The following is a 926,813-nucleotide window of genomic DNA, read 5'->3' as shown; positions in this document are numbered from 1 at the left end:
TATTTTATAGACCTCAATCATATATCCCCTTAGCTGTGTTTTGCAAGCTGAAGAGCCCTAACCTCTTTAGCCTTTCCTCATATGAGAGAGATGTGGTAGCCGTGTTAGTCCACTCTTAAGGTTATCAATAGAAATCAAACAAAATAACACATGGAAAAGAAAATAAGATGATACCTTTTTTTATTGGACATAACTTAATACATTTCTTGATTAGCTTTCGAAGGTTGCCCTTCTTCGTCAGATCGGAAATAAGCAAATGTGGTAGCAGATAGTATATATAAGTGAGACATCCAAGCATTACTTTGACAGTCTGACAGGGTGGGAGGGTGGGGGTAGGTAGGAGGTATGCATGGGGACATCAAAGCATTTCATTGATATTCTAACAGGATGGGTGTGGATAGGTGAGAGGAGGGTGATAAACAGAGAAATACAATTTTATGGTTTATAATGGGCTAGAAAACCCAGATCCTTGTTAAGTCCTGTCTGTTGGGTGTCAAAATATTCAATCATTCTGACTTCAAAGGTCTTACGTTCCTGTATTGTTTTAAAGTTACCTTTCAGGTTTCTAACTATGAAATCACTGGTGCATTGTCCTGGTCTTGTAAAATGCTGGCCCACCGGGGTGGGAACCTGACTGGCACCGGCTATCTTCATGTGATGTCTGTGCAGATTGAATCTTGTCTTAAGCATCTGGCCTGTTTCTCATATGAGAGGAGTTCCATCCCCTTTATCATTTTGGTCGCTCTTCTTTTAACCTTTTCTAATTCCGCTATATTCAATGGCATTGTCCAGTTAAGTGCCGTTTAATATCCCCACTTAGGCAGCAGTAAGTGATTTAAGCAGGCAGGATAGGCTCCTGCCAATTTAAATTGCATTGAGTGTCAGCTGGAATGTTACTAATCCAGAACAGATGGAAAGGCAGCAGAAAAGTAGAAAGACCTAAGAAAAGACAAAGCTAGAAAAGGAGGATTCCAATCTGAGGTAATTAGGAAACTATGAGGGGCATTTTGGATATGACAACTAAGTCCACCAACAAAACGTCCAAAATTCATGTGTGGAATATAGCCATTTTCAAAACAGAAAAATTTCTTTTTTTTTTTTAAATGGCTATTTGCTAGATGTTTTGTGCTCTGTGCATTTTTCTTTTTGGTCCATTTTTTACAAAAAAAAATGTCCAAGTGAAAAACGCACAAAATCAAGCGATTGGGATGTAGGAGGAGCCAGCATTCTTAGTAGACTGGCCACACAGACATCCTAGGAGAGCAATGAGGCACCCTAGGGGACCACTGCAGTGGATTTCAAATAAATGCACCCAGGTACACATCTCACCATTGCTCCCTTATCTTTTCTTCTGAGCTCCCTCCCCCACCAAAAAAAACCCACTACCCCCAACTGTACACTACTACAATAGACCTTATGGTGAGGGGGCACCTATATGTGGGTACAGTGGGTTTCTGGTGAGTTTTGGAAGGCTCACAGTTTCCACCACAAGTGTAACAGGTAGGGGGAGATTTAGGAATACCATTTTTTGTCCTCATAAAAATAGGACACTTGCCCCGCCCCTTTCACGCCCAGTTCACGCCCCCTTCCCCGCCCACGCACTCGCCCCGCCTCTGATGCATATTCCCCTCCCCCCATCACCTTCCCTCCTCCGTCATCTCCACTCCCCCCCCCCCGTCACCTCCCCTCCCCTTACTCTACTATCCCTGGTGGTCTAGAGGTACCTCTTCGGGGCAAGAAAGAGCCCCCTTTCCTGCCCGGAGCACTGCTGCCAGCTGCCCTGCATCCTGTGAGTCCGGCTCTCGGCGTTTCAAAATGGCCGCCGAGAGTTGAAGTCTCGCGAGGCTGCTTCAACTCTCAGCGGCCATTTTGAAACGCCAAGAGCCTGACTCACAGTATGCAGGGCAGCTAGCAGCAGCGCTCTGGGCAGGAAAGAGGGGGCTCTTTCCTGCCCCGAAAATGAAGAGGTACCTCTAGACCACCAGGGATAGTAGGGGAGAGGAGTCCCATGCCCGCCAGCCAGCCCATTTGTCCACAAATCAGGACAAATGGGCAGGCTGGCCAAATCCGTCCGGACGCCCGGACATGTCCTCAAAAAGAGGACGTATGGTAACCCTAGGGAGGTTTGGACCTGGGTCCATCTGTCTGCAGTGCACTGCACTCACCACTAGACTACTCCAGGGATCTGCGTGCTGCTCTAATGGACTTGAGTATAACATCTGAGGCTAGCATAGAGGCTGGTAAGTAATGGTTTTAATCACATTTTTTGGGGTTGAGTGGGAGGGGGTTAGTGACCACTCAGAGAGTAAGGGGAGGTCATCCCTGATTCCTTCCAGTGGTCATCTGGTCATTTAGGGTACTTTTTTGTGGCTTATTCGTTAATAAAACAGGTCTAGACCAAAACGTCCCTGGATGTTTTTGTTTTGTTCCATTTTATGGCAGAAAAACATCCAAGGAACGCCCAGACCCTGCCCTTAAAACTCCCCTCCTCTAATGTTTGACAGACTTCATAGAAAATGTTCTAAAAATTGGTTTCAAAAATACTACTTCGGACGTTTTTGAGAGAAAAACGTCCAAATGCAGACTTATGCCACTTTTTGGATGTTTTTCTGTTTTGAAAGTGAGCCCCTATACCATTGGGCATGAGCTCAGATGCTAAAGCAGGACTGGCAAATGGCCTCCCAGTAGACCTGATGATAGGAAGGACCTAAGTGTTCTTAGGGAAGTGTAAGGGATAAGTAAGCTGGCTAAAAAGAGCAGGAGCCCTGAGGACTGAATCTGGTGGGTCATGAGGCTAGCACTTTGTTCTCTCTACTACTACTTATCATTTCTAAAGCGCTACTAGACGTACGCAGTGAGGATGATAAAATAAGGGTTCTGAACAAGTGAATAAGGGTTAGGAGTTAAAAGCAGCATCAAAAAGGTGGCTTTTAGCTTAGATTTGAAGACGGCCAGAGATGGAGCTTGACGTACCGGCTCAGGAAGTCTATTCCAGGCACATGGTGCAGCAAGATAAAAGGAACAGAGTCTGGAGTTAGCAGTGGAGAAGAAGGGTGCAGAGAAGAGAGATTTACCCAGTGAACAGAGTTCCCGGGGAGAAATGTAGGGAGAGATGAGAGTGGAGAGGTACTGAGGAGCTGCAGAGTGAATGCATTTATAGGTCAATAAGAGGAGTTTGAACTGTATGCGGAAACGGATAGGAAGCCAGTGAAGTGACTCTCATAGTCAGCTTCGTATCCAAAACACCCAGCAATTTCACTTCCTTATTCACTGGCAATATATAACCTTCATCAATACAAAAGGAATTTGGCCATAATTCTTCCATATCATTCCCCACAATCATGATCTCAGTTTTTGCAACATTCAGTGGAAGAAGTACATTCATGTTCATCCATTTCCCAATTTCTCTGATATAATCCTGTACCTGAACTGCCAACCCATCTCCCTAAGATGTAATTGGGAAGAAAAACTGGACATTGTCAGCATATAAATGCTAAAGAACTCCCAACGCTTCAAATAACTTCTCCAGTGGGGCCAGATAAATATTAAAGAGCAAAGCTGACAACACCGAACCTTGAGGCACCCCTCTGTAAATGGATAATACTAATGACATTGTACCCCCACTTTGCACTTTTATCGATCGTTCGGAAAGGTATGAAGCAAAACAGAGTCAAAAGCTGAAGATAAACTGAGTTCGATTCCCGGCACAGGCAGCTCCTTGTGACTCTGGGCAAGTCACTTAACCCTCCATTGTCTGCCGCATTGAGCCTGCCATGAGTGGGAAAGTGCGGAGTACAAATGTAACAAAAAGAAAAATAAAGTAAAAATAAGATACATCTAAGGACACCAAACAAAAACACTGGTTAGTGTCTATACCTCTTCTCATAACATCAACAGTAGATATTAATGAAGTCGCAACCCCATGCGCTGGTCAAAATCCATATTGATTCCAATCCAAACGTATATTAGACTCAATAAACTCCTTCAATTGATTCAAGACTACTTTTTCAATAACCTTACCTAAAAATGGATGTTTAGAAATTGAACTATAATTCCCCAGCACTAATGTATCAAGAGTGTCCTGTTTCAATAATGGCTTAACTGTTGCCTTTTTACAATCAGCTGAGTAAAGTGATGTGTTCACTGTGTTAGTCCACTTTTAAATGTAATAAAGAGAAATAAAACAAAACATAGAAAAGAAAATAAGATGATACCTTTTTTTTTTTTTAGACTAGCAATACATTTTTTGATTAGCTTTCAAAAGCAACCCTTCTTCAGATCAGAAATAAGGAAATGTTGTCAAATATCAGCATATATGTAAGTGAAACACAAAAGCATTCCATTGACAGTCTCACAGGAAGAGCATGGACGTAGTTTGGGGGGGCAAGGGGCTCCGCCCCTTCCCCGGCGCGTTTAACCTTTTATTTTCAGTGACAGCGATGGCAGTGAAGAAGAAAGCACTGCAGGCTCGCCTCCAGCTTCTCCCTTTCCTCACACAGTGTCCCGCCCTCGTGGAAACAGGAAATGCATCATCGCAGAAGGCAGGACACTGTGTGAGGGAAGGGAGAAGATGGAGGGAAGCCCGCAGTGCTTTCTTCTTCACTGCCATCGCTGCCACTGAAAATAAAAAGGTTAAACGCGCTGGGGGGGGGGGGGGCAAAGGAACGGAGAGTAGGGCTGTCAGGGAACTGAGGGAGGACAGGGAAAATCGCTGGACATGGATGGGAGGGGATGGCAGGGGGAGAGAAGAGATCACTGGACATGGAGAGGAGAGGAGGTGAGGGCAGGGGGAGAGAAGAGATCGCTGGACATGGAGAGGAGAGGAGGTGAGGGCAGGGGGAGAGAAGAGATCGCGGGACATGAAGAAGAGAGGAGGGCAGGGGGAGAGAAGAGATTGATGGACATGGAGAGGAGTGGAGGGCAGGGGGAGAGGAGATTGCTGGACATGGAGAGGAGGGCAGGGGGAGAGAAGAGATCACTGGACATGGAGAGGAGGGGAGGGAAGGGGGAGAGAAGAGATTGCTGGACATGGAGAGGAGGGAAGGGAAGGGGAGAGAAGAAATCGCTGGACAGGAGAGGAGGGGAGGGCAGGGGAGAGAGGAATTTTGCTGGATATGGGTGGATGGAGGAGAGGGCAGGGGAGAATGGAGAGTTGCTGGACATGAATGGATGGAGGGGAGAGAGGAGAATTGCTGGACATGGATGGATGGAGGGGGCAGGGGAGAGGAAACTTGCTGGATATGGGTGGATGGAGGAGAGGGCAGTGGAGAATGGACAGTTGCGGGAGGGGAGGGCAGTGGAGAGAGGAGAATTGCTGAACGTGGATGGATGGATGAATGGTGGCAGGGGAGAGGAAATTTGCTGGACATGGGTGGATGGAGGAGCGGGCAGGAGAGAATGGAGAGTTGCTGGACATGGATGGATGGAGGGGAGGGCAGGGGAGAGAGGAGAATTGCTGGACATGGATGGATGGTGGGGGCAGGAGACAGAGGAAATTTGCTGGATATGGATGGATGGATGGAGGAAAAGGCAGGGGAGAATGGAAAGTTGCTGGACATGAATGGATGAGGGCAGGGGAGAGGAGAATTGCTGGACATGGATGGATGAATGAGGGCAGGGGAGAGAGGAATTTTGCTGGATATGGGTGGATGGAGGAGAGGGCAGTGGAGAATGGACAGTTGCTGGACATGGAGGGGAGGGCAGTGGAGAGAGGAGAATTGCTGAAGATGGATAGATGAATGGGGTAGGGGAGAGGAAATTTGCTGGACATGTGTGGATGGAGGAGAGGACAGGGGAGAATGGAGAGTTGCTGGACATGGATGGATGGAGGAGAGGGCAGGGGAGAGGAGAATTGCTGGACATGGATGGATGAATGGAGGCAGGGGAGAGTGGAATTTTTCTGGATATGGGTGGATGGAGGAGAGGGCAGGGGAGAATGGAGAGTTGCTGGGCAGGGAAGAATGGAGAGTTGCTGGACATGGATGGATGGAGGGGAGGGCATGGGAGAGGAGAGGAGAATTGCTGGACATGGATGGATGAATTGGGGCAGGGGGGAGAGGAATTTTGCTGGATATGGGTGGATGGAGGAGAGGGCAGGGGAGAGAGGAGAATTTCTGGACATGGATGGATGAATGGAGGGGGCAGGGGAGAGGAAATTTGCTGGACATGGATGGATGGAGGGGAGGGAAGTCAGGAAGGAGATGCACATGGATGGAGGTGAGGGAAGAGAGAAATACTGGACATGGATGGAGTTGAGGGCAGTTAAGAGAGGAGAAATGTTGGACAAGGATGGAAGGAAGGAGATGCACGTGGATGGAGGGGAAGGGAGAGAGGAGAAATGCTGGACATGGAGGGGAGGGGAGGGAAGACAGATGAAGTAGATGCACATGGATGAATGGAGGGGAGGGGAGTGAGGAGAAATGTTGGATATGGATGGAGGGGAAACTGCTGAATTTAAGGGCTGGATCGGAACACTTTGAGGGCAGATACTGAACCTCAAGGAAGGATAGGGACAGGGCTACAGATGGTAGACAGGAAACATAAGGACACAGGAGGATGGTGGACATGGTGAGAGAAAAAATATCAAATGGAAAGAAGACACTGCATAAAACAGAAGACACTGGGGCCAAAGTGAATAGAAAAACTAAATGATCAGACAACAAAGGTAGAGAAAAAGTATGTCAGCTTTTGGAAATGTGCATCTATGATATTTTTCATAAGTTTCAATTTTTCTAGTATTGCTGCATGCCAAGTCTGACTTCTTGAGGTAACTTTCCAGTTCAGTATTTTGCCTTCATATTTTTTTAATTTCTAGTTCCTTGTGTCATATCTGTTGTAATGTGTGATCAAGGTGCAGTATTCTGCTAGTGTGTAGTATTATTTATAGCCCTTTTTGTTTTGTTTTTTCATTAGATAGTATACTGGTGTTTTAGAGCCTGGTGTAATTACAGTGCTGCCTTTCCATGCATAAGGTTGTAGCTCGTCCTGTCCTTGGAATTAGTGCTGTTATGGTTTGTTAAGGTTATGAGTGGGTTTTTGCACAAGTTTGTGTATAGTGTTTTGTGGTGTGTTGATATTGTGTGTTGGCCTTACTGAGGTGGCACCAAAACATCAGAAAGGGTGTAGAGCCTAAATCATGACACACTACCTCTTGAAGGATTTACATATAGAGCTTATACATTTCTAAGATCTACTACACTGGCATAGTATGGGAAAGCGGGTGGGGAAATACTACTGGAGAGGAAGAGGGAGTGCTGGATAAGGAGGAAAGAAGGAAGGAAGGAAGGGAGAAAGAGCTGGCTTTTTTGGGAATAACCATAATGTATATGTATGAGATATTTCATACTTATTCATTATGGTTATTCCCCAAAAAACCAGCTCTTTCTCCCTTCCTTCCTCCATATTAGCATATTCATTTGTGTGTGTGTGTGTGTGTGTACAGTATATATATATATATATATATATACACATACACAAATAAATATGCTAATATGCCCCGCCCCATCCTTTGCCCCCCCCCCCCAAATGAAACAGTCAAACTACGCCCATGAGGAAGTGGGTGGGGTGGATTAAGTGAGAAACAGTGGGGGCTGGGTGGATGAGAGACAGGGAGAAAGAGGGTGACAAAGCAGTAGAATTTTATAGTTCATAATGGGCTAGAAAAGTCACCCTCTTATCTACCATCCATCTCTCCCTGTCATCACCCAGCCCCCAATGTTTCTTACCTTTACCCACCCACCCTCTTCCTGTGAGACTGTCAATGCTTTTGTGTTTCATTGATATATACTGATATTGGTCAACATTTGCTTATTTCTGATCTGAAGAAGGGTTGAGTTCAAAAGCTAATCAAAAAATGTATTGTTAGTCTAATAAAAAAAAGTATTTTCTTTTCTATGTTTTGTTTTATTTCTATTTATTAACAATAACAGTCAATACGGGTGCAATTTTATCTGCCTACTGATGAATCACTCCTGATGAACAGGGATCTAAATGTGCCCAGGTAGGAGTTATACTCCTCACAACCAATTCAGTCTCTTAACTTTGAACCTTTATAAACTCTGTTCAAATAGGGACAACATCCTCAATATCATCCATAGTTTTCAGTTGGACTAATCCCTTCCTTTCAGTTCAAAACTCTCCATCTTTTTTTTTATCAAAAAGTCAGCTTATAACAAGGCATCTGGACCTACTGACTCCTCTATATATTTATATCCTTCTATCAAAAGTTTTGCAGTAGAGTACAACTCTCTAGGTCTATTTACTGCATTCTTAATCCTCTTTTTATAATACTAATTCTTCTCTTCTTCAAAGAGCTGCAAATATTCTGTCAAACATAATTTATAATTATCATAGAGGGGAATAATCAAATGGCGCCGGCGATGTATTTTGGTGGTGCCGCAAACAGCTGGCCAGACCCATATTTTCGAAAAAGATGGCAGGCCATCTTTTGTTTCGATAATACAGTTCCGGCCAGCCAAATGCCTTGGATTTGGCCGGGGTTTGAGATGGCCGGCATCGTTTTTTACCAATACTGGAAAGTTATGTCGGCCATCTCAAACCCCGGCCAAATTCAAGACATTTGGCCGTGGGAGGAGCCAGCATTTTTAGTGTACTGGCCCCCCTGACATGCCAGGACACCAACCGGGCTCCCTAGGGGTCACTGCGGTGGACTTCAGAAAAGCTCCCACGTGCATAGCTCCCTTACTTTGGGAACTGAGCCCCCAACCCCCCCCCCCCCAAAACCCACTACTCACAAATGTACTGCACCCACTAAAACTGCTCCAGGGACCTGCATACACCCTCTAGGACTTATTGCTGGTGTATAACTTTGGCACACCAGTTGACACCTGAAGACTAATCTCTTTGAAAAAGTCCTTTATTTGAATAAGCACATTTACTCACTGTTAACTGCAGATCAGAGGTTGTGCCCCACTGGCAAAGAGTCCCCTGGTACTAAGATGAGCAGTAGGTCAGAGCTGGCACAATGGTGTACAATGCCCTCTTTCAGCACCATTCAAGGTAAGAACTACGTTCTCTAACGTGGGTAACATAGGAAAGGGAACTAAAAGTGGCTTACAAAAATGGCCACTACCGCATGGACTACAACAGGAAACACAACAGGGCACACTCTGACCCAGTTAGCAGGGGGAAAAGCACCATGGGAGTAGAGCCCACTACCCTACACCCACCACAATGCATTGCTGATGTGACTCTGCAGTGCACCTAACAGAAAAGGTGTCACACTCACCCGAGAGCCAAATCACAACCAGGCTGTCAGAGGGTAGAACACATTCTGCTGTCATGGAGGTGGGTACGGCATTTGAGGCTGGCATACAGGCTGGCAGAAAAGGTTTTTATTTTTATTTTTTTAGTATGGGAGGGGGTTGGTGACCACTGGGGGAGTATGGGGAGGTCATCCCCCATTCCCTCCGGTGGTCATCTGGTGAGTTGGGGCACCTTTTTGAGGCTTGGTCGTGAAAATAAAAGGACCAAGTAAACCCAGCGAAATACTGCTTAACGCCGTTTTTTTTCCATTATCGGTGAAAGCCGGCTATCTGGTAGCCATGCCCATACCCGCCCATGTCCCACCTTCGCTTTGCCGCCGACATGCCCCTTTGAACTTTCACCGGTGAGGCGACGGGGAAAACGGCGATGCTGTCAAAAAAAGCAGCTTTCGGTTATACCGATTTCGCCACTTTTCCGAGATCGCCGGCCATCTCCCGATTTGTGTCGGGAAATGGCCAGCGATCACTTTCGATTATGAGCTGGATAGTTATCTACTTCATTACTTTTTCTCCATGTTCTCTCTGCCTGTCTTAATTGTAATATAGGTTCTGTCCACCATGGACATAACCAATGACCTTTTTTCTTCACTATGGGCCTCATTTTCAAAACAAAAAAATAACATTCAAAAAGTGGCATGAACTGGCAGATGGACCTTTTTCTTGCAAAAATGTCCAAATTGCTATTTTCAAAACTAATTTTTTTTTTAGATATTTTTCTATGCTGGTCATCTGCAGTGCATCCAAATCACAAGGGGGCATGCCAGGGCATGTTAAGGGTGGGATTTAGACATGTCCAACACTTGGGATGTTTTTCTGCCATAATGGAACAAAACAAAAATTTTCAGGGCTAAAAGTAGTACGTTTTGGTCTTGACATGTTTTATTCATGACTAAGCTACAAAAAAGTGTCCTAAATGACCACTGGAGGGATAAAGGAATGACACCCCCTTACTCCTCCAGTGATCACTGAACTCCTCCCACCCCCCAAAGATATGAATGAAACAGTACATACCAGCCTCTATAACAGCTTCGGATGTTATGGCCAGTCCTATTAGAGCTGCAAGCAGGACCCTGGAGTAGCCTGGTGGTCTGCGCAGTACACTGTGGAGAAGGGGAAACAAGCCCATAATCTACTCTAACTGTTACACGTGGTGGAATGTGTCAACCCCACAAAACCCCACAAAACCCCACAAAAACCTACTATACCACAAGGGCTATTGTAGTGATGTATAGTTAGGTACTGTAAGTTTTTGGTTGGTTTTGGAGGACTCGCCATAAAATATAAGGGGGTAATGATGAGATGTGTACCTAGGACCTGCTGTGATGTCTGTGTGGCCAGTCTACTAAGAATACTAGCTCCTCCTACATCACAATGGGTTGGTTTTGTACGTTTTTCACTTGGACTTTTTTTTTAATGGTCCAAATAGATAGAAACACTAAGCAGAAAAGGGGCGATTCTATATATGGCACCTAAAAAACTGGCGTGGAAATCAATGCTGACTAAGCGTATTCTATAAGTGGCGCCTAGATTTAGGCACAGTATATAGAATATCTTAATATATCAGTGTCTACAACTACACACCTCCATTTACACCAACGAAAATGTGGCATAAATCCTGGTGCTTAGATTTAGGTGCTCTGGGCCATATTCTATAACTACACGCATAAACACCCACAAAACGTCCATTTCCCCACCCATAACCACACCCCTTTTTGCCTGCACGCGTTAGAAGTTAGTCGCGCTGCATTACAGAATGCGCTTAGTGTTGTGTGCATAAATTATAATTAGTGCCAATTACTGCTCATTATTGCCTTGTTAAGAGCTGTTAGCAATGCTGATTAGCTTGTTAAGCCAATTAAGTTATGCATGTTGTTATAAAATATGCTTGGATTTTGGCGCAGATCTCTAGGCACGCTATAAAGAATCCATGGGAAAATGTTTAGGAAATGGCCAATTTTGAAACAAAAAGATAAACTTTTTTCAGGTTTGAAAATGGCCATGTTCACCACTTGATTTTTGGCTGTTTTCAGCAAAACATTCAAAGTCAGACTTAGAAGTCATATCGAAAATGCCCCTCTATATCTCTCAACAGGGAAACCTTATCCAAAGCAAACCTAAGGACTCATTCCAAATAGAACTGCTTCTGTCATAGTACAGAATTCATCAATCTCCAACCCATCAATTTTGCCCAAAGATCCTCAATCTCAAATTGTGGGCACACTTTCAGTACTTTCATACTTTCAGTCCCTATCATTCCTCCTTTCATAAGCCCCCCAAAAAGAGAAAGCAACACGTAATCTGACCAAGCAATGTTCAACACCACAGGCTCACCACACAAAACCTTTACTAGTTCTATGGACAGAAATACTATGTCTAAAACATGACCAGCATTACTCCTGTCACTTGTTCTATAGAAAAAGCTGCTAAAGAATTAAAAAATACATGATCTTTATTTTAAAACAATACTTCACTAGGCTTAAAAAGTACATTAAAATCCTCAAGTAAACAGAATTTTATATAATAAATTTGTAAGCTCAATTAGAACTCCAAAAAGTGGAGAGCAATCTGCATCAATCATACTTGGTGAGCAATACACCACACACACACTCACAAACTTATTTTGAATAACCAAACGCTCATAAAACTCATTAACCTCAGCACAAACAAAATTCAAACAAGCCTGAAAAATACTACCATTCCACCTCCCCTCTTTTGAGAATGACAAGCCTATTCCTATCTGTAACCCAGTCCGAAACATTGACCCACTACCACTTTATCTGACTTGATAAGGCAAGATTCAGTCACACATAGAATGTCATAACTATCCACACACAATAAGTCATAAATCAGTGGGACCTACTACTATTTAGCATTTCTATAGCGCTACAAGGCGTACGCAGCGCTGCACAAACATAGAAGAAAGACAGTCCCTGCTCAAAGAGCTTACAATCTAATAGACAAAAAATAAATAAAGTAAGCAAATCAAATCAATTAATGTGAACGGGAAGGAAGAGAGGAGGGTAGGTGGAGGCGAGTGGTTACAAGTGGTTACGAGTCAAAAGCAATGTTAAAGAGGTGGGCTTTCAGTCTAGATTTAAAGGTGGCCAAGGATGGGGCAAGACGTAGGGGCTCAGGAAGTTTATTCCAGGCATAGGGTGCAGCGAGACAGAAGGCACTGAATGGAGGAGTAGCCTAGTGGTTAGTGCAGTGGACCTTGATCCTGCAGAACTGAGTTCAATTCCCACTGCAGCTCTTTGTGACTCTGGGCAAGTCACTTAACCCTCCATTGCCCTTGGTACAAAATAAGTATCTGAATATATGTAAACCACTTTGAATGTAGTTGCAAAAACCTCAGAAAGGCAGTTTATCAAGTCCCATTTCCCTTTCCCTTATTTCTAACAGACCTAGTATTAACACATCCAATTTTTAAATAAGGTGTATCATATAAAATTATCTGTTTAAGACAAACAGTTACCCATGGAGACATCCATCTACAACTCTGCCTAAAAGATAACTGCCCATTTCTTCCCCTCCCCACCACTACATCAATTCCTGCCATTTATACAAACTACACAATGAAACAAGAAGAAAAAAAAAACACTTAACTCATCCCAACGTCTGCCCAAAGGAGCACCCTTTTGATATTAACTTTATCAATGTACTTAACTAGTTAGCAGACTGAATATCATTGCTAACTATTACGTGCTGGCTCCCCGAAGCTCTGTTCCTGACCGCCCCAGCACTATCTGAACAGTGCCTGGATGGTCATAGCCAATATTCAGTGGCACTACCCACTTAAGTGCCACTGAATATTGACGGATAAGCCAGTTCAGCAGGATTTAACCATGCAGGAGCCTCTTCTTACGGCCCAATATTCACAAAACTCTGAGCCCCTAAATTTGTGCCGTATTTTCAGCCAAACTTGTGTGTATAAGTTTTAAGCTGAAAATTCAATTAGGAGCTTAAGTTATGCTTATAAAGTTAAGCCTGCCATTCATTTGCCTAGATTTATGAGCCCAATATATGAGCCTTGTGCTAAATGGTAGAAACCATGCTGAACGCAGGAATCTTTCCTAGTGAGATAGGTAGCATTGTACTCCTTAAGGGAGAGTCACTCAACAAGACTACTTCAAAAAACTATCGATCAGTGGCCGATGTACCCACTCTAACAAGAATCATGGAGGCAATAGCTGTGAAACAACTCCAGGACTTCATGGATCAAAATGAACTATTGGACTCTACACAGTCAGGATTCCACCCTTGTTTCAGTACAGAAATACTAATAGCAGGACTCCTATCATAATCTCGGTTACTGCTTGAGAAAGACCAACAAATGTTCCTAATGCAGCTAGACCTGGTCACCGTCTTTGACCTGGTGAACCACAACCCTTTACTGGGAATGTTAGTGGAAGTTGGAGTCACAGGGGAAGTACTAAGTTGGTTCACAGGTTTCTTGCAATACAGATCAGTTCAGGTAAAATGGCAATGATCTTTTTCTCGCCCCATAACCATGAAATGCGGGGCACCACAGGGCTCCCCCTGTCACCAATCCTTTTCAACTTCTATCTAGAGGTATGGGAGAAATGTTGAAGCCCTTTGGAATTAAATACTTTTCCTACGCAGACAACATTATTTTCCTCTTTTCATGGAACGATTTGCAATCTGCATACTCACTGATGAATGAGGTCTTTGATTCCCTCTTTGCTTGGTTTTGTGCTCTGGACATGAAGATAAACCCAGATAAGACCAATATAATATGGATAGAGAATGAATCTCTCAACCCACCCTACCTACAACCCACACTAACTGGATCCACCATAACCCTAAAAACAGAGATAAAACTGCTGGGTGTCTGGATAGGCTCTCACCTAACCATGGCAACACAAATAAATAATGTGATATGCAAATATTTCTACAAACTGAAACTCCTCTGTTATGTCAAACATATGCTGGATGCAACACACTTTCAGATTGTTGTTCAAGCTTTGGTCCTAACTGTCCTAGACTACTGCAATATATATCTGGACCTTACAGATAAACTAATGAGGTCATAGAAAATGCAGCAGCCAAGCTAATTGGAGGAGGAAAATGGGGTGAACATGCCACCCCACTCCTGCTTAAATTGCATTGGCTCCCATGCAGGGCAAGAGTGGAGTTCAAACTCTTCACTATGATCTTCAAATGCCTTTATGGGATAGCCCCAGAGGTTTTACATGTTTACATTTGTCCATTGTTACTTTTTACTCATTTATGGTTTTACTTTATGTTTTTACTTATTGTTTTTACTCATTGGTCATATGTTTTTATATTTTTCATATCTATATAGACTCCTGAAGAAGGCACTCCTAGTGTCGAAACAGGGTAACTTTTTGAGCCTTCGTTTAATAAAGTGTACGTCAAATATTGGATGTCTCCAGTCTGTTTTCTGAAGAGCCTGGTTCTGTTCCCACTCCTAGTAAAGGAAGACACCACAAAGTGAAGAAAGGTAGGGTAAGGGAATACTAGGCAAAATGTAGAGAATGAGAGGGGAAGAGGTCAACCTGATAACCAACATATCATACTCAGACTACGTAGAATCAAATGCACAGTGAAAAAGCCGAGTTTTCAAAGCAGATTTAAATTTAGGTAGTAGAGTGGTGTGGTAGCCGTGTTAATCCATTTTAAAGGTAATCAATAGAAATCAAACAAAATAAAACATGAAAAAGAAAATGAGATGATACCTTTTTATTGGACATAACTTAATACATTTCTTGATTAGCTTTCAAAGGTTGCCCTTCTTCGTCAGATTGGAAATAAGCAATTGTGGTAGATGACAGTATACAGTATATAAGAAAAACTTCTAAGCATTTCATTGACAGTCTAACAGGTGGGGATGGGTAGGAGGTATGCATGGGAACATCAAAGCATTTCAGAGGTAGTCTAACAGGATGGGGGTGGATAGGTGAGAGGAGGGTGATAAACATAGCAATACAACTTTATGGTTTATAATGGGCTAGAAAACCTAGATCTTTGTTAAGTCCTGTCTGTTGGGTGTCAAAATATTCAATCATTCTGACTTCAAAGGTCTTACTGTATTGTTACTATGAAGTCACTGGTACAGTGATTTGGTTTTGTAAAGTGCTGACCCACAGGGGTGGGAACCCAGCTGGCACCAGTATTGTTCATGTGATGTCTATGTAAATTAAATCTTGTCTTTAGCATCTGGCCTGTTTCTCCAATATAGCATCCTTCGTTACATTTTTTTACACTGAATGATATATACCACATTGGAATATGAGCATGTGAAATATTCCTTTATGTTGAATATTTTTCCTTTGTGAATGACTGTGGGGTCCTGTGAAATGTTTTGGCATAGCTTGCAGCTGGCTATATTGCAAGGATGTGTGCCCTTCTCTTCTTTTTCAGTCTGTGTTGGGAGTTTACTTCTGATTAGCTTGTGTTTCAAGTTGGATGGCTGTCGGAAGGCCAGCATTGGTGGGGCTAGGACTATCTCTTTCAGTAATTTATCCTCTTGGAGTAGAGGCTGAAGATCTTATGATTTTTCTTAATTTTCTCAGCTCTGGATTATATGTCACTATACGGGGGATTCTGTCTGTGGCTTTTTTTTTCTTTGTATTGTAGCAGATTTTCCCTGGGTGTTTTGAGGGAGGAGGAAGATTTCTGTCTCTGTCCCTTTGGTCAGAGCAGATACGGTGGTATCTTGTGGCTTGGCTGTAAATAATGGATCTCTTTGTATGTGAAGGGTAGAAGTTGTGGAGGTAGCTGCATCTGTGTGTGGGTTTCTTGTATATAGATGTTTGTATATAGCCATCACTGATTGAGACCGTGGTGTCCAAAAAATTGACTTTTTCTAGGGAGTAGTCAATTTTGAATCTGATTGTAGAATGGTATGTATTGAAGGAATAGCAAAATTGTTTCAGAGTTTCTTCCCCCTCTGTCCAAATCATAAAAATGTCATCGATGTACCTGTAGTATTTTAGAGGTTTGGTCTGGTGTGTATTCAGAAATGTCTCTTCCAGCTCAGCCATACAAAGGTTGGCATATTGGGGTGCTGTCCTGGTACCCATCGCAGTGCCCATTATTTGTAGATAGATATCATTGTTAAAGCGGAAGTAGTTGTGAGTTAAAATAAATTTGATTAATTTTCTAATAGTTTCTGGTGAGTATTGATGGCCCAGTGTGGATGTTTTTAGGAGTCTCCCACATGCAGTTATGCTGTCCGCATGGGGAATGTTGCTGTATAGTGATTCTACATCCATTGTGACCAGAAGGGTGTTTAGTGGTAATTGCTTGATATTTTTCAATTTATTCAGAAAGTCTGTGGTGTCTTGTATGAAGCTGTTTGTTTTGTGCACGGGGGGTTTCAGAATTCCCTCTATGAGCCCAGATATTTCTTCCGTGAGTGTGCCAATACCTGATATGATTGGTCTGCCCGATATGATTCCACCCCTGTGGAGCAGCACTTTACAAAACCAGAACACTGTACCAGTGATTTCATAGTAAGAATCCTGAAAGGTAACTTTAAAAGGGTGGTAATTGCTTGATATTTTTCAATTTATTCAGAAAGTCTGTGGTGTCTTATATAAAGCTGTTTGTTTTGTGCACGAGGGGTTTCAGAATTCCCTCTATGAGTCCAGATATTTCCTCCGTGAGTGTGCCAATACCTGATATGATTGGTCTGCCCGGGTTTCCAAGTTTGTGGATTTTGGGTAGAATGTGCCCACAGAAGGTTGGTTTGCTATGAGTTTCTTCAGATGTGGCTGTACTTGTTTAGGAAATGTTCTGATAAGGTCTTTTAGCTGCTTTGTATAATCCTGTGTGGGGTCCTCAGTTAGTTTCCTGTAGTATTTATTATCTGAGAGCTGTCTGTGCCCCTCTTCAATGTATTTTTGTGTGACCATAATTACCACTGTGCCTCCTTTGTCTGCGGGTTTGATGATAATGCGTTTGTTAGTTTGTAGAGTTCTTATGGCCGCTCTTTCTGGTGGGTTAAGATTGTACAGAATTCTCTTTTGTTTGTTGGAAAGTTGTGATTTTACCCTATGTCTGAAACTTTCTATGTAATTGTCCAGCTTGTAGGTTTGTCCCTCCTGTGGGGTGAAATAAGTGTTCTTTTGTTTAAGACTGTATTCCGGTCTGTTGGGGGTCCCTTTATTGTGGAAATGTGCTTTCAGGCGCATTTTTCTAAAGAATTCTTCTAGGTCTGAATATAGTTGGATTTCGTCCAGTTTGCTGGATGGGCAAAACAGGGGCGTATCTGGACTCTGGCGGTAGGGGGGGGGGCAGAGCCAGAGGGAGGGGGCACATTTTAGCCCCCCCCCCGGCGCCACCGATCCCCCCCCCCGCCATTTCCGGACCCCCCCCTCGCCACCAATGACACTCTCCACCCCCTCCCGCCGCCGCCAACCCTCCCCCGCTGCTGTCACTTACCTTTGCTGGCGGGGGACCCCAACCCCCCGCCAGCCAAGGTCCTCTCTTCCATGCAGGCTGCAAGTTGCAATGCTTCCTGTTCTTCTGAGTCTGACGTCCTGCACGTACAACGCGCAGGACGTCAGACTGAGTTCCAAATTCTGAGTCTGACGTCCTGCACGCTGTACGTGCAGGACGTCAGACTCAGAAGAACAGGAAGCGTTGCAACTTGCATCCTGCATGGAAGAGAGGACTTCGGCTGGCGGGGGCTTGGGGTCCCCCGCCAGCAAAGATTGGCGACGGGTTGGTGGCGGGCGGGCGGGAGGGGGAGGTGGAGAGGGTCGATGGTAGGGGGGTCCAGGGCGAAATCTGTGGGGGCCCAGGCCCCTGTGGCCCCACGCAGATACGCCCCTGGGGCAAAATGAAAGTCCTTTGGACAATACAGAGACTTCAAGCTGTGATAATTGAGTAGCTCTGCCCTGTTTTTTCCCTTTAGCAGTTCCCTTTTTCCCTTGGGGGTTGTGGGGCCACTTTGTATATTTCTTAGGTAGTTCTCCCTTTCCCTTTGTATGCTGTAGGCACTTTGTATATTTCTTAGGTAGTTCTCCCTTTCCCTTTGTATGCTGTAGGTACAGCCTAGTTCCCTTGTGTGCTGAATGGTTCAGCCTAGAGTGTATTCCCATAGGTGGTTTTCCTTCCCCTTTTCCCTGAGTGCAGTAAGGTACAGCCTAGAGCAGTGATGGCGAACCTTTCAGAGTCGGAGTGCCCAAACAGCAACCCGAAATCTAATTATTTATCGCAGGTGCCGGTACTCATTATGGGTGGGGTCACCACATATGATTCCACCATTATGATAGCCACACCCCTCACACCAGCCATGGCGCATATCAACAGACATCATTGAAACTATTATACTAGTATAGGAGAAAAAAATAACATGATTTTTTTTCATTATAAATCATTTCTGTAAGCTGTTACAGCTCCAGTATACCCAGTGCAAAATAAGACAGCAGATGTAAATTCTTTGTTGTCTGGTGATTTTGTTTTTCTATCCATATTGGTCCTAGTCTCTGATTCTGCTGCTCTCTATCTGTTCTCTTAACTCCGTTTCCAGGGCTTCCTTTCCATTTATTTCTTACTTTCCTCCTTTCGTCTTCATTTCTTGCCCTGCATCCATGTTTAGCAACCCTACTCTCCCCTCCAGCCACCCATGTCCAGCCACCCTCCTCTCCCTCCGCCCTCCCAGCACCAGGCCGGCCTCCCTCCCTCCCACCAAGCACCAGGCCTGCCTCTCTCCCTCCCACCAAGCACCAGGCCTCCCTCCCACCAAACACCCAGCATCAGGCCTCCCTCCCACCCACCCAGCACCCAGCATCAGGCCACCAAGCATCAGGCCTCCCAGCCAGCACCAAGCATCAGGCCTCCCTCCCACCCAGCACCAGGCCTCCCTCCCACCAAGCACCAGACCTCCCTCCCTCCCTCCCACCCAATGTGGGAACCAATAAGTTGCAAGATCCGAGTCAACATGGTTTTACCAGAGGGAAATCGTGCCAAATGAATCTCATTGAATTCTTTGATTGGGTAACTGCAGAATTGAATCATCGACATGCTACAGACGTAATCTACTTAGATTTTAGCAAAGCTTTTGACACGGTTCCCCATAGGAGGCTCTTAAATAAACTTGATGGGCTGAAGATAGGTCCCAAAGTGGTGAACTGGATTAGGAACTGGTTGACGGACAGACGACAGAGGGTGGTGGTAAATGGAGTTCGCTCGGAGGAGGGAAAAGTGAGTAGTGGAGTGCCTCAGGGATCGGTGCTGGGACCGATTCTGTTCAATATATTTGTGAGTGACATTGCCGAAGGGTTAGAAGGTAAAGTTTGCCTATTTGCGGATGATACTAAGATTTGTAACAGAGTGGACACCCGGGAGGGAGTGGAAAACATGAAAAAAGATCTGCGGAAGCTAGAAGACTGGTCTAAGGTTTGGCAATTAAAATTCAATGCGAAGAAATGCAAAGTGATGCACCTAGGGAGTAGAAACCCACAAGAGACGTATGTGTTAGGCGGTGAGAGTCTGATATGTACTGAGGGGGAGAGGGATCTTGGGGTGATAGTATCCGAGGATCTGAAGGCGATGAAACAGTGTGACAAGGCGGTGGCCGTAGCGAGAAGGTTGCTAGGCTGTATAGAGAGAGGTGTGACCAGCAGAAGAAAGGAAGTGTTGATGCCCCTGTACAAGTCGTTGGTGAGGCCCCACCTGGAGTATTGTGTTCAGTTTTGGAGGCTGTACCTTGCTAAGGATGTAAAAAAAAAAATGGAAGCGGTGCAAAGAAAAGCTACGAGAATGGTATGGGATTTGCTTTCCAAGACATATGAGGAGAGACTTGCTGACCTGAACATGTATACCCTGGAGGAAAGGAGGAACAGGGGCGATATGATACAGACGTTCAAATATTTGAAAGGTATTAATCCGCAAACAAATCTTTTCCGGAGATGGGAAGGCAGTAGAACGAGAGGACATGAAATGAGATTGAAGGGGGGCAGACTCAAGAAAAATGTCAGGAAGTATTTTTTCACAGAGAGAGTGGTGGATGCTTGGAATGCCCTCCCGCGGGAGGTGGTGGTGAAGAAAACGGTAATGGAATTCAAACACGCGTGGGATATACATAAAGGAATCCTGTGCAGAAGGAATGGATCCTCAGAAGCTTAGCCGAAATTGGGTGGTGGAGCCGGTGGGGGGAAGAGGGGTTGGTGGTGGGGAGGCGAAGATAGTGGTGGGCAGACTTATACGGTCTGTGCCAGATCCGGTGGTGGGAGGCGGGACTGGTGGTTGGGAGGCTGGGAATAGTGCTGGGCAGACTTATACGGTTTGTGCCAGAGCCGGTGGTGGGAGGTGGGGCTGGTGGTTGGGAGGAGGGGATAGTGCTGGCCAGACTTATACGGTCTGTGCCCTGAAAAAGACAGGTACAAATCAAGGTAAGGTATACACATGAGTTTATCTTGTTGGGCAGACTGAATGGACCGTGCGGGTCTTTTTCTGCCATCATCTACCCAGCATCAGGCATCCCTCCCTCCCTAGCACCCAGCATCAGGCCTCCCTCCCACCAAGCACCAGGCCTGCCTCCCTCCCTCCCTCCGAGCACCAGGGCCCCCCTCCTCCGAAATTTAAAAGGCATACCTGGTCGGGGTTAAGGCGGCAGCAGCAGCGAAAAGTGTGTTGTTTGCTCGGCGCGCCTTCGGCCTTCCCTTCTGTCTCTCAAGCTCTGGTCCCGCCCTCATGGAAGGTGGAACCTGAGCTTGAGAGACAGATGGGAAGGCCGAAGGCGCGCCGAGCAAACAACACACTTTTCGCTGCCGACGCCACCTTAACCCCGAACAGGTATGCCTTTTAAATTTCAGAGGAGGGGGGGGGCCCTGGTGCTCGGAGGGAGGGAGGGCGGGCGGCCTGGTGCTCGGTGGGAAGGAGGGCAGACTGACCAGCAACAGCGCGCGGACAGACCAGCGACGGCACGCGTTCCAACAGAGAGGGCTCTGCATGTCCTCTCTGGCACACGTGCCATAGGTTCGCCATCACTGACCTAGAGTGTTCCTATGAGTGGCTTCCCCTTTTCCCTGAGTGCTGTAAGGTACAGCCTAGAGTATTCCTTGAGTAGCTTCCCCTTTCCCTGAGTGCTGTAAGGTACAGCCTAGAGTGTTTCTATGAGTGGCTTCCCCTTTCCATGTATTGTTGTATGCTGTAGGTACAGCCTAGTTCCCTTGTGTGCTGAATAGTTCAGCCTAGAATGTATTCCTATAGTTGGTTTCCTTTATCCTTGAGTGCTGTGTTGTATAAGCCTAGAGTGTTTCCTTTCTGGGGCTTCCTGTATTCTTGTTCGCCTGTGGCACAGCCTTGTATACCTTTAGAGGCTTCTGCTTCTCTCCCTTTCCTTGGTGGCTCTACTCTGCACTGTGTGCGCTGCTTGTGGCCCAGTTCCATGTGGAATCCTTGTTGTTCTTTCTCCCTTACCAGAGTGTGACTCTGTTCCTGGTCGGCCATGAGGCCCGCTTGCGTGGTCTCTGCATGAGTGGGTTTCCGATCGGCTGTGAGGCCCGCCTGAATGCTCTATCTCCCACTTTCTGGTGGTGCCTTTTGGCTGTTGTGAGTGTGCGGGGTTGGGTGGCTGGGGTGGTGTTTAGGGCCTGTTTGGTCCACCCTAGGCCTTGGCCAAAATCCTATACTAGGCCTCGGCCTGGGCTCAAGGGCTCACGTCCCGAATAACACTATGACCACTGACTTGCTGACGTACTAATATACGACTCGCTGTCTAACTGATTATATACTCCCAACAACTGAACGTCTATAGTCATCTATTCATCTATTCACAAGAATAAGCCCGCTTCCTCTTCACATCCTCTCTTTAACATTATGACAAACCATGTTGAAACAAATCATCCTGTGTATGTTTCTCATTCTCATCTTCTGTACATTTTCTCTCAGCACTATATAAACCACACAGGAACGAATCATCATTTGTGTAATTCTCTTAATACTATCAGGTTCATTTTCGAAAGAGAAGGACACCCATCTTTTGACACAAATCGGAAGATGGGCGTCCTTCTCACAGGGTCATCCAAATCGGTATAATCAAATGCCGATTTTGGACGTCCCCAACTGCTTTCCGTCACAGGGATGGCCAAAGTTCAAGGGGTGTATCGGAGGCGTAGCGAAGGTGGGACTTGGGAGTGCCTAACACATGGACATCCTCGACCCATATGGAAAAAAAAGGGCGTCCCTGACAAGCACTTGGACGACTTTACCTGGTCGTGTTTTTCTTACGACCAAGGTACAAAAAGGTGCCCGAAATGACCAGATGACCACCGGAGAGAATCGGGGATGACCTCCCCTTACTCCCCCAGTGGTCACTAACCCCTCCCACCCTCATAAAATATCTTTCAGAATATTTTTGCCAGCCTTTATGCCAGCCTCAGACGTCATACTCAGGTCCAGGGAGCAGTTTTAGTGGGTGCAGTGCACTTCAGGCGGGCGGACCAAGGCCCATCCCCCTCCCTACCTGTTACATTTGTGGAGGAAGCAGCGTTCCTGGGAGCATTTTATGAAGTCCACTGCAGTGCCCCCTAGGGTGCCCGGTTGGTGTCCTGGCATGTCAGGGGGACCAGTGCACTACAAATGCTGGCTCCTCCCACAACAAAAGGGCTTGGATTTGGTCGTTTCTGAGATGGGCACCCTCAGTTTCCATTATCGCCGAAAATCAGAAACGACCAAGTCTAGGGACGACCATCTCTAAGGACGACCAAAATTTCAAGATTTGGGCTTCCCCAACCGTATTATCGAAATGAAAGATGGACGTCCATCTGTTTCGATAATACGGGTTTCCCCGCCCCTCCATCGGGATGTTTTGCGAGGACGTCCTCAACCAAACTTGGGTGTCCCTTTCAGTTATGCCCCTCCATGTAAGCCACATTGAAACGACATGTTGAATAAAGTGGGATATAAGTACTAATAAACTGAAACTGAATGTTGTTGAGAGGGTGCCAGGAGCCAATCCACTGTAGGCTGCTACCTAGAATTTTTCCAGGTACCAGCCAATGTTCATTATTTATGTCTATGTTTATTTATTTGCTATACTGCCTAATTTGGAAACAAGTCTAAGTGGTGTACAATACATTAAAATAATTTCAAAGATAGAAAAGAATTTAATTGAAACAGAAAAGATACAATAACAGCCTACAAAATAAGAAGATAAAATATTAAGGCGGCAATACCTGCATATACCTTCCATCCTCCATCATTATCCACTGTAAAATAAAAATCAACTATTGGAAATTTGGGAAAAAGATATGATTGTTTCAGAGGAGGCTAGGGCCTGTTTTTTTGTAGTCTTTTAATTCTGGAGTGGGGAAAACTTTTGATAATGTGAATAATTTAAAAGTTGCTCTTATTAATGTAAGATCTGTTCTTTTGAAGGAACATTATATAATTGATTTACCGGTTGAGTTTGGCTGGGATTTGTTTTTCTTGACTGAAACCTGGTTAACTGCAGAGGTAGCAGGGGCGTGGCCAGACACACAATTTTGGGTGGGCCTGGGCCCAAGATGGATGGGCAGAAGAGCCCCACCCCATCCCACAGGTAATTTGGTCTCTCCTTCTCTCACCTGCATGCCATATGGAGGCTCATTTTCAAAGCACTTAGCCTCCCAAAGTTCCATAGAAACCTATGGAACTTAGCCTCCCAAAGTGCTTTGAAAATATGCCTCATGGTCTCTCAAACATCCCCCCTCTCCCGCATACCTTTTCAATAGCAGATTTCCACCAGTAGCAAGCAGAAACTTGTACACACTGCTTATGTTGGCCACACAACCTTCCCATGATGCAACTTCCTGTTTTTGCATAGGCAGGAACATGTCAGAGGGAAGGCTGTGGGGCCGGTGCAAGAAGTATGTATCGGTCACTGCTTGCTGCAGGCGAAGATCTGCTATTTACAAGGTATGCAGGAGGGACAGTTGTTGGGAGTTTTTGGCTGGTGGGGCTTGGGGATCCCTGCCATCCACATCATAGGTATGCTGCTACTGGATGGGCCTGATCCCAACCCTTGACTACACCACTGAGTGGTAGTCTTGGGTTCTTTGTGCCCAAGGGGTTATCAAGCTTTTGCCTATTCCTGAGTTGGGAAAAGAGTAGGTGGTGTAGCAATGATTGTGAAGTTGTCTTTGATTCTTCATCAGATTGATTGTATGGCACTTGATGATATGGAATAAGTTTGGTGGTACTTATTGCACAAAACAAGAAAATGGTATTTTTGTTATTCACCAGCTAATGTTTTTGATGATTTGCACAGTGTTATTACTAATCTAACTGTATTATTTCATTATGCAGTAGTATTAGGAGATTTTAATTTTCCTTCCTATCCTGTTCTTACTGGCTCAAGTTTGGATTTTGTCATTGCTCTTTGTGATAAAGGTTTTATTCAATTAATTGAGAATTCTACTCATATACATGGGCATATTCTTGATTTGGTTTTTGTTTTCAATGGCTCACAAAAATAGTTACTTCTATGAGCTTATCTCTTGTGCTAGTGCCTTGGTCAGATCATTTTTTAAATTAAGTTTGATCAATCAATGATTGATGAGCCAGTTTATTCTGTATCTGGACTATCTGTTAGAGATCTTATCTTAGTTCAAAATTCTATTGGTCTAGCTGCATTTGCTTTTGGGTTTTCCCAGTTAAAATTTGATTTGACTCTCTCTCTGGATGAAAGAGTTCAAAATTTGAATTTTGAAGTGACTATATAAAAGGTTGGCTTCAAAGAAACTGCTTAAAATACCTTTTTGGAATTTTTCTTCCCCATGGTTCAATGATCAATTTCAGGAATTAATTTAACCAATGGAAGAATTTTTGTTATTTATTTAGTACCTGGCATTGGGGAGCTGAGGGAGGCTCTGGGACTCATTTGGTGCCAGGAGAGCAGGTCCATCGTGGGATGGCATTTTCGCCGCGATCTGCATTGTTTTGGACTGGCCCGGCTGTGAGGAGGAGGCAGTGCAGATTGATTGGAGGAGATTCAAGTTTCCTGTGGTTGGCAGGAGCCTGGGGAGTGCTGAAACGGGTTTGCAATGTGGGGGGTGCATGATGACGTCATTAGTGACGTCTATAACGCATGCGTGCTGCCTTTAATTACTCTGTTGACTCCGTTAAGAGAACGTAGCGTGGGGAAACACTGTACTACCAACGCGTAATTAAATATGGGAAGTGGGAACTTATGGTTATCCAGGAAAGGGTAGGATTTATAAAAAAAATAATAAATCGCCAAATTCGGGCGATGTATGCAATTGCACATGCGCGATGTGCGTGCCTGTTGCGTATTTTCCCAAGTAATTTCACCCAAGAGATTGCTGGGAAGTGCAGGGGAGTTCTGATAGTGTTATGGTTGCTAGGTAATGGCGAAAACGGCGTGAATTTGGACGCATGCGTAGTAGTGTAAATGGAGACCTGCACTGACACTAGCAAGTTTAAAAGTACTGAAAATGAACTACTACTAAACATTTTAAATACATTTTAAAATTATTTGCATGGGTTTTAATGGTGGAAGTTAGCTGCCTGATACTGATACTTGATTGCTATGAGGTTATTGAAGCTTAGTTGACATTACTACTACTACTACTACTACTTGACATTTCTAAAGCGCTACTAGGGTTACGCAGCGCTGTACAATTTCAACATAGAAGGACAGTCCCTAACGAGAACACATAGGGGGAAATTTCTTAAATTAATGAAGGATTTAGATCTGGTAGATATATGGAGGATACAACACCCAGGTCAAAAAACATACTCTTTTTATTCTCATGCCCAAAAATCATACTCAAGGATAGATGCGATATGGGGGAGCAGATCAATATGGGGGGACATGAAAGACTCAGACATAGAAAATATACAGACATCAGACCACGCACCAGTATGGGTACTGGCGGGGAAAATAGAGATAGAGAGAAAGGAAACGATGTGGAGACTAAATGAATCTCTGATAGCTGCGGAGAAAGATTGTCAAGATATACGTATGAAGATAATAGAATACCTCCAAAATAATGATAGGGGTGATGTATCGGAAGGTACCTTATGGGATGCCCTAAAAGCTGTGATTAGAGGACATCTGATAGCAAAAGGCACTTATAAAAAAAAAAAAAGAGAAGCAACAGAATTGGCAATTAGGATAAACTTAACACAATTAGAAACACAACACCAACTACAGGGAGATGCAAAAACACTCAGAGAACTAACACAATGTAGAGGGGAACTCCGGAAAATACAGATAAGTAAGATGGAATTCCAGAGAACCCTGATGAAACAAAAATTTTTTGAATTCAGTAACAAAGCGGGGACCATGTTGGCACGCAGTTTAAGACAAAAACAGACAAGAAGCTTAATAACTAAACTAAAAACACAAGGGGATAGATTGGTATATCAAGATAAGGATATTACATAGTAACATAGTAACATAGTAGATGACGGCAGAAAAAGACCTGCACGGTCCATCTAGTCTGCCCACGATAAACTCATGTGTATACCTTACCTTGATTTGTACCTGTCTTTTTCAGGGCACAGACCATATAAGTCTGTGCAGCAGTATTTCCCGCCTCCCAACCACCAGTCCCGCCTCCCATCACCGGCTCCGGCACAGACCCCGTATAAGTCTGCCCTCCCCCATCCTAGCCTCTCAACCACCAACCCCTCTTCCCCCCGCCACCCAATTTCAGCTAAGCTTCTGTGGATCTATTAGGAAAGCCTTTGTGCAATATTACTCTAAATTATATGCGCCAGGGGAAAAAGTCCCCAAAGAGGACATACAAAGTCAATTAAGAGATCTAGGACTCCACAAAGTAACGGAGACTCAGAAATTGGAGCTAGAGAAGGCCATAACGTTGAAGGAAGTATTGGAGGTAATCAAGGGGCTAAAAGGAGGGAAGGCACCGGGTTTGGATGGATACACGGGGAAATTTTATAAAGTATTTGGAAGAGAACTAGCCCCAATATTGGTGAGAGTTGGAAATGCAAACTTTGGAGGAAATGGGCTGCCTAACAGCATGAAAATAGCGGGTATTACAGTATTACCAAAACCAGGAAGGGACCCAACATGTTGTGGATCATATAGACCTATTTCATTATTAAATATTGATGTTAAGATTCTTGCAAAGGTCATGGCTGACCGCCTAGCCCGTATAATGCCACAACTTATACATCCAGATCAATCTGGATTTATATTAAATAGAAAGGTTGCTGATAACATCAGACGGACGTTGAATATTATGTGGGGGGGCGCAAAGAAGAGGGGACTCGTTGACGCTGTTAGCAATAGACGCCGAGAAAGCGTTCGATAGAGTGGAGTGGGAATATTTATGGGAGGTAATGAGGGTAATGGGCATGGGAATACCATTTATAGAATGGATAAAAGGGCTATATTCATCACCGACTGCAAGATTAAAGATAAATGGGGGATACTCGGAAACTTTCCATATCCAGAGGGGGACACGCCAGGGATGCCCGTTATCGCCCCTACTATTCGCGTTGTCTATTTAACCCCTGGCGCAGAGAATTCGGACCCTGAATGAGGTGAGGGGAATAAGACTAGGTGGAAAGGAACATAAAATTGCGCTATTCGCTGACGACATTCTATTTTACGTAAGCCATCCGAAGCACACTCTACCTGTCCTAGTTAAGGAACTTGAAGAATATGGGAGACAAGCAGGATTTAAAGTAAATTATGATAAATCTGAAATAATGGGTATTACAATAACAGAGGCAGAGTGTAAATATTTGAAGGAAAGGTGCAATTTTAAAATAACGGAACTGGGCTTCCGGTATCTAGGAATAAAAATCCCCAAAGATTTACAGAATCTATATGCTTGGAATTATGAACCCCTGCTTAGCTCAGTGAGGAGGGATTTGAATAGATGGGGGTCAGGATGGCTATCATGGTGGGGGCGAATAGCAGTAATAAAAATGAATATCCTGCCAAGACTTTTATTTTTGTTTCAAACACTACCCATCCCAATACTGAACAAAGAGTTGACAAGATTGCAATCAGAATTAGGGAAATTTGCCTGGGGGCGAAAACCGGCCAGGCTACCCAAGAGGATAATGTGGGGAAGAGTACAGGAAGGAGGAAGAGAAATGCCAAACATGCAATGGTACTACTGGGCAGGACAAATCACACAAATAGCAGAATGGTGCAAGGTAGACTTGTCACACATAACCACATTAGAACAAGTGTTTGTCAGAGAGGGATATTTGGAGGGTCTTTTGTGGGCCTCCATTCCTGAACAAAATTATGGGAAACTGACTCTGAACCCGTTTATATCACACTTGTTAACTCTTTGGGGTACCTTAAAAAATAAATTAAGGGGGACACAACAGAGATCCTCATATGCGTGGATTACGCAGGAGGAGGGATTCCCAGCGGGGAAAGAATCGAGGGTCTTCTCCACATGGTTTCAGAAGGGACTGATCAGATTTCGTGATTTAATGGATGGAGGTCGTATAAGGACATTTGAAGAACTCCAAGAGAAATATGAGTTACAAGAGATAGATAAATACGCATACATGCAAGTCCAACACTTTATTATAACAGAAAAATGGATAAAACACCCACCAGTAGATCACGAGAAATTCGAAAATTTATGGGGAGAAATTGATGTGTCAGGCAGGGGAATCTGCAAGGTATATGGGCACCTTCGGGGCCAAGCTTTTCGAAAACATGCTTTTATGGAGGCATGGGAAAAAGACATGGGACAGACATTAAGTGAGGCTGAATGGAGGAGGGTGTGTACCGAAGTTAAGAAAACATCAGTCTGTGTGCTGATCAAAGAAAATGCGTACAAGATACTAAGTAGATGGTACTATACACCAGAAAAAATTAATAAAATGTACCCAGGAGCCCCTGTGGAATGCTGGAGGTGTGAGAAAGGGAAAGGCACATTCTATCATATATGGTGGGAATGTGGCCAGATACAAGAATATTGGAAAGACATTGTGAAAGAATTATCAATGGTCTTGGAGATTCCTTTTCCTCAGGAACCTAAATGGTGCTTACTAGGGTGGGGAAATCACAGAGGGCAAAAATGGCAACAAAGAATTAAACGGATAGGGCTAGCAGCAGCGAAAACGGGTATAGCACGCCATTGGAAAAGTAAAACGGGGCCCACAAAGGCTGATTGGAAAGTTAAATTAAGGGAGCTCACAGAGTTGGACAAATTAACAGACAAAAGAATAGGGAGATACAACTCTGAAGCAAAAGAATGGACACGATTACAGGAACTCTTGAAAGATGCAGAATAAGATGAAGTTGATATAATATACTGGGGACCAGGGGCGTATCTGGAATCCGGCGGTAGGGGGGGCCAGAGCCAGAGAGGGGGGGCACATTTTTGCCTCCCTCCCCCCCCCCCCGCCGCCGCCTCTCTCCACCCCCTCCCCGCCGTCAACCCTCCCCCGCTGCTTACTTTTGCTGGCGCCGAGGTCCCGACCCGCAGTCTCCGTTTTTCGTCTTCCTCCGTGGCCATGCTTCCAGGAAGTAACGCTGCAGTGCTGATTCGTTGACCCCAGTTCGACGTCTGACGTCAGACGCCGAACTGGATTCAACGAATCAGCACTGCAGCGTTACTTCCTGGAAGCATGGCCACGGAGGAAGACGAAAAACGGAGATTGCGGGTCGGACCTCGGCGCCAGCAAAAGTAAGCAGCGGGGGAGGGTTGACGGCGGGGAGGGGGGCCAGGGCGAAATCTGCGGGGGCCCAGGCCCCTGTGGCCCCACGCAGATACGCCCCTGCTGGGGACTAAAAGAAGGGGGGGAGGGGGAGGAGAGGGAGGGAGAGGGAGGAGGGGGGGAAGGGAGAAAATGTATAAAATATAGAGAAGAATTGTTAAACTAACATGAGAAATGGAGTGTTATGTTATGATATAACGAAGTTGTGATATTGTGTTTTCAATAAACTATATAAATTACAAAAAAAAGAAGGACAGTCCCTGCTCAAAGGAGCTTACAATCTAAAGGACAAATGTACGGTCAGTCAAATAGGGGCAGTCAAATCAATTCAATCAGTCCGTTTTTGAAAGGTTCTAGTTTGGGCATTTGAGGTTCAATTTTCATAAAACGTTTTATAGAGTAAACATTAGGGCATGGCTATAACCTATACTGTGAAGTTTGAATCCAAAACGAAGGGTTTATATATTGTTTTTATCTTAAAATACTGAATAGAATCCCTGTATGGAAATCTGATCGCAAATTGAGCTTTCTGATTGGCTGCCCTGCTCTTGTTAGAGATCTGCTTAGTGACAGTTTGGAGAGAGCAACGGAAGATCCTGATGAAGGAAGACTTGTTTCCTAGCGTGCCTGTGTGTATGAGGTCTGTGAGGAAGAAAGAGCTAACAAACATTGAGTGAAATAATAAAAGACTGATTGAGAATAGACTGTTTGAGAGTATTACAGGTATAAGAGGTTTGTACTGTAATTTAAGTAGTTTGGATTTCTTACCTAAAAAGGAAACGCTGCTGCTTCATAGACTTTAATTGGTATATTGGTACTATTTAAGGTGAAAGATAGTTAGATCCCCATTTTATGTTTAAACTTTTTTATTATCGAAAGGCACAATACAATGCAACTTGGAGGCTTCATACAACAAAGTTCAGTTTTCCAATCAGCATTGCAATAACATTATATCTGCTTCATTCACTGAATCTCATTTTTCTGTTCCCCCCTCCCCCTCAACCCCCTCCCCTCCTTATATCAGTATTGTCCACAATTGTTAAAAGAAAGTCATAACACATTAACAATATAACACAACTTTTACTTTGGTAAATATACAATTGTTAATCTACCATTGTTATACCGTGATGTAAAGTGATCAGCTTATCACACTAATGTAATTCGAAACCTCTTAATCCTCTATCCCCTTCCCTACACCCTCCTCCCACTCTTCCCTATTAACCCCCCCCCCCCCACCCCCCTGAACTAACTCAAATTAATATATCCCAATAATGTAGTGATGTATGGTTCTTTTATAAAGTATTAATGACCAAACTTCGGCCTCTCTGTGTCATTTTTTCCAGGTAACTGCCCCATGTTTTAAGAAACCTTATTTTCCTTTTGTATTGTCCTTTAACTTCTTTCGCCTCCCACACTAATAACTGATGCACCCTGTTACGCCAATGCCAGTAAGGTGGTGAACTGGCTACAGTCCAATATTGCATAATACATTTTTTCGCCACCAGACATAACTTTCGATATAATAATGTTTTGTCAGCATTGAGTCTTAAAGGTTCATCCTTCAAATCTAATATCAACTGTCGTGGATTCATGGCTATTCTACTACCCAAAACATGTGACAGGTAGGTAACTATTTGTCTCCAATATCTCTGTAGTACTACACACCCCCATATCGCATGGTATAAAGTATTGTCATGTCTATTACATTTCAAACAGAGCGCTGTCTCTATTCCCCCTGATTTGTATAGTTGTACCTGAGTAAAATAAGCTCTGTAAATTATTCGATACGCGCATTCTCTGTAATCTGCGCCCCCAATTATTCTTGGTATATTTTTTATCTGCGCAGTAATATCCCATGATTCCAAATTACAACTCATATCTTTTTCCCATCTCTGTCTAATCGTGGCTATCTCCTTCAATGGAGCCAGCTCCCACAACTTCCGATGTATCTGGGATATAGATGGGGCGTTGTCAGATATCTCATCAAAGAATTTTTTGATTTTGTTGCCCAGTTTACACTGCAATGCTGTTTTATCTAATGTTTGTACATAATGTTTAAGTTGACAGTGCGCGTATACATCACCCCAGACCTGCTCCCTCTGAGCCAATAGCTGTGACAGTGGCAGTATGTCCCCTCTCTCTCCCAGTACATCAGCTATACAAGTAACACCTGCCTGTGCCCACCTATCAAATGTTTTATTTTCCAGCCCGGGCACGAAAGACGGATTTCCCCTAATGCTTAAATACTCAGTTACTCTTGGATCTCCCCCCAATAGTTCCCCTAAGAATCTCCACGCTGCTCTAAGTGATAGTATCAGAACATTTTGTCTAAGTCTATACGGTATCTCCTTTTTCTGTAAATGTGCTAATGTTATCCCATGATATGGACTATATAGCGCTTCCTCCATCTCTAGAGGTGTGTGTTCCTGGGTTTGGTATAGCCAATCTCGTGTTTGACGCAGGAGGCATGCCATATTATAAAACTTTATATTAGGTATTCCCAGGCCCCCTTGCCTCCATCCCCCCATCATATGTTTCAATTGCATCTTAGCCCGTTTTTTTGCCCAGCAGAATCTAGATATCAATCGATATAAGCGCTTGATATCTTTTTGCAATAACACTATGGGCAGTACCTGTAATGTGTATAGCCATCTTGGCAATATCACCATTTTGATAAGACTAATCCTCCCCATCAAAGATAGTGTTAAACTACCCCATGAATCCATCTGTTGAGATGTCTGTTCCAACATGTTTGTAACATTTAAAGTATAAAGCTCCTTCAATTTAGCCGGTAGTTGAATCCCTAAATATGTAAAAGACTTGCACGTACATTTCAAAGGAAATCCTTCCGGCCAATAGGCCCGAATGTCTAAGTTTATCCCAAGAGCTTCAGATTTGTCTATGTTTAATTTAAAGCCCGAGTAATCTCCATATTCTTGAATTAACTCTAGTAGACTGTACAGGGTCTCCTTCGGTTTTGTAATAACCATCATTAGGTCATCCGCAAACGCGGCAAGCTTAAATTCCTGATTTTTAAGTTGTACTCCAGGAATCGCCGCGCAGTCATATATGTCTCTAATTAAGGGGTCCAACTGCAGTGCAAAAAGTAGAGGTGAGAGCGGACATCCCTGTCTAGTACCTCTACTAATCTGGATCTCCTCCGATATATTCCCATTCACCATCATCTGTGCTCTAGGTTGGTGATACAATGCCCTGATCGCCTGTACAAATCCACCCTGAAATCCATATCTTTCCAGCACAGAGTACAGGAAGGGCCACTCCACTCTATCAAATGCTTTCTCAGCATCGAAGCTTATCATTAATGCTTGTGCCTGGGAGTGGCCCAAACCTTCCAATGCTGCCAGTATACTTCTCAAATTTTTGGAAACTGATCTACCTTGTACAAACCCCACCTGAGCTGTGTGGATAAGATGAGGTAGCACTCGCCCCAGTCTATTTGCTAGAATTTTTGCAAATAATTTTGCTTCCTGGTTAAGTAATGAAATAGGTCTATAGGAGGTTACCAGTTTTTCGTCTCTTTTAGGCTTAGGAAACACAACAATCCTAGCCAAATTTAATTGATCTGGCATCCTACCATTCTCCATCCATTCATTAAACACCTTGACCAGTGTGGGGACCACCGAGTCACCCATCAATTTATAAAATTCTGCTTTATACCCATCTGGGCCCGGGGCCTTACCCATTTTACTTTGCGTTATTACCCATGTCACCTCATCAGCAGTAATTTTTGCATTTAATTGAGTACTATCCCCATCTTGTAATTTAGGGGTCTGCACCCCATCCAAAAATAGCTCTCCCGGAAGTCCTTCTTGTTCCGACGCCTTATAGAGGCTTTGGTAATATGTCTGGAACGTTGATCTAATCTCTTTATTAGTGTGGAGATGTTTCCCCTCTTTATTTTTAATAGCTGTTATATTTTTAGATGAGTATTTAGATGCTACAAGTCTAGCTAGAAATTTGCCTCCTTTATTTCCATGCTTATATAGCTGAAAGCGATAATAGGCTTGAGATTTCAATTCTCTATCATGTATCAGGGAGTTCAAAGTTGTTTGTAGTTCTATCACCTCTTGTCTAATCTGACTACATGGGGTTAGACCATATTGTCTATTCAACTTAATTAGTCTCTTTTCTAGCCGCACAATTTCCCTATCACGGGCACGTTTATATTGTGACACATAACTTATTATCTCCCCTCTTAATACTGCTTTCGCGGCTTCCCAAAAGCTGGTGGAACTGTCTACCGTACCCTCGTTAAAGTGCTTATATTCAGTCCATTTATCCCGTAAATATTCCCCAAATCGTGAGTCTTTAAACAAGTAGCTTGGGAACGTCCAACTATTTAATTTCTCTTCCTCCCCTCCTCCTTTCCAGCACATTCTAATCACTGAATGATCCGATATAACACAAGGTTCTATATGTGCCTCAGTAATATCTGTTAATAAAGTGTGGGAAGCTAGCAAATAGTCAATTCTGGCTGAGGTGCCATGAGCTCTAGATTGATGGGTATATTCTTTGTCTAGTGGATGCAGTGTCCTCCATATATCTATGAGCCCGAGTGTTATGCATAGATCCGGCAGACCTCTGGTACTAATCCGCCTTAAATCAGCCGGGGGATGTGATCTGTCCATTATAGGGTCCCAAGTCATATTAAAATCACCTCCCAACAATAAGGGCAATGGTTCCAGTTGAGTGATCTGCCTAAGTAATCTTTTATAAAATTTTAAATCCAATGTATTAGGAGCGTAAATACTACCCAAGATTATTTTTTGTCTATTTATTGTGGCAATGCAGAGTACAAACCGGCCTTCCACATCTTTAATCGTTTTATGCACTTGGACAGCCATACCTTTTCTAAAAAGTATTGCCACCCCCCCTTTCTGGCCCAAGGCCGCCGTTGCCACACAGTCCGCAACCCACCACTTAGCCAATTTGGTGTGCTCAGCATCTGACAAGTGCGTTTCTTGTAACAGCGCTATATCTGTTCCAAGACGTTTAAGCTGTCGCAGAATCTTGGAGCGCTTAATAGGGGAGTGTATACCTCCTACATTCCATGAGGCTACCTTAATTGTTTACCCTCCAAAGTCCCGCCAATCTGTATCAGATTCATCTTCTCCTTTTGAGAGAGGCCAGCCCAGCCTCCAGCCTCCCTCTCGTACATTTCGGTCTTCTACAAATTGTGATAATTTCACTTTTAATACTACTTGAGTTAGTCCCCCCCCCCTCCCCTTTCCCAGCCCCATGTTCTCCCTCTTCCCGTTCCCTCCCAGTTCCCCCTCTCTACCCCTTCTGTTCCCTAAGGAAATGGATCACTTCCGACACCCCTTCTCCTCTCTTAATAATAATCTTCTATATAATTACTTATCTCTTGACATTTCAACATTACAGTTTTTCATTCCTCTTCTAACCATATAGGTCTATATATCAATCGTGCTATCACATCCATTCTATCATATATTTCTTTACCGCATTTAAGCTTTCTTATCAGTTAAATTGTCTATCTTTTCTCTTCAGTATGTCTCATATCAGTTGCTATCTGGGAGATTATTTCCCCTTCTTTATACGATACCTGAAGTATTGATAAACAGTTCATTTTTACTTCTGTCTATGTTTACCAGGTTGACAAGTTATAATGCCTTCTTCAATTATTAAGGTTTACCAAAATAGTCCAGTTTCCAATGACATTTATCATCAACTGTCTTAGTCTCTATGATCTTCTCCTTGACTATTTGTTATAGCCTCATCTTTTAATTTACTCTTCCCGCTGAGTTTCCCCAGCGGGACATATCTTTAGGATGCGTTTTTTATCCGTAATCAGTCCCCCTACCAATTATTCTCAATCTCAGATTGTATTGCATCGCATCATTTCGCCGCATTATTGTCCATTTTCCATCTGTTGTACAAAAAGTTTTGCTGTTTCCACTGAGTCAAATATTTTTATTCCCGAGTGATGATTAATTCTCAATTTCGCCGGGTATAGCAGCGCAAATTTAGCTTTCCGGTTGACGAGTTCAGAACAGATTGGCGAAAACTTTTTCCTTTGCGCTGCCACTGCTGCTGAGTAGTCTTGAAAACATAATACTTTGCGATTTCCACTGTGCAGTTCTTTCCCATTCCTTAAGGCCTGCAAAATCGCGTTTTTATGGGCAAAGTTTAAAATTTTGCAAATAACTACACGTGGTCTACCTTTTGCCGTCTGCTTTGGGCCTAGACGGTGAGCTCGTTCAATTTTCAGCGGGCCCAAAGATTCCGGTAGTTCAAGTTCCTCTGCCAACCATGTTTCCAAGTATCTGCTTAAGTCTCGATCTCCTTGTCCCTCCGCCAGACCCACCATCCGAAGATTATTTCGTCTTGACCTGTTTTCTAAATCCTCAAGCTTTTCTTCGTAAGAGGCAAGTGTTTTTTTCAGCTGGTTTACTTCTGACTCTAAAGTACCAACGCGATCTTCAGTATCACTGGCTCGCTGTTGGTAAGTCACCATTTCTAGCTGAATTTGATTTACACTGTTATGCAGCGATTCTAACTTAGTGTCTAGTGAGCTGAGTTTTTTCTCTAAAATAGCTTCCAAAGCTTGTGTGACTTCGCCCACTATCTCAGCGGCCCATGCAGATCCAACCGCTGAAGTTCCCGGGCTCGCCGGCGCCGCCATTTTGTCCTCAGCTTGCCGGTTCTTATCTTTCTCTTTTCTAGTTGATTTGGTCGCCATTAGCTTTTGAATCGATAGTAAGTAAATCCTCTAACGTTTCCCAAAGCTTCCTCTTGCCGGTAACAATCAAACAAACGCTTTTAGATTGAGTTTTTCAACTCGATTCTTGAGGAGAAGGCAGGAGCAATTCGACTAGCGTCCGCTCCTGTGCATAGCGTCACGTGATCCTAGATCCCCATTTTAAAGATATTTTATTCTGTGAAGTTCTGGAAAGCCATAGAGGTTAATGATCCTTCATTAGGTGTCACGTCTGTGGTCGTGACCCCTCTCAGACTTACCTTATTGCTGGGGGTCAGCTTCTGAGCTGGCTTCTGTCTGTCCTTTCTGGGTTAGTTCTGTCTGTGTGTGCTGGCTGCTTCCAGCATGGCTCTAATTGCTCCTCTGTGCTACACCTGGGTATGCTGAGTCTCTCTATGCTTCAGTATGCTTTCTGCCTGTTTCTTGGTTTGTGCTCCTCTCGCCCTCTGGTGGCCAGAACCGGTGGCTGCCATAGACTGTCTTGCTGTCCCTACCCGTTCCAGACTTTAGGCCAGCCCGGTCCGGTTCTTCCAGGCTGCCAGACTTGTCTCTCTTGTTTGTGCCTGGACAGCACCCGTAACTGCCTAGAGATTGCTGCAGCTGAGCCTCAGGTGTTCTTGGGCTTTATTAATCACCTAGAGACTTCTGTGTTTGCCTTTGCATCGTCTAAGGTCCCTGGTATGTTAGAATGCTCTGTGCACTTCAGCCTAGTCCAGTTCTAGTCTGAATTTCTTGCTTGTGTCTAGTTAGCTTGTGTTTAGCTTATTCTTGTTAGCTTGTGTGTAGCTAGTTTTGGTTCTATTGCTTTTCCTAGTCTTGTCTCTGGTCTGTATTCCTGTCTTGGGTTTCTTTCTTAGTGGCTGCTTGGCAGCTTTCAGTATTGCTCTACTTCCTGCCTATATTTCTCAGCTACTGGAGCTCCAGCCATAGCCCTGCTCCCTGCCTATATTTCTCAGCTACTGGAGCTCCAGCCATAGCCTGCTCCCTGCCTGTATTTCTCAGCTACTGGAGCTCCAGCCATAGCCCTGCTCCCTGCCTATATTTCTCAGCTACTGGAGCTCCAGCCATAGCCTGCTCCTTGCCTGTATTTCTCAGCTACTGGAGCTCCAGCCATAGCCCTGCTCCCTGCCTGTATTTCTAGCTGCTGGAGCTTCAGCCATAGTCCTGGTCTCTGCCTGTACTTCTCCACTACTGGAGCTCCAGCCATAGCCTTTGACCCCTGTCTGCCTTGCTTTGGTCTAGGTGCCTGTGGGCACTTCTGAATCCTGATTCCTGGTGCTCCTGCCCGCTAGTTCCAGTACCAGATTTCCTCCAAGTCCTGCTGGCTGCCTGCACCCGGGGGGGCTCAACCCCCAGGGAACGGCGGCTATATGTAGGTGAAGCCTGGGTCCAGTCCGGTGTGTTCCTGTCCAGTGTGTTCCAGTTCAGTGCGTACTAGTCCGGTGCATTCCAGTCCAGTGTGTTCCAGTTCAGTACTCCAGTCCGGGGTTCCAGTCCTGTTTTGCCTTGTCTCTGGTTTGGAGGTGATTTTGCCTGCCACTGCCGCTCCACGGCAGTGGTCCAAAGGCTCACAACCCAGTGCTTCCGGGAGAAGCGTGACATTAGGCTGAAGTGATAATAATAGAAATTGATATGGTATAATTTCTAAAGGATATCTCCTTTAGGTTTTAGTAGGAAATTATTAGAAACCAATAGTTTGGGATCTGAGGACTGTACTAAACAGATTAGAAAAACCCTCTGATGTTGAAAGGGGCAAAAGTAAGGTTTAACTGAAATAGAACCTCTTAGAACTAAGTGAATGCAGTATGATGGTGTGTGAATAACATAGTCAGAGGTGAACTGCAATTTCAGCAACTGCTCTCTTACAAGTCAGGGAAAAGAAATATGTAGTTAGGAAATCAGACTCGGAGAATTTATTCTAATTTATTTTGCTTATTTTAGAATACAGTTCAGGTTCCAGCAACAGGCAGGCTCATATTAAAGTACACACACTGCAGGGAGGCAGACTCTCTCCTTTTATTTTTTAAAGTATAGGTTTAGGAAGAAGACAAAGCAGAGACAACCAAGAATGAAGGATTGATCCCAAGGTCAAGAAAGCAGGAATCCAGCTAAGTACTGCAGGAAAATAAGGATAACTGGACTATGAACTAAGAGACACTTTGCATTTACACTGCATATACATACTTACCTTATGGAACTGAGAATCTGAGGAAAGAAAAAAATCCAAAAGTAGTTAAATTATTTCTTGACTATAAGATTGGTCTGAAATAATATTAGTTAATACTTACCTTTAAAGTAATTCCTATAAAAGATAAAATAGAAGGGTAGAAAAATTATAATTGCTCAAGAGACAAAATATAGGAAAATTTAAGCCAGATGTGTTAGCTGTTGTGTAATAATTGCTCAAGAGACAAAATATAGGAAAATTTAAGCCAGATGTGTTAGCTGTTGTGTAATACTTACCTGTGATTGTGAGTGATTCTGTTGATTCCTCCTGAAAGGAAAAAATATTTTAGAGTGTAGCAACTGGATCCAGTAGGGACTTTAAACACTGATAGCATTTTTCAATATTCAAGTTTTAAATCACTTTTACTGTTTGTTATAAAATACTAAGTGCAATCTAATCATTAATTTGCACTAAAATAAATACATATATATTTTTACCTGAGTTTGTGGTTTTTAAACTGATGTAAATCAAATTGATTCTATTTACAGAAATTATTACTTATCTTTAATGTATTCATCCGGTAACATCTTTCTCTGGATGATGTTTTGTTTATGTTCATTTTGTCCCTTTTGAACCAAACCCAGTGAACCTCGGTTTCACGACTACAAACAAGAAGAACTGAACTGTGTGAAGTTCACAAGCAGGGCAGGTGACATTAAAAAGGGCAGTTTGGAAAGCTGAAAGAGTGTGATATAAAGATCAGTCTTCTACTGATAGACATATGGAAAAAATAAGCCTATGTTTATAGGCTTGCAATTTTTGAAGCTAAAATGGCATATTTTTCTCATTTATTGATGCCAAATAGTTCTAGAAACATTTTTGCGTTGACTGAAAAAATTGTGATATCATCTTGGGGTGATTTACAAGATTTTCCTCCTCATTTGAATAGTAAGACCTTTTTCATTTTTTATAGTGAAAAGATTGAGAAAATATGCTCAGCCCTGGATGTTGAAAATATGAAATCTGGACTTTGCTATATACCATTTAATTCTATGAGTTTAGAAACTATTACCACTTCTGCAGTTACTACTTTTTTTTAAAGTCTTATTTATATTTTGCAAACTAACAAAGACAACAATTAAAAAATAAAACTCTGAAAAGTCAATAATCAGTGCATATACCATACCATGGGCCCTGTTTACTAGGCCACGATAGAGGTGCATTAGCATTAGCAGCACACACTAAGCATTAGTGCACGCTAACCATGTAGATGCCCATAATATTTCTATGGGCATCTACACAGTTAGTAAGTGCTAAGTTTTAGCATGTGCTAAAATTGTTAGCGTACCTTAGTAAACAGAGCCTCCAGTATGTAGCAAATGCAGAATCCAAAACAACATATCACAAAAATCCCCAAGCCCCCCCATGTCCACCTTTTATTTTTTTTAAGTTTTATTTATATTTTGCAAAGTAACAAAAAAACAATTAAAAAAAAACTCAACAAAGTCAATAATCAACACATATAGCATACCGTGTTTGCAGTTACTACTTTAACTGCTTTTCAATAATTTTTGTTAGTAGAGCTTTCTGATTTGGTTAAATGTATTTGTCTCTTTTCATCTGGTTTTGGTCCTTGTCTTTCTATGATAGTGACAGCAGCAGGAGATACTTTAGTTCAGTCCTTTCTGCCTGTGTTCCACGATTGTGGAAAACAGCAGTTTATTGTATTTTGAAAATACCCTCACTTGATTCTAGCAAACCAGAAAACTACAGACCTGTTTCAAATTTACCTTTTTTGTGAAAGGTTTACTCAACTTCAGATTGTAGTTGATGGGAAATTCCATAGTACTGAAACTGTTGAATACTGTTGGAAATATTTAGATAAAGGTTGTGATTTTCTTCTGGTTTTGCTTGTGATACGTGTGGCTCTTGACACCATTGATCACTCAGTAAAGTTGCATAGATTATATCAGTTAAGGGTACAGGGTACAGCTCTGGGTTGGTTTAGATCATTTTTAGAAGATAGATATCAGGCAGTCTTGGTGAGATTTGAATTGTCTAAGCCAAGGCCTCTGCTATCTGGACATTTTCAGCAAAAAGTCCAAAGTTGATTGAGATATCATATAAAAATGCCCCTCTAGGTATACTGTTTGCTGCATAGACATGGTGAGATTATATAATTGAGAGTCCCTATGCAGCTTTGTACATGTGGATTACAGACAGGGTGAGACAGAAAATTCAAAAGACCTTGTGAACCTCTTAACAGTTATAGGCTGGTTATAGGCTGGATGACATGTAATCTGGTGAAAAAGGCTCTGTAGTCAGGCAGAGTGACACTAGGTAGTGAAAAGCTCCAGTGATACCTTTGCATTGTAGGTTTAGATAAGGTGAGATTTTCACAGTCAAAAGACTGTAATAATGCTTAATTTTATTTTCACGTAGTGACATTACATGGGGTTGTTTGCATCTTCCGATGTATATTTATAGGCTTGTTAGGGTGGATTAAAAGTCTAAATAATTTTATCCAGTGTTTGAGCTGCTAGGAAGACTGATAGATATTCTAACTTTGCTTTGGAAGTGGTACTAAGTGAAACAGTCCCTCATTTAATACATCACACATCTTTCCCAGGTAACCCAACTTACTTTACTGTTACTGACTTTTATTTCTTATCTTCCTGGTGTAGCCACAGGTGGGCTTGGGTGGGCCAGGGCCCACCCATTTATGGCTCAGGCCCACCCAACAGTAGCACATGTTTAGTGGTAACTGGTGGGAATCCCAAGCTCCGCCAGCTGAAGATTTCCCCCGATGGTAACGAAAACGCTACTCTCCACGACACCAGCACCTGCGCATGCTCAGTTTTCAGTGCATGCCTGCTGCCAAGGTAGAAAGAAGCGTTTTCCCATCAGCTGAGAATTTTTTTTTTTTGGGGGGGGGGGGGGAGAGGGGAGAACACTTGGTGCCCACCCAATTCTTGCCTAGGCCCACCCAAAATCTGTTGTCTGGCTACGCCCCTGCTTCCTGTCAGTATGTATCTTGGTGAAGGATTGCTCAAAGTTTGCTAAAACTGATACCTGACTAACTCTAAATCTTCTAAATCCTCTTGCTTAATATACTTCTAGTCTGAATTTCCACCCTGTTAAAGATGGTACCCTTTTTGCTCAAAGTGTAGGTCTTAGGTGTGGTCTTTATGCTAGTACCCCTTGCTAAAAACATTGAACCTCCACTTTTCTGCCTATCTCTCCAGTCTCTTTCATAAAAGGGAGCATTTCTAAATCCAAGCAAATATGGATGCATTTGATTAAAACAAATTTTGAAAGAAGTGCAGACATACTGTAAGAACAAGGGATGGTGAATTCCCTGAGGGTTCATGGTACAATATCTAAAAACAAATGGTAAGCCATTACTAAGAATTCAAAAAGATAGCAAATAAAAGAAAATGTTTTTTCATCCAAGGCATGTATAGGAGGCTCCTTAGTATGAAACAGGAAAATACTGAACTGGGCACTCAGTGCACACAACTGACCAGGGACTTAGAAGAGGCAACAAAGTTGTATATCTATGCAACATACGCAAATTGTGCAGGCAACCAACTCCTTTTTGTATGTTAATGAAGAATTGGAAGAGGCTAAAACAGAATTAAAACATTTAAAAAGTAAACTAGCTTCACAGGAACAGATTAACTCTGTGTCCTGGTCAGACCATAATATTTACCCTTCAGCCCCTCCAGCCTATGATACACCCTATAAGCCATGCATCAAATTTATAGAGAAGCAAAAGAACACAGAAGTGTGTGTGGCTGGATAGAGAAGAAGGGAAAATGCTGTGGAACCTGTAGAGAATGATCAGTTAGGCACAGAGGAGGAAAGCCCTTGTAATAATTTTCCCCGCCAGGCCCAAGCAATAACCAGAGCCAAAGGGATGCTGCTGAAGACCCAAAACCCAAATCCAGTGCAGAATTCAGGACACCAGTTAAAGTGGTGCTACAGGACACATTAAAGGATAGTAGAGAAAGCTGCCCCTATGCCTTTTAATGTAAATGAATGGTGTAAATGGGTCACTGATATTCTGAATCACTGGAGTCTAGGAAAGTATAGGATGAAAAATTCCGGTTTTGATAGGCTTGTGCATCTAGCTTTGGGACCACACTATTATAAATTTGGCCCTCTCACACATACCAGTTTGTGAAAAGGGTACATAAGTACATAAGTAATGCCACACTGGGAAAAGACCAAAGGTCCATCGAGCCCAGCATCCTGTCCATGACAGCGGCCAATCCAGGCCAAGGGCACCTGGTATTGAACAACTATTCCATTGTATTCCAATGCAAGTCTTTAGAACCCTTTCATTTTTGCCAAATGATACACTAGACCAGTTGTCATATAGAGTGTGGGTGCTGGAAGCAGTCCTTAGAGAGCAAAATTGTTGGCCCAGTACAGAAGATTATGGTCAGGGACAGCATAAGGAACTTCTATTAGAATTACTATCCCTTGAGTTTACTAAACACCTCCTGTTGTTTTCAGAGGACCCTAAAGCAACCCCTTTTGACACTTTAATACTCGGGATTGGGTCTGTGTGGAAAACTCAGCCATCACAGATAATTACTATATCAGAAGCCAAAGAATCACCCAAATACACACAAAAACCCAGATAAAAGAAATAGAGGACAGGCATCCTGGAGAAGACATTGTTAGGTTTTCAAGGCAGAAACTAGGTTCGTGAGCCCTTGGGCCACTGCTGAGTGGCAGTGGCAGGCAAAACCACCCCACACCAGGGACAAGACAGAACTCTGACAGGAACAGCTAGACTTCACCTGCACTTGGCCACCCTTCCCCAGGAGTTGAGCCCCTGGTTGCAGGCGGCCGAAAGGACTTACTGGACAGGGCAGGAACTGAATACCCACAAGGCTGAACAGGGACTGAGGGTCAGCGGGGAAAGGAATATACATGGACAGCAAGGCAGGAAACTGGGCTAGGACTCACAGATAGACAATACAACACTAGGCAGGAAATGGACAGGCTTGAGAGCAAGGACTAAAAGCTGCAAAGCATCCACTAAGAAAGGAAACACATACAGGTAACAGCCAGACCTGAAAGCTGCCAGGCAGCCACTAAACAAGAAACACAGACCACCAATACCTAGACAAAGAAATACAAACAAGAAACAAGACTGGGAAACAAGCAATACAGTACAAAATAAACTACACAAAGACTAGACTAGAAACAGGCAAGACTCTCAGACAATAAACTGGACTAGGCAGAAATGCACAGAGCACACCAGCATACCAGGGACCTTAGGCGATGCAAAGGCAAACACAGAAGCTTCCAGATGGCTGATAAAGGCCATATACAAGGGAGTTCACCAGGTAAGGGTGCTGCTAAGTTCCAAAAATCCCAAGACAGTCTGGGAGGCTGGAAGATCCGGACCGGCATGATTTCTGGAACATGGGAAACAGCACACAGACAGTCGAATGCAGCCACCAGGTTTGGCCACCAGGTGGCGAGATGACTGAGAGCCTGAAACATGGGCACGATCGTGACAGGCATGCAGTGGTAATGTTAGAAATTCCTCTGGTTACATTCCTCTGGTTACAGAGAGATGAATTACAACAGGAGAAAATTAAGTGTAATTAAACTCTGGAATTCATTGCCGGAAAATGTGGTGAAGGCGGTTAGCTTAGCAGAGTTTAAAAAGGGGTTGGATGGTTTCCTAAAGGACAAGTCCATAAACCGCTACTAAACGGACTTGGAAAAATCCAAAATCCCAGGAATAACATGTATAGAATGTTTGTACGTTTGGGAAGCTTGCCAGGTGCCCTTGGCCTGGATTGGCCGCTGTCGTGGACAAGATGCTGGGCTCGATGGACCCTTGGTCTTTTCCCAGTATGGCATTACTTATGTACTTATGTAGGATAGCATTTAATGCAGTTAGAATCAGACAAAGCAAAGATTGACTTGATAGCTGCCCAAGAAAAACAACACTAAAGAATAGGGATGTCCTGATCCCTAGTGTCCAAATACCAAACTGTTTTAAGCCTTTCTTGCCCGGTCTAACTCCTTTTACTTACCTGCAGACTCACTTCAAGAGCTTCAGGATGATGGGAAGGATACAGGTTCAGAATACAGATCAAGGTTTGTGGCACCCTTGATATTGAGAACTTGTGGATACCCCAATGCAGGATAGAGGCTCAGAATAAATTAGCTTTGATTGACACAGGGGCTGGAATTAGTTTTACAAATAAAGCTTCCCTCACTGCAGACCAGAAAAATGTGCAAATGTATGAAATTCAAGGTATAAATAACACAGCTTTGAACTGTGTGTCTATCCCAGTTAAATGGGGTATCCTATGCAAAGTGAACAGGACAATGACATTTTGGAAACCACTGCCCCTACAGTGAGGTTAGAAAAAGAAATAAAGGAAGTCATTCCCATGCAGTTAGCGATTCAGTGCTCTAAAGCAGATCAGCCACATAATCTGAGTGTAATTCTCTCAGAGGGTGCTGATATTCCTGTCTGGGCACAAGATGATTTAGATTGTGGCAGGATGCTCACTAAAATCCTGTTGGAAGGAGAGGTTCCTCCACCATAGAAACAATATCCAGTACAATCCATTTTAATTCAGTCTGTGAATGAACAGACACACTGGGCTTAGGTAAGAGAGATTTTAAAGGCTGTTTTAGAAGCTGGTTCTAAAGTGAATCCTGCCAAAGCTCAGCTGTGTAAATCACAGGTTTCCTTTCTAGGGGTCACCATTAGCCAAGATGGTAACTTGGTAGATTCTCAGAAAATAGAGCGGATACAGAAACTGCCATTTCCCACAGACCAGAATTCACTCCAGTAATTTCTAGGGCTCACAGGGTCCAACCATGAATTTATGCACAATTATGCTGCCAGCCTGGACCAGACTCCACAGCAGTGTCCACTCTACAGATTGCAGTGGGTTCCAGGTAGCAGACTGAACCCCAGACCAAACCTCACCTTTGGAACAGCAAAGTGGGATGGACCGTACTTACTACTACTACTATTTAGCATTTCTATACTGGCCTATACCAAATCCTAATGCCAGATAACGAGCAGTGTTGGAAACACATCATTCAGTTTAAATCATATGGGTAATACGTGTTTATCAATCTCTGGTTTAAAATATCAACTGACTACAGCACAGACAACTGCTTTCTGAAGAAAAGTCGCTTGGGGGATGGTAACTATATTATTTACTCCTGCTGTGTAGTTGAGAGTCCTATACATGTGTTTAATAGTTATGTTAATAAGTAGTGAATATTATTTCTGTTGTTGTATTATATAAATAGTAAGCACTAGTTTATTTGTTTCACGGTAATAGCCAGTTAAGCTTTTATTATGTCACGGTTTCCTTTTAGCCTTGTACCTTCTCTCCTTTACCTAATCTCATTACAGGAATATGCATGATTGGTTGGGCTAACTCCACAGATGGGGTATATTGCTATCAAGAAATACCCCCACCTTTTCCTTAAGGAAAAGACCTCGTTATCCAGAGTTTCTGTTCTCTACAGGAAAAACTGGTATTCTATTCATCAAACATCACTTAAGTACAGTGGGCACCACCGATTTCCACTTTTTTAGAAAGAACGCAAGAATTGAAAGCCCCCCCCCCCCCCCCCGAGCAGTACTTTCTAGGTCCTTCTTCCTTGATTCTGTATATTATTTCCTGTCAGGAAAAAGGTACCTGGGAGATTAGTATACATGGGTTCAGAGTAGAGAGTTGCATAGGGACAAAAATCTTACCCATCCCCACCTGTCCCCGCAAGAATTTAACCCATCTCCACAAACATTTAACCTGTCCCCACCTTTCCCCGCAAGAATTTAATGGTACATAAAAAATAATTCTGGTCGGCTCTCTCAGTCTCTCTGGGTTTGAGCCGCAGCACTGCAGGCAAGGAAGGAACAGAAGTTGGAACTTGGAACACTCTGGTGCACACATTTAAGACTTGTCTGATTCACTGGCACTAATGTGATATTATATACTTGATTATGGTTTATCTTTCTGCCCTCTCCCAGGTATAAAGGTACTAGTTACCTGGAATGTCCAGCACTCCAGGGATTATGGTCCTAACGCCACCAGGTGGAGAGGCAGAAAGACACAGAAGGCTATAGTAATACGAGAATAATCAGTAATTGTTTATTATACTTACCAATTGGGACTACAATTAGAATACGTAATATAATTAATTAATTCTCATATGAGACAGCAACCGGGACACAAATGTGACCTCTGACATTAGCTCTCTGATTGCCTCTGTCCATGATTCTCCTTTTATACCCTTTTCTCTCATAGGCTAGAATTGGAAGTAAAAAGTCAGCATATTCTAGTAAATTGTAACATATTCCAGCATATTCTAGTAAATTCTATCTTACAGAAGCAAAGTTCTTGATAACATATCTGCTTATCATAAGTAAGGTCAGTAAGGTGTAGGTGGAACCCTTTAAAACACCCACCCATGGTCTTATTAAGTTACCCATTGGCACTTGGTTACAAGGGACGATGATCTTGCATGGATGCATTATGCATCACTTTCATTAAGAGCATCATCTATAAGGTTTATATGTACAAAATCAGCATACAGTTCAGCATATTCAGGTATAACAGTACGAATCATTTTTTTCATACACTACATATTGTCCCATAGGATCTTGCTTGCTCAAAGCGGTTTCAATTAAGCGTTCCACTAAACTTCTAGCACAAGGTATAATGCAACAGCCGAGAAGTATGTTTAAATGATTTTTATTGAGAATCAAGCATTTCAAATTGAACAATCAACATAATTATTCTTCAATGCATAAACAAAACATTTAGCACACTGTACCAACAATTTATAGATCGTCATTTAGCTAGATGTCTCTTACATTTTAATTTTCTCCCTCCACCTCCCCTCCTTAAAACCCTATTACCCATCCCCCCACCCTACTACTACTACTACTTAACATTTCTAAAGCACTACTAGGGTTACGCAGCGCTGTACAATTTAACATAGAAGGACAGTCCCTGCTCAAAGAGCTTACAATCTAAAGGACACGTAAACAGTCAGTCTGATAGGGGCAGTCAAATTGGGGCAGTCTGGATTTCCTGAAAGGTAAGAGTTAGGTGCCGAACGCAGCATTGAAGAGGTGGGCTTTAAGCAGAGACTTGAAGATGGGCAGGGAGGGGGCTTGACGTAGGGGCTCAGGAAGGTTGTTCCAGGCATAGGGTGAGGCGAGGCAGAATGGGCGGAGCCTGGAGTTGGCGGTGGTGGAGAAGGGTACTGAGAGGAGGGATTTGTCCTGTGAACGGAGGTTTCAGGCGGGAATGTAAGGGGAGATGAGGGTAGAGAGGTAGTGAGGGGCAGCAGACTGAGGCATTTGTATGTAAGAAGGAGAAGCTTGAACTGAATGCAGTATCTGATTGGAAGCCAGTGAAGTGACCTGAGGAGAGGGGTGATATGAGTATATCGGTTCTGGTGGAATATAAGGCGTGCAGCAGAGTTCTGAACAGATTGAAGGGGGGATAGGTGGCTAAGTGGGAGGCCAGTGAGGAGTAAGTTGCAGTAGTCAAGGCGAGAGGTAATGAGAGTGTGGATGAGAGTACGGGTGGTGTGTTCAGAGAGGAAAGGGCGAAGTTTGCTGATGTTAAAGAGGAAGAAGCGACAGGTCTTGGCTATCTGCTGGATAAGCGCAGAGAAGGAGAGGGAGGAGTCAAAGATGACTCCGAGGTTGCGGGCAGATGAGAAAGGGAGGATGAGGGTGTTATCAACTGAGATAGAAAGTGGAGGAAGAGGAGAAGTGGGTTTTGGTGGAAAGACGATGAGCTCGGTCTTGGACATGTTCAGTTTCAGGTGGCGGTTGGACATCCAGGCAGCAATGTCGGATAAGCAGGCTGATACCTTTGCCTGGGTCTCTGCAGTGATGTCTGGTGTGGAGAGATACAGCTGGGTGTTATCAGCATAGAGATGATACAGGAAACCATGAGATGAGATCAGGGAGCCCAGGGAAGAGGTGTAGATTGAGAAGAGAAGGGGTCCAAGGACAGATCCCTGGGGAACACCAACAGATAACGGGATGGGGGTGGAGGAGGATCCATGAGAGTGAACTCTGAAGGTGCGGTGGGAGAGATAGGAGGAGAACCAGGAGAGGACAGAGCCCTGGAACCCAAATGAGGACAGTGTGGCAAGAAGTAAATCATGATTGACAGTGTCAAAAGCAGCGGATAGATCGAGGAGGATGAGGATGGAGTAGTGGCCTCTGGATTTGGCAAGGGACAGGTCATTACAGACTTTAGAGAGTGCTGTTTCTGTCGAGTGTAGAGGGCGAAAACCGGATTGAAGTGGATCGAGGATGGCATGAGAGGAGAGAAAATCGAGGCAGCGGCTGTGAACGGCTCGCTCAAGTATTTTGGAGAGGAAGGGTAGGAGGGAGATGGGGCGGTAGTTGGAGGGACAGCATAGGCGCCCGGTATAAGAGGCTTGGGGAGGCTAAGCCTCCCCAGCCAGAAGACCGTCAGATTTTGATTGACACGTCGGACCACGACGACGCTGACATGACACACCGACCGTATCAGCCCACAGTTCCGCCCGCAGGGCTCGCCGCTTGGCCCAGCATCAAGACTTTTTCAGACCGACGCGCGCGACCACGATCCCGAGCCGACACGGACACCATCCCAAATTCAGCCCGCCCAGCCCCAGGCCCCAGGCAGTTGAGTTCCGCCCGCTAGGGCTCTCACCGGCGCGCCGGTCCTGTGTGCTTCAGAAGTGCTTCTTCTTTCTTCGCCCCTCGCCCGGGCTCACCCTCCTCAGCTCACGTCACGCCAGCCTTCTTCGAGCACTCGGCTCGCTCCCGTCCCGTGGTGTACTGTCCCGCATAGGAGGGAACACGCGGAACGGGCACGTAGGAGGCAAGAAGAAGAAAGACTGAGAGTCTGATCCCTCCCACTTCCTTCTAGAAATTTGCACCACTTGGATTTCAGGAGACAGAGGTAAGGTGCTGCTGTGCTGACTGACTCTGAAGGTTTTAAAACAAAAGAAAGAAGTAAAAAAAAAATATTTTGTTATTTTTGAAAGTTTCATGCAGATCTCTTTGTTTAAACATAACTAAATGCCTGGGCTATATAAGCCAAGCAAGCCCCTAATGCTTTTGAGTTTTTTTCCTATATTGTTGATGATGATGGCAGACTGTGTGATCTCAACTTAGGCAGAGGTGCTGACTGACTGACTCTGAAGCCTGAAGGTTTTAAAACAAGTCAAAAAAAATATTTTCATGCACATCTCTTTTGTTTAAACATAACTAAATGGGCTATAAGCCCTAATGCTTTTGGTTTACCTATATTGTTTGTGATGACAGACTGTGATCCAGTGCCGTAGCGAGGCAGCTGACACCCGGGGTGGGTCGCCACTGCGCACCGCCCCCCGGGTGCAGCACTGCGCACCCTCCCCCCTCTGGAACGCACCCCCCCCCCCAGAGCGTGTACCTACATGGGAAAGCAGCGAGGGACGGGCGGGAGGGCCGAACCGCCCCGAGTGCATGTCGCTGGGAGCTGTGTCGGCTCTGCTGGTTCCCTGCTCTCTCTGCCCCGGAACAGGAAGTAACCTGTCCCGGGGCAGAGGGAGCAGGGAACCAGCGGAGCTGACACCCCCCAGCCACATGCACCCGTGGCGGACCGCCCCACCGCCCCCCCCCCCCCTTCTTATGCCACTGCTGTGATCTCAACTTTTTGGATGCAGGAATTTGTCCATTATTAACCCTCCCTCAGGACATTTCAAGTCCATTTTTTATATTAATTTTGGCCATTTAATAGTGTGGAGTTTTTGGTGGGCTAGATGATGTTGCGCCGGGCCTACTACGCCTTATATAGTCCGATCATCTTGGGCTGGCTGGGTGGCATTACTGATCTCCCCTTTTTTCTCCACTCTATATGCTGAAAGAAGATTCACATTTAACTGTGGGTGATGATGATAACTTTTCCTGTATCCTGTTTTATGCACAGGTAGTGTGAGACTGTGGCTTTGGAGTTTCAAATTAATTACTTGCAAGCTTGAGTGCATCAGTAGTCATAAAGATGACTTATACTGTGCCAAAATTGAAATTTGAAAACACTTATCTCTATCTGGTCGTTAATAAAAGGAGCTCATTGTGAATACTATGCTATCCACCCTAAAAGGATGTTTTGTGGCTGTACATGAGAATTGTGATATGATCCCTTGTTTCATATTGTTGACGGTCTGTGATGTTGTCCATTTGGGTGGTATATTGGTGTATTAGGGTCTGCCCAGTGTAATATTTATGGTACAGTAAGGTTCTGAGTGTGTTTTTGCACAAAGTTGTGCATAGTGTTTTGCAGTTGAGCGATTGTGGTTAGTATATGCTTTGAGCAACCACTTCATTCTTTGACATATGATGCATATCTAATATCTAAATTTAATAAAAGGTGTTAATTGTGACTTTTATTTTTATTTTTTTTCCTGTTATCAGACAATTATGGATTTAAGCTCCACCCCTGGCCCCACCCCTAACCCCACCCCCCTTAGCCTCCCCAAACAGTTGGGCCACCGACCGCCTATGAGGGACAGGTAGGGTCAAGTGATGTTTTTTTGAGGAGAGGTGTGACTACGGCATGCTTGAAGGTGTCAGGGACAGTTGCAGTGGAGAGAGAGAGGTTGAATGACAGATGGAGGGGGTGACAGTATGAGAGATGGTGTTAAGTAGGTTGGTGGGGATGGGATCAGAAGAGCAGGTGGTGCATTTCGAGGAGGAAAGAAGGCGAGCGGTTTCCTCCTCAGTGATGTCGGGAAAGGAGGAGAAGGAGGCCTGGGTTGAAGGGTGAAGAGGAGGAGATGGCTTGGTAGTGAACTCAAGGTTGATCTCTTGCATCTTGTCGCGGAAGTAATCGGCCAGTGATTGAGGAGAGAGCGAGGGGGGGTGGGAGCAGAGGGTACTTTAAGGAGGGAGTTAAGGGTTGTCGAAGAGACGACGGGGTTGGAGCTGAGAGAATTGGTCAAATGGGTGTAATAATCCTGTTTGGCAAGGAATAGGGAGGAGTGGAAGGAGGATAGCATGAATTTGTAGTGAAGGAAATCTGAATGGGTGCGGGATTTCCTCCAGAGGCGTTCAGCAGATCGGGCGCAGGAGCGAAGGTAACGGATGCAAGGGGTCAGCCATGGCTGGGGAATAGTACGCTTAGTGGGACGGGAGGTGGATGGTGCGAGGGTGTCCAGAGCAGAGGAGAGAGTGGCATTGTAAGCGGAGACAGCCTTGTCGACAGACTCGGAGGACATGATGGATGGGAGGAGATTAGAAATACTAGAGGATAGGGTGGGAGGGTCAATAGCCTGGAGATTCCTGTAGGTAGTGGTTAAAGTTGGACGGGGTGAGGGGGGGGGAGGTGAAGAAGTGTGAAGGTGATCAGGTGATGATCGGAGAGAGGAAGAGCTGAAGCGTGGAAATAGGAAGGAGAGCCGGAAGAGGAGAGGACGAGGTCAAGACAATGGCCTTCTCGGTGAGTAGGGGTGGTGAAGCATAGCTGGAGGTTGAAGGAGGATGTTAGAGTGAGGAACTGAGAAGCGTGAGGGTCGGATTGGTCATCAATGTGTATGTTAAAGTCTCCGAGAATGAGGGACGGAGATGAGGGTTCGAGAAAAACGGAAAGCCAGGTATCAAAGTCGGTGAGGAAGGAAGAGAGGGATTTATTAGGGGGGTGGTAAATGACTGCCACTCTGAGTGGCAATGGGTAGAATAGCCGGATGGAGTGTGCTTCAAAGGATGAGAAGCAGTGAGACTGCGGTAGGAGGAGGGGTTGGAAACTACAGGAGGGCAAGAGTAGAAGCCCGACGCCTCCACTGCGGCCAGCTGGGCGGGGAGTGTGAGAGAAGAGATAATCTCCATGGCAAAGGGCCGCGACTGAGGCAGAGTCATCAGGGGAGAGCCAGGTTTCAGTTAGGGCGAGCAGTTGAAGGGAACGAGAGATGAAGAGATCGTGGGTGAAGGGCAGTTTGTTGCAGACTGAGTGGGCATTCCACAGGGCACATGAGAAGGGGAGGGAGGAGGGGGGAAGGAGGGGAATAGAGACGAGATTGGAGACATCACGGAATCGTTTGCATGGATAGGAGGAGGACAGGGGAGGGGGGTCTGGATTAGGATTAATGTCTCCCATAGATAGCAAGAGGAGGAGCAAGAGAGTGCGGAGGAGGGTGGGGGAGGTCGGGCGACGAAGGCGACAAAGACAGGATGCACTTAGGAGGAATGGTGATGGGTTAATGGCAGGAAGGAAGTGTTGAAGGTTAAGAGCTAGGAAAGAGGAGGGGGACAAGAGAGATGGTGAGGTGGTGAGGGATGGGGGTGAATAGGGTATTGCCGTAGCGAGCAGGACGGGAGGGGACATGGGTGGGCAATGATTTCCAGCGGTAGACAGCGGTAGGGGGAGGGGAAAAAGATTAGGAAGGGACAGGGCAAGGAAGAGAATGTGGACAGGTGCCATAAGTAGTGATTGAGGTGTAACTGGGGTGTGAGGCAGATAGATAGAGCAGAAAAGCTGGATTGGAGGCTTGGAATTGATGGAACTGATGGATTGGAGAGCAGGTAAGTCAATGGCTGACAAGCTAGCAGGCGGGCTGGAACAAGCTGGTGCAGATGGACAGGAACGAGCAGGGAGAATTGATGGACTGGAGAGCAGGTTAGTCAATGGCTGACAAGTTAGCAGGCAAGCTGGAGCAGGTAGCTGGAACAGGCAGGGAGAGGCTGAACGAGCTGGATCAGGCGGGCTGGAACAAGCTGGTGCAGATGGACTGGAACGAGCAGGGAGAAGCTGGGAGAGGCTTCTCCCTGTCTGTTCCAGTCCATCTGCTCCAGATTGCACCAGTCCATCTGCTCCAGCATGTACCAGCCCGCCTGATCCAGCTTTTCCAGCTTGTTCCTGTCAGCCGACTCCAGCCTGTTCCTGATCCAGCTTCTCCAGCTTGTTCCTCCAGTCCAGTCCGCTGATCCAGCTTCTCCCTGCATGTTCCAGTCCGCTGATCTGGCTTCTCCCTGCATGTTCCAGTCCACCGATCCAGCTTCTCCCTGTTTGCTCCAGTCCATCTGCTCTGATCCAGCTTCTCCAGCCCGCCTGATCCAGATTCTCCAGCTTCTCCAGCCCGTTGATCCTGCCTGTCTCATCCGCCTAATCAGTGCGTCTGCTCCAGCTTGTTCCTGCCTGCCTGCTTGCCTGCTAGCCAATCAAACCAACCTCCAAAGTGCTACAGCCTGCTCCAGTCCTGTCGCCTGCTCCAGCTTGTTCCTGCCTGCCTGCCTGCCTGCTTGCCTGCTAGCCAATCAAACCAACCTCCAAAGTGCAACAGCCTGCTCCAGTCCTGTCGCCTGCTCATGTTCCAGCCCATCCATTCCAGTTTACTTCATTCCGTCTGCTCCTGCCTGCCTGCCTCCCTGTTCACCCACCAACCTGCCTGCTTGCTAGCTTGTCAGCCATTGGCTTACTTGTCTGCCAACTTGTCCTGCTGACTCAAGTCCTGCTCCTGCCTGCCTGCTCCCCTGCTAACCCACCAACCTGCCTGCCTGCCAGCTTCTCAGCCATTGACGTACTTGCCTGCCAGCTTGTCAACCACTGACTTACCCGCTCTCCAGTCCATCAACTCCAAGCCTCCAGCTTTTCAGCTCCTTCTATCTGCTCCACATCTCAGTCACTACACATACACCTGTTACACCTCAATCTCTACTTATGGCCCCTGTCCACATTATCTTCCTTGCCCTGTCCCTTCCTAATCTTTTCCCCCACCGCTGCCTACCGCTGGAACTCATTGCCCACCCAGGTCCCCTCCCATCCTGCCCACTACGACAATACCATACTCACCCCCTTCCCCCACCACCTCACCATCTCTCTTGTCCCCCTCCTCCCTCCTAGCTCTTAACCTTCATCACCTCCTTCCTGCCATTAACCCATCACTGTTCCTCCTAAGTGCACCCCATCTTCGTTGCCTTCGTTGCCCAACCTCCCCCACCCTCCTCCGTACTCTCTTGCTCCTCCTCTTGCTATCCGCTGGAGACATTAATCCTAATCCAGGCCCCCCTCACCTGTCCTCCTCCTATCCATGCAAACGATTCCGTGATGTCTCCAATCTCGTCTCTATCCCCCTCCTCCCCCCCCCCCTTCCCTCCCCTTCTCTTGTGCCCTCTGGAATGCCCACTCGGTCTGCAACAAACTGCCCTTCACCCACGATCTCTTCATCTCTCGTTCCCTTCAACTGCTCGCCCTAACTGAAACCTGGCTCTCCCCGGACGACTCGGCCTCAGTCGCGGCCCTTTGCCATGGAGGCTCTCTCTTCTCCCACACTCCCCGCCCAGTTGGCCGCGGTGGAGGCGTCGGGCTACTACTTTCGCCCTCCTGTAGTTTCCAACCCCTCCTCCTACCGCAGTCTCATTGCTTCTCATCCTTTGAAGCACACTCCATCCAGCTATTCTACCCATTGCCACTCAGAGTGGCAGTCATTTACCGCCCCCCTAATAAATCCCTCTCTTCCTTCCTCACCGATTTCGATGCCTGGCTTTCCGCTTTTCTTGAAGCCTCATCTCCGTCACTCATTCTCGGAGACTTTAACATACACGTTGATGACCAATCCGACCCTCACGCGTCTCAGTTCCTCACTCTAACATTCTCCTTCAACCTCCAGCTATGCTCCACCGCCTCGACTCACCGAGACGGCCACTGTCTTGACCTCGTCCTCTCCTCCTCCGGCTCCCCCTCCAATTTCCACACTTCAGCTCTTCCTATCTCGGATCATCACCTGATCACCTTCACACTTCTTCACACCCCACCTCAGCCCCGTCCAACTCTAACCACTACCTCCAGGAATCTCCAGGCTATTGACCCTCCCACCTTATCCTCTTGTATCTCCAATCTCCTCCCCTCCATCTTGTCCTCCGAGTCTGTCGACAAGGCTGTCTCCGCATACAATGCCACTCTCTCCTCTGCTCTGGACACCCTCGCTCCATCCACCTCCCGTCCCACAAAGTATACTAATCCCCAGCCTTGGCTGACCCCTTGCATCCGCTACCTTTGTTCCTGCACCCGATCTGCCGAACGCCTCTGGAGGAAATCTCGCACCCATTCAGATTTCCTTCACTACAAATTCATGCTATCCTCCCTCCACTCCTCCCTATTCCTTGCCAAACAGGACTATTACACCCATCTGACCAATTCTCTCAGCTCCAACCCCCGTCATCTCTTCGCCACCCTTAACTCCCTCCTCAAAGTGCCCTCCGCTCCTAGCCCCCTCACTCTCCCCTCAATCACTGGCCGATTACTTCCGCGACAAGGTGCAAAAGATCAACCTTGAGTTCACTACCAAACCATCTCCTCCTTTTCACCCTTCAACCCTCGACCAACCAACCCAGGCCTCTTTCTCCTCCTTTCCGGACATCACTGAGGAGGAAACCGCTCGCCTTCTTTCCTGCTCGAAAAGTACCACCTGTTCCTCTGATCCCATCCCCACCAACTTACTTAACACCATCTCTCATACTGTCACCCCCTCCATCTGTCATATCCTCAACCTCTCTCTCTCCACTGCAACTGTCCCTGACACCTTCAAGCACGCCGTAGTCACACCTCTCCTCAAAAAACCATCACTTGACCCTACCTGTCCCTCCAACTATCGCCCCATTTCCTTCCTACCCTTCCTCTCCAAAATACTTGAGCGTGCTGTTCACAGCCGCTGCCTTGATTTTCTCTCCTCTCATGCCATCCTCGATCCACTTCAATCTGGTTTTCGGCCTCTACACTCGACAGAAACAGCACTCTCTAAAGTCTGTAATGACCTGTTCCTTGCCAAATCCAGAGGCCACTACTCCATCCTCCTCGATCTATCCGCTGCTTTTGACACTGTCAATCATGATCTACTCCTTGCCACACTGTCCTCATTCGGGTTCCAGGGCTCTGTCCTCTCCTGGTTCTCCTCCTATCTCTCCCACCGCACCTTCAGAGTTCACTCCCATGGATCCTCCTCCACCCCCATCCCGCTATCTGTTGGTGTTCCCCAGGGATCTGTCCTTGGACCCCTTCTCTTCTCAATCTACACCTCTTCCCTGGGCTCCCTCATCTCATCTCATGGCTTCCAGTATCATCTCTATGCGGATGACACCCAGCTGTATCTCTCCACACCAGACATCACCGCGGAGACCCAGGCAAAGGTATCGGCCTGCTTAACCGACATTGCTACATGGATGTCCAACCGCCACCTGAAACTGAACATGTCCAAGACTGAGCTCATCGTCTTTCCACCAAAACCCACTTCTCCTCTTCCTCCACTTTCTATCTCAGTGGATAACACCCTCATCCTCCCCGTCTCATCTGTCCGCAACCTCGGAGTCATCTTCGACTCCTCCCTCTCCTTCTCGGCACACATCCAGCAGATAGCTTCTTCCTCTTCAACATCAGCAAAATTCGCCCTTTCCTCTCTGAACACACCACCCGAACTCTCGTCCACGCTCTCATTACCTCCCGACTTGACTACTGCAACTTACTCCTCACCGGACTCCCACTTAGCCATCTATCCCCCCTTCAATCTGTTCAGAATTCTGCTGCACATCTTATATTCCGCCAGAACCGATATACTCATATCACCCCTCTTCTCAGGTCACTTCACTGGCTTCCAATCCGATACCGCATTCAGTTCAAGCTCCTCCTTCTTACCTACAAATGTACTCAATCTGCTGCCCCTCACTACCTCTCTACCCTCATCTCCCCTTATGTTCCCACCCAAAACCTCCATTCACAGGACAAATCCCTCCTCTCATTACCCTTCTCCACCACTGCCAACTCCAGGCTCCGCCCATTCTGCCTCGCCTCACCCTATGCCTGGAACAACCTTCCTGAGCCCCTACGTCAAGCCCCCTCCCTGCCCATCTTCAAGTCTCTGCTTAAAGCCCACCTCTTCAATGCTGCCTTCGGCACCTAACTCTTACCTTCAGGATATCCGGACTGCCCCAAATTGACTGCCCCCATCGTATCGTCTACTCACTTGTCCTTTAGATTGTAAGCTCTTTGAGCAGGGCCTGTCCTTTTATGTTAAATTGTACAGCGCTGCGTAACCCTAGTAGCGCTTTAGAAATGTTAAGTAGTAGTAGTAGTAGTAGCTTATCTCCCCCCAGCAAGGGCAGACAATCTCCTGACCTTAGTGTCCTCAGCTTGAACATCTCAACAGATCACAGCTCAGCAGATGTTGAGGCTTCTGGGCCACATGGCCTCCACAGTTCATGTGACTCCCATGGCACGTCTACATATGAGATCAGCTCAATGGACCCTAGCTTCCCAGCGGTGTCAGGCTACAGGGGATCTAGAGGATGTCATCCATCTTTCCACTGATTTTTACAATTCCCTTCAGTGGTGGACCATTCGCTCTAATCTGACCTTGAGACGTCCATTCCAAATTCCTCAGCCATAAAAAGTGCTGACGACGGATGCATCCCTCCTGGGGTGGGGAGCTTATGTAAATGGACTTCATACTCAAGGAGTTTGGTCTTTTCAGGAAACAGGTCTTCAGATCAACCTCCTGGAATTACGAGCGATCTGGAATGCTCTAAAGGCTTTCAGAGACCGCCTGTCCAATCATATTATCCTAATTCAGACAGACAATCAGGTTGCAATGTACTACACCAACAAGCAGGGGGCACCGGATCTCGCCCTCTGTGTCAGGAAGCTGTCCAGATGTGGCTTTGGGCTCGCCGTCACAGCATGTTTCTTCAAGCCACTTATCTGGCAGGTGTAAACAACAGTCTGGCTGACAGGTTGAGCAGAATAATGCAACCTCACGAGTGGTCACTAAACATGGACGTTGTCCGCAAGATCTTCAGAGCGTGGGGCACCCCCTCGGTGGATCTTTTTGCCACTGAGACCAATCACAAGGTCCCTCAATTCTGTTCCAGGCTTCAGGCCCACGACAGACTAGCGTTAGATGCCTTTCTCCTACATTGGGGGACAGGCCTTCTGTATGCGTATCCTCCAATAGGGAAGACTCTGCTGAAACTCAGGTAAGACCGCAGAACCATGATTCTGATAGCACCTTTTTGGCCCCGTCAGATCTGGTTTCCTCTTCTTCTGGACTTGTCCTCCGAAGAACCGTGGAGATTGGACTGTTTTCCAAACCTCATCACCCAGAATGAGAGGTCGCTTCTACATCCCAACCTCCAGTCATTGGCTCTCACGGCCTGGATGTTGAGAACCTAGAGGTTGCCTCTTTAGGCCTTTCAGAGGGTGTCTCCTTAGTCTTGCTTGCTTCCAGGAAAGATTCCATGAAAAAGAGTTATTCTTTTAAATGGAGGAGGTTTGCCGTCTGGTGTAACAGCAAGGCCCTAGATCCTTTTTCTTGTCCTACACGGACCCTGCTTGAATACCTTCTACACTTATCAGAGTTTGGTCTTAAGACTAACTCAGTAAGAGTTCATCTTACTGCAATCAGTGCTTATCATCAACGTGTAGAAGGTCAGTCTATCTCTGGACAGCCCTTAGTTGTTCGCTTCATGAGAGGTTTGCTTTTGTCAAAGCCCCCTGTCAAACCTCCACCAGTGTCATGGGATCTCAGTGTCGTTCTCACCCAGCTGATGAAAGATCCTTTTGAGCCACTGAATTCCTGCCATCTGAAGTACTTGACCTGGAAGATCATTTTCTTGGTGGCTGTTACTTCAGCTCGTAGTGTCAGAGAGCTTCAAGCTCTGGTAGTCCATGCTCCTTATATTAAATTTCATCATAACAGAGTAGTCCTCCGCACTCATCCTAAGTTCTTGCCAAAGGTGGTGTCGGAGTTTCATCTGAACTAGTCAATTGTCTTGCCAACATTTTTTCCCCGTCCATACACCCGCCCTGTTGAGGACAAGTTGCACACCTTGGACTGTAAGAGAGCACTGGCCTTTTACATGGAGCGGACAAAGCCTTATCATCAGTCCGCCCAGCTGTTTGCTTCTTTTGATCCCAACAGGATGGGAGTTGCCATCGGAAAACGCAGAATCTCCAGTTGGCTAGCAGATTGCATTTCCTTCACTTATGCCCAAGCTGGGCTGACTTTGGAGGGCCATTTCACGGCTCACAATGTTAGAGCCATGGCGGCATCAGTGGCTCATTTAAAGTCAGCCTCTTTTGAAGAAATTTGCAAGGCTCCAACGTGGTCTTCAGTCCACACATTCACATCTCACTACTGGCTACAGCAGGATACCCGACGCGACAGTCGGTTTGGGCAGTCGGTGCTTCACAATCTGTTCGGGGTTTAGAATCCTCCACCCTCCTAGGCCCTTTTCTGTTCTGTTGCAGGCTGCACTCTCACTTAGTTGTGTTTATTTTCAGGTCAATCTCAGTTATGTCCTCGCCATTGCGAGGCCCAATTGACCTATGTTCATTGTTTTGAGTGAGCCTGGGTGCTAGGGGTACCCCATGCATGATGATGTCCAGCCTGCTTGTCCTCGGAGAAAATGAAGATTCATACGTGTGGCAGGTATTCTCTGAGGACAGCAGGCTGGACATCATCACAACCCACCCTCCTCCCCTCTGGAGTTGTTCTTTTTCTTCTTTGCTTTTCATATAACTGAGGGAAGTGCGCGGGTGTCGCGGGCGGGAAGTCACTCGCGCATGCGCAGTTCGTTGTCCCCGTGCTTCTAGAACTTTTGAAAGCTTTTTGTTTTGACTTTCGGTCTCCTGGGCCATCGCGGACGACGACCCATGCGTGATGATGTCCAGCCTGCTGTCCTCGGAGAATACTTGCTATTTATTTATTTATTTTATTGCATTTGTATCCCACATTTTCCCACCTATTTGCGGGCTCAGTGTGGCTTACAACACATTGTAAATAATGGAAATGCAGTTTGTTACAATCAGTTATGGATTCCATTGTGAGAAGTTAAGGGAGACAAAGTCAAGGTGTCGTTAGGGAATAGGTCAAGGAAAAGAACAATGGAACAATGGAAAGAGACAACTGGAAATTGGTAGGGTGATAAAACCTTAGCAAAAGAACATTCGGTATAACATTTTCTGTGAGTGAAGGTTTAAGTGTGATGAGATTACGGGGGATTAGAGTTCAGAAAAGAATGTATTGGTGTATTTCTGGAATAGTGAGTGTGGACTTCATGTGTATTGCTCCTTGCAGTAAATTTTATCGAAGAGATGAGTCTTCAGTAGTTTGCGGAAGTTGGTTAGTTCGTGGATTGTTTTCAAGTTGCGTGGTAGTATATTCCAGAATTGCGTGCTTAAATAAGAAAAGGTTGATGCGTGCAGCGTCTTGTATTTTATGCCTTTGCAGTTAGGGAAGTGGAGGTTAAGAAAAGTTCGAGATGATCTTTTAGCGTTCCTGGGTGGTAGGTCTATTAAGTCGGACATGTAGGCTGGAGCATCACCGTGGATAATTTTGTGGAGTAATGTGCATATCTTAAAGGTAATGCGTTCCTTGAGTGGGAGCCAGTGCAGTTTCTCTCGTAAGGGTTTAGCACTTTCGTATTTTGGTTTTCCGAAGATGAATCTGGCTGCAGTGTTCTGGGCTGTTTGAAGTCTTCTTAGTATTTGCTCTTTACAACCTGCGTATAGTGAATTGCAGTAATCCAGATGGCTGAGGACGAGGGATTGCACTAGGTTGTGGAAGACGGATCTTGGGAAGTATTGTCTTATTCTTTTCAGTTTCCACATGCAATAGAACATCTTTTTGGTTGTGTTGTTTGCATGGGTTTCGAGTGTTAGATGGCGGTCGATAGTGACTCCAAGGATTTTTTAAAGTTTCTGAGATTGGAAGGTTTAGTTTTGGTGTGTTTAAGGTGGTATATTCATTCGTGTTGTATTGGGAGGTGAGTATTAGGCATTGAGTTTTTTCCGCGTTTAGTTTCAGTCGAAATGCATCTGCCACACCTCTCCTACTCTCCTCCGCTCTCTTTTACTCCTTCTCTTACTCTCAGCTGGTGACATCAATCCCAATCCTGGCCCTCCTCACCAACTATTATCCAAACTCTACAGATCTCACCGTGACCTCTCTAACCTCATCTCTATTCCTCTACTCCCCTCCTCTTCTCTGCCCTTCTCTTGCGCCCTATGGAATGCCCGTTCTATCTGTAACAAACTCCCCTATATCCAGGACCTCTTTATCTCACGTCACCTCCATCTGCTCGCCATAACAGAAACCTGGCTCTGCCCTGATGACTCTGCTTCAGTCGCAGCCCTGTGCCATGGCGGTTATCTATTTTCACATACAGTGGTGGAAATAAGTATTTGATCCCTTGCTGATTTTGTAAGTTTGCCCACTGACAAAGACATGAGCAGCCCATAATTGAAGGGTAGGTTATTGGTAACAGTGAGAGATAGCACATCACAAATTAAATCCGGAAAATCACATTGTGGAAAGTATATGAATTTATTTGCATTCTGCAGAGGGAAATAAGTATTTGATCCCCCACCAACCAGTAAGAGATCTGGCCCCTACAGACCAGGTAGATGCTCCAAATCAACTCGTTACCTGCATGACAGACAGCTGTCGGCAATGGTCACCTGTATGAAAGACACCTGTCCACAGACTCAGTGAATCAGTCAGACTCTAACCTCTACAAAATGGCCAAGAGCAAGGAGCTGTCTAAGGATGTCAGGGACAAGATCATACACCTGCACAAGGCTGGAATGGGCTACAAAACCATCAGTAAGACGCTGGGCGAGAAGGAGACAACTGTTGGTGCCATAGTAAGAAAATGGAAGAAGTACAAAATGACTGTCAATCGACAAAGATCTGGGGCTCCACGCAAAATCTCACCTCGTGGGGTATCCTTGATCATGAGGAAGGTTAGAAATCAGCCTACAACTACAAGGGGGGAACTTGTCAATGATCTCAAGGCAGCTGGGACCACTGTCACCACGAAAACCATTGGTAACACATTACGACATAACGGATTGCAATCCTGCAATGCCCGCAAGGTCCCCCTGCTCCGGAAGGCACATGTGACGGCCCGTCTGAAGTTTGCCAGTGAACACCTGGATGATGCCGAGAGTGATTGGGAGAAGGTGCTGTGGTCAGATGAGACAAAAATTGAGCTCTTTGGCATGAACTCAACTCGCCGTGTTTGGAGGAAGAGAAATGCTGCCTATGACCCAAAGAACTCCGTCCCCACTGTCAAGCATGGAGGTGGAAATGTTATGTTTTGCGGGTGTTTCTCTGCTAAGGGCACAGGACTACTTCACCGCATCAATGGGAGAATGGATGGGGCCATGTACCGTACAATTCTGAGTGACAACCTCCTTCCCTCCGCCAGGGCCTTAAAATGGGTCGTGGCTGGGTCTTCCAGCACGACAATCCCCCAAAACATACAGCCAAGGCAACAAGGAGTGGCTCAGGAAGAAGCACATTAGGGTCATGGAGTGGCCTAGCCAGTCACCAGACCTTAATCCCATTGAAAACTTATGGAGGGAGCTGAAGCTGCGAGTTGCCAAGCGACAGCCCAGAACTCTTAATGATTTAGAGATGATCTGCAAAGAGGAGTGGACCAAATTCCTCCTGACATGTGTGCAAACCTCATCATCAACTACAGAAGACGTCTGACCGCTGTGCTTGCCAACAAGGGTTTTGCCACCAAGTATTAGGTCTTGTTTGCCAGAGGGATTAAATACTTATTTCCCTCTGCAGAATGCAAATAAATTCATATACTTTCCACAATGTGATTTTCCGGATTTAATTTGTGATGTGCTATCTCTCACTGTTACCAATAACCTACCCTTCAATTATGGGCTGCTCATGTCTTTGTCAGTGGGCAAACTTACAAAATCAGCAAGGGATCAAATACTTATTTCCACCACTGTACTCCTCGCCCTGCTGGCCGTGGGGGCGGTGTTGGACTACTTCTCTCTCCCTCCTCCAGATTTCAACCCCTTCTTCCACCTCAATCTCACTGTTTTTCCTCCTTTGAAGTCCACTCTATCCGGCTTTTCTCTCCTCTGCCTCTTCGAATAGCGGTCATTTATCGTCCCCCTAATAAGTCCCTTTCATCCTTTCTCAGTGACTTTGACGCCTGGCTTGCCTTCTTCCATGATCCTTCCTCCCCCTCTTTCATCCTTGGTGACTTTAATATTCCTGTTAATGATCCTTCCAACTCATATATTTCCAAGTTACTCGCTTTAACGTCCTCCTTTAATCTCCAACTATGCTCCACCTCCCCCACTCATCAAAATGGTCACTGTCTTGATCTCATCTTCTCCTCCAACTGTTCACCTTCTAGTTTCCTTGCCTGTGATCTTTCCTCCTCTGATCACCATCTTATAACTTTCACACTTAAATCTCCTCCCTCCCAGTCCCGTCCTATCTTATCTAATTTATCTAGGAATCTTCACGATATTGACCCTTCATCTCTATCCTCCCTTGTTTCAAACCTCCTCTCTACTGTGGCACCATCCATGTCTGTCAACGAGGCTGTTTCTTCTTACAACAATACTCTATCCTCTGCCTTAGACACTCTTGCACCTTTGATGACCCGCCCTGTAAGGTGTACAAAACCCCAACCTTGGCTGACTTCTAATATCCGCTACCTACGTTCCTGTACCCGCTCCGCCGAACGCCTCTGGCGGAAATCTCGGGCCCTTGCTGATTTCTTACACTTTAAGTTCATGCTGACCTCCTTCCAATCTGCTCTTTTACGTGCCAAACAGGATTATTATATCCAACTGACCAACTCTCTTGGCTCTAATCCTCGACTTCTCTTCACCACATTGAACTCTCTCCTCAAGGTGCCCCCTCCCCCAACTCCCCCTTCATTATCTCCTCAGACCCTTGCTGCATTCTTTCACAACAAGGTTCAAAAGATAAACCTTGCTTTCTCTACCTCACCAGCTCTCCCTCCACTAGTCCGTTCCCCTCTCTCTCCTTCCCCTCATTCCCTTTCCTCCTTTCCTGAAGTTACTATTGAGGAAACTACACTTCTCCTTTCTTCCTCAAAATGTACCACCTGTTCCTCTGATCCCATTCCCACCCACTTTCTTAATGCCATCTCTCCTACTCTTATTCCTTTTATCTGTCACATTCTCAACCTCTCACTTTCCACTGCAACTGTACCTGCTGCCTTTAAACATGCTGTGGTCACACCTCTCCTTAAGAAGCCTTCACTTGACCCTACTTGTCCCTCTAATTACCGACCCATCTCCCTCCTTCCTTTTCTCTCCAAATTACTTGAGCGTGCTGTTCACCACCGCTGCCTTGATTTTCTCTCCTCACATGCTATTCTTGACCCATTACAATCTGGTTTTCGCCCTCTCCACTTAACCGAAACTGCGCTTACTAAAGTCTCCAATGACCTATTACTGGCTAAATCCAGAGGTCAATATTCCATCCTCATTCTTCTTGATCTTTCCGCTGCTTTTGACACTGTTGATCACAGCATACTTCTCAATACCCTGTCCTCACTTGGATTCCAGGGCTCTGTCCTTTCCTGGTTCTCTTCCTACCTCTCCCTCCGCACCTTTAGTGTTCACTCTGGTGGATCCTCTTCTACTTCTATCCCTCTGCCTGTCGGCGTACCTCAGGGTTCTGTTCTTGGTCCCCTCCTCTTTCTATCTACACTTCTTCCCTTGGTTCATTAATCTCATCCCATGGCTTTTCCTACCATCTCTATGCTGATGACTCCCAAATCTACCTTTCTACCCCTGATATCTCACCTTGCATCCAAACCAAAGTTTCAGCGTGCTTGTCTGACATTGCTGTCTGGATGTCTCAACGCCACCTGAAATTAAATATGACCAAAACCGAGCTTCTCATTTTCCCCCCCAAACCCACCTCCCCACTCCCCCCGTTTTCTATTTCTGTTGATGGCGCTCTCATTCTCCCTGTCTCCTCAGCTCAAAACCTTGGGGTCATCTTTGACTCTTCTCTCTCCTTTTCTGCTCATATCCAGCAGATTGCCAAGACCTGTCGTTTCTTTCTTTACAACATCCGTAAAATCCGCCCCTTTCTTTCCGAGCACTCTACCAAAACCCTCATCCACACCCTTGTCACCTCTCGTTTAGACTACTGCAATCTGCTTCTTGCTGGCCTCCCACTTAGTCACCTCTCCCCTCTCCAGTCGGTTCAAACTCTGCTGCCCGTCTCATCTTCCGCCAGGGTCACTTTACTCATACTACCCCTCTCCTCAAGACCCTTCACTGGCTCCCTATCCGTTTTCGCATCCTGTTCAAACTTCTTCTACTAACCTATAAATGTACTCACTCTGCTGCTCCCCAGTATCTCTCCACACTCGTCCATCCCTACACCCCTTCCCATGCACTCCGCTCCATGGATAAATCCTTCTTATCTGTTCCCTTCTCCACTACTGCCAACTCCAGACTTCGCGCCTTTTGTCTCGCTGCACCCTACGCCTGGAATAAACTTCCTGAGCCCCTACGTCTTGCCCCATCCTTGGCCACCTTTAAATCTAGACTGAAAGCCCACCTCTTTAACATTGCTTTTGACTCATAACCACTTGTAACAACTCGCCTCCACCTACCCTCTCTTCCTTCCCGTTCACATCAATTGATTTGATTTGCTTACTTTATTTATTTTTTGTCTATTAGATTGTCAGCTCTTGGAGCAGGGACTGTCTTTCTTCTATGTTTGTGCAGCGCTGCGTATGCCTTGTAGCGCTATAGAAATGCTAAATAGTAGTAGTAGTAGTTGCCCAGGTGTTCATGATGTGTAAACTTTGGTTGATTTCATTGGATATTTCTTTGATATCTTGTTTGAACGGGATGTATATTGTTACATCGTTGGCGTATATGTATGGGTTGAGGTTGTGATTTGATAGGAGTTTTGCCAATGGGATCATCATTATGTTGAAGATGGTTGGTGAGAGGGGTGATCCTTGCGGTACTCCACATTCAGGTGTCCATGAAGCGGACGTAGTTGAGTTTGATGTAACTTGATATGACCGCAAGGTTAGGAACCCCTTGAACCAGTTTAGGACATTTCCTCCGATGCTACAGGTATGTATCTTCATTCTCTGTACATAGTAGCAATAATTTAATTATTTACAATGTCAGCAGGGGCATACCTATGTAAGAGGTTCTATACCATATCTCAGCACAATATAACTTGAGATCTTCTATGATTTCCTCGGTACATCACTCATAAACTTCACTTATTATCAAAGGTAAGTAAAGATATTTAACAATGTACCGGAACTCAGAAAATGTCTATATGGTATTTTGAATCATCCCACTTGTTTCTAAAATAATGAGTTGAAAGTGAAGGAAATAAAAACAAATGTTGTATACTGCCTTTGTCCTGGGGCAGCATAATACATCTGCAATCAAGATACACAAAATATGTTAAGGTCATCTTAATCTAAACAATCTAGATGTCTATGGAATAGACATAACAGAAAAAAATATTATTAGGAACATTACATTAAATCTCACAGTTAATGCTAGTTATCCAAAAACGGGGATGTGTTGTAAAATAGAAATGAATATACAGTCCCTGAACATAAACATTTAAATAAAATGTTATATTTCTGAAACAAGATAGGAGAAAAAGTACGCCCACATATAGCAAAAATTAGATAACTTCTTCCAAGAAGCAAAAACAAAAGGAAGTTGATAACGAAAGAATGACTGGTGCAATTCAATTAAAAGTGCAGCTAAAATCAAATCTATTAATTGTTTTGATTTAGGGGATTGAGGAGTTGAGCAGGGAGCACATACTTTGTAAATGGGAAGCCTGATGAACTGCAATTCTTTAAGAAAACAGAAGCAAAACCCTGAAGCAGCACATTTAAATTTATCTCCTATGCAATTTCTCTTTCACTGCAATATGTCTAACAGTGTATCTTACTGTTTAGGTTTACATCTATTTTTTCTGTAATCTGTACCTAGTGGTGTGCTGGAGCCAGCTCGCACAGGCTCGCAAGAGCCGGATGTTAAATTTTTTACCGACTTGCGAGCCGGTTGTTCCTGAGGGCGAGCCGGCCTTCCTTCCTCCCTCCCTCCTACAGGGTCCGTTCCCTCCCCTCCCTTGTCCAGCGAATTCTTCGGGGCAGGCAATCTTGCTTGCCCCCTGCCGGCACTGACCCTCCCCCGCTGCCGGATCGCTCTTTACAAATGGCCGCCGAGACTTCCAGCGGCGGCCCTCGCGAGACTTCTGCCCCATGCCCCCATCCCACCCCCGCCCTGCCTTCTGTACCCTGTCAACATGCCCCCTTGAAGTTTGGCTGGCTCCGCGACGGAAAGCAGTTGGTGCCAGCCAAAATCAGCTTTCGATTATACCGATTTGGCCGGCTTCAGGAGATGGTTGGCCATTTCCCGATTTGTGTCGGAAGATGGCCGGCGATCTCTTTCGAAAATAAGCTGGATACTCCAGAGGTAGAAAAAATGCTCCACATTGGGATTCAACTGCAGCTGAAACCTCGATGGAGTGCATTGAAATAATAAAAAAAAAAAAAGGAAGTAAATATTTTTTTATATTCCATTGGTATAGCTATGTCAATTAACAAAGAACATGGCTAAATATACAGGCAGCCGATATTTCCCTGAAAGAAAGATTGATATTTAACATATTTCACACAAGTATTGGGGGATTTTTGAGCACACACAGAGTCGGCTCCTGTGTATATGGGACAATTCCTAATCTTCAATCTAATAGCTACTTTTAAACTAGGTGGCAATAGACAAATCTTGTTGCAAGGCTTTAAGTTGCAAAACACAGTAGCTAGCTCTGCGATTTGGGCAGTATATGAGGTAGGAAGCCTGCACTAAGCTATTTTAATGGTAATCTCATCGGTATAATTTACAGCAACAAACTGACATGCTGACAGGAACCATCTGTGAATCACACAGGTCCGGATTGCAAGAGTTCAAAGTGAATGTTTTAAAGAGGCAGGCAAGGAAGGGGGTGGGGGGTAAGTGGGATATGAGGGAACAAACAATTACCCTCAGTAACAGTACCTAATGGGGCTACAATGGGAAACCCGTAGCAATTTGCATCATGCCCAGGGAGCTGAAAAATTCTCTGTCTCCCTCAAAAATTTCCCCTTATCTTCTTCTCCTGAATTTAGTAGCTTCGAAGCAGGTTAAATTATTACATGGAGGAGGTGCTAGTAGAGCGGTGGATTCCGGCAGAGGAAGTGTAAATGCATCAGAATCAGGGAAGAAAGTGGCTTCCAATTCTGTTTCAACCTAGGAGGAGTAGGAGTACGGCTAGTGCCCCAGAAGTCTGGCTTGGGCTTGCACGGGGGCTAGAGCTGGTACTGGAATGACTAGATTTCTGTCCTTTTATCTGCTCTATTTGTGAAGTCATCAAATGTGCTTGCAATTTCCACATATTATTGGCTTTGTTTTGGTTATTTTTCACAACGGTTCTGCAATGATGCAGAATATATTCCTTCATGTCTGGCCAGGGGTTTTAGGAAATCCCCACAGTATTATCCAACCCATCTTTAATTTTAGAAGTGGGAGAGACAGAGAGGTCATGATAATATCTATACCTTACCAGTTAAGTACACAAAACAAAAATTATGTTTCTTACCACCCGATGTACCAATTGATCTGAACCCAAGTGCCGAACGGCTATCCAATACTCCTGCGAATGAGACTGGATGCAATCTCCGAGTGGTCTTACCTAAGAGTCTCGCAGTAGACCGTGGATGTTCTCCAAACACAAATAACCTTAAGGGCAGTTTCACTGGCGTCCCAGACAAAACTTATGAACCCTTAGCTTAACCACAAAACAGAAAATTTTCTTGTTAACAGTGAAGTCATAAGAACATAAGAACACCGCCATACTGGGAAAAGACCAATGGTCCATCAAGCCCAGCATCCTGTCTCCGACCGTGGCCAATCCAGGCTTCAAGAACCTGGCAAACCAAAAAAAAATTTAATTTTTAATAATGTTCAATGGACTTTCCCCTCAGGAATCTGTGCAGACCCCCTTTAAACTCAATTTCCTACCTGTTAACAGTATCACGTTTAGTCTCGCTAGAAAGTGGATATCACGTCCTTAGACGGATACTGTAGTAAATAAAAATATTTTTAGTCTCGTCCGTAAGCGGATATCACTTCAGTAGATGGATACAATTATAAAGAAAGACATAAAATTTTAGCCTCGCCAAAGGCAGATACCACGTCAGTAGAAGGGTACAATTAAAGACACCTCAAAATTTAGTCTTGCCGAAGGCGGATACACTTAATCTGTAGTAAGATATAAGAATTAAAAATAAAATTGAATGACAAATTAGCTTAAAAAAAACCCAAAAGTTGCTAACAATTTAGAAGAGGGACTCCCCACTTCTACCAGCGTGCGGGGTAGGATAAAATCTGACTCCCTGTTCACTCAACCATCCTCTGCTACCAAATGTTTATCTTTCTGCCCTCTCCCAGGTATAAAGGTACTAGTTAAATGTAACCTGGAATGTCTAGCACTCCAGGGATTATGGTCCTAACGCCACCAGGTAGGGAGACAGAAAGACACAGAAGGCTATAGTAATATGAGAATAATCAGTTATTGTTTATTACACTTCCAATCGGGACTACAATTAGAATAGGTAATATAATTAATTAATTCTCATATGAGACAGCAACCGGGACACAAATGTGACCTCTGACATTAGCTCTCTGATTGTTTCTGTCCATGATTCTCCTTTTATACCCTTTTCTCTCATAGGCTAGTATTGGAAGTACAAAGTCCGCATATTCTAGTAAATTGTAACATATTCCAGCATATTCTAGTAAATTCTATCTTACAGAAGCAAAGTTCTTGATAACATATTTGCTTATCATAAGTAAGGTCAGTAAGGTTATCCAACTTTGCAAAAACCATCTTCCTATCAACCAAAGTTGTGTCTCTTCATTATCTGTTATGAGAGGGAGAGAGACCACTGTGGTAAAGAGTCACTCAGTTGATCATCTCAGCCTCTGTCTAAATACCACACAGTAGCCACTTATATACTCTTTTGCACAATGGAAATTCCCTCCCAAATCATACAACCTTCCAATTTCAGCTAATTTCTGTCTTACTTATTGTTTACATAAAATGGAAAAACACTATCTGAATGTTATGGAATACAGAACACATATCTAATGTTTATGAAAAACAGAAGTCCAAGGTTTCTTTCACAGGAGATTATAGTTGTCATTTTGCTACAGGTCTTATCTTTATTTTGTCTAGCCACCTCAAAACATCTTCGCTTTCAAACTTAAATACATTCTTAGTGTCCTTGTCTGAGTCAGTCAACTCTGTCAGGGAGGGGAAGAGCACTCCTTGCTGAATCAACATGACCTTGTATTCACAGCTTTCACAGCTCTCAGCAAAAATACAGAAAATGCAGTTCTTAGGCATTTTTAAGTTTGAGCTGTTAGCTATACAATTCATGGGTCATAACTGACATGTCAGTGGTCAGAAAAGTGCAAAGCAATTCATTCCCCTCTTGATGATTGTGAAATCATCACCTGAACAGATAATAATCCGCAGGGTGCCCATTCAATGTCCATCGATGAAGGGTACAACAGTTTGAAAAGGAAGGAACCCAAACTAAACCTATCTATGTCTGGGGAACTGAAATAAGCTCTAGAAGGATAAACTCATGTAACAATTAAGCATCTAAACCAAGAAAAGTGCTAAAGATAAATGTAAACATTCAATTTCATAGAGACAAGATTCAAAATGGGTGAAATAGATACAAAAACAAAAAATATATGTATAAAAGAAGAATATATATAATATTTCAACTAAAAGCACAGTATGAGCAAAATAAATGTCTTCCTAAAGGAGGTGTACTTGCATTACAGGCAGTAAATGTTCTAACAGTAATAAAATGAATAAAGTCAATAGCAGCAGGCTTACACAACATTCATGAAGGAAGTACATTTTGTCTTGTACTGAAAGTAGTAGCAAGAGGTTTGAAAACAAGCCTGCGAGCACAGGGGATAATGCAACAGACAATTATAGCAAAAACTAACATGACAACCAAAATGGAGCTAAAAAATAGACATAAAAAAGGTTTTCCAGTTACCAAAGATTGTATCCCACCAGGATGTCCAGCTAGTATCAACACCTGAATTGGTAGCTAATTCATTGGCTAAAGCAGAAAGGCCTTGTAATGCCTTCATAACAGAACCATCAGGGTCAGTATTATTGGGAATAAAAGTACAACGACGACGATGAAGTACAATACAAACACCACCATCTTTGGCAAGCATTTGGTCAAGAACAAGTCTATTTTCCCAGGCTATTCGACTAGTAGCATCAAATTGGGCCGCCAAGTCTTGAATGGCATTTCTGGTAAAGTTTATGAATCTTTGCTGATTATAATAGATGTAATTAGTCCAATTGACATTTTTATTAATAGTGACCCACCAAAACAAAGTAGATTCTAGACCTGCCCATACCTGATTTCTGGCCTTAAATTGATCAGGTACCCCTCTTGGAACTCCTATAGCGTCTAGATAGACAGTGTCATCAAGAGAGTTAGGAACGTGTCTTTTGACATGTGACTCCTGGTGAGGATGGGCAATAACAATAGGTTTAACTAACTGAATGAGAGCACATATACCAGACCATTTGAATGGTAAGAGGGGATATAGAATTTTGGTCCCGCAATACCACCACACATCAGAATGTGGGATAGAGAGGCCAGAGAAATTAAGCATTGGGAGGTCAAAAGGGTCAAATTATCAGAACAATGGGTACCATTTCCTAGAAAGCGAGAATATGCCTGGGTAGTATATCGTCGCAAGCATATAGAAAAGGTTAGATTAAAATGCACACCAAAAGAAGGAGGAAACAAGGAATGAAAGCTAAAGGCAGATACAAAGAACGAATAGACTTGCATGAAGTTGAAATAGGGTATTCAGAAGTAAAAGACAATAGCATACACAAACAAGTATTATAATGTTGTTTGAAATTAAAAGGAAAGGAAAATAACTGAGGTGTGGACGAGGTCTTGTACACATGTAGCAGTTAGAAATCTTAAGGGAGGAAGCAGTGTAATGTAGCCAGTTAACCATGTATTAAAATCTTCATATCCAGTCTCTTGGAATATGGTATCCTGAACAGAATTAACATTAAGAATTTGGGGATCATAGTGATGCTTGTGTGATTTGGGTCACCAGGGTTCAGGGGTCGTAGGTGGGTCTGTAACCTTGATCCAAAAACGGATCATAGGATCACGACCTGCTAGGGAATAGGTACGAGCCAAAGTCTGGTCAACATTTTTAAAGGTGAAAATGAGAGGGTTACATTTCATAGTGCTACATCGAGAAGAGTCAGATGGGGACCTAAGGGTAGTCATTTGGTGTTGTAAGTGTAATAAAATCGAATCAGTCAGTTTGACACCCCAAATAGAGAATTTTGGGTCTGTGGACCATAGGACAAATGCCCAAGACCAACAGGGGTTATAGTAGTAAACAAGATTATTGCCAATTTGGTCATCAGGACAGATGTATATGTGTTCAGTGATATATTTATTTATTTATTTTATTGCATTTGTATCCCACATTTTCCCACCTATTTGCGGGCTCAGTGTGGCTTACAATACATTGTAAATAATGGAAATACGATTGTTACAAATCAATTATGGATTACATTGTGAGAAGTTAAGCGAAGACAGAGTCAAGGTATCGTTAGGGAATAGGACAAGGAAAAGAACAATGGAACAATGGAAAGAGACAACGGGAAATTAATAGGGTAATAGAACCTTAGCAAAAGAACATTCGGTATAACATTTTCTGTGAGTGAAGGTTTAAGTATGATAAAATTACGGGGGATGAGAGTTCAGAAAAGAATGTATTGGTGTATTTCTGGAACAATGAGTGTGGACTTCATGTGTATTGATCCTTACAGTAAATTTTATCAAAGAGATGAGTCTTCAGTAGTTTGTGGAAGTTGGTTAGTTCGTGGATTGTTTTCAAGTTGCGTGGTAGTATATTCCAGAATTGCGTGCTTATGTAAGAAAAGGTTGATGCGTGCAGCGCCTTGTATTTTATGCCTTTGCAATTAGGGAAGTGGAGGTTAAGGAAAGTTCGAGATGATCTTTTAGCGTTCCTGGGTGGGTAGGTCTATTAAGTCAGACATATAGGCTGGAGGCTTCACCGTGAATAATTTTGTGGACTAATGTGCATACTTTAAAATGCCAGTATGACAAAACCTTTAATAAAAATATAATTCAAAGTAATGCGTGCCTTAAGTGGGAGCCAGTGTAGCTTCTCTCATAAGGGTTTTGCACTTTCGTATTTTGGTTTTCCGAAGATGAGTCTGGCTGCTGTGTTTGGGCTGTTTGAAGTCTCCTCAGTATTTGCTCTTTACAACCTGTGTATAGTGAATTTGCGTTCTTGAGCTAGGCTTGTGCATGTAAGGATATTACAAAGGTCGAAGGAAAAGATTATAGGTGTCAATCGCGGAGTAAAATCATATCAAGTTGCACTGGGAACTGATGAGTTATACCTATTAATTTGACAGGGTCTAAAGAATGAGTGATAGAAAAGAATCAAAACACAGATATGAAGGTGGTTTGAAAAGTAAAGGTTAGAGGAGACATAATGTCACTTCAACACATTGACCTACTTCAGGCAGCAGGATGTAGCCACATGTACCTCATGTCCACAGTTCAAGGCCATAATATAGCTTTTCTTCCCCCAATCCCCCTGTTCTTGCCCCCACACAGCCTCATACTGTCTCCCAACTCTGGTAGTCTTTGTATATTGGCTCATCATAAATTTCTATCCTAGGCTTATATTTGAAGCAACCATTCACCCTTTTTATTGGGGGGGGGGGGGGGGGGAGATGCCTCGGTTTATATTAGTCTGCTATTGAGATGGACATGAGGGATTGGTAGCATGGAATGTCGCTACTAATTGGGTTTCTGCCAGGTACTTGTGACCTGGCCTGACCACTGCTGGAAACAGGAGTACTGGCGCTAGATGGACCATTGGTCTTATGTTTCTTATGTTCGTTGACAGAGAATGTAGAATCTAAAAGCAGTAGATTAGCAGGGTTAAAAAAGGTTTGGCCAGCTTCTTAAAAGATAAGTTCATATGCTTTGGGATCCTGCCAGGTACTGTGAGCTGTAGTGGCAACTGTTGGAAACAGGATAATGGGCCTTGATGGACCTTTGGTCTTTCCCAGTATGGCAATACTTATGTACTTATGACCTTCAGTCTGTCCCAGTATGGCAACAATTATGTTCTTATGTAGAGGGAGAGGGAAAAGAAGAAGAAGATAGAGAGAGGGAGGGAGGAGGGAAACCCAGGTAGCAGTGCCTCCCCCCAGCCAAACATCATCCTCTCTGTCAGGATTGCTGGAAGTCAAAATTATAATAAGAACCAGCTTGACATACTTAGAGTAATATTAAACCAGCTTCTGACCTCTGAGAACCACCCCCTCCTTCAGGAATCAGAGAATGGCAAAATGAACCAAATGGTGCTGAGAGGCCTAATAGCCCTTTTGTCTCTCAATTGCTCCTGATTAACATACGTTTTGTCATATCTGGGAGCAGGGCTAGCTAAGAACAAGGAAGCCATACATAAACACAGTGTTATGATTGGGGTCTGAACCCCTCTCAAACTTACCTCTTTCCTGGGTGTCAGCTTCTTAGCTGCTTCTGTTTCTTTTTCTGTCCTTTCTGAGCTGGCTCTGTCTCTCCTGTGCTGGCAGCTTCCAGCAGCAGGGCTCTAATTGTTTCACAAATACTGCACCTGTGTGGGTAGTCTGAGTTGCTCTAACTCTCTTTGGTGGTACTGGCTTCAAGTGTTCACGGTGTTGCATTGGTGTGGGTTGGGCCTCTATTGTTTTCAGTGTGCTCTCTGGGTTAGTGTGCTGTTGCCTGGTCTAGGGAGTGTGACATCAGGGAGGGCCTTGATAAGGAAGTGGGTTCTTTCCTTCAGGGCCTTCGCAACGTTTGCTTCTGGCTACTTGCTTTAGGTCCAGGTTAGTTTAGTGCAGTGTGCACTTGAGACTTGTGTGTTTGACTTCCCTGTTTTTCCCTTTTGTTACGGTGTGTAGCACTGCTGTTAGTGCAGTGCTGGAGTTTGGTGCTGGGAGCTCCCTTGTGAGTAAGTGTTTAGGAAGCACCTTTGTTGTTGGGGTATTTGGCTTTCTGCTTGTTTCCTTGTGCTTGCCCCGCTTTTTCCTCATGACCTGTGTTTAGCTACTGTAGCTGAGTGCTTAGGAAGCACCAGGGTGAGAACCCATGTTTAGCTGCTGCAGCTTGGTGCATAGGAAGTACCAGTGTTAAGGTCTGGCATTGTCTTCCCTTCCTTTTCCCTTGTGGTTTCCCTGCACTTCTGTTAGTGTAGGGCGTAGGGGCACCCCTGTTAGTTTCTGTTGGGAGCACTGCTGTTAGTGGAGGGCTTAGGAGCTTTTCTGTTGGTGCTGGGCTTAGGAACACTTTTGGTCCACTTTAGGAGTTAGGTGCACTTCAGTTACAGCTTGTTCCAGTCCTGGTCCCTGTGTCGTCCAGTAAGTCCTGGCCGGCTACTCGAACCCATGAGCTCAACTCTTGGGGGGCTTAGAGCTAAGTGCAGGTGAAGCTGTGTGGACCAGTCCAGTGTGCTCCAGTCCCGTGTTCAGTCCTGTGTCCTCCAGTCCGGGGGACCAGTCCAGTGTGCTCCAGTCCAGTGTGTTCCGGTCCGGTGTGTGTTCCAGTCCAGTGTGTTCCGGTCCGGTGTGTGTTCCAGTCCGGGGGATTGCAGTCCAGTGTTCCAGTCCTGTGTCCTCCAGTCCGGGGGATTCCAGTCCATGTGTTCCGGTTCGCTGGGCAGTGCCTGCAGTCCCTGCCGGTGTGCCTACCCAGTGTTGGTTGGTGGGTTTTGCCTGCTGCTGTCGCTCCTCGTCAGCAGCCCAAGGGCTCACGTTTGCTCCAGAGCCCAGCCCCGCGGGCTCTGAACCTGAGAACCTGACACACTGATGCACTAAGCATTAACAACCCTTTAACGACCCTTTAACGATGAAAATTTCCATCGTTGCATGCATTATAGGCCTTTTTTGGAAGCCGCTAGCAGATAACGAAAACGGAATGCAAACTAGTCACTTCCAATTCAAATGTGAACAATTAGCAATGCACTAACCATACCGACGATTACAACGAATCACTTACCGTCTGAAATTTTACATGAGCTCAGACCTGTCGTTAAGGCCTGAGCTGTCATCTCCCCGCTTCCCCCTGCACCTAAATTCTATGCTGGCATGTACAAAAAAAAAATTAAAAACACAAAACGTGGCTCCCCCCACTCCTTCCTGCTTAAAAAGAAACGGAAAGAAAATAAAATCAAAAAAGGCAAAGGCGCTCATCAAGGGCGTCCTTCACTGACGTGCTTGCCCCCGCCCATCCCCACCCAAGTATGCCAGTGCTCCTCGCTTCCCCCCTGCATCCAAACCAATCATCAATTCAAAATAAAAAGCACAAACTTTTTGGGATTTTTAGAAACTTTCAGGCTGCCCCGGCACCCCTCCCTTCCTGTTTCCCAGCTCCGCCTCCTACCATTCTCCGCCCCCTTGCTCTGCCCTCCCCGAGATCGTGGCCGCCGCTCCCCCCCTCCACCGGGCCCCCCTCCTTCCTACTGGGCCCGCGCAGTGCCTTTCAACTCTCTAAGGCGCTGCACGGGCAAGAAGAACGCCAAGTTGTTGCATCTTCACTGTCTTCGCGTCTCCTTTGCTGCTGGGCCCGCCCCATCTGACGTAAGTAACCTATGTAGGAAGGAGGGGGGGGAGCGGCGGCCACAATCTCAGGGGGGCGGAGCACGGGGGCGGAGAATGGTGGGAGGCGGAGTTAGGAAACAGGAAGGGAGGGGTGCCGGGGCAGCCTGAAAGTTTCTAAAATCCCACAAAGTTTGTGCTTTTTATTTTGAATTGATGATTGGGTTGGATGCAGAGGGGAAGCAGGGAGCACTGGCATAGTCGGGTGGGGATGGGCGGGGGCAAGCACGTCCGTGAAGGACGCTCTTGACGAGCGCCTTTGCCCCCTCCCAAAACTCACGTGTTTGTGTTTTGGGTTTTTTTTTTGTAGTTTGACATTTGTGGCATGCGCAGAGCAGCCAGCATAACGCTTGGCTGCTCTGTGCATGCTTTAGGGGCCGATCACGGACGGGGATTACACAGGTTTGGTGCATTGTACTTTACAGTACCGCACCGAACTTGTGCGACTTGTTTTTTGGTGCATTCTTCGTTTTTTAAAAAATCGTTAGGGACTTTAACGTTTAGACTTTTTAACATTTGTTTGATGCATCTGGGCCATAGAGGCTCCATCACTAGGGACTTCAAACAGGAGAACCTGTGAAATTGCTCACCTCTACTGACTTCAAAGAAAGCAAACTGGAGTTTGGCTGGGAAGGAAGATAAGTTTTTGATCTCTTTCTGTTCTTGAGGTATAAAAGCAGAGCAGATGCTCAGGGCTCTCTCTCTGTCCAGGGCACTGCTCTCTGCCTGGGGGCACTTCTTGCTCTGTCTCTCGGCAGCAGAGCATAGACCTTTGTTTCTTCTTTTTCTTTCTCTGCACACCTCCATCTTTAGCCACCAGAACACAGGGCTCTGGTGGCTGGCAGTTTTTCTCTCTCTCTCTCTCTGCACATGGCTCTGCTGGCTTAACTGTTCCTTCTCTTTCTCTAAACACACACCCAGAGACAGCCTGTACCATTTACCTGTACTAAGTGCGGTGAGCCTATACATATCTGCAAATATAATATACTTTATATATCCAAACCCGTGTGGATTGCATATTCTTTGGGAACCTACTGCCTCTGTAAACTGAACCCAGGACCAACCCTAGACAACGATTGCTGACACCCTCCTGCCCACTCTATCCACCCTGTACCACCCCAGGAGCAGCAGGACCTGCCTCAGGAAGGGATATCTCCATGGGAGAGAACAATGCCCTCCTGCATGTCTCCCCATCTTCCCCAAGACAGAGAGTTCCATGGGCAGGTGCTGGTGCAGGTAGAGCCCCACCTCTGCCTTTACCTGCCACTGAAACAGAAGCTGTCTTGGAGGAGATGGGGTACATGCGTGAGGCCAATGACTGGGGTCTAATGGCAATGGAAGAGGGTCAGACCAGGCTTAAGCATTCTCTAGAGCAAATGGTGTCCATGCAAACCCACTTTCTCTCTACTCTAGAGCACGCTGCCATCCCTAGACCCCCACCCCACCCCACCTCCCAGGACCCTTAGTCATCCCCACCTCCTGATGCAGCTCCTGCAGCTCTTGGGGTCATCTTTCCTCCCTCTGCCCTTAGTGAGCCTTTCCCATCATCCTTTTTCTTTCTATTATATATTTATGCTTTTTTGGTTTATTATTAACTAGTATAAAACATGAACAATGTTTCGGTAGGCAATGAAACGGGCGCTAGCAAGGTAATTCCCCCCCCTGCAGCGTCCCTCCTGTCTCCTCTGCCCCCCCCCTGCAGCACCCATCTGGTCTCAGGACCCCCTTCCCACCAACCCTCCTCTGCCCCTGCAGCCACGCATGTGCAGCGGCCCTTCTCTCTCCCCTGCCCCCCCTGCAGTCACCCATGTCCAGCGACCCTCCTTTCCCCCTGCCCCCCTGCAGCCACCCATGTCCAGCAACCCTCCTCTCCCCCTGCAGCTACCCATGTCCAGCGACCCTCCTCTTCCCTGCCCCCCTGCAGCCACCCATGTCCAACGACCCTCCTCTCCTTTCTCCTTGCCCCCCCTGTAGCCACCCATGTCCAGCAACCCACCTCTCTCCCTGCCCCCCCCTGCAGCTACCCATGTCCAGCGACCCTCCTCTCCCCCTGCCCCCCCCTGCAGCCACCCATCTGGTCTCAGGACCCCCTCCCCACCTCCCTCTTCCCTGCCCCCCCCGCAGCCATCCATGTCCAGCGACCCTCCTCTCCCCCTGCAGCCACCCATGTCCAGTGACCCTCCCCCCTCGGCGCATCACCCAAGCCCCTCCGCCCTGGTGCATCACCCAAGCCCCTACCCCCCCCCTCGGGCACATCAACCCCATTGCCACCCGCAGCCGCCAATACTAACACTGTCCAGCCGCTGCTGCGTCTCCTGTTGAGCAGCAGCGGCCGGTACAAAAGAAAAAAGCCAAAAAAATATTTTAAACCTGAAACACGGCTCTGTAGACAGCCATCTGGCATTGGCTGTTGTCTCTGCAGCCGCTCCTCCTCTCCCCTCTGACGTCGCTGCGCTCCTCCCCCTTGGAATCAGCTGTCAGTGACGTCACTGCATTCTAAGCTGCCTAGCAGACCACCTCTGAGGGAGCCACGGTCCCAGGCACATTAGAACATTGGAGGTGAGAATTATTATATAGGATTTCCCTTCACGCCTATCTTTTTTAGTTATGCATTTTTGAAAGATTTTATTTAGCTAAAGGAAAACAAAGTTTTATTTTATTATATGATAAAAGTTATATCTAAAATATTTTATTTATTATATGATAAATATTTGATATAAAATGTTATTTTATTATATTAAAAAGTTGGATATTTGAAGTTTATATGAGTGTTCTGTGTTTTCATCTTGTCGCCTATGGCTGCTCTATCTGATATCAAGGTTCTGAGGCTACTACACAGGTTTCCTGAGCACTGTGAAGAGTGATAGGGAGAGAGGGATAAGGAGTGCTATCACAAAGTCCTGTAACGACAGGTTACATATTACTAACAGCAGATCAGCAATTTCATGCTTGAGTTCTTTGAGTACCCTTTGATGTATGTAATCTGGTCCAGGTGATTTACTACGCTTTAATTTGTCAATTTGGCACAGTACATCTTCCAGGTTCACCGAGATTTCTTTCAGTTCCTCCGCATCTTCACCCTTGAAAACCTTTTCCGGTACAGGCGGATCTCTTACATCTTCTTCCGTAAAGACAGAATCAAATAATTCATTAAGTTTCTTCACTATGGCCTTGTCCTCCCTGAGTGCTCCTTTTGCTCCTTCATGATCTAACGGTCCCACGGATTCCCTCACCGGCTTTCTGCTTCTGATGTACCTGAAAAAGTTGTTACTGTGAGTTTTAGCCTCAGTGGTAAATTTCTCTTCATATTCTCTTTAGCCTTCTTTATTAATGCTTTGCATCTGACTTGCCAGTGCTTATGTTGCTTCTTATTTTCTTCTTTTGGGTCCTTTATCCATTCTTTGAAGGACAATCTTTTGGCTGTAATGGCCTCTTTTACTTCACCTTTTAACCATTCTGGCTGACATTTTCTCTTCTGTCCACCTTTGCAAATACATGGAATGCATCTGGACTGGGCATCCATGATGGTGTTTTTGAATAATGTCCATGCAGCTGATCCAGTTATATTTGCCCTTTCGAAAATTAAATGCAGCTACAGTAGATTTGTTTTTTGAGCACTAGTAGCTGAGAAGAGTCTAAGTAAATTGCAATTTTGATTGGCAATCTTTGGTATGGATTATGTGTTAACATTTTTTCCCCTGAAGCAGCCTATTTAAGGTGAAACAGGGAACCCACGTTGGGATTTTGGATGTTGAATATCTAGAGGCGAGAGTGAAAATTAACTGCATGGCAGCATAACAGACATAGACATCCAAGGTAAGTACTAAGCCTATAACTGTTGGCAATGATATTGTAGCTGTTGCTCCAGCTTATTCTATATTTATTTGTTGCATTTGTATCCCACATTTTCCCATCAATTTGCAGGCTCAATGTGGCTTACATTATGCCGTAATGGCGATCGCCATTTCCGGATAGAGAAATACAAGTGGTATTGCATTAAGGTGCATAAATGGTAAGGTAGAATACACAGAGGCATATTTTCAAAGCACTTTGGGAGGCTAAGTTCCATAGGTTTCTATGGAACTTTGGAGGCTAAGTGCTTTGAAAATATGCCTCACAGTGGTATTGCATTGAAGTTTCTAAATGATAAAGTGAATTATAGAATAAGTTAGACAATCAACTATAGAAAGTTCATTTCCGGTATGTGAATAAAGTGGTAGTGCGTATTGTGTAACTTTCATTAGTAGCACATAGGTTATCAGTCTAGTGTGAAGATTTGGGTTTTGTGTAGCTCATGTAGAGTCTAGTTGTCTAGTATTTAGGATGGATCATTATGGTATGCCTTTTGAACAGGTTGGTTTTCAGTAGTTTTCGGAAGATTGCTAGGTCGTGCATTGTTTTTATGGCCTTTGGTAGTGCGTTCCCACAGTTGTGCGCTTATGTAGGAGAAGCTGGATGCATATGTGGATTTATATTTAAGTCCTTTGCAGCTGGGGTAGTGGAGATTCAAGAATGTGCATGCTGATCTTTTTGTGTTCCCAGCTGGCAAGTCTATGAGGTCTGACCTATATACCGGGGCTTCACCGTAAACGATTTTGTGGACCAGGGTGCAAACTTTGAATGCAATTCGTTCTTTTAGTGGGAGCCAGTGTAGTTTTAGGGGTTTGGCGCTTTCGTGTTTCATTTTTCCAAATATGAGTTAGCTGCTGTATTTTGGGCAGTTTGGAATTTCTTAATGATTTGTTCTTGGCATAGATAGCATTGCAGTAGTCTAGGTGGCTTAGCACCGTTGATTGTACCAGGCTGCGGAATATTTCCCTTAGGAAGAAGGGTTTTATTCTTTTGAGTTTCCACATTGAGTGGAACATTTTCTTTGCTGTATTTTTCACATTGGCTTTCAAGTGTGAGATTTCGGTCAATTGTCACTCAAAGAATTTTCAGACTGTCTGAAACAGGAAGGGTGTAGTCTGGGGTGTTTATGGTGGTGGGTTTGTTCATGTTATATTGTGAGGAGAGAATGGGACTTAGAGGTGTATTTTCAAAGCACTCAGCCTTACAAAGTTCCATAGGTTACTATGGAACTTTGTAAGGCTAAGTGCTTTGAAAATGAGTGTTTTTTCTGCGTTGAGCTTTAGTTGGAATGCATCTGCCTATGAATTCATTATTTGGAGGCTGTGTTTGATTTCATTTGTGATTTCAGTTAGATCGTGTTTGAACGGGATGTAGATCATAACATCGTCTGCGTAGATGTAAGGATTAAGACCTTGGTTGGATAGCGATTTGGCTAAAGGTGTCATCATTAAGTTAAAAGGGTTGGTGAGAGTGGTGATCCTTGGGGTACTCCGCATTCAGATTTCCATGGTGATGATGTATTTGAATTTGATAGCACTTGATATGTTCTTGCGGTTAGGAAGCCAGTGATCCAACTAAGTGCGTTTCCTCCAATCCCGAAATACTCTAGGATGTTCAATAGTATTTGGTGGTTAACCATGTCGAACGCGCTGGATATGTCAAATTGTAGGAGAAGTACACTATTGCCGGTTGCAATTGTTTGTATATCCATGAAAGGTTGTTGTCTTTGTGTAAATACCATATACAAAGTGGAGTTTTTTTATGACTGATGATTATGAAGAGTCCCTGTGCATATGAAAGTCTGTCTTTCAAACAGGGTTATCTCTGGTTTCTACTGAAGTCTTTTTTCTCCACTGCGTTTTTGAATAGATTATTAGGTAAGACATTCCTTGGGCTATAGAATATACTTTATGTAGAACGATTTTTGTTTTTTGCTAATTGAAATCACCTATTATTATAGCATTGCCCAATTTGCCAGCTTTCCTAATGTCTGTAAACATTTCTTCATCCGTCTGTTCGTTCTGTCCCAGCGGATGGTGGTACAGCCCTACAATAATACTCCTTCCCTTCACACATGGAATTTCTATCCATAATGATTCCACACTGCTATCTGTGTCGTGCAGAATGTTTATTTAATTTAACTCAATTCCCTCATTAACATATAGTGCAACCCCCTCCAATTTGATCCTTTCTATCATTGCGAAACAATTTATACCCTGTTAACACAGTGTCCCATTGATTGTCCTCTTTCCACCAAGTCTCTGAGATTCCTATTATATCTACCTCATCATTTAGTGCTATATATTCTAATGCTCCCATCTTATTTTTTAGGCTTCTAGCGTTTGTATAAAGGCACTTCAAGTTATGTTTTTTCCTTTGACCTACAAGCTGCTTAGAAGTTGAAGGGGATAATGCGCATCCTTTATCCTGCTTTCTCATTAAACACACCCTGGCTTACTTTAAGCATTGTTGAAACCTCTGTATATCACAGAGGCCATGGAAATGTGCAAACCATCTATATTTCTAGATTTAATTTTAATATAGCTATTTTACTTTTCTGAGCTGGGAGCAGATATGAAATTGCAAGACAGATAGAAATGTATTTTTTTCTGGTAAATACCCTTTCTGAGGCTTGTAGAAATTTGTGGTTTGACATTTGGCCTATGCTAACTTGTGATAAGTTACTGGTCAGCAACTAAGAGACAGAGACTCCTATGACTAAGGGCACCTGCAGTATCTAGATAAACAATCAGAAGGAGAAATGGGTGTGGGTAAATTGTAGGCTCAGCAAGAGGGTGGGTGGGGGACTAGCATAATAACTATGCTTAACAAGGACATAGGTCAAACCATTATCTAATGAAAACTTATGCTTATAGGACAGGCCTTAAATTGTCCATGCAATTAGGAAATAAATGATAGAAGTTGGAAGATGGTAGCAAGTGCTGGAACAGGATTCACATAAGGAAATAGAATGTTATGGAAAGATGCATATTCATTAGGTAGGAAGGGTAATTATAATTAAGATAAATGAAGAAAGGAAGAAAAAAGTATTTAAGATGTCAGGTTTTCAAGGCAGAAACTAGGTTCGTGAGCCCTTGGGGCCACTGCCGTGGAGCAGCAGTGGCAGGCAAAACCATCCCACACCAGAGACAAGGCAGAACTCTGACAGGAACAGCTAGACTTCACCTGCACTTGACCGCCGTTCCTCAGGAGTTGAGCCCCTGGGTGTAGGCAGCCAGCAGGACTTACCGGACAGGGCAGGAACTGAATAGGCTGAACATAGACTGAGGGTCAGAGGGGAAAGGAATATACATGGGCAACAAGGCAGGAAACTGGGCTAGGGACTCACAGACAAACAATACTACACAAAGAAGGAAATGGACAAGCTAAAGGACAAGAACTGAAAGCTGACAAGCAGCCACTGAAACAGGGTACAAACACTGACAGAAAAGAGACAGGACTGAAAGCTGCCATGCAGCCACTAAGAAAGAGACACAGACAAACAGAAACTAGACCAGGAAGACAGACCAGAAACAAGACTAGGAAAATAAGCAATAAACCTAAGCTAAACTACACACAGACTAACTAGAACTGGACAAGAAACTCAAACAAGAAACCAGACTAGGTAGAAGTGCAACAAAGCACCAACAAACCAGTGACCTTAGGTGATGCAAAGGCAAACACAGAAGTTTCCAGGTGATTAATAAAGCCCATCAGCTGCTGAAGTTCAGCTGCAGGAATCACAAGGTAGCTACGGGTGCTGTTCAGGCACAACAAGAAAAGTCTGGCAGCCTGGAAGATCCGGCCCGGACTTATGTCTGGAACGTGTGACAGTTCATAGCAGCCACCGGTTCAGGCCACCAGAGAGCGAGGTGAGCACAGACAAGGAAACAGTCACCACTGTGACATAAGAGGAAACAGAACTGAGGATGACGAGCCTCAGTGTGTCCACTAGCAGGTGAACATATTGACAGCTCCCAGGGAAAACTCTGTTTTTATTTGCTACATATTATATTATACTCTATTGGGATTTTATTTGTTGATATTTCAATAATTACTGATTGGCTTCTTGACAATTTGAATAAATGTTTATTATGTCTAATACTTATTTAGTAGCCAGAGTTGTTTCTTGCCTGGGGGTTAAGGGTCCACCCTCCAGGAGACCTCCAGAAGGTTACTCCTGTCCTCAGAGGCAAAGACAGTAGTACAACTCTCTACTAGGATTCCCTAAATGTCCTGTTTCAATAGTATCCTTCATTTGAATAGGCTGTACTGTGCACTCAGGCATACACCTAAATACCAAATCACTTCTAAAACATGGCAATTTATTATCTGAATTCCAAAGAAGAAACACCACTAACCTTGGCCATTGTGAATTGCAAGTGAAAGTGTAAATTTCAACACAGAATTTAGATGTCATCAGAAAGCACGGTGGTTGCCAGTTTCGTGCAGAAAAAAGGTACCTCCCCAGTATCTCTCCACACTCGTCTTTCCCTACACCCCTTCCCATGCACTCCGCTCCATGGATAAATCCTTCTTATCTGTTCCCTTCTCCACTACTGCCAACTCCAGATTTCGCGCCTTCTGTCTCGCTGCACCTAAGCCCGGAATAAACTTCCTGAGCCCCTACGTCTTGCCCCATCCTTGGCCACCTTTAAATCTAGACTGAAAGCCCACCTCTTTAACATTGCTTTTGACTCGTAACCACTCGCCTCCACCTACCCTCCTCTCCTCCTTCCTGTACACATTAATTGATTTGATTTGCTTACTTTATTTTTGTCTATTAGATTGTAAGCTCTTTGAGCAGGGACTGTCTTTCTTCTATGTTTGTGCAGCGCTGCATACGCCTTGTAGCGCTATAAAAATGCTAAATAGTAGTAGTAGTAGTAGTACCTGTCCAAGGTATTTGGTTTTACCTTTGGAGCCCACCTTCCATATATATGTATCACACTTGATTTTCCTTGGGATCTAAACCACCAGCCATGAATGATGTCAACTATTTTAACCACTAGGCCACCTCATAGCTCACAGGTATATGTATTGATTGCTTGAGAGGATGTACATCTCTGAGTCTAAAAGTGCATATATCTGTGGGGGAAGACAACTATAGTCTGCAGACACAAACAATGAGGTTCTCTTGACGTCTGAGAGACCAACTTACCTGTGTAATCCCCCATTATATAGGAATTACTGAATGGTGTTGCTTTCTCCCTGGAGTCACTGGGGAGAGGAAGATCAGAATGTCCCTAGGAGGGAGGGAAGCCCAACCCAGCCCAAGGGAAGTGTTGTGAGAACAGCTTGCAGAGGGAAATTGGTTTGTTAAATGATTGACAGTTGAGGTGGATTTTAAAGGTGATAAAAGTTCTGGTTTGTTTAAGCACATGTTCTCTGGTTGCCTTCACCCCCGCCAGGACCCTAGGAGGAGAGGGGGTCTATCCTGGAAAGGCCAGATAACCTAAAGCTGGATTTAAGGGGAGTTATTGTCAGCCACAGGCAGTTGTTGAGGAGAGAAGTGCTCTGGGTGGGCAAGGGAACCCCAGCTCAAGAGCAGGGAAGAGCCTGTTCAAGGTCAGAGGGTGCAGCCCAATGAGGTGCAACTTTTAAAGAGGGGACAGACACAGGAGTCTGATCTAGGATAAGTTTGCTGGTATCAACTATCACGATCGGCACAACCAGATTATATAGCCCAAAAGGATGGGTGATGAACTGAAGGAGCTGTATATCCTATATAATAATTCTCACCACCAACGTTCTAATCGGGAACTTCCTGTGTTCGTGCCTCCTTCTTGAGCTAGGCTCCGTAGCCAGGCTGACGTCACTAACAGCTGATTCCAAGTGGCAGGGAGTGGAGCATCAAACAACGACCCTCCTCTCCCCTGCCCCCCCTCCAGCCACCCATGTCCTGCGACCATCTCCTCCCCCCCCCTGCAGCCACCCATGTCCAGCGACCCTCCTCCCCCCCGCCCCCCCTCCAGCCACCCATGTCCAGCGACCCTGCTCTCTCACCTGCCCCTCCTTCATCCACCCATGTTGTGTAACAAATTCTTCGGGGCAGGCAGGAAAGATCCCCGGTCCTGCCTGCCAGCTGCTGATGCTGACGCTCCCCCGCTGCCAGATCGCTGTTCAAAATGGCCACCGATACTTACAAGGGCGGCCTCCAAGACTTCAGCAGAAGTCTCGGCAGCCATTTTCAACAGCGATCCGGCAGCGGGGGGAGCGGTGAGCGCCAGCAGCGGGCAGGCAGGACCGTGGATCTTTCCTGCCTGCCCCGAAGATTTCGTTACACAACCTGGGTGGATGAAGGAGGGGCAGGTGAGAGAGCAGGGTCGCTGGACATGGGTGGCTGGAGGGGGGGCGGGGGGGGAGGAGGGTCAGTGGACAGGGGTGGCTGGAGGAGGGGTGAGGGGGGTCTAAGACCAGAAAGGTGGGGGGGGGCCTCAGACCATAAAGGGGGGGGGAGGGGCGCATACTCTCACTCACTCTCTGTCTATCACATACACTGTCTCTGACACACATTCTACATCTCTCACACACACTTTCTCTCAAACATACACTCCGAGGAAAACCTTGCTAGCGACCGTTTCATTTCTGACAGAAACAGGCCTTTTTTACTAGTTTGTACATATTTCTGAGTTGCTATCAACAGTTGCTTAGTTTATTGGATAAGACTGTAAGGTTTGGCAATTAAAATTCAATGCGAAGAAATGCAAAGTGATGCACTTAGGGAATAGAAATCCTCGGGAGATGTATGTGTTAGGCGGGGAGAATCTGATAGGTACAGACGGGGAGAGGGATCTTGGGGTGATAGTATCTGAGGATCTGAAGGCGACGAAACAGTGTGACAAGGCGGTGGCCGTAGCTAGAAGGTTGTTAGGCTGTATAGAGAGAGGTGTGACCAGCAGAAGAAAGGAGGTGTTGATGCCCCTGTATAAGTCGTTGGTGAGGCCCCACCTAGAGTATTAAGTTCAGTTTTGGAGGCCATACCTTGCGAAGGATGTAAAAAGAATTGAAGCGGTGCAAAGAAAAGCTAAGAGAATGGTAAGGGATTTGCGTTACAAGACGTATGAGGAGAAACTTGATAACCTGAACAAGTATACTCTGGAAGAAAGGAGAAACAGGGGTGATATGATACAGACGTTCAAATATTGAAAGTATTAATCCGCAAACGAACCTTTTCCGGAGGTGCGAAGGCAGTAGAACGAGAGGACATGAAATGAGATTGAAGGGGGCAGACTCAAGAAAAATGTCAGGAAGTATTTTTTCACGGAGAGAGTAGTGGATGCTTGGAATGCCCTCCCGCGGGAGGTGGTGGAAATGAAAACGGTAACGGAATTCAAACACGCGTGGGATAAACATAAAGGAATCCTGTTCAGAAGGAATGGATCCTAAGGAGCTTAGCCAAGATTGGGTGGCAGAGCCAGTGGCGGGAGGCGGGGATAGTGCTGGGCAGACTTATACGGTCTGTGCCCTGAAGAGGACAGGTACAAATCAAAGTAGGGTTAGTGGAGGAGTGGCCTAGTGGTTAGGGTGGTGGACTTTGGTCCTGAGGAACTGAGTTCGATTCCCAGCACAGGCAGCTCCTTGTGACTCTGGGCAAGTCACTTAACCCTCCATTGCCCGCCACAATGAGCCTGCCATGAGTGGGAAAGCGCGGGGTACAAATGTAACAAAAATAAATAGGGTATACACAAAAAGTAGCACATATGAGTTTCTCTTGTTGGGCAGACTGGATGGACCATGCAGGTCTTTTTCTGCCGTCATTTACTATGTTACTATGTAATCAATAATCTTGGATGGACCGAAAAAAAACCTCTCTTAAACCAAATGCTGACTGCACATAAAGAGTTTGAAGTTTGGATTTACTGCCATTGCAGAGTTCAGTACAGTTTTGCATAAAATCACATTTCCTTGGAGTGCTGAGTATTCTTTTTTTTTCAATGTAAATCTTTATTGAAAGTTTTCAGTAAAAGGAACAACTGCTAGCATAAGTAGATCATAACTCACTCTGTACCAACCTTTAAAATGACAAATAAAACAAAACAATATCCCGTACAATCACCATTATGCAGCATCCCTTCGTCCTTCCCCCTCTGCCCCCTCACCCCACCCCTTAAACCACTAACAAAGATAAACTTTGAAAGGGAATAAAGCAATAGGTTGAAAACATTAACTTGAGTCCAGATACACTTGTACAGGGGTCCAAGCCTATAGAAAAGGTTTGCTCCTTATCTCGCGTGATAATTGTTAATTTTTCCATCAAAAACAAATTGCTCAACTGCTTTCGCCAGCCCATTAAGCCCGGGGTTTGAACAGCTTTCCATACCTGGCAATCTCACATCTGGAAACCATGAAGAAATAAAATAGTATCCTTTGAGAGGTATCATTGAGGGTATGCGGACCAATGTTCAAGAGGCACACTTGCGGTGTAAAGACCAAGCAGAAGAATCAATGATATGCTCAATCTCCCCTCCAACTGCTGACCAAAATGGCCAGTAAGTCCCTGGAAGTCCACATCCCCTCCAGAATAAAGTGAGGACATTGCCACGCATGGTATGAAGTCGAGAGGGAGTCAGATACCATTGCAGGAAAACTTTAAAGTTGTGCTCCTTGAGGGTGACTAATATAAACATTTTATAATTAGTATGGAAAATACTTTCCTACACTGAATAGTCCCAGGACAGATTTTTTTTAATTACATTTGTACCCCGCGCTTTCCCACTCATGGCAGGCTCAATGCGGCAGGCGATGGAGGGTTAAGTGACTTGCCCAGAGTCACAAGGAGCTGCCTGTGCCGGGAATCAAACTCAGTTCCTCAGTTCCCCAGGACCAAAGTCCACCACCCTAACCACTAGGCCACTCCTCCACTTAAGATTAAGATCCCGTTCCCACGCATTCATATAGCAAAGCTTCGTGAAGGTAGTAGGTTGAAAAATATTATATAACTCTGATATGAGACCCCTGGAGGTTTGATGGTGATGCCACAATTGTTCCAGTGAATGCCAGTCTCTAAGAAGAGCAGATCTCCACATAGTGTCTGTGAGCCCATGTCTGATCTGTAATGATAACAATTATGGATTTTTAAACAAAATTTCCATAGAAACTTTTCGAAGATTGCTATGCAAATACGAGGTTCCGGGAGAATATTCCTCAATGTCGAACACAGCAATACTCTTTTTAAAAAATAATAGTCTTCTTTTAAAAACAGTACAGCAACAGCCTTCTTTTAAAAACAATTGAATTGACACCATAATGAATGCCGCCAAACTGTTCCTAACAATCTACTCCTTATCCCTGATCACCTAACAATGACCACCCCACTTGCAGAAATCAACAATATACCCATACTATTTAATAACTGTATAAAATTCTGGGTTATTTCCAGTCCTCAAGACACCTCAAACCAGCTGAATGTATCCTGAGCAAAGGAACTTCCCAAGGCTGCTTTTACCTCATATTATGCAGACTCCTTAATTACTAAAGACATGCACCCACTCAAGGTAGTTCAGAAGGCAATAACCAAGAAGAACTAGTGAATATGAGAAATTAGCTTTCAAGTTTATTGCAGAATATTTCTACATGAAATTACTTTTATATCTGAGACACCAAGGAATATGCAACTGGCATGTATAATCAATTGGTTATAGGAATATAGTATCCCAGCTGCACATAGGTGCTTTCTGGTCTTAGTCTTTTATGATATATTTTACCACTCAAAAGTATTCATGAGAAAGCAATTGGGTAATTTGCCAACTTTGATGTGCTAGATTGGTTTCTCATGGAGAGAAAGCAGTGGCCGCTTCTCTCTCGCTTGAAGTAGGAAGTACACCCATTTTATATGTCCAATCAGGATATGGGTAATATGACAGTAAGCACACCAGATTGGATCCATGTTAATGTCATGGTTAACACTGATTGGCTATGGTAATGAATAGCTTCAAATCTTGTAAACATGTTTTTCATCTTTAGATTCAACCTTATTACATCTCTCTTTACCACAAATTTCAACAAGCCCCCCTTGCACCTGGCCTCTTCCTATGAAGCCATCTTTGTTCTGTTTTTCAAAAACAACTGTTACCACCATATTGCTACATCTTCCTGAGGAGCCATTTTGTACTGTTTTTCACTAACACATCTGTGGCCACCATGTTGCTAAATAATGTTACCCTGTCAGTTAGACCCCCCCCCCCCCCCCACCCTTGTGGTTTTCTGTTTTTCTCTGCAGTGTTTCAACACTGGAGTTCAAGTCAGAGACACAGGCCTATAAGTTTTTCTCTCATTTTGGAGCCTGAACCAAAGCTAGGCCTGAGACCAATAATAGTAATATTCATAACCGAATACTGACCAGACACACCACATCACACCAAACCAACATTAACCAAAACAAAGGAAGAGAACCAACAAGCCTACACCCTCAACAAAATGAAAAGAAAGGTCATAAAAAATCCCACACAAACCAAGAAATGACAACTAACAAAAGTCAACATAACACTGAATGCAGAAGACCCATACCAAAACATTCAAATAGGCTACGTCAACGCCAGATCCATAGTAAACAAAACAACAACAATAACAGACTGGATCACGTCAGCAAAACTTGATCTACTCTTCATCACTGAAACATGGATCCATGTTCAGAAGGACCCTATCATCTTAAACCTATGTCCTCCAGGATATAAAATCACCCACTGGACCAGAAAAGAAAAAAGAGGAGTGGGCATAGCGCTTGTATACCGATCTCACTTCACTGCAGAATCTATAACAACCCACCTCGAAATAGCCTCAGTCAGAATCCACCACAAAACCCTGCTCGACCACCGAAATTGCATACTATTCTATAGACCACCATGCAACTGGAACGAAAGCCAGGCGGACTTCATGGACTTCGTTTCAAACATATGTGTATCCAACTCCAACACACTAGTATTAGGAGACATTAACCTTCACCTTGAAGACCCAAACTCTACCAACGCACAAGAATGCAAGGACTTCCTTCATCTATGCGATCTTACATGGCCACACATGCAAACAACCCACGCAAAGGGTCATACACTCGACCTCTTCTCACACAAACTGTCCACCGATCAGAACTTAACCATAACACAAACTAGATGGACAGAAACACCATGGACCGACCATTACAAACTAAACCTATCCCTAAAATGGCGGAAAAGGGGCTCTCTCCACACACGAGAACACACAACTCACACCACGAGAGGCCAGATAGACCCGGTTACTTTCTGGCAACAGATATACAACAACGACTGGACAGCAAAAACGGAATCCTTATATTACGTCTCAGATTGGGACAAAAGATGCAGGCACATACTAGACGAAATAGCACCCTTACAAACAAGAACTTAACGTAGACATAACTCGATACCATGGTTCAATGAAGAACTGAAAAAACTAAAAACACAATCTAGGAAACTGGAACGCGCGGGGAAAGAAATAAAAAACGAACACACACTCAACGCATGGAAACAACTACAAAGGAAATATAAATACGCAATAAGGCAGACCAAAAGGTCGTACTACAAAACTAAAATTGGGCTGGACTACAAAAACACGAAGAAACTATACCATCTTGTGAACAAACTACTGGACACAACGCCGGTCACCACAACCAATACTGACATCCCATCTGTAGACAACCTTGCTAAATATTCCAATGAAAAAAATCGTAAATGTACGCAAAGCCCTACCTACAAACAACATGGCCATAGAAAACTTCATTAATGGTCTAGTCCCAACCCCTGGCGAACACCCTGCTGACTGAATATGGTCAAATTTCGCCCCCCTCAGTGCCGATACAGTCACCTTGAGGCGATTAAAAAATACTCCAGTAGCCACTGTCAACTGGACACCTGCCCTAGCTACCTTATACAATCTGACCCCATTGCTTCATAACAGATCTCACATCCCACTTGAACTTCATGCTTCAGCAGGGTATCTATCCTAAAGAAAAAGGCAACATCCTGCTCACCCCAATACCAAAAGACACCAAGAAAAAAACAAACAACATTACCAACTACCACCCAGTAGCATCTATCCCATTAGTAGTCAAACTAATGGACGGTCTGGTGACCAAACAACTCAATGACTATATAAACAAATTCACTATACTACATGAGTCACAATCAGGATTTCAACCCCTACACAGTACTCAGTGCTTTTTCCTAGGCTCACCTACCTGCCCTTAGCTCCCCAGCCCTGCTTTCCGTTCCTGCCACCCACAACGCCCCTTTTAAGCCCCCGTCGAGTTCCAGTGCCCCAGCCCCACACCCCCCGCGATGCATTTAAATCTTTTATTTTTTTACGTGACGTCGCAGCGCCAGTGTTAGTGAGAGGACCAGGCTCGCCTCCTCCTGCCTTCCCTTCATTCCCTCTCTGTGTCCCGCCTTCCTGTGATGTACTTTCCTGTTTCCGCGAGGGCGGGACACTGAGAGGGAATGAAGGGAAGGCATGAGAAGGCGAGTCTGATCCTCTCACTAACACCGGTGCTGCGACTTCACGTAAAAAAAAATAATAAAGATTTAAACGTGTTGCGGGGGGGGGGGGGCTGTCGGGAAGCTAAGGGCGGGCAGGGGGGGCTGGGGTGCTGGAACTCGACAAGGGCTTAAAAGGGGGGGGCAGGTGGAGGCCTGGGGCGAGTTACTGGACATGGAGGGGAGGATAGGGGGCAAAGGAGAATCGCTGGACATGGAGGGGAGGGGAGGGAGGAGAAATCGCTGGACATAGATGGGAGGGGAGGGCAGAGGAGAATTGTTGGACAGGGAGGGGAGTGCAGTGGAGAATCACTGGACATGGAGGGCAGGGGAGAGAGGAGAATCTGGACATAGATGGGAGGGGAGGGCAGGGGAGAGAAGAGAGGAGAAATTGCTGGACATAGATGGGAGAGGAGGGCAGAGGAGAATCTGGACATGGTTGGAGGGGAGAGAGGAGAAATGCTGGACATGGATGGAGTGGAGGGCAGGGAAGAGAGGAGAAATATTGGAGGGAAGGAAAGAGATGCACTCGGTTGGAGGGGAAGAGAAAGAGGAGAAATACTGGACATGGATGGAGGGGAGGGAAGACAGAGGACATAGATGCACATGGATGGAGTGGAGGGGGAGAGGAGAAATGCTGGATAGGGATGGAGGGAAGGGAAGACAGAGGAGGCGATGCACATGGATTGAGGGGAGAGAGGAGAAATTTTGGACATGGATGGATGAAGGGGGAAGAGAGAAGAAGTGAGATGAACATGGATGGAGGAGAGGGGGAAAGGAAAAATGCTGGACGTGATGGAGAGAGGAAGGAGATGCATCCTGACAAGGTAAGGGAAAGGGAAAAGAGGAGAAAATCTGCACATGGATGATAGGCAAAAGCTGGATCCACTTTATACATCCTCCAGTCAAGTCCGCAGAGGACTCAGCTTTTACCTATGGATGTAGGGCAAGAAATGAAGGAGGAAAGTAAAGAAATAAATGGAAAGGAAGCCCTGGAAACGGAGTTAAGGGATCAGATAAAGAGCCTCAGAATCAGAGACTGGGACCAACATGTTCAGAAAAACAGTCACCAGACAACAAAGGTAGAAAAAATCATTTTATTTTCATTGCTGATAAAACTCTAGAAACCTATTTCCGAAATAAAAGCTCACCCCTTGCATTTAAGCTTTTTGTAATATGAATGTGTATCTGTTGCTTCTTCAGTTTGGAGGCAAGGAGTCATTTGAGGGCTATATCAGCTTACAAAGCTCACTCATTTGTCCGCCTCTATCTTAAAGGAGCGATTTTTGGTGGCACTATATTTCTCACCTAAAGATTTGATTTGCTTTAAAAGGCACTGCTGCTTGGTCTGCTTTCTCTCTTAAGTCTTGTTTCCCATTTAATAAAAATTCTCCTCAGGACAGATTTCAAACCTTCCCACAAGGTGAAATCTCTTACATCTCCCGTACCATTATGTTCTATGTATTCAAGAATATTTCGTTCTATATCCTGTCTAACCTCCTTATGTATTAATAAAGATTCATTCAGTTTCCAAAACTTCTTAGGAGGCCCCTCATCCCTGAGTGCAAAGGACACCCACACAGGTGCATGGTCTGACCACATAATGGGTTCAATTACACTAGAATTTAATTTAAGAAGCCAGAAAAGATCCCCTAAAAATATATCAATTCGTGAATGGGAGCCATGTAGAATACAATGAGTAACCTTTTGCAGTCAGATAAAGCACCCTCCACAAGTCCGTTAACTTATAATCTTTTAATACGCTCATTAAAGCTTTTTTCACCCCCTTGGGATGGGGAGACCTGGTTGGTATAGTATCTATCAATGGGTTAGGTTAAAATTCTCCCTGATTAATTTCACATGGTCCTATAAAAATGCCCTAAGTTGACCCAAAAATAAGGCATGGTTGTCATTAGGAGCAGCAAAACCTTGAAGTTCCCCAGTAACCAAATAAATCTCCCCTCACTATCTTTAGCACTGTACTTAATTTGCCAAACCAGGATGTTATGTATCATTACCTCTACCAAAGTTCAATGAACAGTATGGGCTGTAATCACACTAAGGTAATCTAATACTGCAAAAACTGAAAAACAGCCAAAACTGAAAAACAGCCAAACCCAATCTCAAAGGGTCAAATGTAGTGAATATACACTAATAAATGACAAATGGGAAATACCCTCAGAAACCAAGGTCACTGCCAAGGTCTGACCATCAAGACACTGATATCTATATAAGATTTGTGTGCCTGTGATCTTATCTCTTTCATGGGGTATATTTTCCCCATATCTTGTCAATAGAATTGATTCACAATGAAACCATTACTGAGCACAAAAAAACTCTCCAAGCAAGCAGCATTACTTAAATAAACAAACTTAGCTGTCTCATTGCTGGCTGAATGCCCCACACTTCAAACTGGTGACTTTCAACGGGCCCAGATCGTTTCGCCCACCTCAGGGCTTCGTCAGGAACCACTCAACTTTAGCATAATTGTTGGGGTATGAATCTACAAAAGAAAAGTTTTGTGTCTCAGAAAATTCAAAGTAAATGCACCATTCACACACTCTCACCATCCTATCCCACAATTACAATGTTCAAAGATAAATGATAAGAAATGAAGAAACCCACCCAATCCAATAGAACTTACTTCTAGCTATCCAAACTTCTTGGAGACCAGCTCTGAATTCCACCTACACTCTCAATGCTTCACTTGTAAAGACATTGAAAAACAACCATCCTACAGAAACTCTAATGCCAGAGCAACCTCAGCTGTATCCTATCTTAACTAGGGATTCAGTGGAGCAATTTAAAGGGACTGCAGACAAGAATTGTTTAAAGTGACAGTAACCAAAAAACGAGACAAGTCAAAAGCCACAGTCACCATCCACTGCACTGTTCTTTAATATCACACTGATTGAACTTTCTCAGCCACATTTGCAAACAGTATATGGAGCTAAAATAAATAGATGTATATTGGAAGTGTTTTAACAAGGATTCCACCCATAGCAAATGCGTTTCATGCACAAATGCAATATTGAATTTTAAATGCTGTAATTCTCTATATAGCAAACTTCTTTTATTTGGGGAGTTTAAAACGTTCATATTTAGGAAATCCACCCGAAGCTTACTTCCCAACAATGCAGCACCCCTTTCTCCTTCCTATCTGCCCTATTACCAATAGCATGCTCCCCAAATTTGTGCGCTGGAGAAAGGACCGACTACACGACAAACAGGTCTACCTCTGAGCCAGACGCACAAGTTTCATCCCTCACATGGCTTAATACAAAGTGAAAAACATCACAAGAGAAATAATAGCAAGGCATCTTACCCACCAAGAATCAACTCCCAACACAGTGTATTAAACCCTATGGTTATTGTTATCCCCACATACTATACCCATAGACACAGATGCTAAAACAGTACCCAGATATTGTCAAACAGGAGCAGATTTAAACAGTGTCTATGTGAGAATGATCTATGTTGCTTAGAAAATAAACAATGGAAATATAGGCAGTTAAGTGATATGCACACAGAACAGCATCTTCTCAAGAGAGAAAAAAAGAATACAGTGCCACTTGATTATGAAAAGGCAGCCTCTCATCCCTCTCACTTTTTAGAAGGAGATTCTGTGTCTGGTGACTGGATCAGACACTCGTGCTAGGTGAGAGGCACCCTCTTTGCAATGTCAGCAGGATTGAGAGGAAGATGGCTAAAATGAGAAGAATATATTCTGTGTATAAAAAAAAGAAGGATGGAAGACCAAACGACAGCTGACATAGTAAAAAAAATTAGGCGAATGAAGCTATTAGAGCTAAAAGAAAATCCTTCAGAAAATGGAACAAGGATCCGACAGAAAATAATAAGAAACAGCATAAGGAATGGCAAGTCAAATGCAAAGTGCTGATAAGGAAGGCAAAGAGGGAAATTGAAAAAAAAGATTGCGTTGGAGGCAAAACACGTGGAAGGGGCATTTTCGAAAGGGACATCCAAGTTGCAATTTGGACATCCTTGCAAAACAGTGACATCCAGGGGCGGGGAAACTCGTATTTCGAAACAAGATGGACGCCCATCTTTCGTTTCAAAAATACCATCAGGGATGTCGAAATTCTTAGACATGGACGTTTCTGACTTTTGGCAATTTTCGAAACCAAAGATGTCCATGTCAAAAACATCCAAAGCCAAGCCATTTGGTCGTGGGAGGAGCCAGCATTTGTAGTGCACTGGTCCTCCTGACACGCCAGGACACCAACCTAGGGGGCACTGCAGTGGACTTCATAAATTGCTCCCAGGTACATAGCTCCCTTACCTTGTGTGCTGAGCCCCCCCAAAACCCACTACCCACAACTGTACACCACTACCATAGCCCTTAAAGGGTAACGGGGGGCACCTAGATGTGGATACAGTGGGTTTTGGAGGTCTCGCTGTTTCCTCCACAAATGTAAGGTAGGGGGGATATGGGTCTGGGTCCACCTGTCTGAAGTGCACTGCACCTACTACGAAACTACTCCAGGGACCTGCATGCGCTGTCATGGACCTGAGTATGACATCTGAAGCTGTTTTTGAGGGTGGGAGGGGGGTTAGTGACCATTGGGGGAGTAACGGGAGGTCAACCCCGATTCTCTCCGGTGGTCATCTGGTCATTTCAGGCACCTTTGTGTGCCTTAATTGTAAGAAAAACAGGTCCGGAGTGAAAACGTCCAAGTGTTCGTCAGGGACATCCTTGTTTTTTTCGATTATGGGTCAAGGACGTCCAAGTGTTAGGCATGCCCAAGTCCCACCTTCGCTACATCTCTGACATGCCCCCTTGAACTTTGGTTGTCCTTGTAAAGGAGTGCAGTTGGAGACGTCTTAAATCGGGTTTCGATTATACTGATTTGGACATCCCTGGGAGAAGAACGTCCATCTTCTGATTTATGTCAAAAGATGGACATCCTTCTCTTTCGAAAATGAGCCCAATAGTAACATTTTTTAGGTATATTAAAAGCAAGAAGTCGCCAAAAGAATTGGTTGGACCGCTAGATGACCGAAGGGTAAAAGAGGCACTCAGTGAAGACAAAGCCATAGTGGAGAGATTAATGAATTCTTTGCCTCATTTTCACCGAAGAAGATTTGGGAGAGATAACAGTGACAGAAAAAATATTCAATGCTGACAAGTCAGAGAAACTGAATGAAATCTCTATAAACCTGGAAGATGTAATGGTGCAATTTGATAAACTGAAGAGTAGCAAATCACCTGGACTGGATTCATCCCAGATTACTGATAGAATTGAAAAATGAACTTGTGGAACTATTGTTAGTAATATGTAATTTATCTTTAAAATGAAGCATGGTACCGGAAAATTGAAGGGTGGCCAATATAACGCCGATTTTGAAAAAAGGATCTAGAGGTGATCCAGGAAATTACATACCGGTGAACCTGACGTTGGTGCCAGGCAAAATGGTAGAGACTATTATGAAGAACAAAATTACAGAGCATATTGAAAAACATGGATTAATGAGACAAAGCCAACATGAATTTAGTGAAGGGAAATTTTGCCTCACCAATCTATTATATTTCTTTGAAGGGGTGAACAAACATGTAAATAAAGGTGTCGGTCGATATCGTGTATCTGGATTTTCAAAGGGTGTTTGACAAAATATCTCGTGAAAGATTTCAGAGGAAATTGGAGAGTCATAGGATAGGAGGTAGTGTCCTATTGTGGATTAAAAACTGGTTAAAAATAGAAAACAGAGAGTAGGTTTAAATAGTCAGTATTCTTAATGGAGAAAGGTAGATAGTGGGGTTCCACAGGGGTCTGTTCTAGGACCGTTGCTTTTTGACATATTTATAAATGATCTAGAGATGGGAATAACTAGTGAGTTAATTAAGTTTGCCGACGACACAAAATTATTCAAAGTTGTTAAATCGCAAGAGGATTGTGAAAAATTAGAAGAGGACCTTACAAGACTGGGAGACTGGGCATCCAAATGGGAGATGACATTTAATGTGAGCAAGTGCAAAGTGATGCATGTGGGAAAGAGAAACCTTATATAGCTATAGCTACGTAATTCAAGGTTTCACATTAGGAGTCACCGACCAGGAAAGGGATCTAGGCGTCATCGTTGATAATACGTTGAAACCCTCTGCTCAGTGTGCGGCGGTGGCGGCTAAGAAATCAAATAGAATGTTAGGTATTATTAGGAAAACGAATGGAAAACAAAAATGAGGATGTTATAATGCCCTTGTATCGCTCCATGCTGCAACTGCATCTCAAATATTGTGTGGAGTTCAGGTCACCGCATCTCAAAAAAGATATGGTGGAATTAGAAAAGGTACAGGGAAGGGAGATGAAAATGATAAAGGGGATGGGACGACTTCCCTATGAGGAAAGGCTGAAGTGGCTAGGGCTGTTCAGCTTGAAGAAGAGGCAGCTTAGAGAAGATATGATAGAGGTCTATAAAATAATGAGTGGAATGGAATGGGTAGCCATGAATCGATTGCTCTTTCCAAAAATACTGGGACTAGGGGGCACATAATGAAGCTACAAAGTGGTAAATTTAAAACGAATCAGAGAAAATATTTCTTCACTCAACGTGTAATTAAACTCTGGAATTCGACTTCCGGTTGAGGTATGGAGCAGTGAAGATGTAAGGAAGAGCTGCTCCGGGGCGCCCTCGAATATCTGCACGAAATAAATCCGTGCACCCACAGAGCGATCCGAGAGACTTGTATATCTCTATTAGCGCGATCCAGAGGAGCTTGATAGCTTACCTGCGGCTGCGGATGGCGTCAAAATCACTCAGGAAAGACCCGAAAGAGAAGAACTGCGCTGGCGAAACAAAGATGGCGGACAGAGCCACGCCGCCTTCGCCAACACCTAGCTCGTTATGGGCGGCAGAGATTACTGAGGAAGTAAAAGCGGCAGTTGAACAAGCAGTGGGGAAGAAGCTGCAACTAATCCTGGACAAATTGGAAGGATTTGAGGAGCTGCAGGCAGCGCTGATGTCGGAGTTGCAAGCGTTGCAGCAAAGAGTGGGGCAAGCCGAAGAGGAAATCCAAAAAGTCTCGGAAGAGCAACTGCATATGAAGACCCGACTTGAGGAGGTGGAAGCAAAACTGGAGGATTTGGAAAATCGCTCTTGGAGAAACAATCTCCGTCTCGTGGGGCTACCAGAGGCATTGCCAGAGCAGGACCTATGTACGTTTCTAGAAGACTGGCTGCCTAAAACACTCGCAAAAATAGAGCTGGCGGGGTCCCTAAATGTGGAGAGAGCGCACTGGTTGGGTCAACGACGAGAAGGCATGAATCGGCCAAGAGTGGTCATTTTCAGAATTCTTAACTGTGCGCACAAAGTAATAATTTTGCAAGCTCTGAGAGCGGGACAAACACTTGAATATCAAAACTCTCGAGTACTTTGTTTTCAGGACTATTCAACTCAAGTCTCCATGGCATGGAAGAGTTTTGCTCCTCTATGCACAAAGCTCTTTGGATTGAAATATAAGTTCAGCTTATTATACCCAGCAAAGCTCAAGTTGTTTGATAATGGACAAACTTTATAACACAGGCAGGCTGCACTCCCTCTCGCTCTGGCCCTCGCTTTGCCCCTGGCGCACTCACAGACCAAACATGAGACAGGTTTTGGGAATAAATGGCCACAGCTTTTATTGAAAAACACATTAAACAGTCCCTAGGAAGCACCCGAGCCTTGGATTTGGTGTTGCAGATGCTTATGCCCTCCGCCATAGCTTATCCAGCTAGAGAGAAAGCATCCCAGCCCATGCTGCGGCCAGCCTTTCTCCGTCCCCAGCATGGCCAAGCCTCCATCTGCCTGGGGCATCCTCCCCTAGACCAGAGCCCCACTTGCCATGCCTAACCAGCGAGGTGATTGGTCTGCCAGCAGTGAGTGCTCCTGTCCTTTGCCTGAAGCGGGCGATCTTCCTTTCGGCTGTTGTTCCAACACATCCCAGAGTTCCCAGGCTCAGGTGCCTCCACCAGCTGTGACAGTATACATGATGTTAGTCCACAGGACTAACAGCATGACACAATCTGTAGCAAATAGCAGAACAGTGCAGCAAAATGGAGAAATAGCAATAGAACATAACTTAACAATGCAACGTGAACAAATTTCTATGCCAACACAGTGCCATGGATAAATAGTCCGTCAACTTAACAGGAAATATAATCAGTCAACATAACAGGAACTATCACAAAGTAACAGTAGCATTGCCTGCTGGTAGGGGACACATCTGTACAGGCACATTGCATTCTCTTGAACCCTGGCCCCCCTGGAGCGTAACAGGTGAACCCACCACCCTGCTGCAGCGCGTGAAAAGGTAGGGAGGGCAGGAAAACTCCTGCACCGCTCGCTGCCGACAAAGAGGCCCTCCCCGCCTCATCGGCAGCTCTTATGCAGTGCGTGGGGCTCTCGCTGCAGCCCCGCCCCCTTTCGGCCTCCCAACCAACGGCAGGCAGGGTATCCCACCGCGTCATCCAGACCATCGGTGGGGAAGCCGGAAGGGAAGGGTCGCTCCGGCCAGGGAGCTGCCGTGCGGTAGCCGCCATGTTATGTGCGGCTGCTCGGCATGCTCCTCGCTGGCCTTCCTTTCTTTGACCGAATGGAGGATGCAAATCTATATGTGGACAAAATGTTGGCTGCCAAACGCAATGGATAAGGAGGAGAGTCATGGATTTGGAAGGGGGAAGGAGGATATGATGATCAGTGGTGGGAGGGGTGCCCTAGCCTCTGAATTACGGGAAGTTATGCAAGGAGGCGTAAGAGGGATGAGGAAGGGGGAGGAGGGGAGGGCTGGGACTGGGAGGGACGGGAAAGGGGGGAAGAACGGATGGGGGGAGAGGGGAGGGGAGATCAAGGAAAAGTCCTGTATGCATGTTGCTTAGATGGGGTACTAGGACGTAAAGAGGAGCTGGATCTAGTGGATGAAGATAATATGATGTGGGATGCCGGGAGAGTGGGGACTGGGACACTCTCTTGATGTGGGGAAAAAGTGTTAGAACGTCAGTTAGAAATGGTATACTTTAGGAGGGAACCAACGTAGCATGACCACGTTGCAGGTAATTACATGGAACATTGGGGGGATCCATTCCCCCATTAAAAGGCAGAAAATACTGAAAGCCTTGAATGATCGGGCTGTTTCAATAGCATTTCTTCAAGAAACACATCTCTCAAAAGAGGAACACTCTAAATTGAAGCGCTGGTGGGTGGGAGAGCTATTCGATGCGCCAGCGGTGGGAAAGAAGGGGGTGTAGTGAACCTAATAAGGAAAGGTCTTAATATAGAGATAAAGCGGGTAGTGGTAGTTTCGGGAGGGAGGTATGTCCTAGCTTCGGTGGTGTTACAGCAACAACCATTGTTATTATGTAACATCTATGTGCCCAACAACTATGAGAAAAAGTTCTTCACACAAATTATTAGCAAGATCCATGCAATCGGGGACATACCAATTATGATGGGGGGGAGATCTGAATGATGTGATGGATCCTCTCCTAGATAGATCTAAACCAACAGGGAGGGATTTGGCTAGAGTGGAGAGAGGCATTTCTAGACTGTGCACTGCTCTGGAGTTAGTCGATGCATGGAGAACATTGTACCCTGTGGAAAAAGACTTTACACAGATATCTAGAGCGCATTCAATGATGTCTCGAATAGATTATATATTGACATCGCGAGAACTATGGCCCAAGTGGAAGATGCTCAGATAGGCCAAATAATGATCTCCGATCATGCTTGGGTGAAAGTGCAAATAAGGTTGGGAGGGGGAGTTCCCACAACTGGGGCCTGGCGCTTTCCCGCTTTTCTGTATAGGGACAGCCAATTTCTGCCCTTCTTGATTACTAAGTGGCATGAATATAGAGATACTAATGAGCAGCATAGGGTTGATCCTTTGCTTTTTTGGGAGTCAGCGAAAGCCGTGCTCCGGGGAGACATTATTTCCTATGTAGCATTTAAAAGGAAGGCCAGAGATAGGGAGGTATTACGACTAGAAAAACAGATGACAACACTTAGGAGGCAGTATGGACGAGGGCAATCGTTGAGAGTCAAGAAACAACTATTGGAGGCACAGCGAGCTTTAAAATGAATTATTCCATGAGAGAGCCCAGAAATCGAGAATGTATTATCAATACCAATTATAAAGATTTGCTAACAAAAGTGGGAGACTTCTGGCTAGGCTGGCAAATAAGAAAAACCGGGCTATGAAAATATTAACAATGGTAGATGATACTGGAAAGCGAGTACATACAGATGAAGGAATAAATGCAATATTAGGGAACTTTTTCAAGCGCCTGTACACACCACAGGTGGAGCTTGTGATGCCTAGTGCAGCATATCTCAATAGCATAGAGTTACCACAAGTGTCCGAGGAAGAATTGGAAGTGCTAAATGGGCCTATAGTTGAGGAGGAGGTAGAATGGGTGATTAAGCAAAGTAGGTTAGGTACGGCACCTGGACCCGATGGAATGAGACATGAATTCTATAAAATATTAGGCGCTGAGATCAGTGCGCCGCTGACTGACGTATTTAATACAGCTATACAGCAGGGGCGGCTACCCCTGCACCTGAATAGAGCTCAATTAGTGTTTTGCCGAAACCAGGTAAACCTGTAGATTGCCCTGATTCATATAGGCCATTATCACTGTTAAATGTGGAGACCAAATTCTTGGCCAAGATAATGGCTAATCGACTCTCAAGATCTCTCCCCTCGTTGCTATTAGAACCTCAGGCGGGATTCACCTGTGGCAGAGTAATTGCTAAGAATATGCGACGTATATTGGTGGCGCTAGAAATGGTGAAGACATAGAGGCTCATTTTCAAAGCACTTAGCCTCCCAAAGTTCCATAGAAACCTATGGAACTTAGCCTCCCAAAGTGCTTTGAAAATATGCCTCATAGTGGCGTAGCTAGGGTAGTTGACACCCGGGGCCGGTCATTTTTTAACACCCCCTCCAAAATCTAGTACTAGGCATGCCGAGAATTCAAAACACTCAGGACCTATAGAGCAATTCTACCATACCATAAGCAGTAATTTCTACGAGTCACACAAAGAAAAGGAAAGCATCTTAAACACTACAGTGAGCACTAGAACATCAATTCACCTATTGTAAAATGAAACAGGCAGAATAATACAGATCGTCGATCCTGCACAGTCAATGCCAACTGAAAGCCATGTCTTTTTCACAAACACAGATACACCCTAATCCACTAGAGAATAAGTAATAATAAACTTTCTATTTAGACAAAAATTAAACAGAACCCCCAAGATGCCAGACTCTGCATACAATGCAACACCACAGAAACAAAAAAATGTCCCCTAGTACTGTGCAAAATATAAAGACAGCAGATGTAAATTTGAAAAAACTAACAAGTACCTGTTATGATTGTGGTCATAACCCCTCTCAAACTTACCTTTTCCTGGTGGTCAGCTTCTTAGCTGGCGTCTGTTTCCTGTGTCTGTCCTTTCTGAGCTAGCTCTGTCTCTCTATGCTGGCAGCTTCCAGCAGCATGGCTCTAATTGTTTCACTATACTGCACCTGTGTGTGTTGCCTGAGTTGCTCTACCTCTCTTTGGGTGTACTGGCTTCAAGTGCTTCACTGTACTGCATTGGTGTGGGTTGGGCCTCTCTGGGTTTCAGTGTGCTCTCTGGGCCAGTGCGCTGTTGCCTGGGTCTAGGGAGTGTGACATCATCAGGGCCTTGATAAGGAAGTGGTGTTGTTTCCTTCCGAGCCTTTGCAAAGGTGGTGTTTGCTTTAGGTAGGGTGGTGCAGTGTGCACTTCTGACTTTGTGTCTAGTTTCCCTGCTTGCTTTTGCTAAGGTCCAGGTTAGTGTTAGTGCAGTGTGCACTGGTGTTTGTGTGTTTAGCTTTCCTGCTTTTCCCTCTTGGTTTTGGAATCATTGCTATGTGTAGGGCTTTGGAAGCTCTGTTGCTGATAGAAGTACTTCAGGGTTTGGTGTTGTTAGGAACACTGCAGAGTTTGCTGTTAGAAATACTTCTGGTGTTTGTGCTATTAGGAGCATTGCAGTCTTTGCTGTTGATGTTTGGTGATTTAGAATCACTTTGGCTTATGTGTTAGCTTCCCTGCTTTTTCCATTGTGCCTCCCCTGTCTTTCCTTTTAGTGCTAGGAACTCTTCTGGTTGCTTGCCAGAGTAGTGCTTAGGAAGCACCTTGTTAGTTGTATCTAGCTTGCTAGAGCAGTGCTTAGGTAGCTTGTTAGTTTTGTGTTTAGCTTATTAGGGTAGAGCTCTGCTTGTAGCTTGGTGCTTAGTAGCACCTGTGTTAGCTTTGTGTTTAGTTCCCTGCTCTGTTAGTTTAGGGCTTAGGAAGTCCCTTTCTTGAGCAGGGCTTAGGAGCTCCTGTTTAGTATAGGGCTTAGGAAGTCCTTTTGTCAATTTACTGTTAGGAACACTCCTGCTGGTTTAGGGCTTGGGAGCACGTAGATCAGTTTAGGTTTAGGAGCACTTCTGTTCCAGTCCTGGTCCCTGTGTCATCCGGTATCCAGTAAGTCCTGCCGCTACTCGAACCCAGGAGCTCAACTCCTGGGGGGCTTAGTAGCTAAGTGCAGGGTGAAGCTGTGTGGACCAGTCCGGTGTTCTAGTCCTGTGTCCTCCAGTCCGGGGGATTCCAGTCCAGTGTTCCAGTCCATGTGTTCCAGCTCGCTGGGCGGTGCCTGCAGTCCCTGCCGGTGTTGGTGTGCTTGCCCAGCATTGGTTGGTGGGTTTTGCCTGCTGCTGTCGCTCCTCGTCAGCAGCCCAAGGGCTCACGTTTGCTCCAGAGCCTGGCCCCGCGGGCTCTGAACCTGAGAACCTGACAGTACCAATCACAACTTTACAAATTAACAAATAGAAATAAAACAAATATAGAAAATAAATTAATACCATTTTATTGGACTAATACATTTAGGCTTTCAGAGGCCAAAACATCCTTCCTCAGGTCAATACAGTATAGTGCTGTTACAGTATCCTATCCTGACCTGAGGAAGGGGGTTTTGTTCTCCGAACGTTAGCCAAAATGTATTAAAATTAGTCCAGTAAAAAGATTACCTTGTTTACATGTTCTATTATAAACATTAACACAGCTACAAAACTACTTTATCCTAAAGCAAAAAAAAAAAAAATATATATATATTTATTTACAGTTTGTTGTCTCTGTTTCTGCTTTCCTCATCTTCTTTTCACTGTCTTCCTTCCATCCAGCATCTGTTCTATCTCTGCCATCCAATGTCTGCCCTTTCTGCGGTCACCTTCATCCAATGTCTACCCTCTCTCCCTGTCCCTTCCATCTACATCTGCCCTCTATCTCTGCCCCTTCCATCCACCATCTGCCTGTCTGCCCTCCTCTCTCTCTCCCTTCCATTCACTGTCTGCCCTTTCTATCCCTTCCATCCACTGTCTGCCCTTTCAATCCACCATTTGCCCTCCCTCTCCCATCCATCCAGAGTCTGCCCTCCCTCTCACTCCCCCTTCCATCCAGGATCTGTCCCCTCTCTCTGCCCCTGTATTTCAGCCCCGTTCCAGCCCCACTATCCTACCAGTCCCCAGTTTCAACCCCAGCCCTTTTCTCTCACCAGTCCCGAGCTTCAGCCCTAGCCACTTCTCCCTGTCTCCTTTTCAGCCCCCAGTCCCCACAGTTTCAGCCCCTGCCCCTTTTCAGCCCCCAGTCCCAGTACTAGCCCCCTTATCCCACCTACCCTTCTTTTCAGCCTCCCGTTCCAGCCCCCTTCATCCACATGCCTTGCATTAGGGCCCCCCTTTTCAGCCCGACCCATTCTCCCACCTGACTCAGGCATGCCCCATTTTCCCTCATAATCCCTTCTCAGACCCCAGTTCCAGCCCCTTTCTCCCATTTGAGAGCCCCCACCCCTTTCTCCCATCTGAGAACCCCTTCCCCTCCCCATCTGAGAACCCTCACAACACCCCACAACACCCCACCCCAGTCCCATTCTCCCATCTGAGAACCCCCTCCCCTCCCCATCTGAGAACCCCTCCCCACCCCAGTCCCCTTCTCCCATCTGAGAACCCCCCTCCCCTCCCCATCTGAGAACCCCCACAACACCCCACCCCACCCCAGTCCTGTTCACCCATCTGAGAACCCCCCTCCCCACTCCAGTCCTTCTCCCATCTGAGAAAACCCCTTCCCCTCTCCATCTGAGAACCCCTCCCCTCCCCATCTGAGAAACCCCCTCCCTTCCCCATCTGAGAACTCCCCTCCCCTCCTCATCTGAGAACCCCCACAACACCCCTCTCCCATCTGAGAACCCCCTCCCCACCCCGACCCGACTTTCCTGCCACCACCCTACCTTTAAAAAAATATTTGTGAAGCGTCATTACAGGCAGCGCCTCGCGTCTGCCCTGCTTGTAAAAGAAGTAAACTCTTCTCCTCCTCGTCGTCGGGCCTCACTGTGTCCCGCCCTCGTGGAAATAGGAAGTTACCTCAGAGGAGGGCGGGACACAGTGAGACCCGACGACGAGGAGGAGAAGAGATTTACTTCTTTTACAGCAGGGCAGACGCGAGGCGTTGCCTACAACGACGCTGCACAAAATTTTTTTTAAAGGTAGGGGTGGGAGGCGGAGAGGCAGCGGGAGCGGAGCACCCCCCCCCATCCGCTGACACCCGGGGCGGACCGCCCCCACCGCCCTGCCCTTGCTACGCCACTGTGAAGACAGAACAGGTTCCTGCTTTGTTAATAAGTTTTGATGCCGAAAAGGCGTTCGACAGACTAGAATGGAACTTTCTGTTTGAAGTGCTAAAGGCCTATGGCATTGTAGGTTTCTTTGAGCGGGTGGTTAAAACTTTATATACTGAGCCGCAAGTGCAAGTGTATGCTAATGGTCTATTATCTCAATGGTTTCCGATACGAAGGGGAACAAGACAAGGGTGCCTTCTATCACCGCTCCTTTTTGTTCTTGCATTAGACCCTTTATTAAGAGAGATTCAAGGTAATGTAGACATCCCTGGGATCAAAGTTTGAGGAATTACTTTTATGACAGCTGCATTTGCAGATGACCTGCTAGTGCTGTTAAGGGAGCCTCGCCAGTCGTTACCCCCACCTTATGGAAAGTTTAATGGAGTATGGTGATTTCTCTGGATTTAGGCTGAATTAATGAAGTCAGAGGCATTGGCAAGCACAGAAGAATTAAAGCAGGAATGGGGGGAATAGGTTTCCATTACGTTGGGCACAAGGATAGTTTTTGTTATCTGGGAATACGACTGCCGACGATTCTGGACCAAATATAGGATCTTAATGTTTCACAACTCCTAAAGGCCACGAAAGATCAACTATTGGTGTGGTCCACGCTCCCTTTATCTTTGATGGGAAGGGTGCATTTATATCGAATGATAATCTTCCACGCTGGTTATATGTCTTACAGGTCCTCCCTTTGCGGTTGTTGAGGAGAGATTGGATCACTTAGGAGAATGGTGGTGAACTTTTGTTGGGCAGGAAAGAAACCTAAGATGAAATGGCAATATTTAGTGGGGGCCCAGAGTCAGGGGGGTTAGGACTTCTGGATATGCGTATATAATAATCAAGCATGTTTATTGCGCCACTTGCGAGACTGGATCCTGGGCACTTCCACCTATACTGATATGGATATGGAGCAGGCATATTTTCTTTCTTTTTTTTAACTTTGAATTTTATTGAAATAACATCTCAAACATAACAACAAGCCATTGGCTCCAGCACATGACAATGCAACAATTTAATTTTTATTTTAACATTATGCGTATAACCCTTTTATCCCCCCTATTCCCCCACCCTTCCCCCTCCTCCACTAACCCCTCAACAACTGATTCCCCCAACAGCCCAAACCCCCCCTAAACCCCCTCAATATCTGTTAGATGAATCCATTCAGGTGCCTCTGGATTATATCTCCCCTTACGCTTATCAGTCAATTTTTCCAACTCTATAATAGTTTTAAATTTCTCAGCCCAATTACCTATAGTTGGCCCAGCGGACTTTTTCCAATGCATTGCAATAGTGGTTTTTGCGGCGGCTAACCCCATTCTCTTGAATCTCTGTTGCCATCTTTTTCCCATCTGGTTCCCCCACCCCAGGAGGCACCATTTAGGATCACATGGAAAAGTACCTTCTAGAACTTTAGACAACCTATCCCTTATATCTTTCCAATAAGGTTGAATCAAACTGCACCCCCACCAAATATGAAAAAAAAGTTCCCGTCTCCCTTCCACATCTCCAACAGCTATCAGAAGCCTCAGGGAACATTCTTTAATTCTATCAGGTGTATAATACCATCTGCTCAGCACTTTATACACATTTTCTTTAATAAGCACACACACCGAGGCTTTCTTGACTTCCAAGCATACCCTCCTCCATTCTGCCTCCGAAACATCCTGATTCAAGTCCTTTTCCCATGCCTCCATATAGGTCATTTTCATAAAACTCTGCCCCCTGAGGTGTCCATATATCCGTGAAATTCCTTTCCCCACTTATCCTATCCCCCCATACGTTTTCAAATCCCTCTTGGTCTTTGAATTCCTCCCTGGCCCATTTCTCTGTACTAATAGTGTTTGACCTGCATGTACGCATATAAATCGGACTCTACTAACCCATACATTTCCTGTAGTTCTTCAAATGTCCGTATTCGACCCTCATCTAGGCACTCATGAAACCATATGAGCCCTTTTTGAAACTAATTTTGGAATACCTTATTTTCACTTCCCCCCGGGAACCCGGGTTCCTGTGTGAGCCATGCATATGTAGATGTATTCCCTGTCCCTCTTACCTTCCTTTTCAGCCTCCCCCACACCGTGAAGAGATGAGATACAAAAGGATTCAGCGTAAGGCCCTTATATGTCTGCTCCGGGACTGAGGCCCACAGCAGACCATCTAGCTTTCCTTCTCTAACAAAAATTTGCTCTAGCCTAGTAATTAGAGATAAGTCTACTTTACTCCACTCCCCTATCTGTTTTAATTGGGCTGCCCAGTAGTACCACTGCACGTTTGCATCCCTCTCCCCCCCTCTTCCACCTTCCCCCACAAGATTTTTTTTGACAGCCTAGCCAGCCTACCCGCCCACACGAAGGTCCCTATATCTGACTGTAGTTTTAAAATTTCCCTTCTGGGTACTAATATTGGCAGTGTCCTGAAATAGAAAAAGCAGTCTGGGTAAAATGTTCATTTTTACTACCGCTATTCTTCTCCACCATGACAACCAATTATTCTTCCATTTAATCAAGTCCCATCTCACATCCCTGAGCAGAGGCGTATAATTTAACAAGAAGAGGTTATCTAGATCTTTTGGTATTATAATTCCCAAATATCTGAAACTATGGTCCGTCATTTTAAAAGGGAATGCCTGTTTCAGCTGCTCCAACTCTGCCTCTGTGCTAGTAATTCCCATCATCTCAGATTTATCGTAATTCACTAAAAACCCCGCCACTTTACTGTATAGTTCCAGTTCCCTTATTATAATAGGCAGTATCAGTAATGGTTGGGATCCATAAAAGAGAATGTCATCTGCAAACAGGGCAATTTTGTGCTCATGACCCCCCCAATTTAACTCCTCTAATGTCTCTGAGAGTCCGTATTCTCAAAGCCAGGGGTTCAATGGAAATAGCAAATAACAGGGGAGATAATGGACAACTTTGTCTCGTTCCTCTTGCTATTGGGAAATACTCTGAGTACCCTCCATTCACTTTTATATACACCACTGGGAATGCATACATACCTTTTACCCATTCTAGAAATGCGCCCCCCATTCCCATAGCCCTCATCACTTCCCACAGGTATTCCCACTCCACCCTTTCAAATGCTTTCTCCGCATCCACCGCCAGCAGTGTCAGTGAATCTCCCCTCCTCTGTGCCCCCCATGTAATATTCAAAGTGCGGCGAATATTGTCTGTCACATGTCTGTGTGCTATGAACCCTGATTGATCCTCATGAATTATGTGAGGCAGCACTCTCCCCAAACGATCTGCCATAACTTTGGCTAAAATTTTACATCGATATTCAGCAGAGATATCGGTCTATATGATCCACACACTGCTGGATCTCTCCCTGGTTTTAAAAGAACTGATATCCCTGCTTCCCTCATACTGGAGGAACTCCATGGCCCCCAAAATTTGCATTGCCCACTCTAACTAATAATGGTGCCAGTTCCTTCCCAAATACCTTGTAATATTGCCCTGTATATCCATCGAGGCCAGGGGCCTTTCCCGGTTTTAACCCTTTAATGACCTTGAGAACCTCTTGCGTTGTAATTTCAGGCCTCGAGCTCAGCCTTTTGCAGTCCTGTAATTTGTGGTATATCTAGCTCTTGTAAATATTCTCGCATCTTTCCCTGGGACACCACCTCCCCTTTAGAGTATAGTTTCGTGTAAAAATGAACAAATTGTCTGCTTATGTCCTTATCTTGGTGCAATATTTCATCCCGAGCACCTTTAATTTTTGTAATCGTATTTTTCACCTGTCTTTGTCTCAAACGTTTTGCTAGCATAGTACCCACTTTATGCTAAATTCAAAAAACTTTTGTTTCATCAATTTTCTGGTATATTCCATCTTTCTCAGTTGTATTTTTTGCAATTCTGCTCTACAATCTACTAATTTTTTAAATGTCTGCGGGTCCCCAGTAGCATGGTGTTTAACCTCTAATTGTGCCAGTGTCTTTCGTGTATGCAGCTCATGTGCTTCCCGATCCCTCTTTTCTTGTGCACCCCTTTGTATAAGATGCCCCCTAACTACTGCCTTGAGGGCATCCCATAGAATCCCTTCTGACACCTCCCCATTGTCATTGATTTGAAGATAATCTTGTATTATATTGTGCACATCCTGACAATCTTTTTCCTCTGCAATCAAAGTATTATTCAACCTCCACGCTCCTTTCCCAATTTTCCCACTATTACCCACACAGGCGCATGATCAGAAGCATGTATACTTTCAATTTCAGTTTCTTTTATAGCCCCCCACAGTGACCGGCTGCACCATATTGCATCTATCCTAGTGTATGTGTTTTGTGCATGGGAATAAAATGTGTAAGTCCTCTGTCTGGGATGTTGTAATCTCCAAACGTCCACCAGGTCTAATTCTGCCATTAGCTTAAGAAACTTCCCCCTATATTGCTTAGTTCCTCAGCTCGTCCCAGAGAGTGGTCTAGATTTGAGGGCTGTGAAGTTGAAATCCCCCCCCCCCCCCCCCCCCCAGTATTATCTGACCTTTCCCAAATGCACTGAGTTCTGGCCTGATGAACTCAAGAAAGGCACCCTGTCCACTATTAGGGGCATATATATTAACCAGAGTAATGTGTTGCTCTCCTATCTTCCCTTTCACCGCTAAACATCTTCCCTCTTTCCCTTTGAAAATATCTTCCTGAACAAATCTAAGATGTGCTTTAACAAAGATGGCAACTCCCCCCGTTTTCCCCCCTTAGGGTCCGCCAGCAGAAAGCAGTCACCCAGTTGTTTACTTCTAAGCAAGTGTTCATCTTGTTTCCTTATGTGGGTTTCCTGTAACATAATCACGTCCCATTTTAACCGGTTCAATTCTTTACATACAATGCTCCTTTTCCCAGGGTTATTCAGACCATTGACATTCCATGTTCCCACCCATAACCTTCTCCCCCCTCTCCCCCCCCCTGCATCTGGCTCTGTTCCCTCTCTGCCAGATCAGTCCCTGAGGAATTGATCCATCGCCAGAGAGCTGTCCCTCTGATATCCCTCCTCATTCGCTGCCCCCCTGCTTATATACCTCCTATAGTAACCAAACATCCTGTCACTTCCCTCCTATAGTTATCAACATTCAGTCAATAGATAATACTATTATCCTGTGAGATCCAATGTTGTTCCAGCCACCATGATCAGTCCACTCTGCTGGCTTCAGATCTGCGGCTATCCAAACTCGGGACCCTTGCCCCTTCGCTCCGCGCGCTTTGTTCCATCCCTCATTACTGTTCTTAGGACTTGGTGTCCGCTGCTTGTCTGTCTGTTCCACTGTGTTTGGCAAATCTGTGCACCCCATCTCCTTCAACGACTTCCAAGCTCCTTCAGTAGACAGGAATCTCCGGGTCTTATTACCCACTGTGACTTGCATGCCCAGGGGATAAAACCACTTATATCTCAGTCCCCTCTTTTTGCAGGTATCTGGTGATCTCCTTATATTCCTCCTCCTCTGCAGTGTCTTTCTGGCCAGATCTTGAAATATCTGGGGTTTACAATTCTTCCAGGCAATCTCACCCAGTCCCCAGGCTTTTCTCCAGATTGCCTCTTTTACTCTAAACTCATGAAAACAAACCACAATGTCTCTAGGCTGTCCTTCCCTTTGGGGACCTAGACTCCTATGGGCTCGATCAATTTTAATGCGTTTGGAGTTTTGCTCTTCTCCTCCTGTATTTCCCAGGTCCAAAATAAAATTACACAGGTCCTGAATTACTTTCACCACATACTTAAACTCTGCCTCCTCTGGGATTCCTTTAAATCGCAAATTGCATCTTCGGGATCTGTTTTCTAAATCCTCCAACTGCAATTCTAAGTCTCTTCTCAGCTGCTGTTCTGCTTTAAGATCTTTCTGCAGGTCCCGCACCTCCTCTACCATATTTTCCACCCCTCTCCTCTGTCTCTGCCACATGGTTCCCAATCTCCTTCAGCTCCTCATGCAGCAATGCAACTGCATTTTGGATACTGGTTCTTGTGGCCACCATTTCAGCTTTTAAGTCTTTAAACCAGCAAATAAATGCTGTCTTACCACAGTCAGCCTCTTCCTCTGTTGGTTCCTCGATATTAGGGTCTGACTCAGAATCTCCAGCAGCCATCTTGGAGCCTCTCAAGCTAGCTCATGGCCCAGCACACTTCGAGGATCCGGATCCATCCGGCAGGTATTTAAACTTGGAGAGTCTTTTTCTTGCTGCCATGCTTGTATACACTACAGGAGCCTCTGCACTCGTGAAATCGCCGTGTTTTTCAGGGTTACAGCACTTATTTACTCTGTTCTCAGCAGAGCTCTGAAATCAGGCTGCCATCCCTTAGCGATGATGTCACTTCCTCGGAGTGGGCATATTTTCATCCGTGGCATATGAATTATTTATTACATGCACCACAAAAACGACTTCCTGAGAGGGTTAAGTATAGTGTGTTGTTGAGGCCTCTTTGGTATCTGTGGAGGGAGCTGCTTCAGAGATGGGGACAAAATCCGTCTAATAGTGTTTTACTTCCATTGTATGGGAATGATGACTTGGCAGAGAAAATGTGTTTTTTTTGTAGACTTAAAGAGCAAGGAGTGACAGTGCTGGAGAGCTTTATTCAGAATGACGGAACATTGATTTCTGCGAGGGATTTCATGCAGATAAGTTCAGGAGGGCCGGCACTGATTTTGGCTTACCATCAATTGTCTCATTATGTTCGTACTTTCCAGAGAGGGGACTTATCGTTGGACTTTGGTAAGAAAATGAGGGAACTGTTAGAGAGAGATGCAGCTGGACAAGTGTCAGTCTCCTGGTTCGTAAAGAACTGGAGAAAGGACAAGCAGTTAGGGATGTACAAGAGGTGGCAACAAAATGGAGCCAAGAGGCACAGAGGGTAATATCTGTTTGAAGCATAATAACATCCTTGGTAGGGGTGTCGCGGGTCATACACAGTGCGGAGTTACAAAAGTGTCATTTCAGAGTTGTGCACAGAGCCTGCTTTTCCCAAAGAAGGGCATTTCATGCAGGGGTTGTGGATTCTGACAAATGCCAAAAATGTGAACAGATGGTAGCAACATTTATGCATGGCATTTGGTAGTGTAGATATATAAAATCATTTTGGATAAACCTTGGGGTCATCTTCGACTCCTCCCTCTCCTTCTCTGCACATATTCAGCAGACTGCTAAAACCTGTCATTTCTTTCTCTATAATATCAGCAAAATTCGCCCTTTCCTTTCTGAGCACACTACCAGAGCCCTCATCCACACTCTTATCACTTCTCGCTTAGACTATTGCAACTTGCTTCTTACAGGTCTCCCACTTAGCCATCTCTCTCCTCTTCAATCTGTTCAAAATTCTGCTGCACGACTAATATTCTGTCAATGTCGTTATGCTCATATTAGCCCTCTCCTCAAGTCACTTCACTGGCTTCCTATTCATTTCCACATACAGTTCAAACTCCTCTTATTGACCTAGAAGTGCATTCACTCTGCAGCTCCTCAGTACCTCTCCCCTCTCATCTCTCCCTACATTCCTCCCCGGGAACTCCGTTCACTGGGTAAATCTCTCTTATCTGCACCCTTCTCCTCCACTGCTAACTTCAGACTCCGTTCCTTTTATCTTGCTGCACCATATGCCTGGAATAGACTTCCTGAACCCGTACGTCAAGCTCCATCTCTGGCCGATTTCAAATCTAAGCTAAAAGCCCACCTTTTTGATGCTGCTTTTAACTCCTAACCCTTATTCACTTTGTTCAGAACCCTTATTTTATCATCCTCGCTTTAACATTCCCTTATCTCTTGTTTGTTCTGTCTGTCCTAATTAGATTGTAAGCTCTGTCGAGCAGGGACTGTCTCTTTATGTTCAAGTGTACAGCGCTGCGTACGTGTAGTAGCGCTTTAGAAATGATAAGTAGTAGTAGTAGTAGTCAAATTTCTTAGTGGGGTATTAGGATTCCCAATCGATCTTCCATTTGAAAGGATGCTGTTCAATATTATTGGGCAGTGGGGAGCGGGCACACAAGGAGAACATATGTTCCTAAGCAAGTCTTGTATAGTAGGAAAAAAATGTATTCTCAATCATTGGTTGTTGGACATACCTCCCTTCTATTGGTATTGGAGGAATAGCTTCATCAATTAATGTTATGGGAATCTCGGGGGGGCAAAACTATCGCCAAAAAGGCAGTTGAGATTTTTGGGCATATGGCAGCCATATTTAAACAAAATATCTCCTGAGCACGTAGCCAGTTCTGAATAGTTTGCCATGGAAGGTCCCCAGAGTGAATAGAGCCCTAAGGATTGGCTTATGCAAGCAGGACCTGGGAGGGTGGGTGGGATAGTAAAGGGAAGACTAAGAGGATAGAAGGGAGGGAGGAGGGAGGAGAGGGAGGGAAAGGGTCTAGGCTGTTAAAAATTGTTGACCTGTTTAACTGGTTGGAGCTCTATTATAAGTGTTGGGAATGAAGCAGTAGGTGGGGATGGGGTGGGATAAGGGAGGGGAGAAGGGAGTGGGGAGAAAATGTTAAAACTGTTGATGGTGAGCCCAATATATGGCGCACATTAAGTAGAAATATGTTTAATTTGATGTAAACTGAGATTGTAGGTTGTATTAGTGGTTGTATCATCAATAAAAATTGTTGAAACATACTCTGGAATTCGTTGCCAGAGAATGTGGTAAAAGCAGTTAGCTTAGCAGGGTTTAAAAAGGTTTGAATAGCTTCCTAAAAGAAAAGTCCATAAGCCATTATTAAAATGGATGAGGAAAATCCACTGCTTATTTCTACGATAAAAAGCATAAAATGTATTGTACTGTTTTGGGATTTTGCCAGGTACTTGTGACCTGGATTGGCCACTTGTTAGAAACAGGATGCAGGGCTTGATGGACCTTCAGTCTGTCCCAGTATGGCAATACTTATGTACTTATGGAGGTTTTTTACTCCACAGGTTGCCAAGATTGGGAAGGTTCAGGACCTTTAGCTGCACAAGATGGTACTATGCCTCCTCTGTTGATCTAGCGCATCTCATGGCCTCATTCACTGTAAAAACCAGAGTGAATGGGTAAGCCTTTCACTTTTGGAGAGCTGGAGCAGCAATATCCTGGAAGATCTCCACTTGCAAGTCCTTCCACGCGATAGCCCTTTGCTTCTGGATTGTGGGGTAATTATATATCTTTATGGAGCAGAGTAGCCTTGTTACAAGAAATGATTTATCTTGGGGAAAAGAGCTTGAGAGCACTCGCTACTGTTTATAATTTAAGAGCAGATGCTGTATTTATAAGTTTTAGGATATTAATTTCTCCACCAATCACCAAAGGTGATAATTGCAATAAATTAAATAGATTAAGTATATATAAAAGATACCATATACTCAGAACACAAAGAGACCGTATTTTTAGCTTCAAAAAGGTTGATTTAATATACAATTGCACACGAGAGGTAGGTTTTAAGAGATCTTTACAGATAATCTGTGCTTAAGTAAGGTAAAGTAGCAGGTCTAGATCAAAAGTTATAACTTACAAAGCAGTCTGTTGCAAAGCATTTTGTGGTCCATTGAAGAGCCATGAGGCAGGTGAACTGCAGATCAGGAGCAAGGCATCTGGATTGGTGCTGAAGAGAGAATCTCCTGGAGGGAGAGTCTTGAAGAGAGAAGAGAGAGCTTCTGCAGTGAGTGGATCTGAGTTGCTTGCAGTTGAAGAGAATCTGACTCTTGGGAAACAGCTTGTCCTTTTATACCTTGCAAGCTGCAGGAGGATATGCCATGTGGATCTTTGTCCTGGTTTTCCACACGACCCTTGGGCATTTGCAAAGCATTGTGGTATCTTGGTCTCATGTCTGCACACGACCTCTGAGTCTTGGTCTCATGTCTTATGACATCACGAGACTTGCTGTCTGGATTTTGCTGGCAAATGGTCTTTTGATGTACAGGGCTTCCTGCTTAGTCTCTGGAGCAGATACACATTACAAGTCCTTCCTTTCTGCACATGTCTGAAAGCTGATGGGAGGGGCAGGTATACCTTTGACAAGCAAATGTCTTGTTTATGGTTTTCCTCTGAGTTCTTTGTTTTCAATGGGGTATTCAGGTGCCCACCTTAGTCCATCTTTTGTTAGGTGGGAGGGCAGAGGAAGCTCTTTTGTGTTTGTTAAGTGTTTGTAATTAACTATCCCTGCTATCAGAAGTTCCCAGAAAAAGGGATGGGGAGAGAGGGGCTTGAAATGAAACTATTCTCTCTGCTGCAGTGTCAAATATATAAAAGCTGCACAAATATATTGGTGTATATATAATCCAGCAAAATATAATAAACTGATACCATTACAGCCTAATGGTTAGTGCAGCGTGCTAAGAACTAGGGGAACCAGATTCAATTTTCACTGCAGCTTCCTGTGACCCTGGGCAAGTCACATAACCCTCCATTGCCCCAGGTACAAAACTTACATTGTCTAAGGACAGAGAAAGTACCTGTATAAAATATTAAACTGCTTTTATTTTACCACAGAAAGACAGTATATCAAATGCATGACCAATAACCTATATATTCAGTGGTAGACTTACATGTATAAGTCCTGCTGAATATACATGTAGTGGGTCCCTTGGGAAGGAGAGAAACTGGTGTGAATGGGCAGCTTCAAAGGTTACAATGATGAAGCTGGAGATCAGTGTTGTATAGTAACTTTGGTGCCCTTTTATGAAGCAGCAGTAGGGCTACCATATGTGTAGCGCATGCCAAATTGATGCTACTGCCCAGTTAGCGTGCCCACCAGACGGTAATTTCAAAGTTGGAATGTGCTGTTTCCTATGGTAAATAATATTTTTCTATTTTCTACTATGGGGGACGTTCCTGCTGGTAATCAGCAGTGCAGCCACATTGGCGCGTGCTGCATGAGTACCACACATGTAGTATGTGAACCCTTAATGCTGGGTCAATGGGTGGCAGTAAGGGCTCAGGCAGTAAATAGCTGCATGCTACTTTTAATTTTAGTGCACGGCCATTTATTGCCCCCATTTTAAAAAATACTTTTTTTTCCCCAGCCATGGTAAAAAAATGGCCAGGTGTGCACCAAAAACACGCACCCACACTACCACAGGCCACTTTTCATCATAGCTTAGTAAAAGAAACCCTTAGTAAATGTAGCTAGTTACTGTATTTAAGTACAGGGTAACATTGTTACTTTTACTCAAGTAATGATTTTGCCAATTTTTACTACTTTTACTCAGTTACATCTGATGCTTGCAGTTAAAAGTAAAAAGTAAAAACGGAATGAAGATGTAAATGACGATTCCTCAGTAAACCAAATGAAACAGCAAAACTAGGAACAGGATTTTGCTATTGCAAACCTTGTCATGCAAACAGTGGATCATCTCATCTTAAATTTTGCTGGTCAGTGAGTATAACCTTTAAGAACAGTGGAGTTGCCTGTGTTTGTTGAACTGGTTAGTAGCCTCTAGCCAAACAGAACAGTGATGAGTTGGGTCATGTAGGAGTATTTCCCTGTGTGTGTCACCTTGCGGGCCTTGGCCTGTATAATCCTATGACAGCAAATGGAGACTGTAAACTCTGACCCGCACATCTCTGTGTCAGCAAGTAACAGCTTTGCAGCTTGTGGAAAATTCCAGCAGAAGCTCAACACCAAGGACATGCTGTGGGCAAAGCAGGCCCCCTTATCTCCCTGAGAGGCTGGCTCCAGCAAGGCGGGTGAGAAACAGAAAATGCATACCAAAATGTAACAACTTGAAGGTCAAGAACAACGAACTGTTCTTGCCACGCACTGAACCAAGGAAGATCCAGTTTGGTTCCTGCGGCCACCAGACCAAGAGGACTGAGGAGAGCGGGAACAACGAGAGAGGAGTGAGTAAGAAGCCTTGGAAGAAGGTGGAGGTGAAAAGAAGACCAGTGAGACCTAATAAGGTCCACCAACTGATGAACTGTGTATTTGGAGGAAAGTATCGTGATTCAGCTGTACCTGCCCTGCGTGACCTGAGACCACCTTATCTGCTGCAGAGTTCCCTTCCAGCTGCGACTGAGACTCGCTGTGAATCCAGCTTGAGTCTGTGAGGTGTCCCGTGCCAGCTCCCAAGAGACACGACCCTGAGGTCTGGTGAGAAACACGGAGATTCATTTCCTACTAGTCGGGGGCTAGTTAGTGGTATTTACCTGAGCAGAAGGCTGGTGCTGTCGTACTTGTGATTAGGAGAAGCTGCTAATAACTGTACTACCTCGTAACATAGTGTGACTGATCAGTGGTGTAATTTTACCTGGTAACCAATAAGAATTAGTTGTTTAGTAGTGTGACGTATGAGTGTAATTTTTATCAGCCAGTAAGTTTGTAATCAGCCAAAGCTTGCAGAGTTCTATTTTGTATACCTTAGCTCTATTTTCTTACCTGACATACTATAATAAATCTAATATATATATATCAGCCTACGGTCTCAGCTACAGTTCTTTCTAATGGAAGTATTTGGCTAGGTTCCAAGGTTCCCACCCCTAGACCTAATTCAGGATTATTTGCTTGCAGATAGTTCTGCTTAGGGGAACCTGGACACGGGTAATTTATTATCTGTGCAATTATCCTACAGATAATGGGGGCGTCGTCCGGGATCTCATAAAGTTGAGAAAGTATTCCGGTTTGTGTGTCTTCAGTGAGAGAGAACTGACAGGCTGGGGATATTTGCCTTCTGTAATTTTTCGTACTGCTTCACTGATTCCTTGCTTTCTGTGTCACTGAACTGTGCTGTATTTCTTAGAGAACTACAAAGAGGGAGGATCTGGTAGCTGAACAGTAAAGCTGCTAGTTAAGATTTACGGCTTAGAGATAGCAGCGAGACATTATTGCAGTCAGCCCAGCCAGCCACGATGACGTCACACACTACTTCGCTCACTAAACTAGAGTTGAATGTTTTTGAGATTCTTATTGACGTTGCCCAAAGCCAAGAACAGAAGAGCTACTCCATTGAGTCATTGCTCTCCCTATTTAGAAAAGAATCTGGTGCTAGCCAAGCAGCATATACCTCAGTTTTGACCAATATTGTGAAAGGCAAGGCTAAGCTTGCTCTAACAGATCTAGCAGAATTAGTTTGCACCCTGCTAGCTATCAAAGAAAATGCTATGAATAACTGTTCCTCGCTACAGGTAGCCCTGCAGCGATCGCAGGAAACAGTGACTGCTCTGACCACAGAAAAGGCTGAATTGCAGCGTTCGTGGGCAGACAGACTGGCTCAGGCGACTGCTGGAGGAGATAGGGAGTCGAGCAGTACCCAAGGTCAGCTAACATGTGTTAATTGCCCAGTACTGAGAGATAAATGTGTAGCTCTAGAAGATCTGAAATCCCAGTGTGAAAAACAAGTCTGTTCCCTACAGTGTGAGCTAAGGCAGAAAGATGCTGTTTTGGGGTCCAAAACACAGCAGCTAGCTGACGTTGAAGAGACTCTTGATTTAAGGTGTCAAGAAGTTGTTAGATTACAATCGTTCCAGCAAGAAGTGAGAGATAGATCTGAGGGTGCTATGTCTGCTCTGCGACGAGAGTTGCAGCAAGAACAGGAGAGGTGCAGCTTTGCTCAAGAGGCATGGTACAGTGCCAAAGAGGAGCAGAATGAAATGTGGGAAGAGAATAAATCTCTCTCGCAGCGGTTGGACCAGGCAATACAAGAGAAAGATTCTTGCGTGCAGACATTAAAGCGATGCCAAGAAGACTTAGATGCCGTGCGTAGGGAAGTGCGAAATATATGTGATGACCCTGAGTCACTGCCCATAGATGATGATGGGGGGGGAGAGCCTGGGGATGTGGATAGGCCCTCTAGCCCTGCACGGGAACCTAACAGTGTTTATGTAAGTCCCAGAAATCCCTCCACAGCTCCTCCCCGGTACAGTTCCCTAACCCCTGAAGCCTTCGACAGTATGCCGGAGCACAGACTCCGCCCTGTCCGGTCACAGGGTACTGTACCACTCAATGACGGCTACAGTACAGCTGCATCTGGGCCACGCCCAGGAAGGTCACAGTACATTGCACCTGATGAGGGCCCTGCTACAAGTGTACAGAGGTTCCTCCCAGGAAGGTCACAGTCCTCTGCCCCGCATGATGATGTCACCAGTACCAGTGGGCCTGTGCTCCTCCCAGGAAGGTCACAGTCCTCTGACCCACCTGCTGACATCAGCAGCCTACCCACACCACTGTTCTCTTCTCCTGCTGGTGAGCAGCGGTATTACACCCAAACGCCCAAAGTTACTCCTTTATCTAGAGATCAGCACAACCAAACAATGAGAACACTTCGCTCCATGATTGTACCTTTTAAAGAGTCTTCAGGGGTAACCATACACGCTCACCTGGATAGCGTGCGTGACCTTTTTGAAGAATTACAGGTTCATGCCGAATCAGATAAAAGAGCTCTACTGAAGTGGACGTTTGCGGCTGAGTGCCAAACATATTTAAAAGCTATTTTAGCCGAGCATAATGACCTATCCACAGTGGAACAGGCCCTGAAGAAGCGGTATGGACAGTTCGCGGATCCCACAGAGGCCAAAAGGGCAGCATATAATATGTGCTGTGGCCCGAATGAGAGTCCACATGAATGGGCCTATCGCCTGAAGGAGGTCTTTTACGAAGGGGGGGCGGATCCAGATACCAAAGACCTTGAATTTGGAGATTTTAGGACCCTTTTCGTGAAAGGCCTGCCCAACCACGTGAAAGTGTCTTTAGCAGGTTACAAGAAAGAACCTTTCGCCGTTCTGTTGAAGCGGGCAGAGGAGGGTTTTGATATGTGTCGCACAACACCTGCGGGGGCAACACCCAGACCCGCATCAAAGAACCGCAGCCCGGGGGCCCAACCCAGTGTGTGTGCTGTTACGTCCACACTTTCTCTGGAAAACAAGGGGGCAAACCCACCTGCCCAGTCCCGTGGCGGCAGTAACCAACCACACCCGCCGAGGGACACAGCGCCTCCTACTGCTCACGAGGATCAACCCCATTTTCGGAGGAGGCGTCATAATCAGAGACAGTGGGCTCAGGAGAAGATCAGGAACTTGCAGGCACAGCTTGATCAAACGATAGCTAAGCATCAGATTCCCGATCCGGAGGAGAAGATTAGGGCCCTAGAAGGCCAAATAAAAGCACTGCGGGCTAAACAGCAGGGTTCAAATGCTGGAGCCTCGCAATATCCCTCATCTTCTCATAAGAGAGGAAACCCTTACCCAGGGAACAAGGACCAGGTCCCCGGTCCAACAACTCAGACCGGGCCCAGTGTCAAGTCCGTTGAAATCTCGGAACACCCGGAGTCTGCAGAAGTAGAAACAGCATGACTAGGCTTGGCTCCGGCGTCACCTGCCAACATGCCCACTGTTCATGTTGATGCTCTATCATCCGTCAGTGAGGAGCCCTCGTTGCTCAAGGCTGATGCCCAGCCCGTGGACCAGGAAAGGCCTCTGTTATGTGATTCTATTAAGGAAACCAGGTACTTGATGGGTAAACTTACTCCTAAAGGTTCCAGATATACCATGGATGTGTTGATTCATCAGATCTTTTCCTGTCCGGGTCTCCTGGATACAGCCTCAGAGGTGACCTTAATTACCCAAGGCCTGTTTCAGAAACTAGAGGAATCCCTAAAGGGGGGTGGGGAGACGCTGCATGTCACCCCATGCAAATTCTCCCTGGAGGCTTATGGCAAACAGAGCATTGGGACTGTAGGTCAGGTGTGGCTTTCCTTACAGCTTGGTGAGATGAGTATCAAACACCCTGCCATAATTACTACCTGTGCGGGCGAAGAATTCTTAATTGGAATTGATCTTCTGAAGAGATTGTGGGTTGATTTGGATTTTCACCATGAGGTTATTTGGGCACAAGTCACTGAGCCCCTTCCATATGGGAAAGTCCAGCAGATGAGCAGAGTCAGCGGCTCCAGCTCCGTGGGACTTCGGGATACCCCAGGTCGAATTAAGTTCCAGAACTCAGCTGACCCGTTCACCTGGGAGCTCCAGTTGCGTGGCGGACCAGGGGGGGACGAACAGAGTAGTGACGTCATCCGCGTCCAGACTGATCGGATAGCTGATATGGTTCTAAATGATGACAACCTGGAGATTATTCTGAATGCCTCGCCTATGGCGGAGAAGTCCCCTGAGGAAGCTACTGACATGCCGCAAGAGACCCTCACTTCCATTCCCAGTCCTGATCCTTCTCATCCTCGTAGGTTGACCGACATCCAACAGAGGGGTGATGCTTACACGGTTCCTGTCCAAATAACTGACATCCAAATACTTCAGTCCACGTTGCTGATGCAAAGCGACGTCTCCTTCATCAGTGACACCTTGTTTTACCGTCTTCGCAAGTCTGTGCCACTTCCCTTCAGTAAGTGTTCTTCCATTTCGGTAGAAGTACCTGGACTAGGTACCAGGCCACTAGTGGGAAAATGCAGTCTTCCTTTGACGGTGGGACAGAAGTCGTTCACCCATCACTTCTCTGTTGTCAAAGGCCTACAACAGCCCTTATGTCTGGGCTCCGATTGCTTTGTGCGACTGGGAGTTTATGTGGACTTGGTGAATCTTGTCCTGTGGAGCAGACTGGACGGCAACCCAGTGGAATCTGAGTCGACGCCTGTGAGCTTAAAGTCTGGGCAAACCATACCCCAGGTCTGTGAAGTAGTCTGTGATAAAGAGGTGACCATCCCGGCAAGAGTGAGGGACTTTTCCATCAAGCTCCGCCTTGCACAGGGACAGCGTCTGTTGGATAAAGTGGTGTTCTTCAACCCTCACTCTTACTTTCGTGACCTAGGGTTGTCCACCGGTGTTCTGCCATGTTTGGAGGTTACAGATGCACCTTTTCACGTGTTGGTCACCAATCCGCATTCAGAGGAAGTTGTGGTGTCTAAAGGAGACCCTTTTGGATTTTTGGTGGGAGCGTCTTTTCCTGATGTCGAGGTAAGTTTGCCTATTATTGGCAGGTTGCCCTCCATTTGGAACACCTGCCAGGGGGGGGAGACAACTGAATGTCTGTTTACCTCTCCCAGAGGCCTCATATCTGTGGAGTTCATCTGGCCATATGATGCAACGGATTCACAGGTGCAGCTGGAAGACGAATTCTTGATTTTGTCCAGAAGGATGCCTTTACCCCAGAAGTCCAGACTGGTGAATTCTGTTGAAACTTCATCTTTGCAAGAGGAGATAGAGGAGCAAGTGGAAATTCCATCCAACCAGCCTTGCTCAGAGTTTGATGCTATGGTGAAAGAGCAAGTTGAACAGGCTGATGCGTGTACTACTGACACAGAGAAGTTGCAGTTGACTGAGTTGCTGTACAAATACAAGGAACTTTTTGCTGTTGACTCATATGACTGTGGCCATACAGACCTGCATGTCACCAGAGTGCCTACAGATCCTAATAGTAAGCCTGTCTTTGTGCGCCAGTACAAGATCCCATTAGCTTCCTACGAATCCGTGCAAGAGATTCTCAATACTTTGGCGGCCAGGGGCATCATTAGGCAATGCAACAGCACATACAACTCCCCTCTGTGGCCTATCCTGAAGAAGAACAACAGCTGGAGAATTGCACTGGACTACCGTCAGCTGAATAAGCGAGTGCCGTTGTCCAGGTGGCCGATGGCTCCGCTGGATCAGAGTCTTGCTACAATTAAAGGGGCTAAGTATTTCACAAGCTTAGACTTGGCATCAGGATTTTGGACCATACCTGTACATCCACATGATCAGTATAAACTGGCCTTCACCTTTGGGAAGAAACAGTATACGTGGAACAGAACTCCCTTTGGTTTTCTCAATTCACCTGCTGAGTTCAACATCTTCCTCCATAAGGCACTTCCAGATGCTGAAGCTCGAGGAACTGTGGTCTACGTGGATGACATTCTGATCAAGAGCCCTACCTTTCAGGATCACGTGGCAGAGATTGAGCATGTTTTCAGACAGTTGACAGATGCTGGAGCTAAACTAACACTAGCCAAAGGACAATGGTGCAGGAAATCGCTGAATTACCTAGGGTATGAAATTTCTGCAGAGGGTCTGAGACCTCAGAAGAAGCGAGTACAGGCCTTACAACAGCTGAAACAACCTACCAATCTCACAGAACTTCGTTCCTTCCTGGGAATATGTAATTACTCCAGACAGTTCATAGAGGAGTATGCAGAGATCACCAGACCCTTGGTCAAGTTATTGAAGAAAGATATGCCCTGGTCTTGGGGTCCAGAGCAGGAATCTGCTATGCAGGAGCTGAAGAATCAGCTTAGCCGCTTTCCATGCCTTGCGTACCCTGAGGGGGGTCGTGAGTTCTACGTTGACCTGGGTTACTCCAAGCACACCATGAGTGCGGTCTTGTATCAGAAATATGATTCCGACAAGCGGGTCGTGGCCTATGCTAGCAAAGGCCTATCTGATGTGGAAAAGAAGTATTCAGACTGTGAGAAATCCTTGTGGACCACGGTATGGGCTCTGCAGCATTTCAGGAGTTACATCCAAGGTGAGAAGCTAATCGTGGAAACGTGTCATCAGATTGTTAGTTTCCTGGGGAGCGACCGAATCAAATCCGGTCAGGTGTCCAACAGCAGGATAGTATCCTGGACATTGGCTCTCCAAGGATGGCCTTTAGAGGTAAGGTATGCTCAGAAACATCGCAATGTAGTAGCCCAAGGTATGGCGGACCTGCATGACTGTGCAGGCCATGATTCCCTTGCAGGTACTTCTGAAACAGATGTTCCCCCACAGGAGAAAGAACCTCATCTACATCATCTGTATGATGAAAAGATCTGTGAGACCATGCCTAAGGTCTATGTGGATGGTTGTGCCTACCGCCGTGATACAGACCATGAGTTGGTTGCAGGTGTGGGAGTGGTATGGAATCCAGCCATTCCTGAAGAGACTTTGAAGCACAGCTTGGGTTCCCAGACAAACCAGTATGCTGAGATAGTTGCAGCCTTGGTGGCGGTACAGTCTGCAGTTCAGAGAGGACTTAGGGAACTAGTCATATGCACTGATTCAGATTATGTGAGACAGAACTTTGTCTCTCATCTGCCCATTTGGAAACAGAACAACATGCTAAATTCTAAAGGAAAACCAGTACATCATGGAAATTTGATTCTGGCTCTGGATCAACTGGTACGAGACCATGACATGACCATCTATTGGAAGAAGGTCAAGGGTCATGCAAAAGTTGATAGTCCTGACAAGATAGGGAATGATCTGGCAGACCTACTCGCGAAGGAAGGTGCGCTCACCGGAGAACTATGGCGGTTCTCAGAACCGGATGCATTGGCAGTTCAGGCTGTCACCAGACGGCAAACTAAACAGCTCTGTGAGACTCCAGTGTTCCAGTGGAGCAGTGAAGTCCCCTCCTTTGATCTTGTCACGGCTCAGAAATCAGATCCGGTGGTTGGAAGATTTTATGAGTATATCCAGAATCCACAAGAACATCCATTGACAGAAGAGGAGTGTCAAACGGAAGAACTGAGGATACTCTATACATCTAGGGAGAAGTTTGAGATCCGCCAGGACCTGCTTATTCGGACGAGTAAGCATGGCATTGAGCAATGGGTTGTGCCTCAGACGTATCGTGGCATCATGTTGCAACATGCTCATGATGAACCATGTGCAGGACATAGAGGAGAAAGCATCACCTATGAGACCTTGAAGCAAGTGGCTTATTGGCCCCATATGCGTCAGGATGTGAAGCTGTATACTCGAGGTTGTCTGACCTGTTGTCGTTTCCAGCCATCTTCACCATCCCATCGGGCACCCCTCAGGAAGAAGGGTATTGCTATGCCCTGGTCAGATATCCAGATTGATTGGGTTGGACCGGTGGTTCGATCCACCCGAGGCAACAAGTACATGCTTACTGTCACCTGCATGTTCACTAAGTGGGTGGAGTGCCTTCCTGCACCCAATTGCACTGCTGAGACTACGGCTACTTTACTACTGAATCATGTGTTCAGCCGGTGGGGCTTGCCAATGCGAGTGGATTCAGACCAAGGATCTCAGTTTACTGCCGAAGTGATCCAACACATGTGGAAGATGCTAGGAGTGAAGAGTAAACTACACATTGCCTACCGACCGCAGTCCTCAGGACAAGTGGAAAGAGCTAATCGTACCATCATCACCATTCTGAAGAAGTATGTGTCATCTTCAGGTAAGGATTGGGACATGAAGTTACCATTGGTCCTCATGGCCATCCGTGCCACACCTCATCGGTCTACCGGAGTGTCACCTTTTGAGATGATGACAGGTAGGGAAATGATATTACCAATTCATTTGCTTTACAGGACTAATGATGTGAACTTGTCCAGTGCTACTTCCTCTCATGAGTACGTCACCCATTTGCGTCAGCATTTGCAAAGTGCCTTTGCCTTTGCCCAAAAGAACTTGGAAAGTAGTGCTAGAGGTAGAAAAGCCTACTATGATCAAGGGACTACCTCCAAAGAATACCAAATTGGCGACAAGGTATTCTATTTCAATTTTGGCAGAAACAAGGTAAAAGAGAAGAAATTTCTGCCCAGTTGGCATGGTCCTTTCCCTATAGTGGAAAAAGCTTCACCTGTGGCTTACCAAATTCGCCTCAGAAAAAATTCTCAAGGTGAAGATAACCTTAAGTGGGTCCACATCAATCAGCTGAGACCATGTCATCCCAGTCATTTGGTTCCAGATACATGCATTGTTGAAATGACCCAAACTAACCATGAAGCAGAATAGCTTCGTTTTCTTTTGTTTTTCAGCTACAGAAAAAAAAACAAAACCTTGAAGATTCGGTGCAGTTGCCAAGCAGATTGATCCTGTTTCCGTTCCTGATGTCGTTCTTCAAGATGTTCCTGACGCTCTGCTTCCTAATCCATTGGTGGTTTTCAACATTCCTTCCCTTTGTCCCTCATGATTTCCATTGTTTAGTCATGACTGTTGGATTTTCTTTTCCCAAGAATCATTCTTCTTGTTGGGGGGGAATTTGTTTGGTTTTATTTTTATTTCAACCAATCCAGTGTTCCTGAAAGTGAAGTTTTGGATGTGTTTGTTTGTGTTTGGGACATTTCATTGACTTTCTTTTTGAACTGTGTCCAATGCTTATGTTTGAAGACTTTCTTCATCAGCACCATTACGTGGACCATTTTGTTCCTGTTTGATGTCTTCTTGATGTGAGAAGTGTCCATTTACACCTCATCATTCATCATGGTCCACCCTATTGACTTTGGTTTGGACATTATGTCGTTTTACAGTCTAAAGACTCTCATACCATTGACTTTGTTAGACTGTGTGGAGGTCAACCATGAGTAACTCTCCACTATGCAACATCTTAGTTTACATTTTCATATTCTGTACTAATTTGCTGATGCTTTTGCCATGCATGTTATAGTATCTTGATGATTTAATGTTGATTATAATTCCATGTGTTAAGACATAGCTGCTAACACCCTAAGAGTGTTCTAGTATTAGTAGTTTGCTGTATTAGTATTTTGAAACTACGTTTGAACATTGCATATGATTGTATGAAGTATTTGCTTCTAGTTATCATTGATAGCGTGTTAGTATTGAGTTATGCATTTACTGTTTTTATGTCCTCAGTCTTGACCATGAGTCTGACTTAACCAGTCTAGCTGTCTTACTAGTTAGATTGGAGAAGGCTTTTACTCCTTTGTAGTAAATTCCATCTCCAAGGGGGGGAATATGTAGGAGTATTTCCCTGTGTGTGTCACCTTGCGGGCCTTGGCCTGTATAATCCTATGACAGCAAATGGAGACTGTAAACTCTGACCCGCACATCTCTGTGTCAGCAAGTAACAGCTTTGCAGCTTGTGGAAAATTCCAGCAGAAGCTCAACACCAAGGACATGCTGTGGGCAAAGCAGGCCCCCTTATCTCCCTGAGAGGCTGGCTCCAGCAAGGCGGGTGAGAAACAGAAAATGCATACCAAAATGTAACAACTTGAAGGTCAAGAACAACGAACTGTTCTTGCCACGCAGTGAACCAAGGAAGATCCAGTTTGGTTCCTGCGGCCACCGGACCAAGAGGACTGAGGAGAGCGGGAACAACGAGAGAGGAGTGAGTAAGAAGCCTTGGAAGAAGGTGGAGGTGAAAAGAAGACCAGTGAGACCTAATAAGGTCCACCAACTGATGAACTGTGTATTTGGAGGAAAGTATCGTGATTCAGCTGTACCTGCCCTGCGTGACCTGAGACCACCTTATCTGCTGCAGAGTTCCCTTCCAGCTGCGACTGAGACTCGCTGTGAATCCAGCTTGAGTCTGTGAGGTGTCCCGTGCCAGCTCCCAAGAGACACGACCCTGAGGTCTGGTGAGAAACACGGAGATTCATTTCCTACTAGTCGGGGGCTAGTTAGTGGTATTTACCTGAGCAGAAGGCTGGTGCTGTCGTACTTGTGATTAGGAGAAGCTGCTAATAACTGTACTACCTCGTAACATAGTGTGACTGATCAGTGGTGTAATTTTACCTGGTAACCAATAAGAATTAGTTGTTTAGTAGTGTGACGTATGAGTGTAATTTTTATCAGCCAGTAAGTTTGTAATCAGCCAAAGCTTGCAGAGTTCTATTTTGTATACCTTAGCTCTATTTTCTTACCTGACATACTATAATAAATCTAATATATATATATCAGCCTACGGTCTCAGCTACAGTTCTTTCTAATGGAAGTATTTGGCTAGGTTCCAAGGTTCCCACCCCTAGACCTAATTCAGGATTATTTGCTTGCAGATAGTTCTGCTTAGGGGAACCTGGACACGGGTAATTTATTATCTGTGCAATTATCCTACAGTCACTTTAAGTTGGAGATGAAGCTGAAACTTGTAGCAATTCTTGATGAACAGATATATGTCTCTACAACATACTGCTCACCATCCCATGGGAGATTTTTCATTTCTGGTAACTGTTCACTGGATTGATAAGAATCTTTAGGAAGGACATCTGCTTGTCTGGCCTTAAGACTGAATGGTTCCCACACATTTGACATTCTTGCATTAATTCTGAAAAATATTCAAACAGAGATTGCCATCAGATGAAAATTTGTTAGAACAACAGACAATGATTCCAACTTTGTGAAAGCCTTCTTTGTAATTGGACAGCATGACAATGATCATGAAGATAAAGATGAAGATGGAAGTGATGAATTAGACAGCACTACTTCTAATGCTGATGATAATGACAATAATGATCAAATATTCTTTGCTATATGGAAGTCAAGTTGCTGAGATTCCTTCAATCATAACATGCACCCAGTCAGAAGACATCAGTAACATTGCAACCTGCCTTGATTTGAAGTAACTTTTTATCAGACTGAACAATCCACTTTCTGCTAGTGCAGTTGTTGATCCTTTTTAGCTGTGCTGGATTAATGACTCACAAGCACACTCACATGAGTGACAGTCATTTTCAAAAATTTAGTTTTACTAAAAGCAAAGTGGATTGAATTGTAGAGCAATACAGTTGTGGGGATAAAAACATTAGCAATAGTTGCATTCATTGTAGTTGTGGTACTTTTACTTCTTGCTCAAAAAGTATTATATTAGGTACTAACTTTTAAACTTTTACTTAAGTACATTTTTAATGTATTCTTCACTGTGCTTATTACTTAATTGTTAAAATATACATTTATTTTTACTTTTACTTATGTACCTTGACCTCATAGGCGCCCCGTATAAGAGGCTTGGGGAGGCTAAGCCTCCCCAGCCCAGCTGTGAGCTTCGCGGCGGCCCCACCTGTCTCCCTCTCCAAATGTACCCCGAGACTCCCGACGACAAAATCTTCTGCTGCCGCCGCTTCTATTGAGCAGCGCAGCGGCAGCCGCTTCTCTCGGAGCCAGCATAACATAAGAAGAAAAAGAAGCGTGGGGCCGCAGCAGCGTTCAGACATGTGCTGTCGGCTCTGCCGGTCTCTGCCCCCGTGACGTCTGAATGCTGCTGCGGCCCCGCGCTTCTCTTTCTTCTTATGTCAGCGCTGCTGTAAAGAAGCCCGGGCCGGAGGGAGAGAAGAGAACATGTGGAAACGGTAGGAGGAGCGAGAAGGAGAGCAGGGAAGAGCCAGAGAGCGATAGGGAAAGAAAGAGGGGACATGGAAAAGAGCAGGGGAGAGCCAGGGACATGGAAAAAATCAGGGGAGAGCCAAAAAGAGATGGGGAGAGAAAGAGGGGACATGGGCAGGAGAGAGAGAGAAGCTGCTGGGGAGAAACTGGGGGAGACCCTAGCTGTCAGACTGAGAAATGCTGGCTGGATGAAAGGAGGGAGAAAGAGGGAAAATGCTGGAAGGAGGGAAGAAACTGGTAGGGAGGGAAAGAGGAAAGACACTGGAAGGATGGGGTGAGAGAGGACATGCTGAATGGAAAAGGGTCAAGAGAGAGAACTGCCTAGAAGGAAGGGGAGATAGAGGAAGACAATGGACGGAAGGATTGGGAGAGGATAATGGGTGGAAGGATGGAGAGAGAAAGAGGGATGACATTGGATGGAATGGTAGGAGAGAAAGAGGGAAGGTATTGGACATGGATGGAGGGGAGAGAAGTATATGCATATGGATGGAGGGGAGTGAGGAGAAATGCTGGATATGGATGGAGGGAAAACTGTTGAATTTAAGAGCTGGATCGGGATACTGAAGGATAGGGACAGGGCTACAGATGGTAGACAGGACGCATAAGGACACAGGAGGATGGTGGACATGGTGAGAGAAAAAATATCAAATGGAAAGAAGACACTGCATAAAACAGAAGACACTGGGACCAAAGTGAATAGAAAAACTAAATGATCAGACAACAAAGGTAGAAAAAAGTATTTTATTCGGAATTTATTAACTGGGAATATGTCAGCTTTTGGAAATGTGCATCTGTGATATTTTGCATGTAAGTTTCAATTTTTCTAGTATTGCTCCATGCTGAGTCTTTCTTGAGGTAACTTTCCAGTTTTGCCTTCATATCTGTTGTGTCATGTGGTTTTCATGTGTAATCAAGGTGCAGTATTCTACTAGTGTGTAGTATTTACAGCGCATTTTGGTGTTTTTTTTTTTGTTTCACTAGGTTGTGTACTGGTGTTTTAGAGCCCAGTGTAATTACAGTGCTGCCTTTCCACGCATAAGGTTGTAGCTCGTCTTTGCATTGGAATTAGTGCTGTTATGGTTTGCTAAGGTTATGAGTGTGTTTTTGCACAAGTTTGTGTATAGTGTTTTGCAGTGGAGAGATTGTGTATTGGCCTTACTGAGGTGGCACCAAAACATCAGAAAGGGTTTTAGAGTCTAAATCATGACACACAACCTCTTGAAGGATCTACATATAGTCGTTCATAAAAGGAGCTCATTGTGAACACTATCCACCCTAAAAGAGTGTTTTGTGGCTCTACATGAGAATTGTGATATTATGATCCCTTGTTTCATATTGTTGACAGTCTGCATTTTCCGTATGGGTGGTATATTGGTTTATTAGGGTCTGCCCAATGTTATGGTACAGTAAGGTTCTGAGTGTGTTTTTGCATAAATTTGTGCATAGTGTTTTACAGTTGAGCAATTGTGGTTAGTACATGCTTTGAGCAACCACTTTATTCTTTGACATATGATACATATTTAATATCTAAATGTAATAAAAGGTATTAATTGCGACTTATTTTTACTTATTTTTTTTCTGTGTTGTCAGACAATTATGGATGTAAGCCCCGCCCCTGGCCCCACCCTAACCCCGCCCCCTTTAGCCTCCCCAAACAGTTGGGCCACCGACCGCCTATGCTTGACCTACTACTTTGAACAACACTGCTGGATATCTTACTTTCTTTTGGTGTGTCCTGAGGGACAGAGGGAATGTACCATGTTCCCAACCACAACAAATTCACCATGAGATTCACTAACTCTGAAATACTGTGGGTTACTGAATGTTGCAGGAAATTTGCCTGCACTAAAAAATGCATAAATGTGCTATTTTATCACTTAGGAAATAAGGGCCTGGATTTGCAGCTTTACTAGTTATGTTCTAGTCTTTCTTCTGATTATGGGACTAATATTCAAAGGCTTTATGGCCTAACTTTGACAGTTGTGCTTCTAATTTGACTTCTTTAAAAATTTACTGTATCTTAAGTTTCAAGTTTATTAAGGGCTTGCTATCTTGCCCATTGTAAATTACATTGAGGCGGCTTACAGTCTAAAAAGTAGGGAAAAGAGTTGGGACGGGGAACAGGACATGACTAAAAGTAGGTAGAACTACAATTGTGATAGGACAGAGATGGGATGTACAAGAGGGGAGGGGGAGTCATTCAGAACCACCTCTGGGAAACAGGCATCAGGTACATGCATTGTGGAAAAAAAAGGTTTTTAGGTTAGTTTTAAAATTCTGCAGTGATTTTTAGGGCTGAGTGCCTAAATTTGTACTGTAAATTTCACTAAGGGCATGATATTTATAAGGGGTTAATCAGGCAGGAGAAATGCCACACTGAGCAGGCTGGCCGCCGATATTCAGCAGCACTGGACCTGGCAGTGTCACTGAATATTGGCTCTAACCAAACATGCCAAAACTGGACAGTGAAGTGGCCATCCAGGAGGTGGGGTTGGGAGGAACCGGGTGTTATATAGATGCTGGTGATATTTAATGCTGATGCCCACATAGCTAAGCGACCAGGTAGGACCACACAAAAGTGTATTCTAACTTTAGTATGCAGCGGTTGGCACCCACATAACTTCTAAGTAGTGACCTGAAGATTAATCTTCTCTCTCCCCCTTCCCCCCTGAAGAAAAGCGTATCCACCTCCTGACCCCTCCAAGACCATATAGCCCTCCCTACTCACCCTCAACAAGATCGTACTATAGAGACTATTTTGTGAATGTAGCTGAAATAAATTGGATTTGGGGGACTATTTTTGGAGGTGCTTCGCACTTTATATCATCAGCCAAGGGCAGCGGTGGTTGTGAAAGGCTGTGTGACAGTAACTTTTGATTTTTTATGGGGGGGACTAGAAATGGGTACCTTTCTCCCCTGCTGTTCCTCCTTTCTTTAGAACCATTGTTGTAGGCAGTGCACGAGAATCCAAAGGGGAGGGGAGGAGGGAGGATTGAAAGTTATTCTTTTAAATTTGTGACATTTGCTGACAATATCTTGCTGTATATAGTGAAGCCTAGAGACTTTCTGCAGGAGCTGTTGGATGAGATGATGGGAAATTTTGAATCATTTATAGGTCTCAAGCTTAACCTTAATAAATCAGAAGCACTGCCCACTCAGAAATCTATAATGGAGTCATGGGAGCAAAGGAAATTTCCTTTACTGTGGGCTGAAGAATCCTTTAAATATATGTAGTTCAATATTCAAAGAAAGGGCCCCTGGCTGGTTAAATCACCTGTTTGGGGCTAGCCACTAATTTTCAGTGGCACTTAACCAGTTAGCGCAGAACTGAAAACTGGCTATTTTGGGAGTGTTTCAGGGGCAGAGTTGTTATTAATAGGACTGCATAAAAGTCAGTCTTATCTTTATATGGTACCCCATAGCTTGTTAAGTGCTGAATATTGCACTTAACAGGCTATGCGTTAGCCAGCTCTGCACACCTGGAAATTCAATATTGCTGCTTGGACATGGCCCGGCATTGAATTTCCAGGTTCAATGCTGGCACTGGTCAGCAGAATCGACGCCAGCTGAATATTGGGCCCTTAGGGATCATCGTACTGCCTGAGCTCATTTTACTATAATAAACAATGTTGGCAAAGTGGAGACCAAATCCCCTTTCACTGAGTGGTAAAATCAACTTTTTTTAAGTGGCTTTCTGTTCTCCAACTTTTGCCACTCACACTTCTTTAAAAATATCTATAGAAATCAAACAAAATAAAACATGGAAAAGAAAATAAGATGATACCTTTTTTATTGGACATAACTTAATACATTTCTTGATTAGCTTTCGAAGGTTGCCCTTCTTCGTCAGATCGGAAATAAGCAAATGTGCTAGCTGACAGTGTATATAAGTGAAAACATTCAAGCATTACTATGACAGTCTGACAGTGTGGGAGGATGGGGGTGGGTAGGAGGTATGCATGGGGACATCAAAGCATATCATTGATATTCTAACAGGATGGGTGTGGATAGGTGAGGGATGGGGTGATCAACAGAGACATACAGCTTTATGGTTTATAATGGGCTAGGAACCCCAGATCCTTGTTAAGTCCTTTCTGTTGGGTGTTAAAATATTCAATCATTCTGACTTCAAAGGTCTTACGTTCTTGTATGGTTTTAAAGTTACCTTTCAGGATTCTCACTGTGAAGTCACTGGTACAGTGTCCTGGTCCTGTAAAATGCTGACCAACAGGTGTGGGAACCCTACTGGCACCAGTATTGTTCATGTGATGTCTATGTAAATTGAATCTTGTCTTAAGCATCTGGCCTGTTTCTCCAATATAGCATCCTTCGTTACATTTTTTACACTGAATGATATATACCACATTGGAAGATGAGCAAGTGAAAGATCCCTTTATGTTGAATATCTTTCCTTTGTGGATGACTTTGGGGTCCTGTGAAATATTTTGGCATAGTTTGCAACTGGATAAATTACAGGGAAGTGTGCCCTTCTGTTCCTTTTCAGTCTGTGATGGAAGTTTACTTCTGATTAGCTTGTGTTTTAAGTTGGGTGGCTGTCGGAAGGCCAGTACTGGTGGGGATGGGAATATCTCTTTCAGTAATTCATCCTCCTGGAGTATAGGTTGTAGATCTCTTATGATTTTCCTCAGTTTTTCCAGCTCTGGATTGTATGTCACTACAAGGGGGATTCTGTCTGTGGATTTTTTCTCCTTGTACTGTAGCAGATTCTCCCTGGGTGTTTTGAGGGAGGAGGCAATATTCTTGGAGATTATTTTGGGGTTGTAGCATTTCTGTTTGAAGGATGCAGTCAGGCTTTTAAGGTGTCTGTCTCTGTCCCCTGGGTCAGAGCAGATACGGTGGTATCTTGTGGCTTGGCTGTAAATGATGGATCATTTTGTATGTGAAGGATGGAAGCTGGAGTTGTGGAGGTAGCTGCATCTGTCTGTGGGTTTCTTGTTTATAGATGTTTGTATACAGCCATCACTGATTGAGACCGTGGTGTCCAAAAAATTGACTTTTTCTGGGGAGTAGTCAATTTTGAATCTGATTGTAGGATGGTATGTATTGAAGGCAGAATAAAATTGTTTCAGAGTTTCTTCACCCTCCGTCCAAATCATAAAAATGTCATTGATATACCGGTAGTATTTTAGAGGTTTGGTCTGGTGTGTATTCAGAAATGTCTCTTCCAGCTCAGCCATAAAAAGGTTGGCATATTGGGGTGCTGTCCTGGTGCCCATCGCAGTGCCCATTATTTGTAGATAGATATCATTGTTAAAGCGGAAGTAGTTGTGAGTTAAAATGAATTTGATTAATTTTGTAATAGTTTCTGGTGAGTACTGATGGTCCAGTGTGGATTTTTTTTAGGAGTCTTCCACATGCAGCTATGCCATCCGCATGTGGAATGTTGCTGTAGTGATTCTTCATCCATCGTGACCAGAAGGGTGTTAGGTGGTAGTTGCTTGATATTTTTCAATTTATTCAGAAAGTCTGTGGTGTCTTGTATGAAGCTGTTAGTTTTGTGTACATATCTAAAAATATCTAAAAAAATATCTAAAAGTGTTAAATAGGTTAATTGGGGAATGTCGGGGCTGTGGGAAAGAACTCTTGCATTGCTTTCAGGAAATTCCATGGAGGTAGGGCCTGGGGGGGGGGGGTGGCTTAGGACTTCCAGGTATGGGAAAATATAACTATATAACTGGGCTTGTCTACTCAGCCACTTAATGACTGGATGTATGCTAGACAGAACTATACACTATTGGAAGTGGAAAAGAGATTAGTATAGCCATAGAGTTTGCACTATGAAATGCATGCACTGCAAGGAAAGTTGTCTCATATTATAAAAAAGAGTATACTTGTATGGTTGCTGAGAATGGTCTGGAATGGGGACATGATCCCTCTGTCTCATGGTAACTGCCTAAAAGAGGGAACAGTAAGTTTCTATCTGGTATGCAATCAAAAAGCTTTAAAGTGTAGGCAGAAGTGGAGTATGTAATCTTTGCCAAGCGCTGATGAGGGATAGTCAAATTAAGCCCTTGGGTCAATTAAGAACCCAGATTCGAGGAGGAACAAATGTCTTTGCCTATGTTCAGCTCCACCATTGAATTCTTTCCTTGGACAATCTCTGCAGATTCAGTTCATAGGAAAGTTGAATGGTTTTTTGATCTAGAAAAACTGGTTCCTTCAGGAATTTCTCATTTATGTAAAGACATTTGGGAGTAAGTAGACACAAGATTTGAGGAGTAGTGAAGGGGGGGATCAACAAGGGGAGGGCCTTTGCTAGTATCCCTCATATTGTTTCAGCAGTGATCTACAGTGAAATGCAGTATAAAGTTTTTCACAGAACCTTTATATCTCAACACATCAGCATATATATTGGAGCAGATGAGGATAGATCAATGCTCTAAGTGTCAGAATGTTGCAGAATCTGCATCAGATCTGGGAGTATTCAGTCATGACAGTTTTGGGCTTTGATAATGAATTATTTGGGGGAGATCTTGTGTCAACCAGTACGGGATGGCCTTGAAGGTCTCATATTAGATATGCCCCTAGTGCTGTGAGTGAAAGGCAACCCTGTGAAACAACTGGTTAGGAAAATGAGTGTGATGTCTAAGAAAGTTATACTAGGGGTCTGGAATGTAGAGGAATTGCCATCTTATTAGCAGTGGTGGAATGAATTACATAATTTGATTTTGCTTGAACAGAGAGCAGAGGGTAGTAGCCTAAGATGCAAGAAAGTATATTTAGAGATATGTGGAGATTATATACAATTATTCCTTCTAAGGCACATAGCACAATCTTTAATGTGTTTGCATAGTTGGGTACCACTAATGCAGACTGAACATAATCTGGCAAAGCTGACAGAATACTTTTTGCATTATAGATACACTCTAACTTGAGTTTCCAAAGTTAAAACAGAATCTAACATTTTCACTGCGGTTTCTAAAGGGATTACTGTTCCCAAACGTGGTTAAATTATTTAAAGGTTTCAAAGTTGAATGATTACTCTGCCATAGCAGCTTGGTTTTGTTTGTAGTTAGCTTCAAATGAAGGAAACAAATCCACCTGTCCACTAGGACAATGGGTTTGAGTAAGATCATAGAATAATAAGATATCATCCACACAGGAATAAAATAAGCTACCACACATGTTCCTAATCAGTTGTTTCACAGGTTTGCCTTTCATCTACAGCTCTAGGGGCATATCTAAGGATATTTTACATGTGAAAAAGGCTTTTATAAAATTACCCCATAGTATACACACATAAAGTACATAAGTACGTGCAGTGAAAAAGTGTATATTTACATGCACACCATGTGTAGGCTTTCCCAAGGGCATACTTTGGGTAGAACAGGGGCAGAGTTATGAGTTACCTGTGTAGAGTATATGCACATATTTCTACCTACTATGAAGGGGCTGTAAATATGTATGATTCCGGAAGTCTATTTTAACTTTGTAAAATAAGGATAAATAGGTACCTTCTTGGAATTGTCCCTTAGATGTTTTGTTCTAAAATCACTCTCCATGAGTATAGCTAGTATGATTCAGACCAGCTTAGTGCCCACCATGTTAAGCTCAGGTCCTGCCATAAAATGTCTTCTGGCCATCTAGGCTATGCCACTGGGAAAACTACGCTAGTTGGTCAACTGGCACCCTCACCTCTTCATTTCTGCACACTTCCATTTCCTTAAGTACAAACTTAAATTGTAGTCCCTCCAGGGACAGAAAGATACCTGCCATACCTGCATGAAACTCATCTTGAATTATACTGAAAAGGCCTGATATAAATCCATATAATCTACTTTTGTCATCGTCACCTGAGTGAAAAGGTTGTGTATAATGCTCTCAGGTGAAATGCTGTATGTGATGTTTTCAACAGAAGTGATAGTTTTAATTCTCAGTATAAGTGTGTTTAGTATTCTTAGGAAAAGCAATGTACAGTATGCTGTGGGGAAACAATATTTGGTGTTTTTAGGGGAAAACAGTGGTTTTATATTCTTACAGATGTGGAGAGGTCATGTGATGCACAGTGAGCAGCAGCCACGTTTTCGCGGTGCTCCGGGACCCCCGCTCGCTCTGAACCCGCGGAATACCTTTGAAGCGGTCCAGCGTTGGAACCTTGCGTACCAGCAGTTTGGTGCAGATTGCATGGAACAATTCCTTGCATCCATGCCGTCCGGAGCCCCAAGGAAACTGCAAAAAGCGACAAGGAGAAGGCACCCATGTCGGGAGGCGAATCCAAGATGGCGCTGGGTTCGCTGAAAAATGAGGCTGAATTTTCACCCCACCAGCTTTCTCAACTAGTCGCAGCGGTGGGGGCAGCGCTGGAACCGCGGTTTGCATCATTAGAGGGGCAATTTGGCAAATTCGATGGACTCCTGGCGGACCTAGCGGGACGCACTGCAGAAGCAGAAAAGCGAGTGTCTGACATCGAAGACACGGTGCAGCGCTGGGAGCCCGAAAGCAGAAGCCTACAAGAGCGGTTGACACCGCAGGCAGCGAAGCTCGATGATATTGAGAACAGAGCCAGACGTAACAACCTCAGGCTCGTGGGTCTGCCGGAGAACATCCCTGATCAGAACCTGGGCCAAGTATTAGAAGAATGGCTACAGAAAAAATTCGTCTTGTCTGACAGCAGGGGCCCTTTTTGTATTGAATGGGCCCATAGACTTGGGAGACAACAGCAGAATGCTCAGAGACCCAGAGTGGTTATTATTACATCCATAAGGATGAGATCCTGCAAGGCTATTGATTGAAACGGGACTCTCTGGCATATGCAGGGTCTCGGATCCACATATTTCAGGACTATTCTGCTAGTGTCCAAGAGAGGCGGAGGAAATTTCACTCGATCTGCATGACCCTGGTGAATAAGAAAATTCGTTTTTTGCTGTTATACCCTGCCACTTTGAATATTCACCATGGGGGAAAATGGGTCGCTTTTACATCGGATCAATCAGCATTGCAGTTTGTGAACCGAGAGCTGAAAGAACCTACTGAAACAGCTTGACTTTTTGTTATACTAAATTTGTTAGAGTGACGGAGCTACCTACAGGGTGCAGGTGATGGCGAAATCGGGAGGCTAATGTAACTGGTATTACTGAAAACCTTGATTGTATGTTAAGGACTCCCATGGAATATGACAGGGTTCGGGGCAGGGTGGGGGTCCTCGCATGGTTGGTGACCTCTACATAGATGGGGATAGTAAGGTTAAAGGTGGGTAAGTTACCTGTGGGGTGGCGGGGGGTGGGGATTTTTGTTAGCGGAAGGGATAGGTGGGAGGGGGGGGGGATGTATAGTACTTGGAGTTTGTGAATGAGCTGTGAGTGGGGGATGCCACGGGAAAATATGGTTAGGTTTGAATATGTACTGGCGCGCTGCTGTGGGAGGTGGGATAGTCGGTGATGGCTGGGCGCCCGGGGGTGGTATTTGCTGTAGAACTTTTGATGTGTCTCCAGTGGATGTTTTGGGATTAAGGTAAAATTTCAAGTACCCCGATTCATCTCCTGGAATGTATCTGGTATTAACTCCCCAGTAAAGCGTTCAAAAATTTTAACAGCCTTGCAACGTCACAAAGCCTCTATTGCATGCTTGCAAGAGACAAAATTATCTGATGTAGAACATTTGAAATTGAGACAGAGATGGGTGGGTGAATGCTTCTCTATTCTTCCGCACAGTGGAAGAAGGGGGGAGTGGCAGTGCTCTGAGAGCCACAGAGATACAAACAGTGGTTAAGTCTCTTAAGAGAGGTACAGTACCCGGTCCCGATGGGTATACGCCCGAATATTATCAGTGTATGCTACCCCAGATTGTTGGGGCATTAACTGCCTTTTTTGAAGCATCAATAACAAAAAGGGAGCTTCCTCAGCATGCCAACGAGGCATTAATTACCCTTATCCCAAAACCAGGTAGGCCACCGGATTGTCCAGAGTCGTATAGACCTATATCACTTATCAATGTAGATCTGAAGATCCTGGCCAGGGTGTTGGCGGACCGCCTGGCACCCCATATGACTACTTTGATAGGCGAGGGACAGATGGGTTTTGTTAGGGGCCGACATTCATCCATCAATGTGCGCAAAGTGTGTCTGGCAATTGCACATAGTCATGCTCAGGACGAACCACTGTTATTAGTGAGTTTAGACGCGGAAAAAGCGTTTGACAAAGTGTGCTGGGACTATCTGTTTGGTGTCCTAGACTACGTGGGATTAAATGGTTGGTATGGTCAGGCTATTGCGACTCTGTATTGTGATCCCAAGGCCTCCTTGGTGGTAAATGGCCTGCATTCTGCTAATTTTTCCATAGCTCGGGGTACGAGTCAGGGGTGCCCGTTATCCCCGTTGTTATTTTTGTTGTATCTGGAAGGACAGAAGGACACAGGGATTTCGGGAGTGGAAGTCCCCTCGTTTTCAGTGAAAACATTAGCTTTTGTTGATGATATACTGTTGACATTGACCAATCCGGGGAGGTCCTTGAACAGTCTTCTTGATGTTATAGCAGAGTTTAGTTACTATTCCGGGTTCACCCTTTATTTGCAGAAGTCCTTAGCTTTCCCGGTCCAATCCTCGATTAGAGAATCTTGGAAGGGGGAGTTCCCGCTAGCATGGTCCCCTGGTCCATTAAAGTATTTGGGAGTGTTTATTACATCGGATCTAACGCGCCTGTATGAAGTTAATATTCAACCCTTTCGCATCCGTATGTAACGGGCCTTACGGGGGTGGTATTCGCTGCCCTTGTCCCTCATGGGAAGAATTGCTTTATATAATATGATTCTTGTCCCTCAGTGGCTTTATGTCTTACAGTTGCTACCTTTATTTCTTAAACATAGTGATGATAGTTTTGTGACTAGACTTGTGACGACGTTTCTATGGCAGGGTAAACGGCCTCAGTTGAGGGCATCACAGCTTTTTCTTCCTCGTTCTCAGGGGGGTCTGGGATTGTTAAGTGTCAAGCTATTTTCGGTTGCTAGTAACATGCACCATTTGACTGACTGGTTTTGGGGATCCGCTTAATTTTCTTGTACAGAGATGGAGACGCGCTTGTTTGCCCCCCTGCATTTCAGTGCTTGGTTGCATTCACAACCGGGGCAGTTGTGCACACCGGGGCAGTTGTGCCATTGGTGCTACCAGTACGGACGGCATGGCGTTGGATATGTCACTTTTATGGCTTACAGGCGGATGCTTCACCCTTGTTGCCGATTCAAGGTAATAAAGATTTTTTGCCGGGTTCTACCTCGGTAGACTTGAGCACTTGGGCGTCTTGGAGATTACAATATGTATATCAGTTATACACGGAAGATGGGGTGCTTAAAGCACCGGAACTCTTACAAAAAGAATATGGAATTCCGAAGATTAATTTCTTTTCTATGTTTCAGATTCGGCACTACCTCAGATCTTTGCTGGCTGTAGCCTTAACACCACAGGTAAGGGAAATATTATTGACTATCTTGGGTCTTGATGTGCAGTTGACAATCCCCTTGAAATATTATCACAATACACTACAGGAGCACTTAGGAGATATCGCATATGATAAATTGGTTGAAAGCTGGAAAAGGGAGTTGGGGGTTAATTTGCAGAGGGATCAGGTGAAGGCATGTCTCCTGGGTAGACAGCAGTTAATGGAAAATGTGATGTTGCAAGAGTTACATTATAAGTTTTTATTGAGGATGTACATATCCCCGTATCGGGTGTGCCGGGCAACTATGTGGGTTGATGATGTATGTCTAAAATGCGCCCGGCCTTCGGCAACGCTAGGACACATGTTTTGGAGTTGCCCAAAGATTTTGGAATTCTGGTGTCGGGTGAATCAGCATGTGTCCCAGATGTGGGGGGTCACTTGGCCTCCATTACAATTATTTGAAGTTTTTAGGGTGTCCCCCTTTCTCCCTGGGGCGCTCAGGGCCTTTTTGAAAAGAGCAGTGTTAATTGGCAAAAGGTCTATCTTACAACATTGGACAACCGGAGAAAACTCTACATTGCAGCAATGGCGTTCACACATGATTATATTATGTGCATTGGAATGACGGAGAGTGGGAGATTTATCTACCTCCAGGGGAGATCTTTTTTGCCGGACCTGGCTCCCATTTTGGGACTCCCTGACCGCAGTGGCGCGCAGTAGAATCTTGAATGCTTAAGCATGTGATGACGTGGCATGGGGTGGGTGGGTGAGGGAAGAAGGGGAGGGTTAAGGAGAGGATGGGGGGAGGGGTGGGAGGGGATAGAGGAAAAGGAAGGTATATCATATTGCTGGGGCATTTATTACTCTGCTGTAACGGTGGTTTTTGTTCTCCACCAATACTACCACGCCGTCTGATATGTGATACCTTCGCCAGTGCCGTGGGGGTCATCAGAGCCCAGACCTCATGGGACTAAGGGGAGGAGAGGCGTTGATTTGTTTTCAAACCTAAAGATGGCTTTGAATGTGGTTCTGCAATACTAGTTGATATATGGGGCAAATGTTTACATGGTTAGGGGGGCTGGAAGAGGTGAGAGGTTATTAGAGGATAGGTGAGGCAAGGGTTAAATTTCCCTGGGATGTTGACTGTGCTAATTTGATGTATAACATGTTGAATTATTCATAAACATTTGTTGGATAATAGAATCACTAGAATATGAACAGAGGGGGAGGGGTGTGGGGGGGATGTTTAAAAGTTTGATGACGGAATGCCTTACAAGGTGTCGAGTTTGATATGTTTGAAGATATAAGTAAATGTATTTCATTTGAATTGTCATCAATAAAAATGTTTAAACATATTCTTACAGAAGTGTTCCATGTTCCTGAGAGAGGATTTGCTACTTAATCCATCCATTTCCTTTGTCATAATAGATTCTAGTATTTTTCACAGAATACACATTAAGCTAAGCAGACTGGGGGCCAGATGCACTAAACTTAACGAGCCATTAACAAGCCATTAACTGGCATGCACTAAAGACATTTTTCCGACGACGGTAGCAGCTAACAAAAACAGAATGCAGATGAGCAAATTGCGTAGAAACCCTATTGTAATGAGATGCACTAACCTTTTCCGATTGCCTTAACGCTGGAAAATCTAATGAGAGGTCTGTACCTCTCGTTGGGGTTGCGCGGGATTGAAAAACTGCTACAAAAGTAACACAAAAAAAAAATAGCGCTCCGCTTTAAAAAAGATATATATTTTGGCCGTTATCCCTCCCAAGACACCGTGCCGCTCACCTCCTCCGATGCGGCTCGATCCAGAGGACAGTGCAGTTGAGGAAGCCCATCCAAAAAAAAAAAATGTCCATTTTGGCAGTCATTTCCCCCCCCCCCCCCCCCCCCCGCAATAATAAAAACGTCTTTTTTGGCAGTGCTTCACTCAGCTGAGAGACCTGGAAGTCTCTGAGCCAATCACAATGCGTTTAGCTGAGCTAAACGCACTGTGATTGGCTCAGAGACTTCCAGGTCTCTTAGCTGAGTGAAGCATTGCCAAAAAAATCGTTTTTATTATTGCGGGGGGGGGGGGGGGGGAGGGGGGGGAATGACTTCCAAAATGGATGTTTTTTTTGGATGGGCGTCCTCAACTGCACTGTCCTCTGGATCGAGCTGCATCGGAGGGGGTGAGCAGCGCGGTGTCTTTGGGCGGCACAGGGAGGCGTATTTGGCATGCGCAGAGCAGCTAACATAATGCTCAACCGGCCGATTGGCCGACTGTTTAACAATGGCATAGAGAATGCAAGTGAGCTACAATGAGCAGCTCATTTGCATTCCCTTTCCTTAATGCATGCCTGTTCCTTACCAATTCGCTAAGGGAATCGGTAAGGGAAGGGCTCTAACAATTGTTTAGTGCATCTGGCTCTCTGTGTCTACTAAGTTTGGAGTTCCCCCCCCCCCCCTTCCCGCCCAATTGGAAACTTTGGCCACAGTGTTAGAAGTCCAAAAGTGTATCTCTCATCACTGTGTTAAGAGACTCCCAGGCTATAACTGCATTCCTGCCTCTGTTTTGTAAGAAGAATCTCTGTGATGGGATTCTCTTGGCTCTGTGTTATAAGACCCCCTCCCCCATAACTGGGAGCTGCTTGTAGAACTAAAGAATTACTGCTTTTTCCATGCCACTGCTGAGAGAATGAGGGTTGTAAATGTTTCCAGTGGGACTGTAAGGGTTGAGTTTTGCTCAGCTCTCTCTGCTGTTTACACTAAAGCTGTCAGCTATAAATTAGAAGCTGTTGTTTACTGGGGATGTATTGAGTGAGTACATAAATTCTTTGCTGTAGATTTAAAGCAGTAATAAAATTCACAGTGTAAAAGACCAGACTTTTGTGTCACCTGAATGACTGTTCCATGACTCCCAGATCAGATCTGCTACCTTTACTGGATAAAATCATTATATCAAGCAGTCATGGAACAGGCATGTGGAGGGCAATTCTATAACAGGGCATCTGGTAGGAGCCTATTCTGTAAAGGAACAAAGGCACCTACTTTTCTTTATAGAATACTAGCTTGAGTAAAGTGGTAAGTAGCCATGTTAGTCCACATTTAAAAGTAATAAATAGAAATAAAACAAAACAGAGAAAAGAAAATAAGATACCTTTTTTTATTTGGCTAACTTACCTTTGAAAGCTAAATCAAAAATGTATTTAGTCCAATCAGTGCCGTAGCGATTGCAGCTGACACCCGGGGCGGGTTGCCGCTGCGCACACCCCCCCCCCGGGTGCAGCACGGCACCCCCTCTGGAGCCCCCCCCCCGGAGCGCATACTTACAGCGGAGAGCGGCAAGGGACGGGCGGGAGGGCCGATCCGCCCTGACTGCACGTTGCTGGGAGCTGCGTCGGCTCCGCTGGTTCCCTGCTCTCTCTGCCCCGGAACAGGAAGTAACTTGTTCCGGGGCAGAGAGAGCAGTGAACCAGCGGAGCCGGCACCCCCCCCCAGCGGCATGCACCCGGGGCGGACCGCCCCACCGCCCCCCCTTCCTACGCCACTGAGTCCAATAAAAAAGTATCATTTATCTTTTTTGTTTTATTTCTATTATTACTAGAATACTAGCATAACTGGGTATATGCATGCTTATGCTGGATATGCATGCTTAACTTATAGTATTCTATAAATTATGTACATAAATATGAGTCCCGCCTACACCACCCATGTGTACACCCACCTGTCACATATGTGCTATGTAAGATAGGTGCATATTTACAGAATAGTGCTTAAGTAGAATTCTAGATTATATGTGCCTATCTGCTAGTATTTCTAAACATTTATGTTTCAAGGCCTTGATGGGCAGACTATTCTTGTAAGAATTACTAGCTTTAGATTGTGTCTGTTTCACACTCCCTTCTACTCTGTGCTACAGATGAATCCCCCAACTCTTTTTGCAATTACAGGCCTGTACCCTTACTCAGGCCTGTCCCCTTTTAGCATACTTAATTTATACTTGTTCCTGCACTCATATAGGTGGGTGTGTTACACTTCCTTGCTGCATTCTAGGCAGCTATTTGCACTCTCCTTTCATTTCTCTGATTCATTGCTCTCCTCCTCTTTTTTGTCTATAGTGTGTATCATCTACCCTCTTCTGTCAGTTACTCTGGATCCTTAGTTCTTTAATGATTTTTCCCTTCATCAAGGCTCCCTTTTATTATTTGGAGACCTCAATGTTCACTTCGAAGGCCCATCTTCCTCACTGGAACATAAATTTCTTGATGTCTTGAAACCTGGGGCTTTTCTCTTCTATTCAAGAGCCCTATGCACAAAGCTGGCCACTGAAGTTTCGGTTCCCTTTAGGGATCGTATCTGCTCATTAGGCATACTTATTGATAAGCTTTCTTTTTCTCCTTATATCTGTAAGCCTATCCAGAAATCTTTTTATTCACTCAGAAAGATTTGTTCTCTTAGGCCTTGGATAACAAGGTTCTCTGCACCTTAATTTATGCATATCTACTGACTCATTTAGATTACTGTAACTTTCTCTGGGTAGGTCTTCCAGCTTGCCAGATTTGTTATTTGCAACTTCTTCCTTCCTTCTTTTTCTAGTCTCAATTTCCCCTATTATTTTTTTCATGTAATTTTTTATTAATGTCATAAGAACAACAATTGTTTGGAAAGGCGGTATATCAAAAACCAATAAACTAAACTTCTTCAAATATTGCTGTGAAGCGCCTCTCAAATGCAGAAAAGTATGATCAGGTTTCCGTTTCCCCTTTATTATTGAGCATCACTGGTTTCCCATTTCCTTTAGGTTCCAATTTAAGACTTTGTTCCTACTCTCCATACTTATTATACTGATGCTCCCTCAGCATTAGCATCCCTATTGGTTCCTTACTCTTCAGCCCGTTCTCTTAGGTCAGCCAACATAAATTTGCTAGTGATTCCTCCTTTTTCTCATTTGGCTTGGCAGTTCTGTAATCTAGCCTTCTGTTGTGTAGCACCACTTCTGTGGAACAGTTTTCCTTCTGAGATTTGCCGATTTCATCCTATCCTAAGTTTAAAACTGATCGAAATGTAGGCTTTTTAATAAGGTTTTGCCTCTTTCGTGGCATGATATAGTGCCATTTTATTCTTGTTATACTTACCGTTTCTTCATGTGTTACATACCTGCAGATAACTGTTTATATAACTATTGTATTTAGGTGATTTATTGTTGTGTTATTCCTCATTACCCAAGCTTTGTGTTTCATTCCTATCTTATCAATAAGTGTTTTTAATGTTATTCAGCTGGAGGTCACGTGATGCTGGAGGAGCAGTAGCCACGCTTTTGCACTGCTCCGCGGTCCCTGCCCGATTCCCGCCCGATATTGCCGGTAAATAGCCCCGAAAACCGACTGACCTGGTATATTACGACTGGCTGAGAGTGCATGGACCAATATTTAGTGTCCATGTTGCCGGGAACAACAAGAAAGAGCGCTAAGCCAGAGAAAGACAAAGCGGCTGGCACGAGCGGCGAATCCAAGATGGCGCCCGGAACGCCGAGAAGCGAAGCGGAGTTTTCAACCCGCCAATTATCGCAGCTGGTAGCGGCGGTGGAAACGGCGCTGGAACCCAGGTTCACATCGCTAAATGATCGCCTGGGAAAGGTGGATGGGCTGATGGCAACGTTGGTGAGCCGCGCAACGGAGGTGGAGACGAGGGTGTCCGCGCTGGAGGACGCATGGCAGCAGTGTGACCCGGAGATGAAGGGCCTTAAAGACAAGCTACAACAGCAGGCGGAGAAACTGGATGAGTTGGAAAATCGGGCTAGACGGAGTAATCTCCGGCTAGTGGGGCTGCCAGAAACCATCCCGGAGAAAAGCTTGAGCACAGTCCTTGAGGAATGGCTCGTGAAAGAATTTGCCTTGTCAGACAGTCGTGGGCCGCTGTGTTTAGAGAGAGCGCACAGGATTGGGAGACAACATCAGAATAATCAGCGCCCCAGAGTTGTCATTATAAAAGTACTGAACTATATTCATAAAGAAGAGATTCTTCGGGGCTATCGTTTGAAAAGGGAATCTCTGACATATGCTGGAGCACAAATAAGAATCTTTCAGGATTATTCAACTAGCTTACAAGAGAGGAGACGGAAGTTTCATCCAGTCTGTACTTCACTAGTGGAAAGAAACCAGCGTTTCATGTTGATGTATCCAGCTACTCTAAAGATTCAACACGAGGGGAAATGGTTCCCGTTTGTATCAGACCAAGCAGCCATGCAGTTTATTAATAGAGAACTGAACCCAACTGGGACATCTACTTGAAAGAGAACATTGGTTTGGCGGGTCAGTTTGTCATGTAAGCTATTATGTACTTGCAGAATGCAGGGGCAAGTATGCAATGTTTTGTAAGTTTGTGTTCAAGAAGTTTCACTTGATTAAAATGTGCGGTTGAAGGGTGGGGGGGGGTGGGGACCGCAGCATGTTGTGACTCAGGTGTCATGGGAGTGTTACAGTTGTGGGTTAATGAAGGGAGAGAGAAAGTAGGGGGGGAGGGAGGGTGGGTTTATCAAGAGGGGTTTTTGAGGGGAACAAGGATGATGGGAATGTCGCACAGGAATTTGAACTTGGGTGAAGGGAAAACTACGCACTATGTGGAATGGATAGGAGGGGAAGGTTCCGGGGTGGGGGCTGGGCACCCAGGGGCCTTGAAAACACTACTGCATTTAGGGGGAGCAGAGAGGGAGTCCTGGGATCCGGGTTAGATGCATTCGGTTAGATTAATATCGTGGAATGTGGCTGGGATTGGATCGCCAATAAAAAGAACAAAAATTTTAAATGCCTTGCAACGTCACACAGCTTCCATAGCATGTTTACAGGAGACAAAGCTGTCTGAGGAGGAAAGTCAAAAGCTCAAGCAAAGGTGGGTGGGGAATGTTTTTCGCACCAGCAAAAGGCCGAAGAGGGGGCGTGGCAATCCTAATTCACAAATCCTACAATGCAAGGCCAGAGTGGTAGCCCGGGGATGCACAGGGGAGGTATATCCTTATACACTTGAACATAATGGGACAAGAAGTATTCTTGCTTAATATTTATGGCCCAAATGTACATGATCCTACATTTTTTCAGCACATAATTCACTTGGGTCTTCAATACACAACTGCCCCCTGGCTCTTAGCGGGTGATTTCAACCAGGTGATGGATGGACAATTAGACAGATCAGCGCCGTCAGCGGGGATAGCATTGAGTAGAGGTAAGGGCATACAACATCTGTGTAGGGCATTGAACCTAATCGACCCATGGCGTTTGGTCAATCCCACTGCACGCGATTATACTCACCTATCCCGGGCACACGGCACGTGGTCTAGGTTAGACTATATTTTAGCTGAGGGTACACTGTTCCCACAGATCGTGAAAGCAGAGGTGGGGCCTATGGAGGTTTCAGACCACGCTATGATATGGGTGGATATGGAGCTAGGAGCGGGTAGACTTAGAGGACACCAGTGGAAATTTCCATCACACATAGTGGGGGAAGTACACTTTCAAGAACATCTTAGGCAGAGATGGCAGTTGTTTGCGGACACTAATGCGCAGCATGAGGATGATGCCCTTCTCTATTGGGAAACATCAAAAGCAGTTATGAGGGGGGAGGTCATCTCCTATATGTGTGCCCGGGCAAAGAGGTTAGCACAGGGTATTGTCCAGTTGGAACATAAATTCCAGGTAGCAAAACGTAAACACTTAGCGGCCCCCTCACCCAGAAGTAGGGAAGAGATGGTGTCGGCACTTGCGGCACTGAATTCTCTCATCCATGAACGTACTAAAAAACAACTGTTCCACCGATCATTCACTTTTCATAGATTCGGCAATAAATCAGGGAAATTACTGGCAAGAGTAGTAAAGAGGTGGGGGGGGTAATAGGTTCATCCCATCTTTGATAAAGCCAGATGGCACACGTGAAACCCGGCCTGGAGGGATAGTACAGATTTTACGTGACTTTTATGCAGCCCTTTATAGCAACCCAGGCGAGCGGAGTGGACCTGATTTAGTAGACTATTTAGAAGACTCGGGTATCCCACAACTAACAGCGGAGGTGAGAGATCGGTTGAACTCTCCTTTGAGCGCTAAGGAAATTCAGAAAGTAGTCAAAGCGTTAAAAAGGGGTACGGCCCCGGGTCCCGATGGATACACGACAGAATATTACCAGTGTATGTTGCCACAATTGTGTGGCGCCCTGGTCTCCTTTTTTGAAGCCTCGGTGGAGGGAGGAGGGGTTCCACGGAACTCCAACGAGGCGTGGATCACTTTGATACCGAAGCCGGGGAAGGACCCAGAACGTCCGGAATCATACAGACTGATTTCTCTCATCAATGTTGATCTTAAAATTTTAGCTAGGGTGTTGGCAGAGAGGCTAAGTCCGCACATGGCCACATTGGTGGGAGAGGGGCAGGTGGGATTTTTGAGGGGTAGGCACTCTTCTATTAATGTCCGTAAAGTTTGCATGGCTGTAGCATATAGTCATATGTCACAAGAACCTTTGCTTTTGGTGAGCCTTGACGCCGAGAAGGCGTTCGATAAAGTACGCTGGGACTACCTGTTTGGAGTTCTAGAATACGTGGGGTGTGAGGGGCTGGTTGCATGTGCGATTGCTGCCTTGTATTTTCATCCCCAGGCCGCTATACTAGTAAATGGAACCCGCTCTGCCAAGTTTCAGATATTGAGGGGAACAAGGCAGGGATGTCCGCTTTCCCCGTTGCTGTTCCTGCTTTATCTGGAACCTTTATTGCGCACGATTCAAAGAGACCCTGGGGTGGCGGGAGTTGAGATGCCCTCCCTTTCAGTAAAAACCTTGGCATTTGCAGACGATATTCTGCTGACTTTGACAAACCCTTATAGGTCATTACCGTGCCTCCTGGATATTATTGGAGAATTTAGCTTCTTTTCGGGGTTTACTCTTAACTTACAGAAATCAGTGGCATTCCCAGTTCAGAGCTCGATTAGAGAGAAGTGGGAAGGAGAATTTCCCCTTACCTGGTCTAAGGGGCCCTTAAAGTATCTGGGAGTACTAATCCCTGCGGATTTATCTGATTTGTATAATGTGAATGTTGAACCGCTTCGGCATAGCACACGGCACACACTGCAGGGCTGGCACTCGCTCCCGTTGTCCCTCATGGGGAGAATTGCACTATATAACATGATATTGGTGCCTAAGTGGACCTATGTGCTCCAAATGGTGCCGCTGTGTCTGTCACAAAGGGATGACCAGTGGGTAACACGGTTGGTAGCAAAGTTTATATGGCAGGGTAAGAAGTTGCGTATGCGAGCGGCTCAGCTCTTTTTACCAAGAACAGGGGGGGGGGGGGGCTGGGGCTGCTGAGTATCAGACTCTTTTCAATTGCCAGTAACATGCGCCATCTCACGGATTGGTTCCGGGGATCATCTTACTTTTCATGTACGGGAGCTGAGACGAAGCTGTTTGCCCCGGACCACTTTAGTGCCTGGTTGCATGCGGCACCGGGGAGGCTTCGGACACCGCTGGCTTTTGCACCAATAGTGATGCCCCTGAGGAAAGCTTGGAGGTGGGTCTGTAGGTTTTACAGTTTGTCTGCGGAGTCCTCTCCGCTACTGCCAATCCAGGGTAACAGAGACTTCATGCCGGGCACCAGCTCAGAGGAGTTTACCAGATGGGGCACAAAAAATTTACAATATCTTTATCAGTTATATGATGCGGAGGGCAATCTGAAATCTTCTGAGGAACTGCAGTTGGAGTATGGGGTTAGGAGACTAAATTTCTTTTCTATGTTCCAGCTGCGTCACTATCTGAGATCCCTGCCGGCTTCCACTATGACAACGCAGGTGTGGGAACAATTAGTTACCATATTGGGGTTAGATGCACAATTAAGGGTCCCACTCAAATACTATCACGCTTCATTGCGGGAACATCTGGGAGAGGTGGAATATGGTAAATTGACCAATTGCTGGAAAAAGGAGCTAGCGATGAACCTCCAGATGGAAACGGTAAAGGTTTGTCTTTTGGGAACCCAAAGACTGACGGAGAATGTGACGTTGCAAGAAACACATTATAAATTTGTGATGAGGATGTATATTTCACCCCATAGAGCATACAGGGCAACAATGGGGACGGAGGATAGATGCAAGAAGTGCGCTCAGTCCCCAGCTGACCTAGGACATATGTTCTGGAGGTGTCCGAGGATCCTTGGGTTTTGGCGTCAAGTTAGTCAGCATGTGTCTGGGTTATGGGGGGTAGTTTGGAGACCAGCTCCATCTCGACTGTTTGGGGTGTTCAGAGTGTCACCATTTGCTCCTCGGGGCCTTAAATGCTTCTTGAAAAAAACAGTCTTGGTTGGAAAGAAATCGATTCTTCAACAGTGGATAACCGGGGACCCGCCTACATTGCAACACTGGCGATCTAATATGATACACCTCTGCGCATTGGAGCGTAGGGGAATAGAAGACCTATCCTCGCCACAAGGAGATAGACTTTGCCAAGTTTGGTCCCCTTTCTGGGACTCATTGACTGCAGTAGCGCGTAGTAGAATTTTGAATTCTTAAGTGCGATATAGAGTGGAGGAGTCTGGGGGGGGGGGGGCGGGGAGAGTTGAGCTGTTCAAGAGAAAGGGGATGGGGGTAAGGTGGGGTGGGGGGGAAAGCAAAATGTATTTGCACTGTTTTGTATTTGATCCTTATGAGAAGACTTTAGTGGTGTATGGAGTATCCCTCCAAGGACAGTATTGTGTTTGTTTCTCATTGCACTAATAAACATATTTAAACATAATGTTATTCAGCTTAGTTTCTGGCTTGTAAACTGTTTTGATGTCTTTGATAATTTTTACACATATGTGATTACATACATGTGTAAATGGCCTCTTATAAAATACAGCCCAGTGTAAAACTACACACCATAACATGATGGCGTGTATTTTGCTGAAGGAGAAATGACCAACCGCACCCAAGGCATGAAACTGCTTTCGTGCAAAGAACCCGGCCTGCTGTATGAAATTGCTGCAAGAATACAAACAATACAGAATACTACAGCTCATATGATTTGCCATGCCTCTAAATATGATGGGGTCATTCCTCTTCAATGCCTACATTGGATCTCCATTAAATTGAGGATTAAATTTAAAGTCTTAACCTTAACACATAAGGCACTCCATACTCTAAACTCCATCTTACCTTGCTGCCTTAACCATTCCTTATATACCTGCTCGCACGCTGCAGTCACTTGTTGATAATAGATTTGTAATACCATCTCTTCTAGAGTGAGATAGGAATCTACACGAGCATCGGCTTCCTATTTTTTGTCACCTGCATTATGGAACTCATTGCCCCAGCCAATAAGACTGGAAAAGTCTTACTCTCTTTCCTGTACTGCTTTAACGACTCTTTTTGTTTTCAATTAGCATTTGGTCTGTAATGATAACTCAATTTCTGGCACTAAACCTGCACCTGGCATTGCAACAGCATTACCTGTCTGATTTTGTGTGTTTGATTTATGAATGTTAGGATGTTTAATGTTTCTCTTGTATGAAAGGTATGTTAGTTTTTTCTTTCCTATTTTAAATGGAGTTGTTTTAGTTTTGTTTTTATTGTATACTTGTAAAAAAAGGCCCGTTTCCGAAACAAATGAAACGGGCGCTAGCATGTAGTTTTTTTTTTCTCCTGTAGTTTTTCCTTTGAAGAGAAAAGCACTGTATGAAGCGGCGCTGTCTTTTCCCGGGGTGATTGAGGTCGGGAAATCCTTGAGGTGGGTTAGGGGTTGCCTTATGCCGGGGATGTTTTTTGTTGGTTGGCCGGAGAGCAGCACTGTCTGGGGCCGTCGGTTTTAACGGTATTTTTGGTCCTTGTGGCAAGCAGCGGCGTCTTGTTTTGGGTGGTGTGGTTTGCGGAAGGGAGAGTACGCCACTCTTTCGGTTCGTTATAGGGCAGCAGCATGGGAACGATGCAGGAGGAATGCAGGACGAATGCGCAGCGGGAAGCAGCGCGGTGTGTGCTTCCTCGAGGTGGGTGACGGGTTTTTTGAGGCGGGGGATGGTTTTGCACATCCTGGGTTGCTTGGTTCGTGAGAAGGTGAAGGGGGGGAGGTGTTCCAGTTATGTGCACGTGTGTGATAATGTTTTTTTTTTCTTTGTTGCCTCCGGTTTTGTATATTGAAGGAGTTAGCGGTTTTGTATATTCAAGCAGTTTGCCAGCCAATCTGTACCAAATCCTAGGCTGGGGAGGAGTAGGCAAACTGTGATGCAGGCTAGGTCGGGTTTAATTTTTGCAGGTGGCGGCACACGTTGCAGATGGCGAGGGGCACGCTTCTTTTTTTTTTTTTTCTTTGTTGCCTGCGGTTTTGTATATTCAAGCAGTTTGCCAGCCAGTCTCTACCGAATTCTAGGCTGGGGAGGAGTAGGGAAGTTTCCCTACTCCTCCCCCTGCCTGGGTCAGTCTGTGATGCAGGCTAGGTCGGGTTAATTTTTGCAGGTGGCGGCACACGTCGCAGATGGCGAGGGGCACGCTTCTTTTTTTTTTTCTTTGTTGCCTCCGGTTTTGTACATTGAAGGAGTTAGCGGTTTTGTATATTCAAGCAGTTTGCCAGCCAGTCTATACCAAATCCTAGGCTGGGGAGGAGTAGGCAGGGCCGGTCAAACCCGGTAAGCAGGCTATGCATTGCAGGAGGGCGTTTGCCTTCAAGGGCGCCTGCTGAGGCTTTTGTTTATCTAATCTCTCCTGCTCATCTCAGTCTGGCTCCAAAGCAGGAGCTGTCAGCTCTCTGTCCAGTCCCTTCCCCCCTCCCAAGCAGAGAAATATCCTCCTGTTGTGTTTGTCAGAGGACCTCACTGCTCCAAACACATTGAGATTGAGAGTGAAACCAGGAGCTGGAATCCAGCCCAGAGAGGGCTCAGAGACAGCACAGCACAGCACAGCCTGGACCCTTGTTTTGTCAGAGACTGCTGTTTAGTGCTGCACCTGACCCACCCTTTTCCACCCCCACCCCAACACAGCAACTCACAGGACAGGAGGGCTAGATGGCTGCTTTCAATTCCTAATCATCACCAATCTTCTATCTCTCATTCCCACTTCAGTAACTCCTGTTAGTCTGTCCAACTCAGATTGTAGAATATGTTAGTTTATGCTGATTAAGTCTGCCCTAGCTAGATCCTAAGCTGTGCTGGATGGGAAGACTATTGTGCTGCATGCAGAGTCTAACTTCTTAGGATTTCAGGTTAATTTTTGAAGAATTTGAAGAGGGGCTATCTCTGTTCTACATGTGTGACTGCAAGGCCAAGTGTCTGAATAGCGATCTGTTTGTTAGATTCTGAAATTTTGATAACACATTGTTTTTCAGAGTTGGCAAGACTGTCTGTTCTCCTAATTCCTGGTCTGTGTGCTAAGTTATTTTTCTTCTATACTGGTGTAATATTTTCAATGATGCCATGGCTGGTAAAAGGGGTGTGTCTACTGTGGGGGCGGAGCCATAGTGATCCCGCCCCTGGATGGGTAGGGGCGCCGACTAATAGACTGCAGGAGGGCACTAGAAACCCTAGGGCCGGCCCTGGGAGTAAGCGTGTTTCCCTACTCCTCCCCTCACCTGGGTCAGTCTGTGATGCAGGCTAGGTCGGGTTTAATTTTTGCAGGTGGCAGCGCACGTTGCAGATGGCGAGGGGCACGCTGTACTCCTGTTTCCCCGGGTCCAACAACAATATTCGTGTACATACCCAGTGCTGGGATATTCTCTGTTTCCAGCGGCGTTTGTCTGCTCTCTGTGCTGCTCAGACAATGAGGCATTCTACAGCTGAATGCTCCTCCTTTCTTCTGTTTTTTTCTTCTGATAGGTGAGTTCTATGTCGCATTCCGTTGCCTGGTAACAGTTCTGCTTTGTTAGTGGGCAAGCCCCTTCTGATAGGTCCCTTCTGATAGGTCTGTGTTATGTCGGATGGCTTCACCACCATGAAACCATGAACCCTTTATCGTGTGCTGTGACTTCAGAATCTTTGTCCTCAGAATGTTCACGGTGCGTTTTATTATATTAGATTATAATTTTTGTGAACTATTCTGATTTGCAGTGCAATAACGATTAACGATAATTCAGTGGAGAAAGTTTCCCAGCCCAGTGAGACAAGATAGTGACCACTGCCATGGGACAGGTGACAGAAAATATCAAACCTGTAGGACCAGTTAGAAGCCAAATTCTCCACAGCCCCCAATCTGGGACTGTGCACAGGAGATCCAAGCCAAGAGTTCATTGCTACAGCACACTGAGAAACATACCTAGTGAGAAACATACTCTTCTACCATGTGCAAGGCTGGGTGTAGCTTGCTATAGAAGATGCCGTTGTACGCATGTGATATGAATGTCAAGATTGTTATTTTCACTAGAGTTGGATATGATAATGCTTCAGTGCAAGGAATGCCATGGGTGTTTAATCAAAAGAGTGTTTCTGTCCTCATACTGTGTTTCGCCAGTGCTTTATTGGACATAAGACTAAACTAACCCAGCACTCATAGAAAAGACTCAAACTCTTAGAGGGCAATTCTATAACTGGATACTGCAAGTTAGGCACCTAGATACAGTTCACTGAGTGCTAAAATTCCATTATAGAATACTTATGTAAGTCAATATCTACGCACCTATACACATAAATGTGCACACCTAAATGCCGCACTTTAGCATGTAACTTTCAGCAGAGCTTCCCAAAGTGTAGGCCGGTACCCTAAATAGGGTCACTAAACCAACATTTGGGGTCATGACCTTTATGGGCTCTCCATAGGTGCATCATTATTCTGCATCTCTGGGGGGAGGGGTCACAATTTTATTTGGCCACAAAAAGATTGATAAGCACTGCAAGTCTCACCTATAAGTAAATAAGCATCGCCATGCGTGACAGACCAAGGGTCAATCGAGCCCAGCGCCCTGTCACCGACAGCGGCCAAAAGAACAAGCAATTTGTCCCGCCCATCCTAGAAATACTGTATTCCCACATCCATTTAATAACATCCTATGGCTTTTTCCTCCAGGAAGCCGTCCAACCCTTTTTTGAAGTCCGCTAAGTTAACCGCCTTAACCACCTTTTCCGGCAGCGAATTCCAGAGTTTAACTACGCGTTGAGTGAAGAAAAATTTCCTCTGATTTGTTTTAAGTTTACCACACTGCAGCTTCATCGCATGCCCCCTTGTCCTAGTATTTTTGGAAAGCGTAAACAGACGCTGCACATCGACTTGTTCCATTCCACTCATTATCTTATAGACCTCTATCATATCTCCCCTCAGCCGCCTTTTCTCCAAGCTGAAGAGCCCCAGCCTCTTCAGCCTATCCTGATAGGGATATTCCACTATGTCTTTTTTGAGGTGCGGCAACCAGGAGCAGCCTCTGTGCCCTGAAGTGTTGCTCGTTAGCCTGCCACATCGCTGCATTGCCGACACCTCCTGCAGCAACTGGTTTTGGCTATTCACTGCTGAACCAGTGGTTGGGGGGGCTGAGGATCTCAAGTTCCTCTCCTTTGCTTGTGGTTGCTGGCAGTGGAGGAAGTAGACGCCACTTGTTGCTGCATCAGGGCTATACTAGGTGCTTTCAGGTCACAGCTTAGGCCCTCGATGCTGTGCTCCAGCCATTAGAGCTGCTGTACCACTTCACACTGGGCCTGTAGCGCTTCCCATTACAGCTCCAATTTCTGGCCCCGGTAATCTTCCAGGTGCACATTGTGGCCCAGCAATTGTGTGGCAAGGCGCAGTAGCTGCCTCCTCTGGCTGGCTGGCCTCTGCTGAGGATGTGCCCCCCCTTCTGCATCTTCTTCCTCTGTGTCACCATTGGCAAAGGCTATAGAGGGAGAGCCTCTGCTGCTGCTGGGTTCTGTGGTTCCACCCCATGAGACTGGTCCTGTGTGCTGTTCAGTGTGCTGGGGCTGGTGGCAACTAGGGCCAGCTTCTGCCTCTGACTGGCTGTCATCACCTGCATAACAAAAGGGAAGGTAGTGTGTTGGTCAAAATAACCCACTTTTGTTTTTCAGCATTCATATACATAGCCCCACATGTGAAGACCCAGCAAAGAGATGGTGAGGAATGGGATTGGCAGGCAAGCCACAGATGTCATTGTACATGGGACAGAGCTGGAGACGAGGAGCGCAGTATACTACAGAGACTGATGTGCAAGAGAGCCACACAGGCAGGTGGGTAGACATAGAACTGTGGAAGGAGTGCAGAGGACACAGTGGCTACAGCCCAGAGGCGTGGGAAGGAGATATGCAGAGTTTGGTGATGGGAAAAGAGGAGGGAGTGAGGAAGGCCCTCAAAGCTGTGAAACAGTGGTAACCCACTGAATATTTTTCGACTACTTCCAAGCCATTAGCCACAGACAGACCTCTGTGTGTAATAACTAGAAAGTGCCAGGCTGCAAAGCGAATGCTACATACCTGTAGAAGGTATTCTCCGAGGACAGCAGGCTGATTGTTCTCACTGATGGGTGACGTCCACGGCAGCCCCTCCAATCGGAACTTCACTAGCAAAGGCCGTCTTCCCGCCCGAACTGGCTTGTGTTCGTCAGTCTCATATGTAGCAAGACAAAGACAAGGGAAGACACAACGCCAAAGGGGAGGCGGGCGGGTATGTGAGAACAATCAGCCTGCTGTCCTCGGAGAATACCTTCTACAGGTATGTAGCATTCGCTTTCTCCGAGGACAAGCAGGCTGCTTGTTCTCACTGATGGGGTATCCCTAGCCCCCAGGCTCACTCAAAACAACAAACATGGTCAATTGGGCCTCGCGAGGACATAACTGAGATTGACCTAACAACGTATCCAACTAACTAAGAGTGTAGCCTGGAACAGAATAAAAAATGGGCCTAGGGGGGTGGAGTTGGATTCTAAACCCCAAACAGATTCTGAAGCACTGACTGCCCGAACCGACTGTCGCGTCGGGTATCCTGCTGCAGGCAGTAATGAGATGTGAATGTGTGGACAGATGACCACGTCGCAGCTTTGCAAATCTCTTCAATAGTGGCTGACTTCAAGTGGGCCACTGATGCTGCCATGGCTCTAACATTATGAGCCGTGACATGACACTCAAGAGCCAGCCCAGCCTGGGCGTAAGTGAAGGAAATGCAATCTGCTAGCCAATTAAAAATGGTGCGTTTCCCCACAGCCACTCCCCTCCTGTTGGGATCAAAAGAAACAAACAATTGGGCGGACTGTCTGTTGGGCTGTGTCCGCTCCAGATAGAAGGCCAATGCTCTTTGCAGTCCAATGTGTGCAGCTGACGTTCAGCAGGGCAGGAATGAGGACGGGGAAAGAATGTTGGCAAGACAATTGACTGGTTCAGATGGAACTCCGACACTACCTTCGGCAAGAACTTAGGGTGAGTACGGAGGACTACTCTGTTATGATGAAATTTGGTATAAGGAGCATGAGCTACCAAGGCTTGAAGCTCACTGACTCTGCGAGCTGAAGTAACTGCCACCAAGAAAATGACCTTCCAGGTCAAGTACTTCAGATGGCAGGAGTTCAGTGGCTCAAAAGGAGGTTTCATCAGCTGGGTGAGAACGACATTGAGATCCCATGGCTTTGACAAAAGCAAACCTCTCATGAAGCGAACAACTAAAGGCTGTCCTGAGATCAGCTTACCTTCCACACGGTAATGGTATGCACTGATTGCGCTAAGGTGAACCCTTACAGAGTTGGTCTTGAGACCAGACTCAGACAAGTGCAGAAGGTATTCAAGCAGGGTCTGTGTAGGACAAGAGCGAGGATCTAGGGCCTTGCTGTCACACCAGACGGCAAACCTCCTCCATAAAAAGAAGTAACTCCTCTTAGTGGAATCTTTCCTGGAAGCAAGCAAGATGCGGGAGACACCCTCTGACAGACCCAAAGAGGCAAAGTCTACGCTCTCAACATCCAGGCCGTGAGAGCCAGAGACCGGAGGTTGGGATGCAGAAGCGCCCCTTCGTCCTTTGTGATGAGGGTCGGAAAACACTCCAATCTCCACGGTTCTTCGGAGGACAATTCCAGAAGAAGAGGGAACCAGATCTGACGCGGCCAAAAGGGAGCAATCAGAATCATGGTGCCTCGGTCTTGCTTGAGTTTCAACAAAGTCTTCCCCACCAGAGGTATGGGAGGATAAGCATACAGCAGACCTTCCCCCCAGTCCAGGAGGAAGGCGTCCGATGCCAGTCTGCCGTTGGCCTGAAGCCTGGAACAGAACTGAGGGACCTTGTGGTTGGCTCGAGATGCAAAGAGATCTACCAAGGGGGTGCCCCACACCTGGAAGATCTGGCGCACTACTCTGGAGTTGAGCGACCACTCGTGAGGTTGCATAATCCTGCTCAATCTGTCGGCCAGACTGTTGTTTACGCCTGCCAGATATGTGGCTTGGAGCAACATGCCGTGACGACGAGCTCACAGCCACATGCTGACGGCTTCCTGACATAGGGGGCGAGATCCGGTGCCCCCCTGCTTGTGGATGTAATACATGGCAACCTGGTTGTCTGTCTGAATTTGGATAATTTGGTGGGACAGCCGATCTCTGAAAGCCTTCAGAGCGTTCCAGACTGCTCGTAACTCCAGGAGATTGATCTGCAGATCGCGTTCCTGAAGGGACCAACTTCCCTGGGTGTGAAGCCCATCGACATGAGCTCCCCACCCCAGGAGAGACGCATCTGTAGTCAGCACTTTTTGTGGCTGAGGAATTTGGAAAGGGCGTCCCAGAGTCAAATTGGACCAAATCATCCACCAATACAGGGATTTGAGAAAACTCGTGGACAGGTGGATCACGTCTTCTAGATCCCCAGCAGCTTGAAACTACTGGGAAGCTAGGGTCCATTGAGCAGATCGCATGTGAAGACGAGCCATGGGAGTCACATGAACTGTGGAGGCCATGTGGCCAAGCAATCTCAATATCTGCCTAGCTGTGATCTGCTGGGACGCTTGTACCCGGGAGACGAGGGACAACAGATTGTTGGCCCTTGTCTCCGGAAGATAGGCACGAGCCGTCCGAGAATACAGCAGAGCTCCTATGAATTCGAGTCTCTGTACTGGGAGAAGATGGGACTTTGGATAATTTATCACAAACCCCAGTAGCTCCAGGAGGCGAATAGTCATCTGCATGGACTGTAGAGCTCCTGCCTCTGATATGTTCTTTACCAGCCAATCGTCGAGATAAGGGAACAAGTGCACTCCCAGCCTGCAAAGCGCTGCTGCTACTACAGCCAGGCACTTCGTGAACACTCTGGGCGCAGAGGCGAACCCAAAGGGTAGCACACAGTACTGGAAGTGACGTGTGCCCAGCTGAAATCGCAGATACTGCCTGTGAGCTGGCAATATCGGGATGTGCGTGTAGGCGTCCTTCAAGTCCAGAGAGCATAGCCAATCGTTTTCCTGAATCATGGGAAGAAGGGTGCCCAGGGAAAGCATCCTGAACTTTTCCTTGACCAGATATTTGTTCAGGGCCCTTAGGTCTAGGATGGGACGCATCCCCCCTGTTTTCTTTTCCACAAGGAAGTATCTGGAATAGAATCCCAGCCCTTCTTGCCCGGATGGCACGGGCTCGACCGCATTGGCGCTGAGAAGGGCGGAGAGTTCCTTTGCAAGTACCTGCTTGTGCTGGAAGCTGTAGGACTGAGCTCCCGGTGGGCAATTTGGAGGCTTCGAGGCCAAATTGAGGGTGTATCCTTGCCGGACTATTTGAAGAACCCAACGGTCGGAGGTTACAAGAGGCCACCTTTGGTGAAAAACTTTCAACCTCCCCCCGACCGGCAGGTCGCTCGGCACGGACACGTTGATGTCGGCTATGCTCTGCTGGAGCCAGTCAAAAGCTCGTCCCCTGCTTTTGCTGGGGAGCCGTGGGGCCTTGCTGAGGCGCACGCTGCTGATGAGAGCGAGCGAGCTGGGGCTTAGCCTGGGCCGCAGGCTGTCGAGAGGGAGGATTGTACCTATGCTTACCAGAAGAGTAGGGAACAGCCCTCCTTCCCCCATAAAAACGTCTACCTGAGGAGGTAGATGCTGAAGGCTGCCGGTGGGAGAACTTGTCGAAAGCGGTATCCCGCTGGTGGAGCTGTTCTACCACCTGTTCGACTTTCTCTCCAAAAATGTTGTCCGCTCGGCAAGGGGAGTCCGCAATCCGCTGCTGGATCCTATTCTCCAGGTCGGAGGCACCCAGCCATGAGAGTCTGCGCATCACCACACCTTGAGCAGCGGCCCTGGACGCAACATCAAAGGTATCATATACCCCTCTGGCCAGGAATTTTCTGCACGCCTTCAGCTGCCTGACCACCTCCTGAAACGGCTTGGCTTGCTCAGGAGGGAGCTTGTCCACCAAGCTCGCCAACTGCCGCACATTGTTCCGCATATGGATGCTCGTGTAGAGCTGGTAGGACTGAATCTTGGCCACGAGCATAGAAGAATGTTAGGCCTTCCTCCCAAAGGAGTCTAAGGTTCTAGAGTCCTTGCCCGTGGGCGCCGAAGCATGCTCCCTAGAACTCTTAGCCTTCTTTAGGGCCAGATCCTCTATACCAGAGTCGTGAGGCAACTGAGTGCGCATCAGCTCTGGGTCCCCATGGATCCGGTACTGGGACTCGATCTTCTTGGGAATGTGGGGATTAGTTAGAGGCTTAGTCCAGTTCGCCAGCAATGTCTTTTTTAGAACATGATGCATGGGTACTGTGGACGCTTCCTTAGGTGGAGAAGGATAGTCCAAGAACTCAAACATTCCACAACCACCGGGAAGGGGATGGCCATAGACATCTCCCGGACAAAGGCCGCAAAAGACAGACTCTCGGGAGGAGAAAGCTGCCTTTCAGGAGAGGGAGTGGGATCAGAAGGAAGGCCATCAGACTCCTCGTCAGAGAAATATCTGATGTCCTCCTCCTCCTCCCACGAGGCCTCACCATCGGTATCAGACACAAGATCATGAACCTGTGTCTGAAGCCTTGCCCGACTCGACTCCGTGGAAACACGGCCACGGTGGGAGCATCGAGAGGTAGACTCCCTCGCCAGCACCGGCGAAGCTCCCTCCACCGACGTCGTCGGGGAGTCTTCCTGGGAGGCGGCCGCAACTGGCACCGCAAGCGGTACCGATGTCGGAGACCTCACCCCGGGCAAAGGGCCAGCCGGCGCCTCACTCGACGGTACCGGTGGCGCAGGCACCCCCGGTACCGGAGGGGAAGGGCGCAACAGCTCTCCCAGGATCTCCGAGAGAACGGCCCGGAGACTCTCGTGCAGAGCGGCTGTGGAGAAAGACATGGAAGCCGATGCAGGCGTCGAGGTCAGAGTCTGTTTTTTTTTTTTTTTGTTACATTTGTATCCCACGCTTTCCCACTCATGGCAGGCTCAATGCAGCAGGCAATGGAGGGTTAAGTGACTTGCCCAGAGTCACAAGGAGCTGCCTGGGCCAGGAATCGAACTCAGTTCCTCAGTTCCCCAGGACCAAAGTCCACCACCCTAACCACTAGGCCACTCCTCCACTGTTCCGGGAGTGGAGGCGGTTCTGGGCTGTCCAAGGTGGAGCGCATTGACACCTCCTGAACAGAGGGTGAGCGATCCTCCCGGTGCCGATGCCTACTGGGTGCCGACTCCCTCGGCGACCCAGAGCTCTCGGTACCGATGCGGGAAGGAGACCGGTGTCGATGCTTCTTTGATTTTTTCAAACGAAGCATGTCACCAGAACTTCCCGGTACCGACGAGGAGGACGTAGAATCCAACCGTCTCTTCCTCGGGGCCGAGGCCGAAGAAGGTCGGTCTCAGGGGGGCTGTACCGCAGGAGCCCTCAGGGCAGGAGGAGACCCACCCGAAGGCTCACCGCCACCAGCAGGGGAATGGACAGCCCTCACCTGCACTCCAGTCGAAGCACCACCGTCCGACGACATCAGCAAGAGCGGAGGTCCTGGTACCACCGATGCCGACGCAGCCTTCCGATGTCTCGGTACCAACGATGCAGAGGGTCAAAACCTCGATGCCGTCGATGCAGTCGATGCCGAGGTCGAAGACCTTGATGCTGTCGATGTCGATGCACTCGATGCCTCCGGTGCTGTTGTCGACGAAGAGCCCGAGAACATGTTCCACTGGGCCAATCTAGCTACCTGAGTCCTCTTCTGTAAAAGAGCACAAAGACTGCAGGCCTGCGGGCGGTGCCCAGCCCCCAGACACTGAAGACACGACGCGTGCCTATCAGTGAGCGAGATTACCAGGGCGCACTGGGTGCACTTCTTGAAGCTGCTGGGAGACTTCAATGACATGGGCGGAAAAATCACGCCGGCGAAATCAAAATTCACGATGGTGACGAAGGGCACCAAAAATAAGGGAGAGAGAAAAAACCCGTACCGAGGCCACAAAAAAAGGCCTACCCCGAAAGCGAAAGGAAACTTACGCCGGGGAAACAAACTGGACACACGAGAAGGGACAAAAACCAAGGTCTCTCTTTTTTTTTTTTTTTAGCGAAATCGCGAAGACGCGCGAGGGTCGACTTGAGGGGCACGAAACGGCGGCAAAACACGATCGTCCCGAGCGCGGACAAAAGAAGACTGACGAACACGAGCAGGTTCGGGCGGGAAGACGGCCGCGCATGGGCGTGCGAGAGCTAGCAAAGGCCTTTGCTAGTGAAGTTTCCGATTGGAGGGGCTGCTGTGGACGTCACCTATCAGTGAGAACAAGCAGCCTGCTTGTCCTCGGAGAAGCTATTTTATTCTGACTCCTTTACCTGTTAGGGTGCTAGACTAAACCCAATAAAGTAGGGAGCTAGATAAGCATAAATAAAGAGAATTATAGATAAGTAATAAATTCTAGAAGAAAAACCTATCAAAAGCAATTCTTACAAGCAGGTTATAAGAATATTAACCTATTCTTAGGGAGATCAATGTGACAGAGTGACCAGGAGTGGTCTGACATGTCCTGGACTTCTCCAAGACTATATGAGCTGTCAGTTCTTAAATATTCTTTTGGCCAACATTAATTTCAATTATAACCGATAAACATGTTTATGCCTTATTTTCCAGATGGCAATGACACCTCTAACCGCAGATTTTCATAACTGTTCTCGGAAAAAGCCCCAGCTTTCCACACCTGGTTCGTACTGGACTTTTGACCACAACTTCTCCTTTTCGCCTTGCACCTGTTGTTTATTAAATTCTGTACATTTATTTTCGTCAGAACTCAGTTTCGACATCTGGCAGCTGCCAGAAACAAGTGTCACTGTATTTTTTTTAATCTTTTGATACAGAGAGGCCCTTTTGATTTCTAGGCCCATCAAATCTGCTTGACCTATCTCTTTCCAACAGGCCTCAGGCTGCACCATTTTTCCACATCTCCCCTCTTGCTGGCCCCATTAATGGGGGCAGCACTTGAGGAACATCTAAGCTGTTACCATTTATTCCAGAGGGTGCTTAGACTATCCTATGAGGGGGGGGGGGGGGGTGTGGTATGTCTCTGACATCTTTATGGACCAGGAACAGTCAAAAACGAGAAGTATCATGCATTAGGTTTAACAAATGCATGTAGCATTCACTCACCAATAAAGAGACAAAAAATATTGAAGGTCCTTAATGACCAGAAAGCGACAATAGCCCTCCTACAAGAAACGCATCTGACACACATAGAACATGAGAAACTAAAGAGATGGTGGGTGGGAGAGATCATAGATTCCCCGGCAGTAGGAGGGAAAGGAGGAGTGATAATTTTGATTCGTAAGGGACTGCATGTAAAAATACGGAAAACGGTAAAGGACACCAGAGGGCGGTATGTTCTGGTGGCCTTGGAAATAGAGAGGCAACCAATGTTGATATGCAACATATATGCACCTAATACCTTTGAGAAGGTGTTTTATAAGACGCTCTTGAGCAGAATGCAGGATATGGGAGAAAACCTCATAGTGATGGCTGGCGACTTCAACGAAGTCAGAGACCCGCTACTAGACAGATCAAGGCCGACGGGGAGGGAGCTGTCCAGGGGCCAGAGGGGATTGGGGGTACTAGAGGAGGCGCTGGATGTGATAGATGTCTGGAGAACCTTGCATCCATTGGAAAAAGATTACACGCATCTGTCTAGGGCCCACTCCACACTGTCCCGCATTGATTACATATTGATTGCAAGGGAATTGCTAACACAAGTGCACAGAGCTGAGATAGGACCAATAGCTGTCTCTGACCATGCCTGGGTGTCGATGGAGATGAGACTGGATAATAGCGCGCAGAGGACTTTCTCTTGGCGCTTCCCGACATATCTTTATCGAGATAGACAGTTTCAGCTGCAATTAAAGGCGAGATGGGAACAGTATCAAGGGGAAAATGAGGCCCATAGGAGTGATCCGGTCCTTTTTTGGGAAACCGCAAAAGCGGTTCTCCGAGGTGAGACAATAGCCTATAATAGTTTTCAAAAGAAAGTACGGAAACGAGAAGTACTGAGATGGGAGAAGAGGGTAACAACCTTAAGGAGAGAATATGGCCACACTCAGACACCAGAAGTGCGGGCCCGGTTGTTAGAGGCGCAGCAAGCCTTAAATGAACTGCTGCAGCAGACAGCGCAAAAATCCGCAATGTACTACAAATATCAATTATATAAATTCGCTAACAAAGGTGGGAGATTCTTGGCTAGGCTACTGAAAAGACAGGCGGGGTCTAGAAAAGTGTTATCCCTAGCTAATAGCCAAAAAGAGTTGAAACACACGGATAGTGCGATAGCGGAGATCTTTAGGCATTTTTATGAACAGCTGTATAAGCGGCAAGCAGAGGTGGTGACCCCGAGTACAACATATCTGGATAGTGTGGAGATACCAAAGTTGGAAAATGCAGACCTAGAGATTTTAAATGCAGAAATATCAGAAGACGAAGTAGATTGGGTAGTGCAGCAGAGTTCCCTGGGGAAGACACCTGGGCCGGATGGCCTCAGTAATGAATTCTATAAATTACTTAGACCAGGAATTGGACGACAGCTAACAGAAGTATTCAATGAAGTGGTTAGAAGGGGGCAGATGCCTGAACATATGAATAAGGCTAATATTACGGTAATACTGAAGCCACATAAGCAGGCACACTTACCGGAATCTTACCGGCCTATCTCTTTGTTGAATTCGGAGATGAAATTTTTAGCTAAGATTCTGGCGAATAGACTGGCCCGGTTTCTGCCGACAATGCTGGAAGAATCGCAGGTGGGATTCGTGAAAGGTCGAAAAGTGGTTAGGAATCTGAGACGAATACTTGGGGCACTGGAAAGAGTAAGAGACGAAGGTTTGCCAGCCATGTTAATAAGCTTTGATGCCGAGAAGGCCTTTGACAGAGTGGACTGGGGCTTTTTGTTTGAGACCTTATCGGCCTATGGCATAAAAGGATTTTTCGAAAAAGCGGTAAAAACGTTATACACGGAACCTAAGGCGAGAATTAGTGTCAATGGGCTATTCTCCGACTGGTTTGATATAAAGCGGGGCACTAGGCAGGGATGTCCGCTTTCGCCGCTGCTGTTTGTATTGACCCTGGACCCGTTACTGAGGGAAATTAACAACAATGTAGAGATCAAAGGAGTTCGGATCCTGGGTCAGGAATTTAAAACTGCAGCATTTGCAGATGATTTGCTGGCGCTGATAACCGAGCCGAAGAACTCATTGACCCGGTTGTTGGAAAGCATGGAGGAATACGGGGATTTTGCAGGGTTTTAAATTGAACCTAGAGAAATCAGAAGCCCTAATAAGTGCTGGGGTAGATCTAGAGATTTGGACTAGGACAAAGATTCGACAGGCGCACATGGAATTTAAGTATTTGGGAGTGCAACTGTCGATGGATCCGGCAAATTTATATAAAAGTAATGTCCCTCGATTAATTGGGGAAACTAAAACACAACTAACAACCTGGGTTTCATTACCGCTATCTTTTCTTGGTAGGATTCATCTATATCGTATGGTCATATTCCCGAAATGGCTGTACATGTTGCAGATTTTACCTCTTAAACTGCTGGCTAGAGATCTGAAAATTCTGCAGAGGCACATAGCATGGTTTTGCTGGGCGGGGAAAAAATCGAAAATGAAATGGAAATATGTGTATGGGACTCAACGTGAAGGTGGATTAGGCATGCCTGATTTAAAAGATTATAACTGGGCATGCATGGCTAGACATTTAAGAGATTGGGTTTTGCACTCGACAACATACACTGACATAGGTTGGGAACAAGCTTTGTTTAGACCATGGTCTTTAAATTGCTTATTACACACTAGAAGAGTGAAGATACCAGCTCCTTTCCAAAATAGTGTGCCTTTACAACCTCTGCGATACGCCTGGAGGATGCTGTTGGGTCTCTGGGGGCAGGACCCAGAGGCCAGTGTGCTGTTACCGATAGTGGGGAATGTAGATTTCCCGGCGGGCAGGGAAAACCGAATCTTTAAGGACATGGAGAGACAGGGAGTGATGTTACTGGAGAGTTTTCTTCAAGTAGATGGGTCGCTGCTGACCTATGGGGAGTTTGAAAGGAGGTGCGCAGGCGGCTCACTGGCGAGATTGGCCTATTTACAACTGGAACACTACTTTAGAAGCTTGCCTAGATCTGCGATCACATTGGAGTTTGGGAAGAAGATTAGGGATTTTCTGCAAGGGGATGCATTAGGGCAAACATCAATCTCCTGGTTTCACAAGGCGCTGAAGGATCTAAAACCCCCCAAAGATGTCAAGGAGGTAGTGGGGAGATGGGAACAGGAGCTGGGAAGTTCATTTGCTATAGAGAAAGTAATCATAGCACTAAAAGGGATGACAGGAGTAGTGCATAGTGCTGAACTGCAAGAATGTCATTTTAGAACAATACATAGAGCATACTTCTCTGGCAAGCAAGCATGGCATGCAGGGATAGTGGAGGCCGATAGATGCCGGAAGTGTGGAGCGGCAATGCCTTCTTTGGCACATGGGTTGTGGCAGTGTCAGCGAATTCGGGGTTTCTGGACAGCTCTTGCCCGGTTTGTGTCGAGGGTTCTGAAGTGTAGAATACAGTTCACTTTTGAACGAATCATGTTTAGCTCGCCAAGAGTATGGGCACGGGGTACAAAAGAAGAGAAGCTATTTCTGAGTAAGTCTTGCATTCTGGGGAAGAAATGCATATTGAATCATTGGATAAAGGACATACCGCCCTCCTATTGGTATTGGAGGAATAAATTGCACGAGCTTATGCTGTGGGAAGCCAGAGGTGCGCGATTTACCCCCAAAAGAAGGAAGCATTTCATAAACATTTGGACTGCATACCTGAATGTTGTAGCGCCCAGAGTTAGAAGTCAGGTATTGAATGAGTTGGAATGAATGGGAATGAATGTGGACAAGAGAGAATGATGTGTAGGGAGAAGTACTGGGGGGGGGGGGGGGGGGGGATAGGGAGGGGGGGGGAGGGAAGAGGAGGGGGGACGATGCGGAGACATGCACCGCCGACATTTGACCATATGGGAATGGCTTTAGTCTGCTAAGGATATTGATATGAACAATAAAGCTGTATGATTCGTGGTAAAGATGGAGATGGTAGATGAAGGGCTATGAGAAACAAAGCCCTGGGCAGTGGGTCGTGCATATAAGCTACTGCCTCAGGAGGAAGAATGTTCTTAATCCCAATGTCTTGAACGAATGCCCTATGGATGGTAGCACTGTTTGAAACTGGCTTGAACATAGCGGGAAGGGAAGGGGGGGAAGGGGGGGGGACGAGTGGATGGGAGGGGGACGGGGGGGAGGGAGGGGGGGGGGAAAATAAAGAAAATGTTCACAAGCTGATTTGAACTAGCATATTGTTACTTGGTTGAATATCTCTCAGTGTATAACTTGTTTAACTGTTGTTGCTCTTAATAAAAAAGATTTAAATATAACAAATGCATGTAACATAGTAACATAGTAGATGATGGCAGAAAAAGACCTGCACGGTCCATCCAGTCTGCTGAGGTGGAAGGAGGTGTTTCAGAGAGCTCTGCAGACTTCCAGTGGGAGGGGAGTGAGGCCTAGCTCCCTCCCCAAGGATGTGGAGGCCTCTGGGGAGCGTTCCCCAGGACAGGCCCAGGCCATGGGGCCTCTTGGGCTCAGGGACCAGAGGGTCAGGAAAAGCGGTCCCCACCCTGGCAGGGCCGCAGGGAGGAGGGAAAGGAGCCCTGTGGATAGAAGAGGGCCAGACTCCAAGGGAGGAAGCCGGACTGGTACCCCCCTCGCGGCCGCACGACGTCCAGCAGGTGAGGGGGGGAGAGAGCTGGCGGAGGCCCTAGAGAGGTCTGAGAAGGAAAGAGTGGTAATGGAGATCTGTCAAGAGGCCCTGCCGGAGGTGGAAGGCAGTGAGGACAGTGACGATCTAGAGGAGGAAGAGCTTGTGGACTACTGCCAGGATCCAGAGGACCCGGCCAGTGGCATAATTAAAATGGTGAAGAGAATTAAAAGTACGGAGAAGGAGGTGGTGGACCTGGGGAAGCGAGTCAAAATGGCAAAAGCCCTGAGCAGGCTGGCCCCAGCAGAGCATCGCAAGACCTATATGAAAGAGGAAACCAGGCTGCTTAGGCTTCTCCAGAAAAAAGAACAGCTGCTGAGGGCCCTGAGGAAAGGCCCTGGAAATCCTCTGAGAGAACTCTATATCAACAGAGACAGGATGGCCTCGGGGGGACAGGCCCCATCAGCCTCGGTACAGTGGAAGCAACAAACAGAGCAGGAAGGAATCAGCCCAGGCTTTGGACCCCAGAACATTGAAGCATCAGGGGAGCTGCCAGGAACAAGCACCCAAAATACATTAAAATTCATGCAATACCTTGCCAGTCAGTCGGGGCCTCTGCAGGCAGCTTCTGGAGTAAGCAGGACTGAAGGTGGGGCTGTGGAAGCCTCATTGAGAGCACCTGAGTGTGGGAGAGCAGAACAGGAAAAAAACTTTAACACTAAGACTTTTCACATTGTTGAAACAGAGGCTGGAATTTCAGGAGAGAGACCTTTTTCCACAGAAGTGGTGGTGGAAGTTGAAACAGAGAACTTTCCTGGAGAAGAGAGAGGTAGGCAGAGGCAATCGCAGCCACAGGTTGTCCTGTTCCCATTGCCTGTAGTAGGAGCAGACAGCAAGGAAAAAATGCCTGCCCCAGCACAGCCTGGGAGGCCTCACCCACAAAGCTCTGAGGAGCAGGATGTTCCAGCCAATCAGCCTGCAGCAGGGCTAAGGACTGAAAGTGGAGATGTTCCAGCAGGGAGCTGCCTCTTAAAGGAGAATGCAGGAAGAAAGGCAGGTGAAGACGAGGAGTGGTTTTCGATAGAGAAAGCACAGGAGGACACACAGTGTTCCCCACAAAAAGGTTCAGAATGGCAAGGCACTGCGCTGCCGGGTGGCGGGATGCCACGCCCGCCCAGCACATTGGAGCAGGAGGCGCCAGCCAATCGGGCTGGAGGAGCAGGGACGGCCGCAGAGGAGCTGCAGTGGCCAGTAGGGGAGAATGCTACAGCGCAGGAGGATTCCCCATGTTTGGGAGAGCGAGCGGTGCTGGAGTGCGGGAAGCCACGCTTACTTGGCAAAACGGCAGAGCAGGAAGTCCCAACGAAGCAGGACGCCAGAGGGGAGACCAGTTCCCAGGAAAACAGCGGGCCCACACAGGGAAAGCTGGATCAGCACGTTGCAAGGAGGGACCCAGCACAGAGAGCAGGTTCCGGGGGGGGGGGGGGGGGGGGGGAAGGAGGGGGGGAGGAGCGGGAGGTGTTTGCCTTGCAGTGTGCGCCAGAAGGAAACTTGACTGGTACCTTTGACTTTGAAGTTGGCCAGGGTGCGAGCCAGGGGGGAGTGTTCGGGCCGGGAGGGGAGGGTTGGCTCGGTGGGAGGGGGAGGGGGTCAGGGGCATTGGGAGGGGAACAAGTATTTAGGGGAACCTGCTCTCACTGTCTCTAGCGAACGTGTTGAAGGGGACAATGGCAGGTTTTTTGCTGCAGGGGAAATGGTACAGAAGGACACTGTAAAGGCAGGGGATGTGCAAAGTCTGCTGATAGAAGGGAGCGAAGGGAGGGAGGGGAGGGAGGCTGAGAGGGGGGGCAAGAGAGAGAGGGGGGTACGGCGCAGCAGGAGCAGGGGGGTCTCAGTGCAGGAGATGGAGGAGGGGGACGGTGGGGGGGTGCTCCATCCTTTGCGGCGGTAGTAGGTGGGAGGGGCGGGTGCAGGGGGAATGGGGGGGGCAGGAAGCATTGGGGAAGGATGGGGGAGAGGGTGGGGGGGCCAGGTTCCCAAAAGGAGGAATGTGATTCAGAAGGTGGGTGGGGGAGGGGGGGGATGCCAAGTAGGGATGAGGCCCTGAAGTTGGTCCTGGGTTTAGGATTTCTCCCAGAGGACCTCTATGCCTGTATCCACCCAGTGAATATCCCAGAATATGATGTTAGTTTTCTGACCCAGCGAGGCATGGAGGTCTTCTGGGAGAAATACGAGGGGGTAAGGGGGAAAGGGGATTGGAGAAACTTTAGGGCCGTACCGATCAGCAGACCTGACCTGGTGCAGGTAACCCTGCTGGTCCGAAATGAATCCATCTCAGGGGCGGACCTGGCCTTCTGGCTACAGCGGTACGCAGAATTGCGTACCCCCTTGTCCAAGCTCCCTGACCCCAGTAGGGTGTGGGCGGGAGGATGGGGTGTGCAAGTTAGGCTGAAGCAGGCAGGGCACGTGACCCAGCACATTCCCTCTGCGGCATTCATTGGCAGGGATCGGATCCTCTGCTTTTACAAGGGGCAGCCGCGGCAATGTCACAAGTGCGGGTCATTCAGACATTTTAGTATGTCGTGCCCAGTACGGCAGTGTGGGAAGTGCGGGTCTAAGGAGCATCCTATGGAGTCTTGTGCATCTACCGGTGTAATTTGTGTGGGGGTCTGGGGCATGCATTCAGAGCTTGCCCTTGGGCCTCCCATAACGGGGGAGAGGAGGACATGGGAGGGGGCGGTCCAGTTCAGAGGGAGAGGTGGGGAGTGAATGTAGGGCGAGATCAGGTTCCCAGGGTGGGGGGGAAAGGAGCTGCGGAGGGACAGGGAGTGGGAGGTGGGGGAGGGTTGGGGGAAGGGCAGAAGCGGCAGGACAGGGCAGATGAGGGTTGGACGCGGGTGTCAAAAAAACAACGGAAGGTGATGGGGGTACGGGAGGAAGGGGGAGGGGAGGCAGGAATGGGGATAGAAGTAGAGAACAGATTGGAAGATGAGGGAGGGGGTGACGAACTGGCAGGAGAGGATGGGGTGAGCCGGCAGGATGGGTTGGAAAGCATGGCAGATGCTGAAAAGGGAACAGCGGGTAAAAGGAAGAAGAAGAAGAGGGAGAAGGTTTTGAGGGCCGAAGAGGAGGAAATGGTAGTGGAGGAGGTCGGGGAGGTGGTGGGTAGATTGGGGGGGGGGGGCTGAAGGGAGGGTGGGGGAGAAAAGGAGGGTAGGACAGGAGGCAGGGATGAAGCCAAGAGAGGGGAGGGAGGATGGGCTGGAGGCAGGATTGATGGAGGGGGTCGAAGAAGGGGCAGAAGAGGCGGGAGAGGGGGCGGGGGAGGGGGAGGGTCAGTGGACGACTCCCAAGGAGGGAGGGAGGTGGGCAAAGAAAAGAGGAAGAAGGGGAGGAAGAAAGTAAGGAAAGGGGGGGGGGCTTTTTGAGCTAGGGGTCCGGGACTGGGCGGATGAGGAAGAGGAGGGGGAAGGGGAAGGGATCCCTGGTGGTAGTATGGAGCAGAGGGAAGGTAGCCAGGAGGGCGGGGGGTATGGAACGGCACAATGATGGTGGGACTGCTGTTAACATTCGCCACACTTAATGTGGCTAGTGTCGCCTCCCAGAGGGCGAGATGCTTGGCGTTCGATGGCTTCTCTGCTGTGGCGGCGGACTGTTTTCTTCTGCAGGAGACCAGGCTGCGAACGCTGGAGGAGGGTCGGCGGGCAAAGCAGGCCTGGAGATGGGGGCCCTCTATTTGGGGTCTGGCAGGGGAACGGTATGGGGGGATAGGCATCCTCTTCAAAACCTTTAAAGTAGATATCCAGAGGGTGGTGGAGCTGGGAATTGGGAGGTGTCTGGTGTTAGACGTGAGATTGCGGGGGGTGGCTTTGCGGGTGATTAACATCTACGGGCCGCAAAGCAAACGGGGAAGGGCGGCACTGTTTGGGAAAATTCGGCCGTACCTTTACACCTCACGGCAGCTAGTGTGGGGGGGGTATTTTAACACAGTCCTGAGGAAGGAGGATAGGGGGGGAGGGCTGCGCAAGTAGGTTACGATGGGGTACGGCTAGCAGGGATCATGAAGGGAGCGGGATTGGTGGACGCGCACATAGAGTTTGGTGGTGGGACGCAGGGTTTCACTTTTGCCCGGGGCACTTGTAGAAGTAGAATCGACCGATTTTTAGTTCGGGGAGGGGCATGTGGGAAGGCACCAAGGGTGGTAGAGGTTGATTTCTCAGACCACAAGATGGTGCTGGTCGAGCTGGGGGGAGGGGGGATTCACGGATTGGGGAAAGGATTGTGGCGTTTAAATCAGAAATGGTTGAGGGAGGGGGTGTTGTACCAGGAGTATCTGGAGTTTCTGGCAGACCAGGTATCCATTCAGGGTGTCTTCCCTTCCCTAGGGGACTGGTGGGAAGTTTTGAAACACCGCACCAGGGGGTTCTTTCTCCGTCAGGCGAGGAGGTAGAGGAGGGAGGTCACCCGGCTAGGAACTACTCTGAGGAAGCGAAGGGACAATTTGATTTCCAGGGGAGGGAGGAGGGAGGACATTGAGGCCTTGCAGCAGGAGGTGGAACGGGTACAATACAATCGGTACTCTTCCCTCGTCTATGAGCGGGACTTCGGGAAGCTGCTCAGCCCGAACCCTTATGACTGCTGTAAGGAAAGAAGGGAGAGGAGGGTGGTAGAGGGGTTAAGGGATGAGGAGGGGATGCTCCAGCAGTCTAGGGAAGGTATCTTGCAGGTGGTGGGGACCCACTTTGGGCGGGTCTTTTTGGATCAACGGTTGGGGGAGGAGGCCATGGCGAGGTACATTGAGGAAACCCCAGGGGTGGGTAAGGGGGGGCCTCATCTTCGGGCCTTGCTGCGGCCGTGGACGCTGCGGGAGGTACAGGAGGCCATCGGGGCCTTGCGGCGCAGGACGGCGCCGGGGCCAGACGGACTCCCGGCAGAGTTCTACCAGCGGTTTAGGGATCAGTTGGCGCCGGTCTTGTTGGCAATCTGGGAGGCGGCACGAACAGGGGGATCCTTGCCTGAGTCGATGGGGGCATCAGCTTTGGTCCTCCTTAGCAAAGGCAAGGACCCCCAGGATGTGGCAAATTGGCGGCCGATTGCACTTCTGAACACCGACCGGAAGATCTTCGCTCACATGCTCCTTGCCCGCATGAGGAATATCTCCGGGGAAGTGCTGGCAGCCCCGCAGGGGTGTGGGGTCCCGGGAAGGGGTGTGCTGGAGGCAGTGGCCTGGGTGAGGGAGGGTCTGGAACGTAGTCGGGTGGGAGAGGGCAGGCTGGTCGTGGCCTTGGACCAGGACAAGGCTTTCGACCGAGTGCAGTGGGGCTTTTTATGGAAGGTCCTAGACCACTATGGATTCCCGGGGGAATGGATCGCGCAACTTCAGTTATTGTATGCGGGGGCGCGATTCTTTCTCCTGGTGAATGGATGGAGGGGGGCGGAGGTGGGGATCTCGGCGGGGGTGCGGCAGGGGTGCCCGTTGAGCCCCCTGCTGTATGCTTTCGCCATTGATCCCCTGGTGAGGAGGCTGGAAAGGGTGGGGGGGAGGACAGGCTCAGAGGAGTGGAGGTAGGCAAAGGGAATGTGTTGCGAGTCATCGCCTATGCGGACGATGTCACCGTCTGGGTGGCGGATCGCAGGGAGGGGAGGAGGCTGCGGGAGACCCTTGCAGCATACTCCCAGGCTTCGGGGTCTCGGGTAAACCTGGGCAAGAGCTCCAGCTTGTGGGTGGGGCCGGAGGGACGGCGGTTTAATTTAGGTGGTGGGTTCCCGGATGGGATAGAGAAAATGAGGGTTTTGGAAGTGTATTTTGGGGGAGGGGATTACAGGCGGGAGAATTCGGAACAAAGGATAGCGGAGGCGAGGGAGAAGGTGGACCGCTGGAAGGGGTGGCGGATGCCCATGGAGGACCGGGTCCGGTTGCTGAAGAGCCAGGTGGTCCCCATGTTCCTGTTCCTGAGCTACATCTGTCTCCTGCCGGAACGCTGTTTCACGGCAATTTACAGCGTGTTCTTTCAACTCCTGTGGGGGAACAGAATGAATCCAGTTAGACGTAATATTACTTAAGGTCGCGGGAGGAAGGGGGGGTCTTGCTATTCTCCTCCCTCTTCATCCAGTTTAACCTGGGGCGGGCGGGGGGTCTGGATGCCCCAGGATGGGTACACAGTGTTGTCCAGTGGTGGGAGGGATTTTGGGGTCCTTGGTTGGGGGGACGTAGGGTGGGACGGTTGTGGAAAGGGGGTAGGCTACTACAAATCCTTGGTAAAGCTGGTTCGGCTGTGGGACATTACATGGGAGGAAGTTAGGGCAGGGCAGAGGGAGATCTGGGTGGAGCGGGTTCGCTCCCAACGCTTCTCCTCTCCCCTGGTTCTTAGGGATGCTCCGGAGCCCGTGCTGAGGCAGGGCTTGCGTTTTATTTCGTCCAAACGCATCCCACACAAGTACAGGGACATTGCCTGGCTGTCCCTACATGGCAGGTTGTATGTTAGGGCAAACCTTTGGTGTAGGAACCAGCAGGACCGAGACTGCCCGAGGGGGGAGTGTGCTGGCCGGCTGGAGACCATGGACCACTTCCTGAAGGAGTGTCCATTCTCCGTAGCGGTTTGCCGGAGAGTGGCTGCCTTGCTGGCCATCCCCAGCTTCACGTCCTACACCTATGCGGACTGGGTGTATGGGAAGCAGGGGGAGACGGGGCGGCTAGAGCCAGGTACCGCCTTTCTAATCTCAGTTATAATCAGATACTGCCTATGGATGGCTCGCTGCGGGGTATCCCTGGGCCAGGAGTGCAGGTCTGCTGAGCAGGTCTCCTGGGACGTCGTCCGAGCTGTCCAGGAAGTGGCCCGATGGGAACGGGTGGAGGTGGGGGTAAAGACCTTTGGGGTTTGGTGGAAGCATGTACGCACAAAAAAGGGAGAAAACCTGTACGGGCGGCCAAAATGGCCGCACACGACGACGAAAGGAAACTTGAGGGAAAAAATAAAGAAACTAAGGGAAAAACTTTTTATTTTCAAAGAAAAACGAAACAGCTCGTTCACGAGCACGACGGAGAAGAAAAAAACGGCGAAAAGCCGGCTAAAACGAAGGCTCTTCTTTTCTGGGGCACAGAACCACCGTAAACAGCCGCTCTTGACCGCGGAAAAAAGAAGACTGAAACAGGACTCTCGCGCGACGGGAGGGAAGATGGCCGCATCCGCGCGCTCGAAGGCTTTAGCAACCTTTGTTGCTAGGAAGATTTTCCGGACCTGGGGCTGCCATGTACGTCACCCATATGTGAGAACAAGCAGCCTGCTTGTCCTTGGAGAATACCTGTTACAGGTATGTATCTTCATTTTCTCCTGTATTAGGGGTATGGGGTTTCCCTTTACACTAACCAACCCTTGGGTCTTTCACATGTTCTACCATTACCCCTCTTAGGACTTAGTTAAATCTGTGGTGAGACATGCAAACAGATCTATTTATAAAAATCTATCAATCTACAAGCTTGATTACATAATACAGCTCAGAACACAGCAGCTAGACTCATATTCGGTAAAACAAAATATGAAAGTGCGAAACCCCTATGAGAAAAGCTACACTGGCTCCCACTCAAAGAACGCATTACGTTCAAAATATGTACCCTAATTCACAAAATCATTCACGGAGATGCCCCAGCCTACATGTCAGACCTGATAGACTTACCATCCAGGAATGCTAAAAAATCATCCCGCACATTCCTCAATCTTCACTTCCTCAACTGTAAAGGGCTAAAACACAAACTAACGCATGCGTCAGCCTTTTCCTACTTGAGCACACGATTCTGGAATGCGCTGCCACGCAGCCTGAAAACGATCTATGAATTAACTAACTTCCGTAAACTACTGAAGACCCATCTCTTTGTTCTATGTTTCAACACTTTTATTAAGATCCAACTGACACAGTGCAAACATTACACCATTCACAAGAAGTACAAACATAGGCTTGCAGTAAGTTCACACCCTCCAATACTAGTCCATACTCTATGGGATTTTTTACATGTACAGAACACTCAAGAATAATTCAAAGTAAATTTATGTTTTAGGTGTAATCCCCTCCTTCCCTGTCCCCCTCCCCCCAACCCCTTCCCATGAATCCACCCCCGCCCACAACGATGCAACTAAAGATTCTCCATAATAAGGCACAATTGCATCCAAGTAAAACCTCCTGTACCTTCCCCCCTCCTTTAAACTCCCCCTCCCCCCTTTAAAAAAAAAACAAAAAAAAAAACTTATAAACCGTTTAACACTGAGCTGCGCGCGCGTGAAGTCAGAGACTGGATATAGGGACCCCAAGTCTCCAGAAACTGTGTCCTCTTCTTCTGTGAGGGTCCCACCGCCCTTCGTTCATGCAATAGAAGATTATGAAATCTGTTCCTCCAATGCCAAAAACCAGGTGGGTCCGCAGATACCCACCCATGCATAATCACTTTTTTCCCCATCAAACAAGCCCTGCGGATCAACTGTCTTGAGCCCCTGTTCTGGAAGACAAAAAGCTCATATTTATCAAATAGTATCCCCAGAGGAGTAAAACTTATTCGAGACTGTACCAATTCCTCCAAATATTCTATGATCTGATGCCAATATTTTTGTGTGGCAGTGCAACCCCAAAGACAGTGGTACAGTGTGCCTTCCTGCCGCTGACACTTAGAGCAGAGTGGATCAGGCACCCCTCCCATCTTAAACAGCTGCGTCTTGGTCATGTAAGCCCTGTGTAGAATTCGAAATTGACATTCCCGCAGACTCGCATTCACAGAGATCTCCGGGATTCGGGACACCAACTTTGTATAATCTAAAGTCAAACCGGATCTCTGCATGTCACGGGCCCATCGAGTGGTGATTGCTGCAGTATGTCTCTGCGGGTCTAATACCCAAAGAAGCTTATGCAGACTCGATATTGAGGGCCGCTGTCCCGGGGTCTCCTTAAAGAACTCTCTGACTTTCCTCCCATGTCCACAATTCAACTGTTCCATATTGAGAGACCGAATATAATGAGCTAGTTGCTGATATGCAAATTCATGACTTGCACTAATTCCTACCCCCAATGCCCCCAAATTTAGCAGACCACCCCTTGTCCCTAATACATGTTCTACTCTTGTTATTCCCAGTAATGCCCACCTCCGAAATACCTGATTCTCAGATCCAGGCGTAAATGTTGGGTTTCCCTGCAACGGTAATAGATCAGATATATCCGCTCCCAAACCCCAGTACCTATTTAAATCCCGCCACACCTCCCTTATGGGTCTTAGCAACAAACTACCCCTAAATTGTGACGGTACCGAACTCTGCGGACCATGTAATAAATAGTGTAAGTGAAAGGGCGCAAAAAAAGCTTGGTCCAGTTTCCGCGGTGTATAATCTTGTTTGTCCAGCAGCCAGTCACCCAAATATCTTAGCAGGCAGGCTTGATTATATTTTTGTATATCTGGCAGGCCGAAGCCTCCCACTTTCCCGGTGCCCATTAACAAATTCAGCGGCAGCTTAGACTTTTCCCCCCCTCACAAACAAACTTTCGTAAATGCTGATTGAATTTCGTAATATCTTTATTTCGCAAACGCAGTGGAAGAACCTGCAACAAGTACAGCCATCTAGGGAACTCTGCCATGCGAAATAATTGGACCTTCCCATGCAACGACAGCGGCAAAATTGCCCATTTTTGCAGCCTAAGCTGCATATTCTCCAACAGCCATGTAAAATTAAGGTTATAAAATTCCGTCGTCCTCATGGCTACCTGTACCCCCAGATATGTAAAACTCCCTTTGGCCCATTTTAAGGGGAACTCACTCTCCCATTCTGCCCTCACATCATCCCTTGCCGTTAGTGCTAAAGACTTGGAAAAGTTGAGTTTGAATCCAGCATAATCCCCATATTCCTTAAACAATTCTAGCAGCGCATGTAGAGATTTCTTAGGGTCCGTGATGTGTACCAAAATATCATCCGCAAAAGCGGAAATCTTAAAACCCATCTCTCCCCATTTTACTCCTGCAATTTCCGGGTGTGACACAATCTCTCGTACCAAGGGGTCCAAAGTCAGAACAAACAGCAATGGGGAGAGTGGACACCCCTGTCTCACTCCTCTTCGAACCTGGAATTCCCGTGATTTTTCTCCACTAATCCACAGGAACGCCTGAGGGTTAACATATAGCGCTCCCACTGCAGTGCGGAAAAAACCCTCGATGCCCACCTTCTGCAGTACAGCAAATAAGAACTGCCATGCCACCCTATCGAAGGCCTTCTCTGCGTCGAATCTTATCAGCAGAGAAGGCCTTCCCTGTTCCTCCACCTTCTCCAAGGAAGCAATAAGGGCCCTCATGTTACTTACCACCGATCTACCCCTCACAAACCCCACCTGTGGTGACGCTACCAAATTAGGGAGCACCCGTGAAGACCCATCTCTTTAACAAGGCATACCACAAAGATCAACAAATGTGAACTCCTACAAATATATCCAGAACTGTCTTATAATATTTGCTTGTCACACTACTATCATGTTAACGAAGATCCTATGTAATACTAAATGTATATTCTCTTATATACTTCCACCATTCATGATGTATTGTAAGCCACATTGAGCCTGCAAAGAGGTGGGAAAATATGGGATACAAATGCAATAAATAAATAAATAAATAAATAAATATATATATATATGTGCTTACTATTCTTATACAATATTTATCTTAATATAGCAAGGTTACATATTGATTAGCATTGTTTAATATTTTGCAAATACCATGAATATAATACTGCTAGATAGTAGCAGGTCCTTCTATTGCAAAGCTTCTTGAAAAGTGCATAGGGAGATAATCCATTGTTTCTGTCCCTTCAGCAACTTTTGTTATGAGATTTTCAAACAAACATATTGTCCTGCAGGATCTTTCTTGCTAATAGCTGTTTCAACTACGCGTTCAACTAATCCTCTGGCACAAGGGATTATGCAACATCCTACAAGCACAAAGATGGCTATTACCTCTAAGATTGTGGTTGCTGCTGAGATGATAAATGTTTTCCATTTACCAAAGGCTTTATCCATCCAACCTGCCCAAGATGTATCAACACCTGAGTTGGTAGAAAGTTCCTCAGAAAGCGAAGTGAGGCCTTGCAATGCTCTGGTTACTACTACTACTACTACAAATCATTTCTACAGCGCTACCAGTCGTACGCAGTGCTTCACAACTGAACATGAAGAAAAGACTGTCCCTGCTTAAGAGTTTACAATCTAAATCAGGACAGACAGACAGGACAAATAAGGGATAAGGGTAGGACAGACAGATAGGACACATAGAGGGGCATAATCGAACGCAAACGCCTATCTCCATGGGCGTTTATCTCCAAGAACGGGTCCGTGAAGGGGCGGGCCGAACCGTATTTAAAAAAAAAAAATGGACATTTTTGAGCTGGGCGTTTGTTTTTTTTAGCGATAATGGAAACTAAAAACGCCCAGCTCAAAAACGTCCTAATCCGAGCCATTTGGTCGTGGGAGGGGCCAGGATTGGTAGTACACTCGCCCCCCTGATATGCCAGGACACCAACTGGGCACCCTAGGTCAGTGCGGTGGACTTCAGAAAAAGCTCCCTTACCATGGGTGCTGAGCTCCCAACCCCCCTCCCCCAAAACCCACTACCCACAAATGTACAACACTACCATAGATCTTAGGGGTGAAGGGGGCACCTACATGTGGGTACAGTGGGTTTTGGAGGCCTCCCATTTACCAGCACAATTGTTACAGGTAGGGGGGGATGGGCCTGGGTCCACCTGGCGGAAGTGCACTGCGGTACCCACTAAAAGTGCTCCAGGGACCTGCATACACACAGGCCTCTAGAACTTGTTGCTGCTGTATAACATTGGCACACCAGTTGACACCTGAAGACTAATCTCTCCGAAAACGTCCTTTATTGGAATAAGCACGTTTACTCACAGTTAACTGCAGAGGTTGTGCCCTACTGGCAATGAGTCTCCCTGGTACTGAGATTAGCAGTAGGTCAGAGCTGGCAGAATGCTGTACAATGCCCTCTTTCAGCCACATTCAAGGTAAGAACTAAGTTGTCTAACGTGGCTAACACAGGAAAGGGAACTAAAACTGGCTTACAAAAATGGCCACTACCGCATGGACTACAACAGGAAACACAACAGGGCACACTCTGACCCAGTAGGCAGGGGGAAAAGCACCATGGGAGAAGAGCCTACCAACTACCAACATCGTGAGACTGTAACACAAGCTAATGAAATCACGGAGCCCAATACCCTACACCCACCACAATGCAATGCTGATGTGACCCTGTACTGCACCCGAGAGCCACATCTGACCCAGGGAAAGGCTGTGACAGGATCGAACACATTCTGCTGTCATGGAGGTGGGTACGGCATTTGAGGCTGGCATACAGGCTGGGAAAACAGTTTTTAAAGTGGGGTTTTTTTTGGTGGGAGGGGGTTAGTGACCACTGGGGGAGTCTGGGGACGTCATTCCCAATTCCCTCCAGTGGTCATCTGGGCAGTTGGGGCACTTTTTTGTGACATGTTCGTGAAAAAAAAGGGTCCAAAAATTGCTGGAGAGAATGTGGGGGGCGTGGGACATTTTGGCACATCTGGTGGGATTGTCCTCGGGTTCAGGGGTTCTGGACCGAGATTCTAGACATGATATATGACATGATAAAGATAACATACCCGGGTCAGGCTCAATATTGCCTACTGAACACACGCCCTGGGAAGAGCCCTATACACTGTCATAAGCTGGCTATCCATCTCCTGGGAGCAGCTAAACTGGCGTTAGCTCAAGCGTGGAGACAGAAAGAGGTCCCCAAATTGCAGATAATAAAGGGTAGATTGCATCATGTCTATCAAATGTCAAATTTGAAAGCTATCCGAAAAGGGGAATTACAACAATTCCAAAAAATATGGCATATGTATGAACAATGGAGAGGGATTTAAAGATGCTATATACAGTACCGATGATGGGGGGGGGGGGGGGGGGGGGTGGAGGAGGGAAAAGGGAAGAACAGGGGAGCAAAAAGTAACTGTTGCAGTTGAATGACTTAGCTGATTATGTTATATATCTGTAGTGTTTAACATGCTATATTAAAGAGCGTTTTTTTGTATTATGATTCAAATGAATAAAAAGATTTTTTAAAAAAGGGGTCCAAAAAAGTGACCCAAAATCGCGGTAAAAACGCCTTTTTTTTTATTATCAGCTACAGACGCCCATCTCTCCTTGGCTGATAACCACGCCCCAGTCCCACCTCCGACACGCCACCGTCTACTTTATTCGTTTCCTCGACGGAGTGCAGTTGGAAACGCCTAAAATCGGCTTTCGATTATACCGATTTGGGCGCCTTTGCGAGAAAAACGCCCATCTCCTGATTTGGGTCGAAATATAGACATTTTTCTCTTTCGATTATAAGTTGGATAGGGAAAAGGGGACTATTGAAGAGAGGAAGACAAGATAAAGGTTACGAGCAGGTGACAGGTTAGGAATTAAAAGCAGCATCAAACAGGTAGGCCTTTAGCCCAGATTTGAAGGCGGCCAGGGATGGAGCTTGACGTAATGGCTCAGGAAGTCTATTCCAGGCATAAGGTGTGGCGAGATAAAAGGAACGGAGTCTGGAGTTAGCGATGGAGGAGAAGGGTACAATTAGGAGAGATTTGCATAGTGAATGGAGGTCCTGTGAAGGAGTGTAGGGAGAGATGAGGGTGGAGAGGTAGTGAGGGGCAGCAGAGTGAATGCACTTATAGGTCAATAAGAGGAGCTTGAACTGTATACAGAAACGGATAGGGAGCCAGTGAAGTGACTTCAGAAAAGGGCTGATATAGGCATAGTGACTTTGGCGAAATATTAATCATGCAGCAGAATTTTGAACAGATTGAAGAGGAGAGAGATGGCTGAGTGGAAGACCTGTGAGAAGCAAGTTGCAGTAGTCCAAGCGAGAGGTGATGAGAGTGTGGACGAGGGTTCTAGAAAGGAGAGGGCGAATTTTGGCGGTATTATAGAGGAAGAAACGGCAGGTTTTAGCAATCTGTTGAATATGTGCAGAGAAGGAGAGGGAGGAGTCGAAGATGACCCCAAGGTTACGAGCAGATGAGACAGGAAGAATGAGCGTGTTGTCGACAGAAATAGAGCGTGGGGGAAGGGGAGAGGTTGGTTTAGGTGGGAAGATAAGGAGCTCAGTTTTGGGCATATTGAGCTTCAGGTGGCAGTGAGACATCCAGGCAGCAATGTCAGACAGGCAGGCAGATATCTTGGCCTGGATTTCTGCCGAGATTTCTGGTGTGGAGAGATAGATCTGGCAGTCATCAGCGTAAAGGTGATATTGAAAACTGTGAGCTGAGATCAGAGCACCAAGGGAGGAAGTATAGATGGAGAAAAGGAGAGGTCCTAGGACAGATGCTTGAGGTATTGGTTATTGACCCATCTGGAGCAGTATTGTTGGGGATAAAGGTACAACACTGGGTACCTATTTTCTTGCATACCCCTCCTTCTGCGGCAAACAATTGGTCAAGAACCATCAGGTTCTCCATGGTCATTCTGCTAGTGGCATCTAACTCAGCTGCTATACCTTGAACAGCATCTCTGGTGTAATTCACAAACCTCTACTGATTGTAATATATGTAATTAATCCAGTCTACATTCTTTTGGATGGTAGCCCACCAAAAGAAAACAGACTCAAATCCAGCAATCTGGTTACAGGCCTTAAATTCATCAGGAATAGCCATAACTATTGGACCAGGTGAGGCTCTGGCCCAGGGCGCTGGTGATTAAGGGAGCCAAAATACCAAGCCTTTGACCTCACCTGGTCTACAGGTTAAGCCTCCCCACCCTCATCCAGTTTCTTCCCTCCTCTATTCCCTCTCCCTGCAGGTCTCACACTGTTCCCTCACCTCTCTCTCTCCCTGTCAACTTGTAAAGTTTATGTTGGCTGCAGGAGGGAACAGCAGCAGCAGCATGACAAGCTTCCTTCAGCTAGCCCACAAGAGTGAGAAATGACAAACTCCACGAGGGAGGGGGAGGAGGTGCCGGAAGCGATGCTATGGGGTGGGGGGTACCACCAAAGCAAGCTGGCTCAGGACACCACAATCTGTTGAGCCAGCCCTATATAGATAGGATGCCTCTGCTCCACAGTGTTGGTCTGTTCTTGGTGGAAGGCTGTCTCAGCAATAAAGCTGAAATGCATACTGCCTTTCTATGGAACTAATCTTTAGTTGTATGTAAAATGCTACCCAGCAGGGTCGCCAAGAGACTGAGCCGGGCCCAGGCCTCTGCCCCTCAAGGATCACCACTGCCCCCCCAGGATTGCCGCCGCTACTGTCCCCCCAGGATCGCTGCCACTTGCCCCCCCATCACAACTCCAAATACTCGGCTGGTGGGGATCCCCAGGCCCCACCAGCAGAAGAAGTCTTCCTCAAGCGCTGTTCATTAATCCGCCACATTGCCTGCCCTGCCCCTGCATCTGCTTTTTCTCTCACATCACGCATGCTCGGTTTGAAAACTGGGCCTGTGCGACCTGAGAGGAAAAGCAGTCACTTGACAGGCAATGCAACAGAGTGAAGAACAGCACTGGAGGAAGATGTGTTCTGCTGGCAGGGCCTGGAGATCCCCACCAGCCAAACCAGAGGCCCCAGTCCGAAGCCCTGTGTCTGCTCCTCCTCAGCCTCCAAGGGGGGCCTGGCATCAAAGTTTTCTCTCTCCTGCTCCTGTCAGGATGCGATCACCCGGGCCAAGATCATTGCTGCCCCCCCCCCAAGATCGCCACCGCTGCCGCCCCACCAAGATTGCTGCCACTTGCAACCCCCCCCCCCCCGTCACAACTCCAAATACCTTGGCTGGTGGGGATCCCCAGGCCCCACCAGCAGAAGAAGTCTTCCTCAAGCGCTGTTCATTACTCTGCTACATTGCCTGCTTTTTCTCTCACATCACGCATGCTTGGTTTGAAAACTGGGCCTGTGCGACCTGAGAGGAAAAGCAGTCACTTGACAGGCAATGCAGCAGATTGAAGAACAGCACTGAAGGAAGATGTATTCTGCTGGCAGGGCCTGGAAATCCCCGCCAGCCAAACCAGAGGCCCCAGTCCAAAGCCCTGTGTCTGCTCCTCCTCAGCCTCCAGGGGGGGCCCGGCACCAAAGTTTCTCTCTCCTGCTCCTGTCAGGATGCGATCACCCGGATCCGGTCAGGAACAGGAGAGAGAGAGAGAGAGAACCCGGCACCGGGCCCCCCTTGGAGGCTGAGCCCAGGGGAATTTTGCCCTCCCCCTCAGCAGTCCTGTTACCCAGTACTGGTTCTTACTCAGTATGGAGTGTTGACACAATTTGGGTTTCTGCCAGGTACTTGTGACCTGGCTTGGCCACTGTTTGGAAAACAGGATATTGGGCTAGATGGACCATTGGCCTGACCAAGTATGACTACTCTTATGTTTTTATGTAGGTTCATTTATGAGCACTGAGTGCTTAGGCACTCAGTTGTCTCAGATGAACTACATTTGGGAGGAGATCACTACACAGTAGGAAGTGGGTGTTGGCTCTGAAGGGGAGACAAACCAATTGTGTTTGTAAATTTCCAGGTACTGGACCCCTGAACCTAACTCTTGCACAGTAAAGTAAATTCTGACCTTTAAATTCCAAACTTCTCAACTTTCTGGCTATAGGTGAGATACCTGATATTCTCTTTAATTTAATGCTTATTGCTTAATTAATTAATTTGCCCTGTGTAACCTTTTCTTTCTTTCTTTTCCTGCCAAGCTCTGATAGAGAGGAGAAGCTGTTTAAAACTGCATAGTACTCAATTGAGGCTCTGAAGTTGCATTTTACATTGCTGAAACTGCTATTATAAATATTGGGAATATTTAGAGTTGTATCACAAGAAGGAAAGTTTTATATTCTAGGGCAATTTTGAAAGTTAAATCAATTGAAAATTCTTTGATTAGACTGTACCAATTCTGGTCCCCATCTAGAGAATTGCCTAGTTAGCTGACAGTAGTTAGCTGACACTTTGGCCCGTAGCGAGAAGGTTGCTAGGCTGTATAGAGAGAGGTGTGATCAGCAGAAGAAAGGAAGTGTTGATGCCCCTGTACAAGTCGTTGGTGAGGCCCCACCTGGAGTATTGTGTTCAGTTTTGGAGGCCGTACCTCGCGAAGGATATTAAAAAAATGGAAGCGGTGCAAAGAAAAGCTACGAGAATGGTATGGGATTTGCGTTCCAAGATGTATGAGCAGAGACTTGCTGACCTGAACATGTATACCCTGGAGGAAAGGAGGAACAGGGGTGATATGATACAGACGTTCAAATACTTGAAAGGTATTAATCCGCAAAAAAATCTTTTCCGGAGATGGGAAGGCGGTAGAACGAGAGGACATGAAATGAAATTGAAGGGGGGCAGAATTAAAAAAGATGTCAGGAAGTATTTTTTCACGGAGAGGGTGGTGGATGCTTGGAATGCCCTCCCGCGGGAGGTGGTGGAGGTGAAAACGGTAACGGAATTCAAACATGCGTGGGATGTGCATAAAGGAATCCTGTGCAGTAGGAATGGATCCTCAGAAGCTTAGCCAAAATTGGGTGGCAGAGCAGGTGGGGGAAGAGAGGTTGGTAGTTGGGAGGCAAGGATAGTGGAGGGCAGACTTATACGGTCTGTGCCAGAGCCGGAGATGGGAGGCGGGACTGATGGTTGGGAGGCGGGAAATACTGCTGGGCAGACTTGTACGGTCTGTGCCCTGAAAAAGGCAGGTACAAATCAAGGTAAGGTATACACATATGAGTTTATCTTGTTGGGCAGACTGGATGGACCATGCAGGTCTTTTTCTGCTGTCATCTACTATGCTACTATGTTACATCTTGGATGGTAAAATAACACCCATCAGAGAAAGGTATCTCTGAGCAAGGAAGCTCTGTAGCTAAAGTCTCTATCTGGTCTTACATCTAATTCCTTCTCGTTGCTTCTCCTTTCTCCTTCTACCTGTGCTCTCAGCAAGAGTCCATGATATAGAAGACATCATATCATGCATAGAACAGTTCTCTGATTGGATGAGCTGGGCACACAAAGATTCGCTAGCATTAGGTGTGCACATGGACAGTAGATGAGGTAAGACCTTGGCTAATTAGGACCATTGAGCTGGCCAGAGGGTAATTTTTATCAGCTTGATACAGGATGGCTGTCCTGCAGATGATAAACAGTCCTGGATAATGAGGCTCATAGCCTTGCAGCTGGTACAGGATAGCTCCCTAATGAGGTGGCTAATAAGGATTACTTCATCACTGCTTCCCCAGCTTGGCCTGATTCCTGGACACAATTTTAAATCACTCACTGTTTCACCACCATGGCAGTGTTCTGAACACAGTTCAAGTCACTCACTGTTTCCCCAGCATGGCACCACTTCTGGACACAGTTTAAATTACTCACTGCTTCCTAGCATGGCATGACTTGACTTCTGGACACAGTTCAAATCACTCACTGCTTCCCCAGCATGACATAACTTCTGGACACAGTTCAAATCACTCACTGCTTCCCCAGCGTGGCATGACTTCTGGACACAGTTTAAATCACCCACTGCCTCCCCAACGTGGCTTGACTTCTGGACATAGTTCAAATCACTCACTGCTTGGTTCCTGGACACAGTTCAAGTCACTACCTGTTTCTCCAGCCAGGTCTGACTTCTGGCCACAGCTGAAATCATTCACTGCTTTACAGCACGGCACCTCACTCCCCCTTGAGTGGAACAGCTGCTTAACTTTTCCTCCAAGCTTTCCCCAGCCTTGAAGAAGGTTTGTTATGAAGCCTTTCAACTTCTTCCCTTGTACCTGAGCTAGAGCAGTAATCTCCATGGGCTCACTTCCCCAGTCATCTTGGGCTTGGATTTCCTCTCAGAGCTATTTCTCCACCTCCCATTCCATGGGCTCCTCTCCCTTTATGGTCCCCAGCTGGTCCTCTCCCTCCTGATTATTCTTCCTCAGCCAATCCCCCCCCCCATCTCCCTCAGGATCCTGGGACTTGTAGTTCCCTTGCTGCTCCCTTTGCTTGCCCCCAGGGCTTTGCAGGGGTTCTTGGGAACTGTAGTCCTCCTCCGGCTCTTGGGAAACTTATGCCTCCATGGGGGCATCCCTGACGAGCATTTGGACGACTTTACTCATTTTTTCTTGCAACCAAGCCTCAAAAAGGTGCCCGAACTGACCAGATGACCACCCCTTATTTACTCCCCCAGTGGTCACTAACCCCCTCTCACCCTAAAAAAAAAAAAACTTTAAAAATATTTTTTGCCAGCCTCAAATGTCATACTCGGGTCCATTCGCAGCAGTATGCAGGTCCCTGGAGCAGTTTTAGTGGGTGAAGTGCACTTCAGGCAGGCGGACCCAGGCCCATCCCCCCCCCCCACCTGTTGCACTTGTGGTGGTAAATATGAGCCCTCCAAAACCCACCACAAACCCACTGTATCCATATGTAGGTGCCCCCTTCACCCCTTAGGGTTATGGTAGTGGTGTATAGTTGTGGGGAGTGGGTTTTAAGGGGGGGTTGGGGGGGCTCAGCACCCAAGGTAAGGGTGCACCTGGGAGCAATTTGTGAAGTCCACTGCAGTGCCCCCTAGGGTGCCCGACTGGTGTCCTGGCATGTCAGGGGGACCAGGCACTACGAATGCTTGCTCCTCCCAAGACCAAATGCCTTGGATTTGGTCATTTTTGAGATGGGCGTCCTCGGTTTCCATTATCGCCGAAAATCGAGGACGATCATCTCTAAGGTCGCCCATCTCAACATTTAGGTCGACTATCTCTAAGGTCAACCTAAATGTTGAGATTTGGGCGTCCCTGACCATATTATCAAAACAAAAGATGGATGTCCATCTTGTTTCGATAATACAGGTTTCTCCGCCCCTTCGCAGGGCTGTCCTGCGAGGACACCCTCAGGAAAACTTGGGCGCCCTGCGAGGACACCCTCAGGAAAACCTGCCCCGTTTGATTATGCCCCTCAATGTGCACCTGGAAGATTACCAGCGTCAGAAATTAGAGCTGCAACGGGAAGCGGTACAGGCCCAATGTGAAGTGGTACAGCAGCTCCAATGGCTGGAGCACAGCATCGAGGGCCTTCGCCGTGACCTGAAAGCACCTAGTACAGCCCTGATGCAGCAACAAGTGGTGTCTACTTCCACCACTGCACAGCAACCACCTGCTAAGAAGAGGAGCTTGAGATCCTCAGCCTCCCCAGCCACTGGTCCAGCAGCCACCACACCAGCTCCCCTTCTGGGTCCTGTGCCCAGGTTGCAGGGCAAGCCACAGACTGCAAGGTGGCCGGACTTGCACAGGGCAGCCGAGGCAGCAGGCTGCCTTGTGGACACAGAGGAGTTGAGTGGGAGCTCATCAGAGGACTCTCAACAGAGTTCCCCTGCAGCACCAGCTGCAAAGGAACACGGTGGGAGGGGTAGGAGGGGATGGGGACGGGGCCAGGGAAAGTGATGGGACATGCTGGGGGGTGTGGGGGGCTGAGGATTGGAGGGAGGGGAATATACACAGAGCGGGTAATGGTGGTGGTATGTAAATACTATGTAATAGAAATAAATGTCAACTTACTCTCACACAAAACTTGTCTCTAATCAGTCTTTGCCTGGCTCTGACCCCCAGCTGGTGTGCACTCTGCTCTGCTCTGTGGGCGGGAGGTGGAGGGGGCTCCTTATCCTGTTCATCTGGGGCCTGCTGCTGTGGTGGCTGTGGCTCTTCTGGGAGGGCCTGTCCTCTGCGCATTGCCAAATTATGTGGCATGCAGCAGGCCAGGAATATCTTTGCCACCTTTTGGGGGCTGTACAGGAGCTCCCCTCCAGAACAGTCCAGACATCAGAACCTGTTAAGTTGTCCGAAGGTGTGCTCGACGATGCCACGGGTGGTCCGATGTCTACTATTGTAGTTCTCCTCTGACCCTGTTTGTGGGTGCACTATGTGGGTCATGAGCCAACTCTGCTGTGTAGCCTGTTACCTTTGGGGAGAAGCAGGATGAGAAAGATGAGTGTATATTGTTTGGAGCGGGTACCTTGTGGAGATGGGGGGAATAGTGGGTTGTGGAGGGTTGCCCGGTGGAGGAGGTATAGTTTGGGCAGATCAATGCTGCACTTACCTAGGAGTCATCCACTGGTGATCTCCCCTCGCTCAAACCTGCGGAAGATTCCTGAGTGCTGCAATATATAGGCATCATGGATGGAACCTGGGTATCGGGCACACACGTCTAGAATCTCCCCCTAGGCGTCACACACAACTTGCATATTGAGTGAGTGGAATGCTTTCCTGTTCCTATAAGTGGCCTATTGTGCCCGGGGGGGGGGGGGGGGGGGGGGGGGGAGGTGTCTGAGTGCGACATGTGTGCAGTCAATGGCGCCTATGACTGAGGGGAAGCGAGCTATGGTGTAAAATTCAGCCATGTTGTTCTGCAGGGCCTGGGGGGTGGTGGGGAAGGTGATGTACTCAGAGGTGTGGATAAGGAAGGCATCAAGGAACTGGGTGAGGCAGTTAGAAATGGAAGCCTGGGTGAGACCCTTGTTCACAGATAGGACAGACTGGAAACTCCCAGTGGCCAGAAAAGATAGAGAAGCAGTGATCTTTAGGTGCACAAGGATGGGGTTGTTCCTATGGGTCCTGGGCTGCAGGAGGGGTTTGAGCTGGTCACAAAGGTACTGAATGGCAGCCCTATCAAAGCGGTACCTAGTGAGACACTGCAGATCAGTGAGATCTAGGAATCTGCTATGGGGCCTTAAAACTCTGGGGCATGTGTACCTCCTGCGGTGCCTCCCCTCTTCCTCCAACATGTAAGCCATCTGTGCATTTAGTGCCTCCATTTCCCCACACAACAGGTGCAATGCAGTGCCACCAGTGCTTACCTCTCCCTACCAACTTGGTGAAACACAGCAGCAACAAACAGAAGCTGACACTCACTCTCCCACCACTGACAAACAATGCGGTCACACACAGCAGAGCCACACTGCAAGCACTCTCTGACCCACTACAAACTCTCCTGCCACACCCTCTAGCCACTCACTCTCCAAGCAGCAAATGACAGTCTTCTCAAACATGCTACAGCAGTACACAGGACAAAGAGACAAACAGAGACTACAAACAGGTAAGGGAATGAAATATGAACTTGGGGGTAGTGAATGGAGAGGGATAGGGGCAGGGTCAGTGGGGTAGCCAGGTTTTGATCTCAGGGGGAGCAGACTTTTATAAAACAGGCGCCGGTTGGTATCAGCTAGACAACAGTGTCTGTGTTGTTGCTCAGGGGCTGTAGCAGGCACGGATTAATACAGGCTGTCTCTGTTGCGTCCTGCCTACAAGGAAACAGTAAGTTACATCAGGAGACAGGATTCAGAAGAGGTCCCTGGACTGCCAGAGGAGGCAACCTGTCTTCCTAACTACAAAGTAAAAATATTCAAATCGTGACCATCACCTCAGGAATAGCACACACATTCCTTCCACTGCTAGACACCTTGTTTAAATCACATGGACTTTTGTTTGTGAGGTGACTCTACAGGATGTGAAGAACACTAGTCTTGAGCATTTTTATTTTGGGTGACAAAGGCCACCAAAGGTGGCCCTTGCCCCACAACCTACATTCAAATAGGGCAAGACACTTTGTGAAATAACACAACCCCCTGCAAAAAGACACCCAAAACTTACCACACCATAACAGCCCTAACCTATGTATGAAAAGACGGTGCTATAAATATTACAGAGGGACCAAGAGAAGTGTTTCCCTAGGTGGTCCTGGAGCACCCTCTTGCCAGTCAGGTTTTCAGGCTACCCACAATGAATCTGCTTGAAAAAGATTTGCATGTAATGGAGGCAGTATATGCAAATCAATGTCATGCATATTTATTGTGGATAGCCTGAAAACCTGACTGGCAAGGGGATACTCTTGAACCAATTTGGGAAACACTGCCCTAGAACACAAAACTCACCACACCATAATAGCCCTAACCTACCTATGAAAAGACAGTACCAAATATATTACACTGGGCTCTGGAGCACCAATATACCCACTATTGGGAAACTGGAACAAGCTGCACTGTTACACAGACAGTACATGCTAGCAGAATCCTTCACCTCAGTCACACATGCAGAACATGGCCAGACCCTCATCTATATAACATAAGAGTAGCCATACTGGGTCAGACCAATGGTCCATCTAGCCCAGTATCCTGTTTCTAACAGTGGCCAACCCAGGTCACAAACACCTGGCAGGAAACCCAAATTGTGACAACATTCCATGCTACCAATCTAATACAGAATAGAGAGCAACAACAACAACAACAACAACAACAACAACAACAACAAAACAACAAAAATTGAAATAGAGCCCCCCCTCCTCTCTGCCCAAGGAAGCCAGACACTATAAACAGTGCAATACTGGTAAAAAAGAAACAGAAATGCATTTTCTCCTGTACTTTGCAAAATAAAAATAGAAAAAAATGTACCTTTTACAAAGCAGATACATCTTAGTCCTTACAAAGTATTAAATAAAAATAATTTTCTTCTACCTTTGTTGACTGGGAATTTGGCTGGTCCCAGTCTTTTTTCCCATGTTCCACGAGTCAGCCATACAAATTCTTTTCCAGGTTGGCCTTTCCATTTCTTCTCTCACCTCTTGTCTTCTTCATTTCCTTCTCTACATCGTTTTATGTCCCCACTATGAAATAGCTGTGCATAGAGCTGCCAAGTGATCGAGCTCCAGAAGGGAGATTTTTCAACCAGTCCTAGTGTGAACTGACATCCCAAATTCATGTGGGATTTGCAGTCCCTGATTCTACCCATCAAAATCTGTGCTGCAGTACATTCAAAATTATTTAAGAAAATGAACTTGGACCCCTGCGGGGTTGCTAATTTGAAGATATCGGAGATGTGCATTTTTAAATACTAGATTTCAAAAAAGTTTGAATTTAAAAGTTTTGTAGGTGTCTGTCCTTGTAATTCAAGGAGAATCACAAAAATCCTTAATAGATATGAGTTTTTGCGTATGGTTTTTTTTGCTCTCTGGTTCTCTTTCACTGGAACCATTACTCTACTCCTTGTTGTAATTGTGGATTGAGCATTATATGCAATGTTTTCCCTATCAGGAGCTTTGAGATTCTTTATTGGTTAATTAGCTATGAAGGATTTTTGTGATTCTCCTTGAATTTGTTATGATTCTGCCGGTTTGGCAGAGGGAGAAGGGGGACGTCTCTTTTGATTGGCTGCCAGGGTTTGTGCTGATGTCAGTGGGTAGTACTTAAGCCTGCGTGTTGCTACTTACTTTGCTTTGGCGTTACATTCCCTGTGTGACTAAAGCCGTACAGTTCTCTGTCAGTACGTTGTTGTGTTCTGACCTTGATCTGAGTTTTCCTGTTCAGGGATTTCTTTCCTTTCCCTTCTGTTTGTGTTAGTTGGGGGACAGCGTGTGCATGTGTGTAGTAATCAGTTCTCTTGCCTCCAGCTGGGCTTCCCTTCATTGCCTGCAGTTCGCTGAGGGAAGCCAGCTGCTTGTTTGTCAGAGGGGGCTGGGGTTTGTTCAGCCTCCGTTTCAGCTAGGCTGCTTATCTGAGAGGTCCTCTCCAGTTGATTGTTTACTCTAAGGATTTCTCTTCCCCGTGTCTGCTGGCTCAGTGAGTTTACCCTTTGTGTACTGTGTGCATTGTGTCCCTGCCTCTGACTGTGTGTTTGTTTATTAGGGCCGTGCTTCCCCTCGGGAGCTTTCTCTTTGATTGTTTACTCTAAGGATTTCTCTTCCCTGGGTCTGCTGGTTCAGTGAGTTTAACCCTTTGTGTACTTTGTATACTGTGTCTCTGCCTCTGTCTTCTGTGGGATTGAGGCAAGGGCTTTCTGCCTCCCTTTTGTGTCTTGTACCTCTGGCCTCGGGCTATCTCACCCCTTTTGGCTTGCTGTATTAGCTCCCCTGTCCTGCGCTAGTCCCCTGGGAGGGTGTGGCCCCGCTCTGGTTCTTTTGTTACTCCCTCTGCCCTATTGCTGGGGTTTAGCGCGTGTCTGGCATTTTGGGGTCCCGGGGGGGGGGGCCCTCGGGGTTCTTTCACTCCTCCCTGTGTGTGTCTGGGTTCCAGTTCGGCCATGAGGCCTGCACGAGTGGCTCTGCATGCCTGGGTTCTGGTTCGGCCGCGAGGCCCGTCTGTATGCCTATTTCACTTTCTTCCTGAGGTACTGCAGGGGAGGGTAGCTTAGGGGTATTGTGTAGCTGGGGTGTGTGGTGGTGGGTCGGTCTCCCCTTGGCCTGGGTCGGCGTTCTGCTGGCCTCGGCCAGGGCCCAAGGGCTCACAACCAACCCAATGGATTACAGAATTACAAGGACAGACACCTACAAAACTTTTAATTTCAAACTTTGCTGAAATCTAGAATTTATATTGATTGGGTTTGGAAGTCCCTGTTTAAATTTAGAGCATTTTTAAATACTGTCATATTCCTAAAATCAAATTCAAAATAAAATACCTTTTTCTACTCTTTGAACAATTTATTTTCTCATTTACTTTGGTCCCACTGTCTCTTTTCCTCTGTTTCTTCTGCCTTTACAGGGTCTCTTGCCCATCTGAGATTTCTTCTGTCTTCAAGTGCACCATCCTTCTTTCCTCTGCACCACTATTTGTCCTCTCTAGTATCTCCCTTCTGTGTCCCTTGTCCCTATCCTACCCCCAAGTTCAGCATCTGCCCTTTCTGTGTCGCCATCTCCCCCCTTTTACAGCACATGCCTACCTGGTCTCCTCATCTCCCCCTTTTCTAATATCTGCCCTCCTGGTGTCTCCATCTCTCCCTTTTTCTAACATTGCCCTGTGTCCCCATCTTCCCCCTTTCCCAGCATTACCTCTTTCTCCCCATCTCACCCTTCTCCCCATATTCCCATTCCCCCTTCCAGTAGTGCCTCTTTGTGCCCCTATCTCCTCCTCCCCATTCCAGTAGTGCCCTCTCTGTGTCCCTATCTCCTTACCCCCCTTTCTAGTAGTGCCCCTGACCCTATCAGTGAACAGTGAAGAAAAATGAGCTCAACCTATAGAGTTTATAACTGCCGTTTCTACCGGTAATAATCATTTTTGAAGCTGTTTTAGTGATATTCGATTGTTATTTCTTTTCTCCTCCAGCTTTTAAGGCACTGCCTATCCAACTGAAACTGCTTTAGACTTGTTACAGATGGACCAACAATAAAAAATTACAAGTTGGCCCCTCCGAAGGGACACCACCTTGTAGTGGTGGAGGGGCTTCCGTGTTTCAATGACTCAGAGGGCTATGCTGAAGGGTTACCCATATCAGACAGGCCTATTAGGAGAAACCAGACAAAGAGTGTCCCAAACTGGGAGAGTGGTGAGATGGTGACCTGGAGTTCGTATGCCCAATGGCCCAGCTGCCCTCTGAGGTTCTATCTTCTTTATGTAAATTTCCTCTTTACAATTGCATTTTCCTTAACTGAGAGGAAGGGAACAACCGGTGGTCAGCCGCTGATGGCCAGCGTTTTGTCCCCTGAGCAGTAAGTGCTGGACCGCTGTGCATCGAACTGCCCACAGATGAAAGGGCTGGCGAGTCCTTTGATTAGCGCCGGCGAAGGAGCGTCGACGCTCTTGGACCTGGAAAAACAACTCCATCGCTCCTGAATTATTCAACCACCATGTCCAAAGGAGTGGAGGAGTGAGTTAGAGGCATATGCTGAAACGGAGGACGTTTACAGCAGAACCCGAATCGGCGGAACCACTCCTAAACACCTCAAGAGAAATCATCTTGGAGTTTTTGGCTTCCGAGGAGGTTACATTGAATACCATCTGGAAGGCGCTTCGGGACCTAACAGCAGTGGTAAATAACTTTGTTTCAGATATGATCTTATTGGAGAGTTGCATGGACAATTTGACTGAACCCTCTGAGAGTGAAAAAATTGATATGACAGATGAAGTTCTGTACAAGCAAGAAGTGGTTATGATCTTGAAAATGATAATGGACCAGAAACTTTGAATAATAAGGTGGATGTTTTTGTGGATGATTAATGTCGAGATTATTGGTTTTCCCAGCATTCCAGGTATGACTCCTAAAGTTTTCCTCAGAATTATTTCCTTAATTATTACTTTGAAAGGAGTGAAGCCTGTTGTGACAAGGCTACAGCCCAGTTGTACAAAATGAAGCAGCAAAACCCTGAACTACATCTCCCAGAATGCATTTCCAGTCCCAGCAGGGGGAGCCCAGGGGATAAGCAAACTGGCCATATACCATCTCTGACCACAAGAGGGAGGGAGAAGGAAGAAACCCAGTTCCCCTGGACCCGCAATCAGTATATCATGCCTCCCACCTGTAAGAGGGAAGGGTGGGGTGAGAAGCAGGAGGAGGATTGGATGGATTGGGTGGAAGAGGGGGTTAATGAGGCTGAGCAAGGGGAAGAAAGCAGAATGGAATGGGAGCTTGAGAGTCCTGAGGAGCACAGCACCTGAAGGTTTGCAAACCTACATTGCTTTGGGAATTTATTTTGATTTAAACCCTACTTAAATAGGGAAGCCTGTTTTCTTCTGTGGAACCTGTTTGCCTTGGGGGGGGGGGGGAAACCCTGAATGTTGAAAAGTTTGCTGGAAGAATTACAAACCTGTTTGAAACCTGATTATTTTGAGAAACTCTGTTGAATTTGAAAGGCTTGTTTATGAAGGAGGACTGCCTGGTGGGAAGAGGGGAAAGCCTGCTTGGGGGGGGGGGGGGGGGGGGGGGCAAGTACTGTTTGTGTGCTATTGACTTTGACCAGAAAGGAGGGATTTCAAAAGGACTATTGAATCCCCCTCAGGGAGTGGGGCAGAGTCTTTGTGTTTAGTGGGCTGATGTACTAAGCAAGGCAGAACCGCCCTGCCGGAGAAGCCCTAAACCAGGGCTCTGGAGTGGAGTTTGGTTATTCACCTGACAAATAAAGGAATGTTTTGAAGTATCCCCTGGTGGCAGTTTTGTGAAGATCTGGCTATTCACGGGAGATGGTTTCCTCCCCCATACTGGAGCAGCAGGCCCGTTTACACAGTGAAAACTGGGATTGCTTTAATCAGTGGGTTTTGAATTAGAGACTTGAGTAAAAAATGTGACCAAGGATGTTATATTGGAGAAACAAGCCAGATGCTAAAAACAAGATTTAACCTACACAAACATCACATGAAAAATGCCATTGCCAGCCAGGATGCCACGCCGGTGGGACAACATTTTACAAAAACAGAACACTGTACTAGTGATTTTATGGTCAGAATCCTGAAAGGTAACTTTAAAACAATACAGGAACGTAAGACCTTTGAAGTCAGAATGATTAAATATTTTGACACCCACCAGACAGGACTTAACAGAGATCTGGGCTTTCTAGCCCATTATAAGCCATAAAATTGTAAATTGCACTGCTTTGTTTGACACTCTCCTGTCTTCATGCATATCCCCCTGTCTCACCCATCCACCTCCACCCCACCCTGTTAGATTGTCACTGAAATACTTTGATGTCTCACTTACATATACTGTCATCTACCAAGATTTGCTTATTTCCGATCTGACGAAGAAGGGCAACCTTCAAAAGGTAATCAAGAAATGTACTAAGTTATGTCCAATAAAAAAGGTATCTTATTTTCTTTTTCATGTTTTATTTTGTTTTATTTCTATTGGTTTTTAAAAGAGAGAGAATGTAATCAGATGTATTATTTCTAACTAAAACCTGGACAATAAGTATGTTCTCAATGAAATGAATTGACTATACGCCATATTTGGTCTTGAGGAAGCCAACCAGATGATCAATGTGGAATAATATATTAGATGAGTAATATCTGGGGATAATCAGGTTAATATCATGTTTTCTTTTTTCTGTTTACTGTTTAATTGATCTCCTTGCCTTATTTCACTCTCCCTATTTTTCTTCACTTTGTGGTCTAAGAAAGAGAAAGATTGTATATAATCCATATATCTAGTTGGGATTGTTTTCTTCTTATATTGTATTAATGTGCAATCATCTCTGTGTTGCTGTTTGCAAGTGACCCTTGTGAAATGAAAAATTATAAATGATTAAAAAAAATTAAAAGTTGGATGCAGTAGCTCATAAGTTTGCTTGCTTTGTTTCGAGTGAACGGCAATGACAACTGTGCGGAGGAGTAGAAATGGATTAACCAAACTGGCTTTCTTGCTTACAACGGACTAGATAGGCTGAGTTCCACTCCTGTCTATTAAACCTTCTTGGACAGCTTTCTCCCTTCCACCCGCTCTCTCCCATCCACGTGGTCACTCGTTTTTAAAGCCGTGAGGTGTTCTCCCTCCGACCCCGGCGATTCACATAGCCAGCCTTCTGCCAGCGTCAGAGCCTCTCCTCAGGCGCGTCCCGCCTCCTCTAATGCAACTTCCTGTCTTCCGCAGAGGTGGGAGGCATCTGAGGGAGAAGCCTCGACGCTGGCAGAAGGCTGGCTATGTGAATCGCTGGTGTCGAAGGGATAACGCGTCAGGGCTTTATAAACGAGCGACCACGCGGATGGGAGAGAGCGGGTGGAAGAGACAGGACTTGGAGTAGGTGCAAGACTCATGGGGGGGGGGGGGGGGGAGGCAGAAAAAGCCATTGGCACTGCAGGCATTTGGCACTTAGGCGCCATCTCTTCTAAAAATCTGTTTGAGGGAGCGACCGCTCCCCCTGCGCCCCACCGGGGAGGGGATGGGGGAGATAGAGGAAGAAGTAGTGGTGTCTGGGTTTGGGGGCTAGAAGGGGTAGGGAAAGCTGAAAAGGTAAAACACAAATGAGGCAGGTGAGGGTGAAAACGTTCCGACTAGGGGACACACACAAAGGTAACAGGTACTGAACAAACTCTCAGCTTTCTCTGCAAACAACCATTCAGCTTTCTCTCCCAACAAGCTCTCGCCACTCTCTAAACCACAAAATCGCTAATGGGTCTAAAGATGACTTCCCCCTTACCCTGGTCGCTTTTATTTCAGGTCTAACTAAGGATGCCCATGTTCCCACCCATGCAAAACCATTTTGCTAGCCTTTATACATTGGAGGGGCCTATCTCGTAATGCCGCCCATAACATGCCCCTTGTGGGGATGATCATAGATGGGCGTCCTTGCGCTGAGGATGTCCTTACGGCCCTGTTTCGATTATTGGATTTGGGTGATCTTCTTTCACAGGGATGCCCATGTGCCTTTTGTGTCGCTTTTTGGACACCTTTCTCTTTCGAAAATGAGTCTGATAGTGGAATTAGAAAAGGTACAGAGAAGGGTGATGAAAATGATAAAGGGGATGTGACAACTTCTCTATTAGGAAAGGCTAAAGCGGCTAGGGCTCTTCAGCTTGGAGGAAAGACGGCTGAGGGGAGATATGATAGAGGTCTATAAAATAATGAGTGGAGTGGAACGGGTAGACATGAATCGTATGCTTACTTTCTCCAAAAATACTAGGACTAGGGGGCACACAATGAAGCTACAAAGTAGTAAATTTAAAACAAATCAGGGAAAATATTTCTTCACTCAACATGTAATTAAACTCTGGAATTCGTTGCCAGAGAATGCAGTAAAAGCAGTTAGCTTAGCGGGGTTTAAAAAAGTTTGGATGGTTTCCTAAAGGAAAAGTCCATAGACCATTATTAAAATGGACTTGGGGAAAATCTACTGCTTATTTCTAGAATAAGCATCATAAAATACTGTTTTGGGATCTTGCCAGGTAGTTGTGACCTGGATTGGAAACTGCTGGAAACAGGATGCTGGGCTTGATGGACCTTCAGTCTGTCTCAGTTTGTACTTATGTACTTTATTGGAATTTGGGGAGGTTTGGGGAATAATATTGGTAACAGTATCATTCAACCTGTTTTAGGAAGAAATTTAGGATGAGTTCAGAAAACTGATCTTTCTTCTTTTTTTTTTTTTTTGTAAGAATTGAAGGTATGTTGAGTAGTGAACTAGAGCTTATAGTTTATTTACTCTTCTTGATGACCTGATCACTAAGAGAAATAGACCCCCTGATATTCAACCCATGCTGGTCAGCATTTTAAAAAAATGTTAGCCACCATGGGTTTTTTTTATACCAGGATATTAATTGTCAGTATGTGGATACTGGGCAGCACTGAATATCTGGATATAACTTGGCTGTCACTATTTAGCCAGATATTGTATATTCAGATCAGATAAAATTATGGCAATGTTTTTGCTGTCCTAACTTTGGGCAGTTACCTGGTTAGTGGACTGAATTTCACTGTTCACCTTGGAAATGCTGTCTAGGCTTCACCCCTGGACCACCTCAACACTATCTGGATAGGGTGGACACAGTCTGTTTGGATTTTCAGCAGCATTATCTGGATAATGCCACTGAATATCTGGATATGGACCTGGTGAAGGGGACTTATCTCACCCCAGTAAGTTCCACTGAAAATCAATCCCTGATCTTTGTAGGTGAAATATTTAAGGTCCACTGACTCCAGGAGTTCAAAGAGAGATTTCATTAATTGAGAAACTGTTACATTGAAATCTCATGGAACAGGTGGTTTACAAATTATGGTTTCTTATTCCATAACCCTTTTGAGAGCTTTGAAACTAACGGGTGGGTCAGAACAGGGCTTCTATTAATTTCTGAATGATTGGCAACTATTACAATAGTCTAGTAGACATGCCACTGAACCAGTTAAACAGATCAACGTTTTGACAATTACACCATGTAGAATAACATTTCCATTTGAAGCTATACAATTTTTCTGGAGGTTAATAATAAATCTTTAATTTCTTTGCATAAATTCAAAGAATACACTCATGGCCCATACAGTCTGCCCAGTAAGATAGTTAAGGTTGTAACTGCAGCTCCATGAAGGTTACTCCTCAATGCCTTTGTTTAGTGTTGCAATGCCATCTGCATTGTGCAAGCTATCCCCTATCTCCTCTTTGAAGTACAGTTATATCACCACTATTTTGAGCTAAGGCTTCCAATGCTTTACTTCCATCTTTTTGCCATTAAGGCTACCTATCCACCACTTCTTCCAGGAGGGAATTCCATACTTTTCTTGAAGAACTACTTTCTGATGTTGCTTCTGAATATCACTTCTTGCAGCTTCATATTATGTCCCCTAATTCTACAGCGCCTGCAGGAAAAGGAAGACAGCAACAATATCTGGAAAAGCTAAGGGAAGCTGGCAAAATAGTCAGGAATACAAAGATGGAAGTGGAACAAAAAATAACCAATACAGCAAAATGGAGGAGTAAGACTATTTTTTTTTCAATATGCTAGTGATAGGAGGCCGTGCAAAAGTAGCATTATCAGACTCAAGGGTGAAGGAAATAAGTATGTAGAAGCTGACGAGGATAAAGCAGAATTGCTTAACAAATATGTAACCGGGGTCTCACCACCTCCGGCACAGTGTCCTGGGGCACCTACTAGCTCTTAGGATCAGGCACCCATCAACCAGGACCACAAAACAAAATCTTTCACTTAGTTCAGACTGACTTACTTGAGCTTGGGCATAGGCCAGGGCTGGACTTACTCTGGTAGGCCACAGGATATTAAGCTGGGTTTTACACGAGTACTTGTGATCAGTCCAGGAGCAAGCTCTTCATTCTCACTTCCAAGAATACTCTCCATGACAAGGATTGTATTTTACTAACTCCTGCAACAGGCAGTTCAAATCTTCTTTGGAACAAACAGTCAATTTGTAATCCAGCTTGGCATCAGATGCAAACTATAAATCCAGAGCCAAACTTAGGGTTATGGTGTATCTTTCTAATTGCAATTTATAATCTTATAGTATGTACATATTTACAATGCTTCCTGCTTATTGCCCATCCCTTCAGGCTGCATAATCCAAGGCTGTGCTTGTAGCATTGGTACTCACAAGCAACTCCTGATGGACCAGATCTCCCTGTCTGTCCTTACTTCCAGAGGTGCACTTCCCTGAACTGCACCCTCTGGCCATGAACAGGCTCTTCCCTGTTCCTGCTCCTGGGTTGGGTTCCATTTTACCCACCCAAAGCACTCTATTCTTTCAGTTATTGCCATTGGCTAACACTAACTCTCATTTTTCAGATCAGCTTTAGGTTATTTGGCCTTTCTAGGACACTCTCCTCACAGGTCTTGGACCTCATGCTGTCCCCAACACTAACATTTATTAACTTCTAACTCCTCCCCTACTGTCATTCAACAAACGGAAACATTTTCCTCTGCAAATGTCGGGATTTTGATAGTGAGCCCTTGTGCTCCGATTCATAGGAGCCAACTTTTCAAAATGATTGGGGGTGCTGAAATTTTTTTTTTTTACAGGCAGTGTCCCCCCCACCATACCTTAAAATTATATCTACTGCAGTCTTCACCTGGGCAGTGGCAGCGCCACTCATAGGCTGCCTGCAACTTACACCAGGACTTCTTCCCTGAACAGTCCCACCCCTCAATCCCCCTGTACTGTGCAAATATAAAGAGATGCAAATTTAAAAAACTGACATATTTCAATCACTATACTATAGGTTAACAAATACAAATAAAACAAAAAATAAAAAATATATCATTTTAGTGGACTAAATACATTTTTCAATTAGCTTTCAAAGGCCAAAACCTCTTTCCTTAGGTCAGGACAGTATACTGCTGTTATGGTATTCTGTACCGACACAAGAAAGGAGGGTTTGGTCTCCAAACATTAGTCAAAAATGTATTAAAATTAGTCCAGTAAACATTACTTCCATTTTCTGTATTTATTAACACAGCTACCACACTACTTTATCCTAAACTAAAAATAAAATTCATTTTTTCCTACCTTTGTGGTCTGGCCGTTTACTGTTTCTAATTGTGTTGGTCCCAGTCTCTTGTTTCTTCTTTCCTCAATCTTTAACTTTCCCCCCTTTCCGTCCATCGTCTACCCCCTCTCTCCCCCTTTTCCTTCCAGCATCCGCCCCCTCTCTTCCCCCTTTCCATCCAGTATCTGCCCCCTCTCTCTCTCCTTTCCATCCTTCATCTGCCCCCTCTCTTCCCTCTTTCCATCCGGCGTCTATTTTCTCCATTCATGTGTAGTTTTTCTCCTCTTTTCCCTTTCCCTGTCAGTATGCCTCTCCTTCCTCTTTCTTCACTCTCTTCCATCCATGCGCAACTCCTTCCTCTCTCTTCCTTCTCCTCCATCCATGTCCACCATTTTTCTTCTCTCCGCCCCTCCATGTTCATCTCACTTCCTCTCTTCCCTCCCCGCCATCCATGTCCAGCATTTTCCCTCTCTCCCCTCCATCCATGTGCATCTCCTCCTGTCTTCCCTCCCCTCCATTCATGTCCATCATTTCTCCTGCCCTCCCCTGCATCCATGTACAGCAACTTTCATCTCTCCCCTGCCCTCCCATCCATCCATGTTCAGCAACTCTCCTCCCTCCCCTGCATCCATGTTCAGCAACTCTCCTCTCTCCCCTGCATCCATGTTCAGCAACTCTCCTCTCTCCCCTGCATCCATTTCCAGCAACTCTCCTCTCTCCCCTGCCCTCTCCTGCATCTATGTCCAGCAACTCCCCTGCCCTCCCCTGTATCCATGTTCAGCAAATCTCCTCTCTCCCCTGCCCCCTGCCCTCCCCTGTATCCATGTTCAGCAAGTCTCCTCTCTCCCTTGCCCCATGCCCTCCCCTGTATCCATGGTCAGCAAGTCTCCTCTCTCCCCTGCCCTCCCCTGTATCCATGTTCAGCAACTCTCTTCTCTCCCCTGCCCCATGCCCTCCCCTGTATCCATGTTCAGCAAGTCTCCTCTCTCCCCTGCCCTCCCCTGCATCCATGTTCAGCAACTCTCTTCTCTCCCCTGCCCTCCCCTGTATCCATGTTCAGCAACTCTCCTCTGTCCCCTGCCCTCCCCTGTATCCATGTTCAGCAACTCTCCTCTCTCCCCTGCATCCATGTTCAGCAACTCTCCTCTCTCCCCTGTCCTCCCCTGTATCCATGTTCAGCAACTCTCCTCTGTCCCCTGCCCTCCCCTGTACCCATGTTCAGCAACTCTCCTCCCTCCCCTGTCCCCTGCCCTCCCCTGTATCCATGTTCAGCAACTCTCCTCTCTCCCCTGCCCCTCCCCCCCATCCATGTTCAGCAACTCTTCTCTCTCCCCTGCCCTCCCCTGTATCCATGTTCAGCAACTCTCCACTCTCCCCTGTCCTCCCCTGTATCCATGTTCAGCAACTCTCCTCTCTCCCCTGCCCTCCCCTGTAGTCATGTTCAGCAACTCTCCTCTCTCCCCTGTCCCCTGCCCAGCATCAATGTTCAGCGATTTCTTCCCTGCCCTACCTCTTAAAACTAATTTTACCTGACTGAACGAAAGAAGCAGAGTACAGCCGGCTCCGTCTTCACCTTTCTTCTTCCCTCTCAGCTGTGGTCACGCCCTCATTTCCTGTTTACGCAAGGGCAGGAGCACAGCTGAGAGGGAAGAAGAAAGGTGAAGACGGAGCATGTACTCTGCTTCTTTTACTGCCGTTCAGTCACCTAAAATTAGTTTTAAGCGCTGGCTGAGCGGCAGGAAAGCAAGGAGGGCAGGTTTAAAAATATTGGGGGTGCTTGAGCACCCACAGAGTCGGCGCCTAGGCTCCAATTGAGCACGGTGGAATGTGGAGACGCCACACTCGGTTGGGCAGCCAAACAACCCCGGGCTTCACCTGGGAGCGACCACCGTTCCCCAGGAGTTGAGATCCCAGGTGCAGGTGGCCACCAGGACTTACTACTACTACTATTACTATTTAGCATTTCTATAGCGCTACAAGGCATACGCAGCGCTGCACAAACATAGAAGAAAGACAGTCCCTGCTCAAAGAGCTTACAATCTAATAGACAAAAAATAAATAAAGTAAGCAAATCAAATCAATTAATGTGAACGGGAAGGAGGAGAGGAGGGTAGGTGGAGGCGGGTGGTTACAAGTGGTTACGAGTCAAAAGCAATGTTAAAGAGGTGGGCTTTCAGTCTAGATTTAAAGGTGGCCAAGGATGGGGCAAGACGTAGGGGCTCAGGAAGTTTATTCCAGGCGTAGGGTGCAGCGAGACAGAAGGCGCGAAGTCTGGAGTTGGCAGTAGTGGAGAAGGGAACAGATAAGAAGGATTTATCCATGGAGAGGAGTGCACGGGAAGGGGTGTAGGGAAGGACGAGTGTGGAGAGATACTGGGGAGCAGCAGAGTGAATACATTTATAGGTTAGTAGAAGAAGTTTGAACAGGATGCGAAAACGGATAGGGAGCCAGTGAAGGGTCTTGAGGAGAGGGTTAGTATGAGTAAAGCGACCCTGGCAGAAGATGAGACGGGCAGCAGAGTTTTGAACCGACTGGAGAGGTGACTAAGTGGGAGGCCAGCAAGAAGCAGATTGCAGTAGTCTAAACGAGAGGTGACAAGGGTGTGGATGAGGGTTTTGGTAGAGTGCTCGGAAAGAAAGGGGCGGATTTTATGGATGTTGTAAAGAAAGAAACGACAGGTCTTGGCGGTCTGCTGGATATGAGCAGAGAAGGAGAGAGAAGAGTCAAAGATGACCCCAAGGTTTCGAGCTGAGACAGGGAGAATGAGAGAGCCATCAACAGAAATAGAAAACGGGGAGAGCGGGGAGGTGGGTTTGGGGGGGAAAATGAGAAGCTCGGTTTTGGTCATATTTAATTTCAGGTGGCGTTGAGACATCCAGGCAGCAATGTCAGACAAGCACGCTGAAACTTTGGTTTGGATGCAAGGTGAGATATCAGGGGTAGAAAGGTAGATTTGGGAGTCATCAGCATAGAGATGGTAGGAAAAGCCATGGGATGAGATTAATGAACCAAGGGAAGAAGTGTAGATAGAAAAGAGGAGGGGACCAAGAACAGAACCCTGAGGTACGCCGACAGGCAGAGGGATAGAAGTAGAAGAGGATCCACCAGAGTGAACACTAAAGGTGCGGAGGGAGAGGAAGGAAGAGAACCAGGAAAGGACAGAGCCCTGGAATCCAAGTGAGGACAGGGTATCGAGAAGTATGCTGTGATCGACAGTGTCAAAAGCAGCAGAAATATCAAGAAGAATGAGGATGGAATATTGACCTCTGGATTTAGCCAGGACTTCTGGATACGATTGGGATCACATGACCGCCGGCCATGGCATGCGGAAGCGGAAAGAGCAGTGAGGGATGAAACACTCCACAGGACCAGGCTGACAGTGAACAAGGAATGGACCAGGTCAATCCGAGGGTCTGGGCAGGCAGCAAACAGAGAATAGTCAGGTTCAATCCGAGGGTCTAGGCAAGTAGAAAAGTCAGTCACTGGAACGCACATACGAGAGCACCAACCTCTACCAAGATAGAAGCAAAGATGGTGGCACCAGCCAGCTCTTAAATAGGCCTCCAATCAGAGGATCCCGGTCTCAGCTGAGAGGCAAGAGATCTCATAGGCACGCCCTAAAGATGCTCAAGATGGCTGCCCTATGAGCTACCTAAGATGGCTGCACTCAGATGATCCTGCCAAGATGGCCACCTCTCAGATGATCTTCCAAAGATGGTTGCTGCCCAGATGATCCTTCCAATATGGCCGCCGTCAGAAGAACAAGGTAGGGTTGCAACAGCAAATGACGAGGGAACTCACCCCTTGGGCTTGATCCTTTACCTTCCACAACTTCAGAACCCTCTCCTCAGTAACTTTGGAGAGCTCTCTCCTGATCTTTAGTAATCCCCATTATAATGGAGGATTACCAATATTTCTGTTCTGCATTCACAGATGAAGAGCCAGTAGTAGGACCATAGCATACACATACAGGAATGGAAATGTTGTAGACCTTGAACAATTTTCAGTAGACTATGCTTATGAGGAGCCAGCTAAACTACACGTAGACAAAAAAATGGGCCAGGATGGAATACAGTCAAGAATACTGAAGGTTTTTGGGGTCGTCCGGTATGGTGGCCATGGTAGACTGATGCACTTCAGTGCGCTCCCGTCTCTCCCAACTGCGATTACCCCACCTGACCTGCTCACATCACTCTAACTGATCTTTCAGGTTGATCTGCGTGTTTCTAGTGCTAGAGAGATGGTGGAGTGCGATACGCCACATGTTCAAAAAACTAAGTCAAACCTCTTCATTAAGGATCTGTACATGAAGAGAGCCATGCAGCTGCAGCTTGGCAGTGACAGCAAATTGGTCAGAGAAATGTCTCTTCCAAACTCTAGTGCTGGCGTAGTTTGTACACCACCAACTGCACCAAGGAAAATGAGTTGGCCCTTGTACTACAGAAGCTTAGAGCCCCAAAAACTAAAATCGTGGATATTGTAGTGACCCATTTGGAGGAAAAACTGAAGGCTCTGAGAGATTGATTGGAAAAGGTGGAAGTTAGACTCCACCTAGTGGAGGCAGAGCAGGAGAAGGGGACAGACTGAGATGCCTCTTTGTAAGGACAGGTGGAACTTTTGTCTAACAAGCTATAAGATGAAGAAAACTGTAATTACATGTCTAATCTTCAAATTTTGGAGGTCCCAGAGGGAGTGTAGGGGTTGAATGTGGAACAATTTGTGAATAAACTATTACTGAAATGCTTCCCATGCCCACAATCTCATCCTCCATATGAAGTGGAAAGGGCTCATAGGGATTTGTGTCCGAAACTGGAACCTCACCTACCCCCACAAGTCCTGTTGAGATTCCCATCAACAGAAATCTACGGTCTTTGAAAACTATATAGTAAAAGTGTTCCCAGATCTCAGCGCAGGGATGGTAAGGCATAGAAAGGAATTATGGAAATAAAAGCAAGCCCTTGGGGAACGAGGCATCCATACAGGCATTGATATCCTAAATGATTTGTGATTACAGTGGAAGGTAAGCATCGTTTCATACACATGGAGAAGAAAATTCATAAGAATAGGTATAGCATACAAAAACCACAAGCCATGACTCCTGAGAAACTCCACTTGGGGGCCAAATAATCAGGTCTGTCAGATCGGCCTCTCCCAAGCAGAAAATCACCTTTTTTTCTCAGGATTACCTGGTCCTAGGGTTTCTGGCGCCTTCCTGCAGCCTATTAGTTGGCGCCCCTACCCATCCAGGGGCGGGATCACTATGGCTCCGCCCCTACAATAGTCACACCCCTTTTACCAGTCATGGCATCATTGAAAATATTAAACCAGTATAGAAGAAAAAAAACTTGTTTTTTTTTCATTATAAATAATTTCTGTAAGCTGTTACAGATCCATTATATTCAAAATGACACAAACCAAATTAGCACACAGACCATAAATTAGGAGAACAGACAGTCTTGCCAACTCTGAAAAACAATGTGTTAGCAAAATCTCTGAATCTAACAAACAGATCCCTATTTAGACACTTGGCCTTGCAGTCACACATGCAGAACAGAAATAGCCCCTCTTCAAATTCTTCAAAAATTAACCTGAAATCCTAAGAAGTTAGACTCTGCATGCAGCACAATACCAGAAAAACAGAAAGAAACACATTGCTATACATTGCAAAATAAGATAGCAGATGTAGCAGATGTAAATTCTCAAAGTGGACATATTCCAAACACTAAAATGAAATAAAATGAATTTTTCTACCTTTGTTGTCTGGTGACTTTGTTTTTCTGATCATGCTGGCCCAATATCTGTTTCTGCTGCTATTCCAGGGCTTCCTTTCCATTTATTTCTTTACTTTCCTCCTTTCTTCTTCATTTCTTGCTCTACATCCGTAAGTAAAAGCTGGGTCCTCCGCAGACTTGACTTTCCAGTAGATCCAGCTTCTGCCTATTTTCTCCATCCATGTGCAGTTTTTCTCCTCTCTTCCTTTTCCCTCATCTCATCTCCTTCTTCTATCTTCCCTCCCCTCCATCCATTTCTTCTCTCTCCCTTCCCCTCCATCCATGTGCATCTCCTTCCTGTCTTCCCTTCCCACAAGGTCCAACAATTCTCTCCCTGCCCTCCCCTCCATCCACCCATGTCCAGCAACCCTCCTCTCTCCACTGCCATCCCCTTCATCCATGTCCAGCAACTCTCCCCTCCATCCACCTATGTCCAGCAATTCTCCTCTCCCCTGCCCTCCCCTCCATCCACCCATGTACAGCAACTCCCCTGCCCTCCATCCATCTATCCATCCATATCCAGCAATTCTCCTCTCTCCAATGCCCTCCCCTCCATGTCTAGCAATTTCTCCTCTCTCCCTGAGCCCTGCCATATCCATCGTTGTCCATCAATGCTCCTCTCTCCCCTTCCCTCCTCCATCTCCAGCAATTCTCCTCTCTCCAATGCCCTCCCCTCCATGTCCAGCAATTTCTCCTCTCTCCCTGAGCCCTGACCTCCCATCCATGTCTATCCTTGTCCATCGATGCTCCTCTCTCCCCTTCCCTCCTCCATCCATCCATCCATATCCAGCAATTCTCCTCTCTCCAATGCCCTCCCCTCCATGTCGAGCAATTTATCCTCTCTCCCTATGCCCTGCCCTCCCATCCATGTCCATCAATGCTCCTCTCTCCCCTGACCCCCTCCTTCCATCCATATCCAGCAATTCTCCTCCCTCCCCTCCATGTCCAGCAATTTTTCCTCTCTCCCTGGGCCCTGCCCTCCCATCCATGTCCATTGATCAATGCTCTTCTCTTCCCTGCCCTCCTGCTCCCATGTCCATCTGCCCACCCTCTTTTCTGGTTTAAATCTTGAATTTAAATTTACCTCCGTCGCAGCAACTGTGCAGCATCAGTGAAAGCGCTGCCTGATGTCTTCAGCCTTCCCTTCGCTCGTTCGTTCCCTCTCAGTGTCCTGCCCTCGCAAGGAAATGACGTCAGAAGAAGGCGGGATACTGAGGGAACGAACGAGCGAAGGCAAGGTTTAGAGACGTCAGGCAGCGCTTTCACTGATGCTGCGCAGCTGCTGCGACGTCGGAGGTAAATTTAAATACAAGATTTAAATCCCCCAGGGCGGCGCGGGTACCGTAGCAGCCAGGAAACCGAAGGCTGGGCTGCTGTCGGGGTCCGGGAGCTGACGTAAGCGGTGAGGGTAAGCATGGCGCGGCGGCGCCCTCCCGAGGTCGGCGTCTTCCTGCCATGCTTACCTTGCTTACTGGGTTGGACCGGCCCTGCCCCCCTGAGGGAACGAGAGCAGCTTCCAAGATTAAGAGTGATGAATCTGAGGATCCACTACCAGAATAGCAAGAGGAGGATCTGGAAAGAGGTTAATTATCTAAACAGGACTAAGTGATAGATGCCTAACTATGGCATCAGTAAGGTGAACTTAAGGAACTTATCTGTTCATGTTTGAGGGGGTGAGGTGGGCAAAGTGTCTGTTATTTTGGCTTCTAGTAGGCTTTAGTACTGTAAGAGAGGGTTTCAGGGGTGAGGGGGATTGGCAACACAAACATTTCCCTGTTTGTGTTGCCAATCCCCCTCACAGCTCAAACCCTCTCAAGAAAAAGTAGAGGCTGAACAAGGGACAAATCTACCACTGGAGATGTTATGGAGAAACACTTTATTGATGCAAATATTAAAGGACCCGACACGGTCCATGTTTCGGCGTATCACCTACATATTTCGCAAATGTATAAAAGCAAATCACACATCTATAATATATAAAATGTATATAATACCAATGGTAAAACCAAACAATCTAAAAAGTATAAATAATGAATAAAACTAATTAAAACAAAAGACATATGTCAATAATAATCACAAATAAGTCTTCTAACATGAAAACTTAAAAGAATAGGCATATGGTTAATGTAGATGTTGTAAATGGAGAAGAGTATAAAAACTTGAGCTATATGTGAAAGGCTATTAGGTTGTTTGTGGAGCTAGAGCTGAGATAAACAAAACTTAAAATAAACCTAATAACTAAAGGAACATTATTGTCCTGATAAAACTATAATATGTATATAATGATATATGCTGTAAAAATAAAAACTAAATGTATGGGTGTATGTAAAAAAATACTCCTTAAAATCATCAAGTTTTTGAGGAAAAAAATTCTTTATATTGAAAGTGGATAAGACCAAAATGTAAAGAGGTGTTGCAAAGTGTGCCACAGCCATTCGAACCATGAGAGCGTGAGCCATAACAACATTACGGGAGACGTGGGCCATAAAAATTCAATCGCCGCTCAAAATGAGTATGTAAAGCTATCGAAAGGTATTTAAAAGATCGTGAGCCATTGTAATGCAACGGAAGACGACAACCATGTAAATCAAAATAATAGTAAACCATCGCTCAAAATGAGTTCATTAAGCTATAGTGAGATACTCAGAATTTAGCAATTGTCAAAACGAAGGTCTGTGATGCAGTCAAGACTGATCGGAAGTCATACGCTGTAATAATGTATCAAAAGACTCAGAGTGTGACGTGTATAAAGCATGCTTTTAAAAGGTACATATCTGATAAAATTGCGTAAAATGGTACATATGGAGGGGCATAATCAAACGGCGCCGGCCATCTATATGGCCAGCCATCTTCGGGGCCGGCTCCGCAAAGGGGCGGTGCCAACCGTATTATCGAAAAAGATGGCCGGCCATCTTTTCTTTTGATAATACAGTTGGGGCCGGCTAAATCTCAACATTTAGGTCAAATGTTGAGATCGCTGGGTTTACAGATGGCCGGCTTAAAAAAAAATGGAAAAAAAATCCAAGTGCTCAGGCTTTTTCAGTAGTACTAGTGGGATTTGAACCGGCCACCACTGGATTACAAGACCGGGGTAACCACTTGGCCACAGCTCCACTTGCTTGGATGTCCCTCCCTTTGATTATGTCCCTTCAGGTCTCTCCTCAGCCAATCACAGACAGGGGTCTCTCTCAGCCACTCACGGATAGCTAAATGCGCTGTGATTGGCTGAGAGAGACCCTGTCTGTGATCAGCTGAGAGAGACCTGAAGAGGCATAATAAAAAGGGAGGGACATCCAAGTAAGTAGAGCTGTGGCAAAGTGGTTAAAGTATCGGTCTTGTAATCCAGAGGTGGCCGATTCAAATCTCACTGGTACTACTGAAAAAGCCGAGCAAAAATTGTTTGATTTAGGGCATCCCTGACAAGCACTTGGATTTTTTTATTTTTTTTGGGTGGGAGGGGAGTTGGTGACCACTGGGAGAGTAATGGGAGGTCATCCCCGATTCCCTCAGATGGTCATTTGGTCAGTTTGGGGCTCCTTTTGATGTTTGGTCGTGAAAAAAAAGGGACCAAGTAAAGCCAGTGAAATGCTCGTCAAGGCTGGCTTTTTTTTCCATTATCGGGGCGAAACCGGCCATCTCGTGAACACGCTCCCGTCCCGCCTTCACTACCCTACCGACATGTCCCCTTGAAATTTCGAAGGCTCCGTGACGGAAAGCAGTTGAAGCCGTCCAAAATTGGCTTTCAATTATACCGATTTGGCCAGTTTCAGGAGATCGCCGGGCATCTTCCAATTTGTGTCAGAAGATGGCTGGCGATCACTTTCGAAAATGAGCTGGATAGTCATTGAAAATGAACTTGCAGTCATTTAAAAAGAAGCGTGATAAACTAATATTAGACCTAGAAAGCAAATGATACATACCTGTAGCAGGTGTTCTCCGAGGACAGCAGGCTGACTGTTCTCACGACTGGGTTGACGTCCACGGCAGCCCCCACCAACCGGAAGAAAAACTTTGCGGGCGGTCCCGCACGCAGGGCACGCCCACCACGCATGCGCGGCAGTCTTCCCGCCCGTGCACGACCGTTCCCACTCAGTTGAATGACAAGCAAAGGAATGAGTAAAACGCAACTCCAAAGGGGAGGAGGGAGGGTAGGTGAGAAAAATTAGCCTGCTGTCCTCGGAGAACACCTGCTACAGGTATGTATCATTCGCTTTCTCCAAGGACAAGCAGGCTGCTTGTTCTCATGACTGGGGTATCCCTAGCTCTCAGGCTCACTCAAAACAAGAACCCAGGTCAATTGAACCTCACAACGGTGAGGGCATAACAGAAATTGACCTAGGAAGAACAACTAACTGAGAGTGCAGCCTGAACAGAATAAAATCGGGTCCTGGAGGGTGGAGTTGGATTCAAACCCAAACAGATTCTGCAGCATCGACTGCCCGAACCGACTGTCGCATCGGGTATCCTGCTGGAGGCAGTAATGTGATGTGAATGTGTGGATCGATGACCACGTCGCAGCCTTGCAAATCTCTTCAATAGTGGCTGACTTCAAGTGGGCCAATGACGCTGCCATGGCTCCAACACTATGAGCCGTGACATGACCCTCAAGAGCCAGCCCAGCCTGGGCGTAAGTGAAGGAAATGCAATCTGCTAGCCAACTGGAAATGGTGCGTTTCCCGACAGCGACCCCCTTCCTATTGGGTCGAAAGAAATAAACAATTGGGCGGACTGTCTGTGGGGCTGTGTCCGCTCCAGATAGAAGGCCAACGCTCGCTTGCAGTCCAATGTGTGCAACTGACGTTCAGCAGGGCGGGTATGCGGTCTGGGAAAGAATGTTGGCAAGACAATTGACTGGTTAAGATGGAACTCCGACACCACCTTTGGCAGGAACTTAGGGTGAGTGCGGAGTGCTACTCTGTTATGATGAAATTTGGTATAAGGAGCATGAGCTACCAGGGCTTGAAGCTCACTGACTCTACGAGCTGAAGTAACTGCCACCAAGAAACTGACCTTCCAGGTCAAGTACTTCAGATGGCAAGAATTCAGTGGCTCAAAAGGAGGTTTCATCAGCTGGGTGAGGACGATGTTGAGATCCCATGACACTGCAGGAGGCTTGACAGGGGGCCTTGACAAAAGCAAGCCTCTCATGAATTGAACGACTAAAGGCTCTCCAGAGATGGCTTTACCCTCTACACAATAATGGTAAGCACTAATCGCACTAAGGTGATTCCTTACTGAGTTGGTCTTGAGACCAGACTCTGATAAGTGCAGAAGGTATTCAAGCAGGTTCTGTGCAGGACAAGAACGAGGTTCTAGGGCCTTGCTCTCACACCAAACGACAAACCTCCTCCACTTGAAAAAGTAACTCTTTTTAGTGGAATCCTTTCTAGAGGCAAGCAAGACATAGGAGACACCCTCAGACAGACCCAGCGAAGCAAAATCTACGCCCTCAACATCCAGGCCGTGAGAGCCAGAGACTGAAGGTTGGGGTGCAGAAGCGCTCCGTCGTTCTGCGAAATGAGAGTCGGAAAACACTCCAATCTCCACGGTTCATCGGAGGACAACTCCAGAAGTAGAGGGAACTAGATCTGACGGGGCCAAAAAGGCGCTATCAGAATCATGGTGCCGTGGTCTTGCTTGAGCTTCAGCAAGGTCTTCCCCACCAAAGGAATGGGAGGATAAGCATACAGGAGGCCGTTCCCCCAATGGAGGAGAAAGGCATCCGACGCCAGTCTGCCATGTGCCTGTAGTCTGGAACAGAACAGAGGCAGCTTGTGGTTGGTCTGAGAGGCGAAAAGGGCCACCGAGGGGGGTGCCCCACTCTCGGAAGATCTTGCGTACCACTCTGGAATGCAGCGACCACTCGTGCGGTTGCATGACTCTGCTCAGCCTGTCGGTCAGACTGTTGTTTATGCCTGCCAGGTATGTGGCCTGGAGAAGCATGCCAAACTGGCAGGCCCAACGCCACATCCTGACGGCTTCCTGACACAGGGGGCGAGATCCGGTGCCCCCCTGCTTGTTGATGTAATACATTGCAACCTGATTGTCTGTCTGAATTTGGATGATTTGGTAGGACAGCCGATCCCTGAAGGCCTTCAGTGCGTTCCAGACCGCTTGGAGCTCCAGGAGGTTGATCTGAAGACCTTGTTCCTGGAGGGACCACACCAGGGGCGTAGCTACGGTGGGCCTGCGTGGGTCCAGGCCCGCCCAATTTCGGCCCAGGCCCACCCACCGAAGCGCACACAGTTGCAGGAGCAGCAGCACGGCACGACGACGGAGGAATCCATTCCAGCCCGATTTCGCTCAGGCCCGCCGCCCGCCCACCACCCCCAAGCGCACACACACACTGCTGCAGTCTGCAGCAGCAGCAGCAGCAGCCCCGTCGCGGTAGCCAGGCATCCGCGTAGGTCTTCAGGGTAGGCTCCAAACATCAGCCCGCCGACGCCTACCTTCGTGAATGCACTGCAGGGCCGCGCAGGCAGCGCGCTGCGTCGTAGTTTCCCATCGTGATTCCATCCGGATCCTACACGGCACGGCGGTAGCGGTAGTAGCAGCGGCGCTAATGACTGGACGTGCGCACGTGCACTATGTGAGGCGAGCCTCAGCCTGGCCCTGGACGTGGGAATTGGCATCGGAGGACCTGGAAGTTCACAAGCGATCACTCCAGAAGTTTCAGCAGTAGTGTCTGCCTCCATAACTTTACTACCAGTGCCAAGGTAAGCAGCAGCTGCCTGCTGCCAGCAGCCCAACCCAGCCCAGCAGCAGCCAGCAGGTTATAAAATTGCAAATGCTTTTTTTTTTTCCATTATAATCATCATGTAATTTTTTTTTTAAATTAAGGCTAGCTGGGGTCTGGGCACTATTAAAATTATTGTTGTTGGAATTTCTGGGTGGGGTAAACACTTCACTGCCTAGGGCAAAAAAATGTATATATTTAATGATTAAAATATACCTTTTTTTGCCCTGCAGTGAAGAGCCCACCCTGAAGCCCACCACCATGACCTGCCAGCATTTTGATTATTCTTTTGAAATCAAAATGATGGCTGTGGTCTGCTAGTGGGCTTCTGGATGGGGGGGGGGGGGGGGGGGGGTAGACGTGCCGGTGCCTAGGGCAATGAGGAGCCCATCCTCACCCAAAAATTCCCCAACAATAAATTTTAATAGTGCCAAGCTAGCTTAATTTTAAAAAAGTTGTCTTTCTCTCATTTTAGTGGGTTTTTGGGTGGGGATGGTCTCTGCAGTGCCTAGTTTAAAATTTATTTATCTATCCATTTATATATATATATATATATATATATATATATATATATATATATATATATATATAGTGCCCACCCATATTAGCTCTGGGCCCACCCAAAATCTCAGGTCTGGCTACGCCACTGGACCACACCCCCTGGGTGTGGAGCCCATCGACATGAGCTCCCCACCCCAGGCGAGATGCATCCGTCGTTAGCACCTTCGTGGGCTGCGGAATTTGGAATGGACGTCCCAGGGTCAAATTGGTCCGAATTGTCCACCAGTGCAGCGAATTACGGCAACTGACGGACAGGCGGATGACATCTTCTAGATTCCCAGTGGCTTGGCACCACTGGGAAGCTAGGTACCATTGAGCAGATCTCATGTGAAGACGAGCCATGGGAGTCACATGGATCGTAGAGGCCATATGGCCCAGGAGTCTCAACATCTGCCGAGCTGTGATCTGCTGAGACACTCTGGTCTGGGAAGCGAGGGACAGAAGATTCTGAGCCCTCGCCTCGGGAAGAAAGGCCTGAGCCGTCTGAGAATTCAGCAGAGATTGGACTGGCTAGAGATGGGACTTTAGGTAATTTATCACAAACCCCAGCAGCTCCAGAAGGTGAGTAGTGCACTGCATGGACCGAAGAGCTCCTGCCTCTGAGGTGCTCTTGACCTGCCAATCGTCGAGATACGGGAACACGTGCACCCCCAGCTTGCGTAGATACGCCGCAACCACCACGAGACACTTCGTGAACACCCGTGGTGCAGAGGCGAGCCCATGGGCAGCACACAATACTGAAAGTGCCGTGTCCCCAGACGGAATCGGAAGATACTGTCTGTGAGCTGGCAGTATCGAGATGTGAGTGTAAGCGTCCTTCAATCCAGGGAACATAGCCAATCGTCTTTCTGAATCATGGGTAGAAGGGTGCCCAAGGAAAGCATCCTGAACTTCTCTCGGACCAGATATTTGTTCAGGCCTCTCAGGTCTAGGATGGGGCGCATCCCCCCTGTTTTCTTTTCCACAAGGAAGTACCTGGAATAGAATCCCAGCCCTTCCTGCCCGGGTGGTACGGGCTCGACCGCATTGGCGCTGAGAAGGGCGGAGAGTTCCTCCGCAAGTACCTGTTTGTGAAGGGAGCTGAAGGATTGGGCTCCCGGTGGACAATTTGGTGGAGACCAAATTCAGGGTGTATCCGCACCGCACTATTTGGAGAACCCACTGGTCGGAGGTTATAAGAGGCCACCTTTGGTGAAAAACTTTCAACCTCCCCCCGACCGGCAGGTCGTCCGGCACGGCTACTTTGATGACGGCTATGTTCCCATGGTTCCAGTCAAAAGCCCGTCCCCTGCTTTTGCTGTGGAGGCGCAGGGGGCTGCTTAGGCGCACGCTGTTGACGGGAACGAGCGCGCTGGGACTGTCCCTGTGCCTGAGGAGGCCTTTGGGCCGGCTGGGAGTACCTACACTTGCTGTAGGCGTAGGGTGCAGCCTGCCGGGCCTGGGAAAAACGTCCACCTGCAGAGGTGGATGCTGAAGGCGCCCGGTGGGAGAGCTTGTTGAGAGCGGTTTCCCGCTGGTGTAGTTGGTCCACCAACTGCTCGACCTTCTCGCCGAAAATGTTATCCCCCCCGGCAAGCGACATCCGCCAGCCGCTGCTGGGTGCGGTTGTCCAGGTCAGAGGTACGCAGCCAGGAGAGTCTGCGCATCACTATACCTTGGGCCGCAGCTCGAGCTGCCACATCACAGGTGTCATAGATACCCCTGGACTGGAACTTTCTGCACGCCTTCAGCTGCCTGACCACCTCCTGAAAAGGCCTGGACTGCTCCGGAGGAGCTTGTCAACAGTCCGCCAGTTGCCGCACATTATTCCGCATGTGGATGCTTGTGTAGAGCTGGTATGATTGGATGCGGGTCACGAGCATGGAAGATTGGTAGGCCTTCCTCCCAAACGAGTCCAGAGTGCGAGACTCCCGCCCAGGGGGCGCCGAGGCGGTATCCCTCCGCCGAGTCATGAGGCAATTGAGTCCGCATCAACTCTGGGTCTGAGTGGATCCTGTATTGGGACTCCGCTTTCTTGGGGATGGTGGCTTCAACTAGTTCCGAAGCAATGTCTCTTTGAGAACATTGTGCAACGGTACCGTGGAAGACTCTCTAGGTGGTGATGGATAGTCGAGGACTTCAAGCATCTCCGCCCTCGGCTCATCCACAGTGACCACGGGGAAGGGAATGCAGATGGACATATCCCTGACAAAAGAGGCAAAATAGAGGCTCTCAGGAGGCGAGAGCTTCCTCTCCGGTGAAGGAGTGGGGTCGGAGGGAAGGCCCACAGACTCCTCTGAGGAGAAATATCTGGGGTCCTCCTCCTCCCCCCACGAGGCCTACTCTTCAGTGTCGGACATGAGCTCTCTCAGCTCAGACCTCAACTGGGCCCGTCTCGACTGCGAGGAACCACGTCCTCGATGATGGCGTCGAGTGGTGGACTCCTGCGCCGGCGGGGACGAAGCTCCCTCCATCGACGGGGACTCCACCTGAGTGGCGGTCGACACCGGTGCCGCAAGCGGCGTCGGAGGCCTCAACATCGGGCCAGAGCTCGCCGGCGCCTCTACCTGAAAAAGAAGAAACGATGCGCCCTCACAGCTAAGAACGACGAGGAAAACTCTTTTTCATTTTTTTTTGGAAAGAAAAGTAAATGCGAACGCGTATCCGAATAAAGAAAAAACTGCGGCTAGGCTGCAACCGGTTTCTGGTTCTCTCTGACTACGAGAGAGACGGGTTAACACATCTCTCTCCAGCGCGGAACGGAAAAAACTGAGCGGGAACGGTCACGCACGGGCGGGAAGACGGCTCAGCGCATGCGTTGGTGGGCGTGCCCTGCTGTGTGGGTACCGCCCGTCAAAGTTTTGCTTCCGGATTGGTGGGTGGGGCTGCCGTGGACGTCAACCCAGTCGTGAGAAAAGCAGCCATGCTTGTCCTCCGGAAAGAAAAAGGCGCCAAACCGAGTGGTTATAAAGACGCGGAACAGCTACTAGGTGGACGGAGAGAAGGTGCCATCCATTTGCTGTTTAAAAATAAACCTCAGAGATCATGCACTGCAGTAGAAAACTGCCCTCAAAAAACAGAAATAATTCTTAGTCAAAGCTATGGTGGTTTCTTTGGTAAGTAGCTTTTCCAGTGATGTGTCTTTCCCTTGACAGTTCCTCTTGCCGTTTTTTTCTACTACCAGTGCGTTATCGGACGCATGCCCAAAATTGAAATTACCGTAAGAGCCACGCAGTATCCAGTTAGGCTGTATGGCGGTAAGATCCATTTTGGCGCGCGTTTGGGCGTGCGTAGGCGCTACGCTGGCTTAGTAAAAGGGGCCCTGAATCTCTTATTCTGTTTTACTAAAGGGCTCTTTTACTAAGCCGCGTAGGCGCCTACGCACACCCAACGCATGCCAAATTGGAGTTACCATCCAGTTACTGCATGGTCCTTGTGGTAATTCAAATTTTGGCGTGTGTCTGCTACTCGTGTCCAAAAAATATTTTTTTATTTTCTGATGTGCAGCAGCTACGGGCATCAAGTGGCATTTGATGTGATTAGACCATTACCGCCCGAGACCTTACCACTAGGTTAATGGCTTGTGGTAAGGTCTCAGATCCAGAATGGACGCATGGCAATTTTTATTTTGCTGCACATCCATTTTCGGCAAATATTAAAAAAGGCATTTTTTACAGGTGTGCTAAAAAATGATTCTGCGCGTACCCAAAACATGTGTCTACACTACCGCAGTCCATTTTTCAGCACACCTTAGTAAAAGGACCCTAGGGGGTGTTTTACAAAGGCATGGTAGCATTTTTTAGTGCGCACGAATTAGCACAGGCTAAACACAAGAGACGCCCATGGAAATATATGGGTGCCTTTAGCGTTTAGTGCATGCTCATTTTTAGTGTGTGGTAAAAATGCTAGCACGCCTTTGTAAAAGGCCCGCTTGAATTTGAATAGCCTTGAGTCTTGGAAAATAGCTAATGTTTAAATTGTAGAAATGTTAGCTGTTTTCCAAGACTCAGGCTCTTCAAATTCAAGTGGTCCTTTTACAAAGGCAACGCTAGCGTTTTTAACACACACTAAAATGAGTATGCACTCAATGCTAAGGCGCCCATATATTCCCATGGGAGTCTCTAGCGTTTAGCCCGCGCTAATTATCCACAGAATCAAAGGCCCCAGATATGTCAAATTGTAGAATTTGACATATCTGGGGCCTTTGATTCTGTGGATCATTTTAAACTTCTCGAGAAGCTCATTGAGGTTCGGTTGGATGGCTCAGTGTTTAGTTGGTTTCAGGGGTTCCTGGAGAACCATAGTTATTATGTGCTGAAAAATGGTGAGAGTTCTTGGAATTAGAAACCTTTATGCGTCATTCCTTAGCATTCCCCACTTTTTATGTTGGATTTGGATGCAATACTTTTGAATGAGAGTGCCTTTTTATTTTCATATGTGGATAATGTTTTTGTTTTGGCATCAGTATTTTCAGATCTAGAGTTCATAAGTACATAAGTAATGCTACACTGGGAAAAGACCAAAGGTCCATCGAGCCCAGCATCCTGTCCACAAACACCGGCCAATCCAGGCCAAGGGCACCTGGTGAGCTTCCCAAACGTACAAACATTCTATACATGTTATTCCTGGAATTGTGGATTTTTCCCAAGTCCATTTAGTAGTGGTTTATGGACTTGCCCTTTAGGAAACCGTCTAACCCCTTTTAACTCTGCCTACGCTAACACCTTCACCACGTTCTCCGGCACGAATTCCAGAGTTTTAATTATGCGTTGGGTGAAGAAAAACTTGCTCCGATTTGTTTTAAATTTACTACACTGTAGTTTCATCGCCACGCCCCCTAGTCCTAGTATTTTTTGGAAAGCGTGAACAGCACGCTTCACATCCACCTGTTCCACTCCACTCAATATTTTATATACCTCTATCATGTCTCCCCTCAGCCGTCTCTTCTCCAAGCTGAAAAGCCCTAGCCTCCTTAGTCTTTCTTCATAGGGAAGTCGTCCCATCCCCGCTATCATTTTAGTCGCCTTTCGCTGCACCTTTTCCAATTCTACTATATCTTTCTTGAGATGCAGCGACCAGAATTGAACATAATATTCAAGGTGCGGTCGCACTATGGAGCGATACGACATTATAACATCCTCACACCTGTTTTGCATACCTTTCCTAATGATACCCAACATTCTATTCTCTTTCCTAGCCGCAGCAGCACACTGAGCAGAAGGTTTCAGTGTATTATCAACGACGACACCCAGATCCCTTTCTTGGTCCGTAACTCCTAACGTGGAACCCTTGCATGACGTAGCTATAATTCGGGTTCTTTTTTCCCACATGCATCACCTTGCACTTGCTCACATTAAACACCATCTGCCATTTAGCCGCCAGTTCCAGTCTCGTAAGGTCCTTCTGTAATTTTTCACAATCCTGTCGCGAGTTAACGACTTTGAATAACTTTGTGTCATCAGCAAATTTAATTACCTCGCTAGTTACTCCCATCCTCTAAATCATTTATAATATATTAAAAAGCAGTGGTCCTAGCACAGACCCCTGAGAACCCCACTAACTACCCTTCTCCATTGTGAATACTGCCCATTTAACCCCACTCTGTTTCTATCCTTCAACCAGTTTTAATCCACATAGGACATTTCCTCCTATCCCATGACCCTCCAATTTCCTCTGTAGCCTTTCTGAGGTACCTTGTCAAACGCCTTTTGAAAATCCAGATACACAATATCAACAGCTCCCCTTTGTCCATGTTATTTACTCCTTCAAAGAATTGAAGTAAATTGGTCAGGCAAGATTTCCCCACAATTTTAGAACAGTGTATTTCAGTGATAAGTTTGTGGGCTTATGAACATCTGTTCAAACTGAGGGGCCCTTTTATTAAGTCGCTTAGGCGCCTACGCATGCCCAATGAATGCCAAATTGTAGTTACCGCTCAGTTACCGCGTGGCCCTTGTGGTAATTTCAATTTTGGCATGCGTCCGCTACGCGCGTCTGAAGAATATGTTTTTATTTTCTGACGCACATAGACCATTACTGCCCGGTTACTGTGTGAGACCTTATCACTAGGTCAATGGCTTGCAGTAAGGTCTCAGATCCAAAATGGACGCGCAGCAATTTTGATTTTGCCACATGTCCATTTTCGGCAAAAATTTTAAAAAGGCATTTTTTTGTAGGTGTGCTAAAAAATAATTCTGTGCATGCCCAAAACACGTGTCTACGCTACCGAAGGCCATTTTTCAGTGCTCCTTAGTAAAAGGACCCCTGAATGTGGAAAAGACTAATATTATTTGGTTCAGCAATTCTTTATCTAGTATTCCTTTTTCAGTACCTTTACAAAATGGAAAATCTCTACCAGTAACACATGAAGCTTGGGTATTAGGTGTTATCTTAGACTTGACTTAGTCTTTTGAAGTTTCTGTTAAAAATATGATTAAGAATGTGCATTTTAGACTAACCAGCTAAGGGTTATATGCCAATATTTTCATCAGGAACGTTTTGCTTTAGTAGTCCAAGTGACTATATTATCTAGCTTAGACTAATTGCAATGTTGTATATTTTGCTCCTCTGCAAAAATTACTGTCTAGATACAACTGCTTCAAAACACGGTTAAGGTTGATTTATACATGTTCTAAATATGAAGGGCCCACTCCATATTGTGAACTTTACACTGGCTCCCGTTATCAGCCAGAGTACACTAAGATTGTTTTATTCATGAGGCAATCTATGGCTTTGTTCCAGGATCTCTGCTTGATCAAATAAATTTTACTGCCTTTTCTGAGACTGACATACGTCGCTCTAGGAATTGATGTATATTGGTCTCTCCTCTGTTGGTTTAAAATCTAGTAGACTTGGAAAGCGTCTTTATCTTTATCTTCTGCTTTACCTCTGGAATGATCTTCCTTTTGGTGATTAGGTTAGAATCTTCTTATGTCTTTAGGAAACTCTTGAAGACCTACCTATTTGAAAAATGTCTTTTATAATGCATATATTACTTAACTTTGTATAGATTCTTATTATATGTTAATTGTGGTATATGTTATTGTTTTATAAACATTGCTTTTTAATTTTTTAAACCGCTTAGGAACCTGTTCAGATTCTGCGGTATATATAAATTCATGGATTAGATTAATACTGAGCAGTATATTAATGGATTTCAGCAATTCAAAAAGCCACAGGTGAAAAGAAAACTCAGCTCCTTTAAGACTTTTTTTCTCTTGAAATCTTTTGGCTGGACCCAAACTCTTCTTGTCTACATCCTGAAATTTTATGATGTCCTTTTACTTTAAGTGTATTTTGTAATGGCTCTGGGACAACCCCTAGTACCAGGTTGCTGTGAAGTTTCTGTTCTAGTTCTTGCTGGCTTTGTCTTGTTTGCATTCATTTTCTAGAGGGCAGCAGACTTTCTTGTGTACAAACAGCTCAATGTCAGGCACATCAATATTCCTACACACGGAATGCAGTAATATTCATTTTCTACCAATTAAATATTTCTTTTTATGTCAATATTAAAAACAAAACAAAACTCCACTAAAGGCTTGGGCACAGCCATGTCACAAATTACATCACACACCATTGATCTGGTTGGTTCATTTTAGTAGTTTATTTATTGACTTTGACCAAACTACAATTATATAGCACAAATATTTTGCAAAAGTTAAAGGGAGGTGCTTTTGTTCTGTTTATAGACAGCACTTGTGAAGTGGTAACATCAAAGTGTGCTTTTTCTTATGAATTATGGATAAATTGTGTATACAAATCATGCAAGAGACAACTATCTTTGACCTGTTCAGTAGGCATTATTTTGCATTTGGTGCCATTGGAGAGGCCAGCAAAAAGTCACATGGCTTTGGTCATTCCAATTTAGCTTCCAAATGAATCACTTTATGTTATTGAGCATGTGGGACATTTTGTTTGATCAGTATTGCAATGCTTTCTTGCTTGGAATCTGGCTTCACTAGTAATGTACAAACTATGCTCTTGTAATTCTAGTGTTTGCGATATCCATTTGCACATAATCAAAAAGCTTCCAACATGTCATCATTTAAAGAAACTACACACCTCCTGATGCTCCTGGTCTCCATAGGCTTTAATGCCACCACATTTAACAAGCCTTGAGGGCTTAATTTTATAACAGAATGCCTGTGTGAGAAGTCAAAAAAGACACCTATTTTAAAAGGGCAACACAGATGCCTTTTTGCTCAATAGCACACAAAAGTCAATGCATCTACTCTGAAGAAGTTGCAAATGTATGAGCTCTGTGAAAATACTCATGTGGATTGAAACTACACCACTACTACTACTACTTATCATTCTATAGCACTACTAAACGTACGCAGCGCTGTACACTTGAATATGAAGAGACAGTCCCTGCTCAAACAGAGCTTACAATCTAATTAGGACAGACAAACAGGACAAATAAAAGATAAAGGAATATTAAAGTGAGGATGATAAAATAAGAGTTCTGAACAAGTGAATAAGGGTTAGGAGTTAAAAGCAGAACACATGCATACAAGCAGGAAACACACTTTCTATGTGTGTACTTTTATATGCATTTGTGGTTAGCAAGTTTATAACCACCCAAGCCCACAAAGGCAATTTTAAAACACCATTTACCTGTCGGTAAATTATTGTGCCATTTTACAAAGTACTACTCACATTTTCTCAGAGGTATTCCGGGATGGCATTAATTTGTAGAAAGTAACTAAAGGGTTGATATTCAAAACGGTTTAAACCAGGCAGGACAAGTTCTTGCTGGTTAACCGGCCACCGATATGCAGCGGCACTTAATTGGGTAGTATCAATGAATATAACTTCTAACTGGATATCCCCTACTGGCTTGGTTAGGGGCAGGCTAGGTGTGGAGTAAGGGTATGCAGAGCAGCAAACTTAGATGGTTATCAGTGATATTCAGTCCACTAACCAACTAAATAAACACATAAGTAGGACAGCAAAACAGCTGTCCTAATTTCATGCGAGTTAACTGATCATTGGTCTGAATATTGGCCGGTGCCCAGTTAACTTCCGGGTCAGTGGACATACCTGGATATTCAATTCTGGGAGCCGCACATGCTCTGGCATTTAATATCTGGGGTTAGGTCAGCCTGTGGCTGGAAGTGGCTTGCAAGCTGCTTACCATTGTGGGCTGAATATCGGCCCGTATGTGTACTGTTTTTGCTGGAAAAAGCACCTGTAGAAAAAAAAAGGTGTTATAAATCTCTACAGGTGCAAAATCCATGGAGAAAAGTAAGCTGCCGACTTTATGCATGCCCACACTGGTACGAAATTGCCCTTTTAAAGACACATGTGGGCTTGATGGCCTAATATCACATCCAAAATGTGGAAGGGAATAAGGAACATTATTATTGCTACTGTTCAATTTCAGTGAATAAGCTGAAGCAAAAGGAGGCGTTACATACAAGGAAACACGGCACTGGTCATAGATACACTGGCATTAGAAGTTATGACACAGGTCTGCCTGATAGTTCAGCTACAAATGCATAATGCCATGCCCAAACTTGGTTTGATTCCCAGGTCCAGCTTTTACTCACTGGGATGGACACAGCAGGCATAGGGGGAGGGGAGTAGGGAATCTTAACCATAGCACTTGTACCATGGTCTAGAAAGTAGTCACCATATGTGGCTGCCAGCCAAAGACTGCCACTACAATAGTGAGGCTAAAAAGGTGGTTACTGTTTTTACTATTAATATTTTATACTGAACTGTAAATTAGGCCCCCTGGTATGTCATAGCTTTGCATTGTTTTGCTTCCTTGATTTGTTTTATTATTTGTAAACTGCTTGGATATTTATTAACAGGCGGAATATCAAACACAATGAACTATGGTTTATAAAATAGGTGAACTCCTCTCTGAGTAATAGCAAATGAATGCTCCTTGTGCTATAGCCCAGTAGAGGCTGATTCCAATGAGTAGGAATAAACTGCTGGGAGAAACAGTGAAACCTAGGGAGATAAAGTAATGTTCATAAGTTCACATAGGAGTTTATGGTAGAAATGACGAACAGAAGCCTGTCCAAGGTTAGACAGGGCCAGTAGCAATCTTGAGTTCTCTGCAGCACTACCTGGATCCATTTTGCCCACTTGTAATGTTGTGTTTAACCTTTTGCTGACTTGCTCTGGTGAGATCCTGTTTTTTGTCTCTTAGGGCAAGATGCACAAAAGTCCTCGTTAGAGCCGTTCCGTACCGAATTCCATAACCAATTGGTACGGAACGGCTATGTACGAAAGAAAGGGAATGCAAATGAGCTACTCCTTGCAGCTCACTTGCATTCACTAACCCTTCGTTAAAACTGTCGATAATCGGCCTGTAAAGCATGCGCAGAACAGCCAAGTGTTATGCTGGCTGCTCTGCGCATGCCAAAAACGTAAAAAAACAAAAACAAAAAACAAACATGTCCTTTATGGATGGCCTTGCTCCTCCGCCCCACCCGAGGTTGCTGCTGCTCCCTGCTCCCCCCTGCATTAAAATTGTGACTTTTTTAGGCAGCCCCGGCCCCCCTCCCTCTTTCTCCTTTTTTAGAAATCAAACAAAATAAAACATGGAAAAGAAAATAAGATGATACCTTTTTTATTGGACATAACTTAATACATTTCTTGATTAGCTTTCGAAGGTTGCCCTTCTTCGTCAGATCGGAAATAAGCAAATGTGCTAGCTGACAGTGTATATAAGTGAGAACATTCAAGCATTGCTATGACAGTCTGACAGGGTGGGAGGATGGGGGTGGGTAGGAAGTATGCATGGGGACATCCTTTTTGCGGATAGCAATGTATTGTTTTCTCCCTGGATGTTATGTAGGTCCTCTTTAAGTTGGTTCACAAGGTGTGGATGTATTCCTCCATGTTCCTCATGGTTACATCCCTTTGGGTTTGTATTATTCTTTTTTTCTTGTAGAGTTGATGTATAAGTTAATTTCTGACTAGTGCGTTTGCAGAGTTTCTCTGCATAGTCAGAATTGTAAGTAGTAGCCAAAGGATTTTTGATCCTCAGTCCTTTGGGAATGATGTCATTCTTCTTGCAGATTGTCAGAAAGTAAAGATGACTGTTTACTTTTGTTTCTCACTCCTCTACTTAAGATGGAAGATACCGCATACAGCCGCATGAAAAAGCAAATGAACAAACTTTTGGAAAAAGAAACAAAAGTAAACAGTCATCTTTACTTTCTGACAATCTGCAAGAAGAATGACATCATTCCCAAAGGACTGAGGATCAAAAATCCTTTGGCTACTACTTACAATTCTGACTATGCAGAGAAACTCTGCAAACGCACTAGTCAGAAATTAACTTATACATCAACTCTACAAGAAAAAAAGAATAATACAAACCCAAAGGGATGTAACCATGAGGAACATGGAGGAATTACATCCACACCTTGTGAACCAACTTAAAGAGGACCTACATAACATCCAGTGAGAAAAACAATACATTGCTATCTACTACTACTACTACTACTATTTAGCATTTCTATAGCGCTACAAGGCATACGCAGCGCTGCACAAACATAGAAGAAAGACAGTCCCTGCTCAAAGAGCTTACAATCTAATAGACAAAAAGGATGTCCCCATGCATACTTCCTATCCACCCCCATCCTCCCACCCTGTCAGACTGTCATAGCAATGCTTGAATGTTCTCACTTATATACACTGTCAGCTAGCACATTTGCTTATTTCCGATCTGACGAGAAGGGCAACCTTCGAAAGCTAATCAAGAAATGTATTAAGTTATGTCCAATAAAAAAGGTATCATCTTATTTTCTTTTCCATGTTTTATTTTGTTTGATTTCTATTGATAACCTTAAGAGTGGACTAACACGGCTACCACACTCCTCTCCTTTTTTAGAAAAATTAGTTCCTGCCATCCTCCGCCCCCGTGCCCCGTCACCCCCCCTGAGGTCGGCGCTGCCGCTCCCCCCTCCACCGGGCCCCCCTTCGTCTGAAACCGTGCCCGTGCCCGTAACCTACGTTGGTTACTTACGTCAGACAAGGGCGGGCCCAGGAGGAACAGAGGGACGTCGGAGGAGGGCGATCAGTCTTTCCTTGCCCGTGCAGCGCCTTTACACAGAGGTGAGAGGGCGCTGCACGGGCCCGGTTTCAGACGTAGGGGGGCCCGGTGGAGGGGGGGGAGCAGCGGCGACCACCTCAGGGGGGGGCGGCGGGGGGCGGAGGATGGCGGGAGCTGTTTTTTTCTATAAAAGGAGAGAGGAAGGGAGGGGGGGGCTGCCTAAAAAAGTCACGATTTTTTAATGCAGGGGGAGCAGGGAGCAGTGGCGACCTCGGGCGGGGGAGGGGCAAGGCCGTCCATAAAGGACGCTCCTGACGAGTGTTTTTGCCCCCTCCCGATTTTTTTTTTGTTGTTTTCACTTGTTCTGGAAGCCGGGCAGCACCAACGAGAGGTACAGACCTCTCATTAGCTTTCCCGGAGTTTTCCAGCGTTAGGGCAAGCGGAAACCTTAGTGCATCTCATTTCAATAGGTTTTCTACACAATATGCTCATCTGCATTCCGTTTTCGTTTGCTGCTACTGTCGTCGGAAATTGGGCTTTAGTACATGCCAGGGTTAAAAACTTGTTTGTTAAAGTGTTGTTAAAGGCTCGTTTAGTTTAGTGCATCTTGCCCCTAGTCTCTTTAGCATCCAAATGATTATTATTGCAACATCCTCTCTTTTTACTGTATATTAATCCTGCCAATACCTTATCAGCTATATGTTCCTCTCCATCTTCCCACCTCCCAAACATCATTTCTGTGCTGTAATGATAATCTTTTCTCAGCACTACAGAATATTTAGATTAAATATAAATTATAAGATATTTGAAACTCATACTATGGCCCTCCTCCCTCAAGTGCTTTAAAAACATGCGCACATAACTCTTATGAACAAATCAAAACAATCTATGGATTTATTGTTTGCCATGGAGAACAAAACAAAATTAAAATACACAGGGAATCTTTAGGATAAAATACACACCATGAACAGGTACTGCACAAGTCTCGGTAAAGTGGCACAGTGCTCACTGTCTCCCTCACACAGTGCCACTCACAGACTCAGAAACATAGGAACATGCTGACACTGCACTGACAAACATCTGTCTGGGGTCAGCGCAATAAAGTAGGTGATCACTAACACTGAGACATTTTCTTTCATTTAAAAACCCTTTAGTGTCCAATGTTCCTGTAATAAGCCATATGGGAACAGATTGATGGGAACATTGGACACTAAAAAGTTAAACAAGCTTCCAATGCTTGGGGAGAGAGTTTTAGAATACAACCTGTGTAGCAGACAAGAAAAAAAAAAAAAACAGCTCCCTATTGCAGATCTTTCCTTAGCATCCTTCCCTTCAGTGTATGCAGAAGGTCCTGTATATTACTGATACTTCTGCTTTCTATCTGACTGCTCATCTCTGAGCCTCTTCTGTGCATTATTGTCATTCCGACTGTCTTCACTCCACTAGAAGCAATATTAGGATTAGAAAAGTCTGTGCTACAGTCACTAACTGTATGATAGAGCAAATCCTGCTATTCAAGCTACAATGTAATCCCTGAGTGTATTCAGGCCCTCTCATGCCATATGATAGTAAATGTAGAGATCAGCAGTAGGAGATTGTACGGATGAAGACTGATTTATATTACAAAGCAAGGATCAATATGCTGTTTGGTGTTTCTCAAGTCTGTCTGTCAATGAGTACAGACACACAGCACTTGTGTAGAACAGGATGGAATGAGACTCCACTAAACTCTACTAAACCAGTTTTCTCATGGGCATCAATGCTTCATATTCTTCAGTCGAATATTTCGCTCCAGCTCAAACTGGCGGTAATCTACACGGTCCAGGAAAGCTTTCCGTTCAATGTATCTGCAGAAAAAATCCCACAAAAATAAGTCAGTACAAAACAAAAAAAAAAATCATGATCATGTAAGCAGAGGGGCAAAATCCTTCATATACCTATAAGTTAAACCATCTAGATCATGAATGAAACAGGCTGGTAAAGCAATATAAGACATAGACTACTCTCCTGCCACCCTGTGAAACTTGTTCTGTGGTGGGGCAGTGTGTAGGAAGCTTGTGATGCTGATAACAATTCTGTAGTGGCTTGGTATTGGGGAAATGCGAATGCTACATACCTGTAGAAGGTATTCTCCGAGGACAGCAGGCTGATTGTTCTCACTGATGGGTGACGTCCACGGCAGCCCCTCCAATCGGAACTTCACTAGCAAAGGCCTTTGCTAGTCCTCGCGCGCCGATGCGCACCGCGCATGCGCGGCCGTCTTCCCGCCCGAACCGGCTCGTGTTCGTCAGTCCCATATGTAGCAAGACAAAACAAGGGAAGACACAACTCCAAAGGGGAGGCGGGCGGGTTTGTGAGAACAATCAGCCTGCTGTCCTCGGAGAATACCTTCTACAGGTATGTAGCATTCGCTTTCTCCGAGGACAAGCAGGCTGCTTGTTCTCACTGATGGGGTATCCCTAGCCCCCAGGCTCACTCAAAACAACAAACATGGTCAATTGGGCCTCGCAACGGCGAGGACATAACTGAGATTGACCTAACAATTTATCCAACTAGCCTGGAACAGAATAAACATGGGCCTAGGGGGGTGGAGTTGGATTCTAAACCCCGAACAGATTCTGAAGCACTGACTGCCCGAACCGACTGTCGCGTCGGGTATCCTGCTGCAGGCAGTAATGAGATGTGAATGTGTGGACAGATGACCACGTCGCAGCTTTGCAAATCTCTTCAATAGTGGCTGACTTCAAGTGGGCCACCGACGCTGCCATGGCTCTAACATTATGAGCCGTGACATGACCCTCAAGAGCCAGCCCAGCCTGGGCGTAAGTGAAGGAAATGCAATCTGCTAGCCAATTGGATATGGTGCGTTTCCCCACAGCCACTCCCCTCCTGTTGGGATCAAAAGAAACAAACAATTGGGCGGACTGTCTGTTGGGTTGTGTCCACTCCAGGTAGAAGGCCAATGCTCTTTTGCAGTCCAATGTGTGCAGCTGACGTTCAGCAGGGCAGGAATGAGGACGGGGAAAGAATGTTGGCAAGACAATTGACTGGTTCGGATGGAACTCCGACACAACCTTTGGCAAGAACTTAGGGTGAGTGCGGAGGACTACTCTGTTATGATGAAATTTGGTGTAAGGGGCCTGGGCTACCAGGGCCTGAAGCTCATTGACTCTACGAGCTGAAGTAACTGCCACCAAGAAAATGACCTTCCAGGTCAAGTACTTCAGATGGCAGGAGTTCAGTGGCTCAAAAGGAGGTTTCATCAGCTGGGTGAGAACGACATTGAGATCCCATGACACTGTAGAAGGTTTGACGGGGGGCTTTGACAAAAGCAAACCTCTCATGAAGCGAACAACTAAAGGCTGTCCTGAGATCAGCTTACCTTCCACACGGTAATGGTATGCACTGATTGCGCTAAGGTGAACCCTTACAGAGTTGGTCTTGAGACCAGACTCAGACAAGTGCAGAAGGTATTCAAGCAGGGTCTGTGTAGGACAAGAGCGAGGATCTAGGGCCTTGCTGTCAAACCAGACGGCAAACCTCCTCCACAGAAAGAAGTAACTCCTCTTAGTGGAATCTTTCCTGGAAGCAAGCAAGATGCGGGCCACACCCTCTGACAGACCCAAAGAGGCAAAGTCTACGCTCTCAACATCCAGGCCGTGAGAGCCAGAGACCGGAGGTTGGGATGCAAAAGCGCCCCTTCGTCCTTTGTGATGAGGGTCGGAAAACACTCCAATCTCCACGGTTCTTCGGAGGACAATTCCAGAAGAAGAGGGAACCAGATCTGACGCGGCCAAAAGGGAGCAATCAGAATCATGGTGCCTTGGTCTTGCTTGAGTTTCAACAAAGTCTTCCCCACCAGAGGTATGGGAGGATAAGCATACAGCAGACCTTCCCCCCCAGTCCAGGAGGAAGGCGTCCGATGCCAGTCTGCCGTTGGCCTGAAGCCTGGAACAGAACTGAGGGACCTTGTGGTTGGCTCGAGATGCAAAGACATCTACCAAGGGGGTGCCCCACACCTGGAACATCTGGCGCACTACTCGGGAGTTGAGCGACCACTCGTGAGGTTGCATGATCCTGCTCAACCTGTCGGCCAGACTGTTGTTTATGCCTGCCAGATATGTGGCTTGGAGCAACATGCCGTGACGGCGAGCCCAGAGCCACATGCTGACGGCTTCCTGACACAGGGGGCGAGATCCGGTGCCCCCCTGCTTGTTGATGTAATACATGGCAACCTGGTTGTCTGTCTAAATTTGGATAATTTGGTGGGACAGCCGATCTCTGAAAGCCTTCAGAGCGTTCCAGACCGCTCGTAACTCCAGGAGATGTCTGCGATCGCGTTCCTGGAGGACCAGCTTCCCTGGGTGTGAAGGCCCATCGACATGAGCTCCCACCCCAGGAGAGATGCATCCGTAGTCAGCACTTTTTGTGGCTGAGGAATTTGGAAAGGACGTCCCAGAGTCAAATTGGATCAAATCGTCCACCAATACAGGGATTTGAGAAAACTCGTGGACAGGTGGATCACGTCTTCTAGATCCCCAGCAGCCTGAAACCACTGGGAAGCTAGGGTCCATTGAGCAGATTGCATGTGAAGGCGGGCCATGGGAGTCACATGAACTGTGGAGGCCATGTGGCCCAGCAATCTCAACATCTGCCGAGCTGTGATCTGCTGGGACGCTCGCACCCGCGAGACGAGGGACAACAAGTTGTTGGCTCTCGTCTCTGGGAGATAGGCACGAGCTGTCCGAGAATCCAGCAGAGCTCCTATGAATTCGAGTCTCTGTATTGGGAGATGATGGGACTTTGGATAATTTATCACAAACCCCAGTAGCTCCAGGAGTCGAATAGTCATCTGCATGGACTGTAGAGCTCCTGCCTCGGATTTATCACAAACCCCAGTAGCTCCAGGAGTCGAATAGTCATCTGCATGGACTGTAGAGCTCCTGCCTCGGATGTGTTCTTCACCAGCCAATCGTCGAGATAAGGGAACACGTGTACTCCCAGCCTGCGAAGCGCCGCTGCTACTACAGCCAAGCACTTCGTGAAAACTCTGGGCGCAGAGGCGAGCCCAAAGGGTAGCACACAGTACTGGAAGTGACGTGTGCCCAGCTGAAATCGCAGATACTGTCTGTGAGCTGGCAGTATCGGGATGTGCGTGTAGGCGTCCTTCAAGTCCAGAGAGCATAGCCAGTCGTTTTCCTGAATCATGGGAAGAAGGGTGCCCAGGGAAAGCATCCTGAACTTTTCCTTGACCAGATATTTGTTCAGGGCCCTTAGGTCTAGGATGGGACGCATCCCCCCTGTTTTCTTTTCCACAAGGAAGTACCTGGAATAGAATCCCAGCCCTTCTTGCCCGGATGGCACAGGCTCAACCGCATTGGCGCTGAGAAGGGCGGAGAGTTCCTCTGCAAGTACCTGCTTGTGCTGGAAGCTGTAGGATTGAGCTCCCGGTGGGCAATTTGGAGGTTTGGAAACCAAATTGAGGGTGTATCCTTGCTGGACTATTTGGAGAACCCACTGGTCGGAGGTTATGAGAGGCCACCTTTGGTGAAAAACTTTCAACCTCCCCCCGACCGGCAGATCGCCCGGCACTGACACATTGATGTCGGCTATGCTCTGCTGGAGCCAGTCAAAAGCTCGTCCCTTGCTTTTGCTGAGGAGCCGAGGGGCCTTGCTGAGGCGCACGCTGCTGATGAGAGCGAGCGCGCTGGGGCTTAGCCTGGGCCGCAGGCTGTCGAGAAGGAGGATTGTACCTACGCTTACCAGAAGAGTAGGGAACAGTCTTCCTTCCCCCATAAAAAACGTCTACCTGTGGAGGTAGAAGCTGAAGCTGGCCGGTGGGAGAACTTGTCGAAAGCGGTATCCCGCTGGTGGAGCTGTTCTACCACCTGTTCGACTTTCTCCTCCAAAAATATTGTCTGCTCGGCAAGGCGAGTCCGCAATCCGCTGCTGGATCCTATTCCTCCTGGTCGGAGGCACGCAGCCATGAGAGTCTGCGCATCACCACACACCTTGAGCAGCGGCCCTGGACGCAACATCAAAGGTATCATATACCCCTCTGGCCAGGAATTTTCTTCTGCACGCCTTCAGCTGCCTGACCACCTCCTGAAACGGCTTGGCTTGCTCAGGAGGGAGCTTGTCCACCAAGCCCGCCAACTGCTACACATTGTTCCGCATGTGTATGCTCGTGTAGAGCTGGTAAGACTGGATTTTGGCCACGAGCATAGAAGAATGGTAGGCCTTCCTCCCAAAGGAGTCTAAGGTTGTAGAGTCTTTGCCTGGGGGCGCCGAAGCATGCTCCCTAGAACTCTTAGCCTTCTTTAGGGCCAAATCCACAACTCCAGAGTCGTGAGGCAACTGAGTGCGCATCAGCTCTGGGTCCCCATGGATCCGGTACTGGGACTCGATCTTCTTGGGAATGTGGGGATTTCTTAGAGGCTTGGTCCAGTTCGCCAGCAATGTCTTTTTTAGGACATGATGCATGGGTACTGTGGACGCTTCCTTAGGTGGAGAAGGATAGTCCAGGAGCTCAAACATTTCAGCCCTGGGCTCGACCTCCACAACCACCGGGAAGGGGATGGCCGTAGACATCTCCCGGACAAAGGCCGCAAAAGACAGACTCTCGGAGGAGAAAGCTGCCTTCAGGGGAGGGAGTGGGATCAGAAGGAAGGCCATCAGACTCCTCGTCAGAGAAATATCTGATGTCCTCCTCCTCCTCCCACGAGGCCTCACCATCGGTATCAGACACAAGTTCATGAACCTGTGTCTGAAGCCGTGCCTGGCTCGACTCCGTGGAAACACGGCCACGGTGTGAGCGTCGAGAGGTAGACTCCCTCGCCCGCACCGGCGAAGCTCCCTCTGCCGACGTCGTCGGGGAGCCTTCCTGGGAGGCGGCCGCAGTTGGTACCCGCAAGCGGCACCGATGTCGGAGACCTCACTTCCGGGCAAGGGGCCAGCCGGCCCCTCACTCGACAGTACCGGTGGCGCAAGCACCCCCGGTACCGGAGGGGAAGGGCGCAACAGCTCTCCCAGGATCTCTGGAAGAACGGCCCGGAGACTCTCGTGCAGGGCGGCTGTGGAGAAAGAGATAGAAGCCGATGCAGGCGTCGAGGTCAGAGTCTGTTCCGGGCGTGGAGGCTGTTCCGGGCTGTCCAAGGTGGAGCGCATAGACACCTCCTGAACAGAGGGTGAGCGGTCCTCCCGGTGCCGATGCCTACTGGGTGCCGACTCCCTTGGCGACCCAGAGCTCTCGGTACCGATGCGGGAAGGAGACCGGTGTCGATGCCTCTTTGACTTTTTCAAACGAAGCATGTCACCGGAACTTCCGGTACCGACGAGGAGGACGTAGAATCCAACCGTCGCTTCCTCGGGGCCGAGGCCGAAGAAGGTCGGTCTCGGGGGGGGGGGGGGGGGGGGGGGGGGGGGGGGGGGGGGGCTGTACCGCAGGAGCCCTCAGGGTAGGGGGAGACCCACCCAAAGGCTCACCGCCACCAGCAGGGGAATGGACAGCCCTCACCTGCACTCCAGTCGAAGCACCACCGTCCGACGACATCAGCACTAGTGGCGGTCCCGGTACCACCGACGTCGACGCAGCCTTCCGATGTCTCAGTACCGACGATGCAGAGGGTCGATGCCTCGATGCAATCGATACAGTCGCGGCCGAGGTTGGAGGTCTTGACGCTGTCGACGTCGATGCACTCGATACCCCCGGTGCTGTTGCCGACGAAGAGCCCGAGAACAACACGTTCCACTGGGCCAATCTCGCTACCTGAGTCCTTTTCTGTAAAAGGGTGCAAAGACTACAGGCCTGCAGGCGGTGCCCAGCCCCCAGACACTGAAGACACGACGTGTGCCTATCAGTGAGCGAGATTACCCGGGCGCACTGGGTGCACTTCTTGAAGCCGCTGGGAGACTTCGATGACATGGGCGGAAAAATCACGCCGGCGAAATCAAAACTCGTAATGGCGGAAAAGGCACCAAAAAAGAGGGAGAGAAAAACTCGAACCGAGGCCTCAAAAGGGCCTACCCCGAAAACGAAAGTAAACTTAGCGGGGCAAAAAACTGGAAATACGGGAAGGGGAAAAAAGACCGAAAAGGTCTTTTCTCAAAATCCCCTTTTTTTTTTTTTGTCTAAGCAAAAGCTAAAAGACGCGCGAGGGTCAACTTAAGGGGCGCGAAGGGCGCAAATACGACCGTCCCGAGCGCGGACAAAAGAAGACTGACGAACACGAGCCGGTTCGGACGGGAAGACGGCCGCGCATGCGTGGTGCACATCGGTGCGCGAGGACTAGCAAAGGCCTTTGCTAGTAAAGTGTTCCGATTGGAGGGGCTGCCGTGGACGTCACCCATCAGTGAGAACAAGCAGCCTGCTTGTCCTCGGAGGATACATGTTTTCTAGTAGCAAAATAAAATTTCACAGACAAAGGGAATTCAGTAATGAAATATCTCTGCAGAAGACAAAGCATAAGCTACCTTAGAACAAGCAATTTGTAATACAGTGTTCTTCACTGCATGGCCTGGGAGTCAATGGCACCCCCAATCAACCCTAAGTGACAAATTTTTCCCCCACCTTCTCCATAGTCCTTGCTGCTGGTATACCACTGCAATGGTTGTTCAAGTGCAGTTCTCTGTGAGTCTAAGCTGTGTGCTACCAAAAATCCCACAATTTTTATTATGAGACAGAGAAAGGTGCAGCAGGTTTCAGCACCGTGTGCTTCAAAAGAGTGTGTGGCACAGAAGAAAACAGAATGACTGTTCAAGAGGTGACACCATCAACAAGTTTCTGGAGAAAGCACAGTAGGGGATTAAAATCTTGGGCGGTGGGGGGAGCCAGATTGAAAGGAATATAAAGAGGTAAGGTCTCACTGAACTTTCTTTCTGAGAAGTTCTGAGAGAAGAGGACATTTCTCTGGTAAGTGAACATTATTTTGCTTTGTGCTTTGGGAACTCAGATTGGGGTTTAAAGGAGGAATTGTAGGTTAGTGATAGGCAGAATAAAAATATAAAAAAAGCAAACTTTATCAACTAATCTCCATACACTTTTCCCCCTAGTTTTAAAACTTCAACCTTGTACCACAGTATTGATAGATAGCCTCGAGCAGGCACTGCAGGACCTAGCTTAGTTTTCATCCTGCCCACCCCTAGCACAACTCTTTATTTATAGTCAGTTATTGTAATTAGGATAACAAGCAGGGAGTGCTCTTACAGAGTTTTAAATACATTTCATTACCTTCTAATAGAAAACACTAAATAAATCACACAATATACCATATAAACTAAAGATATTTTTACATTAGGCTAATATCCTTAATACCTTAGCAAGTTTTAAATTATTGAAAAACCCAGAAATACTAAGATGGTGTCAGCAGTCCAGCAACGAGAAGGGTGCTATCCAGTCCTTTGCATTGTGTGTCACATGTATAATTATATCCCAGTTGGTAAGAGGTTATATGTGTGTGCCCGATGAAAAGAGCTTCTAGCTCTCAGAGAATGGGTCCGTTCTCTTGAGGCTAGAGTAGCAGATTTGGTGGAACTGAGGGAGACAGAGAGATAGATACAGGAGACCTACAGGGATGTTGTAGAGAAGTTGAGGCTAGAGTAGCAGATTTGGTGGAGCTGAGGGAGACAGAGAGATAGATACAGGAGACCTACAGGGATGTTGTAGAGAAGTCTCACCTCCAGTCTGGCAGCCCCTATGCTGCCTTGGAGGAGGGAGGTCTCCTAGAAGGAGAGCATCACCCTGGTGAAGTAGGAAGTACTCCTGTAGCCAGAACCTGCCCACCAGGGGATGTACTATCCTCTCGCACCGAGGATATGTCTCCAAGAACTTCAGCTCAGGAGGGAAAGGTTAGGACCACTGTTGTAGTTGGTGAGGATCACCTGGTGACTTGCCTGCCTGGTGCGAAGGTGGCGGACCTCGCACATCACCTAGACAGGATCTTAGACAGTGCTGAGGAGGAGCCAGCTGTCTTGGTACATGTGGGTACCAATGACATAGGAAAATGTGGGAGGGAGGTTCTAGAATCCAAATTTAGGCTCTTAGGTAGAAAGCTGAAGTCCAGATCTTCCAGGGTCGCATTTTCAGAGATGCTCGCCATTCCACGCACAGGACCCTAAAGGCAGGCAGAGCTCCTAAGTCTCAATACGTGGTTGAGACAATGGTGCAGGGTTGAGGGATTTAGATTTGTTAGGAACTGGGCGACATTCTGGGAAAGGGGAGACTGTTCCAAAAGGATGGGCTCCACCTTAACCAGGATGGAACCAGGCTGCTGGTGCTAACTTTTAAAAAGGAGATAAAAAAGCTTTTAAACTAGAATGGGGGGGGGGGGGGGGGGGATGGAGAGAGCCAACAGTCACCCAGGAGTGCATGGTTTGGTGTGTTGTATCCTTGAAGATACTAGTGAAATAGGACATTTAGGAAATCCCAGTAGAGAGGTTTCAACAATGCTTAAAGTAAGCCAGGTGTGCTTAATGAGAAAGAAGGAAAAAGGATGCGCATGATCCCCTTCAACTTCTAAGCAGCTTGTACATCAAAGGAAAAAACACAATTTTGTATACAAATGCTAGAAGCCTAAAAATAAGATGGGAGAGTTAGAATATATAGCACCAAATGATGAGGTAGATATAATAGGAATCTCAGAGACATGGTGGAAAGAGGACAATCAATGGGACATTAAATTGTGTCACAATGATAGAGAGGATCAAATTAGAGAGGGGGGGGGGGGGTTGCGCTATATGTTAAAGAGGAAATTGAGTCAAATAAAATAAACATTCCACATAACACAGAGAGCTGAGTGGAATCATTATGGATAGAAATTCCATGTGTGAAGGTAAGGAGTATTCTTGTAGGACCAGAATGAACAGATGCATGAAGAAATGATTAAAGAGATTAGGAAAGCTGGCAAATTGGGCAATGCTATAATAATGGGTGATTTCAAATACCCCAATATTGACTGCATAAATGTTACATCAGGGAGTGCCAGGAAGACAACATTTCTAGATGTAATAAGCAACTGCTTCTTGGAGCAGCTGGTCCAGGAACCAAAGAGAAGGAAAGCCATTTTGGATCTGGTCCTTGGTGGCGTGCAGGGCATTGCGCGAGAAGTGGCAGTGTTGGGCCCCCTGGGAAACAATGATCATAACATGATTAAGTCTGAGCTACTATCTGGGATGAACCCGCAAAAGAAATCTACTGTAGCTTAATATAATTTTCGAAAGGGCGACTATAATAAAATGAGGAAAATGGTAAAAAAGAAACTAAAAGGATTGGCTGCAAAGGTTAGGACACTAAATCAGGAGTGGACGTTATTCAAAAATACCATCCTGGAAGCCCAGTCCAGATGCATTCCACGTATTTGTAAAAGTGGAAAGAAGAGAAAACGTCAGCCTGCATGGTTCAAAGGTGAAGTAAAAGAGGCCATTACAACCAAAAGATTGTCCTTCAAAGAATGAAAAGGGACCCAAATGAAGAAAATAAGAAGCAGTATAAGCACTGGCAAGTCAGATGCAAAGTATTAATAAAGAAAGCTAAAAGAGAATATGAAGAGAAACCTGCCGCAGAGGCTAAAACTCACAGTAACAACTTTTTCAGGTACATCAGAAGCAGAAAGCCTATGAGGGAATCCGTGGGACCGTTACATAGTAAATGACGGCAGATAAAGACCTGAACAGTCCATCCAGTCTGCAGAACAAGATAAACTCATTTTACATGGTATGTAATACTTTATATGTATACCCGAGTTTGATTTGTCACTGCCTTTCTCAGAGAACAGGCAGTAAAAGTCTGCCCAGCACTGTTCCTGTACTAAAAGTTCTGAAGCTAATGTGGAAGACCCTTAAAATTTACACTCTAGCCTATCCATATCTATTCAGTCACGATCAGGGCGCAGACCGTAGAAGTACGACCTGCACCGGTTTTACTCTCCAAATACCGGCGTCGCCACCCGATCTCTGCTAAGATTCCGTAGATCCAATCCTTCTAAACAGGATTCCTTTGTGTTTATCCCACGCATGTTTGAATTCCATTACCGTTTTCATCTCCACCAACTCCTGCGGGAGGGCATTCCATGTATCTACCACCCTCTCCATGAAAAAATACTTCCTGACATTACTCCTGAGTCTGCCCCCCTTCAACCTCAATTCATGTCCTCTAGTTCTACCACCTTCCCGTCTCCGGAAAAAGTTCGTTTGCGGATTAATACCTTTCAAATATTTGAACGTCTGCATCATGTCACCCGTTTCTCCTTTCCTCCAAGGTATACATGTTCAGGTCAGCAAGTCTCTCCTCGTACGGTTTGCAACGCAAATCCCACACCATTTTTGTAGCTTTTCTTTGCACCGCTTCCAGTCTTTTTACATCTCTAGCAAGATACGGCCTCCAAAACTGAACACAATACTCCAAGTGGGGCCTCTCCAATGACCTGTAGAGGGGCATCAACATCTCCTTTCTTCTGCTGGTTATGCCCCTCTCTACGCAGCCTAGCATTCTTCTGGCCAGGGTCATCGCCTTGTCGCATTGCTTCTTCAAATTCATATCCTCAGACACCAACACCCCAAGGTCTCTCTCCTGAGTCGAGCTTACTAATCTCTCCCCTCCTATCCGGTTACTCACGTTTGGGTTTCTACACCCCAAGTGCATCACTCTACACTTCTTGGCATTAAATTTTAACTAAGCTTACAAATTAGGGGAAATGCTAAATCACCAGAGTCATATCATAAATATGCACATTAAGACTCCACAATTATATCACAAATACAAATTTTATTGCATCTATGTGTCTTTACAAACCGAATGACACATCTACAAAACACATACAAATACACCACCATTCATTCACCATTCACACTTCACCAGCAATAACAACCAGTATAAAGTACATATAATTGAATGTATTTCATGTAATATAGCTGTACAGTGCACAAATATTCATCAGCAAATGTCCATCAGAAATAAACTGGCGCATATCTTCTTGTATACTGTTCTTTCTATAAGCGCATTCAATAGCGCTGATCATGAGTTCATGCAGCACAAAGCATATCCTTGCTTGTGCTCCACAGCCGGTGTGACTCACAGTCGTCAGCATCAACCGTTGCATTCATTAACACTCAAAATGAATACATCTGCTGAACTCAGATGGTACATTGCCAGTTTTCAATTTTTACAACCAGTTGCAGGTCACGGGTGAAGGGTGACTAAAACCACCATCAAGGCAGATACTTTTCATATTCACCACAATTCCCCGATGCTGGACCGCATTTCAATACTCTTCCTCAGGAGGAATCATCTTTTCACCTACAACATTATAATGGTATAATTATCACCCTCTAAACCAAACCTTAACAAACAATATCACTTCAAGGTAACCCAATACATATCACTTACTGTCTTTCTTCTGAGTGACTGCTTGCCACAGGACTTTACAAAAGGGGCGTGAGCTTCTCAACTTAAATACCAGGCAATGCTAACCACGCCCGGTATCTATTTAAAGACGTACAATATTATACCCATTCCACCTCTTGATTAAGGCCATACGGGGCCTCCGTCCCCCAGGTAAAAATGTACCGTTGCTCAATTACGAGTAACCGAGCACTGATATCACCCCCTATGCTGGGGAGGAGGAACTTGCATCAATATAAAACAGTGAAGCTGATCTATCGAGTGATTACATGCCCTCCAATGGGCCACCAGAGGGGCTTCCAATTTATTATGACTTATATTGCTGATATGTTCAGCTAGTCTGTTCTTCAATTGCCTCTTGGTGTGCCCAATGTAGTATAAATCGCACGGGCATGTAATGCAGTATATTACACGTTCGCTGGTACAAGACGTATTGTATCTCAACAAAAACTGTCTGTTGGTGCTGTAGGCATGTATACCCAATGAGTAATTCCCAGGTTCCCGTTTACAGAAGTCTGGCTAAACAACTTCTTAGCTCTGCCTAGGGGTATTATTCTACAGGAACCTGCCTCTTCTGGTGCCTTCCGTTGTAGAGAACTGTGATAAAGAAAAGTCACAGCTGATATATATTAGAATTATTATAAAGATAAGAAAAGCAGGCTGATATTCTCACATGTGGGGTATCCCTAGCCCCCAGGCTCACTCAACACAACAACATTGGTCAATTGGACCTCGCAACGGCATAACAAAGATTCACCTGAAACAAAAAACATCTGAGAGTGCAGCCTGGAACAGAATAAAAATGGGCCTAGGAGGGTTGGAGTTGGATTCTACACCCCAAACAGATTCTGCAGCACTGACTGCCCAAACCGACTGTCGCGTCGGCTATCCTGCTGAAGGCAGTAGTGAGATGTGAATGTGTGGACTGATGACCACGTTGCAGCCTTGCAAATCTCTTCAATGGAGGCTGACTTCAAATGAGCCACTGACGCAGCCATGGCTCTAACACTATGAGCCGTGACATGGCCCTCTAAAGTCAGCCAGCTTGGGCATGTGAAGGAAATGCAATCTGCTAGCCAATTTGAGATGGTGCATTCTTGTTGGGATTGAAAGAAACAAACAGTTGGGCGGACTGTCTGTGGGGCTTAGTCCGCTCCACGTAAAAGGCCAATGCTCTCTTACAGTCCAAGGTGTGCAACTTGTCCTCACCAGGGCGGGAATGTGGATGGGGAAAAATGTTGGCAAGACAATTTTTTTTTAATTGGTACCCCGCGCTTTCCCACTCATGGCAGGCTCAATGTGGTTTAGGTACTTATTTGTACCTGGGGCAATGGAGGGTTAAGTGACTTGTCCAGAGTCACAAGGAGCTGCCTGTGCCTGTAGTGGGAATCGAACCCAGTTCCCCAGGACCAAAGTCCACCACTCTAACCACTAGGCCATCTGACTGGTTCAGATGGAACTCTGACACCACCTTCGGCAAGAACTTAGGGTGAGTGCGGAGGACTACTCTGTTATGATGAAACTTAATATAAGGTGCATGTATTACCAGGGCTTGGAGCTCACTGACTCTACGAGCTGAAGTAACTGCCACCAAGAAAATGACCTTCCAGGTCAAGTACTTCAGATGGCAGGAATTCAGTGGCTCAAAAGGAGCTTTCATCAGCTGGGTGAGAATGAAGTTGAGATCCCATGACACTGGTGGAGGTTGACAGGGGGCTTTGACAAAAGCAAACCTCTCATGAAACGAACTACTAAGGCTGTCCAGAGATAGGCTGACCTTCTACACGTTGATGATAAGCACTAATTGCACTAAGGTGAACTCTTACGGAGTTGGTCTTGAGATCAGACTCTGATAAGTGTAGAAGGTATCAAGCAGGGTCCATGTAGGACAAGAAAAAGGATCTACGGCCTTGCTGTCACACCAGAAGGCAAACCTCCTCCATTAAAAGAATAACACTTTTTTGTGGAATCTTTCCTGGAAGCAAGCAAGACTCGGGAGATACCCTCTGAAAGGCCTAAAGAGGCAACTTCTAAGCTCTCAACAGCCAGGCCGTGAGAGCCAGAGACTGGAGGTTGGGATGTAGAAGCGACCCCTCATTCTGGGTGATGAGGGTCGGAAAACAGTCCAATCTCCACGGTTCTTCGGAGGACAACTCCAGAAGAAGAGGAAACCAGATCTGATGGGGCCAGAAAGGTGCAATCCGCGGTCTTGCCTGAGTTTCAGCAGCATTTTCCCTACTAGAGGTATGGGAGGATACATACACAGAAGGCCTGTCCCCCCAATGAAGAAGAAAGCATCTGATGCTAGTCTGTCGTGGGCCTGGAGTCTGGAACAGAACTGAGGGACTTTGTGATTGGTCTGAGTGGCAAAAAGATCCACCGAGGGGGTGTCCCATGCTCGGAAGATCTTGCGGACTACATCCATGTTTAGTGACCACTCGTGAGGTTGCATTATCCTGCTCAGTCTGTCGGCCAGACTGTTGTTTACACCTGCCAGATATGTGGCCTGGAGAAACATGCCGTGCTGTGAGCCCAAAGCCACATCCTGATGGCTTCCTGACACAGAGGACGAGATCTGGTGCCCCCCTGCTTGTTGGTGTAATACATGGCAACCTGATTGACTGTCTGAATTAGAATGACTTGATTGGATAGCCGATCTCTGAAAGCCTTGAGAGCGTTCCAGATCGCTCGTAATTCCAGGAAGTTGATCTGAAAATCCTTCTCCTGAAAGGACCAAGCTCCCTGAGTGTGAATCCCATCTACATGAGCTCCCCACCCCAGGAGGGATGCATCCGTCGTCAGCACTTTTGTGGCTGAGGAATTTGGAATGGACGTCCAAAGGTCAGATTGGATCGAATGGTCCACCACTGAAGGGATCTGCAAAACTCTGTGGAGAGATGGATTACATCCTCTAGATCTCCCGTTGCCTGACACCATTGAGAAGCTAGAGTCCATTGAGCTGATCTCATATGTAGGCATGCCATGGGAGTTACATGAATGGTGGAAGCTGTGTGTCCTAAGAGTCTCAACATCTGCTGAGCTGTGATCTGTTGAGATGGACATGAGGACCAGGAGATTGTCCGCCCTTGCCTGGGGAAGAAAAGCTCGAGACGTCCAAGTCTCCAACAGAGCTCCGATGAACTCTAATTTCTGAACCGGGACAAGATGGGACTTTGGATAATTTATTACAAACCCCAGTAGCTCCAGCAGTTGAATAGATAAGGGAACACATGCACTCCCAGTCTGCGTAGAGATGCTGCAACAACTGCCAGGCACTTGGTTAATACCCTGGGCGCAGACGCCAAGCCAAAAGGCAGCACACAGTACTGAAAATGCTGCGTTCCCAGCCGAAACCGCAGATACTTCCTGTGAGCTGGAAGTATCGAGATGTGGGTATAAGCATCCTCTAAGTCCAGAGAACATAGCCAATCATTTTCCTGAATCATGGGAAGAAGGGTGCCCAGGGAAACCATCCTGAACTTTTCTCTGAGCAGGATGGGGCGCATTCCCCCTGTTTTCTTTTGCACAAGGAAGTACCTGGAATAGAATCCCAGTCCTTCTTCCCCTGGTGGAACGGGTTCGACCACATTGGCTTTTAGAAGGGCGGAGAGTTCCTCTGCAAGTACCTGCTTGTGCTGGGAGCTGAAGGACTGAGCTCACGGTGGGCAATTTGGAGGCATTGATGCCAGATTGAGTGTGTATCCTAACCGGACTATTGAAGAATCCACCGGTCGGAGGTTATAAGAGGCCACCTTTGGTGAAAAAATATCAACCTCCCCCCGACGGGCAAGTCACCCGGTACGGACACTTTGACTGCGGCTATGCTGCACTGGAGCCAGTCAAAAGCCCGTCCCTTGCTTTTGCTGGGGAGCCGTAGGGGCCTTAGGCGCACGGCGTTGACGAGAACGCACATGCTGGGACTGAGCCTGAACCGGCTGCTAAGAGGCAGGAGTGTACCTACACCTATTGTAGGAATAGGGAGCACTCCTCCTCCCTCGAAAAAACCTCCTGGATGAGAAGGCAATGGCAGAAGACGTCCGGCGGGAGAGAGAATCCATGGCATCATGATGCTTTTTCATCTGATCAACCACATCCTCTACTTTTTCTCCAAAGAGATTATCCCCCTGGCAAGGAACATCTGCCATTCGTTGCTGGGTCTTCTGATCCAGGTGAGAGACATGCAGCCATGAGACTCTGCGCATCATTATACCTTGAGCAGCTACTCGGGATGCCACATCAAAAGTGTCGTAAGACCCCCTGGCCAGGAATTTGCGACACGCCTTCTGCTGCCTGACCACCTGGTGAAAAGGTTCTGCAAGCTCCGGAGAAAGTGTTTCAACTAAACTGGACAGTTGCCTCACCGAGTTCCGTAAGGGACTACTCGTGTAGAGCTGGTATGTTGGATCTTGGCGGCAAGTATTGCGGCCTGATATGTTCTCCTCCCAAAAGAATCCAAGGTTCTAGACTCTCTGCCTGGGGGCACCAAGGAATAGTCTCTAGTACTCTTGGCTCTTCTGAGAGCAGGGTCCACCACCATGGAATCGTGAGGAAGTTGGGCCTTCACCATTACAGGCTCTCCATGGACTCTGTACTGGGACTCGGACTTCTTGGGAACCACTGGATTAGAAAGAGGGCAAGACCAATTCCGCATCAGCACTTCCCTGAGTGTATTGTGCAAGGGGGCTGTTGCAACCTCTGCAGATGGAGAAGGATAATCCAGGACCTCGAGCATCTCAGCCCTGGGCTCATCCACAGCCTCCATAGGGAATGGATTGTCCTTAGACATTTCCCGTACAAAGGATGAGAAAGTAAGACTCTCAGGTGGAGACATCCTTACTTCAATTGGTGGAGTAGGATCAGAGGGAAGCCCACAAGACTCTTCCTCCAAAAAGTAACTGGGGTCGTCCTCTGCTTCCCACGAGTGCTCCTCCTCGGTATCGGACAAAAGCTCTCTAAGAACAGCCTGAAGCTGAGCCTGTCTTGACGTCATGGGGGATGTCGAGAAGTCGACCCCTGCCTGGACTCTGGTGAAGCTTTCTCCACCGACGTCGAGGGGGAGTCGACCCGGGTGGCAACCAGCTCCGGTACTGCAAGCGGCACCGAGGGTGGGGACCTCCTCACAGGTGATGGCCCAGATGCCGTCTCTGCAGTCGGTACGGGAGGCACAAGCAACCCCGACACCGACTGATGAAGCAACTCTTCCAGAAGCCCTGGAAGAAGGGCCCGGATGCGCTCGTCAAGAGCTGCCATCGGAAAAGGCTGTGGGGCCGGTGCAGGAGTTGGTGCTAGAATTTGAGGGGGCTCGAGAGCTGGTACCAGGCTGCCAGTCGACTGACGCATTGGCACCTCCTGAATGGAGGGTAAGTGATCCTCTTGGCGCCGACGTTTCTCGGGTGCCGACTCCCTCTGCTCCCCGGAGCTCTCGGTACCATGTCTGGAAGGAGATCGATGACGATGCTTCTTCGCCTTCGCTCGACGCCCGTCATCGAGACTCCTCAGTACCGATGAGGATGACGTGGAATCCACATGCCACCTCGGGGCCAGGTCTGAGAAAGATCGGTACCGGGGGGCCTGCATAGCAGGAGGCCCCGAGATGGGTGGAGACCCACTTGATGCCTCACTGCTCCCAGCTCAATGCAGTCTCTCGGCAGCCATTACCTGCGCTCCTGGTGTCGCTGCTTCCTTCGACGCCGATGTCGATGCCTTCGGTGCCGATGTTGACATCAAAGGACCGGACTGCTGAGCCTCTCGAGCCACTTGGGTCCACTTCTTCATCAACTTGCACAGCTTACAAGAAGCTGGAAAGTGGTCGGGCCCAAGACACCACACGTGAGGGTCGGTGCTCGAGATGGTCTGGTTGCAGTGAGTACAACGCTTTGATGACATGGGCAGGAAAATAGCGTCTGTGAAATCAAAAGGCTCGATTGTGCCAAATAAAAAGGCACAAAAAAGGGAAAAAAGACACGACCAAGCAGCCTAAAGGCGGCCGCAATGAAAAAAGAAAGGAAACTTCCAGACGTGAGGAAAAACTAAAAAAATAAGGGAAAATTTTTTTAAAAAAAAGTTAAAGTAAGGATTAATAATAAAGAAGAAAAAAAAAGACTAAGAGGGTGCGATAAACACACAAAAAACGGTTCTACTGAGCCAGAAAAGGGAGTAGCATCGCAACACAACTCAAGCGCGGAAGAAAAATACTGAGAGATGCAAGTTCACGTCCCGCCCGCGCGACGGAACATTCCAGAAGATTCCTAAGCTTGAAGATTTTTTCTGGTCTCCTGGGGTCGTCGTGGACAACAACCCACATGTAAGAAAATTAGAGCCTGCTTGGCCTCAGAGAAATATTTCTTCACTCATTGTGTAACTGAACTCTGGAATTTGTTGCCACAGAATGTGGTAAAAGCAGTTAGTATAGCAGGGTTTAAAAAAGATTTGGATAACTTCTTAATAGAAAAATCCATAAGCCATTATTAAGATAGACTTGGGGAAAAGCCACTGCTTATTTCTAGGATAAGCAGCATAAAATGTATTGTACTGTTTTGGGATCTGGCCAGGTACCTGTAACCTGTATGGGCCACTGTAACCTGTATGGGCCACTGTTGGAAACACGATGCTGGGCTTGATGGACCTTCAGTCTGTCCTAGTATGGCAACGCTTATGTTCTTATGACTTGAATACTGTGGCTTATCAATGCTCCCCAAGGAACTTGATGAAGCTTGAATGGTAACAAATGGTCTAATATAGGTGTGCAAAGTTAGTGGAGACCTACTGTAATAATTTCACAGTTGTATATCTGCCAAATATGCGTCCACTAAATATGGCATGGGGGAAAGTGGTGGATACTTATTCCAGTTGTTGCATTTCAGTTTTATTTTTTTGAGTAAATGCTTGGCCCCCCTAACAAAATATATTTTTCCCTTGAAAGTTATGGAATATAGTGCATTGACTGTGAGCCCACTAGGGCCAGATAAAGTACCTGTATATAATATATGCAAACTACTTTGGTTGTACCCACAGAAAGGCAGTATATCAAAAATTCATGACCCTTTACCTTTGATGAGTAGGAAAAAACCCCCTCATCATTCAAATGAATGCAAGTCTGATGCACTCACACAACAAAATGGTAAAATTATTACAAGGGGTGTAAACTTTCTATAGCCAGTGTATATGGTTAGAGCAGCAGGGTGAGAATTGTTTATAAATCCTGCTGACCTTCCTTGGATCCTAGACAAGTCACTTCACTCTCCATTTTCTCAGGTTCAAACTATGGAAAGATTTATTTCAGTGGGGACTATTTATCAAGTACTAATGAAATTCATATTAATGCAGATTAGTAAATATAGTTCACAGATGTAACTTATTTTGAGTTACTATAGAAAAAACATGAGCTAAATACTGCTTTTTACTATAAGTTTTAAAATACACACACACACACAATATATGTGTGTGTGTGTGTGTGTTACCTCTGCCTCAGAAGAATGGCATACAAGAGTAGTAAATATGAACCTGCCCATACTTTCTTCCCCTGGATATAGTGGAACAGTTTCCTGTTTCTCACTTACCCTTCTTTTCCTCGGGTTGTATATGGCCAGTTCATCCCCGATCCCTTCCTCCTCTTTGAAGCTCTCCCAGTCCAGTTTGGATTTCTCTAGCGTGCTCATCTTCTGCTTTTTATTTCCCAGTTTCCCCATAATATTGCTCAGCCCAGTCGGCCTCTTCACACTGAAGAAGCAAGAAACAAAAACCAGACAAATAAATACAAATATTTACCAACGCTTGCACCATCCAAACTTCTCAGTTCATGTGATGATCACAACTGGTGTTTTATACAAACTATCAAAGTTCTAGGGAAGCCTCCGTTAACCAGTAGACTCTGCTCTCTTTCCACCTCTGCCACTATCACAACTGACAGTCTGGCTGCAACTTCAATAATCCTTGAAGGATGACAAATACCTGAGGGATGTCCTTGCTGCTTCTTTTAGTTCTATCTAGATCGGGATAATTCCCTGCTTCCCCCAAGATTGTGGTGGAGTAGCCTAGTGGTTTGTGCAGTGGACTGAGTTCAATTCCCACTGCAGCTCCTTGTGACTCTGGACAAGTCACTTAACCCTCCATTGCCCCTGGTACAAAATAAGTACCTGAATATATGTAAACCGCTTTGATGTAGTTGCAAAAACCTCAGAAAGGCGGTATATCAAGTCCCATTTCCATAATGAATTTGCACTTAAAAAGCTGAATTTCCAATTTCAGAAGTACCTGAGGTAGTGCAGGTGTCAACTTCAATTCTTAAGAGCAGGGCATCAGACTTTAAGCTACTATGGTCAACAAATTAACCTTATTCTTCTGTAGGGTAATTTAATAGAGGGATTTTATAAATTACCCCAGGGGTTACGTGTGTGCAAAGAAGACGTATACCTTTAAAGCCACTGTATCTCAACCCGGTACTCGGGGCACACCCAGCCAGTAAGCCTTGCAAGAGATTTGTATTCAAATCTATTCTTATCCATATTGTTCTGGAATTTTCTGGTCTTTTCTTTTGGGTCTGCTTATTTCTGTGTGTTTCTGTGAGTTTCCACTGATAGTGGCAAGACAGGAATTTCTGGCTGACCACAAACTGACAAAGACCATTGCCATGACATCCCAACCGTCTTGTTACAAACAAACTAACAAGACCCCCGTTGTCATGACATCCCAACTGTTTGTTACTGAGCAGAGGTGTGGCAAGGACACTAAGGCCCTATCACAGGACTCCTATGTACTTGCAGGATTGCTGATTGGGTATATATGAGGTGGTCCGTGATGGGAAGGGTATATAAGTAACTGCTCATAGTCCGACTGGCAAGAGAAGTTTCATATCCTTGCCCACAGTCTATTTCCCGTAAGAACTAATTCTTTGCAGCTAAGAATCTTTCATTCATTCTTTCTTTCTCTTCTTTCACTCAGCTCTGTGACCTTTGTATGACAGTGAGGAATAAACTTTCCTTCCTCCTTTTTCTCTTTTTCTTTATATAATTACCAGAGCTACTGATGTTAGATTTTGTAAGTTTATTATTTTCCACAATTTGCTACTGATATCTGATCCTGTTCTGGTGAGTAATAAAAGACATTTTCTCTTTCTGATTCCTGCCTAATTATTTCTGCAGTCAGAGAACAGAAAAGCCAAAAGCACGCAGCCAGTACAATATGCATTGCGGATATCCTGAAAACCTGACTGGCTGTGTGTGCCTCCTTGCTTCTAGTATTTTATACAGGCATACAGACAGTCTCAAAATAGGCACTTAATGTACATGGCTTTCACACATAGCCAGTGTGTTATAAAATTTCCTTCCACTCGTCTAACCCAGCAGGTTACTCCTGCTCCTTTGGGCTTCCAGTCCATTTGTTATAAGGGTGAGAATCTTGCACCATGAGCCTTGGTTTACAACTATGAAGCTCTGATGAACAAAACTAGTAAGTAGGGGGTAAATCTATAAGATTTAGGTGGAAAATACATGGGTATGTGAAAACATATGTGTGTGTGAATGGCAATACTGTGGCCAAGTATATATCAATCTTTGATGGTGCATACTTTGCAAAGAGGCATTCATGTGGGCAAAGGATGGGGGGGCACACATTTATGTCTGTACATTACAGAATACAACTAAGTTACTTACCTGTAGCAAGTGTTCTCTGAGGGGGGGATGATGTTATTCATGGAGCCCGGTGCAGATACTGCCAAATGCACTGTCGCTTTAAATCTTTGAGGCATTGCCCTACTGCGCAAGCGTGGGTGCCTTCCCACCTGACACTCAAGCGTGGGACCAGCAGTACAGTACTAAAGTTAAGACAACAAGAGGAGGTGGGAGGGATGTGAAAATATATGCCTAATGTCCTTGGAGAACACCTGCTACAGGTCAAGTGGGCATATATTCTCACATATGGGACTCACTAGCTACCAGGCTCACAACATAAATGAATTTTGCAATTTAGTTGATAGTGAGCCTTGGTGAATGAAAAAGGGGCCGGAGTTGACTTAAGTAGTAAAAAGATTCTGCAGGACTCCTTGTCCAAACCAGCTATCCATCCTAGGATGTTACTCCAGACAGTAGTGAAGGTGTGGATGGAAGACCACGTAGCTTGCCTTGCAAATGTCTTCAATGGAAGCAGAACAGAAATAGGCTACTGAAGCTTCCATGGCCCTTACATTGTGAGTCGTGACTTCACATGAAGGATCAAGTCCAGCCTGAGTATATGTGTGGAGATACAGTCAGTCAGACAAGTAGAGATTGTATATTTGGTAACGGGTATCCCTAAACTGTTAAGGTTGAAGGATACAAAAATCTGGGAGGACTTCCTATGAGGTTTTATACGCTTCAGATACACTACAGTACATTTGTAGTCTAAGGTATGCAGTGCTGCTTCTCCAGGATGAGAGTGTGGCTTAGGGAAGAAGATAGGTATTACAATGGACTGATTTAGGTGGAACTCCAATACAACTTTAGGGAGAAACTTGGGATGGGTTCGGAGTACAACCCTGTATGGTGTAAGGTGGGTCTGCCACAAGGGTTTGAAATTTTCTCACTCTTCTGGCAGAAGTAAGAGCTATCAAGACACTACCTTATATGTAATGAACTTCAGAGAACAGGAACAAAGTGGTTCAGAAGGAGGTTTCATGAGAGTTGTGAGTATGACATTGAGATTCCAAATGACAGGTAGTGGTTTGATAGGAGGTTTGGTATGAAATTAACCTGTCATGAATCTTACTGTCAGGGTATGAACAGAAACTGGTTTATTATCACCTTTGAAATGAAACACCTAATGGCACTCAAGTGTACTCTGACTGAGTTAGTTTGAGGCCAGAATTTGAAAGATGGAGGAGGTACTCCATAAGGGTAGGAAGAAAGCACGTAAGCGGGTCGAAGGCTCTGACTACACACCAGAGGGAAAATCCCTTCCACTTGAAATGGTAACATTTTTCTGGAGAAGTCTTCCTAGAGACTAGAAGTATCCTAGATACTGCTTTAGGAAGGTTTAAGGAACGCAATTCTGTGTTAGGAACCAAGCCGTCAGGGCTAGAGAGCCAGGGTCTGGGAGGAAGGATCACTCATTTTGTGTTATTAGGGTTGGAAAAGGATCTCAATCATTCTCTGGATGATAACTACAGGAGAAGGGGGAAGCAGATTTGACTAGGCCAGTAGGGAGCAATTAGAATCATATAGAAGGCCTGTTCCTCAGTGGAATAAGAAGTCATCTGGGGCTGCACGATTGGGAGCATATATTCTGGAACAAAGCAGGGAAGCTTGCTGAGGAGAAGCAAAGCAATCTATCACTGGGGTCTCCCACTCCAGAATATCCAACGAACTACAGAGTGCTGAGTAACCATTCATGAGGTTGAAAGACTCTGCTCATTTGTCTGCTACAGCATTCTGTTTGCCAGCCAGATGAACAGTTCTTATAAAGATGTTTCGAGAAGTTGCTTGTTGACAGTTGGTAAGAACCTGTTTCTCCCTGCTTGTTGAGGTAATACATTGCTACCTGGTTATCAGTGCGAACATCATCTGGCTCACCTTTACCCCATGTTTATTTATGCTTCCAAAGAATGAAGCAAATTGGTGAGGCAAGACTTCCCTCGGCTGAATCCATGCTGCCTCTATCCCAATAAACCATGTTTGTCTACGTGTTCTGTAATTTTATTCTTTATAATAGTCTCCATTATTTTGCCAGGCACTGACATCAGGCTTACCGGTCTATAATTTCCCGGATCACCCCTAGAACCCTTTTTAAAAATCGGCGTCGCATTAGCTACTCTCCAGTCTTCAGGTACTATGGACGGTTTTAATGACAAGTTACATATTACTAACAGCAGATCAGCCAATTCATGCTTGAGTTCTTTGAGTACTCTTGGATGTATGCCATCTGGTCCAGGTGATTTCCTATTCTTTAATTTGTCAGTTTGGCTCAGTACATATTCCAGGTTCACTGAGAATTCTTTCAGTTCCTCCGCATCATAACCCTTGAAAACCATTTCCGGTACTGGCAGAAGCAAAGAATTAATTCAGTTTCTTCGCTATGGCCTTGTCCTCCCTAAGTGCCCCTTTTGCTCCTTCGTGATCTAACGGTCCCACGGATTCCCTCACAGGCTTTCTGCCTCTGATGTTACTGTGAGCTTTAGCCTCTGCGGCAAGTTTCTCTTCATATTCTTTCAGCATCCTTTATTAATGCTTTGCATCTGATTTGCCAGTGCTTTATGTTGCTTCTTATTTTCTTCATTTAGGACCTTTTTCTTTTAATGGCCTCTTTTACTTCACCTTTTAACCATGCTAGCTGTTTCCTCTTCTTTCCACCTTTGCAAATACGTGGAATGCATCTGGACTGGGTTTCAAAGATGGTATTTTTGAATAACGTCCATACCTGAATTAGTGTCCTAACCTTTGCAGCTGATCCTTTTAGTTTCTTTCAACCATTTTCCTCATTTCATTATAGTCGCCCTTTCGAAATTAAATGCAACTATAGTAGATTTCCTTTGCGGTTTTATCCCAGTTAGTAGCTCAAACTTGATCATGTAATGATTACTGTTTTCCAGGGGACCCAACACCACCACCTCTGGCACTATGCCCTGCACGCCACCAAGGACCAGATCCAAAATGGCTCCCCCTCTTGTCGGTTTCCTGGATCAGCTGCTCCAAGAAGCAGTTATTTACTACATCTAGAAATTCTATCTCCCTGGCACTCCCTGGTGTAGCATTTATCCAGTCAATATTGGGGTAATTGAAATCACCCATTATTATAGTATTGCCCAATTGCTAGCTTTCCTAATCTTTGTAAACATTTCTTCATCTGTCTGTTCGTTCTGTCCCGGCACACAGTAGTACAGCCCTACAAGATACTCCTTCCTTTCACACATGGAATTTCTATCCATAATGATTCCACGCTGATATCTGTTTCATGTGCAATGTTTATAGTAGAAATATTTGCAAAGGTTTATATTTATTTATTTATAGCATTTATATCCCAACATTTTCCCACCCATGGGCAGGCCCAATGTGGCTTACATCAGTCTGAAAAAGGCATACTTCTATCCAGCATAAACAATCAAGTACATGGAAGAGGAGAGATCAGTGAGTAATTACAGAGAAGGGGAAGGTGTATAAAGTCGAGGATGTCGGTTAGATAGTTACAGTTCAGCAGTTATGGATGCAATGGTGGGACTTTTGTGTAAGCTATTCAAATAAGGTGGTCCTTGAGGGTTTTTCTGAAGTCAGATGATCGGGAGTAGTTTTAACAGATTTAGGTAATCCATTCCACAAATGAGCACCAACATAGGAAAGGTGGATGCGTAAGTGACTTTATACTTGGGGCCAGAACATGTAGGGTAATGGAGAGTTAAGTACGACGAGATGATCTTGTGAGAGTTCCTAAGTGGCAAGTTGATAGGGTTATTCAAATAAGCTGGAGCTTCACCATAGAGGATTTTATGCACCAGGGTGCAAACTTTAAAAGTTATCTGGTCTTTGACGGGCAGCCAGTGTAGTTTCTCAAGTGGCCTTGAACTTTCGAACCTCGATTTTCCATAGATCAGCCTTGCAGCTGTATTCTGGGCAGTTTGTAATTTGTTTTGAAGCATTTCTTTGCACCCTGCATAGATTCCATTGCAATAATCAAGGTGGCTTATACTAGTGTTTGAACTAGATTGCGAAAAACATCTCTAGAGAAATAAGGCTTTATACATTTCAGTTTCCAAAGAGCGAAGAATGCTTTCTTGGCGGTAAAGTTTGTTTGTTGCTCCAGTGCTAAGTTTCTATCTACTATTACTCCTAGGATTTTTAGAGTCTCAGAGATTGGTAAGGCAAGCTCAGGAGTGATTAAGGTGGATGGTTTGTACTTGTTATGGAAAGAGGAGAGTAGAAGGCAATGAGTTTTCTCAGTGTTGAGTTTTAATTTAAATGAGTTAGCCCAAGCAAGCATGGTGTGCAGCCCCAGTCTGATTTCATTGTGTATTTCGCTTAAGTCCTTTCTGAAAGGGATATAGATTGTGATGTCATCTGCGTAGATGAACGGGTTGAGACCAAGTTGGAAAGAGCTTAAGAGTGTTGGGGAAAGAGGTGAGCCCTAAGGCACACCACAGTCTGCTGACCATGGAGGCGATAAACTTGTGTTGGATTTAACTTGGTAGGTTCTTGATGTTAAAAAGCCTTTCAATCAGGCAAGGACGTTTCCACTGGCTCCAAAGTAATCGAGTAGCTATAGCAGGCTTATATGGTTCACCATGTCAAAAGCACTCGGCATGTCGAATTGTAAAAGTAGAATGCTTTTTCTTACAGCTATTTCCTATTTGAAGTTGGACAGGAGTGTGACGAGCACAGTTTAAGTGCTATGGTGCAGGCGGAAACCCGACTGTGATTCTTGCAAAATATTGAACTGGTTCAGATATTCGTTGTTTGTTCACCATACTCTCCATCAATTTTACAAATAGTGGAATTGATGCAATCGGTCGATAGTTGGTAAGATCATTGCTTTTTTCTTGGAGTGTTTTGGAATTGGGGGTAAGAGGTTTCCATGGTGTTCAGGGAATATTCCATTAGTAAGCAGGAAGTTCAATGTTGAATAGATCAGCGAAGCAGGTTGGGGGCATTTGAGTAAGTAGTTTGGGCAAATATCCAATTTGCAAAATTTACTTTAAAATCTGCGTATCTCCTGTGTTACAGAATCAACTGTTAGAGGTGTGAAGTTTGAAAACATTCGGTCAGCTGGGTGCTCTCCGGGACCAGGATCCAGGCCATTGATAAAATCACTAATGCATGAATTGTTCTATGGTAATGAATTTTGCAACCTTATAATTTTTTCTTTGAATGGATGGAGTTTTCTCAAGTCTGAGTAATCTGGACCTATTTTGGATTTATACTATAGTTTTTAGATTGTCTAATTGCATATTTGTATCGTCTTGAGATTGCTTCCATGCATTGAGATTTTGAGTGTCCTTGTGCTTTCTCCACGCCCTTTCGAGTCTTCTGGTAATGGTTTTGAGTTTTCTAAGATCGCATTATACCATGGTGTAACGCATGCCTTTTTGTTGTCCAAGTTCTAAGTGGAGATATAGTATCTAAAATTCTTCTGCATCGTTCATCCCCAGTTGAGAAGGAGTGAACTGAATCCACCGGTGCAGGCCAATCAGTCTCGGAGATTAACTGTCAGAATACCTGAGAGTCTATATATCTTCTTGTGCTGTATGTCATTTGGGTTCGGGCGGGCTGTGGACCTGTTTCTTGCCATGAAATGAAACAGACTAACTTATAGTGATCCGACCATGGGATTTCTGACCAATTAACGTAAGTTAATAGGAAATTGAGGTTATCAGCCAAGCGTGTGACCTTTTGAATGGGTTGCTTGATGATTCCAGCATGAAAAGTCCCAAGAATGGAGGAAGTCCAAACAGTCACGCGTGTTGTTAGATGAACAGTTATCAAGATGTAGATTTATGTCTCCTAAATAAGTACATTTGGACTGGCCATACATGTGCTTGAGACAAAATCCGTAAGGTAGGCTTAGCCTCGTTCCAGTTGCCAGATGGTCTATATAACAGGATGCAGGTCAGGCGACCATATAATGTTTTATTAGGATTCTAATACAAGCGATTTCTAGATTCAGTGGGACGGATTCTGCAATGGCTTCTATAACGAAGCTGGAGGCGATAAATAAGTGCAATACCTCCCTCTTTTTCCTGTCCATGGCCAGTGGATGAGTTTATAGCCTGGGGGGCATAAATCACGTATGATAGGATCAGTTTGATTGTGGATCCAAGTTTTAGTGATGAGAGAAGGTCAAGGTTGTCTGACAAAATCCAGTCTGTGATAATTGCAGTTTTATTAACCACAGATCTGGCTTTAGCGTAACCAGTGGTGTGATCGAGCCGGCTCGCAAGAGCCGGTTGTTAATTTCTTCCGACTTGCGAGCCGGTTGTTAAAAAGCGTGAGCCGGCTCTCCTCCTCCCTCCGGATTCGGTCCCTCACCGACCTGACACTGCGTCACCCTGCCTTGTCCTTCAATTCTTCAGGGCAGGCAGTCTTGCCTGCCCGCTGCCAGCGCTGACTCTCCCCCGCTGCCGGTTCATGCTTTAAAAATGGCCGCTGAGACTTCCAGAGGCGGCCTCGTGAAATTTCTGCTGAAGTCTTGGAGGCCGACCTTGTAAGTCTTGGCGGCCATTTTGAAGTGCGATCTGGCAGCGGGGGAGAGTCAGCGCTGGCAGCGGCAGGCAAGACTGCCTGCCCTGAAGAATTCGAAGAACAAGGCAGGGTGACTCAGAGTCAGGTCGGTGAGGGACCGGAATCCAGAGGGAGGGAGGAGAATTTGCTGAACAACTCGGGAGGGGGTGGCAGGGGAGAGAGGGAATCACTGGGCATGGGTAGATGGATGGAGGGGAGAGAAGGGTCGCTGGGTATAGGTGCATACAGGGCAGGGGAGAGGAGGGTCACTGCTGGACATGGGTGGATGGAGGGCAGGTGAAAGGAGGGTCACTGGGTATGGGTGCATGCAGGGCAGGGACAGGAGGGTCGCTGGGTATGGGTGCATGCAGGCAGGGGAGAGGAGGGTCACTGGGAATGGGTGCATGCAGGGCAGGGGAGAGGAGGGTCACTGGACATTGTGGATGGAGGGCAGGGGAAAGGAGGGTCACTGGTTATGGGTGCATGGAGGGCAGGGAGAGGAGGGTCACTGGGTATGGGTGCATGCAGGGCATGGGGAGAAGAGGGTCGCTGGATATGGGTGCATGCAGGGCATGGGGAGAGAAGGGTCGCAGGACATGGGCAGATGGAGGGCAGGGGAGAGAGAAGAAATGCTGGACATGGATGGAGGGGAGAGAAGAGTGAGGAAGGAGATGAGATGAGGGAAAAGGAAGAGAGGAGAAAAACTGCACATGGATGAAGAAATAGGTAGAAAGCTGAGGACCAGAAATGAAGAGGAAAGGAAAGAATAAATGGAAAGGAAGCCAAGGAAACGGAGTTAAGAGAACAGATAGCAGCAGAATCGGATACTGGGCCAGCATGATCAGAAAAACAGTCACCAGACAACAAAGGTAGAAAAAAATCATTTTATTTTCATTATAGTGTTTGGAATATTTTCACTTTGAGAATCAGGTGCTCAACATTAAAAGTTTATATTTATTTACTTATTTATGGCATTTTATCGCACATTAAACATGAATTAGATTGGAACCTGGGATCATTTAATTTTTTTTTCCTGGAGTAATGCATTGCCCCCCCCCCCAGGCTCTCTCCCCGGCTTATAACCAGCTCTGCAATTTGGGGGAGGGGCGCAGAGGGGGACCGGGGACAGAGCCTGTTAAACATTTACTAGCACACCACTGAGCGTAACCCACTAGAGCGTAACTCCACTAGGTGGAGTCCAAGGGCTGTGAGGTTGCAGAGTTAGCTTCAAAGAGCCTGTTTAAAAAAGGCCCCTTAGATTCAAAACTATATAAAGAGGAAAGGTCCCACTGAACTTTCTTTCTGAGAAGTTCTGAGAGAAGAGGACATTTCTCTGGTAAGTGAACACTATTTTGCTTTGTGCTTTGGGAACTTAAAGATTGGGGTTGAAAGGAGGAATTGTAGGTTAGTGATAGGCAAAATAAAAATATAAAAAAAGCAAATTTTATCAACTAATCTCCATAGTCTTTTCTCCTTAGTTTTAAAAACTTTGTACCACAGCATTAACAGATAGACTCTAGCACGCACTGCAGGATCTAGTTTATTCTTCCCGCCCACCCTCCCCAACACACCACCACCCTAGGACAACTCTTCATTTATAGTTAGTTATTGTAATAGGAAAACAAGCAAGGAGTGCTCTTACAGAGTTTTAAATACATTACCATCTAAGAAGGAAACACGAAATAAATCATACAATATACTATATAAACTAAAAGACACTTTTATATTAGGCTAATAACCTTAATACTGTAGCAAGTTTTAAATTATTGAAAAACTCAAAAACACTAAGATGGAGTCAGCAGTCCAGCAGCGGAGGGTGCTATCCAGTCTTTTGCACTGAGTGTCACATGTATGATTATCTCCCAGTTGGTGAGATGTCATATGTGTGTGCCCGATGCAAAGAGCTCCTAGCTCTCAGAGAACGTGTCCATTCTCTTGAGGCTAGAGTAGCAGACTTGGTGGAGCTGAGGGAGACAGAGGGGGTACATAGAGGAGACCTACAGGGATGTTGTAGAGAAGTCCTACCTCCAGTCCGGTAGCCCCTGTGCTACCTTGGAGGAGGGAGGTCTACTAGAAGGAGAGCATCACCCTGGTGAAGTAGGAAGTACTCCTGTAGCCAGGACCTGCCTACCAGGGGATGTACTATCCTCTCGCACCGAGGATATGTCTCCAAGTGCTAACCAGGAGGGAAGGGTTAGGTCAGATGTTGTAGTTGGTGATTCAATCATTAGGCATATAGATAGCTGGGTGGCTGGTGGACGTGAGGATCGCTTGGTGAACTTGCCTGCCTGGTGCAAACATGGTGGACCTCACACGTCACCTAGATAGGATTTTAGATAGTGCTGGGGTAAGAGTCAGCTGTCTTGGTACATGTGGGTACCAATGACATAGGAAAATGTGGGAGAGAGGTTCAGGAAGCCAAATTTAAGCTCTTAGGTAGAAAGCTCAAATCCAGAACCTCTAAGGTAGTATTTTCTGAAATGATACCCGTTCAACGCGCAGGGCCCAAGAGACAGGCAAGAGCTCCGGAGTCTCAATGAGTGGATGAGACAATGGTGCAGGGAAGAGGGTTTTAGATTTGTTAGTAATTGGGCAACATTCTGGGAAAGGGGGAGCCTATTCCGATAGGATGGGCTCCACCTTAACCAGGGTGGAAACCAGGCTGCTGGTATCGGCATTTAAAAAGGAGATAGAGCAGTTTTTAAACTAGAAACAGGGGGAAGGCCGACAGTCGCTCAAAAGCGCATGGTTCGGAAAAGGTATCATTCAAAGATATCACCAAAAACAGGAAAGATAGGGTATCCTGATAGTGAGGTTGCAAAAGAGACCATAGTAGATCAGGTGTACTTAAATAAAAATAAAAATCAGACAAAAGATTGTAAATTAATACTGTCAAGTACTGAGCATGAGTACATAGGAACAACAAACATAGTTTGAAATGTCTGTATGCGAATGCAGGAGCCTAAGAATAAGACGAGAGAGTTAGAATATATTGCACTAATGAAAAATTAGATATAATAGGCATCTCTGAGACCTGGTGAAAGGAGGATAACCAGTGGGACAGTCATACCGGGGTACAAATTATAACGTAGTGATAGGGTGGATCAAATTGGTGGATGGGTTGCAAAATTCTGCAAGAAAACAAACAAAAAAAAAAAAACTACAAAAAGGAAACTATGATAAAATGAGAAGGGGTGGCATAGGGAGGAATTTTAGGAAAAAGGGGTTTCTGCTCTGTGATCAACTCTTCCATCATGTCTATCAATTTAAAATGAGGGAAAGGCCAAATTAAAAAGGTGGGTCTTAAGGGATGTGCGGTACAGCGAAAAAAGAGGTCTAAGGTGTAGAGATATGGTACAATCTGAGGCAGAGAATTCCAGAAAGAAGGGCAAGGAAAAAAAATGTAGTATTCTGGGTTTTCTCTCAGCTAGCTTCAGAAGGGAATGGGAGAACAAGTCGGTGATCATTCAGTGAACAAAGACAACGAGCTGGAAGTATATGGAATGGTGAGGAGAGCAAGGTATCAGGCTTAACATCATGAAGGGCTTTCAATGTGAGGGGTACGCATTTAACAGAATTCAGAAAGGAACTGAGAGCAAATGAGCGACAGAAAATTCTGGCTGCTGTATTTTGCAAAGTCTGAAGACATTTTATGTTTGACTTGCTAAGACTTGCATAGATAGCATTACAATGAAGTTCTACAGGAATAGGAAACGGTTAAGATTTTGAAAATGATAATAGACCAGAAATTTTGAACAAATGAATATTATTACAGATGATTAATATCGAGATTGTTGTTTTCCCAGAGTTCCGGGTATGACTCCTAAAGTTTTTCCTCTGAAATGATTCCTCTTAGTATATTAATTCAAAAGGAGTGAAGCCTGTGAACTGGGATTACTTTAATCAGTGGAATTGGATTAGAGATTCAAGTGTTTGTATTGTTTAATAATTTCTGGTTTTAAAAGAGAAAAAAAATGAATCAGGTGTATTATTTCCACTAATATTGGACAATAAGTATGTTTCCAACGAAATTAATTGACTATACACCGTCTTGGGTTTGAAGAAGCAACCAGACGATCAATGTGGAAAGCGAATGCTACATACCTGTAGAAGGTATTCTCCGAGGACACGCAGGCTGATTGTTCTCACTGATGGGTGACGTCCACGGCAGCCCCTCCAATCGGAACTTCACTAGCAAAGGGCCTTTGCTAGTCCTCGCGCGCCCATGCGCAACCGCGCATGCGCGGCCGTCTTCCCGCCCGAACCGGCTCGTGTTCGTCAGTCCCATATGTAGCAAGACAAAACAAGGGAAGACACAACTCCAAAGGGGAGGCTGGGCGAGTTTGTGAGAACAATCAGCCTGCTGTCCTCGGAGAATACCTTCTACAGGTATGTAGCATTCGCTTTCTCCGAGGACAAGCAGGCTGCTTGTTCTCACTGATGGGGTATCCCTAGCCCCCAGGCTCACTCAAAACAACAAACATGGTCAATTGGGCCTCGCAACGGCGAGGACATAACTGAGATTGACCTAACAATTCATCCAACTAACTGAGAGTGTAGCCTGGAACAGAACAAACTTGGGCCTAGGGGGGTGGAGTTGGATCCTAAACCCCGAACAGATTCTGAAGCACTGACTGCCCGAACCGACTGTCGCATCGGGTATTCTGCTGTAGGCAGTAATGAGATGTGAATGTGTGGACAGATGACCACGTCGCAGCCTTGCAAATCTCTTCAATAGTGGCTGACTTCAAGTGGGCTACCGACGCTGCCATGGCTCTAACATTATGAGCCGTGACATGACCCTCAAGAGCCAGCCCAGCCTGGGCGTAAGTGAAGGAAATGCAATCTGCTAGCCAATTGGATATGGTGCGTTTCCCCACAGCCACTCCCCTCCTGTTGGGATCAAAAGAAACAAACAATTGGGCGGACTGTCTGTTGGGTTGTGTCCACTCCAGATAGAAGGCCAATGCTCTTTTGCAGTCCAATGTGTGCAGCTGACGTTCAGCAGGGCAGGAATGAGGACGGGGGAAGAATGTTGGCAAGACAATCGACTGGTTCAGATGGAACTCCGACACAACCTTTGGCAAGAACTTAGGGTGAGTGCGGAGGACTACTCTGTTATGATAAAATTTGGTGTAAGGGGCCTGGGCTACCAGGGCCTGAAGCTCACTGACTCTACGAGCTGAAGTAACTGCCACCAAGAAAATGACCTTCCAGGTCAAGTACTTCAGATGGCATGAATTCAGTGGCTCAAAAGGAGGTTTCATCAGTTGGGTGAGATCGACATTGAGATCCCATGACACTGTAGGAGATTTGACAGGGGGCTTTGACAAAAGCAAACCTCTCATGAAGCGAACAACTAAAGGCTGTCCTGAGATCGGCTTACCTTCCACACGGTAATGGTATGCACTAATTGCACTAAGGTGAACCCTTACAGAGTTGGTCTTGAGACCAGACTCAGACAAGTGCAGAAGGTATTCAAGCAGGGTCTGTGTAGGACAAGAGCGAGGATCTAGGGCCTTGCTGTCACACCAGACGGCAAACCTCCTCCATAGAAAGAAGTAACTCCTCTAGTGGAATCTTTCCTGGAAGCAAGCAAGATGCGGGAGACACCCTCTGACAGGCCCAAAGAGGCAAAGTCTAACGCTCTCAACATCCAGGCCGTGAGAGCCAGAGACCGGAGGTTGGGATGCAGAAGCGCCCCTTCGTTCTGTGTGATGAGGGTCGGAAAACACTCCAATCTCCACGGTTCTTCGCAGGACAACTCCAGAAGAAGAGGGAACTAGATCTGACGCGGCCAAAAAGGAGCAATCAGAATCATGGTGCCTTGGTCTTGCTTCAGTTTCAACAAAGTCTTCCCCACCAGAGGTATGGGAGGATAAGCATACAGCAGACCCTCCCCCCAGTCCAGGAGGAAGGATCCGATGCCAGTCTGCCGTGGGCCTGAAGCCTGAAACAGAACTGAGGGACTTTGTGGTTGGCTCGACATGCAAAGAGATCTACCAAGGGGGTGCCCCACACCTGGAAGATCTGGCGCACTACTCGGGAATTGAGCGACCACTCGTGAGGTTGCATAATCCTGCTCAACCTGTCGGCCAGACTGTTGTTTACGCCTGCCAGATATGTGGCTTGGAGCACCATGCCGTGACGGCGAGCCCAGAGCCACATGCTGACGGCTTCCTGACGCAGGGGGCGAGATCCGGTGCCCCCCTGCTTGTTGGTGTAATACATGGCAACCTGGTTGTCTGTCTGAATTTGGATAATTTGGTGGGACAGCCGATCTCTGAAAGCCTTCAGAGCGTTCCAGACCGCTCGCAACTCCAGAAGATTGATCTGCAGATCACGTTCCTGGAGGGACCAGCTTCCCTGGGTGTGAAGCCCATCGACATGGGCTCCCCACCCCCAGGAGAGACGCATCCGTAGTCAGCACTTTTTGTGGCTGAGGAATTGGAAAGGACGTCCCAGAGTCAAATTGGACCAAATCGTCCACCAATACAGGGATTTGAGAAAACTCGTGGACAGGTGGATCACGTCTTCTACATCCCCAGCAGCCTGAAACCACTGGGAAGCTAGGGTCCACTGAGCAGATCTCATGTGAAGGCGGCCATGGGAGTCACATGAACTGTGGAGGCCATGTGGCCCAGCAATCTCAACATCTGCCGAGCTGTGGATCTGCTGGGACGCTCGCACCCGCGAGACGAGGGGACAACAAGTTGTTGGCTCTCGCCTCTGGGAGAGGCACGAGCCGTCCGAGAATCCAGCAGAGCTCCTATGAATTCGAGTCTCTGTACTGGAAGAAGATGGGACTTTGGATAATTTATCACAAACCCCCAGTAGCTCCAGGAGTCGAATAGTCATCTGCATGGACTGTAGAGCTCCTGCCTCGGATGTGTTCTTCACCAGCCCATCGTCGAGATATGGGAAACACGGTACCCACAGCCTGCGAAGTGCCGCTGCTACTACAGCCAAGCCTTCGTGAACACTCTGGGCGCAGAGGCGAGCCCAAAGGGTAGCACACAGTACTGGAAGTTGACGTGTGCCCAGCTGAAATCGCAGATACTGTCTGTGAGCTGGCAGTATCGGGATGTGCGTGTAGGCGTCCTTCAAGTCCAGAGAGCATAACCAATCGTTTTCCTGAATCATGGGGAGAAGGGTGCCCAGGGAAAGCATCCTGAACTTTTCCTTGACCAGATATTTGTGTTCAGGGCACTTAGGTCTAGGATGGGACGCATCCCCCCTGTTTTCTTTTCCACAAGGAAGTACCTGGAATAGAATCCCAGCCCTTCTTGCCCGGATGGCACGGGCTCGACCGCATTGGCGCTGAGAAGGGGGGAAGTTCTACTGCAAGTACCTGCTTGTGCTGGAAGCTGTAAGACTGAGCTCCCGGTGGACAATTTGGAGGTTGGAGGCCAAATTGGGGGGTGTATCCTTGCTGGACTATTTGAAGAACGCACTGATCGGAGGTTATGAGAGGCCACCTTTGGTGAAAAACATTCAACCTCCCTCCGACCGGCAGATCGCCCGGCACTGACACTTGGATGGCGGCTATGCTCTGCTGGAGCCAGTCAAAAGCTCGTCCTTTGCTTTTGCTGGGGAGCTGAGGGGCCTTGCTGAGGCGCACGCTGCTGACGAGAGCGAGCGCGCTGGGGCTTAGCCTGGCCGCAGGCTGTCGAGAGGAGGATTTACCTACGCTTACCAGAAGAGTAGGAATAGTCTTCCTTCCCCCATAAAAACGTCTACCCTGTGGAGGTAGAAGCTGAAGGGCTGCCGGCGGGAGAACTTGTCGAAGCGGTATCCTGCTGGTGGAGCTGCCTCTACCACCTGTTCGACCTTCTCTCCAAAAATATTATCCGCACGGCAAGGCGACGTCCGCAATCCGCTGCTGGATCCTATTCTCCAGGTAGGAGGCACGCAGCCATGAGAGTCTGCGCATCACCACACCTTGAGCAGCGGCCCTGGACGCAACATCAAAGGTGTCATACACCCCTCTGGCCAGGAATTTCTGCACGCCTTCAGCTGCCTGACCACCTCCTGAAATGGCTTGGCTTGCTCAGGAGGGAGCTTGTCCACCAAGCCCGCCAACTGCTGCACATTGTTCCGCATGTGTATGCTCGTGTAGAGCTGGTAAGACTGAATATTGGCCACGAGCATAGGGGAATGGTAGGCCTTCCTCCCAAAGGAGTCTAAGGTTCTAGAGTCTTTGCCCTGGGGCGCCGAAGCATGCTCCCTAGAACTCTTAGCTTTCTTTAGGGCCAAATCCACAACTCCAGAGTCGTGAGGCACTGAGTGCGCATCAGCTCTGGGGTCCCCATGGATCCGGTACTGGGACTCGATCTTCTTGGGAATATGGGGATTAGTTTAAAGGCTTGGTCCAGTTCGCCAGCAATGTCTTTTTTTAGGACATGATGCATGGGTACTGTGGACGCTTCCTTAGGTGGAGAAGGATAGTCCAGGAGCTCAAACATTTCAGCCCTGGGCTCGTCCTCCACGACCACCGGGAAGGGGATAGGCCGTAGACATCTCCCGGACAAAGGCCGCAAAAGACAGACTCTCGGGAGGAGAAAGCTGCCTTTCAGGGGAGGGAGTGGGATCAGAAGGAAGGCATCAGACTCCTCGTCAGAGAAATATCTGATGTCCTCCTCCTCATCCCACGAGGCCTCACCATCGTATCAGACACAAGTTCACGGACCTGTGTCTGAAGCCGTGCCCGGCTCGACTCCATGGAACCACGGCCACGGTGGGAGCGTCGAGAGGTAGACTCCCTCGTCCGCACCGGCGAAGCTCCCTCCGGCCGACGTCGCGGGGAGCCTTCCTGGGAGGCGACCGCAGTCGGCTACCGCAAGCGGCACCGATGTCGGAGACCCTCACCCCGGGCAAAGGGCCAGCCGGCGCCTCACTCGATGGTACCGGTGGCGCAAGCACCCCCGGTACCGGAGGGGAAGGGCGCAACAGCTCTCCCAGGATCTCTGGGCAGAACGTGGCCCGGAGACTCTCGTGCAGAGAGGCTGTGGAGAAAGACATGGAAGCCGATGCAGGTGTCGATTGTCCAGAGTCTGTTCCGGGCGTGAAGGCTGTTCCGGGCTGTTCCAAGGTGGAGCGCATCGACAACCATCCTGAAACAGAGGGTGAGCGGTCCTCCCGGTGCCGATTGCCTACTGGGTGCCGACTCCCTCGGCAACCCAGAGCTCTCGGTACCAACACGGGAAGGAGGACCGGTGTCGATGCTTCTTTGACTTTTTCAAACGAAGCATGTCACCGGAGCTTCCCGGTACCGACGAGGAGGACGAAGAATCCAGCCGTCGCTTCTCGGGGCCGAGGCCGAAGAAGGTCGGTCTCGGGGGGGCTGTACGCAGGAGCCCTCAGGGGTAGGGGGAGACCCACCCGAAGGCTCACTGCCACCAGCAGGGTAATGGACAGCCCTCACCTGCACTCCAGAAGAAGCACCACCGACCGACGACATCAGCACTAGTGAGGTCCCGGGTACCACCGACGCCAGACGCAGCCTTCCGATGTCTCGGCCCCGACGACGCAGAGGGTTGATGCCTCGATGCACTCGATGCAGTCGCGGCCGAGGGCGGAGGTCTTGACGCTGTCGACCTCGACGCACTCGATACTCCCGGTGCCGATGCCGACGAAGAGCCCGAGAACAAAACGTTCCACTGGGCCAATCTCGCTACCTGAGTCCTTTTCTGTAAAGGGCGCAAAGACCACAGGCCTGCGGGCGGTGCCCAGCCCCCAGACCACTGAAGACACGACGCGTGCCTGTCAGTGAGCGAGATTTACCCATGCGCACTGGGTGCAATTCTTGAAGCCGATGGGAGACTTCGATGACATGGGCGGAAAAATCACGCCGGCGAAATCAAAACTCGTATTGCGGCAAGGCACCAAAAAGAGGGGGAGAAAAAATTCGACCCGAGGCCCCAAAAGGGCCTACCCCGAAGACGAAAGAAAACTTAACGGGGCAAAAACTGAAATACAGGAAGGGGAAAAAGACCGAAAGGCCTACTTCCGAATCCTTTTTTTTTTTTTTTAGAAGCGAAAAGTCAAAAGACGTGCGAGGGTCACTTAAGGGGCTGCGAACGGCGTAAACACGACCGAACCGAGCGCGGAAAAAAGAAGACTGACGAATACGAGCCATGTTCGGGCGGGAAGACGGACCGCGCATTGCGCATGGGCGCGCGAGGACTAGCAAAGGCCTTTGCTAGTGAAGTTCCGATTGGAGGGGCTGCCGGTGGACGTCACCCATCAGTGAGAACAAGCAGCCTGCTTGTCCTCGGAGAATAATGATTCAGATGAATAATTTTTATCTATTTTATTTATTTTTTGTTAATTTGTAACCCCGCGCTTTCCCACTCATGGCATGCTCAATGCGGCTTACATGGGGCAATGGAGGGTTAAGTAACTTGCCCAAAGTCACAAGGAGCTGCCTGTGCCTGAAGTGGGAATCGAACTCAGTTCCTCAGTTCCCCAGGACCAAAGTCCACCACCCTAACCACTAGGCCACTCCTCCACTTATCCCCAGTGACAAGGCTAGAAACAGATTTTTGTACAAGAGGGAAAATTAGATGGGCTATTATGGGCTTCAATCCCTGTGGATAGCTACAGAGAATGACATAATCCCTTTGTATTGCACTTATTGGAGCTCTGGGGAAGCCTGAAGGGAAGCTAAGGAAATCTCAGAAAAGATCAACATATGCCGGATTACCCAAGAACCCGGGTTTCCAGCGGGTGGAGGGTAAGGTTGTTTAAGGTGTGGGCTCAGAAAGGACTGATTGTTTTCAGGAATTAATGGGGAAGGGGGACTCAAAAATGTGAAGAGCTCCAGACAGAATATGATCTATCAGAGGCGGATTGATTTGCTTATCTCCAGATTAAGCATTATGTATAAAGGAACAATGGATAAAAGAAAAACCCATTAGAAGGGGAGAAATTTGAGAATCTATGGGGGTTGGTAGATGTTGGAGGGAAAGGGATTTCTAGGTTGTACGGACATCTTGGAGGGGTAGAGTTGGTTAAGCTTCCTTTCATGATAGCATGGGAACGGGACTTAGGCACAGAACTTAGTATCTCTGATTGGAAGAGAGTGTGCGTGGAGGTTAAAAGGCATCAGTATGCGTGCTAATAAAGGAGAACGCATATAAGATTTTAAGTTGATGGTATTATACCCCAGATAGATTAAAGGCAATCTATCCTGAAGCGTCCGACAAATGCTGGCGATGTGAAAAGGCAATGGGCACATACTACCATATATGGTGGGGAATGCACATTACTACAGGAATTTTTGGGGAGAGGTGGCAGGCTTACTCACTAAGGCATTGGGAGTATTGTTCTCCTGTGACCCCAAGTGGTGTTTACTAGGTTGGGGCAATAGGAAGGGGAAAAGATGGCAATGTAGAATTAAGCGATGGGCTTTCGGCGGCAAAAACTATCATAGTGTTAAATTGGAAACAGAAGAAGGCCCCACCATACATAATTGGTTAATGAAATTAAGAGTGATATCCTCAATGGAAAAATTGACAGATTGCCGTTGGGGAAAATATAATTCGTCAGCGGATGAATGGTCACTATTTGAATGTACTCCTTAATCATTGAACCCGATTAGGGGCTGGGAATGTTCGGAAGGAGCTGGGGGGATAGAGGCAGGGGGGATGGGGAGGGGGGATATATATAAATGGAAAATTATTGATGAAGGAGTGAAGGGTTTAAATGTTTATAACTATGTTAAATGACTGAATGGAGGGGAATTCAAATTTTGTAATTTTGTTGGTAATGTTGAATCATCAATAAAAATATATAAATTAAAAAAAAAAGATAAACTCATTTTACATAGTATGTGATACTTTGTATGTATACCTGAGTTTGATTTGTCCTTGCCATTCTCAGGGCACAGACCATAGAAGTTTGCCCAGCGGTTTAATCTTCTAGTCTGGTTTTCTAGGTTCTCCAATCTTTTATGTAGGAAATTATTATCCTTAACCAAAGCCGTTTCTACAGATCCCATTTCTTGAATTTTAATATTCACAGTCTCCAAATCTAAGGTTTGCTGTGCAGTCTTTTGCGCCTGAAGCAGGGTAGCTCAGAAAGAGTCTTTATGTCAGAAGTATTCACCTTTAAAGTAGTTTGCATAGAAGTGTGAATGCTGTAAACCATATCCCATAGTGACTCTAATGTCACAGTTGCTGGTCTATTCACACCACTAATGGCTGGAGAAGGGTGAGGTTGATCTTCAACACAAGCAAGTTTAGAAACTATATCCTGAGGATTGAGATTTAGCCTCCGTTACTGCAGACACTCCCTCAAACAGGTCGGGCTGAGCCCTTCGGCTTCCTTCCCTGTCAGAGCTGCCAGCAACTCCCCTCCAGGCTGGGGTGGAGCAACTCGTTCCACAGGGCTCAGGGAAGCCCCGTTTCCATTCTCAATCGACACCGAAGTGCTGAGAGTTGCAGAGGGGGTCGAAAAGCCCTGAGGACCTGGTTGCTGTCTGAAAAATTGCAAAGTTGTCTGCCTCGTCACTGAAGAAGTCACAGGAGCTGAGGGATGTTCCTTCACTTTTCCCCTCCGTTTCCCCATGCTTAATGAGGCAACAGAGGTGCCTTAGAGGACCTACAAACAGAGCAACTTCCAGGAGCTAACACAGGTGCGTCCATTCACAACGCCATCTTAATTTTCCCAAATCGCCTTTAATTTCCCCTTTGGACATGGTTAAAAAATATATGATTGATATTCTTGGAATGGATAAGGACTCACTGCCTCCCCTTACTCGGGCTTATTACATCAGGAGTGGTGGCGTGGTGGAAGAAAATCCCCCGATAGCAGGGGAAGGAATGGATCTTACTTCTTTCCTTGAAAGTTCATTGGAGATAATTACTCAGAGGTTGACTCTGCTTGTTACTTTTGTGCTGGAGCCTGATAGGAATGCCGTATTAAGGCTTTCCTTGAGACACTTAGAAAATCTGTTTTTGGGCTCAAAAATTCGTATTTTTCCTGATCTCTCAAGGCCTACACAGATGAGACGGAGGGCTTTTTTGGAACTCCGCCCTAGGGTGGTAGCACTGGGAGCAACTTTATATTACGTTTTCCTTGTTATTGTAATGTAATGCTTGAGGGTAAACAGTTTCAATTTGTAGACCCAAAACAGTTAAAACAATTTCTAGATGCTAGAGTGGAATTGAATGTTGTGTGCCCTCCCTAAATGCAGGCTGGGGTCTGAACCAGAGGTTGCAACCACTAGTCCTTAATTATTGTGTATAATTATAGTACAGCAAGAGGCCCTCACTGGATGCCCACCGGAAGGGTGGAAGGCCAGATTTTAGGACTCAGGCTGTAAAAATACCAGCTTGGTTTAAAAATCTATGACTGGCTGAGCAAGGACGTGCTTTACCTGTAAGTTAATATGTGTCCCCGCTTGGGATCCATCCACTGGAATAGTGGTGGGTCAATTTACATACCTTAAACAGCTTAAACTGCTAAAAGGCACTGACTAGGCCTCATTAGAATTTGGTGTGACATTCAAAAGCAGTGCAAAAGCCAAGATCAAGGAATTGATGGCTAAAATCCTAACCCAGATCACAAAATAATATGAAATTAATATATCCAAATTTAGATATCTTCATAAAAAAAAAGTTGTTTTGTTCATGTTTGGATGTTTGGATACCCGTATCTAAGGAAACATTTACAAAAAGGGAAGTTGCACAATAATTTGCAATAGCTAGAACAGATATTTTTAAATGTATTAAGGAACAAGTTGTTTACAAAACGGAAGCACAGATGGGCACCTCAGAGTTGTGCAATATTAAGAAAAAAAGTGTCCTGCCATAGACTTGTATAGTGACCAAATTGTATAAAAGCAGGATGCATGCAAGCCCTCGAGAGAACTTTTCTTCAACGCCTCGAAAGCAGCAGAGCTCCGGTCAGCTGAATCCAGAATTTGTCTGATGAATGTACCTGATTAAAGTCTGATATGCAAATAACTCTTCATTCTAAATGATGGTTTGTGGGCTTCACTTAATGATGAAAGGCCTGTAAGTACAAATGCTTTTGCTACATCAGGCTATCATTCGCTGCATTATATAACCTGTAGCCTAATCCAGTTTGTCATAAGGCTGGTATCTATTCCTTGCCAGTGCTGAGAGGCGGACTAATGCCGGTATTTGAGACCTAACGTCTCTCTCAGTGGCAATTCCTTTTAAAACCTCATAACTCCTGGATTACCCCAGTACTAGTGTTATTTAGAGATGGAGTCAGATTGAGGTCACTCTAGCCTTCTTGGGGGGCTCGGGACCCCCCCATTCTCAACATTGGTGACCCCTCCGTTCGATTTAAACACGCCATGAGAATTTTTGTCAAAGTGGGGGGTTGATTCTAGCTCTTGACTAAAATTCTGTTGTTTTATTTTCCTTCCCACCACTACGCTCTGTCTTAATCCCTCCTTTTTGAATCCCTGTTCTCTTGTTCTATGTATTCTGTTCTTTCTTTCTGGCTCCCTACGGATGTTCTTTCTTCTTCTGCCAGGCTTACTCCCCTTCCCCATCCCTTTCTCTGTTCTCCTTCACCCTAACTTTTTCTGCCTCTACCTGTGTCCTTGATGAGCTCTCTTAGTCGTCCCGGAGTCCCTTCTTCCCCCCCCCCCCCCCGTACCCGTAACTGTGATTCACTGCAGTTCCCTGAAATCCTATATCTCTCCTTTAAAATCATTTTGGTTTCTCTGTTCTTCAAACTGACAGCTCACCACTGACAGCCCCCACCTTTTCACTTCTGCTTTCACTTGCCTATTTTGTGTAGTTAGCGTTATGTATCTTATGAATGTCTACTAACGCTATTCTTCTGCTTCAATTTCACTGGACTGGCATATACCCTGGTGAAAAGTGCCCATTTGAGGGGTACTGGGAACTGGTATTCAGTCCGCTCCTTTTCTAACCCCTCCCTCAAATACTTTCTATCTTTCTGCTCTTCCTCTGTTCCCTGCACGCCTTATTCTCCTGCGCTGGACTGGCACACTTGTTTCTCTGACCCGGATTGCTGATGTATACTTTCCTGTTCCTTCATGTCCGTTATATAAGTTTTTTCTCCTACTCTCTATGATTTCACTTTTTCCTGTGGTTATCTCCTCGCCACTTGCTCTTCCGTTATACTTTTCTATTACCGTCAGTGAACTCTATACCGTCGCATATCCTGCAGTGCACTCTATGCTTTCTCTGCACGCTCCTTTCGCCCGTACTTGGTTTGTGTCATCTTGCACGGAGAGTGCTATCAATATTGACTTCTCGCCCACCTTGTAAAATTTCCTGATTGGTCCTTTGTGGAATGATTTATAGTTTAAAACCTAACAAGTCTTGTCAGTCTGTCTTCAGCTGCACTTCACCATTTTCTGCTTCCTTATTTCGCTGCTATTGCCAAGCTCTATGGCACATTAAACTATGCTTCAACACCCGATAGGCTTGCCCCCACCTCTGTTCCTTCTGCGCCCCCAGATGCTCGCTCTCGTCCTATACGCTTTTGTTACCTCTGTCTGACTTTCAACTGCTTAATTCTGACTCAATCTGTGTTACCTTTTACTTCACTATGTTAACTGCAAGCTTCGTTTAACTGCGCTCATCTCCTAGCCACTTATTGCCTAATACTTTTGACTAGAAAGGAGATGCCGGTTTCCTATACGGCTGTGGTTTTTCTTCGCACTTTATTTCTTTTCTTTATATTTTGCACTCATTTGCGGTCCCATTTCTTCCGATTCTTTAAGTCTCTCACTGACTCTCTCGCTGTACAAGTGCGTAGCTGCTTATCTTCCTCTTTTCTTCTGTAAGTGCCTGGCTTCTTGGGCTGTGCCCAATTCCTTCCTCTTCTCTGCACTTTCTCCCTCTCGTATATGCTAATCCTATTTCTAATAATCTTTTGTAATAATGTCTTGCCCTGTACTTTGTATTTGCCTCCGTTGGTTACTGCTACGGCTATTTTGCAAGTGCGTCTCATGCTTGCTTGCTGTCCGTTCGTGTGCTGTAAATGTTTTGTGCCATTACTTTTGACGACTGTCACCATCTTCCGCTCTGATAACTCTTTCTGCCCCCCCCCTTCCTGTTATCAGCTTTAGGCTTAATAAACCACACTTATTTCCATGCCGTCTGCATTGGAAACCCCCCGTCTGAAACTTTCATGACATTATCACTCTTCGCTTGAGAAGTCCCGGTCTGTATTCTGTCTCTGTTCCCCGCAGCCACTTTAGATGCTTCCGGGTTTAATTTTCGCTGCATAGACCCCGTCTCTGCCACTTTCGGCACCTTTCTGCCATACTCACTATATATGAAACTGCTACTATGCTCTAAGCCTTCTACTTTTGTATTTTGTCTTTGCTAAAAGTCCCAAAAGTCCTGCACTAATCCTAACAGTTATCTGCGTTAAGCTCCCGTGGTTACTGCTTCTCTAAGTAAATTTGCCACAGCCTCGGCTGTAAGACTTTTAAATTTATCTCACTTCCACCTATACTTTCTCCTTGCAAAAGGTCTCTTGGCTACTATTTTCAGTTGTAATTTTAAATTTGTACTTGTCCTAGTAGCTGTTATCACACCCTTTTAATTTATAATTTGTTTTGGGACAATGTTATATTTTTAATTAATAATGCTTCAGATTTGTCATTTATTTTCCTTATTTATGTCTTGGATATGCTTTGGGCTCTCACTTTGACGCCCCATACTTGGGATACACCTCACGGCCCTCCTCTCTGATGCTCTACCGACTCTTGCACCTTTTTATTTTCTTCCCTGCCCTCCTCTCTGATGCTCTCCTCTTACATAAATTATTTATTTTCCTCCTTCCGATTGCCCCTCATATCAAAAGTAGTAACATTTAAATGTGTGGCCCTCCGTAGATTATTGTTATTATATTTAGAATTGATATTTTTAACAGTAATTGTGTGTGTCCGTTTTTGGATTAGGACAACCATATGCTGCATTTGTTTAGCTGTGAGGGGATAATTGACGTGATAACCCGTTATGTAGTTTCATGATAACATGACTTTGTATGTTTTTTGACTCCGGAATCTAGCTTACGGCATTGTTTCTGCACGGCATGATTAATATGCACTTATTTCCTGTAGAACTGCTTGCCCGTAACTTTTCAGGATGCAAGGTAGACTTTAAACTACTGATTACCTCTGCGATGAAAAAACTTGGATTTTCATTTTTAGTTAAGATTGCAAGACTATGTTCGAGTTCTATAAATTAATGGTGTGCGGCATTGTTTTCAGTTCAATCATATCTTCAGTTTTCTGCAAGTTTAACCTTGTTATATGGCACATTTTCTCAGCATGCATGCCGATTCTCTAGCTTCTTTGTATGATTTATTTGTTGTACGGCTTTTCTTCCTCTGATATGGGGAACATACTAAGTCGTTTGTTCATTGGTTCGCTCTGCTTTTCCATCAAAATCATTTTTTTTTCTCCCTATTTGACATTTGCTTTTGTTCATTTCTAGCTGGTGTAATCTGAATTCACTTTTATTTTAAGGTTTCCTGTTATTGACAATGCCAGCCGATGTCCTTTCTCCCAAACGGTGTATAATTTCATATATAATTGCTAGGTTTCCTGAATTTGTAGTTTGATATAGGGCTTTATTGTGACATAATTAGGAAACATATCTTTACAGTTTGCTGTTTAAACACTATATAGATTATATCCTGCTCTCGTTATAAGCTAGGCACTATGCTGTCCCCGCCCATCAACTACTATTGCTTGTCCTATATATGGACATTTTACTGTTTGTGTTATACTGCACTAGATATGAGGAGATCTTATTCACTCTCTAGATAAGATTCTCATATACTTTGCATTTCCGATACTCATATAGTTCTGGTTTCTTGTGCTCTGTTTTAATGGTGTACTCGTTTAAAGGAAATATAAGTTACAGCCCCAGCACCGTACTATCGTGTTAGTTTATTTCAGGATGCTTTTTAATACTTTTTAATCATCGGTGAGCCTGACTATATTATAACGTTATCTACAGGAAATACTGCACTTCCTCGCTTGCGTTGTGGTTTTCGTCCTCCGACTGCATACAGCCTGGACTGGCTTATTTTAAACACTTGTAATAATGAGCTAGGTTATCATATTTCCTGATGAATATTTCCGCGTCCTGAGAATGACAATCACTTTTAAATAATATGGTTCTATAAAGAGTTAAATTGTGTAAGTCTTTATAACAAGTTTGATATGAACTAGGATCGAACACAGAAAGTCACATGAAATTACAATGGTTTATTGTTACATTAAGAGCTAGATAACCCCTTGTATAACTTATATGACAGTAGAAGTATTATGTACTATATAGCAGCATTTCTTTGCTTTTACCTTAATAGATATGCATATAAAATAAGTTTTACCTTTCCTGTTGAGAAGATGATGGCTGCGTGCCATGAGAATACAGCGTTGCTTAACTTCTTCAGTTATTTCCTGTTGGTTCTTTATAACCCAACCTTCTCTTTCCTTCTAATGCTGCAGCTGTCCTGTTTCATTTAGACATATCATTTCAGTCATTGACTAGTATGTATGTTTTATGCCGTATCATTGGAAGTTCTTGGTGTAAGAATCACATGTTTTAATTTGTTTTTTTTTCCCTTTTACCTGTTTAGCCACAAAAGCTTCCTGCCATCGCATTCGGGTTTATTTTATTTACTATGTTCCTTTTCTGAGTGTATGGGTATTAATTTGTCATATTTATGGGTATTAACCTGTCATATTTGCACCATGATTCTGCGTCCTGTTCGAGAATTTATTATAATATATGCTTCTCTTATATTTTCCTGTTTAGATGCTACTTCCAACCTATCCGGTACCCGCCCCAAAAGCATTTAATATGTATTTACCTTTATTCATTTATTCTAGGGGTATAGCTCTGGACTACACATGTTACAATGCTTTCTTGCCTTTTGTTGAAATCGGTGTTCCAGTTACATATATGGTTCTCCCCTGTTATCTTATTATAGTATGTAGTAGTTTCATGTCTTGTTTAAAGTCTATATTTTGTTCCATATACAGCTCCCAACCTACCCTTACAGCTTATTTTGCCTTACATTACAAATTAGGTAGGCCCAGTTTTTATCATATAATATGTACACTTATCTTTCCTAATTAGTTTTCTTCTTTTACTACAGGTATGAATGAATTTATTTGTACTGTTTGCCCTTGTATTGCAGGCTTTCTTATTGTTACTGTTCCGCTCTAATGCTTTTGAGTTTCCTTCTCCTGGTTTGTTGAGTGGAAAATATTGTCTAGTGAATGATGAACGTGGAATTTTTCACATTTTTTGTCCTGACTAAGGTGTTCCAACTAAAGGCTCTTTTTATGACTGTGCCTTCCCCGAAGAGCTTACATTTGTTTTGTTTTGCTTTGGAATATTTCGTTTTTCTCTATTTTTCTACCACTTCTATAGTAATTTTCAGGGGCTTTTCCCTGGGACATACTATACTTTTATTGTTTTCTATATACCAGTGTCACGTTAATTATTGGGCTTGATACCGATGTCCGGGACTTACACCCATTTGAGGGCAACAAACCCTTCAATGGATGACGGTATCTCAATTAGTAGAAGCAGACCTCCATTCCATTTTCGGAGTGGCCTGCGGATTCGGCTTTATTGCCCACATATGAGTTACCTAGTTCAGATGACCGCGGGAGCAATATAGAGACGTCTGACGTTTTCGTTGCGAGTTTGGATTAGTTGACTCGGGCATCCAATATTTTTGAAGGGTTAGTTTTTATACGAGAGGTTTCCTAACCTTTCAACGTTCTTGAATAGATAGGTGTATACGAGAGGTTTCCTAACCATAAATTTTTAAGTGGTTTCCTGTACACGAGAGGTTCTCTAACCACCGCTCTGGGTTGTTGTATACGAGAGGTTCTCAAAACCAATACAGGTCCCTTGGGGAGGTTTGGCATATACGAGAGGTTCCCTAACCTGCGGAAACCCATTTGACCGCTGCTCTCCAACTCAGGAGACCTTATTCGCTGGTTTTTTTTGAGTTCATTTTGGGAGTGTTTGCAATGTCCCTTTTTGGGGGCTCTATCATGGGCTGAAGCTCATGGCCAAGTAACCTGGATAGCTCTTGGCAGGCAGGGAAACGGGGTTTCTTTATGCCTTTAGAAGCACACTCTGAAGAGTAGTTTTCATTAATTAGGGGTAGAGTAGTATAAATATATAATAGCTGACACTAGGTATTTATCCACTTATTCACACACTCTTTGGGTACCTCCCTGTTTGCTGTTTTTATTTCTCTGTTAATGTCACCTGCGGTAAAAGCATTGAGCTTTCCGCCAATTGGTAATTTTTATTTTGGGTCTCTATGTTGGAGTACATTAGCAGATGCGTGAGTATGATTGTGTTATGTCTCTGCATGTTCTACTATCTGGATAATCATTGCATGTTTTTGTAAACTGTTAGCACATTATCATTTCTAGGTCTCCCTGCAATCTGTGAAGCTGCCTTTTCAACCACTGACCTTGGACTGGTCAATATATATATATTAATATTAACTGATTCATTTTCCTATAGCATGTTACAGGTCTGAGCTTATTGTAGACCACTGCTCATAGGTCCCGTTATTATATATATTGGGTGATGATGTTCACTACCCATTATATCATATCTTCCTCTCCGCACCCAACACCAGATACTGGTGATCTGACATCTATTCAGATCTCTGGTAAGGACTTTCCGTCCGAAACAAACCTTTCTATTTTGCGGTTGACCTCCCTATGCCACCGAGAGTTCGGAAGGGCATAGTGATCCTGCCAACAGTCTCTTCTCAATTGATTTTCTGCGCTGGAATTACATTGCATGAATCGTGAGTATATTTTCATTTATTGTATGTATTGCTATTGCTTGCCTTTGTATATTTCATGGCCTGTTGATTAGCTCTAATTCAAATGTTTTATTTTACCAAATTTAGGATTAAGATTTTGTCCTCAGTACACAGGGACACCTCTGTATATGGGACAATAACTTGTATGTGTATGAGTGTGGTTTTCCTTTTCTGTCTGTGTGCTGTGACTTATGATTGGCTACTGGAATATTTATTTTTATATTTTTTGTTTTAAAACCGTAAAGAATTGCTTAACCGTGCACAATTCCAATGATTGGTTTTGAACTACATTTAGAAATATCTTGCTTCCTCTTCTGAGTTTTAAGTTTTCTACTATCAGGATTAGGTTACTATTTTAATTTTATGCCTATATGTTCCTGTGTCCTGTGATAAATGGCATAAATTTCCCAGCTAGTTATTAAGGAATCATTTCTTTAGTTTTAAATTAGTGCTTTAAGGTTACTCTGCGAGATTACCTATCAACTGCAGTGGTAGTAAATCTCAAAGGAGTGTTTTTTTTCCAGGATAGTATGTTGTTTCATTTAAGCAATGTTTGTTTGATTTGTGACGTGATGTTAAATACCTGATTGTTTTTGACTTCTGGTAAATTGCTTTCACTAGAAATGCAAGCACTTTTTAGTTTTAATTTTATAGGTGTGCGTCCGTGTATGTGTTCTTTGAAAATTGCATAATTGTTTCAGATATTTCCTATGAGGTTCTATATTAATGCCATCTAAAACACTGTTTCTTTGTGATGTTGGTTAAAATAACTAGTGCTGATGTTCACTTCCTGGTTCTCTATTGGGGATGTGTTCCGTAAGAATGAATTAACTGTTTTAATTTTTCTTTTCACGTCTTATCTACTACTTTCAAACTTCCTTCCCTGCCTCTTAAAGATTTATAGTTTTAAGATATTATTGTATAGATTTCCAGCATTTCTGGTTCTCAATAGGGTTTAGAGATTAACCCTTGCATAACATAACTAACTGTTAAATCAGCACTAAAGAAATTTAGGTTGCTATTATTTCAGAGCTATGTTCAGATAACACTAGCTACAATTGCCAAATTTCCTTTTTATTGAGAACCGTACCTCTGGAAGCAGATAAAGTAATAACCTTCTTTTCCTTTTTTTTCCTGTCCTGAAGTATTAATTCTATGAAGACTAATCACACCAGCATGAAGTTTTAATACGAAAACTTAAACTTACAGTTTTCGTCTGATGTATAGTCCTATTTTCAGTCACCATAATATCCACTGCTTGCATTGAGCAGTAAACACAAATTGGACACAGGAAACACCGTTATTTCGTGATTTCCTTAAGACCGAATAACAGAGATTAACCCTTGTAGTTCTTATTTTCTCTAAAGTTCATCTTTACAAATGCTTTGGACTCAGTATATGATAAAGGAATTCATTACGTGTTTCAGATTTTTAATAGCTAGATGGGTTTTTCTGTGATTCTGTGTTATCCTACAATGTAGGCTTACAAGCTGTTCCATTTATCATATGAACATATCCTACTGGTCAATTTGTGCATTTATGCATTAATAAAAATTGTTATTCTATCTTTGATTTTTTGGAAATGCTCCTGCTTGTCTCCTACTTATAAATTGGCTTATCCTCTGTATTTAAAATATACTCTAAATTGTAAATTTATTCCTGAGAATATATAAGCTTATTTTTAGCTATCCCTCTGAATGTGAATCTTGATATGCTCATAATTTAGGGCCCAAATTGTGAAAGCATAGAAAGGATCAGTTTAGAATTTAATATAATTTTAATTTTCCAAATTGGCTCTGAACTATTACAGAGGACTATAGGTTATTGTCCTCCTCATTTGGCCTATTTGAACCTTGTAAAGGTCACGTGAGGAGCCCTCGTAGAAATATATAGTTTTTACATTTCTGATATTGGCTTTTCTCTATCTCTCTACATATCATATTAAAGGCTGCTGTATTTTCCTGGAGCAGACTCTGACCACAATGTTTCCTCAGACTCTGCTGACTTCCTGTGACAGCAAAATCCAATCTACCGAGAGAAAAAAAAATTTTTTTCTACTTGTAACTTATGATTTTATTATTGAAACTATGCTCCACCTATGGTGCCCAAGGAACTAACAATGCATTCTTTGATTTTTTCTTTCTAATGGTCCTGTGCTGAGATTTGACCATTTGATATTACTTCTTATATTAGCTCTATTTATTAAGTCCTGTAGGTTGAGTGAAGACTGCTAATCCAATTCCTGACCTACCGCCTCTATTCCAGTTTGGTACTTCTGCTACACCTGACCTCTGACAAGACAAAGAAGCGCTACCTTCTCCAATGAGAATTTTCTTTTGTCCAGATGATGTCATTAACTTAGACCTTCTTGGTTATGCTCTTAAATATTCTGCTGTATTAAATATTTTTGCAGGCTCATCTTTTCCAGAACCTACATGGCACTTTACGTATAAGCTCTCTATTACAACAGACAGCGACCGTGATTCTAGAAGATACCTGGACTAGTTATGAGTTTTAAATTCCTACACATTAGCCTTTTGCTCTGATTATGACTATTTCCTAAGCCACCCTTCTTTCTGAATTATCTAACTCGTAAGTCCTGCTGGCCTCCTGCAGCTGAGGGCTCAACCCTTGGTGAATGTTAGTCATCGCAGGTGAAGATTCCATACCTATTGGCGATAGATTTCAATGCATTGCCTGTGCCTTTTGACTATTTTTGTGCACCATATTTCTGACCCTCCATACCTCAATAACTTGAACAATCAACATCATCTCTTAATTTTCAATTTATATTGTTTTTTTGGTGCCCTTTTCTTTTGTTACATATACAGACCTATTGTTATTTGATCATCTCTTCGTAGTAATTACCAATCTGTCTTGCATACTATGCAAGCCAGAAGTGGGGATACATTCTGCAAATCCCAATTCCTAGTATTAAGACTGTCACTTCTACTGATTCCTTGCCCAAGTTGCTGTGAAAATCCAGCCCTGTTAGATCTTCCAGATCTCCGTCCAGATTCTCTGCACTTCCACCGCCTCAACCATGATCGATGAAAGAGAATTAGAACTGATACTTAATTTGAGATTACTGTTGTTGTTTATGGACATTATAGATTCATATTTTGTTTTATTTTCAGTTTAGCAGCAATCCTGTCTATATATTGAAAAGGTTTTATTTTTATTTTCCTAATATTTCCTGTATTGTTCTAATTGTTTTTCTAAGAGTTTCCCCGTTATTTCTGTTATGTAATTTAAATTGAAGTTGATATTGCTCAGATACAAGGGTAACATCAAACCCTAATACTGGCTATGATATCATAATGTAGGTATAAACTCTGTTAGTATCAAACAGTTATGCAATTGTTTAACTTTACTTAAGCTTACTTAAGCTGCATGTTTCTGTAGGTTTGACTAAGCTCCAAGTGGGGTAAAGGATATAAAATGCTTCACATACTTCCAGGTCATTATGCATATGTCAAGCTCCATGCATGACCTTTGTTAAATGAACTCATGGATTTGTCCCATTCATAAAACATTTCTCACTACAGGTTTGAGTAAGTCTCAAGAGAGGAGACATCAGGATTAAGGCCCAAGGGGTTGGGTAATATAAAGGGAATTCCATATGCCCAAATAATATATCACCTGTGAATGAAGTTTCCTGTCTTGCACCATACCTCCTAGCAATTTGTAAGACCAAAACTCCCCCTCTCGTTTGATAGCTTGCCACCTTCTGGAATAGATTGTGGCAAACTAGTTTTGTGTCACCCCTCCTCAGAGGGGGTGACAAGTGGGGAATGTATAATTATAGTACAGCAAGAGGCCCTCACTGGATGCCCACCGGAAGGGTGGAAGGCCAGATTTTAGGACTCAGGCTGTAAAATACCAGCTTGGTTTAAAAATCTATGACTGGCTGAGCAAGGACGTGCTTTACCTGTAAGTTAATATGTGTCCCCGCTTGGGATCCATCCACTGGAATAGTGGTGGGTCAATTTACATACCTTAAACAGCTTAAACTGCTAAAAGGCACTGACTAGGCCTCATTAGAATTTGGTGTGACATTCAAAAGCAGTGCAAAAGCCAAGATCAAGGAATTGATGGCTAAAATCCTAACCCAGATCACAAAATAATATGAAATTAATATATCCAAATTTAGATATCTTCATAAAAAAAAAGTTGTTTTGTTCATGTTTGGATGTTTGGATACCCGTATCTAAGGAAACATTTACAAAAAGGGAAGTTGCACAATAATTTGCAATAGCTAGAACAGATATTTTTAAATGTATTAAGGAACAAGTTGTTTACAAAAACGGAAGCACAGATGGGCACCTCAGAGGTTGTGCAATATTAAGAAAAAAAGTGTCCTGCCATAGACTTGTATAGTGACCAAATTGTATAAAAGCAGGATGCATGCAAGCCCTCGAGAGAACTTTTCTTCAACGCCTCGAAAGCAGCAGAGCTCCGGTCAGCTGAATCCAGAATTTGTCTGATGAATGTACCTGATTAAAGTCTGATATGCAAATAAACTCTTCATTCTAAATGATGGTTTGTGGGCTTCACTTAATGATGAAAGGCTGTAAGTACAAATGCTTTTGCTACATCAGGCTATCATTCGCTGCATTATATAACCTGTAGCCTAAATCCAGTTTGTCATAAGGCTGGTATCTATTCCTTGCCAGTGCTGAGAGGCGGACTAATGCCGGTATTTGAGACCTAACGTCTCTCTCAGTGGCAATTCCTTTTAAAACCTCATAACTCCTGGATTACCCCAGTACTAGTGTTATTTAGAGATGGAGTCAGATTGAGGTCACTCTAGCCTTCTTGGGGGGCTCGGGACCCCCCATTTCTCAACAATTGCTATATGTTTTACTTTAAATTCTAAATTCTTGGATTCCAAAATTTCCTAAACTTGTGGACAGAAAGGCTGTTAATGATATTTCTCTTTATTTTTTTATTTTTGCCTTTTGTATAAATGCCGATTGCATATTCACGTATTGTGATGATATATGGAAATATATGAATAAAGAAATAATAATAAAAAAAAAAGTTTGCCCAGCACTGTTCTTGAACTAAAAGTTCTGAAGCCAATGACAAAGCCCCCTTAAAATTTGCACTCCAGCCCATCCTTATCTAGTCAGTCACGATCAGGGAACAGACTATAGAAGTCTGCCCAACACTGGTTTTGCTTCCTGACTACCGGTGTTGCCACCCAATCTTCGCTAAGATTCCACGGATCCATTCCTTCAAAATAGGATTCTTTTGTGTTTATCCCATGCATGTTTGAATTCCATTACCGTTTTCATCTCCACCACCTCCCGCGGGAGAGCATTCCATGTATCCACCACCCTTTCCGTGAAAAAATACTTCCTTACATTACTCCTGAATCTGCTCCTCAATTCATGCTCTCTAGTTCTACTGTCTTCCCATCTCTGGAAAAGGTTTGTTTGCGGATTAATACCTTTCAAATATTTGAAAGTTTGCATGTCACCCGTTTCTCCGTAATTGTATTGCAATGAAGATATCAGCCAATAACAACCACGTTTGGATCCAATGATTCTTCAGCAGCAGCTGGACAACTGCAATTTTCAGAGAATCAAGTAAATGATCTGATTGAAAAGAAAGATTAATATTAGTAAAAAAAAAATTCCAACTAACAATTTTACAGCTTTAAATGATTGATGGACGACAATCTAAAGGACAAAAGAATTACATACAGAACATAATAGCCATACTGGGTCAGACCAATAGTCCATCTAGTCCAGAATCCTGTTTCCAACAGTGGTCAAGCCAGGTCAAAAGTACCTAGCAGAAATCCAAATAGCGGCAACATTCCATGCTACCAAACCCAGGGCAAGCAGTAGCTTTCCCATGTCTGTCCTTTAGGAACTTGTCCAAACCTTTTTAAACCCAGATACACTACCGCTGTTACTACATCCTCCGGCAAGAGTTCCAGAGCTTAACTATTTGTTGAGTAAAAAAAAAATATTTCCTCCTATTTGTTTTAAAAGTATTTCCATGCAACTTCCTTGAGTGTCCCTTAGTCTTTGTACGTTTGGAATGAGTAAAAAATAATCAATTCGCTTCTACTCGTTCTACACCACTCAGGATTTTGTAGACCTCAATCATATTTCCCCTCATCCGTCTCTTTCCAATTTGAAGAGCCCTAACTTCTTTAGCCTTTCCTCATATGAGAGGAGTTCCGATCTCCTTTATTTTGGTCACTCTTCTTTGTACGTTTTCTAATTCCGCTATATCTTTTTGAGATACGGTGACCACATCTGAATGCAATACTCAAGGTGAGGTTGCACCATGGAGCGATACAGAGGCATTATAGTATTTTTGGTCTTATTCACCATTCCTTTCCTAATAATTCCCAGCATCCTGTTGCTTTTTTGCCCATTAATTTAACAACATGGTCCTCACTCACTTGAAAAATTCTTCCAAAGCTCCTCCTCTTGCAAAGGGCAATCATCTCTGTAGATAGCAATGCTGTCAAACTGAGCATTAATCTTTGCTATTTTATCATTAAATCCCATTGCGAAATCTTCACTGCTTAAATTAGTCTCTGGATTTGATTTGTTCATTCCAGGTTTGGCCATAAGAAGTCTTACTACAGAGAACAATTGCTTGGACTCTGAGGGGGAAGCTTCAGTTATAGCATTTAACAATGTAACTTGTATTTCGCTTGTACCTTGCAGTTCAAAGCGGATCCCAGTACAGAAGAAGCTGGACATATCCAGGAAATTACAAATTAAGATCATTAAAAAAAATTACATACTAATGGCTAATGGTTAGTGCAGCGGGTTGTGGACCTAGGTTCGATTTCTGCTGCTGCCTGATGATCGGCAGTGGGTTGAGATCCTAGGGAACCAGGTTCAATTCCCTCTGCAGCTCTTTGTGACCTGGGCAAGTCACTTATCCCTCCACTGCCCCAGGTATAACAGCAGTACAATGTACTACTTATACTGTGAGCCCACTAGGGACAGACCCAGTACCTGTAAAATGAAACTGTAAACTGCTTAGATCTAAGCGGTATATAATACTGAAATGAATGAATGAAAAATTGCTATACCAAAGTCTGAACATCTTTACTAAGACAGGCTGTTTGAAAAGAAAAAATGATTATCTAATAATTTAAATCTTTTTTTCAATTTTTAACGAAGGAAAAGTAAAGTAAATAGGGCATAGATCTTGTAGCTCTCAAGACAAGGCAAAATGACCCAAAGGTGCCAGTCCATTGATTACTTTAAAAACAAGACAATAACATTTAAATTGATTTCTAGCACAAACCGGTAACCAATGCTTTATAAAGAGCTGAGTGCCACAGCGGTGGTTTAACAGTACAGTTCAGGTCCACGTTGTGCGTCTCCCTAGGTTAAGTCTGCTCGTGCTCCTTCCCAAACGTGCGCCCTCTACCAGCAGCATGAGTCCTTCTGGTCATATGATTGTACAGGACTGACAGCTGGTCTCGGGCAGCAGTGACTGACGGCGGAGGGGCTATCCTTGGGTGATAGAGCCGTCACTGAGATATTCTGCCTTTTTCTGTGGATCCTGCGTTCTCCTTGGGTCCTCATCTAGATTCGTCGTGCTGGTGCCTTCTGCTCTCACTCCAAGTGCATTGTCTGCTTTGCCTACATGCTGCCTGCCTCAACCCTGCCTGGATTCTGACCACGTCTGCTTGCTGCCCGTCTTGACCCTGCCTGGATTTTGACCCTACCCACTTCTGTCGTGTCTCACCTCGACTGGAGACAGGTTCTGTTCTCCACATCAGCTGTTCAGGGTTTTCCAAAGTCCTGCTGGCTGCCCGCACCTGGGGCTCAACCCTTGGGAACGGTTGGTCTAGGTGAAGCTTCGCAGAAAAGAAACAAGTGGAAAAACAACTTCAAGGGATCAATCCAAGACAAGAGATAAGATGCTCCAAAAAACTTTATTGTGGACCCAACACAGTCCGTGTTTCGGTTTTTGAAAAAACCTTCATCAGGGGTCTATAACATAACAACAGAAATATAAAAAAAAACACTATTAATTAAATGAAAGAAAGATATAAACAAATTAAATCACATGTATTACAATCAATTTTAAAAAACACATAATAATAATAGAAATTTTAAAAGTTAAAAATTAAAAATTAATCATTCCTAATATAAATCAATATTCTCACATAGAATCTGATATATTAACAAATAATATTATCATACCATCAGACAAGCGACCAAGTGGGTAAAAAGCAAATTAACTCTATAATTTAATTGATATTATAGAAATTTATCTACAATAAAACCCAGTGAATCAATACATTATGTATGATGTAGCATAACAAATAACTTTAAATAAAAGAGCAAATGATGTTTTAAATGGGTAACAGAAAATTTCTTAATCCATACAAATAAAAAGGATATGATTAAATATCGAATAAAAATAGAATTAAAATTAAAATTAAACATACCAATCAGTAGTTGCACAGAAGATATACTGACAGACAATGGAGCTCATAAAATGTGGTCTCTATTAAATTTTGTAAATAAGAAACATAGTTAAATATTACAAAAGGTTAAAAATATATCAAAACGTTTACCGACCAATATCATAAATGTCCAAATAGTCTGTCAGTATATCTTCTGTGCAACTACTGATTGGTATGTTTAATTTTAATTTTAATTCTATTTTATTCGATATTTAATCATATCCTTTTTTATTTGTATGGATTAAGAAATTTTCTGTTACCCATTTAAACAACATTTGCTCTTTTATTTAAAGTTATTTGTTATGCACATATCATACATAATTATGTATTGATTCACTGGGTTTTATTGTAGATAAATTTCTATATCAATTAAATTATATAGAGTTAATTTGCTTTTTACCCACTTGGTCGCTTGTCTGATGGTATGATAATATTTTGTTAATATATCAGATTCTATGTGAGAATATTTGATTTATATTAGGAATGATTAATATTTTTAATTTTTAATTTTTAACTTTTAAAATTTCATATATTATGTGTTTTCAAAATTGATTGTAATACATGTGATTTAATTTGTTTATATTTCTTTCATTTAATTATATATGTTTTGTTATTTTATATTTCTGTTGTTATGTTATAGACCCCTGATGAAGGTTTTTTCAAAAACCGAAACACGGATTGTGTTGGGTCCACAATAAGTTTTTTGGAGCATCTTATCTCTTGTCTTGGATTGATCCCTTGAAGTTGTTTTTCCACTTGTTTCTTTCTGCGTTGGACTTTTGTGGAATTTTTTGGACCTCTTTTATCTGGTTGTTGGACCTTGGTTCACCCACAGTGGTCCCATCATGTCCTTCCAACCATGGGATATATTGAGCTACCCGGATGATCGACTTAATGGACTATTACAATCACAAGAGCCATTTACTGAAGATGAGGACATCCACGTATCACCTTTAGATAGATGGTCGAATGTTATATTGAAACAAAAAAAATGCAATTAAATTTGATTTACACTACTCATTTTATTGGAATATGTAGACAACAAGAATTCCCCGTGGTTTAAGGATCATGAAGGACCTACTATCTTTCAAGATGATCAATCCTTTTTAGATGATTGGTGCAAAATTTTAAATAAATGTTCTCTAGACCTCATGATTCTTTTAATTGAAACAGCCAAAAAGAGGGCCAGAGAACATTAAGAAAGAAATAAGGTAGCTCTTGATATTCTTGAAAAAGAAGATGATAACTTTAATACTAATATTTTAGATGTTAATACTCGAAGTAAAAATTTGAGACAAGAGATTAAAAAGGGTAAGATGGAAAAACTTAAACGTGATATAAATGATTATAAAAGGGGCCCCAATTTATCCATGGGCCCTTGCTAAAATCAAGTATCACCACCAGACACATCATAGATCACAATCACAACATGACATCACATGTTAAAAACACTTCTGATAGAAGTTATAGAAATAAGGATAACACTAACTCTGACATAGCAATCAAATTGTAGTTCCAAGCAGAAGTACATCAAACTCATTCCAATAGGTCCTTCCACCAATCGAGAACGTGGTAGGAAAAGAATAAGAAGTATGTCTGATGATGAAATTTTTACCTCTCCTCTATATAGCCCCAAACCACGTAATACAGTTACATCTAATTTTTTAGAACATCTCTGGCAGCAGAACAACCCACGTCCACAAAGATTGGACTCTACAGGAAGGTAGACCGATTCAACAAGGATATCAATTTCGGGGAAGAGGACGCGGAAGAGGAAGAAACAGAGGAAGAGGAGAGAGACAGAACTACCGCCCTTGGTAGATGAAATACCTATATTTAATTTATCAAATCATGTTCTCAAAGATATGGAAATTGCAGTTTTACAAAAAGGCCTTTCATTCTCTCCCACTTCCACTTATGACGATTTTCAGACACGCATAGATCTCTTTAAGTTTCAGAGGAAACTAAGATTAAAATTTTTTTTCATCCACTGGATCTACTCAACTGATCCATCAGTTGTTAAAAAGAATTCTAAATGGGGTTCCCTCTGGACTTTGTGACCCTGCTATTAAAACATTTACGATGTTGTTCTTAGGGACATCACCACATTAGAAAAGAGCACTAAAGACGCCCTTTTTATAATCTCACAAAAGATGAAAATCAAGCATTGCGTTCCCTATCATTGAATACAAATATTGTTATAAACCTGCTGATAAGGGTGGAGGCATTGTTCTTTTAGATCGTACATCTTATATACAAGAAGTAATGAGACAACTAGGTGATACTACCTTTTATGTGCCTCTCAGTGATGACCCTACAGATAACCTAAAAAGGAAATAATTACAATTGTCGATTATGCATTTAACATGGGTTTTTGACACTTAAAGAAAACAATTTTTGATTACTGAGCACCCTGTTGTCCCTACGATTTATATCCTACCCAAGATACACAAATCTATGACTGATCCACCAGGTAGGCCTATCATTTCAGCTAACAGTTCAGTTGTGGAACCCCTCTCTATATTCACAGATTATTTTCTTAGACCATACATCCCTAAAATTAGATCATACGTACGTGACTCATCTCACTTTATTAAATGTTGGAAGAATATAGTGGTGACTTAGAAGATCTACTATTAGTCACCCTTGATGTTGAATCACTGTACACTAACATACCTCAGTTGGAGGCATTAATTGTTATTGAAGAAACCCTGTGGGACAGGCAAACAGACATACGGATTCCTAAGAGACTTATTTTAGCCTTGGCTACACTGGCTTTAACAAAAATTATTTTTATTTTAATGGCAATTTTTACCTACAAATCAAGGGCACAGCCATGGGGGCGTCCATGGCCCCCGACATAGCCAACCTTTATATGGCTAAATTTGAAGATTTATTCCTATGGGATCACCCATATAAACAACATGTTAAAATGTATAAAAGATACATAGACGATATCTTTATACTATGGAAGTGTGACAGTGGTTTACTACAGCAATTTTATGAGTGGATCAATACATACGATTCCAATTTAAAATTCAAAATGCAATTTGATACAGATAGCATCCCTTTTCTAGATATCAAAATTAAAAAGGACAGATACAGCCTTACCACTTCATTATACAGGAAACCCACTGATAAAAATTGCTATCTACATTACTCAAGCTATCATAATAGAGCACTGAAAGACAACTTACCATTTTGTCAATTTTTAAGATTGAAGAGAATATGTGCTGATGTAGATGACTATTACAACATTCTAGAGATCTAAAAGATAGATTCAGACAACGTGGATATCCGAATAGATGTATTACAGAAGGGTTTAAAAAGGCCAGTATGAGAACTAGAGAAGAATTGCTAAACACTGGTGTCAAACCTCACTCTAATCCAAATTTAGTCTGTGCTCTTAGATTTTCGTCTTTGAGCCATTCCTTTAAGAAAATCATTTTAAAACATTGGCATATTGTTCAGATACACTCATGCTTTAAAGAGGTTGTTCCAATTTTTGCTCTTTCGAGAAATCCCAATTTAAGAAATCATTTAGTTCCATCCTTTCTTCCAAAGATCAGGGATAATTTTACTCAAAAATTTGGTGGACACAGGCCGTGCAAGTCTTGCACAGTGTGTGTCCACTCTCTTCAATTAGATTCATTTATACACCCCACCACAGGTAGAAAATATGAGCTGAGATTTAACAGTGACTGCAATACGGAAAATGTAATTTATATGATCTTATGTCCTTGTAATATGATTTATATTGGCAAGACTAAAAGGAAAATTAAAACTCGTATTATTGAACACCGTAGCTGCATTAGAAGGCAGATTAAATCTGCTCCATTAGTGGAACACTGGATTGATGCTGAACACAGCACTGATGATTTAAAATTTTTTGTGCTACGACTCATCAAACCTAATCCTCGTGGGGGAAATATTGATCAGATATTATTAAGAGCAGAACGTGCCATATACCAAGCAGAATGTGTAGCCCCAAAAGGTCTCAATAAAGAAATTGAATATTTACATTTTCTCTGAAAATTTTTCTATTTCATTTATTTGAATTTTGAGACTGTATATATATAATTTTATATTTTTGGTATTATTCATATCTTTACGACACGACCAATACCGATTTTTCCTATTATTTTTACTAGTATCATTTTTAAGTAGCAATTTTTAGTATACCGCGTTTTAAGTGTATCCAAATGTATATTTGGAAAAATTCCTTATATTAGGATGTTCTTTCCGTTTATGCATATCCAAAACCCCCCTTCTTTTAAATAAATAATAGAAAAAATTCTTTTAATTAAATAAATATAATTTTTGATAAATAATACTTTCCCTTGTTGTGTTCTTATACAATCAAAAAATTTTTTTTGGTTTATGTGCCAACTATAATATTATTATTATTATTTCATTATTATTATTATATATTTTTTCATGACATGTTTTTAATAGTTCCTTTATATATTTTCTAATTGAGAACGATATTTAATGCAATACAATACGTTCCAGTCTGTCTGTCAATCTTAACATCTAACTAACGTTGTTATGTCTTCAACGTCTTTTTACTACACACTAGTTATCCAGCTAAAGTTTTTTTGTAAAGATTTCATACAAGTAACTAACCCATGGAGTTTATTCTTTGCCGGTCATTTTTATTATTTTAATATTTATTTTTTCAACTGAGAGAGATATTTATGCAACATAACTAGGTCTAGTCTGATCATCTATCTGAACACTTAAACAATTTTGGTTTTTACGTCTTTAATTACCTTCCACCACCCATTAGTGATCTGTTTTAAGTTATTCTGTAAGATCTCATACAAGCAGTTAGCTCATGGATTTTACCTTTTTCGATATCCATATTTATTATTTATATTTCTATTCAACTCAATGTCTGAGTATCGATTTACTAAATATTTGAGTAAACATTGGGTCACCATATTATTTTATTTCATTATTCCATCTATCGCTAACTTTGGAATAGACATTAATTACTTTGTTGCCGTTTGAAGTTTGATCAGTATCAGCAAATCGGGTGTCTTAACTTTGGTGACCTTTAAGTTCTTTCCCTAAGGTTCCTTATATAATTGGTTGACATTATTAGGTCACAGTATGTCTATTAATTTTATCCACTAGTTTCTATTACAATTGGGTGATATAACTGTTATCTACATCCTATTCGTTAGTAGACTTCATCTATTGCTGTTCATTGGATCCGGGATCGAATGCTTTTTAAATAATGTCTTTTTAAATATCTCTTTATTAAATACTTGGTCACTATCCTTTTGACAACTTTAATAATTATATTATTTTTAGTCTATTGGTCTTTTAAACTACCGTGTGACATTTCTATTATTTAATAATTTGATTCACTTTACTGATTAGTCGATGTAACTGTCACTTGCATTCCATTAGCCAGTAGAGGTGTCTATCTTTATTTTGAAATTCGATGTGTCCTATCAACGGAATCCACGACTTACCACAGCGTTATTTAGGTCACTGGCATTTTGGCGCCATTTTTTTCGATATTATTTTATACTGAATACGTTGGTACTAGGTTACACTCTTCTATATATTCAAGGTAAGGTCGTTTTCTTTCTCTTTTGATTTTATGTAGCTTATTACGATTGCCTGACAAGACGTTACCGATATAATTTTAGTTTATTTTTATTCAGTCATTTAGTTTTATAGCCCCTTCAGTGGTTTTTTCCTGTTAGGCATATACACATATATATACTCAGTTATATTATACATAGTAACATTAGAGGCACCTTGGGTTTATAGTTTTCATATACCCTCACGATTATTTGACATAGTATCAGCAATACATATATATGATTTTTAATACCATTCGACTACTTTGATTATCAAATGCGCTACCACCTTTTTGTTAGTACTTTTAGAGTTTTTTTCGTTAGAGACTATATACATTAGCATTTGGTGTAGTTTGGCGCCTTTGTTTTCAATATATATAATTTTTGTTAGTATCTTTTGTTAAGTATCTTAGGCGCTCCTATTGCTAAGGATGTGCGCATATGTGTATATATATATATTATACATTTATTTATACCCTATACGCTAGTTTATCTTGGATTATAAGATATAACACTACTCATGTTTAGATGTAGCCCTCTCTTATCGTTCATTTACAATGTATATACCTTCCTTTTTCTTTTTGACAGCTGGTTTTTCTCTTGACGGTTATACTTTGGATAAAATCTGTGATAATAATATTGAAAATTATTTATATGCATTTTTATAGACATTTGGATACATAAATAAGCTTTCTAGAAATTGTTCTTAAATTTTCATTTGACTTCTCTTTTATGATACTATATAGATGTAAGATCTATAATTTATTTTTAATCATGAATCTTCCATTAAATATAACGCTTTAAATTTTAAAAAAAATTTTCTTTTGTTATGTCCATCATTTTGATATTACTGTGATAAATTTCAATATTTAGTAAGTTTTTGAGTAATAACTATTTGGACATTTATGATATTGGTCGGTAAACGTTTTGATATAATTTTATTAACCTTTTGTAATATTTAACTATGTTTCTTATTTACAAAAATTTTAATAGAGACCACATTTTATGAGCTCCATTGTCTGTCAGTATATCTTCTGTGCAACTACTGATTGGTATGTTTAATTTTAATTTTAATTCTATTTTATTCGATATTTATCATATCCTTTTTAGTTGTAAGGATTAAGAAATTTTCTGTTACCCATTTAAAACAACATTTGCTCTTTATTTAAAGTTATTTGTTATGCTACATATCATACATATTATGTATTGATTCACTGGGTTTTATTGTAGATAAATTTCTATAATATCAATTAAATTATATAGAGTTAATTTGCTTTTTACCCACTTGGTCGCTTGTCTGATGGTATGATATAATATTTTGTTAATATATCAGATTCTATTGAGAATATTTGATTTATATTAGGAATGATTAATATTTTTAATTTTAATTTTTAAAATTTCTAATATTATTATGTGTTTTTTAAAATTGATTGTAATACATGTGGATTTAATTTGTTTATATCTTTCTTTCATTTAATTATATATGTGTTTTGTTATTTTATATTTCTGTTGTTATGTTATAGACCCCTGATGAAGGTTTTTCAAAAACCGAAACACGGACTGTGTTGGGTCCACAATAAAGTTTTTTGGAGCATCTTATCTCTTGTCTTGGATTGATCCCTTGAAGTTGTTTTTCCACTTGTTTCTTTTCTGCGTTGGACTTTTGTGGAATTTTTGGACCTCTTTTGTTATCCTAGGTGAAGCTTCTTCAGCTATCTACGCCTGAGAAGACGTCACCAGGGCTAACTATCATTCCACAGCATCTGGGTAATACTGAGATACATTATCAGACTTTTCAAAAAGTAAATCAAATGAAGTACAGTATTCTGGATTGTCTGTAATTGTTTAAGTAGTACTTTAGGAACACCCAAATAGATATTACAGTAATCTAACATACTCAAAATCAAGGATTGTACTATCAAACAGAAATGACCTTGATCAAATATTTGCATACTCGCCAAAGATTACACATCACAAAAAAAGTTTTGTGTTAATATATTGACATAAGAATCAAAAAGAATAATTTTGAAGTCTAATAAAATACTCAACACTTTTATTGATGAAGAAAACAGATATAAAGTCTGATTAATTCTAACACTATTTTCCTTTTCAAGACTGATGAACTAATCAAAAAAAAATTTAGTTTTCTGCATTTAACTTGAGCTTATGTATTTTCATCCAGAGATCTAAGGTATCAATAACATTATGAAGTATGACTAAGTGAGATGCAACTGTTGAATTTATAGGAAACGTAACTAATATCATCAGCATAACTTTAAAAGTAAGCCCCTAATTTATCTAAGACGTAGCCCAATGAATGCATATAGACATTAAAAAGAAGTGGAGATGAGGGGGGAACCCTTAAGTACTCTCCTTCAAACCCAGTTCCGACCATTTCCAGACTACATCAAACTTTGCACTTTTCATGGATAGATATGATAGATAGATACTTGATATATCGAACTGCAGCACCAAGGCCTTCTTACATTCACAAACTAATTTGCAGATATTATCTAATCAGTGAACCAATAAAGGTCTCGGTGCTGAAGTCTGATCTAAATCCCAAATATGCTACTATATCTGGTTACAAGCTAAACACCACAAAAACTGAATTATCTATAAATTGTGTTAATATGAAACATGATATTATGCATATAACTTCCATTGGTACTGAACAATATCCTATATAATAATTCTCACCTCCAACGTTCTAATGTGCCTGGTACCGTGGCTCCCTCGGAGGTGGTCTGCTAGGCAGTCTAGAATGCACTGTCGTCAGTGATGTCACTGACAGCTGATTCCAAGGCAAGGGGAGGAGTAGGGAAACACGCGGAGCGTGTTTCCCTACTCCTCCCCCTGCCTGGGAAACAGCTGTCAGTGCCCCCCCTCGCGCAACACCCAAGCCGCTGCCCTGCAAAACCGCGAGCCAGGCAGGGGAGAAGTACTCCTCCCCCTGCCTACCAATCAGCTTCCCTCTACGCATCACCCAAGCCCCTCCCCCCCAACGCATCACCAAAGCCCTACCCCCCCCTCTCGGGCACATCAACTCCCTCGCCACCCGCAGCCGCCATACTAACGCTGTCCGGCCGCTGCTGCTTCTCCTGTGGAGCAGCAGTGGCCGGTACAAAAAGAAAAAAGCCAAAAAAAGATTTTAAACCTGAAACGCGGCTCTGTAGACAGCCATCTGGCATTGGCTGTCGTCACTGCAGCCGCTCCTCCTCTCCCCTCCATGTCACTGCCCCTGCAGGAAGACCCCGGAGGAGCGCAGCGACGTCAATGGGGAGAGGAGGAGCATCTGCAGAGATGACAGCCAATGCCAGATGGCTGTCTACGGAGCCGTGTTTCAGGTTAAAATCTTTTTTGGCTTTTTTCTTTTTGTACCGGGTGCTGCTGCTCAACAGGAGACGCAGCAGCGGTCAGAGAGCGTTAGTATTGGTGGCTGCGGGTGGCGAGGGGGTTGATGTGCCCGAGGGGAGGAGGGGCTTGGGTGATGCACTGGGGGGGGGGGGGAGGGGTTTGGTGATGCGCCGAGGGGGGAGGGGAGGGTCGCTGGACATGGGTGGCTGGAGGGGGCAGGGGGAGGGGAGGGTCGCTGGATATGGTGGCTGCAGGGGGGCAAGGGGAAAGGAGAGGAGGGTCGTTGGACATGGGTGGCTGCAGGGGGGCAGGGGAGAGGAGGTCGCTGGACACGGGTAGCTGCAGGGTGGAGAGGAGGGTTGCTGGACATGGGTGGCTGCAGGGGGGCAGGGGGAGAGGAGAGTCGCTGACATGGGTGGCTGCAGGGGGAGCAGGGGAGATAATCAGGTTAATACCACGTTTTCTTTGTTTACTGTTGTTTAATTGATCTCCTTGTCTTGTTTCACTCTCCGTATTTATTTTGTGGTCTAAGAAAGAGAAAGATTATATATAACCCATTTATCTAGTTCAGATTGTTTTCCTCTAATATTGTATTAATGTACAGTCATCTCTGTATTACTGTTTGCAAGTGACCCTTGTAAAATGAAAAATTATAGATAGCATTACAATAATCAAAGCGCAAACTGATGAAAGCATAGAAAAAGAATCTGCAGGGCAGGGGGGTCAAAATATCTTCTAACACCCTACGTTTACGCAAGAAGTAGAAGCCTGTTTTCAAAACAGATGAAATAAATTAAGGGTTGCTTTTACAAAGCCGCACTAGCAATTCCCGCGCAGCAAATGAGAGGAAATCCATAGGAAATGAATGGGCTTTCTCTCATTTGCCGCACCAAGAATCGGTAGCACAGCTTTGTAAAAGAAGCCCTAAAAGAGAGAACTGAATCTAGATACACCCCTAAGTATCTGAGCCTTTTGAGAGCACAGCTTTCATCCGTTTGGATACAGAAAGTGAAAGTGCCTTGGTGCTTGTAGCTTTTTACTGTATGAGATATGGGGTAAGTTTTTGTCATGACAATAAATTGTAGGAAGTTTCTAGTTAGGCACTATAGTATTTGCTGCCTCGTGATTTGACAACTTTTATCAATTGCACAATCCTCTTGGTAGTGTCTGTGGCATTATGGTTTGTTATACTTATTGAAACCCTTCTGTTTGGCAATACAGTTTGAGGTATACAGATTTTTTTTTCTTTTGACACTTGAGTTAAAATGAAAATCATTTTTGCTATGTTTTAAAAGAAATATTGAAGACATTTTATTAAATGAATGCTGTGAGAAACATATATATATATATATATATATATATATATATATATATATTATATATATATATTATAGCATTAACAGGGCTTCTATTATTTTTTGGAGCTCTGGGTACATTTGTTTCGTTATCTGCCAATTACAATTAATTATGTAAATTTTATTTGTAACTGCTAATGGTATTTTAGCTAGTGACAAAATACCTTTAAAATTTGCATTTATTTTGTTATCTGCAAATCACAATTAATTATACAAATGGCATCTTGAATAGTGACAAAAGGTTAACAGGGCTTTTATTTACTTATTTATTGTTTGGAGCTCTGGGTACACTTGTTTTGCTATATACCAATTTTATCTGTAACTGCTAATGCTACTTTAGTCAATGAATAAAATACTTTTGACTTTGTTATTCATCTTGTTATCTGCCAATTGCAATCAATTATGCAAATGAAATTTTGAACAGTGACAAAATGGTTTTTTTTTTTTAAATTAAGATCAAGTAATGCCACTAGATATTATAGTTTTGGCTTTTTTATATTTGAAGATTTATATATTTATTCATTTCTGTGCTGATATGAATGTTTTTGAAGGTTTATAATATTATCAGTGTAATGTTTGAAATTTATTGTACATTTTAAAATGTTTTTAAAAAAATTATTTTTGACCTGTTAGTTTAAGCTTTTATGAATATGAAATTTAGTTATAGCAGTATTATATAATATGACCTTTTTATAAAATATATTATAAATAATTAAAATAAGCGTTTTAAACATATAATATTAATATATGAAAAAAAATTTTGTCCAAAAGTAAGGAATAATATATTGTAGAGGAATATATTCGAGTTATTCCCCAAGTTTTCCACGTCATCACTGTGGTGAGTTACCATTTTTGTTTTGATTAATTATCCATTTAATTTCAAATTACTATATAATAATATATGAGAATGTTAAAATATTAAATGCAATGTTAAAATATTAAATGCTTTAGGTGTTTATATAGGCTTATATATGTATGCTTGATGAGTCTAAATATTAAACTTTGGTTTATTCACTATATGTTAAAAACATTTTAAAAATATATTATTTCTGTGTTTTGTATTCTATGTAGACCCCTGACGCAGGTGCTAGTCACCGAACACGGCCCGTGTCGGGTCTTTTTGTCAAGGCTTATTCATTAAAGAACTGTGTTCCACTTTAAAGGCCCGTGGTGCTGTTTTTTTTTTGTTGGACTTTAGTTTGTACTTCGTTCCCTCTCTTTTGTTATAGCTATTTAGAGAGAACACAAATTTGATACAGGTCTGCAGTTTGACAACAGAGAAGGATGCAAAGTTGTATGTCCCATTTTTGAAGAAATCAAGAGCCTATTTCCATTTGGGGGGAACCCCCCCAGAGATAAAGCTACGCCTAACCATCTACAAAGCTAGGATGAAGAGTCCATGATGGGGAAGAGTAATCCAGGAGGAGAGGATCATATCTAGTACACATGTGGTTAGTCATGCTGAACTATTAATTTTAGTACAAGTGGTGAGTGAGGGAAGTGTAAAGGTCTCCCAACAATGGGATAATGCTGTGGGCAGAAATGTAGACTTGCCTCCCAGCTGTGAAGTCATGGAAACCTGAGATGTATGCAACGATAGTGGGAAAGATGTAAAGATGTAACTTTTTAAACAAAACATTGCACAAGGTCTTCTGCTGAAGGAGCACTAAGTGGCAATGACCTGGTGATGCCAGCTCAGATAGTACAGATAAGAACTCTTTGGTTTATTAATGTCTGATCCTGTGGCAGAGATGTAATAAGAGCATTTAGCCAAGTTGATGTTTCAGTAGTAAAGATTATAGCTGGCTTTGCAGCTTGCCGAAGTTTCCAGGGTTTTAATTTTCTCCAAATCTGTTCCCCGAGGCAAGTTTGATGCTTGAGAAGGCAAAGGCCATTATGATACAACGGCTTGTGTTGTGAGCATACTTTACTACATAATTGGAAACTAATTTCTCCTTTTCTGAGTTCACAACAGAGGTCCAGCTGGCTACCTGTGTGTCCCAAAATCTGAGCGAAACAATGAACCGGGGTGGGGGAGTGAAAAAGTATCAAGTCTTGAAAAGCTGCTAGTGGAAGAATATAGTAGTATTGTGTGGAGGGACTGCTGAGATTTGATGAGTGAAGGTGAAGGTGATCAAGCAGTGGTCTGACTATATAGTACATGGAGTAGCATAGAAGTAAGATAAATAGAAAGGTGCATCCTTGAAGAGAGAAAGAACTAAATCCAGTGTATGTCCTGCAACATGTGTGGGAAAAGTGATGTACTATGCGAGTCCTAAATCAGAGATGAGTGATAGAAAACAATTGTTCTGAAGGCGGGAAGGACTGTCCATATGGAGCTGAAGCCACCAAGTATTAAGAGATTAAGAAACCTAATGGATGCATTAGACAGTTTTCCATAGTGTTACTTCAGAAGATGAGGAAAGATATATCACGAGAATGTGAAGTGGAATGGGCAAAGAAACCTTTACCATGAGGAGTTCTTTATATTGTCAGGTTTGATCTCAATTATGGGAAGAGAATCAACTGCAAAGAGAACCACTCCTTCCCCTCTGCAGGAACTTCTATATGTAGAAAGAACAGAGAATTGAGATGGGAGGCACCGAGTAATGATCAGTTCCTCTCCCCTTCAAAGCTAGGTCTTAGTTACATAATTTTGTTCCTCAGAGCCCCCTAACTCTTGGTCCTGAACTTCCTTCCTGTTGAAACAACTTTGCTTCTGCTTTTTTAAAACCTTTAGAGGGCATTGTTGTTTTAGTTCCACAGTACTGCATTAAAAAGAATTTTACAGTTTAAGAACATAACATAAGAATAGCCATACTGGATCAGAACAATGATTCCTCTAGCCCAGTATCTGGCGGAAACCTAATTAGTAGCACCATTCCATGCTACCAATCCTAGGGCAAGAAGTGCTTCCCCCATGCCCATTTCAAAAACAGACTATAGACCTTTCCTACAGGAACATGTCCAAACCTTTTTTAAATTCATATGTGCGTACTGCCATTACCACATCCCTTGGCAACGAGTTCCAGAGCTTAACTATTCTTTGAGTGAAAAACATTTCCTCCTATTTGTTTTAAAAGTATTTCCATTCAATTTCATTGAGTGTTCCCTGATCTTTGTACTTTTTGAATGAGTGAAAAATCGATTCACCTTCACACCACTCAGGATTTTGTAGACTTCAATCATTTCCCTCCCTCAGCTGTCTCTGTTCCAAGCTGAAGTGTCCTAACCTCTTTAGCTTTTCCTCATATGGGAGCAGTTCCATCCCCTTTATCATTTTGGTTATTCTTCTTTGAACCTTTTCTAATTCCGCTATATCTTTTTTGAGATTTGGCGACCAGAACTGAACACGATACTCAAGTTGAGGTCACACCATGGAGTGATACAGAGGCACTATAATATTTTTGATCTTATTTTGCATCCCTCTTCTAATAATTCCTAGTCTCCTGTCTGCTTTTTTGGCCCCCGCCACATTATGGGCTGAAGATTTCGGCGTACTGTCTACAATGACACCTACGTCTTTTTCTTGAGTGCTGACTCTTAAAGTGGACCTTAGCATCAGATAACTATGATTTGGATTATTCTTCCCAATGTGCATCACTTTGCATTTGTCTACATTAAATTTCATCTGCCATTTGGATGCCCAGTCTTCCAGTTTCCTATGGTCTTCCTGTTTTTTCACAATCCACATGCATTTTGACAGCTTTGAATAGTTTTGTGTCATATATAAATTTAATCACCTCACTCGTTGTTCCGATTTCCTGATCATTTATAAATATGTTAAATAGCACCACTCCCAGTACCAGTCCCTGAGACACTCACTGTCCTCCATGGAGAAAAATGGCCATTTAAACCTCTGTTTTCTGTTCAATAACCAATTCTTAATCCACAGAAGGACACTACCTTCTGTCCCGTGACTCCTTAATTTTCTAAGGAGTCTCTCATGAGGTACTTTGTCAAAAGCTTTCTGCAAATCTAGATGCACTACATCAACCGGCTCACCTTTATCCACATGTTTATTTACACCTTCTAAGAAATGAAGCAAATTGGTGTGGCACGTTCAAGTCATGATGCACTAAAGATGGAAAGGATCTGTTTCTCTGTCACATGACTCATCCTATCCTACACATAAATGATCTGTGTACCTTTACCAATTCATTACATGAAAAGGAAAACCTATGAAGTTAAAAGGAAATTCTATAAATTAGGTACTCACATTTATACATGCATTACATGCATATTTAATGAGATATATGCACGTAAATGGCAATATTCTATCTATGTGCTATTCTGCAAACTCACTTAACTTACACAGAGCATATGTGCAAAGGGCATAGTTGGAACATAAACAGGATTACCAGTTACATGCATAATTTACAGAATACTGTAAGTTGTATGCATCTCTGCCATATTTAATTGTCCGCACTTTCACCAACTCTATGGTTGGCATAAGTGTGGGTGCCTAGAAGTTAGGCATGTCAATACTGGGTTACACTAGTATTCTATAATTGAACCTACAGTAGGCGCCTAGGTTCTATTATAGAATAGGCTCCTATTCCGTTGTCTTGTGCCCAGTTATAGACCTGCCCCCTTAAAGTTTACAGCCAAGAATATAAGGGAAAAAAGTACAGTTCTGCATCCAGTTGAGAAGGTGAAAGATTCTGTGCACTGATAATCCTAAGCCATCTATATTCCTCTATAAAGTTCATGAGCAGAAGACCTGACTGTACTTAACAGACTAACACATGTGGACTATATCCAACTGCCTGCCTCACTTGCTATAGTAATACATTAGAGAAAAGCAAATTTCAACTCTACTAAGGGAAATCCACAGTTGTCAAATAGTCCTGAGCCCATATGTAAGTTTGGGCAGAGAAACTTAAAAGGCCCTAATTCAGGGATGCAGGAGAGTCAGGTCTCAAGTGTCGCAAAAAGGCAGATTTTCAGGATATTCTTAATGAATATGCATGAGACAGATTTGCATACAATGGAGTTCTATCATGCAGATAAATCTCATACATAAAATTAGGGATATCCTGAAATCCTGGCCTGTTTGTGGTACTCGAAGCCTGAACTCCAGCATTGTTTATTTACAACATAGACGCATACAAACAATACACAACCAAAATCAAAACATACTATACAATAAAATGAAAAATATACATCATCCCCCTGAAAAACAACAGAGTACAGCATAAAATTATAATACAGCATCAACAAAATGCCTCACGAAACAAAAAGGTCTTCAACTGCTTTTTGAACATCAATAATGAGGTAATCTGGCATAGCTCCATTGGACATGAATTCCACATAACTGGTCCTGCTACCAAAATTTGTATGAGCACAATTTTCAGCAAGACGAACTTGACAAATAGAAAGTACATCCAGACAGTTATATCCCTGAGATCTCATCTCCCTTACGGGCTGATAAAGCTTAAGGCAGGGCCACCGAAAGGGGGGGACAGGGGGGGACAAAATTCCTGGGGCCCGGGCCTCCAGGGGGGCCCAGCGCTGCGGTCCCACCCGCCACCAGGCCCCTTCCACCCGAACTTCCATCAGCAGAAGTGCTGTCTTCTGTTCTGACTCCGGCGTGCGCAGCCCACACAGACGCGTTCCTCTCAGCTGATCTTCGCTGTACTCTGCAGCAGTGGCGTAGCTACGTGGGGCCTTGAGGGGGCCCGGGCCCCCGTAGATTTGGCCCTGGCCCCCTGCCCCACGATCCCCTTCAACCCCCCTCCCGCCACCAACTCTCCCCCGCCGTCGCCGCCCGCCCCGTCGCCGTAAATGATACCTTTTTTTGAAGAGAGACTTCCTTCCGCGCTCGAGTAGCGCCTTTCTTCAATGAAGTTCCGGCGATCAGCTGTTTCGACGCCGGCGACGCTGCCCAGCATCCTGTTTCCAACAGTGGCCAATCCAGGTCACAAATACCCGGCAAGATCCCAAAAATGTACAAAACATTTTATACTGCTTATCCCAGAAATAGTGGATTTTCCCCAAGTCCATTTAATAACGTCTATGGACTTGTTCCTTTAGGAAGTCGTCCAAACCTTTTTAAAACTCCGCTAAGTTAACCACCTTTACCACATTCTCTGGCAACAAATTCCAGAGTTTAATTACACATTGAGTGAAGAAAAAGTTTCTCTGATTCGTTTTAAATTTACTACATTGTAGCTTCATCGCCTGCCCCCTAGTCCTAGAATTTTTGGAAAGCGTGAACAAACGCTTAACATCTACCCGTTCAACTCCAGTCATTATTTTATAGACCTCTATCATATCTCCCCTCAGCCGCCTTTTCTCTAAGCTGAAGAGTCTTAGCCGCTTTAGCCTTTCCTCATAGGGAAGTCATCCCATCCCCTTTATCATTTTCGTCGCCCTTCTCTGTACCTTTTCTAATTTCACTAATCTTTTTTGAGATACGGCGAACCAGAATTGAACACAATATTCGAGGTGCGGGTCGCACCATGGAGCAATACAAAGGCATTATAACACCTCATTTTTTTCCATTCCTTTGCTAATAATACCTAACATTCTATTTGCTTTCTGAGCCGCCGCCACAGCAGCACACTGAGCAGACGGTTTCAACGTATCATCAACAACGACACCTAGATCCCTTTCTTTGTCCGTGACTCCTAACATGGAACCTTGCATGACATAGCTATAATTCGGGTTCCTCTTTCCCACATGCATGACTTTGCACTTGCTTACATTAAACGTCATCTGCCATTTAGATACCCAGACTCCCAGTCTCTTAAGGTCCGCTTGTAATTTTTCACAATCCTCCCGTGATTTAACGACTTTGAATAACTTTGTGTCATCAGCAAATTTAATTACCTCACTAGTTACTCCCACCTCTAGGTCATTTACTGTATAAATATGTTAAAAAGCAACGGTCCCAGCACAGAGCCCTGGAGAACCCCACTAGCTACCCTTCTCCATTGAGAATACTGACCATTTAACCCTAATCTCTGTTTTCTATCTTTAACCAGTTTTTAATCCACAATAGAACACTACCTCCTATCCCAATTTCCTCTGGAGTCTTTCATGAGGTACTTTATCAAACACCTTCTGAAAATCCAGATACACAATATCAACCGGCTCCCCTTTATCCACAGGTTTGTTCACCCCTTCAAAGGAATGTAGTAGATTGGTGAGGCAAGATTTCCCTTCACTAAATCCATGTTGACTTTGTCTCATTAATCCATGCTTTTGAATATGCTCTGTAATTTTGTTCTTAATAATAGTCTCTACAATTTTGCCCGGCACCAACGTCAGACTCAACAGTCTATAATTTCCTGGATCTCCTCTGGAACCTTTTTAAAAAATCAGCGTTACATTGGCCACCCTCCAATCTTCCGGTACCACGCTCGATTTTAAGGATAAATTACATATTTCTAACAATAGCTCCGCAAGCTCATTTTTCAGTTCTGTCAGTACCCTGGGATGAATACCATCCAGTCCAGAAGATTTGCTACTCTTCAGTTTGTAGAAATGCCCCATTACATCCTCCAGGTTTACAGAGAATTCATTAAGTTTCTCTGACTCGTCAGCTTTGAATGCTATTTCCGGCACCAGTATCCCACCCAAATCTTCCTCGGTGAAGACCGAAGCAAAGAATTAATTTAATCTCTCCGCTACGGCTTTGTCTTCCCTGATTGTCCCTTTTACTCCTCGGTCATCTAGCGGTCCAACCGATTCTTTTGCCGGCTTCCTGTTTTTAATATACCTATAAAAATATTTACTATGTGTTTTTGCCTCCAACACAATCTTTTTTCGAAGTCCTCTTAGCTTTCCTTATCAGCGCTTGATTTGAGTTACTACTACTACTACTATTATCATTTCTATAGCGCTACAAGGCATATGCAGCGCTGTACACCAAACACAAAAAGACAGTCCCTGCTCAAAGAGCTTACAATCTAGATAAGACAGGTAAACAGACAGAACAATTAAGGTAAGGGAATAATAGGTGAGGTTAAGGACAGGGCTAACGTGAGCATAGCGACTTTGGCGGAAAATGAGTCACGCAGCAGAGTTTTGGACTGATTCATGAGGAGAGAGATGGCTAAGAGGGAGGCCAGTGAGAAGCAGGTTACAATAATCAAGATGAGAGGTGATATGAGTGTGGATAAGGGTTCTGGTAGAGTGCTCAGAGATGAAGGGACGAATTTTGCTAATGTTATAGAGAAAGAAACGACAGGTTTTGACAATCTGTTGAATATGAGCAGAAAAGGAGAGAGAGGAGTCAAAGATGACCCCAAGGTTACGAGCTGATGAGACAGGGAGAATGAGAGTGCCATCCACAGAATAGAGAAAGGGGCTTAGGGGGAAAGATGAGAAGCTCAGTTTGGCCATGTTAAGTTTTAGATGACGTTGGGACATCCAGGCAGCTATGTCAAATAGGCAGGCTGAAATCTTGGACTGGTTGAGATTTCAGGGGTAGAGAGGTAAATTTGGGAGTCATCAGCATAGAGATGGTATTGACTTGATTATGCTGATTCTTATTATTTTCAGTCGGTTCCTTCTTCCATTTTCTTAAGGATTTTCTTTTAGCTCTAATAGCTTCCTTCACCTCACTATTTAACCATGCCGGCTGTCTTTTGATCTTCCATCCTCCTTTTTTAATACGTGGAATATATTTGGCCTGGGCTTCCAGGATGGTGTTTTTGAACAGCATCCACGCCTGATGTAAATTTTTGACCTTTGCAGTCACTCCTCTAAGTTTTCTCTTCACCGTTCTTCTCATTTTATCATAGTCTCCTTTTTTAAAGTTAAACACTAACATATTGATTTCCTATGTATACTTACTTCAAAGCTAATATCAAATCCGATCATATTATGATCGCTGTTATCAAGCGGTCCCAGCACCATTACCTCCCGCACCACTAAGGACTAGGTCTAGAATTTTTCCTTCTCTCGTCGGTTCCTGTACCAACTGCTCCATAAAGCTGTCCTTGATTTCATCAAGGAATTTTACCTCCCTAGGGTGTCCCGATGTTACATTTACCCAGTCAATATCAGGGTAATTGAAATCACCCATTATTATTGTGTTGCCCAGTTTGTTTGCGTCCCTAATTTCCTTTAACATTTCTGCATCCGTCTGTTCATCCTGGCCAGGTGGACGGTAGTACACTCCTATCACTATCCTTTTCCCCTTTACACATGGCATTTCAATCCACAGTGATTCCAAGAAGTGTTTTGTTTCCTGCAGAATTTTCAATCTATTTGATTCAAGGCTGTCAATATACAATGCTACCCCTCCACCAATTCGATCCACCCTATCACTACGATATAATGTGTACCCTGGTATGACAGTGTCCCACTGGTTAGCCTCCTTCCACCAGGTCTCAGAGATGCCTATTATATCTATTTTTCATTTAGTGCAATATATTCTAACTCTCCCATCTTATTTCTTAGGCTCCTGGCATTCGCATATAGACATTTCAAACTGTGTTGGTTGCTCCTATTTACATTATGCTTAGTACTTGACAGTACTAATTTGCAATCTTTTGTCTGATTTTTATTTTTATTTAGGGACACCTGATCTACTACGGTCTCTTTTGCAACCTCACTATAAGGATACCCTATCTTCCCTGTTTTGGTGATATCTTTGAAAGATACCTTATCCCGAACCATGCGCTTTTGAGCGACTATCGGCCTTCCCCCCCCCCCCATTTCTAGTTTAAAAGTTGCTCTATCTCCTTTCTAAATGCCGATGCCAGCAGCATGGTCCCACCCTGGTTAAGGTGGAGCCCATCCTTTCGGAATAGGCTCCCCTTCCCCAGAATGTTGCCCAGTTCTTAACAAATCTAAAACCCTCCTCCCTGCACCATCGTCTCATTCACGCATTGAGACTCTGGAGCTCTGCCTGTCTCTTGAGCCCTGCGCGTGGAACAGGTAGCATTTCAGAAAATGCTATCCTAGAGGATCTGGATTTGAGCTTTCTACCTAAGAGCCTAAATTTGGCTTCCAGAACCTCTCTCCCACATTTTCCTATGTCATTGGTACCCACATGTACCAAGGCAACCGACTCCTCCCCAGCACTATATAAAATCCTATCTAGGTGACGCGTGAGGTCCACCACCTTCGCACCAGGCAGGCAAGCCACCAGGCGATCCTCATGTCCACCAGCCACCCAGCTATCTATATGCCTAATAATCGAATCACCAACTACAACGGCTATCCTAACCTTTCCCTCCCGGGCAGCATTTGGAGACATATCCTCGGTGCAAGAGGATAGTACATCCTCTGGTGGGCAGGTCCTGGCTACAGGAGTACTTCCTACTTCACCAGGGTGATGCTCTCCTTCTAGGAGACCTCCCCTCCTCCAAGGTAGCACAAGGGCTACCAGACTGGAGGTGGGACTTCTGTACAACATCCCTGTAGGTCTCCTCTATGTACCTCTCTATCTCCCTCAGTTCCACCAAGTCTGCTACTCTAGCCTCAAGAGAATGGGCACGTTCCCTGAGAGCTAGGAGCTCTTTGCATTGGGCATACACGTATGACATCTCACCAACTGGGAGATAATCATACATGTGACACTCAGTGCAAAAGACTGGATAGCACCCCTCTCGCTGCTGGACTGCTGACTCCATCTTAGTATTTTTGAGTTTTCCAATAATTTAAAACTTGCTACAGTATTAAGGATATTAGTCTGCCATTTAATGAATCCATTCTGATCTTTTGATATTATTTTCGGTAGTATGACTTGAAAGCGGGTCGCAAGGAGCTTAGCAAAAATTTTGGCATCCACATTGATCATTGAGAGTGGTCTATAAGTTTGCACTTGTTGAGGGTCCTTGCCTGGTTTGGGCAGGACAACGATCATCGCTTCAGTGAAAGATCCAGTAAGTGTTGGTTTGAGTTAGATATCTGAAGAAGGAGGTCAGCTTAGGAATCAATATTGATTTAAAAGCTAGGTAGAACTCCACTGGAATGCCATCCGGCGCAGGGGTTTTACATTTGGGCATGTGTGAAAGCGATTCAAGTACTTCCTCCTCAGTTATGCTGACTTATTTCATCCAACATCAAAATCAATAATGTTTCTGTATTATGTTTGGCTCTAAAGCCAAACTGAAAAGTGTCAAGTAAATGATGCGGTCAGCTAAAACCATTTTCTCCATCACTTTAGCAAAAAACACCAAACTGGAAATTGGACAATAGTTTCTACAACTTTACTAGAAATCCAGAGAAAGCCTTTTAAATAATGAGTGCACAGCTCCCCTCTTCAACAAAGCAGGTATCTCTCCTTCTTGAAAAGATTTGTTAATGGTGAATGTCATAGAAGAAGCCAAATTAGTTTTCAAACCTTTCAAAACAGAGGTAGAACAGGAATTTAATGGACTACTGGAGTTACTTAGTGCCTGAATAACTTGAGACACCTCTTGTACATCTACTGGTGTAAAATCTTACCAGAAATCCAGCATTACAGTAGAAACTTGAATCTGATTACTACAAAACCCATCAGCAATCTGTTTTGCTTTATCTTGAAAATAAAGCACAAGTTGTTGACTAGATGGAGAAGATGCTTTAGAACATTTAGGAACTACCAAAGACTCCACAGTTGCACATAATTCCTGCGTATGCCTTGTAGCGCTATAGAAATGCTAAATAGTAGTAGTAGTAGTAGATTGTGACAACGTTTTAGAAATTCTCTCATCAAAATAATTCCTCTTAGCAGTAACAACAGATCTTTTATAAACCTCAAGAGCTGCGAGGTAATCGTTTGTGCGTAAAAATCAGGAGTTTTTCTCCACTTACGTTATCTTTTCCTAAGTTCTCTCTTCTCCACTTTTCAACTGATGTGGTAATCTTTTGAAACTGTAAGATTTTATGGGTGCAATTTTATCTACAGACATATCTAACAACTGAAGCCAACAATCTATAGCTTCTACTAATGGTAAACTCTCCACAGTTCTCTCCATTCAGTTCTCAAATCTTGCAGCTCATAATGTGAATATTTAATAATCTTAGGGGCCCTGTTTACTAAGGTGCGTTAGTTTTTAGCGCGCCTACACTTAGCGCTAACCATGGCGCCTATAAGGATATTGTAGGCGTGTACATGGTTAACGCACGTTAAAAATGTTAACATGTCTACAACGCTGCTTAGTAAACAGGGCCCTTAGCTCTCTCTATAGAAACATTAAGAAATCAATTTATGATCTGACCAGGGCACATCAAAAATGGTTAAATCAGATTTTACAACTAAAACGTTGCTCATACAAAAAAAAATCTAAAATATGTGGGTACAGAAAGCAACTGTCTCCACTCCTGGCAGGATATAAGATAGATAAAATCTTGAGCTACAAAATCTGAAATCAACATGTAGATTAAAATCACCCAAAATAAGGGTTTTCTTTAGCATCATGGCATAGTTAATGGGAAAATTAGGTTCTTACCTTGATAAAGCGAAGTTTCTTACCTGAAGCAGGTATTCTCCGAGGACAGCAGGCTGGATATTCTCACATGTGGGTGATGTCACATCGGCCCCCGGAGGATTTTTAGTAAAAATCTACAAAAGTCTCTTCTGGAGCGTTCCACCGCGCGTGGCGCTTCCACTGCGCATGCGCGTACCTAGTTTCCCGCCCGTCGCGCGGTCACGCTGCTCAATTGAATCCAATAGATGAAAAGAAATCAACTCCAAAGGGGAGGAGGGAGGGTTTGTGAGAATATCCAGCCTGCTGTCCTCGGAGAATACCTGCTTCAGGTAAGAAACTTCGCTTTCTACGAGGACAAGCAGGCTGATATTCTCACATGTGGGGCATCCCTAGCCCCCAGGCTCACTCAACACAACAAACATTGGTCAACTGGACCTCGCAACGGCGACGGCATAACAAAGATTCACCTGAAACAAAAAACATCTAACTGAGAGTGCAGCCTGGAACAGAATAAAAATGGGCCTAGGAGGGTTGGAGTTGGATTCTACACCCCAAACAGATTCTGCAGCACTGACTGCCCAAACCGACTGTCGCGTCGGCTATCCTGCTGAAGGCAGTAGTGAGATGTGAATGTGTGGACTGACGACCACGTCGCAGCCTTGCAGATCTCTTCAATAGTGGCTGACCTCAGATGAGCCACTGACGCAGCCATGGCTCTAACATTATGAGCCGTGACATGGCCCTCTAAAGTCAGCCCAGCTTGGGCATGTGAAGGAAAAGCAATCTGCTAGCCAATCAGATATGGTACGTTTCCCGACAGCAACTCCCCTCTTGTTGGGATTAAAAGAAATAAACAATTGGGCGGACTGTCTGTGGGGGCTTGTCCGCTCCACGTAAAAGGCCAGAGCTCTTTTGCAGTCCAAAGTGTGCAGCTTGCTTTCGCAAGGATTTGTATGAGGGCGGAGAAAAAATGTTGGCAAGACAATTGACTGGTTCAGATAGAACTCCGACACCACCTTTGGCAAGAACTTAGGGTGCGTGCGGAGGACTACTCTGTTATGATGAAATTTAAGATACAGAGCATGAACCACTAGAGCCTGAAGCTCACTGACCCTACGAGCTGAAGTAACAGCCACCAAGAAAATGACCTTCCAGGTCAAGTACTTCAGATGGCAGGAATTCAGTGGCTCGAAATGGGGTTTCATCAGCTGGGTGAGAACGACATTGAGATCCCATGGCACTGGAGGAGGTTTGACAGGGGGCTTTGACAAAAGCAAACCTCTCATGAAGCTATCAACTAAAGGCTGTCCAGAGATAGGCTGACCTTCTACACGTTGATGGTAAGCACTAATCGCACTAAGGTGAACTCTTACGGAGTTGCTCTTGAGACCAGACTCTGATAAATGCAGAAGGTATTCAAGCAGGGTCTGTGTAGGACAAGAAAAGGGATCTAGGGCCCTGCTGTCACACCAGACGGCAAAACTCTTCCATTTAAAAGAGTAACATCTTTTAGTGGAATCTTTCCTGGAAGCAAGCAAGACTTGGGAGACACCCTCAGAAAGACCCAAGGAGGCAAATTCTAAGCTCTCAACATCCAGGCCGTGAGAGCCAGAGACTGGAGGTTGGGATGTAGAAGTGCCCCCTCGTTCTGAGTAATGAGAGTTGGAAAACACTCCAATCTCCACGGTTTTTCGGAGGACAACTCCAGAAGAAGAGGGAACCAAATCTGACGCGGCCAGAAGGGAGCGATCAGAATCATGGTTCAACGATCTTGCTTGAGTTTCAGCAAAGTCTTCCCCACCAGAGGTATGGGAGGATACGCATACAGAAGGCCTGTCCCCCAATGAAGGAGGAAGGCATCCGACGCTAGCCTGCCATGGGCCTGAAATCTGGAACAGAACTGAGGGACCTTGTGATTGAGTTGAGTGGCAAAAAGATCCACCGAGGGGGTGCCCCACTCTCGGAAAATCTTTCTGGCTACAGCCATGTTCAGCGACCACTCATGAGGCTGCATTATACTGCTCAACCTGTCGGCCAGACTGTTGTTTACGCAGGCTAGATAAATGGCTTGGAGAAACATGCTGTTTTGGCGAGCCCAAAGCCACATCTGCACGGCCTCCTGACACAGAGGGCGAGATCTGGTACCCCCTTGCTTGTTTGTGTAGTACATCGCAACCTGATTGTCTGTTTGTATCAGAATAATTTGGTTGGATAGCCGATCTCTGAAAGCCTTTAGAGCGTTCCAGATCGCTCGCAACTCCAGGAGGTTGATCTGAAGACGCTTTTCCTGAAGGGACCAAGCTCCTTGAGTATGAAGCCCATCTACATGCGCTCTCCACCCTAGGAGGGATGCATCCGTCGTCAGCACTTTTTGTGGCTGAGGAATTTGGAATGGGCGCCCCAAAACCAGATTGGATCGAATTGTCCACCACCGTTTGACAAGGTACCTCATGAAAGACTACAGAGGAAATTGGAGGGTCATGGGATAGGAGGAAACGTCCTATTGTGGATTAAAAACTGGTTGAAGGATAGGAAACAGAGAGTGGGGTTAAATGGGCAGTATTCACAATGGAGAAGGGTAGTTAGTGGAGTTCCTGAGGGGTCTGTGCTAGGACCGCTGCTTTTTAATATATTTATAAACTAGCTGTACCCGGCCACGCGTTGCTGTGGCTCAGTCTGGTTAAATGGAAAAGAAAGAAAAGAGGAAGCGCATGTTTCTAATATGTTTAATTTCACAATGCTTGTGGGTATACAATATTTTTTTGTTGTTCCATTGTGTGTGCAGGGATAGAGATTGGTTTGCCGACTGTAGAACATGCAACATATAATTGTCCATGTGAGAAGCAATCCGTGTGTAAATGTAAACGGGTGAATTCTAAAGATTGGCCCTGAGCTTTGTTGATGGTGATTGCAAACGCCAATCGAATTGGGAATTGCAATCTGTTAAATTGAAATGGCATATCTCTTGGAATCATAGGAATGCGAGGAATGAAGACATCTTGACCTTTGAAAGGTCCTGTCAATATTGTTGCTTGAACGACATTGCTCATTAATTTTTTTACTGCAAGCCGTGTGCGGTTGCAAAGCTTTGGCTGGTTGATATTTTGCAACATAAAAATTGGCATGCGGATTTTCAATTAGGAGAAGAGGAGTGGCCTAGTGGTTAGGGTGGTGGACTTTGGTCCTGGGGAACTGAGGAACTGAGTTCAATTCCCACTTCAGGCACAGGCAACTCCTTGTGACTCTGGGCAAGTCACTTAACCCTCCATTGCCCCATGTAAGCCGCATTGAGCCTGCCCTGAGTGGGAAAGCGCGGGGTACAAATGTAACAAAAAAAACAAAATTGCAGTACGTGCGGTGGCATCCCTGGCAGATTGAGTGAATTGAAAAATTCTGTTGGATAATTAAACGCTTCATCTGCTTCCAGAACAGTGTCGACGGACTTGTATGTGAGTGGCTGGCTTTGAATGTTAGACTGAATAATATTGTTCAGTTCGTAGACGTTTTGTTCTTGGCCGCAAGAATAGCTCGTTTAGTCAGCGAATCGTGATTCTTATAATTGGTTTGAATATTGGGAAATACTTTTTCAGCCAATTGTTCTTTTGAGGTCACTAAATTGCAGAAGTTATGAGGCAATGAAATTCGTCCTGAGGTCAGATCAACCGGCACCTTTCCTTTCCCAATGTTCAGCAATTGATGTGAGAATATCTGAGCTGATTGATCGTTTTGCAGCTGGACACGCATATTTGTAGTTAAGTTTAACGTCTTTACGTGTTGCCACAAAGTAGAGTATTTTAGGCAAGCATTTACTTTGTCCGCTGGTGTCGATGGTGGAACTACAGGTAATGTTTGCCTGAAATCTCCTGCAAGCAATATTGATGTGTTCCCAAAGGGTCTGATGTTTCCACGCAAATCTTGCAATGCTCGATCAAGAGCCTCAAGCGATTTTTTTCGCTGTGCTGTTTCCTCGGCACGTATTTGAGCCATTCTTTGTCTGTTCCGCTCGTTTGCTGATGCACGTTGTTCCTCAGTTTGATTTGCAATTGTAGGTATATAAAAATACACGCGCATTCGAATGCAACGTTGTGTCAAAATTTGAAAGCAATCGGTGAAGAACTTTCGGAGATTTAAGCCACTCTCAGCCTGTCGCGTTGATTCTGTTGATAACGAAGCAGATCTGAAGCTGCAGAACGCGATAGCCGTGCTCGCAACCGTGCATCGTCAAGTCTGGCTGCACGTAGTTCTGCTGCTTCCTCGGCACATATTTGAGCCATTCTTTGTCTGTTTCGCTCGTTCGCAGATGGCCGTTCTTCCTCAGTTTGATTTGCAATTACTCGTCGCACTGCTTCCCCTCTGCGAGTACGACAGCTGTGACATCTATATAATAGTAGGTATATAAAAACATGCACGTAATTTCAAAGCAATTGGTGAACAACTTTCAGAGATTTAAGCCACTCTCAGCCTGCCGCGTTGATTCTGTTGAGAACAAAGCAGATCTGAAGCTGCAGAACACGATCGCCGTGCTCGCAACCGTGCATTGTCAAGTCTGGCTGCACGTCGCTCTGCTGCTTCCTCGGCACGTATTTGAGCCATTCTTTGTCTGTTTCGCTCGTTCACTGATAGCCGTTCGTCCTCAGTTTGATTTGCAATTACTCGTCGCACTGCTTCCGCTCTGCGAGTACGACAGCTGTGACATCTATATAATAGTAGGTATATAAAAACATGCGCATATTCGAATGCAACGTTGTGTCCAAATTTAAAAGTAATCGGTGAAGAACTTTCAGAGATTTAAGATTTTGAACAAACGAACATTTACATTTTTATTTATATAGATGATTTAGAGATGGGAGTAACTAGCGAGGTAATTAAATTTGCTGATGACACAAAGTTATTCAAAGTCGTTAACTCGCGACAGGATTCTGAAAAATTACAGAAGGACCTTAAGAGACTGGGAGACTGGGCAGCTAAATGGCAGATGACATTTAATGTGAGCAAGTGCAAGGTGATGCATGTGGGAAAAAAGAACCCGAATTATAGCTATGTCATGCAAGGTTCCACGTTAGGAGTTACGGACCAAGAAAGGGATCTGGGTGTCGTCGTCAATAATACACTGAAACCTTCTGCTCAGTGTGCTGCTGCGGCTAGGAAAGCATATAGAATGTTGGGTATTATTAGGAAAGGTATGGAAAACAGGAGTGAGGATGTTATAATGCCATTATATCGCTCCATGGTGCGACCGCACCTTGAGTATTGTGTTCAATTCTGGGCGCCGCATCTCAAGAAAGATATAGCAGAATTGGAAAAGGTGCAGCGAAGGGCGACTAAAATGATAACGGGGATGGGACGACTTCCCTATGAAGAAAGACTAAGGAGGCTAGGGCTTTTCAGCTTGGAGAAGAGACGGCTGAGGGGAGACATGATAGAGGTATATAAAATAATAAGTGGAGTGGAACAGGTGGATGTGAAGCGTCTGTTCACGCTTTCCAAAAATACTAGGACTAGGGGGCATGCAATGAAACTACAGTGTAGAAAATTTAAAACAAATCGGAGAAAATTTTTCTTCACCCAACGCGTAATTAAACTCTGGAAATCGTTGCCGGAGAACGTGGTGAAGGCGGTTAGCTTGGCAGAGTTTAAAAAGGGGTTAGACGGTTTCCTAAAGGACAAGTCCATAAACCGCTACTAAATGGACTTGGAAAAAATCCACAATTCCGGGAATAACATGTATAGAATGTTTGTATGTATGGGAAGCTTGACAGGTGCCCTTGGCCTGGACTGACCGCTGTAATGGACAGGATGCTGGGCTCGATGGTCTTTTCCCAGTGTGGCATTACTTATGTACCTATGAAGGGAATTCCGAAAGTTGGTGGACAGCTGGATCATATCCTCTAGATCCCCTGTAGTTTGATACCACTGGGAAGCTAGGGTCTACTGAGCTGATCTCATGTGAAGACGTGCCATGGGAGTTACATGAACTGTGGAAGCCATGTGCCCCAGAAGTCTCAATATCTGCTGAGCTGTGATCTGTTGAGATACTTGAACCTTGAAGACCAGAGACAGAAGGTTGTCTGCTCTTGCCTTGGGAAGATAGGCATAAGCTGTCTCCGTGCACAACAGAGCCCCTATGAATTCCAATTTTTGAACCGGGTGGATATGGGACTTTGGGTAATTGATGACAAACCCTACTAGCTCCAGCACTTGAATAGTCATCCGCATGGACTGCAAAGCTCCTTCCTGGGAGGTGCTCTTCACCAGCCAATCGTCGAGATAAGGGAACACATGCACTCCCAGTCTGCGTAGAAATGCTGCAACAACTGCCAGGCACTTGGTTAATACCCTGGGCGCAGACGCCAAGCCAAAAGGCAGCACACAGTACTGAAAATGCTGCGTTCCCAGCCGAAACCGCAGGTACTTCCTGTGAGCTGGAAGTATCGAGATGTGGGTATAAGCATCCTTTAAGTCCAGAGAGCATAGCCAATCATTTTCCTGAATCATGGAAAGAAGGGTGCCTAGGGAAAGCATCCTGAACTTTCTCGAACCAGATATTTGTTCAGGCCCCTTAGGTCTAGGATGGGACGCATCCCCCCTGTCTTTTTTTCCACAAGGAAGTACCTGGAATAGAATCCCAGTCCTTCTTGCCCTGGTGGAACGGGCTCGACCGCATTGGCGCTGAGAAGGGCGGAGAGTTCCTCTGCAAGTACCTGTTTGTGTTGGGAGCTGAAGGACTGAGCTCCCGGTGGGCAATTTGGAGGCTTGGTTTCCAGATTGAGGGTGTATCCTAACTGGACTATTTAAAGAACCCACCGATTGGAGGTTATCAGAGGCCACCTTTGGTGAAAAAATTTTAACCTCCCCCCGACAAGCAGATCGCCCAGCACGGACACATTTATGGTGGCTATGCTCAACTGGAGCCAGTCAAAAACCCGTCCCTGGTTTTTGCTGGGGAGCTGCAGGGGCCTGTTTAGGCGCACGCTGTTGACGAGAACGAGCGTGCTGTGGCAGAGCCTGAACCGGCTGTCGAGAAGTAGGAGTGTACTTACGGCCCCTAGAGGCGTAAGGCGCACTTCTCTTCCCCTTAAAAAACTTCCTAGATGAGGAAGCGGATGCAGAAGGCGGCCGGCGGGAGAGAGAGTCCATAGTGTTATCACGCTGATAGAGATGATCAATCAACTCTTCGACCTTCTCACTGAAAAGGTGATCCCTCCGGCAAGGGATATCCGCAATTTTCTGCTGAGTTCGTTTCTCCAGGTTAGAGGCACGCAGCCATGAGAGTCTACGCATCACTATACCCACAGCAGAAAATCTAGATGTCACATCGCAAGTATCGTAAATGCCCCTGGACAGGAACTTGCGACACGCCTTCTGCTGCCTGACCACTTGGCGAAAAGGCTCGGCCTGCTCCGGTGGGAGTGCATCAACCAAGCTCTCAAGCTGCCGCACTGAGTTCCGCAAATGAATGCTCGTGAAGAGCTGGTACGACTGAATTTTGGAAGTGAGCATGCCAGCCTGATACGCCTTCCTCCCAAAAGAATCCAAGGTTCTATGTTCTCGCCCCGGGGGTGCCGATGCAAAGTTCCTAGAACTCTTAGCTCTTCTGAGAGCGGAATCCACCACTGCAGAGTCATGAGACAACTGAGGCCGGACGAAACTGGGTTCCTCGTGGATCCGATACTGGGATTCAGCCTTTTTGGGAATAGTTGGACAAGAAAGAGGCTTCTCCCAGATCCTCATCAGCACTTCCCTGAGTGTATCATGAAAAGGAGCTGTGGTAGAAGACTTAGGTGGAGATGGATAATCCAGGACCTTAAGCATCTTAGCCCTGGGCTCATCCACAGTCTCCACAGGGAAGGTAATGGCCTCAGACATTTCCCGCACAAGAGATGAAAAAGACAAGCTCTCTGGAGGGGAGAGCTGTCTCTGAGGTGAGGAGGTCGAATCAGATGGAAGACCTAGAGAATCCTCGGTAGAGAAAACCTCCATGACCCCCATCTTCATCAGATGAGCCATCATCGGATGGGGCTAACAACTCTGAAAGAGCAGCCCGGATCCAAGCCCGTCTCGACATGGAGGTGTGGTGACCTCGATGACTGTGTCGAGAAGTCGACTCCCCAGGAGACTCCGGTGAAGATTCCTCCACTGATACTGGAAGCGGCGAAAGGCACGGTGCTGCAGGAGCCTCCGGCACCGTCGGTACCGGTACCTCTGGTGCCGGGTGCAAATGGTGCAGCACCGCTTCCATAAAATCAGGATCGAGAAGGAGAACGATGACGGTGCTTCCTGGCCTTCGCCCAATGCCCGTCATCGAGACTCCTCGGTACCGGTGAGGAAGACGTGGAATCCACACGCTTCCTTGGGGCCGGGTCCGATACAGGTCAGTCCCGGGGGGCCTGCAAAGCAGGAGGCACCGAGGCAGGTGGAGACCCGCTCGATGCATCACTGCTCCCAGAGTGCATCGGTCTTTTGGCAGTCTTGACCTGGTCTTCCGATGCCAATGCTGCACTCGACGTCAAACGGTACCAACGCCGAGGAACTGGACCCGAAAAGCTTCTCTCTCTGGGCCTCCCTGGAAAGCTGGGTGCGCTTTTTCATTTTAAGGCACAACTTACAGCTCTCCTGAAGATGGTCTGGCTCAAGGCACTGAAGGCACCAGGAGTGCGGATCAGTGCCAGAGATGGTCCGATTGCAGTGGGCGCATGGTTTGAAGCATCTTCGATGACATGGAGGGAAAAATAGCCTCCGCAAAATCAAAGGACGCGATTGTGTCAAAAAGTGGACACAAAAAGAGGAAAAATCCCGACCGAACGACCTAACTACGGTCGCAACGAAAATAAAGAAAACTTATAAGCGGGAAAGAACTAAACAAAATTAAAGATAATTTTTTTTTATTGTAAATAGTACCCGTTAGGGAACGAACAATCTTCGACGACGAAGAAAAGAAGAAACTTTACTCCGGGAACGAGTAGACTCGAAGCGCTGTAGAAAGGACTCCGTGTCGCCTCAGACGCGGAAAGAAAGAAACTGAGCAGTGTGACCGCACGACGGGCAGGAAACTACGTGCGCGTGCGCAGTGGGAGCGCCACGCACGGTGGAACACTCCAGAAGAGACTTTTGTAGATTTTTACTAAAAATCCTCCGGGGGCCGACGTGACGTCACCCACATGTGAGAATATCAGCCTGCTTGTCCTCGGAGAATTTTCTTTCCTTTAGTCACAGCAGATGAATCCATTAACTGATGGGCTGTATCCACCTACCAGCAGGTGGAGATAGAGAACACTGAAAGCACATGGTGTTCTTGGACGCCCAACCCCCTCTGCCTTCAGTATGTGAAATTTCCAAAGCAGAGTAAATAAAAAAGGCAATATAACATAAACTTTCCTCACAGAGAACAAACGCCCCAGAACCAGGGCAATAACCAAACAAAGGAGGGACGTTATCAACCTCCTGCAATAAAAACAGCATGTAGAAACTCTGATAGCTTGTCTTCAAGTACTCCTGAAGAGGCATAATGTCTGTATGCAACATCTGTACAAAAACTAAAGTCAGTCAGGGAGGGATCATGGATTCATCTGCTGTGACTAAAGGAAAGAAAATTATCAAGGTAAGAACCTAATTTTCCCTTCCTTGTCAACAGCAGCAGATGAATCCATTAACTGATGGGATGCACCAAAGCACTCTCTAAGTAGGGTGGGAACAGGCAACTCCGCGAGCAAGCACTTGCGCTCCAAAATGCACATCCTGCCGTGCCACATCCAGCCTGTAATGCCACACGAAAAAGAGCTGAGAAGCCCAGGTAGCCGCACGACAGATTTCCTGAAGAGAAAAAAATCCAGTTTCAGCCCATGAAGAGGACATTGCCCTTGTAGAGTGCGCTTTAAACGCTTCAGGCGGCAACCACCCTGAAAGCAGATAAGCCGAAAAAATGAGTTCCTTAAGCTATTGGGCTATAGTGGCCTTTTAAAAAAATGTTTTGTTACATTTGTACCCCGCGCTTTCCTACTCATGGCAGGCTCAATGCGGCTTATATATACAGGTACTTATTTGTACCTGGGGCAATGGAGGGTTAAGTGACTTGCCCAGAGTCACAAGGAGCTGCCCGTGCCTGAAGTGGGACTCAAACTCAGTTCCCCAGTTCCCCAGGACCAGAGTCCACCACCCTAACCACTAGGCCACTCCTCCTCCCTTAGACGCCGGAAACCCCCGTCGGGGACCTGCCAACAGAACAAATAAATGATCAGAATTCCTAAACTCATTTGACATCTGCAGATACTGCCACAGAGCCCTGCGGACATCCAAAGGGTGCAATTGCCCAAAGGAGTCCGTAGACTTGAGGAGTTTTTAGAGAAGGAAGGAAGAAAGATGGGCTGGTACAGGTGAAAAGCTGAAGCCACCTTAGGCAGAAAAGAAGGCACCGTACGAACAGTTACCCCAGATTCCGAGAACTTCAGAAAAGGATCCCGACAGGAAAGAGTCTGAAGCTCAGACACTCTTCTAACCGGCGTCATTGCCACAAAAAAAACTGTCTTGTGAGTCGCATCCTTCTCAGAAGCCCGTTTAAGAGGCTCAAACGGAGATCACTGGAGCGCCTTCAACACGAGCCTCACGTTCCAAGCCGGACAAGGCAACCGCAAAGGAGGACGAAGCGCCCCTCTGAGAAAATGGAGAATATCCGGATGAGCAGCAAGGGACAATCTGGAGACTTTTCCCCGGAAGCAGGCCAACGCTGCCACTTGAACTCGAAGGGAATTGTAGGCCAGGCCCTTTTGTAGCCCGTCCTGCAAAAAGTCCAGCAAGAGCGAGACTGTTGCCAGAGTTGGCGAGATAGACTTTGGCGTACATCATGCCTCAAAAGTGCGCCAGATCTGAGCATAAGTCGCAGAGGTAGACCGCGTGTGAGCCTGCAAGAGCGTGGCAATAACCTTATTAGAATAACCCTTGTCCCCCAATTGCGCCCTCTCAAGAGCCAGGCCGTAAGACCAAAGCGGCAAGCATCTTCCATAGTAACCGGACCCTAAACTAACAGGTTTGGAACCCGAGGCAAAGGAAGAGGCGCGTCCACCAGCATCTGCCGGAGATCCGTGTACCACGGAGGCCTTGGCCAATCCGGAGCGATGAGAATCACCAATCCTGGGTGCAGACGAATCCGAAGTAGAACTCGCCCTATCAAGGGCCAAGGAGGGAACACATACAGGAGGCCCGAGGGCCAAGGTTGAGCCAGAGCATCCAACCCCTCCAAGCGAGGATCTCTCCTTCTTGCTGAAAAAGCGAGAGACCTTGGCGTTTACACTTGACGCCATGAGATCCAAGCCTGGAGTCCCCCATTTGGCACAAATCTGAAGAAAAACTTTGTCTGCCAGTTCCCATTCCGCTGGGTCGATTTGATGTCTGCTGAGGAAATCAGTTTGCATGTTGCACTGACCAGCTATGTGAGCCGCAGACAGCAGCTCTAGGTGGCGCTCGGCCCAATCGCAGATCTGAGATGCCTCCGCAGCCAGGGCCCTGCACTGAGTGCCACCCTGGTGATTGATGTAGGCCACTGCTGTCGTGTTGTCCGACAGAACTCGGACAGAAAGACCCTTCAGCGTCCTGTGGAAGGCCAAAAGACCTGAAATATCGCTCTCAGTTCCAAGCGATTGATGGACCAGTACTACTACTTAACATTTCTAAAACGCTACTAGGGTTACGCAGCACTGTACAGTTTAACAAAGAAGGACAATCCCTCCTCGAAGGAGCTTATAATCTAAAGGACGAAATGTCAAGTTGGGGCAGTCAAGATTTCCTGAATAGAGGTGTAGTGGTTAGGTGCCGAAGGCGACATTGAAGAGGTGGGCTTTGAGCAAGGATTTGAAGATGGGCAGGGAGGGGGCCTGGCGTATGGGCTCGGGGAGTTTATTCCAAGCATGGGGTGAGGTGAGGCAGAAAAGGCGGAGCCTGGAGTTGGCGGTGGTGGAGAAGAAGGGTACTGAAAAGAGGGATTTGTCTTGAGAGCGGAGGTTACGGGTAGGAACGTAAGGGGAGATGAGGGTAGAGAGGTAAGGAGGGGCTGCAGATCGAGTGCATTTGTAGGTTAGTAGGAGAAGCTTGAACTGTATGTGGTACCTGATCGGAAGCCAGTGAAGTGACTTGAGGAGAGGGGTGATATGAGTATATCGGTCCAGGCGGAAGATAAGACGTGCAGCCGAGTTCTGAACGGACTGAAGGGGGGATAGATGGCTAAGTGGGAGGCCAGTGAGGAGTAGGTTGCAGTAGTCAAGGCGAGAGGTAATGAGAGAGTGGACGAGAGTTTGGGTGGTGTGCTCAGAGAGGAAAGGGCGAATTTTGCTAATGTTATAGAGGAAGAAGCGACAGGTCTTGGCTATCTGCTGGATATGCGCAGAGAAGGAGAGGGAGGAGTCGAAGATGACTCCGAGGTTGCGGGCAGATGAGACGGGGACGATGAGGGTGTTATCAACTGAGATAGAGAGTGAAGGGAGAGGGGAAGTGGGTTTGGATGGGAAGATAATAAGCTCGGTCTTGGCCATGTTCAGTTTCAGGTGGCAGTTGAACATCCAGGCAGCAATATCGGATAAGCAAGCCGATACTTTGGCCTGGGTTTCGGCAGTGATGTCTGGTGTGAAGAGATAAAGCTGGGTGTCGTCAGCATAAAGGTGATATTGGAAACCATGAGATGAGATCAGGGAGCCCAGTGAAGAGGTGTAGATTGAAAAAAGAAGGGGTCCAAGGATAGATCCATGAGGAACTCCAACAGAGAGCAGGATGGGGGTGGAGGAAGAACCATGAGAGTGTACTCTGAAGGTACGGTGGGAAGGTACGGTGGGAGAGATAAGAGGAGAACCAGGAGAGGACAGAGCCCTGGAACCCAAATAAGGACAGTGTGGCAAGAAGTAAATTGTGATTGACAGTGTCAAAAGCGGCGGATAGGTCGAGGAGGATAAGGATGGAATAGTGACCTTTGGATTTGGCAAGGAACAGGTCATTGCAGACTTTAGATAGTGCCGTTTTTGTCGAGTGTAGGGGACGAAAGCCGGATTGAAGTGGATCGAGGATGGCATGAGAGGAGAGAAAATCAAGGCAACGGCTGTGAACGGCGCATTCAAGTATCTTGGAGAGGAAGGGTAGGAGGGAAATTGGGCGGTAGTTGGAGGGACAGGTAGGGTCAAGTGATGTTTTTTTGAGGAGTGGTGTGACTACAGCATGCTTGAAGGTGTCAGGGACAGTTGCAGTGGAGAGAGAAAGGTTGAGGATAGGACAGATTGGGGGGGGTGACGGTAGGAGAGATGGTGTTAAGTAAGTTGGTGGGGATGGGGTCAGAGGAACAGGTGGTGCATTTCGAGGAGGAAAGGAGATGGGCGGTTTCCTCTTCGATGATATCAGGAAAAGAGGAGAAGGAGGCCTGGGTTGGTTGGTTGGTTGAGGGAGTGTTAAAGGGTGAAGAGGAGGAGATGGTTTGGTGGTGAATTCGAGGTTGATCTTCTGCACCTTGTCGCGGAAGTAGTCAGCCAGTGATTGAGGAGAGAGTGGGGGTGGGGGGGGTGGGAGCGGAGGGCACTTTGAGGAGGGAGTTAAGGGTGGCAAAGAGACGACGAGGGTTAGAGCTGAGGCGCAGTGGACCACAGACCCTGAGCATAGCGTCCCCGGCAATGAGCTCCCCAGCCCGAAAGGCTGGCATCTGTTATCACCAAACACCAAAAAGGGAGCGCCAGTGGCATCCCCTGCCGTAGCCTGCTGTCGGAAAGCCACCAATCCATACTGCGCTGGACCGCAGGAAGCCACCATACTCTGCGTTGGCATTCCTGGGAAATCGAAGACCATTGCTGAAGCAGAGCAAGCTGCAGCAGTCTCATGTGAGCTCTCACCCAGGGAACCACCTCTATGGTGGCCGTCATCGATCCCAGGAGCTGAACAAAGTCCCAAGCTCGAGGGCGAGGCATCCGCAGGAGCAGGCGGACCTGATTCTGAAGTTTGAGCCGCCTGCTGTCAGGAAGAAAAACGAACCCCGAAGCCGTGTCGAACCAGACCCCCAAATACTCGAGAGACTGAGAGGGGGTCAGGTGACTTTTGGGCATATTGACTACCCAGCCCAGAGTCTGAAGAACTGTAACAACTCTGGCTGTGGCAAGTCGACTCTCGTCGGCCGAATCCGCTCTGATGAGCCAGTCGTCGAGATAAGGGTGAACTCTGATACCCTCTCGCCTGAGAAAGGCAGCCACTATCACCATGACCTTGGAAAAAGTTCGAGGGACAGTCGCCAGGCCGAAAGGCAAGGCGCGAAACTGGAAATGTTGGCTCAATACAGGAAACCGGAGAAACCGCTGATGCGGCAGCCAGATGTGACTATGCAAGTACGCTTCCATGAGGTCCAGAGACGTGAGAAACTCTCCTGGCTGTACCGCCACAATGACGAAGTGCAGGGTTTCCATGTGGAAGTGTCACACTCCTAAGGCCTCGTTGACTGTGCGTAAGTTGAGGATAGGTCTGAACGACCCGCCTTTTCGAGGCACCACAAAATAGATGGAGTAGCGACCGCAGCCGCGTTCGGCGGGAGGAACAGGAACCACCGCTCCGAGCTTCAGCTCCTGCAAGGTCTCGTATACTGCCGCCCGCTTGATGGCAGTGCCACATCAAGACTCCAAAAACGCGTCTCCTACTGGGACGGCAAATTCTAGCCAGTAACTTTCTCTAATCAGGTCTAGGACCCACTGATCCGAAGTAATCTTGGTCCACTCCTCGAAAAAGAGGGAGAGACGACCCCCTACTGCGGGAACTGACGAGTGGACCGGCGCCCCATCATTGTGGAGGACGCCCCTGAACTCCTGGACGTTGCCCTGACAACGACGCACGTTTGTCCGAACGAAAGGAGTTTTTTTTTTGTTTGATACATTTGTACCCCGCGCTTTCCCACTCATGGCAGGCTCAATGCGGCTTACATGGGGCAATGGAGGGTTAAGTGACTTGCCCAGAGTCACAAGGAGCTGCCTGTGCCTGAAGTGGGAATCGAACTCAGTTCCTCTGCTGGAAACGGGTACGCTGACTGAACCCCACTGAAAGCCCCGGGCGATACCTGCGAGCTTCGCGAAAACGTGGCCTGGAAGAGGAGGGAAAAGAAGGACTTTTGGAAGAAGGCCTCGGCCTATCCTCAGGCAACCGTTGGGACTTAAGAGTCCCCTAGGTCCGTAACAATCTTCTCCAAATCCTCCCCAAATAAAACAAGGCCCTGAAAGGGTAACCTCACCAGCCTTTGTTTAGAGGCTATGTCAGCCACCCAATGCCGGAGCCAAAGAAGGCGGCAGGCAGCAACCGCCACAGACATCTGCTTAGCCGAAGCTCTGACCAGATCATAAAGGGCATCAGCCAAAAAAGACAGGGCAGACTCCATACACGGGCCGACCTCAGCGAGGGAACCCGCTCCATTGGCGGGCTGCTCAACCGCCTGCTGCAACCAGGAAAGGCAGGCCTGGGCTGCATAGGAACTGCAAATAGCCGCCCGTAAGAAAAGGCCCGAGATATCAAAGGACTGCTTCACCGCGGATTCCAGCCGCCGGTCCTGCATATCTTTCAAAGCAACCCCTCCCTCCACTGGGAGAGTAGTCTTTTTAGTCACAGCTGTGACTAAAGCATCCACTTTAAGCATCCCAAAGAGGGTCAACTGACTTTCCCTCAGGGGATAAAGGTGACACATAGCCCTAACCACCTTCAAGGGACCCTCAGGGTCACACCATTGAGCTGAAATAAGCTCTTGGATGGAAGCATGCACGGGAAAAGCCTGAGAAGGTTTCTGCTAGCCATCTTAGGATTAATAGAAGAGGCAGCGCCCTCGTCAGGATCTTCAATACAAAGGGCCTGTAAGGCATCAGAAATGAGAGCTGGCAGCTCGTCACAGTGGAAAATCCGAACCGCTTTAGGGTCATCCAACTCCTGTGGCAAGCAGCCACTCTCATCTGGATCATCAGTCCGTGACGGCCTGCCAGACCCCTCAGACTCCCCGAAACTAGACCACGGGGGAGAACAGAGGGAAGTGTCTCCCTCAGATGGGGTGTTCACTTGTCTACGCTTAGCGTCAGCCAAAAGCTCGGGGGAAGAAATAAAGTCTCCAGCAGACGCTGAGCTATAAAGAACCGGAGGCAACCCAGACAGACAGGAATTGTCAGGAGCCTCAGGCAGTGCTCTTTTTAACATAAAAGTCTTATGCATCAGCAGCACAAATTCAGGGGAGAAAAACTCACCCTGTACATCCGCCCCCACATTGGGGGAAGCGGAGGCAATAGCTCCTCTAGAAACCTCGAAACGAGGCGTCCCCCTGCACTCAGATCCCTCCGCAACCGCGAGGGTCGAGTCATGCAGCGCCTCCAAGATGGTGGCTGCTGCCAATCACCGCCCACCATGCTCGTGCCAGCCTTAGCATCTAGGCAGCATGTACTGCAAAGCCCCGCTGCTGATCTGTGTTTCCCACAGTGGGAGCAGTGCTTAACACCTTCAGCAGCTATCAAATACAGAAATCAAAATGGCGCCTTTGTGCCAAAACTTACCCCTGCATAGAGCGCTGTAAGCGGAAACCTCCTCGGAGGAGCTGGGCACCACTCTCACCTCAGGAGACCGAGTCAAACGAGCTGCGGTCAAGCTGCACCGAACCAGGAGCTCAGGAGAAAGCCTCTCTCTGTTTTTTTTTTTTTGTTTTTTTTACTGTGAGGAAAGTTAGAGGCAGGCAGCCACAGGGGAACTCCGGGAGGTGGGGGAATGGGGTAAAGCAGGGACAGGGAAAACCAAGTATGCCTTTAAAGTGGGCACCACCAGCCACAACACCCCCTGCTCTACTGGCAAAGCACAGGAGCCACCCCAGGCAGAAATCCAGAGTTGAGATGCGATGTCCACACCTGCTGGGCGATAGAGTTATACTGAAGGCAGAGGGGGTTGGGCGTCCTGGAACACTATGTGCTTTCAGTGTTCTCTATCTCCACCTGCTGGTAGGCGGATACAACCCATCAGTTAATGGATTCATCTGCTGTTGATGACAAGGAATTAAGTCATTCCTGCTCTGAAGAAACTATAAAAAGCAGCACCAATCTCCTTATACAATATAACTGTTTGTGCCTTCTGATCTCAAACAAAAGTCCACAAATGATCAGCAAATCCTTTAGACAGCTTTGGCGAGAGAAGCTCTTGGGTGATAGGTTATTTGCACAGACTTTAAACCACAGCTCTCAACTGGATACTGTGCCAAACTAATCTGTTATTTTGGTGATAACAAGCATGATGCTCAATTTCAAAGTAGCAGGGTAAAACATTGTATTCATAGTTTGCTCTCTCTTTGTATTTTCATTCAGAAAACTCTCAATTACAAGAAAACAGGAATATCATAGCTGGAAAATATACAGCCAAAATTGAATCAGTAATGCTGTGACCTTGGCCTGTATTTACAGTGCTTCCTTAATATTTCCCTACTATGCCATTATCCTTTCAATGCTTTTTCATCTGCAGAAGATTATATATTTAATGCTAAGTAATTCAGAATATAGATGAGGGTCATACACCAGCATAAAACACTTGAAATATTGGTTGCCTGGTTACCTGTGCAGAAAAAGCTGCTTTAACAACCTTATTTCAATGATTTAATTGCTGTCAGCTTATAAACTAGGTACTCCAGTGTCCCAGATTACATTGTACCACCACTTATAGTGTATATGCAAGGGGAGAGACACTAGCAGAAGATGTACCCTTTTCCGTCAAAAGAAATGCACTCTTCCTCACCAGGTTCAAGGCCTCTGCTGCTGCTTCCAGACTATCTAAGTATGAAGGTCATTAGAATTTATCCCTTACTATTTTTGCACAGTATGCCCTATGCGGTGATATATGCATCCTCAAGAGAAACTTGTATAACTTCTCTCTCTGTGGAATTGACATTCTCTGCTTGTACAAGCTTTTAATATACTGTTTACATGTCTCTACTGTTACTATACAACTTAAGTCCTGCGACCACTTGAAAGCCAGTTGCGCATAGTCCAGTTCTGTTGTCGTATCTTTCAAATACTGATGGTGAAATTTCAATGGTACTGACTGTTGAGCTCCCGGCGCAAATGCCTCTGGAAGCACTTCTGAGACATCTTCTGACAAGTCAGTCCGTGACAAAGTTGAAATGTAATGTCTTAATTGCCAATATTCAAAGTCATGACCACTCTTAATCCCATATTGTTCTTGTACTTCAGAATACACTTTCATCTGCCCCTCCTCATTTAACATCTGCGCAAGGTAGACTATCCCTTTCCTGGCCTACTGACTAAATATACTTCCTCCCTGCCCAGGAGGGAATGCCGGGTTGTTACATATGGACAGTAAGGGGGTGGTCTTTGCAGAGAACTGATGCCTTCTACATATCCACCTCCACGACAATCTAAGTGGACTTAATAGTGGATGGGTCTTATGATCCTTCAGCGGGTTCCCCCCACCTGAATGCAAGAGATGACTAAAATGTATGTCGGGGTATATAGACGTCTCAGCTGTTGGGAGGGAGAAATCTGACGTGTTTCTAAACGAGTCATTTATGTGTCTCATCGAGCATGCTACTGTCAATGCTCTAATATTTAGCAAACTCATCCCACCATATTCTCTGGGCATTGCTATCAACTTTAACGGTATTCTGGGTCATTTCCCTTGACACAAAAATTTCTGAATAAGCCTGTTCAATATCTTTTCCTCTTTACCTCTCAGGAACAGAGGGAGTTGCTGGAAAATATATAGCCACACTTTGGCACCAATAGCATGTTAACTAATGCCACCCGGCCCCATAATGAGATGGGTAAGTTCTGCCAGAGATCCATCTTCTTACGCAGTGGCGTCGCGAGAGCAGCTGACACCCGGGGCGGGTCGCTGCTGCGCACCCCCCCTCCGGAGCACAACCCCCCCCCCCCCGAGAACATACCTGGAAGGCGGTGAGGGGCGGTCGGGAGAGCCAATCCGCCGAGTGCACGCCGCTGGGGGGTGTCGGCGCCTCGCTGGTTCCCTGCTCTCTCTGCCCCGGAACAGGAAGCAACCTGTTCCGGGGCAGAGAGAACAAGGAACCAGCGAGGCGCTGACACCCCCCAGCGGCGTGCACCCTGGGCGGACCGCCCCACCGCCCCCCCTTCCTACGCCACTGTTCTTACATGTCTCCTCTAACAGTGGTTTTACGTTTATTGCATAAAGGGAGGTAGGGTCTTTCGGGATCTGCACCCCCAAGTACTCCAGTGCCCTGTCTTCCCACTTAAGCGGAAAAGTTCCTTTCCAAGATTGTCTCAGTTTGTCGTCTAGCGCCAAGGCACAGGATTTCTGTAAATTAAGGGAGAATCCCGACAATTGCCCATACTGTTCTATCTCATTCAATACATGTTGTAAGGATATTTGTGGTTCGGATAAAGCGAATGCTACATACCTGTAGAAGGTATTCTCCGAGGACAGCAGGCTGATTGTTCTCACTGATGGGTGACGTCCACGGCAGCCCCTCCAATCGGAAACTTCACTAGCAAAGGCCTTTGCTAGTCCTCGCGCGCTCATGCGCGGCCATCTTCCCGCCCGAACCGGCTCGTGTTCGTCAGTCCCATAAGTAGCAAAACAAAGCAAGGGAAGACACATCTCCAAAGGGGAGGCGGGCGGGTTTGTGAGAACAATCAGCCTGCTGTCCTCGGAGAATACCTTCTACAGGTATGTAGCATTTGCTTTCTCCGAGGACAAGCAGGCTGCTTGTTCTCACTGATGGGGTATCCTTAGCCCCCAGGCTCACTCAAAACAACAACCATGGTCAATTGGGCCTCGCAACGGCGAGGACATAACTGAGATTGACCTAAAAAAATTTACCAACTAACTGAGAGTGCAGCCTGGAACAGAACAAACAGGGCCCTCGGGGGGTGGAGTTGGATCCTAAAGCCCAAACAGATTCTGAAGCACTGACTGCCCGGACTGACTGTCGCGTCGGGTATCCTGCTGCAGGCAGTAATGAGATGTGAATGTGTGGACAGATGACCACGTCGCAGCTTTGCAAATTTCTTCAATAGAGGCTGACTTCAAGTGGGCTACCGACGCTGCCATGGCTCTAACATTATGAGCCGTGACATGACCCTCAAGAGCCAGCCCAGCCTGGGCGTAAGTGAAGGAAATGCAATCTGCTAGCCAATTGGATATGGTGCGTTTCCCCACAGCCACTCCCTTCCTATTGGGATCAAAAGAAACAAACAATTGGGCGGACTGTCTGTTGGGCTGTGTCCGCTCCAGGTAGAAGGCCAATGCTCTCTTGCAGTCCAATGTGTGCAGCTGACGTTCAGCAGGGCAGGAATGAGGACGGGAAAAGAATGTTGGCAAGACAATTGACTGGTTCAGATGGAACTCCGACACAACCTTTGGCAAGAACTTAGGGTGAGTGCGGAGGACTACTCTGTTATGATGAAATTTGGTGTAAGGGGCCTGGGCTACCAGGGCCTGAAGCTCACTGACTCTACGAGCTGAAGTAACTGCCACCAAGAAAATGACCTTCCAGGTCAAGTACTTCAGATGGCAGGAATCCAGTGGCTCAAAAGGAGGTTTCATCAGCTGGGTGAGAACGACATTGAGATCCCATGACACTGTAGGAGGCTTGACAGGGGGCTTTGACAAAAGCAAACCTCTCATGAAGCGAACAACTAAAGGCTGTCCTGAGATCGGCTTACCTTCCACACGGTAATGGTATGCACTGATTGCACTAAGGTGAACCCTTAGCAGAAGGTATTCAAGCAGGGTCTGTGTAGGACAAGAGCGAGGATCTAGGGCCTTGCTGTCACACCAGACGGCAAACCTCCTCCATAGAAAGAAGTAACTCCTCTTAGTGGAATCTTTCCTGGAAGCAAGCAAGATACGGGAGACACCCTCTGACAGACCCAAAGAGGCAAAGTCTACGCTCTCAACATCCAGGCCGTGAGAGCCAGGGACCGGAGGTTGGGATGCAGAAGCGCCCCTTCGTCCTGTGTGATGAGGGTCGGAAAACACTCAAATCTCCACGGTTCTTCGGAGGACAACTCCAGAAGAAGAGGGAACCAGATCTGACGCGGCCAAAAAGGAGCAATCAGAATCATGGTGCCTCGGTCTTGCTTGAGTTTCAACAAAGTCTTCCCCACCAGAGGTATGGGAGGATAAGCATACAGCAGACCCTCCCCCCAATCCAGGAGGAAGGCATCCGATGCCAGTCTGCCGTGGGCCTGAAGCCTGGAACAGAACTGAGGGACTTTGAGGTTGGCTCGAGATGCGAAGAGGTCTACCAAGGGGGTGCCCCACACCTGGAAGATCTGGCGCACTACACGGGAATTGAGCGACCACTCGTAAGGTTGCATAATCCTGCTCAACCTGTCGGCCAGACTGTTGTTTACGCCTGCCAGATATGTGGCTTGGAGCACCATGCCGTGACGGCGAGCCCAGAGCCACATGCTGACGGCTTCCTGACACAGGGGGCGAGATCCGGTGCCCCCCTGCTTGTTGATGTAGTACATGGCAACCTGGTTGTCTATCTGAATTTGGATAATTTGGTGGGACAGCCAATCTCTGAAAGCCTTCAAAGCGTTCCAGATCGCTCGCAACTCCAGAAGATTGATCTGCAGATCGCGTTCCTGGAGGGACCAGCTTCCTTGGGTGTGAAGCCCATCGACATGAGCTCCCCATCCCAGGAGAGACGCATCCGTGGTCAGCACTTTTTGTGGCTGAGGAATTTGGAAAGGACGTCCCAGAGTCAAATTGGACCAAATCGTCCACCAATACAGGGATTTGAGAAAACTCGTGGACAGGTGGATCACGTCTTCTAGATCCCCAGCAGCCTGAAACCACTGGGAAGCTAGGGTCCATTGGGCAGATCTCATGTGAAGGCGGGCCATGGGAGTCACATGAACTGTGGAGGCCATGTGGCCCAGCAATCTCAACATCTGCCGAGCTGTGATCTGCTGGGACGCTCGCACCCGCGAGACGAGGGACAACAAGTTGTTGGCTCTCGCCTCTGGGAGATAGGCGCAAGCCGTCCGAGAATCCAGCAGAGCTCCTATGAATTCGAGTTTCTGCACTGGGAGAAGATGGGACTTTGGATAATTTATCACAAACCCCAGTAGCTCCAGGAGGCGAATAGTCATCTGCATGGACTGCAGGGCTCCTGCCTCGGATGTGTTCTTCACCAGCCAATCGTCGAGATATGGGAACACGTGCACCCCCAGCCTGCGAAGTGCCGCTGCTACTACAGCCAAGCACTCTGTGAACACTCTGGGCGTAGAGGCGAGCCCAAAGGGTAGCACACAGTACTGGAAGTGACGTGTGCCCTGCTGAAATCGCAGATACTGCCTGTGAGCTGGCAGTATCGGGATGTGTGTGTAGGCATCCTTCAAGTCCAGAGTGCATAGCCAATCGTTTTCCTGAATCATGGGAAGAAGGGTGCCCAGGGAAAGCATCCTGAACTTTTCTTTGACCAGATATTTGTTCAGGGCCCTTAGGTCTAGGATGGGACGCATCCCCCCTGTTTTCTTTTCCACAAGGAAGTACCTGGAATAGAATCCCAGCCCTTCCTGCCCGGATGGCACGGGCTCGACCGCATTGGCGCTGAGAAGGGCGGAGAGTTCCTCTGCAAGTACCTGCTTGTGCTGGAAGCTGTAAGACTGAGCTCCCGGTGGACAATTTGGAGGTTTTGATGCCAAATTGAGGGTGTATCCTTGCCGGACTATTTGAAGAACCCACTGATCGGAGGTTATGAGAGGCCACCTTTGGTGAAAAGCTTTCAACCTCCCTCCGACTGGCAGGTCGCCCGGCACTGACACTTGGATGTCGGCTATGCTCTGCTGGAGCCAGTCAAAAGCTCGTCCCTTGCTTTTGCTGGGGAGCCGAGGGGCCTTGCTGAGGCGCACGCTGCTAACGAGAGCGAGCGCGCTGGGGCTTAGCCTGGGCCGCAGGCTGTCGAGAAGGAGGATTGTACCTACGCTTACCAGAAGAGTAGGGAACAGTCTTCCTTCCCCAAAAAAATCTTCTACCTGTAGAGGTAAAGGCTGAAGGCTGCCGGCGGGAGAACTTGTCGAATGCGGTGTCCCGCTGGTGGAGCTGCTCTACCACCTGTTCGACTTTCTCTCCAAAAATATTATCCGCACGGCAAGGCGAGTCCGCAATCCGCTGCTGGATCCTATTCTCCAGGTCGGAGGCACGCAGCCATGAGAGTCTGCGCATCACCACACCTTGAGCAGCGGCCCTGGACACAACATCAAAGGTGTCATACACCCCTCTGGCCAGGAATTTTCTGCACGCCTTCAGCTGCCTGACCACCTCCTGAAATGGCTTGGCTTGCTCAGGGGGGAGCGCATCAACCAAGCCCGCCAACTGCCGCACATTGTTCCGCATGTGTATGCTCGTGTAGAGCTGGTAGGACTGAATTTTGGCCACGAGCATAGAGGAATGGTAGGCCTTCCTCCCAAAGGAGTCTAAGGTTCTAGAGTCCTTGCCCGGGGGCGCCGAAGCATGCTCTCTAGAACTCTTAGCCTTCTTTAGGGCCAGATCCACAACTTCAGAGTCATGAGGCAACTGAGTGCGCATCAGCTCTGGGTCCCCATGGATCCGGTACTGGGACTCGATCTTCTTGGGAATGTGGGGATTAGTTAGAGGCTTGGTCCAGTTCGCCAGCAATGTCTTTTTTAGGACATGGTGCATGGGTACAGTGGACGCTTCCTTAGGTGGAGAAGGATAGTCCAGGAGCTCAAACATTTCAGCCCTGGGCTCGTCCTCCACAACCACCGGGAAGGGGATGGCCGTAGACATCTCCCGGACAAAGGAAGCAAAAGACAGACTCTCGGGAGGAGAGAGCTGTCTCTCAGGAGAGGGAATGGGATCGGAAGGAAGACCTTCAGACTCCTCGTCAGAGAAATATCTGGGGTCTTCTTCCTCTTCCCATGAGGCCTCACCCTCGGTGTCAGACACAAGTTCACGGACCTGTGTCTGCAACCGTGCCCGCCTCGACTCTGTGGAGCCACGTCCACGATGGGGGCGTCGAGAGGTAGACTCCCTCGCCCGCATCGGCGAAGCTCCCTCCGCCGACGTAGTCGGGGAGCCCTCCTGGGAGGCGACGGCAGCCGGTACCGCACGCGGCACCGACGCCGGAGACCTCACCTCGGGCGATGGACCAGCCGGCGCCACGCTCGACGGTACCGGTGGCGCAAGCACCACCGGTACCGGAGGGGTAGGGCGCAACAGCTCTCCCAGAATCTCTGGGAGAACGGCCCGGAGGCTCTTGTTCAGAGCAGCTGCAGAGAAAGGCATGGATGTCGATGCAGGCGTCGACGTCAGAACCTGTTCCGGGCGTGGAGGCTGTTCCGGGCTGTCCAGAGCGGAGCGCATCGACACCTCCTGGACAGAGGGTGAGCGGTCCTCTCGTTGCCTATGCCTACTGGGTGCCGACTCCCTCGGCGACCCAGAGCTCCCGGTGTCGACACGGGAAGGAGACCGATGACGATGCTTCTTCGACTTTTTGGAACGAAGCATGTCACCGGAGCTTCCCGGCACCGACGAGGAGGACGTAGAATCCAGCCGTCGCTTCCTCGGGGCCGAGGCCGAAGGAGGTCGGTCTCGGGGGGGCTGTACCGCAGGAGCCCTCAGGGTAGGGGGAGACCCACCCGAAGGCTCACCGCCACCAGCAGGGGAATGGACAGCCCTCACCTGCACTCCAGACGAAGCACCACCGTCCGACGACATCAGCCGACGAGGTCCCGGTACCACCGACGTCAATGCAGCTGTCCGATGTCTCAGCGCCGATGCAGAGGGCCGATGCCTCGATGCACTCGATGCACTGGCGGCCGAGGATGAAGTTCTGGACGCTGAAGACGTTGATGCACTCGATACCCCCGGTGCCGATGTCGACGAAGAGCCCGAGAACAAAACGTTCCACTGGGCCAATCTCGCTACCTGAGTCCGCTTTTGCAAAAGGGAACACAGACTACAGGCCTGCGGGCGGTGCCCAGCCCCCAAGCACTGAAGACACGACGCATGCCTGTCAGTGAGCGAGATGACCCGGGCGCACTGGGTGCACTTCTTGAAGCCGCTGGGAGACTTCGATGTCATGGGCGGAAAAATCATGCCGGCGAGATCAAAAGTCGAAATGGCGGAAAAGGCACCCGAAAAACAAGGGGAAGAAAACTTCGACCCGAGGCCTAAAAGCGGCCTACCCCGATGACGAAAGAAAACTTAACGGGGCGAAAAAGCTGGAAATAGCGGGGGGAAAAGAGACCGAAGAGTCTCTTTCCACACACAGAATGGGTTTTTTTTTTTTTTTAACAACACGAAGAACGCGCGAGGTCGACTTTGCGGGGCACGACACGGCGAAAACACGACCGTACCGAGCGCGGACAAAAGAAGACTGACGAACACGAGCCGGTTCGGGCGGGAAGACGGCCGCGCATGCGCGGTGCGCATGAGCGCGCGAGGACTAGCAAAGGCCTTTGCTAGTGAAGTTTCCGATTGGAGGGGCTGCCGTGGACGTCACCCATCAGTGAGAACAAGCAGCCTGCTTGTCCTCGGAGAATATAATTCAAATGTCATCTGGGTATGCAAGCGCCTTCACCTCTTCCCCTCCTATGTGTATTCCCTTTATCTCCTCAGACGTGTTCAGTATTCTAATTAAAGGTTCTAACGAGATGTCAAACAGCAGTGGGGATAATGGACATCCCTGTCTTGTCCCACGACAAACCTTAAAGCGATCCGTTCTTCCTCCATTTGCTAGCACTTGGGCTTCTAGGTTAGTATATAAAGCATTTAAAGCCTTTAGGTACCATCCTGGGATGCCCACCCTTTCCAATACTTGGAACATATAGCTCCATTTCACTTGATCAAACGCTTTGGCTGTATCTAGGCTTATTAACAACATAGGCACTTGCTCATTTATACTTTGTGTCATAGACATAAGAACCCGTCTCACATGCAAAACTGAGTGCCGTCTAGGCACAAAACCCACCTGTGCCGGGCTCCCAATCAACCCTGGCAAGTGCTCCCTTAACCTGTTTGACAAAATCTTAGCTAGCAGCTTGATGTCTACATTTATCAAAGAAATTGGGCGGTACGATTCTGGGTCTTCTGGTGCTTTACCTGGCTTTAGAATTAAAGTTATCAATGCTGTATTCTCATAAGGTGGAAATTCCCCTGCGTCAATTACTGCTTAATAGTATTCAAGTAAAGGCGCCACCAAGGGTATTTGCATTAGTTTGTAAAATTCCCCACTGTATCCACCCCCCCCACCGGCGCTGAGTTAGATTTGAGTCCCTTATTAGCTAGTTGTAACTCTTAAGTTGCTCTGCCGCTGTATCCGATAATGAGGGCATATCAGCTCTATCTATTAGATCATTTACTGCTTCCCTATTTATGTGCCCCCTCCCCCAACTCCCCCTTCATTATCACCTCAGACCCTTGCTGAATTCTTTCACAACAAGGTTCAAAAGATAAACCTTGCTTTCTCTACCTCACCACCTCTCCCTCCACTAGTCCGTTCCCCTCTCTCTCCTTCCCCTCATTCCCTTTCCTCCTTTCCTGAAGTTACTATTGAGGAAACTACACTTCTCCTTTCTTCCTCAAAATGTACCACCTGTTCCTCTGATCCCATTCCCACCCACCTTCTTAATGCCAACTCTCCTGCTCTTATTCCTTTTATCTGTCACATTCTCAACCTCTCACTTTCCACTGGGACTGTCCCTGCTGCCTTTAAACATGCTGTGGTCACACCTCTCCTTAAGAAGCCTTCACTCGACCCTACTTGTCCCTCTAATTACCGACACATCTCCCTCCTTCCTTTTCTCTCCAAATTACTTGAGCGTGCTGTTCACCGCCGCTGCCTTGATTTTCTTTCCTCACATGCTATTCTTGACCCACTACAATCTGGTTTTTGCCCTCTCCACTCAACCGAAACTGCGCTTACTAAAGTCTCCAATGACCTATTACTGGCTAAATCCAGAGGTCAACATTCCATCCTCATTCTTCTTGATTTTCCACTGCTTTTGACACTGTCGATCAAAGCATACTTCTCGATACCCTGTCCTCACTTGGATTCCAGGGCTCTGTCCTTTCCTGGTTCTCTTCCTACCTCTCCCTCCGCACCTTTAGTGTTCACTCTGGTGGATCCTCTTCTACTTCTATCCCTCTGCCTGTCGGCGTACCTCAGGGTTCTGTTCTTGGTCCCTTCCTCTTTTCTATGTACACTTCTTCCCTTGGTTCATTAATCTCATCCCATGGCTTTTCCTACCATCTCTATGCTGATGACTCCCAAATCTACCTTTCTACCCCTGATATCTCACCTTGCATCCAAACCAAAGTTTCAGCGTGCTTGTCTGACATTGCTGTCTGGATGTCTCAACGCCACCTGAAATTAAATATGGCCAAAACCGAGCTTCTCATTTTCCCCACCAAACCCACCTCCTCGCTCCCCCCTTTTTCTATTTCTGTTGATGGCTCTCTCATTCTCCCTGTCTCCTCAGCTCGAAACCTTGGGGTCATCTTTGACTCGTCTCTCTCCTTCTCTGCTCATATCCAGCAGATTGCCAAGACCTGTCGTTTCTTTCTTTACAACATCCGTAAAATCCGTCCCTTTCTTTCCGAGCACTCTACCAAAACCCTCATCCACACCCTTGTCACCTCTCGTTTAGACTACTGCAATCTGCTTCTTGCTGGCCTCCCACTTAGTCACCTCTCCCCTCTCCAGTCGGTTCAAAACTCTGCTGCCCGTCTCGTCTTCCGCCAGGGTCGCTTTACTCATACTACCCCTCTCCTCAAGACCCTTCACTGGCTCCCTATCCGTTTTCGCATCCTGTTCAAACTTCTTCTACTAACCTATAAATGTACTCACTCTGCTCCTTCCCAGTATCTCTCCACACTCGTCCTTCCCTACATCCCTTCCCGTGCACTCCGCTCCATGGATAAATCCTTCTTATCTGTTCCCTTCTCCACTACTGCCAACTCCAGACTTCGCGCCTTCTGTCTCGCTGCACCCTACGCCTGGAATAAACTTCCTGAGCCCCTACGTCTTGCCCCATCCTTGGCCACCTTTAAATCTAGACTGAAAGCCCACCTCTTTAACATTGCTTTTGACTCATAACCACTTGTAACCACTCGCCTCCACCTACCCTCCTCTCTTCCTTCCCGTTCACATTAATTGATTTGATTTGCTTACTTTATTTATTTTTTGTCTATTAGATTGTAAGCTCTTTGAGCAGGGACTGTCTTTCTTCTATGTTTGTGCAGCGCTGCGTATGCCTTGTAGCGCTATAGAAATGCTAAATAGTAGTAGTAGTAGAATTTTTGAAAATAATCTTTTAAGATCTGAAGCACCGAGGCTGGGCAATTCGTTATGGCACCTTCATCATCTTTCAGTGCTGCTATGATTTGGCTCCCTGCCCATGGTTTTACCAGCCGTGCCAACATGCCTCCCGTTCTATTCCCATACCTCCAGGGGTCTACTACAGACAGTGATGTAATGAAGGTCGAGAGCAGCCCTTTAGTTTTACCTCCTCCCATTTCTCTGTTTCTGGTCCCAGTACAGCCTATCATAGGGTCCATTAGGACATTCATATCACCTGTTATTATAAACAATTTGTTTTCATATGGCAATAAGTCTTTTAAAAGTTTCGAGAAAACTTTTGACTCTTGCGGTGTGGGCGCATATACTGATAGTAAATATACCTCCCGTCCTCATAGCCACAACTTTATCAATAGATATCTGCCTTGGATGTCCTGTAGTATAATTTATTTATTTATTTGTTGTATTTATAGCCCACATTTTACCACCTCTTTGCAGGCTCAATGTGGCTGCATCATGGATAACGGAAATATGAGGAGAGTAGATATTTGGTAATACAGAAGGAATTGGGTTGTATGGTGACGTAGTACATAGTAGTGGGAATTAAAAAAAAAGAACAGAAGGTAATAGTTTACATTCAGGGTAAATGTGGGAAATTCAGTTGACTTGGTCTTTGTGATATGTCTTGTCAAAGAGATGGGTCTTTAGCAGTTTCCGGAAGTTGGTCAATTCGTAGACCACTTTCAGGTTACATGGCAGTTTGTTCCAGAGTTGTGCACTCATGTAGGAAAAGGCTGATGCATGCATTAGTTTGTACTTTAGACCTTTACAACTAGGGAAATGGAGATTGAGGAATGTGCAAGAAGATTTTTTAGCATTCCTGGGTGGTAGGTCTATCAGGTCTGACATATAGGCTGGAGCATCGCCATGGATGATTTTATGTACTAGGGTGCATATTTTGAACGTGATGCATTCTTTGAGTGGGAGCCAGTGTAGCTTCTCTTGTAGGGGTGTTGCACTCTTGTATTTTGGTTTTCCAAATATGAGTCTGGCTGCCGTGTTTTGGGCTGTTTGGAGTTTTTTTGAGTATTTGCTCTTTGCAGCCGGCGTAGAGTGAGTTGCAATAATCTAGATGGCTGAGTACTAATGATTGTACCAGATTACGGAAGACTGTCCTCGGGAAGAATGGTCGTACTCTTTTTAATTTCCACATTGATTGGAACATCTTTTTGGTTGTGTTTTTCGCATGATTCTCAAGTGTTAGGTGCTGGTCTATGGTAACTCCAAGAATTTTCAAGGTTTCTGAAATGGGTAGGTTTAATTTTGGTGTGTTGATGGTGGTGAATTTGCTTGTATTGTGTTGAGAGGTAAGTACTAGGCATTGGGTTTTTTCTGCGTTGAGTTTTAACTGAAAGGCATCTGCCCAGGAGTGCATGATTTGGAGGCTTTGGTTGATGTCATTGGAAATTTCTTTCAGGTCTTGATTAAATGGGATGTAGATCGTTACATCATTAGCATAAATGTAAGGATTGAGGTTTTGGTTGGATAATAGTTTGGCCAGCCATGCCGTTGATGTATTCGACTTTGATGTCACCTGATATGAGCGTGTGGTTAGGAATCCTTTAAACCAGTTAAGAACATTGCCTCCGATGCCGAAGTATTCAAGGATGTGTAGTAGGATTCCATGATCAACCATGTCGAAGGCGCTTGACATGTCGAATTGCAGAAGTAGTATGTTCTTGCCAGTTGCAATCGCTTGTTTGAATTTCGTCATGAGCGTAATTAATACTGTTTCCGTACTGTGATTAGAGCGAAATCCTGACTGGGAATCGTGTAGTATTGAGAATTTGTTTAGATACTCTGTAAGTTGTTTGGTTACCATTCCTTCTGTTGTTTTAGTTATTAAGGGGATGGATGCAACTGGTCTATAATTGGTTATTTCGTTTGTATTTTTCTTTGCATCTTTGGGTATGGGGGTGAGTAGAATGTTTCCTTTTTCCTTTGGGAAGAGTCCATTTTGTAAAATAAAATTAACGTGTTTTGTTAGGTCTGTGATGAAGTGTTGGGGTGCTAATTTCATAAGGGTGTTGGGCATGTATCTAATTTGCAATGAGATTTGGCGAATTTTTTTTTTTGTTCCAATATTTTTATTGTGTTTTGTAGTCAATAACAAATGGCTAAAATAAAAGTAAATAACCAGTATAACAGATTAACAATAACAAAGCATCAGCATACATGTTCAGACTAAGATTATACAAGAATTATTGCTATAACAAGTCATGATCATACATAAATTCAACTCTAAGAGAGATTATTATGTAGTTGATCTAGTAAAGAAGTCCATATTTTATTGTATTTAACAAGTGAGTTATGTTTTTCAGCCGCAGCATATTCATATTTAGCTAATATACACACAGAATTCCACCAAGTTAAATACGTTACTTTGGTAAGGTCTTTCCAACAAAAGAAAAGGGTTCTTAAGGCTTGATGTAACATTATGTCTAATAATCGTGCTTGATATTTGTCTAGTGGTGATTGTATCATTAGGGATCCAAATATGACTATGTTATATGTTAAAACATCTTGAATATTCAAGGTAGATGATATTGTGTTCCATACAGAGTTCCAATAATCTTGAACAAATGAACAAGAATAAATAATATGTTTGAGATTTCCAACATCCTTTTCACATGTCCAACATTTATTCATATTATTTTTGTTTTTTGTCGTATTCATTTTGGCGAGTTTAGCTGGAGTCCATAGGGCCCTGTGTGCTAGGTAGAACATGGATTGTGAAATGGACGCTGATTTGGTGGTATGAGTAGTTTTGAACCAGAATTTTTCCCATTCTTTTTCATTTAGTTGGGTGTTTAGATCATGTTCCCATGATTGCATGGTACTAGTTGGTGAGCTGAATTTAGCTAATTCAAGTATTTTGTACCATGTAGATGCAACGTTTTTGGAAGACATAAATGATTTGCAGAGTTTCCAGCAAGTGGGGAACTCAGTAGTTAATTTACTTATATCTAATGTATTAGTTACACAATGTTTGAGTTGGATCCATTTATAGTGTTGAGAATTTGTGAGGCCAAATTTTATACATAATTGGGAAAAGGGAAGCCAAGAGTGATCTTTTATGACATCATTAAGGGACCAAATGCCAGCTCTTTTCCAAGCAGTCCAATTAATACAAGAGTTGTTAATTTTGAACTTTGGATTATTCCAAATTGGGATGTATATGGTATGTGTTAAGGGGTGTGTAAGAACTGAATCAAGTTCTTTGAAAACTGTTTTAAGAGTTTTAAACAAAACATTGGAAGAGATTTTAGTCTGTTGAGACCAAGGAAAGAATTGTTTAAGTGTTTGGGAGATGAGATCTTCCGATATTGTCTCAAATTCATTCCAGATCCTATCTGCTGGGTATGTTCCAGGGTTTGGGTCTAGGCAATCTAGAAGTGTAGCGTATTCGATGGGGCTGGTAGGTATTTTGAGTCGTAATTGTACTATTTTCTCTTTAAAGTATTTTGCGAGGTTTTCAGCTTCTGGTGTGTCTGTACTGTTGTTCGTGACTGGTGTGGTATTTAGTAGTTTATTCACAAGTTGGAAAGGTTTGTGTGTGTCCTTGTAATTTGGACCGATTTCAGTTTTGTAATATAGTCTTTTGGGTTGTCTTATGCTATATTTATATGTTCTACTGAGTTGTTTCCATTCATTGAGTGTGGAATCGTCTTCCTTTTTGTTCCATGCACGTTCTAATTTCCTGACTTGTGTTTTGAGTTTTCTCAGTTCTTCATTGAACCACGGTATTGAGTTCTTTCTATGTGAGGTTCTAGTTTGAATTGGGGCGACTTTGTCTAGTATTGTTCTGCATCTATCGTCCCAGTCTAGGAGGAATTTGGTTGTGTCTGCCTTTGTTGTCCATTCGTTGTGGTAGATCTGTTGCCAGAATATTGTCGGGTCTATTTTTCCTCTCGTGGTGTAGGTTTGTCGTTCTTGTTTTTTGATTGTGGTTTTCGTTCGCCATTGGAGGGAGATGTCTGCTTTGTAGTGATCTAACCTTAGTGTGGGTGTGGGCTAAATGTTTACGGACAAGGACTGCAACCCCTCCACGTCTCTGCCCTGTAGATGTGCACAATACCTGTCCCACCCAGGACTTCCTAAGTTTCATATGTTTCGTTTCAGAAAGCCTTGTTTCCTGGAGACATGCAATGTCTACCTTTAACTTGCCTAAATGGGATAGTATCTTTTTCCTTTCTATCGGGGATGTTATTCCACCCACATTCCAACTTGCAACCCTACATTGAGATTTTACCTACTGGATTTAATACATTGTGCAGACCTTCCTGTTTCCAGATCCAGGGTTCCCAGCCTACCCCCAGATCTTTGCCACCATCTCTCATCATTCCAATTACGTACCCTGTCTCCTCCCACTCTCCGCCCGCTTCTTAACATAGTAACATAGTAACAAACTTCCACATTTTCCCTGCATGCGTTCCCACCTCAGTTTCTCTTCCCCCCCCATCCGTCCCTCCCCCCTGCCCCGCCCCAACACAATCCCATTCAACTCTGAACTCCCTACCCCTCCCCCATACCCTTACTGTATCTGATGGAGCTATTACCATCAAGTGATCACGTTCTTATTGGGGTCCCCACTCCGCATCCCAACTCCCCTCAAACGTTAAATGTAAAATTCAAAAAGTCACATTGTCCATTGACAACTATATCACCAACCATATCTCTTGAGTCCAGTTCATGTGCCTCCTTATCTGCGCCACTCAAGTCCTGGTTGTTAGTTCTTATTTCTCAACCTTGTTGTTAAAGTCTGCTGCCGTGGTCTCCGAGTCAAAAGAATTCCATTTGCCTTGCAGTTGTATCTTTAATATTGTAGGGTATAGTAGCATGACGTGGATCTTGTTGTTTGCTATTGTCGTGCATACTGGGTGAAAGAGTCTTCTCTTTTCTTGTACACTCGCCGAGTAATCTGGGAAGATTCTTATCAATTCCCCCTCATAGTGAAGCGAGTCATGTTTCATTTTGTATCCTTGCATAATCTCTGCTTTATGTATATAATTGTGTACATAAGTACATAAGTAATGCCACACTGGGAAAAGACCAAGGGTCCATCAAGTCCAGCATCCTGTCCATGACAGCGGCCAATCCAGGCCAAGGGCACCTGGCAAGCTTCCCAAACGTACAAACATTCTATACATGTTATTCCTGGAATTTGTGGATTTTTCCCAAGTCCATTTAGTAGCGGTTTATGGACTTGTCCTTTAGGAAACTGTCTAACCCCTTTTTAAACTCTGCCAAGCTAACCGCCTTCACCACGTTCTCCGGCAACAAATTCCAGAGTTTAATTACGCGTTGGGTGAAGAAAAATTTCTCCGATTTGTTTTAAATGTACTACACTGTAGTTTCATCACATGCCCCCCAGTCCTAGTATTTTTGGAAAGCGTGAACAGACGCTTCACATCCACCTGTTCCACTCCAGTCATTATTTTATATACCTCTATCATGTCCCCAATCAGCCGTCTCTTCTCCAAGCTGAAAAGCCCTAGCCTCCTTAGTCTTTCTTCATAGGGAAGTCATCCCATCCCCGCTATCATTTTAGTCGCCCTTTGCTGCACCTTTTCCAATTCTGCTATATCTTTCTTGAAATGCAGCGACCAGAATTGAACACAATACTCAAGGAACGGCCGCACCATGTAGCGATATAATGGCATTATAACATCCTCACTCATGTTTTTCATACCTTTCCTAATAATACCCAACATTCTATTCGCTTTCCTAGCCGCAGCAGCACACTGAGTAGAAGGTTTCAGTGTATTATCGATGATGACACCCAGATCCCTTTCTTGGTCCGTAACTCCTAACGTGGAACCTTGCATGACGTAGCTATAATTCGGGTTCTTTTTTCCCACATGCATCACCTTGCACTTGCTCACATTAAACATCATCTGCCATTTAGCCGCCCAGTTTCCCAGTCTCGTAAGGTCCTTCTGTAATTTTTCACAATCCTGTCGCGAGTTAACGACTTTGAATAACTTTGTGTCATCAGCAAATTTAATTACCTCGCTAGTTACTCCCATCTCTAAATCATTTATAAATATATTAAAAAGCAGCGGTCCTAGCACTGACCCCTGAGGAACCCCACTAACTACCCTTCTCCATTGTGAATACTGCCCATTTAACCCCACTTCCTATCCTTCAACCAGTTTTTAATCCACAATAGGACTTTTCCTCCTATCCCATGACCCTCCAAGTTCCTCTGTAGCCTTTCATGCAGTACCTTGTCAAACGCCTTTTGAAAATCCAGATACACAATATCAACCAGCTCCCCTTTGTCTACATGTTTGCTTACTCCTTCAAAGAATTGAAGTAAATTGGTCAGGCAAGATTTCCCCACACAAAAGCTGTGCTGACTCGGTCTCAGTAATCCATGTCCTTTGTTAGAATATGAAAACATACCTCATGTTAATCCAGGTTTTACGCAGCACCAGATACCCTCAAATTCAACATGGCCAGGAGCACTGAAGGATGTGATTAAGGGAAGCCTCTGTGAAACAACTGGAGAATCTGTGGAAGACTGCACAGTTGAGACTGTAAATCTGTCGCCCTGTTTAAGCGAGGTGCTGCTGAATGCAAGCAGAGAAATTCTCATCCCCAATCTGAGAGAAAAAACACAGTCCGAGTTAAAGTTTGAGGAGGACGAGAGGAGGATAATGATGGAGGCTGAGCAGGTCTGGGAGGCAGAGATGCTGTCAGGTAGGACAGATGAGCAGAGGGACACTTGCTTGTCTGGTGTCTCTGAAGAAAGAACGGAGCTGACTGGTGCAGAAGTGACAGATAAAGCAGAGCATCCTGCGCTTATCCTGGACACATCTAACCACCTTAGGAGTCTTCAGACGTCACACAGTGAAGAGAACTTAGAACACACTGAACTCCACAGGAGAAGCACAGGTTTTGGTACACAGGAAATGCAGCGTCATTATGGTAGTAACACTGTTGACCTCATGCCTGGTTCAGAGCAGCTTTGTGGCTTTAAAGAGGGGGATTCAGACACAGATTCTGATCATGTGTTTCTGGAGTTAGAAAAACAGTGTTTAAATGAAGATGGTCAAGAAACAGCTCCACCTGAGCCAGAGGTGCAGACTTTTCAGTTTGATTCAAAAGAGGTTCAACTCCAGAATGAGACTCAGAAATCCCTGTCAGTCTGTGACTTACTAGACTTCAGTGCAGAATCTGAAAAGGGGGCAGCTCCTGCAGGAGCGAGTGGATCTGATATGGAAGATCTTGACATTGGGAACTGTCTTCAGCAGGAGAATCCCATGAAATCTACACTTGGAACCATAGAACGTTCTGAAGAAGAATCGTCTTTCAGCTGTAATGTCCTGATGGACAATGTAGTCTGTTCAACAGCTCAGCCCGACAGTGCAGAAGAAAAAGAGAAAGAAGTGCAGGTGTCAGATTCAAATCTAATTTCTTTTGCAATACTATCTGATTCCAGTGGGCCTGTTGCTGGCCAGCTACATACAGCCGAAGTCTCCTCTTCTGATTCTGGTGAGTCTAGAATAAGCATCAATGATGTTTATCCTTCACCTGATCACTGCAGTACAACACAGCATTCATGTGTCCTCACAAATCCTAAAGTGCAAGATGTCCAGGAGAAGAATGGAAGCCCGTATCTGTTACAGAGTGGAATTTTCTCCAATGTAAGTTAGAAAAACAAGTTGAGAAATGAGTGAGTCATGCCAGGTGCAAAGAAAATAGGGAACTAGCTGTCCAAGAGAGGAGGGAGACTTTCCTGTGAGCAGGGAAGGCGTAGCTGGATGCAGGGTCTTGCTTAAGATTTGTGGTCAAGCGAGCTAAAGACAAAACCATGTTAGCAAGATAGAAGCTACTCATTAGCATGAGCCAATCAGTGACAACTATGACATTAGCATAGATCCAATCAGGTATATCTACTGTCATATTATCCATATCCTGAGGGCACCTATAAAAATCAGGGTATTTCCTGGTTTAAGTTAGAGAGAAAAGGGTTGCCACTCTCTCTCCAAGGGAAACCAATGTGTCCAGCAGAATTGACAAATTACCTAATTGCTTTCCCTTGTAAAACCTCTAATTGGTAAAAGAAATTATAAAAGATTACCAGATAATTAACACCTGTTTGCAACTTATTATATTCCTATAATTAATTGATTGTACGTGCCTGTTGTCAATCACTGATTTGACTTGTACCTTGGCAAATAAACTCCTCATTCCAAATTATGATTTGTGGGCTTCACTTAATGATGAAAGGCTGTAAGTATAAATGCTTTTGCTGTATCAGGCTATCATTCGCTGCATTGTATAACCTGTAGCCTAAATCCAGTTTGTCATAAGGCTGGTATCTATTCCTTGCCAGTGCTGAGAGGCAGACTAATGCGGGTCCCTTAGACCTAACGTCTCTCTCAGTGGCAATTCCTTTTAGAACTTCACAACACCTTGATTACCCCAGTACTAATGCTATTTAGAGATGGAGTCAGATTTAGGTCACTCCAGCCTTCTTGGGGGGCTCGGGACCCCCCAAATTCACAACAATGTGCTCTGTAATTTTGTTTTTAATAATAGCCTCTACCATTTTCCCCGGCACCAACATCTGACTCACCGGTCTATAATTTCCTGGATCTCCCCTGGAACCTTTTTAAAAAATGGGCGTTACATTGGCCACCCTCCAATCTTCCGGTACCACGCTCGATTTTAAGGATAAATTGCATATCACTAGCAGTAGCTCTGCAAGCTCATTTTTCAGTTCTGTCAGTACTCTAGGATGGATACCATCCGGTCCAGGAGATTTGCTACTCTTCAGTTTTCTGAACTGCCCCATTACGTCCTCCAGGTTTACCGTGAAGTCAGTAAGTTACTCCGACTCGTCCGCTTGAAATATCATTTCCGACACCGGTATCCCACCCAAATCTTCCTCGGTGAAGACAAAAGCAAAGAATTCATTCAATTTCTCTGCTACGTCTTTGTCTTCCTTTATCGCCCCTTTTACCCCTCGGTCATCCAGCGGCCCAACCAATTCTTTTGCCGGCTTCCTGCTTTTAATATACTGAAAATTTTTTTTACTATGTTTTTTTTGCCTCTAATTCTATCTTTTTTCGTAATCCCTCTTGGCCTTCTTTATCTGCGCCTTGCAATTGTTTTGACACTCCTTATGTTGCTTCTTGTTATTTTCAGACAGTTCCTTCTTAATAGCTTCCTCCACTTCACTTTTCAACCACGCCGGCTGTCTTTTGGACTTCCGTCTTTCTTTTCCAATTCGCGGAATATGTTTGGCCTGGGCCTCCAGGATGGTATTTTTGAACAGCGTCCGAGCCTGTTGTAAAGTTTTTACCCTCTCAGTTGTCCCCCTAAGTTTTTTATCCACCGTTCTTTTCATTTTATCATAGTCTCCTTTTTTAATGTTAAACGCTAACGTATTTGACTTCTTGTGTATAGTTACTCCAAGGTTGATATTAAAACTGATCATATTATGATCACTGTTATCAAGCGCCCCCAGTACCATAACGTCTCTCACCAGATCATGTGCTCCACTAAGGACCAAATCTAGAATTTTTCCTTCTCTTGTCGGCTCCTGCACCAGCTGCTCCATAAAGCTGTCCTTGATTTCATCAAGGAATTGTACCTCTCTAGCATGTCCCGATGTTACATTTATCCAGTCTATATTTGGCTAATTGAAGTCACCCATTATTATCACATTGCCCATTTTGTTCGTGTCTCTGATTTCTTTTATCATTTCTGCGTCTACCTGCTCATCCTGGCGAGGCGGACGGTGGTACACTCCTATCACTGTCCTTTTCCCTTTTCTACATGGAATTTCAACCCACAATGATTCAAAGGTGTGATTTCTGTCCTGCTGAATTTGTAATCTATCTGAGTCAAGGCTCTCATTAATATACAATGCTACCCTTCCACCAGTCCGGTCCACTCTATCACTACGATATACTTTGTACCCCGGTATGACAGTGTCCCACTGGTTATCCTCAATCCACCAGGTCTCAGTAATGCCTAGTTTTATAGTGTAGTTTTATAATTACCACTCTCGCCTTTGTCCCAGCTGCGTATGCTCTTCCAATCCTGTGGGCCCTTTCTATACATAGTGGTCCACTGCTATCTGATAGCGTGAATTCCTTTTTCAGCCATTGCTCAAGCAGCAGGCCCAGGTTTCTTTCTGGAACAGACTCTGGAAAACCCAAGATGCATAGATTACTCCTTCTCGCTCTGTTTTCTAGGTCTTCGAGTTTGTCCTCCTGTGCGTGTAGTTTTGCTTTGAGGACTGATTTCAGGCTCCCAGCAGGCCCACTTGTCTTCCGCTTTGGGCACTCTCTTTTCTATCTCCACAGTTCGTTTCACCGTGTCAGTGACCAGAGAGTCCAATTTCTTAAATTGCTCTGCTAGCAGATCGAACCTTGTTTCTAACGCCGCTCCTACTGCTGCAGTGATCTGTGCAAGTTGTTTATCTGTAAACTCCGGACTCACCCCTGCTTCTTTGTCCGCTATTTTAGGCTCCGCACTGCTCAATGACGATTTCTCTTTTTCGGCTTTTGTGCCCTTTTTTGCAGTTCCAGGCGGCATGGGAGTTAGGTATTTGTCCATACACTCTTTACCCGTCAGTAGTTCAGCTGGTTGGCGTTTTTGGCTACTTAATGTGGGGACACGGCGCAAAAACGGAGTGGGGACCCCAGAGCGAAGTTAAACTGCAGCTGTTCCTCTCAGCACATCACGTGACCTCGGTCATTAGAATTTAAATCAAAAACTTACTAAGGGGGGGGGGGGGGGCGAGCTCTAAATGAAAAATGGCCTGAACAAAGCTGTTGCTCTACTACTGCATGCCCAACACATGGCATTGTCCTCATCATCTATTTCTAATTTTAATTCCCACAGCACTCTAAAAATTCTTTCCCAGTCATTGCAAGCTTCTCTGCAATCTTCTTCTCATTTTCTGCCTTTGCTTCCCTTATTTATTTTATCTATAGTTCACACTTTGAATTTCAATTTCACTCTTTAATCTTTCTATTCCGGTCCCTGCGCCTGATCCCCCAGGCCTTTTACAGAGACACTACTATTTTCTTCCACCTTCATAATACCAGCACATCCTTCATCTTTCCAGGCTTCTTTCCTGTTAATTTGTTTGCTTAGTTGGATACTTAACTCCTGCATGCCTCCATAGTTGTGTAGCAGGTCAAGGAAGCTGTAAAACTGATAGCAAAACTGTTTTCTGTGTAATTTTTGTCCATATGTGCAGGGATGCATGTGGATGGGTGGGATGATTATTTATTTTATTTATTTACTGCATTTGTATCCCACATTATCCCACCTCTTTGCAGGCTCAATGTGGCTTACAATTCATCAAGGATAATGGAAATAGAAGTGAATATACATATGGTTTACAGAGGGTTTTGTGTTACATGGTGGTGAAATACATGATGGTGTAAAGCAGAAAGACATTATAAGACAGTTCTGGAAGTTTTAAAGATTATACAGTTACACATGTTGATCTTTGTGATATATCTTGTTGAAGAGATAGGTTTTCAATAGTTTGCGGAAATTGGTCAATTCATAGACCGTTTTCAGGTTACGTGGCAGCACGTTCCAGAGTTGCGTGCTCGTATAGGAAAAGGTAGATGCATGCGTTGATCTGTATTTCAGACCCTTGCACTTGGGAGGATGAAGATTAAGGAATGTGCAAGAGGATCTTTTTGAGTTCCTGGGTGATAATTCTATCAGGTCTGACATGTAGGCTGGGGCGTCACCATGGATGATTTTATGGACTAGGGTGCACAGTTTGAACGTGATGCGTTCCTTTAGTGGGAGCCAGTGTAGTTTTTCTCGCAGGGGTTTTGCGCTTTCGCATTTTGGTGTGCCGAATATTAGTCTGGCTGCCGTATTCTGGGCTGTCTGGAGTTTTTTAAGTATTTGCTCTTTACAGCCAGCATAGAGTGAGTTATAATAGTCCAGATGACTGAGTACCAATGATTGTACCAGATTTCGGAAGACAGTTCTGGGAAAAAATGGTCTAACTCTTTTTAGTTTCCACATTGAGTGAAACATCTTTTTAGTTATGTTATTTGCATGGTTCTCAAGTGTTAGATGTCGATCAATGGTGACTCCAAGGATTTTTAGGGAGTCCGAAACTGGTAGATTTAGTTTAGGTGTAGTGATGGTGGTAAATGTATTCTTGTTGTATTGCGAGGTGAGTACCAGGCATTAGGTTTTCTCTGCATTGAATTTAAGCTGAAATGCATCTGCCCAGGAATTCATAATATTTAGGGTTTGCTTGATTTCATTGGAGATTTCCCTTAGATCTTGTTTGAATGGGATGAAGATTGTTACATCATCAGCGTATATATATATATATGGGTTTAGGTTCTGATTTGATAGTAATTTGGCCATGGGTGTCATCATTAGGTTGAATATGGTCGGTGAGAGGGGGGATCCCTGTGGGACTCCGCATTCAGGTATCCATGTAGATGATGTAGTTGAATTTGATGTCACTTGATATGAGCGTGTAGTGAGGAACCCTTTGAACCAGTTGAGAACGTTGCCTCCGATTCCGAAGTATTCGAGGATGTGTAGTAAAATTCCATGGTCAACCATGTTGAATGCACTTGACATGTCAAATTGTAACAGTAGAATGTTGTTGCCGTTTGCTATCAATTGTTTGAGTTTAGCATGAGCGTGACTAGTACGGTTTCAGTGCTGTGATTAGAGCGAAATCCTGAATGAGAATCGTGTAATATGGAAAGTGTGTTAGTGAGATAAGTGTGTACATGCATGTGTGCACTTATACTGAGTGCATATGTGTGTGGGAGGTCCTAGCACCTTTTCTCTCCCTCATACTGTTTCGACACAGTTTTCTTCAGGTGCCTGTCATATGTCACATATATGGACAGTATGCCATGTTAGGCTTAAACGTTGATTTACCTCTCTGTATTTTCCTTTTTTTTGAGCCCTTTCGTTAAGTGAATGTACTGGCTAGAATTTATTGGGAAAGGGAAAGGGAAATGGGACTTGATATACCGTCTTTCTGAGGTTTTTGCAACTACATTCAAAGAGGTTACATATATTCAGGTACTTATTTGTGAGATGACTAAAAGATTTTGTTGATTCCTATGAATGAAGTGAAGTATTAACTGGAGATTTGATAAGAATATATGAGTAAATATATATTAGGAAGGTGGTGAGTTTGAAAATTATTGCTCAGAGCTCCTTTTAGATGTCAAAGCATTTCACTATTCAGAGGCCACATTCACCCTTTAAATATCAGGAAAAGGTGATTCTGTGCTGCAATCAAAAGTGCCAACATTTTAAAATGTAGTCTTTTTAAAATACTTCTGCTGGTGGATTTGCTTAAGTCTGTCAGCAGGAATGTAATGCTTCTCGCCTTGTCCTCAGTCATTCTGATCATGAAATCTAAGTGGTTCAAAGACAAATGCTAGTTAGGTGTTCTAGACATAGCAGAGTAAATTGTCCAGTATAACCTGCACCTGGGTCTGCCAAAATGAAAGCTTTTCAAAGCATGATCTTATTTAGACTACAGCAGGCTTGCATCTTGTAATGCCATCTGTATAGAAAATGGACCAATGAAAATCTGTGGTTTAGGTGCTATTTTCATAAAAATAGGTATTTGTTATTTAAAGTGGCTTACTCTATAACTTGAGCAATGCCAGCACATGCTGACATCAAGCTGGAACCAGGAAAAAACGAGTACCGGCCGAAGGAAAACCTTTAGCCATGTGTCCTCCCCCTCCATTATCCAGCATCTCCCCTTCCAAACTACTACTACTACTACTACTTAACATTTCTAGAGCGCTACTAGGGTTACGCAGCGCTGTACAATTTAACAAAGAAGGACGTTTCCCTGCTCAGGTGAGCTTACAATCTAAAGGACAAAATGTCAAGTTGGTGTAGTCTAGATTTCTAAGTATAGGTGTGGTGGTTAGGTGCCAAAGGCGACATTGAAGAGGTGGGCTTTGAGCAGTGATTTGAAGATGGGCAGGGAGGGGGCTTGGCGTATGTGCTCAGGGAGTTTGTTCCACGCTTGAGGTGAGGCGAGGCAGAAAGGGCGAAGCCTAGAGTTGGCGGTGGTGGAGAAAGGTACTGAAAGGAGGGATTTGTCTAGACAGCGGAGGTTACGGGTAGGAACGTAAGGGGAGATGAGGGTAGAGAGGTAAGGAGGGGCTGCGGATCGAGTGCATTTGTAGGTTAGTAGGAGAAGCTTGAACTGTATGCGGTACCTGATCGGAAGTCAGTGAAGTGACTTGAGGAGAGGGGTGATATGAGTATATCAGTCCAGGCGGATGATAAGACGTGCAGCCGAGTTCTGAATGGACTGAAGGGGGGATAGATGGCTAAGTGGGAGGCCAGTGAGGAGTAGGTTGCAGTAGTCAAGGCGAGAGGTAATGAGAGAGTGGATGAGAGTACGGGTGGTTTGCTCAGAGAGGAAAGGGCGAATTTTGCTAATGTTATAGAGGAAGAAGCGACAGGTCTTGGCTATCTGCTGGATATGTGCAGAGAAGGAGAGGGAGGAGTCGAAGATGACACCGAGGTTGCGGGCAGATGAGACGGGGACGATGAGGGTGTTATCAACTGAAATAGAGAGTGGAGGGAGAGGAGAGGTGGGTTTGGGTAGGAAGACAATAAGTTCGGTCTTGGCCATGTTCAGTTTCAGGTGGCGATTGGACATCCATGCAGCAATGTCGGATAAGCAGGCCGATACTTTGGCCTGGGTTTCCGCAATGATGTCTGGTGTGGAGAGATAAAGCTGGGTGTCGTCAGCATAGAGATGGTAGTGGAAGCCATGAGATGAAATCAGGGAGCCCAGGGAAGAGGTGTAGATTGAGAAAAGGAGGGGTCCAAGGACAGATCCCTGGGGGACTCCGACAGAGAGTGGGATAGGGGAGGAGGACGAACCCTGAGAGTGTACTCTGAAGGTACGATGGGAGAGATAAGAGGAGAACCAGGAGAGGACAGAGTGTCAAGAAGTAAGTTATGATTGACAGTGTCAAAGGCGGCGGATAGGTCGAGGAGGATGAGGATGGAATAGTGACCTTTGGATTTGGCAAGGAGTAGGTCATTGCAGACTTTAGATAGTGCCGTTTCTGTCGAGTGCAGGGGGCGAAAGCCGGATTGAAGCGGATCAAGAATGGCATGAGAGGAGAGAAAATCGAGGCAACGGCTGTGGACGGCGCGTTCAAGTATCTTGGAGAGGAAAGGTAGGAGGGAAATGGGGCGGTAGTTGGAGAGACAGGTAGGGTCAAGTGATGGCTTTTTGAGGAGGGGTGTGACTACGGCATGCTTGAAGGTGTCCGGGACAGTTGCAGTGGAAAGAGAGAGGTTAAGGATATGACAGATAGGGGGGGGTGATAGTAGGAGAGATGGTGTTAAGTAAGTTGGTGGGGATGGGGTCTGAGGAACAGGTGGTGCATTTCGAGGAGGAGAGGAGATGGGCGGTTTCCTCTTCGGTGATATCAGGAAAAGAGGAGAAGGAGGCCTGGGTTGGTTGGTTGAGGGAGTGGGTAATGGGATGAAGAGGAGGGGAGGGTTTGGTGGTGAATTCAAGGTTGATCTTCTGGACCTTGTCGCGGAAGTAGTCAGCCAGTGATTGAGGAGAGAGTGAGGGGGGGGGGGGAGCGGAGGGCACTTTGAGGAGGGAATTGAGGGTGGCGAAGAGACGATGAGGGTTAGAGCTGAGGGAATTGGTCAATTGGGTATAATAGTCCTGTTTGGCGAGGAATAGGGAGGACTGGAAGGAGGATAACATGAATTTGTAGTGAATGAAATCAGTATGGGTGCGAGATTTCCTCTATAGGCGTTCAGCCGATCGGGTGCAGGAGCCAAGGGTGCCAGGGGTCAGCCAGGGCTGGGGATTAGTACGCCTTGTGGGGCGGGAGACAGATGGTGCAAGGGTGTCAAGAGCAGAGGAGAGAGTGGCATTGTAAGTGGAGACAGCCTTGTCGACAGACTCTGAGGACATGATGGAAGGGAGGCGATCAGAGATAACAGAGGATAAGGTGGGGGGGTGGGGGGGGGTCGACAGCCAGGAGATTCCTGGAAGTGGTGGTTAGAGTTGGGCGGGACTGAGGGGGAGGGTGATGAAGTGTGAATGTGATCAGGTGATGGTCAGAGATAGGAAGAACTGATGTACAGAAATTGGAGGGTGAGCAGGTAGAAGAGAGGACGAGATCAAGACAGTGACCAGATTTGTGAGTAGGGGTGGTGGAGCTCACCTGGAGGTTGAAGGAGGAGGTTAGAGTGAGGAATTGAGAAGCGTATGAGTTGGATGGGTTATCAGTGTGTATGTTGAAGTCACCAAGAATGAGGGATGGGGATGAGGGCTCAAGAAAAACGGAGAGCCAGGAATCGAAGTCGGTAAGGAAGGAAGGGAGGGACATCAGGGGGGCGGTAAATGACTGCAACTCTTAGTGGCAGCGGGTGGAATAGACGGATGGAGTGAACTTCAAAGGATGAGAAGTAATGAGACTGAGGTAGGTGGAGAGGTTGAAAACTGCAGGAGGGCGAAAGTAGTATCCCGACACCGCCACCGCGGCCAGCTGGGCGGGGTGAATGGGAGAAGAGATAGCCTCCGTGGCATAGGGCAGCAATTGAGGCAGAGTCGTCAGGGGTGAGCCAGGTTTCAGTTAGGGCGAGCAGATGAAGGGAATGGGAGATGAAGAGATCGTGAGTGAAGGGAAGTTTGTTGCAGACTGAGTGGGCGTTCCACAGGGCACACGAGAAGGGGAGGGAGGAAGGGGAGAGGAGGGGAATGGAGATGAGATTGGAGATATTGCGGGAACATAGATGAGGCGAGGACAGGTGTGGGGGGCCTGGGTTGGGATTGATGTCTCCCGCGGATAGCAGGAGAGAGCGGAGAAGGATGGGGGAGGTAGGGCGACGAAGGCGACGAAGACGGGGTGCGCATAAGAGGAATGGGGAAGGGTTCATGGCGGGAAGGAAGTGTTGAAGGTTGAGAGCTAGGAAGGAGGAGGAGGTCAGTAGGGATGGTGAGGTGGTGGGGGACAGGGGTAGGTAGGGTATTGCAATGGTGAGTGGGACGGGAGAGGACAGGGCTGGGAAGTGAGTTCGTGTGGGGAAAAGATTAGGGAGGGATAGGGCAATGAATAGAATGTGAGTGGGGGCCATAAGTGATAACTGAGATGATTCGGGCAGGTAGCCGGACTGGGAGACAGGCAGGTTGAGGTGAGCAGTCGGGGAGGAGAGTGATGAACTGGCGGGAAGATGGACTGGGAGACAGGCAGGCAGGTGAGCAGTTGGGCAGGAGAGTGATGAGCTGGTAGGATGATGGACTGGGGCAGGCAGGAACAGGTGATTGGGTAGCGGGCAGGCAGGTCGATTGGCTAGCAGTTCGGTACCGTAGCAGGACTGGAACAGTCTGGAGTGGTTTGGAGCAGAAGAGAGCAGAGCTGGATCAGGCAGGCAGGTCGATTGGCTAGCAGTTCGGTACCCTACTAGGTGTCCAGTATCTCACCCTTCATTGCCCCCACTCTTGCCATGCCCTCAGTCTCTCCTTCCCTCCCCCTGTCATAGCCAGAATCCCTCCTTACCACTGCCCATGCTATGTCCAGCATCTTTCACCCCATCTCCATCACTACCACTAATTCACCTCTGTCCTGGGACTTCTGATGCAAATTTCCAGTTGGAGGGGGTGGATTGGAATGCCGGCAAATACTGAAAAGCCTGCTGCTATGCTCTGACTTGTCTTGCTGCTCTTTCTGACACTGTGCTGCCATCCATTCCCTCATATGCTGCCACCTAATCCACATGGAGGAGCAGCTTAATGGTTAGGAAAGTGAGCTGAGTGAACCTCAGGAACTAGGTTCAATTCTCACTGTGGCTCCTTGTGATCCTGGGCACTTAACCCTCAATGGACAAAGAACTTACCGATATATGATACAAACCAGTGTTTCTTAAGTCAGTCCTGGAGTACCCCTTGCCAGTCAGGCTTTTAGGCTATCTACAATGAATATGCATGAGATCAATTTGCATATAATAGAAGCAGTGTATGCAAATCAATCTCATGCGTATTCATTGTGGATATCCTGAAAACCTGACTGGGAAGAGGGTACTCCAGGACAGACTTGGGAAACACTGATGTAAACCACTTTCGCTGTACCACAGAAAAGTGGTATATCAAATCCATGACCCTTCCATCTGGCAAGGGCCACCCCTGCAAAGAATGTACAACAAAAAAATAGTGTAAATAACTACTTCAGAGCTGCCAAGGTAGTCAGAGCCAGAAGGGATATTTTAGGCCAGTCCTGGATATCTAACATCCCTATCTGGTACCTATACTACTTTTGAAAGCAGCTTTTTGGCGGCGTTTACACACGGCTTTGGCTGTGTGGCATGTTAAGAAGAATATAGCAACCAATAGGTACCAGGTATGTAGATAAAGATGGCGTCGGAGTAAAGTGTGCCTGTGAAAGCTCCGATCTTATGTCTCCTCACGAGGTGCCACACAATGCCTGCCGCGAATCCAGAGCTACCTGCTCATCAAGAACCTGAGCAGCATTAATCGATAACTTGTTCGAGTCGACTGTAAAGTCCCGTGTGGAACCGGAGAGTCCCGTGCGGAACCGGAGAGTGCCGCAATCCCGCCTCTCCCCCCAACCGCCTGGTACCTGAGCAGGGCAAGCAAGCGGTGAATAGTCTGGCCCGAACCGACTGAAGAATCCACTGCGAAGTCGGCGAGAAACACCGAGACCACCTCATAACAGGAGAGGTAGGCGAACCTCTTCCCTCCTTTGATTCGCCGAAGTCGGTAATCGGGGCCGAGTTTGAGGCGTAGGCCAACTGGAGTCAGCACGACAGACGATCTTGGCCCACAGAATTACAGAGAAGAAGACTCCAGGCGTAATAGCTCAGCCCGGGCCTGACTAGGGTTGCCGCACTCGATTTGGACGAGATACGATCAGCTGATTCCTCCGGACCAGCTGTTCATTCCGGTCCTTGCGCAGATGGCTGCAACGACAACATCTCGTCATTTCCCCTCGATGCACCATTGGAAGACCTAAGTAACCATTTAACCGCCAATCACGGTTGCCGAGGCCTCAGAAAGACAGCCCCATCTTCCTCCTGTTACTGGAACGCAGCGCCACTAAACGGGCCTCTACTCTCTCCAATCTCCAGCCCCAGAGTGGAAAACTGGTCAACATCCACTCACCATCATAAAACCGAGAGACAGCCACATCCTCCTTCTACTAGTAGAGTGTAGTGCCACTATTCGGGTCGAGGCCACCGAGTGACGACCATATCTCCCTCCTGCTACTGAAGTGCAACGCCACTAATCGGGCCGAGACCACCGAGTGACGGCCACATCTCCCTCCTGCTACTGAAGTGCAGTACCACTAATTGGACCTCTATACTCCCCAGTCTCCAGCCCCAGAGTGAAGTGCATCATAAAACCGAATAACGGCCACATCCTCCTCCTAATACTGGAACGCAGTTCCACTAATTGGGCTGAGGCCACCGAGTGGAGCCACATCTCCCTCCTGCTACTGAAGTGCAGGGCCACTAATCGGACCTTTACATTCTCCAGACTCCAGCCCCAGAGGAAAAAGACTGGTCTACATCCTCTCACCACCATAAAACCGAGAGACGGCCACATTTTCCTCCTGCTACTGGAGCGCAGTGTCACTAATCGGGCATCTATATTTTCCAGTCTCCAGTCCCAGAGTAAAATACTGGTCAACATCCCCTTACCAACACAATACAACAAACAATACTGAAGGTCATTCCAAGTGGAGTAAGACCCTCTACCGATCATAATAGCTCACCCTTTCATCAAGTCCAAACACCCAGCAAAAACTGTTCCTATCGAATTGAATCAAACGTTTACCACCAGCTGTGTCTTTGTCAATGTATTATTCTTATTCTAATGCTGTTAGATATGTACACTTTAATCTGTCCATGATTATGTATTTTTGCTCTGACTCTAGCTAATTGAAAGTATATAGCTTGGTAATATCTCATAATAGATCTGCTGTTCAATCTCCTTCTCTTTTGCATTCCCCTGCATTGTGCTTTCTCTCAGTACCCAACCTATTTTTACATATCTTTCATACAACCAGAATTATGATCCTTCTAAAACTACTCATTATCAGCTACTCTTTCTCTATCATCCTCGCAATATTTAACGCCCCCCTTCAATAATCAATATTATAGCAGTCCTTCACAGCCACAAAATAACAACCAAGCAATTCACATCTCCACGTACCAACTACAACCAAAGGAATCCACCACCACTCAAACATCCATCATCAAAACCAGGATCTTCCTCACCTAAACCTAAAATACCTAAAACAAGACAACTAATCAACATCCATCCAACCTCTCATAATGAGGAACCAAACATATCTGTCCAAGTGGGATATATCAATGCCAGATCAGCAGTCAACAAAACTGAAATTATTACAGACTGGATTACATCAGACAATCTTGACCTATTATTCCTCACCAAAACCTGGGTCCGAGACTCAAATGATCCCATCATACTTGACCTATGCTCCCCTGGCTATAAAATGTTACACTGGACCAGAAATTGAAAAAGAGATGGCGGCATTGCGCTCATCTACAGATCTTATTTCTCCCCTGATCTCATTTCGGAAACCATCACACCACAACTAGAAATTGCCTCATTCAACCTTCACAGTTCCACACTATATAACCATCTAACCTGTATCCTATTCTATAGACCCACCACTAATTGGAATAATAACCAATCTGCCTTTATGGACTTTATATCAAACACATATATCAATAACCCCAATGTACTTTTAATTGGAGACTTAAATCTACACCTAGAAGATTCCAAGTCCACCAACACACGTGAATGTAAGGATCTCCTTCACCTTTGCGACCTTATTCTCCCTCCATTGAAACCAACTCACATTAAAGGTCATTCGCTCAACATCATCTCTTACAAACTCTCATTGGATCAAAACTTTCTCATATCAGACATCAACTGGTCGGCTACCCCATGGTCTGACCATTACAAATTGACCCTCTCCTTATACTGGTGTAAAAAGGGCTTGCCTAAAACACAAAACCCTATAATAATCAAGACAAGAGGATTGGTTGACAAGGAATATTTCTGGCAACAAATTTACAATAACAACTGGTCAGCTCAATCAAATTCAATTCACTTCCTCACAGACTGGAATAAAAGATGCAAACTTATCCTGGACGATATTGCACCATTACGTATCAAAACCTTACGCAGACACAAACCGGCACCCTGGTTTAACGACCTACTAAAAAACCTAAAATCACAAACCAGGAAACTTGAAAAAATATGGAGCAAATAAAAAAACAATCTGACCCTCATCACATGGAAATTACAAGGAATTACAAAAATGCCATCAAGCAAGCCAAAAGATCCTACTACACACAACAAATTACATCCACCGGCACAGACATAAAAAAAACAATATCAACTTATAAAAAACCTTCTAAACACCAATCCAGTCACCACCTCATCTTCGAACTGCCTATCTGCCGACCAGCTGGCCAAATACTTCAATGACAAAATTATCAATCTCTGTAACACGATTCCACAAGACTGTAACAACATCAAAATCTTTCTCGACGAGCTGGACCCCACCATGAAAGAAATTCCGGCAGACCGCTCATGGACGAATTTTGCTCCCCTTACCACTGAAGAAGTCTCTCTGACGATCTCTAAACTCTCTAGATCCAAATGCCATTTAGACCCCTGTCCCAACTACTTAATGAAAGATGCCCCTGTACGCTTTATTACAGACCTCACCTCCCACCTCAACTTCCTGCTCCAACAACTTCCCTACTGAACATGGTAACATTCTATTTACACCAATACCCAAAAACCTCAAGAAATCAACGTGCGATATTACTAATTACCGCCCTGTCGCCTCCATCCCCTTAATAATCAAACTTATGGAAAACAGGGTAACCTCTCAAATCAACGATTCCATAAATAAATTCTCCATTCTACATGAGCCGCAGTCAGAATTCCGTCCTGCCCACAGCACAGAAACTGTGCTACTCACTTTAACATCTATATTCAAAAAAAGAAATTTCATTCGGAAATAACATTCTTTTACAATTTGACCTATTCAGTGCATTTGACATGGTAAATCATCATATTCTGACAAAACTTCTGGATAAACTAGGTATTGGCGGTAATATCATCAATTGGATTGGATAAAAGGCTTTATCACAACAAGATCCTACCAAGTTAAATCAACTTCATCAATCTCAGTTTGTAGTGTACCCCAAGGATCCCCTCTATCTCCAATCCTCTTTAATCTTTTGATGATCCCCCTGGCTAAGTCCCTATCCAGACATGGTCTTAACCCTTTTATCTACGCTGACGACGTCACCATATTCATTCCCTTCAAATCCAATCTATCAGAAATCTCCGACAAAATAACTACTGGCATGAACATCATTACTTCTTGGGCCAACACCTTTATGATGAAACTGAACAAAGAGAAAACACAATGCCTTATCCTCTCATCCCAACACTCTTCACTCCCCCTAACTACTCTTAGTACCCCTGACGTCACAATTCCTATATCCAACAACCTGAAAATTCTTGGAGTGACACTAGACAAACATCTTTCACTTGAAACTCACGCAAAATCTACTACGAAGAAAATGTTCAATATGATGTGGATACTTAAACGCGTGAAACCTTATCTCCCCCCGAAAACATTCCGCAACTTGGTACAATCCACTGTACTTACCCACGTGGACTACTGCAACAGCATTTTCATAGGCTATAAGGCCCAAATCCTGAAAAGTCTTCAGACTGCCCAAAACATGGCAGCCAGACTCATTTTTGGTAAATCAAGTTTTGAGAGTGCATCACCCCTTCGTGAAACGCTTCATTGGCTCCCTATAAGACAACGAATAAACTTCAAGGTACACACACTGATTCACAAGATTATCCATGGAGAATCTCTGAGCTACATGGCCAACTTGATCGACCTACCCACCCACCCACCAGAAACACTTCGGAATCCTCTCGAAATTACCTCAACCTGCACTACCCTAACTACAAAGGACTCAAGTATAAATCCTTATATGATTCCGACTTTTCCTTCAAAGGCAGCCAACTCTGGAACGCCCTACACAGACCCATTCGCTCTATTAAAAACTACCTACTCTTCAGAAAATCGCTGAAAACCCATCTATTTAAGGAAGTTTATCCAAACGCCACAATCTAACCCTAAGAACCCATCCATTCATCACTGATCCTGCGACAAAGGAAATGACTCAGACCACGCCCCCTCCATTTTTCCCTATGCTTCCTCCATTTTTTCCCTATGCTTACCCTGACCCTATCCCCTGATTATCTCAATCTAGACTAAAACTAGCACCTCCTCCTACCTCCTCTACCCCCTGTCCCTTATAACATTACCTAATTACACATCCCCACTACTTTGTTAAGCTTAACCTGCTTTCTCTGTACTCTACTTTGTAATCCTACTACTATGTAAAACGCATTGAACCTGCTATGAGTGGGAAAGTGCGGGGTACAAATGTAACAAATAAATAAACAAATAAATATTAGAATCAGGGACTATAAATACCACACTTGGGATGTAAGTTCAAAACCAAGACTGGCCAAAAGTCTGCCTCCTGGAACTGGATAACTTGACAACCTTCCATTTACATCTCTTCTGGACCAGCTACACCAGATTACAGGAGATAAATGAATAGTTTCACCCATAGGCGGTCGGTGGCCCAACTGTTTGGGGAGGCTAAAGGGGGTGGGGTTGGGGCCAGAGGTGGAGCTTAAATCCATAATTGTCTGAGAACACACAGAAAAAAATAAATAAATAAAAATAAAAGTCACAATACCTTTTATTAAATTTAAATATTAAATATGTATCATATGTCAAAGAATAAAGTGGTTGATCAAAGCATATACTCATAGGCGGTCGGTGGCCCAACTGTTTGGGGAGGCTAAAGGGGGCGGGGTTAGGGGTGGGGCCAGGGATGGAGCTTAAATCCATAATTGTCTGATAACACACAGAAAAAAAAAATAAAAATAAAAGTCACAATTAATACCTTTTATTAAATTTAGATATTAGATATATATCATACGTCAAAGAATAAAGTGGTTGCTCAAAGCATATTCTAAGCACAATCGCTCAACTGCAAAACACTATGCACAACTTTGTGCAAAAGCACACTCAGAACCTTACTGTACCATAAATATTACACTGGGCAGAACCTAATACACCAATATACCACCCATACGGAAAATGCAGACCATCAACAATATGAAACAAGGGATCATAATATCACAATTCTCATGTAGAGCCACAAAACACCCTAATTCATGTTTAATGTGGGATAAAATGCCATAAATAAGTACATAAATATAAATTTTTAATGTTGAGCACCTGATTCTCAAAGTGGACATATTCCAAACACTATAATGAAAATAAAATGATCTTTTCTACCTTTGTTGTCTGGTGACTTTGTTTTTCTGATCATGCTGGCCCAGTATCCGATTCTGCTGCTATCTGTCCTCTTAACTCCGTTTCCAGGGCTTCCTTTCAATTTATTTCTTTACTTTCCGCCTTTCTTCTTCATTTCTTGTCCTACATCCGAAAGTAAAAGCTGGGTCCTCTGCAGACTTGACTGTCCAGTGGATCCAGCTTCTGCCTATTTTCTTCATCCATGTGCAGTTTTTCTCTCTTCCTTTTCCCTCATCTCATCTCCTTCCTCACTCTTCCCTCACCTCCATCCATGTCCAACATTTCTTCTCTCTCCCTTCCCTCTCCTCCATCCATGTCCAGCAACTTTCCTCTCCTCTGCCCCCTCCAGCCATCCATACCCACCCAGTGATTCTCTCCTCTCCCCTGCCCCCCACCAGCCATCCACACCCACCCAGCGATTCTCTCCTCTCCCATGCCCCCCCTCCAGCCATCCACACCCACCCAGCGATTCTCTCCTCTCCCCTGCCCCCATCCAGCCATCCACACCCACCCAGCGATTCTCTTTGCTCCCCTGCCCCCCTCCAGCCATCCATACCCACCCTCAACAATTCTCTTCGCTCCCCAGCCTCCGTCGCAGCAGCCGCAGTGAAAGCCTGTCTCTAGCCTTGTAAGCCTTCCCTTCATTTCCGTCAGTGTCCCGCCCTCACGAAAAGAGGAAATGACGTCAGAAGACGGCGGGACACTGACGGGAATGAAGGGAAGGCTTACAAGTGAAATATTCAGATCCTTTTCTCAATAGAGAAACCTCAAACTTGTAAATTTCCACCAATCTCTTTTCACTCATATTTTCTCATTTACCACATAATCAGGCACTCTTTTATAATTTCAGTTCTTTCCAGAAATGCTGGAGATACATCTGACGAAAGCGCAAGCGGAAGAACAAATGGCTAGAAATGTAAGGAGGGGTGACAAAAATTTCTTCAGGTATATAAGTGAAAGGAGAATGACTAAAAGCCGCATTGAGGCCTGCCATGAGTGGGAAAGCGCGGGGAACAAATGTAACAAAAATAAAAAATAAATAAATAAAAATAAAAAGAGAATTGTGAGACTAAAAGATACTGCGAACCGCTATGTGGATAATGATGAAGAAAAAGCAAATTTGGTAAATAGATACTTTTGTTCTGTTTTCACAGAAGAAAATCCTGGAGAAGGACCACGATGGACTGCAAAAAGTACAAATGAGATTGAATTGGATAGAGCACCGTTCACGGAAGAGAGTGTGTATGAACAGCTTGAAAAGCTAAAGGTGGATAAAGCAATGGGACCGGATGGGATCCACCCCAGGATATTGAGGGAGCTCAGAGAGGTTCTGGCGGGTCCTCTTAAAGATTTGTTTAACATATCCTTGCAGATGGGAGAGGTTCTGAGGGATTGGAGAACGGCTGAGGTGGTCCCTCTTCACAAAAGTGGTGATAGGGAAGAAGCTGGAAACTACAGGCCGGTAAGCCTCACTTCGATTATTGGAAAAGTAATGGAAGCGATGCTGAAGGAAAGGATAGTGAATTTCCTGGAAGCCAATAAGTTGCAAGATCCGAGACAACATGGTTTTACCAAAGGGAAATCGTGCCAAACGAATCTCATTGAGTTCTTTGATTGGGTGACAGGAGAATTGAATCAGGGACGAGCTATGGAAGTAATCTACTTAGATTTCAGCAAAGCTTTTGACACGGTTCCCCACAGGAGGCTCTTAAATAAACTGGATGGGCTGAAGATAGGACCTGAAGTGGTGAACTGGATTAGGAACTGGTTGACGGACAGAAGCCAGAGGGTGGTGGTGAATGGAATTCGCTCGGAGGAGGGAAAGGTGAGTAGTGGTGTGCCTCAGGGATCGGTGCTGGGACCGATTCTGTTCAATATATTTGTGAGTGACATTGCCGACGGGTTAGAAGGTAAGGTTTGCCTATTTGCGGATGATACTAAGATTTGTAACACAGTGGACACCCCGGAGGGAGTGAAAAACATGAAAAAGGATCTGAAAAAGCTAGAAGAATGGTCTAAGGTTTGGCAATTAAAATTCAATGCGAAGAAATGCAAAGTGATGCACTTAGGGAATAGAAATCCTCGGGAGATGTAGGTGTTAGGCGGGGAGAATCTGATAGGTACGGACGGGGAGAGGGATCTTGGGGTGATAGTATCTGAGGATCTGAAGGCGACGAAACAGTGTGACAAGGCGGTGGCCGTAGCTAGAAAGTTGTTAGGCTGTATAGAGAGAGGTGTGACCAGCAGAAGAAAGGAGGTGTTGATGCCCCTGTATAAGTCGTTGGTGAGGCCCCACCTAGAGTATTGTGTTCAGTTTTGGAGGCCGTACCTTGCGAAGGATGTAAAAAGAATTGAAGCGGTGCAAAGAAAAGCTACGAGAATGGTAAGGGATTTGCGTTACAAGACGTATGAGGAGAGACTTGATGACCTGAACATGTATACTCTGGAAGAAAGGAGAAACAGGGGTGATATGATACAGACATTCAAATATTTGAAAAGTATTAATCCACAAACGAACCTTTTCCGGAGGTGCGAAGGCGGTAGAACGAGATGAGATTGAAGGGGGGCAGACTCAAGAAAAATGTCAGGAAGTATTTTTTCACGGAGAGAGTAGTGGATGCTTGGAATGCCCTCCCGCGGGAGGTGGTGGAAATGAAAACGGTAACAGAATTCAAACACGCGTGGGATAAACATAAAGGAATCCTGTTCAGAAGGAATGGATCCTAAAGAACTTAGCCGAGATTGGGTGGCAGAGCCAGTGGCGGGAGGCGGGGATAGTGCTGGGCAGACTTATACGGTCTGTACCAGAGCCGGTGATGGGAGGCGGGGCTGGTGGTTGGAAGGCGGGGATAGTGCTGGGCAGACTTATATGGTCTGTGCCCTTAAGAGGACAGGTACAAATCAAAGTAGGGTACACACAGAAAGTAGCACATATGAGTTTATCTTGTTGGGCAGACTGGATGGACCATGCAGGTCTTTTTCTGCCGTCATTTACTATGTTACTATGTTTTCTATCAATCCTTACACACGGAGCTCAAAGCTGCATGTCCTCTCAGTCCAAATCTTCAGTTGCTCTCTGTTCCTGGGCAGATTTCTAACAGGAGCTGCTCATCCAATCAGAGAGCTCTATTTGAATGCTGATTAACATACAGACACTCTAATGGGAATTTTTAGTCAAAAACACTAGATAAACCCTTCGTTTTTGGATCAAACTTCACATTTTTGATCAGAGCCATGCCCTAACATTAAGGCTGTAAACATTTCCAACAATTTTTACCCATAAATATGCAAATGAGAACCTCCCAAAACGGACTAATTTGCATATGATTTAAACAAATTTGAGTACATAGCATACCAATCCTATCTCCTAGCACCTAAATTCTGCAATTAGATTTAATACAAATACTTTTAAAACTTATTTTTAGCACTTTTAAAATCTCAGGTGTCAGTGCAAGCCTCTTTGGTATGAACAGCTCATGCAGTAAGTCATCCTCGTTAAATATCTCCCTGGCAACCCAGGACACCTCCAGCCAACCCCCCCCCCCCCTGCTCTCCCAGCAGTAAGGTAAACAAATTAAACCATAAACCAATTTCTACAACTGGTTACACAAGGCTAGAGATGGGCTTTCACTGCAGCTAGGATGGAGGTAAATCAACAATTTAAACCCCCCAGGGGACTCCCGGGAGAAACAGCTGATCCATCCTGCTGCAGCAGGGGAGGCTTAGCCTCCCGAAGCCTCTTATACCGGACGCCTATGGTTTCACCCTTCTTGGAAAGTTCCTTGTAGCTGTGGATAAGAAATAGTTTAATAGTTTTAATGTGGAGGTGGCGGCAATTGCCATTTTTAAGCTGTTACATATTTTTGCAACTGATTTAAACTAGACACAAAATTTCATCAGTTTTGTTGTTCATATACTGAGAAGGTTTATGTGGCATATACTTGTGCACATGCCCTATGTGTGTAGACAGGGATTTTAGGTGCACTACTACTTACACATGCATGTTGTAGGCAGCTCTGAAAATAATGCAGGTATTCCTGATTTTACAACGGCTATAAACACAACTCATTTAGACCTAGGGTTTGCAGAAGTGACAAAATCACCTCAGAAAACAAAAATTCGAGTTTTGTAGCTTGGTTCCTTGACTGCTTCCTCTTGGACATCCAGTTTTGTAAAATCAAGCATTTACATGCATAGGTGTAAAACTACTGGGTACACATGCAAGTACTGGCATTTAAACATTCAAAACACCAAATGATGCCACTCTTTTTTGGAACACGTGCCTTTGTACTGCTCCTGCTACATGTGAAACAAATGACACTATCCCAATTTTCAACCCACGGTGGAAAGTGAACTTAAAGGTGCTGACTGTAATGGAATGAATCTGACCCAGGTATTCAAATGCTGAGCCTAATCCAAGACCAGCACTGAATATCCAGTTCATAAGCGGCCGCTGCAAGTTAGCTGCTGCTGGCCAATATTCAAACCGATGCCCAGATAAAGTTAGGATTCTCCTAACTTTATCTGGGCACTAACCTGTTAGTGAACTTAAAAATCACCGCTTACTGTCCTGCTCTGCCCTTGAACCACCCCAGCATTAACTGGATAATGCCACAACAGTCTGTGCTGATATTCAGTGGTACTAACCAGTTAAGTGCCACAAATAGTGACGGAAGCCATGAGGGAAAGAGCAACACTGGATCTGGTGCTCACAAATGGGGATAGTGTGTCAAATATCCGAGTGGGTGCCCACCTGGGCAGCAGTGACCATCAAACAGTTTGGTTTGATATGACAGCTGAAGTGGAGGGGGGTGGCCACTCAAAACTCAAAGTCCTGGATTGCAAGCATGCTGACTTTAGTAAAATGGGGGAATACCTGAGGAAGGAGCTGATGGGCTGGGAGGGCGAACGAGAAGTGGAAGGACAGTGGTCCAGGCTGAAAGAAGCTATAAATAGGGCCACAAACCTTTATGTAGGGAGAGTAAATAAAAGCAAGAAAAAAAAAGGAAACTGATATGGTTATCCAAGCAAGTGGCTAAGAAAATAAAGGCTAAAAAGTTGGCGTTCCTGAAATACAAAAAAAAACTCAAAAAGAGGAACACGGAGAGGAATATCGGATGAAACTGAAAGAAGCCAAGAGAGAGATACGTCTGGCAAAAAATACCATCCTCGAGGCCCAGGCCAAACATATTCCACTAATTAGAAAAGAAAGAGGGAACTCCAAAAGACAGCCAGCCTGGTTGAAAAGTGAGGTGAAGGAAGCTATTAGGGCTAAAAGAAATGCCTTCAGAAAATGGAAGAAGGAACCGTCTGAAAATAACAAGAAGCAGCATAAGGAGTGTCAAAGCAAATGCAAGGCGCAGATAAAGAAAGCCAAGAGAGATTACGAAAAAATGATAGCATTAGAGGCAAAAAAACATAGCAACATAGTAGATGACGGCAGAAAAAGACCTGCATGGTCCATTCAGTCTGCCCAACAAGATAAACTCATATGTGCTACTTTTTGTGTATACCTTACCTTGATTTGTACCTGTCCTTTTCAGTGCACAGACCGTGTAAGTCTGCCCAGCACTATCCCCGCCTCCCAACCACCAGTCCCGCCTCCCACCACCAGCTCTGGCACAGACCGTATAAGTCTGCCCAGCACTATCCCCGCCTCCCAACCACCAGTCCCGCCTCCCACCACCAGCTCTGGCACAGACCGTATAAGTCTGCCCAGCACTATCCCCGCCTCCCACTACCGGCTCTGCCACCCAATCTCGGCTAAGCTCCTTAGGATCCATTCCTTCTGAACAGGATTCCTTTATGATTATCCCACGCATGTTTGAATTCCGTTACCGTTTTCATTTCCACCACCTCCCGCGGGAGGCCATTCCAAGCATCCACTACTCTCTCCGTGAAAAAATACTTCCTGACATTTTTCTTGAGTCTACCCCCCTTCAATCTCATTTCATCTCCTCTCGTTCAACCTCCTTTGCATCTCCGGAAAAGGTTCGTTTGTGGATTAATACCTTTCAAATATTTGAACGTCTGTATCATATCACCCCTGTTTCTCCTTTCTTCCAGAGTATACATGTTCAGTCTCTCCTCATACGTCTTGTAACGCAAATCCCTTACCATTCTCATAGCTTTTCTTTGCACCGCTTCAATTCTTTTTACATCCTTTGCAAGGTACGGCCTCCAAACCTGAACACAATACTCTAGGTGGGGCCTCACCAACAACTTATACAGGGGCATAAACACCCCCTTTCTTCTGCTGGTCACACCTCTCTCTATACAGCCTAACAACCTTCTAGCTATGGCCACCGCCTTGTCACACTGTTTCGTCGCCTTCAGATCCTCAGATACTATCACCTCAAGATCCCTCTCCCCGTCCGTTCCTATCAGACTCTCCCCGCCTAATACATATGTCTCCCGAGGATTTCTATTCCCTAAGTGCATCACTTTGCATTTCTTCGCATTGAATTTTAATTGCCAAATCTTAGACCATTCTTCTAGCTCCCTCAGATCCTTTTTCATGTTTTCCACTCCCTCCCGGGTGTCCACTCTGTTACAGATCTTAGTATCATCCGCAAATAGGCAAACTTTACCTTCTAACCCTTCGGCAATGTCACTCACAAATATATTGAACAGAATCGGTCCCAGCACCGATCCTTGAGTCACACCACTACTCACCTTTCCCTCCTCCGAGCGAATTCCATTCACCAACACCCTCTGGCTTCTGTCCGTCAACCAGTTCCTAATCCAGTTCACCACTTCGGGTCCTATCTTCAGCCCATCCAGTTTATTTAAGAGCCTCCTGTGGGGAACCATGTCAAAAGCTTTGCTGAAATCTAAGTAGATTACGTCTATAGCTCGTCCCTGATTCAATTCTCCTGTCACCCAATCAAAGAATTCAATGTGATTCGTTTGGCACGATTTCCCTTTGGTAAAACCATTTTGTCTCGGATCTTGCAACTTATTGGCTTCCAGGAAGTTCACTATCCTTTCCTTCAGCATCGCTTCCATTACTTTTCCAATAATCGAAGTGAGGCTTACCGGCCTGTAGTTTCCAGCTTCTTCCCTATCACCACTTTTGTGAAGAGGGACCATCTCCGCCGCTCTCCAATCCCTCGGAACCTCTCCCGTCTGCAAGGATATATTAAACAAATCTTTAAGAGGACCCGCCAGAACCTCTCTGAGCTCCCTCAATATCCTGGGGTGGATCCCATCCGGTCCCATGGCTTTGTCCACCTTTAGCTTTTCAAATTGTTCATACACACTCTCTTCCATGAACGGTGCTCTATCCACTTCAATCTCATTTGTACTTTTTGCAGTCCATCGCGGTCCTTCTCCAGGATTTTCCTCTGTGAAAACAGAACAAAAGTATCTATTTAGCAAATTTGCTTTTTCTTCATCATTATCCACATAGCGGTTCGCAGTATCTTTTAGTCTCACAATTCCCTTTTTAGTCATTCTCCTTTCACTAATATACCTGAAGAAATTTTTGTCACCCCTCCTTACATTTCTAGCCATTTGTTCTTCCGCTTGCGCTTTCGCCAGACGTATCTCTCTCTTGGCTTCTTTCAGTTTCATCCGGTATTCCTCCTCGTGTTCCTTTTCTTGAGTTTTTTTGTATTTCTGGAACGCCAACTCTTTATCCTTTATTTTCTCAGCCACTTGCTTGGAGAACCATATCGGTTTCCTTTTTCTCTTGCTTTTATTTACTTTCCTTACATAAAGGTTCGTGGCCCTATTTATAGCTTCTTTCAGCCTGGACCACTGTCTTTCCACTTCTCATATTTCCTCCCAGCCCATCATCTCCTTCCTCAGGTATTCCCCCATTTTACTAAAGTCAGCACGCTTGAAATCCAGAACTTTGAGGTTTGAGTGGCCGCTCTCCACTTTAGCTGTAATATCAAACCAAACCGTTTGATGGTCACTGCTGCCCAGGTGGGCACCCACTCGGATATTTGACACGCTATCCCCATTTGAGAGCACCAGATCCAGCGTTGCTCCCTCCCTTGTGGGTTTCGTCACCAATTGTCTGAGCAAACAACTGTGGAAAGCATCCACGATCTCTCTACTTCTTTCTGATTCCGCAGACGGAACCTTCCAATCTACATCCAGCAGATTGAAATCTCCCAGCAACAGCAGCTCTCTCTTGTTTCCCAACTTTTGAATATCTGCGATCAGGTCTTTATCTAATTCCTCCAATTGTTTCGGAGGTTTGTAGACAACACCCACGTGTACAGAGGTTCTATCCTCTCTTTTTAAGGTGATCAATATCGCTTCTTCCTTTCCCCAGGTCCCTGTCATTTTGGTCACCGTGATATCATTTCTCACATATAGAGCTACTCCTCCACCTTTACGACTCTCTCTATCCTTCCTAAATAGATTATAGCCTGGTATGTTTGCATCCCATTCATGGAAACCATTTAGCCACGTCTGTGTGATTGCAATAATGTCTAAGTCTGCCTCCAACATCAGGGCTTGAAGGTCATGAACTTTATTACTTAGACTGCGAGTATTTGTGGCCATCGCTTTCCATGTACATTTCCTGGTATGTGCTTCAACATTTGTGATTTGGGGTTGTCTTTTCTCTTTGGGTACCTTCATATCCTTTTGTTCCAACTTCATTTCTTTCTCTTTTGCCTCAGTTCTATTTTCAGGATCATCACCATGCTATAAAAATTTTTTTTGGGTATATTAAAAGCAAGAAGCCGGCAAAAGAATCGGTTGGGCCGCTGGATGACCGAGGGGTAAAAGGAAGAGAAAGACGTAGCAGAGAGATTGAATGAATTCTTTGCTTTGGTCTTCACCGAGGAAGATTTCGGTGGGATACTGGTGTCGGAAATAATATTTCAAGCGGACGAGTCGGAAAAACTTACTGACTTCACGGTAAACCTGGAGGATGTAATGGGGCAGTTCAGCAAACTGAAGAGTACCAAATCCCCTGGACCGGATGGTATTCATCCTAGAGTACTGATAGAACTGAAAAATGAGCTTACGGAGCTACTGCTAGTGATATGCAATTTATCCTTAAAATCAAGCATAGTACCGGAAGATTGGAGGGTGGTCAATGTAACGGCCATTTTTAAAAAACGTTCCAGGGGAGATCCGGGAAATTATAGACCGGTGAGTCTGATGTCTGTGCCGGGGAAAATGGTAGAGGCTATTATTAAAAACAAAATTACAGAGCACATCCAAGGACATGGATTACTGAGACCGAGTCAGCACAGCTTTTGTGTGGGGAAATCTTGCCTGACCAATTCTTTGAAGGAGTAAACAAACATGTGGACAAAGGGGAGCCGGTTGATATTGTATATCTGGATTTTCAAAAGGCGTTTGACAAGGTGCCTCATGAAAGGCTACAGAGGAAATTGGAGGGTCATGGGATAGGAGGAAAAGTCCTATTGTGGATTAAAAACTGGTTGAAGGATAGGAAACAAAGAGTGGGGTTAAATGGGCAGTATTCATAATGGGGTTCCTCAGGGGTCTGTGCTAGGACCGCTGCTTTTTAATATATTTATAAATGATTTAGAGATGGGAGTAACTAGCGAGGTAATTAAATTTGCTGATGACACACAGTTATTCAAAGTCGTTAACTCGTGACAGGATTGTGAAAAATTACAGAAGGACCTTACGAGACTGGGAGACTGGGCGGCTAGATGGCAGATGGCGTTTAATGTGAGCAAGTGCAAGGTGATGCATTTGGGAAAAAAGAACCCAAATTATACCTATGTCATGCAAGGTTCCACGTTAGGAGTTATGGACCAAGAAAGGGATCTGGGTGTCGTCGTCGATAATACACTGAAACCTTCTGCTCAGTGTGCTGCTGCGGCTCGGATAGCGAATAGAATGTTGGGTATTAGTAGAAAAGGTATGGAAAACAGGTGTGAGAATGTTATAATGCATTATATCGCTCCATGGTGCGACCGCACCTTGAGTATTGTGTTCAATTCTGGTCGCCGCATCTCAAGAAAGATATAGTGGAATTGGAAAAAGTGCAGGGAAGGGCGACTAAAATGATAGCAGGGATGGGACGACTTCCCTATGAAGAAAGACTAAGGAGGCTAGGGCTTTTCAACTTGGAGAAGAGACGGCTGAGGGGAGACATGATAGAGGTATATAAAATAATGAGTGGAGTGGAACAGGTGGATGTGAAGCATCTGTTCACGCTTTCCAAAAATACTAGGACTAGGGGGCATGCGATGAAACTACAGTGTAGTAAATTTAAAACAAATCGGAGAAACATTTTCTTCACCCAACACGTAATTAAACTCTGGAATTCATTGCCGGAGAATGTGGTGAAGGCGGTTAGCTTGGCAGAGTTTAAAAAGAGGTTAGACTGTTTCCTAAAGGAGAAGTCCATAAACCGCTACTAAATTTTATTTTTGTTACATTTGTACCCCGCAATTTCCCACTCACAGCAGGCTCAATGCGACGGGCAATGGAGGGTTAAGTGACTTGCCCAGAGTCACAAGGAGCTGCCTGTGCTGGGAATCAAACACAGTTCCTCAGTTCCCCAGGACCAATGTCCACCACCCTAACCACTAGGCCACTCCTCCTCTCCTACTAAATAAAACAGAGACTATAACAGATTGGATCACTACAGACAATCTTGACTTATTATTCATCACTGAAACCTGGATTCATGACATTAAAGACCCCATAATCTTAGATTTATGCCCACCAGGATACAAAATTACTCACTGGACAAGAAACGGAAAAAGAGGAGGAGGAATAGCCATAATATACAATTCCGAGTTCACCATCACAACCACAGCCGAATCCATCCTGCCACAACTTGAAATCGCCTCGGTAAGAATTAACCACCCTAACTTGCAGGAGCACCTAAACGCAGTCCTGCTCTATAGACCACCAGGCAACTGGCAAGACTCCCAAACACAGTTCATGGACTTTATCTCGAACACCTGTGTTCACATCTCAAATCTTATCATAATAGGAGATATTAACCTGCACCTTGAAGATCACAACTCAACAAGTACCCAAGAATGCGAAGAGTTCCTACAACTATGGGATCTTCACAGAACAAACACGCAGCCAACTCACATCAAAGGACACACACTAGACATTGTCACACACAAATTTGATCCCAACTCAAACATTACACTAACAGACACAAAATGGACACCCGTACCATGGTCCGACCACTATAAAGCAAACATCTCCCTCCAATGGCGAATGAAAGATACACCAAATAAACAAAATCGAAAAACCTATACCATGAGGAAAAATAGACCCAGTAACATTCTGGCAACAGATCTACTACAACGAATGGATAACAAAAACAGATTCAATCCAATTCCTCTTAGAATGGGACGATAGATACAGATCCATATTAGACAATATTGCTCCAATCCAAACCAGAACCTCACACAGAAAGAATTCAATACCATGGTTCAACGAAGAGCTGAAAAAAACACAAGTTAGAAGGCTGGAACGTGCATGGAATAAAAAGAAAGACGACCCCACGCTTAACGCCTGGAAACAACTCCAAAGAAAATATAAATATACCATAAGACAAACTAAAAGATTATATTACAAAAGTTTAATTGGACCAAACTACAAGGACACACATAAACTTTTCCAACTCGTGAATACACTAATAGACACTACTCCAGTCACAACCAATAACAAAGACACACCAGGAGCAGATAATCTCGCGAAATATTTCAACGAGAAAATTGTACAATTGCGACTTAAAATACCTGCCAGCACTATTGACTATGCTGAACTCCTTGACTGTCTAGACCCAGACCCTGGCATCTACCCAGCAGACAGAATCTGGACCCAATTCGAGACATTATCAGAGGATATCATCTCACAAACGCTCAAAAGATTTGCCAAATCCCATTGCAAACTGGACATATGTCCAAACAATCTCATGTCATCCGCTACTCAACAATTTATAACAGACATAAAGAAACACCTGAATTATATGTTACAAAATGGAATCTTCCTGAAGAAGAAAGGAAACATTCTACTCACCCCCATACCCAAAGAATGACCAACTACAGGCCAGTAGCATCTATTCCCTTAATAACCAAAGTAACGGAAGGACTAGTGACCAAACAACTCACAAACTATTTAAATTAATTCTCAATACTCCACGATTCCCAGTCAGGATTTCGGTCTAACCATAGTACTGAAACAGTACTAGTCACTCTCATGACCAAATTCAAACAAATAATTGCATCAGGAAAAAATATACTACTTCTACAATTTGACATGTCAAGCGCTTTCGATATGGTCAATCACGGAATACTACTACATATCCTTGAGTACTTTGGAATTGGAGGAAACGTCCTCAACTGGTTCAAGGGATTCCTAACCACATGATCATACCAAGTGACATCTAACTCGACTACTTCAGCCGCATGGATACCAGAATGCGGAGTCCCACAGGGATCCCCCCTCTCACCAACACTATTCAACTTAATGATGATAACCTTGGCCAAACTATTATCAAACCAAAACCTCAACCCATACATATACGCAGACGATGTAACGATTTACATCCCATTCAAACAAGATCTAAAGGAAATTTCTAATGACATCAATCAAAGTCTCCATATCATGCATTCATGGGCGAATGCATTTCGGCTGAAACTTAATGCAGAGAAAACCCAATGCCTAATACTCACCTCTCAGCATAACAAGAACAAATTCACCGCCATCAACACACCAAATCTAAATCTTCCAATCTCAGACAACCTAAAGATTCTCAGAGTTACCATCGATCGACATCTAACACTCAAAAATCATGCAAAAAACACAACCAAGAATTTGTTCCACTCCATGTGGAAATTAAAAAGAGTAAGACCTTTCTTCCCAAGGACTGTCTTCCGAAACCTGGTACAATGAATGGTGCTCAGTCATCTAGACTACTGCAATGCACTCTATGCCGGCTGTAAAGAGCAAATAATCAAAAAACTTCAGACAGCCCAGAACACTGCAGCTAGACTCGGTAAAACAAAATACGAAAGTGCTAAACCCTTACGAGAAAACCTACACTGGCTCCCACTCAAAGAACGCATCATGTTCAAAATATGCTCCCTAGTTCACAAAATCATTCACGGAGATGCACCAGCCTACATGTCAGACCTGATAGATTTACCACCCAGGAATACCAAAAGATCATCCCGCACATTCCTTAATCTGCACTTCCCTAACTGCAAAGGTTTGAAATACAAACTAACACACGCGTCAAACTTCACCTACTTGAGTACACAGATATGGAACGCATTGCCGCGTAACTTAAAAACGACTTACGAATTAATGAACTTCTGCAAACTACTGAAGACCCATCTCTTCAACAAGGCATACCACAAAGATCTACCAATGTGAATATACCTAACCCCTCCACATATATTCAGAACTATCTCAAAATATCTGCTTGTTCTCTATTATCGTGCTTTATCTTTTTCACGTTCCCAAGATCCTTCTGTAACACTAATTGTATATTCTCTAATATATGTCCACTATTCATGACTATTGTAACCCACATTGAGCTTACAAAGAGGTGGAAAAATGTGGGATACAAATGCAATAAATAAATAAATGGACTTGGGAAAAATCCACAATTCCAGGAATAACATGTATAGAATGTTTGTACGTTTGGGAAGCTTGCCAGGTGCCCTTGGCCTGGATTGGCCGCTGTCGTGGACAGGATGCTGGGCTCGATGGACCCTTGGTCTTTTCCCAGTGTGGTATTACTTATGTACTTATGTAAAAGCGCAAGAGAAAGAACAAATGGCTAGAAAGGTAAGGAGGGGTGAGAAAAATTTCTTCAGGTATATTAGTGAAAGGAGGAAGACCAAAAAGGGAATTGTGAGACTCAAAGATGCTGCAAACCGCTATGTAGATAATGATGAAGAAAAAGCAAATTTGGTAAATAGATACTTTTGTTCTGTTTTCACAGAAGAAAATTCTGGAGAAGGACAGCGATTGACTGGCAAAAGCACGAATGAGAATGGAGTGGATAGAGCACCATTCACTGAAGAGAGTGTGTATGAACAACTTGAAAATCTAAAGGTGGACAAAGCCGTGGGACCGGACTGGATCCTTCCCAGGATACTGAGGGAGCTCAGAGAGGTTCTGGCGGGTCCTCAAAGATTTGTTTAATAAATCCTTGGAGACGGGAAAGGTTCCGTGGGATTAGAGAACGGCGGACTTAGTCCCTCTTCACAAAAGTGGTGATAGTGAAGAAGCTGGAAACTACAGGCCGGTAAGCCTCACTTCGGTTATTGGAAAAGTAATGGAAACGATGCTGAAGGAAAGGATAGTGAATTTCCTGGAAGACAATAAGTTGCAAGATCCGAGTGCTGAGCCCCCCAACCCCCCCACCAAAACCCACTACACAACTGTACAACACTACCATAGCCCTTAAAGGGTAAAAGGGGGCACCTAGATGTGGGTACAGTGTGTTTCCGGTGGGTTTTGGAGGGCTCACATTTACTACCACAAATGTAACAGGTGGGGGGGGGGGGGGGATGAGCCTGGGTCCATCTGCCTGAAGTGCACTGCAATACCCACTAAAAACTGCTCCAGGGACCTGCATAGTGCTGTGATGGAGCTGGGTATGACATTTGAGGCTGGCAAAAAATATTTTTTAATTTTTTTTTTTTTGGGTGGGAGGGGATTGGTGACCACTGGGGGAGTAAGGGAAGGTGATTCCCGATTCCCTCCGGTGGTCATCTGGTCAGTTCGGGCACCTTTTCAAGGCTTGGTGGTAAGCAAAAAGAGACCAAGTAAAGTCGGCCAAATGGTTGTCACGGCCGCCCTTCTTTTTTCCATTTTTGGCTGAGGACGGCCATCTCTTAACCACGCCCCCCCCCCCGTACACTGCCGACACGCCCCCTTGAACTTTGGCCGGCCCTGTGACGGAAAGCAGTTGAGGCAGGCCAAAATCAGCTTTCGATTATACCGATTTGGCCGCCATTAGTAGAAGGGCGCCCATCTCCCGATTTGTGTCGGAAGATGGCCGCCCTTCTCCTTCGAAAATAAGATGGTATGTTACTATGAGTATCAGCAGTGGAGCTGGTCAGTGGGATTTAACCAGAGCCTTCCTACCAGGTTACAGCCTGCTGAATATCTATCCCTACTTGTATATTTCTCCGTCCTTATAAGTATTTTACTCAAGGTTCCAAGGTCAGGAATAGATCCTAATTGGTTTGGAGACAGATTTTAGAAAGGGAGGGGAAAGGGAAATGGGACTTGATATACCGCCTTTCTGAGGTTTTTGCAACTACATTCAAAGTGGTTTACATATATTCAGGTACTTATTTTGTACCTGTTATGATTGGGGTCTGAACCCCTCTCAAACTTACCTCTTTCCTGGGGGTCAGCTTCTTAGCTGGCTTCTGTTTCTTTTCTCTGTCCTTTCTGAGCTGGCTCTGTCTCTCTGTGCTGGCAGCTTCCAGCAGCATGGCTCTAATTGTTTCACTATACTGCACCTGTGTGTGTGTTGCCTGAGTTGCTCTAACTCTCTTTGGGTGTACTGGCTTCAAGTGTTTCACGGTTTTGCATTTGTGTGGGTTGGGCCTCTCTGGGTCAGTGTGCTTTTGCCTAGGTCTAGGGAGTGTGACATCATCAGGGAGGGCCTTGATAAGGAAGTGGTGGTGTTTCCTTCAGAGCCTTTGCAACGGTTGTGTTTGCTTTAGGTAGGGTGGTGCAGTGTGCACTTCTGACTTTGTGTCTAGTTTCCCTGCTTGCTTTTGCTAAGGGCCAGGTTAGTGTTAGTGCAGTGTGCACTGGTGTTTGTGTGTTTAGCTTTCCTGCTTTTCTCTTGGTTCCCCTGCTTTTCCCTCTTGGTTTTGGAAGCATTGCTGTGTGTAGGGCTTTGGAAGCTCTGTTGCTGATAGAAGTACTTCAGTGTTTGGTGTTGTTAGGAACACTGCAGAGTTTGCTGTTAGAAGTACTTCTGGTGTTTGTGCTATTGCAGTCTTTGCTGTTGGTGTTTGGTGCTTTAGAAGCACTTTTGGCTTATGTGTTAGCTTCCCTGTTTTTTCCTTGTGGCTCCCCTGTCTTCCCTTTTAGTGCTAGGAGCTCTTCTGGTTGCTTGCCAGAGTAGTGCTTAGGAAGCACCTTGTTAGTTGTATCTAGCTTGCTAGAGCAGTGCTTAGGTAGCTGGTTAGTTCTGTGTTTAGCTTATTAGTGCAAAGCGCTGCTTGTAGCTTGGTGCTTAGTAGCACCTGTGTTGGCTTTGTGTTTAGTTCCCTGCTCTGTTAGTTTAGGGCTTAGGAAGTCCCTTTCTTGAGCAGGGCTTAGGAGCTCCTGTTTAGTATAGGGCTTAGGAAGTCCTTTTGTCAGTTTTCTGTTAGGAACACTCCTGCTGGTTTAGGGCTTGGGAGCACGTAGATCAGTTTAGGTTTAGGAGCACTTCTGTTTCCAGTCCTGGTCCCTGTGTCATCCGGTATCCAGTAAGTCCTGCCGGCTACTCGAACCCAGGAGCTCAACTTCTGGGGGGCTTAGTAGCTAAGTGCAGGTGAAGCTGTGCGGACCAGTCCAGTGTGTTCCGGTCCGGTGTGTGTTCCAGTCCTGTCCCCTCCAGTCCGGGGGATTGCAGTCCAGTGTTCCAGTTCTGTGTCCTCCAGTCCGGGGGATTCCAGTCCATGTGTTCCGGTTCGCTGGGCAGTGCCTGCAGTCCCTGCCGGTGTGCTTACCCAGTGTTGGTTGGTGGGTTTTGCCTGCTGCTGTCGCTCCTCGGCAGCAGCCCAAGGGCTCACGTTTGCTCCAGAGCCCGGCCCCGCGGGCTCTGAACCTGAGAACCTGACAGATTGCAAAGGCCATGAGCCCGGCAAGAACCCCCGCCCAGCTGACCCAGCTGGGGTCCAGCTCCATCGTTGTTCTTGATCCTTCTATGACTCTTCGTCAGTATCGGAATAAACTGTTGTCTCATTCTGTTTTGAAGAAGACCCCTGAAGCGGCAGCTGAGAGAAAATGTGTCCGGTGGCTTGGAATTGCTGAAAACCCAGTTTCAGATATGGACCCTTTTATCACGCTCGCTGACTATCGCTGCAGCCTTGTCTTGAATCCAGCTTTGTGGGATACTCCTGAAGCTGTCGCTGAGAGGAGACGTCTTGGGAATTCCATGCTCTGGGCCCAGCAGGGGTCCAGTCCCATTCAAGCAGAGCGCCCAGACAAGCCTCTGAATCCAGTCCAAGCAGCGCGTTCAGCCAAGCCTCGGAGCCTAGTCCAAGGGATGCTCCTAACCGAGTCGCCGACTCCAGTTCAAGTGGCGCTTCCACTCAAGCCTCTGAGTCCAGTCCGAGGGATGCTTCTGACCGAGCCTCCGAGTCCAGTCCAGAGGGTGCTTCGAACTGAGCCTCCTATCCCAGTTCAGGTGGCGCTTCCACTCAAGCCTCTGAGTCCAGTCCGAGGGATGCTTCTGACTGAGTCTCCGATTCCAGTCCAAGCAGCGCTTCAAACCAAGCCTCCTAGTACCAGTTTGGATCCCAGTTCCAACCCCATTTTTGATCTGGATCCGTTTCTGACACTCCAGGATTACCGGGTTGCACTTTTGTCTGATCCAGCCTTAAAGGATACCCCTGAAGCTGCCGCAGAGAGAAAGCGTGTCTCCTGGCTTGGGTTCGAAGAAAACCCAGTTTCTGCTATTGATCCCTCTACTAAGCTGTTCTTTTACCGCTTCCAACTCCTCTCGGAGCCAACCCTGCGGGATACTCCTGAAGCCCAAGCTGAAAGAAGGTGGCTTCCTGACTCTGCCCGCCAAGCTTCTGAGTCTGTTTTGAGTTCCAGCCCAGATGCTGAGTCCGGAGCGAGATGCAGCAGTGACAGCCGAGATGCTGAGTCCGGAGCGAGTTGCAGCAGGGGCAGCCAAGATGCTGAGTCTGGAGCGAGTTGCAGCATTGGCAGTCAAGACGCTGAGTCTGGATCGAGTTGCAGTTCCAGTCAAGATGCTGAGTCTGGATCGAGTTGTAGTTCCAGTCAAGATGCTGAGAGTTGTAGTTCCAGTCAAGATGCGGAGTCTGGATCGAGTGGTAGTTCCAGTCAAGATGCTGAGTCTGGATCGAGTTGCAGTTCCAGTCAAGATGCTGAGTCTGGATTGAGTTGTAGTTCCAGTCAAGATGCTGAGGCTGGATCGAGTTGTAGTTCCAGTCAAGATGCTGAGTCTGGAGTGAGTTGCAGCATTGACAGTCAAGATGCTGAGTCTGGATCGAGTTGCAGTTCCAGTCAAGATGCTGAGTCTGGATCGAGTTGTAGTTCCAGTCAAGATGCTGAGTCTGGATTGAGTTGTAGTTCCAGTCAAGATGCTGAGTCTGGATCGAGTTGTAGTTCCAGTCAAGATGCTGAGTCTGGATTGAGTTGCAGTTCCAGTCAAGATGCTGGGTCTGCACTGAGTACAGAGTCCAGCCGAGACAATGAGTCCACGATGAGTGCTGAGTCTGCACTGAGTACAAAGTCCAGCCGAGACAATGAGTCCACGATGAGTGCTGAGTCTGCACCGAGTACAGAGTCCAGCCGAGATAATGAGTCCACGATGAGTGCTGAGTCTGCACCGAGTACAGAGTCCAGCCGAGATAATGAGTCCACGATGAGTGCTGAGTCTACACCGAGTGCAGAGCCCAGCCAAGATGACGAGTTCACGATGAGTGCTGAGTCTGCAACGAGTGCAGAGTTCAGCCGAGATGACGAATCAGAATTGAGTTACAGTCCCGGGCAAGATGCTGAGTCCGGGTCAAGTTACAGTCCTGGCCAAGATGCTGAGTCCGGTGAGAGTTGCCGTCCCGGTCAAGATGCTGAATCCAGGTCAAGTTGGAGTTCCAGTTCCAGGCAAGATGCTGAGTCCGAGTCAAGTTGCAGTCCCGGCCAAGATGCTGAGTCTGGGTCAAGTTGGAGTTCCAGTTCCAGTCAAGATGCTGAGTCTGGATCGAGTTGCAGCATTGGCAGTCAAGATGCTGAGTCTGGATTGAGTTGTGGTTCCAGTCAAGATGCTGAGTCTGGATCGAGTTGCGGTTCCAGTCAAGATGCTGAGTCTGGATCGAGTTGCAGTTCCAGTCAAGATGCTGAGTCTGGATCGAGTTGTAGTTCCAGTCAAGATGCTGAGAGTTGTAGTTCCAGTCAAGATGCTGAGTCTGGATCGAGTTGCAGTTCCAGTCAAGACGCGGAGTCTGGATCGAGTGGTAGTTCCAGTCAAGATGCTGAGTCTGGATCGAGTTGCAGTCCCAGCCGGGATGCTGAGTCTACACCGAGTGATGAGTCCATGATGAGTGCTGAGTCTGCACTGAGTGTACAGGCCAGCCGAGATACTGAGTCCACGATGAGTGCTGAGTCTACACCGAGTGCAGAGCCCAGCCAAGATGACGAGTCCACGATGAGTGCTGAGTCTGCACCGAGTGCAGAGTTCAGCCGAGATGTCGAATCAGAATTGAGTTACAGTCCCGGGCAAGATGCAGAGTCCGGGTCAAGTTACAGTCCCGGCCAAGATGCTGAGTCCGGTGAGAGTTGCCGTCCCGGCCAAGATGCCGAGTCCAGGCCAAGTTGGAGTTCCAGTTCCAGGCTAGATGTTGAACCCCTCCTGAGTTCCAGCTCCAGCCAAGAGGCAAGGTCCAGTCTGAAGTCCTGTTCGAGTTCCTGTCCGGCTTTAGATTCCAGGATGGGTGTGGGCTCTAGCCCAGTTCTGGCTGCTACAGTGGAGTGCCAGGAAGTCAAGGAAGTTGTGGACTCCTTCAGGAGATGGTTCCTGTTGAATAGGACTCCACTTGTTGCATCCAAGACTCTGATCCTGCCTAGCAGCCGTTCTAAAGAGCCTCGTGGCGGCCAAAGCCATTCTGGTTTCCTAGTTCCAGATGTACTTGTCACGTCCTGCCCAGCCGCCCAGATTTATGTTGTGAAACCCACTGGGAGATTTCATCACAGCTACCCTTGGAGACCTAAATTGTCTTTTGAGACCTGGAGCTCCCGTGGGGACACGGGAGCCTTGAGGTGGAGGTGCTGTTATGATTGGGGTCTGAACCCCTCTCAAACTTACCTCTTTCCTGGGGGTCAGCTTCTTAGCTGGCTTCTGTTTCTTTTCTCTGTCCTTTCTGAGCTGGCTCTGTCTCTCTGTGCTGGCAGCTTCCAGCAGCATGGCTCTAATTGTTTCACTATACTGCACCTGTGTGTGTGTTGCCTGAGTTGCTCTAACTCTCTTTGGGTGTACTGGCTTTAAGTGTTTCACGGTTTTGCATTGGTGTGGGTTGGGCCTCTCTGGGTCAGTGTGCGTTTGCCTAGGTCTAGGGAGTGTGACATCATCAGGGAGGGCCTTGATAAGGAAGTGGTGGTGTTTCCTTCAGAGCCTTTGCAACGGTTGTGTTTGCTTTAGGTAGGGTGGTGCAGTGTGCACTTCTGACTTTGTGTCTAGTTTCCCTGCTTGCTTTTGCTAAGGGCCAGGTTAGTGTTAGTGCAGTGTGCACTGGTGTTTGTGTGTTTAGCTTTCCTGCTTTTCTCTTGGTTCCCCTGCTTTTCCCTCTTGGTTTTGGAAGCATTGCTGTGTGTAGGGCTTTGGAAGCTCTGTTGCTGATAGAAGTACTTCAGTGTTTGGTGTTGTTAGGAACACTGCAGAGTTTGCTGTTAGAAGTACTTCTGGTGTTTGTGCTATTGCAGTCTTTGCTGTTGGTGTTTGCTGCTTTAGAAGCACTTTTGGCTTATGTGTTAGCTTCCCTATTTTTTCCTTGTGGCTCCCCTGTCTTCCCTTTTAGTGCTAGGAGCTCTTCTGGTTGCTTGCCAGAGTAGTGCTTAGGAAGCACCTTGTTAGTTGTATCTAGCTTGCTAGAGCAGTGCTTAGGTAGCTGGTTAGTTCTGTGTTTAGCTTATTAGTGCAAAGCGCTGCTTGTAGCTTGGTGCTTAGTAGCACCTGTGTTAGCTTTGTGTTTAGTTCCCTGCTCTGTTAGTTTAGGGCTTAGGAAGTCCCTTTCCTGAGCAGGGCTTAGGAGCTCCTGTTTAGTATAGGGCTTAGGAAGTCCTTTTGTCAGTTTTCTGTTAGGAACACTCCTGCTGGTTTAGGGCTTGGGAGCACGTAGATCAGTTTAGGTTTAGGAGCACTTCTGTTTCCAGTCCTGGTCCCTGTGTCATCCGGTATCCAGTAAGTCCTGCCGGCTACTCGAACCCAGGAGCTCAACTTCTGGGGGGCTTAGTAGCTAAGTGCAGGTGAAGCTGTGCGGACCAGTCCAGTGTGCTCCAGTCTAGTGTGTTCCGGTCCGGTGTGTGTTCCAGTCCTGTCCCCTCCAGTCCGGGGGATTGCAGTCCAGTGTTCCAGTTCTGTGTCCTCCAGTCCGGGGGATTCCAGTCCATGTGTTCCGGTTCGCTGGGCAGTGCCTGCAGTCCCTGCCGGTGTGCTTACCCAGTGTTGGTTGGTGGGTTTTGCCTGCTGCTGTCGCTCCTCGGCAGCAGCCCAAGGGCTCACGTTTGCTCCAGAGCCCGGCCTCGCGGGCTCTGAACCTGAGAACCTGACAGTACCAGGGGCAATGGAGGGTTAAGTGACTTGCCTAGAGTCACAAGGAGCTACAGTGGGAATTGAACTCAGTTCCCCAGGATCAAAGTCCACTGCACTAACCACTAGGCTACTCCTCCACAAACAAGTAGAGGGGAATTCAAATGTCCAAGTCAGGCAATGTGGAATTCCCATACTATAAGAGATTCTGCTAAATTGAAAGCCTCTTGTAAAACAGTAGCAAGGTTGCATGTTCAAGCTCCTCCAAATCCAGAGGGAACAGCGATGTTAGAAAGCTGGACATGAGGAAAAAATTGTACTTCTCTGCCTCACATAGACATGGGAGCAATTTTCCAAAATCACTGTTACACGATCCCAGTTTCTGCAACCCCCTTCAATTCACGTTCCCACCCCAACTGCCACTTTCCCCATCAGCACAACGAAGCCCACACTACCATCACTTGACCACTCTGCCAGCACAATTGAGTCTTCTACCAGCAAAACAAATCCCTTCGCAGCCATCACCCAACCCCTCCACCAGCACAACTAAGCCCCATCACCCAATCACTCCACCAAAACAATAAAGCCACCCTGCCAGCTCAACACATAAGTGAATAAGTATTGCCACACTGGGACAGACTAAAGGTCCATCAAGCCCAGCATCCTGTCTCCAACAGTGGACAATCCGGGTCACAAATACCTGGCAAGATCCCAATAAAGTTCAATACATTTTATGCTGCTTATCCCAGAAAAAAACAGTGGATTTTCCCAAGTTCATTTTAATAATGGTCTATGGACTTTTCCTTTAGGAAGCCATCTAAACCTTTTTTAAATCCCGCTAAGCTAATGGCCTTTACCACATTCTCTGGCAACAAATTCCAGAGTTTATTTACACGTTGAGTGAGGAAACTTTTTCTCTGATTCGTTTTAAAATTACTACTTTGTAGCTTCATTGCATACCCCCAGTACTAGTATTTTTGGAAAGCGTAAACAAATGATTCACGTCTACCCATTCAACTCCACTCATTATTTTATAGACCTCTATCATATTTCCCCTCAGCCATCTTTTCTCCAAGCTGAAGAGCCCTAGTGTCACGATTGTGACTGTTTTCCTTGGCTGTGCTCACCTCACCCTCAGGTGGCCAGAACCGGTGGCTACCATAGACATACACATTCCAGACTTTCTTTATGGTCCGGTCCAGATACTCTAGCCCTCCAGACTTGGTTTGAAGTTTGGCAGCTATCCTCACCTTTAGCTGCCTTGAGTTTGCTGCAGCTGATGGGCTTTATTAACTGCCTGGAAACTTTCTGCTTGGCCTTTGCAACACCAAAGGTCGTGGTTGTTTGGTGCTGTTAGGAGCACTTCTGCCTGCTTTGCTTGAGCTTCCCTGCTTTTCCTTTTGGTGCTGTTTGGAGCACTTCTTTCTTGTTGGTGCTGTTAGGAGCACTTCGGTCTTGTTGGTGTGCTGTTAGGAGCACTTCTGCTTTGCTTTGTCTGAGCTTCCCTGCCTTTCCCCTTTTACCTTCCCTGCATAATCCTTTGGTGCTGTTAGGAGCACTTCTGCCTTGCTTTGGCTCATGCATGTATGCCTTGTCTTGGTCACTCTTATGTTTGTCTGTCTTGTGTTGTTTCTCTAGTCCCCTCTGCCTTTACCTTCAGTCCCTGTTTAATCAAGCTTGTTGCTGTATCCTGTCACCTGAGGGAGTTCCCTCAGTCCTGTCCTGAACCCTAATCCTGTTTAGTCAAGCTTGCTTTAAAGTCCTATACCCTGTGTGAGTCTATCACCTTGTTTAGAAGGGAGGGGTGTGGGTCTCTTGTCACAATGTAAGTACAGAGCTGCCAAGTTCCCCATCCCAGGAAGCAAACCTGTGTTCCAGTCCAGGATTTGGACCCACATCATCATGGTGTATTATGCCATCCACAGTACTCATCTCAAAGGTTCCCAAAACAATTGTGCTTTGGAAGATCATCTTCAAAACAGGAACAGCCAATAAAAATCCCTCCTGGAAAGGTGAATGTGCTAGCCTTATATATAATGCACAAAGTAGAACAAATACTAGTCTCAAAGGCACTCGGGTTTGGTTTGTGCACACACATATCCTGTGGCATTATGGGATCCATCACACTGATCTCCATGCACAGAATTAGCCAATATAAATCCAACAATGCTATGGGATACTAGGTGAAAACCTGGACTGATCAAACAATCCCCAGCCTGCAATTAGGTCATGTGATGACATCTGTGTGTGCACTCCAGAATAAGTAGTAGTTAGGCCAGTGGTTCCCCAACCTGGTCCTGGGGGCATCCCAGCCTGTCAGGTTTTCAGGATCTCCAAAATGAAGATTCATGAGAGAGATTTGGATGTACTGCCTCCACTGCATGAAAATTTCTCTCATGAATCTTCATTGTGGAGATCCTGAAAACATGACTGGCTGATGTGCCTCCATAACTAGGTTGGGGAATCACTGCCCTAGACTGTGCTACCATTGATTCATACAACCCACTTGTTGCCTACTCCCCAACCTGGTCCTGGAGGCACCCCAGCCAGTCGGGTTTTCAGGATCTCTACAATGAAGATTCCTGAGAGAGATTTGCATGCAGTGGAGACAGTGCATATAAATCTCTCATGAGGGGACACCTACACATTGCTATATTAGAGATCTTCAGTTATATCCTGTATGATCTCTTCTGTCCTATTCTCCCCTCCAGTGATAGAAGATAATGGCTTCAGAGGATCCATAGTGCTCGTTACCACTCAATACCACTCACTGGATAGTTGAGAGAATCACTTGTTGTGTCCATCATCCACTCTCCAGATATTCTGAGGATGCAGGGCTTGAAAGGGTTGGTGAGGCCTCGCTCTGGTTTATGTGCTATGCCACTGGTTCCCCAACCAGGTCCTGGAGGCACTCCAGCCAGTCAGGAATGGAGAATATCCAAAATTACTATTCATGACAGAGATCTGCATGCACTGCCTCTACAGCAAGCAAATCTATCTCATGAATATTCATTGTGGATATCCTGAAACCTGACTGGCTGGGGTGTCTCCAGGATCGGGTTTGCTATGCCCTCTGCCATTTACTGACACCTCCTTGGAGGTTTCACTCTCTGAACCGCAGGGAAGGAGTGACGGCATCTAGGCATCATCAGGTTACAATATGGACAGATTATCAAATGTGTCTCTTCTTAGTTTTCCTATCTGTCCCCGCTCTCTCCACATGAAATTTCATACCTAGGGTCCACTGGTTTGGACACCAAGATGTACACTGCAAATGTCCATGTTTTGGTACTTGTTCAGCTCCCATCATATAGTATCAGGAATGTCCCATGTACTCTATGGTGATCTTTCCAAATGAGACATCACTCAGAAACTGGCTGTATATTGTCTATTTTATTGACCAATGTGCATTTACTCTATGACAGCTTCTTACATGTAGCTAGCTCGCACTTGTGACACATCTTGCCTGTAACAGTTCATCTTTCTCTATTTTCTCTGATATCAACCCATCAGCTGCCTATTTTGTAGGGTTGGCTTTTGCACTATCTCCCATTCCACTTGCAGGTGTTGTTTCTTCTAGTGGCGTAGCCAGGGGGGGTGCCAGGGGAGCGGCCGCTCCCCCAAACGGAGTTCTGCCGGTGCTGGCGCCTATTCTTTTTCAATGTGTTCCATTGAAAATGTGCTCTGGCACTGGTGGAAATCTGCTCTCGCTCCCCTCATGCCGTCAACCTGGCTACGCTTCTGGTTTCTTCCCCAAGATTAGGAGTAATACATTGTTCTTGGCCCATCATACATTACAATACAGAATACCTCCAGCTTGATTGTACATATCACTATCACATCAACACATTTGTCCATGTGGACATGCCTTCCTCAATTAACACAGCTGACTCTAACTCTGTGTTTCATTAATAGGATCCACTCTACACACCAAACCTATGTGCATTTGGCTAGGATGTATGCATTGGTGGCAATAAATCCCCCTCTCTCACATCACAACTGTATGGCCTCACTTGTACTAGTGATCAGGCCAGTCAGCAGATGTGGTCATGTGGATCTTCATCTCTTCCTCATTGTTGTTGGACCTTTGCAACATAACAAGAACAAACATAAGAAACAATGTTTGCACACATTTCTCAAACTGTTGCCAAATATGCAGCTGAAGCCATATATGCACAGACCCCAATTTTCAGTAACCTGTCTACAATGACCTCTTCACATCAGGGTCTGCTGCATGTTCAATAGGCCATTTGGTACGTCTGCATCACCTATTTGGGGGTCAGACAAAAGGAAATGCAACATAGGTGCAAATCTGTTTGTTACATGACAAGGTTCACCTGTCACATGACCTTGTCAGGAGTCAGCTATGACTGTAGACACTGGCAGAGCCTTCTACTAGGTCAGTTAGCTGATCATTTTTGGGGCTATCTTGAAATGCACAAGACTCATGTAGGGTAGTTAGTTTGAAGGCATCTTACCTACAACATAGATTATTACAGCAAATACAGAGCGGACTCTGTATCCAGCTGCAAGGTCGATGGTAGCCGTGAGAAGCGGCTTCCTGTATCCTTGCCCGTCTGGCAAAGATAAGGCATTATTGTCAGGTGAGGCACACAACGGTCAACTAAGAAGGTGTTTGTAGGAACAAACACTCAGGGCATATCATGATGTCACTATACTCACACATCCAAGGGCCTGACGTTATTGTTAAAGGTCCTGTGTCATAACATGATCTGTAGCAACATTTGGGGACTGTACCCTCTGAGGTCCAACGTGGAGACAAACAAAGCAGATCAATCAGTGATATGGTTCAAAACTGCTGAGAGATGCGACCGGACTTACCCTGTGTATTGAGCTGATGTCCTCACCTTCATTGAGGAAAGCACCCTGCTGTTTTTTTACGTTTCAATCTCATGTCCTACTTGGACTATTAGCCCCTGACGCAGCCCTTGTGGGCGAAACACAGTCTGTGTCAGGCGAATCTCTGAAAATAAAGTTTTGAACCATATCACTGATTGATCTGCTTTGTTTGTCTCCACGTTGAATTTTGCAGATCGTTTGCCATCTTGTTTCTTAGGACCCTTTGAGGTCCAGACATACATCTAACAGCTTTGGCACTGCATGGAGTGGAAGCTGCAAGGGCCACAAAACTGTGAGGTTTATCAGCATCTACAATGAGGCTGACTGTCTATAGACTGCTTGAGCCAGATAATGGCTGTCAGGTGGGATGGGTTCTGGACTCTGCACATGTGGAAGCTCATAAGGGGGTTTGAAAATAGTGTACATGGTTCTAAATATGTTGCTCATTTACCCATCACACCAGCTGAACAGACCAGCTTTTCAACCCGGCACCCAGTTTGCTATCCCTTGACGAACATACATAGCCTCTGTGACACCAAAGAATGAAAAATGGCCAGTCCATGAAATCCTCATTCCAAAATACACCACTTTGCTACTGAGAAGGGTATGCCCATCTGCATCGCTTACTCCTAACAGGATACTGGACATCTGAGGAACTGGTCATTCTTTGCCCACCTTATGTACATGGTCAACAATGTCTGTTTGCTTTTGGTTGGTGAACACCCTCACTGAGGGCCTTGTGGTGCGACTTGGCACAGTTCCAGCTCTGTAAGGACTTTCTCATAAATCCGCTGTCTCAGCTCAGGATGTGTGAGCCCTTATGTTGCAGTCCAGTTTAGGCTGTGCAACCACCCCAAAGGAGTTACATGGGCCCCACATGATGGCAGGTGAGTCATGTTGTGGCTGAGACTAGGTGGGAAGTGTCCCCTCAGACAGCTCTTGGAGTATGTCCAGGAAAACAAAGTCCAGGTTGTAGGCCTGACCAGAGCACTTGGTGGTGTGTCCTAAGAAAGTCCATAGAGGCAGGGCCTCTCCTGTCAAGACCAGGCAGCAGCAGGAGGCCAAAGGCTCAGAGTTCAAAAGACCTGTGGCCAGAGACACACTGGAACATGGCAGGAGCAGGGATTGAAATGTCCAACTTGAACAGGGATAAGCAAGGTACAGATGAGGACCAGATCGTGCTGTCATCAAGCCTATTGGAACAAGGCTGGATCTGAGGACTGGAGCTAAAGGCTGGAACTGAAGACTGAAGCAAGGCTGAAGGTGAGGACTGGAACTGAGTGAGAGCAAGGCTGCAACTCACACGTCTAGGTTGTGTAATCCACTGGCCAGCCATTACCATGCGGTTGTGCAATCCCTGAAATAGGTCGCTCCCCACTCTGCTGCCATCAACATGGTGACCAGCAACTCTCCCACTGCTGGCCCTTTGAAATATTTCTTCTTGTGCATATGTGACCCCAGGCATGCCAGCATCGAGCAATGTTGAAGAGTAGGCAAATGAGTCCAGCGGGCTGCCTTATGATGGCAGGACACATGACATTCATTGCTGAAGTTGTGGCACTAGTTTGTGTTAAAGTGTGGGAAAGTCTGTGCAGTACAGCCCCTATGTCTGCTGAGACCATCAGGTGAGATTCGATGCAGAGGGCATGGCTGTGGCTCTAACATGAGGCTAAACAGTATTTGATGAATAGGATGGGTCTGGGGGACATGTGTGTTGTACCAGCCTCAGTTGTGGCATAATTCTCTGGATCATGTCACAATGGACATATCACTGCCATGTTCCTTTACCATATTAGCCGTTCTAATGGGTCAACATTGGGCTCCATCATCACTTCCCTCCCTCACACAGACGTTCAACTAACCTCATACAAGGTCCATACCAACTAATTAGCATTTCCTGTCTTCCCATCTCACCACATCACATTGGGATTGGTAGATGCTCTACAATGTGACAAGCAGTGGAGAACCCCTGACATATGTCCAGAGTGTCACACCACAGACATCACCTCACATACATGGGCAGACGCATTCCAACTAAAACTCAACACAGAAAAAACACAATGTCTAACAATCTCATCACAATATAACACATACAAACCCAAATATTAACATCCCAGGCCACACCCTTCCTATTGCAGACAATCTGAAAATCCTCGGAGTAATAATCGACTGGAATCTCTCACTAGAGAATTAAGCGAATTCCACTATAAAGAAAATGATCCACTCAATGTGGAACCTCAAGCGTGTGAAACCATCCTTCCCGAGGGAAATATTTCAAAACTTGATACAAACAATGGTACTGAGCCATGCAGACTACTGCAACGGAATCTACGCAGGCCGTAAAGAAGAAATTTTAAAGAAACTCCAGACCACTCAAAACACAGCAGCCAGGCTTATATTTGGAAAACCGCGTTTTGAAAGTGCAAAACCCCTCCGAGAAAAACTTCATTGGCTCCCAATCAAAGAACGTATTGCTTTCAAAATCTGCTCCATGACTCATAAAATCATCTATGGCGAAGCCCCAGGATACATGAAAGACCTCATAGACCTCCAAACCTGAAACACAACAAGATCAGCTCAAACATATCTTAACCTCCACTACCTAAACAACAAAGGACTCAAATACAAAACAACATATGCAGCCAGCTTCTCCTAGTTAAGCGCACAACTATGGAACGCACTATCAAAAACAGTAAAAACAACATACAACTACCTAAAGTTCCGGAAAAAACTAAAAACGAACCTGTTCCAAAAGGCATACCCCACCAACCCAACATAAGAACCAGAAAGCCTGCTACACAACACCAAGACTTTAATGGACTCACCCCTATCTCCCTCTTCACACTTAATGTTTCCCAATGCATTTACCGAATGTGAACCATACCCTACCACAATCACAACTTGTACCTGAGCACACTATGTATTTGTTCAGACCGGAACCGGCAACCGCCGCTACAGCACTATGTAAGCCACATTGAGCCTGCAAATAGGTGGGAAAATGTGGGATACAAGTGCAACAAATAAATAAAATACCTTGTTCAGATGTATGAGAATACACAAATCAACAGGAACAACCAGAAGGGAGGTCTTGTGTTCTAAGGTCCACAAGCTGAGGAACTGAGTTCAATTCCCACTTCAGGCACAGGCAGCTCCTTGTGACTCTGGGCAAGTCACTTAACCCTCCATTGCCCCATGTAAGCCGCATTGAGCCTGCCATGAGTAGGAAAGCGCGGGGTACAAATGTAACAAAAACAACAACAACAACAACAAAAAGCTGTTTCCTCAATCGACATAGCTCAGGTTATCAGTGTTGGGTACGTCAGTCACTGGTTGTGGGGCAGGACGACATACACCTGTATCTGCATTACCAGGTACTTGCCCCATTTCTAGGTAAGGGACAGCTAGTTACTCATCCAACATGCTCATGTACTTCAACCATTTCATATGCAGACTTGGCTGCAGTCAGCAAACAGTCCAAATATAGAAGGTGTCGGTACTGGCACAACATGTCCAACACAGAGATTTGGTCACAGCTGAGTGTCTGACACAAGGCAAAGGAGGTGTCACACCACAGATGCATCCAGCAAATGGAAACATGACATAGGAATGCTCACTTCCTATCTACACCAGATGTAGAAACTGTAATACAAGGCAGATAATAGGTCATCACCTGAACTGGTCAGCCATGTCTGTGCATCTAAGGGATAGGAAGTGGAGGAGGACAGATTACATAGCAACAATGAAAATATTTTTTTCACACAGCCATGTGCCAAAAGCCACCCAGAACAGGTCTGGGTCATTGAGGTGTCATAGGAGAGGCAGGAACACACATATATGGTCTTCCATATCAGTTCAGTTCCAATATCAGAATAGTCTGGTCAGAGGAGTGGGTACCACTCAGGTTCAATATGAAAGGACCAAACATCAGCTATGCAGCCTCAGCAGGTGTTAACCACAAATCTGCCCCATACCATGTATCTCTTCTCTGTACAATGTGTATATTCAATTGTCCCAGGCTGAGTTACCTCAGCTGCCAGCAATATTGGGCATAAACACACCACATCTATTAGCCTGCCTTGCAACCTCTAAGTGATAGCTCAGCATGAGGAAGGTCTCTGAATATGAATCACCTATCCTATATCTGATAAGTAACACATCTCACCACACCTGCCTAAGAACATTAACCCATCTAGCAAGGGCCTTCTGGGTCACAATTAAGCAGTAATAATTGGCAGATGGGCAGGCTAGGGAGACCTAAGGACAGGTTAAGATGTGGCCAGCACAGAAACACACTGCAAAGATATTACAGGTCCACATGCAACAGATAAAGTGAAGATACATACCTTTAGCAGGTATTCTCCGAGGACAGCAGGCAGATTGTTCTCACTACTGGGTCGGCGTCCACAGCGGCTCCCACCTTCGGAATTTTTCAAAGCAAAAATCTTCAAAGCTTTGAAGAACCTTCTGGCGCACATGGCATGCGCACCGCGCAGTCGTCTTCCCGAGCGTCGCGTGAGAGTCCCGCTCAGTTATATACAAAAGCAAGAAATTAAAGAACAACAACTCCAAAGGGAAAGTGGGCGGGTTTATGAGAACAACCAGCCTGCTGTCCTCGGAGAACACCTGCTACAGGTATGTATCTTCACTTTCTCCGAGGACAAGAAGGCTGCTTGTTCTCACTGATGGGGTATCCCTAGCACCCAGGCTCACTCAAAACAACAAAGAAAGGTCAAACGGCGAGGACATAACAAGGATTGACCTACGAACTAGAGCATCTAAGTGAGAGTGCAGCCTGAAAAATGGGCCTAGGGGGAGAGGAGCTGGATTCTAAACCCCGAACAGATTCTGCAGCACCGATTGCCCAAACCGACTGTCGCATCGGGTATCCTGCTGAAGGCAGTAGTGAGATGTGAATGTGTGGATTGATGACCATGTCGCAGCCTTGCAAATCTCTTCTATAGTGGCTGACTTCAAGTGAGCCACCAACGCTGCCATGGCTCTAACTCTATGAGCCCTGACATGACCCTCAAAAACTCAGCCCAGCTTGGGCATAAGAGAAGGAAATGCAATCTGCTAGCCAACTGTAAATGGTGCGTTTCCAGACTGTGACTCCCCTTCTGTTGGGATCAAAAGCAACAAACATTTGGGCAGACTGTCTGAAGGGGCTTGTCCGCTCCTCATAAAAGGCCAATGGTCTCTTGCAGTCCAAGGTGTGCAACTGACGTTCAGCAGGGCGGGTATGAGAATGGGAAAAAATGGTGGCAAGACAATTGACTGGTTCAGATGGAACTCCGACATCACCTTCGGCAAGAACTTGTGGCTCTGGGCATTTCAATGCTGTTCTAGAGATAGGTTACAGCAAACACATTCCATAGGTCTTAAGCTTAAGCCCACCCACCCCAAGACTGACACTTCTTATATAGCTTTACCAAATATACTACAGATCATAAATTAACCCCATCCCAATTACAACCCCATCATAGTACACCTGTTCATACCCTTTTCAACAAATCAAGATGACTTTTATTCTCTGTAATAATTGTGGTGCTTTAGTTTCAAGACCAAGCTTCTGGAGACTTAAAGCTTGTCCTATCTGTCTTCAGCTTGCTAGTTTAAAACAGGAGCTCAGCAAAGTAAAGCAGGAATTGAATGCACTTAAAGCAACTTCTAGGACTGCACAAAATCATACTGCACAGAATCATACCAAATTCTCATCACTGCCTCAAAGGATAATACCACCTAAGTATAGATGGTTCACAGTAGGCTCAGGCAGGCTTCGTTATGTGACACAGAAGCATCCGCCCTCACAAGTCTTGCCCCTACAGAATTCCTTTGCTCCACTACAGCACTGTGATGCTCCTGAAAATAAAACTGAGGCGGAAGAGAAAGAAAAAGCAAAGAAGGTGGAACAAAAAGATATGGAGGTACCCAAAGAGAAAAGACACCCCCAAATCACTAAAACCAAAACACATACTTGGAAATGTAGATGGAAAGTGATGACCACAAATGCTCACAGTCTAAGCAATAAAGTTCAGGACCTTCATGCCCTAATCTTGGAGGCAGACTTGGACATAGTTGCAATCACAGAGACATGGCTCAATGGTTCCCATGAATGGGATGTAAACATACCAGGATATAATCTTTTTAGGAAGGATAGAGAGGGGCGTAAAGGTGGAGGAGTAGCTCTGTATGTGAGAAATGATATCACAGCGACTGAAATGACAGGGAACTGGGGAAAGGAAGAAGCGATATGGATCACCTTAAAAAGAAAGGATAAAACCTCTGTCCATGTGGGTGTTGTCTACAGACCTCCAACACATTTGGAGGACCTAGATAAAGATCTGATCACTGATATTCAAAAGTTGGGGAAGAAAAGAGAGGTGCTGTTGTTGGGAGATTTCAATCTGCCGGATGTAGATTGGACGGTTCCGTCTGCGAAATCGGAAAGAAGCAGAGAGATCGTGGATGCTTTTCAAAGTGCTTTACTCAGACAAATGGTGTCAGAACCCACAAGGGAGAGAGCGACGCTAGATCTGGTACTCACAAATGGGGATAATGTGTCAAATGTCCGAGTGGGTGCCCACCTGGGCAACAGTGACCATCAAACGGTTTGGTTTGATATGACGGCTGAAGAGGAGGGTGGCCACTCAAAACTCAAAGTCCTGGATTTCAAACATGCTGACTTTAGTAAAATGGGGGAATACCTGAGGAAGGAGCTGATGGGATGGGAGGAAATACAAGAAGTGGAAGGACAGTGGTCCAGACTGAAAGAAGCTATAAATAGGGCCACGAACCTTTATGTAAGGAAAGTAAATAAAAGCAAGAGAAAAAGGAAACCGATATGGTTCTCCAAGCAAGTGGCAGAGAAATAAAGGCTAAAGGGTTGGCGTTCCAGAAATACAAAAAAACTCATGAAAAGGGACACGAGGAGGAATACCAGATGAAACTGAAAGAAGCCAAGAGAAAGATACGACTGGCGAAAGCGCAAACGGAAGAACAAATGGCTAGAAATGTGAGGAGGGGTGGCAAAATTTTCTTCAGGTATATTAGTGAAAGGAAAATGACTAAAAAGGGAATTGTGAGACTAAAAGATACTGCGAACCGCTATGTGGATAATGATGAAGAAAAAGCAAATTTGCTAAATAGATACTTCTGTTCTGTTTTCACAGAAGAAAATCCTGGAGAAGGACCGCGATGGACTGCAAAAAGTACAAATGAGATTGAAGTGGATAGAGCACCGTTCACGGAAGAGAGTGTGTATGAACAACTTGAAAAGCTAAAGGTGGACAAAGCCATGGGGCCGGATGGGATCCACCCTAGGATATTGAGGGAGCTCAGAGAGGTTCTGGCGGGTCCTCTTAAAGATTTGTTTAATAAATCCTTGGAGACGGGAGAGGTTCCGAGGGATTGGAGATCGGTGGATGTGGTCCCACTTCACAAAAGTGGTGATAGGGAAGAAGCTGCAAACTACAGGCCGGTAAGCCTCACTTCAGTTATTGGAAAAGTAATGGAAGCGATGCTGAAGGAAAGGATAGTGCATTTCCTGGACGCCAATAAGTTGCAAGATCCGAGACAGCATGGATTTACCAAAGGGAAATCGTGCCAAACGAACCTCATTGAGTTCTTTGATTGGGTGACAGGAGAACTGAATCAGGGACGAGCTATGGACGTAATCTACTTAGATTTCAGCAAAGCTTTTGACACGGTTCCCCACAGGAGGCTCTTAAATAAACTGGAGGGGCTGAAGATAGGACCCGAAGTGGTGAACTGGATTAGGAACTGGTTGACGGACAGACGCCAGAGGGTGGTGGTGAATGGAATTCGCTCGGAGGAGCGAAAGGTAAGTAGTGGAGTGCCTCAAGGATCGGTGCTGGGGCCGATTCTGTTCAATATATTTGTGAGTGACATTGCCGAAGGGTTAGAAGGTAAAGATTGCCTATTTGCGGATGATACTAAGATCTGTAACAGAGTGGACACCCCGGAGGGAGTGGAAAACATGAAAAAGGACATACGGAAGCTAGAAGAATGGTCTAAGGTTTGGCAATTAAAATTCAATGCGAAGAAATGCAAAGTGATGCACTTAGGAAGTAGAAATCCACGGGAGACGTATGTAACATAGTAACATAGTAGATGACGGCAGACAAAGACCTGCATGGTCCATCTAGTCTGCCCAAGATAAACTCATATCTTGAATTTGTACCTGTCTTTTCAGGGCACAGACCGTATAAGTCTGCCCAGCAGTATTTCCCGCCTCCCAACCACCAGTCCCGTCTCCCATCACCGGCTCTGGTACAGACCGTATAAGTCTGCCCTCCCCTATCCTAGCCTCCCAACCACCAACCCCTCTTTCCCCCACCTGCTCCGTGTTAGGTGGGGAGAGTTTGATAGGTACGGGCGGAGAGAGGGATCTTGGGGTGATAGTATCTGAGGATTTGAAGGCGACGAAACAGTGTGACAAAGCGGTGGCCTTAGCTAGAAGGTTGTTAGGCTGTATAAAGAGAGGTGTGACCAGCAGAAGAAAGGGGGTGTTGATGCCCCTGTATAAGTCGTTGGTGAGACCCCACCTGGAGTATTGTGTTCAGTTTTGGAGGCCGTATCTTGTTAAGGATGTAAAAAGAATTGAAGCGGTGCAAAGAAAAACTACGAGAATGGTATGGGATTTGCGTTACAAGACGTTTGAGGAGAGACTTGCTGAACTAAACATGTATACCCTGGAGGAAAGGAGAAACAGGGGTGATATGATACAGACGTTCAAATATTTGAAAGGTATTAATCCGCAAACGAATCTTTTCCGGAGATGGGAAGGTGGTAGAACGAGAGGACATGAAATGAGATTGAAGGGGGGCAGACTCAAGAAAAATGTCAGAAAGTATTTTTTCACGGAGAGAGTAGTGGATGCTTGGAATGCCCTCCCGCGGGAGGTGGTGGAAATGAAAACGGTAACGGAATTCAAACATGCGTGGGATAAGCATAAAGGAATCCTGTGCCGAAGGAATGGATCCTCAGGAGCTTAGTCAAGATCGGGAGGCGGGGCTGGAGGTTGGGAGGCGGGGATAGGGCTGGGCAGACTTATACGGTCTGTGCCAGAGCCGGTGGTGGGAAGCGGGACTGGTGGTTGGGAGGCGGGGATAGTGCTGGACAGACTTGTACGGTCTGTGCCAGAGCCGGGGTTGGGAGGCAGGACAGACTTGTACGGTCTGTGCCAGAGCCGGGGTTGGGAGGCAGGGCTGGAGAGGTGAGGATAGTGCTGGGCAGACTTATACGGTCTGTGCCTGTGCCAGAGCCGGTGGGTGGGAGGTGGGGCTGGTGGTTGGGAGGCGGGGATAGTGCAGGGCAGACTTATACGGTCTGTGCCCTGAAGAGCATAGGTACAAATCAAAGTAGGGTATACACAAAAAGCAGCAAATATGAGTTATCTTGTTGGGCAGACTGGATGGACCGTGCAGGTCTTTTTCTGCCGTCATCTACTATGTTACTATGTAACTTAGGGTGTGTGCAGAGGACTACTCTGTTGTGATGAAACTTGAGATAAGGAGCATGCACTACCAAGGCTTGAAGCTCACTGACTCGACGAGCTGAAGTAACAGCCACCAAGAAAATGACCTTCCAGATCAAGTACTTCAGATGGCAGGAATTCAGTGGCTCAAAAGGAGGCTTCATCAGCTGGGTGAGAACGACGTTGAGATCCGATGACACTGGTGGAGGTTTGACAGGGGGCTTTGACAAAAGCAAACCTCTCATGAAGCGAACAACTAAAAGCAGTCCAGAGATAGGCTTACCCTCTACACGATAATGGAAAGCACTAATTGCACTAAGATGAACTCTTACGGAGTTGGTCTTGAGACCAGACTCTGACAAATGTAGAAGTTATTCAAGCAGGGTCTATGTAGGACAAGAGCGAGGATCTAGGGCCTTGCTATCACACCAGACGGCAAACCTCCTCTATTTGAAAAAGTAGCACTTCTTAGTGGAATCTTTCCTGGAAGCAAGCAGAACCCGGGAGACACCCTCAGAGAGACACAAGGAGGCAAATTCTACGCTCTCAACATCCAGGCTGTGAGAGCCAGAGACTGGAGGTTGGGATGCAGAAGCGCCCCCTTGTTCTGAGTTATGAGGGTTGGAAAACAATCCAATCTTCACAGTTCTTCGGAGGACAACTCCAGAAGAAGAGGGAACCAAATCTGACACGGCCAAAAGGGAGCAATCAGAATCATGGTTCCGCGGTCTTGCTGCAGTTTCAGCAAAATCTTCCCCACCACAGGTATGGGAGGATATGCATACAGAAGGCCCTTCCCCCAGTGAAGGAGAAAGGCATCTGACGCTAGTCTGTCGTGGGCCTGAAGCCTGGAACAGAACTGAGGAACTTTGTGATTGATCTGAGTGGCAAAAAGATCCACCGAGGGGGATCTTATGGGCAACGGCCATGCTTAGCGACCACTCGTGAGGTTGCATGATCCTGCTCAACCTGTCGGCCAGACTGTTGTTTACGCCTGCCAGATACGTGGCTTGGAGAAACATGCCGTGATGGTGCGCCCAAAGCCACATCCTGACGGCTTCCTGACACAGAGGGCGAGATCCACTGTCCCCCTGCTTGTTGGTGTAATACATAGCAACCTGATTGTTTGTCTGAATTTGGATGATTTCATTGGACAGCCGAACTCTGAAAGCCTTGAGAGCGTTCCAGATCGCTCGTAATTCCAGGAGGTTGATCTCTTTCCCTGAAAGGGCCAAACTCCTTGAGTGTGAAGTCCATCCACATGGGCTCCCCACCCCAGGAGGGATGCATCCATCATCAGCACTTTCTGCGGCTGAGGAATTTGGAATGGACGTCCCAAGGTCAGATTGGATCGAATGGTCCACCACTGAAGGGATCTGCAAAACTCGGTGGAGAGACGGATTACATCCTCTAGATCCCCTGCAGACTGGCATCACTGGGAAGCTAGAGTCCACTGAGCTCATCTCATATGTAGGCGTGCCATGGGAGTTATATGAACTGTGGAAGCCATGTGTCCTAAGAGTCTCAACATCTGCCGAGCTGTGATCTGTTGAGACGCTCGAGCCAAGGGCACTAGGGCCAAGAGATTGTCTGCCCTTGCCTAGGGAAGATAAGCTAGAGATGTCCGTGTGTCCAACAGAGCTCCAATGAACTCCAATTTCTGAACAGGGACAAGGTGGGACTTGGGATAATTGATTACAAACCCCAGAAGCTCTAGCAGTCGAATAGTCATCCTCATGGACTGTTGTGCTCCTGCCTCCGAGGTGCTCTTTACCAGCCAATCGTCGAGATAAGGGAACACATGCACTCCCAGTCTGTGTAGTGATGCTGCGACAACTGCCAGGCACTTTGTGAAGACCCTGGGCGCAGATGCGAGACCAAAGGGCAGTACACAGTACTGAAAGTGCTGAGATCCTAACCGAAACCGAAGATACTTCCTGTGAGCTGGGAGTATCGAGATGTGTGTATAGGTATCCTTTAAGTCCAGAGAGCATAGCCAATCGTTTTACTGAATCATGGGAAGAAGGGTGCCCAGGGAAAACATCCTGAACTTTTCTCGGACTACGAGTTTGTTCAGGGCCCATAGGTCTAGGATGGGACGCGTCCCCCCTGTTTTCTTTTGCACAAGAAAGTACCTGGAATAGAATCCCAGCCCTTCTTTCCATGGTGGAACGGGTTCGACCACATTGGCCTTTAGAAGGGTGGAGAGTTCCTCTGCAAGTACCTGCTTGTGCTGGGAGCTGAAGGATTGAGCTCCCGGTGGGCAATTTGGAGGCCTGGATACCAGATTGAGAGTGTATCCTAACTGGACTATTTGAAGAACCCACCAGTCGGAGGTTATAAGAGGCCACCTTTGGTGAAAAAATATCAACCTCCCCCGACGGGTAAGCCGTCTGGCACGGACACCTGTTCTGAGGCTATGCTGCACTGGAGCCAGTCAAAAGCCCGATCCTTGCTTTGCTGGGGAGCCCTAGGGGCCTTAGGCGCACGGTGTTCACGGGAACGCGCATGCTGGGACTGAGCCTGAACCGGCTGCCGAGAAGCAGGAGTGTACCTATGCCATAGGAATAGGGAGTACTCCTCCTCCCTCCAAAAAACCTCCTGGATGAGGAGGTGGTAGCAGAAGACGCCCGGTGGGAGAGAGAAACCATAGCATCATGGTGCTTTTTGATCTGATCAATCATGTCTTCTACCTTCTCTCCAAAAAGATTATCCCCCCGGCAAGGAACATCCATTCGCTGCTGGATCTTATGATCCAGGTCAGAGACACGCAGCCATGAGAGTCTGCGCATCACTATACCTTGAGCAGCTACTTGGGATGCCACATCAAAAGTGTCGTAAGACCCCCTGGCCAGGAATTTGCGACACGTCTTCTGCTGCCTGACCACCTGGTGAAAAGGTTCAGCAAGCTCCTGAGGAAGTGCTTCAACTAAACTGGACAGTTGCCTCACTGAGTTCCGTAAGTGAATGCTCATGTAGAGCTGGTATGTTAGGATCTTGGCGGCGAGCATTGTGGCCTGATACGTTCTTCTCCCAAAAGAATCCAAGGTTCTAGACTCTCTGCCTGGGGGCACTGAGGAATAGTCTCTAGTACTCTTGGCTCTTCTGAGAGCAGAGTCCATCACCATGGAATCGTGAGGAAGTTGGGCCTTCACCATTACAGGCTCTCCATGGACTCTGTACTGGGACTCGGACTTCTTGGGAACCACTGGATTAGAAAGAGGGCAAGACCAATTCCGCATCAGCACTTCCCTGAGTGTATTGTGCAGGGGGGGCCGTTGCAACCTCTGCAGATGGAGAAGGATAATCCAGGACCTCGAGCATCTCAGCCCTGGGCTCATACACAACCTCCATAGGGAATGGGATGTCCTTAGACATTTCCCGTACAAAAGATGAGAAAGACAGACTCTCAGGTGGAGACATTCTACTTTCAATTGGCGGAGTAGGATCAGAGGGGACCCTACATGACTCTTCATCCGAAAAGTATCTGGGGTCTTCCTCCTTTTCCCATGAGCTCTCCTCATCGGTATCGGACAAAAGCTCTCTAAGAGCAGCCCGAACCCGAGCCTGTCTCGATGTCGAGGATCGACGACCTCGTGGGGGTTGTCGAGAAGTCGACCCCTGCCTGGACTCCGGTGAAGCTTCCTCCACCGACATCGAGGGGGAATCGACCCGGGTGGCAGCCGATGCCGATACCACAAGCGGTACTGAGGACGGGTACACAGGTGATGGGCCAGATGCCGCCTCCGCAGTTGGTACAGAAGGCGCAAACAGCCCCGACACCGAGGCAGACTGGTGCAGCAACCCTTCCAGAAGCTCCGGGGGCCCTGATACGCTCATCGAGAGCTTCCATCGGAAAAGGCTGGGGGGGCCGGTGCAGGAGTCGGTTGCAGAATCTGAGGGGGCTTGAGAGCCGGTACCAGGCTGCCAGATGACCGACGCATCGGCACTTCTTGAATGGAGGGTGAGCGGTCCTCCTGGCGCCGATGCTTCTTGGGTGCCGACTCCCTCGGCTCCCCGGAGCTCTCGGTACCGTGCATGGAAGGAGAACGATGATGGTGCTTCTTGACCTTCGCTCGACACCTGTCATCAAGACTCCTCGGTACCGAAGAGGAGGACGTGGAATCCTCATGCCTCCTCGGGGCCGGGACTGATGAAACTTGGTCCCGGGGGGCCTGCATAGCAGTAGGCCTCAAGACAGGTGAAGACCTGCTTGATGCCTCGCTGCTCCCAGCGCAGTGGGGTCTTTCAGCAGCCACTACCTGCACTCTCAATGTCGACGCCGCTGACCTTGGTACCAATGTTGAGGCCGACGTCGAAGGATTGGACCAATCAGAAAAAAGTTTCTCGTATTGAGCCTCCCGAGCCACTTGGGTCCGTTTCTTCATAAAATTACACAGCTTAAAGGCAGCTGGTAGATGGTCGGGCCCCATGCACTGAAGACATCACGTGTGGGGGTTGTTCCCGAGATGGTCTGGTTGCACCGAGTACAATGCTTGAAGCCGCTGGGTGTTCTCGATGGCAAGGAGGGAAAAACAGCGGCTGTGAAATTAAATGGCTCGATGGTGCCAAATAAAAGGCAGAAAAAAAGAAAAAATAGCCCGATCGAGCGACCTAAAGGCGGCCGCAATGAAAAATAAGGAAACTTCAAAAAATGGAAGAAAATAAAGGGAAAAAAAAGTTATTATTATTTTTTTTAATTTTAGTTAAACAGTGTAAAAGTAAAATAAAAGAGGCAAAAAGAAGCGGTGAACCCCAAAATCCAGACCTCCTGAGCCAAAAACAGGAGCGTGAGGAAAATACACAACTCTCCCTATCGTGGATCAAAAAGAACTGAAGAGAGCACGTTTGCGTCGCGGGCAGGAAGCCGTACGCGCATGCACGGTGTGATCGTCCTGCGCGATGCTGCGTTCTAGAAGTCTCTTTTATTTTTGCTTTGCAAGCGTTCCGGTCTCCTGGGACGTCGCCGCCGCCGCCGACCCATAAGTGAGAATATTGAGCCTGCTTGTCCTCGGAGAACCAACCTTCCCTCCTCCCCACTTAAAAGAATTCCCTGGTATCTAGCGGTACCCTCCATCCCCCCCCCCCCCCCCCGGCATATCTGGAAGAAGCAGGCGCAATGCTGCTAGGCAACAGGGAATTATCTTTTTTAAATTGAGGGGGATGGGGGCGGGTCAGGGGAAGGGAGGGTGCCACTAGACACCAGCAAATGTTTTTCAAGTCAGGGAAGAATGGGGGGGGGGGGTGTCATGTAAGGGGGTGAGGGTGCTGTTACACTCAGGAGGATTTCTTTTTAAAGTCAAGAGCAGGGAGTCAGGTCAAGGGAAAGAGGGGGCCGCTAGACTAACAAGGATAGTTTTGGGGGTGATCGGGAGTCTGGGAGGTCCAGGAGAGTTTATTAGGTTTTCTACCCTGATGCAGAGGACAAGCTAACCCTCCTATGCTGCCTCAGAACTGGTGGCAATTTTCTCAAGTTGTGCTCACGTTGTTCTCCCTTTAAAATGTCTCTGTATTGGGACAGAATACCTAATAACAAACTGGTTGATATTCAAAACAATTTAACCAGTTGTTGACCAGTTAAATCATTTGTTTGGGATTACCCACTAATTTTCAGTGGTACGTAACTGATTATTGCAGCTGAAAATTAGCAGTTAGCACCGAAGTGAAAACTGGATATTTTGAGGATGATCCAGGGGCAGAGTCAGCAGTTGGCCAGTTAAGTGTCGATATTCAGCACTTAACTGGCCAGGATAGTCACATAAATGGGACCATATAAATCACAGCCCTATACTTTATGTGCTAACCCATAGCCGCTTAAGTGCTGAATATTGACTTAACTGGCTATGTTTTAGCTGGCTCCACACAACCCAGACATTCAATGCCAAAGCCCAGACATGGCCTAGCCCTGAATATCTGGGAATAATGCTGTCAGTGATCAACAAAAACGCTCAACGCTACCGGATGAATATCTACCCAACTTATCGTGTATTTAAAAATTTTTTTTAACAAGAATTCTTTATTGAGGGAATGTGCTTGTTACAACTCAAATCAGTACAAACAGAAATCATACAAATCCCTTACCATATAACATCATGAGTGCTTCAGGTCTAGCAATAACACTATCGTATGTATGCAGAGTATTTCTTGTAATATTTAAACTTTTTATGTGTATCCCCCTTTCCCAAAACCACCCCCCTCGTCTCCCTATGTCTCATCCCCGAGGAAAATCTAACCTCCATATCTATGCCAAGAATCTTATCACTGGGGCCCAAATTTGCTCCCACTTTGCTAGGGTTTTTTGTTCCATAGCCATTAACTTTTCCATGTTGCTTATATACCATACCAAATGATACCATTGTTGCATGGAGGGACATCTCGTCTGTTTCCACATCCTTGCTATCAGCAACCTGGCTGCATTAATGCATTGTTTTGCCAGCTGTGCACCCGGGGCCCTTAGTCCTGTGAGAGGTTTATTAAACAAATAAATTGCTGGGTCCCAGGGAATTTGTCTTTCCACCCAGACCTGTACTCTCCCTCGCACCGACTTCCAGAAAGCTGCTATTTTTCTGCAAGACCACCAGATATGTCCCATTGTGCCCCTCTGCCCGCACCCCCTCCAGCATAAATTGGAGGTATTCGGGAACATATGGTGCAACCTCTCCGGGGTCAAATACCAGCGGTATAAAACCTTTGTACAATTCTCTTGAATATTGACCGCCCGAGAGCAAGAGACTGAGGCCCTTTCCATCTGTTGCCATGATTCGGGGGTATAGGTCACTTCTAGTTCTTTTTCCCATCTACTTTGATGTTTACTACTTGGCACTAGTGAGTCCCTCAAATAGCCATATAGTTTAGAAATCAGCCCCTTTGTCTTTTCAGTTTCTACACATAATTGCTCCAAAAAGGTAACTTCTCCCCTTAATTTACCCCTCCGACCAGGTGTCTGGAGAAAATGAATAATCTGATTATATGCGTAACCGTCTTGTTGGGGTAGATCATATTCATTTGCTAATTCCTCAAATGTGATGAAACGATCCTCCTTCATTAGTTGCCCCCACCATATCAGTCTGTTTTCCCGCCATTTAATAAAAGGGGAAAGGGAGCAACCAGGAGGGAACGTGGCATTGTATGCTATAGGTGTCAGTCTCGAGTCATGAAATCCCTTTACTCTCTCTAACTTATCATGTATTTTAATATTCTGTGTGCCAATGTCTACCATGCAAGTTACCTCCAATGCCAAATATACTTCTGCATCATTTGCCTGCTAACATTCAAATACACCTCTCATTAGCTGCGCTCTGCATCGGCCCTTAAGAGTTTTGTTCTGCTTTATACTTTAGCTTGGCTGTGTGTGTGGAAGGTCCATACCTTAGCTTGTTCATACTTTCACAGAAGAGCATGGCTTGATGTTTGGCATCAGTATCTCCAGAAATAGATGCTGATACAGCTGAATCCTTTGCATGCATCAGTGGAACTCAGACGATGGTCAGTTCCACTGGTCTCCACTGCAGCTAGATGCTGAGGAGAGTCAATGTCCTCCTTGATGTTGATGCAGCCCCAGGACCCCTTGGGGGGAGGGGTGTTGATGCCTTTGATGTTGACACACTTGTACTGGACTTAGTTCAACTGAAGAGCTTTTCCTTCTGTTCAACATCCATAAAGACCCCTAGACCATCTTCTGATAGGCAGTACAGCTAAGGATGTTGTGTTCAGGGCCTAGACTAACCAGGCGCAATTTGTGGGTGTCTGTAATGGACATCATCCTGGTGCACCATCTGCCTTTCTTTACATTAGGAGTCTTCCATTTCTTGGACACAGTGGAAGTGGATTGATAGTAAAAATCTTGATTACTGTCGCTCTTGCAGACTGCAGTTGTGCCAAAGACAAGGAAACTTAGAACAACCCTAAAATCTTAACTGAATTTTTTAAATGTGAAAAGCAATAAAACCGATGTGGTCCTCATTAGTTAAAGCACTTTAAATGTAATTTGTTACTCACAAAAAGCATGACTATTGGGCTCCATGGAAAATGAGAACTGAGGTGATTCTGTATAACACTACTAAGGTGGGATGACAAACAGCTCTAGAAAGCGTTAACATTTTGCCAATTAAGGCTTCATCTGATGACATCACTCATCTGTGAGGGCTGCTACCCTGCTTGCAGTTAAAGAAGCTGTGAGAAATTTCTTTAAAAGAGCCTTAAAAAGCTCTGCTTTTATAAAAAAAATCACAGCTTCAAGAAAAATAAAAACACTGCCTATGATGCTTAAGAAATAGATTTTTAACTTAAGCAGATCTGTGTAACACATTCATGTTCCAACTGCTCAATGCCTGCTTTCAGCTCCAGTGCGGCCAGACAGTAGTAGAGAAGTTCATAGACAGAGATATCATAGTTGCTGCCATGTTAGATGCTGGAGATACGAGTAAAAGATTGGGAGAAGGGAAGGTTTATGGTTCAGTTTATTTGATATACCACTTTTCTTAATAAAAAAACAAAGCAAATTACATTAAAATATCAGAAAAAAATTAGTGAAAACACCATTTGGATACAGAAAAAAAGGAAACGAGGGAAAAAAGATGCTTAAAAAAATGTAGCGATAGTAGGGTAATAGAAGAATATGCTGCTGTTGTGCTTCATAGACTCCAGTGCAAAGGGATCCTAAAAACTGTCTCTAAGAAAAGAACAAAGGTCTAGATTTCAAAGGGCTTTTTAAAGAAAGACAAAAAAGGAAACAGATGATGATACAGAGGATGGTTTAAGTTCCCAAATAACTCAGATTCCATTTGGCTGAACACTGAAAAGCCTGTGGCAGGAACAGCTGATCCCAGTTTGCCTTGATGTGGCAGAGTGCATTCTCTAGTCCAGTTGACTAGCCCTGACTATCCTCAGAGAAGCAGCCAACAATCTTTCCCTTTGTCACATTCCCAGCCCTCCTCCTCCTCCATGCACTCTATGGATTTTCTGCTTTCTCAGAGAACCCTGCTGCCCACCCACCACAGCTAGGGGATGTAAACTGCTTGCAGGAGAGGGGGAGAAAGTCTCTTGTATAAAGTCAGGAGAAGAAGCTAAGTAAGGTAAAGAGATGCAGAGATATTTATTAGGCTTTATTTGCCACCTTTTTGAAGGAATTCACCCAAGGAAGAGTACATTAAGAGCAGGGGCGTAGCCAGACACCAGATTTTGGGTGGGTCTAGGCAAGAAGTGGGTGGGTACCAAGTGTTCTCTCCCCCCCACCCCCCCCCCCCCACCAAAAAATATTTCAGCTGTCGGGACAATGCTTCTCTGCACCTTGACAGCCTGCAGCAGGCATGCGCTAAAAAATGAGAATGCGCAGGTGGCCAGTACCGTGGAGAGCAGCGTTTTTGTTACTATCAGGGCAGCCAGTAGTTAAGACTACGATGGGTTCCAGGCAGCTGACTTCTTATCTGTTCCCTTCTCCACTACTGCCAACTCCAGACTTCACACCTTTTGTCTCGCTGCACCCTACGCCTGGAATAAACTTCCTGAGCCCCTACGTCTTGCCCCATCCTTGGCCACCTTTAAATCTAGACTGAAAGCCCACCTCTTTAACATTGCTTTTGACTCGTAACCACTCGCCTCCACCTACCCTCCTCTCTTCCTTCCCGTTCACATTAATTGATTTTTTATTTTGCTTACTTTATTTTTTGTCTATTAGATTGTAAGCTCTTTGAGCAGGGACTGTCTTTCTTCTATGTTTGTGCAGCGCTGCGTATGCTTTGTAGCACTATAGAAATGCTAAATAGTAGTAGTAGTAGTAGAAGTCTTCAGCTGGCGGAGCTTGGGATCCCCAACAGCTATCGCTAAATGTGTGCTACTGTTGGGTGGGCCTGAGCCCTAACTGGATGAGCCTTGGCCCACCCAGACCCACCTGTGGCTACGCCACTGATTAAGAGTAAGTCAAACACAGGCAATGCTGTAAGGACTGATAGCTAAAAGAAAAGCTAGGGAAGCACTGAATGTCCCACCAGTCTCTCTTCCTCCCCAACCTCACTTCATCCCCACCAATTTATTCCACCTCATTTTCTTCTCCTTCCTTTCCCCTCCACTCTCCATTACAGTCATATCTCTTCCAGTTCAGCATGGCCTATCCAGTTGCAAGGTATGGCAGAGCATGCTACATTATAATGTCAACACAATATGCAATAAACATTTTAATAGACAGCATAGGGTGTAAGCAAAGATGAAACATAGATAGATGATAGAGTAACAAGAGTTAGAAATAAGGGGACTAATAGAAAGAAAACTGCATTTGAAATCAGAAAGGTGCATGAATATAATCTCAGTTAGGATAGGAGTGGATAAGCAAGTCCTGTCACAGAATGGTATGTGCAGCTGGCGTCACACCTTGTGCATGTGTGACTAGCAAATTAGTTACTTCTTCCGTTAAAGGCCTGGGTAAAGAGCCAAACTTTAACCTGCTTCCTGAAGTAGAGATAGCCTTGTGTTAAGCGAAGTGCATTTCAGACTGTAGAGGCTACTCCAGAGAAGGCTCACTGGTGGTTATCACATCATGTAATATCCTTTGCAGAGGGTGTGGTTAGGGATACTCCATGGGAGGACCTTAGTGACTTTGGAGGTGTGTAAAGGGAGTTCCTGTTCTTCAAGTACTCTGGGCTATTTCCTTTAAGGGCCTTGAAGATCAGAGTTTTTAATTTAGCCCTGTATTGTACTGGTAGCCAGTAAAGTTTTTGCAAAAATGGTGTGATGTGGTCATGTCGCTTACAGCATTAAATTAGTCTTGCTGCAGTATTCTGAATTAATTGGAGATGGTGCAAACCCTTTGTAGTCAGACAAATGTAAAGTGCATTACAGTCTTGATGTTATCATGGCATACACCATTGTGACAAGACTTGCCTTCTCAATGCATGGAGAGAAGCAGAGCAGTTGTCTCAAATGATAGAAGCAGCTCTTGATTTGAAGGGTACTTGGATTGGAGGAGGGGGGAGGTTAGCAACAAGTGCTGAGTCTAGCTGTATTCCAAGGTTCCTGATTTGTTCAGAAGAAGTTCGAATTTCCCAAAAGAGAGGACAGAGGGGGCCTACATACACAGTGATAACAAGGGAAATGGAAGAAGGTCATGGGCTGTAGGGATGTGCATACAGAGGAATATTATTGCAAATAAGAGTGGTAGTGGAGGATAAAGTAACTCAGTGGAATTATATACAATTAAGTTCACCATGGGGCTCATTTTCAAAGCACTTAGCCTTCCAAAGTTCCATAGAAACCAACCAATAACCCCTTTCAATTATTTTATCCCTTAATAGCCCCCTCTACTCTTCTCTCCACAGCTCCACTACCACAGCCCTTCTCCCTGTTTCTTCTAGCCTTTTACAGCAGCATTTTCACTACAAGGCAATAACCCCCTTCCTATTCGTCTCCCTGCAGCTCCACTCTCAGCTGTCTCCATTACCCAGCCTTTCTTCCTACCTCTTTCAGCCCTTCAGAGCAGAATTCTCTCGCCTTGCCAGTAACTCCTTTCAATCCCCTTCATTCCTTCCTAGCCCACTCTAATCCTGTCCCACTCCCAGCCTCTATCCCCATACAGCTCCTTTCTGCCTTTTCCTGCCCCTCACAGCATAGTTATCGCCATCCCTGTCAGAAACTGCTTTCAATCCCCTTCACCTCCTCCTAGACCTCTCTATTCTTTTCCTCACAGCTCCACTCCCAATGTATGTACCTATCACTCTCTCCCTCTTACATCTACTTTCTGCTAATTCCAGACTTTCATAGTAGAATTCTCTCTCCTAGGTAATAACCCCTTTCAATTCCTCTCCCCATAGCTTTACTCCCAGTGCATGTCCCCATCACCTGGCTACCCTCCCCTTGCAGGTGCTTTGTGCTACCTCCAGCTCTTCAAAGTTATATTCAATCTCCCAGCCAGTAACCATTGCCAAACATCTTGTTATGATTCTGCTGGATAGGCAGGGGAAGATTTGGGACTCACTCCTGATTGGATTGTCAGGGGCTGAGCCAGCAGATATCAGAAGCTTGATCCACTTAAGCCTGCCTTTCCCTTGCAATCATTGATTTGGCATTGCCTTGCTGAAGCCAGCCTGTGTTTGGGCACTTGTGTTACGTGGGAGTTTAGTCTTTCTCCTCGTGCTTGCTGTTTCTGTGTGTGTGTGCTGGGTATTCCCAGCATGAGCCTGATTGCCTCACTTCCCCCACCTGGTTTGCTTCTCCTGCTCTAACATTGTGCTGTCTGAGGTAAGCTGTTGCCTTGAATCATTTCAGTTTATTTGTTTAGCTTTCTCTCCTTTGGTGTTACCTTGCTTGCTGCTGCTTTACTCCCTGTGGTTCTGCCTTCCCTTGTCCTTGTATTTTTGCTCCTGTTTGTTTGTTCAGTTCTCTTTTGTTTGCTGTAGCTGTCTCCTGTGTGTGGAGAGCAGCGCTTCTGTTCTGGTCTGTGTTTGTCAAGGCAGCTTCCCCTGTTTGTTCACTCTCCCCTTATCTTGTCTGCAGAGTGCTCTGCCCTGTTCTTTCCCTTTAGCAGTTCCTTTTTTTTCCCTTGGGGGTTGTGGGGCCAGTTTGTGTATTCCTTAGGTAGTTTTCCCTTTTCCTTTGTGTGCTGTAAGTACAGCCTTGTTCCCTTGTGTGCTGTGTTGTTTCAGCCTAGAGTATATCCCTATAGTTGGTTTCCTTTTCCTTGAGTGCTGTGCTGTTTAAGCCTAGAGTGTTTCTTTCTGGGGCTTCCTGTACTCTTGTTTGCCTGGGGCACAGCTTTGTTTTCCCGTAGAGGCTTCTGCCTCTCACCCTTTTTTCTGTGGATTTACCCTGCACTGTGTGCGCTGCAGTTCCATGTGGAACCCTTGTTATTCTTTCCCCCTTCTGAAGAGTTATGCTAGCCCTTGCTCTCAGTAAAATACAGGCCAATGGCTCATAAAAAGAGCTAGGCTTCTTAGAATTAAAATAATCTCTGATACAAAAGAGAGCTAGCTTGTAAGAATCAGAGATCACCTTTGACACAGTTATATTTCACTGTAGCAAGTGCTGAGCTGGCAAGGGAGGGGGTTTTTGCTCTTGGAAACATTCCTGGAACTGGCACCTGTGAGAAATTACGAGCAAAGCTGTTAGGGCTAATGTACGTCATTAGAAGGTCGGATGCAAGGGGGTAAGCACACCAAGGGGAGGGGGTGGAGCGGAAAAGGGCAACATGACCTGTGCAATCATCTCACAGATGGGCTCTCAAGAGATTTTGTTTATACTTAGGGCTTGAGAACATGTGAAGTCGTTCTAATTAAACTGATAAGGGCTAGGAGCCCTGGTGAGAGAGACTGGGGTCCATTGGAACCACTGGAGTCAGAATTGTATATAAGCAGCAGTCTGAGGGGTATTAGATCAGTGAGTGAAGGAGAAGGGAGAAGGAAGGCTACAAGAGAAGACTCCAGAAGGCCAGAGAGAGAGAGAGAGGACGTGCCATGGTGTGCTGCTCCACTATGTGAATGTCTGATCTGCCTGTACTACCATTGGTAAGACTGTAATAAACTATCTTCTTATATCCCAGTGAGTCCTTCTGATTATGGAGTTCGTTAATTCCTGGACTATGTAAGAGCAGTCTGGGGGAGTATGAGATCAGAATAGGTGGGGGAACACGCAAATTAAATACACTTCCCAGAGCACTAGAAATGTTAAGTAGTAGTAGTAGTGTGACTCGGTTCCCGGTCGGCCGTGAGGCCTTGGTCTCTGTGTGAGTGGGTTCCCGATAGGCTGTGAGGCCTTGCCTGAATGCTCTATCTTCCCCTTTCTGGTGGTGCCTGTTGGTTTGTTGGCTGGGGTGGTGCATAGTCCTATTCGGCCCACCCTAGGCCTTGTCCTAAATTCTATACTAGGGCTTGGCCTGGGCTCAAGGGCTCACATCCAGAATAACACATCTTCACCCATTTCTAACCCCTTTAGTCCGCCCCTAGTTTTTACCTTAATTGCTGAACATATTATTGTGGTGGCACACGTAAAATTATCATGCCAATAAAGTTATATGGCTCTTCTTTCAGTGTCTATCTGTTGCTCTTCCCCTCCTCATTTGCAGATGTAGGCAGCAACTCACTGCCTTTATCCTTGGTTAAGTACATAAGTATTGCCATACTGGGAAAGACCAAAGGGCAATCGAGCCCAGCATCCTGTTTCCAACAGTGGCCAATCCAGGTAACAAATACCCGGCAAGATCCCCAAAATGTACAAAACATTATACTGCTTATCCCAGAAATAGTGGATAGTCCCCAAGTCCATTTAATAACGGTCTATGGACTTTTCCTTTAGGAAGCCGTCCAAACCTTTTTTAAACTCCACTAAGCTAACCGCCTTTACCACATTCTCTGGCAACGAATTCCAGAGTTTAATTACACGTTGAGTGAAGAAACATTTTCTCAGATTCATTTTAAATTTACTACATTGTAGCTTCATTGCATGCCCCCTAGTCCTAGTATTTTTGGAAAGCGTGAACAGACGCTTCACATCTACCTGTTCAACTCCACTCATTATTTTATAGACCTCTATCATATCTCCCCTCAGCCGCCTTTTCTCCAAGCTGAAGAGCCCTAGCCGCTTTAGCCTTTTCTCATAGGGAAGTCGTCCCATCCCCTTTATCATTTTCGTTGCCCTTCTCTGCACCTTTTCTAATTCCACTATATCTTTTTTGAGATGCGGTGACCAGAATTGAACACAATATTCGAGGTGCGGTCGCAAAATGGAGCGACACAAAGGCATTATAACAACCTCATTCCTTTCCTAATAATACCTAATATTCTATTTGCTTTCTTAGCCGCAGCAGCACATTGAGCAGAAAGGTTTCAACGTATCATCAACGACAACACCTAGACCCTTTCTTGGTCTGTGACTCCTAACGTGGAACCTTGCATGACATAGCTATAATTCATGACATAGCAGCTCTCTCCTCCCCCTAGAGCCCATCAGTCAGACACAGTCAGCCAATAGGCTATAAAACAGCTCTTTCTTCCTCCTGTAGTCCATTGCTCAGATATTCCAGCCAACAGGCTACAGAAGAAGGGAAGAGCAGTAACTAGGATACAGAAATACGTCCTTTCGTGCTGCCCTACAAAATGGGGAGTTCAGCTACAAATTTGATAAAGTATATCACAAAAATATGAGGTTGCCCAAGCACCCACACAGCTGGTGCCTATGCATACAAGGAAATATTTATAAAATATTTATAAATGATCTGGAAAAAGGAACGACGAGTGAGGTGATTAAATTTGAAGATGACACAAAAGTATTCAAAATTGTCAAAAAACATGCAGATTGTGAAAAATTGCAGGAAGACCTTAGGAAACTGGAAGACTAGGGATCCAAATGGCAGATGAAATTTACTGTGGATAAATGCAAAATGATGCACATTGGGAAGAATAATCCAAATCAGTTACCTGATGCTAGGGTCCACCTTAGGAGTCAGCACTCAAGAAAAAGATCAAGGTGTTATTGAAGACAATACTCTGAAATCTTCTGCCCAGTATGTGGTGGACGCCAAAAAAGCAAACAGGATGCTAGGAATTATTAGGAAAGGGATGCAAAATAAGACCAAGAATATTATAATACCTCTGGGAATTAGAAAAGGTTCAAAGACGAGTGACCAAAATGATAAAAGGGATGGAACTCCTCCCTAATGAGGAAAGGCTAAAGGTTAGGGCTCTTCAGCTTGGAAAAGAAACAGCTGGGGGGAGTGGGGGGGGGGGGGGGATGTGATTCAGGTCTATAAAATTCTGAGTGGTGTAGAAGTGAACTGATTTTTCACTCTTTCAAAAAGTACGAAGGGGACATTCAATGAAATTACATGGAAATACTTTTAAAACAATAGGAGGAAATATTTTTTAACTCAAAGAAACATAGTTTAGCTCAGGAACTCACTGCCGGAGGATGTAGTAACAGCGGTGAGCGTATCCAGGTTTAAAAAGGTTCAGACAAGTTTCTGGAGGAAAAGTCCACAGTCTGTTATTGAGATGGACATGGGGAAATCACTGCTTGCCTCGGGACTGCTAGCATGGAATATTGCTACTAATTGGATTTCTGCCAGGTACTTGTGACCTGGATTGGCCACTGTTCAAAGCAGGATACTGGGATAGATGGACCATCGGTCTGACCCAGTATGGCTGTTCTTATGCTCACTCTGTGCTCCATGCAGGAACAAGCACTATGTAGCTCCCAATTTGAGGCTGGGATGGATAAAATATATTCACTGCTGCTGCCTCCTAACCTTCTCCCATAGTAACCAATTCCCATCTATACCACTAATTATAGTGTTTGAAAACACTGCCTCAGTCCCTCTGATCATAACGGTCTGCTTTCAAGAAACATCAACAAGGAAAACTCAAAAGGCAAGCTCTCTGAGGTACTTAAAATATTGAAATCTCTTTTAATTAAAAAAAAAAAAGTAAAATGTATAAAAATAACCATAGCACAGCAAACTCAACTCAAATCACAACTTGACCAAGACAAAATATTTTAAACTGTATGAACCTGTTCAGGGCTTTTTTTTTCCCATGGGAAACACTATGGTACTGAGTGCCAGTGCCTTTCTCTTTGCCTATACAAATTGATCCCTGGTCCTCAAATATTAAAGAACCTAGGCTCTGCACACCCCAAATGCACACATCGAGTGTGCCCGCCATGCAAGTAGAGTCTTAAGCTAATCCCTCACTGTAGGCCAAAGGGAGAATATGGAGGGGTACGCTGCATTAGGCACATAATAGCTCAGTCTTTGCAAAATGTGAGAGACAAAGGCTATGGATGTTTAGAAGTCCAGAAAATAAAGGTAGAAAAAATTCTTTAGTTTTGGTTTATGATCTGAATAAGCCAGCTTCTGGAATATGAACTTCCAGCATCCCTAATATCTTTCCTCACGATATTCAGTCTACAGCAGTCAGTGTTTTATGATGTCCAAAAATCAATGCTAAATATTTTTGTATAAAATAGCTGCCAACACTTACCCAGCTACCAGTGATACTCAGACCAGTACTGGATAAAGTCAGGACAGCCTTTTTCCTATCCTAGCTTTGTCTGGATAGTCACCTGGCTAGACTCAATATTGCTGTTAGCCAGGTAATTCTTTGCTCTATCCCCGGACTATCCTCGCCCCTTCCCCTCTTTTTGTCTCTTCTTCTATTCCCGACTCCCCCCTTATCTTACTTTCCTTTCCTGCTTCCTTCTCAATTGCAGGTTGCTCAGGCTTAAATCGGCCCTGCTCTCAGATTTACTTTCTATTACTACTACTTATCATTTCTATAGCGCTACTAGACGTACGCAGTGCTGCACACTTGAACATGAAGAGACAGTTCCTGCTTGACAGAGCTTACAATCTAATTAGGACAGACAAACAGGACAAACAAGAGATAAGGGAATTACTAAGGAGGGGATGATAAAATAAGGGTACTGAACAAGTGAGTAAGGGTTAGGAGTTAAAAGCAGCATCAAAAAAGGTGGGCTTTTAGCTTAGATTTGAAGACGGCCAGGGATGGAGCTTGACGTACTGGCTTAGGAAGTCTATTCCAGGCATATGGTGCAGCAAGATAAAAGGAACGGAGTCTGGAGTTAGTGGTGGAGGAGCAGAGTGCAGATAAGAGAGATTTACCCAGTGAACGGAGTTCCCGGGGAGGAATGTAGGGAGAGATGAGAGTGGAGAGGGACTGAAGAGCTGCAGAGTGAATGCACTTATAGGTCAATAAGAGGAGTTTGAACTGTATGCGGAAATGGATAAGAAGCCAGTGAAGTGACTTGAGGAGAGGGCTAATATGAGCATAGCGACACTGGTGGAATATAAGTCGTGCAGCAGAATTCTGAACAGATTGGAGAGAGATGGCTAAGTGGGAGACCTGTGAGAAGCAAGTTGCAATAGTCTAAGCGAGAGGTGATAAGAGTGTGGATAAGGGTTCTGGTAGTGTGCTCAGAAAGGAAAGGGCGAATTCTGGTGATATTACAGAGAAAGAAACGACAGGTTTTAGCAGTCTGCTGAATATGTGCAGAGAAGGAGAGAGAGGAGTCAAAGATGACCCCAAGGTTACGAGCTGATGAAACAGGGAGGATGAGAGTGTTATCCACAGAAATAGAGAATGGGGGAAGAGGAGAGGTTGGTTTAGGGGGAAAGATAAGAATCTTAGTCTTGGTCATGTTTAGTTTCAGATGGCGGTGACACATCCAGGCAGGCTGATACTTTGGCTTGGATTCTTGCTGTGATTTCTGGTGTGGAGAGGTAGATCTGGGAGTCATCAGCGTAAAGATGATACTGAAAACCATGGGATGAGATCAGAGTACCAAGGGAAGAAGTATAGATGGAGGAAAGAAGAGGTCCCAGGACAGATCCCTGAGGTACACCAACTGACAGTGGGATAGAAGTAAAAGAGCAGCCACCAGAGTATACACTAAAGGTACGCTGGGAGAGATAAGAAGAAAACCAGGAAAGAACAGAGCCTTGAAATCCAAGTGAGGACAGCGTATCAAGGAGTAGGCTGTGATCAACAGTGTCAAAAGCAGCAGATAGATCGAGAAGGATGAGGACAGAATAGAAACTACTACTACTACTACTTAACATTTCTAGAGCGCTACTAGAGTTACGCAGCGCTGTAAAAATTAATAACTAAGGACGGTCCCTGCTCAGAAGAGCTTACAATCTAAAGAACGATATGTCAAGTTGGGGTAGTCTAGAATTCCTGAGTAGAGGTGTTGTGATTAGGTGCCGAAAGCGACATTGAAGAGGTGGGCTTTGAGCAATGATTTGAAGATGGGTAGGGAGGGGGCCTGGCGTATGGGCTCAGGGATCTGGCCAAGAACAGGTCATTGGAGACTTTAGCAAGTGCTGTTTCAGTTGAATGAAGGGGACGAAAGCCAGATTGAAATGGATCAAGCAGGGGCGTAGCTATGGGTGGGCCCAGGCCCACCCAATCTCAGCTTAGGCCCACCCAGTTTTCCGTGCTCCTCCAATCAGTGCACAGCCAGCCTTTAGCCCTGCACCGAACAGGAAAGAGCAGCTCTTCTCTCTCCTTCCAGCATCCCGGCACCAGCCACCAAGTATGCCCCCCTCCAGCCTTCCAATCCCCTAATCCGCCGATAGCGTCAGTGAGAAAGCAGTACACATGCTGCTTTAGACCTGCCCGAGAAGCCTTTCTTTCTCCTTCAACATCCTGTTCCCGTGTAGGAGAGAGAAGGGCTTCCAGGCAGGGACAGGTCTAAAGCAGTGTTTGTACTGCTTTAATTAACCACCATATATTAACTGTTATTCTGAAAGGGGTCACTGAGCACGGCTGTGAAAAGGTCAGATAAACAAACAGCCACTGTGCTATTTCGAGGGTCTGAGCCGCTTGTTTAAGAGCAGCTGGGTAAAAGAATAGTTTTTGCACTGTTTGCAGTTGAAACGGTAACCGGAGCAAAAACGAAACTGAAGCCTGTGGCTCTCCAAAGCCTTCAAAAAAATACTTTCAAGCAATTAGCACCCTCTTGACATGTAAAGCTAAACATTAGGATGGTGCATTCAGTTAATCTTACTCTTAATGGGCTTGGGTCCTAGGTAGGTGCAGAGTTTGTTTCAAGGGATCCACTGGTCTGAATGGCTGCATGTTAGTCTTTTTTTTCCCTAATGCAGCATAATTGTATGTGAACTGTAGAATTTGCATATATTTAGCATTTATTTCCCTTTGCGAGAAAGTTCACAGTGGTTCGCTGCTTAATTGCCCTTTTCCATGGATGGATTCCACTGTTCCACAGTGCAGCAAGTGCCTGGAATCACCCAAAATGTCTTTCCCCAGCCGCAGAGGAGGACTTTATATTTCTTTACAGAGAAATAATACTTAATTTTCAGTCCTAATAAGAGCTGGGAATTAGACACGGGCAGATGGTGGATGGAAGGGGCAGAGATAGAGGGCAGATGTGCATGGAAAGGGCAGGGAGCAAGGGCAGACATTGGATGGAGGGGACAGCAGAGAGGGCAGACACTGGATGGCAAAGAAAGAACAAAGACAGATGCTGGATGGAAGGAAGACAGTGAAAAGAAGATGAGGAAAGCAGAAACCAGAGACAACAAACTGTATATAAAATATATATTTTTTATTTTTTTTGCTTTAGGATAAAGTAGTATTGTAGCTGTGTTAATAAATGTTTATAATAGAACATGTAAATAAGGTAATCTTTTTATTGGACTAATTTTAATACATTTTGACAAACTTTCAGAGAACAAAGCCCCCTTCCTCAGGTCAGGATAGGATACTGTAACAGCACTATACTGTATTTACCTGAGGAAGAAGGTTTTGGCCTCTGACAGCTAAATGTATTAGTCTAATAAAATGGTATTATTTTATTTTCTATATTTGTTTTATTTCTATTTGTTAATTTGTAAAGTGGTGATTGGTATTTGTTAGTTTTTTCAAATTTACATCTGCTGTCTTTATATTTTGCACAGTACTAGGGGACATTTTCTGTTTCTGTGGTGTTACATTGTATGCAGAGTCTGGCATCTTGGGGGTTCAGTTTAATTTTTGTCTAAATAGAAAGTTTATGATTACTTATTTTATAGTGGAATAGGGTGTATTTGTGTTTGTGAAAAAGACATGGCTTTCAGTTGGCATTGACTGTGCAGGATCGACGATCTGTACTATTCTGTCTGGTTTCGTTTTACAATAGGTGAATTGATGTTCTAGTGCTCACTGTAGTGTTTAAGACGCTTTCATTTTCCTTGTGTGACTCATAGTAATGACTGCTTATGGTATGGTAGAATTGCTCTATAGGTCCTGAGTGTTTTGTATTCTCGGTGTGGTGGTTTTAAGGTTTGCAACATAGGTTCCGAATATGTATGTGGTTTATGTTGCTGAAGGACAGCTGTTGGGCAGACTGTTTATTAAAAATTATGTAGGATCCCCCCCAAAAAACTACTCACACCTATATATACATAGTGCCCACCCATATTAGCTCTGGGCCCACCCAAAATGTCAGGTCTGGCTACGCCACTGGGATCAAGAATAGCTTGAGATGAAAGAAAGTCAAGGCAATGGCAGTGAACAGAACGTTCAAGTATCTTGGATAGGAAAGGCAGGAGGGAGATGGGGCGATAATTGGAAAGACAGGTAGGGTCCAATGAAGGGTTTTTAAGGAGTGGTGTGACTACGGCATGTTTGAAGGCATCAGGAACAGTCGCAGTGGACAGTGAAAGATTGAGAATATGACAGATAAAAGGGATGACATTAGGAGAGATAGTGTTAAGTAAATGGGTGGGAATAGGATCAGAGGAACAGGTAGTTAGTTTCGAGGAGGAAAGAAGATGTGTAGTTTCCTCTTCAGTGATTACAGAAAAGGAAAAAAAAAGGAGCAGGGGTTGGAGGGTTGAGAGAATGGACAAAGGGAAGGAGAGGTGGAGGTGACCCGGTTGAGAATTCAAGTTTAATCTTGTGAACCTTATCATGAAAGTACTCAGTAAGAGTCTGGGGAGAAAGTAAAGGGGGAGTTGGTGGTGAAGGCACTTTGAGGAGAGAGTTTAGTGTGGTAAAGAGATGATGTGGGTTTCAGCAAGAGAATTAGTCAACTGGATGTAATAGTCCTGTTTGGCAAGTAAAAGAGCAGACTGGAAGGAGGTCAGCAAGAATTTGAAATGTATGAAGTCAGCATGGGCACGGGATTTCAGCCAAAGGGGTTCGGCAGAGTGGGCACAGGAACTTAGGTAGCAGATTCTAGAGGTCAGTTAAGGCTGGGGTTTGGTATGCTATATAGAACGGGGAATGGGAGGAGCGAGAGTATCCAGAGCAGAGGAGAGAATAGTATTATAGGAAGAGACAGCCTCATTGACAGACTTGGATAACAGTGGTAGAGAAGAGATTTGAAACACTGGAGGACAGAGTAGAAGGGTCAATAGCCTAAGATTCCTAAATGTATTGGTTAAGATTAGACGGGATTGGGGAGGAGGGTGTTTAAGTGTGAAAGTTATCAGATGATGATCAGAGAGGGGAAGAGCTGAGGCACAGAAACTGGAGAGAGAGCAGTTTGAGAAAAGGATAAGACCAAGACAGTGGCCATTCTGGTGAGTGGGGGTAGTGGAGCATAGTTGAAGACTGAAAGAGGATGTTAAAGCGAGAAACTGAGAAGCATAAGAGTCAGAGGGATCATTAGCATGAATGTTAAAATTCCCAAGAATGAGGGAAGGAGATGAAGGTTCAAGAAAGAAGGAAAGTCAGGCGTCAAAGTCAGTGAGAAAGGAAGAGAGGGGCTTATCAGGGGGTCGATAAATGACTGCTACTTGAAGAGGCAGAGGAGCGAATAGACAGATGGAGGAAGAAGGAAGGAAAGAAAATCAGTAAGATAAAAGTACGAGAGATAAAGAGGTCATAGATATATGAAAGTTCGTTGTAGACAGAGCGGGCATTCCAGAGAGCACATGAGAAAGGCAGGGAGGAACGGGGGAGGAGAGGAACAGAAATTAGATTGCAGACATCACGGTGTGACCTGCACAAATAGGATGAAAGCTGATGTGGAGGACCAGGATTGGGATTGATGTCCCCAGCGGAGAGCAGAAGAAAGAGCAAGAGAGTACGGAGAAGAGTAGGAGAGGTATGACAACAGCGACGAAGGTGAGATTTACTCAGATAGAAAGGAGATGGATGAATGGAAGTAAATGTTGAAGGTTGAGAGCTGAGAAGGAAGAGGACAAAAGAGATGGTGAGATGATGAAAGCAGAGGGTGGGTGTCACGTTTTCAAAGCTGGAAGTAGGTTTGTGAGCCCTTGGGCCACTGCCGAGGAGTGGCAGTGGCAGGCAAAACCACCCCACACCAGAGACAAGGCAGAACTCTGAGAAACAGTTAGTCTTCACCTGCACATGGCCACCTTTCACCAGGAGTTGAGCTCCTGGCTGCAGGCGGCCGGCAGGACTTATAGGACAGGGCAGGAACAGGATCCCAACTGGGCTGAACAGGGACTGAGGGTCAGAGGGGAAAGGAATATACAGGGGCAGCAAGGCAGGGAAAGGATAAGCTAAAGGACAGGACAGGAAGCTGCAAGCAGCCACTAAAACAGGAAACAAAACACTGAATAACAAGACACAGAACTGAAAACTGCAGAGCAGCCACTAAGACACAAACAGACAAAGACTAAACACAAAACTACAACCCAGAGACAAGACTAGCAAACAAACAATAACCTAATCTAACCACCCACAGACTAACTAAAACAGACAAGAATCAAGGCAAGAAACTAGACTGAGCAGAACTGCAAACAGCACCCCCAACAAACCTCAGGGCCTTAGGTGATGAAAAGGCAAAGGCAGAGAATTTCTAACTGACTAATAAGCCCAGCAGCAGCTGAGGCTCAAGCTGCAGCAATCACCAGGCAACTACGGGTGCTGTGTAGGTTCAACCAAGGCAAGCAAGTCTGGCAGCCCGGAAGATCCAGACCGGACTCGGCTGAAATCTGGAACGAGTGACAATAACCAGACAGTCCATTGCAGCCACCAGGTGGCGAGAGGAAGGAGAGCACGAAACATGGGCACAACCGTGACAGTGGGCAATGTGTTCCTGTAGTGTATAGCGGTTTCAGATGGAGAAACAGATTAGGAAGGGACAGTACCAAGAACAGAAAGTGTACTGGAGCCATAAGTAGTAACTGGGAGAAAATATAAATGTATAGAGAAAATGCCCCGGGGCACGGTACCTTGAGCGGAGGCCCTGAGTGGATCGGAGTGGATCTGGGAGTCACTCCGGAGAAGGCTGTGAGGATATGCAGATGAGCTGCAAGTCCTCCACAGCACCTGAAAGGCAGTCGGTGGGAGAGCTGGGCACCTCTCAGCCAAGAAAAGGCTTGCCAGGGGTTAGCCGAAGCCAGCGTTCCCCCCCTGAGGGTCACCTGATCTTTCCACTCACCGCAACTCCCTCCTGTTCTGCACAGAAACTTGGTTCCACCCCGGCGAGGAACCCATTCTCTAACAATGTCTTCCCTCTAACTATACAGCCTACTCTGTTCCTTGTTCCACTTTCAGGAGAGGAGGTGGTGACACCCTCTTAGCGCCATCCTACCTTTCTTTCTCTAACCTTTTCAGGAATTGTTTCCACTCCCAGATTCTGTGCTTCTCTGCCTTCGCTTCCCCACTTCCATTTAATTCTCTTTTAATCTATCTTCCTCCTGCTCCGGAACCCTCTCTTCTAGAGTTATTCTGCCACTGCTTTTCAGATGTGACCACACACTTTCATAATGTTGTTCTTCTTGGTGATTTTAATCTCCATTTTCTTTCTCCATCTCGAGCTATTAACAGACACCTTGTGTCCCTTTTCTCAGATCTTGAACTTGTCCAACATGTCTCCTTTCCCACTCATGAGGCTAGTCACGCACTGGATCTTGTTCTTACCTCTGCTTCCAATTCCCTCTTTCCTATCCCAGTTCCCTGGTCCAATCACTTCATCTTCCACGTTGACTTGTCCCTTCCCCACCCTCTTTCTTCCCACTTGTCTTCCATCTCTCATCCCGATTTCTCGGCCGTTGATCCCTCTTCCCTTATTCCATTTTTCATTTACTTCCCCTCTGATTTTACTTCCCTTCATCTCCTGGATCAAACCAACCTATGGAATGCTTCGCTGACTACAGCAGTATCCTCATAAGTCCCTTCCCATACCAAGACCCTAAGTTCCTCCCATAAACCCTGGTATCAGGCTGAACTAAGTCCCCATCTGACCGCTCTTATTATTTGTCCCTTCTGCGCCTCTACCAGGGTCAACTATGACACGCCATGTGCCAATTTTATCTTTCCCTCATAGCTCAGGCCTCTAATCGCCCACAAACACTTTTTAGTGTGGTCTCCCAACTTTCTACCTCTGGTCCTCCCTTTTCTTACCAAACTAACTTTTCTACTGATAACCTTGCTATCTATTTCCTACAAAAGGCCACCTTGCTTTGCTCTTCCTTCCCTCCCTCCTGCTCTTCTCTGTCCCACTCCTCTGTTGTCTTCTCCCACGTCTACTTCTCCTGCTCCTACCTTACATCTCCACTCACGGTCTCAATTCAATCTCCCATCTCTAACCTCTTTCAAAAAATACATCAACTCTTGTCACAAACCACTTGTTCTTTTGACCCTGTTCCTTCCTTCTGGATTGGTTTTGTCATGGTCTCCTTCCTCTGGCTTTCATCATGATCACCAATAGCCTGTGGTCAGGATCTGTTCTCTCCCTCTGGAAAACCACTGTCATTAAACCTGTCTTTAAAAAATCCTCCCTTGACCCTTCTGCCCTCTCTAATTGCAGGCCCATTTCTAATTTCTTCTTCCTCTGCAAGCTTACCGAGAAAACAGTCCTTGACCAATTCCCTCAGCACATTGAATCTTCTTTCCTCCACCACCCTTTCCAATCTGGGTTCCATAGTGGCTACTCCACCGAATTGATTATTGTTTCGCTCTTCAACAATCTCCATTCTGCCCTCGATCGTGGTCTTTCTACTATCCTTGTTTCCCTTGATCTCACTGCTACTTTTGATCTTGTCAGTCACTCCTTACTTCTGTCCCATTTCTCTTCTATTGGTATTTATGGTTCTGTTTTCAGCTGGTTCACCTCTTTCCTTTTCTGTCTCAAGATCCAGCGCCCACTCCTACACTCACTCTATATCGTTATTAAGATGGTCTTCGGGAAAATCCACTACTTATTTCTAGGATAAGCAGCATAAAATGTATTGTACTATTTTGGGATCTTGCCAGGTACTTGTAACCTGGATTGGCCACTGTTGGAAACAGGATGCTAGACTTGATGGACCTTCGGTCTGTTCCAGTATGGCAACACTTATGTACCCCAGGGTTCTTTACTCTCACCCATGCTCTTTAACATTTTCTTGGCTCTGTTAGCAACTTTGATCCTATCTTTTTCCATTAGGTTTTACATCTATGCATCCTCTTGGTCTCCCACCACCCTTCTTCTAACCCCAATTTTTCATCTCTCCAGTCCTGTCTGCTATCTCTTCTTGGTTAAGTTATAACCATCTAGTTCTAAACCCGTCTAAATCCATCACCCTCTAGATCTCGGGGAATTCTTCCCACCTACCTCTGTTCCTTTCCTCTCTGCCAGTCCACTTACCCTCGTCAATTCTCTTAAATAACATGGTGTGAACTTTGACTCTCACACCTTTCCTTCTCTTCCCATGTCTCATCTGCCATAAAGTCTTGCTTCTTTTCTCTCCGCCGGATCCACTCTCTCCATAGCAATCTTGAAGCCTCTTCCTGTGCTACACCCCTTTCTTCTTTGGTCACCTCCCACTTGGACTATTGTAATGTCATCTTCGCTGGTCTTTCTGTGGTCTCTCTCTCTCATCTGCTGATAGATCAGAACACCAATATCCATCTTCTTAATCATGCACATAGATCTGATCACATCTCCCCTCTTGTTGGCCACCATCATTGGCTTCCCATTTGCTGCTTTAGACTTGCCTTTCCATTTGCCTCCCCTCTCACTGACCCTGGCCCGGCACAATGGCCTACCTGATTTTTTTCCCTCTTTCCTCTCTGCAATTTGTAGTTCTTTTCCAGCTTGTTTTTGTTACTATACTGCTCTGATACGTCTGTGAAGGGCAGTATATCATTTTTTTTAAATAAACTAAAGTATCCTGTTAGCGCTGGTTCGGTCTGCAGTAATTTTCAGCATTATATAGGTAATGCCTCTGAAAACCAATGGCTGGCCCCAGTGAACAGCATTTATCCAAGTAGGAGCTACTTAATATTGACCCTTTTGTATTCTGTACAACACTGAAGGCAATTCAGTTCTCATTTCTGTTTCTCTGTGTTGTACCACAGCTTCTGGAGATTTACAGTTTGGATTTTGTCTGCAAATGTTTATGTCTATTTGTATTTCTAACCTGTGGTCATTAATTCTGAAGTTGGTAAAGCTCTATCTATATTTTGCATGTACAGTGGGGGAAATAAGTATTTGATCCCTTGCTGATTTTGTAAGTTTGCCCACTGACAAAGACATGAGCAGCCCATAATTGAAGGGTAGGTTATTGGTAACAGTGAGAGATAGCACATCACAAATTAAATCCGGAAAATCATATTGTGGAAAGTATATGAATTTATTTGCATTCTGCAGAGGGAAATAAGTATTTAATCCCTCTGGCAAACAAGACCTAATACTTGGTGGCAAAACCCTTGTTGGCAAGCACAGCGGTCAGACGTCTTCTGTAGTTGATGATGAGGTTTGCACACATGTCAGGAGGAATTTTGGTCCACTCCTCTTTGCAGATCATCTCTAAATCATTAAGAGTTCTGGGCTGTCGCTTGGCAACTCGCAGCTTCAGCTCCCTCCATAAGTTTTCAATGGGATTAAGGTCTGGTGACTGGCTAGGCCACTCCATGACCCTAATGTGCTTCTTCCTGAGCCACTCCTTTGTTGCCTTGGCTGTATGTTTTGGGTCATTGTCGTGCTGGAAGACCCAGCCATGACCCATTTTTAAGGCCCTGGCGGAGGGAAGGAGGTTGTCACTCAGAATTGTACGGTACATGGCCCCATCCATTCTCCCATTGATGCGGTGAAGTAGTCCTGTGCCCTTAGCAGAGAAACACCCCCAAAACATAACATTTCCACCTCCATGCTTGACAGTGGGGACGGTGTTCTTTGGGTCATAGGCAGCATTTCTCTTCCTCCAAACACGGCGAGTTGAGTTCATGCCAAAGAGCTCAATTTTTGTCTCATCTGACCACAGCACCTTCTCCCAATCACTCTCGGCATCATCCAGGTGTTCACTGGCAAACTTCAGACGGGCCGTCACATGTGCCTTCCGGAGCAGGGGGACCTTGCGGGCACTGCAGGATTGCAATCCGTTATGTCGTAATGTGTTACCAATGGTTTTCGTGGTGACAGTGGTCCCAGCTGCCTTGAGATCATTGACAAGTTCCCCCCTTGTAGTTGTAGGCTGATTTCTAACCTTCCTCATGATCAAGGATACCCCACGAGGTGAGATTTTGCGTGGAGCCCCAGATCTTTGTCGATTGACAGTCATTTTGTACTTCTTCCATTTTCTTACTATGGCACCAACAGTTGTCTCCTTCTCGCCCAGCGTCTTACTGATGGTTTTGTAGCCCATTCCAGCCTTGTGCAGGTGTATGATCTTGTCCCTGACATCCTTAGACAGCTCCTTGCTCTTGGCCATTTTGTAGAGGTTAGAGTCTGACTGATTCACTGAGTCTGTGGACAGGTGTCTTTCATACAGGTGACCATTGCCGACAGCTGTCTGTCATGCAGGTAACGAGTTGATTTGGAGCATCTACCTGGTCTGTAGGGGCCAGATCTCTTACTGGTTGGTGGGGGATCAAATACTTATTTCCCTCTGCAGAATGCAAATAAATTCATATACTTTCCACAATGTGATTTTCCGGATTTAATTTGTGATGTGCTATCTCTCACTGTTACCAATAACCTACCCTTCAATTATGGGCTGCTCATGTCTTTGTCAGTGGGCAAACTTACAAAATCAGCAAGGGATCAAATACTTATTTCCCCCACTGTATGACCAATGTGAGGTATTTTGTGAGCATATGTAGTTTCTGTGTAGGGATTTATAGCAGTCCAGATTGTTCTCTCATCCTAACAAGTAATGGGTTCTAAAGACTTGTGAGATATTTACAATGCTGCCTCTTTTTATAAAACCATGGCTGGTTGAAGAGCATGGCATTGTGGGGATAGGTCTTCTCAGTGATCACCCCACGTCTTAAGGATGGCCCTGCATGTGAGTAACAGCATCATTCTTGCTAGAAAAAACATACCGAGTCTGTTAACAAACGCAGACAATATAAGACAGGCTGACTTGACACAGAGCTGAGGAAGCAGGCTCTGATTCAACCTTGAGCACAGTGAAACTTCAATGTATGCAGCCTGCCGTCTGCAGTTCACAATGGGAACCACAACTCTACACTGCACATCTAAACTGTGCACAAAAGCAAGAAAGTTATGACAAGAGAGAAGGAGAGTTCCATGCAGTTCAACAAGCAACCAAAAAGCGAAGATACTTACCTGTAGCAGGTATTCTCCGAGGACAGCAGACTGATTGTTCTCACATGTTCTCCAGGACGGAGATTTTCTAGTAAAATCTAAAAGAGCTTTGCGACAGCCAGCAAAGAACAGACGGACACACTGTGCATGCGCAGCCATCTTCCCGCCCGCGTGCGTCCGTTCCCACCTCAGTCATATCAAAAGCAAACAATGAATAAAACCAACTAAAAATGGGAGGTGGGCGGGTTGCTGAGAACAATCAGCCTGCTGTCCTCGGAGAATACCTGCTAAAGGTAAGTATCTTCGCTTTCTCCGAGGACAAGCAGGCTGCTTGTTCTCATATGTGGGGTATCCCTAGCCCCCAGGCTCACTCAAAAACAACAAAGAAAGGTCAATTGGGCCTTGCAACGGCGAGGACATAACTGAGATTGACCTACGAAGACACAGCTAACTGAGAGTGCAGCCTGGAACAGAACAAAAATGGGCCTAGGGGGGTGGAGTTGGATTCTAGACCCCAAACAGATTCTGCAGCACCGACTGCCCAAACCGACTGTCGCGTCGGGTATCCTGCTTAAGGCAGTAATGAGATGTGAATGTATGGACTGATGACCACGTCGCAGCCTTGCAAATCTCTTCAATAGTGGCTGACTTCAAGTGAGCCACTGATGCTGCCATGGCTCTAACACTATGACCTGTGACATGACCCTCAAGAGTCAGCCCAGCTTGGGCATAAGTGAAAGATATGCAATCTGCTAGCCAATTGGAAATGGTGCTTTCCCGACAGCGACTCCCTTCCTGTTGGAATCAAAACAAACAAACATTTGGGCGGACTGTCTGAAGGGGCTTGTCCACTCCACATAGAAGGCCAATGCTCTCTTGCAGTCCAATGTATGCAACTGACGTTCAACAGGGTGGGTATGAGGACGGGGAAAAAATGTTGGCAAGACAACTGACTGGTTCAGGTGGAACTCTGACACCACCTTCGGCAAGAACTTAGGGTGAGTGCGGAGGACTACTCTGTTATGATGAAATTTAGTATAAGGAGCATGGGCTACCAAGGCTTGGAGCTCACTGACTCTAAGAGCTGAAGTAACCGCCACCAAGAAAATGACCTTCCAGGTCAAGTACTTCAGATGGCAGGAATCCAGTGGCTCAAAAAGAGGTTTCATCAGCTGGGTGAGGACGAAGTTGAGATCCCATGACCCTGGTGGAGGTTTGACTGGGGGCTTTGATGAAAGCAAACCTCTCATGAAGCGAACAACTAAAGGCTGTCCAGAGATAAGCTTACCCTCTACACGATAATGGAAAGCACTAATTGCAGTAAGATGAACTCTTACAGAGTTGGTCTTGAGACCAGACTCTGACAAGTGCAGAAGGTATTCAAGCAGGGTCTGTGTAGGACAAGAGCAAGGATCTAGGGCCTTGCTATCACACCAGACGGCAAACCTCCTCCACTTAGAAGAGTAACACTTCTTTGTGGAATCTTTCCTGGAAGCAAGACTCGTGAGACACCCTCAGAAAGACCCAAGGAAGTGAAGTCTACGCTCTCAACACCCAGGCCGTAAGAGCCAGGGACTGGAGGTCAGGATGCAGAAGCGCCCCCTCGTTCTGAGTGATGAGGGTTGGGAAAACACTCCAATCTCCACAGTTCTTCGGAGGACAACTCCAGAAGAAGAGGGAACCAAATCTGACGTGACCAAAAGGGTGCAATCAGAATCATAGTTCCATGGTCTTGCTTGAGTTTCAGCAAAGTCTTCCCCACCAAAAGTACAGGAGGATACGCGTACAGAAGGCCCATGCCCCAGTGAAGGAGAATGGCATCTGACGCTAGCCTGTCGTGGGCTTGAAGTCTGGAACAGAACTGAGGGAGCTTGTGATTGAGCTGAGTGCCAAAAAGATCCATTGAGGGGGTGCCCCACTCTCGGAAGATCTTGTGAACAACTCTGCAGTTGAGCGACCACTCGTGAGGTTGCATGATCCTGCTCAATCTGTCAGCCAGGCTGTTGTTTACACCTGCCAGATACGTGGCCTGGAGAAACATGCCATGACGATGAGCCCAAAGCCACATCTGGACGGCCTCCCGACACAGGGGGCGAGATTCGGTGCCCCCTTCTTTATGACGTAATACATGGCAACTTGGTTGTCTGTCTGAATTTGAATAATTTGATTGGACAGCCAATCTCTGAAAGCCTTCAGAGCGTTCCAGATCGCTCGCAGCTCCAGGAGATTGATCTGAAGACCTGATTCCTGGAGGGACCAAGCTCCCTGAGTATGGAGCCCATCTATATGCGCTCTCCACCCCAGGAGAGATGCATCCGTGGTCAGCACCTTTTGAGGCTGAGGAATCTGGAAGGGATGTCCCAGGGTCAAATTGGATGGAATTGTCCACCATTGAAAGGCATTGTGAAAATTGGTGAACAGTTCGGTCACATCCTCTAGATTCCCCGCAGCTTGATACCACTGGGAAGCTAGGGTCCATTGAGCAGATCTCATGTGCAGGCGTGCCATGGGCATCAAATGAACTGTGGAGGCCATGTGGCCTAGAAGTCTCAACATCTGCCGAGCCGTGATCTGCTGAGATGCCCTGGCCATGGAGACGAGAGACAGAAGGTTGTCTGCTCTGGTCTCGGGAAGATAGGCCCGAGCTGTCTGAGAGTCCTGCAGAACTCCTATGAATTCTAGTTGTTGAACTGGAAGAAGGTGGGACTTTGGGTAATTGATGACAAACCCTAGTAGCTCCAAGAGTCGAATAGTCATTTGCATGAACTGAAGAGCTCCTGCCTGTGAGGTGTTCTTCATCAGCCAATCGTCGAGATAAGGGAACACATGCACTCCCAGTCTGCGTAGCGACGCTGCAACCACCACCAGCCATTTTGTAAGCACCCTGGGTGCGGAGGCAAGCCCAAAGGGCAGCACACAATACTGAAAGTGCTGTGTTCCCAGACGGAATCACAGATACTTCCTGTGAGCTGGAAGTTATCGGAATGTGAGTGTAAGCATTCTTTAAGTCCAGAGAGCATAGCCAATCGTTTTTCTGAATCATGGGAAGAAGGGTGCCCAGGGAAACCATCCTGAACTTTTCTCGGACCAGATATTTGTTCAGGGCCCTTAGGTCTAGGATGGGACGCATCCCCCCTGTTTTCTTTTGCACAAGTACCTGGAATAGAATCCCAGCCCTTCTTGCCCTGGTGGAACGGGCTCGACCGCATTGGTGCTGAGAAGGGTGGAGAGTTCCTCTGCAACTACCTGCCTGTGCTGGAAGCTGAAAGACTGAGCTCCCGGTGGACAATTTGGAGGTCTGGAGATCAAATCGAGGGAGTACCCCAACTGGACTATTTGAAAAACACACTGGTCGGAGGTTATGAGAGGCCACCTTTGGTGAAAAAATTTTAACCTCCCTCCAACCGGTAGATCGTCCAGCACAGGTACGTTTATGGCGGCTATGCTCAGCTGGAACCAGTCAAAAGCCCGTCCCTTGCTTTTGCTGGGGAGCTGCAGGGGCCTGTCTGGGTGCACGCTGTTGACGCGAATAAGCGCACTGGGGCTGAGCCTGAGAAGCCTGTCGGGAAGCATAGGGAGCATTCCTCCCTCCACTGAAAAAAATGTCTACCTGTTGAGGTAGATGCTGAAGACGCCCAGTGGGAGAGTTTGTCGAGGGCGGTTTCCCACTGGTGGAGCTGCTCTACCACCTGCTCGACCTTCTCACCAAACATATTATCCCTTCGGCAAGGAACATCTGCAAGCCGCTGCTGGGTCCGATTGTCCAGGTCAGAGGCACGCAGCCATGAGAGTCTGCGCATCACTATACCTTGAGCAGCAGATCTGGACGCAACATCAAAAGAGTCATAAGCACTCCTGGACAGGAATTTACAACACGTCTTCAGTTGCCTGACCACCTCCTGAAAAGGCCTGGCATGCTCCAGAGGGAGCTTTTTCACCAAGTCCGCCAGTTGCTTAACATTGTTCCGCTTGTAGATGCTCGTGTAGAGCTGGTAGAACTAAATTTTGGACATGAGCATAGAGGACTGGTAGCCTTCCTCCCGAAAGAGTCTAAAGTCCTAGCTTCTCACCCCGGGGGCGCCAAGGTGAAATCTCTAGTACTTCTGGCTCTCTTGAGAGCGGAATCCACAACCGCAGAGTCATGAGGTAACTGCGACCTCATCAACTCAGGTTCCCCATGGATCCGATATTGAGACTCTGCTTTCTTGGGGATGGTGGGATTAGATAAAGGTTTCATCCAGTTCCTCAGCAATGTCTTCTTAAGGACATTATGCAGAGGAGCAGTGGATGACTCTTTAGGTGGCGAAAGATAGTCCAGAACCTCGAGCATCTCAGTCCTGGGCTCATCCTCAGTTACCAAAGGGAAGAGAATGCCCACAAACATTTCCCGGACAAAGGAGGAGAAGGACAGACTCTCCGGCGGAGAAAGCTTCCTCTCTGGTGAAGGAGTAGGATCAGAAGGAAGACTCCTCGGAAGAGAAATATCTGGGGTCTTCCCCTTCATCTCAGGAGGCATCCTCCTCGGTATCGGACAGGAGTTCTCGAACTACAGTCCGAAACTGGGCCCGTCTTGACACCGAGGAGCGATGTCCTCAATGGCGATGCTGAGAGGTCGACTCCCATGCCGGTGGCGACAAAGCTCCCTCCATCGATGTCGAGTCGACCTGGGTAGCAGCCGAGGCCGATGCCGCAACTGGTAGTGGCAATGGAGACCTCACCACAGTCCCTGAGCCAGCTGCCACTTCCATCGTTGGTACCGGAGGCGCAAGCACCCCCGGTACCGGAGCAGAGCGCTGCAGCAGCCCTTCCAGAAGTCCTGGAAGAATTGTTCAGATGCTCTCCTCCAAAGTTGCTGTCGAGGAAGGCTGGGAGGCCGGTGCACGAGTCGAAGTCAGAATCTGCAAAGGCCTAGGAGGCGGTACCTGGCTGTCCGGAGATCGACACAGCGACACCCTCTGCTTCTTAGCCTTCGCTCAAAACATCGGTCGGGTCCCAGTGGGCCTGCACAGCAGGAGCCTTTGAGACAGGTGGAGACTCACTCGACGGCTCACTACTTCCAGCTACAGGAGAAGTTCGGACAGCCATTACCAGCACTCCCGATGTCGGTGCCATCCCTGGCACCGATGTTGACACCGAGGAATCAGTCAGAGCTCCGAAAAGGCGGTCCCGAAGAGCTCTTCTCGACGCCTGTGTCCGCTTTTTCAAGCTAAGACACAACTTGCAAGCGTCTGGGCGATGGTCGGGCCCAAGGCACTGAATGCACCAGGAGTGGGGTCAGTGCCCGAGATCGACCACTGGCACCGAGCACACTTCTTGAAGCCGCTGGAAGGCTTCGATGACATCAGCGGAAAAATCATGGCGGCAAAGTCAAACGGCTCGATTATGCCAACTTAGGGCACAAAAAAGGGAAACCCGTGGCCGGGCGGGCCCAAAGGGCCGCAACGGAACCGAAAGGAAACTTATAAAAGGCAAAACTAAGGAAAAAAAGAGGGATTCTTCTTTTCAAGTAGAAAATAAAAAACAAGAAAAAAGGCGACTAGAAAAAAGTCTTGGTCATGTTTAGTTTCAGATGGCGCTGAGACATCCAGGCAGCAATGTCAGACAGGCAGGCTGATACTTTGGCCTGGATTTCGGCTGAGATTTCTGGTGTGGAGAGGTAGATCTGGGAGTCATCAGCGTAAAGATGATACTGAAAACCATGGGATGAGATCAGAGTACCAAGGGAAGAAGTATAGATGAAGAAAAGAAGAGGTCCCAGGACGGATCCCTGAGGTACACCAACTGACAGTGGGATAGAAGTAAAAGAGCAGCCACCAGAGTATACACTAAAGGTACGCTGGGAGAGATAAGAAGAAAACCAGGAAAGAACAGAGACTTGAAATCCAAGTGAGGACAGCGTATCAAAGAGTAGGCTGTGATCAACAGTGTCAAAAGCAGCAGATAGATCGAGAAGGATGAGGATAGAATAGAGACCTTTGGATCCGGCCAGGAACAAATCATTGGAGACTTTAGCAAGCGCTGTTTTAGTTGAATGAAGGGGGTGAAAGCCAGATTGAAGTGGATCAAGAATAGCTTGAGATGAAGGAAAGTCAAGGCAACGGCGTGTGAACAGAACGTTCAAGTATCTTGGATAGGAAAGGGAGGAGGGTGATGGGGCCATAGTTGGAAGGACAGGTAGGGTCCAATGAAGGTTTTTTAAGGAGTGGTGTGACTACGGCATGTTTGAAGGCATCAGGAACAGTCGCAGTGGACAGTGAAAGATTGAGGATATGACAGATAAAAGGGACGACAGTAGGAGAGATAGTGTTAAGTAGATGGGTGGGAATAGGATCAGAGGAACAGGTAGTTAGTTTTGAGGAGGAAATAAGATGTGCAGTTTCCTCTTCAGTGATTTCAGAAAAGGAAGAAAAGGAGGCAGGGTTGAGAGAATAAAAAACCAACATAAAAACCTGGACATTTGCAACATAACGTAACCAAAGATCGTAACGGACATATCCTAACTTTTCCTTTCCCTTACTAAGTTCTCCCCAATTGTCTTTACCATACATGTATCTCACTCTACCATAATATCACCTTGATATTACTCGCAACTTGTATTTGTTCATACCGAAATCGGTTAACGACAATTATGGTACCATGTAAGCCACATTGAGCCTGCAAAGAAGTGGGAAAATGTGGGATACAAATGCAACAAACAAATAAAATAAATAAATAAAATAAAAAAATGTATTGTTAGTCCAAAAAGGGAAAGGGAATGGGACTTGATATACCGCCTCTCTGTGGTTTTTGCAACTACATTCAAAGCAGTTTACATATTATATATGGGTACTTATTTTGTACTTGGGGCAATGAAGGTTTAAGTGACTTGCCTAGAGTCACAAGGAGATGCAGTGGGAAATCGAACCCAGTTCCCCAGAATCATCTTATTTTCTTTTTTATGTTTTGTTTTATTTCTACATATTACCTTAATCAAAGTTTTTAAGAGGACCCACCAGAACCTCTCCGAGCTCCCTCAATATCCTATCTGGTCCTATGGCTTAAGTTGTCATAAACACTTTCTTCCCATGAACAGTGAATAACCACTCCAATTCTCATACGCTATTTTGCCAGCCAATTGTGACCCTTCTCCAGGATTTTCTTCCATTAACACAGAAGTATTTGCTTAGCATGTTTGCTTTTTCCTCATCACTCTCCACATATCGGTTCACAGCATCTTTCAGTCTCACAATTCCATTGTTAGCCTTCCTTCTTTCACTAACATATCTGAAAAAATTCTTGTCTCCCCTCCTTACATTTCTAGCCATTTGTTCTTCTGCTTGTGCTTTTGCCAGCTGTCCATCTCTCCTAGCTTCTTTCAGTTTCATCCGGTATTCCTTTCTGTGTTCCTCTTCTTGAGTTTTTCTGTACTCCATGAACGCCAACTCTTTTGCCTTTATTTTCTCAGCCACTTGTTTGGAGAACCATATCGCTTTCCTTTTTCTCCTGCTTTTATTTACTGTCCTCCTGTAAAGGTCAGTAGCCATTTTTATAGCTCCTTTCAGCCTGGACCACTGTCATACCACTTCTCGTAGGTCGTCCTCCCATGCTATCAGCTCTTTCTTCAGGTACTACCGCATCTTACTAAAGTCAGCATGTTTGAAATCCAGGACTTTTGAGTTTTGTGTGGCTGCCCACTGCTTTAGTTGTTATATCAAACCAAACTGTTTGATGATCATTTCCGCCCAGATGGGCACCCACTCGGACACTGGACACACTTTCCCTATTTGTGAGCACCAAATCCAGCATCGCTCCTTCCCTCATGGGTTCTGTCACCATTTGTCTGAGCAGAGCACTTTGAAAGGCATCCATGATCTCTCTATTTCTTTCAGATTCTGCAGATAGAACTTATTAATCCACATCTGGCAGGTTGAAATCACCCAGCAACAGCACCTTCCCTTTCTTTCCCAACTTTTGGATATCTACAACCAAATCTTTATCAAGTTGCTCTGATTGTGTCAGAGGTCTGTAGACAACACCCATCTTCTCTTTTCAAGGTGATCCATATTGCTTCTTCCCTTCTCCAGAACCCCTGCATTTCAGTCACTCTGATATTGTTTCTCACATACAGAGCTACTCATCAACCATCTCTGTCCTTCCTAAATAGATTATAGCCTGGCATGTTTGCGTCCCATTCATGCATACCAGAGTTTAATAATTAAAAGCATGATGTCTTGAAAAAAAGCAGATAAGGGGCCTGAAATGTAATGGGGGGAGGGGGAGACATTAAGGTTGAAGATTTATCTAGGGTGCTCAATATAAAGAATTGCAAGGGGATGGGAAGCCACGGTAAAAGAAAAATAAATTGGCCCGTTTACTGTGGGTGTGGGAGCATAACTTTTTATCGCCCCGCAGGAACGGTAAAAAGTTTTGGTCCTGTGGTAATAAAAAAAAAAAAGCTGTGGTTACCACTCCCGCAGGTCTGGAATCTCCATGCCTTTTTTCCTTCCTTCCTCCCTCCCACAGCTGAGCCGACAACGATCTACACAGGCCTGCTGCTCCAGGGCCTTCTCTCTGCCAGGTCCTACCCTCTGACACAACTTCCTGTTTAGCGAAAACAGGAAGTTGCATCAGAAGGAAGGACCCAGCAGAGCAAAGGCCCCAGAGGAGGCCTGTGGAGATCGCTGTTGACTGGCTGCATAAGAGAGCTACAGCAGTGGGAAGGAAGGGAGGAAGTCAAAAGTGCTGGACCTGCAGGGGAGAGAGGGGGAGCGCTAGCACTGGAAATACTGGCGAGGGGTTAAAGGGAAGGGAGGAAGGTGCTGGACCCATTGTGGGGAGGGCGGAAGGAAAGAAAGAGAAGTACTGGACCATGGGGGGGGGGGAGGGCTGGCTGGAGAGAAGGGAGAGAGAGGCACTAGACCCATGGGGGGGGGGGCTGGGAGAAGGGAGAGAGGTGCTGGACCCGTGAGAAGGGGGATGCTGGAGGGAACGGCAGAGGTGCTGGACCCTTGGGCAGCTGCTGGAGGGAAGGGACAGAGGTGCTGGACCTATGGGGAGACTGACGGGCAGGGAGAAAGGCGCTGAACACATTGGAGGGGGGATACTGGAAGGAAGGGACAGAGGTTATGGACCCTTGAGTGGATGCTGAAGGGAAGGGACAGAGGTGCTGGACCTGCAGGGGAGAAGGGAGAGAAGGAAGGGGAAGGGAAAGACATGTTGAACCAAGGGGATGAAGGAAGAGGGAATGAAATACTTAACACACAGTGGAGGGAGGGAGAGAGACACATTGGTGTGGGGGAGAAAGAGAAGGGAGAAGCTGGACACAGGCAGGTATATAAAAACAGAGGGGAGGTGATGGGCACGGAGAGGAGCATAGAGACAGGAACACAAAGGGGAGATGCTGCATGTGGATGGTATATGGACACAGAGGGGCAATGCCAGACTTGGCATGGGTATATGGACACAGAGAGAAGATGCTAGACATGCTGATGTTTATTATTCTATGTGAGGGAGAACAGGAATGCAGAATGGAGATGCTGGACTTGTGGGGGGGGGGGGGGGGGGAGGACACAGGAACACAGAAGAGTGTTGCTGGACATGGTGGGGATAGGGACAAAGAGTGACAATGATGAATGTGGGGAGATGGACACAGATAAGATGCTGGATAGGAAAGTATAGGGGACACAGAGAAGAGAGATGCTGAACATGGGGAAAGATAGCTACAAAGAGTTGGAAGATGGATGATGAGCATGGAGAAAGAAGAAATATCAAATAGGCAGGAAACCCTGGTGAGTGAGTTGAGAAGACAGAGAGAAACAGAAACCAGAGCATGAGACTAACAAAATAAAATGACCAGACAACAAAAGGTATAAATAATTTTGTATTTTATGATCATAATCATTTATCATTTTTTCGTTTATTAAATTTTCTATACTGCTTTCGTTGTAAGCAAATTAATGCCCCCCCACAAGTCCAGCATCTCCCTTCCGCTTTCCTATACATATAAGTAACCTATCCTTGAATTTTCAGCAGTAGCATATAGATAGAGCTGATGAAAATCATTACTGACTGCCTTAGCACTATATGAATGGTTCTGGGGCAGAGTAAGGAATCTAGTGAAGTTTGAAGAATGGTCTAGAATTTGACAGCTAAGATGTAATGCTAATTCAGAGTCATGCACAGGGCCAGTGCATGTGTACCGAGCTAGAGAATGATGCGGGAACAAAGTTTGTCCCTGCCCCATCCCTGCAGGTTCTGTTGGATCAATTTGCACAAACCTCAAACAGTTATGATTTATGTTTAAATCATTTTATTAAAGTACAAAAAGAAACAATTTTCTATACATCTTTCCATTTAGAAATCACAAACAATACAGAACAAGGATCAACAAAATCCCTGTCTCCACTCACAAGTATCCCCTCCACTATCGGGAAAACTGAACAGGCCTAATTACTACAGAATGCTACATAGAAAATTCATGCTAACAGAATACTTTGGTCACACACACATACAACACAAAAGCGAAGATACATACCTGTAGCAGGTATTCTCCGAGGACAGCAGGCTGATTGTTCTCACATGTGGGTCGACGTCCGTGTCAGCCCGGGAACCGGCATTTTGCAAGCAAAATATAAAAAAACTAGTAAAAAAAGGCCCGTTTCTGACACAAATGAAATGGGCGCTAGCAAGGTTTTCCTTGGAGCAGGGGCGTATCTGCGTGGGGCCACAGGGGCCTGGGCCCCCTGCAGATTCGCCCTGGCCCCCCTCCCCGCCGTCAACCCTCCCCCGCTGCTTACTTTTGCTGGCGGGGGGCCCCAACCCCCGCCAGCCGAGGTCCGACCCGCAATCTCCATATTTCGTCTTCCTCCGTGGCCATGTGCTTCAAGGAAGTAACGCTGCAGTGCTGATTCGTTGAATCCAGTTCGGCGTCTGACGTCGCAGCACGTCAGACGCCGAACTGGATTCAACGAATCAGCACTGCAGCGTTACTTCCTTGAAGCACATGGCCACGGAGGAAGACGAAATATGGAGATTGCGGGTCGGACCTCGGCTGGCGGGGGTTGGGGCCCCCCGCCAGCAAAAGTAAGCAGCGGGGGAGGGTTGACGGCGGGGAGGGGGTGGAGAGAGGCGGCGGCGGGGGGGGGGGAGGCAAAAATGTGCCCCCCCTCTCTGGCTCTGGCCCCCCCCTACCGCCGGATTCCAGATACGCCCCTGCCTTGGAGTGTGTATGTTTGAGAGAATGTGTGTGAGAGTGACTGTGTGAGAGAGAGTGAATGTGCGAGTGTGTGTGTGTGACAGAGAGAGAGAGTGAGATTGGGTGCGAGTGTGTCTGTGTGAGAGAGAGTGTGTGTATGAGCATGAGAGTGTGTGCCAGGGCCCCCCCTCCGTCCCAGTTCCAGGGTTGTTGTCCCCCTCCCACCCTCCGGGTTCCAGGGTCGTCCCCTTCCTCCCTCCCTGCCTCCGAGTTCCAGGGTCATTCCCTCCCTGCCTCCCTCTGAGTTTCAGGGTCCCCTGCCTCCCCTGCATTATGCTCTCTCCCCTGCATTCATCCATATGCAGGAAACGTCCTCTGTGCCCTGCCCCTCCATCCATCCATGTGCAGCATCTCTCCCCTGCCCCCTCCACCTCCCTCTGAGTTCCAGGCCCCCCTCCCTCCCTCTGAGTTCCAGTGCCCTCCTCCCTCCCTCCCTCCCATTTTCAGGGTACCCCCTCCCTCCCAGTTCCAGGATCCATGGAACTGGGAGGGGAGGGGGACGGAGAACGTTGGAGGAGTGACGTCAGCAGGTGCTTACAATTCCAATGACACACATTGGAACGTTGGAGGAGTGATGTCAGCAGGTGGTTACGATCCCAGTGAGACACATTGGAATGTTGGAGGAGCAAATTATTATATTAGATCATGCCAGAGTTTTCTGTCGTGTGTGCATCGCGCACCGCGCATACGCAGATCAGTTTCCCATCCGTCGTGTGAGCGTTCCCGCTCAGTTTAATCAAAAAGCAAATAATAAACAAACAACAACTCCAAAGGGGAGGTGGGCGGGTTTGTGAGAACAATCAGCCTGCTGTCCTCGGAGAATACCTGCTACAGGTATGTATCTTCGCTTTCTCCAAGGACAAGCAGGCTGCTTGTTCTCACATGTGGGGTATCCCTAGCAACCAGGCTCACTCAAAACAATGAACATTGGTCAATTGGGCCTCGCAACGGCGAGGACATAGCACAGATTGACCTGAAACCAAAATCAACTAACAGAGTGCAGCCTGGAACAGAACAAAAATGGACTGATGACCACGTTGCAGCCTTGCAAATCTCCTCAATGGAGGCTGACACAATTCTGGAACAAACTACCACGAAACCTGAAAATGATCTACGAACTAACCGACTTCCGCAAACTATTAAAGACTCATCTCTTTGAAAAAATCTATCGAAAGGATCAAAACACATGAAGTCCACACACACTGTTAGCAATGCATCTTCTGTACTCTTATCCCCCGCAATTTTAACACATTTAAACCTTAATTTACAGGTAAAAAATAGAAAATATTATACTCGAACGTTCTCTTACTATTGCTCTGTTGCCCTATCAGTATCCGTTGTTCTTCTATTGTTCAGTTATTCTTTTCCACTGTTTTATTCCCCTTAACGATACTTGGACTTTGTTTAACTTAACTCCTCACAATGTAACCATAATCATGTTGTAACAGATTGTACTTCCATCATTACAATGTATTGTAAGCCACACTGAGCCCCGCAAATAGGTGGGAAAATGTGGGATACAAATGCAATAAAATAAAAATAAATAAATAAATAAGTGAGCCACTGACGCAGCCATGGCTCTAACATTGCTGTCACACCAGATGGCAAACCTCCTCCATTTGAAAGAGTAACACCTCTTCGTGGAACCTTTCCTGGAAGCAACTCAGGAGACACCTTCTGAAAGACCCAAGGAGGCGAATTCTAAGCTCTCAACATCCAGGCCGTGAGATCCAGAGACTGGAGGTTGGGATGTAGGAGCGACCCCTCGTTCTGAGTGATGAGGGTTGGAAAACAGTCCAATCTCCATGCTTCTTCGGAAAACAGAAGAAGAGGGAACCAAATCTGACGCGGCCAAAAGGGTGCAATCATGGTTCCACAGTCTTGCTTGAGTTTCAGCAAAGTCTTCCCCTATAGAGGTATGGGAGGATACGCATACAGAAGGCCTGTCCCCCAATGTAGGAGAAAGGCATCTGACGCTAGTCTGGCGTGGGCCTGAAGCCTGCAACAGAACTGAGGGACCTTGTAATTGATATGAGTGGCAAAAAGATCCACCGAGGGGGTGTCCCACACTCGGAAGATCTTGCAGACTATGCCCATGTTCAGTGATCACTCGTGAGGTTGCATAATCCTGCTCAGCCTGTCGGCCAGACTGTTGTTTACGCCTGCCAGATAAGTAGCTTGGCGAAACATCCCATGACGGTGTGCCCAAAGCCACATCTAGATGGCTTCCTGACACAGAGGGCGACATCTGGTGCCCCCCTGCTTGTTGGTGTAGTACATGGCAACCTGATTGTCTGTCTGAATTAAGATTACTTGGTTGGACAGTCGATCTCTGAAAGCCTTTAATGCATTCCAGATTGCTCTTAGTTCCAGGAGGTTGATCTGTAGACCTTTTTCCTGAAAGGACCAGGCTCCCTGAGTGTGGAGCCCATCTACATGAGCTCCCCACCCCAGGAGAGATGCATCCATCGTCAGCACTTTTTGTGGCTGATGAACTTGGAATGGTCACCCCATGGTCAAATTGGATCGAATCGTCCACCAGCGGAGAGAATTCCGAAAACCGGTGGGCAGTTGGATGGCATTCTCTAGATCCCCCGCACCTTGAAACCACTGGGAAGCTAGAGTCCATTGAGCTGATCTCATATGTAGACGTGCCATGGGCGTTACATGAACTGTGGAGGCCATGTGTCCCAGAAGTCTCAACATCTGCCGAGCTGTTACCTGGTGAGACACTCGAACCATGGACACCAGGGACAGAAGATTGTCTCGGGAAGATAAGCTCAAGCTGTCCGAGTGTTCAACAGGGCTCGAATGAATTCCAATGTCTGGACCGGGGTGAGATGGAACTTGGGATAATTTATGACAAAGTAACATACATAGTAACATAGTAGATGACGGCAGAAAAAGACCTGCACGGTCCATCCAGTCTGCCCAACAAGATAACTCATATGTGCTACTTTTTGTGTATACCCTACTTTGATTTGTACCTGTGCTCTTCAGGGCACAGACCGTATAAGTCTGCCCAGCACTATCCCCGCCTCCCAACCACCAGCCCCCGCCTCCCAACCACTGGCTCTGGCACAGACCGTATAAGTCTGCCCAGCACTATCCCCGCCTCCCAACCACCAGTCCCGCGTCCCACCACCGGCTCTGGCACAGACCGTATAAGTCTTCCCAGCACTATCCCCGCCTCCCTACCACCAGCCCCGCCTCCCGATCTTGACTAAGCTCCTGAGGATCCATTCCTTCGGCACAGGATTCCTTTATGCTTATCCCATGAATGTTGAATTCCGTTACTGTTTTCATTTTCACCACATCCCGCGAGAGGGCATTCCAAGCATCCACCACTCTCTCCGTGAAAAAATACTTCCTGACATTTTTCTTGAGTCTGCCCCCCTTCAATCTCATTTCATGTCCTCTCGTTCTACCATCTTCCCATCTCCGGAAAAGGTTCGCGTGCGGATTAATACCTTTCAAATATTTTGAACGTCTGATCATATCACCCCTGTTTCTCCTTTCTCCTCCAGAGTATACATGTTTAGCTCGTGTTGAACAAAAGCATAAAAAATAGGAGTGGAAAGCTTCAAAGAACATGCAGAGCTAGCTGTTTCAACACTAAAATCTCCTGGGACATGATGGGGCCCACATCAGCTAAAGGCAGGCTCCAGAAAGTCTGTGGGCTAAAAGGTAGGGGGGTAATAGAAAGCAGATGTTCTGCACATGATTAACAGTTTGTGGTATTCAGAGACTTGCACAGGAATGTTGTATGAGAGAATTGGTCAGATGCCAAAGAAGAACGATATAAAATCAGATTGGAACAAAGAGGTAGCAAGCATTTTGAATTTTTCTTGTCTGTGTATAGCATTTTGATTTGCCTTAAGCTTGCTGTAAATTGCTTGTGTGTGTAGATATGCTTTGAGTATAGAAATGCTTCCTGACTACCCCTATTGATGGTAATCAGCTTGTACACTAAACAAATGAGTAAACTGTTTATATTAAATATGAAATTCGTCTGGCCTTCTCTACAAAAGTGGCGGCATCCTTTCATACAAAAGTGGCGAACCAGCCAGGAGTAGGCCGCACACGGAAAAGAGAAGGCGAGACGAAGGACAAATTAAGTTGTTGTTAATGAAGTTTTTTACAGGATTCTGAGAGAGAGCAAGCGTTGTTTACACCTGATTTCTGTGCTCCACTGATGTGGGATTGATCAAACTACTGACGTGGACATACAGGTGATAACTCCTGGGCTTGCTAAAAAGAGAAATAAGAAGACGCGTGAGTAAGCTTACACTGTGGCCTTATTACCGATATATTTGTTTAGCTTTGTAGTTTTCTTTTTTGTATATTTTCTTTGTTTAAGTGCATTAGTATATTTTTGTAGATTGTGGCTTTATAGGAGAAATTGTAATAGTCAGAATAAAATGAAAGGGAAAGGGGCAGATAAGAAAGAAAAGCCTCCTGTATATGTTATGTATTTAGATTTAGATAGTTCAAAAAAATGCTCCCCTTTGCAGCATGTCATAGAATTATTCCCATTAGAAAAAAAAACAGATTGAAAAAATACATGAGAAATGGGTCAAATATGAAGGAAAAGATTCTGTTTTGAGCTGGTCTCAGGATGGATCGTTTGATCGTCCAAAATTATTATCTCTCCTGACATATATACAAGAAAATAAGAAAAAGAAGAACAGCTTAGAGAAGCATCTTACAATTTGGAATTTATTTTCTTTAGCAGCAGATCTGTTTCATGCTGATGTAGATAGGATACAAAAAGAGGCAGAAAGAAATAATCCCCGTCGTATGAATCTAGCAGGGACACGTTGTGCCCCATAAGGGCGACTGATAAAATGAAGAAATCAAAGTCAAAGCGCCCTGTGCCATGCGCTGGGTATTCGGCTCTTGATGACCCCCCCAGTGAGTCAGAAAGTGAAAAGGGAGGGGATAATGAGGACAGTGATGTGGGGACTAGGGAACAGAAAAAGGAGAAAAAAACGGGTGAGACAGAAGAAAAAGGAAAATCTAGTGGCACTTACCCTGATTTGAAAACCCTAATTACATCAGAACAATATGACCTGGCAACTCAATTTGAAATTGAGGGACGACTGCGGATGTACTCCGAGCCTCCCATGACCATGTCAACCCCAACTCATAAGCGAACAAAAACTATGCCAACATCTTTAACCCCAGGGCCCCCCCAGGCCAATTTTTCGAGGCACGCATGTGGCTGCAGAGCTTATGAGACTGAATAATACTAGATATGGTGAGGAATGGTGGGGGGCTACTAGACACTTGTTAGATGTAAACGGCTCCCTTTGCCGTGGCGATGAAAATGGTCCTAGTACACATGAGGACATTCAGGAATTATTAAAGGCTGTCCACAAAAATTGCCCGGGTATAGGGACTGGAACATTTGTAAAAGAGGGATTGGAATTCTGGGATAATTGGTTCCACAAAATAAAACGTGATTTGGAAGAAGAGGTGGAAGAGGAAGGTAAACAGGAGATTTGCAGCGCTTTAGATAGTAGTGCTTTACACATGCCAGTTATGACGCGCTTAGACGCAGCTGGCAATCGAATACAACAGTACAAACCATACACCCCCGTAGATGTTACAACTTTAGTTGCAAAAATTCCCAGTATAGTGAAAGGAGCTCGTATGTGGTTAGATGGGATAGAACAGGCAACTGCAGGGACTCAATTGACTATTGGAGATTTTAAAGCTTTATGTGCAGCATCAGGTATTAGTATTTCTCAACTGGCAGTGCAGTGTGGATATCAGCGCCTGCCATCACATACTGTGGATGGGGATGTATACGCAGGGAATAGTAAGGCTGCTCTTTCTGCAGCTCTGCATGTGATGTATCCAACCCCGATTGATTTTTCAGCCATAACAGCAAATAAATGGGACCCTAAAACTGACAAAAAAAAAGCAGCCTTGGGTTCAGCCTGAAGGTTGAGGAATGTCATCTGTTTTTGATTTCTCGGGTGTCTGGCTTTACAGGTTAGAAAGGTCAAGAAGAACTGAAATTTTTTTGTTCCTTTTAAAAGATTGTTTTAGATTAGATTTAAATAAGTTCTTTGTCTTATAGGGAATTCTGATCTCTGTTTATTTTAAAATATGTGTTATTCTGTTTCTAGTTCTCTATGTGGAATGTCTTTGCAATTTAACTTTGTTTGACTCTTTTTTAAGTGAGATTCCTGCAGTGTTAAGAGATCATCTGGCTTAAATTAGTCACAGTCCTAGCTAGTTTTGTGTGTAGGGCTAATAGGGAAAGAGGTGATTTAAAATCTCTAATAACCTCTGAACAATATGATTTGTCAGCAATATGGTTACTATGCTTCAGAATGTTATCAGAATGCAGGAATGCCCCAAGTACAAATGCAGACGCAGCAAGGATTAATGCCACAAGTAGTAGGGATGCCTGTGAGTGCCCCGCAGACTGCAATACAGCAGCCGGCGATGCAATCACAGGGACCAGGGGCTGCAGTACAGAGACAAGGCACTGTAAATGCCTTTCCAACTTGGCAGAATACTCCAGACCAATGTTATTGACTGGAAGCAGACCAGTGTCAGGAGGAGGGAATGATTTCAGGTTAGACACAAGGGAACCCTTTATTACATTGACAATTGGCAAATATGGAACTCCTGTGAGATTTTTGATAGATACAGGGGCGAGTACCTCTGTGTTGTGTGCAAAACCACAGGGAGTTAAACTTTCAAATCAGTATAGAACAACAGTGGGATTTACGGGGATAGAACAAAGAAAAAGGCTAACAGAACCCACTCTGGTGCGCTTGGAATGCCAACCGCACGGTTCAAGGGAGGCTGTGGTACCCTTCTTAGTGGCACCTGATTGCCCAGTAAATTTGTGTGGTAGAGACTTATTGTCTCAATTAGGATTGTGTTTAGATTTTGGAAATAAAGAACTACCAAGTTTGCTCACCATGGTCCAGCAGTTGAATAATGAAAATAAAGTAAGGGTTATGGAAGAATTACCACAACATATTTGGAGTACAAGTGATTCACCATATGGACTAGCCATAAATGCAAAACCCCATAAGATAGAATTAATAGAAGGGGCAAAGGGGCCGAAGCAAGACCCTTACCCCATACGACCTAAATTAGTATCCAAAACCTTGGAACACATTGATAAATTATTGAAATGTGGTATTATTGAACCTTCAGTATCCCCGTACAATACCCCATTGTTCCGGTTCCAAAAGGGGAAAACAATGTAAGGATAGTACATGATTTAAGAGAGCTAAATGAGATTACAAGAAATCAATTTCCGATTTGTGCAAATCCTGCTACTCTTTTGCATACCCAGAATATATATGCATATAACACTGTTATTGACTTGTCTAATGCATTCTTTTCAATACCTCTTCATCCAGAGTCTAGGGATTTGACGTCATTTATAGTACAGAGTGAGGCATACAGGTGGACTAGGATGCCTCAAGGCTTTACTGATAGTCCATCGGTATTCTCAAAACAACTAATGATGGATTTAAAGGATTTCAGGAGTCAATTGCCTGACACGGTGTCATTGTTTGTCTATGTAGATGATATTCTACTGTCTGCTGAGACTGAAGCAGAATGCCTAGATTGAACTAGAAAATTATTTTTGTTATTAGGAGAGTTAGGATATAAATGTAACAGGGAAAAATGTGTTATAGCTCAGTCTACTGTCACCTTTTTAGGACAAAATGTTTCAGCAGAACATAAGGTCATTATACCGGAAGTTATATCTATTTTAAATGAAACCCCGGTACCGCAAACAGTTACCCAGTTACGTGCTGTTTTGGGAATGTTAAATTACTGCAGACAATGGATACCAAATTATACACAAAAAGTAATGAGACTTTATAAACATTCGAAACTGCCCGCAGCCACACCAAAGAATACACTAATTGTATTGGAAGAACAGGATAAAATAGTGCTGGCTAAGATTGTGAGGGATTTGTTATCTCCAGGACCGTTAGCAGTAATAGATATCCAATCACCTGTGCATTTGTGGGTAAAAGACATGGGAAATAGTTGGGCAGCTATGATTAATCAAAACAATGAAGTAAATGCACCAGTAGCTTTTTTGTCAGGCTCTTTTAATCATGTGGAAAAAGGAATGAAAGAAATACCAAAGTTACTGACAGCTATAGTGGCTGCAGTAGGCAAGTGGAGAGCACAAATGCCTTTTGTTCCTATTGTAATACATACCAACCACACGATTAAAACGCTGTTGAGCCCTAGCCAAACAGCATTGACAGCCACTAGATTTGGAAAATATCAAGCAGTACTTTTAGGACAAGATATAAGAATAATACCATTAACTAAAGAACAGAGAAATAAGATAGATCTGCTTTTTCCTGTCGATCAAAAGGGTGAGATCGATACTATAGAAATCCCTACATTTCACTGTCTTACTTTTGAACCTTTATCTGATGGATTAATATGGTTTACAGATGGAGCTTGTGAAAGGACTGTTGCAGGCTTTGCCTGCATGCAGGTAGATGAAAATCTAAGAAAGATAATGCAAGTACAATATAAAACCCCTCCTGATCAGACTGCACAGCATGCTGAACTTTTAGCCGTTATTACGGCCTTACAACACACTGATATGACTCAAAATGTCACTCTATATACTGATAGTGGTTACGTTACAAGTTCACTACAGTATCATATATTAAAATGGCAGCGTAGGGGGATGATAACCAGTGCAGGTAAAATTTACAACATTACACATATTGGAAATTGCTGTTTGAAATTTTGGCAAGAAGGGAACGTGAAGGTAGAAAAACTGCAGTTGTGTGGACCCCGGCCCACACTGAAAAGCCAACCTTTGAAGCACTAGGTAATGCAATGGCTGATGCAGCAGCAACGGAGGTGGTTAAGCAAAGTGAAAAGATTTTGTATAATACTAGACAGACACAGGAAGGGCCACTTACGAATGTAGATAAGAATGAAATGTGGCAGCCAGAGGGACAGGAAAGTGAAAAATGGTTGAAGAGAGGATGTATGAAATTGGGAAGTGAATGGTTTAATGCAGAAGAAGGATTACCTTGTATGCCAATGAGCCAGGCGATTAAGGTATTGGCTGGTTGGCATGCAACCATGCATTGGAATAAAGAAACAATGAGACAACAGTTTGAACAAAGGTTTTGGACCTTGAAAATTGATAACTTGATTCAACAGGTTGTGCAAATTGCATGGTATGCAATATTAACATACCTAAACGAGGTCCTAAATATCGCCTGGGACACTTCCAATACCAGAAGGCCCAGCAAAAGAATGGTATATCCGATTTCACCGATATGATTGTTCCAGTGCAGGGAAAAAGGTATTTGTTAGTTTGGGTGGATGCTTTTCAAGGTGGATAGAAGCATTTCCATGTAAAAGGGAGACAGCACATGAAGTGGTACAATGCCTGGTAACTCATATTATGCCAAGACATGGGTGTCCGTCTAGAATAATTTCTGATAACGGGACACATTTTAATAACAGTGTTTGAAAGAAATGGAAACGATTATGGGTTTAACACACAGAAAAGTATCAGTGTATCGCCCCACCTCCAATGGTTTGGTGGAGCGCTACAATGGTATTTTAAAAACTAAATTGAGAGTATTACTGAAGGCTTTAAACAAGGAAACAGCAGGTAAACCATATACCTGGCTTGATTTGTTACCATTAGCTTTGATGGTTATAAGGCCCAACCTAATGGGCGTACTAAATTGACCCCATTCCAAATTCAGACAGGACGTCATTTCTTCCCGATGCAGACAGCAAGTACTGATAGCACAGCTCAGTACTGGCAAAAGCTACAACCTATGTTGAACCTGACAAGTGATATGATCCGAACAAATGTAGCATCATAGGCAGGGACTACTAATGATGTTTGTGCTTTTAAAGTAGGTGATCTAGTACTGCGAAAGAACTTTACACATAAAACATGGAAAGATCCTGTGTATGTAGGACCTTTTGCTATCACGGCCCTTACTCAGACTGCTGCCCGTCTGGAAGGTCATACTTCTTGGATACATTTAGCAGATATTCGACGAATTAATAACATTGAAATGGACAAAGAATAAACAAACATCATGTCCCTAAACATGATGGTATTGGGATGTTGTTGTTTGTTAATGGACAATGAACACATATGATAATAGACTTGTTGCAGCGGCCAAGATGTTGAATTTGACTGATTGTATCATATGTGCCCACTGACTGACATCATCCTTGTCCTTGCCAGCTATGATATATGGGACTACAATGATAAAATCATGTCTGTTATCCCAATAATACCTGTGTAAGGGACTTCATTGGACAAATGAGACTATTTATAAGCAAGCCTTGCTTACGGACAAGTATCCACAGACATCATTTTGGTGTCTGATTAATAGTATGACAACTGAACACATTCCCCCGATAAAGTGCACTTACACGCAGAATTTTGTAACAACTGATTCAATGAATGTTATGCTTTTAATTTGTGTAATTTTTAATGCCACATCAACTAATGAGAAGTAAGAATGAATGACAGTGTATTAGCATGTTTGCAAAGATGTGCCAGGATGTTTTTAAAATGATAATGATAACTGAAATCAGGAATGAATAGAACTTTAATATGTCAGCCAAAAATATTGAAAAAGTGTGCAGAAACTGAATGCCACAAACAAAGGGGGGAGGAAATTTAGAAGGGAGGTAAGGAAACAGACTGGAGCTAAAACAGATGTTTGAGGCCTGAAACAATCAGTCCTCAAAAGGGAGGATTTGTTGAACAAAAGCATAAAAAAATAGGAGTGGAAAGCTTCAAAGAACATGCAGAGCTAGCTGTTTCAACACTAAATCTCCTGGGACATGATGGGGCCCACATCAGCTAAAGGCAAGCTCCAGAAAGTCTGTGGGCTAAAAGGTAGGGGGGTAATAGAAAGCAGATGTTCTGCACATGATTAACAGTTGTGGTATTCAGAGACTTGCACAGGAATGTTGTATGAGAGAATTGGTCAGATGCCAAAGAAGAACGATATAAAATCAGATTGGAACAAAGAGGTAGCAAGCATTTTTGAATTTTTCTTTGTCTGTGTATAGCATTTTGATTTGCCTTAAGCTTGCTGTAAATTGCTTGTGTGTGTAGATATGCTTTGAGTATAGAAATGCTTCCTGACTACCCCTATTGATGGTAATCAGCTTGTACACTAAACAAATGAGTAAACTGTTTATATTAAATATGAAATTCGTCTGGCCTTCTCTACAAAAGTGGCGGCATCCTTTCATACACTCGGCAAGTCTCTCCTCATACGTCTTGTAACGCAAATCCCATACCATTCTCGTAGCTTTTCTTTGCACCGCTTCAATTCTTTTTACATCCTTAACAAGATACGGCCTCCAAAACTGAACACAATACTCCAGGTGGGGCCTCACCAACGACTTATACAGGGGCATCAACACCCCCTTTCTTCTGCTGGTCACACCTCTCTCTATACAGCCTAACAACCTTCTAGCTACGGCCCACCGCCTTGTCACACTGTTTCGTCGCCTTCAAATCTCAGATACTACCACCTCAAGATCCCTCTCTCCGCCCGTACCTATCAGACTCTCCCCGCCTAACACATATGTCTCCTGTGGATTTCTATTCCCTAAGTGCATCACTTTGCATTTCTTCGCATTGAATTTTAATTGCCAAACCTTAGACCATTCTTCTAGCTTCCTCAAATCCTTTTTCATGGTTTCCACTCCCTCCACGGGTGTGCCACTCTGTTACAGATCTTAGTATCATCCGCAAATAGGCAAACTTTACATTCTAACCCTTCGGCAATGTCACTCACAAATATATTGAACAGAATCGGCCCCAGCACCGATCCTGAGGCACTCCACTACTCACCTTTCCTTCCTCCGATCGAATTCCATTCACCACCACCCTCTGGCGTCTGTCCTTCAACCAGTTCCTAATCCAGTTCACCACTTCAGGTCCTATCTTCAGCCCATCCAGTTTATTTAAGAGCCTCCTGTGGGGAACCGTGTCAAAAGCTTTGCTGAAATCTAAGTAGATTACGTCCATAGCTCGTCCCTGATTCAATTCGTCAATTCAATGACGAACCCTAGTAGCTCTAGCACCCGAATAGTCATTTGCATGGACTCCAGAGCACCCTCCTTTGAGGTGCTCTTCACCAGCCAATTGTTGAGGTAAGGAAACACATGCACTCCCAGTATGCGTAGCGACGCTGCGACTACAGCTAGGCATTTGGTAAACACTCTGGGCGCAGACGCCAGGCCAAAAGGCAGTACACGATACTGAAAGTGCTGTGTTCCCAGCCGAAATTGAAGATACTTCCTGTGAGATGGAAGTATCGAGATGTGAGTGTAAGCATCCTTTAAGTCTAGAGAGCATAGCCAATCGTTTTTTCTGAATCATGGGAAGAAGGGTGCCTAGGGAAACCATCCTGAACTTTTGTTGGACAAGAAAGCTGTTCAGGGCCCTTAGGACTAGGATGAGACGCATCCCCCCTGTTTTCTTTTGCACAAGGAAGTGCCTGGAATAGAATCCCAGCCATTCTTCCCCTGGTGGAATGGGTTCGACCGCTTGGGCCTTCAGAAGGGCGGAGAGTTTCTCTGCAAGTACCTGTTTGTGCTGGGAACTGTAAGAATGAGCGCCCGGTGGACAATCTGGAGGTTTGGATTCCAGATTGAGGGTGTATCCTAACCGGACTATTTGAAGAACCCACCGATCGGAAGTTATGAAAGGCCACCTTTGGTTAAAAAATATCAACCCCCCCCCCACCCCAACCGGCAAGTCGACTGGCACGGACACTTTGACTGAGGCTATGCTGAACTGGAGCCAGTCAAAAGCCCGTCCCTTGCTTTTGCTGGGGAGCTGCAGAGGCCTTAGGCACACGTTGTTGACGAGAACGAGCCAAGAAGCAGGAGTGTACCTACGACTAGCATAGGAATAGGGAGCACTCCTCTTCCCTCCAAAAAACCTCCTAGATGAGGAGGTAGAAGCAGAAGACGTCCAGCGGGAGACAGAATCCATAGCATCATTGTGCTTTATCAGCTGGTCAACTAGATCCTCTACTTTCTCACCAAAAAGGTTATCCCCCCGGCAAGGAACATCCGCCATCCACTGCTAGACCAAATGATCCAGGTCAGAGACACACAGCCATGAGAGTCTGGGCGTCACTATACCTTGGGCAGCGATTCTGGATGTTACATCAAAAGTGTCGAACGTACCCCTGGCCAGGAATTTGTGACACGCCTTCTGCTGCCTGACCACCTAGCGAAAAGGCTTGGTCTACTCTAGAGGGAGTGCATCAACCAAGCTAGACAGTTGCCTCACCGAGTTCCGCAAGTGAATGCTCGTGAAGAGCTGGTATGTCTGGATTTTGGCTGGTATGTCTGGATTTTGGCAGTGAGCATAGCGGCCTGATACGCCTTTCTTCCAAAAGAGGCCAAGGTTCTAGATTCTCTGCCTGGGGGCACCAAGGCATAGTCTCTAGTACTATTGGCTCTTTTGAGAGTGGAGTTGTGAAATGGAATTGTGAGGTAGCTGAGACTTCATCAATCCAGGGTCCCCGTGGGTCCAATATTGGGATTCAGTTCTCTTCGGGATCACGGGATTAGACAGAGGGAACGACCAGTTTTGCATAAGGACTTCCTTGAGTACATTATGCAAAGGAGCCATTGCAGCCTCTCTAGGTGGAGAAGGATAATCCAGGACCTCGAGCATCTCAGCCCTGGGCTCATCCTCAACCTCTATAGGAAAGGGAATAGCCGAGCCATTTCTCAGACAAACGAGGTAAAGGAGAGACTCTCTGGTAAAGACAGTCTCCTTTCTGGTGGAGGGGAAGGATCAGAAGGAATCCCATAGGACTCATCAGATGAAAAGTACCTGGGATCCTCCTCTTCCTCCCATGAATGCTCATCTTCAGTATTGGACAAGACATCTCTCAGAGCAGTCCTAAACTGAGCCTGCCTCGACGCCGAGGAACGACGTCCTCGATCGCGGTACCGAGAAGTCGACACCTGCCTGGACTCCGGTGAAGCTTGGGGAGTCGACCTGGATGGCAGCCGACACCGATGCCGCAGGCGGCACCAAGGTCGGGGACCTCACCACAGGCGAAGGACCAGAGACCGCTGCAGCAGACAGCGCAGTAACCCTTCCAGAAGCTCTGGAAGCAGGGCCCTGATGCGCTCGTCGAGAGCCGCCGTTGGACAAGGCTGCGGGGTCGGTACAGGAGCTGGTGGCAGAATCTATCGAGGCTTGGGAGCAGGTACCGGGTTGCTAGACCGACGCATCGGCACCTCCTGAATAGAGGGAGAATGATCTTCTTGGCGCTGACGCTTCTCGGGTGCCAAATCTCTTGAAGCCCCAGAGATCCCGGCACTGTGTGTCGAAGGAGAACGATGACGGTGCTTCTTCGCCTTCGCTCGATGCCCGCCATCGAGACTCCTCGGTACTGATGAGGAACATGTGGAACCCTCACGTCTCCTCGGAGCTGGGTCTGACGAAGGTCGGTCCTGGGGGGCCTGCATAACAGGAGGCCTCGAGACAGGTGGAGACCCACTCGATGCTTCACTGCTCCCAGCACGAGTTGGTCGTTCCGCAGCCATTACCTTCACTCCCGACGTCGATGCGTCCCTCGATGTCGACGCCTCCGACCTCGGACCGAACTGAGCCCCAAAAAGCTTCTCTCGTTGGGCTTCTCGAGACACTTGGGTCCGTTTCTTTATGCGAAGACACAGACTATTAGCAGCTGGGCTATGGTCGGGCCCAAGGCACTGGATACACCAAGCGTGGGTATCGGTACCTGAGATGGTCCGGTTGCACCGAGTACAACGTTTGAAGCCGCTGGGTGTCTTCGATGACATGGAAGAAAAAACGGCTTCGGTGAAATCAAAAGACGCGATCGTGCCTGTTAAAAGAAAAAAGGGCATGAAAAGAAGGGAACAAGCCGGCAGCGTTGAAAAAGAAAGGAAACTTTAAAAGGGCAAAAAAATAAAGAAAACTATGGGAAGTTTTTTTTTTTAACTGTAAATGTCTACAAAAACAAAGAAAACAGGGCAAAAGCCACAAAAATGCAGAAAACTCTTTCCCGGGCCTGTGAGGAGCGAGGAAAAAACTCGACCGCACCTCACCGTGGAGAAAAAAAAATAACTGAGTGGGAACGCTCATGCGACGGGCAGGAAACCGATCCGCGCATGCGCAGTGCGCGCTGCACGCACAACAGAAGACTCTGGCAAGATTTTTTTATATTTTGCTTGCAAAATGCCGGTTCCCGGGCCGACGCGGATGTTGACCCACATGTGAGAACAAGCAGCCTGCTTGTCCTCGGAGAATGTAAAATACATAATAGCTGACCAAAAATGATAAAGATATATTAAACTAAAACCCCAGGAAGCCATACCAAAGAAATAGAAAGCAGGAGTGGCCTAGTGGTTAAAGCACCAGTCTTGACATCAAGAGGCGGCTGGTTCAAATCCTTTCATTGCCTCAGTTAGACTGCGAGCCCTCCATGAACAGGGAAATACCAGTGTATCTACTATTGAAAAGGTTTGAGCAACATCCAAATAAATAAAAAAAATATACTTTACAAAATATAAAGATCACATATGTCAGGGATGGTTTAGGGGAATGCAACTAAGACAACTGCCCCCTGGCCAGAGAGATCTAAGCCTGCTGGGAACTGAAGAAGGCACTGCATGGTAGTGGGCTTTGGGGCCCCCTCCCAAATTTCTGCCCTGGGCTCTAGACAGACACCAGCTCTGAGGGTACACATTTTAAATCTGACACTTTCATCAGCTCTATCTGTATGCTACTGCAGAAAATTCAAGCTGCCTCTATACAGATAAGTCCCCTTAAATTCTAACCCACAGAAATTAACTACGTTTATAACACAGGAAGGATGCTGTACATCAGGATACAAAGAAAATATCACCTGTATAAAACACAGTAACATAGGGTTCATTTTACTAAGGTGCGCTGAAAAATGACCTGCAGTAGTGTGGACGCGTGTTTTGGGTGCATGCAGAACTATTTTTTAGTGCACCTACAAAGAAAGCCTTTTTTTTTTTTTGCCAAAAATGGACGTGAAGCAAAATGAAAATTGCCGTGAGTCCATTTTGGGTCCGAGATCTTACCGCAAGCCATTGACCTAGTGGTAAGGTCTCATGTGGTAACCAAGCAGTAATGGTCTATGCACGTCAAATGCCACTTGAAATGCCTAGCTGCTGAGCGCCAGAAAATAAAATGTATTTTTCAGATGCATGTAGTGGACGCACGCCAAAATTAAAATTACCGCAAGGGCCACGTGGTAACCGGGTGGTAACTCCAATTTGGCGTGCGTTGGGAGCACGTAGGCGTCTACACAGCTTAGTAAAAGGGCCCCATAGTAAACAGAGCTCAACCGAAACTGCTTTTTCAGTTTTGGCAGAAACCGAAACTGTTACCAGAACTGTCTGAACACTATCAGCCAAAATCAAAGCTTCAGCTGAAACTTATCATTTGGTTTCGGCCAAAGCCAAAACCAAAACTAAAGATTGGCTGTGTGAATGTGAACCAATGAGGTCCACTGGGGATTGTCGGAGCTTGCAGTTGGTAACCCTCTGCTAAACCCACATGAGTTATAACCCTCCAGTCCTGGGAACAGCAAAAACAGGCTGACAAATTGGAGAGTCTTTTTTTTAACAAGTACTTCTCAACAAGTCTGGCACGATTAGGTTCCCATGTCAATACAGATGCAGTTCAATATCAATAGAACAAATGGCTAGATATGTAAGGAGGGGTGACAAAAATTTCTGTAGGTATATTAGTGAAAGGAGAATGACTAAAAAGGGAATTGTGAGACAGCGAATGATACATACCTGTAGCAGGTGTTCTCCGAGGACAGCAGGCTGATTGTTCTCACGACTGGGTTGACGTCCACAGGCAGCCCCCACCAACTGGAAGAAAACTTCGCGGGTGGTCCCGCACGCAGGGCACGCCCACCGCGCATGCGCGGCCGCCTTCCCGCCCGTGCGCGACCGTTCCCGCTCAGTTGAATGACAAGCAAAAACATGAATAAAATGCAACTCCAAAGGGGAGGAGGGAGGGTAGGTGAGAACAATCAGCCTGCTGTCCTCGGAGAACACCTGCCACAGGTATGTATCATTCGCTTTCTCCGAGGACAAGCAGGCTGCTTGTTCTCACGACTGGGGTATCCCTAGCTCTCAGGCTCACTCAAAACAAGAACCCAGGTCAATGGAACCTCGCAACGGCGAGGGTATAACAGAAACTGACCTACGAAGAACAACTAACTGAGAGTGCAGCCTGACCAGAATAAATTCGGGTCCTGGAGGGTGGAGTTGGATTTAAACCCCAAACAGATTCTGCAGCACTGACTGCCCGAACCGACTGTCGCGTCGGGTATCCTGCTGGAGGCAGTAATGTGATGTGAATGTGTGGACAGATGACCACGTCGCAGCCTTGCAAATCTCTTCAATAGTGGCTGACTTCAAGTGGGCCACCGACGCTGCCATGGCTCGGACACTATGAGCCGTGACATGACCCTCAAGAGTCAGCACAGCCTGGGCATAAGTGAAGGAAATGCAATCTGCTAGCCAATTGGAGATGGTGCGTTTCCCGACAGCGACCCCTTTCCTATTGGGGTCGAAAGAAACAAACAATTGGGCGGACTGTCTGTGGGGCTGTGTCCGCTCCAAGTAGAAGGCCAATGCTCTTTTGCAGTCCAATGTGTGCAACTGACGTTCAGCAGGGCGGGTATGCGGCCTGGGAAAGAATGTTGGCAAGACAATTGACTGGTTAAGATGGAACTCAGACACCACCTTTGGCAGGAACTTAGGGTGAGTACGCAGCACTACTCTGTTATGATGAAATTTGGTATAAGGAGCATGAGCTACCAGGGCTTGCAGCTCACTGACTATACGAGCTGAAGTAACTGCCACCAAGAAAATGACCTTCCAGGTCAAGTACTTCAGATGGCTGGTATTCAGTGGCTCAAAAGGAGGTTTCATCAGCTGGGTGAGGACGACGTTGAGATCCCATGACACTGCAGGAGGCTTGACAGGGGGCTTTGACAAAAGCAAGCCTCTCATGAATCGAACGACTAAAGGCTCTCCAGAGATGGCTTTACCCTCTACACGAAGATGGTAAGCACTAATCGCACTAAGGTGATTTCTTACTGAGTTGGTCTTGAGACCAGACTCTGATAAGTGCAGAAGGTATTCAAGCAGGTTCTGTGCAGGACAAGAACGAGGTTCTAGGGCCTTGCTCTCACACCAAACGACAAACCTCCTCCACTTGAAAAAGTAACTCTTTTTAGTGGAATCCTTCCTAGAGGCAAGCAAGACACGGGAGACCCCCTCAGACAGACCCAACGAAGCGAAGTCTACGCCCTCAACATCCAGGCCATGAGAGCTAGAGACTGAAGGTTGGGGTGCAGAAGCGCTCCGTCGTTCTGCGAGATGAGGGTCGGAAAATACTCCAATCTCCACGGTTCTTCGGAGGACAACTCCAGAAGTAGAGGGAACCAGATCTGACGGGGCCAAAAGGGCGCTATCAGAATCCTGGTGCCGTGGTCTTGCTTGAGCTTCAGCAAGGTCTTCCCCACCAAAGGTATGGGAGGATAAGCATACAGGAGGCCGGTCCCCCAATGGAGGAGAAAGGCATCTGAAGCTAGCCTGCCGTGTGCCTGTAGTCTGGAACAGAACAGAGGCAGCTTGTGGTTGGTCTGAGAGGCGAAAAGGTCCACCGAGGGGGTGCCCCACTCTCAGAAGATCTTGCGTACCACTCTGGAATGGAGCGACCACTCGTGCGGTTGCATGACTCTGCTCAGTCTGTCGGCCAGACTGTTGTTTACGCCTGCCAGGTATGTGGCTTGGAGAAGCATGCCGAACTGGCAGGCCCAACGCCACATCCCGACGGCTTCCTGGCACAGGGGGCGAGATCCGGTGCCCCCCTGCTTGTTGCTGTAATACATTGCAATCTGATTGTCTGTCCGAATTTGGATAATTTGACAGGACAGCCGATCTCTGAAAGCCTTCAGTGCGTTCCAGACCGCTCGGAGCTCCAGGAGGTTGATCTGAAGATCTTTTTCCTGGAGGGACCACAGTCCCTGGGTGTGAAGCCCATCGACATGAGCTCTCCACACCAGGCGAGATGCATCCGTCGTCAGCACTTTCGTGGGCGGTGGAATTTGAAATGGACGTCCCAGGGTCAAATTGGTCCGAATGGTCCACCAGTGCAGTGAAGTGCGGCAACTGGTGGAGAGGCGGATGACATCTTCTAGATTCCCGGTGGCTTGAAACCACTGGGAAGCTAGGGTCCATTGAGCAGATCTCATGTGAAGACGAGCCATGGGAGTCACATGAACTGTAGAGGCCATATGACCCAGAAGTCTCAACATCTGCCGAGCTGTGATCTGCTGAGACGCTCTGGTCTGGGAAGCCAGAGTCAGGAGGTTGTTGGCCCTCGCTTCTGGAAGGAAGGCCTGAGCCGTCTGAGAATTCAGCAGAGCTCCTATGAATTCCAGAGATTGGGCTGGCTGGAGATGGGACTTTGGGTAATTTATCACAAACCCCAGCAGCTCCAGGAGGTGAATAGTGCACTGGATGGACCGGAAAGAAATCCTGCCTCCGAGGTGTTCTTGACCAGCCAATCGTCGAGATATGGGAACACTTGCACTCCCAGCTTGCGTAGATACGCCGCAACCACCATGAGGCACTTGGTGAACACCCGTGGGGCAGAGGCAAGCCCAAAGGGCAGCACACAATACTGAAAATGCCATGTGCCCAGACGGAATCTGAGATACTGTCTGTGAGCTGGCAGTATCGGGATGTGGGTGTATGCATCCTTTAAATCCAGGGAACATAGCCAATCGTTTTTCTGAATCATTGGCAGAAGGGTGCCCAAGGAAAGCATCCTGAACTTTTCTTTGACCAGGAATTTGTTCAGGCCTCTCAGGTCTAGGATGGGGCGCATCCCCCGTTTTCTTTTCCACAAGGAAGTACCTGGAATAGAATCCCTGCCCTTCCTGCCCGGGTGGCACGGGCTCGACCGCATTGGCGCTGAGAAGGGCGGAGAGTCCCTCTGCAAGTACTCGCTTGTGCTGGGAGCTGAAAGACTAAGCTCCCGGAGGACAATTTGGTGGAGGGGAGACCAAATTCAGGGCGTATCCGCACCGCACTATTTGGAGAACCCACTGGTCGGAGGTTATAAGAGGCCACCTTTGGTGAAAAAGTTTTAACCTCCCTCCGACTGGCAGATCGTCCGGTACGGACACTTTGATGGCGGCTATGTTCCCATGGATCCAGTCAAAAGCCCGTCCCCGGCTTTTGCTGTGGAGGCGCAGGGGGCTGCTTAGGCGCACGCTGTTGACGGGAACGAGCGCGCTGGGACTGTCCCTGTGCCTGATGAGGCCTTCGGGCCGGCTGGGTGTACCTACGCTTGTAATAGGCGTAGGGCGCAGCCTGCCTGGCCCGGGAAAAACGTCCACCTGCTGAGGTGGATGCTGAAGGCGCCCAGTGGGAGAGCTTGTCGAGGGCGGTTTCCCGCTGATACAGTTGGTCCACCAGCTGCTCGACCTTCTCACCAAAAATATTATCCCCCCGGCAAGGGACGTCGGCCAGTCTCTGCTGGGTGCGGTTGTCCAGGTCAGAGGCACGCAGCCATGAGAGCCTGCGCATCACTATCCCTTGGGCCGCAGCACGAGATGCCACGTCACAGGTGTCATATATACCCCTGGACAGGAACTTTCTGCACGCCTTCAGCTGCCTGACCACCTCCTGAAAAGGCCTGGACTGCTCCGGGGGGTGCTTGTCGACCAGGTCCGCCAGTTGCTTCACATTATTCCGCATGTGGATGCTCGTGTAGAGCTGGTAAGACTGGATGCGGGTCACGAGCATGGAGGATTGGTAGGCCTTCCTCCCAAACGAGTCCAGAGTGCGAGACTCCCGCCCCGGGGGCGCCGAGGCGGTATCCCTCGAACTCCGTGCCCTCTTGAGAGCAGAGTCCACGACCGCCGAGTCATGAGGCAACTGGGGTCGCATTAACTCTGGGTCCGAGTGGATTCTGTATTGGGACTCTGCTTTCTTGGGGATGGTGGGATTAGATAATGGTCTCAGCCAGTTCCGAAGCAGTGTCTCTTTGAGGACATTGTGCAACGGCACCGTGGAGGACTCTCTAGGTGGTGATGGATAGTCGAGGACCTCGAGCATCTCAGCCCTCGGCTCATCCACAGAGACCACAGGAAAGGGAATGCAAATAGACATGTCCCTGACGAAGGAGACAAAGGAGAGGCTCTCAGGTGGCGAGAGCTTTCTCTCTGGTGAAGGAGTGGGGTCGGAGGGAAGGCCCACAGACTCCTCTGAGGAGAAATATCTGGGGTCCTCCTCCTCCCCCCACGAGGCCTCTTCCTCGGTGTCAGACATGAGCTCCTGCAGCTCAGTCCTCAACCGGGCCCGGCTCGACGTCGAGGCACCGAGGCCTCGGTGGCGTCGTCGAGCGGTGGACTCCCACGCCGGCGGGAATGAAGCTCCCTCCATCGATGTCGACGGGGACTCCACCTGCGTGGCGGTCGAGACCAGCGCCGCAAGCGGCGTCGGCGTCGAAGGCCTCGGCACCGGGCTAGAGCATGCCGGCACCGCCATCAACGGCGCCGAGGGCGCAAGCACCCCCGGCGCCGGCACAGCCTGGCACATCAGCCCTTCCAGGATCCACGGAAGGATGGCTCGGAGGCACTCGTCCAGGCCCGCTGTCGGGAAAGGCGAAGGGGCCGGTAGAGGCATCAGTGCCGGAAGCTGTTCGGGTCGAGGAGACTGCACCGAAGTGCTGGCACCCTGACGTGGCGGTACCTCTACTACAGAGGGGGACCTCTCCTCTCGACGCTGCTGCTTCCTCGGCGAAGACTCATCCCTGGCGCCGGGAGCTGGATGCGTCGTGGGCGACTGATGACGGTGCTTCTTCGCCTTTTTGCGGTGCCTGTCATCGGCGCTCGGTGGAACCGACGAGGAGGAAGTCGATCCCCCTCGGCCTCGAGGGATCGAGTCCGACAGGGTTCGGTCCAGAGGGCCCTGGGTAGAGGGAGTGACCGGGGCCGATTGCCCACGCGGTCTCTCACCCCTGCCTTCACCGGAGGACCGGCGGGCCGACGGGACCTGTGCTCCTGGGGTCGATGCCGTCGATGCCGATTTCGTAGACATCGATACCGGTACCGAAGAACCGGCCATCGATACCGATGCCATCGAAGTCGACGTCGAGGGGCCGGCGCAAGTTCCAAAAAGACGGTCCCGAAGAACTTGCCTCGCTACTTGTGTCCGTTTCCGGAGACCGAGACACAAAGTGCACGTCTTGGTATCGTGCTCCGGCCCGAGGCACTGGAGGCACCAAGCGTGAGTGTCGGTCTGCAAGATATGCCGGCTGCACTGACCACACTTTTTAAATCCACTCGGGACCTTTGAGGACCTCGACGGAAAAATCACGTCGGCAAAGTCAAAGTCGTCGATGGTGGCGGTAAAAATCACACCTCAAAAACAAATCGACCGCGCGGCCACAATTCCGCAACGCAACGCCCCCGCTAAGAAACGAGGGAAAAACAAGTTAGCGTTTTTTTTTTTTTTTAAAGAAACTAAAAAGGAAAACGAAGAATCAATCGAAAAAGAGAAAATTTGCAGCGAAAGCGCGATCCGGTTTCCGGGGCTGACAGAGAGAGAGACGAACGCGGCTCTCTCCAGCGCGGAAAAAGAAAGACTGAGCGGGAACGGTCGCGCACGGGCAGGAAGGCAGCCACGCATGCGCGGTGGGCGTACCCTGCGTGCGGGACCGCCCGCGAAGTTTTCTTCCGGTTGGTGGGGGCTGCCGTGGACGTCAACCCAGCCTGCTTGTCCTCGGAGAATAAAAGATACTGCAAACCGCTATGTGGAAAATGATGAAGAAAAAGCAAATTTGCTAAATAGATAGTTTTGTTCTGTTTTCACAGAAGAAAATCCTGGAGAAGGACCGCGATGGACTGGAAATAGTACAAATGAGAATGAAGTGGATAGAGCACCGTTCACGGAAGAAAGTGTGTATCAACAACTTGAAAAGCTAAAGGTGGACAAAGCCATGGGACCGGATGGGATCCACCCCAGGATATTGAGGGAGCTCAGAAAGGTTTTGGCGGGTCCTCTTAAAGATTTGTTTAATATATCCTTGTAGACGGGAAAGGTTCCGAGGGACTGGAGAATGGCAGAGGTGGTCCCTCTTCACAAAAGTGGTGATAGGGAAGAAGCTGGAAACTACAGGCCGGTAAGCCTCACTTCGTTTATTGGATGCTGAAGGAAAGGATAGTGAATTTCCTGGAAGCCAATAAGTTGCAAGATCCGAGACAACATGGTTTTACCAAAGGGAAATCGTGCCAAACGAATCTCATTGAGTTCTTTGATTGGGTGACAGGAGAATTGAATCAGGGACGAGCTATGGACGTAATCTACTTAGATTTCAGCAAAGCTTTTGACACGGTTCCCCACAGGAGGCTCTTAAATAAACTGGATGGGCTGAAGATAGGACCCGAAGTGGTGAACTGGATTAGGAACTAGTTGACGGACAGACGCCAGAGGGTGGTGGTGAATGGAATTCCCTCGGAGGAGGGAAAGGTGAGTAGTGGAGTGCCTCAGGGATCGGTGCTGGGGCCGATTCTGTTCAATATATTTGTGAGTGACATTGCCGAAGGTTTAGAAGGTAAAGTTTGCCTATTTGCGGATGATACTAAGATCTGTAACAGAGTGGACACCCGGGAGGGAGTGGAAAACATGAAAAAGGATTTGAGGAAGCTAGAAGAATGGTCTAAGGTTTGGCAATTAAAATTCAATGCGAAGAAATGCAAAGTGTTGCACTTAGGGAATAGAAATCCACGGGAGACGTATGTGTTAGGCGAGGAGAGTCTGATAGGTACGGGCGGAGAGAGGGATCTTGAGGTGGTAGTATCTGAGGATTTGAAGGCGACGAAACAGTGTGACAAGGCGGTGGCCGTAGCTAGAAGGTTGTTAGGCTGTATAGAGAGAGGTGTGACCAGCAGAAGAAAGGGGGTGTTGATGCCCCTGTATAAGTCGTTGGTGAGGCCCCACCCGGAGTATTGTGTTCAGTTTTGGAGGCCGTATCTTGTTAAGGATGTAAAAAGAATTGAAGCGGTGCAAAGAAAAGCTACGAGAATGGTATGGGATTTGCGTTACAAGACGTATGAGGAGAGACTTGCCGAGCTAAACATGTATACTCTGGAGGAAAGGAGAAACAGGGGTGATATGATACAGACGTTCAAATATTTGAAAGGTATTAATCTGCACGCGAACCTTTTCCGGAGATGGGAAGATGGTAGAACGAGAGGACATGAAATGAGATTGAAGGGGGGCAGACTCAAGAAAAATGTCAGGAAGTATTTTTTCACGGAGAGAGTGGTGGATGCTTGGAATGCCCTCCCGCGGGAGGTGGTGAAAATGAAAACAGTAACGGAATTCAAACATGCGTGGGATAAGCATAAAGGAATCCTGTGCCGAAGGAATGGATCCTCAGGAGCTAAGTCAAGATCGGGAGGCGGGGCTGGTGGTAGGGAGGCGGGGATAGTGCTGGGAAGACTTATACGGTCTGTGCCAGAGCCAGTGGTTGGGAGGCGAGGATAGAGCTGGGCAGACTTATACGGTCTGTGCCAGAGCCGGTGGTTGGGAGGCGGGGCAGGTCGTTGGGAGGCGGGGATAGTGCTGGGCAGACTTATACGGTCTGTGCCCTGAAGAGCACAGGTACAAATCAAAGTAGGGTATACACAAAAAGTAGCACATATGAGTTATGTTGTTGGGCAGACTGGAGAATTCCTTTATTAAATGAAAGCGGAAAATCAAATTTCAATACATTACACTGTGCAGTTATAAAGCCAGCCCCTCTATACTTTTATACAAAAATGCAAATTTTACACAAAAAACCGTCCCCCCCAACCCCCCCCCCAAACATTCAACTCAACTTCAAGCGTACATGCTTCCACCAAACCCCAAAGGTCTTTACCCCCACCTCCACCCGTTCCCATCGGGCCACTTCCTGGACAGCTCGGACAACGTCCCAGGAGACCTGCTCAGCAGACCTGCACTCCTGGCCCAGGGACACCCCGCAGCGAGCCATCCATAGGCAGTATCTGATGATAACTGAGATTAGAAAGGCGGTACCTGGCTCTAGCCGCCCCGTCTCCCCCTGCCTCCCATACACCCAGTCCGCATAGGTGTAGGACGTGAAGCTGGGGATGGCCAGCAAGGCAGCCACTCTCCGGCAAACCGCTATGGAGAATGGACACTCCTTCAGGAAGTGGTCCATGGTCTCCAGCCGGCCAGCACACTCCCCCCTCGGGCAGTCTCGGTCCTGCTGGTTCCTACACCGAAGGTTTGCCCTAACATACAACCTGCCATGTAGGGACAGCCAAGCAATGTCCCTGTACTTGTGTGGGATGCGTTTGGATGAAATAAACCGCAGGCCCTGCCTCAGCACGGGCTCCGGAGCATCCCTAAGAGCCAGGGGAGAGGAGAAGCGTTGGGAGCGAACCCGCTCCACCCAGATCTCCCTCTGTCCTGCCCTAACTTCCTCCCATGTAATGTCCCACAGCCGAACCAGCTTTACCAAAGATTTATAGTAGCCTACCCCCTCCGGGAACCCTTTCCGCAACCGTCCCACCCTACCTCCCCCCAACCAAGGACCCCAAAATCCCTCCCACCACTGGACAACACTGTGTACCCATCCTGGGGCATTCAGACCCCCCGCCCGCCCCAGGTTAAACTGGATGAAGAGGGAGGAGAATAGCAAGACTGGGTTTACCATTCCCACCCCCCCTTCCTCCCGCGACCGGTAAGTGAAATTACGTCGAACTGGGTTCATCCTGTTCCCCCACAGGAGTTGAAAGAACACGCTGTAAATTGCCGTGAAACAGCGTTCCGGCAGGAGACAGATGTAGCTCAGGAACAGGAACATGGGGACCACCTGGCTCTTCAGCAACCGGACCCGGTCCTCCATGGGCATCCGCCACCCCTTCCAGCGGTCCACCTTCTCCCTCGCCTCCGCTATCCTTTGTTCCCAATTTTCCCGCCCGTAATCCCCTCCCCCAAAATACACTCCCAAAACCCTCATTTTCTCTATCCCATCCGGGAACCCTCCACCTAAATTAAACCGCCGTCCATCTGGCCCCACCCACAAGCTGGTGCTCTTGCCCAGGTTTACCCGAGACCCCGAAGCCTGGGAGTATGCTGCAAGGGTCTCCTGCAGCCTCCTCCCCTCCCTGCGATCCGCCACCCAGACGGTGATATCGTCCGCATAGGCGATGACTCGCAACACATTCCCTTTGCCTACTTCCACTCCTCTGAGCCCGTCCTCCCCCCCCCCTTCCAGCCTCCTCACCAGGGGATCAATGGCGAAAGCGTACAGCAGGGGGCTCAACGGGCACCCCTGCCGCACCCCCGCCGAGATCCCCACCTCCGCCCCCCTCCATCCATTCACCAGGGGAAAGAATCGCGCCCCCGCATACAATAACTGAAGTTGCGCGATCCATTCCCCCGGGAATCCATAGTGGTCTAGGACCTTCCATAAAAAACCCCACTGCACTCGGTCGAAAGCCTTGTCCTGGTCCAAGGCCACGACCAGCCTGCCCTCTCCCACCCGACTACGTTCCAGGCCCTCCCTCACCCAGGCCACTGCCTCTAGCACCCCCCTTCCCGGGACCCCACACCCCTGCGGGGCTGCCAGCACTTCCCCGGAGATCTTCCTCATGCGGGCAAGGAGCATGTGAGCGAAGATCTTCCGGTCGGTGTTCAGAAGTGCAATCGGCCGCCAATTTGCCACATCCTGGGGGTCCTTGCCTTTGCTAAGAAGGACCAAAGCTGATGCCCCCATCGACTCAGGCAAGGATCCCCCTGTTCGTGCCGCCTCCCAGATTGCCAACAAGACTGGCGCCAACTGATCCCTAAACTGCTGGTAGAACTCTGCCGGGAGTCCGTCTGGCCCCGGCGCTGTCCTGCGCCGCAAGGCCCCAATGGCCTCCTGTACCTCCCGCAGCGTCCACGGCCGCAGCAAGGCCTGAAGATGAGGCCCCCCCTTACCCACCCCTGGGGTTTCCTCAATGTACCTCGCCATGGCCTCCTCCCCCAACCGTTGGTCCAAAAAGGCCCGCCCAAAGTGGGTCCCCACCACCTGCAAGATACCTTCCTTAGACTGCTGGAGCGTCCCCCCCTCATCCCTTAACCCCTCTACCACCCTCCTCTCCCTTCTTTCCTTACAGCAGTCATAAGGGTTCGGGCTGAGCAGCTTCCCAAAGTCCCGCTCATAGACGAGGGAAGAGTACCGATTGTATTGTACCCGTTCCACCTCCTGCTGCAAGGCCTCAATGTCCTCCCTCTTTCCCTCCCCTGGAAATCAAATTGTCCCTTCGCTTCCTCAGAGCAGTTCCTAGCCGGGTGACCTCCCTCCCCTGCCTCCTCGCCTGACGGAGAAAGAACCCCCTGGTGCGGTGTTTCAAAACTTCCCACCAGTCCCCTAGGGAAGGGAAGACACCCTGAATGGATACCTGGTCTGCCAGAAACTCCAGATACTCCTGGTACAACACCCCCTCCCTCAACCATTTCTGATTTAAACGCCACAATCCTTTCCCCAATCCGTGAATCCCCCCTCCCCCCAGCTCGACCAGCACCATCTTGTGGTCTGAGAAATCAACCTCTACCACCCTTGGTGCCTTCCCACACGCCCCTCCCCGAACTAAAAACCGGTCGATTCTACTTCTACAAGTGCCCCGGGCAAAAGTGAAACCCTGCGTCCCACCACCAAACTCTATGTGCGCGTCCACCAATCCCGCTCCCTTCATGATCCCTGCTAGCCGTACCCCATCGTAACCTACTTGCGCCGCCCTCCTCCCCCTATCCTCCTTCCTCAGGACTGTGTTAAAATCCCCCCCCCAAACTAGCTGCCGTGAGGTGTAAAGGTACGGCCGAATTTTCCCAAACAGTGCTGCCCTTCCCCGTTTGCTTTGCGGCCCGTAGATGTTAATCACCCGCAAAGCCACCCCCCGCAATCTCACATCTAACACCAGACACCTCCCAATTCCCAGCTCCACCACCCTCTGGATCTCTACTTTAAATGTTTTGAAGAGGATGCCTATCCCCCCATACCGTTCCCCTGCCAGACCCCAAATAGAGGGCCCCCATCTCCAGGCCTGCTTTGCCCGCCGAACCTCCTCCAGCGTTCGCAGCCTGGTCTCCTGCAGAAGAAAACAGTCCACCGCCACGGCAGAGAGGCCATCGAACGCCAAGCATCTCGCCCTCTGGGAGGCGACACTAGCCACATTAAGTGTGGCGAATGTTAACAGCAGTCCAGCCATCATTGTGCCGTTCCATACCCCCCGCCCTCCTGGCTACCTTCCCTCTGCTCCATACTACCTCCAGGGATCCCTTCCCCTTCACCCTCCCCTTCCTCGTCCGCCCAGTCCCGGACCCCTAGCTCAAAAAGCCCCCCCCCCTTTCCTTACTTTCTTCCTCCCCTTCTTCCTCTTTTCTTCGCCCACCTCCCTCCCTTCTTGGGAGTCGTCCACTGACCCTCCCCCCCCTGCCTCCTCTCCCGCCCCTTCTGCCCCTTCTTCGACCCCCTCCATCAATCCTGCCTCCAGCCCATCCTCCCTCTCCTCTCTTGCCTTCATCCCTGCCTCCTGTCCTACCCTCCTTTTCTCCCCCACCCTCCCTTCAGCCCCCCCAATCTGCCCCCCCCCTCCCCGACCTCCTCCACTACCATTTCCTCCTCTTCGTCCCTCAAAACCTTCTCCCTCTTCTTCTTCTTCCTTTTACCCGCTGTTCCCTTTCCAGCGTCTGCCATGCTTTCCAACCCATCCTGCCGGCTCATCCCATCCTCTCCTTCCTCTCCTGCCAGTTCGTCACCCCCTCCCTCATCTTCCAATCCCCTAAATCTGTTCTCTACTTCTATCCCCATTCCTGCCTCCCCTCCCCCTTCCTCCCGTACCCCCGTCACCTTCCGTTGTTTTTTTGACACCCGCGTCCAACCCTCATCTGCCCCGTCCTGCCGCTTCCGCCCTTCCCCCAACCCTTCCCCACCTCCCACTCCCTGTCCCTCCGCAGCTCCTTTCCCCCCCACCCCGGGAACCTGATCTCGCCCTACATTCACTCCCCCCCTCTCCCTCTGAACTGGACCGCCCCCTCCCATGTCCTCCTCTCCCCCGTTATGGGAGGCCCAAGGGCAAGCTCTGAATGCATGCCCCAGACCCCCACACAAATTACACCGGATAGATGCACAAGACTCCGTAGGATGCTCCTTAGACCCGCACTTCCCACACTGCCGTACTGGGCACGACATACTAAAATGTCTGAATGACCCGCACTTGTGACATTGCCGCGGCTGCCCCTTGTAAAAGCAGAGGATCCGATCCCTGCCAATGAACGCCGCGGAGGGAATGTGCTGGGTCACGTGTCCTGCCTGCTTCAGCCTAACCTGCGCACACCATCCTCCCGCCCACACCCTACTGGGGTCAGGGAGTTTGGACAAGGGGGTACGCAATTCTGCGTACCGCTGTAGCCAGAAGGCCAGGTCCGCCCCTGAAATGGATTCATTTCGGACCAGCAGGGTTACCTGCACCAGGTCAGGTCTGCTGATCGGTACGGCCCTAAAGTTTCTCCAATCCCCTTTCCCCCTTACCCCCTCGTATTTCTCCCAGAAGACCTCCATGCCTCGCTGGGTCAGAAAACTAACATCATACTCTGGGATATTCACCGGGTGGATACAGGCATAGAGGTCCTCTGGGAGAAATCCTAAACCCAAGACCAACTTCAGGGCCTCATCCCTACTTGGCATCCCCCCCTCCCCCACCCACCTTAACTGAATCACATTCCTCCTTTTGGGAACCTGGCCCCCCCACCCTCCCCCCCATCCTTCCCCAATGCTTCCTGCCCCCCCATTCCCCCTGCGCCCGCCCCTCCCACCTACTACCGCCGCAAAGGATGGAGCACCCCCCCACCGTCCCCCTCCTCCATCTCCTGCACTGAGACCCCCCTGCTCCTGCTGCGCCGTACCCCCCCTCTCTCTCTTGCCTCCCCTCTCAGCCTCCCTCCCTTCTCTCCCTTCTGTCAGCAGACTTTGCACATCCCCTGCCTTCACAGTGTGCTTCTGTACCATTTCCCCTGCAGCAAAAAACCTGCCATTGTCCCCTTCAAAACGTTCGCTAGAGACAGTGAGAGCAGGTTCCCCTAAATACTTGTTCCCCTCCCAATGCCCCTGACCCCCTCCCCCGCCCACCGAGCCAACCCTCCCCTCCCGGCCCGAAACACTCCCCCCTGGCTCGCACCCCTGCAGCCTGGCCAACTGCAAAGTCAAAGGTACCAGTCAAGTTTCCTTCTGGCGCACACTGCAAGGCAAACACCTCCCGCTCCTCCCCCCCTCCTTCCCCCCCGGAACCTGCTCTCTGTGCTGGGTCCCTCCTTGCAACGTGCTGCTCCAGCTTTCCCTGTGCGGGCCCGCTGTTTTCCTGGGAACTGGTCTCCCCTCTGGCGTCCTGCTTCGTTGGGACTTCCTGCTCTGCCGTTTTGCAAAGTAAGAGTGGCTTCCCGCACTCCAGCACCACTCGCTCTCCCAAACATGGGGAATCCTCCTGCGCTGTAGCATTCTCCTCTGCGGCCATCCCTGCTCCTCCAGCCCGATTGGCTGGCGCCTCCTGCTCCAATGTGCTGGGCGGGCATGGCATCCCGCCACCCGGCAGCGCAGTTCCTTGCCATTCTGAACCTTTATGTGGGGAACACTGTGTGGCCTCCTGTGCTTTCTCTATGGAAAACCACTCCTTGTCTTCACCTGCCTTTCTTCCTGCATTCTCCTTTAAGAGGCAGCTCCCTGCAGGAACATCTCCACTTTCAGTCCTTAGCCCTGCTGCAGGCTGATTGGCTGGAACATCCTGCTCCTCAGAGCTTTGTGGGTGAGGCCTCCCAGGCATTTTTTCCTTGCCGTCTGCTTTTACTACAGGCAATGGGAACAGGACAACCTCCTCTTCTCCAGGTAAGTTCTCTGTTTCAACTTCCACCACCACTTCTGTGGAAAAAGGTTTCTCTCCTGAAATTGCAGCCTCTGTTTCAACAATGTGAAAAGTCTTAGTGTTTAAGTTTTTTTCCTGTTCTGTTCTCCCACACTCAGGTGCTCTCAATGAGGCTTCCACAGCCCCACCTTCAGTCCTGCTTACTCCAGAAGCTGCCTGCAGAGGCCCCGACTGACTAGCAAGGTATTGCATTAATTTTAATGTATTTTGGGTGCTTGTTCCTGGCAGCTCCCCTGATGCTTCAATGTTCTGGGGTCCAAAGACTGGGCTGATTCCTTCCTGCTCTGTTTGTTGCTTCCACTGTACCGAGGCTGACGGGGCCTGTCCCCCCGAGGCCATCCTGTCTCTGTTGATATAGAGTTCTCTCAGAGGATTTCCAGGGCCTTTCCTCAGGGCCCTCAGCAGCTGTTCTTTTTTCTGGAGAAGCCTAAGCAGCCTGGTTTCCTCTTTCATATAGGTTTTGCGATGCTCTGCTGGGGCCAGCTTGCTCAGGGCTTTTGCCATTTTGACTCGCTTCCCCAGGTCCACCACCTCCTTCTCCGTACTTTTAATTCTCTTCACCACTTTAATTATGCCACTGGCCGGGTCCTCTGGATCCTGGCAGTAATCCACAAGCTCTTCCTCCTCTAGATCGTCACTATCCTCACTGCTTTCCTCCTCCACCTCCGGCAGGGCCTCTTGACAGATCTCCATTACCACTCTTTCCTTCTCAGACCAGCTCTTCTCTAGGGTCTCCGCCAGCTCTCTCTCCCCCTCACCTGCTGGACGTCGTGCGGCCACGAGGGGGGTACCAGTCCGGCTTCCTCCCTTGGAGTCTGGCCCTCTTCTATCCACAGGGCTCCTTTCCCTCCTCCCTGCGGCACTGCAAGGGAGGAGACCGCTTTTCCTGACCCTCTGGTCCCTGAGCCCAAGAGGCCCCATGGCCTGGGCCTGTCCTGGGGAACGCTCCCCAGAGGCCCTCCACATCCTTGGGGAGGGAGTTAGGCCTCACTCTCCTCCCACTGGAAGTCTGCAGAGCTCTCTGAAACACCTCCTTCCACCTCAGCAGACTGGATGGACCGTGCAGGTCTTTTTCTGCCGTTATCTACTATGTTACTATGTTAGATAGGAACTTTGTGAGAACATGTAAAAAAAAAAAAAAATATATATATATATATATATATATTGCAATTACTAGCTTTTTATGCTTATCTAAACTGTGCACAAATAGCAAGAGAAAGTACCACTGAGATGCTTCCCATTTCGTATTCAGTTATAAGACAGGGATCAAGAGTACACCAACCAAACCAAAGCAACAGAAGCACACAAGGACCTTCAAGATTGGGACAAGAATTTTATTCATGAAAGACCCGACATGGGCCATGTTTCGGCGATAATCTGCCTGTGTCAGGGGTCTATTAAAACATAAAATAAAAATCATATCATAAATATAAGTACATAAGTACATATATAGTACATTTATTATGTAGCAAATTTAAAACAAATCAGAGAAAATATTTCTTCACTCAATGTGTAATTAAACTCTGGAATTCATTGTCAGAGAATGTACTAAAAGCCGTTAGCTTAGCGGGATTTAAAAAAGATTTGGATGGCTTCCTAAAGGAAAAGCCCATAGACCATTATTAAAATGGACTTGGGGAAAATCCACTGCTTAATTCTAGGATAAGCAGCATAAAATGTATTGTACTGTTCTGAGATCTTGCCAGGTACTTGTAAGCTGGTTTGGCCACTGTTGGAAATAGGATGCTGGGCTTGATGGACCTTCGGCCTGTCCCAGTATGGCAATGTACTTATATACTTAATAACATTCTACACTGGGTAAATCCTCAATAAATACTTAAAAACTACCAAATGTACAAACAATATCAATATAGAAATCATATTATAATAGAACAATAACAGTCTGAATAAAATATGTAAACAAAATAATAGAATAAAACAATGAAACATTACACTGTTCATAAATATAAAACTTAAATGAACCAATACAAAAAAGTGATGCATATCTTACCAATGAAATGTTCAAAACCTCTATTTGGATACTGTGTGCGGGTATTTAAAAAGCTGGGCAAAAAAACCCAAAAAACAAAAAAAACAGGGACATAATAAAATAATATTAAACAGTGAACCCTCAATATTAAACAGTAAACCTTGAGTGCAAAACAAGTAACACAATACTCAGTGGATCTTCAATATGAATAACAATCAATAAAACTCAAATGAAGAAAACAAGGAGTCCACGCAGAAACGTGTAACATAGTGTTATAGCTGAAATAAAAGTGCTAAATAAACTTTGAAAACATTTAAGCCAAATATATTTCAACACTAGCTCTATAATACCATGGACCAATGTAACGAATACTTGATGGTGTACAACATCATACTTAAAGCAAAGAGCACATGCAGACAAAGTTTCCGTGATCTTACCAAAACCAAAGAAAAACAATTCAGATAAATATCCACTCAGATGCTTAAAAGAAAGAAACCTCAATGAGTAAAATGCCATTAATCCAATGCTCACAATAGAATAATCCACTTTTAAATCCAAACATAAAATCTTACCAGACAGCGAAAAACTTTCTTAGCCAGTCTCACAATAAGACCCATCAGAAAAAAACACCAAACCAAAAATTCAGCACATGCGCAGTGTGTCAGGATATAGTATTAAGATAACGCATCATGCGTGATGCCACTATGACCACCATCCAACAATGTATACAGGTTAAAAGGTAAAGAAAAACAGAATGTCCATATCATTTTGAAGATACATAATTTAAAAAATGGCAATAGAAAACTGTTTTCCTGCAATATTCAACAAAAATACACATAACATAAAATGTCGCTATATGGACATATTTAAGGGAGCTAAAATTCACCATAAAGCAAAGGAATGCAACACGTTGAATAAAAATAAAACAATAATTAAAAAAAAAAAATATATATATATATATATATCTAATATAATAAAACGCACCGTGAACGTTCTAATGAGGACAACGTTCTGAAGTCACTCAAACATTTCTTAGGGTTCGTGGATTCGTGGTGTGAAGCCAGCCAGGCTGCCAGCCGTCTCTGCCCCGCCCTCGCGTCAAACGTCATGACGTCCAGGGCAAACGTCATGACGTCGACGGCGCAAAAAAAAACAAACAAAAAGCGCAGCGTCAGGGAAGGAGGCGGCGCTCCCGACGTCTCTAGCCTTCCCTTCGCTGTGTTCCGCCTTCTTCTGACGTCATGTCAGAAGAAGGCGGAACACAACGAAGGGAAGGCTAGACGTCGGGAGCGCCGCCTCCTTCCCTGACGCTGCGCTGCCGGAACCGCCGCCACGGAGGTAAATTAAAAAAAAAAAAAAAAGGGATGTAGGGGGAAGAGAAGAGGGTGGGCAGTTGAACAATGGGAGCGGGAGGGCAGAGGAGAAACGACAGCAAGGATGCGAAGGGGGCGGGACATGCTGGGACATGGGAGACAGAAGAGCATGGATGCGAGGGGGGGTCATGGAAGGGAGAGAGGGGAATTGCTGGAAAAGGATGAATGGAGGGGGCAGGGGACAGAGAAGCATGGATGGGCATGGATTGAGATGGCAGGGCTCAGGGTGAGAGGTGAATTGATGGAAAAGGATGAATGGAGGGGGCAGGGGACAGAGAAGCATGGATGGACATGGATTGAGATGGCAGGGCTCAGGGTGAGAGGGGAATTGCTGTAAAAAGGATGAATGGAGGGGGCAGGGGACAGAGAAGCATGGATGGGCATGGATTGAGATGGCAGGGCTCAGGGAGAGAGGGCAATTGCTGAAAAATGATGAATGGAGGGGGCAGGGGACAGAGAAGCATGGATGGGCATGGATTGAGATGGCAGGGCTCAGGGAGAGAGGGGAATTGCTGGAAAAGGATGAATGGAGGGGGCAGGGGACACAGAAGCATGGATGGGCATGGATTGAGATGGCAGGGCTCAGGGAGAGAGGGGAATTGCTGGAAAAGGATGAATGCAGGGGGCAGGGGACAGAGAAGCATGGATGGGCATGGATTGAGATGGCAGGGCTCACGGAGAGAGGGGAATTGCTGGAAAAGGATGAATGGAGGGGGCAGGGGACAGATGGGCATGGATTGGGAGGGCAAGGCTCACACTCTCTCTCTCATATACAATGTCTTTCTGACTCTCACTCTCACACACTCTGTCTCACAATGTATCACATTCACTCTCTATGTGCCACACAGTCACTCACACACTCGCTTGGTCTCATACACTCACTCTCACAGAGAATCTGTGTCTCACACACACTCTCTCTCTCGCACACACACACACACTGTCACACTGTGTCTCACATACACACTTGCACACACTCTCATTCTCACACACACACTCTCACAAACACACTCACACCCAGACTCACTCTCTCTCTCACACACACACACTCACACTTTCACTCTGACTCTCACACAGTCACTCTCACATACACTCTCCCAAACATACACACTCCGAGGAAAACCTTGCTAGCGCCCGTTTCATTTGTGTCAGAAACGGGCCTTTTTTACTAGTATATATATATATATATAAATAATTTAAAAACGAGCTTAGGAAGTTTCAAAAAGTATTTAGTTATAAAACTGGTTAAAAACAAGTACGATATTGGTTCTTACTAAAATAAAGGAGTCCAGATACCAGTCTACACTGCGGACATTATACCAGCCTGATGCACAATCCAGAATAAAAAGCACATGGAAGTCACTGAATGTGAAAACAATATGCTCAAAAATTACAAATCAATATCAAAGATGGCTAACTGAGAGGACGCTCTACAAGGAGCTCTGCAAGGCGCTCTGCAGGGCACACCAAAAATCAGCTGCCCCAGCACTCCAGCGCCGCAAACGTCCTACCATCCCTGACTCTGACCTTCGGACGGTCCCTGAACACAGAATCCCTCAAACAGAGAGCCCAATTCCAGCTACACATCGGGCACCTAGCTGCATCCGAGGACTTGCACACCACCAACACACTCCACGACTGGAACGGCCCAGGAGTGAACCGGAGCAGAAAGAGACATCGCTTAACGAAGACCACCCAAGCAGAGGCCGACCCAAAAGGTAGCCCAAATTGCCAGCACTCCGACCGAGATCGCCACGCCACCCGATCGGAAGTGCGCCTAAGGGCGGCCGAGGTGCCGGCTCGCCTATCGCAACCGCCCGCCTCTGGCATCGCTCCGAGCGGCGGCGACGAGGGAATGCGGCGCTGATCTTTCACCGCCAAACGCCGCAACAACTGACCGCTCGCCTCGTGGCCAACCTCCGCCGCCGCAGACCGACACCCGCCCTCCAAAGATTGCCAGAGACCCCTAGTGAGCGGCTTTTCTCCCCCGAACTCATCCCCGACACAACTGGCCAGGCACGGATGCTGGTCAAGCACCGAGGCACACTCAGCGGTCGCCATCCGCCACTGCTGACTGGCATCCACCTTCCTGAGCTTGCCGGAGACCACCTCAAGGCCGACTTCGGGGGCTTGCATAGACTGCAGCCGAGAACCTGCTCGCTCCCACGGTGAACTCCACATCTCACGCCGAACAGGTAAAGGAAGGCAGAGAGCAAGGAGGACACAGGGCCCAGTGGGGTCAGATCGGACCCGGCGGCGACCTTGTGGATGGGACAGGGCGCAACAGAACCGTGACCCGCAGCTATAGCCTAAATAACTGCTTGCTTGCTCCACTTTGCCTTGCTATGGCTGCACATACTGCTTTAGCTCGATTTAAAAGCTTATGCCCTGCACTGCTTGCTTGTATAGAAGGCTTTAATTGCTTTCAGCTCGATCTGGGAGTTTATTCTCTGCACTGCTTACTTTAAAAGGAAGACTTTAATTTAATTTAATTGCTCTCAGCTTAATCTGAAAGTTTATGCTCTGCTTTGTTTGCTTTGAATAGAGAGCTGTAATTGCTCTCAGCTCGATTTGGGAGTTTATTCAATGCTTTGCTTGCTTTACATAGAAGGCTTTAACTGCTTTCAGCTAGATCTAAAAGTTTATACTCTGCATTGCTTGCCTAAAATAGAAGGCTTTAATTGCTTTTAGCTCGATTTAAAAGTCTATACTCTGCATTGCTTGTTTTAAATAGAAGGCTTTAATTGAATGCACCGCTTTCAACGTGGATTTAAAAGTCTATACTATGCTTTACTTACTTGAATGCTAACCAGCTGAATATTTGCCACAGTGCCTAAACACAGATATGAATATCAGTAAAATACTCCTAACCATTCATTGTCTCACCATACTCTTACACGCAAACACAACCCACAACCCAGATAACAATAACCCCAGAACTCAGAAATCACACAGCTCTCACATACACACAATGCCCACCTTAAAGAACATCCATAATAACTTACCCACAATACACCAATCCTACGTACCACCTACCAACAACTCACCAAACCAAAGACACAACAACAACAACAAATTCAACCACCGAAGAAACAGACAACTAATAAAAATAAACACATCGAACCCCCCCACAGACCCACATCGATCAATCCAACTAGGATACATCAATGCACGATCAGCAGTAAGCAACTCAGTAGATATACTAGACTGGATCACCACAGATAAATTAGACCTTCTATTTATTACAGAAACCTGGTTCCATAGCCCCACAGACCCCACCATCTTAGAAGCATGCCCACCAGATTACAAAATCACCCACTGGACAAGGAGTGGAAAAAGAGGGGGCGGAATAGCCATAATTTACAAACCCGAATTCACCATCACAACCACGGGTGAATCTACCTCACCACAACTTGAAATTGCATCGACAAGAATTAATCACCCAAACCTAATAGGACACCTCAATGCAATCCTATTCTACAAACCACCAGGAAAATGGCAAGACTCCCAAACACAACTCATGGACTTCATCTTGAACACGTGTGTTTCTGCCACAAACATCCTTATAATAGGAGACATTAACCTACACCTTGAAGATGACACCTGAACAGGCACACGAGAATTCAAAGAATTCCTAAAACTCTGGGATCACCATGCACCCAACACACGAAAAAGGACATACACTGGACATCATAACACACAAATTCGATCCGGACTCAGCTATTACACTTACCAACACAAGATGGACACCTACATTATGGTCAGACCACCATAAAGCAAATGTCTCCCTCTACTGGCAAAAAACACACATAAACACAATCAATAAACATGAGCGAACAACATACACCACGAGAGGAAAAATAGACCCCACAACATTTTGGCAACAGATCTACCAGAACGAATGGTCAACCAATGCTGACACCATCCAATTCCTCCAAGAATGGGACGATTTATGCACAACAACATTAGACAAAATCGCCCCGATCCAAACCAGAACATCACACAGAAAAAAATCAAACCCATGGTTCACCGAAGAGCTGAAAAAGCTTAAAACACAAGTCAGGAAACTAGAACGTGCATGGAATAAAAAAAGAGATGAACAAACACTAAATGCCTGGAAACTACTTCGGAGGAAATACAAATATACCATAAAACAGACTAAAAGACTACACTACAAGACAATAATAGGACCAAACTACAAAGACACACATAAACTCTTCTACCTTGTGAACAAACTGTTAGACACCACACCAGTTACAAACAATATACCAGACGTAGACAGCCTTGCGAAATACTTCAAGGAGAAAATTATACAGTTACGACTTAAAATACCTTCCAGCCAAATCGAATACGCCTCACTCCTAGATTGTCTAGACCCAGAAGACGGCACATACCCAGCAGACAGAACCTGGACCGAATTCGAACTACTATCAGAAGACCTCATCTCTGATACACTTAAAAGATATGCCAAATCCTACTGCAAACTAGACATATGCCCAAATAACCTCATGAAATCAGCTCCTCAACAATTCATAACAGACCTAACGAACCACATAAACTTCATGCTACTAAATGGACTTTTCCCAAAAGAAAAAGGAAAAATTTTACTCACCCCAATACCCAAAGACACAAAGAAAAGCGCAAGAGAAATAACCAACTACAGGCCAGTAGCATCCATACCACTAACAACCAAAATAACCGAAGGAATCGTAACTAAACAACTCACCAACTATCTAAATAAACACTCAATACTGCATGATGCCCAATCAGGATTCCGATCAAATTGCAGAAACAGTATTAATTACCCTCATGACTAAATTTAAACAAATGATTGCAACCGGCAACAATATACTCCTCCTACAATTTGACATGTCAAGTGCCTTCGACATGGTTGACCACGGAATCCTATTACACATACTCAAATATTTTGGCATTGGAGGAAATGTCCTAAACTGGTTCAAGGGGTTCCTAACCAAGCGTTCATACCAAGTCACATCAAAGTCAGCCACGTCTGCCGCATGGACACCAGAATGTGGAGTACCACAAGGATCACCCCTCTCACCAACTATTTTTAATCTGATGATGACACCCTTGGCAAAACTCCTATCAAACCATAACCTCAACCCATATATATACGCCGATGATGTAACAATATACATCCCTTTCAAACAAGACATCAAAGAAATCTCCAATGAAATCAACCTAAGTCTACACATCATGAACACCTGGGCAGATGCATTTCGTCTGAAACTAAATGCAGAAAAAACTCAGTGCCTGATACTTACTTCCCAATACAACACGAAGGAATATACCGCTATAAATACACCAAAACTAAACCTTCCAATCTCAGAAACACTAAAAATCCTTAGAGTTACTATCGACCGCCACCTAACACTCGAAACCCATGCAAACAACACAACCAAAAAAATGTTCTACTGCATGTGGAAACTGAAAAGAATAAGACCATTCTTCCCAAGATCCGTCTTCCGTAGCCTAGTGCAATCCCTCGTACTCAGCCATCTGGACTACTGCAACTCACTATACGCAGGCTGCAAAGAGCAAATACTGAGGAAACTTCAAACAGCCCAGAATACAGTAGCCAGACTCATATTCGGAAAACCAAAATATGAAAGTGCAAAACCATTACGAGAGAAGCTACACTGGCTCCCACTCAAGGAACGCATTACTTTTAAAGTATGCCCACTAGTCCACAAAATTATTCATGAAGAAGCCCCAGAGCCTACATGTCTGAGTTAATCAACTTACCACCCAGAAACGCTAAAAAATCATCCAGAACTTTCCTCAACCTCCACTTCCCTAACTGCAAGGGCCTGAAATACAAGGCGCTGCACGCGTCAACCTTTTCTTACATGAGCATGCAGTTCTGGAACGCGCTGCCGCGCGGCCTGAAAACGATCTGCGAACAAACCAACTTCCGCAAATTATTGAAAACACATCTTTTTGAAAAAATTTACAGAAAGAACCAAAACACATAAAATCCACACTCACTTTTCAGTAATACATCAACACATCCACTTATGAATTCTCTATCCTGAAACCTCACCACACTCATACCTCTACTCACAAAAAAAAAAAAATGTATACCATATGTTTTCTGTAATGATATATTGACCCTTAGCTCCTCGTTGTTTCCTTCCAATGTTTCAACGTTCTTTTCCATTGATATATTCCTTAACGATACTTTGATTTTGTCTCGTATAACTCTTCACAATGTAATCCATAACCGAATTATAACAATATGTATTTCCATCATTCATAATGTATTGTAAGCCACACTGAGCCCGCAAAAAGGTGGGAAAATGTGGGATACAAATGCAATAAAATAAATAAATAAATAAATAAATCAAGAGCAATACATTTTTCAAATTATTTTCTAATATATAACCTTCATTTCATTGTAATATCATTTCCCTACTAATACTATAAGCTGACCAGTACTTGTACTTGAAATCACTGCAGGCTTCTTTCTCATAGAATCTAGTTTCTGCACGCCACAAGTTTGATTAAAATGCTGCATCTTCTTTAGAATCACTCAAATAGTATCCAAGTAAAGTTTACCTCCAGGCAAAATAGCCTCTTCACACATTTATCTAAGATAATGAAAACAAACTAAGGGGGTCTTTTACTAAAGATTAGCTCAAGTTATCTGCAGCAGGATCCATAGGAATAAAATGGGCCCTGCTGCAGATAACTCGAGCTAATCTTTAGTAAAAGACCCCTTAAAAGCCATAGTGCTTTTACAATGGCTGACTCTGAGCCACATTTAGAGTGGCAGCTGTCATATCTCCACAAACAGGCTAATTCCTAAGGAGCTTATCTTCCCAAATTTACACACTTAAATTCCTGCTAAACTTTTGTATCAAACGCATTTATTTGCAATCGTATTACACACAAAAAGAAGAATGCAAAAAGTAGCCTCTCCCCCCTCCCCAAGACTATCTTACAATCCCTGGTGGTCTAACGGTATATTCAGGGCAGGCATGATCCCCAGTCACTCTTGTCCATGCCAGTTCTTATCTCACAATGGCTGCCATGACTTCTTGAAGCAGTCTTGCAAGACTGCCATTAAAGGTCATGGCAGCCATTTTGAGACCAAGAGTCAGCAAGGGCACTAGGGACTGTAAAATAAGCCTGAAGGGGGCACCTACAGGTGGGCAGGGGGGGAGAGGCAACTCCTGGTTGGAGAGGATGAGTAGGGGGAGGAAGGAAGGAAGACAAACAGGATGAAGAACAAATTTCTGGCTTCCACTGAAAATAGGGTTACCATATTTTGTCCCCCCAAAAGGAGGACACATGCCCCGCCCCACCACGCCCCACCCACCCCTTCCTCGCTCCGCCCCCATCACATTTTCCCCTCCTCCCTGTCACACACCCCGTCACTCCCCTCCCCTTACCTTACTACTGCCCTAGTGGTCTAGTGACCTATTACGCCTTCAGGGCAGGAAAGAGCCCCCTCTTTCCTGCCCGGAGCGCTGCCCTGCATGCATGCTTCCTGTTGCTGATCTCGGCGCTGATTCAAAATGGCCGCCAAGAGTTGAAGTCTCACGAGGTCACTTCAACTCTCGGTGGCCATTTTGAATTGGCGCCGAGATCAGGAACAGGAAGGAAGCATGCAAGACAGCGCTCCGGGCAGGAAAGAGGGGGCTCTTTCCTGCCCCGAAGGCGGAAGAGGTCACTAGACCACTAGGGCAGTAGTAAGTAAGGGAAGGGGAGGCTAGCAATCTGCCCGTTTGTCTGGATTTCCGGACAAACGGGCAGGCTGGCGGGCCGTCCTATGGCCCGCCCGCCTGCCCGTTTGTCCAGAAATCTGGACAAACGGGCAGATTGGCAAAACCCGCCCAGTTGCCCGGACATGTCCTCAAAAAGAGGACATGTCCGGGTAAATCCGGACATATGGTAACCCTAACTGAAAACATACATTTGAAGCCAAAACCATGGCCATAGCCTTTCTGCCAAAACCGTAACCAAGCAGAAAAAGTATTCTAGGTCAGTTTCAGCACCATAACTAAAACCGAAATTCAGTCGGCCTCTAATACTAAATGGCAGCAGAGAAAGAACAGAAGAATCAGGGCCAATGCAATCCAGTACACACAGTAAGAGTGGCAGGAGGGAGCCAAACTGTGGAGGAGGGGGGGGGGGGGGGGGGGGGGAGGAATGTTGTAAGCCATAATTGCCTGTTGCGCCTGCCACCACACTGCTGCCTTTCTTCCCTTTCCCAGCTCCCATGGGTCAGGCATCACAGCACCCCACCACCCCTAGGCAGTCCGGCAGCGCATTTCTCTCTTCCTCCAACATTCTTTCCCCCCCCCCCCCCCCCCCCCAGAATATTCCAGCATCTTTCTCTCTTCCCTCCTCTTCCTCCAACAATATCAGCAGGCTGCTTTGGGCCTTTCTTCGGCCACATCTCACTATCCTCTGATGCAACTTCCTGTTTCTGTGAGGGCGGGATAAGACTGAGGGAAGGCCCATGGCCCAAAGCGACCTGCTTCCATCGCTGATACTGCTAACTCCTCTGGAAAACAATTTTAAATTGCAGGGTAGGAAGGAGAAGAGAGCTAGGGCTGGAGCTAGGAACTCAAAAGAAGGCAGGCCAGATGTGAGAAGGGGGCTGTGACTGGAGCTGGGCACTGAAAATGGGGCACGTGGGCAGGAACTGAGGGCTCAAAGGGGGGGGGGGAGTCAGGCAGAAGAAAGGGACTCCTGCCTCATTCCAGGTACGGGTCAGGGGGGGGCCTTGGGTCGGGGTCGAGGAGTGGGGACACAAGACTACCAAATCACTGCTCAGGTACCAACAGGGAAGTTGACATTTAGCACTAAGCCATAGATAACGCCCTGATTGTAACACAACAGTAAACTACATGCTCATTAGTTTGGAACAAAAGAGTAGCTATAACAGGTCAGACGATGGTTCACCTGGCCCAATATTCTGTTTCCGATAGTGGCCAATCCAGGTCACAAGAACCTGGCAGAATCCCAAATAATGGACAACCAAACAGCAGGCACACCGTCTTGGGCAGGAGAAAGGTGAGAACAGGCCTGGAATAGTCATTGCAAAATTCCACAACTATTTACACAAAGCAGAAATTCTGAAACAGTAGAAAAGCCAATGTGACTCCCTGACCTTTGATGGCACACCAATCAGCCTGTTCCAAGATTACTCATCAGACCATTCTGGCTCACATCAGCTCAATGAGATCTTTGTGTAGGTACACAGATGCTGCACACTATTGTGCTATTTTTTGAGATGCTTATGTGCATTACTGTATGCTCTTTTCAGCTATGACTTAGTAATAATGCATGGTCAGGTAATTACTGTTTTTTGCTCTTTCTGACGTGTTTTGGAATGATTGCGATAGCACAGTTGTTATGGCATTGCCCCAGTTTAGACTCACAGAGGGAGGAAGCCCAGGGGGCATCATATATGTGATCTTCCATCTCACATTTATAGTGTAGGTGTGATGTTGGTAAGGAATGCATGGTTTTGGGGGGAGGATCGGTGGGAGATAGAGGGGTGGGTGGGGGGGGGGGGGGGGGTCTGTTGTGGATTGTTCATTGTAGATACATGGAAATTGTTTTTTTTTTTTTTTGCTCAATGCTGCCCTGTCTGTTGGAGTATGCGGATGGAGACACGGGAGCTGGACTCTGGGGTTGGGCATCCTGGTGCACATGTTTGACGTGGTAGGTGGCATATGATGGGAAGGCCTAGTGCATCGATGCACGTGGTGTCTTGGAATGTGTCAGGTATCATGTCTCCCATAAAACGAAGATCTTAGCGCAGCTTAACCACTATCATGCAGACACAGCTGAAAAGCTGGACTGGCAGTACTAATTTGTAAATCTTTGATATGCACTGTTGATACTATGTTACATGATGACTATGGTCACTATCTGTTGCTAAAGGTCACCTTGCCCATTATCCAGTTCTACCTCCTGGTGGTGTATGCACCTAATCAATATGAACACGCCTTTTTCAAAAAATTAATACAACTGGGACTTACGGACCCCTCAATACTGTTACTTTTAATGGGAGACTTTAACCAAGTGATGGACCCAATGATAGACTGTTCAACGGGAGCTCGGGTTGGGATACATACTCACACTTGAGGTATGCCATATTTAAGTAATTCATTAGGACACTTTCCTACATCGACTATATCTTGCTGTCCACCTTCCTCTTTTCTTTGCTTAACATGGCAGAGATTGGCCCTACCATCGTGACAGACCATGCTCTGCTTTGGATGGATCTCCAGGTGAGGGTGGGTGGTAGGAGTGGAGCTACCTGGTGTTTTCCAGCTTATCTACACAACAACCAACATTTTCATGACTTCCTGCTCAAAACCAGAAATCACTAAAAACAAACCTGTTCAAAAAGGCATACCCCACCGACCCAACATAAAAGCCTAAATACCTGCAACACAACGAAACCAAAGCTCGTAATGGACATAACTTAACTCTTCCTCTTTAAGATACTAATGTGTCTGTCACACATGAACCTTATTTTACCACAATATCACCTTGTATTTGTTCATACCGGAATTGGCAAACGCCGATAAAGTACTTGTAAGCCACATTGAGCCTGCAAATAGGTGGGAAAATGTGGGATACAAATGTAACAAATAAAAAAACAATGGAAGATTATGTGCACTTTAATGCTACCCATAAAGACTTTCCTGGCCTTTTCTGGGAGACTGCAAAGGTAGTATTAAGAGGGGACATTATTTCATATGTAGCTTCGTGCACCGATCACATTGCACAGGGAATTGTCTGTCTGAATTTGGATAACTTGAAAGGGCAGCCGATCTCTGAAAGCCTTGAGCGCGTTCCAGACCGCTCACACCTCTAGGAGGTTGATCTGCAGACCTGATTCCTGGAGGGACCACAGTCCTTGAGTGTGAAGCCCATCGACATGGGCTCCCCACCCCAGGAGAGATGCATCTGTCGTCAGCACTTTTTGCGGCTGAGGAATTTGGAAAGGACGTCCCAACATCAAATTGGACCGAATTGTCCACCAGTGGAGTGAATTGCGGAAACTGGTGGGTAGTCGGACTGCATCCTCTAGATTCCCTGCAGCCTGGTACCACTGGGAAGCTATCTCATGTGAAGACGAGCCAAGGGAGTCACATGAACTGTAGAGGCCATATGGCCCAGGAGTCTCAACATCTGCCGAGCTGTGATCTGCTGGGACGCTCGTGCCCAAGAGACGAGGGACAGAAGATTCTGCGCTCTCGCCTCGGGGAGATAGGCATGAGCCGTCTGTGAATTCAGCAGAGCTCCAATGAATTCGAGTGACTGGACTGGGCAGAGATGGGACTTTGGGTAATTTATCACAAACCCCAGTAGCTCCAGAAGTTGAATAGTCACCTGTATGGACTGAAGAGCTCCTGCCTCCGAGGTGCTCTTCACCAGCCAATCGTCGAGATAAGGGAACACACGCACCCCCAGCTTGCGCAGCGACGCCGCAACCACCATCAACCATTTTGTGAACACCCATGGCGCAGAGGCGAGCCCAAAGGGCAGCACACAATACTGTAAATGCTGTGTTCCCAAACAGAATCGCAGATACTGTCTGTAAGCTGGCACTATCGGGATGTGAGTATAAGCATCCTTTAAATCCAGGGAGCATAGTCAGTCGTTTTTCTGAATCAGGGGAAGAAGGGTGCCCAGGGAAAGCATCCTGAACTTTTCTCGGACCAGATATTTGTTCAGGCCCCTCAGGTCTAGGATGGGACGCATCCCCCCTGTTTTCTTTTCCACAAGGAAGTACCTGGAATAGAATCCCAGACCTTCTTGCCCGGGTGGCATGGGCTCGACCGCACTGGCGCTGAGATGGGCGGACAGTTCCTCTGCAAGTACCTGCCTGTGGTGGGAGCCGAAAGACTGAGCTCCTGGTGGACAATTTGGTGGAATGGAGATCAAATTGAGGGCGTACCCGCACCGCACTATTTGGAGAACCACTATTTGGAGGTTACGAGAGGCCACCTTTGGTGAAAATATTTTAACCTCCCCCCGATCAGTAGATCGTCCGGCACGGGCACTTTTATGGCGGCTATGCTCTCCCGGATCCAGTCAAAAGCCCGTCCCTTGCTTTTGCTGGGGAGCTGCTGGGGCCTTCTTGGTCGCACGCTGTTGACGCAAATGAGCGCGCTGGGGCTGAGCCTGGGAAGGCTGACGGGAAGGAGGATTGTACCTACGCTTAGGATAAGCGTAAGAAGCAGTCTTCTTTCCCCTGAATAATCGTCTACCTGAAGATGCTGAAGGCGTCCGGTCGGAGAGGTTGTCGAGGGCGGTTTCCCGCTGGTGAAGCTGTTCGACCAACTGCTCGACTTTCTCACCAAAGATATTATCCACCCGGCAAGTAACATCCGCCAGCCGCTGCTGGGTCCGATTGTCCAGGTCAGAGGCACGCAGCCATGAGAGTCTGCGCATCACTATACCTTGGGCAGCGGATCTCGATGCAACAGCCCAAATGTCATAAATACCCCAGGACAGGAATTCGCGACACGCCTTCAGCTGCCTGATCACCTCCTGAAAAGGCCTGGACTGCTCCGGAGGAAGCTTGTCAACCAGGTCCACCAGTTGCTGCACATTATTTCGCATGTGGATGCTCGTGTAGAGCTGGTAAGACTGGATCTTGGTCATGAGAATGGAGGAATGATAGGCCTTCCTCCCAAAAGAGTCCAGAGTGCGAGACTCGCGCCCCGAACTCTTGGCCCTCTTGAGATCAGAATCCACCACCGCAGAGTCGTGTGGCAACTGAGTCCTCATCAACTCCGGGTCGCTATGGATCCTATACTGGGACTCGGCTTTCTTCAGGATGGTGGGGTTAGATAAGGGCTTCAGCCAGTTCCGATGCAGCGTCTCCTTTAGGACCGTGGAAGACTCTCTAGGTGGTGATGGATAGTCGAGGATCTTGAGCATCTCAGTCCTTGGCTCATTCACAGTAACCACGGGGAAGGGAATGCTCACAGACATATCCCTAACAAAGGAGGCAAAAGAAAGGCCCTCCGGTGGCGAAAGCTTCCTCTCCGGTGAAGGAGTGGGGTCGGAGGGAAGACCACAGGACTCCTTGGAAGAGAAATACCTAGGGTCCTCCTCCTCCCCCCACGAGGCCTCCTCCTCGGTGTCGGACATGAGCTCCCTGACTTTAGTCCGAAACCGGGCCCATCTCGACTCAGAGAAACCAAGTCCTCGATGATGGCGTCGAGAGGTGGACTCCCACGCCGGCGGGGACGAAGCTCCCTCCATCAACGTCGACGGAGAGTCCACTTGAGTGGCGGCCGAGACCGATGCCGCAAGCGGTACCGGTGTCGGCGACCGCATCACAGGGCCCAGAGCCAGCCGGGCGCTTCCATCAACGGTGCCGAGGGCGCAAGCACCCCCGGCACCAGGAAAAACTGGCACAGCAGCCCTTCCAGGATACCTGGAAGAATGGCCCGGAGGCGCTTGTCCTGAGTCTCTGTTGGGAAAGGCTGAGGGGCCAGTGCAGGAGTCTGAGATAGAATCTTGCCGGGGCCAGGAGGCGGTACCGGACTGCCCGACGACTGATGCATCGACACCTCCTGGATGGAGGAGGAGCGGTCCTCCCGGCATCGACGCTTCTCGGGGGCCGAATCCCTCGACGCCCCGGAGCTCCCAGTACCGTGAGAAGGGGGCAACCGATGACGATGCTTCTTAGCTTGTTTCTTTCGATGCACGTCATTGGCACTCCGCGGTACCGAAGAGGAGGACGTGGAATCCACACGTCTCCTTGGGGTCGGGTCCGAAAAGGGTCGGTTCTGATGGGCCTGCACAGCAGGAACTGTCGAGTTAGGTGGAGGCCCACTCGGCTGTTCACTGCTCCCAGCGAGAGGTGGTCGTCGGGCCTGTGGTACCTGCTCTCCCGAGGTCGATGCCATATCTGGTGCCGAAGTCGACGCCGCTGGTGCCAATGCTGTCGATGTCGACACCGAAGAGCCGGGCCAAGCTCCCAAAAGACGATCCCACTGAGCTTGTCTCGCCACCTGTGTCCGCTTTTTTAACCTAAGACACAATTTGTACGATTTTGGGTCATGCTCAGGCCCGAGGCACTGAAGGCACCAAGCGTGGGTGTCGGAAAGCGAGAATGCCCAGCCGCACCGACCACACTTCTTGAAGCTGCTGGGAATCCTCAATGTCATCGACGGAAAAATCGCGGTGGCGAGGTCAAAATCGTCGATGATGGTGGTGGCGAAAAGGGCCACAAAAAAGGATGAACGTGGATGCGCGGCCAAAAAGGCTGCGACGGCGGCAAAAGGAAACTTAAGGCGGCTAAAAACTACAGGGAAACAAGTGTTTTTTGTTGTTTTTTTTTAAACTTTTGGAAAAGAAGAAAAAGAAAGTGCGGACGGCGCCACTAAACAAAGAAAAAGCGAACGAATCGCCAGACGGTTTCCGAGGGCTGAGAAGAGAGGGACGCAACGCAGTCTCTGTCCACCGCGGAAAACGAAGAACTGAGCGGGAGCGGTCGCACACGGGCGGGAAGACAGCCGCGCACGCGTGGGACCTCCCGCAAGACTTTTTTGAGTTTGCTGTGAAACTCTTCCGGTTGGAGGGGGCTGCCGTGGACGTCACCCAGTCGTGAGAACAAGAAGCCTGCTTGTCCTCGGAGAACCAGAATTCAGTGACACTTATTTGTGGAAGTTGCCAGATGTCGAAACTGGGTTCTGACAAAATTAACTGAAAAGAAATTAATAAACACCAGGTGCAGGACAAAACGAGAAGTTGTGGTTAAAAGTCCAGTATGGACGTCAGAAGACCAGGGGCTTTTTTGGGACAGTTATGAAAATCTGCGGTGAGGGGCGCAATAACGGCCACCTGGAAAGTTAGGCGTAAACATGTTTATCAATTTTGAGGCTCATTGGAAATAATGTTAGCCAAAAGAATATTTAAGGACTGACAGCTCATATAGCCTTGGAGAGTCCAGGACATGTAAGACCTGCCGGTCACTCTGTCGGACGGATCTCCCATAAGAATATGTCAATATTCTTATAACTCATTTGTATTGTTTGCTTTTGTAAGTAAATAAAACTATAAAAGAAAATATCCCTTTCATTCTCTTCATTACTTCTTATCTGTCTTTCTATTTGGTAAGATTTAGTTCACCGGTATACTTGGTGAAGGAGTCAGTAATGATTGACAGCAGCCTGTGGTGATTTGCTCATCTCTGGCTAGTGGTTTGACCGCTGTCCAGGGAGGAATAAATACACCCAAATATTTACATTTTTTGTGACCCCGATGTTGAATAAAGGGGAATTCCTTCTTGTTTTCTGACCCCTATTTTTCTGTCTTCTTTCAGCCTGTCACTCTGTCTCAATCTGCAGTTCTCGGCACATCTCTACCTGACTGAACACAGTCTGCTCTGTCAGCCCGGTTTCACTTCTGCTTATAACTTTTTCTAAATCTGCTCATCTATATTCTGTTTTTCACTTCTCTGTTTTGATTCTGGCATCTGTCAACTGTTCCCAGGCTGATTTACTGCTTTTTCCTACTTTCTCGTTGTATTACAAATCTGTTTCATATACTTCCTCTTTCTGCTAGCACTGCTCTGCATATCTAGTTTGATACAAATCTTTATTTCTGCTGCGCATTTCCTCTCTTCTATTACTTCCCCTTTACTTAAAGTTTTTCTTTCTCCATGTTATAACCTTGCTTTTCCTCTATCTATAACCTGATTCTTTGTACTGCCCCTTCTATTTGTTCTTAAAATCGCTGCGTCATCCTTACTCTCTCCCTATCTTTTTCTTGGTTTTGTAAAGCTGCCTTCTGCTTCAATCTGTTTTACAACTTCCTCTTTTTGCTATTTTAATCAACTTTTCCTGCAGACCTGTTTCTTTTCATGAACTTTTAAATGACTTTCTTCTGTCAGCTGATTTTGGGACTTCCTGAGCTCATCCCTACTCTGTTATTTCAAACCTATTTACTACAGTTTAAAACTTACTTTGGCTTTGCCGCCACCTATTATTTCTCTCTCACTACATTACAGGTATTTTTCCCGCTGCTTTCTTATAACCCTAAAATTAGCTCTCATTTACTCATTCCTTTCTTTCGTCTCACTGATTAAACCTATTTTTTGCTCTGTCAGTTTAAGAGTTTCGGCCGACCTTGGGCTGCCAGAGCAAAATCTGTTTTATTCTTCTTTCTTTCTTTTTGCAAGTATACTTTAAAACAATTAGCTATATTATTACTTTATATATAATTCTAAATATTTGATTGGGTTATTGCCCCTGCTAAATTTGGCCTCAGTACCAACTCCATGAGTTTTGGCCATTTGCCCAAATTACCCTACTACATTTTTTTTATTTTTGGTTTCGGTCCTTGGCCACAAAAAAGTTGAGGTGTTAGATCCCTGTAATGATCTTGAAGTAGAAGGCCTTAGCAGATGTGTTTGGGCTGGATTCAGGTTTTCGACGGCACTACGACCGTGGCCCGTAAATTTACAGTTTTATTAGTTGAATGTCCATTGGGTGCTAAAAGGTATATCTAAATAGCTTTGCGAACCCCCTTGGATAGTTGCTTTTCTATTCAGGTTGCCATTCGCAGGCCATTTGAATATTTTAAAGGGTATTTGTAAACCCCTATTGTGGGCTTCACCACTTGAGTCATGTACGCTTCTGAAAGTCAGTAGGAAGTCTGTATACTCCTGACTTTGGATACATACCCTGAAGGGCAATATTTGCCGCGAACGTTGTCGTGCATGCTCCTGCGACCTGCAGTTGAGACGTGTATGCTCCTGCCAGCTAGTCCTCTACGATTTGTGATTCGCATTCAAGACATGTGAGTATATTTTTATTTCTCTGCATGCTTAGTTTCTAGATCAGTGTATCTATTGTTTAGTTGTTACACCACTTACTTACACTATACCCCTCTCACGATTCGTGATTCGCATTCAAGACACGTGAGTATATTTTTATTTCTCTGCATGCTTAGTTTCTAGATCAGTGTATCTATTGTTTAGTTGTTACACCACTTACTTACACTATACCCCTCTCACATTAAGATGACATCCCCTCTAGATAAAGTTTTAGATTTCTTTCTCTCTGATAGAAAAGAACTCACACATTTGTGTGAGAAGTGGCATAATAAGTGGACCAAGGTGGAAAAGAACCTCGATTGGCCCATTAAGGGGTCCTTTGACCTTGGAAAACTCCAAGCTCTTATAGCTTACAATGAATCCCACAAAACTGGGAAATCCAATTTTAGTCTCCCGTCTGAGGAGGAGCTGCAAGCCATGCACCTGAGCATGCGTCCACTGGCCAGTGGACTTTCCATAACCCCAGAACAGCAGGTCTCAACGGCTTCCATACCCGAAGTGGCCGCCGCTGCTGTCGGTAACTTGGATCATGCACTCCTCTCACCCCTTCCTTCCCAAATGCAACTCCCAAATGCAACTACAGCAACAGTCTCCAATCCCCTCCACCTCTATCCACTGTTCTAGCTCTCCCACTATTGGAAACATTCCCCCTGTCCCAGAAGGATTGCTTTCAATTGAGCATGCACTCCCAGTGCCATCCGCAGAATCAGCTACTGCAGCATCACCTGTCCACCACCTGGTGGATAGTACCCCTGTTGCGGCTACCTCAAGCAACCGCACAATAAACGACCGCTTTGACGCAATTATTGCTCAAACAGTAGCCGGTCGTATAGCTGCTTTAAGCTCCCAAGAACCTGCATCCTCAGCTCAAACTATCACTCACACATGTCTTGCGTCCCCGTCATATGTCCCTTGCATTGAGGTCACTCATTCAGTCATCTTGGACCATACCCATTTTAAACATCCTAAGGGTTACCTCCTACATGACGGTAAAAACTTCAGCCTTGCTGTTGTTACCCCCCCCCCCCCCCTTCAAGTGCCCATCAATCCAGGTGCACCTGATGAATATGTTGTCCAGCAGGAACATTCCTGGTTTTACGCCCAACCCTGGGCCTCTTATCTGTCTGGCTGGTCTGGGACCCTCGCTCCTCAGTCTGCCCGCTTTCCCCTCCATGGTTCTCTGGCAACTGACAAATTGCTGTTAGCCTATAACCTTATCTTTGCTCTCCCTGATCCCACCTGGCCCTACAGAACTATACAGTATCTGACTGAAGGTCTGCAGGTGTGGAGAAAATATGAAAATCAGTTTCCTCAGAACGTTAGCTTTGCTGCTACTGCTCCAGCTAACATTAAACTCATGCCACTGCTGAACAGAATGTCCAGTGGCACTCCTCACACAGAGTATACTCCCTTATCTGCAGTAGAATTCAATAGTCTAGTGCAACAACTGCCTGATATCGTTAAAGGCGGGAATAAGTGGATCCATAAGCTTCAAGAATCCACTCTAGGTACCACCCTTTCGGTGGGAGACATGAAGGCCCTGCTTGGCCGAACACCGCATGCCAGTGTGGCTGACTTGTTTGCCCAAGCTGGCTATGCCAAATTCATAACTGACAGCCAGTATGATGGCACCCCCTTAAAAGAAATGGAGGCAAAGTTGTTTGAAGAGATTCGTACAGCTTTCTCTCCTCACAAAGACTTTTCAGTCCTTACTTCACAACGATGGGTTCTAGGCTCAGAATCCATCGATGGGTACATAATTAGAATCCAACGGTTGTATAGAGATGAAACAGAAGAGAGATTTAATGCTAAGAATGCTCTCCCTGTTTTCTACCACCTCTTGAAAGAGAGACTCTGCCTTCCAAGGTTAAGGAGGGTCTTGACAATACTGTAGGGCTTCAGCATAAACTCTGGCCTGAAATGAAAGATCACATTCTACACCATTGCAGACTTCTCGTTAAAAATAAACAAAATGAAGATCATAAGGAGCGTGCCATGCGCAATCACCTTATGACCCTAAAAATAGCTAAATTCAAGAGCAACAGTGAAAAATCCCCTCAATCCAGCCCTTCCCCATCTAACTCCGGTTCACCAGTTTATCCAGCTACACCTGAATCCTACTCAGACCGTCGGGACCACTCCTCATTCTCTAGCTACTCTTCCTCACCTGAGGCTCAGGACCCATGCGCTAACTGCCCTCCCCACTGTACTAACTTTTCCATTTGTAGAGAACATGACAAATGGAAATCATAATAACAATAATGCCAGGGGCCCCAATCCTATTCCATGCAGAAATGACCAAAGGGGTGACCACCCCGATTCCCGGGGACGACAGCCCCAGAGGGGCTTCCTGAGAGGTCCTACTGATAATAACAGGCGACCTAAGGACTACCCCTCACAGTCTAGTCCAAATTGCTGTGCTAATGTTGAATGCTTTTGCTGCCATCACCTCGGCCACTTTGCTGCTGAATGCAACCAACCACCACAACATTTTTCCCGCAATGAAAGACGTTACTCTTCCCCTGATCGGCAATCGTTCCCACTTTGGAACCCTGATCAGCGCCACTCTCAGTGACTAGGCGTAGTTCGAACCCAACCAGGTTTCGAAGACCCAATGATTACACTGCTCATCTGCGGTGTACCCGTCCCTTTCCTAACTGACACAGGCACATATCGCCCTGTACTCGCTAGTGTTCAATTTAAACTGAAAAAGTGTTTGAAATTGTCCTCTGAAAATATAACAACTACTGGTTTTGATGGGGTTCCTACGGACACCCCTTTACTGGAAACGCTACCCATTCAGTACGCGGGTCAACAGTTATCAGCCCGTTGTTATATGCCCCCCTTTGCCCTGTTAATCTACTTGGCAGAGACTTGCTGACACAGTTTAAATTTAAAATTCACTTTGATTTGTCCGGTCCCACTGAAAATAATTCCCTGTTAATGACAGTTACTTCCTATGTGGACAAACAAGTAACTGATACTCTTAACAAGTTACCTGGCTATTTATGGGCATCGCCCAATTTTCCCTATGGGGAAGTACATAATTGCTCACATCATATTCAGCTTATGCCTGAATGCAAAGGACCAAAGATTTCTCAGTACCCTTTAAAACCTGAAGTCATTGCTGGTGCCCAAAAACAAATCAAATTCTTATTGCAACAAGGCATAATTGAAAAATGTCACTCTCCATACAACACCCCATTGTTCCCTGTTAAAAAGAAGGAGCCAGGCAATTGGCGTATAGTTCAAGATCTGAGAGGCTTGAATAAGGTTGTGACCCCTATTTTCCCCAATGTGGAAAATCCAACTACCCTTTTAAACAGAACACTTTACAGAAATATCATTCTACTATTGATCTATCCAATGCCTTTTTCTCTATTAAACTTGATACTGAGAGCCGCCCTCTTACGGCCTTTCAGTTTGATAACACTGCCTATCAATGGACACGCCTTCCTCAAGGTTTCATTGATAGCCCCACTATCTTTTCTCAAGCCCTTGCGGAACACATACGTGAATTTAAACAGGAACGTTATGTTTTACCACCCCATACAGCTATTGTACAATACGTAGATGATATGCTCATCACTTGTCCTGATTTTGATACCTGTTTGAAGGTCACCTATGCTTTCTTGTCCTTTCTGACCTCAAAGGGGTATAAAGCTAACCGAAAGAAATTAAGAGTAGCTTATTCTCAGGTTACCTTTCTCGGCCACCAGATTGGCCCTCGTGAACGAGGCCTGGGCCCAGATACTCTGAAACACGTTTCCTCTTTGCGCATGCCCGCAACTGTCTCTGACCTTCGAGCAGTGCTGGGAATGCCTAACTTTTGCCGACTCTGGATCCCGGACTACTCAGCTCGCACTCAGCAATTCTATCACAAATTACAGGGGCAACAAAAACTTAAACATGATCCTCTGCACTTTACTGCTTATGAAACTGAAAATCTGATGTCTTTAGTTAAGGATGTAATGCTTAGCTCTCCGTTAGCTACCATTGATGTGTCACAGGATGTTCATTTATGGGTGGTACATTCTGAAGACACATGGTCTTGTTTAATTACACAGGCAGATGAGGATATAGCGTGCGGCTACCTTTCTGGTACCTTTACCCCTGTTGAAAAAGCATTTGCTACCTGTGAGAAAGGGTTAGTCGCGGCCTCTACCGCGATCACTAAGCTGTACAGCTATATCCCCCACCTCCCTGTGATTTTTTCACACCTCACATGATGTTAAGTATCTTTTAGATAAGCAGATTAGTCATATGACTGTTTCACGCCTTCAAAAATACCAAGTGCTCTTGATTAGTGTTGTATACTCTATACACCCTTTGACCTTGACTAATCTTCAGCGTCTAGATCCTATGCTTACAATGACACAAAAAGGACCTGGTACCCTATTTCCCCACCAGTGTACCGCTCACTTACCAGTGTACCGCTCACTTGCCACCCTTGCCTGATTCCCTGACTGTTCACTATGAAATCTTGCAGGATGGAGAAGTGTGGTTTACTGATGGCTCATGCCAGAATGGTAAAGCAGGTTTTGCTGCCTTATGGTTCACACTGGAAGAGGATATACTTGATCCGGTGCAGTTTAGACTACCCGATACATTTACTGCCCAAACTGCTGAATTGTCAGCTGTAGTTTTATGTGTTACAATTCAAAGCCCTAAATACAGACCTGTCTATAGTCACTGATTCTGATTATGTTTTCTCCTCCTTGCATTCCCATGTCCGAAAATGGAACCAGAGGAGTATGATATCCTCCACTGGTCAGCCATTAAGCCACTTACCTCTGTGGACTGCCCTTTTTGAGGCGCTTCAACAGCGCCATTAAAAAGGCCTCCACACAGGTATTACCTGGATCAGAGCCCACCAAGAAACTACTTTCTCCTTTGCCATTAATGGGCACAATTTAGCTGACGAGCTGGCCCGGGAAATGACGTCCATGCGTGACCACTCCCTCAATTTGACCACTGACGCTGTGAGGTCACACTCTCACCACACCCCTTTTCCCTGCCCTGCCCTCCTACCCCGCCCCATAACACTCCCCTTACCCCTCCCTCAACACGCCCCCTGCCACACCCCTGGTAACCCCCCTGACACGCCCGCTAACACGCCTTCTACCCCTCCCTCTGGCACACCCCCATCTGAAACTCCTCCCCTTGATGTCATTCCACCTTCTGACCCGCCCCTTTCAGATTTTTCAACTACTTTACTGTCATCTGTGACACAAGCAGAACTCAAGCAGTGGAAGCTTGCAGGTTGCTCCATTAATCCTGTAGGTCTCTGGACACAACCTAATGGCCAATTGTGTGCTTCACAGTACATTTTATCCCTTCTACTACATGCTTTACATTATCTTTTACATTTAAATGCAAATCCTTTATATGACCAACTTTCTTCTAAACTGTGGGCGCCTCCGCTGTTACAGCAATGTAAAACAGTGGTTCAGAATGGTTACAAACGTTTTCTCTACACTCCAAAGCGGGGACCCGCTGTACCTGCTGGCCACTTGCCCATTGTGCAAGGACCTGGCTAGCACTGGCACCTAGACTTCACTGACATACAGACACCTGTAAGAGGCAAACGGTATCTGCTTGTCCGCGTGGATGCTTTCTCGAAGTGGATAGAAGCTTTTCCATGTACTAGAGAAACGGCCCAAGTTATGGCCCAGTCTCTTTGAAATGAAATTATTCCCAGATTTGGCATTCCATGTAAAATTACTACTGATAATGGAACACATTTTGTTAATGAATTCCTCAACTCAGTTTTTCCTGCTTTGGGTATAACTCACAGAACTGTTTGTGTTTACAAACCTACTAATAATGGCCTTGTTAAACGCTACAATGGGTTATTGAAAACTAAATTGCGACAGTTGATGGCAAATGGAATTAAAAATTGGCTGGATGCCCTTCCATTGGCTCTTTTATCTCTTAGAGCCACTCCATCTGCCTCATTAAAGCTCACTCCATTTCAACTCTGTACTGGTCGCAGCATGCGCCTCCTAGCTGGCAAACCTGCCAATCATTTACCAGATCAATACTCTGTTTATTGGGATGTTTTGCAGACTATCATACTTCTCTGTCTTCGATCCCGCAGGCTATCTCAGACCGAAGAGGGGAGGGTAATAACAACAAACCCGCAACCGGCAACACCAAGGCTCTCAAAGTTGGAGACCTTGTACACCGGAAGTATTACACATACAAGACATGGAAAGACCCAAATTACGTTGGACCCTTCCAAGTTGAGGCTCTATCTGCCACAGCAGTCAAGCTGCAGGACCACACGTCTTGGGTCCACCTGAAAGATATACGAGTTTACCCAACTGCAGAAACAAGATGTTGCCAGCCCAGCCAACACAAGATCAGCCACCCTCAACAGATCAACAGGTACCACCTCCACTGATCCCCATACCACCACCACCAGTTCCAGACTTGTGAATTTGCAAGTTTTGGTAAATTAATTAATTGATCCTAATTCTCCAGACCGCTTTGCCCTCCAGAATATTTACCTTAAAATTTCCAACATACTGAACCTCTACCAGTCTTATTTTGCATCACTGGACTAATTGCTACCTAAATGCAAAAGAACTGTACCACCAATGATATTCCTTTACAGGAGACCATCTGCTTAGTTACACCAACTGCTGTTCTTCAAAGAGACCCTACTATTGCTGATCTTTCTGTCCTCACAAATACTTCTGAGCCTGATCCTGGTCAAGTTGATAACCACATGAGCCAAGCTGAACCTGATCCTGCACCAGCTACACAGCCTTATGAGACTTTGACCCAGTGGTCCGCGGACTCCTCTGATGAATCAGAGGACACGGACAATTCTACACAATCACAACCTATCATAACTTGCTCTCCAATAGGCTTAGGCTGTATTGTTGGACTTGTATGCTTTACTCTTTTTTTTTTTTTTGTTACATTTGTACCCCGCACTTTCCCCACTCATGGCAGGCTCTATGCGGCAGGCAATGGAGGGTTAAGTCACAAGGAGCTGCCTGTGCCGGGAATCGAACTCAGTTCCTCAGTTCCCCAGGACCAAAGTCCACCACCCTAACCACTAGGCCACTCCTCCACTGTTGCAGGACTAATCTTTTATTTGGTTGACAGGTGTTATCTCATTCCAGCAGAGGTAAAAATTACTCCCATTGAAAACTCCACACTGAACATCATTCCCCTTGATAATTTTAGAGGGTCCAGTTTCCTCTCCACTGATAACTCTACGTTGCCAGCTGAGAACTTCACGCTGGATATATTTTATACGGATAATTCCGTATTACCTGTAGAAAATTCCACATTGAGTATCCTTCCTGCTGACGATCAGACGGGGTTTCCTACCCTTCCTGATACCCTCCCTGTAACAAACTCCACTGAAACTGCTACCTTTCCTACTGAAAATTTTACTTCACCTTTACTATTCCTTACCCCTACCAGACTTCTTCCCTCTCCTACCAGGAATTCTACCCTGACTGATACTGAAAATTCCACCTTGCCTGAATAAGTTCTCCTTCTTTGTAAATTAATGGTTGACCCAGGGCGACCTATCCCTGATAACCCCCCCCCCGAATTGAATATTTGGGAACGTTTTGTTGAATTTCTCCTTTCCATCCTTTTCCTTACACTCTCTATAATCCTTGCTCTCATCTGGTTTCTATACTTTCATTACAATATTTTGCCCTATTTGATTCTTTTCACTCAGCTGACCTGACAAATTTCTTTCCCTTGTATGAGTCAAACCAGCCCTGACTTAGATCTCTCCACACTTTGGGACCCCGCACCAAACGACAACCCCACTTGGGACCCTATAGAAAGATATCAATTATTGTGTGAACCGTTGCTTTAAACCTGGGGTATTGGCCCAGACAGACACATAGTTGATATCTTGGCTATATTCAACGGGTGCAGAATAATTGTGACTTCCCCCTAATAAGGCCTGAAACAGGGGAAGTGGTAGATTTTTGGATGGTCACATATAATCTTTTTCAGATTGGGTGGAAGCCCTGGCTCTTTGTTAGGAAAATTGGGAGTAGACCCCTTGAAATTTATTGTGCTTCTCTTGATAGTAGAGGGTCTTCTGTTGCTACTCGCCTTTATCCAGGCTACACTGTTGCTTAACGCTTGATCTACTTTTCCTAAGTTTTCTTTTCCATCATATGACCGAAGCAGATACTACCCAATCCTCTCCACTCCCTCTTTGGGACCCTGCCCCTGAAAATAATCCATCTTGGGATACCATAACCAGATATCAGGTATTGTGTGAGTCACTGCTTGATCCCTGGACCATTGGCCTTGACATGCACATAATTGACATACTTCCTATATTTGGAGGAAGTATAGCAATATGGATAGAACAGACAGATATACCATTACTTAGACCCAAGACTGGAGAAGCAGTTGACTTCTGGCTTGTCACACACAATCTACTTGACACTGGCTGGAGACATTGGTTATTCTTTAGGAGAGTTGGGGATAGACCTTTAGAGGTATACACTCTTTCTCCTGCAGGTGCCACCAGAATCTACCCTGAATACACCCCTACCTGATGCTTTACCCATACCTGTTTTATATGGGAATAGTACTTTTCTTGACTTTAGTTCTAGCTGAAACACTTGGTTTAATCCTTGTTTTCGTAATATTCTCTCTTCGGTGGTCACCGATAGGCTCCGGCCTATCTCAGTAACCTCTGCATTATACCCGTTTACCTTGATGTCTCAGTCCGGCTCAGCCATGACTGACTTCTTTTTCATACTGTACTACTTTACTATCATTCTTGTACCTTCCATACCACAAATTATAGGACCTGAGCACTTGATTCCCTACAGGGTGGTGTTAGCCCCTACCAATGAAACAGTTACTGTTTCTCTTGATGTTTGTGCCTTCACTAAATGTGGTGATTTGCCTTACCAGAGACTCTACATTTAACATTTACATGTGCCCTTTTGCCTCATGTGGAAGTTGGTCACAGGTTTGGTGGTATACAGGCCAAGGTTAATACCAAGGTAATGATAATCCACTCAGGAAAAGTATTAAAATCTTAGAGCCAAGAATAGATGCCAGTCACTTCCAGATGACTAAGTGCAACCCTGTTGCTATCACCTTTCGAGGTGTAACATCAGCTACTTACAGAGTCTATTTACTTGGAATAGATGCTACAGGAAGGGATCCCATTGCCACATTCCTCATAATTGCTCCTCCCAAAACTGAGCAGAGCAATCCCCTGGTACCAACGGAGGCCCCAGAAACCAAAATTCCTTATTAAGTCCACCAAATTACCAGTGCCAAAGATTTGGTTATGCTAGAGACTGGCTCTGGTGAACATAACCTTTGGCTTGAATGGGCTCATTACACCACAGCGAGTTTAAATGTATCTAATTGCTATTTCTGTGCTTTAGCTCGTGCAGAACCAGTAGTGGTCCCATTCCCCTTTGACACCCAGTACAATCCAACAGGTTACTGGTGTATGGTGCATTTGCTCCAAAGTAACCCCAACTATGACCAATCCTGCCAATCCCTTGTTGACCAGTATCCTATACTGCCCCTGAGGCACAGGATACCTCCCATTTTCAGAGCACCAGATCCTAAGACCTTGTTCCAAACTTGCCTAGGCAGATATCGAATCAGTAATCCCAGATTTTTAGGTAATATGACACACTGCAATACTACTCTTACCTCAAATTCTCTAGATCCCAAGGGTAACAAGATAAATCTCACTGCCTTCACTCTTGCCAGAACAGATGTATGGTGGTACTGTGGCACTAATGCTCTGTACCATACATAACAATTGGCAAGGAACATGCGCCATTGTTAAATTAGTAATTCCACTCACCATTGCCTCCCTGCGCCCTCCTCATGCCTCACAAAGAGCAAAAAGAAGCACATCACCTTCTGGCTCTTTTGATGACCACGTGTACATTGATGCAATTGGTGTTCCAAGAGGGGTTCCTGATAAGTTTAAGGCCCGTAATCAAATTGCTGCTGGATTTGAATCTGTGTTCTTTTGGTGGTCCACAATAAACAAAAACGTGGACTGGATAAATTACATATATTACAATCAGCAGAGATTTGTGAATTACACCAGAGATGCTGTCAAAGGGATAGCAGCTCAGCTGGATGCCACTAGCAGAATGACAATGGAGAATCGGATAGCGCTTGATATGTTACTTGCGTCAGAAGGGGGCGTGTGCAAGAAAATTGGCACCCAGTGTTGTACCTTTATCCCTAACAATACTGCTCCAGATGGTTCAATAACCAGAGCATTGCAAGGCCTCACTTCACTTTCTGAGGAACTTGCTACAAACTTTGGTGTTGATACATCCTGGACAGGTTGGATGGATAAAGCCTTTGGTAAATGGAAAACATTTATCATCTCAGCAGCAACCACTATCATTGTGGTAATTGCCATCTTTGTGCTTGTAGGATGCTGTAGGGAACTGGTAGAACGCATAATTGAAACCGGTATAAGAAAGAAAGATCCTGCAGGACAATATGTCTTGTATGAAAATATCATGACAAAAGTTGCTGAAGGGACAGAAACATTAGATTATCTCCCTATGCACTTTTCAAAACGCTATGCAGTAGAAGGACCTGCTACTACTTAGCAGTATTATATTCATGGTTTTGCTAAGTATTAAACAATGCTAATCAATATGTAACCTGCAATAATATGTATTATTCAGCTTAAGACAAAAATGTTATATTAAGAATTAAGATAAATATTCTATAAGAATATTAATCACATATAGATATATTATGTAATCAAGCTTGTAGGTTGATAGATTTTTATAAGCAGACCTATTTGCATGTCTCTCCGCAGATTTGACTAAGTCCCGAGAGGGGTGATGATAGGATTTATGAATGACCCTGGGGTTGGATAATGTAAAGGGAAAACCCCATACTCCCTAATCAGTATGCATATGTCAAGGCCTATACATGATGCTTCTCGTTTTGGACTGTACATGTTCTATGAAGATATCAGAGGCATACCACTCCCCCTCATTGGATGGTCTAAGCACCCCCTGGAATAGATGGTAACAACTTGGATGTTCTTCAGGTGCTGCCCCCACTATGGGGCCAGCAAGAGGGGAGATGTAGAAAAATGGTGCAGCCGGCACCCTTTTGGAAAAGACAGGTCAAGCAGATTTGATGGGCCTAGGAGTAGAAATCACAAGGCTTGTCTGTATCAAAAGATAACCAGAATTCAGTGACACTTGTTTGTGGCAGTTGCCAGATGTCGAAACTGGGTTCTGACGAAAATAACTGAAAAGAAATTAATAAACACCAGGTGCAGGACAAAACAAGAAGTTGTGGTTAAAAGCCCAGTATGGATGTCAGAAGACCAGGTGTGGAAAGAAGAAGGGGCTTTTTTGGGACAGTTATGAAAATCTGCGGTGAGGGGCGCAATAACGGCCACCTGGAAAGTTAGGCGTAAACATGTTTATCAATTTTGAGGCTCATTGGAAATAATGTTAGCCAAAAGAATATTTAAGGACTGACAGCTCATATAGCCTTGGAGAGTCCAGGACATGTAAGACCTGCCGGTCACTCTGTCGGACGGACCTCCCATAAGAATATGTCAATATTCTTATAACTCATTTGTATTGTTTGCTTTTGTAAGTAAATAAAACTATAAAAGAAAATATCCCTTTCATTCTCTTCATTACTTCTTATCTGTCTTTCTATTTGGTAAGATTTAGTTCACCGGTATACTTGGTGAAGGAGTCAGTAATGATTGACAGCAGCCTGTGGTGATTTGTTCATCTCTGGCTAGTGGTTTGACCGCTGTCCAGGGAGGAATAAATACACCCAAATATTTACAACATGGTAATTGGAACTTCACACCAGATATATTGATGGCTCGCTTCTGTGTTTGGAATCAAAAAGGTATTTATTTAATTTAGTAGGCGATGATGGTAATCTCTGCCCTTACTCTTCTCTATTTGTGGACTACCATTTGGAGCCTGATGATGTATTTCCTTACTTGCAAGTACGACATTACCACCACTCCCTGTCGTGATTAGCACTAACAGTTGATGCCTATGAGGCGTTTGCAGAGACCTACAGCCTAGAGGTGTAACTACCAGTTCTTCTGCACTCCCATCAACACAGTTTGTTGGACCTTTTACCACCAAATGATTTCACTGCCTTGGCACAGAAATTGTCAGAGGATCTAGTAACGCCGATTCCCCCCTCTGCTCTGTCCACATGCTTATGTATTATTGTCTCATTGACGAAGGAAGTTCTTCACAACAACATAAACTAGTTATGCGATTATATATATAACCTCAACGGGCGTTCAGAACGCACTTTGGTACTTCTGTAACATGTTTGAAGTGTGGTAACCTATCAGCAACACCTGGACATCTAATTTGGAACTGCCCAGTAGTACAAGCCTTTAGGGCCTATTTAGGATAGCATGTTTCTACAATGTGGGGCACATGCTGGACACCCTAGCCTGTATCACTTTTGTGAAATATGATATAAATCGCCCCCTTCCAAAGGGGCTGTGTTATTTGGGGTGAAATGAATCTTACAGAAATGGCTTTTAGCAGAACCCCCTTCAATATCCCAGTAGAGATCCTTAATAATACAGCAAGTATCTATGGAGAAGTGTGATATTAAAAGCTTAGAAACTGTGCCTGGATGCCACTTTTGATACAATTGGGAACCCTTTTGGGCTACCTTGACGCCTACAGAGCAAAGCCGGATATTAAATTATTGACTGTTATTTAAGCTCGATGCCCTGTGTTTCAGGAGGTTGATAAGTGACTATTTTTTTTTTATTATTTTCTCTACCGGGGTGGGGGAGGGACAATTGATCCTTTTATATTGATATTGCTGTGATATTTTTCAAGGTGTGTTAAGTTGGATCCATTGTTGGCACTCTGTATTGTTACCATTTGGAATTTCAATAAAAATATATTTTTTAAAAAGTATTATCATGTAACTTAATTGAGTGCGCCCTAGTCTTTGTACCTTTTAAAAGAGTAAAAAATTGTTTCAATTTTACCCATCCTATAGCACTCAGGATTTTGCAAACCTCTATCATATCACTCCTCAGCTATTTCTTCTTCCAAGCTAAAGAGCCCTATCCTCTTTAGCCTTTCCTCATATCAGAGGAGTTCCATCCCCTTAATAATTTGTGTCATCTTTCATTGAACCTTTCCTAATTCTGCTATATCTTTTTTGAGATCTGGCGATCAGAATTGCATGCAATACTCAAGTTGAGGTCGCACCATGGAGCAATACAGAGGCATTATAGTATTCTTGGTCTTATTTACCATCTCTTTCCTAATAATTCCAAGCATCCTGTTTTCTTTCTGCCATCACACACTGGACAGAAGATTTCAGTGTACTGTCTACGATGACATCTAGATCTTTTTCTTGGGTGCTGATTCCTAAGGTGGACCCTAGCATCAAGTAACTATGACACAAATTATTCTTCCCAACGTGCATCACTTTGAATTTGGCCACATTAAATTTCATCTGCCATTTGTACGTAAGTATTGCCACACTGGGACAGACCAAAGGTCCAACAAGCCCAGCATCCAACAGTGGCCAATCCAGGTCACAAATACCTGGCAAGATGCCCAGTCTTCCAATTTCCTAAGGTCCTCTTTGAATAATTTTGTGTCATCTGCAAATTTAATCACCTCACTCATTGCTCCTATTTCCAGATCATTTATAAATATGTTAAATAGCACCAGTCCCAGTACAGATCCTTGCAGCATGCCACTATTCACCCTCCTCCATTGAGGAAAATGGTCATTTACCCCTACCCTTTGTTTTCTATCCATTAGCCAGTTCTAAATTCAAAACGGAGTGGAGGAGTAGCCTAGTGGTTAGTGCAGCAGACTTTGATCCTGGGGAACTGGGTTCAATTCCCACTGCAGCTCCTTGTGACTGTGGACAAGTCACTTAACCCTCCATTGCCCCAGGTACAAAATAAGTACCTGTATATATGTAAACCGCTTTGAATGTAGTTGCAAAATACCACAGAAAGGCAGTATATCAAGTCCCATTTCCCTTTCCCTTTCACAACAGAACATTGCCTCCTATCCCATGGCTTTCTAATTTTCTCAGGAGCCTTTCATGAGGGACTTTGACAAAAGCTTTCTGAAAATCTAGATATACTACATCAACTGGCTCATCTTTATCCACGCCTTCAAAGGAATGAAGCAAATTGGTGAGGCAAGACTTCCTTTGGCTGAATCCATGCGACTCTGTCCCATTAAACCATGTTTGCCTATGTGGTCAGTTAATTTTAGTCTTTATGTAGTCACCCATTAATAATGCGTGATTACCAAATGTCACCATAAGAGAACTCTCCAATCTCTGAAAGGAGGGATCTGGAGATGTGGGTGGTAAAGGATCCAGCCCAAGGGGGTGGATTCCTGGGTAAGTTGTAGAGGGAAATGTTTCTAGTTACTGAGTGAAAGTGTGGGAGGAGTTAGGAGGTATGCTTCTTATTTTCTTCATTTGGATCTTTTTTTCACTTTTGAAAGATGCTCTATTAGCTCTAATAACCCTCTTACTTCACCTTCTAACCAAGCTGGCTGTCATTTTCTCTTCTTTCTACCTTTGATATAAATTTATTTTTATTTCAATATTTAAACAAGCATACAACCTGTTTATGAAATACAGCAATAATATACCAATAAAGTACATGAATAACCCATCAAAATAAACGTCATGCTTCCTTAGACCACAAAATAAGTGTGTGAGTGGGGCTAAATGAATAGAGAAAACCCTCATCCACACCCTTGTCATCTCTCGTTTAGACTACTGCAATCTGCTTGTTGCTGGCCTCCCACTTAGTCATCTCTCCCCTCTCCAATCGGTTAAAAACTCTGCTGCCCGTCTCGTCTTCCGCCAGGGTCGCTTTACTCATACTACCCATCTCCTCAAGTTGCTTCACTGGCTCCCTATCCATTTTTGCAACCTGTTCAAACTTCTTCTACTAACCTATAAATGTACTCACTCTGCTGCTCCCCAGTATCTCTCCACACTCGTCCTTCCCTACACCCCTTCCCGTGCACTCCGCTCCATGGATAAATCCTTCTTATCTGTTCCCTTCTCCACTACTGCCAACTCCAGACTTCGCGCCTTCTGTCTCGCTGCACCCTACGCCTGGAATAAACTTCCTGAGCCCCTACGTCTTGCCCCATCCTTGACCACCTTTAAATCTAGACTGAAAGCCCACCTCTTTAACATTGCTTTTGACTCGTAACCACTTGTAACCACTCGCCTCCACCTACCCTCCCTCTCCTCCTTCCTGTACACATTAATTGATTTGATTACATTTTTTTTTGTCTATTAGATTGTAAGCTCTTTGAGCAGGGACTGTCTTTCTTCTATGTTTGTGCAGCGCTGCGTATGCCTTGTAGCGCTATAGAAATGCTAAATAGTAGTAGTAGTACATAATCATAATAATTATATTAAATTAAATAGGCTGCATGTCTCTCATATTTTCTTTAACTTTTCAGTTGTTTCATTTCTACGAATGATTTGAGCTGTTCCGGTGAATAAAACACATATTTTGTTGTTCCCAGTCTTAATATGCATTTACATGGATACGCTAGAAAAAAGGAACCCCCCACTTCCAATGTCCCTTTTTTCAAAGCCAAGAATGCCTTTCTCTTTATCTGGGACTGTTTTGTGACATCAGGGTAGATCCATATTCTCTTCCCTCCAAAGAGGGATTTTGCATTTTTAAAATATAATCTCATTACAGCGTCCAAGTCCTGTTCGAACACAAATGATACTAGTAAAGTAGATCTCTGTGTTATATCTTCTAAAGATTGTTCCAATAAGAGTGAGATATTGTTCAAGTTTATTTGGCCTTCAGCCTCATTTCCAGTCCTTCTCATTTCCCCTTTGGGGCTTTCAATATAATAAATTTTATTTATCGTGGGCATAGATTCTTTCGAAAAATTCAAATTTTCATTGCGGTATCTCTTAAATAAATCTAATGGGGTATTCCCCGGGGATTTAGGGAAGTTCAAGACCCGAAGATTCAGGCGTCTATTATAGTTTTCTTTATATTCTATTTTTCTTCTCAACTCAGTATTGTCCTTAATTGCAGATATTTTAAAGTCCTGTAACTGTCCCAAATCTTTTTCTACTTTAATTATTTTCGAGTCAAACTCTTGTTTCACTGTATCCACCATATTTTTCATTTCGTCAAACTTCCCATTAAGACGCTGTAACTCACCCGATGTCTTTTGCAAGATGTCTTCCATTTTATTCAATTTACTCCAAATCATTTCTAGATTCACCTCCGGAGTTGTTCTTTGAGGTAAAACCTCAGCCCCCAGCGTCTTCTTCGGCAGTCCTGGACCCTCGTTTGACAACTTCTCTGTCTCACTTCCGGCAGCAGAGCCCGTCATCTCCAGGGCTGTCTTCATCACGGGACACGGAGAGAATGCCTGCGTTGATGGTGATAGAGAGACTTCCTCTCCCCGTGAAGTTTCCTCTTCTCCGGCAAACGACACTAGGGGATCCCTCTCCCGAATGTCTTGAGAGAGCCCGGAGAAAAATCGCTCTATTTTCGGTTGTGTAGGGTAGAGGTAGTGGGAGGCGAGGGAAGCCATTTCACCACTCCTTTACGATTAGTATGCGGCATATTCAGGTAAAGCTTGTAAATTTTCTCCCGGAGAATAATCGAGCGTTCTGCAACCGGTCAGCATGCGGCCATCTTGAAACACCCCTTCTTTCTACCTTTAATAATACGTGGAATACATCTGGTCTGAGCTAGCAAGATGGTATTTTTAAAAAACGTCCACTAAGTTACTTGATTTAAAGTCCTAACTTTTGCAGCTGATCCTTTTCGCTTCTTTTTAACCATTTTCCTCATTTTACCATAGTCGCCCTTTCGAAAATTAAATGCTGCTACACTATCCTGCTTATAATCGAAAGAGAAAAACGCCAATATTGCGACCCAAATCTGAAGATGGGCGTCTTTCTCCCGTGGGCGCCCAAATCGGTATAATCGAAAGCCGATTTTGGGCGTTTTCAACTGCAATCCGTCGCGGATACGGGTAAAGTTGATGGGGGCATGTCGGAGGCGTGGTGAAGGCGGAACTGGGGCGTGGTTATCGGCCGAGGAGAGATGGGCGTCTTTAGCTGATAATCGGAAAAAAAGGCGTTTTTACCGCGATTTTGGGTCACTTTTTCTTACCCTTTTTTTCACGAAACAAGTCCCAAAAAAGTGCCCCAACTGCCCAGATGACCACTGGAGGGAATCGGGGATGACCTCCCCAGACTCCCCCAGTGGTCACTAACCCCCTCCCACCAAAAAAAACCCACTTTCAAAACTAGCCTCTAAACCCACTAAAAAACTAGTGTTTTCTAGCCTCTATGCCAGCCTCAAATGCCGTACCCACCTCTATGACAACAGAATGTGTTCTATCTTGTGACAGCCTTTCCCTGGTTCTGATGTGGCTCTTGGGTGAGTGTGACACCTTTTCTGTTATGCGCACTGCAGAGTCACATCAGCAATGCATTGTGGTGGGTGTAGGGTATTGGGCTCCGTGATTCCACTAGCTTGTGTTAAATGCTCACAATGTTGGTAGTTGGTAGACTCTACTCCCATGGTGCTTTTCCCCCTGCTTACTGGGTCAGAGTGTGCCCTGTTTTCTTTCCGGTAGTCCATGAGGTAGTGGCCAATTTTGTAAGCCAGTTTTAGATCCAGTTCATGTGTTAGCCACGTTACAGAACTTAGTTCTTACCTTGAATGTGGCTGAAAGAGGGCAATGTACACCATTCTGCCAGCTCTGACCTACTGCTCATCTCAGTACCAGCGAGACTCGTTGTCAGTGGGGCACAACCTCTGATCTGCAGTTAACTGTGAGTAAGCGTGCTTATTCCAATAAAGGACGTTTTCGAAGAGATTAGTCTTCAGGTGTCAACTGGTGTGCCAATGTTATATAGCAGCAACAAGTCCTAGAGGCCTGCGTGTATGCAGGTCCCTGGAGCACTTTTAGTGGGTACCGCAGTGCACTTCAGGCATGTGGACCCAGGCCCACCCCCCCCCTACCTGTAACACTTGTGCTGGTAAATGGGAGGTCTCCAAAACCCACTGTACCCACATGTAGGTGCCCCCTTCGCCCCTAAGAGCTATGGTAGTGTTGTACATTTGTGGGTAGTGGGTTTTGGGGGAAGGGGGTTGGGTGCTCAGCATCCGTGGTAAGGGAGAAATGCATGTGGGAGCTGTTTCTGAAGTCCACTGCACTGACCTCTAGGGTGCCCAGTTGGTGTCCTGGCATATCAGGAGGGGCCAGTGTACTACGAATCCTGGCCCCTCCCGTGACCAAATGGCTCAGATTAGGACGTTTTTGAGTTGGGTATTTTTAGTTTCCATTATCGCTAAAAAAAACAAATGCCCAGCTGAAAAACGTCCATTTTTTCGAAAATACGGTCTGTCCTGCCTCTTCACGTACCCGTTTTTGGACATAGACGCCCATGGAGATAGGCGTTCGCGTTCAATTATGCCCCTCCACATTTCCTTAATGACTTCACTCCAGATATGGGCTCAAATTTGATCATATTATGATCACTGTTTTCCAGTGGGCCCAACACTGTTACCTCTCGTACTAAACCTTGCATTCCACTACTTTTTTTTTTTTATTTTATTTTTATAAATACAGTACAACAATGCTTGCTCCAAAATGTCCAAAACATCTAAGATAACGAATTTAAATAGGGTCCATTACAATAGAAAATAGTGTGACTAGCTGAACAATATTTGCCTATCTAGCTCACACTGTACACTGCATTTTATACTTTTACCCCCCCCCCCCTCATATCCTTCCTCACCATCCATTCACCACTCATCCCACTTAACCCATACCTCTCCTCAACATTCACACTCCATTCTCCAACCCTCACCCCCCTCAATTCCCTGGCGCAGGTAACATTTTGAGACAATTGATCCATAAGCTACGGTATTGCCTGTGGACAATTTTTGCTGAGGTAGAGTAGACTTGGCACTCATTCTCACCAACTATTCGCATCTTGGCATACCACACATCAACCGGGATACTCTCCGAAGAGGTCCAGAATTGCAGAATAGATTTCTTTACCAATAAAAGTGAGGTATATATAAATCTCCTTTGTGGCTTAGAGAGGCCCTGAGTAACTAATAGGGTTTGGTCCCCCAAGAGTAAAGTTGCGTAATCCCACTCTATCCGTCTCTGTAGGACTTCAGTGAGCACCTGAAATGCCCGATTCCACAGGGACAGTGACGGACACTCTAAGAAAGAATGGACAAATGTCCCCCGTCCCTGCCTACATTTAATGCATTGGCCGTCCCCTCAAAGACCCATAACTGCCCCTTTATCTTTTGTAATATATGTGCGATGTAATATCTTGTACTGGGTTTCCTGCAGGTCTGCTGTCTTAACCATGTCATAGATAATGGGAAAAAGCTTACTGAACTGCTTAATAGTATAGTGTGTATTCAGCTCCCTGTTCCAATGGCTCATCAGTCGTTCCATCCCCTCTAGTGGCATGTGCATGTTTAAAATTTTATACCATGTGGAGAGACTATTTGCTATGAATGGTGTGCGCAATAAGATCTTATCCCAGGGTCCCCAGTGCCACCTCTCCCCATAGTCCCTTTGCAAGGAAGAGCAGTAGTGCCTCACCTGTAAATATTGCAGTAAATGTTTATTTGGAATATTCCACCGTTCCTTCAGATTATCAAAAGAGTCCAGATTCTCCTCTCCCTGTACCAATAGGTGGCCCAATATCACACATCCCTGCTCCCTCCATTTATCGAATACAGAGTATCCCAGGCCTGCCGGGAAGTCCGCATTACCCACGATACATAGGAAAGGGGATATCTCCGGCGCCCGATTCTGGTGCCCCCTCCACCAAGCCCACGCCCTCCGCATAGGCTGCAAAAAAGTCAGCCTCCCTGCCGTGTCATATACAGCACTGGGTTTCATGTGAAGTAAATTTATAAAAGACCAAGGAGCACTCCAACTATCCAATACTCCGCTAGGCAGAAATCGGTAGTGACCCGTCAACCCCTCAAAGATTAATCGCAATAGCGCCGCTACATTATACAGACGGAGTTCAGGCATGGCCAATCCTCCCGCCTCCCGATTTAGTGAAAGCTTCTGGTGCCCTATCCGCGCCCCCCTCCCCCGCCAGACAAAAGCTCGTATTATGGATCGAAACATTCGTTCATTCCTCCTCAATAACCATATAGGAGCTGCTTGTAATGGGTACAACAGCTTTGGGAGCAAAATCATTTTAACCAAAGCTATCCTACCCATCAGGGAAAGTGGTAGATGCTTCCACCTATCGCAGAGCTTTCGAATATTCTCCAGCGGATCCACCACATTTTTAAAATAAAATATTAAGGCGTTAGCACTGAGGAAAATTCCCAGGTACCTCATAGCTCCCTTAGCAAGTGGTATTGACAATCCCGCTAAGCCCAAATCCGAAGGGCGTCCCGACAATGGGAGCAGTTCCGACTTAGCACAGTTTACTCTCAATCCAGACAGAGCCCCAAAGTCTTCCACCAGTGCCAACACCCGAGGCAGATCCCTGGGTCCATTTTCCAGGTATAATAAGATATCGTCCGCAAATAGATTTAATCTATACTCCCGCTTCCCCACTCGAATCCCCCTAATGTTCCCACTCTCCCTTATGCTGACAGCTAACGGCTCTACGGCCAGCAGAAAAAGCAGTGGTGATAGGGGGCAACCTTGCCGAGTGCCACGTTGTAAAGGGAAGCTCTCCGTCAATTTACCATTGATTAATAATCTAGCCACTGGGAGTGTGTATAACGCCTTAATCCAGGATGCGCATGCACCTGTGATACCAAAGCGCTCCAAGGACCAAAACAAGAATTGCCACGAGATGCTATCGAAAGCTTTTTCCATATCCAGCCCCGCGATTATCGCCAGGCCCCCTTTGCCTCTATGTTCGTGTATAGCAAGAAGAGCTCTCATAATATTCATAGAGGCGTGCCTTCCCGGGACAAAGCCCACCTGGTCTTCATGAACCAAACAAGAAATCACCCCATTTAGACGCCGTGCTAGTGTAGCAGCCAGTATTTTCACATCCTGATTCAACAGGGAAATGGGGCAATAAGAATCCACCTGTTTATGATCCTTACCAGGCTTCGGGAGAAGTACGATGTGGGCCATATTATTTTGTATGGACCGCCCCTGATCTATGATCCCATTAAACCACTCACCCAAAGGCGCCGCCACCAAATCCGCCAGGATTCGATAATACTCTGGACCAAATCCATCAGGTCCCGGCGCCTTAGTCAGTTTTAAAGATTTAATGGTCTGCCTGATCTCCTGCTCATCAATAGGGCCATTAAGAGCCTGCAATTGATCCAACGTGAGCTGGGGAAGATGAACATCATGAAAAAAAGCCTCACAGGCGTCAATATCAAATTCCCTAGCCCCATAAAGAGATCTATAAAATTTGACAAATTGTTGGGAAATATGCTGCTCGGATGTGTACTCCCTCCCAGCAGCATCCCTGATGCTGGTGATAAGTTGCCGTTTACGATGGGGCCTAACCAACGTAGCGAGTAGTTTCCCAGCTTTGTTTCCCCATTTGAATAATTTAAAACGCTGAAAATAGATATCCTGTTGTGCCCTCTGTGTCAAGATTTCGTCTATCTGATGTCTAACCTCCGCCAATCGAGATCTATCTCCGGCATCCATGAACCGCATATGTGCCCTCCTCAAATGTTGGAACTCCCTGGACAAGCATATGAGATCCGCCTCTCTTCTCTTCCTCCTCCCTGCAGTGTAAGCTAGTATGTGGCCCCTCATCACTGCCTTTGAAGCCTCCCAATAGGTACCCGCGCTCACATCCGCTGTCTGGTTATGCATTTGATAATCTAACCACTGATTTCGTAAATATTCCCTGAATTCTTTGTCGTGGTACAGTGAGAGTGGAAATTTCCACACCCTCTCTTCCTGCCCTGCAGCGAAGGACACCATCATGGTAACTGCCGAATGGTCACTAATGGCACAATCCACTATGTGAACGTGAGAGGATCTAGACAGCAAAGATGGTGTAATAAGCAAATAATCCAGTCGGGAGTACGAATCATGGGGATGGGAATAGAAGGTAAACTCACTGTCATGTGGGTGCAATAGACACCAGATATCAATCAGCCCCAGTTGGGAAGACAAGAAATTGACTCCTCTCCCATCCCAATTCCCTCCCCTCAACCTCCTGGGTTTGCAATCAACCGTCTGGTCAGCAACAAAATTAAAATCGCCCCCCATCACTATATGATAATCTGAAAAAGGAGCCACTTTAGCTATCAACTCCGAAAAGAACTTTTGGGAGTAGATGTTGGGTCCATATACATTACACAATAATATACTCTGTCCCCACAGGTCCCCCAGTACAAGCACATATCTTCCCTCTTTATCCGGTATCACTTTATGGGTGGTAAATGGCAGTTGCTTATGTATTAAAATAGCCACCCCCCTTTGTCTTGAATTATAGGAGGCATATTCTACTTCTCCCACCCACCCCCTCCGGAGTTTTAGGTGTTCTGTTGCGGTTAGGTGTGTCTCCTGTATGAATGCGCTATCGGACCTCTCTTTTTTAAGCCAGTTGAGCACCTTGGCTCTTTTGACAGGGGAATGTAACCCATCAACGTTGAGAGTGACTACTTTCAAATTAGCCATTCAAATCACAGTGAAAAGTACCCGCAGCAGCCACTCCTGCACCAAATTCGCCGGCCTCCCAGCTGGACCAGCGAATTCTTACATCAAGGCACTCTAAAGACCGTTCCCACCTCCTCAGCATTTCTCGCTTTCTTCCTCGTTTCCAAACCTTTGTCTCAAACCCTTGACCTGGTCCTTTTAGCTCCCCCTCCCCCCCCTCCCAGCATACACACAGCCATACACCACACACACCAAGACACATACCTTCCCCCTCCCTTCCCCTTCCCACCCTCCACCCTCTGCCCCCCCCCCCCGTATACAGTTCCTGCAGTTCTCCTCCCCCTCTTCTTCCCCTTCCCACCCTCATCTTCCTCATCCTTCACCTTCCCAAAGACAGCCCTCAGCCTCTCCCCCCACCTCCAGCCCGTTTCAGATTATTAACCTTTAAATCCCCCCCCTTTTTTGTTTTTTGTTTCCCCACAACCAAAGATTACATTGCTGAATCCCTTTAACCATCAACCTTAAGGATACCACCACCCAACTAAATGTGAGAACTCTGCAGTACCCCTTCCTCCACTGCCACCTTTAACTGTGCTTTTAACCACAACCAGAAGAACAATTAAATTCAACAACAGTTTATACTCAAGTCCCTCTTTGCTCCACATCTTCAAAGACGTCTTCATGGCTCATCTACAGCATTCCTTTCTGCCGCACCGGCTCTCTCAGCCAACCCCGTCATCCCTCTTGAGCATTAGCTGCGATTCAATGTAAAAAAGCCTGGGCTTCCATCACCTCCTGCATGATAAGTGCCTGGCCACCGTGCCAGACACGCAGCTTAGCAGGATACAATAGCGCAAAGCGAACTCCCTTCCGATAAAGCTCAGAGCATACGGGTGCCATCGCTCTCCTCTGCGCTGCAACTCTAGCAGAGTAATCATTAAATAGAAGCACCCGATGATTTTCATATTCCACACTTCCTTTTGCTCGAAAGGCTTTCATGATCCACTCTTTAGAGAACCAATTAGTGTAATGGGCAATAGCCGTGCGCGGTTTAGAGTTGGTATCTCCCTTCACTCCCATCCTATGGGCTCTGTCACAGCAAATTGTGCCACGAGACTCCTCCAGTCCCAACGCATTAGGCAGCCACGTGTCAAAGAACCGATACAAATCATCGCCCAGCACTTTCTCCGGTAAGCCTATTATTCTCACATTGTTTCGGCGGCTCCGGTTTTCCTGCTCTTCAACTCTCTCTCTAAGTTCACCTGCCTCTTTTTGCAAAGCAGCAATCAGGGTCGCCGTAGCCCGCGCTTCTTCCTCTCCTGACGAAATGCGCTGTTCCATGTCCTGGAGCCTTTGGGAGTGCGAGTCAAATTTTTCATGAATCTCTTCTACTGCCGATTGGAGTTTATTTAGTCGATCAGCCAATGCCGCCGAGACCGATCTCGTAATCTCCTGCACCCACTCCGTCGTCGGCATGATCGTCGTGGCCTGAGGCCGAGTCTCTCCCAGGTTCTGTTGCTGCTGGGAGTCCGCCATCTTGCCGGGGCCCGTTTTCAGCGAAGCTTTCACTTTCTCCAATCCTTCCCTCTGTTGGTTTCCCTCTTTCTCTCTCTCCCCAATCCTTCCCTCTGTTGTTTTCCCTCTTTCTCCAATCCTTCCCTCTGTTGGTTTCCCTCTTTCTCTCTCTCCCTAATCCTTCCCTCTGTTGGTTTCCCTCTTTCTCCAATCCTTCCCTCTGTTGGTTTCCCTCTTTCTCTCTCTCCCCAATCCTTCCCTCTGTTGTTTTCCCTCTTTCTCTCTCTCTCCAATCCTTCCCTCTGTTGGTTTCCCTCTTTCTCCAATCCTTCCCTCTGTTGGTTTCCCTCTTTCTCTCTCTCCCTAATCCTTCCCTCTGTTGTTTTCCCTCTTTCTCTCTCTCCCCAATCCTTCCCTCTGTTGTTTTCCCTCTTTCTCCAATCCTTCCCTCTGTTGGTTTCCCTCTTTCTCTCTCTCCCCAATCCTTCCCTCTGTTGGTTTCCCTCTTTCTCCAATCCTTCCCTCTGTTGGTTTCCCTCTTTCTCTCTCTCCCCAATCCTTCCCTCTGTTGTTTTCCCTCTTTCTCCAATCCTTCCCTCTGTTGGTTTCCCTCTTTCTCTCTCTCCCCAATCCTTCCCTCTGTTGTTTTCCCTCTTTCTCTCTCTCCCCAATCCTTCCCTCTGTTGGTTTCCCTCTTTCTCCAATCCTTCCCTCTGTTGGTTTCCCTCTTTCTCTCTCTCCCCAATCCTTCCCTCTGTTGTTTTCCCTCTTTCTCCAATCCTTCCCTCTGTTGGTTTCCCTCTTTCTCTCTCTCCCCAATCCTTCCCTCTGTTGTTTTCCCTCTTTCTCTCTCTCCCCAATCCTTCCCTCTGTTGGTTTCCCTCTTTCTCCAATCCTTCCCTCTGTTGGTTTCCCTCTTTCTCTCTCTCCCTAATCCTTCCCTCTGTTGGTTTCCCTCTTTCTCCAATCCTTCCCTCTGTTGGTTTCCCTCTTTCTCTCTCTCCCCAATCCTTCCCTCTGTTGTTTTCCCTCTTTCTCTCTCTCCCCAATCCTTCCCTCTGTTGGTTTCCCTCTTTCTCCAATCCTTCCCTCTGTTGGTTTCCCTCTTTCTCTCTCTCCCTAATCCTTCCCTCTGTTGTTTTCCCTCTTTCTCTCTCTCCCCAATCCTTCCCTCTGTTGTTTTCCCTCCTTCTCCAATCCTTCCCTCTGTTGGTTTCCCTCTTTCTCTCTCTCCCCAATCCTTCCCTCTGTTGGTTTCCCTCTTTCTCCAATCCTTCCCTCTGTTGGTTTCCCTCTTTCTCTCTCTCCCCAATCCTTCCCTCTGTTGTTTTCCCTCTTTCTCCAATCCTTCCCTCTGTTGGTTTCCCTCTTTCTCTCTCTCCCCAATCCTTCCCTCTGTTGTTTTCCCTCTTTCTCTCTCTCCCCAATCCTTCCCTCTGTTGGTTTCCCTCTTTCTCCAATCCTTCCCTCTGTTGGTTTCCCTCTTTCTCTCTCTCCCCAATCCTTCCCTCTGTTGGTTTCCCTCTTTCTCCAATCCTTCCCTCTGTTGGTTTCCCTCTTTCTCTCTCTCCCCAATCCTTCCCTCTGTTGTTTTCCCTCTTTCTCCAATCCTTCCCTCTGTTGGTTTCCCTCTTTCTCTCTCTCCCCAATCCTTCCCTCTGTTGTTTTCCCTCTTTCTCCAATCCTTCCCTCTGTTGGTTTCCCTCTTTCTCTCTCTCCCCAATCCTTCCCTCTGTTGGTTTCCCTCTTTCTCCAATCCTTCCCTCTGTTGGTTTCCCTCTTTTTCTCTTTCCCCAATCCTTCCCTCTGTTGGTTTCCCTCTTTCTCTCTCTACCCAATCCTTCCCTCTGTTGTTTTCCCTCTCCCTGCCAAGTTTCCCGCGAACGGCGCGAAGTCGCGACGCACGCGGCACCAGCCCCTATTTCCGGCCGCTGCTGCTTCTCCTGTTGAGCAGCAGCGGCCGCTACACAAAGAAAAAGAAGATTTAAAAAAAAAAAACGTCAAACCTGGCTGAAACGCGGCACCCCGGCACTGTAGACAGCCATTAGGCATTGGCTGTTGCCCCGCAGCCGCTCCTCCTCTTGCCTCTACGTCACTGCCCCTGGAGGAAGACCCCGGAGGAGCGCAGTGACGTAGAGGCAAGAGGAGGAGCAGCTGCGGGGCAACAGCCAATGCCTAATGGCTGTCTACAGTGCCGGGGTGCCGCGTTTCAGCCAGGTTTGAAGTTTTTTTTAAAAATCTTTTTCTTTGTGTAGCGGCCGCTGCTGCTCAACAGGAGAAGCAGCAGCGGCCGGAAATGGGGGCTGGCACTGCGTCCGTCACGGGGCGGGGGGAGCAAAAAAAAAAAGGTGCCGGTACGCCGTACCGTTGCGTACCGGCACAAAAAAAGCACTGATTTCACCTAAAATATTTCTTCAAAAAATATACTTAATTTTATGCAGGCAATGTTAAGAGCCTTAGTACCTTTACAGATATGCTCTCAAAACTATCCCACACAAGTTACCCGTGTTCCAAAGAAGGTATAAATATATACGTGCATTCTGTTCATGCATAAACGTATTTTATAAAATACAATTCTACCCTTGCTTCACCCAAACTAAACCCCTCTTGGAGTGCCTAAATGTAGATCACATAAAAGGTAGGCACTAGCATTCATTGTGTCTACTTTTTATGAGTGTACAACAGTTATATTTGAATGTAAAACATGCTCTGTAAAATTACCATCACAGTGTATATTTATTATGAAGGCCTCCAGGGGTAATCCTAAATTCAGATAAGTAGGATTCTGATCTGAGAACCACTGAAATTGGGGATCAATTATACAACAATCATTCCAACCTCTGGCCTGCTTCTAAATTCACTCTCAATTGTGCTCGAGCGGATGCTGCACTGAAACAGAATTTTTCTATGTGTAACATCGGTATATGGAACTCACCCAGAAACTGTGGGAAGACAAGAAGACACTGTCGAAGAACTTGAAGCCAGCTTCTCTGGCTCCTGCTGCTTCAAAAAGCATTTGGCTTCTTTAGAAGAGGCATCAACTTCTTTTGTCACCCTGATCAGGAAAGGAGGAAAATAAATAAAAAAATAATGCCTTAAACATAATGGACACTATAAAATATCATCAATAATGGAAGGTTAAAAGATGAAAAGGAAGAAAGTTACTATATTGTATTAAGGCCTATGACAAAGTATTTTCTGTGATAATAAAGACAAGGTTGGAAGACTGTGCAAAGATAGCAAGTGAGCAGCAAAATGGAGAAGCAAAAAGATTCACATTATTTAATCTTTGCAGTGCTCCTCTAGTGAAGTCCCTGATGGGAGGCGGGGATAGTGCTGGGCAGACTTATACGGTCTATGCCAGAGTCGGTGGTTGGGAGGTGGGGCTAGTGCTGGGCAGACTTATACGGTCTGTGCCCTGAAGAGCACAGGTACAAATCAAAGTAGGGTATACACAAAAGTAGCACACATGAGTTGTCTTGTTGGGCAGACTGGATGGACCGTGCAGGTCTTTTTCTGCCGTCATCTACTATGTTACTATGTTACTACCCATAAGTAGTAGATCTGTGACTTCATAACTACTTAAGCTACTGGTCCATAATTATGATTTTCATTCAATTACCACGAACCAAATAAAATATAGAATGGAAAGTGTTTTTTTTTCCTGAGCAAATGCACCACACTGTGCAACTGAGCTGTTATTCCCAAGTAATTAACATATTTAGAGCTTTGCAGCCAGCTTCAAAGTATGAATGTGAAGAAACACTAATTTCAACCAGCCTCCCCAAGGTGGAAGTCACACAATACCTCAAGGTTTGATTTCTGCACATCTGTGTCTCTGTCCCTAGGCTCCTTCCATGCCTAGCACCTTTTCTCTGTGTCCCTGTCCCATCCCCTCTTTCTTCCCCTCCTAAGGGGCCACCACCCTGCGGACAGCATCTCTCCCTCTCTCTCCCCTACCCACTTTTGCAGTCCAGGATATTTCTCTCTCTCTCTCCCTCCTTCTGTTGGTCCAGCATCTCTCCCCCTTCTCCTGCATTGTCTCTCTCTCTCCTTCCATTTCCCCCACTGCAGATCCAGCATCTCTCCCCCTCCACAGTCTGGTCTCTTACTTTCTTTCCTCCACTGCCACCTCCCCCCCACCAAAGTCCAGCATCTCTCTCCTTTTCTCTCCCCCCACCTCCTGGTCTGGTATCTCCATCCCCTAAGGGGGGGGTCTGGCATCTCTCCCCTCCTCAAGTGCCTGGCATCTCTCCCTCTTCCATCCCTTGGGTCTGGCATCTCCCCTTCTTCAAGTGTCTGGCATATCTCCCTCTCCCCCATCCTGTGTCTGGCCTCCCCTCCCACCAATGGGAGATTAACAGCTCTTCCTCTCTCCCCTTCCCCATTCTGCATGTCTGGCAGCTCTCCTCCCCCAAGTGCCTGCATCTCTCTCTCTCCCTCCATCCCGTGGGTCTGGAATCTCCCCTCCTCCAGTTGTCTGGCATCTCTCTCTCCCTCCCCACCCACCAACATGAATAGCATCTCTTCCTCTCTCTCTACCCCCCCCCCCCCATCCTATGGGTCTAGAAGTTGTGTCAAAGAAGACAGGACCACTGGGACACCCAGACACAGATCTTTAGCTCTACCTGCAACTCACTAGTCTTCCAGCAGCGAGAGAGGGATGAAGGGATGCCACTGGAGCTAGAGGGAGGAGGGGAGGGCTGACAGACCTATGGGAGGGAAGGGAGGGAGAGAGAGACAACTGCTGGACTGTGGGGCAGGGATCCTGGAGCACAAAAAATATGGCATTTTGGGTGCCGGTTTAGCCAGCCTGGTCTTTGCAAAACTGGCCAGTTGGCAACCCTACTACCCCAGCATCAACCCCTTCCTCTCACTGCCATATGCCAACATCTTCCCCCTTCTCCTAGAATCCCCTTCTATCAATTCAATCCCCAGTCCATATGTCAGCCCTCAGCCCCAGCATCACACCCTTCTCCACAGATCTGCCCCAAACCTCAGAGTCTGCCCTTGGTCCCTTTTTCTCCTAGCCCCAGTGTCAGCCTCTTCTCCCTAAATCAGCACCCTTCTCCTAGTTACAGCAAAAGACCCTTCCCTCTCCTCAACCCTTTGCCCCAGCATGTGCCCTGTTCTCCCATCCCCCGAGTATGTCTCCAGCTCCCACATCAGACCCACCCCAAAATGGTCCCAGCTATATTATTTTCATTCCCTGCCCCCAACCTTGGTTCAGCAGCATCTCCTCCCTTCTTGCCCCCTCCCTCCCAGCATCACCCTTTCTTATGCATCCCCCTCTTCCCTCAAGCTTACCCTCCGCCTGCAGCTCTTTCCTGCCTCAGGACTGTCAGCAGTGTGAAAAAAAGCCCAAACAAACAAAATAAAACAAAGGGCAGGAAATGTGCATCAGAGGGGGCGGGTTCGGTAGAGCCTGAGGTTCAGATGATCAGAAGCTCTGCGTGTTCCAGAACAGAGTGAGGTATTAGTGCCCCTATGATCAGAGCTAATAGCATGCAAATTTAGACACGCTATTAGCTCTGATCATAGGGGTACTTCTGTGTGAGGATTGTGCCTGGGCATGTGCCGAAGCCACTGTCCTCTCACAGAAGTTGTTTGACAGATCCAGGCTGTCCAAAAAAAAAAAAAAAAAGCCCGTAGCTGTCAAACAGCAGCCCCCTCCTCAAACCCAAGGGCCGGAGGTCCCCCCATCCCCCAAATACTAATAAGGTCCTGGTGGTCTAGTGGGATCGCTACCCAGCACCAGCCCCCTCCACCCACCATTGATCTAGTGGGAGCGCTACACCCCCACCCACCCAACATTGAAGAAACCAGCCTGGTGGTCTAGCGGGACTGCTAGCCCCCCCCCCACCTTCCATATAAGGGTTAAGCCCCGCCCAGCGAATCCCAGGATGCACCGGGCAGGGCCCCACCATTTTGAGGAGGCAGGCTGCTGGGGAGGGGTGCTGGTGCGGAGGACTAGCGTTCAGGCCAATTTCTTCTAGGTGAGGTGAGGTGGAGGTACTAGTGGTCCCACTAGACCACAAGCTAATTTCTTCAATGTTTGGTGGGGAGGGGGGGAGAATAGCTGTCCCACTAGATCACCAGGGCTTTTTTACTGTTTTTTTGGGGGGGTGGGGAGGGACGCAGGCTTAGGTTTGACAGGTCAGGAAGAAAATCCTAGACCTGTCAAACCTCTTCAATAGGTCTCTCCCATTCTTCCCTTGCTGGTAAAACCTAATGCCGAATCCGAGCTGGCATAGGGTTTGCAGCGGGAGCAGCGCCCTTGTTTGGTGCGCTGCCTGCTGATCATAAGGGAGGAATGTGGGAGACCCTCGTTTGCATGCATTTGTATGCAATTAGCAGACAGAGCCGGCAAGTGCATTGTTTCATATGCTCACCGGTTCTGATCCTGGTGCGCAGGCAAATGCGGGCGCTAGTCCATCACTAATGGCCTCTAGTACACGCATTTGCTTCTAATCATCAGAATGACAGAGCTTCAGCACAAGGCTCTGTGCTGACTGCCCTTTGCTTAATTTTGTTTGTTTGTTTGTTTGTTTTTTACCCAGCGACAGTCCTGGAGCAGGAATGAGCTGCAGGACGGCAAGTTTGAGGGGGGGGGGGGGAGGCAAGGAGGGCTGCCCAACCAGACAGAAAGAAGGAAGGAAGGGTGAGAGAACTGCTAGATTACGAGGCAAGGAAACTGGAGCACCAAAACCCCGGTTTTTTGGGTGCCAGTTTTAAGGGCCTGCCAGCAGCCAATTGGCAACCCTAATCTCAGCACACATCACAGAATTCTGCAAAATAATTACTAGAATGGTACACATCCTTCAACTTGCTTTATAACAAATATAAATATCTTATTGAGCTGTATTAATAAAACAGGTATACTTTTGAAATAACAGTTTAAATATGTAGCCTAAGAAATCTAATATAACTATTACCAACCCCTAATACTGTACTAACAAGCTGTTAATTTAAATATTTTTCTGTATCCACAAACTCCCCATAGCTCCTACTCTAACAATGGATGCAAAGCAGAAAATGGACATTTCCCCAGGAACTCACTATACAGAAAAAGTTTATTTTGGGGTACTCTTAGTAAAAACATAGACCCTCTCCAGTCCCAAGCATATTGTGTATATGCACCTGTAATACAAAGCCTATAAAAATACCTACAGAGCATCTACTTTACTACAACACCACTAACTTACAGAAGTAATACAAGGACCCTTTGGAAAATGCAACACAGTAACTACTGTAGTGGGCCCTAGAATATCAATATGCCTATTAGAAAAATTAAGAATCACAGTGATTTTTCTGCTCGGTTCTTATGGGACTCGATTATTAAGTTTCTTTTGTGCCTTTAGTAACGCCACTTGTATATTCACCAATCATTAGTCTTTTTAAAGGCTTGGATTGGTTTGCTCACTCTCCAGCTACATCTACAAGTGATCACCATACACAGACTCCTGAGGCAGGCGTTGTTCGCCAAAATGCGGTGCCATGTTGAGTCTTATCTACTATTAAAGAACAATTTTTCCATCTCTTGTCTTCCTGGTTTTGCTTTGAAGTGTCCTGCTGATCATGCTACTCCCTTGTCTCTGCATTTCCCCTCATAGCAAATCCAGTTTCTCCACTTCTGTGGTTGTTTGCTCAATGGAGGCAGAGCAGAAATGGCTACTGAAGCCGCCACGACTCTTACATTGTGAGTGGTGACTCAGCCATGAAGGGTCAGCCCAGCCTGAGCATACTTGTAGGAGATACAGAGGCATATTTTCAAAGCACTTTGGGAGGCTAAGTTCCATAGGTTTCTATGGAACTTTGGGAGGCTAAGTGCTTTGAAAATAAGCCTCACAGTCAGTCAGCCAAATTGAGATAGTACGTTTGGTGAAGGGAATCCCTAGCCTGTTAGGGTCAAAGGATACAAAAAGCTAGGAGGACTTCCTATGAGGTTTTGTACGCTCCAGATAATACACCAGAGCATATTTGCAGTCTAAGGTATGCAGTGCTGCTTATCCATGATGAGAGTGTGGCTTAGGGAAGAAGACAGGAAATACAATGAACTGATTGAGATGGAACTCCAATACCACTTTAGAGAGGAATTTTGGGTGGGTTCAGAGAACCACCCTGTTGTGGAAGAACCTGGTGTAAGTTAGGTCTGCATAAAGGCTTAAAGTTCACTTACTCTTCTGATAGAAGTAAGTGATAACAAGAGCAATATTTTATGCATGAGGAACTTCAGAGAACAAGAACAGAGTGGATCAAATGGAGGATTCATGAGAGCTGTGAGGATGCCATTTTCAGCTCCCAAAGTATGGAAATGTCTATTTTTAGGTTTAGATAATATGAACAACTATTCTCTTTTTAGGAAAAAAACTCAAGACTGTACTTTTTAAAGATTTGTTTGAATTGTTAACATTTGATGTATATGATCCCATGCATGTTTATGTAATTCCTGAAGGTTGAGCCTTGGTAACTTGATTTTGTAAACTGTTTAGAACTTGTGGTTTTAGAGGTAAAAAAGTGTGAGTAACTCAAATACGGGATGAGGAAAATCCTGTAGCTTGGGACCACTAAGGAACTCAGAAATGGAGCTGGGCCAATGTTGTTACATAGACAGTTGAAGCTATGTGGCTAAGTAGGTGGAGCATCTAATGAGCAGATACCTGGATGGATCTGGAAACCTGAGCAGAGAGATGGATTACGTTGCTTGCTCTCAGTTGAGGAATGAAGGGTCAACCCTGAGTATTGTCTAGGAGAGCTCCGATGAACTGTAAAGTCTGAAATGGTTGAACATGGGATTTGCGGTAATTGATCACAAAACCAAAGAAATCTTGGGGCAATATGGAAGACCGAATTTCTATCTGTGCCGACTCGTGGAAGGCTGCCTTGATTAACCAGTCATTGAGGTAGGGAAAGATGTGTATGCCCCACTTGCAGAGTGTTGCAGGCACCACAAAGGCACTTTGTTAAGACTTGTGAGGCTGAAGCCAAGCTGGTATTGATAATGAGGAGTTCTACACAGCAGAAGCACATTAACTTTCTGTGCACAGGGGAAAATAGTTATGTGAGTATATGCTTCCTTCAAATCTAGAGAGCAAAGTCAATTGTTGAGTTGGATCATGGGAAGAAATTATCCCAGGGAAAACATGCAAAATTTTTCTTTGAGAACAAATTTGTTTAAATCTCGCTGGTCAACAATTAGCCATACTCCCCCCATGGTATGAGAAAGCATCTGGAGAAAAATTCTCAACCCCTCTCCAGCGGAGAAACTGGTTCTACTGTCAGAGGAGGGCAGAGACCTCCTCTCGAAGCACTATCATCTAGCGGGAGTTAAAATGAGAATATCTTAGTGGATGGTCAGGAGTTCTTCCCCAACGCAGAGAATAACTGTGCTGTATGATATGTAGCACCCAACGGTCGGAGGTTATGAGCAGCCACCTACCACCTACCTCCTACCAGTAGGTTAAGAATAGCCATACTAGGTTAGACCAATGGTCCATTTAGCACAGTACCCTGCTTCCAACAGCAGCCAATCCAGGTCATAAGTACCTGGCAGAAACTCAATTAGTGGCAACATTCCATGCAACCAATCCCAGGGCAAGCAGTGGCTTACCCCATGAGCATCTCAATAACAAACTATGCACTCTTCCTCCAGGAATTTGTCCAAACCTTCTTAAAACCCAGATATGCTAACCACTATTACCACATCCCTTGGAAGCGAGTTCCAGAGCTTAACTATTCTTTGACTGAAAAATAAAATTCCTCCAATTTGTTTTAAAAAGTATTTCCATGTAATTTCATTTGAGTGTCCCCTAGTCTTTGTACTTTTAGAAAAAGTGAAAAAAAATTGATTAACTTCTACTCATTCCACACCACTCAGAATTTTATAGACCTTAATCATATTTTTTTGTTACATTTGTACCCCGCGCATTCCCACTCATAGCAGGTTCAATGCGGCTTACATATTATATAGAGGTACTTATTTGTACCTGGGGCAATGGAGGGTTAAGTGACTTGCCCAGAGTCACAAGGAGCTGCCTGTGCCTGCAGTGGGAATTGAACCCAGTTCCCCAGGACCAAAGTCCACCACGCTAACCACTAGGCCACTCCTCCACTCCATATCCCCCCCTCAGCTGTCTCTTTTCCAAGCTGAAGAGCCCTAACCTGTTTAGCTTGTTGTCATGTCCACTACCTCAACGCAAGCGGCGTTTTCGGGCTGCGCGGGGTCCCGACAACACGCACACTTGACTGGCACTGCCTGAGCCATGTGTGTGTAGTCCTCTCTGGGTTTGTTCAGAGAGTGGTGGTTGCAGGCTCTTTAATTGCTTTGCTGCCATGCACCTGTTTCTGCTCTTTTTCTCTGCCTGGCTTCCAGGCTGCTTTGCTTCCACCCACCTGGGTCTGCTCTTCCTCTGCCTGGCTTCCCTTGCTTCTCTCCTATTGGTCTTCCGGTTCCTCCTTTCCCTGCTCTTGTCCTATGGCTGTGCCCCTTCTCCCTGCTGATGTCAGACACCAGCACTTTATCCGCTGAACTCTCCCTGGACTCCATGCTTCGGCTTCTACTTTGGTAGGTGTTTCTAACTATGTAGTCTGCTTCTTATCTACTGGTCCCTCGTTCCTGACTTTGCTGTACCTGGTTTACCCTTCTGCCTGCCGCCTGCCTACTGACATTCTCCTGTACCTGGATACTCTCTTGCCTGCCGCCTGCCTACTGACTTGCCTGTACCTGGATTACTCTCTTGCCTGCCTACTGACTTTCGCCTGTACCTGGATTACTCTCTTGCCTGCCGCCTGCCTACTGACTTGCCTGTACCTGGATTACTCTCTTGCCTGCCGCATACCTACTGACTGCTGCTTGTAACTGGATTACACTCTTGACCTGCTGCCTGCCTGGCCGATACATTCATCACCCCACTTCCAGCTCCGTCCCGTAAGTCCTGCAGGCCGCCCGCACTTAGGGGCTCAACCTCTGGGAAATGGCGGTCAGCGGTGAAACCCGGGATTGTCCAGCCGCCAAGCAGAACCTGGTCCGAGTACCGGGCTCAGCAGCGCTCTACTTGGTACAAGAACTCACAAGTCTGACACTTGTCCTCATATGGGAGAAGTTCCATCCCCTTTATCATTTTGGTCGCTCTTCCTTGAATCTTTTCTAATTCTGCTATATTTTTTGTGAGATACGGTGAGCAGAATTGAACGCAATACTAAAGGTGAGGTTGCATCATAGAGTGATACAAAGGCATTATAATGCTCTTGGTCTTATTTTGCATCCTTTTTCTAATAATTCCTAGCAACCTGTTTGCTTTTTTGGCCACCACCACACACTGAGCAGAAGATTTCAGCGTATTGTCTACATTGACACCTAGATCTTTTTCTTGAGTGCTGACTCTTAAGGTGGACTCTAGCATCAGGTAACTATGATTGGGATTATTCTTCCCAATGTGAAACACTTTGCATTTGTCCACATTAAATTTCATCTGCTATTTGCATACCCAGTCTTCCAGTTTCCTAAGGTCTTCCTGCAATTTTTCACAATCCACAAGTGTTTTGACAACTTTGAATGTTTTGGGTCATCTGCAAATTTAATCACCTCACTCATCATTCCATTTTCCAGATCATTTATAAATATGTCCCAGTACAGATCCCTGCAGCACTCCACTATTCACCCTCCTCCATTGAGAAAAATGGCCATTTAATCCTATCCTCTGTTTTCTGTTCAATAACCAATTCCTAATCCACAGAAGGCATTGCCTCCTATCCCATGACGTTTTAATTTTCTCAGTAGTCTCTCATAAGGAACTTTGTCAAAAGCTTTCTTAAAAACCAGATACACTACAAGAACCAGCTCACCTTTATCCATATGTTCATTTATGCCTGCAAAGAAATGAAGCAAATTGGTGAGGCAAGACTTCCCTTGGCTGAATCCATGCTGACTCTGTCCCATTAAACAATGTTTGTCTATGTGTTCCGTAATTGTATTCTTTATAATAGTTTCCACTATTTTCCCCAGCGCTGAAGTCAGGCTTACCGGTCTGTAATTGGCTTCCCTCCAATTTTCATGTACTATTGTTGATTTCAATGGCAGATTACAGATCACTAACAGCAGGTCAGCAATTTCATCTTTGAGTTGGCGTTCCTGAAATACAGAAAAACTCAAGAAGAGAAACACGGGGAGGAATACCGGATGAAACTGAAAGAAGCCAAGTGAGAGATACGTCTGGCAAAAGCGCATGCGGAAGAACAAATGGCTAGAAATGTAAGGAGGGGTGACAAAAATTTCTTCAGGTATATTAGTGAAAGGAGGAAGACTAAAAAGGGAATTGTGAAGACTGAAAGATGCTGCGAACCGCTATGTAGACAATGATGAAGAAAAAGCAAATTTGCTAAATAGATACTTTTGTTCTGTTTTCACAGAAGAAAATCCCGGGGCAGGACCGCGATGGACTGGCAAAAGTACATGTGAGAATGGAGTGGATATAGCACCGTTCACAGAAGGGAGTGTGTATGAACTTAAAAATCTAAAGGTGGACAAAGCAGTGGGACCGGACAGGATCCACCCCAGGACATTGAGGGAGCTCAGAGAGGTTCTGGCGGGTCCTCTTAAAGATTTCTTTAATAAATCCTTGGAGACGGGACAAGGTTCCGTGGGATTGGAGAACGGCGGAGGTGGTCCCTCTTCACAAAAGTGGTGATAGGGAAGAAGCTGGAAACTACAGGCCGGTAAGCCTCACTTCGATTATTGGAAAAGTAATGGAAGCGATGCTGAAGGAAAGGCTAGTGAATTTCCTGGAAGCAAATAAGTTGCAAGATCCGAGACAACATGGTTTCACCAAAGGGAAATCGTGCCAAACGAATCTCATTGAATTCTTTGACTGGGTGACAGGAGAATTAAATCAAGGACATGCTATGGACGTAATCTACTTAGATTTCAGCAAAGCTTTGACACGGTTCCCCAAAGGAGGCTCTTGAATAAACTAGACAGGCTAAAGATAGGACCCGAAGTGGTGAACTGGATTAGGAACTGGTTGATGGGCAGATGCCAGAGGGTGGTGGTAAATGGAGTTCGCTTAGAGGAGGGAAAGGTGAGTAGTGGAGTGCCTCAGGGATCGGTGCTGGGGCCGATTCTATTCAATATATTTGTGAGTGACATTGCCGAAGGGTTACAAGGTAAAGTTTGCCTTTTTGCGGATGACACCAAGATTTGCAACAGAGTGGACACCCGGTAGGGAGTGGAAAACATGAAAAAAGATCTGCGGAAGCTAGAAGAATGGTCTAACGTTTGGCAATTAAAATTCAATGCGAAGAAATGCAAAGTGATGCATTTAAGGAGTAGAATTCCAAGGGAGACGTATGTGTTAGGCGGGGAAAGTCTGATAGGTACGAACGGGGAGAGGGATCTTGGGGTGATACTATCTGAGGACCTGAAGACGACAAAACAGTGTGACAAAGCGGTGGCTGTAGCTAGAAGACTGCTAGGCTGTATAGAGAGAGGTGTGACCAGCAGAAGAAAAGAGGTTTTAATACCCCTGTATAAGACGTTGGTGAGGCCCCACCTGGAGTATTGTGTTCAGTTTTGGAGGCCACATTTTGCGAAGGATGTTAAAAAAATGGAAGCGGTGCAAAGAAAAGCTACGAGAATGGTATGAGATTTGCGTTCCAAGACGTATGAGGAGAGACTTGTTGACCTGAACGTGTATACCCTGAAGGAAAGGAGAAACAGGGGTGATATGATACAGACGTTCAAATATTTGAAAGGTATTAATCCGCAAACGAACCTTTTCCGGAGAGGGGAAGGCGGTAGAACTAGAGGACATGAAATGAGATTGAAGGGGGGCAGACTCAAGAAAAATGTCAGGAAGTATTTCTTCACGGAGAGAGCGGTGGATGCTTGGAATGCCCTCCCGAGGGAGGTGGTGGAGAGGAAAATGGTAATGGAATTCAAACATGCGTGGGATAAACATAAAGGAATCCTGTTCAGAAGGAATAGATCCTCAGGAGCTTAGCCGAGATTGGGTGGCAGAGCCGGTGGTGGGAGGCGGGGCTGGTGGTTGGGAGGCGGGGATAGTGCTGGGCACACTTATACGGTCTGTACCAGAGCTGGTGGTGGGAGGCGGGGATAGTGCTGGGCAGACTTATACGGTCTGTGCCCTGAACAGGACAGGTACAAATCAAGGTAGGGTATACACAAAAAGTAGTACATATGAGTTTATCTTGTTGGGCAGACTGGATGGACCGTGCAGGTCTTTTTCTGCCGTCATCTACTATGTATTTCAGTTCTCTGAGGCGTATGCCATCTTGTCCAGGTGATTTATCACTCTTTAACTTGTCAATTTGGCTCAGTATATCTTCCAAGTGAACCAAAGTTTCTTTCAGTTCCTCCGCATCATCACCCTTGAAAACTATTTCCGGTACTGGTAGATATCTAACATTTTCTTTTGCAAAGAGCGAAGCAAAGTATTCATTCAATCTCTACACAATGCCTTGTCCTTCCTGGGTGCCCCTTTTGCTCCTTCATAATCTAACGGTGCTATGGATTTCCCCATAGGCTTTCTGCTTCTATTACTACTACTACTTATTTCTATAGCGCTACAAGGCATACGCAGTGCTGTACATCATACATAAAAAGACAGTCCCTGCTCAAAGAGCTCACAATCTAAGTAGGACAGACAAACAGACAGGTAAGGGAATTAAAGAGGGGATAAAAGGAGTTCAGGGCAAGTGAGTAGTGGTTAGGAGTCAAAAGCAGCGTTAAAGAGGTGGGCTTTTAGCCTAGATTTGAAAACGGCCGAGGACGGAACTAGACGTACAAGGTCGGGAAGTCTATTCCAGGCGTGAGGTGCTGCGAGATAAAAGGAACGGAGTCTGGAAGCAGTAGAGGAGAAGGGGACAGACAAGAGAGATTTATCCACAGAACGGAGTACCCGAGGGGGGGGTGTAGGGAGAGACAAGAGTGGAGAGGTACTTGGGAGCGGCAGAGTGAATGCATTTATAGGTCAGTAAGAGAATTTTGAATTGAATGCAGACACGGATAGGGAGCCAGTGAAGTGATTTGAGGAGAGGGCTAATGTGAGCATAACGACTCTGGCGGAAAATGAGTCGTGCAGCAGAGGTTTGGACTGCTTGAAGAGGAGAGAAATGGCTAATAGGGAGGCCGGTGAGAAGCTGGTTGCAATAATCTAGGCGAGAGGTGATAAGAGTGTGGATAAGGGTTCTGGTAGAGTGCTCAGAGAGGAAGGGACGGATTTTGCTGATGTTATAAAGAAAGAAATGACAGGTTTTGGCAATCTGCTGAATGTGAGCAGAGAAGAAGAGAGAGGAGTAGAAGATTACCCCAAGGTTATGAGCTGATGAGACAGAGAGAATGAGAGTGCCATCCACAGAAATAGAGAAAGGGGGGAGAGGAGAGGGGGGTTTGGGGGAAAGATGAGAAGCTCGGTTTTGGCCATGTTAAGTTTCAGATGACGTTGAGACATCCAGGCAGCAATATCAGATAGGCAGGCTGATACATTGGTCTGGATGTTGGTTGAGATTACGGGGGTAGAGAGGTAGACTGGGAGTCATCAGCATAGAGATGGTATTGAAAGCCATAGGATGATATCAGAGAGCCAAGGGAAGAAGTGTAGATGGAGAACAGGAGAGGACCGAGAACAGAACCCTGGGGGACACCGATTGGTAGTGGGATAGAAGTGGAAGACGATCCACCAGAGTGTACACTAAAGGTGCGAAGCGAGAGGTAGGAGGAGAACCAGGAAAGAACAGAACCCTGGAATCCAAGTGAAGACAATGTATCAAGGAGTAAGCTGTGATCAACAGTGTCAAAAGCGGTGGATAGATCGAGAAGGATGAGGATAGAATAGAGACCTTGGGATTTGGCCAGTAACAGGTCGTTGGAAACTTTTGTAAGTGCAGTTTCAGTTGAATGATGAGGGCGAAAGCCAGATTGGAGTGGGTCAAGAGCAGTTTGAGATGAAAGAAAGTCAAGACAACGGCGGTGAATGGCACGTTCAAGTGTCTTGGAGAGGAAGGGGAGGAGGGACATGGGTCGATAGTTAGAAAGACAGTTAGGGTCAAGTGAAGGCTTCTTAAGGAGTGGTGTGACCACAGCATGTTTGAAGGCATCAGGATCAGTTGTAGTGGAAAGTGGAAGATTTAGAATATGACAGATAAAAGGGGTGAGAGTAGGAGAGATGGTGTTAAGAAGGTGGGTAGGAATGGGATCAGAGGAACAGGTAGTTCGTTTTGAAGAGGAGAGAAGATGTGTTATTTCCTCATTAGTGATTTTGGGAAAAGAGGAAAAGGACGGGGGGTTGGGGAGTTAGGGGAACGGACAAGGGGAGGGAGAGGTGGGGGTGGTTTGGTTGAGAATTCGAGGTTTATCTTCTGAACCTTGTCGTGGAAGAACTCAGCAAGGGTCTGAGGAGATAGTGAGGGGGGAGTTGGAGATGGAGGCACCTTGAGGAGAGAGTTTAGTGTGGCGAAGAGAAGATGAGGGTTTGAGCCAAGAGAATTAGTCAGCTGAATATAATAGTCCTGTTTGGCAAGCAAAAGAGCAGATTGGAAGGAAGTCCGTATGAACTTGAAGTGCATGAAGTCAGCAAGGGCACAAGATTTCAGCCAGAGGCATTCGGCGGAGCGGGCACAGGAACGTAGGTAGCAGATTTTAGAGGTCAGTCAAGGTTGGGATTTGGTACGCCTTATAGGACAGGGCATGAGAGGTGCAAGAGTGTCTAAAGTAGAGGATAGAATAGTATTGTAGGAAGAGACGGCTTCATTGACAGATTTAGATGGTGGAGTGGTAGAGAAGAGGTTCAAGACACTGGAGGATAGGATAGTAGGGTCAATAGCCTGAAGATTCCTAGATAAATTGGTTAAGATTGGACGGGATTGGGCGGGAGGAAGTTTAAGTGTGAAGGTTATTAGATGATGGTCAGAGAGGGGAAGATCTGAGGCAAAGGAACTGAAGGGAGAGCAATTATATGAGAAGATAAGATCAAGACAGTGACCATTTTGGTGAGTGGGGGAAGTGGAGCAAAGTTGGAGATTGAAGGAGGATGTTAGGGTGAGGAACTGGGAAACGAAAGAGTTGGAGGGATCATTAACATGAATGTTAAAGCCACCAAGGATGAGGGAGGGGGAAGAAGGATCATGAAAGAAGGAAAGCCAAGCGTCAAAGTCGCTGAGAAAGGATGAAAGGGACTTATCAGGGGGACGATAACTGCTATTCAAAGAGGCAAAGGAGTGAGTAGGTGGATGGAGTAGACTTCAAAGGAAGAAAAGCCAAGAGACTGAGGTGGTAGAAGAGATTGAAATTTGGAAGAGGGTGAGAATAACAGTCCAACACCACCACCGTGGCCAGCAGGGCTAGAGGTGTGGGAGAAGAGATAACCAGCATAGCAGAGGGCTGCGACTGAAACACAGTCTTCGGGGCAGAGCCAAGTTTCTGTTATGGCGAGTAGATGGAGGTTACGAGAAATAAAAAGGTCATGGATATAGGAACGTTTGTTGCAGATGAAGCGGGCATTCCATAGGGCGCATGAGAAGGGCAGAGAAGAGGAATAGAGATGAGACTGGAGAGGTCACGGTGCGACCTGCACAAATAGGATGAGGGTTAGTGAGGGGGACCAGGATTGGGATTGATGTATCCAGCAGAGAGAAGAAGAAGGAGTAAGAGAGTGCGGAGGAGAGTAGGAGAGGAGTGGCGATGAAGGCGATGAAGGAAAGAAGAATTCAGATAGAATGGGGAAGGTACAATGGAAGGAATGAAATGTTGAAGGCAAAAAGCAAGAAGGGAGGAAGAGGACAAGAGAGATGGTGAGGTAATAAAATCAACGAAAGGGCAATGTATGACTGTAGTGCACGGTGGCTTTGGGGGGAGGAGGAATAGATTGGGAAGGGACAGTACTAGGAGGAGAATGTGAAATGGAGCCATATGTAGTGACTCAGGCAGTCCAAGTGCTAGGCAATAGTCACTAACAAAGGTGAGGCAGTAGGCTGGGGCTGAAGCTGAAGGTTAGAACAGAGGAGCAGAGGTTGCAGGACTGGAGTTGAAGCTGTAGGCTGGAGCAGAGGATGCAGGACAGGAGCTGAAGCTGCAGGCTGGAACAGGGCAAGCAGCAGGCTGCAGCAGAGGATGCAGGACAGTCACGAACAAAGGTGAGGCAGTAGGCTGGGGCTGAGGTTGATGGCTGGAACAGAGGAGTAGAGGTTGCAGGACTGGAGTTAAAGCTGCAGGCTGGCGCAGAGGTTGCAGGACTGGAGTTAAAGCTGCAGGCTGGAGCAGATGATGCAGGACAGGAATTGAAGATGTAGGCCGGAGCAGAGGATGCAGGACAGGAGTTGAAGATGTAGGCCGGAGCAGAGGTTGCAGGACAGGAACTGAAGCTGTAGGCTGGAACTGAGATTGCAGGCTGGAACAGGGCTGTTGTGTACGATATTTCTTTGCCAGCTACTGTCATGGTTACTGCAGCAGCTTGGGTTGGGTCTTTCATATGTCCCTGAACCGGATAATGAGGCGCTTAATGTGTCTCCAGAACTTGAGGCATAAGTATTCGATCAGTTGCATGAAGTGTGCACCAAAGTACTGGGACTCCGTCTGCTCCCAGTCATCGGGATTCCGGATTCTTCTGGGATAGGTGCGGGATGCTCCCAATGCAGTCGCTGTGCGGCGCCGGCCACGTGCTGCCCAAGCCCTCGTGTCACACTTCGGATTCGGCAATGGGCACACCTCACAACTGTCTCCCAGCTTCACAGCTTCGCGAGGTTTGAACCCGGCAAGGCACACAGTTCATTCGATAAGGTGTGGTTCTAACTGGGCCCCTGACTGAGCCCCGGATCCTGGTGGTGCGTCTCAAGTGATTTTGCCGCAAGTTACTCCTCACTCCGTCCCTTCTCTAACTCTGCATCCGCACGTGCGGAGCACCCTGTTCTCTACCTCACCTCTTGTTCTGTGTGGGCGGCCGACGGCTCGATGCTTCTCACAGCACACAGCAGAGATTGGGGCCGCCACTGTGGAGTGGGTAGGTGGGCGCCAAATGTCGTTCTTCACTTAGGGCAACGGGGGGCGAGGCCGCCGCTGTCCCTCCGGCGCTAGTCAGAAAATCAGGCCCTGAGATTCCTCTCTGTTACAGCAAGTCTCTTTTTCTGCTGCTTTGTTACTGTGCTAGCATCCCTGGACTGATTTGCTTAATTTCAGACCTAGTTTCAGCAAGTGCTGTTGTAAATTGTGCCCTATACCTTCTGCTTTCATTAATTGCTAACTTCAGGAAAGAAATTAGCCTAGGCAGGAAGATCATCCTTATGCAATTTGATATGTCAACTGCATTCGATGTGGTAGACTATAATTTGCTATTTACACTAATGGACAGCTTAAGTATAGGAGTCATAAACTGGTTCTGAGGATTTTTAAAATCTAGATCCTATCAAGTCAATTCTCCTAATTCCATCTCCTCCTAATGAGCTCCTGATTGCAGAGTCACACAGGTATCTCTCCCCCCTTCACCCATCTTATTCAATATTATTATGTCCCTCTTAGGAAAGGTGCTTGATGCCCATCTTATATAATAAAACTCACCCTCAACGTTCTGAAGACACTGACGTCACTTCCGTCACTTCCTTCAAGACGGGTTCGAAGGGTTCGTGGTGGTGAAGCCACCGAAATCGCCACGTCTTGGGGCCCCGCCCTCGCGTCAAACGTGATGACGTTGAGGGCGGAGCAATGGCGTCACACACCGAGGGCGGAGCAATGGCGTACGGTGCGTTCAGGAGGTGCGGAGCAATGACGTCAGAACGACGAAGGGGTTGGTAGGTAGATAGGCAGGGAGGGAGAACGGGGGGGGGGGGGGGGTGTTGGGGAGGAAAACCTTACTAGCGCCCATTTCATTTGCTCCAGAAACGGGCCTCTTTTACTAGTAGTTATAATAATTTTATTTATGTGGATGACGTATCTACATCCCTTTCCAAGATTCTTTTGAAGAAGTGCTATTTATCATCAAATCTTGTCTTGGCCTAACGGAGAATTGGTCCTCCACCTTTAAATTAAAATTGAATACAAAGAAAAAATTTCTCTTATTATCTAACCCTCACTGTGTCATAAACTGTCAACTTCACAACTGATAATATAACTTATCTACTGGAGTCCCAACTAAAGATATCTAGTATAATAACTGATTCCTATAAGTTATTCGACTTCTAAGGAAACCTTTAAAGCAATGTGAAAACTAAAAAGAATCAGGCATCTCTTCCCTAATGATATGTTTAGAACCTTTGTACAAACATTAGTATTATCACACTTTGATTATTGTAATGCCATTTATGCTGACAGTAGGGAATCTTCCTTGAATAAATTGCATACAGCTCAAAATACAACAGCCAGATTAGTCTACAAGGTTACGAGATTTGAAAGTGCAGATCCTTTGCTTATAAAGTTACACTGGCTCTCAATCAAAGCCAGGACAACATTCAAACTATGTACATTTGTTTTCAAAATTCTATATAATGCAATAAATAAATAAATAAATCAATATGGCTTAATCCCAGATTATGTGTAACCTCTTCTGAATCGCTCTCTCTGTTTCAAGAGATTATCTAACCTTCCACTATCCCAGTTGCAAAAATGTAATCTACAAGTCAATCTACATGTCAGGATTCTCTTACATCTGTCCCAAATGGTGAAATTCTTTCCCGAAATTCATCAGATGGGATCTTAATTATTTGATATTCTGGAAATACCTTAAATCCTATCTGTTTAAGCAATTTCTCACGGATGATCATAATTAATTTAACCCCCTAATTGTACAATTATTCAATTTCTCAGTTCCATTCTAATTGTTATTATACATGGATGACTATAAATTGTTACCTTTTTGAGTCTAGCATTCATTTCCATGTTATATATTCTAATTACTCAATCCTCATTTATTTTATTACTACTTAATGAATACTATCCTGCATTACTTTTTGTACTATTAATCTATTGGGATAATGTGGGATATGAAATAAATAAATAAATAAATAAATGCACCTGACAAAGGTGTTACTATGAGTTTTTGCCTCTATGGCAAGTTTTTCTTCAATATTCTCATTTAACGTTCTTTAGCAGTGTTTTGCATCTACCTTGACACTGCTTATGTTGCTCCTTATTTTCTTCATTCAGATCCATTTTCCATTCTTTGAAGGATGCTCTTTTGGCTCTAATAGCCTCTTTCACTTCACCTTTTAACCACACTGGCTGTTGTTTCTCTTCTTTCCATCTTTGTTTACACGTGGAATTCATCTGGTCTGGTCTTCCAAGATGGCATTTTTAAACAACGTCCACGCCCAATTTAAAGTCCCAACGTTTACAGATGATCCTTTCAGCTTCTTTTTCACCATTTTCCTCATTTTGTCATAGTTGCCCTTTCAAAGTAATAGTTGCCCTTTCGAAAACTGAATGTTGCTACAGTAGATTTCTTTAGTGACTTCACTTCAGATATCAGCTCAAATTTGATCATGTTATGATCACTGTTTCCCAGAGGATCCAACACCAATGCCCTGCATTCCACAAAGGACTAGATCTAAAATAGCTCCCCTTCTTGTTTGTTCTTGTACCAATTGCTCCAAGAAGCAGTCATTTATTACATTTAAGAATTTTACCTCCCTAGCTCTCACCTAAGGTAGCATTTATCCAGTCAAAATTGGGGTAATTGAAATCACCCATTATTATGTTGCCCAATTTGCCAGCTTTCCTAATTCCTGTAAACATTTCTTCATCTGTCTGCTTGTTCCATCCTGGTGGACGCTAGTACAGCCCTACCAGTATACTCTTTCCCTTCACATAAGGAATTTCTATCCATAAGGATTATATGCTGATGATTCATATAGAATATTTATTCTGTTTGACTTAATTCCTTCTTTAACATATAGCATAACCCCGCCTCCATATGATCCACTCTATCATTGTGATATAATTTGTATCCTGATTACACAGTGTCCCATTGATTGACCTCCTTCCACCAGGTCTCTGAGATGCTTATTATAGGTACCTCTTCATTTAGTGCTATAGAGTCCAACTCCCCCATCTTATTTTTTTAGGCTTCTACTATTTGCATATAGACACTTCAAACTGTGTTTTTTCCTAGCATCTACAAGCTGCTTTGAAGTTGACGGGGATAATTTGCATCCTTTACTCTTTTCTCCCATTAAATACTCCTGCCTTTCACCATTATTGAAACCTATCTACTGGAAATTCTTAAATGTTTCAACATTATCCTTCAAGGAGACCTCCCTCCTCCAAGGCAGCACAGAGACTACCAGACTGGAAGTGGGCCTCCTCTATATACCTCTCTGTCTCCCTCAGCTTCTCCAAGTCTGCTACTCTAGCCTCAAGAGAACGGACATATAACCTCTCACCAACTGGGAGATAATCACACATGTGACACTCAATGCAAAAGAACTGGATGGCACCCCTCTTGCTGTTGGACTGCTGTCTGCATCTTAGTATTACTGTGTTTACACTTCTCAAAGTACAAGGGATTAATATAAAGAACCTTAAGATTATATGGTATATCATGTGATTTATTTAGTGTTTGGTTCTCAGAAAGTAATTAAATGCAATTAAAACTCTAATGAAAACTCCCCTCTTGTTATCCTAATTAGAATAACAGGCTATTAGTTAAGACTATAAATGAAGAAATGTGCTAGGGGTGGGTAGGAATAAAGACTGAACTAGGCTATGCTGTGCCTTCTAGAGGCCATCAGTTAATGCTGTATGCTGTTGTTCAAGTTTTAGAAACTATGTGGGAAAGGGTAGGGAGACTAGTTAATAAAGTTTGCCTGGCATGAACCACTGGACAGTGGCAATGCTCTCTACGAAGGAGTCAAAAACTGGGTTGTTGATTAGATGGAGAAGGGGTCTGTGATTTCTGTCCCCATTGCTGCCACAGACGTGAGTGTTGGGGCATAGTCCTTTGAGGTGGAGGAGGAATGGGAGTAGAGCGACGCTTAGATGTATAGTAATTGGAGATTCAAAATCCTCCAGCAAATCTTCTAGAAAAAGAAGTGCCAGAAGTCTGTGGCCTGGATAGAGTTTTAATGACATCTGTATGCTTTTTAATTACGATGGTGATATTTCTTAGTTTTTTTTATGCTGCAGGTCCTTCAATGCACGCAGCACTGATAAAAAGGACGTACAGTCCTTACGTAGGTTGTGGTACAGAGTCCGATTGTGGACATTCTCGATGTGGCGCTGGTGCACCTGATGTCGATGCCAACTCTGATGCAGGTTCCACATCCAGTGCCTAATCCCCCACCATGCTGAAAGCAGAACCAAAAGGTTTTTCACACTGGACTCTGTAGGCTTTAAGTATCCTCATTTGCATGCAAACAGAGACCACACTGTATGTCCCTGTACTCAGGACCTAAGCTTTGAAAACACCAATTATGGGGGTCTGTGCCTGAAATGATCCTGCTGTATCGAGTACACGTTGTCAGGTTCAGAGCCCGCGGGGCCGGGCTCTGGAGCAAACGTGAGCTCTTGGGCTGCTGACGAGGAGCGACAGCAGCAGGCAAAACCCACCAACCAACGCTGGGCAAGCACACCGGCACCTGGCAGGGGCTGCAGGCACCGCCCAGCGAGCCAGAACACACGGACTGGAATCCCCCGGACTGGAGGACACAGGACTGGAACACAGGACTGGAATCCGCTGGACTGGAGGACACTGGACTGGAACACACCAGACCGGAGCACCCTGGACTGGTCCGTACAGCTTCACTTGCACTTAGCTACTGCCCCCCAAGGGTTGAGCCCTTGGGTTCGAGTGGCCGGCAGGACTTACCAGATACCGGATAACACAGGGACCAGGATACTTGAACAAGCTTGCAACAGAAGTGCTCCTAAGTCCTAAACTAAGTGTTCCTAACAGAAACTAACAGTCCTAAGGACTAAACTAACAGCAGCGCTACTAAGCGCTACACCAACAGCAGTGCTATTAAGCACTACACAAACTGAAGGACTTCCAAAGCCCTATACTAACAGGAGTGCTCCTAAGCACTACTAGGGTAAGCAGGGGAGCCACAGGGAAAGAGTAGGGAACCTAAACACGCAAGCTAACAAAGGAGCTTCCAAGCACCAAACTTCAGCAGTGCTCTACAACCTTAAACTAACTATGGTGCTCCTAAGCACCAAACTACCAGCAGAGCTCCTAGCACTAAAAGGGAAGACAGGGGAGCCAAAAGGGAAAAAAACAGGGAAGCTGAACACAGAAGTCAGAAGTGCTTCCAAAGCACCAAACCCAGAAGTGCTTCTAAAGCACCAAACCCAGAAGTGCTTCTAAAGCACCAAACATAGAAGTGCTTCTAAAGCACCAAACACAGAAATGCTTCTAAAGCACCAAAAGGGAAAGCAGGGGAGCTACAAGGGAAAAGCAGGAAAGCTAAACACAAGAATCAAAAGTGCACACTGCACTAACACTGACCTGGCCCTATAGCAAGCACAAATGCAAACGTTGCAAAGGCCCTGAAGCGAAGAACACCACTTCCTTATCAAGGCCCTGCCTGATGATGTTACCACTACCAGACACAGGCAGGCAGCATACTGAAACAGAGCTAGAGCTAACTCAGGCTTAACCCCCACAGCTGCAGTATAGCAGAGCAATTAGAGCCACGCTGGAAGCAACCAGCACAAAGAGGCAGCTAGCTCAGGTAACACACACAGCTGCAGTATAGTGAAGCAATTAGACTCATGCTGGGAGCAGCCAGCCCACAGACACAGAGCCAGCTCTAGCAACACAGAAAGAAGAAACAGAAGCCAACACAGAAGTTGACCACCAGAATAAGGTAAGTCTGGGAGAGGTCACAGCCACAATCGTAACACACGTCTTAAAGCCACTCGGTGCCCTCATTTACATGGAGGGAAAAAAGGTAAGGTCAAAAGGCTCAATGGACTGGGGAACTCGAGTATGTGCAGACCCACATTCATTAATAGAATCAATGTATTAGAAAGGAAAAACATTCTCACTTCCCAACAATACTGCATACAAACGGTACTCTCTGTCCTCATGTCCACCTCAATGACATCACCTGTACCAAAGTCATGTTCCCCACCCCTTCCCTTCATCAGTGTTGTGTGTCTCTACAATGTGGCTGCCAAATAATTTTATGTTGAGAAGGCAAGAAGAGCCATCCTCTGACTCCTGGTGTACAAACTTGTATCTTACAGATGTTTTGGCATCAGGAGGGACCTGGCGCATACAGCAGGACCACCCTGATATAATTAGGAGCGTGCGACGGCACCTCAGGGCTCGACGTAAGTATTATAAACAGGGCACCTGTAGTCCTTGTAAATATATTTATTTAATAATGCAAATTTCATGTTCAGTTTCCACGTGGCTAATATGCAAATAGTAAGTCATAACACCTCTATCCCAGATCAAGGCATGAGGTTGCAGCTACCCTCCCATGCGTCTGGCTGTAACTTCCAACTAAACTCCTCTGAGATGAATGAGATGACATGCCTCACTTCTGTATCCCCCTTTCTGGTATTCTTGCCTGATGTCCTGCTCTTAGTGGATGTCACAGCACGATTTGAAAGCAATGTAAAGAAATAGTGCTTCCACCCCCTCCCCCCCACAAAAAAAATATGGCCATCCTACCATAGTCACAACTCAAAATGCTAACACTGCTGCGGAATGAGTGTTCCCTGCCAACACATCTTATAGTGTACTCCTTTTTCACACCAGCTTCCAGGGTTCCCTGTCATGTCATCTCATGCATCTCACACCCCATGTGTCTAGCCCAGGGCTCACCACTGATCCCACATTTCCCCATTCTTGCCTCATGCCAGCCAGCCAGCTCCTGCACTATGCAAGCCACGTTGAATGTTTTGATCTCAAGGACAATCCTTTTACAAACACAGGGCGCCAGCAGGAGGAGGAGGCAGGACTGCCTGCAGCGATGGTGGAGCAGAAGGAAGAGGACGATGACCCCTGGCATGACATGCCTACCCTCGAGGAGGAGGGCCCAACAACTCCAGCCCTCTCCACACCACCCCCAGCACCATCACTAGCACCAGCCCCATCCCCAGCACTGCACCTCCTGCAGCAACTGGTGAATAGCCAAAACCAGTTGCTGCAGGAGGTGTCAGCGATGAGGCTGGAGATGTCAGCGATGATTCTGGAGCTGTCGGCAATGCGACAGGCTAATGAGTAGCACTTCAGGCTGCTTCTGGTGCAATTCGTTATCCTGCTGCACAATGCCTTGCAGGGACGAGGACGTGGCCTCCCATGAAGGACTTTGGGGGGGGGGATGCAGGAAGGAGGACGTGGCCTCCCTTGAAGGACTTTGGGGGGAGGGAAATTGTACATAGTTCTATTTTTTTTGTTAAATACACGTTGGATATTTTTTTTCATATAACAGGGTGTGTGTCTCTACTTTGTGCACTAAATATTATCAAATGCTGGGGTTGATGTGAGAGGAGTCGGCAAGCTGGGTTGCATGACAGGTGAAGTGTGACAGAGAAACTTTGGTACATATGTGTCATAAGTGTGGCCATACAGAAGGCCACCTGTGCCTTCCAAACTGCATGGCTGTATGGTAAGGGGGGGGAGGCTGGGTGGACATTTCTGTTGAGGAACAGAAATGCCCATCCAGCCTCTCCCCCCTTACCACAGAGCCCCACAGCACAGAGTTGTGTAAATAATAGGTATTTATTTTATTTTATTATTTTTGTGCATTTTTACCCCACATTTTCCCACAAGAGCAGGCACAATGTGGCTTACATTAATACAAAAGGAAACCATACAATGCATGGAGGACACAGTTACAGAGTGAGACAGGCAGGGAATGGAATAAGGGACTACACGGGACGAGAGGAAGGGGCAAAGCAACCGGCAGATAATCATATATAGGCAGCAAGGGTGAGGGGTTAAACAGAGGAGTTGCCTGTGGAATATGCTTCGGCGAATAAGAATGTTTTTAAAGAATTTTGAACAGTTGGTGGTCAGCCAGTTCTTTCAGTTGTCTTGGCAGAACGTTCCAGAATTTTGGGCAGATGTAGGGGAAGGACGAAGCAAAAAGGGTCTTGTATCTAACATTCCTTCAGCTGGGATAATGGAGATTGAGGTAGGTCCTTGCGAGAAGGTAGATCTATGAGTTGGAGCATATATTCTGGGGCTTCCCCATGAATAATCTTGTGCGTTAGTGAGCAGATCTTAAATTGAATACGATCTCTAACAGGGAGCCAGTGTAATTTAAAACGCAGTGGCTGTGCATGCTCAAAACGCGATTTGCCCAAAATGAGCCTTGCTGCCGTGGGCAGTCTGAAGCCGCTTCAGAATGTACTACTACTACTACTACTACTTAGCATTTCTATAGCGCTGCTAGGGTTACGCAGCGCTGTACAATTTTAAACAAGGGGAAGGAGAGTCCCTGCTCAAGAGAGCTTACAATCTAAAGGTAATAAACTATGTAGTCAGTGTAGGTATCATGAATGGGGAAGGTGGTTAGGCGCCAAAAGCAAGGGAGAAGAGATGGGCTTTGAGTAAGGACTTGAAAATGGGCAGGGAGGGCGCATGGCGTATGGGCTCGAGAAGTCTGTTCCAGGCATAAGGTGATGCGAGGCAGAAGGGGCGGAGTCTGGAGTTAGCGGTGGTGGAGAAGGGTACAGATAGGAGTGATTTGTCCTGAGAGTGGAGGTTACGGGTGGGGACATACGGGGAGAGGAGGGTAGAGAGGTAATGGGGGGCTGCAGATTGAGTGCACTTGAAGGTCAATAGGAGAAGCTTGAACTGTATAAGGTAGCGGATTGGGAGCCAGTGAAGCGACTTGAGGAGAGGGGTGATATGAGAGTATCGGTTCACGCGGTAGATAAGACGTGCGGCGGAATTTTGTACAGATTGGAGGGGGGCTAGGTGGCTAAGCGGGAGACCAGCGAGGAGAAGGTTGCAATAGTCAAGACGAGAGGTAACGAGCGAGTCCCGACAACCAGCATAAATCCTGCTACAGTAGTCGATATGGGATAGGACCAACCAGTGAACAAGGGTGCGGAATAGATCTCTTGATATGGAATGCCTGATGCCCTTCAGCCTCCACATTGCATAGAACATTCTTTTAGTGATGATTTTCACCTGATTGACCAATTGTAAGTGACTATCTAACTCTATTCCCAGGATTCTCAGACTGGATGAAATTGAAAGTTTGCAGCCCTTAACGTCGAATGTCCTTTGGACTACTTTGTTGTGCTGGGTCGAAAGCATGAGACACTGCATTTTGTCCTGATTAAGCTTAAACAAAATTGCCTTCGCCCAGGAATCCATGATGGAAAAACTGGCGTTTATTTTATTGCAGATTTCAGCTAGGGTAGACTTGAAAGGGATGTAGATGGTCACATCGTCTGCATAAATGAATGGGTTTAGACCAAGCTGAGATAAAGCTGTTGCTAGTGGAAGCAGCATAATATTAAAAAGGGACGGAAGAAAGAGGTGAGCCTTGTGGCACCCCATAGCAGGCCCTCCATGGCGAAGAAACGCTGGAATTTGCTTTGACCTGGTATGTATGTGAGGATAGGAAACCATTAATCCAGTGCAGTACAGCTCCTTTGATGCCGAAGGTGTCTAATAGGTAGATTAAAATCTCTTGATCCACCATATCGAACGCGCTGGACATGTCAAATTGTAGAAGTAATATTTTTTTCCCAATGGACATTTCTCTTTTAAAATTTGATAGCAAGGTAACTAGTACTGTCTCGGTACTGTACTGCGGACGGAACCCCGAGTCAGAGTAGTGTAGAATATCGAAACGATTCAAGTAGTCAGCTAGCTGAGCATGGGCCATGCTTTCCATAGTTTTAACGAATAATGGGATAGATGTGACTGGCCGGTAATTAGAAATGACATCTGCTTTCATTTTTGGGTTCTTTGGAATTGGGGTGAGAAGAATACTCCCATGCTCAAGAGGGAAAAAACCTGCTACGAACATGAAGGTCAAGTAGGTGGTAAAATCGACGATGAAGCAGTCTGGAGTGATTTTAACAGATGCCTTGGGCATACGTCAAGACCACATTGTTTTGTAGAGAACTTGGATATTGCTCTTGCCACATTTTCTGAAGATAAACTGCTGAATGTAGACCAGCTTCGGTGAGCCGGACATTGATCTGGAGATGTGTCCAATGTCTTGAGGAAGTCCTCAACAACGATAATTCTACTGAAGAGTGGTTTCCTTAACAATTGGATTTTCTCTTTGAAGTACATAGCGAGTTTGTCAGCAGAGGGACTATCTGCTTGCTTTGAAGCTATTTTACTGGTGTCAAGAAAAGAGTTTAGGAGTCGCTGGAGTTGCTTTGCGTCATTGCCAATAGCAGCAAGTTTAGTAGAGAAGTAAGATCGCTTTCCATTTTTGATTGCATAGTGGTACCTCCGACGACTTGCTTTTCACTCAGCCAGTGCACAGTTCGATCGTGTTTTGCGCCATACTCTTGCCAGTTTTCTGGTTTGCGTCTTCAGTATTTTCAACTCCTTAGTAAACCAGGGTGTGGAGTGACGATTATAGGAAGTTTTACATTTCAAGGGCGCTATAACATCTAGGACACACCTGCATCTTGCCTCCCAGGCAGTTAAATAGTGTGATGAGGCTGATGGTGCCATCCAGTTATCACTGTAAAAAGACTTCCAAAATAGTTGTGGCTCGATTGATCCTCTAGAAAAATATGTGGTAGGTGTGCGAGGTTGTGATAAACCTGATTTTTGCCAATGCAAGGTGAACTGTAGCTTGAGATGGTCGGACCATGGTGTAGCAAGCCACCTGATGTCTTCAAGCTGGAAAACCACATCGACAAGGAATTTATAGGAGATAAGATCAAGTGAGTGACCCTTTGAATGTGATGGACAAATGCTGGGGCAGTTGAGGTCCCAAAGTTGGAGGAAATCCAGGAAATGGTTGGCATCCAGTGATTGTGGGTCATACAGATGAAGATTAAGATCTCCTAGCATTAAGATATTTGAATGAGCAATGCATGAATTTGAGATGAAATCCATAAGCTCTGTCTGGCAGTAATTCCAATTAGTAGGTGGTCTGTAAAACAGGACGCAAGCTAAATAGTCACGAAGAGTAGAATGATGAATTTTGATTGCAGCAATTTCTAGTAGAAGGGACATATGATCTGCTCAAGTTTCTACTTTGAGGTAGGAACGATGCATTACTGCTATTCCGCCACCTCTCCTACCTACTCTGTCCCATGCATCACCTTGTACCCTGGCGGGCAGAGGTCTAGAATAACCGGGTCTTTAGGCACCTGGATCCACGTTTCTGAAATATGTTGTCTAGCACTAGTGATCTGCCAAGTAGAAAGGGAAAATTAGGTTCTTACCTTGTTAATTTTCTTTCCTTTAGTCATAGCAGATGAAGCCATTATGTATGGGTTATGTCCATCAACCAGCAGGGGAGATAGAGAGCACTCAAACTTTCACAGTGCCCTCTTGGCCAGCTAGCTCCACTGCCTCTTCAGTATTTGAAGCTTCCAAAGCAGTATGGCAAACCGCAATGGGCATCACAAGAGCTTTCCTCACAGCGAACGATGGCCCATCACAAGGGCATGAACTCATAAAGGAGGGAATGCACATCCTCCTGGAGGGAAGAAACTCATCCTCCTTATTGTATAAGTGGAGGGGAACACACGCGCCTCCTGGAGGGAATCACACATCCTCCCAACACACTGGAGGGAATGAACTCATCCTCCTATTTATAGAACTGGAGGGGAACACACGCGCCTCCTGGAGAGAATCAACACATCCTCCAAAAACATGCTGGAGGGAATGAACACATCCTCCTAAATTTAAACTGAACATGAATCCTGAAGATTGTTTTCCAACTTTCTCCCAAGGAAGAAACTTCAGGAAATTAGAACAGAACCTGAAAAACAGATTCACAGCATACAGACAATCATACAGGGAGGGCTCATGGCTTCATCTGCTATGACTAAAGGAAAGAAAATTACCAAGGTAAGAACCTAATTTTCCCTTCCTTGTCATCAAGCAGATGAAGCCATTACGTATGGGATGTAACAAAGCAATCCCTAGATAGGGTGGGAACAAGCCACACCACGAGCTAGTACGTTTGCACCCTCCTGGCAGCCACATCCAGCCTGTAATGTCGGGCAAAGGAGAGCTTAGAAGCCCATGTTGCTGCACTGCATATTTCTTGAAGAGAGAGTGCTCCAGTTTCAGCCCAAGAGGAAGAAATCGCTCTAGTAGAATGTGCCTCAAAGGCTACAGGCGGAACCCTGCCGGCCAGCAGATAAGCTGAAAAGATAGTTTCTTTGAGCCAGCGGGCAATAGTGGCTTTAGACGCTGGAGACCCTCTGCGAGAACCGGATAGCAAAACAAACAGATGATCAGAAGTCCTGAAAGAGTTAGTAACTCGCAGATACTGCAGCAGAGTCCTGCGCACATCCAAAAGGTGCAGCTGCCCAAAAGATTCTGGAAACTCTTCCTCTGAAAAAGAGGGCAAGAAAATAGGCTGGTTTAGGTGAAAGGCTGAAACCACCTTAGGCATAAAGGAAGGCACAGTCCGAACCGTGACTCCGGACTCTGAAAAATGCAGAAATGGTTCTCTACAGGACAGCGCCTGGAGCTCTGACACCCGTCTCGCCGAGGTAATGGCCACCAGAAAAATGGCCTTCAGTGTCAAATCTTTCTCTGATGCTCGCCGAAGCGGCTCAAAAGGAGATGCCTGCAGGGTTTTCAAAACTAGCCCCAGGTTCCAAGCTGGACAGGGTACTCGCACTGGAGGTCGGAGCCAAAGCACCCCTCTAAGAAACCGTGCCACATCTGGGTGAGCAGCCAAAGACACGCCTTCCACCTTACCACAAAGGGAGGCCAACGCTGCCACCTACACCCGCAGGGAATTATAGGCCAAGCCTTTTTGTACACCTTCCTGCAAAAAGTCCAGAATCGGCGAGACAGGAGCCCGCATTGGAGCAATGGCTCTGGAAGCACACCAAGACTCAAACAGGCACCAAATCCTGGCATAAGCCACGGAAATGGACCGCTTGCGGGCTTGCAGGAGAGTGGAAATAACTTTATTGGAATAACTTTTATCCCTCAATTGCGCCCTCTCAATAGCCATGCCGTAAGACCAAAGCGGCCGGCGTCCTCCATGGCTACCGGTCCCTGAGACAACAGGTTCGGTACCAGAGGTAACGGCAGAGGAGCCTCCAGGAGCATCTGTCGGAGGTCTGCATACCAAGGTCTCCTTGGCCAATCCGGGGCGATGAGGACCACTTCTCCTGGGTGCAGCCAAATCCGCAAGAGCAGGCGCCCTATCAAGGGCCATGGGGGAAACACATAAAGTAGACCTGGAGGCCAGGGTTGAGCCAAGGCATCCAACCCCGCCGAGCGAGGATCTCTCCGTCTGCTGAAGAAGCACGGGACTTTGGTATTGGCACTTGTCGCCATTAGATCCATCAAGGGCTTGCCCCATTTGGCACAGATCTGCAGGAATACTTCGTCTGCCAGATTCCATTCTGCTGGATCGATCTGATGCCTGTTCAGATAATCGGCCTGCACATTGCTCTGACCTGCAATATGAGCTGCCGACAGACACTGAAGATGCAGCTCGGCCCAGTGGCAAATCAGTTCGGCCTGCGCGGCTAGTGCTCTGCACCTTGTTCCGCCTTGTCGATTTATATAGGCCACCGTTGTCGTGTTGTCCGACATCACTCTGACAGCCAATCCTTCCAGGGTCACTTGAAAGGCCAGAAGCGCCTGAAACAACGCTTTCAACTCTAGGCGGTTGATGGACCACTCCGACTCCTCGGGTGTCCATAGACCCTGGGCATGCTTCCCCTTGCAGTGTGCGCCCCAGCCCTTCAGGCTGGCATCTGTTACCACTAGGCACCAAACGGGGAGAGTCAGCGGCATTCCTCGCCGCAGCATGCTGTCCGAGAGCCACCACTCCATGCTGAGACGGGCCGCAGGGAGCCAAGTAAGTCTGCATTGGTAATCCTGAGAAATAGGAGACCATCTCCGGAGTAGGGAATACTGTAGAGGTCTCAGGTGCGCTCTCGCCCAGGGTACCACTTCCATCGTGGCTGTCATCGATCCCAGCAGCTGGACAATGTCCCAAGCTCGCGAGCGGGGCATCCTCAGGAGCAGACGGACCTGATTCTGAAGCTTGCACCGCCTTAGCTCGGGTAGGAACACATAGCCCGAGACTGTGTCGAACCTGGCCCCCAAAAACTCTAGAGATTGTGAAGGGGACAGGTGACTTTTGGCCATATTGACGACCCAGCCTAGAGATTGCAGTACTGAGACCACTCTGGCTGTAGCTTGTAAGCTCTCTGTTGCAGAGTCTGCTCTGATGAGCCAGTCGTCTAGGTACGGGTGAACCCTGATACCTTCTCGCCTGAGAAAAGCAGCTACTAACACCATTACCTTCGAAAAGGTTCGGGGAGCTGTGGTGAGGCCAAAAGGCAAGGCCCTGAACTGGAAATGTTTTCCCAACACCGCAAACCTCAGAAACTTCTGGTGCGGGGGCCAAATCGGTATGTGCAAGTAAGCTTCTTTCAGGTCTAGAGACGTAAGAAACTCTCCTGGCTGAACCGACGCAATGACAGAGCGCAGGGATTCCATGTGGAAATGCCGCACTCTCAGGGACTTGTTCACTTCTTTTAAGTCCAGAATAGGGCGAAAGGACCCACCTTTTCGCGGCACCACAAAGTAGATGGAGTATCGGCCACAGCCTTGCTCGGCGGGAGGCACCGGGGTCACTGCCCCTAACTGAATCAGACCTTGTAAAGTCTCCTCCACCGCTGCCCGTTTGACGGCAGAACCGCATCGGGACTCCACAAACACGTCTCTTACTGGGGCGTTGAATTCTATTCTGTATCCATCTCTGATCAGGTCCAGAACCCACTGATCTGAGGAAATCTTGGCCCACTCCTCGACAAAGAGGGAAAGCCGTCCTCCGATGACAGGCATCGAGGAGAGGGCCGGTGCACCATCATTGAGAGGGTCGCCCCTGAACTCCTGGTCTTGAGCCACCGGCTGTGGAACGCTTGTCCGAGCGAAAGGAGTTCCTCTGCTGACCACGGGCATGTGAAGTGAACCCAGCAGAACGCCCCGGGCGGTACCTTCTAGCTTCACGGAAGCGAGGTCTGTGCGAGGAGTGGACCGCCTGGCCCTTAGAGGAAGGCCTCTGCCTATCTTCGGCAAGCGCTGGGGTTTTGGATCACCCAGGCCTTTCACAATTTTCTCTAACTCCTCACCAAATAGGAGAAGTCCTTGAAAAGGCAACTTCCCCAACCTTTGCTTAGAGGCCATGTCCGCTGCCCAGTGTCGTAGCCACAGACGACGGCGAGCCGCCACTGCTACTGCCATTTGTTTAGCCGAAGCTCTGACAAGGTCATAAAGGGCATCAGCCAGAAAGGACAAGGCCACCTCCATCCGCGGAGCCACATCCAAGAAGGGCTCCGCTCCATCTCCGGGCTGAGCCACTGCCTGTTGCAGCCAAGCTAGGCAGGCTCTCACAGCATAACAGCTGCATGCAGACGCCCGAACAGTGAGACCTGCAATTTCAAAGGACCGTTTCAACGCTGTTTCCAGCCTACGGTCTTGAACATCCTTCAGAGCAACACCTCCTTCAACAGGGAGGGTAGTTCTCTTTGTCACCGCAGTGACTAGGGCATCCACTGTAGGCATTTGAAAACCAGCCATATGTCCCTCACGCAGAGGGTATACCTGCCCCATAGCCCTGGAAACTCTCAAAGGTCCCTCGGGGTCAGCCCACTGAGCCGAAACAAGCTCTAGGATGGAGTCATGCAAAGGGAAGGCCCGAGCAGCTTTCTTGGTACTAGCCATCCTGGGATTACCCGAGTAGGCCATGCCACTGTCAGGATCTTCAATCGAGAGGGCCTGCAGGGTATCTGAAATAAGCGCTGGCAGCTCATCACGGTGGAAAATCCTCACCGCGGAGGGATCATCCAGATCCTGTGGTAAATCCGCACCTGACTCTGGTTCCTCAGACCAAGAACGTCTGTCAGAGTTCTCCGAATCCTCACACCCCGACCACGGGGGGGGGGGGGGGGGGGGGGGGGGGGGGGGAAAGGTGCACCACAATCTGAAGGGGAATTAACCCTTCTGCGCTTATCTTTAGGCCAAGCATCCGGGAAAAAAGCCTCACTGGGCAGTCCCAGGCCAGAATCCATCGGGGGGGCAATCAGAGGAGCCTCAGGCAACCCTTGAGGAAGGGCTCTTTTCATCATATATGCTTTATGCAGCAAAAGCACAAAATCCGGGGAGAAAATCTCACCCTGGGCACCCAAATCCTGTCCGGTGCTAGCCACTCCTGAAATAACCTCATCTCGAGGTGCCCCACCCGGCTCAGGTCTCTCCGTGTCCACGGAGGCCGCGCCATGCGGTGTAAGCAAAATGGCGCCCGCTGCCAGCTCAGAGCGGGAAGAAACATCGCTCGCCATGCTCGGGCCGGCTCCTACGCCAGTACAGCACGATTTACAGAGCCCTGCTGCTGATTTGCGCTTGCCACAAGTGGAACAGCGCTTTACATTATCCGCAGCCATCGCCAAAAAACGGCGGTAAATCCAAAATGGCGGTTTCGCGCCAAAATCGCCCCGATCGCAGGCCCACCCCGGAGGAGTTGGAAAACACTCTTACCTCAAAGGATCTAGTGTACAACTACGATCCTGCTGAAAATCAGGTCAAAAACCTCTGTTCCAGCGTCTCTGCGTTTAAAAACGCGACGCGACCTTTTTTTTTTTTTTTTTTTTTAAGCTGTGAGGAAAGCAGAGGTATTGAAGACTCCGGAGGCTCAGATGAGTGGGAAAGGCAGGGAAAGGGCGAACCTATATGCCTGCATCCACTGTTGGTGGGTAAGGACAGGGAAAGCAAGGCAATATGTCCACATCCACAGAGGTATGGGTAAGGCAGGGAAAGGGCTAACCTATGTGCCTTTAAAGTGAAGCTGCTATAGCCTCCAACACCCCGGTTAACAACTGGCAAGCCAGGAACCACCTCCCGGCAGATTTTTCTGGAGCTCGAACAAGCTGCAGCCACCCTGCTAAGGGAGATAGAGAATACTGAAGAGGCAGTGGAGCTAGCTGGCCAAGAGGGCACTGTGAAAGTTTGAGTGCTCTCTATCTCCCCTGCTGGTTGATGGACATAACCCATACGTAATGGCTTCATCTGCTTGACAAGGAACTTGCAGATAACCATAGGTAGCGCATAGACGATGTTTGCTCTCTGATCACCAAACACCCTTACCCAAAACCAAACCACATTGGTGAGGGCCAGGAAGGAGGTACAAACAGCTGGGTCATCTTCACACTGAATGTATCAGCAATGGTATATAGTGCTGAGGAGAAAATGGAGAACAACGGTAAAAGCATTAATCCGCAACTTGAAAGGTATTAATCCGCAACTTGAAAGGTATTAATCCGCAAAAAAATCTTTTCCGGAGATGGGAAGGCGGTAGAACGAGAGGACATGAAATGAGATTGAAGGGGGGCAGACTCAAAAAAGATGTCAGGAAGTATTTTTTTCACGGAGAGGGTGGTGGATGCTTGGAATGCCCTCCCGCGGGAGGTGGTGGAGATGAAAACGGTAACGGAATTCAAACATGCGTGGGATGTGCATAAAGGAATCCTGTGCAGTAGGAATGGATCCTCAGAAGCTTAGCCAAAATTGGGTGGCGGAGCAGGTGGGGGAAGAGAGGTTGGTAGTTGGGAGGCGAGGATAGTGGAGGGCAGACCTATACGGTCTGCCAGAGATGGGAGGCGGGACTGGTGCTTGGGAGGCGGGAAATACTGCTGGGCAGACTTGTACGGTCTGTGCCCTGAAAAAGGCAGGTACAAATCAAGGTAAGGTATACACATATGAGTTTATCTTGTTGGGCAGACTGGATGGACCGTGCAGGTCTTTTTCTGCCGTCATCTACTATGTTACTATGGTAAAAGCATTAGATGGATGTTTACTTCATCACAATTGCAATACATCAGGTGCAAAAGGGCACAGGCTAGGGGAATTATATAGGCACCGGGCTATAGCCACCTGCAGGTAATTTAGAATAGGAACTGTAACCACAACCCCTCTCCCTCACCATGTCTTAAGGTCTCAAGGCCGTGGTAGGCACGCACCTGTGGCAACCTTGAAATTAATTTGCAGGATAGAATTTAGAAATGTTGTTGTTCCATAACTATGGAGGATTGTAGGACTGTGTTAAGGTTGTTGGGGGGGGGGGGGGGGGAGCGTATATGCACTGAATGTCTTTTCCACATTATTTAACACAGTCCTACACTTCATAAAAGGGGACTGGGGTTCACCACATATAGAAGGATAGAACCCAGAGGGGAGACACATGAGGTGGAAAGAGGGAAAAAAACTACCTGCTGTGGATACCCGTGAACCTGGTGAAAATAAAGGTAAGATTTGAATGCAGAGAACATACAGAGAATGGGGAGCCCTTGACCATGAGGGATGCACACATCCATTCTCTGGGCCTCTTCCCCTCCCCCACCCCACAGGCAGCCACAACTGAGTGTGTCCAATCAAGAACAAGACATCTGTACAATGAATTGGGTAGAAACAATCATTTATTTTTATTTATTTATTTATTTATTGCATTTGTATCCCACATTTTTCCACCTATTTGCAGGCTCAATGTGGCTTACAGAATTTTGTTATGACATAGTCATACCAGGATAGCAGATGCAATTAGTAATATACAAGGATTAAGTAAGGGGAGAGAGAAGTAAAGTGTTGGGCAGGTAAGTATAGAGGTGGACTTTCATAACTAGGTGGGTTGGTGAGGTAGTTTCGTAAGGCTATGGGTTCTCTTTGTAGGCCTTGTTGAAGAGATATGTCTTCAGAGATTTGCGAAAGTTAGTTATTTTGTCAAGTTTTCAGGGCTGTAGGTAATGCATTCCACAACTGCGTGCTCATGCAAGAGAAGATAGTGGCATGTGTCAGCATGTATTTTAGTCCTTTACAGCTGGGGAAGTGCAGATTGAGAAATTTGCGGGATGATCTTATAGTGTTTCTAGGAGGCAGGTCCACGAGGTTTAGCATGTAGATTGGTGCGTCTGCGTGAATGATTTTGTGTACAATCGTGCAGATCTTGAACGCAATCCTGCTTATAATCGAAAGACAAAAACGCCTATATTACGACCTAAATCGGGAGATAGACGTTAATCTCACAAAAACGAGTAAATCCATATAATGGAAACCAATGTTTCAGTGCGTCCGTGTCGCTCGTACGTTCACGTAAAAACATCCAAATAAGAGGCGTGTCGGGGGCGTGTTAGGGGCGGTGATACGACGGGGACGGGTACAACGTATAACGAATAGCGAAATGGCTCTGATTGAGCGGGAAGATGGGCGTAATATGATGGACCCGAAATAAAAGCGACCAGAGCAAGGGGGAAAGCGTCTTTAGACCCATTAGCGATTGTGTGTAGTTGAAGAGTGGCGATATTGTTGGTGGAAGAGCTGAAGTGGTGGTTGCAGAGAGAAAGCCGAGCGTGTTCAGTACCTGTGACGGTCGTCTGTGTGCCGTGCCTCTTTTTGTGTCATACCCTTTCACCGTTCCTTACTCCTTTGCTCCATCGCCCCCTTCCCCTCCCCCTATCCCTCCCCATTCACTCTTCCCACGTGTATACTCTATTCCCTGACCTCCGTTTGTCTCTGTGTTCCTGTACTGTTTGGCGAGTGAGTGGCCAGAGGGCGTGGTGGCTGGAAGTGACAGATCTGTGTGTGTTGCTGTTTGACTACTAGTCCTAATATTTGCACTGGTGGTGGGGATATGGATGCACTTAATGCACTTGTGGCATGCATGCTACACGAAGAGGCCACCCACCGCAGGAGGTATTCACGGCCCCGAGTGTTTAGGCCCCGCACCACCTTCCTACAACTCACTGACCAGCAGTGTCTAACAAGGTTCAGGTTTGATAGGGCCACCATTCGTTAGCTGTGTGAGCAGCTGAAACCCCTCCTTCAGCCCCAGACACGTAGGAATAACCCCATCCCTGCCCACCTCAAAATCACTTCCGCTCTCTCTGTCCTGGCCACTGGCAGTTTTCAATCCGTATTAGCTGCTAACACAGGCCTCACCCAGGCTTCTATTTCACACTGTCTCACCCAGTTCCTGGATGCCTTTATCACTCACACCTCACACTACAACACTTTCCCCACCACCCCCCAGGCCCTGCACAACAACATAGCCGCCTTCTATGCTCTTGCTAGATTCCCCTCGGTCATCGGTGTGATAGACTGCACACACGTAGCCCTCAGACCCCCCCGGGCACACGAAGCCACCTACAGAAATAGGAAGGCATTTCATTCTATGAACATGCAAGTTGTATGTGATGCCCAGGGGGAGATATTAGACGTGTGCGCCAGGTACCCCGGCTCCAGCCACGATGCCTACATCCTACAGCACTCGGGCATCTTCCGCAGGTTCGAGCGAGGGGAGTTCATTGGTGGATGGCTACTAGGTAAGTGCAACATGCATGTACCACCCATACTAGACCTCCTCCACTGGGCAACCCTCCGCCCTGGCTTCCTCCACCACAACCCACTATCCAAATCCCCCCGCCCCCCCTGTACCTGCTCCAAGCGATACACACTCATCTATCTCATTCTGCTTTTCTGCAAAGGTGACCGAGGCTACCCGCAGAGGACATGGCTCATGACCCCCCTGATCCACCCACAACCAGGGCCAGAAGAAACCTACAACAGGAGACATCGCAGCACCCGGGGGATCATTGAGCGCACCTTTGGTTTATTGAAAAACCGCTTCCGCTGTCTGGACCGGTCTGGAGGAGAGCTGCTCTACAGTCCAGAAAAGGTGGCCAAGATCTTTGTGGCGTGCTGCATGTTACACAATTTGGCCCAGCGCAGAGGACAGCCTCTCCCAGAGGAGCCACAGCCACCACCAGAAGAGGCCCCAGATGAGCTGGAAGAGGAGCCCCCTCCACCCCCAGCCCACAGAGCAGAGCTCAATGCCTACCAGCTTGGCGTAAGAGCAAGACAAAGACTCATTGAAACAAGTTTTAGGTGAAAGTAAGTAAACATTTATTTATTTACATTAAGTGCATGTGTGTGTTCAACCCCACCACCACCACCACCACCACCACCCCCCTCCCACACCCACCCCCTTCCCACCAACCCTCACCCTACAGCATGTCCCATCATTTTCCCCTTCCCTTCCCCCGTCCCCTCCTACCCCTCCCACGCCCTTCCTTTGCAGCTGGTGCTGCACGGGAAGTCTCTTCACCCTCTTCTGAGCTGCTGCTCCCAGTGTCCTCCTCCCTATCCCCACGGCAGCCTGCGGCTTCGGCTGCACCATGGAAATCGGGCCACCTTGTTGGTTCTAGTGGTCTGGCCACAGGACCCAGAATGGGAGCAGATTTGGTGGGTGCTGCAGGAGTGGGTGCGGAGGCTGATGATCGCAACGCCCACCTCTTAGCTGGTGGTTGGTGGTGGTCAGTGGAGGAGGACGTTGATGGCAGGGGCTGCTCCAGCAGCACGGGGGCTGGAGTAGGTGCGGTGCCCTGAGGGCGCAGGTGTTGGATGCTCTGCTCCAGCCGTTTCAGTTGCTGGAGCACCTCCTGGTGGCCTTCACGTTGCGCCTGGAGGAGTTCCTGGTGACCTCGCTGCTGTGCCTCCAGTGCTTGGCGCTGCAGCTCGAGTTTCTGCTGCTGGTACTCCTCGAAGCGCACGTTGTGGCGGAGTAGTTCCGTGGCCAGCCGCAGGAGTTGCCTCCTTTGGCCGGATGGCCTCTGGTGGGGAGCTGGGCCCTCCTCCTCACCAAAGTCCTCCGGTGCTGGAGGTGCGGCCTCTGCTGGTGCTGCAGGTGGTGGTGGTGGTGGCAGAGGCTGGACAGCTGGTGCAGGTGGTGGTGGTGGCAGAGGCTGGACAGCTGGTGCAGGTGGTGGTGGACGCAGAGGCTGGACAGCTGGTGCAGGTGGTGGTGGAGGCAGAGGCTGGACAGCTGGTGCAGGTGGTGGTGGACGCAGAGGCTGCACAGCTGGTGCAGGTGGTGGAGGCTGGACTGCTGGTGCTGCAGGCTGTGGAGGTTGAGGCTGGACTACTGGTGTAGGGCGTTGGCCTTGCAGGCCACTAGGGCCAGCCTCCTCTGAGTCATCACCTGTATAGCACAAGAGTGAGGAATAGTGTTGGTGCAAATAACCCACTTTTGTCTTTCAGCGTTCATATACATTGGCATGTCCCCCAACCTGATGACCCAGCAAAGAGATGGTGAGGAGGAATGGAATTGACACGGGTGCGAAAGAGAGAGCCCCACAGGCAGCTGGGTAGAGGTGGTGGATGAGCAGCCAAGAGAAGGACACCACTCACAACGTTGTGGACAAGCTGTTAGTTGTATAATTGTTAAATTGAACAACATTGCAGCATGTGTTGTGTTACTACTGACTTGCTAAACTGCATAGAACTGCTTTATGACCCCCATTACAGGCTCCTTCAGTTGAATGCATGTGGCCCACACTCAGTAGATCACAGAGGTCACAGGAGGAACTAGGCACATTTTGTTAATGGGAAAATAGGAGGGAGTAGTAGGGAAGGACGGCCCCCAAAGTTCTGCCACAGTAGTAACCTACACACACCCATAGGAGCCAACTGGAAAGTAGTATTGGGGGTGCTAAGCCCAGTGACCAACACTCCTCCCTGCACAGCTACATGATCTTTCCTCAATATTGAGGGTGCTCACACACACACACAGCACCCACCCTGTCTGCTTGCTCCTATAACACACATGACCACTACCACTACTCAAATAGAGCTTACAATTCAATAAATATGGGCACACAGGACAAGTAAGAGGAAACCCAATGACAACGGTAGGGATAGGGAGTAAGGGTAGAGAGCTAGTGAGTAGGGGTTACCAGGTCACAACAGCATCATAAAGGTGGCCTGTTAATATACATAAAGACAGCCAGAGACACTCCCCCCCCACCTCCCTCCTCCTGCCCCCCACTCCTCACCTCCCTCCCTCTGACCCCAACTTCTATAACACAAGTGTACTGCAGCACAACAGATACCCCAACTGCATAATGAAACACCTACCTGAGTCCTCAGCCTGGCCCGAGGTGTCCAGGGAGCCAATCCCGTGGATGCCCTCCTGGGGTAGGAGGGAGTGCACCATCAGCTCCATGGGCGTGAGGTTGGCAGTGTCATTGCCTGGGGGATTGGCCCCCGCCTTCCTCCGAACATCCCTCCTCAGCTTCCGCCACTTCCTCTTGCAATCCTCCACGTCTCTCCCAGCATGGAAGACAGCATTCAGGCTGTCCCGTACTGCCTCCCATTCGCGCTGCTTTGTTGTTGCAGCCAGCCTCTGCCCTGTGGGAGCAAACAGACTCCGGTGCCGCTGTAGTATTTCTTGCACCAGGAACTCCACCTCTGCTTCAACAAAATTACCCTTCCGGGTCGGCGGCATGCGTGGTGGCATTGTACCAATGGGGTTATCGAAAATACGGAGTGGGCGTTTATATAGGCGCCAAGAACGCCCACTGAGACGGGGAATAGGCGTTTCTGATATGGGCGTTTGTTGTTCAATTATACACACAATTCCTAAGCGTGCCCAGCTCAGATAGCGATTAGGAACACATGGTTTCGATTATGAGTAGATAAGTATGGGCGTCTCCACCTGCCTTCCCTTTCTTCATTGCCATTTTACCTGCCATTTCCTGCACTGAAACCTTGCCGGTTGTTCGTAATAATCATTTACAGGGTTTTACCCTCACTTATATGAAGGTATGTGTTTAGCAATGTATGCTTGGGTACACCTGTGTATTTAGGGGGGCGGAAATTATTATTGGCCCTCAGCCACCACGCCTTCCGTTTCCTCTCTTCCACATCCCCTGATGCTCCCTTCCTTTCTCCCATTCTCTCTGCCTGGTTGTAGCGGGCAGTGTGTGGGGGCCAAGAATTTAGTACAGTCGGCCCAAATCAAGCACCCCTCGGTAAGGGTCATTTCAATCAGGGAGATCTGCAGCTAATGTTCCAGAAGATAAAAGGCGCACTACACAGTCTTGAAACAGATGTTCATGGTAAGCTCTCATTTGTCTGACACCTCTTCTCTTTGTGCTCATAGTCAAGGAGTGTGCATTCACTGTATGTATGTAGTCTGGAGTCAGATGTTAGGTAGCTCTCTTTTCACCAGGTTCCTGTGCACTGTACTGTGGGGTTGGCAGGTCCTCAGTGGTGTGGGCCAGCTGTTGGAGGTGCTGTATTGGTTCCCGGTAGCTTCCATCTTCCTTGTTTATGTGGTGTACCCCAGTCCCCATTTATGAAGTGGCCACCCATTCTCAAGGTCCATAGGCGGGGGAGGGGAGAATGATTAATGCAATGGATGTGTATAGCACATTATGGAACACCTTCCTAAATTGCTCCATAGGTAGTAGGGAACATGCACATTGTTTTTAATCGGTAGCCTGGACAAAATGATCGAGGTGACTACAGGTAGTGCCACTGAAGCCTATGACGTGGTGGTGAGGGAGAGGTGTGTGTGTACAGGTCCCAACCCAAAGTACCTGCTGGTGGCTAAAGCCTGGTGGCTGCTGTGGCCTAGTGGTTAGAGCACCAGCCTTATAATCATAAGGTTGCTGGTTCAAATCCCACCTAAGGCAAGTCACTTCAGGGACAAAGTTTGACACAAACCCAGAATATCTGAATGTAACACACCTTGATCGACTACTGGAGAAAGTGTGATCACAGCTGCAAATAATGAGCACCATTTTTATTTGTGCCCTTCTCTAACACAAGTATTACATTGCAACTGTGATGAAGTAACCATCCATCTATTGGGTTTCCCATTGTTTCCCTTTTGCTCCTCAGCATTATATACCATAGCTGATGTATTCAATGTGAAAATATGAGCCAGCTGTTTGTAGGTCCTTCTTGGGCCCCCCCCCCCCCCACCAATGTGGCTTGTGGGTAAGGATATGTGTCCATCAGACAGCAAACACTGTGTATGTGGTACCTGGAGTTATGTGGAAGTGTCTACCTGGCAGATCACACGTGGTACACTATTAATCTCTTATTGATGGCACTCTGTATTGTGGGTCAGTATGGTGGAGGGGGGGGAGGGAGGGAGGGAGGGAGGGAGAGAGAGATGCTGGCTGGCCATTTTTATTCATGAACACAAATATCCATCCAGCCTCCCCGGCCCAACCCCCCTGCACATATGGCCATGCAGGTTGGAATGAACAGGTGGCATTCTGTATGGCCAACATTCTCAGACATACATCACCTTCTCATTCACACAGCACATTTAATGCTATGCATATTGCTGCCTCCTTCCTCTCAACTCAACAGCACCATTTGGTGATATGTAATGCACAAGGGAGACAAACACACACACACACACACACCCTGATAGTTATAGTGTAAGAGAAACATTTATTTCCCCCCCACCCCTACAAAATAACCCCCAACATTTCCCTCCCCCCACAACTCCCCACACAACCCCAACAATTCCCTCCCCCACCCACAGAACCCCCAACATTTCCCTCCCCCCACACACACAACCCCAACAATTCCCTCCCCCCCCCCCACAGAACCCCAACATTTCCCTCCCCCACCCACTCCCCACAGGCCCCCCCCTATTTAAATTAAGGGCGGCCACGCCCTCTGACCAAGGCCCTCTGTAGCAGGGCAATGAGCAGGCCCAGCAGTACCCTTAGTGGGCCCTGGAGCTGCTCATTGCCCTGCCGTAGGGCTCTCACCTCCTGCAGCAGCTGGTGCTGGCCAACTACAAGCTGCTGCTGGCCATCTACCAGCTGCTGCAGGAGCCGCACCACTGTTGCAGGGCCAAGGGCTGGAGGTGGGCCAGGGGACATTGAAGATGGCCCAGGAGATGGAGGTGGGCCAGGCGATGGCGCTGCCTGAGGCGATGGAGGTGCCTCAGGGGATGGAGATGGCCGAGGGGAGGGAGATGCCTCATACGGAGCTGCAGGTGGGGAGGGGTCCTGATGTATGTCCTCATCAATGATGAGGACCCCCTCCTCCGAGTCCTCCTCCTGGTGGCCCGCCTCCTGGCCTGGCTGCTCCTCCTCCTCCTCCTCATCCAGGTGCCCCTCCTCTTGGTGTTCCTCCTCCTCCTGCTCCTGCTCCTCCTCCTCCTCCTGGAGGTGGTGGCCCTCCTCATCTTCCCGCTCGGCTTCCTGCTGGTGGAGCCCTGTGTATGTAAAAGGAGTGTGATTGAGATCAGCGCATACAACATGGCTTGCATAGTGCAGTAGCTGGGTGGCATGAGGCAGGGGATGGGGCAGGGTGTGGTAAGGCGTAGCCTATGCCCATGGGGAATGAGCTGCATCAGATGACATGACACAGAACCCTGGACCCTCCTCTGACACACACCACACAGGACATGTTGCCATACCAAATTCATTGCTGACCAGCATGTTTGCATTGTGAGATGCAACGAGGGGTTGATGGGCAGTTGTTGTAGGAGTTATTGGGGGGGGGGGGCAGTGGGAAGGGTGTTGAGCACAATTCTTTTATGTGAGTTAGGCCTTAACATGCAGTAAAAGTAGGGCCTCAGGCAGCTGTACCAGGACACACTAATCAGCCACCACAGTAAGGGGAATAGTAAAGTGTGGCATATCATCTCATTCATCTCGGGGGGATGGTCGGAAGTTGCAGGCACGCTCATGGGAGAACCCCTGCAACCTGCATCCTTGATCTGGGACAGATATGTTATTACTTACTAGGTGGCTATTAGGCACATGGGAATTGATATTGTACAACACATTTGCATTATTCATGAAATGTATGTAGTAATCTGTACAGGTGTCCTGTTTTTGAATACTTACGGCGAGCCCTGAGGTGCCTTCGCACCGCCCGGATGAGGTCGGGCCTCTCCCGCCTCACACGGCGGAACCGCCTCCTGAGGGACTCCAGGTCCTGGTGGACTCCAAAGCGTCTGTAAGATATAAGTTTGTAGAGCAGGGGTCAGGGGGGTTGGTCCTTTTTGTCCTCTGCACACATTCATTTGCTATTCACAAACCAGAGAGAGAGGGTCTACAGTGTTGGGGGGGGGGGGGGGCCACCTCCATTGGTAGTGAATCATAGGAGCCACCTTTTTAACATTTTGGGGGGTGGAACCCCCAGTGGAGATGACCCCTCCCTCCATACATATTTGATATTGGGGGTGGGGTGGTCAAGCACCCACAGCAGCCACCGAGTTGGTTCCTATGCAGATGATGCCAGAGAGGTGGGCATGAGGCCAGACAGTACCATTTGTATACATTATAATGTATGCTTGTTAAACTACTTTATATGTGTTATCATGACCATGTTATAAAGTATGGTATAGGTTTCATTGGTCTAATGCTTCCACTATTCAGATGCGTTGTAACCCACTGGCTGCAAAGAGGGTTTGGAAAATGTGGCCTTCACATAACTAACGAAATTGTCACATAACACTAATACAATAGTCACATACCTAACCTAACGAAATACATTCTTGTAGGGATGTGGGAATGGTGGTCGTTTCAATAACATACAAATTATTAGTGATTGTGCATGTTCCTATATTACTCATGATCCTTGCATGGACACTCCAGTTACTGCTGGTAACATTGATGACGGAGCTGTTATATGTGTAGGTACAGGAGGGGAGGGGGGTTGGGCCATAACCTTACCTTTCTAGCCTGTCCCGGATGCGGGACCAGGCTCGCATGGCCTGCAGCCTGGGGGGCAGGTGGTGGTGCTGCACAAAGAGGCGATGCCGGTGCCTTAGGCACAGCCGGACGAGCAGCAAGCTCTCCTGCTCTCCAAAATTCGATTCTCGCCGTTGTGCCATTTTTCCACGTGTTGGAAAAGAAGTGCCTTATATAGACGACCTTGCGTGAGGGACGTCGTTTCATGCACAGCTCCATATATGGATGACCATTCCATATATGGCCCCTATCAGCACGTGGACGCCCTCGTAAGCATAGACGTCTTTGCCGTGCACATGCCTGCACGTGTGTGGAACGTGCCTTATACAGATGAGTATGACGCACCCCACCCGACCCTTTTCACATATACATATAGCTGCATGTTCAGTAGGTGTACAGTGCATGCAGATCCGGACATTCAGATGGGCACATATGATGAAAGTATGGGTGGAGCAGCATGATATGTCTGTAGTTGACACATATACGCGTTCCTCATATTTTCCCGTACCTGGATGGCCTGAACAACATGTACTGTACTTGCGATACACCTAGATAGGTACATTATTTTACACACCACGTGATTTGGTCCTTTGCACCTGCAATAATCGACCGTGTTAGGGCGCCCAATTTAGTCACGCTTATGCGCTCGTCATTTGATTGTTTTCTTACAGGGATAATCGATTATCGAAAAATGCCCACACTAGTTTCCCATTATACATGTCTATTTTTGGACGTTTTTGTAAGAACGTCCTAATTCGTACTTGGACGATCTTTCCATTATGCCCCTCAATGCGTTCCTTAAGTGGGAGCCAGTGAAGTTTCTCTCTTAGGGGTTTTGCACTTTCATATTTAGTTTTTCCAAATGTTATTATTATTATTATTATTTGTAGCATTTGTATCCCACATTTTCCCACCATTTTGCAGGCTCAATGTGGCTTACATATTACCGTAAATGGCGTTAGCCGATTCCGGTCTGCACAAATACATGGTTTGGATTAATTCAAAGCGATATTATGATAGAATGAGGTACATATATGGTAGGTACAGTTGGGGGGAACTTAGATAGGGAGAGGGGAGGAAGAGTCATGTGATATATGAGTCTGGCGGCGGTATTCTGGGCTGTTTGGAGTTTTTGATAGTCTGTTCTTTGCAGCCAGCATATAGTGCGTTGCAGTAGTCCAGATGACTTATTACCAATGACTGTATCAGGGTATGGAAGATGTATCTCGGCAAGAAAGGTTTTACTCTTTTGAGTTTCCACATGGAGTGGAACATCTTTTTCGTCGTATTCTTCACAAGGGCATCAAGTGTGAGGTTTCGATCAATGGTGACTCCAAGAATCATGGCTCTCAGAGTCCAGTGTATTACAGTCCACTGCTGTTTCTTGCAATCCTCTTGACCAGCTGTCCTGTAAGATGCAAGAAGTGTTTCTTGAGCACCTACATAGCAGAAAGGGAAGAGGTGGCTGAGAGGTATGAGCTCACCTTGAACTTGTGGTGCAAGAATCTGTTGGCTCCAAGGGACCAGAGGCTGCCTGCTTCAACAAAGGAAAAAGAGAATGGGGGGCAGTGAGGGAGCACATCACAGACAGCAAGGAGCTCCTGGAGGGTAGAGAATGGAGAGTTGGTCAAATGTAGAAAATGCAGAGTATATGCTAAGCTACCAGCTAACACCCAGTCTGAAACAAAGCCCACACACCAGTTATCTTTCAAGAATTGGCCAAAACGTCCCCCCCCCCCCACCAAAAAAAAAACAAACAAACAAACAGGTATACAAAAGCACACAGTGGCAAAAACAAGGTTGACAATAACTGAAGCTAAAACACTTTGAAATACCACCCCATAATCTAAAGAAAAACCTCTAAAGTGCAAGCACAGAGAAAGCCGTTTTAAAGAGGCGCCAATAAAGGGAATGCAAACTTCCAAATGGGAAGAGCAGCTGGGGATGTTTATCAGAATCACCCATAATCGCAATGAGGACGCCTAAACACAGAGCAGCTGGGGACGTCCACAGTTCCCTACCTATAATCGAAATGAGGACGCCCAAATCGCCAGGAGCAGCTGGGGACGTTTAGGGATTTTGTCATTAATCGAAACTAGGATGCTCATCTCAGGGACGCCCATCGCATTCTTACATGGGCGTCCCTGGGACAGTATTTAAGCACCCTTCTCTGTATTTTCGATTCTTTGCATCACATTGGTACAATGGCACCACAGCAACCACCCACCCGCAAGGGTAATTTCAGTGACCCAGAAATTGAACTGCTGGTTCAGGAAATACAGAGGAGGCACACGCATCTCTTTGCTCCCATGGGCCACAGGCTGGCTGCTACAACGAAGCAGAGAGAATGGGAGGCAGTAAGGGACCAGCTCAACGTTGTCTTCCACTGTGGCAGGGATTTGGAAGACTGCAAATGGAAGTGGTGCCGGCTGAGGCGTGATATCAGGAGGAAGGCTGGTGCCAACCCCCAAGCAGATGACACTAACTTCACCCCCATCGACCGCATCATTCATGGGCTCTTGCCCCAGGAGGGGATCCACGGAATTGGGTCCCTTGACACATCAGCACAGTCTGAGGGCTCAGGTAGGTTGACCATTAGGAAGTTGAGGTATCTGTTGTGCTGACAACACTCTGTTTTACACAAGTGGGGGACAGTGTGGTGCTCCTAAGTAAGGGAAGGGGTGAGAACACCACATGCAATACAAATCACTATTCATTATAGACCATGACACAGGGAGTAGCAGGGGGGGTGAAGTGGGAGGGGGAAGATTTCCAGCAATGTGTGTGTAGGTTACCACTGTTTCACAGCTTTGGGGGCCTTCCCCACTCCCTCCTCTTTTCCCATCACCAAACTCTGCATATCTCCTTCCCACACTTCTGTGCTGTAGCCACTGTGTCCTCTGCACTCCTTCCACAGTTCTATGTCTACCCACCTGCCTGTGTGGCTCTCTTCCACATCAGTCTCTGTAGTACACTGTGCTCCTCGTCTCCAGCTCTGTACCATGTACAATGACATCTGTGGCTTGCCTGCCAATCCCATTCCTCACCATCTCTTTGCTGGGTCTTTGCCTGTGGGGCTATGTATATGAATGCTGAAAAACAAAAGTGGGTTATTTTGACCAACACACTTCCTTCCCTTTTGCTATGCAGGTGATGACAGCCAGTCAGAGGAAGAAGTTGGCCCTAGTGGCCATCAGCCCCAGCACACAGAGCAGCAAACCAGTAGGCCTGCACAAGAAACCACACAGGACCATAAGGTGGAAACACAGGACCCAGCAGCAGCAGCACCAGCTCTCCCTCCACCACCTGCAGCAGAGGCTATCCCTCCACCACCCGCAGCCTTTGCCAATAGTGGCACTGAAGAAGAAGATGCAGAGGCCATCCAGCCAGAGGAGGCAGCTACTGCGCCTCGCCACACAATTGCTGGGCCAGAATGTGCACATGGAAGATTACTGGTGCAAGAAATTGGAGCTGCAATGGGAAGTGCTCCAGGTGCAACGAGAAGTGGTAGAAGCCCAACATGAAGTGGCACAGCAGCTCCAACGGCTGGAACACAGCATCGAGGGCCTATGCCGTGACCTGAAAGCACCTAGTACAGCCCTGATGCAGCAACAACTGGCATCTACTTCCACCACTGCACAGCAACCACCCGCTAAGAAGAGGAGCTTGAGATCCTCAGCCTCCCCAGCCACCACCACCAGCTCCCCTTCTGGGTCCTGTGCCCAGGTTGCACAGCAAGCCACAAACCGCAAGGTGGCCGGACTTCCACAAGGCAGCCGAGGCAGCAGGCTGCCTTGTGGACACAGAGGAGGAGAGTGGGAGCTCATCAGAGGACTCTCAACAGAGTTCCCCTTCAGCACCAGCTGCAAAGGAACACGGTGGGAGGGGTAGGAGGGGATGGGGACGGGGCCAGGGGAGGGGGTGGGGAAAGTGATGGGACATGCTGGGGGGTGGGGGATGAGGATTGGAGGGAGGGAGGGGAATATGCACGAAGCGGGTGATGGGGGTGGGAGGGGTGGTGGTGGTGGTGGTGTGTAAATACTATGTCATAGAAATAAATGTCAACTTACTCTCACACAAAACTTATCTCGATCAGTATTTGCCTGGCTCTGACCCCCAGCTGGTGTGCACTCTGCTCTGCTCTGTAGGTGGGAGGTGGAGGAGGCTCCTCATCCTCTTCATCTGGGGCCTGCTGCTGTGGTGGCTGTGGCTCTTCTGGGAGGGCACATGCCAGGGATGGTGTTAGGGGTTGCAACTAGGGCAATTGTGCTTGGTTCCTTGGCCAGAGAAAGCCTGCATGCTGGAAGCTGAAGGCGCAGCCTGGTAATGGACTTTGGGGTCCTTTCCTAGATTTCTGTTCTGGACCCCAGCCATGTTGAACATCAACTTTGGCAAGATGTACATTCCAAATCCATTATATTCACAACATTGAAAATAAAATAATTTTTTATACCTTTTTGTTGTCTGGTCATTTTTACTCAAATCATATTGGTCCCAGTCTCTGGTTTCTGCTTCCCTCTGTCTTCTCTTAACTCACTTGCCAGGGTCTCCTATTTGACATTTCTTCTTTCTCCATGTCCATCATCCATCTCCCATCTCTGTTTTCCTATATTTCCTTGTCCAGTATCTCCCCTGTGTTCATATCCCCTCATCCATCATCATTCCTCTGTGCACCTATGCATCCCATGCCCAGCATATCCCTTCTGTGTTCCTATTCTCCCCCTTGTCTGGTATCTCCCCCCCCTGTGGTGTTCATATACTCCCCTCTCCAGTGTCCAGCATTTTATCTCTATTCCATATCCCCGTCCTCCCCCCCTTGTCAGGCATTACCCCTCTGTGCCCATGTGCCATCCCTATACAGCATCTCACATTTGTGTTCCTGTCCCCATGCTCCCACCTAATGCCCATCATCTCCCTTCTGTATCTGTATACTTCCCTATGTCCCCTTCTCCCTCCTTCACACCAATGTGTCCCTCTCCTCTCTGATCCCACCCCCCAACCAGCTTCTCTTCCTCTCTTTCCTTCCCCTTATGCATCTGGCTCTTTCTCCCTGCACCTCTCCCCTTCCCTCCAATCTCCCCTTTGCAAATCCAAAACCTTTCCCCTTCCTTCCAACCTCCCCTCTGCAAATCCAAAACCTCTCGCCTTCCCTCCAACCCCCCCTCTGCAAATCCAAAACCTCTCCCCTTCCCTCCAACCGCCCCTCTGCAAATCCAAACCTCTCCCCTTCCTTCCAACCTCCTCTCTGCAAATCCCAAACCTCTCCCCTCTGCAAATCCAAAACCTCTCTCTTTTCCCTCCAACCCTCTGCCCCTGGCAAGACCAGCACCCTTCTGTTCCATTCAGGCCCCTCCCCTCCCAGCCTCCCCTTACTGAGCCAGCACCCCACTGCCTTCCTCACCCTCTCCCACCCCTGCCACAGCGCTTCATTTAATGCTGTTGGCGCTGCTGTTGCACCTCACAGTCTCCCACCCCCGCAACGGCGTTTACATTTTGCTATGGTGCTGCCTGACATCAACGCTACAGATGCGGCACCGACGTCCTGCTACGGGGCCTTCCGCGTCCCGCCTCCATAAACAGGAAGTTACATCAGCGCAGCAGAGAGAAGGCCCTAGAGCAGGACGTCGGACGTCAGTGCCGCATCTGTAGCGTTGCTGTCAGGCAGCGCTATAGCAATGTGCAAGCACCGCCGCGGGAGTGGGAGACTGTGCAACAGCAGCGCCGACAGCATTAAATGAAGCGCTGCGGCAGGGGTGGGTGGGAGGGCGGGCCTGAGGCTAAACTGGGCCCACCCGTAGCTACGCCCCTGATGCAATTTCTAGGCACCATGGCAACTTGGCACTTACATTTTTGTAAATCACTTTGGGATACTCTATAAAGCAAGGTTCAACAAATCCCAATGCAAAAAAAGCGAAGATACATACCTGTAGCAGGTATGCTCCGAGGACAGCAGGCTGAATGTTCTCACATGTGGCTCGGCGTCCACGGCGGCCCAGGAAACGGCAAATTTTTCAGACCCCCCAAAAAAACCTTTGCCAGAGCCTTCTGGTGCGCGAACCGCGCGCACCGCACATGCACGGATGACCTCCCACCCGTTGCTTGAGCATTCCCGCTCAGTTTAATCAAAAAGCAAATAAACAAAGAACAACTCCAAAGAGGAGGTGGCCGGGTTTGTGAGAACAATCAGCCTGCTGTCCTCGGTGAATACCTGCTACAGGTATGTATCTTCGCTTTCTCCGAGGACCAGCAGGCTGCTTGTTCTCACATGTGGGGTATATCCCTAGCACCCAGGCTCACTCAAAACAATGGACATTGGTCAATTGGGCCTCGCAACGGCGAGGACATAACATAGATTGACCTGAAACCATAAACAAGTGAGAGTGCAGCCTGGAACAGAACAAAAATGGGCCTAGGGGGGTTGGATTTGGATTCTAAACCCCGAACAGATTCTGCAGCACCAACTACCCAAACCGACTGCCACGTCGGGTATCCTGCTGGAGACAGTAGTGAGATGTGAATGTGTAGACTGATGGCCACGTTGCAGCCTTGCAAATCTCCTCAATGGAGGCTGACTTTAAGTGAGCCACTGACGCAGCCATGGCTCTAACATTGTGAGCCGTGACATGGCCCACCAGAGTCAGCCCAGCTTGGGCATAAGTGAAGGACATGCAATCTGCTAGCCAATTGGAGATTGTGCATTTTCCGATGGCAACTCCCCTCCTGATGGGATCAAAAGAGACAAACAACTGGGCGGACTGTCTAAAGGGCTTTGTCTGCTCCACATAAAAGACCAATGCTCTCTTGCAGTCCAAAGTGTGCAAACTGCTTTCGCCAGGGCAGGTATGAGGACGGGGAAAGAATGTTGGCAAGACAATTGACTGGTTCAGATGGAACTCAGACACTGCCTTTGGCAGGAACTTAGGGTGCGTGCGGAGGACTACTCTGTTGTGATGGAACTTGATATAAGGTGCATTCACTACCAAGGCCTGAAGCTCACTGACTCTACGAGCTGAAGTAACAGCCACCAAGAAAACAACCTTCCAGGTCAAGTATTTCAGATGGCAGGAATTCAGTGGCTCAAAAGGAGCTTTCATCAGCTGGGTGAGAACGACATTGAGATTCCATGACACTGGTGGAGGTTTGACAGGGGGCTTTGACAAAAGCAAACCTCTCATGAAGCAAACAACTAAAGGCTGTCCAGAGATAGGCTTACCTTCTACACGGCGGTGACAATCACTAATCGCACTAAGGTGAACTCTTACGGAGTTGGTCTTGAGACCAGACTCTGACACGTGTAGAACTTATTCAAGCAGGGTCTGTGTAGTACAAGAAAGAGGATCTAGGGCCTTGCTGTCACAACAGACGGCAAACCTCCTCCATTTAAATCAGTAACACTGCTTCGTGCAATCTTTCCTGGAAGCAAGCAACTTGGGAGACACCCTCTGAAAGACCCAATGAGGCGAATTCTAAGCTCTCAACATCCAGGCCATGAGAGCCAGAGACTGCAGGTTGAGATGTAGAAGCGACCCCTCGTTCTGAGTGATGAGGGTTGGAAAACAGTCCAATCTCCACGGTTCTTCGGAGGACAAATCCAGAAGAAGAGGGAACCAGATCTGACGTGGCCAGAAGGGTGCAATCAGGATCATGGTTCCGCAGTCTCGCTTGAGTTTCAACAAAGTCTTCCCTATAGAGGTATGGGAGGATACGCATACAGAAAGGCATCTGACGCTAGTCTGTCGTGGGCCTGAAGCCTGGAACAGAACTGAGGGACCTTGTGATTGATCTGAGTGGCAAAAAGATCCGAGGGGGTGCCCCACGCTCGGAAGATCTTGCGGACTACGCCCGTGTTCAGTGACCACTCGTGAGGTTGCATTATCCTACTCAGCCTGTCGGCCAGACTGTTGTTTACACCTGCCAGATAAGTAGCTTGGAGAAACATGCCGTGACGGCGTGCCCAAAGCCACATCTGGATGGCTTCCTGACACAGAGGGCGACATCTGGTGCCCCCCTTCTTGTTGGTCTAGTACATGGCAACCTGATTGTCTGTCTGAAATAAGATTACTTGATTGGACAGCCGATCTCTGAAAGCCTTTAGAGCGTTCCAGATCGCTCTTAATTTCAGGAGGTTGATCTGCAGACCTTTTTCCTGAAAGGACCAGGCTCCCTGAGTGTGGAGCCCATCTACATGAGCTCTCTACCCCAGGAGAGATGCATCCGTTGTCAGCACTTTCTGTGGCTGAGGAACTTGGAATGGTCGCCCCATGGCCAAATTGGATCGAATCATCCACCACTGAAGAGAATTCCGAAAGCTGGTGGACAGTTGGACTACATCCTCTAGATCCCCCCCCCAGTTTGGAACCACTGGGAAGCCAGGGTCCATTGAGCTGATCTCATATGTAGACGTGCCATGGGCATTACATGAACTGTGGAGGCCATGTGCCCCAGAAGTCTCAACATCTGCCGAGCCGTGACCTGCTGAGATGCTCGTACCATGGACACCAGGGACAGAAGGTTGTCTTCACTTGCCTCGGGAAGATAAGCTCGAGCTGTCTGAGTGTTCAACAGGGCTCCAATAAATTCCAATTTTCGGTCTGGGGTGAGATGGGACTTGGGATAATTTATGACAAACCCTAGTAGCTCTAGCATCCAAATAGTCATTCGCATGGACTCCAGAGCACCCTCCTCTGAGGTGCTCTTCACCACCAATCGTCGAGATAAGGAAACACATGCACCCTCAGTCTGCGTAGCGACGCTGCAAGTACAGCTAGGCATTTGGTAAACACTCTGGGCGCAGACACCAGGCCAAAAGGCAGTACATGGTACTGAAAGTGCTGCGTTCCTAGCCGAAATCGAAGATACTTCCTGTGAGCTGGAAGTATCGAGATGTGGGTGTAAGCATGATTTAAGCCCAGAGAGCATAGCCAATTGTACTCCTGAATCATGGGAAGAAGGGTACCCAAGGAAACCATCCTGAACTTTTCTCGGCCTACAAATTTGATCAGGGCCGTTAGGTCTAGGATGAGACGCATCCCCCCTGTTTTCTTTCGCACAAGGAAGTACCTGGAATAGAATCCCAGCCCTTCTTCCCCTGGTGGAATGGGTTTGAGCGCTTGGGCCTGTAGAAGGGCGGAGAGTTCTTCTGCAAGTACCTGTTTGTGCTGGGAACTGTAAGAATGAGCTCCCGGCGTACAATTTGAAGGTTTGGATTCCAGATTGAGGGTGTATCCTGACCGGACTATTTGAAGAACCCACCGGTCGGAGGTTATGAGAGGCCACCTTTAGTGAAAAAATATCAACCTCCCCCCCGACCGGCAAGTCGTCCGGAATGGACACTTTTTCTGAGGCTATGCTGAACTGGAGCTAGTCAAAAGCCCGTCCCTTGCTTTTGCTGGGGAGCCGCAGAGGCCTTAGGCACACACTGTTGACGAGAACAAGCGCGCTGGGACTGAGCCTGGACAGGCTGCCGAGAAGCCGGAGTGTACCTACGCCTAGCATAGGAATAGGAAGCACTCCTTTTCCCTCCAAAAAACCTCCTAGATGAGGAGGTAGTAGCAGAAGACGCCCGGTGGGAGAGAGAATCCATAGCATCATTGTGCTTTTTGAGCTGGTCAACCAGATCCTCTACTTTCTCAACAAAAAGGTTATCCCCCCGGCAAGGAACATCCGTCATCCGCTGCTGGACCGAATGATCCAGGTCTGAGACACAAAGCCATGAGAGTCTGTGCATCACTATACCTTGGGCAGCGATTCTGGATGCTACATCAAAAGTGTCGAACGTACCCCTGGCCAGAAATTTTCGACACGCCTTCTGCTGCCTGATCACCTGGCGAAAAGGCTCGGCCTGCTCCGGAGGGAGCGCATCAACCAAGCTAGACAGTTGCCTCACTGAGTTCTGCAAGTGAATACTCGTGAAGAGCTGGTATGTTTGGATCTTGGCAGCGAGCATAGCGGCCTGATACGCTTTCCTCCCAAAAGAGACCAAGGTCCTAGATTCTCTGCCTGGGGGCACCGAGGCATAGTCCCTAGTACTCTTGGCTCTTTTGAGAGCAGAGTCCACCACCATGGAATTGTGAGGTAGCTGAGACTTCATCAATCCAGGTTCCCTGTGGATCCGATATTGGGATTCAGTTCTTTTTGGGATCACGGGGTTAGACAGAGACCAGTATCGCATAAGGACTTCCTTCAGTACATTATGCAAAGAAGCCGTTGCAGCCTCTCTAGGTGGAGAATGATAATCCAGGACCTCGGGCATCTCAGCCCTAGGCTCATCCTCAACCTCCATAGGGAAGGGAATAGCCGCAGCCATTTCCCAGACAAAGGAGGTAAAGGATAGACTCTCCGGTGGAGGCAGTCTCCTTTCTGGTGGAGGGGAAGGTTCAGAAGGAATCCCAAAGGACTCATCAGAAGAAAAGTACCTGGGATTCTCCTCTTCTTCCCACAAATGCTCACCTTCAGTATCGAACAAGACCTCTCTCAGAGCAGTCCGAAACTGAGCCTGCCTCGACGCCGAGGAATGACGTCCTCGATGGCGATGCTGAGAAGTCGACGCCCGCCTGGACTCCGGTGAAGCTTCCTCCACCAACGTCAAAGGAGAGTCAACCCGGGTGGCAGCCGACACTGATGCCGCAAGTGGCACCGAGGTCGGGGACCTCACCACAGGCAAAGGGCCAGCAACCGATGCAGCTGACGGTACGGATGTCGATGTCGAAGGACTGGACTGAGCCCCAGAAAGCTTCTCCCATTGGGCCTCTCGAGACGCTTGGGTCCGTTTCTTCAAGCAAAGACACAGACTGCAAGCAGGTGGGCTATGGTCGGGCCGAAGGCACTGGATACACCAAGCGTGGGTATCGGTACCCTAGATGGTCTGGTTGCACCGAGTACAACGTTTGAAGCCACTGGGTGTCTTCGATGACATGGAAGAAAAAACGGCCTTGGCGAAATCAAACTACGCGATTGTGCCAAAAAGTGAAGGACACAAAAAGGGGAAAAAGGCCGGCTGCGCCGAAAAGAAAGGAAACTTACAAAGGGGACTAAAACTAATGAAAATACAGGTTTCCTTTTTTTTTTTAATATATTACAAAACGAAAAAATAATGAAATATAACAAAAAGAAAAGAAGAAAAGTCATCAAAGACTCTTTCCTGGGCCTTCGAAGGAACAGGGAAAAAATACCTCTTCACTTCATCGCGGAGAAGGAAAAACTGAGCGGGAGCGCTCAAGCGACGGGCGGGAGGTTGTCCGCGCTTGCGCGGTGCATGCGCCAGAAGGCTCTGGCAAACTTTTTTATTTTTGCTCTGAAAAATTTGCCGTTTTCTGGGCCGCCGTGGATGCCGATCCACATGTGAGAACAAACAGCCTGCTTGTCCTTGGAGAATTAAAAACCTCAAGCATGACACACTTCACATGACAAGTTAAAAACGAATTTGCAACCCAATAAAAAATCTTTTCAGTCAGTCAGTCAATTTGGGGCAATTATAGAAAAAAACAGCAACCATCTAACTCCAAATGCCGTAGGAAACAAATAAGTTTTCAGATGCATTAAAACCTACCTTCCGGAATGGACAGCTCAGTAGTAGGATAGCCAACAAAGAATAGCACTAACTATAGCAAAATAAACATCTATATATGCATACATAGATCTATCTATTTTTCTCTACATACATATATACATACAGAGACACACATATCTATATAGATACAGAAGTATAAATTAGATATTAAATATTTATAAAAAAAATAATTAAAATATACCTAATTTGATTGAATAATATAATGTTATAATTCATATATTATAGATAAAACAAAAAATACATTAAAATAAGTATATTTGTGCATTAAAACCCAACAAGGCTATGTTTCATCTAAGCCTGCATCAGCAGTATGTAACCTACACAAATCTTAAAGTCTTGATCAGCCCTTCTCAGCCCTGTCCTTGAGGCACACCTAGTCCCATCAGGATATCCACAATGAATATGCATGAGATAGATTTATATACCAAGGAGGCAGTGCATGCAAATCTCTCATTTGTATGGTCACTGTGGATATCCTGAAAACCTGATGGGGCTAGGTGTGCCGCAAGGACTGGGTTGAGAAGAACTGGTCTAGATAAATGAATCACCAACAATTATTTTGTCTTCAGCATTGACAGCACAACATTGGATTTGTTCTTTGCTTCGTGGCTGTATATACAGATCCACTGCCTCTCTATCTTTTCTCAGTGGTTGTATGACAAAGGACGACAGTTTTCAACTCAACAATTGGGTGACACAGAACCTTTATGCTTTAAATCATCTTACCTGACTTCTTCACCTGCAAAATCAAATATTTTGGTGATTTTCACTTTTGTTGACTCTTTTGGCTTCTCAGTTTCCTTCGCTACTTTCACTTTCTTGAAATGGTTCTCCTGAGATTTTTCTGTAGACTGAGAGACAAAAAGAACAATGAAAAATACAGCTTCAACCAAAATAATTCAAACAAGGAAAGTCATTGATATTTGGCAGAAAATCCCATTCATTTTACCATGACCTGATAAACAGTCTCTGCACAGCCACCTCACAAGCACAAATGAAACAGAACAAGAGGATATTGTCACCCTGTTGATGTTCACACATTTCTGAGACTTCTAAAGCCCAACACACATTTTGTGTAATGCCTTCTCCATAGGAGGGAGGGAGTATAACCCATATTTTCACAGGTGTTTGAAAAGCACTAACTAGGGAGTATAGGGATCAAATAAAACTCAGGGCCAGATGCACTAAACTTAACGAGCCATTAACGAGCAAGTAGTAAACCATGGCATGCACTAAAGGCTTCTCCGAGCCATTTTCCGATCAGGGTAGCAGCTAACGAAAACGGAATGCAGATGATCCAAAGGCTATTGCAAGGCTATTATAACGAGATGCACTACGGTTTTCCGATACCCTTACTGTGAAAAATCTAACGGGAGGTCTACACCTCTCGTTGGGGCAAATCGGAAGAAAGAAAATGTCGTCACGGACGTCCTTTTTGGACGTCCTTCACCTGAAAAAAACCCTCACTCCAAAGACATTCTTTTTGGACGTCCTTCACTTAATAAAAACCTGTGCCGCCTGAAAGGAAGACGCCGCACCACCACCCCCTCCACGGCCTGCTGCAGGAAGGCTCCGATGCAGTTCGATCCTTTTTGGACGTCCTCCCCCCCCCCCCCCCCCCCCCGCAATAATACAACGGCCTTTTTGAATGTCCTTCACTCAGCTGAGAGACCTGGAAGTCTCTGAGCCAATCAGCTAAACGCGTTATGATTGGCTCAGAGACTTCCAGGTCAAAGGACTTCCAAAAAGGCTGTTTCCACATTTTCCCACCTATTTGCAGGCTCAATGTGGCTTACAATACATCATGGGTAGTGGAAATATAATAGAAAATAGACATTTAGTGTTACAGAAAATTTTTGGCAACATGATAATGATAAGACATGATAGTAGTATAACAAGCAAGTATTATAAGACATTTCTAACTATGTGTAGAGGAGTTATGTATATTCACATTGATTGATCTTTGTGGTAAGCCTTGTTAAAGAGATGGGTCTTCAGTAGTTTGCAGAAGTTCGTTAGTTCGTAGATCATTTTTAAGTTGCGCGGCAGTGCGTTCCATAACTGTGTGCTTAAGTAGGTGAAGTTTGACGGTGCATTAATTTGTATTTTAGACCTTTGCAGTTAGGGAAGTGCAGATCAAGGAATGTGCGGGATGATCTTTTGGCATTCTTGGGTGGTAAGTCTATCAGGTCTGACATGTAGGCTGGTGCATCTCCATGAATGATTTTGTGAACTAGGGAGCAAATTTTGAACGTGATGCGTTCTTTGAGTGGGAGCCAGTGAAGTTTTTCTCGTAGGGGCTTAGCACTTTCATATTTTGTTTTGCCGAATATGAGTCTAGCTGCAGTGTTCTGGGCTGTTTGAAGTTTCTTGATTATTTGCTCTTTACAGCCGGCATAGAGTGCGTTGCAGTAATCTAGATGACTGAGCACCATTGATAGTACCAGGTTACGAAAACATTCCTTGGGAAGAAAGGTCTTACTCTTTTTAATTTCCACATTGAGTGGAACATCTTCTTAGTTATGTTTTTCGCGTGGCTTTCGAGTGTTAGGTGTCGATCGATGGTAACTCCAAGAATTTTTAGGGTGTCCGAAATAACACTGCAAATGTATTTTAGGATATTACCAAGAATCACGTTATACAAACAAGTAGGCACCTAATTGCCTTTATTAAATACTAGCCTAAGTGGCAGGCATGAACATTTACACCAACGCTAGAGCTGATGTAAATGTCCAAATGTCCATGCCAATATCCGTCAAGTACATGTATACATTATAGTATTTTATAATCTGCCTAAACTCCAAACTGTACACACACACTGGCAAAGTGGGCATGCAGTTTACTTCAAAGCATATGAGCCTTCATAATAATTACCGTCTTGAAGGGTAATTCTATAACAAGGTGCCCACTATACAGTAAGTACTGGTTATGGTCCTTATTTTAGGCCAATTCTGTAAAGAAAAGACGGTACCTACTTTTTTTATACAGAATATGTCCATGCCACATTAGCACATATAGAATGTTATAATTTACATCCACACCCCACCACAAAGCGTGTGCCATCAAGTCATTGTGTGAAATTTTCCTCTAAGCTGTATTCTATAAAGACGTAATTTACTTGCCTTCCTGTCACCTAAAACTAGGCAGTTCCTTAAGGAATTACCCACTTTATGTTCAAAGAAGCAGCAAACCAAAATTTTGAAAAGTTACATTCATGGTTACAAGTAAAAGCCACAGGGCTTTCTGCAAAGGTAGAAACTGAGCAGGCTAAGGCAGAAGAAACAAATGCTAAAATGGCCAAAGGGGTAAGAGCAAAATAGAGATACAAATGGAGGAAATTTCTGTAAAAGAAATATTTTTAAAGGCAAGCCCACTATTAAACATCATTGGGCCCAGTGCAGAAATTTGGGAGGGCACCCCAAAAGCCACCTGCAGCCTGAATATCTTGGTTACCCTTGGAAGTTCTGTGGCAGTGTGAAGGGTCTAGTATACAAGAGGATTCTGCTACCCACTTGCAGCTCCCAGATATTTTGAATCATAAAGCACTCACGCCAGTGCTTACTACATACCAACATATATCGACTGAAAGAAAAGTTTGAGGCTGGGCTTCCCTTCTGAAGAGTTTAAAGAGCAGACAAGTGTGAATGGAGCTTTGGCTCCCCCTCTGATTTCCCCAGTTCAAACCACTAATAAGTTAATGATGAACCCCATTTTGATTCAAGATGCCTAAGCAACAAAAGGTTGAAGTTTCTAAAACTATTACAGAACTTCATGCTGCAAAGGTGAATATGCAAGATAAGAGACTGAGAGAGCAAGGCTCCAACATTTCTGCGATCAGTTATGGGGAGTGAGGGTGAACAGTGCCTTAGAATGTCCGAGAGCAATATGAACTTGTTACTAAAAGGGCACTTTTAGGGAAGTTGGCGACCTATGAGCTGTGCAGAGGAGTGCACTTTGGTCAGAGTTCGTGGCCGGAAGGTCAGGCACTGCTGGAGACATCTGCGGCTGAGTAGGACTCCACTGATGTCAGCAGGGGGGGGGGGGGTCTACCGGAACATCTAAAAGTGCACCTGTACCTGTGGCGCATGGCCTCAACAGGTGTGACTTAAGGGGCACGCCTCTTCGGAGCCCAGAAACGTTTGACCCACCATTTTTTCTCTTAATTGTGAGTACTTTGTTTTCTGCTACTATGGGGAGAAAACACAAGGTAAAAGAGTCATTGACTATTTCTAAAGATAAGGGTATGGTAGGTCCATTGTACAGACATTTTTTGATACAATGACTCAGATTTTGGATATCAAGACTTCCACTCTTCTATCATCCTCCAGTGCATCTCTTACTTCAGGCAGTCCCTCAACCCCTCCTCTGCCGAACTCCTCCCTTTATGAACAACCCACAGCTAGACCTTTCCAAGAGGTGGTCTTATCTCCTGGAGCTGCTAAAGCAGGGTCAACTTTGGCTAGTCCTCCTCATGTAATGGGCATTGTTCCCACCCCGATATCAGTCCCATGCCCAGCTTTTACATCTGAGTTGTTGGAGCAGGCTCCATCAGATATTACCTTGGTAGGTGTATGGAAGTTGTTATCAAAAGTAGAGACCATGCTGCAGAACTGTTACTCAGCTTTGTGTTTTTTTCTGACAAGTAAATTTCAAGTTAGATTCCGGAGTTCAAGACTATACTCGACGCCTGCAGAGTATGGACCCCACGGTGGCCACATTTCATGCAACATTGTCTGTTGGTATTAAGGACAGTCTCTTGCTCCATAGTAAATGTGAATCCTTGGAGAATATGTATAAGGTTAAGAATCTTAGGATACTTAATTTCCCTACTCATTTGTTGTCTCCTGAAATTTTGTTTTGAAAATATTTAAAGGAGGTTTTGGTTCTTTCAGTTGCTGATTCTTTGCAGTTATCGAATTTATATTATATACCTCAAAAGAAAATTATTCAAAAATCAGAGTGTGAAGCTTTGGATGTTTTAGACTCTCAGGTTGATTTTGATTTAACTAAATTTTTAGAAACTTCCCAGGATAAGTTTATACATCGGGCAACTCTTTTGGCGACTTTTGTGTCTGAATCAGATAAAAATATGGTGTTGCATGCTTATTTTAAGAAAAAAGATGCCATGTTCTGTGGCCAAAAAATGAAACCTTTCCTGATGTGGCTAGGACAGGAAGACGGAAAAAGTTTCTCGACTTGAAGTCTCGCCTTCTTGCATTAGGGGCTTCCTTTTTTTTTTTAGGTTTCTTTCCTTGCATGTGTTTGGTGACACTTCAGGGTTCTAATTATGTATTTTATGATCCTGGCCAACTGGAAACTTTTGATGCAGAAAGAATCAGTTGTAAAGACTAATGCAGGCAGATAGTGAGTTGGAACTATTTAGTCAGCTAATAGGTTAGTGCTAGTTAAGCTACTACTTTAATTTCTTGTAATCTTTACTGACTACAAAGGCCAGTTTACTAAGGGGCGTTAGTGTTTTTAACGCACTTACAATTAGCATGTGTGCTAACAGTGTAGGCGCCTATAGGGATATTGTAGGCGCGTACACAGTTAATGCACGTTAAAAATGTTAACGATCTATAACGCGGCTTAGTAAACAGGGCCCTAAGTTTTCAATACGCCCAATAATGTTGTCGCGTTCTTGAGGGCCTTGGCATTCTGTCAGGTCCTCGAGGCAGGACTGGAGTTCGTGAGCCCTTGGGCCACTGCCGAAGAGCGGCAGCGGCAGGCAAGACCACCACGGGACTGGAAACACAGAAGAGCAGTACTGGAACTCTGGACTGGAGTAGTACAAGGCAGGCAACTAGAACAGATGAGACAGGAACAGCTTCACCTGCACCTAGCCACCGTTCCTCCAGAGTTGAGCTCCGAAGTGCAGGCGGCCGGCAGGACTTGCAGGATAAGGCAGGAACTGAAGATCCAGAGGACCCACCCTGGGTCTGGGGTACACGAGGGCGACAGGGCACAGAACTAGACTCAAGACAGTGTGCTGCTGCACAGCCACTAGCAAGACCCAGAAGACAGACCAAGGAACACAAGGCGTACAGAAGCTAGCAGGAGCAAGGACTATGGCAGCAACACACTAGGCAGAACGGGGATCTGGGAATACCCACAGGGTAAACCCTCTAGCTAGGTGGAGACAGGATACAGGAATAATCACCCAGGAAAACACACTAGCCAGACAGAGACAGGATTCAGGATATACCCTCAGGATATACAAGCAGGGTAGGCACACAGGCTAGGCAAGGCAGGGTTCAGGGTAAAGAGAGCAAACCAGGAAGAACAGGCCAAGGGTCTTGGGCAGGCAGCACAGCAAACAGAGTAATCAGGAAGAACAGGCCAAGGGTCTGAAGCCACAGCCGTTCCACACACTGACTGGGGAACCCACAAAGGCTGAGGCTTTGCATACAGACAGAGAACAAACCCGTACAAAGGCTTCACCCCAACCCAGGGTAAGCCAGGAACAGAGGCTTCACCCCAACACAGGGTAAGCCTGGAGCAGAGGCTTCACCCCAAACACAGGGTAAGCCAGGAACAGAGGCTTCACCCCAAACACAGGGTAAGCCAGGAAGGACCGCAGTCCACAGACAGACAGTGGCAGGGAAGACCCCCCACGGAAGGACAACAGAGACACAGACACAGAAAGAAACTGGGCTGGAACCCAGAGAGAGGCTAAGCAGTAGTGCAGCAGACACTTACTAACCTGACCAGGCCTAAGAGCATAACACTCATGCAAAGGCCCTGACTGCAAGCACAGCACTTCCTTATGAAGGCTCTCACTGATGAGTCACCAGCAGCAGGACAGAAGCAGGAAGTACACTGACCCCAAAGAGAGGCTTGACACACATAGGAAGTGAGCCCACAGGAAAGACAAGCAGGAGCCATCTTGGAAGCTGGCACAGAGCGGGTGGCAGCCATCTTAGATGCTGGCTCCCTAGAGAGACATAGCCCACACAGGTGAGGTCTAGTGAAGCAATCAGGTTCATGCTGGAAGCAGCCAGCACACCAGGACAGAGACAAGACTAACACAAACACAGACAGAAGCCAGCAGAGCTGCTGACCCCCAGAAAGAAGGTAAGGCTGAGGGTGGTCACGGCCACAGATGTGACAAATGTGGGCTGGAATTTATTTGAACTTTCTTATACTATTTTATTGTTATTTCAATGTTTAAAAATGTTCTTGTTTCTTTGTTGAAACTGATTAAATAAAGTATATATATATATCCTATACAATAATTCTCACCTCCAGCGTTCTAAGCGTCTTGCTGCCTGTTTTCGTGACTTCTTCGGAGTTGGTCTGCTAGGCTCTGTAGCACAGGCTGACGTCACCGTAGCCATTATGAAGTTAACATCAGAACCCGTGAAAAAAAAATCATGCATGCCTCACAGCTGATCCCCACCCCCCCACCCCACCAAACTGGCACACGCATATTATCCCATCAAACTCATACCTGGGATCCCCCACTACCAGCCCCGCAGCTTTCCTTCTTCAGTGCCCTGTCCCCTCTGACACAACTTCTCTCCCTCAGATGCTCCCACCTGCCATGTCGAAAACAGGAAGTCGCCTCAGAGGAGAGCACAACGTGCTGGACGCTGGAGAATTGAAAAAGTTGCATCAGAGAAGGGCGGAATTCCCGGGAGAGTGTATGAGCCTCTCAACTACCTACCCACTGTCTGTCTTACCCAGGTTCCTCCAATGTCTAAGTACCGCCTCCTCCTGACCTTCTCCCGGCAATACAGCGTTACAGAGGGTGTCCGGAAGGAGAAGCGAGACACATGCACCCGAGAAGAGCCGGCGGCATGGCACGGTGCCTGCAGTCCGTGCAGGAGTTTCTGCATGACGCTTTCGTGCCCTTGGTGGCCAAGTTGTGCTGCGACGAGGCGGAGAAGCTCGCCTGCAAGAACCACCTCAGTTTCGCCGAGCTGGTGAGGCCTTTCTGACAACTCAACTCGGAAGGTGCGTGTGGAACGGGAGAGGGGAGAGGCGCGGGGACTTGGTGACACATGGGTGGGCACGGCTTTGCCTCTGCGCTATCACACACCACATATGCTCTGGCTTGGGGCATCTTGCCTTGGTCTGACTGTATATTCCTTATACCCCTCCCCTTATTCGTTTTCTTCTTTTCTGTTCCTCTTTGTTTCGCCTGCCAGTGTCATAGGTAGACACACAATCTCTCTCTCAGCCCCCTGTATCTTCACCCAGTCTCTCTCTCTCTCAGCCCCCTGTATCTTCACCCAGTCTCTCTCTCTCTCTCTCAGCCCCCTGTATTTTCATCCAATCTCTCTCTGAAGATACAGGGGGCAGAGAGAGAGAGAGAGACTGGGTGAAGAAACAGGGGGCTGAGAGAGAGAGAGAGAGACTGGGTGACGATTCAGGGGGCTCAGAGAGAGAGAGACTGGGTGAAGATTCAAGGGGCTCAGAGAGAGAGAGAGACTGGGTGAAGATTCAGGGGGCTCAGAGAGAGAGATAGAGACTGGGTGAAAGCACAGGACACGGAGAGAGAAAGAGACTGGGTGGGTGAAGGCACAGGGGGGCTCACAGTGAGAGAGAGGGAGGGAGGGAAGAGAAGGGGGAGTTAAGGGGGGGAAGAGAAGGGGGGAGTTGAGGGGGGAAGAGAAGGGGGGAGTTGAGGGGGGGAAGAGAAGGGGGGAGTTGAGGGGGGAGGGGGCACTGGAACTTTGCTAGCGCCCACTTCCTTTCTGTTGGAAATGGGCCTCTTCAAATTGGCTTTTGCAATGACTATAAAAAAAGCACAAGGACAAACGTTTGAAAAAGTTGGAATTTTACTACCTGAACCTGTGTTTACACATGGACAACTATATGTAGCATTTTCAAGAGTTACAACCTCTGCAGATGCAATTGTAAAAGTCATAGATGGACCTGAACAAGGAAAGCTTTTCACAAATTGTAACAAATTTTACACTAAAAATATTGTATATAAAGACATTTTGAAAATGTAAATAAACATTATATCTTATGTAATAATAATTTGAAAATTTAAGAAATATGATTTAAAAATTATAAATTAAAAAAACAAAAATCTTACATATAAACCCTTCACAATTATTCATTCTCAGGACAACACATTTATCAAAACGGTTTAGTTAACATTACATAATAAACTTGCTAGCGCCCGTTTCATTTCTTAAAGAAACGGGCTTTTTATACTAGTATATAACATAGTAACATAGTAGATGATGGCAGAAAAAGACCTGCATGGTCCATCCAGTCTGCCCAACAAGATAAATTCATATGTGTATACCTTACCTTGATTTGTACCTGTCTTTTCAGGGCACAGACCGTATAAGTCTGCCCAGCAGAATTCCCCGCCTCCCAACCACCAGTCCCGCCTCCCATCACCGGCTCTGGCACAGACCGTATAAGTCTGCCCTCCACTATCCTCGCCTCCCAACCACCAACCCCTCTTCCCCCCACCTGCTCCGCCACCCAATTTCAGCTAAGCTTCTGAGGATCCATTCCTTCTGCACGGGATTCCTTTATGTATATCCCACGCATGTTTGAATTCCGTTACCGTCTTCATCTCCACAACCTCCCGCAGGAGGGCATTCCAAGCATCCACCACCCTTCTCTGTGAAAAAATACTTCCTGATATCTTTCCTGAGTCTGCCCCCCTTCAATCTCATTTCATGTCCTCTCGTTCTACCGCCTTCCCATCTCCGGAAAAGATTTGTTTGCGGATTAATACCTTTCAAATATTGAACGTCTGTATCATATCACCCCTGTTCCTCCTTTCCTCCAGGGTATACATGTTCAAGTCAGCAAGTCTCTCTTCATACGTCTTGGAACGCAATTCCCATACCATTCTCGTAGCTTTTCTTTGCACCGCTTCCATTTTTTTTAACATCCTTCGCAAGGTACGGCCTCCAAAACTGAACACAATACTCCAGGTGGGGCCTCACTAACGACTTATACAGGGGCATCAACACTTCCTTTCTTCTGCTGATCACACCTCTCTCTATACAGCCTAGCAACCTTCTCGCTACGGCCACCGCTTTGTCACACTGTTTCGTCGCCTTCAGATCCTCGGATACTATCACCCCAAGATCCCTCTCCCCCTCAGTACCTGTCAGACTCTCACCGCCTAACACATAAGTCTCTCGTGGGTTTCTACTCCCTAAGTGCATCACTTTGCATTTCTTCGCATTGAATTTTAATTGCCAAACCTTAGACCATTCTTCTAGCTTCCTCAGATCCTTTTTCATGCTTTCCACTCCCTCCCGTGTGTCCACTCTGTTGCAAATCTTAGTATCATCCGCAAATAGGCAAACTTTACCTTCTAACCCTTCGGCAATGTCACTCACAAATACATTGAACAGAACCGGCCCCAGCACCGATCCCTGAGGCACTCCACTATTCACCTTTCCCTCCTCCGAGCGAACGCCATTTACCACCACCCTCTGTCGTCTGTCCGTCAACCAGTTCCTAATCCAGTTCACCACTTCGGGACCTATCTTCAGCCCATCCAGTTTATTTAAGAGCCTCCTGTGGGGAACCGTGTCAAAAGCTTTGCTAAAATCTAAGTAGATTGCGTCTATAGCATGTCGATGATTCAATTCTCCAGTTACCCAATCAAAGAATTCAATGAGATTCGTTTGGCACGATTTCCCTCTGGTAAAACCATGTTGTCTCGGATCTTGCAACTTATTGGCTTCCAGGAAATTCACTATCCTTTCCTTCAGCATCGCTTCCATTACTTTTCCAATAACCGAAGTGAGGCTTACCGGCCTGTAGTTTCCAGCTTCTTCCCTATCACCACTTTTGTAAAGAGGGACCACTTCCGCCGTTCTCCAGTCCCTCGGAACCTCTCCCGTCTCCAAGGATTTATTAAACAAATCTTTAAGAGGACCCGCCAGAACCTCTCTGAGCTCCCTCAATATTCTGGGGTGGATCCCGTCCGGTCCCATGGCTTTGTCCACCTTTAGCTTTCCAAGTTGTTGATACACACACACATATATATATATATATACACATATATATATATTTATTTTATTTTTTGTTACATTTGTACCCCGCGCTTTCCCACTCATGGCAGGCTCAATGCGGCTTACAGGTACTTATTTGTACCTTAGGCAATGGAGGGTTAAGTGACTTGCCCAGAGTCACAAGGAGCTGCCTGTGCCTGAAGTGGGAATTGAACTCAGTTCCCCAGGACCAAAGTCCATCACCCTAACCACTAGACCACTCCTCCATGTGTGTGTGTGTGTGTGTGTGTGTGTGTGTGTGTATATATATATATATATATATATATATATATGTGTGTGTGTGTGTGTGTGTGTGTGTGTGTGTGTATCAACACATATACGCTTATATGATACACACATCTCCAATGTTCTAATGAAGCCTCACTCTCCCAACGTTCTAAAAGTAAAGTGGCAAAGATCGATTCTGTGCAATGAGTAAAAGTGAAGTGGCAAAGATCGAATCTGCGCAATGAGTGGTGAAGTGGCTAACATTGATTTGGCTCCATGACTGTTTGCCCCGCCTACGCGTCACAACGTGATAACGTCGAGGGAGGAGCAATGACACTCACCCAATCAAACAGAACGCCACCCACAGTCCACCCTCAAGCCAACCCACATCTACTCCTGAGATCCGTCAAACTGACACACCAAACTGACACACCAACCTCCCCCCCCAACCCCCCCCCCCCTCCCACACACAAAACACCATCTTCTGAACTAAACTGCCTGCCTGCCTGCAATGGATCCCTCCGGTTTCATCAAAACTAAAACTGCCTACAAACAGCCCACCTGAGTGCTGTGCTGGAGCGTTGATTGGTGGATCTGTCCTTAGGAGGCAGCCGGATTGGGCAATAGAACGATGATTGGTGGGTGGAAGAATGGAAAGGGGCATACCTGATGGCAAAGAGAGCACTGATTGTTGAATGTGACCGTGGGGGCGGGGACAAGTTGTCAACATAACACTGATGGAGATGTAATTGGTGGATTAGCATCTGGTCGGCGGGCTGAATGATTGCCAGGGGAAGAAATGATTCGTGGATTGAGTTTTGTGGCTGGGGGCGGTGCTGGCCCGGACAGTGTGTTGCTATCCTTAAAGACCTGTGTACAGTACAGTAAAATTTGACGTTTTCCTGCTAATCCACATTGCAATGCCTTCTCGCCTCTTTTTCGGGCTACCGCTGTTTGGTTGTTTGGTGCTTACTGCCCTCGGGGGTGGCGGCAACAACAAATATTCGCGGGAGGTGAATGAAAAAGAGACGCAGCGTCGGCCAACTGAATTCCAGCCTCTAAAAGTGAACCAAGTGTGGGAGAAAGCACAACGGCTGAGTGGTTGAGGTTGGTAGAACTCTCTCACCTGGCAAAACAAATGGTAACCTGCTCTCTGTGTTCACGCTTATACACACTGGGCTTTTTCTCCCGCTGAGTGTATTCTGTGTGTGGCCAATTATGGTAGGCACATGTTTACTTTTCACTAGGATTGAGGCTTAAGCAATTCTGATTTATTTTGGTGGAAATGAACTAGGAAAAAGGCAGATCTTGCGCATTCTTTCTTCTCAGAAGTACCGCTTTTCACAGGATGCGCCATTTCAGCCACTACACATGTCCTGGATCTTCCCATTGGAAGTGTAGGATCCGCCGGACAGACAGCATCTCTCTTTCACACTCACAGACACACACTCCCTCCCCCAACCCCCAAGTGAAACAGTAAAAAACAACATCTCTCTCTCACACACACCCACAGACCCCCACAACCCCCCCCCCCCCAAAAAAAAGACACATACACTCATACAGAAAAACCGTACCCTACCCCACAACGGTATCTCACACCCACACTGAATCACTCTCTCTCTCTCACACAGCCTCGCTGTGTCTCTGTCTGTGACACACACAATCAACCAACATTCTGTCTTTCTCTCTCCCACACACTAACTCGGCCACCACACACATACACACACAGTCTCTCTCACACACACAGTCACACACAGACACATACACTGTCACACACACTCACACATTCGCTCTCTCTCTCACACACACAGTCACTGTCAAACACACTCTGTCAAACATACACACTCAAAAGAAAACCTTGCTAGCGCCCGTTTCATTTCTTACAGAAACGGGCCTTTTTTACTAGTATATATATATAAAGGATGCTTTTAGCTTTCTGAGGGTAAGTGAACATTATTTTGCTCTGTGCATTGATGACAAAATAATGAGATGGAAGAGAGTTTATAGGTTTACTGGTAAAATAACAGTTTGAATTTAATTTCAAAACCATTATTTATTAACTTGTTTAAATAGTGTACATCTCTTTTCCCCCATAGTTTTAAACTTAAAATCTTATGCCAGAAGCTTAAAACTTAACTGTTACAGCATAGAGTATTAACAGACAGCCTATAGAAAACAGAGCAGGATTTAGCTTGCATTTCATTAAAAAAAAGGAAGCTCAACTTGTTTAAACAGTGTAAAACTAACTAACTGTTACAACTTAGAGCATTAAAAGATAGTCAGTGGATACCAAAACAGGGTTCAAACTTTCTCACTTATTTTCTTTTTTTACCAAGACAGAAGAAGCAGGTACTATTAGGAAGGTAAAATAGCTGCACAGGTCACTAGGACAACGCTGATTATCAAAAGGGCTGTAACAAACACTCCCCTTAGAACCAAAGAGAAAATTAACACAAAACTATTCAAAAAACACATGCAGACTGTGAAAAATTGCAGGAAGATCTTAAGAAATTGCAAGACTTGAGAGATGAAATTTAACGGGGACAAATGCAAAGTGATGACTATTGAGAAGAATAATCCAAATCACTGCAGCACCATTTTCAATGCAGCAGCCTGCTCAAAACTATATACAGAGCAATGATTTCTGCTGATATGCAATCCCGATGTAAATGACCCTGATGTAGCCAGTTTATACTGGTGACAACAGGTCCCGTTGGAATTGGATTTTTTCTGAAAGTATTAGCTTTTCAGATTTGAATATTGCTGCCTGCATGAATCTGCATTAAAGGTTTTTCATAAATTTTTGCATTAATATTTTATACTGAATTGAACTCAGAAATATTTAAAACTCTATAAAAAAAAAAAAAAAAAAATTATATAACAGAATTTGAGGAGGTTTGTTTTAAGGATCTGTGATTGAAACCTGGACCTTTGTAATACAGACTAAATGAGCCAGATTAGCAAAGCCTGTAGAAGGTTGCTGAGATCCTTTTTCCTCCTTTTTAAGAAAAATTACGTAAAAATCTATGTGCAACTGTTAGGTGTTAAGAGGAGATTCTTTCTATGTTCTTGAATAGTGGAGTGCCACAGGGATCTGTACTGGGACCGATGCTATTTAACATATTTATAAATGGTCTGGAAATTGGAAGAACAAGTGAGGTGATTAAATTTGCAGGTGACACAAAAGTATTCAAGGATGTTAAAACACCTGAGAACTGTGAAAAACTGCAGGAAGACCTTAAGAAGTTGGAAGACTGGGTATCCAAATGGCAGATGAAATTTAATGTGGACAAATGCAAAGTGATGTACATTGGAAAAAACAACCCAAAGGTAAAATTATGTATCATACCTGATAATTTTCTTTCCATTAATCATAGCTGATCAATCCATAGACTGGTGGGTTGTGTCCATCTACCAGCAGGTGGAGATAGAGAGCAAACTTTTGCCTCCCTATATGTGGTCATGTGCTGCCGGAAACTCCTCAGTATGTCGATATCAAAGCTCCATCCGCAGGACTCAGCACTTAGAGAATTACACCCACAAAGGGACACTCTGCCCAGCTCACCACCGCCGAAACGGGGGAGGGGAATTAACCCAGCTCATCCCCACACAAGTGGGGGAGGGGAATCCGTCCAGCTCATCCCCGCGGAGCGGGGGAGGGACACCACACCCGCCGATGCGGGGGGATCTGGCTTATCCTGCAACCGCAACCGCGGGAGGAGCTGACTGACCCTAACACCGCCGAAGCGGGAGGGGTACAAGCTGCCCTACAGCCGCACGAAGCGGGAGGGAGTGCCGGCAGAATTTAAGTCTCAATCCAGCCCCGTAAAACGGAGGGGAGAGGAATGCAGCAGCTCACTGTAACACAAACTCGTCTCAACTCTTGAAGAATCCAAGTGAAAAAACTTGAACACGAAGTCCTCCTGAAGTAACTGAAGACTAAACTTGAACCTAAAATTCAACCAGAATATAAACAGTACAGATATCTGGGAGGGGCTATGGATTGATCAGCTATGATTAATGGAAAGAAAATTATCAGGTATGATACATAATTTTACCTTCCATATCATCAAGTTGATCAATCCATAGACTGGTGGGATGTACCGAAGCAGTACTCACCCAGGGCGGGACATTGAAATCCCTGACCTCAACACTGAAGCTCCAAACCGGGCCTCCGCCCGTGCCGCCACAGTCAAGCGGTAATGCTTGGAGAATGTATGGGCTGATGCCCAAGTTGCCGCCTTGCATATCTCTTCCAAGGAGACGGACCCGGCCTCTGCCATCGAGGCCGCCTGAGCTCTAGTGGAGTGAGCCTTCAGCTGGATAGGCGGCACCTTCCCTGCGGCCACATAAGCCGCTGCAATGGCTTCCTTGACCCATCTTGCCACTGTAGGCTTAGCAGCCTGCAGACCCTTACGAGGACCTGCAAACAGGACAAACAGATGATCCGATTTCCGGAAATCATTGGTCACTTCCAAGTATCTGATGATGACTCGTCTCACATCCAGATATTTAAGAGCAGAGTATTCCTCTGGGTAGTCCTCCCTACGAAAGGAAGGGAGACAGAGCTGCTGATTCACATGGAATCGAGAAACAATCTTGGGCAGGAAGGAAGGCACTGTGCGAATAGTCACTCCTGCCTCAGTGAACTGCAGAAAAGGCTTTCGACATGAGAGCGCCTGGAGCTCGGAAACTCTTCTGGCTGAAGTGATAGCCACCAAAAAGACTGCTTTCAACGTCAGGTCTTTCAGAGATGCCCTCAACAAGGGTTCAAAAGGCGGCTTCTGTAACGCTCTTAGCACCAGATTGAGATTCCACGCAGGCACCACCGAGTGCAGAGGAGGGCGCAGGTGATTAACTCCCTTGAGAAAACGCACCACATCTGGCTGCGAAGCCAGGGAAGCACCCTTCAGGCGGCCCCTGAAGCAAGCCAGGGCCGCTACCTGGACTTTAAGGGAACTGAGCGACAGGCCTTTCTCCAGACCTTCTTGCAGGAATGCCAACACTGAAGAAATTGGAGCAGTGAATGGAGACAATGAGCCTGCTTCACACCACGCTGCAAAGGTACGCCAAACCCTGGCGTAAGCAGTAGAAGTAGAGCGCTTCCTTGCTCTCAGCATAGTGGCGATGACCTTGTCTGAGAAGCCCTTCTTCCTCAGACGCTGCCGCTCAATAGCCAGGCCGTAAGACCAAAGGGGGAGGGATCCTCCATCACCACGGGACCCTGATGCAACAGGCCCTGCTCCACTGGCAGCCGCAGAGGATCGTCGACTGAGAGCCTGATCAAGTCCGCATACCAGGGACGTCTGGGCCAATCCGGACCCACCAGGATTATCCGGCCTGGATGCTTTGCCACCCGGTCTAGCACCCTGCCCAGCATGGGCCAGGGCGGGAACACATAGAGGAGCTCTTGTGTCAGCCACTGTTGGAGAAGAGCATCTACTCCCAGGGATCGAGGGTCCCGTCCTCTGCTGAAAAAGCGCGGCACTTGGCAATTGGCCGAGGACGCCATCAGATCTAGGCTCGGCTGTCCCCAGCGCTTCGTGATGTCCAAGAACGCCTGAGCAGATAGCTGCCACTCTCCGGGCTCCAAGGTATGGCGACTGAGAAAGTCCGCCTTGACATTCATGACTCCGGCAATGTGGGCCGCTGACAGCTGTTCCAGGTTCGCTTCCGCCCACTGGCATAAACTCATAGCCTCCTTGGCTAGAGGGGCGCTCTTGGTACCTCCCTGGCAGTTGACATAGGCCACAGCCGTGGCATTGTCCGACAGGACCCGTACTGGCTTCAACGCCAGTACCGGGATGAACTCCAAAAGCGCCAACCGAATGGCTCTGAGTTCCAGGAGGTTGATAGACCACTTTGCCTCTGCAGGAGACCAGAGCCCCTGCGCTGTCCTTCCCAAGCAGTGGGCTCCCCAGCCCGACAAAGAGGCGTCCGTCGTGACAACAATCCACTCCGGGGTCACCAGAGGCATTCCCGCAGACAACTTGTCTGTCTGCAGCCACCAGCTCAGCGCCTTGCGCACTGCTGGGTCCAAGGGAAGGCGCACAGCATAATCCTCCGACATCGGAGTCCAGCGCTGCAGCAGAGAGTGTTGTAGTGGTCTCATATGAGCCCTGGCCCAGGGCACTACTTCCATCGTGGCCGTCATAGAGCCCAACAGCTGCACATAGTCCCAAGCCCGAAGAGGAGAGGCTACTAGGAACTGGTCCACCTGAGCCTGAAGTTTGACAATCCGATTGTCTGGCAGGAACACTCTGCCCACTTGGGTGTCGAATCGAACTCCCAGATACTCCAGGGACTGAGTCGGGCGCAGCTGGCTTTTCTCCCAGTTGATGATCCACCCCAGGGAGCTCAAAAGAGCAACCACCCGGTTCACAGCTTTGCCGCACTCTACATAAGAGGGGGCTCGGATCAACCAGTTGTCCAGATAAGGATGGACTTGTACTCCTTCCTTCCTCAGGAAGGCCGCGATGACCACCATTACTTTGGAGAAGGTCCGCGGAGCAGTAGCCAACCCGAACGGGAGGGCTCTGAACTGGAAGTGTCGGCCCAGGACTGCAAAACGCAGAAAGCGTTGATGGGGAGGCCAGATGGGAATATGCAAGTACGCTTCCTTGATGTCCAAGGATGCCAGGTACTCCCCTGCCTTCACTGCCGCTATAACAGAGCGGAGAGTCTCCATGCGAAAGTGCCGAACTTTCAAGGCCCGATTGACCCCTTTGAGGTCGAGGATAGGCCGTACAGAACCTCCTTTCTTTGGTACCACAAAGTAAATGGAGTAACGTCCCTTGCCAAGCTGATTTTCTGGCACCGGAACGACCGCACCCAGGCGGATCAGATTGTCCAAGGTCTGCTGCACTGCCACAGCTTTGACCGGAGACTTGCAGGGAGAGAGTACAAACCCGTCTCTTAAGGGTCGGCAGAACTCTAGCTTGTAGCCGTCTTTGATGACTTCCAGCACCCAAGCGTCTGAAGTTATTGTGGTCCACTCGCCCAGAAACGAGGACAGCCGTCCTCCAATCCGCACTGGGGTGTGGACCAAGGCCCCGTCATTGGGTACGAGACCCTGGGGGAGGACCGGAGGGAGCACCTCCGGGACGGCGGTCTCTGCGAAAGGAATGCTGCTTGGGGGAGAAGTTCCTCTTGAAGGAAGAGGAGGCAGAAGAGCCCGACCTGCCCGGGCGGTACCGACGGGCTTCCTGAAACCGTCCTCTGGAGGTACCGGGACGAGTACTAGCCCGAGCCCTGACCTCTGGTAACTTCTTGCCCTTAGACGTGCCGAGATCGGTCACGATTTTCTCCAGCTCGACCCCAAAGAGCAGCTTGCCTTTAAAAGGCAATTTCGCTAGGCGGGATTTAGAGGCGTGGTCAGCAGACCAATGCTTCAGCCAAAGCCACCGCCGCGCAGAGATTGTCTGGGCCATGCCTTTAGCTGAGGCCCTCAAGACATCATATAGCAAGTCTGCCAAATAGGCCAAGCCCGATTCCAGGGCCGGCCAATCAGCCCTCCAGGAATGATCCGAGGGGGAAGCCCGCTGCACCAAAGTCAGGCACGCCCTGGCCACATAGGAGCCGCAAACTGAGGCCTGCAAACTTAAAGCAGCCGCCTCAAAGGACGACCTTAAGGCCGCCTCCAATCTTCTGTCTTGGGCGTCCTTTAGGGCCGTGCCACCTTCCACCGGCAACGCCGTTTTCTTAGTCACCGCAGTGATTAAAGAATCCACGGTAGGCCACAGATAGGCCTCACGTTCACTTTCAGGCAAAGGATAGAGGCGGGACATAGCCCTAGCCACTTTAAGGCTCGCTTCCGGGACATCCCATTGAGCCGAAATTAAGGTGTGCATGGCATCATGCACGTGGAAGGTTCTAGGCGGGCGCTTCGTCCCCAGCATAATGGCAGAGCCAACAGGGGCTGAGGGAGAGACGTCCTCCGGAGAGGAAATCTTCAAAATGCCCATGGCCTGCACTAACAGGTTGGGCAAATCCTCTGAGCTAAAGAGCCGCGCTGCAGAGGGGTCATCCGCTCCATCCGAGCGGGGATCCGTCTCCTCCAAGGAATCCGCAAAGGACCGTTGGGAGAACTCAGATACGCTGCCCTCATCTACATCGGAGGAGACAAAGTCCTCCAAGGCCTGGGAATCAACCCGAGGGCGTTTACCTCCGGGGGCCTCAACCTCTTTACCAGATGAGGGAGCAGGGGCAGCGTTCTGCATAAGGAAGGCCTGATGCAGCAGCAAAACAAACTCGGGGGAGAAACCCCCCCGACTGTGCACTTCCGCAGCCTGGGCTACAGCCCTAGACGCACCCTCAACCGGCGCTCGCAAGAGCGGGGGAGAGACATGCTGCGCATCCAAGATGGCGTCCGGCGCGACACTCCGCGAAGGAGCCGCGCGGGAAGAATGGCGCTTAACTTTAGCCGCTTCTGTGCCGTCGCCCAAATTAAGGGCGTTCATGGCATCAATGTCTCCCACCTCAAGGGCGGCCCAAGAAGAAGCCGTCCGAGCCGCGTGGCTGACCAATATGGCGGAGGCGAGCCGCGGGGGATGGGCGTTTATGGCGGGAAAAACCGCCACACCGGAGGAAGGACCGGGACACTCATCGGTCACGAAACTGTCACCCAACAAGGGCGAATCAGACTTTAAGACCCCCGCATCCCCTCTGGAAGCGCACATGCGATCCGGGGAGCGACTCTTTGCGCCCTCGCCCTCCAACGCCATGGGCCACGTGGAGACCAATCGGGGAACCCCCTGCCCGCTATAAAAGGTAAAAATTACCTGCTGTCCGCTCCGAGCTGTAACGACCTGGTGTCCCAGTGAGTAGCTGCAATAAACGTTTAAATAAACGTCGAAATAAACGCCTTTAAGGACGTTCAAAATTTTTTTTTTTTTTTTTAACGGAGCCAGCGGGAGGGGGGAGAAAAGGAGGGACCTGGCACCACCAGGTTTGCACTTGCTCAAAAAGAGCCCTCAACCCCAGGCACTCAACAAAACCTAAAAATTAGGCTTGGAGGCCTAGCCAGAGCTGCTGCTGTGTGTGACCACCACCTGCTGAGATAGAGAACATACTGAGGAGTTTCCGGCAGCACATGACCACATATAGGGAGGCAAAAGTTTGCTCTCTATCTCCACCTGCTGGTAGATGGACACAACCCACCAGTCTATGGATTGATCAGCTTGATGATATGGAATTATAGTTACCTGATCGCTAGGATCCACCTTGGGGGTCAGCACCCAAGAAAAAGGATCTAGGTATCGTTGTAGATAATAAACTGGAATCTTCTGCTCAGTGTGCAGCGGCAGCCAAACAAACAAACAGGATTCTAGGAATTATAAGGAAAGGGATGGTAAATAGGACCAAGCATAATATGTCTCTGCATCACTCCATGGTGCAATTTCACCTTGAGTACTGCGTTCAGTTCTGGTTGCCGTATCTCACAAAAGATACAGCAGAATTAGAAAAGGTTAAAAGAAGAGCAACTAAAATGATATAAGGGATGGAATTCCCTTATGAGAAAAGGTTAATGAGGTTAGGGCTCTTCAGCTTGAAAAAGAGACGGATGAGGGGAGAAATGATTGAGGGAAAGGGAAGGGAAATGGGACTTGATATACTGCCTTTCTGAGGTTTTTGCAATTACATTCTAAGTGGTTTACATATATTCAGGTACTTATTTTGTACAAGGGGCAATGGAGGGTTAAGTGACTTGCCCAGAGTCACAAGGAGCTGCAGTAGGAATTGAACTCAGTTCCCCAGGATCAGTCCACTGCACTAACCACTAGGCTACTCCTCCAAAACTCCTGAGTGGTATAGAACAAGTAGATCGATTTTTTACTCTTTCAAAGAGTACAAAGACTAGGGTACACTCAATGAATCTAAATGGAAATACTTTTAAAACAAAAAGAAGGAAATATTTTTTCACTCAACGAATAGTTAAGCTCTGGAACTCGTTGCCAGAGGATGTGGTAACACTGATTAGTGTAACTGGGTTTAAAAAAAAGTTTGGACAAGTTCCTGGAGGAAAAGTCCATAGTCTGTCATTGAGATGGACATAGTGGAAGCCACTGCTTGCCCTGGGATTGGTAGAATGAAATGTTGCTACTAATTAGGTTTCTGCCAGTTACTTGTGACCTGGACTGGCCACTGTTGAAAGCAGGATACTGGGCTAGATGGACCATTGGCATGACCCAGTATGGCTATTCTATATAGGGGCCAATGCTCAGAACCCGATGCCAGCACTAGAGCCGTTTAGCACAGGACTAGCACCGGTATTAATCTGCAGAGAATGCGCAGAGGGCTTTAGCGCAGAAAATGTGCACGCTAGCTATGGACGCAAATTGTATGTAATCAAACTGATGTTAATGAGGTTATTTGCTATGTTCTCCCAATGCTCAGAGAAAGATGCACAAACAAACCCTGCCCTGGAAACCTACCGCCAGCTTGGAGCTGGCGTTGGGAGGTTTGAAGAGATGACTTCTATAGATTTTCAGTTTAAAATCTGCTGGTTTTGATTTCTTTTGGAAGTAGAAAGCCTATGCAAGCCTGTAAGTCAGAGAAAGAAATGTGTGCGAGTCCAAACAAACGGATTTAGATTTGTTAGGAACTGAGCAACTTTCTGGGAAAGGGAGACCGAAATTTGAATCTACTGTAGCAGCATTAAGTTTTCAAAAGGGCTACTCTCTCCCTTTCCCTCTTACGACAGTTATTTCTCTTTCCCTCTTACGACATTGAATACTGTATCTTGAATTATTGTTTGCTTAATAGATTATTGTACGCCACATTGAGCCTGCCCATGGGTGGGAATATTGTGGGATATAAATGTCATAAATAAATAATAAATAAACTATGATAAAATGAGGAAAATGTTTAAAAAGAAAAGCTGAAAGGGAGTCACGTGATGTGTTAGAGGGAGCAGGACGCGTAGTTGGCTCTCTCTGAGGCGCCTGGGCCCTTACTTGCTTTAAAACTACTCTCAACTGGGACGAAACTGCTCACAATTTGCCGCGGAAGAACATTGGCATACTATAGACAAATTTGTGGAGGTTCATCCAAAAACGATGAATAGCAGAGCCAGCAAATGTGAGAAAGAAAAGCCCCGAGCAGAAGAGGTGACGGCGGAACAAAAATGGCCGCAGAGCGGAAGCACGGGGTTTACTACTGAACAGCTCGCACAGCTCACAGCAGCAGTGGAGGTGGCACTAGAACCTAAGCTGGAAGCGCTATCAACTCAGCTAACCAACTTTGAAGCAGCTCAGCTGGAGCTGTTGCAGTGGACAGGCGAGATAGAACCGCGAGTTTTGGATTTAGAGGACACCACGGCGCTTACACCCCCGTTCCTGACTCAATTAAAAGCAACGATCGAGTCGCTCACCGCTAAAATTGACAACCTCGAAAACAGGTCACGGAGGGCTAACTTAAGGCTGATCGGAGTCCCGGAATTTGTGGGGGACCGAATGCTGGCAGTGGAATTGGAAACCTGGCTCAAAAATGAGTTCGCTTTGTCGGACCATGCGGGGCCATTGTGTTTAGAGTGGGCCCATAGGCTGGGACACATACAGGAAGGCCGCCAGTCGCCTAGAGCGGTGATCGTGAAAATTCACAACTATCTACATAAAGTAGAAATTTTGAATGGTTTTTGTTTGAAACGAGAAACTACCAAGTTTAAAGGAAGCTCCATCAGGATTTACCAGGATTATTCAACTTCACTTCAGGAAAAAAGAAAAGCATTTACTCCGTTATGTAGTCACTTGCACAACAGGAAGATCCAATTCATGTTAATCTACCCAGCTGTACTCAAGATCAAGCAGAATGGAAGCTGGCGCTCGTTTACCTCGGAATCAGCTGCCAGTGAATATGTGGGGGGCCTAGAATTGAATGGGCATTCCAACAATGCTGGCTAATCAGTGGACCCCAAAAATGTAAGACATGGACACAGGTTTGGTGACATGGTTGCCAGTGGCTCTGAGAGATGGGTTTGTGGGTGTCAGTAGCTGATATGAGGAAGAGAATTTGAATGCTGTTAACACGGGGCCCAGGAGGTCTTCACATTAAAGTGACTCCAGTGATGTGTGCAAAAGGGAAGTTTGGGTGTGTGGGGGGGGGGGGGTTTGGGAAGGTAGGGGGAGGGGGAAGGGTGGGAGGGAGGTGGGGATGGGGGGGAGGAGTGTGGGTTTGAGAGGATAAGGTTGAGATGTGTGATTGTGACAGGTGGATTGGTGGCACGGTCTCCTGTTGGGAATGACAGGAATAGATTTCCGGGGGAAGGGCTGGGCCTCCGGGGATTTGATGATGTCCATTAGGCTTCTTGAGCACTCAGGTGGACAAGGGAATAGATGACTAGCCGCCCTCACTTAAAAATATTATCTTGGAATATCTCGGGTATAACATCCCCAGTAAAGCGCTATAAAATTTTGTCTCAGCTTAAGCGCCAGGGGGCCACTATTGCTTGCTTGCAGGAAACTAAATTGTCAGACATTGAACATGGGAAGCTTTGCCAGAAATGGGTGGGTGAGTGTTATTTTTCTTCGTTGAGAAACAGGAAAAGTGGGGTGGCAATATTACTAAAAAAGGGCTTCCCTGTCAATCTAAACTGATATATAAGGATTCTGAGGGGCGTATAGTACTGCTCCATCTCAATTATCAGGGTCAGAAGTTTTACCTTTGTGCAGTATATGGCCCAAACTCTTTTAGCCCCCAGTTCTTTCAATCCCTTATAGCGCTTGGGCTGCAATACACAGATGCACCCTGGGTCTGGGCAGGTGATTTTAATCAAGTGCTAGACCCGGTTTTGGACAGATTGTCCCCCAGTTCTATACCAGGAGTGGGGAAAGGTAAGGGGCTGCCGGTGCTATGTAAACAACTTCATTTAATAGATCCCTGGCGGACCCTTCATCCTGCTACCAAGGATTACACTCACCAGTCTAAGGTTTATCAATCTTGGTCGAGAATAGATTATATTTTAATTTCTCAACCTTGGTTCTTCCGAGTTCAGTCAGCCAATATTGGCCCGCTGGAGGTCTCGGACCACAATATGATCTGGATAGATTTAGACCTAGGGGAGGGGGGGGCCACAGGAGGGGGGTGGAGATTCCCTTCTTATCTGTACCAGGATCCACTACTGCAAGATCACCTCCACCGGAAGTGGCAATTCTATGTAAACACTAACTCGGAATCATGCGAGTCGCCCATAATATTTTGGGAGGCCTCTAAGGCAGTTTTGAGGGGGGGAACTGATAGCGTATATGAGTACACAGGAGAAGCGCCTGGGGACCGGTATCCTGAAGTTGGAAGAAGCATATAAGATAGCAAAGAGAAGATATCTCATTAGTCCAACAGTGGTTAATAAAGATCTAATGACGTCGGCTCTAGTGGCCCTTAATTCGCTCATCCATGAGCAAGCTATGAAATAGCTGATGGCCAGGCGCCTGAACTTTCAGCGCTTTGGGAACAAATCAGGCAGGCTTCTGGCGAGGCAATTTATAGCCTCGGTAGAGACTTCTGAGGGAACTCACGTTACTCAGCTGCAGGAAATAGTAGATGTCTTCCATGCTCACTTTGAGGGCATGTACTCATCTAGGGACAGGGTCCAGGGACCATCGACGTGGAATTATCTAGAAGACACAGGGATGCCAACATTAACTGAGGAGGCGCAGCGGGCTCTGTCAGCTCCTATTCGGGCACAGGAGGTACAAAAATTATTACGGGCCTTGTCGCTGGGTTCTGCGCTGGGAACTGATGGGTTTTCAAGTGAATATTATAACATTTTGAATCCACAGGTGTGTGGGCCCATGATTGCGTACTTTGATGCAATAGTTGAAAGGGGTTTCATTGCCCGGGGGAAAATGAGGCGTTGATCACACTTATTACCAAGCCAGGCAAACCAAAAGACCAAGTGGAGTCTAACAGACCAATATCATTGATTAACGTCGACATAAAAGTTTTGTCCGGGTGCTGGCGGATAGATTAATGATGCATATACCAACCTTGATAGGAGAGCACCAAGTGAGGTTCGTTAAGGGGCGCCAGGCTACTAGACATGTACGTAAAGTATTATTGGCAGTAGCTTATGAGCAGGCCACGGGGGATCCAGTCCTAATGGTTAGCTTGGACGCGGCCAAAGCTTTCGACAAAGTCAATTGGGATTACCTGTTTCAGGTCCTTGAGTTTATTGGCTTGGGAGGGTGGTTCTTGGCAGCAATCAGGACTTTATATAAGGGTATGTCTGCTAGGGTATTGATTAATGGCGTTCGATCCCCGGCCTTTCGGGTGGAACGGGGAACTCGGCAGGGATGCCCCCTTTCCCCCCTGTTGTTTCTTCTATATTTGGAGCCACTACTGCATACAATCTTATTGGATCCGGATGTCCAGGGGGTAGAAATGCGGGAGAATTTGACAAAAGTGTTGGCCTTTGTGGATGATATGTTCCTCACTCTTACACAACCGAACCTATCGGTCCCCCGCTTACTGGAAGTAATAGACGAGTTTAGTTTTTTCTCTGGGCTGGAGTTAAATTTGCAAAAATCGGTGGCTCTTCCAGTTCAGTCGGTAATTCAGGAAGAGTGGGAGGGACACTTCCCCTTTCAGTGGGCCACGGGGGTGATTCATTACCTGAGGATATATGTGCTGGCAGATTTGGCTCGAATACATTTGGAGAATATTGGACCCTTACAGAGAAGATCGACAGAGCTCTTACAAGGGTGGCAGGGGTTCCCCATATCATTGCTGGGAAGAATCACATTGTTTAATATGATCCTTTTTCCAAAATGGACATATGTATTACAAATGCTTCCAATTATCCTGGGGGTTAGAGAAGAGCGGTGGCTGCAGAGAATTCTTAATCGATTTCTGTGGCACGGTAAGAAACCACGCATTGCGGCCCCGTGCTAAAGGGGGTTTGGGACTACTTGATTTGACTCTCTTTTCCGTGGCTAGTTGTCTACGACATTTATCTGACTGGTTTTGCGTCAAGGAATTCTTTTCCTGTACGAGCATAGAGACCTTTTTAATGGCGCCACTTAGCTTTGCCTATTGGCTCCATGCCCTGCCAGATAAATTACCTCCCCTTGGCCCTTATGGGTATATTTTAAATCCTTTGCGTAAAGCGTGGAGATGGTTAAGTAACGTATTAAACTGGAACAAAGAGATCTCCCCATTACTCCCTATTGGGGGCAATTTGGCATTTCCGGAGGAAGTACATAAGTACATAAGTACATAAGTAGTGCCATACTGGGAAAGACCAAAGGTCCATCTAGCCCAGCATCCTGTCACCGACAGTGGCCAATCCAGGTCAAGGGCACCTGGCACGCTCCCCAAACGTAAAAACATTCCAGACAAGTTATACCTAAAAATGAGGAATTTTTCCAGTCCATTTAATAGCGGTCTATGGACTTGTCCTTTAGGAATCTATCTAACCCCTTTTTAAACTCCGTCAAGCTAACCGCCCGTACCACGTTCTCCGGCAATGAATTCCAGAGTCTAATTACACGTTGGGTGAAGAAAAATTTTCTCCGATTCGTTTTAAATTTACCACACTGTAGCTTCAACTCATGCCCTCTAGTCCTAGTATTTTTGGATAGCGTGAACAGTCGCTTCACATCCACCCGATCCATTCCACTCATTATTTTATACACTTCTATCATATCTCCCCTCAGCCGTCTCTTCTCCAAGCTGAAAAGCCCTAGCCTTCTCAGCCTCTCTTCATAGGAAAGTCGTCCCATCCCCACTATCATTTTCGTCGCCCTTCGCTGTACCTTTTCCAATTCTACTATATCTTTTTTGAGATACGGAGACCAGTACTGAACACAATACTCCAGGTGCGGTCGCACCATGGAGCGATACAACGGCATTATAACATCCGCACACCTGGACTCCATACCCTTCTTAATAACACCCAACATTCTATTCGCTTTCCTAGCCGCAGCAGCACACTGAGCAGAAGGTTTCAGCGTATCATCGACGACGACACCCAGATCCCTTTCTTGATCCGTAACTCCTAACGCGGAACCTTGCAAGACGTAGCTATAATTCGGGTTCCTCTTACCCACATGCATCACTTTGCACTTGTCAACATTGAACTTCATCTGCCACTTGCACGCCCATTCTCCCAGTCTCGCAAGGTCCTCCTGTAATCGTTCACATTCCTCCTGCGACTTGACGACCCTGAATAATTTTGTGTCATCGGCGAATTTAATTACCTCACTAGTTATTCCCATCTCTAGGTCATTTATAAATACATTAAAAAGCAACGGACCCAGCACAGACCCCTGCGGGACCCCACTAACTACCCTCCTCCACTGAGAATACTGGCCACGCAATCCTACTCTCTGCTTCCTATCTTTCAACCAGTTCTTAATCCATAATAATACCCTACCTCCGATTCCATGACTCTGCAATTTCTTCAGGAGTCTTTCGTGCGGCACTTTGTCAAACGCCTTCTGAAAATCCAGATATACAATATCAACCGGCTCCCCATTGTCCACATGTTTGCTTACCCCCTCAAAAAATGCATTAGATTGGTGAGGCAAGACTTCCCTTCACTAAATCCGTGCTGACTTTGTCTCATCAGTCCATGTTTTTGTATATGCTCTGCAATTTTATTCTTAATAATAGCCTCCACCATCTTGCCCGGCACCGACGTCAGACTCACCGGTCTATAATTTCCCGGATCTCCTCTGGAACCTTTCTTAAAAATCGGAGTAACATTGGCTACCCTCCAGTCTTCCGGTATTACACTCGATTTTAGGGACAGATTGCATATTTCTAACAGTAGCTCCGCAAGTTCATTTTTTAGTTCTATTAATACTCTGGGATGAATACCATCAGGTCCCGGTGATTTACTACTCTTCAGCTTGCTGAACTGACCCATTACATCCTCCAAGGTTACAGAGAATTTGTTTAGTTTCTCCGACTCCCCCGCTTCAAATATTCTTTCCGGCACCGGTGTCCCCCCCAAATCCTCCTCGGTGAAGACCGAAGCAAAGAATTCATTTAATTTCTCCGCTACGGCTTTGTCCTCCTTGATCGCCCCTTTAACACCATTTTCGTCCAGCGGCCCAACCGACTCTTTGGCCGGTTTCCTGCTTTTAATGTATCTAAAAAAGTTTTTACTATGTATTTTTGCTTCCAACGCTAATTTCTTCTCAAAGTCCTTTTTTGCCCTCCTTATCTCCGCTTTGCATTTGGCTTGGCATTCCTTATGATCTATCTTGTTACTTTCAGTTGGTTCTCTTCTCCACTTTCTGAAGGATTGTTTTTTGGCTCTAATGATTTCCTTTATCTTACTGGGGTCATCAAAGGGTCATCAAAACTTTTTCAAAGATGGTCCGCCTGGGGAATTCATTATCTATTCCAGGTTGTAAACGAGCAGGGGACCACCAAGCCATTTCAGTCCATATGTGATGAACTTGGGTTAGACCAGAGGGACTTGTTTGCTTACTTACAACTTAGACATTATGTTAGCTCTCTGCCCTCTTGCCACTTGACGCAGGAGGTCTGGGACACTTTAAATGATCTACTGGGCCTTGAAGCGCAGTTACGAGTTCCATTGAGGTACTTTCATCGCCACCTAAGAGACTTATTGGTACATAATGACTATACATTAGTGATGAGTCACTGGAAACAAGAACTGCATTGGAGTGCTGACTCTACCCACTTGGAAGCCTGTTTGAAATCTGTCTATGGCATAACTGCTAATGCAACTTGGTGGGAAATGCAGTATAAATTTGTAATGCGACTGTATATCTAACCACATAGGGCCTACAGAGCGACTTTGAGGGAAACGGATGATTGCCCTAAATGCAAGAACGAGGGTGCCTCTTTGGGCCACATGTTTTGGTCCTGTAGGGTGGTGCACTCTTTCTGAATGGAGTTGGGCAGACGGGTTACCCAAATGTGGTCGGTGCAATGGATACCTGCGCCGGAACAGTTGTTTGATGTATTTGTGACTCGAGGCCAGCAGCCTGAGGGCATGAAAGCTTTTTTGAAAGAACGGTACTGATGGGGAAAAGGGTAATAATACAATTGTGGTTGAAACCGGATGCGCCAAGTGTTTCTAAGTGGAGAGGGGCCATGATGGAGTGCTGCTTGCTGGAGAAAAAGGGGATTGCGGACTTGGCCTCAAAGAAGGGAGACCAATTTTGCAAGACATGGTTACCCTTTTGGAACTCTTTGACACCTGTTGCAAGAAGTAGAATTTTGAACTGTTGAGGGGAAGGGAAGGGGGAGGCGGGATAGGAAGGGGTAAGGTGGAGTACGGGATGGGGGGGGACAACTGGAGAGAGGGGAGGGGGGGAAAGGAAGAAAAGGAAGAAAAGGGCACGTTATTAAGTGCATAATTGACTATGAGGCATATTTTCAAAGCACTTTGGGAGGCTAAGTTCCATAGGTTTCTATGGAACTTTGGGAGGCTAAGTGCTTTGAAAATGAGCCTCTATATGTGGTTATGATTGTACTATGCTTTTGTCAGTTAATGTGTAAACTGGTTTGCCAACAAATAAGATTTAAAAAAAAAAAAAGCTGAAAGGAGCACCTGCAAAGGTTAGGACTTTAAATCAGGCATGCTCACTGATTAAAAATATCATACTGGAAGCCCAGACCATACCTAGTCCACATATTACTATAGGTGGAAAGAAGAGCAAACAACAGCCAGCATGGTTAAAAGGTGAAATGAAAGAGACTATTACAGCCAAAAGAACATCATTCAAAAAAACAGGATAAGGATCTGACTGTAAAAAACAAAAAGCAGCATAAGCACTGGCAAGTTACTACTACTACTACTTGACATTTCTAAAGCGCTACTAGGGTTACGCAGCGCTGTACAATTTAACATAGAAGGACAGTCCCTGCTCAAAGGAGCTTACAATCTAAAGGACAAATGTGCAGTCAGTCAAATAGGGGCAGTCTAGATTTCCTGAAAGGTATAAAGGTTAGGTGCCGAAAGCAACATTGAAGAGGTGGGCTTTGAGCAAGGATTTGAAGATGGGTAGGGAGGGGGCTTGGTGTAAGGGCTCAGGAAGTTGAATGAGCGGAGCCTGGAGTTGGCGGTGGTGGAGAAGGATACTGAGAAGAGGGATTTGTCCTTGTGAGCGGAGGTTACGGGCGGGAACGTAAGGGGAAATGAGGGTAGAGAGGTTAGATGCAAAGCATTAATAAGGAAGTCTAAGAGAGAAGTTTCCAAGTTTATTAGGGATTTACTATGCCACTCATCAATACACATGAGTATCTGAGCAGCTTACAAGCCTACCTTTGATAGAATAAGATAGCAATACTGAGTGGGAAGGGTAGAGGGGTAAGAACAGAGGGAGTGGTCAACACAGGAAGGAGTTAACTATGTCTTCCAGGCCTGCACCAGTAACTCAAAGAGAAGAAATAACATACTATGCAAATTCAGCAAAAATAAATGTTTTGAGATATATTTGAAACTGTTGTTGGGAAGTTTGGAGTCTGAAGTGCTGTGGCATCATGCTTCAATGTTCTGGGCCTTGGACTGAGAACACAGAATGGAATGAATGTTCATGGATAATCCCTCTGTATGAGGGCACAAGCAATCCATTTTGCTGTGATGAAAACTGTGTTGTATCCGCAACTATTTTGAAGAAGATCAATTCTAGCTTCTAACTTGGGCACTTTTACCTTCTCAATTAGACTATTGTAACCTTGTGAATTTGGGCTGCACTAAGGGTCTTATTAGAAGATTGCAAAATGTACAAAATACGGCAGTACGCCTGGTTTTTGGCTTAGCTAAATTTGATAGCATTTCATCTTTTTATGTATTCAATAGAAATAAAATAAAACATGGAAAAGAAAATAAGATGATACCTTTTTTATTGGACATAACTTAATACATTTCTTGATTAGCTTTCGAAGGTTGCCCTTCTTCGTCAGATCGGAAATAAGCAAATGTTGTAGATGAAAGCATTTCAGTGACAGTGTAACAGGGTAGGAGTGGATAGGAGATATGCATGGGAACATCAAAGCATTTCAGTGATAGTCTAACAAGATGGGGGTGGATAGGTGAGAGAAGGGTGACAAACAGAGCAATACAACTTTATGGTTTATAATGGGCTAGAAAACCCAGATCTTTGTTAAGTCCCAGACCTTTGTTAAGTGGACTAACACGACTACCACACCTATCTTTTTTTTTTCATAAACTTTTATTGATGACAACTTCAGAAAAAAAGAAGACTTTACAGTGGTTCATAAAACAGAACAATCTCAAGTCTATATAAAGACAAATAGTTTTACATATGCCATCAAACATTTTCATTTTCGCCCATTTCCCTCCCCCCCCCCTCCCCCCTATTTCTCTTCTCCCTCTTTGGTCCTACCAATCTCTTCCCCCACCCCCAGCCTCCCCCCCCTTCTGCATTATCATTAATTAGCCATTCAAAACCCTACTGCGGGCTAGCGGGGTTAGTGTCCAAAAATGGCAACCAACATTGTAGGAACTTATCTCCCTTTGGAGAGGCTAGGTCTGGTATGTCCTTCCTTTCTAGTGCACTAAGCGATATCATGTAGGCTCCTCTTGTAGCCAAAGTTTAAGTATTGTCTTTTTTCCCATCATCACAGTTCGTCGCAAAAATCCTTTAAAGCCAGCCTTAGCAGGCCCTCGAATTGTGAACATATCAAATAACAGTCCAGGGTGTCTTTTCCATAATATGGCCCACATCTTAGAAACATGTACACACAATTGTGTCCAGAAAGCTAGTACCGGTGGACAATGCCAGAACATGTGGCCCAGATGTGCTCTCCACCCCGTACACCTTGGGCAATCATCTTTTGGTCGTAAAGTAGCTCGAAACACCCTATAAGGGGAGATGTATAATCGCATAAGGAATTTATATTGGGTTTCCCATGTGTCTACGCTCTCAAATGCTTTATAACAAGTCTGCAGGCAGGATTGCAAGCTGGCCCCCTCAATGTGGAACCCCAATTCCCTTGACCACTCCTGTGCCAATTTTTGGTACTGTACTGTTGGCATCGCCTCTCTTATCTGAGTATGATAATATTTTAGTGGTACTACCCTGCGCTTCCAAATCAAAATTTTCTATCATTTGGTCTCGCACTGTTGATTTGAGGGCGGACCTTGGTAATGACCGCATATAGTGCTGTAATTGATTGTATGCCAAAAAGTCCCCTATCTCTAACCCCTGGCACCTCTGCAATTCCTCTTTGGGCTGTAATGCTCCATCCTCCTGTAAGATTTGAAACAAAAATATAGTACCCGTGGTTCTCCATTTAGTAAATGTTTATTACAGAAACCTGGATTAGAACACCCAAAGACTCCATTGTGCTAGATCTCTGCCCGAAAGGTTATAAGATCATCCACTGGGACAGGAAAGATAGACGAGGTAGTGGTTTAGCACTTATATATCGCTCCTACCTCACAGTAGAAACAAGTTTGGAACTTATATCTACTTCGCTGGAAATCGCAGCAGTCAACGTTCATCACTCTTCTCTTCATGGTCACCTAGTCTGTGTGCTGTTCTATAGACCACCAGTTACTTGGTCTAGCAGTCAATCTGAGTTACTGGATTTTATTTCACACATCTGCTTGGCTAATCCAAACATACTTCTATTGGGTGACCTCAATCTCCACTTAGATCACTCTAACTTGCCAGATACTATTCAGTTCTTAGACTTTCTTCGTCTTTGGGACCTCAACTGCCCTATTACTGGCCCATCTCATTGTAAAGGGCATTCTTTAGATCTCCTCTCCTTTAAATTTTTAGATGATACCAATTTTTTTCCTGCATGACATTGGATGGTTTGAAACTTCCTGGTCTGACCATTGCAAATTACATTTCACCTTGCGTTGGCAAACCTCAGGTCTCCTCCACCTTCACAAGATTCACCAGTACTACACTAGAGGTATCACTGACCCCTGTCTATTCTGGAAGTCTTTCTATAGTAATGGCAGGGAGTTGCAACCAAACTCGCCTAACTACCTCTCTGACTGGGAAAATAAATGCAAGGCTGTGCTAGATTCTATTGCGCCTCTACATCTCAAAACTTCCTATATCCGCAGCTCAACACCCTGGTTCTCCGCTGATCTAAGAGCCTTAAAAACAGAGACAAGAAGACTTGAAAGAGCTTGGCGTAAACGGAAAACAGATCTTGCCCTGGGGACTTGGAAAAACTGTCACCGCAAATATAAATACGCCATCCGGCAAGCAAAGCGTACTTACTTTTTATCTAAGTTACAGTCTGCTGGTCGGGACATAAAAAGGGTGTATCAGCTACTAAACTCCTTCCTTGACACCCGAAAGCTAGAAGTCTCCAGTGTTGACCTTCCATCTGCCACCCAACTTGCCACTTACTTTAAAGAGAAAATCTTAACCTTGCGGTCTTCAACTGTTAGTAGTTTTTCTGACGTGGATGATTTCTTGGAATCCTTGGCCATATCTATGGATTTCTGCCCAGCCGACCGCATTTAGACCAACTTCAATCGCCTTTTACTTGAAAACGTATCCACTGCTTTACTGAAGTTCTCCAATAAGTATTGTAGATTGGATGTCTGTCCGACCCATCTTCTAAAAGTCGCCCCGAAGTGTTTTGTTGAAGATCTGACTTGCTACATAAACTTCATGTTAAGCTCTGGTTCTTTCCCGCCAGACCATGGTAATATTTTTCTCACCCCCATTCCGAAGAACCTTAAGATAAAACCAGATGTTATCTCTAATTACCGCCCAGTGGCTTCGATACCTTTGGTTACCAGGTTAATGGAGAGTATGGTTAACGCTCAGCTCAACAAATTCCTGGCTGACTATGATATCACTCACCACTCGCAGTCAGGTTTCTGTGCTCATTATAGCACAGAGACTGTTCTAGTCACCCTCTTATCAAACTTTAAACGAGAGCTATCCATCGGACAGAAGGTACTACTGCTTCAATTCGACATGTCAAGCGCCTTCGATATGGTGGACCATGACCTATTATTACATCTATTAGACTCGTTTGGCATAGGAGGGTCTGTTTTACACTGGTTTGAGGGTTTCTTGACCACTAAAACTTACCAGGTCACAGTGAATTCCGCCACTTCTGCTCCGTGGAATGCCTCTTGCGGGGTACCACAGGGCTCACCCCTTTCACCAACCTTATTCAATATTACACTGATGCCTTTAGCCTCAGTTCTAGCAAAATTAGACCTAAATCCTTTCATCTATGCTGACGATATTATTTATTTATTTATTTGTATCCCACATTTTCCCACCAATTTGCAGGCTCAATGTGGCTTACATTTGCCGTAATGGCGTATGCCATTTCCGGGTAACAGAATTACAAATGGTATTGCGTTCAGGTGCATACGTACATGGTAATATACATGGAACATAACATGCATGGAACAGATCATGGTATAAATATATATCATGTGCATATATACATGGTAAGGGAGTATACATTATGGTAATGCATGAAGGTACTGGGTAATAAATTGGGTTGTAACATACATTAGGTCATCGGCTATGGAAAGACCATATTCGACATGAGGATTAAAGTGGTAGTGGTAGTTCATTAATATCAGTCAAGTGATAAGATTTCAAGTATGTCTAGGTCGTGTAAGGTCTTATTATTAATATTTAAGATGGATGTTTATGGTATGCCTTCTTGAACAGATCTGTTTTCAGTAGCCTTCGGAAGATAGTTAGGTCTTGCGTGATTTTTATGGCCTTCGGTAGTGCGTTCCATAGCTGAGTGCAGATGTATGAAAAACTGGTCGCTTATATGGATTTACATTTTAGCCCTTTGCAGTTAGGGTAGTGGATCGCTAATCTCATTGAAGCTTGCTTCTCCACTATTGAGCATTGGGCTCAGGTGTTTCGCTTTAAATTAAACAAGGATAAAACTCAATGTCTTATACTCTCGTCCACCCATACCCAAATAACCGACACAATGCTTCCAGTAAAGGACTATGTTCTTCCAATTGCCAACAGTCTGCGGCTTTTAGGAGTGCACCTGGACATGCACCTCCAGTTGGATAATCATGTGCATTTGGTCTCCAAAAGAATGTTTAATGCTATGTGGAGGCTCCGGCGCTTAAGATATTTCCTTACCAGAGATCTGTTCCGTACACTTGTGCATTGGCTAGTCCTCTCCCACCTAGATTATTGCAGCGGAATTTATGCGGGCTGCAAGGTCTCTTTACTGAAAAAGTTCCAAACAGTCCAGAACACTGCCGCGAGACTGATTCTGAGAGAACATCGTTTTCCACAAGCCGAGCCTCTGCGCTTTAGACTCCATTGGCTACCTGTAAAGGAGCCTATTATTTTTAAGCTCTGCTCCTTAACCCACAAAATCATCTATGGGCTTGCTCCGGACTATATGCTCCCCCTGATCGACCTTCCATCCAGGAATGCCACGCCTGCTGCACAGCCAAATCTCCATCTACACTTCCCAAGCTGTAAGGGTGTAAAGTATAAAAAGATTTTCACCTCTTCTTTCCGTTACTGGTGCCCTAAATACTGGAATGCTCTCCCACAGCACCTCAACACGCAAGTGGACCACATCCTCTTCAAGAAGTTGCTGAAGACTTTCTTCTTTGTTAAAACTTACTCCCCTAGTTACTCTGCTGATTGATATACCCTTCACGATCCCCACTCTGCTTAGTTTCCCATTGTTAGCTACTGCTCCCTCTGTCTATTATTTGTCCTCTTTGCAATATTTTCTTACATTGTAAATTTTCCTAATTTTCTGTAAGCCACATTGAGCCTGTATAAGTGGGAAAATGTAGGATACAAATGAACCATAAATAAATAAATAAATAAATAAATGTAAGCGATGAACTGCCTACTGGGAATTCCATATTGCCTCCAATGAGCAAAAATGGTGAAACCATAGGATTGATCTTATACAATTTACAAACCCACTTCCAGGCTTTCCGCAGTGGCATAAGTAGGAAAATTATGTGCTTTGGAGTTTTCACCTTCCCCGGCCCCGCTTGTAACCAATAACTAAAATGTGTGCTTCACAGCATTATACACTCAGCTTCTGGATAGGAGAAATATGAAGTCGCATGCATCCCGCTACTGATATCCATTTGACACTGAGGGCCCCTAAACCACCTTTATCTCTGGGTAAATACAATTGTTGTAGCAATACTTGGGCCCTTCATCCATTACATAAGAATTGCTTGAGTAGACAATGGAGGTCTGATTCATCTCTATGGGTAAGAAACAGTGATAGTACCTGAACCACATACATCCATTTTGATACTAAGATCATGTTATATATGGCCACTCTCCCCCACAACGACAAAGGTAACTTTGGCCACATCGACAAAGCTGTCTTTGTAGTCTCCCATAATGGTTTCAAATTGATTTTATGTAGCTGGTTCAGCTGTGCTGGAATATAAATTCCCAAGTATTTAATCTTATCTGTGCCCCATTGTAGAGGAAACTGACCAACCCACTGAGTTTTAATTGAGAGGTTGGTCGGCATGGCTACTGATTTTTGTCTATTTAATTTGAAACCCGAGTGATAGCCGAATTCGTCTACTGCTTCCAGAAGGCCTTGCAAAGAACTTTGTGGGTTTGTGAGAGTAAGTAATATGTCGTCTGCAAAGGCCAATATTTTGGTTTGTAACCGTGGGATTGCTACCCCGGAAATCTCCGGGTTCCTACTCACTGTACGTAAGAAGGGTTCTAGATATAGCAAGAAGAGTAGGGGGGACAGTGGACAACCCTGTCTCGTGTCTCTCTGCACTGGAAACGCGGGGGGCATCATGTTGTTCACCACAATACGTGCTGTAGGTTCCACATAGAGCGTTGACACCGCCTTAAGATACTAGCTCTCCAATCCCACATATTTTAGCACCTCAAAAAGATAGCCCCAACTTACCCTATCAAAAGCTTTTTCCGCGTCCAGGCTCACCAAGAGTAGAGAGTCACCACGTGCTTGATTATGTGCTAATGCCAACAACGCTTAACGGACATTAAGGCCAGGGTGCCGTCCTCTCATGAATCTCACTTGATGGTCACCCACTAAGAGTGGGAGGTGTTTTGCTAACCTATCCGCTAATAGTCTAGCTAATATTTTTAAATACACATTAAGTAAGGAGATTGGCCGGAATGCCTCTGGTGTCTCTGGGGGTTTACCGGGTTTGGGTATCAGCGTGATAAGTGCTTCATTCGCTCTAGTTGGTAAAGCTTCTCGCTCCACCGCCTCCTCAAAATATTTTGTAAGGGGCGCACTCACCATCTACCCCTGGGCTTGTGCCCCCTGAAAGTGATTTAATCACCTGCTGTACTTCCTGAGCGCGTAACGGGGCACTAAGTTGTTCACTCACTTCCCGTGATAAGCGTGGGATCCCCGAATCCTCCAAATAGTCTTTAATCGCTGGTCCCACTAATTCCAACTCCACCCCAAACACCCCAGAGAAATAATCTTGAAAAAGTTGTAGGATTTCTAGCGGTCTATGTTTCCAGATTCCATCTGGGGCCTTTAAAGTGTGGACAAATGTTTTGGCTGTCCATGCCTTTACCATTTTAGCTAATAGCTTTCCATTCCTATTGCCAAATTTAAAATATTGAAAACGTCTATGAAATAGATATTTTTTTGTCCGTTCATGAATCATTGCGTTTAAACCTGCTAAGTTGGCCATCATTTGTTCATAATGGGCTGCAGAAGAGTTCTGCTGGTGTTTTCGTTTTGATTGGGTATACCAGCGTGCTAACCGTTTATTCCTAGCTACCACATAACTAATTATTTCACCTCTCTTCGCCGCTTTTGACATCTCCCAGAATAACCAGGGCGAGTCCTGGTGGATATTATTTGTTTCACCATAGTTTCCCCATCTCTTTTCTAGAAAAGTTTGAAAATCTGGATCCCCCACAAAGTATGCCGGAAATCTCCAGCGTCTATGCTGTTCCATGGGGGGCCCCATTACCATATCCACCCAGATCAGGGTATGATCAGATACTGCCATTGGTCCCACCATCGCTGAGTGTACTGCAGGGAACAGAGATGTAATATAATCTATGCGGGACCAGGTCCGGTGCACTTTAGATGATTGGGTATAATGCAGGAGGCGCCAAGGGTCCACCAAATCTAATATTTTACATAGGTAATCTAATCCTTTACCTTTTCCTAAGGCCCTCCAAGCCATAGATGACGACTGATCCAGTCTGGGGTCTAAAACCTGATTAAAATCTCCCATTATTATCCACGGGGCCGACTCATATTTTAGTTCCAATCTTACTAAAGTGGAAAAGAAATTCGGGTCTCGTACATTAGGTCCATAAATACCTAGATAAATACCAAAGATAATATTCCTGACCCATATAATTCAGGTGAACCAGAATGTACCTTCCAGCCTTGTCTTTCTCTACCGTACGTTATACACAAGGAAGGCCTCTCTTAATAAGAATCGCTACTCCTCCCTTGCGGCTTGCCGCCAAAGAAAAATGACAGTCTCCCACCCATTGCTGCCTCAGTTTCTGGTGTTCTACATCCGTTAGCTTGGTCTCCTGCAGACATGCTATTGTCGCTGTGTGATTTTTTAAGAAAGGTTAGTATCTTAGTCCGCTTCACCAGGGAGGTTATCCCCGAAACATTCCAAGATAGGGTATGATACATACCTGTAGCAGTTGTTCTCCGAGGAGAGCAGGCTGATTGTTCTCACGACTGGGTGACGTCCGCGGCAGCCCCCACCAACCGGAAAGAAGCTTCGCGGGACGGTCGGCACGCAGGGCACGCCCACCGCGCATGCGCGGCCGTCTTCCCGCCCGTGCGCGACCGCTCCCGCCAGTTGAATGACTAGCAAAAGATGAAACACACAACTCCAAAGGGGAGGAGGGAGGGTAGGTGAGAACAATCAGCCTGCTGTCCTCGGAGAACAACTGCTACAGGTATGTATCATACCCTTTCTCCGAGGACAAGCAGGCTGCTTGTTCTCACGACTGGGGTATCCCTAGCTCTCAGGCTCACTCAAAACAAGAACCCAGGTCAATGGAACCTCGCAACGGCGAGGAAACAACAGGAATTGACCTACGAAGAACAACTAAGTGAGAGTGCAGCCTGACCAGAATAAATTCGGGTCCTGGAGGGTGGAGTTGGATTTACACCCCAAACAGATTCTGCAGCACCGACTGCCCGAACCGACTGTCGCGTCGGGTATCCTGCTGGAGGCAGTAATGTGATGTGAATGTGTGGACAGATGACCACGTCGCAGCCTTGCAAATCTCTTCAATAGTGGCTGACTTCAAGTGGGCCACTGACGCTGCCATGGCTCTGACACTATGAGCCGTGACATGACCCTCAAGAGTCAGCCCAGCCTGGGCGTAAGTGAAGGAAATGCAATCTGCTAGCCAATTGGAGATGGTGCGTTTCCCGACAGCGACCCCTAGCCTGTTAGGGTCGAAAGAAATAAACAATTGGGCGGACTGTCTGTTGGGCTGTGTCCGCTCCAAGTAGAAGGCCAATGCTCTCTTGCAGTCCAATGTGTGCAACTGACGTTCAGCAGGGCGGGTATGCGGCCTGGGGAAGAATGTTGGCAAGACAATTGACTGGTTAAGATGGAACTCCGACACCACCTTCGGCAGGAACTTTGGGTGAGTGCGGAGCACTACTCTGTTGTGATGAAATTTAGTATATGGAGCATGAGCTACTAGGGCTTGAAGCTCACTGACCCTACGAGCTGAAGTAACTGCCACCAAGAAAATGACCTTCCAGGTCAAGTACTTCAGATGGCAGGAATTCAGTGGCTCAAAAGGAGGTTTCATCAGCTGGGTGAGGACGACGTTGAGATCCCATGACACAGTAGGAGGCTTGATAGGGGGCTTTGACAAAAACAAGCCTCTCATGAATCGAACGACTAAAGGCTCTCCAGAGATGGCTTTACCTTCCACACGATAATGGTAAGCACTAATCGCACTAAGGTGATTCCTTACTGAGTTGGTCTTGAGGCCAGACTCTGATAAGTGCAGAAGGTATTCAAGCAGGTTCTGTGCAGGGCAAGAACGAGGTTCTAGGGCCTTGCTCTCACACCACACGACAAACCTCCTCCACTTGAAAAAGTAACTCTTTTTAGTGGAATCCTTCCTAGAGGCAAGCAAGACCCGGGAGACACCCTCAGACAGACCCAACGCAGCGAAGTCTACGCCCTCAACATCCAGGCCGTGAGAGCCAGGGATTGAAGGTTGGGGTGCAGCAACGCTCCGTCGTTCTGCGAAATGAGAGTCGGAAAACACTCCAATCTCCACGGTTCTTCTGAGGACAACTCCTCTGAAAGCCTTCAGTGCGTTCCAGATCGCTCGGAGCTCCAGGAGGTTGATCTGCAGATCCTTTTCCTGGAGGGACCACAGACCCTGGGTGTGAAGCCCATCGACATGGGCTCCCCACCCCAGGCGAGATGCATCCGTCGTCAGCACTTTCGTGGGCTGCGGAATTTGGAATGGACGTCCCAGGGTCAAATTGGTCCGTATGGTCCACCAGAGCAGTGAAGTGCGGCAACTGGTGGAGAGGCGGATGACATCCTCTAGATTCCCGGTGGCTTGGAACCACTGGGAAGCTAGGGTCCATTGAGCAGATCTCATATGAAGACGAGCCATGGGAGTCACATGAACTGTGGAGGCCATATGACCCAGAAGTCTCAACATCTGCCGAGCTGTGATCTGCTGAGACGCTCTGGTCCGCGAAGCCAGGGCCAAGAGATTGGTGGCCCTCGCTTCGGGAAGGTAGGCCTGAGCCATCTGGGAATTCAGCAGCGCTCCTATGAATTCCAGAGACTGAGTTGGCTGGAGATGGGACTTTGGGTAATTTATCACAAACCCCAGCAGCTCCAGAAGTTGAATAGTGCACTGCATCGACCGGAGGGCTCCTGCCTCCGAGGTGTTCTTGACCAGCCAATCGTCGAGATAAGGGAACACGTGCACTCCCAGCTTGCGTAGGTAGGCCGCTACCACCACGAGGCACTTTGTAAACACTCGTGGGGCAGAGGCGAGCCCAAAGGGCAGCACACAATACTGAAAGTGCCGTGCGCCCAGGCGGAATCTGAGATACTGTCTGTGAGCTGGCAGTATCGGGATGTGAGTGTATGCGTCCTTTAAATCCAGGGAACATAGCCAATCGTTTTTCTGAATCATTGGCAGAAGGGTGCCCAAGGAAAGCATCCTGAACTTTTCTTTGACCAGGAATTTGTTCAGGCCTCTCAGGTCTAGGATGGGACGCATCCCCCCTGTTTTCTTTTCCACAAGGAAGTACCTGGAATAGAATCCCTGCCCTTCCTGCCCGGGTGGTACGGGCTCGACCGCATTGGCGCTGAGAAGGGCGGAGAGTTCCTCTGCAAGTACCTGCTTGTGATGGGAGCTGAAAGACTGAGCTCCCGGAGGACAATTTGGAGGCAGGGAGGCCAAATTCAGGGCGTATCCGTACCGCACTATTTGGAGAACCCACTGGTCGGAGGTTATGAGAGGCCACCTTTGGTGAAAAAATTTTAACCTCCCTCCGACCGGCAGGTCGTCCGGTACGGACACTTGTAGGGCGGCTATGTTCCCATGGATCCAGTCAAAAGCCCGTCCCCGGCTTTTGCTGTGGAGGCGCAGGGGGCTGCTTAGGCGCACGCTGTTGACGGGAACGAGCGCGCTGGGGCTGTCCCTGTGCCTGACGAGGCCTTCGGGCCGGCTGGTTGTACCTACGCTTCGCAAAAGAATAGGGTGCAGCCTGCCGGGCCCGGGAAAAACGCCCCGCCCGCGGGGGCGGGTGCTGAAGGCGCCCGGTGGGAGAGCTTGTCGAGAGCGGTTTCCCGCTGATGCAGTTGGTCAACCATCTGCTCGACCTTCTCGCCAAAAATATTATCCCCCCGGCAAGGGACGTCAGCCAGTCTCTGCTGGGTGCGGTTGTCCAGGTCAGAGGCACGCAGCCATGAGAGCCTGCGCATCACTATACCTTGGGCCGCAGCACGAGATGCCACGTCACAGGTGTCAAAAATCCCCCTGGACAGGAACTTTCTGCACGCCTTCAGCTGCCTGACCACCTCCTGATAAGGCCTGGACTGCTCCGGCGGGAGCTTATCGACCAGGTCCGCCAGCTGTTGCACATTGGTCCGCATGTGGATGCTCATATAGAGCAGGTAAGATTGGATGCGGGTCACGAGCATGGAGGATTGGTAGGCCTTCCTCCCAAATGAGTCCAGAGTGCGAGACTCCCGCCCCGGGGGCGCCGAGGCGGTATCCCTCGAACTCCGTGCCCTCTTGAGAGCAGAATCCACGACCGCTGAGTCATGGGGCAACTGGGGCCGCATGAGCTCTGGGTCAGAGTGGATCCTGTACTGGGACTCTGCTTTCTTGGGAATGGTGGGGTTAGTTAGTGGTCGCACCAGTTCCGAAGCAGCGTCTCCTTCAGGACATTGTGCAGCGGTACCGTGGAGGACTCTCTAGGTGGTGATGGATAGTCGAGGACCTCGAGCATCTCGGCCCTCGGCTCTTCCACAGAGACCACGGGAAAGGGAATGCTTATGGACATATCCCGCACAAAGGAGGCAAAGGAGAGACTCTCAGGAGGTGAGAGCTTCCTCTCCGGTGATGGCGTGGGGTCCGAGGGAAGGCCCGTAGACTCCTCTGAGGAGAAATATCTCGGGTCTTCCTCTTCCCCCCACGAGTCCTCATCCTCGGTATCGGACATTAGCTCATGTAGCTGAGTCCGGTACCGGGCCCGGCTCGACGTCGAGGCACCGAGGCCTCGGTGTCGTCGAGCGGTGGACTCCCGCGCCGGCGGGGACGGAGCTCCCTCCATCGACGTCGACGGGGACTCCACCTGCGTGGCGGTCGAGACCGGCACCGCAAGCGGCGGCGGTGTCGACAGCCCCGGCGCCGGGCTAGAGCTCGCCGGCGCCACAGTCATCGGCGCCGGGGGCGCAAGCACCCCCGACGCCGGCACAGCCTGGCGCATCAGCCCTTCCAGGATCCCCGGAAGGATGGCTCTGAGGCACTCGTCCAGGCCCGCTGCCGGGAAAGGCGGTGGGGCCGGTAAGGGTGTCGGTGCCAGAAGCTGCTGGGGGCCAGGAGACGGCACCGAGGTGCCGGAACCCCGACGCGTCGGTACCTCCACCACCGACGGAGATCTCTCCTCTCTACGATGACGCTTCGGCGTCGACTCCCCTTCAGGGTGCACCGAGGGCTCCCGGTGACGGCGCTTCTTGTCCTTTTTCCGGTGCACGTCACCGGCGCCGGAGGGCATGGAGGAGGAGGAGGTCGATCCCCCTCGGTCTCGAGGTACCGGGTCCGACAGGGTTCGGTCCCGTGGCTCACGAGCTGAGGGAGTGACCGGGGCCGACAGCCCACGCGGCCTCTCAACCCCCACTCTCACCGGCGGACCGGCGGGCCGACGGGACCTGTTCTCCTGGGGTCGCTGCCATCGGTGCCGATGTCTCGGGCATCGATACCGGTACCGAAGATCCGGCCTTCGATACCGATGCCGTCGAGGTCGACGTCGAGGGGCCGGCGCAAGTTCCAAAAAGACGGTCCCGCAGAACTTGCCTCGCAACCTGAGTCCGTTTCCGGAGACCGAGACACAGCGCACACGACTTGAGATTGTGCTCCGGCCCGAGGCACTGGAGGCACCAAGCGTGGGTGTCGGTCTGCGAGATCGGCCGGCCGCAGCGACCACACTTTTTAAATCCACTCGGGACCTTCGAGGACATCGACGGAAAAATCGCGTCGGCGAAGTCAAAGTCGGCAATGGTGGCTAAAATCACACCACGAAAAAACTAGCCGACCGAGCGGCCACTAGGCCGCAACAAGGCGTCCCCGCTGGAAGCGAGGGAAAAGGGGAGCGCGTGCTCCACACGCGCAGTCTTTTTTCTTTTTTTTTTTTTTTTTTTTTTTCGTAACAGAGAAATACTAAAAGGAAATTAAACGAAGCGCGATCCGCGTATACGCGATCGCAAGAATCCGGCGGCTGAAGTAGAGAGAGCGGCAAAGCACGACTCTCTCCAGGCGCGGAAAAAAAGGAACTGGCGGGAGCGGTCGCGCACGGGCGGGAAGACGGCCGCGCATGCGCGGTGGGCGTGCCCTGCGTGCCGACCGTCCCGCGAAGCTTCTTTCCGGTTGGTGGGGGCTGCCGCGGACGTCACCCAGTCGTGAGAACAAGCAGCCTGCTTGTCCTCGGAGAAACCAAGCGTATCGCGGGAGTCTTAACCATTGATCCCTGCATAGTGGCACAAGAGCAATAATTCTAGCAATATCCAAGGCTCTGGGTCCCCCAGCCATGACCCATCACCTTTCCACTTAGAGATCTACCTTTTATTGGCTACATACATACTTTCTACTTTACACCTTCCTTTTGCACCTGGCGAAGACTGTCTATCCCTCCTATGCCCCTTCCCTTCCCCTCCCTCTCCTTCCTCTTCTCTACCTCTCTATTCCCCCCCCCCCCCAGTTCCCTTCTATCCCTATTCCCCACTCCTTCCCCACTTACCTTCTCCAACATGCTATGCATAACTGGCAAACAGGTCTGTATAATGCACCCGAAAACTCGCCTCCAACCCGGTTAAACAAGTACAAACTAATTTCCCCTCTCCCCCCTCAATAATTTCAATCGTTTCTTTTTTAATTTTGTTGTCCAGGCAGTCAATATCTTATGTATGCTGGTTATCTTACTTATTTGCAGTACCAAGAAGGTCTCTTCCAACATCTACAGTCATTGTCCATGCTGTTTAGGATCCTCTTTTTCTTTAATTCCCTGGGGCGTTAACTTACATTTGGTATCAGCATTACGTGTCCTGAAGCACTTCACCCCAAGGAAGAATTTATCCACTCCAAAGCTGTCTCCAGGGATGTAAATGATTTCCAGCCATTATTCGTCTGTATCCTCAATGTAGCAGGGTATTGCAATATAAATCTTTGTTGTTTCTTCACCAGTTGTGCACATGCAGGCGTAAATGCACGTCTCCGTGTCATCAGAGGAGCTGAGTAATCTTGAAATATTTTGATGATACTTCCTTCATACTTTGCTTCCTCCTTGTTATTTTTATAGTGGCGAAGCACCGCTGCTTTCTGTGAATAGCAGTCGAACTTAGCAATGATCACTCTGGGCCTGGATTCCCGAAGTTGCTTTTGGCCTATCCTATGTGCTCTGTCCAAGTGTATCCCACTTCCTTCGCCTGCCTCTGGAAAACGTGCTTGCAGCCATGTTTCTAGTGTGGCTTTAATCTGTTCCTTCTGGGAAGCCTACGAATCTTAAGTTCTCCCTTCTAGAACGATTCTCTAAGTCATCCAACTTCTTTTAGCACTCCATGGCCAAGTGTTCCAGTTTTTCTATACTCGCCACATGTTCATGTTGGATGTCTTCGACTTCCGATACTCGTGTTTCCAACTCGCCTGTGCGTCGGGTCAACTCGGATGTAAGAGCCATTAGCCCTGTAAGTTGCTCTGAGAACTGATTGAAACGCGAATCCAATGCGCGCATGACCGCCTTTGTAAGCTCTACCACAGCGATTCCGCTGGCGCATGAGGTGGGGATTCAGATGGAGAGGTCAGCGCCATTTTGTTTTCTGCTCCTCAGAGTCGTTCATCTTTACGTTTCGTCACTTTTGTGGCTGCCTACATTTTCTGTTGCACCAGGAATTTGTCCATACACTCTTACATAGACAGCAGGTTCGTGCTGGGCCGAGGGATGCTACAAATCTCGGGTTAAAGGCGGCCTTCGGAGCCAGCGATGTAACTCACGTCCACCGCCGCTCACTGCATCACGTGACCCCCCACCTCTCTATCTTTTCATGTGAAATTGCATTGGTTACCAATCGAAGCCAGAGTTGTTTTTAAACTGGCCTCCTTTCTCTTCAAGGATATGCATGGTCTAGCACCAAATTATTTGTATGTCCAGTGGAGGAGTGGCCTAGTGGTTAGGGTGGTGGACTTTGGTCCTGGGGAACTGAGGAACTGAGTTCGATTCCCACTTCAGGCACAGGCAGCTCCTTGTGACTCTGGGCAAGTCACTTAACCCTCCATTGCCCCAGGTACAAATAAGTACCTGTATACAATATGTAAGCCGCATTGAGCCTGCCATGAGTGGGAAAGCGCGGGGTACAAATGTAACAAAAATAAAAAATTAATTTGCTGCTTCTTTGAGGACTAGAAGGACTAACAATGTGATCTTCTTTTCATTTCCCTCATCTAAGGGGAAGAAAAGTTATTTGAACTGACTTTGGCTTTTCAAGCTGCTAGCTATTGGAAAGAATTTCCTGGTATCTTTTCATCATCTCAGTCATAACTGATCTTTAGGAGAAAGGTTAAGACCATCCTGTTTCGGAAATTTGTTTTGCAGAATAGCAATAGCAATAGCAATATTTTAATGATTTTTCAGTTTTTTTACTCTCCCAGATGATTGTTCTGGTCTCTTAACTGTTGTTGCCCACTCTGAACAGTGACGTGTAAACAGGATACAAGACTAGAATTAGATTTCGAACGAGATGGACAGTAAGGAACCATGAAATGCGACACAGTGGTTCTTCTGTATGAAGAATTTTGAACGTCAGAAGTAATGTCTTGTAGATGATCTGATGAGATATAGGTAGTCAATGGGCAGCTTTCAGCAGTGGTGTCACATGGTCGAAATTCTTTACAACTACAATTGATTTAATAGCGGTATTCTGTATCAGTTAAAGTCTCCAAAGATCTTTTAATCTGAATCCATTATAGAGGGCATTACAATAATCTAACTGGCTAACGACCAGGGAGTGAACCAAGATACTCAAACTGAGGGTTGTAATAAAGAATTACTGGAGCAAATCAATCTTAGCTTGAAAACGGATTTCTTCACTATTGCTCCTACTTGTGGCATTAACCAGAGACAGTTGTCAAACAGTACACCCAGAATTTTTGTAGATGAGTCCAGAGTAATGGGAGTACCTCGGAGGAAAATAGGCATCATAGGTGTCCTATTCACAAGACAGCGGGAGACTCAGATCCTGATCCGATATTTGAGATACGGGATTGGCTGAGAGAGATCAAGTCGGATCTTAAAGCGGTCCAGGATTTCCTGGAGGAACCTAAGACAGATCTGTGTGGCGAATTTAAAGAGATGGTAATACAATGGAAGATGCTGAACAACGGCTGGATGATGACTAGGACGCCTTGACCATTTTAGATAAAAAGATTCTCGATACCCAAGCAAACTCACGGACCATCTTTGACAAACTGGAGGACAGACAATTGGAGTCACTGCTCCAATTTGCGATTCCAGGACATTCCAGAGACCCCAGAGTACAATAACTGTGAAGAAGTAGTGCAAAAAATACTAAGTGCTTTGCTGAGTGAAAACCAGCAAATCCAACAAATCCGGCTGGATTGGGCTCATATGGTTTAATATATAAAATGGTAAATGGCTCCTGTATTTCTACTTTCTTTTGGTTGGCTACATGGTTCCCTTACAATGTGTAACCCTTAAAATGTGCAGGTTGAATCCACTGCAGAAGCGCCAGCCCTGATAGAGTAGACGCATTTGCTTTCACATCATGAATATTTGTGTCAATAAAAAATATCCTTTGATCTATTTTTCTTCTAACACGCAACAAGCTAAGACAAGAGGAGAACTGGTGGCGGTTTCATCCACACATACCTGGGATGTTAAAAAGATCATACGAAATGGGGCTGATGTTGGTACCAAATTTAGATAACTAAGCCAGGGAACATTTTAAGGATTTTTTTTAGCTCGCTGGGATTTAGTGGATATTTAGAGGTGCTTTCATCTCTCTCAGCGGGATTATACATATTATTTGTACCACGCGCTTTCCCACTCATGGCAGGCTCAATGCGGCTTACATATTATATACAGGTACTTATTTGTACCTGGGGCAATGGAGGGTTAAGTGACTTGCCCAGAGTCACAAGGAGCTGCCTGTGCCTGAAGTGGGAATTGAACTCAGTTCCTCAGTTCCCCAGGACCAGAGTCCACCACCCTAACCACTAGGCCACTCCTCCACTCCGGTTTGGACGCCCCTCTGTGGTGTGGAGGGTACAGTCCTATCTCACTTCATACTTGGGTCTGGATCATGCTCCCCTACTTCTTAGTTTGGATATGTTGCCAGCAAAGGTGGGGCTTATATACTGGCAGCTGAGTGATGCCCTTATTAGGATACCTGAAAACATACAACAAATAGAAAAATAAATACAGGGAATATTTACAATTTAATGACACTGGGGAGGTGACCCCAGATATTTTATAAGAGGGACTGAAAACTGTGATTCGGGGTAAGATTATTGTCTCATCTTACCAAAGATAGAACTTGCCAGGAAAATGGCCTGTTGGATTGTTTGCAGGACCTGGAACAGCAGAAAAAGCGACAGGGCTCAACCATAGCTGTCCAACAATCTATTCATAAGCTACAAATGGAGATCCAGGAGCACTGGCTTGCAGACAATCTTCAGAAAGTGTGTCAGGCACATATTGAATTTGGAAATAAGGCTAGCCGTCTATTGGCTATTAAATTGCAGAAGCATAAATTCATGCGGTGTTTTTACAATATTATTCTCAGCTTTATAAGCCAGACAGATCCAACTGAGTCCGATATTAGCCAATTCTTGAATAGGGTGACTTTGCCTCGCTTTTCTCCTGTGGAGGAGCAGTCTCTTTCTGCACCAATTACTTTAGATTCAGGGGGCTATTAAGAACCTACCATTGGGTAAAGTACCAGGTTGTGATGGATTTTTGAACAGATTTTATAAATGTTTTTACCGAGATCACGTGATGCGTTGAGGAGAGCGGACACGTTGCTGCTTTCCTCCGGGACCCCCGCCCCCCCCCCCCCCGACCTCCTTGCCCGTGCCCACCGCGAATTAACTAGCAAAAGTGACCCTTTTCGGTAGAGTTTGAATCCGACAGTATATGGACCTCTGTTACCAGGACAGACGCGGCGATGCCGACACATCAAGGGAATCGCAGACTGGGAGGTTTGAGGTCTTGGCTTTTAAGCCAGGAATCATTGCCCTAGGTGGGACCTTCCTAGCGCGATTCCCTTGTAAGTGTTTTATTTCCTTATTACTTATTTGTTTGAACCTAAGAAATTATAAGAGTTTGTGGAAACAGATGAAGAATCCTCTGCAGCAACTTCCTTAACACTGTACCAGCTGCAATAACCGATTAACCTTCCTCCCTCAGAAAATGTGAAGTGTAAGATTAACCATTTCGAGTTTTTCTTACTTTCTTTAAGATTGTTTTCCTGATCTTGGATCTTCCAATTGTGGACAATTATGTAAATATATATTGTTGAGAGAAAATGTTTTCCTTTTTATATTAATTTCTGAATTTCCTTACATTTATGTGATAAATGTGAATGTAATTAAGTAAAATGATAAATAAATTTAAAAAAAAAAAAAAAGAAAGAAGCGGCGATGCCGAGTAAAGCCAGTAAAAAAGAATCGGAAAAAACCCACGTCACAAATGAATCCAAGATAGCGCAGAGCGCGAGCACAGGGCAGCCGCTGTTCACATCTTCACAGCTGCAACAATTATCGGAGATGGTTAAAAGTGAAATGGAATCTCAATTACTGCAGTTATCGGACCAACTTACAAGTTTGGAGGCCTTACTAGAAGACACTACCCATCACACGGGGGAGTTGGAGCAGCGACTGGCAACAGCGGAGGACAAAGAAACTGAGACAGCAACAGCGGTGGAGGTGCTGCAAAAACTGGTGTGAACTCAAGCGCACCAAATTGATGATCTTGAAAATAGATCTCATAGATCAAATATTCAAATTGTTGGCTTCCCGGAATTTGTCTCAGATCAGGTCCTTTCTTCAATGTTGGAGCGATGGATGGATTCAGAAATCGCCCTCTCAGATAATTCGGGCCCATTGTGCTTGGAAAGGGCACACAGACTGGGCCACAAGCAGGAAGGGGGTCAGAGGCCACGTGTGGTGATCGCTAAAGTGCATAACTATGTGCACAAAGTTGAGATTATGATAGGATCAAGGCAAAAGCAAGATAATTTGCTATATGATGGCAATCAAGTGAAGATTTTCCAGGATTATTCCCCAGCACTCCAAGAACGGCGGCGTTTGTTTAATCCAATATGCAAAGCGCTATTTGACGAGAAACAGAAATTCATGCTTGTCTATCCCTCGCTGTTAAAGATCTTACACAATGACTCCTGGCAGGTATTTAGCACTCCCACAGAAGCGCAAAACTTTTTGGCTGGCATAAACAAGGCAAGCGAGGTTTCTAAAGAACATTATGTGAAGAGTATAAGGACTTTGACACATGGACATTCAGTTTATTAGAGAAATGGTGGAAGTCTATGGAGGCTGGTATGCCGGTGAAGTTAAGGTGGTTAAAATGGAACTCTTGAACGTGCAGTGAGGATTACCGGGTGGCGGTGGCCTTTTAATGGACCCTATAGTAATATATTGCTATCAGTTAAATGGGGTGGACGAATGCAAGTACATGGCCAGGGGGCCACCGTCATCTGGGGAGTTACAGAATGCGTGCGGTATCCAAGGTGGCCGCTGCGGTTAAATTTGTATTTGGAATGTCCATTCTAGTGAATTTTAGCGCCATAAAACTGGCTGCCTTTTCCAAATTTTACTGCTAGTCAGAATGGGCGGTGTATTGAAAGTGGCCACCGTTTTTACAATTGGCACTCATGCAAATGGCCACCCTATCGAAATTCACCGCTGCCGTACGTGCCTCTGTAGGTTAATGGCCGACTGTATGGGCGGGCATTTACAATGCGTAGCGAAGCGCATGTCCCGCCAATTTGGGACTCCCCCTAAGTGGCCCGCAAGAGAAGACCCTGACTAGCGAGGATCGCAATGTGGACGTTTCTGCAAAAACCCGCATCTCAAATATCGCATGGCAGGCCAATCATACAGACATGGCGCCGGTAAGTAACGTTTAGGATGAAGCGTAGTCGACCGAGTAGAAAACACAGCATGGCCGTAGTGCTGCGTGACATGGGCAGCTTATACAACATGGGCAACTTATACCGCACTAAATTTACCGAATTAGATAACACGGCGTGGCAGACCACAATGGGGCTTGTATAGCTCTGCGTGGCCTGGGCGGCTTATACAGCATGAGCGATTTATACTGCACTCATTTTTGCCGCCATTACATCGAAAATCTGGTGTGGCCGGCCATAACGGGGCTTAAGGTCCGTCGCCGTAATGGCATGGACGGGCTTATACCGCATTTATTTTTCAAATTAGATAACACGGCAGGCCAGCCACAACGGGGCTCGAAGGTCCGTTGCTGTATAGTGCGTACTGTCGGCCAATTATTAGTGGCCGGCCATCACCGCATCTTAACGTGCGGTGTGCCGCTGAGGCAGGAGAAGAGCAAAAATGACGTACCATTAAAGGTGTTTTCGTCTCCCTGAGATAGTTTGCGCCTCGGGTTCAGTACTGTGCACAAGGTCTTCCTAGTCGTGCCTCAGTTGCCGTGCTATGCACTGCAGATTGTGAGCACTGCATGGCCGGCCAAAAATGGCAACCGCGCTATGGCAAACCCATCTGCCATGCGCCATGGGCAGCGTATGTGGGACTCTAGCCTAGTGCACGTAATGCCGTGAGATAGGCAGCTAACCCGAGATGGCCGGCCATCCTGGAAAAACTAAATGGGGGTCGGCAGGAGAAAGCTAAAATGCCTTGCACAAAGTTTTAAATGTCTACATACCGTAAAATTTGTTCTCAATTTGCTGGAATATTGTGCTCTGCTGTAAGAGCTTCTTTGGCTGTACTCTGCACAAGCTTGCCCAGGCAGACACAAAACATGTGCCTGTAAAATTTCAGGAGCTGCTGCCCAGGTTGCTCTTCTCCTGCTTCCAATTCAAAGGACTTCCTGTGCAGTTCAAATTCCTCTCTCCTCCTCCCTTGCTCCTCCCCTTTTTTCCTGCCCCCTCCCCTTGCTACCCCTTGTTTCCCTGCCACTACTACCTCTGCTCTCTAGCTAGGCCCTCCCTGTACCCTCCCCCACACTTCTGTCTTTGCTGGCCTTCAGCCCGGTTGTGGTCGGCCCCCCTTTAATGGGTGTGCCTGGTTCTTTCAGTTTATTAGAGAAATGGTGGAAGTCTATGGAGGCTGGTATGCCGGTGAAGTTAAGGTGGTTAAAATGGAACTCTTGAACGTGCAGTGAGGATTACCGGGTGGCGGTGGCCTTTTAATGGACCCTATAGTAATATATTGCTATCAGTTAAATGGGGTGGACGAATGCAAGTACATGGCCAGGGGGCCACCGTCATCTGGGGAGTTACAGAATGCTTTAGGTTATTTACGGGCAAGGAGGGTCTTAAAAAGCTCAAAAAAAAAAACCCCAACAACTTCTTCCTGTAAATTATGGAAGCATTTCAAGGGTTTGAGTTACAATGTTTTGGTACATGGCCATTTCCCACAAAAGTATGACAGGTACGATTGCTGAGGAATTAGGCGAGAGGGTAGTTAGGTTGGCAGAGGGATTAGTTATGAATGGTGGGCAGATTGGGCTTGGGTGGGTGGGGACGGGGTGGGGGGGGTCTGTTATCACAGTCATCGCCTTTCCTACAAAGTGTAGGAATGAATATGGGGTTAGATGAGGTTAATTGGGAAGTTTATGGGAAGAGAGAGGGAAGGGGGGAAGTATGTAGAGGATGGGTTCGGGATTGGCGGGAGGAAGGTGGGTGGGTTTTTGGTTTGCTGTTTGGTAAGGGTCAGACTTGTTTCCTCCTATATTCATATGCCATTTGGTTAAACGGCCGATCCTCTTGCGGGAGGGATGTTAGAGTTGGGTATGGCCCAAGGAAAATAGATTGGGATTCCAAGTTGGGCTGGGCACTCGGGCTCTCTGATTATAGATATAGATCTTGCTTTTACATCATAAAGATTGTAGGAAGGTTAGCTCAGTAAGGTTAGTCACGTGGAATGTTGGAGGTATAACCTCTCCAATGAAAAGGTCAAAAATCCTTACCGCTTTACGCAGGCAAAAATCAGATATTGCCTGTTTGCAGGAAACACGCCTCTCTGCAGCGGAACACAGTAAATTGAAAAGGAGGGGGAGGTTTTTTTCATCCCCTTCCTCGGGTCAGAAGAGAGGCGAAGCTATTCTAATTAAGAAGGGATTGGCTTCTAAAGCGGAACTGATTCAGGCTGACTCTCAAGGTAGATATGTTTTATTGCATTTATGGTTACAGAATAGGGAGTTCTTGTTACTAGCTTTATATGCTCCAAATATTTATGATGCAATTTTTTTTCATGATTTGGTACAAAACTGTCTTCCTTACCAGTCTCTTAAATTACTGATTTTGAGAGATTTTGATTTAGTTGCAGACAGTGTCGTAGCGAGGGCGGCTGACACTCAGGGCGGTTCGCCGCTGCGCACCCCCCCCCAAGGTGCAGCACGGCGCACCCCCCTCAGCACGCGAGCACACCCCCCCCCCCCCCCGGAGCGCATTCTTACCAAAAAGGGCGGGCGGGCGGGAGGGCCGCTCCACCCAGAGTGCACGTCGCTGGGCGCTGCGTCGGCTCCGCTGGTTCCCTGCTCTCTCTGCCCCGGAACAGGAAGTAACCTGTTCCAGAGCAGAGAAAGCATGAACCAGCGGAGACGACACCCCCCCAACGGCATGCACCCGGGGCGGACCGCCCCACCACCCCTCCCCCTTCCTACGCCACTGGTTGCAGAACCTTTGATTGATTGTTCCACCCCTCAGGTGACTCATCAGGGAGGGCCTAGATCTCGGGACCTTTCCTCTTTTATGCAGAGCCTGAACTTGATAGATGCCTGGCGGGCCCTTCACCCAGGGGATCGGGATTATACTCATTTGTCAAGGACTCATGGAAATTTTCTCAAATTGATTATATTTTAGTAGATCAGTCAGATTTTCCCTGGGTGCTCTCGGCCACTATAGGTCCAGAGGAAGTATCAGGCCATGCAATGGTTTGGATAGATTTAGAAGCCCCAAATTACTATCAAGGGAAGAGGGGGGTGGTGTTTTCCTACTTACTTACAGTGGGGGAAATAAGTATTTGATCCCTTGCTGATTTTGTAAGTTTGCCCACTGACAAAGACATGAGCAGCCCATAATTGAAGGGTAGGTTATTGGTAACAGTGAGAGATAGCACATCACAAATTAAATCCGGAAAATCACATTGTGGAAAGTATATGAATTTATTTGCATTCTGCAGAGGGAAATAAGTATTTGATCCCCCACCAACCAGTAAGAGATCTGGCCCCTACAGACCAGGTAGATGCTCCAAATCAACTCGTTACCTGCATGACAGACAGCTGTCGGCAATGGTCACCTGTATGAAAGACACCTGTCCACAGACTCAGTGAATCAGTCAGACTCTAACCTCTACAAAATGGCCAAGAGCAAGGAGCTGTCTAAGGATGTCAGGGACAAGATCATACACCTGCACAAGGCTGGAATGGGCTACAAAACCATCAGTAAGACGCTGGGCGAGAAGGAGACAACTGTTGGTGCCATAGTAAGAAAATGGAAGAAGTACAAAATGACTGTCAATCGACAAAGATCTGGGGCTCCACGCAAAATCTCACCTCGTGGGGTATCCTTGATCATGAGGAAGGTTAGAAATCAGCCTACAACTACAAGGGGGAACTTGTCAATGATCTCAAGGCAGCTGGGACCACTGTCACCACGAAAACCATTGGTAACACATTACGACATAACGGATTGCAATCCTGCAGTGCCCGCAAGGTCCCCTGCTCCGGAAGGCACATGTGACGGCCCGTCTGAAGTTTGCCAGTGAACACCTGGATGATGCCGAGAGTGATTGGGAGAAGGTGCTGTGGTCAGATGAGACAAAAATTGAGCTCTTTGGCATGAACTCAACTCGCCGTGTTTGGAGGAAGAGAAATGCTGCCTATGACCCAAAGAACACCGTCCCCACTGTCAAGCATGGAGGTGGAAATGTATGTTTTGGGGGTGTTTCTCTGCTAAGGGCACAGGACTACTTCACCGCATCAATGGGAGAATGGATGGGGCCATGTACCGTACAATTCTGAGTGACAACCTCCTTCCCCTCCGCCAGGCCTTAAAATGGGTCGTGGCTGGGTCTTCCAGCACGACAATGACCCAAACCTACAGCCAAGGCAACAAAGGAGTGGCTCAGGAAGAAGCACATTAGGGTCATGGAGTGGCCTAGCCAGTCACCAGACCTTAATCCCATTGAAAACTTATGGAGGGAGCTGAAGCTGCGAGTTGCCAAGCGACAGCCCAGAACTCTTAATGATTTAGAGATGATCTGCAAAGAGGAGTGGACCAAAATTCCTCCTGACATGTGTGCAAACCTCATCATCAACTACAGAAGACGTCTGACCGCTGTGCTTGCCAACAAGGGTTTTGCCACCAAGTATTAGGTCTTGTTTGCCAGAGGGATTAATACTTATTTCCCTCTGCAGAATGCAAATAAATTCATATACTTTCCACAATGTGATTTTCCGGATTTAATTTGTGATGTGCTATCTCTCACTGTTACCAATAACCTACCCTTCAATTATGGGCTGCTCATGTCTTTGTCAGTGGGCAAACTTACAAAATCAGCAAGGGATCAAATACTTATTTCCCCCACTGTATATAAAAAATGCTAACTTTACTAGATATCTCACAAAAAAATGGGAAGACTATACTAAATTCAATAAACAACACTCAGAAGATCCCATTCTTTTTTGGTCAGCTGCTAAAACAGTAATTAGAGGAGATATTATTGCGTATATCCATGCTCGGAATAAAAAGATATCAGAAGCCATTCTTAAGTTGAAAACAGCTGTAAAATTAGCTAAGAGGCGAGTCATCAGGGACCCCACAGTAAAAAACCGTGAACAGCATCATGCAGCTCAGGTAGCCTTAAATTCACTTCTTCATCAGCATGCAACCAGATCGCTTCTATATCAAAAATACAGGTTCCAGAAATTTGGGGACAGAGCAGGCCCATCGTTGGCAAGAGTAGTAAAATCTTGGTGACCCCCACGATCATTATAGCTCCAAGAGATAAACAGGGCCAGGTACACAATAAGAGTGGAAAGATAGAGAAAATCCTCACCAAACATTTTTCTAAGCTATATTTCCGCCCAAGCAGCAATAAATCTGCAAAGGTTCAAAAATATCTTAGTCAGGTTGGTCTCCCAAAACTAACGAGCCAAGAGATAGAGGGCTTAAATGTCCCTATTTCCAGTAAGGAACTTCAGGGAGTTCTCAAATCATTGAAGCTCTTCTCGGCACCTGGCCCAGATGGGTTTTCAGGAGAATTTTACAAATTACTATCCACACAATTAATGGGACCTCTGATGTCTTATTATGATCAGGTCATTTCGTAGGGTAGATTTCCATTGTATGCTAATGAGGCACTGATTACTTTGTTACTAAAACCGGGAAGCAGCCAGATCAAGCTAATTCTTATCGGCCTATATCTCTATTAAATGTAGATACTAAGATTCTAGCAAAGATTTTGGCGGATAGACTAGCTACTCTTCTACCTCGACTGATTGGCATAGAACAGATGGGCTTTGTTAAGATCCGGCAAATTGTCAGTAATATGCGTCGCTTATTACTAGTGATGGCGTCATGCCAACAAACTGACACACCATCATTGATAGATGGATGTTGAAAATGCTTTCGATAAAGTTAAATGGGATTATTTATTTGAGGTTCTTAGACATATGGGCTTTCGGGATTGGTTCCTTCAAGCTATTCAAACATTTTATAATAATCCCTTGGCCACCCTGATTATCAATGGAGCTAGGACCGCCACCTTTCCAATAGGCCGGGGTGCAAGGCAAGGCTGCCCTCTCTCTCCAATGCTCTTTATTCTAACTTTAGAGCCTCTATTGCGAGTTTTGAAAGAAGCAAAAGAGGTTGTGAGAGTGGAGTTGGGTGGAGAGGTGGTTAAGACTCTGGCTTTTGCAGACGATTTATTGGTGATCATGAGGAACCCAGAAGATTCCCTGCCAAACCTACTGCAGATCATTCAGAATTTCGGGTGCTACTCAGGTTTTACTTTAAATATTCAAAAGTCTCAGGCTCTCTCAGTGTTATTGGGGGGGGCGAGCTACTTGGCGGGGCGCATTTTCATTGAGTTGGGCGGGGAGCTCTTTTAAATATCTAGGGGTGTATATTCCTAGTGATCTCTCACAATTATATGGTATTAATGTTGTAAAATTGCTCACAGATACTTGTAATACATTACAAGCATGGCTGTCCTATCCACTGTCACTAATAGGCCGCATAGCTTTGTATAACATGCTAATCATTCCACGCTGGCTGTATACTTTTCAGGTATTACCTCTATATCTTAAAAAACGGGATGAGAGGAAATTAAAGCAATGCTTACAGCGGTTCCTTTGGCCAGGGAGGAGACCAAGGGTGCCCCTTTCAGTTTTACAAATTTCAATGGAATATGGGGGTCTGGGCCTCTTAAGTTTGCGGCATATTACTGTTGTGGCTGGAATGAGGCATATTGCTGATTGGTTTCGATCCACCCAAGAATTCTCAGCTACATCTGTAGAATTAGCATTAACTGGAAATATGCATTTTAGCTGCTTAATCCACGCCGCAGGAGGGCCAGTGCCTCCGGTGCTTCACTCATCTCTAATTTTACCAGCTGTAAAGGCGGTTTGGAAATGGATTTATTGTCACCATCACTTCTCAGCAAAAGTTACCCCCTTTCTGGCTATTTGTGGCAACCCAGCCTTTCCACCTGGAACTCTCTACTCAACATTTAAAGAATGGCAGAGAAAAGGGATAATTTATTTGTTTCATGTTCTTACAGAAGCGGGGCAGATAAAGTCTTTCCCTTCACTGCAACAGGAATTTTCATTGCCAGCGAAAGACATTTTTCATTATTATCAACTGAAACATTATATAAATGGACTACCGTGGGAACATCTCACGGAGGATATACAAGAGGAGATATCTATGGCCCTTTCACTTACTGTGCATCAAAAGATACCGCTATCATTTTATCATAGACATATTCGGGACACTGCACCTGAACTTAATTTTACAAACCTTACTAAGTTATGGAATGTGGATTTGAGAACAAGTCTATCAATAGAACTGTATAAGTCACATGTGCTGGCATTACGGGGGTCATCATGGTCTTCTTCCCACTGGGAGCTACAATATAAATTTGCCCTACGATTACACATCCCTCCTCGACGGGCTTTCCATATGGGTCTCTCGCCGGTTGGAGCGTGCCCAAAATGTGGGCATGAAGGGGTTACCTTGGGCCATATGTTCTGGTTATGCCCAAGAGTTAAAAAGTTTTGGATGCGCCTGCTTAGGCATGTAACCAATATATGGAAGGCGAGCTGGCATTTTGACCCAGAGTTTGGTCACCCAAGTTTGAGTTCCCCAGTACCCCGGGGATATCGGGAGTTTGTAGCTCGCGCCACAATTATTGCCAAAAAGACTATCTTACTGGAGTGGCTTTCTTCTAGGGGTCCTTCCTTATCTCAGTGGCATACTCAAATGCTGTCCATGATGAGATTAGAAAAATTGGGAGTTGATAATATTTCATCAACCAAAGGTCTGAAATTTCAAAACAGGTGGGCACCATTCTGGATGACCTTGACACCAGCTGCAAGAGGACATTTGTTGAATATATAACAGTAGACTTTTCAGTGATTAGAGGAGACGAGATGGGTATGGGGATTGTTGGTGTCTTTTACCTAACTGTGGTAATCTCACTGCTTGTAACTCACTCTGCTTATCTAATATAATAATTCGCACCTCCAACGTTCTGAAGCTGACTCCGTGGCAGTGTGGCAGTGAAGCCGTGTAGTGTTCGTAGGGTTCGTAATCGCACTCCCGATCACTGCCCCGCCCTCGAGGGAACTCTGTATAGTTGCCAGGGAAAGAAATGCGACATCAGAAGGAGAAGGGACCAACCACAGGCAATCGCAATCGCTCTCAGTTTCCGCAAACAGGAAATGAGGGCAGGACCAGAGGAACAGCTGAAGCCACAGCCTGTCTGAAGCAGCGTCTGTACTTGCTGCACTTCAGTGTTGGCGGCCGAGCAGGAGGTAAAACATTTTAAACAGCACATGTCCTCCTTGCACTCGCAGGCCACAGACACAGAGGGAGGGAGGCGCTGGGTGGCGGAAATCGGAGGAGAGGGCGCGGATAGTAGGGGGGTCCTGAGACGAGAGAGGGAGGGGGTGGGGGGGTCCTGAGACGAGTGGGAAGAGGGGGAGGGGGAGAGGAGGGAGGGAGAAGAGGGGGGTGGGGGGTGAGGGAGGGGGGAACAGGAGGGGGGAGGGGCCCTGGAACCTTGCTAGCGCCCGTTTCCTTTCTGTTCGAAACGGGCCTCTTTTACTAGTGGTTAATAAAAAAAAAAGTTGAACAATAAATGTTTTCACCAAATTTCTGTCCCCTGTATTGCTTCAGGTTTTCAACAGTCTGGCACTCCTGCCTGAACTTCCACATTCATGGTGATTGGCCTTGATAACAGTTTTGGACAAGCCAGGGAAGGATCTGATGTTGAATTCCTCCTATCGGCCTATATCTCTTCTCAACACCAATTATAAACTTTTTACAAAAATTTTGGCTAATCATCTTCAGCGCTATCTTCCTAGGCTGGTATATGAGGATCAGGCTGGTTTTGTTTGGGGTCGCAAGACTTTTGATAACATTCGAATGGCTGTCCATCGAGTGTGGATGGACCAAGTCCCAATGCTTTTGCTTTCACTGGATGCAGAGAAAGCCTTTGGCTGTGTGCATTGACCTTTTCTCTTTCAGTTGTTAGGTCACTTGGGTCTGGAAGGCCAATATCTACAATGGTTGCAACTTCTTTATACCAACCTCTTGGGCAGCTTAAAGATAAATGGGGCCTGCACATCTGCATTTGCTCTCCATCGGGGGACACAGTAAGGCTATGCCTTATCACTGCTATTATTCGCTTTAGCTATAGAGCCCCTTGCCAGTCTGATACGAGACCACCCTGGGATAGCAGGACTCCTTCAGGGACCAAGGAAACATAAACTATTATTATTTGCAGATGACATAACTAGGCCAGAAGACACTTTGACTAATTTAGTAGACACACTGAAAGAGTATGGCCAGATTTCAGGTTTTAAAATGAATATGCATAAATCGGAGATTCTTAATATTACAGTCGATGGGCAGATGGCTGCAGTCTTACAGCAACAGCTGCCATTCCGATGGGCCCCAAAATGGATTTGTTATCTGGGCATTAATATTACTCCGACCATTACACAATTATATGCTGCAAACTTCCCTTCCTCTCCCTATTCATGAGCAGTTCTTTCTGAAATTCTGTAAGCGAGCTTATGCATATATTTGGAGGAGGCGCCCTCCAAGAGTTCGTAGGGCTGTCCTATATCAGCCTAAAATTAAGGGGGGTATGGGGGTTCCCAATTTTAAATTATATTTCCAGGTGGCTCAACTTCGTATTTTAGCTTTATGGCTACTACTACTACTTAGCATTTCTATAGCGCTGCCAGAGTTACGCAGCGCTGTACAAGTTTAAACATGGGGAAGATGAATCCCCTAAGGTTTGGCTGTGCCTTGAGCAGTCATGGTTGAGGAATCTCCCGCTTTGGTTGGTGGTCTGGCTCCCAAAACAGGAAATAGCTGGCCTTGCAAAATCATTCCCGGTGAGTTGTAGTTTTCTTCTGTGTACCTACTGTGGGGTTCGGTACCACTTTTTTTTCCTAAAAACAATTATTTTTTATAGATGGCAATATGCCCTGCACTGTATTTTTGCCTGGTCATCTAAACTCAGCTAATAAGAGATGGGAATGTCAGGGACTCTCTACACTGGACCAGATTTGGGAGGAGGGGGAATTTATATCCTTTTCAGATCTGCAGAAGGAATATGGGGTTGGGGAGACTGATAGATTTCCCTATTGGCAATTATGAGATTTTTAATTTCTGCAGGGCCCATGGAGAGTTGGCTCTTGAGGAGACACTGTTGGAGCGGTCAATAAGGGGAGAGGGGGAACTAGGGGTATATTACACGATTGTACCAGGCTTTGCTTATTTCAACTGCACCTATACAATATTAAATACAAAAATGGGAAGCGGATCTAGGTAAACATTGGGAAATCGGACAGTGGGAGATTACTTTTAGGCATCTACTATAATAAAACTCACCCTCAACATTCTGAGGACACTGACGTCAGTGAAGCCAAGCCCTGACTTCCTTCAAAAAGGTTCGAAGGTTCGTGGTGGTGAAGCCACCAAAATTGCTCCGGGCCCCGCCCTCGAGGGCGGAGCAATGGCAGAACAACAAAGGGGTTGGCAGGGAGGGAGGCAGGGAGGCGGGGGGGAATCGCTCCGGGCCCCGCCCTCGCGTCAAACGTCATGACGTTGGGGGCGGAGCAATGGCAGAACAACGAAGGGGTTGGCCGGGGGGTGGGTGTTGGCGACGAAAACCTTGCTAGCGCCCGTTTCATTTGCTCTGAAACGGGCCTCTTTTACTAGTTTACTTAAGGTTTTGATCACTAGCAGTTTGATAAAAATCAGTTATAAAGTGCTGTATTGTTGGTATTACAACCCCTCCCGCCTGGCCCAAATTTTTAAGATGGGCCCTGAACACTGTTGGAGAAATTGTGAGCACCAGGGATACATGTATCATATCTGATATTCATGCCCAATGATACAGCCTTTTTGGACTTCATTATTACAGATTTTACAGCAAATATTTCATGTGAACTATTCATAGGGCAGAATATTGTTTGCTTAATTTTAAGCCTGTGGGAATTCAAAGGGAACAGTATAAATTGGCTACCAGCTTTTTTACAGAGAGTAAATCGGTTTGGGCGGCAGCTTGGAAACAGCCGCTTCCACCCCCTGTGGATAAGGTTCCTTGGAAAGTGGATTATATCTATGAGATGAATAAACTGACTGTTTGCGGAATAACCAGCTACTTTCATTTCATAACTTTGTCAGGTATATCAGAAGCAGAAAGCCTGTGAAGGAATCAGTGGGACTGTTAGATCATCAAATGGGAACTCAGGAAGGACAAAAAGACATAACAGAGAGACTGGATGAATTCTTTGCTTCAGTCATTACTGAACAGGATATAAGAGAAATCATCCTATGCCAGAAATGGATTTCAAGGGCAACGATATGGATGAACTGAAAAACATTTTGGTGAACCCGGAAGACATACAGATCCAAAGTGACAAGTTAAAAAAGCGATAAATCACCTGGACCATGCGGTATATACCCCAGGGTACTGAAAGAACTAAAATATGAAATTGCTGATCTTCTATTAGTGATCTGTAACCTATCATTAAAATCATCCATAGTACCTAAAGATTGCAGGGTGGCTAATGTAAGGCCGATTTAAAAAGAAAAAAAGAGAGTTAAAGGGTGATCCAGAAAATTAGAGATGGGAAAGCCTGATGTCTGTGCCAGGCAAAATGGTAGAAACTATTATAAAGAATAAAATTACCAAACACATAGACAAACATGGTTTAACAGGATAGAGTCAACATGGATTCAGCCAAGGGAAATCTTGCCTCAGCAATTTCCTTCATTTCTGTGAAGGCATGAATAAACATGTGGATAAAAGTGAGCTGACTGATGTAGTATATCTAGATTTTACCTCTCTCATTTGAGGAAAGGTTTAAGAGGTTAGGGCTCTTCAGGTTGGAGAAGAGATGGCTGAGAGGGGGGATATGATAGTGGTCTACAAACTACTGAGTGAAGAAGAACAGGTAAACATAAATCTATTGTTTACTCTTTCAAAATGTATAAAGACTAGAGGACACTCCATGAAGTTACATGGTAATACTTTTAAAACAAATAGAAGTAAAGGGGTGTGGTAGCCATATACATCAAAACATAGAAAAGAAAAATAAGATTATACCTTTTTTATTGGACAAACAATACATTTTTGATTACCTTTTGAAGGTAACCCTTCTTCTTCAGATCGAAAATAAGCAAATGTTGACAAATATCAGAATATATAAGTGAAACACAAAAGCATTCCAATGACAGTCTCACAGGAAGAGGGTGGGGAGGGTTAGGTGAGAAACAGGGAAAAATGAATGGCTGATAAGGAAGTAACAGAGCAGTATAATTTTATGGTTTAAAGTGAGATAGAAAGCCCAGAGCTTTCCATGTGTGAAGGGAATGAATATTCTTGTAGGGCTGTACTACAGTCCGCCAGGACAAGAACGAATGGATGAAGAAATGTTTACAAATTTGGCAACGCTATAATATTGGGTGATTTCAATTACCCCGATATTGACTGGATAAATGTGCCAGGGAGATAAAATTTCAGATGTAATAAACGACTGCTTCTTGGAGTAGTTGATCCAGGAACCAACAAGAGGGGGAGTCATTTTGGATCTGGTCCTTGGTGGCGTGCAGGACATAGTGCGAGAGGTGGCGGTGTTGGGTCCCCTAGGAAAGAGTGATCATAACATGATCAAGTTTGAGCTACTATCTGGGATGAACCCGCAAAGGAAATCTATTGTAGCTGCATTTAATTTTCGAAAGGGCAACTATAATAAAATGAGGAAAATGGTTAAAAAGAAACTAAAAGGATCAGCTGCAAAGGTTAGGACAGTAATGGGCTCATTTTCGAAAGAGAAGGACGTCCATCTTTTGACACAAATTGGAAGATGGACGTCCTTCTCCCAGGGACGTCCAAATCGGTATAATCAAAACCCGATTTAGGACGTCTCCAACTGCATTCCGTTGCAAGGATGGCCAAAGTTCAAGGGGGTGTGTCGGAGGTGTAGCGAAGGCGGGACTTGGGCGTGCATAACACTTGGACGTCTTTGACCCTTAATCGAAAAAAACAAGGACGTCCCTGACGAACACTTGGACGTTTTCACCCGGACCTGTTTTCCTAACGACTAAGGCACAAAAAGGTGCCCAAAATGACCAGATGACCACCAGAGAGAATTGGGGATGACCTCCTGTTACTCCCCCAGTGGTCACTAACCCCCTCCACCCTCAAAAAATATCTTTCAAAATATGTCGTGCCTGCCTCTATACCAGCCTCAGATGTCATACTCAGGTCCGTGACAGCGCATGCACGTCCCTGGAGCAGTTTAAGTGGGTACTGCAGTGCATACCCCCCTACCTGTTACATTTGTGGAGGAAAAACAGCGAGCCCTCCAAAACCCACCACGAACCCACTGTACCCACATCTAGGTGCCCCCCCTTCACCCATAAGGGCTATGGTACTGGTGTACAGTTGGGGGTAGTGGGTTTTGGGGGGGGCTCAGCACACAAGGTAAGGGAGCTATGTACCTGGGAGCAATTTATGAAGTCCACTGAAGTGCCCCCTAGGGTGCCTGGTTCGTGTCCTGACATGTCAGGGGAACCAGTGCACTAGAAATGCTGGCTCCTCCCATGACCAAATGGCTTGCATTTGGTCGTATTTGACATGGACGTCTTTGGTTTCGAAAATCGCCAAAAGTCAGAAACGTCCATGTCTAGGGACGACCCAATTTAAGGATTTGGACGTCCCTGACGGTATTTTCGAAACGAAAGATGGACGTCCATCTTGTTTGGAAAATATGGGTTTCCCCCACCCCTGGATTTTGCCATTTTGCAAGGACGTCCAAATTGCAACTTGGACGTACCTTTCGAAATTGCCCCTCCACAGGCGTGGTCGTTATTCAAAAAAACCATCTTGGAAGCCCAGTCCAGATGAATTCCACATATCTGCAAAGGTGGAAAGAAGAGAAAATGTCAGCCAGAATGGTTAAAAGGTGAAGTAAAAGAGGCCCTTACAGCCAAAAGATTGTCCTTCAAAGAAAGAAGAAAGGACCCAAATGAAGAAAATAAGAAGCAACATAAGCACTGGCAAGTCAGATGCAAAGCATTAATAAAGAAGGCTAAAAGAGAATATGAAGAGAAACTTGCCCAGAGGCTAAAATTCATGTAACAACTTTTTCAAGTACATTAGAAGCAAAAACCCTGAGAGGGAATCCGTGGGACTGTTAGATCACGAAGGAGCAAAAGGAGCGCTCAGGGAGGACAAGGCCATAGCGGAGAAACTGAATGAATTCTTTGCTTCAGTCTTTACAGAACAAGCTGTAAGAGATCTGCCTGTTCCGGAAATGGTTTTTGTATAATTATGGTACAGCCAGAGACCCCCCCACTGGAATGGTGGCGGGCCCAGTCATAGAGCTCAGGCCATTACAGACCTTGGCTGAGTCAGAAATCTGATGGCTGACATAACTGGGAGCTTACTGGAAAAGTATGGCCTAGTTTGTAGCCCGGATTGAGGCCTAAATAAGCTAAATTAGGAAAAGTTAGGTCAATAGATATGGAAACAAAATGGAGTATTTCAGCACAAGATGGAAGCCGTATCTGTTTCAAAGTGGAATTTTCTCTAATGTAAGTTAGAAAAACAAGTTGAGAAATGAGTGAGTCATGCCAGGTGCAAAGAAAATAGGGAACTAGCTGTCCAAGAGGGGAGGGAGACTTTCCTGTGAGCAGGATTGTGGTCAGCCATAGTGTGAGAAAGGAAAGGTGTAGCTGGATGCAGGGTCTTGCTTAAGATTTATGGTCAAGCGAGCTAGAGACAAAACCATGTTAGCAAGATAAAAGCTACTCATTAGCATGAGCCAATCAGTGACAACCATGACATTAGCATAGATCCAATCAGGTATATCTATTGTCATATTATCCATATCCTGAGGGCACCTATAAAAATCAGGGTATTTCCTGGTTTAAGTTAGACAGAAGGGTTGCCACTCTCTCTCTCCAAGGGAAACCAATGTGTCCAGCAGAATTGACAAATTACCTAATTGCTTTCCCTTGTAAAACCTTTAATTGGTAAAAGAAATTATAAAAGATTAGGAACTAATTAACACCTGTTTGCAGCTGGATTATTATATTCCTATAACTAATTGATTGTACGTGCCTGTTGTCAATCACTGATTTGACTTGTATCTTGGCAAATAAACTCCTCATCCCAAATGATGATCTGTGGGCTTCACTTAATGATGAAAGGCTGTAAGTATAAATGCTTTTGCTGTATCAGGCTACAGTATCTTTCGCTGCACTGTATAACTTGTAATCTAAATCCAGTTTGTCATAAGGCTGGTATCTTTTCCTTAGACCTAACGTCTCTCTTAGTGGCAATTCCTTTTAGAACTTCACAACTTCTTGATTACCCCAGTACTAGTTTTCTTTAGAGATGGAGTCAGATTTAAGGTCACTCCAGCCTTCTTGAGGGTCTCTGACCCCTATATTAAAACATTTTCAAGGGTGATGATGCAGAGGAACTGAAAGAAATCTCAGTGAACCTGGAAGATGTACCGAGCCAAACTGACAAATTAAAGAGTAGTAATCACCTGATGGCATACATCCAAAGGTACTTAAAGAACTCACACATGAAATTGCTGATCTGCTGTTAGTAATATGCAACCTGTCGTTAAAATCATCAGTAGTTCTAGAAGATTGGAGGGTGGCCAATATGACGCCAATTTTTAGAAAGGGTTCTAGGGGTGATCCGGGAAATTATAGACCGGTAAGCCTGACATCTGTGCCGGGCAAAATAGTGGAAACTATTATAAAGAATAAAATTACAGAACATGTAGACAAATATGATTTAATGGGACAGAGTCAGCATGACCCTACATTTCTTAGCATTAAATCTTAATTGCCAATTTTCAGACCAGTCTTCAAGCTTCACTAGATCCTTTCTCATGCCATCCATGCCCTCCTGGATGTCCACCCTATTACAGAGTTTGTTATCATCCTCCAAGAGACAAACCTTACTAGACAGCCCTTCCACAATATCACTCTCAATGTTAAAAAGAGCCGGCCTGAGAACTGAATCCTGTGGCACACCACTGATATCATCTCTTTCCTCAGAGCAAGATCCATTTACCACTACCCTCTTTCTCCTCCAATTTAACCAGTTTTTCACCCAGTCAATCACTTTAGTCTGACAATCGGTCCAGGTCTACCACACATCCATCCCCCTTAGCATTTGTTTTCTGCGGTCCTATCCCCAGTCTTTCATCCATGAACAGAAATAACTGTTAAGCAGTTCAGTTTTATCCTTATTGGCTTTCACATATTTCTTCCCTTCAGCTTTGAGCCTCACAATGCTATTTTGCACTTCCTCCTGTCACATATCTGAAAAATGTCTTGTCCCCCAATTTTACCGTATTGGCTATCTTTTCTTCCATTTGTCTCTTCACTTTCCTGACAGCTTTTCCAGGTACTTTTGCCCATCTTCCTCTTTCTGAGTACTCTTGTAACTTGTGAAGGCTAATCTTCTTTCCCTTATCGTTTCAGCTACTGCGTTTGAGAACCAGAGTGGCCTTCTTTCCACTCACTCTTATGTAATTTTCTAATATAAAAGTTAGTCGCAATTTTGGACTAAAGTTTTGAAATTTGTGTTTAGCTTGACTAAGACCACCTATCCCAAGAAAATGGAATACTGTCTCTTGCATGTCAAACCACAAGGAGGAGGGAACTTGAATACTCATCAGTTAGTTATGCAAGTGATTGTGGCCAGTAAATTAGTATTGACGGCGACCTGGAAGCAGCAGACTTTACCTGGCCTTCCTGTAATACTACATAAGATGGATTAAATCCATTTGATGTCTAAGCTTACAGCTATGCGTACGGGCAGTATATTGTCCTATCACCGCATTTGGGATCCATACGTTTTGTGGTAGTCTCATCCTGACTCTTTTCTGCTTAATTCATAGGTGCTGGTGCATTGGGGGGGGGGGGGATTGGGTTTGTTATGATAAAATGAATATCAGTTATCTGCCTGTATTATATTTGTTCATTATTGGGAACTTAACCTGTGGTTGGTTCTGATGTTGTATTTACTTAGCTTTATTATATTTCAATAAAACTTAATAAAAATGAGAAAAAAAAGTTACCTTTAAAATAGCTCCTTTCAGTTTCGCACACTGCTGTTCTTTTTTTTTTTTTTTAGTTCAATCAGTTTTTTATTGATTTTATAACATATTGTAAATTTAGTACCAATGACAATAACAGTTAACAGAAAGGTCAATGTACTCTGACTATATATATATATACATATATGTATATTCGTATGAAGTATGCATGCATATCAGATGTTATAGTATTAATGCCAACGTTTGTAAAGTACCTGTACATTAATTACTTAGCTGGATGAATATTTAATCACCGGAGACCAAATTTTATTATATGCCATAAAGGAACCACATTTCTCTGCTGCTACTTTTTCGTATTTAGCTGTTAGACATACTGAGTTCCACCTCATTTCGAAGGTTAACTTTGTAAAATCTTTCCAGTTTTGACATATCAATTTTATAGCCACTTGGATCAATATACGTAGTAGTTTAATTATATGTGGTGATAATGTATTGTTAATGCCGAAATCTCCTGCTATTATCGTTTTGTAAGTTAAAAAAATCTTTAAATTTAGTATAAGAGAAATTGTTTTCTCTATTTGAGACCAATATTCATCCAGTAATGGGCAATGATATATTAAATGGTCCAAGGTTCCTATATTGTTGCAGCAGGACCAGCAACGATTGGAAGCATCTTTTGATATCTTAGATAGTTTATATGGTGTCCACATAGCTCTATGTAATATATAAAATGACGATTGTGTAAGAGCTGATGATTTTGACAATTTGTATAGAGATGACCAAATTTCTTCCCATTGATCTTCTGATAGTTGAGAGTTGATTTCTCTATTCCAAATGTTCTGTAAAGCCATTGGAGGATGAGAAGAATGTTCTTGTAGGATTTTGTACCATATGGAGGCCGTTGTCTTTTTTGTATCCAGTTGATGACATAATGTTAAATAACTTGGTGTATCGTCCTTTAAAGTATTAATGTTAAAGCTAGAAGAAATACAATGTTTTAGTTGGATCCACTGGAAAAGGCAATGTTTATGCAGATTATATGTTTCTTGTAATTTAGAGAAGGGTATCCATTTATGTTTGTCCAAGAGTTGATGTAGATACCAAATTTTAGCTTCTATCCAATTGGGCCATGCAATGCACTTCCCATTGATTTTAAGATTTGGATTGTTCCAGAGAGGAATCATGGTGGTTGAGTGAATTGGTGCTTTTACACAAGAGTCCAGTGAATTGAAAGATATTTGAGATGCAGAGATAATTGGATTAGTTTCTGATTTGTTTGTAAATGACCATGGTAGTAAGTATAGTGGGATATCTTTATATAGTTTTGCTTCCCATTTTAGCCATAAAGGTTCTGGTTGATCTTCTCTAGAGATAATCCATGAGGAGCTTTGTCTAAGTATAAAAGCTTTGTGGTAATCCTTAAAGTTTGGAAAATTAACTCCACCATGTTGTTTAGTAGACTTAAGATATTTTAAGGCTATTCGAGGTGGTTTATTAGACCATAAAATTTAGATAGGATTTGTTCTATATTTTTGTATGTGTTATCATTAAGCATAATTGGTAACATGCTCAATACATAATTTACCTTTGGAGTAATCATCATTTTTATGGTATCTAATCTACCCCACCAAGATAATTTGAGTGGTGACCATTTTTTAGACATATCATTAACACAATTCAGTAGATGTGTTGCATTGAGGTTAATTGTATCATTAACATTAGATCCAAACAATACACCTAAGTACTTCAAATTGGTGGGAGACCATTTGAATGGTGATTGTGTATATTGATATGATCTTGCTGACATATTCATAGGTAGCATTTCTGTTTTTGTAGGATTTAGTTTGTATCCAGAGATCAGTGAGTAGTTATTTATTACTTCTAATATGTAAGGTATGGATGAAGGAGTGGTATATAACAGTACGTCATCAGCATATGCCGAAAGTTTAGCTGATAAATTATCCATTTCTATACCTTTAATATGGTCAGATTGTAGTATTGTTAAGAGTAGGGGTTCTAAGGCTATATTAAATAGTAATGGGGATAGAGGACAACCTTGTCTTGTTCCTCTAGACAGTCTGAAAGGGGATGAGAAATGTCCATTAATGAATAATTTGTTGGTTGGGCAAGTATATAGTACTTTTATCATATTTAAAGCGTTTTGTGTGAAACCAAACCACTGTAAAGTATGAAATAGATATTTCCATTCAACACGGTCGAAGGCCTTTTCGGCATCAAGACCTATGGAGGCTCATTTTCAAAGCACTTAGCCTCCCAAAGTTCCATAGAAACCTATGGAACTTAGCCTCCCAAAGTGCTTTGAAAATATGCCTCATGGCCACATAAGGGGTGTTAGAAGTTTGTGTCTATATTAGTAGATTAGTAAATAGTCTGGTATTATTATGTGATTGTCTGCCATGCATGAAACCTGTCTGATTAGGGTTTATGATTTTAGGTAAAATTACTTGTAGTCTTTCCGCTATGATTTTTGCATAAATTTTTGCATCAATGTTTATTAGAGATAAAGGTCGATAATTTTGTATTCTTTGGGGATCTTTTCCTGGTTTGGGAAGGACGATGGTAGTTGCTTCTGTGAAGGATCCTGAAACTTCTCCAGATGTGATTAAATAATTGAAAAAGGAACTTAATATTGGAGCAAGTATATCTTGAAAAGTGAGATAGAATTCCAAAGTGAAACCATCAGGGCCAGGCGCTTTTTTTTTTGCCATAGCCTTTATGGCTGATAATACGTCCTGATCTGTTATAGGAGTTGTAAATGATATATTATCTTCATGGTTGATGGTTTCGTGTTTTATATTGTCTAAAAAGGAATTATCTATATTATCAGAAGTAGTCTCAGATTTGTAAAGATCATCATAAAATTTTAGAAAAGATGTTAATATTTGTTGGTTATCTGTTTGGATAAAATCATTAGAGTCTCTAATATAGGATATATCATTTTTTTTCAGCTCTAGTTTTGAGGTAGCTGGCTAACAGATGTCCAGATTTGTTATTACTAGAATAGTATTGGGCTGACTTCATGAAGATTTCTTTATTTGCAGTATTAGCTAATATGGCATTGTATTTATATCTAACTTTCCGTAGTTTGCTTAGAATGTCCATATTGGAAGGGGATGACTGGTGAGTTTTTTCAAGATGAGCTATTGATTTTTCTAGATCTGTAATTTCTGACATTTGTTGTTTTTTTTTCTTTGCTGCGAATCTAATAATTGATCCACGAATAAATGCTTTGAAAGCATCCCATCTTGTTATCCAATTAGTATCTTTAAGTGTATTAAACTTAAAGTATTCCAATATATCATTTTTAACTTCATCATTAAATTCAGGATATGATAGTAAACTAGCATTAAATCTCCAGGATTTTGTTTGAGCTTTGGGTGAGAAATCTGATAATTTTATTGAAATATGTGCATGATCAGATAGTCTAATAGTGTCAATATGCGTGTCAATTACCTTACTCAATAATGATTCGGATATTAGGAAGTAATCTATACGAGAGTATGAATTATGTGGTAAAGAGTGAAAGGTATAATCTCTTTCATTGTTATGTAAAATTCTCCAAACATCACATAACTTAAGTTGTTGCACTAGTTCTTTCAAAACATTCCATGCTTTAGTTTTCTTAAATGTAAAGCTTGATTTCCTATCTAGCTCAGGGTTTATAACTGTATTGAAGTCCCCTCCTATGATAACTGGGGTATTACCTTCTGCTGTAATTTTGTTTGCTATTTCGTGAAAGAAATCTGGGCTGTCTGTGTTTGGTGCATAAATGTTAAGTAATGTTAAAGGATCACCATCTACTGTGATACAAACTTTAATCCATCTTCCTAATAAATCTTTGTCTGTGGAAATGATTTTGATATTATTTTTTTTCCTTATTAATATAGCCACACCATTTTTTTTCCCCATCAGCAGCTGAATAATAAGGAATTTCTGACCAAGAAGTTTTTAATTTGAGGGATTCCTGGTCTGATAAATGTGTTTCTTGAAAAAATATTATATCAGGTACATATTTGTTTAGTGCTGTTAAGATTTTTTTTCGTTTTATAGGGTTGTTAAATCCCTTAACATTAAGGGAGATTATGTTAAACATTATATTGTATTAGATATATAGATCAGATATGAGAACATCCTGCATACTCCTTTAACATTGTGAAGTCTTATAAACTTTGATGGTAATATGCTCTTATAGTCAGGTACATTAACAAAAAACATAACCATGTATAACCAAAAAGCATGGTATGTTTTAACCATGAGTTGTGGATACCAAGATAGTCAGCAACATCTCACTGACTCCCATTGAATATTCCAAATGTGAAAATATTAAATGTGAAAATATTGAATTATATAAATGTAATGAGAAACAACCATAACATATCTTGTATAGCTTATTATGAATGATATGAAGTATTGCATTAATTAAACTATTGTTCTCAATAGTTGAATTAACGGAAGTATGTATTATTCTTACATAATTTGTCTGGTGGTGGGACACAGAGTATTTTGCCTTCAAGTTTTATAATATCATAAATATTAATTGTTGTTGAGTGATAAAACACAATTAATGAGTACATCTACTTAGTATGATTAAATGGCTACTTAGAAAATCCCATTAGTAGTAAATATTAGCTTATCACAGAATACCAAATTATCTTATTATTCACTAAATTAATTAAACCATTAGAGCTTCACCATAAGGGCTTATTTAAACACTGCATATTGCATATCAATAGCTATTCCAGCTTTGTTGTTATTCTGTGAAGGTGTAATTATCTGCTTCCAATAATATCAAATAATAACACTTATTTTACTTTTAGATATGTAACATGTCTCCTGTATAATAAACAAATTATTGATGCTGATAAAGCTTGTTATATAGTGATTAACTATAACTCATTCCTAAAATATCAATTACAGCACCTTAAATTTCTATTTGAAATCTTTGTAATAACACACACATTGTACTTGCATTATGGTCCGATTTGTCACCACACATATTATTTGGACATCTCTTTAAGATTGAGTGTAGGATTTTTAAATGTAAATTTACTGTCTTTACAATCAACTGACTGTTAGCTAGCTGTTGTCCAGGAGTAGCAGCGGAGAATCTTTGGAAGGGAGCCAGTGCTTCGCAGGGCTGTGCAGCTGAATGGTCTCTTTCATTCTTTAATGACTTAACACTTTACTGTGATTACAATAACAACACATTGAAGTTTCATTTAAGATCGACCTGTTAAGTCCCAGTGAATGCTTAATTAAGTTCAATTTGATTCCATTAACTCAATAGGATACCTTCTTTTAGCCAGTTGTTAGATCTTATATGTAGATTATCCTTTCGTTGCAGAGATGTCTTAATTGCTTGGTTTTTTTTTTTTCCTCACTATTAGTCATAAAATGCCTTTGGGATGATATCATTGCTTACTAATCAGTATAGCTGGTTGTTCACATTACAATCTTGATGTTATATAACACGTTCCTGTGACTGCAGATTGCAGCGTGTTAAAGAGCCATTTGAAATCGTCTTGTTAGATTACAAATATTGTTTTAGTTAAGTAAGTTCCATTTTTCCTCTGTGCACACTTCTAGGATTCCTCTTCTAAACCAGTCAGTAAGCCAGTAGTTATAGATAGATTTTTCATTGTAATTAGCTGACATAGTGGCATGCTGTTAACCACAATTATTCATAGTGATCCGTCGGAAGGAAACTTGTTCGACATAAAGCTTTACAGTTGGTTATATTCGATTCAAGTTTTCTTGACTAACATCACAGAGCTGTGCTAATGCTAATAGCATGTTAAAGATCCTATTGAGGATGTCAAGATAGATTACATTTTTCATCTCCAGTAGATTCCGATTTGACATCTTATACCCAATTAGGTGTCATCATTATATTATATGTTAATCCATTGTAAATATAATGAACTTGCTTTACCATGGACTGACTAAATGGTTTGTAAATATCCTCGATTAATCATAGAATTCCTTTAGGAGGGTATTCTGTGTTTTGCTAAGTTGATTAGATGGTATCTAAGGAGAGAGCTTCTATTCGGCTTGAGCTATATAGTGAGCAAACAGTTTAGCAGTTCCTTAAACAATTTCTCCGTAATCTTATGTTCTTCCTGTCAACTTTGCCATCCTTTCTTTCTGCAGTGCAAATATAGCTACTCGTCTAGCTGAATCCCTCTGTTGTCGTTAAGAATATCTTGTTAGTATTATGGCACCAACACTCTTCTTTTATGAAGTGGCGGGAATCGCCATTTTAAACAGTTACTATAATATGTATGAGTTTTGTATACGATTATAAAATGAACTTTATGTACAATAAGTGATTTATTTTTTTTTCCTTGGCGATTTATACTCATTTATTAGCCCTTGTCATGTGCTTTGCTTTGTAATATAAATTTAGCATATATTACTTAGTAGAAGTTGCTAGGTGCAAGAGTAGGAGGCAAGGAGGCAGAGCAAAGTCTCAGTGTGCTTTGTTCAAAGTGATTATCAAGGCTACCAGTGAAAAGAAGAAGAAAAAGAAAAAAATTTAACTAATGTTTACAAAAGATGCTGGCTGATATCAAATGTAAAGACAATCCTAAATTGTGTTAGGACCTCTTATTTCCATGCAGGAGTAATAGGCTTGTATTAGTAATGATCAGCTGTGATTCATCTCAGTAGTCAGACTTTTATATAGCGCATGAGTGCTGGCGGGAAACGCCATTATAGTCAGGAAAAGAAGCACTCTTAGGGGGTATTATCTGCTGTAGTTGTTAAAATGATTCGACGATTCTGCTTTGCAAGCAAACATTATTCATGTGCACAGCTATTATGAAGTTTGTGTGCTGGTAGCACGAACACTATATCAACAATGATGATCAGCTGTGTTTCATCTCAGTGTTCAGTCTTGTTGTGTATCACCTGATTGCTGGCGGGAAACGCCATTATAGTCTGGAAAAGAAGCACTCTTAGGGGGTATTATCAGCTGTAGTTGTTAAAGTAATACGGTGATCTGCTTTGAAAGCACACATTAATCATGTGCACAGCTATTATGAAGTTTATGTGCTGGTAGCACGATCCCTATAACAACAGTGATGAACAGCTGTGTTACATCTCGGTATTCAGCCTTTTGTGTACCTCCTTAATGCTGGCGGGAAACGCCATTATAGTTATTTCTTTCTGTGTATCTTTCATGTTGTTATAGCAATCGGGCTACCAGCATACAAACTTCATAAAGCTGTGCACTTGAATACTGTTTGCTGCAGGGCAGAATAGCATGTATAGATCGCCGTAATGCTTTTAACATATGCAGCAGTTGGTGGTCCCTGGAGTGTTTCTCGTGCTGACTGTGGTCTGCTAGCAAGGCAGAGTGACATGAACAAATCACCCAACGTGTAATTAGACTCTGGAATTCGTTGCCGGAGAACGTGGTACGGGCGGTTAGCTTGACGGAGTTTAAAAAGGGGTTAGATAGATTCCTAAAGGACAAGTTCATAGACTGCTATTAAATGGACTTGGAAAAATTCCGCATTTTTAGGTATAACTTGTCTGGAATGTTTTTACGTTTGGGGAGCGTGCCAGGTGCCCTTGACCTGGATTGGCCACTGTCGGTGACAGGATGCTGGGCTAGATGGACCTTTGGTCTTTCCCAGTATGGCACTACTTATGTACTTATGTACTTATGTACTTCAGCTGTTCCCATCCAACCAGCTCTTCCTTGAGAAATTCCCCCATCTCGGCGAAGTTAGTTATTTTGAAATCAAGGACATTCAATCTCGAGTAAGCCCTATCCTCCTTTGACTTAATATTGAACCATACCATTCGGTGATCACTAGATGCCAAATGACCTCCCACCATAACATCAGAAAAAATGTCCTCGTTTGTAAGCATGAGGTCTGGAATAGCTCCATCCTGCTTTGGTTCTGTCACCCACTGCTGAAACAATTCTTTCTGTAGAGAATCCAAGATCTCTTTGCTTCTACTCAGCCTCACAGTAGGGATGCCCCAATCGACGTCCGACATATTAAAATCACCTATCAGAAGTACTTTAGTCATTCCGTGTCAAGTGGACCAATTTTAAAGGTCATCCCCACCTCACCATCTCAGATTTTGATGAAATTTGGTACATAGTTTCTTTATGATAAAAAACTAAGCTGTGCAAAATTTTAGTTCAAAAGACTAAAAATTGGAGGTTCTAGGGGACCTCAAGTAAAGGGTTGCAAAATGTCGCCTGAGCAAAAATGACATTTTGGGCCATCTTCCAGAAGCTGTAAAACTGGAAGTTTTTGTAGTACAAGGGGGATATTTGGAGAACCTGCACTACTTTTAGGGCTTAATGAACTGGCAAAACCCCATGTTCCTAGTCCTCTTACTGTTTGAATGGTTTAGGCTCAAACTTTGCCAAACAAATGGCAAAAATCAATTTACAGCGATGTTGAGGCTGCTGTAGTTTCTAAGCTAGTTGGCCTTTCAGGTTGATTTTTGGTAGGTGTACTAAATGCACGGCTGTAATGAGGCATTCCAATTTGCAGCACTTTCCTTCAAGTGGTTGAAAAATTATAAGCGTTCAAAGTTGGCATAAAAAGCATTTTTGCCCATTTTGGGCTATCTTTGATGCCCTTGATCTCCAGTGGGACAGCTTCAATATTCTTTCTTTTAGCACCATTAGAAAGAGCAGAATTCCTTCTATCAGAATATGTAGTTTTCATTTTGGAGTCTCTTCATATAAGGATTGCAAAAATGCCCTCAAATGTTTGCGGGCAGCAGCCTGTGATTTCTTCACTACACCCTTGATACAAGTGTAGTAAAAGTGATTCTTCTTTCAGAAAGCACCAATTTTTTAAAATAAAGAACACATTATGTTATAAAACTGTATTCAAGAAAACTAAAAAACAGGAATGTTTTTTAGGATGTGGAAGGATGAGGCCAGGTTTCATAACAGGTTTAAAGAAAACTGCAGTCAGTTAGGATGACCGACTTGGCCAATTATGATTGGTGGACCCTGTTGCAAGGCGTCTGAGTGTCTGTTGCTGGTGTTTCTTCACCCTTGCTACAGTTTGACCTCTTAGTGAACTGTAGGCATCAAAGTAAGCCTAGCAACAGACACTCAGGAGCCAGGAGGTACCAGAAGCATACAATTGGGCAATGAAACAAACAATTCTGCCTTGCAACAGGGTTCACCAATCATAATTGGCCAAGTCTAACTGGCTAAAGAAGTTTTCTTTAAACATTATGTTATAAAACTGTGTTCAAGTAAACTAAAAAACAGAAAGATCAGATGAATTTCCACTTTGCTCAGTTGGCTGTTCAAGTACATCAGAGTGTCATTTACTGACATACAATAAAAATAAAGGTTTGAAATTAATTGAAGAGCTTCTGCTTGATCAACAGAAGTTGTTACAAGAGCGTTCTGGTCAACTTTTCGATGCTGGATCAACTATTTGCCTTCATCATGAACCTGCTGTAACCCATTTTCCAAAGGTGGTCATAATGCAAAAAGGGGCTTAAGAGTGCTGGATGACACACTAGCAGCCTAGCTAAAGGCCTTAACAAGCAAAATATTTGTGCCGGGTCAGAAACTATGTCCATCTTGTCGAAAAGACGTCAGTAACAGAGCTGCTGATTCTTTATCATCATCAACAACAGCAGATGATGAACACAGTGACATTTCTGGCAAGTTGAACACAAGTTTGACATCTCTTGGTATTTCTCCATTAAAGTTCAAAAAAGTCAGCAAGCGTGATGTACGAGGCTACACCAAGCGCAAAATCAGGCGATTGCAAAATACTTTGAGTCATCATCTTGCAGTTGCTGGTGGCTTAGACCTAAATGAGTTTGAAACTCAACCTTCTACCAGTCAGAAATGTGACAAATGTTCTGATTATGATGACCTGCTAAACGAGTTGAAAAACAAAGTCCAAGTTTCAGCAAATCATGCAGAAAAACTGCAAATACTAACTTTAGCACAAAACAGGTGGTCTATTGAAAGAACTGCCTCAGAATTCATGGTTTCAACTAGAATGGTTAAAAAAGCAAGAAATCTGAAATCAGTTTGTGGAATTCTGGCAAAACCAGACAAGAAGAAAGGTAAAGTTTTACCAGAAGAAACAGAAAAAAAAATTCTTGGCTTTTTTGAAGATGATGAATTCAGTAGACTGTGCCCAGGGAAAAAAGATTTTGTCTCTGTCAGAACTGGCACTGAAAAAATTCAAATGCAAAAGCGCTTGCTGCTTAGCAATCTAAAAGAAATGTATGTTGCATATCATACTCGAAATGGGCCAGAAGTGGGTTTTTCCAAATTTTGTGAGCTAAGGCCAAAATGGTGTGTCACTGTTGGCTCATCTGGTATGCATTCAGTATGTGTTTGTGTCATTCATCAAAATGTGAAGCTTATGCTTGCTGGAAGCCATCTGCTGAATGAAGATTACAAAGCACTGATGGCTAAAACTGTGTGCAATTTGGAATGCAAAGAATGCATGCTTCACAGGTGTGAAATATGTCCAGGTAAAGATGTGCTTGAAAATTACCTGACAGAAGTGTTCAGTGATGCTGACCCAGGTGAAACAATCGAGTTTAAGCAGTGGGTTCATACAGATCGCACCACACTGGAGACCAAACAGATGTATGTTGATGATTTTGTATCTGAGCTTGCATTGAAAGTTTCAAACCTGTCAATTCACCATTACATTTCCAAACATCAGACACAATACTTAAAAACTGTTAAAGAAAACCTAAATCCTTGTGAAATTGTTGTTCTCTTGGACTTTGCTGAAAACTACTCCTTTATTGTCCAAGATGCTGTTCAAGGTTTCCACTGGGAAAACAGTCAAGCTACACTGCATCCATTTGTTGTGTACTTCCGTGATGCTTCAAGTGAAATTCAGTGCATAAGTGTTTGCATAATAAGTGACAGCTTGCGGCATGATGCAGTTGCTGTACATGCATTCTTGGAAAAATTAATCGCGTTCTTGAAAAGCAAAATTGGAGAAATAAAATATGTAACATACTTTAGTGATGGCTCAGCTGCACAATACAAGAACTTCAAAAACTTTGCCAACTTGTGCTATCATCAAACAGAATTTGGAATAAGTGCACAGTGGAATTTCTTTGGCACAAGCCATGGCAAGTCACCATGTGATGCCATAGGTGGTACAACAAAGCAACTAGCTGCTCAGGTTAGTTTGCAACAACCTAAAAATAGTCAAATTCTCACAGCACAAGGCTTGTTTGAATTTTGTGATCAAAAAATAAATAAAATCAAGTTCATTTTTGTTTCCAAGGATGAAATTGAATCTTCAAGATCTGCACAAGAGGAAAGATTCAGTAAAGCTTCCACAGTTGCTGGAACTCGTGAAAATCACCAGTTTATTCCCATTGACTTGAACCAAATTTCAGTCAGTAGAGTGTCAAATGATTCCTCCTCATTTGTTGTCAAACTTTGTCAGTCAGATGGCCCAGTGAGTGTACCTGGCATAAATGTGTCTCAACTTCAGCCTGGGCAGTATGTTGCCTGTGTTTATGACAACAAATGGTGGATTGGCAATGTCTGTGACACATCATTTGAAGAACATGATGCCTTGGTCAACTTTATGCATCCATGCGGGCCTGCACGATCATTTCATTGGCCTAGCAGAAGAGATTCTTGTTGGATTTCTGAACAGCATATTCTAGCAGTTCTTCCAGTACCAGCAACTACAGCACTTGGACGACAGTATACATTTCCAGAAACAGCAGTGAAACTTATCAGTGAAAAATTCTTGTCACTTCAGCACTGAGGTTTTACTTGGGAACCATTAAGACACCCCCATTAGGCTTGAGAAACTAGGCAAAGACAACCAAATGAGGCTTGGGAACCTCAAGTAAGATGCCCACCTTCAGGCTTGGAAACCTGTGCCAAGTGGCTGGACTTGCCTGGCTATCGGGCGTGACCTCTTGGCGATGAGGTTGCCACTTCCTATTGAATTGGTAGTGGCGTAGCCACCATGGACCAATGCATGCTTAAAGCAACTGAGTGACTTATACAGCAGTTAGAAACATCGATGGGCCCTATATCCGTTTCATCTATTATTCAACAATACTGGCCAAAAAACACTTTTTTTGCAATCCTTATATGGAGAGACTCCAAATTGAAAACTACATATTCTGATAGAAGGAAATCTGCTCTTTCTAATGGTGCTAAAAGAAAGAATATTGAAGCTGTCCCACTGGAGATCAAGGGCATCAAAGATAGCCCAAAATGGGCAAAAATGCTTTTTATACCAACTTTGAACGCTTATAATTTTTCAACCACTTGAAGGAAAGTGCTGCAAATTGGAATGCCTCATTACAGCCGTGCATTTAGTACACCTACCAAAAATCAACCTGAAAGGCCAACTAGTTTAGAAACTACAGCAGCCTCAACATCGCTGTAAATTGATTTTTGCCGTTTTTTTTGGCAAAGTTTGAGCCTAAACCATTCAATAAGTAAGAGGACTAGGAACATGGGGTTTTGCCAGTTCATTAAGCCCTAAAAGTAGTGCAGGTTCTCCAAATATTCCCCTTGTACTACTAAAACTTCCAGTTTTACAGCTTCTGGAAGTTGGCCCAAAATGTCATTTTTGCTCAGGCGACATTTTGCAACCCTTTACTTGAGGTCCCCTAGAACCTCCAATTTTTAGTCTTTTGAACTAAAATTTTGCACAGCTTAGTTTTGTATCATAAAGAAACTATGTACCAAATTTCATCAAAATCTGAGATGGTGAGGTGGGGACCCCTGGTCCACTTGACACGGAATGCAGGCCCATCTTGTGGATATCTTCAATTAAGTCTCTGTCCATTTTTCTTCTGACTGTGAAGATGACCTGTATATTACACCAAGGTAAATACATTTTCTTTTCCCTCTTACCAGTTTAACCCACAGCACTTCTTCCTTACCCATATGTCCTGCAGTTCTGTCACTTTGATATTATTCTTAACATATAACGCCACTCCTCCACCCTTCTTTCCTACCCTGTCCTTCCTGAATAGAGTATAGCAAGGTATAACTATATCCTAGGCATGGTTCTCCAAGAACCATATCTCTGAGACCGTCACTATATCCAAGTCAGCTTCTATCATTGCAACATCTAGATCTAGGCATTTGTTTACTATACTACGGGCACTGGTATAAGGCTCTCCAGATGATACCCTGTTTTTCCCTTTCTATAGGGGTATTTAATGTCCTACCTTCCTGAAGATTGTTACTGACTTTAGGGCTTTTCTCACCCATCCTCAGCAAATTTAGTTTAAAGCTTTCTTTAGTACTTTAGCCAGTTTGTTACTGAAGACACTTCGGGCACGATGCACTAAAGACTCGTTAAAGCCCTTTCCTTATTGATTCCCTTAGCGAATCGGTAAGGAACGGGCATGCATCAAGGAATAGGAATGCAAATGAGCTGCTCGTTGTAGCTCACTTGCATTCTCTATTCCGTTGTTATACAGTTGGCCAGTTGAGCATGCACAGAGCAGCCAAGCATTATGCTGGCTGCTCTGCGCATGCACAATACGCCTCCCTGTGCAGCCCGAAGACGCCGCATTGCTCACCCCCTCCGATGCGGCTCAACAGAGGACAGTGCAGTTGAGGACGCTCAGCTAAACGCGTTGTGATTGGCTCAGGGACTTCCAGGTCTCAGCTGAGTGAAGCACTGCCAAAAAAAGACGTTTTTATTATTGCAGGGGGGAATGACAGCCAAAATGGACGTTTTTATGGATGAGCGTCCATTTTGGCCGTCATTCCCCCCTGCAATAATAAAAACATCTTTTTTGGCAGTGCTTCACTCAGCTGAGACCTGGAAGTCCCTGAGCCAATCACAACGTGTTTAGCCGAGCTAAACGCGCTGTGATTGGCTCAGAGACTTCCAGGTCTCTCAGCTGAGTGAAGCACTGCCAAAAAAGACGTTTTTATTATTGCGGGGGGGGGGGGGGGGGGGGGGGGGGGGGGGAAGGTGATGAGTAGGGAAACTTCTTCTTCAGGGTTCAGTAGCAGGGTTAAAGACTGCGAGGGGGGGGGGGGAATGACGGTTTTTTTAAGCGGAGCATTTTTTTGTTCCCCCGATTTTTTTTTTGTTACTTTGGGCCAAGTTTTATCCCACGCAGCCCCAACGAGAGGTACAGACCTCTGTTAGATTTTCCAGCGTTAAGGCAATCGGAAAAGGTTAGTGCATCTCATTACAACAGGGTTTCTACACAATTTGCTCATCTGCATTCCGTTTTCGTTAGCTGCTACCGTCGTCGGAAAAAATTCTTTAGTGCATGCCAGGGTTTACTAATGGCTCGTTAAGGGCTTGTTAAGTTTAGTGCATCTGGCCCTTCGTCCCTTTCTTGAAAGATGGACACGATCTCCGCTCAGTAGCTCTTGGAAAATCATCCCATGGTCAAGGAAACCTAAGCACTCGGATTGGCTCCATCCACACAGCCACACATTTAGCTCCAGGATGCGAGCTTCTCTCATTCAGCCTTTACCTTCAACAGGAAGAATTGATGAGAACACACCTAGATGCTTTACCTTTTGACCCAGAGCCATGAAGTCATGTTTGATATATTCAGTAGAATACCTAGTAGTATCATTTGTGCCCAAATGAATTAGCAGTATAGGATAGTGGTCAGTAGGCTTGATGAGTCTACGCAATCTTTCCACTACATCTCGAATTTTGGCAGCAGACAGCACAACTCCCTGGACATCATATCTGGTCGGCAGATGGGCGCCTCAGTACCCCACAGATGAGAATCACTGACCACCACTACATTTCACTTCCTATTGGCCACCTATCCAGCAGCCTTAGGATATTTGATCTTTGTTTCCTCCTGTTCCTGAGATGTTTTCAGTTCTTCTATCTCCAGGGCTGTGAATTGATTGTTCAGTTCAACAGAAGATAGAGTTAGGGAGTTAATTTTGCAGGATTTGTTGACCTGTGTCCAGCTGTCCTCTTTCTGCACAATGTTATAATTATGATGTTGCTCAATTTGCCAGCTTTCCTAATTTCTGTAAACATTTCTTTATCTATCTGTTCGTTCTGTCCTGGCGGATGGTAGAACGCCCTACTATTAAACTCTTTCCCTTCACAAATGGAATTTTGATCCACAAGGATTCCACACTGCTATCTATTTCATATAGAATGTTTATTTCATTTAACTCAATTCCCTCTTTAACATACAGCGACCCCCCCCTCCCAATTTGACAGCGAATGCTACATACCTGTAGAAGGTATTCTCCGAGGACAGCAGGCTGATTGTTCTCACTGATGGGTGACGTCCACGGCAGCCCCTCCAATCGGAATCTTCACTAGCAAAGTCCTTTGCTAGTCCTCGCGCGCCCGCATGCGCGGCCGTCTTCCCGCCCGAAACCGGCTCGAGCCGGCCAGTCCAGTATGTAGCAAGACAATACAAGGGAAGACACAACTCCAAAGGGGAGGCGGGCGGGTTTGTGAGAACAATCAGCCTGCTGTCCTCGGAGAATACCTTCTACAGGTATGTAGCATTCGCTTTCTCCGAGGACAAGCAGGCTGCTTGTTCTCACTGATGGGGTATCCCTAGCCCCCAGGCTCACTCAAAACAACAACCATGGTCAATTGGGCCTCGCAACGGCGAGGACATAACTGAGATTGACCTAAAAAATTTACCAACTAACTGAGAGTGCAGCCTGGAACAGAACAAACAGGGCCCTCGGGGGTTGGAGTTGGATCCTAAAGCCCAAACAGGTTCTGAAGAACTGACTGCCCGAACCGACTGTCGCGTCGGGTATCCTGCTGCAGGCAGTAATGAGATGTGAATGTGTGGACAGATGACCACGTCGCAGCTTTGCAAATTTCTTCAATAGAGGCTGACTTCAAGTGGGCTACCGACGCAGCCATGGCTCTAACATTATGAGCCGTGACATGACCCTCAAGAGCCAGCCCCGCCTGGGCGTAAGTGAAGGAAATGCAATCTGCTAGCCAATTGGATATGGTGCGTTTCCCCACAGCCACTCCCCTCCTATTGGGATCAAAAGAAACAAACAATTGGGCGGACTGTCTGTTGGGCTGTGTCCGCTCCAAATAGAAGGCCAATGCTCTCTTGCAGTCCAATGTGTGCAGCTGACGTTCAGCAGGGCAGGAATGAGGACGGGGAAAGAATGTTGGCAAGACAATTGACTGGTTCAGATGGAACTCCGACACGACCTTTGGCAAGAACTTAGGGTGAGTGCGGAGGACTACTCTGTTATGATGAAATTTGGTGTAAGGGGCCTGGGCTACCAGGGCCTGAAGCTCACTGACTCTACGAGCTGAAGTAACTGCCACCAAGAAAATGACCTTCCAGGTCAAGTACTTCAGATGGCAGGAATTCAGTGGCTCAAAAGGAGGTTTCATCAGCTGGGTGAGAACGACATTGAGATCCCATGACACTGTAGGAGGCTTGACAGGGGGCTTTGACAAAAGCAAACCTCTCATGAAGCGAACAACTAAAGGCTGTCCTGAGATCGGCTTACCTTCCACACGGTAATGGTATGCACTAATCGCACTAAGGTGAACCCTTACAGAGTTGGTCTTAAGACCAGACTCAGACAAGTGCAGAAGGTATTCAAGCAGGGTCTGTGTAGGACAAGAGCGAGGATCTAGGGCCTTGCTGTCACACCAGACGGCAAACCTCCTCCATAAAAAGAAGTAACTCCTCTTAGTGGAATCTTTCCTGGAAGCAAGCAAGATGCGGGAGACACCCTCTGACAGACCCAAAGAGGCAAAGTCTACGCTCTCAACATCCAGGCCGTGAGAGCCAGGGACCGGAGGCTGGGATGCAGAAGAGCCCCTTCGTCCTGCGTGATGAGGGTCGGAAAACACTCCAATCTCCACGGTTCTTCGGAGGATAACTCCAGAAGAAGAGGGAACCAGATCTGACGCGGCCAAAAAGGAGCAATCAGAATCATGGTGCCTCGGTCTTGCTTGAGTTTCAACAAAGTCTTCCCCACCAGAGGAATGGGAGGATAAGCATACAGCAGGCCCTCCCCCCAATGCAGGAGGAAGGCATCCGATGCCAGTCTGCCGTGGGCCTGAAGCCTGGAGCAGAACTGAGGGACTTTGTGGTTGGCTCGAGATGCGAAAATATCCACCAAGGCGGTGCCCCACGCTTGGAAGATCTGGCGCACCACTCTGGAGTTGAGCGACCACTCGTGAGGTTGCATAATCCTGCTCAGTCTGTCGGCCAGACTGTTGTTTACGCCTGCCAGATATGTGGCTTGGAGCACCATGCCGTGCCGGCGAGCCCAGAGCCACATGCTGACGGCTTCCTGACACAGGGGGCGAGATCCGGTGCCCCCCTGCTTGTTGACGTAGTACATGGCAACCTGGTTGTCTGTCTGAATTTGGATAATTTGGTGGGACAGCCGATCTCTGAAAGCCTTCAGAGCGTTCCAGATCGCTCGCAACTCCAGAAGATTGATCTGTAGATCGCGTTCCTGGAGGGACCAGCTTCCTTGGGTGTGAAGCCCATCGACATGAGCTCCCCATCCCAGGAGAGACGCATCCGTTGTCAGCACTTTTTGTAGCTGAGGAATTTGGAAAGGACGTCCCAGAGTCAAATTGGACCAAATCGTCCACCAATATAGGGATTCGAGAAAACTCGTGGACAGGTGGATCACGTCTTCTAGATCCCCAGCAGCCTGAAACCACTGAGAAGCTAGGGTCCATTGAGCAGATCTCATGTGAAGGCGGGCCATGGGAGTCACATGAACTGTGGAGGCCATGTGGCCAAGCAATCTCAACATCTGCCGAGCTGTGATCTGCTGGGACGCTCGCACCCGCGAGACGAGGGACAACAAGTTGTTGGCTCTCGTCTCTGGGAGATAGGCGTGAGCCGTCCGAGAATCCAGCAGAGCTCCTATGAATTCGAGTCTCTGTGCTGGGAGAAGATGGGACTTTGGGTAATTTATCACAAACCCCAGTAGCTCCAGGAGGCGAATAGTCATCTGCATGGACTGCAGGGCTCCTGCCTCGGACGTGTTCTTCACCAGCCAATCGTCGAGATATGGAAACACGTGCACCCCCAGCCTGCGAAGTGCTGCTGCTACTACAGCCAAGCACTTTGTGAACACCCTGGGCGCAGAGGCGAGCCCAAAGGGTAGCACACAGTACTGGAAGTGACGTGTGCCCAGCTGAAATCGCAGATACTGTCTGTGAGCTGGCAGTATCGGGATGTGTGTGTAGGCATCCTTCAAGTCCAGAGAGCATAGCCAATCGTTTTCCTGAATCATGGGAAGTAGGGTGCCCAGGGAAAGCATCCTGAACTTTTCTTTTACGAGATATTTGTTCAGGGCCCTTAGGTCTAGGATGGGACGCATCCCCCCTGTTTTCTTTTCTACAAGGAAGTACCTGGAATAGAATCCCAGCCCTTCTTGCCCGGATGGCACGGGCTCGACCGCATTGGCGCTGAGAAGGGCGGAGAGTTCCTCTGCAAGTACCTGCTTGTGCTGGAAGCTGTAAGACTGAGCTCCCGGTGGACAATTTGGAGGTTTTGAGGCCAAATTGAGGGTGTATCCTTGCCGAACTATTTGCAGAACCCACTGATCGGAGGTTATGAGAGGCCACCTTTGGTGAAAAGCTTTCAACCTCCCTCCGACCGGCAGGTCGCCCGGCACGGACACTTGGATGTCGGCTATGCTCTGCTGGAGCCAGTCAAAAGCTCGCCCCTTGCTTTTGCTGGGGAGCCGCGGGGCCTTGCTGAGGCGCACGCTGCTGACGAGAGCGAGCGCGCTGGGGCTTAGCCTGGGCCGCAGGCTGTCGAGAAGGGGGATTGTACCTACGCTTGCCAGAAGAGTAGGGAACAGTCCTCCTTCCCCCAAAAAATCTTCTACCTGTAGAGGTAGAGGCTGAAGGCTGCCGGCGGGAGAACTTGTCGAATGCGGTGTCCCGCTGGTGGAGATGCTCTACCACCTGCTCGACCTTCTCTCCAAAAATATTGTCCGCACGGCAAGGCGAGTCCGCAATCCGCTGCTGGAGTCTATTCTCCAGGTCGGAGGCACGCAGCCATGAGAGCCTGCGCATCACCACACCTTGAGCAGCGGCCCTGGACGCAACATCAAAGGTGTCATACACCCCTCTGGCCAGGAATTTTCTGCACGCCTTCAGCTGCCTGACCACCTCCTGAAAAGGCTTGGCTTGCTCAGGGGGGAGCGCATCAACCAAGCCCGCCAACTGCCGCACATTGTTCCGCATGTGTATGCTCGTGTAGAGCTGGTAAGACTGGATTTTGGCCACGAGCATAGAGGAATGGTAGGCCTTCCTCCCAAAGGAGTCTAAGGTTCTAGAGTCTTTGCCCGGGGGCGCCGAAGCATGCTCCCTAGAACTCTTAGCCTTCTTTAGGGCCAGATCCACAACTCCAGAGTCGTGAGGCAACTGGGTGCGCATCAGCTCTGGGTCCCCATGGATCCGGTACTGGGACTCGATCTTCTTGGGAATGTGGGGATTACTTAATGGCTTGGTCCAGTTCGCAAGCAATGTCTTTTTCAGGACATCGTGCAAGGGAACAGTGGACGCTTCCTTAGGTGGAGAAGGATAGTCCAGGAGCTCAAACATTTCAGCCCTGGGCTCGTCCTCCACAACCACCGGGAAGGGGATGGCCGTAGACATCTCACGGACAAAGGAAGCGAAAGACAGACTCTCAGGAGGAGAAAGCTGTCTTTCAGGGGAGGGAGTGGGATCAGAAGGAAGACCTTCAGACTCCTCGTCAGAGAAATATCTGGGGTCTTCCTCTTCTTCCCACGAGGCCTCACCTTCGGTGTCAGACACAAGTTCACGAACCTGTGTCTGCAACCTCGCCCGGCTCAACTCAGTGGAGCCACGTCCACGATGGGGGCGTCGAGAGGTAGACTCCCTCGCCCGCATAGGCGAAGCTCCCTCCGCTGACGTAGTCGGGGAGCCTTCCTGGGAGGTGGCCGCAGTCGGCACCGCACGCGGTACCGACGTCGGGGACCTCACCCCGGGCGATGGGCCAGCCGGCGCCACGCTCGACGGTACCGGAGGCGCAAGAACCGCCGGTACCGGAGGGGTAGGGCGCAACAGCTCTCCCAGAATCTCTGGGAGAACGGCCCGGAGGCTCTCGTTCAGAGCGGCTGCAGAGAAAGGCATGGAGGTCGATGCAGGCGTCGACGTCAGAACCTCTTCCGGGCGTGGAGGCTGTTCCGGGCTGTCCAGAGTGGAGCGCATCGACACCTCCTGAACAGAGGGTGAGCGGTCCTCTCGGTGCCGATGCCTGCTGGGTGCCGACTCCCTCGGCGACCCAGAGCTCTCGGTGCCGACGCGGGGAGGAGACCGGTGTCGATGCTTCTTCGACTTCTTCCGAAGCATGTCACCGGAGCTCCCCGGCACCGACGAGGAGGACGTAGAATCCAGCCGTCGCTTCCTCGGGGCCGAGGTCGAAGGAGGTCGATCTCGGGGGGGCTGTACCGCAGGAGCCCTCAGGGTAGGGGGAGACCCACCCGAAGGCTCACCGCCACCAGCAGGGGAATGGACAGCCCTCACCTGCACTCCTGACGATGCACCACCGTCCGATGACATCAGCAGACGAGGTCCCGGTACCACCGACGTCGATGCAGCTATCCGATGTCTTGGCGCCGATGCAGAGGGCCGATGCCTCGATGCACTCGATGCACTGGCGGCCGAGGATGAAGGTCTGGACGCTGACGACGTCGATGCACTCGATGACCTTGGTGTCGATGCCGACGAAGAGCCCGAGAACAAAACGTTCCACTGGGCCAATCTCGCTACCTGAGTCCGCCTTTGTAACAGGAAACACAGACTACAGTTCTGAGGACGGTGCTCGGCCCCCAGACACTGAAGACACGACGAGTGCCTATCAGTGAGCGAGATTACCCGGGCGCACTGGGTGCACTTCTTGAAGCCGCTGGAAGGCTTCGATGTCATGGGCGGAAAAATCACGCCGGCGAAATCAAAATCCGAAATGGCGAATTTGAGCACCAAAAAGTTTTAGGGAGAAAATCTCGACCGAGGCCAAAAGAGGCCTACCCCGACGACGAAAGAAAACTTACCGGGGCAAAGACTGAAAAATACGGGAAGGGACAAACGAAGCCCGGGGGGCTTCCGGAGCACTTCCCAACAATTTTTTAAAGATTTTCCGAAGAAAACACACGTCAACGAAAAAAGGACGCGCGAGGTCGACTTTCCGGGGCTCGACACGGCGAAAACACGACCGTACCGAGTGCGGACAAAAGAAGACTGGCCGGCTCGAGCCGGTTTCGGGCGGGAAGACGGCCGCGCATGCGCGGTGCGCGCGGGCGCGCGAGGACTAGCAAAGGACTTTGCTAGTGAAGATTCCGATTGGAGGGGCTGCCATGGACGTCACCCATCAGTGAGAACAAGCAGCCTGCTTGTCCTCGGAGAACTACTCTATCACTGCGGTATAATTTGTACCCTTTTAACACAGTGTCCCGTTGATTATTCTCCTTTCACCAGATCTTTGAGATGCCTATTATATCTACCTCTTCATTTAGTGCTATATAAGCCAAGTCTCCCATCTTATTTTTTTTTTAGGATTATAGCATTTGTATATAGACACTTCAAACTGTGTTTTTCCCTTGCATCTACAAGATGCTTTGAAGCTGATAGGGATAATTTGCAGTCTTTACTCTGTTCTTCCATTAAACACTCCTGGCTTTCTTTCACTATTATTGAAACCTCTCTATAGGGATTCCCTAAAGATCCTGTTTCAATAGAATCCTTTAAGGATACTGAACACTAAACCATGCACTCTTGGGCAACGGTCGTTCCCCCCCCCCCACCACCACCACTTTTAATTTAAAATCTGCTCTATCTCCTTTTTAAAAGTTAGCGCCAGCAGACTAGCTCCATCCAGGTTAAGGTAAAGTACATCCTTTCGCAACAGGCTTCCCCTTTCCCAGAATGCTGTCCAGTTCCTAACAAATCTAAATCCCTCATCCCTGAACCACTGTCTCAACCATACATTAAAACTTCAGAGCTCTGCCTGCCTTTTGGGTCCTGCGCATAGAACGGAGCATTTCTGAAAATGCTCCCTGGAAGATTTCAGCTTTCTCACTAACAGCCTAAATTTGGCTTCCAGAACCTCCCTCCCACATTTTCCTAAGTCATTGGTACCCATATGTAACAAGACATCTGCCCCCCCCCCCCCTCCGGCACTACCTACAATCCTATTTAGGTGTTGTGTGAAGTCCACCACCTTCGCACCAGGAAGGCAAGTGACCAGGCATCCCTCACGTCCACCTGCCACCTAAATATCTACGTGCCTAATGAGCGAATCACCATCTACAACAGCTGTCCTAACTCTTCCCTGCTGAGTAGAAGCTCCTGGAGAAACATCCTCAGTGCAAGAGAATATTGCATCCCCTGGTGGGCAGGTTCTGACTACAGGATTATTTCCTACTTCCCCAGGGTGATTCTCTCCTTTTAGGAGAGCTCCCTCCTCCAAGGCGGCACAGGGGCTGGAGATGGGACTTCTCTACAAAGTCCTTGTAGGCCTCCATTATGTACTTCTGTCTCCCTTAGCTTCTCCAAGTTTGCTACTCTAGCGTGAAGAGAATGACTCATTCAGAGAGCTAGGAGCTCTCTGCGTTGAGCACACACATATAACCTCTCACCAACTGGGAGATAAGCATACATATGACATTCAATGCAAAAGTCAAGATAGCACCCCTCTTGTTGATAGACTACGTCTAAGTATTATAGAGTTGTTTAATTAAAACTTTTTAAGGTGGTAGATGGAAATGGCTTACTAAATAAGCATTAATTAGGGTATGAAAAGATCTAACTAATTACAGATGTAGCTAAGTTAGCCCAGAGAGAAAAAGCTTGATCATACAATAGCTGTCACTAGGATCTGCAAATGTCAGTGCTGAATCAATAACACCTAAATATCAAAAATTCTAGACAGTCTGGATGAAAAGTTCAAAAAGAAAAGGCTTAACATTTGGCTGAGGAAGTGATCCCCAGACATCCAACATGCTACTGTTTTGTTTGGGTTCAAGACCAGTTTATGTTAGGATAACCATAATGCTAAGGAATTTAGACAATGTTGTAAAAGCTGCAGTTTAATGTTAATTGGAGATGTAGGGAAAAATCAATAAGATGTCATCAACATTAAAAATAATTTAATGTCAAAAGACTGAATAAAAGTAACTAACGGACAGAGGATAGATGTTGAAAAATAAAGAAAAAAGAATAGAACCTCAAGAAACTAAACAAGGAGAAGATGTGGCACCTGAGAATGTTACCCTGGTTCATACATATATCTAGAAGAGACCTGAACAACCCAAAAACAGTCCCTGATATCCTGTGTCAGAGAGATGTTGTAACAAGAGTGAATGGTTGACCAGGTTGAATACAGCGGAAAGTTAAAAAAAAATAACTAGGGCAGTGTCTCCTGTATCTAAGATAGAGTGTAACTTGCTAAGGAAAGCAGTTAGGTTCTTACCCTGATAATTTTCTTTCCTTTAGTCACAGGAGATTAATCCATTAACTGATGGGTTGTATCTGCCTACCAGCAGGTGGAGATAGAGAACACTGAAAGCACATGGTGTTCTTGGACACCCAACCCCCTCTGCCTTCAATATGTGAAATTTCCAAAGCAGAGTGAACAAAAAAGGCAATATAACATAAACTTTCCTCAAAGAGAACAAACACCCCAGAACCAGGGCACTAACCAAACAAAGAAGGGACGTTATCAACCTTTTGCAATAAAAACAGCATGTAGAAACTCTGATAGCTTGTCTTCAAGTACTCCTGATGAGGCACAATGTCTGTATGCAACATCTGTACAAAAACTAAAGTCAGTCAGGGAGGGATCATGGATTCATCTGCTGTGACTAAAGGAAAGAAAATTATCAAGGTAAGAACCTAATTTTCCCTTTCTTGTCATCAACAGCAGATGAATCCATTAACTGATGGGATGTACCAAAGTACTCTCTAAGTAGGGTGGGAACAGGCAACTCCGCGAGCAAGCACTTATGCTCCAAAATGCACATCCTGCCACGCTGTCACATCCAACCTGTAATGCCGCACGAAAGAGAACTGAGAAGCCCAGGTAGCCACATGACAGATCTCCTGAAGAGAAAAAAACACCCATTTCAGCCCACGAAGAGGACATTGCCATCGTAGAGTGCGCTTTAAACGCTTCAGGCGGTGACCGCCCTGAAAGCAGATAAGCAGAAAAAATGAGTTCCTTAAGCCATCGGGCTATAGTGGCCTTAGACGTCGGAAACCCCCGTCGGGGACCTGCCAACAGAACAAATAAATGATCAAAATTCCTAAACTCATTTGACATCTGCAGATACTGCCACAGAGCCCTGCGGACATCCAAAAGGCACAATTGCCCAAAGGAGTCCGGAAACTCCTCCTTAGAGAAGGAAGGAAGAAAGATGGGTTGGTTGAGGTGAAAAGCTGAAACCACCTTAGGCAGAAAAGAAGGCACCATACGAACAGTTACCCCCAGATTCCGAGAACTGCAGAAAAGGATCCCGACAGGAAAGAGCCTGAAGATCTGATACTCTTCTAGCCGACGTCATTGCCACTAAAAAAAACTGTCTTGAGAGTCACATCCTTCTCAGAAGCCCGTTTAAGAGGCTCAAATGGAGATCGCTGGAGCGCCTTCAACACGAGCCCCAGGTTGCAAGCTGGACAAGGCGACCGCAAAGAAGGACGGCGACGAAGCACCCCTCTGAGAAAATGGAGAATATCCGGATGAGCAGCAAGGCACAATCCGGAGACTTTCCCCCAGAAGCAGGCCAACACTGCCACTTGAACTCGAAGGGAATTGTAGGCCAGGCCCTTTTGTAGCCCGTCCTGCAAAAAGTCCAGCAAAAGTGAGACTGTCGCAAGAGTCGGTGAGATAGACTTTGGCGTACACCACGCCTCAAAAGTGCGCCAGATCTGAGCATAAGTCGCAGAGGTAGACCGCGTGCGAGCCTGCAAGAGTGTGGCAATAACCTTATTAGAATAGCTCTTGTCCCTCAATTGCGCCCTCTCAAGAGCCAAGCCGTAAGACAAAAGCGGCAAGGATCTTCCATAGTAACTGGACCCTGAACTAACAGGTTCGGAACCTGAGGCAAAGGAAGATGCGCGTCCACCAGCATCCGCCGGAGATCCGCGTACCACGGACGCCTTGGCCAATCCGGAGCGATGAGAATCACCAATCCTCGGTGCAGACGAATCCAAAGTAGAACTCGCCCTATCAAGGGCCAAGGAGGGAACACATACAGGAGGCCCGAGGGCCAAGGTTGAGCCAGAGCATCCAACCCCGCCGAGCGAGTATCTCTCCTTCTGCTGAAAAAGCGAGGGACTTTGGCGTTTACGTTAGACGCCATGAAATCCAAGCCTGGAGTCCCCCATTTGGCACAAATCTGAAGAAAAACTTTGTCTGCCAGTTCCCATTCCGCCGGGTCGATTTGATGTCTGCTGAGGAAATCGGCTTGCACGTTGCTCTGACCGGCTATGTGAGCCGCGGACAGCATCTCTAGGTGGCGCTCAGCCCAGTCACAGATCTGAGACGCCTCCGCAACCAGGGCCCTGTACAGAGTGCTGCCATGGCAATTGATGTAGGTCACTGCTGTTGTGTTGTCCGACGAAACTCGGACAGGAAGACCCTTCAGCGTCCTGTGGAAGGCCAGAAGAGCCTGAACTATCGCTCTCAGTTCCAAGCAATTGATGGACCAACCTGCTTCCGCGGTGGACCCCAGACCCTGAGCATAGCGTCCCCGGCAATGAGCTCCCCAGCCCGAAAGGCTGGCATCCATTTTCACCAGACACCGAAAAGGCCAGTGGCATCCTCTAACGCAGCCTGCTGTCGGAAAGCCACCAATCCATAGTGCGCTGGGCTGCAGGAAGCCACCGTAGTCTGCACTGGTATTCCTGGGAAATCGGAGACAATTGCTGAAGCAGAGCAAGCTGCAGCAGTCTCATGTGAGCTCTCACCCAGGGAACCACCTCTATGGTGGCCGTCATCGATCCCAGGAGCTGAACAAAGTCCCAAGCTCGAGGGCGAGGCATCCGCAGGAGCAGGTGGACCTGATTCTGAAGCTTGAGCTGCCTGCTGTCGGGAAGAAAAACGAACCCCAAAGCCGTGTTGAACCGGATCCCCAAATACTCGAGAGACTGAGAGGGGGTCAGGTGACTTTTGGGCATATTGACTACCCAGCCCAGAGTCTGAAGAACTGTAACAATTCTGGCTGTGGCAAGTCGACTCTCGTCGGCCGAATCCGCTCTGATGAGCCAGTCTTCGAGATAAGGGTGGACTCTGATACCCTCTCACCTGAGAAAGGCAGCCACTACCACCATGACATTGGAAAAAATCTGAGGGGCAGTCGCCAGGCCGAAAGGCAAGGCACGAAACTGGAAATGTTGGCTCAATACCACAAACCAAGATGGGATATGCAAGTACGCTACCTTGAGGTCCAGAGACGTGAGAAAATTTCCTGGCTGTACCGCCGCAAAGACAAAGTGCAAGGTTTCCATGCGGAAGTGTCGCACTCCTAAGGCCTCGTTGACTCTGCGTAAGTCGAGGATAGGTCTGAACAACCCGCCTTTTCGAGGCACCACAAAATAGATGGAGTACAGACCGCAGCCGCGTTCGGCGGGAGGAACTGGAACCACCACTCCGAGCTTCAGCAACACCTGCAACATCTCGTATACCGTCATCCGCTTGACGGCAGTGCCGCATCAGGACTCCCAAGAACGCGTCTCCTACTGGGACGGCAAATTCTAGCCGGTAACCTTCTCTGATCAGCTCTAGGACCCACCGATTCGAAGTAATCTTGGTCCACTCCTCGAAAAAGAGGGCGAGATGACCCCCCTACTGCAGGAACCGACGAGTGGACCGGCGCCCCATCATTGTGGAGGACGCCCCTGAACTCCTGGACGTTGCCAGGACGATGACGCGCGTTTGTCCAAATGAAAGGAGTTCCCAGCCATGACTAAAGCATCCACTTTAAGCATCCCAAAGAGGGTCAACTGACTTTCCCTCAGGGGGTAAAGGTGACACATAGCCCTGACCACCTTCAAGGGACCCTTAGGGTCAGACCATTGAGTTGAAATAAGCTCTTGGATGGAAGCATGCACGGGAAAAGCCCGAGAAGGCTTCTTAGTGCTAGCCATCCTAGGATTAATAGAAGAGGCAGCGCCCTCGGCAGGATCTTCAATACAAAGGGCCTGTAAGGCATCAGAAATGAGAGCTGGCAGCTCGTAGCGGTGGAAAATCCGAACCACTTTAGGGTCATCCAATTCCTGTGGCAAGCAGCCACCCTCATCTGGATCATCAGTCCGTGAGGGCCTGCCAGACCCCTCAGACTTCCTGAAACTAGACCACGGGGGAGCAATTCTCCTTTGCTCCCTATCCTCTCCTCCCATCCATGTACATCGAGTCTCCTCTTTCCCCTGCCCTCCCCTCCCCTCCATGTCCAGTGATTCTCCTCTGCCCTCCCCCACCATCCATGTCCAGCAATTTCTCCTCTCTCCCCTGCCCTCCCCTCCCATCCAGCAATTGTCCTCTGCCCTGGCCAGTGACTTGCCCCAGCTCCCACCTGCCCCCCAGTTCCAGTTCCAACCCCAGCCCCACCTGCCTGCCCTTTTCTCCCACAACATCCCCCTTTCCGTTCCTGCTGCCCTGCGTTTAAATCTTTTATTTTACCTCAAGTCGCAGCAGGCTCGCCTCCAGCTTTCCCTTCCCTCTCAGTGTCCCGCCTTCCTCTGATGTAATTTCCTGTTTCCGTGAAGGTGGGACACCGAGGGGGAATGGAAGGCTGGAGGCGAGCCTGCTGCTTTCACTGCCGCCGCAACTTGAAACAAAATAAAAGATTTAAACGCAGGGTTGCAGGAAGGAAAGGAGGGCTGTCGGGAAGCCGAGGGTGGGCAGGTAAGGACCGAGAGCTGCCTGTAGCTGGGGCTGGAATTGTGAGCCACTCAGCAGTGGTAAGCATGGCTTGTGGCGCCCTCCAGAGGTCGGCGCCCCCCTGCCATGCTTACTGTGCTTACTGGTTTGCGCCGGCCCTGTACAAGACCAGGCTCAGCACAAGACCAACGCACAATCCTCCCGCACTTGTTTGACAGGTCCGGGCTGTCAAAAGCCCGACATGTCAACCAGGGGCTGGTGGTCTGTGGGATCTTCAGACCCACCTCCAAAAAGGTGAGGCCCTGGTGGTCTAGTGCCTCCCCAAGCCCTCACAACCTCCCCCCCAAAATAGCGACACGGGAAGTCCCTTATATGGTCAGGATGCACTGGGCAGGACTGGGCACTGCCATTTTGAAGGCAACGCTGAACAAGAGGGAGTGTGACACTCCCTCCTCCAAAAAGGAGGTATGAGGGGAGGGGACCGCTACACTACCAGGGCAGGTAGAGGGGTAGAGGTGGGAGCCTTGAATTACGGCTATGTCATGCAAGGTTCCGCTTTAGGAGTTACGGACCGAGAAAGGGATCTGGGAGTCATCGTGGATAGGACGTTGAAATCTTCCGCTCAATGTGCTGCGGCAGCTAAGAAGGCGAACATAATGTTGAGTATTATTAGGAAAGGGATGGAAAACAAGCACGAGGATGTTATAATGCCGCTATATCACTCCATGGTGCGACCGCACCTGGAGTATTGTGTTCAGTTCTGGTCGCCTCATCTCAAAAAAGATATAAAGGAATTGGAGAAGGTGAAGAGAAGGGTGACGAAAATGATAAAAGGGATGGGACGACTACTTTATGAGGAGAGGTTAAGAAGGCTAGGACTCTTTAGCCTGGAGAAAAGGCGGCTGAGGGGTGATATGATAGAGGTGTACAAAATAATGAGTGGGGTAGAGCGGACAGATGTGAAGCGTTTGTTTACGCTTTCTAACAATAATAGAACCAGGGGACACAAGATGAAATTAGAATGTGGTAGGTTTAAAACAAATTGGAGAAAGTTTTTCTTTACTCAGTGCCTGGTTAGACTCTGGAACTCATTCCCGGAGAAGGTAATGACGGCAGCTGGCCTTGCTGAGTTTAAAGGGGGTCTGGACAGATTCCCGAAGGAAAAGTCCATTGATAGTTATTAAATTTTGGGGTTTTGCCAGGTTCTTGGGGCCTGGATTGGCCGCTGTCGGAGACGGAGTGCTGGGTTTGATGGACCTTTGGTCTTTTCCCAGCATGGCAGTGCTTATGTACTTATGAGCCCAGTTAAGCTACTAGGGATCTCTTTTGTGTTTGGGGGGGTTAGGGGGGGCTAGAGATCCACCGGACCTCCAGCCCCCCATACCCTCACGCCGGGGAGGGGTTTGGAGGTACGCCGGACCTCCAGCCCTCCATATTGTTATTTCGGGGAGAGGTTGTGGGGGCTTGGAGGGGTACTAGGCCACTAGGGCCTCAGTTTTGGAGAGGGGTTCGGGGGTGCAAAGGACCCCCAGGACATGGTGGCAGCCCAGGCTGCCTGACTCTGACAGGTGGGGGGTGTGGGGGCGGGAACAAAGCCTTAGCCGTAATGCCAGCTCTGAGCTGGTGTAGGTTTAATGTGTTATTCCACCCCTACATTCAGAGCGCTGTGCTCCGATTATAGGGGTGGAATATCGCAGAGCTCATTTAAACATAATTTAAATGAGCTCTGCTACTGCTCCTGTACACCTGAGATTGATAAGCTACCAAAATCTATTACAGTACAATTTGCCAACAGAACATGCCAAACCTTTTCCAGCCATGTACTGAACATATCCATCCCCATATGCATAACTGTCAAAAGAGCTATGCACACAAAGATTGTGTGTTGTGGCAGACCCTTCCAGTCCCCTATGTTCCATACACAGTGGCAGTCTACTCTCTGCTTCATCAGTCTTCTCCCCTGCCATCTTTCTCCCTTATGTACTGTACCTCTTTTTCTTGTGTGCTGGGTGACACTTCTGGAGAAGATGCCTTTGGTTTCTTTCCCACATCCTTGAGGAAACTGGCCCAGAGATCATCAGCTCTCTTTTTCGTCTCCTCTTCTGCAACCGCAACATCTTTGTCCTGCATCAATTGCACTGTCTCTACCACTTTGCCATCAGTTGTCACAGAATCTGTATTAACTTGATCTTTTTTTGACTCTAAAATGAGGCCTCCTTTTCTCCTCTTCCTAAAAATAAATTAAAAAAGGAGTACTGTAACATAAAACAACAAAACAAAAACAGAGGTTTCCCTTTGTGCTGTCACAGAATCTGTATTAACTTGCTCTTTCTCCCGACTCTAAAAGGAGGTTTCCTTTCCTCCTCTTCCTAGAAATAAATTAAAAAAGGAGTACTGTAACATAAAACAACAAAACAAAAACAGAGGTTTCCCTTTGTGCTGTCACAGAATCTGTATTAACTTGCTCTTTCTCCCCGACTCTAAAAGGAGGTTTCCTTTCCTCCTCTTCCTAGAAATAAATTTAAAAAGCAGTAACGTAGCATAAAACAACAAAACAAAAACAGGTTTCCCTTTGTGCTCTGTGAGGGAGGAGAACCCATAAAGTGCTCCAGACCACACTGAACCAAACAGGCACATTTACTAATTCTCCGGAAAACGCTCTCCCGTTGTATTAAGAGATGAAAACAATTAACTGCAATGAGCTCCCATGGCCATTGTTTTCATTGATTTCTGTTTCTTCTCAAATTTTCCAAGCAAACAATGTATGTCCAATGTGTAACTACTTAGGCCAGTGATGGCGAACCTATGGCACGCGTGCCAGAGAGGGCACGCAGAGCCCTCTCCCTTGGCACGCGCACCATCGCTGGTCTGCCCACTCTCCCTCCCTCCCAGCACCAGGCCTGCCTCCCGCCCTCCCTCCAACCAAACAAGCAATCATCAACCCGCCCGTCCTCCCTCCCTCCCAGCACCAAGACCCCCCCCCCCCTCTCTTAAATTTTAAAAGCGTACCTCCTGGGAGTTCATTCAGGCGGCGTGCATCGGCAACAAAGCGCGTGTTCTTCGCTCGGCGCACCTTCCTTTCTGTCTCTCAAGCTCTGGTCCCGCGGGACCAGAGCTTGAGAGACAGAAAGGAAGGCGCGCCGAGCGAAGAACACGCGCTTCGCTGCCGACGCACGCCGCCTGAATGAACTCCGAGGAGGTACACTTTTAAAATTTAAGAGGAGAAGGGGAGGTTCCTAGTGCTGGGAGGGAGGGAGGGAAGACGGGCGGGCGGGTTGATGGTTGCTTGTTTGGTTGGAGGGAGGGCGGGAGGCAGGCCTGGTGCTGGGTGTGAGGGAGGGAAGCAGGCAGGCCTGGTGCTGGGTGGGAGGGGGACCTGATGTTGGGAGCTGGGTGGGAGGGAAGCCTGATGGTGGGTGCTGGGAGGGAGGGAAGCCTGATGGTGGGTGCTGGGAGGGAGGCCTGATGTTTGGTGCTGGGTGGGAGGGAAGCCTGATGGTGGGTGCTGGGTGGGAGGGAGGCCTGATGGTGGGTGCTGGGTGGGAGGGAGGCCTGATGTTGGGTGCTGGAAGGGAGGGAGGCCTGATGGTGGGTGCTGGGAGGGAGGGAGGCCTGATGGTGGGTGCTGGGAGGGAGGGAGGCCTGATGGTAGGTGCTGGGTAGGAGGGAAGCCTGATGGTGGGTGCTGGGTGGGAGGGAGGCCTGGTGTTGGGTGCTCGGTGGGAGGGAAGCCTAGTGGTGGGTGCTGGGTGGGAGGGAGGCCTGGTGTTGGGTGCTGGGTGGGAGGGAAGCCTGATGGTGGGTGCTGAGTGGGAGGGAGGCCTGGTGTCGGGTGCTGAGTGGGAGGGAGGCCTGGTGTCGGGTGCTGGGTGGGAGGGAGGCCTGATGGTGGGTGCTCAGTGGGAGGGGGAAGCCTGATGGTGGGTGCTGGGTGGGAGGGAGGCCTGGTGCTGGGTGCTGGGTGGGAGGGAGGCCTGATGGTGGGTGCTCAGTGGGAGGGGGAAGCCTGATGGTGGGTGCTGGGTGGGAGGGAGGCCTGGTGCTGGGTGCTGGGTGGGAGGGAGGCCTGGTGCTGGGTGCTGCCGGGTGCTGGGAGGGAGGGCAGGGGGGAGAGGAGGGTGGCTGGACATTTGTGGCTGGAGGAGAGAGGAGGGTTGCTGGACATTTGTGGCAGGAGGGGAGAGGATGGTTGCTGGACATGGATGAAGGGCAAGAAATGAAGAAGAAAGGAGGAAAGTAATGAAATAAATGGAAAGGAAGCCCTGGAAACGGAGTTAAGAGAACAGATAGAGAGCAGCAGAATCAGCGACTAGAACCAATATGGATAGAAAAACAAAATCACCAGACAACAAAGGTAGGAAAAATCATTTTATTTTCATTTTAATGTTTGGAATATGTCGAGTTTGAGAATTTACATCTGCTGTCTTATTTTGCACTGGGTATACTGGAGCTGTAACAGCTTACAGAAATGATTTATAATGGAAGAAAATCATGTTATTTTTTTCTCCTATACTAGTATAATATTTTCAATGATGTCTGTTTATATGCGCCATGGCTGGTGTAAGGGGTGTGGCTATCATAGGGATGGAGTCATATGTGGTGACCCCGCCCATAATGAGTACCGGCACTTTGCGATAAATAATTCGATTTTGGGTGCTGTTTGGGCACTCGGTCTCTGAAAGGTTCGCCATCACTGCCTTAGGCTAAAGTTCAAACTCAACTCACTCGTAATGTCAACACATTCTACTGAAAATGCTTCTTACTGCATAAGTCAAGAACAAAGGTGAGCAGTATGAGTAATAACACCTTTCCATAATGCTGCCAATAATACAAATATTTAACTAAAATTATTTATGTATACCCTAGTGGAAAGGAGGGGATAGGGGAGATATGATACAGACATTTATATACTTCAAACAAATTAATATGCAATGACATGGTAAAACTAGAGGACATGAATTGAAGTTGTGGGGTGGTAGACATGAATAACATCAAGAAATACATTTTCACGGAGAGGGTGGTCAATGCCTGGAATGCCCTCCCAAGGGAGGTGGTGGAGAAAAAACAGTGACAGAATTTTAAAAAGGTGTGGGATGAACACAGAGGATCCCTAATTAGAAAGAGGATGGTATAAAAACAAAACTTTAAAACTGCATGCATATTGAGTGGTGCTTAGATGGCGACTCCAGCTGTGAGGAACTAAGGGCAGTGCTGGACGCACTTCTATGATCTGTGTCATGCAAAATATATAGAGTATCATTTATCTACAGGACTACAGTGTCTTGTAAGCGTCTTCACACACTTGTATATTTTTCATATTGTGCTGTCTATATAAACTTCAGAAATGCATTTAAGTAGGAGTTTGTTTCACTGATCTGTGGCACTACTACCAGATTGCAGGTGGCTCAGTCCTGGAAGAGACTCATTCAGATGAATTTCTGACCTCGAGGCAGCAGATGTCAGTACTGTCTACTCAATGGCTGTCCTAGCCTGCTCTACACCTTCCACTTCCTTTCAAAGGGTATTTTATTCCTGTCTAGGACCTCTATAAATAGACCAGTCTTGGTTAGACCTCTTTGCCAGGGTTTGGCCTGCACTACTTGGTGTCACATTGTGCTTTGGCTATTTGCTACACTCTGGATCCTAATCATCCCATTTGACACTCCTTGATCCTGGCTCTAATCCATGCCAACCTCAGCCTTACTCTTGCATTGCTCCTCTTTGGTGAATGTCCTGCACTTGTCTCTAAAGTCTACTTTTGGGGTTTCTCTGGTTCTTACTTTGCGTTCTGGATTTGGGAAGCAAAAATCTGGCTGCCACCAGCACTGAAGAGCTCAATTTTAAGGGAAGGTGGCTGTTGAAGACAGAAGACCCAGGATGCCATGCTCTGTAGGGAATCTGTCTGTAGACTTAGCTCACTCTTCTCTGCTGAGTAATCACATAACATACATAAGATTATGCTTTCAATGTTAAAAAATTATAGAAACATTCAAAAAGAAACTAAAAACAAGAAACCAAAAAAAGTCTTGACTGCACAAGTCTCCACATTCCGTCACAGTAAATGCAAATTAGCTCCAGTTTAAAAAAATTGCCTTAACAGGGTCCATAATGTTTTAAACACTTCACCTGTGTCCAATCATAATAGTTGAGAAGATTCAAATAATCCTGGATGAAGAAATAGATGGGTTATAAATAAATGAAAAAAAATCAAGTCATTTCTCTTGTATGACATTACAGTTTCAAGCGCAAGGCTTGAAACCGTGAGAGTACCTGAGCTTCCTGCACTGTGTGGCACAAGCTTATTACAGTGAGCAGAACTGCTGTGGGCAGTTAAGAAATATTTTATGAGGCAGCACAAAAATAAGTAATAAAAATTAGGAGACATGGAGGGGCATAATCAAACGGCACCAGCCAAATAGATGGCCGACCATCTTCAGGGCCGGCTCTGCAAGGGGGCGGAGCCAACCGTATTTTCGAAATACAGTTGGGGCCGGCTAAATCGATTGCCAGGTGTAGACGAGATGGCCGGCTTCGTTTTTCATGGAAAATGAGCAAGCAGATCAGTATATTATCCAAAATATTTTATTGAAGATACTGTATTTAAGACAGTTGCCCGACACAGGCCGTGTTTCGCCCACAAAAGGGCTGCGTCAGGGGCTATAATAAACGAACATATTAAATTATAGAATCTAAACATTATAGAAACAAATCAATGATATTTAATATTAAAAATTACAAATTAAAACAAACATAAAATATGTAAAACATGAATTATAAAATGTACATGTATGAATTGTTAACGAGAGTCACTTTCAATTTAAAAAATGGATAAAAACTTATAAAATATTTATAAATATATAATTATAATAATCAAATGAATAAGACATTAACCTAGGAAATATAACATTAAAAAAAATATTAAAAAAAAAAATATATGTAAATATATATAATACATATACATACATATATATTTAAAATATATTACCAGCAAAAAAAAATAAAAGTAGCTCTCAGGTGCATAGCTCCCTTACCTTGGGTACTGAGCCCCCCCAAATCCCCCCCCCCCAAAACCCACTCCCCACAACTCTACACCATTACCATAGCCCTAAGGGGTGAAGGGGGGCACCTACATGTGGGTACAGTGGGTTTTGTTTGGGGGGGGGTTGGAGGGCTCAACATTAACCACCACAAGTGGAACAGGTGGGGGGATGGGCCTGGGTCCACCTGCCTGAAGTACAATGCACCCACTAAATACTGCTCCAGGGACCTGCTTACTGCTGTCAGGGAGCTGGGCATGATATTTCAGGCTGGCATACAGGCTGGCAAAAAACTTTTTTATTTTAAATTGTTTTTGGGTGGGAGGGGGTTGGTGACCACTGGGGGAGTAAGGAGAGGTGATCCCCGATTCCCTCCGGTGGTCATCTGGTCAATTGGGGCACTTTTTTGTGACTTAGACCTAAAAATAAATAGACCAAGTGCAGCCGACGAAATGCTCGTCTGAGCCGGCCATCTTTTTTCCATTATAGGGTGAAGACGTCTATCTCGTAACCACGCCCCTGTCCCACCTTCTGTACCCTCCCTTGAAGGTTGGCTGGCTCCGCAACGAAAAGCAGTTGGGGCCGGCCAAAATCGTTTTTCGATTATACCGATTTGGCTGGGATCAGGAGATCGCCGGCCATCTCCCGATTTGTGTTGATGGCCGGCGATCTCTTTCGAAAATAAGCTCAAAGAAACCTCAGGTGCAGGGTGCAATTTCTAGGTGCCAGGGCAACTTGGTCCCTGGGATTTGTTGAGCCTGTCAGAAGAACTCTAGGATAAATTCATTCAAAACACTGACAGAGGAAGGCTACAAGGAAATTTAAAATTTTCAAATATTCCTTGGCCACTATTAGGTCTACCATTGTAAAGTGGAAATAATTTGCTACCACCAAGACATTGCCTTCATTGGCATTTGTTTTATATTCCACAGTGGGCATTATAAATGTTAAATGATTACCTCAGCTTTAGCTGTTGTTATTACAAGAGATTTTTGCTGAGTGAATGTCTTAGTGATTTTCTCACAAATATTCCAGCACCGTCAAAAACCTCCCATTAATTGAAATTACATTTGAATTCACCTAGATATAATGCAGCGAATAGCTAACAAATAAATGGCAATGTAACACATAAATAAATAACCATGCAGCCAATAAATAATAAATGGCAAAACACTTATCCAATGGTGGCTTCAGTTGACCGGCTGCATTATGCACAGGAATCATAAACCAACACCTGTGCCTCATTCTCAGTTAATGATAGCAAACTCAGTCATGGCAGATAATCAGCATTTTGGTGGAGGAGAGGCCAGAAAGAAAAAGTCAAAACACTTGAATTTGCAAGCTGTTCCTATATAGATGTAGCCATAGCGGATCAGTAAACTTACTCCTCTCCAGTTCCCTGCATTTCTTGCAGTAATGAACCAAACTGAGGTCCAATAATATCACCGGCCAAGATAGCAGCTCAAGTTCAGCATGATTAAAAACCCCACAGATGTAAGTCTACAGTGCTTCCAATGTGCTCAGAAGTATGAAATTCGCTATCCGAAAGTCAAAGAAAGTTGTGATACAGCAAAGCATAAGACAGACAATTTTAAAAGATTTTACAGGGAAAGAGGGGCAAGGCCAGAAACAAGTTGATGTACCATGTGAGGAGCTAGAGGGCTCATCTGATGCGCAGTCAGGGTCACAGTGAAGAAGATTGCTCAACAGTAACTAAATTGAGGAGCTAGTTGCAAAACATTTTTTTTTAACATTTCAAGTTATACTATCACATCGCCAAAGAATACAACTGAAGAAATTCAGGCAAAATATATACATAAAAATATAACATCTGGAAAATAATGGGCATAGTTTCATCGGGGGGGGGGGGGGGGGGGCAAAGGATGGGGTGGGACATATTGGCATATTCATTTGTATATATATATATATATATATATATATATATATATATATATATATATATATATGCAAATGAATATGCTAATATGGAGGAAGGAAGGAAGGAAGGGAGAGAGAGCTGGCTTTTTTGGGGAATAACTATAATGAATATGTATGAGATATCAAGCCAGCTCTTTCTCCCTGCCTTCCTCCTTACCCAGCACTCCCTCTTCCTCTCCAGTAGTATTTCCCCACCCCATTTCCCATACCATGCCAGTGTTGTTCTTAGAAATGCATAGGCTCTATATGTACTACTACTACTTAACATTTCTAGAGCGCTACCAGGGTCACGCAGCGCTGTACAATTTTAACAAGGAAGGACAGTCCCTGCTCAAAGGAGCTTACAATCTAAAGGACAAGTATACAGACAATCAATTGGGGCAGTCTAGGTTTCCTGAATAGAGATAAATGGTTATGTGCCGAAGACTACAGTGAAGAGGTGAGCTTTGAGTAAGGATTTGAAGATGGGCAGGGAGGGGGCTTGGCATATGGGCTCGGGGAGTTTATTCCAGGCATAGGGTGAGGCGAGGCAGAAAGGGCGGAGCCTGGAGTTGGCGGTGGTGGAGAAGGGATAGGAGGGATTTGTAGAGCCTTTAAGAGGTAGTATGTCATGATTTAGGCTCTAAAACCCTTTCTGATGTTTTGGTGCCAACACACAATCTCCCCACTGCAAAACGCTAAACACAAACTTGTGCAAAAACACACTCATAACCTTACCAAACCATGACAGAACTAATTCCAAGGACAGGATGAGCTACAACCTTATGCTTGAAAAGGCAGAACTGTAATTACACCAGGCTCTAAAACACCTCGTGAAAAACAAAACAAAACAAAAAGGGCAGAATACTGCAACATTGATCACACATGAAAAACACATGACACAACAGACATGACACAAGGAACTAGAAATCAAAAAATATGAAGGCAAAATACTGAACTGGAAAGTTAACTCAAAAAGTCAGACTCGACATGCAGCAATACTAGAGAAACTGAAACTTAAATGCAAAATATCACAGATGCACATATCCAAAAACTGACATATTCCAATTAATAAATTCTGTATAAAATACTTTTTTCTACCTTTGTTGTCTGAGCATTTAATTTTTCTATTCGCTTTGGTCCCTGTGTCTTCTGTTTTATGCAGTGTCTTCTTTCCATTTGATATTTTTTCTCTCACAATGTCCACCATCCTCCTGTGTCCTTATGCGTTCTGTCAACCATCTGTAGCCCTGTCTCTATCCTTCCTCCAGTTTCAGCATCTGCCCTCAAAGTGTTCCGATCTAGCCCTTAAATTCAGCAGTTTGCCCTCCATCCATATCCAACATTTCTCCTCACTCCCCTCCCCCTCCATCCATGTGCATCTGCTTCCTGTCTTCCCTCCCCTCCCTTCCATGTCCAGCATTTCTCCACTCTCCCTTCTCCTCCATCCATGTGCATCTCCTTCGTCTTTCCTTCCCTCCATCCTTGTCCAACATTTCTCCTCTCTTCCCTGCCCTCCACTCCATCCATGTCCAGATTTCTCCTCTCTTCCCTCACCTTCATCCATGTGCATCTCCTTCCTGTCTTCCCTCCCCTCCATCCATCCATGTCCAGCAACTCTTCTCTCTCCCCTGCTCTCCTCTCCATGTCCAGCGATTTCTCCTCTCTCCCCTGCCCTCCCCTCCATCCATCCATGTCCATCAATTCTCCTCTCTCCCCTGCCCACCCCTCCATCTATCCATGTCCAGCAACTCTCCATTCTCCTCTCCTCCATCCATCCATATCCAGCAAATTTCCTCTCTCCCCTGCCCCCTCCATCCATCCATGTCCAGCAATTCTCCTCTCCATGTCCAGCGATTTCTCCTCTCTCCCCTGCCCTCCCCTCTATCCATCCATGTCCATCAATTCTCCTCTCTCCCCTGCCCACCCCTCCATCCATCCATGTCCAGCAACTCTCCATTCTCCCCTGCTCTCTCCTCCATCCATCCATATCCAGCAAATTTCCTCTCTCCCCTGCCCCCTACCATCCATGTCCAGCAATTCCCCTCTCTCCCCTGCCCTCCTCTCCATGTCCAGCAATTTCTATTCTCTCCCCTGCCCTCCCCTCCATCCATCCATGTCCAGCAACTTTCCATTCTCCCTTGCCCTCCCCTCCATCCATCCATGTCCAGCAAACTGTCCATTCTCCACTGCCCTCTCCTCCATCCACCCATATCCAGCAAAATTAAAATTCCTCTCTCTCCTGCCCCCATTCATCCATCCATGTCCAGCAATTCTCCTCTCCCCTGCCCTCCATCCATCCATGTCCAGCAACTTTCCATTCTCTCCTGCCCTCTCCTCCATCTATCTCCAGCATCAGCAAATTCCCTCTCTCCCCTGCCCCCTCCATCCATCCATGTTGTCCAGCAATTCTCCTTTCTCCCCTGCCCATACTGTTTCGTTCCATCCCCTTCCCCCTTCTATCCAGCATCTCCCCCCTCTCTCTCTCCCCTTTGCAGGATCTTCCATCTCTCTCTCATTCCTTTCCATCCAGCGTCTCCCCTTCATCCCTCCATCGAACATCTCTGCCTCACCCGTCCATCAATATCCTCCCTCACTCCTGTTCCCTGCTTCACCTGTCCTCTCACTCACTCTCTCTACCGCCCCCCCACCCCCCAGCAAGGTTAGGGACATAGGTGCCAAACTACTAGCTACTCCTCCCAGCTGCTGCTATGACAGCCAGGAGGAACCGCGAGCTTCTGTGCTTTACCCTGCCCTTTCCTGCCTTTCTCTCACTCACTCTCTTCATCAACCCTGCACCCAACGCTGTTACAAAACAAAATAAAAACATGCACGGGACTGTGCTCCTGTGGTGCCGCTGCCGGCTTCCCTCCTTTCTCCGGAAATAGGAACTTAAATTATGAGGCGAAGGAGGGAGAAGGAGGGAGGCCGGCAGCAGCGCGCAGAAGGAGTACAGCCCCCCGCACATTTGCATTATGCTTTGCTAGGGAGGGGGAGGGAGTGAGTGAGCGAGCGAGAGGCAGGGAAGGAAAGGGAAGGGAAGAGCATGGAAGTTCGCGGTTCCTCCAAGCTGCCATAGCAGCAGCTGGGAGAAGAGAAGGTAGTGGTGGGTTAGTCCAAGGTTTGGGTAGGAGCAGCTCGTTTGGGGGGGGGGCAGTGCCCCCCTTGCCCCACTCCAAACTACACCCATGAGGAAAATATTTCTCATAGCTGCAAGAAATTAAGAATGACATTGCTGAAAGGAGAACTATCCCATATAAATGATTATAGACTAGTTTACCTAATTACTTTGTTAGTCAAATTTGAGTCTACACTATATTCTGCTTTTTGTTTTTTAGCCCCATAGTTATGTGATAACCTTCCATTATATTTGCGTAGCGAACTGTCATTTAAGAACTTGAAGGCTGGACTGAAGACTTATTTTTTTAGACTGGCACTTGGAATTAACTAACTTCCGCAAACTACTGAAGACCCATCTCTTCAACAAGGCATACCACAAAGATCAACAAATGTGAACTCCTACACATATATCCAGAATTGTTTTATAATATTTGCTTGCTACACTATTATCATGTTTCATCATTATCATGTTACCCAATATCCTTTTGTAATCAGGGCCGGTCTTAGCAAGTGCGGGGCCCTATGCAGACCAATTTGATGGGGCCCCACCCTAGCCCCGCCCCCACCCTAACTCCGTCCCCACCCTAGCTCCAGGGCCCGCCACCCCTCCCTCCGAGCTCCAAGGCCCCCAGCTCCAGGGCTTGTCGATCCTGCAGTCAGTGCCAACTGAAAGCCATGTCTTTTTCACAAACACAGATACACCCTAATCCACTATAGAATAAGTAATCATAAACTTTCTATTTAGACAAAAAATAAAATGAAACCCCAAGATGCCAGACTCTGCATACAATGCAACACCACAGAAACAGAAAATGTCCCCTAGTACTGTGCAAAATATAAAGACAGCAGATGTAAATTTGAAAAAAACTAACAAATACCAATCACCACTTTACAAATTAACAAATAGAAATAAAACAAATATAGAAAATAAAATACCATTTTATTGAACTAATATATTTAACTTTCAGAGGCCAAAACATCCTTCCTCAGGTCAATACAGTATAGTACTGTTACAGTATCCTATCCTGACCTGAGGAAGGGGGTTTTGTTCTCCGAAAGTTAGCCAAAATGTATTAAAATTAGTCCAATAAAAAGATTACCTTGTTTGCATGTTCTATTATAAACATTTATTAACATATCTACAATACTACTTTATCCTAAAGCAAAAAAATTTAAATATATATTTTATTTACAGTTTGTTGTCTCTGGTTTCTGCTTTCCTCATCTTTTCACTGTCTTCCTTCCATCCAGCATCTGTCTTTGGTCTCTCTCTGCCATCTAGTGTCTGCCCTCTCTGCTGTCCCCTCCATCCAATGCCTGCCCTCTCTTCCTGCCCCTTCCATCCACATCTGCCCTCTATCTCTGCCCCTTCCATCCACCATCTGCCCCAGTCTGCCCTCTCTCCCTCCCCCATCCATTCACTGTCTGCCCTTTCTATCCCTTCCATCCACTGTCTGCCCTTTCTCTCTGCTCCTTCAATCCACCATTTGCCCTCCCTCTCCCATCCATCCAGGGTTTGCCCTCCCTCTTGCTCCCTCATCCAGGATCTGCCCCTCTCTCCGCCCCTTTTTTTCAGCCCCCAGTTCCAGCCCCACTATCCCACCAGTCCCCCATTTCAGCCCCAGCCCTTTTCTCCCACCAGTCCCGAGCTTCAGCCCCCCAGCCACTTCTCCCTGTCCCCTTTTCAGCCCCCAGTCCCCCGTTTCAGCCCCTGCCCCTTTTCAGCCTCCAGTCCCAGTACTAGCCTCTTATCCCACCTAACCTCCTTTTCAGCCCCCAGTTCCAGCCCCCTTCATCCACATGCCTTGTATTAGGGACCCCTTTTCAGAACCATTCTCCCACCTGACCCACGCATACCCCATTTTCCCACCAGCCCCAGGCATGGCCCCCATTTTCCCATATTGCCCCTTCTCAGACCCAGTCCCCTTCTCCCATCCAAGAACCCCAGTCCCCTCCCCACCCGTCCCCTTCAACCATCCAAGAACCCCCTCTCCACCTCAGTCCCCTTCTCCCATCCAAGAACCCCAGTCTCCTCCCCACACGTCCCCTTCTCCCATCTGAGAACCCCCTCCCCAGTCTCTCCCATCCAAGAACCCCAGTCCCCTCCCCACCCGTCCCCTTCAAGCATCCAAGAACCCCCTCCCCATCCCCTTCTCCATCCTTGAACCCCCTCCCCACCTCAGTCCCCTTCTCCCATTCAAGAACCCCAGTCCTCTCCCCACCCGTCCCCTTCTCCCATCCGAGAACCCCCTCCCCAGTCTCTCCCATCCAAAAACCCCAGTCCCCTCCCCACCCGTCCCCTTCAAGCATCCAAGAACCCCCTCCCCATCCCCTTCTCCCCACCTCGAACCCCCTCCCCACCTCAGTCCCCTTCTCCCATTCAAGAACCCCAGTCCTCTCCCCATCCGTCCCCTTCTCCCATCCGAGAAGCCCCTCCCCAGTCTCTCCCATCCAAGAACCCCAGTCCCCTCCCCACCCGTCCCCTTCAACTATCCAAGAACCCCCTCCCCACCCCCTTCTGCTTCTCCCATCCATAAACCCTTCTCCCACCTCAGTCTCCTTCCCATTTGAGAACCCCCCTCCCCACCCCACCCTTCCCCCACCTGAGAGCCCCACACCCTTCTCCCATCTGAGTCCCTCCCCACCTACCAGCTCCATTCTCCTGCTGCCCAGGCCCACCACCCTCACTGCCTTTAAAAAAAACCCAATTTGAAGCGCTGGAGTAACAGGCAGCAGCGCCTCGCGTCTGCCCTTCTACTAAAAATCTCTTCGACGACGTCATTGGGCCTTCCCACATTGAGTCCCGCCCGCCCTCGCGGTAATTGGAAGTTACCTCAGAGGAGGGTGGGACTCAATGTGGGAAGGCCCAATGACGTCGTCGAAGAGATTTTTAGTAGAAGGGCAGTCGCGAGGCGCTGCTGCCTGTTACTCCAGTGCTTCAAATTGGGTTTTAAAGGCAGGACAGGACGAGCAGCGCTGGGAGCAGACTCAGAGCACCCCCCACCCACCACCACCCGCTGACATCTGGGGCGGAGCACCCCCACCACGTCGCCGTCGCGCGTTGTTGAACTTGGGAGGGAGGGAGAGTGGTGCTCGGGCAGTCGGGGCGGGGCGACCTGAGGCGCGCTGCGCGGGGCCCCCCTGAGCGCGAGGCCCTATGCGGCCGCCTCGCCTTAAGACCGGCCCTGTTTGTAATACTAAATGTATATTCTCTTATATATTTCCACCATTCATGATGTATTGTAAGCCACATTGAGCCTGCAAAGAGGTGGGAAAATGTGGGATACAAATGCAATAAATAAATAAAAAATTGAGAACCAATTGCTCAGTATAGAACAGGACCTGCAGCTTCAACTAGATAAGTAACTTAATCCTTCTAATTTATCTTAATTAATATTTTTAATTAAAAATTTTTTATATTATTGTATTTCTGTTTCACCTTAATTTTCTTTTGTGTGATTTTAATGTTCTTAGGTATGAATGATTTTAATGTGTGTGTTATTTTCTATCAAGATATTGTAATTCTTTCCTGAAAACTAAAATTTTTAGTTTGTAAACTGCCTAGACCTGTTTCTTTGGATAAGGCGGTATAGGAAGATTTAATCAACTATAAACTAGGTTAGTCTCAGAGCTACGGCTCGACATCGCACAGAGAGGGAGAATGTAAGAGGCAGAGTCGTGTACTGGCAAGAAGCATGAGGCAGTTATTGCCGTGCAAAAGCGCATGCAGGATACGGTTATAGTTCTTCTATTCCACTTTTACCAAATTTAGGGCCCTGTTTACTAAGGCACTAGCTTTTTTTAGCACTCCTACAATTAGCGCGTGCACTAACTGTGTAGGTGCCTATAGGGATATTGTAGGCGTGTATACAGTTAACGCGCATATATGGTATGTTAAAAACGCTAACACGCCTATAACACAGCTTAGTAAACAGGATCCCAAGTTCTAAAGCAGATAAAGAATACTAGCGTAGACTATCTAGGAGATATTAGAATTATTAAATACCATCATAGCTGGATAATCATCAACATTTTTCCAGAACGTATTTCTGAAACAACTGTGTTTTAATCATCTTTTTATAAGAATCTAAATTAAAGACCTAATATTTTCCAGTAAAACTAAACAGAAACTGGCTGTTTGATAAGGAAACGTAGATTGAAATAATTTCCAATATCGTATACTCTAAGGACTTGGGAAAAATAACAGCTCAAATTTTCGTATAAGTTGATTTCTTAAGGATACGGGCCTATAAATTAAAAGAAGCATATGCGAGGGGATTAAACCATATAAAATCTTAAAAATTAAGCTTCCAAGTTTGAATACAATTTCAGCCTCAACTGGGAACCAATGAAAAGATACATAAAAAGAAGTAATACGGGCAGAAGTTTTTAAAGCAAAAATTGATCAAATGGCCGTGTTTTGGATTGTCTGTAGCTGTTTTGTAAGTAGGCTATACTGAAGAATGCAGTTTACTTAAGATGAGTGATTGCACTACTAATCTAAATTGATCCTGATGAAGAATTTCCTCATTATCCAAAACCAACATTTTAGTTAGATGGTTAATTTGTTCCTCCATATTAATTTAAAATCAATGAATATACCTAGGATTTTGATCAATTTTTCAGGTTTACATACTATCCTGTCTACTTCAAAAGTAAAGTCAAGGAATTACTAGTCATCCAATTGCTGACAAGAGACATGCACCTAGTTACCATAGAAAGTGTGTATTCTAATGTAGAGTCGACTGTAAACAAATCAGTGATATCATCAGCATACATATAAACTTAATGGGCAGCCTGTTCAAGTAAATTACTCATAGATGATTATAATACATTAAACAGAACTGGTAACAGTGAAGACCCCTGAGGGACTCCATCCACAACCAGGTGACCAACATCTGAAAACAGGACCTACTTGAAAGAAAGCACTTAATCTATTTCAATACTTTGCCGGACATTCCAATACTATTCAACTTCTTCAAGAGCATGTCATGATGGACCAGATCAAAGGCACTCAGGAGATCCAATTGCAGCAGAGACTGTTTGAGAAAATTATAGATCTTGAGAACAAATCGAGAGAGAGCAAAATCAAATGGAGAGAAGTGCCTAAGACATCAGAGTACACAGATCTGTGCAAGTTGTAGCGAAAAATCAGTGATGCCGCACTTATTTTTTTTTATTTATTGCATTTGTATCCCACATTTTCCCACCTATTTGCAGGCTCAATGTGGCTTACAGAGTTAGGTTATGACAGTCATTCCAGGATCTTAGGTACAGTTGGTAATGTGCAAAGATTAAGTAAGGGAAGAGAGAGGGAAGGTGTTAGGCAGGTTAGTATAGAAGGTGGGTTTTAATAACTGGATGGGTTTGTGAGGTGGTTTTGTACGGTTATGGGTTATCTTTGTAGGCCTTGTTGAAGAGATGTGTCTTTAGAGATTTGCGAAAGTTAGTTATTTCGTCGATAGTTTTCAGGGCTGTAGGTAATGCATTCCACAACTGCGTGCCCATGTAAGAGAAGGTGGAAGCGTGTATCAGCTTGTATTTCAGTCCTTTACAGCTGGGGAAGTGCAGATTGAGAAATTTGCGGGCTGATCTTATGGCATTTCTGGGAGGCAGGTCCACGAGGTTTAGCATGTAGATTGGGGCGTCTACGTGAATGATTTTATGTACAATCGTGCAGATCTTGAACTCAATGCGTTCCTTGAGTGGGAGCCAGTGAAGTTTCTCTCTTAGGGGTTTTGCACTTTCATATTTAGTTTTTCCCGAATATGAGTCTGGCTGCTATATTCTGGGCTGTTTGGAGTTTTTTGATAGTCTGTTCTTTGCAGCTAGCATATAGTGCGTTGCAGTAGTCTAGATGACTTATTACCATTGACTGTACCAGGGTACGGAAGATGTATCTGGGGAAGAAAGGTTTTACTCTTTTAAGTTTCCACACAGAGTGGAACATCTTTTTCGTCGTATTCTTTACATAGGTATCAAGTGTGAGATTTCGATCGATGGTAACTCCAAGAATTTTCAGATTTTGTAAGACGGGTAGAGAACAGTATGGTGTGGTTATGGTGGAGTAATTGTTTGTATTGTGTTGTGAGGTGAGTACAAGACATTGTGTTTTTTCTGTGTTGAGTTTTAGCTGGAATGAAGAAGTTCCTTTCTTTCTCTGTAACACTATTGTAATGTGAACCGCTTTGATGGCTTGAACCCCTTGAAAAAAAATTGAGAGCGTACACCAGGCACTTCGGCTTATTTGTAACAATCTGCCATGTGATATTGCGGTCTGCTATCAGGACTACGTGACCAAAGAGAAAATCCTGACCAAGGCTAAGTGACTGGAACCTATACATTGGGAAGGTAATAAAATTGAGGCGTTTGCAGACCTAGCATCTGATACTTTGAAACACAGATGGTAGTTCTCTGAAGTCAGGAAGAAACTGAAAGCTGAAAATATCCACTTTTGTTGAGAGTTGGATGACCAGTGAGCAGAGCTATAAGGAAACTGGCTAAAGACAACAGAGCCTGGAAATCCCTTAAGAAAGTAAGATTTACAGATTTCCTGGAGACCACTGCAGCCTCGACTCTAATGCAGCTGAAAAGAAGGGAAAGGGTATGAGATTTCATAAACCACTTTTCTGTGGTTACAACCAAAGCAGTTTACATATTATATACAGGTATTTATTTTGCACTTGTGGCAACGGAGGGTTAGAGGACTTAACCAGAGGCACAAGAAGCTGCAGTGGGAATCAAAACCAGTTCGCCTGGTTCTCGGGCCACTGCACTAACTACTACACTACTCTTCCAAACTACCACAGCATCAGTGAGTTGCCAAGGGGGAGTCGGTAGGAAGATGCTAAGAAGGAACTCAGAAGGTTCCTTCTGTCAGAAGGCTCCAGTAATGGGAAAATTAATTGCATTATTCTGAACCCAGACTCTTGTTTTCTTCCTCTGGCTCTACTAAGGATGATATATGAAGAGTACTAAGATATACTGCAGACTGTGTTGTGCTGAGACAAATGCTACTGCCCATTTGGCAGGGGGGTTTCACTTCTTGGGTTTTTTTTTTTTTTTTCATCTTTATACATGGACATTTGGGGCCTATCTGCTTTGCCGCTGCTGGTGAAGTTCCTCACTTCCTTTTGTGACTGTTAAGTCACAAGGTTAAACAAAGAAACAAAAAAAATGAAGGCAGAAAAAGACCATATGGCCTATCCAGCCTGCCTATCCATGTTATCTACAATCCCTTCCGTTCTCTTAGAGATCCTACTTGTCCTACGCTTTCTTGAATTCAGATATAATTTTCATCTTCCCCACCTCCACTGGGAGAACATTCCACATATTCATCACCCTTTCTGTAAAGAACTATTTCCCCTGGTTACTTTTGAGTCTGTCCCCTTTCACCTTCATCCTGTGCCCCCTCCTTCCAGAGCTTCCTTCCAATTGAAAGAGACTTGCCTCTTGTGCATTTATGATAGAAACATTTTTAATACCTCTGTGGCATATCTCCCTTCTCTACTACTACTACTACTATTTAGCATTTCTATAGCGCTACAAGGTGTACGCAGCGCTGCACAAACATAGAAGAAAGACAGTCCCTGCTCAAAGAGCTTACAATCTAATAGACAAAAAATAAAGTAAGCAAATCAAATCAATTAATGTGTACAGGAAGGAGGAGAGGAGGGTAGGTGGAGGCGAGTGGTTACAAGTGGTTACGAGTCAAAAGCAATGTTAAAGAGGTGGGCTTTCAGTCTAGATTTAAAGGTGGCCAAGGATGGGGCAAGACGTAGGGGCTCAGGAAGTTTATTCCAGGCGTAGGGTGCAGCGAGACGGAAGGCGCGAAGTCTGGAGTTGGCAGTAGTGGAGAAGGGAACAGAAAAGAAGGATTTATCCATGAAGCGGAGTGCACGGGAAGGGGTGTAGGGAAGGACGAGTGTGGAGAGATACTGGGGAGCAGCAGAGTGAGTACATTTATAAGTTAGTAGAAGAAGTTTGAACAGGATGCGAAAATGGATAGGGAGCCAGTGAAGGGTCTTGAGGAGAGGGGTAGTATGAGTAAAGCGACCCTGGCGGAAGACGAGACGGGCAGCAGAGTTTTGAACCGACTGGAGAGGGGAGAGGTGACTAAGTGGGAGGCCAGCAAGAAGCAGATTGCAGTAGTCTAAACGAGAGGTGACAAGGGTGTGGATGAGGGTTTTGGTAGAGTGCTCGGAAAGAAAGGGGCGGATTTTATGGATGTTGTAAAAAAAGAAACGACAGGTCTTGGCGATCTGCTAGATATGAGCAGAGAAGGAGAGAGAAGAGTCAAAGATGACCCCAAGGTTTTGAGCTGAGGAGACAGGGAGAATGAGAGAGCCATCAACAAAAACAGAAAACGGGGGGAGTGGGGAGGTGGGTTTGGGGGGAAAAATGAGAAGCTCGGTTTTGGTCATGTTTAATTTCAGGTGGCGTTGAGACATCCAGACAGCAATGTCAGACAAGCACGCTGAAACTTTGGTTTTGATGCAAGGTGAGATATCAGGGGTAGAAAGGTAGATTTGGGAGTCATCAGCATAGAGATGGTAGGAAAAGCCATGGGATGAGATTAATGAACCAAGGGAAGCAGTGTAGATAGAAAAGAGGAGGGGACCAAGAAAAGAACCCTGAGGTACGCCGACAGGCAGAGGGATAGAAGTAGAAGAGGATCCACCAGAGTGAACACTGAAGTTGCGGAGGGAGAGGTAGGAAGAGAACCAGGAAAGGACAGAGCCCTGGAATCCAAGTGAGGACAGGGTATCGAGGAGTATGCTGTGATCGACAGTGTCAAAAGCAGCGGAAAGATCAAGAAGAATGAGGATGGAATAGAGACCTCTGGATTTAGCCAGTAATAGGTCATTGGAGACTTTAGTAAGCGCAGTTTCGGTTGAGTGGAGAGGGCGAAAACCAGATTGTAGTGGGTCAAGAATAGCATGTGAGGACAGAAAATCAAGGCAGCGGTGGTGAACAGCACGCTCAAGTAATTTGGAGAAAAAGGGAAGGAGAGAGATGGGTCGGTAATTAGAGGGACAAGTAGGGTCGAGTGAAGGCTTCTTAAGGAGAGGTGTGACAACAGCATGTTTAAAGGCAGCAGGGACAGTCGCATTGGAAAGTGAGAGGTTGAGAATGTGACAGATAAAAGGAATAAGAGCAGGAGAGATGGCATTAAGAAGGTGGGTGGGAATGGGATCAGAGGAACAGGTGGTACATTTTGAGGAAGAAAGGAGAAGTGTAGTTTCCTCAATAGTAACTTCAGGAAAGGAGGAAAAGGAATGAGGGGAAGGAGAGAGAGGGGAACAGACTAGTGGAGGGAGAGGTGGCGAGGTAGAGAATGCAAGGTTTATCTTTTGAACCTTGTCGTGAAAGAATTCAGCAAGGGTCTGAGGAGATAATGAAGGGGGAGTTGAGGAAGAGGGCACCTTGAGGAGAGAGTTCAATGTGGTGAAGAGAAGTCGAGGGTTAGAGCCAAGAGAGTTGGTCAGTTGGCTATAATAATCCTGTTTGGCGCGTAAAAGAGCAGATTGGAATGAGGTCAGCATGAACTTAAAGTGTAAGAAATCAGCAAGGGCCCGAAATTTCCGCCAGAGGCATTCGGCGGAGCAGGTACAGGAACGTAGGTAGCGGTTATTAGAAGTCAGCCAAGGCTGGGGTTTTGTACGCCTTATAGAACGGGTCATCAAAGGTGCAAGAGTGTCTAAGGCAGAGGATAGAGTACTGTTGTAAGAAGAAACAGCCTCGTTGACAGACGTGGATGGTGCCACAGTAGAGAGGAGGTTTGAAACATGGGAGGATAGAGATGAAGGGTCAATATCGTGAAGATTCCTAGATAAATTAGATAAGATAGGACGGGACTGGGAGGGAGGAGATTTAAGTGTGAAAGTTATAAAATGGTGATCAGAGAGGGGAAGATCAGAGGCAAGGAAACTAGAGGGTGAACAGTTGGAGGAGAAGATGAGATCAAGACAGTGACCATTTTGATGAGTGGGGGAGGTGGAGCATAGTTGGAGATTAAAGGAGGATGTTAAAGCGAGTAACTTGGAAAAATAAGAGTGGGAAGGATCATTAGCAGGAATATTAAAGTCACCAAGGATGAGAGAGGGGGAGGAAGGATCATGGAAGAAGGCAAGCCAGGCATCAAAGTCACTGAGAAAGGATGAAAGGGACTTATCAGGGGGACGATAAATGACCGCTATTCGAAGAGGCAGAGGAGAGAAAAGGCGGATAGAGTGGACTTCAAAGGAGGAAAAACAGTGAGATTGAGGTGGAAGAAGGGGTTGAAATCTGGAGGAGGGAGAGAGTAGTCCAACACCGCCCCCGCGACCAGCAGGGCGAGGAGTATGTGAAAAAAGATAACCGCCATGGCAGAGGGCTGCGACTGAAGCAGAGTCATCAGGGCAGAGCCAGGTTTCTGTTATGGCGAGCAGATGGAGGTGACACAAGATAAAGAGGTCATGGATATAGGAGAGTTTGTTACAGATAGAGCAGGCATTCCATAGGGCGCAAGAGAAGGGCAGAGAAGAGGAGGGGAGTAGAGGAATAGAGATGAGGTTAGAGAGGTCGCAGTGAGATCTGTAGAGTTGGGATAATAGTTGGTGAGGAGGGCCAGGATTGGGATTGATGTCACCGGCTGAGAGTAAGAGAAGAAGTAAAAGAGAGCGGAGGAGAGTACGAGAGATGTGGCCACGAAGGCGTCGAAGGCGAGAGGTATTTACGTGGAATGGGGAAGGCAAAATGGAGGGAAGAAAGAGACGGAGATTAAAAGCCAAGAGGGAGGAAGAGGGTAGGAGAGACGGTGAGGTGATGAAGTCGATGGATGGGCAGTGAGTTCCTGTAGCGGAGAGAGGTAGGGGGTGAGGGAAAAGATTAGGAAGGGACAGAGCTAGGAAGAGAATGTGAATAGGGGCCATAAACGATTGAGGTACTTTAGCAACTGGAAAAAGATTAGATGTAAAGAGAAAAATGCCCCGCGTGGCACCTACAGCGGAGGCCTTGAGTGGATCGGAGTGGACCTGGGTGTCACCCTGGAGAAGGCTGTACAGATATGCAGATGAGCTGCAAGTCCTCCACAGCACCTGAAAGGCAGCCGGTGGTAGAGCTGGGCACCTCTCAGCTGAGGAAAGGCTTATCATGGGTTAGGCCGAAGCCAGCATTCCTCCCCCTGAGGGTCGCCTGATCCTAGCCAAAAAGCACCTGGAAACTCTGTGCACTTGGAGCGAGGGCCCTGGGAAGATCGGGGTGGACCTGGAGTCACCCTGGATACAACTGTGAGGAAATGCAGAAGGGCTGCAAGTCCTCCACAGCACCTGGTGGGAGCGCTGGGCACCTAGAGCGGAGGTCCTGAGTGGATCGGAGTGGACCTGGGTGTCACCCCGGAGAAGGCTGTAAGGATATGCAGATGAGCTGCAAGTCCTCCACAGCACCTGAAAGGCATCCGGTGGTAGAGCTGGACACCTCTCAGCTGAGGAAAGGCTTACCAGGGGTTAGACCGAAGCCAGCATTCCTCCCCGAGGGTCGCCTGATCCTAGCCAAAAAGCACCTGGAAACTCTGTGCACTTGGAGCGAGGGCCCTGGGAAGATGCTTTTTGTCATAAAGCATATAGGTACAGACTTCTTTAAGTCTGTACCTATATGCTTTATGACAAAAACCGGTGACCATTTCAGTAACCACCATCTGACCGACTACATCCAGTTTATATCTTTTGAAGGTGTGGTCCCTAGAATTGTACATAATACTCTAAATGAGGTCTCACCAGTGTCTTATACAGGGGCATCACCATCTCCTTTTTCCTACTGGCCATTCCTTTACCTAAGCACCCAAGCATCCTTCTACTCGTTTGGTCACCTTAAGATCATCTCTCTATATAAAAGGCACCACCAATGTTCTAAATGAAGCCTCCAGCCGGAAGTGTGAAGGGGGAGAGATATCCGGTTTCCCCATGAGTGTCTGCCCCGCCCTCGCTCTCTCTGTAACACAAACAGTGAAAGAAAACACAGCAAAGCACGAAATCAAATCGCTCTCTCTGTAACAGTGAAGGACTCAGAGGGGGGAGGGGAGAGAGGGCAGAAGCCCTCACTATCTCTGTAACACAAACACAGCACAGCAGGAAACAACACTGAAGGACTCGACTCCCAGGGGGGAGGGGACAGAGAGCAGAGGGGACAGACAGCACACTCCCACATGCACACAGAAGAAAACCTTGCTAGCCTCCGTTTCATTTGCATCAGAAACGGGGCTTTTTTACTAGTCATATATGATTACACCCTACTCCTCTTTTGTACACAAAAGTTCTTCACCCCATAAACTGCATTGTCCCCCTTAAGTTTTTGAAGCCCAAAAACATGACCCTGCCTTTTTTTTAGCATTAAATCTTACCTGCAAAATTCTTCAAGCTTCACCAAGTCCTCATGTAATCCACACCATCAAGGTTGTCTACATATTGAAGATTTTAGCATTGTCCACAAAGAAGCAAATCTTACCAGGCAGCCCTTCAGCAATATCACTTACAAAAGCGTTAAGAATAGGCCCTAGAACCAAACCTTGCAGCACACCACTGGCAATACCTCTTTACTCAGAGTGAGCTCCATTTACAAACTACCCTCTGTTGCCTTCCACTCAACCAGTTCCTAACTAAGTCAGTCACTTTAGGGCCCATACAGAGGGCACTCAGTTTATTTATTAGTCATCTATGCAGAACAGTGTCAAAGGCGTTGCTAAAATCTAAATACACCACATCTAGCTGTAGGAGCAAATCAGAAACACACTGCCTTCTATAGGACATGTAAGCAGAGACGTGCAAACTATATTATGGTACAACTCTGGAAAATTAGGATTCCAGTATCACGTCCCCCTGACTGGGCAAATCTTATTAGCTCCTACAAACACTGACAACCAACTCACACAAATTCCAAATAATAAAACTAAAAGCAAATGTATTTACAGGCAAGTAAAAACCACCAAAAATGAAACTGAGATAATTAGAATCCAGGTTAAAAGTTCCTGGCAAGATCCCTAACAGTAAAATACAATTTATGCTGCTTATCCTAAAAATAAGCAATGGATTTTTCCTAGGTCCATTTTAATAATGGTTTATGGACTTTTTCAAATGAAGTTATTAAATTTTGCGGTTTTTGCCAGGTTCTTGGGCCTGGATTGGCCGCTGTCGGAGACAGAGTGCTGGGCTTGATGGACCTTTGGTCTTTTCCCAGCGTGGCAGTGCTTATGTGCTTAAGCTATCCAAACCTTTTTTAAACCCTGCTAAGCCATCTGTTTTTACACATTCTCTGGCAACGAATTCCAGAGTTTAATTACACGTTGAGTCTGATTTGTTTTAAATTTACTAATTAATAGCTACATTGCATGCCCTCTAGTCCTAGTATTTTTGGAAAAAGTAAACAAGCAATTAATGTCTACCTGGTCCACTCTACTCGTATTTTATAGGCTATCTCTCCTCAGCAGTCTCTTACCCAAGCTGAAGAGACCTTATCCAAGCTGAACAGCCCTAGCCGCTTTAGCCTTTCTTCATAGGGAAGTTGTCCCATTCCCTTTATCATTTTCGTTACCCTTCTCTGTACCTTTTCTAATTCCACTCTTATCTTTAATGAGATGTGATGACCATAATTGCACACAGTACTTGAGGTGCAGTTGCACCATGGCGCGATACAAAGGCATTATAACATTTTCAGTTTTGTTTTCAATCCCTTTCCTAATAATACCTAACATTCTATTTGCTTTCTTAGCCACCACTATACACTGAGCAGTGGGTTTCAACATATCATCAATGATGACACCCAGATCCTTTTCCCGGGCAGTGACTCCTAATGTGAAACCTTGCATCACATAGCTATAATTTGGGCTCCTCTTTCCCACATGTATCATTTTGCACTTGCTCACCTTAAACGTCATGTAGCCTAGTCTCCAGTCTTGTAAGATCCTCTTGCAGTTTTACAACTTTGAATAACCATCGCCCCGGATTGGCCCAGGAGGCCTTGGTATGCGGACCTCCGACAGATGCTAGTGGAGGTGTAACGGTATCAGTCTATTACTGAAATATGTAGCATATTTGCTGGATATATATACAGCAATATATTTGTGTATCTTTTAAAACACTGCAGCAGAGAAAATAGTCTCATTCCAAAAGCCCCCTTCCCTCTCCCTTTGGGGCCTCACCTTGCCTTTTCTCATTCCTCAAAACAAAAGACTTAAGACTGCTTTATCAACACAACAAAGATTGGACCTAACCAGAGGATGCAAGGAGGCAGAGAGTCTGGAGAATCCATTGAAGACAAAAGACTTCAAAGGGTAGACCATAAACAGGACATTTGCTTGTCAAAGGTATACCTGCCCCTCCCATCAGCTTCCAGACATGTGCAGAAAGGAAGGACTTGTAATGTGTATCTGCCACAGAGACTGAACAGGACATCAACAGACATTTGCCAGCAAAATCCAGACTAAGTCTCGTGATGTCATAAGACATGAGACCAACTCAGGGGTCGTGTGCAGACATGAGACTACATTAACCATAATGCCTTGCAAAATATCCAAGACATGCACACACCATGCTTCTCTGCTAACATTATAAAAGGCCTGGAAACAGCCCAGCTCGCTCTCTTGGAACCTGCTCCTCTTGGGACCTGCCTTCTCTTGGAACCTGCTCCTCTTGGAAACTGCTGCTCTCTTGGGATCTGCTGATGCCTCCTGTCCTCAACATGTGCTCATCAGTCCTGCTGGACCACAGCATGCTTGTAACAAGGACTTGTAAGTTGATCTAGACCTGCTACTTTGTTCTATTTTAAGCACAGATTACCTGCAAAGATTCCTCTTAAAAACCTACCTCTCGTGTGAAATTGTATATTAAATCAATCTTTTTTGAATCTAAAAATACGGTCTCTTTGTGTTCTGAATATATATATACTTAATATATTTAATTTATTGCAATTATCACCTTTGGTGATTGGTGGAGAAATTAATATCCTAAAACTTATAAATACAGCGCTTGCTCTTAAATTATAAACAGTAGCAAGTTGCTCTCGAGCTATTTTCCCCAAATAAATCATTTCTTCCAACATATTAATTGCTGGAGAAGTGGGTAGAATTTCTTGTAACATATTAATTGGTGCAGAACGGTGGCAGGTATTCTGTGCAATTAGAATGAAATAGCAGTGTTCTTAAATTATATTTTTGTATTTTGCGCTTTATAGAGAACTGAGTATCAGGTTTCATTAATTAAATTTCCGATTGATAAATTGATAAGGTTTTCAGGGCACTACTTGAGATGTTGCGCGTAATGGACATTTGGTCCCTGCCAGCGTGCCAATACTTAAGTACTTACGCAATTATGTACCTTATGTACTGCATAATCAAATCTTTAGGCATGCTCTGGCATAAAATAAAAAACAATTTTGCAGTTTCTTTTGAGGAGGACATAGATAACCCCACTTTGCCTAAGCAATGCGTAGAATCCTCGGGCCCCAATCCATGGACCCCTAGCGTAGTGCAGGACATTAGTAGCATCTCTGATATGGAGAGCAAATTCGAAAAATATTGTAATTTATATTCAATTAAGGAAGGGAGCAAGAGAATTTCTGCATGCACTTGGTTAATGTGGGCCATGTGTGAGAAAGCCTTAAGGGAACATGCAGAATTGAATGAGAAATTACTAGCCAAAGAGAGAGAATGTATGCAGATAGAGAATGAAAATGAGTTCTTAATCACAATGACTAGTTGCTTAAGTTATCAAGTGGATTCTCTTAAACAGCAAGTCCAACAGCAGGTAGCCCAAGAAAATCAGATGCAGACCCAAATTTCAGCCTTAGAAATACAAGCCAACCAGGTTCCTGGTTTGAAGCATTTAGTCAGAGAGTTATCACTGCAGACTCCCACTCTAGATGAAGAGCATGCACATTGTCACAAGGAGATAGAAACCTTAAGACAAAAATTACAGGATGCTCGTATGCAGGTCTCAACCATTACGGGTCTCCCATGTGCTCCTCCAGACCCAAATACAGCTACAGCCATGCATGTTTCAGCTGTGGTAACAGTATCACAGTCCACACCCATAGCAGGAGGTTCAACTAGAACCATTAGTTCTCAGACCCCCTCACAGCATCCAAAACCTCAGCACATATATGCACAACCTGTTCTGCAGTCTGATTTAAATGCTCATGATTCAGCTCCTCAGCACACAGATGCACCACCTGGGCTGCATTCTGATCTAAGCTCCCATAGAAGGGAACCTCTAATAAAGAAATCAGCTCCTATGTATGTAGCTACTGAAAACCACAAGCAAAGATGTGACATTTTAAAATCTCATGGAGCCTTGCAGATATTGCACATAGCTAACAATAAAAAGAGAAAGTTGCCACCAGATAAACAGAAACCTATAACTGCAGGTCCTACTGGACCAGAAACTGACATTATTCTGTCAGCTCTTCCTGCAATTTAATTCCTAATAAACATGAGGAGATGCATCCAGCCTGGACTGGACTTCTCCACAGCATGACCCACTCTGCAGATGGCAGGGAAATCCAGGTGATAATTTTTAAAATAGGTTGGACAGGAAAATGGAAAAAGTTTTTGCTATTTTTAAAATATGTTGGACCGGAAAATAGAAAAAGTTTTTGCAATGGTCCTTTGTAACACTGATAAGAATTAAAGATGTAGCTTCTATTGTTCTTTTAATTTTAAATGTAGCTTTATTGTTCTCTTGATTTAAAATGTAGCTTCTATTGTTCTTTTGAACATTTAAGATTTAGTAATGTCTCTTTGCAATAAGTCAGATTTAAAATGTCTCTCTGTGATAGCTTCTGTTGTAATTTGTTTTTGATATAATATTGTTTAAGGATTTAGAAATGTCTTTTTTTCTGATGAGTGACTCCCACTGGAGTTGAAACTAAAATACTGGGTAAGAAGTTTTAAAAATGCCTCCTTATAATAGGTAACTCCCGCTGGAGCTGAAACTTAATATTGTGCTTTAATGTGAATTAACAAGATATGCTATTTTATAGAAAGAAACTAAAGCTTAAGAAAATAAAGCCTGTCTGCACTGCACGCTGCTCGTATACAATGGTCTAAGATTATGGGAAGGAACTGTGAACAAGAGAGGGATCCCACACCAGAACCGGAGAGCCATGTGACCTGCTAAATTAATGTATAATGTGTTTTTCTGTCTTTTTCAGAGTTCGAGTGTAAATCTAAGATTAAATCTAAGATTTTATGGTGCTAGGAATTAATATATATATAGCTATCTCAGATATATTTCTAAATAAATAGATCCGATCCTGTTCTACTTATATTTTAAAAATAAACGGATCTATGCTGTTCTACTTGAGATAAAAACCATATATAATTTTGCTAATTGTTGCTTATTTCTAAATGAATGAGACTGCGGTGGTAATCCAGATGGATGCCGCAGGTGATGCTTTTGGTGCTCTTTGTGCTTTATTAATTTTGCTAATTGTTGCTCACTTCTAAAAGAATGAAAATGCTTTGGCAAATCCAAGATGGATGCCGCGTACGTTGCTTTTGTGTTCTACTTACAGGTTAAGCTCAATCCTGGATCTGGAATGGACGATCGGAGACCTAAGGGCCTAATAGAGTTCTTTGTTTGTTTGTCTTGTGGTCTTCATGTTACATGTTTGTTTTATGTTATGGGGTACCCAAGAAACTATAAACAGACATTCATAGACCCTCCCTACTAACAGTCCCTCCATTAGTTCACATTGTCTAAGAAAGAAAAAAAAAAAAGAGACCATTTTCACTGGCAGACGAGCTATAGGAAAGAAAACCATGTTCATTATTATTGATATATTCACATGTGTATATTTGAAATTATGAACAAAGGTTTCTCTTTACATGATCTATCAGGTACAATCAGTACAGGGAATGTTTCTGACCTTTTTAGTTTATTCTACATTACAGCCAGAACGCACACAATGTCTCTCCCTGGAATGAAATATTGGCTGTGTGCAAAGTAAAATTAACATATCTTTTCTAAATTCTTTACAACATTAAACACATGAGTATTGTCTATTAAAGTGCTACATTAAACACTGCTAAAGCAGATAAATATGGTAACCTTTTACCACACTCATTACCCATAAAAAGTTTCTCTCTGAAAGGTAGTTCATGGCACTATACCATGACTCTGTTTTTTTTTAATTTGGTCAATGATTAAGTAAATATTATTGCATAGGATTGATAGGAATAATTGTTTTGTGTGTAATAGTAACCTAGGAAATTATTATAATTGCATACATATGTCTTTCTTGTTTCTAATGAAACAGTAGTATAATAGCTCCACATTTACACTCTTGCTTATCACTGCTGTGAATACCTCAGTTAGCCTCTGAAATAGAGAATATAGGGAAACATTCACAGTGTTAGGAAACATTCATAGAATATTTTCCTTGGAATGTCAAACGCTGAAAATATGACTGAATAGATTGTTCCACCCCATTGCGGTGGTAAATTGGTCAATTGCGCACTCTCATGCTATTGATTTGGCTAGCATACTGGGTAAGATATCCTGTGGCACAAACTTGGGAGCAGCCTATGCCCCTGAGCAGGTGACACAAAAGGAGATGGTCTCTGGAAATAGAGCAAAATGACGCTTGTGTGGCTGAAGTCATATAAAGTGTACTTGCAATCCTATTTTAAACCAGAGCAAAGCCATACTCTGCCACCTGACTGAATGGAAGCCTAATGAAACTGACCACAGAAAACTTAACCCTAGCTACCTAAATGTAAGTCATGAGCAAACAAAAGTAATAATGATGAGTCTTTTTTGCTTATAACAGTCATATTCCAGCTAAGGACATATTCCAAGATTCATAGTGATGTGACATAGTAGATGACGGCAGGAAAATACCTGCACGGTCCAGTCTGTACTAGGTTAGAGTTGTTTTTTTAATTTTAGCTTTTATAGTTCATTTTATGGCTCCTCATTCCAATATATTAAAAATTTATTTTCACTCGGAGCCAAGAGAGGGAATGTAACGGTATCAGTCTATTACTGAAATATGTAGCATATTTGCTGGATATATATACAGCAATATATTTGTGTATCTTTTAAAAACACTGCAGCAGAGAAAATAGTCTCATTCCAAAAGCCCCCTTCCCTCTCCCTTTGGGGCCTCACCTTGCCTTTTCTCATTCCTCAAAACAAAAGACTTAAGACTGCTTTATCAACACAACAAAGATTGGACCTAACCAGAGGATGCAAGGAGGCAGAGAGTCTGGAGAATCCACTGAAGACAAAAGACTTCAAAGGGTGGACCATAAACAGGACATTTGCTTGTCAAAGGTATACCTGCCCCTCCCATCAGCTTCCAGACATGTGCAGAAAGGAAGGACTTGTAATGTGTATCTGCCACAGAGACTGAACAGGACATCAACAGACATTTGCCAGCAAAATCCAGACTAAGTCTCGTGATGTCATAAGACATGAGACCAACTCAGGGGTCGTGTGCAGACATGAGACTACATTAACCATAATGCCTTGCAAAATATCCAAGACATGCACACACCATGCTTCTCTGCTAACATTATAAAAGGCCTGGAAACAGCCCAGCTCGCTCTCTTGGAACCTGCTCCTCTTGGGACCTGCCTTCTCTTGGAACCTGCTCCTCTTGGAAACTGCTGCTCTCTTGGGATCTGCTGATGCCTCCTGTCCTCAACATGTGCTCATCAGTCCTGCTGGACCACAGCATGCTTGTAACAAGGACTTGTAAGTTGATCTAGACCTGCTACTTTGTTCTATTTTAAGCACAGATTACCTGCAAAGATTCCTCTTAAAAACCTACCTCTCGTGTGAAATTGTATATTAAATCAATCTTTTTTGAATCTAAAAATACGGTCTCTTTGTGTTCTGAATATATATATACTTAATATATTTAATTTATTGCAATTATCACCTTTGGTGATTGGTGGAGAAATTAATATCCTAAAACTTATAAATACAGCGCTTGCTCTTAAATTATAAACAGTAGCGAGTTGCTCTCGAGCTATTTTCCCCAAAATAAATCATTTCTTCCAACATATTAATTGCTGGAGAAGTGGGTAGAATTTCTTGTAACAGAGGCTCCCCTTCCTTTACCTCTGGTACCGAACCTGTTGTCACAGGGCCCGGTAGCCATGGAGGACGCCTGCTGCTTTGGTCTTATGGCATGGCGATTGAGAGGGCGCAATTGAGGGACAAAGGCTATTCAAACACAGTCATTTCCACTGTCCTGCAGGCCCGCAAGCGTTCCACTTCCGTGGCTTATGCCAGGATTTGGCGCCAGTTTGAGTCTTGATGTGCTTCAAAAGCGATCACACCCATGCGGGCTCCTGTCTCGCCGATTCTGGACTTTTTGCAGGATGGTGTACAAGTAGGCTTGGCCTATAATTCCCTGCGGATGCAAGTGGCAGCGTTGGCCTCCCTTCGTGGTAAGGTTGAAGGCGTGTCTTTAGCTGCTCATCCAGATGTGGCACGGTTTCTTAGTGGGGTGCTTCGGCTCCGTCCTCCCGTGCGGGCACCTTGTCCAGCTTGGAACCTGGGGTTAGTATTGAAGGCCCTTCAGGGGGCTCCCTTTGAACCGCTTCGGCATGCTTCAGAGAAAGATTTGACACTAAAGGCCGTTTTTCTTGTGGCCATTACTTCGGCGAGACGGGTGTCAGAGCTCCAGGCGCTGTCCTGTAGAGACTCATTTCTGCAATTCTCAGAGTCCATGGTCACGGTTTGGACCGTGCCTTCCTTCATGCCTAAGGTGGTTTCAGCGTTTCACCTAAACCAGCCTATTTTCTTGCCCTCCTTTGATAAGGAGGAGTTTCCAGAATCTTTTGGGCAGTTGCACCTGTTGGATGTGCGCAGGACTCTGCTGCAGTATCTGCGAGTTACTATCTCTTTCAGGATCTATGATCATCTGTTTGTTTTGCTATTAGGTCCTCGCAGAGGGTCTCCAGCGTCTAAAGCCACTATTGCACGCTGGCTCAAAGAAACTATCTTTTCAGCTTATCTGCTTGCCGGCCGGTCTCCGCCTGTAGCCTTTAAGGTGCATTCTACCAGAGCGATTTCTTCCTCTTGGGCTGAAACTGGAGCACTCTCTCGTCAAGAGATATGCAGTGCAGCAACATGGTCTTCTAAGCTCTCTTTTGCCCGACATTACAGGCTGGATGTGGCTGCTAGGAGGGATGCGTGTTTTGGAGCACAAGTGCTAGCGCGTGGTGTGACCTGTTCCCACCCTATACAGGGATTGCTTTGTTACATCCCATACGTAATGGCTTCATCTGCTTGATGACAAGGAAGAGAAAATTAGGCTCTTACCTTGGTAATTTTCTTTCCTTTAGTCATAGCAGATGAAGCCATGAGCCCTCCCTGTATGATTGTCTGTATGCTGTGAATATGAAAAAGGAAACCGATATGGTTCTCCAAACAAGTGGCTGAGAAAATAAAGGCTAAAGAGCTGGCGTTCCTGAAATACAGAAAGACTCAAGAAGAGGAACACGGGGAGGAATACCGGATGAAACTGAAAGAAGCCAAGAGAGAGATACGTCTGGCGAAAGCGCAAGTGGAAGAACAAATGGCTAGAAATGTAAGGAGGGGTGACAAAAATTTCTTCAGGTATATTAGTGAAAGGAGGAAGACTAAAAAGGGAATTGTGAGACTGAAAGATGCTGAGAACCACTATATAGATAATGATGAAGAAAATGCAAATTTGCTAAATAGATACTTTTGTTCTGTTTTCACAGAAGAAAATCCTGGAGCAGGACCACAATTGACTGGCAAAAGTACATGTGAGAATGGAGTGGATATAGCACCGTTCACGGAAGAGAGTGTGTATGAACAACTTAAAAATCTAAAGGTGGACACAGCAGTGGGACCGAATGGGATCCACCCCAGGATATTGAGGGAGCTCAGAGAGGTTCTGGCGGGTCCTCTTAAAGATTTGTTTAATAAATCCTTGGAGACGGGAGAGGTTCCGTGGGATTGGAGAACGGCGGAGGTGGTCCCTCTTCACAAAAGTGGTGATAGGGAAGAAGCTGGAAACTACAGGCCGGTAAGCCTCACTTCGATTATTGGAAAAGTAATGGAAGCGATGCTGAAGGAAAGGATAGTGAATTCCCTGGAAGCAAATAAGTTGCAAAATTCGAGACAACATGGTTTTACCAAAGGGAAATCGTGCCAAACTAATCTCATTGAATTCTTTGACTGGGTGACCGGAGAATTAAATCAAGGACGTGCTATGGACGTAATCTACTTAGATTTCAGCAAAGCTTTTGACACGGTTCCCCACAGGAGGCTCTTGAATAAACTAGACGGGCTGAAGATAGGACCCGAAGTGGTGAACTGGATTAGGAACTGGTTGACGGGCAGACGCCAGAGGGTGGTGGTAAATGGCGTTCGCTCGGAGGAGGGAAAGGTGAGTAGTGGAGTGCTTCAGGGATCGGTGCTGGAGCCGATTCTGTTCATTATATTTGTGAGTGACATTGCCGAAGGGTTACAAGGTAAAGTTTGCCTTTTTGCGGATGACACCAAGATTTGCAACAGAGTGGACACCCCGGAGGGAATGGAAAGCATGAAAAAAGATCTACGGAAGCTAGAAGAATGGTCTAACGTTTGGCAATTAAAATTCAATGCGAAGAAATGCAAAGCGATGCACTTAGGGAGTAGAAATCCACGGGAGACGTATGTGTTAGGCGGGGAGAGTCTGATAGGTACGGACAGGGAGAGGGATCTTGGGGTGATAGTATCTGAGGACCTGAAGGCGACAAAACAGTGTGACAAGGCGGTGGCCGTAGCTAGAAGATTGCTAGGCTGTATAGAGAGAGGTGTGACCAACAGAAGAAAAGAGGTTTTAATACCCCTGTATAAGACGTTGGTGAGGCCCCACTTGGTACTCAAGATACGGCCCCACCTGGTACGCAAGATACGGCCTCCAAAATTGAACACAATACTTTGTGTTCAATTTTGGAGGCCGTATCTTGCGAAGGATGTTAAAAAAAAATGGAAGCAGTGCAAAGAAAAGCTACGAGAATGGTATGGGATTTGCGTTGCAAGACGTATGAGCAGAGACTTGTTGACCTGAACATGTATACCCTGGAGGAAAGGAGAAACAGGGGTGATAGATACAGACGTTCAAATATTTGAAAGGTATTAATCCGCAAACGAACCTTTTCCGGAGATGAGAAGGCGGTAGAACTAGAGGACATGAAATGAGATTGAAGGGGGGCAGACTCAAGAAAAATGTCAGGAAGTATTTTTTCATGGAGAGAGTGGTGGATGCTTGGAATGCCCTCCCACGGGAGGTGGTAGAGAGGAAAACGGTAACGGAATTCAAACATGCATGGGATAAACATAAAGGAATCCTGCTCAGAAGGAAGGGATCCCCAGAAGCTTAGCCGGTGGTGGGAGGCAGGGCTGGTGGTTGGGAGGTGGGGATAGTGCTGGGTAGACTTACACGGTCTGTGCCAGAGCCGGTGGTGGGAGGTGGGGCGGGTGGTTGGGGGGCGGGGATAGTGCTGGGCAGACTTATACGGTCTGTGCCCTGAAAAAGACAGGTACAAATCAAGGTAAGGTATACACAAAAAATGGCACATGTGAGTTTATCTTGTTGGGCAGACTGGATGGACCGTGCAGGTCTTTTTCTGCCGTCATCTACTATGTTACTATGTAACTTTGTGTAATCAGCAAATTTAATTAGCTCACTAGTTATTCCCATCTCTATATCATTTATAAATATGTTAAAAAGAAGCAGTCCCAGCACAGACTCCCTATAAACCTTTCACCATTGAGAATACTAACCATTTAGACCTACTGTTTGTTTTCTATCTTTTAAACCAGTTTTTAATCCACAATAGGATACTAACCCATGACTCTCTAATTTCCTCAGGAATCTTTCATGAGGTACTTTTTCGAATGCTTTTTGAAAATCCAGATACACAATGAGGGGCATTTTCGATATGACGTCTAAGTCCGACTTTGGACGTTTTACAAAAATGTTCAAAATCTGAATAGGAAAGGTGGTCATTTTCAAAAAAGAAAAACGTCTATCTTTTGTTTTCGAATATACTGTTCCGAACGTTTTGTGATTTAGACGTTTTGTCTTTTGGTCCATTTTCGGAAAAAAAAAAACGTCCAAGTGCAAAACGCACAAAATCAAGTCATTGGGATGTAGAAGGAGCCAGCATTTTAGTAGACTGGTCCCCCTGACATCCCAGGACAGCAATAGGGCACCCTAGGGGGCACTACAGTTGGACTTCATAAAATGCTCCCAGGTACACATCTCACCACTGCTCCCTTACCTTGTATGCTGAGCCCCCCAAATCCACTACCCTCAACTGTACACCACTACCATAGTACTTACAGGTGAAGGGGGCACCTATATGTGGGTACAGTGGGTTTCTGGTAAATTTTGGAGGGCTCACAGCAGTGGCGTAGCCAAGGGTGGGCCCAGGCCCACCCAGTAGCAGCACACGCATGAATGTGGCTGGCAGGGATCCCCAAGCCCCACCAGCTGAGAACTCACAACAACTGTCCCTCTTGCATACCTTGTAAATAGCAGATCTTCACCTGCAGCAAGCAGCGACAGATACGTACTGCTCACACCAGCCCCACAGCCTTCCCTCTGATGTATTCCCACCTATGCAGAAATAGGAAGTTGCATCAGAGGGAAGGCTGTGGGGCTGGTACGAATAGTACGTATCTCACTGCAGGCAAAGATCTGCTATTTACAAGGTATGCGGGGGAGGGGGGATGTTTGAGAGACCATGTGGCATGCAGGCAAAAGAGGAAGAGACCAAATCACTTGTGGGACAGGGTTTGTATTTATTATTTATTTTATTTGTTACATTTATATCCCACGTTTTACCACCTATTTGCAGGCTCAATGTTCTTTTGTCCACTCATCTTGGGACCAGGCCCACCCAAAATTGAGCAGCCTGGGTCCACCTGTCCACTGCACCCAACACTAGGCTACTCCATGGACCTGCATGCTGTTCTAATGGACATGAGTATAACAAATGAGGCTGACATAGAGGTTGGTAAGTAATGTTTTTCATCATATTTTTTTTGGGGGGGGGGGTGGGAGAGGGTTAGTGACCACTGGGAGAATAAGGGGAGGTCATTCCTGATTCCCTCCAGTGGTCATCTGGATATTTAGGGCACCTTTTTGTACCTTATTCGTTATAAAAACAGGTCTAGATCAAAACTTCTAAGTTTTAGTCCTGGACGGTTTTGTTTTGTTCCATTATAGCGGAAAAACAACTAAGTCTTAGGAACGCCCAAGTTCTGCCCTGAACACGCCCCTGGCACGCCCCCTTGATATTTGGACGCACTTCTGATGGGCTTTGTAGAAAAACGTCTAAAAATAGGTTTTGAAAATACTGATTTGGACGATTTTGTGAGAAAAATGTCCAAATGCAGACTTATGCCACTTTTTAGATATTTTTTCTTTTGAAAATGAGCCCAATTATCAACTGGCTCACCTTTATCAACATCTTTATTCACCCATTCAAAGAAATGTAGTAGATTGGTGAGGCAAGATTTCCCTTGACTAAATCCATGTTTGCTTTCTCTCATTAATTCATGCTTATGTATATGCTCTGTAATTTTGTTATTTATAGTAGTTTCTACCATTTTACCTGGCACAGACGTCAGGCTCACCAGTGTATAAATTTTCCAGATCACCTATTTAACCCTTTTGAAAAAATTGGCATTACATAGGCCACTCTCCAATCTTCCAATACCATGCTTGATTTTAAAGATAAATTAAATATCCCTAACAATAGCTCTGCAAGTTCATTTTTCAATTCTATCTGTACTCTTGGATGTATACAGTCCTGTCCAGGTGATTTGCTACTCTTCAATTTATCAAATTGCCCCATTACATCTTTCAGGTTTATAGAGATTTGTTTCAGTTTCTCTGACTCGTCAACATTCCATACCATTTTTGCCACTGGTATCTCTCCCACATCTTCCTCGGTGAAGACTAAAGCAAAGAATTTATTTAATCTCTCCACTATGGCCTTGTCTTCCCCCAGTGCCACTTTTACCCCTTGGTTATCTGATTCTTTTGCTGGTATATTTCTTCTAATATACCTAAAACGTTTCTACCATGTGTTTTTGCTTCCAATGCAATCTTCTTTTGAAAGTCTCTCTTTGTCTTCCTTATCAGCGCTATGCATATGACTTGCCATTCCTTATTATGTTTCCTTTTATTTTCAGTAAGATCCTTCTTCCATTATCTGAAGAATTTTCTTTTAGCTCTATTAGCTTTCTTCACCTCACTTTTTAACCATGCCGGTTGTCATTTCCCCTTCTTTTCTCCTTTTTTGATAAATGGAATATATCTGATCTGAGCTTTCAGGATGGTAATTTTGAAGAGCATCCATGCCTGATGTATATTGTTAATATGGATCATGCTGGACATGAACCATGGAACAGGCGTACAAATGTAGCCTGATTAGTTGTGTGTTGAGCTAGACCTCAATAAAGGTCAAAAGGACAGTCACTGAGATGCCAGTAACAAGTGTGACAAATGTTCTGCAAAACAAACTGAGAGAGGAACTATATGCAGTATGTTGAGAAATATGATTTATACCTTTTGCTGTTGTAAGGGGAAATCTTGGTAACTAAACATGTGGTAAGAGAAAAGCAGAACTATGGTTACAGGAAAATTACGTTGCAAATAAGAATGACCTTGAGTATGGTAAATATATTAGGCAAGATTACTGTAAATGTAAAATTAAGTAAGGTTTCAGTAAATGAATGCTGATGATATGGAAAATCACTAATTGCACAAGACATGTGTATCTCTAATAAACAAGCAAGTGATCAGAAAGGTATAAAAGTAACAGTTGTAATCATTAGTAGTAATGTCTGTGGAAACGCTCTTTGCGGCCCGGTTGCCCTCTCATATGAGAATTGCTTATGGATTGTATTGATTGACTTTACTGATTATCTGTACCTTCTAACCTGAAATTGAACCTTGATTTGGTAAGTTTAATAAATGCTTATTCTCATATTACAATAGCCTTCTGTGTCTGTCTCTCCTTATATAGTATCTCATAAGTCATTCTACTAACGGAAGTAGTGGATACTCCAAGTTAGATGGGACTGAGTATATTACCTGAAGGAGGGCAGACAGACTAGAGATAAATAAATTCAATTGGTGACACCGACATGTAGCCGTGTTTATGATACGGGAGTCCCTTTTCGCTTATTATATACCTTACTCATTTTTTCTTTTTGAGATTCCGCCTTGACGAGATAAATTACTAAATTTTCTGTGATTCTGCCTTGTGCGAGGGTATCCCTCTACTACATTTAGGCGAGATTTATTTTGACTTTTTGTGAGTCCGTCTTGTGCAATGTAACCTTACAATGTGCATGTCATTAACTGCTATTGTTTCTTTCTATGGTGATACTAAGGGAGCACATGTTTGCTGGGACGCCAGTAACGGCACCGCTTAAGTACTATTGGTGATAGCAATTCACCCAGGGTAGACTGCGAGACCCTTGAGGAAGACCATTCATTGCACACATCCATTCTCTTTCGCAGGAGCTTTGGGCATATTCGGTTCTTCGAGTGGTATTACTTTTTCTTTACATTTATATATATACTTTACTTGTGGGGTATATAATGTCTTCTCCCTCTCCTCTGGACACGGTTATTAAATTTTTCCCTAGTGATAAAAACACTCTCACTCTTATTTGTGCCCAATGGTACAATAAACGGAATAAAAAAGATAATGACCTTCACTGGCCTATTAATGGTTCTTTTGACCCTGTTGTTTAAAACGACTAATTGCATACAATGAATGCCATAAGACTGGTAAATCGCGCATTAAGCACTTGCAGGCCATTAACAAATTTGTCTTAATCGCTGACAGAGATGCTGAATCTAGATCTCTGCCAAGTTCTACCCCTTTACCACCTCCGCCGCTGCCAGCCTCAGCACCGGAGCTTCCGCAACCATATCCAAGTCCCGTATGTCCTGCAGCTTGTGAAACCGCTGTGGGGTATTCGCAGTTATATCCCGCCCTTCCTTCCATTGATTTACCTCTAGACACTCCTCCTAAACCTTGCCATGACAAATCACTTGTGCAACATTTCACTACCTTGACAAGGCTACTACTGTACATATTTCTGGCAATGTTGATCTTATCCCACTTCTCAATGTTTCACCTGATAATGCCAACTCTCACTTCTCGGGCACCACACCTCCTAACCAGATTCCCGTTTCTGTACCGGTAGCTGCCCCTTGTTCTTTATCATTACCTCCAGACCCTTTCCCTACATCTCACCCATGCTCTCAATCGCTTGCGACTGATCTATTACTAAACCTGTGCTTATTAATGCACCTCCTCCTCTTCCTGCCACTGAATCCAAGCCTTTGCTGCACGATCACTCTTGTTACCTTTCCTTTCCCTCTAAGCATGACTCTCCCTTTTCTGATGAGCTACGTCTTTCTGTTGCTCGAGAACGTACTGCTCAAGCTTTTGATCACGCATAAACCGCTCTCTCACACCTTGATCACGAGATGTCTTCACATCTTCCTTCTACGTCTCCTCTAGATACTGCTACTTGTACTCTCCATCCTGCTATTCCCACTTCTTTGCATCTAGGCCCTCGACCTAAGTCTCACTCTGCACCCTATTCATCTGTTCTTGCTCCTACCCAACCACAATGTCAGCCTCTCCCTTGGCAATCTAAGAACCATGTTTCTTTTAATCAAACTCTTCCTGATCAGCCACCTCCTGATTTATCTGCTCCTCCGCATAACTCCCCATTGACACCGCTCACCTCATCTGATCTCGATCACATAGCACATACTTTACAGTGTCTTTCTGACGACCTTTCTTCCAATCCTAAGCCTGATATTAGAGATGCTATGCGACGAGACTTTGATGCCTTGTCTCTCAAATTAGATCAGCTCAAACATACTCTCACCCCTAAACCACTTTCCCTTCCACCTTCTTCCTCTGTTAATACTGACCCTAACAGATACGCTTTACGGAGTAAAACCTTGCCGAGCTGACACTCTTTTGAAGGCTCTGTAGGTTCCCATTTCCTTGCTAATGTCTGTCTCCTGATGCCCCGATGCATATGTTGCTCAGCAAGAGGGAGGTTCTTGGTATTTTTCCCAACCTTGGGCTGATAATTTGGCTGCCTGGTCTGAATGCCTCCAGCCACAATCTACATTATACCCACGCCATGGCTCTTTAGCCACTGATAAGTTAAAATTGGCATGGGAACTCATTTATTCACATCCCGACCCCAATTGGAGTTCTCTGATTTTACCCTACATGAAAGAGTGACTCAAAGTGTGGCAAAAATATGAGAATCAATTTCTTCCTCTGACCACTTCTCAACCCGCCGCTAAAGTTTTTCCCTTATTGCACAAAATGGTTGGAGCGCAACCTCATACTGAGTATATACTGTACTCTGCGGCTGATTTAAATAGTCTTGTCCAACAATTACCTGATTTAACTGAAGGAGGTAATAAATGGATAAGCAAATTTACCGAGTCCACTTTTGGAACTACTCTTGCTGTTGGGGATATTAAGGCTTTATTAGGCCGCCTTCCTCATGCTAATGTCACTGATTTATTTGCACAAGCTGGTTATCGCCACGTTATTGACGATAGCAGCTATGATGGCAATGCCTTTTCTATCATTGAAGCTAACCTATTTGCTGCCATTCATAATCGTTTCCCTACTTGCAAGGACTTTTCTGTTCTTACCTCCCAACGATGGGATCCCGATACTGATCCTATTGAAACTTACATACTTAAATTACAGCAGTTGTATCGCGACGAGACTGAGGAGAGATTTGACGCTCCTAACAGTGTTCCTATATTTTGTCATCTCTTTAAAGAAACCCTACCTGCTAAGGTTAGAGACGGGTTAGATAACACTGTAGGCATTTCACAAAAACCATGGCCAGAAATGAAGGAACACATTCTGCATCATTGCAGAACTGTAGTTAAAAACAGCCAGAACAAAACGAAGGACATGCAGAAGCTCCAAGCCCGTCTCATGTCCCTGCAAATAGACCAGATTAAAGGACAAAAATCCTGTGACTCCAGTTCCAGCTGTGATAATTCTTACCCGGCTACCTTAAATCCATACACCATGTGGTAGACAACGGGAAAGAGGCTTCCTTGCAGGCCTGCATCACGATTATAGCCATCACCCCAGTCCTATGCGGCGTTCGGGTGTACAATGTTTTAAATGTCAAAATTATGGACATTTTGCTGATGAATGTAGGTCCAGCCGCAATGAAGGCCGTGGCCGGTATTTTGGAAAAGGTCTTCATAACCCTTCGCCTCAACGCCAGTCTTTCCCTTTATGGGACCCTGCCAATCCCAATTCCTACCCTACTAACCCCAATTCCTCCCAACGACTAGCCGTGGTGCATGCCCAAGCAGATTTTGCTGATCCCATGGTTACTCTACACATTCAAGGCATTCCTGTGTCTTTCATGGTAGACACAGGTGCTTCTCGCATCGTATTAGCCAATGCCCCTCTTCGCTTACAACAATTGTTAAAACTGTCTCTCCTTATATAGTATCTCATAAGTCATTCTACTAACTGAAGTAGTGGATACTCCAAGTTAGATGGGACTTAGTATATTACCTGAAGGAGGGCAGACTAGAGATAAATAAATTCAATATGTCTGAAATTTGCAGCTGTTCCTTTGTTTCTTTTTGACTGTTCTCATTTTATCACAGTCTCCTTTTTGAAAGTTACATGCTAGAGTATTGGATTTCCTGTGTGTACTTAGATTATATCAAATCTCATCCTGTTATGATCAGTGTTATCAAGCTGCCCCAGCACCATTATCTCCTGAACCAGATCATGCGTTCCACTAAAGACTAGGTCTAGAATTGTTACCCCTCTTGTTAGTTCCTGAATCAGCTGCTCCATAAAACAGTCCTTGATTTCATCAAGGAATTTTACCTCCCTAGCATGTCCCAATGTTACATTTACCCAGTCAATATCAGAGTAATTGAAATCACCCATTATTATTATGTTCACCAGTTCATTAGCCTCCCTAATGTCTGATAACGTCTACATCTGTCTATACATCCTGGCCAGGTGACAATAGTACACTCCTATGACTATTCTTTCCCCCTATATACATGGAATTTCTATCCACAGGGATTCCAAAATGAGTTTTGTGTCCTAAAACTTTTAGTCTATTCGATTCAATGCCCTCCTTAACATAATGCTACCCCTCCACCAATTCGATCCACCCTATCACCGCAATATAATATGTACCCTGGTTATCCTCCTTCCTCCAGGTCTCAGAGATGCCTATTATATCTATCTTTTCAGTTAGTACAATATAATCTAACTCTCCCATCTTTTTTCTTAGGCTTCTGTATTTGCATATAGACATTTCAAACAATGTTTGTTGCTCCTATTTACAACTTCCTCAGCAGCTGACAGTGTTAATTTGCAATCTTCAAAATGTCTGCTTTTAATTTAAAGACACTTGCCTGCTTATAATCGAAAGAGAAAAACGCCTATATTGCGACCCAAATCGGGAGATGGGCGTCTTTCTCCGGTGGGCGCCCAAATCGGTATAATCGAAAGCCGATTTTGGGCGTTTCCAACTGCAATCCGTCACGGAAACGGGTAAAGTTGACGGGGGCGTGTCGGAGACGTGGTGAAGGCGGAACTGGGGCGTGGTTATCGGCCGAGGAGAGATGGGCGTCTTTAGCTGATAATCGGAAAAAAAGGCGTTTTTACTGCGATTTTGGGTCACTTTTTTGGGACCCTTTTTTTTCCACAAACAGGTCCCAAAAAAGTGCCCCAACTGACCAGATGACCACCGGAGGGAATCAGGGATGACCTCCCTGGACTCCCCCAGTGGTCACTAACCCCCTCCCACCAAAAAAACCCCACTTGAAAAACTTTTTTCCCAGCCTCTATGCCAGCCTCAAATGCCATACCCGCCTCCATGACAGTAGAATGTGTTCTATCCTCTGACAGCCTTTCCCTGACTCTGATGTGGCTCTCGGGTGAGTGTGACACCTTTTTTCTGTTATGCGCACTGCAGAGTCACATCAGCAATGCATTGTGGTGGGTGTAGGGTATTGGGCTCCGTGATTCCACTAGCTTGTGGCAAATGCTCACGATGTTGGTAGTTGGTAGGCTCTACTCCCATGGTGCTTTTCCCCCTGCTTACTGGGTCAGAGTGTGCCCTGTTTTGTTTCCAGTAGTCCATGAGGTAGTGGCCATTTTTGTAAGCCAGTGTTAGATCCCTTTCACGTGTTAGCCACGTTACAGAACTTAGTTCTTACCTTGAATGTGGCTGAGAGAGGGCATTGTACACCATTCTGCCAGCTCTGACCTACTGCTAATCTCAGTACCAGGGAGACTTGTTGCCAGTGGGGCACAACCTCTGATCTGCAGTTAACTGTGAGTAAGCGTGCTTATTCCAATAAAGAACGTTTTCGGAGAGATTGGTCTTCAGGTGTCAACTGGTGTGCCAATGTTATATAGCAGCAACAAGTCCTAGAGGCCTGCGTGTATGCAGGTCCCTGGAGCACTTTTAGTGGGTACCGCAGTGCACTTCAGGCATGTGGACCCAGGCCCATCCCCCCCCCTACCTGTAACACTTGTGCCGGTAAATGGGAGGTCTCCAAAACCCACTGTGCCCACATGTAGGTGCCCCCTTCACCCCTAAGAGCTATGGTACTGTTGTACATTTGTGGGTAGTGGGTTTTGGGGGAGGGGGGTTGGGGGCTCAGCACCCGTGGTAAGGGAGCTATGCATGTGGGAGCGTTGTCTGAAGTCCACCGCTCTGACCTCTAGGGTGCCTAGTTGGTGTCCTGGCATGTCACAGGGGGACGAGTGTACTACGAATCGTGGCCCCTCCCACGACCAAATGGCTCGGATTAGAACGTTTTTGAGCTGGGCATTTTTAGTTTCCATTATCACTAAAAAAAAAAAAACGCCCATCTGAAAAACGCCCATTTTTTCGAAAATACGGTCTGTCCCACCTCTTCACGTACCCGTTTTCGGACATAGACGCCCATGGAGATAGGCGTTCGCGTTCGATTATGCCCCTCTTGGTCTACTATGGTCTCTATTGCAACTTCGCTATCGGGATGTCCTATCTTCCCTATTTTTGTGATATCTTTTAAAGATACCTTGTTCCAAACTATGTGCTTTTGAGCAACTTGTCTTCCATCCCCAAGTTTTAAGTTTAAAAACTGCTCTATCTCCTTTTTAAATGTTGATGCCAGGAGCCTGGTTGCACCCTGGTAAAGGTGGAGCACATCTTTCCAATATATGCCCCCCTTCCCCAGAATGTTGCCCAGTTCCTAACAAATCTAAAACCCTCCTCCCTGTACCATTGCCTCCTCTATGCATTGAGACTCCGGAGCTCTGCCTGTCTCTTGGGCCCTGTGCATTGAACAGGGTTCACTTCTGAAAAAGCTACCCTGGAGGTTTTGGATTTGAGCTTTCTACCTAAGAGCCTAAATTTGGCTTCCAGAACCTCTCCCACATTTTCCTATATCATTGGTACCCACATCAAGACAGCAGGCTCCTCCCTAGGATTGTCTAGAATTTTATCTAGGTACCATGTGAGGTCCGCCACCTTTGAACCTGGTGAGCAACTGATCCTCATGTCCACCCAGCTAGTGTATAAAAATGCTACAGCTATGAGCCTTGGTCCCCTGCCTAGACTTTGGTTCAGGCTCTAAAATGAGGGAAAAGCTTACAGGCCTGTGTGGCTCTTGCTTGAACTCCCAGTGTTGGAGCACTGCAGAGAACAACAGGAAACACAAAGGTGGGGGTCCAAAGGACAGAGTGACATTGTGGTCAGCCATGGTGTGAGAAAGGAAAGGTGTAGCTGGATGCAGGGTCTTGCTTAAGATTTGTGGTCAAGCGAGCTAAAGACAAAACCATGTTAGCAAGATGAAAGCTACTCATTAGTATGAGCCAATCAGTGGTAACCATGACATTAGCATAGATCCAATCAGGTATATCTACTGTCATATTATCCATATCCTGAGGGCACCTATAAAAATCAGGGTATTTTCTGGTTTAAGCTAGAGAGAAGGATTGCCACTCTCTCTCTCCAAGGGAAACCAATGTGACCAGCAGAATTGACAAATTACCTAATTGCTTTCCCTTGTAAAACCTTTAATTGGTAAAAGAAATTATAAAAGATTAAGAACTAATTAACACCTGTTTGCAGCTGGATTATTATATTCCTATAACTAATTGATTGTACGTGCCTGTTGTCAATCACTGATTTGACTTGTATCTTGGCAAATAAACTCCTCATCCCAAATGATGTTCTATGGAGTCAGCCTTCTTGGGGGTTCTCTCTGCCACTGGACAGCTGAGCTCCAGTACCAGACAGAACCTAGGGGTCTCTGAACCCCTATATTAAAACACTAGCTATAAGACTAATGACTGAATCTCCAACTACCACAGCAGTCCTAACCCTTTCTTCCTGGGCAGAAGCCCCTGGACATATATCCTTGGTGCGAGAGCATGTTGCATCCATTGGAGGGCAGGTCCTGGCTATAGGATTACTTCCTACCTCTCCACAGTGATGCTCTCTCTTCAGGAGACCTTTCTCCTCCATGGCAGCACAGAAATAGCCAGACTGGAGGTGGGACATCTTTACTATGTCCCTGTAGGACCTCTCTGTCTGCCTCAGCTCCTCCAAATCTGCTATTCTAGCTTCCAGAGATCGGACCCATCCCCTTAGTGCTAGGAGCTCTTTGCACCAAGTACATATATGCAAAAGACTGGATAGCCCCCATCACGCTGCTGGGCTGCTGCCTGAATCTTATTATTGGTGATTTCTTAATTACGTTGCTAATGGAGTGGGAATATGTAATCTAAAGTCCTCTAAGATTGCTAGTTATATGCTATGCTAATATTTAGCCTTTATTATTATTGTTGCTTTAATGTTATTAGTAGGTCCCCTTCTATGGATCTAAGTAGAGTATATTTCTAAGCTAATTACTGGCTGATAGAAATGCCCTAATTGAATTTGTGCCATGATTGTGACTTTTTATTGGTTTGTGCTCCTCTCGCCCTCTGGTGGCCAGAACCGGTGGCTGCCATAGACTTTCCAGACTCTCTTTTCAGTCCGGTCCAGATATTTTAGCCCTCCAGTCTTGCTTGGAAGTTTGGCAGCTAGCCTCACTCTTAGCTGCCTTGAGATTGCTGCAGCTGTGCCTCAGCTGCTGATGGGCTTATTAGCCACCTGGAAACTTTCTGCTTTGTCTTTGCAAACGCCAAAGGTCCAGGTTAGTGTTTGGTGCTGATAGGAGCACTTCTGTCTTGCTGTGCTGTTAGGAGCACTTCTGCCTGCTTGTATAAGCTTCCCTGCTTTACCCTTTTGGTTTCCCTGCTTTACCCTTCTGGTGCTGATAGAAGCACTTCTGTCTTGCTGTGCTGTAGGAGCACTTCTGCCTTGTCATGTGTCTTACCTGTATGCCTTGTTTTGGGCTGGGTGCCTGTGGGCAATCCTGTTTTGAACCCTAACCCTGTTTCTATCAAGCTTGTTCTGTATCCTATTCCCTGTCTGAGAATCCCGTATCCTCAGTAGTCCCGAACCCTGTGTTAGTCAAGCTTGTTTAGTATCCTGTTGGTCTAGTCTGTCTGCAAGCTAGGTCCAGTAAGTCCTGCCGGGCGCCTGCACCTGAGGGCTCAACCCCTGGGGAATGGTGGTCAAGCGCAGGTGAAGACCGGTTGCTCTGTCCTGCTTATTCCCTGCCTGCCTACTGCTGTAGTTCCAGTCTTGTGGTTCCAGTTCGGTTGTTCCAGCTTTGCCTGTCTACAGCTTCTCCTGCCTTGCTTGCTTTCCCAGTCCTGGTTAAGGGTCTTGCCTACTGCTGCCGTTTGTCGGCAGTGGTCCAAGGGCTCATGTGGTGCCAGTGTCCGAGAGCCTGAGACCGTGACAATTTATAACCTCTTAATTGGTTCAAAGGCCTATAAATCAGAGATCAGGCCAGGGGTGGGTGGGAGTTTGGGTGGGTGAGCGAGAATTAAAAGTTTAAACTGAGGCTTCCTGTGCCTGTTAGCTATGCTTTATACTGATACTCTAGTAACTGAAAAACAGCCCCCTTAAATGCTAGCCTATGGAACTGTAACAGAGACTTTATATGCTGAGAAAAACTATTCCTTATACTCCTTTACTAAGTGAGCACAGTAACTCAAAAAAAGGTCCCTAGGGTTACCTATTTAATTCTAAGTCTACCTTTCCCCATGTTTAAGAACAATTTCCCAGCAAATTCTTACCAATGATGATCTCTCCTTCTCTGGAACTCTTTTCAGAGCACCTCTTCTTTATCTTTATATTTAAACATTTTATTGAACAATAAGGGAGCAAATACAAATACTATAGATTCATATCATCATTTTACAACAATTTCTCATCCCTACCCTTCCCCCCCCCTTCCCCAACTCCCCCCCCCCCCCCCCCCCCGCCTTCCCTGTTTCTGATAAACTCTATCATGGGACATGTCTGGTGAGAAAAGGAGCCGTTTACGTGCCACCGGGTAGATTGTCATCAAAAATCTTTGCCACATACATTTAAAACTGTCATTGCACAGCAAATGAGGCCTTTTGCAAGCTACACCTTTCCAATTTTAACAAGTCTATCATATGTTTTCTCCACACAGACACCAAGGGCCCGTGTGTCTCTCTCCAATATAATAGGATCACTTTCTTCCCCATCAGTACTGACTTGCGTAGGAATTGTTGTAAACCTGATGGGGGTCTATCACCCAGCTGGAAGTCCTCAAAGAGAATCAAAGCTGAAACTGGAACGGACCACTTCCAGAGCTGAGATATAGTATTCATGATCTGTTTCCAAAAGTTGTTAATGTCTGGACACTGCCAAAACATGTGTGCCAAGGTGACCAGTTCCTGCGAGCATTTAGGGCAAGTACCCTAAGTGTCCATCCGCGCTCTGTAGGCTTTTCTTGGTGATATGTAGAGCCTTAAGACAAATTTGTACTGTAATTCCCAATATCTTGGAAATGTCTCTCGCCTTTGGATGGAAGTGAAATGTTGACGAAATTGGTCCTCTGTTAAGGTAATTTGTAAATCCTCGGTCCATTTACCGATTAGCTGCTTGAAGTTTATTTCTTCAGTCGTGTCCTTAAGATATCTGTGATGGAAACGCAAGGGTACTGCAGTACTAGCGTTTAAGGTGAGTGCTTCACTAAACACATCCTGCACATCTTCCGTCAAGTTGGACCACCCTAAGGAGGTAATGTAATGCTTTATCTGTAAATATGCAAGCCAATCGGTGGGCATCAAGCCAAAAGACTGGCTTAGTTCAGCAAAGGGTTTGACAACTCCCTCCTCTGTGATGATTTGGCTTAGATATTTTATCCCTTGTACTGCCCAGTGACGAAACTCTCTCGACTCTGTACCTGCTGGAAAGTCTGGGTTTTGGTGTATGGGCAAGTACGGGGTGCTCGCTGCAGAGAAACCATGCCTCCGACAGAGCCATCTCCACGTTGCTCTGGACGACCGCAGCAGTGGGTTGCTCACCAGTCCCCGGACCCGTGCCCCAGGTATCCTGTGTAATAGCCAACTGAGGTGAGCGGACGGCATCAAAGCCCCCTCCGCTAATCTGTCCGAAAAGTCACTAGACTCTGCAATCCAGTCTCGTATGTGTCGCATGGCACAGGCTATGGACAGATATTTAATACTGACCAATCCCACACCTCCTTGCTCTTTAGGTTTCTGCAAGATAGAAATTGGTAATCGTGGTTTCTTTCCCCTCCATAAAAATCCCTGCAAAGCTTTATGCAATATTCTTTCTTCTCTTCTCCTCAATGCCAGTGGTAGCATTTGGGACAAGTACAGCCAGCGAGGCGCTAGCATCATATTAAATAATGAAATGCGTCCCACCAGCGCCAAGGGGAACCTGCCCCATAGACCCAACAATCGTTTTGTTTCAATAAGTAAGGGAAGTACATTTTTCTCATACAGTTTCATAAGATCAACAGGAATGGTCATCCCTAAGTAAACAAGTTGTTCCATTGCCCATGTTAGTGGAAATGACCCTCTCCAAGCCAATTGAGTCTCCTCTTGCACCGGCATGGCTAAGGATTTAATAAGGTTTAACTTGTACCCCGAAAGGAGACCATACTCCTCTATAGCTTGAAGCAATCGTGACAAGGAACTCTGTGGTTCACTCAAAAGAACAAGGAGGTCGTCTGCATATGCGAGCACTTTAAGTTTACAATCATTCAGACAAACTCCTTTTATGCCCCCATCTGCACGAATCATGCATAATAATGGTTCCAACACTAGAAGGAACAACAATGGGGATAGGGGGGCAGCCCTGTTTGGTGCCACGACCAATGGGAAAAGAATCTGTCTGCACTCCATTCACTAGCAGGCGAGCATGGGGCACAGTATACATAGCTTGTATAGCATCTAAAAACCACCCATGCAATCCCACCCTCCGCAAAGTTGTGAACAGGAAAGGCCAGCCCACCCTATCGAATGCCTTTTCTGCATCTAAACTCACGATCAGATATGGGTTACGGCTGACCTTCCCATGCAGCAGGGCGACTATGAGTCTCCTCACATTGATGACAGACTGCCTACCCCTCACGAACCCCACTTGGTCTCCTTGTATCATCTTAGGTATCAACAGTGACAATCTCTCTGACAAAATTTTGGATAAGATCTTTATATCAACATTGATCAGTGAGATTGGTCGGTAAGAACCCGGGTGCATGGGATCCTTATACCCTGGTTTGGGTATAAGACTAATCAGCGCTGTGTTGGTGTGTTGGGGGAATTTCCTATCTTCCACTACTGTTGTGTAATAGTCTAAAAGGGGGCCAGTAACCTGATTCTGCAAGATCTTAAAGAATTCGCCCGTGTAGCCATCGGGCCCAGGGCCGAGGAGAACTTTAAAGCTTTGATGGCTCTCTGAATCTCCTTAGTGGAGACTGGGGAATTAAGCGCCTCCACCATCTCCTCCAACAAATGTGGCATACCATATTGCTCTATATATTCCATCATTTCCACCTCTGACCTCCGCGAGATCTCTGGTGCATATGATTTGGCGAAATAATTCCTAAAAATCTTGGCAATCTCAGAGAGATCTGTAGTGAGAGCACCGTTTTCATCTCTCACCACTGATATGTAGTGAGATCTCCGCATTCGTTTAGTCAATCGCGCCATCATGCCACCAGTTCTCTCCCCAAATCTAAAAAATCTGTATTTCTGATAAAGGAGTAGTCTAATTGTTTTTTCATGAATTAAACTATTTGAGAGTCACTCTAGTGGCTGCTAATGTCTCGTACATGGTCTGTGTGGGGCATCTTATATATCTCTTTTTTAGCGCTCTCAGCTTATTTTCCAGCTCCACTATTTTAGCAGTTATTCTACGGTTCCTCCCACTGACATACGATATTATATCCCCTCTGATCACTGCTTTCGCAGTTGACCAGAACAGTACAGGGTCGTCTGCATGCTGACTGTTAGTGGAGATAAATTCCTGCCATTTAGATTGTAGATAGGTGACAAACTCCCTTGAAGATGATAGGTAGGCTGGGAACCTCCATTGTGGCGCACACTGAAAATAATAGGCGCCTCCAAATCCACCCATATCATCACATGGTCTGAAATCCCCTTGGGCCCTATTATAGCTTCAGAAATGTGTTGGAAAAGATGCTGCGTTACAAAAATATAATCCAGCCGAGATTGTGTTTTGTGTGCCCTAGAAATATGTGTGAAGTCTAGTTCCTCCGGATGGAGAAGTCTCCAAGGGTCCACCACCCCCCATCGTTGTGGTAAATAACTCCAACTCATTAGGTGAATGAGTTGGTCTATGGGTTCCCTGTCCTGTGCGATCTAATATTAGATCTATCACCGCATTCATATCTCCAGCTATCACTAATTGCAGGTTTGGATATTTCTGACATTCTTCTAACAGGTGTGCAAACAATTCTGTCTTGTTCCCTACAGGAGCGTAGAGAGCCACCAACAAAAACTCTTGACCCTGCAAATTTATTTGAAGCCCCACAAATCGTCCCTCTATGTCTTTAAATAGTAGTTTGGCATTGTAATGTAGAGATTTATTAAATAAAATGGCCACTCCCCCTCTTCGCCCGTCAGCAGGAGAATCATACACTTCCCCAACCCAGTAACGCATTAGCTTTTTGTGCTCCTCTGATGAGAGCCTCATTTCTTGAAGACAAGCTATGTCTGCACTTTGCCTTTTCAAAGCCTGTAGAATTTTTGTTCTCTTGGCTGGTGACGTAATGCCACATACATTCCAGGATACAATTCGGACACATCTACCCTTATGTTTAACCATTATCCATGAACCAAGACTTTATAAAGCAGGATGCTTTAAATCTCAGCCCCGGGGCGCCCAGCCTCTCCCCAGGGAATCTCAAACTATTCTTTCTAGCGTGTCTGTTTGGTACCCACTGCACCCAGTTACCATTCATTCGTCCCGCCCTTCTCCCTACCCAGACTAGATTAATTCCTTTAATATATTTGGATTCCTGCTCCCGGTTACGTTTCCCGCCCTCCCTCTCCTCCCCTCCCCCCTCCTGTATCCTTTACATGCATCCAACCCACGAGTGAGTCAGATATCCAGGTCATGTTCAATGCTATCGGCCCCATCCCAGTCTTATATGAAACATTCAAACTCTCATAATACAATTATTTATAACATACCTGTCAGGTGCATTATTTAACAGTAAGTAATAAACTCTGTACATTTTATACCAATACTCCATTATCAGGCAAAACCGTATTACCACTCTCAGTACTAGAAAACAACTGTCTCACTTGTCCAACAACTGTGTCACATACTCTTGTGCAGGCTCAATGGTGGTAAACGACTTCCAGTGGTGGATTTTAAGAATCGCCGAATATAGCAACAAAAACGTTATGTTGTTCTCGTGGAGCTTCTTGCACAAGGGAGTAAACTGCTTTCGTTGTTCCTGCAGCATCATTGAATAATCCTGAAATATAAGGATCTTATGCCCTTTGTATTGCAGAGTAGCACGCTTCATACGATATCCCCTTAAAATTTCCACCTTGAGGGTATAGTTATGAACTTTTATCAGCACCGCTCTTGGAGTTCGGCGGCCATCTTGGAGTCTCCCCACGCGGTGCGCCCTCTCTAAGCATAAGGGCCCAAATGTGTCTGACAAGGCAAGTTCTTCAGCCAGCCACTTCTCCAGGGTCGACGGGAGATCTCTATCCCCTATTTCTTCTGGGAGTCCTATGATTCGCAGATTCGCTCTTCGAGACCTATTTTCTAGGTCGTCGATTTTCTCCGCCATCCTGCTCACCTGTTTCTGAAGCTGCTCCACTGCACTTTCCGTTACCGGAGCCGCATCCTCTAATGCGGAGACCCGACTTTCTAGTTCTCCTGCTCTTCTATTAATGTCTGTAAGTAGCGCTTCGATGCTTACTATTCTCTCCTCTAAGCGAGTAATTTGCTGCTCCAGTGCTTTCCCTACTGCAGCTATTATTTGCGAAACTTGTTCCTCGGAAAAAACTGTTCCCTCCTGGTGCTTTTTCTCCTCCATCTTTGCTCCAGGTGCCTTCGTCTTTTCCTTCTCGCGCTTCACACCCTTGCCTACCATGCCGCTCGGGGAACTCTCCAAAAACTTTTCCATTCACTCCGCACCCTTGTAGTTGTCGGGATTAGTTCCAATACTTTTTTATTGAGAGTTTAAGTTGCGATTTTAGGGTTGGGGCCTCGGAGAACTAACGCTGCACGTCTGGCTCTCTCAAAGCATCACGTGACCTCTCCTCTTCTTTATCTTTATCAGCTTCTACATATTCTTCCCCTTCCTCTTTCAGTTTCACAATGCCACTTTTGCATTTCCTCCTATCACTAATATATCCAAAAAATGCCTTGCCCTCCATTTTACTGTATTGGCTATTTTTTTTCTTCTATTTGCATATTTGTTTTTGTGACTACTTTACCAGTTTCTCTTAGCTTTTCCAGACATCATCACTACTTTTGAGAACCAAACAACCTTCTTTTCCTCTTACTTACTTTCCTTACAAAAAGGTTTGTTGCCCTCCAAATAGCTCCTTTCACTTTGCCCAAAAAATCTGACTGCTGATAACTTCCTAGGGGTCTTGGCCTACTCCTATTTGGATGAAAAGATGATGGTAGTGTCAGAACATGTTGATATCTGGAATGTATGCTTAGCAATGACATTGGGAAAAATGGTTAATCTAAAGAAAGTCCCTATGCACTATGCACAAACACTCCCTGCGGTTCTCCCAGAACTTTAGGTCCTTAAATGTCAAGGGCGCCAACTTGAAAGAAAATTGCCCAAATCTCACCTACATGAAGACAGGCTTAACTGTAAGAAACACATGGCAATGTACAGTCAGACCTTAACAACAGCCAAAAAACAACATTTCTCTCAACATATTAAACAAAGCTGCAAACCAAGCAACTATTTAAAATAGTATACAGCCTACTGCAAACTACACAACAAAACCAGACCTCCCAGTCACAGCACACCAGCAATGATTTTGCCACATACTTTGCCAACAAAATTAAAGATCTCCATCAGGATCTGCAGACAGTCTCATCAAAACTCTCACCAGCTAACAAGAACACTCCCTCTCTTCTATCATGCACAGCCATCTAGGTGTCAGGTTCTTAGGTTCAGAGCCCGCGGGGCCGGGCTCTGGAGGAAACGTGAGCCCTTGGGCTGCTGACGAGGAGCGACAGCAGCAGGCAAACCCCACCAACCAGCACTGGGCAAGCACACCGGCAAGGGCTGCAGGCACCGCCCAGCGAGCCGTAACACATGGACTGGAATCCCCTGGACTAGAGGACACCGGACTGGTCTGCACTGGACCGGAACACACTGGACCGGAACACACCGGACTGGAACACACCTGACCGGAACACACTGGACTGGTCCATACAGCTTCACCTGCACTTAGCCACTGCCCCCCGGTAAGGCCGGCAGGACTTACCTGATACCGGATGACACAGGGATCAGGACTAGAACAAGCTGAAAACAGAAGTACTCCTAAATCCTAAACTTACATAAGTGCTCCCAAGCCCTAAACCAACAGAAGTGTTCCTAACAGTACTAACAGGCCTAAGCACTAAACTAACAGGAGTGCCCCTAGGCACTAAGCTAACAGGAGAAAGCAGGGAACCTAATATTATTTTTATTTATTTTATTGCTTTTGTATCCCACATTTTCCCACCTATTTGCGGGCTCAGTGTGGCTTACAATACATTGTGACGATGGAAGTACAATAAATTATTACATGATTATGGTTACATTATGAGGGTTAGAGTTAAAACAATGTCCAGGTATCGATAAGGGGGAAAGAACAATAGTGAGGACAGAAAGAGAAAAAAAAAAGGCTGGGTGTGTTAGAATTATGGGGATAGGTGTACTAGGAGAATGTATTGATGCGTTGCCAACAGTGCGTGTGGACTTCATGTGCTTTGATCCTTTTGATAGATTTTTTCAAAGAGATGAGTCTTTAGTAGTTTGCGGAAGTTGGTTAATTCATAGGTTGTTCTTAAGTTTCGCGGTAGTTTGTTCCAGAATTGCGTGCTCATATAGGAAAAGGTTGATGCGTGCATCACTTTGTATTTTATGCCTTTGCAGTTTGGGAAGTGGAGGTTAAGGAAAGTTCGAGACGATCTTTTGGCATTTCTGGGTGGTAGGTCTATTAAGTTGGACATGTATGCTGGGGCTTCACCGTTAATGATTTTGTGGACTAGTGTGCATACTTAGAAAGTGATGCGTTCCTTGAGTGGGAGCCAGTGCAGCTTCTCTCGTAGTGGTTTCGCAGTTTCGTATTTTGGTTTCCCGAAGATGAGTCTGGCTGCTGTGTTCTGGGCTGTTTGAAGTTTCCTCAGTATTTGCTCTTTGCAGCCTGCGTATAGTGAGTTGCAATAGTCAAGATGGATGAGTACGAGTGATTGCACTAGGTTGCGGAAGACGGATCTTGGGAAGAAAGGTCTTATTCTCTTCAGTTTCCACATGGAGTAGAACATCTTTTTGGTTGTGTAGCTTGCGTGGGTTTCAAGTGTTAGATGGCGGTCGATAGTGACTCCGAGGATTTTTAGGGTTTCTGAGATTGGAAGGTTTAGGTTTGGTGTGTTTATTGCGGTGAATTCATTAGTGTTGTATTGGGAGGTGAGTATTAGGCATTGAGTTTTTTCTGTGTTCAGTTTTAATCGAAATGCATTTGCCCAGGTGTTCATGATTTGTAAGCTTTGGTTGATTTCGTTGAGGATTCCTTTAGTGTCCTGTTTGAAAGGGATATATATTGTTACGTCGTCAGCATATATGTAAGGGTTGAGGTTATGGTTTGATAGGAGTTTTGCCAAGGGTGTCATCATCAGATTAAAAATAGTTGGTGAGAGGGGTGATCCTTGTGGTACTCCACATTCTGGTGTCCATGCTGCAGATGTGGTTGAGTTTGATGTGACCTGGTATGAGCGCAAGGTTAGGAATCCTTTGAACCAGTTGAGGACATTGCCTCCAATGCCAAAGTATTCAAGTATGTGTAGTAGGATTTCGTGGTCGACCATATCAAAGGCACTTGACATGTCAAATTGTAGTAGGAGTATGTTGTTGCCGGTTGCAATCATTTGTTTAAATTTAGTCATCAGGGTAATTAATACTGTTTCTGTGCTGTGATTCGATCGGAATCCTGATTGGGCGTCATGCAGTATGGAGAATTTGTTTAGATAGTTTGTGAGTTGTTTTGTTACAATCCCTTCGGTTATTTTGGTTATTAGTGGTATGGATGCTATTGGTCTGTAGTTAGTTATTTCGCTTGCACTCTTTTTAAGTCTTTGGGTATTGGTGTAAGTAAAAGTTTTCCTTTTTCTTTTGGGAAGAGTCCGTTTTGTGCATGGAGTTTATATGGTTCGTTAGGTGCTTCTAAGCACCAAGCACAACAGCTCTACAACCCTAAACTAAGGTGCTCTTAAGCCCCAAACTACCAGCAGTGCTCCTAAGCACTGAACAACAGAAGAGCTCCTAGCCCTAAAAGGGAAAGCAGGGGAGCCACAAGGGAAAAGCAGGGAAGCTAAACACATAAGTCAGCAGTGCTTCCAAAGCACCAAATACAGCAGAGCTTCTAAAGCCCTATACACAGCAGTGCTTCCAAAGCACCAAACACAGCAGTGCTTCCAAAGCACTAAACACAACAGAGCTTCTAAAGCCCTACACACAGCAGTGCTTCCAAAGCACCAAACATAACAGAGCTTCTAAAGCCCTACACACAGCAGTGCTTCCAAAGCACCAAACATAACAGAGCTTCTAAAGCCCTATACACAGCAGTGCTTCCAAAGCACCAAACACAGCAGTGCTTCCAAAGCACTAAACACAACAGAGCTTCTAAAGCCCTACACACAGCAGTGCTTCCAAAGCATTAAACACAGCAGTGCTTCCAAAACACTAAACACAACAGAGCTTCTAAAGCCCTTACACACAGCAGTGCTTCCAAAGCAACAAGAGGGAAAAGCAGGGGAACCACCAGGGAAAAGCAGGAAAGCCAAACACAAGAGTCAAAAGTACACACTGAAGCGCAAGCCGCAAATGCAAACTTTGCGAAGGCCCTGAAGGAAAGGCCCTGCCTGATGATGTCACCACTACCAGACACTGGCAGACAGCATACTGAAACAGAGCACACTGAAACCGAGAGAAGCTCAATACACCCAGGTGCAGTATAGCAGAGCAATTAGAGCTGTGCTGGAAGCAACCAGCACACAGAGGCAGAGCTAGCTCAGGTAACACACATAGCTGCAGTATAGTAAAGCAATTAGAGCTGTGCTGGGAACAGCCAGCACATAGAGACAGAGCTAACTCAGGCAACCCACCCAGGTGCAGTATAGTGAAGCAATTAGAGTCATGCTGGGAGCAGCCAGCCTACAGACACAGAGCTGACTCTAGCAAACCAGACAGAAAAAACAGAAATAGAAGCCAGCACAGAAGCTGACCCCCAGAGATAAGGTAAGTCTGGGAGAGGTCACGGCCACAATCGTGACACCAGGACTCATTCAACCAGGTCACCAAGAAAGCTCTTGAAAAAAAAACCCTGCAATCTTGATCCCAGCCCAGCAGAGATTGTACAGCAAGCAAACATAGGCCTCATTGAAGGGGCCTCAAAGATTGGTACCTCCTCTCTTGTGGTAGGGCAGCTGCCAACACCACTAAAAAGAGCTGTGGTGCACCCCTACTGAAAAAAAGCTCCCTTGAGCAGGACCAGCTTGAACACATTCTCTAACATTCTTTTCTGGCAAAACTTATAGATTAGATGGTCTGCATTCAACTCAACAATTGGCTCAATTAAAGTAATTAGCTAGACCCATGTCAATGTGGCTTCAGATTTAGGTAAGGAACACAGACAGGTTTTGTGCCCCTTCTCGATGATCTGCACAGAAACCATGAGAGCAGATCTTCCTCAATACTGGTATTACTGGGATTTCTCAGCAACCTTTGACACTGGATTATAATATCATGCTTATGAAACTGGCAGAAACAGTTATCAGTGGTAAAGAATTTACATAGTTCAAATCCTATTTGTCAGACAGACAACAATCAGTTCTCTGCAACAACAGCACATCATTACCTTCAGCACTGAACTGTGGGGTGTCACAGGGATCCATACTGTCTCCCACTCTATTTAATATCTACCTCAAGCCGCTGGCTGAGCTGCTTCAGTTGACTGGCACAAAATTCTATATCTATGCAGATGATCTGCAACTGCTCATGCCTGCTGAACCAGATCTACCTGCAGTTTTGAGTAAAGTGACTGCTTGTCTAACCACAACTCAGGAATGGGGAGAAAACAAACCCCCCCAAACATAAGTACATAAGTGTTGCCATACTGGGATAGACTGAAGATCTATCAAACCCAGTATCCTGTTTCTAACAGTGGCCAATCCAGGTTACAAGTAACTGGCAAGATCCCTAACAGTAAAATACATTTTATGCTGCTAATCCTAGAAATAAACAGTGGATTTTCTCAAGCCCATCTTAATAATGGTTTAAGTCAAGAACAAGACAGTGGTTACAGCAACAAATAGTATTTATTATGAACAGGTCTAGGAATTTTTAAGTAAAGAAACTGTTAATTACTCCGAAAAATTTTACTTTCAATGTTATCAGTTTCCTTTTACAGATATAGCTACACACTCCCATCAAAAACTGAGTAGAGAATCAGAATATCAGATAAGTATTACTATTCAATTAATTTTCTGTTTTACAGTTAACTGTCTTTAAAGAAAATGTTTTCTTTCAAAGAAATGACTTTTTGTGTCCAAGTTTTGTCTTTCAGAGCCCTTACGGATCTGAGTCTTCCCTATCAGGTAAGGGGGTATGTCACTATTATCTGACACTGTATCATTTCTCTCTTTCCAGGTGTTTGAGTACACTTATGCGTAAAAACTGTGGTCTTTCTTGAGTCTTCTCTCTTCTCCTTGCTTGAAGGGTGGGACCCTTTGCTTCAAGACTGCTTTGGTGTGGACTTTGGAACTGTGTCCTACAAGTCTAAGCTTAAGTAACTCAAAAGAGAATCTGCCTTCCTCGCTTGTTTCAGGTTTACTTTTTTCCATGAGTAAAGGGTTTACTTAGGCCAGCTACCTATTTAAAGAAATCATTAATCGAGGTCCTTTACTTTGACAACTAGCTTGTCACTTTTGTCCCTGGACTAAAGAATGGCACAGGTAGTTTTTCAGATCACTTTCTCTCTCACACATCCATTCCCATACACACTCTTGCCTTGTTATTACGACGGAACCTATGCTCATAGGCCTTAAGCCTTACACTCAGGCCCACCATTTTTAAGCAGCTGTACTAAAGAAAATTACTTTTAAAATAAATCCCTCTTTCCTGGGACTCCAACTTTCAAAGAAAGCTTCAGTTGTTTTCTCTGCTCTTATTCGCATAGCATATAGTACCCCAGTCACTCTCACTGCCGTACTACCTCACTAGTAAGCCAGCACCTTGACCCCTGTAGGCCAAACTCAGACCTTGTAGGCCCACCTCAGAAATAACTGCTCTGAGAAAATAAAATTCCCTTCTCTCTGCGACCACGCTCTCACTTTTAAAATAAAGCTCCTGTCACTATACCAATCGCTCTCACACTCCCCCACACACTGCCCATGGTGTCAGAATATGAAAATATTTTTTTCATAAGAACATAAGTACATAAGTAATGCCATACTGGGAAAAGACCAAGGGTCCATCGAGCCCAGCATCCTGTCCACGACAACGGCCAATCCAGGCCAAGATCACCTGGCAAGCTTCCCAAACGTACAAACATTCTATACATGTTATTCCTGGAACTGTGGATTTTTCCCAAGTCCATTTAGTATCGGTTTATGGACTTGTCCTTTAGGAAACTGTCCAACCCCTTTTTAAACTCTGCTAAGCTAACCGCCTTCACCACTTTCTCCGGCAACGAATTCCAGAGTTTAATTATACGTTGGGTGAAGAAAAATTGTCTCCAATTTGTTTTAAATTTACGTAGAGGAGTGTGGTAGCCGTGTTAGTCCACTCTTAAGGTTATCAATGGAAATCAAACAAAATAAAACATGGAAAAGAAAATAAGATGATACCTTTTTTATTGGATATAGCGAATGCTACATACCTGTAGAAGGTATTCTCCGAGGACAGCAGGCTGATTGTTCTCACTGATGGGTGACGTCCACGGCAGCCCCTCCAATCGGAAACTTCACTAGCAAAGTCCTTTGCTAGTCCTCGCGCGCCCGCGCGCACCGCGCATGCGCGGCCGTCTTCCCGCCCGAAACCGGCTCGAGCCGGCCAGTCCAGTATGTAGCAAGACAATACACTTCAAGGGAAGACACAACTCCAAAGGGGAGGCGGGCGGGTTTGTGAGAACAATCAGCCTGCTGTCCTCGGAGAATACCTTCTACAGGTATGTAGCATTCGCTTTCTCCGAGGACAAGCAGGCTGCTTGTTCTCACTGATGGGGTATCCCTAGCCCCCAGGCTCACTCAAAACAACAACCATGGTCAATTGGGCCCCGCAACGGCGAGGACATAACTGAGATTGACCTAAAAAATTTACCAACTAACTGAGAGTGCAGCCTGGAACAGAACAAACAGGGCCCTCGGGGGGTGGAGTTGGATCCTAAAGCCCAAACAGGTTCTGAAGAACTGACTGCCCGAACCGACTGTCGCGTCGGGTATCCTGCTGCAGGCAGTAATGAGATGTGAATGTGTGGACAGATGACCACGTCGCAGCTTTGCAAATTTCTTCAATGGAGGCTGACTTCAAGTGGGCTACCGACGCAGCCATGGCTCTAATATTATGAGCCGTGACATGACCCTCAAGAGCCAGCCCCGCCTGGGCGTAAGTGAAGGAAATGCAATCTGCTAGCCAATTGGATATGGTGCGTTTCCCTACAGCCACTCCCCTCCTATTGGGATCAAAAGAAACAAACAATTGGGCGGACTGTCTGTGGGGCTGTGTCCGCTCCAGGTAGAAGGCCAATGCTCTCTTGCAGTCCAATGTGTGCAACTGATGTTCAGCAGGGCAGGAATGAGGACGGGGAAAGAATGTTGGCAAGACAATTGACTGGTTCAGATGGAACTCCGACACGACCTTTGGCAGAAACTTAGGGTGAGTGCGGAGGACTACTCTGTTGTGATGAAATTTGGTGTAAGGAGCCTGGGCTACCAGGGCCTGAAGCTCACTGACTCTACGAGCCGAAGTAACTGCCACCAAGAAAAGGACCTTCCAGGTCAAGTACTTCGGATGGCAGGAATTCAGTGGCTCAAAAGGAGGTTTCATCAGCTGGGTGAGAACGACATTGAGATCCCATGACACTGTAGGAGGTTTGACAGGGGGCTTTGACAAAAGCAAACCTCTCATGAAGCGAACAACTAAAGGCTGTCCTGAGATCGGCTTACCTTCCACATGGTAATGGTATGCACTGATTGCACTAAGGTGAACCCTTACGGAGTTGGTCTTAAGACCAGACTCAGACAAGTGCAGAAGGTATTCAAGCAGGGTCTGTGTAGGACAAGAGCGAGGATCTAGGGCCTTGCTGTCACACCAGACAGCAAACCTCCTCCAATGAAAGAAGTAACTTCTCTTAGTGGAGTCTTTCCTGGAAGCAAGCAAGATGCGGGAGACACCCTCTGACAGACCCAAAGAGGCAAAGTCTACGCCCTCAACATCCAGGCCGTGAGAGCCAGAGACTGGAGGTTGGGATGCAGAAGAGCCCCTTCGTCCTGCGTGATGAGGGTCGGAAAACACTCCAATCTCCACGGTTCTTTGGAGGATAACTCCAGAAGAAGAGGAAACCAGATCTGACGCGGCCAAAAAGGAGCAATCAGAATCATGGTGCCTCGGTCTTGCTTGAGTTTCAACGAAGTCTTCCCCACCAGAGGGATGGGAGGATAAGCATACAGCAGGCCCTCCCCCCAATCCAGGAGGAAGGCATCCGAGGCCAGTCTGCCGTGGGCCTGAAGTCTGGAACAGAACTGAGGGACTTTGTGGTTCACTCGAGATGCGAAGAGATCCACCAAGGGGGTGCCCCACGCTTGGAAGATCTGGCGCACCACTCGGGAGTTGAGCGACCACTCGTGAGGTTGCATAATCCTGCTCAACCTGTCGGCCAGACTGTTGTTTACGCCTGCCAGATATGTGGCTTGGAGCACCATGCCGTGACGGCGAGCCCAGAGCCACATGCTGACGGCTTCCTGACACAGGGGGCGAGATCCGGTGCCCCCCTGCTTGTTGACATAATACATGGCAACCTGGTTGTCTGTCTGAATTTGGATAATTTGGTGGGACAGCTGATCTCTGAAAGCCTTCAGAGCGTTCCAGATCGCTCGTAACTCCAGGAGATTGATCTGCAGATCGCGTTCCTGGAGGGACCAGCTTCCTTGGGTGTGAAGCCCATCGACATGAGCTCCCCATCCCAGGAGGGACGCATCCGTAGTCAGCACTTTCCGTGGCTGAGGAATTTGGAAGGGACGTCCCAGAGTCAAATTGGAGCAAATGGTCCACCAATACAGGGATTCGAGAAAACTCGTGGACAGGTGGATCACGTCCTCCAGACCCCCAGCGGCCTGATACCACTGGGAGGCTAGGGTCCATTGAGCAGATCTCATGTGAAGGCGGGCCATGGGAGTCACGTGGACTGTGGAGGCCATGTGGCCCAGCAATCTCAACATCTGCCGAGCTGTGATCCGCTGGGACGCTCGCACCCGCGAGACGAGGGACAACAAGTTGCTGGCTCTCGTCTCTGGGAGATAGGCGCGAGCCGTCCGAGAATCCAGCAGAGCTCCTATGAATTCGAGTCTCTGCACTGGAAGAAGGTGGGACTTTGGATAATTTATCAGAAACCCCAGTAGCTCCAGTAGGCGAATAGTCATCTGTATGGACTGCAGGGCTCCTGCCTCGGATGTGTTCTTCACCAGCCAATCGTCGAGATATGGGAACACATGCACCCCCAGCCTGCGAAGTGCCGCTGCTACCACAGCTAGGCACTTTGTGAACACCCTGGGCGCAGAGGCGAGCCCAAAGGGTAGCACACAGTACTGGAAGTGGCGTGTGCCCAACTGAAATCGCAGATACTGTCTGTGAGCTGGCAGTATCGGGACGTGTGTGTAGGCATCCTTCAAGTCCAGAGAGCATAGCCAATCGTTTTGCTGAATCATGGGGAGAAGGGTGCCCAGGGAAAGCATCCTGAACTTTTCTTTTTCGAGATACTTGTTCAGGGCCCTTAGGTCTAGGATGGGACGCATCCCCCCTGTTTTCTTTTCCACAAGGAAGTACCTGGAATAGAATCCCAGCCCTTCTTGCCCGGATGGCACGGGCTCGACCGCATTGGCGCTGAGAAGGGCGGAGAGTTCCTCTGCAAGTACCTTCTTGTGCTGGAAGCTGTAAGACTGAGCTCCCGGTGGACAATTTGGAGGTGTTGAGGTCAAATTGAGGGTGTACCCCTGCCGGACTATTTGCAGAACCCACTGATCGGAGGTTATGAGAGGCCACCTTTGGTGAAAAGCTTTCAACCTCCCTCCGACTGGCAGGTTGCCCGGCACGGACACTTGGATGTCGGCTATGCTCTGCTGGAGCCAGTCAAAAGCTCGCCCCTTGCTTTTGCTGGGGAGCCGCGGGGCCTTGCTGAGTCGCACGCTGCTGACGAGAGCGAGCGCGCTGGGGCTTAGCCTGGGCCGCAGGCTGTCGGGAAGGAGGATTGTACCTACGCTTGCCAGAAGAGTAGGGAACAGTCTTCCTTCCCCCGAAAAATCGTCTACCTGTAGAGGTAGAAGCTGAAGGCTGCCGGCGGGCGAATTTGTCGAATGCGGTGTCCCGCTGGTGGAGAGACTCTACCACCTGTTCGACTTTTTCACCAAAAATATTGTCCGCACGGCAAGGCGAGTCCGCAATCCGCTGCTGGATTCTATTCTCCAGGTCGGCGGCACGCAGCCATGAGAGCCTGCGCATCACCACACCTTGAGCAGCGGCCCTGGACGCAACATCAAAAGTGTCATAAACTCCTCTGGCCAGGAATTTTCTGCACGCCTTCAGCTGCCTGACCACCTCCTGAAAAGGCTTGGCTTGCTCAGGTGGAAGAGCATCAACCAAGCCCGCCAACTGCCGCACATTGTTCCGCATGTGGATGCTCGTGTAGAGCTGGTAAGACTGGATCTTGGACACGAGCATAGAGGAATGGTAGGCCTTCCTCCCAAAGGAGTCTAAGGTTCTAGCGTCCTTGCCCGGGGGCGCCGAAGCATGTTCCCTAGAACTCTTAGCCTTCTTTAGGGCCAAATCCACAACTCCAGAGTCATGAGGCAACTGAGTGCGCATCAGCTCTGGGTCCCCATGGATCCGGTACTGGGACTCGATCTTCTTGGGAATGTGGGGATTAGTTAATGGCTTGGTCCAGTTCGCAAGCAATGTCTTTTTCAGGACATGGTGCAAGGGAACAGTGGACGCTTCCTTAGGTGGAGAAGGATAGTCCAGGAGCTCAAACATTTCAGCCCTGGGCTCGTCCTCCACAACCACCGGGATGGCCGCAGACATCTCCCGGACAAAGGAGGCAAAAGACAGACTCTCGGGAGGAGAAAGCTGTCTCTCAGGAGAGGGAGTGGGATCAGACGGAAGACCCTCAGACTCCTCGTCAGAGAAATATCTGGGATCTTCCTCTTCCTCCCACGAGGCCTCACCCTCGGTGTCAGACACAAGTTCACGGACCTGTGTCTGCAACCTCGCCCTGCTCGACTCCGTGGAACCACGTCCACGATGGGGGCGTCGAGAGGTAGACTCCCTGGCCCGCATCGGCGAAGCTCCCTCCGCCGACGTAGTCGGGGAGCCCTCCTGGGAGGTGGCCGCGGTCGGCGCCGCACGCGGTACCGACGTCGGGGACCTCAACCTGGGCGATGGGCCAGCCGGCGCCACGCTCGACGGTACCGGAGGCGCAAGCACCGCCGGTACCGAAGGGGTAGGGCGCAACAGCTCTCCCAGAATCTCTGGGAGAACGGCCCGGAGGCTCTCGTTCAGAGTGGCTGCAGAAAAAGGCTGAGAGGTCGATGCAGGCGTCGACGTCAGAACCTGTTCCGGGCGAGGAGGCTGTTCCGGGCTGTCCAGAGTGGAGCGCATCGACACCTCTTGAACAGAGGGTGAGCGGTCCTCTCGGTGCCGATGCCTGCTGGGTGCCGAATCCCTCGGCGACCCAGAGCTCTCGGTGCCGACACGGGGAGGAGACCGGTGTCGATGCTTCTTCGATTTCTTCCGAAGCATGTCGCCGGAGCTCCCCGGCACCGACGAGGAGGACGTAGAATCCATCCGTCGCTTCCTCGGGGCCGAGGCCGAAGGAGGTCGGTCTCGGGGGGGCTGTACCGCAGGAGCCCTCAGGGTAGGAGGAGACCCACCCGAAGGCTCACCGCCACCAGCAGGGGAATGGACAGCCCTCACCTGCACTCCTGATGATGCACCACCGTCCGACGACATCAGCAGACGAGGTCCCGGTACCACCGACGTCGATGCAGCTATCCGATGTCTCGGCGCCGATGCAGAGGCCCGATGCCTCGATGCACTCGATGCAGGGGCGGCCGAGGAAGATGGTCTGGACGCTGACGACGTCGATGCACTCGAAGATCCCGGTGCCGATGCCGACGAAGAGCCCGAGAACAACACGTTCCACTGGGCTAGTCTCGCTACCTGAGTCCGCCTCTGAAGCAGGGAACACAGACTGCAGTTCTGAGGGCGGTGCTCGGCCCCCAGACACTGAAGACACGACGAGTGTCGATCAGTGAGCGAGATAACCCGGGCGCACTGGGTGCACTTCTTGAAGCCGCTGGAAGGCTTCGATGTCATGGGCGGAAAAATCACGCCGGCGAAATCAAAATCCGAAATGACGGAAAAAGAGCACCAAAACTTTAGAGGGAGAAAATCTCGACCTAGGCCGAAAAGAGGCCTACCCCGACGACGAAAGAAAACTTACCGGGGCAAAAAGCTGGAAGTACGGGGAGGATTGACACGAAACCCGGTGGAAGGTTTCCGGAGCACTTCCTGACTTAAGCAAAAGCTTTTCCGAAGAAAAAAACACGCTCAAAACAATTTGGACGCGCGAGGTCGACTTTCCGGGGCTCGACACGGCGAAAATACGACCGTACCGAGTGCGGACAAAAGAAGACTGGCCGGCTCGAGCCGGTTTCGGGCGGGAAGACGGCCGCGCGGGCGCGCGAGGACTAGCAAAGGACTTTGCTAGTGAAGTTTCCGATTGGAGGGGCTGCCGTGGACGTCACCCATCAGTGAGAACAAGCAGCCTGCTTGTCCTCGGAGAAAACTTAATACATTTCTTGATTAGCTTTCGAAGGTTTCCCCTTTACTACACTGTAGTTTCATCGCATGCCCCCTAGTCCTAGTATTTTTGGAAAGCGTGAACAGACGCTTCACATCCACCTGTTCCACTCCACTCATTATTTTATATACCTCTATCATGTCTCCCCTCAGCCGTCTCTTCTCCAAGCTGAATAGCCCTAGCCTCCTTAATCTTTCTTCATAGGGAAGTCAAGTCGTCCCATCCCCGCTATCATTTTAGTCGCCCTTCATGGCACCTTTTCCAATTCTACTATATCTTTCTTGAGATGCAGCGACCAGAAAAATCGCTTCTAGGATGAAAACCAGATCTCCATTAACCCCCAAGGTTAAAAATATTAAATTTAGAATCAGCTAACAGCTTTTTAACCAAAAAACTCTCTCTCTCTCTCTCACACAGAGCTCTCATACATGCATCCAATCTCTATGAGAACTTCAGCCCCTCTGAGAACAATCAGAGCAGCCACTGCTAGGGGTGACAGTGACGTGGAGTCACCAGCTGACCTCCAGTGGCCAATCAAATCCCAGTACACAAACTTTGAAAGTCATGGAACTTAACTGAAAAGTCCACAGTTTACATTTTGTCTCCATAGAACATATTGGGAAAAGTACATTTTTACATAAATTATCACAAAAGTTTCCACAAAACTAACTCAAAAGATCTTGTTACCATAGGGCCCATCAAATACCACATTCCATATTTTTCTCTTAACATTTCACTCCACATTAAGACATTCTCACATTATTTCCAAAAATTACACCCAAAAACCCCAAAGAACCGGAGACACCCATCCTAAAAAAAAGTGACTCCCACCCAAAAAAATGAAATTAAAGCCCAGAAATAACCAAAATTAAAACCTTCTCGTTTGTCCCCAAAATTATTTAAAACTTTAAAACATTAACCCACATCAACTAAGTCTAAAACTGAAAAACCCTGAAGAGGAACAGTTTGCTTTAATTAAAGAGTATTTGTTGCTACAGAGAAAAATAGAGAATTTGGGGGGAAAAAAGCAGCAGAGATTGAGGATATTGTGTTTTATCAATTTTCCTATATTACCAGCTGTTGCTCCTCTTATTACTTTTAAAAAATATTGTGCTGAAATTTTGAAGATTCCAGAACAATCATAACACCCACCCCCTCCCCCCACAGTTTCCATTTCCAGAGTATACTATACAAAGAAGTCTTCTGAATAACCAATTGCGGAGGGGTCTGAGATACCCTTTCATAACTTGAATCTGACACAGACGATATAAGAGGAAACTATAGGGGTGTCCAGATGGTTACTATGACTATGGATTTTGTTCTACAACCTAATAAGGATTGGATTTTGAAGATGTTTTTTTCACCATAGGCAAGAGATATTTTTGAAGCATAGAATTAGAGATTTTCCTAACTCAATGGAGGTATCAATCCTTTCTGAGACTTCACCCATGTGATTTGCAATTAGGGGTTATTTTTTTGCTGAATTTTCCTTGAAAATGTGTGATTAAATTACATTCAGTTAAATATCTTTTTTTTAACCTTCTCAACTTGTGACTTTCTTGGATTTTAAGCTGCTTTCAACTCCCCCTCTCCCTTTGTCAATTCCTATAATATCTATTCTGTAATATACAATTTGCTTGATTTAGAATTTCTGCTCTTATTCTAGTTTAACATTATTTCCTTGAATTATGCCTTGTTTCCTTCCTTTCTTTTGTGGACTTGAGATATCAATATCACTCTGTAGAGTTTTCCCTGATTTTTATTGTTCTGATTTGTATAAGAGGCTTGAGAAATATTTCAAAACTATATATATATTGACTTTTTTGTATTGTGTACTCCTTTTTAAGTGATATTGTTTCATTCCTGTTCAAGAGCTTTTCTTGTAAAATTGTTTGATGCTTAAAAAATAAAATAAAAGTAAATACATTTTACACTCCCTCTTTCCAGATTGACCCACAGTGCATCTTCCTTACCCTTTAGGTCCTGCAAATGTGTGGCTTTAATATTATCTTTAACATATAATGCCACTCCCCCTCACTTTCTTCCTATCCTGTCTTTCCTGAACAGATTATAGCCAGGTATAACTATATCCCAGTCATAGTTCTCTGTGAATCAACACTAAATCCAAACCAACCGTTTCGATCACAGCCTCTAGATCCAGAATCATATTGCCCTTACTACAGATATTAGTATACACTGCTTTCCAGATATAGAGGTATTTAGTGCTTCCCTTACCTGAGGGTTTATACTTACCTGGGGGATCACCTAATCCCAATGATTCTAGTTTAAAGCCCTCTTCAGTAGGTCAGCCAGCCTGCTGATGAAGACACATCTTCCCTTCCTTGATAGATTGACACCATCTCTGTTCAGCAGCCTAGGAAAATCAGCCCATGGTACAGGAAGCCGAAACATTCTCAGTGATACCATCCATGCAGCCATGCATTCATCTCCAGGATGCGATCTTCTCCGCCTTGGCCTTTACCCTCAATGGAAGGATTGACGAGAACACCACCTGCACACCTGTCTGCTTCATCTTCTCTCCCAGAGCCATGAAGTCACTTTTGATACATTCAGAGGGCTACATAGCAGTATCAGTTGTGCCAACATGGATGAGCAGTATTGGATAATAGTCATTAAGCTTGATGAACCTCGGTAAGCTCTCTGTAACAGCTCGAATTCTGGCACCTGACAGACAGCACTCCCCCAGTACATCACGTCTGGTCTACAGATGAATGCCTCTGTACCCCTCAGAAGGGAATCACTAACCACCATTACCTTTTGCCTCCTAACAGTCATTGATCCAGTAACTTTGGGGGATTTCAAGGTTCAATTCCTCCTGTCCCTAGGATGCTCTCAACTTCACTTCCAGTTCTTTGGTTCGAGAGTGGTGTCATGGTATCAGTCCTGCAGGGTCTTGTGATGTGACCAGTTGTCTTCTTTTCTGCACAGACCTAGATACGGTGAGGAAGGAGGTGTGTGACATGGGTTATGATGCTACTGCTATACCCATGGAGCTGGAGAATAGCGATGATTCTAGATCATCCAGCCCTTTGCTGGAACAGCACAGACTGCCTGACCGGTCCCCGAGATATGATCAAGAGCTGGAACCTGACAGTTTTAAGTTGAGTCCTAGGGATCACACCATGACAGCTCCTCCCCAGTACAGTTCCATAGTTCCTGAGGCCTTCGACAGTATGCAAGATCACAGGCTCCGCCCAGTCAGGTCATGGAACACTGTACCACCTGATGAGGGCACTGGGTCTACTAGTAATGGGCTCCGTCCAGTCAGGTCATGAAACACTGTACCAGCTGACGAGGACCACAGTGCAGTTGCGCCTGTGCCCCGCCCAGGAAGGTCACAGTCCTCTGCCCTGCCTGATGATGTCACTAGTGACATTAGGCCTGTGCCCCACCTAGGAAGGTCACAGCCCTCTGCACTACCTGACGACATCAGCAGCACCACTGTTTTTTTCTCCTGCTTGTGAGCAACGGAAGTCTACTCAGACACCCAAAGGTACCACTTTATCTAGGGAACAACACTCACAAGTAATGAAAACACCGTGCACTATGGTTACACCTTTTAAAGAATCTTCTGACATAACAATGCACGCTCACCTGGATACTGTGCATGACCTTTTTAACTCCTTACAGGTGCATGCTGATTCAGATAAAAGGTCTTTACTGAAATGGACGTTCGCGGCAGAGTGCCAAACTTATCTAAAGGCTGTTCTAGCTGACAATACTGATCTGTCTGTAGTGGAACAAGTTTTGAAAAAAACGGTATGGACTCTTTGGGGATGCCACCGAGGCCAAGCGTGCAGCCTATATAATATGTGCTGTGGTCCAAATGAGAGTCCACGTGAATGGTCCTATCGTCTGAAGCAAGCATTTTACGAGGGGGGGGGGGCAGACCCAGATGCAAAAGATCTTGAATTTGGTGATTTCAGAAATCTTTTTGTGAAAGGTCTGCCTGACTCATTAAAAATTCCGTTGGCAGGAAAAAATAAAGAACCTTTTTCCAGCCTTCTGAAGCAGGCTGAAGATGTTTTTGATATTTGTCGCGCGAAGCCCGCTGTGGCTACACCCAAATTAGCTTCTAAAAATCACCTCAAGGTGGCTCCACCTCGCGTCTGTGCTGTTACATCCACGCTTTCTCTGGAAAACAAGGTGTCAAGTCAGTCTACACTGGCACGGGTTCGCAATACCCAACCTCGCCAGCCAAGTGGTACCGCGCCTCCTACTGCACAGGAGGACCAACAAAAAAAAGACCCGAAAAAGAAGTGTTTTAACAAGAGGAAGTGGGCGGCGGAGAAGATCCGGGCCCTAGAAGCACAGATTGACCAACTGTTGGCGCTACAGCAGCGACCAAATTCTGAAACTGCACCCCAGCACTCCTCTCCACAGAAGAAAAGAAGCCCATACCAAATTAATAAGGACAAGGCTCCAGGCCGAACCACCGGAACTGGGCCTAGTGTCAAGTCCATTGAAGTATCGGAAGATCCGTTTTTTTCTGAAGAAGACCTGGCATGACTAGACTCGACCCCTTCTTCACCAACCATCATGTCCACAGTTCACGTGGATGCTCTGTCATCCGTCAGTGAGGCGCCCTCCGTGACCAATGTTGATGCACAGCCCTCGAACCCGGAAAGGCCTCTTTTACAGGACTCGGTTAAGGAGAACACGTATTTTCTAGGTAAACTTATTCCTAAAGGTTACAGATATACCATGGATCTGTTGATTCAACAGAAATTCTCCTGTCAGGGTCTACAGGATACAGCCACAGAGGTGACTTTGATTTCCCAGGGCCTGTTTTAGAAACTTGAGGCATCTCTAGGAGGGGGTTCGGGATGCGCTGCGTGTCACCCCATGCGACTTGTCGCTGGTGGCTTATGGCAGTCAGAGCATTGATACTATGGGACAGGTTTGGCTCTCCTTGCAGCTCGAGGAGATGATTGTCAAACACCCTGCCATCATTACCACCAGTGTTGGGGAAGAATTCTTGATTGGAAATGATATTTTGAAGAGATTGCAGCCTATTTTGGATTATGCCCAAGAAGTGGTCTGGTCCCAAGTCACACATCCCAATCCATATGGGAAAGTAAAACGTTTGAGCAGAGTCGGTGGTTCAAGTTCGGGGGAACTTAGGGACACCTCTACACGAATTAATTTAAAGAATTCAGAAGACCCTCATACGTGGGAGCTCCAGTTGTGTGGTGCACCGGGGGGGGGGGGGGGGGGGGGGAGACAGCACGGTGAAGTGATCGAAGTCCAGACAGATCGGATAGCTGACATTGTTCTACATGATGACAATTTGAGGATTATTTTGAATGACTCACCTCCTACAGGTGACTCTCCAGCTGCTGCAGCCGACCCAACCCAGGAGGACTCTGCTTCCACTTCCAGTCCTGATCCACCGCATCCTCGTAGGTTGACTGCCATCCAACAGAAGGATGATGCTTACACCATCCCTGTCCAGATAGCTGACATCCAAACACTTCAGTCCACTTTGCTGTTGCCTAGCGATGTTTCCTTCATCAGTGACACTCTGTTTTACCATCTTCGCAAGTCTGTGCAAATTCCCTTCATTAAGGGTTCTTCCACTTCTGTGCAGGTGGACAAGGTGCCAAGATGCTTGTGGGAATATGCAATCTTCCCTTGATCATGGGACAGAAGTCTTTCGCCCACCGCTTCTCTATTGTCAAAGGCCTACAGGAGTCCTTATGTTTGGGTTCTGATTGCCTCGTGCGACTGGGAGTATATGTGGATCTGGTGAATCTTGTATTGTGGAGTAGACTTGATGGCAGCCCAGTGGAATCTGAATCTACGCCTGTTAGCCTGAAGTCTGGACAGACCATACCCCAGGTCTGTGAGGTAGTCTGTAATGAAGATGTGACCATTCCGGCAAGAGTGAGGGATTTTTCCATCAAGCTCCGTCTTGCATAGGGACAGCGTCTACTGGACAAGGTGGTGTTCTTCAACCCACATTCTTATTTCAGGGACCTAGGGTTGTCTACCGGTGTTCTGCCATGTTTGGAGGTGACTGGTATTTCTTTTCACTTGTTGGTCACCAATCTGCAGTCAGATGAAGTTGTTGTGTCTGCAGGGGACCCTTTTGGATTTCTGGTGGGAGAGTCTTTTCCTGATATTGAGGTAAGTTTACCTATTATTGGCAGGCTGCCTTCCTCTTGGAACACCTGCCAGGCGGGGGGTGGGGGGGGGGGGAGACAACTGAATGTCTGTTTACCTCTCCCAGAGGCCTCATCTCTCTAGAGTTTGTTTGGCCATATGATGCAACGTGTTCACAAGTGCAGTTGGAAGACAACTGTTTGCTTTTGGCCAGGAGGATGTCTCTACCCCAGAGGTCTAGAGTGGTGAATTCGGTTGAAACTTCCATCTCTGCAGGAGGAAATTGAAGAGCAAGTGGAAATTCCATCCAACCAGCCTTTCTCAGAGTTTGATGCTATGGTGAAAGATCAGGTGGAACAGGCTGATGCTTGTACTACTGACACAGAGAAGGTGAAGTTGACTGAGTTGCTGTACAAATACAAGGAACTTTTTGCTGTAGACTCATATAATTGTGGGCTTACAGACCTACACGTCACCAGGGTGCCTACAGAACCAAATAGCAAGCCTGTCTTTGTGCGCCAGTATAAGATTCCATTGGCTTCCTATGAATCCTTACAAGAGATTCTAAACACCTTGGAGGCCAGGGGCATCATTAGGCAATGCAACAGAACATACAACTTCCCTCTGTGGCCCATCTTGAAAAAGAACAGTAGTTGGAGAATTGCCCTGGATTACCATCAGCTGAATAAGTGAGTACCTTTGTCCAGGTGGCCTATGGCTCCTCTGGACCAGAAACTTGCTACCATAAAAGGGGCTAAGTATTTCACGAGCCTAGACTTGGCATCAGGGTTTTGGACAGTGCCTGTCCATCCCCATGTTCAGTATAAATTGGCCTTTACGTTTGGGAAGATACAGTATACATGGAACAGGACACCTTTTGATTTCCTCAATTCCCCTGCTGAATTCAACATTTTCCTACACAAAGCCCTTCCAGATGCTGAAGCTCGAGGGATGGTGGTCTATGTGGATGATATTCTGATCAAAAGCCCCACCTTTCAAGAACACTTGACAGAGATTGAGCATGTTTTCCTACTATTTGACAGAGGCTGGAGCTAAACTAACACTGGCCAAAGGACAATGGTGCAGGAAATCGCTGAATTACCTAGGGTACAAAATTTCTGCTGAGGGTCTGCGACCTCTGAAGAAGCGAGTGCAAGCCTTGCAACAGCTGAAATAACCCACCAATCTCACAGAACTTCGTTCCTTTTTGGGAATATGCAATTACTCCCGACAGTTCATAGATGAGTATGCGGAGATCACCAGGCCCTTGGTCACGTTATTGAAGAAGGTTGCACCCTGGACTCGGGGTCCAGACCAGGAATCTGCTATGCAGGAGCTGAAGGATCAGCTTAGTCGCTTTCCATGCCTCATGTACCCTGAAGGGGGTCGTGAGTTCTATGTTGACCTGGGATACTCCAATCACTCCATGAGCGCTGTCTTATATCAGAAATATGATTCTGATAAGTGGGTTGTGGCCTATGCCAGCAAAGGCCTGTCCGATGTGGAAAATAAATATTCAGACTGTGAGAAACCACTGTTTGGGCTCTGCAACATTTCTGGAGTTATATCCAAGGTGAGAAGCTAATCGTGGAGACTTGTCACCAACCCATCAGTTTTCTGGGTAGCGACCGAATCAAATCCGGTCGGGTGTCCAACAGCAGGATAGTCTCCTGGACATTGGCTCTTCAAGGATGGCCTCTAGAGGTAAGGTATGCTCAGAAACATCGTAGTGTAGTAGCCCAAGGTATGGCTGACCTGCATGACTGTGCAGGACAAGATTCCCTTGCAGGTATTCCTGAAATGGATGTTCCACCACAAGAGAAAGAACCTCATCAGCACCATCTGTATGATGAGAAGATGTGTGATGCCATGCCTAAGGTCTATGTGGATGGTTGTGCCTACCGCCGTGACGCAGATCATGAGTTGGCTGCAGGTGTGGGAGTGGTATGGAATCCAACCATCCATGAAGAGACTTTGAAGCACAGCTTAGGTTCACAGACAAACCAGTATGCCAAGATTGTTGCAGCTTTGGTGGCAGTACAGTCTGCAGTTCAGAAAAGAATTAGGGAACTAGTCATCTGTACAGATTCAGATTATGTGAAACAGAACTTTGTCTCTCATTTACCCAATTAGAAGCAGAACAATATGCTAAACTCTAAAGGAAAACCAGTACATCATGAAAATTTGATTCTGGCCTTAAATCAACTGGTAAGAGAACATGACATGACCATCTTGTCAGGTTCTCAGGTTCAGAGCCCGCGGGGCCAGGCTCTGGAGCAACATGAGCCCTTGGGCTGCTGCCGAGGAGCGACAGCAGCAGGCAAAACCCACCAACTAACACTGGGCAAGCACACCGGCAGGGACTGCAGGCACTGCCCAGTGAACCGGAACACATGGACTGGAATCCCCCGGACTGGAGGACACAGGACTGGAACACTGGACTGCAATCCCCCGGACTGGAATACACACCGGACCGGAACACACTGGACTGGAGCACACTGCACTGGTCCGTACAGCTTCACCTGCGTTTGGCCACTACCCCCCCAAGGGTTGAGCCCTTGGGTTCGAGTGGCCGGCAGGACTTACCGGATACCAGATGATACAGGGACCAGGACTGGAAACAGAAGTACTCCTAAACCTAAACTGATCTACGTGCTCCCAAGCCCTGAACCAGCAGGAGTGTTCCTAACAGTAAACTCACAAAAGGACTTCCTAAGCCATATACTAAACAGGAGCTCCTAAGCCCTGCTCAACAAAGGGACTTCCTAAGCCCTAAACTAACAGAGCAGGGAATTAAACACAAAGCTAACACAGGTGCTACTAAGCACCAAGCTACAAGCAGAGCACTACACTAACAAGCTAAATACAAAACTAACAAGCTACCTAAGCACTGCTCTAGCAAGCGAGACACAAAACTAACAAGGTGCTTCCTAAGCACTAATCTGGCAAGCTAGACACCAAACTAACAAAGTGCTTCCTACAGCACCAAAACCCAAACAGCACAGACTGCAATGCTCCCAATAGCACAAACACCAGGAGTACTTCTAACAGCAAAATCTGTAGTGTTCCTAACAGCAGCAAACCGTGAAGTACTTATAACAGTAACAGAGCTTCCAAAGCCCTACACAAAGCAATGCTTCCAAAACCATAAGGGGAAAGCAGGAAAGCTAAACACACAAACACCAGTGCACACTGCACTAACACTAACCTGGACCTTAGCAAAAGCAAGCAGGGAAACTAGACACAAAGTCAGAAGTGCACACTGCACCACCCTACCTAAAGCAAACACCACTGTTGCAAAGGCTCTGAAGGAAACAACACCACTTCCTTATCAAGGCCCTCCCTGATGATGTCACACTCCCTAGCCCCAGGCAACAGCACACTGACCCAGAGAGGCCCAACCCACACCAATGCAAAACCGTGAAGAACTTGAAGCCAGTACACCCAAAGAGAGGTAGAGCTAACTCAGTCCACCCACACAGCTGTGGTAAAGTGAAACAATTAGAGTCATGCTGGTGGAAGCTGCCAGCACAGAGAGAGAGAGCCAGCTGCTCAGAAAGGACAGACAAAAGAAACAGAAGCCAGCTAAGCTGACCACCAAGAAAAAGGTAAGTTTGAGAGGGGTTATAACCACAGGGGTTAAGACCACAATCATAACACATCTATTGGAAGAAGGTCAAGGGGCATGCAAAAGTTGATAGTCCTGACAAGATAGGGAACGATCTGGCAGATCTACTCGCCAAGGAAGGTGCGCTCACCAGAGAATTATGGCGGTTCTCAGAACCTGATACATTGGCTGTTCATGCTGTCACCCGACGTCAGACTAAACAGCTCTGTGAGACTCCAGTGTTCCAGTAGAGCAGTGACGTCCCATCCTTTGATCTTGTCATGGCTCAAAAAGTAGATCCAGTAGTGGGAAGATTTTACGAGTACATCCAGAATCCGCAAGAACATCCATTGACAGATGAGGAGTGTCAAACTGAAGAACTGTTAATACTCTATACATCCCGAGAGAAGTTCAAGATCCGCCAGGACCTGCTTATTTGGACGAGTAAGCATGGCATTGAGCAATGGGTTGTGCCTCAGGCATATCATGGCATCATGTTGCAACATGCGCATGATGAACCATGTGCAGGACATCGAGGTGAAGGCACCTATGAGACCTTGAAGCAAGTGGCTTATTGGCCCCACATGCGTCAGGATTTACAGCTGCATACTCGAGGTTGTCTGACCTGTTGTCGTTTCCAGCCATCTTCTCCATCACATCGAGCACCACTCAGGAAGAAGGGTATTGCTATGCCCTTGTCAGATATCCAGATTGATTGGGTTGGATCTGTGGTTCAATCCACCTGTGGCAACAAGTATATGCTTACTGTCACATGCCCATTCACCAAGTGGGTGGAGTGCCTACCTGCAACCAATTGCACCGCCGAAACGACGGCCACCTTACTACTGAATCATGTGTTCAGTCGGTGGGGTCTGCCGATGCGAGTGGATTCCGACCAAGGATCTCAGTTTACTACAGAAGTAATCCAACATATGTGGAAGATGTTAGGAGTGAAGAGTAAATTGCACATTGCCTACCCGATCTCAGTCCTCGGGACAAGTGGAAAGAGCTAATCATACCATCATCACCATTCTGAAGAAGTATGTGTCATCTTCAGGTAAGGATTGGGACATGAAGTTACCATTGGTCCTCATGGCCATTCGTGCCACACCCCATCGTTCGACAGGAGTGTCACCTTTTGAGATGATGACAGGTAGGGAAATGATGTTACCAATTCATTTGCTTTACAGGACTAATGATGTGAACTTATCCAGTGCTACTTCCTCACATGAGTATGTAACCCATTTACATCAACATTTGCAAAGTGCCTTTGCCTTTGCCCAAAAGAACTTGGAAAGTAGTGCTAGAGGTAGGAAAGCCTACTATGATCAAGGGACTACTTCCAAAGAGTACCAGATTGGCGACAAGGTATTCTATTTCAATTTTGCCAGAAACAAGGTAAAAGAAAAGAAGTTTCTGCCCAGTTGGCATGGTCCTTTCCCTATAGTGGAAAAAGCTTCACCTGTGGCCTATCAAATTCGCCTCAGGAAAAATTCTCAAGGTGAAGATAACCTTAAATGGGTCCACATCAATCAGCTGAGACCATGTCATCCCAGTCAATCTGTCCCAGATGTGTGCATTGTTGATATGAACTGTACTAATCAGACAACAGCATAGTCTGTATTCTTTGTTTTTGTAGATGCAGAAAAGAATGTTGCTGACTGTATTCCTGATCACGCTGCTGATGGGATCCATGTCCAAGATGATTGAACCTGGTCCCATGTCGGGAGTTGTCCTACAAGATACCCCTGGCTTCCTGATCGCCCAATCACAGACTGTTATTCAGAAAGTGGTTGTTTCACTTGACCCCGTGCATGTTATCTTGAGACATTTTAATTTTACTATGTTGGGTAAGTCCTCCTCCACTCAGACCTGGTTTTTCAATTATACAGTGGGGAAAATAAGTATTTGATCCCTTGCTGATTTTGTAAGTTTGCCCACTGACAAAGACATGAGCAGCCCATAATTGAAGGGTAGGTTATTGGTAACAGTGAGAGATAGCACATCACAAATTAAATCCGGAAAATCACATTGTGGAAAGTATATGAATTTATTTGCATTCTGCAGAGGGAAATAAGTATTTAATCCCTCTGGCAAACAAGACCTAATACTTGGTGGCAAAACCCTTGTTGGCAAGCACAGCGGTCAGACGTCTTCTGTAGTTGATGATGAGGTTTGCACACATGTCAGGAGGAATTTTGGTCCACTCCTCTTTGCAGATCATCTCTAAATCATTAAGAGTTCTGGGCTGTCGCTTGGCAACTCGCAGCTTCAGCTCCCTCCATAAGTTTTCAATGGGATTAAGGTCTGGTGACTGGCTAGGCCACTCCATGACCCTAAAGTGCTTCTTCCTGAGCCACTCCTTTGTTGCCTTGGCTGTATGTTTTGGGTCATTGTCGTGCTGGAAGACCCAGCCACGACCCATTTTTAAGGCCCTGGCGGAGGGAAGGAGGTTGTCACTCAGAATTGTACGGTACATGGCCCCATCCATTCTCCCATTGATGCGGTGAAGTAGTCCTGTGCCCTTAGCAGAGAAACACCCCCAAAACATAACATTTCCACCTCCATGCTTGACAGTGGGGACGGTGTTCTTTGGGTCATAGGCAGCATTTCTCTTCCTCCAAACACGGCGAGTTGAGTTCATGCCAAAGAGCTCAATTTTTGTCTCATCTGACCACAGCACCTTCTCCCAATCACTCTCGGCATCATCCAGGTGTTCACTGGCAAACTTCAGACGGGCCGTCACATGTGCCTTCCGGAGCAGGGGGACCTTGCGGGCACTGCAGGATTGCAATCCGTTATGTCGTAATGTGTTACCAATGGTTTTCGTGGTGATAGTGGTCCCAGCTGCCTTGAGATCATTGACAAGTTCCCCCCTTGTAGTTGTAGGCTGATTTCTAACCTTCCTCATGATCAAGGATACCCCACGAGGTGAGATTTTGCGTGGAGCCCCAGATCTTTGTCGATTGACAGTCATTTTGTACTTCTTCCATTTTCTTACTATGGCACCAACAGTTGTCTCCTTCTCGCCCAGCGTCTTACTGATGGTTTTGTAGCCCATTCCAGCCTTGTGCAGGTGTATGATCTTGTCCCTGACATCCTTAGACAGCTCCTTGCTCTTGGCCATTTTGTAGAGGTTAGAGTCTGACTGATTCACTGAGTCTGTGGACAGGTGTCTTTCATACAGGTGACCATTGCCGACAGCTGTCTGTCATGCAGGTAACGAGTTGATTTGGAGCATCTACCTGGTCTGTAGGGGCCAGATCTCTTACTGGTTGGTGGGGGATCAAATACTTATTTCCCTCTGCAGAATGCAAATAAATTCATATACTTTCCACAATGTGATTTTCCGGATTTAATTTGTGATGTGCTATCTCTCACTGTTACCAATAACCTACCCTTCAATTATGGGCTGCTCATGTCTTTGTCAGTGGGCAAACTTACAAAATCAGCAAGGGATCAAATACTTATTTCCCCCACTGTATGCAGTATGCCAGGGCCCAAGTTAAAAACATTTTAGCTCAGCTAGAGAAAGTGATGGTTCAACCTGTACAACCCCAGAATGCTAGATCTAAACGTTTTATAGGCCTTGTGGGAGGTCTGATCTTTTCCGCCCTTGGTTCACTCTTTGGGGCATCCATGTCTGTTGCTAATGCAATCTCTGTACGTCAACTGCAAGCAACCATAAAGGCCCTGGAAGCAGATTTGAAGAATGTTGAGACAAAATTACAATTCCAACAGAACAATCTTATTGCCCAGGATAAAACTACTGCAGATACTGTTACTCTGGTTAACTTGCATACCCGCCAAACAGCGATAAACACTGTAGATTTGTCCATAGTTAAAGGTGTTTTGAATGATGAACGTCTCTTTATCCACCCTGTTAAGGACCTAATGCAAGATTTATTTAGGAAATTAGATACCAGTGTCAGTAATCTTATGTTAGGGCACATCCCTACTTATTTGGTCCCCTCTGAGGTAATAAGGGATGCTTTTGCTAAAATTACCCGTTTACCCATTGAACCCTTCCAGATTCAGACTGCCTTTCATTTAGGGACAGCCTTGCCATTACTTCTAAATATGGAGCGTATGGAAATTGCCTTTCTCCTACATTTACCTTTTATTGTACCCAAGAATGTGTATCAGCTCAAACAAGTTTTGAATGTGGGAACTTGGCATGATAACTTGTACCTTCGTGTTAAGACTCCAGAATATGTTGCTTACCAAAAAGATGATCCCCAACATTATCTATCCTGAATTTGGATCTTTGTAAAAAAAAACTAAAGATATTCATTGGCTATGCCCCGGTAAACCCTTTTTGAAAGACACCACAGAAGCCCTGTGTGGGTTGTCCACTGAGAATGTTCAAGAGAAATGTAAGATTACTGTGTCTAAATATGATGATTTTTCTGATACCACTATAGCTGTGGTTGATACTGTGTGGATGGATAGCACACCCAGTATTGAACTCACTGTTACATTCCATAAATATGATGTTATTAATCGTTTCTCTCTTCCTTGCAATGTTTGTTTGATTGCTGTACCCAAGTACTCTGTTGTTAATGTGGGAGGAGTTTTCTTATTTTATCTCGATACAGAGTCTGTTGTGTCAGAACTGGAGGTCCTGGATGTGTTTCGGGGCCACCCTATTGACTTTGCCTTGGACATTATGCCATTTTTACTGTCCAAAGACTCTCACACCGTTGAACTTGCTGTCAACCATGATTCACTCCAGGTTGCTGACTACAAGCATCGTTCATCTGATGTTCCCATTGTCAACACCACCACTCATGTGGTCATTCCACTTCTCACCATATTGTGGATCATCATGTTCATCACTGTGGTTCTTTTGGCACGAGAAGTTTTTGCTCACCGCCACCTCATTCGCCAATCTTCATCCCCTATGGCCTTGAGACAGAGATTTTGTGTAATCCTTTTTGAGTGACTCTACCTCATACATCAGTTTTCTTTCCATTATCATAATCTGTACTAATTTTGCTGATGCTTTTGCCATGCACTCTGTAGTATTATGATTTGATGTATAATATAATTCCATGTGTTAAGACATAATCACTAACACCATATTTATTCTATGCATTAAAGTGCTGTATTAGCAGTTTTGAAATTACGTTTGAACAATGTACTTTGATTTCATGAAGTATTAGCTTCTAGTTTTCATTGATAGAGTATTAGTGTTGAGTTACTGATATTTACTGTTCTTGTTTCTCTTCTGTCTTGACCATGAGTCCTGATGTTAGCCCGTCTAGTTGTATTGCTAGTTAGGTTGGAGAGGGCATTTACTCCTTTGTAGTAAATTCCATCTCCAAGGGGGGGTACCTGTAGGGGTATTTCCCTGTGATCTCAACTGAGCTGGTCTTGGTTCATACAAGCCTAATGCATCCTGTTACAAACAAGATGGCTGCTACAATCTCTGACCTGAACCTTTTCTGTGTCAGCAAGATCCAGTTTTTTAGCTTATGGAAAATCACTGGCAGGCATGTCTCCTCCAAGGACATTCTGTGTTACAACCACCCCCTCCTATCACCCTGAGAAGCCGGGTTGGAGACAGAAATGCATACCACAATGTAACAACTTGAGAGTCCCGAACAAAGGACTTTTCTTGCCCAGGGAAAGAGCTGGACATGATCAGGATTGGTTCCCTATGGTCACCTGAGGAAAAGGGACTAAGAAAGCGGGAACTGAAGAGAGTTAGTCAGGCGGAGACCATCGGAAGAGGGGTAACTGGTAACAAGACCTGAGAAACCCAGCAAGGCTCGGGGAGAGCCAGAGACTGTGTTTGGTACCAACCTTGTGACCTGCATAACTGGTGCAAATACCGTGTGGCAGATATATTGGCTCTGAGAAGCAATACGGAGGGACGGACACCTGCTTTCTGCAGAGACACCTACATTACATCTAAGACACAGACCCGCTGAGAAAACAGCTAGAGTCTGAGAAGACATCTGCTCCTGCCTCATCGGAAGTCTACATAAGGACAGCGGTGAGATCACTGTGATTTACTTCCTAGTCTGGGATTAGTGAGTAGTATTTATCTAAGAAAGATTGGTTTATGTCAGCTCGTGGTCAGGGAATATGCTGCTAACTTGTATTTTTCATAAGAGGTAGTATCAGTTCCTTTACAATCAGGTTGTGTAATTTACCGAGTGTTCTAATAAGAATCATTTTATATAGTCTGTATTCAGTAACAATCTAGTTATTTTTATCAGCAAGATATTTTTGTATTTCACTAAGCCTTGTTGCATAGTTTCTATATTTATATTTTCTTACCTATAATAAAAGTAATATAAAAGTACTATATATATCAGCTGTGGCTTTGGTTTCTCTTCTTTGTACCGGCAAGTTTGGCTAGGTTCCAACAAGGTCCCATTCTCCCCTAGACTGAGTCAGGAATATTTGCTTAGGCAGATGTCTGCACATTAGGACCTTGTTATAAGTAATCAGTGGGGAACTGTTCCCCTAAGAGATATTTATTATACCTACAGAGTGGAGAGGCCGCTTGGGGGGCGTGGTGGGCCCCTCCCCTTTTCTGGAAATTCGAGACAATCTGAGTTTTCCTGCAGGGCAGGGAAGATCGCATTTTATAGCATGGTCACGGCAGGGGTGTCGGTATGTGGGGCAGCTGTCAGAGGTGGGAGGAGGCCAATGTCCAACTTCTGCAAAGTGCCAGGATAACTGGCACCTTCCCCAGAACTCATCCTTTCCATATATGCAGCTTAGACACTATATTCACACACTGAAGGGATCGGATAGGAAGCCCCCAGTCTTTACAGTGCTGGATAAGGCATTCATTCGGGTGCCCAGTGAGCATAACAAGCTCTCTAACTGGTATCGCATGGGAAGAGCATGGCACCCCTCCCCTTTCTTTGGGCAGCTCTCGAGGCAGTGGGGTGCAATACTGGGGATGGAGGTATCAACACAGGAACTAGCATGGTGTTTCTTACTAGTGTTCAAAATCACTCCAAATGTAGGTCTTCATGAAGTCCAATTTAAAATCTTACATAATGCATAACTCACTAGGAGCAGAGGCAAAGCTATGGGGCTATGGGATTCTGAGGACTGTGACAAATGTAAGCGTGGGAGGGGAACACTGGTACATCACTTTTTGGAGTATCATCTTCTGCGGGAATTTTGGCAGGGAGTCCAGGCTCTCTTGGAGGAGGTCCTGGGCAGCTCATTGGAATGGTCCTACGGGATCATGCTTATGGGGTCGGATTCAGACCTTATGGCACAGGACCTCTCTGATGTGCAGTGTCGGTTTATCCTACTAGCTTTGGTGCTGGCTAAGAGGGTCATCCTGCAGAACTGGGGCAATCCCCCTCCCATTGCTAAGTGGTACGCAAGTATGGCACAAATGGGGATGTGGGTGAGGGAGGGGTCTCTGAATCCAGCTTGAAAATGTGTCCAAGCCTATACCAGCATTTGGCGGACATTTCAGGACTGTTTGTCGCAGCTAGTTAACAAATAAGGTGTAGTTTTACTGAAGGGGGAGGAAGGGTGCAAGGGTGGGGTGGGGGTATGTGAATCGTTTTATAAAGGAAAAGAAGGGGAGAAGTTTGATATGAATGTTATATTTTCACTGGAGTTGTGTATGGCATGGATAGCTTGGTACTTCTAATAGATGTTCAGCATCTCACTGATCCATGCTACATCACTGTATCTGTACGGTTTGAATAAGAGATGTGATTCTCTTGATGCTTGTTTGTACGGTTTGAATAAGAGATGCGATTCTCTTGATGCTTGTTTATACAGTTTGAATAAGAGATGCGATTCTCTTGATGCTTGTTTATGTTACTCAAAAAAAAAGAAACAGCATAAGGAATGTCAAGTCAGATGCAAAGTGCTGATAAGGAAGGCTAAGAGGTACTTCGAAAAAAAAATTGCATTGGAGGCAAAAACACATAGTAAAAAATTTTTTTAGGTATATTAAAAGCAGGAAGCCGGCAAAAGAATCAGTTGGATGATGACCGAGGAGTAAAAGGGGTGATCAGGGAAGACAAAGCCATAGCAGAGAGATTAAATGAATTCTTTGCTTCGGTCTTCACCGAGGAAGATTTGGGTGAGATACCGGTGCTGGAAATGGTATTTGAAGCTGAAGAGTCAGAGAAAATGAATGAATTCTCTATAAACCTGGAAGATGTAATGGGGCAATTCTACAAACTGAAGAGTAGCAAATCTCCTGGACTGGATGGTATTCATCCCAGAGTACTGATAGAACTGAAAAATTAACTTGCAGAGCTATTGTTAGTAATATGTAATTTATCCTTAAAATCGAGCGTGGTACCGGAAGATTGAAGGGTGGCCAATGTAACGACGATTTTTAAAAAAGGTTCCAGAGGAGATCCAGGAAATTATAGACCGGTGAGTCTGACGTTGGTGCCGGGCAAAATGGTAGAGACTGTTATAAAGAACAAAATTAAAGAGCATATTCAAAAGCATGGATTAATGAGACAAAGTCAACATGGATTTAGTGAAGGGAAATCTTGCCTCACCAATCTACTACATTTCTTTGAAGGGGTGAACAAAAATGTGGATAAAGGTGAGTCGGTTGATATTGTGTATCTGGATTTTCAGAAGGCTTTTGACAAAGTACTTCATGAAAGACTCCAGAGGAAATTGGAGAGTCATGGGATAGGAGGTAGTGTCCTGTTGTGGATTAAAAACTGGTTAAAAGATAGAAAACAGAGAGTAGGGTTAAATGGTCAGTATTCTCAATGGAGAAGGGTAGTTAGTAGGGTTGCCCAGGGGTCTGTGCTGGGACCGCTTCTTTTTAACATTTTTATAAACGACCTGAAGATGGGAGTAACTAGTGAGATAATGGTATTCATCCCAGAGTATTAATAGAACTAAAAAATGAACTTGCGGAGCTACTGTTAGAAATATGCAATCTGTCCCTAAAATCGAGTGTACAGTAGTACCGGAAGACTGGAGGGTAGCCAATGTTACTCCGATTTTTAAGAAGGGTTCCAGAGGAGATCCGGGAAATTATAGACCGGTGAGTCTGACGTCGGTGCCGGGCAAGATGGTGGAGGCTATTATTAAGAATAAAATTGCAGAGCATATACAAAAACATGGACTGATGAGACAAAGTCAGCACAGATTTAGTGAAGGGAAGTCTTGCCTCACCAATCTAATGCATTTTTTTGAGGGGGTAAGCAAACATGTGGACAATGGGGAGCCGGTTGATATTGTATATCTGGATTTTCAGAAGGCGTTTGACAAAGTGCCGCACGAAAGACTCCTGAAGAAATTGCAGAGTCATGGAATCGGAGGTAGGGTATTATTATGGATTAAGAACTGGTTGAAAGATAGGAAGCAGAGAGTAGGATTGCGTGGCCAGTATTCTCAGTGGAGGAGGGTAGTTAGTGGGGTCCCGCAGGGGTCTGTGCTGGGTCCGTTGCTTTTTAATGTATTTATAAATGACCTAGAGATGGGAATAACTAGTGAGGTAATTAAATTCGCCGATGACACAAAATTATTCAGGGTCGTCAAGTCGCAGGAGGAATGTGAACAATTACAGGAGGACCTTGCGAGACTGGGAGAATGGGCGTGCAAGTGGCAGATGAAGTTCAATGTTGACAAGTGCAAAGTGATGCATGTGGGTAAGAGGAACCCGAATTATAGCTACGTCTTGCAAGGTTCCGCGTTAGGAGTTACGGATCAAGAAAGGGATCTGGGTGTCGTCGTCGATGATACGCTGAAACCTTCTGCTCAGTGTGCTGCTGCGGCTAGGAAAGCGAATAGAATGTTGGGTGTTATTAGGAAGGGTATGGAGTCCAGGTGTGCGGATGTTATAATGCCGTTGTATCGCTCCATGGTGCGACCGCACCTGGAGTATTGTGTTCAGTACTGGTCTCCGTATCTCAAAAAAGATATAGTAGAATTGGAAAAGGTACAGCGAAGGGCGACGAAAATGATAGTGGGGATGGGACGACTTTCCTATGAAGAGAGGCTGAGAAGGCTAGGGCTTTTCAGCTTGGAGAAGAGACGGCTGAGGGGAGATATGATAGAAGTGTATAAAATAATGAGTGGAATGGATCGGGTGGATGTGAAGCGACTGTTCACGCTATCCAAAAATACTAGGACTAGAGGGCATGAGTTGAAGCTACAGTGTGGTAAATTTAAAACGAATCGGAGAAAATTTTTCTTCACCCAACGTGTAATTAGACTCTGGAATTCGTTGCCGGAGAACGTGGTACGGGCGGTTAGCTTGACGGAGTTTAAAAAGGGGTTAGATAGATTCCTAAAGGACAAGTCCATAGACCGCTATTAAATGGACTTGGAAAAATTCCGCATTTTTAGGTATAACTTGTCTGGAATGTTTTTACGTTTGGGGAGCGTGCCAGGTGCCCTTGACCTGGATTGGCCACTGTCGGTGACAGGATGCTGGGCTAGATGGACCTTTGGTCTTTCCCAGTATGGCACTACTTATGTACTTATGTATGTAATTAAATTTGCTGATGACACAAAGTTATTCAAAGTCGTTAAATCATGGGAGGATTATGAAGAATTACTAAAAGACCTTACGAGACTGGGAGACAGGGTGTCTAAATGGCAGATGATGTTTAATGTGAGCAAGTGCAAAGTGATGCACGTGGGAAAGAGGAACCCGAATTATAGCTACGTCATGCAAGGTTCCACATTAGGAGTCACAGACCAAGAAAGGGATCTAGGTGTCGTCATTGACGATACATTGAAACCTTCTGCTCAGTATGCTGCGGCAGCTAAGAAAGCAAATAGAATGTTAGGTATTATTAGGAAAGGAATGGAAAACAAAAATGAGAATGTTATTAAGCCTTTGTATTGCTCCATGGTGCGACTGCACCTTAAATATTGTGTTCAATTCTGGTCGCCGCATCTCAAAAAAGATATAATGCAATTAGAAAAGGTACAGAGAAGGGCAATGAAAATGATAAAGGGGAAGGGACAACTTCCCTATGAGGAAAGGCTAAAGCGGCTAGGGCTCTTCAGCTTGGAGAAAAGGCGGCTGAGGGGAGATACAATAGAGGTCTATAAAATAATGAGTGGAGTTGAACAAGTAGATGTGAAGCGTCTGTTTACGCTTTCCAGAAATACTAGGATTAGGGGGCATGTGATGAAGCTACAATGTAATAAATTTAAAACAAATTGGACAAAATGTTTCTTCACACAACATGTTATTAAACTCTGGAATTCGTTGCCAGAGAATGTGGTAAAAGAGGTTAGCTTAGCAGAGTTTAAAAAAGGTTTGGATGGCTTCCTAAAGGAAAAGTCCATAGACCATTATTAAATGGACTTGGGGAAAATCCACTATTTCTGGGATAAGCAGTATAAAATGTTTTGTACTTTTTTGGGATCTTGCCAGGTATTTGTGACCTGGATTGGCCACTGTTGGAAATAGTATGCTGGGCTTGATGGACATTTGGTCTGTCCCTGTATGGCAATACTTATGTACCAGACTCTATACATGCAAACGGTTTCTCTCCCGTGTGGACTTTCTGATGCACTTTGAGATTTACATTATAACTAAAGCTTTTACCACACTTAGAACATGTGAATGGTTTCACTTTATTGTGGATTTTCTTGTGTATTTTGTATGTTTTGAATTTGGATGTATTTGTTTGAAAATGGACCAAAAAATAAACCATCCAAATCACAAAACATTTTTCCAAACAGCATTTTCAAAAGGAAAAGATAGATTTTTTTTTTTTGTAGAAAATGACCTTTCCTGTTCTGATTTTGGACGTTTTACAAAAAACATCCAAATTCAGACTTAGATGTCATATCCAAAAGTGCCCCTTGTGCATTTGACTTGCCCAAAGTCACAAGGAGCAGAAGTGGGAATTGAACCCATGTTGCCAGGATCAAAGACCACTGCACAAAGCATTAAGCCACTCCTCCTCTGTTTTGTACGTCTTGCATTTGGACGTCTTTTGTTCGAAAATGGACCAAAAAAAAGGGCATCCAAATCACAGGACGCCCATAGTATTTTCGAACACAAAAGACAGAAGTCCATCTTTCTCAAAAATGACCTTCTTTCCTGTTCGGAATTTGGACATCTTTGTAAAACGTCCAAAATTCTGATTTAGACATTTCTTTCAAAAATGACCCTCTAAACAGAGCTTCCTTCAACTGGTATCTTTGCTAACTTCTAAAAATGCAACCTAAAATATTTAAATAGATTCTAAAACACTTTCTATATGAAACCCCAACACAGACTTTAAAGGTTACACTATTGTCCAAACTGACTCTGCTAAATAAGCAGAGTAATTTAAAAAAAAAAAGAAGAAGAAGAAGAAGAAAAAAAGAATCTTCTTTTGTATTTTACCTCAAATTTACCTTTTTCCTAGTTTGAATGCAATTTCCAGCTGACAAGATATTTACTTCCCCTCAGCAGGACCTCTCCTAGCATCTCTTCAGGACAATACCTCTAACGTTAACCAAGAGTTTCTTACGTGAACTCCCACCATAGATAGCCTCCTGGGTTCAGGGATCCCCTAGCAAACTCTTGGAGATTCTAATTTGTCTATGGACCACAGACTGATGACGCAAGTGGCTCAGCTAAGGCTCTGAGGAGAGCTAGTCACCAAATGAAGTATCAGAATTCAAGGTTAATATGAATAAATCAGAGGCCCTCAAAGTTAATTTGCTTGAACAACTTTTGGCTCAGATCATGGAGAAGTTCTCATTCAAATGGACAAAAAGATACATATCTGTGAGTATTGATATATGCCAGAATTAATGATTTGTTTGGGCTCAATTACCTCTAACCCTTTCATCTCAGGACGAACTAAAGACTGACCAATGGTCCAAGCTTAGTTTACTTTGAATGGGATGATAGCTAACGTAAAGATGATGGTGCTCCCAAAATCTGTTTCAAAACTTTACCTACTGCGATGTCATTGAGGGTCCTCAAGCAGTTTCCAAAGAAGTTAGATTCATTTGGAATATGTGGCCTCAAGCAAGGAGAAATTAGGACTTACCTGATAATTTTCTTTCCAATAGTCCTTCCCACTATTCCAGAACCTGTAGGATAGCTGTGTCCATCAACCAGCAGGTAGAAATAGAGAACTGAAAACTGAGCCAAGACATCTCTCTTGGCACCCCGTCCAGCTCCTCAGTATTTACGTACACAAGCAGTAAGGATAAACTCAGAATAAAAACAACCACCTTAAACAACTCACTAACCTAGCATTAACCAGACGAGCAAACATGTGTGGACCTCTCATCTCTGGACAACTTGTAAAGAACAAGAGATATGAAGGCAGCACCATGCAAAGTGACAGTCATTATCTGACCTGTTACTTTGCACTGACTAAAAATCTCAGAAACCTCAGGTGGGCCTCAGGAATTGTGGTAAGGTCCAATATAAAGAAAATGATCAGGTAAGACCTCATTTCTCTTTCCACTGCATAGCTTCCCACTATTCCAGAACCTGTGGAATGTCCCTAGAGTGAGTGGGATCCTGGCTCCACCGCCCTGAAGACCGAAGCCCCAAACAATGGCTTCCGAGCACGTTTCAACCCTGTAGTGCATGGCAAAGGTATGCAGCATCAACCACGTTGCTGCCTTGCAAATATCCACCGGAGACAGGAAGGTAGTCTCCGCCCAGGATGTCAATGTATGCCTCGTAGAATGAGCCTGCAATGCCTGAGAAGCCTGCTTCCCCACCAGCAAATAAGCTGGCACAATAGTCGCCTTCAGCCATCTAGCAACTGTGGGCAAGGAAGCTGTGAGGCAAAACAGTGCTCAACACTGTAGCAGCAGCTTCACACATGAACCAGTGGCTACGACAGTTCAAACGATTACACTACATGTGTAAAGGTGTATTGAGATTAGATGCTATATGAGAGCTAGAGTGTTCCACATTCATATTGAAGGGACTCCTGAGGCAGGCCTTTGGGGCTGAAACATGATTCTTGTCTAGTCCGTTGGATGTTGTATGACCTACACATCATCTAACTCCTCCTTTTTGGTGTCACCTTCGCTGCATTTTGCTTGCTTGGGTCCATTAGATTCTATTGAATTATCCCAAAACTTTTCAGTTGGTACAGTGAATGATACATACCTGTAGCAGGTGTTCTCCGAGGACAGCAGGCTGATTGTTCTCACGACTGGGTGACGTCCGCGGCAGCCCCCACCAACCGGAAGAAGCTTCGCGGGTGGTCCGCACGCAGGGCACGCCCACCGCGCATGCGCGGCCGTCTTCCCGCCCGTGCGTGACCGTTCCCGCCAGTTGAATGACAAGCAAAAAACAACATGAAAACGCAACTCCAAAGGGGAGGAGGGAGGGTAGGTGAGAACAATCAGCCTACTGTCCTCGGAGAACACCTGCTACAGGTATGTATCATTCACTTTCTCCGAGGACAAGCAGGCTGCTTGTTCTCACGACTGGGGTATCCCTAGCTCTCAGGCTCACTCAAAACAAGAACCCAGGTCAATTGAACCTCGCAACGGCGAGGGTACAACAGAAAATTGACCTACGAAGAACAACTAACTGAGAGTGCAGCCTGACCAGAAGAAATTCGGGTCCTGGAGGGTGGAGTTGGATTTACACCCCAAACAGATTCTGCAGCACCGACTGCCCGAACCGACTGTCGCGTCGGGTATCCTGCTGGAGGCAGTAATGTGATGTGAATGTGTGGACAGATGACCACGTCGCAGCCTTGCAGATCTCTTCAATAGTGGCTGACTTCAAGTGGGCCACCGACGCTGCCATGGCTCTGACACTATGAGCCGTGGCATGACCCTCAAGAGCCAGCCCAGCCTGGGCATAAGTGAAGGAAATGCAATCTGCTAGCCAATTGGAGATGGTGTGTTTCCCGACAGCGACCCCTAGCCTGTTAGGGTCAAAAGAAATAAACAATTGGGCGGACTGTCTGTGGGGCTGTGTCCGCTCCAAGTAGAAGGCCAATGCTCTCTTGCAGTCCAATGTGTGCAACTGACGTTCAGCAGGGCGGGTATGCGGCCTGGGGAAGAATGTTGGCAAGACAATTGACTGGTTAAGATGGAACTCCGACATCACCTTCGGCACGAACTTTGGGTGGGTGAGGAGCACTACTCGGTTGTGATGAAATTTGGTATATGGGGCATGAGCTACCAGGGCTTGAAGCTCACTGACCCTACGAGCTGAAGTAACTGCCACCAAGAAAATGACCTTCCAGGTCAAGTACTTCAGATGGCAGGTATTCAGTGGCTCAAAAGGAGGTTTCATCAGCTGGGTGAGGACGACGTTGAGATCCCATGACACTGTGGGAGGCTTGATAGGGGGCTTTGACAAAAGCAAGCCTCTCATGAATCGAACGACCAAAGGCTCTCCAGAGATGGCTTTACCTTCCACACGATAATGGTAAGCACTAATCGCACTAAGGTGATTCCTTACTGAGTTGGTCTTGAGGCCAAACTCTGATAAGTGCAGAAGGTATTCAAGCAGGTTCTGTGTAGGGCAAGAACGAGGTTCTAGGGCCTTGCTCTCACACCAAACGACAAACCTCCTCCACTTGAGAAAGTAACTCTTTTTAGTGGAATCCTTCCTAGAGGCAAGCAAGACACGGGAGACACCCTCAGACAGACCCAACTCAGTGAAGTCTACGCCCTCAACATCCAGGCCGTGAGAGCCAGGGACTGAAGGTTGGGGTGCAGCAACGCTCCGTCGTTCTGCGAGATGAGAGTCGGAAAACACTCCAATCTCCACGGTTCTTCTGAGGACAACTCCAGAAGAAGAGGGAACCAGATCTGACGGGGCCAAAAGGGCGCTATCAGGATCATGGTGCCGTGGTCTTGCTTGAGCTTCAGTAAGGTCTTCCCCACCAAAGGTATGGGAGGATAAGCATACAGGAGGCCGGTCCCCCAATGGAGGAGAAAGGCATCCGACGCCAGTCTGCCGTGTGCCTGTAGTCTGGAACAGAACAGAGGCAGCTTGTGGTTGGTCTGAGAGGCGAAAAGGTCCACCGAGGGGGTGCCCCACTCTCGGAAGATCTTGCGTACCACTCTGGAATGGAGCGACCACTCGTGCGGTTGCATGACTCTGCTCAGTCTGTCGGCCAGACTGTTGTTTACACCTGCCAGGTATGTGGCTTGGAGGAGCATGCCGAACTGGCAAGCCCAACGCCACATGCCCACGGCTTCCTGACACAAGGGGCGAGATCCGGTGCCCCCCTGCTTGTTGGTGTAATACATTGCAACCTGATTGTCTGTCCGAATTTGGATAATTTGGCAGGACAGCCGATCCCTGAAAGCCTTCAGTGCGTTCCAGATCGCTCGGAGCTCCAGGAGGTTGATCTGCAGATCCTTTTCCTGGAGGGACCACAGACCCTGGGTGTGAAGCCCATCGACATGAGCTCCCCACCCCAGGCGAGATGCATCCGTCGTCAGCACTTTCGTGGGCTGTGGAATTTGGAATGGACGTCCCAGGGTCAAATTGGTCCGAATGGTCCACCAGAGCAGTGAAGTGCTGCAACTGGTGGAGAGGCGGATGACATCTTCTAGATTCCCGGTGGCTTGAAACCACTGGGAAGCTAGGGTCCATTGAGCAGATCTCATGTGAAGACGAGCCATGGGAGTCACATGAACTGTAGAGGCCATATGACCCAGAAGTCTCAACATCTGCCGAGCTGTGACCTGCTGAGACGCTCTGGTCTGCGAAGCCAGGGCCAGGAGGTTGTTGGCCCTCGCCTCGGGAAGGAAGGCCTGAGCCGTCTGGGTATTCAGCAGAGCTCCTATGAATTCCAGAGACTGAGTTGGCTGGAGATGGGACTTTGGGTAATTTATCACAAACCCCAGCAGCTCCAGAAGTTGAACAGTGCACTGCATGGACCGGAGGGCTCCTGCCTCCGAGGTGCTCTTGACCAGCCAATCGTCGAGATATGGGAACACGTGCACTCCCAGCTTGCGTAGGTAGGCCGCTACCACCACGAGGCACTTTTGTAAACACTCGTGGGGCAGAGGCGAGCCCAAAGGCAGCACAATACTGAAAGTGCCGTGCGCCCAGGCGGAATCTGAGATACTGTCTGTGAGCTGGCAGTATCGGGATGTGAGTGTATGCGTCCTTTAAATCCAGGGAACATAGCCAATCGTTTTTCTGAATCATTGGCAGAAGGGTGCCCAAGGAAAGCATCCTGAACTTTTCTTTGACCAGGAATTTGTTCAGGCCTCTCAGGTCTAGGATGGGACGCATCCCCTCTGTTTTCTTTTCCACAAGGAAGTACCTGGAATAGAATCCCTGCCCTTCCTGCCCGGGTGGTACGGGCTCGACCGCATTGGCGCTGAGAAGGGCGGAGAGTTCCTCTGCAAGTACCTGCTTGTGATGGGAACTGAAGGATTGAGCTCCCGGAGGACAATTTGGTGGCAAGGAGGCCAAATTCAGGGCGTATCCGCACCGCACTATTTGGAGAACCCACTGATCGGAGGTTATGAGAGGCCACCTTTGGTGAAAAAATTTTAACCTCCCTCCGACCGGCAGATCGTCCGGTACGGACACTTTGAGGGCGGCTATGTTCCCGTGGATCCAGTCAAAAGCTCGTCCCCGGCTTTTGCTGTGGAGGCGCAGGGGGCTGCTTAGGCGCACGCTGTTGACGAGAACGAGCGCACTGGGGCTGTCCCTGTGCCTGACGAGGCCTTCGGGCCGGCTGGGTGAACCTACGCTTTGCAAAAGAATAGGGTGCAGCCTGCCGGGCCCGGGAAAAACGTCCACCTGTTGAGGTGGATGCTGAAGGCGCCCGGTGGGAGAGCTTGTCGAGGGCGGTTTCCCGCTGATGCAGTTGGTCCACCAGCTGCTCGACCTTCTCACCAAAAATGTTATCCCCCCGGCAAGGGACGTCGGCCAGTCTCTGCTGGGTGCGGTTGTCCAGGTCAGAGGCACGCAGCCATGAGAGCCTGCGCATCACTATACCTTGGGCCGCAGCACGAGATGCCACGTCACAGGTGTCATAGATACCCCTGGACAGGAACTTTCTACACGCCTTCAGCTGCCTGACCACCTCCTGATAAGGCCTGGACTGCTCCGGCGGGAGCTTATCGACCAGGTCCGCCAGTTGCTTCACATTGTTCCGCATGTGGATGCTCGTATAGAGCTGGTATGACTGGATGCGGGTCACGAGCATGGAGGATTGGTAGGCCTTCCTCCCAAACGAGTCCAGAGTGCGAGACTCCCGCCCCGGGGGCGCCGAGGCGGTATCCCTCTAACTCCGTGCCCTCTTGAGAGCAGAATCCACGACCGCCGAGTCTTGGGGCAATTGGGGCCGCATTAACTCTGGGTCCGAGTGGATTCTGTACTGGGACTCTGCTTTCTTGGGAATGGTGGGATTAGATAATGGTCTCATCCAGTTCCGAAGCAGTGTCTCTTTGAGGACATTGTGCAGCGGCACCGTGGAGGACTCTCTAGGTGGTGATGGATAGTCGAGGACCTCGAGCATCTCAGCCCTCGGCTCATCCACAGAGACCACGGGGAAGGGAATGCAAATCGACATGTCCCTTACAAAGGAGGCAAATGAGAGACTCTCAGGGGGCGAGAGCTTCCTCTCTGGTGAAGGCGTGGGGTCCGAGGGAAGACCCGCAGACTCCTCTGAGGAGAAATATCTGGGGTCCTCCTCTTCCCCCCACGAGGCCTCTTCCTCGGTATCGGACATGAGCTCATGTAGCTGAGTCCTGAACCGGGCCCGGCTCGACGTCGAGGCACCAAGGCCTCGGTGTCGTCGAGCGGTGGACTCCCGCGCCGGCGGGGACGAAGCTCCCTCCATCGACGTCGACGGGGACTCCACCTGCGTGGCGGTCGACGGCCTCGGCACCGGGCTAGAGCTCGCCGGCGCCACAGTCATCGGCGCCGGGGCACAGCCTGGCGCATCAGCCCTTCCAGGATCCCCGGAAGGATGGCTCGGAGGCACTCGTCCAGGCCCGCTGTCGGGAAAGACGTGGGGGCCGGTAGAGGCGTCGGGGCCGGAAGCTGCTCGGGTCCAGGAGACTGCACCGAAGTGCTAGGACCCTGACGTGTCGGTACCTCCACCACCGAGGGAGACCTTTCCTCTCGACGCGGACGCTTCGGCGTCGACTCCTCCCCGGTACCGAGTGTCGAGGGCGACCGGTGACGGTGCTTCTTAGCCTTCTTGCGGTGCCCGTCACCGGTGCCAGGTGGTATGGAGGAGGAGGAGGTCAATCCCCCTCGGTCCCGAGGAACCGGGTCAGACAGGGTTCGGTCCCGAGGGCCACGGGCTGAGGGAGTGACTGGGGCCGACTGCCCACGCGGCCTCTCACCCCTACCCTCACCAGAGGACCGGCGGGCCGACGGGACCTGTTCTCCTGGGGTCGATGCCATCGGTGCCGATTTCTCGGGCATCGATACCGGTACCGAAGGACCGGGCGTCGATACCGATGCCGTCGAGGTCAACGTCGAGGGGCCGGCGCAAGTTCCAAAAAGACGGTCCCGCAGAACTTGCCTCGCAACCTGAGTCCGTTTCCGGAGACCGAGACACAGAGAACACGACTTGATATTGTGCTCCGGCCCGAGGCACTGGAGGCACCAAGCGTGGGTGTCGGTCTGCGAGATCGGCCAGCCGCACCAACCACACTTCTTAAATCCACTCGGGACCTTCGAGGACATCGACGGAAAAATCGCGTCGGCGAAGTTAAAGTTGTCGATGGTGGCGGAAATCACACCTCGGAAAAATAAATCGATCGCGGGACGCCCTCGCTAGAAAACGAGGGAAAAGGAGCGCGTGCTCTCTCTTTTTTTTTTTTTTTTTTTGGAAAAAAGAAACTGGAGCGCGCGGCAACAAAAACTTAACGAAAAATAGCAAAATCGCGTAAACGCGACGGTCTTTCCGGGGCTGTGAAGAGAGAGCGGCGACGGCACGACTCTCTCCAGGCGCGGAAAAGAAAAGACTGGCGGGAACGGTCACGCACGGGCGGGAAGACGGCCGCGCATGCGCGGTGGGCGTGCCCTGCGTACGGACCGCCCGCGAAGCTTCTTCCGGTTGGTGGGGGCTGCCGCGGACGTCACCTAGTCGTGAGAACAAGCAGCCTGCTTGTCCTCGGAGAATAATGTTTTCACGCTAGAGTCATGTTCAAGAATCTTGGGAGTAAAAGTGGATTGTTCTATGACATTATCTAATCAAGTTAAATCTTTGAACAGCAAGTCTTTCTACATGTTAAAAAAACTTAGATACATAAATATTTTGACACTGAAAAATTTAGACTGTTAGTATAATCTATGGTTTTGTCCAGATTAGATTATTGTAATGTAATTTACATAAGCTGCACTAAAACATTAATTGGTCGCTTACAACTGGTGCAGAATGCAGCCGCCAGATTGATATACTTTGCCTGACGTTCAGATTCCATTTCTCCATTGCTCAAGAAATTACATTGGTTGCCTATTTATACAAGAATTCAATTGGTAATTTCGGATCCTATATGGGAAAATGTGACTGAGGTCTACAAAATCCTGAGTGGTGTAGAACGAGTAGAAGTGAATCAAAGAAGGATGAGGGGAGATATGATTGAGGTCTACAAAATCCTGAGTGGTGTAGAACAAGAAGTGAATCGATTTTTTACTCGTTCAAAAGTATAAAGACTAGGGGACACGCAATAAAGTTACATGGAAATATTTTAAAAACAAATAGTAGGAAATATTTTTTCACTCAAAGAATAGAAGTTCTGGAACTCTCTGCCGGAGGATGTAATAACAGCAGTTAGCATATCTGGGTTTAAAAAATGTTTAACAAGATCCTGGAGGAAAACTCCATAGTCTGCTATAGAAACAGACAAGGGGAAGCTACTGCTTGCCCTGGGATTGGTAGCATGGAATGTTGCCACCATTTGGGTTTCTGCCAGGTACTTGTGACCTGCCTTTGCCACTGTTGGCAACTGGATACTGGGCTAGATGGACCATTGGTCTGACCCAGTATGGCTGTTCTTATGTTAAAAGGAGAGCTCCACAGGAAACAGGGGAGAGGTGAAGGGAGGGAAGAAGTAAATTCGCTGGGCGCCAGAGACAGGGATCTGAAGACCTCCAGTTATGAGTCTGCAGACTCAAGCCCCCAAAAAGCTCAACTGGGGACCAGCTGACCAACTGGACCAGAAGCAAATCACTCAGAATCAGAGGCTGAAAAGTGTGTCCATCCACCTGCTGAAGACAGAAAAAACTGAGGAGTTGGACTGGATGCCAAAAGAGATGTGTCTCAGCTCAGTTTTCAGTTCTCTATCTCCACCTGCTGGTTGATGGGCACAACTATCTCAAAGGTTCTGGAACAGTGGGAAGTACGTTAATAGAAATTGTCATTGTTGCCTTTCTAATCAATTATAAGTGAGCATATTCACACTGTAATGAAATGAAATTTGCACTCTCTGAAGATATTTTTTTGTTACATTTGTACCCCGCACTTTCCCACTCATGGCAGGCTCAATGCGGCTTACATGGGGCAGTGGAGGGTTAAGTGACTTGCCCAGAGTCACAAGGAGCTGCCTGTGCCTGAAGTGGGAATCGAACTCAGTTCCCCAGGACCAAAGTCCACCACCCTAACCACTAGGCTACTCCTTCACTCCACCACTGAATGAGGTTTGCTAGGATCAATGAGAAAATTGTAAGATAAGTAGTGTTTTCATAAAGCTTTTCATATTAACAGTTGGACTTTGATTAACAATTTCAAGAAGGTTTTTTTTTATGACCACCAATGTTTCAAAGGTTATTTCTTAAATTATGTTGTTTGTTATGACCATGCACAGAGATCTTTCTTCCCATAATTTTACATTAGTTACACTAGTTATTGTGAAGTTTGGGACTATTTGGGGAGCACCTTCTGGTTCTGGCTAGCTGACTGTGTGATCCCTCACATCCTTTATTAGTTGAGTATTTGCAGGGCCGTGCCAAGGGTCTCTGGCGCCCCCCTGCAGATTAGCAGTTGGCGCCGCCCCCCCCCCCCCCCCCGCACCTGCCTGGCTCCAAGGCAGCGATTCCCCTCTCTCCCTGAGCCCTACCCTCCCACCCATCCATGCCCATCTGTCCCCTGCCCCCGCCATTCATCCCGATCAAGCAATTCCCCTCTCTCCCTTCCATGAACCCTGCCCTCCCATCTATGCTCCTCTCTCCCCTGCCCTCCCGCTCCCATGTAGGAACTGCCCGCCCTCTTCTCCCCCCCAAGATCCCTTTCCTTTTTTTTTTCTTTTAAATTTACCTTCCTCCGGCAGCGCAGCGTCAGTGAAGGAGGCGGTGCTCCCAGTTCCGACGTCTCTAGCCTTCCATTGGTTCGCTCAGTGTTCCGCCTTCTTCTGACGTCAAGGATGACGAAGGCGGGACACTGAGCGAACCAATGGAAGGCTAGAGACGTCGGGACTGGGAGCGCCGCCTCCTTCACTGAGGCTGCGCTGCTGGAGGAAGGTAAATTTAAAAGAAAAAAAAAGGAAAGGGATCTTGGGGGGGAGAAGAGGGCAGGCAGTTCCTACATGGGAGCGGGAGGAGCAAGGTAAGCACGCAGCGGCAGCGCCCCCCAGAAGATGGCGCCCCCCCTGCGGTGCTTACCCCGCTTACCGCATCGGCACGGCCCTGAGTATTTGGTTAAATAATCCACTCAGTTTGCCAGTCTTGTCTTCTGCTCTAGAGAATTATGATAGAACTATGATGTCAGGATAACATCATAATACCAGAACATGCCTCTAATACTAGTTACACCTCTCTTTACTTTATGCACATACACAGCCTCTTGTAGCCAATGGAGATGCAGGGCACTCACCTTAGTAAAGTGTTTTTGGTGGCTTTTTTGCCTCTAGCCTTGGGGAGATTTTGATTTTCATCATCTTCATTTTCATCACCTTCAATGGTATCATCTTCTTTCACCAGTTCATTCACATCATCCTCGCTGTACTCCTCCCCTACACAGACAGAGCCATCTTGTAAGTGACTGCCATTTATTTATTTATTTTATTTATTGCATTTGTACCCCACATTATCCCACCTATTTGCAGGCTCAATGTGGCTTACAGAGTGTTGTTATGACATAGTCATGACAGGATCTTAGATACAATCGGTAGTAAGCAGAAGATGTATGAGGGATTAGAGAAGGTGGTGTTAGACAGGGTGGTGTAAGAGGTGTATTTTGATACTTGGGTGGGTTGGGTGGTGATTTGTGTCGTTAAGGGTTCCTTTTCTAGGCTTTGTTGAAGAGATGTGTCTTCAAAGATTTGCGAAAGTTGATTAGATTGTCCATGGTTTTCAGGGCTGTGGGTAATGCCACAGCCCAATCCCTCATGTCTCCTCAGCCAACACAGAGAGGACTCCATGTGGCATTCACAGACAATAAAATCACCCCAGCCAGTCATATACCATTGTCACAATGGAAGATTTCTTTATTTTTAGTCACTTCACTGTTAATGATTTTCTTCCCGATAAGCATTAATGATGAAATGCACAGCACTACCACAGGATATTACAGCATATTCAGCTGATCTTTTTTTTAAATTCTTTATTTATCATTTTAAATAAATTACAAGCCTTCATCACGCTTGAAAAGGAAAATCAGATTTAAATAGAACAAAATTACAGAAAATGTTCCAGTGCAAAGGTAAAATTATGTATCATACCTGATAATTTTCTTTCCATTAATCATAGCTGATCAATCCATAGACTGGTGGGTTGTGTCCATCTACCAGCAGGTGGAGATAGAGAGCAATCCTTTTGCCTCCCTATATGTGGTCATGTGCTGCCGGAAACTCCTCAGTATGTCGATATCCAAGCTCCATCCGCAGGACTCAGCACTTAGAGAATTACACCCACAAAGGGACACTCTGCCCAGCTCACCACCGCCGAAACGGGGGAGGGGAATTAACCCAGCTCATCCCCACACAAGTGGGGGAGGGGAATCCGTCCAGCTCATCCCCGCGGAGCGGGGGAGGGACACCACACCCGCCGATGCGGGGGGATCTGGCTTATCCTGCAACCGCAACCGCGGGAGGAGCTGACTGACCCTAACACCGCCGAAGCGGGAGGGGTACAAAGCTGCCCTACTGCCGCATGAAGCGGGAGGGAGCGCCGGCAGAATTTAAGCCTCAATCCAGCCCCGTAAAACGGAGGGGAGAGGAATGCAGCAGCTCACTGTAACACAAATTCGTCTCAACTCTTGAAGAATCCATTGAAAAACTTGAACACGAAGTCCTCCTGAGCAGGAACTGAAGACTAAACTTGAACCTGAAATGTAACCAGAATATAAACAATACAGATATCTGGGAGGGGCTATGGATTGATCAGCTATGATTAATGGAAAGAAAATTATCAGGTATGATACATAATTTTACCTTCCATATCATCATGCTGATCAATCCATAGACTGGTGGGATGTACCGAAGCAGTACTCACCCAGGGCGGGACATAGAAATCCCTGACCGCAACACTGAAGCTCCGAACCGGGCCTCCGCCCGAGCAGCCACAGTCAAGCGGTAATGCCTGGAGAAGGTATGGGCCGATGCCCAAGTTGCCGCCTTGCAAATCTCCTCCAAGGAGACGGACCCGGCCTCTGCCATCGAGGCCGCCTGAGCTCTAGTGGAGTGAGCCTTCAGCTGGATAGGCGGCACCTTCCCCGCGGCCACATAAGCCGCTGCAATGGCTTCCTTGACCCATCTTGCCACTGTAGGCTTAGCAGCCTGCAGACCCTTACGAGGACCTGCAAACAGGACAAACAGATGATCCGACTTCCGGAAATCATTGGTCACTTCCAAGTATCTGATGATGACTCGTCTCACATCCAGATATTTGAGAGCAGAGTATTCCTCTGGGTAGTCCTCCCTACGAAAGGAAGGGAGACAGAGCTGCTGATTCACATGGAAGCGAGAAACAACCTTGGGCAGGAAGGAAGGCACTGTGCGAATAGACACTCCTGCCTCAGTGAACTGCAGAAAGGGCTCTCGACATGAGAGTGCCTGGAGCTCGGAAACTCTTCTGGCTGAAGTGATAGCCACCAAAAAGACTGCTTTCAACGTCAGGTCTTTCAGAGATGCCCTTGACAAGGGTTCAAAAGGCGGCTTCTGCAAGGCTCTTAGCACCAGGTTGAGATTCCACGCAGGCACCACTGAGTGCAGAGGAGGGCGCAGGTGATTAACTCCCTTGAGAAAGCGCACCACATCTGGCTGCGAAGCCAGGGAAGCACCCTTCAGGCGGCCCCTGAAGCAAGCCAGAGCCGCTACCTGGACTTTAAGGGAACTGAGCGACAGGCCTTTCTCCAGACCTTCTTGCAGGAACGCCAACACTGAAGAAATTGGAGCAGTGAAGGAAGAAAGTGAGCCTGCTTCACACCATGCTGCAAAGGTACGCCAAACCCTGGCGTGAGCAGTAGAAGTAGAGCGCTTCATCGCTCTTAGCATAGTGGCGATGACCTTGTCTGAGAAGCCCTTCTTTCTCAGACGCTGCCGCTCAATAGCCAGGCCGTAAGACCAAAGAGGGAGGGATCCTCCATCACCACGGGACCCTGATGCAACAGGCCCTGCTCCACTGGCAGCCGCAGAGGATCGTCCACTGAGAGCCTGATCAAGTCCGCATACCAGGGACGTCTGGGCCAGTCCGGACCCACCAGGATTATCCGGCCCGGATGCTTTGCCACCCGGTCTAGCACCCTGCCCAACATGGGCCAGGGCGGGAACACATAGAGAAGCTCCTGTGTCGGCCACTGTTGGAGAAGAGCATCTACTCCCAGGGATCGAGGGTCCCGTCCTCTGCTGAAAAAGCGCGGCACTTGGCAATTGGCCGATGACGCCATCAGATCTAGGCTCGGCTGGCCCCAGCGCTTCGTGATGTCCAAGAACGCCTGAGCAGATAGCTGCCACTCTCCGGGATCCAAGGTATGGCGACTGAGAAAGTCCGCCTTGACATTCATGACTCCGGCAATGTGGGCCGCTGACAGCTGTTCCAGGTTCGCTTCCGCCCACTGGCATAGATTCATGGCCTCCTTGGCTAGAGGGGCGCTCCTGGTACCTCCCTGGCGGTTGACATAGGCCACAGCCGTGGCATTGTCCGACAGGACCCGTACTGGCTTCAACGCCAGTACCGGGAGGAACTCCAAAAGCGCCAACCGAATGGCTCTGAGTTCCAGGAGGTTGATAGACCACTTTGCCTCTGCAGGAGACCAGAGCCCCTGCGCTGTCCTTCCCAAGCAGTGGGCTCCCCAGCCCGTCAAAGAGGCGTCCGTCGTGACGACAATCCACTCCGGGGTCACAAGAGGCATCCCTGCAGACAACTTGTCTGTCTGCAGCCACCAGCTCAGCGCCTTGCGCACTGCTGGGTCCAAGGGAAGGCGCACAGCATAATCCTCCGACACCGGAGTCCAGCGCTGCAGCAGAGAGTGTTGTAGTGGTCTCATATGAGCCCTGGCCCAGGGCACTACTTCCATCGTGGCCGTCATAGAGCCCAACAGCTGCACATAGTCCCAAGCCCGAAGCGGAGAGGCTACTAGGAACTGGTCCACCTGAGCCTGAAGTTTGACAATCCGATTGTCCGGCAGGAACACTCTGCCTACTTGGGTGTCGAATCGAACTCCCAGATACTCCAGGGACTGAGTCGGGCGCAGCTGGCTTTTCTCCCAGTTGATGATCCACCCCAGGGAGCTCAAAAGAGCAATCACCCGGTCCACAGCTTTGCCGCACTCTGCATAAGAGGGGGCTCGGATCAACCAGTCGTCCAGATAAGGATGGACTTATACTCCTTCCTTTCGCAGGAAGGCCGCGATGACCACCATTACTTTGGAAAAGGTCCGCGGAGCAGTAGCCAACCCGAACGGGAGGGCTCTGAACTGGAAGTGTCGGCCCAGGACTGCAAAACGCAGAAAGCGTTGATAAGGAGGCCAGATGGGAATATGCAAGTACGCCTCCTTGATGTCCAAGGATGCCAGGAACTCCCCTGCCTTCACTGCCGCTATAACAGAGCGGAGAGTCTCCATGCGAAAGTGCCGAACTTTCAAGGCCCGATTGACCCCTTTGAGGTCGAGGATAGGCCGTACAGAACCTCCTTTCTTTGGTACCACAAAGTAAATGGAGTAATGTCCCTTGCCAAGCTGATTTTCTGGCACCGGAACGACCGCACCCAGGCGGATCAGATTGTCCAAGGTCTGCTGCACTGCCACAGCTTTGACCGGAGACTTGCAGGGAGAGAGTACAAACCCATCTCTTAAGGGTCGGCAGAACTCTAGCTTGTAGCCGTCTCTGATGACTTCAAGCACCCAAGCGTCTGAAGTTACCCTGGTCTCTGCACTGGGCCATGGACCAGGACCCCGTCATTGGGTACGAGACCCTGGGGGAGGACCGGAGGGCGCACCTCCGGGACGGCGGTCTCTGCGAAAGGAATGCTGCTTGGGGGAGAAGTTCCTCTTGAAGGAAGAGGGGGCAGAGGAGCCCGACTTGCCCGGGCGGTACCGACGGGCTTCTTGAAACCGTCCTCTGGAGTTACCGGGGCGAGCACTAGCCCGAGCCCTGACCTCTGGTAACCTCTTGCCCTTAGACGTGCCGAGATCGGTCACAATTTTGTCCAGCTCGACCCCAAAGAGCAGCTTGCCTTTAAAAGGCAACTTAGCCAGGCGGGACTTAGAGGCGTGGTCCGCAGACCAATGTTTCAGCCAAAGCCACCGCCGCGCAGAGACTGTCTGAGCCATACCTTTAGCCGAGGCTCTCAAGACATCATACAGTAAGTCTGCCAAATAAGCCCAGCCCGATTCCAGGGCCGGCCAATCAGCCCTCAAGGAAGGATCCGAGGGGGAAGCCCGCTGCACAATCGTCAGGCACGCCCTGGCCACGTAGGAGCCGCAAACTGAGGCCTACAAACTTAAGGCAGCTGCCTTAAAAGGACGACCTTAAGGCCGCCTCCAATCTTCTGTCTTGGGCGTCCTTTAGGGCCGTGCCACCTTCCACCGGCAACGCCGTTTTCTTAGTCACCGCAGTGATTAAAGAATCCACGGTAGGCCAAAGAAAGGCCTCCCGTTCACTTTCAGGCAAAGGATAGAGGCGGGACATAGCCCTAGCCACTTTAAGGCTCGCTTCCAGGACATCCCATTGAGCCGAAAATAAGGTGTGCATGGCATCATGCACGTGGAAGGTTCTAGGCGGGCGCTTCGTCCCCAGCATAATGGCGGAGCCAACAGGGGCTGAGGGAGAGACGTCCTCTGGAGAGGAAATCTTCAAAATGCTCATGGCCTGCAGTAACAGGTTGGGCAAATCCTCTGAGCGAAAGATCCGTGCTGCAGAGGGGTCATCCGCTCCATCCGAGCGGGAATCCGTCTCCTCCAAGGAATCCCCAAAGGACCGTTGGGAGAACTCAGATACGCTGCCCTCATCTACATCAGAGGAAACAGAGTCCTCTAAGGCCTGGGAATCCACCCGAGGGCGTTTACTTCCGGGGGCCTCAACCCCTTTATGGACAAGGGAGAAGGGGCAGCGTTTTGCATAAGAAAGGCCTGATGCAGCAGCAAAATAAACTCGGGGGAGAAACCCCCCAGACTGAGCACTTCAGCAGCCTGGGCCACAGCCCTAGACGCACCCTCAACCGGCGCTCGCAAGAGCAGGGGAGAAACATGCTGCGCATCCAAGATGGCATCCGGCGCGACACTCCGAGAAGGAGCCGCGCGGGAAGAACGGCGCTTAACTTTAGCCGCTTTTTTTGCCGACGCCCAAATCAAGGGCGGCCATGGCATTAACGTCTCCCAGCTCAAGGGCGGCCCAAGAAGAAGCCGTCCGAGCAGAGTGGCCGGCCAAGATGGCGGAGGCGAGCAGCGGGGGATGGGCGCTTATGGCGGGAAAAACCGCCGCACCGGAGGAAGACCCGGGACACTGACCGGTCTCTGAACTGACACCCAACAAGGGCGAATCAGACTTTAAGACCCCAGCATCCCCGCTAACAGCGACACGCGGTCCGGGGAGCGATTCTTCGCGCCCTCGCCCTCCAACGCCATAGGCCACGTGGAGATTGATCGGGGAACCCCCTGCCCGCTATAAAAAGGTAAATATTACCTGTTTCTCGCTCCGAGCTGTAACGACCTGGTGTCCCAGTGAGTAGCTGCAATAAACGTTTAAATAAACGTCGAAATAAACGCCTTTAAGGACGTCCAAATTTTTTTTTTTTTTTTTAACGGAGCCAGCGGGAGGGGGGAGAAAAGGAGGGACCTGGCGCCACCAGGTTTGCACTTGCTCAAGAAGAGCCCTCAACCCCAGGCACTCAACAAAACCTAAAAATTAGGCTTGGAGGCCTAGCCAGAGCTGCTGCTGTGTGTGACCACCACCTGCTGAGATAGAGAACATACTGAGGAGTTTCCGGCAGCACATGACCACATATAGGGAGGCAAAAGGATTGCTCTCTATCTCCACCTGCTGGTAGATGGACACAACCCACCAGTCTATGGATTGATCAGCATGATGATATGGAAAGACATAATTATGCATCCTATATTAGATCACAAATTAGAGGGGACAAGAGCCGTTTTCACACGGGAGATATATATGCAACTAAAACTAAAGAAACAGCAGTTTTATCCACTTATAATTACTCCATTTCACCTTAAGGTCAATACTGCTACTATCCAACAGGCTTCATGACAATTTTTTCAAATCTATAAATTGCTTCAAATGAACAGGATTAAAGAAAATATATTTTACACCCAAATATTTTATGTTGCATTTACATGGGTAACTTAAATTAAAGGTAGCCCCCAGCGCCAAGGTAGCTGGTCTCAATGCTAGAAAGTCTTTTCTTCTAATTTGTGTAGATTTAGTAACATCTGGGAAGACCCAGATTTTCTCTCCATAAAATTGAAATTGTAAGTTTCTTAAAGCCGCTTTCCTAACCAATTCCAAATCCTGTTGGAATACAAATGAGACCAACAATGTTTGCCTATTTGTTATTGAAGACAAAGATGTTTCCAACAGTTCTGAAACATTGAGATCTCCTTGAGGCTGTTGAGGGATTTGTGAAGCTCCACTTGGTTTTTTTGTAAGTAATATATTTTATTAAGAGGAGGAATATTCTCAGGGGTAAATTTTAAATTTTCCATCAAATATCTCTTGAATATGTCCAAGGGGGAATACACTTCAGTACAAGGAAAGTTTAACAATCGAAGATTTAATCTTCGGTTATAATTTTCAAAATATTCCAACCTGTTATATATCTGTGTGTTGTCCTGAATCAATTTCGATGTTACCTCTTTCATTTTAATGGAATCAGCTTCTAAGAGATTTACTTTCTCAGTCAACTCGTTACTCATAGTTGTAAATGCAACTTTTAAATTCTGTAAATTTTCAGATAAAGTGTCAATCTTGCCTGTTGAAGTCTTCACAGAATTGTCCAAACGCTGGAGCACCTCCCATATTGCCTCCAGCGTCACCTTTGCAGTTGAAGTCTTAGATGTTTGGGGCTTCCCTTGCAGGGGCTCAATGCCCTTCGACTCCGTTGTCATGGGAGATCCAGGAAGAACTCCAATTTGCTGGCCCAGTGGCAGATTTGTTTCCCCGACTTCTGAGGTCGGCAATCTACCCACAAATTCGAGTGCAACTGGCTGTAAAGGCGGGAATTGCGTCGGGGGAGACAACGATGTGTCAATTCCCTGGATCTCGGCGCCTCCCTGCGTCGAAAGATCAGCGGGACCTCCTGACGCTATGAAAGTTGATTGCCGCATAAGGAACTACTCCATAGACTGCTGGACGGGCGTTGAAGTTAGGGAGGGCTGGGTCCCCACACTTACGGTCCCCTTTTCTCTTGCTGTGAGGCATTTCAGCAAAAAATTTAAGGCAAACTTTTTTGGGGAAATTATACCAAGAGAAATTATAAATTTTCAGCAGCGATGGGCTACTCACTGACGCGAGCAGTTGGTACCACCGCCATCCTGCTCCGCCCCCCTCATTCAGCTGATCTTTGTAAGGTACTATGATTACTATCACAGAAATTTCCAGACAACTTCTAATCTCTCTGCCCTGTGCAATTATCTTCTAAAAGTGAACTGTGATGTTTATGCGTATATCAGGTGGTATTAGAGTTCAACATTTTTATTGATGGCATAACATGTGTAAGAAAACATCAATCGCATGGTACATTTCGTAATTAACCGCACCAAACAACTTGGGTAAAAACATATTGATATGACCACCATCATACATTTTTCCATTTTCTCCCCTTCCCCCCAGACCAGCTTTCCACAAGGAGATCCCCCCTTCCCCGGACTAATCAGTATCTGCTTCTCGTAGGGTCCTGTTTCTTGTGACCCTCACGAGCTGCAATCTCAGCATGAAAATGAATCCAACCCCTCCTCCCCCCCCCTTTATATTTTGGCATTATAGTTATTTAGAATGACATACTTATATATCTATGTAACAATGAACAATGTTTCCTGCTAATGCCACAGGACATCACTCCCCACGTCTAGCCCTCCCCTCCGGTAGTCTATTCAGGACTTGGCTGCGCGCTCTAGGAGACAGGATATTAATATATGGCTGCCACATTGTCAGAAATTGCACCCCTCTCCTTGGCGATAATCTTGCCCCTCAGGATCCCCAAAGCATGAGTTGGTGAAACTTATTTCTCCAATACCAAAAAGAGGGGGGTTGGTCAGATATCCAGCAATTGAGAATACACTTTTTACCCACTACACAGGCCTTATGTGTCAGCATCTGCTCTCCCTTGGCCCCCCTTCCCCCTTGATTCCCCGAAGGAAACATTATGCTTTCAAATGTGAGATTAATCCTACGTTCCAAGATCTCTCTAAAAAAGTTCTCCAACCTCCGCCAAAAGAGCTTAATATATCTGCATTGCCATATGCAGTGTACGAGTGTAGCTCCTTCTAGTTTACATTTTTGGCATCTGTCTTCATCAACTACACCTGCATGGAATGCCCTCCTCTGAGAAAAATACGCTGTGTATTATACGAAATTGGCATTCCTGAAGTTCTGCACTATGCACTATTCGGTTTATCCCCATTAGTGACTTCCGTATGAGTGATTCAGATTTTGGTCTCTGCATATCTTTACTCCACCGTGCTGCTATCTCTGTTACTTCCCATGGTGGATGTTCCCTTTCCAGTAGCTTACAAAACCAAGAGACTGAAATTTGGCCTACAAAATCACCATCCAGGAACTCTCTCAACCTCCTCCCAAAACTAAGCTGCAAGGTTTCCCGTGGAAGGCTGCGTATGTAGTATGAAAGCTGATGATATGCAAAAAGTGCCATATGTCCCCCCGAACAGGTATTTAGAAATTCTTGTGTGGTCACCATAACTCCATCCTCCTGCACAAAACTCTCTAACAACTTGATTCCCTTTTCCTTAAACCTACGAAATACGCTGTTATCCCTACCTGGCGGAAAAGCGAATGCTACATACCTGTAGAAGGTATTCTCCGAGGACAGCAGGCTGATTGTTCTCACTGATGGGTGACGTCCACGGCAGCCCCTCCAATCGGAAACTTCACTAGCAAAGTCCTTTGCTAGCCCTCGCGCGCACCGCGCATGCGCGGCCGTCTTCCCGCCCGAAACCGGCTCGAGCCGGCCAGTCCAGTATGTAGCAAGACAATACACTTCAAGGGAAGACACAACTCCAAAGGGGAGGCGGGCGGGTTGGTGAGAACAATCAGCCTGCTGTCCTCGGAGAATACCTTCTACAGGTATGTAGCATTCGCTTTCTCCGAGGACAAGCAGGCTGCTTGTTCTCACTGATGGGGTATCCCTAGCCCCCAGGCTCACTCCAAACAACAACATTGGTCAATTGGGCCTCGCAACGGCGAGGACATAACTGAGATTGACCTAAAAAATTTACCAACTAACTGAGAGTGCAGCCTGGAACAGAACAAACAGGGCCCTCGGGGGGTGGAGTTGGATCCTAAAGCCCAAACAGGTTCTGAAGAACTGACTGCCCGAACCGACTGTCGCGTCGGGTATCCTGCTGCAGGCAGTAATGAGATGTGAATGTGTGGACAGATGACCACGTCGCAGCTTTGCAAATTTCTTCAATGGAGGCTGACTTCAAGTGGGCTACCGACGCAGCCATGGCTCTGACATTATGAGCCGTGACATGACCCTCAAGAGCCAGCCCCGCCTGGGCGTAAGTGAAGGAAATGCAATCTGCTAGCCAATTGGATATGGTGCGTTTCCCTACAGCCACTCCCCTCCTATTGGGGTCAAAAGAAACAAACAATTGGGCGGACTGTCTGGTGGGCTGTGTCCGCTCCAGGTAGAAGGCCAATGCTCTCTTGCAGTCCAATGTGTGCAGCTGACGTTCAGCAGGGCAGGAATGAGGACGGGGAAAGAATGTTGGCAAGACAATTGACTGGTTCAGATGGAACTCCGACACGACCTTTGGCAGAAACTTAGGGTGAGTGCGGAGGACTACTCTGTTGTGATGAAATTTGGTGTAAGGGGCCTGGGCTACCAGGGCCTGAAGCTCACTGACTCTACGAGCCGAAGTAACTGCCACCAAGAAAATGACCTTCCAGGTCAAGTACTTCGGATGGCAGGAATTCAGTGGCTCAAAAGGAGGTTTCATCAGCTGGGTGAGAACGACATTGAGATCCCATGACACTGTAGGAGGCTTGACAGGGGGCTTTGACAAAAGCAAACCTCTCATGAAGCGAACAACTAAAGGCTGTCCTGAGATCGGCTTACCTTCCACTTGGAAATGGTATGCACTGATTGCACTAAGGTGAACCCTTACGGAGTTGGTCTTCAGACCAGACTCAGACAAGTGCAGAAGGTATTCAAGCAGGGTCTGTGTAGGACAAGAGCGAGGATCTAGGGCCTTGCTGTCACACCAGACGGCAAACCTCCTCCAATGAAAGAAGTAACTTCTCTTAGTGGAGTCTTTCCTGGAAGCAAGCAAGATGCGGGAGACACCCTCCGTCAGACCCAAAGAGGCAAAGTCTACGCCCTCAACATCCAGGCCGTGAGAGCCAGGGACCGGAGGTTGGGATGCAGAAGAGCCCCTTCGTCCTGCGTGATGAGGGTCGGAAAACACTCCAATCTCCACGGTTCTTCGGAGGATAACTCCAGAAGAAGAGGGAACCAGATCTGACGCGGCCAAAAAGGAGCAATCAGGATCATGGTGCCTCGGTCTTGCTTGAGTTTCAACAAAGTCTTCCCCACCAGAGGAATGGGAGGATAAGCATACAGCAGGCCCTCCCCCCAATCGAGGAGGAAGGCATCCGATGCCAGTCTGCCGGTGGCCTGAAGCCTGGAACAGAACTGAGGGACTTTGTGGTTTGCTCGAGATGCGAAGAGATCCACCAAGGGGGTGCCCCACGCTTGGAAGATCTGGCGCACCACTCGGGAGTTGAGCGACCACTCGTGAGGTTGCATAATCCTGCTCAACCTGTCGGCCAGACTGTTGTTTACGCCTGCCAGATATGTGGCTTGGAGCACCATGCCGTTCCGGCGAGCCCAGGTCCACATGCTGACGGCTTCCTGACACAGGGGGCGAGATCCGGTGCCCCCCTGCTTGTTTACATAATACATGGCAACCTGGTTGTCTGTCTGAATTTGAATAATTTGGTGGGACAGCCGATCTCTGAAAGCCTTCAGAGCGTTCCAGATCGCTCGTAACTCCAGAAGATTGATCTGTAGATCGCGTTCCTGGAGGGACCAGCTTCCTTGAGTGTGGAGCCCATCGACATGAGCTCCCCATCCCAGGAGAGACGCATCCGTGGTCAGCACTTTTTGTGGCTGAGGAATTTGGAAGGGACGTCCCAGAGTCAAATTGGTCCAAATCGTCCACCAATACAGGGATTCGAGAAAACTCGTGGACAGGTGGATCACGTCCTCTAGACCCCCAGCGGCCTGATACCACTGGGAGGCTAGGGTCCATTGAGCAGATCTCATGTGAAGGCGGGCCATGGGAGTCACATGAACTGTGGAGGCCATGTGGCCCAGCAATCTCAACATCTGCCGAGCTGTGATCTGCTGGGACGCTCGCACCCGGGAGACGAGGGACAACAAGTTGTTGGCTCTCGTCTCTGGGAGATAGGCGCGAGCCGTCCGAGAATCCAGCAGAGCTCCTATGAATTCGAGGTTCTGCACTGGAAGAAGATGGGACTTTGGGTAATTTATCACAAACCCCAGTAGCTCCAGAAGGCGAATAGTCATCTGCATGGACTGCAGGGCTCCTGCCTCGGACGTGCTCTTTACCAGCCAATCGTCGAGATATGGGAACACGTGTACTCCCAGCCTGTGAAGTGCCGCTGCTACCACAGCTAGGCACTTTGTGAACACCCTGGGCGCAGAGGCGAGCCCAAAGGGTAGCACACAGTACTGGAAGTGGCGTGTGCCCAACTGAAATCGCAGATACTGTCTGTGAGCTGGCAGTATCGGGATATGTGTGTAGGCATCCTTCAAGTCCAGAGAGCATAGACAATCGTTTTGCTGAATCATGGGGAGAAGGGTGCCCAGGGAAAGCATCCTGAACTTTTCTTTTACGAGATATTTGTTCAGGGCCCTTAGGTCTAGGATGGGACGCATCCCCCCTGTTTTCTTTTCCACAAGGAAGTACCTGGAATAGAATCCCAGCCCTTCTTGCCCGGAGGGCACGGGCTCGACCGCATTGGCGCTGAGAAGGGCGGAGAGTTCCTCTGCAAGTACCCTCTTGTGTTGGAAGCTGTAAGACTGAGCTCCCGGTGGACAATTTGGAGGTTTTGAGGTCAAATTGAGGGTGTACCCCTGCCGGACTATTTGCAGAACCCACTGATCGGAGGTTATGAGAGGCCACCTTTGGTGAAAAGCTTTCAACCTCCCTCCGACTGGCAGGTCGCCCGGCACGGACACTTGGATGTCGGCTATGCTCTGCTGGAGCCAGTCAAAAGCTCGCCCCTTGCTTTTGCTGGGGAGCCGCGGGGCCTTGCTGAGTCGCACGCTGCTGACGAGAGCGAGCGCGCTGGGGCTTAGCCTGGGCCGCAGGCTGTCGGGAAGGAGGATTGTACCTACGCTTGCCAGAAGAGTAGGGAACAGTCTTCCTTCCCCCGAAAAATCGTCTACCTGTAGAGGTAGAAGCTGAAGGCTGCCGGCGGGCGAATTTGTCGAATGCGGTGTCCCGCTGGTGGAGAGACTCTACCACCTGTTCGACTTTTTCGCCAAAAATGTTGTCCGCACGGCAAGGCGAGTCCGCAATCCGCTGCTGGATTCTATTCTCCAGGTCGGCGGCACGCAGCCATGAGAGCCTGCGCATCACCACACCTTGAGCAGCGGCCCTGGACGCAACATCAAAAGTGTCATAAACTCCTCTGGCCAGGAATTTTCTGCACGCCTTCAGCTGCCTGACCACCTCCTGAAAAGGCTTGGCTTGCTCAGGGGGAAGAGCATCAACCAAGCCCGCCAACTGCCGCACATTGTTCCGCATGTGTATGCTCGTGTAGAGCTGGTAAGACTGGATCTTGGACACGAGCATAGAGGAATGGTAGGCCTTCCTCCCAAAGGAGTCTAAGGTTCTAGCGTCCTTGCCCGGGGGCGCCGAAGCATGTTCCCTAGAACTCTTAGCCTTCTTTAGGGCCAAATCCACAACTCCAGAGTCGTGAGGCAACTGAGTGCGCATCAGCTCTGGGTCCCCATGGATCCGGTACTGGGACTCGATCTTCTTGGGGATGTGGGGATTAGTTAAGGGTTTCGTCCAGTTCGCAAGCAATGTCTTTTTTAGGACATGGTGCAAGGGAACGGTGGACGCTTCCTTAGGTGGAGAAGGATAGTCCAGGAGCTCAAACATTTCAGCCCTGGGCTCATCCTCCACAACCACCGGGAAGGGGATGGCCGTAGACATCTCCCGGACAAAGGAAGCAAAAGACAGACTCTCGGGAGGAGAAAGCTGTCTTTCAGGAGAGGGAGTGGGATCAGAAGGAAGACCCTCAGACTCCTCGTCAGAGAAATATCTAGGATCTTCCTCTTCCTCCCACGAGGCCTCACCCTCGGTGTCAGACACAAGTTCACGAACCTGTGTCTGCAACCTCGCCCTGCTCGACTCAGTGGAGCCACGTCCACGATGGGGGCGTCGAGAGGTAGACTCCCTCGCCCGCATCGGCGAAGCTCCCTCCGCCGACGTAGTCGGGGAGCCTTCCTGGGAGGTGGCCGCTGCCGGCACCGCACGCGGTACCGACGTCGGGGACCTCAACCTGGGCGATGGGCCAGCCGGCGCCACGCTCGACGGTACCGGAGGCGCAAGCACCGCCGGTACCGGAGGGGTAGGGCGCAACAGCTCTCCCAGAATCTCTGGGAGAACGGCCCGGAGGCTCTCGTTTAGAGCGGCTGCAGAGAAAGGCTGTGAGGTCGATGCAGGCGTCGACGTCAGAACCTGTTCCGGGCGAGGAGGCTGTTCCGGGCTGTCCAGAGTGGAGCGCATCGACACCTCTTGGACAGAGGGTGAGCGGTCCTCTCGGTGCCGATGCCTGCTGGGTGCCGAATCCCTCGGCGACCCAGAGCTCTCGGTGCCGACGCGGGGAGGAGACCGGTGTCGATGCTTCTTCGACTTCTTCCGAAGCATGTCACCGGAGCTCCCCGGCACCGACGAGGAGGACGTAGAATCCATCCGTCGCTTCCTCGGGGCCGAGGCCGAAGAAGGTCGGTCTCGGGGGGGCTGTACCGCAGGAGCCCTCAGGGTGGGAGGAGACCCACCCGAAGGCTCACCGCCACCAGCAGGGGAATGGACAGCCCTCACCTGCACTCCTGACGATGCACCACCGTCCGACGACATCAGCAGACGAGGTCCCGGTACCACCGGCGTCGATGCAGCTATCCGATGTCTCGGCGCCGATGCAGAGGCCCGATGCCTCGATGCACTCGATGCAAGGGCGGCCGAGGAAGATGGTCTGGACGCTGACGACGTCGATGCACTCGAAGATCCCGGTGCCGATGCCGACGAAGAGCCCGAGAACAAAACGTTCCACTGGGCTAGTCTCGCTACCTGAGTCCGCCTTTGAAGCAGGGAACACAGACTACAGTTCTGAGGGCGGTGCTCGGCCCCCAGACACTGAAGACACGACGAGTGTCGATCAGTGAGCGAGATAACCCGGGCGCACTGGGTGCACTTCTTGAAGCCGCTGGAAGGCTTCGATGTCATGGGCGGAAAAATCACGCCGGCGAAATCAAAGTCCGAAATGACGGAAAAAGAGCACCAAAAACTTTAGAGGGAGAAAATCACGACCGAGGCCGAAAAGAGGCCTACCCCGACGACGAAAGAAAACTTATCGGGGCCAAAAGCTGGAAAAACGGGGAGGATTGAAACGGAACCCGGAGGAGGGGTTCCGGAGCACTTCCCGAGTAGAAGAAAAGCTTTTCCGAAGAAAAAACACGTTCAACAATATGGACGCGCGAGGTCGACTCTCCGGGGCTCGACACGGCGAAAAATACGACCGTACCGAGTGCGGACAAAAGAAGACTGGCCGGCTCGAGCCGGTTTCGGGCGGGAAGACGGCCGCGCATGCGCGGTGCGCGCGGGCGCGCGAGGGCTAGCAAAGGACTTTGCTAGTGAAGTTTCCGATTGGAGGGGCTGCCGTGGACGTCACCCATCAGTGAGAACAAGCAGCCTGCTTGTCCTCGGAGAAGTCCTCATTACCTTGTAAGGGCATCAATAGAAATCAAACAAAATAAAACATGGAAAAGAAAATAAGATGATACCTTTTTTATTGGACATAACTTAATACGTTTCTTGATTAGCTTTCGAAGGTTGCCCTTCTTCGTCAGATCGGAAATAAGCAAATGTGGTAGCAGATAGTATATATAAGAGAAACATCAAAGCATTACTTTGGCAGTCTGACAGAGTGGGAGGGTGGGGGGTATGCATGGGGACATCAAAGCATTTCATTGATATTCTAACAGAATGGGTGTTGGTAGGTGAGAGGAGGGTAATAGAGAAATAAACAGAGAAATACAGCTTTATGTTTTATAATGGGTTAGAAAACCCAGATCCTTATTAAGTCCTGTTTGTTGGGTGTCAAAATATTCAATCATTCTTATTTCAAAGGTCTTTCGTTCCTGTATTGTTTTAAAATTACCTTTCAGTATTCTTACTGTGAAATCACTGGTGCAGTGTTCTGGTCTTGTGAAGTGTTGGCCCACAGGGGTGGGGGCTTGACTGGCACCAGCTATTTTCATGTGATGTCTGTGCAGATTGAATCTTGTCTTAAGCATCTGGCCTGTTTCTCCAATATAGCATCCTTCGTTACATTTTTTACACTGAATGATATATACCACATTGGAAGATGAGCATGTGAAATAGTCCTTTATGTTTAATATTTTTCCTTTGTGAATGACTGTGGGGTCTTGTGAAATGTTTTGGCATAGTTTGCAGCTGGCTGTGTTACACGGAAACGTGCCCTTTTCTTTTTCCGTCTGTGTTAGAAGTTTACTTCTGATCAGCTTGTGTTTTAAATTTGGTGGCTGTCGGAAGGCCAGCACTGATGGGGATGGGAATATCTCTTTCAGTAATTCATCTTCCTGGAGTAGTGGCTGTAAGTCTCTTATGATTTTCCTCAGTTTCTCCAGCTCTGGGTTGTATGTCACTACAAGGGGAATTCTGTCTGTGGCTTTTTTTTCTTTGTACTGTAGCAGATTTTCCCTGGGTGTTTTGAGGGAGGAGGCAATATTCTTGGAGATTATTTTGGGGTTGTAGCCTTTCTGTTTGAAGGATGCAGTCAGGGTTTCAAGGTGTCTGTCTCTATCCTCTTGGTCCGAGCAGATACGGTGGTACCTTGTAAGGGCAAAAACACACTACTAGTCGGTTCCTGCCCCCAGGCTTGCAACAGCTCTCTCCATATCCATCTCAAAGGTTCTAATAACCTGCTATGTCTAACCCTCTGGGGTAGCTTTTCTCGCGCCACATGTAACAAATAGTTCACGTGCCATGGGGAAAAGTATGCCTTTTCCATTTCCATATCTGTATATGTGTTTGTCCCCAAGATCCAATCCCTTAAGTGACGTATTAAGCAAGCCTTATTATATGTGGTTATATCCGGTAAGCCTAGGCCTCCCCACCTCTGAGCCCCCACCAGGTGTTGCCATTTCATCTTAGGTTTTTTCCTCGCCAAACAGAATGTTAACAGATCTTTTCTCAAGAGTCTAATCGGCAATGCTTGCAATATATAAAGCCATCGGGGAAAAATTATCTTGCAATATATCTGTATTCTTCCCATAAGCGACAGAGGCAGGGAATCCCATCTAGAGAGTTGAGCCCTTGTGTCTTGTATCAATTGTGTTACATTAAGCCGATAGAGCTGTCGAGTATCCATGGTCAATCTAGTTCCTACATATCGGAATGCCCCCTGTGCCCACCTAAGTGGAAATCCAGGGCCCTACCCTTGTGCAATAGCTTCTGAACTAGCCAGTGCTTCAGATTTTGAATAATTTAACTTAAACCCAGAGAAGTCCCCGTACTCCCGCAGACTTTCCATCAAATGAGGCAAGGAGCGGTGGGGGTCTGTTATTAGCACTAAAAGGTCGTCTGCGAATGCCGCTGTCTTAAATGTGAGGCCTCTAATCTGGACTCCTGTGATATCAGTATTGCTCTGTATCTCCCGTAAGAGAGGGTCCATAGTAAGAATAAAGAGTAACGGTGACAGTGGGCATCCCTGTCTTGTGCCCCTTTGAATTGGAAACCACTCTGAAAGTTGCCCATTAGCATACACTTGCACTGCAGGATCAGTATATAACACCTCCACTGCTCGGGCAAATAGACCGACGATGCCATATGCCTTTAACACACTGAAAAGGAAGTTCCACCCCACTCTGTCAAATGCCTTTTCAGCATCAAAGCTGATTAGCAATGCTTGAGTTTGATCTAATTGTACCGTTTCTAGGGCCGCCCATATTCTTTGCTATTACTCTCCCACAGGTGAATCCTATTTGTGGTTCCATTATCAAATCAGGGAGACATCGTGACAGTCTATTTGCTAAGATTTTAGCCAGTAATTTTGTTTCTATATTGAGAAGCGATATTGGCCTATAAGAGTCAGGGCGGTCTTTTGGCTTACCTGGTTTCGGCAATACCATGATCTGGGCCCTGTTTAAGTGTGCTGGCAACCAACCCCACTGTAATGAGGTATTAAATACTTCTGTAAGCACCTGGCTAATTTCGGCATTCAGCAATTTATAGAACTCAGACCTCATATCGTCTGTGGTCCTGGTGCTTTATTTAATTTACTTTGCTTAATCACCCATTCCACTTCCTCAACCGCTATTGATGCATTCAAGACTTCTAAATCTCCTTCCAAGACTTGTGGTAGGTCCTTATTATCTAGATACAGGGCACTTGGAGTCACCAGGTCCTTCCTGTCTGGAGTATAGCTTTTTAAAGAATGTTGTCAGTACCGCATTAATCCCCGAGTCAGTGTGAGTCCTCTTGCCTGCCTCATCTACCATTGTTAAAATGCGCTTAACCCCCTGTTGCTGGTTGGCTAACTTAGCCAGTAGCGGCACACTTTTATTCGCGAATCTATACAGTTGATATCTATAGTAGTCAATGGATCTCTGCATTTTCTCCTGTAGGAGTTCATTTAAAGCCTGTTGTGTTTCTAACAATTGCGTTTTTATGAGCAATGAGTGTCCTTGACCGTATTGTTTCCTAAGCAGTGTCACATGTCGTTCTAAACGTAACACCTCCCTATTTCTAGCCTTTCTCTTGAATGCCACATAAGATATAATTTCTCCCCTAAGAACCGCCTTTGCGGATTCCCAAAAAAGGATGGGGTCCTCCCTGTGTTGTGCATTGGCGTCTTGATATTCCCGCCACTTCTCTATCAGGAATGTGGGAAACTGACTATCTCTATAAAGAAAAGCTGGAAACCACCAAGCCCCACCTACGGACCTCTCTTCCCCCCACCTCAGTTGGACTTTTACCCACGCATGATCTGATATCATTATTGGTCCTATTTGAGCCTCTTCCACTCTAGTCAGCAATTCCGGGGAGGAAAATATATAGTCTATTCGGGACATGGTCGAATGGGCCCTGGACATGTGTGTAAAATCTTTTTCCATGGGATGCAACGTTCTCCAGACATCCACCAACCCAAGGACATTGCATATGCGTGTGACACCCCTCTCTGATCTGGCCAATTCCCGTCCCGTAGGCTTAGATCTGTCCATTTCAGGGTCAACTACTTCATTCATGTCTCCTCCCAGTAAGAGGGGCAGTTTCCCTAACCTCCGGATGTTACAGATAACTCGGGAGTAGAACTTTTTGTCAAATGTATTTGGTGCATATATATTGCCTAGCAGTATTGGCTGACCCTCTATGAGTACTGATGCCAAAACATATCTACCCCCTTGGTCGGCCAAAACTTTCTTTATCTCAACATTAAGCCCTTTCCTAATCAAGGTTACTCCTCCCTTCTTCCCTGTAGCTGGTGCATCAATCCATTCTCCCACCCACCACCTCTTCAGTTTAGTATGTGCTTCCCGGGTTAGATGTGTTTCTTGTAGAAACGCTATGTTTACTTTCTTATCGTTCAGAGCTTTCAAAATTTTTTGCCTCTTAACCGGGGAATCTATGCCTCCTACATTCCAGGTGATTACCTGTAGAGTATTCATGTCACTCCTGGCTCAAAGTGAATGTTTTGCATGTTATTGTGTTTCAGTGCCATTGTGTAAACATGCCCAGTGAGTGTCCCAGCCTCCACTCCCCAAGTAGCAATCTCCCTTACCAACATTCCTAGAGGGGCTACCTGCTTTTCCCTAAGTCCCGGCTTAGCCAGCAGTCGTGTCTTAAACTCAAAATCCCTCCACTCCCTTCTCCCATACCCTCCCCCCTCCCTATCCCTATCCCTTCCCCGCCCCCTTCCCCTCTTCCCATCCCTCCCCCACCCCCCTCCCCCAGCCCACTCTTCCTGTTTGTATGCCTCTAGGCATAACTTCCTGTATTACCAAGACCAGAGCGCCTTAAACCACCCTAGTCATTCTCTTCCGTTTTCCCTTTGCATCACTGATCAGTCCCTGCTCACCAACCCTTTAATCAGTTCCGATAGTCCCTCTGTTAAGTCTGGGATTCTCTTGCGTCTTTCAGATGACTGTCGTGACCTCTATATGAGAGTGCTCATGGTCTCTCTCATTTTGCTTAGCTGTCCATCTTTCAATAGTTATTATCTTTCAACAGTTAACAGCAACAACCGCTTGGACCTGGAAACAACTTCATCGCTCAAAAATCATTTAACCACCATGCCCAAAGGAGTGGAGGATGAGTCAGGAGTGTATGCTGAAACGGAAGTCGTTTACAGCTGAACCCGTGTCGGCGGTGCTACTCCTAAACTCTTAAGAGTTATCAGCTTGGAGTTTTTGGCTCCCGTGGAGGTTGCATTGAATGTCATCTGGAGGGTGCCCCAGGACATGACGGTGGTAGAGAATGATTTTGCTTCAGATATAGTCTTGTTAATGAGCCACATGGATAATCTAATCGAATCCTTTGAGAATATACAGCAAATGAAGTTCTACTGAAGTAGGAAACGGTTAAGATTTGAAAATGATAAAAGACCAGAAAAATTTGAACAAAATGAATATTGTTACAGATGATTAATATCGAGATTGTTGTTTTCCCAGAGTTCCGGGTATGACTCCTAATGTTTTTTTTCCTCTGAAATGATTCCTCTTAATATATTAATTCAAAAGGAATGAAGCCTGTGAAACTGGGAATATTTTAATCAGCGGGAATTGGATTGGAGATTCAAGGGTTTGTATTGTTAAACAATTTCTGGTTTTAAAAGGGAAAAAAATGAAATCAGGTGTATTACTTTCACTAATATTGGACAATAAGTATGTTTCCAATGAAATTGATGGACTATGCACCATTATGGTCTTGAAGAAACCAACCAGATGATCAATGTGGAATAATGATTTAGATACATAATAACTGGGGATAATCGGGTTAATACCACGTTTTCTTTGTTTGCTGTTGTTTAAATTGATCTCCTTGTCTTGTTTCACTCTCCCTTATTTATTTTGTGGTCTAAGAAAGAGAAAGATTGTATAAAATCCATTTATCTTGTTGAGATTGTTTTCTTCTAATATTGTTTTAATGTACAATCATCTCTGTATTACTGTTTTGCAAGTGACCCTTGTAAAATGAAAAAATTATAAATAAATAATTTAAAAAAAAAAAACAGCAACAACCGCAATACAACTTAATCCATCAGCAACATCCAATAGATCCTTATGTTTTAACTGTGTCGTTTTGGCCAATATCCTTGATCCTCAACCTTCCTGCCCCTGCGCCAGCATCTTTTCTACATAGGAATGCGCCTCCTCCACTCTCTCAAAATACACCGCTTGGCCATTATCCATCAATTTGAGCTTAGCTGGGTAAAGCAAGCTAAATTTATATTTCAGCCCAAACAGTTTGGTGCACAGTGGAGCGAAGCTTTTTCTCGCTGCTGACACTGCCAAGGAGTAATCCTGAAAGCAAAGTATGCGTTGTCCTTTATACTCCAGGGTTTTGCCGGCTCGCAATGCTTGTAAGATTGAAACTTTGTGCACATAGTTCAAAATGCGAAAGATAATCACTCGTGGTCTGCCTGCTCTCCTTCTCTTCTTTGGCCCAGTCTATGTGCCCTTTCTACGCAAAGAGAGGACGCTAATTCATCACTTTCCATGGTCTCTGGCAGCCATTTTTCAAGGAAAGCGCACAGGTTCCCTTCAGGCAGAATCTCTGGTAAGCCCACAAGCCTGAGGTTATTCCTCCTTGCTCTATTTTCGAGATCTTCTAATTTCGCCTCCACCTCTGTGAGGCGCACCTGTAGCCGTGGGTGTTCTTCTTTCACTCTCAGGATGTCCTCCTCGGCCTGCCCCACTCGTTGCTGCATCACCTGTAGCTCCGTAAACATTTTGGTATGTTTCTCATCTAATTCTTCTAGTTTGTCTATTATAAGTTGTAGTTTTACTCCTACCGCCTGTTCCACTGCTGTCTTCACCTCCTCCGTAACCTCCGCCGCCCACAGCGAGCTGGGCGACGGCGGCGAGGTCTTGTCCGCCATTTTGGAATCGGCGGCCCGGGTTTTCTCTTTTATGTCCTTGCGGCTTGATTTTGAGGCCATCCGTGATTCCTTTAACTCCTCCGCCTTCTCAGATCTATGCCCAGGGTTCTCGTTGGGATCACTTTTCTTGTTCGGCGGGAAACGGAGCTATTCTCATGCAGGTTATCTCAGGCGCTCCAGAGCAGTGCACTTCCACGTCCTCACCGCTCCATGTCTCCACCAGAAGACTATCAGGTGGTATTAAAACACAGGTTGAATGATGTGGATGTTTCTTTAAGCAGGCAACTTTGCTCTAATGGGAATTGACTTTTGGTGCCTACAGTTCACAAGCATGGTCACAGCATTATTGACTATAGGTATTTTCAACAGTGACTCCTGAGATGTGGAATTTGCTTACATTTGAGCTTTTGCCAGGAGAATAACTATCTTAGGTTTCAGAAGGTGAATAAAGTCTTCCTCTTCCCAGCAGAGGGTTAATTTATGGTGTTGCGCAGTTGTGAGATTTTTGGACATAGAATGGCTGGGTTGAGATGGATTTCCCTCTTTGGTTCTAGGTCTAATTCTTGGTTCAGTTATTGTTAGTTTGTAGATTGTTTTGTTGTATTTTGTGTGTGTGAACCATCTAAACTGTCTTTGGATAGGTAGCTAGAATCAAAATGTGATAAATATATACACAAGCGGAAACAGATACTTTCCTGTCAATATGGAAGTATACACAATAATCATGTATTCATATAAGAGCAGGTGAGTGTACACTGCAGTCAGCATATATGTTATGGGCAAGTTTTTAAGTTAATATGAAAATCATATTGTGCAGATGTGGAATATTTTTTCTATTTGGATTTAGCTCAGTGAATTACATTCAAGTGCATTTGGTATTTTAAAATATCACTGCTCAGCCTCATTCTACCATCCAGTAACCCACACTTATATTCAATAATCTTCTTACTACAAGAAATCTGCAAGGTGATCTGACATGAATAACACTAATTTTAACTTAATTTAACTTAAATTATCATGCTATTTTTTTATTTTATTATTTATAGTTTCAATACAGTACAAGATTAATTCTTGTTAAAGAAAAACAGATCATATAATTTCCAACAATATACGTATTATATCACCTCTTTTAGAATTAAAAGGGGAAAAAGAAAAAAGCAATACTCTTTCTTAGACCACCAATATACAATTTTGAGGGCGTTAAGAAACTCTGGTGGAACTTTAATAATAAAGAAACTTATAACATCGAAGGCCTGGTTTACTCCTCATTACATATTCGTTAATCCAAGTTCTCTTAACATTAGAATCTATCTGGTTACTTTCTTCATTTCTAGAAAAGCTTTCAGAGCACTGGTTCAAAAAACACATATTTTTTATCCAAATAATTTACCAAACATTTACACGGGTAAGACAAAGTGAATCGTGCCCCCAACTTCCGTGTCTCCTCTCTAAGTGATAAGAAAATGTTTCTTCTATCCTGTGTGGTTTTTACCACATCAGGATAGATCCATATTCTGTCACCAAGGAAAACTTTTGTGGAATTTTTGAAAAAAAGTTTCAGAATTGAATTTAAGTCCTGTTCAAAGACCAACGATACAAGTAATGTTCTCCTTTCAAGTATTTCAACTTCAGATTGTTCTAGAAGAGCAGTTAAATTCTGTAGCCCCTGTGTTTCCTTCAATCTCCCACCACTTTTTGTAACAGGCAAATAGTAAATTGTATTAACTGGAGGAAGAAGCTCTAGAGAGTATTGAAGATTTTCAACCAGGTATTTCTTAAACAATGTCATTGCGTTCATTTCTGAAGATCTTGGAAAATTCAACAAACGCAGATTTAAACGTCTATTATAATTTTCAAATTGCTCTATCTTTCGATGGTTCATTAGTTTATCTTTTACTAGGACATCTGTCTTCTTTTTTAAGGTGGAGAGGTCATGTTGCACAGCATTATTATTTTATACAGATTCTTTTTTAAAAGTTTCAAACGCATTTGTTAGTAAATCCAATTTACTCACGATTCGAGCAACTGAATTGGTCAGTGACTGTAACGCCTCCCAAATGTCAGTGACTGTAACGCCGTCCAATGTTACCGCAGCAGGAGCCACTAGCTCAACTTTGTTGGTATCTCCGAGCGTCTCAGCTTGAGCTCTGGTGATAGAGATTCCCGTTGCGCCATCTTCGGACGTCTCCAGGAAATCTAATCCACTTTTGAGACCTGCAGGGCAGGGCGGGGGGTTAACATCCGGCGAGGACAAAGTTGTTACTATACTCTGTGAGGGAGACGATCCACCAACGTCTCCCCCCGCAGGAATTGGACTCAAGCCGGTCTGGCGAGGAGTACTGGTGGCATATCTGTCGATCATCGTCAATATGGAAGTGCGTAAACCCGTGTGGCATGATTAACCAAAGGAAAAAAGAGAAATAAACTTCTCCGTAAAGAAAATCTTATCCACCAGGGAAGATCTCAGAGACGTGGCAGAGCGTCCATCCGCTAATCCGCCATCTTGGCACACCCAATAAAAATGTATCATGCTATTTTTAAAAGATTCTTTTATTGTTCTTTAAGATTTAATGAACTTAAGACAGTGGCTGACTTACTAGTTGCCTACTTGCTGCTTACAATTGGCAAGAGATTGCTCATTGGAGACACCTGCTACTTCTAAATTAAGGCTAGCAAGTACAAGTGACCTAATGTTCTCCTATGATCAGTGTTCCCTCTAAGCTGTGCGCATGCACACTGGGCAGAAAGGGAGCACACATATAGCAACTGTGCTCACAAAAGTTTTGCTGGCTTTCTTTATTGTGAACATAGGCTATACAGCACACATCATGTCGAGGCTGAAAACTTGCACACAAAATGTTTTTCATGTGCATGTAGACCAGCAAAAATTAGACAGAACATTGCCTAAGATGACACCTCCTTGTGGCACACATTTTCAAAGAAGTTAACCTTATGAAGCATTTCCATCTCTTCAGAATAAACGAAGTCATGGCTTTTTGTTCAAGTCTTCAGTTGTACTTAGGAGGTAAGCTAGTTACTAACTAGCAGTAGTCTACATTTCAGCATTAACATGTTTTATGCTATACTGCCAAGTAAGTCTTTACTATAAGAGGTTCCCACTTAACCTACTGGCTTCAGTGAAGAAGTTTGTAAACCCCTAAAATGGCTTGTGGTTCAGCACAATTTATACTCAAGACTCAATTAGATCCAAATCTAAACCTTAGTAAGAAGGAAAGAAACTCACTGAATAACTTGGAGAAAAAGGATATTTGATTATTTATTCAACTATGGGTATCCTTGGGTGAAAAAAAGTATGTGAAGCCCTCATTCAGTAACTATCAGGCTTATTTTCGAAAGTGATCGCCGGCGATCTTCCGACATAAATCGGGAGATGGCCGGCGATCTCTCAAAAGCGGCGAAATCCGTATAATTGAAAGCGGCTTTTTTGACACCATCGCCGCTTTCCTGTTGCCGTACCGGCAAAAGTTCAAGGGGGGGTGTCGGCGGTGTAGCGAAGGCGGGACATGGGCAGGCATGGGCGTGGCTACCAGATGGCTGGCTTTCTCAGATAATGAAAAAAAAAAAGCTGCATTAAGCAGTATTTCGCCGGGTTTACTTGCTCCTTTTATTTTCACGACCAAGCCTCAAAAAGGTGCCCCAACTGACCAGATAACCACCGGAGGGAATGGGGGATGACCTCCCCGTAGTCCCCCAGTGGTCACCAACCCTCTCCCACACTAAAAAAATAAAAATAAAAAACTTTTTTTTACCAGCCTCTATGCCAGCCTGAAATGTCATACCCAGCTCCCTGACAGCAGTATGCAAGTCCCTGGAGCAGTTTTTAATGGGTGCAGTGCACTTCAGGCAGGCAGACCCACGTCCATCCCCCCCTACCTGTTACACTTGTGGGGCTAAGTGTTGAGCCCTCCAAACCCCCCCAAAACCCACTGTACCCACATGTAGGTGCCCCACTTCACCCATAAGGGCTAAGGTAATGGTGTAGAGTTGTGGGGAGTGGGTTTGGGGGGGGATTTGGGGGGCTCAGCACACAAGGTAAGGGAGCTATGCACCTGGGAGCTATTTGTGTATTTTTTAAAACATTTTTAGAAGTGCCCCCTAGGGTGCCCAGTTGCTGTCCTGGCATGTCAGGGGGACCAGTGCACTACAAAATGCTGACTCCTCCCATGACCAAATGCCTTGGATTTCGCCGGGTTTGAGATGGCCAGCATTTTTTTTTCATTATCGCTGAAAAACAAAACTGGCCATCTCAAACCTGGCGAACTCTGGCATTTGGGCAGGCTAAACTGTATTATCGAAGAAAAGATGGCCAGCCATCGTTTTTGAAAATACGGTTCCGGCCAGCTGTTGCGCCGCCGCCAAAATAGATCACCAGCGATCTATTTTGCCGGCGACGTTCAATTATGCCCCTCCACAGCACCTTTATGAGCAGCAATAATGTTTGCTAAATGTTCTCTGTAACTGTTGAACTTAACAACCATATGGTCCTGTAAGCAGCTGTCTGATCATTTGAAAGGGAAGACAATGGACAAGGGGCAGGGCTTTTTTTGAGGGGGTACTGAGTACCGGCACCTTTTCCACTGTCAGCTAAAATTGACCCATAGTACCAAAGTTTTAATGAAAGAGCTCAGGCTCTATACACAAATTCTGCCTTGTCAAAAATTCTGTGACTGGTTGTAGGGGGCCCGGCTATTGTGGGATGGGTCCCTCAGTGATCGCACTAACCCTGAAAGATGGCTTGGCATTTCAGTACCGGCACCTTTTTTGCTAGAAAAAATGCACTGCTTAGGGGAAACCTATAAAAACCTTTAAATGCTCCCAGTTATAAATTTCATCTGTTCAACTCAAGGAAGATCTGAAAGACCAAGAAAAATCTCCGATACAGCTTGTCCAAAAGCTGGTCAGAACTGAACCAATAAATTACTACAAATGATCTGCTGAAAATTTTAACCCACACTGGAGTAGACTTCCACAGGTCAGTGCTGCTTACACAATAATGATCTGCATGGTAAAACTGTCTAAGGGAAACCTTTTCTATGACATCATCACAATAACCATCATCTAAGGAAGTGCTTCTCAACCTGTAGAAATATACTGTCACTTGCTCTCAGTGAAATACAGGCCAATGCCTCAGGCTACGAACTAGGCCTCTTAAACTCAAAAATTATCTCTGACACAAAATACATTTTACTGCTGAGTTCCCAGAGAGCTGACAAGGGAGGGGGAATTTGCCCTTGTCAACAATGCTGGAACTGGCACCTGCGAGAAGTCATGAGCGAAGATGTTTTGACTAATGAAAGATAGTAGTGGGTCAGGTGCAAGTAGAGGGAGGGAGAACTGAGGAGGGCAAAATGGCCTGTGAAGTCATTTCTTTACAAATGTTGCCCTGAACATATTTTGTTTATACTTTGAGTTTGGGAACATGTGAAGTCATTCTTATCAACTGATAAGGGCCAAGAGCTCTGGTGAGAAAGCTAGGGTCCATTGGAATGAATAGGGTCAGAATGGTATAAAAAGGTCAGTCTGAAAGGGTATCAGGGCAGAAGGAAGAGAGCGGAAAGCTGGGGAAGAGGAAGCGTCATGAAGTGTTGTTCCACTATGTGAATGCCTGATTTGCCTGTACTGCCTTTGGGTAAGATACTGATGCTAATAAACTATATTACTGTATCTACTAAATACTGGGTTTCTTTCTAATTGTGGAGCTTGCTACTGACCAGACTGTGTAAAGTGGTCACAAGCAGATACAAGGTCAGGGTAATTAAGTATTTAGAGGGAACATACAATCCTTTTCAGGATAGTAGAAAGCCCATGGCTTCCGCTGCCCAAACTGTTCTGGCAGGACCCATTATATTCAAACCACAGTGGCGTAGCCAGACAGCCAATCTTGGGTGGGCTTAACATTTTATTTATACATTTCTGTATCCCACTATTATCCAAAAACAAGTTTCAGTTCAAAGTGGATTACAATTTACATTTAGATGGAGTTACAATAGTGTTGTGCAATGTGGAGAGGGCATCCATAATTCGTGTGGTTATTCACTGAGTTTTTGAAGAGATAGATTTGAAGTGGAAAAGCTAGTGGTAGCTTTTGTGTTCAATTGTAGAGTTTTGATGATATCCTATATAATAATTTGCACCTCCAACATTCTACATCTGGATGCCTAGGATCGTAACATCCATTCCTACTCATCGCCTTGCCCTCACATCAAAACGTAATGACATCAGAGGGCGGAACAATGAGGGGGAAGGGAACGCTGGAGGTTATATGATGTCAGGAGGAGAGAATCGCAGGACATCGAGGAGGGGGAGGGCAGGGAAGAAGAGAATTGATGGACATGGATGGGATGGGAGGACAGTACGGGAGAGAATCACGGGAGACGGATGGCAGGGAAGAGGAGAAATGAAAAGAGCCCTTAGATCACAAAGAGTAGTTACTGCACACGTCTTTTTATCATCATGCTCAGGGCAATAATAATAATAATGTCTCTCACTGGCTTCCTATCTCTGTGTTGAAGACAGTGATAATGTCTCTGCCAGGCTCACTGTCTCTGTGCTTGGGGCACAGATGTCTCTCCAAGGCTCACCTGTCTCTATGCTTGAGGAAGTCATAATGACTCTACCGAGGCTCCCTGTACAGTGATAATGTCTCTCTCGGGCTCCCTGTCACTGTGTTCAGGGCAGTAATAATGTCTTTCCCTGAATCCCTGTTCGTGTGCTGAAGGCAGTGATAACGTGTCTCGACAAGAAAAGGAAGAAAAATAATTTAATTTTCAATTTAGTGATTGGGATATGTCAGTTTTGGAAACAGCAAACCCATAGGTACAATTTGTGCAGCCAGCTGACGTCAGGGGAGGTTAGCAACACATACAAGACAGCCAGCGAAATAAGGGTGAGGGGGGTGCACGCGCCACGGCGTAAGTTTACCTTGCTCACCAGCGCCGTGTGAAAATCAGAATGGCCACAAGGCAGCACCTAGCGGAAAAAACTGGCCGTTGACGTCAACAGTCCAGCGCCGGTACAACTGCATCGTAATCAGCATGGTGGCGGGAAGCGGGCGAGCACGGTACTCGCCACAAAACTCGTCGCTGACATCCTGACTCCTGCTCCGAACGGACTCTACTGTACCCACTCCGTCTCTCTGTCTCACAAGGATTCATACAGTCTCTCTCTCACACACACTCTCTCTCACACACACACTCAGGCTGGCAGGGGGGAGGGGAAGATAATAGGTTTCCACTCGGTATCTCTCCCGGTCTCACAGGGATTCCTACACTCTCTCTCACAATCTCTCTCTCTATCACACACTTTCTCTCTCACACACACACACTCAGGCTGGCACGGGGGTCACACACACACTCACTCTCTCTCTCTCTCACACCCACTGTCTCACACACACATACTCTCACTCACTCTCTCTCTGTCACACACTCACTCTCTCTCTCACACACACACACTCACACAGTCTCTCTCTCACATGCACACACTATCTCTGTCTCTCACACAGACTCACTCTCTCTCTCACACAAACACACTCTCTCTCTCTGAAACACTCACACTCTCTCTGTCTCTACTACACTCTCACACACACACACACACAGGCAAATCGCAGGATATGGATGGCATGGGAGGCAAGAGAAGGAGACAACATAGGAGAACACTAACTGCTGAGGAGCAGGCTGAAGCTAAACGGAAAAGAGCTGAAGTACAATGAAAAAGGCGTGCAGCTCTGAGTGAAGACGAAAAGGCACGCGAAAGTCAACAAGCCACTGCAAAGGAAGAGGTCCATGATACATAAGATGACTGATGAGGAAAATGCAAGTAACAGACAAAGAAACGCCGATTTAGAAAGGCACAGAATTGCTAAAATGACGGACGAACAGAGATAAACACACAGAACAAAGTGCATTGGTATACAACGCAAAAGATTAGAAAAAATGACAGATGAACAAAGAGCGACAAATAGAAAAATGAGAGCATATTTAGAACGGGAAAGAATTAAACAAATAACAGAGAAACAGAGACAAACAACCAGGCAAAGACCAAAACATTTAGAACAGCAAAGACTTGCACAAATGACAGATAAGCAACGAAGAACGACTACACAAAATGTAACAGCTACAGCACAATACAGAACTACAAACACAGGAATTACAATAACAGACTGTCTGAATGAGAACGAAACTCAATACTATAGTTGTGGTCCAATGAACGCAGTCTGTATATTTTGCAATGCAAAACATTTTCACAATGAAACACCTTCTGACTGCCCTTACTACAGCATTGTCTAAATAGGTTAAAGTACAATTTCCAGGAATTAGGTACAATGAATTATACAACAGCTTCTCTCCGGGGAACATGAATATTCTAAGAATTATTTTACAAAACATTAGGTCCATTAATAGTTCATTAGCTTTTGCCTCCATGGGAGCTAACATTGCACCACCACCCGGATATGGCCCTTATTGTTTTCGAATTAATGGTACTATTTACCATAGAACAGCAGCACTACATCCTCCAAATGACAATCAAAGACAATTTGCACAATTATATATTCTTGATCCAGATGAAGCAGCTGTTCATATACTACAAATCTCACTTAGGAACAACAAACATAGTTTGAAATGTCTATATGCGAATGCCAGGAGCCTAAGAAATAAGATGGGGGAGTTGGAATATATTGCACTAAATGAAAAATTAGATATAATAGGCATCTCTGAGACCTGGTGGAAGGAGGATAACCAGTGGGACACTGTCATACCGGGGTACAAATTATATCGTAGTGATAGGGTGAATCGGATTGGTGGAGGGGTAGCATTGTATATTAACGAGAGCCTTGAATCAAATAGATTGAAAATTCTGCAGGAAACAAAACACTCCTTGGAATCACTGTGGATTGAAATTCCATGTGCAAAGGGGAAAAGGATAGTGATAGGAGTGTACTACCGTCCGCCTGGCCAGGACGAACAGACGGATGCGGAAATGTTAAAGGAAATCAGGGACGCAAACAAACTGGGCAACACAATAATAATGGGGGATTTCAATTACCCGCATATAGACTGGGTTAATGTAACATCTGTACACGCAAGGGACATAGGATTTCTTGATGAAATCAAGGACAGCTTCATGGAACAGCTAGTTCAGGAGCCGACAAGAGAAGGAAAAATACTAGACTTAGTCCTTAGTGGTGCTCATGATCTAGTGCAGGGGGTAACGATACGAGGGCCGCTTGATAACAGTGATCATAATATGATCGGTTTTGATATTGGCATTGAAGGAAGTGAAACTAGGAAATCAAGTACGCTAGCGTTTAACTATAGAAAAGGTGATTACGACAAAATGAGAAAAATGGTGAAAAAAAGACTGAAAGGAGCAGCTCGCAGAGTAAAAAACTTGCATCAGGCGTGGATGCTGTTTAAAAACACCATCCTGGAGGTTCAGGACAAATATATTCCACGTATTAGAAAAAAGGGAAAAAAGACTAAACGTCAGCCGGCGTGGCTAAACAGTAAGATAAAGGAAATCATTAGAGCCAAAAAACAATCCTTCAGAAAGTGGAGAAGAGAACCAACTGAAAGTAACAGGATAGATCATAAGGAATGCCAAGCCAAATGCAAAGCGGAGATAAGGAGGGCAAAAAAGGACTTTGAGAAGAAATTAGCGTTGGAAGCAAAAATACATAGTAAAACTTTTTTTAGATACATTAAAAGCAGGAAACCGGCCAAAGAGTCGGTTGGGCCGCTGGACGAAAATGGTGTTAAAGGGGCGATCAAGGAGGACAAAGCCGTAGCGGAGAAATTAAATGAATTCTTTGCTTCGGTCTTCACCGAGGAGGATTTGGGGGGGGACACCGGTGCCGGAAAGAATATTTGAAGCGGGGGAGTCGGAGAAACTAAACAAATTCTCTGTAACCTTGGAGGATGTAATGGGTCAGTTCAGCAAGCTGAAGAGTAGTAAATCACCGGGACCTGATGGTATTCATCCCAGAGTATTAATAGAACTAAAAAATGAACTTGCGGAGCTACTGTTAGAAATATGCAATCTGTCCCTAAAATCGAGTGTAGTACCGGAAGACTGGAGGGTAGCCAATGTTACTCCGATTTTTAAGAAGGGTTCCAGAGGAGATCCGGGAAATTATAGACCGGTGAGTCTGACGTCGGTGCCGGGCAAGATGGTGGAGGCTATTATTAAGAATAAAATTGCAGAGCATATACAAAAACATGGACTGATGAGACAAAGTCAGCACGGATTTAGTGAAGGGAAGTCTTGCCTCACCAATCTAATGCATTTTTTTGAGGGGGTAAGCAAACATGTGGACAATGGGGAGCCGGTTGATATTGTATATCTGGATTTTCAGAAGGCGTTTGACAAAGTGCCGCACGAAAGACTCCTGAAGAAATTGCAGAGTCATGGAATCGGAGGTAGGGTATTATTATGGATTAAGAACTGGTTGAAAGACAGGAAGCAGAGAGTAGGATTGCGTGGCCAGTATTCTCAGTGGAGGAGGGTAGTTAGTGGGGTCCCGCAGGGGTCTGTGCTGGGTCCGTTGCTTTTTAATGTATTTATAAATGACCTAGAGATGGGAATAACTAGTGAGGTAATTAAATTCGCCGATGACACAAAATTATTCAGGGTCGTCAAGTCGCAGGAGGAATGTGAACAATTACAGGAGGACCTTGCGAGACTGGGAGAATGGGCGTGCAAGTGGCAGATGAAGTTCAATGTTGACAAGTGCAAAGTGATGCATGTGGGTAAGAGGAACCCGAATTATAGCTACGTCTTGCAAGGTTCCGCGTTAGGAGTTACGGATCAAGAAAGGGATCTGGGTGTCGTCGTCGATGATACGCTGAAACCTTCTGCTCAATGTGCTGCTGCGGCTAGGAAAGCAAATAGAATGTTGGGTGTTATTAGGAAGGGTATGGAGTCCAGGTGTGCGGATGTTATAATGCCGTTGTATCGCTCCATGGTGCGACCGCACCTGGAGTATTGTGTTCAGTACTGGTCTCCGTATCTCAAAAAAGATATAGTAGAATTGGAAAAGGTACAGCGAAGGGCGACGAAAATGATAGTGGGGATGGGACGACTTTCCTATGAAGAGAGGCTGAGAAGGCTAGGGCTTTTCAGCTTGGAGAAGAGACGGCTGAGGGGAGATATGATAGAAGTGTATAAAATAATGAGTGGAATGGATCGGGTGGATGTGAAGCGACTGTTCACGCTATCCAAAAATACTAGGACTAGAGGGCATGAGTTGAAGCTACAGTGTGGTAAATTTAAAACGAATCGGAGAAAATTTTTCTTCACCCAACGTGTAATTAGACTCTGGAATTCGTTGCCGGAGAACGTGGTACGGGCGGTTAGCTTGACGGAGTTTAAAAAGGGGTTAGATAGATTCCTAAAGGACAAGTCCATAGACCGCTATTAAATGGACTTGGAAAAATTCTGCATTTTTAGGTATAACTTGTCTGGAATGTTTTTACGTTTGGGGAGCGTGCCAGGTGCCCTTGACCTGGATTGGCCACTGTCGGTGACAGGATGCTGGGCTAGATGGACCTTTGGTCTTTCCCAGTATGGCACTACTTATGTACTTATGAATGCACACATCAACCATACATTAATGACACAATTAAGCAATTTTATGGCATGGGAAAATCCATTTGCAGACGCATGCAAGATGCCGTACAAAGTAGAAAATGAATGCATATGGCCACTGTTCAAGATCGCAAAAACTATCCAAGACGATACAATGCCCCTAGAGCCAATGAGGTGGCTTTCATTTTTCAAAATACAGATGGGGAACCACCCTTACATAGAGATCTAATAATACACTGCCGAAACAAGCCAAATGAACAGAACAAAACTGAGATAATCAGTGTGTTGGACCCCAATCTAGAACCAATGGTATATCCATCACTCTTTCCATATGGAGATAAGAGCTGGGGGATGCATATTCCTTTGTCTAAACAACCATAATGTATAATGCACCTGTGTTGCAAAGCAAAGAATACAAGAGTAAGAGTTATGCAAATGCAGTACTATGGGTACCGTTTGGTAATAAGAGATTAATTCAATCCTTTTCTTAGTGCAGGAAAACTAATGCAACAATATTTTGTTGATGCATATATTAAAACTGAGGCAAACAGACTAAATTATATTCGACAAAATCAAAAACTCTTAAGAGTTGAAAAATACTCCGGGTTAATGGACCACCTTGCAAGTGAAGCTGCAAATGGAGGAATTACACCTGGCCAGGCATTTATTTTACTATCAACATTTCCCGGCAGCCCAAGAAGTATGCATCAAAATTATCAGGATACAATGGCAATAGTTCGCAAATATGGCAAGCCAGATCTGTTCATTACTATGACCGGCAACCCAAGATGGGAAGAAATTACTCAAACTCTAAAAAAAAAAAAGGTCAGGCACCAGAATTTCGACCTGACTTATTACCAAGGGTGTTTCATTTAAACCTAAAAGAGTTACTACACGATATTTATTTATTTATTTATTTATTACATTTGTATCCCACACTTTCCCACTAAAAGCAGGCTCAATGCGGCTTACATAGTAATAGGTAACACAGAATTTTGTTATATAAAGTATGAAATTAAGTATAACATAGTAATAGGATGAATGGGTAGTAATAGGATGGATGGGTAGGTAGAGACAGGTGATAGAGAGGAAGGTAAGGTGGGAGATACTTTGTGTGCCTCTTGCAAAAATTCATGTCATTCAATTTGAAAAGCGTGGTTTACCTCACGCTCATATATTAATTATCTTGAAAGAGGAACATAAGCCGAAAAGAAAAGAAATAATTGACCAAATCGTATACGCTGAAATTCCTGAAATAAACAACTTTCCACGTCTGCATGCAATAGTTGCTAAACATATGATACACAGCCCATGCAGTGACTGTAACTTAAATTTTCCCTGCATGCTTAATGAGAAGTACTCTAAACAGTTTCCAAAACCCTTCCAAAATGAAACTATTGAGAACTGTGATGGATATCCTAAATACGCAGAAGGGATAACGGCATAGGTACACTCTTAAATGGAAAATTCATTAATAACACTTGGGTAGTCCCTTATAACCCTTTCTTACTTTTAAAGTACAATTCCCATATAAATGTAGAAGTATGTGCATCTATTAAAAGTGTCAAGTACCTCTTTAAATATGTCTATAAAGGACACGATTGTGCCAATGTGGTTATTACAGAGAACCAAACTTTACAACATGATGAAATTAAAACATTTACTGATTCTAGAAATGTTAGTGCTCCCGAAGCTGCATGGCGATTAAACAGCTTTAAAATGCATCACCAATCACATACTATCCAGAGATTGGAAGTACACTTACCAGATCAACAAAGAATTGTTTTTCATCCTCACAAAATTCAGCCTGCAGTACAAACAGCCAGAACAAGGGACACCACTTTAACAGCGTGGTTTAAACTTAATGCAGAACCATACTAGGGACGGAACGTAGAGGGTTAATAGGGAACATGGGAGGGAGGGTAATAGAAGGGAGGGATGGGATGTTAAGGGGAGGGAGGAGTTGGGGAAGGATAGGGTGTAGGGGAAAGCAAATAGACGTTAACAAGATAAGGAACAAAGAAGAGGAAAATGATACTATGCAGCAAAAGAGAATGTGTGGGGACTACATGATAAGAGGGGGGAACCATAGGCTGGGGTGGTTACTCCTGGATGATAAAGAGCTTCTGTGGGTGATCCGAAGCCACCACAACACGTGAAAGATGGTTAAAATAGTGACCTGGAATGTGGGAGGCATCGGGTCGCCAGTGAAGCGCTCTAAGATATTAAAATATCTACAGAGAATCAAAGCAGATGTCGCTTTTTTACAAGAGACACACCTAAAGGAGACAGAACAGGATAAACTTAAAAAATGGTGGGTGGGAGAATGCATTGGATCGCCTGCAAAGGGGAGAAAAGGCGGAGTGGTCGTACTCATAAGAAAAGGGGTGGTGGACAAGATTTGCGATGTAATTAAAGATCCAGAGGGAAGGTACATTTTTTGTAAGGTACTTTTGGCAAAGAGGCAGATAATACTGGGCAGTATTTATGCACCAAACCAAATGGATAAAAAATTTTATCAACAACTATTGGGGCATTTAATAGGAGAAGACTCTTCCAGATTAATTTTGGGAGGAGACTTTAATACAGTATGGGACCCGCAGATGGACAAGTCTAATGCCACACAGACACCATCTCACTGGATGTCAAAGGGTCTACCGAACTTGTGTTCACTTCTGGGCCTATTGGATATCTGGAGAGTGCTCCACCCACAAGATAGAGATTACACACATATGTCCAGAGCACACAACACACAATCAAGGATAGATTACTTGCTGGTGTCACGTACATTAATGGGAGAGATACAGGATACGCAAATAGGACCTTATGCAATATCGGATCATGCAGAAGTTTGGGCGAATTGGAAACCCGGGGAGGAGGGAGGTAAAGTTAGACAGTGGACATTCCCAAGTTACTTGACCCATAATGTGGGATTTAGGGAACATTTGATGAAAACTTGGAAAGAATATAAACTCTTTAATGAGAATACAGCCTCCGACCCAATAATATTCTGGGAGGCGGCGAAAGCGGTCCTAAGAGGAGAGATCATTAGTTATGTCAGCCAATTTAAAAAAGCTAGAGACAGAGAGATACTGAGGCTAGAAAAAGAAATTGTAACATTGAGGAAAAGATATGATAGGTCTTCCAGCGCTCAAATGAAGAAAGAATTGGTATCAGCTCAAGTGGCTCTAAATACTATTATACATGAGAGAGAGATGAAGTCACAAGCTTATTATAAATTTCAATTATATAAGTATGGCAGTAAGGGGGGAAAGATGTTAGCCAGACTTATTGCCCAGAAACAGACATCGAGAAGAGTTATAACTTTAAAGGACGAGAAAGGAAAAATGTGTTTTAAAGATGTGGAAATCCAAAATATCTTTAAAAATTTTTACCAGAACTTATATGCAGAAGAACATAACTTAGGTCTTCCGAGCAATTTATATTTAGAGGGGGTGGCCCATCCGGTTCTTTCTGAAAGGGAACAAAAAGTATTAAATGAACCAATAAATATTGATGAAGTACATTGGGCAATAACTAATAGCTCTCCAGGGAAAGCGCCAGGACCGGATGGGCTAAGAGTAGAATTTTACCAACTATTAGGAGAAGAAATACAGCCCGCACTAGTAGAGACTTTCAATGGGTGGGTAGAGAGAGGGTTTCTTCCTAGACAGCTGAACATGGCTCAAATTATTTTGCTACCCAAACCCAAACGAGATCATACCTTGCCGGAGTCGTATCGGCCTATTTCTCTATTGAACTGTGAAATGAAGATATTTGCTAAGATACTGGCAGGACGCATGAGCCGCGTATTACCAAATTTAGTACAGGAGGGACAAGTGGGATTTGTCAAAGGAAGATCAGTTGCTAAAAATTTGAGGAGAATTATCACAGCGCTGGAACATGTAAAGAGGGAGTTACAGCCAACCTTGATGATCAGTTTTGATGCCGAGAAGGCATTTGATCGAGTTGACTGGAACTATATGTTCGACACGCTAAATGCCTATGGCTTTGCAGGGTGGTTTGTCACAGCAATTAGAACACTATACACATCCCCGCAGGCTAGAATAACGGTCAATGATAATTGCTCGGAGGCTTTTGAAATACAAAGAGGAACTAGGCAAGGGTGTCCCCTATCGCCACTTCTTTTTGCGTTATACTTAGACCCCCTGATTAGAGATATTGTGGATATGCCGGCCATAAGAGGAGTGGTGTTGGGGAAGCAGGAATTCAAATTGGCTGCCTTTGCAGATGATTTATTAGTTATACTTACAAACCCAGAAGAGTCCTTACAAGCATTACTGGAAGTGTTTAAAGAATTTGGAACCTATTCTGGGTTCAAACTAAATCTGGAGAAATCAGAAGCATTGGTTAGTAATATACAGAATACAGCCACATGGCAGGGAACATTTCCATTGAGAAGAGCAACTAAATCGTTTCGATACTTGGGTATACAGCTGACGCCAGAGGTAGTAGAATTATGCTCACTTAACATTAAGATGCTGCTGACTCAGACTAAACACCAACTCGCAAGTTGGAGTCAATTGCAGTTGCCGCTGATGGGTAGAATATGCCTAATACGTATGGTGATCCTACCTAGATGGTTGTATGTTATGCAGACCATACCAATATGTATAATGGGTAAAGATCTGAAAACATTCACTAAGATGGTAATGCAATTTTGCTGGGCCAATAAGAAAGCTAAGATGAAACAACAGTTCATGATGGGTAACTGGCAACAGGGAGGGCTGGGATTACCAGACTTGAAGTTATACAATATGGCTTGCTTAATGCGACATGTGAGGGACTGGATATTTGGAACGACATGGTATACACCATTAGCGTTAGAACAGGAATATTTTGGTCCGTGGCGATTGGAATCCCTGATACAATTAGAAACGCCGCAGATCCCGGAGATACACAGGAATAACTTACTGCTAAAATCGCTTAGGAGAGCGTGGCAATTCTTGGGGAACAGATTGAAGATGGGGAGAGGAGTAACAGAATTATTAACAATTAGAGGAAACCCAACCTTTACAGCAGGTATAGAAAACCCAGTTTTTCAGCGATGGGCAGAGAGAGGTTTGGAATGTCTGGAAGACGTACTAGATGAAAGTGGGAAAATTAAATCTTTAGATCAACTGTTGGGTGCAGATACAATTCAATGGGGTGATACATTTGCGCACTGCCAACTAAAGCATTTTATTCATTCACTAGATCAAGGCCGATTGGAACAGAAACAGGGATTGAAGCTAAAAAAAATTTTCCTAGAGATTTCTGAAGAAGCACCATCAATTTCAGGGATACATAAGGCACTGTGGACACATGAGAAACCCAAAATTTTCAAAAGTTACGAGAACGCTGGGAGAAAGACTTAGGAGTTACACTAGTGGGATGGGATGTAGAAAGGCAACTGAAGGGGATACCGAAATTGGTCAGTGGAGCCCAGTATAGGGAGTGTGCATTCCGTTTTATACACCGAGCATATATGACACCGGCACAACTAGCAAAATTTGGGGGATTGCAGACGCCCTTGTGTGTGAGATGTGGGAGAACAGACAACACATACTATCATAGTTTTTGGAGCTGCTGGAAGGTTAGAAGATTTTGGGGAAAAATAACTTATTACATATCACAACTTTTAGGCCAAAAGCTGGCAGGCACATCAGTGCAGATGTTGTTAAATTTACCGGGATCATTTAGAGGTCAAATACCGGAACATAATATATTTTTACGTAAAACAACATTGTTGGCAAAGAAATGTATTTTGCAAAACTGGACGAATGACATAGGACCAGATTATTGGCACTGGCGGAACCTCACCCACCAGTTAATGATGTGGGAAGCAAAAGAAGCCAACCGTTCATTGAAAAGAAAGAACATATTTATGAAAATTTGGGGTGCTTATATAGACTCTCTGTCTCATAAGGGAAGAAGTTTGGTCCTCAACACACTAAGATGTTAATAAAACATATGTATCATTTCAAATGGGGGGCGGGGAGGGGGGGTTGAGGGAGGTGGGAGGTGGGAGGGGGAGGGGGGAAAAGAAAAATCTTTGGAGACAATATCCACAAGTTGTTGTAAAATCTTTATTTGTCAAAAGTGGTTTCAATGATTGTAAGAAAGTTTATGTTGTGTCTTCAATAAAAAACGTTGAAATATAAACTTAATGCAGAAGGGAATCTTCCAAAGACCGTTTTGTACGTACATATTCCTATGTACTATACTTTTGACAAAACAGAACGAAAGTGGAAACGTAGAAAAGCAGGACATGACAAAACAATTGGGAGAATGTATGCAGTTAATTTTGCAGCAGACCCTGAGTGTTACTGTTTAAGGCTAATTCTACTACACCTACCAGGGGCTAAGTCATTTGAAGACTTAAAAACAGTTGAAAGTATTCTTTATAATACATTTCAAGATGCAGCCAAGAAAATGGGGCTCATTGATGATGAAGCTCTGTGGGAGAGCACTTTAAACGATGCAGTCACATGCAGCATGCCTCAGGAAATCAGACATCTTTTTGCATACATTTGTGTTTTTGCATACATCAAATGCTTTACAAATTTTCCAAAAATACAAACTTACTATGATACAAGATTTTCAACACATCCATGGTTGCTAAGGTGATTGCTCTGTTTGTGAAAAATTGTGCCTTCAGAAAATCCAGGACGTTCTGACTACACATGGCAAAAAAAATTTGGTTTACCAACAATCATCCAGAAAATAGAAGATCCTAAACTTGCCTTCAACGTTGCAGATGAAAACCGTATAACTCAACAAATGCTTGAAAACCTAAATAATGAGCAAAGGGAAGCATTTCATACTATACTTTCTGCCTGCGATACAAAAAACATAACCCACACATGCTTCTTCCTAGACGGTCCTGGTGGAAGTGGAAAACTGTATACGTATAACACTATCCCGAGCAACATCCGAGGAGATGGAGGAATTGCACTATCTGTTGCTTCTACAGGAATTGCTGCAAATCTCCTTCCAGGAGGACGAACGTTATCATTCACAGTTTAAGTTACCTGTTCCTCTACTGGAAACATCAACATCAAGTATCAGATTAACATCAAACGATGCTTCCATCATTAGAGATGCTAAAATCATTATTTGGGATGAATCAACTATGGCACCCAGTATAGCACTTACTGCTGTAGATAGACTCCTCAAAGACATCATGAACAATCAGAAACCATTTGGCGGGAAAATTATTCTCCTTGGTGGAGACTTTAGACAAACCCTACCAGTGGTACCACACGGTGATCGAGCTCAAATTATTGAAGCAGCCATTAAGTTAAATCAACTATGAAAAAAATTTGAAATACTAAAATTAAACAACAATGTCCGCTCTGTAGACCCAGACTTCAACAACTGGCTTATTACTTTAGCTGACGGAAATCTTCCATGTTCAGACGGTTTCAAAGATATTATCAAAATCCCACAGAAGCACATTTGTGACGATATAGTTAATGCCGTTTTTGGTTTAAAAAATTACCGCAGAGAGGTCACGTGATGCGCTGAGAGCGGCAGCAGCGTAGAGGCTGAGCTCCAGGGACCCCACTCGCCATACGGCCGAAAATCGCTGGAAAAATAAAGAACTAAATATTTAAAACCTTGTATATAGCTGCGGGAAGGTGTATGGACCAATATTTGGTCGCGATGCCTGCTGGAACAGCAAAACGCAGCGTGAAAACAGAGAAAGGGAAAACCTCACTTCCACCGGCGGAACCTAAAATGGCGGACGGAGCACAAATGGCGCGAGATGATTTTACAGACCGTCAACTGGCCCAGATCGCGAAGGTGATTGAAGCAGCCCTAGAAACAAGATTCGACAGCCTAGAGGTCCATCTGGGGAAATTGGACGCCACTATAGAGGGGTTAGCGACGCGCACCCAAACGCTGGAACAGCGGGTGTCGGATATGGAAGACACGTGGCAGGCTACAGAACCGAAGCTCACGGAGTTAGAAAAACAGGTCAGCATGCAGGCAGCGAAAATCGATGACTTAGAAAATCGAGCGAGGCGCTCCAATTTGAGGCTGGTGGGCATTCCCGAGACTGTGATGGAAAAAAACTTGGGGCCTGCCCTGGAAAAATGGCTACAGCAGGAATTTGCATTGTCAGACAGCAGGGGAAGCCTCAGCATTGAAAGAGCCCATAGATTGGGACGATATCAAGAAGGAAGGAAGTCACGAGTGGTTATTCTTAAAGTCCATAACTATATCCACAAAGAAGAAATCATGCAGGGATTTAAGTCCAAGCGGGGCAATCTAACATTTGAAGGACATGAGATTCTGATTTTCCCAGATTACTCGGCTGGGTTACAGGAAAAGAGAAGAAGATTCCACCCAGTATGCACAACCCTAGTGGAAAAAAAGATTCGTTTTTCATTGTCTTACCCAGCTGTCCTCAAAATCCACAGAAATGGGAAATGGCATAGCTTTGAGTCAGAGAAGCTGGCTGCAGCCTTTATAAACAGGGATATTGATGACCAGAATCCTACCCCATGAAGACTGCCACCCCGCCAGTTTGGGGTTGATTCTACCGTACAGAGGAGTAGATATTGGACAGTTTTACAGGACATTTATACAGGGTATGTGATGTCGAATAATAATGATATACACTTGAATGCGGGGAGTGGGGTCCCTAGCAGATGAGTGACCGACTAACACCAAGATGGTGTACAAGAATGGTTTTGGGGAGGGGGGGTTGGGGGGGGGGGGGGGGATGGGGGGTTAGGGAAGGGAAAGATGGTATGAATGTGCTGGAAGTGAGAGTGGAAAGGTTGGCAATTGTCCTGGCTGGGAGGATGGGAGGTGGGGGAAAGGATAATCAAAGGTCTGGTAGTTGGAGGCAGACAATCTTGGGGGAGGCTGGGCTCCTGGGGTTGTATGAGATGAGAGGACTTGGGATAGTTCAGTTTTTAATTTTTAGAGATGCAGGGTAGAGCTAGGCTGAACATCCTTTCTTGGAATGTATCAGGGATCACCTCCCCGGTGAAGAGATATAAAATTTTATCGCAATTGAAGGCGCATGGGGCGGATATTGCCTGTCTCCAGGAGACAAAATTGTCTGATGAAGAGCATGCAAAACTTTGTCAGCAGTGGGTGGGGGAATGTCACTATTCCTCCTCTGGGAACAGAAGAAGTGGAGTGGTTGTCTTGATAAAAAAAGGTATCCCTTGTCATTCCAAACTGATATTTAGGGATAAGGAGGGGAGAGTAGCGCTGGTGCACTTTAATTATCAAGGAACAAAGTTTTATCTCTGCGCGGTTTATGGCCCAAACAATTATTGCCCACAGTTTTTTCAATCTTTAATAGCACTGGGGTTACAATATGCGGATGCCCCATGGGTATGGGCGGGGGATTTCAACCAAGTCATAGATCCAGAGCTGGATAGGTCTTCCCCAAGGGCTATAGCAGCACTGGGCCGCAGGAAAGGTTTGTCGGCCTTGTGTAGAGCACTGCATGTGGTCAACCCTTGGCGCTTGCTGCACCCTGATGCCCGGGATTATACTCACCAGTCTAAAGCACATGCTACCTGGTCCCGGCTCGACTATATTTTGTTGGCACAGTCCTGGTTTTTTAGAGTAAGGAATGCTTTCATAGGTCCCACTGAGATTTCAGATCATGCGGTAATTGGGTTAGAGCTGGACTTAGATGTCAGAGGGTCTGGTAGTAGATATTGGCGCTTCCCCTCCTATTTATACCAAGATCCAGCATTTGCAGAGCATATGAGAACTCGCTGGCAATTTTATGTAGAGACGAATGCACATTCTGATGTGGCGCCAACAATATTTTGGGAGGCCTCAAAGGCGGTCCTTCGGGGAGAGGTCATTGCCTTTATGAGCGCCCATAAAAAGCGCTTAGCGACGGGCATTATACGTTTAGAATCAGCATACAAGCTTGCAAAGAAGCGACACATAGCTAACCCAACTAAGGAAAACCAAGAAAACATGGCAGCAGCTTTGGTAGCACTAAATGCAATGATTCATGAAAAATATCAGAGTTTATTTTATGCTAGGAGGCTTAATTTCCAAAGATATGGAAATAGGTCGGGTAAGCTATTAGCACAAATAGCTAGAACTAAGAAAACAAATTCTTTTATTTCACACATTCAATTGCAAGATAGGTCCCGGCTTTCGCAGCCAGTTGAGATTGTAAACGCTTTTCAGAGATATTTCACAGAGATATATTCTGAAACGGGAGAACATCAGGGCCCTCTTATACAAGATTACCTTGAAGATGCAGGTATGCTGCGGTTAGAGCCGCGAGTTTGTGATTCCCTAGCACTCCCCATAAAGGCGCAGGAAATTCAGCGGGTGGTAAAGTCCCTTCCTTTGAAGTCGGCTCCGGGCCCAGATGGTTTTTCGAGTGAATATTATAAAATTTTGGGCCTGGAGTTGATAAGGCCCCTAATATCATACTTTGAGGCGGTGGTGGAACGGGGATGGTTTTCGCCCGGTGAAAATGAAGCACTTATCACACTGATTCCTAAGCCGGGTAAGTCCCCAGACCAGTTAGAAGCCTATAGACCCATATCATTATTAAATGTGGATATAAAAATCTTGGCCCGAGTTTTGGCAGATAGGCTTGCCCAGCATTTACCATCTTTAATTGGGAAATACCAGGTGGGTTTTGTTAGGGGTCGCCAGGCAACGGTGAATGTACGGAAAGTGCTGCTGTCTACTGCACGCAGTCAGGCCATGGGAGAGAAACTGATGCTGGTGAGCCTGGATGCTGAAAAAGCGTTTGACAAGGTGCAATGGGCTTACCTGTTTCAGGTTCTGGAACATGTTGGTGTGGGAGGCTGGTTTATGGAGGCGGTCTCAACACTATATAGCAACCCCTCTGCTCGAGTAGTTACAAATCGGCTTCAATCTGCCCCATTTCAGTTACAGAGGGGTACTAGGCAGGGCTGCCCTTTATCGCCATTACTGTTTTTATTATACTTAGAACCACTGCTTAGAACGATCATAAGAGACCCGGATGTGGTGGGGATAGCCATGCCATCGCTGGAGGTCAAAGTGTTGGCTTTTGCCGATGACATCCTTTTGACATTGACTAAGCCTGCCTCGTCGGTGCGGCACTTAATGGCGAACCTAGACGAGTTTCAATTTTTGACAGGGTTCACCTTAAACTATCATAAGTCCGTGGCTCTCCCTATACAGTCGGACATTAGATTGCAGTGGGAGGGGAACTACCCTTTTCAATGGGCACACTCTAGTATCAAATATTTGGGGGTATATATTCCCGCAGATTTAGCGGAACTCTATGAGCTTAACATGGGGCCGTTAAAGGAACGTGCGGTGGAATCTTTGCAGAGGTGGCAGGCACTCCCGATTTCTTTACTGGGACGTATAGCGCTTTATAATATGGTTCTCTTCCCAAAGTGGACTTACATATTTCAAATGTTGCCATTCCATCTGAGGCCCCGAGATGCACAGTGGCTGCGAAAAAAATTGACATATTTTTTATGGCAGGGAAAGAGGGCCCGTCTGCCATTTGGTAGAGTGCTGTTACCACGTATAAAGGGGGGTTTGGGACTCCTAGACATAAAATTGTTTTCCCTGGCCAGCAGTATGAGACATCTGTCCGACTGGTTCCGCTCTACAAATTTTTTCTCTTGTACAGAGGCAGAGGTGGCAATTCTGGGAAAAATGCAATTTTCTTATTGGCTCCATGCGCCCCCCAGAGAATTACCGGGGTTGGGACCTTACCGACCGATCCTTTTACCCTTGAGGGCCGCATGGAGATGGATAGGCAAGATCCTGCGGGTGGACGCCAGGACTTCGGCTTTACTGCCTCTAAAAGGTAACTTGGCTTTTCCGGCGGGTGGAGATTTGGTCCCTTTCCAGAGGTGGGCTAATATGGGAATTAGGTACTTATTCCATGTGGTAACTGAACAAGGGACATTAAAATCATTTGAAGACTTGAAGGAAGAGTATGGTTTGGGTGTGAATGACTGGTTAGCATATACACAATTACGACACTATGTAAGCTCTTTACCGGCAGAATCATTAAAAAATGTTGCCTGGGAAAAACTGAGTGAAATATTGGGTCTTGAGGCACAGTCACGAGTGCCCCTGAGCTATTTTCATCGGGGTTTGAGGGACTCTTTGCAACAAATTGACTGTCACCGGGTGGCACAGGCCTGGAATGAGGAATTGCAGAGTAATCTATACCCGGAGCAGATTGATAAATGTTTTAAAACTATAACTTCAGTCACGGACAATGCTACCTGGTGGGAACTACAATACAAATTTCTGCTTCGGTTACACGTCTCACCGCATAGAGCATATAAAGCCACGCTTCGAGAAGTGGACAATTGCCCAAAATGTAAGGAGGATATGGCCCACTTGGGTCACATGTATTGGACATGTACGCCAATTAAAGCCTTTTGGACGGAATTGAGCGAACATGTCTCTAAAATTTGGAACTACAATTGGAAACCCACCCCTAAGCAGCTGTTTGATCTTTTTGACATACAGCGGCCTGCGCCGGCAGGACTCACGACATTCTTGAAGAGGACAGTATTAATGGCAAAACGTGTCATATTGCAACTATGGTTGGTAACAGATCAACCGAGTATTGCACACTGGAGATCTGCAATGATTCAGGCTTGTGCCATTGAAAAGAAAGGTATAAGAGACTTAGCTTCTAAGAGAGGTGATCAGTTTTGTCACACTTGGTCTCCATTCTGGGACACTCTCACACCAGTGGCAAGAAGCAAAATCTTGAACTCTTGAAAGGATTTGGGGGGAGGGGGGGGGAATAGGGATAGAGGGTAAGAGGGGGGGAGGGGGGGAAAAGTTGTGTTCAGAAATGTTCCAAAAAACTCAGGCAGACTGAATATTAAGTTGTATTGTATTTTAATTGTGAAAATCTATTGAACTGTCTGAATAAAAAGGATGATTTAAAAAAAAAAAAAAAAAATTACCGCAGATACTATTTTAAACTTTGCTAAAAAGGCTATTCTTTGCCCCCAAAATGCACATGAAGACAAGACAAATGAGGCCATTCTAAATATTTTAGAAGGTAAGACAGTTACTTATTTAAGTTCGGACTCCATTCATGACTCCAATGATGAGGAACATCACTTATACCCTAGAGAGTTCCTTCATGAACAAACTCCAACTGGCATGCCTTGCCATAAACTGCATTTAAAAATTGGAGCCATAATTATCCTACTCAGGAATTTAAATACCAGGAGAGGTTTATGTAACGGAACTCACTTAATAAAGACTTGAAACCCAACCTCATTATCAGTCAAATAATCACTGGGTCAACTGCAGGGAGTACTGATTTTATACCACGTATTGAACTAGCACCATCTAACACTGACCTCCCATTTACATTACATAGAAAACAATTTCCTGTGAAATTAGCTTTTGCAATGACAATTAACAAGTCACAAGGATACACATTTGAAAAAGTTGGCATTTTCCTATCAGAACCAGTGTTTACACATGGCCAACTGTATGTAGTATTTTCACAAGTTCGAAAGTCTTCTGATGCAATTGTAAAAGTAAGAGATGGTCCTGAACAAGCAAAACTTTTCCCTCATTGTAACAAAGTTTTCACCAAAACAATCATTATATTTCTAATAAAAATTTTACAATTTCTGCGTACTCTTTATCTTTTAAAAAATACTATAAATAAAAATCACAAAAAAAGAAAGATTAAAACAAAAAAAACACAGATAAAACAATCCGTATCTCATACCCCTAGAGCATATTACTCATTATACACCCTTCCCAAATATTACTTATCATGACAGAACATTTCTCCTAACGGTTCCCTTAAAAACATAATCGCCATTACATGATAACCTTGCTAGTGCCTGTCTCATTTGTGTGAGAAATGGGCCTTTTTTACTAGTTTATTCAGATAGTTTTTGAAGAGGTAGATTTGAAAGGAAGGCAACTATATCTTTGTGATTAGCTGTAGAATATTTTGAAGAGTTAGGTTTTAATTTCTTTTCTGAACTGGAGGAGATTTGTGATGCTTAGGGTTACCATATTTTGTTCCCTCCCCCATCACACACCCCGTCACCCCCCTCCCCTTACCTTACTACTGCCCTGGTGGTCTAGTGACCTCTTCAGGGCAGGAAAGAGCCCCCTCTTTCCTGCCCAGAGCACTGCCCTGCATGCATCCTTCCTGTTGCTGATCTCTGCGCCGATTCAAAATGGCAGCCGAGAATTGAAGTCTCGCGAGGTCACTTCAACTCTCGGTGGCCATTTTGAATCGGCGCTGAGATCAGTAACAGGAAGGATGCATGCAGGGCAGCGCTCCGGACTGGAAAGAGGGAGCTCTTTCCTGCCCCGAAGGCAGAAGAGATCACTAGACCACCAGGGCAGTAGTAAGTAAGAGGAGGGGAGGCTAACAATCTGCCCGTTTGTCCGGATTTCTGGACAAACGGGCAGGCTGGCGGGCGGGCCGTCCTAGGCCGTCCAGAAATCCAGACAAACGGGCAGATTGGCAAAACCCGCCCAGTTGCCCGGACATGTCCTCAAAAAGAGGGCATGTCCGGGTAAATCCAGACATATGGTAACCCTAGTGATGCTCCTTTTTTTTTTTTAGGTTACAGATCATTTTATTTATGGTTCAACATTTTTATTGATGACAATGCAAATTAAATACATCCAACCAGATGAGTATATAGAGATTCAAATATTAAAATGTACACCATAAAGATAAAATGATATAATCCATCAAACATTTTACAATTATCCCTACCCCAACCCTCTACGTACTAACTGTAACAATTCTAATGATGCCAACGCTAAACCTTGCGAACAATAGAAAAATGTTAAGGCATCAATAAGCAAAGCAAAATTTGCAATTCAAAAGAGATGCACATTCATCAAACCTTGAACAACTGAAATCCCCAATTCAAATCCTCCCTGCTTCCTCTTTACTCAATGTATCCCATCCACCCCCTCCCCAAACCCATCTCCAATCCCACCTACTCCTAATCTCATAAGATGCAGCATGAAAGAGAACATAAGATCCTATCTAACAAAGAGACTGTGCATAAGAAAATTACGCTAGTTCCCCAAGCTCTCAAAAGGAATTAACCACTAAACTGCACCCTCAGGGATTCAGGGAGTTTATATAGGGCCCCCAAATGGAGAGAAAGTGCTTTCTACACCTGGGAGACAGATGTGCTCCCCTATATTCCAATAACATGAGGTTACATAAGTACATAAGTATTGCCACACTGGGACAGACCAAAGGTCCATCAAGCCCAGCATCCTGTTTCTAACAGGATGCAGGTTATGAAATTTAGTATGCCAATGCCAGTAGTCCAGCGGCAAATCACTTTTCCAGAGGCTCAGAATGACACATTTGCCTAAAATGCAGGCTTTACGAATCAATTGCTGAGCATCTCTACTCTGCAATGCAAAGAGTTCATAAAAGAGCTCCAAAACGCCTGCACAAAAAAACAGTCCCAGAGAGAGTGAAAGAACGAGTCCGGACTGCGCTGACATTTTGAACATAAAGGCATATCCGTACCCCCCATTTTAAATATTTGAGCTTTGGAAAGATATGCCCGATGCAATATCCAAAACTAGCACTCCCTACTCACCGCCAAAGTGGGAATCCAGGAGGTCAATATAAGGAAATCCAAAGAAAGGTTGGGTCTATCCAAATCTTGTGCCCACCGGAATTGAATAACCTCTATCTTTCAGAGGGAAGAGATTCATAAGTGCTTTATAAAGACCAGAGACTGAAAGCTTATCTCCCTTCACCAAAGTAAAAAATTGCCACAGACGGTGACTATGCCGAGAGCTACAGCTCTCAAAGAGCTGATATAATGAGATAATTGGTTATATGCGTAAGCATTATTGATCTCTATGCCTATACTCAACACCCCCAAGCTCAACAACATTCCCATGTCCAAAGAGTGCTATTTTCAATGCCCGGGGTAAACAAAATTACCATGGATTGGTAATGGGTCTGACATAGACATAGTGACGTGGAGGGGCATAATCGAATAGGGCCAGCCATCTATAAGGGTGGCCATCTCTAATGACGGCCCCGTCAAGCGGCATACCCGACTGTATTATCGAAACAAGATGGCCGGCCATCTTTCGTTTCGATAATACGGTCGGGGCAGGCCAAATCTCAACATTTGGGCCGGCCTTAGAGATGGCCGCCATTGGTTTTCGCCGATAATGGAAACTAATGGCGGCCATCTCAAACCCAGCCAAATCCAAGTCATTTGGTCGTGGGAGGAGCCAGCATTTGTAGTGTACTGGTCCCCCTCACATGCCAGGACACCAACCAGGCACCCTAGGGGGCACTGCAGTGGACTTCACAAATTGATCCCAGGTGCACAGCTTCCTTACCTTGGGTGATGAGCCCCCCAAACCCCCCCCCCCAAAAACCCACTACCCACAACTGTACAACACTACCATAGCCCTTTAAGCGTAATGGGGGCACCTAGATATGGGTACAGTGGGTTTTGGGTGGGTTTTGGAGGGCTCCCATTTACCACCACAAGTGTAACAGGTGGGGGGGATGGGCCTGGGTCCGCCTGCCTGAAGTGCACTGCAGTACCCACTAAAAACTGCTCCAGGGACCTGCATAGTGCTGTGATGGAGCTGGGTATGACATTTGAGGCTGGCACAGAGGCTGGCAAAAAAATATGTTTTAATTTGTTTTTGGGTGGGAGAGGGTTGGTGACCACTGGGGGAGTAAGAGGAGGTGATCCCTGATTCCCTCCGGTGGTCATCTGGTCAGTTCGGGCACCTTTTCGAGGCTTGGTCGTGAACAAAAAGGGACCAAGTAAAGTCGGCCAAATGCTCGTCAGGGCCGGCCTTTTTTCCATTATCGGCCGAGGCCAGCCATCTCTTAACCACGCCCCCGCCCCACCTTCGGTACACTGCCGACACGCCCCTTTGAATTTTGGCCAGCCCTGCAACGGAAAGCAGTTGAAGCTGGCCAAAATCGGCTTTCGATTATACAGATTTGGCTGGCATTAGGAAAAAGCCGGCCATCTCCCGATTTGTGTTGGAAGATGGCCGCCCTTCTCCTTCGAAAATAAGCAGGATAGTGACATAGTAGATGACAGCAGATAAAGACCTGTATGGTCCATCCAGTCTGCCCAAGAAGATAAACTCATATGTGCTACTTTATATGTTTACCTGACCTTGATTTATCCTTGCCCTTTTCAGGGCATAGACCGTGGAAGTCTGCCCAGTACTTGCCCCGCCTACCAACCACCAGTGCTGCCACCCAATCTCCGCTAAGCTTCTGAGGATCCATTCCTTCCGAACAGGATTCCTTTATGTTTATCCCATATTTGGAGCAACACCCTAATATCTAATTGTATCTCGCCAGATCTCCCGTTAACGGCAACAAACTATTCCAAAAAGACAAAGGAACAACATGCCTTGGGGCTTGTAACAAAAATTTTAAATGACATGGAGCAAAATAGTCAACTTCTAACTGTCGTGGAGTATAATCCTGTCTATCCAAAAACCAGTCGCCCAGGTGGCAAAGCACGGAGGCTTGGTTATAACGTTGCAGGTCAGGCAGACCCATACCTCCCTCCCTCCAGAAACCCATATCTGTTGAAATGGGAGTTTAGATTTCGTACCTCCCCAACAAAATCGCCCCAACAGTTTATATAACAGTTTCAAGTCTTTTTTAAGAAGGCAAAGAGGCAGTAGTTGCAAAACATAGAGCCATTTTGGGTATTCAAGCATGCGAAATAACTGAATTCTACCATGCAGCGTGAGTGGCAAAGACATTCATGCCTTCAAACGCCCAGTTGTTGCCTCCAACAAGTGTGAGATATATAAAGGGTATAGTATAGGTACCTGAATAGAAAGCTGTATACCCAAATAAAGAAAGGAGTCTTGTGCCCACTGAAGTGGGAAGTTAGTCCCCCCACATTTTCTGTAGCTCCTTCGTAGATGCCAATGCCAGGGACTTAGAGTAGTTCAGCTTGAATCCAGCAAAATCACCAAATTCTTGAAACAGTTCTAACAATGCAGGCAAGGACTTCAAAGTCTCGGTAAGATGGACCAGCAAATCATCCACAAAGGCTGAAATGGTGAAACTTAGAATTACCTATTGGACTCCAGAGATTTCTGGATGCTGGGACACCTCCCAAATGAGAGGATCCAGACATAACACAAAACAGAGGGGCGACAACAGACATCCCTGTCGAGTACCTCTATGAATACAAGTCTGGCGTGCTCCCCAGTGACCCACATGAATGCCTGCGGGTCAGAATAGAGGACCCGAACCGCATCCCCAAAGAAACCCTCCATTCCATATCTCAGTGATGGTCTTGAAAATCTGTCTGAGAATAGAGACCCCCGGGTCCGGGTTGAAAATGAATATGAAGAGCTGCCCAGGAATTTAATGTAGCAATTAAATCAAGGGAAACAAAAAGCTTGCAGCTAGATGATTCTGCTTACAACAACTGCTGAATAATAATTTACTAGACATTGAGCTAATGTTGAAATAACTTGAGATAGCTTAGAAATATGTGTTATGTCTAGCATCTATCAAGAACACGGAATTAGGCCGTGTCCATGATCCCATTGCTTTTGGGAAATCATAGCTTTGTCAGCATTAAGTGATTTGACGTGAATTAGAAAGATAAAATATAGGTCGGTTTGTTACTAATATGCTGGATGGACAACTGCTATCTGCCATGAACCACACACAGTAAAGAAGAACTGGCTGCTATTCAGCATTTACAGAAAGATGTATCTATAGTTATTAAGAAGGCGGACAAGGGTGGCGCAATCGTGATTTTGGAAAAACAACAATACATAGAAGAGGGTTTAAGGCAGTTAACGAATCCTTTGAATTATACGAAATTGCTCTTAAACCCCACAAAGCGTCCACAATCAGTTATCAACAGAATCACTAATGATGCTTTACAGCATGGTAAAAGATAAAAGATTCCTTTGTTGCCTTCATCCAGTAACGCCTGTATTGTATTTCCTACCAAAAATACACAAACATCTCACTAAACCACTAGGTAGACCTATCCTCTCGGCTTGTCAGTCTGTATTAGAACCACTATCCCAGTTTTTTGATGAATTTTTGAAATCTGAATTTCCTAAAATTAAATCATACATCAGAGACAGCACACACTTTTTGCAAAAACTTGCATCAACGACCATTGATGAAGGTCCTCTTTTGATGGCGACACTAGATGTGGCATCACTGTACACTTTGATCCCTCAAGAAGCAGCTTTGTCAACCATTCGGAAAGTGTTGGATAGGAGAATGAGACCTCATCTTATTCCCATCGATTTCCTTATTCAATTGGCACGTTTAGCATTAAAGGAGAATTATTTTTCATTCAATGGCACTTTATATCTTCAAAAGAGTGGGGAAGCGATGGGTGCCACCTTTGCCCCATCAGTTGCCAATTTATATATGGAACAGTTTGAGGAAGAGTGGTTGGAATCTTCTCCTTTTCATGATTCCATACTTTACTGGTGGAGGTACATTGACGACATTTTTCTTTTATGGAGGGGTACATCTAAAGATTTTTTTCTCCTTCATGGGCTGGTTGAACAGTTGCAACTTCAATATTCAATTTACCTGTAATCACTCCAGCACCAAAATAAGTTTTTTGGACATTGATGTATCTATGACCTCTGAGGGTTTTTCTATGAAAGTACATCATAAATTGACAAGAGAGAAACACTTTTTTTACATCATAATAGTTGTCATCCTTTGCATTTGCGAGACAATTTACCTTTCTCTCAATTTTTAAGAATAAAGAGGATATGCAGTGATGATTCAACATTTAGACTATAGGCAAAAGATCTTATGACCAAACTGAGAGAGCGTGGTTATTCTAACAAAGTACTCAAGAGAGCTTACCGTAGAAGTAAATATAACAGCAGGGATTTATTACTATCAACAACTTCCCCTAGAGATAAGGACAGTGACACCATGACTATGGTTCTACAATATACTAAAGCTGGAGAACAGATAGCAAACATCTTAAGGCATAGATGAGATATCCTGCAGTCTTCTCCATTTTTTCAACAGAAGAGAATCAGAATAGCATTTTCAAGAGCAACCAACTTAAAAGAAAGACTGAGTCCCGCTGACAAAGTCAAAAGATCATCTATGGGTCTTTTAGGTCATTTCAAGTGTGGCAACTGTCAGAGTTGCAGGATTATGTTGCAAACCAAATCTTTCTTTAATGCTGCAACCAATACTATCTTCTTGCTCAAACATTTTTCAAATTGTTCCACTGATTTTGTTGTCTATACCATCATTTGCCCCTGCAAGAAAACATATGTAGGCATGACAACTAGAATGTTAAAAATTACATTATCTGAACATAAATCTAATATAAATAGATCAGTATTGAAAGAACCTTTAGTTGAACATTGTTTGGCATTTAAACACAAATTTGAGGAGTTGCGCTGCTGTGTCATAGACAGAGTAGAATTGCCCCCCCAGAGGTGGCAACCGTAAATTAATGCTTCAAAGGAAAGAAACCAGGTGGATTTTTGTTTTGAACAGTCTGGAGCCACATGGTCTGAATAGCTCTATAGAGTGGAATGCCTTCTATTGATCATTTGTGTTATACTGATGTCCTGTGAGCATTTTAGCAATTTTATTTTGAGTATTTCAGCATTCATGTAATTTTGTTTTGAGTTATATGCTATATCAGGGCTTTTTTCTGCAAGCAGCTGTCCCTACTACTACTACTACTATTTAGCATTTCTATAGCGCTACAAAGCGTACGCAGCACTGCACAAACATAGAAGAAAGACAGTCCCTGCTCAAATAGCTTACAATCTAGTAGACAAAAAATAAAGTAAACAAATCAATTAATGTGTAGAGGAAAGAGGAGAGGAGGGTAGGTGGAGGCGAGTGGATACAAGTGGTTACGAGTCAAAAGCAATGTTAAAGAGGTGGACTTTCAATCTAGATTTAAAGATGGTCAAGGATGGGGCAAGACGTAGGGGCTCAGGAAGTCTACTCCAGGTACAGGGCGCAGCAAGACAGGAGCAGCGAAGTCTGGAGTTGGCAGTAGCGGAGAAGGGAACAGATAAGAAGGATTTATCCAGGGAACGGAGTGCATGGGAAGGGGTGTAGGGAAGGACGAGTGTGGAGAGATACTGGGGAGCAGCAGAGTGAGTACATTTATAGGTTAGTAGAAGACGTTTGAACAGGATGCAAAAACGGATAGGGAGCCAGTGAAGGGTCTTGAGGAAAGGGTAGTATGAGTAAAGCGACCCTGGCGGAAGACGAGACGGGCAGCAGAGTTTTGAACCGACTGGAGAGGGGAGAGGTGACTAAGTGGGAGGCCAGCAAGAAGCAGAATGCAATAGTCCAAACGAGAGGTGACAAGGGTGTGGATGAGGGTTTTGGTAGAGTGCTCGGAAAGAAAGGGGCGGATTTTATGGATGTTGTAAAGAAAGAAATGACAGGTCTTGGCGATCTGCTGGATATGAGCAAAGAAGGAGAGAGAAGAGTCAAAGATAACCCCAAGGTTTCGAGCTGAGGAGACAGGGAGAATGAGAGAGCCATCAACAGAAACAGAAAACGGGGGGAGTGGGGAGGTGGGTTTGGGGGGAAAAATGAGAAGCTCGGTTTTGGTCATATTTAATTTCAGGTGGCCCTAAGATGAAACAACAGTTCATGATGGGTAACTGGCAACAGGGAGGGCTGGGATTACCAGACTTGAAGTTATACAATATGGCTTGTTTAATGCGACATGTGAGGGACTGGATATTTGGAACGACATGGTATACACCATTAGCGTTAGAACAGGAATACTTTGGTCAGTGGCGATTGGAATCCCTGATACAATTAGAAACGCCGCAGATCCCGGAGATACACAGGAATAACCTACTACTAAAATCGCTTAGGAGAGCGTGGCAATTCTTGGGGAACAGATTGAAGATGGGGAGAGGAGTAACAGAATTATTAACAATTAGAGGAAACCCAACCTTTACAGCAGGTATAGAAAACCCAGTTTTTCAGCGATGGGCAGAGAGAGGTTTGGAATGTCTGGAAGACGTACTAGATGAAAGTGGGAAAATTAAATCTTTAGATCAACTGTTGGGTGCAGATACAATTCAATGGGGTGACACATTTGCGCACTGCCAACTGAAGCATTTTATTCAGTCACTAGATCAAGGCCGATTGGAACAGAAACAGGGATTGAAGCTAAAAAAATTCTTCCTAGAGATTTCTGAAGAAGCACCATCAATTTCAGGGATACATAAGGCACTGTGGACACATGAGAAACCCAAAAACTTTCAAAAGTTAAGAGAGCGCTGGGAGAAAGACTTAGGAGTTACACTAGTGGGATGGGATGTAGAAAGGCAACTGAAGGGGATACCGAAATTGGTCAGTGGAGCCCAGTATAGGGAATGTGCATTCCGTTTTATACACCGAGCATATATGACACCTGCACAACTAGCAAAATTCGGGGGATTGCAGACGCCCTTGTGTGTGAGATGTGGGAGAACAGATAACACATACTACCATAGTTTTTGGAGCTGCTGGAAGGTTAGAAGATTTTGGGGAAAAATAACTCATTACATATCACAACTTTTAGGCCACAAGCTGGCAGGCACATCAGTGCAGATGCTGTTAAATTTACCGGGATCATTTAGAGGTCAAATACCGGAACATAATATATTTTTACGTAAAACAACACTGTTGGCAAAGAAATGTATCTTGCAAAACTGGACGAATGACATAGGACCAGATTATTGGCACTGGCGGAACCTCACCCACCAGTTAATGATGTGGGAAGCAAAAGAAGCCAACCGTTCATTGAAAAGAAAGAACACATTTATGAAAATTTGGGGTGCTTATATAGACTCTCTGTCTCATAAGGGAAGAAGTTTGGTCCTCAACACACTAAGATGTTAATAACACATATGTATCATTTTCAAATGGGGGGCGGGGGGGGAGGGGGGGTTGAGGGAGGTGGGAGGTGGGAGGGGGAGGAAAAGAAAATCTTTGGAGACAATAGCCACAAGTTGTTGTAAAAACTTTATTTGTCAAAAATGGTTTCAATGATTGTAAAAAAGTTTCTGTTGTGTCTTCAATAAAAACGTTGAAACATAATTTCAGGTGGCGTTGAGACATCCAGACAGCAATGTCAGACAAGCACGCTGAAACTTTGGTTTTGATGCAAGGTGAGATATCAGGGGTAGAAAGGTAGATTTGGGAGTCATCAGCATAGAGATGGTAGGAAAAGCCATGGGATGAGATTAATAAACCAAGGGAAGAAGTGTAGATAGAAAAGAGGAGGGGACCAAGAACAGAACCCTGAGGTACGCCGGCAGGCAGAGGGATAGAAGTAGAAGAGGATCCACCAGAGTGAACACTAAAGGTGCGGAGGGAGAGGTAGGAAGAGAACCAGGAAAGGACAGAGTCCTGGAATCCAAGTGAGGACAGGGTATCGAGAAGTATGCTGTGATCGAGAGTGTCAAAAGCAGCGGAAAGATCAAGAAGAATGAGGATGGAATATTGACCTCTGGATTTAGCCAGTAATAGGTCATTGGAGACTTTAGTAAGCGCAGTTTCGGTTGAGTGGAGAGGGCGAAAACCAGATTGTAGTGGGTCAAGAATAGCATGTGAGGAGAGAAAATCAAGGCAGCGGCGGTGAACAGCACGCTCAAGTAATTTGGAGAGAAAGGGAAGGAGGGAGATGGGTCGGTAATTAGAGGGACAAGTAGGGTCGAGTGAAGGCTTCTTAACGAGAGGTGTGACCACAGCATGTTTAAAGGCAGCAGGGACAGTCGCAGTGGAAAGTGAGAGGTTGAGAATGTGACAGATAAAAGAAATAAGAGCAGGAGAGATGGCATTAAGAAGGTAGGTGGGAATGGGATCAGAGGAATAGGTGGTACATTTTGAGGAAGAAGGGAGAAGTGTAGTTTCCTCAATAGTAACTTCAGGAAAGGAGGAAAGGGAATGAGGGGAAGGAGAGAGAGGGGAACAGACTAGTGGAGAGAGAGGTGGCGAGGTAGAGAATGCAAGGTTTATCTTTTGAACCTTGTTGTGAAAGAATTCAGCAAGGGTCTGAGGAGATAATGAAGGGGGAGTTGGGGGAGGGGGCACCTTGAGGAGAGAGTTCAATGTGGTGAAGAGAAGTCGAGGGTTAGAGCCAAGAGAGTTGGTCAGTTGGATATAATAATCCTGTTTGGCGCGTAAAAGAGCAGATTGGAAGGAGGTCAGCATGAACTTAAAGTGTAAGAAATCAGCAAGGGCCCGAGATTTCCGCCAGAGGCGTTCGGCGGAGCGGGTACAGGAATGTAGGTAGCAGATATTAGAAGTCAGCCAAGGTTGGGGTTTTGAACACCTTATAGGGCGGGTCATCAAAGGTGCAAGAGTGTCTAAGGCAGATGATAGAATATTGTTGTAAGAAGAAACAGCCTCGTTGACAGACGTGGATGGTGCCACAGTCGAGAGGAGGTTTGAAACATGGGAGGATAGAGATGAAGGGTCAATACCATGAAGATTCCTAGATAAATTAGATAAGATAGGACGGGACTGGGAGGGACATTCTTCACAGTCAAGATTTGTTCCTTTACTATTTTTTTTTTGTTACATTTTGTACCCCGCACTTTCCCACTCATGGCAGGCTCAATGCGGCTTACATGGGGCAATGGAGGGTTAAGTGACTTGCGCAGAGTCACAGGGAGCTGCCTGTGCCTGAAGTGGGAATCGAACTCAGTTCCTCAGGACCAAAGTCCACCACCCTAACCGCTAGGCCACTCCTCCACTCCTTGTCAGGTCACTTTCTTTTACAATGCAGCCTTATGGCTGTGCTACTGAAAGAGTAAAATTTATCACTGTCAGGTCACTTCATGCTATGATGCAGCCTCTTAGTTTTAAGCTTCCTGCAGCGTGATTGGCCAGTGAGAGGAGATTCTTTACCTCTGCTTAGCTGCTTAGGTGATCACGTTAGAGTTTTTCAAGTCCTGTATGTTTTTATTGATCAAGTGATTTGGATCATTTACACAGCCTGTTTTTTTGATTTTTGCTACAGTAATGCCCACTATTGGGGGTTTTTACAGATGTTTTATTGTGGGAGGTGTTCAGTATTTCATTCTGTCACACAGTCACGTTGCATAGTCATGATCATGATGACGTCAGTGGCTTTTCAATCCTGCATGGCTGTGAATCATTTCACTCAGGTGTTTTTATAATGCTGTTTGTGTGGTGGCAGTAGTTTTCTTGTCGGCTGTAAGGGAAGTTTAGTCAGCTTGAGGTAAGTGCTTCAGTGTTGGGTGGGTTTTGTGCTTTTGAATTGTTTTGTAAGTATTTTCAGAAGTTATATGTTTGTATTAGAAGACTACGATAATCTGAGTCTGGTATTTGTTTTGTTTATAGACCGATACTCCTGTCAGTATGATCCAACTGAATGGTTACTACTACTACTACTACTATTTAGCATTTCTGTAGCGCTACAAGGCGTACGCAGCGCTGCACAAACATAGAAGAAAGACAGCCCCTGCTCAAAGAGCTTACAATCTAATAGACAAAAAATAAATAAAGTAAGCAAATCAAATCAATTAATGTGAACGGGAAGGAAGAGAGGAGGGTAGGTGGAGGCGAGTGGTTACAAGTGGTTACGAGTCAAAAGCAATGTTAAAGAGGTGGGCTTTCAGTCTAGATTTAAAGGTGGCCAAGGATGGGGCAAGACGTAGGGGCTCAGGAAGTTTATTCCAGGCGTAGGGTGCAGCGAGACAGAAGGCGAGAAGTCTGGAGTTGGCAGTAGTGGAGAAGGGAACAGATAAGAAGGATTTATCCATGGAGCGGAGTGCACGGGAAGGGGTGTAGGAAAGGACGAGTGTGGAGAGATACTGGGGAGCAGCAGAGTGAGTACATTTATAGGTTAGTAGAAGAAGTTTGAACAGGATGCGAAAATGGATAGGGAGCCAGTGAAGGGTCTTGAGGTGAGGGGTAGTATGAGTAAAGCGACCCTGGCGGAAGATGAGTGGTTCCTGATGAAGGCTTGTTATGGGTGAAACAAATCGGGCCCCGTTGAAAAACAACAGTTGAATTGTGGGGTTGTCAAGCCAGCATTTATTAAGCTAAGTTGATACATGCCATGCTGTAGCTTGAACAATTTTTGTTACTCAGTTATCTTTAATATTTGTGCTCTATTATGGGCTTTTTTTAAATAAAAAATATTGTGCTCTATTATGGGCAATTTTGCATGATGCTCCTATATAGGCATTTTTGAATGAGTGGAGTAGGGAATATTTACCCCATGAAAGACACTTTATCACGGGCACAAAGTCTTTTATAGATAATAGTGTCTTGTTGATTAGACCTTGGTAGAAGCCTTGGTTTCTGAGGGTATTTCTCACTTTCCTCATTTCTTTATATTCATTCCACACAACCCTTTGGATTGTGTTTGGCTGTTTTTCAAGTCTCTGGAGCATTAGATTACCTGTTTAGGATTAACAGCCCATACTGTTTTTTTCATCATAAGAATAATAATCTGAATCATAGTTATTTGATGATAGGGTCGACTTTAGGAGTCAGCACTCAAGAAAGATACCTAGGTGTCATTGTGGACAGTACGCTGAAATCTTCTGCCCAGAATGCAAAGGCGGCTACAAAAAGCAAACAGGATGCTAGGAATTCTTAAGAGAAGAAAGCAAAATAAGACCAAAAATATTATAATGCCTCTGTATTGCTGCATGGTGCAACTGCGCCTCGAGTATTGTGTTCAATTTTAGTCACCGTTATGCATTATCTCAAAATAGATATAGTGGAATTAGAAAAGGTTCAAAGATAAGCGACCACAATGATAAAGGGGATGAAACTTCTCCCATATGAGGGAAGGCTAAAGAGGTTAGGGCTCTTCAGCTTAGAAAAGAGACGGCTGAGGGGGGATATTATTGAGGTCTACAAAATCCAGAGTGGTGTGTAGCAGGTGGAGGTGAATTGATTTTTCACTCATTCAAAAAGTATAAAGACCAGGGAACACTCAATGAAATTGCATGGAAATACTTTTAAAACATATAGGAGGAAATAGTTTTTTCAAAGAATAGTTACGCTCTGGAACTTATTGCCAGAGGATATGGTAACAGCGGTTAGCATATCTGGGTTTAAAAAAGGTTTGGACAAGTTCCTGGAGGAAATGTCCATAGTCTATTATTGAGATGGACATGGGGGAAGCCACTGTTTGCCCTGGGATTGGTAGCATGGAATGGTGCTACTATGGGTTTCTGCTACATATGACCTGGTGCTAGAAGCAGGATACTGGGCCAGATAGAACACTGGTCTGACCCAGTATGGCTATTCTTATGTTCCGCATCTCTCCCTCTCTCCCTTGTGTCCTGTGTCCAACATTTTTTTTCTTCCTCCCCATCCAGTATCTCCCCTCCCACCTCCATGTACTACTACTACTACTACTACTTAACATTTCTAGAGCGCTACTAGGGTTACGCAGCGCTGTACAAAATAAACAAAGAAGGACAGTCCCTGCTCAAAGGAGCTTACAATCTAAAGAACAAAATGTCAAGTTGGGCAGTCTAGATTTCCTGGGTAGAGGTGTAGAGGTTAGGTGCCGAAGGCGACATTGAAGAGGTGGGCTTTAAGCAGAGATTTGAAGATGGGCAGGGAGGGGGCCTGGCGTATGGGCTCGGGGAGTTTGTTCCACGCGTGGGGTGAGACGAGGCAGAAAGGGCGGAGCCTGGAGTTGGCGGTGGTGGAGAAGGGTACTGAAAGGAGGGATTTGTCTTGAGAGCGGAGGTTACAGGTAGGAACGTAAGGGGAGATGAGGGTTGAGAGGTAAGGAGGGGCTGCAGATCGAGTACATTTGTAGGTTAATAGCAGAAGCTTGAATTGAATGCGGTATCTGATCGGAAGCCAATGAAGTGACTTGAGGAGAGGGGTGATATGAGTGTATCGGTTCAGGCGGAAGATAAGACTTGCAGCACAGTTCTGAACGGACTGAAGGGGGGATAGTTGGCTAAATGGGAGACCAGTGAGGAGTAGGTTGCAGTAGTCAAGGCGAGAGGTAATGAGAGAGTGGATGAGAGTTCGGGTGGTGTGCTCAGAGAGGAAAGGGTGGATTTTGCTAATGTTATAGAGGAAGAAGCGACAGGTCTTGGCTATCTGCTGGATATGCGCAGAGAAGGAGAGGGAGGAGTCGAAAATGACACAGAGGTTGCGGGCAGATGAGACGGGGACGATGAGGGTGTTATCAACCGAAATAGAGAGTGGAGGTAGAGGGGAAGTGGGTTTGGGTGGGAAGACAAAAAGTTCGGTCTTGGCCATGTTCAGTTTCAGGTGGTGGTTGGACATTCAGGCAGCAATGTCCAACACTTCTCCCTCCCTCTCCCTGTGTATCTCTCCCTCCCCTCCAACCCCATGTCCAACATTTCTCCCTCTCTCACCCCTCTCCCCCTTCTGCTGCATCTCTCCCTCCAACAATCTTCCCTCCCTCAAATCATGCAGCATCTCTCCCTCCCACCCAACCCCCAGAAATTCTCCCTCCCTCTAATCCCACACGCCATGCATCATCTCTCTTTCCCTCCATATCCAACAATTAACCCTCTCTCTTCCCTCCCCCATGTGCAGCAACTTTCCTTCCCTCCCCTCCACCCCCATCCCGATGCATTTCTCTGCAGCACCTCTTTCCTTTCCTTCCCTCCCCGAGATCAGGGCGGGATCTAATCTCGGGTAATATATGTCGGCATTCTGCCGGACAGACTAGTCACTGTGTTGTTTAAAACGCTGGAGTTTGGCTTCGATTCATTCTGATACTTTTTTGACGCTGAAGAAGGCTTTATGAGGAAACATGGCCCATGTAGTGTCTTCGTACATCTACATCTCTGGCAGACTCAGATTTCATGTTGCTGGTATACCGCTATATTTTGAGACTTTGTTGGAGAATAAAGAATTTTTAGAAGCTTGGACGATTCTCCTGGATCATCTTTCCTCCACTTGTTTTGTTCTCTTGGACTTCTTTGAGGAAGACGTTTGCCCTGATCCTTTCAAAGCTGACAATAATTCCACACTTATAGTGGATAATGTAACATATGTTAGAAGGGTCAATTAAAATTTGGGGGATTATTAGTGATTGTAAGATGACCATGACAGAACAAATAAATCATTTGACAATGAGCTGCTGTTGGGTAATGCAGAAACTGAGAAGAATTAGAAAATATCTTAAATCATGAGCAGTTTAAACTGATAGTTCAGTCTTTAATTTTGAGCAAACTGGATTACTGTAATATAGTATATCTAGGGGTAGCTAAGAGTCTCTGAAACCATTTGCAAACGATACAAAATACTGCCATCAGTTTGGTCTTTTCACTAATAGTTTTTTCACATATCACTCTATTCTATGTAATGTCCCATTGGCTTCCAGTGGAGGTCTATATTATGTTTAAATTAGGTAGCTTGGTATTTAAAATATTGTATGGAGCTTTCCAAGTTATATGCTGGAATCGATATGCAGACCGGTGTATGGGCGACTGCATCTTGTACGACATTTTAATTTGTTAACACTCCCTAGCCCTAAAGGTGTCCGCTACTGGAAATTATTTCAGACCATGTATCAAGCAGCAACGTTTTGGTCACAACTTCCAAATGAGATTAAAGTTTTGTCAGTCTTAAAAAGATACTTATAAGTACATAAGTAATGCCATACTGGGAAAAGACCAAAGGCCCATCAAGCCCAGCATCCTGTCCCCGACAGTGGCCAATCCTGGTCAAGGGCACCTGGCAGCTTCCCAAACGTACAAACATTCTATACATGTTATTCCCAAAATTGTGGATTTTTCCCATTTAGTAGCGGTCTATGGATTTGTCCTTTAGGAAACTGTCCAAACCCTTTTTAAATTCTGCCAAAGTAATCGCCTTCACACGTTCTCCGGCAACAAATTCCAGAGTTTAATTATGCGATGGGTGAAGAAAAATTTTCTCCGATTTGTTTTAAATGTACTACACTGTAGTTTCATCGCATGCCCCCTAGTCCTACTATTTTGGAAAGCGTGAACAGACGCTGTTATGATTCTGTAGGTGTGGCAGGGGAAAGGGGTGGACCAGTCCTGATTGGCTGTCAGGGTTTGACTGACATCAGGGGGTGTACTTTAGCCTGCTTCCTTCTGCTTTCCCTGCTTTGGCATTACATTTCCTTGTGACTAGAAAGCCGTGTGATTCTCTGCTAGAACGTGCACTGTGCTCTGGCTTGGATCTGTGTGTCTGTTCAGAGATTCTTTCCCTTCCCTCTGTCTGTGCTAGCTGGCTACAGCTTGTGAGCCTGTAATCAGTTCACTGTCTCCAGCTGGGCTCTCCCTTGCTGCATGCAGTTCTCAGTGGGAAGCCAGCTGTGTGTTTGTTTAGCAGGCTGAGCTGGGAGCTTTCTCTCTGCCCGTTTGTTTATTTCAGGAGCTCTCTCCCTCGTGTTCCTGTCTGCTGGCTCAGTAAGTTTAACCCCTTGTGTTCTGTGGCTCTGCCTCTGTTTTCTGGGTGTTCTGGTTGGGGGTTTCCTTTCTTTCCTGGTGTGCCTTTCCCCTGGCATTTGGCTGGAGCCTAGGTTCCCTTTTGTGTGCTGATCCTGTCTCTGGCTTGTGGGAGTGTTGTCTCCACATCCGCCCGCGGTTACGGGGCTTCCTGTATTTGTTCTCCTGTCCCGTGCTGGTCCCCTGGGAGGGTGTGGCCCCGCTCTGGTTCCTTCATTGTTTCCCTTTCCCTGTGGCTGGTGTTCAGCACGTGGCTGGCACCTTGGGGTCCTGGGGGGACTCCTGGGTTCCTTCTCCCCTCCCTGGGTGTGTCTGGGTTCCAGTTCGGCCGTGAGGCCCGCACGAGTGGCTCTGAGTGTCTGGGTTCCAGTTCAGCTGTGAGGCCTGCCTGTATGCCTATTTCCCTTTCTTCCTGAGGTGCAGTGGGGACGGGGTAGGCTAGGGGTATTGGGTAGCTGGGGCGTGCAGTGGTGGGTCTGTCTTCCCTTGGCCTGGGTCGGTGATCTGCGGCCTCGGCCAGGGCTCAAGGGCTCACGACCAACCCAACGGATTACAGACGCTTCGCATCCACCTGTTCCACTCCACTCATTATTTTATATACCTCTATCATGTCTCCCCTCAGCCGTCTCTTCTCCAAGCTGAAAAGCCCTAGCCTCCTTAGTCTTTCTTCATAGGGAAGTCGTCCCATCCCCGCTATCATTTTCGTCGCCCTTTGTTACGTCTGTGCTTTCCTCGCCCTCTGGTGGCCAGAACAGGTGGCTGCTATGGACTATCACCCGTTCCAGATTTTAGCTGAGTCCGGTCCGGTTCTTCCAGGCTGCCAGGTTTGCTTGCTTGGATTGAGCCTGCACAGCCACCATAGCTTCCTGGTGATTGCTGCAGCTGAGTCTACCTGTCTGGGCTTATTAGCCATTTTGAAGCTCTCTGGCTTTGCCTTTGCATTACGTCTTAGGCCCTGGTATGTGGGTGCTTGTGCACTTTTGCCTGAGAGACTTTGTGTGGACCTGATTCTGTTTTTGCTGGTTTCCTGCCTTTTGAACCTTGCCTGATCCTGGACTTTGCTTTACTTGCTGCCTGCCTTTTGACCCTTTGCCTGGACCTGGACTTTGCTTTGTTTGCCGCCTGCCTTTTGAACCTTTGCCTGGACCTGGACTTTGCTTTGCTTGCTGCCTGCCTTTTGACCCTTTGCCTGGACCTGGACTTTGCTTTGTTTGCCGCCTGCCTTTTGAACCTTTGCCTGGACCTGGACTTTGCTTTGCTTGCTGCCTGCCTTTTGAACCTTTGCCTGGACCTGTCTTCTGCTTGCTGGCTGACTGCCTAGATACCTAGCCTGGATTTGCCGGTACGTCTGTTCTGCCTTGCTTCTGGTGTGGGGTGGTTTTGCCTGCCACTGCCGCTCCTCGGCAGTAGCCCAAGGGCTCACAAACCCAGTTTCCTGTGTGAAAGCGTGACACCCTTCGCTGCACCTTTTCCAATTCCATTATATCTTTCTTGAGATGCGGAGACCAGAATTGGACACAATACTCAAGGTGCGGTCACACCAAGGAACGATACAATGGCATTATAACATCCTCACACCTGTTTTCTATACCTTTCTTAATAATACCCAACATTCTATTCGCTTTCCTAGCTGCAGCAGCACATTGAGCAGAAGGTTTCAGTGTATTATCAACGACGACACCCAGATCCCTTTCTTGGTCCGTAACTCCTAACATGGAACCTTGCATGGCGTAGCTATAATTCAGGTTCTTTTTTCCCACATGCATCACCTTACACTCGCTCACATTAAACGTCATTTGCCATTTAGCCACCCAGTCTCCCAGTCTCGTAAGGTCCTTCTGTAATTTTTCACAATCCTGTCGCGAATTAACGACTTTGAATAACTTTGTGTCATCAGCAAATTTAATTACCTCGTTAGTTACTCCCATCTCTAAATCATTTATAAATATATTAAAGAGCAGTGGTCCTAGCGCTGACCCCTGAGGAACCTCACTAACTACCCTTCTCCATTGTGAATACTGCCCATTTAACCCCACTCTCTGTTTCCTATCCTTCAACCAGTTTTTAATCCACAATAGGACATTTCCTCCTATCCCATGACCCTCCAATATCCTCTGTAGCCTTTCATGAGGCACCTTGTCAAACGCCTTTTGAAAATCCAGATACACAATATCAACCGGCTCCCCTTTGTCCACATGTTTGTTTACGCCTTCAAAGAATTGAAGTAAATTGGTCAGGCAAGATTTCCCCACACTAAAGCTGTGCTGACTTGGCCTCAGTAATCCATGTCCTCGGATGTGCTCTGTAATTTTGTTTTTAATAATAGCCTCTACCATTTTCCCCGGCACTGACGTCAGATTCACCGGTCTATAATTTCCCGGATCTCCCCTGGAACCTTTTTTAAAAATGGGCGTTACATTGGCCACCCTCTAATCTTCCGGTCCCACGCTCGATTTTAAGGATAAATTGCATATCACTAACAGTAGCTCCACAAGTTCATTTTTCAGTTCTATCAGTACTCTAGGATGAATACCATCCGGTCCAGGTGATTTGCTACTCTTCAGTTTGCCGAACTGCCCCATTACGTCCTCCAGGTTTACCGTGAATTCAGTAAGTTTCTCCGACTTGTTCGCTTGAAATACCATTTCCGACACCGGTATCCCACCCAATTCTTCCTCGGTGAAGACTGAAGCAAAGAATTCATTCTCTCCGCTACATCTTTGTCTTCTTTGATTGCCCCTTTTACCTCTCTGTCATCCAGCGGCCCAACTGATTCTTTTGCCGGCTTCCTGCTTTTAATATACCGAAAAAAAATTTTTACTATACTTTTTTGCCTCTACTGCTATCTTTTTTCGTAATCCCTCTTGGCCTTCTTTATCGGCGCCTTGCATTTGCTTTGACACTCCTTATGCTGCTTCTTGTTATTTTCAGACGGTTCCTTCTTCCATTTTCTGAAGGCGTTTCTTTTAGCCCTAACAGCTTCCTTCACCTCACTTTTTAACCACGCTGGCTGTCTTTTGGACTTCTATCAATTAGATTAAACAAACATTAAAAAACATGAGTCTGGACAATGTGAGATACATACATATTTATCATTATTTATTTTCACTTTAATCATTATTCCACCATAGCCTTTTTAGGAATTTCAATTATCCATTTAGACATCAGTGATTAGAAATGACAACATGTCCGTTTAATTTCTTAGTTAACTATTTTTTGCATTAGCATTACTACGTCAGGCTCTAAAAATACTCATTCAATTTCGTCAATTAACAATCCATTTAACATGTCTGAGTTATCTTCATTTGTTTTTTTAATTGATCAGAGACGGTTCACTTTTGAATTCTGGCACCAAGTAGGAGGAGCGCTAAGCAGGAGTGACGGCACTTCTAGTTCCGGCTTAAATGCCTGGCCTTTAGCGGGTATTCTTTTTTATTTTCTCTGTACCGTCACATGATGTTTGACAGGCAGATTTTTGCAGCGGCGCATCAGATGCAGTAAGTTACCTCACAGTCGGCATCTGCCTCTTTTCATTTATGGTATGTTTTCTTTGGGTTTTGAAAGCGATACGCCGTGGTAGCAATGAGAGCATTCTTATCTCGATAGTGTCTACTATTTTGTTCAGGGGTGTCCCTGCCTGGTTTGTTAAGTTTTTTCAGACATATGCCATCTCCGTTTTTTTTGGACTTTTTTGACTATCATATGACGTCTGATAGGCACTCTTACGCAGCGGCGAATCACATGGAGTGCATAATCCTCATCCATTCACTGTCCATCTTAGGTATTCATTTGCCCTCATTTCAATTACCGTATTTGTTAATTTGCGGGAACTGTCTTTGACAGGTTTATTTAACGTTCGTTTAGGCGTATGCCAGTCTTCAGTCAATTTTGATAGTGTTTTTAGCATCGTTTTAAGAGACATAGCACATAAAATTAGTTACCATGGTTTTTTTCAGTGGATATGGTTCTAGTTGTGGCTGTGTAGATTTGCAAAGTTTAGATATAGGAGTTCATGCCTTCACGTATGATTTTTTTTTCTTACTTTTTTAATTTTTATTATTTCATCATTTTATTATTTTTTATTCACTTCCCCCTTTGGTTCATCTGTTTGTGATTAACCATTTACATGCATTTTCATATTTTGTATTCGTTTTTACATTGATTTGACATATTTTTTCATTCACCCCTCTCTCTCTCTCTCTCTCTCTCTCTCTCTCTCTCTCTCTCTCTCTCTCTCTCTCTCTCTCTCTCTCTCTCTCTCTCTCTCTCTCTCTCTCTCTCTCTCTCTCTCTCTCTCTCTCTCTCTCTCTCTCTATATATATATATATATATATATATATATATATATATATATATATAGCTGCCTGTCATATATATATATATATATACAGATGTTTTTTTAGAAATCCTTGTTGCAATTGTTTGTGTGGAAGTATTTTTTCATTCATTCTTAATTTCATTTTTTTTATTTTGATTTTTACTTTTATTTTTCACTCTTATTTTCATTTTTGTGACCCATATACTTTCTATTCTGTTTTATCTATACATATTGAGTTTAGAAATTCTTGCTGCAATTTTCATGTGTGACAGTATCAAAAATCATATATATGCAGATGGAACACTGTTTGTCAACCCCCCCTTTTTTGTTACATTTTTGCTATATCTTTTCACATCTGTTCATCAATTATTTTCCTGATTGCCTTTTAAATGAATAGCGTGTAAAAGTAGTTTGTCCATACATATTGTTTTAAGAAATTCTTGCTGCAATTTCTATGTGTGACAGTTAACAAATATCAGGTGCTGGAACTGAACCAAAATCTCCTGCAAAGGAAAGGTTTAATTCTGACCTATAAATCCCCACACTTCTCAACTAGCTGGTTTCTCTAGGTGAGCTACCTGATAATCTCTTTAAATTTTAATGCTTACTGCTTAATAATTTTAATTAGCACTGTGAAACCTCTCTGTCTTTCTTTCTGGCTTTCTTTCTGTTCCTGCCAAACTCTGATAGAGAGGAACTGCTATAATTATTGGGAATATTTAGACTTAGTGAAAAGGAAAGTTAGCAATATCAGTTTTAAAAGTTAAATCAAGTGAAAATTCTTGCTCAGACTGGACCATTTGGGTCCATTCAACTAGAGCATTCCCTTGATAACAGCAGCATTTAGCTGACACTTTGGGACTTATAATCCCACCCTCCCACCCCACAACCCACAACCCACCCACCCCAGGGTTTGCCACTCATTTATAGACAAACCAGTCCTCATTAACTTTACTCAATCATACACAGGCAGTCTTGCAGGCTGTTACTCCAACATAGTACACCTGTTCATACCCATTTCAACCAATCAGGATGACTTTTATTCTCTGCAATAATTGTGATGCTTTAGTTTCAAGGCCAATCATCTGGAGACTTAAAGCTTGTCCTATCTGTCTTCAGCTAACCACTTTAAAACAAGAGCTCTGTAAAGTAATGCAAGAATTAGATGCAATTAAAGCAACTTATAGGACTGTGCAGAATCATAACTTCTCACCACTGCCTCAAAGAATAAAACCACATAAGAACAGATGGTTCACAGTAGGCTCGGGCAGACTTCATCATGTGACACAGAAGCATCCGCCCGCACAAGTGTTGCCACTACAAAATTCTTTTGCTCCACTACAGCACTCTGATGTTCCTGAAAATAAAACTGAAGCGGAAAAAGAAGAAAAAGCAAGGAAGGGGGAACAAAAATATGAGAAGGTACCCAAAGAGAAAACACCCTCACAAATCACTAAAACCAAAACACATACTAGGAAATGTACATGGAAAGCGATGACCACAAATGCTCGCAGTCTAAGCAATAAAATTCCTGACCTTCAAGCCCTGATTTTGGAGTCTGACTTGGACATAGTTGCAGTCACAGAGACATGGCTCAATAGTTCCCATGAATGGGATGTAAACATACCAGGCTATAATCGTTTTAGGAAGGATAGAGAGGGACGTATAGGTGGAGGAGTAGCTCTGTATGTGAGAAATGATATCCCAGCGACTGAAATGACAGGGAACTGGGGAAAGGAAGAAGCGATATGGATCACCTTAAAAGAGAGGATAGAACCTTGGTCCACGTGGGTGTTGTCTATAGACCCCCGACACAATTGGAAGAACTAGATAAAGATCTGATCGCTGATATTCAAAAGTTGGGGAAGAAAAGAGAGGTGCTGTTGTTGGGAGATTTTAATCTGCCGGATGTAGATTGGAAGGTTCCGTCTGCAAAATCGGAAAGAAGTAGAGAGATTGTGGATGCTTTCCAAAGTGCTCTGCTCAGACAAATGGTGAACGAACCCACGAGGGAGGGAGCCACGTTGGATCTGGTGCTCACGAATGGGGATAGTGTGTCAAATGTCCGAGTAGCTGCGCACCTGGGAAACAGTGACCATCAAACGGTTTGTTTTGATGTAACGGCTCATGTGGACGGCAGCCACTCTAAACTCAAAGTCCTCGATTTCAAGCGAGCTGACTTTAACAAAATGGGAGAATACCTGAGGAAGGAGCTGATGGGCTGGGAGGACATACGAGAAGTGGAAGGACAGTGGTCCAGGCTAAAAGAAGTAATAAACAGGGCCACAGACCTTTATGTAAGGAGAGTAAATAAAAGCAGGAGAAAAAGGAAACCGATATGGTTCTCAAAGCAAGTGGCTGAGAAAATAAAGATTAAAGAGTTAGTGTTCCAGAAATATAGAAAATCTCAAGAGGAGGAACACGGGGAGGAATACCGGATGAAACTGAAAGAAGCCAAGAGAGAGGTACGTCTGGCGAAGGCGCAAGCGGAAGAACAAATGGCTAGAAATGTAAGGAGGGGAGACAAAAACTTCTTCAGGTATATTAGTGAAAGGAGAAAGACTATAAAGGGAATTGTGAGACTAAAAGATACAACAAAACGCTATGTAGAAAATGATGAAGAAAAAGCCAATTTGCTAAATAGATACTTTTGTTCTGTTTTCACTGAAGAAAACCCTGGGGAAGGACCGAGAGAGACTGGCAAAAGTACACCTGAAAATGAGGTGGATAGAGCGCAGTTCACGGAAAAGAGTGTGTATCAACAACTTGGAAAGCTAAAGGTGGACAAAGCCATGGGGCTGGGCGGGATCCACCCCAGAATACTGAGGGAGCTCAGAGAGGTTCTGGCGGGTCCTCTTAAAGACTTGTTTAATAAATCCTTGGAGACGGGAGAGGTTCCGAGGGACTGGAGAATGGCGGAGGTGGTCCCTCTTCACAAAAGTGAGGATAGGGAAGAAGCTGGAAACTACAGGCCGGTAAGCCTCACTTCGGTTATTGGAAAAGTAATGGAAGCCATGCTGAAGGAAAGGATAGTGAATTTCCTGGAAGCCAATAAGTTGCAAGATCCGAGACAACATGGTTTCACCAAAGGGAAATCGTGCCAAACGAATCTCATTGAATTCTTTGACTGGGTGACCGGAGAATTAAATCAAGGACGTGCTATGGACGTCATCTACTTAGATTTCAGCAAGGCTTTCGACACGGTTCCCCACAGGAGGCTCTTAAATAAACTAGACGGCCTGAAAATAGGACCCGAAGTGGTGAACTGGATTAGGAACTGGTTGACGGACAGACGCCAGAGGGTGGTGGTGAATGGAGTTCGCTCGGAGGAAGGAAAGGGATCGGTGCTGGGGCCCATTCTGTTCAATATATTTGTGAGTGACATTGCCGAAGGGTTACAAGGTAAAGTTTGCCTTTTTGCGGATGACACCAAGATTTCCAACAGAGTGGACACCCCGGAGGGTGTGGAAAAATTGAAAAAAGATCTGAAGAAGCTAGAAGAATGGTCTAACGTTTGGCAATTAAAATTCAATGCGAAGAAATGCAAAGTGATGCACTTAGGGAGTAGAAATCCAAGGGAGACGTATGTGTTAGGCGGGGAGAGTCTGATAGGCACGGACGGGGAGAGGGATCTTGGGGTGATAGTATCTGAGTACCTGAAGGCGACGAAACAGTGCGACAAGGCGGTGGCAGTAGCTAGAAGATTGCTAGGCTGTATAGAGAGAGGAGTGACCAGCAGAAGAAAGGAGGTTTTAATGCCCCTGTATAAGACGTTGGTGAGGCCCCACCTGGAGTATTGTGTTCAGTTTTGGAGGCCGTATCTTGCGAAGGATGTTAAAAAAATGGAAGCGGTGCAAAGAAAAGCTACGAGGATGGTATGGGATTTACGTTCCAAGACGTATGAAGAGAGGCTTGCTGACCTGAACATGTACACCCTGGAGGAAAGGAGGAACAGGGGTGATATGATACAGACGTTCAAATATTTGAAAGGTATTAATCCGCAAACAAATCTTTTCCGGAGATGGGAAGGCGGTAGAACGAGAGGACATGAAATGAGATTGAAGGGGGGCAGACTCAGGAAAGATGTCAGGAAGTATTTTTTCACAGAGAGGGTGGTGGACGCTTGGAATGCCCTCCCGCGGGAGGTGGTGGAGATGAAAACGGTAATGGAGTTCAAACATGCGTGGGATATGCATAGAGGAATCCTGTGCAGAAGGAATGGATCCTCAGAAGCTTAGCTGAAATTGGGTGGTGGAGCAGTTGGGGGGGGAAGAGGGGGTGGTGGTTGGGAGGCGAGGATAGGGGAGGGCAGACTTATACGGTCTGTACCAGAGCCGGTGATGGGAGGCGGGACTGGTGGTTGGGAGGCGGGAAATACTGCTGGGCAGACTTATATGGTCTGTGCCCTGAAAAGGACAGGTACAAATTCAAGGTAAGGTATACACATATGAGTTTGTCATGGGCAGACTGGATGAACCATGCAGGTCTTTATCTGCCGTCATCTACTATGTTACTATGAATATATATGTAAATGAAATATTGTTTGTCCTCCCCTTTGTTTACCTTTTTTTACACATTTTTTACAAATGTTTTCCTGATTGCTTTTTAATGTATAGTATGAAATAATCTTCTCTGTACGATGGTTGGTTTTGGTGATATACGGTTATATATATAATCATTTTATTAGATTTATTTTGATATATTTTAATTCATTATATTTATATATGCTTCATCCTAGATACCTTCTTAGGCAATTTTACCGTGAGTCATTTGTTTCACCATTGTTTTGCACCAAAGGTCTATAGGTACGTTCCTTTCAGTATGTGTCAATTACTATATATATCTACTATAATAAAACGCAGCCTCAACGTTCTGAGGACACTGACGTCACTGAAGTCACTCACACACCGGTTCGTGGTTTCATGGTGGTGAAGCCACACAACATCTTCATGCCCCGCCCTCGCGTCACACGTGATGACGTCGAGGGCGCAACACGAAAACAAGGCTAATTAACGCACGGGGAGCAGTACCTACTCCTCCCCTTCCAAAAAATCCCAGCCGCCCAGGACATCCACATCAACCTGGCCCCTTTCCCCACATAGCCCCGCCCCTTAGAAGTTACCGCCCCGCCCACGGTACCACACTCACCCTCAGCAACGTCCCTCCCTGCCTGTCACCTCTCCTCCCCTCCCCTTCCCTTCCGCCTGTCTCCCTGGTGGTCTAGAGGTACCTGTTCGGTGGGGGCAGGAAAGAAAGAGCCCCCTCTTTCCTGCCCGTAGCGGTGGTGGTAGCATCCTTGCTACATCGTGTGGGAGTCCGGCTCTCGGTGTTTCAAAATGGCCGCCGAGAGTTCAAGCTGCATCGCGAGACTTCAACTCTCGGCGGCCATTTTGAAACGCTGAGAGCCGGACTCCCACACGATGTAGCAAGGATGCTACCACCACCGCTAGGGCAGGAAAGAGGGGGCTCTTTCTTTCCTGCCCCCACCGAACAGGTACCTCTAGACCACCAGGGAGACACGCGTAAGGGGAGGGGAAGGGAGTCCCCTGCTCGCTAGTACCCGTTTCATCACCGCCAGAAACGGGCCATTTTTACTAGTTTCTTTATATATATATTTGTTAATATTTTAATTATTTTATATGTTCTGATTATTATTTAGTATTTATTTAATCTGTATATATCCAAATATTTGTTATATTTATTTTTATTTTTATGATATGTGCGGTTTTGATTGTTTATGTTTCTATTCATAAACCCCTGAGGCAGGCCCTTGTGGCCAAAACACGACTCGTGTCGGGTCATTTTATTGATTCTAATAAAGACCTTGTTTGGGAAACACCATTTGTGAGAGGACCCCTTTTTTGGATCCACTGTTCGTACATTTGACTTCCATTTCTCCTGTGGAGGGATCACCTTCTGTGGATGTTGGCTTTTTTTAAAAATCACTGCCATTTTGACAACGACAGCAGGAAAGAGACAGAAATGCTAAATGTGGAGTGAGTTTGACCACAGGGGAAAGGTCCATCGGATAAAACTTTGTGAAGTAACTAACACACAATGATTAGTTTAAAATAGAGATCGCAAACATGATTTAATTATCACCCAGAGAACACCATGATTTAAATCAGCGTTTCTTACTGATATTATTTCACATATTTCTTTTAAAAAGGTGCAAATCTATTCACTAAAACATGCTGAGATTTGATCATGATCATTGCAGCAGTCCAAGTTATGCCATGTCCAGGTAAATCCAAACCAACTGCCCAGTTCCTATAAAGTTCAAATATTCATAGAAAGCAAAATAATCTTTTCAACAGAGGTATTGGATCTGTCAGAAGCACATGACTCCACTTTTATGGCCCAATTTGTCAAGCCAAACACAACTTAAAGTGGGCACGTATTCATCATTGATCCAAAGACTTTTGCTATCAAATATTTTCATTTTTATATTGCATATTCATCAAAAATTTACTTTTATCAAAAATTCTCTTTCAGACAAAATCCAACTACTTAACGTAAAGAACTTCATCTTCTTTAGTTCTTCAGTTCTTTAATTCTTTAGTTATCAGCCTTAGGTCTTCCATAAGACAATACATATTGTGACAAAGGAGACTTCTCATGCCAAAACGAATCCAAGTTTCGCTAAAAGCTATATCAAGGACTGTCTCCTAATAAGAAAGATAAAGCATTAAATCTTTATGATAGACACAATCTTTTTCAATTCTTTTTGACTGAAAACATTACATCCAATTTACTACTATCAAACAAGCAGCATCTTCTTTGCACCGCAAAGTTTTAAAATGGCCACGGCGTTTTTTCTTTTTTAATTAAATCCCATCAGCTGTTTTGAATGGAGCACCAATCACATCACAGGAGCTTACTCTTCCCACCAATAACATCACAGCAACGTCATCCACTCAGTTTCATGATTCAACCCCCAGGGTTCACAGCGTTCAAGGTAAAGATCCAAAATTGCTCTCTGTAATTCAGTAGTTTTTCAATATTTCCTCCCTCCCACCCCACTGATATATGATCTATAATTCGCCAACGAAGATCAGAGATCCGATGGCCACATTCAGTCCAATGTTGTACTAAAGATGCTTCTATTTTCTCAGTCAGAATCTGTGATTTATGTTCATTTAGACGTATCTTCACTGTTCGTTTACTTCTACCTACATAAATTTTGTCACAAGGACACTGGATGATATACACTACCATTGAAGAAGAACAATCTGTTATTCCCCACGATTTAATAATCTGTTTAGACTGGGGATCCATCCACGTTGATCCAATTAACAATTGTGAACACCATTGGCGATGTCCACAAGGCAACTGTTGAGAAACATCCATTCTCTCTACCACCATTTTCTTCTTTTTCGTAGATAACAGTTCACCTATATTCCTAGCTCTGGAAAAGGTAATCATATATTTATTTTCGAAAACTTCTTCCATCTGCAAACCATACCAATGTGTCATAATCAATTGTACTATATATTTAGACAAAGATGAAAAAGGCAGAACACATATCAATTTTTCTTCATTTTCCTCATCTCGTTTTTGGTCAGATAATTAGAAGAACCTAGATGTTAATAGATCAGCTTGATATTTAAATTCAAGTATCGATGCACATAATCTTCTCAATCTAAGGAACTGTCCAATCAGCAGTTTACTGCTTAGATGATAAGGATGAAAACTCATATAAAGTGTAAGTAATTATTTCGATCAGTAAACTTGCGAAAAATTGTAGTATCTACTCAATCATTCACTTTTTCAATGCGTATATCCAAAAAGTTAATACACTTTTGATTACAAGTAGCAGTAAATTTCAAATTAGGATTCAGAGTATTTATCCAAGTAATAAAGTCCAATAATGATTCATAAGAACCCGTCCAAATCAAAAAGATATCATCCAAAAAACACTTCCAGATCATCACTGAGGTAAACTGCGCCACTGGATAGATGAACTGTTCTTCAAATGTTGCCATATATAAGGCAGTTACGGAAGGGGCTAACGTAGCCCCTGTCACTACACCATGTTGCTGGAGATAGTATGTACCTTTATCCCAGAAGAAAGTTTTTGTAATCACCAATGTAGCTAACTCCATCAGAAAGGTAGTGGAGATACAAGGAGTTGGCTATTGTTTATCCAAGTTATCCTTAATAATTGACAACGTTGCTTCCTGAGGTATGTTTGTATAGAGTCTTGTAACATCAAGGGTAACAAACCAAGCATCCTTAGGAATCCCCTTCAGATCCACCAAGAGCCACAGCATATGAGAAGAACCCTTAATAAATGATTCTATTTTTTAAGCATTGGTTCCAGGATGTAATCCACAAATCTCGACAATGGTTCAAGTACAGAATTTACAGTAGAGATCATGAGGCATATTTTCAAAGCACTTAGCCTTCCAAAGTTCCATAGAAACCTATGGAACTTTGGAAGGCTAAGTGCTTTGAAAATATGCCTCCATAGGTCTACCCAGAGGGTTCTGAAGATCTTTATGAATTTTTGGCAGGAGATATATATAAGGTGTAGATGAAGTTACAAAAAGAAACACGGCTAGTGTTGGGACCACAAAAGTTTATGGGACCAGAAGATATTTAATATCAGTGGATGGAATAGATGCCAAGCATTCCACAGGATTAATGAGTTCTTCTCAGAAACTAATAAGGATTTGGAGGCATGCCGAAATAAACATTTTGGTTAATAACTTGTGATGTCACACCACTCCTCAAAAAACCATCACTTGACCCTACCTGTCCCTCCAACTACCGCCCCATTTCCCTCCTACCCTTCCTCTCCAAGATATTTGAACGTGCCGTTCATAGCCATTGCCTTGATTTTCTCTCCTCTCATGCCATCCTCGATCCACTTCAATCCAGCTTTCGCCCCCTACACTCAACAGAAACGGCGCTATCTAAAGTCTGTAATGACCTGTTCCTTGCCAAATCCAAAGGTCACTACTCCATCCTCATCCTCCTCGACCTATCCGCCGCTTTTGACACTGTCAATCACAACCTACTTCTTGCCACACTATCCTCATTTGGGTTCCAGGGCTCTGTCCTCTCCTGGTTCTCCTCTTATCTCTCCCACCGTACCTTCAGAGTACACTCTCATGGTTCTTCCTCCACCCCCATCCCACTCTCTGTTGGAGTTCCTTAGGGATCTGTCCTTGGACCCCTTCTTTTTTCAATCTACACCTCTTCCCTGGGCTCCCTGATCTCATCTCATGGTTTCCAATATCATCTTTATGCTGACGACGCCCAGCTTTACCTCTCCACACCAGACATCACTGCCGAAACCCAGGCCAAAGTATCGGCTTGCTTATCCGACATTGCTGCCTGGATGTCCAACCGCCACCTGAAACTGAACATGGCCAAGACCGAGCTTATAGTCTTCCCACCCAAACCCACTTCCCCTCTCCCTCCACTCTCTATCTCAGTTGATAACACCCTCATCGTCCCCGTCTCATCTGCCCGCAACCTCAGAGTCATCTTCGACTCCTCCCTCTCCTTCTCTGCGCATATCCAGCAGATAGCCAAGACCTGTCGCTTCTTCCTCTATAACATTAGCAAAATTCACCCTTTCCTCTCTGAGCACACCACCCGAACTCTCGTCCACTCTCTCATTACCTCTCGCTTTGACTACTGCAACCTATTCCTCACTGGCCTCCCACTTAGCCATCTATCCCCCCTTCAGTCCGTTCAGAACTCGGCTGCACGTCTTATCTTCCGCTTGGACCGATATACTCATATCACCCCTCTCCTCAAGTCACTTCACTGGCTTCCGATCAGGTACCGCATACAGTTCAAGCTTCTCCTACTAACCTACAAATGCACTCGATCTGCAGCCCCTCCTTAACCCTCTACCCTCATCTCCCCTTACGTTCCTACCCGTAACCTCCGCTCTCAAGACAAATCCCTCCTCTCAGTACCCTTCTCCACCACCGCCAACTCCAGGCTCCGCCTTTTCTGCCTCGCCTCACCCCATGCTTGGAATAAACTCCCTGAGCCCATACACCAGGCCCCCTCCCTGCCCATCTTCAAATCCTTGCTCAAAGCCCACCTCTTCAATGTCACCTTCGGCACCTAACCACTACACCTCTATTCAGGAAATCTTGACTGCCCCAACTTGACATTTCGTCCTTTAGAATGTAAGCTCCTTCGAGCAGGGACTGTCCTTCTTTGTTAAACTATACAGTGCTGCGTAACCCTAGTAGTGCTCTATAAACGTTAAGTAGTAGTAGTAGTAGTCTCCGATCTGTGAGAACAGTGCTGTAAGGTGAAATGGGTCACCAATTTGGAACACTGGGAAACGAGCTACAGCTGGTTTTGATTGCTACTGAGGATGAGCGTTTTGTAGAATGTATTATATGGAGAAGATATTGTGAGAGTGTCTGACAGAGAGCGTTTTATTGTTAGATAGTGAAGTTTTCATAATAAAGATTATAAAATCTAATGTGCATGTTAATGTGTTTATAGTATCTTTAAAAAGAAAGAAAAAATATATTAGTCAAGTGGTAGTGATGCATATTCATTAGGGATATCCTGAAAACCCAATTGGCTAATTTGAGAACCACTGTTTTATAGTACTCGAAAACACTGGGCCAGTCTCCCTTGCAGATATGGATGGGTATTGAGTAACTCTCTTGCTTTTGCTAGGCATACATGAAGTAAGCATTAGGAAAGCTCTTCCTGCAGACACCACGAGGTGAGGTCTCTGCCTCCTCTGGATTCATAAGTCTCATCTTCCTAGCGTTGTGTCCTTTATGACCCTAAAGCATATTGCTGGATGTATCCCAGTGCTTACCTGAAGGCAGGTAGTCCTCATCATCAGAAGAGCAATAATCCTCAGAGTCAGAGTTAGACTCAGACATTATGATCCCTAAGTGTTGGAATCAAGATTCAGAACTCAAAGTGTTGCCAGTTCTGGGACGCACAATTATCATATGGGAACACTGTTACAATGAAAAAAACATGCATTAAAAAGTATACAATGAGACAAAGTTTTTAAAAATACATATAAAAATTCAGTGATTTGTAAACAGATCTGACACTGAACTCAATCATAAACATTAACAATTATGCTTCAAAGAACTTGCTCTGGATGTTGGTGCTATTACTGAAAGGGAATTCGAAGAACTATTCCATTTAACCTAGCCAACTTCTCATAAAATGTTTCTGATTCTTTGCACCACCATTAAGCACAAAAACAAGTGAAAGTAGAGAGCACCACTCAGTAGTGGTACAGAGAAAGGAACTGTATGCAATACATACTTGGATTTATCAATCCAGTTAAATAATGAAATAGAATCACTTAGGCAGTGTTGTCATGAGGCCCACATGCAATTTGTGTTTCACCTAGTCCCTTCATCCAGCCCACAGCAGTAGTGTGGGACTTTTATTTATTTTTTTACATTTAATTCTAATTTTATCCACCAGTTAAAGGTCTCTTTAAGGGGACTCGGATTGAGGGAGCCCAAGGAGTTGCAATCTGCAGTCTTCATCACAGTAGTATAGACGGAGTAGTGAGAGCATTGCCAACAACTCTCACTGCTAACCTCTTCAGCCACTGCTTTGGAAAATAAAATCTACTACTACTACTAAGAAAGACCAAGGCAGCATATTAGCAACCAGGGGAATGGAGGAGAAGACTGAGAAAGAACAAGAGGGAACAAGAACGGTTCACAATGATGGAAGCTGTCTTCTCCCTCCTCCTTATCCTGTGCTGTACCCATCCCAGTTTACCAGTAGAAAAAGACAGTAGTAATTGTGAAACTGAAAAAGTTAGAGTTAACATTAACATGAGTTATTGACAAATCCTAGCTTAACAGATTCCACCCGACTAGAAGGCCAGAATGTGCAAACAGAAGCCATCTTTATTGCAGACCTCTCTTATCTATATTGACAAAGAAAGGCCTTTAGATAAGAGATGTTAAAAAAGGTCTGAGACTGACCAGTATTTGTGATAGATATCTTCTTTTGGAAAAGTAAATCATACTATGAGTTTAACTGAAGAGAACAGGTTATAAATGTTATTCTATTATTAAAAGTAGATGAAAATGCTATGTAACAGGCTTTTTCCATTGTACTATGCCCTTATACTTTAGACTTTTAGCATAATTGCCTAGATTAAGTTCAGCATGCTGATGCTATACAATTCTGTGTAGATGGATTAATTATCACATATTTGGTGAGGGTATAAATGGGAAAATTAGGTTCTTACCGTGATAATTTTCTTTCCTTTAGTCATAGCAGATGCAGCCATTACAGATGGGTTGTGTCCATCAACCAGCAGAGGGAGATAGAGAGCACACTTTTTTCAGTGCCTCATACCAGCCTGCTCCACTGCCTCTCTTCAGTATTTGAAGCTTCCAAAGCAGTATGGCAAACCGCAATGGGAATAACATGAGCTTTCCTTTAGATTGTAAGCTCTCTTGAGCAGGGACTGTCCTTCCCCATGTTAAACTTGTACAGAGCTGCGTAACCCTGGGAGCACTATAGAAATGCTAAGTAGTAGTAGTAGTAGTACTTTCCTCACAGCGAACGATGTCCCTACAACAAAGGGCATTAACTCAGAATGGAGGGAATGAAACATCCTCCCGGAGGGCATAAACTCATCCTCCACTGAGACATAACCGGAGGGAATAAACTCATCCTCCCGGAGGGAATAAACTCATCCTCCAAAACATGAAACTGGAGGGAATTAAGTCTTCCTCCTTTAATTGAACAAGAATCCTGAAGACTGTTTTCTGACTTTCTCCCAAGGACGGAACCTCCAGGAAACATGAACAGAACCTGAAATAGATTTACAGCAGATAGCATCAGACAGGGAGGAATCATGGCTGCATCTGCTATGACTAAAGGAAAGAAAATTATCATGGTGAGAACCTAATTTTCCCTTCCTTGTCATCAAGCAGATGCAGCCATTTCAGATGGGATGTATCAAAGCAATCCCTAGATAGGGTGGGAACAAGCCACACCACGCGCCAGCACTTGCGCTCCAAAATGTGCGTCCCTCCTGGCAGCCACATCCAGCCTGTAATGTCGGGCAAAAGAGAGCTTAGAAGCCCATGTTGCTGCACTACAAATCTCTTGAAGAGAGAGTGCTCCAGTTTCAGCCCAAGAAGAGGAAATTCCTCTAGTGGAATGCGCCTTAAAGGCATCAGGCGGAGGCCAGCCGGCAAGCAAATAAGCTGAAAAGATAGATTCTTTAAGCCAGCAGGCAATAGTGGCTTTAGACGCTGGAGACCCTCTGCGAGGACCTGAAAGCAAAACAAACAGATGATCAGAGGTCCTGAAAGAGTTAGTAACTCGCAGATACTGCAGCAGAGTCCTGCGAATGTCCAACAGGTGCAATTGCCCAAAAGATTCTGGAAACTCCTCCTCGACAAAGGAGGGCAAGAAAATAGGTTGGTTTAGGTGAAACGCTGAAACCACCTTAGGCAAGAAGGAAGGCACGGTCCGAACCATGACCCCGGACTCTGAAAACTGCAGAAAAGGGTCTCTACAGGACAGCGCCTGGAGTTCTGACACCCGTCTCGCCGAAGTAATGGCCACTAAAAAGATGGCCTTCAGTGTCAAATCTTTCTCTGAAGCATGCCGAAGCGGTTCAAATGGAGCACCCTGAAGGGCCTTCAGCACTAGCCCCAGGTTCCAAGCTGGACAAGGTGCACGCACAGGAGGACAGAGCCGAAGCACCCCTCTAAGAAACCGTACCACATCCGGATGAGCAGCTAAAGACACGCCTTCAACCTTGCCATGCAGGGAGGCCAACGCTGCAACTTGCAACTGCAGGCAATTATAGGCCAAGCCTTTTTGTACACCATCCTGCAAAAAGTCCAGAATCGGCGAGACAGGAGCCCGCAGGGGTGTGATCTCTCTGGAAGCACACCAGACTTTAAACTGGCGCCACATCCCGGCATAAGCCACGGAAGTGGAACGCTTGCGGGCTTGCAGGAGAGTGGAAACTACTTTATTGGAATAGCCTCTGCCTCTCAATTGCGCCCTCTCAATCGCCAGGCCATAAGACCAAATCGGCCGGCATCCTCCATGGTCACCGGACCCTGTGACAACAGGTTGGGAACCAGAGGTAACTGAAGAGGATCCTCTACGAGCATCTGTCGGAGGTCCGCATACCAAGGCCTCCTGGGCCAATCCGGGGCGACGAGAACCACTTCTCCTGGATGCAGCCGAATCCGCAGGAGCACTCTCCCTATCAAGGGCCATGGAGGGAACACATACAGTAGGCCCGGAGGCCAGGGTTGAGCCAAGGCATCCAACCCCGCCACGTGAGGATCTCTCCGTCTGCTGAAGAAGGACGGGACTTTGGCATTGGTGCTTGTCGCCATTAGATCCATCACGGGCTTGCCCCACTTGGCACATATCTGCAGGAACACTTCGTCTGCAAGTTCCCACTCCGCTGAATCGATCTGATGCCTGCTTAGATAATCGGCTTGCACGTTGCTCTGACCTGCAATGTGAGCTGCCGACAGAAACTGTAGATGCAGCTCAGCCCAGTGGCAAATTTGTTCGGCCTGCACGGCTAGAGCTCTGCACTGAGTGCCGCCTTGTCGATTTATGTAGGCCACTGCTGTCGTGTTGTCTGACATCACTCTGACAGCCAGCCCCTCCAGAGTCACTTGAAAGGCCAGAAGCGCCTGAAACACCGTTTTCAACTCTAGGCGGTTGATGGACCACTCCGACTCCTCGGGTGTCCATAGACCTGGGCATGCTTCCCCTTGCAATGTGCGCCCCAGCCTTCAGACTGGCATCTGTCACCACTAGGCACCAATCGTGGAGCACCAGCGGCATTCCTCGCCGCAACATGCTGTCTGAGGCCCACCACTCCATGCTGAGTCAGGCCGCAGGGAGCCAAGAGAGTCTGCATTGATAATCCTGAGATACTGGAGACCATCTTTGGAGTAGAGCATACTGTAGAGGTCTCAGGTGTGCTCTCGCCCAGGGCACCAGTTCCATGGTGGCCGTCATCGATCCAAGCAGCTGGACAATGTCCCAAGCTCGCGGGCAGGGCATCCTCAGGAGCAGACGGACCTGATTCTGAAGCTTGCACTGCCTTTGCTCAGGTAGGTACACATACCCCGAGGCTGTGTCGAACCTGGCCCCCAAATATTCTAGAGACTGCGAGGGGGTCAGGTGACTTTTGGCCCAATTGACGACCCCGCCCAGAGAATGAAGTACTGAGACCACTCTGGCTGTTATATGCTAACTCTCTGCAGCAGAGTTTGCTCGAATGAGCCAGTCATCCAGGTACGGGTGAACCCGAATACCCTCTCGCCTTAGAAAAGCAGCTACTACCACCATAACCTTCAAAAAGGTGCGGGGAGCTGTGGCGAGGCCAAAAGGCAAGGCCCGAAACTGGAAATGCTTTCCCATCACCGCAAACCTCAGAAATTTCTGGTGCGGGGGGCCAAATTGGAATGTGCAAGTAAGCTTCTTTCAGGTCCAGAGACGTGAGAAACTCTCCTGGCTGTACCGCTGCAATGACGGAGCGCAGGGTTTCCATGTGAAAATGCCGCACTCTTAGGGACTTGTTTAATTCTTTTAAGTCCAGAATAGGGCGAAAAGACCCTCCTTTTCGCGGCACCACAAAGTAGATGGAGTAGCGGCCGCAGCCGTGTTTGGCGGGAGGTACCGGGGACACGGCCCCTATCTGAATCAGACCTTGTAAAGTCACCTCTACCGCCGCCCTTTTGGCAGCAGAACCGCATCGGGACTCCACAAACACGTCTCTTACAGGGGCATCGAATTCTATTCTGTAACCGCCTCTGATCAGGTCCAAGACCCACTGATCTGAGGAAATGTTGGCCCACTCCTCGGCAAAGAGGGAAAGACGTCCTCCGATGACAGGACTTGAGGAGAGGGCCGGCGCACCATCATTGAGAGGGTCGCCCCTGAACTCCAGGCCTTGAGCCAGTGGCTGTGGAACGTTTGTCCGAGCGAAAGGAGATCCTCTGCTGAAAACGGGCACCAGAAGTGAACCCAGCAGAACGCCCCGGGCAGTACCTTCGAGCTTCACGGAAGCGAGGTCTGTAAGAGGAGTGGACCGCCGCACCCTTAGAGGAAGGCCGAGGCCTATCTTCGGGCAAGCGCTGGGGTTTAGCCTCATCCAGGCCCCTCACAATTTTCTCCAACTCCTCACCAAACAGGAGAAGGCCTTGAAAGGACAACTTCACCAACCTTTGCTTAGAGGCCATGTCCGCCGCTCAATGCCGTAGCCAAAGAAGATGGTGAGCCGCCACTGCTACTACCATGTGTTTAGCCGAAGCTCTGACAGTATCATAAAGGGCGTCAGCAAGGAAGGACAAGGCCGACTCCATCCGCGGAGCCACATCTGAAAAGGGCTCCGCTCCATCACCGGGCTGTTCCACTGCCTGTTGCAACCAAGCCAGGCAGGCTCTAGCAGCATAACAACTGCATGCAGACACCTGAATAGTGAGACCTGCAATTTCAAATGACCGTTTAATTGCTGATTCCAGTCTACGGTCTTGAATATCCTTCAGGGCAACACCTCCTTCAACAGGGAGGGTAGTTCTCTTTGTCACAGCTGTGACTAGGGCATCCACTTTAGGCATAGCAAAGCGAGCCATATGCTCCTCACTCAGACGGTATAATTGCCCCATAGCCCTGGAAACTTTCAAAGGTCCCTCGGGGTCAGCCCATTGAGCCGAAATAAGCTCTTGGATGGAGTCATGCAAAGGAAAGGCTCGAGCAGGCTTTTTGGTACTAGCCATCCTAGGATTCACAGAGGAGGCTGTGCCACTGGCAGGGTCCTCAATAGAGAGAGCCTGCAGGGCATCAGAAATAAACGCTGGCAGCTCATCACAGTGGAAACTCCGCACCGCGGAGGGATCGTCCAGATCCTGAGTCACTTCTGCACCAGACTCTGGCTCCTCAGACCATGAAGGCCTGCCAGAGTCCTCTGAATCCTCTCAGCCCGACCACGGCGGGGGGAAATGGAGGTGCAGCACTCTCTGAAGGGGAATGAGCCCTTCTGCGCTTCATATTCTGCCAATTATCATGGAATAACGCCTCAGAGGACATACCCAGGCTAGAATCCACCGGGGGGGGGGGCATTAGAAGAGGCCCATGCCGGGCTTTGTGGGAGAGCTCTTTTAAGCATGTATGCTTTATGCATTAATAAGACAATATCAGGGGAGAAAAACTCACCCCGGGCACCCGGATCTCTGCCGGGGCTAGTAGCTCCCATATCAGCCTCACTCCGAGGCCTCCCCCGGGCTCAGGACTCTCCGTCTCAGCGGAGGTCGCGCCATGTGGTAAATTCAAAATGGCGCCCGCTACCAGCTCAGAGCGCGAAGAATTGTCGCTCGCCATGCTTGGGCCGGCTCTAACGTCTGTACAGCACGATTTACAGAGCCCCGCTGCTGATCTGCGCTTGCCACACTTGGAACAGCACTTTACTGTCTCCGCAGCCATCGCTGAAAACGGCGGTAAAATTCAAAATGGCGGTTCGCGCCAAAATCACCCCGATCGCGGGCCCACCCCGGAGGAGTCAGAAAAACTCTCGTACCTCACTGGACCGAGTATCACAGCTCCGGTCCCACAGAAAAAGGCAAGGAAAAACCTCTGTTCCAGCGTCTAAGCACCAAAGCACGACGCGACTTTTTTTTTTTTTATTACGCTGTGAGGAAAGCAGAGGTAAATAGAACTCCGGAGGCTCAGGTGAGTGGGAAAGGCAGGGAAAGGGCGAACTTAAGTGCCTGCATCCACTGTTGATGGGGAAGGACAGGGAAAGCTAAGCAATGTGTCCACATCCACGAAGGTATGGGTAAGGAAGGGAAAGGGCGAACCTATGTGCCTTTAAAGTGAAGCTGCTATAGCCTCCAACACCCCTGCTAACAACTGGCAAAAGCACAGGAGCAACCTCCAGGCAGATTTTAGATGGAGCTCGAAAAAGCTGCAGCCACTCTGCTAGGGAAGATAGAGAATACTCAAGAGAGGCAGTGGAGCAAGCTGGTATGAGGCACTGAAAAAAGTGTGCTCTCTATCTCCCTCTGCTGGTTGATGGACACAACCCATCTGTAATGGCTGCATCTGCTTGATGACAAGGAAGAGAGCATTTGCTTTTCAAACTTCAGGGGACTTGGAAGAAGAGAGACTTCTCTACCAGTCTTCCCTCCTTACTGCCAACAAGAAATAGTATGTGGCTGTAATAAGAGACCAGTTTTACTGATCTCTTTTGGTACAATAGATTTTATTTCTCAAAAAATTATGTAGATTCCACAAATTGGTACCCAAGTGTGAGGAAAGCTCTCTCTACTGCTTTTTGGCTTGTTGACATGCTTCAGAGAACAAAAGTTAATTAACACAGGACCCAGTCAGTTGATTTGCTTTTAGAGTTGCATAATATTATGGATTTCCAATGTTTATGTTTTATTTTTTCTGTTTTACGGCCAGATGCACTAAACTTAACGAGCCATTAACGAGCAAGTAGTAAACCCTGGAATGCACTAAAGACTTTTTTCCGACGGTAGCAGTTAACGAAAACGGAATGCAGATGAGCAAATTGTGTAGAAACCCTATTGTAATGAGATGCACTAACCTGTTCCGATTGCCTTAACACTGGAAAATCTAACGAGAGGTCTGTACCTCTCGTTGAAGCTGCGCGGGATTGAAAAACTGCTACAAAAGTAAAAAAAACAAAAAAACGGGGGAAAAAAATCAAGTGCTCGTCAGTGCAATAATAAAAACGTCTATTTTGGCCGTCATTCCCCCCCTGCAATAATAAAAACATCTTTTTTGGCAGTGCTTCACTCAGCTGAGAGACCTGGAAGTCCCTGAGCCAATCACAACGCGTGTAGCTGAGCTAAACGCGCTGTGATTGGCTCAGAGACTTCCAGGTCTCTCAGCTGAGTGAAGCACTGCCAAAAAAGACGTTTTTATTATTGCAGGGGGGGGAAGACGGCCAAAATGGGCACCTATCCAAAAAAAAAACCCGTCCATTTTGGCCGCCTTCCCCCTTGCAACAATAAAAACGTCTGTTTTGGCAGTGCTTCACTCAGCTGAGAGACCTGGAAGTCTCTGAGCCAATCACAGTGCGTTTAACTCGGCTACATGCGTTGTGATTGACTCAGGGACTTCCAGGTCTCTCACCTGAGTGAAGCACTGCCAAAAAAGACGTTTTTATTATTGCAAGGGGGGAAGGCGGCCAAGATGGGCACCCATCTAAAAAAAAGTCCATTTTGGCCCCCTTAATAATAAAAACGTCTTTTTGGCAGTGCTTCACTCAGCTGAGAGACCTGGAAGTCTCTGAGCCAATCACAACTCGTTTAGCCCGAGCTAAACACGCTGTGATTGGCTCAAAGACTTCCAGGTCTCTCAGCTGAGTGAAGCACTGCCAAAAAAGACGTTTTCGTTATTGCAAGGGGGGAAGGCGGCCAAAATGGGCACCCATCTAAAAAAACGTCCATTTTGGCCCCCTTAATAATAAAAATGTCTTTTTTGGCAGTGCTTCACTCAGTCTCTCAGCTGAGTGAAGCACTGCCCAAAAAGCCGTTTTTATTTATTTTATTTGTTGCATTTGTATCCCACATTTTCCCACCTATTTGCAGGCTCAATGTGGCTTACAAAGCTCCGTTATGGCATTCACCATTCCAGAGTATACGTTGCAATTGGTGTTACATAGAGAATAGGTTGACATGATAAAATTAAGCATACAGGCATAGAAAGAGATCAATCAAAATGGAGGTCGCGTGGTAATGTGTTGTAGTTACAGTTATTGAACGTTGTGGTATGCCTTGTTGAAGAGATATGTCTTCAGAGATTTACGAAAGTTAGTTAGTTCGTAGGCTGTTTTTAAGTTACGTAGTAGTGCATTCCACATCTGTGTGCCCGTGTATGAAAAGCTGGAAGCATGTTTTAGTCTGTATTTCAGTTTTTTACAGCTTGGGAAGTGTAAGTTAAGGAATGTATGGGCTGACCATTTAGCATTCCTGGGTCAACAAGGTCTAGCATGTAGGCTGGCGCATCTCCGTGAATGATTTTATGAACTAATGTGCAGATCTTGCACGTGATGCATTCCTTAAGTGGCAGCCAGTGTATTATTATTATTGCCGGGGGGAATGACGGCCAAAATGGACGGGTTTTTTTTTTATTGGGAGGCGGCGATCTCGGATGTCCTTGGCATGCGCAGAGCAGCCAGCATAACACTTGGCTGCTCTGCGCATGCTTGACCGGCCGACTGTTTAACGACGGAATAGAGAATGCAAGCGAGTTACAATGAGCAGCTCATTTGCATTCCTATTCCTTGATGCATGCCCGTTCCTTACCGACTCGCTAAGGGAATCGGTAAGGAAAGGGCTTTAACGAGTCTTTAGTGCATCTTGCCCTTAGTCTCTTTTCTCACTGCATTTAGTTGCATGTCCCTGGAATTAAATGTTTCTAATGGTGAATTGTCAGACATTAAGGTAGTTCTTTGTTCTCCCCTAGCAACGGTCTGGGAACTCTCTGTATTAATCAGCATGTGGGCAAAGTGAATACTGCACTTCAGACTATAGTTTCTTTTTTTTTTTTGTTTCTTTTTTTTAGCAAAACAAAAGAGATTTACATAAGTGAAGTGAAGAAAAAGAAGGTATCACCTGCTGATATGAGATGGGGCTATAGCTAATTCAACAGATGCTATCTCAGGAGTAAAACCCAAACATTTTCTTCACCCAGAGGCAGAGGTTTCCCAATTAGGGAACGAAAAGCTGAACTTGAAAGCATGATGGATTCCAGCATGGTCTCCCAAATCTCAACACCTCTATATATGAGAATGGCCTGAATGTCCGAACAAAATCCAGCCTGCACTTCAAAGCCTTTCTTAGGAGAGCCTAAGGACAGACTCCTTTCTTGAATAAGTGAAAGGCATATTTACTAATTACCTGTGGAGTGATAAACTCATAAGAGGATGGAATCTTAAATGTATTTGCCTCTTTATGTAAGAAAAAGTAGTGATGTTTGAATAAGAAAATAGGTAGCATATGAAGTTGACTGCAGATATCTGCAGAACTTCAGAGTAAAAAGATAAAGTGATTAGAAGGAAAGAAGATAGTTCAAATACTAGTGGTCATAACTGGAATTATTTGTATTTTATGCCAATGTTCTCCAGCCTTATGTGTAAATGCATGGCTAAAGCCAAAGTACCTCAAATGTATACCCCAGTTCACTTCAGTAATATGGTGCTATTAGAACTACATGATAAGGCATTTCAGAGAATAGCTACCTTGGTTTGTCCACAGCAGTTGAGGAATGCTATGTAACAGGCTTTTTCTATTGTACTAAGCCCTTAGACTTTTAGCATATTTGCTTAGATTTAGGTTCAGCATTCTGAGAAACATGTTTTGCTGATGCTATGGAATTATGTATAAATGGATTAATTGCCATATATATGGTTGAGAGTATAAATGAGATCATTTGCGGCTAGGAAAGCAAATAGAATGTTGGGTATTATTAGGAAAGGTATAGAAAACAGGTGTGAGGATGTTATAATGCCGTTGTATCGCTCCATGGTGCGACCGCACCTTGAGTATTGTGTTCAATTCTGGTCGGCGCATCTCAAGAAAGATAAAGTAGAATTGGAAAAGGTGCAGCGAAGGGCGACTAAAATGATAGCGGGGATGGGACGACTTCCCTATGAAGAAAGACTAAGGAGGCTAGGGCTATTCAGCTTGGAAAAGAGACGGCTGAGGGGAGACACGATAGAGGTATATAAAATAATGAGTGGAGTGGAACAGGTGGATGTGAAGCGTCTGTTCACGCTTTCCAAAAATACTAGGACTAGGGGGCATGCGATTAAACTACAGTGTAGTAAATTTAAAACAAATCGGAGAAAAGTTTTCTTCACCCAACGTGTAATTAAACTCTGGAATTCATTGCCGGAAAATGTGGTGAAGGCGGTTAGCTTAGCAGAGTTTAAAAAGGGGTTGGACGGTTTCCTAAAGGACAAGTCCATAAACCGCTACTAAACGGACTTGGAAAAATCCAAAATCCCAGGAATAATATGTATAGAATGTTTGTACGTTTGGGAAGCTTGCCAGGTGCCCTTGGCCTGGATTGGCCGCTGTCGTGGACAAGATGCTGGGCTCGATGGACCCTTGGTCTTTTCCCAGTATGGCATTACTTATGTACTTATGTACTTATTTGGTTTGTCAAACTTCAGGGGACTTGGCGGAAAAGAGACTTCTCTCTCTCTCTCCCAGTCTTCCTCATGCAACTCTAATAAAAGACCAGTTTTACTGATCTTCACTGCCCAGGTCCACTGTGTCAGGCTGTGAACTAAGCAACACAAAAATGGTCCATGTGGTTCAAAGCATGACAACGTGCATGAGAAGGACTGAAAATACTGTACTGCTGCTATCCTCCTCTCCTACAAAGCTGGGATAGAACATAAATGACAGGAAGGGAGAAGGGAGGAGAAGAGAGGGAGAGAACCTGAGAGCTTGTAGGGGGACATGAGAGGATCAGAAAAAGTATAGCAGGATGAAGAGAAAGAGAAGGGATGTGGGGTCAAGAGGGAGGGGATAGAAGATGCTGAAGGATGAGAGAATGACTGAGGGGATTGGAGTTGCTGCTCCATGATTTGACTATCCTTCCCTCCAACTACACTTCCAGTCCCCTCCCCCACCCCGAGATCCAGTCTCTCTAAATTCCCCTTCCTTATTTGCCTTCTCCCCAGAACATGACTGTTTTACCCCAAAAAGAGCCATATAAATTAACAGGACAACCAAAAATATTAGAAAAGATCTTATAATCAGGAAAAACAAGGTATAATATTATTTAATAGCAAGCATATGTAAAACTGCATCTCAGCCCCTATCCTCTATTTCTTTGCCCCCTCGTTCAGCACACCAGCTTAAAGTAATTGTTTTCCAATGTAGCCAGACAGTGAAATCAATTGGACACCAGGAGTTAGAATATATTGCACTTAATTAAGAAACAGGCATGTCTGAGACCTGGTGGAAGGAGGATAACCAGCGGGACACTATCATACCAGGATACAAATTATATCGTAGTGATAAGGTGAATTGAATTGATAGAGGGGTAGCCTAGTGGTTAGTGCAACGGACTTTGATCCTGGGGAACTGGGTTTGATTCCCACTGCAGCTCCTTGTGACTCTGGGCAAGTCACTTAACCCTTTCATTGCCCCAAGTACAAAATAAGTACCTGTATATATGTAAACCGCTTTGAATGTAGTTGCAAAATACCACAGAAAGGTGGTATATCACGTCCCATTTCCCTTCCCTTATATGTTAATCAAATAGATTAAAAATTCTGTAAAACACAAAAACACATCTTGAAATCCCTATAGATTGAAATTCATGTGTAAAGGGGGAAAGGATAGTGATAGGAGTGTGCTACCGTCCACCTGGCCAGGATGAATAGACAGATGTTAAAATGTTATCAAGGGAGGATAAACTGGGGAACACAATAATAATGGGCAATTTCAATTACCCAATATTGACTGGGTAAATGTAACATCACAGCATGCTAGAAAGGTAAAATTCCTTGATGAAATTTATTTATTTATTTATTGCATTTGTATCCCACATTATCCCACCTCTTTGCAGGCTCAATGTGGCTTACAATTCATCATGGATGCTGGAGGTAGAAGAGAATATACAATTGGTTTTACAGAGAGTTTTGGGTTACATGGTGGTGAAATATATGATAGTTTTAGAGCAAAAGACATTAAAGAACATTTCTGGATATATTAAAGATAGTGCAGTTACACGTGTTGATCTTTGTGATATATTTTGTCAAAGAGATAAGTTTTCAATAGTTTGCGGAAGTTGGTCAATTCATAGACCGTTTTCAGGTTGCATGGCAACGCGTTCCAGAGCTGTGTGCTTGTATAGGAAAAGGTTGATGCATGCATTAATTTATATTTCAAGCCTTTGCACTTGGGAGGATGAAGATTGAGGAATGTGCGAGAAGATTTTTTTGTGTTTCTGGGTGGTAGTTCTATTAGGTCTGACATATATGCTGGGGCATATCAAGGACTACTTTATGGAGCAGGTGCTTCAGGAGCCAACAAGAGAGGGAACAATTCTAGACCTTGTCCTTAGGTCTAGATCTGGTGCTGGAAGTAATGGTGCTGGTGCCGCTTGATAACAGTGACCACAACATGATCAGATTTGATATAATCTCTGGAGTAAGTACAAACAGGAAAGCCAATACATTAGCATTTAAATTTCAAAAAAGGAGACTATGATAAAATGAGAAGAATGGTGAAAAAAATACATAGAGGAGAAGCTGCAAAGATCAAAAATTTAGATCAGGTATGGATGAAGTTCAAAAATACCATCCTAGAATCCCAGGCCAAATATATTCCATGTCTTAAAAAAGAAGGAAGGAAGACCAAACGGCAGCTGGCAGGTTAAAAAGTGAGGAAAAGGAAGCTATTAGAGCTAAAAGAAAATACTTCAGAATATGGAAGAAGGATCCAACTGAAAATAATAGGAAACAGCACAAGGCATGGCAAGTCAAATGCAAAGCGTTGATAAGGAAGGCAAAGAGAGACTTTGAAAAGAAGATTGCGTTGGAGGCAAAAAATACATTGTAAAAACTTTTTTAGGTATATTAAAAGCAAGAAGCCAGCAAAAGAATCAGTTGGATCGCTAGATGACCGAGGGGTAAAAGGGGAACTCAAGGAAGACAAGGCTACAGCGGAGAGATAAAATTAATTCTTTGTTTCGGTCTTCACCAAGGAAGATGTGGGAGAGAAACTGGTGCCAGAAATGGTATTCAATGCTAACGAATCAGAGAAACTGAATCAAATCTCTGTAAACCTGTAAGATGTAAGGGCAATTTGACAAATTGAAGAGCAGCAAATTACCAGGACCGGTTGGTATACATCCTAGAGTATTGATAGAATTGAAAAACGAACTTGCAGAACTATTGTTAGTAATATGCAATTTATCTTTAAAATCTAGCATGGTACAGAAAGATTGGAGGGTGGTCAATGTAATATTGATTGTTTAAATGGGTTCCAGAGGTGATGCAGGAAATTACAGACCGGTGAGTCTGATGTCGGTGCTGGGCAAAATGGTAGAGACTACTATAAAGAACAAAATTACAGAGCATATACATAAGCATCCTATATAATAATTTGTACCTCCAACGTTCTGTGGCTAGCTGTCTGGCTGGCTGTCTGGGTTCGTAACATCTCCTGACGTCAGCAAGCCTCCAGTGTTCCCTTCCCTCTCACTGTCCCGCCCTCGAGTAATGACATAATGACGTCAGAGGAGGGCGGAGCAGTGAGAGGGAAGGGAACGCTGGAGGCGAGCTGACGTCTGGATGTTACGAACGGAACGGAAGCCAGCCAGCCAGAGAACGTTCAGGTACAAATCGCTGGACATGGAGAGGAGGAGAGAATCATGGGACATCAAGGCAGGGCAGAGGAGAATCAATGGACATGGATGGGATGGGAGGAGAGGAGAGAATCGCGGGACACGGATGGGAAGGCAGGGAAGAGGAGAATCGCTGGACATGGAGGGCATGGGATGGGAAGGGGAGGGAAGAATCGCTGGACATGGAAAGGAGGGCAGGGGGAGAGAGAAAAAAACGCTTACACGACAGCCTTCCTAGGGCCCGTTTCATTGTTAACGAAACGGGCTTGGTTCCACTAGTAGATTAATAAGAAAAGCCAACATGGAACTAGTGAAAGGAAATCTTGCCTCACCAATAAACTACATTTCTTTGAAGGGGTGAACAAATATTTTATTTACTTACTTATTAGGATTTATTAACTGCCTTTATGAAAAGATTCACCCGAGGCGGTATAGAGCAGGTACAGTTTCTTAAAATTTTGTTAACAGCATAACAATAGTAAAATAATGAGATAAACCTGAAAACAGTAAATTGAAACCTAACAATAGAAGTACCATGAAACAGTATCAAAAATATACACATTTAACAGCACCGGAATTCAAATACCAGAAATACAATACAATGATAGCATAATACTAATGATAAATCTAATATGCATGCATTAGAACATTCAACTAACATAAATATGATGCTCAGCAGAATCATTTACCACCAAGATCTTTGAAAACTTCAATCCCTTACAGGACACATTGCCTTAGAAGAATCTCTCTTCTGACGGAGGGGGCTGAGCAACATCATCACTTTTGGGTGGGCTACATTAATGCAAGATCGGTTGTGAATAAACCTGAAATTATCTCGGACTGAATTTTGACAGAGAGTCTTGATCTTCTCTTCATCTCTGAAACTTGGATCCATGTGCCTCAGGACCCTATATTATTGGACCTATGTCCGTTGGGCTACAAGATAGTGCACTGGGATAGGAAGGATAAAAGAGGTGATAGCTTAGCACTAATCTTCCGTTCCCATCTCATTATTGAAACCTGCACTGATTTTTTTTCACTTCTTACCTGGAAATTGCTGAGATCAAAATCTATCACCCCACCCTTCACGATTATTTACTTTGTGTCCTATTCTACAGAGCACCTTCTAATTGGAGTAATTGCCAAAAGGACCTTATGGATTTTATTTCCAATTCCTGTGTATCTCACTCTAATATTTTAGTTCTAGGTGATCTAAATCGCCATCTCGATGACACGCACTCTCTGCATGCACTTCAATTCTTCGATTTCCTTCGACTCTGGGACCTTGCTTACCCGAGCTTAGAGCCCACACATGCAAAAGGTCATTCATTGGATCTCATTTGTTGTAGGTTCCTGACCAATTTGAATTTTCTCATTTCAGACATCAGGTGGACTGCTACCCCATGGTCGAATCATCACAAACTGCATTTCACCCTCCAATGGTTGAAATCGGGTATCCCCCATACACGAGATCCATTAACTCTCCAAACAAGAGGTGTAGTCGACCCTCTGGTATTTTGGCGCTCATTATATAGCGATGACTGGATAACGCAACTAGAGTCCTCCCAGTTTCTCTCAAGCTCGGATGATAGATGTAGGCGAGTTCTAGACGATATTGCTCCACTGCAAACTAAAACTATATTTAAATGGTACTCTACCCCATGGTTCTCTCCAAAGCTGAAAATACTAAAAGTAAGAACTAGACAATTAGAAAGAGCCTGGCGTAAACAAAGAACTGATAGTGTGCTAAGTGCATGGAAAGCAAGTCACCGTAAATATAAGTATGCTATCAAGCAAGTTAAATGTTTCCACTTTTCATCGAAGATAAAGTCAGCTGGTAGAGACTTAAACAAACTTTATCTATTTTTGAATACCTTCCTGTATACCAGCAGGGTAGCTTCCTCACAATCTGATCTCCCTTCTGCTGATCTAGCTAGCTACTTCCAGCTACTTCCAGGAAAAAATCCATGTAACTACACTTCCACTGATACCTTCCTCAGCGGCCTTGATCCTCTACCTGATCATTGCCCTGCGGATCGGTACTGGACTAATTTTTCCCCATTATCATTAGAAAGCAGTTGCCAAGTTCTCCAAGAACACTGTGGACTAGATATCTGCCCTAATTCTCTGCTGCAATCTGCACCTTCATGCTTTATAGCAGATCTCACCGCCTATCTCAATTACATGCTCCAGAATGGCATGTTCCCTTCTGCTCATGGAAGCATCCTCCTCACTCCTATTCGAAAGGACCCGAAAATAAAGGCTGACGTTGTCTCTAATTATCGTCCTGTGGCGTCAATTCCTTTACTAATCAAAACAATGGAAAGTATGGTTAACGCTCAACCAACAGATTATTTGAGTAAATTTTGCATCCTGCATAGCATACAATCGGGTTTTCAACCACAGTACAGCACCGAAACAGTGTTAGTTACCCTCCTGGCGAACTTCAAGCAATTAATATCTACAGGGAATAAGGTGTTATTGCTCCAATTTGATATGTCAAGTGCGTTTGACATGGTGGATTACACTCTTCTACTTCATCTATTGGTTGCTTTTGGTATAGGTGGAAATGTGCTTAACTGGTTGAGAGGCTTTCTATCACTACAATCGTACCAAGTTAAATCCAAATCTGCTGTTTCTGCACCATGGACCGCTTCTTGCGGAGTGCCCCAAGGCTCACCCCTTTCCCCAACACTATTTAATATCATGTTAATTCCTCTTGCCACAGCCTTATCCAATCTTGGCCTCAACCCATTCATCTATGCAGACGATGTGACCATCTACATCCCTTTCAAAACGTCTCTTGCTGAAATCACCGACAAAATAACTGCCAACTTTGCCAAATGGAATCTTGGGCAGCAGCATTTCGATTTAAACTCAACAAGGGCAAAACCCAGTGACTAGTACTATCGTCCCAGCACAGCAAGGTTAAGGTAAAATTATGTCTTACCTGATAATTTTCTTTCCATTAGTCCCTCAGATCAATCCAGAGACTTGTGGGTTATGCCCTCCTCTAGCAGGTTAGATAGAGAGAACTCAGAAGTTTGCTACAATAGAGCATGTGCAGCCAGCCTCACTTCAGTATAATGATACCAAAGCAGTAAGAACCATAGAACACTCTCCTGTCTCTGCAAAAGCAGCATAAACTTGGAAGAAACTCTCCGAGCTGCTATAACTTAGAAATGTAAATATAAACACACCCTAGCAGCCTTACCCATCCAGAGACAAAGGAACGTGAACAGAACCAACTGAAGTATACTGAATCCGATCAGAGATTACGAAAGCGAATTCCAGGGAGGGGCTCTGGATTGATCTGAGGGACTAATGGAAAGAAAATTATCAGGTAAGACATAATTTTACCTTCCATAGCATCCCCAGATCAATCCAGAGACTTGTGGATGTACCAAAGCAATCCTCATCAAGGGTGGGACTGGCCTACTCCGGCCGCCAACACAGAAGTCCCAACAAGCACCTCTCGACGCGCAGCAACATCAAGACGGCAATGCATAAACAAGGAATGCCAAGATGACCAAGACGCCACTTAACAAATGTCCTCCAGCGACTATAGACGACACTCCGCAAAATAAGAGGCCTGAACCCTCTTGGAGAGTGCCCGAATGCGAATAAGGAAAAAATCCCCCAACAACAAGTAAGCCAACGCAATAGCCTCCCTAAGCCACTGATCGACCGTGGCCTTAGAGGTCATGTTCGCTTTCTTATGACCTGCGAACAGCACAAAAAGATGATCTGCTTTTGAAATAAATTAGTCGCCTCCAAATAACACATCAGAGGTCCCCTAACGTCTAAACCCCGTAGAGCTCGAAAACTGTGAGGGAAATCCTCTTGCTTGAAGGATGGATGGCAACACCACTCCCTGGTTAACGTGAAAACGCGTGACTACCTTAGAAACCAAGGACGGCACCCTTCGAATTTTCACTCCCACCTCCGAAAAAACGGAGAAAGGGGCTCTGCACGAAAGGGCCTGAAGCTCAGACACCCGCCTGGCTGAAGCCATTGCCACCAGAAACATAGTCTTCAACTTGAAAACATTCAAGATCTTTACTCAAGGGCTCGAAAGGAGACCGCCGAAACACCCTAAGGACCAGGTTCAAATTCTAATCCAGCACCACCGGAACCCAAGGAGATCTGAGATGCCCTACACTGCGAAGAAAACGAACAAACTCTGGAAGAGACACTAAGGAGTGGCTCCCCGAATGACCCCTCCAAGAAGCCAATGCCACTAACTGACCCTTTAAAGTACTTAGCGACAGTTCCTTAACCATCATTTCCTGCAAAAAAGCCAGAGCGGACCCAAGAGGGTCTGATTGAGGGGAAATGCCTGCCAAGGAACCCCAAGCCACAAACGACCTCCACACTCCATCATACGCAATAGAAGTGGAACATTTGCGCGCCTGTAACATGGTCCCAAAAACCGCCTCCAGCTATCCTGGACACCTCAGACGCGACCATACAAAGGCGAGGCCATAAGCCCAAATGGAGCGTGATCTTTCATGACTACCGGCCCCTGATGGATAAGACCCAGCCAGTGAGACAGGTGGAACGGCTCGTCGATCAGGAGGCGAATCAAGCCCGCATACCAAGGACATCTGGGCCAGTCCGGCGCAATAAGTATTACCGGACCCGGAAGACATGAGATTTCCCCACTACTTGACCAACCATCGGCTACGGAGGAAAGACATATAGAAGCTCCAACGGCCACGGCTGAAGAATAGCGTCTATTCCTTTGGACTCAAACTCTCTGCCTCTTAACTGTTGTTGCTCACAGCTTTATTAGTAGTAACAGTGGGATTTGAACCGTCTACCTCTGCATTACAAGACCAGTGCTGTTATCACTTGGTCACAGCTGCACTTTGCTGAAGAACCGGGTCACCTTGGGATTGTAGAATCAAGCCTTGAAATCCATCACCGGAGTCCACCAGCGATCCGAAATCTGGCTGACAGCCGGCGAAGAGAGCTCCCACTACCCAGCATCCAAGCGATTGCGACTGAAAAAGTTGGCCTGTACACTTAGCACTCCCACTATGTGAGCCGCCGACAACCGAACTCTGCCCCTAGAGACAGCACGGACGCCTCTTCTGCCAGCGGAGCACTTCGAGTTCCACCCTGCCAAATGACGTACGCTACCACTGTCGCATTGTCGCAGAGAACTCGGACTGGTTGAACTCTCAACAACATCTCGAAAGCCAGGAGCGCCAACCGAAACACCCGAAGTTCCATGAGATTGAACTGCAACCTGGACTCCGAGGGGGACCAACTCCCCTGAGCTGAGTGGCCGAGAACCACACGCCACTCTGACGCGGCGAGAGGCATGCCTCGAGTCAGTATCCGACCTGAGCCAACACCGCAGAGCAAAAGAAGCTCGCGGTGTCCAGGAAAAATGAACCGAAGAACCTTAAAAAGGAAAGACCAACGGCTGAGTAGATACCATTGCAAAGGCCGCATGCGGCTCCGGACCCAAGGAACGACCCCTGAACACAGTCCAACACTGTTGGAGCCTTCAGCCGAATGAGGGAAGAAACCTGGCACAGCTTCGCCCGTCGCTGTTCCAGAAGAAAAACTCCGCCCTGACGGGTATCAGTCGTACTACCAGGTACACCAGAGACAGATGGTGTAGCAGCATATGTCTGTAGTACCATTCCATGCTACAAAAAGCAAGCTACAGTGGGTTGTGAAGCCGCACCCTTAGAGCTCAGTGCTTACTCTCAGCTGATTGCAACCACTATTAAGCTATCTCTACACTGAAGTAACTCCTGGGCCGCTCCTCATGAAATTTAGGTACCCCATAAGAAGCAATTAGAGGTACCGGGAACGCTGCAGTACCAGGCAGCTGAGGCTAATATGTAAAAGTGTGGCCAGTATCAGTGTGCTAAGAGAGAGAGAGAAGAGCAAAATTTAAAACTGAAGAGTTCTGAAAACTGTTCCAGTCATGTAAGAACTACTTGGCCAAGCAAGCCATAAGAGATAATGAAATAAAATATGCCCCACTGGAAATCTAGCTGAGCCCACAGTATCTAATAGGATGGAAAAACCAGCCTTGAACCTATAACCTTCAGGCTGAAAGGCCAGCAGCCCTCCTCAATAAAACTAGATTGATGTAAACAATACCTACAGAGCAAATGCCACCAGGGGAGCCCAGAGGGTGCAGGGTTACCAAGGAAACCGATAGAAACCCGAGAGGCCTGCACTAGCCTCAAAATGAAACATTTCACACAGAAACATCTAGTCAACAGCCTTAAGCCTGACTACTAAAACACTGTACTGCCATGTCTGAGAAAGAAGAAGAGTGGAAGAGTAAAAACCTAGGGTAGGATCCCTAATCCTGATCCCTTCCTCCCTTCCATTAAAGATGTACACACCCCCTGAACCTCCTCAAGGAGGGTCCAGAAATACTCTTACTGTAACTCACCTCCAGAAGCACAGGCATCTCTACCAGGAGACTTTCAGATAGGCAGTACTTTCCAAGCAGCAGCATAAGGCTCTCACTGTCACGGCACAGCTGCAGGGGACTAAAGGGTCACCTACCTCGCCCCTGGAAAGCTGAGGAAGACTCAAAGCTGTGGAAAACCAATATGCAGAAACTGGAGTGCACCACACTAGGTTCCCAATCACATTCCTGAAAGATCTACATATAAAACTGCCTGAATTGCAAGCACATCAGAACCCAGGGGAGCACTGGGGCCTCAGCAGTGCCAAGTGGAGTGGCCCCTTAAACCCAACCGGGCCGTCTTAGGTGGCTTCTGTACGAACTCAGAGCCCGAGGCAGCACAGCCTCGAAAATGGCCGCCTCCTGCCCCTCTCCCTCAGAGCGCAATAAAAACGCTTTGAGCAAAAGAGTACAAACTCCGGGGGAAATGCCCCCATAATAGCCTTTTCCGGGAGAGAAATCGAGACTTCTCTGTCGGAGGGAGCCCCAGCAGACCCCGCCGCCGCATCCTGAGACCGCGGCGCTAGCGAGAAAATGGCGCTGACGGATCAACCGTTCCAGTCACAGACTTTCCCGCCAAGCGAGAAACGATCCCTTTTGGCGCCGTGGTGCCCAACACGCTTAATGGACTCCAACAGAACGGACATAGCCCCAAAAGCCTTACCTTCTCCGCAGTCCCAGCCCTGCTCACGTTCCAATTAAGCTGAATGGAGAATTGTTCCAAGCGCCAAGCAACTACTACTACTATTTAGCATTTCTATAGCGCTACAAGGCATACGCAGCGCTGCACAAACATAGAAGAAAGACAGTCCCTGCTCAAAGAGCATACAATCTAATAGACAAAAAATAAAGTAAGCAAATCAAATCAATTAATGTGAACGGGAAGGAAGAGAGGAGGGTAGGTGGAGGCGAGTGGTTACAAGTGGTTACGAGTCAAAAGCAATGTTAAAGAGGTGGGCTTTCAGTCTAGATTTAAAGGTGGCCAAGGAAGGGGCAAGACGTAGGGGCTCAGGAAGTTTATTCCAGGCGTAGGGTGCAGCGAGACAGAAGGCACGAAGTCTGGAGTTGGCAGTAGTGGAGAAGGGAACAGATAAGAAGGATTTATCCATGGAGCGGAGTGCACGGGAAGGGGTGTAGGGAAGGACGAGTGTGGAGAGATACTGGGGAGCAGCAGAGTGAGTACATTTATAGGTTAGTAGAAGAAGTTTGAACAGGATGCGAAAACGGATAGGGAGCCAGTGAAGGGTCTTGAGGAGAGGGGTAGTATGAGTAAAGCGACCCTGGCGGAAGATGAGACGGGCAGCAGAGTTTTGAACCGACTGGAGAGGGGACAGGTGACTAAGTGGGAGGCCAGCAAAAAGCAGATTGCAGTAGTCTAAACGAGAGGTGACAAGGGTGTGGATGAGGGTTTTGGTAGAGTGCTCGGAAAGAAAGGGGCGGATTTTACGGATGTTGTAAAGAAAGAAACAACAGGTCTTGGCAATCTGCTGGATATGAGCAGAGAAGGAGAGAGAAGAGTCAAAGATGACCCCAAGGTTTCGAGCTGAGGAGACAGGGAGCATGAGAGAGCCATCAACAGAAATAGAAAACGGGGGGAGCGGGGAGACTGTCTGGTTCTTTTTTTTTTTTTAAGAGACAGGAGAGGAATACAGCCAAAATCCTCAACAGAATTTAAGTAGGCTGACAGGGGGAGAAGGGTAGGGACCTGGCGCCACCAGGTGTATCCCAGAATGTGTTCCAGCACCTCAACCCCAGAGAAAGCTCAACACACCCGAGGGAACGGGATAGGAGCCTCAGGCCACAGAGCTGCAGTTTATGCTCCCTTCTACCTGCTAGATAGAGAGAATACTGAAGTGAGGCTGACTGCACATGCTCTATTGTAGCAAACTTCTGAGTTCTCTCTAGCTAACCTGCTAGAGGAGGGGTATAACCCATAAGTCTCTGGATTGATCTGGGGACGCTATGGAACCCGACTTCACTTGTCATTGGGGATTCTACTCTTCCAGTCTCGTCAACCCTGAAAATCCTTGGTGTCTTGTTAGACACTCACTTGCAATTGGATAACCAGGTTAATCTCATCACTAAACAAATGTTCTACTCAATGTGGAGATTGCGGTGTATCCGGAAATTCCTCTCGAGAAACCTCTTCCATACTCTTACTCATTGGTTAGTCCTCTCCCATATAGACTACTGCAGTGGTATTTATGCTGGTAGTCGAAAATTTCTCCTGACAAAATTGCAGACTGCCCAAAACACAGCTGCTAGACTTATTTTTGGCAATCCACGATTTCAACATGCAGAACCTCTTCGTTTTAACCTACATTGGCTCCCCATTTCAGCTCATCTCACCTTCAAAATCTGCACGTTAACTCACAAGATCATCTATGGGGAGGCCCCTGCCTACATGGAAGACTTGATTGATCTGCCATCCAGAAATGCTTCCTTGACCGCTCAATCTTACCTCAACTTACGCTTTCCAAGCTATAAACCTGTTCGATATATATTGCTCCTTTCCTCATCCTTCACCTATGTCAGTCCTAAGTTTTGGAACAGTCTACCAAAGACCTTAAAGGAGATATACGATCATCAAATTTTCAAAAAAAATCCTTAAAAGCATTCTTGTTTGTGAAGGCATATTCCCACTACATCACTCAGCCCACACCTTCTTCCTCTTGACTGAACCTGTTTCAAACAGTTATTTCTTTTCTTGATATGTAACTTTTGTAATTTTGTAAGCCGCATTGTGCCCACTTTTGTGGGGAAAATATGGGGTATAAATGTACTAAAATAAATAAATATTTTCTACAATATGGCTTACCATATAGCTGAGGAGCCAAGAGTAGATATATGATGGAAACAAGATGCGTGGTACAGCATCTGTTGGGATAATTTGATGGTTACCTAAACTCAAGGCAAGTTCTTTGTATAGATAAGCAAGAGATAAGGAACTGATCTATGTTACAGTATTTGTAGCAAGCTAGTCCACGTGCAGAATGAGTATATAGTCCGTCACCCTATGTATTAAAGGCTTTCACCTGGACGCTATGAGCGGGAGTGGGCGCTAGTTGGATCGCTCCTGCCTTCTCCTCAAACATCTAGGCAAAAAATCGCTGCAAACAAAGATTAACATCCTGCTAACTGAGAGCGAACAATAGCCGAACTCACAGTGAACGGATTGAGTGCAGAAGGTTACGGCAATGGCGACAAAAAACACAAGAAAAGAAAAAGAAAAAAACTCGCCTAGTTGGAGACAAAATGGCGGCGCCGGTGAGCCCGGGAACGTCGGAGGTGGGGTCCGCCTGGGCCGCGGAAATTGTGGGAGAAGTTACACAAGCGCTAGAGGTAATATTAGATAAAAAACTGAGTTCCCTGGACAACAAGTTGGAATCCCTTAATAACAGTATAGCCCAAATACAAACGGATATGGCGCAATATCAACAGCGGGCCAATGAAACGGAAGACCGAGTCACTGTACTAGAAGCAGAGATAAATCAACTGAAGAAAACAATTACCTCATACGACGACAAACTCGAAGACCTAGAAAATAGGTCGAGGAGGAACAACCTCCGAATTGTGGGACTAACTGAAGGGCAAGGAGATCGTGAACTCAGCAAATTTCTTGAAACGTGGTTCACAGCAGAACTGGAGTTACCTGAGATGTTGGGGCCGCTAAGAATCGAGCGTGCACATCGACTAGGGCTGAAGAACGTGGCGGAGGGAAGACCACGTGTAGTCATCTGCAAAATTCTCAATTTCAGTCACAAAAACGCCATACTGCAAGCCCTGCGCAACGGCAAAGAACTATACAGCGGGAACCGCAAAGTTCTTTGCTTTCAAGATTATTCATCGGCGGTGGCGGCGCAAAGAAAAAAGTTTTCATCGATATGCTCAGCGTTGGTGAATAAAAAGATTAAGTTTGCGCTATTATACCCTGCAAAGTTGAGAATCATTCATTCTTCGGGCACAAAGTTGTTTACCACTATGGAAGAAGCAAAACTATTTGTGCAACAGATGGAAGAGAGGCCGGAAACTTGAGAGCTAAGGATTGCACTGCTGAAAAAAAGACATTTTCTAACTGACTTCGCTAAATGCTTGAGAAAAAAGTATAAAGAAGAGACCTATAATTGAAATGAGAATTATAAACAGAGGATGTTGGGGCAGATGATACATAAAAGAGACTATCAATGGACACACTGAACAGCGACACAAATTGGATTTAAGGTGGACATAATGCACAATGAAACCATTAGAGGGCCAATTGAAACACAAACAGGATAACAGGAAAGGACGATTTAAGCATGAAAAGTGGCCAAGAATCTTGGATATTAGGAAAGTATGTTATAATAGATATAGTATAAGGATATTAAGATATTACTTTTGTTGTTAGATATTTGATACTGCAGATAATGTAAGCTGCAAGGCCTGAAATCAGTTAAATTAGATTTGAAAGTATTACAATCTAGGTTTGAAAGAATCTGACAACACTAAGATCTCATAAGACTAATACTACTCTTGATTAACAATTGTAGAGACTGGCAAATTTAAAAGTCAAATGAGATGGGGGACTGAATGATAAAGAGGTAATACATACTCACACAATCATAAAAATATGTTATAATAGATATAGTATAATAAGGTTAAGATACTACTGTTGTTGATAACAAGTTGACACTGCAGGTCATATAAGTCGTAGAGCCTGAAATCAGTTACATTAGATTTAAAAGTATAACAAGCTTAGTTTGAAAGAATCTGATAATCATAAGATTATTTATGACTAATAATACTGCTTTTGCTTAATAATTGTAGAGAATGGCAAATCTAAATGTCAAATGTGTTGGGGGACTGAATGTTAAAGAGGTAATACTTACTCACACATACATGTATCATTAATGGAAGAACGAGCAGAAAAGGGACGGATACAAATAATGGGAGGAGGAGCGTTGAAAGTGACCTGCTTCCTACGGGAAGGAGAGGGCTAATGGGGGGGAATGGGGAGAGGGGGGAGGTTAGGGAACAGATAACTACAAGACAATGTAAGGGGGGGAAGGGGAAGAGAGTAACTCAATGTAACCTACAGACGCAAATAAATATGAAAATGAGAACATGGGGTATGAACAGGAGTGGTTGGAGGCTGGGCTGGCTACTCTTGATAGTAAAAGGTAATCAGATGATGGAAAATCGCTATATGAATGATAACTACTTAAGGTAGCATCCTGGAATGTGGGGGGAATACATTCCCCCATCAAGAGATCAAAAATATTGCGCCATCTTAAACATATAAGAGCAGATATTGCAATGCTCCAAGAAACACATTTGTCAGCAGAGGAGCATGCCAAATTAGCCAAATGGTGGGTGGCAGATTGTGTGGCAGCTGCGGCAATGGGTCGAAAAAGGGGAGTAGCCATACTTTTTCGGAAAGGGCTAGCAATCAAGATACATAAAACTATTTCAGACCCAGAGGGTAGATTTGTGCTAAGCATAGTAACCATTAATAAAAAAACTATAATTTTGGGAAATGTCTATGCTCCTAATGTGTTAGATTTAAAATTCTATAAGAAATTGCTTTCCCAAATCACTCAATTGGAAAACTTGCCCCTAGTGATGGGAGGAGATTTCAATATGACTTGGGACCCGAATATGGATAGATCGCATCCGCCTAAGGAGATAAGAAAAATAGATACTAGGGGTCTACCGGATTTATGTGAAATATTAGATTTAATAGATGTCTGGCGCACCTTGCATCCTATGGAGAAAGAATACACACACCAATCTAGAGCACATGGGTCAGCATCAAGAATTGATTACTTGCTGGTATCACGAACTATAATAACAGACATTACTGAGGTACACATAGATCCCTGTGTCATATCGGATCATTCAGTGGTCGGAATGACATGGAAGGGAGGAGAGGATGAAGACTTGCTAAAAAGCTGGACGTTTCCAACATACTTAATTAAAGATGCAAGATTTGGGGAGCTTTTACATGCTAAATGGGCAGAATTTAAGCATTTTAATGAAGGCTCAGTGGATGAGATCAGCACTTACTGGGAAGCAGCGAAAGCGGTGTTGCGGGGGGAAATAATTAGCTATGTCACGCACTATAAACGAATGAGAGACAGAGAAATAATGAGACTAGAACAACTTTTAGGTAAATTACACCGCCAATACGGTATGAACCCTAGTAATGATATCAGACAAGAGATTCTGACCATACAAGCAACTTTAAATGCCAAACTACATGAGAGAGAAGTGAAATCTCAGGCCTACTATCGCTTTCAACTTTACAAGCACGGGAATAAAGGGGGCAAATATTTAGCTCGACTTATAGCATCTAAGGTTAATTCCCGAAATATAACAACTATTAAACAAAAAAATGGGAAACTCATACACTCTAATAAAGAAATTCGACAAGCTTTTCAAAATTTTTATCAAGAACTTTATAAGAGGGCAGATCAAGACGAGCTACAGGGGGAGTCTTACTTAGAGGGTGTTCACATTCCGAGGCTGCAAAGTAGAGACAGAAAGCGGCTAAATGCTAGGATTAGTGAAGACGAGGTAGGATGGGCAATCAAACAAAGTAAATCAGGCAAGGCATCAGGTCCAGACGGTTTTAAAGCAGAATTTTATAAGATGATGGGGGACTCGATTCTCCCTACCTTGACTGAAATGTTCAATGACTGGATAGAGAAGGGGGCCTTGTCTGATAATATGAATTTAGCTAGGATAGTAGTATTTCCTAAACCAAAACGAGATGAACAGTTGGTTACATCATATAGACCCATTTCCCTAATTAATCAAGAGGCAAAATTATTTGCAAAAATATTGGCCAAAAGATTAGGAGGGATATTGCCTCATCTAATTCATCCAGCACAGGTGGGTTTTGTCCAAGGGCGAACAAGTACAAAAAACTTGCGGAATATTTTGGCGTCATTGGAAGGACTAGGTCACTCCAAAGAACAAGCTGTGATGATCAGCTTCGACGCAGAAAAAGCATTCGACAGAGTGGAATGGCCCTTTCTATACTCGGTGCTACAGAAATATGGATTTAATGGCACCTTTGTGCAGGCAATTAGAGCACTATATCATAACCCAAGGGCACAAGTGCTGGTAAATGGAAATATATCGGGGGAAATTCAGATCACTAGGGGAACTAGACAAGGTTGTCCTTTGTCGCCTCTGTTATTTGCACTTCAATTAGACCCATTAATTAGAGACATACATGATTGTGCAGCGATAACAGGGGTACATATTAAAAATCAGGAATTTAAGATAGCTGCATTTGCGGATGACTTGTTAATGATTATTACGAAGCCAAAAGATACTCTAGAGAATCTTTTACAAATTTTCAGAGAATATGGAGATTATTCGGGTTTCAAACTGAATATAGACAAGTCAGAAGCGCTTCAAATTAATGTGGACATACACGAGTTATGGGGGGGAGATTTCCCTTTGAAGCAGGCACATAAATCTTTTGTATATTTGGGTATACAGTTGCCGGCCAGACCAAAAGAGCTATATCATTTAAATGTTGAAAAATTACTGGAACAGACAGCACAGCAGTTGGCATCATGGGGCACGCTAACACTCTCGCTCATAGGGAGGATCAACCTTCTTAAAATGGTGATCTTACCGAGATGGTTATATATGTTGCAGATCTTACCAATAGCCCTGTTGCAGAAAGATATAAAGCGCTTATACCGAATGCTGCTCAGATTCTGTTGGGCTAAGAAAAAAGCTAAAATACAACAAAAATACATGTTGGGAGGATGGAGACAGGGGGGTTTGGGAATTCCCAATCTTAAATATTATAATATGGCATGTTTATTGCGACTGGTGAGAGATAGATTATTTCATGCTTCCGACTATACACCTATAGAGATGGAAGATGCATTATTTAACCCATATCACTTTACTACCCTAATGCATTTGCGGAGCGGGGAAACTCCTCCTAGAATTAGGCACAATATTTTACTTAAACCCATGAGAGAGGTATGGAAATTTATAGGCAAACTATTAGGCGGAGACTCGAGAATAACGGAGTTAATAAGTATTAGAGGGAATCCGGCCTTCCAACCAGGAATGGAGAACAAAATCTTTGATGACTGGGGAAAGATAAGTGTGGAAACCCTGGCAGACGTACTAGGAGAGAATGGGGATATTAAGCCACTGCCGCAGCTGCTTCATCAAGAGGAACCTGGATGGCAAGATACTTATGCGCACTATCAGCTTAAACATTACATACAAAATTTAAATAAAGAAGCACTTATAATTAGGTTAGGTAATAAAATTATTACCTTCTTTGAGGAAATTACAGAAAATGCCCCTTCTATATCGCAATTATATCAGAGACTATGGAGCCTAACTCCTGCGAAGGAGATGACTTTGTTGAAACAGAAATGGGAAAAAGATATGGGAAGGAACTTGCAATCCTGGGATATAATGGCACAAATCAAAAGTATTCCATGCCTGATAGGGGGAAATGATTATAGGGAATGTGCATTTAGAATGATACACAGGGCATACTTTACACAGGTTCAATTGTATAAAGCAGGGGGTATAGAAACAGCTCTTTGTGTAAAATGTCATAATGCCGAGAACTCCATTTATCATGCGATGTGGAAATGTGTATTAATACAACGATATTGGAGACAAATAACTAACTATCTTACAGGTATGTTATGTAGTAGAGTAGATATGAATCCATTACATCTCATATTGGATATGAAGGAGGTACAATCGAGTTTAAATGCAGATAAAGTATTGCTAAAGCGCAAATTATGTTTGATAGCAAGGAAATGTATTATGCAGCACTGGACTACACACAACCCGCCAAATTTCTGGCATTGGCGTAATCAGGTACATCAATTGTTGGTTTGGGAAGCAAAAGAGGCTAAAGGAAATGATAAAAGAAAAACGAGATTTCTTAAAATCTGGGGATGCTACTTGGAAAAAATGATGCAGAAAGGGCGAAGTCTGATTATTAATACCTTATGAGTGGACTTTATGCGATACTGGAAAGTATGGGGAATTTTATAGGTTACAGGGGGAACCATGAAGAATAAGAGGGCAGGGAGGGTGGGAAGGGGGAAAGGGAAATAGTAGGTATAAGGATGGAAGAATGCAACATTATACTATGGTGGGAACTAATAATGGATTTGTTGTACTAATATCGGATAATGAAGGTGGCACAATATTTGGTTATGTTAGATGTTGACAATAATGCAATGTTCTGTTGAATTCATGGATAATACAAATTAATGAAACACACAGAGAAAGAAAAAGAAACACACTATCCTTGTGTAAGATAATTATTGTTTTATTATGCTGTTACAAGATAATGGAGGAACAAAAAAATACTTGTATTAGTTCTATAATGTCTATAAGATGTGGATATGTTGATTTCTTTCATAATAAAAAACAGTTGAAACATAAAGGCTTTCACCTGCTTTCTGAAGTAGAGGTAGTCTCGAGTTATAAGTAGCCCCTCTGGGAGTAAATTCCAGAGTGTGGTGGCTACTCCAGGCTTACTGGTGGGTATCACATCATACAATTTCTTTTGACAAGGGTACAGATAGTGATGATCCTTGAGAGGACCTTAGAGGTCTTAAAGGCGTGTAAAGTGTTAACTTATTCTTTAAAAGTACTCTAGCCTATTTTGTCTGAGGACCATGAAAATCAAACAGAGTTTTAAATTTAGCCTGTATGATACTGGTAGCCAGTGTAGTTTTGCAGGAAAGGTGTGATGTGGTAACTCCACTTGCAGCCTTCTATCAGTCATGCTGCAGCATTCTGAATTAGTTGGAGCTGATACAAACTCTTTTTGGTTTGGCCAGTGTACAGGGCATTACAGTAGTCTAGTTGTAATGTTATCATGGCAAGAACAACAGTAGTCAGACTCATCTTTTCAATATATATAGAGAGAGATTGTAGCTACTGAAGGTGACTGAGACAATTTTTGAAGGTTGTTTGAATTTGTGGGATCAGAGTGAGTGACGAGTCTAGCAGTATCCCAACATTCCTGACCTGTGATTTTAGGGGGAGTTCATACTTCCCAAAAGGTATTTTGAAGTTGGGTATTTGTCCACTTGTGTTTGGTACCCAAAGAATCTCTGCTTTATTTGGGTTCAAGCAAAGAAAGACATTTTCGATATGACGTCTAAGTCTGACTTTGGACATTTTGCAAAAAAACGTCTAAAATCTGAATAAGAAAAAAGGTCATTTTCAAAAAAGAAAAATGTCCATCTTTTTTTTTTTAATACTGTTTTGAACAAGGTTTTGAGGCATATTTTCAAAGCACTTTGGGAGGCTAAGTTCCATAGGTTTCTATGGAACTTTGGGAGGCTAAGTGCTTTGAAAATATGCCTCTTTGTGATTTCGACATTGTTCTTTTTTTGGTCAATTTAAAAAAAAAATCCAAGTGCAAAACGCACAAAATCAAACCATTGGGATGTAGGAGGAGCCAGCATTTTTAGTAGACTGGTCCCTCAGACCTCCCAGGAAAGCAATAGGTCACCTTAGGGGGGGGGGGGCACTGAAGTGGACTTCATAAAATGCTCCCAGGTACACATCTCACCATTTGCTCCCTTATCTTGTCTGCTGAGCCCCCCCCCCCCCCAAACCCTCTACCCCAACTGTACACCACTACCATAGCACTTACAGGTGAAGGGGGCACCTATATGTGGGTACAGTGGGTTTCTGGTGAGTTTTGGAGGGCTCACAGTTTCATCCACAAGTGTTACAGGTAGAGGGAGGAAAGGGTCTGGGTCCACCTGTCTGCAGTGCACTAACCCACTAGACTATTCCAGGTGCCCACATGCTGTTCTAATGGATCCGTGTATAACATCTGAGGCTGGCATACAGGCTCATTTTCGAAAGAGAAGGACGTCCATCTTTCGACACAAATCGGAAGACGGGCGTCCTTCTCCCAGGGTCGCCCAAATCGGTATAATCAAAAGCCGATTTTGGACATCCCCAACTGCTTTCTGTCGCAGGGATGGCCAAAGTTCAAGGGGGAGAATCGGAGGCGTAGCAAAGGCGGGACTTGGGCGTGGCTAACACATGGACATCCTCGACCCATAATGGAAAAAAAAAGGATGTCCCTGTCGAGCACTTGGACGACTTTACCTGGTCGTGTTTTTCTTACGACCAAGGCACAAAAAAGGGGCCGAAATGACCAGATGACCACCGGAGAGAATGGGGGATGACCTCCCCTTACTCCCCCAGTGGTCACTAACCCCCTCCCACCCTCAAAAAATATATTTAAAAATATATTTTGGAGGAGTCACATGACGCTATATACAAGAGCAGTCGCTGAAAGTTCTGCTCCATGTACCTCCGGCAAATTCCATTCTTTTAAACCCCGAAATCGGCGGTTGCGGAACGCATTGGACCGAGATATCAACTCCCCGCTCTGCTGTGAAAGAAATCGAGCGAAGTGGCCATGGCAGCAAAAACTTGCGCAAAGACAAAGAAAAAAGGCGCTGGAAGAAAAGATGGCGGCGCCAGCCAGCCCGTTGGCCTCCGCGGTTGGATCGGCATGGGCAGCCAAAATCGTGGGGGAGGTCACAGTGGCTATGGAAACGATCTTGGATCGGAAACTACAAGGGCTGGACACAAAGCTGGATGGATTGCAGACCAATATGATACAGCTGAGACAAGACCTTACAGCTTACCAGCAACGGACTGGGAAACTTGAGGACCAGGTGACGGCAGTTGAAAAAAATTACTCTAAGCTGCAGAAACTTGTTGAAGCGCAAGCGGAAGATAGAAGACCTTGAAAACAGGTCACGACGTAACAACCTCAGATTTGTTGGCCTTCCGGAGGACCTGGTGGACCGAGAACTTGGGGCTTTTTTAGAGACTTGGCTGGCCAAAGAACTTAATCTTCCCTAGGAAATGGGACCCTTAATCATTGAATGGGCACACCGCATAGGACCGCTGAGGCCTAAGGCTACTAGACCACGTGTGGTTATTTGTCGGCTGCTAAACTTTGCCCAAAAAGTTAAAATCATGCAAATCCTGAGAGGAGGAAAGGGTTTGACCTATAATAACCACAAAATTTATTTATTTATTGCATTTGTATCCCACATTTTGCCACCTATTTGCAGGCTCAATGTGGCTTACAGAGTTTGTTATGACATTGTCATTCCATGATATCACATACACTTAGTATTGTATAGAGATTAAGTAAGGGAAGAGAGAAGGAAGGAGTTAGGCAGGATAGTATGGAAGGTGGACTTTAGAGATTGGAAGGATTGGTGAGGTAGTTTTGTGAGGCTATGGGTTATCTTTGTAGGCTTTGTTGAAGAGATGTGTCTTCAAAGATTTGCGGAAGTTAGTTATTTCGTCAATAGCTTTCAGGGCTGTAGGTAATGCATTCCACAGCTGCGTGCTCATGTAAGAGAAGGTGGTAGCGTGTATCAGCTTGTATTTTATCCTTTACAGCTGGGAAAGTGCAGATTGAGAAATTTGCGAGATGATCTTATGGCGTTCCTGGGAGGCAAGTCTACGAGGTTTAGCATGTAGATTGGGGCGTCTGCTTGAATGATTTTGTTTATAATCGTGCAGATCTTGAATGCAATGCGTTCCCTGAGTGGGAGCCAGTGAAGTTTCTCTCTTAGGGGTTTTGCACTTTGCTTCCAGGACTACTGGTCGGCAGTTGCAACATAGAGGCGGAGCTTTACGCCAATTTGTTCACAGTTGGTGCAGCGGAAGATTAGGTTCGCTCTGTTATACCCGGCGAAACTGCGGATAACCTATCAGGCAACTACCAAAATCTACAACACCGTCCAAGAAGCGCAGGACTTTGTGCAGCAGCTTTTAAGGTGCGGTGATGAGTGATTGGCGGAGGTTTGGATTATGAGTTCATAGCTGGAACCTGGATTGGTGGAGTATAAGCTTCAGTTGAGAGTTAATCTAATATGATCTTGCAAGTTGAAGGCAAGACAACTATGCCATATACTTTAAGAGATGCCCCAAATGCCTCTGAGGAGAAATACTGTGACAAGAAGACAAGCGATTGCAGTGAGGATCTCAGAATAACACTTGAGAGCGTGTGCCGAGATGATTTGGACTGCTTTGAACCATGGAGGTCCTAGAATGTGATAAGAATTAGGGACCTTTTGCATGAGCTGCCTGGTACCTAGCTGATGGTAATGTATTAGAGGCAAATGGTCTGAGTGGGTACTGGATACAGTCCTGCTGAACTCCTGTTGAAAGACAATTTGATTTAACCTAATACATATTGAGGATATACAGGAGGGGGGATAGATGAGCACACGAGTAGAGTGCTAGGATACACGACTGAGTGCAGGGTAACGTATGGAGGGTGGGTTGTACACTGGATTGGGGTAGAGAGATTGCATCATTAATGTTTAAGCAAATTCGGTGTAGGCTAGTTGTCTGGTTGTGAGGTTGGGGGTATGTTATCAACTGTAACCTTTGGTTAACTGTTAAGTGGGGGATTTACTGCCTGCATGTGGGGAGTTGATATGTTAATGGGGACTTGGATGATACACCACGAAATGGTCTGATGTTAATGTGGAGAAGTGGAGAGGGGTTAATGTTGCATAGGGGGGCAACGAGGGATTAACCAATATTAGTGGGATTTGGGGAGGGGAGGCATCAAACGTGACGAGTTCCAAAGGAATGACGACAAAAGGGGGACCAAGGAAGGTAGGGGGAGGAGAGGGAGGGTGGGGAAGAGTGGGATATAGTATGAAATCGTTTAGGTTCTTTAGGATGAAAGCTGGAAGGGGTGGGGGAGGAATTTTTCTGATCATGCTGATACTGGATGGATAACAGGGTGCAATGGGAGGCAAGGGGAAAGACATGGGCTGGGGTGGCATTTCCCTGAAGACAAAGAAATAGTGCAGCAGGCTAGTAACCAACACTCCACTGGCCATGCTTAAAATCATTACATGGAATGTAGGAGGAATCGGTTCTCCCATAAAGAGGTCTAAGATATTGAGATATCTGCAGAGGATTGAGGCAGATGTGGCTCTCTTACAGGAGACGCATCTGAGTGCAATTGAGCATACCAAGCTCCGAAAGTGGTGGGTAGGGGAATGCATTGATTCGCCTGCAAAGGGAAGGAAGGGTGGAGTGGTTATACTGATTAGGAAAGGGGTGGCTGGGAAGATTAGTAATATCATCAAAGATCCAGAGGGCAGATACATCTTTTGTAAGGTAGTTTTGGCCAGGAGACAAATATTATTGGGTAGCATCTATACACCTAACCACTTAGATAATAAATTTTATCAGAAATTATTAGGACATCTGTCAAAAGAGGAGTCTGCCCCAATGACCTTGGGAGGGGACTTTAATATGAAATGGAATCCCCAGGTAGATAAGCCACAGGATACTCCCATGCCACCACGCTGGATGGCGAAGGGACTCCCGAATCTTAGCTCTCTCCTGGATCTTGTGGATATTTGGAGAGTCCTTCACCCTCAGGAAAGGGATTATACACATATGTCTAGGGCCCACAACACACAATTCAGGATAGATTATTTGCTGGTGTCTCGCTCCCTAGTGAGTGAGATACAAGATGCCCAGATCGGTCCATATGCAATTTCAGATCATGCAGAGGTATGGGTGGCTTGGAATCCGGGGGGGTCAGAGACTAAGATCAGATCATGGACCTTCCCCAGCTACTTGGTCAACCATACAGGATTCAGAGAACATTTGGTAAAAAGTTAGGGGGGGGGAACAGAAATGCTTCAATGAACACGCTGTTTCGGACCCCATAGTATTCTGATTCTGGGAAGCAGCAAAGGCGGTGTTAAGAGGAGAAAGTATTAGTTTTGTCAGTCAATTCAAAAAAACTAGAAATAAAGAAATATTGCGACTAGAGAAACAAATTATGACATTGAGAAGGAAGTACGGGGAGAGACATGACGTTCAATTGAAGGCAGATCTCATATCTGCCCAAGTGGCATTGAATTCTCTTATTCATGAGAGGGAGCGGAAGTCACAGGATTACTATAGGTTTCAACTATATAGGCACGGCAGTAAGGGAGGGAAGATGCTAGCTAGACTGATTGCTCGCAAACAAGCATCGAGAACGGTCATATCACTAAAAGATGGGACTGGTATAATACGCCATACTGACAAGGAGATTCGGGACATCTTCAAAAAATTTTACCAGGAGTTATACAAGGCAGAAGAAGAATCTGGTCTCCCGAGCACATTATATCTAGAAGGAGTGAAAGACCCAGTCCTCTCAGACAAAGATCAGAAATATTTAAATGCTCCTATTACTGCAGATGAAGTCCATTGGGCAACAGCTAATAGTCAATTGGGAAAGGCTCCGGGTCCGGATGGAATGCGAGTTGAGTTCTATAAGCTGATGGGAGCAGAGATTGAATCGGTATTGGTAGAAGTTTTCACTGGGTGGGTGGAAAAGGGTCTCCTCCCTAAACAGTTGAATTGTGAAATGAAATTGTTCGCCAAAATACTGGCTAAGCGTCTGGGGAAGGTATTGCCAAAACTTGTGCAGGAGGGACAAGTGGGATTTGTTAAAGGGAGATCAATTTCAAAGAACTTGAGAAAAATCCTGGCGGCCTTAGAGAAAATTGACATGAAGTCAGAGCCTGCGTTAATGGTCAGCTTTGACGCAGAGAAAGCCTTTGACCGAGTAAAATGGGATTATTTGTTTGAGACACTGAATGCATATGGGTTTAAAGAGTGGTTTTTATGAGCGAAGTTTAATAGTCAATGATAGTTGCTCTGAGGAATTTGCGATAGGAAGGGGAACTAGGCAGGGGTGTCCACTTTCACCATTACTATTCACAATATATCTGGACCCACTGATTAGAGACATATGCGCTATGCCTGCGGTGCGGGGGGTAAAGATTAACAAACAAGAATTTAAGCTAGCTGTTTTTGCAGATGACCTCTTAGTTATGCTCACTAACCCAGTAGAATCCCTACACTCTTTATTGGAGATATTTAAGGAATTTGGAACCTATTCGGGGTTTAAACTAAATTTAGACAAGTCTGAAGCCCTGGCTAGTAATGTACATATAGGTGAGGACTGGCAGGAGAGATTTCCTTTCAGATGGGCGATGGGTACATTTCGTTACCTGGGAATAAAGCTAACCCCTGAGACTGCAGACCTCTATTCTATTAACGTTAGGTTACTGTTGGACCAGACTAAACAACAGCTAGAGAGCTGGAAGCTATTGCAGTTGCCGTTGATAGGTAGAATTTGCCTAATTCGCTTGGTAATATTCCCCCCGTGGCTTTATGTGCTGAAGACCATTCCAATATGCTTTCTAAGCAAAGATCGTAAGGCTTTTTATAGGTGGGTGGTGGAATTTTGTTGGTCTGCCCAGCACTATCCCCGCCTCCCACCACCGGCTCTGGCACAGACTGTATAAGTCTGCCCAGCACTATCCCCACCTCCCAACCACCAGCCCTGCCTCCCACCACCAGCTGAGCTTCTGGGGATCCCTTCCTTCTGAGCAGGATTCCTTTATGTTTATCCCACGCATGTTTGAATTCCGTTACTGTTTTCCTCTCCACCACCTCCGGCGGGAGGGCATTCCAAGCATCCACCACTCTCTCCATGAAAAAATTCTTCTTGACATTTTTCTTGAGTCTGCCCCCCTTCAATCTCATTTCATGTCCTCTCGTTCTACCACCTTCCCATCTCCAGAAAAGGTTCGTTTGCGGTTTAATACCTTTCAAATATTTGAACGTCTGTATCATATCACCCCTGTTCCTCCTTTCCTCCAGGGTATACATGTTCAGGTCAACAAGTCTCTCCTCATACGTCTTGTAACACAAATCCCATACCATTCTCGTAGCTTTTCTTTGCACCGCTTCCATTTTTTTTAACATCCTTCACAAAATACAGCCTCCAAAACTGAACACGATACTCCAGGTAGGGCCTCACCAACGACTTATACAGGGGTATTAAAACCTCTTTTCTTCTGCTGGTCACACCTCTCTCTATACAGCCTAGCAATCTTCTAGCTACGGCCACCGACTTGTCACACTGTTTTGTCGCCTTCAAATCCTCAGATACTATCACCCCAAGATCCCGCTCCCCGTCCGTACCTATCAGACTCTCACTGCCTAACACATAAGTCTCCCGTGGATTTCTACTCCCTAAGTGCATCACTTTGCATTTCTTCGCAATGAATTTTAATTGCCAAATGTTAGACCATTCTTCTAGCTTCCGCAGATCTTTTTTCATGCTTTCCACTCCCTCCGGAGTGTCCACTCTGTTGCAAATCTTGGTGTCATCTGCAAAAAGGCAAACTTTACCTTCTAACCCTTCGGCAATATCACTCACAAATATATTGAATAGAATCGGCCCCAGCACCGATCCCTGAGGCACTCCACTACTCACTTTTCTCTCCTCCGAGCGAACTCCATTTACCACCACCCTCTGGCGTCTGCCCGTCAACCAGTTCCTAATCCATTTCACCACTTCGGGTCCTATCTTGGTTGGTGCAGGATAGAGAATCCAGTGGGGAATAATTCAGCCAATGGTACGCCTCCGATTTCATCCAGCCAGGTCTCAGTTATTTCCAAGGATGTCTAAGTGGGAATCCATTGATGACATCATGAATCATAGGAAATAATTTTTTTTTTGGCTGATCTGGCATTTACTAGGCCCAGCTTTCCAAGTACTGGGTCTGTATGTGGTTATAGTTTTAGTTTTAGGGGTTACTTGACGGTGGTAGGCAGGTATTTGTGTGGGTATAGCTAGGTAAGAGTTTTGCCTCTTGAGTTTTTGTCTTCTAGGTAGATGGGGGGAGTCCATTGTTTCTTCTACCGCAGATTACTGGGATGTCTGAAGATTTTTGGCTTAAAAGACCAAAGCACATTCTTGTTTACAGTAAGATAACAGAGCTCTCTAACTATTCAGTATAACAATAAGCCAGTTTGTCTTTGGCAGCAATTAACACTGGAATGTTAATTAGGCAGACACTGCTTGATGAGGGTCTAAATTTCTTTGAAGTGTCAGCTTCCTAGTTCCTCTATTTCCTTTACATGTGGATAAAGGTGAGCCAGTTGATATTGTGTATCTGGATTTTCAAAAGGCATTTGACAAAGAACCTCATGAAAGACTCCAGAGGAAATTGGAAAGTCATGGGATAGAAGGTAAAAGAAAATTAGGTTCTTACCTTGGTAATTTTCTTTCCTTTAGTCACAGCAGATGAATCCGTTAACTGATGGGTTATGTCCGCCTACCAGCAGGTGGAGATAGAGAACAATGAAAAACCATAGTGCTCTATGGACGGCTAGCTCCATCTGCCTTCAGTATTCGAAACTTCCAAAGCAGAGTGTATCCTCAAAGTAGAATAACATTAACTTTCCTCACAGCGAACGAATGCCCCAGAACAGGAGCAATAATCACACAAAGGAGGGACAATCTCAACCTCCTGTAACAGAACAGAAATCCTGAAGACGGTTTTCCAACTTCTCCCAATGAGGGAACATGTCTGCAGGAAAACAACTGAACAAATAAACAGACAGAGAGGGATCATGGATTCATCTGCTGTGACTAAAGGAAAGAAAATTACCAAGGTAAGAACCTAATTTTCCCTTCCTTGTCATCAGCAGCAGATGAATCCATTAACTGATGGGATGTACAAAAGCACTCCCTAGTTAGGGCGGAAATCTGTCACTCCCCGAGCAAGCACTTGCGCTCCAAACTGCGCGCCCCGCTTCGCTGCAACATCCAGCCTGTAATGCCGGACGAAGGCGAGCTTAGAAGCCCAAGTAGCCGCACTACAGATCTCCTGAAGAGAGAGTGCTCCTGTTTCGGCCCACGAAGAGGAAATCGCTCTCGTGGAATGCGCTTTAAATGCGTCCAACGGAGACCGCCCTGACAGCAGATATGCAGAAAAAATGACTTCCTTGAGCCAACGGGCTATAGTGGCCTTAGACGCTGGAGACCCTCTTCGAGGACCTGACAACAAGACAAAAAGGTGATCAGAAGTCCTGAAGTCATTTGACATTTGTAGATACTGCAATAGAGCCCTGCGAACATCCAAAAGATGTAACTGCCCAAACGATTCCGGAAACTCTTCCCTAGTAAAGGAGGGCAGATAAATGGGCTGGTTTAAGTGAAATGCTGAAACCACCTTAGGCAGGAAGGCAGGCACTGTACGTACCGTTACTCCGGACTCTGAGAATTGCAGAAAGGGGTCTCGACAGGACAGAGCCTGGAGCTCAGACACACGTCTCACCGAAGTTATGGCCACCAAAAAGACTGTCTTTAGAGTCACATCCTTCTCTGACGCTCGCCTCAGCGGCTCGAAGGGCGAACACTGGAGCGCCTTCAACACCAGCCCCAGGTTCCAAGCCGGACACGGCAGCCGCACTGGAGGGCGAAGCCAGAGCGCCCCTCTTAGAAATCGGGCAACGTACGGATGAGCGGCCAGGGAAAGGCCAGAGACCTTCCCTCGAAAGCATGCCAATGCTGCCACTTGCACTAGCAGGGAATTGTAGGCCAAGCCTTTTTGAAGAACCATCCTGCAAAAACTCCAGTATTGGCCAGACTGTAGCTCTCATGGGTGTGATCGCCTTTGAAACACACCACACCTCAAACTAGCGCCAGATCCTAGCACAAGCAATGGAAGTGGACCGCTTGCAGACCTGCAAGACAGTGGCGATGACTGTTAGAAAAGCCTTTGTCTCTCAATTGCGCCCTCTCAAGAGCCATGCCATAATACCAAAGCGGCAGGGATCCTCCTTGGTCACCGGACCCTGCATCAACAAGTTCGGTACCAGAGGCAAAGGAAGAGGGGCCTCCACCAGCATCCGCTGGAGATCCACGTACCACGGCCGCCTGGGCCAATCCGGGTCAATGAGAATCACCACTCCTTGATGTAGCCGAATTCGCAGGAGGACTCGCCGTATCAAGGGCCAAAGAGGGAACACATACAGGAGGCCCGGAGGCCAGGGTTGAGCCAAGGCATCCAACCCCGCCGAGTGAGGATCTCTCCGTCTGCTGAAAAAGCAAGGGACTTTGGCTTTGCGCTTGACGCCATTAGATCCGCTACCGGCGTTCCCCATTTGGCACAGATCTGAAGAAACACTTCATCTGCCAGTTCCCACTCCGCTGGGTCGATTTGATGCCTGCTTTGAAAATCGGCTTGCACGTTGCTCTGACCTGCTATGTGAGCTGCTGACAGAAGCTGCAGATGTAGCTCGGCCCAGTGGCAAATCTGAGCAGCCTCCGCAGCCAGTGCTCTGCACTGAGTGCCGTCCTGTCGATTTATGTAGGCCACAGCTGTCGTGTTGTCCGACAGAACTCTGACAGCCAGCCCCTCCAGAGTCTTGTGAAAGGCCAGAAGAGTCTGAAATATCGCTCTCAGTTCCAAGCGATTCATGGACCACCCCGATTCCGCGGGTGTCCATAGGCCCTGGGCATAGCTTCCCTTGCAATGTGCTCCCCAGCTGACCAGGCTGGCATCGGTTATCACCAGGCACCAAGAAGGAAGCGCCAGCGGCATTCCTCGCCGCCGCATGCTGTCGGAGAGCCACCACTCCATACTGAGCCGGGCCGCAGGGAGCCACGTGAGTCTGCGTTGATAATCCTGGGACGTTGGAGACCATCGTTGAAGCAGGGCAATCTGCAGAGGTCTCAAGTGCGCTCTCGCCCATGGCACTACCTCCAAAGTGGCCATCATTGACCCCAGCAGCTGGACAAAGTCCCAAGCTCGCGGGCAAGGCATCCTCAGGAGCAGACGGACCTGATTCTGAAGCTTGCACCGCCTTTGGTCGGGTAGAAAAACAAACCCCAAGGCCGTGTCGAACCGGACCCCCAAATATTCGAGAGATTGAGAGGGGGGTCAGGTGACTTTTGGGTATATTAACGACCCAGCCCAGAGATTGCAGTACTGAGACCACTCTGGCTGTGGCCAGATGACTTTCATCTGCCGAATCCGCTCTGATGAGCCAGTTGTCGAGATACGGGTGAACCCGGATACCCTGTCGCCTGAGAAAAGCAGCTACTACCACCATAACCTTGGAAAAGGTGCGGGGAGCTGTGACGAAGCCAAAAGGCAAGGCCCAAAACTAGAATTGTTTTCCCAACACCGCAAACCGGAGAAACCGTTGATGCGGGGGCCAAATAGGAATGTGCAAGTAAGCTTCTTTTAGGTCCAGAGATGTGAAAAATTTTCCTGGCTGTACCGCCACAATGACGGAGCGCAGGGTTTCCATGCGAAAATGTCGCACTCTTACAGCCTATGGAACTTTGGAAGGCTAAGTGCTTTGAAAATATGCCTCAGTGTCAGACACGTGCGGCAGAGCTCTTTTCAGCATGAAAGCTTTATGCATTAGAAGCACAAATTCCGGGGAGAAAAACTCACCCTGACCCTCCATCTCCAAATCAGGAGAAACGGGAACAGGAGCTCCTCTGGTAGCCTCTAACCGAGGCGTCCCCCTGCACTCAGACTCCTCCGCAACAGCGAGGGTCGAGGCGTGCGGCGCTTCCAAAATGGTGCCTGCTGCCAGCTCCATTGAGTGGAAAGAATCATCACTCGCCATGCTCGTACCAGCTCTAGCGTCTAAAGAGCACATCTTACAGAGCCCCGCTGCTGATCTACGTTTACCACAACGGAAGCAGCGTTTAACCGCTTCAGCAACCATCGTCCGACCGGACGGAATTATATAAGTAAAATGGCAGCTTCGCGCCAAAACTTACCCCAATCGGAAAGGCATCCGCAGGACCTCCCCGAAGGAGCTGGGCACCACTCTCACCTCAAAAGACCGAGTCAAACGAGCTCCGGTCAAGCTGCACATGGAAAATAGCCTCAGAATAGCCACGCAGAACCAATGTGTATTTCTTTTTTTTTTTTTTTAAATGCTGTGAGGAAAGTTGGAGGCAGGCAGCAACAGAGGTACTCCGGTAGGCAGGGGGATGGGTAAGGCAGGGAAAGAGCGAACCTATATGCCTTCAAAGTGGGCACCACCAGCCACAACACCCCAGCTTCAACTGGCAAAAGCACAGGAGCCACCCCAGGCAGAATTTTTCCATGAGCTGATCAAGCTACATCCACACCTGCTGGGAGATAGAGCTCCAGTAGCTGAGAAATACAGGTAGAGGACAGAACTATGGCTGGAGCTCCAGTAGCTGAGAAATACAGGCAGAGAACAGGACTAGGGCTGAAGTTCCAGTAGCTACAAATACCGGCAGGGAGCAGGGTTATGGCTGGAGATCCAGTAGCTGAGAAATACAGGCAGAGAACAGGACTAGGGCTGAAGCTCCAGTAGCTAGAAATACAGGCAGGGAGCAGGGCTATGGCTGGAGCTCCAGTAGCTGACAAATACAGGCAGAGAACAGGACTAGGGCTGAAGCTCCAGTAGCTAGAAATACAGGCAGGGAGCAGAGCAATACTGAAAGCTGCCAAGTGGTGGACTTTGGTCCTGGGAAACTGAGGAACTGAGTTCGATTCTCGGCACAGGCAGCTCCTTGTGACTCTGGGCAAGTCACTTAACCCTCCATTGCCCGCCGCATTGAGCCTGCCATGAGTGCGAAAGCGCGGGGTACAAATGTAAAAAAAAAAAAAAAAGCTGCCACTAAGAAAGAAACCCAAGCCAGGAATATAGACCAGAGGCAAGACTAGGAAATAAGCAACAGAACCAAAACTAGCTACACACAGACTAACTAGAATTAAGCTACACACAAGCAAGAAACTCATACTAGAACTGGACTAGGCAGAAGGGCACAATGCACCCCAACATACCAGGGACCTCAGACGATGCAAAGGCAAACACCGAAGTTTCTAGGTGATTAATAAAGCCCATCAGCACCTGAGGCTCAAGCTGCAGCAATCTCAAGGCAACTACGGGTGCTGTTCAGGCACAAACAAGAAAGACAAGTCTGGCAGCCTGGAAGATCCGGACCGGACTGGGCTGAAGCCTGGAACAGGTAGGGACAGCAAGACAGCCTATGGCAGCCACCGGTTCTGGTCACCAGAGGGCGAGGGGAGCACAAACCAAGAAGCAGGCAGAAAGCATACTGAAGCATACACAGGTGCAGCACAGTGGAGCAATCAGAGCCATGCTGGAAGCAGCCAGCACACAGAGACAGAGGCAGAGCTAACTCAGGCAACACACACAGGTGCAGTATAGTGGAGTAATTAGAGCCACGCTGGAAGCAGCCAACACACAGAGACAGAACTAACTCAGAAAGGACAGACGGAAGCCAGCTCAGAAGCTGACCCCCAGAAATAGGGTAAGTCTGAGAGGGGTCACGACCACAGATGTGACAGTACCTCCCCCTCAAGGCTCCTGTGTCCCCACGGGAGCTCCAGGTCTCCAAAGGAAATTCAGGTCTCCATGGATAACAATGGTGAAATCTACGGAGGAGCTCCGACACATGACCATGGTCAGCTGGGCAGGAACTGGAACAGGAATCAGGACTGGAACTCAGACTAACATCAGGACTGGAACTCGGACTGGGACTAACATCAGGACTAGAACTCGGACTGGACTCAGGAACCGAACTGGGCCTGGGACCCAGAGTGGGTTCAGCATCTCGGCTGGAACTGGAACTCAGAGTACACCCAGCATCATCTTGGCTGGGACTCAAACTCGGATTGGACTCAGCATCATCTCGGCTGGGACTGGAACTCGGAGTGGACTCAGCATCATCTCGGCTGGGACTGGAACTCGGCGTGGACTCAGAGGCTTGGCTAGAAGCGGAACTCTGAACCGGAGCTGGACCAGGACCCAGGAGGCTCCACTAAACCTGCATTCGAGCCCTGACCTCGGGGCTTCCACAACGCCTTCTTTCAGCGTCTGCTTCAGGAGTATCCCGAAGGGCTGGATCCAAGGAAAGTTTGCAGCGATACTCGAAGAGTGTGACAGAAGGACCAAGAGCAGAAACTGGGTTCAACATGCGCCCACGCCGCCGGACACGCTTCCTCTCCGCTGAAGCTTCATGCAGCTTCCTCACGCATGGATCAGATAAAAGTTCTCTACGATATTCCTCCAGTGTCATGAAAGGGTCAAAAACAACCATAAGGCCAGAACTGAACTTCACAAGGGAAACAGGAGCAGAAGTTCTAGGCTGGAGGCCCAGCAGGTCAGGTGATCTTACCGAGCTCATGGCCTTTGCATTCTGTCACGTTTTCAAAAAGCAGGAACTAGGTTTGTGGAGCAAAACCACTCCTACACAGGGATAAGGCACAACTCTGACAGGGCCAGCTAGACTTCACCTGCACTTGACCACCGTTCCTCAGGAGTTGAGCCCCTGGGTGCAGGTGGCCAGTAGACTTACCGGACAGGGCCGGAACTGGAAACCAGCAGGATACACCCATGGTCTAGAATACACAGGGAGGATAGGCAGAATACTAGACTAGGACTCTCAGACAGACAAGGGACAGAACTGAAAGCTGCAAGCAGCCACTGAAACAGTGAACAAACACGGATAGACAGGAGACAGAACTGAAAGCTGACAGACAGCCACTGAACAAGAAACACAGACAACCTAAGAACTACACACCGATCTACAAACAAGGAACAAGACTGGGAAACAAGCAATACAGTAAACATGCAATACAGAACACAAAGCTACACAAAGACTAAACTAGAATCAGGCAAGAATTACAGACTATAAACTGGACTAGGCAGAAGTGCACCACCACCCCAACATACCAGGGACCTTAGACGATGCAAAGGCAAACACCGAAGTTTCTAGGTGATTAATAAAGCCCATCAGCACCTGAGGCTCACTGCAGCAATCTCAAGGCAACTACGGGTGCTGTTCAGGCACAAACAAGAAAGACAAGTCTGGCAGCCTGGAAGATCCGGACTGGGCTGAAGCCTGGAACGGGTAGGGACCGCAAGACAGCCTATGACAGCCACCGGTTCTGGTCACCAGAGGGTGAGGGGAGCACAAACCAAGAAGCAGGCAGAAAGCATACTGAAGCATACACAGGTGCAGCACAGTGGAGCAATCAGAGCCATGCTGGAAGCAGCCAGCACACAGAGACAGAGTCAACTCAGGCAACACACACAAAGGTGCAGTATAGTGGAGTAATTAGAGCCACGCTGGAAGCAGCCAGCACACAGAGACAGAACTAACTCAGAAAGGACAGATGGAAGCCAGCTCAGAAGCTGACCCCCAGAAATAAGGTAAGTCTGAGAGGGGTCACGACCACAGACGTGACAACTGGTTAAAAGATAGAAAACAGAGAGTAGGGTTAAATGGTCAGTATTCTCAATGGAGAAGAGTAGATAGTGGGGTTCCGCAGGGGTCTGTATTGGAACCGCTGCTTTTTGTAAATGGTTTAGATATGGGAATAACTAGTGAGGAAATTACATTTGCTGATGACACAAAATTATTCAAATTTGTTAAAGCGCAAAAGGATTGTAAAAAATTGCAAGAAGACCTTACGAGACTGGGTGAAGAACCTGAACTATAGCTACGTGATGCAAGGTTCCACATTAGGAGTCCATGACCAGAAAAAGGATCTAGGTGTCATCGTTGACAATACGCTGAAACCCTCTGCTCAGTGTGCAACAGCAGCGAAGAAAGCAAATAGAATGTTAGGTACTATTAGGAATGGAAAACAAAAATAAGGCTAATGCCTTTGTACCACTCCATGGTGAGGCCTCACCTCAAATACTGTATGCAATTCTGGTCACCACATCTCAAAAAAGATATAGTAGAATTAGAAAAGGTATAGAGAAGGGCAACAAAAATGATAAAGGGGATGGGACGACATTCCTATGAGAAAAGGCTAAAGCGGCTAAGGCTTTTCGGCTTGGAAAAAAGATGGCTGAGGGGAGATATGATAGAGGACTATAAAATAATGAGTGGAGTGGAATGGATAGACGTGAATCGCTTGTTTACACTTTCCAAAAATACTGGGACTAGGGGGAACGCAATGAAACTACAAAGTAGTAAATTTAAAACAAATGCTCTGGAATTCTTTGCCAGAGAATGTGATAAAATCAGTTAGCTCAGCGGGGCTTAAAAAAGGTTTGGATATCTTCCTAAAAGAAAAGTCCATAAGCAATTATTAAGATGGACTTGGAAAAATCCACTATTTATTTCTAGGATAAACAGCATAATATACTGTTTTGGGACCTTGCCAGATACTTATTACCTAGATTAGCCACTGCTGGAAACAAGATACTGGGCTTGATGGAACTTCGGTCTGTCCCAGTATGGCAACGTTTATGTTCTTATGTAACATACAAAGGCCCCCAAACAAATGAGGTGGTTCTTAACAATCACTGATAATAAATCAGATCTACTAAATCAATAATAATCAAAAACAACCAATGCTTTATGATTAAAGCTTATTTAGCCATGAAGGAAACAGACCTCAGAAACCATAATAGGCTGTGTTTTTGACTGTCCTTCCAAAGTTCAAATTTTCATCCATTGGTCTTAAAAAAACTCCGATTATTTTCTTGTAATAATGCTAGTGAAAAAGTGATATATAATTTAACATCACTGTGATAGAGCTGAATTTAAAATAAAGTGCATTCATATGCCCATATTCGGTTGATAGACCTTCTAGCCTGTAATGTGACCATTAGATCAAAAGAATATCTCCATTACATTTTCCTAGTTATAAAAACATTAACTATGGGATTTCCAAAGGCCAACTACGCGGCAAACCCATATTAAAGGGCATGCACTGGATATCATTACACACAAATTCACCCCTGACTCAAATTTATCATTAACGGATATAAACTGGTCACCCATACCATGGTCCGACCACTATATGGCAAACTTCACGCTCTTATGGCGAATGAAAGAATCAACCCACAAACAAGAATGAACCACCAACACCACGAGAGGAAAAATAGATCCTATAATATTCTGGCAACAATTCTACGATAACGATGGTCTATAAAGACAGATACAAGCCAATTCCTTGAAGAATGGGACAATAGATGTAGAAGCATATTAGATAACATAGCACCAATTCAAACCAGAACCTCACACAGAAAGAAATCAATACCATGGTTCAACGAAGAACTGAAGGGGTTAAAAACGCAAGTTAGAAGGCTAGAAAGAGCATGGAAGAAAATGAGAGACGATTCCACTTTCACCACATGGAAGCAATTACAAAGGAAATATAAATACACCATAAGACAAACTAAAAGACTATATTATAAAACTATAATTGGACCAGAATTCAAGGACACACACAAATTCTTCCAACTCGTGAACAAATTACTAGATACTACACCGGTAACTTCTAACAATACAGACAAACCAGCAGCAAACAATCTCGCAAAATTCTTCAGTGAGAAAATCACAAAACTACGCCTTCAAATACCTGTCAATACCACAAACTATACAGAGCTTCTTGACTGCCTAGACCCAAACCCTGGGGAATACCTAGCGGACAGAATCTGGACCAATTTTGAGACGCTATCAGAGGACATCATTTCCCAAAAACTCAAAAGATTTGCCAAATCACACTGCAAACTAGACATATGCCCTAACCTGATAAAATTAGCCCCTCAACAATTCATAAAAGACCTCACAGAGCACCTGAACTACATGCTACAAAACGGACTCTTCCCTCTACCCAAACAAAGATGCAAAAAAAGCACAAGCGACTTAACCAACTACCAACCAGTAGCATCTATCCCACTGTTAACCAAATTAACGGAAGGATTGGTGACCAATCAACTCACTGACTACCTAAATAAATTCTCCATACTACACAACTCCCAATCAGGATTCCGGTCTAACCACAGCACAGAAACAGTACTAGTCACTCTTATGGCTAATTTTAAACATTTGATCGCAACTGGCTATAACATACTTCTACTACAATTCGATATGTCCAGCGCTTTCGACATGGTTGATCAAGGAATACTACTACACATCCTTGAATACTTTGGAATTGGAGGCAACGTCCTCAAGTGGTTCATAGGCTTCCTAACCACACAATCTTACCAAGTGATATCCAACTCTGCTACCTCAGACACATGGACACCTGAATGCAGAGACCCAGAAGGATCCCCCCTCTCACCGACTCTCTTCAACCTAATGATGACACCCTTGGCCAAACTATTATCCAATCAAAACTTCAATCCACACATATACGCAGATGACGTAAATATCTAAGTACCGTTTAAACAAGACTTACTGGAAATCACAAACGACATCAACCAAGGTTTCCAGATTATGGGCCGATGCATTCCAGCTGAAACTAAATGCAGAAAAAACGCAGTGCCTCATACTCACCTCACAACATAACAAGAACAAATTCACCACCATCAACACACCAAAACTATCCCTTCCCGTATCGGATACATTGAAAATTCTTGGAGTGACCCTCGACCGACATCTCACACTTGATAATCATGTGAAAAATACAACTAAAAAGATGTTCCATTCCATGTGGAAACTAAAAAGGATTCTTCCCAAGGACCATTTTTCGAAACCTGGTACAATCACTAGTGCTTAGTCACTTAGACTACTGCAATGCACTCTACGCAAGTTGTAAAGAGCAAATCATCAAGAAACTGCAAACCACCCAGAATACCGCAGCCAGACTCATATATGAAAAACAAAATATGAAAGTGCTAGGCCACTAAGGGAGAAGCTACACTGGCTCCCACTTAAACACATCACGTTCAAGATATGTTCTTTAGTTCATAAAATCATTCACGGAAGTGCCCCAGCCTACATGTCCTCCTAATCTATTTATTTTATTTTATTTATTGCATTTGTATCCCATATTTTCCCACCTATTTGCAGGCTCAATGTGGCTTACATAGTTTTGTTAACATTGTTGTTCCAGGATATCAGATACATTTGGTAATGTGCAGAGATTAAGTAAAGGAAGAAAGAAGGGAGTAATTAGGGAAGGTATAACTGAGTGGTTTGGATGAGGTGGATTAGTGAGGTTGTAGGTTCTTATTGTAGGCCACAACAACACATTGTAAGCCACATTGCGCCTGCAAAGAGGTGGGAAAATGTGGGATACAAATGCAATAAATAATAAAAATAATAACAATAATTAAGTATAAATCTACACTATATAGAGATTTTTCACATTTAAGTTCAAAATGGTGGAATTCCATGCCCAATGAGATAAAATGTATTTCCAATTACCTAAAATTTCATAAATTCCTAAAGACCTTTCTTTTTAATAAATTTTCACATTCATTAGATAATGGACTAAACAGAAAACATTACTCCTTATTCAACTTGTCTAATAGAAATTTCATATTGATATTTTCTTGCTTGAAACAATATATTGTACATATTTCAATTATCTATTATTGTAAGACACATAGAAATTAATAAATAGAATTCGGATTATGTGGGGTATAAACATCAATAAATAAATCAATATCCCTAATTGGCTTCAGTTTTTTTTACATCATGCCGTCTCCTCAATCTAACCTCCTTGGACCGCACAGCCGCACACAACACTGTCCCGCCCTTGGTATGCCACTGCCTTTCTCCCGCCCCCAGTCCCCCCTCCTGTTGTCCAGCATCATTACCTCGCTCTCCGCTTGCTCTGGGTCCGATCTCTGCCCTTCCCTACTACTACTACTACTATTTATCATTTCTATAGCGCTACAAGGCATACGCAGCGCTATACACCATACACAAAAAAGCCAGTCCCTGCTCAAAGTGCTTACAATCTAAATAATACTTCTCTCCACTGCCTCTCCTCCCTCCCTCTTGTTGTCTAGCATTATTCCCTCCCCTCTAGCCCTGGAGCCAATCTCTATCCTTCCCTACTTCTCCTTCTCCTCTGGTCCTAGGTCCAATCTCTCTCCTTCCAACGTTTCTCTCTCCCTCTCTCTTTCTTCCTCTTTCCTAGCATCTCTTTCTCCCACCGCCAGAAATCCTGCAACTCTGTCTTCTACACCCACCCCCCTTCCCAGTCCGTAGTCCAGCATCTCTCCCCTCCCCGTCCCCGATGATCTACCTTAAAACTTGTCGTTAGTTGTGGAAGTCACCCGCAGAGGTTCATACACATGTCACAAAGAGCACCGGAACCATTCTTTCAAGGCTTAGGCGTCCCGTCCAAGAAAAGTCGGAATGACGTCAAAAAGTTGAAGCCAATTGGGTTAATCCCTGTTTCCCACTCCTCGCGAATAGTCGTCATCTATACAGTACACTCAAAACAAAGTAAGCAACCCAATGACCTGTTGCATCCTGGTTGTCGTTCTCATTGTTGGTAGCATTTGTATTTAATCTCACTTATATTTTCAAACATGCCGACTTGTGCAGCATACGGATGTACACAGAGGAAATATAATAACATTTCATAGATAGAGTAGTAATTTGTTATAAATCGTACTATGTTATGTTATGTAATCATTGTGTTATTTGGGGGGGCTGGTTATAGAGACTCCCGAGCACTTGTATTCGTGCAGATATTTTTTTTCCCTCCTGGTAAAGGGTCACTAAAACAGACATCATGTTATGAGAATCAGGTGCTCATCATTTAGAGTTTCTATTTATTTACTTATTAATTACATTTATATACCACATTAAACATGAATTAGGTTGAAACCTTGGGAGCATTTAAAATCTTTTTTTTTCCCTGTACTTACATCAAAAGAGAAAGATGTTTTCTGGCAACTTGCTCCTTTTGTGTTGTGGAATGCAGTGGTATATTATACAAATGCACTTAATATTGGAGTGGAGGAGTAGCAGTAAGCAATTCAGTAGATATACTAGACTGGATCACCACAGATGACTTAGACCTTCTATTCATTACAGAAACCTGGTTCCACTGCCCTACAGACCCCGCCATCTTAGAAGCATGCCCACCAGAATACAAAATCACCCACTGGACAAGGAGTGGAAAAAGAGGGGGCGGAATAGCCATAATTTACAAACCCGAATTCGCCATCACAACCACGGGTGAATCTACCTCACCACAACTTGAAATTGCATCGACAAGAATTAATCACCCAAACCTAATAGGACACCTCAATGCAATCCTATTCTACACACCACCAGGAAAATGGCAAGACTCCCAAACACAACTCACGGACTTCATCTCGAACACATGTGTATCTGCCACAAACATCCTTATATTAGGAGACATCAACCTACACCTTGAAGATGACACCTCAACAGGCACACGAGAATGCAAAGAACTCCTACAACTCTGGGATCTACATGCACCCTACACGCAACCAACGCATGAAAAAGGACATACACTGGACATCATAACACACAAATTCGACCCGGACTCAACTACCACAATCACCAATACAAGATGGACACCCACACCATGGTCGGACCACTATAAAGCAAATGTCTCTCTCAACTGGCATAAAACACACATAAACACAACCAATAAACATGAGCGAACAACATACACCACGAGAGGAAAAATAGACCCCACAACATTTTGGCAACAGATCTACCAGAACGAATGGTCAACCAATGCTGACACCATCCAATTCCTCCAAGAATGGGACGATTTATGCACAACAACATTAGACAAAATCGCCCCAATCCAAACCAGAACATCACACAGAAACAAATCTAACCCATGGTTCACTGAAGAGCTGAAAAAGCTTAAAACACAAGTCAGGAAACTAGAACGTGCATGGAACAAAAAAAGAGATGAACAAACACTAAATGCCTGGAAACTACTCCGGAGGAAATACAAATATACCATAAAACAAACTAAAAGACTACACTACAAGACAATGATAGGACCAAACTACAAAGTCACACACAAACTCTTCTACCTCGTGAACAAACTATTAGACACCACGCCAGTCACAAACAACAGCAAAGATACACCAGACGTTGACAACCTTGCGAAATACTTCAAAGAGAAAATAATAAAATTAAGACTCCAAATACCTACCAGCCCTACTGAATACGCCACACTCCTAGATTGTCTAGACCCAGAAGACGGAATATATCCAGCAGACAGAACCTGGACCGAATTTGAACTACTATCAGAAGACCTCATCTCTGAAACACTTAGAAGATATGCCAAATCCCACTGCAAACTAGACATATGCCCAAATAACCTCATGAAATCAGCTCCTCAACAATTCACAATAGACCTAACAAACCACATAAACTTCATGCTACAAAACGGACTTTTCCCAAAAGAAAAAGGAAAGATTTTACTCACCCCCATACCCAAAGACACAAAGAAAAGCGCAAGGGAAATAACCAATTACAGACCAGTAGCATCCATACCACTAATAACCAAAATAACCGAAGGAATTGTAACTAAACAACTCACTAACTATCTAAACAAATACTCAGTACTACATGATGCCCAATCAGTATTCCGATCGAATCACAGCATGGAAACAGTATTACTTACCCTCATGACTAAATTCAAACAAATGATTGCAACCGGCAACAACATACTCCTACAATTTGACATGTCTAGTGCCTTCGACATGGTAGACCACGGAATCCTATTACACATACTTGAATACTTTGGCATAGGAGGAAATGTCCTAAACTGGTTCAAGGGGTTCCTAACCCAACGTTCATAACAAGTCACATCAAATTCAGCCACGTCTGCCGCATGGACACCTGAATGTGGGGTACCACAAGGATCACCTCTCTCACCAACCATCTTCAACCTAATGATGACCCCCCTTGGCAAAACTCCTATCAAACCATAACCTCAACCCATATATCTACGCCAATGATGTAACAATATACATCCCTTTCAAACAAGACATCAAAGAAATATTAAATGAAATCAATCAAAGTCTACGCATCATGAACACCTGGGCAGATGCATTTCGTTTGAAACTAAATGCAGAAAAAACCCAATGCCTGATACTCACCTCCCAATACAACACGAACGAATTCACTGCAATAAATACACCTAACCTAAGCCTTCCAATCTCAGAAACGTTAAAAATCCTTGGAGTTACTATCGACCGACACCTAACACTCGAAACCCATGCAAACAACAAAACCAAAAAGATGTTCTACTGCATGTGGAAACTGAAAAGAATAAGACCATTCTTCCCAAGATCCGTCTTCCGCAGCCTATTACAATCCCTCGTACTCAGCCACCTGGATTACTGCAACTTACTGTATGCAGGCTGCAAAGAGCAAATCTTGAGGAAACTTCAAACAGCCCAGAATACAGCAGCCAGACTCATCTTTGGAATACCAAAATATGAAAGTGCAAAACCCTTACGAGAGAAGTTACACTGGCTCCCACTCAAGGAACGAATCACGTTCAAAGTATGCACATTAGTCCACAAAATTATTAACGGCGAAGCCCCAGCCTACATGTCTGAGCTAATCGACTTACCACCCAGAAACGCTAAGAGATCATCCCGAACCTTCCTCAACCTCCACTTCCCTAACTGCAAGGGCCTGAAATACAAGACGCTCACGCATCAACCTTTACCTACATGAGCACGCAGTACTGGAATGAACTACCGCGGAAACTGAAAATGATCTACGAACAAACCAACTTCCGTAAATCACTAAAGACACATCTTTTTGATAAAATCTACGGAAAGAACCACAACACATAAAGCTCACACTCACTGTTCTGTTATACATCAATACATCTACTTATGAATTCTTAACCCTAATCTCACTACACCCAAACATTTACTCAAAGAAAAATGTATACCATTTGCTTCATATAACGCCCCTTAATTTCCCATTGTCTCCTTCCAATGTCTCAATGTTCTTTCAAATGACTTACTCCTTAACGAATTTGATTTTGACTCGTTTAACTCTTCACAATGTAATCCATAACCTGAATTGTAACAAATTGTATTTCCATTATTCATAATGTATTGTAAGCCACACTGAACCCGCAAAAAGGTGGGAAAATGTGGGATACAAATGCAATAAATAAATAAATAAATAGCCTAGTGGTTAGTGCAGCAGACTTTGATCCTGGAGAACTGGGTTGGTCACTCAACCCTCCATTGCCCTAGGTACAAATAAGGTATCTGAATATACTAAGTAAACTGCTTTGAATGTAGTTGCAAAAAACATAGAAAGGCGGTATATCAAGTCCCATTCCCCTTTATTACTACTATTTATAAGAGAGATATCTATTCAATATAAATAATTCTCACCTCCAATTCTGATGCTCACTGTGTGGCAGGGAAACACTGAAGCCCTGTACTGTTCGGCATCACTCTCACTCACTCTCACTCATACACCCGCCCTCAGCCACGCCCCATCCTGACATAATTCGCAACCCCAACGTTCTAATGAAGCCCCCAAGCTCCACCCACTTCTGTGAAGGGTTCGTAACTTCATGATGGTGAAGCCTCTCCACTGCCCATGTCTCTCTGTCATGCCCTCACATCGAACGTGATGATGTCGAGGGCGGAACAATTTCGGGGAACGAAAGGAACGCCAGAAGTTCGCCTCCGTCAGCAGAGGTACGCACGGGCTTTGGGGGAGGTTTTCCAGACGAAAGGCTGGTGTCCAGAGGGTCGCGCCACGGGGGGGCCGGGCAGTAACGCCAAGGGGGGGTTCAACTCGGTGGGAGGGGTGTGAGCGGGGCCTTGAACTGGGAGGGAGGGGGTCTGCAACTCGCCACGGACGGAGAAACGGAGGGACGGGGGTATGAACTCGGCAGGGAGGGAGGATGGGTGGGGATTTCCCTTGCTAGCGCCTGTTTCATTGTGTTTCGAAATGGGCCTTTCTTACTAGTCAATAATAATGATGGCTAAGCAGCAGTAGAAGAGTTGGAGCTGAATGGCATTTATGTTTTCCAAGTGGTGATGCATATAGCTTGATGGGATGTCCTTGTTGTAAGACCAGAATAAATCATTTCTTAGCTTCTTGTTTAAAATCAAGGAGGAACAAATCTGGTGGCTGCAGTGGCGTTCCTAGGGGGGCTGGCACCCGGGGCGGATCGCCGAAGCGCCCCGCCCGCCCGGGTACAGCGCCCCCCCCAATGCAGCGCGGACCCCCCCCCCGGCGAAAGGACACCCCTGCGAAGGAACCCCCCGCCGGGTGCGCGCGCCTGTCCTCCGTTGTTCCATGCTTCTTCTCTGCCCCAGAACAGGTTACTTCCTGTTCCGGGGCAGAGAAGAAGCATGGAACAACGGAGGAAAGGCACGCGCAGCACCCCCCGGCGGCGTGCACCCGGGGCGGACCGCACCCCTCCCTAGGAACGCCACTGGGTGGCTGGGAAATTAGCATGAGTTCAGCAAACAAAATGTAGCCTTTAAACTGCTAGCTGTTTAATATTCAACAGAATTTAACCAAGTTGGCTTAAGCTTCCTAATATGATTTGATAACAGTATTTTCTCAGTTATTACCCAAATGCAAACACAATTATAATGTTAATTATACGAAACGAAGCACCAGGATCCTTCAAGATCGGGACACAATTTCTTTGTTCATACACCTTGAACATTGATTCTTTCCTAAATGACCCAACATGGGCTGTGTTGAACATAAATGATAATCCAAATCAAACATGAAAAATAATAGATAACACAAATGTTTTTGAGAAGATAATGAAAATGTGTTCATAATGGAACCTTTTGTGAGACCTAGAGCGGCATAATCGAATGGCGCTGGCCATCTCCATGGCCGGCTTCGTAAATGGGCAGAGCCAACCGTATTTTTGAAAAAGATGTGAAGAAACATAAAATGGTAATATTAAACTAAAAATAATATTTATATACATATTTAATGATGTGATGAGCATAAATTCATTTGACCAAACTCACCAGTTAACTGGCAGTTAACCGAGCTGGAGCAGCTTTCATAGATCTCTTCCCCGTTATGACCCTGAAGCAGCTATAGTCTGATTTACAGCACAGCGAAACGCTGGCCATTGTTGGTCAGGGGAGATCTGGATGAGGCAACCGTGGACTCCATTTGAGAGCACAACACAAACTAAGTTCATTGTGGCAAATCAGTACAGTATGCAAATGATGGTAGTTAGGAGCGCGATCTAAGACACTTAAAGATTAGGTGTCCTACAATCCTGTTAATCATTGCATACACATATGATCAAGGAGGTTTTTTAGCCTATGATAAATATCAAATCCCCTTAAAGACCGAGTGCTCAGCGAACGGGATTGATTCAGTACTGTTACGTCTGTGCTCTCCTCGCCCTCTGGTGGCCAGTACAGGTGGCTGCTATGGACCATCACCCGTTCCAGATTTTAGCTGAGTCCGGTCCGGATCTTCCAGGCTGCCAGGTTTGCTTGCATGGATTGAGCCTGCACAGCCACCATAGCTTCCTGGTGATTGCTGCAGCTGAGTCTTTCCTGTCTGGGCTTATTAGCCATTTTGAAACTCTCTGGCTTTGCCTTTGCATTGCGTCTAAGGCCCTGGTATGTTAGTGCTTGTTGCTCTGCTGCCTAGTTTTGAATCCTTGCCTTGATTCTTGTCTGTTCTTGCCAGTCAGTGTGTAGTTAGATTAGGTTGTAGTTAGTTTGCTAGTCTTGTCTCTGGGCTTTAGTTTTGTGTTTAGTCCTTGTCTGTTTGTATCCTGCTGGCTGCTCTGCAGCTTTTAGTTCTGTGTCTTGTTAGTGTTTTGTTCCCTGTTTCAGTGGCTGCTTGCAGCTTCCTGTTTCTGTCCCCTAGCTTTTCCTGTCCCTGCCTGGTGTTGTATTGTCTAGCCCAGTTTTCTGCCTTGCTGCCCATGTTCCTTCCTTTCCCCTCTGACACTCAGTCCCTGTGCTGCCTAGCTGTTATCCAGCTCCTGCCCTGCCCTGCAAAGTCCTGTCGGCCAACTGAAGCTGGGAACTTAACTCCTGGTGGAAATTGGCCAGGTACAGGTGAAGCCTAACTGTTGTCAGTGTTCTGCCTTGCCCCTGGTGTGGGGTGGTTTTGCCTGCCACTGCCGCTTCTCGGCAGGGGTCCAAGGGCTCACAACCCAGTTCCAGATTTGAAATCGTGACAAGTACCGAGAGTGTGATCTATAGACCTTGGTACTTTGAGGCATTTTTCCTCCAACAAAATTACATATCTCTTCTTACTAGATAGTGGAGATGCAACTTGATTTGTATCTGCCATTTTCAGGGCACAGACCATAGAAGTCTGCCCAGCACTAGCCCCGCCTCCCAACCACTAGCCCCGCCTCCCACCACCAGCGCTGCCACCCAATCTCTGCTAAACTTCTGAGGATCCATTCCTTCTGAACAAGATTCCTTTATGTTTATCCCATGCATTTTTGAATTCCGTTACTGTTTTCTTTGCATGACGTAGCTATAATTCGGGTTCCTCTTTCTCACATGCATCACTTTGCACTTGCTCACATTAAACGTCATCTGCCATTTAGACGCCCAGTCTCCCACTCTCATAAGGTCCTCTTGTAATTTTTCACAATCCTCCTGTGATTTAACCACTTTGAATAACTTTCAGACTTATTTTCGAAAGAGAAGGGGGTCCATCTTTCAACACAAATCGCAAGATGGGCATCCTTCTCACAGGGTCGCCCAAATTGGCATAATCAAAAGCCGATTTTGGGCGTCCTTAACTGCTTTACGTTGCGGGGATGACCAAAGTTCACGGGGGCATGTCAGAGGCATAGTGAAGGCGGGACTGGGGCATGCCTAACACATGGGTGTCCTCGACCTATAATGGAAAAAAGAAGGGCGTCCCTGACGAACACTTGGATGACTTTACCTGGTCCTTTTTTTCTTATGACCAAGCCACAAAATATGCTCTAAATGACCAGATGACCACCGGAGGGAATCGGGGATGACCTCCCCTTACTCCCCCAGTGGTCACTAACCCCCTCACACCCTCAAACAAAAATTTTAAAACTATTTTTTCCAGTCTCTATGCCAACCTCAAATATCATACCCAGCTCCATGACAGCAGTATGCAGGTCCCTGGAGCAGTTTTAATGGGTGCAATGCACTTCAGGCAGGCGGGCCCAGGCCCATTTCCCCCTACCTGTTACACTTGTGGTTGTCAGGTTTTTCAAGGCAGAAACTAGGTTCATGAGCCCTTGGGCCACTGCAGTGGAGCAGCAGTGGCAGGCAAACCACCCCACACCAGAGACAAGGCAGAACTCTGGCAGGAACAGCTAGACTTCACCTGCACTTGACCTCCGTTCCTCAGGAGTTGAGCCCGTGGGTGCAGGTGGCCGGCAGGACTTACCGGACAGGGCAGGAACTGGATACCAACTAGGCTGAACAGGGACTGAGGGTTAGAGGGGAAAGGAATATACATGGGCAGCAAGGCAGGAAACTGGGCTAGGACTCACAGACAGACAATACTACACAAGGCAGGAAAATGGACAAGCTAAAGGACAGGAACTGAAAGCTGCCAAGCAGCCACTGAAACAGGGTACAAATACTGACAGACAAGAGACAGGACTGAAAGCTGCAGAGCAGCCACTAAGCAAGAGACACAGACAAACAGAAACTAGACCAGGAATACAAACCAGAAACAAGACTAAGAAATAAGCAATAAACCTAAGCTAAACTACACACAGACTTACTAGAACCGGACAAGAAACTTAAACAAAAAACCAGACTAGGGACTTTTCGGAGGAAGTGACGTCACCAGCTAAAATGGACGTCTGAGAGCGGAGCTCCCGCTACCCCGCAAGAATTTAGCTAATAAAACCGAGCGAGCAGCTGCAAACGAAGCTAAGTGGGTCTGGACACCCTCCCCTTCAATTAGCAGTCTTGCTAAAATGAGTCAGAAAACGACGGGGGTGGATCTAGCTCGCTTTGCCTACCCGAGCGGAGACAGCACGCCAAGCTCCAAGATGGCGACGGCCCGCGGAGAGCAAGAGAAATGGGAGGAGAAACACCAGCGCCGAGGTGAGGGATCGCCTGAGCGCCCCGTTTTGGAGGAGGCAGACGGAGAGATCGCTCCAGCGCTAAAAAACTGGCTGCAAGAAATCAGCTCAAACTTGAAAGCGCTACGAGCAGAAGTGGCCACGCTTGGAGCTGACCTTAGAGGTGAAATTCGGGAGCTGGGGGCGCGCCTGAAGGAAACAGAGAACCAGGTGGAAGGCCACAGTGAAGCCCTGGGTCAGATGGAACAACAAGTTACAGACCTGCACAAAGAACAGCAGCAATTATGGTCCAAAGTTGAGGACTTAGAAAATAGAGGCCGACGGAACAACCTGCGTTTTCGTGGGCTGCCAGAGACGCCCATGTATCAAGACAGCATAGCGGTGATCCAAAAGATGGTGGCCGAGCTGATGGCAGCGAACAATACGGCGATTGAGGCAGAGGCAGTCCAGATAGAAAGGGCCCATAGAGCGCTGGGCCCGAGCCGCAATAACACATCAAAAGATATAATAGCCTGCTTCACGAGCTTTAAGTTCAAAGAACAAGTCCTAAAAGCAGCACGTCAAGTCTCAGATTTTAAATGGGACTCATATAGAATCGAAATTTACCAAGACGTGGCAGCAGCGACGTTAAAGAGAAGAAATGAACTGAAACCTTTTACAAGAAGGCTGCGTGACCTAAACATACAGTATAGATGGCGATATCCCTTTGCCTTGGCATTCTACAAGGATGGCAAGTTGCATCAAGTGAGGTCGCTAGAGGAGGCCAGACTGACCTGCCCGGAAATGGAAGTGGAAGCGGACTTGGCTGCTCCCAGCGGGGATAAGAGAAATGGAACGCAATCTGCACCAACAAAATGGAAAAGAGTGGGAAAAGGCCCTAGGAGACTGCAGCGACAACAATCTGCTGCTAAAATCACATGAGACCGTGGGACGAGACGACCCAGAATCAATAGAAGGTGAAAAGCCGCTGGATGCCAGAGTAGCGGCTCGGGACCAAGACGAAAGACATGTTTAAGTACTGTTAGTTTGCTCATGTTACGTTAATTGCTGTTTAAGGGGTATGCGGTAAATGATTGGTGAGTCACTTTCTCTTTACTTGGGTGCCTGTCGATATTGAGAGACACCCAACTTGCAGGGGGGGGGGGGAAGGGAAGGGTGGGAAGTGGGAGGGAGAGGGGAGAAGAGAGAGAAACGAAGATGACGCAGTAAGAGAGGCGCATGGTGTGCATCAGGGTACAGATGAAGTGAAGAGGCGAGGAATGACAACTTGGGGTAATTATGGCTGATATAACATGGCTGTCATTCAATGTAAAGGGGCTAAACATACCCAGAAAGCGGCAATTGTTATTCAGGGAGCTTTGCCGCCTGCAGGTGGATGTGGCTTTAATCCAGGAAACCCACCTTAAGCCCAGATACGAGAGACTCTGCATGCATAGACAATACCCTCATATATATTTTGCTTCTTCCAATGCGAACACAAAAAGCAAAGGGGTCCTGGTAGCACTTAGTAATTCCAAGCCCTGGGTGGTGCGGAAAGTAATACGGGACAAAGATGGGCGATATCTGATTGTGAACCTGCAGCTAGCTGGAAAGGCTTACACGGTTTTAAACATTTATGGGCCCAATGCCAATCAGGAGCAATTTTTTCTAGAATTAGACCGACAAATCACACAACACATTGAGGGATCCCTATTAATAGGAGGAGACTTCAACATCACCTTGCACCCACATTTAGATAACTCCACAATGGGAGTCACATATGGCCAACAGGGTAGACGCCAATTTAGAGAGCTACTCACAAGGTGGCAGTTAATAGATTTGTGGCGTAGGGATAACCCCTCAACACGCAGCTATACATTTTTCTCCTCAGTACATCACAGCTTTTCCCGAATAGACATGTGGCTGGGAGACGTAACGATATCGAGTATGGGGGCCACATCCCAGATACTACCGCATACATGGTCGGATCACTCCCCAGTGCTGTTGCGCCTCTCTAACGTGGGGGTGCCACGGAAAGAACACATATGGTGCCTAGATGACACATTATTAATGAGCCCAGATAATCTACTCTCAATTGAACAATATATTAAAGAGTATCTCACCCATAATGACAATGGGGAGGTATCCCCGGCTACACTCTGGGAGGGGCTTAAGGCAGTGCTGCGAGGCCAGCTGATAGCGTTGCGCTCACATTGCTGGAAAAAGAGAGTTGCGGAGGAACAGAAATTGCGGGAGGAATTGCTGCGGGTGGAGGGGGAAGTGCAGCAGAGGGGTGCACAGCCCGGTTCAACATTGCTGAAACAGGCACAAGAGATAAGAAACCAGATCCTAGACCTGGAATTAGCAGACTTGTCAGTACAACTGCAGAGGGTGGGTCAAACACATTTTGAATTTGGTAATAAGCCCAGTCGGTTATTAGCATATAAATTAAAGCAAAGAGCTGCTAGAAATGGAGTAGGAAGTTTAATTGATGAACAGGGTGAGCTTCACTCAGATTTGGAATCAGTAAAGTCCATTTTTAGATCCTTTTATCAACAACTATACACTCCAGAGATGACCCCAAACCTAGAAAATATAGCGGAGTTTTTAGCGGAAGTTGAGCTGCCACTTCTGTCTGAAGATGCTCAGCAAATGCTATCAAAGCCCATCACGCTAGAGGAGGTCAAATGCACTATTAAAGCGCTGGCTCCCCACAAGGCGCCGGGCCCCGATGGATATACAAATCGATTTTATAAAATCTTTGGAGGGTTGTTGGCCCCCATTCTGGTGAGGGTCTTCAACTCTATAGATACAACCACGGGGTTGCCGCCGACTTGGGATCTTGCTACGATAACTGTGATCCCCAAAGCAGGCAAGGACCCACAGAAATGTGGTTCATACAGGCCAATCTCCCTACTAGGTGTGGACTACAAAATATTTACTAAAATACTGGCAACCAGATTACAAAAGTATCTTCCGAAATTGGTCCATAAAGATCAGGCTGGGTTTGTAGAAGGTCGACAGACTTTTGACAATGTCAGAAGAGCCATTTTTATGGTTCAGAATGCACAACTTCATAACAGCACCTTATGTATCTTATCCCTGGACGCCGAAAAAGCGTTTGACAGGGTGAGCTGGCCCTTTTTATTTGAAGTATTAAGGCAGGTAGGCATTGGAGGGCGGTTTGGGTCCTGGCTACATACAATATACAAATCCCCAAAGGCGGCTGTGCGGGTTAATGGCCATCTTTCCCAAACATTCCAGCTGTACAGGGGCACCAGGCAGGGCTGCGCGCTATCCCCGCTATTATTCGCCCTAGTAATGGAACCGTTGGCTATTCAAATTAGAGCCCAAAGAGAGATCAGGGGCCCAAGATGGGGAGGAATAGAGACCAAAGTTCTCATGTTTGCTGATGATATATTACTCACACTAGTGGAGCCCTTGGTCTCCTTCCCAAAAATAAATGAGATTATACAAAGATATGGGGAGGTGTCCGGGTTTAAAATCAATTTTGACAAATCTGAAGCATTGAAGGTGGGGATCCCTGGAGTACAGCTGACACAACTCCAACAGCAATTTCAGTATAGGTGGGCGACCAAATATATTCGCTACCTAGGGGTCAATATTCCACGTAGAATAGAAGAAATTTTCAAATACAACTTCCCGGATAAGGTGCGAGATCTTTTTTTGGAGATGGAGCGTTGGGAGGGCCTGACTCTGTCATGGATGGGAAGAATCAGTGCAATAAAAATGATAGTTCTCCCCAAACTTCTATATCTTTTCATGGCGCTGCCAATTGCTCTCCCAGAGGGCTTTCTGCGAAATTTGCAGAGGAAGGCATTTGCGTTCATCTGGAAGAAGAAACCTCCGAGAGTGCGGAGAGAGGTGTTATATCAATCGCGTAAACGGGGCGGGATGGGGGTCCCCTCTTTTAAGACATATTATCAGGCGGCGCACTTAAAAATACTAGCCGCATGGCAGCAGAATCCGGTAAAGATAGGCATTAAAATGGAACAGAGATGGGTAGATCCCATACCCTTGAGAGCGGTGCCGTGGCTGCCGGCACATCAATTAGACGAAATAATTAAGAGAAGCCCCCCCCGTGCTGCGGTGGCCTCTTATGACCTGGAGAAAGATACGGAAACAGCACTTCCCAGAAAGGACATACTTTACACACATGTTCCTCAGATTCGCTCCACAATTTGGGCCGGGTCAATTAGACAGGGCATACTTGGAATGGGAAGAGCGAGGCTTGTGTGAACTGGGACAAATGTGGGAACAAGGGGTAGTGGCCTCATACACAGAATTATGCCAAGAGCATGGACTCTCCCCCCTGCAAGGTTTCCAATTTTACCAAGTTCGTGACTTTATAAAAAAGAGAGTGGCAGAAGAGCTTAGCCTAACGGAGACACTACTGGAACAAAGTCTGACAAAGGGGGGTAGTAAAGGGGGGATAACTAGAATCTATGGGGCCCTTCTTTCTAGGGATAATCCGATAGAACATTACACTACAAAATGGGAGACAGCAATGGGTTCTACCTATGACCCCTCTCAATGGGCGCAGGCCTTTCGATCACTACTAAGGGTATCAATCTCTAGTGCCCTGATAGAAAACGGGCACAAGATGCTATATTGGTGGTACTACACCCCTCATCGGCTAGCCACAATGTATAAAAAGGGCTCTGGTAACTGTTGGAGGCAATGTGAGATAAAAGGGGATATGTTTCACGTGTGGTGGGCCTGTAAACATGCTCAAAAGTTTTGGACCGAGGTGGTGGGTTTCCTGTGTGAAGTGACGAATCAGATATATCCCATGGGGGTGGAAAGCTGTCTGCTACACTTTAAACCTCCAGGGATTAAAAAAATTACGCACAGCTTTGCCACTCAGCTTTTTGTGGCAGGCAAATTGGTCATTGCCTCAGCTTGGAAGACACCCACGATTCCGGGGGTACACACAGTCCGGGAAAGATTGGATAGAATACAACTAATGTCAAAACTTACAGCCATGAGAAACGGTCGAATCATACATTACCATAAAATATGGGATCCATATATTAAATGGAAAGCAACTACTGCAATATAAGACTTGTTGCACACCCAATATGACAAGGGATGGGAGGGTTTAAAAGGAGGGGGACATGGATAATCTAAGCAGAGGTGTATGACAGTTCAGTTGATGTTTTTAGATGATGTTTGAAATCTTTATGCTGTTTTTTGAAGCCATGTATCTACAGAACTAATATATAGCTGTGTACTGTGTTTCCAAATGTTAAAACTATAAATAAATATTTAAAAAAAAAAAACCAGACTAGGCAGAAGTGCAACAAAGCACCAACAAACTAGGGACCTTAGACGATGCAAAGGCAAACACAGAAGTTTCCAGGTGATTAATAAAGCCCATCAGCTGCTGAAGTTCAGCTGCAGGAATCACAAGGCAGCTACGGGTGCTGTTCAGGCACAAACAATAGAAGCAAGTCTGGCAGCCTGGAAGATCCGGATCGGACTGCGCTGAAGTCTGGAACGGGTGACAGTTCATAGCAGCCACCGGTTCTGGCCACCAGAGGGCGAGACGAGCACAGACAAGGAAACAGTCACCATCATGACAGTGGTGGTAAATGTGAACCCTTCAAAACCCACCACAAACCCACTTTACTCACATGTAGGTACCCCCCCAAGGGCTATGGTAGTGGTGTACAGTTGTGGGTAGTGGGTTTGGGAGGGGGGGGGTTGGGGGACTCAGCACACATCGTAAGGGAGCTGTGCATCTCAGAGCAATTTCTGAAGAAAACTGCAGTGCCCCCTAGGGTGCCCGGTTGCTGTCTTGGCATGTCAGGGGGACCAGTGCACTACAAATGCTGGCTCCTCCCATGACCAAATGGCTTGGATTTCTGAGATGGGTGTCCTCAGTTTCCATTATCGCCGAAAATCGGGGACGACCTTGTATTTGTTCATACCGGAACTGGTGAACGCCATTACGGTACTATGTAAGCCACATTGAGCCTGCAAATAGGTGGGAAAATGTGGGATACAAATGTAACAAATAATAATAAATGATCAGAATAATGGAAGAGTGGCCTAGTGGTTAGGATGGTGGACTTTGGTCCTGGGGAACTGAGGAACTGAGTTCAATTCCCACTTCAGGCACAGGCAGCTCCTTGTGACTCTGGGCAAGTCACTTAACCCTCCATTGCCCCAGGTACAAATAAGTACCTGTATACAATATGTAAGCCGCATTGAGCCTCCCATGAGTGGGAAAGCGCGGGGTACAAATGTAACAAAAATAAAATAAGGTCGACCTAAATTTTGCGATTTGAGCATCCCTGACCGTATTATCTAAACGAAAGATTTCCCCGCCCCTTCACCGGGATGTACTGTGAGGACATCCTCAGGAAAACTTGGGCGCCCCTTTCGATTATGCCCCTCTTTGTGTCATCAGCAAATTTAATTACCTCATTAGTTACTCCCACCTCTAGGTCATTTATAAATATGTTAAAAAGCAGCAGTCCCAGCACAGACCCCGGGGGAACCCCACTAACTACCCTTCTCCATTGAGAATACTGACCATTTAACCCTAGAACCTCAGTCCACGTGGGTGTTGTCTACAGACCCTCGACACAACTGGAGGAACTAGATAGGGATCTGATCGCGGATATTCAAAAGTTGGGGAAGAAGAGGGAGGTGCTGTTGCTGGGAGATTTCAATCTGCCAGATGTAGATTGGAAGGTTCTGTCGGCGGAATCGGAGAGAAGTAGACAGATCGTGGATGCTTTCCAAAGTGTTTTGCTCAGACAAATGGTGACGGAACCCACGAGGGAGGGAGCAACGCTGGATCTGGTGCTCACAAATGGGGATAGCGTGTCAAATGTCCGAGTGGGTGCCCACCTGGGCAGCAGTGACCATCAAACGGTTTGGTTTGATATGACCGCTGTAGTGGAGGGCAGCCATTCAAAACTCAAAGTCCTGGATTTCAAGCGTGGTGACTTTACTAAAATGGGGGAATACCTGAGGAAGGAGCTGATGGGCTGGGAGGAAGTACAAGAAGTGGAAGGACAGTGGTCCAGGCTGAAAGAAGCTATAAATAGAGCCACAAACCTTTATGTAAGGAAAGTAAATAAAAGCAAGAGAAAAAGGAAACCGATGTGGTTCTCCAAACAGTGGCTGAGAAAGTAAAGGCTAAAGAGTTGGCGTTCCAGAAATACACAAAAACTCAAGAACAGGAACACGGGAAGGAATACCGGAGGAAATTGAAAGAAGCCAAGAGAGAGATACGTCTGGCGAAAGCACAAGCAGAAGAACAAATGGCTAGAAATTAAAGGAAGGGTGACAAAAATTTCTTCAGGTATATTAGTGAAAGGAGAATGACTAAAAGATACTGCGAACCGCTATGTAGATAGTGATGAAGAAAAAGCAAATTTGCTAAATAGATACTTTTGTTCTGTTTTCACAGAAGAAAATCCTGGAGCAGGACCGAGATGGACTGGAAAAAGTACAAATGAAAATGGACTGGATACAGCATCATTTACAGAAGAGCGTGTGTATGAACAACTTGTAAAGCTAAAGGTGGACAAAGCCATGGGACCGGACAGGATCTACCCCAAGATATTAGGGGAGCTCAGAGAGGTTCTGGTGGGTCCTCTTAAAGATTTGTTTAATAAATCCTTGGAGACAGGAGAGGTTCCGAGGGATTGGAGAATGGCGGAGGTGGTCCCTCTTCACAAAAGTGGTGATAGGGAAGTAGCTGGAATCTACAGGCCGGTAAGCCTCACTTCGGTTATTGGAAAAGTAATGGAAGCAATGCTGAAGGAAAGGATAGTGAATTTCCTGGAAGCCAATCAGTTGCAAGATCCGAGACAACATGGTTTTACCAAAGGGAAATCATGGCAAACGAATCTCATTGAGTTCTTTGATTGGGTGACAGGAGAATTGAATCAGGGACGAGCTATGGACGTAATCTACTTAGATTTCAGCAAAGCTTTTGACACGGTTCCCCACAGAAGGCTTTTAAATAAACTGGATGGGCTGAAGATAGGACCCGAAGTGGTGAACTGGATTAGGAACTGGTTGACGACGGACAGACGCCAGAGGGTGGTGGTGAATGGAGTTAGCTCGGAGGAGGGAAAGGTGAGTAGTGGAGTGCCTCAAGGATCGGTGCTGGGCCCTATTCTGTTCAATATATTTGTGAGTGACCTTGCCGAAGGGTTAGAAGGTAAAGTTTGCCTATTTGCGGATGATACTAAGATCTGTAACAGAGTGGACACCCCGGAGGGAGTGGAAAACATGAAAAAGGATCTGAAGAAGCTAGAAGAATGGTCTAAGGTTTGGCAATTAAAATTCAATGCCAAGAAATGCAAAGTGATGCACTTAGGGAATAGAAATCCACGGGAGACGTATGTGTTAGGCGGCGAGAGTCTGATAGGTATGGACGGGGAGAGGGATCTTGGGGTGATAGTATCTGAGGATTTGAAGGCGACAAAACAGTGTGACAAGGCGGTGGCTGTATCTAGAAGGTTGTTGGGCTGTATAGAGAGAGGTGTGACCAGCAGAAGAAAGGGAGTGTTGATGCTCCTGTATAAGTCGTTGGTGAGGCCCCATCTGGAGTATTGTGTTCAGTTTTGGAGGCTGTGTCTTGCTAAGGATGTAAAAAGAATCAAAGCGGTGCAAAGAAAAGCTACGAGAATGGTATGGGATTTGCGTTACAAGACGTATGAGGAGAGACTTGCTGACCTGAACATGTGTACCCTGGAGGAAAGGAGAAACAGGGGTGATATGATACAGACGTTCAAATATTTGAAAGGTATTAATCCGCAAATGAACCTTTTCCGGAGATACGAAGACGGTAGAACAAGAGGACATGAAATGAGATTGAAGGGGGGCAGACTCAAGAAAAATGTCAGGAAGTATTTCTTCACGGAGAGAGTGGTGGATGCTTGGAATGCCCTCCCGCAGGAGGTGGTGGAGATGAAAACAGTAATGGAATTCAAACATGCGTGGGATAAACATAAAGGAATCCTGTTCAGAAGGAATGTATCCTCAGGAGCTTAACCGAGATTGGATAGCAGAGCCGGTAGTGGGAGGCGGGGATAGTGCTGGGCAGACTTATACGGTCTGTGCCAGAGCCGGTGGTGGGAGGCAGGGATAGTGCTGGGCAGACTTATACGGTCTGTGCCAGAGCCGGTGATTGGGAGGCGGGGCTGGTGGTTGGGAGGCGGGGATAGTGTTGGGCAGACTTATACGGTCTGTGCCCTGAAGAGCACAGGTACAAATCAAAGTAGGGTATACACAAAAAGTAGCACACATGAGTTGTCTTGTTGGGCAGACTGGATGGACCGTGCAGGTCTGTTTTCTGCCGTCATCTACTATGTTACTATCCAGCTTATAATTGAAAGTAATCGCCGGCTATTTTCCGACACAAATCGGGATATGGCCGGCGATTTCGCAAAAGCGTCGAAAAGCGTACAGTGGTGGAAATAAGTATTTGATCCCTTGCTGATTTTGTAAGTTTGCCCACTGACAAAGACATGAGCAGCCCATAATTGAAGGGTAGGTTATTGGTAACAGTGAGAGATAGCACATCACAAATTAAATCCGGAAAATCACATTGTGGAAAGTATATGAATTTATTTGCATTCTGCAGAGGGAAATAAGTATTTGATCCCCCACCAACCAGTAAGAGATCTGGCCCCTACAGACCAGGTAGATGCTCCAAATCAACTCGTTACCTGCATGACAGACAGCTGTCGGCAATGGTCACCTGTATGAAAGACACCTGTCCACAGACTCAGTGAATCAGTCAGACTCTAACCTCTACAAAATGGCCAAGAGCAAGGAGCTGTCTAAGGATGTCAGGGACAAGATCATACACCTGCACAAGGCTGGAATGGGCTACAAAACCATCAGTAAGACGCTGGGCGAGAAGGAAACAACTGTTGGTGCCATAGTAAGAAAATGGAAGAAGTACAAAATGACTGTCAATCGACAAAGATCTGGGGCTCCACTCAAAATCTCACCTCGTGGGGTATCCTTGATCATGAGGAAGGTTAGAAATCAGCCTACAACTACAAGGGGGGAACTTGTCAATGATCTCAAGGCAGCTGGGACCACTGTCACCACGAAAACCATTGGTAACACATTACGACATAACGGATTGCAATCCTGCAGTGCCCGCAAGGTCCCCCTGCTCCGGAAGGCACATGTGACGGCCCGTCTGAAGTTTGCCAGTGAACACCTGGATGATGCCGAGAGTGATTGGGAGAAGGTGCTGTGGTCAGATGAGACTAAAATTGAGCTCTTTGGCATGAACTCAACTCGCCGTGTTTGGAGGAAGAGAAATGCTGCCTATGACCCAAAGAACACCGTCCCCACTGTCAAGCATGGAGGTGGAAATGTTATGTTTTGGGGGTGTTTCTCTGCTAAGGGCACAGGACTACTTCACCGCATCAATGGGAGAATGGATGGGGCCATGTACCGTACAATTCTGAGTGACAACCTCCTTCCCTCCACCAGGGCCTTAAAAATGGGTCGTGGCTGGGTCTTCCAGCACGACAATGACCCAAAACATACAGCCAAGGCAACAAAGGAGTGGCTCAGGAAGAAGCACATTAGGGTCATGGAGTGGCCTAGCCAGTCACCAGACCTTAATCCCATTGAAAACTTATGGAGGGAGCTGAAGCTGCGAGTTGCCAAGCGACAGCCCAGAACTCTTAATGATTTAGAGATGATCTGCAAAGAGGAGTGGACCAAAATTCCTCCTGACGTGTGCAAACCTCATCATCAACTACAGAAGACGTCTGACCGCTGTGCTTGCCAACAAGGGTTTTGCCACCAAGTATTAGGTCTTGTTTGCCAGAGGGATTAAATACTTATTTCCCTCTGCAGAATGCAAATAAATTCATATACTTTCCACAATGTGATTTTCCGGATTTAATTTGTGATGTGCTATCTCTCACTGTTACCAATAACCTACCCTTCAATTATGGGCTGCTCATGTCTTTGTCAGTGGGCAAACTTACAAAATCAGCAAGGGATCAAATACTTATTTCCACCACTGTATAATCGAAAGCTACATTTGTGATAGCTTCGCCACTTTCCCTTCGCCTCGCTGGCGAAAGTTCAAAGGGGCGTGTTGGCGGCGAAGCGAAGGCGGGACATGGGCAGGCTTGGGTGTGGCTATCAGATGGCCGGCTTTCGCGGATAATGGAAAAATAAAACCCGGCGATAAGCAGTATTTCGCCGGGTTTACTTGGTCCTTTTATTTTCACGACCAAGGCTCAAAAAGGTGCCCCAACTGACCAGATAACCACCGGAGGGAATGGGGGATGACCTCCCCTTACTCCCCCAGTGGTCGCCAACCCCCTCCTACACTAAAAATATTAAAATACAAACCTTTTTTGCCAGCCTGTATGCCAGCCTCAAATGTCATACCCAGCACCCTGACAGCAGTATGCAGGTCCCTGGAACAGTTGTTGTTGGTTGCAGTGGACTGCAGAAAGGCAGAGCCAGGCCCATCCCCCCTCTAGCTGTTCCACTTGTGGTGGGTAATGTTGAGCCCTCCCAAACCCCCCAAAACCCACTGTACCCACATGTAGGTGCCCCCCTTCAGCCCTTAGGGCTAGGGTAATGGTGCACACTTGTGGGCAGTGGGTTTTGGGGGGGATTTGGGGGACTCAGCACACAAGGGAAGGGTGCTATGCACCTGGAAGCTAATTTGGTGTTTAAAGTGCCCCCTAGGGTGCCCGGTTGGTGTCCTGGCATGTGAGGGGGACCATTGCACTACAAATGCTGGCTCCTCCCACGGCCAAATGCCTTGGATTTCGCCGGGTTTGAGATCGCCGGCAGTTTTTTCCATTATCGCGGAAAAACAAAACTGGCGATCTCAAACCCGGCGAAATCCAAAGCATTTCGCCGGGCCACACCGTATTATCGAAAAAAAAGATGGCCGGCCATCTTTTTTGAAAATACAGTTCCGGCCAGCTGTTGCGCCGCCGCCAAAATAGATCCCGGCGTCGTTCGATTATTCCCCTCTATGTTACTCTCTGTTTTCTATCTTTTGACCAGTTTTTAATCCACAATAGAACACTACCTCCTATCCCATGGCTCTCCTATTTCCTCTGGAGTCTTTCATTAGGTACTTTGTCAAACGCCTTCTGAAAATCCAGATACACAATATCAACCGTATTTGTTGCATTTGTATCCCACATTTTCCTACCTCTTTGCAGGCTCAATGTGGCTTACATTATATCATGAATGGTGGAAATACATAAGAAAAATATAAATTTAGTATTACAGAAGGAACTTGGGTAACATGATATTGATAAAACATGATAGTAGTTTAACAAGCAAATATTGTAAGACAGTTCTGGAGATATGTATAGGAGTTCACGTTCGTTGATCTTTGTGGTATGCCTTGTTAAAGAGATGGGTCTTCAGTAGTTTGCGGAAGGTAGTTAGTTCATAGATCGTTTTTAAGTTGCGCGGCAGCGCGTTCCAGAATTGTGTGCTCAGGTAGGAGAAGGTTGATGCATGCGTTAGTTTGTATTTTAGACCTTTACAGTTGGGGAAGTGAAGATTAAGGAATGTGCGGGATGATTTTATAGCATTCCTGGGTGGTAAGTCTATCAGGTCTGACATGTAGGCTGGAGCATCTCCGTGAATGATTTTGTGAACTAGGGTGCATGTTTTGAACGTGATGTGTTCTTTAAGTGGGAGCCAGTGTAGCTTTTCTCGTAGGGGTTTAGCACTTTCATATTTTGTTTTATCGAATATTAGTCTAGCTGCAGTGTTCTGAGCTGTCTGAAGTTTATTGATTATTTGCTCTTTGCAACCAGTGTAGAGTGCGTTGCAGTAGTCTAGATGACTGAGTACCATTTATTGAACCAGGTTGTGGAAAACGGTCCTTGGGAAGAAAGGTCTTACTCTTTTTAATTTCCACATTGTCTCAAGTAGAGGAGTGTGGTAGCCGTGTTAGTCCACTCTTAAGGTTATCAATAGAAATCAAACAAAATAAAACATGGAAAAGAAAATAAGATGATACCTTTTTTATTGGACATAACTTAATACATTTCTTGATTAGCTTTCGAAGGTTGCCCTTCTTCCTCAGATCGGAAATAAGCAAATGTGCTAGCTGACAGTGTATATAAGTGAAAACATTCAAGCATTACTATGACAGTTTGACAGGGTGGGAGGAGGGGGGTGGGTAGGAAGTATGCATGGGGACATCAAAGCATATCATTGATATTCTAACGGGATGGGTGTGGATAGGTGAGGGGAAGTTGATCAACAGAGACCTACAGCTTTATGGTTTATAATGGGCTAAGAACCCCAGATCCTTGTTAAGTCCTTTCTGTTGGGTGTTAAAATATTCAATCATTCTGACTTCAAAGGTCTTACGTTCTTGTATGGTTTTAAAGTTACCTTTCAGGATTCTCACTGTGAAGTCACTGGTACAGTGTCCTGGTCCTGTAAAATGTTGACCAACAGGCGTGAGAACCCTGCTGGCACCAGTATTGTTCATATGATGTCTATGTGAATTGAATCTTGTCTTAAGCATCTGGCCTGTTTCTCCAATATAGCATCCTTCATTACATTTTTTACACTGAATGATATATACCACATTGGAAGATGAGCAAGTGAAAGATCCCTTTATGTTGAATATCTTTCCTTTGTGGATGACTTTGGGGTCCTGTGAAATATTTTGGCATAGTTTGCAACTGGATAAATTACAGGGAAGTGTGCCCTTCTGTTCCTTTTCAGTCTGTGATGGAAGTTTACTTCTGATTAGCTTGTGTTTTAAATTGGGTGGCTGTCGGAAGGCCAGTACTGGTGGGGATGGGAATATCTCTTTCAGTAATTCATCCTCCTGGAGTATAGGTTGTAGATCTCTTATGATTTTCCTCAGTTTTTCCAGCTCTGGATTGTATGTCACTACAAGCGGGATTCTGTCTGTGGATTTTTTCTTTTTGTACTGTAGAAGATTCTCCCTGGGTGTTTTGAGGGAGGAGGCAATATTCTTGGAGATTATTTTGGGGTTGTAGCCCTTCTGTTTGAAGGATTCAGTCAGGCTTTTAAGGTGTCTGTCTCTGTCCCCTGGGTCAGAGCAGATACGGTGGTATCTTGTGGCTTGGCTGTAAATGATGGATCTTTTTGTATGTGAAGGATGGAAGCTGGAGTTGTGGAGGTAGCTGCATCTGTCTGTGGGTTTCTTGTATATAGATGTTTGTATACAGCCATCACTGATTGAGACCGTGGTGTCCAAAAAATTGACTTTTTCTGGGGAGTAGTCAATTTTGAATCTGATTGTAGGATGGTATGTATTGAATGCAGAATAAAATTGTTCAGAGTTTCTTTACCCTCCGTCCAAATCATAAAAATGTCATCGATGTACCGGTAGTATTTTAGAGGTTTGGTCTGGTGTGTATTCAGAAATGTCTCTTCCAGCTCAGCCATAAAAAGGTTGGCATATTGGGGTGCTGTCCTGGTGCCCATCGCAGTGCCCATTATTTGCAGATAGATATCATTGTTAAAGTGGAAGTAGTTGTGAGTTAAAATGAATTTGATTAATTTTGTAATAGTTTCTGGTGAGTATTGATGGTCCAGTGTGCCAACCTTTTTATGGCTGAGCTGGAAGAGACATTTCTGAATACACACCAGACCAAACCTCTAAAATACTACCGGTACATCGATGACATTTTTATGATTTGGACGGAGGGTGAAGAAACTCTGAAACAATTTTATTCTGCATTCAATACATACCATCCTACAATCAGATTCAAAATTGACTACTCCCCAGAAAAAGTCAATTTTTTGGACACCACGTCTCAATCAGTGATGGCTGTATACAAACATCTATATACAAGAAACCCACAGACAGATGCAGCTACCTCCACAACTCCAGCTTCCATCCTTCACATACAAAAAGATCCATCATTTACAGCCAAGCCACAAGATACCACCGTATCTGCTCTGACCCAGGGGACAGAGACAGACACCTTAAAAGCCTGACTGATTCCTTCAAACAGAAGGGCTACAACCCCAAAATAATCTCCAAGAATATTGCCTCCTCCCTCAAAACACCCAGGGAGAATCTGCTACAGTACAAAAAGAAAAAATCCACAGACAGAATCCCGCTTGTAGTGACATACAATCCAGAGCTGGAAAAACTGAGGAAAATCATAAGAGATCTACAACCTATACTCCAGGAGGATGAATTACTGAAAGAGATATTCCCATCCCCACCAGTACTGGCCTTCCGACAGCCACCCAATTTAAAACACAAGCTAATCAGAAGTAAACTTCCATCACAGACTGAAAAGGAACAGAAGGGCACACTTCCCTGTAATTTATCCAGTTGCAAACTATGCCAAAATATTTCACAGGACCCCAAAGTCATCCACAAAGGAAAGATATTCAACATAAAGGGATCTTTCACTTGCTCATCTTCCAATGTGGTATATATCATTCAGTGTAAAAAATGTAATGAAGGATGCTATATTGGAGAAACAGGCCAGATGCTTAAGACAAGATTCAATTCACATAGACATCATATGAACAATACTGGTGCCAGCAGGGTTCCCACGCCTGTTGGTCAACATTTTACAGGACCAGGACACTGTACCAGTGACTTCACAGTGAGAATCCTGAAAGGTAACTTTAAAACCATACAAGAACGTAAGACCTTTGAAGTCAGAATGATTGAATATTTTAACACCCAACAGAAAGGACTTAACAAGGATCTGGGGTTCCTAGCCCATTATAAACCATAAAGCTGTAGGTCTCTGTTGATCAACTTCCCCTCACCTATCCACACCCATCCCGTTAGAATATCAATGATATGCTTTGATGTCCCCATGCATACTTCCTACCCACCCCCCTCCTCCCACCCTGTCAGACTGTCATAGTAATGCTTGAATGTTTTCACTTATATACACTGTCAGCTAGCACATTTGCTTATTTCCGATCTGAGGAAGAAGGGCAACCTTCGAAAGCTAATCAAGAAATGTATTAAGTTATGTCCAATAAAAAAGGTATCATCTTATTTTCTTTTCCATGTTTTATTTTGTTTGATTTCTATTGATAACACATTGTCTCATTAATCCATGCTTTTGAATATGCTCTATAATTTTGTTCTTTATAATAGTCTCTACCATTTTGCCCAGCACCGACGTCAGACTCACCGGTCTATAATTTCCCAGATCTCCTCTGGAACCTTTTTAAAAATCAGCGTTATATTGGCCACATTCCAATCTTCCGGTACCAAGCTCGATTTTATGGATAAATTACATATTATTTATTTATTTGTATTTTATTTATTTGTTGCATTTGTATCCCACATTTTCCCACCTATTTTCAGGCTCAATTTGGCTTACATAGTACCGTACAGGCGATCGCCAATACCGGTATGAGCAAATGCAGAGTGATGTTGTAGTAAAGTACAGTTCATGTGTTACAGACACGTTAGGGAATCGTAAGGGGAAGAGTTACGTTATGTCCAGTACGAGCTTTGGTTTCATTGTGCTGCAGGGTTAAGGCATTTAAGTTGGGTCGTTAGGGTATGCCTTTTTGAACAGGTTGGTTTTTAGTAGTTTCCGGAATTTTTGGTGGTTGTTTGTTGTTTTCACAGTGCTTGGTAATGCGTTCCATAGTTGTGTGCTTATATAGGAAAAGCTGGATGAATAGGTTGATTTGTATTTGAGTCCTTTGCAGCTTGGGTGATGGAGATTTAGGTATGTTCGTGTTAATCTTGATGTATTTCTGGTTGGTGGGTCTTTGAGGTCTGTCATGTATCCCGGGTCATCACCGTAGATGATTTTATGTTTAAATCTGTTTATTGACTTAACATACAGAATAAAGTGCCTTCATCACCTTTCAGTCAATAACAGCACATCAATAACAGAACTAGTACAACAGACAACTGTCGGTGTTTCTTCCGACGTCAAATAGTTTTCGGTTTTCTCCCCAGACAACCCCCCTCCCCTTCCCTCCCCACCCCTTTCAAGAAACATTATACATACTGTATTACAACATGGGGTACAGACATATATAAACTTACATGTGAATAATAATGAATACATACCCCGTACCCCCTGAATATCACCGTAGATGATTTTATGAACCATGGTGCAGACTTTGAATGCAATGCATTCTTTGATTGGTAGCCAGTGTAGTTTTTCTCATAAGGGTTTGACGCTTTCGAATCTCGTTTTTCCAAATATAAGCCTAGCTGCTGTGTTTTGAGCAGTTTGGAGTTTCTTTAGGATTTGTTCTTTGCATCCCGCGTAGATTCCGTTGCAGTAGACTAGATGGATTGTACCAGGTTGCAAAATATTTCCCTCGGGAAAAAAGGTTTTACTCATTTGAGCTTCCACATTGAGTGGAACATTTTCTTTGTGGTAGCTTTCACTTGGCTCTCTAGTGTGAGATATCGGTCAAGTGTAGCTCAGTGTCTTCACGTACTTACCTTAATTTACACCTTCCCAATTGCAAAGGAATCAGATACAAAACAATCTATGCATCCAGCTTTTCCTTTCTGGGCAGCCAGCTTTGGAACGCATTATCAAGATCCATCAGAGCAATTAATGACCATTTACCTCTTAGGAAAATGTTGAAAACCCATCTCTTTAAGCTAGCTTACCCAAACGACCCGATCTAACCCTACACATTTCTCTTATTATGACGATGTCTATAAATTAACCATGCCGCCCTAGCTACTCCATACTATGCTAGTCTTGCCCATCTTCAAATCATTGCTCAAAAACCACCTCTTCAATGTCGCCTTCGGCACCTAACCACTACACCTCTACTCAGGAAATTTAGACTGCCCCAACTTGACATTTCGTTCTTTAGATTGTAAGCTCCTTTGAGCAGGGACCATCCTTCTTTGTTAATTTGTACAGCGCTGCGTAACCCTAGTAGCGCTCTATAAATGTTTAGTAGTAGTAGTAGTAGAATGTTCAG

The 926,813-nt window shown here is 45.9% G+C and overlaps 1 protein-coding gene and 1 long non-coding RNA gene across 2 annotated transcripts; one reads left to right on the top strand and one right to left on the bottom strand.

Moving 5' to 3' along the window:
• Positions 1-231,112: 231,112 nt before the first annotated feature.
• CFDP1 (craniofacial development protein 1) lies at positions 231,113-900,193 on the bottom strand. Its single transcript, XM_030203683.1, is given in 9 exon segments — positions 231,113-232,483; positions 251,592-251,605; positions 251,607-251,751; positions 519,367-519,486; positions 575,378-575,502; positions 672,454-672,694; positions 769,807-769,945; positions 849,199-849,346; positions 900,105-900,193. Coding segments are annotated over 8 exon segments (942 nt in total). The 5' UTR covers positions 849,266-849,346; positions 900,105-900,193; the 3' UTR covers positions 231,113-232,392.
• Positions 731,746-748,372, top strand: LOC115470477. Its single transcript, XR_003942202.1, has 3 exons — positions 731,746-731,756; positions 747,329-747,335; positions 748,279-748,372. It is a non-coding gene; the product is annotated as an uncharacterized LOC115470477 (long non-coding RNA).
• Positions 900,194-926,813: the final 26,620 nt, after the last annotated feature.

This window comes from Microcaecilia unicolor, chromosome 5 (genome assembly GCF_901765095.1).
Source record: "Microcaecilia unicolor chromosome 5, aMicUni1.1, whole genome shotgun sequence".
In the NCBI taxonomy this organism is placed as follows: Eukaryota; Metazoa; Chordata; class Amphibia; order Gymnophiona; family Siphonopidae; genus Microcaecilia; species Microcaecilia unicolor.
Note: the sequence above shows the minus strand (reverse complement) of the source record. Positions and strands in the feature narration are given on the sequence as shown.